The sequence below is a fragment of the Biomphalaria glabrata genome, chromosome 5 (genome assembly GCF_947242115.1).
Source record: "Biomphalaria glabrata chromosome 5, xgBioGlab47.1, whole genome shotgun sequence".
NCBI lineage: Eukaryota > Metazoa > Mollusca > Gastropoda > Planorbidae > Biomphalaria > Biomphalaria glabrata.
The window spans coordinates 32,347,588-33,433,524 of record NC_074715.1 but is presented as its reverse complement, the minus strand read 5'-3'; the positions used below and the strand labels follow the sequence as shown (position 1 = coordinate 33,433,524).

The window sequence follows — 1,085,937 nt, the reverse complement described above, 5'->3', positions numbered from 1 at the left end:
CCCCTTCCCCCACCCTAGCTGTGCCACTGCTCTAATAAAAAATGGAAGAAGGCAATTTTACTGACAATCTTGAAGAGAAAAAAAGTAAACATATAGGTTATGACAGTGTAAGTCGAACTATTCATTTAAGAGCCAAATGCGTAAATAAAATAGAATTGAAGTTTATTGAAAAACCCTTTAGACTATATACATAGTCTTAGTTTTAGTAGAGACAATTTTTAGAAAATTAGGATTAAAGAGACATTTTATGGCAATAATTACTATAAGAGAGACATTTTAAGGAAATAATTAAGATCAAGGAGACATTTTTATGGCAATAATTATGATATTATAGAGACCTTTTTTATGAACATAATTAGGATGGTATTAAAGAGACATTTTTATAGAGATAATTAAGACAGAGGAGATATTTTTATGATAATAATTACGATTAAAGAGACCTTTATGTAGATAATTAAGATTTAAAAGATATTTTATGGGAATAAATACGATTAAAGAAACATTTTTAAAGAAGAGAAAAAACGGGATTAAAGAGAACTTTTTAAGGACATAATTAAGATTAAATAAAAAATATAATCTCGAGTTCTCTCTCTCTGTCTCTGTATATATATATATATATATATATATATATATATATATATATATATATATATATATATATATATATATATATAATATATATATATATATATATATATATATAATATATAATATATATATATATATATATCAGTTTAACGGTAAGCCTACATTACATAAAACATAGCCTGCCATACTTATTTTTTTTTTACTTATATAAGAATCTTTTTTTCAGTGTAACAAATTAAATATTAGGCCATAAGAGGTAACTTTAAAAAAAAGACCACAAATGTGAACAATGGCCATGCATTCCTTGGGAAGTATGTTTGTATGTTGTTGTTTTAATTTAAGGCACGATTCTAAATGACCATGTAGGCCTATAACTTAGGATTAGACGAAAATGACGATTTCTTAACTGACTCTTGATAAAGCTCAAACTAAAAAATAATTATTCGCATAACTATGCAGACGCTAGTTTCTTCAGTTGATCGTTTGAAGCAGGTGTTAAAAAACATTTTCTCTCGATTCAGGTCTTCCAAAGCAAACCACTGTAAAATTAGTTTTCTTTTTTAAATCCAGTAACTGCATTTCTAAGCTGGTTAAATCATTAAAAAAGGAGGGGGGTATTTGTGTGACATTCATATGTTTTTAACAAAAGCTAACGTCGCTTTGCTGTTTCAAAAGCTTCCTTTATATTTACCTGTGTTGTTCTAAACCAGCGAATTTCACTTAGAATTATTTACTTCACAATATTTCAATCAGAATGGAGAGTAAATTCAATTTTCTCTTTCAAAATCTTCGAAAAAAAGCGAAAGCTTTGGTTTCGAATAAAACTAACAAAAAAATAATAATGCGTTTCCTTTTCTTTGTCACTTTATATTAACCTGGTCAGATAAAGAGTATTATTCACTATAAAATAAAAATTTCTGGATCTAAAGATCGTTCGTTTGCTCTACATTTTGAACACGTTTGCACTTTATCATGGACATATTGTGGCAAGACTAAAATGTTATTTAACCTTAGTTTGGCAATAACAGAATATGCATCCTATGTTTAGGACCTCTCAACTCAAGAAAACTTAAAGTAACTAAAACAAATAGGCAACAAAATAGAGCAGTGAGATTCATAACAAATAAATATTCACATTTTATTAACACCTTTAGTAAAATCATTGAATTTAGAGACACTTCAGGACAGAACACGTTAAAAGTAAAGTAGCAATTATACATAAAACACTGAACCAAATTCTTCAAATATACAAAAAACAAAACCTAATAAAATATAGGCCTACCTCAGACATAAAAAGGTAATGGCACATTTCTTGTTCCATATACTATGACAAATTTATACAAATACTCCTTCTTCCCTAGTGATATTAGAGCATGGAATGGGTTGCCTGGGTCAGCCATGAAAATCAATGACTTGGCAGAGTTTAAGTAATTGATTAACATGCATGATTAGATTGACCAAGAGATAAGCGTAGGACGTAATCATCTTTTTGGAAGTAACGTCTGTATTTTATAAGGTAAGACTGTACTACAACAGCGATGTTCTTGTGAATGCTTGTATGGACAGTATATAGGGACTTCATATAGCCCGACAGTAACGCTGGGCAGGGCACATATCCCGTATGGGGGACGAGCGTATGCCAAAGGCAATCTTTTTTTAGTGAGATGAAAGTTGGTCGGCGTAACCGAGCCCACGGAAACGCTTGTTTAGAAGACTAAAGCAATGTTTCTAAATCTCTTAGGGAAAATGCGCCATTTTACTTTGGTACAAAATGCACGTTTTACCCTCTAACCTATAGAGCAGTGTTTCCCAAACTTTTTCCTTTCCTTCTGAGTATTTAGCGGGGCCCTTTGCTATTTTTTTCTTTTTTTTTTTTAGAGAGATTAATTTACGTGGTGGCTTACTAGTTAATTATTCCAGTAGCTTGTGAAACGCCTCTTCAGGCCTCGCGGAACACTAGGGCTCCGAGGAACACAAATAATAGGCGTTTGCATCACTTGGTGTTTTGTACTAAAAGTCATTATGAATATTCTAATTGCAATATTAGGCCTACATTTAACAATGCAAAAGACTGTTCTGTTGTCACAGATTAATAATACATTACTGTAGACGTTACTAATTAATAATGATAATAACGAGACTGTCTTTATCAAGGTAGACATATATAACTAACTTTTTATTTCCGTCCGATTCTTTGCTTTCGCATTAAACATAAACAACAAACAATGACGTAATATCTTCTAATATTAGCACATCCTTCCTTTTGAAGCTATTATCACATCCTTCCTTTTAAAGTTCTTAATACTTATATTTACAAGGAATTTTGACAACTCGACCACTTCTGGTTGTCTTGACCGGCACAGCAAGTTCTCTAGATGTTGGTTTATAATTGTCTGTTTCATTTGTTCAGTTTGCTGTTCATTGTCTTCGTCGGTGTCATAGTACCCAGAGATGTCTTCTTCGTAGCTCTTGTTTAAAAACCGTTGATTTCGTCTGTATGTTTTCCCATCATTTGTCTTTATGATGTACGATCTGGGTGATGGATGTTTCTTAATGACGACTGCTTTCTGCCATGTTTGTCCTAGACGAACTCTCACCTTCTCCCCGACAGAGTAGTCTTTAGGTAACCTTGCTTTTGAATCGTATTTCACTTTGCTTTTCCTCTGTCGTTCGTTGAGTAATGTCTCTGCATTTTCAGCTACCGATGGTTTCAATAGTTTGGGATCAGTTGGAATGATGTCCCTGAGTCTTCTACTCATCAACAGTTGTGATGGCGAATAAAGCAGTCCGCTTATCGGAGTATTTCTATACTCGAGCATAGCGAGATATGGATCTTTCCCACTTTTGTATGCTTTGTTAACTATCTGCTTTACGATACCAACATACACCTCACTTTGTCCATTTGATTGAGGGTACCTGGGGCTTGATGTTGTTATCTTGAAACCCCATTCAGAAGCAAACTCTCTATAGGGCCTATTGATAGCTATAGAATGGCATATTGTCGCTCACTATTTCTTCTGGTATGCCATGTCTAGCAAAAATACCTTTCATTGCCCTGATAACACATTCTGCTGTTTTGTTCTCCAGTCGTTTTATTTCAGGGTATTTAGAGAAATAGTCCACAACAAGCAAATAGTCATTGTTTCGCCATTCAAACAAATCTGTCGCAACCTTTTTCCATGGTCTGTCTGGTACAGCACGAGGTAGCAATTTTTCCTTCACATTATTTCTTTTGAACGTTGCACATGTTGCGCATTTCATTATTGTCGAAAAAATATCTTTGGACAATCCTGGCCAAAACACACTCTGTTTTGCCTTGGATCTGGTTTTCTCAAGACCAAAATGACCTATGTGCAACTTGTCGAGAATTTCATTTCTCATACTTGAAGGAATTATAATTATGTTCTCATAAAACAATATTCCATTCTCTTCATGAATACTGTCTTTAAATGACCAATACACTTTCACTGTTTCATGAACTTGAGTTTTTATCTTTGGCCAACCTTCTCTGACATAATTAATTACAAGTTTTAATTTAGCATCAGATTCAGTTTTCCTTCTAATTTCAATAATCTTCTGATCACTTCCCGGAAACTGTGCTGTTGCGCTATGAATTCTCATAACCATGTCATTTTGATCAAATGTTGGTATAGTGAAATGTTCTCTCATTATATATTTGTTCAGTTCTCGTGGATCTAAACACAACCTCAAAGAATTATCTTTCTTCTTTGCTATAACCAAGTTATGAACCCATTCTGTTGGTTCATCAACTTCTGTGATCACTCCATCTTGTGGCATTTGTGTGAGTTTTCTTTTTAATTCTTCATAGAGTGATGGTGCAACTCTGCGCGCACATTGAATAACTGGTTTTGCATCTGACGTCAGTTTAATGTGATACTTCATTTTGTATGTACCGAGTCCTTCGAATACTTGATTATATTTTTTCATCAACACTCGTGGAACTTCATTTTGTTGCTTGACATCGTGTACTTCGACATTTCTCTTTGCCTAAATTAGTTTTAAAGCAATAGATGTCTTCAGACCTAGTAAAGGATTTATAATTTTCTTGATCACGTACAGATCATCTTTAACTTCTACATCGCCGACTTTAAATGTGACCGATGCAACTCCCTTCAGTTCTAATGCTTCATCCCCCAATGCTCGTAGGGTAGTATTTGAATTCTTTAACTGAGTATCAGTTTCTAAAGTATTCCATGTTGACTCTGATATCACATTGGCTTGTGCTCCTGTGTCAATCTTCATTTTGACTATTTTCCCCATAATATTGACATCAACCATCCAAACTTTGACATTGTTGTCAGTACCAATTGCCTCAAACCACAACTCATTCACTTGGCTTGACTGACTTTCATCTTCCAGTAAATCAACAGCTTTGAAGTGTTTCGAACGACATTTTACAGCGAAATGATTTCTTTTTTTACATTTTCGGCATGTCTGTCCGAATGCTGGGCAATTGTATTTTCCATGAGATCCACCACAAGATCTGCAATCTCTAATGAAACTTGTGACATGATTCTTTGCCATTTTTCCCTGTGAGGTTTTGACTGGCTTTCTATCTTCTGTCTTCTTTAATTTATTAGCAGCATCCACATGTAGTCCTTTCATGTCTATCATTTGGTTCTGGGTATGCTCGTCAGCACGAATTATGCTTGCTGCTTTCTCTTAAGTTAAGTCTACATCTCTCAGAAGTCTCTCTCTCACTCGATCCGACTGTATGCCACATACCAATCGATCTCTGATGAGTTCATCTCGAAGGTTGTCAAACTTGCATTCTTTTGCCAAATTCTTTAACTCAGTATAATAATGTTCAAACGTTTCTCCGTCTTTCTGCTTTCTTGAAAAGAATTTAAATCTGTCATACACAGTGTTGGACTTAGGCAAAAAATGATTCTGAAACCTTTCAATTACTTTGTCTACAGTCTCATCTTCACATACTTGAAAAGTATTGTAGATGTCTCGAGCGGGTTCACCGATCAGGTGTAACAATAAAGCTTTCTTCACTGGCTCGGGCTTCGTATTTTTTTCAGTGGCGACCATAAACAGTTCAAAACTTTGTCTCCATTCTTTCCATCTTTCAGATAGATTACCGTCTAGTGACAACGGTTTAGGAGGATCGAATAATTCCATTATTCGTACAGATTCTAGATTCTATGTTTAGATCTAGATCTAACAACATGAACTAACGACACCACAAATAAAATGTACTAACAATTTAGAAACCACTAGATCTAAATCTACCTGTTACCAGCACTTTAAAGCAATGTAACACTAGATTTGACACCTAATATCTAACACCAGATCTGACACAAGATCTGAAACCAAATCTGACACAATGTTCTATTGTCACAGATTAATAATACATTACTGTAGACGTTACTTATTAATAATGATAATAACGAGACTGTCTTTATCAAGGTAGACATATATAACTAACTTTTTATTTCCGTCCGATTCTTTGCTTTCGCATTAAACATAAACAACAAACAATGACGTAATATCTTCTAATATTAGCATAAAGACTTTCTTCCAAGCCCATAATAGGCCCATAGATTGATGTTGTTTTTTACGCAAAATATGCAATGTAAAACGACACTAAGTAAGCTGTTGTTTTTCTAGACATAAACTGTGTCATTTAGAGCTAAGAACACAAATGCAACTCTTCGGATTATCTTATCTTATATAATACAGACGTTACTTCAAAAAAGAAGATGATTACGTCCTACGCGTCATGCATTTAGTCATGCATATTAACCAATGACTTAAATTCTGTAAGTCATTGGTTTTCCTGGCTAGCTCAGGCAACCCATTCCAAGCTCTAATAGCACTAGGGATTGGTAGTCTTTACTCGATCGCTCATTTTTTCATTACAATAATTTTTTAAAAATCTTTCCTAACAATTATTCAACCGAGCGAGGTTCAGTCACCAGAATCTTACAGAGTCTGTTATCCAACACTATTGTAAACTAGATCTTTAAAAGATAAGAAAATATTTCATTTCAGATTATTATATTATGAATATTTAAGTATTTTACGGACGTTCTTTTTAACAAAATATCGATACCAAAATTTCAAATTCGATATTTGTGTCTGTCTAGCAACCGCATAGATATAGTAAATCTGACAGGATTTAGAGAATCTACTACGGATACTCGCATACAGTACGTACGTTTTTCGAAGCTAAGATTTTTGTGTAAATTTACTCTACAAATCTATCATAATTTTGGGGATTATAAAGTGTGTGCAAGGCTTTTTATGGATTTGTGATATAGATCTAGTGAGATTTAGATGCAGTGGGCATATCATATGTTACTATGTCGGTCTATCATCTATGTAGCCTAGAGTCTATATCTTTAGCAAAAACTTTTTCATCAAGTTTTATTGTACGGAACTATGACCAATGTATTTTCTGCTAACTTAACTAACTACACTCAATAACTTACATTCTAACAATCTAGATCTATCTAGAATTTAAATATTATAGAACTAGATCTAGATTATTTCTAGATCTAACTTGGGGCTAGATAGATTTTCTAATTCTATATTATATAGAATCTATCTAGATCTAATAAAGATCTACTTTCTAGACATATCTACTTATTACTTATTTATGATACTGCCGTGATCGTGATACTCAGATACTCATACTGTAGTAACTGTACTAATCTAGAATACAGATAGAATCTAGATTAGATTTTAGATCATTAGTAATTTAATTATATTTTTAAATTTTATATCTAAATCTAGTCAATCTAGATATATTAATATTTTTATTATAATTTAAATTTATATTATTATTAAATTATTTATTATATAACTTTAAAATTTAAGTTTAAATATAACTATAACCATGGCATATCCTATACTAATTATAGTCTATAATAAACTAGTATAGGGATAGTGATAGTCAATAATTTTAATAATTAATATTTGATTATCATTATATAAATATAATTGAATATAGACTATAGTCTATATTGACTCTATATTATGACTATATATTTTAATTTATATTATAGTGTTAGAGTCTATGCTTATGTCTTATCATGCCTTATGTCTAGATTGACTAGATCTATATTAATCTATAATATTCTATAGTATAGATCTATTATCTAGTAAAAATCTAGTTCTATTGACTATAGCAGTGTTTCTCAAACTGAGTGCCGTGGCACACTAGTGTGCCGCCGAAGATTTGCTGGTGTGCCGCGGGAGTTTTCAGAACGCCACCCGTGCAGCCTTACACAGGTTTACCTAATATCCTCATTTGCAGCGACCAGTAATAGTAGTGGATTGCTCCATTTTGACGGAAAGGGGTGTTAGCTATTCAGGTTATGGAATTGTCCACTATACATAATATATTATTATAATGACTCAAATGTTGGCCGCCTTAGCAGACGCACAGCACTGACAGCAGTTCTTGAATTGGTAACGATAATAATAAGCGATGTGTTTCATGTAAATTGTTTAGTTGTGTGCTAATAATAACAAATTATCAATAAGCATTATTCATTGTTATCCATGGAGAAATACGTTAGCAAGAATGAAACTGAGAAAGTGTTAAATGAAAAGCAAGGAACCAAACGAAGGTACAAAGAAGACTACATCGGATATGGTTTCATATCTTCGGGACCTGAAGATGCTCCATTGCCATTCTGTCTGATCTGCAATGCAACTCTGTCGAATGAGGCGCTTGTTCCAAGCAAATTGAAGAGACACTTGGAAACAAAACATCCAGCTGTAAAAGCGCAACCGAAGAAATACTTTGAAAACAAAATAAACAAGCTAAGAAACTTACGAACTACCTAAAGCTGCCAGAAAAGGAATTGATTGCAAGTTATAAGGTTGCTCAGTTATTAGCAAAACGCAAGAAAGCACACACATAGGCTGAATCAGTCATTGCACCAGCTTTAGCAATAGTTGTTGAAACTATCATTGGACCCGATGCCGCCGAAAAAGTTAAAAAAGTTCCTTTGTCAAATGATACTATCTCGAGCAGAATTGAAGGCTTATCGTCAGATTTACAAGATCAAATACGCGAACACTTAGACGTGACTGATGATGAAGTGTCTCTGCTGTGGACTCTTCAAGTTAGCGGCAAAGCCCAGCTGCTCGCTTTTATTCGGTTCATAAAGGATGAAAAATGTGTCAACGAATTCTTATTTTGCAAAGACTACGACCAAAGGCGAAGATATTTTCAAAGGGGTAAACGAAAACATTTTGCTATTCAATCTACAGTGGAAAAACTGTGTCAGCGTTTGCACAGATAGCTGTCCTTCCATGCAGGGAAATAGAAAGGGATTCGTCACTCTTGTGCGTCAAGAAAATCCAAATGTATTAGTTGTTCATTGCATGATCCACGAAGAAGCTCTTGCCTTCAAATCTTTTGCCGAAAGATTTGATGTTTGTTCTGGATCAAGTGATTGAAGTTGTAAACTTCATCAAATCTCGACCGCTTGCATCCCGACTTTTCTCTCAGCTCTGTGAAGCAATGAATTCAGACTACAAATGTCTCCTGTATCACACCACCGTTCGTTGGCAAAGTAAGACCTTGAAAGGAGTCTTCGCTTCTCCTACTTACAATTAATGTGCTTTAACTAAAGAAATCACCCCAGAAATTCTGTACACTTTGACACACCTGCAGTCAGAATGGCAGCATTACTTTCCAACAGTTTGAAGTAATGAGTATGGATGGGTCAGCTATCCATTTGGAAATAATGAAGCTACAAACCTTACAACTGAAGAAGAAGAGCAGCTCATTGATTTAAAAAAACGATGCAGTTCTTAAGTCAAGTTTTACAGAGAAAAGCCTGGATGTGTTTTGGATTTCAATCAACAAGTTATATCCTGCAATCAGTTTAAAAGCAATCAAAATAATTCTTCCATTTGCATCTTCATGGTTTTGTGAGTTTAGATTTTCAGCACTGACTGAAATGAAGTCTAAGAAAAGAGAGAGACTTCTTGAAATAGATGATGTTTGTCGACTTTGGAGCCTCGATTAGATCGCATTTGCTCTCAAAAACATGCACACCCTTCACATTAAATGTAAAACTTAAAAACAGGTAAAATCTTTTTTTTTCTTTTTATTATAAAACATCTGTTGCTCTTCGTGGTGTGCCGCGAAATTTTTGTAGTTTTTTTAGTGTGCCGGCAGACAAAAAAGTTTGAGAAACACTGGACTATAGACTATACTACTAAAGAGTCTAGACAGTCTAGATCTAATATCTTTATCTAGTATTATAGATCTAAGTATAATATATATTTTATAATATGATCTATTAAATCTATATAAGTATATATATATTATAAGATTTCGTTAATAAAAAGATTTATAATACTAATAATAGTAAATAGATTGAAAATTCTATCAGTTATCACTAGTCACTACTAGTGTAGAGACTAGATTGTTACACTTGACTTAGTGTAGTGTGTAGCAGTGAACTGTGTAGTGACTTGTACTGTAGTTGTAGTTTCTACTATCTAGATAGAAATAGAGCCTAGTATTCTAGTAAGTCTGGACCTAGTACTACTAGATCTAGTAGTGAGTAGTGCAGTGTTACAGTAACAGTGAACCTCTATTCTCCATCATAAATAAGCCTAAGTGCCCTAAGCATAAGGCAGCTAAGGTAAGACATTTTTTTTATTTGAGTAGAGTATATATTATATCATGGGCGTAGCCAGGGGTTGGGGGTTGGGTGTGTCCCCCCCCCCTCCCCCAAAGACGGGGAGATGGACTTTATTGACTGATTTTTTGCTATTATTTTGGTTATTTTAGGTGAGATTTTAATACTAAACCATCACTTGCCCCAGCGCAGCCAAGGGGGTTTTGACTTTAAAACCCCTACCAGGAGGTTTTGCAGTTAAATTCCTCTCTTCTATAAAACAAAACAAACAAAAAATAATGCAAACGACAATCCCCAAATTCCAAGAGCATAGCTAAGGAAGATTTTGATTTTAACCCCCCCCCCCCTTGAAATTTACTATAAAACCCCTTCAATATAAAAAAGCAAATTACACACTCCAAATTCTATGAGTGTAGCCAAAGGGGGTTTTGAATTTATACCCCCCCCCCTTTCAGTGGGGTTTGAAGCTAAAAAAATACCTCTTCAATATAAAAAAAAAGCGAATTACACACTCAAAAATCTATGAGCATAACCAAAGGGGTTTTAAATTTAAACCCCCCTCCAATGGGGTTTGAAGCTAAAAAATACCTCATCAATATAAAAAAAAGCAAATTATACACTAAAAAATCTTTGAGAGTAACCAAAGGGTTTTAAGTTTAAACCCCCCTTCATCGGGGTTTGATGCTAAAAAATACCACTTCAATTTTTTTAATAATGTAAATTACGCATTAAAACTCTTTGAGCTTAGCCAAGCCAAAGGGAGTTTTGAGTTTAAAACCCCTCCTCCATATGGCTTTTCTTTAGTTTTAAACCACTCCAGATGTTTTTGAGTTGGTTCCCCTACAGAGAGTTTTGAGGCTGAAAACCCCCTCTTCAATATAATTCTAAAGCAAACTACACACCAAATTCTATGAGGATAGCTAAATGGGGTTTTGAATTTGTTAAAAAAAACTCCAGAGATTTTTTAGTTTAAAACCCCACAAAAGATGATTTTGACGATAACACTTCCCTTTTTGATATAAAATCTAAAGCAAACTACAGTCACCTAATTCAAAGAGCGTAGCCAAGAAAGGTTACAAAATTTCTACCAGTGGCTGGACTCCATTAATAAAGTGCCTTGGATAGTCATCTACAGAAATTGATAAAGACTAAATGTGGCTCAACAAAGATGGCTAAGACAGATTTTAGGAGTCAGTTATAGAGATCAGGTCTCAGTCAAGGAAATGCTATGCCGAAATGGAGTCGACCCCTTGGTAATGTTGTAACAGAGCGTCACATGAGGTTTGCGGATTATGTATTTCGACAAAATGAATAATGCATAATAAGAGTTGCAATGACATGGAGGCCATTACAAGGAAATCGCAAACAGGAACATCCTAGTAAAACTTAACGCCACACTTTCATAGAGGTCCTCAGAGCAGGTGGGAAGAGGCTTCAGGCATTGCCAGTGACAGATTTTTGTGGAAATAGCTTGCTGCCCAATGAGCCGAACAGCGCAGGAGGATCTAAATCAGTAAGAATAGCACAGGTTTTGAAATAAAACTTTTTAATAGCAGAATAATGCACTGTAGATACCTCAGAATATGCATTTTGAGGCTTTCAATACCAGAAATAGTGTTTGGTGACGGGGCTTTGCTCACAGCACTCCCCCAGACCCCATTTCTGTCAAGGGCAGGGAGTCTACAAATTTTCAAAATTTTCCAGGAAGAACATCTTCTAGGCTATAATAAACGTCTTCCAAAAGAATGAAGAGTCAGAATGTAATAAAGATTAATTACACAGACACACACACACATATATGTACATATATATATACATATACATACAGGCATTATATATATATATATATATATATATATATATATATATATAGCGTGAAAAAAAAATCCTGGCTATGCCCATGTATTATATAGTTTGTCTTAATGATAAAGTTAATGAAGATCAAGATCTAGATTTTAGTCTCATAGATATAGAATCTAGATTTATTTATTTTAAGTCTAATCTAATATTAATGTTAAATATCTATTCAGCCTATTATGTCTTCAATAGATTATTATAGAATACTGATTATTACTGATTATAGATCCAGTAAAGGCTCCTGGTTACCACTATTCTGACAATGTTTGACAATATTGTATAAATAGACTCTAGATCTATAACTTATTAAACTATAGAAGAATATTATATCTAGATCTATAAATAATAACAATGTCTTTGCTTCTGAAGATAAGGATGAGTGCAATGTTTCACATGACTATTCAAACCCAGTTGTGACATGAATATTTTTCCACATCTTGTGCAGATGAAACCGTTGTCTACCAGTGGTCTGTTTAATTTTACTTTCCATCTTTTGCACCTGTCTTCAATAAGGACTTTCCTTTGGGTCTCAAATATGTGTCCCGCAGAGGCCATCTGCTGCCAGCTACTTTCCTCTATGCCTGTGAGACCAAAATGACACCTTAGTTGATCTTTATAACGCTTGGGGTATGTGCGCTGAACTGTTGTGTTGTTTGGTTGTCTTGATGGTCACTGGTTCATACCTTTGCTTCTGCCATCCTGTTGTCCTGCGGGAGGTTTTGGCAAGGATCTAGATAATCTTCAACTCAAGGAACATTTAAAACGTTAAAATTTTACAAACAAATATCAGTTGGTCCTGTGACTGTCATAGCTTTGAAATTTTGTTCTACGATGAAATAATGGGTCATTTGTCAAGCACATGGTAACTGTGAGTCATCATTAACTGGGTCTTTCATTAAGCAAGGAATACTTGTACTGAAAAAGGAAATCTTGATCAATATCTTAGTCTACTCTATAGTGGTGAATGTTTTATCTTGAATCTTGACTTCATTTTGTAATTTAAAAAAAACCCAGTAAAGGCCGATTTGTAATGATGACTTGGGTTTAACTAAATTTATTGAATCTATGATTATGTCGTAATTACAGTAGGCTACTAATCTGGATCAGTAGATTTATGCAGTCCAGAATGCATGATATCAATTGGTGGGCAGTGCTCACAGGAAGGCTCACAGTTTTCCCCCAGACCAGTTAGCTGAAGGGGCAGGATCCTAACTGGAACTTGATTCATAATAAATTATAGGATCAAGTACACAGGCATCAGTTAAAATTGTTCATTTAAAAAAAAAAATAGAAGATGTATTCTACTCTTATTTTTTTTTTTTGGTAAGCAAGAGCTATTGATTTATAAGCAGTTAAAACGATGGATAAAAACAATGATAGCTAATATTGTTTTCAAGTATTTGATTGATAAATTAAAAATTTAACACAAATTCATTTTTAAACATTAAATTAAAAATTAATTTAAATGCTCTTTATTAAAAGTGTTTTCCAACAGATATAGTTTAGAAATTCAACATTTATGAACATGCTTTAGTGTCAGTTTGTTTACCAAGACTTGTCTTCATGCCACAAAATAGTTGTGATTGTATTTAAATTCTTTTGGATACAGAATATGCTGAATTGGCTTAGAAAATCTTAAACTATTTTTTGTGATGATCAAAAATTTGGTAATATTTCAGATAATGAAAAATGTAAAATATTTTTCTAATAGTCTGAATTATTTAACTATTTGTTGACTTTTCCCTAACTTAGACAAAAAATATTTATACACATCGATCTATTTATAAAAATGTTTGTAAACAATATCTAATATAAAATAATTGTCTTAGACTCATTAGTGCACTATCATAAGCATGCTGTATGAACTTGAAATCAAATTCATTTTCATTATGTTGCTTTTAATTTTTCTGGAAGCATGTTGCACTAAATATACTTAGTGCAATTTTATTAATTCAGGTATTAAAAACTTTGTGTTTTTCCTACTTGTTATATTTACTTCTGTTATGTTGACTGAGTAATTTCAGTCTCACAAGTCATTGTAAGCATCCAATTCTAAACATTGCTTTAGCTGTTGTTTCAAACAACTTTGGCATTTTAAGAATGGGGGGGGGGGGGGGGACAAAATTTCAATAGGCTTGTTTGCTCTTTTACATCTGAGATCTAAGCTCTGGGCCTGAGCTGGTAATGAAATGTTTTTTCTTACTGTCTTTTTTCTCACCTTCTGTGCATCTGTTCAGTATCTGTGTGTGTGTGAGCACAGAGCCCTAGCAACATTTTTTTTATTGTTTAAGAGGTAGGGGATAGTGAAGGAAATCTGGGTTCAAATGCTCATTGTTTTCTTTTACTTAAAAAAAGACTTGTTTTTAGAAATAGTAATAATCAATGGGAGGTGCGGTGGCTGAGTCGTAAAGTGCTTGTTTTCCAAACCAAGGGGTCCCAGTTTCGAATCCTGGTAAAGACTAGGATTTTTTATTTTGGGATCTTTAGGGTGTTTTTGAGTCCACCCAGCTCTGACATTAGTTGGGGAAAATTAAATGTTGTTGGTCGTTCGTGCTGGCCACATGACACGCTCATTAACTTTGGGTCAAAGAAATAGATGACCTTTACATCATCTGTGCCACATAGATCGCAGGTCTGATTTTTTTCTTAATAATCAATGGATTATTTCTATATCTTTTGGATAGATAATTTATTTTAAAAAATTAACAATGTTAGCTTCTATATTTAAAAATTAAAGTTTCTTTTTTTCCCACTTAACTATTCCAAACGTTAATTATGCTTTTTAAAAATTGGAGCACCAAACAAGTAAAATCCAGACTAAAGGCTAATAAGATGAGTGTATTAATATGAAGGGGAGGAAGCATTGTCGTAGAATGTTTGTATATTCTATCCTGAGAAAATGTAAAGGTAAACCAGTACAAACTCAACAGACGTCTCTCATACATTTCCACTCGGCTATTATTGGCTCCATCAGACGTCACAAGTCTAAGCGTTCTTTAAATGAACGTGCCATGAAGACCGTCGGTATATATTTACCAGATCACATGGACACACCAAATATAGCTTCATTGCTACCCCGGCCAATCACGCTCTGGGACTCACCCAGCGTTTATGGCTTTGCAGGTAGTGGGGGGAGCGCCATGCATTAATGGAGTAAACAGGTCAGGGTTAATTCTTGTGGCAGAGCGTCTGCATCTATTATAAATAGGAATCAGTTTTTTTTTTCTGTAGACACTGTACAAGCACTTCACATTAAGGCATCTGGCAATAAGCGCTGCAGGTCTTCTTATTGCTTCTGATTCTTGACTGTATCAGTACCAAACACACACATAGAGACATTTTCTTTCCTGAAGACTTGGAAGCTGCATTCAACTTTTTTTGCCTACTAGTTGGATCACGGCACTTCTATTTAATAGGCCCTTCTATACATAGTTGAGATTGACGTTTGTATTAGAGATTCGTCATCGGTTGGTAATGACTCTAAATAGCTACCTTCTTATTGTATCCAGTCTACAGTAGGCCTAAGATCGAAAGTGACATTAAGCTATGTATTTAAAAAAGTATACAATAATCGTTTAGCACTGTAAAATCTAATTGTTTAACTCTTAAAATCAAAATTATTGTTTAGCTCTGTAAAATCTAAATAATTATTTAGCACTGTAAAATCTAATTGTTTAGCTCTATCGCTTTTAGCACAACGTACTTTGTATTGGGCAACAGAATATGTCAATAATAAGTCCTTTGTCTAGCCTTTCCCGTCTTTTGAGTTTCTTGCGTTGTTCTTATTAGTCACCTTACATGGCCTCGAATTTGTCCATATCGTTTTTCTATTACTGTTACTTTTTTTTTTATAGTTATAATGTTTTGTATAGTGTAATGCACAAATAGTAAGACAAAGTTCCTTAAGGACAATAAAGATCATTATTATTATTTCATTGCTTACAGGATATAAACCGTTTCTTAAAGATTAGGGTCTGATTATTGTGTTATTGTTGTTACTTTGTAGTAATCCAAGATGTTTTCAAGCCGTTTCATTTAGCCGTATGCTAGAGTGTTCTAGTTATAATGCAAATAACACTAAACTTAGGAAAATTGAATAATTTCAATTCACAAACTTGAATCGTACAATAAATAATCACACAGGTAACAATAGAAATGAATTAAAATGATTAATCCACAATGAAAGTATTTAAATGAAACACAGTGGACCGAATTTTCTTTTTTTTTTTTTTTGACACTATTTAAACTTATCTAAGTAGAAATTGAGAATTATTCAAATTCTACGTTATGTATAAATTATGCCAAATTTAGCCCCCTTGAACTTTTTATGAGATATTTTTAGCTATTTTGGCTGGTTCTAAAAAAAACAGAAAAAGGTCAACAAAACTGCTTCTGTAGTTCTTAGCGACCATTAACGCGTTTTACGTGACATCGACAAAGAACTGTCTTCCACAAGACAGGTTGATCCTAATGAACTAACGGTGTCCAATTAAGTAGGATTGGATTGGTTTTAAAACTTGGGATCACGCTAACCTCTATATAGAGAGTGAACTAGAACTCATTACGTCTGCTGGCGTGAGGATACACCATTACAGGAGTCAGTCGTTGTTTTGAATTCAACGATCAATTAAATAAGTCTTCGATCATCTACACATACACGAGTTATAACAATATTAAATATTACAATATATTAACAATAACAATGTATTTTTTTTCCAAATATAGGCTTTTAGTACAGCAGGAACATATGTATGTGTAATAGTCTTGCTTACACAGTAGAAATCTACATATTCTAATCACATTCTTATTCTTACCTTCAGGTTTGACATATTTGTGTGTTTTCTATTCTAACTTGTATAACAAAGGCTCAGTAGCGGCTCTACGGGGTGGCAAGTGGGGCAACCACGAACGGAGATTCCCTTGTCACGGTCGGCTTCGAAAACCAGATCAGTTCTCATCAACTAGAACTCTACATCTATATGATACCAAAAACCATATAAGATCTTAACATAGTAAACTTCAGCAGCACGAGGTTTCTGTAAATCACGTTAAGTGTGTGGCAGACTAGTTGGATTTAGCTCTGTGAATGTCCAAGGGTAGCATATCGGATCACGTGATGCGAGAACAAATTATAACTGCATTAGCGCGCCATCTTTATTCAAATTCTAGCGATTGTACAGCAGCAGCTCATTTCGTGGGAGAACAGAGAAAATTTATGCGCCAAACAACGGACAATTTTTAGGTTTGGTTGAAATGCTGAGAAATTTATTGTAACTTGTCAAATATTTTACTGTTATCCTTAACTGCACGCATTATGTTAGCAACAAAAGCAGATGTCCCTTATATTTGGTTTTGTCGACGTATCAGATCCAAAAGTTAAGGTGATGGAATACTTGATCGAATTTCTAGATGTTGACAACTCAACAAGAAAGGGTTTGTCATAGGCTCTTCTCGCCATGTTGGAGAGCCTTGGTCTGGACGTCACTGATTGTCTGTGCCAGGGGAACTGCCATGGTGCAAACATGAAGGGAAAACACCAAGGGGCTCATTATTTGCATGAACAGTCGAGCATTTTACTCTCTATGCGTCTACCCTAATTGTTTGAGGAGACATGTCGCAATTATGAAGCATTGACGTTTGTGGTGTCTTACAGAGAATCTATCAAGGTTTTGCTGCGTCGCCTGAAATGTTGAAAATTTTGAAAGAAGCCGTGCCTTTCATGAATACAAAATCACTGTCAGAAACACGATGAGAGTGCCGCCTCGAAAATTTAAAAGCAATCTATCGATATCAAACACTTAATCTACTATCAATAAGAAATATCCTGTTCTTACCTCCATTTAAGAGTATGCTTCAACTTTGGATTTCTGTACAACAAGAGTTTACGAGCATTAAACTATGCTGATATCATTTGTTAAAGTACTGCATGGGTTTGGACAAAATTTTATTTTACATGCTGAAGATTCACGCGATTTGGGCGGAATGGACTTATGTGCAGACTTGAAAATATCTTGTGAAATGATTCCTGATAGTATTCTTGCAGTTCAAAGGTGTCTTCGGTACATTCGAACCATTCGAGATTCTTTTACCAAAATGTATCTACTATTAATAATGACACAAAACCAAACTGTGCACTTGAACTATTTTGTCAATCGAAAAGCAACTTGCTTCAACATTGAACTACGAGGGTCTTAGTAAGCCACTTAAGTGGAGTTCCGTGACTAAATCCGCCTGTGACCATCGAATCAACTATTAGTTAAGTGTTAGTTTTATTGCATGGGTTACTGTTAAGATTGCAAGGGTTACTGTTAAGATTCTCCTACGTAAGTATTAGTTACTTTCCGACCATCGGGTTTAACAGAAATATTATTATCTAGTTTGTTGGTTTGTAACGTTGATTAACCTTTAAGGCAAAATCTTTCATGCAGAACAATCTACGTAAAGCACTGTGTTTTGTAACTAAGATAAGGCCTTCAGCGTTAGAGACGGGCGAGACATTAGTGTAATATGGTACGGTATAGACCTACATAGTCTACCCTTACGGTCCAGGGCCCCGCACATGACACTCGCCCAGGGTGCTAAGGCCGCCTCTGGCTTACATATTTGTGTGTGTGTGTGTTATATTCTAACGTGTACAGCAAAGGGCTCCCCGGTACATATTTGTATTTAAAAATCTATTCTGTACAACAAAGGTCTACATATTTGTGTGTACTTTTGTACGCCAAGGGCCAACAGATTATATGTCGTACTGTTCTTACGTGTGCATGTTCTTGTAAAATGATGTCCAGTTTTGACGTGTACAGCCCAAGCCTACATACACAACTACTACTTGACTTGGAGGACATCTTCTATTTTAAGTTGACTTTAGTTTTGAGCGGATTCAGACACACTGTGTACTCAATATTTCAAATATTGGGGACATTTTGATTTGGTTATTGTTCTATTGAGCGCGCGCACACACACAAACATGTTTAAGTCTTGTATTAAAAGATCAGTAGTTCTACTACACTGCCTACTATTGAAACAGATAAGCTCTGATTGATTGATAAACAAAGCGTTGAACTAGAACTACGTGTACGTCAAGGGACCCGAGTTGACACAGTGTATGTGTCTATAGTGTCAAGAGTAATGGTGTTTATTTTCTTATTCATTCAAATGGATATTTGATAACTAAATCGAATTTTATTTTGTTTCTAGTTTGTGTATGGTTCGATTGATGTAATATAAATAGATTTAAGGCACTTTCAAGGGAAACCAATTGTATTTTTTTTAATACATTCAAATTGGTATTCAAAAGTATCTATGGTCATTGTTATTCGTCGATTAAAAGTAAAAACAATTGTTTTCCTCCATTATTCTGCTTGCTGATTTATACTATTGATTTGTTTTAGAACTCTTCTAGTGACAGAATGCACAGAAATACTACATAGTTGTGATATGTGAATCGCCCATACACTATCCACCATACATAAACTCTCACATAAATCACGTTCGCACATGACGTCCTATATGTCTATGTGTTTGTGAAGCCCAGTGTTGGCCCACTAGTTGTATTATTTATCTGTGTGCACAACATCGGGTCTTTTAAATGTCTTCTGTTGCTCTAGTCTGCATATCGAGCACTCACTAAGTTGTATAGTGTTGGCTTACAGCAACGTATGTTCAGAACAGCTGTTCTTCAATTTATTGACAGTCTTGCATTTGGATATAATCGTTGCATCAGCAAAGTCTTGTGTTTCCACTATTGATGTTTGGAATTACATCCTTGAAATACATGAACTTGATAACATCTTAGAATATAGATCTACAATTTGCAATATTTCCCATTTGACAATCACATACACACAAGAGAGAGGGGAAGTAGAACAAGTCAGTACAATTATTAAAGGGAGATTACTTACGGATTGGATTAGCCAGGACTGATTGGAGAGAACAAAAGAACCGAGAGGGTGACTTTTAAAAAAAAAAAAAAAGTAATTTCCATTAGTAAAAAAACAACAACTTAATTTGGCGATTGAAAAGAAAGTTAATATATGTTATCATTAATGTTCTTGTTCAATATTTTTCTCTAGTCGCACATGTCCGTCACCTTGCCCTGTTCTGTATTAGTATTAACTTTTTTTTTCATCACGGCGACCTTACAATATTACACATATCAAACATACTCCCTAAATTTGATATGCTCTCCAACACGAAGATGAGAATCCATAGCCATCTGGAATCACCTCTATGCCCATCACTTGTGTAGTTTATGCTACTATGGTGTTTTGCTATTATATAGACCTATTCAATGCACCACGTTTTATTAAATAGACAGTAGACACTAGTCATCTAATTTCAGTATTTACACCTAGCCAAACGTGCTTAGTTTTTATGCATAGTTCACAATGTTCGCTTTTAGAGTATGATGTATCACGTGATGTAGCTTAAGTGATGTTTGTAGTGTCAGTCACGTGGGTACATGGTGGATTTCACCTTTAGATCTTTCCTTATAAATCAATTTAGCTATAAATGTAGGATATGGCGAAACAGAAACATTCTAATGAAACGGTTGAATTCTTACAATTTTTTTAAAAATCAAAATTTTGTGCTCAAAATGTTTCCAGATCCTAGTTTCGAATCACCTGGACATCGGTTTAGCCTTCAGTTAATGAGCTGTTGCGTGACGTTGACATAGGGCCAGTACTTGCTAGTTGTTTTGATACAGGCATGTTCATTTTTTTTAACGGCCATTTTTTTTGTCTCTCCTGGCCCCCCCCCCTTGTCAATAAATAGTTAATTTCATTATCTAGGTTGTAAGTATCAAATCCCTTAACTGAAGACTTGAAATGGAGTGAATAGTTAAATAGGTTTCTTTCAGCGCCGCCTCAATCTCTTTCAAAAATATCTATTGCCTCCCCAGTGAACGTTCTTGTTCCAATTGTTCAGAGCAGGTCTCGAGTGTTTGAAGTCACGATCTAACTTGAAGTGGCATCTGACAGTCAACTAGAGTTTATCGGATCCCATATTTTGTGTAGGTTACATGAAGGAATGATTTCGTTTTCAGCCTGTGTCGGTTCTTTCCGGCCTATGTTGGTTCTGTTTGGCATACGCTGGTTCTTTCCGGCACGTGTTAGCGTGGAGAAGATTGTGCCTGCAGTAGGTATGAAGTTCCCCCCATCCGATTCTCTTCTGAAAACGATAACTAAGCGAAGTTGCTGTGTGTTAATAACGTGTTCATTGCTTCCTAGTTCTTACTGAACAGGTGTTTGACCTCTTTTAACTCTTCGCAAGAGATACTGACAAGCGTAACGTGTTTCTATTGGGGTTTTGTTTTTTTCCCAAGGAATGGTAAGACAAATACACACTTTTTTTGTTGTTGTCGATTTGATTTCATATGAATGTTTTGGTGGTTCAGTTTATCCATCAAGAAATGTTTCTTGGTGTTTCTTGCTCAGTGGCATCACATTTTGCCTGTATTTGAATTGTGTGGTAAAAAGGAAGAGTACATTTTACTTAATGTTGTGCATTAATGATCATAATACCATAGACTAAAGATGAACGATCGGAAGAAATGATTTAAACATCAGTACACTGAGCCGAAGTTTTAAGAATGTATATTTATTGAATGTGTAATAAGTAATCTTTGAAATCAAAAGACTTTTCAATACATTTATTTTTATCTTACAAAAAACAATTCGACGTAAATTCCTTTCCATCCCTTTTTAAAATTGTGTTTTGATGTTCAGTTTCTAGTATCCTTGGTTGGATGTACTAGATGCAGCATTGACGGCCAACGTCTCCAACGAATAAAAATAAATATTTGTGTGTGTGTGCGCGCGTGTGTGTGAGTGTAAAAAGGAGTCCATGGATAGCTCACTGGCATCACTCTGTTCAATGTAACGTGATCGTTGCTCTGGTATCGAGGAGAGAATAAGTTGAGATGTTTAAATCTTTATTCCTTCGTAAACGTCCGTAATGAATACAGCATCAAATGAAACTCGTCTATTTCTGCATCAAACTATTGAGTTGTTGGTTTTAAAGCCAAACTGATACATTGACTAACTTTTGTGTTGTTTAAGTTATTCTCGACTAGCGTCTTGACTTCAGATGGAATTTCATGTCACTTTTTTTACAAAGCTTCTATCAACTCTGTCTGTCTGGTCAAAAGTGTGTACACGTTATTTCTTCCATACCCAATCTTATCTCAGATCAAGTTGAAATTTTGCACAATTATTTCTTGTACCTGACAAAACAAGAATCAGTTTAAAAAACAAACTAACAATTAGTTAATTGACTATTGGTCTTTAATCATTTTGTTTTAATGTGTTCTAACAAGGGAAAGAAATTGTACTTGACAGATGTGGTGGTATAAGTTGAATTCATTTCTTTGAGGAGACTTGAGCTCTCGAGTTCGAATTCGAGTCCTGCAACTTTTTAAAAATGCATTCAAAAAGCGGTTACGGTGACATTTAGACCCCCCCCCCCTTTTTTTTTTTTAATTCATGTTCCAGACAAGTGACAGGATCATAGCACATCGAGAAAGCTAAAAGCATGAAATTGTGCTAAACAAACACAATTGGTAAACTATTTCTAATCGCACAGATTTATTATTGTTAGTCTAGAGCAGGGGTTCACAACCTGTGAGTCGCGACCCCTTTGGGGTCGATTGACGATTTGCCAAGGGTCGCCTAAGACCATCGAAAAAATGGATTGTTTTTGTCCATTCTTCTATTGCTGTGTGTGTGCGGGGGGGGGGGTCGCTGCAGAGTGGGGGATTGCAAAAAGGGGTCGCCGAGACCAAAAGGTTGAGAACCGCTGATCTAGAGTCTAGATCTATTACATGACTGATCCAAACTAATTGATACAATTACATTCCAACTGATATATATCTGTAAAATAAGTTTATACACACATACAGACGTTCATCTGTGACAATAAGCTTTGTTTTTTAGCGGCCCCCGAAAGGGAAAAAGATGCTATTAGTTTTGTGCGAAATGTCTGTCCGTCCGTCCCGTTTAGATCTCGTAAACTAGAAAAGATATTGAAAATCCGACATCACAATATTTTAGACCATTCAAAGTTCTGATGCAACGGCTACTTTTTTTTCTGATAGCGAAAACACTAATTTTTAAAATCAGTTATGCAAGCAGTTTTTTAAAGAGAAAACGCTAATTAGTATGCATTATAAGTTATACCTAGTTTAAAACGAATAGTAATCTTATAAACTTTCATTTTCTTGAACTTTTTTTTTTTATAGCGGAAATTTTTTTTTATTTTTTTTTTGAGGATTCGAATAAGAGATTGAGCCTTTTCAAAACAATTACATTATTTATAAGACTTCAGTTAGACCAGGAGAGGCGCGGTAAAGCGCTTAGCATCCGAACCGAGGGTCCCGGGTTCGAATCCTGGTGAAGACTGGGATTTTCAACTTCGGAATCCTTGGGTGCCTCTGAGTCTACCCAGCTCTAATGGGTACCTGACATTAGTTGGGGAAAAGTAAAGGCGGTTGATCATTGTGCTGGCTACATGACACCCTCGTTAACCGTAGGCCACGAAAACAGTTGAATTTTACATCTTCCCTATTGACCACAAGGTCTGAAAGGGGAACTAGTTAGGCCAGGTTCACATCTAATTTTGCATTCACTTGCACCTATCCTTTGATCTGCTGTACTGTTGGGGCACTACACAAGATCTGTCAACCTTCTTTCTCCATTCTTATCTCTCATTTGTCTTTGATATAATTTCATTTGGATGTTCTTTCTGAAAATATTGAAGCCTGCATGGGTGGACCACTTCGGGGGGCGATTTTAAGTTTGTGTTTCCACACAAACTGTCTTTGTAACCTTGTTTAAATTATTTTTATGTTTCTTGATACTCTAGTGTTGTCTAAGTTATTCTTGACTGGCGTCTTGAGGTCAAATGGAATTTCTTGTCGCTTTTGTTCTCCTTCTAGTTCCAGGTTTCAATGTAAACGAAGTTCAAGCCTGTCTGTTCCATTTCTCAGATTGGCTTGTAATACTAAGAAACGCTGTTCTTAACTCCAGCTTTTATACCAAGCTTTTTTGTTTTGGGACAACTCCATCTAGAACTAGATCGTTATGATGTTATAGAGAGGGAAATCAAAGCTCTCTTTAGAGTGACATTCACTAGAACCTCTATATTGCAGTTGGAAGGAAAAATCAGCTCCATAGCAAGACCTCGTGTTACTAATGCATTATAATGGTAGATTAGCTCCGTTCCAATATCTCGTGCAGTGGCATCGCGTGTCTTAACACTTCAACACCTGGTAAGCAATCAGAGCAAGATGTTTGTTGTTTTTCATCTTGACACTAAGTACCACACTCTACTCTCACAGTCAATAGTCAAAGAATTCACGAAGACACTCGTCATACCGTCATAACTAAGTGTGTAATGTAGATTTTAAACGGATTAACTCTGTAGTATAAATAACCAAATCATTTGAACTGGTTTCATTAAGTCTAGCTGCACTCTAGCCATTCACATTCATCTCTCGTTAGCTGCTGTAAGAAAACACAGTGGGCGATGGTCTCTTTAAATAGTTGTAAATAGGATTACGCTGACTGTGTATATTTCACCAACCCATTCTATGTGTATTGATTTAAATAAAAAGTTCATCTCTATTATATTTATACAATACCACTGACTAATGCCATCATTCAATTTAAGTTTTATTCCTTACAAAACACTTTTAGCACAGACTTCATGGGCTTAAGTTCAAGATAATTATTTGCTTTACTTTTACTGATTCTGACTGAGTCTTCTCATTTACATTGAAAATCTTTCCAATAGTTCTTAGAGAAAGACGCTGAAGAAATCTAGAGGCCATTGTATGGAAGTGGATAGACTGAGACTAGGAATGTATCAGAATGATTGTTTGAGACAGTCAGTGCCTGGGACTGGGATTGTTTAGAACAAAGTGAGCTCAAGACGGTTAAAGCCTAGAAAACGATAGATCACTTAAAAAAAAAAAGAAAACCAAATGACAAGTGCAGCGTCACGTGACGACATTAATTGTACGGTGATGTCAGTGATGTGTTTTTTATTCTCCCTTGGTCCTGATCGTCAGATACGTTCAAATCATGCCCCCCCCCCCCCAAAGGTGGTTGATAAGTTTCATTTAGTCTTACCTGCATATTAAATTTGTATTGCTTTAAATTTTAACTATTTATCATCTTGATTTAATTTAATCTTAATTGCAATTCTTTGTTCTTTCAACCGCCTGACTTCTACCTTATGTTAACTATGGTAATGGTTCTATGTGTACTGTGTGCTACTAAGAATAGTCGCCTTCTATTGTTTAGACGCCCTAAGTCCTCTAGGCTTTGGTTGTAAACATTGTGGAATGACGGCCTTACTTAACATGTCATATGACTTCGTACACTAGGAGTCACTACTTGATAATGCGCAATGCAATGATGATCACCAGTTGGCTGAACTGAAAAGCTGTTTAATGTCGTGTTAACCTGTTTTGATAATTGGCTTCTACCGTGTTAGTCCTGATTTGTGAGGTGGGGGGGGGGAGAGTTAACAACGCTTTGTTCTTAATACATAATTAAAACCAAAACTAATTATTACTATATTGTTATTATATTAAAATGTGTCAATGGATGAAAACAAAGCCTGTGTTGAACTTAGTATTTGGCAACACTTTCCCACTCCTCGATTCGCTTACCATGCTGTGTGTGATTAGGAAGTGTGGATAGGTTAAGCTGTCAGACAGTATTGGCCTCGCTCCACTAGGACAAACACTGTTCAGATAATTCCTCTATTACAACAACAGACTCGATCATGTTGATTCTAAGTACTCCCGGCTCTGCTCTGGTCATCTGATATTTATTCTTGGCCATTGAGTTGTCAAAAACATTGGCGCTCAATCAGAAGTAAAACCTCATGTGAATTAACTCACATAGGGCTCTTTTCTAGTTGAGAATTAATCAAGTAATACTTAAAGATATTGAACATAACTTATTTACTTTGAAGACAGTTAAGAAACTTTACAGATTTTGTTGAAATTCACGAAACACAAGGTACTATAATCTTTTAATTGAATGTTTTTGTTCCTTATTATTTGAACTACAAACGCTACTAATTGGTATTATCAGTTCAGTGATTGTTTGGAAAGTTTTCTGAAAATGAATATGTCGACTAATTCATGTTACAAAATCGTACAAGGAAGTCACATATCCTAGTGTTAACAAGATCTTAACAGTAGCATGACCTCAAGTTGAACAGCGAAGTGTTGCTTCAAGGAATTAAGAAACCTGTTAGATGTAAGTGTGATAGGCATTTTCGTTTCCTTGTATCTTCAGGGGCAGCGTAGATCAAATTTTGTTTTCAACAACTTTACACCTTGTCTCGAATGTCGCTAGTCTTCATAACATTACTGTACATGTATAGAGCAATACAGGGACATTGGGTTTTACTCAAATCTGTTCGTTTGTATTTCTTTTTTTTTTTTTTTTATCATTATTTTTTGTTTTATTTTACCTCTCCTTAGCTTCTAGAGCTTGTATATAGCAATGTCTGCTTTATACTTTGAGATTGTTGTACTGAAACTGAAATGTTGTAGCTTTTTTTTTCATCGAAATGACTTTCTTTTTTGAGGAACACAGTGCAAACTAATTGTCTGTTCAATCTTTTTTACCTGTTGGTTTATAGGCAGGCTCTCTTCATATGGCATGGGCGCCCGCACGAAATAGCGCTTCCACTGAAGTACAGTTGTAAGTATAAGTTATTATTGTACTAAGCTAGCCTAGGCTAATCAGGGGTTGATGGCCGAACTTGTACGCTTTATTATTGGCTTGCAATATGTTTGTATGTCGAGCCTACTCCATGACTAGAATGGATTGAATGTCAACGTTGACGTGTCTCTGCATGCTACTAGATGGATCTATGTATTACCTGATCTATTGTATATCCTGCTAAAAGTAATCAATGTATTAACCACAAGTTTGTGCTCCTGGACCCTAGCAGGTCTTCTAAATGGGATTAATGCTGCTTTTCCATGTGTACCCGTCTCTCTGTATCCACTTGTACTCTCTTTCCCTACTTTGACTTCGTAAAGTTTTATTCCTCGTGAATCTTTCTGTGGAGACTACCGTATGGGCTTAACCTTAAACGGATTTTTTTTTCCATTGTGTACATTACGATTTACCTTATTTTCATCGGTGGCCGAAAAACTATAAATAGCTTTTTTGTTGTTGTATTTGGCGTATAGAACAAAGGGCGTGTTTATAAGCTGCCTTTTTGAAAGATACACACATATATATATATATCACTTTTGAGCCACTATATAGTGTAATGACACAAGACGCGTAGAAGTTGAGTTTAATCGGGTTTTTCCTTAGTGACGTGACGATTAATTAAAAAGTAGGATTAAGAACTAGGAAGAGTAACGGACAAGACGCCTTAGAGGACGACGCTAGGCTAGCGACGACAGAGGACTGTACCCTTTTATTATTTATTAAATTGTTTGAAGTTATCAGCCTGCGTTATCAAGTATATTCTTTATTTATTCTGTTGTTGTGTCTTCAACGAACTCGCATGCAACATCTATAATTATCAACAAAACAGACCATCAACAATAGAATCACATGTTCTAAGCTCTTCCGTTTTGTAGATCTTTTTTTTTTTTTTTTTATAATGGCAACAATCTGGTATTTTATTTTTTTTAATCCTAAAACTAAAACAAAAAATATTTTCTTTTGTGATCTTTAAAAAAAAAAAAAGAACTAATAACTGAATCAAAAGTCAATTCACTTTTGCATGGCTTAATTTACTCCCCCCCCCCCTTTTTTTTTTTTCCCAAATTACGTCCTTTGTGTGGGCTTAGTGGAATGTGCACTTTGTATTCCGTATGTTCAGTTTCTCCTGGAATCTAACGGAAGCTTGTGGCGCACAACTCTCGAATAATCTCGCTATCGGAGAACGAGAAGAGGTAACTCGTTGCTCACTGTTTTGAATAGAAACATTAAGTCTTAAGAAATGTTGGCTAAGAATTTCATTAACCTTTGACCTTCTCTGCCAGAAGTTGAGGAAGCCAAACGTTGTCCCACTGTGTGCTGGGAGTGCCGGTATTGTTGACTAGCAGGATACACATTGTTAGAATGTCGCAGTCACATAGATCACCTCAAGACTGTTGGAAAGAAATCTGAGCAAGGAGTATGTTATACTATGTTATGTGTTCAGGCTGTATTCCTCATACGTCAACTAATCTGAATATCTTCGACCTTTTATGTCAATTACTCGTTGTTACCGTTAGGTTAACCTATTATCAGGGTAGGGATATTACTTTTGACATAAATACAAAACTCCACTAAGACGTCGGTTTGAATATTTTGGCTCTGTTGTATTCAGCCCAAGCAGTTAGACAAATAGATTCGCTCTTCACTCTTTAACGGTTTTGTTGGCAAGCAGCACCCGCACGTGTTTTGGAGTGGATACAGCTACGTTGATAGTCTAGTACCAGGCTACATTGTATAACTACAAGACACTGTAATGCAAAAAAAAAAAAGTACAATACAATACCTCACAATCTATTGCGTACAGTACTTCAATGTAATACAAAAAAATTACAATGTATTACTGCACAGTAGACCTATTACTACAATGTGTTGGTTCTTAAGTTTAGAAAGTCAACATGCAATCTAATATCTTTCAATAGACTTGCCAGTACAAGTCAGGCTGACGTTCAAGTCTTCCTAAACTTATTATTATTTTCGTTTGTTTGTTTTTTTTTACCCATGGGGCATTGATCCTGGGTTAGGCTGACCTCACTAGTTTCTCTAATGTAGCCACCTATAGTGAAGTAAATGGGTACACACAGGTAAAGAGAATATCTTGACTTTTTCCCCTCATCAAATCTGCACAAGTGAATGTTATTGACCTGGTCTTTAACACCTACAGTCAAGAAGAAGTTTGCCATTGACCTCTGACCTCGTTAGCTGACTCGTGCTAACAAAGAAAAGAACATATGTATTGTTGGTTCAACAGTTTGTTCTGTGTGTGTGTGTGTGTATTGGACTGTTATTCATGCCCTTGGAATAGAATAGAAAGGAAACAGTTTGCTATTTGTATTTTACATGATAACATTCCTACCTAGCTATTTGCATTCAAAGGGAATTCTGGTATTAGTAGGAAACCAAAAGAATGTGACTACCGGTACTTGTATCATTGAAATACAGTTTCTTCAATTCAGAGATTTATTCTTTTTAAAGGGATATTCCAGAGACTAAAACCCAAATAGCTTGGTCAAACTAGTAGTGAAACAGCAGCGATACATTTCAAGATTCTTTGATACACGTTGTCTGCTCGAATCACTAAGTAGTTTCTCTCTCCAATAACTGAGAGCACAGTTCAATAGACCTCTTCGACTAAGAAACACATCTTTGTTTATAAAGCACTGGTTTTCACCACGCCTTTGTATGGCTCTGAGACCTGAGTGCTCTATAGAAGGCACCAAAGGCTCCTCGAACACTTCCATCAAAGTTGCCTTTGCTTCATAATGGGCATTCACTGGCAAGACTATCTTACAAATAACCAGGTTTTTATCTGGAGTCCAGTAAATACTGTATAGAAAGAAACACTAAAGGAGGACGGCATAATAGAGGTACCCCCGGAATCGCTATAAATATCAAATCATGTGCAATGTCGCCCTCATTGGCATAGAGGAAAGTAGCTTTCAGCAGATGTCCTTTGAAATAGGCAGCTGGATTGCTCTCACGTGGGTCGCGGGACACACATTTGAGGCCCAAAGAAAAGCCCTTGCCGAAAACAGGCTTAGAAGACGAAAAGAAGACTTAGACCACCGGGGGACAACGGCTTTGTCTGCATCAGTGTGACAAAATATGCAGGTGGTAAGTGGGATTGTTGGGCCATAGTATAGCGGCGCTCATGCTTTATCTTCGGAATCGAAGACATTGCCATTAGAATATGATCGGCCTAATATTATAATCAGGCGAGACCAGTCGTCGTAGCAGGCCTGAACACTGACTTGCAACGTCACAACTTGTGGGCAGTGGAGAAGAGCTGTTGGTGTCTAGTGCTCACAGGTTGCAACGTCGCAACTTGTGAGCAGTGGAGAAGAGCTGTTGGTGTCTAGTGCTAACAGGTTGCGACGTCGCAACTTGTGAGCAGTGGAGAAGAGCTGTTGGTGTCTAGTGCTCACAGGTTGCAACGTCGCAACTTGTGAGCAGTGGAGAAGAGCTGTTGGTGTCTAGTGCTAACAGGTTGCGACGTCGCAACTTGTGAGCAGTGGAGAAGAGCTGTTGGTGTCTAGTGCTAACAGGTTGCAACGTCGCAACTTGTGAGCAGTGGAGAAGAGCTGTTGGTGTCTAGTGCTCACAGGTTGCAACGTCGCAACTTGTGAGCAGTGGAGAAGAGCTGTTGGTGTCTAGTGCTAACAGGTTGCAACGTCGCAACTTGTGAGCAGTGGAGAAGAGCTGTTGGTGTCTAGTGCTAACAGGTTGCAACGTCGCAACTTGTGAGCAGTGGAGAAGAGCTGTTGGTGTCTAGTGCTAACAGGTTGCAACGTCGCAACTTGTGAGCAGTGGAGAAGAGCTGTTGGTGTCTAGTGCTCACAGGTTGCAACGTCGCAACTTGTGAGCAGTGGAGAAGAGCTGTTGGTGTCTAGTGCTAACAGGTTGCAACGTCGCAACTTGTGAGCAGTGGAGAAGAGCTGTTGGTGTCTAGTGCTCACAGGTTGCAACGTCGCAACTTGTGAGCAGTGGAGAAGAGCTGTTGGTGTCTAGTGCTCACAGGTTGCAACGTCGCAACTTGTGAGCAGTGGAGAAGAGCTGTTGGTGTCTAGTGCTCACAGGTTGCAACGTCGCAACTTGTGAGCAGTGGAGAAGAGCTGTTGGTGTCTAGTGCTAACAGGTTGCGACGTCGCAACTTGTGGGCAGTGGAGAAGAGCTGTTGGTGTCTAGTGCTAACAGGTTGCAACGTCGCAACTTGTGAGCAGTGGAGAAGAGCTGTTGATGTCTAGTGCTAACAGGTTGCAACGTCGCAACTTGTGAGCAGTGGAGAAGAGCTGTTGGTGTCTAGTGCTAACAGGTTGCAACGTCGCAACTTGTGAGCAGTGGAGAAGAGCTGTTGGTGTCTAGTGCTAACAGGTTGCAACGTCGCAGGTCGGTGTTCAGGCCTGCTATAATGAATGGTCTTGGTTCGACAAAATATCCTAGAAACATAATAGTGATATGACTTTGTTGGAATACGTTCCCCCATGTGTTGACAAACAAATAGGCCTACAAGACACAGAAGTGATTGTGGACATTTCGACTTGAGTTTAAGTAAGCTCTGAATAATTTCATCCTTGATCTTTCGGCAGTTCTAAGAGTGCAATGTGACCTACATTTACTTGTAGCTACTAGGCGCTTTAGGCTGCTTTAGGTTTCTATTAGAATATACCATCTACACTTAAGTTACAGTTTGCATGCTAAAGGCTTGCTTATTTTGTTTACATAGTCTCATAATGTAATCGATGCATTGTAAGATTGCAGGGATTCTTGGTGGTCATGATGTGGACAAAACAATGCCAGTCCAACAAGTCTTGACTATTTAGACCTCATTCTTCAGCCATAATTAATCACTTTTTTGTCCCTTTAGTTCATTGGTAGAAGTGCGAATGGAAACAATCTCAGTAGCAACGCTATCGGCTCTAGAAATAGTAACTAGCGTTTACATAGAGCTTGGTGACTGTGTACATTGGGACTGCTGGAGTTATTGATCTTGGCTGACTAGCACTGCCTCCATATTTTCGCTTCTATAGCAACACTTTCAACTCAAACCTTAGTGTGATCTATTACCTGTGGACTGCACTCACGTGAATTGGAGTCTCCCTGTGCTTTTAGACTCTACTTGTTTATTGTTGTTGAAACTAAGAAATATACGAGTTGTTTTTTGTTCTCATGTTTCATCACAAACATGTTGGTATTAGTGTGAAACAGCGCCTTTGTTTCCGTGGGCTCATTGAATGAATTTCATTATTTATTCTTGTCTATTTTTGTCTGACTCACTTTTGTTCTCTGTCAGACGTCTTGAACTGCCTTGGTGCTAGCTGTTACATACATACCTGTAGGTTTGTAGTTCTTGGGTTGCCTACAACAATGATCTCCCTTGTTTGGAACATAAAAAGGGAGGAGGCGGTTGCTTATGTGTGTTTGTTGATCATAACAATTGAACCTAGCTGTTCCTATTCTGAAGGATCATAACAATTGAACCTAGCTGTTCCTATTCTGAAGGATCATGCAGGTCCATGGAGACGTGTACAGGCAAGTAGCTTAGATCAAAGTGTGCACACTTGAACCTCTACACTAACGTCTTCGCGCAACCCTTCTTTTGGACTCTGCTTTAGTCACAAGTAAAATAGATTGATTTGAACGAATAACAAAAACAGAATTTTGTCTTAAGTTTTCGTTAGAACTAGCTAGAAGTGGTCAACTAAACATTGACCATGCTATGTCTGGTTAGAACTAGCTAGAAGTGGTCAACTAAACATTGACCATGCTATGTCTGGTTAGAACTAGCTAGAAGTGGTCAACTAAACATTGTCGTCCCGAGACATGACGTTAAACTGCGCTCCTCTTTCCTTAGCACTTTTGTAGCTCAAAAGTGCCCTACTTCTTTTCTATCATTGTGTCTGCCTCCTCTTTTCCTAAGTCTGCCTTCATTGATCATCACACTGTCTCCTTAACTTTAAATTCTCACTACGTCCTAGACCAGTCCGTTTGCCGTGGACTGCGACGGGTAAGGGGGGATAAAGAGATCCTGGTGTTTGAGTGGTGGCTATCTGAGGATAAACCACAACAACACAATACTTTGGCTCCAAGTTCCCCTAGACCTGAGACCCAGATGGCCCGCTCTGGGTCAACCGGCTGGTCATGCCGAGCTACCAGCATAGGTCGTCGACCTATGCTGGAGGGCGGTGGCTGGAGGGTCAATCAGGGAGCTGCTGTATCGGACACATGTCCGATGTAGCAGCTGACTGAGTATAGCACCTGTGTAGCCCCGGCGGACTCATTCTGGACATCCGAATGGCCCGTCCCCTTGTTGGACTCGATGGCGGGTGGGGAACACAGGTGCCGAATTAACCAAAATATATATGGACAAAAAAACACACACAAAACTACTTGCCCCAGACCTATGTCTGGGCAAGAAACGACGAATTGACGATAAAAAAGAGGAGGTCCCAAAAAGCTGTGCCACCTGGCCATCATTTCTGGTGGTTAGATGCACAGAGGAGGGAAAAAGCCTGACCAAGTTGAGCCCTTTTATTATCTATAAGGGACTCAAGTCAGTAGTGGGAGAGCCCAAGAGTGTGTCTAAGCTACACAAAACAATGGAACTCCTTGTAGAAGTAGACAGCAAGACACACTCTGATGGGCTTTTAAGATGCAGAAGACTCTGTGATCTCCAAGTGGAAGTCATGCCACACAAGAGTCTGAACACCAGCAGAGGTGTAATCAGCTCTAGGGACCTACTGGAATGTTCCGAGAAGGAAATAGTGGAGGGCATTGAAGGAGTCACCCATGCCCGGCGCATTACCAGGCGCAGGGAGGGTGAGGAGGTCAAAACCGCCACTATTATCCTCACATTCGGAACTAGGACACCGCCAGAGTATGTGAAGGCAGGATACCTACGAGTTCCAGTGAGGCCCTACATACCTAACCCCATGAGGTGCTTCAAGTGCCAGGGTTATGGACACGGCGCGGCAGTCTGTAAGAGGAACACTGTGTGTGCCAGATGTGCTGGAGAGGGTCATGAGGACAAGGGCTGCACAGCCCAGTTCAAATGCCCAAACTGTCAAGCTGGCCACTCAGCCTACTCCAAGGACTGCCCTGTGTGGAAACAGGAGGTTGCCGTGCAGGAGTACAAGGCAAGAAACGGATGTACCTTTAGCCAGGCGAAATCGGCTGTACTGGCCCTACCCAAGGGCCAATTCGGCTTGACAAAGACCTACGCCCAGGCTGTTGCTAAGAAAGGAAGATCCATAGCCACACAGACGGACACATTGACCCCACCACCCCCTCCTCCTCCCCCAACTCAGAAGAAAACACCGCCAAAGAACACACCTCTGAAGAAACAAGAAAGCCCTGTTGTCATGCTAAAGAACAGGTTCTCTGTGCTCGCTGATGAGAGCATGGAGACTGAGCAGCATGTCAAAACCAATACTCCGGGAGAACCCGGAGACATCATGTCTGACACAGGTTCTCCTCAGAGAACCCAGCCAGACACCCCAACCTCTACTGAGTTAGAGGTTGACCAACTCCCTAAGGGGAGAAATCAAAGCGGAGAGGATGCCCGAGGTGAGAGAGGAGGAAATAACCTCCGCTCTAACCAGAGGGATCTCCACTCTCCAGAGAGAAAGACTTCCCCCAAAAGGGGGTTGTCCTCCTCTCCATCCAAACCCAAGAATAAAAATACCAAGGTCACTGGAATAAAGGGAAACCCCTCCGGGGGCCTCCCAAGGCCAAATAGCTCCAAGTAGGTCATCTAGAATAAGCCATGGATTCCAGAATTGTACAGTGGAATTGTAGAGGCCTCAAGGCCAATTACGAGGAAATGCAGCTACTGATGGACTCTGAGACTCCTGTAGCTGTCTGCTTACAGGAAACATTTCTAAAAGATTGCATCAGCTTCCGAAGCTACCGTGCTTACACCAAGAATGTTGAGGATACAGAGAGAGCATCAGGTGGAGTCTGTATCCTTGTGAAGGATAGCATCCCCCATGAGAGGGTAGAACTACAGACCACACTACAGGCCGTAGCAGCTAGGATAACCCTTCACAAGGTTATCACTTGCTGCAGCCTGTATCTACCACCAGGCGCTCCATTAAACCGAACAGACATGGAGGACCTATTGAAACAACTCCCCCGGCCTTATTTAATCCTTGGGGATTTCAATGCCCATAACACCATGTGGGGATCCAACAATACCGACACAAGAGGTCGTATGCTGGAGGATATCTTCCTCCAACATGATTTATGCATACTTAATGATGCATCACCGACCTACTTGCACCCAGGAACTGGATCATTCACATGCATTGACCTCACCGTATGCGTCCCCGGACTTCTGGACGATTTTAAATGATCAGTTAGCAATGATCTACGGGGAAGTGATCACTTCCCAATCATCATTACTAACAATCTCCCTTCATTGGGACGACCTCAGCGGTGGAAACTGAATAAGGCCGATTGGGAACAATTCCAAAAAAGATGCTCTGAGGATATCACAGAAAATATCCTCCATGAACAAAACCCAGCTGATACCTTTGCTAGCAAGCTACTAAGTATAGCCAGGAAAGTTGTACCCCTAACCTCTGCAAATCCAAAACGGCCTAGCAAACCATGGTTTGATACAGCTTGCAAAAGTGCTATTGGTGATAGGAAAAAACGACTGGCTGCATTTATAAAGAATCCTTCCCAGGAAAACCTAAAGCTATTCAGGATAGCTAGAGCAAAGGCTAGACAAACCATACGGTCAGCCAAAAGGAATTCCTGGAGAAGTTTTGTCGGCAGTCTGGATGCCAAAACTTCTGCTAGAGCGGTTTGGAAGGCAGTAAGGCGAATCAAAGGGAAAGAATCAAATGCAATAGGGCATTTGAAAAACCAAGGACGAACTGTCACGTCCCCCAGAGAAATAGCTGACTGCCTTGCATCCTCAATAGCAGAAAAATCATCCACTGCACACTACACGCCAGAGTTCCAAAAAGTCAAAACCAGGGAGAAAAGACACCCCATTGATTTCAGGTCAGAGAACAATGAAGACTACAACAAACCGTTCTCGCTTGAGGAACTGAGGGAATCGCTGGACAAGTCACATGACACAGCGCCTGGAGAAGACGAAATCCATTACCAGTTCCTCAAGCACCTTCCCGAACCCTCATTGGCAGTCCTACTAGGGGTCTATAACTGTGTGTGGCAAACAGGCGCTTTCCCAAACAGCTGGAGGAAAGCCACAGTTATACCGATACCTAAACCGGGAAGAGACGGCTCTGACCCAGCTAACTATCGACCAATAGCACTAACAAGCTGCATCTGCAAAACCATGGAAAGAATGATTAACAGTAGGCTGGTCTGGTACCTGGAAAGGAATAAAGTGATCTCAAACTACCAGTGCGGATTCCGGCAGGGGCGGACAACAACTGACCACCTGGTAAGGCTGGAAGCTTATATTAGAAATGCATTACTCAGAAGAGAACATCTAGTAGCTGTATTCTTCGATATAGAAAAGGCCTATGACACAACCTGGAAACATGGCATTCTACGTGACCTGGCGCTTATGGGGCTTAAGGGACACCTCCCCCGTTTTGTGGAGGAATTCCTGAAAGATCGAAAATTTCAGGTCCGAGTGGGCAACTCCGCTTCTGACACTCATGACCAGGAAATGGGTGTACCCCAGGGCAGCATTCTGTCAGTCACCCTGTTCAACATTAAAATAAATAGCATCATAAATGCGCTGTCCCCTGGCATAGAGTGCTCTTTGTATGTTGATGACTTTGTCATTCTTACTTATGGGAAAAACATGAACACCTTAGAAAGGAAATTACAGTTATGTTTAAACAAAATTCAGGGTTGGGCAAACTATAATGGTTTCAAATTCTCTGACTCCAAAACAGTTAGTATGCATTTTTGTAATCTAAGGGGGCTCCACCCAGACCCTGAACTATTTATACACAAAAAGAAGATCCCTGTCGTGAAAACTACAAAATTTTTAGGCCTCACCTTAGATTCCAAATTTAATTTTCTCCCCCACATTAAGGAACTTAAGAAGAAATGCCAAAAGTCATTAAACATACTAAGAGTACTCAGCCATACGGACTGGGGAGCTGACAGAGATACCTTGCTGCTGCTCTATCGGAGTCTAATTCGATCCAAGCTAGACTACGGATCCATAATATATGGAGCAGCAAGGAAGTCGTACCTAAAAATACTGGAACCAATACAAAATGCTGCCCTGCGTCTCTGTCTCGGCGCGTTTCGTACATCACCTATCCCAAGTCTCCATGTGGAGGCTGGAGAACTCCCCATGGATATAAGAATGAAAAAGCTTGCAATGCAGTATATAGTCAAGCTAAAATCCAACCCCACGAACCCTGCTTTTGACTCCATATTTAACCCCACAGAGGTAGAATTATACAATCGAAGGCCTAACGTCATACAGCCGTTGGGCCTTCGAATGAGAGAACCCATCCAAAATTTAACCCCACCCATTGACCAAATCTCTAAAATAGAAACCCCTCAGAATCCTCCTTGGCTAATGAATAAACCTAAATTAAATTTATCCCTCCTTAATTTCAAAAAAGAAAATACAGACCCAAGCATACTACAAGTCCACTTTAGGGAACTGCAGGAGAGCTACGGAGATTGTGGCACCATCTACACAGACGGATCCAAAATGGAGGGAAAGGTCGCGTGTGCCTGCTCCTTTCGGAACAAAACAATCTCCCGTAGACTCCCCGATGGCTGCTCCATCTTTACGGCCGAATTGCACGCAATATTGCTTGCACTTATGGCCGTAAAAGCATCAGAAAGGAGTAAATTTATAATCTGCTCCGACTCCAAATCTGCATTGCAAGCTTTGGGGCGGATGAAGACTGACATCCCATTGGTACATAAGAGCCTGAAGCTGTTGGACCTAATAACAGCCGACCGTAGGGATGTCACCTTCATCTGGGTCCCCTCCCATGTTGGCATTGAGGGAAACGAAGCCGCAGACAGAGAAGCAAAGAGAGCCCTAAATCATGCGGTGTCAGGAACCCAAATTCCCTACTCGGACCTGAGACAAAGTATTGCCTCTGCCACCTATCGAGAGTGGCAGAACCGATGGGAGGCTGAGACTCACAGTAAACTCAGGCAGATTGTGGCGGATGTCAGGTGGCGGCCCACATCTAAGGGTCTGACAAGGCGTGGTAGCACAACCATGTCCAGACTTAGGATTGGCCACACCTACATCACGCACTCTTTTGTACTGAAGAGAGAGGAGCCCCCACTTTGCGAGTACTGTGACTCTCGCCTCACCGTGGAACATATCCTCGTTGATTGCCCCAGATACCAGGATGTCAGGGCGAAATATTTTAGAGCCACTAATCTAAAAACACTATTTAATAATGTCGACCCTGGGAAGGTACTGGGCTTTATTCGGGAAGTGGGGCTATCTACGAAGATCTGATTTCTGAATTTGTGAACATGCACTATTTACATTAGATTTTTACCAAATATTTAAATTTTTACTACCTTTACTATTTTAACTGTGAATAGACCTTAATTTTAATTATATTACTGTATAGAATGTGGCCCTTGTTGTTTAGAGAGAGAGTAGTCCTTGAGGGACTGCAGGCACGACATGGCCTAAATTGTGCCGATGTGCCTCAAATCAACAAATCAAATCAACTAAACATGACCATGCTATGTCTGGTTAGAACTAGCTAGAAGTGGTCAACTAAACATTGACCATGCTATGTCTGGTTAGAACTAGCTAGAAGTGGTCAACTAAACATTGACCATGCTATGTCTGGTTAGAACTAGCTAGAAGTGGTCAACTAAACATTGACCATGCTATGTCTGGTTAGAACTAGCTAGAAGTGGTCAACTAAACATTGACCATGCTATGTCTGGTTAGAACTAGCTAGAAGTGGTCAACTAAAAATTGACCATGCTATGTCTGGTTAGAACTAGCTAGAAGTGGTCAACTAAACATTGACCATGCTATGTCTGGTTAGAACTAGCTAGAAGTGGCCAACTAAACATTGACCATGCTATGTCTGGTTAGAACTAGCTAGAAGTGGTCAACTAAACATTGACCATGCTATGTCTGGTTAGAACTAGCTAGAAGTGGCCAACTAAACATTGACCATGCTATGTCTGGTTAGAACTAGCTAGAAGTGGTCAACTAAACATTGACCATGCTATGTCTGGTGTTAGACACCTTATTTATATAGGTTAGTTATTTTAGTTATTTAGCGACGCACCATAGTAGACGCATATTGAACGGGACTAGTGACGTTTGGGATATGTTGGGTTAGAGACCGGAAAATCAGTTAGCGATAGAACATTCCAGGGTAACGACGTGTTTAGTGACAGAGACTTCTACTGTGGCCCTTTTATCATAATAAATACATGTTGAATAGTTCATCAGAGTCGACTACATCTCTTAACTAGTTAAAATCGATGTGCCAGTTCTTGTTTGTATTGTTGTGCAACTACACGTAATACACCCGGACAATTACACCCAAACGATTGCAGAGTAATTGGTTGACTTCAAGACAGCCTGAACTAGCAACATCACAGTGGCGGAATCTGTTAGACACCTTATTTATATAGGTTAGTTATTTTAGTTATTTAGCGACGCACCATAGTAGACGCATATTGAACGGGACTAGTGTCGTTTGGGATATGTTGGGTTAGAGACCGGAAAATCAGTTAGCGATAGAACATTCCAGGGTAACGACGTGTTTAGTGACAGAGACTTCTACTGTGGCCCTTTTATCATAATAAATACATGTTGAATAGTTCATCAGAGTCGACTACATCTCTTAACTAGTTAAAATCGATGTGCCAGTTCTTGTTTGTATTGTTGTGCAACTACACGTAATACACCCGGACAATTACACCCAAACGATTGCAGAGTAATTGGTTGACTTCAAGACAGCCTGAACTAGCAACATCACAGTGGCGACCCCGAACCTCGAAGCCGGACCCTGATGAAGACGAACATCGAACCGGACCTCGAAGCAGAACGTTTACTCAGGTGAGGGTCGTGCACTCGAAGTTATAAGATTTCATCGGAGTACGGCTGAACACAGCAGTATCGCAGAGTGACTTTGTTCTAGATCTACATACAGTCATCGCCTGTTTGATCGCACGTTCAACGAGCCGTTAACTCAGGGTGACCTTCGTCAGGACCGTAATCATCGCAACGCCTGATCTTCATATGCTGAATCGACCTACAGCCAGAGAAACCGTTCATTCATAACGGGTGAGAGATCGTTAGTGAACCTGTTGGACATATTTTTTCTTCGTCATAGGAGCCACATTGAGTATCAAGTTTTACCTCGTCAGTTTCGAGAAGGACAGTTTGCCCGCTGTCAGAAGTATTGTGAGTACTACAAGTTTGGTAGCTAACTAAATCGAAATCGCTCTGTCGTCTTACCCTTGGAGAGATTCTTGTGGAGCAGTTTGCTCATTGAACCGGTTGCTTGCCACGTTTATAACGGTCACTGTGTTTAACCTTTGGAAGGTTAGTGAAGTAATCTTTATCAGTACTGAACATTGATCTATCTAGTATTCGTCGGTCTAGACCATATCTAGACTTGTTAGCAGTGAAGTTGTGGAAACAGCTACATCCACTTAATTTCGTTGAAAACCGTTAATCGTCTAACGGAACGTCGTCGGAGGTGACCTTGGTTTCACCTAGTCTACATTGGACAGTTGGTCTAGTGAAGCAGAGTACAACAGCAAACTTCGTCGTACTACCAGAGTAGCAGCAGAGGCAGTGAACTATTTTAGAGAACCGTTATTCGTCAGCCCAGATCAAGTCATCGTCAAGAAAGTCGTTATTCGTCAGCCCAGATCAAGTCATCGTCAAGAAAGTCGTTATTCGTCAGCCCAGATCAAGTCATCGTCAAGAAATTCGTTATTCGTCAGTCGTCCAGATCAAGTTGCCGTCAAGAGACTGTTATTTGTCAGTAGTCGTCTACACAAGTCAAGTCATCGCCAGAAGAACCGTTAACCTATTCGTCAGTAACTGTGTACACAAGGTCGTCGGAACTACACATACGGTCATCAACAGTCGTCGAAGAAACTGGAACATTTTGCTGTGGCATATCAGGACATCTGTGGCATTACGTGGGATACTGGTAGCACCGGAGAACAGAGTCAGAACTGGAAGAGAGGCAGTGGAATTTGTTGTGATCTAGCATATTCGGGAGTCCGAACAAAGGGATCTTTCTTATCAAAAGCTAAGTGCCATTTTTCTTATTAGTATATGTTTAGATTGCCCTTAGAAATAGATTTTGTCTAAATTTGGTACGTTAGCCTGAGTAAAATCAGGTGGTGCGCCTTAAAACCCGTCGGGGTAGAAGACGTAATTTAGATGAAAAGCTATATTATATATTTAGGATTGTAATTTGTTTTGTTTGTGTAAACGTCATATCCGTTGTTGCCTGGTTACTTCGTGACGTTATCATTGTGTGCCATATTGTCACATCCCAACCCATAGTGATAGTCTCATTTAATTATTTCATTTGTTTATATTATTTTAAATTATTTATTTTTATTAATTTAATTAGATCTGTATTTTTTTTTTTTTCACTTAATGATAGAAAGTGCGGGTAGGATTCTTTTACTGTGAATCAGACTAAAATAATTTTAGTTTGAGCGGTTAAAATCAAATATGATTTTGCCATGAGAATAATGCCGAAACTGGCTATGTAGTCAAACACTATCGTCTGGCTAAATTTAGATCTGCAAATTGTTGTACATCTCTTTGGTACAATTAAATCATCTAGACTCTAATTTGAAATATTATTAATTGAAAAATGAATGAAGGTAGTACATTCTAGATATATATATCTTGTTGAAGATATATTTGACATTTTATGAACGTATCTGTTTTATATGGTTAAATAGAACCATAATCTACTCTAGATCTAGACTCTAGACAGTCTTTGAATTTACTCTAAACACTTCACTGTGACTTCAGTCATACCAGGTTTTAAAATTGATCATAGTTATTCATACTAGATCTAAAAGTCATAGTGCTCTTGATAACTAGATCTAAATGGTAATATTATACATACTATAATATACTGGATTTAAATTTGTGTGATACTAGATCTAATATACAGATTTGAATATAACCATAATAACTCAGACTAGATTTATACATTTACTAAATCTATAGATAGAGACATACCATTTAAAATTTGTATAAAAGTGTGGAAAAACTTAAATATAAAATAAGTTTAAAGTATAGCCATAACCAATATAGGCTAAGTAAAAATATATATAAAATATAAAACACAATGGCTACATCATCATATGTGGACCTTAAGGAGGTTAAGGAAACAGCTATGCAGGATGGAAAGGCCATGGAGTTAAAAGGAAAGGACTTAGCAGCTTATGTACAGCAAGTTGTGAAGGAGGAAACGGAACGTCAAAGACAAGAGATAGAAAGACAAGAAGAACGTCAAAGACAAGAGATAGAGAGACAAGATAGGATCAGAAAGGAAGAATATGAGAAGCAAAAAGAGGACCGAGAACATGAAGCTAAAATGGAGAAGATGAGATTGGATGCAGCACAAGCCAGAGCCCAAACTGAACAAGGAAATAACACAAATAACTCAAATAATTATACCACTCAAAGAGACAACCCTAATTCACAAACATGGCTAAAGAGAAAAATACAAAGTTTTGATGAACAGAAGGATGACATTGGTGATTTCCTGAAAAGATATGAGGCAAAAATGTCTACATTTAATATGCCTGAAGAAGAATGGTCTGAAATACTGATAGACTTTGTTCATGGTCAAGCTCTAACAATATGCCAAAATCATGACCATCATATTGATGATAGCTATCAGGTTTTAAAAAGAGAATTATTAAATGCCTATGGTCATAATGCTACAACTTTTAGAAAGAAATACTTTGACAATATACCATCATTAGGAATAGAACCCCAAACTACCATTAATATGGAAAAGGATTTTTTCAATAAGTGGGTAAAATTAGAAAAAGTAACAAACTCTTATGAAGGATTAAAAAATTTTATTTTAGTGGACAACTTTGTAAATAAATGTGACCCTCAGTTACAATCTTTTATTAAAGAAAGAAACCCAAAAACTATAGATGAAATAACAGAAATAATGAGAGTATACAAAAATGCCTATCCAAATAAACCATTTTCTGATAGGGATAAGAGCAAAGTAGATTTAATAGGATACACCAAAGAAAATGTTGATAGAAGTAGAAATAGAAACAGATCAAATAGTGGAAATAGAAAATATAGTGAAATAACCTGTTTTAAATGTCAAGGAAAAGGTCATATAGCAGCTAACTGTAGAAGAGGGAATAGTAGGTCTGGAAGTAGAAATAGATACAATGAACAAAATAACAATAGATATAGGAGTAGAGATAGGAATGACAGGGGAAATTATAGAAATAGGAGTTACAGTAGGGAATACAAAAATAAAGGTACAGATAGGATATATTTCATGGAAGGAAATAGGAACAATTTTGCAGTGTACCCAGGGTTTGTAGATAGAATTCCGGTGGAATTAATCAGGGATTCAGGTTGTAACACTTTGGCAGTAAAAACTAAATTTGTCAAACCTCATTGGTATAAAGGGTTTACTAAGAAAGTAGAATTAGCAGATGGCACTGTAAGGGAATTTAAAGCTATAAGGGTGTACATTGAAACTCCATTTTTCACTGGTTATTGTGATGGCATTGCAATACCAGAAATGAGATATGATATGTTAGTAGGAAACATAAAAGGAGTTAAAGAATGTTCAAGAAAAGAATTAGAAGACTGGCAAAACAAATACAAAAACATAAGACAAAATCATGGAAACATAGAAACACAAAATATAACAAGTATGGTAATAACAAGATCAATGGATAAACAAGATGAGAAACAGGAAAATACAATAAATGTAATAAGTAAGGATGAAGAAAAAGAAACCAGTAATGTAATACAAATAGAAAATACAGATGTTAAGGAAAGTGAGATAGAAAATGAAACACAAAATAGTCTGGAAACACAAATATCTCAAAGTGAAAAAGAAACAACACCCACATTTGCATTAGAACAAATGAATGACAATATTATTGGGAAAATTTATTCAAGAATATCAGATAAAAACAATAATAATCCAATGGAGAAATTTTGTATAGAGAATAAAATATTGTTTAGACAAACAAGTAATGATAACAAGAAAATAAAACAACTTGTCTTACCACAGAAATATTGGAAAGATGTTTTAATCATGACACATGATAATAATTTAGCAGCACATAGGGGAGTAAAGAAATGTTATAGGAACTTGTCAAAACAAGTATTTTGGCCCAAAATGAAAGCAACAATCAACAAATACATAAACTCATGTGACATATGTCAAAAGAGATCTAACAAAAGCCTAGTGAATAAAGCACCTATTCAAGAAATGGATGAACCTACGGCACCATTTCAGAAAGTATCTATTGATTTAATAGGTCCTTTAATTCAAACTGAAAATAATAACAAATACATTCTAACAGTAATAGACATGTTTAGTAGATACCCAGAGGCAATCCCATTATCAAATACAAGTGCAGAAAATATCATTAATGCCATAACTCAAAAAGTAATTACAAGACATGGTATACCTAAAATTATATTGAGTGATCAGGGATCTCAGTTTAAGTCAGAACAATTTAAGAAATGGACTAAACAATACAATATACAGCACATATACTCTTCGGTTTACCACCCGGAGAGTAACGGTTTATGTGAACGATATGGTGGATCATTAAAAAGATCACTAACAAAGATAATTCAGAATAATCAGAACAAGTGGGATCATTACATTAACTATGTACTATTTGCTCATAGAAACAACATCCATGAAGCAACACAATTTTCACCATATGAAATAATACATGGAAGAAAACCCAGAGATGAATTAGATGTTTTTAAAGAAAATCTAATAGACAATGAGAATAAATTAAATAATGACAGTGAAACAACAATCACAACAGAATTGAAAGAAATATGGACTCAAGCATATAACAACAATAAGAAATATAAACAAAGTGCTCATGAGAATCTAAATAAGAAAAGACAATTGAAAACACTAGAAGTAGGAAACAACGTATTAATATTAATAAATGACCTGAAAAATAAAATTGGTAAACAATGGAAAGGTCCATTTAAGGTGATAAAACAAATTAGTGATGTCAATTATCAAATTGAAATAAATGGGAAAGTTAAAACATATCACATAAATAATTTGAAACTATATCATGATAGAGAAGATGAGTTGATACAAAACATTCAGGAGGAAATAGAAAATAAATTTTCAGAAAGAGAAGAATGCTTGATGATAATAACAAATGAAAATCACAATGAAAATGATATTAAGGAAATACCTGTAATAGAAACAAAAGAGAATCAAACTTGGCAAAAGATTAATCTTAATAATTTAACTAAGGAAAAGTCAAAAGATATAACTAAAATAATACAGGAATACAAAGAAATTTTTTCCAGCATACCAGGAAAAACTAATATTATTAAACATGACATTAAAGTAACAGACTCAAAACCTATCAAGCTTAAGCCATATAGAATACCGCTACATTTACAAGACAAAGTAAAGAAAGAAATAGACAATTTACTAGAATCAGGTATAATTGAACCATCAACATCTCCTTATGCTTCACCAATTGTGATAGCCAAAAAGAAGAATGGAGATATAAGGTTATGTATTGATTATAGGAAACTTAACAACATCACAGAATTTGACCCATATCCAATGCCAAATATAGAGGATATTTTACATAAATTAAATGGAGCAAAATTTTTTACTAAATTAGATTTAACTAAAGGTTATTGGCAAATACCTTTAACAGAAAATGCAAAACCTTACACAGCATTTGTAACACCATATGGTATTTTTCAATGGAATTATATGAGTTTTGGATTAGTAAATGCACCTGCCACATTTAATAGAATGATGAACATGATAATTGGAAACAAAGAAAATGTTATTTGCTATTTAGATGACATATGTATTTTTAATAATAGTTGGGAGGAACATTTGGTAGATGTAAAAGAAGTATTCAAAATAATAAAAGAAAGTGGACTTACAATTCAAGCAGAAAAAGTAGAAATAGGATTGGAGGAAATAATTTTCTTAGGACATAAAATAAATAACAACATGATTAGCCCTATTGAAGATAACATAAAGAAAGTACTTAATATTGAAATACCTACAACAAAAAGACAAATTAAAAGTATATTGGGAATAGTAAATTATTACAGAAAGTTTATAAAAAACTTAGCAGAAATAGTGAATCCACTAAATGACTTACTTAAAAAAGGAAAACCTCAAAAAGTAGTTTGTAATGAGGAATGTGTGAAAGCTATTGACAGAATTAAAGATGTTTTTAGTCATGAACTAATATTAAGACTACCTGATAAAGACAAAATATTTTATGTCACAACTGATGCATCTGGTAATGCTATTGGTGGTTGTTTAATGCAGAACTATGATAACTTACATCCTATATTATATGTAAGTAGAAAATTGTCAGAGGCAGAGAAAAAATATAGTGTCATTGAAAGAGAAGCCTTAGCTGTAATATGGGTAATTACTAAGCTAGAGAGCTATTTAATAGGAAGGAAATTCATATTATTAACTGATCATAAACCTATTCAGTATATACAGCAAAAGAGCATGAAAAACAGTCGTGTTTATAGATGGTTCTTAGCACTACAGGAGTATAAATTTGAAGTGAAAGCTATTAGTGGATCTGTGAATATTGTAGCTGATCTATTGTCTAGAATGACATTGAAGTGAAATAATTTTGTAAATAAACTATGATTATATTGAGTATGTAAAATATATTAATATATTGACACCATTTATATGTTATGGAAAAGGGAGATAAGTAAATTTGATGTTAAGCATTTAAAAGTAAGTATGGATATTTTTTTTGTGTGAATCATTTCATATATCATTGACGAAAGTTAGTTCTATGGAAAAGGGTGAGTATAAAAGAAAAATGGACAAAAGCGTATAAAAGGGTGGTAAGAAAAAAATGTATTGAATGTGTAAATAAAGTTTGTAATTGTTTTTTGAAATATTGTATTTTATCAGATTACTGCCAGTGAAGAACATTTGAGATGTGTAGGACATGCCCATAAGATGCCACATTTTCCTCCATGATGAACGGTGTACCAATGAAGATGATTTTGGAATGTTATGAACTGTTATGAACATTGAATATGAGGAACTGTCAAGATGAAGATGTCAAGATGAAGATGTCAAGATTTTATGTTTGTGGTCTTCCCCTTAAATTGAAAATGCCCTTGTAAGACTTGACAGTAGTGGAAAAATATTGACATATTTTTTTTTCAAGGGGGGGAGGAATCTGTTAGACACCTTATTTATATAGGTTAGTTATTTTAGTTATTTAGCGACGCACCATAGTAGACGCATATTGAACGGGACTAGTGACGTTTGGGATATGTTGGGTTAGAGACCGGAAAATCAGTTAGCGATAGAACATTCCAGGGTAACGACGTGTTTAGTGACAGAGACTTCTACTGTGGCCCTTTTATCATAATAAATACATGTTGAATAGTTCATCAGAGTCGACTACATCTCTTAACTAGTTAAAATCGATGTGCCAGTTCTTGTTTGTATTGTTGTGCAACTACACGTAATACACCCGGACAATTACACCCAAACGATTGCAGAGTAATTGGTTGACTTCAAGACAGCCTGAACTAGCAACATCACACTGGTTAGAACTAGCTAGAAGTGGCCAACTAAACATTGACCATGCTATGTCTGGTTAGAACTAGCTAGAAGTGGTCAACTAAACATTGACCATGCTATGTCTGGTTAGAACTAGCTAGAAGTGGTCAACTAAACATTGACCATGCTATGTCTGGTTAGAACTAGCTAGAAGTGGTCAACTAAACATTGACCATGCTATGTCTGGTTAGAACTAGCTAGAAGTGGTCAACTAAACATTGACCATGCTATGTCTGGTTAGAACTAGCTAGAAGTGGCCAACTAAACATTGACCATGCTATGTCTGGTTAGAACTAGCTAGAAGTGGTCAACTAAACATTGACCATGCTATGTCTGGTTAGAACTAGCTAGAAGTGGTCAACTAAACATTGACCATGCTATGTCTGGTTAGAACTAGCTAGAAGTGGTCAACTAAACATTGACCATGCTATGTCTGGTTAGAACTAGCTAGAAGTGGTCAACTAAAAATTGACCATGCTATGTCTGGTTAGAACTAGCTAGAAGTGGTCAACTAAACATTGACCATGCTATGTCTGGTTAGAACTAGCTAGAAGTGGCCAACTAAACATTGACCATGCTATGTCTGGTTAGAACTAGCTAGAAGTGGTCAACTAAACATTGACCATGCTATGTCTGGTTAGAACTAGCTAGAAGTGGCCAACTAAACATTGACCATGCTATGTCTGGTTAGAACTAGCTAGAAGTGGTCAACTAAACATTGACCATGCTATGTCTGGTTAGAACTAGCTAGAAGTGGCCAACTAAACATTGACCATGCTATGTCTGGTTAGAACTAGCTAGAAGTGGTCAACTAAACATTGACCATGCTATGTCTGGTTAGAACTAGCTAGAAGTGGTCAACTAAACATTGACCATGCTATGTCTGGTTAGAACTAGCTAGAAGTGGTCAACTAAACATTGACCATGCTATGTCTGGTTAGAACTAGCTAGAAGTGGTCAACTAAACATTGACCATGCTATGTCTGGTTAGAACTAGCTAGAAGTGGCCAACTAAACATTGACCATGCTATGTCTGGTTAGAACTAGCTAGAAGTGGTCAACTAAACATTGACCATGCTATGTCTGGTTAGAACTAGCTAGAAGTGGTCAACTAAACATTGACCATGCTATGTCTGGTTAGAACTAGCTAGAAGTGGTCAACTAAACATTGACCATGCTATGTCTGGTTAGAACTAGCTAGAAGTGGTCAACTAAACATTGACCATGCTATGTCTGGTTAGAACTAGCTAGAAGTGGTCAACTAAACATTGACCATGCTATGTCTGGTTAGAACTAGCTAGAAGTGGTCGTGGAGTCACGGCATTTACGCAGGTCGCGTTGACCTTTTTTTTTTTCAATATTTTATGACTGTATATTAACCATGCTATACTTGAGACCAGGGCCAGCTGTACGTTTTGCATAAAAAAAAACTCTATGCATATTGATGTAAGCAAAACACCTGCGGGTGATCGAGGCGGAGTTACTATTGGAAGTTACACCGGTCTGTCTATACTTGGAACACAATTGTCTCCACTTGAGACACCAGTAGTGTCCTTTAGTTCTTATGTCAAGAAACAAAAGCAGAATTGAAAGTCCTAGTCTTGCATTTAGATCTACTTGCTCACCGTATAAAAGATGTCTGTATGTCCAGTATAATCACCGTATAAAAGATGTCTATGTCCAGTATAATCACCGTATAAAATATGTCTGTATGCCCACTATAATCACCGTATAAAATATGTCTGTATGCCCAGTATAATCACCGTATAAAAGATGTCTGTATGCCCACTATAATCACCGTATAAAATGTCTGTATGTCCAGTATAATCACCGTATAAAAGATGTCTGTATGCCCAGTATAATCACCGTATAAAAGATGTCTGTATGCCCACTATAATCACCGTATAAAATATGTCTGTATGCTCAATATAATCACCGTATAAAATATGTCTGTATGCTCAATATAATCACCGTATAAAATGTGTCTGTATGCTCAATATAATCACCGTATAAAATGTGTCTGTATGGTCATATAATCACTATAATTCTCGTTAGACTGTCACGTGGTTACTGAAGTGTAACACACGTCAGAAGTGACACACGCAAAAAGTCTAGTTGTGCCTTACTTACTGCTGCTCGTTTGATCTCTCTTTCAGTATTGTCTTAGACACACACTGTCTTTATGTTGGCAACTCGTTCAACACTTGTCGCCTAGATAGTGCCAGAGACTCACATTCTTGTGTTCTGGAAACAAAGTTACCTAAGCACACCTTTCATTAGAACAAAATCTGCAGTGAATGTTTTTATTGAACAATTGGGTTTATTTCAGTCATGGTGTTATTTTAATGATACAAGTTTGCTGGTATTACAATTACTATGAGTGTGCGCGTGTTTGTGTGTGTGTTCATGTGATAAAGAATGAGGATACATTTAAAGTGAAAAGTTTTTATATAAAACCAGAAAGAAGAAGTTATGAAGAAATATCTGTTTTGAAATGCAGTTGGGTTTGAGAAGAAGGCACGGGCGGACTGGCTATATGGGCATCTAGTGCCTGGTGGGCCAGTACCAAAATGGGCCAGTGGGGTCGCCGAATGGGCCACTTTGAATGACAATAAGTACAGACTTGACTTTGCAATACTAAACAAAACTCTCTTAATGATGAATTCACCTATATCCATATACCATGCTACTGGTGATTTACATTCCACTATATACTCCAAGCGATTTTAACAAACAATAAGGTTTCTATTTTTTATAGTCCTGTAGAAGTTGAATAAGTATAAATACTCGAGTGAATCTATAACAAGACAGTAAGCTTATAAATTAATTAATGAATTTCCTGTTATATTGGGGTATACAGTAATCTATAGATTCCACTGTTACCAAAATTAACTCAAAATAGTGTGTCCGTTATAATTTTTGGTTAGTGCATTGCAAGATCCCAGGATTTCCTCTCCATGAAATCTTTCACAAATCACAATTTTACACAGGGAAAGAGAACAGTTTGGAGAAGAAGAAGAATTAATCCATTAGCTAAACTTTATTTTTTATCAGAGCAGGTAGCAATAGCTTTAAATCTTATGGGAATCAATTTGTGAGCCCTATGGTATGGTAATTCCATTGCCAAATTTGACATCTAGTCTGCCCCTGGGAGAAGGTTTTAGAGCTGTCTTTAGGTGCTCAGCAAACACAACTCAGCTCAAGTAGGGATTCAAACTCGAGCCCCATTGATAGGTAGCCAAGCGTTTTTTCTCTCAGCCATACACACCTAATAGTGAGATGGAACATTAAAGTATAAAAAAACTAAATAAAAGATAGAGGCTTTAAAAGCTCATTCTTTAACTGAAGTAGTCAAAAAAGAATTGATATCACAAAAGTTCAACATTTCTTATCAAACTTGTTTGAATTCCCAATGAACCATATGAGAAACCATGTGGTAATATTCTCTGACATTTATATACTTTCAGTCCTTGTGGAGCAGAGAATGTGAGAAGTCAAGGCTGCAGATGCAGCCTCTTATCTAGTTACACTTGAATACAGCAACCAATGGCTTGGAAACCAGTGGAGGGTATACAGCTGTTGGCACCCTTTGATCATCAGGTGGCTGGACAATCCTCCATGTTAAAATATGATGCTACAACAGTAAGTAGAATACTTTGTCTACTTCTTCTTGTTAAGCTTCTGAGAGGAGCTTTGAGGGGTAACACTATTGTCTGTTACACAATTTCACTGACCTCTGTTTTTCTCCATGAGTCTTGTGAAGGATAGACTCCTACATTTCATTCAAACTTCCTTAAAGGTTATTATGTTATGTCAGACTATTCATTTTGGTGTTTGATTGAACTAGACATCTTCTTGCTTGCTCTAACAAGAAACTATTTTTAAAATTTTTTCAAAATAACATGTATGTAGCGCAACTTTCATGCTTATAGCATGCTCAGAGTGCCAGTTCTAATCATTTTTGGACCAATGGGGGATCTGGGAGAAGGTTTTCTGTTCTGCCTTTAGTTGCTCTAGTCGTATGTTGAATTTAAGCCACTGTTGATATGTTGTCAGCAGTTTAAACTTCTTGGTCACACATCCCACATAATTTCTGGCCATTGGAGAAAAACAATTGAATTATCCACATTTATTGTTTGGCAGTTCAGAGTTTTCAAGTAAACACTTTCAGACATTGTACTTGTTGGCTCTACTACATTAAGTAGTACTACACAACATAAGATTTGTTGTTGAAACTTGTGTTGGGTTACTTTAAAACCCTTAATGACCATGTAACACTATTACTTTGATTATTCTACTTGTAGGTTTGTAAACCTTTGATTGCTAGAGAACATTTTGTATACAAGACTCTACCTGATGAATTGAAAACATTTACTCCAGAGTATAGAGGTTAGTGGCAATACTTTCAACAGTGTCATTTTAGTTCATTAATTCAGAGACCATCTGCTCTAAACAGAAGCTAATGTGCTTGTTCAGCAGGCTTTTCATTTAGCATGCAATTGTATCAACTATAGCAGCAGCTCCATCAACTTTATTGTAGGTAGCCAACTTGGCTGATTTCAAAGTTATTAAATTAGCTGAACTGTTATTATTTAATGCTTATAGCAAAATAATGAAATGTTATAAAACAAAAAAGTTTAAGCTCTTTGTTGATGTAAATGATATATCTTTAATTCTTTGGAAAATGACAATATAAATAAACTTCATTGTACAAATAAATCATTAACTTCATTGTACAAATAAAATCATTAACTTCATTGTACAAATAAAATCATTAACTTCATTGTACAAATAAAATCATTAACTTCATTGTACAAATAAATCATTAACTTCATTGTACAAATAAATCATTTGTTGAGCAATTGTCTTGGCTGTAGGAGAAATAGAAGTCCAGCTATCTGAGAAAGATGGATACATCCAGTTACTTGGCCTACCAGTGCTAGAGGACAGTGGTTCTTGTTCCTGTTCAAGTGACCACACTCATCCAGTTTTAACCAATACAGTTACAAATCATGAAGATAACTCCTCAGCACAAAACAGGTCAGACATTAGACTTTAATCATAGTTACAGCATCACATTTCTTTGTTCTACCAGAAATGATAAAAGGAATTATTAAAATTTGTTTAACCATGTTAGTTTTCAAAAATGCAACTTAAAATAAACCATGACTAGAGTAGTTGGTTAAAAACATTATTAACAAAATGACAGTAGTAAAGATTTTGATATTATAACACAGCAAAAAAATACAAACAAAAGGGATTCCAATCACCCTCAACTTTTATTTCAAAACTTTCTTTAGCACTCTTGTTTGTATGTCATTACTTTAACAGTAGCAATTGGTCTTTTAACCCACAGGATTAAAATGTGATGATTATGTTTAACTTAAATAATTGATTCTATTGTACAATATCCAAAGTTTTGAATAAATGGTAAAAACATGTTAAACAACCTTAAAATTCTTGTTATCTGTCAGGTGCATGATTCGTGTTTTGCGAAGTGGAAGCTATGAGTTTAACTCAACCACCAATGAGGTGTTTCATACTGAAGATGCTACTTCTTCTAAAACACAGAAATTGAACCCATGGAGTTTAAAAAATCATAAGAGGTTGTTGGACAAACTGCGCAAGTCAGAGCACAGCCACAATAAGCTTCATATCCTTTAAAAGTTTTTCTTTGAATTATTAATAAATGAAATGTGAATTTATGCAACAATTTTGATCCTTTCTTTTTTGCCCTTACATTTAGGATATCTCATTTTAATCCAGATAATTGTTTAACCATCATATTCCAAGGCATGCATTCTGAGCACTCTACTGTATGGCAGTGACTACCTATGCAAAGCAAGAAAGAAAACTGAACTCATTCCACTTGCACTGCCTCCGAAGGATCTTGAAAATCACATGGCAAAAGAGAGTGCAATACTGAGATCATGTTCGCCAGATGGAGGACAACCACATCCCAAAAGTCATTCTTTACAGTCAACTCACAACTGGCTCAAGAAAAACTAGTCGAATGCACCTCTGTTAATCAAAGGGGATTTCAAAACAGTGACATTGATACTGACCCTAGCCAAGACATAGCCCTAGACCACACTATGTGAAGAAAGATGGTGACCAAGAAAGCTATGGACAGCAAAAAAACATGGGCCTCAGCTCTGGAAGAAAAGCGTGCCATATGAAAATGGCTGTGTCCTCTACCACCAAAGTGAAAGTCACCTTAATCTGCGATTTATGTGGACGGGAGTGTCTCTCCAAAAAAAGGGCTCCACAGTCAGATGAAAAAGTATTCTACAAGATGAACCATAGTCATTATGACTGAAGGATCCCAACAATATTCCAAATTAACCGTCTTCTCTGAATTTTTTTTATTGTGCTGAATCAAATCAGTTCATTTATCATTTTTCTCATTTTATTATATTTTACTTATTGTTCACAAATTATGGTTATTTTCAGTTCTTATATTTTTGTTTCACTATAACAGTTGCCTCTATGACATCTGTAAGTGAGATACTCAGACTCTTACAAAACGTTTCTCATTTCTCTTTAGAATAATATCAACTAAGGGGAAATTTCTTTTACAATTAAAATAATAAGATTATCTCTGTAAAATAAACATACCTTGTCTTTATAAATAGTATCAAATGCATTTATATGATATGTGATCTCATTATCATGTAAATTATTTCACTGCAACCATCCTCATAATAGTTCCAGATATGGACCTTAACCACAATTTCACGTTTTATGCTGCTAAAAAATGTAGTCGCAGATTTTAAGCATCCCAGCATCCTTGATCTAAAGATTGGATCACGTCTTCATGGTGACGATGCTTCTCAGGTCAAAGTAGCAAGTCAGTTAAAGAAATGCAGAGAGACAACGTCCAGTACTTTAGGTCTCAGACTTTGTGGTATGCAGGTTAGATATTTTACTTGTCTATATTTTAATGGAACAAGAACAATGACCCTAACCCTATTGACCTTGATTATTTTGGCATTATAGTATGCACATTATATGACATCAAAGTTATTTAAAAATTTAAATGTACATATATAAGTAAATATGTTTTTCTTTTAAGATTTTAGCAATGTATTTTTTTTTTGCAGAAGCTTTACCTATCATTTTAAAAATATTAAACACTAGTTACAGATTTTTATTTCTTTTAATTGCAAGAAACTTTTGAAAATATTATATACAAGGGAATAAATAATGTGACGATTTAGCCCTGCACTCTGCCATCATAAGTGCAGCAGGTACACAGCATCCCTCTTAGGACTGGAATATAATGTTTTGGTGTGTTTTAAGTTTTCTCCCGAGTCTGAAAGAAGGAAAAGAATTGAATTGTGTGGTGGAGGTGCACCACTATATCTGTGTTAGTAGATTGTTTTCCTGTCATTCACATTTGTAAATAAACCTCCTCATTCACCTTAAATCCCTCTTGTACGTTGCTTGCCTAGATTCATAACAGTATGAATCAAATAAACAATATTAACTTAAATACTAAAAGTACTTTATTAAGACATTACTTTGTAGGTTGGATAAGTGATAAGAAAAAACAAATGTATACAGTTTTGTACTTCCATTACAAGTCTCTTTATTTCCATGTCAGGTGTATCATATACCATCTGGAGTCTACCACAGTGTGGACAAGTTCCATGGAAGGACTTTAAATGACCAGTCATTCAAACAGATACTTTACAGCTTTCTACACAATAGTCAACAGTTTCGTAAGGAGCTGGTTAAACCTATTGTTGACAGGCTTTCACAATTAGCAGGTTGTCTTAAAGCCTTAGACTCATACCGTTTTTATGCCAGTTCACTGCTCATTATTTATGATGGAGATTTGGGACCTGAGAGCCATGAAGAGTCATCAGATGACACAACTGTCTCAGAAAGTTCATATCGTTCGCATCCCACTCTTCCTACTGCTTCTTCTGAAAGTTTAACACCTGCTTTGCTTGCAGAGAGTGATCTGCAAGGCAAACAGACTTTAACAGACACACCTTCTGATGTGAACCTTCAAGCTGGCAAGATGAGCAATAAATTCAAAGATGACATTTCTAGTCAACACCATTCCCCTCTCAATGTGCCTCAGTCAAAGCTTTCCTTAAATCATCAGGAAGACAAGTCATGTGACCAAACTAGATTACATTTGGACCAAGAAATGACCAGAAATTGTGTCAAATCAGAATCCAGTTCAAAAAATATTCCTCCCAGAGTACTGCTGGATGATCAGAATGGTGTCAGAAAAGATAACAGCTATATTTCAGCTGAGAGTAGGACTAGTCAACATAACTCAGCAGTTATTTTGGAGAACTTACTAGAAACATCAAGATCAGACATAGCAGCACAAAGTGTTGATACTGTTGTCCCTGGGGTTCCCTCTGTCATACAGGACATAGAGTCCTGCAATGAACAGAAGGCACATTCATCACAGTGCAACATAGATAATGAACTGACTCAATACTCATTCACACCTCAGAAAAATAGCCATTCTTTTGATGTCCAAGAAGCTAAAGTAAGTGCAGTCAAGTTTGATGTGAAAATGATTGATTTTGCTCACACTACACACAAAGGTTTTGTTTCTGACAGAATTATTCACTCTGGTCCAGACACTGACTATATAAGGGGCCTGGAAAACCTGATCAAGTTGTTTGTACAGCTAATGGATGAAACTTAGTTTCTGACTCCTCCATTGTGTCATGGGACCAGTAATCACTTCATATCATTTCATATAGGGAACTCAAACTTCTTGACTTTGTTATAATTTATAACCCTTTCTTTGGCAACATATTCCTTACCCTGTCTCCAGCAACTGGCTGCAATACACTTGATACATTTTTATGTGAAGTCAAATCTGCTTATGTTGATCCATGGCAGCTGAATAGATTACACACACTTGTATACAGGGAAAAAACTGTCATTACTATTGAGTGGATTGTAAGTACCCAAAGTCTTATCTATTTGTAAAATGTTTTCTTGTTTGCTGTTTTTTTATTATTTACAACATGACCTGATTTAGCTTTGCATACCTACAAAAACAGAATATGTAATTTAAAAAAAAAGCAACATCTTTAACTCTGGCTAAGTGCCTGCAGTTTGGTGAAATTAAAGTCTTGCTATGAAATTGTAAACCTTTGGTTTCTGCAACTGTAAATAAGTGTAATCATCAGAATATAAAAAAGATGGTGGAGCCTATGAATGCTGGCTACATAATTCTCTTGTTACTGAAATACTTCCAGGCACCTTACAGGGAACTGATTATTACTTTGAGAAACTTTAGAACACCCAACTTTCCAATAACATATTACTGGTACAAATTAGTGCTAGTGTGTTGATGTTGTCAATCACCATGACCTCTCCACCATTTTGGCACATGGTCAGTTCCTCCAAAATTGACTTTTGATGAGAGTTTCAAGAAGCTAGCTAGCCATATCACACTGTATAAGGATTTATGCAGTTGGCCATTTAAAGTGCAGGAGTTTGCCAATAGCAGAATTTACTGTAGATATTCAATGTTTTATCTTCATTCATACTTAAGGAAAGTTTTAAATACTTTTCTCCAGACCATTTTATAATACAACGTAGTCTTTATATCATTTCATTATCTGATTAAAGTTGGTAAAACGTCTTATGTAGATTTTAAAAAAAAGGTTGTATTCAGGTATTTGTTACACTGCTTATTCCATTATGAGATGAAAACATTTTAGAACTATTGACTTACTATATGACAGCAAATAATGCTATCATTCAAAATTGAAAAGCTCCTTCTGTAATATATTTGCTAAGATCAATTTATTTGACTCCAGTGTTACTGTGACAATTGTTGTTATACAAATCTGTTCAACACTTCTGCCTTGTATGATTGCCAAACTAGTATTTGTATGTCCCACATGTATATGATTTCTAAGTTACTTTACCTTTGTATACAGTTGAACCACATTTCAGGAAATAACTTGTTACCACAAGGTTGAAAATACTTTTGTTTTTGTTTCTTTTCAAATTTTTGTTTTTTTGTTCCCTATGAAAAATGATTTGTGCTTAAATTGAAGTTTATATCTTAATAAGAAACATTGAGTTCTTATAATACATTATTGTTATTGCTTTTCTATAGGGCATCTTCCATGCTCAGTGTGGACAGGGGTGGATGGAGTATCCAGGAGAAGAACTCAGATTCAAATAGACTAATTAAAATTCTATATTCTACATGGAGGTTTGAACTTGCCTTGCCTCCAGCCAAAACACTCAACCACACATCCCATTATTATAATTGCCATTATTAATGGAAAGAACTTTTAGTTCAGCCAAAAATATTGTTTATATTTTTCCACCTGTTCTTTAGCTTTGTTTCTGGTGCCAATATCAAGAATGTCTCAATGTACTAGAATAGAAGAGTACATTTGTTTACATTTTTTAAAAATCTAACATTCGTTAGTTATTAAGAGAAAAAAAAATCACTGTATAAGTTGTGTAAAGGAGGTATTTTCTTTTTTAAAAAAAGTATTTTTTTCTTTCTTGTTTAATGTTTTGTAAGTGAATTTTAATATGTATGCAGAAATGTAATTATTGAACTCAAATTTGAAAATTAGGCCTCCATTTTTTATACATTTTGATCTAATGCCAATAAATGAACAAAAATTGTAAAATTTCAAAACAAATTGTCACATGGGTTACAGGGTGATATGAAAAAAATGATTTATAAGGTCACTGGATTTTCCTGTCCTACATTTATAAAGACAGTTGATTCTACTGTTGAAGTGTGTGGGTAATGTCCACATTATATTATTACAATTGCTCCCTTATGAAATGTTACCCTATCATATATTTTCAAAGGGTACATTGCTTCATGAAGTGTTCCTTTGCTATCATGTTCAGAAATACTTCAATTGGCTTTTTAACATGTTTTGTTTCAAATATATATCAACAGAAGATATTATATATATATATTGTGAATGTGGATGAGATTTTCATTCAAATCATTTCATTAGTTGGTTCAAAACCATCATAATCTGCCACCAGCAAAAGTCCCCAATCAGTACATCATGTCAACAAATACTGATAGGGAATAGAAAATCTTTTAGTGCCACTAGGCAAGAACAAAAATTATATATTAGATATTTATTTCCTAATTTTTACAAATATTCTGTGATTGTAGATAGGATGTTCTGATTTGTAGTGCAGTACTTCTTTTTTTGTTACTGTTGGTTTCCACATGAAGTCTACTACAAAGTAAGTAGGTTTTGGTTTGCTCAATGCCATCTGTTGGGGGAGCACACAATTTTTTTTATGCTATTCATTTTTGTGCTTATTTAAATAAAAAAACATGTTTTTTTTTTGTTAAGCCACATACACTTAGAATGTAATTTTAAAATTGCATAGCTTCTCATCAAGTGTCTACTCTATGACACAGTAAAAATAGCTACTTTCCTTTGTTTTACTAAGAAATCCATCCACATAGGCATAGATCTTTTTTTTTTGGTCTGGTGCCTTAATGTGCTCATTCTTTATAGATCTGGGTGCTTTACATGCTTGACTAATCTGCTCTTTAATGGATAGGCATGACTAGAACTTTTTCCTATCACTTTGTATGTTATTTAGACGAGAAGATTGTGTAAAGTCAGCTGGGTACAGATTACCTATGTATGTAAGACCTCATCACAAAACCAGTTCTAAATATATACTGTGTTAAAATGGGGAAAAAAGAAAAAGTTTCTAAAATTCAGGAAATAAGCCTCAATTTTTTTTTTCATTTATTGACCTTCATCTGTGGACTTAGGAGAGAGAAGTAGCTCTGTGAATAGATTTTTATTGTTTTACTATGAACTGATTCAATTGTTAGTTTCAAAGTTGATGTAAATCTTCTTTTTCTGATGTAACCATTTATGTACATCCTCCTAGCCATGTATTTTGACAGAATAAAATGTACAATTTAGTACATGTATCTGAACATTCTTACATTTGTTTATTTACAAAATTACTTTAAGAATACAATGGGCATCCAAATTATTCGAATTCACATGGTAATATTTTATTCTTAAATAGTTATGGGCTTAATTCCGAATAATTGTTGATAAAACATTCACAATTATTCAACTATTTGTATTTTTCATCTTAAAAAGCAAGATTTTTAAGATTTAAAGATGATAGTAACTTACTATTGAGGTGTATTTGTCTTACCATTAATAACTGAATGGTTTTATTCTAAAAACATTATCACTCTATTTTTGTGACATTAATATGTTGTCATCTGTTTCTGTGGCCTATGGTTAGTGATGGTGTCATGTGGCCAGCACAATGACCAACTGCCTTTACTTTTCCCCAACTAATGTCAGGCACCCAAGATACCGAAATTAAAAATCCCCATCCTCACCAGGATTCAAACCTGGGACCCCCGCTTCAGTAGCCAAGCACTTTACTGCTCAGTCACCTCATCTCTCCACACCCAGTATCAGCTACTAGTGTTATGTATTAACACTGAGATATCAACATCTCTCCACACACAATATCAGCTACTAGTGTAATGTATTAACACTGAGATATCAACATCTCTCTACACACAATATCAGCTACTAGTGTAATGTATTAACACTGAGATATCAACATCTCTCCACACACAATATCAGCTACTAGTGTAATGTATTAACACTGAGATATCAACATCTCTCTACACCCAGTATCAGCTACTAGTGTAATGTATTAACACTGAGATATCAACATCTCTCTACACACAATATCAGCTACTAGTGTAATGTATTAACACTGAGATATCAACATCTCTCCACACACAATATCAGCTACTAGTGTAATGTATTAACACTGAGATATCAACATCTCTCCATACCCAGTATCAGCTACTAGTGTTATGTATTAACACTGAGATATCAACATCTCTCCACACACAATATCAGCTACTAGTGTAATGTATTAACACTGAGATATCAACATATCTCTACACCCAGTATCAGCTACTAGTGTAATGTATTAACGCTGAGATATCAACATCTCTCTACACCCAGTATCAGCTACTAGTGTAATGTATTAACACTGAGATATCAACATCTCTCTACACCCAGTATCAGCTACTAGTGTAATGTATTAACACTGAGATATCAACATCTCTCTACACCCAGTATCAGCTACTAGTGTAATGTATTAACACTGAGATATCAACATCTCTCCACACACAATATCAGCTACTAGTGTAATGTATTAACACTGAGATATCAACATCTCTCCACACACAATATCAGCTACTAGTGTAATGTATTAACACTGAGATATCAACATATCTCTACACCCAGTATCAGCTACTAGTGTAATGTATTAACACTGAGATATCAACATCTCTCTACACCCAGTATCAGCTACTAGTGTAATGTATTAACACTGAGATATCAACATCTCTCCACACCCAGTATCAGCTACTAGTGTTATGTATTAACACTGAGATATCAACATCTCTCCACACACAATATCAGCTACTAGTGTAATGTATTAACACTGAGATATCAACATCTCTCTACACCCAGTATCAGCTACTAGTGTAATGTATTAACACTGAGATATCAACATCTCTCTACACCCAGTATCAGCTACTAGTGTTATGTATTAACACTGAGATATCAACATCTCTCTACACCCAGTATCAGCTACTAGTGTAATGTATTAACACTGAGATATCAACATCTCTCCACACCCAATATCAGCTACTAGTGTAATGTATTAACACTGAGATATCAACATCTCTCCACACACAATATCAGCTAAGCACTAGTTCTTTCTATTGCAGGTTATAACTTCAACATTTATGAATGCTGAGCCACCCTTCTTGAGTTTCTAAATTGATATTCTAAATGTATTTTTTGCATTCTATTACCCAGTGATTTGTTTCAGATGCAAGTCTTACGTACATGACCCAGACATCATTTTTGCATCATGGGTTGAGTTGTATATTAGCTTACATAGACAATAAAGCTCTTCTTTATTCTGTCCCAAAAGGGATGGTAGCATTATAAAATAGTTTACTGTTATTTTTGTTAAAGCCTTTTTTCAAATACATCCCACGCTTAGATAATACCTTGAGGATTCAGAAGGGGGAAGGTATTGTTTCAAATCGTTGTCTAAAAAAATATTTTGTATGTTTCTATGTTTCTAGCCCAATTCATTTTATAAAATCTTCAGTGATTAGAGTTCCCTGGCACACTATAGGTGTAAGTGCTTCTTATGACCTTCAACAATTCTTAGTCAGAAAAGCCCTACCCTAGTAACAAAGCTTTCTCATTTTTAAGAATCCCAAGAAGAGTTTCATTAAGACTAAGGCTGCTTTTTTTTTTTTTATCCTTATTGAACATTTGTTGTGATTAGAAAGACATAAAGCACAGAAAAGTTCCTTCTAGAGAAACTGGTCTCACAGGTTCTGACAATAACACTTCATTACCTTGATTTCAACTAGGAAGCTTCCTTCAGAAATATTAGTCTTGTTAAAAAAAAAAGTATTTGAAGCAAATTTGACAAAACTATACAATTCAGTAGGCCCTACTATAATTTTAGTATTAGTTACATTAATTACATCTGGCATCACACAACTATGAGTGACAATGATAAATAAACATTATCCATATATCATAAACATGTTTTAAAGTTGCAGAATGGCATTCAGTTTGATTACATTAGAAAATCTAAACAAACTTGCAAACATCAAGAATGAAAATAATGTTTATTATTATGTTTATCTTTATTATTATTTTTTGCTTTGTAAAAATGTTACAACATTTAAAATGTACTGAAATGACGATTATACATTATGTGAAATCTCTATACATCAAATATAACATTACATAAATTACATAATTTTTTTTCATAACAACTTATAAAGAGTTGAAAATTTAAACAAAAAAATAAAAATGGAAAAATAACAGGTCAGTCTACATTGCTGAGAAATTCCTATTAGCTTTGTCTTCAAAGGAGCTACATTAGAATGGTTCATTAATGCTTAATGATTACTCTTCATTATGAAATTAAGAAGAGTTCAGACTGTCATCACTCAAAATCTCTCCTTGCCAATTAGTAGCTCAATAGTAAATAAAGCATTTATCAGACTAAATAAACAAATAGTATTTTAGTATCAAATACATATTTTCTTTTTCTCATTTCTTGGCTGTGATGATCACTTGGGAATAGTTTTTCAAGATACGAATTTAAAAGCCTACTTATATTACTTTGGTTAAAACATCAGTACAGTCATCATGTGTAGTAAGTAATTAAATCCCCTCTAAAACAGTTTTGTGTCTATTCTTGACTTACAAAATTTTCATAGAAAAAAATATACAATTTGAAAAACTTTCTCTACAAGCATAAAATAAATAATATATAAATAATGTAAAAGGAAGCATCCAGTAGAATCAAAGCATGTTTCTGTCATTGGGGTGAAAAGAAGCAGTCATTTGTTCTTCCAGTGCATCCATGCCAAAAGTTCTAAAACCTTTTGAAGCTTCAATCTCAGGATCAACAGCTCCTTGCATGACCATGTAGCGATGGGTGACTAGCTTCCAGTCCACAACATCTTCCAAATTCTGAGCATGTTGTATTTGGGGCTCTAGATGAAAACAATTTATTTTGTACATTTTCAAAAAATCGTTTAGCATTTTTTTTTACATTCATCTGTTGACTCAAAGAACTTTTCTTCAATTTTGTTTTATTTTGTATATTTCAATGATTATAAAATTTGTAAAAAATTACTGTATAATTTACACACAAAAAAATTGGAGTACAAAAAAGGCAGCCACCAGGTCGTGTGGTATAAACTTTGGACTGTTGTCATGATGGTTTGAACCCTGCCTGCTCTCAATTCCTGCTGATAGAAATTTGGGTCAAGACAAAACAAACTGAAGAAATATTTCAACAAACAAACAACCAAACAGAATACACAAAAAAAAAAGGACTACAATAGAAAGAAAAAAGATTTCTTTTAGATTTGGAGTTTTCACAATGACAGAAAAAAATTCAAGAAATGTGTCCAAGTATTAATCAAAACAAAAGAAACTTCCAGAAGCAAAATAAAAATAAACAATTAAAGTATTTAAGAACTAAAGATTGATAGAAAAATTTACACATCTGTAAAGGAAGACAATTGGCCACATAAGTAACTCACCCAAGGAATTGTGCTTTTATTCATAGTTTTATAGATTCAAATGTCTAGTGTGAAAAAAATTATTTTTTTTCTGGTGCAAATTAAAAAAAAACAACGTGTATATATATATATAAATAAATATATATATATATAAATATATATATATATATATTTATATATATATATATATATATATACATACATATATATATACACATATATAAATATATATATATATATATACATATATAAATATATATATATATATACATATATAAATATATATATATATAAATATATATATATGTTATGGTCGTAGCGCAGCACGGTGTGCATGAATAATGGTGCGAATTCGTGTAATGAATGGAAGGGATGTTTAAAAGGGGAAGCCGGGAGAAATTGACAGGAAGAGAAATGAAATGTTCGTATTTACATAACTTGTTGTAATATTAAAGTATTTATAGAGTAACAACCTGAGAGTGTATTATTATTTTGAAGAGTCTTGTGTCGTAACAATATATATATATATACATTTCTTTTAATGCCTATATATCAACAAAAAAAAGACATTTATGATTTACCCATTGGTTCAACTGTGCTCTTACGTTTCCATAATTTATAACTGGATCCTCCAAGATTATCCATGGAACGTGAATCTGACATGGTGTCATGGTCTTCATCATTAAGGTAAGTTGAAGCTAAGGGACTCCACAGCTTGCCTGTTATTGAAATTTAATACAATTGAGATTTGAAGAAGGATCAATTTGTTCTATAGCTTTTATACTTAAATCTAGACAACAACCAAACATATTTCTATTTTATACAACTCTATAACTAACAAATTAATCCTAAATAAGAACAAGATACATAGGGAGTAAGGTCATTTTGGCCTACTTAGATATTGAATAAAATCTTTTTAAAAAAATACAAACATTTAAGCTTGATAGCAAGTTTCAAATAAAATATCGGCTTTGTGAACAGATTGAGTGGTGCAGGTGTAGCTGAAGTCTTGTTCATATTTCTAATCAGCTTTGCTCGACCAAACTTCCATTCCACATCAGACTGTTGCTGTATACGTTGATAAGTGTCTGACATCATAGCAATCAACAGGTTGATCAGAACAATAAATGTGATCATCATGAATGTACCAAATACAACTTTCAACAGGACTGAAAACAAAACACAAACAGTAACTAAAAGAAAGAAATAAAAATAAATTTCTAAATAATAATCAGGAGCTCATAGAAATTATTTACAATTTTCTCAAGAGCTGTTGACCATTGATATGCTTTAGATTCTACCAGAACTGGTTTCTGCAGCCAAGTTATAAAAACATGCTATTATGTTTTATAAATTATTAAACTGGCAAAGTTTATCAGTATCATAAGGCTTAAATCTATATTTCACTTCCCAATATCAATGAACAGCAAATAGGATGAATTCATGGTATGAATCTACAAAATGTTACAATCACGAATGTACAATAATTAATCACAGAATTTAATTAAAACTATAAATCTTATGAAGACTCATTGCAATATGATTAGACAAGTTTAATATTTAGCATTATAAACAAAACATCACGCTGTGGTAGCTAAAAAAAACAAAATGATGACATACTTGTGGTCCACATTGGACTTCTGTCAAATGGTGGGAAACTGTTTGGATCAGTTAGGCCAAACAAAGCAAAGAATAAAAATTCAAAAGTGTCAAGGGGAGTAAGTGATGGAGGAGAAACAAAGGCAGTTCCAACCTGTTGATAGACATTGCAGTAGTGTAATAATACTAGCTTCATTTTAACCACTCAAAAATGAGTTCTAAAGTAAATAGAAACTTAATAAATAGACTAGCAAGAAATGCAATGTTACCTCTTGACTTTCTGTAGGACTAAACACAGGCTGGTAGATGGCTGTCAGATGAAGTGTGAAGCCAATCATAAATATAAGAAGAATGACTAGGAAACGAACAAGATCCTTTATCAGATCTCTAATGATGATAGCCCAAGGTCCAAACAAATGATGAAAGCTTAGAAATTCTAAAAGCTGGACAAATGTTAACAGTAATGCCCAGGCCATGAATTGGTTCCTAATGTACAACATTTGCATGCGATCTTCATCTTCAAAAGCAGCTCCAAGAAGATGACAAAATATGGCAATCTAAAATATAATTTTAAAAAGAAACATTAGGTAATAATTTTTTAATAGATTATTTGAAATAACTATTTTGATTTGAAAACTATTTAAAGTTTTTAAAATTCTGAAAAATAAAACAAAGTAATCTCTAAAATAGTAGTAATACTATTTCATTAAAGATCAATGCATACAAACACACACAATAGTAACTTACAGCACATATGCCAAGGTTAACTGTTCGTATCCATCCTAAACCCTGCCGATCACCTGGGTTGGTAAGCTCAGAGACTAGTAGCCCTGACAACCATGCCAGTAAAATCCACTCATACCAGTGAGGAATGAGAGATGTGGAAAGATAGATAGGCACTAATGGAGCAACTATAACCAGACTGAACAAGATCATCAAATAGAAATGTGAAACCAAGTAAGTCATGAACTTGATAATAGGCACCTGGAAAATAAGATCAGGATAAAACAACAAAGATCACAAATATATATTTGAATGATAGTATTTTGTAAAGTAGCGAAATTTAAATGTGAACTTAGATTTGTTAGTACCACAGATTTTAGTTTGTCAGTATCATAGCTCATTAAATGACAGCATGACAATTGTTAACAAGACAGATTATTGCCACAAGTAAAAAATTTTCAAAACTGAATGAAGGAAAATAGAAATTATTTCATTCCTAGAAATTAATGCAAGATGAGTAAAGATTATTTCCAGCTTACAAAACAAAGAAAAAAAGTGTACATATAGTCCTAACATACTGACCTTATTAAATCTATGTCTAGAGGGCAGTGAAAACAAAACCCAAACCGGAGGAATGAACAGTAAAGTAAAAAACAACATAACAATTTTCCAGTTAGCCCAACGTAGTTCTCCCATCCAAACATCAGAGAGATACTTTTGAACTGCTGGGTGAGCAACAACCTGTTAGATTCATTGGAAAGTTTATTACCATTGAGGATGTTAAGTTAAAAATCATGTTGTTATTTAAGTAGTCATTGGCTATGTTGATCCCCAGATGGTTGAAACAACAGTTTTTATTTAGAATTTAGCTTTTCTTCTAGTTTTACATGACAGGTTTCAACAAGACAGTTTTATGTTACTATCATATTTATGATAATATAACCAAAAACATCTTTTTAATTTAAATATTTTTTTTTAAATAGTGATTAGTTTTAGAATTTGATATATTTGTACACATACAATGCAGAAAACATTTCAAAGTGCATGTAGAATAGAGAAATTTATGCCAACCTCTTTTTGCTCCATATCAATGAGTACATCTAGAAATGGTGTGCCATGATGATCTAAGGCTTTAAGTAACTTTCTGGCACTGCTGACATTGGAGGCGATTGCTGTCAACTCAACTGCCATTGCCTCACAATATGTGCTGGCTGCTACAAGATCTCTGGATCTTTCTTTTTCTTTGATGGCCTAAACAGGTGGGAAACTAAAAAATGTTAGCTATAGTTGTCCTCCTTAATTTAACTTTTAATCTCACAGTCCACTTTTGTTTTTCATTTGCATATTCAATGTTTTTAAAATAATTTTGATTGTGTTGATACAACAGTGAATTTGAATTATTTCTCATGCTTAAATTGGTTTTAAGATAAAATTATTTTTTTCTAATGTAAAAAAAAAAACTAATTGAAAGAAAAACTAGAGAAGGATTTAAAGTTCTATTATATTATTTCACCTGTAGCTGATAGCTTCTAGCTAGTTTTGCTGCTGTGTCTACAGGAGCAGGAGATAAAAGAATAAATTCTTCTAAACATTTGTTGTTGTTCATTCGTCCACATACCATCAAATCAAATACAAACTGAAATTTATATATAATAAACATGATTTCATAATGCTTTGTGCAGTGTCTTAAAAAAAAACTATAAAAAATGTGTTATACATCAAATTACATTTACATTTATTAAGACATTCTGTAGTATTATTCACCCATTTTATTATTAATAAAGTAAAATTAAAGTAAAATGATTATAAACAAAACGAAATATAAAAATAGTAGAAGTACTAATACTTTCACCTTTTTATCCTCCATAAGCAGTCTTGTATTGTGATCCCGTTTCATCAAGAAGCTTAAAACATCTATATGATTGGCTGATGTGGCAAATGTAATGGGAACTTTACCATCTTTGGTCTCAATGTTGGGAGATGCTCCAGACTCTACTAATAGTTTGACAACATTAAGGTACCCAGCACTACTAGCAAAGTGAAGAGCTGTGAACCCATTCTGTAAAGGAAATAAAAGATCCTCTTTATACTGTAGATATACTACAAGAATATTAAATGTTACCATGACATAATAAATTATATATTTTTAGGGGGGAAGAGAGGAGACTATGACCTTTTGATATGTAGCCCACTAGAACAAAATGAAAACATGCTAAGATGTTCATTTTAACATAGAATTATGTCAATTAGTGATATATTAAATGTATATGAACAAATTAATAAAATTTGTAGCCATTTTTCTCACTAAATCAAATTTATTTTAAGTTAATGTTCCCATTACTTTACAAACTATCTCCTTACTTTATCTGATGTATTGATGTCAGCACCTTGACCTATCAACAGAGCGCACATTTCCAAGTGTCCATTAGCAGCTGCTCTTAACAATGCTGTTCTACCTCTTTTGTCTTTTGTGTGAATTTGATATGTTGACTTGCTCAAAAGTAAACTGACCACAGAGGTGTGACCATTGCCAGCAGCCAAGTGCAGTGGGATAGATCCCTGAATTGAGTAACAGAATATTCATTTATTTAAACAATAATTTTATCAACTAATTTATTATTAGGGTTGCCTGCATATTTTATTTTTAACATTTAACGTTATCAACTTATTAAAGAGGACATTCAGACTAGATTTGTTCCTTTTGTTTTTCTTTTATGCCAAAAAATTTCTTATTCAGTTAAACCTTTTGGAAACATGCTAAATTGATATAAGTAAAAAGAAAAGCAACTAACTGTAACACTTGAAGATGAATCTGTCTGAACTCCTGGACAATTAAGCAAGATTCTGACAAGACCCTCATGACCAGATTGGGCAGCAAAATGAAGAGGAGTCATTCCAGCCTATATTTCAATACAAACAAATAAAATCCAAATATCAATATTCTTACTTATTTACTTTTTTCAAGAGTCCTAGTTAGGTTCACATAAATAAAACATAAAAGTTAAGGATGATTTTTCTGTCATCCATTTACCTCAGATGACCACTGAATTCCAAATGCTAAAGAAACAGGAGCCTCACACTTGACACAGGCTGATACATTGATTAACATTTCTCTCACAAAATCAGCTTTACCAAAATGTGCAGCCACATGAAGAGCTGTAAGTCCAGTCTTTCAGAAAATGAGATATTCATATAATTTAGTTCATTTAATTTATAGTCTTGTAAATCAAATAATAATTAGTAGTAATATTCAATTAATCCATTATTGATAAACATATTTTTCTTTTTTCATTGAACAAGAAAATACTTGTACAACCTTTTCGCTAGCAGTTCTAAGTGGGATGTATTTCTTCAATTCATTCATTGTCTCTATATGTCCATGTTTGGCAGCTAAATGTAAGGCAGTCATTCCATCCTAATCAAACATAACATTCAAAATCAAATACAGAAAAGAATGTATTTTTTACTCTACACGAGAAAGCCAATCTAATTAAAAGAAATCAATACAAATGACAAGTAAAAATATTGCTGTTTGATCATGTGGTATGTGCTCTGAATTTTTATCCCAGTGATCTCAGATTCAAACCATCTCCTGTCTTCCTGGTTTAGGGTTGCAGTTGGGAATCTTCATTTCTGAAGAAACTGAAAAGTGAAATAAGCAATGTCATGGTTAGCTGATAGGACTGAAACATTTAAAAACTTACAGCATTCTCATCCAATGCTGAAGCTCCAGCTTCTAATAAAATTTTCACAACCTGAGCATGGCCACCTTCAGCAGCCAGATGAAGTGCTGTAGAATCATTAGTCTAGAAACATAGGAAATAAATCAATATGTTTAAAAAACACTCAAAAAATATAATTCATCAGTTGATAAAGTCTATTGGTGTACAAGGAATCAGTAGAGGAGGGCAGGGGAGAAGAACAGATAGATACCTTGGCTTATGTTGTGATATTAAAGGAAAATATTAAGGTGTCTATTTAATCTGTTAGGATTTAGGCATAATTGAATGCTGTAATATGACTTTGATGAAGTTACTAAACTTTATAGTGCTTACCTTATTTCTAGCAGTTGTAATAATAGTTTTGTTAAACCTCATGAGTTCCTTTATCACAGCTGCACTGCCTTTAGCTGCAGCAATATGTGCACAAGTCATACCATTCTAAGTTCAACAAAAAAAAAATTTACATTGTTAGATTCAATTTTTGTAAAGATGGCCTTTATGAGTCTACTACTTTTGAGGGTACATCAAGAAAAATGCTTATGATTTAAATATTTCATTATATTCTTTTTAAAACTACACAATTATTTTAGTAAGAATTATTCAATTAGAGAACACAAAAAAATCATTATAGAAAAGTTTTAATAGCAAATCAGGAAACATTTAACTTCCAAAAAAATGAATTAAAATCATCAAAAAAAGTAATTTTTGCTTTTTTTTTATCCTTTTATCTAAACATTGTAAAGAAATCTATCTAAATAACAAATCTTGTAAAAAAATATTCTTCATGTACAAATTTATCTATGATTTTTTGCCTTCTGAAACAAACAAATACATGTAATCTATTAAGACTAGGAATGCAAAGTTGTGGCAATTAAAAAATAACAAAAGATAAGAAAAACATTAAAGGAAAAAAGCTACAATCTGCTGGCTTTTTCAGTGCACGGACCAAAGGTTTGGAACTCACTCCCCATTGATCTCAGACAGACAACATGCTATACCACTTTTAAGAAGAACATTAAGACCTACTTGTTTAAAACTTTTTTAGATTAGTTTATGATTTCTATTGTCGTGTGTGTGTTTGTAATGTTATTACAGCGCCTTGAGCCTACATTTTGTTTGTTAACAGCGCTTTATAATAAAATTATTATTATTATTATTATTATTATTAAATAATTGAACCCAGTTTGCCCCTACAACACCTACGAGTCTATAATCTTATCTTATCTTATCTTATATAATACAGACGTTACTTCAAAAAAGAAGATGATTACGTCCTACGCGTCATGCATTTAGTCATGCATATTAACCAATGACTTAAATTCTGCCAAGTCACTGGTTTTCCTGGCTTGCTCAGGCAACCCATTCCATACTCTAATAGCACTAGGGAAGAAGGAGCACTTGTACAAATTTGTCCTAGCATATGGGACGAGGAATGTGCCTTTATCTTTGTGTCTTTCAGAGTATTTTATTAAATTTTGTTTTTGTATTTGAAGATTATGGTTCAGTGTTTTATGTATTATTGCTACTTTTCTTTTGAGCCTTCTGTCCTGAAGGCTTTCTAAATTTAGTGATTTTACTAAAGGTGTTACTCTAGTCAAATGTGAATATTCGTTTGTTATGAATCGCACTGCTCTATTTTGTGTCTGTTCTAGTTTCTTAATGTTTTCTTGAGTTGAGGGGTCCCAAACAGAGGATGCATATTCTATTATTGGCCTAACCAAGGTTAAATAACATTTTAGTTTTATGTTCTTATTTGATTTATAGAAATTTCTTTTAATAAATCCTAATGCTTTGTTTGATTTTTTTGTAGTTTCATCAATATGTGGATTCCATGACAGTTTTTCATTTATTATAACACCTAGGTATTTTGCGTTTTTAGTCTGTGTTACTGGTTTGCCATGATTAAGATAAGTGGAATTAATTTGTTTTAGTTTTTTTGTTACTCTTAACAACTGACATTTTTCTGGGTGGAAAGACATGCTCCAATTTGATTCCCATTTCTGTAATTCATCTAATTCTCTTTGTAAAATTTCTGTATCTTGTGTTGTTTTTATTGTTCTATATATTATGCAATCGTCTGCAAATAATCTGACTTTTGTTCCTGAAGTAATGCAATTTGGTAAATCATTTATGTAAATTAAAAATAGTAGTGGACCCAAGACTGTTCCTTGAGGTACACCTGAGTTTACTGTTATCGGTGTTGATTTAGAGCCATTTATTATTACAGTTTGTTCTCTCCCTATCAGAAAGTCTTTAATCCACTGATGCAGTGGACCATTAATGCCGAAATATTTTAATTTTTTAAGCAAACTATGGTGGTGAACTTTGTCAAAAGCCTTAGAAAAATCTAGTAAGATAGCATCTATTTGTTCACTATTATCTAAACCTTTTGAAAAATCATCAATTAGTCCTATTAGTTGTGTTTCACATGATCTATATTTCCTAAAGCCATGTTGGTATGGTGTGAGGACATTATGTTTGTCTAAGTGGTTTATGATGTTGCTACATATTATGTGTTCTAGGATTTTACATGTAATGCTGGTAAGTGATACTGGTCTGTAGTTTCCTGGGTCAGATTTTTCTCCTTTTTTAAATAGGGGGGTGACATTAGCTTCTTTCCAGTCCTTTGGTACTCTGCCCTGGTTAAGTGAAGCCTGAAAGAGTATTTTGAACACTGGGGCTAGCTCATTACTTAGTTCTTTGAGTAATCTAGCTGGAATACCATCGGGTCCAGAAGCTTTATTTGGTTTGGTGTTGGCTAATAGTTTTTGAATTCCATTTTCTTGTACTACTATATCTTCTATGTTGTCTACTTGGTTCAAATTCAGTAATATGTCTTTCTCTCCTGGGGCTGAGAATGCTGATGCAAAGTATTTGTTTAGAATGTTTGCTTTAGTTTCATTATCATTATGTATTATGTTATGTTCATCTTTTAATGGCGCTACGCCTGATGTTTCCATTTTCTTAGACTTAATGTATGACCATAGGTTTTTGTTGTTGTCTTTAGATATTACATTGTTTATGTATTCACTCTGCAGCTGTCTGCTTACTTTTTGGGTTAAGTGTTTAATTTTTATATACTTTTTGTAAACTCTTTCTGCATTAGTTTCTTTAAATTTTCTATAGAGGTTTTCCTTCTGTTTACAAAGCTTCTTTAGTCTATTATTAAACCAGCATTTATTTATTTTGTTTGATGTGTATTTAGTTGGTATTTGATTTTCTATAATGCTTTTAAGATGGTTTTTAATGAAATTCCAGAGATCATCGACTGGTTGGTTAATGTCTTTTTCTAATAAGAATGTTTGTTGAAAGTTTAATGCAGCTTGGTGTAGTTGTGTTAGGTTACATTTATTCCAGAGTAAGATTTTTCTTTTGGGTTTTGTATTGGCTATTGCTTTTATCTGACTGTGTATTTTTATGATCTCATGGTCTGATAGACCAGGGATAATATCATAATCAACTACTAATCCAGTTGAAACAAAACTTTTGTCATTATTAAAAACAAACTATTAGAACTCTTCTTTGGAAGCATGGTATAATAAAATGTGGGCCTTATATTTCAATGATTTTCTTTTGTATTGAAACTTCTTTCTTTTAGTTTGTTTACACACAAAAAAAGAAACATTTAGCAATGAAACTATTTGGTGCATCTAACTAGTAGAAATTAATTCTGTAGCCAGCTATGGCGCCTACTAAACTATCTACACAAATGTCTGAAAATTGTTCTATTGCACAAAAACTCACCACATCCTGCAATTAAAATTACAAAGAAATAGCAGATTATTAAAAAGATTTTGTTTATTATATCTAAGAGTAAATGTTTATCTTTTTAAACATGTATCTCAAATCATATCACAAAACAAATAAGAAGTCTGATGTACAAATACTGATTCCAATGAGCCTATAATATTAATTAAATTAATTTTATATAAATTTTCAAAAGAAGTTTTATAGTTAGTCAATAAGGTGAAAGATCAGTAAAAAAAAACTGTCACTATTACAAGTTTTAGATATATTTTTGTTTCTTACAATATTTGCCATTGTAACAAGTTCAGGACGGTGTTTCAAAAACAGTTTCACTACATCAGAATGATTATTCTCAGCTGCTAGGTGTAGTGGGGTTTGCCCTTGCTGGGAAGAATAAATTTAGAAATTTTACAATAGGTTATTAAACAGGTTTAAAATTTTATGAGTAGTTTGTTTCATAAAGACTGATATAAATGTAGCAAAGCTCAAGTACATACACTATCATATTTTACAGCATTGTCACTAATACTTACTACATCAGTGGCATTAGTATCTGCCTTCATTTTAATTAAAGCTGCACAAACTTCTTTCTGACCATTCTGAGCTGCCATATGAAGTGATGTCTTCTTGGCCTATGATAAATAGTTTAAAATTAGTTGTTACTAAAATGTGTTATGGCAGGCCTGATTGCTTTTTAATTTTAAATTACATTTCAAATATTCAAATACTGTTTTTTTTTATTTTTGCCAAATATTATTGTGCAAGTATGATCCTATGCTATGTAGGCTGAATGACACAAACCATACTAAAACCAATGTGGGCTAGAGTTTGAATCTCCATGTACCCCATTCAGAACATGCTATATATGGGGCAGATGATGTAAAATCCTTTTTCTGTGGCCTACAACTAATGAGGATGTTAAATGGCCAACACAACTGCTCTTACTTTTCCCAACTAATGTCAGGTACCCATTAGAGTTAGGGGAACTCAAAATCCAGAAATTTTAAATCAGTAAACAAGGGGATTCAAACCAAATTTTCAATTAATAATCAAGAGAACTCGAACCTAACACCCCTCAGTTTATAAGCCAAGTGCTTTACCACTCAGTCACCACATCCACCCATATATAGAGATGAGTAAAACTTGAGTTGAGCTTAAAGCCTTCTCCCAGATAAACTCCCCTTCAAATGTCCACACAAAAAAATTGGACTATAGTGTAATTAACAAGCTGTATGAACATGGAAGATGTCCTATGCAAAATAGCATTAAAAATAATAATAATAATGTTTTCTAACTATAACAAACTCATAAAGGCTCATGATTTGTTATTTTTCTTCTACTTAGCTTCTTGCAGCTATAAGCTGTAGGCTTTAGTGGAACCTGTATCACAAGAAAAAGCATAATGCCCTTTACATCAGCTTAGCAATATCCTACAGATCCTAGAGTGTATTTCCAATAAAAATACAGTACCATAATGTAGTGAATGGTCAGGCAGTAGGAATATTTTTCTACTGCCAACTTTAGGATCTTCAACTTGAAACCCAAATAATATTTGATTTTGGATTTTAATTTAGATCTAAATGAAAAGGTGTTTCTTGAGTTCAAAGAATGTGATGTGGACAACATTGTACTGAGCAAGCTAAAAAAGTAATTATTTTCTAACTCTTTAAAAGTAAAACATTTTTGGGAAATATTTTTACTTTTTAAAAATCTTTTAATAACAAAAGAGAACTTATTCCTAACCAAAGTCAATGCATCTATAGTAGCTCCATGTTTCTCTATTAAAAGTTTGACTAGAGCTACATTTCCATTAGATGCAGCCAAATGAAGAGGTGTCAGCCCATGTTTAGATTTGGCATTGACAAAAGCTTTTTGGTACAATAACATATCAGCCACTTGCTCATGACCATTTTCAGCTGCTAGATGTAGGGCAGTTTTACCATGCTGTAAGTTAAAGAAAAAGACAACTTTTTTTATTTTCTGCTATAATCCTTTTGATAAAACCTTTTCAACAAATGTATTATTAGGCCTATATATTGATCTGTATGTGTGCTGTATTTTTAGTGTCATTTTTGCCTATTTATTGTCTAATCAGTTTTTTCTAAATTGTTGTAATCATCATATATACAAAATTCCAGATTGTCATCATATATTTTAGTAAAATCATTAAAAGAATAATATGATATTACTATTGACATTAAAAGTATGTATTAAACAAGAGATATTGACTTACCTCATCAAAAATATCTACTCTGGCTTGATTTTTTAATAGTATTTTTACAATATCTAAGTGACCTTGTTCACTTGCAACAAGTAAAGGAGATTGACCATTCTTAAAGAAAATGTCCATTTACAATGTTAAAATATTTAAAGAATCAAAATATAATATTAAATGGTTTGTTAGTGAAAGTTAAACAACAGTAGATAAAGGGACAGACATATTTATTACTCTAAAAATAAAAAAATTGCCTTATCATAATGAACATTTTTCTCTGTAAATTTATATATGAATTTTGTAAAAATGTCAATAACAGTTACCCTTGATTGTTTGTTGACTATACTTTGAATCTGTGGTCCTAAATGTTTCACAATTTCTAGCATGATATCAGCATTGCCTGATCTAGCACAATAATGAAGGCAACTTTCTTGTGTCTAAATAATAAAACATCAAATCTCTTTAGTTTCCATACTTTGGTTCATTTACACCAAGGGTTCTCAACCTGTGGGTCATGACCCCCTTGGGGGTCTATTGAGGATTTGCCATGGGTCGCCTAAGAACATCGAAAATATGGATTGTTATTGTCTATTCTTCTATTGCTGTGTGTGTGAGGGGGGGGGTCGTGGCAGAATGGGGGATTGTAGGGGTCGCCGAGCTTAAAAGGTTGAGAACCGCTGATTTACACATTCAAATATAAACATTTTAATTTTTAAGGTGTTTTCCATCTGTTTGCAATTAAAAGATGATTTTTAAAATAATCAAACTTGAGTCCTAAAATTTACTTCTTGTTACCAATTTAGTTGTGTAGGTGACATTAGCATTGTAGCTAAGTATAAGTCTAACAAGATCTGTGTCTTCAAACTCATTGTGGGCTTGGCTCTTTTTTATTTCTGCAGCACAGTGAATGGGGGCTTCCCCTTCCTGCAATTACATAGTGTACACTTTATAAATGCTGGACGCTGAACCTTACTGTTAAAACATACATTGTAAATATATGAAATGTAAATAGAGCTTTAATTGGATGACTTACAACATTTTGCTGATTGGCTAAAGTGATAGCATCATGGAGGGATCTCTTCTGGCAGACAAACTCTTGTAATTCTTTTACAATATCCAGATGACAATGCCGAGTAGCTATGTGAAGTGCTGTCTCTCCAGCCTAAATTTGAACATGTAGTAATTATCACTATTAGTGATCGAAGAAAAGGGAAAGTGTGCAGAATGACTACTTTCTACTTTTTAAAGGGAAAAAAATAATTGAATTAACTATGAAAATGATTAGCTGTGGTCATAAAAAATACACAAATAATCTTTATAAGTAATTAATATGGCATAAATGATATCAAGTCTCATAAAAGTTGTCATATAATTGTCCCTTGTCATTTACTTTACTTATTATTTGCTTTTATTAGTTTGTTGTTCCCAATTTTTAAAAAAAGCCTTTTGTTCTTATTTGACATAAAAGTATTGAAGGATTACATGATGTGCAATAATAAATAAATAATGGTTTATTTTTCATTACATTACTGTCTATATTATGGTAAATCATAGACACAACTCTTAAATTAAGGAAAAAAAAATTACTTTTGATTGGTGCATGGGATTAGCACCTTCTCGAAGTAATGATCGGAGAACACTCAGGCCACCATATCTAGCTGATACATGAAGAGCTGTTTCTCCATTCTGAAAGTGTATTATTGTTTGAACATTGTTTTGAATACTTTCATTATGAATGATAAAACATTTTTTTGTACAGAATCACTGATTTTTTAATAAACAAGCATGTTATATATTCTAGTGAAATTCATTGCATCTATTGTATTACTTCTCTTGTGGAATTCACATCTGCACCACTTTTAAACAACATTTCAGCACATTTCTCTCCACCTTCAGTTCTTGCAGCAATGTGTAATGGTGTTTCCATATGCTGCAAAAAGTAAATGAATTATTAAATAAAAGAGACTTACACTTGTATTTGGCAATGGGAAAAATAAGATATATTTTGTACAGACTTTCCTGTATTGAATAATAAAAGTATTCATTATGTAATTAATTTGTATCTAAAAATTTGAACCAAAGATATGTACTTCTCCTCCTTTAGTTTCTACTTGAGCACCACTTCCTATAAGGGCCTGAACTACTTGTGGCTTTCTGAATTTGACTGCCAAATGTAGAGCTGTCTGACCATCCTATACTTGGTTAATATTGTGTATTTTGTTAATATTAAAATGTGTAAGTTAAACAATAAATTAAAAAAACATTGAAAATATGTTATTAAATTCCTTCTTAAAGACATTTTATTAAACTTGATTGTTTAATTATCTAAATCTGACCTTAGTTGTGGCATTTACTGCAGCTCCTTTGGCTATGAGTGCTTTGACCACTGCAGTGTGACCCATCATAGCAGCTACATGCAGACAGATGGCTCCATCCTAGTTTGTAATCAGAGATAATGTTAAAGCTGTAACTTATTACAAAGAGACTTGTAGTTTTGATACTTCAATAGTTATAAAACAGTGAAAAATGGATTAGATTAGATATTGTAGAGTATTGTGATGAGTTTAGGGAAAAATAAAAGATAGTTTTGTAAAATGTTAGTTTATATTAGAATTATTATTCTTAATCAATATTCTTACTATTAGACTACATGTTTCCTTTAGCTATAACTACATTATTATTATTATTATTATCTATATAGGCCCTATATATAATTCTCTTCATGGCCCAACCATGCTTTACACCATGATAAAGTCATGGAAAGATAACTCTTTTATTTCTGAAAGTCAGACTAGAGTAACCCCACCTAACTTTCGCCTCGACAAAGCGCACAGATCAGAAAAAAAAAGAGGGGGGAGAATATGTAATCTTTCTCTTTATACATTCTATATTTGACAACATTTTGGGTGTATTTTTGCACACGTCAAATCTGATGTCATTAAAATAGTTGCATGTTTTTTCTTTAGCTTTGTTTTGACTTTGCCCCTTCATATTGCCCATCGTTTCCTAACCATGGCCATGGCTTCACATATATTTTGTGGAGTCAACAGGTCTTTTAATGTAGTCGAAATTCCTGCATCAGGTAACTGTTTATTTCTATCAGTCGCATATTTCTGGAAAAATTGACAAAACTGTTGCTCTCAAACTTCGCAAGATGGCTGTATGATTTGTTTGTGAACATTGAGATAACTATGGCAACACCCTGCCCATTGTTCTTACTCATGCTCGATAATATGCTGCCTACATGAATACTTCTGGCATTTATGGTGGCGAGGCTGAAATTGTGGCGATGTCTCAAATACTTCCCGCTACTATCACTATTCACTTCCAAAAGTGTCTGCATACCTTCCTCATGTTAACAATCTGGGTCAATGTCTCTCCATATCTCTGCTATTTAGCAGTTGCATTCAACAAAACGTACTGGAGTGTAAAACGTTCACAGCTGCTATCTCACAAACTGTCCTTATTCCCCGGATATCCCTGACTCCATCAGATTCAAATTTGCTTTTTACCTTTACGCGCAATTCCCTGTCAGATTAGCCTTTGCCAAGACAATTAATAAAGCACAAGGCCAAACGTTCAAAAAGACATGCCTGTATCTTCCAAAACCTGTTTTCAGTCATGGACAATTGTATGTTGCTCTCTCCAGAGTTCCTTCTTTTCATTCACTCACAGTCATTTGCCCAAATCAACCACATTTAAACAACTTTCAGGAAGTGTTCACCCATCACTAAATAGCAGCATATGCTATACCGTGGGTTGACTAGTTATTATTATTACTGCTTAATATTATAATCATTACTTTGTTTGGCATTAGTAGTGGGACTCCTTTCTTAAGAAAAGCCAAAGCAGTTTCAGGGTGCCCATATTTAGATGCAATGTGTATCAGTGTGCTGCCATCTTGTGTTCTGTCTGTCAGAGTTGCCTTGCAATGAGAGATCAAGAACTCTACTAAATCAGTGTGACCTCGTTCAGCAGCTATATGTAAGGGCATACGTTCCAGCTGTGGCAATAAGTAAAAGAAATATTTAATAATTGCAAATTTCAAACAAACAAAATATAAAAAATCCTTTTTTTTAAAAAAAAAAAAGCTTATCTAAAGGAGAAGAACTCTGTCCTCAAAACTATATCTACCAAAAATGTACAAGTTATTTCCCTTATTTAATATCAAACAAAATAATTAATTACCAATAGTTAATTCAGTAATTGAGCAATTTTGATTCATGTTTTGTTCGGTACAATAAATAATTGTTTACAGTATCAACTTTATCAGAGAATGTGTGAGGGAGAATTAGAGTTAACAATTATTTAACGAGACTAAACCCAACAAATTTAGCAATATCTGTGAATACTGAAGTATAAGTTACCTTTGTTGCTATTTTAAAAATTATGAATTACTAGTAATCAATTTTCTTTCTAATTGGTTACTTTTTTATTGAATCATGTCTTGTCTGTCAATGAATAATTTTGCGAAGTTTCAGCTTGATCCGAGAATGGGTGTGGGAGAAATAACGTGTACACACTTTTTACCAGAGAGAGTGAGCTGATATAAGCTTTGTAACAAAATAACAAAACTAATTGGGTTGGAGACCGCAGAAATATAAAATCATAGATTATAGTCATATTATTTCCCTCCCTCTATAGCTATTATTGAATTCAAATTCTGAAAATAGTATGCATCACCTAAAACGTCAGCCTCATCAATCTAAGCAATGACCTTTTTGTGAGGTACAGTATCAGGAATTGTGAAAAGAGGCAAACAATGTTTGATAGGAAGCAGAGCTGCTGAAAGCTTGATTTTAAAGGCCATAATAACCCTAAGTTGTTTACAATTACTAGAGTTTAAAAACTAATTAAAACTTTAACATTATTGACATAAGAATAAATCTTTTTTAAAAAAAGAATGCACTAAATCAAAATGGATATGACAGCAATATGATACTATGACAATTTATAGCTCCTCATTAAGAAATAGATCTAGATGATTAGGAGGAGTTTTATTTTATCAGTAACTTAAATTTGGGTTCATAATTATACATTCTTCTCCATAACTAAAAAAAAAAATACCTTATCTTGAACATTGAAATTAGCTCCAACAGAATAAAGATATCTAAGAACATTCTCATCCCCTTCCCATGTCGATATATGGACAGCAGTTTGACCATCTTTCTGTAAAAGAATTAAATCAAAGTTTAATACTTATGTTTAAGCCAATTAAAATATGCTAGATTTAGTTGTTGTTTTTTTTTTTTAATGGTTTTCAATATTACAGATGTAGGCCTACAAAGTGTTACTCACATTTTTCAAATCTAAATTTATCCCAGCATCCACTAGCAACTTCACTGTCTCCAAATCTTTTTTCCTACAAGCCAGATGTAAAGCAGTATCTCCAGTATCCTGTAGAAACAGAATACATGTAGGGTTACCTATTTATAATGGTCAATCGTCTTTTCAAATGGTCTTTAGTGTGCTGCTTGAAGTATAAAATGTGTCTCTTATATATGGGAATGTGTTGTGGTTCACTTGTTTGTTTTAATGTGTAGTCTAGTAGGTTTGATATTAGTTATATAGTTGGTTGCCAGAAGCTAGGTTTTAAGTTAGAAAAAAAATTGCTAACCATTACAATGCATGAAAGTGTTTAGGCCTAGGGCGACCAGACCCCCAAATGACAAGACCATTATCATTGGCATGCAGTGTTGATGCTATAAGGGCCCACATTTTTGCCAAGTAGGCCTAAAGTCGGTATTTTACTCGCAATAGGAAGCATTTGACTTACAAGTTAATAAGTAGCCTATAACATAATTATATATTATTTATTTATATATCGATATAATTATATAAACATCAAGTATAAAATAGTAGATACCTCGGACGCATTTATTATTATTATGGGCTGGTAGTGGGTAACTGAATAAAGAAACCCCAAGAGATGGCGTCCCTTTTAGAACTTAAATATGAAAAAAATGTGAAATTGTCACGCTTTCCTCCCTTCCGAGCATTCCCATCTACGCTCCATGACCAGGGCACCTGATCGCTTAAGAATAGCCCCGTACACTGTACGTATATACATCGTAGTATTGCGGGGGTTGAGGAGCTAGCTGATGCGTGAGACATTTCAAACAAAATTTTTCTTAATTATGGTACAAAGTATTGTCTAAGCCCTGACTAAAGCATAAATGTTTGTTATTGAAGCACCAGAACTGTGGTCACTGATTAGGTCATCTAAAACATTCAATATTGTTTGAGTATTGATTTTTCTTACGCAAGGAGAGTTGGGAGGGACATGCTAACACTATAAGAGAAAAAAAGTTTCTTAGTGTATCAGTCGAACGAGACAGAAACAGATTTAAGCATCAACAAAGGAATAAATAGAGTAACGATAGGCAGTAAAGACATGTGTCGTTTAATTGTCGCAGCTATCTCTTTATTATTTTGTTATCCTTTATGTCAAATAAAAACACATAAACAGCTTACAGTTCTACGACATGTGATTTGGGCTTGGCCATTCTGCGTCAATAACTCCTTGATAACTAATACATTTCCTGCTTCTACGGCCATAAGTAATGGAATCATACCATCCTGAAACATTTCCAGCACGTACATTTCAGTTAGTTTGAAGTCAAATAATTAGACTGGAAAGTAGGCTTAGACATTTCAAATTTAAATATAGGAATAGTTCGCTGTCATCAAAAATACAAAACTATTCATAAAATAACTTAGAAGTGCACAAAGTAAAACATACAACGTACATAGATAGCACAAATGAACAAAGTGTTTTGTTAACCTTATCTTTAACTGTCCTGGCATCTTTCCCCATGGCAGTCAGTAATAGCTTGGTTATGGACAATGCACCCGAGCTTCTTGCACATGCCAAATGTAATGGATACGTGTTAAGTGGCTGTGTCAATAGAGGGCATCATTATGAGATGGAAATAGAAAAATGTTGCACATTGATTTATAGGGACTTTTTTTTTTCAATTAAATATTGCCTAACTTTGCATTCGTGTTTAAACTTACACCGCCGGTTACAAGTGGGTTAGCATTTTTAGCCAAGAGTGTTCGGACTGTGTCATCCCTGGAACTCGCTGCAGCAAAATGTAAAGCTGTTCTTCCATCCTGCAAGACAGCATTGCCTTGTGAATATCATTTCATTGTGAAAATCATTGCATTGTGAATATCATTTCATTGTGAATATCATTTCATTGTGAATATCATTTCATTGTGAAAATCATTGCATTGTGAATATCATTTCATTGTGAATATCATTTCATTGTGAATATCATTTCATTGTGAATATCATTTCATTGTGAATATCATTTCATTGTGAATATCATTTCATTGTGAATATCATTTCATTGTGAATATCATTTCATTGTGAATATCATTGCATTGTGAATATCATTGCATTGTAAATATCATTTCATTGTGAAAATCATTGCATTGTGAATATCATTTCATTGTGAATATCATTTCATTGTGAAAATCATTGCATCGTGAATATCATTTCATCGTGAATATCATTGCATCGTGAATATCATTTCATTGTGAAAATCATTGCATTGTGAATATCATTTCATTGCGAATATCATTGCACTGTGAATATCATTGCATTGTGAATATCATTTCATTGTGAATATCATTTCATTGTGAATATCATTTCCTTGTGAATATAATTAAAGTAAATATCATTGCATTGTGAATATCATTTCATTGTGAATATCATTTCATTGTGAATATCATTTCATTGCGAATATCATTGCATTGTGAATATCATTGCATTGTGAATATCATTGCATTGTAAATATCATTTCATTGCAATTATCATTTCATTGTAATTATCATTGCATTGTGAATATCATTTCATTGTGAATATCATTTCATTGTGAATATCATTTCATTGCGAATATCATTTCATTGTAATTATCATTGCATTGTAAATATCATTTCATTGTAATTATTATTGCATTGTGAATATCATTTCATTGTAAATATCATTAAAGTAAATATCATAGCATTGTGAATATCATTTCATTGTAAATATCATTTCATTGTAATTATCATTGCATTGTAATTATCATTGCATTGTAAATATCATTTCATTGTAAATATCATTTCATTGAGAATATCATTGCACTGTGAATATCATTGCATTGTGAATAACATCGCATTGTGAATATCATTGCATTGTAATTATCATTTCATTGTGAATATCATTAAAGTGAATATCATTGCATTGTGAATATCATTGCACTGTGAATATCATTGCATTGGAGCTGGAAAAATACTTTGCAGAGCACCTAATTTACATTGACTCTTAAGGAATAGACATTTAAAACATTTAACCAAAATCAGCTTAAATAACTGTTTCTGAAGTTTTCTCTTTTCATCTGCCGACATTTCTCCTTGTAATTATTTACAGTTCAATTCATACACAATTTTAGAGCAGACAGAAAAAAAACAACATTTTAATTCTTTGAAAATAATGAAATGCTGTTTTTGTAAAAAAAAAATAATAAAAAAAAATTGTTCTTTCAATTTAAACGCTTTCTTTTTGTTTTAGCTGGCTTTATAGGAGCCTGGAGGTGAATTCAACGCCTTGATTTATTACTATTTCTAATCTGTTAGCTTTGGAATCAGAGTCTACAATTAGAAGTTAAAGTACTTATGAAATATAAACGCTCCAGTATTATTTATCTATATCTATTTGTCTGTCACTCAGACCACAAATCTCTCACTCCCTCTTTCTCTCTCTCTGTCACTCTTTTCCTCTCCCCCCCCCCCTTACTCCCTTGATTTTTACATGGATGTCGTTTGTGCGATTTGTTCTATTGCCACCATCTCCGCAGCTTCACGCAGTGCATTGAGAATCAGAACTCACCACTATGGGATCATTTACATCTGCGCCTTCGTCAATAAGAATCAAAACTCACCGCTAGGAGATCATTTACATCTGCGCCTTCGTCAATAAGAATCAAAACTCACCGCTAGGAGATCATTTACATCTGCGCCTTCGTCAATAAGAATCAAAACTCACCGCTAGGAGATCATTTACATCTGCGCCTTCGTCAATAAGAATCAAAACTCACCGCTAGGAGATCATTTACATCTGCGCCTTCGTCAATAAGAATCAAAACTCACCGCTAGGAGATCATTTACATCTGCGCCTTCGTCAATAAGAATCAAAACTCACCGCTAGGAGATCATTTACATCTGCGCCTTCGTCAATAAGAATCAAAACTCACCGCTAGGAGATCATTTACATCTGCGCCTTCGTCAATAAGAATCAAAACTCACCGCTAGGAGATCATTTACATCTGCGCCTTCGTCAATAAGAATCAAAACTCACCGCTAGGAGATCATTTACATCTGCGCCTTCGTCAATAAGAATCAAAACTCACCGCTAGGAGATCATTTACATCTGCGCCTTCGTCAATAAGAATCAAAACTCACCGCTAGGAGATCATTTACATCTGCGCCTTCGTCAATAAGAATCAAAACTCACCACTAGGAGATCATTTACATCTGCGCCTTTGTCAATAAGTCCTTCCACAATGTTTAACCTGTTTTCTTGAACTGCCAAAATAAGGGGAGTTAGACCAGTAATCTGTAAGAGAAACAGGGTGTGTCAAACCAGTGATCTGTAAGAAAATATGGTCTGTCAAACCAGTGATCTGTAAAAACATAATCTATTCATATAGGTAAAAAAAAAAAAAGGGGGGGGGGGTTTAACCTAGTAACGTATTGAAAAAAAGGAGGTTTTATCTTGTGTATACGTGTGGAAAAATGTGGTGGTTTGACCTAGTGATATGTGTGGAAAAGGTAACTTAAAAATTATAAGTTTGAAACATAAGGGGTTTCTAACTCAGTTATATGTGTGAACAATAAGAGGTTTAACTTACTGATTTGAAAGAAACATACGGGAATTCAACTCAGGGCCAGTTATAGGTCCTTATGTGTAAAAAAAAAAAAAGTATGGTGTTAATGCATGAAATAAAAAGACAGTGTAGGAAGCACCCGGCATTCTATTGCTACAAAATCAGATGGCACAGTAAAAACAGTTCAATCTAACAGCATGACTGCACAAGCCTTCGTGAGGAAATTGAATCCTTTCCTGAACACTTTATGAGCACTTTGTTACAATTAGGCTAATGACTGCATGTTTGTCATTAGCAACCCACTTTGAGATTGCGTTTCAAGAAATACAAATCTGATTGATTGATCGTCTCTGTGTAGGCTACAGGTTCGAATGGACGTTTTAGATTGCGCAAACTTGTCCAATTTGTTTTTTTTTTTTAATTTGTTTAATTTTTGTCTGAGTCTGTTGAACTAAACTATGAACAGAGCATAACGATGACATTTTGTATAGATCAGAACTGTCTGTCTGGGAAAACTTTTTACACGTTATTTCTCAAGTTGAAACTTTAAGCAATTATTTTTTGTACCTAACAAAACAGGATTCAATTTAAAAATTAACCAATAAATCAATTAGTTATTGATAAATAATTGATATTGAATAAAGGAAATAGATTATACATTATTGAGAGATGTTGTAAGTGAGGGTTCTTTCCCTTAAATAAGCTTTGTTTTTTTAAAAGGATTATTTTAAAATATTTCTTATCATTTATTTTTCTCTCATTTAATAATAATAATAATCTTTATTGTCCATATGGAAATTTGACTTACAATTTGTGCATTATACCAAACAAAAAAACATTATAACTATAAGAAACCAAAGTGTACATTCACACCAGACGCACTCATAATTTATGTGACAAGGTTTGACAAGGTGACTTTGAAATGTAAGGATCGCATATATTGGAATTGTGTTGTATTGAGATTCTTAAGCCTGAAGATCACATCTTCATACTTAATAAACTTTGTGCTTTTCACTATTTATGTACTGAGCATAATAAAATTAGCCAATGAAAATCGTTTCTTTGATCAGTCTATGTCCATGTCTAAGGTCAAAATTTCTATTACCTCATCTTTTTCTACTATCTGTTTGCTTAGGGATTTTAAAGGCGCTGACTTTAGTTTTTTCTCTACGGAAAGCCAATCTCCTTTCTTACACAAAGTCAATAGACTGAGTTCTACGCCTCCAGCATTCTTGGCTGCCGCTGAACCTTCTGATGATGTGTCTGTTGAAAAAAAAAAGGTGGGAACTTAATCAGTAGATTTAGGTTTGTGCGTTTTTCATATTCAACATTTATCAAACTGTGTTTGCATTGTAATTGTAAATCCATATTTCCTTATTAATCAAGTAAAAAACGACATTTTACCAATGTTTAAAAAAATATTTTATTAAATTAATATCGTTTCATCTTCTTAGCGGGACCTTTCTATGATGTTTTCGCTAGAGACGTCTGTAACAAGACTGGAAAAGCTCTTTTAAGGAATAGCCTACATTTCAATACGCCAACGTGAAAGCTTAAGTACAGAATGCACTGAAAATTCTTGGGGCCGGAGCTCCGCCCCAACTTTTTGAGCCCCCTCAGCTCTAAATGGCTAAGGAGGTTCGATTGTAAATGCTTTGACTTGGGCATTGGGCTCTAGTAAATGTTCTAGAAACTATGTCTTAATTTCATGTTAATTTAATAAGTTTCCACTGACAATATAGGTAAGTGAATATAAATGATTTAGTGACACAAAGACGAAACAACAACATATTAGTTTCCTAGCCAAAAGTAAAGGTACTGATTGGTTTCTTGATTTCTTAATTGGAACAACTTTATTTCTTTTTTAAAAAAATTAGATTAAAAAAGAAAATTGACTGCTAAATTGAAGTATATCTGTTATTTGCATTCACAGATTTCTTATGTATAGGCCTATATTATGATCATATTGTTTTGTTTTTTTTTGGCAAGTGAAGATTGGAAATAGTTTCCAATTCATTGATATGATATTATGTTTTATAAAAATGGTAGAATCGACTATGCATAAACCAGTTAAAACTGAGGATGGCTGTAACCAATCAATTTGAAGGGATTTAGGTGGTCGCCTCACTTCAATTCTATGCACAAGTAAGCTAGAAAATGGTGAAACGTTAAGAGTTAAATTCCCCTTGTGTTTAGATCTAATCATTCAACGAACATTTTCAAAAGTGGAAGAGCTAATAAAACGATAACGTGTAAACAATTACACGCCCAGACCACTGACAAAGTAGCTGGCCCCTTGCTGCCCTTACCCCATCAATCAAGAGAGCTCATGATGAGTGCTCATGCAGTACGCTCACAAAATGGCCCCTTACCCCCATCAACCAAGAGAGCTCATGATGAGTGCTCATGCAGTACGCTCACAAAATGGCCCCTTACCCCCATCAATCAAGAGAGATAATGTTAAGTGCTCATGTTGTACGCTGACAAAATGGTCTATTATAGCTATACTGTGTCTTCATTTTTTTTTTGTTGATCTGAATTTTTTTTTAAATATGCTTTTCTTTTATTACATCATGAGTTGCATCCCTCGTTATGAGAATTAGGTGTTTTATAAATACCATGACGATTATTATCTACCGAACGTCAGGGAATGTTAACGTGTTAATGTAGGCAACTTTGACGTAGAAACATGACGTAGCTTTTGTAACTCTGTAACATTTCAACTTTGCCATCATGGGCATATAACGAGGCATACAAAAACAAAGCGATTTCTAAATCAATTTCAATAGCTTATGCATTTCTGTTATTTCTTACTGAATAATCTCTTCCGAGAGTGTAACAATGTTACTGTCAACGCGAACCTCTAGAGTTACCCCCACCCCCCGGCCTTACCTGACAAATCCGAACTTTTACTGCCTATACCACTTGACGACCCGCTAGTGATCCTGACAGGCTGCTCCTTCTTGGTCACCTCCGAAGGAGTTTTATCTTTAGGCATCTGTCCATCTGGCTGTCCGTCAGAATGATTATCCGACTGACCAGTCTCCTCGATTGTGAAAAGCGGTGTCTTCGATCTGTTTTCTGGTGTTACCTCTTTGAGGTGCTGCTGTTTGATATCCTGAGTTGTATTTGCTCGTGGTAAACTCATTTTGAAAGGATCTTGCATTAGAAAAAAATGACAATTGTAATTAAATTACATTTAATTAGTGGATCACTAGCCAGCTTAGTTGTAGCCTTTTTAAAAATTCACACATTGTATGTTGCTAACTTTTGTTTGGCTTTTAGTAGATATAAGCCTAATTGCTGTTGAAGTTCATTTGGTAAAAGTAAATAAAGTTTGTCTGATATGATGGTCTCCAGTTTATGTTAAGTCAATCCAGAATGAATATTGTATTGCATTATAGTTCAGCAATAGAAAGCAGAAAATCCAGTTGCCGGGATGCATAATAATAACTGAACTTTGCGTTGTAATAATAGAATAGTAGGGCAATAGTTGATGTTCAATACCTATTATTTAGTTACGGACTTGATGTTTCAATGACTGGAGGACGATACTTGTGTTGAGAGTATTTCTTTTGGTATCGATTAGTGTGACTCCTGTTGAGAAAAAAATAATTGAGATGAACATTGAAAAAAAAAAAGCTAAAAATAAATTAAGACAATAATGACACCATCTGTGTGTCTGTATGTCATACTACGGGCCGTTTTGTCGGTCAGTCTTTCTATCTCTATCAAAGTTTTGACGGCCATTACATAATCTAGCCATTTGGTTGCAGTGTATTGTAAAGAAGTCCCAAGACCACTTGCACCCCCCCTTCCCCTGGATTCTGGGCAGCCAAATTCTAGACATTTTTTGTACCATCAGATCAATTAAAATCTAATTTACAACTGAGCAAGTAGTGCTTCCACTGGTGACTGAAGTACAGTTGTAGTAGACTAGCCAAGGCTTATCAGGAATTGATGGCTGACCATGTTCGTGCAACCCTATGTACTCTTAGTAGCCAACTTTAAGCCATCCATCTTTCGATTTGATATATGGGAAAGTTTCTTTGAACAAGATTGAGAAGTGAAGTTATCTTGGTAAATGTATTTACGTCTTGCGGAGTTGCGGTCATAGTTGGAGCTTAATAAAATAGAGGTTAAACGGGTCCACCAGTTTACGATAGAAGAAATATATAAGAAAGTTCTTCCCGTGCCATCTGAGTCAAAACGTTGATTTGTATCGACGGAGCACTAGCAACAGCATGAATTGACTGCGTTTTCTTGGTATTTTGGTAATGAAAATGCAGATATCTCTGGCACTGAATTGATGTGTTTGAGAGTTGGATTTGTTGATGACGATTGTATTCGAAAAGAATTCATTGGTTTTGTCCCTGTTGTTAAGAGAGACGCAGTGACTGTATCTAACGTCATTGTCAGCGAATACATTATGTACAGTCTAGACATGGACAAACTACTCGGCCAAGGCTACGATGGCTGCCCTCGTGATGGGTTGCATTTAGAACTGTGTTCAAGCAAGGATTCGTGAAAATATACAAAAGAAGACCGCGTCCCACAGACTTAAACTTATTATCATTGATCGTAATGACGTTTCAGATATACGTAATGCTGTTGGTGTCATCCAGAAGATTATCTATGTCCTCCGTAACAGTCCAAATCGAGAGCGTTGGTGCTAAACTTACCTCTTTGTGTAAGACACGATGGACAGATAAACACGAATTCATTAGCGCTTTAATGTCACAACTTTCAGAAAATCTTTTGACTGTCTGGCGTATTAAAAAAAAAAGCGGTTGTAAGTGAAACCAGACACTCTGCATATACGTGTAATCAGTGCCTGCTTCTCGTGTGTTTCTGATTTGTCTTTTAATTGTCGTCAAGTCTTCACCCGTTCTAGAACCAGTGTCCGCGATGTTGCAGTCTGTCCATCACAAGCGGCCGCTCAACAGTCACATCAGCAGTCACATTAAGGACATAATCAAAAACTAACTTGACCATGATGAGGAACACTTCAGGGATGGCATCCTGAGTAAGGTGATACTGCTGGCAGACAAACTTGGTAATGAGTTGGTGCTGCCGAGACTTTGCAGTCGACATTTACACCGAGCAAAAACCACACGTTTGCATTTTGGGATTAGCCTATTACAGAACACGACTTTAGATTCCGTATTTTGATTCGTTTCTTCATTAACGTCTCGCTTTTCAAGCAGTAATAATGTCTCAGTTCAAACTTGTTTTGTCTACATCCTAAAACGATTCAAGAATAGCAACGTACAGAACAATATCAGAACTGCCAGATACGCGTTCATTGCCGGCTTGTCCATCGAGACGAGAAGCAATTCAGTAGTAAGTTTATTGACAGTTTTGGAAGCGTTTGAATATTTTGTTTGATCGACCGTTGGGATGCACTAGTCGCACGGATAAACAGTAAATAGTGTTTTCACGTTAGTTTTTTTTTTTTTGTATTTCATGAAACAAGTATTTACAGTGAACTTAATATCACATAGATATTAATGGGGGGGGGGGGGGGGGAGGGCGAGGGTCCACCAATACTTTTCTTTAATATTCTCTTAATAAAAAAATTAGGTGGCAACTTGCACCCCCTTGCAAAAAATCCTGCGGGCGCCCATACTCCAGACTGCCACTGTTTTCATATTAATACTGAACAGCTTCTGTTTCAATTATGCATTGATTAACGGCTATTTTAATAAATCAATCAATAAGTCTCAGCATAGGGTACTGTTGGGCAACTACTGTAGAATGAGATGCTCTAATTAAAAAGCAATAGCGTCGATGCTAAACGGCTTTCTGCTGTAGCAAATAATCAATGCCTACTGTGATTCCTGGCTCACAGCGCGTGCTATTAGCAGGAACATTTGGATGATAGGCGAAATCTGATTTAGCCGCGTAATGAGAGAAAAGAAAGAAATCCTGACAATGGAACAGAAGTACAACGTGTGCTGTTGAAGTAAACAAATAAACTCAGTTGAATCATGAATTATACATTTTGAAAAAGAAACGAGCAAGAAAAAACCTGAAGACAACTTAGGAGATTTGTCTTCATATATTTCCTTTAATATGTTACCGGCAAAGTGCCAAATCAAATAACTATAAAGAATGCCGCGTTTTCAGAAAAGTAGGAAATAACTTCACAATTTTCTACTTTACTTAGCATTCTTATAATGGTAGTCTTCGATTCCGAAGATTAAGGATGAGTGCAGTGATTCACATAATATGCAGACCCAGTTGTGACCTGCATATTTTCCCGCATCTCATGCAGTCAAAGCCGTTGTCCGCTGGCGGTCTATTTAAGCTTTCTTTCCGTCTTTTACGCATGTCTTTAATAGTGGCATTTCTTTGAGTCTCAATTGTTTGTCTCGCAACTCTCCAACGGTCTCTTTCAGAGGCCATCTGCTGCCAGCTACTTTCCTCTATACCAGTGAGGTCGAAATGGCGCCTGAGTTGATCTATATAGCGCTTACGGGGGCAGTGGTGTAGCTGGGGTGGGGTGGGGAGGGGGAGAATTTGAAGATCTCCCGAGCCCCCACTTGAGGGGGCCCCAAATGAGTGTCCAAAATTTGTTTTTTTAATAAATTAAATAATACGTCACTGTCATGTAATCTTGCTTTGCACGTTGTTTTATATAAGTTAGTGACCCTATTGTATGTATTCCACACAGATTATTAACTCTCTCCGTGCGGGGTTGCTCTCACTTTCAAGGAGTAACTTCCATAGCGCTGACTAGTGCCGTGTTACTCTTAAGAAGTAACTTGGTGTATAGTGTAGTTTATTTCAGCATCCTTATCATTTAAAAAGAAACCTGATAAGAGCACTGAAAACAAAGGAGACCATGAACGTATCGAAGAAAAGTATCACTATCAGATGATTCATACAAAGATGCAGCAGTCGAAGAACTGAAAATCAAGGAAGTAGTACTGAAGAGACTCCAGGGGAATACCTTTTACCACAGTCAGAGAAAACATCTGAAGTAAATGATGATGAGTGAAGTGATGGTCTTCCAAAATCACTTTCTACAGTTAATCAAAAACTATCTCAGGAGCACAATGACGTAAAAAAGGCTTAGCATGGCTTTAATGTCAGTGGAATGACAAATACTAGACAGTATCGATGTAGATGATGCTATAGATGTCTTAGCTGCACAGAAAGCACGACGTGAAGCGATATGAATTGAGATTTGTCACTTGTGCATTATTTCGCCAATAAACAACGGTATTATTCATTAAAAGATTCGTAATGATTATTTCTTATTAATTTTACTGATATACTGTACCAATTAGAATGTAGGCTTATATATTTATTTAGTACATTATCTCATGTCATGATGTCGAATGTCAAAATGCAAGTGGCCCCCAAAGAGGTCAATCCCCCCAAATCCCTAGCTACGCCCCGGGGGCAGCTCTGTTACGCCGTGTTTCTTTAAGCTCGCCAAAGAAGATCGCCTTTGCCATGCGGTCGCCTACATGCGAGAAAATTGTCCGACCCAGCGCAGCAATCGAATGCTAATTAGTGCTTCTATACTGTCCATACCGGCCTCAAGCAGAATTAGTTATTTGTAAAGTAGTCTTGCCAGTCTATGCCCATCATGAAGCGAAGGCACCTTTGATGGAAGCTTCGAGGAGCTATCGGTAGAGCACCCAGGTCTCCGGGTCATTCAAAAGTGTGGTGAGAACCACTGCTTTATAAACATTGATTTTTGCTGCTAGGTGAAGAGACCTATTTTGCTATACTCTCAGTCTAAGGCGACCGAAAGCACCGTTGGCCTTTTCTATTGAATGACTAGATCTACGCCAGGCAAAAGACAAAGTAAAAAAAAATCTTATTTAGAAGTATATATATATAGGCTATATGAATGAAATATAGATTAATGACAAGAAATACAAAGGGAACAACGAGAAATCCCCTTTTGGAGATTTTCATACATGCCGGAAAAACTATAACTAGCTAGGTGATAAGCAAGTTTTTGTTTCAATGTATACATTTGGCGTTCACTTTTTAGCCCTGCAGAATCTCATTTAACAAGTTATATAATAATTTCAATAAGAAGGAATCAGTAGTCATAGTAACCTTGATCACATCATTTTTTTTTTATCTTTCCTACAACACGCTGTGAAACATCTTGTTTCCCTAACATAATGAAGTTGTTATGTTGTTATACACTAATTCAAATGTAATGAAAACGAACTCAGCGACAAAATTGTTTGGCAAATAGCAATATCATTCTGAGAAGAGTATATCATTAATAAAATATTTAAAACATTTCTCAACTTTGTCTGAAACAGTTCTGTTCATTCTATAGAATGCTGTTAACAAATAGGCCTATACATCTATAAGGAACAGAAAAAAAACATTTAATTCCAACTTGCATCAACTGACGATCATGTTTGCATGCCGAGCCGTATTTAGACTAAAAAGACCCTTAGCTATTTGAGGTATTGACCCCTTTATAAATCTAGATATTATATGTCATTGCTAAATGAAACTGCATGAAAAATTATAAAAGTGTGATCATCTGGACAATCCATTATTATTAGACAGATGATTGTGGAATGACTAAAGAAAGAAATGATTGCATTTTTCTATAATTGAATGTTTATGTTTTGTTTGGTTTACAAATAAGTAGAAGAAGAAAATGTGTTGGCAATTAATACAATCTTTACTTGTTTATAGTCAGTAGCAAGTGGCCCTTTACATGCTGCATTTAGTGTTATTGACATTGTTTTGAGGCTATAAACTATGAGAGGGGACGTAACTTTGAAAATGATCAGAAATTACTGTTGGTGATGTTCCTTCTTTTCTTAATGTGTAGGATGAAGTCTTGTTTGTTCGAAGCCTTTGTCTTAGTAATGGATTGATAGTTTATTTTTTTTTAAAGTCATGTCTTTAATGTGTTCCTTAAAAGTAAGGCCTATGTCAGTGGTTCTCAAACGTTTTCCTTAACGGAACACTTCGCACATTCTGAGTATTTATCGGAACACTTGCTTATTTTTGAGAGAGATGAATCCACGTGGTGGCCTACTGGTTAACCATTCCAATAGTTCACGTGGTGGCCTACTTGTTAACCATTCCAATAGTTCACGTGGTGGCCTACTTGTTAACCATTCCAGTAGTTCACGTGGTGGCCTACTTGTTAACCATTCCAGTAGTTCACGGAACACCTATTCTTGCCTCGAGGAACACTAGGGTTCCGCGGAGCACAGTTTGGGAAACACTGGCCTATGTTACTGTGTTTCAGAAAAAGATATGAGCAAACTAAAGGTCTCTCTACTCTCTGCTATCCCTTTGTTCCAATCTAGTCAAAATATCTATACTTGGTACCTCTTACAGATAAAGAGCTAATTACACAATTAGCAGCATTGAAATTATAATAATTACAGATTAAAAGGACCATTGGCAGATTCAAGTGATATATTATAATAATTCAAATAATGCTAAAGTAACTAGTTGTGTTGAATTATTACTATGTCACTGAATGATTTAATTAGAGAAAAAGTTCTTAAGACTTACCTAGTATGTTATCTACTTTACTTCCATAGTATCTAAAACTGCTTTAGTCAGCTATCCATTCACCCATCCTCCATTCAGCTTTGGACCTAATTGAAATGTTTGCCGCCATAATCTTTTATTTGCAAAATGTGTATATTGTTTTCAACAGGTAGTAGACTTGTTCATATTTTAAATTATGACTAGTGGAAACACAATATAAGAAAATGCTTAAATCATCCATAAGTAACATATCTATTTGAAATTAGTAGCCAATTAGTTTCACATACTCTGTAACTTCTAAGCCAATTAGTTTCACATACTCTGTAACTTCTAAGCCAATTAAAACATTTGAAACTTCTACAATTAAATCCAACTTAAAGCACACTCTAGAAAATTGATCTACTGAAGCGATTGTATATTTTGAAAGTTGAACGTCACAATTTTATTAAGGCCATAGGTGTTATTCTTATCAAATGTGAATATTCCTTTTCTATAAATCTCATTGATCAGTGTTGCGACTTTTCCAGTTTCTTTATCTTTTATTGACTTGAATGCATATTCCTTTATTGGGCTAACCAAGGTTAAATAACATTTTATTTTTGTTTGATTTGAAATTATTTATATTAATGAACACTATTGCTTTGTTTGATTTGTTAATTATTTCAGTAGTATGAGGATTCCATGATAAGTTTTCATTTCATCTAGATATTTTAAGTTTTTAGTACGTCTAACTGATTTACCATGAATAAGATAAGTAATATTTATTTGTTAAAGTTTTTTTTCTGTTATTCTAAACAATCGACATTTTTCTGGGTGGAAAGACATACTCCAATTTAATTCCTATTTCTGTAATTCATCTAATTCTTTTTGTAAAATTTCAGTATCTTGTGTTGTTTTTATTGTTCTATAAGTTATTCAATCGTCTGCAAATATTCTAATTTTTGTAACTGAACTAATGCAATTTGATAGATCATTTATGTAATTTAGAAATGTATTTGATCTAAGACTGTTCCTTGAGGTACAACTGAGTTTGCTGTTGTTGATGTTGATTTAGAGCCATTTATTATTACAGTTTACACTCTTCCTGTCAGGAAATCCTAAATCCATTGGTTCAATCATGGTTCAATGTATGAAACTTCTAGACTATATAATATTCCAATGAAGATGGTACACAAAATGTTTCTGAACATCTATTCATTTATTTAACTCGTTAATGAATAGGGCCTATACGCGGAAATACCCGAAGACGAAATCTGTTCAAAATAAAGATTTTCTAGTACTCTAGTCAAATTAGAAATCTTTTTTTTTATACTTTGAAAAATTATAACTGTCAAACTAGCGTTTTCCCAGTGTGGCCAACGTGCTAGTAATTCTTTTCCAAACGATATACATCAACTGTCAAATTTCTAGGAAAATCTTTAGAGCCGTTTTCGAGAACCTTGTCCACCCAGGTCTTAGGTTTTGCCCAGGAGGTATTTGCCCACTCCGAATGTGCGATCAGAATAGAGATATTGTAATTAATGTAATTATATTTTTTTAAAATATGTACTTCCACAATGTAATATTTATTTTAAGTTGTTGCATTGTTATGTAAAATTAACAATTGTAAAGGAAAAATCCTTCGGAAAGATCAATTTATTCAAATTATTTGCTAAAATCCGACAACTAGTTTCCTCAGAGAAGTGCTTAACTCCCCTTCAACGAACACACATTACCCAATTGTTTTTGAAAACCCGTAAACTATTCAATTGCGACCATTGGAGGCCATAAGTACAGAACATATTATAATTACCAATGTTACACATAGACATACTTCCATTTTTTGTAAATAAATATCTTTTGATATTTACTAAAAATTCCTATACTTATAGGCCTACATAATAGTATATGAAGAACTTTATAAAATCACGTTTACGAAAATAAACATAAATATCGAAGTCCAAAGGAACTTCCAACTAATGTGAGAAATAAGATTCAAGAATGTATTTGGTTAACAGGGCCGAAGGCATATAAGCAAACACAGTACGTGTACTGGTTGTTATAGCCTATCAAATAAATAGTAAACAAAATAAAAAATTATATTTCAGAACTGCTGAGATAAAGAAACAGACTATGGTTGTCTTTTCTGTGTACGACATGATTAGTTTATACAATTTTATTTATGGTACATTTTTAATGTATTAATGATCACATCAACGTTATAAGAATTTAGAATTGCCCTTTTTACATTTCAATCTAAAATTAATTTAGAATATCAGTGCAAAAGTATGATACAAAATTAGCTAATTAGTCAAATTAATGAGTTGATTCTACGAACAGAAACTTCCATTAAATTTGTGAAAGTCAATACTGTGACTATAGCACCATTGACATCCAATCCAAAACCACGTTGAAATAGAAACACACAAAAGTCATGTATTGCCAACTATGGAAGAAAATGAGAAACATCTCAGAAATCTAATCCGTCATGACAAAAAAAAAAAAGCTTACACTTTTCCACTTTGTTTCCACACAACAATCAATATCTAAATTTCTACTTTTCAATCTATAGGGCCCTAACTTAATTATCACTCAGATACATTTGTATGTAATATTCGAATGGTTAATTGTTTCACTATTTTTGTGTATCCACTTCACATCACCACTTCAGTTCTAGGATATTTAATCCACGGATCACCCCGAAAATTAAAATGTGTACTTTGTGTGCCTCACTAAGGGCGGTATCGACTATTTACTTTGCCAGTTCGCCACTGGAGCTTTCTGCGTTCTAAATGCCAATACCGCCCCCCCCCCCCCCCGTACTCCATCCAGAAAAACGGAAGTCAGTGAAAGAGAAAGCTTTTGGGCTGTTTCCTGTCGTCATAGGGTGCCATGGTGATTTGGTCTCTCTTGATCCCACCCCGCTTCCTTGCATGGAATGTGTTAATGAAACAGTGTCTTTTATGAAATTTTAATTACTTTGCATCAAGTATATGTTTTATCAAGTCGTAATCCAACAAAATTGTATTTATGTAGAAATTAAATTTACCTACGAAATTGTAGCTTTAAACTTAAATTGTTTATGCATATATATGGTTCATCTCAGAGCACACTTCCTCGTGTGGCTGTGGAGCCTTATTTTGGAGAGACACTCCCGTCCACAAATAGCGCGGGTTAATGTGGCTTTTGCGTCAGTGGTAGAGGAGCTGGCCATTTTTCGGATTGTACGTTTTTCTTCCTGAGCTGATGAGCTGAGACCCATGTTCTTTCACTGTCCATAGCTTTCTTGGTCACTGTCTCTCTCCATCTGGTGCGGTCTAGAGCTATGTCTTTCCAGTTGTCAGTATTGATGTTCACTGATTTGAGGTCCCATTTAATTACGTCTATGTAACGGAGGTGGGGGCGACCAGTTTTTCTTGTGCCAGTCGCAAGTTGTCCATAGAGGATAACTTTTGGGATGCGCTTGTCCTCCATCCGGCGAACATGTCCAAGCCAGCGCTAACAGCGTTGTCTGAGGGCTGTAAAGATGCTGGGAATACCTGATCGCGCAAGGATCTCAGTATTGCACATTTTTCCTTTCCATGTATATATATATATATATATATATATATATATATATATATATATATATATATATATATATATATGGTGGGTTTGGCACAGAACAAACTAAATAACATGACGAAGGGAAGGCAACTCGTAGGCCGATTTCAATTTCTTTATTACACACTATAGACCTGCAGCCATACATAAACACATGGTTTAGAACCAGGCACAAACAGGGAGTGGAGACGACCTAGGTCCAGTAACGTACGGACACTACAGCGACAAGAGATGCCGGTCGAATGGACAGTACCCACGTTGTTCTGCCATTTTATGCGCGGACACAAGGTGCCATCTAGGGGGAAGGGTCACGTGGATATCGGGGTGGCCGGTGTTTCCTGAAAAGGTATCCACTCCACTACATATATATATATATATATATATTCTGGGAAAATCGTTAGAGCCGTTTTCGAGAACCGTGCCTATCCAGGTCTTAGGTTTTGCTCAGGAGTTTTTTGCCCACTCCGAATAAATATATACATAAAGTTGTATTAGTGTTTATTCATAAATATAAGCGTTACAGTTGAAAGGTTATTAATAGGAGGAGGGACTCCAAGAAGAAATAATGTTCTCGGACAAGTTTAAAATTTCCAGAACCGTCCTACAAGTTAGTCAAGTAATGTGTAAGGAGTCGAAGGCTTATATTTAGCTTGTACTCTATAGTAATCAGCCATATCGTCTGGCTAGTAGTATTTATGAGTCCATTGCGTGTCGATAAGTGGCGAGCCTTAAGACAAACATTTGATGTTTGACCCGCGCACCAACATCGATGCCAAAATTAATAGCCCGTAAGTGTACAAGAGAGGAAATATTCGATACCTTGACGACCAATCAAGTACTTTATTAGATTCGTGAGTAGTCTCCCATGTTAACCCGCGTTTGTATTGTAGAGCATGTTTGTATGTGTCAGAGTGTACTTGTGGGCGCAGCAGCGATGGACGGTGCTGTTTGAGACATCTTTAGGCCTATTTGTTACTGTTGCCAATAGTTAATGTAATGTCTCATATTTGAGACCCTTGGCTCATATATCAATTTGTGAGGTTCTTAGGCTGCTCAAAAAGACATTAACCCTTTTAATAAAATTGAAGATCTTTCCCAAATGATGGAATGACAATAAATTCTACACAGGACATTGTATGCAAATATTGATGCTTTACATGAAAATTATTTTACTAATAGTCAATAGTACTATGTGTCGGTGCGTAGGTTATATTATTCTAGCACAAATTCTTGTTAGGTGCACATCTTTTTAACACACCTTCTTTGTTGCATTTTTTTTTTAGCTGATGGAGTTTTTTTTTATGCTGATATATCGTTTCTTTGAAGTTTGTCTGTGTACACCTGTTTAGGGTGAGCATCTAAGGCATTACTGCATTTCACAGTTCTTTCACTGCCATAGTGTATTAGATTAGTATTTTCAATTTGTCGTTCTTACTTCTCTACAGTTATTGATGGGCTTGTAGCCTATAGGTTGTGTCAGCAGTGGGCCAGTGTTGTAGGTTTGTTACGTTGAGGCCAAATACTTACTAATGTGTTGTGTTGGTACTATGGGACAGCAGAACGATTATTTGATTAACATAACATCTGTTATATAATATTTGTTAAATTCAATTGATATATTACTTTTTCAGTTTGTTGATTGTAAATTACTTTTATCTCATTAAACATTATATTGTTAACATCTAGCTAATTATTTATTTTATGCACGAAGGTGCATGTGGAATGCAAGGGGCCAGGGAAAACGAGCTAAAGTTTAAAACACAACCCTGACACTATGTATATTACCTAACCGTAGAATCACTTTGACTTGTGGCTGGCTTTATTTTTCACAACATTCAGATACAAAAAACAAGCTCTTACTGTCATAACAATGAAAGCAATAATTAACTAATCCGGCTGTGTGTCTTCTAATCAGCAAGTCGATGACGCGGAGACCAATCACCCTATTTGTTTACATTCAAACAGTTGACTTAAATTGCATAATTATTGACATTAATTGATGACTTAATGAGAGTATAATCCCATTGCTTTTGTATTGTGGGACTTAATTTCACGTCTTGGTCTGGCCATATTGTTAAACTCCTTGAATTAGTTTAAAAGTGGTAATGAACAACTAGCCACTGTTTTCAATCCATTGTTTTCAGTTAAAGTTAATGCTATAGCTGGTATGAGTAGGTTTGTGTTCTGTGTTACAGCTGGTATGAGTAGGTTTGTGTTCTGTGTTACAGCTGGCATGAGTAGGTTTGTGTTCTGTGTTACAGCTGGTATGAGTAGGTTTGTGTTCTGTGTTACAGCTGGTATGAGTAGGTTTGTGTTATGTGTTACAGCTGGCATGAGTAGGTTTGTGTTCTGTGTTACAGCTGGTATGAGTAGGTTTGTGTTCTGTGTTACAGCTGGCATGAGTAGGTTTGTGTTCTGTGTTACAGCTGGTATGAGTAGGTTTGTGTTCTGTGTTACAGCTGGCATGAGTAGGTTTGTGTTCTGTGTTACAGCTGGCATGAGTAGGTTTGTGTTCTGTGTTACAGCTGGTATGAGTAGGTTTGTGTTCTGTGTTACAGCTGGCATGAGTAGGTTTGTGTTCTGTGTTACAGCTGGCATGAGTAGGTTTGTGTTCTGTGTTACAGCTGGCATGAGTAGGTTTGTGTTCTGTGTTACAGCTGGCATGAGTAGGTTTGTGTTCTGTGTTACAGCTGGCATGAGTAGGTTTGTGTTCTGTGTTACAGCTGGCATGAGTAGGTTTGTGTTCTGTGTTACAGCTGGCATGAGTAGGTTTGTGTTCTGTGTTACAGCTGGCATGAGTAGGTTTGTGTTCTGTGTTACAGCTGTATGAGTAGGTTTGTGTTCTGTGTTACAGCTGGCATGAGTAGGTTTGTGTTCTGTGTTACAGCTGTATGAGTAGGTTTGTGTTCTGTGTTACAGCTGGCATGAGTAGGTTTGTGTTCTGTGTTACAGCTGTATGAGTAGGTTTGTGTTCTGTGTTACAGCTGGCATGAGTAGGTTTGTGTTCTGTGTTACAGCTGTATGAGTAGGTTTGTGTTCTGTGTTACAGCTGGCATGAGTAGGTTTGTGTTCTGTGTTACAGCTGGCATGAGTAGGTTTGTGTTCTGTGTTACAGCTGGCATGAGTAGGTTTGTGTTCTGTGTTACAGCTGGCATGAGTAGGTTTGTGTTCTGTGTTACAGCTGGCATGAGTAGGTTTGTGTTCTGTGTTACAGCTGGCATGAGTAGGTTTGTGTTCTGTGTTACAGTTGGCATGAGTAGGTTTGTGTTCTGTGTTATATCTGGTTTGAGTAGGCATGTGTTCTGGCTTCTTTGTGGCTAGGCAGAAAAAATAGGTTTGTGTTTTGTGTTCAAGTTGGTACGAATTGATGCGTGAGTAAGTTGAGGCCTTTCTCTTGGCAGCTAGTGGATCTGGGGGAGCGCTGTAAGTTCCCCCACTGGGGTCCGGTTCCCCGACGCCAAAAGTGTTTTCTTGCATTATTCACTGCCGAAACGCATTCTCGTGACATCTACAGCTCATTATTCATCGTATTAAAAAGGATCTTTTGAATAATCTTTTACTTGAAAAATATTCTAATATGAATTTACAGGCCCTTAAAAGGCCTACAATGCAAATACAACCGATATGTTTTCCTTGAAAAGATAAGATACCCCACATATTTAGATTAAGACTTTGAGGATCGCCGCCGAAAAAAAAATTATTTGAAAAATAATATTTTTTAAAAAAGCTCATTTGTAAGTGATACATTTTGTTCAAAAGGCCTGTTTGTAACTTTGTTTTGTTACAGAACTATAATTCAAAGCTCTAAACAAAATAAATAGGGAAGTGGGAGGAGAAATTAAGTGGACCAATTAGATTCTACTGTAAATTTTTTGCATTTTTAGGATTCAAGTATATATTGTGAGTTATAGTCCCAATTTTTTTTTATAAATATCAGTATTAGAAAAGGTTGGAAAAGGGTGACTTTGAAAATAATATTTGCATTCAGAACTCATCTCAATCGTTACTCTTATAATGAAAAATTTCGTATGAACTCTAAATTTTCCAAAACAAAGTCTTTCTTAAAATAACTAAGATAAATTCGTGTGTGATTACATATTTGACTATTCTGTTTTAAAACGCCATGTTTTCGTCTGTAAAATGTTTTTGTAAAATGTTTTACATGTTTCGGATGTTCCTTCAGAGTTGAAGATAGTTTACTTCCTATTCCACACCTCCCGCTGGACGACGGGGGATGGAGCTGGCAGGGTTTGAACCCTCGACTTTCGATAAATCCGAACGACTAATTAAAAGTAGGACCGCCCCTCCCTCTTAAAGGGTTTAGGTGGGATGGGCAGTAGATGTATTCGCCCCCCCCCCCCAACAGAGAAACGACATAATATAAAGATCAATTAAAATAAAAAATAACAAAGTTTTAATTATATAGATATTTAATTGATACTGTTAACAAGCTGTGATTTTTACAAATAAATTGGACCGCCCCCCCGAAAGTTTATGGTGGGGGGGGGGCGGGATTGATGCCATTGTCACCTCCCCATCCACAAAGTCGGCCAACATACTAGAAATGGGAGGGGGAGCGAAATAATCCAAAAATAGGTTTAAATATAAATAATTAGTAGCCTATATATTATTAACATGACTAATAAATTCGTATAAAAATTGTGTGATTTCTTTACCGAAATTCGTCAGCCTCCAGAGTGGGAAGGAGGGACGATCTCTCTTTTTTAAATGCTTCTTCTAACTTTTCTATATATTATTAATTATTTATTATGGAATGTATTAGCTTGTTTCTTATGTAACCATGCTTAGGCCTAAAGGTGAGCAGATTGTTTGATTCTATAGACTGAAGAGATTCTGACGAAACCACGATATGGTCTATCGTGGCTAAATAAAAAAAAATAGAGATGCGAAAGTTTAGATTTTTTAAATTTTTATTTAGTTTTAGTTTTAATTGTTTAAGATGTTATTTCATTTGTGTTCCGACATACATCTACAGTGAAGTTTAAAAAAAAAACTGTTCACAAATAAAAGTTATATTCATTTTTGTTTTAAAAAGGATTTTTTTTCAACTTTTTTTCAGTCTACATTCACTCTTTAACGTATTTTCGTGCATCTAATCCGCGGGTTATACAAGTTTTCCCGCACGGATGGCAGTGGTGTGGGTATTCAAAGGTACGAGGTTTAGAAAATGTATTTTACTCATAAACATATTATAGCATAAAGGAAACTATGGTCATACCAGTGGGTCATTAGACGTCCTATAGGTAGTTAATGTTAAATAGGCCTATACATTGGAAAGCTATATAGCCTAAACATCTCATTATAAACGTCAAGAAAACATATAGTGGCAGAGAATCTTTGATATACCAGTAATCAACTAGCCAGTTTACACATGCGGAGTATATAAGGTGCGGCTTGTACGATTCTGTTTTTGCTTATTTTGTAATTAGTGCGGGGTATACGCGTGCGCAAAAATACAGTAATACGCATACACCGATTTAGTAATAGCCTACTATTTGTTTGCAATTTCAAACCAACGAGTTAAAATCTTATAGACTTATGCCTTTGTGTGTGTGTGTGAGAGATATGGAAGTCAGAGCTAGTATAAATTAAAATATAGAATATGAAGTTTTTGTTTTTCAATAGAAACACATTGGCCCTACTACTCCAGCGTATTTGGAATCTACTTCTTGTTATAAAACTTGCATTGAACCAAATGTGGCCAGCGTGGCCTACCAATAGTTCAGAGTTGAACAGGCCAACGAACAGGCTTTTCCCACCAACATTACAAAAATGGAATGATATTCTTTTTTATACGAAGACACGGATCGAAGTATTTGCGTCATCATCTCCCCTTTTAATTTCCATCAAGGCTGAGCCCAATCAATGAGTGATTTGTGCCTGAGAGAGGTCACACGGTTAAAGGGAATGGTGGTTACGCTGGCTCTTCGATTAGTTCAATAGTTCACTTATTGCTTTAGTATCGGTCTACCTGAAATATCCGTTCAGTGTGAAGAGCATGCAAGCAAACCATTGTGTTCCCCTTCGGCCGATCATTGCAATCTGTGATTGACAAGCCCTTTTAATTGTGCAGGGAGAAGGGGCATTTTTAATAGTTTTCTAGAAGTTTGATTAAGTCAGTATTGTTTTTACAAAGCTTATATATCAACTCTGTCAGTCTAATAAAAACATTTAACACGTTATTTCTCACACACCCGTTCTCGGATCAAACTTCACACATTTAATTATTATATGCATAATTAACAAACACATGAATTGGTGGTGGGAGGGGAGATGATTTTACTAAACCCTAACCCAGTCACGAACACACACATACATTCTTAAGTTTTTTGTTTTTGTTGTCTGCATTGCACAATTTTAAAATGAATGTCTAGTCTATTTTAAAATGTAACTGTACTTTTACATTTTATCAATAGTTATTCATATTAACACATGTATTGAACATGTTTTCTGCTAGACTTCTTTCCCTTCAGCGTTAGGCCTACCATTGCTGATTTAAACATATCTTATCTGTTCGCTATCGTCTTGGACGTAATGTTGGGTTGAATGAAGCAGCGACTGCACGAAGGCATCTACATCAGGTTTCGCTCAAACGGCAACGTGTTCAATTTTTGACCTCATACGGTCTACTGTACCATACAAAAACAAAGGAAATGGTCGTAACAGAGTTTTCTTCGACTCAACACTATCTTTCGACCCACACATAAGTCAGCTCTGCAAGGGTCTTTATCTACAGCTGCGCAGATTAGGCCAGATCCGACCATATTTAACAACGGAGTCAACAAAAACGCTAGCTGTGGCATTCATACTCTCTCGCCTTGACTACTCCAACGCCGTGCTAGCAGGTATACCCGATGACAAAGTAGCCAAGCTGCAACATATTCAGAACAACGCCGTGCTAGCAGGTATACCCGATGACAAAGTAGCCAAGCTGCAACATATTCAGAACAACGCCGTGCTAGCAGGTATACCCGATGACAAAGTAGCCAAGCTGCAACGTATTCGGAACAATTCTGTATGAACAGTCCTTAGAAAAACAAGACAAGATTCTGCTACTACGCTCTTGCGCACGCTCCATTGGCTTCCCGTGAAAGCGAGAATCGATTACAAGGTCGCCACACATTGTCATCATTGTATATATATATATATATATATATATATATATATATATATATATATATATATATATATATATATATATATATATATATATATATATATATATATATATATATATATATATATATATATATATATATCAATGAGATGCCTTGTACCTTAGCGAACTGATTACTCCATATGTCCCCCAGAGAGCCCTGCGCTCAATGGACTCAACGCTTTTAGTGGTGCCACGTTTCTCCCTCAAAAGCTACGGTCTGCGGGCTTTATCAGTGCACGGACCAAAGGTTTGGAACTCACTCCCCATTGATCTCAAACAGACAACATGCTACACCACTTTTAAGAAAAACATTAAGACCTATCTGTTTAAAACGTTTTTAGATTAATTGTCATTTCAACTGTCGTGTTTGTAATGTTATTACAGCGCCTTGAGCCTACATTTTGTTTGTTAACAGCGCTTTATAAATAAATTATTATTCTCTACGCCTTACTTGCTCACACTGAACATGATCTCCAGCTCGAGATCAACAAATTTGCATACGCTGGCATCTCTTTTGGATACAGTCTTTCTATACAGTCGCTCACCCCTGCAGCAGTAAATATTTGTTTTTTAAGTCTTTGAACCCTATGTGATATTAACTGTAAACTTCGGAAAACCAAATCATGTTCCAGAAGTCACCCAATAAAATCTACTCAGCCCCAAAGATATCCGTAAATGGACACCCCTTTAACGTATTACTACACATATCCAGAAAGCATATCAAATGACGCATAGCTTTCAAGGGAAGTTGATAACCGTCTGGCCACGGGCCATTAGTGCTTTTGGACGCCTCCCAATAATGACGAAATTAATCGCTCCCCCTGCCTACACAAATCAGAGTCTATCAGACAGTTGTTCTATCAACCTTTGTTTATGGATCTGAGACGTGGGTAATATACAGAAAGCAACTAAGACTTCTTGATCGCTTTCCACAAAGATAATTAAGCTCCCATGGGCGCCCGCAGGATTTTTGCAGGGCGGTGCAAGTTGCCACCTATGGCTCAAAGTCGTAGATTCAACTTTTTTTTTTTTATTACAGAGAATATTAAAGAAAAGAATTGGTGGACCCTCACACTACCCCCCCCCCCAATATCTATATTAAGTTCACTGTAAATACTTGTTTCTGTCACCTGATGCACATACCTTGCCGTGGTGTGACAGCTTGAGTGCCTCAATGACCCTCGGAGCTATACCGGCGGGAGCTCATCACTCCTTGCAGGTACTACCAAGCCGGACAGGTCTGTTAGGAAAGAGGCCAGACAATAGGTGCATCCCCCTCCCCGGGACACAGGGGTTGTGTGATAGGCTAACAACCTGTCCATGGAAAAAAAAAAGTGTTATAGAAACCAGAACAAAAGCACAAACACTAAACATTGTCAGAGGCGAAAGTAGAGCTCCACAAAGGAGACTTATGAAGCTATGCAGGGAAAGTCGAACGAATCCTGTGAGGCCGACCACTCTACTTAAACCAATGAAAAAGAAACACTTCCTTATTCAGAAGGCAGCATTTAACTTGGGAACATGGAATGTCCGCACTTTACTAGAACCAGGTAGATGTGCACAAACTGCCAAGGAAATGGCCAACTACAAACTACAGATCCTGGGAATGAGTGAAGTTCGATGGAACACATTCGGTGAAACAAGACTGCAATCAGGAGAAACCCTTCTCTTCTCTGGAAAGGAAAAAGAAGATGACTTACATGAAAATGGTGTAGCACTACTACTAAACAAGGAAGCTTTCAAAAGTCTTTTAGAATGGGAACCAGTTTCAGAACGAATAATTAGAGCCAAATTTTTGTCTAAGTTCAAAAATGTTCACATCATTATGTGCTATGCTCCCACCAACCTTGCAAGTGATACTGACAAAAATACATTCTATGACCAACTGCAAAGTATAGTTGACAAAATACCTACAAGAGATGTTTTGATCGTCATGGGAGACTTGAATGCCAAAGTGGGAAGTGACAACAGAGAGAGAGAGAAAAGTATGGGCACCCATGGACTTGGCACCATAAACGAAAATGGAGAAATGTTTGCAGACTTCTGCACATTTAATGAATTAGTGATAGGAGGCAGCATTTTCCCCCACAAAAAATGCCACAAAGTGACATGGGTTTCACCAGACAATAAAACAGAGAATCAAATCGACCACATTACCATACGGCGGAACTGGAGAAGCACATTACTAGATGTACGAAACAGAAGAGGAGCAGATATTGGCTCAGACCACCACCTAGTTGTTGCCAAACTAAAAATGAAGCTGGCCAGCAATAAAACAGAAAGAAACAAAAGGAAAAGATTTGACCTAGACAAGCTCAACAACACACAGATTAAAAAGTAATTCCAACTATCCCTTCAAAATAGATTTGCTGTGCTACAACTAGATGAGGCCAAACAAAGCGTCGATAAATCTTGGCAAATTTTCAAAGAAATTATTACTGAAACAAGCAATGAAGTACTAAGCCTTAACCCTAAGAAGAAAAAAACAGTGGATTAGTGACGAGACATGGAAATTAATCGAAGAAAGGAAATTCGCTAAACAGGCAGTTAACGTAGCAAAAACAAGAAACCACAAGCAACAATCAAAACAAGACTACCAAGCAGTTTCACAGAAAGTCACCAAAATGCTTAGACAAGACAAACGATCATTTTACAATAATCTGGCAGAACAGGCAGAAGAAGCAGCAGGTAAAGGAGATATAAAACAACTATACAAAATCACCAAACTTCTCAGTACCAAAAAGGCTAATTGCAATGTTCCAGTCCGAAACAAATACGGAAAACTACTTTCTTCAATAAATGAACAACTTGAAAGATGGAAAGAATATTTTCAAGAAGTGCTCAATAGACCTAAACCACGAAATCCACCAGATCTAAATGCAGGACCAACACTAGACATAAACATGGAAGAAATAACAAAAGAAGAAATAAGGAATGCACTCAAACAAATGAAGACAGGTAAAGCAGCTGGAATTGACAACATACCACCCGAAGTCCTAAAAGAAGGAGGAAGTGAAATAGTTGACCAAATGCACAAACTATTCAACAAAATTTGGTTAACAGAAACACCTCCGGGTGAGTGGAAAAAGGGCTTGCTAATTAAAATACCAAAGAGTGGAGATCTATCACAATGTAAGAAATGGCGAGGCATCACTTTGCTGTCAGTACCAAGCAAGATTTTTAGCAGAATCCTACTAAACAGAATAAAGGGAGCATGTGATGAACACCTAAGGGAAGAACAGGCCGGATTCAGAAAAGGGAGATCTTGTGCTGACCAAATAGCTACACTCAGGATAATTGTAGAACAATGTGTCGAATGGCAATCTCCTCTCTATGCAACTTTTGTTGACTTTGAAAAAGCTTTTGATAGTGTCGACAGAGAATCTATCTGGACTGTAATGAGACATTATGGGATCCCCAATAAAATAATAACCATAATCAAGAACCTTTATGATGGTTTCACCTGCCAAGTAACCCACTGTGGCAAGCTGTCAGAGGAATTTCCAGTCACAACAGGAGTCAAACAGGGATGTCTTCTTTCACCACTCCTGTTCCTTCTAGTACTGGATTGGGTCACAAAAGAAGCCTACTCTAACGCAGGGAAAGGAATCCAATGGACTCTCACACAAAAGCTGGAAGATCTGGAATTCGCTGATGACATAGCCCTATTATCACACAGACTACAGGATATGCAAGAAAAGGTCACAGCTTTAAGCGAAGTAGGAAAAAGAGTAGGCCTCAAAATAAACCACCAAAAAACTAAAGTACTTAAAGTAAACAATAAACAAAGTGGAGACATAGTATTGGATTCTCAGACAATAGACCAAGTAGAAAATTTTATATACCTTGGGAGTGTAGTCAGTATATCAGGTGGAACAGATGAAGACATTAAACGCCGTATAAATCTAGCACGTCAGACATTTACACAGCTAAAACCAACCTGGAAATCTCCTTACATCTCAAACAAGACTAAACTAAGAATCTTTAATTCTAATGTCAAGGCTGTCCTACTGTATGGTTCTGAAACATGGAGAACAACTGAAGCCACAACAAAAAAAATACAGACCTTCATCAACAGATGCCTGAGAAATATCCTAAAAATACACTGGTATGACAAAGTAGAAAACACCAAACTGTGGGAGATGAGTGGACAGAAAAATATAGAAGTGCAGATCTTAGAGAGGAAGTGGAGATGGATTGGTCACACCCTTAGAAAAGATACCAGCAACAGAGCTAGGCAGGCCATAGAGTGGAACCCCCAGGGAACAAGACGCAGAGGAAGACCAAAAAGAACATGGCGACGCAGTGTACTTGAAGAAGCAGAGAAGACCGGGAAGAGCTGGGACACCATCAAAAAGCTAGCAAGAGACCGTGGAGAGTGGCGTGTTTATGTCGAGGCCCTATGTTCCATGAGGAACTCAAAGGAATGATGATGATGATGAAATACTTGTTTCATGAAATACAAAAAAAAAAAAAAAACTAACGTGAAAACACTATTTACTGTTTATCCGTGCGACTAGTGCATCCCAACGGTCGATCAAACAAAATATTCAAACGCTGCCAAAACTGTCAATAAGCTTACTACTGAATTGCTTCTCGTCTCGATGGACAAGCCGGCAATGAACGCGTATCTGGCAGTTCTGATATTGTTCTGTACGTTGCTATTCTTGAATCGTTTTAGGATGTAGACAAAACAAGTTTGAACTGAGACATTATTACTGCTTGAAAAGCGAGACGTTAATGAAGAAACGAATCAAGATACGGAATCTAAAGTCGTGTTCTGTAATAGGCTAATCCCAAAATGCAAACGTGTGGTTTTTGCTCGGTGTATCTGTCGACTGCAAAGTCTCGGCAGCACCAACTCATTACCAAGTTTGTCTGCCAGCAGTGTCACAATTTAACTAACTGTAGATTATATAAAACATAGTAGGCTACCGTACTTATATAGTTTGCATCCACAGATCGTTCGTTAATATTGCATAGTTAATATTCTTCTCAAGAAGCAATGCTATTATTTCAGTCAACAGTGACGCGAAATGTTTTCAAAACGTTTCCCCTCGATAACCGACAAACCTTCGAATGCAGCAGACTCACTTTCTACCTCATTTAGAAATTCTTTGAAGCGGCTTTAGCTACAATGGAGATGATCATCTTAACCACCAATTCCTTGACACATTTCTTCACTACACCCGATGAACTATTGGATGGATAGTACCACATTAGCGTTTTCTTTCAAAGTGACCGACATTTCTATTTTGTCCTATCTGTTGAAATCAAGACAACATTTAAGAGGACCCTGAAAGGGGAAAATCTGCTATTAGATTTATGTGGTCTGTCTGTCCAGTTTAGATCTCGAAAACTAGAAAAGATATTGAAAATTCAATATCATAATATTTTAAATCCTTCAAAGTTCTGATATAATGTCTACTCTTTTTTCTTTTCTGAAAGTGAAAAGTACAAACTTAAATTAACTATGCAAGCAGTTTTATAACTATTTGTACAACTATTCACTATTAACAGTAAAATACAGGTGAGAATAAATAAATAATGAAAATTATATTTTTTCATATACTGTTGATTGTTTTAGGGGTAAAGTTGGGGGGGGGGGGGACCCTAGTGATGTCACTGTTCCTGCTTGTCTTTGTTAAGAGTTAAATAAATGGACGCTCAGGAACACTGTGCACCATCTTCTAAGTCAGGATCTTTAGGACCATTATTAGAATTTTATATACTCTGAATAGATGTATACAGTATACATTCTCTTAACCAGGATTTTTTTTCTAGGAGAGGGAGGATTAGGGTGGGGTAAAAAGGTTCCTTTTTTTTTTTTAATCTATCATTCATTAGTCATCTAGAGAAAACAAAAATTGCTCTTTAGAAAAGTGATCAGCTTCATAAAGGAGGAATTGTCTTTTAAAACAAATCTTTTTTTTTATGTTACTTGTTCACATAATGTCTTCTCTAAATACAGTATTATAGCACTTAGTTTTCATAAGAAAATATTGTACTGGTACAAGAAATAAAAAAATTATTCCATTAACTTTTATTCACATTTTCTTTTCATCTATTAATAGTACAATAAAAGGAGGGGAAAAAACAACCCAAGATTTCATGAGTTGAGTGGTGTGTATATATATATATAGTCAATAACACTGGTCTCAACTTGGACTTGGGAATTCTAGCCACCAACTTCAACTTAGCATGAAACACATGCTACCAGATTAATCAAATTAGTCTTCATCATAGATTTATAGAGACCATTAAACAAGTGCTGCTTCTGACTTTCCATAAGTTAAAGATGGACAGAAGGATCATTTAACTTGGTGTTATTATGACAAGTTTAAAAAATCAATTCTTCATAAGTACAAATCCAACATCTCATTTCAGATGGGTCTAATCTATAGCTATGATGGATTTCAACTCAATATAAATAAAAGCAACACTGTTAATGTATAAAACAACCAAATGTCCCTGTGAATGTCATACAATACAAATGTCTACAGCAATTCAAACCATGCTAACATTGTTTACCAAAAGTATAGAGGTATTCAATGGTTTTAGTTTGATATGTACAGGCAAATATGCATGCTAAGTAATAGTTGCATGAAGTACAATTCATCATGAGTATATACTATTAGTATTTATAGATGGAGATTTATAAGTAAAAAGCTTTAATAAAATTAACCAATAGTGAGACCAAAACGATTGAGACTGCTCTCTTAGAGAAAACAACATAACAAGGGAGCTCACCAATAATTTCCTTAATAGTCCCCCTTTTAACAATTATTCGAACTGCTCACAAAATAAAACACATACATTAAAAGGGCAAAATAAATAATAATCCAAATTAAAAACAGTATATGCATTATTTACATTTGTGTGAGTAAGATTAATTATGACAACAAAACCACACCAAAATTCCATACACCATAAGTTTACAATGGCTGTCACACAAACAAAAGAAACATCTAGATTCTTATCCCATCTACTTACAGAATGTTAGAACAATTAAAAAAATGTACAAACATAATACAGTACAAGAAAGTTCATTATTCCAATAGTTATTGGAACACCTATTCAGACCTTGCTGAACCCAAGTGTTCCAAGGAACACAGTTTGGGAAACACTGCTGTAAAGGTATGAACTAAGTCCTCTGATGACCTTGTTAATGGACTATTACAGTGCATCTCAATACCTTACAAGGCATTTGCTAAACATGTATATTGCATTAAGACTGTTACTCATTAAGAATAGCATATATTAATTTTGTAGCACAAATATTTGATACTATGAAAACAAGTGAATCAAATGAACACAGACCCAACAACCTGGAATGATACTGTAATCAAAGCACAACACAGAAAAACTACAGTCTTTACACTACTGGAACTTTAACAAGTAACAAGCTTTGATTTTTTGGTGTATTCGTAACAAATAAATAACTGTATGATACATATATGGGCAAGAGTCAAAATATTAATACATATTGGAAATAACAACAACAATATAAAACAAAATCCAATTATCCAATAGTCACTGATATCTTCCAAAATCACAAGAGCAAAATGTTTTCTAAACATTTAAACCATTGCATCCCCCCATCCATAAAAGAACACAAAAAAAATATTAGTGTTTTACCACAAAAAAGAAAATAATGGATTTGATATATATCCTGTTACCAAAAAGTCAGATATGGACCAAATAAACAAGAAATTAAACATCAAGATGATTAGCTTCATATTGGGGAAGAATTAACTTTCTGTAGTTGCATTCAACAAATAAACAGATCTTGGTGAAGATATTTACTTTAAGGGAGATTACTTTATAGGAGGCTCTGCTCCAACAGCCACACCATGCCCACTCCTGCCACATGTCATATTGGTCACATCATACCATTTATTTCCTTCACTGCAGTAGGCCTCAACAGATGATAAGAAATCATTGCCATCATAGCCACCTGAAATATGTAAAAAACTAAGAATTAAACATAATTTTTTGAATCACTGAACTTATCTATTGAGTTAGTTTCAAACCCTAATAAACATAAACAAAAAATAAAATGGATAAAATTATATTTTTAAATATTTTGTTTTAAATGAATTTCCATAACAAAACAAAACAAGCGGCAATTAAATAAATTACCGGTATGTGAGGAAATATATTTAAAAATTTTTTTTTACAAAATTATTTTTATATTTGCAATAAATAAAAAAAAGATGTCAATAATATCTAAGAATACAATATATAATAATATTTTCCAACTAAGGGCATTTAATGGGAAAAAAATGTTATAATTAAAATAAAATGAGCATATCTTTGTATCTCCACATTTATTCTACTGATAATCTCAACAAAGGGTCTAAAATGAAATTATTATTACTTTGTATAAATATTATTGGCTTTTAAAATCTAAGGGAAAGTTAAAAGAATGAAATCCTAATCTATTTCATCTATTGTCTAGTAATGTAAAATAACACATTGTTAGCAACAATTTTGTTTAAGGTTAGTTAAGAGGTCATAGATTCTGAAGGATTTGCACTGACCAAGAGCAAACAGCTGGTTGTTGATGACAGCTACACTGAGAGCACTCCTAGGGCTGTTCATAGGGGCCACAAAGTCCCACTGCTTCTTGTCTATACTGTATCTTTCCACAGACTTGAGCTGACAGCTACTGTCATAGCCACCAACAGCATAGATGAAGTTGTCCATAGCTATAACACCTGTCAAATAAAACAAAGAAACTTAAATGTTCAAGCTATACTATTAATGCTTTACAGAACTTTTTTCTTTTAGAAAGGAACATCTAAGTATTGTTACATTTCATTAGATGTTATGTGCTAAATACATTTTATATCTCCTTGCTGGAACAGTTTTGTCTTTTTTTTTTTTTTTTGTATTTTTAATATCCAAATACTACAGACATATATTTATTTAATGTGAAAAGAACTACAATTTTTAATTAAAACACTTCTGCATTTATAAAAACTATTGTTTTTTTAAAGGAAAGGAAGAGGAACTGGAGTTGTACCTGCTCCACTTCTCATAGTGTTCATAGACTTGATCTCAGTCCACTGGTCATGCTCTGGGTCATAACACTCCACACTACACAAGCGATTCTCCCCATCAAAACCTCCCACTGCATACAGCAGCCTATTCAACACAGCACATCCAACTCCTATTCGCCTTGTTGACATGCTGGCTATGTTAGTCCAACAATCATGCTCAGCATCATATCTGAGAAAACAAAAAATGTTAAATATTCATCAGTTTCAATTTGTTAGTTGATAATAAATGTATTTCACCACCTTCACAGTCTTTCATCTGTTGGATGTTGGGGCCTGTCTTTTGCCTTGGACAGAATCTCTTTCAATGACAGGCCCATCCATTCTTTTATATTGTCTTTCCCTTTGTCTGCCTCTTCTTCTTTTTCTGGTACTGTACCCTGAAAGTTTTTTTAAGCCCTGATGACCTTAAGATGAGGCCATATATATATATAGTTTTTAGTTTGCATTTTTTGACAGTAGTTAGCAGATCATCGTGGGGTCTAATCACTGTAACAATCCTGTTTATAATTTCTTTGTTTGTGATGTGATCTCTGTATGTGATACCTAGGATCTTTCAGTAGCATCTCAATTCCATTGCTAGGATCCTCCTCTCTAGTTCTGCAGTTAACGTCTCACCAGCTATGAGGGGGGAGCACACCAGTCTGATTTTTTAATTTAATTAATAGTAAATAAAACATTTTTTTTTTGGTAGCTAATTATTTTGCAAAATAACTAATGATTAACTTACTAATTATTTCTTGTACTTTTATCTATATTAATTTATTGTCAAAAACATTTCTAGAGATAAGTGTGAATGCAAACATTTGTACAGATTACATTTTATACCCTTTACAATGAAAAATGAATGTAGCATTGCACCTATAGGAAGTGTCATTTGAGTTAATTAAATATTAAAGCAGGATAGATGCTGATTTCAATGGTTTGATTAATAGTGTCTGTAATCTCTGCATATATTTTACTGTACACTACCTGAAATAGCACTGTAAGCTAATTAAAAAAAAAAAGTGCTGATGAAAAGTTATAATTAAATGGAGATCTTGTTAAAACAAAAGATATACCTTTCTGCAGAGGCATGATGTGTACTTCCGTGAGAACCACCAACAGCGTATATCATACTGTCAATGACACCAACACCTACACGATTCCTTGGAAAGTTCATGGTATGTTTAGGGATCCAAACATTTCTCATAGGGTCATACATATCCAGATTGTTGGAATCCATATTGCCATCAGGAGAATTATTTCTCCCACCCACCACAAATAGAGCCCCACGCACAATGCAAGCACCCAGCCCACTTCGTGGCGTGGGCAGGTCAGGAAGTCTAAGCCATTGTTTGTTCTTGGGGTTGTAACACTCAAAGTTACTCAGAGACTGTCTGAGGTAGCCACCAGCACAGAATATTACTAAGGGAGAACAAGGTCTTCTGGGCAGGTCTGAGCACTTCATATGAAGTTTGAGATTTTTTAACTTTTCTGATATGATCTGTAAACATTGAGGCATTTTCTGTAATATATGACAGCTATTCATTTGCTGCTCTAAAAATGTTGGAGCAAGACAGTTGAGACGAACAGAAGACAGAAGCCCTTCGAGAATTTCTACCCTTTTTTCAGGGTCATGTTCTACCCAGCGAATCACAGCCTTGAAGACTTCAGATTCACACTGGACATTCAGTTCATCTTGTTTCACTAAGCTAATCATCTGGCAAGGGCTAAGCACCAGAAATTCATCGCACTGAATCACATCACAAAAATGTTTCCGGATATACTTCCTAGCTTTATTTTCAAGATCTAAACAGCCATGCTCACTAGCGAAATCTGCAATACCAATACAGTTGCTTGGATCCAATTGGTGTTCCAGAAAAACTGTGCATGCTTCCACTACATGATTCATTTGAAACATGGTAGCTGCTGGAAGGAGGTAACAAACATTTCCTTCATTGATATTGACTTCTGCTGTGTAGGCAAATTCAACTAGTTGAGCCAGTGTGCAAGCAGAGATACCATGCAGTGGGATAGTGGTCATTTCCTCTTCCCTCATGCCACTTGTAAACATAGCTTTGAAGTAAGGACTAGATGCTGCCAGCACTATCTTGTGTGCCAAGATCTTGTCTTCACCAGCAACTAAGGTCACATCACACAGTTTTTTGGACCGCCTGAGAATGCTCATTATCTCCAGAGCCTCCTTAGGATGCTTCATGATAGTAAAGTGCATACTTCCATCTGCAGGCTTCTCTGTGATCTGTGGCCTAGGCCTGTAGCATGACGACTCTTTAGAAGACATTCTCTTTGTTTAGCTAACTGTTTAGACTAGTCAAGAGTAAAAGTCACTGTTTTTGAAGGTATTCATTGCAGCAACCATTTCAGTGCTGTCTGACAGCAACTGGGACATTCTGAAAAAAAAAAAAGGGACAAAATATATTTAACAGCAGATATTGCAATTGACTATTGATAAAATAGTTTTACTTTATCTTCACTCTTTTAATCCTAAAACTGATATTAAGAGTACATTAGTAAAAAAAAAGTTTAAATTTGGTTGAGGCAATTTTTTTTTTTCTCAAAGCAGACTTCTTTTACTGAGGGCTCTGAGCATGTGACAAGTACTAAACACTTAAGTGAAGCCCCCAGATGAGTTGTCACTCGTCTAATCATTTCACCCTGCCCATGTCCATTCTTTCTCTCTTACACTACACCTTTACTACCTTCTAAGCTGATAGTCTTTGTCAATCATGCAGACGGAAAATCTGGCCATCTGTCTATTTACCTCGTTATCTATTTAATAATTTCTCAAGCACGAAACAAGGTTGTCAATTGCAGTCAAACTGAATTTCCATTTGATTGGATCAATAAAATTATCTTATCTTATCATAAGCAGTCATTGGCTATTTTTTGTAACAAACATGTTGCTTGGCTGATTATAGGTGAACTATTTGTAAGGTCACAATCTTCTGTCCTAATTGTCACATTGCGTCCTACATTACCCCCCTCTCCAGATTGTAAGACAACTTCTAGACCCTCCTTTCTCACCCCAACCCCTTGTGTGGTTTATTGCATCTCTAAAAGCAAGACTTTATCATATCTATTGTTCAGGTGCATTGTGCTTTCCAGTTTATATTTCTGCTCTATATTTTTGGATTCTTGTGGTAACAAGGGAGCAAACATTTCTGTTTCAGCAGTTGAGTGGTAATATAAGTTTATACATTACTTTGAGTTTCCACACTATTGTTATCCCTCACCTTTATAACATTTTATTTATTAGATTTCTGTATATATTTAAAACTAAAGTAATTTTACTTTCATCATTGTGTGTCATCCATGTGTGTCCAATGAATGTTGATCCTCCCCCTAGACCCAGCCATCCCTAAATAAAAAAAAACTGGAGCCACTGAGCAAACACCTCTAACTGAGAGCAATGACAATACAACTCTAACTAAGACACTGAACATATGCCTCTAACTAAAGGCACTGAGCAGACACCTGAATGAAGGCAATGAGTAGGCACCTCTTACTGAAGGTACTGAGCATACACTTCTAACTGAAGGCATGGATATAACCAAGTTCACAAAATAGGGGCTTCACATATAAACATGAAAATAAGATGCTTGACATGAACATAAAAGCATAAATAGACATTGTGCTGACTACACTCAAAAGCAGACACCTCTAACTGAAGGCAGTCAGCAGAAACATTAAACTTAATGAGCAGACAATCTAACAAAAAGCACTGATATAACTAAGTTTATTATGGGTGCTTGACATAAACATGGGAATATAATAGCTAGTCATTGTGCTAAACATAAACTACGATCATAAGAAAGGAAGAATCAGCCTAACTCAGCCAGTAAAACCAATGATTTAGTAGAGTTTAAGTCTCTAATTACCATGCAGGACTAGCTTAGAATATGGATACATTTAGCACATGTCTACACCCCAGCTGGTTTTTTCTAAGCCATGTTAGTAATGTCTACATGATAGTAGCATGGGCAATTATTCAATGTATATACATTTTTAAGTTAAGTGCTAAACCCCTTACCAATTTTTTTCCCACCAAAGCAAAAAAAACAAACAAAAAAAACTACTTTTTTTATAATTCAATTTCTCTCTACCTCTTTTATTCAAATAAAACCAAAGGTAATAATGTTGAGCAAGTGCTGTTAAAAATGAAAGCTCAATCCCCTTCTATTTCAAATAAAGATAGTGTCACACACACAACACACCCACATAAACGGTACACTTCACCAGACAGTGACGCAGCAAAAAATACATTTCCTTGTTGGGTCAAAGTAGTAAAAAAAAAAAAAAAGCAAGGGGCGGGCTTATTAATAACTAGGCTACCTGTCTCCTTTCTAGTTCACGTAGTCTACACGGACATAAGACTCATCAAAGAACTAGCACTACCATTAGACATACACTAATACCGATGTACTACACGGACACAAGACTCATCAAAGAACTAGCGCTACCATTAGACATACACTAATACCGATGTACTACACGGACATAAGACTCATCAAAGAACTAGCGCTACCATTAGACATACACTAATACCGATGTACTACACGGACACAAGACTCATCAAAGAACTAGCGCTACCATTAGACATACACTAATACCAATGTACTACACGGACATAAGACTCATCAAAGAACTAGCGCTACCATTAGACATACACTAATACCGATGTACTACACGGACACAAGACTCATCAAAGAACTAGCGCTACCATTAGACATACACTAATACCAATGTACTACACGGACATAAGACTCATCAAAGAACTAGCACTACCATTAGACATACACTAATACCGATGTACTACACGGACACAAGACTCATCAAAGAACTAGCGCTACCATTAGACATACACTAATACCAATGTACTACACGGACACAAGACTCATCAAAGAACTAGCGCTACCATTAGACATACACTAATACCGATGTACTACATGGACATAAGACTCATCAAAGAACTAGCGCTACCATTAGACATACACTAATACCGATGTACTACATGGACATAAGACTCATCAAAGAACTAGCGCTACCATTAGACATACACTAATACCGATGTACTACACGGACATAAGACTCATCAAAGAACTAGCGCTACCATTAGACATACACTAATACCGATGTACTTACACGGACATAAGACTCATCAAAGAACTAGCACTATCATTAGACATACACTAATACCGATGTGCGCAGGATTAATATGAAGTTTTGAAGTGTGATCCTTTTTTTAAAAAAAACCTAAACTGTTAAATAAATGGCTACCGTATCTGTCGCCTAAGAATTAAATGCTTAAAATAGATACAAGCGCTCCAAATAATTTATTAGAAATAAACTAAACCTCAAAGTCAAAACGTCATTACCTGTTCACTTCTCGTGCATGGGCTGTAACAGAGGACGCTTAGTTCAGCAGACATTGGAAGCGGGAAGGGATGAAGGGAGGTTGTGTGTGAGAGAGAGCAATGTAAAGAAGCGAAATGAATTTCCATCTTTAACTCAAGTATGGTTTTTGTTTTAGATCTAGCTTGTGCTTCATCGCCATTACTGGTACAAACACTACTGTAGCCACATGGAGACAAAAGCTTACAAGGATAGATAATTGTACCTGTCAGCGTCTCCAGCTAAAGGTTAGCCACAGAATACAACTCAATGGAAAGCCTCTCTACTGCTTAGCCCGTTCCAGGCCGTACTGTAGAGCTACTTATTACGTCTTGAAGGTCACCAGTTTGTTTGCGGAACAGAACCAGGAAAGAATGACGCTCGGTAACAAACAATTCAGATTGTTTTCCTGTTGCAGAAATATTTCTCAGACGTCAAGTTTCCATGTTAAAGTATGTGACGTGAATAGCAGGCGAGCATCAAGGGAAGCAGTCAATGACGACGAGTTAGTTATCTTTGTTGTTTTTTTTTTTGTGTGTATATTTGTAAATTATGGTTCAGTATTTTATGTATAATAGCGATCTGTACTTTACTTTTTAGTCTTCTGTCCTAAAAAAGACATATGACTCTGTATGCTTCAGTACCGATATCTCACTAGATGGCCTTGTCTAACCTCCCACCAGATATAGAAACCAAACATTTTGTATTCCCCTCCACTTCTACAACCAAAGTGTGTCTATGAATGTTTACAAATGTATATATACGGTAGACTGTGCCTATAGGTGAAGCGGATCATTTGTTCTATTTCTAACGTGCCTAAAGGAGAAAAGCCACTATTCGTTTTGTCTGGTTGGTCTCTAGATTTGTGTGGTCAGTCTGTCTGTTTCGTTTAGATAGCAATATCTAGAAAAGATTGAAAATCACATTTCATGATAATTTGCAGCTTGCAAAATTCTGGTGCGCTACTTTTTATCTTCTAAAAACTGTTTTCTTTTTAAAATTAAATGTTAGGCGTTTTTTTTTCTCATTAAAATACATTTATTTTATATAAATTATGTACTATTTAAAATTGAGTAAAAAAAAAAATCAGGGGAGACTATTTATAAGGGAGTTAATTCTCTGTGCTCAACATATACAATTCCTTTAGACACTTCACTATTGGGAAAGGCTTCTTACATAGGCCTTGGTTGAGATACCGGTATTGGCTCTTCACCCTCTATTAGATCATTATAAAATAACAATTAGGCTCACGCTGAACTATATCTTCATACTACATAACAATCAGTTCATTGAATACAAATGAATATTAAAAATGTAATAATAATAAAAAGTAATACATCTCCGTGCGTATCATGTCAGCCGGCCCAACAATCTATATATATTTATATATTCCTAAGGGACCCGATCGAGTGACATATCACCAATTCTTCCACTTGCTGAAAGCAGAAAACATACTAACATTTAACCAGTTCCTACTTTTATACATGCCTATAACAATTAAACACCTTTCACGATCGAAACCGCAGCGGTTAAATTTACCGAAAATAATTTTGTATTCGTGAGTAGACCCGATATGGTTTTTACAGCCGACACATAAAAAAAGTACAAGATGAAACTTTCTTCCGTTTATTAAATAAATACAAATAAATTATGGCTTATTATATAGCTTATTATGCTCAGAGCGCTGGTCCAATCTTATTTGTGGACCAGTGGGGGGAGGGGGTATCTAGAAGAAGGTGCTGCCTTTAGGCGCTCAGTAAACACAACTCTGCCCGAGTCGGGTGTCGAACCTCGAGCCCCCTTCATAGGTAGCCAAGCCAAGGTCAAGCGCACTTAGACCACGCTTCCCACTGTTTTTATTGGTAACTATTGATAGCGCTCCTTGGTGCCAAACTTGCTTTTGTAGACATTGTAGAAAACAATCCATTTGATGTTTCCTTTTATTTTAAAGGACACAATGCAAACAAAAAAAATGTAGTGAAGGGAATGGGAAATTCAATGTTTCCCTCTAGGCCTGAAACTGATGGTCCAAAGAAATGCTTGCGATCGATATCTAATACCTCAAATTACTGAAAAACTTACCAAAGGACCTTACTGTATTTAAAAAAGGGCCGAAATATATGAATGCAGCTGAGTGTGTGTGATATCAAATAGTTCAATATTGCATTGACAAGTAGTACTAACTTTTTTGTATAGGGGCGGAAGCGGATAAGTAAAAGTAATATTAACATTTACGGGCCATGTGTATGTGTGTCGGGGGGTGGTAGTGTTGTAAAGCTGATGTTGTAAACTACCAGGGTCCACCACTCAGTATCCCCATTACTTTGAAGCCCACTTCTGTTGGGAGAATAGTTGACTTAGTGTTAGTCATACCCGCGAACTTTGATGTAATGGAGATCCAATTACTTGACCTCAGAGTAAGAAAGGTTGACCTGACAAGTAGGCGCAGGTAACCTCACATTACTTTTTGCTAACATCTATTGAGTTGTGGATACATCATTCATTGGAACAATTAAAAGATACCACTCAATACATTTGCTCTCTTTGTAAGTATGAATGGGCTTAGATTGAAACACCATTACGGTTCGCAGGATGACTGCACTGGATGCATTGCATTCAAGGTTATGTAGACATAAGGTAATGGGACCTACGTCATCGTTTGCTGGCATTCATTCAAGGTAGCTAGATGTCTAGTCAAATTCATGTAGCCATAATGAAAGGTGTACTAAACTTAATTAAAAGACCATTTCGATAGCATTCCTCGAATTTGTACGGCAACCACTGACTGTGTGACTGACTTGCATGAAAGTGTGGATGAATGAAATTCTGGAATTTAAAATTGCGTTGAGTTGTTTTGGGGCACACTTTGAACGTATTTGTTGAATTACAAGAAACTTTAAAATTGTTTGTTTATTGTAATGTTGAACTAATCTACATTTTACTCTCGACCTATCAATGTTTTATTCGAAAATTATTTCATGATGCTCAAAATGTTACTCGTGCCCCCTCCCCCATCTGTTTAGTTGAACAATCAGCCGTCTCTTAATTTTATAATAGATCTAGATTGAATTGTTCGGTTCAAATGTGTTAGAAAGGATGCCAACTATTGAGAGTTCATGTTTGCAGAATGAAACAGAATCTACACCCCCCCCCTTTTTTTTTATACAGACAAGGCCAAAAAAACACATAGGTCAGCATCAGCATCTATAAAAGATTGGTCAAATTCTCTAACTCTGTGCCAGTCATTGGTCAGTTAGTCTCTTTGCCACTGTTATTGGTCAGTCAATCTTTCTTACGATGTGCGACTGTCAGATGACACACTACTAGGCGATGGGAGGTCAGTGAAACAATACAGATCAAAAGGGGACTTCTGAGCCATGTGTGGGTTAAGTATAAAATGGTTGAGCTAACTAGGCTGGGTAGATCTACACTCAAGAACCCATCTTTTTGAATAATAATCAACGTTCCAATAAGACAAAAACTATAAATCAACAAAGTTTTTTGTTTTTCTTTTGCAACGTACATCTTGCCTTATAAAAATGGTTGGTGCAGTTAAACTGAATAAAATACTCAGAAAGACATAAATATAAAAGCATATTTTTTAACATTTCATATACCAGGACAAATTTGTACAAATGCTCAGGAGTTCTTCTCTAGACTAGTGCCATTTAACTCTTGCTCTTAGCGCATGGAAAGGGTTGCCTGAATCAGTCAGGAAAACCAAGGAGTGTTAACAGAGATAAGTCACTGATTAACATGTATGACTACAATTATGCCTGAAATAGCTAGATCATTATTATCTTCTCTTTTGTATTAACCTCTGTAATTTATAAGATTGATCTATAACCAAGAAAGAAGATTTTTCATTATAGAAGTAGATTTTAGTAGATCTAGAATACTCTCTAGATGCTAGACACATGTAAGATCTTATTCTACTAGATCTTTATAAAATAAAGAGGATCTGTTAATATAAATCTAGATTTTCTAGATATGGTATTTATAGAATAGATTACAACACTACTCTACTACTAGTCAGAATACTCTAGATCTAGACTGTATACAGTAGTAGACTCTAGCTAGAGTGACTTAAGAGTCTCCTAGAAATCTAGTATTAGATGTAGCTATAAATATTCATATAGCTCCTCCTTCGTGGTCGAAGATGAGCACATTTCTCATTTCCTATGGACTCGAAGAGGGCTGTAATGTCCAATCCTCGCTTTAAAAAGCTGGCTTTCCTGCACACAACTCCCCGTACAGAAGTCGCTTGGGAAGGCGATTGTTTGGCATGCGGACTACCTTTTTACCGTCACATTGATACTGTTCATGTTGGACAGCTTTAAGGTTTCTGTGTCTGGTATGTGGTCGGACCAACGCTCCTTAGACAGCGTAGATGGAAGGAGTTTAGCTTTTTGGTGTGGCGGGAGTATAGGATCTTAAACATTTTATACTAAATCTACTGAGTCTAGACTAAGCCATGATCTAATTCTTTAGCCATCAATAAAATAAATAAACCTATTACAAGAAAACATTAAAAAAAAAAGCTTTTATATTAAGTGTAATTGTATTCAATTAGTTAGGATCAGTCATGAAATTATGTGCATGATTGACCTGACGTAAGGTGTGATTAGAAATATTTTTACTTTTTGCTTTTATTTAGCTATTAGCTTTCTCAATGCGCTCTGTCACTATCACTTGTTTGGCTGCCCAGTTGTGACAGGAGGAGAGAAGAAGGGGTGTATCTTGATGAATGTTTACATGATTGCTTTTTTTTTAGATGCATAAAAAATATGTTCACTCGGGGCAGAAAAGTTTTCAGAGGAACTAATTCAACTTATACCTCCACATCTGTCAAGTGCAATTTCTTTCCCTTGTTCAAGATATATAAGGCAGTTTTTTAGATTCTTAGCAACCATGTATGTAAAGCTATTGATTTAGCCTCCCCTGGCAACTCACACCCATATAAGGGATTAGGGCTACATTACGAGCTTGTTTATACATAGGCTTCTTCTTCTTCGTTCTCATTGTTATGTTGGAGCCTTCAGATGACTAGACCAAAACATGACATGAACTGCTCAGTGGTTTCCAAATCAGGGAGCTCTCCATAATATAGTTTTCTTTCTATTGGGGTGTTTTGGGGCCAGTGTCTTATACGGGCCTCTTGGTAAAGAGAGCAGTTTTGGAGGGCGTGGTCGGCATTCTCTGGTGATACTCTCCACATGGGCAGATTTAACTGGTTCCAATTTTGAGCTTCTGGTACATGTGTTGTCGCATTCTGTTGTGTCCGGTCCTGAGTCGAAAGATTAGACGTTGATCTTGTCTGGATAGCTTATAGTAAGCGTCATCTTTCTTGTGATTTGGATGAGAGCTTGTCCATTTCTCATTTATTTTATTTACAATTAATTTCTTCAATTCTTCTGAATAGGGTGCAGAGTTTATTTGTGAGTTAGTTCTCCCACTCTTGGCGAGTGTGTCATGGGAGTGTGTCAGCCTTCTCATTTCCTTCTAGTTGTATTGGAGCTGGTATCCATTGAAAAACAGTTTTTTTTTGCTATTGTTGTTGAGCTTTGTAAGTGCTGTTCTGAGGTTTTTAATATAAGAGGATTCAGAGTTTTGCAAGCTTTGGAGGGTTGTTTTCACATCGGCTAGAAAAACAATCTGACTGTGCTGGGAACTTGCATGATTTTCTAGCATGGTAGCAGCTAGTGCTAGTGCTTCCCTTTCTGTTCTGTGGCTGTCAGAGATCTCTCCAGTTGCAATGGAATTTTCTAGTTTGAACAAAATTCACATCTAGCTTATATTCTTACTGCTTAAGGGGTGCAGATTTATTTATTATGTAAACATTAAGAAGTGAATCTGATGCTAAAAGCATAGTACACAATTACCCAGTAGTAAAGTTCCCCTTTTAGATCTTGTGGTCTAAATGGCAGATGATGTAAAGGTCATCTGTTTCTGTGGCCTACAGTTTACGAGGGTGTAATGTGGTCAGCACAACAACCAACCGCTTTTCCCCAACTAATGTCAGGTACCCATTAAAGTTGGGTTACTCAGAGGTGCCCAAAGATCCTGAAATAATCAGTTAACGTTACTCTACTTAGAAGAAGAGTCTTATTAAAGACGATATGTTGCACTGATTGCTTTTATGTGATCAATAACGCCAAATGATTTTTACAAATTTTATTGTAAACTTTAAACGATCAAAACAAAACAATGGCTTGAATATTCTTGGTACATTGATTGGGAGGGGGGGGGGGGCGCCTCTGAGTTTGTGTGATAACATAAACTCGCTTTGTAATATTGTTTTGCAAAGCATTCCAGCAATAGTTATTATTACTTATTTTCTGCTCCTTCTTTTTAGATTATTTTGCATTTTGATTCCAATCAACACATTTCAACACTGTTCATGATAATAATTGTGATTTGTGAAGGACTTCGTAGTGGGCCAACTCGATCAAACAAAAAAAGAATTCGTATGTGACTGGGCATGTCTTCTATAGGACTTGGAACATTGTTGCTGATCCCTTTAAAGATTCACACTAAGGTCGATCTCTATAAGAAATAAATGTCTTAATTTTCTTGTTTATCATTTAGAGATGTCTACTAGAAGCGCTATATATACGGATGAAGGATATTTACGACAATCCTTTTAGATTAGTATTAGACTTGAAAAGTGTAAAAAAGTATTTTTATTTAATCATGACGCTCAAAGTGTTGCCATTTTAGAGAATAATATAAATCTTGAAACAATTTACTGGCATTCATGCAGCCCTTTCGGTGGCCCTACCAGCCCACCAGGCATTTGCCCGAGCCGAATGCCCATATTGGCATATAGCCAATCCGCCCCTGTAGACAGTATAGACTAGATAGTGTCTATAGTACTGAGTTATGTGAGTAGTCTCTATAAATAACTAAATATATAAACATAAAGTCTAATATAAGTCTACTTATATTATTTTATTATATTATTATTTATAAATTATAGTTATAGTAGTTATAGAACTAAGAATAGACTAGCAGCAATGCATGCATTGACAATATTCAATATTGTATAGTCAATAGAGACTAGTTAACTAGTTCAAGTAATTGTAGACTCTCGACTAGTCAGACTCTCTCTCACTGACTGCTCGTCTCTGTGACTGAACTGACTGTCCGAAGTCTGAAGACTCAGACTGACTCAACTGAGTGTCAGTCTTGAGTCATTCAGTGAGTGACAGAGTCAGTCAGAGTGATTTCAGCGATACTTAAATCTTAATTTTAAATTTAATTAATTTATTTAGCCTTTGGCTTTACTAGCCTTTAGCATGTAGACGTAGATCTACTTGGTTGACTAGTCTAGCTAGAGTCTAGTAGAGTAAGACTAGGCTAGGAGAGTCTAGATCTAGTATTTGTAAGGAAGAGTAGTCTAGAGTAACTTACATCTATCGAACACCTTCGTTTTAAGGTACTTATCGAACACCCCATTGTATTTTTTAAAATTCTCCTTTATTTCGATGATTATAAAGAAACTAGTCCATTCTTATTGTGCATCGTCCATTTCTTGATAGTTAAGTTATAATTAGTTTCATTTTCACCCGAGGATCATTTTTTTACTTAAATTCAAAGTGCATTGGTAATATTGGTATAAAAATTTCACATTTTTTGAACTCTTGGGAAGAGTGGAGTGAGTCTCGGGTTAAGGGTATTTTTTAATGCTAATGACGCTTCAGCTCAAAAAAACTATATAATACGCTTCTAATTAGGCTGAGAAATATTTACAACTATTTATTTGAAAGTGTCCTTTGTTACCTAAACATGAAAATTGAGGTTTAAAAAGGGGGTGTTCGATAATAGCAGTTTTTATATAAGCAATCTCAGCTTCGTAAGATATCGAACGCCATTTTAATGTTAAAAATAAACATCAAAGGGATATAACCCAAAGAAGACAAAATATTTAAATTATATATTTTTTAATTGTTATTTTTTAAAATAATGTAATGCAAAGTAAAGATATAAATTAATCATATGTTACAATTTGTATCAGCTATTTGTGGTTTACCGTAAATGTGCTATATTTTTTTAAGTAAATAGATTTACATCGATATGCACTAATTGTACCCATTTTAAAAGCTTGATTTTATGACACATATATTATAGTTTGATGCTAATGGCAACTACGACCAACCACAGGGGGAAACAGTGGAATGTATTCAGTTGTTGTTTCTTTTTCAGATGCCCCATTCTATTAACTTCTGAATTTGCCCCATTCTATTAACTTCCGAATTATGTGTTATAAATACCAATACCTAGCGCATGTGCTTGATGTGAAGAGATATTAATAAAACGAAAGGGCAAAGGGGGAGGTATAGAATGCAGATATGGTATTTTGAAATAAAAATGTCTTGGGCAGGTAAAAAAAAAAAAGGTCGGGGGGTGGGGGAGAGAAACAGTCAAGACACTGTATCCAGAGATCATCAATAATTGATCGACCATTAGAATGTGACGTCAGCCTCAAATACATAGAGTCAGTTGTGCTTCTCGATCTAGACGTGTTGCGCCGAGTCTATAAAATATTTGCCATAAAGTATGATAAAGCTCATAATGCACTACAAAGACACTCCTTTGAAACATCACAAATACACAAAATAATAACAATAACGCATTTAACCACTCTCCTATTCTGCCTACACCCCCTTACCCGCGCTTCCACTCTCCAACATTCACACTTTTTCAGTGCAAAGTAACAACGTAAATTTCAAGACTCAATCCAAACGCAGCCACCAGACTAACACACAACAAAAAAAAAATGGTCAGTGATAGCGTAACACACAGGTGTAAACCAGGCCATCAACACAGCCCCAAAACATTGTTCAAGTTGTAGTAAGAACAATGTTGAGGGGAAAGGGGGAGGAGCCATCAGTCGAGTACCTACGGTCAAGCCGCTAATTAGGTCACAAACACTAGGCATGATAGATACGTAGTATATATAGATATGTTGTTTGTGTGTGTGTGTGACAAATACTAAGCGTGCTCTAAAATACGTTGTTTTTTTTTTGGTTAACCAGGTGGTTTAGGGAGGGCGGATTTATCTACATCTATAGGTAACACAGCTTGCAAGCTACCATAGCTTTTCAACACCCCCCCCCTCCCCACCCAGATCGAAAAATATCTAGCACTGACTTTTGAGCTGTTACATACACTGAGCGTGCTAGATCGGCGGCTAGTTAGGGCCGCGTACCGTATGTTTCGTTTTTAGGTCAACCAATTAAACTGTTGTGTCCTGCAATGACTTGGGGAGGTCGGGATTATCTATTGGCTACCAAAGCTTATTAGGCTCTCCCTCAAATAAATAATATCTGGATTTAATTTATTAATGGCCTTATGTCTCAAAATAGCTTAGACCTAAATAAGTACTACGGTAATGCGTTACTGGGCTTAGCACCGTCAGTTTCTAAGCAGAGCTGATCAGTGATAGATTCCTTCGATGTGGACCATTTGAAAATGACTAAAAATCTGTCTTTCTTGACATGGCGTAAAAAGAAAATGATATAAATAAAAAAAAATATAGATTATAACACTTTTGAAACACCATACTTTTCACAAAATTTTAAGATTATAACACTTTTAAAACACCATACTTCTCGTGTGTTCGATAAGTTCTTAATATGTTCGATAAGATAAGATAAAGCTAAAAAAGTGTTCGATAATTTAAGCTTTTGAAATCATCAACCTGACCCATTTTAACATCAAATATAAGTTTAACTATGAGTAGTAATAGAATACAACACGTCTACTTTTTAAGAAAAATGGATGAGGAGTTCACAGATACAATCAGTTTTTTTCTAGGTCTAATTTTTACGGAGATACACAAATTCAAACATAAAAAATGTCGCCGAATGAGCTTAACTTGTTCGATAAACTATCATAAACGTAAGTTACTGTAGTCACAGTCTACTCACTACTGTCTAGTCTAGATCGATCTAATAAGTGACTTAAACTCTGCTAACATGATCTGATAATAAAATAATTATTATAATTTGAGAATCTAAATGAACTAGAGTATTCAATCTACTTAGTACTTACATATGACTGACAATGATTAGTCCGCCAAAGTCCTTTCACTCGTTCAACACAGAGATACCCATGTTTTTGTTTATTTTATATGCGAATGTAACCTTCCTTCCCAGAGAACCTTTTTTTAACAAATGGACAGTTTTAACTTCAGCATACGTAATTTAAATCTAGATCTATAGTATTCATATAATGTTACTTTAAATAAACTGAATGAAATGGTTTAACAATAATAAACTATGGTTATTTTAGAATTTTATGCTTTACGCTGATAATTTAAATACGCAATTTAGAATTAAGGTTTAGATCTAGTAGTCATCCAAACATGGAATCCAAGGCCAAATTGGCATATATCTATGTCTGAGTCTAGATCTATATTGAGTAAAATACTTTCCAGTGATATCATGGATTAATATGACCCGGAAGTAACTATTTAACCCCAAAGGCTCTTTTTTCAAAAATATAACTAATCAATAGTAACTCACACATAGACTAGTACTTGACTAGATTGACATGTCAGAGTGAGAGTCAGGTCACTTATTTTTACTTATAATTAGTATTAACAAGGGACTGGAAATAGCTAATGATAATGGCAATGATTTATCAATGAATCACTAAGACTAGACTACTAAAGAGTAGTAAGAGTCCAGTCAGACACTAACTTAGTCATAGTAACTAAGTGACTAATCGTCTAAGTCTAATGCTAAAAGAGGAAATTACCATAATGATGTTAATGTCGCCCCCATATTTTACTATTACGTGACTATTATTACTATTTAAAAAAGGAGAAAAATCTGACCCAGGAAATTACAGACCAGTATGATGGTATCACTAACTGTGACTAACCAGCATCACAAATTCACATGTAATGTAAAATCCTAGAACACAAAAATATGTAGCAACATCATAAGACATAAGTCAAGTAGGATAAACTATGACTTAGACTTAGTCTTACTATGATAATCATAAACCACTTTCACTTAGAATAGATCTAGAGTTTAGACAAACATAATCACGATAATGTCCTTACTCCATACCAACATGGAACATGCAACAATCAATACATGGCTTTAAGAAACATCTATAGATCATGTGAAACACAACTTGTCTAAGTCTAATAGGACTAATTGGTGATTTTTCAAATGTTTTAGATAATAGACTAGTGAGCAAATAGAGATGCTACATCTTATTAGATTTTTCCAAGGCTTTTGACAAAGTTCACCACTATAGTTTGCTTAAAAAATTAAAATATTTTGGCATTGATGGTCCATTGCATCAATGGATTTAAGGATTTTCTGATAGGGAGAGAACAAACTTTAATAATAAATGGCTCTAAATCAACACCAATAACAGTAAACTCAGGTGTACCTCAAGGAACAGTCTTAGCTCCACTACTATTTATTTACATTTATAAATGATTTACCAAATTGCATTAGTTCAAGAACAAAAGTCAGATTATTTGCAGACGATTGCATAATATATCTAGAACAATAAAAACAACACAAGATACAGAAATTTTACAAAGAAAAATTTATGAATTACAGAGAAATGGGAATCAAATTGGAGCATGTCTTTCCACCCAGAAAAATGTCAGTTATTAAGAGTACCGGGTAACAAAAAACTAAAACAAATTAATTCCACTTACCTTATTCATGGTAAACCAGTAACACAGACTAAAAATGCAAAATACTTAGTTGGGTGTTAACTAAATGAAAAACTGTCATGGAATTCCCATATTGATGAAACTATCAAAAAATCAAAGCATTAGGGTTTATTAAAAGAAATTAAATCAAATAAGAACATAACACTAAAATGTTAATTAACCTTGGTTAGACCAATTATAGAATATATGCATCCTCTGTTTGGGACCCCTCAACTCAAGAAAACATTAAGAAACTAGAACAGACACAAAATAGAGCAGTGAGATTCATAACAAACGAATATTCACATTTGACTAGAGTAACACCTTTATTTAGTAAAATCACTAAATCTAGAAAGCCTTCAGGATAGAAGACTCAAAAGTAAAGTAGCAATTATACATAAAACACTGAACCATAGTTTTCAAATACAAAACAAAATCTAAAAATATACTCAAAAAGACACGAAGATAAAGGCACATTCCTCGTTCCATATTATATGCTAGGACAAATTTTTACAAATTCTCCTTCTTCTCTAGTGCTATTAGAACATGGAATGGGTTGCCTGAGCTAGCCAGGAAACCAGTGGCTTAGCAGAATTTAGGTTGTTGGTTAATATGCATGACTAAATGCATGAAGCATAGGACGTACTCATCTTCTTTTTTGAAGTAACGTCTGTATTATTATAAGAGATATAAATACTAGATTGCTACATGAACCACTGGTAATAAATCTATCTAGATCTATATCAAGCCATGCCAAGACCAAGTGGTACTTTTCCAACTAAGTTTATGATTATCTCTAGAGTAGAGGGTCTAAATATAAAAAGTCTAGAAAAGTAATCATGATATGTGGTGAAGGCAATTACAGCTCCTGCTACCCTTTGACTTTGACTTGATGCATCTTTTGGTAAAGACTTTTTTCTTCCAAGACTAAGAAGCTGTATGGGTGTATCCATCTTTGACATGAACTGGTGGTCTCTGTAAGCACACTTTTCTCCACAAATCCTAGACCTGGTTGCAAAGAAGCACTTTTTTTTTCACATCTTCTTACAGACGCTCATTTGAAAAAGCTAAATACGCCCTACTTTGTGTTAATTTTGTTTGTTTGTTGGAGACTTATAAACCTGGCTAAGTCATTAATTTTCCTGGCTGATTCAGGCAACTCTTTCTTTAATCTGATGAAACTAAAGATTTTAAAGAGCATTGGATAGGCTTATATAGCAAATTATCTTGTAATTGACTTGTAACTATTTTATGTAAATATTCTTTATCTATAAATGTGTACATTTTTACAGGTTCTGTAAAAAGGCCATGAAACTGTTTTAGATATCAGCAAATATGAATTCATTGTTTGGATCAGAGTTTGGTATGTTTGGTGACATATTATAATATACTTTTTAAATAATTTTAATTCAATAAATTTGATGTATATTTGTAATATAAATTATAAAATATAATGTTATAGCTGTGGTGACAGCGGGAATTGGGGTATTTGTGTGTAATCTGCTGACACAGATAACACCTGACAGGTGAGCAGTTAGGTCAAAGGGCGACGCCTTAGGAAAGATATGAGATCTGTGTTGTGAATGCTATTCATGTAGGATATGGTTATATGATCATCATCCAGAATGTACTGGCGATGTTCTATTGGTTTCCAGAAAGCCTTCAGTGACCCTATATAAAGAGTGAAGGTGTTACTTCACGATTCAGGACCCAGTCTGGTACAGTAAGCCCACTGGGAAGTCAGTCCGGAACAGTTGATTCCAGGATGAGGCAGAGAGGCGAATAGAGTTTGGTACAGCAGTAAAGAGTTAATAACAGTATTGTTATATACTGTGAAGTATCTGTACAGACAGTATTTATAATGTTTTGTCAACTGTACAGTATTTGCTGTGATTTATTAATAATATACATTAAAAAGTTAGGTTATTTTGGAGCTCTGAATAGTCAAGTTCTTTGAGTGTGTTGTTGTGCACTGTTTGCAGAGAGCCTGTATAGAGTCGTTACAATTTAGGTTTTACTCTCTAACAATTTATCAAATTTCTTTTAGAAAATATGATTTGTCTGAATTATGTATATTATTTTATACATTTGATTTTTTGTTAATAGAAGAAAAATATAGAGATTGGAAAGCTAAACAAAATGCTTATGGAGCTATTTATTATATTAAGTAAGTATTTCTGTTTGTCATTATTTAAAATACAGATTTTTTATAAAATATATTTATAATATATAAACAGAATGTAGTTTGTGCATTTATTGCCCAATTTTTGACAAGTGATTTCAATAATTATTGGCAATACAACTAACATAGGAATAGTTAATGTTTAGACATTTTAAATATTCTTTTTATTATCAATAAAATGTATCAAGTATTAATATTTTCGCTAGAAAATTTCTCGGTGACCCGACAAAATAGTGCAGACCAAATAGCGCAAGACAAAATAGCGTGGACTTATATATGATATTAAAGTACTGGATTATTAGTAATTTAATTTCATGGGCAGCATTTTTGTTGATGTCTCTATCTTTTTCAATATTAATAGATCTGAAAGTATGCCATATTTACAAAATATTTATCAAAATGACTGAAATATATTTTTTCTGAGCAATTTTGTCGGAGTACCAAACTTATAACAAAACCAAAACATTTTGGTCTTTGGGATTATCACACATTAAAATAATAGAATCTGTTTTTTTGTTTGTTTTTTTTATTTTAAATTCAGCAATGAACTTCAGGTTACTTCTTGGAATCACCCATATGTAGACCAGATCATTGTTAAGCTAGGTAAGGTCATTTGTTAAAATATTAAGATTATTTTGGTAATTTTCTTAAAAATGTTTCACAACTGTATTATTATTTGTTTAATCCTTTCAAAGTAACTTTAAGAAATTGACTTAAAGGGGTTAATGTTATTTAAGTAAAATATTATGGCTTGGCTAATGAAGTTCTCAAATCATTTACCCAACTTTGCTTATTGAAGCATTGTTTTATTTATATATATATTTTTATATTTTTTTTATATATATATTTATATATATTTATATTATTTGCATTTTGAAACTTTGCACAATTATTCATTGGAAAAGATAATACGTGAATCACTAAAAAAAAATTTTTTTTACAAATTAGTCAATTAATTACGTGTAATTAATTTTTTTTATGCTGACAAAGGAAATTAATTATTCAGTATTCATATATATGGCTAAATATTTAGGGTTTCGTCCCTTAGATAATTGTACAAATTACAAATTAGTCTATTTATAACTGGTGATTAATTTTTTTTATACAGAGGAAATTAATTCTTCAGTATTTAGAGATATGGCTAAATATGTAGGGTTTCGTCACCTAAGATTCTTAGACAATTGTATTAGTTATTTCTCCCGCAACCATTTTGGATCAAACTGAAACTTTAAACAATTATTTGTTGTACCTAACAAAACATGAATCAATTTAAAAATTGAACAGTCTATCAATTATTGATATATAATATTTTGTCTGATATCATTATTGAGATATATAGTTGTCATTGCAAAGTTCTTCCCCTTAGATAATTTTTTTTTAAAGTAGTTTTTATATTTTTCTTGTTCTGAAATTTTCCTACTGTGATATGAGTTTCACCCATTATTAAAAAAAATTGTATAAAAAGAAGGCTTTGTCCTAGATGTTTTGTCTCAATTTGTCTGTATACAGTATACCTTACATTGCTAATAGTGTTTTACTAAATATTATTTTTCAGATGAATCCTTTAGCCCTTTCAAGTATGCTGCTTATAGAACATCATTGAAACTGAGAGCACTGCAAGTAAAAACTGGAAGTATGGATTTAGTGTAAACATGTTCATGCATTTGTCTTTTTAAACATTTAATAGGATTTACAAATAGATGCAACTTTTCTGAAAATATGCAGTTCTGTGTTGACGATGACTATGAAGCATTTATAATATAATGCAGTATTTCAGCTTTGAGATGTTTGAAGTATGGTATTATCTTTGTGAGATGTGACAGGTTTTTATTTTATATCCAACAGACTAATTAGACTAATACTTATGTCCAGTACATTTTCAGTGGGGGCCACAATTATTATTTGAAAACCTGTCTGTCACATTTAGATCTCAAAGACTTGAAAGCTTTTTATAATCTAACTTCACCATGTTTTGTAACTTGCAAGTTTATTTGTAACAGACATTTTTTTTGGTCATCCTGAAAATTAATTAAGCTGGTCATTTAAAAAAAAAATACACCACTTTTAAAACAAATAACATAAAGGGGGTTATATTAAGAAACTGAAATTTAAAAGTTAATACATATTAAATTTACATATCTTTACACATAACGCATTGTTGGCATTCTTGTACTAGAATATGCATCCTCTGGTTTTGGATCTCTGAGCTAACTATGACTGATACTGACCCAAAAATACAAAGAGCTGTGGGTGTTACTACAAATGAATGCTCAATAATGTGTCTGTAAAATTACTAAACTTAGAGAATTAAGAACTGAAGGCTAAAAAACAAGTAAAATTGTATTAATTAGTTTGGATAAGTCATGTAATTAAATTTGTAATAGACCCAGACCAACAATGATAAATCTGTTATTAGAAATATTTTGACCATTTTTTTTTGTTGAGCAGCATTTCATGCTTTTAGCTTTCTAATTGTGATATGATCCTATCACTTATCTGGACCAGTTGGGATAATGGGGGGGGGGGGGGATATCTGGGTAAAATTTACTATAATCTTCTGTAAAAGCATTTATAAACAAATAAAGGGGGGGGGGGGGAAACGACCTGAATTCAAACTCATGGCTCAAGTTGACATACTAACCACTCTACTAGTGTGGTGCTTATGAAAGTAGAAGATTGTATAGTTTATTGTTTGGTTTAAACTTACTTTAAAATGGCGTCCTATAAAGGGGACTAATGCAGCTTATACCTCCACTTATTCAAGTACAATTTCTTTGCATTGTTTGAGATACCAAACAAAATAATTAATTATAATAGTTAATTAACTAATTGGTTAATTTTTAAAAATTCATTCTGGTGTTGTCAGGTAAAAGAAATAATTATGCAAAATTTCAGCTTGATCCAAGTTTGGGTGTGGGGGAAATGACATGTACATATGTTTTACCAGGCATACAAAGTGAGTTGATATAAAGTAGCAATATTATATAAATACAGTAAACCATGACTTTCTTATCCAAGAACATATAAAACACAGGGAATAAAACCCAAGGATCTTATACTATAAATAAGACTAATTCAGAACTCACTCTTCCCAAATGTCATTAACAAAGCTAACACATGAATGTAAAATGTAATCATCTTTTTGAAGGAGCACCTGTTATTTATAAGATAAGATGGTTTCTATATATTGTGCCAAGGGCTTTAGGTAAATGGATCACAGTGCCTTTCTTAATCTTGATTCTGTGATCCCAGACTGCTGCCAATTTTTTTCCTCATGTCTGATATATAGCATCCAACAACATAAAGTCTAATTATTATCTCATTCATTAACTTTCATTTCAGTTGTGCTAACAAGATGTATATAAAGCTTGAAAATGTTATTGTCTCTGTTTACAGTGGCATGGATGAATACCAAAGTTGTGTACCATGTTCTGTTGTCAGCTGTTCCAGAGACGCATGAAGGGTGCATCTCTCACTGTCATTCTCTAAGTGTCATTGTGAAAATACTTCACTTGTCTGACACAAGTCACCAGCATGAAGAAGAGATTCCTAAAGCTTCAGAGATCATACTCAATTTGATTATTAATATTTATGACTTGTAAGTCACTTAGTATTTAAAATTTTGTCATATTTAGCAACTGCACCAATCATTTTGTTTTTATGTATGTAAATAATATCCTTTTTATTTTATTATAAACTTAAAAAAATGAATGTGAATTTTCTCTTTCAATCCAGAGATCATAGTGGCAAACTTTCATACAGATCATTGGGAATCGCATTATCTGCATTATCCTCTGGAAAGTTAAAGCAAAAATATAAAAGTAATTTCTATCTTTACACTAGTATTTTATTGCAATACTATATATATATATATGTATATATTTTAAAATAAAATTTTGAATTGGGGTTGTCTGTGATTTCAAGTGTACACTAACCAAATATAAAGTAACAGAAGATCATGAAGAATGTTTCACTAAAGGTTACCTCTCGTTACTGCTTGCATAAAATAAGTGGCATTATGTTTTATTTATTGTTTACTGGTTTTTTTTTGGTTTTGAACTGTAAAATATTTATTTGAAATGTGTAACTGCTAACAATAAGACTAAAATATTTTTTTTTAGATTTCTTTGCATTTATCAAAGATGAAGAAAATCACATTAAAAAAGAAGAACTAAAGAATTGTATTTTGGATCTTATTCAGGTAACCTCAATAGATGTTAAATACCTCTATGTTTGTTTTAAAATTAACAAACAAGGAAATATTATTTAGTTAATTTGTTAGATTTGTTTTATATTTTAATTTTTTTTAGAAATGCTTACTTACAGCCTGTCGCCCTTATTGGAGTATGGGCCACAAACAAAAGATCTCCATAGTTCACTATCCTGGGCCATTCTTTGGCCAGGTGCTTCTGGGATGTCCTCTCTTTCTCTTGCATTGTGAATTATTTATCTTAGCAGCTTCCTTTCGGTTTTCAACAATTTGCTTCATAATTCCTCAGGTACAAGAGCCTTCTGCTCCCCGGGACTAAGTTTTCAGTTATCTTCTGTTGGCTTTCTGTAGCTATTTAATTTCCAGGTTTGGGTTGCCCAACGCCTGGCCCTCCTCCTGAACTGGGGCCAGCAGAGAGGTTATTATGACCTCTCTGGTTGAGTTTTTATTACAAATAACATTTGATTGAACTTTTACTTTTCCACTGACTATTTAGATATTTGTTTTTGCTCATTAGATTACAGATATTATCAAGGAAAGTCATGCTTTTGGTAGCAATGTGAAAGCTGCTGTATCCAGTTGTTTCAGATTTGTTAGTAATATATACTTAGTTTTAAGAACAAAGATAATTTAAATGTATTCAACATTAAAGAATATTTATATGTAGTTGTCATAATTGCAAATAAAATTAAAATATTAGAGGCTTTTCAACACAAAATGCTACAGAAAATATTTATTTCTTTTATCAATATATTGCAATTAATTTCTCTAAAAAAAACTGAAATTTTTTTTAACTCATGGAAGATTAATTATCTTTTTTTCATTGTGTTTTTAACTGTAGATATTAATATTTGCTGTAAAAAAATAAACTTGTCTTCTCCAGGCGGACACTTCAAATAATGACTGTGTTAATGAAGAGATCTTTTACAAATGGCTTTTACAAGAACCTCAGACTTTCATTTGGCTACCAACATTACACAGGATCCAAGCTACAGAAAATAGTATGTTGGTTTGGAAATTTTTTTTATCTCCTACAGATATGGTTGTCTTTCCTAGTCCATGATATATCTGTTTCTCTACTCATTCCTGCATTGATGGGAAATTTACTGAAATTATGTTGGACTTAATTATTTCTGTTAAAAAAAAAGACCTAGACCTAGTGCAACAAGAAACCAAAGTTCTCCCATCTAAATGTACAACAAGAGTGTTGTCCTGTATGTGTGTACATATGCAATAAAACATACAATATTTGACATACTATTCAAAGAACAGGTTTTAGAAAATTTGCAAAGTTTGTTCCATCACTTATTGATGGCAAATATCTTTTTATATTCCTTAGTTGTACATGACATCCGTTGCTGTGTTTGCTTAGCTATGCCTATAAAGGGATTTAGGTAAGTAATAAAACCTTTAATAGACATTTTTTATATAATTTTGGAGAGTATATATATATATATATATATATATACTCTCTAAAACAATGTAGATTCTTGCTACTTTTTTAACTAAGAAAACTGGCTTTTGAAAATATGAACATTGCCTTTATTTCTATTAAAATGATACCTGTCCCAAGATGTAATTGTACTATTTAAAGAATTTTTAATACATCAATTTCAGCCAGTTAAAGAAGGATTAAATATATTTGAGTTTATGTTAATAGAAACTAAGTCTTGTGTGCTTCCAAATATTTTTTTTTTTAATACTGATAAAGATAATATTTTTATCTATCTATAAATATAAACTATGCATGCGACCAAACTAGTTTGTGTAATATTGGTTAGAATGTAACTTTTTTTTAGTATAGCAGCCATTGGATAAATCTTTTCGTAACTAACAGTTTATTTGACCTTTAAAAAATGAAATGAAGAAACTAATAGTGAATAAAATAAATGAAGAAATGGACAAGCTCTCATCCGAATTACAAGATAATGCTTATTATAAGCTATCCCAACTAGATCAATGTCTAATCTAAGAACTGGACACAACAGAATGAGAAAACATTAATTCCAGAAGCTCAAAATTGGAACCAGTTAAATCTGCCCATGTGGAGTACACCAGAGAATGCTGACCATGTCCTTCAAAAGTGCTTTCTTTATCAAAAGGCCTATACGAGACACTGGCCCCAAAACACCTCAATAGAAAGAAAACTATATGGAGAGTTCCCTGATTTGGAAACCGCTGCATAGTTCATTTCATATATTGTTCTAGTCGTCTGAATGCTCCAACATGAAAATGAGAATGAGGAAGAAGATTTGACCTTTAAAAAATATTTATTTCTGTGGTATAAAATGTATTTCTCTGGTAACTAGATCCAGATGTTGAATAGTTTATACTATTAATGTAGTTTTTAAATAAGAAGATCTTAATAATGCATGTGTTTTTCTTTGGTTACAGGTACAGATGTTTATACTGTTTTAAGTATGATCAATGTCAACATTGTTTTCTACAAGGCCTCACCTCTCACAATCACAAACAGAGACATCCCATGACAGAATATTGTTTCCCAGTAAGTCACCATATGTTTAATAGTTTTGTTTGTTTTGTAGTATATATATTTTGAAAAATGTTTACAGCTTTATCTTACTTTTTATATTCTAATTTTAAGACCTCAGCCAAAGACAACACAAAGGCCCTTTTAAACATTTTGAAGAACAAGATTACCGGAAATCAGAATCAATCAAAACCAAACTACTTGCCAGTGGATGATACTGCCAACTCATTTGAAGGCTTCAATAGGTATATCTGTAGATTTGAAAATGAAAATTGAACACCTTTCACTTCATTATTAATCTGATCATTTTTTTTAACTTAAAAGAAATGTAAATATTTTTTTAATCGCTAGCATTTGGTTCATGTTCAAAATAATTTCTTCCTTTGTCCACTAAACTGTAATGAGGCCCAAATTTGTCCTGTGCATTATTTCCCCCTCATTTCTCTTTGTTCTTTGATGTCCTTACATTCTCACTTAGAGCACAAGACCATTACATTCTTCCGTGTAATTTAATACATTAATTAGGGTGAAAAAATTATTCATCTTATTAAAAATAATGTGGCTATGAAACTACTGCCAAGTGAAGAAATATATAGTTAAACAACCACTAAGTTAGTAATTAATAAATAGAAAGGGGTAGGTAGGTGTGTGAGAAGCATTATATATAAATATGTTGATATCATCTGTAGATATATGCATTCTGTTTGATTCGTCTTGTGATTCAACCCTCACTTGATTATTTCTTTAATTTGCAACTTATTTCTATTAATTAAATTCTTTTAAAAAAGGAATATTTGAAAGGATGTTAGGGTGGGATAATTTTTCTTTTAAAGGTTATTAGAAAAATATATTGTTTTTCCCTACATTTTATGGGCCAACAACACTAGTATGATAGTGTAAAACAACTTACTTATAAATTCTTATGTACACAATGGTTTCTGGACTTTTTTTTCGCATTGTAGGTCTGTTGGAGATGTTGAAGACTGTCAGCATTCTTGTAATTCTGAAAGTTCAGATTCAGGATTAGCCAATAGCTCAGATAATTCTCCGTCAGGTGGAGATTGTGGATGCTACAATCAGGGATTTGAAGACATCAAAGTTGAGGATAAAGCAGGGAGTAATAAGTCCTCAAGCAAGATGTTCAAGAATTCTTTCCCAAAAGTGGGTTGTTATTTTATGTTGTATGTAATTTGTGTTTTATGGTGCAGAGTGTAATTCCTACAGACTTTAAGTGGGTTATTATGTTTTGCTATCAACGTTTGTGTTGTATTGTGCACAGTGTAAATCCCACAGATTTTAAGTATGGTATGTTTAATTTTAGGGGTGTGGTGGTTGAGTAGTAAAGCACTTGGCTTCCAGACCTAGGGGTCTCAAGTTTGAATGCTGGTGAAGACTGGGATTTAATTCTATATTTGTAGGACACCACTGAGTTCACCTAACTCCAATTGGCATCCGACTTACATTGGGGAAGTAAAAATGGTTGTTGTCATGACCACATGACCCTTTGTTAACCATTGGCCATAAAAACAGATGAGCTTTGATCTACTCCCATAGATGGCAAGGTCTGAAAGGGATACCTTTACTTGCTTAACCTATGTTGTATAACGTTTGTGTTGCATAGTGCAAGTGTAAATCTCAGATATTTCATTGGAGATCTTCTATGGTGTCTGTGAGTCATCACAGCTCTGTCATTAAATGTGGAAAGTAAAGTTGTTTAGTCATTGTTCTGGCCAGAAATGTTTTTATGTTGAGTTTCACATCACCAAGCTTATGCACTTACAGCTCTCTAAGTGAAACATATATCTATACTATAAAGTATAAAGTAAGGCGTATGTATGTATGTATGTGACGAATAGACATCAAAACCGCTTGACCAATCTTGATAAAACTAGGCAGGAATGTTCCTTGGGTACTAACTTAGACCGTAGCGTATGTATTGTAGTCCTAAAACAAACTTCAGACCCTCAAAAAAAAAAGTTGTCCGACTCTATTAAAGCTATAGTATTTATGGATCTAGGCCATGGTTAACAATGTTGACATGAGAAAAGATCGAAAGGATTTAGACCTAGATCTAATTTTAAGAAATACACTTTGTGCAGATATCTTTTTTACTTTGACACATGAAAATACAAAAGAAGATCCATTGATTTCATTATATAATAAAATTAAACTTCAATTTTGTGTTTCAAAAACATTTTTTACATAAATTAGTTCCTGATATCTGTGACTACAGATTTCCTGGCGAACATTCTTTCATTAGACATTACCAAATGGTTACACATTAACACATCTCTCTACTGAGTCTATTCCTAGGCCTAGGTCTAAAACTCTTATTGAAGAAAAATATGATGGTAAAACTTCTTTTCGCAAAGATAGTTTTATGCTTTAACACATAAACATAATAATTATTGTCCATTCATTTCATATTTTAATCAAATTAACATTCAAATTTGTTTTTCTAAAGCATTTTTAATACATTCGTTTGCTAAAGCTGCGTAGCCGTGTTGAGATAGGCCTATATTCATTCATGAAAAAAGGTCACGCATGCGCAACACAGAATGAACTCTATAAAAGCCAATTTTTAACTCTAGATTAGTGTAGATTTAGATCTATGTCTACCTCAAAATCTACTTTATACCTTAACACATGAACATACAAAATTAAGTCTATTCATCTCAAATTTTAATCAAATATATGTAGGCGTACAAGCAAATGTTTTAATTTGAAAAAATGGATTTAAGCCTATTAGCTATTTTGATTTGATAGCTTCATTCACACTATTTTTACATTGACACATTTGCTTTACTTATTACATTATTATTTCGTTTAATTGTTTACAAAACACTCTCAGTGACTAGAATCTATATTGACAGTAATGCGCAAATACAGACCCGCGGGTTGCGGGTAACATATGTGTAGTATGTATATATACTAATGTACTATTTATGTACTGTTATGCAGTGATTTAAAGATTTAATGAATACCATAACAAAGCATCTTTGACACTTATAATAAAATAATGATTAGAGAGATACTAATGTAATTATGACAATTTAAATACAGGAAGGACCAGAGGCTGAAATGGCTGAAAGAATTCAACTTTTAGAACAAGAAAATAGGTCAGTATAAACTGATAAGAATGTTTTTAAATGTATTTTTAAATTGTAAATCATTATAAGTTTATTTCTTTAGGTAATCTATATGTTTAAAAAGAAAACATAAATTTCAAGATTTCATAAAATAAAAAAATTGTTTCTAAATGATCAACTTGAATTGAGCATGTTAAAATTATTTACATTTTTGAAATACATTATTAGAATGAAGTATTAATAAAATCATTTTACAGACAGCTACAGAGGAAACTGAAATTCTTACAAACAAAGTTTGAGTTAGACTCAGCGTTTTTGGAAGACAATAGTTTTAAACCTGTGAGTTCACAATTGTTTCCAATGAATCTATTGATAGATCTGTATTTTATTCAGTACACTGACAAGTACGAGCACATTTAAGGTGCTTTTAAAATTGATTGAATAAAATAAAAACTATTTATGACTATAATGTGTTTGTAATAATGCATTATTATTTCAGTTTTACTATTTTATTATTAAACATTACAGGAAATATCACAGGAAGATTGCTCAACTACAAAAAGCATGTCATCAAAGTTGGCCAATCTTAGCCTTGTGTCTGCCTTAGAGAATGTGGAAATGATAGACAGTAAAGAAACTTCACTACTGCAGAAAGCAGAAGATCAGGAAGACATTAAAAAAGAGCCTACTGCACAGAAATTCACAGTTGAATCACCACAATCATCTGACATACCCCAACTTATTCAAAGCCAATCAGAGACTGAGTCCTCTAATGGACTTATGTACCAGACTTGTGATATGTCATTGGAAATTGATGGGGCTAAAGACAAAAGCAAAATTTCTGAGGATCACTGTGATTTGGATCAAATCCTTTTCATTAGTGAAAACACTCCAGTTGACTTTGAAAGATCAGCCATTTTAGGTAACAAAAGATCATCCTCTTGTAAACTTCATCTAGTTTCTGAGACAAATCCTCACACCTACTTTTCAAGGTTGGCTAAATCTCACAAAAGAGAAGGTAAAGCAAGAAATGCTATTGATGGGAGATGTAAAGACTATTTAATGGAAAAAACTGTGTCACCAGAAATTACAAGCATTGAACTGAGCAATATTATATCAAGCAGTTTTAGGTCCACACCTTCATTCAGCCACCACCACAACCTCAACTCATTCCAAGCTACACCTGGATTAGAGTTAAGGGCTGGAAATGCTGCAGTAGAACCTGTTTACATGTCCACACCACTTGTCCCTTCTCACCTTATGCATCCTCCTGCAACCAATTCTGAAGACAAAGAAAACCATTCCAAACCTATTCCCAAACATCTATACTCTACTGCCTCACCCTTGTCTGCTATCCCACAGTGGCATAGGAAAAAAATTCTGTTGTCATGCTATTCTATACAAAGTTGCAATGCCTCACCCACATGTGACAGTACAGGTCAATTGACTAAGTTAATGGCAAAAGCTGACAAGATTGGAGATATGATCAACCAAGGGCAGTCCTATCTGACAACTGAAGACCAAGAGTGTTATGAGAAAATGCTGCAGGAATTTGAAAAAGAATGTATGTCAGGTAAGCCAAAGTCTGTTGTCTTGCTCATTCCAGTGTACCTCTATCTAATGTTTTCAACTGTCACACTCACTGTCTGGGCATTTAGTCAAGAAGGCAGGATTTATGAAAGTAGGTAAATGTGCTATAGATGTGCTAAGATAAGAAGATAAGATTTTTTTTAGAGAAATAAGACCAGTTGACATTGTAAAGTTTGACTGGCTGGCCACATCATTTCTAATCTAATTCCTAGCCCCTAAAAAAATGTTTTTAAATTTTTATTCTGCTATTTTAAGTAACTATAGACTAATCATACCCTAACTCCTACATTGTATAGAAAAATTTGGCAAATACAGATGGTCTTTAAGGAAAAAAAAGGCGTGTTTCCAATAACAACATACAGTAAAACTATATTATTTGTTTCCTACTGAACAAATTACATATCTGTAATCTGCATTTATTAATAGAATTCTTTAAATTATAAAGAAACCTGATTCCAGGTATTTAGTCATGTATACTATTATTAAATGTTTGAAGAAAGAGTTAGTGCATCTTTTGGAAAGGTCTTTTTGTATACTATAAAAGAAAGACCAATGCAGATATCAGGGTCTCAAGCCATTTTGTCTTTAATTAAAGTTCCATTATTGTTAGATGGAAATCTTTTCAACTGCTACTAGGAATCTGTGTAGAGAACTGGTTGAACCTTATATTGAGTCCATGATAAGTTTTGAGTAGATGTGGCTTTGTGATTGAGAGTTGCTTTGTTTGTAACATTATTCTAGTCTCCTCATAGAACAGTAACACACATGGGTTCATTAAGTTATGAAGAAATAGAAAAATATATTCATAAGACTTTTAAATAGAAAATTTCAATCAATTTCCAGCATCATCCATCAGTGGCTTTGGATATACTTCTGTAATGTTCTTCTACTTTAGCCATTCTAGTATTTAACCTTCGATTTGCTATTATATTTAAATTAAATTAATTTCCATTTTTAGAACATTCATTTACTTCACTTTTAAAATCTTTCTATCCTGTTCTGTATGGCTCCAGGAACTGGATGCTGTAAATAGTCATCTAAGGCAGTGTTTCTCAAACTTTTTACTTGTGGCATTCCCTAAACCCAAAAAATTATGTTGCACCTCCCCTTAACCAGCTGGTTCAGCGACAATTTGCAATCAGCAAACATAAGTTGGGATTCAAACTCAAGCCCCCTTGTATGTAGCCAAACATTACCACTCAGCCACATCATTACATTCAGTATTGTCTATATTATCTGTCATTGTCCCATTTGTGCAAGTCTGGCACTTATCCACTTTCCTCAGCCATTTTGTTTTTCATCAGATCATGGGTCTGTTTCTATAGCATAAGGTCAGACATTAACAGTAACACTGCAGTTTAAACTCTTTCTTAATTATGGGTCTTTTAAATAATATAAAACAAATTTTATTTCCCTTCATGTTGCACTCACTTATAAGGGGATAGGAAGAAACTGAATTTCCTTCAATTTTGTAAAAATATCAAGTATTATTGTCTTCATAGTTCAAAATTTTTTTTTTTTTTTTGAAAAGGTGAATAGCCAGACTAAATCCAGATCTGTCCTAGGGCCAATGACTTAACAAGTGCTCAAGCTCTTTTTTTTTTCTTACTAGGAGACTACATTTCAGAGTGAACTTGTGTAAAGTAAAATATTTTAAACGTTATACATTCTCAGATTTAACCAGTAACAAATTCCAGATGGATGCTGATGATGCTGAAATGTTACAAGCTGTCTTCACTATAGAGGAAGCCATGAAAGACTTAGTTCAAGCTACTGCTCAGAATCAACATTAACACTATCTTTACCTTATGTCTATTAAAACAAAATTGAACTGTAATGTTAGGAACACATAGCCCTGTTATGATGTGCTAAATGTAATTCAGTGTTTCAATCAAAATTGCAATAAAACTTTAGAAAACTTACTGTAGTTTAAAACTTGAATCTTTTGATATGGACATTATCTATTCAATTGTTATTTCAGACTGAAAGAATTCACAATATGTAAAAATTGGTGACTTTTCTTTTTGATTTTTGTTATAATGTAGTTAGAATTTGGAGAGAAAGTTAACTAAAGAAGGAACTTTTGTAGAAATGTAGGCCTACTTGCACTAATAGACATTGAAACTACTAAGAGGCTAGACCTGTCTTTAATGTTGCTCAAGAATAAATTAAAATAGTAAATGATCATCAATAAAAGAATTTGCATCCCTCTGACCAGTTTTTGTCACGTAAAAATGACACGATTTCACTTTTCCTATTTGCGGCTTCATTAGTCACAATATTTATTGCATATTCTCGGCTTGGTAGTTTCAAAATTGTAAGACCTTCAACAAATTCATTAAATTCATCTGGCCTTTTGTTGTTTCCTTTAAAGATCGCATGCATGCTAATTCATCAAGAAACAGAATCATTTTGAACAATGCATCATAAAATAATACTGCTTGTGCAGTATCATTCACATTGGTACTTTCGACCATAGAAATGGAGCAAGGTTGCTAATCTTTGAGATAAACTGTGTCTTGAAATTTTATCATTTGGTTCTTGGTGTTATCATTTTTCGAGAACTTGAATTCTACAATATTAACAAATTCTCCATCAGAAACTATTTTACTTTGTGTACTATTGTACTCTACAAAATAGTGCCGCACATCTCAGCTATAGGAAACTTTGAAACCAAGATTTGGCTGAAGTAATTCTTATCAGAAATCTTCGGCTTTTGCTTTTCTCATAAGTCATAATGAATATTTGTAGAAGTGAAGATATCACTACGTAAGTCCGCTCATCTTTTAAAAAAGAACAAGACATTCTGAAATAACGTGACCTTTTTTATTCCACATAAGGGATGAGATTTCAAGTAAAAGAAAGAAATAAAAGAGCTCAATGGTCTCTCTTTGGATTATAAATTCAGGTACAATACATCGAGACTTGTGTAATCTAGTTTCTTGTGTTTGTGCACAGTAGTCAATCATGGAAATAAAAAATTTGCAAAGTATTACTCCAATGTATAGAAAACTAGAATTTTCATATTGTGAGTGAAACATTTTAGCCTATTATTGCAAAACATGGTGGGCAGATTAAACCTTTCCGCGGGCTGGTGTGTGCCCATCACTGTTCTAGACAGGCAGGTATATTATTTTTTTCAAAATTAAAAGCAAAAAGTCAAGATTACAATCATAATTTTATTGTATAATTATGACAATGTTAGTTTAATACACAACCAGACACCCACAGACTCAAAACATCTAATGAGAGTTGCCCTGTCAACAAAATTACTTATATAAACCACCTGTTAGTGGTTCTATTAGAACATTTATGTTCACTCCATTCATATATAGCAATGTACAGTGTCTGATACAAGTCATGCAAAAGGGAAGGATCTAACAGACATTTTTACTGTATCTTTCCACTTCAACATATGCCAATGAGTATTACAAAGCATTTCAAAAACAAACAAACATTTATATAATTCTTTAAACAAAGAGTACTCCTAGTATTTCAGGATTAGAAAACAATAAGGTTTTTATTCAGTTCAAACTTGAACAAAATGGACAAAAAAAGTCCCACATACAATTTAAAGACGCAGTTATTTTTTTTTGTAATGATCTCATCCCTTTTATAATTGAGCCTTTTCTTAGTGATTGTATGTGTAAAAAGCAGGACATCCATGTCTACCTTCTAGTTTCCCTTAAATGTTACTATGTCTTTGTAGGCTTATCACTGCTAAACCCATTTAAATTTGTAAAAAAAAATTAAATTAATAAAGAAAAATAGTCAAATTTTTCAATATTAAATCAGATAGTCCTACTTATTCACCAACTATGAGATAAATACATGGAACTTTAACTTTTTTAATTTATATATGTAGTATCATACAATAAAATGTAACACACTAATGGTTGTCTGTCCAAATGAGTGACTAAAAAAAAAATACAAGACACTGGAAACTGAAATATAAATATCAGTACTAAATAAAACCTAAAGAAATTACTGATTAGGTTTGATCAATTAAATGCAAGATACAGGCTTTAAATTATAAACAATCTCCAAACTTTACACTAATTAACATCCAAATAATATAATATCAGCATAATGACTTGCACATTGATTATACATGAGTGTTGTAAATGACATGTAAAATAACATACAGAAATAATACAATATAATAATAATACAGTTAGTGACACAGCCATGAGTTAAAAAAAAAGAAAGTCTTAAAGCGACTAGTGTAGTATTATACATCTTTTTATATGGAATTATACTCCGTTAATGCTTAGCAATATAAGCACTCCTTGAATCAACAACGCAGTGTGTTAAGATGACTAGATTAGTTAGCCCATTGGTCTGAAAGTCAGAAAACATGCACTCATAAGGTACTTTTTTTATTTAGCTATGCCACTATAACAGTAATTGGCTTCCCTGAAGATAATTAATACTGGCCAAAAATGAAGATAGATGATTCCCAGCAATAGTTAAATATCAGCCAAAACATATTTTTTATAGTAAGGAGTGCTTATATTGATATAGTGTGTTTAAAAAAAATATGCAAACTATCAGTTATTTCAAACAAAAAAATATACAAACTATTCATAGGTCTGGATTTGTGAAAAGGTTGTAAAACAAGTCATCAAATCAGCACAAACACACAAAAGAGATATATACACAAAAATTTCTTCAAAGCGGTCAAATAATAATTTACAGTTTAGTGTGATAGCCAATCGGGAAAAAATGAATAATACAAGTCCCAAAAATCCCATGGAGTCTGGGAGCGCATGAGGCGCCCTGACCGCATTTCACAGTGGTGCAGGCTGTCCAGGCCTGAGCAAGCTATTATAGCACAGTGCAGGACAGGCCATTGTCCTGTTGGCTCATATTTCTCGCGGCTATGGCCAAATTTTGATTCACGGTGCCCCCGCTGCGGGGAAGAAGAGGAAACCGTGCCTCATATTCTGTTTGACTGCCCCAGACTTGCTGATCTCCGTCTCGACATTTATGCACTACGCAAGACAGCAGGGTTTCTGTCGAGGGCTTTTGTAAAAGAGAGGATTTGAGCCTCTTAAGCCCTTACTCAAATGGAGTTTGATGATGATGATGACCATAATACATTTTTTACCATAGTATTTAAAAGCATAGCAGCACTGTCCTGTTATCCAAGATGCTAACAAAACTAATGTCTAAGATGTTCCTGTGTAGGCTCCTAATTTAGTCAAGCATTGGTTATAACCTTGGTTATGGAATTAATTACCTTTTTTTTTCAACAAACTTTTAACCTTTAACTTCTACAGCATTAAGTATAATAGCAACTAGATTAGTAATTAGTTGTACTCTAGGGTTTAGGTAAGAATGAGATATGTTTGTTCTACATAAAGCTAGGCTTCGTAAGTTACATATTTAGTATCCAATTCTTTGAAATTGAAATAAAAAAAAAACTATTAAAGTTTACATCATCCTAGCTTACAAATCTATATATAAAATTCTGACTCATGTTTTTGTTTCATATCATTTTAAATAGTATAGAGCAGAGCAAGTTAGAAATGTTCAAAGATTTAAAAATAAAAATGTTTCCATATACTGAGAGCAATCAAAGATCATGTACTATGAAAAAAAGTAAATACCACAGATATGACAACCTTTTGCCAACTCCAAATGTATTCAGAAAATAAAAATGTGGAGATAAATGTATGCATTTGTTGTAAATAAAAATTTATAAAAATTGACAGAAAAATATTTACAAAATGAATTTCTTCAGAATACCACCAGCTGAATTTATTGTTACTATAATAAATACTAAAAGTGTATGTTATGTGCTTAGTGCAAGATATGAGCATGTTGGATTACATTAGTAGGATAAGACTTAACTACTGTCCACTGGCCAGTGAAATAATAAACAAATTAAACATATAAGCAATTATATCATATTGTGGTACTCGAAATCTATCTTTTATAATTGTCTTTATTTGAGATATAAATCTCAATCATACAAATCTAGGGGTTCTGTCTTGGGATAATTTCCCACTAGAAGATGATGATGATGAAGACTGCATGATTGTAGAGGATGACACAGAGGTGCTTGATGATGACATAGTATGTCCAGAAGATGATTGTGATTGGGAAGAATACCTGGCTGTCTTTTGAACTTGTTGCACTCCCATGTGTCCAGAAGTTTGTTTATCTAGCTGAATTTTGTCCTGAAAACCTTGAACACTAGGTGATGATCCAGATGAACTGGGATGCCTTCTTTGTGCTTGTTTGGTATGGTGGTTTGAGTCTCCTGATGGGTGCCTGTGACGAGGAGAGGATGACTGTGATGAAGAAGTAGAAGATCTTTCAAGTCCCCCTTCATTGTCTGTTTTTGTCTTCACAGATTTGATTGAAACTGACAGTTCTCCACCTCTGCCACTACCCTTGCGGGTGACTGATGCTGTTACAGATGACTGTTCTTCTGAAGTTTTGACATTTCCAGGTAATCTTGAACATAGCTGAGGACTTTGGTCAGAAGAAGTCTTGGGAGTGGAAGATGTGCGAGTTGATCCAGACTTTAAAGATGTTGATGTGGCAGTGACAGAAGTACCAGACAAAGATACTTTGGTTGTGGACATATTCAGCAAAGGTTTCTTCACATACAATGTAGATGGCATGTTCAATGCTTTTATTCTACTGCTTGCAGGCTTTGAAAGGAAACTGCTTTCACCTGCACTAGTTGCAGGTCTCTGCCTACTAATCAAAACTGTTTTTGTTGATTCTGTCTTACCAGTCCAAGTACTGGAGCGCAGGGGTTTCGATGATGAGATGGAGGAAGTGCTCTGAGAAGCAAGGTCAGATTGAGACAAAGTATCACTAGCAGGCTTTGTGTCGAATAGTTCTGAAGTTGTTTCCTCACTCTGACTGCTGTGTCTGCTGGACAATGCACAGCCTCCACTTAACGTATTTTCAAACATGTCAGATGACCGACTTATTGTATCTTTTTCAGGACTCTCTTGTGACAACCTGGCCGTGTCAAAACTAGTCAGTCTGTCACTATGAGAACTAACTGCTCCAATCTTTGAATCTGACTTAATTGCTTTTACTAGTTTTCTCTGCTCTTGCTTAAATCTGTCTGCTCTACTGTCAACTTTTTCAAGGTTTCCACGACTATCAAAGCTACGTTGTGTGCCAGGGCTGGTAGGGATTTTACTGGGCATTTCTCTGCGTTTAATAGTGGGACTTGCTGGTATGGTGACAGCATCTGCACCTACATCTACATTACTCACTGGTTTACTGACAGTCGGTATTGGCATCTCTTCCAATATAGATCTTCTAGTGGACTGGGATGCCTTGACACTGATATGAGTAGATTCCGTAACGATGGACTCATTTGTAGCATGACTACTTGCATGCTGTGTAAAATAAGTGGTAGATTTGCTGTCCGACTGGTTTAGCGTAAGGCCAGCATTATGTGCTGAAGATGGAGATACACCCTGTGATGTGACAGACTTGTCAGACAGAGTTAATCCTGGATCTGTGTTAACATCTTGTGATGTGGCAGGCCGAGTCAAATATTTTATATTCTCTAACTGAAGAGAGTGAAGCCTTTTCTTGGAAACCTCTTCTTGTGCTTTCTTACTCTCTATGCTTTCACAATTATCATCTTTTTCTTGGCCAGGCAATTCTTGTGCAGCAACAAGAATTTGTTGAGAGACATCTAAAGTAGCTTTCTTGTCCAGATTGTCCACCAAATGTGTTTCTTTTATAAGTGGTGTATTAGTAACATTTTCTTCAGCAGGGAAGGTCCCAGCAGACATAATTAGCATTGAGGCCATCCCTGCTGCACTTGATGTCAAGGCTACAACCATATCTGAACTAGTCAGTGAACTCTTGTTGGAAATAAGGGGAGTTGATGAAGACTTGGTTACGGAAGGCTTAAAGTATGGCCCAGAAGATGTTTTAATGGAAGGGCTGAGGTGTTGACTTGTCTGGTCAATGCCTGTAAAGAAACAAGAATTAACTCATTATGTTTAGGTATAGAATCAATTGTTACTCTTTTAGGAAAAAGTAACTTGAAGTTCAGAATATGAATGTAGCATATAAATTATTTAGACAAAAGCTTTTAAATTTTGGAATTTAACAAGTTATAAAACTGAAATTATTTCTTAAAAAAAAAAATCCTTTTTTTTTCTTGAAACACAATTTTATATGTGTCTTATCATATCAAAGTCTTAACTGAAGAAAATTTCTATAAAATTCCTAAATGATGATCCTTTGTTTATTTCCTTAAATATAGTGTATTGATGGCATGATTTGTTCATTTGCAATCTTACATAAAGTTTAATTTGCTTTTAATATTCAAAAAAACTTATTAACTTCCAATGTTTATCTCTTTTTCCTTTCTTATCAAGGTAACTGATGAATATTTTTTTGTCTACAGGAGACTAAATTTATAAAGTGGGGTTATGTAGTCTAAAAAAATGTAATTATGAATGTTTTATTAATAAATAGAATTAACAGTCAAACCCTAGTGCAATAACTTTCGCTTGTAATCAATTCAAAGCACTAGAGTACTAAAGCAAATTGTACCTAAAGAAACTATGCCAACTCCTACTACCACCTGTATTTTATCTGAAACCCCAAACTCTAAGATGAAATTGTTATACCGAAAAAAAAGTTGCAGACAGAATAATTTCTCAATTTCATTTCATAGAGAAAAAACAAAGATGCCAACTGGAATGTATGAGACATTCTTGCGAAAGGGACTATTGAGCTAACAGAAGTAAATCCTTTATGGTTCATACCAGAAACTTACAATTTTTGAAACAAATCCACCATTTAAAATTCTGGGACCCTCTAATATTGAAAAATTCAATCTTTCCATTATTACAGACTTACTGTCATAGCTTTTAGACTGTCAGCTCAGTTGTAAATTAAGAATGCAGCCCAATTTCTCGTTAGCAAATTTTACTAAAACATTGCAAATCATGTCCCTCAATTTATTAATTTTGATTGTACTTATTTATCCCCTATTTTAGAATTAATAGCTTAAAAAAAGTAAAGAATTACTAAATAAAAACAGCCCTTTTAACTTACAGTTGTCTCAATACTACATTTATTATATTTACCCTAGAAAAATCTTAATATGTAGTCTACACTGTCAATGCATAAAATGCAAATGTTTAAAAAAATTGAAAGCATGGCAATATAGGGTGCATCTTGCTGACAAAAAAAATATTTGAAATCCACCAAAGCAAATACAAGCGAATTTAATTCTAAGAAATACAAATATACTATTTAACAAAACTACAGCCTGTTTGTGAGTTGGGAAACTTCATATGGTTTCAAAATACTTTTCTAAACACATTTATCAAGAGACTGTTTTTCCTGTTAAATTGAAAATCTTATGAAATCTTTACCAGCAAATAATAATCAATTAATTATATCAAGCAACAAAAATAAATAAAAAAAAAAAAATATATATATATAAACCATTGTAAATGATAAGTTGACAAGTGAAGTAAATCCAGCTTACATCAAACAAAATTGATACTATAAAGTTATGGCAGTAAGTACTAATTAATATCACTGCAATACAATAACTAGAATACACACAAATTAGGTGTTAATATATACTTATATGTAGGCCTTAGTGTTAAATAGTTATAATGACAATAAACATCAAGAGGTGCCATACTGAAGCCTGTATCATGGCGTCAAGACCACCATCATCACTGTAATGTATTAAATCGATGCATTGTAGATATGAATTCCCTGTTCCACCAACACTAGCACTTAGTCACTGTTCAATCATGCATTACTACTATGTTTTCTCCAACACCATCCATGCAAGATAAAGATTCCTCTCCCACAATCAGCATAACATACCATGGAGGTTTGAAAAACTGGTCATGCTTTCAAAATGGTAGTTTGTAATACTTTAATGCTGAAAACAGTAGAATGTTAGTTTATGATTAACAAAAACAATATCACATTCAAGATCAAGTTAGTGTCTAGTACAAACTTGCTATTTACAATGGACAAAATACATACATATAAGATAATTGTCTCAATTATGAAAATTTTGTAAACATTTTTATAAAGCATTATGATAAATACTTAGATTTCCAAAAATGCTGTTAAAAATTCCTCGTGTCGCTAAAATAACATAAAAAAAGACTTTATAAAAAAAAAAACATTAACAGAAAAGTATTAACTTTAATTATAACAATTCAAAAGGCATGGTATTAAAAAAAAAAAGGAAAATGATAAAATATCTCTTTGTTGTCTACCTTGGATACATCTTACACTGAGTGTTACATTGAGGGGGTCAGACAGTTGTTTGGATTGATCAGGTAATATAATGTCTGGCAAGTCATCACAATCCTCTGACCCTAAATCTGATTCATCTAAATCTAGCCCTGCAGAGTAGGGAAGTATTAGTCTTCAATGCTTTCAAATTCAAGAAGCCAAAGTATATTAGGAATAAATAAACACATATTTACTACAGAAGAATTGACATTTAACATTTCCCCAACAAGATGCAAACTTAATTCATTAAACCACTCTTTTGATACAAGCACAATAAAATTTTTTGAAAATATTCATGCCATTTACTAGAGGGGTTAAAGATAAAACAATCTTTTAAAACTGTATGCAGAAAAATATTGGATATGTTTTGTGTAATTAATATTTTTTTTTACATTCAGTCTAAATTAAAATAGAAAACAGACTAGCAAACAAAATTATTTTAGCTATCTACAGAAATGTAATACAGATGTAATTAGATCTTGCAAAACTAGAACTACTAAATATTACTAAGATATTTTAAGCACAGTCCTTTTTAAGTATAATAACAAAACAATGTCCAAAAAAAAAAATGCGTGTTTGATGATTCTTTTGAGTATGGCACTTAAGCAGAGTGGGGAAAAAAAAAAGGAAAAAGTGTTCTCAATACCCAAAAAAAAAATAATCTAAATAAAAACATATTTTGAAAAAGTCCTCTGCAAAAAAAAAATTGGTTAAATCAGGCATGAGTTAAAACATGCTAGTATTATAGGGGGAAACGAGAGAATCAATTACCAGCTACAGTTTGAATAGCACTACTCTCCTGACTGACTGTGCCAGGCAGAACAGACTCACACTGCCAGGGCTGGAAATAGGCCAAAGTCCAATATTGTGAAAATCAGTTCATAAGTGAATATTTACATGCAGATTTTAAATAATTAAAACTATCAAAATTGTAAACAGCTAAACAAAGATTGTCATTAAAGCAGAAAAAAAAACAAAAAAAAACAGGCACTACAGAAAATATCTATACAATGGCTGCAGTGTTATCATCTTGGGTTATCATAATAGCACAGATGGATAGATTACACATTTTTGTTTTCAAACCAGCATTTTCTTGTAGTATGTGTCTATTGGTGTTTGTTTGCATTATATAATAAAAAAAAAAAAGTAAGCGTATCAAGGGTGTAAAACATTAATTTGTAGATTCCTTTAATGATTTCTTGAAACCTTTGTTAACATTATAGAAACAAGTATTTCAAAGTTAGTTTTCAAAAATGCTTCCATATATAAAAAAAAGCAACCTATTTTCATCATAATATGACAACAACAACTCATTTTAGATAACTTCAATTGAAAACAAAAAATAACTGAAAATATGTTTATTAAAGCCAAATATAACTTTCAAAACAAATATGATTGATCCAAATCATTCTACCCTAAAACTCAAAGACAGTTCAGTTCAGTTTATTTAACATAAAAAAAGATGTAACCATTATACAAAATCAATGAAAACATCAAATCACTATAAATGACCTTAGTAAGTAAATTTAATCACAGATGAATGACAAAATAAGTAGACAATAAGCCATTGGGTGATGACACTGACCTGATTTGTTGATCCAGCAACAGGATCAAACACTGGTAGATCTTCTGAGCCAGTACTCTGGATTCTGTAAGAATTGTAAAAATAAAATAAATTATAGCTTTTATATAGCGCTACTTTCATGCTTATAGCATGCTCAGAGCGCCGTGATCCCATCTCATTTGTGGACCAGTGGGGGGTCTCTGGGAGTAGGTTTTCCATGTTGCCTTTAGGCGCTCAGTAAACACAAGTTCTGCTCGGGTCGGGTGTTGAACGTCAAGCCCCCCTTCATAGGTAGCCAAGACAAGCGTACTTAGCCTCTCGACCATGCTTCCCATTGTAAAAATGAATATTTTTTTAGAATGAAAACTGACCATTATACAGCAAAAATTAATTTTTCATCTTATAATTGTGTTTAACAAGGAAAAAAACAAACTTATAGTGATATCTCTTTGTTTTCCTCTGGTTTACTCGTATAGCTTTTTCTATTCTTTACAATGTTAAAAATTGAAGATATTCAGCATGTATACAACAAGAAAAAAACAAATACATTATTTAATTATGAAGAAAAAAATAGACTTACTGAGGTTTTCGACTAGGGCAGGGTGAGTTCTTGGCATGTCCATGGCCTAAATAAAAATAACTTTTAAGTAATTGATCATATAATTTGTAAAACATCAAAACTGATTCATGATAAAGTGTTTCAAATGTTCAAGCTGCTGTTTCAATGCATTTATAAGTTCTAATAGTTTACCAGGTAAAAGGATTCCATCTAAAGCTTGAGTAAGTTGCTCAACAGGAGACTGAGTTGGTGCTAGTTCAAAGTCTTCACTTGGGCCAAATATAAGCTGAAATTTTTTTACCAGGAAAAAGAAATTAACATAATTAATTATCAAAATCATAACCTTCTTATCAGGACAAATCTTCCAAGTTTTGTCATGAGGCAAATGCAATGAAAAGAAATATTTATCTGAAATAGTGCTATTTAAAAATACTTTTTGTATCTAGACAGTTAATTCAACTTACATGAGCATAAGTAATGAGCAGTTCTATTGCACGGGTTTGATGAGGAGTGTCAACCAAAGAAGCCAATGAGGCAGAACCCTCGCTAAGAAAATATACAAAGTATTTAATTTAATAAACAAACTTTATTATAAAATAGGTTATTTAGCTACATATTCTAAAAAATACTAACTTACAGAGGTCTCAGAAGAGTAGGTCCAAAAACTATTCCAAGATTACTGGCACTCATCTGATTAAAGTCAGACTGAGAAGCAACCCTGTGGACATAGTGGTATATTAACCATTATTATTGTTATTAATAACATTTATAACAAGTTAAGTAAATTTCCCCTTTCAGACCTTGCGATCTAAAGTGCAGATAATGTTAAGCTCACCAATAGTTAACTAAAAGGCTGTCATGTAACCAGCAAAACGACCAACTACCTTTACTTTCCCCAACTAAAGTCAGGTACCCATTAGAGTTGGGTGGACTCAGGGTGCGCCCTAAATATCCTTTAATTCAAAATCCCAGTCTTCCCAAGAGATTTGAACCCAGGACCCCAGGTTTGGAAGCCAAGTGCTTAACCACTCAGCCCCACATTTATAACAAGAAAGCAAATTTACATATACATGCATCAAGCCAAGACTTCAAAATAGAAATCACTTCTAGGTCATACCCAAGAATGATGGAAATTCATCAATGCTTTTATTGTCTGTGTTTAGTTTAAATAGATTTCATTTATTAACTCTACATCACAGACATAATTTTAAAAGTTAACTAAGCATCAATAACTAAAGAATCAACAAAAAGACATTCAATCCAAAAGAAATATGTGTAAATATAAAATGATATCAATGTGAAAAACATACCTTTGCAAGTGATGCATGAGAACAGCACACGTACGTAGATTGGACGCTGGCAGCTTACCAACCAGATTTTTTAAATGGTCTATAAGACTGGTGCTAAGTAATTGGCCTGACATGTTTTCCTGTAATATATAATTTCCCATACAGCAAACAAAAATTGAGAATAGAAATGGAATAAAGCATTAATTAATTGTACAATTTATTCTTGTTTAAATTCAAATCTTAATTGTCTCATGGAATAATGCATTAATTATTTGTACAAGTTATTCTTGTTTAAATTCGAATCTTAATTGCCTCACCTTTGCTGTGTGGATGAAATCTGAATAAAGTCTAAATGTTAACAGAGGCTCAGGAAGCTGAAAAAAAATTAAGTTAATGAAAAATTTAAAAGCTATTAAGTGGTTAGTTATCATAACAAAATCTGTGCCAGACTTCCCATGTTCTTATAGTACTAGTGAAAAAAAACAACAACCCCACCAATATAAATATATACCTGTGTTCCCACTTATTTTGATTTAATTTTTTTTATCTCTTCTTTAAATTTTTCCGTATTAAAGTTTGGTCTGACAAACAAATATATAACACAACCACTGTACAAGAAATAGGACTATCACCTGTCTGAGATATAGTTTGAGCACATTAGAGATGACATTAGGATGGATTTCTGACAGATCTACACCTTCTGGATCAAGATCGAATTTCTGACATAGATTTTCTACCTTGCTTTTCACACCAGATACTCTGTATATACCCTAATAAGTAAAAAACAAAGCAGTGTAAGTAGTTTTATAACAAAGAAGTGGACAGTTTTCACTGCAATAAGTGTTATGTGTATCTCAAGTGTCTATACCTTTTTTTCTTGCTGAAAATTTTTTCTTTGGCCTGTTTTGTTACATAGCATCTTGTTAGGTCTTGCATTGTATATGTGCCTTGGTTTTGACACATATGCATTGCAAATACTTATTCTTCACAATTAAATATTTTAGAAATTAAACTCTAATTTATTCAAAGGACATATATTATCAAGTGGATGGGTGAGAGTTAACCTGTTGGAGGCCTTGGAAACCAAACCAACCATTTATACACACATTACACCATAAGCTGCATTGGATTAACTTTTACCTTGATCATGACTCCTCTTTTTTCAATTTCACTCAGACATTTGGATACAATAGGAGGGACTTTGCTCTGAAACGCATCAACTTGCTCTTGAAAATCAACGCCAAATGTTGTGTTTCTTCGTCCACGATGCTATTAATAAATATTATTCTTTACAGACTGACAAGTGTTTTAGTTCATTGAAATGTCTAGTTGCAATAAGCAGCTCAATGAAGTAAAAATTGCAAATAAAATCTAAAACTACTCTCTATATAATATATTTTGTCCAATTCTAATAGGTAAACTAGTACCATTAAAAGAGATGGAATATCTAAACCATCTTCCCCTGCTACTGTTAAATTTCTTTTCATTTGTTGACTTCTTTTGTCTTGAGCTGTACAAGAAAAGATTCACTAATTGAGCTAAACAACTTATGTTAAAGTAGCCAAAGACTAAACAATTAATTGGCTTCAGTGTATGCCTTAATCTAGCTAAAAACTATTCTGAACAAAATCAGATGGATACTTATTTCAATAGGGAAATCTCATATCAAATGGAACATCAAACATTGTTCCCACTGAGTGCTCATTTATTATATGTGGCGCCATAGTTCTTAACATGAAAAAATGGCCATACCCTAGGAAAGTTATCTTTGGCCAAAATCAGGTGAGAGTACACCAGACTACAAAATATCTCTAATGTAAATGAAGTTTCTGTCCACCACAAAACACGTTGTTAGAGGGCAAAATGATCAATTACTAAATATTCCTATTGAATTGTTATAACTCATCTCAGCACTGTGGGAAATGTAGGGAATGGCAGTCATCTACTACTTTAACAAAGCTATAGGAGACCCAAAAGAGTAAGACTGGTGTGCAAATGTATGCTACTTAAAAAAATTTCTTTAACTTTTAAAAAAATGCCGTCAGAAACAAGTAAACTAGTGATTAAAGATTCAGAAAACTTATAAACACAAGCCTAAGCCTGCATGTTTGTGGCCCAGACCAAATGCTTGTTTTCAAAAGCACCAAAACACCCAATTAATTTAAAGAAGTTAAACATATAAAGTTTATCAACCATTGCTAAGTTGTCAAGAAGAAAATGTCTTATCTTACTATGTTGACTAGCTGCGGCTGCAGCAATAAGTTCTTCCTCTGTTAGTTCATCTACAGACTGACTTGAAACAAGTCGCCTTGGGGTCCTATGTGGACTTCCACTTGGCGATGACTCATGAGATTTTGAGCTACAGGAAGCACTGTCAGTGTCAGAAGTTGTCACTACATTTGGGATCTGATGGCCCCATGCTTTAACTGGAAGTCGATATTTGTCTAAACATAACAAATGTTTTTAAAATGTTTATAAAAATAATAGAATAATAGCCACTAAATAGTTTATATAACAACAATACAAGTTACAAATACCTCTTTTTGGTGATGCTACTGGTGAGGCTTCAGGTGAATGATGGTCAGAAACTGATCCATTAGAATGAAAGCTTTCCTTGCGAGATTCATCAGAAGTCCTAAAAACAAGTGCATTTTAAACAAAATGGTAAATTTTTTTTTTTTTTTTCAAAAGAAATAGCACTGAATATACAACCTAATTCATTACTTGCCTTTGACCTTGAACATAAGGTTCAAATGAAAAAACCTCAGGTTCACTAGGCTGAACAGATTTGGGCAATCTTCGCAAGTATTCTGCATACTGGCTTCCTGGCTCGTAAATCTTGCTGCTGTCACAGAGTGTTTGATATTGTAAGGGTATTGGTGACATAATATCATGATAAAGCTGAAAGTAACCAACAGTTGCCTGCAATACATTTTAAAATATTAATGTTAATTAAAGCAGGTTTGTTTCACCTCATATTGGAAAAAAAAAAATAATTCAAAAGTCATTCGCGAATAAAAGTGTCAGAAATAGTACCTATATAGAAAAACATCTTAGTTATTCTCTTCAATAAGTCACTAAGTTATTAAACAGTGTCAGTAGATGCCAGTGTCATTGTAAAATTATCTCAAAAACAAAAATACAAACACCAATCAGGAGAGTGTGTAAAAAGTAAACTATTGACAGAAAAAAATATAAACAAATTAAATTACCCCTTTCAGACCTTGAAATCTATAATGCTTTTTGAAGAGTTAATCCACTATTTTAAAGGCATGATCTTAGAACTGAGTTTCAAACAATAAGCTTTGATCCTAGTCTACAGTGTCAATGTTGACTGAATACTTTGACAATTTTCAACTAATTAATTAATATTTAATAAAAACTGAGTCCCACTACATTTTTTAGAAATACTAAAAAAAAAGTAACTAGAAATTAAACTTTTTTTTTCTCTAAATTGAATCTTGTAGGTAAAAATTACAAAAGCATTCAGGTCAGCCCATGTCTGAACAAGCTGATCAATGAAGAAGCACAGCTCAGTTTGCCAAAGTGTACCACCAGTCAGACAATAGCCTGTGTCTGGGCCACAGGTGAAGAGATTTACTTTTATTACAGCTTTACAAAGTTGAATTTTAGCCAAAACATTTTGAAATGTTAGTTTCATTTTCAAACTTTGTCAAGATTCTATGAGTAAGGAAGGAAGGTGACCTGCATATAAAAAAAACCTACTCATCATACAGACATTGACCTTTTCACTGTGTTATTTAAATGTGCTTAAATAAATTTGTTGATATATTCTTACCTATCAATTATTAATTTCTTCTTAAAATTGAAGTAAAGTGCCCATTTAGTTTTGAAGTTTCTGTTGATTTGAATCTAGAACATTTGCAGATTTCAATTCAACCACTCAAAAAAAAAACTTCAAGATCCCTCCTATTTAATGTTGCAAACTTTTCAAACAGATTTTATTCACACAAAAAAAGTGTAGGAAAACTTGTACATTCACAGAGCAGGAAGAAGAAAATTTTTTTACCTCTTTGATAACTTGATCACACTGTTGTATTTGATCTCTTACTTTAGCTAGTAACTCTCTCTGAGTAAAAGATATTACAAAATATTTATTTTATTACTATATAGCTCTTTATCAAATATTTACAAAGGGAAACTTCTAATTCAAATAATTGAAATGTTACTTTTTTAAGCAACATAACCTCAGTATACAATTCTTTGGGAAAAAAGGGTTAGATTAAAACTATTTAAAATTCAACATAATTACAATGTGTCTAGTCCAGAAATGTGCAAACAATTAAGATTATTTAAAAAAAAAACTTTTACAAAATGGCTCAGAAACTCCAGAAAAAAAAAAAAAAAGTAAAGTAGCAATTGTAATTTAAATATTAATTTATAAATAAATACAAGATATGGCCTGATAGAATAACCCTGAAGGACATACGAAAATATATTTCTTGATCCATTTACTATTAAACAAAGTAATCTCATTTTTCTAAGTAAATTTGAGTAGAGAAGCTATGACTAAGTCAGTACAGCTTTATATCTTGACCTGAACTATATTAACACAAACATATGCTAAGGACTTAATCAACTGATAACTGTAGATTATAACAATTGTCTTCAAAGATCTATTACTGAAATAAAATGTTAGAAAGTTACCTTGACTTTAAACAGTTCCTGCTGTCTCACATTAGCCTCAATAACACAAGCTTTGTAGGTAGTCTCAGCTTCAGCAGCCTAAACATTGACATGGAAAAAGTTAAATGCAAGTTAAATGCAAAACTGGATTACTTTTTAATGAAACTAAATGTAGATATTATTCATTTCAATTACTTTGTGCATGGCCTCTTCTTCAGCTTTCTTTCTTCTCTCGAGCTTCTCACCATCTGCCTTGAGGGAGAGATCATGAGCACGTTCACAGTCCTGTTGTCTTGTGTTGTATAAATTCTGAGCTTTCTTCAAATTGGTAATAGATTCAGTCTAAAGAGAAACAAGTAAAGAATTTACATACTTTTATAAACCCTGTCTTTTACATATAACCATGTAAAATTAAACTATGTTTAAGTACTAAAAATAATGATCTGAAAAAATATCATTTATAAAATTTCGATTGTAATCAGATGTTACAAATAAACAAAAAGAAAATCACCATTTTTCTGTGTTCTCTATGCCATGCTTCTTTGATATACTTGTAAGCTTTATCATGATCCATTTTGCGAGCAGCCAGAGGCTAAAATAAATTATGAATAAGTTAATTTACACCTGGCTCTATGTATCACACTTTATTAAAATCAAAATGTCTGTCTAAACTAACCTCAATAATCTTGTAAGAGTGTACAACTGCCTGAGTAGCCTGTAAGCTAGCAGAAAACTCAACATCCTAAATTAAAAAGATAAATGGAAACAGATTGTTAATAAACAAGAAAATGAAGGAAACTCCCAGGGAACCCCTGTGGGTGTTTTAATCATACATTACATTGCACACAAACATTAAAAGAAGCTCATTAACAAATTTTCCAAATTAAATTTAGTTTTTAAATATATATATATATATATATATATATATATATATATATATATATATATATATATATATATATATATATATATATACTCGCCGGATATTACCCCCAGCCTGAGGGCCTTAGTTTGTGTATTAATAATCTAGTGGATTGGATTTAGATCTATGTCAAACTTAGCTAATGATCCTTTCAAGTTTTTCTCTTTTCGCCACAAAAATAAAAGTAGTTTTGCAAAAATGGGTATACCCGTGAAGCTGATACATCCATATCAAATATAAAATACTAAGAAGCCGATACATCTATATCAAATATAAAATACTATCGCAATGGGTTTACCCGATTTGGTTAAAAGTTTCTTTATTAGACATAAATTTATCTATTAAAATGGGTTTACCGATTTATTAAATGAATGGGATTATAAAATATGTCAGGACATTTAAATTCGCATGTATAAGGAATGAATTTATGTAAAAATGCCTTTGAAACACAAATTTGAAGGTTAATTTTATTAAATAAATAAATGAATGGACTATATTTTTGTATTTTCAAGTGTCAAAGTAAAAACTATCTTTGCAAAGTGTAGTTCTCAAAATTAGATCTAGATCCTTTCGATCTTGTCTCATGTAAACATGGCTATATGACCTAGATCCATGAAATAGTAATACTTTCAAAGAGTTGGGCAACTTTTTTTTGAGGGTCTTAAGCTTGTTTTAGGGCTACTTTACATACGTCACTGTTCCAGTTAGTACCCAAGGAACTTTTATGCCAAGTTTTATCAAGATTGGTCAAACAGTTTTGATTTCTATGAGGGACATACATACAAACGCATTACATATATATATACATATATATATACTAGATATATTTTACCTGCTGCCCGCAGGTCTTAATTTGCATATCGCTGTCGATATAGTCACTGAGAGTGTTTTGTAAACAATTAAACGAAATAATAATGTTATAAGTAAAGCGAATGCAGAATGCGTGAATGTAAAAATAGTATGAATGGAGCTATCAAAAAAGCTAATCGACTTAAATCCATTTTTTCAAATAAAAACATTTGCTTGTAGGCCTACATATATTTGATTAAAATTTGAAATGTTCATGTGTTTAAGTATAAAGTAGATCGTGAGTTAGAGATAGATCTAGAACTAGACTAACCTAGAGTTAAATATTGCCTTAGAGTTCGTTCTGTCCGTGCATGAAGGCTTTTTTATTACATGTACACGATTCATGAATGGAACTATTAAAATATATCTCAACACTGCTTGGCAGCTTTAGCGAACAAATGTATGAAAAATGCTTTAGAAAAACAAATTTAAATGTTAATTTGATTAAAATATGAAATGAATGGACTATAATTAGTATGTTCATGTTTTAAAGTTTAAACTATCTTTGCAAAGAGAAGTTTTATCTTAGAGTTGAATTAGTGTTTTAGACCTAGGAATAGAGAGTTGTGTAACATTTCGGTATTGTCTAATGAAAGAATGTACGTCAGGAATTCTAATACTGCAGATATAAGGAACGAATTTAAGTAAAAATGCTTTTGAAACACAAATTTGAAGGTTAATGTTATTAAAAATTAAATCGAGATCCTTTCGATTTATTTATGGTAAAAATGGCCTAGATAGATGAACTTATAATACTTTCATAGAGTTTGTCAATTTTTTTTTGAGGGTCTTAAGTTTGTTTTAGGGCTACAATACATACACTATGGTCCCAATTAGTACCCAAGGAACATTTATGCCAAGTTTTACCAAGATTGGTCAAACGATTTTGATTTCTATGCGGAACTTACATACATACACCTTACTTTCTACTTTATAGTATATATATATATATATATATATATGTGTGTGTGTATGTAATTCAAAATGCATACTTAGTATTAAAGAAAAAAAGGGAACACTTTTGGAAGACAATGTAAAATTTTAGCACATAGATACATACATTTAAAACGGGGCCCAGTAGTTTTATCAATTCCCACATTATCCCTTTCATCACTATAGAGTACTTCATTTATAAAAAAAAAATGCTGTCTTCCAGAGTACTTAAGGGGGGTAGTCTACCTTCAGAAACTTTTTTTTTATTTATTGTCTTTTTACAATGAAATTATGTTTAAAGTATGACTATAAGTATAGATAGTCATTATTACTAGAAAAAAATAAATTTTATTTGCTAAATTGTCCCCACCGGGCTTTTTGTGGGTTAAAATGGGCAAAATTAAGACCATTTTGTAATAGATTTTTTTCTGAAAGTATCATTGTTAGAGTATTCAAATTTTGCATTTTAATACTTAATTATGTGTTTAACATAGTAACAGAAGCTTTTTTGAAAATACTATCAAGCTTAGGAGTAAAAATTTTTTATTGAAATCCTGTTAATTTTATGCTCTGCGGGTGGTAAATTTGATAAAAAATGCTTCTTTAATTGTTAATATCTCAATTTTTCGGTATTTTTTAAAAAATCGGCTCTGTTACTCTCTGTTACTATGTAGTATATATATATTTTAACACAAATATACAATTACAATACAATAGGACAAGTACATTTTTAAAAAAATAGAAAACAAGAATGTGTATGTCATGAAAAAATTTATTTTGAGAAAAATGGGTTTTAAAGTTTATTCTCAAGAGATATGAGACATTTGACTTTTCACAACAATGAAATGTATTTTTCTAAGCAAATTAACAATAGGACATAGAAATAAAATGTTAAGCAAACAGAAATTATTACATTTTTAAAGTTTAAAATGACCCCCCCCCCATATCATAACCAATCCAAAATTTATTTTTTTAACCAAAAAAAAATGCCCAGTAAATAAACAAAGGCTACAAAATAATTTTAACAATAATAAGGATTGACCATTGTTAATAAAATAAAATAGGAAAATCATTTAAATATATATATTTAAATGTCTGCACCACCAGGGATGTATTGGGGACCACCCTCCTGTTGTTCGATTCTTTGCCTTTCTCGTTCTTCTGCTTGCTTCCTTGTTAACCGTCTTTTTGTTTCATTTTTTTCAATGCATCTCTGGGCTTTTGAGATTCTGCTACAATCTCTCTTGAGCCCCAAAGACTTTGACTGTATGCCAGTCTTAATATTAAGGTGGCTCAAGAAAAGTTGGGATGCCTTGGATCCATATTAAACTCACCAACACCTACCCCTACAGAGACTTCAAGTCTCTTTCTTCCCACAAATAAATGCTTAGGGCACCGACTCCATATCAAAGCATGGATTGACTCATTGACATTTTGAGTCTGCCCTAAGATGCAGCATTGTAACAATTCATCCTGTGTCATTCGTTCAAACACAGGACGAATATGCTCAGCCACTAGGGGGGAAAGAAATGTCATTTCTTTTTCATGTGACCCTGCAGGTTGGTTTCTAGCCAAGGCTCTCTGGTAAAAGCACCAAGAAGATTTGCCAGCAGGACAGTCACTGTGCATAGGATTATCATCTGAAGATGTACAGTGATAAAATGTGGCCCATATTGCCTTTCGCATCTGAGGAATAGTGGTGCTTGAGCGTAATGCTTTTGTAAAATACTTTTGCAATTTATTTATTTTAGGTTGGATAAGTTTACCTTTCCCATTACCACCAAGAGTTATTTTTTGCTTTTTTTTTGTATCTACCACATTCCTCAGAGCTGTTTCCAATCTTTTTGAAACATGATTGAGGCATTCTCTCTTTTCAACAACAAGGTCAGGGTATGGGTTTTGCTCATGGATGGCCTTTATGGTATTTGTGTCTCCATCTGAAATGACACTTTTATACCTGAAGCCATTTTTTTCAACTGACCGTGACCACATAATCACTGCAGCTTGCTGCTCCATGCTTCCACTAGAGCCAAAGTGATTTATATCACAGGACTGTTTGTGTGCATTGTACCACAGTTGGTACTTGACAGGGTCCTCTAGTTTCAAAGAGTTTCCTGTCTTGGCACAAACATGACAGTGCTTAGACGGAACATGGTAGTCTACTACAAGACCTGTTTTATTTTCTATTATGCACCCAACACCATATTTTGAAGAGTGCCCCCGTGTCTGCCAAGTACCATCATAGGATACATCAATGTCAATGACATGTTCATTACTTTGCTCAGGATAGGCAGCTCTTACAGTACTGGCACTTTCTCTTAGCATCTGGTTTACATAGCCAGCAGACTGGCTAAAAACAAATTTAGTGTGTTGCCCAAATGATTTTTTGTGAAGCACAGGCGCATTCATTATTTCAGAAAATTTAGAAAGCCCTGCATGACCCATACCAGTAGCCAAAGATGCTGCAACAACCTGTCTGTTGACAGTATGGATCTTATCTGATTTAGGTGATGTAAAAGTGTCACCTTTTACCTCTTGGCAGGTTGTACAGAAAACCTGCAGATAAATGGCAAGCCCAGAGGTTTTTTTTGGGTCATGGGTTAGATTTAAGTTTTGTGTGCCACAAGATGAACACTGAAGATTTATAAAAAGTGATTTCAGCGATTCTAAGCAAACAAAAGTTGATGGCATAGCCATCCCCATACCTGTAATATTTTCCTCACTAAAAAAAGAAAGCTTACGCTTAGATGCTGAAACAGTGGGTTCAACTATAGATGGGTTGGAAGTGGTTGCAGAAGTTTTTGGAGTGGTGGCTTGTTTGAGATGATTTAGCATTGCTTCTCTGGCAGCCGCAGTCTGATGCTTTCTTGACAGACGAGGTCTGGCTTTAACTTTAGTATTGGCAGTAAATGCTTTGGCTGGCATAGTTCTAAAATAGTGAGAAGGAAAAAAATATTTGAAATTAAAATGTTCATCAAAGAAAGTTAATTCAAATCATAATTCAAGATGTTATTCAAACCCAAGTGACTGTCACTAGATCTATACCACATCTATGCAAGCTAAATCTAGAACTCTCTATTGTAATCTAGTAAATCCAGTAGTGAGTAGTAGGGATGATAAAATCTAGATATATCTAGATTATTTTTGATTTCCTATAGATTTATAAAGTAAAGTAGACCAAGAAAATAACATCTATACTACAGTGACTAGATCTAAAGTCTAGATTAGGCTTACTGATCACAATATATTGAATTAATTACATCAAGTTAAGTTCTAAGTCTAAGGGCTTCAATTAGATCTATATAGATCTACTTATAGTTATAGAATATTAGATCTAAAGATCTAGATCTAGAATAATCTAGATCTAGTCGTACTACTATTACTACTTGTAACTACTGCTACTAACTAGAAGTCTAGCTCTACTACTACTAGATAGATCTAGATAATAGAATCATGAATGTGATTGAATCTAGATCTAGAATCCAATATTATAGATAATTACTATTATCAAGATCTAAACTAGATCTAGAATCCTAGATCTAATTATAGATCTAATCTAGATCTAGATTATTATCTAGAATCACACAAGATACTGGCTACTGTCCCTAATACTAAATAGCAATAGGCATAGGTATATATTTTAGATGTAAATATATAATTAAATCTATCCTGAAATAGTCCTATTATTAAAATTAACTTAGATCTAGCTGTAATTTGTTCTTACCTTGTTTGGTGAAAAAAAGATAATCTAACAAAAATAGATAATGCAATCCAAAATCCAATGAATTGAGAGCACGCTTCAAAGGAATGTTGACACACGCGCTATGCATTGTGGTCTAGAGTCTAGAATCACAATACGAAATCCAAGATGGCCACCTTGAAACCAATCAAAATAAGCTTCTATGTAGCCTACTTGACTACGTTAGAGCCAATCAAATATTTGTAAAAACCTTGATATATACGTCATTGCTTGTGCTCTAGTTACTATAAATAGTTTTAGCTAGGAAAATCATCAGGAAAATGACGTAGTACGCAGTGTGACCTTTAAAACGATATCAAATACGATACCGTTGTAGACAGGACACTTGCATTACAGCATGCTGAAATTTGTTGACTTTTGCAATGTTTTCAACAAATTTAGATACCCATATGCTATTAAAACACGTTTTTAAGTATTAAAATGCAATATTTTCATAATTTGATGTATGACAAGTGATTCCTAATATATTTTTCTATTAAAATATGCAGTTTTTGAAAAATCGATATTTTTGTCTAAAATCGACTTTTTCATGACACGTCGACCCCCTTAATTAATTACTGCATCTAATTTGAGATCTAAACCTAGAGTGGCTATATTCAGGATCCACTAAAAAAAATAGGTAAGATAAGCACACACTGTGACAGACATAAGCCAACTTTTACCTGACTTAATGCTGTACAGAAGACAGACTGGAGTGGTAAGTATGCCTGTCAAAAGAAATGTTTATTACATAAAACAATTTAGCAGCTCACAAGAATAAATTGCAGACATTTCTCTTAGTAGAATATGATTCTAACATTTAGTTAATTAAAGAAATTTTAGCTTTAAATTATAAATTGAGAGAAACAATTTATTTTATTTTAACAATTATAAATTTTTGTATGTGTACAAAATAAATAAATAAAAACTATTCTAATAATAAAATACAACCATTTAAAGATAAATTATGAATATAAAAAACAACAACATTGAAGTAAAATTGTGTAACAGCTTCTTACAAAGCTGTCAACAATAACAATCAAAATAGAAACTGGTCAATAGTATAATTACTTATAAACTTACCTTTACCTTAATCCTTTAAGTTTGTTAGCATCAAATAAATTGACAAGTGGTTAATAACTAATAATGTCGGTTTAATTAAATCTTGTTTGAAATGTTTTTTAACTCATTATTCATGTTTTAAAAGCTGATTTCAATTATAATCAGCACATATATGATATTAAACTTTCATTTAAAAATGTATTTAATACATTTATTTACAGCTATATCAATTACAAAATTATATGTTCTTAAGCTTTATTTCATTTTATATAACTAGTATTTACTTCTTTGTGCTGCAGAGATTCTAGAAATTCAATTGTTATTTTATAAGAGAAATGCTGATGATTTTATTACACATTGCCATTGCAATACAATACTCAGTTACATATTTTGATTGTCTAATTATTCATATAGTATTTCTAAAAACTTACCTCTTTTTTTAAACTATTTTGCACAGTATTTGCCAACCTGGTCAAGTTTTTAGCATAGTCTTGTTCTAAAATAAAATAAAATAAGAAGTAGTCTTTCATTTTTTAGCAGAAGGCTATAACATTTTGTTGTATAAAATGGTAATCTGTTCAAGGTTAGATCAAAGTTTTCTCTGCTTTTCAGACTCAAAATGATTATTTTTTTTTACGAATATCATTCAAGAATGAAGTAATCAGAAATAGAAATAGTAAGCATTTTTACTTCACCTATATTGAAATAATTCTCTTAAATGGTTAAGCAAAAAGAAACAGTTTTTTTTTCTCATTTTTTTAAAAACAAAGTCTTTGCTAATCTAATAGCCCAGTTGATGTAGATCTAGATGAAACTTCCATACAATCCTTCACTTATCCCTAAGTTAACACAAGGTCATAATTATGATGAATGAAAAATAGGATTGGCATACTAGGTCCAGTATCATAATAGTAGTGGAAAAATAGTGACTTATACTAGGTAATGATGATGGTAGAGCAATGCCCAATCATTATATAAATAATTAAAAATAATTATATAAATTACACCAATTGAGGCATCAAACTACCCAGCAACAAGCACATAAGGTAAATAAAGTGCTAGAAATTATGTTCCAACAATGATATATCCTAAAACAAGAGGAATTCACAATCAACTCTTTTAAATATATAGGATTATTAAACAAGTACTAAATAAAAAGTAGCCATTGCATTTTTTTAGCACAATAAAGGTGATAGATAAGATAATTTTACTGGTCCTGACTAATGGAAATTCAGTTTGACTACAATTGTCCCCCTCAGCATAACTACTATAACAATAACAATATAGATACAAATACGAACAACCTTCACATACAAATGACACACACATAACCAGCACTTTATGAATTAAGCTTCTATTTACTTCTCAGTGACAACAGATGACTTTGCAACACTGACTCAAAGTGGGATAAAAAGTTTTCAAAACTTTCTGTTTTAGCTCTGTTATGAACATAAAGATAAGAGAGTCCAAAAACCATGTCTGTATAGTATGGCTTTAATACACTGAATGACTACACAACACACATTTCGTGAACACATTCTTACGGACGAGTTACAAGCACATGTAAACATAAGAACGATAACCGATACAGAATACAATTTTCATAACAAGCTCTAATGAAGAGATGACGACTTCGTCCAGATCTGATGTAACTGTGGTTTAATGGGCGCAAATTATCTTTATGGATTGTGTATTTTGGGGTGACCCGTCAAAATAGCGTGGACAAAATAGCGTGAAATTTCCAGACAAAATAGCGCGGACATATATGATGTGTATAACAGTACCGGATTATTAGTAATTTAATTTCCTGGGCATCATTTTTGTTGACGTCTCTATCTTTTTCAATATTAATAGATCTGAAAGTATGCCATATTTGCAGAGAACGAGAGTACTTAAAATTTTATATCATTCCCCTTTTTCGCCTTTGATTAAAATGCATAACTTGCTGAAAATAGGATTTTGAAATGTGGTGACCCGACAAAATAGGATAGGAAAATGCGAAAGTGTGTTATACTATAATCAGAAATCTGTGGCATCTTTCTTTGATCAAAACAGGGCGTCTTTTGCCGCAACATTGGCAAACTTAGGAGTGTCAGGATTAGTTAAGATGGTGATCACATTTCTTATCTAGCCAAATGTTCGGCCAGATATTGTAGGGAATTCGTATGACTTTTGGGAAAACAACTGTATTGGTCACCAGAGACGAAACCGCAGAGTGACTCCAAGATTTCCGATGGCATTATGGAATGTTAGAGATCATGTCTAATCTACCATGAACAAACAATTCAGTGGAGGGATGGCACAAGGCATTTCAGTTGTCTATTAACGGTCATCACCCTAATGTCTACAAGTTAATCTCTCACTTCCTCAGAGAACAGGAGAACACTGAGTACAAGATTCTGAGGTACAATGCTGGAGAACAAAGTAAAGCTGCAAGCAAGACCAAGTACCTCCAACTTAACAGATGACTTGAAGCTATATTGCCAATGTACGGAAACAAGCCAGTGATGGAATTTCTACGTGACATTTCCTACAATTTAACTTTGTGAAAGTCTGTGTGTGTGTGTAAATTTGACAGGTATCTTTGCATGTTTTCAAAGTACACCTTTATAATGTAAATAAATGCTATATTTTGAAATTATTCATTTTACCTTATTATGATTTTTGCTTTTTTATGTTTTGAGATATCTAAAGTGTTTCCTGCAAAATGACTGAAAAATTATAACATTAAAACACAAAAAAAATATTGGCTCTATTAATATTTTACGATATCTAAAGTATTTCTTTCAAAATGACTAAAATAATTTTTTTTCTGCGCTATTTTGTCGGCGCTATTTTGATGGGGTGCCGTATTTTGGAAAGGCATCTTTCATGAAAAAGTTCTTCAAGAGATGGTAGCTGTGTTTGAGTGATATACAATGCTATTATCATTAGTCTATTTAGCCAATATTTTTTATAGTGAAATATTACCATATCAGCAGGTGATGGCAAAGTTAATTAGACTGAAGATGGTTGCTGTATAGAAAAGTTTAATTATTTTGTTGATTTTAAATGTCTTAGCTTTCTAAGATAGAAGACTCTATGAATTTTGGAATAAAGATTTTGACAGTGTTCACTCCAATTCAGTTTGTTGTTGATGGTTGTACTTAGGTATTCTTAGCTTTCTAAGGTAGAAGAGTCGATGAATTTTGGTGTAAAGATTTTGATAGTGTTCACTCCATTTCAGTTGTTGATGGTTGCACCTTATATTCTTGCACTTGGTCTACTGTTTGGTTGTTGATCTAAATTTCAGCATGATAGCCTTTTTGTTTCCTAAAATCTATAATTTCTTTAGCTTTATGAACATTAAAAATTACAAAGTTGTCTATACACCAATGGTAACACGTGTTAATTGTAGAATGGTAGAGATTTTTGTCTCTTGCAATAAGGCTGATGATGACAGTGTTGTCAATGAATTTTATGATGGGAATATCAAATGATTGGCTCAGAATGAATGGTATTCAGTACTGGTGAAAGAACTGCCTTGCATTACAATAAGCTTGTATCAATGGTGTAGGCAATAAAAGTGGTCACTTTCTTTTCAATATAATAATAAAAAGAGCTATTGATCAATTATGAACAAAGTTAAGGCAGACATGAACAAAGTTAAGGCAGACATGAACAAAGTTAAGGAGGACATAAACTAAGTTTAGGTAGACATGAAGTAAGTTCAAACAATTACAAAAAAACTAACCAAGCTGAGTCTTTTTCTCCAAGTATATAATAATATCAGAAATATATTTTGAGCAGACTTTGGCACGCTGTAAGGCCAAACTAACACCCTTGTCTAATGCAGTTAGAATACGATCTTGCTCTTCACAGGACAATTTGACTATGAAATAAAGTTTTAAAAAAAGCATTTTATATTATCAATAACTACAATTGTATTTTTCTTTTAATCTATCTTTTTTAACATACAGAATTGTAAAATTAAAGCACACACCTGGCACATTATCTTGAATCACATCTTCTGCAGCAATATTGTTCATTGACTGAAAAAAATTGATGATATTGGATATATTCTATTTAGGTCACATTGGTATTGGTATAATTTGAGAATTATTTTGAATGGATTTCACACACCATCCATGCTACAGTTAATTCAAATGCTATGATAGACGGTCATCAATTTTAGTGTATACTCAATAAGAACTAGCAACTGCAGTAACTCACTTGATCATCTGAACTTTTCTAACCCCTTATTTCCGTTAAAGTAGAGTATTTGTTGATATCAATGACCAGTAGTCAAAGGAGAAGCTAACATCAAAATATTTGTTATAAACCAGCAGATCAACAAAGTAAAGTATAAAACAATTATATTAACCAGATGACAGAGGAGCAAATAAATAATCAGAATATTTTCTGATGATATTACAGGGTTTTAACATTCTCAAAGATTAAAAAAAAATCAATGTTACCTACTTAAACAAAAAAATCATTTACCAAATAAACAACTGTTAATATTAATATTATAGCTTAATAACAGCATACTTAAGTTCAAATAAACATCTGTTACTATTATAGTTTGACAACAGCATACTCTAGTTCAAATAAACATCTGTTACTATTATAGTTTGATAACAGCATACTTTAGTTCAAATAAACATCTGTTACTATTATAGTTTGACAACAGCATACTTTAGTTCAAATAAAGTAAAATACTATTACACAGTATTGTTTCATTTCATATACTAGAATAGACTTAAGATCACTCCGCTAAGCCAAGACACAAGACTAGTGAATCTTATTATACCCCTCAAACCGACACTAGTCCAAATCAAGATTTAGATTTCTATAAGGTTAACTCATTTGTATTTAATTTTAACTATAATATGTCAATATTAATTATAATTATCTAACCAGAGTTAGTGCTTATATTATTGTATTTTTCTTTTCAAACAGGAGAATGCTAACAAAAAACATTTTTTCAAGGAAAAAATATACTTTTCAACTGTTTTCAAGGACTTTTTATGATTTTTAAAGGATTCAAAGACCTTTCATAAACCTTTACGGGACAGATTTGAGGCTGATTGGGGAAAAAAAATTTATACTATTTAGCAGTAAAAAGAGGAGCAATAAAATGTCACAGATCAGGAAGCAACAGGGAAAAATATACTATAAATAATACTTTTGTATGACTTTTAAAAAAATAAAGATGAATAATAACAAAAGTTAAATTTACATATTCTGTGGCACAGTGACTAAGCTTTTACTTTCCATTACCAATTGTCATTTGTGGGCTCAGCAGCAACATTATTAAATTCAAGTTAATTAATCTAAACATAATAGAAATAATAATAATATAATATTAATAATAAATAGAAAATAATAATGAAAAAAATAATTTAAAAATTATACTATGAAACATGCATATGAAATTGTCTTACTCTGGTTTTGAGATTCATCACTATCTGTGGACCCATGTCTCCCATTAAGTAGTCAGATACACTGAAACAAAATAAGATTAATACTCAGTAATAAAACTATTAACATCTGACTGACTAGAATTAATTACACTTCATAACGACACCATTGGAGTAAGAACATAAATGTAGTTACCTGCTGCTAAATGCTAGAGCCAATTGATCAATAGCATCACAGAAGTACTGAATGGTAATATGAAGCATTTCCTCTTCATAATTATGATCTAAGAATAAAACTTTGTATTTTTATCAACCACTTTCATTTATGAAAAAAAAAGTCCTATTATGCTAATTATATATTAAAAATATAATGCTATATTTCTATTGCAATGTTTGCCATTGTTTTTCAAAAATGTACAAAACAAACCTACATTCAGTTTAAACTAAAATATTCTCACAAAACCACAAGAAAGAACAGTAAGTCTTAAGTAAGTATATATATTCTTTTCACTAACATCTTTTTCTCTGAAGAATACAACAATTTTGAATGTTGACATTAATTTGCTAAAAACTGTAATTTTCTTTTTTTTTTTAATGCATGATTTAACTCATTGACTCCAGAATTGTTTTCAACATTTGGAAGGAATTAATTTTTTTCCCTTTCAGATTGAAAAAAAAAAAAAAAAAGCTTTGATTGAGCTTTCATAATTTTTAGTTTAATAGAATATGATCTATTTAGTATAGAATTAAAGCAAATGCAAGCTCTATTTATGTAATACAAATGAATTTTTATAAAACAAAATTTATTTTGATATTAAATTAATAAAAATTTTAGATAAAATTTACAGACTTTGAAAAATTCTCCAGAATCTAGATCTAGGTAAAATTTTATGATCCAAATTGAAAAAAATATTTTGTATCATATTTATCCATATTGCCACAAAACTTTGAACATAAAGCACATTGAAAACACAATAAAATGGGAAAATTAGTGTATAATTCATGTCACTACAATTGGAAAAATGAAAACTGACAAAATGTGTACAAGTCAACAGCTATAGCTCAAGACTAGATCTAGGAAATATATTATGATCCAAATTAATAATTAAAAAAATATTTTCTAATGATATTCATTCATATTTGAACAAGACTTTATATAAAACACACTTTAAAACACATAAAATGATTGTCTTGACCTCATTATCCCATATTTATCCATATTGCCACAAAACTTTGAACATAAAGCACATTGAAAACACAATAAAATGGGAAAATTAGTGTATAATTCATGTCACTACAATTGGAAAAATGAAAACTGACAAAATGTGTACAAGTCAACAGCTATAGCTCAAGACTAGATCTAGGAAATATATTATGATCCAAATTAATAATTAAAAAAATATTTTCTAATGATATTCATTCATATTTGAACAAGACTTTATATAAAACACACTTTAAAACACATAAAATGATTGTCTTGACCTCATTATCCCATATTGCTACCATCTGGAACATTGATCAAAAGAAAATAAAGCCTTTTAAGCCCCCACTCTTTAAAAACATCTTTCTATGGAAATTCAGGATAATTAATAAAGGGAAACAAGATAAAGTTTAAAGCAATTAGAAACATATATGGTAAAAAAAAACATAAAAAATTCTTATAAAAAATGTAATTAACTCAATTAGTTTGGAGCTGTCATGTAATTAAATTCGTAATAGATCTAGACCAACAACAATAAATCTGTGCAATTAATAATATTTTTACCAACTGTTTTTGTTTAGCGATTTTTCATGCTTTTACTTTTCTCAATACTGTAATCCTATCACTTATTTGGGTCAGATGGGAAAATATGGGATGGGGAAGAAAGAAAGGGATATCTGGGTAGATTTTACCGTAACTGGTTTTTAAAAGCATTTACAAAAAAAAAAAAAAAAAAAAAGAGAATGACCTGAATTTGAGCACATGGCTAAAGCCTCTTGGGCAGATGTGCTAACCACTCTACTAGTGAGGTACACAAGCTTGTGTAGTTATATATTGTTTATTTCAATTTAGAGCGGCAACCTACAATGGGGACTTATTCAGTTTACACTACCACTTCAGTCAAGTACAATTCTTTCCCTTGTTCGAGATAATAAAATAATTAATTACCAACAGTTAATTAACTAATTGGGTTGTTTTTTTCCATCGATCCTTGTGTTGTCAGGTAAAATAAATAATTGTGCAAAATTTCAGCTTGATCCGAGATTGAGTGTGGGAGAAATAATGTGTACAAACTTTTTACCAGAGTTGATATAAGCATTGTAAAAAATAAGTTTTAAAACAATGATAATGCAAGCCAGGTCAAATCATTATGGGGTCAAACAGTAATGTTTCTGACTTAACTAGGTGTGGTTATAAGGAAAAACTAACAAAATATTTTAAAAAATACTTTTTCAACAAAGCTTGTATTTGTTAGGGAAAATGGATAATTGTGCAAAATTTCAACTTGACCCGAGAAGGGGATGTAGGAGAAATAACATTTACAAAATGTGTACCATACAGATGGAGTGAGTTGATAAAGCTATTTATTAAAAGAGCTTAATGAGAAGTTCTTCAACAGTCCATTATATTATATGATACTTTTTCACTTCTTCAACTGTAAACGCATCAGTTTCAACAAGAATGAATTATGAGCATCTTTTCAATGTCAATAACTAACTTCAAGAAATGGTAATAGTTATAAACAACATGTTGGTGTACAATACAAACCTTTAATCATGTCTATCAAACTTTTAGCAGCTGTAAATATGTCTTGAGATTGAAGGACTGGGTAGTTCTGCATGACTGGATTCAATACAGATAAAACTTCTCCTAATCCTTCATGAATCAGCACACGAGAATCTTCCTCTGGGTCTACATATAAAAACACAATCTCTACATGTTGAACATCTAGCTTTAAATGCTAGGACCCAACTTAAAGAACGATGGACTAAATGATATTTGATTATTTAAAAAAATACTTTTTTATTAATGAACAAGAAAGAAAAGACTAAACTGTAACAGATAATTTATTGATATTTTGTATTTAAACTAAATTTGATAATAAAAGCCTTCTCTCAATGTTATTAAGCTTTAAAAAAATTGAAATACACTTGACTAAGTCCCTCAAAACACAGAGTGAAACTAGGGGATAAAAGTGTGCTTCTCAAAGGAAAAACAATAACACTAGAATGATGCACAATATAGAAATATTCTATAACTAATATATAGCACATCTGTTATCTAACAAAGTTGTCTATTAGAGAATGAGTTTTTATTTAAAATTAGGTATTTAGAGAAAATCAAACCATTAAAAAAAAAACAAAAAAAAAAAAAACAGAAAATTTAATTTTTTAAATATTTAAAAAATTCTATCCATTGTACACCAAATGTACTAACTTATAATGTGACAAAACAAAATAGATTGTAGAACAAGGAGATAACCTTACCTATGCCCAACCTTACCTATGCCCTCAGTAAACATAAGCCTTAATCTGGCTAATGAGTCTGAGAATTTTTTGACTTCTTGAGTCAATGCCAATATTTCATCATGATCAATGATACTTGGACTAGGTGGCTCACTGCTTGTTATTGTTCCCAAGGAACAACTTTTCTTTGGAGGATGCACAGATTGCATTCTCAGAGATAGAAATTTCTCCTTTGGAGATGTAGGACTGCTATCAGAAGATGATTTAGACTGAGTAATTTCATAGGTGAGAAGACTCTAGAGAAAAAAATTTGAAATTTCATATATTTAAAATAGTTATTGCAATTAATTTTCACTTATTAGGTTTAAAAGCCAATAGCAATTGTAATAAAATATCTACAAATGTAATAACTTGAATAAACATTTTATTTTTGTTATTTAAGGCCTTTTTGTATTACGCATGTGCATGATAAATATTTTAGATTATATATTTATATATAAATTGATATTTTAAGAAGAAGTTTGTACAATATTCAAGGATGACTTAAAAACTTTGTATTTGAAACTACTATAGTATCAATTTTAGTAATTAATAATAATGTGGGGAATTCCTTCCTTCTAACAAATTTGGTAGCAGCTATTTTGTAAGTTTTAGTTTAAATAAAATATTTAAGTTATAATTGAAATTTAAATATTTCTTCTAATACAACAGCAGACTTCAAACTTAAAATAATTTTTCAAATTTCTCAAATAATACTTGTTGAAATAAATCAATACATTCAAAGACATGCTAGTACTAAAGAAATGTCACTCAATAGATTCTCAATACAAGTGCAGCAAAGCACAAAAACATCTTTCAGTGTGTCAGGTGAAATCTAGAGTGTAAGAAACTAAGAAGAGAGAGTCTTAAGTTAGAACCAATGTTGCTTCACAATCTCTTCCAAAAACGGCAATAGCAGTGAATGTGACTACTGAAAAAAATCTGGGTATTAATGTATTTTAGAGGTAGTTTTTTTTTAATTTACTGTTGTGAGATACATTTTTTATCAATCCTAGTTTAAGTTACAAGTTTTTTTTTTAAATAGAAGTAAATCAAACTAAAAGACTATGCACACAAAAGCAAACATTTTTAAAGTTGCCAGTATAACCCATACCCACACAGTAAATATTTCAATCATTCTTTTTGACATGAAGTCACAAATTTCAAAATTTGAAGCATGTATTGGTCTCCTATATTTTGTTCTGAGTTATTGAAGACCGTTCTGAAATTTACTAATTTGAGAATATAGTTACTATTATGATGACCTAAAGTAAATATAACTAGAATTACCAGCAAATTTAATGTTTATCCTAAAAGAAGAAGCACAATGGTTACACTTGAATTTGGGTAGATAAACTCTTCACCTCAAACTGCTAAAAAAAAAACATTGCCACAGGATGTTAGAAATATAAACAAATTGCTAAACATACAAAACATGGAAAATGGAAATAATATTTAAAAAATATAAATGTTCCAGTAAAAAACATTGTGATTCTAAGCATGTTTTTTTTTTTTTGAATGTGGGGGTGTTTTTACAATTTACCATCTAAATACCATCCATCCAAAGATTTTTTTTCAAAATTTTAAAATCTTGGAGGCTATCTTTTGGTTAATGCACCTATAAATTGCAGTAGGGACTAATTTGGAACAACTATAATAAAACTGTTACACTTTGTAATAAAATAGATTCAAAGAGGTTAGGTTATACACAATTCTAATTTATTAATTTGGTAACAGGCCTGTGTAGTTTAGTAAAGTAAGCAAACAAAAAACTTAAATGATTTAAATGTTAATAGCTTAAAAAAGATTAAACAAAAAAGAATAAAAAAAGAGTTTAAAATTATTAATTATAGGCCTTATTAAAAAGAAATCACAGACTACAGAATATTAGCCACAAAGCTTTAAAAAGAAATCCCTGTTACAATTACCATGTTATTAATCACAGACTACAGACTATCAGCAATCAGCCACAAAGTCTATCATTTGCTACCCAGGGCATAGGTTAAAGAATACTTATTAGTATTTGACAACTACAGTTAAATTACAAAATGGATCAAAGTAAAGATCAAGGCAGTGTGCAAGCAAAACTCTTTTTTTAAAGCAAACTGGTATAACAAACCAAAAACTAGACTGTGGAAAAAGTTGCCCCTATCTGGCTGTTCTGATGAAGTAAAAAAAAATGTGTAAGAAAGGCAGAACTAAATTGTGGAGAGAAAACCATCTCTTTCAGACAGTCCCATTGGAGAAAGAAAGCAAATGTCATGTGTATTATTCTTTTTAATTGATACTAAAATTCACAGGCAAAAAAAAGTGTCTAGTGAGGGGGCATTACAATGAAAGCATAATACAAGATTAATCATTTGCATTTTGCCTTTAAACTTGGAAGAAAAAAAGTACAACAGTTGACTGTAGTGATTATTAATAGTGTGTTAACTGACTGCTTGATGTTACATGGGTGAAACAATGATGAAAATGGAGAATCATAGAGTGCTTTTTTGTGGCGGTATGCACCGGTACAGCATACCGGCACCTTTTTCAATGTAGGGAAAAAATTAATACTTTTCTTGTATTTTAACGTTTATTATTAATTTATTAGTAGTTAAAAGTCAGGCAATCCATCACTGAGTACCGGCATATATATATATATATCATTGGCATAGAAAAGGTGGGGGGGGGGGGGGGGGGGGTGTTGGGGTTCGCCCATCCACGGGGGGTGGAATTTGTGACTGATTTTTCACTTTAATTTTGTTTATTATAGGTGGGGTTTTAATATTAAACCATCACTTGCCCCAGCGTAGCCAAGGGGGGTTTTGAGTTTAAAATCCTTTTCCAGGAGTTTTAGCGATTAACCCCCCCACCCCCTTTATATAAAACAAAAAAAATTATGCAAACGAAAATCCCCAAATTCCAAGAGCATAGCCAAGGGGGATTTTGATTTTAATACCCCCTCTGAATTTTTTTTTACGATATAACCCCCACTTCCGTATAAGACTAAAGCATACATTAGTCATCAGATTCTATGAGCGTAGCCAAGAGGGGTTTTGTGTTTAAAACCCCCTCCAGAGAGCTTTATGTTATAACCCCATCCAGAGGGTTTTGAGTTTAAAAACCCCCTCCAGCAGGGTTTGAAGCTAAAAACCACCTTTTCAATATAAAAAAAAGCTAATTACTTACTCAAAATTCTATGAGCATAGCCAAGAGGGGGGGGGGGGGGGGGAGAAATTTTACCCCCCCCCCCCTCCTACAGAGGTCTTTAAGTTTAAAACCCCTCCAGGTGGTTTTGAGTTTAAAATCCCCCTACAGGTTGAAAACCCCTTCTTCAAAATTATTCTAAAGCAAACTACAGTCACCTAATTCTATGAGCATAGCTAAGGGGGTTTTGAGTTTGTTTTTAAAAAAAACTCCAGAGATTTTGAAGTTTAACCCCCTCCCCAGCAGATGTTTTAGACAATAAACTTCCCTTTTCGATATAAAATCTAATGCAAACTACAGTCACCAAATTCCAAGAGCATAGCCAAAAGAGGTTACAGATTTCTACCATTTGCTGGGCTCCATTAATAAGGTGCAGTGAATAGCATGGAAGTCATCTGCCGAAATTGGAAAAAGACTAAATATTGCTAAACAAAGATTACTAAGACGGATTTCAGGAGTCAGTTATAGAGATCGGGTCTCAATCAAGGAAATCCTTAGTAAAGCTGAACTGGGAGTGGACCACTTAGTGAGGTTGTGACAGAGCATCGCATGAGGTTTGCAGGACAAGTTCTCTGACAAAATTAATTACACATAACCCGAGTTGTCATGACATGGAGGCCATTACGAGGAAATTGGAAACAGGGAAATCATAGTATAACTTGGCGCCACACTTTCATGAGGACCTCAGAGCAGTGGTCACCAGGTGGGAAGAGGCTTCAGACATTGCCAGTGACATATTATTGTGGATACAGCTTGCTGCCCAATGGCGCAGGAAGATCTAAGTCCTAAGTAGTAAGAATTAGGTATTTTTTAATAGCAAGATAATGCACTGTAGATACCTCAGAATATGCATTTTTCTGCTTTTAATACCGGAAATAGTGCCTAGCGGCAGAGCTGCGCCCCAAACCCCGGTGGGGGAGCTTACAGTGCTCCACCAGTCCCCCTTGCTCGCAAGGAAGGGGTCTTTACAGTTTATTCCAATAGGTTACAATGAACTTCTTCCGAAAGAATGAAGGGTCAGAATGTAATAAAGATTAATTATGCACACACACAAATACATACAGTGCTTTTTTGTGAGGGTACGCACCGGAACAGCGTAATGGCACCTTTTTCAATGTGGGGAAAAAATATTAATTTTCCTGTATTTTAACGTTTATTATTAATTTATTAGTAGTTACAAGTTAGGCAATCCATCACTGAGTACCGGCACCTATTTCTTAAAAAAAAAAAGCACTGCATACATATTATATATATATTATATATATATATTATATATATATATATATATAATTAATATATATATATAATATATATATATTATATTAGTTGAATTTTAGTAAAAGCTTATATATAACAGCATCTAATATATATATATATTATATATATATATATTAATAAATATTGGTCTTCTATAGTTATAATGTTTTGTTTGGTGTAATGCAAAAATTGTTTACGTAAGACAATTATAAATTAATAAGATGTAAGATAGATCTCAACCTGGAGTCAACCTATATCTAGATTTAGATTTGAGACCTAGATTAGAACCATTAATCATTAAGATTATATTAGTACCTTAATTCTTAATGAACTTGGCTGAATGTAGAATAGATTTATGTAGATTCTAGATATACTTGATAAATAGTATTTAATATAAAAAATATATAGCAATAAAAAAATGGCATCTCTATACTAGTAGATTGTAACTAGAATATATAGATAGATCTAGTTCTAGATTCTAGACCTAGAATAGAAGGCACAGAAGGAAAGCTTAGACTTTAGACTTAGAGAGTTAGACTCTAGTAGTAGTTTTCTAGTAGATATAGACCCTTGCCCTTAGGCCCGCCTTAGGGCTTAGCCTTAGTTAATCATAATAATTTAATTTATAATTATAATGATATAATCATAATATATAAATATAATGATATTATTGATAATCTCTATAATTCTAGATCAGATAGACTAGAGTGTCACTAGAGCCCCTGACTAGACTGACTAGTTAAGATATATATAGTCTATAGTAGTCTATAATCCTAGATTCTATATTAAATATTATGCAGTTTTAAAAGCATGCACACAAAATTCTACTCTAACTCTAAGATAAACGGACCTTTTAATCATCAAGCCATGAGATAATAAAAGGAAACTGAAAAATGTCAGTATGAGTAGATTCTAATCTAGATATCAAAATAATCAATTTTTCTTTTAATAGACTTTCCAATATTTTTCGCTAATTGTCGACCTTTAGACATCTTTCGCCGTTGCACGTTTCATTATCATGTAATTATAAATAAAAGACTATTGATGCCAGTAAATCTAGAACACTGTAGTAATAGGATAGCAAAGCATCCAGCAGGGAGTGTATAGCTACTTTTTTTTTTTAGGGTACTATTTTGATAACAAGATTTCATAGAACAGACACTTCCGCCATCTTTGCATATCCATATCCTATTTGAGGCCAGTTAGGAGTGAAGATCTGATCGTCTTTAAATAAGATTCTAGAATACTAAAGTAAACAGAAAAAGTGTCTTAATTATATTGCTGTCTCTAAATCTAGAATTCAGATGGAAAAGAAAGGTCTACACATAATCTAAATCTATGAATTTATTTTAAAAAAACAACAAAATTCAATCATAATTTAACAGTAGGATTCGGCTTGCGTTATAAAATATATTGTTATCATTTGTCTAATTTTTGTGTGATTAGAAGTAAGATCTAAATCTAATTTCAAGAGGTGATAAATCTATAACCAAGTATCGTATACAGATCTAACATTGATCTTTTTCTCTAAATTTTTGGATTGCTTTGAAATCGTTTACAAATATTTACATGTTGTCGTATAGATCTATCTATTTAGCCAACTAGGCACTAGATCTAAATATATCTTGCTTTTCCTCTTTTGCATTCCCTCCCCATTAAAGTCACGTGATGTATGATGTCACTGTTGAAAACTTTAAAAAAAATGAAAAAAAGGGGGGGGGGGAACACCGACCTATGTAGATATGAGGAAAAAGTTTCATTTAGTGGACTATAAACTATAAACCTAAGCTTCATTGATATTAGTCTCACAGACCTATATTATATATATTATATATATATAGGTCTGTGATCTAGATTACTTCAACTAGACTAGAGATAACTCTGATTTTGTTTATAACCTGGTTCCTCGGCAAAGCGATGGATGAAATCGACAACCAAAGTAGATCTAGAACTATCCAAACAGACCAAACTGTCCAAAGTGATAGTCAAAGCAATGAAAAGAAAGGTCATAAAGGTGAGATTTTAAACTTACCATTTTATACAAAGTACCATTAAAAAAGTGTCGAAACTAAAACGACCGTTTCCGTGAAGTAACGTCTGTACAACAGTGTATACTCTGTCTGTATAGTGACTGTATTGTCTGTAAAAATCTGTATTATTTTTCTGTATTAACTGTATAAGATCTAGATATCTATAATATCTATTCTATATAATAATTATAATATATTTAAATAACAAAAAACACAAACATTCAACACACATCTAATCATGCAAACATAAAATAAGCCTAAAAGTTTGTGTAGAAGTCACTACCTCCCAGTGACCTAATTTTGGTAGCATAAGTGACTTAGTGAGTTCATTTTTTTTTCGTATTTATGCATAATTTGAAAACATCTTAATGATTTCATGTGAGGGGCTATGCCTGGGGATTTTAAAATTTAGTTAATGTTGACATAGAATTAAAATATCTGAGTTTGTTGATGCCTAAATATAGAGATTGTCTGAAAAAAAGTTTGGTGTCCGGAATTAAATAATGTGGGTCAAATTTGTCTGAATTAAATGAAAACACATGGTCTCTTTGACCTTAAATATAATAACAAATATAGGTTAGGGGTACAAATATAAGTAGTCATCCTTATTCTCCTTAAACTAAAGAAGATTTTGATACTTCGTTTTCTTTTCTATGTCGAACCATTGTCAAATAATTCGCTGTCAAAGTCAAACTTTGAAATTTTGGCCTATAGGTGTCCGAATAGCATAAACTACTCTAGATCTAAGACTTAGAATCTAAGTCAACTAAGTAGACAGAAGTCAGTACTGAGTATACTGAGTAGAGTATAACTCTACTAAGTAGTTTAAGTCTAAGTAAAAGTTGACTTAACTAAGTACCATAGACATAGAAAGTCTAGACTCTTGATTACTTTACTAGAATTAGTTAGATCTATGAATCATACCCTAGTGTACTAGGTCTAACTCTAGTTACTAGACTAACTAGTAATAAGTAATCTAGTTAAGTTATCTAGTACTAGTCTAGTACTAGATCTAGTACTACTTCTAGATCTAGATTTCTAGAAGATACTAGATCTAGTATTAGTATACTATTACCTAGTATTAAATAGATTAGAGTAGATCTACTTAATGACTACTTATTCAACTATGTTACATTTTCATGATAATACATGTATAACTATCTTAGTTAACTTAGTATCCAAACTCTAACTAAAGTAACACAGAGTAAATACACCTATGACCTATGTATAATTTAGAGTATGTGTTATAATAAATGAAAAACTGACATGGATTCCGCATTTCATATTGATGAAACTATTAAAAAATCAAACAAAGCATTAGGGTATATTAAAAGAAATTTCTACAAATCAAATAAGAACATAAAACTAAAATGTTATTTAACCTTGGTTAGGCCAATAATAGAATGATGCATCCTCTATTTGGGACCCTTCAACTCAAGAAAACATTAAGAAACTGGAACAGACTCAAAATAGAGCAGTGAATGAATAGTCAAATTTGAATGGAGTAATACCTTTAGTAAAATCAAGATAGAAGACTTAAAAGTAAAGTAGTAATCATTTATAAAACACTGAACCACAATCTTCAAATACAAAAACAAAACCTAAGAAAATACTCAGGAAGACACAAAGATAAAGGCACATTCAACACTCCTTATGCAAGGACAAATTTGTACAAATGATCCTTCTTCCTTAGTGCTATTAGAGCATGGAATGGGCTGCTTGAGTCAGCCATTAAAACCAGTGACTTGGCAGAATTTAAGACATTGGTTAACATGCATGACTAGGTTGACCTAGGAACATGCATAGGACATAAACATCTTCTTTTTTGAAGTAACATCTATATTTTATAAGATAACTTCTAAGTGTAGATCTATAGGTCTATCAATATAGTATTATCAAGTCTAGTAGATTTATACATTCTCTTTGGTGAAGAGGGGAATGGGGAGGGTAAAAAATGTTTCATTGTTTAAAAATCTAATCTTAATTATTAAGAGTAAAATAATCATAAATAATGAAATATAATAAATAATACTAATAAGGAGTTGTTGTTTTTTCTTTTCTTGTTTTCATATCTTGTCAAAAAAAAAAATTTTCCTTCTCTCTCAGGTAATGATTATTATTATTACTCAATGTTTTCTTAACTATCTTGATAGACATGTGTATAGTATTATTACTTTCTTTCTTTCTAAATCAATTTCCTTTTTTTTTTTTTTTTTTCGTGGTTACTACCTACAAAATTAGCCAGCATCAATATTTAAAAATCTTAAAAATAAAATTAAAAAAAAGAAGCTTTTTATTTTCATAATAAAGCATTTAAAATGCATTCATAGACTACCAAGTGCTTATTAAGTGTCAAAACATTACTATAAAGTTTCACCAGGCTTTGGTGACTATATTCCAGCCATGAGTCTCAGGGCATTCATTGTAGTGATAGAATATGTTTATTGCAAATGCATCATTTGCTTTCCTTTAAATATTTGTATTATTAAGCTCTACACATTAAACTTGGCAGAAGCTTGGCCAAAGCTTTGCTTTCTTCATTATTACTTAATGCATATCTCATGTACTTTTGCAGAATCCTCTGTGACTTACATGTTTGGTCTTGTTCACCTCCAACAAAGCCATTTATTGCTAGTCGATTAAAGTTCTCTTTTCTTTGTCTTTGGTGAAATCTTTCCTTTTGGTCCTAAATGTGTGTCCTTCCACATTTTTTAAAGTTCTCCAGTGGCAAAACATGTTTTATTTTCATTTGTTAACTCTGAATATGCTCTAGCAAAAAAAAACTGGGTTTAGGGCTATGTAAATTGATAAAAAAAATAGATGAATTCAGTCTTGGTTGAATTTTTCCCTCTACCATTTTTAGTTTGACAGCTACCCTGGTATTTTGTATTGTATTTATTTACAGATGACAAAGATATTAAAAAGGCCAGAAATTTTGATTTTATGGCCATGTTTCATGAAGCAAGACAAACTGCTAAGGAAAGAACTTTAAACAACATTGTTGCAGGTAAGAAAATTTATTTTTTTTTCAAATGGATAAATAATCATTTTAAATAATATTTGAAAAATGTAAAAAAAAAATATAAGAAAATTGATATAATAGAGGTTTAAAAGTTTACTTTTAGCCTTTATTATCATTATGATTAAATACACTTTTTATAGATTATAGTTTTGCAATAATAAAGGTATTAATTGAGGACTTTGTTGCTAAGTTAAGGTCTCTTTTTCAAATCCTTATAAATAAGCTGTAATTTTTTTTACTTTAGACTATTCATAATAAATACCTGGCCTCAAATAGGTAAAGTAAAACAATTGGTAATCCTGCTAATTACATAACAACAATGTAAGCATTGCTAAACTCCCCTGCAGTTGATCTGTAGTCTATAAGTTCTGGAATGAAAACTGTTGATAAGAATGTAAAAAAAAATTACATCAAGCGTAATTATTTTCAGATTCTGACTTAGCTGACATCATTGAACCAGAAATCGAATCTCAGAGCAAAACCTCACCTGTACCTAGCCCAGCTACAAAGATTTCTAGTACAAAAAGTCCTGTCACAAAAGTTATGGATAATGATTCCAACAGTGCTATTGAAGACAGTGAAGATGAAATAGGACCTTCACTTCCCTCAGACTTTACAAATGACTTCAAAACTGAAACAAGAATCACACCAAACCCTCAAGATGATGAAATGAATGATAATAGTGGGGATGATTCTTTTATTGGACCTCCTATCCCAACAGGTATATCTATCTTCTTAACATTGTATTTAATCAAGAATTAAATTTACACTTTTTCAAAGAATAAGAATTCTACAGAAACTTGTAATTCATAATTATATTGAGAATTTATTTTTAATGCATCCACTTATATTACTATGTTTTATTTTTTTTTGCAATTTAAAAGGTTTAGGATTAATATTTTAAAATTTTTAACACCATTGGAAAGTACAACATCTTTAATACATCTCATTCATAATAGTCTCTCAGAAACCTACATAGTTTTTTTAATTTTTATCAAATCTTCCTCAGAATTTCATGTATAAATGATGTCATTGTTGTTAAGGCTCCAAATATATTTCTTGCTGCTATTAAAACCAGAGTAATATGTAATAGGGTAAAAATGAGATTTCAGCTGAGACAAGTTAAAAAAGCAAATGTTAACCATTAGCTGCCATCTAATGTCACCTAGATAAAAACAATGGCACTCTTACCCTATTAAAATTTGCTCCAAAATAATTTGATTCATATAATTTTCAATGTCTTAAAGGGACCTTTTTTTTTTAACATGTCCATTTTACACTTCACATCAACTAACAAAAAACTGCCTGCAATCTTAACAAATATTCAAAAAAATAAAACAACAGCTCTTTATTTTGAACTTACAAAAAGTGATCTAATAGTCCAAAAACTAGATGTTTTGAAATTCTTCTCCCATTTGCATTGTAAAATAAATGATTCAACAAATGTTCATGCTTGTTACTTTAAAAGGATTTAAAGACAAGCATTTGTTATTTCCAATTTTCAGTACTTTCTATGATGTCAGCCGAAACAAGTGAAAATACAGATAGAGATCATGATAGTGATGAAGATGATGAGGCTGAAGATGATGAGGTATCTTTTGTAATGTTGTAAATTGTCAATAAAGTATGGATGACTACCTGGTCATCTGGCATGTGCTCTGGACTGTCATCTTGATGGTGCCGGGTTTAAACCTTGCCTCCTGCCATCCTGCAAGGTGTAATAATCTCCAATATTGAAGGAACATCCGAAACATGTAAAGCAAAAAGCAAATTACTCAGCTGTTTATGCCAGAGTATATATATATATATAATTTTTTAGTTTGGAGAATATACCTTTTTTGTTTTCAAATTGATATATGGTCATCTGCAGTTTATTAAAACATTTAGCCATATTAAGTTAGAGATGCATGCAATTAGGAAAAATTTCATTTCATGTGATTTGTTTAATTTAATATTATTTTTATCATGATAGGTTAAAAGTGAGAGAGGATAAGTTAAAATATTTTTTTTTGTTTCTTTTAAACTAATCTAATAATCAGTCTGATCATCTATAGTGTTGCTTAGAATTATCTCTTTTTTTTTCTCTGATGGGTAGATGTTATCAGTGCCCAACTAGATATCTTATACTATCGCCATAATCTTTTTACAGTTCTTGGTACCGTGGGTGCCATTGAGTGGAAAATTAAAAACTACACATATTATATGACATGCTAAATTTTTTTTTTTAATATTCATATATAACTGATTTAATTAAATAAAAGTAATAATCTTTTTTTTTTTTTTTTTTGTAGAATCCCCTGACTAAAATTCCACAAAGTCATGAAATTATCTTGAATCATGGTGCTAAAACAGTAAGCATTTCAATTTTATGCTGAATATTTTAGAAACTTTAGTGCATGTGCATTTTTTTTATAATGACTTAAAGTATTCATAATTAGTAATTTTTAAAAATATATTTCTGCTAATGTTAAAATTTGATTTTTTTCTTACTTCTTGAAAGATTTAACATGTATATTTAATGCGTCTATTTTCTAGGTTTCAGCGCTTGCGCTAGATCCATCAGGAGCCCGTTTGGTAACAGGTAGTTTTGATTTTGATGTAAAATTATGGGACTTTGCAGGAATGGACACTTCACTTCGATCTTTCAGATCTCTTAGGCCTAGTGAATGGTAAAGAAGTTGTATTTCTTTCTAATAACCTTAATCCATTAGCTTTTAATACATTAGAATGGGGTATTTACATCTAACTCTTAAATCTTAGAATGCAATAGGAAGAAACAACTGTTTTTAAAATTGTTGTTTTTTTTTAAGAAAAAAGAAATCTTCCATTTTTGAAAACATGTTGTATTATAAATTGTAATCAGTATAAGAAAATAGGATGGTATGGGTAGTTTTTTAAAATTTATTTTCACTCTAAATTTTGTTTAAAGTTTAGAGAGAATTTTTATTTATTTTTTGTGTTAGTCATCAGATCAAGGGCTTAGAGTACAGCATTACTGGTGATACTCTGTTAGTTGTGGCAGGCAATGCCCAGGCCAAGATAATTGACAGAGATGGATTTGAGGTTATGGAATGTGTCAAGGGAGATCAGTACTTGGTGGACCAGGCTAGCACAAAGGTAATTAGTATATGCTGCTTGAATCGCAAAGCACATTTCTTAATATTAACTTTCACATAATTTTGTTTCATACATTGGAATCAAAAGATTTAAATTTAATTTTCAATTTAAGTAACAAGTTTTGTAATATTTATACATAGTTAAAAAAAAATTAATTGATATGAATTTATTTAATATAAAATGTTTCTTTGACTTTAGGCAATGTCTCTAGTCTTCCTGGTCCCTTTGGGTTTGTAACTCTATAGGGAGAGTAAAAATGGTTTATGTTTGTGCAAAGCCACATCCTTGGTAAAAAGCTAACTCTAAGCTCTACCCCACATGCAGAGGGAATTTTTTAAATTTTTTTTAAGCATAGCTTGTCTAATATTGTAGTTTATATAAGAAAGAAGAAACCAACACTTAACTCTTTATCCTCTTAACTATTTACACCTCCCTTCCCCTTTTCAAAATGTTAACAGTAATCATTATGTTTACATTTTTTGTTCACAATAAATTTACTTCCTTTTGATCTTTTATTCTCTTACTACATCAGGGTCACACAGCGTCCCTTAACTCTGGATGCTGGAATCCAAAATTAAAAGAAGAGTTTCTCACATGTGCTAATGATTGGTAAGTTAATTGAGGCCGGCAAGCATCCAATTACTTTTAATAGTACAAATAGCTCCATTTACCTAAGATTCAAATGTATTTGGCTTTTTTTTTTTTTGCAGCACGCTTAGATTATGGGATGTAAACAAACCATTAAAGCATAAAAATATCATCAAAACTAAGTCAACTGGAGGGAGAAAGACCATCCCTACTTCATGCACTTACAGTCTTGATGGCCGCTACATAGTGGCAGGTTGTAATGATGGCTCCATTCAGTTATGGGATTATAACAAACATACATACGTGAGCATCTTTTTGCTGATATTCAATAATAATGTTGATGTATTTGCACAAAGCCTATATCAACTCACTCTTTCTGTCTGTCTGTCTGGTAAAAAGTTTGCACACATTATTTCTCCCACACTCATAGATAATAGACATTAAAGACTTTCATTTGATTTTATGTCCACATTAGGTTATGAGTTTGACCAAATTTGGTTTTGAATTAGTTATCATTAAAAAGTTTTGTTGAAAAAAATATTTTATTTTAAAAAAACTGTCAATGTTAATATTAAGCTTTATTGATGTTGAAATTTATCCAGGTTAATGTTGCTATTCAAAATAAAAATGCACACATGAATGGCTCAGACATAACATGTTTGAGGTTTTCTTATGATGGTCGCACTTTAGCTTCTAGAGGAGGTTAGTAAATGTTTACACTTAAGTGACTACTGTATTGTAATACTATAGTTTGTTTTCATTGATTAGAGGAACTTGTTATCAACTATGTAAGTTTATACTTAAACTACTTTTGTCTCGTTTTTGAACCAAAACATACATTGTATCGTTTTATTTATTAAGTGCCACACTATTTATTGTCTAACTATTTCAGGAGATGACACATTAAAATTATGGGACATAAGAAGCTTTCAGAAACCATTGAATATTGCCAGAAATCTGGATAATCGTTTTCCTATGTTAGTTTTGCAGTTTTTTTTTTAAATAATTCTTAAAAATTAATATAATGTAGAGTAATTAATAGTTTTAATAGTTCTAAGCACCAAAGCTTACACAGCTTTATGTTTTGTATTTCAGGACAGACTGTATATTTAGCCCTGATGACAAGCTAGTTGTAACTGGAGTTTCTTTACAGAAAAATCAGACAGAAGGAAAAATTGTGTTTTTAGACAGAGAAAGTCTGGCTGTTGTTAAGGAGATGCATGTTTCTGAATCAGTAAGTTAAAAAGTAAACTTCTAGAATAAAAATACATTTCCTTATACTAGAAGTACCTATTGTTGCAATGAAATAGGTTCCAAATATCACTCATTTTGAAAAAAAAAGTAAATTTTTTTTAGGCTATCAGACCTACAGTAATAGTTTAGTATTTGTTAATTGTTCCTTAACTCTGCACCATATTGAGAACCAGACATTTGTAGCTTAGATTTATATCATATGAATTTTTATTTAGCTAGAGACTGGCAACATAAGGGCAATAAAAGGTTCTGAACATAATTTGTTAAAAGGTTACTCTTGAAGAATCTAGAAATAACACTTCAAACTGAAAAATTAGCTCAGATTGATCCTTTTGACATGGAGTTTCTTGCAATAAAGCTGATGGTGAGACAAAGAAACTATGGATTAGTGTAAATAAACTTAATCAGGTGCATCCAACTCATAATCATAATTAATAGCTTTTCAAGGCAAAGTTCTGATGTCACAGAATTTAAATGTATACAGAAAAAAATTGTGTCCATCTTTGATAAAGATGTTGTTAAAACTTGCTAGTTATTCATTATTTAAATTGATTTAATATTTTTGTATAACTATTTTTTTTTAAACCATAGCATATTACATTAGTATTTCATTACTACAGCTTTAGTTCTTTTAAAGAAACACACCTTGTTGAAAATTTTAAGTCTTTAAGTTACAAGTTTGTTTGTTTTTTATTATATTTACACCATATTCTTTTATGACAGAGTACAATTAGAGTGTTATGGCATCCAAAACTGAATCAAATGGTCGTAGGTTGTGGTGATGGCCTGGTCAAACTTTATTATGACCCGAAAAAGAGTCATAGGTATGTTTCTTTTTTTTTTATTTTTTGCTAACAAATGAATACATTGTCTGCAGAACCATTTCTGTTAATGTTATCATTTAAATATTCTAATCATTACAAAAGTGATTGTATACATTTCAGACAAAACAATACTTAAAGATAGGACAACAATGATTATTTGTCAACAAACTCAGCATATGCTTTTTAAGTTTTAGTCAATTCCTTATAAAGTAGTTAGACATAGTTTTACATGTAATATTGTTTTCTCCCAGAGGTGCTATGCTGTGCATGGTGAAAAGAGAACGTAAAGTGAAACAAGCTGAGATAGTAGCAGCACAAAACATCATTACACGTGAGTATACACTGGACCAAAACTACTTAGAAACAAAGTGTATCACAGTTGATATAGAGAGATTGTTTTTAATAAAAGAAGGCTAATTATCTCATTTTACTCATTTTGTTTAGCTTATGCTCTGCCTATGTTCCGGCAAGGAAGACCAACCAGTACAAGAAAATTTGATGAAAAAGTGCGAAAAGATCCTGTGAAAAGTCATAGACCTGACTTGCCGGTATCAGGTCCAGGTAAGCATTGTCTTATAATGTTAAGTTTAGCAGCTTACTTTGTAGTACAATTTCAACATATTTCAATGCTTTTTTTTTTTCAATTTATTTAGGTACGGGTGGTCGAGTCGGAGCTAAAGGGGCTACTCTTTCTCAGTATGTTGCTCAACAAATTGTTTCCAGAAAACCAGATCCTTTTGAGAAGGATCCAAGAGCTGCAATTCTGAGACATGCCAAAGAAGCGTCAGAAAATCCTTATTGGATTGATCCAGCTTACAAAAAGTTTGTAATGTTTTTTTTAATACTTTTTCTTGAATTTTATTTCAAAATTCTCATTTTAAAAAAATGTTGGTAGTGTGTTTAGTCATCAAATACATGAAAGACTCATTACTCTTAATGGTAGCTGGTAACTTCTACCATTTGGTAGATGTACAATAAAACCAAACCAAAGTACTAATCATACTGGACCCTTAATTACGAGGGTATTTGCAAAAGGTGAAATTGCCAGTATTTATAAGTGTTGACTATTCATTCAAAAAACTATATAGGTAATTTGTAAAAGTGTTTATTTATTCATTTATTACAGGACTCAGCCCAATCCAGTTTTCAGAGAAACAGAAGATGACGAAGATGATAAAAAGGATGAAGATGAACCAGGACCTATTTGGAAGAAAAAAAAATTACAATGAGATCTATGTATATTTTATATTGTAAAACATAACATTAATATTATAAAAATAAACATTTGTATATACCAATCGATTCATTGACTGTGTACAACTTTTTTTTTAAGTATTAGTCTCACCTAACAACTTGTGCAACCTCACAGTTATGGAATACTACTTTTAATAGCTTCATTAAGCATTGTACAATAAAACTAAACCGGAGACTGTTGCTATAGCTAAGGAACCCCTGAATAGAGTAAAAACAAAACAAGAAGTCATCTTTCAAGTAACAATTGAAATCAAAGTATTAAGAGCTTCAAAATAAATGCTTGGATTTGTATTAGCAAGAACTTACCATAAAATTCTTTGTCCCAACTTTGAGTGCTCCCAGAATCTGTATTTGCTAACTTTGATTAATGGATGTTGCCGAAATGCTGATATGATTTCTCTGGCACTTAGAAGTAGAATATTTTTTATTTTCATAAGTATAAAAGGTTTAAATAGTTTTAAAATTATTTAACTACATTATGGCTCTTTATTATTCTTAAGTCTGACAATTTTATGAAATTTACATTGAGCAAGGAATATTACCAATGAAAATTTGTTGCTGCCACAATAGCCTCTCTTGAGTTCATCATCTGAATATCCACTTGACCATACATAGAGAACCAAGCAGCCAACTAGAAAATGGACAAAAATATTTTCACACAGCATAATGGGTATTAGTATTTAATATAATGCTTGATAAATCAATTCTATTTCTACCTGTTGAGATATGAGCCTGGTGCCAGCCTTGGTACTTTGTACAAAGATTAAAGGTGGTCTCAAACTTAATACTTCCTCTCCATCCAGCTTCTGTCAACACAACACAGGGGAATTAATTTTTTTTTATCAAGGTAATACATTTTTATTTCTAATGGAGATTAGAATTATCTTCAGTAAAGAGGTTTGGCTTGTCACATTTCATTAGATTGTTTTTTTCTCTACTTACTTTTACTTTATCTTATCACTTCTGCCAGCAAGGTATTAAAGAGCAATATAAAACAGGATCTTCTTTTCAATATAAGGCATAAAAACCTTTTTCTTAAAGTGTTGCATTTAATTCAACTATTATTCTAAGCCTTCCATTTGCTCCATAATTTAATCCTAGAGGTGATGGTTGATTGGTTGGCATTCTTACAAGTTAATTTATTGGTGGTACAACATGGATATATAGTAAAGTAATATACACCAAGCTGAAAGCTACTTGTTTACATGACTAATGTCTCAAATATTCTAGATAAAACAATCTTTATAAAATATAAAAATCAATTCAGTCTTTAAATAAAATAGTAACTAAAAAAAACCTAGTGAAGACAACAGCTTTTATCTACACATGGAATACACTAAATGAACTTAAATGCCTAGTGGAAATCAATATTCTAAAGTAGAAATATAATGGTACAGAAGAAATTGTAGTTATAATCATAAAATCATGATCAGTGTCTTAAGGTTTGTGAATGGTCAAACCTTTACCAGAAAGAGAACTGCTGATCATTAAGTCTTTTTTTCTTAGAGTAGATTTTAAAATTTGTTGAACGAAGATTACTTAAACTCAAGACTGAATCTGTTTGTGCGATATGGTTCCTAACAGCTTTTAAATAAAATTATTACTATACAATCAGTAACATTTTTATTATAAGAAATTTATTTTTTTTTGCAAAGAAACCATAGATGCTTTATACTTAAATTTAAGCTATGAAATCAATATTTTGATAATGGTGACTTCATAATTTTAGAAGGCGACATACAACTTTCTAATTATTTTCAGTATTGTCATGTCCTTTTTATATGGAAAAAAAATCTGTAAAAATATGTTTTAATGTAAAAAAAACAAGTATATATACTATATATATGCTTGGGGTGTTTAAAACCTCCAAATTCATTCACTTAATTGATTAAATTTCATTATATTGTTTTGCCACCACAGATCCCAATTTATTTAATTTGCAAATTTTGGATCGAATGGCATTCTAGAATGGTTTAGAGACTTTTGTTGCACTATTGTTCTACAGTACTTAACTACAAATGAACTATTTCAGCTCACAAATTGATACAATGAACATAAACATTATTTTCTCATTCATTTCTGTTAAATAGATGCTAAGACAAAACCTCCAAAAATGTTGAGCCCACGATGATTAAAGTACTTACAATATGGCTGACCATAGCTCTGATAAGATTCACAGAATTTTTAAATTTCTTCATTGTAACCAGGTAATCTTTGAAAGAACATGGCTTAAAATGACTAGATCTGAAGAAAGAATGAGCAAAAGTCATAGATTCAGTAGATGCAACAAGTAATTGTTTCAACTTGTATTGTTAGTGAACTATTTCAAAAATCAAGATAAAAATAATACTAACCCACTTTCTTGAAAATGTAGAAAATGACAGAGTCTCAAAAATACTAGCATACATGAAAAGAAATTTGAGAAAGGATGGATGTACAAATCAAGCACAAATAAAATGTTTAGACTAAACTAGTTACATGATGTCAAAATAGTTTGAATAAATACATCAATACATTTTACTTGTGAATTTATAATTTTAGAAATTCATTAAATGAACAGTATTAAGATACATAAAAGAAATAAATGTACTTGATATTTTCCCAACATGCATTCTTTTCTTTAAACCTAAAAACATAACATCTCACATAATTTACAATTAAATTTAAACCTACCTACACCACACATATAAGAATCGTAGCCTGCTTGATGAGGAAAGCTGGCTTCTGACAGAAAAAAAAAAAGATTTTAAAAGCAATTTTTTTTTTTACATCAATAAATAGAATGAACATTTTTTTATTTCTTAACAGATATTATTAGACATTTTTTATGTCATAGTAACACTATTATGTAAATGGAATGCAAAAATCTTTAGTTAGACATTGAAAGAAAAAATAAAGTCGGTGTAAGTAATCTCTGGGCCATCATTTTTCTCTGCCCCTTTCCTAAGCACTCAATCAGCTTGGTGTATTCTTTTTTTTTTTGTTTAAAAGCCTATCTACAGCTCTATGAACTACAGCTTCTTCTCCATACTCTGAAGGTTTAGAAGCAAACATCTTTATTATTTTCTTCTTATCTTATCTTATATAATACAGACGTTACTTCAAAAAAGAAGATGATTACGTCCTACGCGTCATGCATTTAGTCATGCATATTAACCAATGACTTAAATTCTGCCAAGTCACTGGTTTTCCTGGCTAGCTCAGGCAACCCATTCCATGCTCTAATAGCACTAGGGAAGAAGGAGTATTTGTACAAATTTGTCCTAGCATATGGGACGAGGAATGTGCCTTTATCTTTGTGTCTTTCAGAGTATTTTATTAAATTTTGTTTTTGTATTTGAAGATTATGGTTCAGTGTTTTATGTATGATTGCTACTTTACTTTTGAGCCTTCTGTCCTGAAGGCTTTCTAAATTTAGTGATTTTACTAAAGGTGTTACTCTAGTCAAATGTGAATATTCGTTTGTTATGAATCGCACTGCTCTATTTTGTGTCTGTTCTAGTTTCTTAATGTTTTCTTGAGTTGAGGGGTCCCAAACAGAGGATGCATATTCTATTATTGGCCTAACCAAGGTTAAATAACATTTTAGTTTTATGTTCTTATTTGATTTATAGAAATTTCTTTTAATAAATCCTAATGCTTTGTTTGATTTTTTTGTAGTTTCATCAATATGTGGATTCCATGACAGTTTTTCATTTATTATAACACCTAGGTATTTTGCGTTTTTAGTCTGTGTTACTGGTTTGCCATGAATAAGATAAGTGGAATTAATTTGTTTTAGTTTTTTTGTTACTCTTAACAACTGACATTTTTCTGGGTGGAAAGACATGCTCCAATTTGATTCCCATTTCTGTAATTCATCTAATTCTCTTTGTAAAATATCTGTGTCTTGTGTTGTTTTTATTGTTCTATATATTATGCAATCGTCTGCAAATAATCTGACTTTTGTTCCTGAACTAATGCAATTTGGTAAATCATTTATGTAAATTAAAAATAGTAGTGGACCCAAGACTGTTCCTTGAGGTACACCTGAGTTTACTGTTATCTGTGTTGATTTAGAGCCATTTATTATTACAGTTTGTTCTCTCCCTATCAGAAAATCTTTAATCCACTGATGCAGTGGACCATTAATGCCAAAATATTTTAATTTTTTAAGCAAACTATGGTGGAGAACTTTGTCAAAAGCCTTAGAAAAATCTAGTAAGATAGCATCTATTTGTTCACTATTATCTAAACCTTTTGAAAAATCATCAATTAGTCATATTAGTTGTGTTTCACATGATCTATATTTCCTAAAGCCATGTTGGTATGGTGTGAGGACATTATGTTTGTCTAAGTGGTTTATGATGTTGCTACATATTATGTGTTCTAGGATTTTACATGTGATGCTGGTAAGTGATACTGGTCTGTAGTTTCCTGGGTCAGATTTTTCTCCTTTTTTAAATAGGGGGGTGACATTAGCTTCTTTCCAGTCCTTTGGTACTCTGCCCTGGTTAAGTGAAGCCTGAAAGAGTATTTTGAACACTGGGGCTAGCTCATTACTTAGTTCTTTGAGTAATCTAGCTGGAATACCATCAGGTCCAGAAGCTTTATTTGGTTTGGTGTTGGCTAATAGTTTTTGAATTCCATTTTCTTGTACTACTATATCTTCTATGTTGTCTACTTGGTTCAAATTCAGTAATATGTCTTTGTCTCCTGGGGCTGAGAATGCTGATGCAAAGTATTTGTTTAGAATGTTTGCTTTAGTTTCATTATCATTATGTATTATGTTATGTTCATCTTTTAATGGCGCTACGCCTGTTGTTTCCATTTTCTTAGACTTAATGTATGACCATAGGTTTTTGTTGTTATCTTTAGATATTACATTGTTTATGTATTCACTCTGCAGCTGTCTGCTTACTTTTTGGGTTAAGTGTTTAATTTTTATATACTTTTTGTAAACTCTTTCTGCATTAGTTTCTTTAAATTTTCTATAGAGGTTTTCCTTCTGTTTACAAAGCTTCTTTAGTCTATTATTAAACCAGCATTTATTTATTTTGTTTGATGTGTATTTAGTTGGTATATGATTTTCTATAATGCTTTTAAGATGGTTTTTAATGAAATTCCAGAGGTCATCGACTGGTTGGTTAATGTCTTTTTCTAATAAGAATGTTTGTTGAAAGTTTAATGCAGCTTGGTGTAGTTGTGTTAGGTTACATTTATTCCAGAGTAAGATTTTTCTTTTGGGTTTTGTATTGGCTACTGCTTTTATCTGACTGTGTATTTTTATGATCTCATGGTCTGATAGACCAGGGATAATATCATAATCAACTACTAATCCAGGTCTGTTGGTTAAGAAGAGATCTAATGTGTTGTTTAATCTAGTTGGCTTTTTAATGATTTGATCTAAACTTAGGTTGTGTAAGTGTCTATGAAAAGCTCATTTATGTCCTTAAGGTTTTGGTGTTTATCTATGGTTAGTGTTTTCCAATTTATATCAGGTAGGTTGAAATCACCCATAATCCAAAAAACTGCATTTTTATTTGTCTCTTTAAGTGTAGTAATCTGATTACATAGTTCCTGCATGTATTCTAAACTAGAATTTGGTGGTCTGTAAATGCTGCCTATTATTAGGGATGTTGAGGTGGTATTAATTTTACAAAATGTTGATTCTATATTTTTTGAGTTAGGTAAGGTAATTTCTTCTGCTATAAGAGTGTTTTTTATTGCTAAAAGAACTCCTCCATGATTATCAGCCCTATCTTTTCTAAAAATTTCATAATTACTATTGAAAATTTCTGCATTATAAATTTCAGGATGTAGCCAAGTTTCTGTGCCTGCAATTATGTCTGGTTTCTCACATTCTAATAAAATTTCTAAGTCTGCTGTTTTGTTCCTAATGCTTTGAAAATTTATTACTAAGGTTTTAAGGTATTTTGGTGTTACTTCTTTAGTAGGTTTGTTTAGTGTTGTATTAATTTTAGTAGATTTAGGTTTAACAGGAGTGGATCTGGCTAGTGGTTGGTGAGTTTCAAGTAACAAACAGCAAATGAAATTAAAGCTACATATAAAGGAAAATTAATGTATACAAGATACCTGGGAAATCTCCACTTTCAGTGTGTTTTATTTTAGGCTGAAGCATAGCTAAAATTGTTGTATTTCTGGAACATAGAAAGAAACAATTACTTATAAAAGTGGCAAAATTGTTACAATTCAATGTTTCACTTGCTTAGAGGCTAGATTTAAATGCACGAAACAAAGAACTAAGTAATATGTTAGAAATCATACGAACTGATTTATTCCATCATATAGCTCTTTCAAATTCCCAGTTGTAAAAAGCAATGCAGATTCCAGGAACTGAGGAAAAAAGTAAACTTGTAAAATCCAATGATTAAAATACTTAACATAAAAAATATTACAGAAGGTTCATTAGATAAATTATTTTGCATTTTATTTTTATTGTTGATTTTTTAAATTAAAAAAATGTAATTCACTAACCCTTTTTATGCAATAGTGGATATGTTTTGTGTCGAAAATGCTTGGGAACATTTTGTGAATATCTTGTTTGAACTTGGCATAACTGTCTAAAACAAAATATTCATACATTGTAATAATTATAATTCCGCTTCAATAACAATGTCAATTCTAAATAAATATTCTTACAAATTTTTATAATAAATATGAAATTCTTTTACAACACTAGCTAATACTGTGCTTTCCTACAAACTTTTGGCCCCTCTCCCACTAAAAAACATTCACTCTTTGACAATTCTCCAGCTCTTCCTTAAACATTCTGTTTCACACTAAAATAAGCTAGTTTACACAGGCACATTTTTAATAAACTGACTACAATCACAAGCTTATACACTTAAGAGTGCAATAGAGTGCTTAGTAAAAAAAAATTTATTTGTGGTATTTAACATTTGTATTTAGCCCTTATTAAAACTTAATTGGACCAATAAAACAAAACAGACTTGGGAAAACTGATGACAGTTAAATTGTGAAAAGTACTTTATGTTAAACATGGAACGCTACACTTAATAAACAACGCCAACACTATAACGCCAGATTCATGAGTGAATTTATTTACACACTCTGGTAACACACATGACACATAACATTCCAACATTCAGTCCCTTAGTCAAGGGGAATCATTCAAGCTACTCATATAAACAATGTCAACATTCATTACAATTTCTCTTTTCTTTTTCTCGCTCATTCTTACTTTCAACTTTAAAGGCAAAAAATCCAGAATCAGAAAAGAATGGAAAATCAACCGAGAAATAGGATAGTACATATTATTTTAACAAGTATTTTATACATGACAATAGTACAATGTAAAAGAGTTGTGTAAAGCAAAATAACTTGAAAATCAAACAAATTACAAAAATCTGTTTTATTCATGTTTTTTTTTTTTTTTCATTTTTTTTTTTTTTCTTTCATACTTTTTTTTTTTTTTTTTTTTTCAAAAACAACATATGAAGAATAACAAAATGAAATAGTAGACATATTCACATGACTAGGAATAATGATATATTACAACAAAAAATATGGCAGGGCTTTTTATACAAAGGTATATTTACATTACTAGAAATAAAAATATGGTGATTAAGGAAAAAAAAATGAAATAACAGTGCTGCTTACACAAACTCATCCGGGAGTCTTCCTTCTTGCAGTATGGTCAGAAGTAGAAGTCCTGATGCGCCCCGTTTGGTCGTCACATTAGCTGGTTGTGCTCTTCTTGGACACCAGCGAATTTCAATTCTATTAGTCCTGTGGGTCTCATTGATGTAAGCAATGTCAATACGCTGCCTTTTGTCTTCCACTAGCTTGGTGGTCTGCAGCGCTTCAATGAAAAGTGTGATAGGCAACGACTGTTTTCTCAATACCACAGAGTTCTTCTATTACAGTTCTGTAAAAGATGGCAGACTCTAGGCCTTCTTGCAAGCCTAATGCCTCAGCAGCTATGGTAGATCTCACTACCCTTTTGATCTTCAAGGCTAGCCAAAAAATGGGACAATAATGCCCGTCTTTGTCTTTAATCCATACAATATGGGCACTTGTACTTCCTGTACCACCACTAAGATTACCCAAGGCGGCATCGCAGAACAGAAGCAGCTCCCAGTCTTCTTCAGGTTTTCCATTTAGACCTCTATACAATTGTATGGGTCTTAAGTCTTTTAGCTTTCCGATGGCTTTTATTGCTCGAATTAGGTCTGTAACCTCGGCTTTGTTTAACTTTGTGCTGAGTTCAACTAACTTAAGTCATATCAGGTCTGGGGCCTTGAACGACCCAATTTAACTGGCCAATGAGTTTTCGATACAAAGACTGTTCTGTATCATTCAACTGCAACTCCTTTAGCAAACATCTTGCTGGGTCTAACTTTGGGCGATCAAGTTTTTCGATGTACGCTGTGTGGTCCAGCATGATCCCATCTGTGTCGGATGTCGAATCCGATGTAATAAAAAATTCTCTCTTCTGTCTTTCCTGCCACAAATCGGTGACACACATAGTCTTCTCAAAAACGCCATTGCCAGCACGAAAAAAATCGTCGACGTGGCAACAAATTATGTCATATACAACTCCATCAGTCATTAATGTGAACAGTGCTGGATCAAAGCTTGACTGCAACCAAGTTCAATAAGCTCTTCTTTGACACTTAAATAAAACTGTCTTGCACCATCCTTGAGTCCATACTTAAGTTTCCAAATAACATTACTTGGAGTATTACTTTCTTTTTGAAGTATAATATGTATCTCTCTATCCAGGGGCTTTCCATGTAAAAATGCAGATTTGATGTCTTTTGTTTTAATCAGCCACTGTTTACTAGACACAATTGACAAAAAAATTCTCATGGAACCCTTAGCAACAGTTGGACTATCTTTTGGTATTAAGTCTTGCTCTTCAAATCCTCTTACAACTAGACATGCTTTTGGTGAACCATTTTTCTTTGTTATAACCCAACGTGTAGAACTAGCATTTTGTCCACAGTCTTCAACCTCTTCATATGTTTCAAACTGTTTTAATTTCAATAACTCCAATTGTTTGGCTTCATCTATCTCTTTGCTTGATTCAACCATTGATAAACATACATTGTCGCTGTTGCCTCCCCTTGAATATTTCCACTCAATTCGTTCAAGGTCAACACTTTTTCTTTCTTTGTCCACATGATTGTCTATGTTATACCAATACTTATACTTTCCCGTGGCTTTGCCTGCTCTTTCGAGAATGGTCCGTTGTTCTGATTTGGCCATTCTGTATTCTATTTGTTCATTTGGCTTCAAACAAGTTACAGAATGAATGTCTGTCCTTGTGTCACTTTCATCTCTAATAAGTTCACGATCTCCATCAAATATTTCGCTTACACCACTCTTGATGACGTCATGAATCGTTTTTGTGTTCTTCTCATTATCTTCTGTACTCTCTTTCTCCTCCACGCTCGCTTTATAAATTCTGTTTGGTGCCACTCTGACAAACACACCGCCATGTCTCACTAAAACAACTTTTCCATCTTGAAATACCACCTTTCCGGGTCCTAACCATCTCTCTTTGCCTTCACGCTTGTAAAAAACTTTGTCACCATTTTGAAACACCTGCTTTGATGCTCGAAATTTAGAACGCAGGGCTCGTATTCTTTCACTTGACTCTAATTGAATGTAAGCTTTACGTGCCTCGCGGAGAGCAGGCAGTTGCTTATAAAAGGCTTCACTTGTTGTGCTACTCTCTAAAGCTGGTAGTTTTGCGTGAAGAATGCTTGGTAAATTAGGGTTTCTACCAAACACAAGCTGATGGCTACTATAACCATTTCTCATTTGCAAAGAGTTTTTAGCAATATTTGCCCAGAATAGAGTTTCCAGGTCTACGTCTGAAATTTCAGTCTCAAGTTTCATTAGCAAGTGCAGTATCCATTGACCTTTGTATTGTTTGAGATCCATTGCAACTTTTTTATTAAAGTCTCTGGCCATAGGGAAAGCCACTACAGATTGAGATGGTGTCTTAGCAATTACTTTGCATAGTTCACAGCTTCTTTCTATATCTGTTAATTCCTCTTCAAAACCCTCACCCCGAATGTTAGCATTTTGAAGTGAAGTCATAAATCTATCCCTTGTATGGTAAGCTAACTGCCTATGTAGTTTTCTAATAGTTACCTTGCGTTTTTCTGGGGATTCGTCGAATGCTTTTACTGTGTTGACCTTTTCAATATGAATTGTTTCTGTCTTGTCAATGGGAATACAATAATGGCCAGATGATGTTAAGTTTAAGGCAACCTCTCTCCCAAATATAACAGCTGTATCATTTTCTAAATTCATTTTTACTCCTGCTGACTTCATAGCAGATCTGGAGAGTAATAATGGTATGTCTGTTTCTACAGCATCAGTCACAAGCTTAACCTTCTTTCCAGCCACTGTGACAGGTAACTCATATTCACCTTTTGATTTTATTTTTGTCCCACCACCAAACTTAAACATTCTGTGACCTTCTCTTAACTTCACTTTGTTGCGGTCCTCTTCATCTAAAGAGCCCAAAAATGCCTCCAACCATGTCATTCACGTGGGAAGCGTGGTCGAGAGGCCAAGTGCGCTTGAACTTGGCTTGGCTTGACTACCTAGAAGGGGGCTCGAGGTTCGACACCCGACTCGGGCAGAGTTGTGTTTACTGAGCGCCTAAAGGCAGCACGGAAAACCAACTCCTAGATACCCCCTCCCCCCCACCGGTCCACAAATGAGATTGGACCAAAAGCGCTCTGAGCATGCTATAAGCATGAAAGTGGCGCTATATAAAAGCTATAATAATAATTCCACACACTGTACTACTGCATGCGCTGTCCAATACGGCACAGTTAAAAGCTTCGACTCCTAATTGGGAAGTTTCATCTTTGTGATTTCCTGTGAACAAACAGGCTTCTTCTTCCTGGTCAACGATATTGACCCTCTTAGACATGTTTTCCCAACTGTCAGGGCACTTGGACAAAAGATGTCTGTATGATCCACATGATTTACATGTTAAGACATTTCCGTCGGGACCAACTGGGTTTATATTTTTCAAACTTCGTTGAGCTTTTGGGAATCCAAAACCTCGGGTGCCGCCCCTTCCTTGTCCTCCACCTCTCACTTGAGGTCCGACTTTAGGCTTATAGTTACATTTTGTCTGATTTTCTCGTCTTCCAAAGCTACTGAAGTTCTCACGTCTTTGGTATCCCGCTGCCCATAAAGCTTCTTCATTATCAGCCAAAAACTTTGGCTCAAGTTTGATACATGCCTCTTGGTCCTTCAGCTTACTTTCTTCTCCCTTAAACTTTTTCAAAGACGACTTAGCTTCCTCATACAAGGTCTCTCGTTCGGCGAAATTCATTCCAGTCAAAACAAGCATCTTTTCGTTTCGAGTTATTCTTGCATTCCTTAGTAACTTGAAGGCCAGAATCTCAGGTGGCAGTTTCATCTTTTTCTTCTCTATTCTACTATATTTTGTATCAAATTCTGCTATGAAATCCTGTATGGACTGGTTTTCCCCCTGTTTCAAATCTTCGAACTCGTCAAATTTGTGAATGCTATCTGCGAGGTCATCTTTGGCCAAGTTCTTGTCAAGAAACTGCAAAAGTCTCTCAAAGCCTTCCCGACACTTGAGCTCTGATAGGTCTAATTGTTCGAACACCTTGTCTCTTATCCCAGATGCACTGCTTTGTGGTAGTGAAAGGGCTATGGCTATAGCTCTTTTCTCTTCTTTCAGGTCAGTTATTTCATTCCATGCGAGTAACTCTTGTTTATACAATTCGTATGGCTTTTCTTTAATAAATGATGGAATCTCTATCCTAGTAGCCATTATTACTCCAAATTGGATCATAAAGTAAATAATTTTACTTACAGCTCTGCTACCATTTGTTAAACATGGAACGCTACACTTAATAAACAACGCCAACACTATAACGCCAGATTCATGAGTGAATTTATTTACACACTCTGGTAACACACATGACACATAACATTCCAACATTCAGTCCCTTAGTCAAGGGGAATCATTCAAGCTACTCATATAAACAATGTCAACACTTTATTACTTGAAGAACATGCTAAATAATGGTGTTTTTTTTTCTTCTTTTTATCACAAAGAGGGAGAATTAGTGATGAGCAAAATCAGACAGTTAGTGCTTTTGCTTTTAAAGGAATGCCAGTTGCTGGCAAAATGAGGACATGTCCACCTTTTTGGGGGTATGTCCTGCATCTGGAGGGATTTACTAAAAGTGTTAAAATGTCTGCCTTTCACTAAGCTGTTTACTTCATTGATATAATTTCCAGTATTTCTCTTCAAATCATCTGGTTATACACAAATCCAGTCATAAATAGCTGAAAGATGACACAATTTTTTAACAAACTCCAACTGGAACAGGTGCTTGTATATTCAAAGTTGTTAAGCAGAAACCTATTTCTCTGAGTTCCTTGAAATCTGTGATTTGTATTTTCTAACATAATGTTGACATTTAAAGAGAACTTTGGCTTATCAATGATGTCCTCCTTTTAGTCTTGTAAGCCAAGGCATACAAATAGAAAGAAATGTTTTATGAAAATCTTTTAAAAAGAAAGTAACAGACTGTGCAAGTCTTACCTGGCAAAGGATTGTGAAATTTGTCATACATGAAAATAAGATCCATAAGTAAGTTGTGACCAACAACTGGCTGCAAAAAAATGTAATTTATTCAACAGGTTTTTTAAATTACTTTATAACTATTTAATAAGTTAATATATACATACTAAAACAAACAACTCACTTTTTGGGAAATCTGAAGTAATCTAAAGACTCTAGTAAATCCTAGTAATTGTATAATCTGCCTTTAAAAAAATAATGAAAATAGGATGATGTAAACACACACACAAATAGTTTCAATAAAGGAAAACTAAGTTCTCAAAATGTTTATCCCATTTCTTGAAAGATTGTAAGCATTTCAACACTTATAAACTATTAAAACTTTTGTCTGTTGAGTCATTGATTTTGTGCTAATGAACAAAAAAAATAGTAAAAATCTTTTTTTTTCCACATGTAATACTGGAGGCTTGTGGCTGAGTGGTAAAGCACTTGGCATCCAAACCGAGGGGTCTCAGGTTTGGTAATTTCAAGATCTCTAGGGCACTTCTGAGTTCATCCAGCTCTAATGGGTACCTGACATTAGTTAGGGAAAAGTAAAGGTGGTTGGTCGTTGTGCTGGCCACATGACACTTTCGTTAACTGTTAGCCTCAGAAATAGATTAACTCTACATCATTTGCAATATAAATCCTAAGGACTGAAAGGTAATTTTACTACTTTACCTTTATAATCTAATACATAATGTATCTTATTTCCTTTAATAATATGTTAACACATTTTATTATTAGTGGATTAAATTTAGTATGAAAAAAAAAAAAAAAAGCTCCATTACTGTTTCTGGTACTCCTGATGAGAAGAATGATTCTCCCTCTCCAACAACTGCCTTTTGACTTTATCCACATGTTCTACCACTATCTGACATTTTAGATGAACATTAAAATCAGTCCTAAAATTAAAAATAATACTGGTACAAAATATTTTACTATTTGCATGAAACTTCTTCTAAAATAAAACTTTTACCTGGTCAAAGGGGTTGCTAGAAGTCCAAATATGAGCAAACCTCATACGCAAATCTGTATGGTAGACATAGGAACTCTCTGAACCTGTGTGTAGTATATATATATATAATTACAACCATCTAAAATGACTCATATTTTTTATATGCTGTAAAACAAAACTAATGACCATTACAAAAACATCACACCATATCTGAACATCTCAACAACTAACAATACCTTTAGGTAAAGATAATGTAAGTATGTCACCAACTTTACTGTTAGGCAGCCAAGCAGCCACTTTTGAACAAAGACTTTGTAGTTCAGTCTCATCATCACTAAATTTAGAAAACAGCAGTTACTAAATAAAGAATGAGTAATTAAATAGCTACATTTCAAAACAAATTATGGTATTTATTGTAAACAAAAAACACAACTATTTACTTATTTAATCCAGAGAATAAATAGCCAGCAGCCATTTCATTGGTTAAGTTTCGTTCTTGAATATTATTCAGAAAAGGAATTCCTTGTTTAACCCACTAAATAAAAAAAAAAAAAAAAGAGAAATAACTTTTCAAGTACGCAATAAAAGGTATATTGATTCAATACTATCATTTAAATGTGTATATTATGTTGGGTGAGTGGTGGTTCTATGCAGGAGTTATTACTAAAACAAAGCTTACCTTATTAAAATCAAAAGAATTTTTCTTTAAAAATTCTAAGGATGAGGTCTGAAACAAAAGAGAGATTTTGAAATATTCTCTTAAAAAAACATAACCATAAGTGCAACCATGAAAGAACTCTTCCTCATAGCTTATTGTCTTCAAATAATGAAAAATGTGAATTAACATTTTTTTGTACATTTAGGAGATATCCAAGCAAATTTAATGGATTAGGACTGGAAAATTAATTAAATGCAAACAGCCCTAGAATCTGCAGATTCTCATCTTATAAAATACAGATGTTACTTCAAAAAAGAAGATGATTACATCCAATGTGTGTATTAGGTCAATCTATGCATACATATTAAGCAATGATTTAAATTCTGTCAAGTCATTGGTTTACCTGGCTGACTCAGGCAACCCATTCCATACTCTAATAGCACTAGGGATTAAGATATTTGAAATATTAAATCAGAAAAATTTAACTACACACCTAAAATAATTTTGTATGGCGCATATCATTAGGTCATCTATAACATTTTCAATACTTAGTCACTTAGTTGTTGACTATGCCATTGTTTTAATTAAATATGTGTGTTACGTCAACTTTGCAATAAAAAATGCTTTAAAATTGATTACCTGTACAGAGAAGCGTGGATCATAAGAACCAAATGGAAACGGGAAGAGATAAAAGTGATAGGTTTGAGTGGAATAACTGAAAAATATTTGTTTTCAAAATAGAGTTACAACCATTGATATATCATTTTTTACAAGTATTTTCAAAATTCAGTACTATAGTACTTAAGCATTTAATCCTTACCAGTTATCTTTGGCATTTCTCACAAACATTGTCAAACCTGAGATTAAAACATAATTAAACATATGTATTCATTGAAGCTGACCATAATTAGTTCTTATTATTTTTAGTTAACCAAATAAATAAGTTAAAAAAAAAACTGATTTACCTATCTGAGATAAAGTAAATTTCTGCACACTATATCTGAGTTTAGCATACCTCTCAGCACTGTTATCAAAAAGGCTATAAGAAAAAGAATTTTTTTAAATATCATGTTTAGGATTTGATACAAGTTGTATTTTATTGCCACATTGTTGTAGAAGAATCTAGCATTCATTTTCAACATGAACAGTAACAGTTGATTTATGTCCTATACACACAAAAAAAAGTAAATAGAATATAGAATATACAGTCCAACCTTGGCTTGCTATGTTCATCATAATAGAGACCAGTAAATTCTGTGTCAATAGCTGTTGAAATAAAAAAAAAAAAAAAAAAAAGTGCTAAAAAAAAAATAAATGATATGTTAAAATAAGGCTTATCTATTGGCTTTAGAGAAACCCATCAGTCTTCCATCCTGAAGGGTTTCTAAATTTAGGGATTTTACTAAAGGGGTTACTCTAATCAAATGTGAATATTCGTTTGTTATGAATCTCACTGCTCTAATTTGTGTCTGATCCAGTTTCTTAATGTTTTCTTGAGTTGGAGGTCCCAAACAGAGGATACATATATTCTATTATTTGCCTAACCAAGATTAAATAACACTTTAGTTTTATGTTCTTATTTAATTTGTAGAAATTTCTTATTAATAAACCCTAATGCTTTGTTTGATTTCTTTATTAATTAATTAACTCTTTCAGTGCTGCGTTACTCTCAGCAAGTAACTTTCACTAGCACTGGTCAGTGGGCGTTACTTTCAGCGAGTAACTTGATTTACAATATTTGTTTATATATCTTTTTTATGTTAAACTTTTTTATTTCTCTCTTTTTTTTTTCATTTTCCTGATGTGGGACTGATAGTTCTTTGTTGTGGTAAATTTGATGCAGTACCAAAACATTTTCTTTTAAAGAAAACATTATGTTAATGATTCCTCTTTTTTAGTTTATTTCCCGGGTCCCAAAAAATGTAAGTAATACAATTTCTTTGTGCATTTGTTCATCTCTTATGAAATTTGAAGTGATTAAATGTGTTTAGTTTTGTGATTTTTTAATATTTATGAATTAAATGTTTAATCAAAAGGTTGATCTTTCAGTATATCGATTTTAAACTAATTTTTAAAAATATATTTCCTTTTTCCGTGCTCAGTTTAAAATTAATGAAAAAAAGATTTTTCTTGAATAATTAATTTTATTTATTATAAGTTTGTAGCCCATTCATTTTTCTTTAAAATAAAATAAAATTTGTTAGAATTAACTGATTGCATAAATCTTGCATTTATATTATACTCTAAACTAGAATAGTTTTAAATCTATCTTAGTATCTATATAGTATAGATTTAGAAATCTAGAATAAAGCTGATGTCTAGATGTAGAGATTTAGAAAGTACTCCAACTCCAGGTCTAAAAAGAATTTAGAGAAATCTAAAACTATGACATAGATATCTAGATTAGGACTAGATCAGTAGATGAGATCTGAATTACAATTTATTCTAGTTAGACCTAGATGCAGATCTATCAGTGGAGTAGTAGTTAATATCTTACTAATCTTAGATCTACAAATACAATATAATAAGGGGCAAAAGCAAGTAATTGGCACCTAAAACAGTAAGCTTATCTTATCTTATAAATTACATCATTCCAAAAGAGAAGATAATTAAGTCAATCTAGTGATGAATGCTTGTTAATTAGTGACTTAAAGCTTTGGACAGAAGAGGTTTGTTACTTTGTTAGCCTTGGCTGACTGCCCACCTAAGAGAAGGAAACCACTGAATTCAAACCTTTGCTGCCCTGCAGCTATACACAAACTATGCCAAACAATTCAAGCATGGGAAAGGCTTAGTCTTAGTGAGGAAAAATAAGGATCAGTGAACTTAACATAGCTAGCAGCATACCGCTACAGCCTAGTGGAGCCTGTATGCTGCTGATCCTAAACTGTCAGTGTCTGATCCCAGACTGTATTGGCTGTTCCTTTGGGTACATTGATCAGCTAAGGGGGAGTTGGGGGTAATGCTGTGTGGCCAACATCATTTCGACTTTACTGAAGTTACTGTCCTTAGTCACAGTGAACATAGCTAATGCCCAGAATCTAGCAGCTAGCTCTATATAACACTATATTAGTCTATATTGACTACATTGATCATTGACTATATCTATAGTCTAGATCTATATTGACTATATATTATATATATCAAAAATATCTCTAGAATTAGATTAATTAGATCTTACTAATTACTTACTACTTGATCTAGTAACCTTTAACCTAGTAAAAACAAAACTAACTATATCTAGAATTCTATATATATATATATATATATATATATATATATATATATATATATATATATATATATATATATATATATAACAAGAACTTCAATTTGAATAAGTTTATGAAGTCGAAGGAATAACTTACTAATAAGACATAAGACTAATAACTAGACTAAACTAAATAATTCACCACTAAAAAAGACTAAGACGACTAAGTAGTCTTAGTCATAGACTACTTAGTCATAGTCTAACTCTAAGTCTCTGTCTAACTAAGACTAAAGTCAAGAGATTAGGTATGATCATCATGTTTTAGCTAAAAGCAGAAATTACCTAGAGTAGTTAGAGTTAGATCTAGAGACTTGACACTGTCAGACTGACAGTGAAGTTCAAGTTGACTTAACGTCTTAAGTACTTAAGTCAGTTAAGACTTACTTAGTAGTTACTAAGTTAGTTAACTTAAGTCATAACATATCAGAATCAGTGTCTTAAGTCTTAACTTTTTTAAACTTACAAATGAAATCAGCATTTTCAATTGCGTACTCAATTTTTGGAAATAAGCTGTCAAAGTTTTGTCTAGTTACTTCAAACATATTCATAAAATAAGACCAGAAGCAAAGGTATCAGACTCAAGATCTTTTATAAGAATTGTAGAAAATATTTTAAAATGTTTTTCACGCCATGTAACATTGTAAGGCATGTAATGTAAATAAACAAATTAAAAGTGCTTTTTTCGTTATATTTCAAATAAGATTAAACATTTTAATGAAACCGAACACAAACTATATAATATTAACTAGATATTGATAGATCTATTCATTATTTATAAATTTAATAATTATACGTATAGAGATATCTGGATTAGATTATAGAATTATTCTAATATTTTTTAAAAAGTGTATAAATAAAGCTTAGTATTAAAACTTTAAACAACAAATAATGTAGAATTAGATCTAACAATATTGTGGATTTTGTTTTACAATGAAGCAGCCTTAGCCCGGAAGTTATTTCGTTGCTACTTACGCTGAGCGTCTAAACATGTAATGTATTACTAAAAAAGATAAGAAAACAACTCATGACTTTTAGTGTTTAGATTAAAATATTTTTTTATAGCATGCTGGATTAAACCTGATTTATATATTGTAGTCTCTAGTTCTACATTCAATATTTGTTTGGAAAATCATCTTGGGACCTATAACAGTAACACTAACAGTAAGTTAAAAGTTGAGTAAACTTGAGTCTGAGTAAAAGTCAGTCAAGAAATGGAATTATCTTATCTTATATAATACAGACGTTACTTCAAAAAAGATGATTACGTCCCCCGCGTCATGCATTTAGTCATGCATATTAACCAATGACTTAAATTCTGCCAAGTCAATGGTTTTCCTGGCTAGCTCAGGCAACCCATTCCATGCTCTAATAGCACTAGGGAAGAAGGAGTAGTATTTGTACAAATTTGTCCTAGCATATGGGACGAGGAATGTGCCTTTATCTTTGTGTCTTTCAGAGTATTTTATTACATTTTGTTTTTGTATTTGAAGATTATGGTTCAGTGTTTTATGTATGATTGCCACTTTACTTTTGAGCCTTCTGTCCTGAAGGCTTTCTAAATTTAGTGATTTTACTAAAGGTGTTACTCTAGTCAAATGTGAATATTCGTTTGTTATTATACTTACAGTTATAGTCTAGAGTCTAGATTTATTATCTAGAGTCTATTCTAGTAAATATATCTAGACCTAGACTGTATATATAAAAAGGTGAAGTAGATTTTGTAGTAGACTCATAGACACTATTAGTTCTAATTTTATACCTAGTTCTCAATAGAAATCTTAATTTAGATTCTGGATGTCACATCAGCTATGGACAGTAAGATCTAAACAACCTCTGCCACACAGCTTTCCCCTCTCCCTCATCTGATGTGTACAGCTATTGCCAATACAGTTTGAGATCAGATGCTGACAGTTTGGGATCAGCATTGCAGGCTCCACCAGGCTGTAGCTGTATGCTGCAAATTAAGTTAGGTTTACTGGATCCTGATTTTTTAGATGGCTGCCTGGTCAAATTTGTCCTAGCATATGGGATGAGGAATGTGCCTTTATCTTTGTGTCTTTCAGAGTATTTTATTAAATTTTCTTTTTGTATTTGAAGATTATGGTTCAGTGTTTTATGTATGATTGCTACTTTACTTTTGAGCCTTCTGTCCTGAAGGCTTTCTAAATTTAGTGATTTTACTTAAGGTGTTACTCTAGTCAAATGTGAATATTCGTTTGTTATTATACTTATAGTTATAGTCTAGAGTCTAGATTTATTATCTAGAGTCTATTCTAGTAAATATATCTAGACCTAGACTGTATATATAAAAAGGTGAAGTAGATTTTGTAGTAGACTCATAGACACTATTAGTTCTAATTTTATTTTTATTTTATACCTAGTTCTCAATAGAAATCTTAATTTAGATTCTGGATGTCACATCAGCTATGGACAGTAAGATCTAAACAACCTCTGCCACACAGCTTTCCCCTCTCCCTCATCTAATGTGTACAGCTATTGCCAATACAGTTTGGGATCAGATGCTGACAGTTTGGGATCAGCATTGCAGGCTCCACCAGGCTGTAGCTGTATGCTGCAAATTAAGTTAGGTTTACTGGATCCTGATTTTTTAGATGGCTGCCTGGTCATGCAGTATGGGGACTGGACTGTCATTTGGTCATCTCAATGGTCCCTGGTTCATAGCCTGCCAACTTCTATCTCCCATTGTCCTACAGTCCTGTTTGGACTAGGAAGTAAATTATCTTCAACTCTGAATTTCATGAACATCTGAAACATGTCAAACATTTTACAATGAATATATAATGAAAGATAATACAGTATTGATTTAATTTATACATTGCTGATATTGTGTTAACAAACATAAATAATGTAATATATTTCATAGCCTTTTACAGATAGAGTTAGAGTAATATTTTAAAATATTTTTAAAAAGACTAAATAAAGGTATACATGTTTTTTTATGAACCAATAATCAGTCAATTGGTGAAAAATTGCACTATTAGATTTCATTATCCATTTCCAATGCTTCTTAGAGGCTGTTCCAACAATGTCTTGAAATTATGATTGCTTCTAATTGCAGTACCACACTGACCAAAAAAAAAATGACGTTATAAGTTTTAATTCTGTTATACTGTTTTAAGTTAGATTTTTTGTCTGCTCATTTTTGTTTAATGAAACTGAAAGCCTACACTTGATTAAAGGGTTGTTGATATTTTTTGTTTTTAAAATTCAATTTTCAATAATTTCATTTTCAATTATAAGATAATTTTTTCTTTAATTAGAAATACAATTAAATTATTTTTGTTCACACTTCTGCTGCTTTCAAGATCTGCAGTTAGTTACATTAGTATGAAGTTAGTGACTGAATCTACCTAATTAGTATTAATTAGTATAAATATTGAAAGTACATGTTTTTAAAATAATTATAAAATTAAATATAGTTGAGTGGTATGTAAATTGTAAAACAAATATTAAATAATACTGTTGAAAATGCTATTTATTTAATGAAGTATAATGCTCATAGTAATCAAGAATGAATATTATTTTGTTCTTCACAAAACATTTCAAATACAAGCCTAGATATATTATGAATAATATTAAGATTTACATGCATTTTACTGTAATGTTTTAATATTTAATGTCAATATTTTATAGTTTTGATATTTTGTCTAATACCATTTGTTTTCTTGATAAAGCTACAATATGTCTAGGCGTTCAAGCAGACCATCCACTGCTTCTAGTCGCCCACGTACAGCAGGACAGCCCAGCAGAGATATTTATCTAGAATGCCAAGCTGCTTTTCTAGGTCATTATGATGACTTGGGAGATAAAATTGATTCCAAAGAGGATTTAATTCTTCGTATGTCAAAAGAATTTTTATTAGCAACACATATTTTTTTTTATTTCCATGTTTTTATTACAAAATTCATTTTATATGGTCACATCTATGTTAAGTTGTATTTATAGAATAAAAATAGAAAAAGAGAGAGTTATAGAACTTGATAATCTACTAATTGCAAACTAAGTGTTCTTAAAATATGATTCATTCTTATGCCGCATAGTGTCATATAATTTTTATTATTATATTGGCTCTTCTGGTTTGATATTTTTCTGACATTAAAAACACATAAGTGAAGACTTTAAAAAAAAAATTTAAAGAAAACATTTTTTTTAAATTTCATCACAATAGTGATACATGATTCATATCATGCTTTTTGACATTATTCTCATCACCAAACATTCTGATTGATATAAATTCACACCTGCAATCTCCTAATTGATGGAGTAGTAAAATACAAAACCTGAAAATTTTCCTTATCAATGGACATGTATAGATCTACATTCCTTAACAAAATAATTATTAATTTTTAATAGATCTAGACTAAGAATAATAAATTTGTGCAATTGGTAATATTTTTATTAATTGCTTTTGTTTAATGCAACTTTCATGCTTATAGTATATGTGCTAAGGTCCAATCACTTTTATGGACCAGTTGGATGGGGCAAGGGGGTTATCTGGGAGAATGTTTTCATGCTGCCTTTTCAAAACAATTCGTTTTCAAAAAGTTGCTTGGGTCTGAATTCAAACTTTATGTTTTGAGTCTCTTTGATGGAAGGATGACATGCTAACCACTAAGCTATTCAAGTAATTATAAAAATAAAAAGTTTTATAGACAACTGTTAGTTTAACATTTTTAGCAAACAATCAAATTCTCTACACAAGGCTTAACTCTCCTAAGCTTAGTACATTCTCTCTATAAAACAAAATTAATTAATTATGACTAATTGATTAACTAATTGGTTAATTTTCTGATTGATTCATGTGTTTTCATCAACAATGAATAATTGTGTTAAGTTTCAACTTGATCCGAGAATGGGAATTGGGAGCAATAATGTGTTAAAGTTTCCTCCCAGACAGATAAAGTGAGTTAATATAAGCTTTCTAAATAAATACTTTAAATCAGTATTACCTTAAACTGACAGATACCAGCTGATGCATTCCCAAAGATCTTTATTTTATAGACTCAAGCCAGGCTACTCTTGGGAAACAATGTTCTAGCAGGCAAAGCCTTTTTCTTCTTTTTACGTAGTGTGTAAATTTGGTGGCCTACAACCAACAAGTCTGGGGCCACATGTTTTTTGTCACAAGGTGGAACATTTATTAATTGTGTGTCTTTTAAACCTTTTTCAAGACATATGATTGGGATGAAACATTTAGGCCAACATTGTAATTATAAAAAAAACATAATAAGTAAATTCAGTTGTACATATTTATTGGGTTGGCTCTATAGTCTTATTATTGAACTACTATCTATCTTTGTGAAACACATTTTTGTTGAGCTATTTAAATATTTATATGTTGCTGTACTTTTTTGAATTAATTTTTCTAATTTAGTTTTACAACAGACTGGAAGAAATCCCACAAGTAAGTCAGTTGCCAAATACTGGACACCGAGAACAGGTGATTTTCCCATTTTTAAACTCATGATTAATAATTTAGCTTACTTAATAAATCACAAAGGATGCAATACTTAAAAATATAAGAATTTCAAAAATTTATTTTCTTTCTCTTTGCTTGTGCAGAGAGTATGACTTTTGAAGATTTTGTTGACGTCTGCAGTAGAGAACCTGTTACATCAGAAGAAGAACTACTGAAAGCATTCCATAAAATTGATCTAAATGGCGATGGCTATATTTCTCTGGATGAACTTTATAAAATTATGACTACTGTTAGTATTTAGTAATTTGAGTATGCACAATATAAAAAATAGATTACAAATAGATTATAGATTGAAAAGTAAAGGACTTTATATAATGTAAAGTTTGTTCTTCCTTATATTATAATCATTATAATCATTTGATTACAAAATGTATTTATTTTTTATTTTATCAGAAAGGAGAAAAGATGTCTAAAGATGAGGTGAAGGACATAATTGATGAAGTGGATGAAAATAAAGATGGAAAACTTGATTATAAAGAGGTGGTTTATTAGAAACAAAATAATTATTTTTTTTGGCATGAATGAATTGTCTTAACTGCATTTGAAAATCATATGTGCATTTTGTATCACTTATACTAATTTTTTCTTTTGAATCTATTAGTTTTTGAATGATAACAATAAAAGACTTTTACTTTGCTACTGTTTCTTTTTTAAAATATTTTTTGACTATCACATTACTGCTCTTCTTAATTTCCTTGAGTTTTAGTTTCTTAGAGAGAAATGCTTATTTAGCAAGGTCATTATTTGCTGCTTTTGATTCTTTACTCTGGTTCTTAGCACTCTCTGTAATGCTTCCCCAGAATTGCTCTAATATTTGGCTACAGTTAGTTTCAAAATTTCTAAAATGGTTCATCCCCATTATATTCTTTGCTTTTAAACTCTTCTCAAAATATTTTTACTATTCTGTTCAGCCCTTTTCACTCATTTTTGTCCTTTCAACTTTCTGCAATATTTTCTCATGAAACAATTCAGTTTTTTGGTTGCTGTTGTATAATTTCCCATTATTAGTTCTTACATTTGTTACAAATTAGTTAAGTAATGAGCTATTATTTATTCCTGATAGAAAACTATTGAAAACTATATGTTGTTTTCTATTTATTTCATTTTATATTCATTTTTGTGTATGTCACTATGTATTTATTGATTTAATTCAATAACAGTTTGCCATTGCTCTTTTTTAAAATATTTTTTTATCTGCTGCTTATTGAATAATTGTAGAGGAACAAATTTTATTATGGCAAGGTGAATATAATAGAAACATTTTGAACTATTAATAGTTATATATATAATTATAAAGATAAAGAATAACAAATAAGGATTTGAAGACCTATTTTTTTTATTTAGATGTAGTGAGATGTATTCCTATAGTAAGTTTATTCTATTAAAACAGTTTGCCAAGATGGTGCTTTCAACAACAGAAGAATACAAAAAATTAGCGTTAAGAAACTTGGAAAAAAGAGAAAAAAATAGAAAACTCCATGGTGAGATAACTCCAAGAAAAGGTTTGTCAGTATTTCATTTTTTTTTTTCATTATTCTAAATAAATAATTATTTGTTATTGTTTTTGAAATAATTTGTAGTTCATTTTTTAGCTATTACACTGATATTTAGTTAGATCTCTACAAATATGATTCATGATACTCTTTCTCAAAATCCTAGTAGTTTATGCTAGGTTGTTTTTTTTCTTTCATTTTCTTTATTATATATTCATTAATATTTTAGTGTTTTTTTTTTATACAACCTCTGAACTGAGAAGCAGTTAAAGCTTCCTGCTATAATTAAAATGATGTAAATTGCTAATTGATAGCTGTCTATCTCCAATCAGACAAGGATGAACTGTCTCTAGGTTCACAGATGTCAGTTGGTTCATCAGCTTCTGAATGGAGGCGTAAGAAGGAATCTGAAATGCTTTATTAACTGTATCAAAAATATTCTATGATACTCACAAATGCATCCCTAAAGCTTTGTAGCTATTATAATCTGCTTCTTTGTATACTTTGTCAGTTTTTGTTTGTTTGTGTGTATTTGTTGTTATAGTTTGTGTGTTGTTGTTGTTTTTTTTTATGATACACTATATTGATTTTGATTATTACCTTTATTACCAAAAAGATAAGGATTTATTTGTTTTTAAATGATGGTAAATTTTATTTTCAGAAATTTAATTCACATTTTTTGTAATGTGTTTTAGATACTAGTGAATTTTTAAAGCTTTCTATGAGTCATGGTTCAATATGCTTTATAATGCATATCAATTTTGTAATAATTCAATTTGTTTGATTTCATAGCAGTTTACATTATCATATCCCACCACATTATTCTTTCAGTACACTCCATTTTTCCTATCCCTTTACTCTCTCTCCAACTTCTTATCAATTCTGATACATTATCTTTTATGCAGTCTTCTGTCCCCCAACTTCTAACTAGATTACACTATCCACTATACCTCCACTCTTTTTTTAGGTTAATAACCGTTATGGAGTGTAGGACATTAAGTGGAAGTGTTAAAGGAACCTAACTTGCTCCTATAGAGCACCCAGGTCTCAGAGCCTGTCTATGGCTGTACAGAAATCTTTCTGTATGTAGCACAACTAAAAATCTAAAAATTCAAAGCTGTGAATTTGTATCTACTGTGCTACTTGTTTTACTGTGCTACTTGTTTACTTAGTGAACTAACACTAGAGTGACTATAGAGAATAACAAGAAGAACATGTTAATGTTTCAAATTTTGTTTGAAAGTCTAGTGCAGCCCACCATGAAGTTTTTATAAATTTTGTGTCCCACCCAGTCAGAATTTTTGCCAACCCATGCTCTATCACATTAAGAGGATGGCTATTCATAGTGTTCATGTTGTGATTTTCATTGTTCTGAAGTTGATAGTTAAAAAAAAACTAAATGAAGCTGCAGACACAGCAAATTCATTGATAGCAATCTAACTCCTGTTCAGTGACTGCAAAACTAACTCCTGTTCAGTGACTGCAAAACTAACTCCTGTTCAGTGACAGCAAGAAGAACACAATCATCTGCACATCTGTTGTGGCTGGTGCAGAACTTGACATGGATGCCTTCATGCAGACATCACCTTATTTGATTCAGCAAAAAAGTTCACTAAAAGTGTTGGAGTGGTACACTGTCCTGAATTACACCATTCTCTACAGAGAAATGAGCTAACGGGTCACTGTTGTATCTAATTTGATCTTTTGACTCATTTTGTTAATGTTTACTAATTATAAAATACAGAATTCAACAAAATATTTTTTGATATGGGAAAGCATGCCAATTAATGCATATATTACTGCTTGCTTAATATATCTAATCTAGAAATATAATTAATAGAAGAGTGTGGCTTTTAAATGTATGCTTGTGAATTTTAGTTTTCTAGGCTTACTATTTTTAAATGGTAGACTAATTAAATACATCTTTAATGTACTATCCAAATAACATTTATAAATGAAAACAAATAATTAATTAATTAATTAACTTTATAACTTAAAATAACTTAATAGTTAACATATGTATGACTTTATTGAAAATATGTATAGATTTTCACAAAATGTAATGTCAAAAGAAGGCATTAAATGAATACTCACAAAAGAATGAACATTTGATATTTTTACTGTAAAAAAAAATAATTTTATAGAATAAAAGTTTTGATTTTTCAACTAAAGCCTTTTTTAGTCAGCCTTAAAATCACAATTTTCAAATTCCAAAAATGATTGTTTTAACTCATTTTTTAATAAAGTTCTCACGTAAAAAAATTAGTAATCATATTTTTATGTAGTTAGAATGAGTTTCACTGATTACTTTGTTGCTTAAAGTTCACAGCCTGTTCAAAAGAATCTCAATATTTGGAGTTAAATTTAAAAAAAAAAAAAAACTGTAGTGACCTTGATATTTATTTCCAGAATCTAGCCCTGAAGTGAGCCCTGCTCCCAGCCCAGATCGCAGGCTATCCAGGCATTCAGCTAGAAATGGTAGATCATAATATATATATATATATATATATTCTTCCCTTGCAAACAAGAAATTCTCTGTTAATTATACATTCAGTGCATCTTTTTTTTTTGGACATCAATATATTTTGAATTGTTATTGTTAAAACGTAGATCTCTTCATAACTGCTCAACTTTTGAAAAGTGTAGACCTTTTGTATCTTCTATTGCCATTTCATATAGAATTTTTTAAATGTGTATGTAAATATGAATTGCAAAATACATTCTATTTTATATGGATAAATATTGTCTATTTGAATGTTTTAAAATAATATTGAAAAAAACATGCATGATATATTTGTATAGGCCTATTACATAAACAGAATATATGACTCCTCTTTATATGCTGTCAATAGAGTCAATAGCTATTTTTCTTTTCAGCTTCACAAGAACGGAGATTATCAAAGCAGTCAGTTTTAGATGGTATACATTTTTTAATTTAATTTTTTTTAATTTTATTTTTATTTTTTATTTCTGTATAAAGTATGTGTAATAATGTGTAGACTACTGATTTACAAAACAGCAAAAAAACGTGAAAAAAAATGTGTCATATGCATTATTGACAATTTTAAAGTAAATTGATTTCATGGTATATAATAATGTCAATTAATATTTATTCCAGAAACATCTGCTCTTAGTAAAAGAAGATCATCTACATTAAGTCACGTGTCTAATGGTATAAAAACAAAAAAATTTTGTGTGTCCAGTAACTATTTTTTAGTTTTGTTACTTGATAATGCAAATTCATTTTTGTATTTAGCTTTTATCTTTTTATTTATTTTGCTGTTAGTAAGTAGTTTCAAATGTGTATGATTTCTATTGTTTTTTAGTCTTCATAAATTTTTTAAATATTTTTTTCTGACAATTTTTTTTTTTATTATTGTAATTTTTAGTTTTTTTTTTGTTTGTTTTGTTTTTTAATATAAACATGTATCACAGATTACTCTATTTGAATAAAGGTGTAATTTTTTCAAAGTATTGATGTAACATTTGACCATTCATGCTTTGTTTATATATATATATAAACATTTTATACATATACAGATGATTTGTTAGATTTTTTTTTTTTTTTTGCATAGGTTTTTTTGTAATGTCCTCTTGGTTTTCCTTATTTGTAATGATAAGAAGAAAATTTTTAAAAAATCTTAGCAGATTTAAAATACTTTGAAATATATTTTTGTATCTGATCAGATGATTATTCAAAGCCATCACCAAGAGTTTCCACAAATTCAATATCTAAAGGAGGTCGTTCCAAGGAACCAACCAATTTAAAAGTAAGGATGTTACATTTCTTGGATTTGGTTTGTTAGTATTTAAAAAAATTGACTGGTCTATCAATACATTGATACAAGTAGTATAGCATTAAATAGAAGAAATTGAGGCTTTGCTAGAAGTAACTTTTACAATCATTTTTTTGTTCTTAAGTAAAATCTATTTCTTTAAAAATACGATACTATACTATACTTGACTTAACAATTTTCAAAACACTTTTGGCAGAGTAACATCTTAATGTAATAAGATATTAGTTTTTTGTCCCTGTCTGTAAATTCTCGTCTCTTCAATCTATGTAGAACTCAACAGCTTCAACTTTTTTCTATGTCTTTGTTGTAATATGAGCGTCAGTATTTTCTATGTTGAAATTTTTAATACTTCCAAGCCAAACTTGCTCTACTCTAATAATAGCACTTCTTGGAACAATGTTATATTTTGTATCATTTTCTTTAGCAAACAACAACAATTATTTATGCTAATATTTATATATATATTTATATATATTCACAATATAAAAAAAAATATATACTAAATTTGTAACTAGGACTGGCCCATGGTGCAATCCAAAGGTACTTTCTTTCTTGAAGACAGCTCCATTATAAGTCATGTATATACTTTAAACTTAACAGAAGATAGTGATGTCTGGATTTCAATACAACCTTTGAAAATAGGAGAGTCTGGTAAGAAGTGTTCTAGTTTTATTATTCATAGTTCTCCTAGGGAAATAAGAGAAAACTCACTTTGTTTTTTAAATAGTTTGGGCTACATTTTAGCTTGCAAAATTTATACTAATTATTAAAAGGTTTAATTTTAATCAGGAAGTAATAGAAAAAAAAATGAATGAAATAATGTAAAATGATAATGGACCATGTTATGATATTTTCATATTTAAGTTTGTAGAATGTACTATCCAATAGTTTAAATATTTCTTTGATGAGTTTTTTTTTTTTTTTTACAATACAGGTGAAGCTCTAGATGGCACGTTTATTGATACTGCATTATTTGTCATTTATGAAGATGATAACTCATTTGTTGCATTCACAGAAACCAAAGACATTCGAGGAGTAATAAACCTTTAATTTTATAAAATTACTGTTAACCTTATCACTTTACTTTTGTTGATTTCTAAGTACTCTTTTTTTTTTTTTTTATTATTTTACAAGACTTACCAAATCTGAGTAATGATTTCAGTTAGACCAACTAAGTTTTTCTTGAAATTTATGTTTCTGACATAATCATTGCTATATTGCATTTTAGAAATACGGCCTAAGGTGTAACATGACTAAAGGAAAATACCTTCTAATACCATTCACAACGGGTTGTCGACTGAAACCAAAGAAAGAAACAGCCATGAAAGAGGCCAAGCTAATTATGAAAGAAAAGGGAGATAAGATTGTTCTAACTCGGGGCTTTAAGTAAGATATTTAAATTCTGGCTGGACATGTTATGCTTTTTCAAGATTTGGCAATTATACATCTAAAGAAGTGCAAACTTATTTATGACCCATGATAGATTGATCTAATTGTACAATTGTAGGAGTTATTATTTGCATAAATAAAATTTGTTATTGTAGAATTTTTCTTTAAAGAAAAAAAATGATCATAGCTTATGGAATGATACTGCAATTGTTATTTAAAAGAAAAGAATTTAATTATTTAATTTTGTTTTATTAAAAAAAAATCTTAAATTTAATAGTTCTTTTTCAAAGCTTTTGCATTTGCTGTTATAAAAAAAACACTATACAAATTTTTATATCAATCATCACACCTTGTTTATTAAAATACTAAACTGGTGATACACTTTATGTTGATGTTGTTAAGACTATACATTTTTTATATGTCACTTCAATTACTGTTTTCTTTTTCTTTTATTTGTTTCATTTTGCTAGGTCATTGATGGGTAGAGTTTATAACTAAATTGGTCTCAGTGGGTTAATATTTAATTATAGATATATACATTTTCTGCTTGTAAAGTTTCTATTGTGATTTGTCCTTTACTCAGGTGTTTATCTCTATAAAATAGTAAAATGCACTTTCAGTGATGCCATGAACAACATGACAACATATTAAGTTCATTTTTTTAACTCATACAGAAAAGCTTTAGAAGATATATTTGAGATGGCTGATTTAGATGGTAACAGGCTGTTGAGCAGAGAGGAGTTTAATTGGTATAACATGAGAACCAGTGGTGAGGAAGTTGCGGATGATGAGTGGAGTGTGGTGGAAGGTGAGTCAAGGGGAATTAAAAACTGTAGTTTGCTTATTAGCTTACTTATTAGAGTCAGTGTGAACTGTTGTGTTTTTTTCTCCAATCACTAATATTTCATTCCATCATATATTAGCACTGTTCATTTATCTATATTCTTTTTTTTTTTATTTTCCAGCAATAAAATTAGATAATTATTTTTAAAAATATTTTATCATTGCAGCAATGATAGCAGTACTTGAATAAGTTATATAAAGAGAGAAAATGGTGAAAAAAATATGTTGAAATAATGTGAAGATCTGACCCACAGACTTATGTTATATATTAGTTACATTACTTCAAAAAAGAAGATAATTATGTCCTATGCATTTCATATGTCAATCTAGTCATGCATGTTAATCAATGACTTAAACTCTGCTAACTTCCACCTCAAAATACTGCCTAGAAGGAACCACAATAATTTCTTGCAGGACCATCCAAATCTTTCAGAAATAATCTTTTTGATTGATAGTGTTAGTTGGTCCTGCATTTACTTCCCTCCACCTATACCACACTTGATAGAGCTGTCTAATTTGACATATATGTTATTTTTTTAGTTCATGTCTATTGTGTTTTCTAACCTTCACCCCTTTTTTTATGTTTCTAGTTTAATTATTGTTACAACAACCATGATACTCTTATACAATATTTTAATCCATTTATATTATTTGATAATTATACATCTAATCATATTTTCAAAGCTGAGTATACCATCCACCTTTTTTAAAATTAATATTTTCATTAAGATAGGTTCATTTTTTACCAATATATTTTTTATGAATGTTTTTCTTTAGGTTGATATAGGCCTATTACTTTATATATCTACTTTCTTACAGGTCTCAATTCTGCTGGGACAATTACTAGCAATTAATTTATTGCTGTTGGAATAATTACTAGCAATTAATTTATTGCTGTTTATCTTCTTATGTTATTTGTTTTCTGTCTGTAAATTGTTGCAGACTGTTGAAGAACATTGTCTTGCCAGTATTCATTGTGACTCAATATTATTTTAATATAAATGATAAAAAAAATGAAATAAGAAACTCTCACATTTGATCCAATCATATAATGTGCTGAATAATCAAATTGTTTCAATTATTGTCCAGATAACATAGAGCTGGACAAAGGACAAATAACACTGGCTGGTTTTATCAAATTAAATGAGATGGAGGCAGAAGACAATGAGGGGGATACAGAGGATTTATGGATAACTTTATCGGCCATGGGATTCAACAAATCTCTTCTACTAGATGAGGTAAAAATAATTCTTATAAAATCAATCAGATTTTGTTTTCTGCAGTTTTCTTCTCTCTGTTGTGTGTGTAGCTGTTACTGATAAACAATAACAAAGTTTAGAGTTTAATATTAGACTTGTCTGACATTGCATTATTAAGTCCCCCCAAAAAAGGTGTGCTTATGAATGTAGGAATTAAATCCAACAAAATGAAAATCTCTAAGAATATTTCAGGCATGTCCATTCCTTCTTAAAGTCTACACTCAGAAATGTTCAGATCCTGAGCTAGAAGTTTCTGCTTTAAAAAGCAATAAAGACACACTGGATAAAGCTTCTTGTCAGTTAGCATTTACAAAGGTAAATGATACTTTTTTTTGGTTCTTTCCATTTCTCTTTAATTTGAAACTAAATTTTAAATCTTAATGGAAATATTTCTTTTACAAGGGTGAAGCTAAAAAAGTGAAAGCTATAAAGGATGTGATGATCTACCAATACATTAATGACCACCGGGCTTTAATAGTTGTAGAAAACAAGGTGAACAATTTTTATTTAATATTTTTTATTGACAATAAGATTTATTTAGGTTCAGTTACAAAATTGTTTTTGTGTAGACATTTTCTTTCAAATATGATTTACTCAATTACATTGTGTGACTGTTACAGTCCAAGACTAAAATCAAAATGTCACTTGACTGCAGCAAAACTCGAAATGGTGTAAGTCACACCGGATCCATGTTAGGAACAGTTACAGTCCCTGCACAAACATCTGTGGTGAGTTTTTTCTTTGCCCATTCATAATCATGCAAAGTTAATGCTGCATTAAAAAGTATATATATTGTCTATTTATAAAATGTTTACATTTTTATTAAAATTTATTCTAAATGCTAACAAAAAACAACAACCAGACATAAATTATTTGCAAAAAAAACATCCAAATAACTTCTTTACAATTGTTTTACAACCCATCATATTATGTTTTTAATTTTTCAGGTAGGACATCACATTCTCCCTTTGAATGATGGCAGTGATTTGAATGTCATTTGTGAGGAAAGTGTGCTGAAATAGAAATGTTTATTTTCGTTTCCTGTCATGTATAAAATTGCATAGCAGTTTAAAATGAAATCAGTAAATATGTAGCAAACATTATTTATTCTTTGCACCTTGCTCAACATTGCTCTCACATGCCATAGGTAATCCACATCATTTATCTAGAAATCCATTGTGTTTTGATGTATACATGTGAGTGTGCTGGGTAGGTTAGAAAGTTGACAATTATGGAGATTGCAGGACGAGACTTACACCTTGGCTAGTAAGAAAAACACTGAGATGTTACCATTTTAGATTTTCATTTTGATTTATTCTCTAAATTCATGTGTTGTTGTTAATGGACATTATAATTGTGCATGTCATCAATAATTTCGAGTGAGCAAGGGGGTTAAAATTTTCAAGAGGGTAATTTCAATACTACCAGTTTATTAAAAGTTTGTAAGTCTGTATTCTTTTATGCATATTAATTGTTTAATGACTGAAGACATGTATATTTTAATTTCTTTGTCATAATTGTCCTTACATTGGTCTGTGATAGCTTACTTGTATTATGTTCTAAGATTTTCTACAATGTATTTTCTGAAAAGTTTTTCATCTTCTGTGATTTTTTTAATAGTCTTGATTTATAGTTATTAGTTATCAGTCATCTATGTACTTTGTAATAAAATATAGTAACACAAGTATTTATTGAAATTTTTAATTTTAAAATCTTTCGGCAATATAATTTGGTTCTTTTCATTTATTTCATTAAGTTGAATTTTTTGTATTGAACCTACAGGATTATACTTTCTCAGTTCCTGCTATTAGCTCACACTTTCTTCATAATTAAAATATTTTCCAAACTACAATTTTAAAAACATGGAATCATTTATTTTGAGATGAACTTTCACACATTGCTGGTCAGCTAAGATGTTAGAATGTGATGCTAATGATGTGAATGTTGCGGTTTGATCCTATGTCTTTTTTTTTTCAATCATATGAAAAGGAAAATTTTAAATACTTGACGATATTTTATTAAAATTTAAGAAATAACATTTCATTTATTACTGAATTTTAAAAAAATTATTCACCGAAATATACCTTGCGATAAAGAAGCAATTAAAAAAATGAATGGATAATATAGCTACCACCTTCATCTCCATAAAATAGGAAATGATTTTTTTTTTATTATTGTGTTAAGTATTTTTTGCAACAAAATAGCCAACAACAAAATAACGCTGACAGAATAGCGCCCATGACCCAATTGCTCCACTAGCACAGTTTTAAATAAAGCCTACACTTTATGTTACAGCCTCTGTTAATGTCTAAAACTTTTGCAATGTTTATATAGCTAGTTGTTATGGGTTCCCTTTTGAGCAGAATAAAAATTGTAGATGCCTTTCTAAGTTTGATTTTATCAATTTAGATATGTTCTCAAATCCAAAAATACATCAACCTTACAATTTCTTTTTTGTTTGCAATGATTTAGATGCATGACAACTGCAAAACCTTTCTCTTATCATTCCACTATACTATACTATACTTTACAATTTTCAAGATATATATAATAGTGTCATAATTAAATTAAATATCTGAAAACAGAGTAACATGTTAATGTAACAAGATATTAGTCTGTAAATTCTCTTCCCTTCAATCTATTTAAACTCTAATGCGTCACCTTTTTGTATAAGATATGTTTTCTGCTTCCAAACCATATCGCTCTACTCTAATACCTTCTCCATTACTCTCTTCTCTTCGTCACTTTATTGTGTTTTATTGCACAATATGTAGGTCGCAGCTGGGACTGCGTATCTAAGTGAAATACTGCACTACTCATTTATCTTCGGACTCGAAGACAAACCTTATTATTGGAGAAGATGAGGAAGAAGGTGTGGAGGAAGGAGAGGGGTGACCTACACAAACGTATATAGCGAGTATGGATTCTGATGGAAGATAGAGAAAGGGATGTAAGGGAAATGACCCAGAGTAAAATGGGGAGTGACAAAACATCACCATGTTTCTCCTGTATATATACCACTTTTTGACCAAGATTATCTTATTTAAACGATATTCATTCTAATTGCATTTGGTCTATCCGTCATGCATAGAAAACTCAAAAAGGACTTTTAGAGATAAAAAAAAAACAACTAACAATCAATGCTTCAACACCCTATTACTGAAAAGAAAACAAAGTATAAGGCTAGCAACGAAGAGTTTATAGATATTTCATTCCTCTGCTACAAGCAAAAATTGAAGGGAAAAAAACACAAAGAAAAAAATGAGAATTTCTTTGCCAAGAACAACTCAAAACAATGCTGGGAAGGATTAAAGAAAATAACAGGCTGCGCCTCAAAACGAGAACAAATTTCAGTGGATGATGACGAGAAATTCGCCAACGAACTAAATTATTTTTATTCTCGTTTTGACAAAGATTTTGTTGATCTACACAAAGAACTTTTCAACACTCTGTCCAAAGGAAAACAAGAGCCCTACGTCAATTTTGTAACTGAGGATGAAGTGACCTTGTTATTTAAAAGAGTAGACGTAACAAAAGCTTCTGGACAAGACAAAATTAGTGGCAAGCTGATCAAGCTATATGCGGAGCAAATCTCTTCTATCTTCTGTCACATCTTTAACCACTCATTGCAAACGTGCGTAATTCCACACATCTGGAAAACTTCAGAGATCATACCAGTGCCAAAGAAACCAAAAATAGATTGCTTAAATGATTTCCGCCCAGTAGCACTAACACCTATTGTTATGAAATGTTTTGAAAAATATATGCTTAAACAACTTGTAGCAAAAGCCATTAACAGCCTAGACCCTCACTAATTTGCATACAAAGCAGCTAGAGGAACTGAGGATGCCATTCTATTGCTTTTGGACCAGCTTTATAAGCATCTCGATATACCCAAAACATATGCACGAGTCCTCTTCGTAGATTTCTCCTCGGCTTTCAATACCATACAGCCACATCTAATGATAAACAAACTGAGTAACTTAAATGTAAGCCCTTACTTACAACCACGGGTTCTAAACTTTTTAACCCAACGCCCCAGTATGTTAGCTTTCATGGGAAGACCACCTTGGAACTTTGACAAAGAAAACAGCCCAGCGACTCTTTTTTTCTATACAAACTCAATAGCTTTAAACTAAACAAGAAGATCCTTGAGACTTTTTACGGCGCGACTATACAAAATCTGCTAACATACGGAATAACTTGTTGGCAAGGCAACGCCTCATCTAAACTGTTGCGACGTCTAGAAAACATCATTAAAAAAGCATAAAAAATTACACTCACAACATTACCACATTTAAAGGAACTTTTTGAACAAAAGTACCTAAGAAAAATCGAAAAAATCTTGGAAAACAACGGCCACCCGCTCCATCAGAACTACGTCAGGTCGTCGCGAAGTGGGCGACTGCTGTCAATCAAAACAAGAACGGAGCGGTACAAAAACTCGTTCGTACCTCACTCGGTCAGACTCTATCACCGCCACTCATTGATCAGGGACCATGAAATGCACCAAGATACCTGTGTGTAGTCGCTGAATGAACTCTTTATGTTGTCAGTTGTATTTATGTGTATTTTTCTGTTGTGTTGTCTTTATATGAGAAAAGAGTCCTTGTAATCACAACAAACTTCCGTAAGGATCAATAAAGCAGTCTTAGTCTTAGTCTTTAATACTCATGGGCTTATTTGAACTCAAGTTGTTGTTGTTGTTTTTACAATGGCAAATGGGAAAGAATATTGTGTCTCAGTAAAATGAAATTTGAATAACAAAAACTTGGAAATATCATTTTAAGGCACAGACTCATACTGCTTATTAACCAAGTCTGAAAAAAAAACATAGATTTATGCCTTGCTGGTAATTAGTAAGCAAAATATTACCCCGACTGGTGTCATTGTCATTTATTATATTCCTGTATATGTATAGCAAGTCGAATTTAATGAGGTTTTAAAATTAGTTTTGAACAGGTTAAGAAGTGCAGTCCGGCACACAAACATTATGTGTTCCAAATCAAGTAAAAGTTCATGTTCACACACGTATTAGCACATGAAGTCGACATATTACAATGTCATTGTCAAAGTACTCTTGATCCATATATAAACAGATCGATACTTGATCTATAGCGTGCGATCAGTGGTACCGATCAATACTGTGTTTTGGAAGAAATCAATTGATCTTGCTGATCACATACTAACACGCTCAAAGACGGAACCTGAAGTAGGCCCTACATTGGCCTACAATAGAAACAGCACAATAGCAAGAAGGATTCCTAGTTGGATTTAGTAGTATGTCATGTGTGTTATGTCTGGACACCCACCACTAAGGTAAATTAAATACAGTGCTCTATCGGTGGTGTCTCTTTCAATTTAAATACTACATTTTAAAATTGAGTTCCTGATCTCTTCACCGACCAGCAGCGATTGCTTCAATGTTAGTTTAAAATGAAACTGAACTGAGTAAGTTATTGTATTGTGAAAATTACACAATAAACAGTTCTCTTGAAGATCATATAAAATATATCTTTTCATATAAAATACAGAAAATAGGCCTGTTTCAAAAATAAAAAAGAAACTTACTTATCATGGAATCCCAAAATTGATGAAATAATTAAAGCTCCATGGTTTATTAAAAGAATTGTTTACAAATCAAACGAGAACATATATACAACTAAAATATTATTTAAACTTGGTTAGACTAGTACCGGTATTAGAATATATATATGCGTCCTCTGTTCTGGACCTTTCATCTCAACAAAACATAAAGAAACTAAAACAGACGCAAAAAGAGCCTTGGGTTAATGCAAATGAATATTTACATTTGACTAAACTAAACTTACAGAAACTCAAGGACAGGAGCCTAAAAAGTAAAGTAGCTAATGCTATAATGCATAAAACACTGAAAACTAACTTACAAATACAAAAACACAACATTATAAAATAGGCCTACTTAGAAAGACACAAAGATAAATGTACATTTCTTATTCCTTATACTATTATACTAGCACAAGTTCATATAAGTGCTCTTTGTTCCCTAGTATCATTTTATCACCCAAGACTAAATGAACTAAAATAATACATATGACGTAGATTTAATTTATTTTTTCTGAAAGAACGTCTTTATTTTATAAGATAAAAAGTTCAGTTGGAATTTCATATCCAAAGTTGCAGTCATGTGTAGTTTTTCAAAATGACAAGAAAAACATTTAAAAATACATTTTTAAAAAAGAGAATGCCCCCATTATGCAACTTAAAACATAATCAAATATAATATAAAAGTAATTTTAAAAATATTTCGATAGAACCTGATATCAAACCCTTGATTTCGACACAATCTGCTGCTTGAACGAACGTCGATGTTATCAATTTCGGCCTAGGAGCAATGCATACTTTTGTGGTTATTTATGGTATTTTCATTATATGGACATCTAGATCTAACAGTAGACGTAGACTTTTGATTTAGAATCTAGATGCAATATATATTAGATTTAGGTAAAAATATAGGCATATGTAAAGCTTAGATACAACTTAAATTGAAACTATTTTAAATTTACGCAGTTATCGCATAATAGCGATACTAGCGATACACTACGGCTGACTACGCCATTATTTTATATTATTATTGAATAATTTCAATGATTCAAGTCTTTATTTCTAGACTTAAAAGACGATGCGCAAAATTTTCCTGAACATTAATTTATTAAACGCTTGATTCAATATATGCCTTACATTCGGAAATTCCCGTAGAGTCCTTTCCAAACCGATTGTGGAATATTTGTGTTACACAAATAACAAACAAGTGTTGAAGAGGGAAGACCATGGGGAAGACATATTAGGAACTCTATTTATTACCTAAACACAAGCGGTGTTGCACTGACGCGCTAGTGTGCAAATGTACATATAATACTATTATGTTACATCTCTCTTCTTTAATTCCGAAAATCCATTTATCAGAATAACTAACAAACTAGTCAACTAAAAAGTCAATTCACAAATCAAGTCTCTTGGGCTTGTTAACCATTCTGCCTGAGCGTGTTACATAAGGTTCATGTGGTCTAGAGGTGTTAGAAGAAGCAGTGTGTAGTGGCGGCTCAACATTTAGTGTAGTTTCAAATCTTGGACTCTCCAGATATTGTGGTTCTGGTTGTTCTGAGATGTCATCTGGAAAGTCATAATTCGAAACTACTGTTCCTGGTTTCCACTTAGAATTAAGTTGCATTCTGACTGCCGTTCCGTCTTGTAGTGGATTATGACTCTTAACTCCTTTCCTCCTATCATAATAATGTTTCTGAGACTGTTTCTCGGAGTCAAAGTGTCTCTTCGCCACCTTGAGATCTGGTGTCTTGGTAGGTATTAGCGGTTCTGACACATTTTGATTCTGATGTTCACACCTGCTACAATCCCTGACAGTCACTTCATTGTCTGCATTCATGCCAGGCCAAAACATGACTTCTCTGGTTCTCTGCTTACACTTGACTACTCCTAAGTGAGACTTGTGAATCAGATTTAACATGTATTTACGTAAGCTTGGTGCATGACAATTCTCAGACCTTTGTATATAATACCATCCGAAGTTGATAACTGATCTCTTGAATCCCAATAAGGCCTGACTTCAATTGGAGTCTCGCTTCTTGTGTCTGGCCAACCAGTCATAATTACTTCCAGAAGCATTGAAAGTTCCTTGCTTGTACAGTCTTTAATTTCACTGTATTTCGAATCACTTACAGAGATTATATGCACTGAATCATCTGTAAATTCACATGTCTGTTTATCAGTATTTGGTAGATGTGCACGAGAAAGTGTATCGGAGATAAACATTTCCTTGCCTTTTCTGTAACAGACTTTCAGATCATACCACTGTAGTCTTATTAACATCTTCTGTATTCTCATTGGTGCTGACAATAGAGGTTTCTTGAAGATTTGCTCCAGAGGTTTGTGATCATTATAAACTGTTACTTCTTTACCAAATATGTAGCAGTGAAATTTGCTTGTACTATACACAATTGAAAGCATTTCCTTCTCGATTTGAGCATATCTTGTTTCTGCATCCGTGAGAGCTCTTGATGCGTATGCAATTATACGACCTTCCTGGAATAATACTGCTCCCAGTCCATCTTTACTTGCATCACATTCTATCTCTACGTTCTTGTTGACATCATAATGTGCTAAAACTGGAGGGTTTGTACAAAGATGTTTCAATTCTTCAAAACTCTTTGTTTTGTTCATGATTCCATTGAAATTCTACATCATCTTTTAGAAGCTTTCGTATTGGAGCATCTGCTTGACTTAGATTAGGAATAAATTTTGCTAGGTACTGAATTAAACCTAGAAAACTTCTGATTCCATCTTTGTCTTGAGGAGCTGGCATGTCAATAATTGCCTTTATCTTACCCTAAACCTTTCTCTGACAAGATATGGCCCATATAAGGTACTCTGTTTTGTCTTATCTTGCACTTGTCATAGTTCAACTTTAGATTGTACTCCGTTTCTCTTTGCATGACTTGTTTCAAAATGTGATCATGATGCTCAACATCTCTACCTGCTACTAGAATGTCGTCTATGATGAAATATGCTCCTTCAATACCTTGAAGCATTTCATCCATAATTCTTTGGTAAATTTCTGGCTCTGATTTGATTCCAAATGGTAATCGTAACCATCTATATCTTCCTAGAGGTGTGTTGAAATTTGTGAGAAATGAAGATTCTCTTTCAAGCTTTATTTGCATAAACCCTGACTTGGCATCGAGAACTGAGAATATCTTCGAATCTGGAATATTAGTGATCACATCTTCAATAGTTTTCATCGGGTGATGTTCCCGTCTGATTGCTTTATTGAGATCTTTTGGATCAATACATATTCTCACTTTGTCATTCCTGAACGAAACAACCATGGAGCTAACCCATTCAGTAGGTTCATGTACTGGAGTAATAAATCCATCAGCTTGCACTTCTTTAAGTTTTTCTTCAACTTTATTGCGTAGCGATGCTGCTAAGCGACGTGGTGGATGGATAACTCCTTTAGCATTTTCCTGTAACTGAATCTTGTATTCTCCTGGCAGTGTTCCAGTTGTTTTCAGCATTTCAGGAAATTCTCTTTGTAACTCGTCTTCTGCCTTGCATTCTATGCTGTCTATCCGTTGTAGTAGTCCTAAACATTCTGCTGTGTCACCACTCAAAATATTCTCTTGGCTAATGTCTACTACCTCAAACCTTGCTTTCACCTCTTGGATATTATTTTTCAAAGGTAGCACCACTGCTCCTAAAGTCTTAATAACATGATTAGAGTAAGACTTGAGCGACTTTGCTGAATAAGCAAGTTTTACTTTGTCTTTGAGCTTTCCAAACTCTGACTTGACAAGAATGTTAACATCTTGCACCAGTTTCGATTCGAAAAATTAATGTCTTGCCATGTACTACTAGTTTTGCAGTTCACTTGTCTTCAACGACATTGATGTTCTCAATTTTACCCTTTTTATACTGGCTACTTGCAGTACTAACAGGTATAACATTTTCATCACTGTGGCTGTCATCTTCTACCAGATTAACGTTGCGTCTTTTTCTGCACATTTGAAACCAGTGGTTTTTCTTTTTGCAGAAATTGCATGTGGTTCCTATTGCTAGACATTTTCCCTTTTCGTGGTTCTTGCCGCATTTACTACATAATTTATCTGAGTTGTCTTTAGACTTCTGCTTGAGTACATTGTGTGACTGTCTCTTGATTGTTAGAACTTCTTGGCCCCTAAACATTTTCACTTGGCTTTGCGACATCTCATATTGTTGTCCAATTTCAATAGCCTTGCTAAGGGTCAACTTCTGTCCCTGATCAAGTAGTCTTAATTGTACCTTTTCGTGTATGACTCCACTAATGATCAAATCAATAAGTATATCATCTGGATCATCATACTCACAGTCCATAATGAGAAGTTTTGAATCTTTAACAAAGTTATCAAAACTTTCTCCTTCGTCCTGCTTTCTCTGATGTGCTCTAAATCTAGACACTCTTTTATTTTGTCTTGGCCTTATGTAGTCTTCTATTTTCTTTAATAGCAATTGCGGATCTCCCTCTTCACTATCAGTAATATTTAGAGTTTTGTAAACTTCACGGCCTTGTTGACCTATCCACATTCCCAGCCATCCAGCTTTTTGTTTACTATCGGCACCAGCTAACGGTCCTTTGAAACAAAAGCTCACCTGCCGTTGAAACCTTAAAAACTCTTGATACAGATCTTTAGCATTCCAATTCAAGATTGGTTGCTCAAAATAAAAAGAAGCCATTATTAGATTAATAAAAACCTTTGTCTGGACAGCTTTTTAAGTTTTACTCTGACACCATGTAGAATATTTGTGTTACACAAATAACAAACTAGTGTTTAAGAGGGAAGACATGTTAGAAACTCCATTTATTTCGTAAACACAAGCGGTGTTGCACTGACGCGCTAGTGTGCAAATGTACATATAATACTATTATGTTACACCGATGTTGCCTCTAGATCTAAGTCTAGTTCTATAGCCACATTTACATTTATTTATTTTTTACTTTGAAAAATTATAACGGTCAAACTAGAGTTTTCCTCATGTGGCCAACGAGCTAGAAATTTTTTTCTCAGCGATATAGGCCTACATCAACTGTTACATTTCTAGGAAAATCGTTAGAGCCGTTTTTGAGATCCGCGGTACAAGTCCAGGTTCCGACTTGAATAGAGGTATTGTAAAAATAGCAAACGCCGATAGTTATTTTACTTTTTTTTTGCACAATGGCGCAGAACTGAAATGTACAAAACGAATTTATTAATTCTATTTTGTAAATACTAGTTATTGATAAAGATAACGATTATGTATATATACATATACAGTTCGCTGTTATCCACACGGTCTCCTTTCTACTGATTTGCTCATAATGACATCTATGATTGGTTTGGAGATTCACGAAGCTGCATCTCTTGGCGACCACGATGCTCTGGAAGAATACATCAAGTCTGGCCGATTTGATATCAACCAAGGAGACCTGAACTGGGGTGACAAGACTCCACTTCATTGGGCCAGCCAGAAAGGTGAGCTCCATAGTGAGGGTCGTGATATCATGTTTGACATTTTCTATCTTTCCTCTTAGGCTACACTTTTGTACACTTTACATCGTCGTATGATGATTTTATATCAATGATCTTATATATAGATCTTAACAAGTTGTTATATGTCAGGCCCTACAGGTCAATTGTATCCATTAACTAAGTTGCACACATTCTTGTACAGAGTGGACACAAACTGTCTATTAAATATTGATTTAAGACATGCTTCTATGATTATTATGAATTATACGATGAATAACAAAATTAAGGTTGTTTTTTTTCGGAACACTATAAGTAGCTGTTAAACTTTGAATAACTATTAAACGAAAGTCAAGGGACAGTGAAACATTTACAATGATTGTTTTTACATTCATTTAATAATTTGATTTTTTAGGTTTCGCTGAGTGCGTCAGGCTTCTTCTAGACAACGGCGCCTTCGGGTTAGCCCGAACAGAGACAGGTTGGACACCGGCTCATTTCGCTGCGGAATCGGGCAGAATAACAGTTCTCCGAGCTCTCCATGCCTCCAATGTTAGAGTAGACAAGAAAGACAACTACGGATGTACACCACGAAGATTAGCAGAAATATACGACCATCAAGATTGCATCAAGTTTTTGCAACAGTGGGTTATCTCTCTATCTTTATATATATGTATATATACCGCATTTACGCTGTTATAACCGGTCGTAGTTTTATTTTTCATAGCTTTTCCCAAATCGTAGCTAATTCTAAAAATGGTATTCGATTTGTATTCATTTATCAGTGTCTGCGTTGCCACGGGAAATACAGCATTCCTCATTTAATCTTCGGACAAAGCGTTATTATTATTATTATTATTTAGCTTGAATTTCTTTGTCAACACGGAGTATAAATTGTATTATCCATTTATATTTGATTTTTCATATAAATATTGAATGATTCTCCCAGTACTTTGCTTAAGGGTTTTGGCCCAAAGAGTAAAAAGAATTGAAGTTTTGAGAATAGTATTAATGGATGCGAACTTTTAACAAAGACCTTAAAAAAAAAAGGCGTTAATAACTTGTGAAATTGTATATTTTTCAGAACAAAAATGTAAAAAGGTTTGTTCAATGTTATACGGCCAATAAGCAGTGGCTTCACTTTGCTTGTCAATCCCTCCTTCTCCATCACTTCCCCCTAATATTTTCCCAATAAAACTATCGTTTGTTTGTTATTTATCTTAAACCATAATACAAACTCCGCCAAGGGCGGTTCCAAGCAGGGATGAAAAAGGAGGAGGGTTGGGAGTAGGGCTAGAAATCCTACCCTGTCGAAAAACCAGCAGCTACAGAAACATCAAATAGTAACTCAACAGATGTCTCGGACCTGTGAGAAGATGGACCCCCACCTGGAAAGTGTAGGCCCATAACCAATGTCGCTGAAAGCCAGAAAAACCATCGCCGCCTCCAGGACCATTACTACTATCGGTAAGCGTGGGGACTGTTATGCACCGTAAAAGAGAGTCGATTCCATATTAAAATTTCGTTGTTTATGAGATTTATTCCATAGTTATTACAAATCAAAATGTAAGTTTATAAAAATTTAAAGAACAGATTTAACCTAAACTGGAATAGCCAGAACATGTTTTCTTCGTAAAGTTGAAAGTTTTACAACTTGCCAGTGTTTCTTAAATTTGTACTAGTGACGCCCATCAAGACCAAAAAAAAAAGCCTCCTTATTAATTAATCAGTTAGGTGCTCATGGGGGGGGGTCAAGCTTGTTTTTCTTGTATCTACAATCCACTGTTTCTTACAGCAATAAGATTACATACAAATAAAATGACATATTCAAAGGGTTGAGACAGGCCATGAGACTGTAGAATGTAGGGTAGGTAAGTTTGTAATAGGCTTGGGCGTCGTAAGTTCATCATCGTATTTAGCTAGAAGTCTTGCAGCGGGCCTAGTCTGTCAATGTAAACAACGTCAATAAGTACGATGGGACGTTACGGAAGAAATTTGTCGTTCCTGAGATAAGGTTGTAGACTATAGAATTGTATTATTGAGACTCATTGAAACGTCTTATTAAAAAAAAAAAACACTTTTGAATCGATCTTTTTGCAAACGTAGAAATGTTCAAATCAGGCGAGATGACATTGCTTAATTTAATGATGTCATTTCTTCAACTTTAGTAATAATGTCCTTTTTCTTGTTAACCTTAAAAAAAAAAAGACCGCCTTTGCTTTTTCCTGTCAGAGCGTAATTATTTTGTCATTTGTGCCCCCCCCCCCCCAAAAAAAAAGGAATTAATTAGATATATAGACTTATTCTAAATCCATACCCGGTACATTAAACTACAAACATGCCTGGGTTTCTAGCTAGATTCACTTAGTTTAGGCCCTAAATAGTTGGTTTTTTTTTATTTTTCCAAACTGCAATTTTCGTCCACTTGGTTATCACCTTTGGTATGTATATCCGTTGCGCCATTAGCACCAATATTTATCAATCTGACTTATGTATCCTTATTTATTTTGTTTTAAATTACTAAGCTCATAAAAGTATGTTTGTTTTACTTCTTATAAAATAGGCCGAGTGAAAGCTAAATCTTCTCTTAATTTATTTTTGTTTTTGTATGTCTCTATTTTATTTTTAGGGCAGAACAGGAGATAGCAGAAAGGCGACACAATCTAGGGCTCTTGAATTCTTCTGATGAAGAAGATGACTTGGAAACTATGACCTCCATCACATTTGCTACAGAAGAAAAATCAGGTGATGATGTCACCCGATCCAGCAGCCACCAAAGAAGGCGCAAGGACAGGAACTCTTCGCCGTCACCAAGCGAGGGAAGAAAGAGCCGGGCCAGCGACAAGTCCTCGGCCTCGAATGATAAAAGAAAAAAGAAAGATAAGAAAAGTACGTCCCCTAATGTAGGCAAAAAGAATAAAAACAGAGATATGACCGACGCAGACGTGACAAAGAATTTCCAAAGCGAAGGCAAAAAAAATACTAAGTCAAAAGAGACAGCGTCTTCTCCACAGAGCGAAGAGAAACTCAAGAAACAACAAAATACAAAACAACAAAGGGAACAAAAGATCAAGTACAAAGAAAATATAACTTCCGGCTCAAAAAGTGACGACTCGGTCATTGGAAACAAAGAAGCAGACGTGAAAAATGAAGGGAAACTGATCAGCATTGAGGAAATGTTTAACACAGATCAACAATCCAACAAGACTAAACGTAGAAAAGACAAAAAGAATGCGAAAATCTCACTTCGAGTTTCCACATAATATAACAGTTCGTGAAAATGTTATGAAGGTAAAGTTATCTGAAGATTTGACTAATTGGACTAACACATAGACATTATGCAGCCCTAACAAGCCTACATATAGGCCTACCATTATTTTCATGTTCAACATACAAGTGAAGTAAACACAAATGAACATAGTTTTGAGGTATCGAACCTTTCAGTTATGTTATTGTGTACGTCTCCACTACTTCTGCCTTTGTTAGCTACGCTACTTATTAATAGGTATTGTGAATTAGCGACTTAGAGATACAATTGTTGTATGTTTGTAGTTTATGGAATGGTCATTTGTATTCTCACACTGTTGAATTATTTTGCCACTGACTGTTTTCAGATGTTCAATGTAAATGGCTTTGAGAATGTTGACAATCGATTAGATGTTAGAAATCTAAATTCGCTTTAAGATTGTTATTAAGTTATTTTTTATTCTGTAAAAGATTACTTGTGAGACTTTGAACAAAAAAGTGTCTTATTCTGTATTAAAGAATGTTCAATGGTAGTCAATTAATAACAACAAAAAATATATGCAGAGACTTAATTTGATCAATTCTCGAAAACTAGAGGGAAAGGCTAACTGCTACAGACATTGTTTTTCAATAAAAGGGGTACTCTTATGTAATTGTTGGTGATCTATCTGTAAAAATTCTCTAGTTATGTGACGAACTGTAAATGAGTATTTTTAGAAAGCTATGTGGCTAGCACAACTACTTATTTTGTAAACATCCCTACAACATTGCGTTCATAATCTTTGTTCAGAGGCAATGTCACGTGACCAGAGCTATAGTAGCCTGGTAAAATTTGGGCAAGTCCTAGTCTGAAGTAAAACAAATAAAACTCAGAAAAAGAGATACGGACACTTATTCATTTTTTTTAAAGAAAAAAAATATATTAGATAAGTTTACTTTGTTATTTTTTTTCCCTAAATGTATACAGTTATTTTCCTGACTAAAACTAAACTCATTTGTAGAAAAGCTAGAAAAAAACAGATGCTTGCAATGTTTTGAAAGCCTGAGTTGATCATCTGTATCTTGGACTTCTTAGCCTGAAAGCTCACATTCCCAGCGTTGTGATCAAAGTTGAAGCCATCTTTATGCTCGTGGCTTACGCAAGCTGGCATGTCTTTATTGTGAAGGTCAATTATAGGAGCTGACTCAACTTCCGTCCAGAAATGTTGGAAATCTTTGACCAATGTTGCTCTGGAAGACCAAAAGTATTTATAGAGATCTTTGATGTTATTGAAGCAATTTAATTAAAATGTAAACATTTTTAAGTTCTTATATTCTTATTTATTTAAGCATAGCGAGTTTTGTCATCGTATCTGTGTTTATTTGTGCGTGAGCTCATATTTATATGTGTGGGAATGTGTTTATGTGAGCTTGAGATATACCGGTATTTGCCTAAACATGAACATTCACATGTAGTATCTGAAAGAAAAGATGCAAATTATTTTTTTTTTAAAGTTCAAGCAAAATTCTAAACCCAAACATTATGTCCTAGCCTAGATCTAGTTATGTACAGACTAACAAAAAAAATATATGCAAACCTGATGACTACGTGACCCGAAGGTGTTACAGGGGCTGTCCAATAGAAAGAAGCTCGATTCTGTTTGTCTTTACTAGTGTGAGTTACCGTAGACTAGCAATAAAAAAAAAAAAAAAAAAGGAAATATACTGTAGGTATCATAGCATTGAAATATAAGGTGACTGTTTACTGTCACAAAGTATCATAACAAAATTTTTAAGTGGCTGTGGTCTGTCACAGGTTATAATATCATACAAATATAAGGTGACTTTGGACTGTCATAAAATATCATATCATAGAAATATAAGGTGACTTTGGACTGTCATAAAATATCATATCATTGAAATAAATGTATATAGATCCAGTCTTTTAAAATACTACATGATGAGATAAATGTATGGGTCCAAACAAATGGAGTCATTTGTTACAAAAGTAGGAAGTAATGACACATACGTGAACAACACCAAAGCAGTGGCGTGTCTGTAGATCGGGGCTTGATGCAGTGAAGACGCCCACGATGCGAGTTGCGTTTAAGTGACAGCCAACTTGGCGAGGTTGGACGTAGAGTCCAGTGAAACTTTCTTCCAGTCCGACGATCTCAACTAAACACACAAACAGAAACATGTTAAACATGGACTCCAGCCAACCCAACCGTTCACGTTCATGTATTAAGCTGCGGTCCTTCCTTTATTGGAGAAGGGGAGGGCTTTTGTTTTTAGAGGTAGTGAGTTGAAGTTGTTAGTTCTTTTTTTATTCTATTTTTTTAAACGATTTCCTTAAAAGTCATCATTCATGTGGATTTACGACTATATTAGCGGTGTATGCCAGCATAACTATCAGCATCCAGATAATTTTAAGTATACAAAGAATCCATTCAATTACAGCCTACGGCTAGGAATTTTAATCTCCGCATACCAACATGACTATCATCGATAAAAAGCATACAATAACATTAGGCCTACTGATCAGCTCACTAGATCATCGATAAAAAGCATACAATAACATTAGGCCTACTGATCAGCTCACTAGATCATCGATAAAAAGCATACAATAACATTAGGCCTACTGATCAGCTCACTAGATCATCGATAAAAAGCATACAATAACATTAGGCCTACTCGACATTAGGTTCTCTAGGTTCAGATGACATTGAATCAGCAGCAATTTTTAGCCATTGCTCAGCAATATTTAAAGTTTCAGAATTGAGAGAGAGAAGGGGGGGGGGGGGTCATTATTTTATCTACAAACTGTTGGACAAAAAAATGGTTTCTGCGCCATGTCTAAAACTAATGCTGATAATCTCGTTTTGCTAATCAAGAAATATTTCAAAATTATATTACCGATGATAACCTTTTAAAACTAGATTATGTAGACTACAGAGCGTTGAGTAGTATAGTTTCAGTCAAAGTTATCAAATTTCCAAAGCATGTTCTCCCCCACCCCCTTTCCGTTGCTGCGTGCTTAAAGAAACAAACACGGTGCTTACGTCATGGAAATAGTATTTGGAAGTGCTCTTGCTCTAATATCAAGCTGTTTTTTTCTCACCCACAGTGCGAATGAAGCATCGCGGAGATGCATTGAGGATGTCCACTCCTGCCACTCTAAATCCAATTTAACCCCCCCCCCCCCCCCCCAAAAAAAAAAATATCTTGCCCAAATAATTTTATATTGAATCCTCAACCATACACGACACATTAGGTCTATAATACTTTCAAATTGAATCTTATTGTCCAAGTGACGTCTCTAGGGTCAGTGTCATCCGGTGCGTAAGAGGTATCACCTACAAATACCACATCACAAATGAGGAAATTCAAAACAGGTGCATAATAGTTATTGGACGGCTTGGGCCCTATGATGCTCAGCTTGGGCCCTATGATGCTCAGCTTGGGCCATATGATGCTCAGCTTGGGCCCTATGATTCTCTGCAGAAAACTGTAACAAAAAAAGAGAACGCAAACTTAAGCTGTATGGCCATATCACGAGGACGAGGTAGCCATGGCTTGCAAAGACCTTCATGGCCATATCACGAGGACGAGGTAGCCATGGCTTGCAAGACCTTCATGGCCATATCACGAGGACGAGGTAGCCATGGCTTGCAAAGACCTTCATGGCCATATCACGAGGACGAGGTAGCCATGGCTTGCAAAGACCTTCATGGCCATATCACGAGGACGAGGTAGCCATGGCTTGCAAAGACCTTCATGGCCATATCACGAGGACGAGGTAGCCATGGCTTGCAAGACCTTCATGGTCATATCACGAGGACGAGGTAGCCATGGCTTGCAAAGACCTTCATGGCCATATCACGAGGACGAGGTAGCCATGGCTTGCAAGACCTTCATGGCCATATCACGAGGACGAGGTAGCCATGGCTTGCAAGACCTTCATGGCCATATCACGAGGACGAGGTAGCCATGGCTTGCAAGACCTACATGGCCATATCACGAGGACGAGGTAGCCATGGCTTGCAAAGACCTTCATGGCCATATCACGAGGACGAGGTAACCATGGCTTGCAAGACCTTCATGGCCATATCACGAGGACGAGGTAGCCATGGCTTGCAAAGACCTTCATGTAGGGAAGAGTACCGGGATAAATAAAGAGAGGCCGACAGAGAACGCGATCAAAGTAAGGGCAGGCCTGTCGCTGAAGGATAATATAGGCAAAAGACAGTGGAGAAAGACGGTCGACAGATCATGTGTGGTGTCCCAATGTTCTAACAGACTAAGGGATATGTGAAATAAACAAAAGAAAATAATGCATTTGCGCCCCTTGACAGTGCCTAACCTTTTTGGGGATTTTGATGGAATTTCAATCAAAATTACTAGTAGCGGAAAGTAGTATTAATAAATCTGGATCTGTATATTAACCGTGTAAAAGTATATTCCAATATCTAGCTACTATCATTTCTTTTTTTTTAGAAGTGTCTGCTTATGCAAATTTCAATTTCTCTCCTTTTGGGTGTCACCCCCAGTGACACCACTTCATTGCCTTTTGTTTTATATTTAGCATGCTTAAATATATATATATATTTTAATGATATATTTTGTCTTTAGTTTGTGGTGACCTCGCCGATGGTGTAGATTTGGGGGTTGCATGGTAAATTTGTACATATAAAATATAGGCCTTAAGAGGATTTTAATGTGTATATTAACCAGTTAGGAAGTTCATTTAGGTTGGGGAGGGAAAACGCAGTATGGAGATTTCCTTATTTTATAGATTCAGCTACATTACCTTTCTCTTTAAAAAATGTCACATAAAACATTTGCCGTCTGTAGGAGCGTAAGAACAGCATTAGACCTCAAGAAAAACTTCGACTCTATTTTTACAACGCTTATATCAACTCACTCTATCTGTCTGTCTGTCTGTCTGTCCGGTAAAACGTTTTTGTACACGTTATTTCTCCCCACAGCCAATTTCAGATCAAGTTAAAATTGTACACAATTATTTCATTTACATGATAAAAACAAGAATCAATAAAAAACAAGATTACAAAGAGAGTTTGTGTTACACAAACTCAGAGGCGGCCCCCGTCGAAGTCGGATCCCTGTCGGATCTGCATATTCGCAAATAATATTCAAGAGGTGATTTAATTTTGATGTAAAATGTTTTACACGTTTCGGATGTTCCTTCAGAGTTGAAGATAATTACTTCCTAGTCCAAACCTCCCGCAGGACGACGGGGGATGGGAGCGGGCAGGGTTTGAACCCTGGGCCATCCATAAATCTGAACGACAGTCCAGCGCGCAAACCGCACGACCAGGCAGCCATCCGATGGTCAAAAGTAATAATGTTTCAAAGATTCATTTGCCGTAAATTTAAATTTCAATTTAATAAAAAAAATAGTAGATTAGTTTTAGCATATTAAAACATTACAATATTGATCAAAACGTTTGGAAATGAAAATCTACACTTTTTTTTTACACTTTAAGTTTAGAAATTGAAATTCTACATCTTAATCTAGTCTATTTTAGTCTAAACTAGATCTAGACTCTAAAATAATTTTAATTAGAATATAAATCCAGATCTAGATATACTGTAATAAAAATCTAGATCTAGTTTAAAAAATCTAGATTAGATCTAAATCAAGATATTGTTGTAACTCTAGGTTAGGCACTCAACGAATAGGCATGCAACTCAACACAGTGTAACAGGAAATAAATACAGGTGTTTATTCACTAGGACAAACACATAGCATCCTTCAGCTTCCTCAGAGTCTTTCTACTAATTTACCAGTCCTTTAGACAGCAACCCGAATGTGGACCAACGACAGCCTTCCCCGCTTCGCTCCAGGTCCCTTCTACAACCTTCAGGCAGCACCAAAAGCTGGCTTCTTAGTTTCCAAACATTCAGACTCTTCACAATCCCTGATGCAATGTTATTATCTCTCTCCTAGTGTCTTCCTGTTTACGTTCACTAGTGCGCTAGTGCGCACCTCAAGCACTGGTGCAAGGCAGGGTTACAACACTACCCCCACCTTAGTCTTTTCGTCCCGAAAAGAAACATGTTCACGGTTGGCCAGTGCAGGTGGAGGTCGGTCAGTGGGAGTCACAGATTGCATTGATCGTGCTCCCCACAAAGCAATCCACACTGCTCTCTGCAGGTGCCGCTTTCTCCTTCTGCTCCAATTGACCTGCCTTTGGTTAAGGGGGGGAAGTCGTTTCCGTTGTCTGGCCTTTCTCTTAGTTACCACCGACGGCAGACTCATGGCAAGAAGCGATGCAGTGGATGTCATAGCGTAGGTCATCAAGACCATTTGTCTTACACGTTGCTCCAGCAGGCTTTCTCGATGTGTCGTGGGCCCCCAGGAGGCCACGTTGTCAAACACGGTATAATCTTTAAGCTTGTCTGAAAGACATATCTGTGGGGCACGTTTACAACGTCCTATGTGTCCATCTGCTGTACCACCATCAGCGCTTCTTTTGCTGATACTGGTATCAGGACAAATACTTAGTTGGCAGGTCTTCCGGTGCTCGTATTCTCCCTTTGAGGCGGTCCCGTCAGCACAGTTCTTATTGAACGTCTGAGTGCAGGCAGGAATCACGATGACATGATCAGATCTATTCTCAGCGCTTTCACAACAAATGTTAGGATTCTTGTCGTAGGAGCCAAGCTTGCACGGCTCGCTATTACAGTCATAGACAGAGCTTCCATCAACGGTGTCTCCGTTGAGTAACGGATTGTTTATACCTGTCGACATGGTAGCCATCTGATCGTCGGTCTTGCTCATCACGGTATCAAACGTATCATCAGTCTTGTTCAGCGAGGTACTGATACCTATCTGTTTAATCATGGTACAGATCTGCTCGTTGACCTCTTTTAGCTGTACCTGGAACGAGTTCATCTGATCTGTCACGGTATTCATGAGCTCTCTGATATCTGGTTGTACTTCGAACAGGTACGAGTCCGGATCTTCATCTTCGTCCAGCAAGGCTTGTCGAAGGCGTTCTCTCATTTTTTCTTTGGCACAGAAGATCCTCAGCTCCCTGGCTCGGAGCTCCTCTTTTAACTGTTTACAGCTTAGTTCATCTAGCTTCCTCAGCGTTGTCATTGTTTCCTTTCGTTGAGCTGCCTAAATCCCACTTCTGATACCAATTGTTGTAACTCTAGGTTAGGCACTCAACGAATAGGCATGCAACTCAACACAGTGTAACAGGAAATAAATACAGGTGTTTATTCACTAGGACAAACACATAGCATCCTTCAGCTTCCTCAGAGTCTTTCTACTAATTTACCAGTCCTTTAGACAGCAACCCGAATGTGGACCAACGACAGCCTTCCCCGCTTCGCTCCAGGTCCCTTCTACAACCTTCAGGCAGCACCAAAAGCTGGCTTCTTAGTTTCCAAACATTCAGACTCTTCACAATCCCTGATGCAATGTTATTATCTCTCTCCTAGTGTCTTCCTGTTTACGTTCACTAGTGCGCTAGTGCGCACCTCAAGCACTGGTGCAAGGCAGGGTTACAACAATATCATTCCTTTTTTAAACGCGAGTCACATAACGAGGCTTAATAAACATTACTATACCGAGTTCTTTTTTCATTTCATTTGAAGAATTAATTCCATATAACGTCAGAGGAAAAAAAAAACAATACGTCACACGACCTAGCTAGAATAAAAATCGCCTTCATCATTACGAGCCATTTCGAGTGTTCATAGACATTGGTCTGTCCGTCATCTTGATATAAAAAAAAACAACTAAAAGTTATTAAAAATTGATTAACCTTTATTTTACGTTTCAAAACATCGCAATAATTTTTAGGTATGAACACAATTGAAAAGTTTATATAATAGATTGTTCCGGATGTTTGTATAAATAGTAAAAGAAAAAGAGAATTTCAGATAAATGTAATACCGTTAATTAAATTTTTTGGATGGTCTCGTATAAAAATTAGATGTACTACAGCCACCTTACTTTGGTGTTTGGATTCTGTTTTCCTTAAAAATCGGAACATAATATTAACGATAATTAGATTTTTACATGTTTTAGGTAGAAAGTTAAATGTACTGTAAGAGAGTAGTGAGTTAAAATATTTTTCATAAAAATCCGTAAAAACATTATTTCGTAAATGAGAAGATTATTTGTTTATTAATTAGAAGAGGGAGTTCAAACAATTATTTGGCGTTAGTAGATTTTTAAATAAATTCGGAAATTTCTGGCGACGATTTGTAAGAAACAAAATCCGGAACTTTCTTTATCGATTACAAAACTTCTATGTTATGTTTTAGCAAGAAAATTAAATGTCTAAAAAGTAATTTTCAGTAATCAATTCTAGTAAATTACTTTTTTTAAAAGCCTTATGCGATTTCAAACAATCATTAGGCATAATTCATGTTTTATAAAACAATATCCGGAACATTTTTACACTTAATGAAATATAAGTCAGTATAGAGATTATGATTTAGCATTAATATGCTATTTACATAAAAAACGGAACAACATATTATTGATAATGTGTTTTTGCAACGTTTAAGCATGGAAATTGAATGTAATATAAGTTAGAAGAGCAAACAAACATTTGTTGGCGTTGATTAGTTTTGCACAAAAAAATCCGGAACAATCAAATTTAGATACTTAAAACTATTGAGATGTTATGGGAGGAACATTAAAGGGTAAATCAGATTTTCAATAGCTTTTAGAGTTCTAGTTTTTTAAATCTAATCGTGACGGACAGACCGACCAACAGACAAAACGCACAAAAATAAGCTTCTTTTATTCGGATGGGGGCACTAAACAAAAAATAAATAAAATCTGATTTTTAAAAAAAGTTTAAGGAATTGGTTTAGCACCTGATCATGTTGCGACGTTACGCTACTGCACGAAAATCGCTGCATAAAAAGTCCATTTAAAAAAATGTGCGTGATATTTACATACAAAGTGCATTATTAGCCTTTATAAACAAACAGAAATGTTTTCTTTTAATTTTAGCAACTAGTTGACCAGAAAAAACGTCTTTAACTATTATTTGTATTTGTTGTAAACATTTCCTGTACATTTTAAAAATATATTTGACTTAGTGATACTGAAAATACACAAAAATTGTCCATCTTTGTTAGCATATTGTAACATTGCCTCCCTTACATTTACGTAATTGTTTTAGAATTGGTGTATTTTTGAGTGTGACAGACGGACAGACGGACAGACGGACATTTTGCACAAACCTAATAGCGGCTTTTTCCCCTTACGGGAGCCGCTAAAAATAACCAATCAAGTAAGTCACTTATTCTATTTGGTATAGAACAATGGAAATAAATCGTACTTAACAGATGTGTGGTATAAGTTGAATTAGTCCAATTTATACGTCGTCACTTAAAAGTTTGAAACTAACAATAAAAAAGCATAAACCCTTCTATTTTCACTTCACTGTTACAGTGGTTAGTGTATTGGCTTGTACAGTGGCTAGTGTATTGGCTTGTACAGTGGTTAGTGTATTGGCTTGTACAGTGGTTAGTGTATTGGCTTGTACAGTGGTTAGTGTATTGGCTTGTACAGTGGTTAGTGTATTGGCTTGTACAGTGGCTAGTGTATTGGCTTGTACAGTGGCTAGTGTATTGGCTTGTACAGTGGTTAGTGTATTGGCTTGTTCAGTGGTTAGTGTATTGGCTTGTACAGTGGCTAGTGTATTGGCTTGTACAGTGGTTAGTGTATTGGCTTGTACTACTTGTACAGTGGCTAGTGTATTGGCTTGTACAGTGGCTAGTGTATTGGCTTGTACAGTGGTTAGTGTATTGGCTTGTTCAGTGGTTAGTGTATTGGCTTGTACAGTGGCTAGTGTATTGGCTTGTACAGTGGTTAGTGTATTGGCTTGTACAGTGGTTAGTGTATTGGTTTGTACAGTGGTTAGTGTATTGGCTTGTACTACTTGTACAGTGGTTAGTGTATTGGCTTGAGGAAAAGCATGAGAATACGCTTTAAAAAAAAAACATTGGTAAAAATATTTGTAATCCCAGATTTATTATTGTTAGTCTTAGATCTACTAAAAAATTAATTAAATCAACTATATGATAGTATGAGCTTTTTTTTTTTTAGCATCTTTTGCAAGGGCTTTGAAAAGTAAGGCTTGGATTAGTGAGCTTACCTTTGATGGTCTCCCCTGGATTGTATGTCTTCTTACTTACACTAATCCTGTACGGCGGTTCTGAGAGCTGGGCGGTGGTCATGTGCCCCGATGGAAACATGGATACACAGGCCAGGTCGGGCGCCCCTCCTGGGTAAGCCTGGACGACTCTGGAACAAAACAGCCAAATGAAAGCGAGAGTAACCTGTGACGTCATTGTTGTCACTCAAGCGTCACAAATATTGGAAGACATTGTGCTATTATATAGTTTCCATCGCTTGATAAAAAGTAGCCATGAGATGATCCAACTAAATTGTACAACTAAAATGTAAGAATATAGATAACAAAGTCACATTGTAAAATATATCTTTCATAAATCTATTTTTTTTTTTATTTTTTTTTGCCTGCGAAAATCAAATAGCCAACGCTGTGGACGTCAAGGCTGCCATTTTGTTCTGACCTTGGCTAGACACGAGCTGCGATGTTAGGTTGGAAACAAAGACGGTTGTAGCCGCCAATAGTTTGTGCATATTTTCAACTTTGTGACCAGCTCATTGTTTGCAGTTTCCATTTGGCGGAGTTTCTCTCAGTTTTTTTTATTATTTTTACTTGGCAAAACGTTGAAACAAGTGTGATTTGAGTCTTAACACTACAACAACGTTCTTCTTTCTTTTGTCTTTGGACAGGAAATAAGAACATAAAACTCAAATGTCATTTAACCTTGGTTAATAATAACATATGCATCCTCTTGGACCCATCAACTAAAAAAAAATATAAACTGGAACAGGCACAATAGAGCAGTGAGATCCATAACAAACGAATATTCACATTTGAATAGAGTAACACTTTATGTAAAATCACTAAATTAAGAAAGCTTTCAGGATAGAAGACTTAAAAGTAAAGTAGCAATTATAAATAAATAAAACACTGAACCATAATGTTCAAATACAATACCTAATAAAATACTCAGACACAAAGATACATGCACATTCCTTGTTCCATATGCTAGGACAAATATTTACAAATGCTTCTTCTTTCCTGGTGCTATTAGAGCATGGAATGGGTTGCCTGAGCCAGCCAGCATATTCCTTGTTCCATATGCTAGGACAAATTTGTACTAATGCTCCTTCTTTCCTAGTGCTATTAGAGCATGGAATGGGTTGCCTGAGCCAGCCAGGAAAACTAGTGACTTGGCAGAATTTAAGTCATTGGTTAATATGCATGACTAGATGCATGACTAGAAGCATGACGCGTAGGACTTAATCATCTTCTTTTTTGAAATAACGTCTGTATTTTATAAGATAAGATAAGAACGAGATATTTACTAAGTGCATTTGTAGAAAAAAGTGTTTTCTTTTACATCTCACAATTATATTTGATGAAAAGCGTGACGCCTGACTTTTAATCAAATGTTCTAGTGTCAAAATTAGATGTGAAATAGGACGTAGGATCAATAGGACAATATCTATCTTAAAATAGAAATGTGCAGTTCAAAAGCGTAGCATGTATTTATTTTTAAAAGATTACAAAGAGAGTTTGTGTTGACACACAAACTCAGAGGCGGCCCCCGTGGGAGACGGATCCCTGTCGGATCCGCATATTCGCAAGGAATCTCCAAGACGTGATTTTGTTTTGATTGTTAAAAGTAATAATGTTTCAAAAATTCATTTGACGTTTTAAAAAAATTTTTTTAGTCTAAAGCATGGCTGTCGGGTAGTGCGGTTTGCGCGCTGGACTGTCGTTTTGATTCATCGATGGTCCCAGGTTCAAACCCTACCCGCTCCCATCCCCCGTCGTCCTGAGGGAAGTTGGACTACAACTCTGAAGGAACATCCGAAACATGTAAAACAACAAACATTCTAAACTAGACCAAGAAATTCTAGATCTAGATTCTACAATGATTTTAATTAGAACTTAAATCTAAATCTAGTTTTTAAAAAAATGTTTAGAGTAAAAAAAAAATCTAGATCTAGTGTAAAAAATCTAGTTCTAGTGTTTAAAAAAATCAAGATCTAGTATAAAAAATCTAGATTAGATCTAAATCTAGCTATTGTATTTTTAAAATGCGAGTCACTTTACGAAGTTTAATAAACATTACTATACCGAGTTGTTTTAGCATTTCATTTAAAGAATTTATTCCATATGACGTCAGAGGAAAAAAATCCAATACGTCACACGGCCTAGTTAGACTAAAAAATATCATCTATACGAGCAGCTCGTTGAGGGTTCAGAGACATTGGTGCACCGAGTGATATCTTTTAGCGTTTCATTTAAAGAATTAACTCCATATGACGTCAAAGGACAAAAATTCCATTACGTCACACGTCCTAGTTAGACTAAAAAATGTCATCTATACGAGCAGCTTGTCGAGTGTTCATAGACATTGCTGCACCGAGTGATATCTTTTAGCATTTCATTTGATGGTTAGTTAGACTAAATTTGTATATAACATATATATAAAGGGATTAAAGACGCTTTTTTGTTTTGTCTGTCAGTCTCTCTGTCCGTCCTTTTAATAGCAAAAAAAAAAAAAGACTAAAAGTTATTGAAAATCTGATTAAAATTTAATATCGCTTCCGAAATATTGCATTAGTTTTAAGTTTCTATAATAGATTGTTCCAGATGTTTATGTATTTATAGTGAGATACCGTTAGTTAAATTTGTGGGATGGTCTGTTATGAAAATTAGATGTACCATAGCCTTATGGAGAGATTTTCAAACCATACTTTGGTGTTAGGAAGTTGTTTTCCTTAAAAATCGGAACATAATATTAACGATAATAAGATTTTCTAACGTTTTAGCTAGAAAGTTAAATGTAGTGTAAGAGAGAAGTGCGATTTTACATAAATAGAGTTAAAATATTTTTCATTAAAAATCCGGAACAACCAATTTTCGCAAAAAAAAACTTATTTCTTTAATTTTTAGAAGAGGGATTTCAAACATTTCGAAACAAAATCCGGAACATTCTTTACCGATTAAACGACTTTTATTATGTTTCTGCAAGAAAATTAACTGTAAAATAAAATAAAAAGTGATTTTCAATAATCGTTTCGAGTAAATTACTTTCTTATTTTAAAATCCTGAACAACCTATTGTCGATATTTTTGAAAAAAAATAAAATCATTTGACATAAATTTGTTTTAAGTTAAAAATTCGGAACAGTTGATATGGATAGATAAACTACAGTGACATAGTGTCAAAGAATATAAGTGTAAGATTAGTCAATTATGCGATTTCAAACAATCATTTGACATAATTTATTTTTTATAAAACAATATCCGGAACAACTTTATAGTTATTGAAATATAAAGCGGTATAGATTATTTTTGTTAGCATTTATATGCTATTTACATTAAAAAACCGGAACAATGTGTTTCTTGCAACGTTTAAGCATGGAAATAAAATCTAATATAATTTAGAAGAGCTAAAAAATATTCGCTGGCATTGATTTGTTTTTCACAAAACATCCGGAACAATCTATTATAGATACTTAAAACTATTGCAATATTCCTGAATGAAAAATTAATGGTTAAATCAGATTTACAATAGCCTTCATTAGTGTTATTTGTTAATCTTATCGTGACCGACAGACCGACCAACAGACCAAACGCACAAAAATAAGCTTCTTTTATTCGGATGAGGGGCACTAAACAAAAAATAAATAAAAATCTGATTTTAAAAAAAAAGTTTAAAGAATTGGTTTGGCATCATGGCATGTTGTGACGTTACGCTACTGCACGAAATTCGCTGCATAAAAAGTCTATTTTAAAAAATGTGCGTGACATTTACATACAAAAAGCATTATTAGCCTTTATAAACAAACAGAAATGTTTTCTATTAATTTTAGCAGCTAGTTGACCAGAAAAAACATCTTTAACTATTATTTATATTTGTTGTAAACATTTCTTGTACATTTTATAAACATATTTGATTTAGTGATACTGAAAATACACAAAAATTGTCCATCTTTGTTAGCATATTGTAACATTGCCTCCCTTACATTTACGTAATTGTTTTAGAATTGGTGTATTTTTATGAAAAAATCGCTTGCATAATGAATTTTATAAATTAAACGGTTTGCTTTTAGAAAACCAAAAGTAGCCGTTGCACCTAAACTTTTCAAGCCGCATTTAATGATGAAATAATATTTTTCATATCTCTTCTAGTTTTCGAGATCTGAGTGTGACAGACGGACAGACGGACATTTTGCACAAACCTAATAGCGGCTTTTTCCCCTTACGGGAGCCGCTAAAAATTAAAGGCAAAGAATCGTTACGAGGAAACAAAATTATTTTCAAATATTGAGTTTCTAAAATGTTTTCGTTCTTTATATATTTCGCAGCAAATTGAAAACTAATTACACTTTAAAATCTAAAAAAAAATCTCAAAAGTAGTACGTCGTTTGTGGTGTGACCTGTCACGTGAATAAATGTGAGTAAAACCAATGTTAACATCAAGTGGGACGATTTTGACTGGTTAAAACATGTAGGAGTTATAGACGATTATCAAATAGGAAAAATATAGACAAACTTCAACATACACAAAAAACATGAAGGAAACACAGACAATGATTAACATGCAGGAAACACAATCATTAACATGCAGGAAACACAATCTTCAACATGCAGGAAACACAAACAATCATCATCGTGCAGGATACACAATCATTAACATGCAGGAAACACAAACAATCATCATCGTGCAGGATACACAATCATTAACTTGCAGGAAAGACAAACAATCATCATCGTGCAGGATACACAATCATTAACTTGCAGGAAACACAAACAATCATCATCGTGCAGGATACACAATCATTAACATGCAGAAAACACAAACAATCATCATCGTGCAGGATACACAATCATTAACATGCAGGAAACACAAACAATCATCATCGTGCAGGATACACAATCATTAACATGCAGGAAACACAGACAATCATCATCATGCAGGATACACTGACAATCATCAACATGCAGGAAAAACAAACAATCATCATCGTGCAGGATACACAATCATTAACATGCAGGAAACACAAACAATCATCATCGTGCAGGATACACAATCATTAACATGCAGGAAACACAAACAATCATCATCGTGCAGGATACACAATCATTAACATGCAGGAAACACAGACAATCATCATCATGCAGGATATACTGACAATCATCAACATGCAGGAAACACAGACAATCATTAACATGCAGGAAACAATAAGACAATCATTAACATGCAGGAAACAAGACAATCATTAACATGCAGGAAACAAGACAATCCTCAACATGCAGGAAATGTATGCAATATCTTCAAAACATCAAATTACACGAACAAGTCAAGTCAAAGCTCATTGAAGTTGACCTAGTTAGCGCGACTTTATTCTTCAATTGTTTGACTTTCAAACAACAAAACACATCAGAAGCCAAAGATAGTTTTTAAATAAAGGAGGCGGGGTGGGGGGGGGGGAGGCTGTTGGTTGTGTAGCACACACACAATGTCTCTATGACTCTGCATTGTTACCAGTCAGTCTTTTATTTGTCTAAACTTCAAATAATACTTTGTTTGTTTCGCCCTCTCCACCAACGCAAGTCAGATTTTAAGAAAAGATCAGAGGGCCAGTCCTTGGCCTTATACAAATGGAAAATGGGGGATGGTAACTTGGTTTGATTGTTTTTTCTTAATTGAGTTTAGGAACACCCCCCCCCCTTTTTTTTTTATTTTGGGTTGGGACAGGTAATAATCATCCAGTTAGAATATGTAGACAGATTTCATAACTTTGTAGAAGTGTTCTTACTAGCTTTTAAAGTTTTACATGGGCTATAGGCCTAATATATAGGCCTAGGCGTGACCAAATCTGACAATGTTTTAGTGCTTGATAAGGCTTCATCATCCATGACAAATAAATTCTTTTTTAACACAATTGTAGAAATATTGTCTAAATGTTTTCTTTTATATGTTGTAGACACATTTTTCATAGCGATTGCACGAGACATGTGCAATCATTGTTTAACATGTTTCATATCAAGGCTCACTTGCCTAAATATTATGTCTACCATTGATGGCATATTGATGATTGATACATAGGCTATATAAGAGCCCGGACACAAAATGAAGCAAAGGGATTCATAACAAACGACTATTCGCATTTGATTAGAGTAACACCTACAGCAAAATCATTAAATTTAGAAAGTCTTCAGGACAGAAGACTAAACAGTAGGTAAAATAGCAATTATACATAAAACACAAACCATAATCTTCAAATACAATTACAAAACCTAATAAAATACTCAGACTTCACACAAAAATACAAGTATATTCCTTGCTCCATATGCTAGGACAAATGTATACATATACAATAGGCCTACTTCATCTTCCCTAATGCTTTTAGAGCATGGAATGGGTTGCCTGATGCATGACTAGTATGACCTAGGGACGCGTGTAGGAAGTAATAATCTTTTTTAAAGTAACGTCTGTATGTATTAGTAGATTAGATGTACTAATCTTTCTATATTTTATTTGAGACGTCGTCTTGAAAAAATAACATGAATTTTTCTAGTACTCCTGGTCGTTTGTTATGAATCTCACTGCTCTATTTTGCCCCAGCGGTCCAGCAGACCAAAGGATAGGTGAAAGTGAATTTGAAGTTAAATGTGAACCTGGCCTAACTGATGTCTTATAATGAATATCTAGTTGATCTAATTGTTTTGTAAAGGGTCAATCTCTTATTCAAATCCTCAAGAAAAAAACATTTCCGAAAATAATTAAGTGTACTATTTCAATAGTGTAGCACTGTAGTTCACGCGATAATATGAAAAACTACTAATTAATTGTTGTTTTAAATTATGTCCAACTTATATGCATACTAAATAGATTTTTTCTCTTTAAAAAAAAGAAAACTTTTTTGTGTAAATGTAGTAGTTAGTATGACAGATCGTACATAACTTAGCAATACAAATGTAATAAAAAAAAATTTTGACAAAAAAATCTAAAACCGTTTGCATAAATATATTAAAAATATGGAAAATAGTCAATAATGACGAGATCTAAACGGGTCAGACCAGCGGTTCTCAACCTTTTATGCTCGACGACCCCTTTTTACAATCCACCACTCTGCCGCGACCCCCCCCACACACACACACACACATACAGCAATAGATGCATAGACAATAACATTCCAATTTTTCGATGGTCTTTGACGACCCCTGGCAAATCGTCAATCGACCCCCCAGGGGGTCGTGACCCACAGCTTGAGAACCCCTGGGTCAGACGGACAGACATTCCACACAAAACTAATAGCGTCTTTCCCCTTCGGGATCCGCTAAAAATTTCTTTTAGGTAAGTATACTAAAGCTATAGTCCAGCACTGCAGTTCACGCGTTGTTTTAAATTTTGTCCAACTTATATGCATATTAAATAGATTTTTAGCGGCCCCCGTAAGGGGAAAAAGCCGCTATTAGGTTTCTGCTAAATGTCCGTCTGTCCGTCTGTCTATCTGTCCGTCTGTCACACTCAGATCTCGAAAACTAGAAGAGATATGAAAAATATTATGTCATCATTAAATGCGGCTTCAAAAGTTTAGGTGCAACGGCTACTTTTGGTTTTCTAAAAGCAAACCGTTTAATTTATAAAATTAATTATGCAAGCGATTTTTTCATAAAAATATACCAATTCTAAAACAATTACGTAAATGTAAGGGAGGCAATGTTACAATATGCTAACAAAGATGGACAAATTTTGTGTATTTTCAGCATCACTAAGTCAAATATATTTAAAAAATGTACAGGAAATGTTTACAACAAATACAAATAATAGTTAAAGATGTTTTTTCTGGTCAACTAGCTGCTAAAATTAAAAGAAAACATTTCTGTTTGTTTATAAAGGCTAATAATGCATTTTGTATGTAAATATCACACACATTTTTTTTAATGGACTTTCTATGCAGCGATTTTCGTGCAGTAGCGTAACGTCGCTACATGATCAGGCACTAAACCAATTCCTTAAACTTTTTTCAAAAATCAGATTTTTATTTATTTTTTGTTTAGTGCCCCCATCCGAATAAAAGAAGATTATTTTTGTGCGTTTTGTCTGTTGGTCGGTCTGTCCGTCACGATTAGATTAAAAAAACTAGAACTCTAAAAGCTATTGAAAATCTGATTTACACTTTAATGTTCCTCCCGTAACATCTCAATAGTTTTAAGTATCTAAAAATTGATTGTTCCGGATTTTTTTGTGCAAAACTAATCAACCCCAACAAATGTTTGTTTGCTCTTCTAATTTATATTACATTCAATTTCCATGCTTAAACGTTGCAAAAACACATTATCAATAATATGTTGTTCCGTTTTTTATGTAAATAGCATATTAATGCTAAATCATAATCTCTATACTGACTTATATTTCATTAAGTGTAAAAATGTTCCGGATATTGTTTTATAAAACATGAATTATGCCTAATGATTGTTTGAAATCGCATAATTTACTAATATTACACTTATATTATTTGACAATGCGTCACTATAATTTGGTTATCAATATCAAATTGTTCCGTATTTTCATCTTTAAACAAATTTTTAAAATATCGACAATAGGTTTTTCAGGGCTTTAAAAAAAAGTAATTTACTAGAATTGATTACTGAAAATTACTTTTTAGACATTTAATTTTCTTGCTAAAACATAACATAGAAGTTTTGTAATCGATAAAGAAAGTTCCGGATTTTGTTTCTTACAAATCGTCGCCAGAAATTTCCGAATTTATTTAAAAATCTACTAACGCCAAATGATTGTTTGAACTCCCTCTTCTAATTAATAAACAAATAATCTTCTCATTTACGAAATAATGTTTTTACGGATTTTTATGAAAAATATTTTAACTCACTACTCTCTTACAGTACATTTAACTTTCTACCTAAAACATGTAAAAATCTAATTATCGTTAATATTATGTTCCGATTTTTAAGGAAAACAGAATCCAAACACCAAAGTAAGGTATGAAAATCTCTCCACATGGCTGTAGTACATCTAATTTTTATACGAGACCATCCAAAAAATTTAATCAACGGCATTACATTTATCTGAAATTCTCTTTTTCTTTTACTATTTATACAAACATCCGGAACAATCTATTATATAAACTTTTCAATTGTGTTCATACCTAAAAATTATTGCGACGTTTTGATCAATATTGTAATGTTTTAATATACTAAAACTAATCTACTATTTTTTATTTAATTTAAATTTAAATTTACGGCAAATGAATCTTTGAAACATTATTACTTTTGACCATCAAAATTAAATCACCTCTTGAATATTATTTGCGAATATGCAGATCCGACAGGGATCCGACTTCGACGGGGGCCGCCTCTGAGTTTGTGTAACACAAACTCTCTTTGTAATCTTGTTTTCTATTTTAAAAAAGTAAACATTTTTTGTGTAAATGTAGTAGTTAGTATGACAGAACTTACTTAACTTAGCAAATGTAAAAAAACAATAATAATGTTTTGACAAAAAAATCTAAAACCGTTTGCATAAATGTGTTAGAAATATGGTACACTGTTTTCTCCTCCTACTAAAGAGCCTCCCGAGTTATTTACTATTAATAGTGAATAGTTGTAAAAGTGGTGTATTTTTTATGAACAAAACTGCTTGCATAAGTGATTTAAAAAATTAGATTTTTCGCTTTTAGAAAAGAAAAAAGTAGCCGTTGATTCAGAATTTGTCTAAAATATCATGATATCGGATTTTCACTATCTTTTCTAGTTTACGAGATCTAAACGGGACGGACGGACGGACAGACATTCCACCCAAAACTAATAGCTTCTTTTCCCCTTTCGGGGGCATCTAAAAACGCTCGTGTGTGTATGTGATATGGTTTTATATCGATTCAGTGCCTGCATCCTCTGTAACAGTTGTTGGCATAGATTTCGTCACATTGGATGTTAAACTAAATAATGAAGTCGAGAAACGCTGCCCCGCCCAAAATGACGCGCATCCCTACTACCCGTCGTACACCACTGCATCGAGCGCGTGACTGCGTGAGTGTGTGCGTGCGTGTGATTATAACGCGCGTGTAAGCACAGCTACTATCTGGTACGCTAGTCACACACCACAACAGCACACCCAGGTACGCTTTAGACACACACTTCAAAACTCATTATTGATAGCGACCTGTGGGCTGCAACGTTCTGCTAGCTCAGCTGGCTACTGGTCTGAATCTCATTCAGTCCAAACAAAGCATAAAATCCAGTGTGTATTAAGTATGGGCCAAGCAATGACCTCTGAGACTCTATGTCTACATGGAGAGGATGGCTATAAATACTGGGTAAGTCACCACCCTAACATCCATACTCTATTGCAATACTAAAAGTGTTCTTATTTTACAGACTGTAACAGACAGGGGATTATAGACCAGTGTTACCTATCTGCTAACATCTTCATGATCTTGTATTGTATGCGTGCACATTTCTATTTATAAATCATTGTTGCTTAGGTAACATTTGTTCTAACGTTAAAGTCTCAAAGTTGACAGTATTTCAACCCTACTTCTTTTTAAAAACGATTATAGATGTCATCTTCTGTTATAAAATACAGACGTTACTTCAAAAAAGATTATTACGTCCTATTGCGTGTCTGTTGGTTAGTTATGAAGCAAGTTGAGCTTGGATGGCGTGCTTTTCCAGTGAATCAAGCTTGATATTTCTATTCACGACTTCAAAACATATAGACTAGTGAAGTGAAGTTTTGTTTTTGATGTTTTGGTCTTTCCTGAGCTAGAGAAGATTGTTATGTCCTGGCGCCAGGTGGCAGCATTCAAACTTGAGACCCTCGTGACGACAGTTCGAAGAAAACAAGATTTAAAAAAAAAAAAAGAAATAAAGTATATTTAATCCTTCAAATGTCTTCTCCTCGACTGCTTAAAATATAGCCTCCTTGTCGTCTTATATGAATATGTTTTCAAGTTGTTGTTTTCTCAAAGACGAAAAATCATTAGCATTTGCATTGTAATTCAAAAATTATTATTCGAACATTAACCAAGAAACAAGTAACAAAGTGTTTTTTTTTAATCAATCCTCCTTTATAAATATAATTATTATCCATTATTGTTCATTATATTTATTTCTTGTAATGCTTCGTTATTGCACACAGTCTTACCAGTGTGCTGTGCATAATTAAGTTCTCTAAACAGTCCAGTTATGAGTTGACATACAATATTCCTGTATGTCTCTTTATTAATTCAACACTGTAGGCCTACTGAATACAAAGGTTCTATGTCTATGAAGGAAACATTTGTCGAGGGCGTTTAATTTCCCGCTAAGCCGTGTTGATGACGTAAGTGAAATTTAATTTTAAGATGATTCTATTTTGAAATGTCTGGTGGACGAAAAGTCGTGAACGATTTGTCGGTGAACGAAATGTCATTGAACGAATTGTCTTGTCCCCGATGTACCAAACAGAAGGAAAGGCATTTTCGGGAGAGGGGTGACAACTCTTTTCCATTTTGTTTGGACAACTAGTGAGACATTAAAGTTTTTTCCCGCCGCCAAAGTAAAGACATCACATTTGACCGGTTGACCCAATAGACCACGTTAGCCTTCTTTGCTTCTTTAGTTCCATGCTGTTTTTTTTTAATGTTCCTTCCATTGTTCCACGTTATTTTGCTTCTAGTTAATCCTTTATATTTATATATAAACATCTTGCACAAATATTTACACTATTCAGATAGATATATCTCTGGTAACTAACTTGCGTCACATTTAAATCGTTTTGTGATTGTGCTGGTCATACAACACCTTCGTTATCAACTAGATCTAAAAACAGATAACAGGTAAACATTTCCCTGCCACATGAAGCTCAAAGATCTCGCGAGTTGTTTTTTTTTTTTTTTTAAACTCATTTCCTGAACAACTTCATGACAAGTTAGTAAATACATTTGTTTGCCCCTATTTTTGTTGATATCATGAATTTAAAACGTAATTTAAAGTCGTAATTATTATCTGTCAGGTCGGACTCCATGCCAAACCGTTCCACAGAGGGTGCAAGAAAACCACGTACAGAGGTGTTTTGCTTGGCCAAGGTGCTAGGCAGTGGGAGAAGGTGACAGTGAAGGCTTTCACCAACTTGCCAAATACTCGAGAGAATTGGCAACAAGAGACTGACAACGCCAAGAAGACGAGAGAAATGGCTACAAAATTCAAAGAGACATTCCCTTCTGGACCTGAGCTAACTGTGAGTAACTCTGACTCTTTGTGCAGGCATTGCAGACAGGAAAGTGTTTAGACTCGTGTTTTTGTTTTACCCCTTCTTCGCCTTTTTCCTTTTGAGAGATTCATTGAAGATGTTTCAAATATTGATAGTTGCGTTTTACAAAAATGTTCCACGTCAGCTATGCCCCAGGAGGTCACGTGGGAGAGGAATAATACATGTGCGTTTACAAATTCAAACGTATTATTTCTAATTTTTTTTAATGCAATAGCCAATACATATAGAGATCTGGAGGTGTCCTTATTTATGTTGATTGTATTTTTATATATAGTATATAAATTGTTGTTAAAACCCTCAGCGGCAAATCTTTATATATTTATAGCTATACTAGTATTTTTGAGCAATAAAACATAAAATTATTCGGACCTGACAATGACAAATAGATGTAAAATATTTTTGAAATGCTTATTAAACTTCTACAATGCTTTAACCTAATAAATAAAAAAAATCTTATGTCCAAAACACAAAGGGATCAAGCGTGGACAATTACTCCGTAAATCTACGTTCTTATTTTATTTAATTTAACACTAGATACCTGACCTTCAAAAGAAATCTAGAGATATTAGAAGAGAAAAAGACAGGGTAGAGAGAAAAAGAGAAGGAAAGGGGTAGAGAATATATATATATATATATATATATATATATATATATATATATATGTATATGTCGAAATGTGTGTGAGAGAGAAAGAGGGAGACAGTGTATATAGAGAGAGACTTAGAGAGAGAGAGATGTCAAAATGTAAGTTAGAGAGAGAAAGAGGGCTTACAAATACCTATTCTCTTCGATGCCATTATTTTTATTTTAACTCTAGGGACTTTATAAGTCTTCTACACATCTGCTGCTCGCAATAATGACTACTCTCCCCTGGCTGTTTATTTTCTAGGTTATCCCTTCTTGTCTTGTCCAAATGGACAAAGTGTCAAAGGTCAACAAGTGGCTAGAGCGTCGCCATGGTTACACTGTCCTCAACAAAGATGACTGGGTTTCTGTTGAGGAACATGTTCCAGGTAGAATAATAATAGCTATTATTTAAAGAGGTGTACATAATTCCTTCTTTAAAGACAGCATTAAATTTTAAGATATAACCCGTTGAATAAAAAAAAAAAACAACCAACAACATTTATGATAAATGCAGGTTATCTACTTTAGATCACTGAATGGTATCCTTTTGTTTCGAGAGACACTGGATGAGCTTGGTAGTTGTACATATTAATTTCATTTCTTCTAAGAAGCGTATTTTGTTGTGGTTGAACAGTGGCAGACTGCAACAGATCTTTCCAGTATATGTTGATTCAATCTTTTGACTAGATGTCAAGGTAGCTTTCCTCTTCCAATCACGCCCGTCTCGGTCCCTTTTGCTTTCAGCAATGGTTATGTCATCTCTCACAGTCCGTGACTCTACATGTATACATTACCTGGACCACGTCCTCTCATTGATAGCTGTGGTTGTCATTTGCCGCTTGCAAACATCTTGTATCGGTCGTTTAGCAAAGAACGTCTCTTGTCTGGTTTCATCGGCAAGCTCTGCATAGGTATTATCTTCTGGGATGAATCCATCTGCCTTGTGGCTGAACCAGCACAGTCATGGTTGCTTTTAAATGTGTGCACAAACCTAGTATACTGGCATGCTTAAAAACATTTAGTCCTTTCAATGGCATTTAGTACATTTACACTATCCCACTGATACTCAGAGCATCGACACTTAGTACATTTACATTATCCCACTGATACTCAGAGCATCGACACTTAGTACATTTACATTATCCCACTGATACTCAGAGCATCGACACTTTGTACATTTACATTATCTCACTGATACTCAGAACATCGACACTTTGTACATTTACATTATCTCACTGATACTCAGAACATCGACCCTTAGTACATTTACATTATCTCACTGATACTCAGAACTTCGACACTTTGTACATTTACATTATCTCACTGATACTCAGAACATCGACACTTAGTACATTTACATTATCTCACTGATACTCAGAACATCGACACTTAGTACATTTACATTATCTCACTGATACTCAGAACATCGACCCTTAGTACATTTACATTATCTCACTGATACTCAGAACTTCGACACTTTGTACATTTACATTATCTCACTGATACTCAGAACATCGACACTTAGTACATTTACATTATCTCACTGATACTCAGAACATCGACACTTAGTACATTTACATTATCTCACTGATACTCAGAACATCGACACTTAGTACATTTACATTATCTCACTGATACTCAGAACATCGACACTTTGTACATTTACATTATCTCACTGATACTCAGAACATCGACCCTTAGTACATTTACATTATCTCACTGATACTCAGAACTTCGACACTTTGTACATTTACATTATCTCACTGATACTCAGAACATCGACACTTAGTACATTTACATTATCTCACTGATACTCAGAACATCGACACTTAGTACATTTACATTATCTCACTGATACTCAGAACATCGACCCTTAGTACATTTACATTATCTCACTGATACTCAGAACTTCGACCCTTTGTACATTTACATTATCTCACTGATACTCAGAACATCGACACTTAGTACATTTACATTATCTCACTGATACTCAGAACATCGACACTTAGTACATTTACATTATCTCACTGATACTCAGAACATCGACACTTAGTACATTTACATTATCTCACTGATACTCAGAACATCGACACTTTGTACATTTATACTATCCCACTGATACTCAGAGCATCGACACTTTGTACATTTACATTATCTCACTGATACTCAGAACATCGACACTTAGTACATTTACATTATCTCACTGATACTCAGAACATCGACCCTTAGTACATTTACATTATCTCACTGATACTCAGAACTTCGACCCTTTGTACATTTACATTATCTCACTGATACTCAGAACATCGACACTTAGTACATTTACATTATCTCACTGATACTCAGAACATCGACACTTAGTACATTTACATTATCTCACTGATACTCAGAACATCGACACTTTGTACATTTATACTATCCCACTGATACTCAGAGCATCGACACTTTGTACATTTACATTATCTCAGTGATACTCAGAGCATCGACACTTAGTAGGCCTACATTTATACTATCCCACTGAAACTCAGAGCATCGACACTTAGTACATTTACATTATCTCACTGATACTCAGAGCATCGACACTAAAACAGATCTTTAATCTCATCAATATTGCTAGGACGTAAATGGCACTGGGTTTGTGAAATATAGATTTTTGCCTTGTCGGGCATTCGATCAGTTCTATTTTAATGTCTCATTCTTCAACACTATTCTCACGTCAGTTTGGCAAGCTGATGTGACATCCATGCTATTTATTGTCAGTATCTCTTAATTCACGCCTTTGTAAAGTACTGTCAGTATACGATTTATTAAATCTGTTACGTCGATGTCATGCAATGTCAGTACACGATTATTACGATTATTAAATGTGTCTCGCCGGTCTCATGTAATGTCAGGACAGTACATCATTCATTTAATCTTCCACATTCGTCTCGTGTGGCATTATGTCGTAAGTACCATGCTACCGAAATGTCTGTCGTATGAGATTGTCACTCTGATTCCTATGTAGCACTCAGAACAGCTCATTTTCACGCCATTGTGATACTAAGAATAGTTCTGTACCATTGCCGACTTTAATCTTAAGCAAAGATCTATGTACATCGTTATGTCGTATTTAGCTCATCTCAATGTCATCACGACAAGTTAGATTTAGCACAGCTTCGTATCGTTACCTAAATGTACTAATTAGCATAGCTCTTTATCATCACGACAATGTAATGTTGAGTGCAGCTCGAAATGTTTACGCTAATGTCATTGTAACACGAGTGACAACTTTTTTATTCTAAAATAACAGAAGCTCTTCCTTCGATAAGCACAATAATTTCCTACTGTAGTCTACAGCACAAATATATATCAACGTATTTTCATTGTTAAAAAAAAAGGTAGTTTCCAAACAAAACAAGTTGTTTAATGTGTGTATGTATGCTGTGTACCAACAGATGCTCTCTACTTATACTGCCCTTGGTCCGAGTGGCCGCCTTGGAATGATGTGGACGTTTCTGAATCAGAACATCTCAGTACATTTTCCCATTTCACATACTTAGTTACTGATGGTCAACTGTTGATCTGCGACATACTGGCAACATATGACGTCACGACAGGCTACGTCATTACCGATGTCACCGTACATTCCAGGTATCCATTGATTTTTTAAAATTTATATTTCTAGTGGCTCGCAAGTATTACTAGGGGGGGGGGGCTTAAAATATTACTTTTGCAATCATAGAGATTGGAAATAAATGTATTTAATCAAAATAAAGTTTCCCTTTCAGACCTTGTAGTCTATAGGGCAGATGATGTAAAGGTCATGTTTCTGTGGCTACAGGTTAACGAGGGTGTCATGTGGCCAGCACAACGACCAACCGCCTTTACTTATACCGAACTTACGTCAGGTACCCATTAGAGTTGGTGGACTCAGAGACACCCGAAAATCCAGAAAAAAAAAATCCCACTCTTCATCAGGATTCGAACCACGGACCCCAGTTTGGAAGCCAAGCACTTTACTGATCAGCCACCACCTCCACAATAATATATTGTATTAATTTACTTCCGCTTTTTTTCTCCCACTGATATTTTGATTAGTTATCTTCTTTCCTACAGTGAGTCCTACTCCCCCCTCTCCCAAATATTATTCAACATTAATATACCTCTTCCACTTTTTTAAAAATAATGTACCGGTACACTGTATTTAGAAAAAGAAAAAAGATCTTATAATGGTCTAGCTTATATGACAAAAAAAAATGTTGCTTACTAAATAAGATCATAGGCCTAAGTAGATTTATTAGTCAACTATCTGAATATACTTGAATATGTGAAGGGCCTGAGAAATTATTTTTATGCCTCTGTTTTTGACCACACCACTCAGGCTGAGTGTACTTTGCCATCCATTTTAAATGGAAGCGTAGAATCACTTGAAAAGATTGGGATCGGATTTGAGTTTGTTTGTTTTTTAATTATATCGATACTATATTTATATTCTTATTACATTACAGGGATAAGATGTATGGTTCTTTCGACCACGGGGAATCTGGTATGGTAGATTTTTTTCTGTGTCACCGATGCACTGAGATCTGCAAAGACTGGCCCAAACTGAACGGTGATCTCCCACAAGATAGGGAGGACGATTGCATGGATGGGAGAAGGAAAGTTCACTTCAATTTGAGATTAGATCAATGTGTGTTCCCTCGAAGCTCGCTAAAGAACAGGCTCCCCGTGTTACGGCGTCATGCGAGTGACGAAGGGGCAAAACTCCGGAAAAAATGGATGGACAGAGTGAGTCGTGACTCTCAGTTGCATCCCTTGGTTGCTACAGACGGCCCGCCACCCTACGAGGAGAGCGTGTCGAGACACGAAAGCATTGTTGACCAACGGCGTGTTAAAAGCTGGACAATATCCGAACTTTCTTGCCCAGACTTGCCCGATGTGAACAGCAGATCAAGAGACACAACCACGCCCATAAAGTCTTGTTTAAAGAGGACAACAAGTGACCAGTATATGTCCACTACAAGTAGAGACATGTAGTTTTTTGTTGTTGATCATTCGATAAAGACCTAGTGGATTATGAACTTATAACGTGTGTGTGTCACATAACAAGAAGTGTGATTTCAAGTACTGTCAGTTTGGATTGACTAAAACATGACTTTCAAACCAGCCAACTGTAAAGTCAATATGTCCCTGTGAAGTAAACACGTTGACTTATTCAAGATGGACTGACTTCTCATTATCACAAATGCCAGAAGGATATAGATCTATATCTAAATACATTACAATTAAGCAGTGGGAAAAAACAACGACGTGAATATTTTCAATGTAAATTAAGTTAACCTGTCTTATTGACAACACGGGAAAACACTTAAATGCAGTGTTTCTCAAACTTTTACCATTTGTATACATTCTCCACTAAAAATAAATTGTACACTTCCCTTGCCCAGCTAGGGTCTGCGGGAGCGCTGTAAGCTCGGACAGTTGGTTTCGGGATTTTTAAAGAATGTAATGAAAAAGAAAAGAAACCTACAGACAATTATAACATTATTTTTCCTAATCTCTTAGCATATAAGCCTATATTTACAACGTGTTAAAGTTATTCATTTAGTGGGTCAGGGTAGATAATAGGCCTACATTTACAACGTGTTAAAGTTATTCATTTAGTGGGTCAGGGTAGATAATAGGCCTACATTTTACTATCAGGGATTTCTGTGAACCAGTGCAATACATTTGATGGTTTCTTTCCTATAGCTGACGCTCATATCATTACACTTTTTCTTGCTATGATCATTTTGAGATACAACTGATCATTACACTTTTTCTTGCTATTATCATTTTGAGATACAACTGATCATTACACTTTTTCTTGCTATGATCATTTTGAGATACAACTGATCATTACACTTTTTCTTGCTATTATCATTTTGAGATACAACTGATCATTACACTTTTTCTTGCTATGATCATTTTGAGATACAACTGATCATTACACTTTTTCTTGCTATGATCATTTTGAGATACAACTGATCATTACACTTTTTCTTGCTATGATCATTTTGAGATACAACTGATCATTACACTTTTTCTTGCTATTATCATTTTGAGATACAACTGATCATTACACTTTTTCTTGCTATGATCATTTTGAGATACAACTGATCATTACACTTTTTCTTGCTATGATCATTTTGAGATACAACTGATCATTACACTTTTTCTTGCTATGATCATTTTGAGATACAACTGATCATTACACTTTTTCTTGCTATTATCATTTTGAGATACAACTGATCATTACACTTTTTCTTGCTATGATCATTTTGAGATACAACTGATCATTACACTTTTTCTTGCTATGATCATTTTGAGATACAACTGATCATTACACTTTTTCTTGCTATGATCATTTTGAGATACAACTGATCATTACACTTTTTCTTGCTATTATCATTTTGAGATACAACTGATCATTACACTTTTTCTTGCTATGATCATTTTGAGATACAACTGATCATTACACTTTTTCTTGCTATGATCATTTTGAGATACAACTGATCATTACACTTTTTCTTGCTATTATCATTTTGAGATACAACTGATCATTACACTTTTTCTTGCTATGATCATTTTGAGATACAACTGATCATTACACTTTTTCTTGCTATGATCATTTTGAGATACAACTGATCATTACACTTTTTCTTGCTATTATCATTTTGAGATACAACTGATCATTACACTTTTTCTTGCTATGATCATTTTGAGATACAACTGATCATTACACTTTTTCTTGCTATGATCATTTTGAGATACAACTGATCATTACACTTTTTCTTGCTATGATCATTTTGAGATACAACTGATCATTACACTTTTTCTTGCTATGATCATTTTGAGATACAACTGATCATTACACTTTTTCTTGCTATGATCATTTTGAGATACAACTGATCATTACACTTTTTCTTGCTATGATCATTTTGAGATACAACTGATCATTACACTTTTTCTTGCTATTATCATTTTGAGATACAACTGATCATTACACTTTTTCTTGCTATGATCATTTTGAGATACAACTGATCATTACACTTTTTCTTGCTATGATCATTTTGAGATACAACTGATCATTACACTTTTTCTTGCTATGATCATTTTGAGATACAACTGATCATTACACTTTTTCTTGCTATTATCATTTTGAGATACAACTGATCATTACACTTTTTCTTGCTATGATCATTTTGAGATACAACTGATCATTACACTTTTTCTTGCTATGATCATTTTGAGATACAACTGATCATTACACTTTTTCTTGCTATGATCATTTTGAGATACAACTGATCATTACACTTTTTCTTGCTATTATCATTTTGAGATACAACTGATCATTACACTTTTTCTTGCTATGATCATTTTGAGATACAACTGATCATTACACTTTTTCTTGCTATGATCATTTTGAGATACAACTGATCATTACACTTTTTCTTGCTATTATCATTTTGAGATACAACTGATCATTACACTTTTTCTTGCTATTATCATTTTGAGATACAACTGATCATTACACTTTTTCTTGCTATTATCATTTTGAGATACAACTGATCATTACACTTTTTCTTGCTATTATCATTTTGAGATACAACTGATCATTACACTTTTTCTTGCTATTATCATTTTGAGATACAACTGATCATTACACTTTTTCTTGCTATTATCATTTTGAGATACAACTGATCATTACACTTTTTCTTGCTATTATCATTTTGAGATACAACTGATCATTACACTTTTTCTTGCTATTATCATTTTGAGATACAACTGATCATTACACTTTTTCTTGCTATTATCATTTTGAGATACAACTGATCATTACACTTTTTCTTGCTATGATCATTTTGAGATACAACTGATCATTACACTTTTTCTTGCTATGATCATTTTGAGATACAACTGATCATTACACTTTTTCTTGCTATGATCATTTTGAGATACAACTGATCATTACACTTTTTCTTGCTATTATCATTTTGAGATACAACTGATCATTACACTTTTTCTTGCTATGATCATTTTGAGATACAACTGATCATTACACTTTTTCTTGCTATGATCATTTTGAGATACAACTGATCATTACACTTTTTCTTGCTATGATCATTTTGAGATACAACTGATCATTACACTTTTTCTTGCTATGATCATTTTGAGATACAACTGATCATTACACTTTTTCTTGCTATTATCATTTTGAGATACAACTGATCATTACACTTTTTCTTGCTATTATCATTTTGAGATACAACTGATCATTACACTTTTTCTTGCTATTATCATTTTGAGATACAACTGATCATTACACTTTTTCTTGCTATTATCATTTTGAGATACAACTGATCATTACACTTTTTCTTGCTATTATCATTTTGAGATACAACTGATCATTACACTTTTTCTTGCTATTATCATTTTGAGATACAACTGATCATTACACTTTTTCTTGCTATTATCATTTTGAGATACAACTGATCATTACACTTTTTCTTGCTATTATCATTTTGAGATACAACTGATCATTACACTTTTTCTTGCTATTATCATTTTGAGATACAACTGATCATTACACTTTTTCTTGCTATGATCATTTTGAGATACAACTGATCATTACACTTTTTCTTGCTATGATCATTTTGAGATACAACTGATCATTACACTTTTTCTTGCTATGATCATTTTGAGATACAACTGATCATTACACTTTTTCTTGCTATTATCATTTTGAGATACAACTGATCATTACACTTTTTCTTGCTATTATCATTTTGAGATACAACTGATCATTACACTTTTTCTTGCTATGATCATTTTGAGATACAACTGATCATTACACTTTTTCTTGCTATGATCATTTTGAGATACAACTGATCATTACACTTTTTCTTGCTATGATCATTTTGAGATACAACTGATCATTACACTTTTTCTTGCTATTATCATTTTGAGATACAACTGATCATTACACTTTTTCTTGCTATGATCATTTTGAGATACAACTGATCATTACACTTTTTCTTGCTATGATCATTTTGAGATACAACTGATCATTACACTTTTTCTTGCTATGATCATTTTGAGATACAACTGATCATTACACTTTTTCTTGCTATTATCATTTTGAGATACAACTGATCATTACACTTTTTCTTGCTATTATCATTTTGAGATACAACTGATCATTACACTTTTTCTTGCTATTATCATTTTGAGATACAACTGATCATTACACTTTTTCTTGCTATTATCATTTTGAGATACAACTGATCATTACACTTTTTCTTGCTATTATCATTTTGAGATACAACTGATCATTACACTTTTTCTTGCTATTATCATTTTGAGATACAACTGATCATTACACTTTTTCTTGCTATTATCATTTTGAGATACAACTGATCATTACACTTTTTCTTGCTATTATCATTTTGAGATACAACTGATCATTACACTTTTTCTTGCTATTATCATTTTGAGATACAACTGATCATTACACTTTTTCTTGCTATGATCATTTTGAGATACAACTGATCATTACACTTTTTCTTGCTATGATCATTTTGAGATACAACTGATCATTACACTTTTTCTTGCTATGATCATTTTGAGATACAACTGATCATTACACTTTTTCTTGCTATTATCATTTTGAGATACAACTGATCATTACACTTTTTCTTGCTATGATCATTTTGAGATACAACTGATCATTACACTTTTTCTTGCTATGATCATTTTGAGATACAACTGATCATTACACTTTTTCTTGCTATGATCATTTTGAGATACAACTGATCATTACACTTTTTCTTGCTATTATCATTTTGAGATACAACTGATCATTACACTTTTTCTTGCTATGATCATTTTGAGATACAACTGATCATTACACTTTTTCTTGCTATGATCATTTTGAGATACAACTGATCATTACACTTTTTCTTGCTATTATCATTTTGAGATACAACTGATCATTACACTTTTTCTTGCTATGATCATTTTGAGATACAACTGATCATTACACTTTTTCTTGCTATTATCATTTTGAGATACAACTGATCATTACACTTTTTCTTGCTATTATCATTTTGAGATACAACTGATCATTACACTTTTTCTTGCTATTATCATTTTGAGATACAACTGATCATTACACTTTTTCTTGCTATTATCATTTTGAGATACAACTGATCATTACACTTTTTCTTGCTATTATCATTTTGAGATACAACTGATCATTACACTTTTTCTTGCTATTATCATTTTGAGATACAACTGATCATTACACTTTTTCTTGCTATTATCATTTTGAGATACAACTGATCATTACACTTTTTCTTGCTATTATCATTTTGAGATACAACTGATCATTACACTTTTTCTTGCTATTATCATTTTGAGATACAACTGATCATTACACTTTTTCTTGCTATTATCATTTTGAGATACAACTGATCATTACACTTTTTCTTGCTATTATCATTTTGAGATACAACTGATCATTACACTTTTTCTTGCTATTATCATTTTGAGATACAACTGATCATTACACTTTTTCTTGCTATTATCATTTTGAGATACAACTGACCATTACAAACTTACGATTTTACTGCAATGGTTTGAAAGGATGTTCCTGTTAATATTTTTCGGAGCGTAGGCCTAATTGAATTGAAATAGCATGTGGATAAGATACACTATTGCCTTTCTAATCACGTGTAAATGTTGTATTTATTTCCTTATTGTGCAAAGATTCAGTGTTTTAATTAAATATGTATATATTGTCAACTGAAAACATATTTATGATAGCTATTTCTTTAGTCTACTTATAGGCCTAATAAGTTTTATGCACGATGTTTATGTCTTTCATTTAGTAATCAAACATATGAGTCATGATCTTGACTCATGATACAAATATCCAAGATTAGGGTTCTAAGTTTTGAATCAACAAATTGGATTGACAAGTTCATTGTAAGAGGATGTAGCAAGAACAAGATGGCGAGAAGAAGAAAACTAATCATTACGTTAACACTTTAAATGCATTTAAAAAAACGATCACGGTAATACTCACCCACGAATTTAGGAAATTTAGGCACCGGATAATTAGGCACCGCGTATTTACGGATATTTAGGCACCGGATATTTAGGCACCCGGAAATTTAGGCACCCGGATATTTAGGCACCCGAAATTTAGGCACCCGGATAATTAGGCACCCGGAAATTTAGGCACCGGATAATTAGGCACTTTTTGACAAAGCGTCACCGATAGCCCATAGCCTAAGGATAACATATACGTTAACATTTTAAAACTACTTTCAAAATTAAGGTCGCTAATTAAAGAGTGCCTAATTTTCGGGTGCCTAATTTTCCGCCTTGTCAAAAAGTGCCTAATTATCCGGTGCCTAAATATCCGGGTGCCTAAATTTCCGGGTGCCTAAATATCCGGTGCCTAAATTTCCAGATACCACTCACCCAGATACCCCCCAACCCCTTTCTTTCATCCCCCCAAACCCTTTCTTTCATCCCCCCAACCCCTTTCTTTCATCCCCCCAACCCCTTTCTTTCATCCCCCCAAACCCTTTCTTTCATCCCCCCAACCCCTTTCTTTCATCCCCCCAACCCCTTTTTTTCATTCCCCCCCAACCCCTTTCTTTCATCCCCAACCCCTTTCTTTCATCCCCCAACCCCTTTCTTTCATCCCCCCAACCCCTTTCTTTCATCCCCCCAACCCCTTTCTTTCATCCCCCCAAACCCTTTCTTTCATCCCCCCAACCCCTTTCTTTCATCCCCCCAACCCCTTTTTTTCATTCCCCCCCAACCCCTTTCTTTCATCCCCCAACCCCTTTCTTTCATCCCCCCAACCCCTTTCTTTCATCCCCCCAACCCCTTTTTTTCATTCCCCCCCAACCCCTTTCTTTCATCCCCCAACCCCTTTCTTTCATCCCCCAACCCCTTTCTTTCATCCCCCAACCCCTTTCTTTCATCCTCCCCAACCCCTTTCTTTCATCACCCCCCACCCCTTTCTCAACTGATCAAGTGATAGGATCATGGCGTGTTAACAAAGCTAAAAGTATGAAATTGCGCTAAACAAAAGCAATTAATAAAACTATTACTAATCGCACAGATTTATTGTTGTTAGTCTAGATCTATTACATTTATAATTACATGACTGATCCAAACCAATTGATACAACTACGCTTAATAAAAGCTTTGTTTTTTTTTAAAGTATTTCTATATTTTTCTTGTTTTTGTATCAGTTACATTGAGATTTGTAGATTAATGATGTCACTTCAATTGATCTGAAAGACGCAGATCGTGTATAAGAAAAAAAACACACCATTACTACCGAATTCAAACAGATTTTTCCAAGAGAAGATAAGCGAGTAGCGATACTGACCATTAAAGGCATACACTTCGTCATGGGCGTAGCCAGGGGATAGGTCGGGGTTCACCCCTCCCCCCTCCGAAATGAAATGACTGTTAAGGTAAGATTTAATGTTAATCCACCACTTGCCCCAGCGCAGCCAAGGGGGTTTTCGAGTTTAAAATCCCCCTCAGAGGTTTTGAAGATAAGAGCCCCCTCTTCAATAAAACAAAAAAATAAAGCAAACGACAGTCACCAAATTCCATAATATTAGCGTAGCCAAGAGGGGTTTTGAGACTACCCCCCCCCTTTTTCCAACAACAGGAAAACAAAGCTACAATTACTAAATTTCATATTCGTAGCCAAAAGAGATTTTGTAGTTACCCTACCCAATAAAATACTAAAGCGAAACTATAGTTACCATTTTCTATCAGTCGCTAGGCTACATTTCTAATTTGCAGTAAATTATGCTGTTAATAGCAGATTTGTTTTTTGACCCAACAATTTTTTGAAATAGAAGAGTAGCAGGGTAATGCACTGTAGATACCACAGAATAAGGCTTGACGTTTTGTGCTCACTGGGTCCAAAAAAAAAAAAATCTTCCGAAAGAATGAAGGATCAAAATGTAGTGAAGATTAATTACGTATATAAGTATATACACACACACACACATGTATATGTGGAGGGGTAAGAAAAAAAAAGGAAAGATATATAAGTATACACACAAATCACACACACATAATATATATAGATCTATATGAACCCAAGCTTCCCCCCCCCCCCCCGAAAAAAATGGCTACGCCCATGGACTATGTCACAATGACGATCTTGACATCTTACTACCATAGGAAGCTTAACTTGTTCACCTAACTCTAAACCTATGCCCTAGGTCGCCCTAGGATATTAATAGACTGTCTGTAATAGTCGGACTTTCCCAATGGCTTCGTTCGCATTCAAAGTTTCATTGAAGTTTATCTTTAAGGGCAACTTGAACTTGACTTGCATTTAAAACCACGTGATCAAAGATTTAAAAAAAACAACTAAACTTTGATGGTTTAAAAATATAAATTACGTTTTGTTTATTTTTATTGAAGCGTAGTAGACGCCCCACAGCCAGCGTGGACTGTGATTAAGCCAGATCTAAAAATACATTTCTTACCTACTTACTTTTAATAGCTCTACTTCAATCAAACTTCAATGGATCTTACCGGTCATGAAAATGTTAAGAAATGTTGCCACGGACAAGGAATAATATCAGCAAGTATGAACTGATCATTGTAGGCCCACTTATTAAGGTAATGTTTCTTTGAAGACGAGTCTTGGTGAAGTAGAGAAACAATAATAATTAGTGTAGGATGAGGTGGGTAATTAATTAATAACGGATTTCTACAATAGCTATTATAGACATCTTCAGAGGTTTTCCCCATTATTATTGCATCTAAATTTAATGCGGTGAGAGAAAGGGAGGGGGGGTGATTTCACAAAAGTATAAATGTTTAGTGTTTAACGGAATTCCCATTAAAACAAACAATTTTCCCCATTATTATTGCATCTAAATTTAATGCAGTGAGAGAAAAGGGGGGGGGGGGAGTGATTTCACAAAAGTATAAATGTTTAGTGTTTGTTTGTTTGTTTTACATGTTTCGGATGTTCCTTCAGAGTTGAAGATAGTTTACTTCCTAGTCCAAACCTCCCGCAGGACGACGGGGGATGGGAGCGGGCAGGGTTTGAACCCTTGACCGTCGATAAATCCGAACGACAGTCCAGCGCGCAAACCGCACGACCAGGCAGCCATAACGGAATATCCATTAAAACAAACAATTTTCACCATTATTATTGCATCTAAATTTAATGCGGTGAGAGAAAAGGGGGGGGGGAGTGATTTCACAAAAAAGTATAAATGTTTAGTGTTTAACGGAATTCCCATTAAAACAAACAATTTTCTTACACTTGATTCTACTCGCACTTTACATCTTTGTTTTATTCATTTTCTTATGGGTCTAAAAGCACTTTATATATATATATAGTAGGCCTCCTCGTTTGTAATACTTTTCATACAATAGTTTGGCATGAAAGCAATCGTGTATATAAAACTTAGATCAACATCTATACACGAAACTGAAGTTAAGTGCATTATGGAACGTAAACAGTGGATGCAACAGGGGCGCCACTTTTGATGCACTGCGCTAGGTGTGGTCATTGGTTAGCATGTCGGCTGATACCACAAATATTATCAGAGGCGATATAATGACATTTCTTCTAACCAGCTGGATCACTTGATCAACATGAATTCTATTTGTTTAATCTTACGCATATATTTTACTTGTGAAACGAAAATAAAATATTTGATTTCAGACGTTGCAAAGTGACTAGAGGGCCTATTACTATTCACCGCTTAAAGTACCTAACCTTGTGGGAGGCTGAATAGCATTTCTGTCGAGCCTAGGATCTTATAATTTTAGGGACGCTAGCCACATAACACTCCCTTGACAACAGAAAGTAGTCTACGTTTAAGTTTTGTTGGTTTTTAAATAGATCTAGAACAGCGGTTCTCAACCTTTTATGCTCGACGACCCCTTTTTACGACCCCCCACTCTGCATCGACCCCCCCCCCCCAAACATACACACACATGCAGCAATAGAAGAATAGACAAAAACAATCCATATTACAATGGTCTTAGGCGACCCCTGGCAAATCGTCAATCGACCCCCAAAAGGGTCGCGACCCACAGGTTGAGAACCCCTGATCTGGAAGCTATTTGAAAACAAACCATAAAAATTTGTTACAACATAGATCTAGTTGTATCGTCTTGTGGACAGAAAGCTTTTCCTTCTACAGTAATAGGCCTACACACAAAAAAAAAGCACTCTTGAATGCCGCCCTCATTACCCCACTCCCTAAGCCATTATATTTTTATTCACTTTTGCTTGGCCTATCTAGGCCAAAATACAAGGTTTGGAGAGATGTCACGTGGTACGAATCCGGTTAAGAAAAAAAAAAAAAAGAGCATTTATATGTGTACCTCTGCAGTCTACTTTATTCGTTATATAAAAGCACACTGGGTGACCAAAACAAAGTGCGGATGTCACCTCAACTGGAAGTATTATGGCATGGGACTTGACTTCAGTCTACATTACATTGTGATACTAGTGTATCTCAAACACAGGTTGGATAGCTTTTCCTATACAACAAATATATCTGGAATCTAGCACCTGACTAGTGAACAAATTGAACTAAATATAAAGTAAGTAAATGTTTAGTGTTTAACGGAATTCCCATTAAAACAAACAATTTTCCCCATTATTATTGCATCTAAATTTAATGCAGTGAGAGAAAAGGGGGGGGGGAGTGATTTCACAAAAGTATAAATGTTTAGTGTTTGTTTGTTTGTTTTACATGTTTCGGATGTTCCTTCAGAGTTGAAGATAGTTTACTTCCTAGTCCAAACCTCCCGCAGGACGACGGGGGATGGGAGCGGGCAGGGTTTGAACCCTTGACCGTCGATAAATCCGAACGACAGTCCAGCGCGCAAACCGCACGACCAGGCAGCCATAACGGAATATCCATTAAAACAAACAATTTTCACCATTATTATTGCATCTAAATTTAATGCGGTGAGAGAAAAGGGGGGGGGGGGGAGTGATTTCACAAAAAAGTATAAATGTTTAGTGTTTAACGGAATTCCCATTAAAACAAACAATTTTCTTACACTTGATTCTACTCGCACTTTACATCTTTGTTTTATTCATTTTCTTATGGGTCTAAAAGCACTTTATATATATATATAGTAGGCCTCCTCGTTTGTAATACTTTTCATACAATAGTTTGGCATGAAAGCAATCGTGTATATAAAACTTAGATCAACATCTATACACGAAACTGAAGTTAAGTGCATTATGGAACGTAAACAGTGGATGCAACAGGGGCGCCACTTTTGATGCACTGCGCTAGGTGTGGTCATTGGTTAGCATGTCGGCTGATACCACAAATATTATCAGAGGCGATATAATGACATTTCTTCTAACCAGCTGGATCACTTGATCAACATGAATTCTATTTGTTTAATCTTACGCATATATTTTACTTGTGAAACGAAAATAAAATATTTGATTTCAGACGTTGCAAAGTGACTAGAGGGCCTATTACTATTCACCGCTTAAAGTACCTAACCTTGTGGGAGGCTGAATAGCATTTCTGTCGAGCCTAGGATCTTATAATTTTAGGGACGCTAGCCACATAACACTCCCTTGACAACAGAAAGTAGTCTACGTTTAAGTTTTGTTGGTTTTTAAATAGATCTAGAACAGCGGTTCTCAACCTTTTATGCTCGACGACCCCTTTTTACGACCCCCCACTCTGCATCGACCCCCCCCCCCAAACATACACACACATGCAGCAATAGAAGAATAGACAAAAACAATCCATATTACAATGGTCTTAGGCGACCCCTGGCAAATCGTCAATCGACCCCCAAAAGGGTCGCGACCCACAGGTTGAGAACCCCTGATCTGGAAGCTATTTGAAAACAAACCATAAAAATTTGTTACAACATAGATCTAGTTGTATCGTCTTGTGGACAGAAAGCTTTTCCTTCTACAGTAATAGGCCTACACACAAAAAAAAAGCACTCTTGAATGCCGCCCTCATTCCCCCACTCCCTAAGCCATTATATTTTTATTCACTTTTGCTTGGCCTATCTAGGCCAAAATACAAGGTTTGGAGAGATGTCACGTGGTACGAATCCGGTTAAGAAAAAAAAAAAAAAGAGCATTTATATGTGTACCTCTGCAGTCTACTTTATTCGTTATATAAAAGCACACTGGGTGACCAAAACAAAGTGCGGATGTCACCTCAACTGGAAGTATTATGGCATGGGACTTGACTTCAGTCTACATTACATTGTGATACTAGTGTATCTCAAACACAGGTTGGATAGCTTTTCCTATACAACAAATATATCTGGAATCTAGCACCTGACTAGTGAACAAATTGAACTAAATATAAAGTAAGTAAATGTTTAGTGTTTAACGGAATTCCCATTAAAACAAACAATTTTCCCCATTATTATTGCATCTAAATTTAATGCAGTGAGAGAAAAGGGGGGGGGGAGTGATTTCACAAAAGTATAAATGTTTAGTGTTTGTTTGTTTGTTTTACATGTTTCGGATGTTCCTTCAGAGTTGAAGATAGTTTACTTCCTAGTCCAAACCTCCCGCAGGACGACGGGGGATGGGAGCGGGCAGGGTTTGAACCCTTGACCGTCGATAAATCCGAACGACAGTCCAGCGCGCAAACCGCACGACCAGGCAGCCATAACGGAATATCCATTAAAACAAACAATTTTCACCATTATTATTGCATCTAAATTTAATGCGGTGAGAGAAAAGGGGGGGGGGAGTGATTTCACAAAAAAGTATAAATGTTTAGTGTTTAACGGAATTCCCATTAAAACAAACAATTTTCTTACACTTGATTCTACTCGCACTTTACATCTTTGTTTTATTCATTTTCTTATGGGTCTAAAAGCACTTTATATATATATATAGTAGGCCTCCTCGTTTGTAATACTTTTCATACAATAGTTTGGCATGAAAGCAATCGTGTATATAAAACTTAGATCAACATCTATACACGAAACTGAAGTTAAGTGCATTATGGAACGTAAACAGTGGATGCAACAGGGGCGCCACTTTTGATGCACTGCGCTAGGTGTGGTCATTGGTTAGCATGTCGGCTGATACCACAAATATTATCAGAGGCGATATAATGACATTTCTTCTAACCAGCTGGATCACTTGATCAACATGAATTCTATTTGTTTAATCTTACGCATATATTTTACTTGTGAAACGAAAATAAAATATTTGATTTCAGACGTTGCAAAGTGACTAGAGGGCCTATTACTATTCACCGCTTAAAGTACCTAACCTTGTGGGAGGCTGAATAGCATTTCTGTCGAGCCTAGGATCTTATAATTTTAGGGACGCTAGCCACATAACACTCCCTTGACAACAGAAAGTAGTCTACGTTTAAGTTTTGTTGGTTTTTAAATAGATCTAGAACAGCGGTTCTCAACCTTTTATGCTCGACGACCCCTTTTTACGACCCCCCACTCTGCATCGACCCCCCCCCCCAAACACATGCAGCAATAGAAGAATAGACAAAAACAATCCATATTACAATGGTCTTAGGCGACCCCTGGCAAATCGTCAATCGACCCCCAAAAGGGTCGCGACCCACAGGTTGAGAACCCCTGATCTGGAAGCTATTTGAAAACAAACCATAAAAATTTGTTACAACATAGATCTAGTTGTATCGTCTTGTGGACAGAAAGCTTTTCCTTCTACAGTAATAGGCCTACACACAAAAAAAAAGCACTCTTGAATGCCGCCCTCATTCCCCCACTCCCTAAGCCATTATATTTTTATTCACTTTTGCTTGGCCTATCTAGGCCAAAATACAAGGTTTGGAGAGATGTCACGTGGTACGAATCCGGTTAAGAAAAAAAAAAAAAAGAGCATTTATATGTGTACCTCTGCAGTCTACTTTATTCGTTATATAAAAGCACACTGGGTGACCAAAACAAAGTGCGGATGTCACCTCAACTGGAAGTATTATGGCATGGGACTTGACTTCAGTCTACATTACATTGTGATACTAGTGTATCTCAAACACAGGTTGGATAGCTTTTCCTATACAACAAATATATCTGGAATCTAGCACCTGACTAGTGAACAAATTGAACTAAATATAAAGTAAGTAAAACAGATACTGAGCATATTAATGATTGAAAGTCACTTCTCTCTCACTCTCTCTCAGATATATAATCCGCGTGATGCGTTAACATTGCTATTTTACAAATGTTATACATTTTATCGCATCCAAAACTTAGTTTTTAAATAATACTGAATACTGATTTCTTTATTATTCTTGGAGAAATTCGTCTAACATTAATGGTGAATATTGGTGAATCACACATAACCAAACGTTAGAACGATAGCATGTGAACTATACACTCAAAGCACATTTTAACTCAACCATTACATGTGAGATTTACGTTGGATTGTAGCCCTTATTTAATGCTTTCAATCTGTTTGCATGAGATAATGACAAGAGATGATTCCTGTTTGTTTTTTGTAATCGGTATCTTGTAAGACTGTGATGGTAAAATGTTGAAATCGAGACATATTATATAATAACAATAAGTCTACCCGAGAGAAGGGTTTGGTGTATTGGGTGGTATGAAGCGGTCCTATAACAGAAGCCTCTTTTAAAACTTACACGAAAAGAATCAAAGGAGTCTGAGGATAACTTCTACAGGGAGATATCATAGATGCACATGATTTCAATACTCAAATACTTTGGTCATCAAATACGCGTACAAAGATTTGAAAGATTAGATTAGCTCTACTTATTTCATTTGTTTTGTATTAGTCATCGATTACCTTTTGATAGTGTTGACCAACCTTTCTATGTGTCAGACAAGCCCAGAATATCTATGCTTGAATGATATTTGTATGGAAACAGTTCGTGTCGACATTAAATCCCGTAGGTACCCATGTAGGCCTACATTAGCGAGCACTTCAGTGTAATTTTCTATGAAATTCCTCTGCCAATGTTACAACAATCTACTCATACATTTCATTCAAACCCTTTTCTTCTTTATAATAACCTGCGTGAAAGAGTTACTAGGGCACCAATGTTGACACTCTTTAACTTCACGCCCTCTCTACAGTTGTCCTCAATTAGTCTTCGAATGAAAGGTCGGTCCTATGTGCTATCGATTTCCCCTTTGTTCTCTTGATTTCTTCCTGTAAGATGTCTTCCTCTTGGTGCTGTGCCCTGTAAGATTTCTTTCATTTTGGTGCTGTGCCCTGTAAGATTTCTTCCACTTGGTGCTGTGCCCTGTAAGATTTCTTCCACTTGGTGCTGTGCCCTGTAAGATTTCTTTCATTTTGGTGCTGTGCCCTGTAAGATTTCTTCCATTTTGGTGCTGTGCCCTGTAAGATTTCTTCCACTCGGTGCTATGCCCTGTAAGATTTCTTCCACTCGGTACTGTGCCCTCTAAGATTTCTTTCATTTTGGTGCTGTGTCCTGTAAGATTTCTTTCATTTTGGTGCTGTGCCCTGTAAGATTTCTTTCATTTTGGTGCTGTGCCCTGTAAGATTTCTTCCATTTTGGTGCTGTGCCCTATAAGATTTCTTTCATTTTGGTGATGTGCCCTGTAAGATTTCTTCCACTCGGTGCTGTGCCTTGTAAGATTTCTTTCATTTTGGTGCTGTGCCCTGTAAGATTTCTTCCACTTGGTGCTGTGCCCTGTAAGATTTCTTTCATTTTGGTGCTGTGCCCTGTAAGATTTCTTTCACTTTATGCTGGCCCTGTAAGATTTCTTCCACCTGGTACGGTGTCCTGTAGCATTGCAGCGTATCCATATCCAAATAACCTTTGTATGTGTTGTGTGATTGTGCTGACTATTGTGAATATGTCTCGTCAAATTGTCGACCTTGATAAATTGTAAAATAAAATATAAAAAGAGTAATGCAGCAAACGTAATATAAAATATAGATCTAGAGCCCTAGAAGGTGAGATATCTAAATATTAGTGCATACACTATACACAAGTCTACATTATGTATAGTGTGCGCTGAACATGATAAGATATTGATTAGTATCAGGGCCGGCTTTAAGCATAAACAAACTAGGCAGCCGCCTATAGAGCCTCTGATTGGTGGGGGCCTCGCACACTAGGTTTTAAATAAAATGCGAAATTGTATTTTTTTTCGCTGTTTATTTTTCCTATTGGGCTACCAAATTCACTTCGCCTAGGGTCTCCAATTATTTAATAAAATTGAATGAAAATGAATTCTGTTCAATTTTTAGAAAGACATTATTTTAACATTTCTACATTTGACCACTCCCAGGCCTCTCTTTAACAAAAGTGTATACACTGAAACTCATGACTAACTATGTAGACGTCACACCTTACTTGTGGCCATGTGAGTACAATGATCTCCAAACTTGATATGTCCGTTTGTATCACAAATCCTCTCAATGACAAGCTTTAGGCTATAGACTAGTTCGTCCATAGTACAGTGTTACAAGTTTTCCTTTGCGTTCATTAAAATGTATGACGCACGTTCCCTATGTAAACATGCAAAGTTTAATTATGGAGAAGAAAAAAAAAAGACGCAGATGTGGACTATCCAACTAGATAACAAAGGGAAGGATACTAGTGTGTCTATTAATAAAGCTCTTTATGTGTTTGTTCTAAAAAAGATGGATCTATAAAACTAAAACACTTTTTTAAAAATCTCATTTACCGTGTCTATCTAATAAGCATAATAGTGTTAGTGTAGTGTCGTGTTCTGTGTCAGTGTATCTGTAACCATCAAGAGTAATTTAGGTCACAATTTAAGCTCTTCTGTACAAAGTACATTTCCTGAATACGCCTATTCTTCATCATGGTTATTTTGGAGTGTATTTATTGTAGATTTACATTAAAGTTCATCAAAAGTAAAATATTAACCAGTTTTAATTGAATTTGATTTTTAATGTAAATTTTTTTTCAAGGTTAGGCCTACTTGGTCGCAAACAAAACTATTTATCTAAATCTAAATTTAGTCTATATCTAGCAGGTGTATTTTCATTGTCTTTGTAAATTCACAATTTTGTTGCAAGGTTGTGGGTCTCTACGACAGAAACAAATGGGACAGGCAATGACTTCTGAAACCTTGAGCATATCTGGGGGAGATGGCTACAGATACTGGGTAAGTTAAAACTAAAATTCAAGGTTGGTTGGTGTGTTCATAAATTATTTAGTTATTGGGTAGGCAAATTTATGGTCTGATGACTTGGGTAGGGGGAGGGATCGGCACCTGAAGGAGGAGAAGAGATGGGGCAGAGTATTGAGTTTCAGATTATTTTCTGTAAGCTGCATTCTATGCTATCTAAGAGGGCTTATACAATCGTTAGCTAAACATCAGTATTTTTTCTTATACTTATTACAGCCATTATTATAGAGACATTTAAATTTAAATGACTTAAAAGACTACAAAGTAATGAACTATGCTTTGTAGTAGGCCTATGCACTCCCGAATTACATCAAGATGGTCTCGGGTATATCTCAGGTGCTTGCAGACCAGTCTATTCCAACTATTCGTAGACGGGTGTATTTTCCAGTCCACAAAGTTGAACTAAGCCTAATGCCTAATACTATTTTGTGGTGAGGGGCGGGAGGTACGCAGGAAGACAATTTGCTTAGCCTCTTCCAAAGCATGTGCCAGGTAATAATATACGAAAGAATAAAAATGTATATGTATAAAAGCAGATGTTGTTGTTTAGGGCTAAAAAAATTGAACCAGCTTAATTGTCAACTAAAACGTATAGCTACCTTTTTGTTTTGTTTTTTAATTGCATTTCAGGTAGGACTAACAATGAAACCTTTCAAAAGAGGCTGTAAGAAAACAATGTATAAGGGTGTTTTGCTGGGACATGGTCCTCGGCAATGGGAAAAGGTTGTAACCAAGGCATTCACAGATATCCAAGGCACCAAAGAACTTTGGACTTTCGAGGTTCAGAAGTCTTATCTGACCAAAAAGTTAGCTGCAGAGTTTATTTTACAATTTCCTGGAGAATGCAAAATAAGGGTACATAGAGTATATGCCTTTTATTTTCATCAAGTTGTGCCAGATTTTATATCTGAAGTATTTTTTTTATTGTATACATATGAGTCACGTTCGTGATAAATGAATTATTTTTCTCAGGTTGTAGTACCTGGCATTGTACAGATGGACAAAGTTTCCAACTTAAACAAATGGTTAGCTTCACGGAAAGGGAAGAGAAGTCTAGACCAAGATGAATGGATATCTATAGAGGAACTTATTCCTGGTATGCTAAGATATGCTGTATCTACACTTAATTTATTAAAAAAAAAACATTAAATATTTATTTACTGAAACAAAACTGACCTAATTTTATGTCTGTTAACCTTAGAGTTTAGAAAAAAAAAGGAAAGCCTTTGTCTTTCTTAACATAGTAATTTTATTTTAATAATAAAAATGAATCTATTAGAACAAGCTCAAACCTCCCTTAGAACTAATTTCAATTTGCAAGACAAATGTTTGGATTCTTTAAAATGCATTTAGAGCAATAGTAATATTTATTTCCTTGTCATTATCTGTTGTAGGACACATGGTGCGATACTGTCCTTGGACAGCTGAACATCACAAGGAAGAGCATGCAGATTCTAAACACTTACAAACATTTTCTCACTTCACTTATAAATATTCTGATGGACAATTCGTTGCATGTGATTTCCAAGGAGTGTGCCAGAACAGGGACTCATTGCCCTACTATATCTTCACAGACTCCACTATTCACTCACTTAACAAACGTTATGGTCTATTTGACAAAGGTGAATATGGGATGACTGAGTTTTTCAAGCTTCACAAATGCACTAATATCTGTAAGAATTGGCCAAAGCCAACTCCACTGACACCACCACCACCATTTTCTGTAGCTTGTGCACAGCGTTTTGAACAGATGATTCCCCCTTACTTTGAGAATATCATTTTTCAATCAAGCAGTGCTGCCAGCTTAGATACGGATGATCCCTATGCAACAGATGGCTCATCTTGCAGACCAGTAAGTGGCATTAGAAGGAGACATGCTAGTGACCATCAGACCAGACAGCAAAGTAGGCCTACACAAATTGCGGCAGATTTAACCAATGCATCTTCACTACGGCAAAGACGCAGTAGCTATTATGAAAATGTTCAGGGCTTGAACCAGGGTGAACCCTTACCACCTACCTATGAGAGCCTTGGTGACATTTCCACAGAAAATGACTCAATAAAACTGAACAATAACCATGCTGTCCTTACAGCCTCAAACAGCTGTCCTATGCTTGACATAAATCACAGCACAAATGTTAGGCCCCCCATAGACCAGTGGGGGCGTAGCAGAACTTATGATGAACCTGACACATTACAGACATCTACCCCACTTTATGACGAAGAAAGTAGACTTAGAAGTTGGAGTGAAAACACTCTCAATATGAATCTCCTGCAGAGAAGATTAGTTCACAACATGCATGCTAATGGCAGGGAAATGGACTCTGTATTACCTCCTTTAATGTTCTCTTCCAGAAATACTACCGATGCTCAATTCACCAACAGATGAAAACGTTTTTATCCCTGTAGGATCAAGAAACATTCCTCAGTGTTTAAATAAAGAGTCATTAGTTTTGCTTACATTAAAACACATTTGTGTTATAGACCTAATGCTAACATTGGCTATGAACAAGATTTTCTTGAGACTAATTAATGTTTTGAAAATTTTATAAAAATCTGCAAAACAAAGAAACTCTTCTGCTCAAAAGATGCATACTCAGTCTTTTAAAATATTTTGTTTTCGTTTATGAAGACCATCAAAATAATGTTGAATTATTTAAATGCAATGTCCATATTAAATTGAATTATGTAAATGTCCAGTTAAGTTAACTGGGTTGGGAGAAGAGATCAGATGTTGTGACAATGATATGGTCACAAATGCATTACTCTACATTTTCAAGATAAAACCGCTTTTCATTAAATTTGAATATGTTCTCATATTAATTTTGTTAGGTTTGTTTTAAATACTTTAAGAGTTGTTGCATGTTGACATGCAGTATTATTCATCATTTTAATTCAAATATACAATATATTCATTCCCAATTATTATATGGTATGTTTTCAATGACATTTGAAACAAAGATCAGACTTTTGAAATCCTATGTTCACGACAGCAGCTGATGGAAATTAAGAGGATCTTAAAAAGGAAGATGAAAATCTTTCTCTGACTTGAATAAAAAATACACTTCAGCAGATTTTACAACTAGTACCAGAGAGTCTGCTACACCTCAATGTGATAAAAATGCTAAGTGTAACATGTAAAGTGAACTTCAGAAAGATAATTTGTAAACATACCACACTGATGTTTAAATAAAAGCCTTACAATTGTTCTGCCAATGATGCCTGTTAGACCATGTGGTGTGCCATTCATACTTTTGTCATCTATATTAATTAGGCAGGCCCTAAAAAAAACAAGCATATTTAGAGTGGATATCAATTTTAGCAGCAGAGCTATTTTTGTTTTACAACACAACATACACAATTATTGACATGAATGACTTTGTTTTTATAAGAAACAGATCTAAAACAACAAGACTATAAACACAGGACAAAGTTTAACTGGATATCAAACAAGTTTTTATTTACAGTACATTGAAACTGACAACTTTTTGTTGCATGTATACATGACTGTACCACAGAAAGCTAACAGTTGGTCAAATTAATTGAGCAACATTTTTAATAACCAGAAACTATATGACATAGTAAGTTCAATAAAAGCATTTTATATATGCTAAATGTTTAGGTTTTATAAAATTTGTTAGAATTTTTTTGTTTTAGTATATGATTCAAATGTTGTTTTTTTTAATAAATATTGAAACAAATAACTAAAGATTTATAAAATACAAACAAATCTTGCTCCTTTTCAGTATTAGTTATATAGCTATAGTTATAAAGTAAAGAAAATCGAACATTAATAGAATCTAGTTTAAAAAAGACTGAATGATCAAACTGACTAGAAATCAATTTTTAAAAAAACTGAAGAAAACTTTCAAAATGAATAGATCAGAATTAAAATGAATAGATCAGAATACAAGGCACCTAGTAACAATGAGTCACAGAGTTGTTTAAAAAAAAAATCTGCAACTTTAAGAAATATAACAAACAAAAAAAAGTACTTTTACTGTATTAAAAAAAATGATAAAGAACAAAATGAATACAGTATTTACAGTAAACAAATGTGATTGGTCATCTGATGTTTTGTTTATTTCGATTATTTGTTGTTATGACAGGTGGACGGAAATTAGTCAATGACTACAATTATGTGAATTTTTAACAAAATTATTTTTTTTTGGAATGCACGGTCAAAATAAAACTCTGGCTTTAATGTGCATTATACTAATGCATTTCAAATAAGCAACAACTACGAAAAGGTGTTACTAAAATACAGCTTAAGAATTGTAACATTCATAAACAGCTAGCTAATATTTCTAAAAATAATTAAGCTAAGAATACAATTTTGATTTTTATTGACTTATTATTTAAAAAGTTCCCCCTTCAGACCTTGCGGTCTATGGGGCGCATGATATAAAGATCATATGTTTTTGTGGCCCACGGTTAACAAGGGTGAGATATTATTAATGTTTGATCATTTCTTCAGAAATGTCTAAACCATTTATTAAAAGTCAATTCAATTAAAGATGCCCTATATTTTCTGCATAAATAAATTCTTTTTAAAGATTCACCCTTCATCAGTAAATTTGCATTAATGTCTATTTTGAGCTTCAGATGTGTAGGCTTTGTTGGTTACTTCTAATCATATACTTTCTACAGATAGTTTGAGATTTTTTTTTAAAGCAATATTTTTTAAAATCATTTAAAATTTATATTGAGAAAATTTTGTAAACAATGGATTTTCCCTATTCACATTAACAAGACCTAAGGCAATAGTACTATATTGATTTATCTATATCAAAAAGATTTGGATGCCCACTGATGCTGGTTTTTCAGAAAGTTTTATGCCTCAAGTTGCCAGATGAAATTAAGGTAAAACTTCAGAGCTTTAACACTTCTGTTTTTTTTTAAATAAAACTTAAGTATGGTTACATAGCAATCGATCAATGCTATTACATAGTGTTTCTTCTAAGTGGAGGTTATTGGAATGATGGCTTCATGGCTGCACATCGACATCAAATATACAGGAAAAAAAAAATGATACAAGTATTCACCAGATCTGTACAACATAACCATAGGCTAATGACTTTTGGCTAAGAAAAAACACTGGGTAGCCAATGGGAGACCAAGATCAATAACTCTTCAGTCAAAATTATATCTGGCTACTGCATAGACTGTAATCAGTTCCACTAAAATAGTTATACATAGCAAATATACAAAAAGGCTAAAGTATATTAATGTTTACCAAAAAAGTATAAAACAAAACAAATCCATAATTCACATTAAATTAGCTACTTTCTTTCTCATAGTACTTTATTCTAAAAAGAAAAATACATCAGTAACTAGAAATTATATTGTTTCCAACACAAGATTTGTAAAACAAATCACATTACAATAACAAAAAATCCACACGACTCACACAAAAAAATTTATAATAACAACAACAAAAAAAGATTTAATCCTGTTAATCAACAATTTACTAAGAATGATATTCTTTCATATGACAAAAATGAAAATAAAAACTAGAAATTTTCAGCAAAGCCTTGAAATTATTTTTTTTAAATGTCCCTGCCTGAAACAAAATAAAGAATAAACTATAAAAGTATTAATTGTAGAAACTCAAAGACAAAAACATCATTATAACAAAATGCTACATGTTAAAAATTTTCTTTCCATGGCATTGCCATTCAAAATATTTGAGTTGCATATATTCACTATCAGGCTCATCCAATGACATGATTCTTTCTTTCTCACACACAAGTTTTCAACTCATCAGATTCATCTTTCATTCAACTCTGATGCAATTTTTTCTGCTGGTGTCCAATAGTATAAAAAAAATATACATATATATATATACTATATATACACACACACACATAATTATGTAGGTGCAACTTAAGTCAGTTTAATGACTATGTATGTATAGACTTAAAGCACTACTTAACCAAAAGAGCAGTAACCACAATGACTGATGTACGTATCCGTAGCATTATGCCCTAAATCATGTAAAAACAGTTTTGAACAAAGTAATACTAGACTCAATAACACCTAAACAAGCTCTTCTCCCCCTAGTTTGATCCGCTTGCCTTCATTAGCCTCCACATTATCTGAGCATCTCTTTATGGACCCAGTAGCATCTTGTTCTGTTTTATCAGCACTATCACTGCCCTTCAATGGCACATCTCTGTCCTCCTCTACGTTGTGTGGTACATTTTCTGAAGCCTGTGTGGAAACTTGCTCACTGGTTGCAGGTTGGAAGCTATCCAAGACTACAATAATACAGGTCATATTATCACATCCAGTACCATCACCAAATGTATTGGGTGCAAGACAATGATCAAACAGCTGGAGAAAAGAATAAGATTTTTAACTGGTGAACATTATAAACTAAAAAAAAAAGTTGAGTTCAAAATTTAATTAATTATAGTGAAGAAAGAACTTTAAATGTTTAAGCTTTAAGAGTGGAGTAGCCATTATCTGTCACACAAATAATAGGAAAAAACAAATCTGTTAAAAAACAGAAAGTTCAAAACTAAATTGATCATAGTGAAAGAAAAGCTACAGGAATGGACTAGCCATGATCATAACAATAATAAGAAGAAAAAAAAAGATCTGATAAAGAAATCAAATCTTAAATCTAGGGACCAATTTCTTTCAGACTTTATTCTATTTATTTATCTTTTGCTATCAAACAAGCTGTCATGAGTTATGTTAGTTTAAGTTGTAGGTTTGAATGATACTACTTGGTGATTGTAATATTGAACATCAGTGTATGTATGGTATGTTTGTTATATGTAAATTCACTATCAATTTATTGTCAGTATTATTCAACTCAGACTCATAATAAAAACATGTCTTCTTGTTCTACAGCTGTATTTTTATTGTCCTTGTATCACTAGACTATTTATGTCATTAACTCAGGGGCCTTTGTCCTCTGAACAAGCTAACAGGTAAGGACCCTTCTATACACATAAACCTTCTACCAACAATGCTACAAATCTGGTAGAGTCAAAAATAATAAAAATGTGTTGGCAAAATCTTACCTCTTCACAAATTAAAGAAGGTTTCTGACGTTTTTCTGGGTCTTTCAATTTCTCTAAGACATAGTCAACTACTTCTTGGCTTGACATATAATTCCTAAAAGTAAGATGAAGCAAAATTTAAAAAAATAATTTTCAACCTTATTTTATATTCAAATTGTTATTTTTAAATGATGACATAATCATAAAGTAAAGTTCCCCTTTCAGACCTTGTGGTCTATAGGGCAAATGATGTCATCTGTTTCTTGGCTTATGGTTAATAAGGGTGTCATGTGGCCAGCACAACGACCAACTGACTTTACTTTTCCCCAACTAATGCCAGGTACCCATTAGAGCTGGGTAGACTCAGAGGTGCCAGAAGATCCCGTAATTAAAAATCCCAGTCTTCACCAGGATTTGAACCCTGGTTCAGAAGCCAAGCGCTTTACCGCTCAGCCACAGCGCCTTCCCAAATGATAATACTCTGCTGAATTTATGTTCAAAGAAATATCAACAAAAAAAGAACAATACTTAACCAAATGCCATCACAAGCTACAACGAAGAACTGATCTTCTGGACACAGCTCTGCTATTTTAACATCAGGAAGAGATGTGATCATCTGTTCTTTTGCTGGTAAATCTTTGTTGCGTTTGTATACATGGTCTCCTGATAGAGAAAAAAAAAGGAATTATTAGTAAACGTCTGAAAAAAGTGCTAAAACCTATTTTGCTACAGAAATTATTTTAACTATAATTGTCATTAAATTACTTTACAAAAAAAAAAAAAAAAAAAGTAAATAAAAACAAAAAAAAAACAACTAGTCATTTGATTATATAAAAAGCATCTGTAAAGTTTTCATTAAATCTTGCTGAAAACATTTTTTTTTCATTTTAATTTTTATTATAAGTACAAAAATGTTAGCATTTTCAATAAAGAAAAATGATGATTAATAATTACTTCTGATGTCAACAAATCTTCAAAATGTTTGCTTTAACCTTCAAGAAATTTTTGTGTAAATATCTAAGCCTTTACTTACAGCAACAACACCTATAAATAATACTGTTGAGGACAAAATAAGATAGCTCTCACCTATAGCCCGAGAGAGATTCAAACCACCATTTACACGCCCATCACTGGTCACCTTTCCACCAGCCCTTTCTATTCTAGTTTTCTCACATTCATCTTCAGGTTTGTGGTCAAAAGAGAGTTCAATGGCCTTTCCAGCCCTTGACAGCACACATCTAGAGTCTCCAGCATTGGCAACAATGAGCTGCTTTCCCTGGAGCAAACAGACACATGCAGTGCATCCACTATCAGATCCAGGCTGAAACAGAACTCATTTTATTATTTAAAGAATATGACCTAATGTTCTAGAACAGATGAAAAATAATATGTGTGTGTGATATACCCACAAACAAATATGAAATAATAAAAAAAAAAAGATATGGACATTGTCACAATGGACAAGAATTATGACAAAGTAGAGAATAATCTGTTTCTACTGGGAAGTGATGCAGGGTCATAATTACATTCATCACTCGAACTGAAAATGCTACAAGTTGAACTTTATGAAATTCAATATATGTAATAAAGTAATAAGTGTTATGGTTCATTACCCAATGATGCCTACATTTGAGTAGTGTTGTTTCTACAAATAACATAATGCAATATTAGAGAAGTAAATTTATTGAAGTACTAGAAGAAATCATCAGGTTAGAAATAATTTTACCAATGGACTGCCCCACGTGTGTTTTGGTCTCCTCTTAAATTATAGAGCTACTTAAATTTTCTTAATTTTCTTGTCATTCAGCTATTTTTGAAAACATTAGTTATTTTAGTACATACTACATTATCTCTAAAAAAAAATATGTAGAAACCTCTTCGTTAGATACATCCATCATAGGTACATCTTCATCTTGATCCCCATCCTCATCATCATCTTCATCATCATCATCACTAAAGATAATCAAAGTTGAAATATTACTAATTCCTTTTTGGAATGAGTGAGTGGTAGTTACAATGTAATATATATGAAATATATTTGTATGTATTTATAACAAGTACAAATAAAATAACAGGGCATTGTACTTAAATTCAAAATTTTTAAACCATAATTTTTAGTTGTCTTAAGTTTTCAAAAAAAAAAAAAAAAAAAGTTCCAAAATGAGAAAAATCGTACAAGTTTTAGTAAATGTATTACCTCATGTCCTCCCACATATCTTCATCTTCCTCATCATCATCTTCCTCATCACTAGAATTCACATCGCCATCCAGTTTAGCCATTTCTGCAGCTGCTTTCGCCTTGCTTTTCCTGATTCCAGGACTCGACAGTCCAGAGCCAGATGGCTGCTCCTGTTTATACAAAATTCACATCTAACAAAGTGAAACCTTTTTTTTCAATATTTTCTGTTCAAACAATGTAAACAGATCTTGACACAATGATGAGCCAAAGGAATGAGTGAGAAGGGGGCCTAATAGTGCTTAAGACAGCTCCCCAAGGAAAAGACAACATGGCTACAAATGATTGGGCAAGGAAGCAAGTGTTTGAGCATGTACTGAGGTGGGGCTAAATTATGCCAGTTTCATAGGGTGGAGGATGTATTTTATTATAAATTGCTAACAGAATTCACAAACTATTGAAAAGTGTGTGTGTTATTAGGAAGTGGGTTGGAAAAGATCTGGTCACAATATTCAAAATTTAAACATTAAACAATTTTTTTCGTATGAAATGAAAATCATTGTACCAATTTTTTTTTTTACTGGAGCAAAGCATGGAAATCAGATTTTTTTTAAATAAATAAATCAAATAATAATAAAGTACTGAAGCTGAAACTGACAAAGTGCAAACAAGAACCATGAAGACTAGAGCCACTAGGATGTCTAGTAGATTTACCAATGACACAAAGAATCTCATTTGAGAAGCTTGAAAGTGTCAAGGGCTTCAAGTACACAGAAGCTATAGTCTCAGACCACGAATGTGCTAACAGATTATTAAAATAGATATGCTCTTCATGCAAGATTCATGCAACTCCTAGTCCATGAAAGCAAAGTTGGAAAGGAAAATAAGATCCTTAAATAAAATGGTTATTTACATAGCTACTAAAAGTATGTATGCACCAAGGAAAAATGCTAAGTAACTAAAACAATATACCTCATTGGGCAAAGCAGCCTCAGCCGAAGAGCTCCCAGATATGCTTCTTGATCCTGATGTTATGCAGCTAGATCCTCCTGTTGAGGAAGAACTGCAGGTTACTTCTTTGTCTGTTTGGCTGTCTAGGTCCGCTGAAGATTTTTCGTTATTGTTTTCTATCACACTATCTTTCTGTTTGTCACTATTTGTTTCATTATCTAAGATTTCCAAGTCCGCACAGCTGCTAGAGTTGTTTTCATTGTCTACCCCATTTAGTAAGGTGTCTGAATCTTGGTCTTTAGCAGCAGATGATGAAGAAGACACAGAGATTGATGAAGCGTCTCCGTTTTCATCATCTTTTTTTGAACCTTTTAAAGTCTTGCGTTGTGCAATTAAAAATGGACTCTTGAAATCCTTGTTTTCATCTTTGCTTTTGTACTGTGCAAGAAGTTGGTCCAAGGGCATATTAGCTTCTTCTTTAAGCATATCTGTTTCTGTTCTACCAACTGGGTCACCTGAAAATAACAATTCATGGTCAGTTTTGGATAGATGAATGAGCTTCCATTTTTTAAATCTGTGTTGAAGAAAAATTAATTTATTTTTATGGGCTATGAAGTGTTGACGTGTTGGATTGCAAGGTGTTGATTGATAAAATGTAACGAAAATTTCCATAGTAAGTCCAAGTGTTCCTATAATTTTAAGGAGAACATTGACAGACTGTGTGTAGAGCATACAATATAAACTATGGAATGTAACAGTTTTCAAATAGCCAGTTGTTGTTTTTTTGTTTAAGAAGTATTTAATATAAACTTGCAAATCGAATGACAAATTTTAAATCATGTTAATTTTTTTTTCACATAAAAAAATGTAAACACACACCTAAAAGTATGTTTACTTAGCTAAACTCCACCAGCCCTTAGTCCCTAAACCTCACTTTGCCATTATTTTTAATAAAATTATTACAAACTTAGACCTACCATATACCTGTTTGATTCAATTTTATTGTGAATTTTCTAAAAATTTCCACACTTATTTGATGTAAACATATGCAGTGAAGGAGGCAGACATTGTTAATGGTTAATATAAAAGTTTCAACACAATTCATGACCTATTTTTAGATTCTGACGCGATTCAGCGAGGACACATATATAGGTAATTTAAAAATTTCCCAGAAAAGTGGGTTTACCGTCTGTTGGGGTTAAAGACTACAAATGACAATGGTACTTTAATTAATTTTACAATACATAAAAAAGACTTTCATAAGTTTTTCACTTAGGAGGTTTGACAATTTGGCTTTGAAAAAAATAAAATAAAATGGGAGCTAGTTGCCTATTTTTGTTAGTAACCACAAACAACTTATTTCAATGTGAATGAAGGGGACATAAGCCCCTTGGCTACTTAGAAAGGGTGCTCAAGTTTAAATCCTCAACTTGAGATCTGGTGTGTTTGCTGAGCCAAAAGTCAGCACAAAAACCCCTCCCTAAACAAGGTCCACAAAAAAGATCGGACCAGCACACACAGAGCATGAAAGATGCACTATACAAGAATAGTTTTAAAAAAACAATAAACAATTATAAATTAAACAGGATACTTGTAAATGGTTTTTCCAATAATGTTTTTATTAAATATTAAAAATAATTTAGTATTGCAAAATAAAGAACAGTATAAATAAAATACATAAATTCTTTTTACCTTCTTCCTCATCTTCAACATCATCATCTTTACCAGCAAGTTCTTTGAGCTCCTTAATCACATCCTCATCTGTCAAGGTAGCATCAAATGTTAAAAAGGCCAACTGTATAAACTGTTTGATATTATCACTAAATCCATCCTGCTCTGCCATCAAAGTTTTAACAAAGTCTGGGAAGTGTTTTTCACAGTACTTAGCCACTTCGGATCCTGAAAACATATTTCATCATTTGTTGGTATTAACAAAAAGTTTTTTAAAAGTTTAATATTTCTATAATCTAGATCTCAAAAAAAAAAAAAAAAAATAGATAAATAAAACATCATTTAGCTTAATTTTGTCAAAACTTGTAAACTTATCAGCAATTAAGAAGTTAAAAAAAAAAGACAATTCCTCCTTCATGAAGCTGATTATTATTTCTTAAGAGCAAATATTGTACTCTTAATAACTAATGAATGATAAATGTTTTAAAAAATTGAAAATTTTCTATCAACCCCAATAATAAAATCCTGGTTATGTATAAAAAAAAAAGTCAAGAGTACAAAAAATTCTAATGATAAGCCTATTGATACAGGCTTGCTATTAATTTATTTAACTCTTTAATGAATTGGGCCTACATCCAGAAATACCAGAAGGCGTGGTAGTCCTCTAGCCAAATTTAAATTATTTTTTTTTATACTTGGAAAAATTGTAATGGTCAAGCTAGAGTTTTCCCAGTGTGGCCAAATAGCTAGTAATTCTTTTCCCACAAGATATACATCCACTGTCTAATTTGTAGAAAAAACTATTAAGAGTTGTTTTTGAGAACTGCATCCACCAACCTACCTGTCCAACCAGTATTTTGAGCCATGAATTTGTTTATCCTAAACCTTCCCAAACACAAGTATTTTAGCAGTTTAAATTCTACTTTGTGAATTAACAAACTACACATAATGTATAGATGTATGTAAGGCCATTAGAATATCTGTTGACAATAACAGATCAATAATTTGACAACTATAATGACTATAAAAGTCTTTCAACTAGAAATCTAATTAGAGATTTTAAAAATAAAAAAATCACAAATTTAGATTCAACAAAATTAGATGTAAAAAAAAAAAAAAAAAATTGTTTGTACACTGCATTGTTCTTTTTTTTTTTTTAATTCCACATTTGAGATTTTATATTTTAATAGAAAAAAATGTGCTCATTATTTATTGGGCCTATTTAACAGATCTATATTTAATTATCACAGATCTTTAACAAAATGTTTTTAAAGGCTACATTTTGTTTTAATGCTTTTTTTCCCTGCGAATGACTGCATCATATTAGAAAACAAAATGATAGTGCTAGGTGCTAGGCTAAATACTGAACAAGCAAAAAATGTATTAATTCATGTTACCACCCTAGATATAATACTAATCTGGAATTAAGTTTTGAATGATTGTACTTCCTGTGGAAGAGTTGGAGTGAGCTTTTGTATCACAAGAAATGAGGGATGCAAGACTGCTGGAAGAGGGTAGAGAGAAGTGGAGCAAAGGTGAGGCGAAATTTAATAATGAAGAGTGGAGAGGCCAGGTGGGGAATCATAGTGTGGTCAAGAAAAAGTAGTATACCAACTAATACATTAACTGGTGAAGAGGGAAAAGTAAGGAAATCAACTAAATAGCATGGAATGGTGAGACTAAAAAATTTTAAATGCTTAAAAACACACTGACTTATAAAACAAAAAAAATAGAAATATTGTGTTTAAAATGGAAATATTTTCAAGCAATAAGAAACAAAATGATTGTACACTTGTAATAATTTTATCTGAATTACAAAAAGATAACTAAAAATTGTTCATAATTGATTATGATACCTTCCCTTAATGCACTTTGTAATTCATAATAGAACTATCAGTATTTTAAAAATTAAAAATAACATTCAACTATTACAATTACTATACACAGTCTAGAGTCCATTTTGTTTTAGCTAAAAACATTGTTTTAAATTATTTTTTAATAAGGCATTTATTTAAGCAAACAAACTAAACTATAATATTGAAAATATTACCATGCCATAAGATGTACTCTAAATTGATAGGTGTAGTTGACTAAAAGCTGGGACAAGCAGAGGTTTCATTAAGATGTTGTGAGGAAGAGAAAAAAGGGGAGAGTACAAAATTAAATTGAGAATGACAGCAAACAAAAAAAAAATAATGCAGAGAAGGTGTTGATGGAGCAAGGTGTGGGTCAAGCATCACCACCAAAACAAAACGACTACCTGATCAGCTGGTAAGAAAGGGGGAGAAAAGGAAAAAAAGAAACTGCACTGAATGACATCTAACATTAATAACAATAATCCCCCCTTTTCTTAATACTTACCTCCATGGCCATCATACACTGCAAAAAAAGATGTATTTGTTGCCGCATGAAAATTTGGTATACAGTTATGAGCATCCTGAAAGAATTTTTGAAAATGTAACATTGTAGGCATAGATATTTATATATTAGATATGACTATGCAATTCTATAATCAACACTTGTCTAGACAAGAAATCCTATGTCTGCTATGTAAAAAGGAATGATAGTATCACTGACCAGATTTTTCGGGTGTGAAAGCGGGACGGGGAAACTTGCTTTATGAATCAACCATAGATGTGTCTATACATCATTAGAATAAAATGCATTTAAAAAGAAAAAAAAAATTAAATTAAACTGATTACACCTTAACACCTGCTATGCCGATGAAATGTTGAACCTTCATCATTTTATGACGCTGATGCTCTAAAAATTGTACACTTAATGTTCTAGCAATATAATGATCTTCACAGCATGATTAAAAGTCCTTTAGTGCTTTCTTCTTGAACTATGTATTTTCACTGGTTCACATTGCATTAAAGCGTTAATTTCTAGTAGACATAAAAAGAATTGTTACTCAGTAGGGCACAAAATTCTTCTGAAAATGAGAATTTTAAACACTTGTGGGAGTTCCAATCCCAAAATTTGTCAGAACTCTGCAGTTAATCTTGTCAAATAGCCCCTTGTATTGGCGCAAAGCTCAATCACAGGCTCTTAAGTGTTAACCTTGTCAAATTTGCTGCTTCTCTCTCGATGAGATACTTTGCACAATGTTAGTATTTTATATCTTTATGATTGACGCTTTATCGTTTCTTCAAACCACCTCAGCGTCTTTCAAAGTAGAAAGTAGCTGGAGTTCTTCGTTCGGAGGAAACTTCATGCTTCATTCAGAGCATTTCTGAACCAATTTGTCTAGTGCACTTGTGAACCAATTTAACATATGCGTGTCTGAACCAATTTGTTTAATGCATTTCTAAACCAATTTTGTCTAGTCCATTTCTGAACCAATTGGATGAAGATACTTTGAGAGATTCTGACCATCAATAAGCAAAACCGCTGATAGAAAATTGCCATAATTTTATGTACAGATACAGCAGCAACAATATAACCTACACATTTTCAAAGAAGCATTTGATTATAATGGAACACTTTTTTTGAGACAAGAAATATGATTTCAAACCAGGAAATAACTCCACCACTGGCATATCGGCAATATTAACATGCATCTAGTCTTTCCAGAACATTCTGTTTAAAGATTCCCATGAGGACTGTATAGGAGAAGTAATAATGCATTTTCCCACATTTTTTCATTAAATATAAGCAAACAATCCACAACAGTTTTTTTATGTTGTTTTGTAAACATAGGCAGCATAAGGATCGAGAGGAAATGCCGAATGATAAACTATTAATTAAACGATATTCTAAATTGGATTTTTAAATGGAAGCAGAATACTGAATGAATTTTCCCATGAAAGCAAATGGTGCATGTGCAGTAGCAATATTGCCTATAAAGCAGTCCTTTAGTCAACTTTCAAATAAAGAAGTTTTAGTAATAATAAAGTGAGCCAATCGAACCTCTATAAAAATCGTGACTGCTTAAGCTCCAGGCATTTCTCTAGAAATACTAGATCTAAATCTAAACTATAATATAGTTTATAGAATTCTAGATGAGTAGATCTAGACCCAGATTGAAATAGATATATATAGAGTAAAGGTTGCTTGTTTGCCACCCGGGTTTCGTCTTACATATCGGTCACCTCACTGTAATATTATTAAATCTTTTTTATTTGAATGTTTACTACTCAACTTCCTCATAAATATTGCGCATGCACCATTTTGTCACACTTCAGACACATACAACTCCCTTTTTCATTGAGAGAAAGTAATTTTATCCGGGGTCAAAGCAGACTACTGTAAAACTTACCTTTTTTTCCCAAGGGGAAGAACGAGATAGGGTCTGGGGTTAACACGATTTTTAAGCCCCTAGATGCATTAGCCACTTAAAACCCAGCTATAATGCTTCTAAATAGACATAGAAACAAATACATTACACAACCCAGACTCTCCTTTCCCACTTAAGCATGTAAATAGGGGGTGGCCAACAAGTTTTACCTTTTCTGAATAAGAAAACATATCTACATAAGATGCGAGTCATAAAAAAGGAAATAACTTGACACAGTAAAGAAGGGGAAATAATTTTTATTTTTTTTAAAGCATAATTTTGTTGTTTGTCAAAATAATATAGTACAAAATATGTGTTCTTGTGTGGGTTTCTTACATGTTTTACTAAAGAAAATTCATAACATATTTATAAAAAAAAAAAAAAGCTAATATGTTGTAAGCAAAACGTATGACCATTTATTTAAAACAATTTAATAGGCAACAAATATGTACAAATGTTAAAAGGCACTTAGGTGCACACCCCTATACAATAATAGATTGGCATCAATAGGCAGCTGAAAAAAAAAAGTCACAGTAGCAATATCAATGTAGACCTCGATCCTACAATTATTGATCGACCAGGTGCACTAAAGGCCTTGGTGTGAAACATCAACATGCACTGGGCTTGTGATAAGTATATACACACTATGCTATGTGTGGTCTAAGAGATTGTCAAAGTCTGAAGAGAGTATGAAGCCTCCTCCCCTTCCCTTTTTTTCCCTGTCTCCTAAGCATACCATAAGAGTGGAGACACGCTCTAAAACAAAAAACAGGTGAGTGAGCAGGAAACTAGCAATTATCAATCGACCAGTTATTGGTACCATTAAGGCTATGGTGAGACAGGCACGCACTGGAGCTGTGCTGTGTGAAAAAAAAGGCCTCGTAGAGTAGAGAGAAGACTCCTCCTCTTCTCCCCCATAACAGAGGCAATTTTTTCCCCTAGGGCGACCAGCTAGGCTAGGCCCAAAGTAGTGGACATGGTGTGACGTCAGTTACAAGCAGAGAATGAAAGCGTGGAGTGTGGGAAAAGTGATAATATGACTTGTGTCGTTGCGCTAATGTACAAAAAAATAAAATTAAGGATGAAATTCCTTAATAAAAACGTTTTATACATATTTCCTTTGATGTGGCCGATAAATCTTCTAACCGGCCAACAACTTTTACAGGGAAAAAAAAATCATGTAGAAAACTTTTACTCATCAGAAAACTGACCCTACCCCTCTTCACATCAGATTTAATTTTAACTATGCGTAGTGATACATTACAAAATAGCTATTTTTATAGACAAAAGGATGATGAATTCATTGACACTCTCAGTTTTTTTCATAATAGGTCAGACCATTACGCCGATTACGGAGTTATGAATTTTGAAACTTAAAAATGGCCGGAGATTGGCTTAGCGTGGCCGACAAGTATCCTTTACTCTAGTACCAAATACTCTCTGATCGCTCAGTCTCACTACTCACTCTCAGATAATGAATAAATATTAAATAATGAGATACAAGTAGACTAGTCACTAATACTAATATAATATATATAAATCTAGATCTATAAAGTAGGGAGATCAAATTCCGGAACTTCCGGTGTCCAAAAAATGACGTAAAAACTTGAGACAAGAGTTTTCCTTACTGCTACATAGGTCTTTGTTTGAAATCGATTATGCTCACTATATATAAAGATATCATTGCTAAAAAGAGTGAATTCCATTACTTTTGATGATGGAGAACATTTTTGTCTTTAACAATTTTTTGATAAAAAAAAAAATTTATTTAAATATTTTTGCTGATACTCATCACAGAAAAGTCGTACCCTGTTGATTTTTTTCCTGCTAATAGTACATGTGTCTGGCTATATTCCTACCAATTTTCAGATCGATCTATTGTCAACATCGAACACACTTGAAAAAAAAACAAAAAAAAATATTGACCTCAATGGACTTTTCAGGTTTTATTTTTTTTTTATAGAAGATATTGTTTGTCACCAACAAATGAAAATTATAATCTTGTAGCAGATATTATTAGCTACAGATCTAGATACTTTTGAAAGATTTTTTACCTTGCAATTTTTTAAAAAACGCATTTGAAAAAAAATTGTTTCAGGCGATTTTAATCCCAATTTTTAAATATTTTGTTATTTTCTGCCATCACAAAGCCGCCATTTTGTCCCCACCTCTCTGACATTTCTTGTATATCTAGACCCGATAATTTGTTTATTTCATCAATATTTACATTTTAAACAACTGAAGTTCATAAATATAAATTAAATCAGAATTGTGAGCTAGAAATTTACTACGAATAGTAGATCTACTATTAAATTTCTTATTTAATAAGTAGATCTATCGTCTACGAAACACAATTCCAACTTTTTAACTTTTGACCTAGGGGGTGTGTCTCGCCGGCTAAGCCAGCGACAAGCTCTCACTTCACTTTTTCCATGTCAACCAATGTTAGGTCAAAACGGCACAAAAAAGATCATTACTTTCTTAATGTACAACATACAGTCATAATTTATAGAAAGTTCTTTTAAAGTATTTTAATGATGTACTAACGAAAAATAGTTTTTTCAAAGATAAATTTTATTTTCACCTCCCTATAAGTATAATATATAAAGTATAATATATTTTATATTAGAAATCTGGAGTCTAGCTAAATTAATCTATTAAAATCTATACTAGATCTATATTTGATTACTTCTAGATCTAAAATCTAAATAGATTCTAGTCTATAAAAAATATTAGATTATCATTAGATCTATTATTCTATAAATTATATAATATATTCCAATATTTCTAGATCTACCTCTTGTGTTATGCGCCATCCTTGCATAGATGATGCACCATAGATAAAATTATCACATTTCTGGTCAATGGAATCTTTATCAGTAACAGGTGAAGAAAGATAAACTCCCATGATGTTGCTTTTCTTTTAGATCTAGAGTTAATCTACAGATAGACCAAGACCATTCCTAGAGAAAATTTAGGAACTTTTGTAGACAACACACGTGAAACTTTTCTGTAGATTTTTAGAAGACCGGAAGTATTTGTGTACACTCTTCGGTGCGGAAAAAAAAGGATGAGTAAAAGATCTCTATTGTAAAGAGAAGAGAAGGAAGATGATAACAGCTTTTCTAAACTGCTTTGTATGGGTCAGTGGCTGCTGTACCATGCCTGCACAGTAATCGAAAATAAAACAAGGGGGAACACCTTCTCCCTTTTCGAAATGAAATTTCGGTGTGAGGAATTTTGCGACTGTTAGCTTAAATGTTAAACCATCACTTGAGCCAGCGATGCCAAGAAGAAAAAAAGCAAAAGCTTCAGCCTTTTGGAGCCTAGATTCTATCATGTGCGTAGCAAAGATAGATTTGAGGTTAAAGACCAACTGAAGAGGTTTTGGGGTCAGACGCGGAAACCGGTGTTATACTTTTTTTTAGATTCATAATGCTTAAAAAAACATACATACGAAATTTTAGACATATATTCTTTGTAATTATTTAGATATAAGCAATTTAATGTGAGTTTTAGGGACTATTAAATTTCACAATCTCGAAGCCATTCGAGATCAGTATTTCCCAGACAACCAAGGTCGATGACGTAGTTTAAGGGAAATTAGGTCAAATTTTTCAGTTTATGGCTTAGCGTATTTCCCTATTCCTTTTTACAGGAATGCTAGTTTCTAAAAACAAAGGCGACTAAAACACGCCAATTTATAAAAAGTGGATGTTAGAGTTGGGGAAATTAGGTCAAATCACGCAATTTATGGCTTTGCATGTTAGATCTACTGTTTGTCGGCTTATTCTTGATCTAGTCAAGCGAACAGCGTTTCAGCCCACGCAGTACCGCGAGCCTCAGTTCACATGTTTCGTTTTAGTCAAGTTACGCAATTTATGGCTTATGTTACTGCTTCAGGCTTATTCTAGTTCTAGATCTACTGCTTTTGATCAAGAGCAGAGTTCTTTTCTCAGATCATTAATGATGTATGAAGTAGACCTAAATTTAGATCTAAATCCAATTAGATGAAGTCTAGATCTAGTAATAGTAGTATTGGATATTTAGAGATAAGACCTATCTATTTAGACTGATCCGATCGAGGTGCTGGGCCTAGACCTAGAAAAACAAAGTTTAAAATTATATACTCTATCTATACACTTAATAGTGATTATTAACCTATAGTCGTCCCTAAATAGGCCCAATATGGGAAAAAAACAATTATTACAATGTGAATGTTGAGCTCATTCATTGTAGTTATTGTAGTATACGATTATATTTAGTTTGAATCTAGAGTCACAACCCCGTACAACACTAGGCAAATAGCTTTAACTTAAACCATAACTTAGACTTAAAAGTAGTCTGATTTAGATCTACTAGTAAAAAAAAGTACTAGATCTAAATTTCTAAAAACTAATCTATAAGGCAAAAATTAGACCTAGATCTACCAATTCTATAATATTATTAATATACGAAATATGGATTTTATTACACTCCTATTTAAATATATTCGTACCGTATATTCGGGCCTATATACTTACATAGTTCTATAAATAAATATCTAAAAATTAAAGTTTTTATTTATCTCACGCTTGACTCATTTGTTGATTGGAATAGAATCATTAGATTATTAGATAGTTAAGTTAGCAAGTTAATCTGTAACTGTAGGTAACAAAGTTTTAAATTGTGTTTAGACTATAAATGAAAGAGATTATCCTACTGGAGAAGGAGTTGTCCTTTTTTTCTTTTCTCTGGGAAGTCAGGGAAGTGGAAAATAAATTATAGTATCAATATAATTATAATGTTAAGTAATGCATATAGGCTACTGTTGATGTAATTATGCAACTCATTTTATTAAATTTTAGTAACCCAATTATTGTCAGTTAATCACTGAATATATATATTTTTTTATTGTTATTAAAAAATGCAGAGCTATTCATAATTTAAAGTGTTTAATAAATAAGGCTGGCAGTCGAGTCGAAAGATTAATGAGAAATGCAGTATTTTCCATGGCCCCAGCTGCAAACTAGATATTTTGCCGCGTCCAGCGAAGACATAACCATATTCAGCTGGTGGTCAATTTAAATGTTCTTTACGATGTCTACGTCTTCCCTCATCAGTAGATTTTCTTTTGGCCTCTAATATGTATTCCACGTTGCAATTTGTAATAAATAGCATCATTCGAAGAATGAGATCCAACTTATTTTTTAAAAATGTAACCCCTTTACAGATCAAGTCATCATTGCAATGGACATTCAGATCTGCATTAACCTAAAAATGATCAAAATTTGAATAGGTTTCGAAACGCAGAAAGTTGTGTGGTTTGCATTCCGAACTGTCTTCTCTGTGGTCTCAGGTTCAAACATTGACCACTGCCATTAACTAACATTCTGCTGGAGTTTTGGGCTATGACTTAATAATATTAAATCCTGATTCGAAACTTTGTCTAAACCTAGCAAGTGAAAAGGAACATACTAAAATAATGTTGTGTGTATAATGAAGAACTCTATTAAAATGTGATTTTGTATTTACATTTATTGGTATTTATTAGATAAAATAAAATTGTAGAATGTTTCTGTGATTTGTTTCACAGGGAATATTGTATTTCCAAAATGATGAAAGATCCATCTAGTAAACTTGTCTGTATGCCACATGTCATATATGTTTTCTGTAAAATAGATTTTAAAAAATTTATTTATTAACATTTATACTTAATTATGTATACATATATAGAACTAGTGGTTATATATATATATATATATATATATTATATATGTTATACTGATTATCTGATCTAACATCAACATCTAACTCTTATTGTTCTTAATAATAATAAATTACTCTACTCTAGGTCTAGGCAATCTAATATATATATAAGACCAGGGCCGGTCTTAAGCCATATATATAATATGCCATAGGTTGCAAAGTTCGTTAAGTAAAGTTAATTTGATCGTAATCTTGTACTTAGTAAAGATTTAATAAAATTCAAAGTCGAATTTTTTTAAAATACGAAATCTTAATTTTCACTTATTATCCTTATTCCCACCCAGACTAGGCCCCGCGCAATCAGTTTCACATAGGGCCCCGCAATCGTTAGGACTGGCCCTGTTTAAGTTTAAGACTTAAAGAAATGTCACATGTGTTTAGTAAAAATCTGTATTTTATAATACCAATATAAATGATGACTTATTATTTTTTTAGATCTAAAGTTTAGCCTTATTAATAAGTATAGTAAGGGCTAGTAAAGAGTATAAATATATTCTATATAGTCAATATAGATTTAGCTTAGGCTTTAGGTTTAGTCCTTGACTATTATAATATTATATTTATATCTATGAATAATCTTTATGCTATTGCTAGGACACTACTCACTAGGTCTTACTATTACAGAACAGAGATATACAAATTCAAGCATTAAAAAATGTTGGCGACTGGGCTTAGACTTAACATAGAGGCTAGTCTAGATTACTCTAGATCTACTTAAATTAGTTAAATCTACTAGTTTATAAACTATTACTAGTACTACTAGTAGTATTACTACAATTAGTACAATAATACAAGTCAAGTATTTATAAACTAGATCTAGATCTAGTGAGTGACTAGTAAAAGTGTTAGAAGGCCTAGCTAGAATTAGAGATATAGAAAATAATATAGATAGATCTAACCATTTAGTTTTGTTATAATAACAATTATAATAGACTAATAGATAGTGTATACTAGTACTATTAGACTTAGTATAGTCTAAGTATAGTATACCTAGACCTAGTCCTAGATGATCTACTAGTACTTGATGATACTAGAGACTACTACTAGTATACTAGCTAGAGAGTAGAGTAGACTAGATCTAGATGTAGATCTTATAGATCTAGATTTAGATACCAGAAAAAATAGATCTAAACTAGTGACTAGTCCTATTATTATAATCTATCTATAATTATATTAATTCAATAGTCTGCTCTAGAATATATTTTGAAAAAGTAGAAGAGTTCTCTTCAGGGCATTTTGGTGCATCCCATGATAAGTATCATTTAAAATTGTTGGACAGCTAGATTTAGATAAGTTTATCATCTGAATCGCTATCAATAACGTATCCAGCCATGTCTATTTTTATTTACATTCTCTCAGTCCATTACAATACGTCACTTCCGGTTTCGGCCATTGAAGCTGATTTTCAATTCTCGTTATTTTTTACACTTTCAAATTACTTTTTCTAATATAAATACGCTTTTCTAAAATCTCAAATTTTTAGGAACTAACTTTGATGCTATCTACTATCTAAATCAATCGCTATCTCAATTTCGAAAAAAACCTCTTCAGTTGGTCTTTAAAACCCCATCCAAAAAATAAAATAATAATCAACTAAAGGAAAACTATAGTCAACAAATTCCATGAGCGTAGGGGTTGGGCAATTCGGATGTTAAAACCCCCTTCCAATCAGTGGCGTAGCTAGGAATGTGGCATCATTTGGGGGTAACTGTATTTTGCGTAATATTTAATGTAAAAATAAAATTCGAACGCTCAGTTGATTTTCAAATCCACCACCCTAGCTACGCCACTGCTTCCAAAAAAAGCAACAATCACTAAATAAAATAAATTCTATGAGCGTAGCCAAAACCTATCAATGTATAGGCTTACGTGCATTTAGCAAAACAGCTCTAAACATTTTCATAAAATTCGGAAGTAGATCTACAGTATTTGATGGTTAGGTTGATTATATGATCTATAAAAAAAAGATGTTTTCAGTCATTTCAAGTTGCCTAGATCTTGATCTGATCTAGATCTAGCCTAGAATGCCTCAATCAAGATTTATTCTGTTTTAGATAAGATTTCGATAGATATACTGATATAGAATCTAGATCTACTTATTTATCTAAATATTCAATTAGACTAGTAGTCTAATCTAGAACTAGCTGTAAATCTAGATCTAGATCTAGTTCAAGTTGTCAAGATTTGAAGATACGTAACATTTACATAGATCTAGATCTAGTATGATCTACTACTACTAGATCTAATACTAGATCCACATTAACATTAGGCTTTTAGGTCTAAGTAATAGATTTTATAGATCTAGACTAGATTCGAGAGTAAGAGTGAGATCTAGATCTAATAAAAATAATAAAGAATAGTAATAAATTATTAAATATGGCAGATCAAGAAACCGAACAAAAACCCGATAGTGGGGAAGATTCTGATGATGAAGAGGTTTTAGAAGAAAGTCCCTGTGGTAGATGGCAAAAACGCAGAGAAGAGGTAAAATAAAACTAGATTTAGATAGTGTGACTAGTGTAAAAAGATAGTACTCAGTAGTCTAGTACTACTAGTAGTACTGTAGTACTAGTAGGGCATAGATAAGATAGTGCCTGACTGTAGACTGTAGGGGACATTTTAAATTAATGGCTAATTATGACTAATTCATGATTAATGCCATGGTTAAAGATCTATATTCTATATTATTGGGACTTAGACTTAGAGTAATTTTTGTCTATCATGTAAAAATTATTAGCTCCCTAATGGTTAGTCCTAGGAAAAAACTGCAAACATAAACTTGTCACTCATTTGTCAATAAATGTGTTGTTTTGTTTTGCTATGCACTGGTTCAATAAAGTATTGTCAGGGTTCATTTCTTGCTTGGCATGGCTCCTTAGGTAGGCTCGTAGGGGTTTACAAAATTACTCAATTTCAATTAATTAATATTTGCTACAAAAATAAGAACAATTAATACTTAATAAACTTCAACTCTAACTCCAGCTCTCAATGAATAGCAAAAACTCTTTAATATCAAATAAAGCACACAATTATATCACTCTCAAGAAATAATACAAAACACCAGTCCATCAACTCTATGAAACATATATACATTACACCAGTCCAGGAAGCAACATCCAACCTTCCTGGACTGGGAGCAAGACCTCACTAACTAACACATTCTCTCGCACATTCAACGAAAACTTAACCATTTAGTTCATAACACGTGCAAGACTATTCACATGACAAAGGGATATAACTAACATATCAAAATATTAAAAGTAACATTAATTCTCATCAAAATATTAAAAGTAACATTCATTCTCATCAAAATATTAAAAGTAACATTCATTCTTGCCATACCTCCCCCTGACAAATATAACATGTCAAAAAGGGGCAGGTCATTGAGGTCCAGCTCTGACATTAATGAACACCATTCCCCGCTTTGTAACTTAACACTCTCTTTGTGCTAACACTTATTGTATTTAAAAATCTTCAATTTTCCTTTTTTTTTTATATATTTATATGAATTTCTTTTTATAACTCAAGACATACATGTCAATGTTACTTTTCCTACTATCAATTGTTCCCTTATCTGTTTATAACTAATACCACAACCAGGCCATTAGGCACAAGTTTTAAAGATCTATATGTAATACTGTAGCCTAACTAGTTTACCTCAAAAAACAACTGAGGATGACCCCACATGTCTAGCCTGCTCACTCCACTCAGTGACTGTTTCCTAAATTTGGTACCTGATCAATGAATAATTGTCCCTCCCGCTGCATTTTTTTTGGTACAATGTTGATGATAGCATGTTTAGTACCTATCTGTTCGATCAATAATTAGAGCACCAAGGAGAGAGGGAGGGAGAGCAGGGTTGTGCCTATCACTGTTTGGTTGTTAATTGTATTCTAAAACATACTTTTTGTTTTAGTAGCCTATCACTCTTGATTACCTTTGTCTTTTTACAATTTTGTAACGCATTTTGATTTGTGGCAAAACAGTAATAAAATAGTGAATAGTGTGAAAAAATGTAGTGCGGCCTGACAAGTCTAACAACTCAATGTTAATTAAAATAGCGTTCATTAATCTCATTAATATACAAATATTAGTGAACACCATCTATTTACACATAAGCAGTGGCGTCACTAGAGGGGTGTGGGCTTCACCTGGTGACACCCACCAGGGAGTGACACCCAAGTGGGAAAAATGCACTTTTCTAAAATGCAACTTTTAAAAATAAAAATTACTACCTCGAATGTCTCTCACTGTTTAGTATGAACATGCCCCAAACCTTCTTAATTTAATTCTATTGTAATCTTCCAATTTTGAGTAAAATAATTTGTTGTAGATGCCAGGAAAAAGAGTTTCAATAGAAAAACGTTTGGCATTGCCTTAGATAGACAACTCTGAAAAGGGCTTAAGGCGCTCCCCCAAACATCTAATCTGACCAGTTGAGTTGCGAATATATCATTTTTTATTGTAAAATGCTGAGAAACACAAAGACTTAAGCCCCATGCACAACATTTGGCTCATAGCACTGCAAGCTCTCTCTACAGAAATCAGTTTAAGGTGACTTTCACAGACACTTCCCAGCGGGTCCCAACAAAATTCAGGACTTCTAAAAAGGTGTGACTCCATATTAGACGTGGATGGCCATTTTTTGCGTTCCTCTTTTTGGCTTTCATGTTAAGGCTGACTTTGGTAAACATGTTTCGTCTGATAAGTGCAGTTTTACTTTACTTAGGCTTAGGATAGCCTTGTGACTATTTCTGTATTATTCATTATAAAATGACTAATAACAGTCATTAATTTGCTAATCACTAATCTAATGTTACACCAGAAATCATATCATTGGTGCTTGTGGTGACACTCTTCTCTCTTCCCCCCCCCCCCCCACTTCTGCTCCATTTGATGGAACATGCAAGCTCTCATTTTTCACATGCCCCTTTTTGTCACAATTGAAGAAAAAAAAAGATATCTTTTGTTTGTTTTTAAATGTGTTTGTCATTGGAAAACAGAAAAAGAAAAAAATAGATCAATAAATAATCAAGGCTCAGAAACACACATCAAAATAAATTCTATCTTTATTTAACAGGATTTTATATAACACCATCATATTCCAGTACATAGCATTTGCATGTTCTCAATGAAGGTTATTTACTTGGTGTAAATGGTTGACAAATGCATTCTAACTTATATATTTGAAGACATCTGTTAAACCTTGCAACTAAAGTCATATTTTCCATTCCCATTGGACATCATCAAGGGTGTGAGGTTCAGTTTGAGATTGGTCAATAAGCTCTACCTCAAAATATATCAATGTTATATAGTTGAATTCTCTTTTGTGCAGGTAGACCAAAGAGATGTCCCTGGTATAGACAATGCTTTTTTAGCCATGGATACAGAAGAAGGTGTGGAAGTGGTCTGGAATGAAGTTCAGTTTTCAGAGAAAAGAGATTTCCGTGCTCAACAAGTAAGATTGATTGTTAAATATTGACATTTTTTATCAACAAGCTCATGTTAATTTAGTATTTGCATTACTCACAATAGCAGGGTTTCTATCCATGACTTTTGCAAGACAGGATTAAAGCCTTTCAAGCCCTCACTCAAATGATGATGATGATGATTATATAAGTATTTACGAAATGATGGCTGGATACTCTAGCACTGTGCTAAAGATTTTAAAAAAATGTTTTTTATTAATATTTATTATTAAGATTAGAACTTAGTATTTGATTATTAATAATTAATTATTATACATTATACATGCATTTTATTTAGCATTGTCACTAAAATATGAATTAATCAGATATTACAATAGATGTAATAGTATCTAATTGGCCTTTTTTTTTTATTTCAGGATAAAATTAGACAGACCTTTGACAATTTGTGTCAGCTTGATCATCCCAACATAATAAAATTCCACAAGTTTTGGACAGATGTAAAGAATGATAAGCCAAGGGTATATTCTTTGTCATAGTTTTGTTGCATTCAATGTCACACATTTTTTCTAGTCTTTTATTTAATTATTAATTATGATACCAACTCTGTACACTGTTTTACCTGATATCTATAATTTTACTAATGTATATATTTCGTTAAGAAATGCCCTATATCTTAGGGCTTTTAAGATATTCTGTTTTATGATACTATATCAGACAATGCGATTGCATAGATTCTAGTCAAGTTTGAAATGTTTCAATTTTGTAAAGTTCTCTCTTCAAAACAATTTCTGATCACTCAAACATTATCGTGATGCCAGAGATACTACTTTAAAGTATAAACTCAAACAAAAATATTTTTCAAATAAATACAAAACATTCTAGAAATTGGAATCACTATGATGATAAATATGATGATAAATATACAATACAATTGAATTTCAATACATTTACTACAGTCACTGAGGCCCAGAAACAGTTTAATGCATCTCCTTATATAGTCTCTACGATCTACGTTTTGCCCTTACTTCTTGAACTATTTAAGCTATTTTAACAAGGGAAATTTCTTAATTTCACATTAGTTTTAAACTAACTAGTAAACAACTTTCTGCTGCGACCTTGCTACACAATTATTCTGTTCTAAAAATTTAAAAATAAACCAGTGAAAGAATAAACAAGTTTGTTTTTCAAATATGACCATGAACATTTCCTTTCCGTGACATACTAATTAGTTGGCTTTTAAAAAAAAAAATTAATAAATTTTATTCGTAAAATTTGTTAATTTTAAAAACTTGCATGTCTTAAAAAAAAAAATATCTTCTTATAAACTTAAACTATAGTAATTCAAACAGATGTTTTAAAATATCTTTTCTTCTTATAAACTTTCTTGACTATTTTCAGGTTATATTCATATCAGAATATATGTCTTCTGGTAATCTAAAACAGTTTTTAAAGAAAACTAAAAAGAACAACAAAACATTTCAATTAAAGGTATAATAGCTATTACAATATTTTACTTATTCATAAGACATAATACATTTCTAAATTATAAAAGCATTGGTTTACAAATTTTTAGTTTGCTTGGCAATTAATTTTATTTCAATTGTTCTCAAACAGGCTTGGAAGCGGTGGTGTACACAGATATTATCAGCTTTAAGGTAAGGATCTTGCTTGGCTTTAAACAAAAAAATATCTGTTACCTCTTAATTTGTTACAGAATTTTAATCTATAATTTTAACATATTGCAGTTATCTCCATTCTTGTGACCCACCTATCATTCATGGTAACCTTACGTCAGATACAATATATATTCAGCACAATGGTCTGATTAAAATTGGTTCAGGTAGGAAACAACTGTTTGTGTATTTTAATTCGTTCATTGCTACAAATCAGAGAAACTGAATAATTAATACACTTTTTGCATCTTCCATAAATCTTGCTTGAGAATAAATATTTGAGGGGGCAGGGGCTGTTACAATACTATGGCATTTATTGTTATTGTGACTTGTAAAACTATCTTTAAGCTGCAGATGCTTTAATCATTATCATCAAACTCCATTTGAATGAGGGCTTGAGAGGCTCAAATCATCTCTTGCAAAATTCCTGGACAGAAACACTGCTGTTATGTGTAAAGCATGCATGTCACCATACAGGTCAAGTACTTGTGGTTTCCCAGATCTGTCTAGACAGAGATCAGCAAGTCTTTGGCAGTTGAAAAGAATATGAGCCACAGTTTCCTCTTCCTCCCCGCATTGAGATGTGTGAAGTATGAGCCGATAGGACATAGCCTGTCCTACACTGTGCTTCAATAGCTTGCTCTGACCTGGGCCTGCTATATGTACGATGGACTGTCATTGGTTGTCTCGGTGGTCCCAGGTTCATATCCTGCTTGCTGCCATCTCTTTGTCATTCAGTTATGACTAGGAAGTAGATTATCTTCAACTTTGAAGGAACATCTGAAATGTAAAACATTTTTTACAACACTGAATGAATCTTTGAATTTTTATTACTTTGGAAAATCAAAACTAAATCTTTTCTTGAATATTCCTTGCAAATAGGCAGATCTGATGGGGGCTGCCTCTGAGTTTGTGTAATCACACAAACTCTCTTTTGTAATCTTGTTCATTTCTGTTTTTTTTATTTTTGCTAGAGCATGATGGAAACTCACAGCCTGCTGGGTAGGTGTAAGCCCTCCCTGCTGGGCCAAGGAGTCTGCAATGGTGCTGCCAGTCACACCTATGTGACTTGGTACCCACTGGATTATTACCACAGTACCCATAGTGTTTGTATTGTGTGAAGCCATCATGACACTTTCAATAATAGTGGGCAATGGTACTGGGTTTTGCAAAGCCTTTAGTACTAGTTTCAGGTCACTGACAATGAAAATCTGTGTTGCCCTCACATGTCCCTCACGAAGTCAAAAGAGAATGACTTTTAAGGGTTCACAGATCGACATGGCTTCCACATTGAAACTGCAAATACTACCACATGGTCTGAGGTGAGGTGGCTGAGCGGTAAAATGCTTGGATTTTGAACCAGAGGGTCCTAGGTTTGAATTCTGGTGAAGACTAGGATTTTTTTATTTTGGGATCTTTAGGGCGCCTTTTGAGTCTATCCAGCTCTAATGGGTACCTGATATTAGTTAAGGAAAAGTAAAGGGGTTGGTTGTTGTGCTGGCTACATGACACCCATGGGCCACAGAAACAGATAACCTTTATATCATTTGCCCTATAGACCCCATGGGAACTTTACTTTACTTACCTCATGGTCCAAAGATTTTAACTAAGAACCAGGATACTCAATGTAGGCTCCAAAGATTGATCTTTCAGACTCTATTGATGTCGACCCATCAGTATATGTAAAAATGCACTGGGCTAGAAGGCGTTGATGGTCTCCGGTGCTATTATTCGATGATCGATAGATGAATGCCTTAGTGGCCTTAGGGTCCACTAGTTTCAAGTGATTGTCTGGGGCTGTGGGCGATATCAGGGGAAAGAGGGTAACAAATATTGATATCTTCTCATACATTTCTAACGTCATTTACTTGAAACTTACTTTTTCACCTGTTCATTGCTTTATATTTAAATACAACTAGCAGTAAAAGTCAATTATATATTGGTCATGTTGATTCTTAGAGGAAAATAAACTTCCCTTCAAAATCAAAGATATTTGAATTCTACAGAGAAAGTTATAATAGTGAATATATATTCATAATTTTAAAAATGTATTAAAATGGAATTATAAAATTCATAATTTTTTTCTTATTAAAAGAATAGAAAGAAAGAAAATTACTAATGCGTGGAATTTCAAGGTTTTCTTATATTAAATTTAACTTTTTTTCTACTGAACCTACATAAACTATCATCATAATTTTTATTTTAAATTAATTTTTTTAGTGCTTTTTTTTCTTATTCAATTATTATTTTCAGCAATGGATTTCATTAATGTCTCTTGCAATTTTTTTCTGCTATTCTCATTTTGATTAAAATTTATTTAGATTATTGCATCCAGTGATTATTAAAGATAAATTTTAAATTTAGAAAACAAATGTAATTAATTTTCAATTAGATGAAAAAAAGTTTTTTTGAGAATTTAGTAACACTTTCAATCAACTGTTATAGTAATAAAACTACAATAATGTCAATAGGCTTTCACAATAGTAGTGGTAGTAGCCCTAATGACAGATCTAGAATAGAGTTAATAGGAATAGTAATAGCAGGATGTAGATTGGAGACAATAGTCTCTGTATTTTATGTCTGTTATCTTTTGTAGAATGTTGTTGTTTTTAATATAAAAAAAAGAGTTCTTGTTATCATAACAAATTTCCAATAAGGATCAAACTGTGTTAAAATACATTCTTGATGCACACTATTGAATCAGAAAAAATATTATAAACCAAGTTATTATTTTTACATTATGTGTTAAAAATGAATAAAAAGATAGTTGTATCTATGTTTGGCTTGAGAATTCTTCTAGCTTGATTTGATTGTAAGATAAATACCATAGTATTTATTTACTTTTTTTTCATTGCCTTGAGGAACAAATTTTTTTTTATTTCTTACTTTGTGTTGATATTATTGATATTGAATCTAGTATATGCTTGTATATAAGTATCTAACTATTTCTATTTCTTCTTTAATTTTTATGCCATAACTTTCAGATTAAAATTTTAATGTTTATTTAGTTGTGTTTTTTTTTTTTTTTTTTTTTTTTTTTTTTTTTTTTTTAAAGAAAATATGTCAGTGATGTTGAATTACAGAAATTTTTATAAGACCTTTCTTTCAAAGTTGGCCAAAGATACCTGTATAAAATCTGTGTTGTCATGGTAACTGTAAGCAGTTTTAGCTTGGAGAGCTCATTCAGTCACAGATCATTCTATTTTACATTAACTTGAAGTACAGCTTTATCGTGTGCTAAAAGCTTTTTTTATTTGTATCTCACTTCATGTGATCACAGAGACTGCAGTCATATATGCATTGATTGATTTGCCCTCATTCCTTTTGTCCACAGTGTATTTAATCTATAATCAAATAAACATAGATGGATGATGGTATAGGTTTCAAGAATATTAACTATTTGAGGAATATACACTAAACAGTGTCATTTGTTGCAAAGAAAGATTGTTGTCAGTTGATAGATCTTGTAATTTCAGTAGTTGAAAACAAACATTAATAAGCATTACATGGATGCACCTTTGTAAGGCTGAAATGATGAAATTATTCTTAGGCTAGGACTAAACCTGCTTTAATGATAAGTTGTCACGCTTTTAAAAAAATGTATTATCAACATTTGTTCAAAAATAATCCCTTAGCCAAATAATCAGCACACATAATCTACTTAGAATAAACTAATCAATTCAAGTTGGATGTGTGGTTGAGAGGCTTAAACAGCTTGGCTACCTATCAATGGGGCTTGGCTACTATTAAGGGTGCTCAATTTGGACACCTTACTTAAGCAGAGTTGTTTTTACTGAGCGCCTAAATGCAGCATGGAAAACCTTCTCCCTGATTCCACCTTTCCCCACTGGTCCACAAAAGAGATTGGACCTTAGGGCACTGAGAATGCTGTATGCATGAAAGTTGTGCTATATAAAATAATTTTTTTTTTAAAGTTTACTATCTTAAGCATAAAATGACCAGCATACCCCTATAGACCACAAGGTCTGAAAGGGAACTTTACTTATTTTTTTACTATATTCAATACAAGATTCTATTTTTTTTTTTTTTTGGTTTTATTTACAGTTTAAAATTATTAGGGTTTTTTTTTAAATTTTTTCTAATTAAAGATTAGAATTGTAAAATATTAACTAACAAGTACTCACTCAAATATTGCAGAGATTCTTATTTTTTTAAATTAATTATTTACTCTAAGATACATTTTATGATGTAGTGTTTACATACCCTCTCAATGAAAATTTAAAATGTAGACACACACATACATTAAAATGGAACATTGTTTCAAAGAAGCTAAGTAATGGGATGATAAATCAAAAAAAGTTTAATGAGTTTTCTTGGCTCTTTATTCCCATTATTTGTTTTTAGTAGCATTTTTTGTTTTCTCTCTTGAGCATTAATTTTGTTTCTCTTATTTTATTTACTTCCTCATAAACCATTGCCAACTCAAGCCAATGTTAGTGAGTGCAATTTTTTAATTATTATTTTTTTAAATTCTGTGCTGAGGTAGTTTTTTTTTTTATCTCTACTTTAATGTAACTCTTTTAATATCACTAGACATCTCTGCTTCATTGAGCTCTTCTGATATTTGTTTTATTTTGTGACTGCACATTGGTAGTACAAGCAGAGTAGCTGCATCATACATTAGAGGAGAGAGGAAATAACCTTGACACTAGATGAGTTTCTTACAGTCCAGACTCCCTAACTACATTCATAACTACATTCATACAAACAATTGCAGCAGACATTACCATAAACTTCTAATGATTCTCCAGTCTTCAATAAACATTTTTCTAGTTATGTCCTTCAGTTCAGTCAAACATTTTTCTATTAAATTTTAAATGATCATTGTTTATAGGCTGCAATAGATTCCATGAAACAACATATTTTATAATAAGTTGATGATGAAGTTAGATGATGTTGCTATTCTTTTGTCACACTTACTATACATCTATCTCTGATTTGTGTGGTTGACAAGTGAAAAAAAAATGATTGGCTTTAATGCAGTCCTCGAAAGAATTGTTGAAAGTCCTTTATTTATTCATTTTGGTAAAGTGAATCTGGATTGTTTAGGAAATAAATCCAAAGGTTCTTGTTTTTTTCTTTAATAAGGTTCAAATAAATTGTGTTATTTTAGTGTTCAATTCAATGCTCTGTTCAGTTTCTAGTTAAGGCAGTCCTTTGAGTTTAAAACATCACTACCATAACAAATACCTTTAGATTTGTCCAGCTTTCATATCTTTTAATCTTTTTGTATCCTTTTTTAATAGAAATACTTTCAGACCAGTAGTAGGCTTAGAAATACAGGCTATTCTTTACACAAACTATATCCAAGAACAAATGTGATGCAGCTTTTACCTGTCATGCACAAATATGTATTATTATATATACTTTGAATTTAACTGGTGTCTCTAGTGTGTATGTCAAGACCCAATCCCTTACTGTGTTAGCTGTAACATAGGGTGTGTTTATTGTGTATCTATAACAAACCTGTATCGACTTGTTGTGTATTAATCATACTCCCTATTATATAGTTATCTTTTATGTTAATATGAATGGCATAAGGATTCGTAATGAACAGCAAAAAATATTTCTATATTATTTAAAAGCAAGTTCTAAACAATACTTGCCCATGAATCTATAATTTCTAATTACTTTTGATTTCTCTTAAAATGCTACAAAATATATAATAAGAAAAATTTTATTATCTTCTATATAAGTTATTGATAGATTAAGATAAATAGTTACTAAAATGTTTTTATGTTCTATAAGAACTATAGATAGATATGTTAGGTCACAATGTGTACATTTTAAAAAATCTTAACCTGCTTGAATGCAAGAAACTCATTAACTATTGCATACTAAATGATACAAATAATTATTGATTAGGTACATATCTGATTGAAATCTTAACATCAGGACTGAATACTAATGTCTGAGAATATCTCTGGATAATGACAATAACAGTAAGGTTGTGGGTGATAATTATCTCAAATTATTTACCACTAAATATTTCTCTACACTATAAATAGAATGTAATATTATGTTTGCTAGCTTCAAACATTTAGTTTGGCTGAAAATAGGCTATTTTTTTAGACATTTTTAGGGTAGAATGATTAACAATAACATTGAGAAAAAAATTATTAACTCCTAATATGTTAGCAAGCAACATAGTTCAACTTTAAGTAGAATGAAATTGTTATCCTTAAACTTAAGGCAACGATGAGGATAACTTATTACTGGTACCACTCCAGTTTTTCTTAGAATATTTTGGTAAGGTCTAATTTGAAACATCATTAAATAGTTTGAAATACTAGATCAGTGGCAGCTGATACATAATGTGACTGATGCACCCCATAATCACCTGCACAACAATGGCTGAATTCAAAGTTGACATTCTTAAACTTAGTCATAGAAAAATAACAAAAAATATTCAATAGCTTGTCAATGATAAGTTGAAAGTAATGTCGACAGTGTATAATGTTGTAGGTCTTAACAGAAGAATTCTGCATCATTAATATTGGCAAGTCATAGTTTTAAATAAACATTTATTTATATATTATGTTTCTATTTTTTTTTAAACCTTTTGATCTCATTTCGTTTAGCTTTTTGGTATTTTTTCAATGCTTCTAATTCCTGTTTCAAGTGAACCTCCCTCCATTTTCTCAATAGTACAATTATTTTACTCCCGTTGATGATGTGTCATTGTCATTTTTATGGAATAATCATTGTTAAATTGTAATTTACTATTGGCTGCCACTGTTATTGACTTCTGTTGAATAACATAGGTATTGAAACAAAATTTACAATGTCATTTGTCCCTCTTTTAGAGCAGAAACTACCTAACATTTTGTGTTTTTGTTTTTAGACTTCTTCTGACATAGTATCTATGTAGACTATGTAAATCAGTTGTATTGTATCATTGCTAGATAGTTGCAATGTCACTTAGTGATGTGTTATGAAAATAAAGGCAGTTCAGCATGTCTGTATAAAGAAGATAAATGTACAATAGAATGTTATATATATATTTTTTTTACTTTTATTGTATGGTGTATTTTAATTTCTTCAAATATTGTATAACCTTAACTGCAATGAAAAATCAATTCATAATTATAGTTGTAAATTAAAAAATATATATTTTTCTTTTTCATTAAAAAGAGAAGAAATGGGTGGAGGTGGGTGATCAGTAATATATTTGCTGTATCATTATCCTGTATTTGTGTTAACCAGTATTTTGTTAACTGTGCAGTTGCCCCTGATGCCATCCATCACCATGTGAAGACGTACAACGAGGATCTGAAAAATGTTCATTACACAGCACCAGAATGTGAAGGTCTTTACAACTTTTTCTTGAGCTTAGCTTGTTTATTACTAACATTACTCAGCTTGTTCTAGCTGTTAGTCTCTTTACTGTAGTTTGCAGTATTACTATCCATTCAGAGCTTACTTTTTCAATTTGGTTTTGCAGATAGTGAACAAATGACAACAAAAGTGGACATCTATTCATTTGGAATGTGTGCCCTTGAGGTAATTAACACATGTGGCATATTCTGTCAAAGTGAATGTTGTGTTTTTTTTAATTCCTTTTTTTTTTTTTTTTTTTCATTTTATAAATTAACACATTTAAATTCAAAAGAAATGCTTTATATTTTGATGCTTCAATTGGTCTTAAATTATTATAATAATGATAATAATAGTATTTTTTTAGTAAAATATTTTCTTATGAATGAGTTCTGAAAAAAAACACATTTGTTCATTTATATTTGGCACTTAATTCCAAGGATGTAAAAAAAGTAAATTAAATAAGAAACAGAAAATATCATCATATCAAAAAGTCAAAGAAAATATTATGGATTTCCCAATTATTTTTTAACGCTAGTGACCTCTTTGACAAATGGAAATATTTGAACTTACAATAACAATTTCTATTTTATAAAAACGATTTTCAGCTGATTCAGGAAAAATAGGTTATCAGATTTAAGCTAGTAATTAAGTCTCAAAACACAATTTGTTGTACCAAAGAAGAGTGCCTCATCAAAATTTTTAATTGGGTAACAAAAATAAAATATTGAATTTTCCTAAAATTTCCCCCCTCATTTTTTTTTTCTTAAAATCAGAAGCATTTTTATTATCCTTTATTGAGAGAGATGTTGCATGCCATGAAAGCACAATTTTAACATGTCCTGACTGCTTAGACCAGCTACAAAGTTATTGTTTTTCAAATACTTAATGCAACTTTGTTCTGTATTTACATTCAATTTAATATAATCATTTAATATATAGTTTAAAAAATATTCGATGAAATAAATTTTTTTTTAGTAAATTCACACAAATGTACAATGGTTTCACTTATTTTTGCTTTCCCTTTTTATATCCCTTGATCTAAATGTATTGTTTTGAAGTATTGGAAAGAATGACGATCTAAATAAATGTATTAAACTCTATTTTTGCACCCCTGAACTTTTATGAGGAATTTTTAGCTATGTTACATACAATTCATTGTTTTTTTTCAAATAGAAAATAATGGCAATGTCTTCAATTCCAAAGATTAAGGATGAATGCAAACCCAGTTGCGATCTGTATATTTTTCCACACCTCGTGCAAAGACATTGTACACTGGTGGTCTTTTTTATTTCTTTTCGTCTTCTGGGCTTGTCTTCAAAAAGTACTTTTCTTTGGGTATCAAATGTGTGTCCCACTGCCTTTGTGAGAGCTCTCCAACTTCTCTTTCAGAGGCCATCTGCTGTGAGCCACTTTCCTTAGTAAGAGCGAAATGGCACCTGGGTTGATATTTATTGTGCTTAAGGGGACACCTCTTTTATGCCATCCTTCTTTAAGATCACCTTTGGCATGTGGTCGTCTTGCATGGGGGATAAGTGTCTGATCCTCCGCTTCGGTTGAATGGTAATTAGTACCTCTATACTGTCCACACCAGCCTCAAGCAAGACATACCGATACTTTTTTGTAATGAAGTCTTGCCAGCTTATGCCCGTTATGGAGCAAAGACATCTTTGATGGAAGCATTCAAAGAGCCTTAAAGGTTTTTAACTGAGCACTCAGGTCTTAGAGCCATACTAAAATGTGGTGAGAACCACTGCTTTAAAAACAATGATTTTGTTGCTAGGTGAAGAGACCTATTCCACCATACTCGAGGCGGCCAAAAGGGCTGGCCTTTGCGAGACCGTTGTATATTTCTCTGGACAGTGACACATTGTAGGGCACTGTGCTAGTCAACAACATTAAAAAGATAGCCATTCACATTGATTTGTGGAACTGGGATATTTCCGATTGGGGACTTTTGAAGCATGACCTCTGTTTTTTTTAGGTTAGCAGACAGACCAAACGAGGCAGCAGCCTCTGCACATTATGGACGGCTAATTCAAGCTCCTGTTCAGTGTGTTCAAGAAGGGTGCAATTATCCACATTTAGCAGCTCAGTAGCAATCATATCTTTAATTTATGTACAGGAGAGCAAGCACTGTATGGCAAATATGCTGCCATCAGTGTGAAACCTGATGTAGATGCCCTCATGTAGGCGTCACCTCATTTTATTTCAGATTGCTCCACAAAATATTGCCAAGAGTATTGGAGAAAGCACACACCCCTTCTTCACATCAGTCTGTACAGAGAAGTGATCTGCTTTGACATTTTTGACCCTCATACAGTTGCTTCAGAATAGCAATGAATCTTTTAAGGCATCAGTGCCCAGATAAAACCCCAACAAGACATTGTGACTCACTGTGTCAAATGCTTTGATGAGATTGATCAATGCAGTGTAATGTCTAGGTTCTGATCCTGCATTTTTCTTGCTAGACAAAAATCATGTCCGAGGTGCCTCAACCAGCCCAGAAACCACATCGACTTTCAAAAAGCACATTGTCTAAAATCCTGCTACTGACAGTAATGTAATGCCATGGTAATTAGAGCAGTTTGATTTGTGGCCTTTTTTGTACAGGGATATTTTCTGGCAGGATAGTACATTTGTTCGAGCACAAGTTGAAGAGGTCTGTTAACCTTTCTGTGAGAGCAGAACTCATTTTAAAAACTTCTGCTGGAAGACTGTCTAATAATAATGTTATAAAAACAACTTTTGTTGTTATTAGCAAAAGGTGTCCTATCTTATTTAGTAGTATATTTATCAAAATACTTAAACATTTTACCCATGTACTACTGTGATTAACAAAGCAACAAATAAAAAACATTGCTTTTTTTTTTTCAATAAAAAGATGGCCACTTTAGGGTTTGCATCAAGTGGAGATTCCCCTGCTGTATCAGACAGTGACATTATTACAGCATCTTTAGAGCTTGTGGAAAGTCCTCTACAACAGGTTTATTTTACATGTGCATTGGTTATGAATATACTAGAATTCAAGTTCATATATTAATTTTATTTGAAAGAATAAGGTAATATTTCAATAACCTTACAATCTGTGAATATTTTAAAATATTTGTAGGACTTCATCAAAAGCTGTTTACAGCGTGATCCTAACGATCGGCCAACAGCTCGTGAGTTACTCTTTCACAAAGTATTGTTTGAGGTTCCCTCACTGAAACTTGTGGCTGCTCATAAGATTATCAAGTCCAACGGTAGTTAGTTTTACTGTTTTTTGTTTACATGACTATAAAGGCTGTTATATTGTTTATCTAACCATAGTAAATATTAAACAATGTGTATACAAATGGTAAAAATAAATTTTTAAAACTTATAAATAAGAGGTAAATGATTAGAATGAGAATTTTTTAGGAGAAAGTAAAAGATATAGTTTATTGTGCTGACCACACATTAGTATCTAAAATCCTTGTTTACACATCTTTATAAATCTATGGTTGCATATTATCTTTGTAAGACCTTTGTTAATCTCATATCATCTTGACTAACTTATGCCCATGCATTTAGATGATCTTAAATTTACCAGATCTTTGGGTTGATTTTAAATGTCAACTTGCTTTATATTATTTTACATTTTTAGTAGCTTCTGCAGTGAAAAATCGCTATTGTGTTTTTATTGCCTCTATCTGTAATGTTTGTATCTGATACATATTCTTAAACATCCAAAGCATGTCCTTTTAAAAATAGAATCTACTTTTAAACAAAGGGTTTTGTTAAATAACTGATTGGGTTTTAGATCAATGATGATTTATTGCGGTCCTCAGGTCAGATGTATCCCACCAGAATATATGTTACCTGTGATTTCATATCATTGTTAACTTAGTTAGATTAGAATTTTCTCTCTATACCATCCGCTCTTTTCCCCAACTAATGTCAGGTACCCTTTAGAGCTGGGTATACTTAGTTTAGGCTTTGAACCCAGGACCCCTTGGTTTGGAAGCCAAAAGCTTTACCACTCAATGCTATATATATATATACCCTTAAAATAGGGTTACCCTTTCAGACCATGAGATCTATAAGGCAGATGATGCAAAGGTATCTGTTTCTGTGCTATGGCCCACGGTTAACGAGGATGTCATGTGGCCAATGACCAACCACCTTTACTTTTCCCCATTAGAGTGGGGACCCATTAGAGCGGGTGGACTCAAGAGGTGCCCAAAGATCCAGAAATGTTATGTACATATATATATATATATATATATATATATATATATATATATATATATATATATATATATATATATATATATATGGCTCCTTTTGTCTCGAAAGGCAATGGATGCGCCCAAGTGAGTCACTGGTTTTGGCTTAATCTTGAGACGGGGCAGAATATGTACATATATATATATATATATATATATATATATATATAGATAGATAGATAGATAGATAGATAGATAGATAGATAGATAGATAGATAGATAGATAGATAGACAGATAGACAGACAGACAGACATATATAGATATATAGATATATATAGAGATATATAGTTAGATAGATAGATTGATTGATTGATTGATTATTAAGCAATTCATAGTGACTTATGAATGTGATTTAAATGTGAGAGACTTTTGATGTAATGTGTTGAACTGCATGAACAAGCTGTGTGAAAGTCCAAAAACTCAATGTTTTAGTTGACACTTTAAAAAAATCAAATGCTTGGTGCTGTGTTTACTTTTAAGAAATTTCTGCTATTTTTAAATAATATTATCACTTTTCTGAATCTGTATTTCATTGTTTGTTGTAAAAATTCAGCCCTGCTGGCAGAAAATATTACAGAGATCACACATACTGCCAAAACAGAAGACCCTAATCGAGTCATTGCTGAAATACCCAGCATGAATGGGGAATTAACTCAGTGGAAGTAAGCCAATTTACTTTAATTCAGTTTTCAGATTTGAAAGATTATTACATCTTATTACTTCTCTCAGGATGGCTAGTGATTGCAGTGGGCAGGGTTCAAACCTAGAACCATTGAGAAAACAATCCAAAAGCGCATATCACACAGCTAGGCCACTATCTCAAGCAACCCTTGAGTACATTTTTCATTTCTATATATGTCATGCAAAAATGTTTTCTTATTTACAATGACTTATCTAACATGACCTTCTTTTTTTTTAAACTGTTTTTTAATCTTGTAGTTGCTCTATATACATTGAAGAAAATGTATAATAAAGATTCCTATTAATAAAAGTAATAAAAGATGTAAAAATATATACATGTAAGAGATTTTTAAAATTTTGTTGTTTTATTTTATTTTAAGTTTTTAAAATGTGAAAGAAAAAAAAAAGTTGAAATTCAAATTACAACCATGCCGATTTAGCTTTAATGTTGTTTTTTTTTTAGAGTTTCCCAAAGCCCAGTGCTTGAGTTGGATAAACTTTTGGATGATGTCAAGTACGTATTAAGTTGTGAATTTGATATTATTTTTTCTTTTGTTCAGTTCTAAAAACATTATCAGATTCAATAATAATAAATATTTTATTAATATTTATAGTGTATGTATAGATAACAAAATATGCTTCAGTAATTGTTATTTCTATTTCTACATAATGAGAGCTTCTCACCCACCTTTTTATTGTGGGAATGGTTTGTATTTTGTACTATTTTCACTATGTTGAATAAGTTAGTATTAGACTTTGTTTATTGAAAAAAAAAAGAAAATATTCTGATTGCCTAACAAATCTTTTAAAATATCATCATCATCATCTTTCCTTTGCGTTCCTCATGGAACATAGGTTCTTAGTAAAAACATGTCACTCTTAGCGGTTTCTTACTAGTTTTTTAATGGCTTCCCAGCTCTTTCCTGTCCTCTCGGCTTCATCTAGTACACTGCATTGCCACGTTCTTTTTGGTCCTCTTTTGTACCCTGGGGGTTCTACTCTAATTTTTAAAATATAATGAGGTGTAATTGTTGCTAATACCTAATATTTTTTTAGAAATGGCATCTATCCATTGACTGCATTTGGACTGAGCTATCCCCAGGTGACTAGGACCAGAGCTGCCAGCCCAGAACTAGCTGAGTCTGTTAAATCTGAAACACCAGAGCCTTATGACATTGAGACCAGAATGATTGTTTCTATGACATGTCATGTAAGCATATACATTTACACATATATACATATATTTGATAGTGTCCACACACTCATACATGCATATCAAATATTTCCAGATTGAATGACCATTGGGCTCTTTAAAGTTTTCTGTGTCCTTTTGTGGATCAATATGAGTTGAGAGAAGACATTTAGCTTTGGATTTGGGCAGTATAGTCAAATTGAGTAGGCTAGTTTATCTCCAATGAAAATAATGTTTAGTCTTTTGTAACTTTAGATTCATCGAGTGGAGGAGAACCCACACCCTCAATTAACTTTATTGGTGCGATTCGATGATCAGATTAATAGACAGTTGCAGTGTGAGGTGAACAATGATACAGGAGAATCCTTAGCTGATGACCTAGTTTACCATGGCTTTATCAATGAGGTAAATAAGATTAACTTGATGTTTTCTTCCTATCAACAGCATGGTAAACATTGTGGTACCCTGAGTTCATATGGTTACTGAATACAGAAGCAATCATAGCACAAACATTTAAAAATAAGATGACAAAGGTGTTTTTCCTACTAGTTGATGTGTTTATTCTTTTTTTACAACTGCACAAACCTGGATAACATTCTAAAGGAATTTTGATGTCATTTTTACTAGTAATGTAAAACATCCATTCTTTTTTTTAATTGATGGATATATGGTCCCATTACATAGTAATTTAAGATTACTTTTTAAATCAATATGTATGTAACAAGTTCTACTTGATGGCTGCAATGCCCTCCCTGCCAGTCTCGATCCCAGATGACAAAGTTTCTAAAAATGCTATAAAAAAAAGTTCACTTTAAATTATATGGGATCAATACTTTTGTCATTAGTGTTTAAGTCGCACAGGGCGTAACTATCTTTTTTTTAGGGAACATCTTTAACTAATAATATAAGATGAACAACGATGAAATACCCGTATACCTTTGCTAACTGATACCTGCATCCATGGACATCAGTTCTGTACATTGCATTTTCTAAAAATGTACAACTGAGAGCAACATCCTGAAACATAGGATAAGTGGAGATCTAGCGATGTCACTAAACTAAGAAACTTCTTACTTGACATGCGTACCAGAATATCAAACATGATTAAAACATTTATGTACTTAAGTACCCGTTACGTGGAATCAGTGGATACTGTAGCATAGAACCCACAGCCAGACCACTTCTCCACTAGAGAAACTAAGGCATGAGGTCTTACACACACAAGATTTTTGACATCAAACTGGTTAATATTCACACAAAAAAAACAATTATGAAAAAAACATTCATGCGTACACAACAGACTTTGCCAATGGCGTTGTACTACTCTGGTCTACAAGTAAATGCATACAAGAAACACTGAGAGCCTAGATAGAGAAGCACCCAAAATTGGTCCTTGCCTAAACTGGATAAAACTAAAATAATGCAAGTGGGATTTAAGAGAAAGGGTTGTTGCGCTATGTTCCAATCTCTTCTGTGGGAAAGGGGATATCTGGGAGAAGTTTTCCGTGCTGCCCTTAGTGGTTTAGCAAACACAACTCTGCTTGAGAATCTGATAGCTAGCCAAGTGTTTTTTTGCCATTCACTATTTATTTTCAGGCTTTCCTTGCTTATTACAAACTATTAGTAGCATTATTTTAATCACTGTATATTGCTCTGTATGCCAGAGGCCTCAAACTTTTTAATCCAACATATCCAATATTATCACTTTTCTGCTCACCTTACAAGTCCTTCTGAATTTTTTTTTATAGCTTGGTAAACAACTTCCTCAGCTTGATCTGTAAATATTAATAATAATAGTTTCCCCCTAAACATTGTTTTCTTGGTAAAGCCTAATAATCTTACTGTTTTTTAAATTTCCCCTTTGATATTTTAAAATATTGGAAAAATATTTGAAATATTTTCACATTTGTGTTTCTTACAGAAAGACAGAGATAAAGTAGCCTCACTAATTAGTATAACTTTGCCCAACAACAGCCTCAACACTAGCCTGAACCAGCCTATTGATCACATAAATACCTCTCGTGTGCTTGTATCATAGTCCTGGAACTAAGCCAACACATAGTCATCTTATAAACTAGATTGTCCCTTTGGGTTTAACATCTACATAGAGGAGAAATTGAATAATATAGTCCTAGTTTAACATCATAGTTTTTGTAATATTTTTTTTTTATCATTATCTCAGCTTCAGTCATCCTTTTCTCTTTTTTTTTTCAAAAATGTTTTTTTTTTAACTTTGATAAGTACTAGGAATTTTTTTTTTAAGTTTCTTTTTTTTTTTATTGAACTTTTAACTTAACTGTTAGCTTCTTGGAAGTTACTGATTAGACCCATTCTGCATGTTTGCCTCCTGGCTGTATTCTTATATTGCCACATATTGTGGCTGGATGCATTTTAAATGTCTTATGTTGGTTTAAAATAAATATATCCCAATGTAAATTGTATTAAAGATGTTTGTATAGGTCCATGATCTTCAGTTTTAATGTGATGCTTACTAAATATGTTCAAAGTATTTTAAGTATTTTGTTTCATCTGTCATGCTTGTGTTAACAATGTTATGTTATAGTAATGATCAATTTTAAAACTCTTGCGCTTGTTTCTTATTACTTAAGTAATAGACCCTTTTATATTGAAAACTTTGGAAAATATAGTTTTCAAAATTATTCAATTTCACCAATAACATAACATATATATATATATATATTAAAAGATGTATTGAGAACTTTAATTATTATTTAATGCTACAACAGTCTCCTCTACTTGAGACATAATGCATAATTTTTCAAAATATTAAAATGATTATATAGAAACTTTAAAATAAAAATACTGGTAAAACATAAGAAATATTAGTTTTAATAGTCACAAATAGTTTTACAACCATAATTGAACCTAAAACTTCAAAATCAAATATGTTTTTACAAGCTTATTTTATTTTAATCTAAGTGTTGTCTAATTATGAGCAAAAAATACAGAATTATGATAGATGTACAACTTTTAATTGAAATTTTTTGTATTATTATTATTATTTACCCGGTTAGACTCAGAATCATCACTTGATTTTAATGCTTGAAAATAGAGAAGAAATTGGTTGTTGCTGATTTTTTTTTTGGTAAAAATAACAAACTGCCTTTTTAAAAAGAAGGGAAAAAAAAGCTTTACTGTTCTTTCTTCCAAAGGTCATAAACAATGTTCTTTTCATTCCAAATAGGCTAGAGTTTAAATCTTTAGGAAACTATTTCTATTCAATAATTTCATTAGACAATTCCATTTGTAATATTTGTATTACATTTCACATTATTACAAAGTCATTCTTATTAAGATGCTGTATTTTTTTTTACTATTTATAATTATTATTATACAACATATGGGAAAATTATTGAGGATAATTTGGTAAAAAAAATTAATTTGTTTTTCAAAGATTTCAGATACTTAGAATTGAGATTTTTAAAAAATGCATAGTTCTAATAAGTTCTAAAAATAATTTTTGGTGTAAAAATAAGTTAAGAAAACAGTTACACTTCAATATTTTCCTTCATCTTCAGTGAAATAGCTCATCTTTCATTAAATTCATATTATAACCAAATATTCAAATAAAACTGTTATTGAAATTATGCTTTCATGATAAAGTACCTTATGTAATATGAAACTAATATGTATGATGTATAAATTTAACAATTATTTGACAGTGATTCCTTTTTATGGAAAAAAAAAATGTTGTTATACTTTAAAAAAAATTCTAATGTTAATTAATCTCAAAATTTTGAGAAGAAATGTTTCACATTCTCATTTGAAGTCCTAACAAATATTGCTTACATGTTCCATTCCTTTACTTACTTATATATTTATATCAATCATAGCAATTTTATTAGAAGTCTGCACACTTAGAGCTTTCAACCTATGACACTAGAGCATTAGTTGGGCATTTCTGTGTTCAAACTGAGTTTTGAGGAACTTAGCAGCCACGCATTCTTTCTTTGCCATCAGCATTTGTTAGTTTCTATAAATGTGTAGTAGAAATAACTCTGTGAGATGTTTTGTTAACATGTGTGTCTTACTTGTTCATCAGTACTTATCAAAATAAAGCAATAAAACACTTCCTTTCTTGTTTTCTAGGTTTGGTTATTGAAAAAATCAATTCAATAGTGGATCAGTTTTGTTTTATTTTTTATTATCTTTCTTTTTCTTTTTTTTTTCCTGTTACCATTCCCTTATTTTTTTTTATTTAAAGCTTTGACATTTTACTTGTTTTTTCATCTCTATGTTTCAATTGTTTTAGATTGCTTAAGTACAAGAAATATGAGATTTTATTTTAGAAAAAATAAGTATGGTTATTTTGTATTGCTTCATATTGTAGGAAATTTTTTTTTACTCTAGGCTTGTTCGTATTTTGAAATGAACATGTGCCCGAAGGCCTAAAATTATATAATATATATATGTTTATTTATTTTTGCATGTAAGCCAAATTTCACAACATTTGTCTTTTTCTCCCTAGTTACAATTTTCTGCCATGTTTTGTTTTATATTTTATTATTTGGCATCTGTAACCAAAAAAAAGAAAAAAGTACTTTTAGTATCAATTGTTTTTTAATGGAAGTGTACAATAATGTAAATAGAATTTATTGACTGTTGCATTCAAAGAGAAATTAAAGCGGAGAAGTTTACAATTGTACCTGCCAATTATTAGTGTATCAGTATCTTTATTTCAATATGCATTGTAATATATGTTTAAATGATGGTGTGTGGAAGATTGTGACTTTTTTTTTTCCCCTCGCAAATTTGTGTTTGTAATATATTTATTTGTGTGCATCAATTTTGTAGATAATATTTGTACATGTTCTATTTGAGGCATTATTAAATCAGGAAGCCTACTTGGTACTTAAAATGTTTGAATTGATCAAATATTTAAGTTAATAATAACACTTAGGGATGGAGGGTGGTAACAGAAAAACAATAATATATTCACAGGGTATACGTTGGGCATTCCTTGAACAAGTGACATGGCTTTAAAACTAAAATTAGTTCTAACAGATAAAGGCTTTTAAAATACAGGTTTTTTAAGTATTTAATAGTGTGAGGCATTTTAATATCAAGAGTATATCATGACATCATCATTTTTCATATTTTTTATATAAAGATTGTTGATCTGTAATATGGTGTGTTATATGGATGTATCAGCTTTGGGGGATAGGGTGATTAACACACTAAATGAAATGTTGAGCTCCTGGATTTTAAATATTAAAACTGAAGTTGTACAATTAGTTTGTATATTTAAATTAACAAATTCAATTGTGACCTGGTGCAATAATAGGAATACACTTATTAGTGTTCACACAGTTGATAAGAACTAATAAATACAAAGAGCTTTAATATGTTTGTTTGTTTGTTTTAATTTATAGTGATACTGAGTTTTTTTATTTCTTAATTCTGTTTAATGACCATACTGTTACATTCAAGTAATAAATGTATCCTAGTATGAGCTTGTATCTTATTCTTACAAATAAAACTGATTACGTGGTTAATCCAATTATACCTCATTATTTTTTATTTTTATGCAGATTTTATTTTTTTTGTCATTACATACTGCTTAATATTGTTACATTTACAGCTTGAACAGTAATTGTGATTTCACTTGTACAAATATATATATATATACAGTGGCGTCACTAGACGGGGGTACAGACACACGTGCGCTACGTGTAGATCGAATATCCCTTGCATAACAGTATTGAGCAATGTTGACTCTTTCTTTATAAGACTTAGCTTGGCTTACGACTTTTACTTTTTAAAATTTGAATGAATAGTGCCTTCTGATTGCAAGAAAATAATTCAATATCGGAACCTCCTTGCCTGTTATATTTTCATCTTTGTTCCCATGGGCTCTGCATAGTACCAGAAACAAAGCGCTGTGTAGACGCCAGGGAACAAAAATGAATGATGAAGCCCAGAATGCAGGAAGGCGCAAGGCAAAGCTTTCGGCGCTTCCCCTAGATCTTTTCGCTTTAAGGAGGGGGGTGGGGTCGAACTGATAACGAAACTAAAGGCTCAACGAACTAGCTATTAATGAACATTCACTACGTACATTTCGATTCTAAACACAATGTGAATATTTATTTTTTAAAAATTAAACCGGAACATTTTATCATAATTATATGTCTTTAAGTATCTTTTCTTTTTCACTACATTCTTAAAAGCCTTCCGAAACCCATTGTTAGAGCCTTCATCGGTTTCTCATTTTAGGTAGGCCTACCTAGCTGACTAAGGGGGTGCGATAAAACAAAATGTTTAGGAAAAAATCAGAGCAAAAAGTTTGAGAAGCAACTGCACTGTTCATTTGCCTCAAATGTTTCTTACACTTCAAATTCGGGCCGTCCACCTCTTCTTATAAATGAGTTTCTTAAGTTCAGAAACACTGAAAAAAGCTTGATCAATAAATGACTAAGGGGGTGGCGAACATTTTTTGGTCTCGATTCTAAAATATTTTAGATGGTAATTAAAGTTTGAATAAGGTTAGCATAATGTTAAACAGTTCCGTAATCTGTAAAGGACTTCTAAAGTCTAAGAAAGAAAAACATGTTCAGTTAATGTAAAGTCTATTTCTTATTTAATAAACTTACTTACTTAATATATGTAGTAACCATGAATAATATGTCATAATCAATCGCAATGAAAATAGAATAGATACTCATTTTACATTCGTGTAACAATATTGGGAAATGTTTGAAGACTATTGTTGAGGTAGCGGTGACACCCACCCTAGTGACGCCACTGTATATATATATATATATATATATATATGTGTGTGTGTGTGTGTGTATTACAATAAATAATAACTTAAGGGAGACAACTCAACGAGGCAACGATGTTTATTCACAGGACATCACAAGCACATAAAACATCTGTCTTTAGCTAGCACAGTCTTTATACATCGGCTCTAGACTTGGGTGGGACTTGTTCTCTTCTGCCAAATGTCGACATCGTTTTCAGTCTTGTCTATAACAGTGCGCAACTTCTGCACTAGCTTAGATGGCGGTTCGCATGGCAAAGTTATAACTATATATATATATATTGTCTGTGGCATTTTACGTCTCGAGAGACGATCTTTTCCCTTTGCAACTTCTTGTTTGACTAAAGAGGCCAATCCTTGATACACAGCTGGGCTCGTAGGTTGGGCATATGTTATACCAGGCGCCGTTGCATTTTCACCTTTCTTTCTGCTTCTGTTGTGTATGGCATCTGCAATCCGAGACCCTTCCTTTATGCTCTCTCCCATGTGGATCTATCCAGTGCTACTTTTTCCCAATGCTATTGTCTATTTTGAAGAGCTTCATGTCGCGTTTGCATACATCCGTATACCGTAAAAGTGGGCGACCAGCGGCTCTCCTGCCTTCTAGTAGATCGCCATACAGAATGTCTTGTGGAAGTCGACCTACTGGCATTCTACGAACGTGGCCAAGCCAGCCAAGGCGTCTGCTGCTGATAACAAAGCGGGTGTCCTGGCATCCTGCTCTTTGTAGCATTTCTTCATTTGTTATTTTATCTTGCCACCTTTTTTAAAGACCCGCCTTAGACATCGGAGGTGGAAGACATTCAGCTTTTTTTCCTGACCATGTTTCACTTCCGTATAGCAAAGTGCTCAACACACAGGTCCGGTAGACTGAAGCTTTAGTATTGTTAGTCAGCAATATGTTGTCCCACACTCTTTTCTGCAGCACTGGCATGGTGCCCATTGCTTTGGCTATCCTGTTGTTAATGTCTTTATCCAGTAGAGTGTTGTTGGATATGATGGAGCCAAGGTAACAAAAGTGATCAACAATTTCTAGTGGTTGGCCATTAATGCTTACTTGAGGTGCAGTGTTTGTGTTTTGGACAAGTATCTTAGTCTTGCTTTGACTGATGTTTTAGCCGAACTTCTGGCAAGCAGCAGATAGTTTGTCAACCATGAACTGTAGCTGAATATCAGAATCAGCCACAATAGCTGCATCATCAGCATACAGGAGTTCCCTGACGAGTAGCTTCCTAACCTTGGTTTTTGCCCGCAGCCTTGATACATTAAATAGTTTTCCAGAGGATCTTGTATGGAGAAACACACCTTCGTTTATGTCGCTGTACGCATAATGCAGTAGACAGGAGAAGAATATGCCAAACAGAGTAGGTGCGAGCACACATCCCTGCTTGACACCACTGCAAACCTCAAAAGGTGCTGATTGGGCTCCATTGAATTTGACAGTACATTTAGTTTCCTCGTGAAAACACTCAATTAACTTCAGTAGTTTGGGAGGGCAACCTATTTTCCTCAGGAGTTTGAAAAGGCCACTTCTGCTGACCATGTCAAAAGCTTTAGTCAAATCAACAAAAACAATGTAAAGGGGTCTGTCTCTCTCTCTCTCTCTCTGAATTTCTCCTGCAGTAGTCGTAGAGAAGATATCATGTCTATAGTGGATCTACCACCGCTCCTGAATCCACACTGAGACTCTGGGTAGACTCTAGAAGCTATCACTTGCAGCCTGGATAGTGCCACTCTAGCAAAGATTTTGCCCACTATACTGAGGAGAGAGATACCCCTATAGTTGTTGCAGTCACTCCGATCCCCTTTGTTCTTGTATATTGTGACTATAGTTGCGTCACGCATGTCCTGTGGGACATGACCTGTTTCCCAACAGCGGCAGAGGAGAATATAGAGTTCAGGGAGCAGGAGTGATTCGTTGACTTTCACTACTTCCACTGGGATACCATCACTCCCAGGAGATTTTCTATTTTTAACGTCAACCATGTAGGTGACCCAGAGAAGTGTGCACTCTTTGGCGAGCTCCTAAACAGTTCAATCCCCTCGTTAAGTGATGAAGAAGACATCTCTATCAGATGGGAGAAATTAAGAGACGTAATCTACAGTTCGACAATCCCCGCTTTTGGGCCTCAAAAACACAAAAATGTAGACTGGTTTGAGGCGAATCTAGCACATATGGAACCTTGCATCGAGAAAAAAGGATCTGCACACCTCGCTCACAAGACAATGCCTAATCCAAAATCTTAGGAGGCCTTCAAAAGTGCTAATAAAGAGGCGAAACAAATGGCTAGAAAATGTGCTAACAACTTTTGGAGGGATACCTGCAACAGAATCCAAGACAGTCTCCACTCAGGAAATAGCAAAGCTCTATTTGATGTCATTAAAGCGGCCCTGGGTCCAACAGTGTCTAAGCCTGCCCCCCCTTCTATCCAAATCAGGAGAAAAAATTACAGATCAAACCAAGCAGCTAGAACGATGGACAGAACACTACCTCGAAGTCTATGCCACACAGAATACAGTCGACGATGTCGCCCTGGCTTCTCTACCAGATCTTCCAGTACTGGAATGCCTAGATGAGCTTCCGAGCCTTAGTGACCTCAAAAAAGCAATTAACTGCTTAAATATATATATATATATATATATATATATATATATATATATATATATATATATATATATATATATATATATATATATACACATACGTACATACATATACACATATATACATACGTACATACATAAAGACATATAGATATAAATATAATTAGAAAATATTTCAGGATATTTTATTTGAATCACTTGATTTTTTTGTAACAAACTTTAGTCTTGGAAAAATGTGTCAAAAAAACAACAACTAGTGGCCGATAATTCGGTTGCGGCTATCAATGTAACTTTTGATCTGTCTTGGTTATATTTGTTCAGTCATTCCCCCTCCAACAGGCAGTGTCATGGATTCAAAAAGGACACTTTCTGTAAAGTGTTCTATATTTTCTGATAATGTTGTCTACAAACACTTTCGACAATATCATTTACAGACAATAGAGTGAATAACACAATTGTAAGCTATTGGTAGTGATTACATTCAATATTGTTTTCTGTGTGAAGATGTGCTAATATCTAATACGTTTGCCCCTACTAATAATATAAACAAAAATATAATATAGTGTGTGTTTTATTCTTTGGCTAATAAGAGAGAGAGAGAGAGAGACTGATTGATTGATACTCAGACAAGACAAACAGATAGGCATGCCTATAGATTGCTGTGATATTTCTTAAAATAAAACCCCCTCCCTTCTACATTCATAGGCCTATCATTTTAAGACGAAAAATCAAAATGCAAATAAACTTTCTCAACTTTAGGATATTAGCTTCAATGTAATTGTTTTCTCTTGATGTCTTCTATGGATTTCACAAAATGTTCTGTTTTTCTCCCTAAATTCATAAACGGTAGGTCGCCCGTGACACAAAATAAAAGGAAGTGTGAGATTTACCTGGTGATACATTTGAATAATTTCTTTTATCCAGGGAGCACTGGCGGATCCAGGGGGGGGGGGGGGCGGTAGGGGCGATCGCCCCCCCCCCCCCCCCCGCCCCACTCGGTCGACCCCCCCCCCCCCGAAGGGGGAGCGGACGAACTTTAGTATAGGATTCACACAATTTGTATACGAATTTATTACTTATGTTAAAAATATATACTAATTATTTATATTTCAACCTATTTTTAGATTATTCCGCCCCCCCCCCCTCTAGTATGTTGGCCGATTTGATGGGGTCGGGAGGGGGCGATGGTATCAATCCCGCCCCCCCCTACACTTTCGAGTGGGGGGGCGGTCCAACTTATTGGTAGAAATCATAGCCTGCTATCAAAATCAATTAAATATCTATATCCTTGTAACTTGTTATTGATATTTTAACCGATCTTTATATTATGTCGTTCCCTGTTTGCCGATTGGTGGGGGGGGGGGGGGGGGACGACGAATAACTCTTCTGCCTTTCCCACCTAAACCCTTTGAGTGGGGGGGGGGGGCGGTCCGTTTTTATGGAGAAATCATAGTTTGTGAACAAAATTAGTTGAATTAATATATAAATTTTATATTATGTCGCTCCCTTTCTGGTATTTTGGCCGATTCGGTGGGGTGGGGGGGGGGCGATTGCATGTACTGCCCTCCCCACTCTAGCCCTCTGAGTGCTGGGGGGGCGGTCCTATTTTGTGGAGAATCATAGTTTGTGAATAAAATTAGTTGAATATCTATATAATATAAACTACGTATTGATATGTGACCCATTGTAAATAAGTCGTACCACACTCTAATCTCAAATTGTATCATTAGTAAATTTAAATGAAAAAGGGTTTTACCAGGTGGGAGGGGCGATACATGCAATCGCATTTCCCCCATCGGATAAATCAATACTTTTTCTTTTTGTATTATAGTTAAGAAATTACAAAATTAAAAAAATCTGTCACTAATATAATTTTATATATATTATAAATTAAATTCTTATATCGAGTCGCCCCATACCTATTCTTTAATGCCAAATGCAATCTTTAGCAGAAATTAGTAAAGGAGCGAGGATTAATCGTTTTCACTCTACCGCCATTCCCATTTCCAGACAGAGTTTTTGTAATTTCACATGAAGTTATCATAAGTATTTTAAGAAAGACTTTGCATTGGAAAAGTTAGAATTCAAATGAAATTTTTCAGTATAAGAGTCATGATTGAGATGAGTTCTAAACTCAAATAACGTTTTCATAGTCGCTTTCTGATATTTTTCTAGCTAAATAAATTTGGGACTATAACTCACAATTTATACTAGAGTTTTCTTGAATACTATTTATCGAATCACAATCCGCGCTTTGGTAGCTACGTGTCAGCAGTATATTTCCAATGTCCTTTTTTCGTGTCAGTATCATATCCAGCTGGTGCCAGTGCCCAGACCTAGGGTGCCTCCATGAGACACAGTGCTGTGGTTTTGTTCTGAAGTATGTGTTGGTAATGCAGAGCTTATGGTATGTGCAGAATTCAAGCAGTCTTTGTCCGTTCTCATTCATCTTTCCGATTCCAAAAAGCCCAAGACAGTCTGGCCAGGTAGTGTGATCTGATCCTACTCTGGCATTGAAGTCACCTAGAAGGATCATATGTTCTTTTTGAGGAATGTTTGCAATGGCTTCTTTGAGGTCTTCATAGAACTTGTCTTTGTCCTCCTGAGGCGAGCATAGTGTGGGGGCATAGGCACTAATTAGAGTGACTTTTCCAGATGCTGTCATCATACTTATGCTTAGTAGCCGTTCCGAGCCACCAACTGGAGGGACTATCATGGGAAGAAGACTGTTCTTGACAGCAAAGCCCACACCATGTATTCGAGTCTCATCCTGTGCTTTCCCTTTCCAAAAGAAAGTGTAGTCAGTCTCGCGGAGAATGCCGTTTTCGGCCAGTCGGGTTTCTTGCAGGGCTGCAATGTCAATATGTAGCCTTTTTAGCTCGTTGTTTATAACTGCCGTCTTCCTTGCATCGTCGATCTGCCTTAGATCATCAGTGAGACCAGGACACATTGTCCTGACATTCCAAGTGGCCAGTCGCATGACAGGGATTTTCTTTTTCAGTTTAAGTTTTCTTCTTTTGTTGCTTGGTGCAAGTTTCCAGCCTACTTGTCGTTTTAAACTAAGCTCTAAGCACCCATTAGAGCAGGCAGGCTGTGGCGGATCAGCACCTAACTGACTGGGGGCTGCCCAGGTTGAGGCGGGCGGTAGCTGATCAGTGAGGCGCGAAGACCTCTCCCACCGTCAGAGACAACCCGTGGCGTCCATACATTACGCCAATCAAGTTGGACTTATAACCCGTAACTGTTGTCTCCCGTGTTGTTTTAGCCGCTTTGCAGCAGCACCAGAGTTTCCTCTCCGGGGCGCATTCCTGGGCCTTGGATAAAGGGGTCATGGGTGGCCCATGCGTCATGATCCCTCTCTCGACCTTGCTGATGTGATCCAAAGGTCTGTTTGCTGTACTAGAGAGAATCGGCTGTCCAAATAAGTTAAGAAAACTAGTGTCAGCTTTTCACGAAAATATGCAGGGCACCGTTCAGTTTGAAAGTTCTTCCTCCAGGCCATTCTCCATTAAGAGCGGTGTAAAACAATTATGTGTACTGGCCCCTACACTATTTGGCATCTTCTTCTCAGTCGTACTATCCAGTGCTTTTAAATCCCTGGAAGACGGAATATACATCCATAGCAGATCCGATGGAAGGCTCTTTAACCTGGCACGTCTTAAAGCCAAAACGAAAAGGCGTCGTATCTTGATAAGGGAGCTGCTGTTTGCCGATGACGCGGCACTCGTATCTCACTCACAAGGAGGTCTACAGAAGCTAGTGAACGCCTTAGCAGCTGCTTGTCAAGAGTTTAGCCTTACTATAAGTCTCTCCAAGACCAAAATCCTGGCACAAGACGTTGCAGAAATACCTATAATATAAATTGGGAACCACACCCTTTCAGTGGTGCAGGAATTTACCTACTTGGGTTCAACAATTGTCAGTAACCTAGACTTAGACATCGAGCTGACAAAAAGGATAGGAAAAGCTACCACAGCATTGGCAAAACTATCCAAGCGCGTCTGGGAAAATGGTAAATTGACCACAGCGACCAAAATCCTAGTCTACAACGCCTGTGTTGTGAGCACTCTCCTTTATGGCAGTGAAAGCTGGTCAACATACATGTACCAAGAGCACAGATTGAATAGTTTCCACTTGCGCTGCCTGAGACGCATAATGGGCATCTCTTGGAGGGACCATGTCTCCAATCAGGAAGTTTTGAGATTGGCCAATATGAACAGCATGTATGCTCTCCTGACACAAAGGAGATTACGCTGGCTCGGACATGTCACCCGCATGCCAGATGGTAGAATCCCGAAAGATATCTTATATGCTGAGCTTGTGGAAGGAGTCAGACCCAAGGGCCGCCCAAGACTAACATATAGAGATGTCTGCAAGCGAGACATGAGAGCCTCAGGCATCAGTGAAAGTATGTGGAAAAACATAGCCAAAGACCGGAGTGCATGGAGACAGACTGTGCGTGCTGGGACAACCCTTGCTGAGAATAAAAGAATTGAAGCGGCTTTAATCAAGAGGGAAAAAAAGAAAGCTGCCCTGTCTGCTAGCCCTAAATCAGAGGCATACAAATGTACGAATTGTGGCAAAGTCTGCCGTTCTAGAATTGGCTTGATTAGCCACACCAGATTCTGCCCCGTCTCAAGATTAAGCCAAAACCAGTGACTCACTTGGGCGCATCCATTGCCTTTCGAGACAAAAGGAGCCATATATATAATTTATCGAATAAGTTTTTTTTTCGGCGGCGATCCTCAAAGCAAAAATCTAAATACGTGGGGTATCCTTTCTTTTCAAGGAACAAATCGGTTTTATTTGCAATGTATTATGGGCCTATAAATTAAAATTAGAATATTTTTCAAGTACAACATTATTCGAAAGGTCGTTTTTTAATAGTATGAATAATGAGCTTCAGGTCAGGAGAATGCGTTTCTGCAGTGAAGAATGCAAGAAAACGCTTTTGGCGTCGGGGCTTCGCCCCGAACTCCATTTATGAGTAATGAGTTGTAGATGTCAGAAGAATGCGTTTCTGCAGAGAAGAATGCAAGAAAATGCTTTTGGCGTCGGGGCTTCGCCCCCAACTTCATTTATGCGTAATGAGTTGTAGATGTCAGGAGAATGCGTTTCTGCAATGAAGAATGCAAGAAAACGCTTTTGGCGTCGGGGCTTCGCCCCGAACTCCATTGATGAATAATTAGCTGTACTTGTCAGGAGAATGCGTTTCTGCAGTGAAAAAAAAGCAAGAAAACGCTTTTGGCGTCGGGGCTTCGCCCCGAACTACATTGTGAAGAATGAGCTGTAGGCCTACTTGTCAGGAGAATGCGTATCTGCAGTCAAAAAAGCAAGAAAACGCTTAAAATTATGGGGTTGGGGCTTCGCCCCGAACTCCATTGATGAATAATGAGCTGTACTTGTCAGGAGAATGCGTTTCTGCAGTGAAAAAAGCAAGAAAACGCTTATGGCGTCGGGGCTTCGCCCCGAACTTCACAAGAGAACCTTATAGCGCTGCCCCAGTTGTTTTGTTTTTCGCCGAAGGTTGAGAAATGCTGCTTTTTTAATTCTCATATTTATATATATATATATATATATATATATATATATATATATATATATATATATATATATATATATATGTGTGTGTGTGTGTGTGTGTGTGTGTGTGTGTGTGTGTGTGTGCGTGTGTGTGTGTGTGCGCGCGCGCTGTATGCACGTTTAAGCGTAGGGTTAGGGTTTACTGGGCGTTAGGGTTAGGGTTTGGAAAAAAATCGCCCCCCCCCACTCCAAAGTTCTGGATCCGCTAGTGCCAGGGAGAGAATGTTTTGTGTTTACGTTTGCTTGCTATAATACAAGACTTAACAAACAACTCAACACTAAACAAAGTTACAAAGTGAGTTTGTGTGGAAACAAACAATCGCCACCAGAAGTGGTCCAATCTGGCAGGTAAAAAGGCAGCTTTCAGCAGGAATATCAGAAGCTGTGAATTAAAAACCATCAACAACCACAAACCCAATCTCCGCCAATCCACAAAAGACGTGTAGGTATCGGAAGTTTTGCCAATAATATTCTATTGTTAGGCCGACCGACGACGTGATACCGCATAATACGGAGATACGAGCGTACATTAATCTTATTATTACTATTATTACATTGTTAATATTCATATGTATTCAATGAAATGATAATCGGGAAGATATCGTTCAATGTGAACATGGCTTATCCAATGTTAATGATTATCTAATTAATCGTTTTCTAAAGGATCAGTCTCTCACTCAAGGCCTCAAGGAAGAAACTTTTCACTTTAGTTAAATCTCTAAAATGTTTCGAACCACAGCGCAGCGCAAGTGTATAATCATGGTATAATCATGTATATGAAACTCTGCTTATTAAATGATGTTTTACATTATATTCGTCGACATACTAAATATGACTACTTTAAAAAAAAAGTAAAAAAAAAACTTTGCCTAAATATTCAAAAATTTACATGAAAATTACCTCTATTAGCAATATATTCTCCCATGTTTATTTCTTTTTACTATCACTAGAGTGAATAGTTGTAAAAAAAAGTGGGGAAAAAACTGCTTAGCCTACATATTTTTTTTTTAATTTAAATTATTCGCTTTCAGAAAAGAAAAAAAGTAGCCGTTGCATCATAACTTTGAAAGCCAATGAAAGATGTAAAATATCATAATGCCGGATTTTCAATATCTTTTCTAGTTTCTGTGATCTAAATGGGACGGACGGACAGACAACACCGCATGTAAACTGTTTGATGGTTATCACAGAAAGACAAGGAAGAACATATCACCACTTGAAGACCAACTGAAAAGGTTGTTTTTTTTTAAACCTGTATGTGAAAACACGTATGTGCAGCTGAAGCATACATTTTCGGCGCCGCGTGTGTCGGACTTTTATGGGTCAATTGTATATTATAGTTTTCTCTTTGTTTGGAAGTTGCCTGCTGAAAGCAAGCTGGCGCCTGATCTGATTTCCAAAGTATTTTCAGAAGCACTTCCGTTACCCCAACCACTTTTGAGCTCCCCCCCCCCCCAAAAAAAAAAAAAAAAAGAATGCTCATCGTAGTTGCCTAACAAATATGGATCAGTCCCTCTGCACTGTCCATATCGGCATTCGTCAAAACATCTCGCTTCTTGTAGTGCAGTCTTGCCTTTATTCGTATGCTCATGATGGAGTACAGACACTTTTGGTGAGCGACTTCAAGAAGCCTTTAAATTGTTACTTTCTTTTATAGCACACCCATGTCTCAGATCGGCGCCTTCACGGAGGTCACGCTCAGATCCATAATATGGTTGAGAGAAACACTGCTTGATAGTCTGTGATTTTTTGTTGGCAGAGCAATTCATTCTGCCACTCTCTATTGAAGCGTAGTAGACTTAGCCAGAATGCTATATATTATAGGCATTCTAAGTGGGAAAATATCCGGCATTAGGGCCTACTCGCTACCATTTAATTACTACAACTACATATTCATATCTTATCTCATAAATTTCTGACGTTACTTACAAAGAAAAGACAATGTACCTCATTCACCAATCGTAAACAAAAAATATTTAGCCACGTGATTCTCTATCTCTTCTATTCAAATTACGTAATACACACAGGCTATCACGTGACAGTTTTTTTTCGTTGTTTTATCAATATTATCACGTGGCTAAATGTTGTTTGTTTACGATTGGTGAATGAGGTCCATTACGTCCTACGCGTATCTGTGTGTCAATCTATAGTCATACATGTTAATTAGAGGCTTAAACTCTGCTAAAGTCGTTGATTTTCTTGGCTGATTCAGGCAACTCTTCCATAATATTCTTTTGGTAATAGGGAAGCGAGACATGATAACCACGGGCATCGAACAAAGTATGTGGGAGGAGATAGCAAAAGACCGGACAACATGGAGACAGACTGTACATACTGGTACAAACTTCGCCGAGTGCAAAAGAAACGAAGCTGCATCAGTCAAAAGAAAGAACTAGCCCTAAGTCAGATGCATATATACATAGGCCTACACGAACTGCCGCTTGTTTGACACTCAACAGAAACCTATATTATGACTGCTTTTCTTTGTAAATAATAAACGGGTGTTGGAGGTTAAGGCGTAGAAAAATCTCGCCTCTTCTCGTGTGCTTCTTGATGTGTTAATGGTGGGAATTTCACAGATATAGTTTGTCCATCGTGGTTTGATGATGACCACTTTGTCATCCAGGGGGCTGAGGGCTTTGCACTGGGGTTTTATGCCTCCTCATGTGGCTGGTGAGACCTATGTGAGTCCGGAATGTTCGGCTGCACACTGGGCAGGTTATTCCAGCTGGAGCTAGTGTCATTGGCCTTGCTTTTCTTCTCTGGTGTTTTCTTCTGCCAGCGTTGTTCTCTTTTCCTCAGATTCACTTATATAAGATAAGAAGAACCTGTGCGCCAGTTTTCACAGCGCGACATCATGATGCTTTGTCATGTGCCTCTGTCTCCCAGGTGGCTGGGTCTATGCTGAACGCCTTCAGAGAAAGTTTGAGGGTGTCCCTGAAGCGCTTTCTTGGACCATAGAAAAGAAAGACGGGAATGTGGAATGGATAGGTAAGAAAAACTTACGTAGTTAAATTATTGATTCGTATCCTCTTTTTTTAGTCTTGGCCAATAGCAAATTTATAGATCTTGATTAGCAACAACCAGACCTAGATCTACTTCCGGGGAGATCATTTCAATGTTTGTGTGGAAAAAAAACAACATAGGTAAGCTATCTTATCTAGATCTAGATAGAATAGATCAAGATTTAGATCTCTAGAACTACACTCTAGATCTAGTTCCCGAGACATGCAGATCTAGATTAGAATATAAGACGAGATCTAGAGGAGGCTCTTATAGTTTGAACACCCCATCGGATTCTCCTTTCTAAACGGGTCGCTTTTTTTTGTTTGTAATTCATTTGTTTTTATGTTTGGAGCTAAAATCGACGATTCGGGACTGAGCATGTCTAATTTTAGATAAGTTCTGGTAATTTTGTTCCGTTTTTCCAAAGCAGATGGCAGTTATCTAGATTCTCGGTAACCATGTATGTTAAGCTGTTGTTTTAACCTCCCCCGGCAATTCATACCCATATAAGGGATGAAGGCTATATCATGAGCCTGTTTGATCGTAGACTGATGGGCATATCAAAATAAGCTTCCAAACATCTTTAGAAAGACATTCCAATCACATTTATACCGTTAGCTGTTAAATAAAATTAAAAAAGGGGGTGTCCAAACAAATAATAATGAATTCAGCTCATTCTCCTTTTTGAACACAGCAAAATCGTATTAAGAAATATTATTGGGATTAATAAATCTATGATTTTTTCAATGAATTAACATGACCTAGATAGAGATATCTAGAATATATAATTTATGAATGAAAGAAAAAGTGTGGGCTGCTAATTTGAAGCCAGAGACCATGCCCACTGCATGTGATCAAGCAAGATAAGCTGGCGGTAAGGAGAGGTATACACTCAGCGAGTAGTGTCACAAACTATCCAACAGGCAGTGGAAGGAAGGGGGAGAGAGTCATGAAAAGAATTATAAGCATCTATGGGAGGGAGGGGATGTTAAGGTGTCACAAAACGAACATCCAAATTATGAAAACAAGAAGAGGGTCCTTGGATGGGAGTTAAAAGAAAGACAGAGAGAAAATACAAGTAGCCTAGTAGAAAATATCATGTTTATTAAATTAAAATAATTAATTTATAGCTCTATAATCTATATAAATTTATTTCTGTCTGTTTCTACACATAGATTATATAGGTATTTAAATAAATAAACTATACACGATATATATATATATATATATATATATATATATATATATATATATATATATATATATATATATATAAAGAGAGAAATAGAGAGAGTATATGAGGAAATAGACTATAAATACATATTGTAAAATTGAATCTACTTCTTTTACTACAATCTAAATAATTTTTAAGTAACACCGATATAATTTATTAGCAATTACATAGTGGTGTTCAACACCGGTGCTCACTGTTCAACTAAAGGAGAAAGCCCAAAAACTGCGTTCAAAATAGGAGCATGAAGTGACCTAATTTATTTTAAAATAAAATCTTGACTATGGGTGGTAATACAAAGGAACACAGCTATTTTTATAGTCCTTTAGTTGCAGAATAAGAATCTGCTTTCAGTTTTTTTGTAATTTAAACCTTCACCAAATAAAAAAATAAAATAAAAAATTGACCTAGTTCCCGAAAGTCGGTGTTCAGTTATAAGAATCTACCATATATCTTAATTTAAAAAAAAAGGATGAAACATTTGTCTCAAAATAATCATGGTTTATAATAATTATAATCTGACTGCCACTGACTGATGATCTGCTGAGACTGCCTGAGACAGAAGACTGAGTGTCACTGACTCTCACTGAGTCTGAGTCACTGATTCAACTGATTGAATTCAGTATTCAGTTCAATCAAGACCAAGAAGTAAAGAATGATCAATGTCTGTAGCACTCGTGACTTTAGTAGTAGTTTAAGTACCACCAGTGCAGTGTACCATTAAAAAAGGCATTATCGCCTTATTTTTCATTGACATGAAATGTCATTACTCATCATTACTGCTAGTTGTTGATTTAATAATAATAGTAATAATAATAATAATTGATCTAAATTAGACTAAATTACTAAATCTCGACAATTAAGAGTAAAAAATAAAGTAATAAAGTATCTAGAACTAGATCTATTATAATACATAAAACATTGAACCATAATTTACAAATAGAAAAACAAAGCCTAATGAAATATTCAGAATGACACAAGATTCAAGATAGAGGCACATTTCTTATTCCTTATATGTAATGTAGGATTTAGCTAGAACAAATTTGTACAAGTACTCCATCTTCCCTATTGCCATTAGAGAATGAAATAGGTTGCCTGAATCAGCCAGGAAAACCAACGACTTGGCAGAGTTTAAGTCATTAATTAACATGTATGACTAGATTACACATGAAATGCATAGGACGTAATTATCTTCTTTTTTTGAAGTAACATCTGTAATTCATAAGATGTTGGGATCTAGGTACTGTGTTGCTGTTGTCATGCATTCTGTGCTAGTTTGTCACTGACAACAATTTAATCATTTATTAATTATTTATGAATGCACTATGTGTTGGCATAATATTATGCTATGATTAAACTATGTATTATTCACTTCAAATAGGTTCAGCATATAATAATGAGAAAACTGCGATGGAAAGAGGATGAACAAGTGTTATTGTTTTTTTTCAAGAAGGTAAGTGCATTTTTTTTTGTGATACATTTTTCAATTTTGATTTTTACCGTTCTTAACATTTTAAGTATATTTTATAGTAAAAGTTTTTAACTTATTTAAATACCTTTTAATTAGTTCATTTGTCTGGCTATTTGTACTTTTGATTAGTATACTGTATAGCTATTCTAAACTTTTCTTGTATGCTTTATAAATTACACTTTGATAGCCCATAACTTTCTTTTAAGCTTTAAAAATTTCACTTTTCTATTTAGTTAAGTATAACCTAACATTTCAGACAATTTAAAAAAAAAAATAAATTTTGTTACCACTTTAAAAAAACAAAAGCTGAAATTTATACAATTTCGAAGTAGAATAAATTGTCACTATGCAAAAAAATAAATGCTCCCTTTACAAATTATAATAATAAATTCCAGATATGGTTCTCGAATTATGGAGTCTGAAAGATCAATCAATCGACTCATTCTTCTAATTGTGATTTTGGGACTGGTTTATTTTTGTTACTGCTTTTATTGTAAGTATTTGGACAAAGCTAGTTAATTGTGGATTGGATATTTATATGTGCACATGTGTGTGTGCATGCCTGGTGTGTGTGTTTTTTTTTTATGGTATGTTCTATTGCCAACTATTGTTATAGATTTTCTATTCTCGACACAGATGCTACACTACGTTGGCAAGAAGATGACTGGAACTCCAAACCTGCCAAGGTGACTTGTCTTGTTAGAATTTCAGTGAATCTGTTTTTTGTTTCGGAAAGCTAACTGACTGAATGGTTAAGAACTTTGCCTCTGAACCTGGGGTCCTGGGTTCAAATCTCAGTGAAGACTGGGATTTTTAGAGCGCCCCTGAGTCCACCCAATTCTAATGGGTACCTTACTTTAGTTGAGGAAAGGTGGTTGGTTATTGTGCTGACAACTTGACATCCTGCTGGTTAATTGTTGGCCAAAGAAATAGATGACCTTAACATCATCTGCCTTATAGATCACAAGGTCTGAAAGGGGAACTTTACTTATGTTAGATTTGAGTTTGAAACTCTTGAGATTTCAACAAATGTTTTGAAACAAGTTAGTCAAAGTCAGTATTTCCTAAACTTTTTCCTTAATGGAACACTTTGCACATTCTGAGTATTTAGTGGAACACTTTGCTTATTTTTTTAGAGAGATTAATTCATGTTATGGTCTACTAGTTAATTATTCCATTAGTTCATGGAACACCTATTCAAGCCTAGTGGAACACTAGGGTTCTGTGGAACGCAGTTTGCGAAACTCTGGTCTAATTAATCCCTGTTTTAGAATTTCAAATTTTTAAAGCAGTGATGCCCAAAATATGGCCCACAGGCCAGTGTGATCCCTTCTGGCCAGAAGAAACATCTGCACAAAGTGTAGAAAATCTCCTCTCCAATTCCAAAATGATCTTTTCTTAGGTTAGGACCTCTCAATCTTTCTTGAATGGATTGTTACTGATAATAAGTCAAGATATTTGTTTTCAAAAGAAAATGTGTCTCTTTTTAAAGCAAAATATAATTTAGAATATTTTATTAAGCTTAGCAGTGACGAGTATATTACGCTGCTTCATAGTAACAAAGATATGACTAAATGAACTGTAGGCTACTTTGCTGTTGTACTCATTTTTTGTTTTTTCATTATTAAGAAATTATTATTCTTTTATAATATTGAGGCATGATTTAATTGATTAGTAGTCAATATACTCTTTACAAGCAACCACTAGAAACTGTTTTATTTATGAGAATTTTCTGTAATGTGAAAGCCTATTCTGCTTAATCTGCCTTTCCAAGACATTTTTTTTATATTTGAATTTTTTTGAAAACAAGAATGTTGTTAAAAAAAAAAATATTTAATTCCATATGGCAAAGTAAAAAAAAACATGTTTTAAAATTTCTTTCACATTTTTTCAGAAAATTGATCATTTATATTTAACTGATCCTGATGTCAAAGCCATTCATGAAAGAATGGTAGCACAGGACAGCCGGTTATCTTCAGAAATTACCATTGTAACAGCTTACTACAATCTTGGCAACTTAAATAAAGGCAAAAAGCTAGGCCTAGGAGGCTACACTCCAGAGCAGTACAAAAACTGGATGTCTGTATTTGGCAGGATTGACAATCCCCTTATTGTATTTACAGATTCACAAGATGTCATTGACATATTTACTGAAAGCCGTAGGCATTTTGAACCTGAACGGACCAAAATTGTGCCTTTAAACAGGACAAGCCTCTGGGCATTTTCTTTAGCCCCAAGGATAAAGGAAATTTTTTCACTCCCTGGCTATCCATCACATGACCCCAATACAGTGAATGAGAATTATTCTTGTGTGATGCATGCTAAATTTGAGCTGGTCAGCAAGGTCATAAAGGAGAATATGTTCTTTACTAAATATATTAGTTGGCTGGACATTGGCCTTTACCGAGCAATAGTTAGTGAGAAGCATATCTTCCCTATTAGGCTGCCACCAGGTTTTGACCAAGACAAAATTGCCTATAGTGGTCAGCACAAATTTGACAGCACTCTATCCCCGTACCAGATAATTGAAGAAGACAAGACATGGGTAGGAGGGGCCATGTTCTTAGGACGTCCAGAGGTGGTATATGTTTATACACAAGACTATATGAGAAGTGTTGAGAAACTTTTGTCTGAGAAGATGATGAGCACTGACCAGCAGGTCATCTACATCATGTTCCAGCCAAGTTTTCCCATTCAACCACGTGTTGACATTCAGATTTACACCACACACTCCACAGATGATTGGTTTTATCTAGGATACACTATCAAGGAAACTTGGGATTTTCATCTTCGTAAAACAGCCTCTCTATTAAAGTTTCTGCATTCACTATTGTGATTATCTTGTATAGTTAGTTTGCTTTATCTGTAAAGAAAGTCTCTTTGTTAAGTTGGAATTTAAATCTTGTGTGGCATCTATGTGTGAGCTCTTATTTTAATATTTAACACAAAATTCCTTATTTGCATTATTTAGTTTAGTATTTATTTAACAAGTAACATTATAAATTAACTTTTACTTATTAAATTTCATGGCAATGGTTAAACTAGTATATCATTTACAGTCATTTATTATTCTAAGGTTAAGTCACAGTGGCTAACAAGCCAAGCATTGGCAGCTGAACAGAGCTTTTAAGTTTGAATTATCTTGAGAGAGACATGAGCATTTTAAGTTAGGATTTTCAGATTGTCTAGACTTTTATTGTTCTAACCACATTACATTCTTGCTTTCTATTAGCCATATATTCTAAGGAGTTTTCTTACCTTGAGAATGTAACACTGTTTGTTTTTTAACTTGCAAAATGTAATACAGCCGACACAGATCACATCATTTATTTAATTATATACATGAGTTGATCAATCTGATATCATTGATATCAATAAAAGTTTTATGGAAGGTTGTATGTTAGAACATTTTATCCACATCATGTTTTTTTATTCTTAAAAGCATTCAAAAACAAAAAAAAGATCTGAAGTTTTTTTTATTTCTAAGATTGTTTTAATGTTTTAATGTTTTTATTTGATTATTTGTTTGGTTTGTGTAGTACTTTTAAATCCGAGGTTATTTTTTCCCTTATATAGTCTCCTGTAAGGCTAATGCTAAAATATATGTTGTTTTTTTTTTTTGTTTTTTTTTCAATGCCATTTGTTTACTAGTCTATAGATGGTCTTGAGGCTTCAAATTAGACTAAAGTTTTATAACAACATATAGGGTCAGCTTAGTTCTTTCTTTAGTAAAATTAAACAAATAATGGAGGGTGTATCCATCTCTGTAAATGAATAGAGTGAACTTTATCAATGACAAACAGGTCACATACTTTCACAACAAAATACATTAGTTCATTTCTAATTTCATTTTAATTTGATTCTCTGTCAGCTAGTCAATCGAACCACTATTTTGAATGTTCCCAATGTTATAATAGGTGACAGATTATCCTTGTTAAGCTGTTACCAATGAACGAACCAAAAATGTATAACCCAAAGCAAGCATCCCAGCTTGTATTTGTAAAAGCATTTACATATTTTGTTAGAATGTATGGAGATATCATTCTCAAGGGATTTTTTGATGTGAGAGCATAGAGAGATTTAGCTTAATAAGTTTTTTTTTTATTTAACACTTGATAAATGGAAAAAAATGTTGCGCAAATTGTTTGTGATCCTGTTAAAATCATCCGTATTTATAAAATATTCCATGCTTTTGAGATTTGTTTTAGACTCTCAAATGCTAATATTTTTGTTATCTTGACATAATGAATGAAAAGTTTATTACTATTATTTTGTTAAGATGCATTTCAGTGTTATGTTTAAAAAAAAAAGAGAATTAAATGTTTTTTGTATTTTACTTCACTTATTAGTGTCTCTCAAGCAAAGAAACAGTATTAAAGGATTTAACAATTGAGTGTCATTGTATTGCTCCAAAATTTTAAATTAAATGACAAAAGCATTTTTTTACAGTTCCAAGCTCAACAAATAAGTTTTTTCACAGTATTTTCAATGTATGGGTTATGTTAATTGGATGTCTACAAAAAGGATTGAATCACAGTGAAGTATGTTCGTGTAGTATTAATACTAAAAGGAATAAGAAATGGTATTTTAAGACATTTATTGTAAAGAAAATATTTTTGGAAATAATATAAATAAAACACCTCAAGATAACTGATATGAATCTAATAATTCTTGAATAGTTGCATGCTTGGAAGTGGTGGATATGAAGGATTAGGCTCTTATTTAGATATTTTTTCAGAGGCTTAAGATTAAAGGATGTAACTTGAATGTTCTGCTTGAACTGTACCATTTTTTTCTTGATCACCATCTTTTGTTATTCCTTCCCCACTTTTGAAGCATTCTTTTTGCTTCTAGGAATTGTAGGTTGAATCTTAAACATATTCAACATAGATTTCTCCTGTTTATTGTTCCTTCCACTTTGCAAGAGGAATAGGCAATAACTTGTATGTTTATGTTGAACTACACAAAAAGTCATTTCAACTTTAACCTGACCATAAGAGAAGCTATCAAATTGGTCTTAGTGGGATAAAGCTTGTTTTGTATTATTACTGGGTTTTTTTAGTCAGCTTTATTTAATAATCTTTTCAGGCTGGTTTTATAAATTAGACACTTTTTGTGACTATTTTTAGAACATGACAGAATGTTGAAAATAATTGGCCTCTGATGTGTTGGAGATTGAAAACACATTTTCTTTATTGACTATGTCAACTATCACCCCTAACTTCTTTTGTATAATATTGACTGAACATTTTGATTTCCATATTGCTGCTCTCTTTTTTTAAATAGCTTATTTTTAATAGTAAGGAAACATAGAATTACTGTGTCTCAAATCATTTATTAGCTTTAGAAACTACTCTTACTGAGTCAAACTTACTGTATATTAAATTTTACTGGGAAGCCTTCATTTCTTTGAAATAGCAGAAGTTAGATTTTAAAAAAAAGCGTATTCATCATTAAACTATATTACACAGTAACATCCAAATAACATTTATTTAATTCTACATATAACAGATTGTTATAGATGGACTGTATTCAATCTAAGGTTTAACATGATTATAATGTATTGTATTAATTTTTATGCTAATATTAAACTAGATGAGATTAACATTTTTTTCTTTCCATGACACATTGATTTTTTAAAGAATTTTTGGTGCAGCCAGGATGATATATGAACATGTATAAATCAATTCTCTTTTGACTTGAGATACACCAACTCTACTAGTGCATCTTGGATATTTGAATTACCTGCTTTACTTCGTTTTGTCTGATCATAAATTACATTCTATTTTGCTAGTTCTTTTTTATTTCATTACAAGTGAAATTCAGATATTTGGACTTTTGTCAATTTGAACTTGTCCAGTGATATACTGCTTGTAGAAATCCATGTGTAGTACTTATTTATTTGTACAAACTGAGAATTATTCGTCAACAACTGGGTTGTTACATAGGAGAGGGTTCAAAAGTCTATTATGGTGTGCTTCTCTTAGTTTTTTAATGATTTAATTTAGTAATTAGAAGGTTCAGATTATAAAGAACAAATTTATTAATGACTTCTGTTTGTTTTTTTTTTGGTGTTTAATAATGAGACTTTGGGGCAAAACTAACCCTTACTGTTATCATAGATTTCTAAAAAATTGTATAACTTTACAACCTGAAATTCTGATATACATCTTCTTTCAGAAAGAATAAATCAACAACATGATAAAGTGTCATGCAAATATGCATTTCTTGCTTTCTTGCTCCCAAGTCAACCATGTTAGCTTGGCAAAATGAATTTAGCTAAATATGTGATTGTATTTTATCAATTTTTATGGGTATCTTGGTGCAATTATCTATGAATTTAGATTATCATATTTATTATCTTTTGCTTTCTTTACAAATTTTCTGACAGTTTTTTTCTCTCCCTATTTGCCGTTTAGGATTCTGATGTGAAACAAAATATATGTGTATTGGATCAAATGGATAATAATTAAATTTTTACAGAAATGATTTTTAGTCTCAAACAGCACATTGTTCTCATTTGTTTTAATTATGTGTGTATGGCATTTTCTGCAAAGGTACTAAACTGTTTCACTGTATGTTTGTTCTTTATCTGGCACTATGTCAGACTATTAAGTTGATGCCATTGTGTTTCATCTACAACAGTGCACTTTGGATTGTAATATTTATTGTGTACTTCTATCATCTTTAAGCCTAATTATTTGAAAAACATTTTGGATAGTTTTTGTAATTTAAAGAAGATTTAATACCATTGTTTATTTAAATTAGTCACAGTGAAGTTAAATTGATCCAATTTCTAATGATGGTATTTATGAACATAAAAGTGTTGTATATTTTCTTGTTAGAAAAAAAAAGGGGGTGGGGGGTGGGGTAAAAGATTTTAAATAGTATGTTAACAAAATCAAAGATGTATTTAACTAGGATAGTTTTTCTTGATACATTTTGTGTCAGTGGATGACATTTTGTGATGGACATAAGAACTTTGTTCAAAAGATCTTACAGATTTCAATGTATGTGCCAAGTAATTGCTTGCATGAGAAGACTTTAAATAACTGTTTGATTGCAAATAAAAAGTCAAGTGAACTTTGATATTTAAAACTCAGTTCTGTTGAGCAATATTAGTCTTGCTAATAATATAATGAAAAAAAAATCATTTATAACATGATTATTATGCTAAAATAAGGAAAACAATTGGTTTTTACAAACAGTATTAATTATCTGCATTTCTCACATGATTATGAGAAATTGTTTTGTTATTGCTATGGATAAATGCTAAAAGTAGACCAGGACATGCTTGTGATTGTTATGTAGACATAATATCTATAACTTGTCTACTAAAGGGGGACAATTATTTGCATTGTAAATGTTTGTGTGATTTTTTAATTTCAATGAAACGAAATATTTGTATCAAATATTGATGTACATATTTCTTTATTTCAGCATATACACATAAAAGTTTATCCAAATATAAATAAATATTTCATATGTAGATTACAAAATATTCTAATTGAAATATTTAATGTGATAATTGTCTTTTGAATCCGTGTTTTAGCTTGGTACTTGACACTCTCATCCATTACTACTGCAACAAACAGATTGTTGTACTACAGATGAATTTTTGTTTAATAGAAAATAATACAAAAAGTCTACTAAATAGCTTGTGATAATCATTAAGACAACCACAAAATAAACAAATATCGAAAAATTGAGCTACATGCCATATTGCTATATAAAACTGCCTACTGTGGATTTTTGTTTAATTGGTTATAGATCGCATTGTTGATAAATGCTTTAACTGCATTTTCACTATATTGCTAAAAATGAGTCATATCTTTGTTTCTCTGTTCTTATAAAAAAAAGTTTCAGAGGTAATAAGCAAATGTCATTGAATGGTGTTTAAGAGGTCTGGTGATGGACTAATGTCATTTAATGAGTTTCTGTGAATTTTCAAACATTTCTACTGGCTGACATTGTTCATTCATTATGCATAAGTTCTGCATAAATTATGAATTTATTATGCTTAGTCGATACAAATGAATATGAATCCTGAATTGTCTGCTGTTTCTTTACCTGGTGTAATGATTAGACTATATATATATATACAATCACAGTGGTGCCATGAAGTTTGGTTATTGCCAAATGAAAAGTATTCCTTTTCACCAGTAAGCAGTACATATTTAGCTCTTTCCAAATTTAGAATCAAGGTAAAGTACAGGGGTAATAGTTACAACAAAAAAATGTTTATACAAGCAGTCCTGCAGGTCATTAATCTCTGTCAATGATATTTAAATGAGACTTTCATTTGAACACCAACATTATGCAGGTGGTAATCATTGACTGAGCTCTAAGTACAAGTATATCCATAGGGTGTTAGGTAGGAATACAATATGAAGCTTTTGTTTGGCTGCACCAAAGAACTAAGGTAAAAAGTCAAAGTCCTACTTATGGTTATTTCAAACAGATACATTTTGAAATAATAACTTAAGATATCAGGAGCAATGAGAACTAAGGTAAAAAGTCAAAGTCCTACTTATGGTTATTTCAAACAGATACATTTTGAAATAATAACTTAAGATATCAGGAGCAATGATACAGAGACCAGCAACAATTGACTGTAAACCCCAAGACTTGTTTCAGTTATTGACATACATATTAAAATCAGCAATCTAGAGGTCACATGGTAAAAAACAACAACACAATGGTGGTAGTTTACTGGTACATAGATTTAAGCTTGTTAGTTTACCTAACCCAAATACTAATACATGGTATCTAACTGTATGCATTTATATGTTGGGATTTCTGTTGGCAAAGACCTTTCTGAACAGCATGGTGCAACATATTCTCTTGAGATAGGGTGTATTAGAAAAGCAAAAAAAGGTTAAAATAAATATTGAATCATAATCATTATTTCCAGGTCTAACTTTGTAACAAATATTTGAAATAATTGATTTTTGTATTTATAAGACAAATGTTTAATTTGAGTAGATTTTTTTTTTAATACAGAAATTCTTTTTTCCTTATTTCCAATTGTAACTTTGTAACAAAAATTTGACAGAATTGATTTTTGTATTTATAAAACAAATGTTTAATTAATAAAGAATAAAGTTGTTTGTTTTTTAAATTACAGAAATTATTTTTCTTTCTCAAAGCCTATTTGATTGTGATATGACTATACACAGATTTTTTACTTTATTTTCAAATTTTAGATGTCTGTTTGCTTGTAACAATTAATACATACCTGTTTAGGCTCTACATTTTGTTCTTATATTGTTTACTGAAAACTCAGAAAATTGATAAATTTGTAGAAATGTTGTATTATGTTATGGACAAATGAATTTTTTTATTTCAGACCTATTCATGCATTTATGTTTTTGTTAAATGAAAGTTTTTTGAGACTGCTATTATGGATAAGATTTAAGATTTATTAACAGGGAATGCTGGTAGAAATCCCATTAGTTAAATCAGCACGTCTATGAAGAAATGTTACTCCAATCAGTGTAGTACATTGATTGATATTTATATATTATGAGATAATGCAATCCATTTAGTTGTGTTTTGTTCTAACTCAAGCTTTTTCAAACAGACTTATTTTAATATTGGTAATTTCATCAGCATCATTAGTTTATTGCTTTAGTTTGAATAATCAATGCTTTTTAGTAAACTGCATTCCATTTGTATTCAATTCTCATTTTTTAAAATTACATTTTTTAACCATTGCTAGTAACAAAACTTTGTTTTTTGACATACCAGATACGGTTAGCAAAGTAAAATAAATGTTATTATTCCATATTCAATTTTTAATAATTAATACCATACTATGCTGAACTCTGTTTTTTTTTTTCACATATATGTTTTGTTGTATTTATTGTTATGGCTCTGAGGTTTATTTGAATAAACACAATAATTCACAAATACCTTTATCCAAATGTTCTTTTTTTTTTTCAAAGATTTTTAAAATAAATGATGAACTGAATTTGGAAAATGAAAAAGAGACTATCCTTTCAGCAATATAATTTTTTCATCAATGAGACATTTGTCGTCTTCAAGTCAAAACAATTGAGAATGAGTACAACATTTCATGTAACTCCGCAGACCTAATTGTGAGTTTGTGAATACTGAGTTTTTTGAGATTTTGGCACAATTTAGGCCATGTCGTGCCCGCCCACCTGAATACTAAGTTTTTTCTTCAGCTGTCTCTTTCAGAAGCCATTAGCAGCCAGCTGTTTTCCTCAGGCAAACAGACCCTGAGTTGGTCTTAAGTAGGTTAAAGAAGATCACATTTGGCATATGGTCATCTTCATATAGGATGTGTTCTACTTAGTGCAGATGTTGAAAAATAAATAGTACCTTTACTCTGTTCACAAAGCATTTTGTTATTTGAAAGGAGGTCTTCCAAACATTAACCCATTATTGTATGCAGACCCCTTTAACAAAAATGCCTCCTATAATACATCCAGATCTTGAGCCATACAAAAGGGGTGTGAGAACCAATGTTTATTGATAGACAATGGAAATCTATACATTCCAACAGGGATAGGGCATGACAAGGCCTAAATTGTGACGATGTGCCAAAAATCCAACAGGGATATAGTGGATAACATCAAGTAGAATTAAACAACACAATTAATTCAGCATTAAAAACAGGTACTAGACTCATGTACATGAAATCTGTCCACTATCTGATATGTTCCACCTGGAGTGAGACATTATCACCACAGAAGTAAAACAACTCAAAAAGCAGATGGAAAATTAATAAAAGTATTAACAAGAATATTTAATACAGTATTTATTTTTGTATATTAGAGTAGGTGCTCTAAGGTTGTGAAGTGGTAATAATTATGAGCACCACTTCCTATAAAATTGATCCAATAGCTCATGTCTCACTTAGTCTGTGACAACAACTCCTGGGCTTCATGTGTCTCAGAATTTGGGCTAAGATTCTTAACATTGGTAAGAGAATGGACAAAGGCCAGTAGCTAAGCCAAAAACCAGATAGCTTATGGGGTGAGTGGCTTGTTAGCCCTGGATGGCTACCCTACTAGGAAATAAAATTCTCTGAATACAACTTTTGCTGCCTTGTAGGAATCAACCCTGAAGTAAAAGCAGGACCTGGTGACAATGGGTAGTAAGCAAGGCTGCTGATCCTAAATTGCATCAGTTATTTGCTGTTCCTTTTTACACAACAGGTACATGGAGACGTCTGAAATCAGGGCAGCAAGGTTGCAACAATAACTAATGCCCAGGTTTTCATGGCTCTATGAAATGAAATCACAATAAATTATATTTACTGTCTGTTAATATATAAACCATTTACATTTATGATATGCAATATGCTCTTTTAATTCACAACACTCTGTCATTAGGATGCCAGAATATCTGTAAATTCTTTACTAGCCCAATGGCTCTTTGAAATACTTTTATCAGCTACAGCTATGCATATTTTGGAATGAAATGTCTGTTTTTTAAAACAGTGAATGGAATGTTTTAAAACTAAGACTACTATTAAATAATTCATAAGGTAAGCTTATACTGCACAGAAAGTATCATGTATTTTTTTTTTCTTCCAAGAAAGATGTAGAAAAAGTTCCAACTATTGTTTGGGAAAGGGGGGGGGGGGCTGATCATTATTATTTGCTGTTAGTGTAAGTGATTCTGCATACATCTACAATGTCAACAAGGCAGCTTTTTAGATTATGTCCATTTATTTCTGTTATAACTTATTAAATTATTTATGTTGAAAACATGCAGTTTTCATTCAGTCATTGCAACCATCATAAATATCTGATAGAAAATAATAAAGAAAAAAATTTTCACAACATTTTGTTCAATCTATGGGGATATTGTGGAAAGGATTTAGTCTTCAAAAGTCTTAAAATTGCTTTAAACGTAAGCACACACACACACAAAATACATTACAATGGTAATGCACCATATTTAAAAAAAAAACAAATAAGACTTTATATAATGGAATTAGAGGAAGAAATTACAAAAAAAACAACAACATCATAACATTGTAACAATTTATTCAAGATAAGAATATGCATGAAATATTGATCATTACAGTATGAATTAAAGATACGATTAGGCCAAATTCCATTTAATCCTTACACATGTAATCAGAAGGGATATTCAGACCAACCATTGGTCCAACAGTACTAAGCCAACAAGCCAAATAATTTCTGAAATTAAAAACCAAAATTAAACATAAAAAAACATATGGATCCAATGATTTCTTTTTATTAGATACTAAATACATTTAATAAATTAGTACCATTTTTTGTGTATAAAGACAGATTTGTTAATTTTAATATTAATTAAATAAGAAACATATCCTCCAAAAAAAAAATAAACAATTTTTTAAATTTTAATTGATGCACCATTTTTTTTAAATTCTAAGATGGGCACAGAATGTAGCAGTACTTACATTTTCTGACTTGACTTTGATATGACCTGGGCCATGAAATCAGCTGTATGACATGGATGAAGTTGTAAAAATGGCCGCCCAAGTAGAGGATGTTCCTGAAAGTATACATAGTTCTATTATCAGCAATTTTATTATGTTAAGTGACAAGGCACTGTTTATTAAATTTCAAAATCTTTTTTTCCTTGTTTAAAATTTATTTTGTAGACGTGATCTACACAAAGAAAACTAAAATTCTTTCAAGAATTTTAAAACATTTGAGTCAAGCAATAAAATTGGGGAAACTTGAGGTATAATAAAGATTGTTTACAACAATTATTGATTGATAAGAACAAAATTGATTTTTTAAAAGTTTTAAGTCTAATATAACTTTTTTAGTAATCCTATAGAGCATTGTCAATATTGTGATTTGTCTGTCCCTCAATCATGCTTAGATATCATATAATTATTGAAAATCCTATTTCACCCTCATCTTAATCATGCTGGATAGTAAAAAAGCTACTCTCGCTTCTATACAAATAAACCCCTTTGTTTTTAAAAGTAATTATGCAATATTGAAATCAATACTTTTGTTTTATTTTTAAAAAAGGTAATTTAAAGCTTCACATAGTACTTTTCTCAAAAAAAAAAGAAAGACTTTGACAATTCAATTTCATTATCATCTTCATCGTGCTTGACTTTCATAGAATTGCTACTTATGAGCCTCTAAAAGAGTGTTCTTTCTCTTTAAAATTAAATGTGTATACTTTAAGAAAATATATTTATAATGTACCATTTATTTTAAAAACAAGATTACAAATAGCCTACAATTCATCCTATCCTGTATACTTGCTGTAACAAGGTGAATATGATTACACTATTCTCTTTATTGTACTTAAAACTTGTATCTAGATTTAAAAAAAAACAACATGCCATTTTGTTTTAAAATGAAGTATGCATACTGTATGTGTGTCAGTGTAAATCCTTTTAAAAACAAGACTAAAAAGGCAGTTTTTTTTATTCAAGAGTTGTAAGGAATTCTGTAAATGCCATTTAGGTGTGAGTATGTGTAATCTGTGAGTATGACTGACCTGCAGAGGTCACCTACAAGATTGTATAATCTGTGATATGAAGGACTTTCAGTGGTAAAATACAAGATTGAGTATATGTTACTGTGAATGCCATTGTGTTAATGAAGAACAAATGATCTACTGAATATCATTTGCGGAAATATATTAGACTTACACAAGCATGACATAAAGCACATTCATATTGATATTTACAGCATTGATAATTACAACTGGGAGAAAATGGCATAGGACAGGCCAACTAGGAGTGCAAGTGTATAATTTCTGGATCACATATTGAGAATAGACCAAATGTAGTATGGGGCCACAAAAAAAAAGTTGCTTATGGTCTTAATTGTACCATTGTTTTTAGCAACTTGACTCTTCAATTACATTAGGTTCTCCCATGTTGTCTAAAGTGTGAGCTTACCTGCTGTGTCAAAGTGATTCATCTAAATTACCTGCTGTGTCAAAGTGATTTATCTAACTTACTTACTGTGTCAAAGTAATTCATCTAGCTTACCTGCTGTGTCAGAGTGCTCCATTTGTTGTCTTTTAAATGTGTTTGATAGTGTGTAGGACACTGACTCCAAACTTCATCTAAAGGTAACAATCTACCATCTATTGAGAAAAAATAATGAAATCAGAAAGGGGAGAACAAAAGAATTATGATAGCTACCTTATGTTCCCAAATGTAAAGATATTTTGTCAATCAAATAATATTTACCATTTGTAAAGATATTAAAATACAGGACAGGAACAGCATAACTTTCATTGTAAACAACATGATATTCATAGGTCAGTGTTTTACTCTCACTAACATCTGGCATGCAACTGACATCTTCCTGCCATTGAATCAAAACCAAGTAAAAAAAATATATTTATTAACTATAGTATGTTCTTGTATCAAACAAATTTGGGAATGGAAAAAAAAAAGACTTTTATTATGTGAAAAAGGAAAGGAGAAGACAGATGATCACATGTAGTCATTTTATTATTATGTCCCTAAATATCCCATAGCTATCATCTCACCTTGTATTCTTAGTGACAACACTGAACAAATTAAAAAAAAAAGATATAAATCAATGATAACATTTTGTTCATGGCAACATTGCATGGGAAAAAATGCATATAATGTTACTAGCATGTAAAATTTCATTAAGAGGTTGAATGTTTTAGTGAGCAATTGAAGTTGCTTTTTTTTTATACACCATAAAACACAATGTTCATATAAAAACAAAAACACTAGGTATGTTCATGGGAAAAAAAATATTCAAGAAAAAAATCTATGACTGCTTTTTGAAAATATAAAAATAATTTTTTTTTAAATAAAGCTTTTTTAAAGTGCAGTTGTATCAATTAATTTGGATGAGCTATGTAATTACATTTGTAATAGATCTAGACCAGTGGTGCCCAAAGTACATCCCGCAGGCCAGATCCGGCCTGCGACGTGGTTCTATCCGGCCCGCTGAAACGTCAGCACAAATTGCAGACAACCCCCCCCCCCCTTTTCATCAAAAAAAGTTGAAAAATGTATTTTTACAAATGTTAGGGCTCTCACTTTTCTCTGATAGGTTTGTAACATGACCTTTATCATTTTTCGTTTACGAAATGGGACTCTAAATGTAGAATTTACCAGCAAAAGTGAACGGATCTTTGCTATTGAAACATGATAATATGCCAACATATTTGATTTGTAAATAAAATGTGGCTGTTTAAAAAAACAACCACATGTATAACAGTATTATGAACAAATATGACAGCACTCTTGGTATGAGCCGCAAATAAAAGATTGTTTAACTACTTCTAGAGATTGGAGGATTGATGGAGAAAGTTATGAAAAAGAGAAAAGAAAATGAGTTGGTGGTAATACTAGCTACAATGTTGCTCACATTTGAAGTAGAGAAATGAAGCCACTTTCTGACGCGTAAAAAAAGAAAAACTTCCAATGTCTAATCATTAATGTAAGTTTCTAATCAAATAGTTTCAAGTCAATTTCATTTCGTTTTTTGTACCTTATCGGTCATGTGGCCCGCGACACGAGTGTCGGAAATATAAATGGCCCACATGATGAATAAGGTTGGGCATCACTGATCTAGACTAACAATAACAAATTTGTGCAATTACAAATATTTTTACCAATTGTTTTTGTTAAGTACAATTTCATGCTTTTAACTTTCTAAATAATAATAATAAAAATAATAATAATCTTTATTATCCATAAGGAAATTTGTCTTACAATTTGTGCATTACACCAAACAAAACATTATAATTATAGAAAACCAAATTATACATTCACACCAGACTCACTCATAATTTACATGTGAAAAGTTTATATCAGATAGTTTTTATTTAATGATTTGATTGCCAGGGGAACAAAAGAGTTTTTGTGTCTGTTTGTCTTTGCTATCTATGTCTTGTATCTCTTTTGTGATGGTAAAATAACAATATCCTGACCCAAATGCTGATTTTTTATTTCTAGAATCTTTTAAGCTTTTTATGAATACTTGTCTCAAACAGGGCCCAAATGGGGTTTGTTTTTTGCCAATGATTTTACCACCAGTATTTAGGATTCTATGAAGTTTATTTTTATTTTTAATGTTCAGATTGCCATACCAGGCAGTTATATTAAAACTTAAAATATTGCAGATGTGAGTGTGATAAAACATAGCAAAGGCCTTTTCGCTGACATTATACGCTGACATTTTTTTAAAGAGACTGCTGCTCTTTTTTGCTGATATAATCAGTATTTGCAGTAAAATTTAAATTGTTGTCTAAGTACCAAGGTATTTAAAAGTTTGCACTATTTCAATGGTCTCTCCAGTGACAAAAACAATATCATTTTCCTTCTTTTCCCTATGAAAATCAATGATCATTTCTATTTTTTTTTTACATTTAATAATAAAAACTATCTTTACAGTATTTTTCAATGCGTTCTATTTCTCTGAAATACTCATTTACGTATGAGCTCTCTGAGAGCAGGGCAAGAAGAGCCGTATCATCAGTGAATTTTGTGAAAGAGCAAAAAGGACTATTGGATTGAAAATCATTGGTGTACAGAATGAACCACAATGGCGATGTCACAGCCCCCTTGGGTGCCCTTGTGTTAACTAATCGTGCATTTGATATTAAATTGTTTACCCTATCCCTCTGAGGTCTCTGGGTCAAAAATTCATTAGCCCATAGTATTATATATTGACTAAGCTTCAATGCTTTCATTTTTTCAATAAGTAAATGAAGTTGTATGGTATTAAAAACTGATGAGAAATCAATAAAGAACAATCTTACATAAGTGTTAGGTAAGTCAAGATGTTTGTAGACACAATTTAAAATATTTAGGATGGCATCGTCTACACCTTTACCCTTTTGGTAAGGTAGGCAAATTGTAAAGGGTCAAACTTACTACAAAGATCATTTAGAAGAAACGCTATGATTATATCCCTTGTCTGGACCAGTTGGGAAAGGGTGGGTGTAGAAAGAACCGGTTATCTGGGTAATATTACTGTGATCGCCATTTTAATGCATTAAAAAAAAAAAATTGATTGACCTGAATTCGAACTTAATGGCTAAAGTCTCCTCAAGTAAATAAACTAACCAATGTGCCACGGATGGGCTAATGAAAATAGAAGGTTTTATAGTTATCTATTGTTAGTTTCAAACTTTTCTCTATACAAAGTAAAAGGGACTAATTCAACTTATACCACCACACTAGTCAAGTACAATTTATTTCCCTTGTTCAAGATACCAAACAAAATAATTAATTACCAATATTTATTTAACTAATTGTTCAAGATACCAAACAAAATAATTACCAATATTTAATTAACAAATTTTAAAAAAAATTTATTCTTGTTTCATCTGGTAAAAGAAATAATTGTGCACAATTTTAACTTGATCCAAGATTGGGTGTGAGGGAAATAAGGTACAAACTTTTGACCAGACAGACAGACAGATTGAGTTGATATAAACTTTGTAAAAAGAGTGTCTTAACTGTGAATGAACTTTCAAATACTGCCATTAAAATGTACCCCCTCTTTTTACAGTAGTAGCCAGCAACTTAACTAACCTCAATAGTATTTAGATGTCTTTACCCATTAGACCTGGAGATACTCAAGAATAAGTTCAAAAATCTATTAGGAAAATTGATAGAAAATTCCTGAATGAGTTGAAACCTTATTTCTAGCTGATAGCCATTTCATCTTTAAGCAGGGGATGACTATTTATGACTCTACAACTGATACATCTGCCCACACTATCATATAAATATATATAAATATATATAAATATATATAAATATATATAAATATATATATATATATATATATTAAATGACTATACACGGTAATTACAGCTGCCAAATATGTCCAAACTAACTTACATATACTTTTAGGGACTGAAAGATCGTAAGCATTTGTGTAATGCCTTAAGAAAAAAAAAGTGGTGCATGGAAAACAATATTGGCAATCCCTGTCTTGAAACTATCAAATATAAGTAATTTAATTTTAATTGTAGACAAGCTTGTATTACCAAACTCTCAATTTCCATATCTGAAACCATTTGATTGCTTATATTTTCAAGTCTGTTACAGCACACTGTGGTAGCTAACATTTTCTTGAGCATATAAGTGCTGCTCTGTAAAAAATAAAATTAAAAAATTATGAAATCATTTTTTTTAAATATAAATTTGGAAATAGTGTAAGGGCAATAACTGTGTGTATAACTAAGTATATTTTAAAAACTGAGTTATCCCGTTTTCTTTTTTTAATCTGCGTAATTATTTACACATGCATGTTTTCTTTTTCCTTTTGACCTGGTTAAAAATGAGCCCACACAAAACCCTTTAAATATCTCTCTCTATATGCATATATTATCTTCATAGACACTAAATGTTGGGGTATTATATATCTATAATAATCTGACAACTTCGAAATCTGTTAGTCAAATGTAAGGTGGATTAGTATACTGCCAAGCTAATGCGCCAAAAAGAGAGAAAAAAAAAGTACTATATCGTCATTATATCAAATAGAGAAACCTATTTCGATTAATGTGTCAATTAAATAAGGCTGGCTTTATTTCGGTCTAAGACATTCATAACTTCTTGAAAATGTCACTACAATTATATAGGTTAGTGCTGGTCACTTACACTCGCAGTTACCAAATGCCATTTATCATCGATTTTGTTGGATATATCGACAAATTTTTTTACCAGGCTTTGGAATTCATCACGAGAAATCGAACCTGCCGCCATGTGGAAAGTGCAGACTGACTTGTTACTTGATCACATCATCTGGCGGGTCGATGCTAAGTAGAGCAACCGTTAGACATCCCACTATTTGTATGCTTTTGCTTTTGTAATGTAATAATCAGTAGGACTAACAGTATAAGGAAATCACAACTTTTACTTTGCTTCGTTACAAAGTGGATCTTATTTACGATTTAACTGGGTTGATTACTGTGTGAAAAATGAATTTATGTAATTTTTCTCTAAAAAAATCGTTTCTAAAAGTAAAAATAAAAACTTTCTGAAGTAGAGGAAAGGGAAAAGAGGAAGAAGGAGGGGAAAAAGTATTTAAAAAAAAATAATAATAAAACGTAAAGAAGGGGAAAAAATAGACATTCTCCCTGCTTAATGGACTCGTCCATCAACAACCAGTCTCGCAGCACTTCAGAAACTATTGAGCAAAATCTCGAAGAATATAGGTCATAGCTATGTTTAAGTGTATTATTGAAATCTGCACCTCTAGCAAATGTTGTGTTGTAGTGTTGTTTTAAGCGAAGTGTCCCTAAAATACACATTACAAATTAATTGAAAGAAATACTTTTTAAAATGTTCTCCACCTTTGTATTGAATTATATAAGTAATTATGATCATTGCAATAAGAAAAACAAATGTTATTTTTAATATTGAGAAAATTAAAATTTTATTTAAAGTACAGCCTGCTTTTACCAAATTTTCACTCTTAAATGCGACAAAATTTTGGTAAACATATTCTAATATACATCTAGGGCTAGTATAGAAAAAAAAAAGGATTAACAAGTTAGGCATTTTTTTTAGTAAGGCCAAAAAAAAAAGCCAAAAAAGTTTTTTTTTATTTAAATTAGAAAAGCTCCATCTGGTTTGCCAAATTAATTTTTTTTTAAACCTCAATCTATAAAAAGTGTTCATGCAGTTGTCTTATAGTTTATTAATTTATAGATCTAGCAATGATCATAAACAATCAGCGGGAAGCTAAAATTTTACTAGGATCCGATCAAACTAGATAACTGGCAAGTCGCCAACGCGTCTTTGTCGCCGAACTGTGCGAGGATAGTGAAAAATCGGTTTTGCAGCACAGCAATTGTGCTATTTTGGTCGACCAATCAAATAAAGGCAACTGACAGGTCTAGTTGATGTTGGCAAGACAACGGGGTCAGTGTCGTCCTTGATGGCTTGACAGGTGCGTGACAGTTCAGCTCTCAGCATGTACGCCAAAGGGAAAGGTTCTACTGTCCCCTCGGATGCTCAAGCAAGAGAAAAGTAAGTAAAATATGTTTTTATTTACATTTGCTATCGGTGTCTTTAATGTACCTTACGCCATCATCACGTCTCCCCACCAATATTAATCGCCTTTGTTCTCGTACACAAGATTCCACCTGCACACGAGGATGCCCCATTCAAACATAGCGACTATTACTATAATAGCTGTTACAGCTATTAAACACACGACCCGTGAAAGTTTACAACCAGTTATTTCATTAGTAGTCTATTTTTCTCTAACAACTACCAATAATGATGGTTCAAAGATGTTTCCTTTAACAATAATAAGCAACATTTTACATAGATCTGATGTATGTTATGATTACTTCTGTTAGCTTGAGTAGATGTAAACAAATTATAAACACTTTTAAAAGTATGGCTACTCTAGACTAGATCTAAGTCAGTGAACCGGGTCCACTTAAAACATTACGAGTGATGTCCCTTAGTCCCTGTTTCAAGCCTTAAAACAGCTGATTTGATTGATTCCAAAACATAATTTAAACTCTTAGTAAAATATTTTTAAAATGAAAAGGCCTACACATTTATAGATTTAGATCATTATCTTCATTATCAAACATTATTATTTTGTTTTATCTACTTGCAGGCTTGCGCTTTACGTTTATGAATATTTACTTCATGTTGGGGCACAAAAATCAGCACAGACATTTTTATCAGAAGTGAGTTGACTTATTTGTACTTAATGAAAGATAAGACATGGAACTAAATCTATTGTTATAAATAAGAGAAATTTTTAAAAGGGTTGTTCTACTCTGTCGATATGTTTTCTTTCTGTTTATATTGTGTAAAAATATTATAACCTCAATGAACTTGTAGATATTGTATACAAGGCTGATACTTATATATTTTATTTCTAAATATTTTTTTTACAGATCAGATGGGAAAAAAACATAACATTAGGTGAACCACCAGGGTTTCTTCATTCATGGTGGTGGTAAGTCAATTACATTATCATTATGTTCATAATTTTTGTTCATAATAAGTTCCTACTTTTAACTTGATGTGCGATGTGCTTAGACTTTGAAATATCTTAAAACTTTCCTAAACAATTAAAATATTTTGTTAAATTTTGCAATTTTTATTTTAGTCATAAAGGAATCTGTTGAAACAATTGTGAAACGCATTGTTTTTTTCTGTAGTGTATTCTGGGATTTATATTGTGCTGCTCCAGAGAGGAGAGAAACCTGTGATCACAGTAGTGAAGCGAAAGCATTTCACGATTATGTAAGTATTTTGAAATGAGCATCTCTTTTTGTGAAAAGTTGTTGATTTGTGGTCAGTGTTCTGATAACATTTACATCTTTTGGGTCATGTTAGCAATCCTTGTAGTGTATAGTCATATAGCACTAATGTAAATCTACTATCTAAAATTCTTTATCCTGATCACTTATAATCACTCCAACTTGCCATGGACGATAAAATACATAAAAATTTGTTATCTGTTTCTTTGGAAATATGTAAACAGAATTATCTGTTAATGAGCAGGGTGTCATGTGGCCAGCACAACAACCAACCGCCTTTACTTTCCCCAACTAAAGTCAGGTACCCATTAGAGTTGGGTGGACTCAGAGGCGCCCTAAAGATCACAAAATTCAAAATCCCAGGATTTGAACCCAGGACCCCTGGTTCAGAAACCAAGCACTTTACTTTATTCTAAAGCGAAAATTGAAAGTTCTAAAAAATTGTCACATTGAATTTAAGGGTCTATTAAAAGTGTGAGTGTGTACATGTTTTGTGTGTTGGGGGGTTGTGTATAATATGATTTGTAAAGAGGAGTTATTCTAAATAAGGTGCCTATCTAGATCTATGACTGACAAAATAAAAATAAATATGTAAAAAGTGATAGAGATATTTTTGTAATACTGGCTGCTCCACTGAATATACAAGTACATTATAATGCAGGTAGATAAGACCACAACTGTAGGGACTAAGAAGTGTTGGTGCACACTCCATAATATGGGTTTGCAGGTCGTTCCATTGAAGGATGAAAGAGACTTAAAAAAAAGGGGAATTTGACAGCTAGAAAATTGTTAGTGTGGGGTAGCATTGTAATGCAGGCCGTTTTATTTGACAGATTAACACATGTTCAAGGTGATACACAACTGTAGCGTAGCAGGGGTATCTTTTGTTTTATAATGTGCCAGTGGCACAGCTAGGTCGAAGACCGCACTACCTGGCACCATGAGATGAGTAAGAAACGTTACAGGCTAATAGAGTCTTATTTTGTAAATGTTCATGTTTTCAGTATTAAATCTAGTATTGCTTAGTAATATGTATGATGGTCAGAAATGGGGTTAAAAGGTAGGATTGCACTTAAAACATCTATATTTTAATACAGATTAATTAGATCTAGATGGCATTGTGATCATTTGTATGTCACCATGGTTCCAATATATTCTTTACGACTCGCTTCAGATGGTAACTGTTAGGTTCTAGATATCTTGTTGATTCATTTATTTAATAACATTTTTAGACAGTAACAGATAACCTAGGTTATGGATACATTAAGGGTAAAGGCCTCTTATAATCCCTTATTAAACTCTAGGATCACAACAGAAAACTAAAGTAGCAGGCTTATTTTAAATAAAAAGAAAATCATTTGTAAATTCCCTTGACTTTTTTTTTTTCATTAACAATTTTTACCCAAATTGAATTTAACACTTATTGTCAATGTCAGTTTCATTTTGATAGTCTTGCTTTACAAATTGATAGGTTTTTATGTGCCTAATAGTTAACATATATTTTAGTTTCCCATTTACTTGTACGCTAAGACAAGCAATACAAAACAGTTGGCTGAGACTTGTCAATGTCTAGTTTGTAAATTTTATCTCCTAAACTTTGGGCTACTGTTACAGGTGTAAATGGTAGAGATTTTATTGTAACTTGTTGCTTTTTTCTAACATTGCAACTGGTGTCTGTTAATCTTCTAATAAGGAATTTGAAACTAAAGATGAATAAAGAATCTTATACTAGCAGCCAGTAGTTTCTATATTCTGTGCTAAATGCTTGTGATATTTTTTAGTGCTTTAGATTAACATGAACCATCTACAGAGAAACAGTATAGTTAATGATATGTTTAGCACTCAAGTAAAATGGTTTGGATTATCACTCAAGTAAAATGGTTTGGATTAGCACTCAAGTAAAAAATGGTTTGGATTAGCAGAGTTCAAATTACATTTCAACATGGGAAATACTCTGTATTTTATGTTTACATTTGTATTTACTCGTGTTTTGAATGTTCCTTCAGAATTGAAGATTATTACATCCTAGCCCAAACCCTACGTAGGATGGCGGCTGGCATTGTTTGAACTCAGGACCATTGAGACAGTCCAGAGCACTAACCACATGACACGGCAGCTATCTCTTCAAAAGGATTTGTACTTTAAGATCACAAAGAAAGGCCACATGACTTAGACTTAGGTCCTCCAGCGCCTTTCGGCACATTGGGCGTTAAGCTGTCTCCACAAAGATCTGGCAATGTCTGAAGCCTCCTCCCACCTGGTGTCTACTGTTCTGAGGTCCTCCATGAAGGTGTGGCGCCAAGTTATACGAGGATGTCTCTGTTTGCGCTTTCCTCTTATTGGCCTCCATGTCATCGCAACTCTTGGTATGCGTAGTTTATTTTGTTGTAGAACATGTCCCGCAAACCTCATGCAAAGCTCTGTCACAACCTCACTAAGTGTTCGACTCCCAGTTCGGCATAGGATTTCCTTGTTTGAGACCCGATCTGAGTAACTGACTCCCAAAATCTCAGCCATTTTTGTTGAGCCACATTTAGTTTTTTCTCAATTTTGACTGATGACTTCCATGTCTCACGTGCATATGTTGTGGTTGGGATGACGATTGTGTTGAGAAAGTGTATTTTTGTCTCAAGTCCAATGGCTTGGCTTGTCCAAATAGGCTGCAGCCTTTGGAAAATGCTCCCTGCCTTTCCTGTTCAACATGCTGCTTCATGGTAGGCATCACTATCATTTGTTATGATGCTGCCAAGGTACGTGAACTTGTCCAACTCTTCAAGCTTTGACTCGCCAAGTCTGACGGGGGCACTCATGTCCTACTCACTAAATTTTAGTGTTATCCAAGTTTATGCAGAACCAATTTTGGGTGCCCCTCTATCTAGGCTCTCCGTCATTTCTGGTATGCATTTATTTGTAGCCCCGAGTAGTGCCATGTCATCGGCAAAGTCCAAGTCCGTCATTTGGTTTTGTTCAAGGCTACATGATGTAAACTTAATTGTACAAACCCAAACAGCAGAATGTACTGACTGGTGTGTGGCGGACGAAGAGTTGTCGATCTGCCAGTCTTTGTCCCTCACTAGGCACACCCTCAAGTCCATTGAAGCATATACCTGATGTAACATTTCATACTCCAAAATCTGGAAGTCGATTAATAGCATGTTGAAGGATTAGTGAAAACCACTGGCTTATTATTGGTGGGTGAAGAGAAAATAAAATACATTGCATGGAAGTTCTTCAATGTTCCATATATGAAATATCAGTAAATAACCATAACCTACTTTAAATTTTATTTTTAAATTATTAGCATTTTTTTTTTTTTTTTTTTTTTGTTGGCAAATATTTATAATGTTAATAGTGACCTATGGTATTAGTATTATAGTATATAGATGTCTGTATGTATATTTGTTCCCCATAGAAATTGTCATCAGTGGCGCTCTTTGGGGTGTTGAATGGGGCAACCAGTGACTTGTTGTGATTTATATATAATCTACATTTACAAATCCTGTCAGCTCTATATCCTTGTACTGCTAAGACCACCTCTCTCAACACCCAGGATTTAATCTAAAGTTGCCATAGATGTTCCTTAAATCATTGTGAAAGTCATATTTAGTAGCCCACTTGCACATTGGGGGCCTAAAATAAGAAATGATTATAATGCCTCTAATCTATAGAGCCAAAAAGGACTATTGGATTGTTGGATCTGTTTCTTTATAAAAATATGGTTTACTTTAGTTTTATTAGCTGGGAATGTTGAAGAATCTAGGCTAGGTTTAAATAAACCTGTGGTTGAGACACAAAAACACATGCAATGATTAAATTTTATTTTTTTTATCAGTAAACTAATATTCCACAAAACACATAAAACATATAATTATAATGTGAACATTATTTTGACAATTACATGTCTTTTTATTATTATCTTTTTAAAAATTAGTATGAAAAAAATGTTAGTTAATTTAATATAAAAAACAAAAAAGTTCCCTTTCAGAAGATAAAAAGTAGCTGTTGCACCTAAATGTAGAACACTAGAATATGGTACAAGGGTGAAAATGTTATTGAAAAAAAGAAAGTGCTGCTATATGTTACATGTCCTGTTTATTCATCATTTGTTTCAGAACTAAAGTTTCACAAAATATGGTGAAATTAAATATTCCATAGCTCTTGAAGGTTTTGAGCTCCAAGATCCCCAAAACTAATAATGACCTTTCTCCTTTCCCAGGGCTTTAAAAGAATCCAACTTTTTTTTCTTTTAAGAAAAGTTATAACTAGTTGAATAAAGAAAAAGATCCACCCTTTTGTGGTATGGAAGTTAGTCAGAGATTGTGTTCATTTGTGAGATTATCCATGGTATTTTATTCATAATAAGGAACTTCTTCAATCATTTGTATAATGCCAACTCTTCTCCTAAAATCTGTTATGACTTGTCAACTGGTCTCTTATTTTCTGCTGTCTTACTTTTTAAATGTTCTTTGCAATGTCCCTGTGTAAAAGTGATAGTTGTACTTCTTGACAGTATATCAATGTACCTTAAAAAGACATACCCTTTAGAAAAATAGTATTAAACTCTGCACAACACTCTCCCCTTCCCCATTAGTTGTTTCTTTACTGCAGATGTCAACAGTAAAAGCCAATCATACTGCATCTTATTTCTAGAGAACCATACTTCAAAACACAAGTCCACAAGCAAGTTTTGATTTCGTAGTTGAAGGCTTTACACAAAAGCATTACTTCTTATAATGCTTTTGTCTTTTTTTTTTTTCTACTTCAAGAGCTTTTTTTTTTTAATGCAGGCTGTGTATTTTTGTTTGTATCCCTCCATTTGCCATGAAACACTTCTCTTACATGATCTGCTGTTGCTTTTGGGTCTTCTGGCATTTGTACATGTCATGCAGAAATTAATGAATATTGTCTATCTTTATGTTGTCTGGAAATTAGTAACTAAGTCTAGAAATTTTATCTTTGTAGATGGCCAAGGTGAAATGTATATTAGCTATCTGGCATGTGTTCTGTAGACTATGAGTGTTTTTGGTACCTAATTGAACAAAAAGAAATATTGACATCTAATTAAACTTCTTTAAAATTATTACTTTGTGCAATAGTTTTTCAAGATTAAATCATTTGATGGGGACAGACATTTACAGATTAGAATGATACTTGCTTGCAATATAATATTCAAACTTGACTGTTCATCTTATTGTTGTGGAGTTATGCTATGTTAAATTTTATGTTTTCACCTTAGCTTGATGTTTATGTACAGATGGATATCTAATAGTGATTTCTGAAGCCTGAACATGTATTTTTGTAGTATTGAATGTTTTCCTTCTATCTTCTGTTTTGTTACCCTATTGTTCTGGAACCATATGATGAACAACAATTAATCAACTAATTATTTAGCTGGTATTCTTTGTTTGTTTGAAACTCAATAGACACTTGTCCTCTAAACAGGGCTGGTTGACCCATTGCATGATTACATTAGTCTTTTTAACAAATGTATTGGTCTGCTAGTGAGACACATAATGAAATGTTATTTATATCATATATTGCAAATGAAAAGTCTTAAAATGGTGGGGGGAGAAAGAAGTTGAATCATACATTTGAATGAACATGTGTTGGTATGTTTCTAAATTCTAAACAGAATATTTATAAATTTGCTATAAAAAGTAACAGGTGAGGGCAGTGGGTAAAAACTAATATATGCTTTGTTATAGATGGAGAAAATTACTATAGTGGTTGTGGTAAGATCGAAATAAACTGCTTTTTAAAATTTGTTAGGGGTTAGGGTTACCACGCATAACCCAATTAACCTTCTTCCTTTTGGGTAAAACATTCATTCAGTTGTTGGATTCTTTAAAGTAGGACAACACTAGACATGAATACCATTCTTGTGCTCAATACGTTTTCAAAAATTGATGAAATAAATAGTTCATACACCAAATTCTTACAAATAATGACTAACTAAAACAGTGATGCCTAGCCTCCCTTGATGTCTCAAGACAGATCTCTGTTGGCGTAGTAGTCCTTTAATCTGGCATGTGGTGGACTGCTAGTTCAGTTGAAATTTAGCCATTTTGTATTGAACTGCAGCCTAGTGTAGAAAGCTCTATGTTCAACTCTATCGCCCCATTTCTTTCTTTCATGTATAAATATTTTCTCAAGCTCGCTTGGACTGAACCTTTTTTTATTTTTGTTTTTCATTTTTGAAACTGAAGACAACTGGCATTATTTATTCCTTAGTTGCACTATTGTAATACTGTTCAATTTTTGTTGTTGTTTGATTTTACTTACATATGTAGCTCCTACTTCGTCTAATATGAGCACAATCTCATTTCCTATGAACTCGAAGATGGTTATGGAGTCTTATCCTCACTTTGAAAAGCCTGAAGCACACAGGGCAGTGGAAGGTTGGGGCTGTTGCAAAGTTGTCCGCTTTGATGCAGATTTTTTTTTATTTATCTGCGTTCTTTGCTTCCAACGTGGAACGGAGCTCTTGAGAGTGTCTTTATATCATGTGTGTTGACACCTCTTTCCACCACACAGATCCCCATGAAAAGAGTGGTTTGAAGAGACAAGTTTTCATACATACGGACTACATGTCCAGCCCATCGTAGTTGGAACCTTTTGGCTGTGGGATGTTAATCTGTGACAACTGTACAGAAGCTGCCTTAGCAGTGCGTGGGGCCCTGGTCGGGTGTCATATCAGGGCCACGAATATTTGTAAGATGGGCTGACGGGGACAAAAGATTTCGCGGGGCCTGGTGCAGTAGGCCCCACTCGCCGCTTCCTAAGGCCGCTTCTGCAGCTGTACGTTCTATAAATCTGGTATGTGGTTATACCAAATCACCTGGTGAATCTTTGACAGCGGAGGAAATCGGCTTTTTGATGTGGCGAATATACAAGGTCTAGGACTCTAGTGAAGAAAGGAAAGGACGATAGCGCTGTAGACTTGTAGAGATGAGTCCTCTCCCTGACCATACTTGTTCAGCTTGCCACAGGTAGCACTTGCGCGTGCAACATTGAAGTCTACATCACTATCTAGGTTTCCAGTTACTAATATGGTAATCATGGTACTTATACATCTTATCTTATATGATACACATGTTACTTCAAAAAAGAAAATGATTACGTCCTACTCGTCATGCATATTAACCAATGACCTAAATTCTGCCAAGTCACTGGTTTTCCTGGCTAGCTCAGGCAACCCATTCCATGCTCTAATAGCGCTAGGGAAGAAAGAGCATTTGTACAAATTTGTCCTAGCATAGGGAACGAGGAATGTGCCTTTATCTTTGTCTTTCTGAGTATTTTATTAAGTTTTGTATTTGTACTTCCCTAATGGACAAACGTTTTTACATTTGCTGAGGATGTCTGGTTCTGTGATTATATTGTTGAGAGGAGGTTAATGTAGAATTTTTTTTTTTTTTTTTTTTTTACCATTTACCGTGATAGGCTAATTTTTTTGCAAGCCTGGCCCCCGCTTCATCTGATGCATTTAGAGCGCAGTCATATGCGAGTAGATCGCTAATGCAGTTGTATTTCATTTTGATGATTGCCTTAAGTCTCTTAAAAAAGTGTTACCTCGGTGCGACGTTTCTAGCTAGATACAATGTAGATAGTGCTACGCGTATAGTGAAAACCAAGCGGAAATAACTATATGTTGTTTTTTTTTTTTTTGTTCTCTAGAAAATGTTCAACTCCAAAACGTTCAATTATCGCGATGTTTTTTTTATGAATAATTATTCTTACATTATAGTCTTTAAAGTAGAACCCGACCTAATAAAGACGATTATTCGTATGTGCATATTTAGTTGAGTTCAAAATGCATACTTCTGAAACACCAGAACTATATTGTGCACACAAGAAGACATACTTTACTTTGGTCTGTGAGATTGACCTTGCCTTCTATTTCCACCTATCTTGTCTTGTTAGCACTTTTATCTACATGTGCCTGTTACATTGCTTACAGTACAATTATTAATTGATACAATATGCCTCTTGTCTACAAAGTCATCCATTGGTAGCCTACATTGAACTGGAAATCCCATAAATATTACCTCTTTTCGTTTTGCGCACCAAGCAAAGCCATGTAGATTTTATTTAAATATTTGTAGGCACAATATCTGATCGCATCACGTCATGGATTTGTTGTTACCAGTGTCACCCAACGTCTGTATATTTCACTGACCCATTTTGACTGTTTTATTTTTAACATTTGTTTACAACACGTGTAGGTAGAGCAAGTATCCCCCCTCCCTTCTTTTTCTCCGTTTCTCTCCCTTTAACAGATCTAGACTATATATTTTGTGCAATCCCCCCCCCCCCCTTAATTATGATCTCTTAAAACAAAATGTTAATCTTTCCACCCTGCAGACTCTGGTTTACCTAGCGCTTTTCAAGCGATGCATTGCATTCCATATTACTGCGTCTGGTCAGTACTAAATATAAACATATACTTAGAGGTAATTAACGCTTGCGGTAGAGTTGTTTAAACAACTTTTATGGTTTCGTTAAATGGTATCTGTTAAATTATTTTTTTTTAAAGTGTTAGACACGCTACAATTTTTTTTTCTAACCTTAGAACAACCAACCATCGCAAAATGTCTTTGTAAAATTCAATGAATATTGATTGGTCTACGATAGTTGGATTTACAGTAAAACATCTCTTTGTGAATGTACACGTCTGTGAGTCAGGCTTACAAGCCCAGTGTATCGCGTAAAACCATTTTCTGTCCTGGCACAACATTCTTGGCGATCGTATTGTGTCCCATATATTTCAAGTGTTTACGGTAAAGCGGGGGGGGGGGGGGGGGAAGCAAAGGCAAAGAATTGATTTTTATCAACACGCTCCCAAAGGAACCCGGCACCCCTCTCAGAAAACTAACAGTGGACTCGTCGTCACAACTTGTTTTCTCAGTTGCACACATTCTCACCCTCACACCGTATTGAAATAATAAAAATATTTTGAAGTCCAGTTAAAAAACAATAACATTCGTTAAAAAAACAACAACATACAAAGTGAAAGAATTACCACGATGCTACAAAATGCCATAAGACGATATTCTGTATAAATTACTAGCAAATCGACTTGTCAATTTATTCTTGTACGAACAATGTCGCTAAGTTTAGTTTATCTAAGTCATCTATGCTGTCCTACATTTGGTTAACTTGCTCCTTATAATTGCAGATGAGAAGCTTTATTTTGGGTTACAAACGTGATATTTTAAGTAAGAATTTAATTATTGATACATGTAGCCTACATTCATAGGTAGCATCAACACCCACTATCTTATGTGCTATGTGCTATTTATTATTCCAAAGATTTGCACTTTTTCTGATAACCCATTAATACATACAACTTTGAATTCTTCTATAGTTGTTGTTAATCATGCACACACATATCTTTAACTAAAATCATTTGTTATAGTTGTTGTGAGTTTCTCTCTATAGTAAACACAATGTTTGTTGGCATTATTGACAAATGAGATAATGGCTTCATTTCATTATTAATATTATAGAAGACTTTTACATCAATTTTTCTTTACTTTCAGGGTTTTGTAAATTCAGGGTACAGTGTAAATGGCATGGCACCAGTAAGTAACTTAATCTATTCTGTTAGTCTGCAGACACTGTTTTCTCAGTATTTCTGTTCATATAATTTGTAGTGGTCATCATTTTTAATTGTGATGGTCTCTGTATACTAAATCTTAAAGTGACTTTTAAGATCTTGCAGCATGGCTTTAATTTCAGATTAAGTGTTGGGATTTATGTCAACATTTTCTTTGGCTTGGAGAAAAAAAAAGACATTTCTAGTTTACGGTTAGGGATTGGGGGGGGGGGGAGTTGTGACAAAGCACTTGGCTTCCCAACTAAAGGATTTTGTGTTTGAATCACAGTGAATATTGACATTTTGAACTTCATGATTTTTTAGGATGCTCATGAAATGACCAAACTCAATGGGTACCTGACATTAGATGCATTAGTTAAGGAAAGTAAAGTCCGTTAATGGTTGTGCTGGTCACATGACACTCCATAAAACAGATGACCTTTACCGGCATCAGCCCATATATATGACAAGGACTGAAAAGGGTACTTTACTTCAGGAAGTGGAGACAGTATTTTAGTTTTTTTGCATTGGGTGTTAGAACAATACATTAGTGTGTACAAGATAAACATTTTTCAATGGTGTTAGCCATGCAGAAAATATATTTTGGACTAAGTCATTGTAAAGAAAGTCCCTGATAATAGTTAGAGGGGAAAAAAGTATTTCCATCTTCCTTTCTGTAGTGAAACTAGTTATAATTTGTGTTAACTAAAGAATTAAAAGAAGCTTAGATAGACATCTTGTGTAGTGCATTTCTACTTGTGGTCTACTCACTTGTCTACTTGAGCTAGAGTTGGGTTCTCATGGGAACATAACCCATTCTTAAATTATGATTTAATTCAGGATCTTAGCTTGAGTTGGTGTGTCATAGTCACTATGTCAGGCAGTTACAGGTTGTGTCAAGTCATTTGTGGCACTAGACATAAGCATCACATTGTCCTATAATATTGTAAGACATCTCATTTTCTATAGTAGTAGCATAATTTGTGTTAGCATTTTTTTTTCAAATTGATATATAAAAGTTCTAACCTGTTTCAATTGATATCTAAAAGACCTAATCTGTTTCAATTGATATATAAAAGAGCTATCTGTTTCAATTGACATCTAAAAGAACTAATGTTTCAATTGATATTTAAAAGACCTCATCTGTTTCAATTGATATCTTGAAGACCTAAAGTTGGTGCTGACCAGGTATTTGGTTTAATGGTTGACCATATGGACATTTGCTACTATAGTGATTCATGGAAGCTACCTGAAAGTTCGAGGCTTAAAGCCTTTCTGTACTTGGGTCATCCATATGTCGGTCCAGTTTTTTTTAATACTCCCTACTACCCTTGGTCTGAACAGCATTATATAGTTTACTTATCCGTCCTGTCATGCGTCCTTTTCACGACCTTCATGAATGACCTACCGGCTCAGCTAAAATGCTAAAAGCTGCTATATACTGATGATATTGTCCTTTGGAAATCCGGAAAGAGCGCAACCTCTATACAGAAAGTGTTGCAAGAAGATCTCCATACGCTCTTCTCATACACACAAAAATGGAGGCTAGAAATAAACACTTCCAAGACTGTCTATTCACGCTCAGGACTGGCATTCGCGGGCAACCTTTCCAGCTCTCCCTCCACATCCGATCACTCTGATTAGGAGCAGTCGGATCACAGGTAGACTACAGCCTACCTGTGCAAATCTATGGCTCTAGGACAGCTCTTGAACAACTAGATTAAATACAGTCCCAAGCACCAAGATTTGTCTGTAGAACCTTTAGGACAAGCCCACTAAATGCGGCTGAAATAATGGCTAATATAGGTCCACTAAACCTTAGGAGGGAAAGGTCAGTACTGACCTGCTATGAGCGGTATAAAAGGCTGGATGAATACCTCCCAGCCAGAAAACTAGTGGATGGTTGGAGATGCAGAAGAGTATCCAGATGCAGTCTTTTATGCATCATGCCACTAGACTATCTGATAAAGCTGGCCTCTCCACCAACCGACAAAACATTCAACGTTTTCATCCCCTTCCCACTTGGTGTCGCCCACCGATCCCAGACATACGCTTGAACCTAGTAGGCCCTAATGCCTTTAAGCTAAGTCGTTCAAATTCTAGCACTGGAGACCATTAACGCCTTCAAGCCCAGTGCCATTTTTGCATATACTGCTGGGTCGGCATCGATAGATTCTGGAAGAGCAGGCTCTAGAGCCTACATCGACTTTCTTGGCTCTGACTCAGTCAAAATCTTTGGACCATGTGGTAGTGTTTGCAGTTTTGATGCGGAGTCTATGGCAGTCTGTGAAGCCTTAAAAGTCATTGACTCTCAACTCGGCGAGGGACCTTTGAGGGCAACACAGATTGTTATGGTCACTGACTCAAAACCTGTACTACATGCTTTGCAAGGCCCTTAACCATGGCCCCCGCCAATATCGACACTGTCATCATGGCTTCACACAGCATAAAGCAACGCTATGGCACCCCTGTAATACTGCAGTGGGTACCGAGTCACATAGGTGTGACTGGCAACACTAATGCAGACTCCTTAGCCCATCAAGAAGGGCAAATTCCACCCTCCGAAAACGCTGTAAGTTTCCACCATGCTCTGGCTATAATTAAAAAAACAGAAATGGAAAGAGTCTAGGAGTGCATGAGGCGCCCTGACCGCACCTCCCCGTGGTGAGGCCTGAGCAAGCTATTATAGCACAGTGCAGGACAAGCCACTGTCCCGTTGGCTCATTTCTCATGGCTATGGCCAAATTTCGATTCACGGTGCCCCCGCTGCGGGGAAGAAGAGGAAACCGTGCCTCATATTCTGTTTGACTGCCCCAAACTTGCTGATCTCCGTCTCGACAGGTCTGGGAAACCAAAAATTCTCGACCTGTATGGTGACATGCATGCACTACGCAATACAGCAGGGTTTCTGTCCAGGGCTTTAGCAAGAGAGGATTTGAGCCTCTCAAGCCCTCACTCTAATGGAGTTTTATGATGATGATGATGATTTATCCAGTTCATCATTTCCTTGATGAGACTACGTAACAGTTTTTTTTTCTAGCTTCATTGAATGAGTACTTCAACAAATTTTGATTAAATGTGAAGAAAAACATTTTACTGTTTGAATGGGGAAAAAAAGATCATCTTATACGTTTGAGAACCCCTAATGTAAAAGAAATTTCCTGCGCATTATACAAGCATCCTTCCTTCGTTGTACTTTAAAGAAATCGTGTTGAGTAACCCTCCCCACTTCCCGTGTTGTTTTCTCTCGCCACTATTGTGTAATTATTAGGAAGTTGCGCAAAATGTAACTTACACATTAAACTTCTACCATATCCTGGTGTAACAGATTCATAAGGGGGAGGGGTCCTTGAGAAGTGTGTGAGGGGGGGGGGGGAGAAGAGAGTGTCTAGTCGTCCTGCAAAACACAGACACGGCTGATGGCCTGATTGCACTTCGGATCGATTCTCTAGAGCACAACACTGTCTTTATGCACTACACATTAGATCTAGATCTAGTTGTTTTAGCAAATGAATACAAAAGGGGGGGGGGGGTAGTACAGAAACAGAGTCCAGTTGACAAGACATTTTTTTTTTTTGTGGCTGTCTTTGCTTCGCATCCATCAAAGATTTTATTGATTTTTAAAGGGTTTTTCGAAAATGCACATTTGATGTGTGTAAGTAGATGCCTATATAATATGTGTTTATTTTGTAGGTGGGAAAAGTGATGACTTTTTAAAGTAAACTTTTAATGATGAGATCTGGAATTATCTGTACATTTTGACCAACTAAAATATTGCTTCTCAAAATGTGCTTTACACAAGTTGTACAAGAGTAAAGACCTAAATTCGAGTTTCCTTCCATTTTTTTTTTTATTTCTTACCATTTTATGATTTCAAAAATGATTTAATTACTATTTTTCTCCTTTTTCCAACATGACATTGAATCGTAGCTTCCAACAAGAGGTTAAATTGTAGCTTTCAACATGAGGTTAAATTGTAGCTTCCAACATGATGTTAAATTGTAGCTTCCAACATGAGGTTACATTGTAGCTTCCAACATAAAGTTAAATTTTAAGCCAAACAAATCAGCAACCACCGTAATCTATAAGCATTGACCTGTAATCTATAAGCATTGACCGGTCTTGGGTTCTCGTTTTTTTAACTGAGAGGCTGCCTCTGCGTGTATTTTGATCTATGAACTGATTTCCTTGGTGACGTTTTATACATTTATATAGGTCATGATTAGCTTTTTTTTTTACATCTCCCGATGGTGTAGAGAAAGAGACTGTTATACTTTTAGAGTGTGTTTTTTTAATGAGAACATTGCGGCATATTTTAACTTGCTTGCATATATAACAATATTGTGCATTGTTAATTTGGTTTAACCACTTGGGGGGGGGTGTTCACCGATCTGATCCTTAACCACTGGGGGGGGGGGGGGTGTTCACCGATCTGATCCAAGTAAAAAGATCAACATACTTTGCAGAGTAATTACAAAATGTTTGTAATTATTTATCAATATTTTAAAATAAGATAGCTAGCTATTTATATTTTTTACCTTTTTAGCTATTTATATTTTTTACTTTATCTACATTGTGCCGCCCCCCTCCCCCCAAAATATAAAAGAAAAGAAAAAGAAATATAGACATTTTAAAGATATTTTTAATGAATATGGATTAAAGGGTTAAACTTAATTTTATCAAAATATATCTCTTTCAGGTTATGAAATTTTTAGACATCCATTAGTATATTACGCTTGAAAAGGATAAATAATTTTCAATTGAATATTACAAATTAATTCTAAGTTGAACACTAAGCTATTTAGTGTTTTTTTTTTTACAATACCTCTATATAAGTCACGCCTTCATGGAGGAACCTGGGTGGGCGGACACTGATCTAAAAAAAAAAAAACGGCTCTAACGATTTTCCTTGAAATTTAACAGTTGATGTATATTTTAAGTTTTCAAAGTAAAAAATAAAAGTAAATTTGGCTAGAGACTAAATCTAGGTCTATATATTATATTTTTACGTACAAGTAGATCTATATCTAGACTAGATCTTAAAGAGTGCTACGTGTAATAAACGTACTAATAAATAATAGATATTTTATACAATGCTAGCTGGCCTAATTTGTAGAATCGTTCGCCCAAGAAGCTGACGGGCGTCAACATCACTAATTTGATACCCTGGAATTTGAGCTAAATTTAATTAAAAAAAAAAATTAAAAATTAATGGAGGTATTGTCTTTTTAAAGAATGCAATTTTTAAATGTTTTTCTTGTTTTTTTTTTTCCTTTTCGGGACGATTTCATTGTAGGATGAAAAAAAAAATTGCTGCAGTTATTTCAGCATAACTCGTTCCATATACTAGGACAAATTTGTACAAAAGCTCCTTCTTCCCTAGAGAGCATTAGAGCATGGAATGGGTTGCCTGAACTAGCCAGGAAAACCAGTGACTTGGCAGAGTTTAGGTCATTGGTTAATATGCATGACTAAATGCATGACGCGTAGGACGTAATCATCTTCTTTTTTTTTGAAGTAACGTCTGTATCATATAAGATAGGAAGATGTATAACGAAGCATAGCTAGCACTGTATAAACTATATTAAATTGATGAATTTGTAACATATGTCATCAAAACATTAACTCATGATCTACTTTTCTTTTATAAATGACGCTTTACTTAGATGCCAAATTATGACTAGACTATTATATTGATTTTATTTTAAGTAGGCCTAGACAGTTAGCACACTTAGTATTATGTACAATCTAGTTCAGACAACACACATGTACACGCTTCACAATTGAAATCTGTAGCGTACACAGATTACTGTAAAACTCCTGAAAACTTGGTAGAGGTACATGTGGCCAATCTTCACCATTCCCTTTTTTTTTCTTTTTAAAACCTCCCTTTCTCTCCCGTTTTCACGAGAGATCATACACCACCTTCCTCCTCCCCCCCCTCTCCTTTTTATTTAGACATTATATACCTAGGCAGACGGCCGAGGTTGCAACAAGCGCCATTAGCTTACCTGAACCCGCCTTTCGGTGATGCACTACGTGGACCATTGTTTGTTCGTCAGTCTGGTAGCAGGATAGAGGAGGCACGAAAAAAAAAGTTGGCATGAGATTCTACGGTCATTTAATTTTCAGGTCCGGATAGGCGCTTCAATTTTAGGCATGAGAAAAATAAGGGTGTTTCGGAGCAGAGAGAGCTTTTGACCTGCTCCCCCCCCCCCCCCCAAAAAAAAAAAAGGCATGTCATTGTAATAATAGAAAACTATACATTTACATTTAAGTTCAAGAATCTCGGTCAAAAATTTAGTATAAAGATAACGTTTGCTTAAGGGTAAATTGCCCAGTGTATACCCCCCCCCCAGCTAACAATTGCACGGTAATATATATTTCACTTTTTAAAAATTCTTTTACTATAATAAACTTATAAGATGCTTAACACTAGTTTTAATATTATTTCATATAAGAATACATTTCTGTCTTGTTTTTATGTGTGTTCAGTATCAGTTCAGTGTTTCACAAATACTTAGTTTTACGGTAAACTGGTTAGTTGGGGTCTGATGATCAGACGAGCAGCAATCTGTAATCGATCCACAAAACGTACATCCCTTCACCGTTGTGAGCACCGCCACCAGCCTCGGCTTTTGTCTTTAAGCTTGCACCGAATGTGCTTACGTAGTACCCAGGACACTTTGCGGTGACCGCTATCACGTCATCGCCGTGCGCCAGCGTGTTGTTGTGTGAGCGTGGTGTGTATATGTTTATTCCTGCATGCATTTGTGTGTTCGAGACAGAGAGGGCTGAGAGTGGGACGGGCGAATGTGAAAGATCCTCGCCAATGTAACCTAACGTTTCAACTTCGTCAACTTGTCTTGTGGCATCCCCGCCTCTCTTTTTCTCTCCCACCTCCCATTTACTCAGATTCACACTTTTCCATACCCCTTTCCCTCTTAACACACACACTAATACACTTATACACACACTTGCTCATTTATCTACACGTCTGGGATATTTCTTTTTTTTTACTTTTATTTTTCCATCTTTATTTTTTTTTTCTTATCTCTTCTGGATATTTTTTCTTAATCGGAAGTTGACCTCCCCTTCCCTGCCGACTATTTTTTTTTTAAATAGGTTAGTCAAATTGTGTCAAAAGTCATTGTTATAATACTCTCTGTTTAAGTCCACTCTCACTCTATTTTACTTTTGTTTTTCTCTCCCCCGTTAAATGCTCATAAGTTTGTCACTAAGAATACTCTCTCTCTCTCTCTCTCTCTCTCTCTCTATTTATATATATATATATATATATATATATATATATATAACCCTTTTTACTACATATAGAATTAATTTTGAACGTTGCAAATGAAGTTGGTAAGAACTGAGATTAATATTTTCACTCATCGTCCGATCTGCTCGTCAAGCTTAAAAGATAACCGGACTTGGTCGAACTGTTGGCTTTGAATGGCCCGTGTTGAGTCTTTCATCGCTTTTGGTGACCCCCCCCCCCCTTCTTGTTCCACCCTTCCCTTGTCCTTACACACTGCGGGATTTGTGGTGTCACCTCTGCACATCTGTTCAAGCGTGGACGTTAGGATAGCTACGACGGCCTACAAGCTGTTGTCAGATGTGTGTGTGGGCCGTGTTGGGGAAAATGGGGAGGGGACAAATATGTTTTTTTGAGTCCAGGCGAGTGAGAGGAGGACTTTCTTCAAGATCAGACAGAATAAATGGCAGCTGAATGAACATGTAGTTTCTTCTTCACTTCATGTAGTTGTAATACTTTAGTAAGAGTAGATGTAGTGGCGAATGTTCATTGTGGCAGTTGAACTATCTTTTATACCGTACAAGACCTAAAGTACCATGTACTGGCTAGAAAGATTTAAACGAATGTATATGTCATTAGAATGTATGTGCACTGGGATCTAGAATAAACGAATGTATAGGTCATTAGAATGTTTGTGCACTGGGATCTAGAATAAACGAATGTATAGGTCATTAGAATGTATGTGCACTGGGATGTAGAATCAACTAAATCGTTATTGAAATGCAGTATAATGTTGACTACTGCTATAAATTATTGAAGTGTACAAATGCAGGCATTAAAAATAAAGTATACTTTTTTTCATTATAAGTACTGGTCAACTTACGAGTCACTTACTGGCCTTTACAACAGAACAGTATCAATTGAACATACACAACATTAAAGCGAACATAAATGGCAGGTTATAAAAATTGAAGCTTCTTAAATATCTTACTTTAGTTAAAGGTGCAGCGTGTCACACTTCTCACGTACGTTTTTTTTTTCTCTCACACTGAGATGATTTTATATATCGATGTAAAGGATAATAGTATGCCAACCGCGATGATCGTGAACCATGGGTGAATACTGGTAGACGTAGTTGAGCTCTGCGAGCAGGATCAAGTTAGTGAACTAAAGGTGTTGCCCTGTTGGACATGATAGTTCCCCGCCTTTGTTTTCACCTATGGCTTTTACTACCTGCACGTTTCTTTCTGTTCCAAAACTTGTTGATAGTGGGGGGTGGGGGGAGTAGCCGCCCCCCCCCCCCGATAACCACCTTAATGGAGAGGGCAGTGGCGCATGTATAATTGTATACACAATGACAGTCATTAATGCCTTAGAGCGTCGATGTCCTTTTCCCTATCCGATGCCTAGAAAGATTTTCATTGACTGCTTCCCATAGAGTATTGATTTCCCCCAATACCGTAAACCTTTTCATTTTTCAAGCCCACGGTAACATCTAGGCTTTTGTGTGTGTGTGTGTGTGTGTGACATCCCTTCACCCCATTGTAACATCCATGTATCATCTAGACGTTTTTAACCACCTCACCTTTGTTTCTCCCCCCCCCCCCAAAACATTTTCCCCATTTTAACTATCTAACTACAAGCCGCCCACATACAAATGATTGAAAACTAAAAAGTCCTGGTGATGACAAAATTGTTCACTTGCTCACACGGTAAAGCAACTTTATATAGTGAGCTCTCATAGATTTAAGGTGTCATGTTCTTTAATCCCACCCTTGCCTGTCCCGAGAAGTGCCAAGTTATAACGACATTTCTCAATCAACATAGTTTTGCAATTTCATTTTATCCGTGCAGATTTTGTTTTATAATAATAAGATGAAAGTTTTACATATTTATTGTTGATCTACTAAGAAGGGATAAATATTATAATCTAATTAGACTGGTTTAAAATAAGTTTATCTAACAACTGAAACGAAAAAAGCATGCCACTGTCATGTTCCAACAACTCTATTGACAATTGTATCTAGATATGTGAGGGGAGCTTGCAGATACGACTATTTATTCTCGAAACCTTGCGTTGTTTAAAAAAAAAAGTTTCAGATTTGGAAACGTGCATGTCGTTTATTATATACATAAAATTCATATAAAGACTAGACTCTAAGGCTATTAACGTGTTAAGATCATATTTAAGTTTCTCTATGGTTTTTGTGTGGTAGTGTGCATCGCATGGGATTACGCAATATTGTTACAATACTTTTTTTTTTCAAATTGAATTATTGTTTTTTGTTTGTGTGTGTGTGTTTTTTTTGTTGGCCATTGAATAAAATCTTTTAAAATTCTCATCATATTAGTTCTTGAAGTAGATCTATACCAAAATTGTCGCATTTTATTTTGTTTTAACTCGAATGTATATAAATCCTCGCAATGTGAATTAGAAACAGATATAATGCTCTCCTCCTAGACTCCTATTCGACATCAATTTTGTAAATAGAGCTGGTAAAAGTGTCATATTTTAAAAATATTTTTTAAAATCGAATCTACTAAATGCATCTAGATTTATAAATATTTAGATCTAGCCCTTCTAAAACCTAAAGATAATTGTCTTTTTTGTTGATGGGCTTTTTTTTTTTTCTTTTTTGTTCGTCACAGTCACATCTTTGTATGTTTATTATTGCCGCTATTTCCTATGCTGGCGAATTTTGGCCAGTTTGCTAGCATATAAAAAATATCTTCACCCCCCAGATTTAGATGGTTTCGTCTTAGGTCAGCTGGGTCACGGGAGGCCACAAAGTGTGTAGTTGTAATAGGCATACACACAACCGCCTATTGCTTGTGCGGAAGGAGGAATATCCATCCTTGGAACAGCCTGTTGTGGAAGCAATAGTAAAACATGAATTTTTGTGTTGGAAAACGAAAGTAGGAGAAAAATAGGCACGAAGTCCTTGCCAAAAAAATAAAATAATTAAAAATGTAATCACTTTGGTTAAAAATATATCTATTAGATTATTTATTTGTGTTAAAATGTCTTTAGTCTAGTATCGAAGTAAAACATTGATAGTGCATTATTTAATAATGCATATTAGATCTAGTCTATATTGACTCTCGATATTGAATATTAGACTAGTCTCTAGATCTAGATGTGACTGTCTATATTATTAGTATATATATTAATATATAATATATTTCAAATATTTTTATAAACACGGTACTTAGTCTTTAAGTACTTAAACTCTGTCCGCGTTTTGTCTAATTTAATCTTTAATAATCTAGTATAGATATTTTGATGTAACTTGATCTAAACATTACAACAGTGTTGCAGAATTACTCAAGCTTACTTCATTTTTTTTTGTTGAGTAATATTATTCATTATATCCATCGACATTTTTAAAAATTGACTCGCTTTTTTTTTTTTCTTCTCAGAATGCAGCAGCACCAAGCCCAATTGGTCAAATGCCTCCACAAGATGGCATGCCAGGAGGTCCTATGCCCCCAAGTTTTTTCCCTGTAAGTTTTTTTGTGCCAGTTAATATATTGATTGGAGATACCTTTGAATTTTGTTTTCTACATGGAATTTTCAAGTCATATCAGGAAATATAAACTAAAATTCTCTTGAAAACCACTAGCATCTTAAAACAGAAATAATATCAACTTTAAAATATTTATCCTGTCTTTATAAATAGCCATTTGATTTTACACTATTGTTTATTTCATTATGATAGCATACATTAGTTTACAGCTTGGCTTTAGGAGCAAACCCCCATGCATCTAGTGTTTTATAAATATGCATGTAAATAATTTTTTTTGCCTGTTTTTTTTTTCTTTGTCTGAAAAATTCACACTTCATTGTCTCAAAAAGCTAAATTCAAAGTTTGAAAAGCTGACTATGGAAATATATAATTCTTTTCTTTTAGAAAAGTATCCAGTACTTATGTAGCCAGTATTACTTAATCATAAGAAAGTAGCCAGTTCTTGTGTATCCAGTATTACTTAATCTTTCTGGTTAATCATTTTATTTTTGTTTTAATTTGTATTGAAGTTCCAAAAGATAACATAAGACCCAGATTGTTCTTTATTAAATTGTATTATGTGTATCTTTATACATAAAAAAATTAATAATCTGTTACAAATGCTACAAAAATATTACAATTATGTAATTTGTTTTATGGGACATTATTTTGGAAGGGGCAATAATTCAATTTATATTTCTGTTTCTCTTTCAACTTAGAGTAGTCTCCTAGTTTCTTATTAAAATGTGGAAAATTTTAATACTCTCTGCCACTCTGCACTCCCATTAAACAAAACTTTTTTTTTGTAAATTGAGATAGACAATGGGGTGTATTTTATTTAGACATTTGTAAAACATCTGTAATTGCATGATTAGTGATGGTAAACAAATATTCTAGTTATTTATTGATTTTTAAGCAGTTATATTTTTGCTATTTACATTGAAATATAAATGTTCATTTGAATTTCTTTTTACCAAGTCACTTACATTTTTTTTAACCCCTAATATTTCTTTCATTTAATTTGGTTGGTCTAGATTTTTGTTTTGTTTCTTATTTAGTCATTGAAGTATTAGGAGTACCTGAACTGTTTATGTTAATATCAGTAGTTTTGACTTGTCTTTCTGATTAATAAGAAGATTGCATTATTGCAATTTTGGTCTCTTTGGATTTGAGTGCATTGTGCCCTTTACTTTCTTTAAAAATATTTTTTTATTTTGGTCGTTATGTCCCCATAATTACTTGTGGTTGGGGGTTTTAATATGATTTTATTGTTGATTGGCTGGTTTTCTACCCTTGTGTGTGTGTCGTTTGCAGCCTCCCGCCTCCCAGCCATCCCCCCACCCGCCACCTCACAATCCTATGATGGGGCAGAACCAGGTGAGTACAAGCAGGGACAACCAGGACAGGCTCAAGTGTTGTGCCTTGCCATTGCCAAATAAGCCACCCTTGCTACTCCTAAATATGCCTACTGTTTTAATCCTTTTAACATTCTTCTGTTGTGTTTTGGTTTTTCCATATTTAATTTTTATTTTTTTTCTTGCTATACATTTCCAGTGAAATGCTTTGCTTCCTACTTTAATTGTGACTGTTTTTTTGTTGTAATAATTTGTTTAGAGCACCAAGATATGTAGATGTATTTTAAAATTGATGCAAGCTTTTTAGATTGTTCTCACATTATGTGATATTTTATATTGTAACCTATATACTACAAACAAATATATTTCTAATTGGATAATAAAGAAGCTTAACTTGACTGACATTTGTAAAGAAATGAAAATTGATTCTAATTACTAACTGTGAATATATTATCACCTAAGTAAATTAGCTCATTTTTATTTGTTGTTGCTACAATTAATATCCAGTTCTTAACCATTTTATTTTCATTGTAATAAAATAATTCTATTATCATTGTGACTCACACACAGATTTTTGTTCTGTTAATGTGATACATATTTTAAAAAATATATATTTTTTATGTTTTTTTACAATTTTATGTTGTTTTTGCTGTCAAGTCACATCATTGTCTTGTGTAACTATAAGTGTTTCATCAATTTACATTTTAATTTTTAATTAAAATTGAACCTTTTGTTTATTTTATGTTTGTGTATGTCTTTTTTATTATTTTATTAGATAATCAACATATACTTCTACTAGGATGTGTATAGTCTCCAAGTTGTTAAGATTACATCTTTTAATGTTGTCTCTATCTTTAAAATACTATTCTTAGCTTTGACAATTGGAAAAAAACAACTCTCCTATTAACCCTTAAAACGCGTGTGGTAGTTTAGCCTTTAATGTTTGCACTCATTGTAAAACAGTTCAGCACTTTAAGGGTTAAGAAGGATTTTATAAATTCAGTGTTATATGTGTTGTTGAATGCATATTTTATGTTGCAATTTTTTATTTTGTTTGTTTTTTTTCTTCCAGAAAATGTTTGCTTTGTAGTTGCATCATTCTAAACAAAAATTAACATCTTTGAGAAATATAAAAGTTAAAGAAGTTTATTATTTTTTATTGCAGCATTATGCAATTTGTATCAGTCAAAAAAACAAAACTTAAACTTTCTGTGTGTCATTTTTAAACTTAATTTTCTCTCTAAATTGTTTGTTGTTTTTGTTCTGCTAGTTGTGAATTTTTAATGTTCATTTGAAATAGTTTGTTTCACTAGATGAATATTTAGAGTCACTGCAACATGTAATGGTTTAAAATGAATAAAATTGTAAAAAAGTACAACATATTTCAGGGCATAATCCAGATATGTTTTGCAATTGTTATATGTATATACTTTTTCTCTTTCTCAGCCATTTATGTCACCTAGATATCCTGGTGGTCCCAGAGTGCCCGTTCGCATGCCCAATCAGGTGGACTTTAACACAGGGGTAGGTACCTCCAACAAACTATTAAATTCTCCTGATCCAGCTCAATTAATAGTTTATGATTATTTTGTAAACAAATACAAAATAGTTTAAAATAATTAAAAAAAAAAATACAAGTTTGTTTGTTCCTAAATAAAACAGCTTATTGAAACATTATACTAATCATTGAGTATTGTATTGGCCTTTGAGCAAAAACATTTTTTTTTTCTTGTTTCTAAAAAAAAAATTTTAAATATATTTTAACTTAAAAAATTGAACAGAGGTTGAAAGAACTACTTGATCTAACCTTTTTTTTTTAATTCATAAATACAAGTATAATAATAAAGTGTACATCTTTTTCAAACAATAATAGTGGAGATTTTCATATATGGCAGAAAAATTATAAAGAGCTAGAACTTTTGTGTTTCCAGTGTACAAAATAAAGGAAGTGTTATGTTTTTAAAAAGTTTATGAACTTTTGTACACTTTTCAACACTGCAGAATGAAATTTTCTAAGCTCTTCTGTTTGTAGCACAAAATAAATTAAATATGGAGGAAGCATTAGACTTTCACTTAATGACTAAAAAATTATTTAAAACCAAATTGGCAACTTACTAACAGTAATATAGGAGATTTAATACGAAAGTGAACTGCCACACATTGAGATCATATTAAATCTCAGTCAAATGTTAAATTTATATCTTAATTCTTTTTTAATTAGTTGGCAAAAAAGAAGGTGAATTTAGCGTCCTTGACATTGTTTACTTTATCAGTAAAATCTCCAATATAAAGTGCTAAATAATTATAATTGATTTAACAAAATTAATTCAACTAATACAATAAAAAAAGTTAAGAATAGTTGCAAAAAAAAAATGTTGCATTTATTGCACACATTTTTTTCTTCATCTTCTTTGTATTTCTTTTTTTTTTTTTATGTTATCTGTTTGGAAAAAATGTTAAAAATAGAATTTAACTATTAAAATATTGCATTTTTATAAATTATCAATGCTAGTCAGTCTATATTATATTTTTTTTAAATTTTAACATCAAATTACTTGAATATATTTTATGTCATGAGTGGTTCGGAATAGCAAATGCATTATGGCCATTATAGAAAATTTAGTCCTAACAAAGAAATCATGATAAATTAGATTATAAAAATTATGCTCATGATTTATGATCATTTATTAAATGTAATAAGTTAACAACAAATAGCCTCATTAAAAGAAAGAGTAACATGCTAAATTTTTACCAATAAATGTGACATGACAGTTGAAGTTATAGACTACTTTACTAAAATGACATGTAAAATATCAGTACAAATTCTTATAATTGTAGCATTATCAAAGTAAAACACTTGAATCCCTTAACAGCATGACTTTATATGGAAATGTTCATTTTAGACTATGTTATTAGGTAAATAGTTAATCATAATGAGCAAATAAAATAGACCAACCTTCTTTTGAAAGAAAAAGAAACAAAGTTTTTGTTTTTTTATTTGATACATAATTGAGTCCCGGATTTCCTAAAAGTAGATAGACAACAATGATATATAATTAAAATGATAAATACAAACCTATTTAGTTAAATAAATGAAATACTATCACAGAATCCCCATAGTGATGATAGATATAAAAAAAAATCAAACCATTACTAAATTTTTTTGTTTTAGGTCTAGCACTTAAATCTAAAATTTTATTACAAAAATTTTTGTAAAACATTATTAGCCTGTCAATAATAATTTGACCCTATTCATTTAATTATTATGAAGCAAATATTTTTTTAAATCTCACCTAACACTTCTAAATCCTAATTGCAATATTATTTGTCTGGTTTTGTATTTGATCAGTGATGATCTCTGATCAGTTTACATAGCAATGTTTAAATTGCTAAAAAAAAAAATTTTTAAAGAGAAGTAACTAGCAAAATATATCAATAAAAATTGTAGAACTATATCATTCTAAACCATATTGTACTTTGTAAAGTTTAATAATTGTTTTTGTTATTTAAACTTTTGTAGGCAGTAATAGTTTTTATAAATCAAAATTTTAGATAATTTAAAGTTAGACAAAAAAAAGCACTGCAAACTAGCTTAATATCAAAATCTATGATAAAGATAAATTTTCATCTTGAAAGCATATTAGTAATAAATACATTTTTTTTTATTTTGCTATATAGGAAACTTAGTTTAGTATCTGTTACATTGCTAAATGTATTTTTAGAAGTGGGAGATTTGGTGTGTGAAATCAGGAAAAAGTCATTTTAACTTACCTCCTGAATTATGGAGAGTTTATTGGAAGGTGGTCCTTGGACAATAAACATGGAGGAAGTGTTTTTCAGTTGTTTTTCACTTTGACATTTTTTATATTTTTTTTGTAGCCTCCAGGACCAGGGGGTGGACAAATGCCTATGCCTAACAGCATGGATCCTCGGCCAGGTAGGTTTTCTCTTATATGTCAACCTTTTCTTTTGTTCCTTTTTTTTTTTAAGTTTGTGGCAAGTTATTGTCTAGCTTTGTTGTGAAGTTATGAAGGATCCAGGGTGGATACTATTACAGCATGTTTTCAATCCCACACATTTTTATTTCTTTATATTACCTGAAGCTAATAGACTTTTTGATTGTTGTATGTGTTGTTGTTTTCTTGCCTTTTATTGCTTACATAATTAAACTCTTAAGAAACATGAAGAGCAAGAACTTACAGCACAAAAATACAATAATATTGCTTATTTATATGAAATGATGTGATAAGTACAAATGTTAAAAGCAAAAGTTAAAGCAAGAAATACCAAAGAATTTTTTTTTTTTTTAATTGGCATCAGTCATTTGAGCGTAAAAAAAATAATTTTGAATTTTCATGATCTTATTAAAAAAAGATAATATAATAAATAAGTACTTGAGTATTGCAAGTATTTTTCAAGATAAAGTTTATGCATGAAGGCAAATCTAAGTCTTAAGAAAACATTTTTTGTCAAATGAAAGTCCCATTTGTCATTTCTTTCAAACACATTGTAAGTTGTTGTCTTGCTGGCTATTGTTGCCATCATAAGGAATAAGTGAAGGTAAAGGCTCTAACAATAATGTTCATAGTTACCTTCTAATGGTTGAACTTGTATCAAATATTTTCTCTAAAATAAACATATTGCAAGGGCAGTGGAATTTATATAGAACAGCAACTTGCATTTTGGATTTCTTATAGAAAAAAAATCCCCACTTTACTCTTCTTTTTCTTATACCTACCTGCTTGTACATGTTATTCTTCTTTTTTTTTTATTTATCAAAAGTAATAAACATGAAATACAAGAAGTGTGACTTTACTTTTGTGTTTAAATTTTATAATTTAAAAAAAAAAAATTAATCCATTCCTTATCAACTTTGTTTTGGGAGAAGGCTACTCTTGTGATCGTTTGGTAGTGTTGGTTTTTCCCCTTTTATCTCCCTTTTCAATGTCATTTTTTTTATTGGTGTATCTATATCCCATACCTTGCCTCTTAACTATTTATTTTATTTAAAAGCTTGAAGTATGTTTTTGGCTAAACTGTGGTATAGAGTGAATGATGGTTTGAAGACAGGATGTGATAATTTCAATGGATAAACATGTCTCTTCAGAAAAAAACAATTATTAAAAAATATTTAATTCATTTAGTAAGAATCAAATAACAGCAGGTAGTGAAAGTTGTCTTAGGTTGTTATTAAATAAATAAATATCTTTATTCAAAAAAAAGTTGTGTGATGTTTAGTGTCACCTGTTTAATTTTAGTGTCGGTTTAAAATGAATATCAGTAGCTAAGACTAAATTTTTATTCTACAAAGAATTAGTGGATTAAATTAAAGATACAAGTAAATACATATAATAAAACTTCTTACATGTCAAGGTTCAGATTGAAATTGGAGGAGTTGACCGTTGAACCGTTGAATAACCTGAAATAGAATAATTACTTATTGATTTTAGTATTTTAGAAATTCAAAGTTGTTTTTTTGTTACTGTCATTTAAATAATATTTTATGTAAATGCAGAAATTTGATAAAGTTGTTTTTTTCTGTAGTTCATTTGTAAAAATAATGGGATACAGTTCAATTGTCCTTATTTACTATACTAAACTATAATGTGCACTAAATAATTCATCCATTTCTCACAGAAAACTTAAAATTTAATAATAAACACAGTTCAATATCATCTCATAAAGTGAAATCGGCAACTCTACCAAATTTGAGTCTTAACCTACACAACACCACTATCAACTAAGTTTAAACATTTTTTTATTTAATTTAGCTACAGAATGTGCAATAAGTATTTATTAATGATATTGGTGGTTTAAATATTTTTTTTGGCCAAATAATATACATTTGTACCTACACAATATGAGTAAAATCCTATCCCATTTTTGATCACAGATGAACTTCATCATGGATTTCTAGGTAAAATATCATGTCACCACCATCATCTATCATCATTGTCTTGTGAGATCACTTTTTTTTCATCAGTGTACTCTCATTCTTCACTCAGTGTTACACATCTTGTATGACATTGTTGTGTCTTACTACTGAAGCAGATGTAGTGTGCCAGGAAAAGACTAGATTTTGAGCAATTTTATTTACAGTTTTTTAAATAGGATTGAGATATGCAATGGCCTAAAAGTGTGTGTATGTGTTTCATACAAATTACTGGTTTTGTTTCTTATGTATTAAGTCTTGACACTAAAATAAGTTTAAGGAAAAAAAAGAATGACAAATGCATGTGACACTCAATTAACTGATCACTATGTTCCTACTCAAGTTAGCTGATCACTCAAAAATATAAGCTTCTGAACACTCTAAAATAAAATATAAGCTTTGTTCCTACTTGAGTTAGCTGATCACTCTGAAACTTAATATTGCATGTTTAAGTCAGTATAAACTTGTCAAACAATAATTTTATTATTAAATATATAATGTGGATTGAGCAACTGAACTCATCAACTTGTTAAAATAGTGATGGTTTTGTCTAAAATAGCTCAAATGTGAGTGTACTCATCATCATCATACAATTTAGCTTGAACTGGGTGCAGACTTGTTAGCACTAATTGTCCCCCAAAATGCAATAAATTACTACTTTCTACATTGGTTTGCACCTATTTAAAGTTTGTAGAACTATGTTCTGAAATATTTTGAAATTAGAAATCAAAATATCATTGTATTTACAATACAATTTCTTAGCAATGTTTTAATTTTAGATAAATAAATTCAAAGGTTAGATAAACTTAACACAAAAACAAAATAAATTGACTGGAATGTGTGCATCTAAAATGTCTATTGAGTTACTGAAATCAAACCTGAAGACACAAGTACAGTGCAGGAGCCACTATTCATCAGTCATTGCATGCAAGTAAAAAAAAAAAATGATGAATTTCAGATTGCTAAACTAATCACCTAAACTAACCATTACCATTGCCAAAGGCTTAATTTATTCTTTATTATTGTAATAGTTATCCAGAAACAGATCCGTATTTAAAAAATATCTTGTTTACTACCTCTCCAGCATCTTATTTGCTAATTGTTGATGTTGGGAAATGTAAGTTGTTGGGGTTTTTTTTGGCACCGCTGGATAAAACTAGTTTTTAAAAACAACAGATATGACTATACTAGTTAATTATTTTGATTGAGAAATGTTTTATTATGAACATTGTTTTCAATAATCAAAGGTTGGAAAACCTTTTTTTTTTTAATTGTCTTCTTGGAGCTTCTCAACTCTGCACCTGTTGTATGCTTATTTTTTGCCATTGTGCTTTAGGTATTTCTTCTAAACATCTCAAAGAAAACATGCTAACTACATAAATTATAATTGCATTTTTCTTAAATGTAACCATTTATGTTATGACCTGAAATTAGCAGCCTCTCTGTATATTTGGATAGTAGTTTGTCAAAAGCTTTTATATCTTATAGATAGAATGTTGGCATATGTGTTCAACTGCATAATGGAATATGACTTTGGTTGATTAAATATGATTTGGTTAAAAAATACTAAATCTATGTAGATTTACTGAAGTTAAAAAAAAAAAAAGTAATGCCTCTTAGTTAAAAAAGGGCTATATAAATATGTTCTTTGTTGATGTTCTTTAGTAAAGAATTACATATTTATAGCCACCCCCATCAATTGTCCTAACTTGAACTCCACCTTGAATCATTGACCCTAAGTATAGCTCCTAGATAAGGTTCTTGTCACTTCTTACAACTATAGTCCCTCCATTTTTTTTTCCTTGTCATCTGCAACAATTTAGGAGTGCATAGGTTTATTTATTTAAATTAGCAGAATTTTTTTTTTTATCATTTTTACCTGATTTTATCAGTTATGCAGTAAAAAGATGTTTCTATGGAAACTCAATCGTATATTCTATTAACTTTTTTTTGTTGAAGTTGCTCTAAAAAATGTGAGCTGATCATTTCTGTGTTTAAGAAAAATTTGTTATCAGTGACTGCAATCTGAAATTGAGAAAATTATTTGTAGTACAAATATATATATAAGAAACTAGAAGAAATCTTTCTTTAAAGGTAAATCTAATAATCTATTGGCTTATTGATAAAGATAGTTTAATCTCCAAAGATTGAAAATGAGTGAGTATTGGAGATTACTTTTTCAATATTCTGACAACATATAATGTGTAAATATTTTTATTTCATTGAACTGAAAAATATTCAGCTAAAATAGCATCATTGTTTTCATTCTCTTACAAAGGTTAACTTTGAGTAAACATGTGTGGTTTTGTTTTTTGTCTTTTTTATCTAGTGCATCTTTCATGCTTAGAGCGTGCTCAGTACACTATGGTCCAATCTCTTTTTTGAATCAATGAGGGGCGAGGCTTTCGGGAAGTTTTCCCTTCTGCCTTAAGTGCTCAGCAAACACAACTCTGCTTGAGTCAGGACTCAAACCCATCCCCTTGTTGGTTGGCCAAACCGTAGCCAAGTGGTTTTGGCCTCACATCTCACAGCAATAGTCTTATAGTCTTTTTGGTGTGTATTGTTTCAATTCATTTAATCATTACATTTATCATTAGAAATCGCTTTTAGTTAAGTATCTTTTTTTTTTTTTAAAGAAAATCCCGTTTTCATTTCACTTTTTGTTCTATTTCTGGGTACTATCTTTTTTTGGATGACATAAACTGTCATGCCATTTAACTTGGTCAATGTGTTATGGTGCAAATTACTGTTGACACTTTTAGTCTAGTCTTGGTTATTTCCGTATATCTCTATTATTAAAACATCAGTGTGACTATACTATTAGACATCTGGAACTAGAATACTAACGTTGGCTTATTGGTTTGTTACGCAGTGAATACAGTAGTGCTACAACATAGCTGGTATGGTTTCTACAGTGAATGTGTAATGCCCCAGGATAAATATATTCAATACTAATACATTTGCAAAGTCCTTGCACACATTCTATTTATGTAAATTTTAAAAAAATCAATATTCATAGTATGCTTTGTTTAAACGAACCATTGTGTAAAAGTAAACTACCCCTTTCAGACATTATGGGCAGATGATGTAAAGGGCATCTGTTTATGTGGCCAGCACAACGACCAACCGCCTCTACTTTTCCCCAATTAACGTCAGGTACCCATTAGAGCTGGGTGGATTCAGAGGCGACATAAAGATCCAGAAATTCAAAATCCCAGGATTCAGAAGCCAAGTACTTTACCACTTAGCCACAGCACCTCTAACCATTGTGTAATATGTATATTTAGATGATATACATGGACTAAGTTTGTTGTAAGATCTTAGTATACAATTTGTTAAGACCAGGTTCGGTTCACTGTATTCTTGTTATATTTGTAAACTAGGTCAAGCTGCCACTTGTGTATCTTTATTCTAACAGTTGCACTATCCATCAGGTGTGTCCGTTATTTTCTACAAGATGTCAAAACATTGCTTTCTTTTCTCACTAACTCAACTGTTTTACATGTTTCGGATGTTCCTTCAGACTTGAAGATAGTTTACTTCCTAGTCCAAACCTCCCGCAGGACGACGGGGGATGGGAGCGGGTAGGGTTTGAACCCGGGACCATCGATAAATCCAAACGACAGTCCAGCGGTCAAACCGCACGACCAGGCAGCCATCCATGGTTAGTACAAGTTCACAATGGGAATGAGTTCCATGCAATTATTTCTTGAGCACTAGTTACTCTATTGAGTTGTAACTCGAATCTCCCGGGGGACATTCCATTTTATGCGTATTAAGTTTCAGAGCATCTATATATATCATTGGCAGAGATCTTCAGCAGAAAAGTTTGTTGTTGTTTTAAAGAGTGAGGAGTGCAAGATTTAAAAACCATAGACTTATGCTTTACTTCGTTTAGTTAATTGTTTCAACTTTAATAGATTGGTTAATTTACTGTTGTTTAGTGTATTCTATCAATACTCGCGAACACGGTGTTGTAGTGTATTTCAGTTCAGACTATTCAATATTCCTTTTTTTTTTGTGGTAGTTTCTTGTCCAACTGACCGGAAGACTTGGGCGATGTGAAAATGGAAACATGTCAGCAAGTTATTACTTTGGGGGGGGGGGGGGTATCTCATGAAAAGTTCATGTCAAAGTATCCCAATCTCTTGTCGATAGAATAAAATAATCAACTTTGTCAACTTTGTCTTTTCTGTGAAAAGATGACAGATATGTTTTTAGATTTTCTATGAAAGTTGACACAAGATATATGTTTGATAGTGTTAGAAGTGCGGAGAAGGAATTGTTGATCATATTCTCATTAATGTTACAACTCGGCGGCCCCCCCCCCCCCCCGGTAGGTTGATTTGGCGGAAAATAATTTCAATAAAATAAAATAGTTAAAATGTTGAAAAAATGTTTTTGGTTGGTTAATGTAAATAATTGAATTAAAAAAAAAGCTGAGATTTATGTCGGCTTTATATATTAATAATTTCAAGGAGAAATATTTTTATGATACAAGAAAATGTGAGCATTTGGGTTCGATTGGCACAAAGTACAAGACATCAGGTGGAAATACTAACACTGTTGTCCAAGATAAACAATTTTAAAGTAAAACCATAGATGTTCAATTCTCAACAAAGTACAAGGCATCAGGTGGAAATACTAACATTGTTGTCCAAGATAAACAATTTTAAAGTAAAACCATAGATGTTCAATTCTCAACAAAGTACAAGGCATCAGGTGGAAATACTAACACTGTTGTCCAAGATAAACAATTTTAAAGTAAAACCATAGATGTTCAATTCTCAACAAAGTACAAGGCATCAGGTGGAAATACTAACATTGTTGTCCAAGATAAACAATTTTAAAGTAAAACCATAGATGTTCAATTCTCAACAAAGTACAAGGCATCAGGTGGAAATACTAACACTGTTGTCCAAGATAAACAATTTTAAAGTAAAACCATAGATGTTCAATTCTCAACAAAGTATAAGGCATCAGGTGGAAATACTAACACTGTTGTCCAAGATAAAACAATTTTAAAGTAAAACCATAGATGTTCAATTCTCAACAAAGTATAAGGCATCAGGTGGAAATACTAACACTGTTGTCCAAGATAAAACAATTTTAAAGTAAAACCATAGATGTTCAATTCTCAATACTAAGAGTTGCTCTCTCTCCTAAACGTTTCAGAGTATGTACAGTGCTTCAACCTCCATTACATAACGTACATTTGAGTCTTTCTACAGTTAGATTTTGTTTGTAGAAACCTGAGCTATCCCTAGAGACTGCTGTGATCACATATATTGTGCGGTCAAAATGAATCTAGTTTCTAATTAATGTTTACATTGATTTTTTGTTGGGGGGGGGGGGGGAGTGTGCGGTGGGGAATATTTATTGTATGCCTATAACCTGGTCGACACACGATAAGGATGTTGACATTTCGATATCGTTGGCGCCATTAGACTACTTAAACTAGCTCATTTATATCGCGTTTCCTAGTGCTTAGAATCAAAGAATATACACGTAGCAAGTTATCCCCTAAAAACTCAAACAATTTCCTGAAAAATACGACACAATTGTCATTCAATATGGAAAACGCCAATCCCACAGGCGATTTTATAAAAGAAAGCCTGTTATATCATTACAATGTGGCATACGTTTTTCTTGTTACATTCTTTTGACTCCCTAATTTGTTTAAGCTACACATACTGTTAGTTCAATGCATCAGATCGGTACCTTGAAATTTGCCTTGCATAAAAAAAAAAGATACCCGAGAAGATATAGATCTTGAAAGGAAGATGTGAAGGGCTTCTAACTTCAGGATACAAAAAATCTTGGTGGACTTTCAACGATACTTGTATCTGACATATAAATGTATTTATTGTCTAGAAATTAAATTCATGTATTGTCTAGTAGGAAGGTATCTCTGATAAATTCATGTATTGTCTAGTAGGATATATTAGCATTTGTTGAAATACATGTCTGAAATATTAGAGGTCAGCTAGTACAATGTTTCTCAGACCCGTGCAGAAATGTTAGGTCCATGATTAAGATAAAAGCATGCTTAGAGTATAGAAAGTTACTGGCACTCACCTTTTTTTTTAATTGAATGTCTTTTGATCGGATTCTCATGATGTTTGTTATGTCTGTCCGGCGTCAGACTGACTGAAGAACTATTTTACGAATTGTTTTTTTTTTATTAAATCTCCAACATGTTGCTCTTCCATCTTCACTGCATTGTATGTATCTCGTTCCACATCCCTAGATAAATATAGAATGTTGGATGTATCATGTTAACATTTCAGTCACTTAAACCTTACTCCAATCTCTCATTTTCTTCAAAACTAAGTTTTTAGAATTTCAAAGGGCGGGGTGGAATGCGCATCCTCCCTACCGTGAAATTAAATACCCCCGATCCACATCCCGCTTAGCAAATGTAATCAACAGATTAACTTCAATCTACGTTAATACATCCCAGCCTCTCTTCCCTTTCCTCATTCAGCTGGCGAGTCAGTGACAGAAGCCAGACTCAGGATCTAACATTAGTCCTTGTGGTGTAATTTTCAAGTGCGAGAGTCGATGAGTTTTAAATATATATATATATATGTATATACACACACTTCTAACATTTTGTTCCTAAGTACCTTTGACTTATTCTGTCCTATGGGTTGGTTCACGTGTCTCTATTTGTCCACATTATTGACTAGCTATGAAAGGTTTGACATTAGATCACTTTTACATACGAGTAGCAGCCCTACGTCAAATCAAGTTCTAGTACAAATCGTGTGCCTCTCTCTCAAATGTTCTCCTTGCAATACACAAACTTATAAGACATGAAACACATTATCTACACCAATCTGACGACTTTTTATTCTGGTTGAATCTCTTTATTTTGTCAGACTTGAGAAACTATGAATGGCAAACCATTCATCTAGTGGTCATTAATAACAATTATTTGATAAATATTCCTATCACTTAGACTAGAGCACTAGAAAGGCGTAGAGACCCGGCTTGCGTTTATTTACACATTGGTAAATCTGAAGAAAAAAAAAGACAGTGAAAACGAACATTCATTTGCATATCGCAAATACTGCACCTGCCTTAGAGTTCAGTTTTCATGGCACGTACTACTTTTGATTCTCTCTACCAGATGATCTTATGTTTGATCTTAGAGCCATTCCTTTCAGATACCATCAGAGCTTTCAGAGACCTCTTTTCATCAACTTAAATCGTTCTTTTTTTTTTTCGGTTGCAAATCTTTCATCCTCCCCCCCCCCCCTCAACAAAACTCCTTCACTTGTAAGTTACTCTTTTTCTCACTCCTACAATGTGTGCAGAGAAAACGATTTGTATGTTGAAGAACGTGTCCAAGAATTATACATACTAGATGACATGTCAGCTCGTATTTAAATGGGCTTTCAATGAAGATTGCATATATATAATGTAGAGTTCGCTCGTAGTGTTTGGTGTGTGTGTGTGTGTTTGTATTTCTCTAACGCTTTCAATCTCTTATTACTCTCTATTGTTGACTGCATCAAAGTGTTCCCCTTATTAGCTACATTTTCAATCACCTGCCACTGTTTCAAGTTGTCTAATGACTTTATCTCGCTCGTGTTTGCCCGTGGTGCATGTTGCACTATTGTCCTCTAGCTGGTTAGTTTACTCCTCCAACATGTGCACATGCAAAAGTAATCAGACTACAGCTGACATCCCTCAAGTCAGACTACAGCTGACATCCTCTATCATGACGAATGGCATTTGCACGTTCATACCATACATCTACATGCTTAGTGTTCAATGGTAGATTTGGCAGGATTTCTTTTTAGCGCAATATCTAGCGATCGTATTTTTTTTAACACATAGTCTGGATTTTTTTTCTTCTGTGCTCTTTTGAAAATGACTTGAAGGGGACATCACCTGTTGCAAATGTCAACATTTCATTTTGGTGATAGTTATCCTATCTTGGCTTTAACCCTCCCTAGCTCCAAGCATTCCTCACTGGCACGGTATCCTTGTCTTGAAACAGATACTAATGAGCCTTGGCTAGAACTTGGAAGTTGGTTTCAAAGTGTTCTACAGGGAAATGGTGTTAAATCTTTGTCTTGGTTTCTGAGTTTGGTACACCTCATTAGATGTCAGTGCAAAGTACTCGATACCACATGGCTCGTGTGACTTTGTCAGCAAGTTGTAGTGGGAAGTGCTATTCCTGCCCAAAGCCGAGGGACATTGTTTCTCAAAGTGGAATCAGAAGACTTTTGATTGAAGACGTTTTGCTGTCTCCTGTTTGTAGTCACAGCCAGCCAATGGCAATAAGTGTAGCATGTGTTAACTATATTTGTATAATCGAATATCAAATACACATAAATGTTAAAAAGTAATAGGATAGCTCAAACCCCCCCCCCCAATTGTTTTCAGGGTGTATGTTCATTTATGAACAGGGTTAGTTTGGGTTTCTGTTTATTAACAGTTTTAGTTTGGGTTTCTGTTTATCAACAGTTTTAGTTTGAGTTTCTGTTTATCAACAGGTTTAGTTTGGGTTTCTGTTTAACAACGGGTTTAGTTTGGGTTTCTTTTTATCGACAGGTTTAGTTTGAGTTTCTGATTATCAACAGTTTAGGCTTGGTTAAAAATAAGTAATGTTAAAGCATCATACCGTGATCAAGTTATAGAAGCAACCCACACGCTACTCTGTCTTGCCCATTTAAATAGTTGTTAAAGGACTTGTGTGTATTGGCTCATTCAAGTTCACTTCTGGTCGCTAAGAATGTATGTGCACTGTTTGGAAAGCTAGAATTATGTGAATACATCACATCTCATATCAAATACATAAAGCAGGACTGGAGATTACCATCAGCTGAGACGTTCCAGGTGTGTTTCTAGTTGACAGCTGAACGCTGGAGTCATTTTACAATTTACTACACCCCTCAATATAATACTGGCAGCGAAGAGACATTTATATTGAAGTAGTTGTGGCTTTGAGCTGGGCTTTAGAATTGTAAAAATTATGAATGGCAATGTGTGTGTGTAATGTTTTAGAGAGCCTACATTATATAAACGTATTTTCAACACAAATGATCTAGCCTACAAGGGAAGAGAAAGGTGAATCACAACAACAAACTGACATGGGATTATATTGCTGGAAGCAGAAACCTCGAGATTTCAATGAATAATTGAAGACAACTTTTATAGAAAAGATAAATGGTTCTTGGGTGTGGGTTTATGTTTCCTGGCGTTGTTCTAGTCACGTGGGATTGTTTCCGCACGATGAATCTCATTTTAGTTTTTTTTAACCATTAAAAAAAAGGGATTAGGTTACAATTATTATTTGGTTGTGGCGTCAAGTCATTCTGTTACCAAACATTCGCTGTACCATTAAGTTTAATGACATCCTATCTCTAGACAGTAGCAACAGTGTAGGCTACATTAAGTGGTGTTTGTTTTTTTTTGTTTTGTTTTTTTACCATTGAAAGATTGTTGTTGCAAATAGTCTAGCAATTGAACAATTTTTAGAGGAAACGTTTCTTTGGGGGAGGGGGAACAAGCATATTTGTAGTTTTTATCATTACATAAAGCTTGATGGGATGAAATAGTAGAAGACATTTAGACTCCCACATTAAGACAGTACGTTTGTACTGTTGGCTGACCTTGTAGTTGAGTCTAATTAAGAACATTAGAATTCTCTTTTCTCAAAGTAGCACAGTGCAAGATGAGCTAGTGTCCCGTTGGTTCGTACGGTTCAGGCCGAACTCACGATGCCCCCGCTGCAGGGAATTAAACATGTCTCATTCTTTTAGTCTGTCCCAGACCTGCTGAATTCCATCTGGACAAGTCATTGCACAACAGCAGGCTTTCTGTCCAGGACTTTTGCAAAAGAGGATTTGAGCCTCTCAAGCCCTCACTCAAATGGTGTGCTGTTTATGATGATGAAAAACAATGTTTAAGAAACTTTTTGCCAGTCCCCTTCCCCCCCCCCCCCCACTCAAAAACCCAAACGCGACGAAAACAAAATACGTTCGTTCGTGACACTCCCAGCCAGCTAGGATTTCTATTCGTCATTTCGGGTGGCGTGGAAACCTTTTCAGCCTCATGTTATGTTATTGTTGTTTTTTTTTAAGCGCACGCACATTAACTCACAGAAGGCGGCACTGGTCTATAATATGCTATCTACTATACGATCGAAATTCGATGTACATACACAACACAAATGTTTGTAATAGTCGAAATGATCTTCGTGTTAAGAAAGGACTCATTTTTTGTCCCCTAAAAGTTAGTCATCAGAACGATGTACGACCAACTCGACCGTTGGAGAGAATCGACAAACACAAACATATTAAAATTGAGTGGATCTTGTTACATAGCCTCTCGCCCAAACGGTATATAGTATAAAAGGTCATGATTCAAATACGACTTGGACGTCTTTATTAAAATGTTTTCAAGATCGACAATAATGTCATTATACTGGATTCATATTAGATTAGGGGTATAACATTTCTTTTGTACTTGCAAAAACAAAATTGAACGCCACCCCTTTGTTGTCATCATGTCCTGCTCCCATAGCCGCGGGAACCGCTCATATTTAGATCGAGCTACCATTAATATGATTATTATTTTAGATCTATGTTTCATTATGATCTAGATCTCGCTGCGTCTGTGTCTAGATTCTAGATCTATATCTTTGTGGGTGAAAAGGGGGTATTGGTTAAAAAATGTCACGAACTATTTTTTAAATCTTACCTTATTGATCTAGACATCCATTCAAAATGCTTTCAACGCTGTGGAAAAAAATGATATTGTTGATCCAGACAAATCTGCAAGATTAGGTGCACGTATAAAAGGTAACAACTCCAAGAAGAACTCCCTAGTGCTGTTTGAGAACACGAAGTAGCATTCTACCTGATGATTCTAAATAGATCTAGATTGTTGATCTATTATAATTATTACCGTATTTAAAATAAAATTTACACTGATTCGGTTGTAGATTTAGGATCAAGAACTTAGTTGACTATAGATCTAGGCTAGCTTCTACAAGCAAGTAATTTTAGTCGAGATCTATTCTAACTTAGCTAAAACTTGAAAGACAGATTTTCTCAACGGTATTAATACCAGGGAAACCACTTGGCTAGCCCACGGCAATGACAATGCTAGACTAGGTCTAACTTTACCACCACGTCGTCTTCCAGTTGGCCTACTGTCAGCGTGTTGTCTGCTACAGCCCTCTTCGGTCAGGGTTCATCTAGAACAAGATTTTAGATTTAGCCCATGACTCTATTCCCCCCCCCCCCTGTTATTATATTTTTTAAAAACTCTTTTTAAAGTCTATAGATCCAGATCTAATGCACTGTGACAAAAATTTATCTTCTTATCTAGACGTTCAAAAAATATAATTACGTCCTATGCATTTCATGTGTAATCTAGTCATGCATGTTAATCAATGACTGAAACTCTGCTAAGTCGTTGGTTTTCCTGGCTGATTCAGGCAACTCATTCCATTCTCTAATGGCACTAGAGAAGAAGGAGCAGTTGTACGAATTTGTTCTAGCTTATGGAATAAGAAATGTGTCTTTATCTTTGTGTATAGAGTCTCAAGCTAAACTCACTAAAGGAAAAATTAAAAGGAGATTTTAGAAGTAGAGATGTACCGGTATTATAAATGTGGATGAGCACTAGATCTAATGGATACTAGATACATATAGTCAAGATATAAAGAAAAGACATTGTTAGGTTAGGTCTAGGTATATTATAAATCTAGATTGTATGAACTGTTATTTAAAATATTTTTTTAAAAAGTTAATATTTTTTTTAAGTTGACTAAATAACAGATAGATATAGATCTAAATCCATAGCTAGTACCTTGTTTGAAAGCTGTATTGTATATTTATCAAGATTAAATGAATATAACTTAACACATAGTAATAATGAAACTAAAACAAACATTGTAAACAAATACTTTTAGCATTTTCTTCTCCCGGAGACATACTGGTTAATTTTAATCCAACTTGTAAGCATAATAGTTTTAGATATACAAGAAAAGGACAATCGATTAACTTTTAGCGTATAACCAAATTAAGCATTTAGACCTAAGGCATCCCGACTCAAAAACTTAGCAAGGAACGAGACCTCACAGTAGCTTATTCAAAAACTTTTTTAAGCTTTACTTAACAGTAGAGTATTGAGGATCAGAAAAGTAGATATTGTCACTTCTCTATTTAAAAAGATTTAATGATAGAAATAGACCAGAATCACATATGTAGCAACATCATAGACCACTTAAATAGACATAATATTCTTACTGTATACCAACATGGCTTTAGGAATTTTGGGTAGGTCATGTGAAACTCAACTAATAGGTCTGATTGATGGCTGTAATTCATCTAATTCTCTTTGTAAAATATATGTGTCTTATGTTGTTTTTATTGTTCTATATATTATGCAATCGTCTACAAATAATCTGACTGTTGTTCCTGAAGTAATGCATCAGCATTCTCAGCCCCAGGAGACAAAGACATATTACTGAATTTGAACCAAGTAGACAACATAGAAGATATAGTAGTACAAGAAAATGGAATTCAAAAACTATTAGCCAACAGAAATGGGAATCAAATTGGAGCATGTCTTTCCACCCAGAAAAATGTCAGTTGTTAAAACAAAAAAACTAAAACAAATTAATTCCACTTATCTTATTCATGGCAAACCAGTAACACAGACTAAAAACGCAAAATACCTAGGTGTTATAATAAATGAAAAACTGTCATGGAATCGATATATTAATGAAACTATGACACAAAGATAAAGGCACATTCCTCGTCCCATATGCTAGGACAAATTTGTACAAATACTCCTTCTTCCCTAGTGCTATTAGAGCATGGAATGGGTTGCCTGAGCTAGCCAGGAAAACCAGTGACTTGGCAGAATTTAAGTCATTGGTGCATGACGCGTAGGACGTAATCATCTTTTTTTTTTTTTTTTTTAAGTAATGTCTGTATTATATAAGAAAGATAAGTCTAAAGTGAAAGCTAATTTACAATGACAATCAAATAGTTTATTCAAAATATAGACCTAAACTAGATCCAGATCTAATTCTAGATCAATATATTTACGTGTATAACTAACTATATAGAATATTACTATTAGTTATTACTAGTAGTATTAGTAGATGATTAGTAGATCTAAAGCCTTAATTAAAGTCTAAGACTGATTAGATCTAAAATCTAAGGATATAATAATAAATATAGACTAAATAGATCTAATATTAAATATAATTATAAGGATTAGTGAGACAAAATAGTCCTAAACCTAAGAATTGTCCACTCTCCTAAAATTTTTAACTAATATTTATTTTTAATATAATTTTGCTTATTTGTTGCTAAAAATGGGGGGGGGGGGGGCAGCGTAACGGGCGGGATGTTTTAATGACTAGTCTACACCGCCTTTCACCCACTTGTGAAGCGCGACCTGGTGATTGAAGATGGCTTTGGTTCAAGCAAGCATTTCACCTGGCATTAATTTTTCTGAAGGCAGCGTAGAAATGGTTGTTTCCTTTCATTGTTACGACTGAAGACGTAGATCTAGTCTGTAATTAGAGCTATTACCAGCCTAATGTGTAGGCTACACCCTTCCGGGCTCTCTTCTTGTAACAGTAAAGTGACTTCGCAAGGAAAGTCCGTATATAATCTAGCTAGAAATAGTATATAGATTTAGATCTAAGTTGTATCTAGTGAAGATAATTCGCACCTAACCCGAAAACTCTGAAATTTAGTCATTTAAATGATCTCGATACATCTAATATCTAGATTACTCTAGAAATACCGGTATTCTAGATTTACGCTAAATCACTAGAATCTAGTGAGGATAGTACGCACAAAGCCGTGAAAAGCCCGCAAATTTTAGTGACCTAGAGTCTAGATTTACGGTAGATTCAGTGAAGATAATTCGCACACAGCCGTGAAAACTCCGCTAATTTTAGTGACTTCGGGTTGAATTTATTGTCAATATCTACGATAGATTGAATGATATAATTTTCACACAGCCGTGGAAAGTCGCGAATTTAGTGACTTTGATCTAGACTCTAGGTTTACGCTAAATCACTAGACTCTAGTGAAGGTAATTCTCACACAGCCGTGAAATGTCCGCGAATTTGAGTGACTTAGCGTCTAGATCTACGGTAAATTCAGTGAAGATAATTCTTCGTCAGCCCTGAAAAGTTCTCGAATTTTAGTGACTTAGATCTAGACTCTAGATCTACTGTAGATTTAACGAAAACATTTCACACACAGCTGTGAAAAGTCCATAAAAGTTATTTCTGTCATAAAAGCCTGGAAAACTACATAGTTGAAAAATAAATATTGTGCTTGAAAAAAACAAACGCTAATTAGCCCCCCCCCCCTTCCCAATTAAAAGGCCATATAATTTAGTAAGCAAATTGTCAATTAAACATACAAATAGGCATGTATATTACAGGATTTAAGCACAGTTACTAAAAGAATAAAACATTACCTCAAATGCACACCTTGAGTCTAGTATCTATAAGATACACATAGGAACTAAAAATGTACATTTCCACCACAAAGAATGCACATTATAAAGGCATCTCTAAGAATGTTTCTTATTTTTTAAAAAAATGAAATAGCAACCATTTCTAATGTTCTTTAATAAATCTTTGAAGAAAAAAAAAGGTTGTTTGATTTTTGGGGATGACAGTCAAGTTGTTTCCGTACTTAACTTTTATTACATTTTCTGTGGACATACCACAGCTGATGACATTGTTTCTGTTCTGGGTGGGATGTTGGCAAGATATTTATTACTTCCAAAATGGAATAACAATAATTGATTTGATAAATGTATAGTTTTGTGTATGTTTTACAATGTATCACACAAACGGTTGGGACACACACACATATATATATACATACATACATCATACATTTCATCCTTAAAAAATCTCCTAAACTTTTGTCATGAAAAAGTGCTTCCAACCCTGTGTGTTTAATGTGCCTATCATTTTTGTTTTTAAACGTCATGCAGTCATTGATTTAAAAAAGCAAAGTTTAATATTGATGAAAGTAGTGATGGGAACTAAACTAACTTTTAAAAGTTAAACTAAAACTAGTTTTCAACAAAAATAAAGTAGTTAAACTATTAGTTTATCATTAATTTCAAAAGATAGTTAAACTAAACTAAAGAAAGTTAATTAAACTATAACAAACTTTTTTTTGGGAGGGGGAGGGGCGGGGTTGAACTAGACCTATATAGATATAATCATCCGACTGTATGCCTACGGTTCGATCTTATTCTTTTAACCATGATGTAGCGTGCCGAATAGGAAAGGCAGGGAGCATTTTCCAAAGGCTGCAGCCTATTTGGACTAGCCAAGCCATTGGACTCGGGACAAAAATACACCTTCTCAACACAATCGTCATTCCAACTGCTACATATGCATGTGAGACATGGAAGTCATGGAACCCAAAACTGGCCTCCGCATAAACTTGGATAACATTAAAATTTTGCGAGTGGGATACAAGGCAAAGGGTGCCCCATCAGACTTGGCGAGTCAAAGCTTGAAGAGTTGGACAAGTTCATGTACCATAGCAAATGATGGGGATGCCTATCACAATGTAGCGTGCCGAATAGGAAAGGCAGGGAGCATTTTCCAAAGGCTGCAGCCTTTTTGGACAAGCCAAGCCATTGAGACAAAAAAATACACCTTCTCAATACAAATGTCATTCCAACTGCAACTTAAGCATGTGAGACATGGAAGTCATCTGTCAAAAATTGAGAAAAGACTAAATGTGGCTCAACAAAAATGGCTGAGGTGGATTTTGGAAGTCAGTTACACAGACAATGAAATCCTATGCCGAACTGGGAGTCGAACACTTAGTGAGGTTGTGATTGAGCGGCGCATGAGGTTTGCGGGACATGTTCTACGTCAAAATGAATTACGCACACCGAGAATTGCGATAACATGGAAGCGAAAACGAGGAAAGCGCAAACAGGGATGTCCTCATATTACTTGGCTACACACCTTCATGGAGGACCTCAGAACAGTGGACACCAGGTGGGAGGAGGCTTCAGACATTGCCAGTGACAGATCTTTATGGAGACAGCTTGCCGCCCAAGGCGCCGAACGGCGCGGGAGGACCTAAGTCTAAGTCTTTTAACATTCTAGTAATACTTATCGATAATAAAATCAGTATTAAGGAATATGTTTCTTACATAAACGTTAATGCACAATAAAATAAAATGTCTAAATAAATATGTGTGCTTGTATTTTTGCCTTGAATTAAAACCTTTAGAAAATAATGGTATTCTTTTTTTTTTTAAATTTATATTAACTTATTATATAACGGAAAATCTTACTTATACCGGTAAAGGTTAAAATCTCATTAAATAACATATATTTAGAATTTCAAATTTAGATCTAGTATCCAAAGAAATAGAAACGAAATCGTTGGAGTTTTTAAAACATTTGACCTGTATAACTATTTTATAGTGTAAAATACATGACATGCTTGACTAACCATGCCGATGTGCTATTTTCTTGTCTGACCACTAAAAATACAACTAACACTATTGCATAACCATTAAACGCACAAGGGAAAAAAGCGGTGATCTTGTCATTATGGACTGTACACTCAGTACACTATATAGGCCTACACATGTACCTCTATCTGGTCAGGTTGTTAAAATCAGTCGGACACACTGTCTATTTACTTTCCGGGCAGGGAGGGTGTATAACTATTTTAGTGTAAAGATATATCTACGAACATGCTTGGCAGAACATGCTTGACTAGCCACGCCAGTGTGTTTTTTTCTTGTCTGACCTCTCCCCATAAGCAAACACTATTGCATAACGCTTAATGCAGGGTAGTCTTACAGTATTATCGACTACATACGTACAGTACACTAGGCCTACATGTGGTCATGTGTATGTCTAGCTGACCAGGTTTTTAAAATCAGTTGGACACAGTCTATTTACTTTATGGTCAGAGAGGGTGTGGATTAAGATTTTTTTTCTAGAGTTGGTTACCCTAATTCTTTTAGATCTATATAGGCCTAGCTGTTGATTTAGACTTAATAGATCTCAATAATAAGTCTTAAGACTATAAAAGGGTGTACTTGATGTTCCTGCAGTTAAAAAAATATTGTTTGCCGCAAATGAATTGATTAAAACCACTAAATATTGACCTAACTCACTAATCAGATTCCCACTAGAAACAAAAATTAAACACCTCCACGTGGCTCACAAAAAAATTTGGAACAACCTCATTCATAATACTGCATAGAAGCTTTTGGCAAAAAATGTTTAACATTTTATAATACTGCTACTTTTAAGTGCAAATATTTACTCCCATAACTTCTACCAGGATCTTACTTTACCCTCTTCAAATGCAGACTGTCTAAATAGTTGTTAACTGCATCATTTTTTTTTTGATAATCCAAGTTATTGATATCACATGACCAGAAAACAGAGAGTACGTTTCAACCCTGTTGAAAAGTTTTTTACAAATTTTAATTAAACTTTTTAGTTAGTAACTAAAAAAAATTAATTATAACTACGATTTTAACTAAACTTTTTTTTTCTAGTTAAACAATGGCCTTAACTAATTTTTTTTAGTTAAACTAAAAGTTTCTAACTTTTTAGTTAACTTTTGCCCATCACTAGATGAAAGTGAAGAAAGGAAACATTTATGGTTTGGTTATGTTATATATTTTCCAGTAGGATGATCTACATGAAACTTAATAAATCAGCTGGTTTTATTTTTTTATGTCACTTTCATTAGAACTTTCTTGAAATAGACTCACAAATATGATCTATATATTTTGTCTGTTTTATTGAGACTCTCTCTATATATATATCTATATATTCTTCTACTGTGATGCTATAACTTCAAAATCCAGAATTTTTAGCTTGAAAATCAATATTGAAATTGGCTATGAACCCTGTTAGGTAATAATCAGCCTTTTTATAAGACTTTTTTATGAGTGTTTGACAAAAGTTCACTTCCATAGCCTGTTAAAAAAATATTAAAATATCCTGGCATTACTGTTCCATAAAACCAATGGTTTTGGGATTTCTTGATAGTTTGTAATAACAAATGTCTACAAATCAACAATTACAAGTAAACTTTGAAAACAGTTTTAAGCCCACTGCTGATTCTAATTTAAATACAATGACATACATTGCTGCATAAGCTAGACTATTTGCAATACAATAATCTTATATTAAAAATTTTCAGGATGGACAACTAAACAGTAAAGTAGCAAAATACAAAAGATCTTATGCTAAATCCAGAACATGATGATGTCTAATAAAATCTACACTAAATCTGTCTATAAAGATAATATGAATTGTTATAAGTATTGAAATCAATAAATCACACATCTAGAACTGAGTTTTCAATTATTTCACTCAAGATTTATCCGACATCCTTTTCTATCTACATTAATACAATTTCCTTCACAGTTATTACACCCTGTACCTAATTCTTCTCCATTTTTTGATAATCTAAGTTTCATTTTTATCTGCAATAGATACAGATCTAGATTATCCTCTCCTCGAATTATTCATACTGCTTTATATATATATATCATTGGCCTTGGCCTTTTCATTGCTTTTATTAAAGATGTCTTTGTGAACAGAGTTTGTTGTTTCAACTTTAAATTTCTATGAAAAAATCATTTTATATCTTCATGTGTGTATGCTTTATGCAGTATGTGTATCTGTGTACTTAGTTTATAGAGTCTAGTAAAAGACTTCTCTTCAAAAAAATTTGTGTCATGTTTAGTTTTATCATATCCACCCTGGTTTGAGAGAAATGTTTGTTTTTCGTTAGTTTTGTTTTTCATCATATTTGTCTTTACATTAAAATCTTCCCTTTTAATCTATTGATCATTTTAATTAATTGATTTATACAAATTGGTCAGTAAAAAAATATTTGCATAGAGTTTATTGCTTTTACTTTTTTAAATTCAATTTTATTTTAAAATGTAAAAAAAACCCACTTGATTTTAGAGTGAAAATATTTGTCACAAAGGCTTATCAAAGTGTCTTGTCTTATTGCATTACAAAATTATTTATTTTTTCCTTATTAGGTCATCCAGGAATGGGTCCTATGCAGAGAATGAATCACCCTGGTGGAAGGATGCCAGGACCAATGAATCCTGTGAGTGGATAAACATTTATTGATAATTAAAATACAAATGCTTTTTGGCTCTTCTTAATCCTAATATAATCTCTTTGCAAAATTGCTTTAGGCATTGCCTTTATAATTATCCCTAAAATTCCTTCTCACAGTAAAACCTCGACAACTGTCTTGAGAACCTGTACATTTCATTATTCAGTTAAAAATGTGAAAATTTGGCTTTTAAATAATAATATTAATTTAAACTGAAGACAATACAAATAAAAGATTCAGTTGAAAAGTACTTGCTATTCATTTTTCTATGTAAATAAAGAATTTGCTTTTTCAATTGGAAACATTTCCATTATGAAATATAAAGTAGATAAAAATCACACTTTCAATATTTTTTGGTTATCTTGTTTCAGATGTATGATTCCTTACAGAATTATGGTGTCAGGGGACCACCACCACCAAACTCTAGTATGGGTCCTGGACCAGGACCAGGTGGAATGCCTCCCTTATCAATGTAGGTTGTCTTGTTTTTTTTGCTCATTGTTTTCTTTACTGCACTCAAGTATTTCAAATAATTTAATATTGTAAGGTTTCAAAACAAATCTTGTATTTGTCATTAATAATTTTCGGAATAATTGAAATTCTAAATATATGCTGAACTTTTTCAGGCCAGGTGGACCAGGACCACAAAATAGATGGCCTCCAAATACATCTTCTGTGAGTATTGCATTTTGAACATTTATATCTTTAGAAAATAATTATTCATGGTAAAAACCTTGGGAAAAATTATATCTTCTCAGTAAATTTTTCAAAATGTGTATTTTATGTTATATCTTTTGTTTTGACAGATGAATTGTGCTTCTCCAGCTAGCTATAATGTGAGTAAAACACTTTACTTTTTTTTGGCTAGTAGATATCTATTGATTAAAGAAAATAGTTGTTTTTTTTTTTTATTATACTTTGAAGTAATTTTTTACTTAACTCTTTATCTCCATGATTATTTTCCACATTGCGATGCAATTATCCATTTTGCTCCTTTGTATTTCACTACCCTGTTATGATTAAACTTCAATAACTTTTTTGTTTGTTATCAGAAAATGTGATATTTTGTATAGAATTAAAGAGAAATGCACATTCTTTTTAGATAAAAACAAAGTGATGTTTATAAAACCAACCTGAAATTTTATTTAGAATAATGGAATTTAAATAAAAAACTTGCAGTGTACAAGAGACCCACTCTTTAAAAAAAAAAAGTGTTTCTGGTTAAAATACATGAAAAATGAAAAATAATCTGTTTTCCGAAGGGAAACTATTCAAGCTTAAATTATAAGCAGCTAAAAACATTTTGGGAGGAAAGAAAACAAAACAACTGACTTTTTAAGCATTAACGATAATGTTATCGATTCGGCTGAAATAATGGGGTCAAATCAACGATGGTATCATCGATTAGGAGAGAAAGTGTTAATATCTTTATATAGGCATCGTTGTGAGATAAAACTTGAGATTTAATTTTATATTGATTTTTTTTTGCAATTTGATCTGCAGATGAATTGTGCATCTCCAGCTAATTATAATGTAAGTAATTAACTTTACATAAATTTTATAATGTAGATGTTTTTTTTTTAACCCTGGTATCTTATTAAAAAATCCTTTTTGCATCATTTTATTTTGCAATTTTCATTCTTTTATTATCTCAGGATTATGTGCCACAGGGTCCCCCACCTTCAGGAGGACCCCCAGGCACTCCAATTATGGCTAGTCCTCAAGGTGAGATGCGACGAACTCCAACTTCATACAGTCCTGTTATTCATGGTAGCTATATACATTTATAATCAGTAGTTTGCTTTTTATATTATTTATATTATTATTGTATTATTTGTAAAATGTTCTTTTGAGTAACATTCAATGCCGAGCTTTCCACAAATTTTCTGTTATTTTTAATCTCACTTCAGTAATAACATTTTTGCTATGGACCTGGGAAAAAAGTTTTATATTCAGATTTTGAATGGTAGACACTAATCTAAGGCAAAGCTTGCATTGATCTAAACAAAACAGCTGGCTTAATAGGCTGATACAATAAAAAAGCTTCTTGTTCTACATTTGTTACTATAAACTACAGAGTTGCATACAAGTATACATCTTGCATATTTTGTACGCAAATGGACATGAAAATACGCGAGTACAGTAGTCTATAAATAGGCATTTCGCCTACAAAGTATTTGCTAATCACCTATGTAGATCTGTGCGTCAATGCCTGGAAATAGACCTTTCTTTTTAGATCTATCACGAGATCAGTTTTGCTTTTAACGAAGCTTGTATGAACTCACTTTGTCTGTCTGGTAAAAGTTTGTAAACATTATTTCTCCGACACCCAATCTCTTATCAAGTTGAACATTTGCACAATAGTTTCTTTTACCTGACAACACAAGAATCTTTTTTTTTTTTAATTTACCAATTATACCCTAACCCTAATCTATTGGTTATTAACTCATTAGCTACTAAGCCCATACCTAAACAGCATCTCTCTAAATACTAAGCAAAGGGAGGTAACTCCAAAACATCAATAGGCTGACTTTACAAAATATATTTTAAAAAACATAAAACAACATCTATCAATAACAAAAAATACTTGTAAAAAAGAGAAATGGATGACTTTTAAAATGATTTATAATTTGATTAGGTTTTACAAGATTAAAACAATAAAAACAACAGGTAAAGACGAAAATGTGTTTGAGTGCCTGATTTTTTGAAGACTGGTGGACCCCCCACCCCCATCAGATCTGTAATTTTTGGTAATATTTAACATTTACCCAAAGACCAGTAATGTTTATAAGTAGGAATTTAGTAGGCCTATACAATAAACATTATGCTTATTTATAAAATCTGTATATGTCTTGAGTATTTACTGACTTTCACTGGGTGCGCGTGAGGCCCTTAGTTTCCTGAACATGGCATCATGCTGATGCGGTTCAGCATGTGTATCAGATTTCATTACTTCTAGCATAACAAAGTAAAAGTAATCAAACCATTGTCCAAACCAACGTTGTGAACAACCCCAACTAGATCTATTTCATCAAAAGTTTTCATGTGGTAAATAAAAACTGTTCAAAATATCAGTCAAGAATTCATTGACGCTAGATCCAGAATAGTCTAGATCTAGGCTAGATTATAGATCTAAATTTCTAATGTTTACTTCACTCTCTCTCTGAATCGGACTAGATCTAAGTCTAAATGTAGCGCTAAATTCTAATGATCAATGTCTTGATCAATATCAAGTTCATTATTAGCTGTATTTAGTGTATTATTTGCGATAATGGGTCTAAAAATTGAAAGGTCATTGAGAAAATGGCCTGCGCAGCTAAGGAAAATCGAAAAAAAATCACTGAACTTTGAAGGCCCATAGAAACTGAAGCGAAAGACGTAAAAACATCCGTTTTTTTTAACGAAACGATGTATACTTCTACTTTTTAAAAAACCCAGCCAGCTCAAAATAACACCACGTGTCGCGCAGGAAAACGAGAGCTATGCAAGTCGTGCTGTGGCGGGCGCATTTGGGCGCATTAGTACTGAGGGGGGAAGGGCGCATTTGGTCGCATAAGTAGCTAATGAGTTAATTATTTTGTTTGGTATCTTGAACAAAAGAAATAAATCATGCTTGACATGTGGTGGTATAAGTTGAATTTTTATGCATTTAAAAAAATGATCTTGTAAACATTCACCCAGATATTCCCTCTCCCTTTCACAACTGATCTAGACAAGTGATAGGATCATAGCGCATTGAGAAAGCTAAACAAAAAATAAACGGTAAAATTATTTCGATCACACAGATTTATATATAGGTCAATCATACATAATTTAATTGTGGAACATGACAGATCCACAATAAAAATTAGCTTTGTTCTTTAAAATTGAGAAAGCTAAACAAAAAAAATCGGTAAAGTTATTTCTATCATGCAGATTTATATATAGGTCAATCATACATATAATTACATGACAGATCCACAATAAAAATTAGCTTTGTCTTTTTAAAAAAAGAAGATATGAAATATTTATTAGTTCTTGCTGTTCCTTCCAATGTGTCAGAGAGAATGAAGGCTTTCTAAATTTAGTGATTTTACTAAAGGTGTTACTCTAATCGCACTGCTCTATTTTGTGTCTGTTCTAGTTTCTTAATGTTTTCTTGAGTTGAGGGGTCCCAAACAGAGGATGCATATTCTATTATTGGCCTAACCAAGGTTAAATAACATTTTAGTTTTATGTTCTTATTTGATTTATAGAAATTTCTTTTAATAAATCCTAATGCTTTGTTTGATTTTTTGTAGTTTCATCAATATGTGGATTCCATGACAGTTTTTCATTTATTATAACACCTAGGTATTTTGCGTTTTTAGTCTGTGTTACTGGTTTGCCATGAATAAGATAAGTGGAATTAATTTGTTTTAGTTTTTTTGTTACTCTTAACAACTGACATTTTTCTGGGTGGAAAGACATGCTCCAATTTGATTCCCATTTCTGTAATTCATCTAATTCTCTTTGTAAAATATCTGTGTCTTGTGTTGTTTTTATTGTTCTATATATTATGCAATCGTCTGCAAATAATCTGACTTTTGTTCCTGAATTAATGCAATTTGGTAAATCGTTTATGTAAATTAAAAATAGTAGTGGACCCAAGACTGTTCCTTGAGGTACACCTGAGTTTACTGTTATCGGTGTTGATTTAGAGCCATTTATTATTACAGTTTGTTCTCTCCCTATCAGAAAATCTTTAATCCACTGATGCAGTGGACCATTAATGCCGAAATATTTTAATTTTTTAAGCAAACTATGGTGGTGAACTTTGTCAAAAGCCTTAGAAAAATCTAGTAAGATAGCATCTATTTGTTCACTATTATCTAAACCTTTTGAAAAATCATCAATTAGTCCTATTAGTTGTGTTTCACATGATCTATATTTCCTAAAGCCATGTTGGTATGGTGTGAGGATATTATGTTTGTCTAAGTGGTTTATGATGTTGCTACATATTATGTGTTCTAGGATTTTACATGTGATGCTGGTAAGTGATACTGGTCTGTAGTTTCCTGGGTCAGATTTTTCTCCTTTTTTAAATAGGGGGGTGACATTAGCTTCTTTCCAGTCCTTTGGTACTCTGCCCTGGTTAAGTGAAGCCTGAAAGAGTATTTTGAACACTGGGGCTAGCTCATTACTTAGTTCTTTGAGTAATCTAGCTGGAATACCATCAGGTCCAGAAGCTTTATTTGGTTTGGTGTTGGCTAATAGTTTTTGAATTCCATTTTCTTGTACTACTATATCTTCTATGTTGTCTACTTGGTTCAAATTCAGTAATATGTCTTTGTCTCCTGGGGCTGAGAATGCTGATGCAAAGTATTTGTTTAGGATGTTTGCTTTAGTTTCATTATCATTATGTATTATGTTATGTTCATCTTTTAATGGCGCTATGCCTGTTGTTTCCATTTTCTTAGACTTAATGTATGACCATAGGTTTTTGTTGTTATCTTTAGATATTACATTGTTTATGTATTCACTCTGCAGCTGTCTGCTTACTTTTTGGGTTAAGTGTTTAATTTTTATATACTTTTTGTAAACTCTTTCTGCATTAGTTTCTTTAAATTTTCTATATAGGTTTTCCTTCTGTTTACAAAGCTTCTTCAGTCTATTATTAAACCAGCATTTATTTATTTTGTTTGATGCATATTTAGTTGGTATATGATTTTCTATAATGCTTTTAAGATGGTTTTTAATGAAATTCCAGAGGTCATCGACTGGTTGGTTAATGTCTTTTTCTATTAAGAATGTTTGTTGAAAGTTTAATGCAGCTTGGTGTAGTTGTGTTAGGTTACATTTATTCCAGAGTAAGATTTTTCTTTTGGGTTTTGTATTGGCTACAGCTTTTATCTGACTGTGTATTTGTATGATCTCATGGTCTGATAGACCAGGGATAATATCATAATCAACTTCTAATCCAGGTCTGTGTGTTAAGCTGAGATCTAATGTGTTGTTTAATCTAGTTGGCTTTTTAATGATTTGATCTAAACTTAGGTTGTGTAAAGTTTCTATGAAAAGCTCATTTAAGGTTTTGGTGTTTATCTATGGTTAGTGTTTTCCAATTTATATCAGGTAGGTTGAAATCACCCATAATCCAAAAAACTGCATTTTTATTTGTCTCTTTAAGTGTAGTAATCTGATTACATAGTTCCTGCATGTATTCTAAACTAGAATTTGGTGGTCTGTAAATTCTGCCTATTATTAGGGATGTTGAGGTGGTATTAATTTTACAAAATGTTGATTCTAGCCTTTATGGAATCCAAAATAAAAAAATAGAGCAGTATAGGATGCTCTAATTTTATATATACCTAGATCACATTTAGAACAAAACTATTCCGTGGTATTGTTAAAATACCTTTTGGTGGCCTAATAATAATTACTTACAGCAAGTCCAAAGAATAAGGAGGAGTGTAGTATTTCATGTAAAACATCTATTCACATTAAAAACCAATCAGCTGTTTGTGAAGCGCCTCTAGATCTACATTAGTTTTTTGTTTTTTAAACCACCAAATTCAGAAGAGAGTTCTCTAGAAATGAAAGTGAGAAGAGTGGAGGTTTTATTTGTAGAAATGGTGGTTGAGCTTAATCTGATAAAAGGATTAAAATGATGTGCCTGTCGGGTTCCTTTATTACTTGGCTCGTTAGGGGGTTACTTAAATAACAATAAAGTAATACTAGATTAAATTCAACTTGAACTACAGATATTCATGGAAATACAAATAATACTTTAATATCCGATAAAGCACAAAAATGACAGCCACTCTCAAGAAAAATAAGTACATAAACACCAGTCCAGGAAAAACAACTGACTACCAGTTTCTCTCTATCATACAAGAAAAACTCACATTCAAAACCATCACTAGTATACTGTTCACATTCATGCCTGTGGAAATAAACAAAGGGATATAACTCTTTCATACTAAAATAAAGTAACAAAGAAATAACACATTCACTCTCACCATACCTGCCCCTGACAGTGTCCTGACTCAAAATTGCCGAAAGTATCTTCTGTGGCAGATTTAAATCTACGTTATGGTCACTAGTGACTTAACTAGGTTTCATTACTTATGACGAAGAATGAAATCCTGACTCTAAAAAATTGCATTAAGTATCTTCTGTGGTGGATCTAAAGCTACTATTATAGATCTAATTCTATTACTTTTGAAAACATAAATTAAAGAATAAAGTTAGGAACATTCAAGGTTGAGTGTATTTGCAATAAAAAAGCTTTTTCTTATGTATTAAAAAAAGCGTTTTTTTATTATTTGCACCCTTCTTGAAAACATCTGTCTGTTTTCTAAAACAACTTCAAACATTAGAACCCAGAATAAATAGTTTTATCTTACACATACAGGAAGTTTATCTATATTCAGCAGACTCAATAGCCCAGCTTCTATATTAGAAACAAAATTCAATGACTAGTTAGGATTATCTGTCTCAGTAAAAAAATCTTTTGTGAATAGTGATTATAGTGGATGCCAAAGCTTTCATTGCTGACTCTGCAAAGAATAGCTTGAAATAAAGAAATTTGAATTCTTTCAAAATATGATAACATATTTCCAGTGTCTTTATACCTAGTAAAGAAATAGCCTTTAAACAAAACTACTTTTATTAAATTAGATGTCACTGATCCAGCCAAGCAAATCTTTACTTCTGGCTTAAAGTCTAAATTCACTTCTTTTAAAAATTCCCATTGCTTTGAATGAATTTTCAAATGGTGCTATTATGGAATCAGGAATAAAACACTAGAGGCATCATGATTATAAGATTACTGACAAGAATGGCAACATTCTAACATTTTCTAGAAAAGTCTCAGTCTAAGACCAAATGCATAAATATTTTGAAAAATCTACAGAATGTCTTATAAATTTTGGTGTGTTAATTTTAAGTATTCAGGCATTTCGTGTATGTTATGTGCTTGAATGATTTTAGTCTTTCGTGAGTATATTTCTTTACATTTAGGAAAATACACATTTGCCCCTCAAAATACAAATTTCCAGGTCTGGGAATGCACATTTCCATTTATTCACGTAGGCATCTCTGAAACTATTATAATACCGTAATTGTTTAGATTCTAAAGTTACAGATTTAACTGCTTTAAATACTACTTAAAAACAAGTGGGCTTCGTACATGACTTCACATTGCTATTTAAAGATTTCTTAATCTATTGGTCTTTTAATCAAACTATATTGAATGGATTATGCATAATTATGTAATATCTGCTTTATAGACTTAAGATTAAGCAAAAAATTAATTTAAAAAAAAAATCAAAGTTACATTTTGTTTTATTATTGTGACCAATATAAAACAAAGATATTGGAGATTTTCATACATGGCAGAAAAACTAAATAGCTAGCATTTTGGTGTATCTGGTATAGGATAAAAAGGTTGTGTTGATTAGATATGTTATTTAAAACATGTTCATTTTTTACTTTTTAGCACTAGAATCCACATTTTTCTAAGCTCTTTCATTTATTGTACAAACTAATTTCAATATGGAGGAAACATTAGACTTTTACTCTATGACATTTAAAACATTGCTCAATTAAGTAGGAGGTGCTGTGGCTGAGCTGTAAAGCACTTGGCTTCGGAACCGGGATTCAAAACCTGGTGATTACTGGGATTTTTAATTTCGGGATCTTTGTTGGGCGCCGTCCAACCAGTTCTAACATTAGTTGGGGAAAAGTAAAGGCGGTTGATTGTTGTGCTGGCCACATGACACCCTCGTTAACCATGGGCCACAGAAACAGATGACCTTTCATCATCTGCCCTATAGACCACAAGGTCTGAAAGGGGAACTTTACTTTTATTTTTTTTTATATTTTTTTTTACAATTAAGTAGCTGTGATAATGGAGAGTTGATATGAATATCAACTGCCAGGCTTTGCAATATTGCTAAAAAAAATTTAGCTCAGTTCTTTTTTATTTACTTGGCAATAGTGAAGTTCAATTTGAATTTGGCATCCTTGACATTGTTTTTAGTTTAACATGAAAATCTCCAATAACTAGTAAAAGTAATTTATCTGTGAGTGTTCAGCTTTTCTAGTGTTTAAAAAATGTATTAAAAGATAATGTACCTAACACGTTTTAGATTTTCAGAATGTAATTCTTATTTTTGTATTGATAGATTCAGGTGGAGGTGGTGATCCAATGTACATGATGAAACAAGGCCCACCAGGAATGGGAGGAATGCCAGGAGTAAGTATTGTAGAGACGCACTTTAGGTGACTGATAATGAACACAATTATGACGACTTATAATCCAAAGCGAGACTGTAGCTTATCTAGATTAAACAGACAGTTTAGGCTAGGCGTTCATAGAGGTAACATCGTACGTGATAGCGACTGAGACTAGACTGCTCCTGTTGTGCATTAAACGGTTATACTTCATACGCCTGTTGGTTGTCTACTCTTTTTATGGAGTTGTATTATTCGTCTACATGTCTGTAATTAAGAACTCGCTAGTAATTTGATGCATACAGAAACATGCAACCTATTTGCTGAACAGTACAAGTTATACAGACTCAGTTTAGACATTTACATCTCTACAGTATACATTAAATCTACTTTTTGAAAGGATTAAATAGTGTACGTTGCATTTACACAAAAGAACTTTTATTTTAGAAAGCTATAGAGTTTCCCATTTTTATAATCACATTTGTTTTTATTTGTGCTTTTGTTTTCAGTTTCCGATGGGTGGTCCTGATGGACCTATGGGTCCGATGGGGCCTGGTGACATGCCCTCTGTTATGAATGGTAACTTAATGAGTAAGTAAATGCTGTTCAATCTTGTTATTTATTTATTTTCTATTCTTGTATCTGCTTTATAGTTATTTTGAACTATGTGAAAATGATTTTCTTTTCAGGTGATATGGATGGTATGAAAAATTCACCTGCCAATGGCCGTGGAACACCGCGAGATGATATGCCACCTGTAAGCAGTGTTGGAGGAGACATGGGACCTTATGGACTAGGGGGATATCAGGACAGTGTGAGTCAGGGTCTTCTTATGTGAAATGTTTATCTTTTATTTCCCACCTCCTACTGCCCAACCCTTCCTAACACACAAGGCTTACATTGTTCACATCGCCATTCTACTTGACATTTTTTCAAAAACATAAAAGTTCAGAGTATTTGTTAAAGTCATTTCAGCTATCAACATAGACTCGTTTTGAACAAAGATTTTGGGGAAAAGTTTTTAAATTGTTTCCTACCCTCTAGTGTTAGAATTGCAGATTTAAAAAAAAAAAAAGAAAAGTTAATTGCTTTTTCAAAGGCATTTAAGGAAAACAAAGTTTCATTCTACTTCTTTGTAGGTGGGCAGTTGCAGAAACATTTTCTAGAAATCCTTTCCCTCACTACTGAACCAGTTAATTTGTCAAGCTTAGTGCACTCAAGTGATGACAGATTTCAGCAGTGATTGTGCCATTGACAAGAGTCTATAGATCTAAAATGGAGACAATTGTTATTTTAAATTTGGACCAATTTTGGAATATGGTCTTTTTTTTTCCTCTATTGAAATTCCAATTTTTTTTTCTGTCTTTGTAGATGTACTTTAAACTGACAAAAAAAGCTCTTTGATTTTTAGGTGATTTTTTTTTCCTTCAAATTACATGGCCTAACATATGTGTATAGTTTGATAACTCCAATTACTTGTTTTTAACTATTTCATTTAATTGTCGGCTCCACATTTTAATAATCCACAATCATTGAATTTTCCCTATTTTTAAAAAACAAGTTTCTATGTTAAAGACAACTACATAATATGTTCAACTTTTGTCAGTCTATTTTAGAGCTTTCTCAGATTAGTACATAAGGTTTTAATGCGTTGAGACATTTTAAGAAACATTTTTTTTAAATGCTTTTAATAAGTTTTTGTTTCCCAAATCATATTTAACTGCCTTAGTAATAATTTATGATGTGCTAATAACAATTTATGTTGTATAACAAAAGACAATGAACTTAACTCTGCTAGAGTTATTTCATTCAAGTGTAAGTCCATGCTTTCTTAAATTAATTTGATTTTGAATGTTATAAGTATCTTCATGTCTGTTTTAATGACATGAATACCCATGATTCAGAACTAATTGAAAGGATAGTAGCATTAATTAAGTTTATTGTTTCCTCTAAAACCCCCCCCCCCCCCCCCCCACCCAAAGAAAAAAAATGCAACTTAAAAGCAACTTTAAAAATAGAACAAACTTTTGTTAGGGTTTTGTTGTTGTTGATCAACACAATTGTTTTTGACATCTAAATATATTCTCCTATATAATGTGTAAACAACAGCAAATTGTAAATATAAATTATTCTTGTCAAATAGGCTTGGTCAGTTGATGAGCAATTTGTTAATGTCACTTTTCCAAGATGTTCTCAGTTCCCTAAACATGATTAGTAATATTTAGGGTATGTCCATTCTGCGATCAAATTAACCACATTGTTCAAAACATATATGTTATTGCTTAGTGGACATTACAAAATAATTTAGCAAATGATAATGTAATAAGTTATCAATTGTATCATAACCAAACTTAAAATACCAACAGATCAAAGTAGATGTGTCTTAATAGACACAATTCTAGTTCTTTACAAAATTATAATTGCACTCTCAAAGGAATGATGTCCAGTACTTGGGTGGGCATTAACTCCCTCTCCCTATGCTTTTGACCACTTCACATGCACTATATACAGTCTCTGTTATAGAAAAGTATCTTACATTGTTTCTTAACATTTCTTCTGTAATATGTGCCTCCTAATTTTTTTTCTCACACAATTATTTATAAATTTCCATTTAGAGAAATTATTTGAAAACGAAATAAATACATCATATCCTTCCCATATATTTCACCTGTTTGTTCATTTTGTTTTATACAAAGCAGTTTTCTGTTTATTATTTTGTTACCTAGCGGTGGGGCTTAATTTTGCTTGTTCACTGCTTGCATATATGTTGTCTGCATGAGTTGTATCACATTCATTTAACATACACACACACACACCTTTCTATTATTGGTCATGTTATTTCCTTTTTTTTCCCCTCCCATTTTATTCTTTCATAGATACCTAGCATCTACTTGTGTTTTTTTTTAAAGGCATGTTTATTTATTTTTTTTTTTAATTTTTTTTTTAAATTTAAAAAAGTCATTTTCACTTTTATTATTTCAATCATATTATAGCATGTTTTTAGATAAGTTATTATAAGAAGTGTAACATACGTTATTCTATACTGATTTTTGCTTGTAACAAAATTTAAGAAAGTTTAGAATTTCTTTAAAAAAAAAAAGCAGGAAAAACTCTGGACATTTATAAATAACATATATATAAATTCATTTATACACAAAAATTGCCTGTATCTACTTGACTCTTCCCAGCTCTTGCCACAATAACTAAAATAATCTAACCTATTAGACTGTTTGTATGGCTAACAACTTCCGCTAATCAGGTGTTGATTTTTTGTTTTAAATTCTTTACATAGCTATTGTTCTACATTATAACATCCTGATGTTGTTGGCCGAACAGATGAACCAATCATTTGTTTATTTATTTGGTATTCAATTATAGGCATTCTTTTTTTGACTTTTTTGGTAAACTTGGGCATTTCTTGGATATTAAGCTCCCCAATGCTCATTAATTTAATGGTCAATGTCAAACAATCTTGATGTATAAAGAATAGTTTATACAATCATAAAATAGAAACAGAAAATTCTCAGAATTTTTGAAAAGTAAAAGCAATAGTTTGGAAATACTTTCTTAGGAGTTTCACTCTGCATGTTTGAGATTCATTCAGCTTCTCAGTATCTCCCAATGCTATCTATTTATGTTTTACTTTATCAAGCACAGAAAGAGATGGAATAGATTGTTGTCTCCCTTACATTATATCTAAATTGTAAACTACTTCCTCTTAATTGACTACAAAGAGCTTGCATATGCAGCATGTAAATAACCATGTACTGGTTTGTTTTACATAGCAAGCAACTTATATCTCTACCCATTTTTTTCTTCTAATTTTTTGTTACTTAACATAGGCCTAAAAATATTTTCAGTCCAACATACTATCTAACATAAAACACTGCAAGAAAATTTCCCCTTTTTTTATATTCTTTGTTTAACCCCCTTTTTTTTTAACTTAAATTATTTTTTTTATTTGACTTAGCTTTTTTTTTAGCTTAAGTATGGTTGACGCCCTGTTTAAAATTTTCAGGAGCATAACGAGTCCGCGGCAATCCTAAAGATTAAGGAGTCGATGCAGGAGGAAGCAAAACAGTTTGAAAAAGAGGAGCCCAATGAATTCTTCATGCAATCCTAGCAACTTTGTTATTTATTGACATTTTAAGTAGTTAAATTAATTTAAATTGACAACTTCAGATTCTATTTCAAGTTTTTGGACAGGATATGTATTTTTTTTTTTAAAGACAAACACTTTAATGATTTAAAACATAGACAACTAAATGATCAAATTGCTTAGTATTGTTGCAAGAAAACAAATTTGGTGCCATCTTAGTTAAACCTTCTTTTAAATAATAAATACTGGCCAAAATTGGACCATCCACAGATAGCATTTTGACAAGGTTTCTTTTATTATGTTGCTATGTCAGTAGTCTTTGCTTCACATGCCTCAGTTTTTTTTTTTTCCCTAAGTTTTTCTTTTTTGCCTCGTAGTGTAAGCATGTACTTTTTTAATAGAAGTGAAGGACCAAATGTTACAATATATAATTTTTTTTATTTGCTAGATCCCCTTTAACAGTTAATAATATTGTCTAACAGCTTACTCTCACCACTAAGAACTGAAAGTTTTGACCTAATAATGAAACAGAAAGTTAGACTGGCTTGAAGTAGATGCCTTCCCTGGTATTGGACATTTTCTCTTACAGATTAGTTATTTTGAATATATTTGGTAATCGTAATATTTTGAAAAGATAAATCCTGTGAGCTTTGGAGCAAAGATGCTGCTTATCAGTCAACAATTACAAGGTGCACTTCCATTGTATATAATGTAACCTATTTGCTAATAAGAAGGTTTCACTAGGCCATGTACCATCAGGATTGTTTGAATGGAAAACAAAAATCAAAATTTTTCTTTTATTACATTGTTTTTAGTCTCTCAGAATGCAAGAGATTCCTATCTGTAAATGAAGGTACTGAGTCTTGCTGGAACATATATAGCCATTTGCTCATGCTTTGTCCATATTTATTTCTTCTCAAGATTTCAAGACATTTATTGAAATTATTGTGTTAACTTAATTTTGTTTTAAAGTTTTCCAGTTACAAAAATTTCTCTCCCCACCCCTCACATTATTTTTCAAGCATCATTTTAAATTTGCTTTCATCTTTCTAGTCTTATAATTGTAGGCTTTATTTATTTCATATTGTCTATGTAACTTTTTAAAACCTGAACTTGAAAGTACATCATCCAACATCCAATATATAAAACCTAAAGGACTATCTGTACATCTTTATCAATGTAGTGAAATAATCATTTATGCTTCATTAACAGTAACATTAACCTATTTCATTCACTTGTCAAATCTCATTTTTGGTTCTCATTTTACCTGTCTACTGGTATCATCTCAAGTCTGCATGAAATTTTTTTTTTTAATTATTTTACTCACATTTTGAGTTTTGTTTTTCTTGTATACAATCCATAACTAAATACAATTGTTTTCATCATACTATCATTAAATCAGCACTATATTTTTAACTGTATAAAAACTTAAACCAAACCTAGTCCAATTTGTTATATACACATATTTATATATATATATTTGACACAAGTTTACCCAAAGTTCATAGTGGTATCCAGTTATCAAGAAATATCTTCATTAACATTATTAATTCAATTTGCTTAAGTAAAACATGGAAAAGGTTTCCTCATAAGATAGCTTTGCTGCATTTGGCATCTATATTCCTGACTTTTCCCAACTAAAAAAACATTAAACTATTATCTAGAAATATATATATATATATTTTAGCAAATATTAAATTGTTTTTAAATTCCTGTATGGTAAAACATTTTTAACTTTTATGTCTGGTTTCACTGCTTAACACACCTGTGCTGAAAGGGTTTTAACTTAGCTCATTTCAAATTAAAATGTCAATGCACAACATTTGCACTGATGTCTATTTTTTCTTCTTTTTTTTTTTTTTTTTTTTTTTTATTGTGCTCAGTGGTGTAGAGCTACTCAACTAGTTACCTGGGATTGGGATAGCAATTTTTGTTTGTCTTCAGTTTGTGGGTGCTGACCACTTTTTTCCTTGGTTGTTTAGCTTCTTATGTGCGCTTGACTCCTCCACTCTTTCATTGTTTCACCATTTTCTCAATAGCAAAGCAACGTTTTAGTATTTATTAATTCTAAGCTTAATATGGAATTGTGTATAAATACATTAATCTACATGTTTTTATACATGATAGTTTTTAGAGAAAAACAAGTATTAAAAATAATGTTTGCAATTGTGGCAATATTTATTTCCAATATTAAAATGGTGATAATAGAGAGTGATTGAGCCTACTGGTGTTGTTGATGTTAGTGACTACATTTGATCTGCTAGTCATCTTCATTGTTGTCAGTGACTTTCTTTTGGTCTGCTAGTCTTTTTCTTTATTGTTGTCATAATGTTGGTAGAAGTACCCACACCGCCAGGTTCAAGTTTTAACATGTGTATTTAAATTCTCATTAGCTGATCAATGTTTTTGCTCTTTACTGCATTGTTAAAATTCAATCTTGAGAAAATGTAGACCTTTAAAGTAAAAAAAAAAAAAGAAATTAATAAATCTTAATGTAGTGTATTGTCCAATATTTCAGAAGTGCAACGTGGATTGGCTATCTTAGTCAAGTGATGATCAGCCATCTTTCTTGCTGTCACCATTGTACTATTATTTGAAGATGGTTTGTTGATTGGCCAAGGTTGGCTAGTCAGGTCTACTTTACTTTTGTAAACTCCACGGTTAGCTGACTTCAGCAACTATTGTCATTGTTGATGACTTTGTTTTCATGACTTATTTAAGATGTTTTGCTTTGTGCTCACTTAAGAGTTGGCCTACCAAGGATAAAAATGTCTATCCCAGTTCTATATAAAAAAAATATAAAAAAAAAAAAATAAGCAGTGTACCCAGATATAAATTTATTTTTTTTTAATTATACAATGTAAATTTTTTTTTTTGTGGCAGTTATTTCTGTTAGGTTGAGCCCCATTATATTAGAATGATAGTCTAAATGGATGATGATGTGTGTATGTATTGTGGTGTATAAAAGCTAGTATCAGATGTATATTTGTTTGTTTGTATGTACATGTTTGTGTTATATATATATATATATATATATATATATATATATATATATATATATATATATATATATATATATATATATATATAGTATATGAAAATTTGTCAAATGTTAATTACACAAAAATAATTATTAGTTCTATTAGTTTTGTTCAACAAACTCTTTGTATCATGTACTAAATGTAATTGTTTGTAATTTTCATCAAACTATTGTTAGTGTGTTGGGAGTGTGTGAACTCAAAAGGTTGCGAGTCTTTCATTAAAACAATCTTTAAGTTTTGGTCTTATTTACAATGACAATACTTATTGTTAGAGCTTGGCAGTTAATGTAGTAAGATGACATTGTTGTTTTCTTTCATCAGTATGGTTAGACAGCTAGAGTCAAGAAGTCAAACTGTAAAGAAATCTCACAAAATATTATTCTAGAATTTTTTATTATTTATTTCAAAATATATAAAATAGTTGTACCATTATAAATAGTTTCAATGTTGTTTCTACAATGACTTGGTATTTGCATTTGTACATAAATGAATCACTTTGTTCTGTTTTCTTTGGAAGGGAAACTACAGCACTCTTTTGAATACAGTAACATAAGGATTACCAAATGAGACTTAAGGTATCAGTTTAAATGCTGCATTGCTTTTACAGACTAAACATTCTAAAATAATAGATAAAACATTTTTTACTATTTCTAATATATTTTCCCCTGGATAATAGATAAAACATTTTATACCATTTCTAGAATTTCTTTTCACTGTGTCTTGTATTCTGATTAAAAAATCTGCAGCTTGTTTTTTTTTTTTTATGGCTGTGATTTGGACACATTTTAGTACCACAACCCATCATGGTTCTTTTATTTCTGTATTCAGCTTCCATTATCACATATGTGATGACATCTAGACAAAATATAGTCTACTTCTAAAAATTTTTCCTTTTCATTTTTCTTTTCTCAACAGTGTATTGATAATTTTGTGTACTATCAATTCTCCAAAGCAGTGATGCCCAAAATACGGCCCGCGGGCCGGGGGGACAAGCTTTTACCCGGCCCGCCTCACTTTTTCTCTGATGGATTGGTACCACGACCTTTAACATTCTTTGCTTTTATGAAAAGGGAATTAAGAATCTACCAGAACCATTGAACGGATTTTTACTTTTTATTTGTGAAACATTATAATAAGTCACAATATTTTTTTTTTGAAGAGATCTGGCTGTTTCAAAAATACAACATATAGATCTAGAAACAACATTATAAAAATAAATATGGGGGCATTTTTGGTTTGAGCCTCGAACAAAAGATATTTAAACTACGCCTAGAGATTGGAGGATCCATGGGAATATTTACCAAAAAGAGACGAGAAAATGGATTAGAGGTAAACCTAGCTACACTGTTGCTCACAATTTAAACAAAAACGAAGCCATTTTCCGAATAAAAACTAGATTAAAGATAAACCTCAAATATCAATGTTATCAATCTAAGTACTAGATCCACGGGTTTCAATTAAAACAGTTTCAGGTCGATTTCTTTTTTTTTTTTTTTTTTTTTTACCTTTTTTTGATCATGTGGCCCGCGACACGAGTGTCGGAAGTTAAAATGGCCCGCAGGTCGAATTAGGATGGGCATCACTGCTCCAAAGTATCTGTGCCTTGTGTTTTCATTAGGAATTTAAGATTACTTCTTTCTTTTTAGCTGGATTTCATAAAACATTTGAGATTTAAAGTTGCTGGGGGGGGGGGGGGGGGTATTTTCGAAAATAGTATCCTTAGTCTGATGATCTGGTAGTCCTGCAAATCATTTTGTTTTGCCTGTAAGCTGAGAAAAAAACTTCTTATTTGTGGTAGGTTACTTATTTATGGTAACTTATAGTAAAATGCTTTGTTTTAAGAATGCATGTGCTTGTCACCTTGTCTTTAAGGTGTGAATTAGTCTCAATGAAAAAAGTTTTTTTTTTGTTTCCTACTACTGTACAAAAACAGATCACATGCTTTTGAGGCCATAACCTGGTTTTATCAAGTATATTGGGTGCCCTTGTCAGTCTTTATTTAGTATCACTTGCCACATTGAACTTAGGCTTGTTTGCTCATACTTTTTTTTTTTTTTGCCTAACTTGCCGATAAAATGAATGTTGTTATCCCCCTTCCTGTCTCAGTGGGTTCTTGCTGCGATCCAACACGCTTGTTAGACTGTTCAGTTTTTTTTTTGTTTGTTTTGTTCTTGTAAAGCAGATGGTAGGTAGTTATGAAAAAAAAACAAACGTGAATAAAAACATTTATTTTTTTTCTGTTTTTCCTCAATGCTACCCTCAATCCAGTACAATACTTTCAATAAAAGTACACACACACACACACGGCTGCTTCTCTTCAATTGTCATTATGAATATTACATTGGTCATGTACAGAGAGATATGCTTGAAATGATCCCTTGTTTGTCAAATGTTGGACATGTCAGCTGGCTCTTTTGACATGTTGTATTGTTGGTCATATTTTGTTTTCTCTTTGCCAAGGAACATGGCGGTTTATTTTTGTACATGTTGCCATGGTTCTATGTTGTTGTATTTTTGGTCTTGAATGCGATATGGCATCACTGTTTTTATTCATTGTGAATTGCCAAGTCATAATGTATGTTTGTCAACTGCTATGTACACTGACATGTCATACTTATTTGGCATATTAGTGATGTATCACAATATCATTCAGTTGATTTCCTGGACATTCTCCTGATATAACCACATTGATCATCAGAAAACAACATGAAGACATTATATTATACAATACATATATATAAAATATATATATTCATTTCATTAAAAACAACAAAAAATCATCCAATATCATTTTTTTTTATTTATTGTTATAATTCCCATCGTGTTTTCATAAGATTTTTTTAATATGCTCTTGGGATTCGGTAAATTTAAATGACTTGTTAATATAATTTATTTTTTTTTCATATCTGTATATCACCTCATTGATTATTAATGTACATTACATATTTTTAATGGTTTTGTCTTGCTATTTTCATCATTAATATTTTTGTGAAATAACTTTTGTTTCTGTACATACATGTTTTGTCATTGTTAGTTGTTTTGTGTTTTGTTTGTTCCTGTTTATGTAAATATGTGTATGTTGGTTCCTTGTGATGTAACTGGGAGTGTCGGAGCCCTCTTTGACTTGTTTATATTGTCAAATAGATCATAAAAAGAATAGTCTTGTACAAGAAATTCTTTTTTTTTTGTTGTTTAAGTTATTATTTAGTTTTTATCTACAAATAGAAAGTTTTTTTTTCCCCAAATAAAAGAATCAAAATGTTCGTTGCAGTGTGTGAATGTTAGCATGTGTATATAGTATTAAGATGTGAATGGGGAGTCGTGTATGTGTGTGGTTCTAAAGTGAGTATCATGTGAGTAAAAAAACGTATGGAATGAATGAATGGAGAAAATACAAGAGCTCTCTCTCGTAGATAAATACTATTATGAAGACAAACACCAGAGCCAAGCGGTTGCTGCTGCTGTATTGAAACTTTGAAATGTTCTGCATGTGCTATGAATGTACTGGCAAATGTCTTAATGTGTTGTATGAAACTATTGTAGCCTACTTTTATTGTTTAATTTTATGTAGTTTCAGAGGGCTCAAATAAAATATTGTCTAATGTTGACTTTGACTTGACTTTTTTTTTTTTTCCCGTACCAAGAGAGTCCTTTATTCTTGTCTTTATTACAATTGGCTTTACACCTTAGCACCAGAATGAAGAAAAATCACTTAGAAATGTTTTTGTCCTGTTCATTCATAACGTCTTGTCAAGATCACTCATTTATGTGGTAAACATGGAATTGATCCAACACATTGGTTTTCATTTTCACTTTGCTACCAACGCAAGTCTCGTTACTTGCTAAAACTATGAGCAAGTCTAAACCTAACAAGTAGCACATAGACAAGTAGGCCTATGCTGTAATCTTGTCAAGATAAAGTCTAGGGCATGCGTGTCGTCTAGCTTATGACATACAAAGTAAAAGGTTTATCTAAAAAAAAAAAAAGCCACTAGTTTGACCTAGACACGGACACGCACCCATACTACACAGACATGACTTTGTCAAGAGTTCAACGTCATAGGGGTTAAAACATTGGCACTTGTACAAAAATGTAATCCACACTACCAGATGATAGAAACGCCTCGTTCACATACAGTTACACTTATGGAACCTAGACCAGTTCAATGGAGATACGCTCTACTCATGGTTTCTCGAGTAGCTGTACATGTACACAACTCGTTTAGTCACGGAGAAGATTAGACCTACCCGCAACAGAGTTTTATAATTTAATTCGCATAATAGGCCATACAGAATTATAAATAAACCTTTTTTGTTACCCCAAATGACTGGGGGAGGGGGGGGGTTGTTGCCTTTTTACATACCGTACGTCCCGGGTCTTACTATTTTACATGCGTGCCGTATTCTGCACATAAAACAAGATGACATGCAATGATAGCATTTAAAACAGATCTATAGCCTACAAATAATTAATATTCACACAATGAAACTTGAAAACAAATTGTAGAATAGTATGTCTTTTATCAACCCATTTTTTTCTTTATCTAAAACTTAGGTCTGCCTATATGTCGCGTCGCTAGTGTCACCCGGTGCTCACGGTGTTACCCCACCCTTTCCAAAATCTAATTTAGGTCTTTTTTTTTTTGTTGAAAGAGTTGTTGTATTGATAAAGAAAACAAAAGCAGTAGAATTATTCGAACTAGAAACAAGAGTTGATGTTCAAATGTGTGTTTTCAGTCAAACTGCTTACTGAAAGTAACGAAGAACGACAACTGCCAACAATACTTTTGCCGTGTCGCTGGTTCTTCTACATTTTTTATAAGAATTGCAAAAGTTTCAATAACTGTCTACAAATCGTTCTTTCATGGAACCACTTGCAGAATGATGAGCTATCCAGCGAATTATTGATCTCCATATTAGAACTCTACCGGTACTAGTACCTACTATGTGTTCAATTTAAATATCCTATCGATGGGCAGAAAGATAAAAAATAAAAAGTCTAGGGTACCAAAAAGTTTCGCAGTAAGCATTTTCTGAAGTATAATTTCTCTCCCTTGTTCGATATCAAACAAAATTACGAATGTTAATTAACTAATTCAAATTGATTCTAGTTTTGTCAGGTATAGGCCTAAGAAATAATTGTGCGAAATTTCAAATTAATCCGAGATTGGGTGTGGGAGAAATAATATAAACTTTTTACCAGAAAGAGTGAGTTGATATAAACATTGTAAAAAGAAAATTATCTGACAGTTTTGGGTATGTTGGCAATGATTCCTATAATAATGAGCTCAAATATTATGTAAGCCTGCATGCTACTGACACACTCAGCGTGAAAGTCCTAATTAATCGCATACCGTAACCAGTGATATCTGCCCATGTGGAGTATCACCAGAGAATGCCGACCACGTCCTCCAAAACTGCTCTCTTTACCAAGAGGCCCGTATAAGACACTGGCCCCAAAACATCCCAATAGAAAGAAAACTATATGGAGAGCTCCCTGATTTGGAAACCACTGCGCAGTTCATCTCATGTATTGGTCTAGTCATATGAACACTCCAACATAACAATGAGAACGAAGAAGAAGAAGAAATCGCATACCCTGAAACGGGGTGACTTTGCCCACTTTTCAACTTCGAACTTAATTTCCCCATATTTAAACTACACTTAACTATAATCTTGCTTTTCTACAGAGTGGATGCCTGTACTTTAATGAAAACATTAAATAAAGTCAGTACATTATAGGGAAAATACTTTTTTTTTTTTTTTTTTTTGGGGGGGGGGGGCTTAAATGCCTTTTTTTTTTTCAAAAATGGAAAAATGGGGTGACTTCGAACTTTATTTTCTTAATAAATGTATTTTTAGAAGTAAATAGAACAGAAAACCTTTCTTCTAAGATTAAGATAACATTTTTGAATATAGAGGCAATAAAAGGCATCACTCAATTTTAGATGTTTAATGCATAGCTTCCTCCTAAAGTAAACAGTGAAAATCAAAGACATTTATCGACAAATTCTTTGTTCGTGGTTGAGGTTTCCACTCATCTGACCCAGAATTTATTTCCCCACTGCTGGACTATAAGTGCATCAATGGTAGTAGCATTAGTTTTATTCCCTTGGAACCTAGCTGATGTTGAATATGTTGGCTGTGAAGGAGTTGCCTTCTTGCGCCAATCTCACCGAATAGCCCAAACAGAAATATTTTTTCTTTTCAATCTTCTCTCATTGCCAGGTGAATGTCTGCTCATCCCTGTTTGTGTTTTCACTCTTCCATAGCTTTAATAAAGTTTCTACATCATCATCTTTATGTTTATGTCAGCTCCGCTTCTTTTTGGACACTGATGGCATGACTATCTGAAAGAAAAAATGCAACACATATATGGGGGTGACTTTACCTCTACCTTAGGTACAATAATTTATTCGCAATAAACCTCCCCAGCGTATGGCTAACACCTTGATGTAGCCTACACCAACCTTCTCCTATAACTTGAATGGATTGTTCTCTCCAGGCCCGGATGCTAGCAGGCGGGGGCCCAAAGTGCTACAGGGGCCTCCACAAAACAAACAAAAAAAAACATTTTTACGATTTTTTTAAAAACTGTAGGCCTATGTCTGCATTTTTACCAACATTAGATTACTTCTTACATGTGACAACACTGTCATGGTTAGAAAGTGCCCGCTTCTAGTGTGCTCGTATTCTTATCATATCTTATATATTACAGACGTTACTGAAAAAAAAAGGAGATAATTACCGCCATTTACGGTACATCCTATGAGATAATTACATCCTACAGTACCTATAATTACGACCTACGAGATAATTAAGTCCTACGTACGTAATTCTCGTATTATACTTCGGATAAACCAAACCCTGAAAATGTAAAAAAAAAAATTTTTGCTAAAATATGATTTTTTTTTATTAAAGAAGGAAAATTAAATTTAATGTACACGTACTTTTCTTTTGAATAATATGACATGCTTTTAGATATTAGTATTTTTTAGTGGATCAGCTTACGAAAAAGTGTAGGAGCCTGTTAAAAAATTCTGCCCCGGGGCTTCCGTGCTTTCAAATCCGGCTTTGGTTCTCTCATAACTTGAATGAATCAAATCTTTTATAACCTAAAACAGATGTTAGTTAGTATGCCTACATTTCGTAGTAAATACAAAGAGCTTTATGTATTATTTAAATTATTGGCCTAATTTACATGAATCGTTTCATGGATTTCCACGATCAACAGTAGGGTAACTACAAACTAACACTCTTATAAGGGAATGTAAAATAAAAGTGATACTAACACCAAATCCACACAATACCTTCTTAACCAAAGTCTTGATTTGACACTGAATAACTACCCCTAGACACCCGTGCAAGGTCATGTGTCATAGACAAATACAAACCTGTTCACGACAGCGGATCGCATAATATGCTCCGATAGACCACAACACATGCAGTCTTCTGTTCGTTGTTTGCCTACCCTAGGATGAGCATTTTTAACGGCGTTTCTAATACTGTGGAGCACGACATCATTAAGTAGGGGAGGTGAAGGTGGTACATTTATTTTTTCAAGGAACACAAAAAAAATGTTAAATTGTGTGAGCAGGCCAGGAGGCGCGAGAGAGGACCTTTTCTCTGCTCAACATTAAATTCTATACAGTAGGCAGATGTTAACGCTACTGGGTGGTTTTCATCTGTGACACCTCAGTCTACGACCAAGGGGCTAGAGTCACTTAAGTAACCAGACATACTAACCTAAACTAAATGAAAGCACCAACAAAACTTTACTTGAAATTAAATAAGACAAAATGAAACTTCATTTACATATAAATAAATCAATAATAAAATATAATATATATACACACTAACCACTACAATTAAACCCAGCAACTAACTAAAACCCTCTAAATCTATGCCACTACCAAACACCAACAAACTAACCAAACCAACTATCTAACACAAACTGATCAAACCAACTATCTAACTAAATCACAACTACTACACTAGACCTAGATCTACACTAACACTAAAACAAGAACACCTTAGTTCCTTAGTACCTTACTATTAGTATTCACTAAGAACAGACTATAATTACAGTATAAGCCACTAAGCCGACTAAGGCAACACTACAGAAACAAAATAACACCAGATTCCCTAGAATTAGTAATATAGATCTACAGAAACAATAACAATAGCAGTAATAAATGCAGCAGAGGTTTAATCAGGTTACAGCAGTTATAGTAGCAGAGTAATAGCAGCATGTATTTCAGAAGTAATAATAGCAGGTCTTCCCAGGTACAGAATAAAATAATTACACGACAGCAGACCACAAAGATCTTCAGCTGTCACACAGACATAGGGCCTACTGTACTGACCACTGGTCAACTGTACACTCAACTGTTTTAAGACAGCATGTACAAGCTCACAATTGTAATTATTTTTATCATTCCATGTTTGAATATTAATTAAGTAAAAAAACCTGTTTCACAAATTAAAATAGTTTAAGCAAGAGACGTCTTTTTATCCTCCAACTAGAACTGCTCAAATTATATCCCGTGTTCGTGAAAGGTGTCTGCAGCAATATTGACTCAAAACTTTTTTTAAGAAGTCATTTTAAAACCTCGCAGTCAACGTAATTCTTCTTGACTTTCTTATGCAAGAGTTTCTCCCAAATGTCATACTCGTAAGTTGACGAAAAACAAGAAACACACACACAAATGTTTAAACATCAATGCTTCCTTTATGGAGCCAATGGTAGTCTAAATTTCTCATTCTATTTTTCTTCAGTGAGCTTGTGCATTCGACTTCTTATATTACAGTCCTGCTAATTTCTACATACGACGGTGTGCGTTAGTATCATTTTCGAAATTCGTGTTCACCCACCCTTAACCCACAAAGAGTTTGCAAACTAATTATATATATATATATATATATATATATATATATATATATATATATATATATATATATATATATATATATATATATATATAATATATATATATATATATATTTAAGCTCAGCGACAAGACGTCTTAGGTCCCCTATTCAACATGAAAATGATTACCCCCATTATACATAAACCCATACTTCCGCTATCCCTATATGTACCTCAAATGACACTCGCACAAAAGGCCAGTTCTGCATTATTAGACTTTATTTGACCCACTAATTTATTTTTTACTCAGGTGGCTAGTGAACTTTAGACGTCAGTCGAATGCATTTCTCAGCTATGATTGAAAAAAAAAAACAACAACACGCACATAAATATCGGCCACCCCTTTTTACTTTACCCCTCCCCTTTTTCATGCGCTCTTCATACTATGAGATACTTGTAGATACAAGGAGAATGAATTTCTGAACCTCAGAACGCAGGAAAGCAATTTGCTAGCTCCTCTGAAAAAGATATCAGCACTTCCCTACGCCCTTGCTGGAAGGAGGGTGAATCTGCGGCGTCTCAATAACTATCTCCAGATATATTCTTTTTTAGAATGTGAAACTCAGGGCCGGTCTTAGGCCACTGCAACCTATGCGGTCGCAGAGGGCCCCGCGCTTTCCTAGGCCCCGCGCTGATTCTGTGTAAGTATTAATTAATTGATAGAAATTTGTTCCTTCGGGGGTCGCCCCTGGTAAAAGTTTGAGACACTCGCTGATTTACAAGAATATAGTATAGACTAATTTATGTGTGATTTTACAACATTGTTTGAAATTTTTTTTTTTATATTTTAAAAATAAAAACTTTGTGGCACATAACAATATTTAGCAAAATGTTATATGAATGCAACCATTTCTGAGAGAAAAATAAAAATAATCGTAAATAAGCTACTTTATTTGAATTTGTAAAAAGCTAAAGAAGAAAAACATTTTAAAAATACTTTTTAAAAAAAAGATATCCTCCTTTATACATCTTATAGAGGGATTATTTTTCTCTCTCCCCCCCCCCCCCCCGGGACAAAAATCCTGGTTAGGCGAATGTATGAATCTACTCGAGTTTATAAAATTCTAATGATAGGCCTATAGATATAGATTTGAAGACGGTGCGCAAAATGTTTCAGAAGGTCTATTAATTTATTAAGATTAAACTCTTAAATAATAGGGCATACATGCGTATATACCCGAAGACGTAGTCTGTTCAGTATAAGGATTGTCTCTAGCCAAATTTAAATTAATTTGTTATACTTCGAAAACTTATAACGGTCAAATTAGAGTTTTCCCAGTGTGGCCAAATAGTAATTCTTTTCCCAAAGAACTGTCACATTTCTAGGTAAATCGCTTGCGCCGTTTTCGAGAACCGCGTCCACCCACCCTCTCTGTGCCGAAGAATTAGCAAGCTGAATAGAAGAATTGTAAAAAGTATTCTGGAGTAACTAAACTTTGAAAGCATTGGCATTCGCTGTTGTGTTAAAAAGAAAGTTAGGCCTATAACTTCAATATTCATTTTTCTGAATGCTTTGCATTCTACAATTCTACAAACAGAAAGGGGGAGAGCCCGGAAAGGAATCAAAATTTAGTAAAGGGGGGGGGGGGAATGACGTTATAAATGGATGCATCATAATATTTAGTGTCACGTTGAGTGGGCGTGGCAAGAAAAGGGGCATTATTTGCTTGAGCTGTTTGTACTATTTTTAGCATTGCCTTGATTTTTTATGTGTCCCAATAAATATTATTTCATTAACACTCCCTTACCCCAAAAAAATATTTTAGAAATCAAACACATAAGTCTAATTGTATTGTTTATTAAATGGCATTTAATTAAATTAGATTCAGATTCCTAATTGAAATAGTTCTCCGAACGAGAATGGTTCCGCGTGACCACATAAATAGTTTTGACCTAATTGTGACCTTCATCGCAAGCCAATCAAATTATTCACTCAGAGCATGTGACCTTGTTTTACCAATCTCGTTCAGTAGGTTGGAAACCTCGTTTTCGTTCTTTCATTCTCTGCCACCATTACAACGTGGTTACGGCTGAAAATCAAAGCTCCAGAGCCGGCCTTATAAATTAGTTTCTAAATTTTCACAAACTCAAAGGTAATATTGCAATAATAGATCTATATCTAGTTCCAGATCTTACCTATAATATCATAGTATCACGGTAGAAATATCAATTATTTTTTTTTTAAGGCTTGTTCGTTCACTTTCTGGTATCTTTAACTTTTGTAAGGACGGAAGTGTTCAAGATCATATCGGTCAAATAGCTTGTAATATGACTTGTCTAAGTCAGTGAAAACTTTTCGTTTCAATTATAAAGAGAATATAAATCTAGGTCTAGACCCTACAATGTGCACAATTATTCTTCATAGCTTAGAGACATAAATATTAGAAATATCCATGAAAACAATATTAATGATCTAATCATTAATTCCGCTCTAGGCAGTCTAGCCTAAGCTATTGAGTTTGGCTTAGCCTGGTGACTAGTCTGTAGTCAAGACTAGTCACGAGCTTTTTTTTCTTTAATAAACCTGTTTTTAACGTTTTATCTCCCTGGCACCTTTTTTTGCTAGACTTTTAGAAGACTAGATTTAGTACTAGATCTAATTGTACTATTCAATATTCTTAAGAAAATTGTTAGATCTAACCTAGATCTACATGGTAGTTTTTTTGTGTGTGCTCTATCAGCTGATTTTACTTTTTAGATTACAAGTTTCATGGAGTAAAGGTTGTTGTATATCTAGTGATTTTATTTGGCACTATGCCAAGGACATGTCCCCTTCCTTTAGTTACACTAAACTTGTTTGTTAATGACCTCTAAATGTTACCTCTGGATAGAGACCATTTATTTGTACATTCTCAATTCATTGAAATATTTGTCCATACATAAATGTTTAAATGTTTCTTGAACTAGAGCTAGATGAAAAGATTGTCTTGTGAGCATTATGATAAGCCTTTTTTATATTGTTAATCTTTGTTCATGGGCCTGAGCAGGTGATCCTTTTTACTTTTTTTGTTTTTAAGTACTAAGAAAAATATTAGCATTTATTAATTATGCATCCCTGAATTCAATGGTAACCCAAATTATTTTATTTTATATAGATCCTCTATACATGTATTTTTTTCTTTACTATTACAGATGGCAGCCCAGAAAAAAAAGCTAGGATTCGCAGAAAATTTTGGCCTCTCTGGTGCAGCTGCAGTCATTTCAAAAACAGCTGCAGCTCCAATTGAAAGAATTAAACTTCTTGTGCAAAACCAAGATGAAATGATCAAACAAGGCCGGCTTTCTGAGCCGTACAAGGGTGTGATAGACTGCACAGTACGTACCTTTAGAACTGAAGGTATCCTTCCTTTCTGGAGAGGTAATTTGGCAAATTGCTTGAGATATTTCCCTACCCAAGCCCTAAATTTTGCATTCAAGGACACCATTAAAGCTCTTTTCAAGTCTGCACCAAATGAATCATATGCTACAAAATTCACCAAGAACATCTTCTCCGGAGGTGCTGCTGGCGCTCTATCATTGTGCTTTGTATACTCTCTCGACTACGCCAGAACACGTTTGGCTAATGATGCCAAAGCTGCAGGCAAGGGTGGAGGAGACCGACAATTTAACGGCCTCATAGATGTATATGCCAAAACAATCAAGTCTGATGGCATTGTTGGCTTGTACAGAGGTTTTGTTATATCCTGTGTTGGTATTGTTGTTTACCGTGGCTTCTACTTTGGTCTATATGACAGCTTGAAGCCTATTTTGATGACAGAGGATGCCAGTGTCTTCCTATCCTTTGCTCTAGGCTACGCAGTTACAGTGTCCTCTGGTCTACTCTCCTATCCTATTGATACCATCAGAAGACGTATGATGATGACATCTGGACAGGCTGTCAAATACAAGGGATCCATTGATTGTGCAGTTAAAATTATCAAGAATGAAGGCTTCATGTCCATGATGAAAGGAGCTGGTGCCAACATACTCAGAGGTGTAGCTGGTGCTGGTGTTTTGGCTGGATTTGACAAGTTCAAAGATCTTTACATTGCATGGCGTGTAGGAAATTAATAAAATTTAAGAATAGTTCCTCTGACTAGACATTATAACTATGTTGGGGTAGAGTAAAGCTAATAGCTGTTGCTTTTACTGAGCAGCTGTGATTTGTAGATTCTATCAATACAATAGTAATATTAGGTTTGTTATTTGTCTATTTGGATGTAATATTTCATGAAATTGGGAGTGTTGAAAGATATTTATTCATTTAAACATTTGTTGTCTAAAAAATAAGCTGTCAGTTTTGGCATTTAAGCTTTTTAATTGTAAGACTTGACCAACAAGCTTAAAATCACAAAACTTCACTTGACACCAAATGTCCATTTATTTAAAAAAATAAATTTCAAAATGATGAAAATGTATGGAGTGACTTGTTTAAGATTGCATTTGTGTGGGGTATGAATGCACTCTCAGAAAGAGCTTGATCAATAAATTCAACCATATCTTGATAATACTTAGTTAAATTGTTGCTTTTTTTACATTTAGTTTTATGTAAGTAGCGGTACATTGTATTTTTTTAAAATTTAACCTTTGCTGAAATTGAAATATGGTACCGGTATATCAATAAAAAAAAATATATGAACTGATGCAGAATTAAAAAAAAAAAATCAACTTTTTACTATCTTGTATATTGGTACTGGTAATGTAAATATGGCAATGTAGCAGTACTAGTTTGGTTGTTCCTAATTATCAAGTAAAGTAGTTTTAATTTTTTTTTTTTTTCAGTGCTATAGAAATTAAAGTACAAGAATAAACAAAATTTCTATGGGGTTTTAAGAAATATTGGATTTAAAACAAAAGCGAGCACACTTGTGTGACTGCAAGTTAAAAATGCAAAACGTATTTTTTTTTTATATAAAACCAGTACTGAAAATGAAATGTAGCCTATCTTGTTCAAAATTCATAGTAAACATTCACAGGAAGACTTTTTAAACAAAAATCCTTTACTGGAGCAGGCACGCAGTTAATTACTTGTACACTTGAACGAGAAATTCTTATCTGATACCGGTATGCCTTACGTCATATCCACTGCCTTAAAATTGTAGACTAAACCTAACCCAGATAGCATTAATAAGAACAGTCATTTCGAGAGGGAGAAAGAGCAAGGTACATGTTACTCTGTAACACTTTAAAAAAAAAAGTAATAGCTTAAAGATAAAGCTATATGATTTTGCTCAATTATTTATTTACTTAATACAAGAATCAATTTTAAAAAAAATGTTAACTATTGGTACCGAAATTAATTTTGTTTGGTTTCTCGAACAAGGGAAAAAATTTGATTGAAGGTCGCCGCTCTAAATTAAAACAGTTATATAACAATACAATACATCGTTAGCAGAATGGTTAGCACGTCGGACTGTTTTGTAAGAGCTTGTAAAAAAAAACAACTACGGTAAAATCCACCCAGATATCCCTTATTCTTCCCCCCCCCCCCCCCCCCCCCCCCCCATTTTCCTAACTGGCCCAGATAATTGATAGGATCATAGCGTATTGAAAAAGCTAGCTGCTAAAAAAAAAATTTATTGGTAAAAAAAATTAATCACACAGATTTATTGTTGTTGGCCTAAATCTATTACAAATTTAATTACATAATCAATCCAAATTAAATAATACTGCTTATAAATCCTTTTGTTTTAAAGTACCGTTATTTTTTTATTATCTTTTTTAGATGCTATCTCACTATCACTTAGTAATACAAGAAGAACAAAGTGTTTTAGGAGAAATTAGAATAAGAAAAAAACAATAAGGTCAGTAGGATGAGCTCAGTGCAGCTATAGTCTAGTGTTTGGAATCCATGGGGAGTCTGTCTTAGGTCCTTCCGCGCCATTCGGCGGCAGGCTGTCTCCATAAAGATCTGTCATTGGCAATGTCTGAAGCCTCCTCCCACCTGGTGTCCACTGTTCTGAGGTCCTCCATGAAAGTGTGGCGCCAAGTTATACCAGGACGTCCCTGTTTGCGCTTTCCTCGTATTGGCCTCCATGTCAACGCAACTCTTGGTATGCGTAGTTCATTTTGTCGGAGAACATGTCCCGCAAACCTCATGCGACGCTGTTACAACCTCACTATGTGTTCGACTCCCAGTTCGGAACAGGATTTCCTTGTTTGAGACCCGATCTGTGTAACTGACTCCCAAAATCCACCTCGGCCATTTTTGTTGAGCCACATTTAGTCTTTTCTCAATTTTGACAGATGACTTCCATGTCTCACATGCTTAAGTTGCAGTTGGAATGACGTTTGTGTTGAAGGTGTATTTTTTTTGTCTCAATGGCTTGGCTTGTCCAAATAGGCTGCAGCCTTTGGAAAATGCTCCCTGCCTTTCCTATTCGGCACGCTACATTATGATAGGCATCCCCATCATTTGCTATGATGCTGCCAAGGTACGTGAACTTGTCCAACTTTTTTCTCCACCCCCCCCCCTCCCGGCGAAAAAAAAAATTATATGTATTTATGTGTGTGTGTGTACATAATCTTTATTACATTCTGACCCTTCATTCTTTCGGAAGACGTTTATTGTGCCCTAGAATAGGTTCTTCCATGAGTTAGTGGAAAAATTGTAGATTCCCCGACATTACTAGCAAAGGGGTCTGGGGGAGCGTAAGGAGCTCCCCCAGCGCGGGGCGAAGCCCGGCCGCCAAGCACTATTTCTGATATTGAAAACCAACAAAATGCATATTCTGAGGTATCTACACTGCATTTTCCTGCTATTAAAAAGTTTTATTTCAAAAACCTAATGTGCTATTCTTACTGACTTAGACCCTCCCACGCCGTTCGGAGCATTTGACGTCAAGCTGTTTCCATAAAAATCTGTCACTGGTAATGTCTGAAGCCTCTTCCCACCTACCATGAGGACCTCCATGAATGAGTGGCGTCAAGTTGTACTAGGATATCATTGCAACTCTTCTTATGCATAATTCATTTTGTCGGAGAACATGTCCCGCAAACCCCATGCGTCGTTCTCTCACAATCTTACTAAGGGGTCGACTCCCAGTTCGGCATAGGATTTCCTTGATTTAGACCCAATCTCTATAACTGACTCCTAAAATCTGTCTTAGCCATCTTTGTTGAGCTACATTTAGTGTTTTTCTATTTCGGCAGATGACTATTCACTGCAGTTTATTAATGGAGCCCTGCCACTGGTAAAAATGTGTAACCTCTCTTGAATACGCTCTTGGAATTAAGTGACTGTAGTTTGCTTTAGATTTTATATCGAAAAGAGAAGTTTTATCGTCAAAATCTTCTGTTGGGGGTTTTCCACCTCAAAATGCTCTGTAGGGGGATCTTAGACTCAAAACCATCTGGAGGGGTTTTAAAGTTTTTAAAAAAGCCATCTGTAGTAGAAGGGTTTAAACTCAAAACCCCCGAATGGCTTGGCTACGCTCAAATAATTTTAGTGTGTAATTTGCTTTTTTTTTTATATTGAAGATGTATTTTTAGCACCAAACTCCTCTGAATGGGGGTTTAAACTCAAAACCCCTTTCGGCAACGCTCATAGCATTTTGAGTGCGTAATTTGCTTTTTTCTTACACTGAAGATGTATTTTTTATCCTCAAACCCCCCTGGCGGGGGGTTTAAACTCAAAACCCCTTTGACTACACTCATAGATTTTAGAGTGAGTAATTTTCTTTTATTTATATTGAAGAGGTACTTTTTAGCTTCAAACTCCACTGGAGGGGAGTTTAAACTCAAAACCCCTTAGACTACACTCATAACATTTTTAATGTATAATTTGCTTTGTTTTTTATTTTAAAGTGGTATTTTTTACCTTCAAACCCCGCTGAAGTGGGGTTTAAACTCAAAACTGAGTCAAAACCCATTTAGCTACGCTCATAACATTTTGAGTGCGTAATTAGCTTTTTTTTATATTAAAGAGGGGGTTTATCGTAAATTTTAGACGGGGTTTTAAAATCAAAATCTTCCTTAACTGTGCTCTTGGAATTAGGGGATTTTCGTTTGCATTTTTTTTTTGTTTTGTTTTATAGAAGAGGGGGAGTTAACTGCAAAAACCCCAGGTAGGGGGTTTAAAACTCAAAACCGCTGGTAGGGGGTTTTAAACTCAAAACCCCTAGTAGGGGTTTTTAAACTCGAACCCCTCTGGTAGGGGTTTTTAAACTCGAACTCCCCTGGTAGGGGGTTTTAAACTCGAACCCCCCTGGTAGGGGGTTTTAAACTCAAAACCCCTTTGGTTGTGCTGGGGCAAGTGATGTTTTAGTATTAAAATCTCACCTAAAATAAACAAAATCAAAGCAAAAAATCAGTCACTAAATTCCGACTAATGGTGTAACTATAGTCGGGGTTAATAGTGGAATTATAGTTCGTATATTGTGGATTAATCTAAAGTGTAGGTGAGAGCAGTAACTTCCAAGCTTCCAATTAACCTTTCAAATCATATGAAGAAATACAAACTCTGAGCGGCCTGATCCCTTATTTAATCAATGGCACATAGAGTTCAAATGTTGTTGATTAATGGCGATGTCTTCGATTTCGAAGACTCAAGATGAGTCACTTGGAATTTGTTAGTAATGTCTGTTATTACAGCTTCCGCTTTTCAAAAGTAAAATAATAAAATAAATATTTAAAAAAATAAACATAGGCTACAATGGAGAGTTGTGCAACTCACCTGCTTGCCTAATAGGGCATACGATGATACGAATATGTTCATACAAGATTTGGTTTAATGAACTAGTAGAAGACTATGCCTATATAATTTAATACATAATCATTGTGCATCTATATATGTATTAGGCCTACTACTTCTTATCAAGATACAAGATCTATATAGTAGCCTATTATATATAACTAGCATATGTATTGTGAACAATTTTAAGTAGGCTAGGCTATAGGCCTATCCACAGGACATTGAATCGTTTTGAGAATTAAATACTGATCACTGCGCCGATATATTGTCCACTTCTACATACATACGGTAGCTATTATTTGAACATTCGGTGGAACGACGTGCCGGCTAAATGAAAGTACTCTCGATCCTGCTCAGGTGAGAGGGTGGACACAAGAAGAGGACGTTATGTTATTCTTCGCGATTCTTCTTCTTCGTTCTCATTTTATTAAGCTAAAGGGTTCTGATGACTAGACCAATATCTGAGATGAACTGCACATGCCGTGGCTTCCAGGCAGGGCCGGATCTAAGTAGGGGAAAAGGCGATTGAGCTACATGGGCCTCCACAAAAAAGCGCCCCCCCCCACAATAGAGATAACACTACATATTTTTACCAAACTAAACAATACTTTAAATATTACTGTTGGCAACACTGTCGCAGTTAAAAAGAGTCCGCTTATATTGTGCTCGTATTCTCGTAATATACTTCGGATTTACGACATTGCGTAAACCCTAAAAATGTAGGCCTACATTTTATTTTTACTAAAATATAGCCTGCATATTAAAATTAATTTAAAAGCACTCTCTTTTATAATATGGCATGCTTTAAACATTATTTTTGGCGGCTGCCTGACTGGTCGTATGGTATTCGCTTTAGTGTGTCGTCTAGGACTCGAAGGTCCCGGGTTCAAACCCTGTACTGCGAGAGGTTTGAGCTAGAATGTAAAATCTTCAAAGGAACATCCGAAGTTTTCTCAGGCTGTTTTCTTATCTTACGAAATACAGACGTAGATTCATTTTATTAATGGAGCTCAGCGGCTGGTAGGTTTTTGGTATGATTTAAGGTGTACCCGCCCTAAAAAAAGCGAGATCCAACACAATTTATTTATATAGGTCTGTGTATATTTATATTAAGTCCATTGAAGTGACTTCCCCTTAATACTCGTTATTGTTATTGTCAATATTGTAGAGAGATCTGGATCTATGAAAAATAATGAATGTTAAAGACCGATCATATAGAATGTAGATTTTGGATAAATCAACCTATTATAAATAGATTATATGATTATACTGAGTGATCTAGAATAATCATAACTAGTCTAGATATCTAGTGTAGATGAGTAGATCTAGATCATCTAGAATAATAAAATAATAATATAAAAAATAAATATAATTAAAAATTAAATAATTATTATAATAAATAAATAATATTATAATTTTTTATAGTTATAAAGTTATAGATCTACTACTACTATCTAGTCTATTATTATACTGGTATACTCTATATACTATCAACTATGGTCTTCCCTCTTCCGAACAAGTTAAGCGCTGACACCGCAATTTTTACGTTTGAATGATAATAGCTCCATAATGGTTAGTCCTGGGAAAAAACTGCAAACATCTATAAACTTGTCATCCATTTGTCAATAAAAATAGCTATTTCGTTTTGTTTCACTACGCATACTTACAATAAAATATGATATCTTGAAGAGGGTCAGGTCCATGAGGCCCAGCGATAACATTAACGAACACCATTCTCCACTCTGTACACTAACGAACACTATCTGTACACTAACGAACACTTCATGTTATTGTATTTAAAAATAATATTATCTTCAATTTTTTTTTTATTTTAATATCAATTTCTTTTTAAACCAACTCAAGACCTACAGATTAGTGTTACTTTTCCCTATTTTAATTGCTCCCTTCTCTGCTAAACCCTCAACTTTACAAAGGGCCATATACTGTGACCTACGTAGATCTAGTTGACCCAAAAAGAAAAAAAAACAATTGTGTGACCCCTCGCTTCAAGCCCGCTCACTCCACTCAGTGAATATCACCTAATTTGGTACCTGATTGATCAATAATTGTCCCTCCCGCTACGTTTTTTTTTCTGGTACTGTGTTGATGATACCATGCTAGGTACCTACCTAGGCTGATCCATCAGAGCACCAAGGAGTGGAAAAAAAAAAAGAGAGAGAGCAGGATTGTGCCACTCATAAAAATATTATTTTTTTCATTCCCATTATATTCAACTCTGCCCCTTATTAGCACTATGTTTAGCGATATTCCCTTTCCTTTTACTAATTCACATCACATTTGGTTTAACATCTAAAACAAAAGCAAAATTAAGTAAGAAAATATTAGACCTATATACAAAATAAATCAATTCAAACAAATGTCAATTTCCCAGCCTTGAGTTACATCCCTTTGATATGCATTTTCAACATTAGAATATCGTTCGTAAGTGTCATTGATAATGCTAAAGACTGTTCATTAGTACCATTGATTGTGACAAACGAATATTATGGAAAACCCCATATTTACACATAGACTATGACTTGTGTGTGTTTTTAGGCCTATTTAGAAGCAATTTAGATCTATAGTTCATGTTTAGCTGATACTTAAATTTTCTAAAAAAAATCTCCTTAACCCCGGACCTACCCTCCTTCTGTCCTAGAATCTAGAAGAAAAAAATGACATGGTCCTACCAGTGCTCTTTGAACCCGTATAAAACCCTTGTTTTTCAGAGTAAACGAATAAACTAAATTTAAATGTCATTTATATGTGTCTGAACTATAAAGAAATGAAGTATAAAAATAAAAACAATAGACTAGTTTTGTCATAGCTATCAAAATAGAAGATCATTTTAAAAAAGACTGTGGGGTGTTTGTTAATGTCAGAAAATAGGGGGTGTTCAGAAGAGGGAAATTACTATATACTAATAGTGACTAATACTCTAATTCTAATACTCTATACACTCTATAGTTACTAGACTTACTAAGTTACTAGAATGTCTAGAATCTAGATCTAGTTAGTAGTATTTAGTAGTATAGACAGTATAAATTTAAAACTAAAATCTAGTCAAAGTCAAATCCAGTGACTAGGCGACTAGGTCACTAGTCTAGAATCTATCTAGCTGCTAGATCAAGATTTTCTCACTCTTTGTCTTAGTCTTAAGTCTTAAGAAATTATAAGAGCTATAATAGGTCCACTAGACTGTGGCTTAATTACCAGCTTTTACTAGATCTAGATTTAGAGTATTCTAGAGATAGTAGAGACTAGAGTCTAGAGTACTAGACTTAGACTATTACTATCAATAAAAATTATTATGATTATCTAGATTATTCTAGATTTACATTTTCCATTTTATGTCTAGAATTCTAGATCTAGATTAGATCCAAAGTATAAAATGATCAAACATACGTAACATACTTAACATAGATCTATATGTTAATATTCAATAAATTGTTATGATATTCATGGTATACACATCTACATGAAATGTCATAAGAATAATTTATTTTTAAATTATTAAATCATTCTTATAAGTTACTACATCTAAAAAAAGTATAAAGTAGCATTCAACACTATCTAAGGTGTCTATGCCCCTTGATTTGTTCCCAGGGTATATAATAATCTGACTATATACTGTTAACTTTTTGTTTTGATCAGTTGACCCATCTCTCTTTTTTTTTATCCACGATCACAAAACCTTTGGAACCCTAACCCCCCCTTTTTTTTTAAATTGCATCCTTCACATCTTAGCCCTCTCCCACATTAGTTTTCTGGCAGGAACTCAGCCTCCTTTTCGATCATTTCCAATGGACCTCATTCACCAAACGTAAACAAACAACATTTAGTCACCTGATCTTATTGATAAAACAATGAAAAAAACTGTCACGTGACAACCATCATGAATTAAACATGAGATCATAAATTATATAGAAGAGATAGAGCACCACATGGCTAAATGTTGTTTGTTTACGATTGGTGAATGAGGTCCATTAAACGGCCTGGATTTAGTCTCTTCCCTAATTCTAGCATGTTTATGCTCAGTTGGAACAAACCACTTTATATCCCCCTTCCCACATGGATATATTTATTTGGCACATCATTTGGTATGTGCTCTAAACTGTCATCTTGATGGTCTCAGGCCTACCTTCATCCCCCCACCCCGGCTTCTTGCCAAAGGTTTGAGCTAGGCTGTATTAATCTTTAATTGTAAAAGAGCATCCAAAGCATGTAAAACAGTTTTAGTCCATGTTGTGCCCATTAATCCTTCAAGGACTATCTATTCCTCTACCCAGTCATCCCTAAATGGCATGCTTGATAATAAGGTAATAATAAGAACCCACCCACCCAAAAAAAGTACTAAATAAAATCTCTGATATTCACCATTTTCTCAAGTAAATATCTAAGTAGGCTATTTGTTGCTTTTTTAAAAAAGGATTAGTTATTCCTGGTTTAGACATATTTGAAATAACCGAGTGAAATTTGAAATAAAAAAAAATTGTAACCCCCCACCTTTACAGAAAAGCATTATAAAAAAAGGTTATATATCTAGTTTATTAGGCCCTCATATTTACAGTGAGAATTAGTTGGATTTTTAGTTTTTGATCTATAATATGTCCATCTAAATCTAATCTTCTCTACTATCTATATTATAAAGTAGAATGTGAGTTGTATGTATGTTATGAATAGAAATCAAAACCGCATGGCCAATCTTGATAAAACTTGGCAGAAATGTTCCTTGGGTACTAACTTAGACTGTATTGTATGTATTGTAGCCCTAAAACAAACTTAAGACCCTCAAAAAAAAAAAAGTTGACCAACTCTATTGCAGCTAGTATTTTATGGATCTAGGCTTTGTTTACAATGTTGACATGAGAAAAGATCGAAAGGATTCAGATCTAGATATCTAATTTTAAGAACTACACTATGCATTTATTGGTTTTTACTTTGACACATGAAAATAAAAAATATAGTCTATTGATTTCATTATTTAATAAAAATAACCTTCCAATTTGTGTTTCAAAAGCATTTTTACATAAATTCATTCTCTATATCTGCCAATTTTGATTTCCTGATGTACATTCTTTCATAAGACATTACCGAAAGGTTACACATCTCTCTATTCCTAGGTCTAAAGCTCTACTTCAACTCTAAGATGATAGAAGTTCTCTTCGCAAAGATAGTTTTATGCTTTAACACATGAACATACTAATTATAGTCCATTCATTTCATATTTTACTCAAATTAACATTCAAATTTGTTTTTCTAAAGCATTTGTTATACATTCGTTCGCTAAAGCTGCGAAGCCGTGTTGAGATATACTCTTAATAGTTTCATTCATTCGCGTACATCTAATTAAAAAGGTCATGCATGCCTAGATTAACAAAGCCATTTTCATAATAGATACCACACATATACCAATTATTCCTACAATAGCATAGGGTATCAGGTATTGTTATGTGCTTTTGGCATTTATGGACAGCCATTCCATTGGAAGAAACAGGGGCCAAAAAGTGTGTTGTTGGAGGAGAGGCATTTTGTTTAAAAATATTATGTGTGTGTGTGAGGACATCATAGTGCAGGGAGATAAGAAGGCCACAACTGATGGGCTTAAGTAGCAATAGTGCTTACTAAAAAAAAGAGGTTTGAGGCTGTTCACTTGAAGGATAAGAGACAAAAAAAGGGGACTTACAGAATTTGAGGGCTAGAAAATTGTGTTGGGAATGTTGTAATGCGGGCTGTTGCATTGATGGGCTTAAAAATGTTCCAGGCAAATTAAACTTATATTTATATACCAACCATAACGTAGCATTGGTATCAGCTAGTATATTATAAATTACAGACTTTTTTCATGACAAAAGATAAGTCCTAATAAAAGAGTAGTTCAGATGCTAAAGACTTCATATAGGTATTCAGTGATCTAAAAAAAAATAAATCTTAATTTGCTTTTATTAATTGCTTTTGTTTATTTCAACTGTTTCTAGATCTACATGGTAAAAAAAAAGAGGAAATGTGTAGAATGAAAAATTAGGCCCATAAGTAGGAGCAAACAGGAAGTAGATTTTTTTTGCTATGTAGGCTTTAAAAAAAAACATATTGAGTTGAAATTGGAAATAAAAAAATTGTTTTTGTTAATTTTAACCGCTATGGTTTCAACAGGGCCGCCACTACCTATTGTGCAATGTGTGCATTGCATGCAGGCAGCCGAATGTATGGGGTGGCCAAATTATTATTCCAAGGTTACCTTTATTATATACATTTTTAGTTTTAAAAAAATACTCAAATATTTTAATATTTTATATAACTTCTAATTATTCCATTATCCTTTCAAAATTATTTAAAAAAAAAAACGCTATTCGTACATAAGAAGCTTTTTCGGAAACTTTTAATAATAAAAAATCGAGCGTCGCATGAGGGATTCCCAATGGTTTTTCGATAGGCGTCTACATATTTTTGACCTTGAATTTTTGCGGATATTTGTTTCAAATGGATAGTATCAACTAATATAGGCAATTTAAAAATTTGAGTGAATTAGAAAATAAAATTCTTGAAATTGTATATAAGCACATAAATACTTTCACAAACAATTAGATTCTACGCCAGATACGTCTTATACCGAACAAAACACTATACTATACTTTTATACTTTTAGTTGATTGAATGATTATATTGCAAACAAGCATTTCATTTATTTATTTTAGTATTTAGATCTTTACTCTAGATTTAGATCTCTACTACTCTAGACTACAATAATATCAATCTAGTCTTTAGATTCTTATTAAATTATTTCTCATAGAAAAAGTAAAACTAAAGTTGACTAAAGTGAGGTGAATTCGTCTTCAAACATTTTAACATGGTATGGTATTAGAAAATAATATTTATTAATAGAATTAGTCTAGATGTTAATGTGAATGTTAAATAATTTAAAGTATTGTATTGTATTATCATCACCATCACCTTAAAGTCTCTTAGACCATATCGGCACCATACATAGTCTGTTGAACATCTTTCGCCATTCCTCTCTGTCTTTTGCCAAGATTAGAGTACATATCTTTTATTGATAGGCCTGTCCATTCCTTGATCTCTTCCCATCTCTTCTTTCAGGATAATATAGAAGACTTATTGCCTTGTGGCTTTCATGCAACAGGGTGTGCCACCCAGCAAAGTTTATTTAGATAAAGTATATCAAGCCATTCCATTTTCCATTGTTTCACAGTTTTAGGTCCAGGAGCTTTTTCCAACAATGGTCTATATCGTTTATCCCCAAAAGCTTCATTTCCTCAAATCATTTGTATCTCTTTTAATATTTTCTTCCATCTTTTGTCATGTTCAACTCTAAAAATTAGATTAGGTGTTTTAAGTAAAGTTTCATAGATTGTTTGAGGTCAAATTTATACAGCATCTTATGTTCTCTGGGTTGATTTCCATGCTAACAACTAGCTTTTGCAGCATCTTATGTAATATAGATGTTACTTCAAAAAAGAAGATGATTACGTCCTAGGCGCCATGCATTCAGTCATGCATATTAACCAATGACTTAAATTCTGCCAAGTCACTGGTTTTCCTGGCTAGCTCAGGCAACCCATTCCATGCTCTAATAGCACTAGGGAAGAAGAAGTATTTGTACAAATTTGTCCTAGCATATGGGATGAGGAATGTGCTTTTATCTTTGTGTCTTTCTGAGTATTTTATTAAATTTTGTTTTTGTATTTGAAGATTATGGTTCAGTGTTTTATGTATAATTGCTACTTTACTTTTGAGTCTTCTGTCCTGAAGGCTTTCTAAATTTAGTGATTTTACTAAAGGTGTTACTCTAGTCAAATGTGAATATTCATTTGTTATGAGTCCATCCATTAATGCTTTTATTTGAGTATTGCCAGTCATTTATCAATAAGAAAAATGAATTTTTAAAAATTACAATGAATATGAATGATTGGAAACAAAACTGGTTTCAAACATCTTGAGACTTTTTTTTTTATTAAAAATTATCAACAGCTTTTTTTTCATTCATTCTAATTTTTAAAAAAAAAATATTCATCATAAAATCAGATGAACTAGATTATATAATGATACTTTGATTTATGAAAGTTTTATTTTGCATTATATATAAGTTTGATTATAAACCATTTAGATCGATGACAATATCCTGAAGGGCAATTTTTTATCTGTTTGAATAATAATGAAAAAATAAATATTAAAATAATATGATCAATTTTTCTAAAAATGTAGGCAGAGAGAAAAGCTGTCAACAAATATTATCCACCAGACTGGGATCCAAGGAAAGGATCAGCAAATAAAAGAGTTGGACAACATCCTCTGAGAGACAGAGCCAAAAAACTAAGCCAGGGTATTTTAGTCATAAGGTAAATTGTTATTTTTAGTTGTCTTAATGTCAAATATCACTTTACAGATCTGGGTAGAAAAGTATTTTAAAAAATCACATTTACAAAGAACAAAGCAAAAAAATCTGTTAATAGTTACCACACTTTTTCTATTCTTTGACCTTGGAGACGATGGTAGGTAATGTAAGTTTTATTATACAATTATGATCTTGAGGTCCACTTTTGTAGCGCACATTTACAATCACAAGTCATACAGAAATGAAAATTCATACAGACCATTTCATTTTCAAAGAATCAAATAGATGTTTCTTAGAAAAAGGTTTCTGAAAATGATAGAGTGAATTCAAATTTAGTTAGATCTTGATATTATAAATTAGGAATTAAAATAAGGTACATGCACTCTTTGTTTCATGACATGCTTGAAAAGGAAATGAAAGAAAAAGAAAGTTCTGTTGATTCTGTGGTCAGTACTAACAGTTGATGACTCAAGCATTTATTAGAGAGTTTGTCTAGGTCCTTGTCTGAGTAACCCCAACAAGTCACAATGAAGTCTAAATAATTATTGCAACTTGAAATTCGTAGTAGCTAAAATATGTTCCTTATCACACTAATCACAACTTCCATTTGTTTTCTTGGTTTCATTAGTATTACTTTGTCTCATTTAAAATTATTTTTTTTTTGTTAATCAAGATTTTTTTTAACCTTTTGCTTTTCTCATTCTCAACTCTAAAGTTGTTGTTTTTTGTATCACCTGTGACCATTTCAGATTTTTTTCATTTCATAATTGGGTACATGATAGCATAGCCTTTATGAATAATTCCAAAATTATTTCAGGTTTGAATTACCTTACAACATCTGGTGTGGTGGCTGTGGTAGTCACGTTGGAATGGGGGTTCGTTATAATGCAGAGAAGACAAAAGTTGGTAACTACTACAGCACTCCAATATACAAATTTCGAATGAAGTGTCACTTGTGTGACAATTATTTTGAGATTCAGACAGATCCCAAGGTATAATTGTATTTTTTGTGATCATTAAAAATTTTATATCAAACTAAAGCGAACTATTTTGTTATTTTAAAACATTGGTTGTACTTTTTAAAACCAAATCCAACAATTTTGTAGTTACATTCAAATCACAAGGACCTTGGGTATTTCTTAAGCAATTTCCTTTTTAAAAAAAAGCAAAAAACAATAGAGTAGTCCTTCTTCTTTGATTTGCCATTTCTTTTTAAAAATATAACAATAACAATAAATTAAACATGATTAATTTATCTTATTTGAAAATGTCATATTTTTGACAAAATAGTGCTTTAATTTTCTCTCTGTCTTTTCAACTGTTGGAGAACACATTCTGTAATCCTTTCATGCATATTTATAATTTAACATATTATATTTGCTTAATCTAGGAATTTCCTTGTGAAAATCTATATGAATGTTGTGGCAGGACATATTAATCAAGCTGACATGCTTGCTACTTTGTTTTAAATGAAAGAAAAACAGAATAAAACTAAACATTCCTATATTGTTTTTATTGCGTGGTGATGTAATAGAAGGCAGGAGAGCTGCCAGTCATCCCAGGTATACCAGAAGGGATGTTCCTTGCATGATATGAAGTTCTTCAGAATTGTCACCAACTTTTGGGAGAAAGAAGCACTGGATAGATCCATCTGAAGAGCAAGCATAAAGAAAGGAACCTGGAATACAGTTGATGTACACTCCAGAAAAAGGAAGAAGGTTGAAAAAGCTGCAGCATCTGATGATATCAATGTGACCTGTGACTGCAGATGTATATTTAGAATTGACCTCTTTTGTCACATGAGTTGTTGCAAAGGGACAAAATCATCTCTTGAGACATAAAATACCACTAAGATTTCTATAAAATCATTGAAGTTTTTCAGATTTTTTTTCTACCTGTTAAGCATTAAGATAACAGGCCTGGCCTATACATTATCTTGTGTAGTCATAGTTATATTTACACTTCTTTCAGAATCATGACTATGTTATTCTGTGTGGAGCAAGGCGAAAGGAACAAAGGTGGGATCCTGTAGCCAATGAACAGGTGGTTCCTGAAGGTCAGTCATCTGAGGTTTTCAGAATGTTCAAAACAATTTAAGTGCTGAGATGGTTGATGGTGCCAAGCAAATGTCAGTGTGAAAAAAAGCAGTAAATAAATTAAAAAAAACTGGTAATAAGTCATTGGCAATGTTTAACTTACTCTGCAGGTTAAATAGACATTTGCGAGACCAAGATGGAGAAAATAGAGGCTATACTAATTATTTTTAGTGGTATAAGAGTTTTAATTCTAGAAAACAGCTGCAAACACTATATTATGAAAGTTTAGTTTTTTTTTTTTTTGAAATTTTATAATGAAAATGATTTTCTTTAGAACATAATATTTTCAATTTAAAATTAATGTTATTGTCTCATGTCTTAAATTTTTAAAAAAGCTAGATCATGTAAACTCCACATTTATTGTAGTGATAATTTTTTTTTTAATATTTTTTTTTTTTATTTAGATAAAAACACTCAGAAAAAACTGGCTACTGATGCTATGTTTAAACTGGAGCATGGCTCAAATGACCAACAGAAAGGAGCAGAAAAAACACAAAGTTTAGCTGTGCTGGAGGAAAGTAAGATCTCTATGCAGGATGATTACATACTCAACAGAATGGCAAGAGATCAGTTTAGAGTAAGTTTTGCTTTGACTTGTTTGTTTCTACATTTTCTTGTCTCCAAGTAGTACTAGTTCTGATTTTCCCTTGGCTCTAACTCTATCAACCATTTCTGCTGCTTGGATAACAGCTGATTTCAAAACCCTAACCTACAGCAGCATATACCACAACCATACAGATCACTTTGCATATCCAACCAAAGTTTTTTAAGATGACCATATTTGTGTTACATCTTGTAGCAGCTAAACATTGTATGTCCTCAGTCACAGTACCACTTACGATTACAAAAGAATTTTTTTTTTTCTAATAAAGCAAATAAAGTCTGTAAAATGTTTTTCCTTATTTTATCTAAAGACTTTTTTTTTGACCACCTACTATATTCTATATATAGACCTTTTTGAAAAAAAATATTACTTTTCTTGTATTTTAACGTATTTTATTGATTTTTAGTAGTTAAAAGTTAGGCAATCAACTACTGAGTACCGCCACCTATTTTTTTTTTTTTTTACAAAAAAAAAGCACTGTATATATATATATATATATATATATATATAATCATGATGATTTGAGGGTATGGAAGAAAACATAAAAGCCAAATGAAAGGGAAAGTACTAATGATAAAAAAAACTGCTATAAAAATTGTTGCAGCACTCATTTCTCTCCCTTTGACTCCTTCCTTCTCTTATTGTTGAAGACACAGTTAAATATGCAATATATTTGTATCCATATAGTGTAATAAAATATTAGAATAGCCTAAATTACAATTCAAAATTTCTGAACTTTTATTGCATCATTTCCTTAAGTTCACTAAAAGATTCTACATTAGAAATAATCTTTCAATTTATATGGCTTTAATAAAACTGAATGCCTAAGTTTATATATATAGTCACATCTAATGTCAAGACACTACCTCAATAAGCTCATAGTTCCTTTGTTCTTCATTCACATATGAAAAATTGAAGGGTTTACTTATCACTGTGCTTAACTAAACAGTGGTTTCCTGATCAGGTTGTAGAATTCATTTTTCTTAGAGACTTTAGTGATTCTACCCAATATGTTGATATAATATGCATAATAAAAATTCTCTGGTGCTGATTTCTTGTGACCTATGATTTAAATCTCATGACACCTGTATTGCTTTAATAATCTGTCATTTTCATTGTGGAAGCAGAACATTCAGACAATCATCACCACTTCTTTATGGATTAGTATTCCAACGATTCCTTTCCCTGATTTAGTGCAGTTTCATTTTCCTGTATGTGTGTGTGTGCCATTGACCATTGAAGTCTAGGATCTTTGGCAGGTAGATTTTTTTTCTGACTGGTACCAAAGCAATCATGAACAATCATCAACTCACTTAACATGGCTTCTTGCATCTGTAGCAAGATCCAACAGGAGGAATTCCATATTATTTAAATTATTGTTCAAATCTAAAATGAATAAAGATGCCAGCCAATTTAGTATGCTCTAATTGATCTGTTGGCCTCAGTTTCATCTTACTTTTCTTTTAATATTGTAATAGTGAATATCTCACAATTTTCTCCATTGCTAAAACCAGTTAACCTACAGCTGTTTATTTAGTATTTTATTAGCTTGATCTTAGTCTGCCTGCCATTTGGATGAACGTGGTAAAAGATGGTAGGTCTCCTAAGTTGAAATATCTAATGTTTGATAGAGTCTTACAAAATGTACAAACTATGTAGGAATTTCATAAAACTTCAAAATATTACTAAGTTTGATATAAAACTAACTGTTTCAGTTAATTAATTGTGACTATTTTTGTGTGTGCTAAAAATATACATTGAAAAAAAAATATTGAGGATGTGAATAGTTTATAAAAAAATATTTTTCTGGTAATAAATTACATTAATTGTTTATAATTCAAATTTTTAGGCAGAGAAAAAGCAACTAAAAGATGCAATGGATGCAGATAATGCCATATTGAAGAAGAATGCCCTTGACATCTCACTAGTAGAAGAAACTGAAGAGGATATAAAGTTGGCAACATTAATGAAATATTCAGTAACAACATGTAAGCTTTCAATAGAAGTTTTCAATAATACATATTAGTATGTGATTCATAATTATTTTTCTGTAAAGGAAAGTAAAAAAAAAAGGTAAATAGATTGCAATGGGACATTTTTGTATTTTTAAGAACACTATTCTTTGGTTGTTTTTTTTTATCAACTTTATTTCAAGTATGGGTATATGAAACAACACTGATAGTTTTGTCTACACTTCCCTTATCCCTTTCATCAAGTCATTCATCTAAAGAAGAGGAGAATGTGGCTTGTGTGATTGTTTAAAGTAAGGAACATGGGGGAAGACAATACAGCAATGGGTCCAACCTACTTGAGTGTATTTGGTTTTTCAAGTTAAGATTGGATTCTCACAGTCATCTTATTCTTCTTCTTCTTCTAGCCAGCTTTATAGCTGCTGAGCTCTTTTGCAGACTGTGCCAAGGAAAAAAAGTGTGCTGTTTTCTTCATTTGTTCAGCACTGCCGTACAGGGTGTTGGTTATGTTGGGCCACAGTCATCTTAAAGTTCATATGAAATGAGCTGGTGCTCATCTTTGATCATAAAGAAGGAGCTTATATGTATAATAAAAGAAAGTGTTGTCTGAAAACATTAAAAAAATTTCTTTCACTATTCTCTCTACCATTAGTCAGCTAGTCAAATACAATTATCTCTACACCCTATACCATCAGTTTGCCACATCACTGCATTGTGATGACTTCTATGCTTTCATGTCTTTTTTAACTCTTTTATTTTTCCATTGCATCTTTCTCTACCACTCATTCATGCCGTCACTCTTGTCACATCGCTTTCTAAGGTTTAAGTTTAATTTTTACAATATTAAGAGGCAGGATGAGACTCTTCTGCAGTATTTCACATAATGAAAGACAATCCCTTTTCAGTTTCTCATGTGACTAAAGAAGGCATTTGTAATTACTACACGCTGCAGCATTTTCAGCTTTCCCCTAATTCTGGCATGTTCTTCATATGCCATTCAACCTGCGGTTGTCCTGCCCTCAATTAGTTCACCATACAGTACATCGTTTTAAGTTCCTTGTGAAGTTCCTATGGCTTTTCCATATTCAGAATTGTTTAATTAACCTGGCAGTAAGTCTACATTTGTTAACATAATAACTCAATTTGTTTACTATTATTATTATAAAACAGTACATCTTTTAAAAAAATATATTTTGGACAGTATTATCATAAGAATAGTAGAGTTTTTGTAAATATATAGGGAAGTTATTATTAGCATAGTATTCTCATTTTAACAAGCTAACATTTTTTTTGTTACATTGTTCTCTCTGCATTGTTATAATGATATCAGTCAGTCAGCTTAATTTTTTTTCAACAGTTATTTAGCGTACACAATAAATGTTTATTCATTTATTTATTTAAATTTCTTTTGTTGAATACACATGGATTTTTTTTTATTCCACAGCATTTGAGGAAAAACAGAAAGAGAAAAGAAAAAGCATCGAGCTACGTCCACTGTTTGAGGGTCCATCTTCAGTTTCCTCTAAGGGGAAAGAACTCAAATATAAATTGGGAAAGGTACTTGAGGCTTCTTACAAAGATCCCTTTCACATTAGCCTAAAGAAGAAAATTCCTGGGTTCAAAGCAACAAATCCATCTCTAGTTCTGGTTAAAAAAAATAAAATTGTGGCACTTAAAAAAGAAACACCTAAAGGAAATTCAAAAGTAAAGGTACCAGGCTTGTCAGGCAGGTCTATACATGATGTGTCTGGCACTGAAGCTATACTCAATGCAGTGTCTGACATAGCAAAGATACACAATACTGGCAGTGAGGCTACATATAATGCTACATCTGGCAGTGAGGCTACACTAAATGTACCACAGACAAGCAAGTTAAATGAAACTGACAGTGTCATTGTTTCTGATTTAAAAGATCAATTGAGTGGCATGTCAAGCTGCCAGGATCATTTAACAGTTGAACAGAGTAGAGTAATCTTTTCAGATGAATCTCCTCTCACATTGCATGAGATTTGTAATGTGCATGAAGCTACTGACTCAACTTTGAAGACGTTGAACCATGGACCAAACCAGTCTTTAGAAAAAAGTGGATTATTTTCATTAATGACGAGTTATGCAGATTCAGACAGTGATTCAACATTAAGTGTTACCTGATATCATGGAGTTCTTTAAGTTAATGTTCTTATTTCATGTTCTTCATTAATGAAAAATTAAAACTAAATTCTTTTTTCTTGTTTGTAAATTATTTTAGTTTGTTTTCTTTGGTCTGGTCTGTCAATGTTAGACCAGATAGGTCCTCCCGCGCCGTTCGGCGCATTGGGCGGCAAGCTGTCTCCATAATGATCTGTCACTGGCAATGTCTGAAGCCTCCTCCCAATGTCAATGTTAGCCAAAACAATAAAAAAAATTTTTTTTAAACAAAAGCAAAACAACTGAGTAAAAGACTAAAGAATGAATTTAATTTTTTTTGTTATACGAAGCATTACAGACAATAATGAAAATAAAGAGATAAAATAAAAATGTAAAAACAATATTTTAAAAAGGTCTTTAAAAAGATATCCTTTTTTGGGAGAGCTGAAATTTTCTTTGTAAAATATTCCTTATGTATCCTTATCTGTGTCATTAACTTTCCTCATGTCAAAATAGGATGATAAAAAAGACAAAAATGATGGCCATAATTTTAATAAATCTGATAATATAGTGGAATGGAAAACAGTGATATAAAAACATAATTTGCCGTAAATAAATTATACCATTCATATCATTTTTAAAGGTTGTAGGAATTCATAGCTTACTATGTACATAAGTGTTTTTTTCAAATTTTTCACAGCTTTGCTTTTGATTTGAACAATCTTTTGAAGCAATAAAAAAAATGTAAGAATATGGATAAATTTGGTGGTGTTATACTGGAACTGAGACGAGGAATTCTGTGTGAGATTTTGAAATAACAGACAAACGATGTCAAGGACGCTATGGTATATTGAAAGTTGGCATTGTTGTAAAAAAAACAACAACTTTTTGCTACAAAGCTAGTTTAAGTAATCTACTCTTTGCTTACTTTTTTTTTTTATTTTTAAGATCATGTTATGTTATGTTCTTTTAGAAATTAAATACATGAAAAGAAAAAAAAAACAAGAAAAAGGCATATATATAAATGGAGAAATTTATTTGATATAAAAGAACCTGAATAAATGTAAAAAATTGAAATAGAAAAGGAAAAAAAAGAAAAAGACAAAATAAAGAATGTGAAAGGCGCCATATTGAAAGATCAATGTTGTCAACTAAATAAAATGACAGAACTGAGAAATTTAAATCTGAAGTGCTATAGAGTGCACTTACATTATTAGATACCTTATTGACCAATACACCAAACTGCCTCCCTTATTAGCATCTCTTATAGCTAAAGAAACGTGTACAAAAGGAAATAATAATAAAGCAAGAGCTGAATCAAAGTAATGGATTTGGAGCTCTATCAATAAGTATATCACAAAGTAAATACTAAATATGAAAGCAGATAAACATGTAACAAAAAAAGTTTTTTTTTTAAAGAAAATTCCTCCTTTAATAATCTAATGACTTTTTGCTCTTTATAACTAATGAATGAATGATTTAAACAAACAATAGAAAAACCAAAGCTTATCTAAGGTGAAATAATTGCTAATTACTGACATTTATCGGAAAATCACAGGGTTTATCTCTCATTTAGTTATATAGAACAAAATTAATTAATTAGTACTACATTTTTTGATTGATTTGTGTAAGCTTTTCGACCATGAATAATTATGCTAAATTTCAACTTAATCAGAGAATGGGAAGTGGTAGGAAAAAAACGTATCATGTAATAAGAGGACTAAATATATATACATATATATATATATATACATATCTCTCATTAAGTAACATTTATTCCCCTTATTTTGAAATCAAACAAAATAATCACCAACAATTAATTAGCTAATTGTTTAATTATTCTTAATTGATTCATGTCTTGTCAGGTTCAATGAATAATTGTGCAAAGTTTGAACTTATCAGAGAATAGGAAATGGGAGAAAAAAACATGTTCAAACTTTTTACCATACAGACAGACTGGATATAAGCTTCGTTAAAAAAAAAGGATAATTTTTTCATTTTTTTCTACGCCTTATACTTCCCTCCACACAATAAAAATTTACTCAAGAGTAATTCTAATGATAGACCTATAGATCCATACTTAGAAGGCAGTGTTCCTGAAGTCTATTTATAAACCCTCTGACTTCTGTCTGTTCAAGATAAAGATTGTCTAGAATAAAGGAATAGTAAAAATGTAATATAAATAGATGTAAACAAATGTTTTAAATGAAAAAAAAAATTAATTTAAATAAAAAAAAACTAAAACATAAATTTAATTGAAGTTTAAGGATATTTATTTCAATGCATCTTGATGCTAACATTAATAGGATTAGCCCAGACCGATAGGGGATTTCCCTGCTTAAGTAAGTCACTGCAAACTGCTCTTTGTTTACATTTTGATTTCTAAGATTGGGTTAATGTTCTTGGATAAAAAAAAACAAAAGAACTATGGAGAAATGTGTAAGTTAAATGTAAAAAAAAAATGGAAAGATTTTGAAATATACAAAATAAACAATGTTAAGCACGTTAATTGAAAGATCACAGTGGAAAGGCTTTTTATACTTTTTAAAATACATAGCCTATCAATATCTTGATATTCTGTATGCAGAAGACTCCAATTATGAAAATCCTGTATGTTATTTTAACTACATTTGAACCTGAGAAAAGCTGAGAGAGCTCAATGTGGGTTTTATGAAAGCAATGTTCATATTTCTTTTGTATGGATCATAATGTTAGAAAATAATCAACACAATAGAAATAAGACTTTTAAAAGCTTTAGAAAGCGAAAGTAAATACTGAACAAATTGTCATTACAAAGTCACAAGCAAGATCAGTGTTGTTCTAAAACAGATGATAAACAAATTAGTTAAAAAGCTAACAAGGTGAAGACCAGATGAAAAAAAAAAAGACCCAAAATTAGAGGCCTTCCTATCCAGCTAATAAAAACAAACTGGAGAAAAAAAAAAGTAGTGTCAATGGGCATTGAGAGTGTCATAAGATAAATGTAGTTATGAATATTGATTTATAGCTAAATACAAGTAAATATAAAAAAACAGCACTTAATATCTTATAAAACAATCACAAGACAAAACATTTTGCTTTATTACATTGTGGACAGAATGGATATATATTTTAAAAGTAATACACAACTTAAAAACAACATGATGAGCCCATGAAATTATGTCTGTAATGACAAATAAATAGATGCAGCATATTATCAATCATATATTGGAAAGATCACAGGATCAAATGTGGGTGAAATATTAAATACAATGTCTTAGTTTTTTTTTCTTCTTTGTAATTTTTTTTGTTCTGTTAACATTAAATGATATGATATTTGCCCTGTTAATAGAAAAGATAGTGTATATACATACACTTTAAAAGTCATTTCCTCTATCCAGGTGAAAAGTCAGCTCTCTTGTACTGTCATGTGTCCAACCTTAATCAAGCCAATCAATGGCAGTATTTCAAAAATGTATTTGTTAAAGACACTTTCTTTTTTTTTTTTCTTGTCAAAATAAGTTGATAATTATATCAGTATTATTGTGGAATATAACAAGTCCATTAAGCTTCTATATAAAAGTTTTTTTTTTTTTCAGAAGTCATTATGAAGCAGCTAAATTCACAGAATTCAGTCAAATATTCACCGCAATAATGTCATGAATAATAAGTTCCCCAATGTTATACCACAGCACCACAGAGTATTGAAATAATTAATCCACCACATTGTTTTTGAAAAAAAACAATAGCATATAGTTTATGGCAAGCAGAGTTTTCCAAATAATGCACAAATTTAGGGTTTAGAACACACCAATCCAGGGTTTAGAATACACCAATCCAGGGTTTAGAACACATAGAAATCCAGAGTTGAGAACACATCATGTTTGATGTTTATTTGTTAGTAACAAAAAGTCAAGAAAACACCATATATAAATATAGTTTTTTATATATATATATATATATATATATGTTTGGTTAAGTCACTATGTAGGAGGTGGGTAAGTTGTTTAAGCCACTTGAGTCAATATTTATTGTAGAAGTTTTTTTTTTCTGAGACAGAGTTGTCAATATAAATAACTGGCCATAAAGCTCAACAAATTGAATCAGCCTCCAAAGTTGAGAATAAATTCACGTTTGTTATCTATTGAATGGTCAAAGTTTCCATAGAACTCTATCTTACTGTCATAGCATGTTGTTTTAGTTCTTTTCATTCAAAACTTTTCTTGTAACCTTTCATTTGAATTAATTGTTGGACATATTGCCTTCTTCATAAAGCTTGTAAACCAGCTGTAACAAATATTCAAAGCTAATTTAAAATGTTTTTACTGAAATTTAAGTTATATTAAAAGAATTTGCTTTGTACTGACTAGATCTAAATGTACAAATGAACATTTTATAAGCCCCAGAGCTTGGGCCATATAATTAAAACTGACTATTGCAAAATGTGGTGGATAGTCATCCAATCCCCAGAACTGATGCCAGATATGTATTTATATATATTTTAGACAATCCTTTATATATATTTTTTTCTGTTTTGTCTATTTTCTAAGATAGAAAGAAAATTCATCCTTGACCTGAAATAGCTTATTATAACCTACCATCCTATATTTCTAAGGATTACATGTTAATGTACTGGATAGACATACAAGACATTTAAAAAGTATCTGCTGCATAAAAGACTTGGGAAGTGTCTATGCATTAAATGTCTTGAGGATTAAAAGACAGGAGATAAGACCGTAGAAAAGTGTCTATGATTAAGTGACTGGTAACTGAACAACATACAGTATTGTCATACATCAATATGCCTGACTACAGTCTACTGGATGACAAAAGGGAGTCCTAATTATAATGATGAATAAACTATTATCATGTGATAGTTATGTAGACCCCCTCCATTCTTGTACCCAATCAGTTAAAAGCAGTGAGGTCAGCTATTTGTGAGCTATGTCTTCATGTAAAGGTTCACATTAATACATATGTGGTCAAGAGGCTAAGTATGCTTAAACTTGGTTTGGCTACCTATAAAAAGGGCTCAAGTTTCGACACCCAACTCAAGAGAGTTGTGTTTACTGAGCACCTGTAGGCAGTATGGACAACCTTCTCAGAGAATATCCCCTCCCCCACCCCCCACAAACGAGATTGGACAATAGCGCTCTGAGCATGCATTAAGCATGAAAGTAGATAGAAAATACTCTGAAAGACACAAAGATAAAGGCACATTCCTCGTCCCATATGCTAGGACAAATTTGTACAAATACTCCTTCTTCCCTAGTGCTATTAGAGCATGGAATGGGTTGCCTGAGCTAGCCAGGAAAACCAGTGACTTGGCAGAATTTAAGTCATTGGTTAATATGCATGACTAAATGCATGACGCGTAGGACGTAATCATCATCTTTTTTGAAGTAACGTCTGTATTATATAAGATAAGAAGATAAGTAGAGCTATATAAAAGCCATAATTATTACTATTATAATAAAATGTACAGACCACTGGTTTATGACTGCAGTATAAGACATACAGTTCAAAGAATATTACATTCTGGGACAAAGTGGGAACAGTTTAGTGCAGTTATTTTAAATTTCAATTGGGGGTTCCAATTTAATTTTGAATAAATAAGGATTAAAAAACAACTAACACTCTTAAATTTGACTTTGAGTCCTTCCATGAACTGTTCTGATGACTTGCCAGGAGGAATTAATGACTCTAAAGGTCTGCCTGGTCTCTCTCTTGAGTAAATCTCTGCAAGGTTTCTGGGAATGTAGTCAACATTCACATGGACCTGGACATAAAGAGTGATATGAAAGTTATAAAAAGGTCAGAATATATAGAAACAAAATATTATAGTATCTCAGAAATACACTATGATACTGCTTTTTTTTTTCATTCCATTTAATTTAAAGGACTCTTAAGAAATAAACATATGACTATTAGGTAATAACTGAAATAACTTTGGAAATCAAGATTTTTATTATACATTTTAGTTATTTAAAACTTAGCAACTAAATATTTTTATATTACAATACATTAAATTTATCATTATTAAAAAAGTTAGCAATAATGAACATTCAACAAACCAAAAATTTAAGTGTAACTAATAAAAGATAATATGGAAGAACTTTCTACACACTCTTCTTAGACCAGGATGGCTGCCTGGTCTTGTGGTATGTGTTGTTGTTGGCATCCTGCGCGAGGTTTGGGCTAGGATGTGAATTATCCGAAACATGTAAAACAAACACTCACAAGTTTAGACGCTGGTACATCATAAAGCAGTTCATCATCTCTGCGAGCATCACACAATCTTATGAATACAGAAGCGCCATCCAATAGCTTCAGCTAAATGAGTAAATCATATATTATTAAATTTTGAAATTGTTTTATGATGCAGCAATACAAAAAATATGTACACCTTAAGATATGATATCAAGGAAAGGAAAATAACTTTTGAAAAACATCATAGAAAATGGATAAATTCTCTTCCTTACATTACTGGACAATTATATTTTGATAAAGACATTAAGATGTAGCTCTAAAAATTGTAAGCAACTGAAGGTTTTCTTACAGTTCTATTTCGAATATTTCTTTCCATCCACTCTTTACAAGGTTCCCTTGCCAGCTGTTTCAACATCTGCTGGTTGGGAGCTCCTTGGAACAATGGCAGCTGGAATGTTTCTGTATAGCAGTACTTGTCTTTAAATATCTGCACAGCTGTCCAAGCCTAAACATACAAACAAATTTTATTCTAAACAAACTACTATACAAATCATTTTTGATGTTAGAAACATAGTACTTAGATTACAAGAAAATACATAGTATTTTTCTTGCCTCAAATATTTACATTTTAAACTATAAAAAACAAAACATGCCTGTTCTAGAAGTCCATATTTGTAATTATCTCTGGAAACATTAACAAACACTTCTTGAAGATGAATGATAGCCACCAGAAATCGATGATAGGATCTTCTTGGGAAATGCTTTTCCATTAAAAAAAATGAATATATATCAATTAAAATAACAATAACAAGAGCTATTCATATTTTAAAATCTTTATGAAGTGACATACAAATAGGTCCTAGCAATATATGGTATGAATTAAAAAACCTAGTATTTGAGAGAAATACATTATGGACTATTTAAACTTAAATAGTTAATGTTTCAATATTATACACTTCACAACATTGAAACCTATTTTTTTTAAACCCAAATAATCATATATCTTGATGACATTTATAAAAATTTTTTTTTAACAATACTATCTATCAATCCTTTAAATCATGCCCTGATGATATTTATCAAACTTTATCTCAAAGTGATACTATCAAGACATCTATCAATCCTTATAACATACCTTAAAGCCATCTTTCCATGCTGGTGATGTGTGAGTGCTGCGAGGGTCAAGATATTCAATAAAGGTCAGTTTGTCATATGTAGCGTGAGGTGCACCCTTATGAGCAACATACAGTGAAGACACATTGAGAAGTAAAAAAACAACAAATAGAATAAAATTTTATGATTAAACCAAGCTAGAGCATCAACAATTACCATGTAAAAAGCTCCAGGAGGATTAAGACAAACATGAGCCAATGTAAAATTGGCCCATGGTAAATTTACTGCACTGTCTAATGCTAACTGTGAATGAAGACAAAAGAAAATAAAAAAAATTATTAACACATTTCAAAGATTATTTTGATAACAATATATTTAGCAACAAAAAATATAACTATAATTATTAGCCTTTAAAAGGGTAATATATTATGTTACAAGTTGATATCAGGCTTGCTTTAGTAAATATATTGATAAAGTGGTGAAATTTTATTTTACATATGAAGAACAGAATTCTGTGCTAAATATCTTTAAAACTAAAAACCAATATTGCACAGCAATGAGGTTGTCTTCATAAATGACAATAAAGAAAAAGTCGGTTTGATCTATTAATACATAATTTCAAGCTGGACTGGCAATAATAAAAAAAATAGCACCAGGAAAAATTTAAAAACAATTAAATTAAAATCTTCAGCAAAAAAAAAAAAAAAAATTATTTTACACTAAGCTACTTAAAAAATAAAACTGTTCTCTAATTTTATGACTAATGTTTATAAAAAAATTAGTACAAGTTTCCATAGCATATTTTATACATAGCTAATTTTATTTTATAAATAAATATGTAGCATTGTTAAAAAGTTTACCTTGGTTCCATGAAGAGGACTGTATTGAGATATGAAGTTCAAATCTTGATCTAAAGGTTTGGTGTCCATAGACTTGGTCAGTTGGTTCTGTGTTTCAAACAAATTATGTAGGATACTGTATTAAAAACATTAATAATGTTTTCCCTAATAAACATTTAAAAAAATTAATTTAAAATTTGTTGTTCCCTAGTGTAGATTTATGTTATTGAATTACCTGTTATACTTGTCCAGTAATAACAGAAGTAACTTTGTATAACTATTTACTAACCCTGATGTACTGTTCCATGTTCTTGTCTGAACTTAGAAAACTTTCTTTTGCCTTGGTTGTAGCAGCGACAGCATCACGGATAGTGATAGGAACTCTTTTCATCATAGCATGGAAGAGCTTGCTTTCACCTCTGGAGGGCACACACTGGGATGAAAAATACACTCTGTCTGAATACTTTGGCCGAGGATACCACAATCCAAGCCTGGCCCAATCTGCTTGTGGAACTTTAGTCGCCTGATTAAAAAAAAAGGCAAAAAAGAAATATATTGAACATCATAGTTACCTGATAACACAAGAAATAAAAAAAACAAAAAAAACAAAAACCCAACATTTATTAATTAACTATTGCTAATTAATTATGTTGTTTGGTATCTTGAACAAAGAAAGAAACTGTACTTGACTGAAGTGGTGGTATAAGCTGACTTAGTCCCTTTTACTGGTCACCACATTAAAGTAAGTTCGAAACAAACAATACATAATTATACAACTTCCTATAGTAATAAGCACGTCACTAACAGAGTGGTTAGATTGTCAGCTTGAGGAGGCATGAGCCATGAGCCATGAGTTTGAATTCAGATTGTTTCATTTTTTTTTGTAAATGCTTTTAAAAAGCAATTACAGTAAAATTCACCCATATATCCCTTTCTTTCTCCCCCCCCCCCCCCCCAATTTTTCAACTGATCCAGATAAGTGATAGGATAGGAAAAGTGATAGTGTATTGAGAACACTAATAGCATGAAATAGTGCTATACAAAAACAATTGGTCAAAATATTTCTAATTGCGCAGAGTTATTGTTGTTGGTCTAGATCTATTACAAAACATGACTAATCCAAACTAATTGATACAATTACACTTCGTAAAAGCCTAAGTTTTTCAGCTTTTTAAAAAGTTTTTAAAAATCTTTTTCTTGTTAGTTTTACAAATAAAAAAATGTTAATACTTCATATTATTTATTAAACAATATAAGCACATGTGCCAATTATTTAATTAACATTGTTATTGGCATCAAATGTGTGGCTGAGATTTAAATATTTCTTCTAACCAATAAAGTTTATTACATAGGTTATAATTAATAGCTAAATCTCACGCAACACATCTGATGTCTATAACAATATGATGAACAAGCAGACACTATATTTCTGTTGAGGCTGGCTAGCTTATTATCATACAGCAAAATCAAATTTTTTCTATTTTTCTTGCCACAAGCAAAATCATGTGTCATTCTGGTTCAATCTGTATGGCACTGATCCAATCATTACCTTATCTACATATGGCAGATGTATTTATCTAGCTTTTAAAAAGCCCCTTTACAGCTCTTCAAAACAAATTTATATTATATAAAAAGGATTGTACAAATTTGATAATGTTTGAAAAAAATGTTATCAAGATGTATTTTTCATACATTTATTAGTCTTTTTTTCTTTGCAAATAAATTTTGACTTAATTTACTGAATGGTAATAATATAATTTGTTAGTCTAAACAAACCCATAACAAAAAGAAAATTACCACTAGAGGTTTTCCTTTAGGACCTTTTGGAACTTTAGCTATTCTAACAAGAAGACTAGCACAGGGAACTGGACGAACATTAGCATCAGCCATACATTTCTCAGTGAATGGATCAACTCCATTAGGTCCTTGACTGTATAAACGAAGTTGATGAGGACCTTCATTTAAGGATATCTGAAAAAAAATAATTTTGCTTTGAAAACTAAATATCATATTAATAAGATTAATTTTATTAAAAAAAATTTTTTTTTCATGATGGCATTAATAGCTTTACTGGCTAATCATTGATAGTAAACTGTAAACAAAGCTGTAGATTATGCACTGACATATTATTATACTTATGATACTTTTGCAAAATAAACTAGATATCTTATAGATCTAGTCAAGTATCTAAATACTTAAGAAATCTTGAAAATGAATTGTTTGAATAAGAAAGTTAGCTGAATAAAATCATGTTTCATTAAACTGATTACCTGTACACCTGCCCTGTCTATGCCTGGCTGTCTCTCTGTACCAGATTCTACAAAAATTTTCAAAGCTGCATAGCCTACAACTGTCAACTGTCTGTAAAAATTATCTATTGTGTAAACCTGAACAAAAAAAAAATATCAATACTTTTTTTTTTGTTAAATAACAACAGTACTAACAAATATTTCCAGCTTACTTTTTATATTCATATAATACATATACACATATAGGGAAATTGCAAAGAATACTTATGATTAAAGGTCATTATATACCTTGAAAAGTAAAGTAGCAGATGGAGGTATTTGAGGTTCTCTAAACTCTGCTCTGTGTTCATAAACTGGGTTGAAAATGTCACTGTCAATCTTAACACTGGTGGAAATATCTTTGCCATGAACTTCATATTTACGATCCAAGATGCGAGCAGCAACCTATGAAGACAATAGAGAAAACACTTTGCTTTGTAGAAAAACAAACAAAAACTGACAAACTGCTAGCAGAAGTCTACTATTTTGAAAATTGTAAAGCTATTTAACTCATATCTAAAAATATTTTATCAAATTTATGCATAATAGAATACCCTTGAATAAGTGACTGAATCAGGGAGAAATCGACAACCATCAATGTAAATGTCAAATCCATCTCCAACATGAAATGGTTCACTGGGTGGAGTTCTTCTGTCGCATGGAAGCCATGCAAACTGAAATGCATATTAAGCTTATAAACTTGTTACTACAAAGTATGTTTTTGAATTTGTTGCTCTACCCAATTTAATAAACGTCTAAATATTTAATAAATGCTTAATCTTTTACCTCAGGTAAAACATCATCTCCTTCATCAGAGAGTTCACTTGGTGTCAATGATCCTGGCCGTGGTTGACCTTGGAAGATGTGAATCCTGACTGTTGCTTTACCATACCTACGAGCATCTTTGTAGTACTGTAGTGTATCATAGGGCATATTTGTTGGCTCTGGGACTGGGGGCTCATACAGTTTGAGTATATGTGTACCAGCATTGATTCTCATAGTACTTGGATTAAATTCCCTTCTTTCTCGAGAAGTTAATTCTAGTTAGGATATAATAATGTAGTAAATTTAAATAAGTGACTGAATGTTATTTTTTTATTATAAAAAGAGGAACTATTTTTTATGAAAAGAATGTAACAATTTATAATTATACTATTACTAAACAAATGAAAAAAATGTTTATCTTAAAATTGCTTTTTGAAGCATACAAGTTTGGTAAATAGCTTGTTAGAATTATTTAGCAATCTCATTATTTAACTTTATTTATTAGTAGAAACTTTAAAAGAAATATTTATTTGTATACAAATAGTGTAAAAGAGAATTGTAATAAACTATATCCCTCAATAAAAAAAAATTAGAGTCAATAATCAAAAGAGTTAAAAGAAGCATATAACAATTTACTCACCTCCTTGCATGGACAGCACGAGAGGAATTGCTGACCAGGCAACAAGAGCTTCTTCTCCATATTGTGGTCCTGTTGTATTAGCTGCTTCTGTTTCATCAATCTGATTTTTTATTTGTTTCTTCAGATAAAATCTGGCCACTAGAATCATGTCTCCAGTCATTTTTACATCCTGGAAGGAGGCTTCTTGTTGACCAAAGACATGATAAAAATATTTGAAGTTGGAACGAACAGCAGTTGTAGTGCACATGACAGGACTGGTTGCTGATTGAACGATCTGCACAATAATACAGAAATAGATTTTTTTGAAATGTGACTAGTTATAAAAAAACATTAAAATTAAAATTTTAAATTAGTCATTTCTATCCTTTTAAAATAATTAAAAATGATCAACATGAACTCTTTAATGTCATCTTTCAACATGAGCAGCCCACTACTTACCTTTCCATTTGATTGATAATATGCTGTCAGTCGAACTTTGCCCTCACCAAGCTCTGCGTGTTTCACCCGGTCGACTTGGAAGCCTATATTCGGGTCCAAAGTCGTATTCAAGTTCTGGATCAGGGGTCGATTCGAATTCCTGCATACAAAATGTTTTGTTCCCATTTAGAAAAAAATAAACAAAATGAAAAATAATTATCTATGTTTTGATTATTTTTTTTAACTGATAAATAATGAGCTGCTAGCCAATATAAAAAAACACAAATTTAAACTCTATGGTTACATCACAAGGCTCTCACAAGGTCCTCAGGACTAGCAAAGAGCTTTCTTTAGGGAACAGTTTAAAAAAAAAAAAAATAAGAGGCAGATAGAGAAAGCAATGGGAAGACAACTTTAAAGAATGGACAAGCCTGTCATTGAATGAAACTCTATACAAGGCAAAAGATAAGGAATGGAGAAAGATGGTTGACAGATCTTAAATGGTACTCCAATGATTCAACAGACTAAGGAATAGGTGAAGGTGCAATACTTCTAAAAAAAAATTCATAATATATATATATATATCTATATATATAATTCTCTTCATGGCTCAAGAGTTTGGACACCACATAAAGGAAAGATCACTCTTTTATTTCTGTAAGTCGGATGGACTAGAGTTACCCTACAAAAAAAAGGGGGGGGGAGAACGAGTAGTATTCACCCGTCACTAAATAGCAGGGCCGGACTTAACCATTGTCGGGCCTTATGTGAAACGGATTTCACGGGACCAAGTTTGTGTAGGGATATGGATAATAAGTGAAAATTAAGAGTTTGTATTAGAAAAAAAAAAAATTGTCATTGCATATTATTCATTCTTTACTTCGTACAGAACTACTTTAGGAGCCTTGCGTGTAGCGAAGTCATACAGTATATCGTAAAAATTCTATTTCCTACATAGATCACGCTCAATAGCAAGAATTACCAAACGTTTCAATCTATCTACGAGAATTGTTGAGTTCAAGTAATTCTTCATTTGTTTGAAGCGCAAGAAGCTTCTTACACTAAATTCCACAATTACGGGTATTGCATAATGCCGTTATTTTTTTTATCGCGCGTAGGATTGGCGTTTTCCATATTGAATGACACCCCAAAATGACAATTTTGTCCATATTTCAGGAAATTTGTATGAGTTTTCAAAAGATTTTTAAAATTTCCAGATATTTCCAGGACTTTTTCGTATATTTTGCAATTTTAAGAGATTTCCAAGAGCTCCTGGTAAATCGACAGGAGGCCGCAGGAAATCTGATATAAGTTATAAAATGTTTAAGTTAATAATTCATACACCTAGAATTAGCCCGTGTGTCCTATGAAAGTGCGTGTCCTATAAAAGTGCAGGTCCCACTGCGGTTGCATAGGTTGCAGTGGCCTAAGGCTGGCCCTGTAAAATAGCGGTGTATGCTACGTCATGGGTTGACTGGTATATATATATATAAAGTGTGAAAGCTACATTTTTTTAAGTATAATATACAATGCATATAAAGTGTGAAATCTACATTTTTTTAAGTATAATATACAATGCTATTGTATAAACAGTTTTGCTAATAGGCAGGTTAAGAAAAAGTAAACAGAACAGAATTTTGATTTTGTACAAAATTCTCTAAGGATTTCATATTTTTTAAAATAAACTTTCTATAACACCATTAATTTAAAAAATAAAAGCATAGGACATTTATTAGATTTAATAAAAACTTTATAGAAGTTTTATCAGTGCTTAGCAAAGAACTAATAAACTGGCAATAAAATGATGTCAATTTCATATCATGTTACACAAGCAAGAATAATTGGAAAACATCTCTTGAATAAAAACATTCAATGAAAATTAAAAAAAAAAAATTACAATAAAGTAAACTTTTATCACTACAAGTTGTAATTACTAATATTTTTCCCTCTACCAGATTGTTGACATACTTTAACAAACCTTGTATACTGTGCAGTTTAGTTATTATTTTCAAATCAAATAAAATTTCTAAAATGTAATGTTGTATTGTGTTGGTATTTTATTCTTAATTTTATTTTGTTTGCAAAAAAAAAAAAAAGAAATTGATCAAGTATAAAACTAATTTATAACTTGTAACATTGATTAAAAATACTTTCTGAATTAAAATAAAAAATGATTTCATTTACATAAAGATCAATGTTCACTGCTTGTGATCTTTTCAATGATAAATTGAAACAGCTTATTTCATCTCACATTGAGTAAAATTTTAGTGAGTTATTGTGTTCATTTTCACTTGTTAAGTCACTGATCACTAAGGAAATTTTATTTCAGTTGTTCAACAGTTAATACATTTGTTTTGTAAGTGTAAGAAGTTTTACTTCAATTATTTAACAATTAATAAAGTAGTTGTTTTTTTCAGCATAAGTTACTTATTAAATATTTCTGTATCCATTTAGCAAAGTTTTGTATAAAGAGTTATCTCAGACTGCATTATTATGTCATACCTTAGCCTAGGAGAGAAACGATCCATTGGAGAACCGGGAGGGGATACAGAGGGAGGGGGAGGAACAGGCGACACAGCCACCTGAGTTAGCACTACTCCACCCTGTAAAGAAATGAGCAAGCAAAAATATTATTGCTTGTTGTTTTTTTTTTAATTAAGAGATGAGGGTTATATTTTTTAACATGAATTTTATTAACTTTTCAAAACAAATGTTAAGTTTATTTTATCATTTCAATTTTTTTAAAATCTGTACAATACAATGAACTTTTGAGACATTTGGATAGCTATGTTTTATCAATCAATAAAATATTAAAGGAAATTGTCAGATGTATTAAAAAGATCTGTTAACTGTTCAGATTATTAGCTCCCTTAGTAATACAGCCTAAAGTTATTGTTGAACTAGAACTATTGAAGCAATGAGAATGAAAAACAAATAAATAAAAGGATGAAATATGATTTAAAAAAAAAGATAATAATAAATAATTCAAATAATCAAAGACTAAAGGATTAGTTGGAAAAAAAGGCAAAGAGAAGCTCCTATGATGTGATGCTATATGAGTTTTTTTTTTGTCTGTAGGCCTAATATTAGTTCCATTTAAGAAAAAAAAATATTCTGCTTACCACAGGAGCCACTTGGTACATATCTTGGTTAGTTGCAGCTATTGTAGCCATTGATTGACTCTGTGCATCTCTCATGTTTACAATACGATAGTATAGCTCTGCCTCTCCATACTGTGAGAATAAAACAAGATCATTACAGCACAAACAAAAGCACACAAATATACTCACACTCTTACAAATCTATTGTAAACTTCACACTACTCAGTACTCCCAAATCTTTCACGGTTAACTGCTTTATGACATAAAAGATATTTAGACCTTTTTTAAATAGTATTGCTTAAAATATGACTACCTACTTATTTAATTAGTGAAAAGAATTACATAATTATAGTGCTATAAAGGAGAGTAGAAGAGGAGGCAATATTCCCTTTTAAAAACCTACTTATTTAATTAGTGAAAAGAATTACATAATTATAGTGCTATAAAGGAGAGTAGAAGAGGAGGCAATATTCCCTTTTAAAAATTATAATTACCCAGAGACTTTAAATTAAAAACAGCAGATGAAAAATGTATTTCTTCACAAAGATTTAACCCAAATATACTCAGACAACCAAGCCTTCTGTCCACTCAATCGATTTGTTCTTTTCTTATGCATTCAAATTTCTATTATTTTCTAATGAATTTTCCCTTTCTCAATTCTTTAGAGAAAATAAAGATATATTCTTATAATTGTGGCGGCACCATAAGCAATCATGAGTGTAATCAGCTAACACATGCCAGCACTATGTGAGCAGTCAACCATGACAAGTGACAATGGGCTATGCTTCAGGAAACTACTGTGATCTGAACAATACTCATCCAATTCATGTGTAATATGTTCTTCATCTAGAAGAAACTGGCAATGTTCTATCACTTTCAAAAAGGCCTTTGGAGACCCTATTTAAAAGTGTCAGAGTCAAGAGGATTCACAATTCAGATTCAGTCCAGCACAATGAGTCCAGTGTGAAGTCAGTTCAGTGCAGTAGAATCCAGTATGAGCCCAAGACAAGATGGAGAGGCCAGTAGAGTTTAGTACACCAGTACAGAGTTTATAGAGCAGTATGGATATCCCCTGTGAAGCATTTGTACAGTTTTATGTGTTGCCAATTGTACAGTATTAGCAGTGAATTTACTAGACATTAATGAGTTAGGGTAATCGGAGCCCAAGTTGTCAAGTTCTTTGAGTTGGCTGTGTCGCATTGTTCAGTGTTTACAGAGAGCAGATATATATATATGTATATATGTAGATAGATAGATATAGATGTACAGTTTTCAATGTCTACCTGTGGTATAGTGTTGAGTTCATGCATGGGTATGTAAGGTTTTAAAGGCACAGCTCTCAGTGGTAACCTGTGACGTCCTGTCATCAAGCGGTCCTGAGAGTCAAACAGAGGAATCTTGGTCCATGCCCTAGTGATTAGCCTGGTCTGGTCATGCTCTGAACCAGGTGCTGATCCAGCTGCTTGCAGTTCAACAACAATACCAAGGTCAGACTCCGGAGGACATCTGCAAAAATAAAAAAAATTAACATTAATTCATTTTTACAAAGCTTATATCAACTCACTCTGTCAGTCTGGTAAAAAGTCTATACTTAATATTTCTCCCACACCTATTCTCGGATCAAGTTGAAACTTGCCACAATGATTCATTGACATAGACAAGGCATGAATCAATAAAAAAAAGTAACCAATTAGACAATTAATAAGTGGTAATTAATTATTTTGTTTAATGGCAACAAGAGAAACTAATGCTTCAGTATTCACAGATTTGGCTAAATTTGTTCTCCCTCATACATTCTCCGATCAGGTCGATACTAACAAAACATGAATCAATAAGCAAAAATACTCAATTAGTCAATTAGTTATTGGTAATTAATTATTTAATTTGATCTCAAATAAGGGAAATAACTTGTACATTATTAGGATAGTTCTTCCCCTTTAAATAAGCTTTTTTTTAAAAATATTTTGCTTTTTATAAAATTATAAAGGTTGAAGTTGCACTAAAAGAAAAGAGAAAAAAAAATTAAAGGTGCTGATAAGGCTACAGTCATGTAAGTCAGATCAATATAGTCTACATTAGCTACAAATGCATCACATTTCTGCAATGAAAACTTAAAAGTTAATAAAACCAAAGAAAATCTGAATCATATTTGGATACAAACCTACACAATTAAGCAATATTACAATCTCATTGTAAATGTCCATTAAATTTAATAAATTATGGTAAACTTAGGACAACAATATTTTAGTAATATTATTAGTATTTACAGTCCAAAATGTAGTCTAACCTTGGAACTGGTTGCCTGGCTCCAATAACAGCATTAACAAGACTATAGGCTACTTGTCTAGTAGATGGTTCCGTGTACACCAAGGGTAAAATGGATGGTTCACCTAACTTTGCTTGTAGATTGTGGAGGCCAACTATTAACCTCACTGCTGTTATTCGAGGATCCAAATTCAGGACAAAGTCATAAAATATGCAGAAACCAGCACTGAAATAAAATAATTTTTCATTTGTTTCTGGATCTGTATTCAAAACAAAAGGTGAGACTGTGACATTTTCATTGCTGATGTTTTCATATGCACAAACTCACTTGGTGCTCATCCCTTTTTCTTTACAAACTTACAGCATAAAGGATTTTATTTTCTATTATGGCCTGATGATAAAGAACTTGTTCCCCATTAAACTTAGACTAACCACATTGGTCCCCTTTTTCAAGAAGAACATTTAGATTCACTTACTCAAACCTTAATTAGATTGAATGTGTATTGTATGTGTATATAAAAAGATTAACAATTTTCTAAGTTTGTGATGTTTTTTAAAATGTCAGTTTTTTAAAAGAATCTTTAGCTTGCAGTCTTTTTATTAACGGGGGGGGCACAGTGGCTGAGTGGTTAAGTGCTTGGCTTCCAAACCTGGGGGTCCTAGGTTTGAATCTCAATGAAGACAGCGATTTTGAATTTCTGGATTTTTAAGGGTGCTCAAGACCACCCAATTCTAATGGGTACTTGACTTTAGTTGGGAAAAGTAAAAGCAGCTGGTCACTGTACTGGCCACATGACACCCTGCTCATTAATGGTTGGCCAAAGAAACAGATGACCTATAGATCACAGGGTCTGAAAGGGGAACTGTACTTTTTATTAACAGGGCAATAGAAATAAGGTATAGTTATTTCTCTCTAGGAAATACTGTTTCTTTTAGAACATAGATTATTTATTCAATAAAATACTTTAAGCAATTGCCTTTCTGTTTCATGACATCATTTCTCTTAACCTGCTAGATAAATAAGTCCCTGTCCTTTAAGTCTGCTCAAGTTTGATTCCTTTGCATCTCTTTTTTTTGTGGCATCCACCTCAGAGAATTCATGGCTTTTGTTTGCATTCTGTTTACATCACCAAGCCATAGCTTTCTTCAGCCCTGTTCACTATTTTCCATCGAGTAAACATCTCTTATTTTACAATATGCTTAATAACTCCATCAAAATAAACACTGTTTATTTTATACCATGTTGAATAGATTAAGAGAAATAATATTATTTTAGTAATGCATTGCACCAAAAGAATACTGCTAAATGTTTACCACAAACATTAAGCATTCAGACTGATGCTAAATAATTAGAATCTCATCCGGATTGGAGATTTTGATAGGAAAATTCTATCCACTCAATATATCTATTTTAAATTAAGTGTAATTTTTAAAAAAAAATGTCCTTTTTAGCAATACAATTTTCCAAGTTTTTGGTATGTTTATACATAACTATATTTTGAGTGGATGGGATACAGAAATGTAAAAGATAGAAAAGGGGATAACATTATAATTGCCATATGTGCATGGCTTGATTTAAAGTTTTGGTAATTATATTTGTACTATTTCAATCTTTAGTAATTAAAGATTATTTGTCGATTAGACACCAAATATGTTTTAACCTAGCATAATTACATATATATTACATCATGCTAGTTTTTACCCCACCTCCCCCATAAAGGAAGAAAATAAATACATTAAGTACAAGAACATCATCATTTCCTAAAAATCATTTTATTAATCAGTTATATTGAACTAACGATTACAATTACTACAATGTTTTTAATAATAAAAAAAGGATTGCTGGTACATATCAATATTCATGAATGATAGCAACAATATGAAGCTTAAAACAAAAGTCATCTTTAAACAGGAAAGTAGCATTTTGAAATAGGAAAATAGAAAGTGTTTTTAGCTTTGACTATAAGCAATTTGTTGGCCAAATTTCTGGGCCAGATTTTCACAATTATGCAAGTCTGGATAGTTGATGGTCTTAATAATGTCTTACGACAATATCTTATAATTTCAATAAAATAAAAGCCCTATCTAAATTCACATACTGCTGGTTAAGGGGATGTTTTATGGTGGGCACCCACACAGCTGAAGAAAAATGAAATGATCTTCTTAGAGTGCTCAACCTTTGGCTTCACCTCTAGCCCAAACATCTTAAAATATGAGCCACCAAAAAATAAAATTAACAAGCATTTGCTTTAAACCCATTTAGGCAGAATGGGGGAGTTCTAAGAGATTTAAGAGGCCTAGTCTCAATTCTGATGACACAAATTTTGGTATAAACTGCTAATCGAAAACAAAAAATTAGAAAATGATACTTTTTGTATAACAATGTATTTTCTTTTAATTCTTTAGTAAAAAATGTTAAAATACAGATTTTCTCCATTTTTTAAAATTAATACAAACTCATGATGGAAAACATATTTGCCTGATGATCACATGGATAACAACCATGCCCTAAATTTATTTATTAATATTGATTTGGATGATTGGATTGAGTAAGAGACAGTTTGGAATATTTCTGATATCTAGCTCAAATTTGACAAACAGAATGTTTACTATATATATATTTTTGAGATTAAGTCATAAAGATATGATTAATTTCAATGAGACTGACAAAATAATATGAAGTATAACATCTTCACAAGCAATTTTTTCTTTAAAAAAATCCCAAATTGCTTTTGTAAATTGTGCTTTCATTTTATTAACACATATTGGTAGTAAGTTTTTTCTTTTTACTAGATCTAGGATTCCAAGAATTGGTTAGATCTTGATAAGCAGCATTTCTCAGCTGTTTACTTGTAACAGCCTCCCAGAAGAAAATAAAAAGATACTTCAGCATCCCCCAATCCAATGAAGTGTAGGAGATCCCCACCTAACTACTGTTCTGACATGAGAAAGACAAGAAGAACTGCCATGGCTGAGACATACCAACTATGGCCAGTAAATGTTTTAGGTCAATCTTGATGCAGCTGCCTCTCACAAAAATCTAATATGTCAAACTTATACAAACTTATTTATTTATTAAATTTTTTAAACATTGTGAATATTGTTAATAATGTTTTAATTAATAATCAAATATGTAACTATAATAACAGTGCAAATACAACAGATATTTGTCCCTTGTATCCCTTATCAGTCTAAGAAAGGGAGGGGGGGGGTTGCCTACCACAAGCTGATAAATGCTGATGTAAAGTACCTTGCCATACATGTACAAATATCACAGATAATTTTCTTAGTTTATAAAAAACAAAATGTGAGTGCATTCAGAGTAAAAAGTAGTAGATTTACTATTGACTGTAATTCAAATAAAATTGTATAGGATTTAGATCTATTTGCACATATATTTTAATATTTGTAAAACAATATTTTTCAATAAATGAAATGAAATTTTCTGAAACTGTTTTGTTACAAAGTTTTGGGCTCTGGTGTTAATACAATCAACAATTATTTGTATAAATATATATAATTAGGTATATACATCTTTAATGATAAGCAGTTATGAAGAAATATAATTTGCAACACTGTAACAATAAGTACAAGATAAGAATGTGTCTTTTATTTATAATGTTTAACAAAAGGCTAACATGCATACATTCACAATGTGCATATTTAATTTTCAAAATATGGAGCATGCTTTTAATAAAACTATAAATAGCTTTTGTGATTATTTTTTTTCTTTCTTTGGAGCATGTTTTGACAATAACATTAAATTACTTTAAGGGGAAGCAGTTCAGGAGAAGCCTTAGTGTTTTATCTTGCTTTAAAAATGTTAATGTGTATGTGAATACAATATGTAAAAACAAAAACACAAAAATGGTTTGCTTTAAGAAGACTGAAAATAGTCCTGATGAAGCTGAAGGTGAGACCAGACAATGAACAGCACTTTTATTTCTTGAGATAGACAGCACAACAACAATATTGGGTTTTCTTAACAAGCAAAATTTGTATTGTGTGATTAAAAATAGTGTTTAGACTAGGCAAAATTCCTTCTTTTACTTATTATCCAATAAATGAAGCTTGTACATTAAATGTACATGTCAATAAGCTAGGATTCCCTGACATAAAAAAATTACACATGATAAAAAAATGTTTTTACTGGAATTTAATTTACGTTAAAAATATTTTCAAAATAACCATCAAAATATTACAATTATTAATGTTAAAAATGATCAATACAATAATTATGATTTTATGATAATTGATAATTTAAGAGATTATATAAACTATTTGCCTATATAATTAATATTACTTAAATAAAATTGAACTACATCTAATTATGTGTTTGTCTTTATGTAATAAAGAGGTCATGAAGATGACTGATGATCAATAGTAATGGCACATTCCATTAACTGAACCAAACAAGCAACAACTATGTAATTCCAAGACAGACTAGTTATGTCCATAGAGATCATTACATGTACTATATAGAAAATGCCATCTTCATATGTTGAATATGCTTTTTGATTTCCTCTCTGAACATGAATCTGTAACAAAGCATCAAAGTCAACAAAAAAACAAAAAGAATTTATAACAATTTGTTTCTTGTGGTTAAATAACTAATGAACTAATAATACTTTTTTTGTTACTTGCATTAAATATCTTTTGTAAATGATTTAATATATTTAATATATGATGTAATTCATGTTATAAACTAACCTGGAAATCACTTTATTTTCTATTGACTTTCTTTTAGAGATGAAGTTCATAGTAAGGATCTGTATTGACATCTTGACGGTAATGTGTTTTGGCCCATGTGTGTGCATAGGGTTGTCGAGGGCTGAAACGGCAACACGCGGAACTTGCAGAATTCGCATTAGTCGAGACAAAAACTAATACTTTCCCCCATTTTTTTAACTGCACTATAATTTATGATAAAAGATATTGCCCCTTCTCTATAAAACATTTTAAAATGATAAATAAAATAGTCAATATTATTTTTAATACCAATAAATAAATTCTGTAATAGCTCTTACCTGTAATCGTAGGGTGCCAATCTATCTACTTCAATGATTTGCTAAAACAAAAAAAAAAACAACTCATAAGAATAATGTTACAATCGGGATGAGTAAATAACAAGCATGGTTGTAATTATTTAAACACTAACCTGCTAGCAACAATGCTATAGTTTAGTAAAAAAAAAAAACAATTAGGGCTTGAGGATTTCATCTGTACGAATTGTAACATTATTTTATAAATGAACTACAGGATGGCGCCTTGTCTTGTGGTATGCATTCTGGACTCTTGTTTGGTGGTCTCAACGATCTGGATTCTAACACTGCTTGCTGCCACCCCCCCCCCCCCATTGTCCTGCAAAAGGTTTGAGCTAAGATGTAATTAGCTTCAAATCTGAAGTTTACAGATGATAGTCACAATAAGGAGTTAGTTCTCAGGTGCCACTTAATTACTTGCTAGACTCAGATTTTGCCTCTGTACACATTAATATGAAGTGCTGCTTCTGCTATGTAGTATATGTATTGGTATCATCTTTGCCACACAGTTCTTAGGAACTTTTAATGCCACAAAAGTCTTAGGTCCACCACTGCAGGAATGACTTTCACTCTTTAGGAATGAATTCCAATACTCAACATTTCTTGATTCCTTGACTTCACTACTGACTGACTTCTAAACTCTCATATTTTGACTACAAGGCCTTTTCAACTCTTGTGTACTGTCCCCTACACCTTTTCCTCAGGCATTGTAGCTGCCCTCTACAATTATTCAATGGCTGTATCACCCTATACTCATCTTCACTAATTCCTTTTTCCTCTCTTCTTAATTGATAATCTGTCTGGTAGTTTCAGTGTTTTTAAAGCACTTGTGATGTCATGTTTATAAATTATATCATTGTTTATTGTCATTTTGTGAAAACTACTGGTCAGGGTATGTAGTTGTATTTATTCAGTATAGTGTTTTTTAATCTACATTATTGTATTTCTCTGTAAAACAGAAGAGCACTGTTCATAGACACTATATAGTTTACTTTTTACTAAGGACCTCACACCAGTAACTAAATTCTTTACGAAGGAAGGGAGAGAACATCGAAAACATATGAATGACATATTGAACCAATATATATATCTTCTTTTTGGTGGTCTTCAGAGTTAACATACCTACAGGAAAAGCAAACATTGTATATAAAACTTACCGGCTGGACTATTGGTGCTGGTGGAGCAGGTGCAGAAACTTGAATTGGTGGAGGTTGATGTAGTATTATCTTTGGTGGCTTTTCATTGACTTTTAAATATATAGTCTCTTGTCTTAATCTTTCAATTTCTCGCTGAAGTTCATACATCTTACGTAAATGATCTTGTTGTAAACGTCTAATGTCTCGCTCAAGCTCATCTGAAATTGTGATCAGTCAATTAATTCTAACCACACAGTGATTCAAACAGCATGATGATTACTTATTTTTACAGAATTTACTGAGGTGGTGTCATGAGTGAGTATAGTGACTTTAGAGATGAATGTTTGATAGCATAACTGTTAATTGAATTCATAAAATTGTTATTTAAAATAATTTTTTAAAGTTTTTTACAAGTATATTGTTTGCTTTTCATTTGAATAAACTTAAATTTTCAGATCGACTTCAGGAAATGTCATGTATAGCTATATATACCAATATATATGGTTCTACAATGTTGTCACTGCCAGAAACGGTAATGGGTATAAGCACTCCACTACTAATAAAATGCTTCCAATAGTCTCTGACAATCAGTTCAACTCATGACCTTAACATGTGGCTCAGATATTAAGTCTAGCGGAACTGTTGTGACAAACAAGAGAAGGGGAAAAGATATGTAACAAGTGCCTAAGCCAGTAAGCTTCTGGCAGGAGGGTCTCGTTAGCCTTGGCACACAATGCTACACTCTGGCAGAGCCTGTGACCTGGCTGACCCCAAACTGTATTGGTACTTTCCATTCCTTAGGATACATCAGCTGCGTAGAGAGGGGGGAACTGCTGTGTGGGTGACATTGTTCTGACCATAGCTAATGCCCAGGCATTGTGACTGAAGGGGCCCATACTTATACATATGTAATTTTTTCAAATCTGAAAATGTAGACATCTTTGAAATGAGTGCTCACAATAATATTTATGTTGTTTTTTTTAATAAGTAGCTCTCTTCAAAAGAGAGTCTATAATAGTGTCATCACTATTAAATTGTAAACCTGCTTAAGATAATTAAATTAATTAACAGCAATTCATTTTTACATTAGAGAGAAAGAAAGATGATGGAGTTTAACACAAACAAGGAAGACTAAAAGTAAAGTATGCCTTTCAGACATTGCAATCTATAGAGGATGTATATGACATTTGTTTCTATGGCAGACAATTAATGAGGGTTTATTGCGAACACCACAACCATCAACCTCCTTTACATCCACCACTAATATCAGAAACCCATTAGAGTTGGATAAACTTGGGAGACACCCAAAAAATCCAGAATTTCAAAATCCCAATCTTCACTAAGATTTGAACCCAAGACCTCTCGGTCCAGAAGCCAAGCACTTAACCAATCAGCCACTATGGCCTCATAAAAATATAAATCAACTCTTAATATAACTGTTGTATTGTAACAACAAAGCATGATCAATTACATTAGGGATTGAAGGGGTTGGGGGTTTGCATTAATAAGTTTGAATGTAATATTTATTTAATTTGTATTTGTTTCAACAAACTGAATAAATGCTGAGCCAACAAAAAAAAAATTACTTTACGCATTTTGTCAATATTTTAAATAGGAAAAAGTTCTTGCATAAATTTTTTTTTTTTTTTAAAATAAAGTTAAAAAAGTATTTCTTTAATTATAAAATGAATGTGATGATTTGTAGATTTTCAAATTCAACTTTGTTAAAAGCAAAAACAAACAACATAAAATACACAAGACAACTAACTCTGGTTCAGCTACTTTGAGCAAAGTGATATTTACAAAAGATAAAGAACTGAACAACACAAATAGAGCTTTGTCAAAATGTACATTTTATTTACAACTATATACAATCTAGGGCAGTCATTTTTTTAAAGTAAAAAATATAAATTTATTTTAACAAAACAAATAAAGTGCCCATTTTATAGAAACAATTTTTTTTCAAATGTGATAGTGTTTCCTTTTTGTGTATTTTGAATCATAAATAAATAAAAAAATCACTTTGCTCAAATAAAAATTACAGAATATTGTCATTGTGTATTTAAAAAAACCAATTGAACTAAGAAAACTACTATCTCAAATAGACACTATAAAATATGACTTACAATAAGTATCGATCTAAATAAAAAAAAAAAAAACTGGGCTAAGATTGAATCTTTGCAAAAATCTAAAGAGTTAAAAATGATTTAATACCACCAACTCCTTCTCACAACACAGAAAAAAAAAAAGAAAACATTTGAGGATTCTGATCCTACAGCAAAGCTACAATTTTAAAATCTTCAGAAAATGATGCAGCTATGCTCTAAAGTTTTTTTTGAATATCAAAAATAATTATTTAGTTGTTGGTAACTTACAACTAACGTCAGTTAAATGCCGTGTTCATAAAACTGTACTAAATAATTTTTTATAAGTATAAAAACCACACTTTACATTCTATAAATGTTTAAAACATTAATTTGATTGAAGATAAGTGTAAGGAAAATTTATGTACACTTTGATTATTAAAAAGCGACTTTCATACTATCACTGTAAATTGTGAACTCGATTGTTCATATTTTTACCTAGACTAAACTAACAGTCCTAGGCTAGCTATAATCTGTTTATCTAGGAATTGATTATTATTAAAAGTATATCCTAATAATACTTTTTAAAAAATAAACATTTGATCATAACATAACAACAGACAACATCATGTTATATAAGGCAGGTGATTAAAAAAATCTTTGCAAATTGGGCACCAGCCACAGCTAATATTGCGATGTTTACCTGCAAAAGGCAGAAAATGGGGGCTCTCAGAGTAATAAGTATTTATATAAAGCTAGCTAAAAATGTACAGTAGAATTTAAAATCCCAGCTATGGCAGAAAATGGGGGCTCTCAGAGTAATAAGTATTTATATAAAGTTAGCTAAAAATGTACAGTAGAAGTAAAAAAAAAACAGCTATGGCAGAAAATGGGGGCTCTCAGAGTAATAAGTATTTATATAAAGTTAGCTAAAAATGTACAGTAGAAGTAAAAAAAACCCAGCTATGGCGATGTCAAAATAAAATGAGAAAAGATTTGATGAATTATAGATTTTAATCCTTTTTAGAGAGACCATCACTGACTAAGAGCTGAGGCCGTGGCTGGGGTGGTGGTCTGGCTCGCTTAGAATAAGAAGGCTCATCTATTTCTGATCTAAAACTTTTATCAAAATTATTATCCAGAGCTTGTGATGGATTGTTTATAGAAGGGTTTGGATTTCTGGGTGAAGTAAGGGAATTAAGATTTAATTTTAGATCCTGCCTGTCTATTTGTTCTCCCTTAACGTTAGGTAAAGAGTTTCTACTATAGCTATCTCTTAATTCTTTCTCTACTTCATTTAACTTCCTAGAGGTTAAGTGGTTTTTGAAGTATGGAGTTTCACTTATTTCTTCATTAACTTCAGGAATAGGTTGTGGATACTGAGGAGCTCTGGGATGAATTACATCATTGGTGCCTTCTGGCACCATTGTTGCAATGCTAACATCTGCCCTATTTGTCTGGTTCTGAGGCTTTTCTTCAGGCTCTGCATACCTTTCTACAACATATCTACTGGTACCAAGATCATAACCAAACTTATTTTGCACATCACTGTCTATTCTTTCTTTCAAGGAATGTACAAGAGTGACAGGTTTCTCTCTAAGAACAACAAGTCTGCTGATTGTAGGTTTTGACTTTGTCCGACTCAGTAACCTTGTGTCTAATGGTTGAATGTCTCTAATAGTAGTTGCAGCTCTTCGTCTCTGTATTACCACCCTACCTTCTCTATCATCCTTGCGTCTGTTTCGTGCTTGAAGATTCTGTTCTTGCAGAAGAAGTAGTTGCCTTTGCAGACGTTCATTCTCAAGTTCTAGAGTTAGAAGTGAGTGATCTGGAGGATGCTTGTCTGAAAATATAAATTAAATTGAATTATACTACAAGCATACAACAAGAATCACATGACTATAATGTATGAAATTTTAAAAGAAAATATTAAAATTACTATACCTTTTTGTTTAGGAGGGGGGCGATTTCTTAAAGAGTCATCTATTGCTTGAGCTTCTGCTTGCATTTGTGCCAACTGTTGTAGAATGCTGGGATCATTGCCACCATTTTGAAGATATGTCTGACGTACAGCTATAATTTCTGCCACCAGAGAGTTGCCATAGTAAATAGGGTACATGTATTGTTGCTGTTTCTTGGTTTCTACTGGCATGGGACTGAGGATAAAAATAGAAATCTTTAGATATAAATGTAAATATCTGAGTTTAAATGTAACTGTTTAAATAAATTTTAAAAAAAACATAGATTCTGTACATGTATCAATTTTTTTTTTTTTTAAGAAAACAAAAATTAAATAAAGTAATAATAATTCAAATGTTAACATTAGCTTTTAAAAATCAGATGATAAAAAAACTAAATTTTACTAATTGTACTGTGTAGCCATCAGTCTTCTTAATTCTTCCAGCATTTTTTGGTTTCTAGCTTCCTGATCTTTCAACTCTTGCAGTAAAGCATTCATTGTATCATCATCTTTAATTGGCCGCCGACCTAGCTCTTCAAGTCTTCGCCTGATTTCTATTAAAAAAATATATTATTGTCATTCACTAATTATTCAAAGTCGAAAACAGGTAAGATATTGCTATTAGTAGGCCTACATATTTACCTTCTCTTTGCCTTTCCAAATCTCTGTTTCTATTCTGTAATTGTTCCATGTTTCTGCCATGACTTTCAGCCAGCTGCTGAGCTTTTGGGTCTGTTGAATGGTTATATCTGGGAATGTCAGGCTGTTATGAAAAAAAAAAAGATCAATCAATAAGACGAATACTTAATACCTATGAGTGACAGCACTAGTGAAGAACAACAAAACAAAATTACAAGTTTTGTATTTAGCCCTTTGTATGGTACAAAATAAATAAGTGTAACAAAACTTTACATAAAAATAATTAAGATGTACATTTTTTAACAAAGTAACAATGAATCTAAACAAATATGCAAAAATACAGCAAATCAATATAATTAAATGTTAACCATATTAACACTGATACAAAAATATATGGTCACAAAAAAATAAAAATAAAAATCAAACACTATTTTGGATAAAATTGAGACTTTTGAGACATTATTTGTAATGGTAAAATTTCAAATTCAACAACTTCTTATTAAATATTAGCTCCATTTGCTAGTAATATAAAGTATCAAAGTTAATCCTTATTTTTTGTCCTGAGTTAGTTACACTTCAGTACATCTTGTAAACCATTACATTTTTAAGCTGTGCACTGACTGTCGTACAAACCTGTCTTGTGTAATCTCGCTTACGTTCACCAAAGAGATTTCTTTCTCTTTCTCTTTCATACTGAAATAGTTATAACGTACAATGTTTCATAGGTAATATACATAAATTATGAGGAAAACTATATATGCATTATTTTATTAAATAAAACTTCTGAACCTTGATCAGTCGAAAGATATGACTTTAATGTGCTTTAAATTATAAAACAAATATGATTATAAACAAGTTATAAAACAAATATGATTATTAAGACTAAGACTGCTTCATTGATCCTTATGGAAATTTGTTGTGATTACAAGGACTCTTTTCTCATATAAAGACAACACACTAAGTTAATAAGTTATGTAACAAATATAATTAACATACCTGAATTTGAAGATCTCTTATTGCCTTATCTTTGGACAACTGAAGTTTCTTTCTTTGCTTTAAAGAACGGGGTGATCCTTTTAGCTTGCGGTCAGTTTCTTGGAGGTCATCTAGTAACATCCGCTCCTCAAAATCTCTCAACTCTCTTTGCCTACTTCGCTGGGCTTTTAGCCTTCTCAGCTGTTGTACTGTGTCATCAAGAGGCATATCTGCAGGTGAAGTGAATGGTGCTGGTATCTTGATGGTGCTACGGGAGCTGGGGATGCTTTTTAGCTATTCCAGTAAACAATCAATCTGGATAATGCTCAGCATGCAACATGTATACAGGAATGCCTTGAGACTGGAGTAGGCTACTGCTGAGGCACTGCAGTGCATGATGAAGGTATTATCATTATAGTTATAACGTTCATCAAGTTCCTACATGCTTATAATATGTCATTTCAATATTAAGCCATGAAGTTAGACAAAGCATCTTGTTTATAGATTTCTCTGACTCACCACAATTAACTTAATGATCTCAGATAATTGTGATTGAATAATTGTCTGAATCTCAAACTCAAACTAAAGGCTATACCTAGATCTTGATAGATAGTATAGAGCCTAGAGTGGCTAGAGTTAGATCTATCGTTGGTTGAAACAGATAAAAATAAATGTCCTGGATGGTCAAAATACTAAATAACAAATGTAAATAAAAATATTATATAGAGAGAATATAGACATATATTTTTAATATATACTATACTATAGATCTAGTCTATAAGATAAGTATATATTATTATGTATTAGAATTAGATCTAGATTTATTTATATAAATTATAATTGATTATACTTTTTATTATAGTTATAGATCTAGACTAGACTATAATCACTATAATATTCTAGACTCTAGAATCTAGATCTGAACATGTCTGCACTGCAATTAAGTGCAAATGCAATATTGAATCATATTCACGTGTGATGTAACATGTACTTGTAGATACTATAGATAGATCTAGTAATCTAGTCAATCTAGATGACTAGATCTAGACTTAACTTAGACTAGATTGTCACTTAACACTTAAGTCACTAGATTACTAGATTGTCTAGATTAGATCTGATCATTCTGATGATTCATCATTCACATTGATTCTGATCACTACAAGCCCACACACATGAATACAAGCAAACGATCCACAGAAAAAAAAAACACGATTGTGAAGAGTTCTAGATCTACTCTAGAAAGCCAAAAATGAGTTCAAACTTCAGTACGAGCATTCACGAAATGATTTTTTTTTTTATTGCAGAGTGTTGCGATGAAAGTGTTATGTCTAAATTCAGGCAGCACATGCGTTACCATTGACAACTTTAAAAACACGGATCAAAATAAACGTAGAGCGAACCAAAGGTCGTTTATTAGGGGAAACATAAATAGACATAGATCTACACATTCATTGATTTTTTTTTAAAGCGATTTCTACTGATTTAGATAAAGTAAACTACTGGAGCTGGTTGCAGTTAAAAGATTAAATAAATCAAATGGGGTGGGTAGTGGTGGTGGAAGAAAAAAATTATAATCTATTAATAGATTATTATAAACATTACATTGGTAGTCAATAGGGCATGAACAGATATTATTTGGAGATCTAGATCTAGACTCTATAGACCTTTACAATCAGTTACTTGAGTGGTATGAAGAGTCAAAACTTCATAGATCAGATTGCTTGGATCGATTTCATTTATTGTTATAAGCTAGTTCAACTTTCACATAAAAGCGTTTTACAATTAGTCACTTTCAAAGCGTTGAAATAAGTTCTAACATGTAGGCCTAGCTAGCACAAAGAACAATTTAAGTGGCGGGCTTTATCGACCAACTTTGAGTAGCGATGTTAGTAGATTTGTGAAAGTAGAACTTATAAAAGAAATAAGATCTGTAATTTGACTTTTCAACTCATCTGACCCTTGACTTTCGTCGTAGGGCTGCTTTTACAGTTCGCGTAACCAAATCCCTGCAATTTTACAGTCAAGCACGCCAAACAGCCAGATTGTTCCTCCGACTGAAGCCAGTGGCAGTGCAGTTCTGCAAAACTTTTTCATATATAAAATAACTCAGGACAGCGCTTGTAAACCTCAACAACAACAGCAGGTTAAAAAACCATCCAATGGATCCCATGCCACATTTAAATAGAAATAAATAATTTAAAAAAAAAAGCAGACATAGGTCCTATAGGCCAAAGATGGGAGAATGACTAAAAAGTCACTAAACAATCCAAAATCCCTCTCTACCTGGAAGAAATATATATTTAAAAAAATAGAGAGTAGAATAAGCGAGAAATGGACCAGCTCTCACCCAAAGTTCAAGGGAAAAAAAAACAACTATTATGCTAATCTATTACAAGCTGTCCCGACATGACCAACTTATATTTCATGTCAGAACCGGACACAACAGAATGAGACAGCACATAGGCTATTCCGGAAATAGGGACTATGGAGATTTGCCCTTGTGTATTGAGCATCACCAGAGAATGCTCGACCATGTCCTTCAAAGCTGCACACTCTTTCAAAAGGCCCCTATAGAACAAAAACTATATGGAGAGCTGCCAGATCAGGTTCTTTCCTATCATTAGATGTAGTATATATAAGCTAGTATACAAATGTAGTCACTGCATTTTCCTTGTGTACTTGTGTGTGTGTGTCATACTAAGCTAACGTTTTCAATTTTGTGTCATGCATAAATTTATAGATCTACCTAACATAATTTTTATTTTAAAATGTTTCATTATTACTATTATTATTTAAATGTTTCATTATTACTATTATTATTCAGACAAGACAATTTATAATTCTACTATTATTTATGTCATTTTTATAGCTAAATTCCAAGTTTGAGTAACTTCTGATGATTTCTGTTACACTTCTGGCTACTTATCGTCTACAACAAAACGTAAAGTGACATATTGTGTCTGAGACGGATTTGATCTACTAGTGTGGCTTGTTCTTTTGGTAAAAAGATTTATTTCTAGGTCTGAGGAAGGCTCTCGGCCTCTCACAATGCGATGGGAGAGAGGGGGAGACCACGTGGCCACTAATGATTACTATAGACAATAGACAACAGCTTGCTAATCCAATACATAGACCTAATGTAGTTAGCTAATAATGTAGGTCTGTCTAACCGTACTGAAATCAAAACGGTCAAAGTAGCACATACACAATACTACTAATCTCTCTGTCAGAGTAAACATTATAACAAAACTCAAACAGCTTGATCAGTCTTTATAGAGTAGGCTTCAATATAGGCTACTATATAGATAAATAAACAATGGTCAAGGGGTAGCGGTGTCTTCGAGGCATATTTTGAAGATTGCTGAATGTTGACACATCACTGTGGCGTTCTTTTGGTGACGTCTTGCTTGGGCCGGATCAACGTATTGCTGTCATCATTAAGCTTTTAGTTAGTCGGCCTACAATACCAACATTGATCGGGGAATGGAGAAACGTTTCCTCAAAATAGATCTTTCCCTGTCTAAACAGTAAAGAATGACAGGCTAAAATTAAAATACGGGAGTGTCTGATACAGAGTTGAGTCTAACACCTAGAACTATACATTCATTCAAGAGCCCGAATTTATGTCAACGGTACACGTCTTATGGTAGCGGAGGTATTTTATTCTAATGTCAAAATTTGTTGACAGTTATCTCCCCGGGAAAGGTAGGCATAGACCTACGGTTTAAAATTAGATGAATGTTAATGATAAACACCTAAAACTGGACATGTTAAATATAATAGAATTTAATGTAGATCTACATAAAAAAAAAAAGAAAAACCATTAGCATTAATGAGTTATCAATATCTAAATCCCTATTATAAATGAATTATTAAGATTTAACTCGTGAATGAAGTAACACGATTTAAATCATTAGCCTACAATATTTACGAGTAGACTAATCAAGATTAGAGTCGTAAGATATTTTCCTTGAAGTTATAAGACAGGTGTGAAGACCTTTGGGGAGATGTGTGACTTATATTTCTTTTAAAGATATAGAGTTCACCATATGCCTGCGTAGGCTACAATTAACCATACATTATCAAACCTAACATAATGACTTTGAGGACAGGTGTGACTGGATGTCATTTTAAGATATGCAATTAGTGGGCTGCATGGTATAGAAATTTAGAAAAACTGTCTCACGTTTACCCCTCTAGTTGGAACGAATGTACCACAAAAGCTGGTATACTTTAAAAAAAAAAAAGCGGTTCATAGCATTGCACTGAGCATATTAAGACAACTGAAACATATTCAATGAATCAAATATGTACAAACATTCAACAAAATATAGAGAGAACGCAAGCTGTCGAAAGAACGAACACAAATGAAGCAACAAGAAAGAATTTTAAACTACAATAAGCAACAAGACATACGACTAGTAAGAGTCTGATTGCCAATGAAGAGTATAATAGGCCTAATGTCTAATGAGTGTCTAAGTGCCAATGATGAGTAGGTCAAGTATCTAATGAGTGTCTAAGTGCCAATAAAGAGTAGGCCTAGTGTCTAATGAGTGTCTAAGTGCCAATAAAGAGTAGGCCTAGTATCTAATGAGTGTCTAAGTGCCAATAAAGAGTAGGCCTAGTGTCTAATGAGTGTCTAAGTGCCAATAAAGAGTAGGCCTAGTGTCTAATGAGTGTCTAAGTGCCAATGATGAGTAGGTCAAGTATCTAATGAGTGTCTAAGTGCCAATGAAGAGTAGGCCTAGTGTCTAATGAGTGTCTAAGTGCCAATGAAGAGTAGGCCTAGTGTCTAATGAGTGTCTAAGTGCCAATAAAGAGTAGGCCTAGTGTCTAATGAGTCTCTAAGTGCCAATAAAGAGTAGGCCTAGTGTCTAAGTGCCAATGATGAGTAGGTCAAGTATCTAATGAGTGTCTAATTGCCAATGAAGAGTAGGCCTAGTGTCTAATGAGTGTCTAATTGCCAATGAAGAGTAGGCCTAGTGTCTAATGAGTGTCTAATTGCCAATGAAGAGTAGGCCTAGTGTCTAATGAGTGTCTAATTGTCAATGAAGAGTAGGCCTAGTGTCTAATGAGTGTCTAATTGCCAATGAAGAGTAGGCCTAGTGTCTAATGAGTGTCTAATTGCCAATGAAGAGTAGGCCTAGTGTCTAATGAGTGTCTAAGTGCCAATAAAGAGTAGACCAAGTGTCTATGAGTGTCTAAGTGCCAATATTGAATCACTGGCGGATCTAGGGGGGGGGGGCGGTAGGGGCGATCGCCCCCCCCACTCGGCCTTCGGGGGGGGGGGCGGACGAATTTTAGTATAGAATTCACACAATTTGTATACAAATTTATTACTTATGTTAATAATATATACTAATTATTTATATTTCAACCTATTTTTTATTATTTCGCCCCCTCCTCTAGTATGTTGACCCATTTGGTGGGGTCGGGAGGGGGCAATGGTATCAATCCTGCCCCCCCCCCATACACTTTCGAGTGGGGGGGCGGTCCAATTTATTTGTAGAAATCACAGCTTGCTAACAGAATCAATTAAATATCTATATGATTAAAACTTGTTATTGATATTTTAACCGATCTTTATATTATGTCGTTCCCTGTTTACCGTTTGGGGGGGGGGGGCGAATACCTCTACTGCCCTTCCCACCTAAACCATTTGAGTGGGGGGGGGGCGGTCCTACTTTTATGGAGAAATCATAGTTTGTGAACAAAATTAGTTGAATTAATCTATAAATTTTATATTATGTCGCTCCCTTTCTGGTATCTTGGTCGATTCGGTGGGGTTGGGGGGAGGGCGATTGCAAGTACTGCCCTTCCCACTCTAGCCCTCTGAGTTGGGGGGGGGGGCGGTCCTAATTTTATGGAGAATCATAGTTTGTGAACAAAATTAGTTGAATATCTATATAATATAAACTACGTATTGATATGTGAACCCATTGTATATTTTGTCGTACCTACTCTAATCTCAAATTTTATCATTAGTAAATTTAAATGAAAAAAGGTTGCACCAGGTGGGAAGGGCGATATATGCAATTGCATTTCCCCCATCGGACAAACCAATACTTTTTCTTTTAGCATTATAGTTTGGAAATTACAAAATGTAAAAAAATCTGCCACTAATATAATTTATATATACTATAAATTAAATTCTTATATCGAGTCGCCGTACTTTTTCTTTTTTTTATTCTTTAATGCCAAATGCAATCTTTAGCAGAAATTATTAAAGGAGCGAGGATTAATCGTTTTCATTCTACCGCCCCTCCCATTTCCACATGAATTTATCATAATTATTTTAAGAAAGACTTTGCATTGGAAAAGTTAGAATTCAAACGAAATTTATTTTTCAGTATAAGAATCATGATTGAGATGAGTTCTAAACCGAAAAAAATACATTTATAGTCGCCTTTTCCCAACCTTTACTCAATCGGATATTTTTCTAGTTAAATAAATTTGGGACTATAACTCACAACTTATACTACAATTTTATTGAATATTATTTATCGAATAATTTTTTTTTCGGCGGCGATCCTCAAAGACAAAATCTAAATATGTGGGGTATCTTATCTTTTCAAGGAACAAATCGATTTTATTTGCAATGTTTTAAGGGCCTATAAATTCATATTAGAATATCTTTCAAGTACAATATTATTCAAAAGGTCCTTTTTTTTAAATATGAATAATGAGCTTTAGGTCAGGAGAATGCGTTTCTGCAGTGAAGAATGCAAGAAAACGCTTTTGTCGTCGGGGCTTCGCCCCGAACTCCATTGATGAATAATAAGCGTAGATGTCAGGAGAATGCGTTTCTGCAGTAAAGAATACAAGAAAATGCTTTTAGCGTCGAGGCTTCGCCCCGAACTTCATTGATGAATAATAAGCTGTAGATGTCAGGAGAATGCGTTTCTACAGTGTAGAATACAAGAATATGCTTTTGTCGTCGGGGCTTTGCCCCAAACCCCACTAGGGAACCTAATAGCGTTGCCCCACTTTTTCGCCGAAGGTTGAGAAATGCTGCTTATATATATATATATATATATATATATATATATATATATATATATATATATATATATATATATATATATATATATATGTATGTATGTATGTATGTATGTATGTATGTATGTATGTATGTGTGTATGTGTGTATGTGTATGTGTGTGTATGTGTGTGTATGTGTGTGTATGTGTGTGTGTGTGTGTGTGTGTGTGTATATGTGTGTGTGTGTATGTGTGTGTGTGTGTTTATGTGTGTATGTGTGTGTGTGTGTTCTGTACACACGTTTATGCATAGGGTTAGGGTTTACTGGGCGTTAGGGTTAGGGTTTGGAAAAAAATCGCCCCCCCCCCACTCCAAAGTTCTGGATCCGCTAGTGTATTGAATAAAGATAATGGTGGGTTGAATGAGACTTTAGCAATGCTCTATTTACCACATAGCCTACTAAAAAGAAATAAATTCTTAACTCTTCTCCACACTCCTCTTTATTATTATTTTTATTTATTTATTTTTGTGTAGAAAACAAATTCTTGCAAGAGCGAAAGTTAAATTAATTTCTCTTGCGCTGCATTAGGAGGATCCTGAAAATTACACGGCAAGAAAGAGTGTGTAACATTGACATATAGCCTACTTGCTCGCACGGGTCTTCCTTCCTAGTAACTTTACAATCCTCGGACAACACCGCGAGCGCTGGCTAGGTCATATTCGCCGGATAGAGGATGATCGTATGATAATCGTATCCTGAAAGTCATTATTTATTGAAAACTCGCCAAAGGCTAAAAAAAAAAAAAAACAACAACTGGCCGTTCCCAACTCCTAATCAAACGGAACCTCAAAGACATAGCCCTAGACCGCACTATGTGGAGAGAGATGTGTACCAAGAAAACTATGGACAGCGAAAAAGCATTGGCTTAAGCTCGTAAGAAAAGCGTGCCAAACGAAAAATGACTGGCTCCTCTACCGCCAAAGCGAATGCCACCTTAACCTAGAGCTGCTATATGTGGACGGGAATGTTTATCGAGTATAAGACTCTACTGTCACATGAAAAAAGTGTTGTACGAAATGAACCATAGTCATTCTACGACTGAAGAAGGCAAACAAATACAACACACCTACATCTTCATAGACACTTTTTTTTATTCTCCAACATGAAAGTGAAGAAAATTTTATTTTTGTACACCTGACATCTCAGAATTAGCCAGTAACAAATTAGTACATAAACTCTGAATTATGCTAGTTTGGAACAACTGACTGACACGACTGTGCAAGATGCAACTAAAACTATGGCATCTATAATCTCAACCCTTCTCCACATGACCATTGGTAATTTTTAAAATTGATTATTGTGATGTAAAAGAAATAATTGTGCAAAATTTCAGCTTGATCCGAGCTTGGGTGTTGGAGAAATAATGTTTATAAACTTTTTACCAGACAAACAGAGTGAGTTAATAATAATTTTAATAATAATTTTATTTATAAAGCGCTGTTAACAAACAAAATGTAGGCTCAAGGCGCTGTAACAACATTACAAACATAAACACAACTGCTAGAATAACAGTTAATCTAAAAAAGTTTTAAACAAGTAGGTCTTAATGTTCTTCTTAAAAGTGGTATAGCATGTTGTCTGTCTGAGATCAATGGGGAGTGAGTTCCAAACCTTTGGTCCGTGAACTGAAAAAGCACGCAGACCGTAGCTTTTGAGGGAGAAACGTGGCACTACCAAAAGCGTTGAGTCCATTGAGCGCAGGGTTCTCTGGGGGACATATGGAGTAATCAGTTCGCTAAGGTACAAGGGCATCTCATTGTTATATATACACTGATGACAAAGTGTGGCGACCTTGTAATCGATTCTCGCTTTCACGGGAAGCCAATGGAGCGTGCGCAAGAGCGTAGTAGCAGAATCTTGTCTAGTTTTTTTAAGGACTATTCGAGCGGCGTTGTTCTGTATACGTTGCAGCTTGGCTATTTTGTCATCAGGTATACCTGCTAGCACGGCGTTGCAGTAGTCAAGGCGGGAGAGTATGAATGCCACAGCTAGCGTTTTTGTTGACTCCGTTGTTAAATATGGTCGGATCTGGCCTAATCTGCGCAGCTGCAGATAAAGACCTTTGCAGAGCTGATTTATGTGTGGGTCGAAAGATAGTGTTGAGTCGAAGAAAACTCCAAGATTCCGCACTACATGGACAAAAGGAACATGGCAGTTCGTGATAAAGAGAGAATCTGTGCTTTCAACTTTTGAGACATTGTTCTTAGTGCCAATCTTAATTATTTCTGTCTTGTCTTCGTTCATCTTGAGTTTATTTTCAACCATCCAATCGCTCACCCTTGCAACGGTACTACTGATTTTCTCTGCCAGATGCGACACCTCTGAGGGTACTGATGAATCGTATAACTGTGAGTCATCGGCAAAGAAATGGTATAAGATGCCGGTTGGCCGTATGACACCGCTGAGTGGATATGTGTACATAGTGAACAATACTGGGCCTAGAACTGATCCTTGGGGTACTCCGTACTTCAAAAGTAAGCTTGTTGATTCCGTCCCGCTAACAACGACACTTTGGGTGCGTTCCGTCAGGTAGGATCCAAGCCACTTTAGGACGACTCCTGCTAAACCAAAAGTTGCAGAGAATCTGGCCATCATAATTTCATGGTCTAGCGTATCAAAGGCTGCGGACAAGTCCAGCATAGAAAGAATTGATATGTGGCCTTTGTCGGAATTGTGAAGTAAGTCGTTTAGTACCCTGACCACTGCTGTCTCTGTGCTACGGCACTTCCTATATGCAGATTGAAATTCTTCCAAGAGACAGTACTGTTCAAGATGAGAAAGAATTTGCACTAACACGATGCGCTCCAGAAGCTTTGACAGGAAGGGAAGATTTGAAACCGGGCGATAGTTTTTTAGACATTCCGGGTCAAGACTGGATTTCTTTAATAAGGGCCTGACAAGTGCATGCTTAAATTGCTGTGGTACAATGCCTGAAGTCAGTGAAGAGTTCACAATGTTGGTAATTGTAGGTACAAGCTCATCTAAACATTCAAGGAGCAAGGAGGTTGGAATGGGATCAAGGTCACATGACTTATTTGGCATCTTCAAAATAGTACTTTTGACATAATCTTCAGATACACGCTGAAACTCGCAAAAAGGAGTATTTTGAAAAATTGGAGAGTGGTCAAGCTGTGATGAGAGGGATGGCATGTCATTTCTAATCTGCTCAATCTTCCCAATGAAGAATCTATTGAAGGAATCAGGAAGTTCAGATAATGGGATAGATGACGGCAAACGTTCGTTATTTGCTCCCCCTAACATTTCAGCGGTGATCCTGAATAGCTCCTTTGAAGAATCAGAATTTTCGATTTTTTGTCGAATATGACTAGCTTTTGCGTCTCTAATCATACGGTTAACCTTGTTTTTTTCTCGTATGTATATTTGTCGATGTATCGTCAGACCTGTCTTTTGAAATGTACGTTCGGCACGTCGGCGAATAAGTTTGGCAGTCTTTATGTCTTCCGTCAACCAGGGTGCAGATGGCCTAACTGAGACTGTACGAGTGACAAGAGGTGCATGGCTGTCCAGCAACTTTTTCAAGCAAGAATTGTAATTGCTGAGAACGTCTGTGTTGCTCTGCTGCAACAGCAAAGAGGTCACGTCCATTTTGAAGGAGGCAATATCTATGGCTTTAAGTTTACGGGAAGTCACGTTTTTCTTTGGCCTTTTTGCTTTTGATAGGCGCATTTCAAAGTTTACGAGAAAATGATCTGACAAGCCGCGGTCTGAGACATTAAGTTTGGCTACAAGCTCACTTGCATTTGTAACAATCCAGTCAAGAGTATGGCCTTTGACGTGTGTCGGAACATTTATCAGTTGGTCTAAGTTGCGATCCTTTAGCGCATTTTTCAGCGACATCGCGTATGTCTCATTTTCACTGTCAAAATGCAAGTTCACATCGCCTATGACAAATAGATCTTTTGTTGATATGTGACTGTCAAGGAGGTCTTGAAATTCTTCGATGAAAACTTTTGTTGTCAATTTATTTCTCTTGCTTGGTGGTGGGCGGTACAGGAAAATAAAAGTCAGTGTTCTACTGTGGTGGGAAAGGCGAAACTCGCACATCTCAAAGGTGGTGTACGTTGAGCTTTCAGGTCTTATTGTTACATACTTGGCTAGACTATCTCTGTACAGTATTGCTAAACCCCCTCCGCTGCCTGTTTTTCGAGGTAGACTCTTTAAAAGAAAGCCTGGGGGCGTTAGCTCAATGGTTCTTGGCTCATCACCAACTTCTTTAAACCATGTCTCACTAAGGAAAACAATGTCGTAGCTATCATCAGTGATGGTGTCTGCAAGCTCAAGAGCTTTGTTACTGCATGACTGGGCGTTGAGGTGCATTATTTTAAGCAGACTGGAGGATATAGTCACCAGAGGCGTAGCACATTTTGAAGACACCGGAGGAGTAATATCCCGAATTATAGTTTTTTGATGGGGACATCTGACCTCTGTTGTGTGAGGAGCAATAGGGGTGGGGTGGTTAATAAAACAGTTTAGTAGGGAACTGCTGAACTCTGTCGTAGAAGAAATGACAGGGGTAGGGGTGGGGTTAACAACACAGTTAAGAGTCCTGGAAACTGTGTGACATGTATCTGTTGAGTTGAATTGCGGTAGGTTATACCATAGGCGAATAAGACGCCCAGCCCTAGACCCACGAACTGTCGGCAGTTTACGCCCGATGCCAAGTCGACGAATATTTCGGAAAACCTCGCTGTCTAGTCGTGATTTGAGTAACACACATGTGCGTCCTATGCGACGTAATAGATTAGCGTCCATGACTCCAGTACGGTGATTTGACACACTAGGACTGATGACACACAGGTTTGCGCTCCGACTGCTATGTAGTGGCCACGGTACACGGTTTTACCAAGCACATCAATCCCTCGGGCTATGAGTATCACTCTGTTACTGTTTATATAGATGCTTGTTAAACTAAAGGATAGTAAATGAATACAAAAACTAATTAAATTTAATTAACGTGACTTAAATCTATCGAACTAAATACACCAATCTATAGACGAAATCAACACAAATCTAATGGTATAAGAAAGATCACTTAGCTCTAGAAAATAGCAACACAAAGATCCTCCAAAACTAGATACGAAAAAACACGACTGCTGCCTGCTGGCGCAACAATTGTTGATATAAGCTTTGTAAAAAAAAATGTTAAATAGAATAAAGTGATTTGTTTGTCATGACTTTAGTTGAGTTTGAGTTTAAGCACATCGGCACAATTTAGGCAATGTTGTGCCCGTAATCCTTTAAAGATCACTCTCCCTTTATATAACAAGGGCTAAATTCTAGACAGTTAAATCATTAAAAACAAGGTCTAATTGTCAACTTTTTAATTTTCCAATGCTTTTAGAAATAAAATTTAACATCACACCACTTTAATGATTCTAATACTTTTTAAAAATACCTTCTTTAAAGAAAAGTTTATAGAACATTCCAGTACATTGCTGGGAAAATGAAAATCAAATTCAGTTGTCGGTTTGGGCTTTAAATAAAATTAGTCACAACAAATAGTTAATGAAAGTAAATATCAATATTTATTTTTGACATCAAAAATATTAGGACAAATATTAATTTTGTAGGTAATCAAAATAAAATTTTAATTGTTTTTATTTATAGTTATATAAAAATAATCTTATACTGCAAGAACAAACAGTTTAAACTGTTACCAATCTTGACACTGGCACAATTAAACAATACTAAAAACAAAAAGTGTAAAAAAAAAAAACTTTCTAAAATAAATAATAAAACTTACATTATTTATTTAATTCAAGAGTTGAAAATATTGATATTAATAAAAATAAAAATAATAATAGAAAAAATCCAATAAACCTATAATTTCAATAATTTATATTAATAAAAAAATATGTTACTTTTATATATTTAATTTTAAACTTCACAAATGTAAGCTCACAATGTATAATGTTGAAGCTTACAAATGTAAAAAAAACAACAACAGTTTAACAACAAAGAAAAACAAAACAGTAGCTACCCATGATAACCACAGAAGAGTTTCTAAGGTTTGTATCACATAAGTTTATTATGTCAGCACCACCCCTTTAACCACAAAACAAACCTTTCCAATCAAACAGTTGTTGGTTTATTCTTTTTGTTGAAAAAAAAACAACTCTAAAATGTCTGCTGATTTATTAATTTTTATGTTTTGTTTTTGATATTGTATCACTTAAGTTTCATCTGTGATGGGTGCCACCCTGTGTGGCTCACCTCGTACCCTCCAAACAAGGCCACCACTGATGGCAACTTAATGACTGATATCTATAATATTTGCATATTGAAAATGTTTGCCTGGGTATTAACAAGGAGCCCATTTAATAGGAGTAATATTTATTTTAAGATAAGATTTTGCAGTCATTGGACAAATAGATTCATTGCTTTCACTTCAACACTACAACTTTCCTAGGTTTATCATTTGAATGTGCAAATATAGTCACGTTCCAATGCCTTTTGAGCAGTATAAATAAACACTCAGATTTTCACAAAAGAAGTACATGTACATATCACAAAAACTAAAAGCAAGAAAAGCATTGTCAGTTTTGTAGTGATTTATAACAGATTTTAGGTCAATGATTTGTTTGTTAAGAAGTTCCAGTGAAGAAAAAATGCTAATATATTTATTAAAATATTTTGTTTAACTGTTGGCATAAATAAAAGAGAATTATACACAGTAGAGGCTACCAGCTCAAAAAGTTAAACAAAAAAGTTAAAGGTTATCAAATCTTGCAAGAGTAAAGGAAGTCTAAAGTACATCTTATCTTAGAAATTAAGTTCTTTGTAAAAAACAAAAACCCACATTATTTTATTCTTTACAGATTCAACTTTAATTTATCAAGCATTTGCTTTTTCTCTAAGAGAAGACAACTCATTTCATACACAAGAGTTGCGTATAAAGGAGCAGTAGTTGAAAGAATTAATTTTTGCAGTGCATAAAGTATAATAAATTAATTGCACTGTGCATGTTGAAATAAATATAAAATATGGAAGACTTAAAAGATACAAGAAGGTTGTGCAGGTGTATAGAGATGTGCAAATTTTGTTGCACCTCTTGTGCTAAATCAGTTCTGAGATGTAGACTTGAAATGACAAGACACAGGTCATTTCATTGACTTAATTGCCGAATTTCTTCAATTGAATAGTTAATAAAAAAATGAGCCATTGAAAATTACACAAAGCTTACTTGTAAGTAAAATAACTTACACAGTATTCTCTAACACACATCTATTTAATTTTTCATAATCCATTTCTAAAACTTCATGATTCTTCTTACACTGTCTCTTTCTTTTGCCACCCAACTAAAATGCTTGTACCATAACCTCTTAATTTATGTAATATCTCTTCTCCAATTAGAATTGATTCACCTGAATACATATTTTTGGTTAATTAGCTTATGTAAAGATTTTAATGGATCTAAACTCTGTGTATCACTAAAATTCTCTATAAAGTACTAGCTAACTGCCTCTGATAAATTGATTTAACTTTATAAAAAGCTACTCACATCATCTTGTAGATCTCGTCCCTCTGGAGGATATTCTGATCTAAAACCTCTTCGTAACATTAATTGATCAGGATCTCCTAAGCCTCCACCAACACAGAATCTTGCTCTATGTTTATGAAGAAGGCTTGGATTGGAGAAAGTCATATTACAATCATAGCATCTCCAGTGCATTGCAAGTATTTCATCCATTGTGATGGATTGCAAAATGTTTTCCCACTGTTACGCTAAGCAGATATCAGTCTGGGTGATTTATTTTGTTTCTTTATCTTTCTGTCAATTTTCTACAAAAAGAATGATACATTGGTTAGTAAATAAAGATAAGATAATTTTTATTTTTCCAAACAAATGGAAATTCAGTATAACTACAATTGACCACATCAGCGTAACTACTGTAACAATAACAATATAGATGCTATAATACAAACAACATTCACACAAGAAACACATACACACTCAAACCAGCTCTTTATGAATCGGACTTCTATGTACTTCTTGGTGACAACAGATGACCTTATAACACTCTGACCAAAAGTGGGATAAATGAGTTTTAAAATCTTTCTGTTTTAGTCCTAATGGAAAGGAGATGACCACTTTGTTCAGATCTGATGAAACAGTGGTTTAATGGGTGCAGGTTGTCTTTAAGGATCATATGTGTTTTGGAAAGGTATTTTTCATGAAAAAGCTCTTCAAGAGATGGTAGCTGAGTTTGAGTGATATATGACACTTTTTTAATTAGTCAATGTCTTTGTGTTACTGAGGTATTATCATACCAGCAGGTGATGATGGCAAAGTTAATTAGACAGCTGATGGTTGCTGTATAGGAAGGTTTAATTATTTTTCTCTCAATTAAAAATTTTCTTGGCTCTCTAAGATAGAAGAGTCATTGATGAATTTCGGTGAGAAGGTTTTGACAGTGTTCACTCTATTTCAGTTTGTTGTTGGTGGTAGTACCTAGGTATTTTAAATTCTTGCACATGGTCTATGGTTTAGTTGTTTATCTGAATTTCTGCAAGATGGCCTTTATGTTTCCTAAAATCTATTATCATAGCACAATTTTAATTACAATTTAGCACAGCACCATATAAAATATGTTTTAAATAGAAAAGAACTTTATTACTACACTTTAATTACTCTAATTTCATATTTAAATACAGGACATTAAGATATTACAAAATAAGTATTAAAAAAACATAATAAAATATTCTTCTTTCCTTTCAACCTTATTAGCACGCTGGGAACAGCAAGTGTGGCGATTGGTTTATCTAATATAAATTACTTCATTCATACATGCACAATAAATAATGTGCAGCACACACAATAATTATATATTTATATAAATATATATTATTAATTATTACTTACTTGACATACAATGATAGCTTAGATTTCATTGAAAATCCTTTTTTAAATTTTATTTTAATATGTAGATTTGATTATCTTATCTTATAATTTACAATAATGCCTTCAAAAGATAATTATATGATAATTATGTCTTATGCATATATTTGTGTTAATCTAGATTTAAAGCTTTGCTAAGTCATTAGCTTTCCTGGCTGATTCAGGCCACCTGTTCAATGCTCTAATGGGACTAGGGAAGAAGGAATGCTTGTACGAATTTGTTCTAGCATACATAAATAATTTATATGAAATAAGAAACATGCATTATCTTTATGTCTTTTGGAAAATTACATTACGTTGTGTTTATGTATTTGCAAGTTATGGTTAAGTATGACATACTGTATGTGTTTTATGTATTATTGGGTTTTTTTTGGTCTTCTGTCTTAAAGTGTCTCATTTTTTTATTTACTAAAGGTGTTACTCTAGTCATATATGAATATTCATTTGTTATAAATCTCACAGCTCTATTTCGCTATGTCCCAAACAGAGGATGCATATTCTAATATTAGTCTATCCAAGATCATCTTCTTATCTTGAACTTTAAATTGCTCAGTAATATAGAATACCAGATTTAATCTATATTTTAGATAGATAAAGACTCTATAGTTTCTATATCTAGACTCTAGTACTAGACTAATAGATTCCACTTAGCCTTAGATAAAGAATTATTTAACACAAATGACTAGACACAGACTTTGGTAATCATTCGACGGTTGGGACACTGACCATTGAGGTCAATAAGTTGGCAGTACGCTGATGAACTGGTGTGACCAAAAGCGCATGCCTCTCTCTTTCTCCTCTTGTTTAGCCAAAACAAAAGTATGGTTTTCTGCACTGATAATTTATGTTAAAACTAATTTTATCTATATAGGCCTATATATATCGAAAGAAATAAAGATATTTTAAAGTGTTTTGTGTTGTTTTTATTCTTTCCTTTTTTGGTGTTGTTTTTATTCCTTTTTTGTTCATTGTTTACTTTATAGTGAAAATGTCCAATATACATATAAATAAATAAAAAAAATATTTTAAAAATTTTCAATGAAAACAATAAAAAAAATAACTTTCACCAATGTTTGGCAAATGCGTAGATGAATGTAAAAAGCAATGACTTGTCAATGAGTCATTTCTCCTTTTCTATTGTTTTATTACTTCTTTAGTTCTATAGCCACCAATCTGTCTAGCACTCAACTAGGTGTTAAAGTATCCAGCTGAATGGGTAGATAAAAAAAAAAAAAAAAAGGGGGAGGGTATAGGTAGAGAAAGGCCCTAAATATATATATATCTTTGACTTAGTATCTTCTAGAAACTAGACTAAGACTCTACTACAGTGTGTCTGGAGTAGAGTCATAGTTAGATATCTAGATCTAGTAGATCATCTATCAGACTCTACTGGACTAGTCATAGAGTTGATAGATAGAGACTAGGGTGTCTAAACTAAGAGATATACAGATAGATATAATAATTAAATAATATGATCTATCAGATTACAGATCTAATAATAAAAGACTAGATTAATTCTAAGTCAATCTACTCTAACTCATCTAACAGCGTTAACTCTAAGTATCTACTCTTATTACTCTTAACTCTAAGTACCGTAGTCTAAAACAAGACTTTTTTTGTACTTGTTTAAAGTTGTTTTTATTTTTAGTTGGACTGCGTGGCACGTCGCAGTGTCACTAAAATCTAGATCTGTCTTGAAAGAATTTCATATTTAAGCTAGGCTTACTCACTTTGTAGACATTTAAATTTTTTTTTTGGTGGTTTTAAGTTAAGTCGATTTAAACCATAATAATAAATATTATATATATGAAAGCCTTTTACAAGTCCATTCTAATTGAAACGTAGAATACTGCACGGCGCCATTTTGAGTTGTTTACATTTAAAACTTTTTGATTGGTCGTTAACATGGCAACAAACACAATGTGGCCTAGATACTACTGACATAAAGTAGCCACCTAAAATATTTTTCCAACGATGTAGGCCTACAATAAATTTAATTACTAATCTTGTAAAAAAAATATGAATTAGCTTTGTATATTTTAATAATAAATATGAAGTAGTTAAAGACTCTAGATAAGTATTAAATTAGCGTTAAAAGGTGCCCATATATTGATGCACATACATAGATCTAGAATCTAGATCTATTTATCTTATGATAATCTTATCTTATATTATAAGTTATATACATCTAGAATCGAGCTATTAATTTTTTTCTTCTTATTTATGGTTTAATATCTAGGTCTAGAGGCTAAATATGGTATAGACCTAGATTCTATCTGAAATCTTGATCTACTGTCTAGATTCTAGAATTTCTAGATCTCTAGATAGATCTAGATCTATACTCTATATTAGATATATAGTAGCGTCTTATATTTTGGACACCCCATCGAATTCTCCTTCAATGAACGGGTCGCTTTTTTTGTTTGTAATTCATTTGTTTTTATGTTTGGAGCAAAAATCAATGTTTCGGGACTGCGCATGTCCAATTTTAGATAAATTCCGGTAATTTTGTTCCGTTTTTCCAAAGCAGATGGCAGTTTTTTAGATTCTCGGTAACCATGTATGTAAAGCTGTTGTTTTAACCTCCCCCGGCAATTCATACCCATATAAGGGATGAAGGTTATATTATGAGCCTGTTTGATCGTAGGCTGATGGGCATATCAAAATAAGCTTTCAAACATCTTTAGAAAGACATTCCAATCACATTTATACCATTAGCTGTTAAATAAAATTTAATAAGGGGGTGTACAACGAATAATAATGAATTCAGCTCATTCTCCTTCATTGGACACAGCAAAATCGTAATAAGAAATATTATTGGGATGAATAAATCTATGATTTTTTCAATGAATAAGCATGACCTGGATCGAGATATCTACAATATATAATTTATGAATGAAAGAAAAAGTGCGGGCTGCTAATTTGAAGCCATAGACCATGCCCACTGCATGTGATCACTCCAGATGAGCTGGCAGTGAGGAGAGGTATACACTTAAGCGTTTAGTGTCACAAACTATCAAACAGGCAGTGGAGGGAAGTGGGATAGAGTCATGAAAAGAATTATAAACATCTATGGGAGGGAGGGGGTGTTAATGTGTCACAAAACTAATATCCAAATTATGAAAACAAGAAGAGGGTCCTTGGATGGGAATTAAAAGAAAGACAAGAGGAAATACATGTAGCCAATGTAGCCTAGTCGCCCTAGTTGAAAATATCATGTTTATTAAATTATAATAATTAATTTATAGATATATAATTTATATAGATTTATTTCTGTCTGTTTCTACACATAGATTACATAGGTATATAAATAATAAACAATATATATATATATATATATTAATATATTCTATATATAGAGTTAGAGAGAGAGTATATGAGGAAATAGACTATAAATACATATTGCAAAAGTGAATCTACTTCTTTTAATACAATCTAAAAAAAATTAAGTAACACAGATATAATTTATTAGCAATTACATAGTGGTGTACAATGACGGTGCTCACTGTCCAAGTGAGGAGAAAGCCCAAAAACTGCATTCAATATAGGAGCATGAAGTGACCCACTTTATTTTAAAATAAAATCTTGACTATGAGTGGCAATTCAAAGGAATACAGCTATTTTTATAGTCCTTTAGTTGCAGAATAAGAATCTGCTATCAGTTTTTTTGTAAGTTAAACCTTCACCAAATAAAAAAAAAAATAAAAATTTGACCTAGTTCCCGTAAGTCGGTGTTCAGGTATAAGAATCTCTACTATAGATCTAGATCTAAAGTAATATAAATAAAGGCGAAACATGAAATATAGACCTAATTATACTTTTTAGAATACATAGAGTCTATAGATATAGAAGCAGTAATCGATTATCAATTAACGAGAAATAGCTCTAACAGATTATCGGTCTAAATCTATCAGATTTATTATAGATCTTTGTTTTAATGTATAAATATATTAATAATATATATATATATATACTTTAAAGTAGTTAGAGCTACATCTAATTTATTTGTAGGATAAAGTTCTATTTCAATTTAAAATCATAAATCTAGATCTAATTTCTTTTACGAGAATTTGTTAAAATCGATTCCGGAAAAAAAAACAACTCTTCCATAGCTATCATCATCATGGAGGTATGCTCATGCTAACCGTCTCAGGTTGCTTACCGATCTAACATATTGACGTCTAGTCTAGATTTGTAATCTCTAGATATGGTGATCTAGAGTTGTAGACTATTCTAGTTTCACTCTTTATCAATCTTTTTTTTTTCAGGTCAATATCTGTCATGCAACTTCAGGAAAGGCATTGGCAACAATTGGTGGGGTATGTTACTATCATTGACATAACTATGTAAACTTAGGACTTAGTGACTTCACTTAGTCTTATTCAAGATCATATTGAGTCTTAATAAAACTAGACTTTACTAGACCTATAAGTAGTATAACTTAGTATAAGTATAAACTTAGAACTATCAGTATCATAATCATAGTTAGATCTAGATCTAGGTACTTTGACAAAAAATTCAAAGTAAGCATATAACAACAGAAAATATCTAGTTATGTAGAGCTTGCTGGGAGGTTTACAATGATACCAAATTTATCTTTCTGTGTTATATCTATTTTCTATGAGTATGAGCAAAGTTATGCCGTTTTATATGCAGAGAAATGGACTAAGTCACTATAAAAGTTTTTAAAAGTATAGAAAATGTAAAAAAAACTGTGATCGAAAAAATGAATTTTCATCTTTATCTCATCATAACTTTATAACCATAATACTAATAGATAGAAGCTTGAAATTCAGAACACAGCTACCCCATTATATGATTTTTAATTTGATTGTTTCATCTCACATACAGCTAACATTCATTCACAGCTAATCTGTTTGTAAATTGACTTCGATCCTTTTTCTAGAATGCTGTTTGGTAGAAACTTCCTCAGCTTTATAATATTTATAAATATAATTTAAAATAACAACTTGATAGCATTCTCTCCACTAGGTTGATCAATGATAAGCCATTAAACAATGCATTTAAATCATTTGTACTTCATATTATCAACGAGAATTGCCACACGTAGCTACATCATGGAGTGACTTCATTTAACATCAGGATGAGCCTAAACTTGCCAATAAGCTGATGTCCTTTTATATTTTGTGTACCTAAGTATAGAAAAAAAAAGATTTCTAATACTACTCTATAATAGAAATATTGATTTTAATACTATAGTCATAGATTGTTATGGTAGTTAAAATTTTTCCGCTTACCATTTCGAAAAATTGTCTAATTTGGCATCATTTATAACTGATAACAGCATGTTAGGGTAAGTTTTTTTAATTTTGGAGGACAAAATTTCATTAAAAAATAATGAAATAACAAACTTTAAGCATAAATCTAGGTCTAGTGTCTAAATACAGTAAAAAAAATACCAAGCTTGCTTAAAAATGATAGTAATGCAAAATCATTCTTACCTATGACTTTACTGTAAATTTTCAAAATAAACACGACTTTCGTTTTCTGACAATGTGGTATCATTCAAAAGCTTAGGAATCCTCCTTTAAGATTATCACAAGGGTTTTTTTTAAAATGAAGCAAATGTAAAAATAACATTCAATCAACTAAAACCATGGGTTTGGAAGTCTAGCTATGCTGTTTCAAAACTATATAGCAGCTAGTCTAGCAGTTTATAGGTCAGTAAAGTAAGGATGTCAAAGTCCCTATCAATATTATATCAATTTTGAATTTAGTTTACTTAGTTTGTTCAATGTCATTTTCAATTCACCATTGATTCAATCATATTCAATGATTAATATTTCATTTTCATATCATATACACATTGTAGTTGATCGATAGAAGCATAGATGCGAGGTAGAGAGGCTAAGTATTCTTGAACTTTGCTTGGCCTGTCGTGGCTACCTATGCATATATGTCATTACACTTCTGTCAGTAGCAGGAAAGATCTTTGCATGAGTCTTACTTGACCAACCAACCCACTCATTTTAGTGGAGGAGGTGCTATCTGAGAGTCAATGTGAATGTGTCTTTAGAGCTGGAAGAGGTACATCTGGCACATGATATTTGTTTTGCGACAATTAAAAGAAAAATGCAGAATGCAGAACTTTAACCTATACGCTGCCTTTGTGAACCTCACTTTCGACACATTCAGTCATGATGGCTTCTAGTGGTGAATTTCCACCAGGCCTGGATGCCCAACTATGATCCTGTCCATTCTCAAGGAGCTTCATGTGGGACAAAAAGGTCAGATTAGATCACTTCCCAATAGAAAATAGTGTGAAGCAGGGATGTGTATTTGCTCCTACTCTATTCGCTATCTTCTTTGGCATAATGCTGGGTCAAATGAGGCAGTGACTGCATGAAGGCATCTACGCCAGGTTTCGCTAAGACAGCAATGTGTTCAATCTTATGTCTACTGTCCCATACAAGAATAAAAAAGAATGTTCATAACAGAGGTTCTCTGTGCCAATGATTGTGCCCTACTAGCTCACAATAAGTATGATCTCCAGATTGCAGTCAACAAATTTGCATATGCAGCCGCCTCTTTTGGTTTATCTATATACCTCGGGAAAACAGAAGTCACCCAATAAAAGCTACTTGGTCCCAAAGATCACAGTAAATGGACAGTCCCATAATGTGGTAGACCACTTCACATATCTAGGAAGCATAGTATCAAATGACGTATCGCTTTCAATTGAAGTTGATAACTATCTGGCCAGGACACCTCCAGGCGAGGGTTTGGCGGAATAAATTGCTCCGCCTGCCTGCTATCGATGACATTGAATGGCATTATCATAAGTAGATCCTAGATCTATTTTTTTCAGATCTAATCTATTATCTGATTAAAGTTTATTAATAGATCTTGTTATTCTAGTATCTATACTTCTACTGTTCAACGTAAAGACCTAATCTATCTAATAATCTAATCTATTCTAGATCTAGATTCTATTTCTATTATTTCTAGTAGTATAGATCTAGTTACTAGGTCTATTAAACTTATTAAGTACTTCATTCGACTTGAATATATGATTGTAAATTCTAGATCTATGACTATTATTATCATGCCCATGGCATGTGTGAAATCAATTTGTCAAATCAACTACAATTATTGGACTTTCTACTACAACTTTTGAGTTCTTTCATACTTTAAATTTAAAGACACTTCAGGATACAAGATAGTATTAATTATACAGAAAAACACTGAACCATTATCTTCAAATGTAAACAAGACCTAATAAATACTCAGAAAGACACAAAGATAAAGGCACATTCCTTTTTCCATTTGCTAGAACAAATTTTGTACAAATACTCCTTCCTAATGCCATTAGAGCATGGAATGGGCAACCTGAAACAGCCAAGGAAACCAATGCCTTGGTAGGGTTTAAGCCATTGATTAACAATCATGACTAGATTGACCTATGGATATGTGTAGGACTTAATCATCTTCTTTTTTAAAGTAATGTCTGTATTTGATAAGATAACATGAGGAAGGAAATTGGGGGAAAGAAGAAATGCCAGTTAGAAAGATCTCGCTGGTAGCATCATAATGGATACCATGATAATGACTACTTTTTGTTTAGGTCTTTAGTTATATAGTTTAATTTTACGAGTGATCTAGTTAATAAAATTTATAAAAATCTCTACAATTTTCATTTTTACAATTATTTTTGTGTGTGAAATTGTGTATCGGAAAATGCAGGATTCTTGAGATAAGCTAGTCCTAAAAAATACACAGATCTTGGGTAAAAGACTGATCAAAGAAAGTACTGTAAATGTTTAAGGTATTTTCTTTTTATAGTCTGTATCTGGTGTGATTCCAACTCCCTGTATTTGTGTGCAGAATTGTTTCTCTATCAGATACACTTAAATTCAAAGCCTAATATTGTAAGTTTAATTTTAAAAGAACTGAAAAATGCAAAAAATATATAAGGAAATAGGTACTTCCAGCACTTTTTAGTTTTGATCAAAGAAACAAAACGTGTCTAGCAATATCGACCTTTGAGAGTGTGTGGGAATAGGTTTCTTCACAGTACTTCACCTAAGAACAAAAAAAAGAATTTTTGAAAGCAACAACTCCCACCACACTTTTGTATGACTCTGAGACCTGGATGCTCTACTACAGAAGACATCTAAGTCTCATCGAATGTTTCCGTCAAAGGTGCCTTTGCTCCATAATGGGCATATGCTGAAAGAACTACATTACAAATAACCTTGTTCTGTTGGAGGCCAAAGTACTTACCATTCAACAGCTGCACTGGGTCTGACACTCCGTATGGGGAATGACCACAGGGCCGAGTACCAAGTAACAAGGTGCCCCTTTTTACCTGTATGAAGATCAACTCAGGTGCCATTTGGCCCTTTCGGGCAAAGAGACAGAGAGCGCTCACAAAGACCTCAGAATAGACCCAATGAAAACCACTTGTAGAAGACAAGACAGGCTCAGCAGATGTAAAGAGAACTTTAAATAGACAATGTTTTTTTCTACATGAGATATGGAAACCCCTTGTAGAAGACAAGACAGGCTCAGCAGATGTAAAGAGAACTTTAAATAGACAATGTTTTTTTCTACATGAGATATGGAAAAAAATGCAGATTGTAAATGAGGTTGTGTAGTCTTGCGAAACACTGCACTCGTCTTTAATATTTGAAATCTCCTACATTACCATTCATTCATATAATTTCATAGAACAGTTCAGATAAACTCCTGAGAATGTTTAATTATCTTTTTGGTCTTAATTTTTATCTAGCTACTTTTATTTTTCTTAGTTTTATGTGATGTAAAAATGTTGTCTATGTCTTTGTTATTTAGTCAATTTTAAGTTTTGTTAAAAAGATTTTTATGCTAAAAAAAAATCAATAAAAAAAATGTTTAAGTTATGTTTAATCTTTGAAAAAAAATCATTTCTTATAATTAAACTCTTTATTTGTTTCAAAGCTTTCACCAAAGTCAACAGTATTAGACATAAAGAATGAATTCTCTAAAATTGGTAAGAACTTTTAAATTTTGAGATGCTTATTTGTGTGTATTTAAAAAAAAAAAATATGATCGTGATCTTTATGGTACCTATAAGCTCACCCAGCTCTAATGGGTACCTGACATTAGTTTTAGGCTTGGTCATTGTGCTAGCCACATAACAACCTCATTAACCGTGGGTCACAGAAACAGATGACCTTTATATCATCTGATAGATTTTAAGGACGGAATTGAATGTTATCCCCCTTTCCGAGTGCGAAAAATGCTTCGATTCAACTTATATAATTTTTTTTTGTTCTTTTGTTATTACAAAATGATATATTTGGTATAGAATTAAAGGAGAATGCATGTCCTTTTTATATTGCCAAAAGAAAATTTTTAAAAAATTTTAATATTTGAAAATTAAAAATGAAAAATTACTGTTTTCAAAAAATGTTTCCATATTGGAAATAAATATTTTTTATTATATTTATCCATATTGTCACAAAACTTTATAGAGAAAACACATCTAAAACGCATAAAATGGAAATTTTGAGTTAATTATTCATATCACAACTATTGTAAAAAGGAAAATTCATCACTGTAGACAATTTAACACCCCTAGATCTAGTTTACATCTAGATAACTATATTATGATTCTAAGAAAAAAATATTTACAATATTTATTATATTTCAACAAAACTTTATATGTAAACCATTCAAAAACACATAAATAGATTGTCTGGAGCTTATCATCCAGAACATAAGTCTAAAGAAAATAGAGCCTTTTTAAAACCCCACTCTTTAAAAAAAATATCTTCCTCTGTAAAAAAAAACATTGAAAGAAGGGAATTCCAGATGTTACATGTTTTAAGCAATCAAAAAGATATATGACAGAAAAGAAGAAACAAATTTTAAAGCACTAATGTTGTCATCTTTGATCCAAGCATTATAGCTGGGTAAAATAAAAAATCCAGGCCTAGTTACAGAGTCAAAGTGTTTTAAGCTTTAAGGCTATTGCAACATACATTATCTATTGTGATAGACCTTGCCTTTGTAGATCACTCTGGGTTTCTTGTACAGTTGTATTAGATGCACTTAAAAAACAACAGAACAGAGCCTACCCGTATAACAAGTAGAAAGACTAAGTCCAAACCATTATACAGGCTTAACTGAAGTTTTATTCTGAAAAGGCCACAGTCAGTCTCTGTCCGTAATACAAAATTATCCCTTTGAAGTCCTAACACCAACTAACAAATAATAACATAAATAGACTATATCCCATTATGCTTTGACGTCACTAAAAGTCCGTCAACTATGGTGCGTCTCTATACTAACTAAATGTCTAACAATACTAAGTGTCTTAACACTAAAGAAAGTTAACGCATTGTCATATTCACTAAATATGTCTCTTATACAAAATAATAAAACAGGCACTCTGCACCTTGTGGTTACAAGATACCTCATCCTGCTGGTCTTGCCTATTAAGAGATTACAGATTCAGCACTGAGTGTCCCACACTTGTCACCTGTATAGCTCTAAAGCCTAACATAATTTTGCTCTCTAAAAGTAAAAACAAATGATACATTGGCATTGTATTTACCGTTCTATGAATCGATCTTGGTGAAGCAAGAACAAATTATAGACAACTTCCTGAAGTAAAATGAAAGCACCTTAAATAAGGTATAGAGCCTCATAGCACTCAATGCTTTAAACAGAGCAGGTTGACCTATCAGCTAATAAGATTTGGAAATGTGGTGTACACCGTGGTGTATGACTTGTTTTTTTTTTTTAGTTCCTGCATGTATTTTCTTTCAAAAGGATGTATTAACAATTACTGTTTTCAAGTAAAAATGTATACTTATTGTCTTGACTTTTGTTAGTATCCAAACTTAATTAATAATTATTAATTCTGAAATTTATTTTTTAAACATTGACATGAAAAAAAAAACTAATTGTGTATGTGATGCTTAATCTCCAGATTTCCTTGTTGATCAAATTCATTGTATTTATGTTTTATATACTATGTAACTAGCTTGCATGTAAAGTATAATATTGGCAAAACAACATCCATCTCTAATTGATTGTTAATCATGCTGTTTGTATTTATACTTATCATTGCTTTCATTTGTAAACAATACCTTTTAATAATTTTTTTTTTCTTTCACATTTAGTACAAATATTAATTACACAGATTCACTTATTATTAATTTTTGTTGTTCTCTTTTTGCAGAACCCAAGTACTATCCAGACAGACAGGCTTTTAGACTTGAGCCACGTAAGATCATTTGTCAATTTTAGGTTGATTAGTCTATAAATAGTTATATGACAAAACTGTTGTGTAAAATAAATGCAGAATTTTCTGGTAGTTAACAGCCATTCTTGCTGGTTTCATTTATTGTAAATGTTTGTTTTTTTTGTAATAGAGTTCACCAGTTTTAAGAGCAAAAGCATAGCAATCACCAAACTTTTACTTTTTTCAGAAATAATCCGAACATCAGTTTATAGACCCGGGTAGAAACTGGAAAGCCGCTCCAGTTAATTTCTATTAAGACAAAAATTCATTTAAATTATTTTTTGCCCATTTTATTTTTTAAAATAAATTATTCATATAATTTTGTTTATGTTCACCAAGGTGGAAAAATTCTCAAAGAAGTAGAAACACTGGAGGCTTTGAATATTAAACACCATGGCAAATTGTTTTTCAAAGATTTGGGACCACAAGTGGGTTGGACCACGGTAAGAGGCACACATTTGTAGGATACTTTATTCCTATAGAATAAAAATTAATACCATTTAACAAGAAAAAAAGTAAAAAAAAAATATTTGCTTACATTACTTAAAAAGTAAAAAATGGAGTTCATATCTCAGATACCGTACAACAACATATCAGATTGTGTAGCACTGAAACAGATGCATGAACAAAAAAATTTCCTTGCTATTTCTATCTTTGCCTTTAGGTTTTCCTGACAGAGTATGCAGGTCCTCTTGTTATCTACCTCATATTTTACACCAGACCTAGTTTTATCTATGGAGATGGTGCTTCCAGCCAGCCTTATGCTGATGTTGTCAAGTAATACTTTATAGATTGTAACACTTTTCAGAATTTAGCATTTTTTAAAAAGTTGTTTTCAAATCTGTTAATTATTAAATATTTTGATTTGCTTTATAGTTATATATGTATTTTTAATCAAAATTATTTAAACAGTTTTACATTTTCAGCATAGCTGCTGGTTGTTGGACATTCCATTATGCCAAGAGATTGTTGGAAACTTTGTTTGTTCATAGGTTTTCTCATGCCACCATGCCCATTTTAAATATTTTCAAGGTGAGTAACATGATTAGCCTTGTAAACTTCCATTATTATGAATTTATCCTACCTCACTGAAATCTATTATTGAATAGTAATAATATAATGAAATTATGAGATGTGACAAGAAGTAGTCTAGAGACTAAAACTTAAACACCCTCACTCATAATGTAATACCTGTACAGTGCAGCAGAAAGAACAAAAAATCACAGTTGTACTTCTCAATACTAAATAGTACTTTATGAACGCTATTTAGGCCTGCTCTGCAGATTAGCTTGCATTCATCATTTGTATTTCAGACTTTCTTGTTATTAGTGTTTGTTGTTTGATTTCCCTTAACAAACCAATATTTGTTTCTATCATCAGAACTCTACCTATTACTGGGGTTTTACAGCACTAGTTGCCTACTTTGTGAATCATCCATTGTACACACCGCCAAGTAAGTGTGTCATTTCTAAGTGTGGTTTTTATATTGTCTTTTTATTTAAAAAAACATAATTTGAAATTGCTTTGTCTGATTAAGTAGTTATATACACACAACATACAGATCTCTTGTCTTTGTCATGCTTAAAGAATGAAGTAATAGAACAGTTTACAAATATTTTAATTAAAAAAAAAAAAAGGATTTTAGAAAGAGAGTATTGAAAAAAAAAAAACAAAGTTCTAAATGCAAAAAAAAAATCTTTTTTTTTTTAGTAATGCTGGCATGTTAAATCAGAAAATTAACAATATAATCTTTGTATTTCAATAATTGTTTAAAATGGTGTACAGTTAATACAGTACTATTTTATTAAGTCACATAATATTTACAGTTTGTTAGTGCTTTAAATCTATAAAAAAAAAGTTGATTTGTAGTAAAGGCCTACATAAAGTAAAGTAAAATTATAGTTCCCCTTTCAGACCTTGTGATCTTTAAGGTAGTTGATTTAAAGGTCATCTGTTTCTGTGGCCAACGGTAAATGAGGGTGTCATATGGCCAGCACAACGACCAACCGCCTTTACTTTTCTCTAACTAATGTCAGCTACCCATTAGAGCTGGGTGGACTCAGAGGCGCCCTAAAGATCCCAAAATTTAAAAATTCAGAATTCGAACTTGGGATCTCTAAGTTTGGAAGCCAAGTGCTTTACCACTCAGTCACCATGCCTCCCTACATAATGTAGAAAATTGTTGATTAAAAAGTTTCATTACATCTTCAATATTTCTTTTAAATCTATAGTTATATTGTTACAGCTTGCTTAGTTTTGATATGTTAACCTCATTTGTCTTTGTTTCAGCTAATGGCAATGCTCAGATTTGGGCAGGACTTGGCACTTTTATTGTACGTTGTTTTTACCAAACTTTTGATATATTGTTTTATTGTCTCCCTTACTCCATTTTTTAAAATAAATATTATTTATTTTATAATTTAAAAGAATTGTAATAGATTAGTTATAATGGTCTATTTACCTTCAACAGTTTGCTGAGTTGGGCAATTTTTCAGTTCATGTTGCACTAAGGAATCTTCGACCCCCTGGTGAGTTTCTTTATTATGACATTTTAGTCAGCGTAGTCTCTATATGAGTTGCATAAGATCATCCATCTCATATGCTTGACACTCACATTAACTGTTGACCACAGAAACTTTGAACTATAATTGATATTGCAGCTTTAAAAATATTTTTTAAATGTATAATTGCAGGAACCAAAGAACGCCGTATTCCAAAAGCTGATTCTAATCCATTCAGTTGGCTGTTCAATTTAGTCTCGTGTCCAAATTACTTTTATGAAGTTTTGGCATGGGTAGGCTTTACTGTCATGACACAGTGCCTGCCAGGTAAGAAGTTTATGATTGCCAATACATTTTTGTATGCAGCATAATTAAATTCTTAACTTGCACTGAGAGAACACTTTAAAAGACAAATCTTTTTTTTTCCCCTTGAATGTTATTTTTTATATTATAAATATTGTTTTTTATGAAAGTAGTATTTCTTAAAATAAAATATTTTTTTTAATCAAATTTTTTGCTTAAAGTATGTTCCCAAAGTGGTCAGATCTCATATGAATTTTTCAAAACCAAATTGTATCCTAACACTTTTTTTTAAAGTAAGATGTTTTTAATCCTGGTCAGTAATTTCATACTTTTGATTAAAGCTATTTAACTTTGTGTCTCATACACTGCAGGGTTGTCAACATTATTTTAAACCTTATATGTGGTATTTGATGTATTAGTCTGCCACCATGATGGTCCTCTGTTAAGAAGGGAAGGAGGAAATCATATCATACAAATGTACTCTGTTGATTAATGGTATCTTTCAATGGATGAGTGCATGCTAATAAAAAAAAACAAACTCATTGAACACATTAAGTGTTTTTTGGAAGGGTTTGGTTATCTAAAATTTAAAGCATTCAATGCATTCATAGTTTGTATCAAAATAAACGAAATTGAAGAGAATCTGAAAGGAGAAGTGACTTTGTATTTTTTTATGAACTTTAAAATCTACATAACATTATTATCCTAATGTTTTTACATGTTAGTATGTTATCAGTCTTTACAAAATAAAAATTGTTATTGAAAGAAAAAATTATTTTTTTTGCAAAATGTTAATGTTCAGCGCTGCTCACCTCCCATGTCTGTTCTCAGTGGTAATCTAAACATTTTAAAAACCTTTGTCCTTCTCTGGTGGAAGAGGCAAAGTTTGACTCTTTGTCCCTGCTGCTTGAAGGAAAAGGAATCTATATACCATGTTATCTCTCCCTGTTCAAAACTTTTCAGATTTCATTACATATGCACTGCTAACATGCAACCACAGGGTTTCTGTCCAGGACGTTTAAAAAAGGGATGTGAGCAACTAAGTCTTCACTTGAATAAAGTTTGATGATGATTTTTTTTTTCAGCTGGTCTGTTTTGTCTGGCTGGCTTTTATCAAATGGCTGTATGGGCCAAAGCCAAACACAGAAATTACCTGAAAGAATTCAAAGATTATCCACGAAGTCGGACAGCAATAGTTCCTTTCTTATTGTAAATGCTGTAATAATTCTACCTCCAAACAGATCAAAGTTAATAGGAGTTTGATATTTAATAAGGGTGTATGTCTACAATTATTATATTAAGTATTGCCATAATTAACAATAAGACTTGGTAAAAAAATATTTTTATTCAACCTTTTCTTTCTTTGTTTACTTTATTTCTTTCTTTACCTTTCTATGATGTTCAGATTTTTATATTTTTTTTTACAAAATATCTTCTAAAAGGACAGTTTTTTTTTCCCCTACCAAGCCTAGGAGCAAAAAAATTAAAAGTGCCACAAGAGCCAGCCATTTCCCAATTTTTTATAGGGCAATATGCAATAGGGGATTGAGGTGGTAGAGTCAAATCAAGCAAGTCATTTCAACATGATGCACAAAACCCTGAACCAGCAAGCTATCCCTAATTTTCATTTATTGGATTTTTTTTCATACATTCAGAGTTTTATATTTGTTACATTTGTTATTCTATAATTAGACAATAAATTTTTTTTTTAATTAATTTCTTTGTTGGTTTTATGATTATATATTTTCATATTAGGATTCAAAAAAGGTTTCCTTTTAATTTTTATATCTATAATATATATAGTTCGTCCAGACCATAATGGTTCGGTGATGACCACTTCTGTCATTCAGGGGGGCTGTGAGGCGTTGCACTGAGGTTCTGCACCTCCTCATGTGGCTGATGAGATCTATGAGGGACTACACATTGGGCAGGTTATTGGAGCTGGTGTGATTAGCCTTGTTTTTTTTTCTCTGATGCTTTTCTTCTGCCGGCTTTGTTCTCTTGTCCTCTGCAACTTGTGCGCCAGTTTTCACAGAGCGATGCCATGATTATGTGCTTCCAGGTGGCAGGGTCAATGCTAAAGGTTTTCAGAGAAGCTTTGAGGGTGTCCCTGAAGCAATTTCTTTGTCCATCTTGTGAGTTCTTCCCTTAAATAAAGAGGGGTTAAGGGATGTGGGAGTTTTAAATTCTGCAGATGTGGCCTGTGAATCGCAGCTGCTACATCAGGATTTTGTGGATGCTTTGCAGGCTCACTCTTGGAAGGAATATCAGGTTGTTGTTTTTGCCATTTAACATTCAGTATTTTTTTTATACGGGATGTGAGAATGACAGCTCAATAGACCCCTAGATTTGTGCTTAAGTTATCTGAAATTGAACCACACTAAAACTGGTACCACATTGTGTAGTGAAATGTTTTGAAATTGCAGAAGCTTAGTATTGTTTCAAAATTCAACAGGCTTGACAATATGAAATTTGTTGTGATTATTGCTATTTCGAGAGATCTAAAGATCACATTAGTAAGTCCTCTAAAGATCTATTACAAATTAGCTTACTTTAAATGTGATAACATCTGAAGTAATTTTCCTCTGAAAATGTGTAAAACTTACATAGAACAAAAAACATTCACTGAAATATTTTCTATCATTTCATTTGTTGAAAAAATGTAATACATTTTTGAGACACTTTACCCAACAAGTGGCTTAAAGTACAATATCAAATATTGAAGCATCAATTTATACCTGCTCTAATAAAATTCTTGTAAGGAGAAAAAAAAAAGTTACTGATTTTCTAAGACCTTAAACAATTGAGTTCATTTAATATAAATTTACAATTTGTTCTTAAAAATTTAGAAAAGAGAACTGCTTTTTGAGATGTATTTATTAACATAGTAAACATGATCTAAGTAATGTAGAATGACTTAAATCTGAATCTTAATGACAATTTTAAATACACACATTGTTATGCTTTTAAAAATATTTTTTGAAACTAGCCATTTTCAGATGCATAGAAGAAATAAAAAGTAAATAATACACACATAACAAAATAAAAAATCTTGTATGGAAGAAGATGGTCTTGAAATGTTGGCATGTACAATGAACAACTTAAAAAAGATTTGGAGAAATCATTTGTAGATTTCTAAAATACATTTGTTAACAAGTATTAAGTTTAGACTTATATATGCTACATATAACATCAGTTCATAAACAAAGATGATAAATACTAAATCTGAAGTAAATTTGCATCGGCCTTTCAGATGTTTGCAGAACACACAGGTACTATTTTTTAATTAATATTAGAAATAGTACTAAGCTTTAGGTTATTAATATTTTAATACATATCATCAATAACTATTTCTAGGATGCATAATTATGCAACAGGATTTACAGGTGGAAGTATTGTGCGAGCATTCTGTCCCCTTGAGCCCATCGCCATTTCCATATCATAGATTTCATCTCGCAATCTTTTCAGTTCCAACTAAAAGAGAAAAATATAATAAAGTAAGCTTAGTTAATGTGGATGCTATTGAAAGTTAAGTTCATTAGTCTCAATTAATTTTTTGGTTATCATACACAGACAAATAAATGCTTAAGCTCACCTGTTGCATTTCAATAATCTTCTTATGTTCCTCCAATTCCTTTTCAACTAATGGTCCAACTGGTTTAGGTGGTAATGGAATTGTTATGCCTGTCTTTTTCTGGCCCCGTACATCAAGACCCATTGCTGCTTCCATGTCATGAATGAGGACACGACAGATTCTTAACTCTTTACGCAAATCATTGATTTCTTTGATTAGAGTTACATTTTCCTGTCAGGTAAATACATTCCTCAGAGATTGTTTTAAAGGCAAAACAAAATAGTCAAACAATAAATGCTAATAGTATTTTTTATTAATAATAATATTGAAGATTGCTTCTGCAATACAGTCAAAACATAATATGTAAAATAAGTAAAGTAAAAGACCTAGAGATCTCTAGGACATGATATAAACGTTTTATGGCCGACCGTTTCCGGGGGGTATAATGGGGTTTAGTACAATGACCAACTGCCTTTACTTTCCCTAACTAAAGTCAGGTACCCATTAGAGTTCAGTGGATTCAGGGATGTCCTAAAAGTCCAGAAAATGAATATCCCAGTCTTCACTATGATTTGAACCAAAGACCTTTTGGTTCGAAAGCCAAGTGCTTTACCACTCAGCCACCAAAACCCCCCAAAATAATAAAAGGACTCTTTTTTCATATTCACCATTCATTATGTGAGTACTTACTAATATACTATACAAAATAACATTATAATATAATGTAGTTGATAGGATTAATTATAATAAATAATGCCACAGTGTAAATAAACTAGGAAATTTTAAAAATGATCTGTAAGCAGTTAGGCTTAAGAAAACATTTTCACATTTCTTCAGCTTTATGTTTATATGGTATAGGGTGACCTAACCTATAGTTAAGTGCAAGATTGCCAATCTAAAGTCTGAGGTTTTAGTCCTGTTGGAGACACTGAGACTTTCACTCAGCATTATAGGCATGGACTGAAGTTCCTAAGTGGATTTATTCAAGGTAGTTGGTCATAGTGATGGCTCCAGAAAGTCATGAACTTCAACCGCCCATCAGTTCATTAAGCAAGTTTTACTGTTACTTTATTTAAAATGTATAACTTGTTGCAGGTTAGATTTACACATAATAATTAACAGACCTGCATTATTCTGACATTATCAGCTTTGTGAATTTCTGAATCTTTTTCCAGCTTTTTACGTAAGCTTGCCACTGATCTCTCAAGGTGCTCTTTTTGTCTGCTGAATTCTTTTTGTATATCAGCATCCACACTGGCTGATTCAGTCTAAAGAGTAAATAAATAAAACGCTGATTCAGTCTAAAGAGTAAATAAATAAAACGCTGATTCAGTCTAAAGAGTAAATAAATAAAACGCTGATTCAATCTAAAGAGTACATAAATAAAACAGCTTTATTATTTAGCTTTACTAACTTGTAATAAGTAGTGTCTGTCCCATAGGGAAAATCAGATTTTTAAATATATCAATTGTTAATTTACTACTAATATAAAAATACTTTGATAAATATAAATCTGATTTCAATTGAAGGGAGTATTTAAAAAAAAGTCTTTTCAAAATCTACAATTATTTACATAAAGTAGAGAAAACAACATAATAGTAATATTAAAAATAAAAATTAACAATTGAAAGTCAAACCCTTTAAGAAAATGAAATTTAATAAAACAAGAAATAATACATAGCAAATGTAGTGAATGAACTTAAAAAGGAAAATTATTTTAAGCCTCATTTGAATAGGACATTTAATAACAGCCTCTCACTTTCTGAAATGGAAATATACAGCAGAAAATTTAAATTAATTAAAAAAATCTATACAAATTATTTTTTTCTACAATAACCCTTACATTAATCATTAGACAATGCTAACAAAAATGTTTAGCTTTTAAGATAAATTAAAAAAAAGAATATTAAAGTTTATGCACAGACCTATGTTCTAGAAACTTATGAATGGCATATTTAAATTATCTGTGATTGATACTAAATACTTTCATTTCTGAAAGTAAAGTTTCCATTTCAGATGTTATGATCTATTGAGCAGATGATGTAAAGGTCTTCTGTTTCTGTAGCCCATGGTCAACAAGGTTGTCATGTGGTCAGCACAATGACCAATCACCTTTACTATTCCCCAACTAATGTCAGGTACCAATTAGAGCTTGGTAGACTTAGAGGGACCCTAAAGATCCAGAAATAAAAAAAAATCACCAGGTTTTGAACCCAGGTCCCCTTAGTTTGAAAGCCCAGTGCTTTACCACTCAGCCACTGCCTCCTTTTGGGATAAAGAAAATATTTCATATTATAAAAAAATGTTTGCAATGTACAATCTTTTGATTCCTTTGACTGGTTACTATATAAAGAAATGTGTTTTCTTTAAAGTAATACTCATCAATCATCCTACTCACAATGTCTTCCTGCACATGTTTCTGATAAAGAGCTTTGATACTCTCCTTTAACATTTTAGGATCCTGAATGTAACCAACACAGTTGTGTAAGTCAGTCTTAAACCTGCGAACAATGGCTTCCACATCTCGAACCTAAACACAAATTATAATCTTGTTCATAAAAAGTTTATAAATGCTTCCCCCCCCCCTTAAATAAATATTTGTATTGTAGTAATTCATTTTCACACAAAATAAAATTAAGTGTATCCTAATGAATTAGTTATAGCCATGAAATGTACCTATCAACATAACTTTTAGTGTAACAAACATTTTTAATGCATTTACTATCCCTACTGGGCTAAAAAAAAATCCTTAATACAAGTAAAAACTTCTTTAACACAAAGCCTACATCCCTAAATAAATATAAGCCATAATGTTAATAAACTTTCTCCTTAACCTAACCCTCATATGGGTCTATGCCAATAAGACAGACGGGTATGATGGTTATTGCCTATTACCAATTTGATGAAACCAAGTGAGCCCAACATATATAACATTTGTAAACATCCAGTTAAACCTAACATTATATGCATCATTGTATTGACAACAATGATGCTGGCGAAAAAGAGATATCTCTCATTATAAACATTGGCCAAAGTTTAGATATAGCTATGTTAGACAAGAAGTTGTTAGCATACATATATATTTTTTTTCCAGATCTAAACCTAAGCTTTGAATCATAAATTTCTAATGTATAAAAAGTCTATTTGATTTGAAATTCATACATAAAATGTAGTGAAGACCAAAACTGTAATAACAAAAATAAATTACAATCATACCTTCAAAAAAATATTTCTATTAGCTAATATCGCCCTAAATATCTACTATTTATTTTCTTTTTTTTATAGCTCAGTGATATACATTTACTTCAAGTAAATGAGAATTGATGATTTTGTCCATTGCTTTTGAATCATTCTCTAACAATATCACAAAGTTAGATCATACAAAATTTTCACCTTTTGTCTTTCTTGATGCATCTCCTTGTCAGTAGCTTTTAATTTCTGACGCAGCTCAGTAATATTGAGTTCGAGTTGAGTGTTCTGCTTGTGAAACCGCTCTAACTCGCTCTCCATCTGTAAAAAATGATTTCTATTAATTGTTATACCAAGATGCTGTACTAAAAAAAATAAAAGTTAATCTTTTTTTTTAAGAGATTATGACATAAAATTACATCCATTAATTTTTATTGTTATGACCACTCACCTCCTGAATCTGCTCTTTCATATTTTTAATGTCCATCTCTCTGGGCTCTATTTGCTTTTTAAGTTCTTTTATTTTGTAATCCAATACAAATTTAAACTTTTCTAATTCTTGATTTTTCTTTTTCAGATCATAAATTCTTTTTTCCTGGGTACAAAGAATTTATAATTAATAATTGCTAAGCCAATTTTTAATACATAAAATAGACCCAAAATATATCATATATGTACACAGTATATAAATAAAAAAGAAAAGACTGTTGTACTTTATCTTGTATTGTATCATCTCTTTCTTGTATCTCTTTCTTGAGACCCTGGATGTCCTTTTCCAGACTTCGAATAACATTGTTGAGTTTTAATGCCTCAGCTTGAAGTTTCTTAATTTCATCTTTGTGGTCATCAATTTCTTTTTGAAGACTTGTAAACTGAAGAAAATGATGAGAACACATAAAATTTGTAATATAAAAAAAAACAACTCACACTTTGTTAGTGACTAAAACAAAAAATTCATCTGACCTTCTTTTTCATAATACCAGTTTCTCCTTTAAGTCTCATGTTAGCTTCTTTCTCATCTCTCAATCTCCTTTCATACTGATGTTTTATATCCAGAATCTCTCGGTCTCCATCTTCTTCTATTTGTTTCTTGGTCTCTTCATATTCTCTGTTTTGTTGGCGAGTCTCATCATTGCACTAAAATGTGTTTATAATACAGTGTTGAAATTCAAAATTTGTTTCATATTTAAATAAAACATTTGGTGATTGAGATGAATAGAGATAAAAAAAAAACACTGATTAATTAGAAATAAGAAAAAATGTAAATATAGACCTAGCTATTTAAATTAAGAAAATTAGAAATTACTGCTATTGCAATTTTTTAAGGTTATCTCCCTTAAAAATCCTCAGGCACTCCTAGAGTTAAATGTTAATTCTACAAGTTCAACTTAAGTGGATTTAAATCAAAGTAAAAAAAAAAAAATGTGTATAAATATGCTAACCTGCTCTAATTTGGCTGTCATCTCTTGTAGTTTAGTTTCATAATATTCTGTGAGTTCCTCTAGAGCTTTTTCCTTGCTGTCTTCCATTTCCTGCAGTTGTTTATCATAATCTTCCTGCATTTTCATCATTTTGGCTTGTTGCTCTTGAAATTTCTCATATTCCAACATTAATTTCTGATTATTTGCTGACTCTGAAAATGTTTTTTTGTTTAAGTGAAATATTTTATTGTTTTTTTTTTATAAAGTATAAGAAAATTATGGCATTGAAGGACTAAATTATTAATTTTAAAACAATGTAAAAAAAAAATTCTATTTAGCTAATTAATAACTTTGTCACACATATAAAGTCTGACCTAAATCTTGTATTTCTTTAGCATGATTGTCCATTATCTCAGATAACTCTTCTTCATGTTTAGCCTCCTCCTTGTCTTTATCAGTTTTAAGGACCTATGTTTAGAAAAAAGAACATCTTGGTATTTAAAAAGGAAGTGATGGTTCAAAATAAAATAAAAATCAAAAAATTGAAAACCAAAAAAAATGACTTTTTATATTTATTAAGGAAAAATTTGTAGTAAGAGGTCTCCATTCAAAAAAATTGTTGTTGATTCAAGAAGCAGCCTATGTTATAATCAATAAATGTATTTATTTTAATACCTGATTCTTTGTTTTCAAGGATTCCATTTCCTGTATAAATTTTTCTGTCAGTTCTTTCATTTTTTCATTGTAGGTCATATCTTTCAGGCGGAGCTGATATTCATTTTCCATTTTCAGCTCTTCAACTCGTGAATTTAAATCAGCCACAGTTGAATTCTAAATTATTGTACAGTGAGAAAACATTTGTTAAAAGTAAAGAATACAAAAATATCATTTAGAAATAAAGTCACTGAAACTTTTTTCAAACATTACTTAAGAAACCCATGTGTTAATAATTATTTACCTTTTCTTCTAAATCACTTTTAGTAATCAGAATTTCTTCAGCCCAGCCAACTTCTTTATCTCTTTTAAGCCCTCTGCCTTCTTTGTCCTGTATCTTCCAGAGTATGATTGTAGCATCCTCTGCCACACTTATCAAGTATTGGTCATCAAAGGTGATCTTCATCTAAATCAAAAGCTCAAGTAAGTAAAGAAAACTGTATACATACACACAAACAAAGTAAACTCAATTTCAATAATACTATATAAATATTTTTTTAGTAAAACATTTAACAACCTTTACAATGGCTGCTCCATGACCTGGATACTCTGTCCAATCACCTGGCACAGCCAATGGAAATTTCATTGACCATAAAGCACCTTTCACGGTACCCGCGAACAGCATGCGGCCAGAGTGTGACATGGCTACTGTGCTTAGTGTCATATCACCGGCCATCACCTCTCGCAGAATCTGAAAGATGAACAAATCATTTAAATTTTGTCATAGCAATCAGATTTTCTATATAGAATATTTTTTCACTGTTATTGACGTAGATATGTTACACCAGACTGTAAATGAATCAGTTGTTAGCTAAGTAGTAACATAAAATCTGCTTTCTATTTCTCTAACAAACATAAAAAGAAGAAATAATATTCATTACAAAAATTAATATTAATCTACATTTAGTCTTTTTGCCATTTCATAATATATTATACAAACAGAATACATACAGAACTAAACTACACCTTCCAACATTCTGATCTTTGGCCTAAAATCTGACAAAGGTCTTCCTGCAAATCGTCATCCATGCTGGCCTTTCTCCTTACACTCTTTAACATAAACTTTAATGTTTGTTAATTAAATTTCAAAACCTACGTGTGAATCAGCTATCTCCTTCAAGGCTTTGTCAGTACCAACAGCAAATGTAGTTTTGCCATCAGGTGTAACAGTGACACTTGTATAGTTGCATGACTTCATGACACTCTCACTAATTCTCTTGCCACTAAAGGTGTCCCATTCATAGACTGCTCCATCCATGCCACAAGAAATCAATTTGCTATCATCAGCACTCCAGACTACAGCCTTTACTTTTCTGTTAAATATTTAACATTGAAGCATAGAAATATATTTCTTAACAGATAAGTTCTTCAAGAAAATAGAATGGAGACACTCATGTTGTTTGCTATAATTGACTTTTGATTTTTTAAAACATAATTATAGTTTAAATTAGTATATATACTATAATAAACAACCTGATATTTACCCATTATGACCTTTCAGATTATTAATGTTTTCAAAAGTTGTTGTAGAATAAAGCTGAATGACATTGCCCATGACAGAAGCAAATAGATGTCCTCCATTACTGAATGCACACTAATAAAAAACAGTTATAAAATATAATCAAAGCAAAATATAATATGCATTAGTTAAATTTTGAAGAGTAATTAAAATTGAAAAATGAAAATATTGTTATAAACCTGGTGGTGGCACAGATGGGGGTAGTGGTGTGAGTGTAGTCAGCCGACGCAAATCGCCCCAGGCCAGCGCTAGACGAGCGGTCAACCGTGACGAGTTACGGCGATCGGCCGAGACGAGTTAACAACATGAAGGTTCGAGTAGGATCGGCGTCGTGAACAGAGCTCAGGAGCGTCCCAGAATGGTCGAGCGACGTTCTGTCCGGTTCGAGAAGGCCAGTAGGGACCCTATATAAAGAGCGGAGGTGTCGCAGTCAAGACAGTTCAGAAAGCGGGTTCACGACAGGAGTTCAGAACACGGTCGACTACAGCACAGTTCAACGGTGTGGTTCTGTACGGAGCATTACGACGGTTCAGTGCGGAGTACTTTCAAGTACAGTTGAGACGAACGGCGTCCTGATTTTGGTCTGTGATCGAGTCCGACACAACGAGCCCAAGTGTGTGAAGTCAGTCCCGAACTGTTGAACCCAGTGCAAGCCCGGAACAAGACGGAGAGGCCAGTGCAAGACTTGATTAGGAAGAACGGTGTTATCGGAGAGATATTTGTTATCGCAGAGCTATTTGTACTGTTCTACGTGTTGCCAATTGTACAGTATTGACTGTTATTTATGGACATTAAACCTTTACGTTATTTTGGAGCCCTGACTTGTCAAGTTCTTTAAGTTAGTGGTGTATGGTGCAGTTTGCAGAGAGCCTGGATAGTGAGATTCGTAACAATATTAAGGTTTTGACTTATTTTTGGTAACAATATGAAAATGAAAATCTTTTGGTGGGGACAACCCCAACCTGGAAATTTACTTGTCTATGAACAACTTTTTTTTGGCATTCCTTTTTCTGTTCATAAATTCTTTGAAAGGAAGTTGCAGTTGAACTTATTTGTACAGATAAATCATTGCCTAAAGAAATCATAAGCTTTCAAACATTCGTTTATATTTCAACCATGTGATTAATTTTTACTCACTCAAGATTTATTAAACAAAGAAAAGTGTTAATTGCTATGATAATTTTTTTGCTACTGTGGTTAGGGGAAATTTTATATTCTGTAGCTTTACCCAAAAACATTTAAGGTAAAACTTAACCAAATTTATAAAAATATTAGTCTTTTTTTAAATGATATAGACTTACTTCCCTACAGCCCCGAACAGTAAATTCTTTAAATGTCCTAATATCATCAATCAATAGATTCATCAGACGCAATTTGTCACTGAAGCCAACAAGAATGTATAAGCCAGATGGGTGTAGAGCAACACTATAAGCTTCTTCTGCAAATACTTTGTACAGCTCAAGATTGCTAAATGGAAAAAATAAGTCATTAATATTTTTTTATTAAATAGAGGTCTTTGTTACTCCATCATTTGGATCCTATTAGCACTATATTATCATTACTATGGGAGAATTAAGAAAGAATTGTTTTAAATGAATTTGACAAGCTCAATGTTTATACATAACCCATCTCTATTTCCAATACATTTAAATCTAAAATTAAATATTCTAAATCAAACAATTTATTAGAAAACTTATAAAATAAATACAAAGGATAAATGACAAATAGAAAAAGTCAAAAAATGAACAACAGATTAGACTTACCATGTTTCATAATTCCAGATTTTGACAGACCTATCCATTGAACAGGTGGCAATTAAAGGTTTTCTGATACAAACATCCAGACCTAAAATTGGTGCATTGTGAAATACTTGGGATAATATTTCAAAAGAAGCTTGATCTCCCTTAAACAAAATGTAAAAAATTAAATTAATTACCACTTTTAATTAGCTCCATTAAAAACTCCAGTTCATTAAGACAGTTATGTTTTTAGTCATTTAGTATCATAACCATTAACTTAAAAAATGTGCAATCTCTAAATAAAATTAAATTTGTTAGTTTCTCTCTCTCACTTTCTTCCTCCCCTTTCACAATCATACTATCATTTCCCATCATTAAAGCACACCGAATCTCTGTGTCATCATGTCAAACATATTTCTAATTCTAATGCTCAAGTTTTTTTTTGTTTTTTTTTAAAAGACCTACTTTGTCTTCTGTTTTTTCATATCAATAACCCTAACCTTTTTTAATATTCAGATTACTTTGCCTCTGCTTTAAGATATTAAGGTTTTTTTTTCTTCTACAGAATGCATAAGCTGTAAAATGCAATTAGCATAATCCAGACCATGTGAAACAAACCCATGAAATTAGTTTAAAGTTTTTATTATGTTGTGCTTATATTCTAGACTCTAGGCATAAATTCCAAAACTTGTTATTTAAATTAAACTATGAATGTGTCAAGGAAAAAACTTACTTTGCTGAGGTCAGCACTTGAAAGTGTCAAGTAATAGAGTTGGGACTGGTCTGTGCTGCCAATCAAAGTCTCTTCTGATGGACTCACTGTTAAATGCCTGAACAATTGCTGCTGATTAAGTGCAGGATCCTGGCTATTGTAGGGATCAGGAGGAATCTAGAACCATTTTTAAAAAAAATGTTTAGAAATAATCTAACAAATTCCTGACCATTCTAATATTGACTAAATATTTTATAAAATTCAGGCAAAGTAATGAAATAATGAGGACAGCAAATTAAAATGTAATTGAAATATAACATAAAATAATCCATTTATTTTTTCTAGTTGCTCATGTTAAACTATATTAAGTTAGATATATTTGAAAGTTTTTAAAAAGTAGTCTAGTATCATGACCATATTTACTTAAAAAATGTAAAATCTTCAAATAAAATAACATTTCTTAGTTTTTCTTTCACTTTCTCATTTCACAATCATTCTTTCATTTCCCATCATTACATGTCCCATTAGAACATTGCATCATTATGTCAAACAAAGTTCTAATTTTTTGTAAAGGTTTTTTTTTAAAAGGAATATCTTACTGTAATTTCTCTAACTTTTTTGAAAAATTCCTTGTCTTCTGTTTTTTCATATAGATAAACAGTTCCATAGCCAAAAGAACAGGCAAATCCTTTAGAATATGATACCAGTGATGTAACATGTGTCTGATAACTGCTTTCATCAGTAGATCTAAAATAATAACAGATACATACAAGAAATAAGAAAATATTAAATACTTGAGACCCTCAAAACTAGATGTAAATATCCTAAGGTAATTCATTAAAATATGTAGCCATTTTAATGACCTACGTGTCATTGTTTGCTAATATAAACTCCCTCTTGAGTTCTCCAGCTTCAAATAATAATAGTTTTCCTGAGTCTGTCCCAACAATGATTCTATCTTCTGACACCCAAGCATGACACAGATAATTCTGTGGGTCTGACTTTTGAAAATTGAAAGGTTTCAAGTTTCCTTCACTGTAACGGAAATATCTGAAAACAGTGTTGCCAACCACACAAAGCTGAGTGTTGTCTTGGGGATTAAAGCTCACCTTTAAAAAAAAAATTATTGTATACAGTGGGCTTCAGTAATCATAATAATCTTGCAAGGCAAATTACTACTTTAAGAAACCTCAAACATTTTTAAACTTGAGGCCACTTTAAGAATAAAAACAAGAAAAATTAATGACCAACACTTAAATTAATTATTTTACTTATTTAATAATATCAAGTAAAATGATGTATTTATTTAACACTAATTATTAATTACCTGATAAACCTCTGAATTAGGATTTTGTGGATTTGATGTCTTGATAGAAGCCATCACTTTGGATTTTTCCCATGTCCAATATAGGAGTGTCCAGTCTGGTTTTCCTCCTTGAGCAACAAGATACTTAGAGTCTGGAGAAAAAGCTAAGCTTACATATTCATTAGACTGAACTTCACTAGAGCTAAGCACTTTCTTTTTACGCAAGGAATGAAGATCATAAATAGTGATGATAGCTTTTTCTCCTTTCTCTGCCAAAGCCACATATCTCCTATTTGGACTTACTGCTAGTGCTGTTGTTTCTTCACTTCTGTCAGTTCCTGAAATAAGTTTGTATGTATAATTTGTAAACTTTGTAATTTAGAAAATTAAATTACATTAAACTGAATGCATTATAATCTCTTTGTTAAAAAATCTTTAAATACCTTGAATAAATTTTTGTGTTTTTTGATCAATATTATAAAGGATGCAGTTTGAGCCTGCTGGGTAGACAATTGTTTGTTCATCATGGTAAGAAACATTTCCAGTTACTCCAGACTTTAGACCAAATATATATCTTGCTTGAGCAATAGCTATGGACATTTTCGTACAAAACTGGTTTTAACTCACTTATTTTTCTGTGGTAAATCCTACCTAAAGATGAAGTAAATTTTTATTGCTTATTACCTTTGTAAAAAAAAAAAATGATGCATACATAAGTCAAACAATGTAAATTAAGTTTGGAACATTGTATTTGTAAATGAAAATATCAATGTTGCAAATCTATTTGGAAGGTCAGTAACCAATATTAACAAAGTGACAAAGATAGAATTTATATTTACATTAACTTACATTTTATCACATGTATTTTTTTAAAATTTGTTTTATAAATAAGCTATTTTTATGTTTTAAATGGTACTATGAGATAAAGGATATCTTTAAAATGTTATTTATAGTTCAAGCACCTTGAGTTAACAGAATTTCATCATGAGGAAATTGAAATATATCACATTTTTCTTATTGTAGCAGTAAAATTAATGCTATACTAATAATATTTCTACTAAATTGCTGGCATCAAGTCAGTGGTGTTTCAGCTCTATATAAGAGTCAGGTGCTTGCATTCTGTAGCTTGAGACCACTTATAAATTCACCACTTAGATCTAAATGTATATAAGGATCAAGGGCAAAAGGGACAATTTTAAGGTTGGAAATTTAATTCTGCAGACATTTTCTAGTATATATTTTTTGTGTGTTTGGCAATAAAATTTAAGTGTTTCTTTGTTTTGTATAATAATTGTGTTCAATCAAATATGAAATTTTGTCTTTAGGTGGTGTGTCTTGATTATTACGATAATGGCTTACTTTTATGGAATTAAAATTTAAAGACCTATATGTATATTTTTTAAAAACTAAATGTTTAAATTAACTTGCTTAATTAGTAATTAGTGCTTCTATACTCTCCACACTGGCCTCCAGCAGAACATAGTTATGTGTAATGTAGTCTTGCCAGAGTATGCCCATTATGCAGCAAAGGCATTTGACAAGCTTTGAATGCCTTGGATAGAGCACCCAGGTCTCAGAGCCATACAAAAGTGTGGTGAGAACCACTGCTTTATAAACATTGATTTTTGTTGCTAGGTGAAAAGACCTATTCTGCCATAAGTGTGAGGCAGCCAATAGGGCTTTGGCCATTGTGAGAGGTTGTCTATTTTTCTGTACCATGATGCATTGTTGGACACTGTGCTGCCCAGGTAGGTAAAATGGTTAACAATAAGAAGGTGGCCATTCACATTGATTTGGGGAGCTGAGTTAGTTTTTATTGGGGACCTATGAAGCATGACCTCCTTTTTTTAGGTTAATGGACAGACCAAATGAGGCAGCAGCCTCAACAAATTCATGGACAGCAAGTTGAAGCTCCTGTTCAGTTGTGTGCAAGAAGGGCACAATCGTCTGCATAGAGCAGCTCAGTAGCAATCATCTCTTTAATTTTTTACAGGACAGCAAGTACTGCACATGTATGTTAGATATTCTGCCATCGGTGCAGATCTTGATGTAGATGCCCTCATGCAGGTGTAACCTCATTTTATTTAGCATTGCTCCAAAGAATATTGAAAAGAGTGTTGGAGAAAGCACACAATGCTGCTTCACAACATTCTCTAAAGAGAAGTGAACTGATAGGTCACCATTGTATCTAATTTGAACTTTTTGACCCTCATGCAGTTGAATAGCAATGAATCTTGGAGGGCATCCAAGCCAAGATAGAATTATCCACCAACCATTGCAACTCGCTGTGTCAAATGCTTTGGTGATATCAATGAATGCAGTGTACAAGCCCAGTTTCTGCTGTCTGCATTTTCCCTGTATTTAACGCAAGACAAAAATTATGTCCAATATTCCTCTACCAGCCCAGAAACCATACTGACTTTATGAAAGCACAGTGAAAATGGAACTCAACAAATATCCTAGTCTTGTTGAGGTTGAAATGGCCATCAGATCGGGAAGCTCAAAAGACACAAACAGATGATCTTCAAGTAGAAGTTTTTAAAATGGGTGGTGCTGCTCTCATAGAGAGCTTTACAGACCTTTTCCCCTTGTGATACCATCATATCCCTGTACAAAAAAGGCAACATTAAATGAGACTGCTCCAATTACTATGGCATTACTTTACTGTCAGTAGCAGGAAAAATCCTTGCCAGAATACTATTTGACGAATTGACCAGCTCAATGCACAAAAAGTATTGGTCAGAAAGAATTGTCACAATGTTTTTGCTAATTTTTCCAATAGTACTTTTTTACTTTAAAAATTTATATCTTCCCTTTTTTTTTGTCATTCAAGGAAAAATTTTATAAGGTAAGAAACTTTTTTAATAATATAAGTTTTACTAGCTGGATATGACCCGAGGACTTAGTTTGGGTATTACTTATCTAGTGGATTGGATTTAGATCTATGTTAATTATAGCGAGTGTTCCCTTAACATTTAAAAAAATATTTTCCCACAAAAATGAAAGTATAGTATGAAAATGGGTTTACCAGTTTAGCCAACATATTGATATCTAAGATAATATACTGTGAAATTGGGTTTACCCAATTTGTTAAAAAGTTTCATTCTTTAATATAAATAAACTTAGTTGTTTTCTTATTTTTAGGGCCTTTCCGTTGTGGGAACAACATTAAACATACACTACGGTCTCTGCCATGATCAAAGGAACATTTATGCCAACTTTTATCAAGATTGTCAAGCGGTTTTAATTTCTAAGCTGGACATACATACATACAATTCATACATATATACACACACACATACATATTCAAATGCATACTCCTTACATACTACTTTATATATATATTTATATTTATAGACTAATCATTATAGATCAAATCTCAGAATTGACAGAATCTAGATCTAAATCTAGTACTTACTACAACTACTAGAATCTTCAATCTAGATTCTATTTCATATTATTATATAATTATTTTGTTTATAACTACTAGTACTACTTAGGCGACTTAGTCGTCTTAGTCTAGCCAGTCTAGGTAGACTACTACAACTAAAAACTATGTAACTGTTTATTACTACTACTACTTAGTCGTCTTAGTAGACTACTTACTACAACTAAAAACTACTAGAGTCTACTACTTAAGTCTTAACTTATTTAAGTTTTAACTTATTATAAATTATAAGTCATATAATTATAACTTATTATAAGTTATTATTTATTATTTAATTATTATTATTACTACTATAATATTATTAATATAGATCTACCTAAGTCTACAGCTGTACAAAATGTCGAAAATTAAATCATGTGTTTCAATTCAATTTTATATAGATCTACAAACTTTATACAAATCTTTTAAATGAAACACATCCGATAAAAAGCATTGTTTTGAGATCGTTTATTTTGCATTAAACCAAGTACTGTGAAGTAGCCATTGTAGAAAAGTTGCTTTAACGTTGCTATGGACAACTAATTACCTCCCTTTGGATACGAAACTATAGCAATAGCAGTAAAAATAGAAAATCTAAATCTAGATTCTAGACTAGATCTATTCTAGATCTAAATCTAGTCTGTGATCTTAGAAAAACAATTATCACAGATTTATGCTAGATTCGTTTAGATCTAAGTCTTCAAAGATTGTTATACACATAGACGTTATACATTTGCGAAAATAAATATAGATCTACAATGAGTCCAGATTTTTTTAATTTTTATTATAAAGTCTAGTTAAAATACTTACTAATCAAATCAATACAGAAACGAAAGTAGATATAGAAACACGTTATGTTTTATTTTTAGTCTGACTAGACTAGATCTAGATTAGATCTAGATCTAGAAATAATACTCTAGAGGGACTAGGTTCTGGGATAGATTATGATTATATTAATCATTATTATTATATTAATAAAAAATTAATTAGATCTAGATGTAGAACTAGATTAGATCTATCTCTAGTAACTCTAGTAGATCTATGATCAGTCTGATCTATGATCTAGCCATTCTAAATGATTCTTTCTAGGCTCTAGCCTCTACTGCCTCTACCTCTAGGCTAGGTCTCTTTATTATACTTTAAGTAACTTTATAAAAATTATTTATATTTATATTTTTTTAAAATTTTCGTAGATCTAATTACTACACATTAACATTAGTAATTTGAATCAAATAGACTACTGAGTGAAATAGCAAATAATGCCAAATAGCAACAAGATAAAATAATTTAATAATAAAAAATATCTTTACTTTTAATACTTTTATAATAATAATTTATAATAGATCTAGATTCTATCTCAAGTATCTGTATCACTATAGTCACTATAGTGTATAGTAGTATAGTCTAGTATGAGTCACTATCATTAAATTTAAATTATAAATTATCATGATCTAGATTTTCTATATAAAAATAAGAAGTCTATATAAACTATATAATTATAATATTCTAGATACTAGATCGGTTAATTTCTAGACAAGTAAATTAAAATTCTCTTACTTTTGAGCTTCTTTAGACTTTGACCTTTAATATGATTAATATGAAGTTAAGATCTATCTTATTTCACCACGAAGAACCTAAGCCAACACCACGACATAATTAGTTATGAAATGATGAAAATTCTTTGACCTTGAATATGAAGTTAAGATCTAGATCTATCTTAGTTTCACCACGAAAAACCTTTAAGCCAACACCACGACATAATAATAAAATGATTTACTTGAAGGAAGCTACAAGGCAGGTGATAACCGATGTAACCTATACTTGAAAGTCCATAATCTCAGAGTTTCCTGTTTGAATTAAATTAAGAAGTGCTAGCAAAGTTACTTGCTGAGAGTAACGCCACACTGAATGAGTTAAAGAGCTTTCCAGAGGATCTTGTATGGAGAAATACACCTTCATTTTTGTTGCTGTAGGCATAATGCAGTTGGCAGGAGAAGACTATGCCAAATAGAGTATGTGCGAGCGCACATCCCTGCATCAGTGGATTAAAGATATTCTGATAGGGAGAGAACAAACTGTAATAATAAATGGCTCTAAATCAACATCAATACAGTAAATTCAGGTATACCTCAAGAAACAGTCTTAGGGCCACTACTATTTTTAATTTATATAAATTATTTACCAAATTGCATTAGTTCAGGAACAAAAGTCAGATTATTTGCAGACGATTGCATAATATACAGAACAATAAAAACAACACAAGATACAGACATTTTACAAAGAGAATTAGATGAATTACAGAAATGGGAATCAAATTGGAGCATGTCTTTCCACCCAGAAAAATGTCAGTTATTAATAATAACAAAAAAACTAAAACAAATTAATTGCACTTATCTTATCCATGGTAAAACCAGTAACACAGACTAAAAACGCAAAATACCTAGGTGTAAATGAAAAACTGTCATGGAATCCCCATATTGATGAAACTATCAAAAAATCGAACAAAGTATTAGGGTTTATTAAAAGAAATTTCTATAAATCAAATAAGAACATAAAATTAAAATGTTATTTAACCTTGGTTAGGCCAAGAATAGAATATGCATTCTCTGTTTGTGACCCCTCAACTCAAGAAAACATTAAGAAACTGGAACAGACACAAAATAGAGCAGTGAGATTCATAACAAACGAATATTCACATTTGACTAGAGTATAAAATCGCTAAATTTAGAAAGCTTTCAGAACAGAAGACGCAAAAGTAAAGTAGCAATTATACATAAAACACTGAACCATAATCTTCAAATACAAAAACAAAATTTAATAAAATACTCAGAAAGAGACAAAGATAAAGGCACATTCCTCATTCTTTATGCTAGAACAAATTCGTACAAATGCTCCTTCTTCCCTAGCGCTATTAGAGCATGGAATGGGTTGCCTGAGGTAGTCAGGAATTGGCAGAATTTAGGTCATTGGTTAATATGCATGACTAAATGCATGATGCGTAGGACGTAATCATCTTCTTTTTTGAAGTAACGTCTGTATTATATAAGAAGATATTACAATGCACATGAATTTCTCTCTCCACTTTTTAAAGAATTCAATTTTCATTTCGATTTATTTTCCATATCAACCTCTACAGAATAATAGTAAAAAATTTCTGGTAAAAAGTAAAAACTTTTTTTTTTCAGCTGAGCAGCATGCTTAAACTATTTTTGCCCAAAGAAACCACTGTATCAAGAAGAGAACTCTACTGAAATGGCATTGAGATTTCTTTCTTTCAGAATGTATCAAATTTGCAATGCAAGGATTGTTTCTCCTATTTGTCTTCTTCAATCACATCATTCATTTACTACACAGGTTGAAACATTGACTAAAAAAGAAAACATTGATGCAAAAGACAATGGCTTATATAAAATATTAGCTAATGACATGAGTGTATACAATGATTTTTTAACAGAAGAAGAAGAAAACTCTTTACTTCAAGAAGCTGAGCTTGCATTGAAAAGATTAAGATATGAGACAAGTCATTGGGACAATGTAATAATTCAATTAATTCTAAAATTTGTTCATGTTTATAAAATTTTATAGTGTGTAACCTAAATTTAGCATCTAAAGATCATTTTTAGTATCTCACTTAATAAAAGTCTTAAGTTGAGTGTTTTTGTATGTGTGTCTTTTATCTATTAAAAGATCTTTAGGGGTTTAAAACAATTTTTAGCAAATTTTTTTTGTCAGCATGTACCAGATATATATTTGAAATTAAAAACAATAATGCCATTTTACTTAAAATTCCCATCAATTGTTTTTTATTAACAGGCTATACATGGATATCGAGAAACTGAAAAGATGTCTTGGAATGAACAAAACTCCAAAATAATTCAGAGAGTGCGGCATCTAGCATTTTCTAAAAGATCTTCACCTCTTACTTTTGTTCATATTTTGGACCTTGCTAAAGATGGTTTCATTAAACCTCATGTAGATGCTGTCCGGGTGAGTTATGCAAAATATTTTTTTAAAGTTGTTAAATAGTAATAATTAAAATAAAAATAATGCTAATTAATTTTTATTGTGGAAAACTTTTTTTTGTCTAATTTTTTGTTTAGTTCTGTGGAGATACTATTGCTGGAATGTGTCTCTTATCATCATGTGTAATGAGATTGGCTTTGGAGAAGGATTCCACAAAATATGGAGATATTTATCTTCCAAGGCGGTGTCTTTACATAATGAAGTAAGTAGTACAGGTGTTAGCCAACATTTATTTTATGTCCTGTTTATTTACATTTTGCAAATCATATGTCATGCTGAGAGAAAAGGTGTTAGTGCAATTATTTTGTAAATCTCTACCCATTGGATAGCATTTAATAAAATGTATTCAAAGTTGTCACCATAAGTAAATCATACACCATCATAAACTTTATTTTCTATATTATTTTGTGAAGACACAGAACATACCCACTAGCATTTTTATTTTCTTTATTTTTAAAATTTGAATGAAATAGGTAAAAATAATCTCATAATTTTTATTTTAGGGGTAGAGCCAGATATGAATTTACCCATGAAGTATTAAAGTCGGAAGAGTCCAAATTTAAGCAGCAAATAGTACCAAGAGACAGAAGAATTTCTGTTATCTGCAGGAATGAGCCAGATCCAGAGAAGATAGAATGAATTATCTGTATTACATTAATATAGTCTCTCATAGCATTATATTAGAATATGTTTTTGTATTTGTAAATTATGGTTTAGTATTATATGTAAAAGAGTTACATTTTAAATTTAGTGTTCCAGAGTGTCTATAAATTTAATGATTTTCACTTATAGTGTAATTTTAAATTGGCAATATTCTTTTGTGATGAAGCTTACTTTTTGTATATACTGTAATAATAACAATTTCTTTATTATCCTGAAGGAAATTTACTTTTCAGTAGTGCATTATATATAATATAATTTAATATAATATAATAATGCAAACATAATGTACATTCATACAACAGTCTTAAGCAAACATTACATCAGAAAGTTCACTAATTTAATTGCCTAGAGAACAAATTACTTTTTGTGCCTGTGTACCGGTACCGGTACTAATATTTTTGAGGTACAAATTTCTTTATTAATTTTGAATTATTTCGTCATTTTAGTGATTCCTTAATAGTATTATAATAACTTTAGCACATAACTTTAAAAGCTAAATTTAAATTTATTAAGTTGATAACAATGAATATTTTAATGGAAGAGAAGGTAGCTTTAAAGGGATATTTTAATATTTTAAAAAAGTGTAAATATTGATCCAAATTGACAGTTATAAATTTGGGCAAATTTTCTTAGTTCTGTAAAATGTTCACATGGTAATAATAATCAAAAATTAAGCATTTCAATTGCATTTCGGAGTGAAAGCAGTTCATAAAATTACAATTTCATTACTGAATTTGTTTCAGATCAATAAGTTCAATTTGTACATTACTAGGCATCTATAGAATAGTTCATTTTTTAAATTAAAATGAATTTGTGAATGCAAGCTTGCAGTCTACTTCTTCAGCAAAACAACTATCAAAGGTATCCCTCTTGTAAAAATTCAATTTTCCAATGTTTTTCTTATAATTTGCTTGATCTTCAACACATTCACTTTATTCTTTTTTTTTATGTGGAAATAGACTCAAATCCTTGTTTTTTGAGAGATAAACTGTTAAACTTCATTTTGAATCCAGTGATATCATGTAATTACTTATGAAAAAATTTGTCCTTGCCTTGCAGTTAGGCCATTGCAATGACTAGTAACATGAACTAAAATGCTAAATCAAGCATCCATTTTCATCACATAAAAGTGCTCTTTCCTGCTATGAAGGATGAGATCACTATATTCCATTTCTAACAGTTCACAATATTCTCTGCATTGTCTTTCATTTAATCCTGTTGCTCTAATTTTATTCACACATCTTACAATTATGAACTTGTGGCATTATATGTAGCAAATTAATGTTTTTTTCCACACAGATCCTCTTAGTGTTTAATGCAATGATATTTCAGTAGAGGATAACGTAAAAATGTTGCTTGCAAGGCTACGGTTCCGTAGATAGTGTGGTACCCCATCAGTGCTAGAGTTCACTAAAATCTCTTCCAGTCATAGATAGTGGTACCCCATCTGTACAGACAGCTAGAGTTCACTAAAAATCTCTTCCAGTCATAGATAGTGGTACCCCATCAGTACAGACAGCTAGAGTTCACTAAAATCTCTTCCAGTCATAGATAGTGGTACCCCATCAGTACAGACAGCTAGAGTTCACTAAAATCTCTTCCAGGCATAGATAAAGTGGTACCCCATCAGTACAGACAGCTAGAGCTCACTAAAATCTCTTCCAGTCATAGATAGTGTGGTACCCCATCAGTACAGACAGCTAGAGTTCACTAAAATCTCTTCCAGGCATAGATAAAGTGGTACCCCATCAGTACAGACAGCTAGAGTTCACTAAAATCTCTTCCAGTCATAGATAGTGTGGTACCCCATCAGTACAGACAGCTAGAGTTCACTAAAATTTAATGGCTGATTTTCTAGACATGACTTTATTTTCTCAAATATGCCTGACCCTCTGTTTTTTGGTTTGACTCAATAAGTTCTTCAATTGATGTTTTAAAAAATCATAAATATCTGCAGTTTTCATTAAGACTAATGAAAAGAAAGCTTGCATGGACACGGTTCTTCAGTTGCATTGATACATCATGAGAAAGTTCCTCGATGTGCCTAGTAATGGTCTGCATTGTGAGGATTTTATTTGTCTTTCTTTCAATACTTTTATCACCAACACATTTTGCAAATATTTGAAATAGCTTAGGGCCTAACAATTTCTTTCATTGGATGTTTCAAGCAGGGTCAAATTTTCATAGCTTCTGAATAAAAGAGATTTTGCCTCTTTTTTTTATACCGGTATCCATTTTTTCTTAACACAGAACTATCTTATCTTATAAATTACAGACGTTTAAACTCATTGCCTTATTTCCTGATTCAGTAACCTGTTCCATGCTTTAATGGCACTATAGAAGAAGGGGCACTTGTGCGAATTAATCCAGCATATGAAATAAGAAAGTGCCTTCACCTTTGTGTCTTTCTGTGTATTTTTTTTTATTAGGTTGTGTTTTAGTATTTTAAAGTTATGGTTCAGTGTTTTATGTATTATTAATGCTTTACTTTTAAGTCTTGTGTGCTATTTAAACTTCATATAGTGTCTGCTAATATCTTCTGTTATCGTGTGCTCGCATTGCACGCTCTCTCTTTTTTTTTTTTGTTATTATTTACTGTTAAGAGTAGGCTTATTCTTTTTTCTTTGATTATCTCTTGGGTTTTGTGCGCCATTTGTGCAATGTGCCTTTTGCGCATGCATCATAGGCTTGGGTAGAGTGAAGTGACTAAATGATTCATTGGACTTTTAAAACACAAGGAGGGGCGCGTGCTTCTCACAGCAATACAATAATGCATTTAAAAATGGTATTTAAATTTGCCAGACTTTTATTTCTCTCTCATTTTGCGCTGCTGTTGCTCTGAAACCGTATTTAAAAGACGCTTAAATCTTGTACAATTTCAGTTCTTTCAAGATAGTGCCATATTTTTGTTTTCACAAGGAATTCCAGAAGTTTCGCTATCTAAGTTGCACTTCACGATTAATATTTCTTTTAACGTTTCCACTTTTAACTTTTTTTTTACCTCCGGTTCACATGGCGTTCACTGCAGAAAATATCCTTTTAGTGTTAGTTCCACGTAGACACCAAACGAACTGAGATGAACCGCGCAGATCAGACAGCTCTCCATACCGTTTTTCTTCTCTATGGGTGTTTTTGGTGTCCAGTATCTTGTTCTTCCCTCTTATTACAGAATTGACTCCCAATAATTGCAGGCTAGTCGAAACGTTTTCTCAGGATCAAACAGTGCGATCCAACTGGAAACATTCACGTTTTCAAATAGGTCGCTTCTTTCTCTCAGATACTCGCACAATTTTCTTCGCTTGCGTACTTCAAGAAAGAAGCCTTTTCGTGATTCTTTCAGTTTAGTTCTGATCTGCATAGGAGAAAGTTTTGAACCAAAATAAATGTAGACTTTTCTCGGGATCTTTCACTGTGATCAAACCAAAGACTATTGATCCATACGAAAGCGCTAACATCATCAAATTGGCCTTTTCTATATCTTTCATACTCAAAGCTATTTTTTAAAAGTTAGCAATACACGGGTTTTCAAAGAAGTTGGGTTGGGGACTTCTTTTGAGACAACAAAATATTATTTCAAACCAGAAAATGATTTTAGTAGTCTTTCTATAGTAGACGTCATGGGGAGATAACCACCTGGTCTCTCCGTAGTTCCAAATTTCTGCTATATTCTATATCGTCAATTTTTGTTTTTAAACATTAAACGTGAGCAATGTAGATCTAGGAGCGGAATTAATTTTTTTTTTCAATAATGTCTCCACGTTTATTTTCAGCGTGTATAATCAACAATTTATTAATCATTTATTTAGAATCTAGGTCCTTCATGTATTTAGGACCGGTCGAAACAAGGGAATTAATATGATGAGACTATAAACATTTACAGAGTGACGTCTCTTTACTTAGGTCACACAAATGACAAAATGGCGAATGCGAATGTTACCAAAATAGACCCTGTCATGGAAAAGCCATGGCAAAGGGCTCGTCGAATGGAGAGATATGATTTCTGGAGAAAGTCATCATATCCTCCTATGAATATCGAGCCAGTGCCTTTTGAAAGAAATCGCCTTGCTGGTGAAGGCATGTCTCCTGAAGTCAGAGCTCTACGTAAACAGTGGGTATCAGATCAGATACTGCATCACGAGCCAAGATCTGTTCCACAAATTCAACCTTACAATATTTTTCGTAGGTTCTACAGATTTCTGCCCGATCTGATTTTCTTTGGACCTGTAAAGGCAATAGTCGTAAGTCTTTTCCTCTTAGAACAATCTCTTATTAAGTCGTCTAGACCTACAGGCAGAAATTTTCATTGCTCCCTAAAAATGTAACTTTATGTAATATAAATCAAATATATAGATCTATCTATATAAGATGAATAATGAAATAGAGGAAAGGATACTTGTCAGTCAGCTAAGTCAATCTCTGGCCATTTTTAAGTTTCAAAATTCGTAACTTCGTAATAGTCTAAGAGTCTAGAACCTATTAAAAAACTGAGGGTGTCAATGAATTCTTCATCCTTTTTTCTATAGATAAAAATAGCTCTATTTTGTAATGTATCACTATGCATAGTTAAAATTAGATCTGATATGAAGAGGGAAGGGTCGGTTTTCTGATGCTTAAAAGTTTTCAATACGATTTTTGTCTTTGTAAAAGTTGTGGGCCAGTTTGGAGATTTATTGGCCACATCAAAGGAAATATATATATAAAACATGTATGTTATTATTAAGAAATTTCATCCTTAATTTTAATATTTTGTACATTAGCGCAACGACAGAAGCCATATTGTCACTTTTCCCATGCTCCACGCTTTCATTATTGGCTTGTAACTGACTTCACATCAAGGTCACTTAGGTTTTAACCTGTAGCTGGTAGACCAATCCTCTTTTTTCCCTTCTGACCCACCTAGAAACTGACAGTGGCTGGCTGACTAATTGCTGTTTTTATATCTCTCACCCTCCACATTCTCGCAACGAGAGCACTTTTTTTTTCTTTTTGTAGTGCGGCTTCACATGTTACTCAGTGTTTGTTACCGATGTCACAACTACGATCGTTGTTACCTGGTTAATTAATAATTGTTGGTTTCATCCACCACGCCCCTTACTTCTCGTGGCTTTTTTTTCAGACATGACTGAGGATGTTTGCCCCTCCCTTAATTACTTTTGAAACGTTATGTAGTGACAAAGTAATAACCGTTTAAAGCAATATTTTTTCAATAACAAAACAAATAATAATTCAAAGAAAGAAAAAAAACAACAACCAACAAGCTTTTTATAAAGATGCATATACATATTTATATATATTACATATTTGCAATTATACAAATATATATAAATGAAAAAAAGAGATTTTAATCAAAGATAATTAACACAAAAGATGTTTTGATAATGAATATTTTCAAAAGATGCAAGATGTTAAAATTTATACAAAGATTATAACAAAAAAAAAAAAAAGAGAATGCACACGTAAAAATGTTATATATATACAACAGATCTATATAGATCTACATGTAAGAGTCATATCAGTGTGTAGGGGATTTTTAAATTCTATGTTAATATTCTGGACCTGAGCTACACGCACTGCACACAAACCTGAATGTTTTTAGTTGTTGCTTTGTTAAAAATGTCTGGCTGTTTGTGTACAGTAGGTGTGCCACCAAGAGTCACAAACATCCCATAGAATCTATAGGTCCCCTGTGTCCCCTAGGTCTCTAGTCCCACAACCCAGACAATTATCATTGCTAAACATCTCGCATTGCAGGGGTTCTTCTGCCTTGTTGAACTTCTTTTTCACCACAGGGTCCTCATCTGAGTCAGTTTCGCCTTGTTTAATTTATCAAGTTCTTTTTTCTTTGCTTCATCTTTTTTCTTTGCTTCCTCTTCTTTTTTCTTTGCTTCCTCTTCTTTTTTTTTTGCTTCCTCATCTTTTTTCTTTGCTTCCACTTCTTTTTTTTTTTGCTTCCTCATCTTTTTTCTTTGCTTTCTCGTCTTTTTTTTTTTTGCTTTTCAATATTTTACGCTCTTTCTTCATCTTCTTCTAATCATCTCTAATTTATATTTTCTCTCTTGTGTTTATTTTCCAATCGCTTCTTTTCCTCTTTGTCCTTCACATCTAATTCTTTTCAGAGCCTCTCTGAACTCGTGCCCACTTAGGATGTTTGGTAAAGTCGGTGTTGTTCTAGAATTTCTTATGTTGCCTCGCCCTCTCCCTCTTCCCCTAAAACTTGGCATTTTGAAAATGTCTTCGTGGGTCAAAATTTGTTTACGTGGTGGGGCTTATGGCACCTTGAATGCCTGATCAATGTCAATAACCAAAGCTTCAAATTGTTTGAATTTATTTTCATAGATGGAGTCAAGGGTTATCTGGTTTTGCGGGTTCGATAGTCTTGTAAAAAACATTTTAAATTCTGTTTTTGTTGTTTCATCAAATATAAAATGGGTATATTTCTCCAGTACAGAGATTTTTTCATAACTGAATGTCACAGGGTTGAATATTGGACTTTTTGGTAAAGCTGCAGATGTAATGTAGAAGCATAGCATGTGCCTGGTGTGTGGGATTCTGGTAAAGGTGCTTCCTGGGGTGCTCGAGATGGAGAGGCTTGGAATGGATCAGAGGTTATCAATGTAGATCTTTCAGGGATTGTAACTTGTGGTTGGATTACATAAGACTATTGATCCAATAATGCTTCTGAGGCATGACAAGATTCCATTTGTGGCGATGGCAATATTGAGGGTTGGTGTTCAAAGTCGGGTTCAAGTTGAGGTGATTGAGAGGCATGGGGTTCAAATTCGGATTCCAGCTGATCCAATGATGTGCACTGCGAATCTGGTACCATTATTACTTGTACCTGTTGTGTATTAGAGACATGGGTTCAAATTCGGATTCCAGCTGATCCAATGATGTGCACTGCGAATCTGGCATCATTATTACTTGAAACTGTTGTGTTTCCGAGGTTTGGAGTTCAAAATTGGATTCATTGTGAACTATTGGTGATTCTTGTTGCTGATGTGTTTGATTGGCATTCCCATTGGAATATGCTTTACTGGGCAATAATTTTATAGAGCTTTATACCTTGTCTGGATTCAAAGGGAATTTTCCGGTAGCCCTGAAGCTGCTTGCGGCTATCTCTGGTGTAGCACATCTATCCCAGACAGGCTTTAACAGTCCAGCAAAGGATTCAAGATTGACACCTTCACCAGACTCTGTAGTATACTTTCTTAGGACATCTGACCATGCAGATTTTATTGATCCAAAAAATACCAGGTCAAAGGGCTGTATTATATGGCTCACAGGAGGCAGTACAGGATAATGTTGTTTTCAGAACAAATAAGGGAGGTTTCAATCAAGGAAGTGTGACTAGTATGGCCATCAACAAGGAGCAAAATTTGTTTTGGAAGGTGGTTTGTGGACAGGATAAACGTGTCTCTTAACCAAGTGTAAAATATTGCAGAATTTATCCAACCATTGTCGGAAATTTGTAACAAGACTTCTGGGTACATTTCCAACAGGTTTTTCTGAGGGATTCTCTTGTAAGGGAATATTAAAAGAGGGGGGATGTACTGCACTGCAACATGCGATCACGGTAATCTTTGTTTTGGTACTAGAAGACACATTATAAACATGCTTGATCCCCTTGAATGTGACAACTTTTCGACTCTTTGCGTTAAATGCAAAACCAGACTCATCAGCATTGAAAATTCTGTCTGGGCAGGTGAAGATGGTAGCATTAATCGACTCTACTGCCTCTATAAAATTGGCAAACCAATACCTCACTGCTTCAGGCGTCACAAGTGCTCTTTCTTTCCCAAGAGCCAAGGGGGACCTTGATGAGAGCTCAGGATTCCTGCTAAAAAATCTGTGCAACCATTGTCTAGTTGGTAGCTTAACCTGGTCTTGTGGGCATTTTTTTCTTGTTGCTATAAGAGCCTGTGCAGTCTCCCTAACCTCTACACTAGTCTTGCCAATGCCACATCTGGCGAGCTCTATAAGCCACTTGCTCAGTTTTTGCTCCTCGTCTTTTTTTAAAAGAGACTTATTAGGGACAAGTGGTTGTTTTCCATGTAACTTATCAGCAAGCATGCTCCTTGGTATATTGTGTACCTTAGCTGCTTTCCTTATCGACATTCCATTCACTTTTATATCGTTAATCGCGGCTTTCAAAAGCTCTGCATCATGCAGGTAGCTTTAATTTTCTTTGCAGACATTTCAAACCTATTATCTGGTCCTTATCTAAATCTTAAAAAAAAGGAAAAGGAAATATGCAATGTAGACAGATCTTCAATAATATTTTAGAATCTATTTTTTAATTGAAAATATCCAATACGACGATAATCTTTCTGCGTTGAAATAGGTAAAAGATATTGGCCACCCCCAAATTAAACTTGTTAGGCTAAAAGAACAAACAAACTCAATAAACACAGGTATTTTCCCATCTATTTTTAAGCCATCTATACGAAACATCTTCAGCTGCTATGTCAACAAAGTTTAAAATAGCTCTAAGCCATGACCTACTCTCGCTATTCCCTGGGAAAGGAAAAAAACAAAATACCTGCTGACTTTGTCCTTATCTTGAACTCTGCTGACAGAAATAAACCCAAGCAATACGTGTGGGAAGTGTGACAAAATGGTGCATGCTCATTGCCGCAATATTTAAGAGGAAGTTGGGTAGTAAACATTCCAATAAAGAAGAAAAAAACAATACAGTGAGGTGACCGTAGGGTCAGTGTATGGGCACGTGTAAAAGGTGTAAAAGTTTGTGGTAGGATTTTTCTTTTTGTAAAAGTGGATGGCTGATTAGAAAATTTAATGGCCACACCAAAGGAAATATATCAAACATGTTTTTATTTTCAAATTTCTACCTTAAAATAATTTTCTTTTTACACCAGCAGAAGGACACTACAAGCCATTTTCACTTTTCCCATTCTTGACATTTTTGTTTTCGGCTTGCTGACATCACACCTGTATTCCTAGCATAGCTAGTAACACTAAAGAAAAAATTGTTTCTATTGCGGGGGAGAATAGGATGTGTCATTGCAGGTTAGTCTCCTCTCCACCGTACCTATGGATCTCTTTTTTTCTCCCGTAACACTACTCTACTTTCACAGTGTGTGCATATGTCACACCTTAGCCTTTTTGGTACCAGTACCTGGATAATTAATAATTGCTAGTCTGACTATATATATACACATTAATATATCAGTATTTGCATTTATACAAAGAGAGATACCAGTAATAGAAAAGAGACTATTTACAAAAGATAATGTACACATTTATATACTTTAAAACACTGAACCATAATCTTCAAATACAAAAACAAAATGTAATAAAATACTCAGAATAATGTACATATTTATATACTTTACAACACTGAACCATAATCTTCAAATACAAAAACAAAATGTAATAAAATACTCAGAATAATGTACATATTTATATATATCTTACAACACTGAACCATAATCTTCAAATACAAAAACAAAATGTAATAAAATACTCAGAAAGACACAAAGATAGCTGTGTGTATGGAGACCTCTAAATTTAGTGATAATACACAGGACCGGGGCTACATGAACCTGAATGTTTTTAGTTGTTTTGTCAGATGTCTGACTGTTTGTGTGAAGTTTGTGTGCCACCAAGAGTCACAAGGATCACATTGAATCTAGAGGTCTCCTGTGTCACCTTTGTCTCTGGTTCCACAACCCAGACAGTTGTCATTGCCGCATGTACATTCTTCAGGATCCTTGTCTTGAGCCAACTCTATCTTCATCTCCTTTCTTTCTACAAGGTCCTCATCTGAGTCGCGTTGCTGTGCTGTCTTTTATGTTTAGCCTTTCTCTTCTTTGCTTCTTCTTTTTTCTTAGAATCCTTCTTTTTTCTTTGCATTCTCTTTTTTTTTTTCTCCTTTTCAATATTTTGAAGTTTTCTTTGTTCATCTTGTCATTTTTTTATCTTTGTAACTTCTCTCTTCTGTTTATTTTCCATTCTCTTCTTTTCCAGTTTATTCTTTGCTTCCAATTTTCTTTTCAAAGCCTGAATTCATGTCCACTGATGATATTTGGTCATGTCAGAGTAGTATGAGGATTTCTTGTTTAGCCTCTCCACCTTTCCCCTGTAACTTGGTTTTTTAAAAATGTTTTCATGAGTCGAAATTTCTCTACGTGATGGGATTTCTGGTACTATGAATGCTTGATTGATAGAGATACATAATTGTTTATATTTTTTTCATAGATCCAGAATCTGGTTTTGCATGTTTGACAGTTTAGAAAAAAAAAAGACTAATTCTGTTTTTATTTTTATGTCAAATATAAAGTGGTTATATTGTTCCAGTGCAGATATTTTTTCAGCATTGAAAGTCACAGGACTTGAGAGGAATTTCTGCTGCATCTGTGAATGTACAAGCATACCATGCGACTGCATATATGCCTGGCAAGTGGTATACTGACTGTAAAGCTGTTTCATTAGACGTTGGAGAGGCTTGGAATGGAACTGTGTTATGATTGAAAATCTTTCAGGAAATGTAAATTCAAAATCAGATTCAAGTTGAACTAATGATGTGCATGGCGACAAAGCTGGTACCATTGTTACTTGAAATTGGGACAATTTATAGGCTTGTAGTTCAAAGGCAGATTTAAGTTGAACTGATGATGTGCATGGCGAATCTCATACTCACGATTCTTGAAGCTTTGGCGTTTTATAGGCTTGTAGCTCAAAGGCAGATTCAAGTTGAACTGATGGTGTGCAGGCGAATCTTGTACTCTTGATTCTTGAAGTTCTAATGATGATTCAAGCTTGTCTCCTTATTCTTGTAGCTGAGCTTTTGTTTGACTAGAATCCCCTGAGGAATATGCTTTACTGGGCATTAACTTTGTTGAGCATACCTTCTCTGGGTTAAACGGAAATATTCCTGCAGCCTTAAAGCTGCTTGCGGCTATCGCTGGTGTAGCACTACTTTCCCATGAAGTTCAGCAAATGACTCAAGATCAACACCTACATTAAAATTGAAGTATGGTTTCTTATGACATCTGACCATACAGACTTGATACATCCAAAAAGAAGCCTGATCCCAGCCTTGTATTAAGTGGCTTGCAGGAGGTAGTATTATAGGATGACGTTGTTTTGAGAGCAAATAAGGGAGGTTTCAACTAGGGAAGTGTGGCTAGTATGGCTGTCCACAAGGAGTAAAATTAGTTTAGGGAGGTTAAAAGTGTTCCTTAACCATGTGTAGAAAACTGCAGAATTGATCCAACCACTGTCTGATATTTGGAGCAAGGTTTCTGGGTACTATTCTAGTAGGTTCTTTTGTGGGATCCTCTTGTAGGGGTATACTGTCTGCTGCACTGCAACATGCAAGCATTGTGACATGTTTTTGTATTCGCAGTAACATTGTACGTTTTCTTCGGAAGTTACAAGTGCCCTTTCTTTCCTAGGAACCATTGGGGTTCTTGAGGACAACCCATTCAACCATTTTCGAGATGGTAGTTCTCTTATTGTTTTGTTTTTTTTCTTTTCGGGTAGCTATAAGAACTTGTTCAGTTTCCCAAACTTCTTTATTGCTCTTACCAAAGCTATGCTTGGCAAGTTCTACAAGCCATGTAGATAGCTTTTGTTCCTTGTCTTTGGTTAGGAGGGATTTGTTCTGTACAAGTGGCTGAATTCCATTCATCTTGTCATAAAGGGTGGCTCTTGGTATCTTTTTAAAAGATGGATACCTTCCTTTTGACATGCCTTTCTCCTTTGTATCATTGATAGCTGCTTGATGTTTTATTATTCCGATTCATTACCCAGTATGCTGGTAACTTTTCCAAAATGGAATATTTATAAATTGACAGCTATCCCCAAGTTAAAAAAATGATAACCAAATTAACAAGCATCATCTATTTTAAGAATCAAATATATGAAACTACTTTAACTACTTTAACTACTATGCCGTCCAAGTTAAAAATAGCACTAAGCATGACCTACTCTTGTTATTCCCAGGAAATAAAAAAAAAAAAACTTACCTGCTGAGTTTGTCCTTATCTTGAAATCTTTTTGACAAAAGAAAATGGAAGCAACACGTTGGATGTGTAGAAAAATGGTGCATATGCAGTATCCATACAGAAGTTGGGTAGTAAACATTCAAATAAAGAGGATATAATAATAAAAATATGATGAGGAGGCTGATATGCTTGACAAAGGGTGGGGTGCTGGTAATTGTGATTTACTCTAGATCTAGACTTTTTTTAACTAGAGTTTAGTAAAAAAAAAAAAAATGATTACCGGCAGCACTATGCAAATCCCCTCCATTTTTTACATTTCAATTTTTTCATAGCTTGTTTAAATCATAACAGAGTATCAATGAATATGAACTTATCATCCTTTTGTCTATTAAAATAGCTATGTTGTAATGTATTACAATACACAGTTAAAATTATATTTGAGGTGAAGAATGGTATGGTCATGCGCAAAAGTTTGTGCATTATTTTTCTTTTTGTAAAAGTGGCTGACCAGTTAGAAAATTTAAGTCACATCGAAGAAAATGTATCTAAAACATTTTTTAATTTTCAAATTGTGTCCTTAAAATAATTTTGACATCAGCACAAGGTCACAAGACATTTTCACTTTTCTCATATGGAAGCAACATGTGTCGGAAGTGTTAAAAAAAATTTTGCATGTGCAGTATCCATAAGGAAGTTGGGTAGTAAACATTCAGATAAAGAGGATATAATATGGTGAGGAGGCCGGTATATATTTACAAAGGGAGGGGTGCTGGTAATCGTACTTTACTCCAGATCTAGAATCTAGGTTTATTCAAGATCTACACAACTATTATTTTTAGTACTGTAGTATATAGAGTATAGAATAATAGACAATAGTAATATTAAATAAACTATACTTGGTATACTATATAATTTAATAGATCTATTCTATAATACACTGATTATATACTATAGTGTCTATAGAGTATGTTTCCGATTGCAAACATTTTGGCGTTAGTGAATTTTTTGCTTTTTTCCCCCTATCTTTATAATGGTTAGACTTAGAAAATTTTGAATCGATGAATCTATTTTTGAATTGCTTCAATTGAAGGCACACCTGTTTTACCTGACAACCTGTACCTATTAAATCCTCCTCCCTTCCAATGCCACACCTCACTTTCAATGTATAATTTTCATCGACTACTGTCAGTGCTTAGTCCAACCAATCTCATTTCTGTTGACTAGATCTAATGGGCATGTCATTTATATCCTCAGATACAAGTATTAATTCATTAAAAATCATAAAAATTAATACTGTAAAGATCACAACAAGAAGAAATAATCAAAAGGATTTATAACATTCTGACAACCATATTTAATTAATTCTACTTCCTTTTCATTGTCACTGTCTTGTGATTTCTTAGACTAATTTTGTCATTTCTTGAGAGCTTAGAGCTACCTCATTGGTTTTTTTTTTTTCTTTCTACTTGTTGCTGCTCCTTTAGTAATCTTTTCTGTTCTTTGACTTCTTCTGTCTTCTTTTTCTCTTTCCATTTCTTTAATTGTTAATTCTTTCCTTCCTGCTCCTTTTCCTCAATTTTTTAAATAGTATTCTCTTAAACTCCTCTCCACTTAGCATGCTTGGTACTGTTGGGGTAGTCATTTTTAATATGTCCTCTTGGTGAGAAACACTTTAGATTACTGACATCAAGGGGAGGGTCAGATCCTGGAAAGTTTTGGAAGTTAATGTCATCATGCTAATTTCATAGCCCTAAAAAGAGCCTGGTCCAATGGTTGGGTTAAGTGACTTGTGTTAGGCAGGAGCAGTACAGTATTATTTTTTTTGGAACACAAAGTGGATATCTCCATTCAGGATGTATAGCTGGTGCCACCATTTTCTAACAAGGGGATGGGTTTGGTAAATGGTTGGTCAATGGAATAAAAGTATTTTTAAGCAAGGTGAAAAATATGGCAGCTGTTATCCAGCCATTACTAGATACTTGCAAAATAGCATCAGTGAAGTCCATTTGTGGAGATAGGTAAATAAGGTGGGAGGAGTGTACTGCTGCACTAGCACATGCTAGCATTGTGACTTGAGTTTTGTTGTTGGCAGAAATATTATATATGTGTTTTTATTAGCTAACCCTAACCCTATCTTTCTGCCTTTGCATGAAAAGCAAGCCAGACTTATCTGCATAGTGTTATGTGTGTGATTTATAATATGTAGAAATGTAGATTACTTGATTCTTGAATGATGTAGACTCTAGTAGATTTAGAACTAGTCTAAATAATTATTATTAACTCACATTCTGGATTGCGGTCCGAACACACATATATATTAATGAAATAACTTGATAAGACTTCTAGAACTTGAAAATATAATTTAATCCATAAAATGAAGGGGCACAGTCCATATGTCAACAGTCCTAATAAGTTCACGTCTTGCTACGCCATAAGAGTGAGTTCGTTAACTAACCGTCGTGATATCCCATCATTCTACTTCCGTCCAAATAAAGTTCTATTTAAAGTCGCGTCGCTCAAAAGGAAATCCCAGATAAACTAAACCTATGACAATAGTAAATTTTTGCGGGTCTGTAAAAATGCTGAGATCTATTTTTAGCGGCCCCTGAAAGGGGAAAAGACACAGTTAGTTTTGTCTGGCCTGTCCCATTTAGATCTCAGAAACTAGAAGAGAAAATGAAAATCGAACATTATGATATTTTAGATCATTCAAAGTTCTGATGCAACAGCTACTTTTTTTTCTTTTCTGAAAGTGAAAAATCTAATTTTTTAAATCAATTATGCAAACAGTTTTTTCATAAAAAAATAAACCATTTTTACAACTATTCACTGTTAATAGTAAAACACTGGAGGCTTTTTCAGTAAGGGAGATACCTATATAACTATTTACCTTTTTTTTTTTTATACACATTTATGCAAATGGTTTTAGATTTTTGGTCAAAAAATGTTATTTTTGTAAAATTGTATTGCTAAGTTATGTAAGTTCTGTCATACAAAATACTACATTTACAAAAAAAAATGTTAACTTTTTTTTTTTTTAAAGAGAAAAAATCTAATTATTATGCAAAAAGTTGGACATAATTTAAAACAAGTAATAAGTAGTTTTTTATCAACCCTTTACAAAACATTTACACGAATTAGATTTATTATAAGACATCAGTTAGGCCAGGTTCACATCTAACTTCACAGTTACTTTCACCTATCCCTTGGTCTGCTGGACCTCTGGGGCACCACACAGGATCTGTCAACCTTCTTTCTTCATTCTTCTCTGTCATTTGCCTTTGATAGAGTTTCTTTATGATATTCTTTCTGAAAATATTGAAACCTGCCTGGGTAGACCACTTCTGATATAATTTAATACAGATATTCTTCTGAAAATATTGAAACCTGCCTTTTTTCCTGCCTTGGTTAACCACTTCAGGGGCCAATTTTGAGTTTGTATTTCCACACAAACTGTCTTTGTAACCTTGTTTCATAGTAGTTCTTGAAATTTTGAAGCCTGATTTGTACATCTTTTGAGGACTTAAGGGCCTGTTCCATTCCAAGTGACCTGGGGGATCTTGTGGTCATTTCCAGGTGTCTTTTAAAAAATGAGTACAGCCACTGCCTTGTTGGTTGCTAGACATCATCAGATGAAAAGGATTTCATTGCTCTAGCAGTTCCACACACCTCATTAGTTTTTCTAATTCATTTTGAGCCAGAATTATTAGCCATTGTGCTAGGTTTTCTTCCTCAACTGTGTCAAATCCAAACCCAGTATTACTTCAGTGTTAAAAATTCTGGTCAATATGGTCAAGTCAGTAGACATCTTAAAATTTTATAAACAATGATTTCAGTGCTTCAGGTGTTGCAAGTGCTTTTTCCTTCTCTTAGGTCACACATTGCCTTGAAGAGTGTTTAGGCTATGATGGCCTGTGCAGTCTCCCTAACCTCTACTTTACTCTTTCAAAAACCACATCTAGCTAACTCTAAATGACCTGGATTAGGTGTTGGCATTACATTATAAACATGTTTGGTCCCTTTATAAGCAATAATCTTGCAGCTCTTTGTGTTAAATCCAAATCATGACTCATCAGCAATACAAATTCTGTCATGATTGGGTCAATATGGTTGTATCAATAGGCTCTATGGCTTCTTTGAATTTTATGAACTATGATTTCACTGCATCAGGTGTAGCAAGGCTCTTTCTTTCCCTAAGAACATGAATGACCTTGAAGAAGCTATGTTAGCCTGTGCAGTCTGCCAAACCTCTGCATCTCTATCACAGACCACATCTACCTAATTTTATAAGCCATTCAGTTAGCTTGTTTTCTTCATTGTTAAGAAGAACTTATCTTAAGGGACTTTTATCCATGCAACTTATGCAGGTGGTCACAGGTATGTTGTAGCCTTTAGAAGCCTTTCTTAATTACATTCCATTCATTTTAATATCATCAATTCTAAGTCATGCTCAGTCTTGGTGCCTTTCCAATCAGAAAAATGCCCATTAATTAAAATAAAAAAACTAAACTAAGACAAATAAGAACTACTTGTCTTATTCATGGTAAACCAGTTACACAGACTAAAAAACTCAAGATATCTAGATGTTTTAATAAATGAAAATTTATCATGAAATCCCATATCGATGAAATTATTTTAAAAATTCAACACATTAGGTTTTTAAAAAAAATAATGTTTGCAAATCAAACAAAAAAAACATAAAATAAAAAGGCTATTTACTTTGGTTAGACCAATATAAGAAATATAGATTGTGTGAGATTTATAACAAACAAATAACATTTGACTTGAGTAAAACCATTAGTTATATATAGAGTAAAATTACTAAATTTTTAGACACTCTAGACACTATTCGACAATGTCGACCCAGCGAAGATATTGGGCTTTGACCGGGAGGTGGGGTTTACACACGAAGATCTGATTTGTGAAATTGTGACCCTAAAATATTTACATAAGATTTTTACTAATTATTAAATTTTTACTACGGTACCTTTTACTATTTTAACTGTGAATAGACCTTGTTTTTAATGATTTAACTGTATGGAATTTAGCTCTTGTAAAGGAGAGTAATCCTTGAAGGATTGCGGGCACGACATGGCCTAAATTGTGCCAATGTAACAAAAACTCACTTTAGACACTCTGGACACTTTTTTTTACAAAATGCTTTAAGTTTATATCTGTAAATATAAATGTTAATAAAAATATCTTTAAAACAAGGCATTTTGTTTGTATGTTATTATAGAAATTTTCCATTCTAATATAAAATAATTAAGCTTAAATAAACCTAGTGTTTATAAATACAAAATTTTATTCACCACTCAATGCCATTGCCACAGCAAGTACAACAGATTTTCTATCTTGAAGACAAAAATTACCTTTAACACCCCCCCCCCCTTTTCCCGGCCTTGTCAATATGTATGCCAATATATGGGGGTAGTTCTAAAAGGTTGTTATTGCCTGAAAAGGTAATGGATATAAGGCACTACTCTACCTATAAAATGCTTCTAATGGTATGCATCTTAAATTGTCTCTGACCATTCCAACTCCTGACATTGACATGTGGTTCAGAATTGGGTCCAGCGGAACTGTTTTCTTTAACATGATCGAAGGCCTAACGTCATACGGACGTTAAGCCTTTAAATGAGAGTATCCATCCAAAATTTAACCCCACCCATTGGAAGTCTCTAAAATAGAAATCCCACAGAACCCTAGTTGGTTGATGAATAAACCTAAATTAAATTTATCCCTTCTTAATTTAAAAAGAAAATATAGACTCAATTACACTACAAGTCCACTTTAGGGAACTGCAGGAGAGCTACGGAGATTGTGGCACCAATTACACTGAGGGATACAAGCTTGATGTAAAGGTCGCATGTGCCTGCTCTTTTCAGAACAAAACAATCTCCGGTAGACTCCCTGATGGATGCTCCATCTTTACGGCTGAGTTACATGTAATCTCACTTGCATTTATGGCTGTAAAAGCATCAGAGAGGTGAAAATTCCTTATATGCACTGATTCGAAATCTGCATTGCAAGCTTTGTGGTGGATGAAGACCCATTGGATGCTCCATCTTTACGGCTGAGTTACATGTAATCTCACTTGCACTTATGGCTGTAAAAGCATCAGAGAGGTAAAAATTCCTAATATGCTCTGATTCAAAATCTGCATTGCAAGCTTTGTGGCGGATGAAGACCCAATGCTACATAAAAGCTTTTAGACCAAATAAAATCTGACCATAGGGATGTCACCTTCATCTAGATCCCCTCCCATGTGGGCATAAATAGAAAACAAACAGAAGACAGAGAAGCAAAGATAGCATTAAATCAAGTGGTGTCAGGATCCCTAAGTCTCTGCTCAGACCTGAGACAGTATAGCCTTTGCCACCTTCCGAGAGTGGCAGGATCGGTGGGAGGCTGGGACCCACAACAAGCTTAGACAGGTTGTGGCAGATGTCAGGTGGCGGTCCACATCTACAAGGTCTGACAAGGCTTGGAAGCACAACCATGTCTAGACTTGGGATTGGCCACACCTACATGACACACTCATTTGTGCTAAAGAGAGAAGAGCCCCCTCTGTGTGAGAGAGGGAAATATTTTGGAGCAGACAACTTAAAAACACTGATTGGTTACATCGACCTTGGGAAAATACTTGGCTTTATCTGGTAGGTGGTGTTGGCTACAAAAAATTGATTTGAGATTGGGCAAAGTAATTGTAAATATATACATATTTACAACAGATTTTTATTAAATTATATACATTTCTACTATTTGAGCTATGAATGGACCTTATTTTTAATAACTTACCCGTATAACATTTAGCTCTTGAGCCATAAAGGGGAAGTAACCCTTAAGGGATTATGGGCCCGATATGGCATAAATTATGTTGATGTGCCAAAACCCCAAAATATCAAATATATTTCACTAACAGGAGAAGGGGCAAAAGCAAGTAATTGTGCATGAGGGGCTTGTTAGCCTTGGCTGGCTACACATAGAGGGAAAAACCTGAATTTGAATTCAATTGTTAGAACAAAATATAATCCAATTATGAACACAGTTTCATCTTTAATCACAAAACTGCACTAAGTTACCAATTCAATAATGTAGAATACACACGTTCAGTCTCTAACCTGCTTAATAAACGACTTTATATTAACTTCCTCTCTCTAAAGCTTAGAAGTTTTGCATGCGAATCACAGATATCATCGAGTGATCCAATATCAATGTCATAATAAGGCTGTGACAAGGGCTAATACCTACCTATGAAACAGGCTGTTTGTTTCCATCATGCTTTGGCAACAATCTGAAAAATAGCAATTGAAAAAATGGTTTGAGTGTAGATTCTTGGAGCACATGAGACCTCCACATGGTGGATGACGCCTAGGGCTGAGCAAGCTATTATAGCACAGCACAGGAATTGCTACCATTCATTTGGCTCATATTTCGCATATCTCAGGACAAACTTTGACTAGCTGTGTCCTCACTGCTGGGAGGAAGAGGAAACCTTGTCTTGTATTCTTTTTGACTTTCCCAGGCTTGTTTATCTCTGTCTTGACAGGTCTGAGTTCTAGACTTGTATGGTGACATTTATGCACTATGCATAACAGCAGGGTTTCTGTCCAGATCTTATGCAAGAGAAAATTAGAACCTCTCAATCCCTCATTGAAATGGAGGTTTCTGTGCTGCCTTTTCAAAAGCAATTTAAAAAAAAAAGAAAGTTCCTTGAGTCTCAATTCGAACTCAAGCCTCCATGATGGAAGGTCGACATGTTTGCCCCTGAGCTATTCAAGTACTTGTAAAAATAGGTTTTACAGTCTAATGTTAGTTTAAAATTTGTAGTGAACCACTCAATTCAATACACAAGACTTTTATTCCCTTAGCATAGTACATTTTCTATATAAAACAAAATTAATTAATTATGACATTGTGCAATGTTTCAACTTAATCCAAAAATGGGAAGGAAGTTGGAAAAATAACGTGTACAAGAGTACAGACAAAATTAATAGAAGCTTTTAAAAAATAAAAATAATGCCTTGTCTCTCATCCTTCTCCCCCCCCCCCTCTTAAATTAAAAAAAATGCACATTTCCAGGTCTGAGAATAGACATTTCCATTTTGCCAAGCTAATTGTTGAATTATTCTTTTTTTTTGTATTCTCTAAATAAATTTAAAACATTTTGATTAAAATAATAAATAAAATGAAAACAATTTTGAAATAAAATGAAAACAATTTCTTGAACTATTTTTCTATTTCTTTCAGGGCTATAACACAGCATTGTTACTGAGATTAACACTACCAAAAATTGGATTAGTCTTTGGTGCTTCCTATTTAGTTTGGTATCATCTCAAATACAATCAGAGAGTAAGTTTTTTAAAATGTTTTTATAGCTTAAAGGTTTAATTTTTTTTTTAATTTACCCTTCTGATATGACAAAATTGATGTACCAGGCTTTCTATGGTTAATTGTTTTGTATTTTCAGGACTGGACTCGAGAGGCAGGCGTGATTATTTATGGAGCTAAGCCAACACTCTTAGGCTTTGTACGTTGAAGAAAACTTTTTGGTTCTATCAGTAATATGTTAAGAAATTGAGATCTTAAACAGCAAAGTATTCAATATGTGCTCAAAGCTTTACTTTTCTAATTAACAATATTTAATTTTTGCTTCAATGTAAACTTTGAGCTGAAGTGGAAAAAAAAGACCTACTCCTTATTTGTAGGTTTACAGCTATTAGTCAAGTATATATTTTTTTTTCAATATTTATAAAATCAAATTTAGGAAGTTTTAATTCTGGTTAAAAATGTCAGGCCCTAAAAAATATTATTTATATGGATTAATTTTCTGACATATTTCATCTCCTTCCTACTCTAGGATGCATTGAATTTTCCAAGCAAAGAAAAAACAGATTATTGTGAAAGAGGTTTCAAAGAAAGAAAAGCTCTGCTTTACAAGCCAACTTCCAAGTCAGACACCATTGGTCCATGTCATTAGTTTTGTAAAATAAATACCTACTTAAAAATGATAGGTTTGTAAGTATAGTAATTTAATGCTACCATGGTTTGTTAACATGGTAGTTAACTCTTTTGTCATGTAACAATGTTTCATTAAAAAAATCTGAAGAATTAAGAAATACATTGTTTTGGTTGGTTTTAAACTCTTTTTTTTTTTTCCTCTTTTTTTCTCTTGATTTTTTTTTTTTGGGAGATGATTGTCAGTAACAAGGAATTAAGACCATAGTCATTGTGATAAGATTAACAGTTTCCTTGTACAGCCAAAGGTTTAAATGGCAAAAATATGAATGATTGTATTATTTCAAGCTTATTTGTAAAGTATTCTTTAGAATTAACAAATAGCTGCAATGTTGAACAATAAAAAATTATATCACGTTTTGTTCATTTTTGTTGCTTATCTTATCTTATTTAATACAGACGTTACTTCAAAAAAGAAGATGATTACGTCCTACGCATGTTGATTTAGAGCCATTTATTATTACAGTTTGTTCTCTCCCTATCAGAAAATCTTTAATCCACTGATGCAGTGGACCATTAATGCTGAAATATTTTAATTTTTTAAGCAAACTATGGTGGTGAACTTTGTCAAAAGCCTTAGAAAAATCTAGTAAGATAGCATCTATTTGTTCACTATTATCTAAACCTTTTGAAAAATCATCAATTAGTCCTATTAGTTGTGTTTCACATGATCTATATTTCCTAAAGCTATGTTGGTATGGTGTGAGGACATTATGTTTGTCTAAGTGGTTTATGATGTTACTACATTATGTGTTCTAGGATTTTACATGTGATACTATTAAGTAATACTGGTCTGTAGTTTCCTGGGTCAGATTTTTCTCCTTTTTTAAATAGGGGGGGTGACATTAGCTTCTTTCCAGTCCTTTGGTACTCTGCCCTGGTTAAGTGAAGCCTGAAAGAGTATTTTGAACACTGGGGCTAGCTCATTGCTTAGTTCTTTGAGTAATCTAGCTGGAATACCATCAGGTCCAGGTACTTTATTTGGTTTGGTGTTGGCTAATAGTTTTTGAATTTTATTTTCTTGTACTACTATATCTTCTATGTTGTCTACTTGGTTCAAATACAGTAATATGTCTTTGTCTCCTGGGGCTGAGAATGCTGATGCAAAGTATTTGTTTAGGATGTTTGCTTTAGTTTCATTATCATTATGTTATGTTCATCTTTAAATGGTGCTATGCCTGTTGTTTCCATTTTCTTAGACTTAATGTATGACCATAGGTTTTTGTTGTTATCTTTAGATATTACATTGTTAATGTATTCACTCTGCAGCTGTCTGCTTACTTTTTGGGTTAAGTTGTAAACTCTTTCTGCATTAGTTTCTTTAGATTTTCTATATAGGTTTTCCTTCTGTTTACAAAGCTTCTTTAGTCTATTATTAAACCAGCATTTATTTATTTTGTTTGATGTGTATTTAGTTGGTATATGATTTTCTATAATGCTTTTAAGATGGTTTTTAATGAAATTCTAGAGGTCATCGACTGGTTGGTTAATGTCTTTTTCTAATAAGAATGTTTGTTGAAAGTTTAATGCAGCCTGGTGTAGTTGTGTTAGGTTACATTTATTCTAGAGTAAGATTTTTCTTTTGGGTTTTGTATTAGCTACTGCTTTTATCTGACTGTGTATTTTTATGATCTCATGGTCTGATAGACCAGGGATAATATCATAATCAACTACTAATCCAGGTCTGTTGGTTAAGAAGAGATCTAATGTGTTGTTTAATCTAGTTGGCTTTTTAATGATTTGATCTAAACTTAGGTTGTGTAAAGTTTCTATGAAAAGCTCATTTATGTCCTTAAGGTTTTGGTGTTTATCTATGGTTAGTGTTTTCCAATTTATATCAGGTAGGTTGAAATCACCCATAATCCAAAAAACTGCATTTTTATTTGTCTCTTTAAGTGTAGTAATCTGATTACATAGTTCCTGCATGTATTCTAAACTAGAATTTGGTGGTCTGTAAATGCTGCCTATTATTAGGGATGTTGAGGTGGTATTAATTTTACAAAATGTTGATTCTATATTTTTTGAGTTAGGTAAGGTAATTTCTTCTGCTATAAGAGTGTTTTTTATTGCTAAGAGAACTCCTCCATGATTATCAGCCCTATCTTTTCTAAAAATTTCATAATTACTATTGAAAATTTCTGCATTATAAATTTCAGGATGTAGCCAAGTTTCTGTTCCTGCAATTATGTCTGGTTTCTCACATTCTAACAAAATTTCTAAGTCTGCTGTTTTGTTCCTAATGCTTTGAAAATTGATTACTAAGGTTTTAAGGTATTTTGGTATTACTTCTTTAGTAGGTTTGTTTAGTGACGCTGTTGTATTAATTTTAGTAGATTTAGGTTTAACAGGAGTGGATCTGGCTAGTGGTTGGTGGGTTTGGTTTGGGATGGTGTTTAGGATGTTGTATGGGTTAGAAGTGTCTGCATCAAAGGAATCAAACAGTCCTGATGTAAACTGAGGTAACCCACACGGTACACAGTGCCATGATGCGTCTTTGTTGCCTAAGGCATAATACACAGGTGTATTCATATGGAGACATAATGCATGGTACCATTCATCGCAGGTGTCACATTGAATGGCTTTCTGTTTCATGGTGCTTACTTTTTTGCAGATGTTGCATCTATCTTTAGATCTAGGCCCTGGATTTGACTCTACATCTCCTGCTATTAATATTAACAGTGATAGGTATTTATTTCTGCTGTGTCTGATTGAGAACTTCCATTTGTGATGGGTAATCTTCTTTAATGTTATGATGTGTATGTTAGGTTATTTTTGAAGTTGCATTGATCTAAAGTGTGATGATTGATTATGACTGTTGTTTCCCTTTTAAGTTTAGTGTTGACTAAGGTAGATCTAGTTCTGTGTTCAGCTAGTGTGTATTTAGTAATTATTAGGATAAATAGCCAGAGCAATTTCATGATGACTGTTGTTGATTTTAGTTTTTAAAGGGGTCTAGTCTAAATCTAGTTTAAGGTTTACAATGCTTAAGTTAAGTCTAAATCTAAAGTGAAAGCTAATTTACAATGACAATTAAATCAAATCAAATGGTTTATTAAATTCAAAATATGGACCTAGACTAGATCTATATCTAATTCTAGATCAATATATTTACGTGTATAACTAACTATATAGAATATTACTATATTACTGCTTGTTCGATCATCCATTGCTGTATTAAAACCATTTTGTGTGTGTGTGTGTGTGTGAGCAGCCTCTGACTTGTTTCAGCCATTAAAAATGAATTTTCTCCTGTCCTGGCACCATACAGTTAGATGTAGGATTTGAACTTATTTTAAGCCATCTTTTTGTGCAAGTGCAAAAGCAAAGGTTGCATGCACCAAATGAACATTGATCATTCTTTAGCAATGTTAGGAAGAATGAGTAATAATGAAAAATAGTTACAATATTTTACTACATGATATTTAAAAACAAGGTTACGAAGACAGTTTGTGTGGGAACACAAAACTCAAAATCAGCCCCCGGAGTGGTCCAACCAGGCAGGTTTAAAGGTAGGTTTCAATATTTTCAGAAAGAATATCAGAATGAAATTCTTCAAAGGCAAATGACAGAGAAGAACGGAGAAAGAAGGTTGACAGATCTTGTGTGGTGCCCCAACGGTCCAGCAGACCTAGGAATAAGTGAAGGAGAAGTGCCATGTGAACCTTGCCTCACTGATGTCATAAAATTATCTAATTGTTCTGTAAGGGTCAATCACTTATTCAAAGACAAAAAAACATTTCCTTAAAAAAGAAACTATCTTCCTTTAGTTCAGTATTCCATATCTTATGTGCACTTATTAATTGTTGTTTTAAATTATGTTCCACTTATATGCATACGAAATCAATTTTTTCTCTTCAAAACAAAAGTAAACATTTTTTTTTGTTAATGTAATAGTTAGTAGGACAGAACGTATATAACTTGTACATCAGCTGCGTGGAGAGGGGGGAACTGATGTGTTGACGACATTATTTCGTCCACAGCTAATGCCCAGGCATTCATCTCATTTCCATGAGATGATCCATAGTCGGTTCACGACTGAAGGAGGCCATAGTAGTAGTAGTATCATATAACTTAGAAATACAATTGTAAAAAAAAATAAATTATTTGACAAAAAATCTAAAACCATTTGCATAAATGTGTTAAAAATATGGTAAATTAGTATCTCCCTTACTAAATATCTTCTAGTGTTTGTTATTATTAACTAGACATATGTTACCCGCGACCCGCGGTTCTTTATTTGCGCATTACTTTCGATATAGTCACTGATAGTGTTTTGTAAATAATTAAACGAAATAATAATGTAATAAGTAAAGCGAATGTGTCAATGTAAAAATAGTGTGAATGAAGCTATCAAATCAAAATAGCTAATAGGCTTAAATCCATTTTTTTTTTAAATTAAAACATTTGCTTGTAGACCTACATATATTTGATTAAAATTTGAGATGAATAGACTTAATTTTGTATGTTCATGTGTTCAAGTATAAAGTAGATATTGAGGTAGACATAGATCTAAATCTACACTAATCTAGAATTAAAAATTGGCTTTTATATAGTTCATTCTGTGCTGCGCATGCGTGACCTTTTTTCATGAATGAATATAGGCCTATCTCAACACGGCTACGCAGCTTTAGCGAACAGCGAACGAATGTATTAAAAATGCTTTAGAAAAACAAATTTGAATGTTAATTTGATTAAAATATGAAATGAATGGACAATAATTAGTATGTTTATGTGTTAAAGCATAAAACTATCTTTGCGAAAAGAAGTTTTATCATCTTAGAGTTCAATAAGAGTTTTATTAGACCTAGGCCTAGGAATAGACTCAGTAGAGAGATGTGTTAATGTGTAACCATTTGGTAATGTCTAAATAGTCTAATGAAAGAATGTTCGCCAGGAAATCTGTAGTCACAGATATTCGGAACTAATTTATGTAAAAAATGCTTTTAAATAATCTAGTGGATTGGATTTAGATGTATGTTAAACGTAGCTAATGATCCTTTCACGTTATTTCTCTTTCGCTACGAAAAAAAAATTAATTTTGCGAAAATGGGTTTACCCGAAGTTGATACATTCTTATCTATTAAAAACGAAAAGAGCGATAGCTTTGTTAAATGAATGGGATTATAAAGTGAACAATTAAACGAAATAATTTTTAGTACGCGATTCATGAATGAATGTAGATCTAGGCCTATCTCAACTCGGCTTCGCAGCTTTCGTAAACGAATGTAGCTTTAGAAAACCAAATTTGAATGTTTATTTGATCAAAATATGAAATGAATGGACTTTAATTAATATGTTAAGTGTTAAAGTATAAAACTATCTGTGCGAAGAGAAGTTTTATCATCTTAGAGTTTTAGATCTAGGGATGGGATTATAAAGTAAACAATTAAACGAATTAATATTTAGTACGCGATTCATTACGGTATTGTCTAATGAATTAATGTTCGTCAGGAAATCTGTAGTCACATATATAAGGAACTAATTTATGTAAAAAATGCTTTTGAAACACAACATTGAAGGTTAATTTTATTATATAATGAAATTAATGGATCTTCTTTTGTATTTTCATGTGTCAAAGTAAAAAACTATCTGCGCAAAGTGTATTTCTTAAAATTAGATCTAGGTCTAAATCCTTTCTATCTTTTCTCTTGTCAACATTGTAGACATGGCCTAGATCCATAAAATACTATAGCTTTAATAGAGTCGGACAACTTTATTTTTTTTTTTTGAGGGTCTTAAGTTTGTTTTAGGGCTACAATACATACACTACGGTCTAAGTTAGTACCCAAGGAACATTCCTGCCTAGTTTTATCAAGATTGGTCAAGCGGTTTTGATGTCTATAAGTAACATACATACATACATACATACACCTCACATTCTACTTTATAATATAGATAGAGAATAGTTGTAAAAATGGTGTAATTTTATGGAAAAAACTGCTTGCATAGTTGATTTTTTTAAATTAAAATCTTCACATTGCATTAGTACTTTGAATGGTCAAAAAATATCATGCTGTTGGATTTTCAATATCTTTTCTAGTTTACGAGATCTAAATGGGACTGGTGGACAGACAATCCACACAAAACTAATAGCGGGGGCCGCTAAAAAAAAATAATTTCTTTTTGTGAAGCACTGCATTTGATTTGATATGTTTTGAGACCTTAGGAAATTTGTAATAAAGACAAATTAATTGAGTGGTCTCAGCTGGCAATGCTGATCGATGGTCATTAAACAGAACTTATTTGATGATCTAATGAAGGAGACAAAACCTTGATGCGCATAACCAAATTAAACTATGTCTTCAGCTACGATACCTTATGTTTTTTTACAAGAAATTATGGGAGAATTGTTACAGAGCTTCTCTCTGCATATGGTTGTGTTCGGCTGCTTATACTAAATATTAAAGAAGTTCTCCCAACTTTTTTTTTTTAACAAGTCAATGTGATTAGTTTATCTTTCTGGGCAATCCAGTTGCGGTGTTGCAGCCCCTATGATACCCTCAGAAAAAAAACTAACAAAAAATGATAACACTTATTTGTTTGTTGTAATGTGTAATTCCTTGTTAAAGTAAAGAAACTGCAAGACAAAGTTTGTTTCTATGCTCCAGATGAAATTCGTTTTTGTCAATGTAACCATCACTTGCTACGAGTGAAACTATACTATAGCTTCGAGATATTTAAAACTTTTGACAATTTTCATTTATGTTAAAGCTCTTGGTCATAATATTTTTTTTTCTGGCATTGATTTTTCTAGATCTAGTTTTTTTTTTTTCTTGCCAATGCTTACGGTACATTCATAACTTTCAAATGCATGCTGAAGATTCTCCATTAATCTTTCAAAGCCTATTTTGACCAACACTTTTAAACATAAACACGGACATATATAAATACACGTGCATGTCTAAATTCACGAACGTAATATAAATATAGGTCTGTGTTCATGATTTACTCTTCGTCATGAAAAGTTACTTTTTAGTTTGGTAAACACACACGATACTTATCTTTTTGCTATTGACTCGAAATTAATAGAAATAAGCCAGGGGTAATTTCATCGTTTACACTCTTAAAAGACTCTTAGCCCATAGATTCTTCATTAAATAAAAGTAGGATACTTTCAGTTTTTATCTAAATCTAGGTCTAGAAGACTAAAAGTTGTAAAAGTAGTAAAAGTTATCATAAAGATCATGAACACACATGACATGTGTTCATGTGTGTGACATTCATTTCATGATCATGATGATTCACTTGACTCGTCTTGACTTTCACTTTGACAAAAGACAAGTCTGAAGTGGTGACAACAGACACTGAGATAAGTGAGTGACAAGACACATTAATTTAATTCACAATATGAATAATAATAATCACAATTCAATTGATTCAATACAAAAAGTGAACCATTACATAGACATACTATGATACTCATAGGGCAGGGCATAGGCAAACTGTGAGTGTGACATAGTCATAGATTATGATAGATAAAAGTCTTAAAAAGTCATAGAGTGATACTATATTATACTTTCTAGTATCTAGAATCTAGATCTATTACTTAAAAGAGGATGCATCTGGACCCTAGAAGTAGAACAGAATCACATGAATCGACTACTTGCCCTTTTATTCAAAATAATTGATTACAAATGTCAACAAAAGTTACAGTGATTTGTTGGGTTAAAGAGGCTAAATTTAGTACATCTAGCCAGCCTGGTACCAATCTTAGTTCAAAGCACAACATGTTCTCTCACAGATGGATTGTACTTGGATATTAATTTCACCAACTTGAAGAAATTGCCTTGATTTCACCATTCAAATTCTTTTTACCTTCTATGTACTAATAGTGTCAGATTTTTTAAATTACAGATAAATGATGATGGGGCATGATCTTATATTACTTATTTATAATTTATATTATTTAAATCAGTATGTTGAGTTCTAAAGGTTAATACATACTGAAAGAAAATTTGATGCACCATGAAGCCCTCACCATCCGCACATTGCTAGTTAGGCCTCAGTATAGGACTTAGACTAAAGGACTAATTAGACACCTGAAGTATATTCAAAATATTAGATGTAGAATGGTCAGTCTAGAAGTCTAGTAAATAGTACTCTATAAATATGTGTATTTGATATTAGCCAGTGGGATAGGTGCATGGATGCAAGATCGCCGGCTATAGCCGGCAAAATCGAAGTTAAAAATAAAGCTTGCCGGCAAACGCCAGTCCGACTGATTGCCGGCTCAGTATCGGACTTTTTTTTTTTTTTTTTCCACATTCACGTTTTGTACTATCAAACTAAAACTTAATAAGTCGAATTCAAAGAAAGACAGGAAGTTACAATTCTTAAGTTACAACGCATGCGTTAATTTCCGAACTTTCGCTTTGTATCAAAAACGTAAACAAAAGTTAGAAACAAATCCGTATGGGCCCAGCCTGAGACGCCTAAGTTAGATCTAGCAAGTAGATCTAACTCTAATAAGTTTGATCTGCCAGCATAAAAATTGAAACCAGACCTAGAGGCTAGATCTAGTCTAGAGATCTAGATTCTAGATCTATTTCTACATTTTAAAATGATTTTAGAAGTTGAACGTATTTACCCGAAAATGCGAAATTACCGTACCGTATCATCGCCGTATGAATAATGATAGTATAAATATTAGATTTAGATCTATTAGATTAGTAACGATAGTTATAAAACTTATATTTATATAATAATCTAGATCTAGTCAATTCTAGTCTTGCCTTTTTTAAAATAAGTTTTTTATTATTAGATCTAGAATCTAGATTTAATTATATCAATTCAATGAGTATTAACTATTAGATCTTGATAATTGGAATAATTAGATCTAGATCTAGTTAGAATCTTACAGTTACAATTTACCACTATCCTGACTAGGTCTAGTCCCTGAGCAGAAGCAGCATAGGCATAGATCTAGATCAAAAGTAGATCGTATCTATTAGTATTATAATCTATTATCAGATTTAATATTCTACTAGTAAAGTCTAGATCTAATTAAATCTAGATTCTAGATCTAATAATAAAAAAACTTATTTTAAAAAAGACAAGACTCTAGATCTAGTAGATGATTCTAGCTAGGGGCAGGGCTAACTTCATGATCTAGCATTACTAGATTAGTGTATATAGATCTAACTTCAAGATCTGGAACTAAATCTACATAATTTGGATTTAGGTCTAGTCTAGATCTCTAATACTTAATTAACTTAATACTTACTAGTTTCTTTATTATACCTAGATATAGATAGGTGTCAATTGATGGATCTACTCTGTTACTATTATCATAGAATTAAAATGACATCTTGACTAGATCTAGATATCTAGTATAAAAATCAGTCTAAGTACTCTAAGCTACTATTAGTTAGAAGATCCAGTTAACTAGTTCTATATTTGGTAAGATCTACTGACTACTCTGTCAGCCAATAAATATTTAGATCTTTTATATCTTTTATTTGAAATAGAGTTAACTTTTAACATAGGTGATACAAAGTTTGATTTATACTAATATAGTAGTAGTAGGTAGGCCTATCTATGTGCATATTATATATAAAAAAAAATGAAATGTTTAAACATACATGTAGATTATAGTAATTTAAGTAAAAGCTTAAAAGCCTAGAATTTATAGTTTGTATTTAAAGACATCTATATATATATAGTGGTAAATGTCTTATTTATGTCGAGAAGAGGCATCATGCTTGCAGGTTTTTTGGGATTGCCAACCCCCCCTTGCAGGCAAAACGGGGCTCTGTTGCTTGCATCCATGGATAGGTGGAAAAGTCATCATATTCTCTCATTGACAATCTGTTATATACTTACGTATTAGTTCAAAAGCATATCAGTCATAATTGAAGACACCTGCAATCAGTGATAAATAAAGAAACTATCCATAAATTGGTTTATAAATATGCTTGAAATCCTTTTATTAATCCACAGTATTAAAGAATAAAATCATTAAAAATGTAAAATGTATGAACGAGTGAATAAAATGAGGCACACAAGTATAAAGATAGTGAATAACTTGGCTGGACATCGGCTGACTTTTAGCTCTAACTGAACTCAGCTCTTAAACAAGATTTCCTTCTATTAATACTCTAACTCTGATTCTTTCCACAATCATCACATTTACAAGATTCTTATAAAACTTCTAAATGGATTGAAAATAATTTCCATTTAATTCTTTTAGATTCTTTGACCTTGGAATTTCTGGAACCTTATATCATAAGACACTATTTCTTTGTTTGACCTTTATATTTATCTCTAATAGCCTATATATATTAATAATCATGAGATGAATGCATTACTTAACTAACTTGGTTCTTTACCATTCTTTGAAATGACCCAAAATGTTTAAAAATAGGGTCACACTATGATATTGAATTAACACGGATTAATATATGACATATATTACTCAAACATATATTACTAAAATGTGTTACAGCAGTTACATCTTTTTATTTTTAAGATGGGATCTTACTGTCATAGACGATATGTATCAAGGCTTTTTCAAAATTTTGTCAAGATTCAGCCTAAAGCTAAATCAGATAATGACCTAGGCCTGTCCTGTAATAGTCACAAGGTAACAAAATCTAATTCTCTTTAGATGTAAATATTTCATTTACTGAATACCATTAAAAATTTAATAAAGGTAAAACATGTTTGTCTTTTAAATAGTTTAAAGACAACCTTGGATTTTATTTATACAAAGGTTATAGATCTATATGCAACTACCACCTTTTCTTTTTCATTTTAGTACCATAACAGTAACAGTAGACTCCAAAAACTATATTGTTTAGTTGAAAAAATATTGCATTTCTTTTTAATATTACCATAGAAGGGAATTAAATTACTAGAAGGTAAATGTAAACTTTTTCACAATGTTAATGCACAGAATATAGTTATTGTCTTGAAAAAAATTGTTATGAGTTTTTAAAAACATTCATATTTCTATGAAATGTAACAGTTTGTATTATTCTCATTCAGTTGATGCTGTACAATGATATTGTAGCACAAAGCCATGCTGGAGGCTTTCATTTGTTACCTTTAGGCGTACGGGCTTTTGAAAAGTTGGTAAAACTTGTAGATGAGGAAATGCAGGCCATTGGTGGACAAAAAATTTCAATGACAACTCTGTGTCCTGAGTCATTATGGAGACAATCTGGTAATATTCATGGTAGATTTGAACAAACTTTGTTTTACTAAATCTTAAAACTTTATTATAATAATAAATGTATTTAAAATTTGTTTTCAAATGGGCATTTCATTATTTGTTGAATTTTCATTTCAGGTAGATTAGCTGCTGCTGGAGCAGAGCTGTTCACAATACAAGATCGACATAAAAATAATTATTGTCTTAGTCCTGTAAGTTGTTGGATTCACTTTTTATGTAGTTTAAAATTCTTTAACAGTTTCTTTGTTCTAGAAGCTATACAATAAAATAGTTTTCAAAAATGCATGTAAAACGCTACGATTGTTTTTTTGTCTACAAAGTAATGTCATTTTGATTGACATTGGCTAATTATTTCTCTTTTGTTGCTGCTAGACTCATGAAGAACTAGTTACTAAACTAGTAGCATCCATGCCACAAATATCTTATAAATACTTGCCAATCAGGCTCTATCAGGTAATTTATATTTAATTACTTGCATAATTGATTTAATATACATTTTTTTTTTTAATAATGAAAGTTTAGTGAAGGGTTGTTTAAGTTTTACATCATAGGTCACTGTATTGATTAATTCGAGTTCATTCTTCTGTTAAACAGACTTCTGTAAACATTAATTGGCCTTTGCTGGTATTGGTTAGCATTGCTTCATTATATTGTAAGGTCTTTTACTGGCAAGCTTTGAGGTAATAAGTGTTTCTCATGTAAAAATAACTGTTGGGAGACTGTAATCATCTACAAATTATTTCATTTAGATACATACCAACTCTTATTAAAAATATTATATAAAGCATAAAGCCCATTTATTTAACAAGCTTTTGGTAAATATTCTTTACGTAGCATTTTGTTCAACTCACTGGTTAAAACGTTCTTTTGAGTTTAAAGTAAAAAAAAAAAAATCTATAAAACGCTGGTAATATTTCTAGCAAATGTCTTTACATCTGACATTCATGAATTTTAAATTAAATATAGATCTTATTTCATTGTAATAAGGCTAATTAAATGAATTCATATTTTTTGTAGTCAATGTTATTTTTTTCACATCAAAGAAAAGAAAAGCACAATTGTATTTAAATTAATCCAGTACATTTTCAACACTGTTTTGTGATTTAAAAAAAAAAACACTAATATTTTGAAACACCATACAGTAGAAAGTTGATTATCCAGATTAAGTGGGAACGGGGTCTTCTCGTCACTTAGGATTTATTTTTATGAAAACCTTGTTGTCTCCTATGAGTTAACTCTGTTATAAATTGTGGGTGTGAAAGTTAAAAAGAGGTCTATTAGCTGATCATGTGACCTCTGACTAGTAAATACTAAGCTACTTAATACTACTTATTGGAAATATTCTTTAATGGAAATCGGGATAATCATAGGACAAGTTCATCTGGTGCCCCTTGGCAGTGTTGACAAATCAAAGGTGTGTTGATATTTTGCCCTGGCCAGACCTTGTCTTTATTTTGTCATATTTTCTGCACCATTTCTTTCTATAACTAACTCTTCTATCATTAAGCTGTTACTTCATTATTTATTATTCCACTTGTGAGGAATGCTTTAAGTTGTGTACACTATATTGTTATAGATAACCAGGAAGTTTAGAGATGAAATGGCTCCAAGATATGGTCTGTTACGAGGAAGAGAATTTGAAATGAAAGGTACACTTATTATTGGAATAGATCTTGAAGGCAGTAAATTCTAAAAAAGATCAAATTTACAACAACAAAATTTCACTATGTTAATAACTTATTTTTAAATAGTTTAAATACATTCTTAAATGTTTTTCTTATTCAACCAGACATGTATACATTTGATGCCAGTGAAGAAAAAGCTCTTGAAACATACAACTTAGTTTGTCAGGCTTATAATAACATTTTTGACATGATTGGAGTTAGATATGTCAAAGGTATGAATTAAGAAAGTCTAGATATTTTTCAACTAGCTTCTTAAGTCACTTTAGATTTTTGTCCCTTTTTTTTTCTACAGCTTTTTTTCTTTTTTTTTAACAGTGTCTGGTGCTACTGGTATTATAGGTGGGAATTTATCTCATGAATATCACTATTTGTCAGATGTAGGTCAGGATTCTATTTTATTGTGTGATAGGTAAGTTATTTTCTTTACTTCATTCATAGTGTTTACTGGACCAGAACAAAAACTGAAGTAAATTATTAGATTTGAAAAGCCATTTTGTCAATTATTTGGTACATGTTATGTGATTCTTAAATATTGTATATATTGTTGTAAAATATATCACTTTATGTTGTCTGCAAATTCTTAAATTTTTACTTACTTGATATTGTTGTGACAACTTTCAGATGTAATGTACATATGAATAAAGAACTAGCAGCAGGTAACAAGCACAATTTTTCATTAGTCAACAAATTCATATTCATTAAACAGATATTGTGCTTGATTAAAAAGTTCAATTATTTTGATATTATATTTATATTATCTCCTGTAGATTTTTAAGGTTCCCGGTCATTTCATCCCCCTGTCATTTCATCCCCTATTATTTTCATCATCTGATCAATTTATCTAACAAATAGTAATTGTAAAAATCATGAAATGAGCTATATTTAATCTATTCATTTTTTATTTAAATGACAAAAAGTGTAACACATTAGAAATGAATAAAATTAAAATTAAATGCCATTAAAAACTATAAAATTTTAACATGTATAAAGATAGAGGCTTATTACACACCCAGATTTACAATATATTATAAGATTTCTCATCAACTATGCGAAGTGGAAGAGGATACACTATAAACGTATTAGTAACATGTAAAAAAATATCAAAAAGCATTCTACATAATCATATTTATATATTAGATGAAATGAGGGCTTAAAGTCAAAGCCTTAACAGCACAATTAAACAATGAAAAAAGAAAAAAATTTAATTGGGGATGAAATGACCGGTCACCGATTTTTAAATATCTATTATGGAAGCTTAATTCTTCAACAGCTTGGAAATGTGAGGAGACCACATGATTTTGAAAAAGAAAAAAAGGCTATGCAATTTTTTAAGTAGGGGTAGTTTTAGGAATGTAATAAATAATTTATAAAAAATAAAAGAATTTTTGTGTACACAATTTTTTTATGTAACAGTAAATCTACTCAAATGTATTAATGATATTGATAAAATAATAAAACTATTAGTGTGTATAGAATAAGCTTCAACAGTTATGTCATAATCAGAGATTGTTACCTAATGGATGTTTTCTTTGTACCTACAGAAAATGGAAACTTACCTTCTAAATGTCAGTTACCAGCTACTCAATGTGAACTATTAGAGAGAAATGGTATTGAGGTGTGTAATTCTTCACATAAATTGTAGCCCTAAGTTGATTGAGGATTATATAATATTGTTCCTTTATTTTCATGGCCTGAAATGTATTTTGCTTGACCTACCAGTACTACTTTGTTTGTAATGAGGATTTCTTTATGATTAGAAATTGTTGAAAAACTATGTTGCTCAAAATTGAGCCCCATTCATTATAAAAAATCTTTTTTTAAGTAAAGTACATTTTTAATAAAGTATGAATATTTTAAATTTCATTATCAGATAGCAAGCTCTGTTTACTCCAATTTTGTTAGGGGATAGAAAAAAAAAGTGAAGAAACACAATGAAAATGAAGTTAATATAATGTATAATATAAAGTGATGGGAATGTTTTGAAAATTTTTGAAATTTCTGAAAATTTCTTCTGATCCATTTATTTTCCTAACAAAAAAATCTGAAATTTTCCCCAACATTTAAAAAAAAAAATCAGAATTTTTTTTTTCACATTTTTTTTTAATGAAAAAAAAATCTGAATTTTTTTCACATTTTTTTTTTAAATGAAAAAAAAAAATCTGATTTTGTTATTTTCCCATTTTTGAAAGAATGCAAAATAAGACTTGATTTTTTTTTAACATGCACACAGATATATAGACCCTAGTCCTAAAAGTCTAGAACTAGAGTGATTTGAATCAGTCTAGATAGATCTATTCTAGATAAGATATCTAGATTCTTAAATCTGAATACTTTAGATCTAAATCTAGATTCTAGATCTATCTATATAGACTTCAATGGCCGCTTGCCAGCTTTTGGACAGATTCGAGAGTATCATAATCATTATGCCCAGCCGCTATGGTGCTTTTTGCTCTGTTGTTATAATGGGGTCTAGATTTTTCTAATTTGAACCCTGCCTGCTGACTTCATGAGTTTTCTGATGGAAATGAGATTAGATTTAGACATCTATATCTATTATAAGGTCTAGATCTATCGGTTTTCTAGAATCTAGGCCTACTTTACATGACTATAGACTCTAGTGAGTATAGTCTGATAGAATAGATTGGATCTAGAATCCAAATGAGTAAATTTAAGTCTTTAAGAATTTAAGTAGATCAATATTAAAGATAGATCTTGTTCTAATAATAGTCAGTCTGCAAGTCTGTCTAGAGATTCTTGATCAAGCTCATCATCTACTGAGAGATTTTAAGAAAATCTAGATAGAGATTGATAGAGACAATGGAGTTTTGAAAATCTAGATCTAGATTTTATTGACAATGAATGATACCATTTAATGGTCACATCTTTCAGAAGCAAAACAAAATTTACGGATTATCACCAAGAGCTAGAATTTAGATCTAGATTACTATTTTTTTTAGTAATAGAATTTAACTTAACTTAAAAATGTAGATCTAAATCTAGATCTAAAAGTTAGTAAAATATATTAAAGTTTTTGTATATCTAACTAATAAATAAAAATTAATAATGCTTTAAAAGCAGAGTGAGGTATGGCCATAGTCCTAGAGATCCACATCTTGTAAACAATTTGTTTCTGCATCAAAAAGAGTCACATAAGGAAGCCTCAATATGCAGTTTTTTTGCTGAACATTATCTCTAAGTATTTCTCCTTATCTGATTGTTCTTGCTTGTCTTGCTTAAGAACTCAGCTGAGATCTGAGATTCAACAGCTTTCTCTCAGTTGCTTTTCAAGCATTTTTTGGTGGACTTCATGTATAAAGCTTAATAACCAGTGAAACTAACAGAATTGTAGCTCATATTTTTTAAGTATTTCCAAAACTCAAGCATTCTTTGATTTTAAAACACATTAATTCTTTATAGCTGTTTGAGAGAGAAGTTGTTACAATACCAGTAAAGCAATTACCTATCTGACTGCCTGGACCCAGAGATATAAAGCATCTGCAAAAAGCCTTCTCCTCTCATCTTTATGTACAAACAATAGTGCCTTGCATGCATTATGTGTGCAGTAAAGCTTATGCAGTTTAATTATTATGTAATAAAACATTTTATAATATTAAAATATTCAATAATTGTACATAATTTTTAAAAAAATTCAGCAATTTCTTTTTTAAGTCACAGCGACAGGCGACTGCAGATGTTAGCACGCTAAAACAATTTCTGGTACATATATTGCTGGATTAATAGATTTAGTAGATATAAAAATGATCTTTTATATTACCCAAGATTTAAAAAAACACTGGTGTACAAAATTTCCTAAAATTTCTTCAAAGTCTGTCCCATCACTGAATATAGGATAAGTTACTTAGAATGTATCTAGTCCCCTGCATGTTCTCTCTTTTCATATATTTCTCTTTATCCTTAGGTTGGGCATACTTTCTATTTAGGCACAAAATACTCATCTGTCTTTAAAGCCACATATCAAAATCAAGAAAAAATTATGAAGTAAGTGAATGCATTGTTGTAGTTTCAAGTTACTGCATACAAAGTTTGAGAAAGTTCCCAAATTAGAAAATAACGTTTTCAGTTTAGTCTTTACAAAATTGAAAAATCACTTTTTTTTGGAGTATAATATATTTGTACGTAAACTTTTATATACTATAATTGATCAGTAATAAAGTGTCGACAAGAAATATTGAGAATGTAGATCATGTAGTTCATATCTACATCTGCTTATTAAAAGTCATACAATGCTACTTGCATCAAAGTAGATGATTTGTTTGTTTGCTTTTTATCCTATTGAACCTTAGCACATCTTTATAAGGTATGTGTCTTGATATATTTTATAACTTTGGCTGTTTAAAAAGCTCATTTAGAGTATACAACTTTAATAAGATCTTACTATGGCAGTCAGTTAGGTTTCATCAGAATAAAACTTATGTAACAGCATGTCACAGACCAACGTCTTTGACATTTTTTCTAATGTATGCTTAAAATTAGAATTTAAAGTTAGAATTGCTGGCTGACTTTGTATTTAATTTGGGCTTAGCTCTAAATAATCTTTTTTAAAGTTGAACTCTGTCACGTACACAGTATCTATATTTAGCCAAGGTCTGACGGCAAGGTCAACTACCTCGGGTAAAACCAGCCTTGTATTAGTTTCATTTTCGAAATGAACTTCATTGGTTTCAAAATATTAATTATTATGTAGTTGCTGCATTTATTGGTCAGATCTCAACCAAGCGGCAATGAGATATGAGTCACGTGGCAATTCGCCCAAAGCTTTGTATTTTCTTTATATTTTCTAGTCAGTCTTGTACGGAATGTGTTAGTGTAAACATGTACTAAAGTCTTGTCTCGGAAGTTGTAGTATTAACATCTAACTTGTATGTAATGTGAATTTGAGAATATATATTTTATTTGTATCAAGACTCAGATATACTATTGTGTAGATTCAATTCAAGTACATTTTAACCATTGTAACTATTTGTGAATAGTGTTTTCAAGTTATTAATTAAAGTAATTGTTTTTGGACGAAGAGAAGTTTCTTCATTGAATTTAGAACATACTTAGATCATATCTGTCAAGTAGTAACTCCTAGACCTAGATGATCCTCTTATCAATTGGCAACATTCTGTATGATCGTATTATCAACATAGATCTGTCTACTTCTATACGATCATCTTATCGAAAGATCATTTCAAGATCCTCGGCAATCACGATCATTGATAGTGCAATATAGTTCAAGTCTGATTGTGACAGTGGCACAATCAAGATTGAGCGTGACATCTGGCACCATCTTAGATTGTGACATCAACACCGTTGATGATCGTGACAAACTCAATCCCATTAAATAGTTTTTTTTTCATTTGTTAGATATTAAACTAAACTTTGTTCTTTTTTCCAGAGAATACAGTATGGGATGTTTTGGATTAGGTATGACACGTATCCTCCAAGCCTCGGTGGAGATATTATCAACAGAAACAAGCATTCGATGGCCACACCTTATTGCTCCACATCAGTTGTACATTATTCCTAAAAAGGTCACTGAATATTTGTATTAGTATATTGTAAAGAACTTGAGAGTACCTTATAAAATAAGTTGAAAATTGTAGTGATTCAAAATACTTCTCTACTTTCTAAAAGCTATAGGAATAACAAAAGAATGATTATTTATTTTAGAAATTATTAGATAACTAACAACATAAATAAATACAAAACATTGACAAATTTACATGAATTTCTCAACCAGACATTTCTACTCATCAAATAAAAACAAGACATAAATGTTAAAGAATGCTAAAATATGCCTTGTCTGTTCAAGAAAAAAAAAAAAAACTACATTAAAAGTAAGAAAAAGCAAAAAAAAAAAAAAAAGTTTATTAAGAGTAAATCCATTTGAAAAATCAATAATTTTATAGACACTAATTTCTATTTCATAATTATGCTCGAAATATATCAAGAACTCTTTTCTATGTATTTTCCAAGCATGAATGAATTGCCTGTATTATAGGTTTATTCAGGTGTACCAGTTAAACCAACTAAAAACAATAAATAAAAAATTCTCATGGAACACTCATATTGGTGAAATAATTAAGAAATATTATGGCACCCTCATATAGATGAAATAATTAGGAAATCAAACAAAGCTTTAGGTTTTATTATTAGAAATGTTAGCAAATTAAACAAGAACATAAAACAGAAATGTGTTTAACCTTGGTTTGACCAATTATAGAATCTACACTTCTATTTAGGACCCCTTGTCAAGAAAACATAAAGGAACTAGAACAGACAGAAAATAGCGCCTTGAGATTTAAAACAAAAATATTCACTTAATAACACCATTAGTAAAATCACTACACTTAGAGACATGTCAGGACAGAAGATTAAAAAGTAAAGTATCAATAATACATAAAACACTGAACCATAGTTTACAAATCTACTAGGATAATGAAATAGAATTTTGGGCTAAGAATATTTACTTTGGAGTTTATTTACTTTAAGAGGATTAGAGAAAAAAACTTAATCTTTCATGACTGAAAATTGTCAGGATGAAAAGCACAGAAGCTGAGAACAGATTAGGAAGTTAGTAGCTGAATCACCCCTTGGCACAGCCACACATCACTGGTTTAGAAATCTATACTACTTAACTTTAAAATCTATACTTCACTTTCACCTGTCACTTAGTCTGTTGAAACATTAGGTCACAACACAAGATCTGTCGACTGTCTTTTTCTATTCCTCTCTGTCTTTTGCTTTGGATAGAATTTCATTCAATGACAGGCCTGTCTGTTCTTTTCTGTTGTCTTTCCATCGCTGCCTCTTCTTCTTTTTCCTGGTTCTGTTCCCTGAAGGAAGGTATTCGCGAGCCCTGAGGGCCTTGTGATTAGGCCATCAGGTCAAAGTGAGGTTCAACAGTTGTATTAATCCTGTTTCTGATCTCTTCATCTGTGATATGTCTTTATGATACCTAGAATCTTTCTGTAGCATCTTAGGTCCATTGCTAGGATTCTCTTCTCAAAATCTATACTATTTAGCTTCAAAATCTATACTAAACTTTAAAACCTATATTATTTGGCTTGACTACCTAGATCTTAGGAAACTTCCTTTTCAAAATATTGTTCCTATTGCAGGATGGTACAAGGGCAGATGAATACCTTGCCAGAGCTGAAGAAATTAGTGATGCTTTCACACAACAGTCTCATCTGCAAGGTGAAGTAATTATTGATGATCGAATGTCTATGACCATTGGCCGTCGTCAAGTTGATGCTGATAGATTGGGATACCCATATATAGTTGTTGTGGGGGTTAAGGTAAATCTCAATGATGTATACAAATATTAGAAACATGTTTTAATGATTGGTTAAAGTTAATATTAATATAATTTTTTTTTTTTCACTAATTTAAAAAAAAAATTGTTTAATACTCATTTTCAGGCTCTTGAAAATCCAGCTCTCTATGAAGTAATTGATACAAACAAAGGGGAGACAAGTTTTATGAGTTATGAACAGTTGATGTCCTTGGCAGATAAAATAAAAACCATATGATATATTTATTCTACACACACACCGTGACATTTCTAATCATTATCATAAATACATTATTGTAAATATAAACCTATGTACAAAACAATTTGGTTTGTAATGTTTTTATATTCAAATAAAAAGTCCTAGTTATATTTTGTTTTGTTATTGGACACTTCTCCAAGCCAATCACAAATTTTGATTGCCATTCTGAAGTATTGGCTCTATATATTGCACAATTTTATACCAACACTTATCCTAAAATAAACCTTTACAGTACTTATCATAAATGAAATTCAAATACCAAGCATCCTGTACAGTTTGGATCATTGAGCCTGCTCTGGCCAAATGTTTTTTTTACATTTGAATGAACTCCCTTCTGCTTGATTTTGGCTCCAGAAATCTTGAGGAATTTTTCTTTCAATTTTGGCATCATGTAAATAATTGCACTTAAGGACTGAAAATGATTTTCCTTTGTTGATCACTGAGCTGAATATGCTCTTTGAAGTGATCAAGGTCACTTTATTCTTTGCCATCCTCTTGTATGTATGCATGGAATAGAAATTTTCTTTAACAGTGGCAAATAATGACAATATCTTTGTACAAGAGAAGCATTAAATAATTGTAGGGACTTTTGTAGTAATACACTAACTTTGAAAGACAAGGGAGAAAAAAAAAGAGCTTTTAGATTTGTCATCTTTTTTTAAAAAATAGAACCTTTACAGTTTAGATAATTAAATTTCAATACTATCATATAGAAAAAAATCTATTAAAATTCAATTTGCAATATGACAAGATTGATCTAACCTAGTCCTAGATTTACAGCAGCACATAATGATACTGTGTTGTTTCAAGAACCATTGTAGGTCTAATATACGAAGTCAACACACAGACATTAAAGCAAACATAAATCAAATTATTCACAAGAAATTAAATCTATATGCATAGCCATTTTCTAGTTAAAGCACATAATAAATTATCTTTTTCGCAGATCGACATTAAAAAGATAGATTGTCATAATTATTGGTGTACTGTCAATCAAATGATGGATTGACAAAAACCTAGTGAAAAACCAAATGACAGTATAAATTTACGATAATCTGAAACTGATTTATTGCAAGGGAAACATCTCTGTTAGCTTAAGGACTGAAAATGATTGAAAAACGCTGTTCTTGACAGCACAATTTTGATCTTGCAACAGCTTGGGTTGCCAAGCATTGGCGCAATAGAAACAGACACCTCATTGTTTGTCGCGTTGTTTGAAATTATTCGGATTAATGAAGATTACAATAGCCACAAAGAAAAAAAAAATTTTTTTAATTACTTTAGGGTTGTGTTAACAACCTAACAAATATGCTCCAGCATGGCTTCTTATTTCAAATTACGTTTTTCGAAGCTATATAAAAGGTCTTTTATGATAGAACGTTTTACAGTCAAAGGTTTAAAGTTAAATTCAAAGAAGCATGTTGTAAAGGCAGAGGTTCTCAAACCTTTTCAGTTCAGGGACCCCTTTAGAATACGAATTAGGCGAACCCACCGACACATCCTGATTGAAATTGTCTCCCCAAATCACAATTTCTAAAGCCGCTGTCATAATCAAACTATCTGCAACCGTGTGTGCTTTTTGCATTTGTCTGTACTTCTTTTAGTTGTTGATATCTGAACTTGACACAAAAACAATAGAAGCTTTACGAGACGTTTAAGAGACCTTACTAAAACCACATTATTCACTACTTTACTAGATCTGTAGATATTATTGTTTTGTATCGTAGTTCATGAGTTCTACAGGGCAAGTAGTCTTTATTTACAGCTCACTAAACGAACAAGGAATGAATACTTAAGCACTTTATAATGTTGTCCTCGTGCTGATACCCGAATTCTTAAAAAAAAATATATAGTACAGATTCTATAATAGGTGGCAATAGGACTTATATAGTTTTATAGAAAAAGGAAATAATTGTTTTACATATATATATATATATATATATATATATATATATATATATATATATATATATATATATATATATATATATAGATATATAGATATATAGATATATAGCTACACCAGATTCTGCCCCGTCTCAAGATTAAGCCAAAACCAGTGACTCATTTGGGCGCATCCATTGCGTTTCGAGACAAAAGGAGCCATATATATATATATATATATATATATATATATATATATATATATATATGGCTGTAAATGTGCAGTTCCTTGATTGTAAGACAACATAAAGGATTGGACGGGTCTGCTATTGAGGAAGATTCTGTCCAAAGCAAAAGATAAGAGAGGAATGGAGAAGGACGATCAACAGTCCGACAGATTAAGATAAAGGTGAAGATCATTAGCAATTTTTTTTTCTCAGGTCTAATTTGCTGTTGTCAAAATGGCGAATTAAAATTAACAAAAAAACATCACAGGAAAATATTTGTGTATTTCAATGTGTGTGTGTGTGTGGGTGAGATGTGTATACACTTTAATGTTAAGACCCAACAGTCTTCTTTTCAGACAAGAAAATGTTAATGTTTTTGTTTACATTTTGTCCTGCCATTCACTACATTGGCCTATTATTAACTATTCAATGTCTGCCACCATAGATTATTATCTATTCATTGCCTGCTACCATAAGTTATTATTTTTGCTCTGCCTGATCAGTAAGCCTACCAAATGTTTTTAAACTAATATATTTAAGGACCTAACGCCACATTCAAAAGTTTGTTAAGGACGTAGATCAGATTGCTTGACAAACCTGTCCACTGGGAACACTACAATAGTTTACAGACAATTCATTCACCGACAAATCATTCACGACAATTCGTTCTTCCGACACATCGTTCACCGACAACTTGTTCATCGACAGCTGGTTCAACGACAGTGGTCACACGACAAATGGTTCACTGACTACTGGTTCACGGACAAATGGTTCACTAGTTGGTAACATATTGTTAATATTTGTTTACATTAAATTATATACAGGAGATGAATAGGCCTACATTATAACTTTTATGGTATTATTTCCAAAACATTTTTATTGTTAGATCGACATAATTGTAGGCACAGAAACTTGGCTACATCCTGAAATTTATAATGCAGAAATTTTTAATAGTAATTATGAAATTTTTAGAAAAGATAGGGCTGATAATCATGGAGGAGTTCTTTTAGCAATAAAAAACACTCTTATAGCAGAAGAAATTACCTTACCTAACTCAAAAAATATAGAATCAACATTTTGTAAAATTAATACCACCTCAACATCCCTAATAATAGGCAGCATTTACAGACCACCAAATTCTAGTTTAGAATACATGCAGGAACTATGTAATCAGATTACGACACTTAAAGAGACAAATAAAAATGCAGTTTTTTGGATTATGGGTGATTTCAACCTACCTGATATAAATTGGAAAACACTAACCATAGATAAACACCAAAACCTTAAGGACATAAATGAGCTTTTCATAGAAACTTTACACAACCTAAGTTTAGATCAAATCATTAAAAAGCCAACTAGATTAAACAACACATTAGATCTCTTCTTAACCAACAGACCTGGATTAGTAGTTGATTATGATATTATCCCTGGTCTATCAGACCATGAGATCATAAAAATACACAGTCAGATAAAAGCAGTAGCCAATACAAAACCCAAAAGAAAAATCTTACTCTGGAATAAATGTAACCTAACACAACTACACCAAGCTGCATTAAACTTTCAACAAACATTCTTATTAGAAAAAGACATTAACCAACCAGTCGATGACCTCTGGAATTTCATTAAAAACCATCTTAAAAGCATTATAGAAAATCAAATACCAACTAAATACACATCAAACAAAATAAATAAATGCTGGTTTAATAATAGACTAAAGAAGCTTTGTAAACAGAAGGAAAACCTATATAGAAAATTTAAAGAAACTAATGCAGAAAGAGTTTACAAAAAGTATATAAAAATTAAACACTTAACCCAAAAAGTAAGCAGACAGCTGCAGAGTGAATACATAAACAATGTAATATCTAAAGACAACAACAAAAACCTATGGTCATACATTAAGTCTAAGAAAATGGAAACAACAGGCGTAGCGCCATTAAAAGATGAACATAACATAATACATAATGATAATGAAACTAAAGCAAACATTCTAAACAAATACTTTGCATCAGCATTCTCAGCCCCAGGAGACAAAGACATATTACTGAATTTGAACCAAGTAGACAACATAGAAGATATAGTAGTACAAGAAAATGGAATTCAAAAACTATTAGCCAACACCAAACCAAATAAAGCTTCTGGACCTGATGGTATTCCAGCTAGATTACTCAAAGAACTAAGTAATGAGCTAGCCCCAGTGTTCAAAATACTCTTTCAGGCTTCACTTAACCAGGGCAGAGTACCAAAGGACTGGAAAGAAGCTAATGTCACCCCCCTATTTAAAAAAGGAGAAAAATCTGACCCAGGAAACTACAGACCAGTATCACTTACCAGCATCACATGTAAAATCCTAGAACACATAATATGTAGCAACATCATAAACCACTTAGACAAACATAATGTTCTCACACCATACCAACATGGCTTTAGGAAATATAGATCATGTGAAACACAACTAATAGGACTAATTGATGATTTTTCAAAAGGTTTAGATAATAGTGAACAAATAGATGTAAAAAAAAATGTTTTACATGTTTCGGATGTTCCTTCAGAGTTGAAGATAATTACTTCCTAGTCCAAACCTCCCGCAGGACGACGGGGGATGGGAGCGGGCAGGGTTTGAACCCGGGACCATCGATAAATCTGAACGACAGTCCAGCGTGCAAACCGCACGACCAGGCAGCCATGCTATCTTACTAGATTTTTCTAAGGCTTTTGACAAAGTTCACCACCATAGTTTGCTTAAAAAATTAAAATATTTCGGCATTAATGGTCCACTGCATCAGTGGATTAAAGACTTTCTGATAGGGAGAGAACAAACTGTAATAATAAATGGCTCTAAATCAACACAGATAACAGTAAACTCAGGTGTACCTCAAGGAACAGTCTTGGGTCCACTACTATTTTTAATTTACATAAATGATTTACCAAATTGCATTACTTCAGGAACAAAAGTCAGATTATTTGCAGACGATTGTATAATATATAGAACAATAAAAACAACACAAGACACAGATATTTTACAAAGAGAATTAGATGAATTACAGAAATGGGAATCAAATTGGAGCATGTCTTTCCACCCAGAAAAATGTCAGTTGTTAAGAGTAACAAAAAAACTAAAACAAATTAATTCCACTTATCTTATTCATGGCAAACTAGTAACACAGACTAAAAACGCAAAATACCTAGGTGTTATAATAAATGAAAAACTGTCATGGAATCCACATATTGATGAAACTACAAAAAAATCAAACAAAGCATTAGGATTTATTAAAAGAAATTTCTATAAATCAAATAAGAACATAAAACTAAAATGTTATTTAACCTTGGTTAGGCCAATAATAGAATATGCATCCTCTGTTTGGGACCCCTCAACTCAAGAAAACATTAAGAAACTAGAACAGACACAAAATAGAGCAGTGCGATTCATAACAAACGAATATTCACATTTGACTAGAGTAACACCTTTAGTAAAATCACTAAATTTAGAAAGCCTTCAGGACAGAAGGCTCAAAAGTAAAGTAGCAATAATACATAAAACACTGAACCATAATCTTCAAATACAAAAACAAAATTTAATAAAATACTCTGAAAGACACAAAGATAAAGGCACATTCCTCGTCCCATATGCTAGGACAAATTTGTACAAATACTCCTTCTTCCCTAGTGCTATTAGAGCATGGAATGGATTGCCTGAGCTAGCCAGGAAAACCAGTGACTTGGCAGAATTTAAGTCATTGGTTAATATGCATGACTAAATGCATGACGCGTAGGACGTAATCATCTTCTTTTTTGAAGTAACGTCTGTATTATATAAGATAAGATAAGATAAGATTGGGTCTAATCTGAGTTTCTTTGCTAATTTTTCTAAAGCATGAAGACAGTAGGCCCTATGTAATAAAAATTAGACTTTTAAAAAGCCTAAACAATAAAATAATACTAATACATGTCTACATAATGAACACAACGATGCTGAAAAGAACATCCACAAGGCACGTTGGAGCGAACAGTAGTAGTAGAGTCTAGTCTCTATAGAGTAACAGGGCTGACATGTTTGGAGTCTTTATAAAGCAACAGGAAATATTAATAACAAGATTCATAGCCCCTAATAGTTGTATTTATGAACTCTGGTATATCCCTTGATATATACGTAAACATAAAAACGTAGACTCTATTTGAGTAGCTCTGGGACAATGGTTTTTTGTTTAAGTGTTTTGGCCTAACATCCTGAGGATCAGTGCAACTTGGATATTCTGCTCTCCGAACCTTTTGAGACATCTGTTCATTGTTGCATCTTTCTCTCACACGCGCCATTGACAAAGTCACGGTTTAATATTACATTAGAATTCGTTGAGGTCAAATGTTGGCTGACTAGACTGCGGTATGTAAAGGCCCAGTGTGAAGAGAAGGTAAACAAGGATGCGTGTTTGAATATCATTATCTAGAAGAAAATAGCGTAGTCACTAAGACTCAATGTGTATTTGTGTGTATATTTTCTTTGAATTTGGACATACGCTTGTTGTATGACCTACCATTATTGATGAGTGTAATCTAGTTGTCAGCACCACAAAACATAGGGATAGTAATGAGCAGGGCATGTCATTGTTCCCAAGCTCAAGACTTTCAAAAAAAAGGTTAGTCATCGCCTCGTTACAACTGTATTTTCGTGGAGTGAAAAAAATAACTTAAAAATATTTGTTCTACGTTTTTCTTGACGCTGTCAGAACCTGTAGTTTCTGCTACATTCGCCACCACGTCTCTCCTTAGACCAATAGGCAAGACGCTAACAGGGCTTTACTTGTAGGATTCTCAAACCTTTCTTTTTTTTTTGTATACCTCCAAAATAAATAAATACAATTCGAGTCGTAAATTGACTTTTAATATTCGCATTTTTTCACTGAGGTTGTTTCCTGAGTCTTGTTGTAGGATGGACAAGAACTCATTAGGTGCGTATGACTGATAACAGATTAAGCCAGGACCTAGATACAAAGCGATAGGCAGTTTTCGTCACAATTTAATTCACAGCTTTATCTAGAGATACAATCAACATTCGATGGATATCTACAGTTTACATTCTATGGATAATTTGGTTTTGTTGACACTCTCATGTAAGTTACAATACTAATCCATATATAGTAGGGCTAGTGTTTGTTCATTGGTATAGACATGAAGATAATTACGTCCTAGTCCTGCACGGGATTCGAACTTGCTACCATCCTAACGACAGTTTGAACTTCAAAGCGCATGCACACGACTAGGTAGCCCGTTTTTAAGTAGCACTTAAATTCGGCCTAGTTATGATCCAGCAAATTTAGGTCCAGCATTTTATTTAGTTGTTTGATTTTCTACGAGATTCTTTATATAAACACTTTTTTTTTTTTTGGTCTTGTTCAGGCTAAAGTAGATATAGGCCTACATCTATACAAGCTAGCGCTACACGTAGGTTACCTACCATCCAGACAAAACTGACTTATACAGAAACCATATTTCTTGAATCAAATATAAGCTCTACGGTTAATAGATTATCCTAATACAGCAACAGTGTGGACTTATTTTTGAGGTTTTACAAAACAACAACATAACTAAAAGATTGCAACCGGAATAAAATAAAACTTAACGAGACTGTCGTCCGACCAAAAAAAATCAATTATTGTAATTAGTTTAGTATGAGAAAATGTAGACCTATTTATTCATTCGTATTTATTGGAGATAGGATAAGGAAGCCATAGGTGTCTTTGTAGACTCATAAGTAGACCAACACAACATAGTTAATAGAAGATGAGCTTTACGAAATGTCACTTTAAAATATTTCTTATTGTTTGTGGAAACCAAATGTCAGAATGTGACTCTTAAAAATATGAATATTGTATATTTTATATTGTGTTTGTTTCTCTTCGGTTTACTTATAATTCTCTGCAGAATCAGAATCTCACTACACCATATAACCTTCCATCTGTCTATTGTACAATGATCTGACAAAGCTAAAACGAAATAGTTATTTTTCAACCCGCCATTTTCTTCAAGTCAACTTTGATTCACTAATCTTTGCTACACCTCATTTCCATCCTCGCATTTTTAAAAATTTAATTTATTTACACTTGCACTAACGCAATGGACTCGATAGGCCCTACCAGGACCTAAGTTCTAGACAGGCGTGGCCCATGATTTATAGAGTGCAATAATCTCTTATAAGTAGTTCTAACGTAAATAAACATGATTGCTCTCTTAAACCTAGAGTAAGAGTAAATAGTTAGAACCAAGTTTTGTGTGTGTGTGTAGAATAAAAGCAAACAAAACACACAGACGTATAGGCCTATATATATATTGACACCTATACACATATTGACCTACTTTAACAAAAGTTGTTTTGCTTTTTGTTTTGTTGTTCGCGACTAGTAAAGAAATGTTACAAAGTGTCTGTCAACACCCAGGAAATAGTGTAGGAAAATACTCAGCATTTCCATGCGATAAGTATAAACTGATAGCCTACATTTTAAACAAATCAATTTGTTGTTATAAATTAATAATGGTTTTATATTGTTTATCCTAATGTCTTCATTAGACGTTTGTCTGTGTTTTTTATTCGTGGCTATTAGAACATATAGGCTAAGAGTATTGAATCTTTTTTTTTTTTTTATTTATAAGTTAATGTTACTCTCGAAACTGCTGACATAGTAAAGAACATCATGACATTCATTAGTTAAATTTGTTTCATAAAAAAATTATTACAAATCTACAATGATTATTTATAGGATAGGTAGCACTGGACACGCAGCCCCCCGCGTCTCCCGTGTACTGGCTAACTTCTAAGCGACATGTCTACGCTGTCTTAATAAACGTGCTGGGGCAGCAAAGTAGGCCTACTAACGCCAGTAATATGTCTGTCTATGGCGGGCTTGAGCTATAATAATTAGAGTGACAGGAATATGAAATGATGAATTAGTTCCCCTATAACGGAACATCATAAGGTCCAATTATCTAGTTTAGTAGGCCTTCTAACAAAGTTATTACAGTCATGGCTGTTTCTATAAAAGTAAGCTTTTTAATTCACGATCATGGGCGCCCGCAGGGTGGTGCAAGGTGGTGCACAAGCACTTCCATGGATTCCGAGCAGCCAAATTCTAGCTATTTTTTTCCACTATCAGATCAATTAAAATCTAAGTAGCAACTGAACAAGTAGTGCTTTTACTGAGGACTGAAGTACAATTGTAGTAGACTATCCTTAGGAATTAATGGCTGATCATGTACCTGCACCCCTCTGAATTTTGAATAGCCAAATTTTAGCCAGTTTTTTACACCTTCAAATCAATTAACTTCTGCTAGGAAGCAATTAAACTTGCAGTGCTTCCACTGAAATAAAGCTAATAAGGATATACTCATCTAAGCTATTATTCTAATAAATTTAAATTGGCTAAATATAGTTCATGTCAGACCATGTGCGCTTTATTATAGGCTGGCTGCCTGGTCGTTCGGATTTATCGATGGTCCCAGGCATGGGCGTAGCCAGGGGGGGGGGGGGTTCTTGGGGTTCAAACCCCCCCCGAAATGAAATCCCCCCCCCCGACGGAATAAAGTGACTGATATTTGCTTTCATTTTGTTTATTTTAGGTGAGATTTTAATACTAAATCATCACTTACCACAGCACAGCCGAGGCAGTTTTGAGTTAAAAACCCTCTACCAAGGGGTTTTGAGTTTAAATCCCCCTACCAGGGGGTTTTGAGATTTAAAAAACCCCTATCAGGGAGTTTTGAGATACAAATCTCTCTACCAGGGGGGCTTTGAGTTTAAAACCCCCTACAGGGGGTTTTGAATTTTAAACCCCTACCAGAGGTTTTTGCAGTTAAATCCCCCTCTTCTATAAAACAAAACAAAAAAAAATGCAAACAACAATCCCCAAATTCCAACAGCACAGTTCAGGAAGATTTTGATTTTAAAACCCCATCCAAAATTTACGATAACCCCATCTTCAATATAAAAAAAGCAAATTACACACTCAAAATTCTATGAGCGTAGCCAAAGGGGTTTTGAGTTTAACCCCCCTCCCTCTTCCAGTTGGGGTTTGAAGCTAAAAAGTACCTCTTCAATATAAAAAAAAAGCAAATTACACACTATAAAATCTATGGGCGTAGCCAAGGGGGTTTTGAGTTTAAATCCCCCTCCTCCAGATGGCTTTTTCTTTAAAGTTTAAAACCCCTCCAGATGGTTTTGAGTTTAAAATTCCCCTACAGAGCGTTTAGAATTGAAAACCTCTCTCTTCAATATTATTTTAAAGCAAACTACAGTCACCAAATTCTATGATCGTAGCTAAATGGGGTTTTGAATTAAAAACAAAACAAAAAAAAAACCCAGAGATTTTTTAGTTTAAAACCCCTCAACAGATGATTTGACGAAAAAACTTTCCTTTTCAATATAAAATCTAAAGCAAAATACAGGCATGTAATTCCAAGAGCGTAGTCAAGAAAGGTTACAAATTTCTACCAGTGGCTTGGGCTCCATTAATTAAGTATGAATAGTCTTCTGCCGAAATTGAAAATCATTAAATGTGTCGCAACAAAGATGGCTAAGACAGATTTTAGGAGTCAGTCATAGAGATCGGGTCTAAATCAAAGAAATCATATGCCGAACTGGGAGTCGAATCCTTAGTAAGGTTGTGACAGAGCGTCGCATGAGGTTTTGCGGGACATGTTTTCCGACAAAATGAATTACGCAAAATAAGAGTTGCGGAAACAGCTTGCCGGAAAATGCGCCGAACGGCGCGAGAGGGTCAAAGTCAGTAAGAATAGCACATTAGGTTTTTGAAATAAAACTTTTTAATAGCAAGATAATGCACTGTAGATACCTCAGAATATGCATTTTGTTGGCTTTCAATACCAGAAATAGTGCTCGGCGGCGGGGCTTCGCCCCGCGCTGGGGGAGCGCTGCGAGCTCCCCCAGACCCCCTTGCTAGCAAGGGTGGGGAGTCTACAATAAACAATAAACGTCTGCCGAAAGGGTCAGAATGTAATAAAGATTAATTATGTACACACACACACACACACACATATATATTTTTTTTTTCGCGGGGGGGGGGAGGTCGGGGGGATCCCCCCCCCCAAAACCCTCCCCGAAAAAAAATTCTGGCTACGCCCATGGTCCCAGGTTTAAACCCTGCCGGCTCCCATCCCCCGTCGTCCTGCGGGAGGTTTGCACTAGGAAGTAAATTATCTTCAACTCTGAAAGAACATCCGAAACATTTTACAATATTCTATAGCAGTTTGACTTGACGATTTGTTTTCATTTGCACATAATTATAGTTATCATTATATTTAGTAAAGGCTTGAGGAAAACTCCTTGCCATCTGTCTTTCGATTTGATATATGTGAAAGTTTCTTTGAACAAGAGTGAAGTCATCTTGGTAGATGTATTTAAGTCTTGCGGAGTTTCGGTCAGTGTTAGCGCTCGATAAAATAGCATGTTAAACACGTCAATCAGTTTACATTAGAATTCAACTTTGATTAAAGGAAAATGACAAAACCTGTTTTCACTTGCTTGCCTGGAGAAATGGGAAAGCTTTATTTGAAACGATTTAACATGCACATACATTTCATGTACAAGCAACCCATTGCAATAGTTCCGATGAAAAAATATTCTTCTCAATACTTGCTCTAGCCAGCGGATACAAATGTGGTACCGTACCAAACATAGTTTTTTTTTCCAAATTTTCAAGTATTTGTCGGATCTGCCTGTGATAAGGGTCCTTAGTAAACTTTATCACTGAAATAATTGTCTTAATAATATGTCTGATATTCAATGAAGCTTTGGGGAAACTTTCCTGTTTAGAATTTATGGTTGGGATATTGTTCTTTAATTTATTAAAAGACAGTTTTTCTCAGTCAAAGCATGGGCTTAATCAGTTGTTACACTTGCCATCTTGTTCCAGGCCAACCCAACGCTTTCAACACAGTTCTTCATAGCTTTGAATAAATACTGGCCTGAGTTTGTGTCTTTGACTGAATGTTTCGAAATATTGAGCATAAGGAAAATCTTCGATTACTTTAAACGTTTTAGAAGAGACAATGTTTCTGTAGCCTCTTCATGATAAGTAAAATTAATCAGAAGTTTCAATAATTTATATAGATTTTTAAAATTATTTATTTTTAATATATTTGCATTTTTATATGTATAATTTGTGGATTCATCTGATTTCTGTAGCTGTGCGCGGACCGCATAAAACACCTCGGCGGGCCGCATGTGGCCGGCGGATCGTAATTTGCCAATTCCTAGACTAAAGCATTTGTTTTACTTCTAATAGATGCTGGACTGCTTTTCTCATTTGACATTTGGATTTGGTTTACTCGGAATATTTTATGACAGGTTTTAAAAATTCAAAAAGAAAATGAGTAAACATGTAGTCTAGTTATAGATCTCTTGACTAATTCAGAAATTGTGATGCTGGTATTGAGTCTGTATTTTCAAACGTTAAATTTGATAAAACAACACGGAACGTAGCCGGAGATTTTGGAATTGTGGAAGAAATTGTAATAATTTAAACTGAAATTATAAAATGAATCAATACAATAGCAATTAAGTGCACTTTAAATTACTTTCACTAAGTAACAAAGCCACGATCAGAGATTGAACACCGAGCTCAAAAGAGTCTAAAACAAACTTTTCTCATTTAGTAGATTTTGACTTTTAATTACTTCACCTGAATTATTTAGCATTCTCAGTAAAAGCACGAAGCATCTAGATATAGAATCAAATTACAGGGAAATTTTTTTTTTATTTACGCTTTGCACATTTGGCAATTTTTGTTGTTTTTTTCCGTTCCAAGGAGTACTACACCATAGACTATGTACTACACCATAGGCTACGTACTACACCATAGACTATGTACTACACCATAGACTATGTACTACACCATAGACTACGTACTACACTTAACTACACCATAGACTATGTACTACATTATAGATTATGTACTACACCATAGACTACGTACTACACTTAACTACACCATAGACTATGTACTACATTATAGACTATGTACTACATTATAGACTATGCACTACATTATAGACTATGCACTACACCATAGACTATGTACTACACTATAGACTATGTACTACACCATAGACTATGTACTACACCATAGACTACGTACTACACTTAACTACACCATAGACTATGTACTACACCATAGACTACGTACTACACTTAACTACACCATAGACTATGTACTACACCATAGACTACGTACTACACCATAGACTATGTATTACACCATAGACTACGTACTACATCATAGACTATGTACTACACCATAGACTACATAGGCCTACTACACTTAACTACACCATATACTATGCACTACATTATATACTATGCACTACATTATAGACTACGCACTACATTATAGACTATGCACTACACCAGTGATGCTCAACCTAATTCGACCTGCGGGCCATTTTAACTTTCGACACGCGTGTCGCGGGCCACATCAACAAAAGGTAAAAAAAAAAATGAAATAAAAATTCACCTGAAACGATTTAAAACTATTGGATCTACTTACATTAATTTAATGGGATATTTAAAGTATATCATTACTAAAGTATATCATTTTTTACGCATCTAAAAATGGCTTCATTTCTCTACTTAAAATGTGAGCAACATTTTAGTTAACTTTATCACCAACTTATTTTCTTGTCTCTTTTTGGTAAATATTCCCATCGACCCTCCAATCTCTAGGCGTAGTTTAATCAATCTTTTATACGCGGCTCAAACCAAGAAGGTCTTTATATTTGTTTTATAATGCCGCTCTATATGTTGTTGTTTCTGAAACAATCAGAGTTTCTTTATAAAACAATTATATTGACTTGTGTTCCTCAAAAAGATCCATTCACTTTTTCTGGTAGACTCTACATTCAGAGTTCCATTACATAAACTCATAAACGCACACTCGTTAAACGTCATGATACTAATCCATCAGAGAAAAAGCGAGAGCCCTAACGAAGATAAAGATACATTTTCAACTTTTTTTGAAGGGGGGAGGATTTTCTACTTTTTGTGACGACGTTTCGGCGGGCCGGATGGAACCACGTCGCGGGCCGGTTCTGGCCCGCGGGCCGTACTTTGGGCATCACTGCACTACACCATAGACTATGTACTACATTATAGACTATGTACTACACTATAGACTATGTAAACTGTTAAGGCTTCAGCGCGGTGTTGATTCTTTGAAATATAACTAGTGTAGATCTACGTCTGACTGGAAGTGATACTGAACTCAAACTACTTCAATAACACCGGCGAAAGACCGAAACAATCAAAATATGTAGTCGACGCTGATGTTGTTCTACAAATATATTTAATAATCAAAAAGGGAATCGTCCGATGTCAGCTATGTCCGTAAATCCGTATATCTATTCTACTGCTCTACACGAAGCGTCTTCTTTGTAGCGTCACTTAGAGCGTTCTTGTTTTTTAACCAACTTAACGTCATCGTCGCTAAGTAAAACTTTTCCCTATTCCCGAAACAAATAACTAATTCCTAATCATGTCATAACATACTACACCATAGACTATGTACTACATTATAGACTATGTACTACATTATAGACTATGTACTGCACCATATAATATGTAGGCCTACTACACCATAGACTACCTATGTACTACACCATAGACTTTGTACTACAGTGTACTACATTAACACTATTGGACATTTTCACGATCAACTCAATAATGTCAAGGACGCTAAATTGAACTTCAAAAAATTGAAAACTAAATAAAAGTAACAAATAGAAATTTGATTCTGCAGTGCTTACACGTGCACGGAAAGTTTATTGAACTTTTTGTACACCGGATGCACCAAAAAGCTTTCGAATTTGAGGTTTTCCGCCATGTATGCAAGCGATCTATGGGGCAGATGATGTTAAGGTTATCTGTTTGTTTTTTTTTGGCCAACGGTAAACGAGCAGGGTGTCATGTGGCAAGCACAACGACCAACCACTTTTACTTTCCCAGACTAAGGTTAGGTACCCGTTGAGTTGAGTGAACTCAGAGGCGCCCTAAAAATCCCGAAATTCGAAATCCCAGTCTTCACCGAGATTCGAACCCAGGTCTCCAGTATGAGAATCTCTAAATATGTGAGGACACTTGCTTAATTACTTTTGTCACATTCCCAAACACCCTCCTTTAAAAAAAAATCTATTAAATCTTGAGGAGCCATCAATCTTTGCTGAAAAAAACAAAATGTTTTTTTTTTCAAAACAAATCTGAATTGAATAGTTCAGTTGTTGGAACAGTTGTTTTAGAAACTAAAGCTTTAGTGACCCAACACTTGTTTGTTTACTTCCCCATAGGTTTGTTATTCTTTATGCAGCGCTACTAGGACAGTCAAGTAAAAAGAAAGTAAAACTCGGACAAAGGACAACATAAAAAACAAAACAAAAAGAAAACCCAAGTAGCATAAAAAAAAGTTTAAAAAAATAAAACTAAAATTTACAACAAAAAAAAATCATTGTTATGAATCTTAAGACTTAATGTAAGAGTGATTACTTCTGTTTAAGAACTAATAAATGGTAGATAAAAAAAGGATTTTTTTTACCCCGCCTAAATTCCCAGTTCCCAGTCCCACCCCCTCCTCCCTTTCCGAAAAAAAAAATGTATCAATCTATTCAGAGTATATACAATTCTAGTTTCATGCTATAGATCCAGATATGGTAACATTACAAGACTTTATAGGCTACTAGTTACTGGATCGAGTTGGAGATCTGGTATCAAAGATTCTAGTTTGGTGACCTAGTCGTAAAAACATAACAAGACAGTAATCCAGACTAGAATGCTCGAGTTAAAGACATGGTATATAAGATTCTGGTCTAGTGATACTGATCCAGGCTTAGAACTTAGAAACATAACAAGACAGTAGTCTGCACTATAGAAAAATTTCCACATAATACGGTTTGCAAAATGTTCCACTGATACGTGTTCAAGAAAGATCGTCTAGATCTCCAGACCAAAGTAAATTTTAAGATGATAATATTTTGAAAACATTATAATGAGTTTTCCCATTGTGGCCAATTAGCTAGTATTTCCCCCAAAGATATGCAAAAACTGTCACATTTCTAAGAAATCGTTAATAGAGCCGTTTTCGAGATCCATGACCAGGTTCCAGGTTTTGGCCATGAATAATTTGCAAGCTAATAATAAGAATTGTAAAAAAAGGGGTAATAGTAAAAATCATTCCCAAACTAGACCTAATAGACTGAGGGGGCAAGTTAGGATTTGGATTGTATACTTATATATTGTTTCTTTCAATTTAGAGTGGTGACCACAACTTCATTCAAGTACATTTCTTTCGCTGGTTCGAGATACCAAACAAGATAAAAAAATAATTATCAATAGTTAATTAACTAATCAGTTATTTTTTTAAATTGATTCTTGTGTTGTCAGGTAAAAGAAAGAATGGTGCAAAATATCAGCTTGATCCGGAGATTGAGTGTCGGAGAAATAACGTGTACAAACTTTTTACCAGATAGACAGAGTGAGTTAATATAAGCTTTGTAAAAATAATGTGTACAAACTTTTTTCCAGACAGACAAAGTTGATATAAGCTTTGTAAAAAAGAGGTCTGTTAATATGGTGTTTATACTATAACAGCTTTGTCTTTCCAGGGGCAATAACTCACAATGGGCATAAAAGTAATGTAGGAAACGAAATTAAAAAAAAAATATATAAATTAGTGTTTGCCAACCGACTATTCTTGTACTTTGATTCTGATATATCTATAAGTAACCAAATAATATATCTACAATATTGATAATAATAATATGAGTGAGTTGTAAGAATGATTAATTTATTATCGACATTCTTATTTTTGTCTCAGCTTTATTCCGTGGAGCTAGTTTTTGCTGAGAGTATGCTCATTAATTCTACATTCCAGACAAGCGTTGCAAACATTGTTCCACTTTTTGTAAGAAATGTAATCATAAACCAGAGTCCTATAAATTTAATAGACCTATATCTAGGGAAATGCTTCGGGAGAAATCAGGAGCTGGCGACCCTAATGCCGTTTGCAGCACCCAGTGCTACACCCTGGCAGAACCTGTGACGCCGCTGACCCCAAAGTGTATCGGCACTTCCGTTCCTTTGTATACATCAGCTGTGTGGAGAGGGGGGGGGGGAACTCCTGTGTGGGCGACATCGTTCCGACCACAGCAAATGCCTAGGCATTCATCCCATTTCCATGAGATGATCCATAGATAGATATCTAGGTCTGTGTTAGTAATCTATTTAAAATTATTTCACCTTCTTAATTTAATAAGACTTTTCCGAAGATTAATAAAGAGTGCAGTTTTTGACGTTGATACGTAGTCCCAACTGCGACAAACATATTTTGCCACATTCAGCGCAGACATAAGAGTTGACTGTTGGTGGTCAATCTAGGTTCTTCTCTCGAAGTCTATGTTCTTTGGTCATGAATGAGTATCCCGCGGCCGCTCCATCAGAGTTGAAGATAATCTACTTCCTTGTCCAAACCTCCTACAGGACGACGGGAGTTGGAAGAGTGGGTATGAACCAGGGAACATCGAAACAACCGAGCGACAGTCCAGCGGGCATACCGCACGACCAGGAAGCGAGGGTTGAGAAAAGAGTCTAATATGGTGTCGCCTGTTACCGATCTTTGGGAGAGAGCTGGTCGTCCTATGCTTCAAACGGCGTGGGAGGAGATCTAAGTCAAAGTCTGTTAGTGAGTAGAATGAGGAGAATAGTTTTTATTTTTCAATAAAGATTTTCCACCGAGCTATCTTAAGCTTTAAGTGATCAGTGATGTATATATAGGTCTACATCTTTGTAATCTGGAGCCAATATTAATGTAAAAACTGAAAGTGGTTTGCCACTGCCAGTTGAGTTGAGTTGAGTTGAGTTGAGGAGTAAACTAAGCCATAAAAATATGTAGACCTACACATCAACTGGCTATATTTTGGCAATACTGAAACCAGAAATCGCTTTCATTAAAAAAAAAAGAAATATAGCGCCAGGTTACGTGATAAACATGATAAAAACATTTGAAGCAAAAGTATGGACCAAAAAAATACTTGAATGTTCTTTGTATCATAAATATGTCAAGAGTGCTCTTTGTTATTGAGGCTTATTTAATTTTATTACATTTTAATTTTATTAGTAGACTTTGAACATGCATGCAGACACTAATTGCTCGTTTTTACCTTGCTGTTTTTTTTTTAATAGATCTTTTTGCTCATAAGAAGACAACAGTTTATTTGACCATAAATCTTCTGATGGAGACGTAATTTCAGTTGGCTAGAAGACTAACTTCTTAAGTCTGCCCAAGGGAAAAAAAACTTGCTGATTCAATGAGAAAATTTCATCTGGCAGAGGGGAGCTAACCATGTTCTATCTTGACTAGGAAAAAATAGTTTACAAACAATGGAAAAAATAAACAGCAACCACACGACTGATTACGGCACGCTGGATGACAACAATATGGAATTGGGGACCGCCAAAGGAAGTCCACCATCTGAAGAAGACCACTGTTCCGACAAAAGTAAGACTACCCTGAAAGAAAAATGTCTTCGACTGGTCAGGGCCAACTTATTGGTCCTGCTTCTCATTTTGGCTTTGACTGTCGGAGTGGCCCTTGGCGCTGGGCTTCGTAGTCTCGACCCAACCATGAACAAGCGTCAGCAGATGTATCTTAAGTTCCCCGGGGAAATATTGATGAACATGCTGCAGCTTCTGATTCTTCCTCTCATAGTCTCGTCCTTGATCACAGGACTAACATCTTTGGATGCGGGTTCATCAGGTAAGCCAGACAGATACACACACACACACACACACAATATACGTGAGATCATGCGTGTGCCAGGAGGGTTTAGGGTTGGTAACCCAACAATACACTGTAAAATATAGCAACAACATTGCAGTGCAGTATAAGCTAATATCGTGTAAAAAAAATAGTACCAAACAGGCAGATTGAGTTGATATAAGCTTTGTAAGAAGTACTAAGAACTAGCAGAGTTGTAAATGTAGACCACTAGCGGAGGTTCTTGCGAAGTGACTCGTGCACGATTTATTGGTAACTGTAAACTAAGTTTGTACGCCGTTATGTAAACTAGTATTGTTAATTGATCACAACTTGCGCTACTTATTTGTAAACTAGTTCACATGTAATCTACCTAGATATTACCCAAACTGCTTTAGTAAGATGATCACTATTAAGATATTGAAAAAGTTCTTAGACATGAAGCAAGCTTATAAAATTCCTTCCTTCATCATTGTTTCTACATTATCTTTTTCAAATGTTATCTAACGATAAATGTTTAGCATTGACGTAAATGTACTTCTGTAGCCAGCATAAATATTGACAATTTCAAGTGTTTGGTGTTTTCATAGAGTTTATAAATATATAGCCGGATCTCTTCAGCTCGATGTGTTTTTAAGATCTTTTAAAGAGTCTACTAAACTAGAGAAAATCGTGTCATCCTGCCCTTTTACATAATAGCTTTGATCCGGTTTTATATCGGATGACAGTTCTTATAGATAGATAGATAGATAGATAGATAGATAGATAGATAGATAGATAGATAGATAGATTAGATAGATAGATAGATAGATAGATAGATAGATAGATAGATAGATAAATAGATTTAGATATATTAGATAGATAGATAGATAGATAGATAGATAGATAGATAGATAGATAGATAGATAGATAATAGTTAAAATCTCATAAAATAGATAGATAGATAGATAGATAGATAGATAGATAGATAGATAGATAGATAGATTTAGATATATTAGATAGATAGATAGATAGATAGATAGAGATAGATAGATAGATAGATAGATAGATAGATAGATAGATAGATAGATAGATAGATAGATAGATAATAGTTAAAATCTCATTTTTAGCCAACAATAAACATCATATATTTATTTTACTTTTTCTTTTACTTATGGATCTTTTGCACTTCAGTGCCTGTCTATTACCACACTTATAATCTTCCATTGTTACACTAAATGAGAAATGTCATAGTATAGCGACTGTTCCAGTTTTGGGTCATCTCATTTCTCCATTCCTTCACTCAACAACACAAATGTGCAGACACGTTTCTCCATTTCAGAAATCAACAAGACCATAATTAGGTCGTACTGTACACGGATAAACGTGCACCTCGAAGTTGTGCATCTTCATTGTATTTTCTCTTCTTTCTACAGGTAAGCTTGGAGCTCGAGCTATCCTTTACTACATCACCACGACTCTCTTGGCAGTCATACTGGGCATCGTGTTGGTACTGTCCATCAAACCTGGGGAGCGAGGGGACAAGCCAGTTAAGGGGAGCAGCAGCGTCGATAAAGTGGAGCCAGCTGACACCTTCCTTGATCTTATTAGGTAATCAAGTGGAAGACTCTGTGATCTCAATAAAAATAACACATTCCATATTTAATTAGATTACAAAGTACGTGAGCTGAGTAAAAATGAAATATCTTCTTTGATTTCTTTCAAAAACAACTCTATCATTTTAAGTACTTTATGAAAAACAGCATTTTGATACATTTTGCAATTTTTCACCAAGGTCTGACGGTTCTTTCCAACCCTTCCGCTTTCCCAAACTGTTTGTCTTTGCGTTGTTTGCGTACATATTTGGTGCTGTTTTTTTTTCTCTACTTGCATTATTACCCATTTCTATGTTACAAATTACTAGACATATTTTTACGATCAAACTCAAAAGCCAGCACACGCATACTGACTATCCCATTTGTTAAACGTACAGATTGTTTAACATTCTTCATTCTTATATATATATATATATATATATATATATATATATATATATATATTTAATTAAAATAGGTAATACGTATGTATGTATGTATGTATGTATGTATGTATGTATGTATGTATGTATGTATGTATGTATGTATGTATGTATGTATGTATGTATGTATGTATTGTTGTAACCCTGCCTTGCACCAGTGCTTGAGGTGCGCACTAGCGCACTAGTGAACGTAAACAGGAAGAGACTAGAACGGAGATAATAACATTGCATCAGGGATTGTGAAGAGTCTGAATGTTTGGAAACTAAGAAGCCAGCTTTTGGTGCTGCCTGAAGGTTGTAGAAGGGACCTGGAGCGAAGCGGGGAAGGCTGTCGTTGGTCCACATTCGGGTTGCTGTCTAAAGGACTGGTAAATTAGTAGAAAGACTCTGAGGAAGCTGAAGGATGCTATGTGTTTGTCCTAGTGAATAAACACCTGTATTTATTTCCTGTTACACTGTGTTGAGTTGCATGCCTATTCGTTGAGTGCCTAACCTAGAGAGTTACAACAATTGGTGTCAGAAGTGGGATTTGGGCAGCTCAACGAAAGGAAAGAATGACAACGCTGAAGAAGTTAGACGAACTAAGCTGTAAACAGTTAAAAGAGGAGCTCCGAGCCAGAGAGCTGAGGATCTTCTGTGCCAAAGAAAAAATGAGAGAACGCCTTCGACAAGCCTTGCTGGACGAAGATGAAGATCCGGACTCGTATCTGTTCGAAGTACAACCAGATATCAGAGAGCTCATGAATACCGTGACAGATCAGATGAACTCGTTCCAGGTACAGCTAAAAGAGGTCAACGAGCAGATCTGTACCATGATTAAACAGATAGGTATCAGTACCACGCTGAACAAGACTGATGAAACGTTTGATACCGTGATGAGCAAGACCGACGATCAGATGGCTACCATGTCGACAGGTATAAACAATCCGTTACTCAACGGAGACGCCGTTGATGGTGGCGCTGTCTATGACTGTAATAGCGAGCCGTGCAAGCTTGGCTCCTACGACAAGAACCCTAACATTTCTTGTGAAAGCACTGAGCACAGATCTGATCATGCTATCGTGATTCCTGCCTACACTCAGACGTTGAACAATAACTGTGATGACGGGACCTCCTCAAAGGGAGAATTCGAGCACCGGAAGACCTGCCAACTAAGTATTTGTCCTGATACCAGTATCAGCAAGAGAAGCGCTGATGGTGGTACAGCAGATGGACACATACGACGTTGTAAACGTGCCCCACAGATATGTCTTTCAGACACGCTTGAATATTATTCCGTGTTTGACAACCTGGCCTCCTGGGGGCCCACGGCATATCGAGAAAGCCTGCTGGAGCAACGTGTAAGACAAATGGTCTTGATGACCTACGCTATGACATCCACTGCATCGCTTCTTGCCATGAGTCTGCCGTCGGTTGTAACTAAGAGAAAGGCCAGACAACGAAAACGACTTCCCCTTAACCAAAGGCGGATCAATTGGAGCAAAAGGAGAAAGCGGCACCTGCAGAGAGCAGTGTGGATGGCTTTGTGGGAAGCACGCTCCATTCAATCTGTGACTCCCACTGACCGACCTCCACCTGCACTGACCAACCGTGAACATGTTTCTTTTCGGGACGAAAAGACTAAGGTGGGGGCAGTGTTGTAACCCTGCCTTGCACCAGTGCTTGAGGTGCGCACTAGCGCACTAGTGAACGTAAACAGGAAGAGACTAGAACGGAGATAATAACATTGCATCAGGGATTGTGAAGAGTCTGAATGTTTGGAAACTAAGAAGCCAGCTTTTGGTGCTGCCTGAAGGTTGTAGAAGGGACCTGGAGCGAAGCGGGGAAGGCTGTCGTTGGTCCACATTCGGGTTGCTGTCTAAAGGACTGGTAAATTAGTAGAAAGACTCTGAGGAAGCTGAAGGATGCTATGTGTTTGTCCTAGTGAATAAACACCTGTATTTATTTCCTGTTACACTGTGTTGAGTTGCATGCCTATTCGTTGAGTGCCTAACCTAGAGAGTTACAACAGTATGTATGTATGTATGTATGTGTATGTATGTATGTATGTATGTATGTATGTATTTATGTATGTATGTATGTATTTATGTATGTATGTATGTATGTATGTATGTATGTATGTATGTATGTATGTATGTATATGTATGTATGCATGTATGTATGTATGTATGTATGTATGTATGTATGTATGTATGTATGTATGTATGTATGTATGTATGTATGCATGTATCTGTGTGTATGTATATATATGTGTGTGTGTGCAATCAAGAGTGGATAATCATTGGATTTGGTCATTTTAATGTTCGAGCGTCAACGTTGTTATAAGACCGGGCCCAGCCATATGCTCAAAATTAAGTTTCAAACAACATAATGACGTCAGTTTCAAATCAACAACAATGGCTACAATACTTTTATATATTTATATGTTTTTCTCTATGCGCTTACTTTCATTTATCCCTTTAGTTGTTAGTAGAGTAACGTTTATTTCCCTTTTTTTTAAATAAAAAAAAAATTCTATGATACCCCCTTTCTTCCCTCCCCCTTTCACAACTGGTCCAGACAAGTGAAAGGATCATAGCGCATTGAGAAAGTTAAAAGCCAAATAAAAACAAAGATTTCTAATCGCACAGATTTATTATGTCTAGGTCTATTGCACATATAACAGATCCAAACTAATTGATACAATTACACTTAATACAAGATTTGTTTATTAGCGGCCCCCGAAAGGGGAAAAGACGCTATTAGTTTTGTGCGAAATGTCTGTCCGTCTGTCCGTCCGTCCCGTTTAGATCTCGTAAACTAGAAGAGATATTGAAAATCCGACTTCACAATATTTTAGACCATTCAAAGTTCTAATGCAATGGCTACTTTTTTTTTCCTGAAAGCGAAAATTCTAATTTTTAAAATCAATTATGCAAGCAGTTTTTTTTATAAAAAAAGCTAATTAGTATGCATTATATGTTAGACCTAATTTAAGACGAATAGTAATCTTATAGACATCATTTTTGTGAACATTTTTTCAATATAGCGGAATTTTTTTTTTTTTTTTTTTTTGAGTATTCGAATATGAGATAGAGCCTTTTCAAAACAAATAACCTATTTAGTTCGAACCGAGGTTCCCGGGTTCGAATCCTGGTGAAGACTGGGATTTTCAACTTCTGAGTCTACCCAGCTTTAATGGGTACCTGACATTAGTTGGGAAAAGCAAAGGCGGTTGGTCGTTGTGCTGGCAACATGACACCTTCGTTAACCGTAGGCCACAAAAACAGATGAACTTTACATCATCTGCCCTATAGACCACAAACTAGTTAGGCCAGGTTCACATCTAACTTTACATTCACTTTCACGTATCCTTTGATCTGCGGGACGGTTGGGGCACTACACAAGATCTGTTAACCTTCTTTCTTCATTCTTATCTCTCATTTGTCTTTGATATAATTTCATTCGGATGTTCTTTCTGAAAATATTGAAGCCTACCTGGGTGGACCACTGGTCGTGCGGTTTGCGCGCTGGAATGTCGTTTGGATTTATCGACGATCGAAGGTTCAAACCCTGCCTGCTCCCATCCCCCGTCGTCCTGCGGGAGGTTTGGACTAGGAAGTAAACTATCTTCAACTCTGAAGGATTATCCGAATTATGTAAAACATTTTACTTCGGGGGCCGATTTTGAGTTTGTGTTTCCACACAAACTGTCTTTTGTAACCTTCTTAAAAAGTATTTTTATGCTTTTCTTGTTGTGTATGATATTTCTAAATACAGTTTCTTTTTTTCTAGGCAGATGTTTCCAGACAATATAATTGAAGCAACATTCAGTAAAGTAAGAGATATAACAAAAATCTACATTAATGGATTTGTATGTCATAATACGGTTCTGTTATTGTTGTCTGTTATAGTTTTCTGTTATAGTTTTCTGTTGTGTGAATATTACAAGCAAGTTGACAATGACAAATACCTATAGACTACACATAAAATCTTTACCAAAAAAAAAGTTGTTCAAATGTGCCACATCAGGAAAAAGTAATAGAGTACGTTTTCTTTTTCATTACCAAAAAGTGAACCAGATTTTTTCCCTCCATTTACTTTTTCTAAGCCTGGCGGAATATAGAAGACGATGTCACCTTGACCTCTCTGTCAGATCTTCAAGTGTTGGAATGCCTGGATGATTACCGAGCCCTGATGACCTTAAAAAAAAACACAATTACTAGAATAAAAAAATAGGTCCCAGAGACGATGGCACTTCATCGGAAGTACTGAAGGCCAACCAAACACTCCTGCTCTCTCTATTACCTCATCTGCCGCTGCTGGACATGCGTGACCTGTTTGATGTATTCTTTTCCTGCCTACTTCATTATTCCTACAACATCAAAAATGGTGTGTTCTTCCTACAACATCAAAAAAGGTGTGTTTCTTCCTACAACATCAAAAAAGGTGTGTTTCTTCCTAAAACATCAAAAAAGGTGTGTTTCTTCCTACAACATCAAAAAAGGTGTGTTTCTTCCTACAACATCAAAAAAGGTGTGTTTCTTCCTACAACATCAAAAAAGGTGTGTTTCTTCCTACAACATCAAAAAAGGTGTGTTTCTTCCTACAACATCAAAAAAGGTGTGTTTCTTCCTACATCAAAAAAGGTGTGTTTCTTCCAACAACATCAAAAAAGGTGTGTTTCTTCCTACAACATCAAAAAAGGTGTGTTTCTTCCTACAACATCAAAAAAGGTGTATTTCTTCCTACAACATCAAAAAAGGTGTGTTTCTTCCTACAACATCAAAAAAGGTGTGTTTCTTCCTACAACATCAAAAAAGGTGTGTTTCTTCCTACAACATCAAAAAAAGGTGTGTTTCTTCCTACAACATCAAAAAAGGTGTGTTTCTTCCTACAACATCAAAAAAGGTGTGTTTCTTCCTACAACATCAAAAAAGGTGTTTCTTCCTACAACATCAAAAAAGGTGTGTTTCTTCCTACAACATCAAAAAAGGTGTGTTTCTTCCTACAACATCAAAAAAGGTGTGTTTCTTCCTACAACATCAAAAAAAGGTGTGTTTCTTCATACAACATCCTCTGGAAAACTCTGCAATGTATCAAGATTGAGGAAAATAGCAGAAGCTAGAAAGGTATTAATCAGGGAACTCCTCTACGCTGATGATGCATCTATTGTTGCTGAATCTGCTGCTCAGCTTCAAATCCAGTTTGGCTTAAATATTAGTCAAAGCAAGACCAAAATACTGGTTCAAAACAAAAGCACTGCACCTCATGTGACAATTAATGACCAACCACTAGAAATAGTTGATTCGCTACTAGATAAAGACATCGATTACATGATAGTCAAGGCAATGGGCACCATGTCAACGACTGCAAAGTGTGGGACTACCAATACTAGAGCTCTAGTCTACCGGACCTGTATAACGAACACTCTGCTATTCGGTATGAAACATCCACCTACTCGTGGTAGGAAAAAATGAATATCTTGCACCCCTGATGCTTAAGGCGGATTCTTAAAATTAGGTGACAAAATAAAATAACCAATGATTAAGTGTTGCGAAGAGCAGGTGTTAGGACTTTTTGCACGAGGGACGATTGCAACCCATTCCATGCTCTAATAGCACTAGGGAAGAAGGAGCATTTGTAAAAATTTGTCCTAACATATGGAACCAGGAATGTGCCTTTATTTAGAACCCAATTAGTCATAGGAGTTCATTGTTAACAACTCAGTGAGTCGTATTGTATTCCCAAAAGCATTAAATATTTGCTTTCTTTTCTCTGTGACAGAAATTAACGAGGCTTCAAATGGTAGTTACAAACATTTCGGCAGCTAAACTAAATTATTCTTTGACCAACAATAAAACTATTGGTAAGTGAAACGATATTTTCTTGTTGTTTTAAAAATAGTTATAGGCTGCCATATTTTATACATTTAAAACAAAACTCCATATTTATATTATGAAAGCTTTATTTGTTTGATTTTTCAAATGTTGATGTAGGCTTACACTTGATAATTGAAATGTAAAAATCAGATCCTTCACCGGGATTCGAATTCAATTCGAGGAGTCAAGCTTACAAAATGTGTTCACCGAATCATTTTGATTTAGAACATATGCTGAATAAAAATGTGGTCTTGTATTAGAAGACTACTTACTTCTAACCCAGCCATTTCTTTTCTCGACAGAACCCGAATATAGGCCAGTGCTTGTTCAACAAAACGGCATAAACATGTTAGGTCTTGTTGTCTTCTCCGTTGCCATGGGGATCGCTATTAACAGAATAGGACCAAAAGGAAAGCCTTTGAAAGAAGTGATTGAGGCCATATGTGAAGCTACCTTACAACTGGTGACTGCTGTCATCTGGTGATTTATCAAATATGTTTTAAGCCTGCAGTTTATATTTTCTTGATATAAGATAAATCTTTTTCTTATCTTATAAATTACAGAGGTTGCTTCAAAAAAAAAAAAAAAAAAAGCCTTTCGCGTATTCCTGTATCAGTCTAGTCATACATGTTAATCATTGACTTAAAATCTCCCAAGTCTTTGTTTTTTTCTGGCTGATTCAGGCAGCCTATCCCACGCTCTATTAGCACTAAGGAGCATTTGGGCAACTTTGTCCTACAACATGGAATAAGCAACGTGCCTTTATCTTTGTGTCTTTCGGAGTATTTCATACTCTTTGGCCTAATAGGGTAATATCTATGCAGCATTGTAAAATGTAAATCGATAGTAGCCTAGTAGATCTGAATCTGGACAGGTCTATAATATTACCATAAATCAAACTGCCGACAACATAAAAAAGAGACATTGTTCTTTTTCCTGTCTTTTAGTCCAACTCAAAGACTATGTTTAATCAAACGAAACGAAATTCCGAAAAAAATAATTAATTTCAATAAAAACAACAATACATTTTTTTTTAACTTTGAGTTAGGCCTACACTTAAAAGGCTACAAATATATATTTTAATGCACAAACTTAAAAAAAAAAAAAAAGTAAAGTACCCCTTTCAGACCTTGCGATCTATGGGGCAGATGATGTAAAGGTCATCTGTTTCTGTGGCCAACGGTTAACTAGGGTGTCATGTTGCTAGTACAACGACCTTTACTTTTACCCAATTAATGTCAGGTACCCATTAGAGTTGGGTGGAATCAGAGGTGCCCTCAAGATCCCGAAATTAAAAATCCTTACTCTTTATCAGGATTCGAACCAATGACATCTCAGTTCACAAGCCAAGCGCTTTTCAACTCAGCCACCGCCCCTCTATGTAGAAACGTAGTTTGTGATAACTGGCTTTTATTTTTAAAATGTGACGTCTATCATTTCCATAAATCATTCCTGGAATTGGATTTATTTTTGGCACATCGGCATTCATGAAATATAAGGGAACGGGGTGGGGCGCGGACAACTTAAAAGGTCAAATACATTAAGTCACCAAAACGAAAACAAAGCACATAGGGGCAAGACCAATTGTTATAGAAGGCCTGAACACTGACCTGCAACGTCACAGCCTGTGGGCAGTTTAGGCCTATAGCTCGTTGCCACGTCACATCTTAACGAATGGTCTCGGCCCTACTGAATTCACATTTACAGCATACTGTACAGTACACTTTTATGTAAGGGTCATCAATGCATTACAGAAGTGTCGGACATTGGGAGCGTAGAGGTTTGATGAAAACAATACAACAAAGAACCGAACTCGATAGAAATGACACGAGAGATGAACTTGAAAAATACTTGGCACTGCTCATGTCTTGCAACTTTTGTTGGCAATTCCTGCCACAAGTGCTGCCAGTGAAAGAGTATTTTCAGTGTGTGGAGTGAGAACAAGTGTGTCGCAGGGCTAGGCTAGACCCAGAAACATTTGACATTTCTCAAATACAACATGCACTCTTGATAATTCAACTGACAGTGAGCAGCAACCATTAGCTGTGTTCAACTTCAGATCAGTAGTCATCACTTTTACTGCTTCGGTGTTTTATGTACTTGGACAGCAGCAATTTGTAATTTTAATGTTTGAACTTGAGATTGCTAGTACGTTGCACATGTAAAGTTTGTGTTTTGTCTTTATTTATGTCAAGTTTTACGTTCAAGTGTTTTAACTAAGTCAATTGAATAGAACCTTATTGCGTGTACTTTTGCTATTACCTAATATCATAACATTGAACCGAACCCGCACCATACTCGTTATCGAACCGAACCTGATAGGATGTGCTCGATTCCTATTTTTCATTATGATACACATAAAAAACTATTTTAACGTGATATTATTTGTATTAATAAGAATTTCAATCTTTCTATTCACATTTACTTGTAGGTATTCTCCTGTTGGGGTTGTGTTTCTGGTGGCCAGTCAGATTGTCTCAATGGACGATCCAATGCAATCCTTTGAACAACTTGGTTTCTACTTCCTCACAGTGATGTCTGGCTTGGCGATACACGGCTGCATTGTATTACCATTCATTTACTTTATATTTGTGAGGAAGAACCCCTACAAGTTAGTTCTACACTCGGATCCTATAACTCTTAGTTAGAAAAAACAACTCGTAGATCATATAGTTGTTAGAACATAAACATTTTAGAGCATAACACTTTCAACTCTCCCTAAATCTGGTGGATCTCTGGGGCAAAACACATGATCTGTCGACCGTCTTTCTTAAGTCATTTGCCTTGACTAGAATCTCTTTCTATGACAAACCCAAACCAGACTATTCTTTGATGTTGTCTTTCCATAGATTTCTATGTCTGATTCTTGTGCTTTCCCTGGCACTGTTTTTTCTTTTTTGATATCAAACAAAATGAATTAATTACCACTTATTGTTATTTTTATTTGATTTTTTAAAGTGATTCGTTTTTTGTTGTAAGGAACAATGACTGTGCAAAGTTTCAACTTGATTTGAGAATGGGAATGGGAGAAAAAAATGTGTTCCAAATATTTGTACCAGAGAGAGTGAGTTGATAGAAGCAGTGTAGCAATACGGTAAATAAATGTGCGAGTTCGAATCCTCATTAAAAGAAAAGCAAGAAACACCAGAGATGAATCCATGAAGTGCTTGAATCTTTGCAGAACATTTCGTGTGATCACTTAGCTACTCTTTTATACTGCCATTTTAAGTACAGATGATAAACCCTGCCACCTTTTACGCACTAAACCTACATTCAGAAGCAGCAAGCGAAGTTTATGCAGGAGTGCTTTCTCAAAAAAAACAAAAACACCAAAAAAAAAAAAACAACACCCTTTTACATTCGGGGGACAAGCCACTATATTCGCGAATAAATATGCGTTCACGTTAACTTAGACTGATTATACGATGATAATTGCTCTTCGGTCTAAGACCTAAAACATAATGTCTTTTCTTAGGTTTATGTTAGGTGTACTCCAAGCTATGCTGACAGCTCTGGGAACATCCTCAAGGTAATTATTTTTGTTTCCTATCATGTGACTTAATCTATTTATATACTGTTTGGTTTCACTCATGTTACAAGGTTCTGCAGATGTTTTTGGTCTGCAAAATTTGTTACAAAAATGGCACACCCACTACTCAAAATGCCTGCACTTTGTTTCATAAATTCCGCAAATAATAGCCCTACAGGTTTGGTGTTCCATGTCTTAATAACTCAATTAGAATTACTTCCTTATGAATGTTATGTCGTACTAACTATACACACATTTGTTAAATTTGACTTGAATCCCTCTTTCAACGTTAAAAGATCTACGCGTGCATCATGACCTAACATTGCAACACACGAACTGTTACCTCAAGAAACAAATGTGTCGAATAAGTATTTTGTAACAACCGCTTAAAACTAAACAAAAAATGTAAAACAAAACCTAAATGTTAATCTAATCTGTCTATTAGATCTACTACATTCATTCTCTTCAGCTCAGCAACTTTGCCTGTGACTATGAGAAACTTGGAAGAAAATAATGGCATCGACCCTAGAGTAATCGCCTTTGTTGCGCCTGTCGGGGCCACCATCAATATGGACGGGACAGCATTGTATGAAGCTGTGGCTGTCATCTTCATCGGTCAGGTCAGAGGCATTACTTTAGGCATCGGCGAAGTCGTCGTTGTTTGGTGAGGACAATATCAACTGATAGACATTCTTAAAAAGTGTGGTATTTTCACCAATATTAGTGCTATTAGTAGGAGTAAATAGGCCCAATCTAAATAGCTAACTTGAAACATTATGATGTAGGTCCAAATAATGTTCTAATAAGGTAATAAATTAAGACTTTCTCTCACTCGAATGAAAATGATGTAGGCCTACCCCGAGACAAGATGAAATAAAGGGAGATGATGAAGCTTAATAAAGATAATATATTTTTCTAAATCTTAGCTAGCAAAGTAGCACATACTTGATGTACACTATTTTTAATGTATTGTGTGTTCCTACAGAATTGAAGAATATCAAATCCTAACTGAAACCTCCCACATGGCGATGGCGGCGGGCTTGGCGCGAACCCTGGACCATGGAGACGACAGTTCAGAGCGCATACCACACGACCTGGCAGCGGTTAAGCGGGGTTACTCGATATTTTAGTTCTACGGTAATTTTACATGTGATAAAGAATGGGTAACGCCAATATGATTGAAACAATGACACTGTAATATTATATTAGGCTTACTATCCATTCATCAGGTTTTAAGTTGGAAATTATTTATGATTGTAAAAACTGAAATTTTCTTACAATTTTATGTGTTTATGTATTAGCTTAACGGCAACAGCCGCAGCCATCGGAGCAGCTGGTGTTCCTCAAGCTGGACTGGTTACCATGGTGATTGTCCTTACAGCTGTGGGCTTCCCTACTGATGATGTCGGCATGATTATTGCAATCGATTGGCTGCTGTAGGTTTTTTTATTTTATGAATGACAATGAATAAATACTGATCTGTGGCATTTTTACGTCTCGAGAGATGATCTTTTCCCTTTGCAACTTCTTGTGTGGCTATAAAGGCCAATTCTTGATACACAGCTGCGGTCACAGGTTGGGCATATGTAATCACCAGGCGCCGTTGCATTTTCACCCTTCTCTCTACTACTGTTGTGTATAGTATCTGCAATCCGGGACCCTTCCTTTATGCTCGCTCTCCATGTGGATCTATCCAGTGCCATTTTTTCGTCGTTGCTAGTGTCAGGTTTGAAGAGCATGTCGCGTTTGCATACATCCGTATACTGTAAAAATGGACGACCAGTGGCTCTCTTGCCTTCTGTTAGATCACCATACAGAATGTCTTGTGGAAAATACTGATAATTAACATTTACACATCTCACACACAATTGTAATGTGAGCAATTCTAGTTTATTCCGCATCAAGTTTTAAGGTAATCTCGGATAATTAACTAGACATGATGCAATTAGGAACCTTTCAATGAAATGACGTTTATAGCTGTTTTGGAGCAACTTTAGTTGATGTATACAGGGATGATTTAGAAACTTCTTATCTACCATGGGAGGCATAGATGTGTTAAGCCGTCATGTCGTAATTGCTTTCACTTTTTCAAGGTCTCAGTGTAATGTCTCTGAAGAGCCAAATAGCATAAAGAAGATTTACCCGTTGAAATTCATTGTAGAATTTAGAATAAAAAAAAAAGTTCACCAACTTTTATGTTGATAATCCTGCTGAAGTCAATTTCTATTCTTATTAGCATTTATCATTAAAATTCATTCCGATGCTGTACGCCTACTCTATTTCATTTTTGGTCCAACAGACTCAGAATGCGAGTTTTCTCACAATGCGTGTTAGCACGCAGGTATTTAAGGTATTTGGGTAGACTGTATCTAATTTAAAATGAAACACACGTGTCTTATTAGTTCATTCAACAAAAGTATTTTTATCTCCTTCTTTAGAGATCGATTTCGTACCATGATTAATGTACTTGGCGATACCTTCGGAGCCGGAATCGTGGATTGCTACTCTAAGGCTGATCTCAGGCGAATGGATGAGGAGAAACAAAAACTGGCCATGGTCAGTGAAGGAGAAGACAAGATTGAACAACGATTACTCCCCAAGAAGCACTCTGACACTAATGGAGAGAGCACAAGGCAAAGTGGTCTTGATAATCCTGCTTATGAAACAGCCAAATTGTGATAGCTATCATTTATTTGGGTTAGGGATGTAAAATAGAATTTCCACTTTTCATTTGGACATCGAAAATTTATTAATTATTTATTTCCTTACTCTTTTACTGATGTATTTTATTGTAGGTCTGCAATAAATTAATGAGACAGAAATCTTCTAAACTATGGTTAAAACAGAGGTTGTCATTCACTATGAAATGAAATAGTAAAATACACTTTTCATTGTTGAAGAAAAGGGTTTAGCCAGTGTGACTAAAATGTCTCAAGCCACTGTTGAGTAATACATTTAGCAGTGCACAGTAATCAGCTATTCAAATTATTTAATTTATTCCACTATTCCTTATATACTGTGGATCTGCATGTATTTTCCAACTTTAACTTCATTAAATATTGTGTTTTCTGCTTGGCATATGAAACAGGAATGTATTTAAAAACTTCCCATTACAACTATCAACTTAATTATATTAAAAAAAAAAACACCAACTTTTAGATGAATTCTCTAAGACAATGTGATCTTTGAAGAGAATACTAAACAGTCAGCCCTCTAGCCTGTATCAATCTGATGTCACATCCCAACATACAGTTCTTAGTAGTAGCAATTACTTAGGGGTGAAGTGGAAAGTAGATTATGTTTTGAAGAGAGGGTCAATGATGCAATCAATTTGAACACTCTGATGGACACACTTTATTGTGGTGACCAGTCACTTCATCCCCAATTAAATATTTTTTACTTAGTTATTGTGTAATTGCCTTTATTTCATCTTATATATAAATATGTTTTTTAGAATACTTTTTGATAATTTAGACATATTGTTTATAGTGTTGTATTTAGTTCTATTGTTTCTGTTTGTTGTAGGGATGTCACTATTATCCTGCACATATTGCGTGATTAAAGGCCAAGAAATGGTGGAAGTAGGGAAAATCTTTTGAGAGAGATTAAGTACAATTTGAATAATTATGATCATGCTGATCTGCAGTGTGGTGGAAGTAGTGGAAATCTCTTAAAAGATGAAAACAATTAGAATACTTATGATCTTGCCGCTGATAACTTATCTCCTGAAGGTCATCTTTCATTTTATTTGTCAATCGTTCTTTCTTAAAAATGAGCATGTCATTTCAAACCCCGATTTAACATTTTATTTATTCTAATAAACGCAGACTTCAAGAAATATGCAACACTGGCCAAGAAATTACAAACGATGTACAGCAATACGAATCAATGAATTGTCTTCTGTACCTACTAGCAAAAGCATATCTTGTTGATTGCAATTAACACTCAAAAACATAAATGTTAATTTTTTTTATTTTCAATGAAATTATATTCTATTCTTACTTAATAATGTTACTTCTTTTTGTCATGTAAATAAAATTAAATATATATGAAATATTGTTAATTTCATACTTTTTCCAATTATTATTTTGATGTATTAGAGGATGAAATGACCAGGGGATGAAGTGACTGTGTATAAAATGACCAGGGGTGAAATGACCTGGGATGAAGTTCATTTTCCTCTCATGTGAATCTAAGTTTTTCACACATTTTGTAAATAACTACAATGTCTTCTAAAAAGTTAATGTAATCAAAGTTGTTTAATACACACAGGTTTGAAAAATACACATTTATACATCTTTTGTTTTCTTAGTAACAAGAAATGTAAATTTTAGGATCTGTTAGAATAAATACACATTTGCTAGCAAAAAAGAATGTTTGTTAAGTAAAAGAATATTACATTACAACAGATGCACTAAACCAAAGCCTCATTGACAATTTAATATAAATCCATTAGTTTAATACAGCTAACTATCTGTGCTTTATTCAAATAAGTCAATGTAGGAATTAAAACAATCTAAAACACAATGTGCCTTAAGTATAGCAAGATCTGCCAGTCAAAAAAATATCAATGCTTCAAAGATTACATTTTCTCAGACTGAGTCACTTTCCTAATAGTGAGATATGAAGAGAAATGTTATTTCTAATCAAGTCACAAAGTCTTTTGTTAACCATTTATCAACAAACAAAAAAAACTTTTCTAAAACTTAATCTGAAACACTAGTAAATCAATCAAGGTTTGTAGTATTTATATACATCATCTTTGTCTGCATCCTGAATGCCTTCTTGGTCAGGACGCTCTGTCAACCATCCCATTTTGTACATGTTAAGAACCCTTGGACGCCTGGGATATGCAAGAGCCAAATAATTACCATCCACAGCTGCTTTGTACACACCACCCAAAGTAGCTAACACTATGCTTACAGTGACACCAACAGCTGGGGACTTATCTGAAAAAAAATTGACAATAGAAGTAAAGATTATAAGTGAGTGCCAGAAATAATATTTTTAATGAAAGGTAACAATGCTTTTGAAAGTTACTAGACTTGGATACTAAACCAAAACTCTTTTTTTTAACTCTTGTTAGCTACTTCACTTAAATAGCAGCATGGTAGGTGCAGTCAGCACCAAAGTACAATACCAAAAATAATGCTGGTTTTACTTAGCCTACAATGAAAAAAATATTGGCTAAAATGTGATCAATATAAAGTGATATACTCAATATTACTCAAATAGGAAATTTTGAGAGTTTAATATGGGGGGACTAACATCTACAGTGGGTAGAGTTTAATATTTTTAAAACCTAACTATAATACTGTTTAATCAAATGTTCAATCTATTAAACTAATAATAAATGACTAGTTTTTTGTTGTTTTTTTAATTTCACAAAAATAAAAAAAAGTTAAAACATGACAACATACACCAAGATCCAAACATTGTACCACTTGCAATGCCACCAATTATGTGATTCAATGGGCCATCTTTGTTTCGAATCTTCGCCGACATCCCAACAGCAAGACCATATGTCAAGCCTGAGATAACTGAAAGGAAAACAAATACAAATGAATATCAATATAAAACACAATGTTACATGTAGTTCTTGCTTAACAAGACTCAAAATTATGACAGGGTTAATAACTCAATATTTTTTTTGTTATACAACAAAATTTTGAAGTTACAATGGTCTTAAGGCAGAACCAGATGCATGCAGAGTGCATTAGCAGACAGTCAAAATATTGTCTACAATAAATTAGACTAATGCAATCAGTAGCACAACTTCCACTAGATCACTTTTTAGCCTCATGCAGTTTTTAGTGTTCATCTCTTAGTCACAATAGTTCCATAATGCAATATAAATTCTAATTTTAAATGTAAACAGCTACTATAAAAAATACAGTACAATAAATGGTAAAACAAGAATTTTAAAATCTATGGAATGCAGTTAAACATTTTGATTATGTCATAAACAAAGGAAATAACTGTATAACTAGCTTCTCCTAAATTTTAAATTTGATATTTGTTACTTAGTCAACTTGAAAATTATAAGCAAAACTGATTGTCCCAACCTCTGATAAGGGGATGTAATCAAACGGGACCACAAAGCAGTGGACACTGATGTTGACTACTGGGAAGACAAAGCCCTGGATCACACTGTGGAAAGAGATGGTGACCAAGAAAGCTCTGGAGGAAAAGCATGCCAAATGAAAATGGATAGCTTCTCTTCCACCAAAGTGAATGCCATCTTAACCTATGTTATATGTGCATGGGAATGCCTCTTGACAATAGGCTTCACATGAAAAAGTGTTCTACGAGATCAACCATAGTCATTCCAAGACTGATAAAGGCAAATAAAAAAAAAGATATAAGACAATTCATATATCAGCAATATTGAGAGTATAGAAAACTTACAGAATGGTGGACTGTGTTTAACAATTCTTTCTATACCTCTGGAGACTGTAAGTGTTTGTCCTTTAGGTTCCAAGGTATACACCATTGCAGCAGATGCAGCAGCTGAAAACAAAAATCACAATAATAAAAAAAAAATCCTGATACGATTGGATCAGATAATAAAAAAAGTATTGAGCAAATTTGCATCAACAATTAAGCAAATATATAAAACTAACATACTAAAAATTTAGACAAAAAGAAAAAAAAAAGTTCCCCTTTCAGACCTTGTGATTTATGGGACAGATGATGTAAAGGTCATCTGCTTCTATGTCCCACAGTTAACGAGGGTGTCAGGTGGCCAACACAACAACCAACTGCCATTACTTTTCCCTAACTAATGTCAGGTACCCATTAAAGTTGGGTGGATTCAGAGGCGTCCTAAAGATCCCGAAAGTAAAAATTCCTATTCGGAAGTCAAACGCTTTCCCACTCAGCCACCCAATTAAAGTTGAACGCAAAATACCCTCACGTTTGAGGACTTGTTACAATTTTGTAGGCTCCGTATTGTTCAGTCATTTCCTTTGATGAAGTGTAGATCAAACTATTTAAATATGAAGTCACTAACAGTTCAACTTGATTAAGTGGATTATACTGTACTGAGTTCTAGAACTAGAGTGTTTGGCCAACACATTGCAAGGTTAGGGATAGCTCTAAGGCCTAAGTCTTCTGAGAAATCTAGAAAATGCTGGGCGTACGAAAACAGCAATCCCATTATTTTCACCCAGTGGGGTAACCATTTCATCAAAGAAGAAATTTGCCACCTTGTTGAGCTTAATGGCGAGCTTAATGCTGCCATAAGGAAATGCCAGCTCAAAAAGACTACCGGGCCGGATGGTATCACCCCCGAAAAGCTCAAGCATGTAAGGGGGAAAGGAAGGGCCGTGTTCTTGGCATTTGTAAATAGAACCTGGACAGATGGCCTGAAAACGTGCCACCAAAAAGGGAAAAGATGCTTCCACTGTTGAGGGCTAAAGCCCCATCTCACTCACATCTTGCGCGGGAAAGATGGCTGAAAAAAATGGTAAATGAGCATCTGGTTTGGTACCTTGAGAGTGCCCGTCTTATAGCTCCAGAACAGGCTGGTTTCAGGGCTGGAATGTCCGCTATAGTCCAAGTTAACATCTTTGTGCAGAGCGTAGCAGATCGATTCCAAAGGACCAAAAGCACATATGCATGTCCTAAAAGTTCCACAGACAAATCTTAGTGCTTGGGACTGTATTTTATCAAGTTGTTCAAGAGCTGTCCTAGAGCCAGCTTCCGCACAATGCGAAGTTTCCCTGAGGCCTTTCTTGCAACTTCTTGGATGTGCTCACACATTTTTAGTTTGTGATCTAAAGTTACATCAAGGTACACCAAGGTACTTGGGTAGCTTTTCCATGCTGAGAGCCACTCCGTTAAGGAAGAGCCGGAAAGGTTGCCAGAGAATGCCAGCCCCGATCGTGAACAGAGAATAGACCGTCTTGGAGGTGTTTATTTCTAGCCTCCATTTTTGTGTGTATAAGCAGAGCGTATTGAGATCTTGCAACACTTTTTGTATAGAGGTTGCGCTCCTTCCGGATTTCCAAAGGACAATATCATCAGCATATGGCATTTTAGCTGAGCCGGTAGGTCATTTATGAAGGTCGTGAAAAGGGCGCATGACAGAACGGAGCCCTGGGGGAGGCCATGCTCGAGGGTCATTTTCCCTGAGACTTCTCCGTACATCCTTGTTCTTATTGTACGCTCTTGTAGGAAGTCTCTAATCCAGTAATATATCCGTCCCCGCACCCCCACAGCTCTTATCTTATGAAGCAAACCAGGCCGCCATACTTTATCATATGCCTGTTTTAAGTCAATGAAGACTGCGTATGTACTTTCGGTCCTTTGGAATGCATCTGCTACGCTCTGCACAAAGATGTTGACTTGGTCTATAGCGGACATTCCAGCCCTGAAACCAGCCTGTTCTGGAGCTATAAGACGGGCACTCTCAAGGTACCAAACCAGACGCTCATTTACCATTTTTTCAGCCATCTTTCCCACACAAGATGTGAGTGAGATGGGCCTGTAGCCCTCAGCAGTGGAAGCATCTTTTCCCTTTTTTGGTAAAGGAATAATGGTGGCATGTTTCCAGGCCCTGGGCAGATGACCTCTGCCCAGGTTCTATTTACGAATGCTAAGAGCACGGCCCTTCCTTTCCCCCCTACATGCTTAAGCATTCCGGGGATGATACCGTCCGGCCCCGGAGCCTTTTTAAGCTGGCATTTCCTTATGGCAGCATTAAGCTCGCCTATCGAGAAGGGGGAGTTCATCGTTCCCTCAGCACTTTCGGTCTGTGGTTCCTTTCTGTCTTTTTTTTCATCAGCTTTGCGAGCTTTATCAATGGGTTTGGACATTGGGGACTTCTTGGCAGCCTTGTTGATCTTAGCAAAATATTTGTTCAACAAGGTGGCAATTTTCGTCTTTGATGAAATGGTTACCCCACTGGGTGAAGATAATTGGGTTGCTGTTTTCGTATGCCCAGCAAGTTTTGAGATTTCTCAGAAGACTCCAAGCCTTAGAGCTATCCCTTAGGTTTAACCTTACACAGGTGTTGGTCCAACGTTCTCGTTTTTCCCTGTTATCAGACATTTTGACTAGTAGGCTGAGTCTGTTGTATTTCTGCCTGAGTGTTGGATTGTTTGGGTTCGTTTGGACCTTTTTGTATGCCCTTCTCCGAGCCATAACAAGTTTGTTGATTTCAGCCGTCCAAAAGTTTTTGAATTTTTTACAAGGGTAAGTTTGAGGAATAAACTTTTTAGCCATGCCCAGGATAGCTGTTGTTATTTGACGGTACACAAGGTCGACAGAGCTAGACTCTACATGGATTTTTTCAAGGGCATTGTCGACAGCTGTCTCGTATCCTTTCCAATTAGCTTTACTATAGCACCACTTTCGTGGTTCTTTAGTGGTCTTGGTGTTCATTTTAGAAAGAGTGGCAGTCAGTAATATTGGAAGGTGGTCACTACTAATATCGCTTAGTACTTGATAAGTTATGACAGATCCCAAGTTAGCAGAGACTAAAGAAAGATCTGGTCGTGATAGTGAACCATTGCTAGCATGCAGAAGAGAAGGAGGAGAGTGTTTATTTTGCAAAAGAAAAAGGTTAGTAGAATTGGACAGGTCATGAACTTTTTTACCAGACTGATCAGTGTCATCATAGCCCCAGGAAGGTGAATGGGCATTTAGATCTCCGACTATAGTGTCTACAGTTATTGTCTCTCTGACATCTAAAGCCAGTTCTTGTTTTGGTGGATTATAAACATTGATGCACTTGAAGCGTCTATTATTTTTCCAAATTTCTAATACCAAAGTGTCTGTCCTCCCCTGACTCAAGTCTGTGGACACTTTCTTTATAGACATATTTAAATTCTGCTTGAAAAGTTGTAATAGAAACATTTTACCATATTTAAATGCTTAGAAACATTTATATTTAATAAATTAGTCAGTAAATTCTTGACATCTAAAAAAAAAAACAGGATTCTTTGAGATTTTGTTTTAAAAGCTATTTCAAACGTCACTTCCCTCAACAATACTGAAAGAGAAACTACATTTAACCAATCATATCGCTTCATTCTTACAGTAGCTGTTGGGCTTAGTGATGGCCTAGTCCAGATCTATGATACAGTTATATTTATATATATATATATATACTTGTATAAACAGATCTAAAAGCATTGGATAACCAACTTGAGAAAAAAAGTTTAGTAACATTTTCATCAAAGCCTTTCCCTGTCCCAAGAAGTAAATAGATCATGTGTCTGACTGATTTGAACAAACTTGTCAGTGTAAGGCTAGTCTAGACTACTTGTAGTCAGTCATGACAAGACAACCAAGCAATAGTGTTTGATGTGTGTTGAGTGGTCTGGTGAGAAAATACACACTTTGGTTAGTCAAGCATGTAAATCTACTTTTAATGTAATATGCATTTTTTTCTTTGCACACTAGAACCTAGATCTAACTGCATAGACGAAGATATATTTCTTTTACGAGAATGTAAACTTTGCTATATGATCTCCCGTTATATAGAAGTCAATAGATTTAATTCAAAGTATTTGTGACGCCACATGCCATAGAAACCCGGTGAAAGTCTGACTGTTTTGGATGCGCAGGAAAATTACGTTGGAAAAACATCAATTACTAAGTTATTATTGCAAATAAAAAAAAAAGAATAATATATTCATTATCTGTAAATTAAAAATATATATTATATCAAAAATTGTCAAAACCATCGGAGTTTCCCTTTAAGTCTAAGTCAAGTTAAGTGAGACCTTTTAGAATGCAGGCCAGAGGCCTAGCTCATCATTACTACTAGACCTTACTAGTAGTAGTAGATCTCTAGCTAGCAGCTAGATGTATCGTTTTCGCGAAAGGGAATGTGCAACATGTCCATGATTAATTAATATGCAATAAGAGGGAACAAAAGGTCTCTTTTTATCTCCCTTCCCTTCACTATGTTAATGTACACTCCCCACTATAATCTATTGTTAATTTATTTATTAGACGACTTTTTTTTTACCAAAGAATGCTCCAGCTTTGCTGCCATCGACAACTCTCTGAATAACATCACGGTCACTCCCGATGACTAATTTTGAAAGTAAACGTGGCCTTGGCTTTTCTCTGTATTTGAAGAAATGTTCAGTAGAAATATCAGTATTGTATCTAGGTTCACTTTGCATTTTATTTTGTTTTTTTAATGTTTTACGAAAAGAGTCTAGAAACGAAAGAAAGTGACATTGGATACCGGAAAAAGTATTTTCAAAACATTGATTCCGGGGTAAAACACTGAGCTATGTAGATTCTAGATTCATATCCTAGACCTAGTCCGTAGCCTTGTCTTATTAGTCTTATATAAATGTTCCTTGTAATTTTTGTATAGTTTAAAAAAATAATTTAGATATTGATCTCTAATATAAATGTTAAATAATGATCACCTAAAAAAATATTTTTTTCAACAATATAGATCTAATAATGAGCCAGAGAGGGGAAAAAAAAGGGGGGGGGGGGGATTTGATATATTTCTCTAATCTCTTATTTGCGGACGTCATTATTCGTTAGGCATGATGGTTTTCCAGTTTTCTATTATTTTGTTTTAAATACGGTTTAAGTTAAAATTATATTTATATATCTAAATCTACCCTTTTTTCAATGGGCATCTGAAACTTGTGATAGATCTAGAATCTAGATTATAATCTAATCATTAATCTAAATCTAGATTCTGCAAGACAAAAGCTAGATCTAGATCTATATAGACATAGAGGTCGAGGCCTAATGCTGCGATTATTTGTCGAAATCTGATTGGTTGTGGGAACGCTGAGTACAATTTCCTGTTGTGACAATAAAAATAGTCATTTTCTTACATCACTTCTACAAACTTCTATTACCTTGTCGTAGAGTCTAATGTCGACGCAAACTTCATCATACCTGCAGTTTAGATCTCAAAATTTTATTTAGAGTCTATCATCTATGTGAATTCAATTTTACAAGAATCGTCTAGATCTTACATTATAATTTGATTTGTTACTTGACTTGTATGTATTATTTTAACAGTGACTAGATCTAATTCATAATGAGATAATGTTAAATGTAATAAATAAATGTATCTAGAATCTAGATTTAGATCTATCAATCTATCACTATCACTATCAATCAAATCAACAATGACAATTGAGTTTGAGTCAATTGTATCAATCAAATTAAATGATAAATCATTAAATGTATCAATAATATTGTCATTGTACAAGTATCATACTTTTTTTTTATCTTCTTCTTATTATTATTAATAATAATAATATTGATATTATACTAAATTATAGATTTATTAATTTATACTACACTAAGACTAAGATCTAGATCTATTTATAGTTTATTACTGTTTATAGATCTAGAGTTCTAGACTCTATAATCTAGTATTAAAGGGAAACTCTGATGGTTTTGGTAATTTTTTATATAATAGTTAATAATAATATGATGTGTTTTGATTTACAGATAATGAATATATTTTATTCTTTTTTTTTAAATTTGCAATAATAACTTTGTAATTAATGTTTTTCTGATATATTTATTCTGCGCATCCAAAACAGGGTTTCTATGAGACGTCACACTAACCTATATTAATTTTATCAATTTAATCTATTGACTTATTGTATAATGGTAGACCATGCAGTAAAGTTTACATTCTCTTAAAAAAAAATATATCTTCGTCTATGCAGTTAGATCTAGATCTTATAAGCAAAGAAAAAAATGTGTGTTGAAAGTAGATTTACATGCATGACTAACCACGGCAGTGTGTATTTTCTCGCCTGACCACTTAACACACACAAACACTATCGCTTGGTTGTCTTGTCTTGACCAACTACCCGTAGTCTAGACTACCCTTACACTGACCACTTTGTTAGAATCAGTCACACACACAATTTTATTTACTTTTTAGGACAGGGGGGGGGGGGGGGGGCTTAGATGAAAATGTTACTTTTTTTTATCGAGTTGGTTATCCTAATGCTTTTAGATCTCTCTCTATTTATATAACTGTAGCATAGCTCTGGACTAGGCCGTCACTAAGCCTAACAGCTACTGTAAGAATGAAGCAATACGATTAGTTAAATGTAGTTTATCTTTCAGTATTGTTGAGGGTAGTGACTTATGTCTAACCTAATAACAAAATCTCAAAGAACCGCGTTTTTTGGAGATGTCAAGAATTTACTGTCTGATTTATTAAATATAAATGTTTCTTAGCATTTAAATACAAAATGGTAAAAAAATGTTTACTAATACAACTTTTTATGCAGAATTTAAATATTATATGTCAATAATTCAAATTTGAAAAACCTTCGGAGTTTCCCTTTAATCTACTAATACACTATATATATATATATATATATATATATATATATATATATATATATATATATATATATATATATATATATATATATATATGAGTACTAGATCTATGAATTATATTATATAGATCTACATAGTAATTAAGTATTATGAAATACAACCTAAAATACAACTTATTTCAATTTATAATTATCTATAACTATAAATCTAATCTAAATCTAGAATTCTAGATCTCTAATTACTCTAGTATGATACTAATGATCATATCAAAATAATTAGGCTAGGACTAAGTATTCTTAAGCGTTCATTGGCCATGACCATAGCCATAGGTTTAGTATAATAATAATAATATTTACTATACTACTATAGCAAAGTATAGACTACAGTACAGCCTATAGTTATAGTCCTGTAGCTTAAGTACAACCATATTACAATTATTATTATTACTTATTAAATAATATAAGCTTAGGGACATGGTGTAGAATACTCAGAATAGATTTTAAAATGATTTTATGTTAAACTTAAATATCTATCAATATATATATGATATATATTGTAATTGTAGATGTTGATCGACTACATTGTGGAATAGCGACCATTTGTAATATTCTTTAATAAATATTTGAATAAAAATATATGTTTGAGGTTGTTTTATTATTTTATTACATCTGCAGCTTACTTAAAAACCTATAAAATGATGGATGCAGATTTGAACCACGTCAAAGCAACAGCAATTTCTCTAGTTTTTACATTGGTCATTACTTTAACAGCTGGTAAATAAATCTAAGTCTAATTTTATTTTTTATTTGCCATGTACATTTGATAATTATTACTGAACACTAAGATAAGGAATAAAAATTGCAATATTATTAGACATTTTCTTTGTATATTAACAATAGCATTTTTTGTTCAATTAACATATATACATTCATACATATGAAGTAGAATAGATTATATACTTGCTGTTTTTATGGTTTAAAAAACAACAACATTACATTACACATTTATATTACTGTTGTTACAAAAGCAGGTTAGACACATTTCTTATTTCAAATGTTAGGACAAATTGTAAAAAGAGATTTTTCTAGCCATTAGAGCACTGTATGGGTTGTTTGAAAAACCAACAAAAACCGATGACTTAGTAGAGTGTTTAAGTCTGTAATTAATTTGCACTAGATAAAAAGCTGAATATGCATAGGAAAACATCTGTAAATTATAAGTTAAGTATGTTCTTTGCTTGAACTCAAACGTCAGGGCACATTCAAAGAGTATAAAAACACAATAGCTTTTACATAATATTGATTTAATGGTAATACATTCAAAGTGCATTTATTGAAAAACTCATTTTTTTAATCAAAATCAAATCAACCTCCTATTTCCAGACGCCACTTGAAAGTAATTTGCAATTTCAAGATTGCTATTATAATTAATTTTGGTAATTCCTATTTTGCACTGATATCATTTAATTCTTCCTCTCTTAGCCACATTTGGAGATTATCATAGCTCAGATAAAATATTGCTATCAGATGTTAAAGCTCTGACACTTCACCAAGGGAGAATGACAAACTCGAGGAGATCTTCTCCTGTTCCACAGGTAAACAGCTCAGTTCCTGAATGATCATTCTAACATTTAGTTATCTTTGTGTATTTGGAAAATAAATGTTTTTTATCAATACAGCTGTTTTACATTGTTTACACCAGCGTTGCTATGAAATTTTTTTTTGTTTTGTTTTATCTTATTTTCCTTTGGAATATTCCAAATTATTGTATCAAATTTAGCTGACATATTAAATTTAATCCTTACATTTTATTAAAAAATATTAATTCCTACCTAATAAAAAAAAAATATTTCACTGACAGGTTGTCTTTTTCATCTAAATTTAAAATATTTATTATAATATCTCTTTTTAAAAAAAAATAAATTTTCTTTAAATTTAAAAATAAATAGTTTGGAATATGTCTGATGGAACTCTTAAGAATAAACAAGGGATATGCTTGATGTTTCTAATTTTCTGAAAATATTATTGGTTGAGAAATAATGTTACACTTTTAATTATTTATTTTTTTATAGTATTAATGATGGTGCTTGTTTTAAAAATATCTGTATTTCTTAGTTTTAATAGATAAAATCTTTTTTTTTTAATGTTGCACAATGGCATTAAGAACTAAAATTGCTCCAAATGCTTGTAGCTTCAATACCCTGGTGAATTGTGAATATTTGAATTTCTCTTTAGCTGAAATGTGTTGGAGGTTCAGCTCAGTACAAGTTCACCCCTAAAACAGTTCAATGTATTAACAGAGGCTCTGATGGCTATGATATTCAGGTAAATCATTGTCTTGTGTCACTTGCACATTTACTTATGAAACATTGCCTTTTTACTTTTTTAGATAGAAAGTCTTTAGATTAATATAAAGCTAAATAAAAAAAAATATGCAAGTTATATAGTTACTTAATAGCATCTGATTCTGTTACAGTGGGAATGTAAAACTGACATGGACAATGCATACCGGTTTGGTCATGTGGAAGTGACCTGTGAAGGCTATGACTATCCCAATGACCCTTATATTCTCAAAGGTTCATGTGGGGTAAGTACTTCAGTTTGACTTATTTCTAGTTTGATCTTTTTGTTTCAAGTGTTTACTTTTTTAACAACTTTTTTTTGAGCTAGTTCTTGCTCATAAAGATTGTTTCAGGGATTTGAATGGACAATATTGTTTTTCAGCTGGAATACACAGTGGAACTTACAGAAGAAGGTCGCCAAAAAGAAAGTTATAGAGGAGGCTCCCCATACAGGTAACATTCAGACCATAAAAACACATCTCAATCTTTGAAGGCATAACTATTTTATATTATGTTTTTTGGTGCTATAAAAATGTTATTTAAATATTACAGCTTTGTTAAAAATGCTTCATTTGTAACAAAATGATACTCTTAATAAAGAAACCAATTTGTCCATTTTTATTGACATTCCAATCCATCTTTCTTTTTTTTTAGAGCCCATTTTTAAAAAATATTTTTTATGTTTTAGCTACACTTACAAATCTGAAGGTGGAATTAGTGGATTGTTTGTATTTATTGGAATACTGCTGGTTATGTATATCATCTACAAATTATGTCTGGCTCCCAACGTAGTAACCCATGGTGAACAGCCTCCACCATATGGATTCAGACAAGAGTACATGCCTAGTCAAGGTATCTTAATGTTCTTAATGAAACACACTCAGACTAATCTTTTAGTTTTGTTTTAATTAAGGAATTAATTGAGGAATCAGGATGTAGATCAGGAGCTTATCGCCAAAGTCATGCCTGAAGGTTCCACAATGACAGGGACTATTACTATGACTGATCACCAGGCCTATAATAAGTGGCCAATGGCCCCACAACTACAGGGAGTTTTATCATTCTCCTCTTCTATAGCTGGAGGAGCAGCCAGTCTATTGCCGTCCTTAAGGCGGCTCTTGTGGAACAACATGGCAGACTTTTTGGACTGGATCATCAGGTTTTCTTCCCCACCTCAGAGATCCATCTAGCAAAAAAAAAATATAGTTTTTCCTCTAGGCCTAATTCTGGTTAGAAAAAGTGTCTAATTTTACTGACAGTTATTGAATTATTTGTTTAATAATGCGAAATGGAAATAGTACATTCAAAATTGTTTCATTTTCCATTACGCTTAGCTCTTTGTTGATCTGTTTATTAATTGAACTTCCATTCATAATTATATCAAAATAATCTGCTCCCGCCAGTGCTTTTTGCTTTTCTGTTACTAAGAAAAAGACAAATTTGAATTAATTAAATGTTTTGATTTTCTGGGAACTAGAACAAGATACACTAGATTTATATCTACACTATGCAATATGAGTTGTGAGTATGTTATTCCCAATAGTCTGTACAATGGGACATCACTTGCCACATTGATAATGAAAAGATAAGCCCTGGGCATTGCTTTTTACAATTCTTGGATGATTGATGCTAAAACTACAGATCTGTCAAATTTTATATATATATTGTTTATGCCAGTGTTTCTCAAATTGTGGTCAAAGGTTAGACCTGTTGCTATTTATGTGTGGTTTTCTTTTCATATTTGAATTGGAAAGTGTGGCTACAGAAGAAATAAGCTAAATGATTTCAGCTTTAACACTGCATAACATCTGTAATAGTTTGGGGTGCAGTGAATGTTTATGTCTGTAAAATACAGTGTAATGATTTGTTTCTATTTTACATAAAATTTACAGGTCCACCTCCACCCTATGATGGCTACTCTAGTGCCAGCTTTGGTTTTGGAAACACCTATCCTAAGCCTGGTTACCCTCATGCCAGTGCTACCAATGGTGGTGGCTTCTGGACAGGAGCTGCAACGGGAGGTCTCCTTGGTTACCTGTTTGGCAGAGGCAACAACTACAATACCGGATGGGGAACTGGCACTTGGGGAGGCAGTGGATTTAACCATCCTACATCCAGTGGTGGCGCCTTTTTTTCATCTTCGTCTGGCGGTCCCTCCAGCTCAGGAAGTAGGATGACCTCAGGTTTTGGTGGAACTACACGACGTTAAGTAGTTTAAAAATATACAGGGTGGTTATATATAGTTTATTTTTCATTTGCAGTATTTTTAATCAGCTGTTTTATCTATAGCATATCTCACAACTATATATACTAAATGATTACTGGTATCTAATTCCTTAGCCCAATATTTTACTACTTCTTTAGTGGGTTTGGTTTTAAAACTTGATCATTCACAGACCATTAAATACTAGCAGCCAACTGGGTCTTCATCGCAGTTTACATTTCTTTGGTTACAATTTTTATTTCCAATCCAGTTCTTTATTTATATAAATATATATGTAAATAGAAACTATTTAAATACTTTAAATACTTAAATAAGGTGCCTGTTTATGTTGATGAATGAGAATGAGCAGTGATTGTACAAATGATGTCATCTGTTATTACAATAATTTATTTTTTAAAATATATGTGAAGTGCTAGTCTGTGTGTGCAACTTCGATTAGCAATAGATACTTTATGCTATATGGTTTATTATGACATTTGATATGATTTGTTTTTGTGTATATCTCTATGAAGAAACAAAACTTCAGGGTTTTGTTTTTTTCACTTGAATCTGTAATTACAATTTGTATAAAAGAAAGTAATTTTTTTATATTGAACATTGCAATTAGATAATTTTGTGTTTCTCATCATATAATAAAATTAAAAGTATGCTTCTCAGTTGAAATATACAGTGCAGGAATATATAACATTTGTGTATAATTTCTAAATTAACCCAACAGTATGGGTTGGGTAATAAGGTGTACAGTGGCAAATTGTTTTCTTTTTCCCTGTCACACACTAAGACATTAAGGGTTTCCAAACCAATCTAAAATGGGAGTATCAATAGACTACTTTGCACTTATTATGCATACAAGTTTTATTTTTATTGATTTTTCAGAATTTCAATTTTTTTTTTACTATATTACAATAAAGTAGCTTTAAGTTTGCAATTTATGATTTTCAGGTTAATATTTTTTAAATATGTGATAACATTGAATTTTATTTTTCCTTCTGTATAAACAACTTAAACCTTTTTTAAAAAAAAGTATTTCATAGAACATTTACTTAGAAAATGAGATTTATACAGCATATTTTCAAACCTGTTTGGTCATTAAAGAGTTTTATAGCAACTCATAAATTGTTGTATTAGTTTTTTAAGAAAGATTTGTTACATGACTTTCTTGTTTATTTATTGTATAAACATCTTTTTCCTAATTTTACTTGGAGATAAATTTTTGCTTGATACATACATGACAGACTGACAGAGTTGATAGAAAACTATAAGCTTTTTCAAAAGCTTTATACCTTAAATCAGTGGCATCTTGGGCACTCTAGTGTATGGGGCTCTGTAGAAGGAGTACCACCTCTAACTGGGCAGTCAGGCTCCTTGAGCAGCTCATTGACCTTGGTCTCCACTCAGAGCTCAGCTCTCACCTGTGGCAAAAGGTCACACCCAGGCAAACCGTCTAGAATGATGGGCTAAACAAGGTGAGGGTTAGCCAGAACTAATATCTGGTGAAACTATGGGCTCTAGTTGTGGCGTCCAAGTCGCCGAATAGGACTACCATTGCCTTGGATCGATGGGGGCACTGTGTGACATGTAGAGCACACTGGTCATCCACTGCACCAAAGAATTCCAGTGGGAAATCTGCGCCATTATCCCGATGGTAGCTCCAAAAATATTCATGCTTTCTCTAAGTGTGCATAACCTTAGGGAACAGGTGGTGTAACATCGCACTGTATCTTATGCCAGTTACTTCACTTGTTGCTCATTCGTTGGTTAGTAGCTTCAAATAGCTAGTGCAACTAGACCGATGTATGCGTTTAAATTTTTAATATAGAATTTTTATCTTATTATCTTATATAATACAGACGTTACTTCAAAAAACAAACTTCTTAATGTAACTTTTATTAACAATACACTGGTAACAAATTCAGCTTGAAAATAAATTTAGTAGTAACACAACTAAAATGATAGTTTAATACAATTAAACTCACTCCAAACACATGTCTTTACTGTCTCACGTCTGTTTCATCCACTTTTTTTTTTTTTTTACCAGACCATTTTTATTCCATTTGAATTACGCCAGACCACCTCGTAGTTTCATCAGAAACTCTTCAGCCTATGCAATCAAAAACATTCGCTCTACTTTCCTCAAGGTTACCCTAGCGACGAGCACATAACACTCATATATCACCGGGACTATAATAATTATTAATGTTCAGACCAAACTAGAAAAAATTATAAAAAAAAGACGCATATAAATAGCTTAATTTACTGTAGTTGAAATCTATAAGCTTTGAAAAAAAAACAAAAACTACTCATACATTCTTAAAAGTATTAACAAACGAAACCTAAGATTTTGATTTCTATAAAATCACACACAATAGAAAACAGATGGCTACATTCAGATAACTCAGATATATTTCACAATGAATTTGACATTTTCATAAATGATGCATAGATTTTAGTCAGATATAATTTGATTGAAGCAGGCTCTTAATAGACAGTTTTACGCCCTTAACTTTTTTTTTTCTTATTTAAATTGATCAAAAGTTTGAAAATAATGATAATATTGTTGTAACCCTTTTGGCGACGCAATAGGGTTAACTGTGTGATCAGCTGACTTATGTGACACAGGCCAGAAAGACAGTTTAGTGTGCTATGTCGAAGGGCAAGGGACAGTACTGGTATGAACGTTGCACGTGAATGCGACCCGTGTTATGATCATCTGATGATAAGCCTGCGTGGAGCAGAGACACAGAGTGTGCAAGGCAGTGCAGTTCAACACAGGATAGCGAGGAGAGTCGGCCATGAATTCGGTCTTGGCGGAGTCCTCAAGTGTTATGTACGAGTCCAGGAAGAGATAGTGACAGTAGAGTTTAGTACGGTGATGTAAATGTATAGTTATAGTGTAGCATTTTTAGTTGTTGATGTGTTCCAATTGTCTAGCATTGGCTGTTATCTATTTGACCATTATTAAAGTACCAGATTATTTGGAGCTCTTGTTGTCAAGTTCTTGGTGTGTTGTGTGTTTAGCAGTGTTTACAGAAGGCCTGATTAGGAGAGATCGTAACAATATATATATATATATATATATATATATATATATATAGAGAGAGAGAGAGAGAAGAAAATAATACACAACTTGACAGTTAAAGGCTTAAATTAAAACAATTCGTTACAAAAATGGGAATCTAGTCTAACTGGAATTTGTCTATAACAAGCATCATCTAAGATCCCTCAATAGAAATCAAGAAAGCGTTAAAAATTATTTTAAAAAAATGAATATTAAAAAGAATTCATAACATCGCCTATTAGGAGACATTTTCAGAGGAGTGGACTGAATACTAGAGCAGAAATTAAACACAATAGCATTTGTGATGATCTGAGGTTTTCATGGATTTGAAAAGTTACAAATATATATCATTACAAGAAGTTTGGATTTTTTTTATAAGCCGTATGTAACTTCACATAAATAATATGGACTTTGGAATGTTGGGGCCTTGTACAAATTGGTGATAGCGGGGCCTGGCGCATAAGGATTTTTGCATTTTGAGCTGCATTACTAAAGCAGACAGCGTTAAGCACAGATACTTTGTTTTAATAAGTGCAATTGCCGTTTTTTTTTTAACTTAGCGGATTGTGGTTTGCGTTTGGACCCTAGCACATCAAATAAAGGATACCTCCCCTTCCACTTCGTCAAACAAATGAATATAGAACTTAAAAAAGAGCTACGCAATCTTGGTTTCTCAATTTTTACTCATGCAACGCTGTAGATCTATTTTTGCAAGGCCCTTTATTCAATATCGATGTTTCATATTCGATCGTGCACTTTTCACACCCCTAAATCCGGGCCTGTTATAACAATCCTTCACAAAAAATTATATTGTAGACAATGAATGATGAGTGAAATATAAGAACACAAGGATTGCTAGAAAAAGTTACTTCTCACTCAAGTGAAGTTTGATCTTAGTGGACACTTCTAAAACAATTAAGCCGACTAGAGATTGTTGGTATGACCATGTAAGCCTTACACCGTTGTACAGGATAGACATGATAAAATATAGACCTACGTGAATTTTCTAGGTAGGAAGGTTGTGTGTGCTCCATAAGCATAGACTCCAAAAGCAATCAGTTGACTTAGCAACCTAATAAGTAGACTCCACAAGCAATCAGTTGACTGAACATAACAATCAGTTGACTCGATAAGCTAATGAGTTGACACGGCAAGCAATTAGTTGATTCCACAAGCTAATCAATAACTCCACAAGCAATCAGTTTACTCGACAAGCTAATCAGTAGAGTCGACAAGATAATTATTGATGTTGAGCTTGTTTCTCTTTGCGATGTATTCTATCGGCTCGTAGTCTGTCTCGTAACGGTCTAACTCCTCAATTGGTGGAAGTCGAATTGGTGGCTTGACATTGGCTTGTGTATGACCAATAGTAGATGGTTTCAGACTTAAGATTTCAGATTTAAGAGGTCTAGTTTTGACTGAGTCATCCTCCGATGAACTGTCGCTGGTATGTCTTGTGTGTCGAGGATGTAGAATGCACACCCTGTGAGGGGAAGTGTTATAATTTACAGGCTTCAGGTTTTGTGGTGGCCTCCAGTAATAGCCTTTATTGATGCGCCGCGTTTCACATGGGCTGATGTCTGTTTTGGGGCTTGCAGATTTGCTCCAGAATGAGTCCCATGTATTCTTACTTTCATATAAATAATGCCATTGTTGACGACACGCTGATTCGTATTGAAGCAACAGTTCGGCACTCCTGAAATGTATGTACATGTTAGAGATGTAAATTCATGTGATTATTTGGTACATGTTAGGGTATATATAAATATACATATATTAATTAATTTGTTTATGTTACCGTCAAAGTGCGAAATTCGGCATTCTATAGTATGCCTAAAAACGTCATGCAAAGAACGAAATGAATTCTTGATCTCCTACTTCGCATAAGCATTGAATGACTAGAACTGCTTTAGGCAATGTGTGAAAAGTTGATTTAAATTAGTTTTTAATAATATGCATTTCTTGGAATAATATTTCTATTCGCTATTAATTTAATAATTAAATAATTCAGTCCTGTTCAATGTGTGGAATTTGTTTAATTGTCACTGTCTTAATGTAGGCCTACATGCTTTGGTAAGAAGTTGTTTCATATTGTGTTCTGTGAATTTAAAGAAAATATATCTAACATTCGGTGGCATTTTACGTGTCGTCAGGACATTCGTGTCACCAAATCTTGCTGTGGTGCAGAATGTGGAACAGACCACCCCCTCATCATCACAAAACTAAACATCCGTATTCAACCAAAGAGACGTCCGCAAAAAATCTAAACCCCTAAAAAGGCTAAACACGGCCAGCTTAGCAGATGACAAAACTGAAAAGTCGCTTGCAGATGCGATAGAGAACTGCCTCAAGTCCACCCTTCCAACTGAATCAAATGTAGATAAAAGCTGGGAATGCTTCAAAGAAGCTATCTATAGCACAGCATTAAACATACTCGGTCCTATGGAGAGAAAGCATCAGGACTGGTTTGATGAAAACAATACTGAGATCAGAAAACTATTAGACGAAAAGCACAAGCTCCACAAATTGTATCTGAACAACCCAAACTCCCAGTCCACTAAAGATGCATTTACTAACATCCGCAAAAATGTGCAAAAACAGTTACGCCAAATGCAAGATACCTGGCTTAGCAAGAAAGTGGAAACAATACAGGAATTTGCTGACAAGCACGATATGAAGAACTTCTACCATGCCATAAACGATATCTATGGACCCACAAAGTCAGGCTCATCACCTCTATTAAATGCTGATGGGACAATCCTATTGACAGATAAGGAAGAAATCCTAAAACGTTGGGCAGAGCACTTCAAAAAGGTTCTCAATACACCTTCCATCATAAATGAAGCGGCCATAGACAGGCTACAGTAAGTACCAATAAATGAAAAATGGATGACCCCCCTACGCTAAAGGAAACCGATCTTGCCATTCAACAGCTCGCAAGCGAAAAAGCCCCAGGAGCTGACTCCATTCCCGCAGAGGTCTACAAAAAAGGTGGATTAGCCCTGATTGAAAGACTTCATAAGCTCTTCTTAATTATGTGGGAAAAAGAGTCAATACCACAAGACTTTAAAGATGCCACAATTGTTCATTTATACAAGCGAAAAGGAAACCGCCAGATCTGCGACAACCACAGAGGAAAATCTCTTCTCTCTATTGCTGGGAAAATCCTTGCACGCATCCTACTAAATCGTCTCATGCAACACATAGAATATGGTCTACTACCAGAAAGCCAGTGCGGCTTCAGAAAAGAGCGTGGAACCATTGACATGATCTTTGCAGCAAGGCAGCTCCAGGAAAAATGCCAAGAACAAAATGCTGACCTGTTCTCAATATATGTCGACTTAACAAAGGCATTCGACACTGTTAGCAGAGAAGGACTCTGGAAGATCATGTCAAAGTATGGCTGTCCACAAAAATTCATAACCATGGTGAGACTATTTCATGATGGCATGAAGGCTCGTGTCCAAGAAAGTGGAGAACCATTAGAGCCCTTCGAAGTATCAAACGGGGTAAAACAAGGCTGTTTCCTAGCACCTACACTGTTCAGTATCATGTTCTCCGTTATGCTGACAGATGCATTCACAAATAGAGAAAACAACGGGATAAATATATCATACAGATTTGATGGTGGCCTATTCAATCCGAGGCGGCTTAAAGCAAAATCAAAAACAAATGCAGCAGTAATCAGAGACTTGCTATTTGCTGACGACTGTGCTCTAAATGCCTGCTCTGAAAACGATCTGCAGAGCATCGTCAGTGACTTCTCAAGAGCATGCTCAGACTTTGGCCTTACCATCAATACGAACAAGACTGAAGTCTTATATTTACCTGCTCCTGGGAAAGCCTACTCGGATCCAAGCATCACTATAAATGGTCAGGATATAAACGCAGTGGACAAATTCACATATCTTGGCAGCACACTCTCCAGAAATGGAAAAATAGTGAAATCGACCTGCGTATCGCCAAGGCCAGTGCATCCTATTGCAGACTGTCTAAAACTCTCTGGAACAGACGTGGTATCACCACAAACACAGAGCTAGGGGTCTATAGAGCCGTCATCCTCCCTACATCGCTCTATGCCTCAGAAACATGGACAGTGTACAGTAAGCATGCAAAGAAACTGAACCACTTCCACATGACAGGTCTGAGAAAAATACTAAATGTCAAATGGCAAGACAAAATACCAGATACAGAAGTTCTTCGAAGAGCGTGTCTGCAAAGCATCCACACAATCCTGATGCAGTCCCAGCTGCGATGGGCAGATCACGTCTACAGAATGGAAGACCACCGCATCCCTAAACGACTCTTGTATGGCCAACTAAGCGAAGGAAAGCGCTCGCAAGGTTGTCAAAGAAAGCGCTTCAGGGACACCCTCAAAGCTTCTCTGAAGGCGTTCAGCATAGACCCAGGCACCTGGGAGAGAGAGGCACATGACAGAGCATCATGGCGTCACGCTGTGAAAACTGGCGTATAGGTTAAAGAGGAAAAAAGAACAACGCTGGCAGAAGAAAAACGCCAGAAAAGAAAAGCAAGGCAAACGACACTAGCTCCAGCTGGAATAACCTGCCCAGTGTGCGGCGGAACATTCCGGGCTCACATAGGTCTCACTAGCCACATGAGGAGGCATAAAACCCCAGTGCAAAGCCCTCAGCCCCCTGGATGACAAAGTGGTCATCATCGAACCATGATGGACGAACTATATACGTGTCGAGAGAGAGAGAGTTATTTCCATCTGCAACTTCTTGTGTGACTAAAGAAGCCAATCCTTGATACGCAGCTGCGGTCACAGGTTGGGCATCTGTAATCACCAGGCGCTATTGCACTTTCACCCCTCTTTCTACTACTGATGTGTATGGCATCTGCAATACGGGACCTTTCCTTTATGCTCGCTCTCCATCTTGACCTATCCAGTGCTTATTTTTTTAAAGAATAACAAAAAAAAAATTCTTGTTATAGGCTTAAATGACATCAGAACTGCCCATCTATGTATAGAGGAAGAAATTTCTTTAACAATTTTAAAATAGGTCTACAATACTGCATCTAGACAGTCAACTGCTGCTCTACCAACAAGATTCAAAGAACGAATGAATATATTAAGCATAAGCATACTTGTCAATCTTCAATATTATTTCTTGGGCACCCTTGTATTAGATAAGCCAGACATACAGGCCTATTATGGCAGCATTAACTCATGATTGGCCTCAATATTTACTCATTTCTATTTTGCACTTATTTGTAAGGTAGTTGTGCAGCATCTTAGCCATACTTTCCATTGTGTGGCCTCCCCTACCCATCTCTAAGAACGTTATCAATAGGGAGCCCATCATCTGTGACTGTGTAAACCTACTTTAGAATGACTGTAATCTGATCATTATGGGACCTGTCTGGAGTAGAAATTAGAGATAAAGCACCCTGCAGTTTTTTAAAATCATCCAAGATTGAGTCATCTACTTTATGTGTCATCATTTATATGAATTGTTTTAGAAAGATATCTGACATCTGATCCGTTATTTTACTGTTTTATATGGCTTACTAAAAAGGGTTCACATTTTGATATGAGTTTGAAAAATCAAAAGAAACATTTGTGTGTATGTGTGTTTTACATGTTTTGGATATTCCTTCAGAATTTAAGATAATTACATCTTAGCACAAACCTTCCGCAGGATGGCGCGGGTGGGGGGTGGAGGTGGGCAGTGTTCTAATCCGGAATCATCAAGACGACCAAGGCCCATCAAACACACTGTAATCTAAATAAAAGGTCTGAAATTTTGTCTCGTCTGCAGGATCACTCGAACTACATAGGTTCATGCTCGAGTGTAGCAGAAAAACATAGGGGAATTTTTTGGGGGGAATTCTCGTGTAAAACAAATGAGATATTTAACATGTTCTTTTTGTATCTTAAAAAATAATGAAATAATATTTAAATGATCGAAATTGATTTGAACAAATTATCAGTTATATTTACACTAAATGTGACGATCAATCGGGGGCTCCCAATCTCTCTAAGTTATAGGTAATTCCAGCACTGTTTACATGTCTTTTAGTTGTGCTGTTTCTCTCTTTATCTCACTGAGTGATTCAGATGAATACCTTGATATTTGCCTAGTATATCTTCAGACACACACACACAAGGGCAGACAATTTGCTATTCCTCCAACAGCTGCTAGATCAACCGCTTGTAAAGATATTCATCTATATAACTCGATAGTCTAACAGAGTCTACCTAAACCAATTTCCAAATATATATTTCTATGTGCGCATTTTTTTTTTGTTATGAAATTATCAACTTAATTATATTGACTACACCACCACGAAATCAAAGAAAAATAAAGTAAGGCTATTACATAAAAAACAAGGGTTGCTCACTGCGATAACCATAGCATTTGTTTTAGGAATTAACAGAAATTGACCTCCAGATTAGCATATGGATCATTAGATCTTAAAAAATTGGTTCTACAGGCAAAAAATATTTGATCGTAATAAAAAATCTCTTGATCGGCACTCTTTTAGCTTGTCATTGAGGGAGGAGGATTTTTATAGAGCGAATACACAATGTTTTATAGAGCGAATACACAATGTTTTATAGAGCGAATACACAATGTTTTATAGAGTGAATACACAATGGCAAAGAAAAAGAAAAGATAGTATAAATATCTAGATTTTATTTTCCCAAAGCTCCAGAAAGATTCATTTGCTACACCACTTAAATAAAAAACATTGAAAAAAAAAAAAACTCGTTTTAAATAAATAAAATATTTGAAAAATCCTGGCACACAATGAACAATGGTCGACACGACCGTGACCTCCGTGACACTGTTATGTCGAAGGCGCCGACACGACACACTTTTTGGGGTAGCCGACATCGAAGAGTTCTAATGTTCTAGAGTGTTAAGAATGACCGATAGATAAAATGAGTGCATTTTTATTGATTAATTCTATTGTAAAAAAAAAAAAAAAAAAAGTTATTCACATTCTCGACGCCATTTATTCTAACATCTCCCTGAACCTATTTAATATTTTTTACAAAGCTTATATCAATTAACCACAAATGCCAGTCTTGATGGAATATTGTAGGTTATTTCTCTTAGATGAAAAAAACATGAATCTATTTTAAAAAATTAGAAAATGAGTAAATCAATAATTCGTATTTAAATTAATTTTGCTAAATGAAGAAACGGTAGGGCACACCTAAGCGTTATCTAAAACCTCTAAACTAACAGTTCACTATAAAACCTACTTTTATAAGCACTAATAAGATAGCTCAGTAGCTAGCAAGTCGGCCTTCCATCAAGGAGGCTAGAGTTTGATTGGAGCAAATAAAAAAAAATGTTTTTGAAAAGGCAGCAAGATACCGCCTCCCCCCCCCCCGCCCCCCCCCCCCAAAAAAAAAAAAGTGATTGGACCATACCTCACTGAGTATGCTATAAGCATGCAATTTGCTTTAAGGAAAAACAGTTAATACAACTATTTTCAGTCGCACAAATTTATTTATTGTTAGTCTACATCTAAAAAAAGATCAAAAAGGTTATACTTTCATGGCACATGAGATACAATGATCTCTTTAAGGCAAAACCAAAAGCCAATCAAATAGTTTTGCCGTCTTTACCCCCAAAGGTTTTTTTTGTTAAAAGGCATAGGCATAAGTATGAAAAAAAAAAGTAAACAATGCAATTGAAATGCACTTAAAACTAGAATTTTTAAATTTTGCACAATTATACATAGTCGATGATAATGATGAATCCAAAAACAAAATTGGCTCATGTAAAAAAAGGAGTAGGGAGTTAAACCTTGCAGTAGACATATACCTATATGTCAGTGGTTATTTGGTTCTTTCCCATGTTATGCTTTATTTAAAAAAAAAAAAGGAATTTTTAAAAATTTTGCTTGTTTAAATTTTAATTCTTAGGTCTACTATTGTTTAAGAAAGAGAGACAACTCACCCATGAACTCTAGGACTGTGCAGAACTAAAAAATTCTGAACATCAAATGGATGAGCTGGTTTTAGTGACGCTGCCTGCAGACCACGGCTCATTTCTTCTTCCACCGACTTGATAACACCAAAGTTCCCTTGGATTTCCAAATCACTTTTTATGGCATTGCCTAACATTTTTAGTTTTAATTTGGTGTCAGCACAAGTTTTTAAAAAATAAACTACCTAAACCTACTATTTGTTTGAATCAAAATGAGTTTCAAAGCACATTCATTTATACTACTAGCGCTCAATGACGAAAACAAACTTGAAGAGAATGTTTCTAACTAGAAACCAGCAGATGAACAACTCAGTCTACCTCCCCTACTAACGTTTAAAGAAAAAAAAAACAGGAAAGGACGACTTCCCATAATTCCATCAGGCGACTCAAAGAATGTCAATCCTATTAACTGTCACACAGACGAAAGAAGAAAAGGAAAACACAATCGAACTTATGGCGGAACATTTAATCAGCATCAGATTACGAGAAACACGAGATGAAAGGAATGTTGAAATGAAATTATCTAGAGATAAAATTCCAAACGGCAGAATACTATTTTAGCCTGCTGTCGTTTACATTCATAAAAGTCGCAGCTTACAGTGCAAATAGTATACACATTGCTGGCTTTTCCCACCTTTTGTTGATTGGTTTGTAAAGGAACTAGCCCCAGTATTGATATAATGGTGAAAGCTACACTGTGTCAATATTTAAATAAAAAAAAAACCATGTTATGCCATTCATTGATTTTAAATTGGCATATTAGCCTATAACTTCTTGCTTAAATAAAAAGGTGTGAAATTAGTATAAAAGATCTTTTGATAACGAGTGCCACTTGACTATGAGGAAATGCCATACTTTTATGAACCAGATCGATTTTTTTCTGTACAGATAAGTGTACATAGTGAATGGAAGGGAGATAAAAAGAGACGTTTTCTAGCGAAAGAAGCTACAAAGTTAACTACGAATCCATCGGCGTAGACCATGTTCGTAGCCAGGAATGTTTTTCGGGGAGGGTTTTGGATATATTAGTGTGTGTGTGTGTGTGTACATAATTAATCGAGTGCGTAATTTGCTTTTTTTCATATTGAAGAGGTGGTTTTTAGCTTCAAACCCCGCTGGAGGGGGGTTTTAAACTCAAAACACTATGTATGGGGTTTTAACTTAGAGCCCTTTGGATTGGGGGGGGGGGGTTCAAACACAAAACCCCTCTTGGTTACACTCATAGAATCTGGTGACTGATGTATGCTCTAGTCTAATATTGAAGAGGGAGTTTTATTATTTAAAAAACATTTCGGAGGGGGTTTTAAAATCAAAATCCCCCTTGGCTATGCTCTTGGAATTTGGGTTTTTCGTTTGCATTATTTTTTTTGTTTTATATAAAAGGGGGTTTAATCGCAAAACCCCCTAAAAGGGGATTTAAACTCAAATCCCCCCTTGGCTGCTTTGGGGCAAGTGATGGTTTAATATTAAAATCTAACCTTAAAATAAACAAAATGAAAGCAAAATATCAGTCGCAAAATAAATTCCACCTCCCCCTTTCCTGCCGGGGGTGGGAGTTTCATTTCGGGGTGGGGGTGGAGGGGGTCAACCCCAAGACCCTCCGCCCATGGGGTACACCATGCCAAGATCGAAAGATCGACATAGATCTAGTGACAGTGACATATTCGAATTATCTAAAGACCAATAATTTGAGTTCAAATTTCAGAAAGCTAGTTTTCTATCTAATTATTGATTGTATAATCTTAATATCAGCAAGTTCATTTAACGTGCTTTCAAACAGAGATAAAAAAAACAAGGTTACAAAAGACAGTTTGTGTGGAAACACAAACTCAAAATCGGCCCCCGAAGTAAAATGTTTTACATAATTCGGATAATCCTTCAGAGTTGAAGATAGTTTACTTCCTAGTCCAAACCTTCCGCAGGACGACGGGGGATGGGAGCAGGCAGGGTTTGAACCTTCGACCGTCGATAAATCCGAACGACAGTCCAGCACGCAAACCGCACGACCAGTGGTCCACCCAGGTAGGCTTCAATATTTTCAGAAAGAACATCCGAATGAAGTTATATCAAAGACAAATGAGAGGTAAGAATGGAGAAAGAAGGTTAACAGATCTTGTGTAGTGCCCCAACCGTCCAGCAGATCAAAGGATAGGTGAAAGTGAATGTAAAGTTAGATGTGAACCTGGCCTAACTAGTTTGTGGTCTATAGGGCAGATGATGTAAAGTTCATCTGTTTTTTGTGGCCTACGGTTAACTAGGGTGTCATGTAGCCAGCACAACGACCAACCGCCTTTACTTTTCCCCAACTAATGCCAGGTACCCATTAGAGCTGGGTAGACTCAGAAGTTGAAAATCCCAGTCTTCACCAGGATTCGAACCCGGGACCTCGGTTCGGAATAAATAATGTAATTGTTTTGAAAAGGCTCAATCTCATATTCGAATCCTCAAAAAAAAAAAAAAAAAAAAAAAATCCGCTATATAAAAAAAAATGTTCACAAAAATGAAGTTTACAAGATTACTATTCGTTTTAAATTAGGTTTAACATATAATGCATACTAATTAGCTTTTTCTCTTTAAAAAACTGCTTGCATAATTGATTTTAAAAATTAGAATTTTCGCTTTCAGGAAAAAAAAAAGTAGCCGTTGCATCAGAACTTTGAATGGTCTAAAATATTGTGAAGTCGGATTTTCAATATCTCTTCTAGTTTACGAGATCTAAACGGGACAGACGGACAGACGGACAGACACTTCGCACAAAACTAATAGCGTCTTTTCCCTTTTCGGGGGCCGCTAAAAAGGAAACAAAAGTTTAGTAATGGGGTCAATCAATGAGAGAATGCTAAAAAGGGGCTGTCATTGTAATATAAAACAAGGTTACAAAGACAGTTTGTGTGGAAACACAAACTCAAAATCGTCCCCCGAAGTGGTCCACCCAGGCAGGAAAAAAGGCAGGTTTCAATATTTTCAGAAGAATATCGGTATTAAATTATATCAGAAGTGCTCCACCCAGGGCAGGCAAAAAGGCAGGTTTCAATATTTTCAGAGAGAATATCGTAATGAAATTCTATCAAAGGCAAATGACAGAGAAGAATGGAGAAAGAAGGTTGACAGATCCTGTGTGGTGCCCCAAAGGTCCAGCAGACCAAGGAATAGGTGAAAGTGTATGTGGAGTTAGATGTGAACCTGGCCTAACTGATGTCTTATAATGAGTATCTTATTGATCTAATTGTTTTGTAAAGAGTCAATCATTTATTCAAAGTCTCAAGAAAAAAACATTTCCGTAAAAAAAAAATTCCTTTAGTTTTTGAGTTCCATGGTATCATTGTATGTTTGCAGTTCACGCGATAATATGAAAAACTACTTACTAATTGTTTTTCTAAATTATGTCCAACTTATTTGTATAGTAAATAGATTTTTTCTCTTTAGAAAAAATTAATTAATTTTTTTTTGAAAATATAGTATTTAGTATTACAGAACTTACATAACTATAATAAGCAATATAATATATTATAATTGTAAAAAATGATATTTTTTTGGTAAAATATCTAAAACCATTTGCATAAATGTGTTTAAAAAATGCCATCAAATGGCTATAATAGCTCCTCCCTTACTAAAAAGCATTCTGCGTTTGTTACTGTTAATAGTGAATAGTTGTAAAAATGGTGTATTTTTATGAAAAAAAACACCTGCTTGCATAATTAGATTTTTCGCTTTCAGAAAAGAAAAAAGTAGCCGTTGCATCATAACTTTGATTGATCTAAAATATCGAATCATGATGTCCGATTTTCATTTTCTCTTCTAGTTTCTGAGATCTAAGTGGGACGGACGGACAGATGGACAGACAGGCCACACAAAACTAATAGCGTCTTTTCCCCTTTCTGGGGCAGCTAAAAAAAGGGCCGAAAAGTGTGAAAGCGTGTGTATGCGTGTGTGTTGTACATTGCATTGAGAAGCCAAATAAAAGTCAAAGATTGTAACTAGGCCTAATAAGGTATGTAGGGTTAACTTTTTTGTTGTGTGCGTGAGGGCGGGTGTGTGGAGAGGGGAGGCGTATAAGTACTATTAGAATCCGCGGGCCAAAAGCATAGGCCTATGCGTATGTGTGTGTGTGTGGGGGGGGGTATAAAGCGGGTCGTTGCAAATCAAATCAAAGTATGTCAGAGAAATTACAAAAATAACAAATAGGGGTTCCAGGGTTAGGGTTAGGGTTACAAACTTGTAGGCCCTACTTCAGTACTTGTAGGCTATCATTCCTTTTACAGCTTAGTATTTCTTTTTATTTCTCTTTGTGATTAGGAGATCACACAAGGCATCAGTATTATCAGTTAGATTATGTTAGATCTAAATCTATGTGGCATTAAACGAAAAGTAATTATTTTATTTTTGGTGATTTACGGTCGACCAGAAAAGGGCTCTAAGTGAGTCTTCGTTTCATTTTCCAATTCCTATGCATTTCTCGTTTCGTTAAAAATATATTGCAAGGCCTATGCATCTAACAAGAATCCCACTTTTTAGATAAGTATAAATTTCATCAATATTTGTAATCTTCCATCATCTGTTTTGTCGAAAAATCGATTCCAAGTAGAAATCTAGGTGTTATTCAACAGATAATTCAGTGCCATGGGTTTGATACAAGGTAATGACAGTGATCCATCTGCCCCATTTAACCCGTATATTGAAAACTACAATGATAGGTAAGCAAATTTGTTAGGAAAAAAAAATGTAAAATTAATTATATCATATGTCATGTGTATCATTGTATGTTGTATTAGATCTATATATAGAATATAGTCTATAGTTAAGTATATAGGCTATAGGAGGTCTAGTTAATAGAAAAGAAAATAGATCTTCTTATCTTATATAATACAGACGTTACTTCAAAAAAGAAGATGATTATGTCCTACGCGTCATGTATTTAGTCATGCATATTAACCAATGACTTAAATTCTGCCAAGTCACTCAGTCACTGGTTTTCCTGGCTAGCTCTTAAGTCTTAACCTAACCATTATGATTATATCAGGTACTTGACTTTCTTACAACTGTGTGTTGTTTAGTTAAAGAAAAGAACTAACTCCTGTTTTAGATCTGTTTTTAAATACACACTATTATAGTAACAGTTTAATATAATGTAGACTATTGTAGACTAAATACATAAATATAATTGGATTTGTAATTAATAATGCAGACATGTTGAGAACAACTTACTGTCTTCTACTGATGAAGAAGAATCAGATTCCCAATCGGTTCAGAGCCAGCGAGCAGTGAGGCCGCACCGCAGACCCCAAATACATATCTCTGTCTCTCAAGAAAATTTAGCCAAGTATGGAAGTCGACGTGGCATACGACATGCACGTCGCTTGGATAACTGTGAGTGCAAGAAAGATTTGAAATAATTAGAACTAGATATTATTTATTATAATAATTACATTTACATCATAGATTCTATATCTACATATATTTTTCATTTTCGTTATAGATCTATATTCTAAAAATCTGCATGTTTAAGCATTTAATTTTATTCTGAACATTCTTTTATATTATTAAACAATTATACTATATTATATATTATATTATACTATTATCCTAGATTATTTCAATCTTTGTTGCTTTGGCCATTTTATATATATGAGGTTATGTTATGTACTTGACACCTGTAGGCATGGGGATCCTTCAGTTTTTTTGTCTGCTCAATGACATGATGGCAATGAAGAATGTTTCTCACCTCCCCTAGTCCTCCTTTAGACCTACAGCCTTAACTTAGTATTGTCAGGGATATGTATACAGCAGATTATTTTCAGTAATGATTAATTAAATATACTAATAAGGTCAAATTTTTTCATTTTTGTGATGTCTTCAAGGACACACATAGATAAAAAAAAAAAATGAATATTAAAAACGTTTGATAGAAGTGGATTTGACCTCAAACTGCAAACCAATGAAGAAGAAGTAAGTTAAAAGGTTTCCAAATAAAAAAAGGTGTTAATTGTGTTTGCAAGAAGACAAGAAAAAGCATAAAAACAAACTTTTGTTCTCGTTTGGTTTACTTGTTAGCTGAAAATAATTTTTTTTTATCACCAGTTGCTTTATTGCTGATGACAAAGTTTTGTTAAATATTTTTCAAAAGCCAATTACACCCTGTATACTATTATTATATTGTTAAAAGACATTATACAATGAGTCCTTAGTTTTCTTTTTGTTTAGAAGGCTTTATATTACTTAAATGTTTGTTATTAATTGTTTGGTTCTTGAATTCAAACAAAGCAATGATTAATGTATTTTCAATTTCCTGTCTAGTCTATGTTTATGTCATACAATTTTGATTATGAAACAGCAAAATAAATGATTGATTCTTTTGTGTTTTTGCTGTTCTAGTGAGATACTTAATAAATCTAGAAGAAAAAGATGAAGATATTGTCTCCAATGATCCATCATCAACTTTTGAACCTAGCGCAAGCTTGTTTGAGGAACTGTTTGATGATCCAGAGAAGATGGAAGTTAGTTATAGTATTTAAATATTTGCCACTTTATTTCAGCCTTCTTTTTTTTTTTTCAAATCACAGTACTGGCACTAAGATATGTAAAGCATATAATATTTGAAAATATTGTATTAAATAGATGTAGTTTTATTCCTTTGAATTTATTTGTATTTAAATATCTAAGGAATAAAGATGTTGGAGTTAGGTGTCTTTTTTTTTTTTTCAATGGAAATATCGATTTGGGGGGGGGGGGGGGGCTGGCTGCTTTACATTTAGTCCTAGATCTATATTTGTGAGGTACTGTGCAGTTTTGAAGAGGTCAAGAAAGTTGTTGGGGTCAGTGTGTTGACTATGTGTTAGAGGTTTAAAATATTTGAACCTTTTCTTGAGCTATTTTCCAAATGTGTTGTTTCAAAGACATCTGAATCATTTTAGCTTACAATCTACATTATGCTTCTATTTAATCAGAATGCTTTACTTAAGGGAATACTAGCTTGAATCAAGTTTGCATCATTACTGTACTTTTGAATGGTGATCAGACACTATTGGTCTCCTATCAAAGACTTTCTTCACCCTTTGTTCCAGTCTTTGCTAGTTTGTCAACCATCTTATTGTTGTAGTTTTTAGACTCATTGTTGAGCTTAGATTCATTGAAACACATTGTACCTTTTCTAGTGTGATTATTTATTGCTGTCTTTAGTAATTTCATAGTGTTATTACTTTGTCATTTTGACTTACTTAAAACACATTTTTATCATATAAAATCATAAAGTTTTAAAATTCTTTCAATATATTAAAATTTTCTTTGCTTTATTAACAGTTTAAAAGATCCCAAGGAATAAGCTGGAATGTTTACTTACATTTTTCAGATGTGGAATAGTTTTGTGGAAAGTTCAGAAGAGGAGCAGAGAAAAATTTTAAACTACAGAGGTTTGCATATCATTAAGGAAGAAGATGAAGGAAGTGATACTAAGACTGCTGAAGATAACTGGGTGATGATCCTTGATGAAAGAAGTGGTAATACTTTTGTGGGGACTAGATTTGTTTTTGTATGAGTCAGACATATTTGGAATTATCTGTACAGAGTATTCCAATTTTATTCTATTTTTTTTTTTTTTTGGTAATCCTAATTATCATAAACGGATTTTAAAAAAAAAACTCTCTTTTAACAATTGGCAAACAAGTCCCAACATAATATATTAATAAATGGGGAGGCGATTCTCAGCATAATAAATAAACTAATGCCAAGTAACTTCAAGCATAATATATTAACTTAAATGAACTCGCATCTCATAATGTATTATTAACTAATGTGCATTTCCCCTTGCAATGATCATGATGGTGTAAATTGTAATAATTTGTGTGCCAATTGTAATACGATCATTATTGACCATTTTGTTTTTTGAAATATTTATTAGAAGTGTGAGAAAGAACTCTCATGTATCAGTAGTTTAACTTTTCTGAGATATAGACTAGAATACATTACAACAAATCTTTGTATTATTTAAAATTATATTTGTAGGTATATTTTACTAAAGCACTAAACTTCTTTAAAATAACTTTTACGTATGCTTATGTACCAATTCTCTTGTTCTTATGGTCTTTTTTGTTATTGTTAATATTAGGTGTTAATCACTGGGATGAAAGTTAAATATGGCTAGGTTGTACCTGAAGTATTAACTGATTTCTTTGGGCTTGCCAAACTTGAGTAGTGAAGTTTTCTCCATAAAGTTTCATCCTTTGCTAGATGTTGCCAAATTAGCTAACTTAAGTCATATATGTATTATAAATGGCAATGTGTGAAATTGAGTTTTAGTTTACTTAATTAAATGGCCAGTCTGCCACCATCTGGACCTAAGAGACAGAACAAGTAGTACGACTGGCAAGGCATGTTCACTTATCTTTCAGGTTACTGAGTTGTAGTGTCCACAATTTTGATAGTGTATTTATAATTTGTTTGATTGAACATTTTCAAAATGCCCAAAATGTTTTACAATCTCTGTGAGCTCTTCTTGGACATCATAACATTCATCTAACTGTGTGTCTATTCAAATGTAGCTTTGGAACTTCTATATTTTTTAAAAGAAACAGCATGGATTTAACTATGGGCATTGTGGACATTGTTGTTTCCTTTAAATCGTTTTCTAAACTCATGATTATGGCAAATCATATATTTTTTATGTCTTTAGTTTTAGTAAATGTAAATAGAATAATGGCAGTCAAAACATCTTCTATCACTGATATTTTACTTTCAGTATTTTTTGACATCACATTGTTACTGTAAATCTATTTATATCCTTCTTATGAAGATCACCCAGCCTATTCACCTGTACAGTGTTATAACCGGGTGGACAGGAACTTGAGGACATTACTGAAACGTAGACACTTACCTCTGGTTAGTCTTGGTGTTTGTTGTTGTCATCAGGATATAATACAAATCTAAATTATTTAATCTAATAGTATATAATGATTCTTTATATTATTATCATTAATCCTACCGATATAAGATCACTATTAACTATGGTAAGACAAATATTTCTTTGCAAAAAAATTGACAAATAGAAGTTTTAATTTAAGTTAGAGTCAATAAAACTAGAGTGCAATATTGTAGAAGTGCCAAAAACTCTTTTTTGTGATTGCAGGGTATTCTAGCTAGCCTAGAGAGGGAGATAGTGACTTTCTTCCATGACTGTCCCACCTCAGTCTTCATATCTGACATCTCCAGCAGCTTTGAGAGGATGTTATTGCATGCATTGTGTCAGTACCTCAATCTCCACTCACAAAGTAAGTTTTGTGCTCATTGCTTGCTGTCAAGTAATGACCATATGATATATTTTAGCAATTTCTTGAAAATACAACATTTAGTATGTAGTTACTCCTGTTGATTGTTGTAATTAGTAAATCTTATTCTATTTAACAATTTGGAGTGTCAGATAATTTATCATTAAGTCATTTAAGAATCAGAAGAGGTCCATGGCATATAAAAATATAAGCTTGATGACCAGTTGAAGGCTTAAAATACCATAACCACATTTGCATTTTACAATAGCATACTTTACATGGGAGGAGGGGAGGGATAAGATTTGATATATTGTTGTTTTGTTATGAGTTTATAGCACTTAAAAGAGCCAACATGTAAGTAAACATTCATAACCATGGTGAGACTATTTCATGATGGCATGAAGGCTCGTGTCCAAGAAAGTGGAGAACCATCAGAGCCCTTCAAAGTATCAAACAGGGTAAAACAAGGCTGTGTCCTAGCACCTACACTGTTCAGTATCATGTTCTCTGCTATGCTGACAGAGGCATTCACAGATAGAGAAAACATCAGGATAAATACAACATACAGATTTGATGGTGGCCTACTCAACCTGAGGCAGCTCCAAGCAAAATCAAAAACAAATTCAGCAGTAATCAGGGACTTTTTGCTGATGACTGTGCCCTAAATGCCTGCTCTGAAAATGATCTGCAGAGCATCGTCAGTGACTTCTCAATAGCATGCTCAGTCTTTGGCCTTACCATTAACACAAATAAGACTGAAGTCTTATATTTACCTGCTCCTGGGAAAGCCTACTCGGATCCATGCATCAAGATAAATGGACTTGATATAATAAACGCAGTGGACAGATTCACGTATCTTGGCAGCACACTCTCCAGAAACGGAAAGATTGATAACGAAATTGACCTGCGTATCGATACAAAGCTAGGGGTCTATCGAGCCGTCATCCTCCCCACATTGCTCTATGCCTCAGAAACATGGACAGTGTACAGAAAACATGCAAAGAAACTGAATCACTTCTACATGACATGTCTAAGAAAAATACTGAATGTCAAATGGCAAGACAAAATACCAGATACTGAAGTCCTTCGAAGAGCGGGTCTGCAAAGCATCCATACAACCCTGATGCAGTCTCAGCTGCAATGGGCAGGACATGTCTGCAGAATGGAAGACCACCGCATCCTAAACAACTCTTGTATGGCCAACTAAGCGAAGGAAAGCGCTCGCAAGGTGGGCAAAGAAAGCGCTTCAGGGACACCCTCAAAGCTTCTCTGAAGGCGTTCAGCATAGACACAGCCACCTGGGAGAGAGGCACATGACAGAGCATCATGGCGTCGCGCTATGAAAACTGGTGCACAGGTTGCTGAGGAAAAGAGAACCACGCTGGCAGAAGAAAAACACCAGAGAAGAAAAGCAAGGCCCACGACACTAGCTCCAGCTGGAATAACCTGCCCAGTGTGCAGCCGAACATTCCGGGCTCACATAGGTCTCACCAGCCACATGAGGAGGCATAAACCCCATTGCAAAGCCCTCAGCCCCCTGGATAACAAAGTGGTCATCATCAAACCACGATGGACGAACTATATATAAATAAAGGTTCACTGGACAAGCACATATTACCTCCCCTGAACACCTGTAGTTAAGGATGTTCTTTTTTGGATTTTTTTTTGTCACATATTTATAAAACTTTAAGGTAAAATAATTTTATTATTGAATCAATTATAACAGTTTTTTTTTTTCAGGTTATGATGATCATGGAAGCCGACGGACTCAAGTGGAAAATAAATTCCAACAATTTCGTCCACCTTCTCTTCTCCTGACCGAGTATCTTCAGCAGAACCAGCATTCCTTGTAATATCACAGTTCACTCTGACACATACGTTTGTATGTGATAATTGAAAACTTTGATCCAACATAAACTATACACTAAACTCTCCTTATTGTAAGTCCTGCCTGTGATGCATTGCTTTACTTTGCAGCCCACTCTCATGAACATAGACATTAACCCCCCCCCCCCCCCCCCCCCCCCCCCCCATCTGTATGTGACACACACTTTACTGATCTTACACTACCCTTCTACCATCATTGTGATTGCAAGTCTAGCCAGCTTCTTGTTAAAGTCATTTGCTGTCATCATTGATAATTTAATTTGTCATGAACTAATGAATTTTCTTTGCCTTAGTGTTTTGATATTCTATAGTTTGTATCATCTTATGGCTCCACCATAAACAACCCATTCCCTTACACACAAAGAAAACAATACATTTTTCTCTTAGCCAGAGTCTTGTATCTTTATGTATTATTTACACATTTTCTTCACATTCAACATTTTAAAATTGTGGAAAATGTCATCACCACTTTTTAAGCTGTGGTACCCATAGCTTGTGTTCCGTATGACTGTACTCTTTATACATTCAGAGTGGTGCCTTGATTAATATTTAGGTCTCTGGAAATAAAATCAAAACATTTCAACTGACTTGATAATTTCTAAATCTGGGATTGTACAGATACTTGTTTTTTGTTCATTTTGAAATGAATGCAAGGAAAATTGAATGTCATATCTTGCATTCTAGAGTGAAGGATGATAATTCAGTGTACTTTTCTTTGTCTGATGTTAGAATTCACTTTGGTGTTGTCTCTTTCTTTATATCATTGGAATGTATTCTGATATTTTGTAGTGCATTATCCAATACAACAAAATTTCACTGTCGTCTTAATGGCATTAAATGTTCCTTAAAATAGAAATGTATTTGCCTGATAAGTCTAAATTGTGCTTAGTTAAATAGTCAAGTGTTGTTCCAGGTTACTTAGTTCTTTTCTACTGACATTTTGCTTCCTCAACTCACAAGCATTTTTTTTTCTGTTAGTTTTCCTTTAAACGTCAATGAAAAATGCTTTTTTATGATATCCCATTGATTGAGAATCCCAGATTGAGGTATTTGGTGTAATGCTTACTGTTGATAGTTTGTGATCTCTCGTTTTACCACCATTACTACTATTGCATCTTATTGCCTTTATTGTATTTTTTTTTTTTGCTTGGTGGCTTCCTTTCTTATTAACTGTCAGAGCTGAAAACTGTAAACACTGGAAGTTGTTTGCTCTTGTTTGTTGACTTGTTCTAGTTTCAGGAAAAAGAGTGATGATCTATGATCTACTTAGAAACAAAAGTTTATTGAAATACCAGTCTTGATATTTCTGGGTTTTATAATTGTAACATTACTGGATTAGTCCAGTGGTTTACTGAAATAAACATATAAAATATTTTCAAAAGTTGTTAATGTTCTATGTGCTTTTGTAAATGTCAGTATAAAACTAGGATTTGAATTGAAAGCATTAATACAACAAAATGGCAATTTATATTTAGTAAAAGTAAAGTTCCCCTTTCAGACCATGTGGTCTATAGGGTAGATGATGTAAAGATCATCTGTTTCTGTGGCTTTGGCTCACAGTAAACTAGGGTGTCATGTGGCCAGTATGAAGACCAGCCTCTACTTTTCCACAACTATTTTTATCCATCAGAGGTGCCTTAAAGATCCTGAATTTTGAAATCCAGGACCCTCTGGTTTGGAAGCCAAGCACTTTACCACTCAGTGACCTAACCTTCCTATTTATAGTTAACTCGTTGAAATGAAAATTCAAAGATCAAATATTTACTCCTGATTTGATCCACAGGCTGCTCTACATTATCACCCTATGTTTTACCAACACCCATTGACTTATAAAACATCAAGTGATTGTTCTGTCCTGTTGTTTCCAGCTACTAAGACTATTTGTTCAATGTTGACTGTCTTCATGGTTCTGTCACTTTGATCTCTTGTTCTCTTTCCATGTGGTGTCAACATAAAGCTTAGAGCTTGATCAGATGAGCACAACCTAATAGCTTGAGTTTAGGAACCTGCTGTCCCAATCTTCTGTCAAAATGTTCATATAAAGTAAAATAGATTCAACATGAAAACAAAATGTTCAAAATCTTTTGTGGAATGAAAATTTTGTAAAATGCTACATATTTAGTTGCCCAATTTGAAAGAAAAAAAAAAAGGCATATTATAAACTTCAACTCGGAATGTTTTTGTTTCATTGTTGAGCTTCCAACAATCATTCACCAGCTCTCAAGTGAAAAGAAATACTCATGAACAGAATTACAGTAATTTCTATGCTGTCACATAAAACTACAGGTTGTTCTAAGCCAGTGTTTCTCAAAGTGTTTTCCGTGGAACTGTTGTGTTCTCAGTGCCAGACTAAACTTTCCATGAACTACTGGAATAATCAACTAATAGGCCTACATGTGGGTTTCACTAAGTAAATGCAGAAAAATAAAATTCTATAACATTACTATGATCTAGATCCTGACTTTAAACTAAGATACCAAAAAATCAACCATTAAATGATTTCTGGTCAAGTTTTTTGAAGAGTACCACAATAGTTCCAAACAAGCTGCTCGTTATCTTAGTTTCCTGTAAGCTAGTGGTTAGAAGCAGGATTTTCTATGTTGCAACAAAGTCCAATTCTAGAAATTGGATTGACGCCACGATAGATAGTAGAATTCAGCTTACCAATAACGTGCCTGACAAGGACACAGTACCATCAAAGTCATTGAAACCTTATAATAAAGTGTTCCGTTGAATTCTCCGAAGAATGTGCGAAAGGTTCCGTTAAGGAAAAAGTTTGGGAAATACTGTTGTAGGAGGCAAATATCGGCTCATTACATTCTACAAAGACTATGAAGTGTACATAACTTCACAACAAGCACCAAAATAACAAGGGGAAGCGATTGCTAAGGAAAGATCTTACGCTCTAGAATTGCCTCCCTTTTCACATCATTATTAGAATAACGTTTTGTTTGTGCTTAAGCTGGGGACTGGCTATATGAAGTCACGACTGTATTTTGTAAGATAAGGTCCGTATGAATGCCATTATGGAATGTATTAAATTGTCAAAGGCTTTTTAGTATTCTTACAAAAGGGCCTTCTGAGCGACGTATTTAAAAAAAATATTTTCCAGACTCTGTAATGGCCCACTAAGCTACTGTAGCACATTTTCCGAAATAATGTAGTAACCTACATCCGTAGACAGTGCTACTAGTATGCTTCATCCTTTTAGGACCTACACAAAATAATAAGGCCTATATACTCGTAATAGGGATATGGTTTTTCACTGTATACATGTTTACAGCTATCTTGTTATGTCAGCTACTACAAACAATTGTGCTAAATTTCCACTTGATATCAGATTGAGTGTGGGGGGAAATAACGTGTACAAACATTTGACCAGACATAAAGTGAGTTGATAGAAGCATTGTACAAAAGTTATTTTTCCTTCAATTGTTTATAAGTTCCAGTAATGGTAAAATGGTCCCATATAATTCACCTCTATACCACATTCCCTTAGGTACGGCCTATTGTATGCATGACAATACGTTGTTTGTGCGTTTAAACATAGAAGTTTCGAATTGCATTAATGACTAATATATACCATGACACATTTAATAGTAGGCTAAACAACAAAGGAAATTCCGGACATGTTTACACTTACCTTTAATTACAGCTGATGATAATAATAGTCTATGTTGCGTTATACAAATCGCCCTTGCAGTGTCAACATATGTAACAATATTCTTTATATTTTAAACGAACACTTTTTAGAAGTAGTCTACTTGAAGCGCTTTATTTCCACTCAAACTCGAGTACCTGACATACATTGAGGAAGTGAAGGCGGTTGGTCGTTGTGCAGGCCACATGACACACAAGTTAACCGTCGTCAAAGAAACAGATGCCCCTATAGATAGCAAGATCTGAAAGTGGGGGGGGTACCTTTAGTTTATATATTTATTTACATTTGAGTGACTTTTTTTTACAAAAGCACACAACTTCAAATTAAAGAAATGATTTCAATTTTTCGTTTGTTGTTATTGTTTTTTTTTAAAGAAGTTATTACACTATTTCTTCTGACTTGGACATAGGCGTTTTAAACTTGAAGAGTTCTACACAAGTCTAATATATAGATCTCTAATGTAGAGTTTTAAAAGCAATTCAATGGATATAGAAAAACGTAGAAATTGGTGCTAATCGTTGAGGCAGAAGGTGCCACCAAGCACTTAGTGTCACAGACGGCCTTGAGTGAGCAGTAAGTGGTACCACATTATCACTTGAATGAGTTTGTTAGTTCAGATAGAGACGATATCTGGGCAGCTATCTGCTGATTTTTTTTTAATGTATACGTTTGATGAATAAAATCTGTCATATCACTTTCATGTCACATATTTTGTTACAACACAGCACTTTTATCATCACATATTTTGTAACAACACAGCACTTTTATCAACATTTTTAGAAACAGAGTGCTTCCATCAACATGTTTAGAAACAACAGAGTACTTCCATCAACATGTTTAAAAAAACAACACAGTACTTTAATCAAAATATTAGTAGTTACTTGGAAATAAAAAAAGAAACAGTTGTATAAATATAACACTCTTTATTACGTTTAAAGAAAATAATTAGCTTATACTAAACTTAAATATTATAATGAAATAAGGTGTCTATTTGTTTAGTTTCTAAAGGCGGACAAAGGGCAAAAATATGTTCTTTGATCTCAAACATTTGCAGGGACAAACGCATCTATCTATATATAGGTAATCAAATTTGGTATCGTTTTCTGTGTACACGCGAGGTTGGTGACTAGTACATGGCGTGACCAATGAAAGTCAATGTTAAAGTGTGATCATTGAAAGTCTAAGTTAAAGCCTGATCTATGAAAGTCAATGCTAAAGTGTGATCATTGAAAGTCTAAGTTAAAGCCTGATCTATGAAAGTCAAAGTTAAGGTGTGATAAATGAAAGTCTAAGTTAAAGCCTGATCTATGAAATTCAAAGTTAAATCCAGATCAATAAAAGGGTAAGCTAAAGTCTGCTTGAAATCCGACATAGATTTGCTTGAGCTGGTATATTAAAAATTGCCTTGCTTTTGGCTGTTCTCTCTGTTTTATAACTGTGTGTAAATCTGATTTGAAGGATTCCTATCTTAAACGAACGCCTGCATTTTCTATTTACTGATTGATATCTTGAATGCCAGCCAATTCAAGGGAGAGAATGTAGGGTCCTCTTTGCTTGCCTTCAACAGTTCATGTTATGAAAGAAAAGCGCATGTTGCATCTACAATTTGGACACACAAACTTGACATCAACTTTATTGATCATCATTCACTAAGAAACTAGAACAGAAATCAGAATCCATTTTTTTGTCTACGACCATCATCGATTTTGTTTCTAATCATTAGACTTTAAAAAAAAATAAAGTATGCTGCTTAATTAGACTTTATATAATGGATTTTATTATTCCATTACTTAAATGGGGACTTTATCTATTCTGATTTTTAAATAATTATATTTAATTTAAATGTCAACTAAAAATTTTTTTTAACAAAAACAAAATTGCGAGTGGGAATTTAAATGTTTTATGTCTAAGCATTCTAACGGTGGGCGGGAAAAAAACTTGAGTTTGCGATGGCGCTGTACAAAAATAATCGCGTTCCTCCCCCATCCTACGTTCTGGCGAGCTTATCAATAGAGGTTACTTATACTGCCGTACAAGTAGTATTTGTTGTCTGGCCTCAGCACGGAAACGTGAACAAAATATATATTACAAAAAAATCTGATGTCTTTTTTAACTTGTTGAGTGAGCAGTTATTTCCCTTCCTTACGAGATCACTTGGTTCTTTGAAACAGGTTTGTTCAAAACTAATAACATTGTTTCATCTCTAAACTTCTAGAAGAGGTCTTTTAGTATATGACTTTAATGACACTTTACATGATGTGATGTATGTTTTTAAGAAACAAATGATTGATTTTGAACTGAAATCATTTAGTCCGTAACAGTGACGCTACAGCCGTTAATTTGTATGCGGTAAATGCATTGATTTTAGTTTATATATTAGTCTATAGTGTATTCTGCTTTCTTTTTAATTTATTCTTTAAAATATCTAGTCCACATGTATTAAACTGTTTAGCAATTTTGAAACATTTAGAAAAGCGGTAAATATAGATATTATTATTTCCTCCCCACATACATCACACGGAGGTGATATCGTTTTACTGGTCATATGAATCTCTACGTACAAATTGGACGGTTCCCTGGTCGTGTGGTATGCAATTAGGACTGTTGTTCGTGCCACACACATTGGGAGCTGGACATCGATGTGCTTATTAATTTGGGGATCAGAATCCTTACAAAATGGTTCAGTGATCGCTGGTTTGAAGCTTTAAACTGAAATATAAATACTGTTCTTCTACTTGGCTGAAATGATTAAAATGTTCAATCTTAATTGTGAAACTTATGGTACAATTCATGTGGATATTTTCCATTGAGAAATGATCCTAACATGTTTTGTAACGCGTCAAATATTTTTCTGTTTTTAGTTGGGTTTTTTTAAATGCCTGTTTCTCGGTTGTTACCTATTGCCTGAGGAGCAGGACTCTACAAACACTGTGAGGTATTTCAAAGATTGATCCAAACATTTTTTGCTTCATTATTTGTTAGGAGTAAATGAACGCGGTTGAGTGGGGCAAACATGTGTAAGGGGAAGCCACTCACTACAGAGCTGTATTAAGCTTAAACAAAATAAAACACAAATGTACGGCATATAGAGGAACTCAAAGGGGAGAGAAACACTCGAATTATCTAACCGATCTGAAATGTCAAACGAATTTTGTTATGATTTTTTTTCCATTTTTTCAAAAGTGTTTATATTGCAGGCTAACTTGGTACAGCCTGGCCCAGATGGAAGGGAACGAAAATATTTGTTTCCTTGAAACATTGACATTTCTTTGTTCAACATTGACTTCTATTATTTTATTTTAACCAGCGGCTGCAATCGATCTCATTCGTTCCACAATGTAATGTTAGTGAAAGAGTAAAACTGTAGATCTGTATCAATTTGGTTATGAAAAGTATTAAGGAATTTAAAAAAAATCACATAATTTATGAAAGTTGTCTTTTGTTTTAATTGTGAAACATTTCGCCAGGCGCGATAAAGAGCAAAGAGTGACGAAGATTTATTCCATCACTACAACCAAGACAACTTTGGGGACTGTGACAAGGAACTAAACAAATAATAGTTTTAGACTCTCAAAACCCGGAATGTATCTTTCTAAACAAACAAAGTCAGAATGTGAGGGGGGCTTGAATGTTGGTTTATTTGATTGATTCATAGTTATTTTCTCGTTACATTCCCGCCCAAAGAATTTTAAAAAAAATTTAAACAATTAATAAGAATCTATAAATTTAAGAATAGATTAATAGGCATATTTATTTATAAAGCTATAAATAAACTCATTATCATTTATTGGCTTACATCTATAAAGTGAATTCTATTTTGTTTAGAGTTTCAAAGATTTTAAAAGATATCGATTCTTTAACAGAATTTTACCAATGGATTATTCGAATTTCTCATTCATAACATTGAATGATTAGATTTTAAACGCTTTCTTTCTAAGCCCTATCTTATCTGTTGTCAACTTAACATGACTAGATCTTGTCATTGCAATCCGGTGTGCACTGTAAAACTGAGAATGGGGTATAATTACTTAAGTATGAGTGCATAGCTTGTAGCATGTAGATGTAAGCCCGGCTCTAAGACTTATTTTTTTTTAAAATTGTTTATATTATATTATTTATTATATTATTTAAACTATGTCAGACTAAGGAGTAGATCTACCATCAGCTTATTAAAATGTTTCAAGAAAGTAAAATGTAGTTGATCTATAATGGGAGGATACTTGGTCAAATCAGCTACATTGGTTGGAATGTTTTATCCTTTAAATTAAATGCCATAATTTTACATTTTTACTTTATTAATATTATCATTGAATGTTTATTGTTGATTCTCAAATTTGCTAATAACTTGACCATGGAAATAGCTTTTGAGAGTTTCCCAGAAATTAGTGAAATCTTAGAAATAAATAAAGAAAGAAAACTATTTTAAAAAATTGAATATTAGACTTAAGGGCGTGATATTTACAGTGATGACAACAGCGGCACATCCCATAAACAGCAATACCTTTGTGTTTATGTAACAAACTATTTGCTTGCTTTATGTCATAGTCATTGAAGAGCTCATATAGGGTCGATAGGGTCAGGAAATATTTTTATACCAACATCAAATGCAAGACAAAGTTCGACCCCCTATCATATAACAGAAAATGAAACACGGTGAGCGTTCTAAGTAGGCTAATTCGAACTAGGGCACCTCAGATCAGCACGGACCAAAGCACCCAGGCCAACTTGTAACAAGGCACCCAGGCCAACTTGTAACAAGGCACTAAGGCCAACTTGTAACAAGGCACCCAGGCCAACTTGTAACAAGGCACCCAGGCCAACTTGTAACAAGGCACCCAGGCCAACTTGTAACAAGGCACCCAGGCCAACTTGTAACAAGGCACCCAGGCCAACTTGTAACAAGGCACCAAGGCTAACTCGTAAAAAGGCGACCACACACCTCCGTTTTATTTTGCTATCAGTAGTCTATTTACCAGTACAAATCTGTACCTAAACTAGACGCACCTGTTGGAAACATCCGCTGGCCTCTGAGTTTCAACGTGTTAGGAGATTCCAGGTGTAATTTATAGGCGTGAAAGCGAGTTGTAACAAGGTACACTGGAACCTCAGCAACCGAAGATAAAAGAATTATTGCGCTCTGTGACCAAATATGTCATGTGATGGACTGATTTTCTTTTCTGATAGTTTCTGTTTGTTCAACTGATCATGCAGGAATCATAGGCTATATTGTTTGTTCAAATGATTATGCAGAAATCATAGACTATATTAAATGATCATACAGAAATTGTCCAGGCTACATTGTTCGTTCAAACGATCATATAGAAATCTTAGTCCAGGCTATATTGTTTGTTCAATGATCATGTAGGAATCATAGGCCAAGGTACATTTTTCGAATGATCATGCAGGAATCATAGGCCAGGGTACATTGTTCGAATGATCATGCAGGAATCATACATTGTTTGTTTAAATGATCATGCAGGAATCATACATTGTTTGTTTAAATGATCATGCAGGAGTCATACATTGTTTGTTTAAATGATCATGCAGGAGTCATACATTGTTTGTTTAAATGATCATGCACGTGCCATACTATAGGCCTACATCTTATTATTCTTCAGACTAAAAAAAAACCCCACTCTGTGGTCGGATAATATTTTCGTTAAAGCCTCGAGGCTACATAAATAAGTTTATTCGCTTATTCTTTGTACTGCAATGGCGTTGAAAGTTTTTCATGACGTATAAATAGAAGTGTACTTGTCCAATGTTCTCTAAATCCACATAGCGGCCGTGCTCTGATATCTTCATCGAGAAGTTTTGTTGTTTCAACTATTAACTTTATCTAAATTTCATTTACTCCTAAAAGAAAAATGCGAAAAAAAACCCCTTTCTTTCCATTGATGGTGTCGTTTTATTTGCTCGCACTGAAGTCAAAAACTTTCGCGTGAGAGATAAACTGTAATTTAATTTGGCTCTAAGTGTTTATTTTGCGGGGGAGTTGTATGTTTACACATGAAGGTTTTGTTACTGATAATCTTTGGGTTTAATCGACGCAATTACGTTCATTCAGAAATGTTTTCTCATGCTGTGCGCATGCTGTAAAGTTGCACGCGCGTTAAAATTTCTGTTCCATAAATACGTGGATTGAGTCGGCATCGTAGAGTCTGACAGAGAACTATAGAGACAGGCCGACGTGGCAATTTGTAGTCACTCATTTTGTGTACTGATAGTAAAAAGAAAATGTTCGCTAAGCATTTTGAGAATTCTCAAAACCACACACTTGCTATATTGCCCAGAGGAATCTCTGTGTGTGAACAAGGAACAAAAAAAAAGTTTAAAGACCATTCCTCCTTGATACAACTGACTAACGTTTGTAAGAGTGATTATGTTGCTGTTAATAGCTAATGAATGATACATTGTTTACAATTTGGAAACAGCTTTTAAATCTTCCAATACATGAATCAATAAAAAAAAACAAAAAACAAATAAGTCAATTAATTACTGGTAATTTATCATTTTGTTTGATGCCAACAAGGAAAATTAATCCTTCAGTATTCACACACACACACACACATATATAGATATAGATATATTGCTAAATATGTAGGGTTTCGTCCTTTTATATAATTTTACACATTATTTCACCCACACTTATTCTCGAATCAAGTTGAAACTTTAAAAAATTATTTGTTGTACCTAGAAAACGTGAATTAATTTTAAAAATCAACCAATTAGTAAATTAATTATTGGTAATTAATTATTTTGTTTGATCTCAAATAAGTTGACTTAGGGGGAAAAAAAAGAAAATATTATTTAAAAATACAGGAAGTCTTTTTTTTTTTTGGTGCTATTTCTATTTATGCTTTATATGTAGAAAGCGGCCTTTTGTGGAAATACCGAAAGTAAAATATAAAAGGTTTAATAGAGAATTTGCATTTTTTCGGAGTTCTTGTGAATCTGTCAAAACCGTGTCTTACTGAGCACCTAAGAAGGAAAAGGAACGTGTGCACGAATTTTCATGGGAATCCGTTCATTATATGTATAAAGAGAGAGAGAAAAATGTAAGATATAGATATTGCGAAATATATATATATATAGCTTACATACTTCATAATAATGAAGAAAACTGTCACTAGACTCAACAGGTCACTTAGTATGTTGGATTGGTTCTAGAGATGAGCATTTCACACATCATGCCTTCCAAATATCTCTCGAGTTACTTACCTTATTTCATACTCTCTGATAGCAGAGCCCCAAATGTTGGCAAGGAGATAATTTCATAGACGTCTCATTATCACAGCAGCCAAGACATACTCTCAAATCTTGACATTTAAGGAGAATTTTTTTTAATGGAAGAACAGCTCATAAGGTTGGCTTACGTTTTATATGTCATGAAATTGAGGTCAGATTCTTTTCGAATGACATTGACATCATTTTATGAACCATAAACCAAAACATTGCCATTATTTCAAGGACTGGTCTTTTTTTTTTTCTTCAAAATTTATCGCTGCTTTTTTCCAGTTAAATTCAACAAAGAAACCGTTATCAGTTTAGAGGCTATTATTTTGATGACGTAATTTCTCAGTAATGCGTAATACTAACTGAATGTTATCTTTATATTTACTAAAGGTGCAGAACCAAGTTGTAAGAGGTTTGAGGATTCCAAGTGTTAACACAGAAACTAAATGAACCATTGTGTTCTTTATTAATGACGAATCTGTGCTAATTAATACATACTCACTAATTAGTACAGCTTGCTTGACCGCCAAAAGGGGAACCATCTAGTGGTCAAGTGGTTGAGGTGAAGGGAGGGACGACTGACCAACGTCCTCAGAGTTCTGCCTGACGTACAGTGTGTAAGCACACCATTGTCTTTTTTGGTTCGAACTCATCGCTTTATTTGAATGGACATCAAGATTTTGTGTTAACAACCAAGTGACACTCAATGGTTTGTTTTGGATTCAGTAAGATGATCAGTCCAGCATTGTATGGAATGACCATTATGTTTCTGGCTATCTTCTTGTTTTCCTGTTTGTTGCAGTCATCTCCCCTGGCCACACCAGGTAAGTGTACAATTTAAGAATTTCATAAACGCAAGTGAGATCAATCTCCGCAATGGCGGACTCTGTAAAGAAGACAATTAGATATTTGTAATTATGTTGCTGAAATAATAATAGTGGGGATACTTTGGATGTTATGTCTAGTGCTGTATGTAGACTCAAAAACCCTAAGCCATTTAATATTTGAGGCCCGTTATAAGCCCAGATATATGTCAGTGGTAAATATTTCTTTGGGGCCCTAAGTTATGGCTAGTGTTGCCTATAGACAGATCCTGCCCTGGAAATGTCTAATAAATATTATTTGTATGGAGATAAAAACAAAGAAATTTTTGTCTATTGATTTGAGATTTTCTTTTAGATTTCTTAATTTAAAAATCCAATTCCACTGACCAGAATCTCATCTCGGTTCTTTCCCTTAGTTACATTCCTTTATCCTACAGCTGAGTTTCATTCTTTATCATCTATCTAACTATCTGCTACTGGGCTGTAATCTATTTTCTGGGTTTCAAAATGACCAGAGTTCTGCTGAACAAAACAAACAGCTTAGATTTCTCAAGTCTGCTAAGTAGTCCTAAACATCGAATCTTATATCAGTAAATTGTGAAATTAACAAACCCCAAAAGTGGGATTTTGGCCAAAATTTAAAAATATATTTTGGGTGTGACACAATCTTTCCTTTTTCGCGAGAATCTGGCACTGGAATAGAAATGAGTGAGATTGTAGCAGCTTCTATTTCACAATCCAATCAGGCAACAAAACAAACGGCTAACAATCTTTAAAGCGCCAAGGAAAAACAAATTGGCAATAAAGTGTATCACGTGGACATTTGGCTGTGTGTGTGAGAATGAGCTACGCAATAAGTTTCTTGTACACACATTTAATTGACACCTTCTTCTGCACTCCTTTTTTATAGACACACAGACTGACTCCCGCAGTTCAGAAATGACTTGGATAAGTTGTTGATATAAAAAGATGACAATATTATTTTCAATTCAAAGTTTTACAAAATCATTGTCTGGTTCGAACAAATCACTCAGACTTGAATGATACTAGCACTTTGCGCTTATGACAATTTAAACAAAATGACTTATTGCATTTCAATTTACCAGCATTTGAACATTATATCATTACAAAGAAGATGTAAGACACCGATCACAAAAAGTAAATAGATACAAGAGCCCTTTGTATTCCTGTGGCAATGAAATCGTTGAACAAAATGTAACTTACTGTTGTAAATATTACATGTAGTGTCAAAGAGAAACTGGGGTATATTAACTCACTCTGTTTGTCTGTCTCTCTGATCAAAAGTTTGTACACGTTATTTCTCCGACAGCCAATCTCGAATCAAGCTGAAATTTTGCACAATTATTTCTTTTAACCGACAACACAAAAATCAATTTAAAAAATAACCAATTAGTTAATTAACTATTGGTAATAATTTTTTTTTGTTTGGTATCTCGATCAAGGGAAAGAAATTTTACTTGACTGAAGCTGAATTAGTCCCCTTATAAATTGTCGTTTGAGGCTTAGTAAACATAATCATGAAATACAAACAATAATCTAGTCTAGATCTATTACACATTTAATTACATGACTGATCCAAACTAATTGATACACTAATGTAAGCTTTGTTTTTTAGCGTCTCCCCGAAATAGTTGTGTGTGGCCTGTCTGTCCGTCTGTCCCGTTTAGATCTCGTAAACTAGAAAAGATAGTGAGAATCCGACATCACACTATTTTAGACCATTTTAAGTTCTGATGCAACGGCTACTTTTTTCTTTTCTTGAATTATAAAAATATTACGCAAAATGCATGGGCCCCCACAGAGGTCAAGCCCCCCGGGCCCCCAAATGATGGCAAATTCCTAGCTACGCCCCTACATGTACTTGTCAACAATTAAATAATGTATACATTAGATTGATTACCATGTAATTATTAAGTATTATCATGATAAATATCTGCATTCTTTCCCCACTGCAATATACCTCCATTGTCCTATCGAGTTGAGACCAAGAAAACCAGACCTATATAAATAAGATATAAATACAACTTACTAGTTAGATTCAATCTGACAAACTTTTTTGATGCAATTAATAATAATGGTGGTGATAATAATAATAATAGTAAAAACAATAATAATACTTATAATGTTTTGCTTTTATTCACAAGTTTCAGTTATTGAAAGCTACCGAAAGCTTGTTCTACATAGGCTAACACGTTGTTTCCTAGTTACTTCTGTTCCGTTTTTTTTTCTTTGTTGATGACTTACGACCTAGTTACTTGACAGTTATCTCGTGACCTAATTCACGGAACTGCCGCCAGATGCCTAATACTTCAGCTTTAATGAGTTCTTACAAATTTAACTTATGTTGGAAACGCCCCCTAGCGTAGCTGGCGACTCTCTTCATTAGAGTGAGCGAAGTATTTTAGATGCCATCGTATTTCTGAAGGCCTATTAGTAACAACATATTGCTGACTAACAGTACTAAAGCCCTAGTCTACCGGACCTGTGTGCTGAGCACCTTGCTATACTGAAGTGAAACATGGCAGGAAAAAAAGCTGAATGTCTTCCACCTCCGATGCCTAAGGCAAATCTTTAAAATAAGGTGGCGAGATAAGATAACCATTGAGGAAGTGCTCCGAAGAGCTGGGTGCCAGGACATCCACTCTGTTATCAGCAGCAGACGCATTGGCTTGCTTGGCCACGTTCGTAGAATGCCAGTAGGTCGACTTCCACAGGACATTCTGTATGGCGATCTAATAGAAGGCAGGAGAGCCGCTGGTCGCCCACTTTTACGTTATACGGTTGTATGTAAACGCGACATGAAGCTCTTCAAAATCGACACTAGCAGCTGGGAAGAGGTGGCACTGGATAGATCCACATGGAGAGAGAGCATAAAGGAAGGGTCAAGGATTGCAGATGTCATGCACAACAGAAGCAGAAAGAAGGGTGAAAATGCAACGGCTCCTGGTGATTACATATGCCCAACCTGCGATCGCAGCTGTGTATCAAGGACTGGCCTCTTTAGTCACACAAGAAATTGCAAAGGGAAAAGATCGTCTCTCGAGACGTAAAATGACACAGAGATTAGTAACCACAGCATGTGGTAAGCAAATCAATGCCGAAAAAAACGCACCAATACCGAACAAGGATTGAACTGGACATCATTGTGGAGACGAAAAAGTGTCCAAAGTTTTAAATACCTCGGAACTCTCGTTTAAGACGAAGGAACCAAACCGGAACTACTTGCTAAATTCGCAGTCCACAGCAACACTCGCGAAGTTCAAAACAATAGTAAATAAAGGCATAGCCCTCGGCATTAAACTCAGACTCGTGTACTCCTTGGTCATGGCGACATTCTTATATGTTTGCGAAATCTTTGCGAATAATTGCACAGCTAGAGATCCAAGTCATGCAATAGAAAAGCTATTGAAGAATTCCAGGTATCATCTACAAATCCGCACCACTATTGAGGAAATTAGAAACAGAATCACAATGATAATTGAGCCCCTCACGAACTGTATGGCCAGGTCCTCAGAGCTCGCAAAGACCTCCTGCAGGGAACAGTATCAGGGAAAAAAATGAAGAAGTAGACAGAGAAAGCGCTGAAAAGAAAATATCAAAGAACGGACGGCCATTGTTTACCAGGGTGATTGACGTGTGCCTTGTGGTCTTCTAGGTTCTATGGTTAACCATGGTGATAGACTTGTGTCTTGTGGTCTTCTAGGTTCTATGGTTAACCATGGTGATAGACTTGTGTCTTGTGGTCTTCTAGGTTCTATGGTTTACCAGGGTGATAGACTTGTGCCTTGTGGTCCCATGGAGAACGGTTACAAAAGTCGATGCACTGTTTAGGCCTACTCCGCGGTTCGTTTAGCAATTTATGCGTGTCTGTTGTAAATGCGATTTTAGAACCGCATAGTTTGTCATTCTCTGAGATAAATTATAAATACATTTGAGAGAATTCAAAGATTTATAAAGTGTTAGACAAATCAATACCCGTAGTTGGTATGCTATGTACCTGTTTTGAAATCATTGGATTATATCTTTCTATGATGGCATTGTACGAGCTATTGTCTTTCATAAGAAGGAATTTTTCTAATGTCTTTCTTGTTTTCATTGATTTATTTCTTGATCGCTTCTTTAGTTATCAAACGTGTATAGACAGTACTATAGCAAAGGCGAAAAAGAAATATTTCTCAAAGAAGGCACTTGATACAGATACATGCAAAGGTTTTTTTTTCTAATTTAAACTATTGAATATTTATTAAGATTATGATGTCAGGCCATAGATTTAGCCTATACATTTATGCCAAAGATGCATGGATTTTTTCTTCTTTAGTGCAATACAAGGATGCATTCTTTGATTTCTTCATGAGTGCACTAAAAGTGTCTTTGTAGATAATGGGTGTGAGTAAATACGGAAAACACTTTTGTGGGCGGAGCTGCAGATCAAACCTCAGAACTGTATTGTGTCACTTTTCATCGAGAGCAGGCTGCACTGTGTGTGTGTTGAGTGTGTATGAGAGAGAGAGAGTGGATGTGTAACAACATCAGCTACTTAGGCCTACTGCCCGCCCCAACTCTAGCACTGGAACGGAAACGGCCATCTCCAGTTAATTATTGTGTTTGGTCAAGTTCGGGGTCATGCTGTGACTTCAACTACGTCTGTACATCAATGTAATAGTGCTACTGACTCTTAAGTCTTCTTATTAAGAAGCAGCACCTGGCCTAACTGCTCATTAGATAGTCTGTAAGTAGGTCGCACAAGACTCCAACAGCAGGACACACAATTTGAAACAAAAACGTGGAGTGTTAGTAGATTGATTGACTATACATCATTGTACGATATAGACAACACAAAAATGTGGAGATGTTAGTAGATTGATTGACTATACATCATTGTACGATATAGACAACACAAAAATGTGGAGATGTTAGTAGATTGATTGACTACACATCATTGTACGATATAGACAACACAAAAACGTGGAGATGTTAGTAGATTGATTGACTATACATCATTGTACGATATAGACAACACAAAAATGTGGAGATGTTAGTAGATTGATTGACTACACATCATTGTACGATATAGACAACACAAAAATGTGGAGATGTTAGTAGATTGATCGACTACACATCATTGTACGATATAGACAACACAAAAATGTGGAGATGTTAGTAGATTGATTGACTACACATCATTGTACGATATAGACAACACAAAAATGTGGAGATGTTAGTAGATTGATCGACTACACATCATTGTACGATATAGACAACACAAAAATGTGGAGATGTTAGTAGATTGATTGACTACACATCATTGTACGATATAGACAACACAAAAATGTGGAGATGTTAGTAGATTGATTGACTACACATCATTGTACGATATAGACAACACAAAAATGTGGAGATGTTAGTAGATTGATTGACTACACATCATTGTACGATATAGACAACACAAAAATGTGGAGATGTTAGTAGATTGATTGACTACACATCATTGTACGATATAGATAACACAAAAATGTGGAGATGTTAGTAGATTGATTGACTACACATCATTGTACGATAAAGACAACACAAAAATGTTTAATCATTACAGATAAAATGGAGGGGGGGGGGGATTGTCAAGGGTAATTAAATTTAATTTAGAATTCAACATTTGTTTAAAAGTTTTCCTTTAATTTCCTTTATCTGAATATTATCATTTATATATATTGGGAAGCATTAGTTCCACAAGGTATTTCAATCTTAGAGGTCTTTCACTTTTAGAGGTCTTTCAACTTTAGAGGTCTTTCACTTTTATAGGTCTTTCAATTTTAGAGGTCTTTCACTTTTAGAGGTCTTTCATCCGATTCATAAAAAAAATAACTCAATTGTCAAAATTGTCTCTATTTTCTAAATTTTACGAACTAAAAACTTGTTTTCATATGCTTAGAAATTTCCTTTAAGTTAATCGGTGTTTAAAATAGATCTATACTGTCCACTAGACTAGACAAAATACGACCACCAGACTGCGCTACAAATAGCCATAAAAATGACAAAATACGACCACCAGACTGCGCTACAAATAGCCATAAAAATGACAAAATACGACCACCAGACTGCGCTACAAATAGCCATAAAAATGACAAAATACGACCACCAGACTGCGCTACAAATAGCCATAAAAATGACAAAATACGACCTCCAGACTGCGCTACAAATAGCCATAAAAATGACAAAATACGACCACCAGACTGCGCTACAAATAGCCATAAAAATGACAAAATACGACCACCAGACTGCGCTACAAATAGCCATAAAAATGACAAAATACGACCTCCAGACTGCGCTACAAATAGCCATAAAAATGACAAAATACGACCACCAGACTGCGCTACAAATAACCATAAAAATGACAAAATACGACCTCCAGGCTGCGCTACAAATAGCCATAAAAATGACAAAATACGACCACCAGACTGCGCTACAAATAGCCATAAAAATGACAAAATACGACCACCAGACTGCGTTACAAATAGCCATAAAAATGACAAAATACGACCACCAGACTGCGCTACAAATAGCCATAAAAATGACAAAATACGACCACCAGACTGCGCTACAAATAGCCATAAAACTGACAAAATAGGACCACCAGACTGCACTACAAATAACCATAAATATGACAAAATACGACCACCAGACTGCGTTACAAATAGCCATAAAAATGACAAAATACGACCACCAGACTGCGCTACAAATAGCCATAAAAATGACAAAATAGGACCACCAGACTGCACTACAAATAGCCATAAAAATGACAAAATAGGACCACCAGACTGCGCTACAAATAGCCATAAAAATGACAAAATACGACCACCAGACTGCGCTACAAATAGCCATAAAAATGACAAAATACGACCTCCAGACTGCGCTACAAATAGCCATAAAAATGACAAAATACGACCACCAGACTGCGCTACAAATAACCATAAAAATGACAAAATACGACCTCCAGGCTGCGCTACAAATAGCCATAAAAATGACAAAATACGACCACCAGACTGCGCTACAAATAGCCATAAAAATGACAAAATACGACCACCAGACTGCGTTACAAATAGCCATAAAAATGACAAAATACGACCACCAGACTGCGCTACAAATAGCCATAAAAATGACAAAATACGACCACCAGACTGCGCTACAAATAGCCATAAAACTGACAAAATAGGACCACCAGACTGCGCTACAAATAACCATAAAAATGACAAAATACGACCTCCAGGCTGCGCTACAAATAGCCATAAAAATGACAAAATACGACCTCCAGACTGCGCTACAAATAGCCATAAAAATGACAAAATACGACCACCAGACTGCGCTACAAATAGCCATAAAAATGACAAAATACGACCACCAGACTGCGCTACAAATAGCCATAAAAATGACAAAATACGACCACCAGACTGCGCTACAAATAGCCATAAAAATGACAAAATACGACCACCAGACTGCGCTACAAATAGCCATAAAAATGACAAAATACGACCTCCAGACTGCACTACAAATAGCCATAAAAATGACAAAATAGGACCACCAGACTGCGCTACAAATAGCCATAAAAAGGACAAAATACGACCTCCAGACTGCACTACAAATAGCCAAACAGCTGACACAATACGTCCGCCAGACAGCATGTACTTATCCACTATCCAGTACATCAGGGCTGTGAGTTTAATTGTGCACGTATCACAATTTGATAACTGCCACCACTGTCATAGATTATATTTTCACCACTGACGTAAACAGGAAATTTAAAACATAACACTAACGATTCCTTTTACACATGGGAACTAGACAAAAGAAACGTATAAATAACGGGTCTGGCCTAGTCATGTAGTCTAGACTCATTACTTTAGAAATCAACCTTTATTTTCGCACATTAAAACATGAGATACTACGGAAAGATGAAATTCAAATAACAATAACTAAAATCATAACAATAATAATCATGACCTACACTAAAATATTGTAATTGTTTTTGACAGATTAACAGTTGAAATGATTTCTAGATGGAAATTTAGAGACTCTAAATTCAAAGCTAATTAAAAACTAAGTTTGGTGTGCTTAAGAATTTTACCGTTTGAGAACCTGTCGACACGTTAAAAATGCATAAAGATAATTTTAAAAAAAATTGAAATAAAATCTTTTTTTTTTTTATTGTGGCAACACATTCCTGGGTTTTAACTGACAAAACCACAAGATTTTTTTACTCACCTTTTACTCGCAGACGTATGTAAAACTAAACTTAATAGTTTCTGAGTGAGCGATTTAGTTTTACGATGCCTTATACACAAAACTTTGGAAATGTATCGATTTGATGTCTTAGGTTTATCACCTATCCCATAGAAGAGTCAGAAGAAGAGTAAAATAAAATAGACAAATGTACAGGAGCTGTCTGGAACTATGTTTTAACATGAAGTAACCTATTATATAATTAGTCACACAATATCTATCTATCTATCTATCTATCTATCTATCTATCTATCTATCTATCTAATCTCATCTCTCTCTCTCTCTCTCTCTCTCTCTATATATATATATATATATATATATATATACGCATGTATTTATCAGAAATATGACTTGAGTGCTTTTTTACAAGTCAACTCACTAAAAAAGTCAAATGTGAAACTTTCTTGATTTATGACTATCAAAGGCGTGGGTGTGAGAGGGGAGCCAAGTACTCAAAACGAAACCTGTCTCCCTAGGAACTGATAAAGGCTAAGAGAGGAGATCACTCTACAAGTTGTGGACTAATGAGGGGAGCTCACTGCGTATGATGATGCCATAAAAAATAATATAGGAAATGTCGTCCAAATGTGAAGGCAGATAAAGGAAGAAGATAATCTTGGCCACCAGATAGCATTAGAACACACATTCTGACCGATTCTCACGTGGTCTAATAAACTCGCTGGACTACTTTGTGTTTGAAAGACTCATTTAGGCTGACTTGCCTGTATGAAATACTTACGTGTCAGATTTGAAATCCCAGCGACCTTTTGTTGACGCTTTTGAAAGGGTCAAGGTTTTCCCTATGAAAAACTAAACTATTTGCAGCAGGAATAAAATACGTATGTTTTATTTTTGAACTACATTAACTATAAGTTGAATGGGATATTCTAGTCATTTGGGCAATAGGCTCGATCTGTCAGTTTTATACTTAACTACTACATTAAGAAGTTCGCGAAAACGTGTTTTGTTTAAACGTAAGATCTGTTGAATTGTCTTTAAAAATCGTAGAATAAATATTTACATATGTGAGTGTCAAGGTCGTCAAGAATAATTTTTAAATCATTGGTCTAATGATCTAATCCAGTGATGCCCAAAGTACGGCCCGCGGGCCAGAACCGGCCCGCGACGTGGTTCTATCCGGCCCGCCGAAAAGTCGGCACAAAAAATAGAAAATCCTCCTTCCTTCAAAAAAGTTGAAAATGTATCTTTATCTTCGTTAGGGCCCTCACTTTACTCTGATGGATTGGTACCATGACGTTTAACGAGTGTGCGTTTATGAGTTTATGGAATGGAACTCTGAATGTAGAGTCTACCAGAAAAAGTGAATGGATCTTTTTGAGGAACATAAGTCAACATAATTGTTTTGTATAGAAAGTCTGACTGTTTCAGAAACAACAACATATACAGCGGCAATATAAAACAAATATGAAGGCCCTCTTGGTTTGAGGGTCGATGGGAATATTTACCAAAAAGAGACAAGAAAATAAGTTGGTGATAAAGTTAACTAAAATGTTGCTCACATTTTAAGTAGAGAAATGAAGGTATTTTTAGATGCGTAAAAAATGCCCCAATAAATATCCCAATAAATTAATGTAAGTACTAGATCCAATAGTTTTAAATCGTTTCAGGTGAATTTTGGTTTCATTTTTGTTTTTTTTTACCTTTTTGTTGATGTGGCCCGCGAAACGCGTGTCGAAAGTTAAAATGGCCCGCAGGTCGAAATAGGATGAGCATCACTGATCTAATCCTAATGGGTATGTTTTTGACTTGGAGCAAAGTATTGAAAAAAGTTGTTCTTCAGATAGTGGGTTAGAGTTGATTCCCCTGTCCCACACAGCCACCCTTGTTCAACAAAGGTTTTCCCCTATATCTTGAACGTGATCGTAGCATCCGACAAGTTCCCCTAGAGAGGATGTGATCGTAGCATCCGACAAGTTCCCCTAGAGAGGATGTGATCGTAGCATCCGACAAGTTCCCCTAGAGAGGATGTGATCGTAGCATCCGACAAGTTCCCCTAGAGAGGATGTGATCGTAGCATCCGACAAGTCCCCCTAGAGAGGAGGATGTGATCGTAGCATCCGACAAGTTCCCCTAGAGAGGATGTGATCGTAGCATCCGACAAGTTCCCCTAGAGAAGATGTGATCGTAGCATCCGACAAGTTCCCCTAGAGAGGAGGATGTGATCGTAGCATCCGACAAGTTCCCCTAGAGAGGATGTGATCGTAGCATCCGACAAGTCCCCCTAGAGAGGATGTGATCGTAGCATCCGACAAGTTCCCCTAGAGAGGATGTGATCGTAGCATCCGACAAGTTCCCCTAGAGAGGATGTGATCGTAGCATCCGACAAGTTCCCCTAGAGAGGATGTGATCGTAGCATCCGACAAGTTCCCCTAGAGAGGATGTGATCGTAGCATCCGACAAGTTCCCCTAGAGAGGATGTGATCGTAGCATCCGACAAGTTCCCCTAGAGAGGATGTGATCGTAGCATCCGACAAGTTCCCCTAGAGAGGATGTGATCGTAGCATCCGACAAGTTCCCCAAGAGAGGATGTGATCGTAGCATCCTATAAGTTCCCCCTAGAGAGGATGTGATCGTAGCATCCGACAAGTTCCCCTAGAGAATATGTGATCGTAGCATCCGACAAGTTCCCCTAGAGAGGATGTGATCGTAGCATCCGACAAGTTCCCCTAGAGAGGATGTGATCGTAGCATCCGACAAGTCCCCCTAGAGAGGATGTGATCGTAGCATCCGACAAGTTCCCCTAGAGAGGATGTGATCGTAGCATCCGACAAGTTCCCCTAGAGAGGATGTGATCGAGAGGAAAACCCAAGTTAAATTTTTTATAATCCAAGGAAATCATTTTGTTTTGAATGTTGGCGGGAAATTGTAGGTTATTCATGCACAAGATTCAGTCCTTTTTCAAACATATAGGAGAACGTATGTCTATAAACATCATTAAAAAACACATTATCCTTGAGGTAAACGTGACTTTACATCCTACAGTAATGTCTTTTGTTACTCTAAAGATGCCAGCTTACTTTCTGCAAAATAAACATAAAATTTAGGGACTCCCCCCCCCTTTTTTTTTTCTTTGTTGTTCCAGTATTTTATTTAAATTTTGTTTTTCTTTTTGTGTATACAAGAAATATCTTATATAATACAGACGTTACTTCAAAAAAGAAGATGAGTATATCCTACGCGTTATGCATTTAGTCTTGCATATTAACCAATGACATAAATTCTGCCAAGTCACTGGCTTTCCTGGCTAGCTCAGGCAACCCATTCCATGCTCTAATAGCACTAGGGAAGAAGGAACATTTGTACAAATTTGTCCTAGCATATGGAACAAGGAATGTGCCTTTATCTTTGTGTCTTTCTGAGTAGGCCTACACATTTTTTCTTAAGCTTGTTTCAATGTGTGTGTTATTACATAATTATCTTGGTCTTGATGGTCCACTACTTAATGCTGATTCTCTTAGAGACACAGAAGTTAGCTGCTGAAAGAGAGATGTCTTGTTTGATGTTAAAATTAGCTGTTGAAAGAGAGATGTCTTGTTTGATGTTAAAGTTAGCTGTTGAAAGAGAGATGTCTTGTTTGATGTTAAAGTTAGCTGTTGAAAGAGAGATGTCTTGTTTGATGTTAAAGTTAGCTGTTGAAAGAAAGATGTCTTGTTTGATGTTAAAGTTAGCTGTTGAAAGAGAGATGTCTTGTTTAATGTTACTTTCTACTCCATTAGTAATACAATTTTAAAAAAGCTTATCTTCTGATGTCACTCATGTCTAGAGCTTCCTCTTGTAACTCAATACATACATGTCCGTAGTAGAAATCTAGTCTTTGATTCCAATAAATAAAAAAAAACACTTCAAGTTTTAAAAGTATATGTATTTTTACAAAAGCTTATATCAACTCTGACTGTCTGGTAAAAAGTTTGTACACATTATTTCTCCCACACCCAATCTCGGATAAAGCTCTATTTTGCACAATTATTTCTTTTACCTGACAACACAAGAATCAATTTTAAAAAATTAAATAATTAGTTAATTAACTATTGAGAATTAATTATTTTGTTTGGTTTCACCAACAAGGGAAAGAAACTGTACTTGACTGAAGTGGTGGTAAAATCTGAATTAGTCCCCTTTAGAGGTCACCCAGATACCCCGCTCTACCTCTTTCCAACTGGTCCAGACAAGTGATAGGATCATAGCGTATTAAGAAAACTAAAAGAATGAAATTGCCCTAAACAAAAACAATTGGTAAAAATATTTCTAATCGTTCAGAATATTGTTGTTATTTTTTTTGTGAGGTGGCGGAGGCTTAATAATTATAAAAGTATAAAACAAATCTACTTGAAGTGTTTGAAGTATTAAGGGATATGAATGATATTAAATAATAAATATATACATAAAATCTTTTTATACAGTGCTCGCGAGTGATACTATGTAAAATGTGCTGGACACACAAACACTTGGACTTCCCATCATAGTCAACTCGTGCTTAACAATCATCTCACTGGTCGTCTCTAAATCCATTGACGAGAGCTTCTGAACTTGTTTGGTAGCTAGAAGTGTCTGGTAAGGGAGACAACGTGTTTGGTAGCAAGAAGTATCTGGTAAGGGAGACAACGTGTTTGGTAGCAAGAAGTATCTGGTAAGGGAGACAACGTGTTTGGTAGCTAGAAGTATCTGGTAAGGGAGACAACGTGTTTGGTAGCTAGAAGTATCTGGCTAGAAGTATCTGGTAAGGGAGACAACGTGTTTGGTAGCTAGAAGTATTTGGTAAGGGAGACAACGTGTTTGGTAGCTAGAAGTATCTGGTAAGGAAGACAACGTGTTTGGTAGCTAGAAGTATCTGGTAAGGATGACAACGTGTTTGGTAGCTAGAAGTATCTGGTAAGGGAGACAACGTGTTTGGTAGCTAGAAGTATCTGGTAAGGGAGACAACGTGTTTGGTAGCTAGAAGTATCTGGTAAGGGAGACAACGTGTTTGGTAGCTAGAAGTATCTGGTAAGGGAGACAACGTGTTTGGTAGCTAGAAGTATCTGGTAAGGGAGACAACGTGTTTGGTAGCTACAAGTATTTGGTAAGGGAGACAATGTGTTTGGTAGCTAGAAGTGTCTGGTAAGGGAGACAATGTGTTTGGTAGCTAGAAGTATCTGGTAAGGGAGACAACGTGTTTGGTAGCTAGAAGTATCTGGTAAGGGAGACAACGTGTTTGGTAGCTAGAAGTATCTGGTAATGGAGACAACGTGTTTGGTAGCTAGAAGTGTCTGGTAAGGGAGACAATGTGTTTGGTAGCTAGAAGTGTCTAGTAAGGGAGACAACGTTTGTGTGTCCTGGAGAGAAGGATTGGTTGGATTGGACGGAAACGGAAGTAGATCAACATCTAAATGGTGGCCACATTGTTTGTTTGTTTGTTTCTGGTAAATCTTTTTTTTTTGAAAAATCACAAAACAAGGAGTAATTAGACAAGGGAGATAATTTTGACAGCTAACGTGTGAGTGTTTTAGAACGAACTAAGAGATATGTGCAGTTGAGAGAGAGAGAGGACAGAGACAGGGTAGGGTGGAATGAAGGAAGAGCTTTAAATTAAATGTGTGTGAAAGATGAAAAGATGGCCGCCACACGTAGGCCTACCCACCCACTCACACACACATTTTGAGTCATTAAACTGTATCCCGGCGTAACATAGATCTAGATCAGGACAGCCATGGAACAAGAGAGGGGCTACGTGCAACAAAGAGACATTTGATTTCATTTTATACAAGCATTCCCATCAACGCATTCATGCCCCTGGCCAACATGTACGCACACACCAAGAGACATACTTGTACACAATATGATCTGATATTTCTGAATACAATAGGATTGATGATACATTGTCATTGGTTTTGTTGCTTTATAATTTTATATTAACAACTAGCCGGATATTACCCGCACATCACTGATCTAGCACCATGTTCCCTTACATAGCTCATATAAAATACTGTGAAAATGGGCTAACCCGATTTGTTAAACAGTTTCGTTTCTAGGTGACAATTTACTTTTTTTTTTATTTTTAGGGCCTTCTTTTCTTGTCAGTGACAGATATTTATGGAGACAGCTTGCCGCCCAATGCGCCGAACGGCGCGGGAGGACCTTAGTAAGTCTAAGTCTTTTTGTGGGAGAGACATTTAACATACACTACGGTTTCCGCCGTGATCAAAGGAACATTCATCCCAAATATTATCAATGATATCTAGTGATTTTAGCTTCAACGTAGTGTGTAAAACACAAGTGAAATTAGACCATGGACAAGTTGAACAAATTACAACTCATTCTAAAAAATTATCTTTCTGTCACTGGTATCTCTGTCACTCGCCTCTCGCTTGTCTTGCTTGTTGACCTCAACTTGGACAGACTTCCAGATCCTTCATGTAAATATTGTTCGCTTTTTTTTTTTAAAGGGAGGTAATAAAATACTCAACGTTTGAAGAGATTGGCAAGAGGAAGCACTCACGTGATGCGATCTGGAGGGAAGCAAAACTCACAAAGGTTAACCGGGTCAGATTGCCGATATGAAGAGACTTAATGACATAGTGTTCGTTCAGTATCTGTGACATAGTGTTCGTTCAGTATCTGTGACAGCAGAACGAAAGATGAAAACAAAAGTGCGCGTGTACTGAAATAAAGGGGCAGCTCGAAATGACTGGAATGGGAATGCATTTGTTGTGACGATTGTCTATATTATATTAATAACTGCATTTGATGTACAATGTTTGTGTCCAAGAATTGTTTACACTAAAATAGTTTCTCTAGTCGTGAATATAGTCCAGGACTAGTATCGGCATTGAGCAGGAACTATTTTCATTCACGTTTTCAACTCCAAAAGATTTAGTAAATCCGACGTTTCACAGACTCATAATTGATTCAAATCAACGGATAGACTCAGTACAATAAAGAGAAATCCAATTTTCATACAAAAAAAAACTTTATTTTGTGTGAGTCCTATTTCTCAGAAGTAATATAAGAACTCATTTCAAGCATTTCTAATACCAGACTTGAATTCTATCACTACTATTCACACGATCACTGTTCACAAAACCATCCCTTCATTACCTCTTTGGTGCTTTAGTTCTAAATGTAATTGGTTTATAAATAATAATTTTATATAGTAACTTTTGGGAAGGAAGGATGTATTTGTCTCAACGGCAGCATCTCATCTATATCTCAATGACAGCATCTCATTTCTGTCTATCTCAACGGCAGCATCTCATCTCTATCTCAATGACAGCATCTCATGTCTGTCTATCTCAATGGCAGCATCTCATTTCTGTCTATCTCAATGGCAGCATCTCATTTCTGTCTATCTCAATGGCAGCATCTCATTTCTGTCTATCTCAATGGCAGCATCACATTTCTGATAATATAATTGAAATAATTTTCATTAAACTATATCACCCATTCTGATCATGTTTTCAGACTCTTGTCAATCTAATCTAATTGTCTTGCCTGGTCTTCCTCTAAATACAGTAACTTCTAACAGCAATTCAGGTCACTTTTTAGAGATAACATAGTCAAATGACTATATGAAACCTTTATTTTCAACTGAGTGAGTAATGAAACTAAAATATACTGACTTCTTGATACATAGACCACGTGACAAGAGACTGTGAGAACATTTTGTCTGTTCTAGGCACATTCAGGATTGGACATTTGTTGTTGGTCCCGTTATTTGTAGAACGACCAAGTCTCATACTCTTGGACATAAAAAGTAGGACATTGTTTGAATCAAAGCAGACCTGAGAGCAGACCTACAGTTGTGCTCATGATGTATACATTTCTTGCCAGTGTCTTGCGCTCATGGAGAAAAAACAACAACATGTCCATGCACCTATAGAGAGTCTTGTCTGTAATATCATTACAAACACTTAGAGTGAGACCGAGGAATGCTATCTTAAGCTTATCACACAATTATCATAAAAAGCGACCTCTGGGGTAAGCTTGCGGTCCATGTAAATGTGTGTGTCTGGGTGGGTGTAGTGCAGGAAATCACAACTCATAAAAATACTTTCACAGCATGGGTTTAAAAGGTCAAGCATTTTACTATTTGACACTTGCATCAACTATATTTTTTCCTACCCTTTTCCGCATTTTTTCCCTTTTCAAATCACCACATCTCTACCACATCTCTAGGACACCTCTATCACTCCAGACGAAAAATAAGTTGTTGTCCTCGTTAATTCTGGATGGTGGATGTGTCTGCCATCACGTAGACCATCCTCGACAGTCTCTTCTATCACCGCTGCCATCTTTCTACTCAATTATTCCTTTTACCACAGTGAAATCAAGGTCACGTGATTGCCCTCCATCTTGTTTTTTTTTACTATTGTTTACCATAGCAACAGGAAACAACAATTTTACTCGCTAGATGTCGGAGTATCAGCTTATAATATAATGTGTTTATTCATGACTTTTCCCCCCTAAAAAAATGATGCTGGTAGATAAAGATCGTAAAAAAAAAGCATCTGAGACATTGTGACCTAGTTAAAACACAGGCCTAGAGTTCAACAAAGAAAGATTGTGAAGAAATTTTATGAATGAAAACTCCAGAGAACAGTTTGACATTATTCCTTTTTGATATAAAATACAGCATGACTCACGACTACAAGCATTTGAAAAAAAAAACCATCATATAAATACTTTAGAAAAAAAATCTTATGCTAAAAGTAATTGTATCAATTAGTATGGATCAGTCATGTAATTAAATTTGTAATAGATATAGACTAATAACAACAAACCTGTGCAATTAAAATTATTTTACCAATTCTTTTTGTTTAGTGCTATATCATGCTTTTAGATTTCTCAACACGCTAAGATCCGATCACTTAACTGGACAAGTTGGGAAAATGGGAAAGGAGGGGGGGGGAGAAAGAAAGGGATATATAGGTGATTTTTACCGGAATCACTTATTAAAATCAGTTATAAAAAAGGGAACGACCTGAATTCGAACTCTTGGCTTACGCCTCCTTAAGCCGACATGCTAACCCCTCTACTATAGAGGTGATTGTGAAAGTAGAAGATTGTATAGTTATCTATTGTTTGTTTCAAACTTACTTTAAAGCGGCGATCTATAAAAGGGACTAATTCAGTTTATACCACCACTTCAATCAAGTACAATGTCTTTCCCTTTTCGAGATACCAAACGAAATTTGTCAGGTAAAAGAAATAATTGTGCAAAATTTCAAATCGATCCGAGATTGGGTGTCGGAGAAATAACGTGTACAAACTTTTGACCAGACAAACAGACAGACAGAGTGAGTTGATCTAAAATAACGTGTACAAACTTTTGACCAGACAGACAGACAGACAGAGTGAGTTGATCTAAAATAATGTGTACAAACTTTTGACCAGACAGACAGACAGACAGACAGAGTGAGTTGATCTAAAATATAAGCTTTGTTATCTATAATATCAGGTGACCGAGCCTCGCTCGGATGAATAATTTGTCAAGAAAGGATATATACCCGAAGTCATTTTGAGAATATTTTTGTACCAGGTGGCCGAACCTCGCTCTGTTAAATAATTTCGGAAGGTTATATACCCGAAGTCATTTTGGGAATATTCTTGTAATTACGAAAATGAGCGATCGGATAAAGACTACTAATCTGAAGAGTTGTTTTAGTGTTCTGTTAGTTCTAATTGTAGGCCTAATTGTACATGTCGATTAAATTTAAAGTCTTTTAAGTCCTCCTACAGTCTAGACAAACTACAGCTCACGTCCGTCTTATAGTTTTACAATCCATCTTTTGGGTAAAACTATTGTAGGCTTACTATTATTGGCTTGGAAGAAAGTCTTTGCAGTGTAACTTCTCTACGTTATAGGGTAAAACATGCACTTAGTGACAAAGTAAAATGGCGCATTTTTTCTTATTAGACTTAAATCATGGCATTAGTTTTCTAAAGAAACGTTTCCGTGGGGCACCTCTGTTACGCCAAACAATATGCTCGTTACCCATACGGGATACGTGCCCTGCCCAGCCTGACTGTCGGACTATAGGAAGTTCATACCGGCTTTTGCCATCCATCCATCCTAGTGGTGCTATGGCCTGCTTTTACACATCCATCCATTCAGATCTCTCCTGGCCCTAACTCCAAGCTTTTTACCGAGGTTTATAGTTAAATCAAAAGAGGCTGCAGTGTACGCAAACTGGTTGACCGCTAGATGGATATCATGTTTAGTGTGAGCAAGTAAGGCGTAGAGAAGCTGTGTTATGACCATTTCCTTTGTTTTGGTACAGGAGAGGTAGACACTGAAGCATGAACACATGGTAATAATTCACCAGCAAAATAATAATAATAATAAGGCTTGTCTTAGAGTCCGAAAATTAATGAGGATTGCAGCTGTGACCTGCATATCTTGCCACATCCAGGGCAAGCATAACCATTGTCCGCGGTGCTCGATTAAGATTTTCTTTTAGCGTCTGCGTCTGTCCTCGGCAGCAAATTTTCTTTTGGTCTCAAATGTGTATCCGCGGCCTTTGTATAGAGGGAATTCTTTAAGTCCGACAGTTACGCTGTATGGGAGACGAATCTCAGACGAACGCATGCCAAAGGCAGTCTTTTTTGGTGAGCTAAAAAGTGGTCGACGTAACACCGAAACCCTTAAAAGACTAGCTTATGGCGCAAACTTTACTTAGCTGACATAGAAGAGAGCACATGGTTGCATGCGGCCTCAGAACGAGACAGATGGAGGTCACCAGCAAAATAAACAACAATGTAAAATGTATCTACACCGCTCTACACAATTAAAGTGTAAACAACTTATTAAGCACTTAAAACACAATAACTAATCATACATCGGCACATTTAATTTCATTACTTTTCTTTCATAGTTCTATAATAAATCAATCTACAGTAAGATGGTGCGCAAATGTTTAATTAGGTCTATTGATCCTTTAAAACTCGTTCTTGTTTGCAAAGAAATATTTTAGTGTACTACGGTAAGCCTAGTGACGTAAGCAGCATTTTTCCCGTTTACGTCATGGAAAATTTTCATTCATAAAACATTGCGGCCAAAATTAATTTTTCGATAATGAGGCATTTTCAAACCGATATAACGGTCGACCTCGAGTTTTCCCGATGTGGCCAATGAGTTGAGAATTTTTTTCTCACTATTATGCACATACCTTGAAATTTTAAAGAAAATCGTTAGAGCCGTTTTCGAAATAAAATTTATATATATATATATATATATATACATATAAATATATATACATACATACATACAAGAATTGCTCGCTTAAGAGTATCTATATTATAAAGTAGAATGTGAGGGGTATGTATGTATGTATGTATGTTACTTATAGACATCAAAACCGCTTGACCAATCTTGATAAAACTAGGCAGGAATGTTCCTTGGGTACCAACTTAGACCGTAGTGTATGTATTGTAGCCCTAAAACAAACTTAAGACCCTAAAAAAAAAATAAAGTTGTCCGACTCTATTGCATCTATAGTATTTTATGGATCTAGGCCATGTCTACAATGTTGACATGAGAAAAGATAGAAAGGATTTAGACCTAGATCTAATTTTAAGAAATACACTTTGCGCAGATAGTTTTTTACTTTGACACATGAAAAGACAAAAGAAGATCCATTGATTTCATTATATAATAAAATTAACCTTCAATTTTGTGTTTCAAAAGCATTTTTTACATTAATTAGTTCCTTATATCTGTGATTACAGATTTCCTGACGAACATTCTTTCATTAGACAATTCAGTAATGAATCGCGTACTAAATATTAATTCGTTTAATTGTTTACTTTATAATCCCATCCCTAGATCTAAAACTCTAATTCAACTCTAAGATGATAAAACTTCTCTTCGCACAGATAGTTTTATACTTTAACACATAAACATATTAATTAAAGTCCATTCATTTCATATTTTGATCAAATAAACATTCAAATTTGGTTTTCTAAAGCTACATTGATCTACGAAAGCTGCGAAGCCGAGTTAAAGGCCTAGATCTATATTCATTCATGAATCGCGTACTAAAAATTATTTCGTTTTATTGTTACTTTATAATCCCATCCCTAGATCTAAAACTCTAATTCAACACTAAGATGATAAAACTTCTCTTCGCACAGATAGTCTTATACTTTAACACATAAACATATTAATTAAAGTCCATTCATTTCATATTTTGATCATGTAAACATTCAAATTTGGTTTTCTAAAGCTACATACATGTATGAAAGCCACGAAGCCGAGTTGAGATTGGCCTAGATCTATATTCATTCATGAATCGCGTACTAAAAATTATTTCGTTTAATTGTTCACTTTATAATCCCATTTATTTAACAAAGCTATCGCTCTTTTCGTTTTTAATAGATAAGAATGTATCGACCTCGGGTAAACCCATTTTCGCAAAACTAATTTTATTTTCGTAACGAAAGAGAGATTACGTGAAAGGATTATTAGACAAGTTTAACATACATCTAAATCCAATCCACTAGATTATTCAAAAGCATTTTTTACATAAATTAGTTCCTGATATCTGTGAATACAGATTTCCTGGCAAGCATTTCATTAGACATTACCAATGGTTACACATTAACACATCTCTCTACTGAGTCTATTCCTAGGCCTAGGTCTAAAACTCTTATTGAACTCTAAGATGATAAAACTTCTTTTCGTAAAGATAGTTTTGTGCTTTAACACATAAATATACTAATTATTGTCCATTCATTTCATATTTTAATCAAATTAACATTCAAATTTGTTTTTCTAAAGCATTTTAATACATTCGTTCGCTGTTCGCTAAAGCTGCGTAGCCGTGTTGAGATAGGCCATATATTCATTCATGAAAAAAGGTCACGCATGCACAGCACAGAATGAACTCTATAAAAGCCAATGTTTAACTCTAGATTAGTGTAGATTTAGATCTATGTCTACCTCAATATATACTTTATACACATGAACATACAAAATTTAGTCTATTCATCTCAAATTTTAATCAAATATATGTAGGCCTACAAGCAAATGTTTTAATTTGAAAAAAAAAAAAAAAAAAAGATTTAAGCCTATTAGCTATTTTGATTTGATAGCTTCATTCACACTATTTTTATATTGACACATTTGCTTTACTTATTACATTATTATTTCGTTTAATTGTTTACAAAACACTCTCAGTGACTATATCAACAGTAATGCGCAAATAAAGACCCGCGGGTCGCGGGTAACATATGTCTAGTAGGATTATAAAGTAGAATGTGAGGGGTATGTATGTATGTATGTATGTATGGATGTATGTTACTTATAGACATCAAAACCGCTTGACCAATCTTGATAAAACTTGGCAGGAATGTTTCTTGGGTACCAACTTAGACCTTAGTGTATGTATTGTAGCCCTAAAACAAACGTAAGACCCTAAAAAAAAATAATGTTGTCCGACTCTATTACAGCTATAGTATTTTATGGATCTAGGCCATGTCTACAATGTTGACATTAAAAAAGATAGAAAGGATTTAGACCTAGATCTAATTTTAAGAAATACACTTTGCGCAGATAGTTTTTTTACTTTGACACATGAAAATACAAAAGAAGATCCATTGATTTCATTATATAATAAAATTAACCTTCAATTTTGTGTTTCAAAAGCATTTTTTACATAAATTAGTTCCTTATATCTCTGACTACAGATTTCCTGACGAACATTGTTTCATTAGACAATACCGTAATGAATCGCGTACTAAATATTAATTCGTTTAATTGTTTACTTTATAATTACATCCCTAGATCTAAAACTCTAATTCAACTCTAAGATGATAAAAATTCTCTTCGCACAGATAGTTTTATACTTTAACACATAAACATATTAATTAAAGTCCATTCATTTCATATTTTGATCAAATAAACATTCAAATTTGGTTTTCTAAAGCTACATTCACTTACGAAAGCTGCGAAGCCGAGTTGAGATAGGCCTAGATCTATATTCATTCATGAATCGCGTACAAAATATAATTTCGTTTAATTGTTCACTTTATAATCCCATTCATTTAACAAAGCTATCGCTCTTTTCGTTTTTAATAGATAAGAATGTATCGACTTCGGGTAAACCCATTTTCGCAAACCTAATTTTATTTTCGTAGCGAAAGAGAAATAACGTGAAAGGATCATTAGCTAAGTTTAACATACATATAAATCCAATCCACTAGATTATTCAAAAGCATTTTTTACATAAATTAGTTCCTGATATCTACAGATTTCCTGGCGAACATTCTTTCATTAGACATTACCAAATGGTTACACATTAACACATCTCTCTTCTGAGGTCTGAGTCTATTCCTAGGCCTAGGTCTAAAACTCTTACTGAACTCTAAGATGATAAAACTTCTTTTCGCAAAGATAGTTTTATGCTTTAACACATAAACATACTAATTATTGTCCATTCATTTGATATTTTAATCAAATTAACATTCAAATTTGTTTTTCTAAAGCATTTTTAATACATTCGTTCGCTGTTCGCTAAAGCTGCGTAGCCGTGTTGAGATAGGCCTATATTCATTCATGAAAAAAGGTTCACGCATGCGCAGCACAGAACTCTAGATTAGTGTAGATTTAGATCTACGTCTACCTCAAGATCTACTTTATACTTTATACACATGAACATACAAAATTTAGTCTATTCATCTCAAATTTTAATCAAATATATGTAGGCCTACAAGCAAATGTTTTAATTTGAAAAAAAAATGGATTTAATTAAGCCTATTAGCTATTTTGATTTAATAGCTTCATTCACACTATTTTTACATTGACACATTCGCTTTACTTATTACATTATTATTTCGTTTAATTGTTTACAAAACACTCTCAGTGACTATATCGACAGTAATGCGCAAATAAAGACCCGCGGGTCGCGAGTAAACATATGTCTAGTAAAGACATATAAGCAAGTAAAAGTAAGTTCAAACAACATTTAGATCTAGAGACACACTTGAGCGTTACTTTAGTTGTAACCATAACAATAGGTGATAAGCAGATCTAAATCTCAAATTGATCTATTTTTAATATCTGTAAGGTTTAATAAAATATTGAATGATACTAATATTACTTTTGCAACATGAGAGGTCTAAGGTTTACAGACTTCAAATCCTTTTAAGTGTTTTGCATTGCCATGGGATAATATTGAGATGATTAGTTAAAATAAAATAATGTAATAGAAATAAATACTTGGATAGTATTTGAAGATCATTTATTCTAACTTTACCAATTTTGTGAAATTTTCAAGAAAGTCCAGAAAACAAGATAAGCCTATTTCCAGACGAATGAAAAGTTGTTTTGGGGATTTTCACTACAAACTAAACAACATCTAAGACGCTAGATGGAACTTAATTATTGCCAACTAAAGCAACAACAAAAAAAAAAAGCTACAAAGGGAAGAACTTACAAAATCTGATTCTGCAGTGCTAAAAAGTGCACAATAAATGATTATATACCGTTAAAAAAATCAGCTTATCAACTCATTATTTATTCTTTATACCGGATACACTATATCTATCAAGTTATAGTTTTTCCGCTACATATGAAAATGTCTATAGAGTAAACTTTCCAATTTGTTAAGCATTGTAACAAAAGGTTTAAAGGAATTAAAAAAAAATTGTAGGTATGTACAACGGTCAGGTATGTACAACGGTCATGTATGTACAAAGGTCAAGTGTGTACAATGGTATGTACAATGCATTGACCACAAAAAGTTCCCACTAAAATATCTCGTGACTTCTTGTTCCGTTTCTTTGTTTCTCGGTTACTTTTCTCTAAACATTTCCTCCAATCAAGTCCATCAGTGAGACGAGCTTTCAACAGCTGGATATCTTATTCAGGAGAATTACTTCTATTGTATTTCATAGGAATTATTAATGCACAAAAACAAGTACAGCCTCTGCCCCCCCCCCCCCAATAGACTCTAGCAGACAAAGGTAACTAACTCTCCGACCCCAATCTCACCCTAGTACTCAACACCTCCTGTATTGCTACCCACCACCAGGAGTTATATAAGCCAGGTGGTTGCCAGGCATGCTGGGAGAACTGCACTCACGACCTGACGCTTTTGGGTTCGTACCTCGAGGCGTCAAGTCACTTTATCGTAATGGGGTGCACTAGATTTTGACAGTCTGTAGTATATTTCAACGTCTTGAATGTATGTGCGCATCTATTTCTAGGAGGATGGGAAATGATTTATTTGGTGTTAGAGTAAGGAAAACACCTGCTCTGATAGGACACAGTGACTTGATTGGACGGAAATATAGGAAGGACACAGTGACTTGATTGGACGGACATATAGGAAGGACACAGTGACTTGATTGGACGGACATATAGGAAGGACACAGTGACTTGATTGGACGGACATATAGGAAGGACACAGTGACTTGATTGGACGGACATATAGGAAGGACACAGTGACTTGATTGGACGGACATATAGGAAGGACACAGTGACTTGATTGGACGGACATATAGGAAGGACACAGTGACTTGATTGGACGGACATATAGGAAGGACACAGTGACTTGATTGGACGGACATATAGGAAGGACACAGTGACTTGATTGGACGGACATATAGGAAGGACACAGTGACTTGATTGGACGGACATATAGGAAGGACACAGTGACTTGATTGGACGGAAATATAGGAAGGACACAGTGACTTGATTGGACGGACATATAGGAAGGACACAGTGACTTGATTGGACGGACATATAGGAAGGACACAGTGACTTGATTGGACGGACATATAGGAAGGACACAGTGACTTGATTGGACGGACATATAGGAAGGACACAGTGACTTGATTGGACGGACATATAGGAAGGACACAGTGACTTGATTGGACGGACATATAGGAAGGACACAGTGACTTGATTGGACGGACATATAGGAAGGACACAGTGACTTGATTGGACGGACATATAGGAAGGACACAGTGACTTGATTGGACGGACATATAGGAAGATTGTGTTAAAAACAGTAATTGTTTTAGATTGTTATTATTGGCCGTCTTCACTCGCACTATTCAAACATTTTTTCATGTGAATTTTGAGCCCAATTCTGGAGAGACATTCCCGTACATTCATGCGTAAAAGTGGCGCCTGCTTGGGGGTCATTTTCTGTTGGGCTTTTTTTTTCAGGGTTGTGGTCATCGCTTCTTTGCATAGCTACCCTTGTCACCACCTCTCCAGATAGACAGATCTAGGGCTATTTCTACCCAGTAATCAACATTTATGTAGAAGTTATCTTCCTTTTTCGATATTAAACAAAGTAATTAATTACCAATAATTAATTGACTTATTGGTTAATTTTTCAATTGATTCATGTTTTGTTAGGTAGAACAAATAATTATTTAAAGTTTCAACTTGATCCGAGAATGGTTGTGGGAGAACTAGCCTGTAAAAACTTTTTACCAAACAGACAGACAGACTGAGTTAATATAAGCTTTGTAAAAAAACAAACAGCTCTAAAAGACCGCCTACAGTTTAAAACAAGAACTTTGCTATTAGATCTTCACGTACAGCATTTGTGAGAAACAGTGTTGAGAACTATTTCGTTGTTCTTGCTATCATGAAGTCTCTAGACACAATCCTTCACATTTCAAATACTTATCATTTCGAAAGAAAATTGTCTTCTGTAACCTCCACTACATTCTGTGTATACGGAGACATTATTGTCTTTGGTGAGAACATTTCAATTGTCTTGTTATATATACATTTTGGTTGGTCCATGGTAACATTTATATCTGGCTACACATCTCGTCTCCGTGCTGTCCATGATTCACAATTGTATGAACATATCAGGCATCTTCTAACATTTTGTTTCTTAAGTGAACCAAAAAAGCAGCTTTGTTCATTTCCTGTCTTGAGAGTCGCCTCGTTCCATTGACCAAGTGAGATTTCGTCTTCAGATTGCTCTCCCGTGTCGAAAACGAATAAATATATAGGCCCGGTCCTTGACATTGAATATTGTTCTCATGCAGACTTATCAAAAGTAGATTTATTTACGTACTCTTTCGTGGGCCTCCACACTACGGTGATATTAAATGTGTGGTAAATATAGATGACGTAAATATGTAGAAAATACAGGTGAAGTAAATACGCATAAATCGAATGAGAAGTCTGATTTTTTTAAAAAGATGGTTGAAATAGTTTTGACAAATAATAATATTGATAACACCAATACATTTTAAAGAAGAGGACAAAATCTTGAGAATGTGTGTTGAACGGCTAATTCTGAAAATATGGACTAACTGGTATTACATTAGATATAAGTAGATGTAGATGTAGACATCAAAACACAAAAAGCATGACAAGCATTTTTCCTTCAGTAGGAAATGCTTTAAATTAGCTAACACTTAAATCATTTGTATTGTTTCTTTTTTAATTTTACATATTTCGGTATTTCTTCTGAATCCAAGATTATTCCAACCAGCAGGTCGGTTGGGGGGGGGGGGGGTAGCAGCGGGCAGGGTTAGAACCTGTGACCATCTAGACGACAGCCCAGATCGCATGCCACACATATTTGGGCTCATGCTGTTGGTGTGTCATTGGGGTGTACACTTTTATCTATTTGATTACAAGCCTCAAACAATCGCAATCATATTGTCCTGATCTATGCAAGATTGAAAATTATAATACTAAGTTAGACATGTGTGGGTTAAGATTTCCCAATGAAATATTGAAATGCAATGCGACTTGAGTAGGAGATAGTGGGGACTAAACTGGCACCGTCCAGGGTGTGGAAGTTTGTACAGACACGTGTTACACAAAACATTGCCTATCCTTTGTTTTCCTTGATTCGTACATAGCACTGTCAATAGACGTAGGTGTGTGTATGGGTGGTATACACACACACTGCGATCAAACTCGCGTTCAGCCGCACGCGCTTCTTGTCAGTGTTTGTAAGCTTCCATCATATTCAACAATAAACACTCCCTGCTCCCTGACAGCAGCTAAGGGATCGCTCACTGACAAGCTGACATTTGCAGCCTACTTTTGAAATGGCTGTTGGCTGAGGTGACATGAACCTTTGGGATATGTGTCACAATCAAATCTCTTCAGGTACTGCATGATCTGCATTTCTCTTTCAGGGGTTCTGCTCTAGTTTTTGGTAAGAGGCGTCTCAAGGCAATAAGTAGTATTGTGAAAGGTATTCGATATTTTTAAGTACATCAACAATCAACTGCACAACAAACTATTTTATAAGCACCTTGTTCAAATTGTCTTCATTACGTGCATTGCAAGAGGTAATTATACTGACCTTAATAACACACTCGGTTGAGTTGGTGTAAATAGCGCTTGGATTATTGAAATGCAAAATGTCAATAACATTCTCCAAGCAAGGGAGAGAAACCACAAATAAAACAATAAATAAATTGAACAACTCACCAAGTTTTCTATTTTTTAAATCTTTCACACTCACAGTTAAAATTTTGAATGATATAATGTATTGTCACTTTTAACCCATTCACAGAACTTTGGAGGACTTATTAAAAATTGTATTCTGTTCTTCTTAAACAATTGATACAAAGAAATGCAAGAAGTTTGTTAATGTTAAATGTCCAATCATATTTCGGTAGCCCGCCCTTGTTTGGGCAATATCAGCAATTACAAACATATCATATTGTGATGTGAGATTCCCTGGACACTACATTACATTGGATTGTTTTCTCCGTTTATTTATTCTTTGCCACTTTTTTGATAAGTGGACACATTGTTACAGTCGTCCAAAGAGAGGTTTCGTTTGATACCGGATACGTCATGATAGTCTGCTACATCAGACGTGATCGAAAGAGAAAGAAATACAACACTAGTGTCCTTGTCTTGTGACGTCAGAGGCGGCCAGATGCTGGCCATGTGATGATCAGAGGCGGGGCAGTGAGTGATTGCAAGACAGACGGAGGCGGAGCGTGAGTGAAAGGTTAAAAGGGAAGGGGCGACCAGAAGAATGGGGGGGGGGGCATGTTAGACTGTTTAGGTGTCCCCCTATTACCCTCGGGAGGTCCCTGTAACCACAATCTCATTCAAGTTAGACTACTTGTATATGAGAGGTCCTCCGATAGTTTCCGCCTGTTTATTTGGCATTTTGATGTTGTGGAAATTCCCCAAGCCAGGTCGACGTGGTACAATTCTATGAATCTGTATATTTGTCGACAGCGTAGGATATGTTTGTCTATTGTTGTATGTGTAGCCAGCAAGTCAGTTTATGCTTAAGAAGTTATGTTTTTTTTTTTCAATGGCGAATCAGAGAAGCTCCTCTTCCGTTGCTCCAATCTGAGGGAAAGGGGGACGAGAATTAGACTTTGACGAAGAAATCCATTTTTTGCTTAGTTAAAGTTTGAAAAACGGCTAATTTATTAATGCAATTCCCTTCAAATGTGTGTTTCAACAGCACAAGCCAGTACAATGATATCTCAACTGTTCTACCTCTAACACAATCCAATACAATGATAGCTCAACTGTTTTACCTCTAACACAATCCAATACAATGATAGCTCAACTGTTTTACCTCTAACACAATGCAATACAATGATATCTCAACTGTTTTACCTCTAACACAATCCAATACAATGATATCTCAACTGTTCTACCTCTAACACAATGCAATACAATGATATCTCAACTGTTTTACCTCTAACACAATCCAATACAATGATATCTCAACTGTTCTACCTCTAACACAATCCAATACAATGATATCTCAACTGCTCTACCTCTAACACAATCCAATACAATGATATCTCAACTGTTCTACCTCTAACACGATCCAATGCAATGATATCTCAACTGTTTTACCTCTAACACAATGCAATACAATGATATCTCAACTGTTCTACCTCTAACACAATCCAATACAATGATATCTCAACTGCTCTACCTCTAACACAATCCAATACAATGATATCTCAACTGCTCTACCTCTAACACAATCCAATACAATGATATCTCAACTGTTCTACCTCTAACACAATCCAATACAATGATATCTCAACTGCTCTACCTCTAACACAATGCAATACAATGATATCTCAACTGCTCTACCTCTAACACAATCCAATACAATGATATCTCAACTGTTCTACCTCTAACACAATCCAATACAATGATATCTCAACTGCTCTACCTCTAACACAATGCAATACAATGATATCTCAACTGTTCTACCTCTAACACAATCCAATACAATGATATCTCAACTGCTCTACCTCTAACACAATCCAATACAATGATATCTCAACTGCTCTACCTCTAACACAATGCAATACAATGATATCTCAACTGTTCTACCTCTAACACAATCCAATACAATGATATCTCAACTGCTCTACCTCTAACACAATGCAATACAATGATATCTCAACTGCTCTACCTCTAACACAATGCAATACAATGATATCTCAACTGCTCTACCTCTAACACAATGCAATACAATGATATCTCAACTGCTCTACCTCTAACACAATCCAGTACAATGATATCTCAACTGTTCTACCTCTAACACAATCCAATACAATGATATCTCAACTGCTCTACCTCTAACACAATCCAATACAATGATATCTCAACTGCTCTACCTCTAACACAATGCAATACAATGATATCTCAACTGTTCTACCTCTAACACAATCCAATACAATGATATCTCAACTGCTCTACCTCTAACACAATGCAATACAATGATATCTCAACTGCTCTACCTCTAACACAATGCAATACAATGATATCTCAACTGCTCTACCTCTAACACAATGCAATACAATGATATCTCAACTGCTCTACCTCTAACACAATCCAGTACAATGATATCTCAACTGTTCTACCTCTAACACAATCCAATACAATGATATCTCAACTGTTTTACCTCTAACACAATCCAATACAATGATATCTCAACTGCTCTACCTCTAACACAATGCAATACAATGATATCTCAACTGCTCTACCTCTAACACAATCCAATACAATGATATCTCAACTGTTTTACCTCTAACACAATCCAATACAATGATATCTCAACTGCTTTACCTCTAACACAATCCAATACAATATCTCAACTGTTTTACCTCTAACACAATCCAATACAATGATATCTCAACTGCTCTACCTCTAACACAATGCAATACAATGATATCTCAACTGCTCTACCTCTAACACAATCCAATACAATGATATCTCAACTGCTCTACCTCTAACACAATCCAATACAATGATATCTCAACTGCTCTACCTCTAACACAATGCAATACAATGATATCTCAACTGCTCTACCTCTAACACAATCCAATACAATGATATCTCAACTGCTCTACCTCTAACACAATGCAATACAATGATATCTCAACTGTTCTACCTCTAACACAATCCAATGCAATGATATCTCAACTGTTTTACCTCTAACACAATCCAATACAATGATATCTCAACTGTTTTACCTCTAACACAATCCAATACAATATCTCAACTGTTTTACCTCTAACACAATCCAATACAATGATATCTCAACTGCTCTACCTCTAACACAATGCAATACAATGATATCTCAACTGCTCTACCTCTAACACAATCCAATACAATGATATCTCAACTGTTTTACCTCTAACACAATCCAATACAATGATATCTCAACTGCTTTACCTCTAACACAATCCAATACAATATCTCAACTGTTTTACCTCTAACACAATCCAATACAATGATATCTCAACTGCTCTACCTCTAACACAATGCAATACAATGATATCTCAACTGCTCTACCTCTAACACAATCCAATACAATGATAGCTCAACTACTCTACCTCTAACACAATCCAATACAATGATATCTCAACTGTTTTACCTCTAACACAATCCAATACAATGATATCTCAACTGCTCTACCTCTAACACAATCCAATACAATGATATCTCAACTGCTCTACCTCTAACACAATCCAATACAATGATATCTCAACTGCTCTACCTCTAACACAATCCAATACAATGATATCTCAACTGCGCTACCTCTAACACAATCCAATACAATGATATCTCAATTGCTCTACCTCTAACACAATGCAATACAATGATATCTTAACTGCTCTACCTCTAACACAATCCAATACAATGATATCTCAACTGCTCTACCTCTAACACAATGCAATACAATGATATCTCAACTGCTCTACCTCTAACACAATCCAATGCAATGATATCTAAACTGTTTTACCTCTAACACAATCCAATACAATGATATCTCAACTGTTTTACCTCTAACACAATGTAATACAATGATATCTCAACTGCTCTACCTCTAACACAATGCAATACAATGATATCTCAACTGTTTTACCTCTAACACAATCCAATACAATGATATCTCAACTGTTTTACCTCTAACACAATGCAATACAATGATATCTCAACTGTTTTACCTCTAACACAATCCAGTACAATGATAGCTCAACTGTTTTACCTCTAACACAATCCAATACAATGATATCTCAACTGTTTTACCTCTAACACAATGCAATACAATGATATCTCAACTGCTCTACCTCTAACACAATGCAATACAATGATATCTCAACTGTTTTACCTCTAACACAATCCAATACAATGATATCTCAACTGTTTTACCTCTAACACAATGCAATACAATGATATCTCATCTGTTTTACCTCTAACACAATCCAATACAATGATATCTCAACTGCTCTACCTCTAACACAATCCAATACAATGATATCTCAACTGCTCTACCTCTAACACAATGCAATACAATGATATCTCAACTGTTTTACCTCTAACACAATCCAATACAATGATATCTCAACTGCTCTACCTCTAACACAATCCAATACAATGATATCTCAACTGTTTTACCTCTAACACAATCCAATACAATGATATCTCAACTGCTCTACCTCTAACACAATGCAATACAATGATATCTCAACTGTTTTACTGCTCTACCTCTAACACAATGCAATCCAACTCTTATCCACGTGACTTCTTAACATAAGTTATGACAGACCAGCTCATGGTTTCATCATTTTACACTACCAAAAAAACTAATGCTCCATTTCATCATTATCACCTTCGAAACCAACACTCAAGTTCATAACAACATAGTATCTGCACAGGACACATACAAGCAAACACTTAGAGACAACAAAGGAAGTGGGGACTGAATTCTTATTGTACACTTAGTTCAGCCTCAATGTGACTTCAAAAACTAAGATTATCCTATGAAATTCTAGCATAACCTCGCAAGTATCTGTAAAGTTGTGCCGTGAATATCCGCCCACTCATTTCAGCGTTCACTGGCGTATTGTGGCCACACGTAAACTTATTGGCGAACTGTGGCTACACAAAAACTTACTGGCGTACCATGGCCACACGTAAACTCACGGGCAACAGCAGGGTAGAAATCTTTCCCCCTCAATGGCAGACCCCCCGCCGCCCAAGTCCATTCCCTTCTACTAAATCCGAGCCTGACCACGTTTGTGCAAGCTTACATTAAGTTTGATAACATTATCTCCTGGGAGTGAGTTACGGGAAATTCCGAAAGCTTTGCTCCGGTCAACTTGGCCCAGGCGATTATAATTAGTTTTGGTTGAAATCTAGTCTTGAACCAAAAGTACTAACTACACTCATTAGTGAATTAATATTTTAAAACGGGAAAACGCCGAAGTAACTGTGATTCTGCCTACATTATAATGATGATAACTATTTTTTACGTTCAGTTAATTTCGGACAAATATTTAGATCTAGCGTTGAAACCATGGCACCCTTTGACCTTATGGACCTATTTTTTTTTTCGGAAGTTTCTCCATCGATTGTTTACATTTGTAGAATTACAAATACATTTATGCAACATTCTAGCACTGCTTAATATATACTCCCAACTGATTCTCCTGTTTGGGCTTGGGCAAAAAATATGCAAATTGTATGTTTTATTACTTCTCTTATGCCTAGAATTTTATTATGACTAGATTTGGATTGAAATGTCTTTTAGATATTAAACTAAAAACCCAACAACTTTTCACAGTGAATATGAAGGCCTAATAATCTAGATGCATATTATTTTTTTAAAAGTCTTTTTATAATGCTGTTTTTTGGAGGTAAGGGGGTGATTTTTTTTCCAACTTTTGACATTTCTAAGTTATTCTTTAACCTAGGCGTACACAAGAAATATATAAGCCCTTTTCCCAATCAGTTACGGCCAAAAAGCAATGTAGAGTCTCTCAAATAGGCCTATTTTTAAATTGAATTAAGGATCCGAAGTATAGTCAGAGATTGGGAGGGGGCCGGCGTATTTTTAATATCTAGAATCCCTTTTGGGTTCCGATTGGTAAAGAAGTAGATCTTGGAACGATTAATCGGAACGACATGGCCTAAAATTGTTTTACATATTTCGGGTGTTCCTTCGGAATTGCAAATTATAATATGGCGGTAGGGAAGGTTCGAACCTGGGACTATCTAGACGACTGATCGCATATCACAAGACCATGTGCCAAGTAACCCTATCCGGGGGAGGGGGAGAGAAAATTCATTGGCAAAAAGTAGGTGTTTGTGTGTGTGTGTATGAGTGTAGTCGCTGAATGAACTCTTGATGTTGTGTCTGTCCTATTTATGTGTGTGTGTGTGAGTGTAGTCGCTGAATGAACTCTTGATGTTGTGTCTGTCCTATTTATGTGTGTGTGTGTGAGTGTAGTCGCTGAATGAACTCTTGATGTTGTGTCTGTCCTATTTATGTGTGTGTGTGTGAGTGTAGTCGCTGAATGAACTCTTGATGTTGTGTCTGTCCTATTTATGTGTGTGTGTGTGAGTGTAGTCGCTGAATGAACTCTTGATGTTGTGTCTGTCCTATTTAGGTGTATGTTTCTGTTGTGTTGTCTTTATAGGAAAAAAAAGAGTCCTCGTAATCACAACAAATTTCAATGATCAATAAAGCAGTCTTAGTCTTAGTGTGTGTGTGTGTGTGGCGTTATAAAGTGGGCCTTTCCAATTTAACCGTAACGTTAGGTAAGCGTCAAAATACGGATCGCTTCCTTAGAAGTAAAAAAAAGGTTATGGGGGGGGTGGGGAGCAGTACGATGCACTGAATGTATTTGTAAAAAGTATGTTCCAGAGTTCCAGATGTTTCATTCTAAAAAGGAAAAGAAAAGAGGCACGGGCTGGGGGTGGGGTTCACTTCAGTCTGGTCGAAACATATAACAGGAGAAGAAATCAGTCGGTGTTTAACGCTCTGTGTGTCACATCTATATTTCTGAAGTCAACAAAAGACACACTGTCATACCCACTGTCATAGATGTCACATTCATTCACATCCACTAGTTTAGGATATTCGGCCCATCTACACACACACACACACACACATATACACACATCAATGAATTTACTTTTTTTGCCTAAACCAATAAAACACTGAAACATGAATCACATTCGAGTGTCCCCACTCACTTTGAAAGTCTCGTCAAATCAGCCACTGGTGTTTCTGCATCTGTCAGAGGGCTGATGTGTGGTCGAGCATAAACTACTAACTACTTGGTTATCGTCTTGTCATTCTTGCTAATCAGGGCTTCCAGGGCGACTATGGTGTCTGCACACGAAGATGAGTGTTCTATCTCGCCCACGGACCTCTCCATTATTCTCCGCGTTTACCTAGGCGAAAAAATAAAAAGATAAACACACTCCAAAAAGGAACGATCCTCTCGCGACATGTCTATAAATAGCATCTAAATCACTTCCGCGCACTTTTGCAACTAAAGAAAAGGCCCGTCGGTATTTTCTTTTTTAATTACATTTTCTTATATAAATAGATTTGATTCCTTTTTTTTTAAAGCAGAACACTGGGTGAAAAATTTAAAAAAAAACTGTTACATCCCTTGGTGTTTGTAGTTCATAGTCATCTCCCCTGGAGCCACATATCTCTATGTTGTAAGTCCGCCATACACAGAGAAAAAAATTCTCTATCAATTCTCCTATTTTGATGGGGGTGGGGGTGATGGTGCTGGAAAAGAGGGGGGGGGAATGTTGATGAAACGAGGATGGCGGGGCGGCAGGTCGTTTCGTGCGAGCAGGGTGACGTGGTGTCTTCATTAAAATACTCGTAAATATTGATAATATGAAGTCTAAAATTAGTGTTGCGATTAGATTCTACTCTATATGTAGCGGCTTGTGTCTACATGAAATGTGCACGTAATAAAAGTTAAAATATCTTCTGATGAGCAAAACTTACAAGAGAAACAAGTTCTACAAGAAAGACGGTAGTTATTTCAAGTAACAGTTGTAGCCTGTGATTGCATTGTCATAGCCGTAGGGTGTGAGCTATTAGTTGTTTTGACGAGTCCGATTTGTGTGCCCAATGTTTGATTTGAATATAGTACATAATTGAATGTTTATTTTGTGACGTTAGACATTATAAAATATTTTACTGGCTACTCTTTAATGTGAACTTAATCTAATACTCTAACTGACGGAGCAAACTGCGATACAGAAAGTATGAAATTGTGGGTATGCAAATACAGGTTTGTTTTTGTATTTGCTTAACACTTTGAGTAGCTCTGCTTTTTCTCAATATAGTATGAGCATAGACTTAAATATATACTATATCTAGACTGGACATGGAGATTTTTGAACCAAGGTTTTGTTATGTAAAGTAGCCATAAGAAGTAAAGCTTTAACTAGAACTCTGTGTGTTTGCTAAGCGCCTAAAGGCAGCATGGAAACCTCTTCCTAAAAGACCCCCCCCTTTCTCAATAGAAATAAAGACTTCATCGCATTGAGCATGTGTCAGTTGAATGGAGAATACAAAATGTGACGTGTAGATTTGTTATACAAATTAATCAGGAAAATTGTACATTGTATGTGGCTATTTGTATGGTTTTAAAGTGTATGGTTTATTTAAGTCCAACGTATTTAGATCACTCTTTCACTCTAAAGTCTTCACCTAATAGATAACGCTTAATGGAATCGTAACCCTAACTACCATGTCTGTGAACTTTGTCTAGATGAGTGAATTCAACTCTCTATAGCCTACTGCGTTTCACACATTTATAAAGTAAAAAAAAAAAGGGGGGGGGAAATCACATAATTAACTTTTTTTTTTAGATGCAGACAAAATGTCATCGGCTTAGCAAGAAGCCAAACAGAGCAGCTCTGGTGAACTTTGCTGTTATCGGAAAGGTGCTAGATTGGCAACAATGGGTGGGGCCAAGCTTGAAGTTTAGAACGATGAGAGATAACACAAACTAATAGGATGCGCGATGAAAAAAAAAACAACAAAGCTTCAAATGGAATCCATTTGTCGCAATGTGCGCATGTCAAATGCAAACAGTTAAAAGTCATAGAAATAATTGAGAGGTCTAGAGAGCAAAAAATACAAAGGTACTTCTAGCGACGCCACTCAAGGGGAGGTAAATAAAGAATTGTTTTGATGTGGGAGACATTTGCGATTGAGTTTTCAGGGCAAGTTCTGAAACATGTAGAGAGAAATCTATAGAGTTGATGGTGTGTCTTGTTAGAGAGTTGATGGTGTGTCTTGTTAGAGAGTTGATGGTGTGTCTTGTTAGAGAGTTGATGGTGTGTCTTGTTAGAGAGTTGATGGTGTGTCTTGTTAGAGAGTTGATGGTGTGTCTTGTTAGAGAGTTGATGGTGTGTCTTGTTAGAGAGTTGATGGTGTGTCTTGTTAGAGAGTTGATGGTGTGTCTTGTTATGATTCTTATTTTTATATTCTTTTCCCCGTCACAATACCCTATAGAGAATTCCCTATTGCCGAAGGTATTTACTCGCAAGATGGCGCCTCTCTCTCGTCTGCAGGAGCAGACATGTATGCATGACCGCGGAATAAAATGTCATACTAGTCCCTTGAACGTTATGAAATGTTGTAAGAAACCATAACACTTGACATATTTTTGTTGTTGATGAACTGCGCTAAAGGTTAAAGTCCTAAAGGTCGACACTGACATCCGTCTACGTAATCAGTACCTAATCAAAGACTGTTGTCCATGTGATTAATGTCTATTGGAATTATTTGCTTAATGAAATACTCACTTGTACGAGAACAAAGGTGTATCAGTTCAATGTAGTTCCCTCCCCACCCCCAATGCTCATGTCTGCCGTCTGTTCACTGTGTGCAGCTCACATCTCTGTTTGTCTCCAATGTAGTTTGTTGGTGAGTTCAATAAAGTACGTCCTTGATAGACGAGCCAAATGTCCGGCCGGAATTAAGAATTAGTCAAAGGAAAGAAGAAAAGAGTGGGGGGGGGGGTGTTTTGGAAATAAAGAGAAGAGAAATGGAAGTTTAGATTTAAACTTATATGTAACAAGTATATTTAAGTAAGAGGGGAGAGAAATATAGGAGGGTAACGGAGAGAGAAAGAGAGAGAGAGAGAAAAATTGGTAAGAGACAAAGACACAGAGGGAGGTATATATGTACTAAATATACTTTTAAAAAAAAGCTTATATTAAGCGTAGTTGTATCAATTATTTTGAATTAGTCATGTAATTAAATTTGTAATAGATCAAGACTAGCAATAATGACAATAATAAATAAAAAGATTATTTCCTTATTTTGTTCATGAAGAGGCGCCTATATATTTTTCTTTATTCTCATTCTTACACTTGCCCAGAGCGTTAATGTACCCGGCCCATAATACAAACTCTACACTCTGCAAGTTACCCGTAAATAAACCCTACGGGAATGTCTGTTGAAAAAAAAAAGAAGTTTGAGGTGTTCTATAGTGTTCCACGATGGTTCGACATAAAGGAGCCATAACTCTTTGATGAGGGCGAGTTTTGAACTTTCCATTTCTCTCCCTGTCTGTATCTCTCTCTACTGTTGGCCTTTAACATTTTTTTCCTCTTCTCCAATTTGACTTAATCTATTATTGCTTCCTTCTTTTAACTTTAGAATTACAAGGCTTACTGAAACTTAAAACCGTCTAGACATCTTTGAAGCAAGTGGTTTATAAATACACTAGTTATGTTTAACCCGGCTTTGTTCGGGGTTTTTTTTCGTTCTGTTTCTTGTTTTGTTAAATTAAAAATGACATCTATGCAGTTTTAATACTTAAAATCTATGTCAAGATGCCACATTGAACTTTGTCTAGTAAACTGTCTTGTTGTATGGCAACTTTACATTTTCTAAGATCACCGCCATTATCTAAGAAACGTTAATGTCAAGTTTCATTAAGATTGATCAAACCGCTTTGATGTCTATGAAAGACATACATACACCTTACATACTACTTTATATAGTGGATGATATATTGCTAAATAGGTGAGAGACATGGCTATTAATACTGAGTTTTAACTATAAAAAATAATGTAATGATTCAATGTTTTAGCCATATATATCATGGCCTGATAGAGTGCGTGTGCAAATAATCTGGGATCCCCTTCGTTCTTCTCTTGTAGTGGTTTCTGGTGTAGCACTTTATGGGTGGGTAGAGACATTGCAACGCCTCTCATCGGAGGAAGAATAAACAGCAATATTGTATGAGTTATTTGTGTGGTTTCATTTTGGACTGAATCACTCACATGTGATTCACGTATTTAAAGATAGTGTTTTGGTAAATTGTTGGTTTAAAAAAATGCGTAGGTTACATCCCTTGAATAAAAAAAACAACAACTAAACATTTGAGATACAGAAGTTGCTTCCCCTGGATCATCTGTCAACGGGACGTAAATCATGTGCAATGTCATGCCGCCATATTCCCACAGTATCACTAGAGACCGTGCAATCTCGAAGGTTTGAAAGACTATTTGAAGATGTTTCCAGAAAAAAAAAGTTTTTAAAAAGTGTGCTGGATTGATTAAAAACTATGTCTGGATGTGGAACAAAATTTACATAAATATTTATAATAAACAGATACTTTCATGCAAAAACAGCAATAATACTAGATATGTCACCTCTACGTTTATTTACTCATGTATACATCCGAAGTGGTTCTGACGTCTGCCTACTACCCTCTCTTCAAGGGTAGACTTGTATTAACAGACAAGATAGTAGATTTGTAACTTCTAGATTTACTGTCAATAAATAAAAAGACGGATTAATTTTAGTGATATTGTTGTACCACTACATCTATCACAATACAAATAAAAATAATTAAAATATCAAAATCTACACTTGGAAAGTATCCTACCGTGATTTTGATGGAAAAGGTTTCATTAATGGTTTATATCTCGCGGACAGTTCCGGGACCCAGATATAACTTACAGAATTATTGTTGCCAGTCAGAGGGCAGTACTGTTGTAGACCTGCTCACTCACAAGAACTGTTAGTATAGTGCAGGGCCCGCTGTGGTCGCTTAGGTTGTAGTGGCCTTACAGTGAGACTATTTCTCCGACATGGTGTCTATTTCATCCCATCTGATTCAGACAAAGTCGTTCTCCGACATGGTGTCTATTTCATCCCATCTGATTCAGACAAAGTCGTTCTCCGACATGGTGTCTATTTCATCCCATCTGATTCAGACAAAGTCGTTCTCTGACATGGTGTCTATTTCATCCCATCTGATTCAGACAAAGTCGTTCTCCGACATGGTGTCTATTTCATCCCATCTGATTCAGACAAAGTCGTACTCCGACATGGTGTCTATTTCATCCCATCTGATTCAGACAAAGTCGTTCTCTGACATGGTGTCTATTTCATCCCATCTGATTCAGACAAAGTCGTTCTCCGACATGGTGTCTATTTCATCCCATCTGATTCAGACAAAGTCGTTCTCCGACATGGTGTCTATTTCATCCCATCTGATTCAGACAAAGTCGTACTCCGACATGGTGTCTATTTCATCCCATCTGATTCAGACAAAGTCGTTCTCTGACATGGTGTCTATTTCATCCCATCTGATTCAGACAAAGTCGTTCTCCGACATGGTGTCTATTTCATCCCATCTGATTCAGACAAAGTCGTTCTCCGACATGGTGTCTATTTCATCCCATCTGATTCAGACAAAGTCGTTCTCCGACATGGTGTCTATTTCATCCCATCTGATTCAGACAAAGTCGTTCTCCGACATGGTGTCTATTTTATTTTTTTTTTCGTTTTCTGTGCCTGACAAGGGAGATCAGTCGAATACAGCACATAATCTATTTAATATTTTTCATAGTTTACTAGGGTTTTTTTTTCCTTTCTATTCCGAATGTCTGTATGTCATGGGACCACCCAGTTTTATATGATATATTTTTTACGTGACCTTCATTTCATTTGAATGTCAAATAATTTGCCTTTTTTTGTTGACTACCTTCTTTCTGAGTATTTTATTTTTGCCCAATTTCACCTGTCCACACCCAAAGTAAAGTTGACATCATCAACTCTAAACACATTCAATATTTGACACTGTTTTGCCCAGCTATACTGAGACTACAATGACGTGACCTTATCTTCTCATAAACAAAGTGACGTCTCGTATCTTTCAATAACCTATTACAAATGGAGACGTCATAACACGCACAATAAATTCATCCGCCGTATCTTCGCATCACACAAGACAACAAAGATCACTCCGCTCCTCCCATTCTAAAACCGAGCACCGAGTGACGGGGATGAAAAAGATAGCCCCACGTCGGGAAGAGCCGAGCCATTATCTTGAAGGTGAAATGCCAGTGTTTTTCCGGGATCAGTTCTTTGTGGGATGCTGCTGTCGCCACCAGGTGGGGCATATTTAGTGGGGATAAAGATTGTAGATTTTGCTAATTATTCTGAACAATAATAAGTGACTTAATTATTCTGAACAATAATAAGTGACTTATTAACATGATGTTTGCCTACGCAGGCCCTACTTAGCCTTTATGCTGAAGCTACTGTTTTTCAGTTAATAATAAAAGAAGGCAAAGAAATAATCTCATAACGTTAGAAGCAGAAGAAAAAATCATATGTTAACAAAAATCTGAGAAAATGTGACAATGTTTGCCGTGAGCAACACAGCCATCAACACGCAAGAAACCTGGTCAGGTTGGACAGACCGAGACCAAGCGTTTCAGAAGGCCTCAACACTGACATGCGACGTCGCAACCTGTGGGCAGTTAATACCAATAGTTCGTTGCCAAGTCACAGCTCTGACGTCACTACCTGAGACAGGGGCGGAGCTAGGAATTTTCCATCGCTTGGGGGCTCGGGGGCTTGATCTCTTTTAATGTAAAAAAAACACTCATTTGGGGGCCCCCCTCAAGTGGGGGCCCGGGGGGATTTTCAAATTCTCCCCCCTCCTCCCCCACCCTAGCTACACCACTGACCTGAGATGCAAAATAAGCCTGCTTACGCTGAGTATAATTAAGATATTGAGATCTTTAATTCATTCACATCATTATCATAATCCTGACTGTTTATTTACTTTATTATAAGATCGTAATATTAGGGAAAAGAATTGATCCTGTTGACTTATACAGAAAATATTTTGTAAAATCTATACAAGTTATGAAAAATGTATTGTTTATTTCAATTCTATTTCTTTTGAAATAGAGAACCAAAAATGATCAGTTTATGTATGCATGCACTATAACACTCCGAACATCTGTGACATTAGTGCTACACCACACGCACACACCATAGGATACACATTTGATGAATGACTTTAACAAAAAAATTCTTCCATTTGGTCTTGATGAGGAATTTATAGTTGGAAATCTAGCCCAAGCCTTCCGCTGGACAACGGAAGATGGCAGAACGCACGGTTCGAACCTGGGCCCATCGAGACGACATTCCAGAGCGCATACCCCACGACCAGGCAAAAATCCAGCCTTCCTAGGGCTTAACATCTTTCATTTCTGAAGGGACATATGAAACAAATAATTCTACATAAGCTTCAATAATGCAGATAGGCATTTTAAAAGCCAATAGAAAAAATATAATAGTTGTGGGTTTTGATTAGAGAAAGTTTTTGGAAAAACAAAATCTGCTCCAAGAGAATGTTAGGGGGGAGGGTTAGGGAAACAACTCGTGTCAGTCACTAGTTAAGGATAACTCGTGTCAGTCACTAGAAAAGGATAACTCTTGCCATTCCCTTCTCTTGAACAAAGTGTTCTCTATATTTTGACTTTATCTGGAAATGTGATCAGTTGATTTCTCCACCCCCCCCCCTCCCCCCACTTTGTGTGAAGAAAAAATAAGCCTTCACTGAACGGTATTGGCCAGCAAGTGTCTGATTAGTAGGTAAAAGATCTAAATATAACATGGAGCTCCCAAGTGAGACACTATATCCACTTTGAGCCGTAACACTGTAGGCTAAATATTTACTAGGGCAGTTTCAAGTTTTATCAGTGAACATCTCTTATGGTTTATTGTTTCTAGAGCTTGGATGTTTGGAGAGGCAAGATAGAGTCGTTGAGATCTCTTTATCTCTCTTTCTCTCTCTAGCACACTCCTTTTTTTCTCTCTCTCTCTGTCACTCTTTTTCACACTCTTTCACTCTTTATCTCTTTCTAACTCACACAAACATCTGATTTTCCTTTTTGTTTTCTCTCTTACACATTTCTCTCTCTCTCTCTCTCTCTCTCTCTCTCTCTCTCTCTCTCTCTCTCTCTCTCTCTCATCTTGTCCAAACGTTTTATAGCGACTAAGTTTAGACAGTTCCAAAGCCGCTTGGGGTCTGCACTATTTCAAACACGACTTTTCACAAGTCACGAGAAGAGCTACTTTTCTGACTTACTGCACTTACTATGAAGAGTTACAAGTACTATTTCTAATGTACTTTTCAACTGGTCCCTATCACGCGCCATAGTTTCTATTAGACCTAAGTTTTTTTCTTCGTTAAGTTAAAGTGTCAAGTAAAAACACAGTTTTGTTCTGATTTTATTTAATTCAGGACGTGATTGAAAAGGCTTTGTCCGGCACAACATCCTAACAGTTCATTCTTAAGGTGGCACGTTGTTACTGAAACCATTTACGCTTCGTTTGGTTGGCATTTCCTTGTTATGCCGGAAACAGCCTCTTAGAGTACAGTAATCTAATTATAGAAACTGATAACTACTTCCGTCTCAAGAGTGTGACAAGACGGATTAAGATATTGGCCGTTTTGGGTGTCTAGGGGATTTTATAGTTTGAGAATCCTTACTTGCACATATAAACTACAAGCACAGCGTTATAATGCAGGCAACAAATGCTATATTTAGATGTAAAATTATGTACAGTTTATTATACAAAGGATAATTAAAAGGTAAAATGCTGTACAGATGCTAGAATGGGATCTAGCGTATTTACATTAGGAGACTATCATCATCAGATATTAGAACCAAGTGGTCTAAGTGTCATTAGGCTGGTTGCTTAGCTTTTGGTCCTGTGCTGCACTGGTGAGACTGGTGTGGCTGGTACTGATGCTGTCTGCTGGTGGGCTGGCGTAGTGGATCCAGGCTCCGTGTGCAGTCCAACTTGTATGGTTGCAGAGCTAAGCTGCGTCTACCAATCAGTTAAGCCAGTGACGGGTCTGTGGCTAGCGTTGTTACTTGGACTCTTGAAGGATGAGTAGGTCTGATGTCTACAGATCTGGTGCCAGCAAATCTGCTATCAGCTTTAGGTTGCTAAGATTTCAGGCGGATGTAGCCTATAGATAAAAGCACCAATCCAAAGTGAAATAAGGGAATGAAAATAGTCTAGAGCTCAAGCAAGAGTTAGATGTGCTCCCTGTGGGCTCTCCAGCGTGAATGAGATCGGACGATGAAGTTTGTCCATATACACGTGGATAGAAAAGGGGGGGGGGTGAGTGGCGGGAGATAAGTGCAAAGGTGGTCTAGACTATCTGACGTCTTTGACAATGGGGGTCCACGCTTGACCGTGACGAGAGTTTCCGGGAGATAGACATTGCGCGAAGGCGCGAGTTGAAAGTCCAGGAAATCAGCCCAGGTGGCCAGGTGGATTATGAAGGGGAGATTATCGGAGCTCGGCCAAAATCAAGGGAGATTATACCTTGATAATGGCTAGTGCTAGACGAACAGCGTTGCCCGAGGCGTTAAGTTGAATGGGTACTTTGAAGTGACCAGCCGCTCCCGGAAGGGGGGGGGGGTCAACGGATGTTTGCCACGATAGATGGAGGGAGTGTACTCTTGTCAAGAGTCTAGTGTGACACGTGTCAAAGTGGGGATAGTAAAATGTGACATCGCTGTCAAAGGGGGTGGGGTTGGATTGGAGGGGTGGTGGCTGTGTTTTTAGCGCTTGATTGGCTAAATTAATAAAATTGATGATTAATAGCGAGTAAATAAATTAATTAAATGCTTAGACCTGAGTGATATCTTGAGTGAGCTAAAACGGTTCGTCACAACCCTCCCTGCGTAAGATAGGTCTTTGTTAAAAGATCTATAAAGTGCTAACGTTGATATCACTCAAGTTTCGTCTACTGTCGGTCGTAGCATTTAAGAAAATTTTCCCAGTAGTTAAGAGGTTGCCAAGGTCCAGGGGGGTGTCCGTCCTAAGGGTCCGCTGTCGCCTATGTTCTGTCCGCAGGCGGATTGCCACGTGGAAGGGGCAATTCTGGAAACCTGGGGTAATAGGCCGGGTTGATAGGATTGGGTACATCTCCTTCTTGGGGCAGACCAGTAAGTGGGATAAGTGTTATGGCGGAGTGCCCAATGCGCGTACGTTGGACGGGGCTTATCTCTAAAGCCATAGTGAGGCGTTTCTTCGTGAGTGCGATTGATCGGCTTACCCCTAATTTTCCAGACACGGTCAATGTCAGGGAAGAGTGGCCTTATAGTGTGGGTGGAGCCGTGATGAGGCCCACTTTCACGAGAGTGAAAGTTCACTTTCCTCTGTGACTTCCTGGCAGGATCAGTGCCAGGGATGAGTGGTTTGATAGCTGAAGAGCGGGAGTTACAAGAACTCTCACGAGTGTAGGTATTTCGCTTACCTCGTGACTTCCTAGCAGTGCCAGTGCCAGGGATGAGCGGTTTGATTGCTGAGGAGCAGGAGTTAAACGGACCTTCACGAGTGTAGTTATTACGCTTACCTCGTGATTTCCCGGCAGTGTCAGTGCCAGGGTGGCGCGGCTTGAGCTTGGCTGAGGAGCCAGTAAAGGATTTGTTAGAGTGGCGACCAGGGCTTCCAACCGGCTGGTTGCTGCCACCTTTCTGCTTTGTCGTTCTACCAACGGGCAGAGAGAAGTATGGTTTATTGACGACTCCTAGAGGTATGTACCTGGAGCCTAGAATGAAGTCGTACACTGGCGATTCCATGACAACTGCCTCAATGGTACCATGCACGTACTTGCACTCTACGTGGACCCTAGCAATAGGAAGAACCTTTGGAGGGATCTCACGGTCTAGAGATTGAACCGTCACTGATCCACCAGTGAGATCCGATGGGTCGACCAGTGCTTTGCTGATGACAGAGCTCACCTCACATCCGGAATCGAATAGTGCCTGGACAGGAGATCCGTTAATCAGAATAATCTCTACCCCAGGGGGTGATACGATGGGGTGAGGCGGTATCGGTTGGGTAAGGCCACAAGCAGTGGGTTCAGGGGCCACGGTCAGCGCTGATATGACGTAATAGTCCTCCTCTTCCTCATCAAGAGGCGATGGCTGATTATGCAAAGAGGGTCCAGGGAGCTCAGTCATGGCTGACACAGTACGTGGGGCCTGATGCTGTCGATTGGGCCTGTGATCACTCGTGCTGTTCCGGTCACGGTGATGGTTATTGGTCTGGCCATGTCGAGGTGGGTGGCTTCGTCTGTCGTAGCTAGTAGGCGTGGCTGGTCGTTGGATTGGTGCTTTTTGGTGATGAGGTTTAGTAAAAGGAGAGGGTTGGCTAGAAGGAGCGTGTTTGTTGGAAGAAGTGGGCTGGTCCTCTGGTTTGTCCGAGGCTGAGGTCTTGCTTTTGATGTCCTTAACGTCTTTGCGGGCAGTCGCGTACCGGTCTGCAGCTGAAGCTATGTCGGCTGGTGTAGCGGCTTGCTGCTCCCTTACAAAGATTTTGACATCGTTAGGCATGCACTCCAGCAACTGCTCTGCGAGTATGAGGCTCACTAGGCCGTCCAAAGTCTCTGGCAGTTCGCTAAGAGTGTGCCACCTCTTCAGGTATTTGTCCAACCTGTCGCAGAGATTACCGTAGGTCTCTCGGCGCTCTAGGCGGGATGTCCTGAATTTCTTTTGGCAAGCCTCGGCAGTCAGCTCGAATTGGACGAGTAGCGCCTGTTTGAGGGCTGCGTAGTCTTCTCGCTGGCCGGAGGGAAGTTTAGAGTAAACTTCGTAGGCTTTGCCTCGGAGGCATTGGGATAGCCGGAAGCACCATTTCTCCTCTGGCAGACCGTAGTAGCTCGCAACTTCTTCGAAACGGACAAGATAAACTTCGATGTTCTCTGTCTTGTCGTCGAAGTGCTCCATTGGCATGTGGGGTAGGCCGTTTGAGGAACTTTGCTGGGAGGCAGGGCTAGCCGGGCGAGATCCGGAAGAAGCTTGACTGGCGGTTCCGTTCTCTTTCTCCGCGGTTATCCTTTCTCTCTCAGTTATTTGTTTTTCTTTTTCCCTTTCTCGCTCCGTGATTTCCTTTTCTTTAGCTATAGCTATTTCAGCTTCCTTTTTTTCCTTCTCTTTGGCTATGGCTATAGCTATTTCAGCTTCCTTTTTTTCCTTCTCTTTGGCTATGGCTACTTCAGCTTCCCTTTTCTCTCTCTCCATAGCTATTTCATGTTCCCTTTCCTTCTCCTTTCTACTTTCTTCCCTCTCCTTCTCAATTTCTGCCCTCACAAATTCTTTCTGCTTTGCCTCATCGTCATACATGACGGCCGCGAGTTCTCTGAGTTCAGCTATTATTTGTTTCATGTCAGAGTCCGCTTTGGAGCGTGTGCCACTGGCCATGGTGGTGAGGGGTGCTAGGATGGTGAGGGGTGGGTAGTGAGGGGGAAAGGCAGAGGGTAGAGTAAGAGGTGGAGACGATGATGGAGCTGCTGAAAGCAATTACTTAAGAGTTACAGGGAAGGTGGTATTAACCTTTGTTTGGTGCTTAAGAACCTGTAAAAGAAGTACAATTACAGCAATACAAAATTAGAAAATTAAAATAGCTCTGAATGACACTCTTTAGTCTTGTGCTCTAACAATGATGATAGTTAAAATACTGGGGAGTTGCCTGCTGTGCTTGCAGTATTAGTTGGGTAAATCCCGGACGAGGCTCGCCATTGTGACAAGACGGATTAAGATATTGGCCGTTTTGGGTGTCTAGGGGATTTTATAGTTTGAGAATCCTTACTTGCACATATAAACTACAAGCACAGCGTTATAATGCAGGCAACAAATGCTATATTTAGATGTAAAATTATGTACAGTTTATTATACAAAGGATAATTAAAAGGTAAAATGCTGTACAGATGCTAGAATGGGATCTAGCGTATTTACATTAGGAGACTATCATCATCAGATATTAGAACCAAGTGGTCTAAGTGTCATTAGGCTGGTTGCTTAGCTTTTGGTCCTGTGCTGCACTGGTGAGACTGGTGTGGCTGGTACTGATGCTGTCTGCTGGTGGGCTGGCGTAGTGGATCCAGGCTCCGTGTGCAGTCCAACTTGTATGGTTGCAGAGCTAAGCTGCGTCTACCAATCAGTTAAGCCAGTGACGGGTCTGTGGCTAGCGTTGTTACTTGGACTCTTGAAGGATGAGTAGGTCTGATGTCTACAGATCTGGTGCCAGCAAATCTGCTATCAGCTTTAGGTTGCTAAGATTTCAGGCGGATGTAGCCTATAGATAAAAGCACCAATCCAAAGTGAAATAAGGGAATGAAAATAGTCTAGAGCTCAAGCAAGAGTTAGATGTGCTCCCTGTGGGCTCTCCAGCGTGAATGAGATCGGACGATGAAGTTTGTCCATATACACGTGGATAGAAAAGGGGGGGGGGGGTGAGTGGCGGGAGATAAGTGCAAAGGTGGTCTAGACTATCTGACGTCTTTGACAATGGGGGTCCACGCTTGACCGTGACGAGAGTTTCCGGGAGATAGACATTGCGCGAAGGCGCGAGTTGAAAGTCCAGGAAATCAGCCCAGGTGGCCAGGTGGATTATGAAGGGGAGATTATCGGAGCTCGGCCAAAATCAAGGGAGATTATACCTTGATAATGGCTAGTGCTAGACGAACAGCGTTGCCCGAGGCGTTAAGTTGAATGGGTACTTTGAAGTGACCAGCCGCTCCCGGAAGGGGGGGGGGTCAACGGATGTTTGCCACGATAGATGGAGGGAGTGTACTCTTGTCAAGAGTCTAGTGTGACACGTGTCAAAGTGGGGATAGTAAAATGTGACATCGCTGTCAAAGGGGGTGGGGTTGGATTGGAGGGGTGGTGGCTGTGTTTTTAGCGCTTGATTGGCTAAATTAATAAAATTGATGATTAATAGCGAGTAAATAAATTAATTAAATGCTTAGACCTGAGTGATATCTTGAGTGAGCTAAAACGGTTCGTCACAGAGGAAGACGTTGATATTTTCTTGTCCACTTTTGAGCACCTATTGATGACGTCATTAGCATGGTGTGAATTGCTATTCTTATCGTCCATGGGCACACTTTGTCGCAAGAGTAGCTGCCCCCGTTCTTTTTTTATTTCCTTTTTTTCTCCACGTCTCAAGGTAAAACCACAAATATTAGAATAATTAGGATGATAATAGTAACAAGAGATTATACTAAGAGAAGAGGGCAAAAATAAGAAAACCCAGACTTGAAGATTGACTATAGCAATAACATGGTAGAACTATCTACCTCATTGTGACTATTCGACAAGTCTGTGGCATTTTACGTCTCGAGAGACGATCTTTTCCCCTTGCAACTTCTTGTGTGACTAAAGAGGCCAATCCTTGATACACAGCTGCGATCGCAGGTTGGGCATATGTAATCACCAGGCGCCGTTCCATTATCACCCTTCTTTCTGCTTCTGTTGTGTATGGCATCTGCAACCAGAGACCCTTCATTTATGCTCGCTCTCCATGTGGATGTATCCAGAGCTACTTTTTTTCCATCTGCTAGTGTCGATTTTGAAGAGCTTCATGTCGCGTTTGCATACATCCGTATAACGTAAAAGTGGGCGACCAGCGGCTCTCCTGCCTTCTATTAGATCGCCATACAGGATGTCTTGTGGAAGTCTACTGGCATTTTACGAACGTGGCCAAGCCAGCCAAGGCGTCTGCTGCTGATAACAGAGCGGATGTCCTGGCACCTTGCTCTTCGTAGCACTTCTTCATTGGTTATTTTATCTTGCCACCTTATTTTAAAGAATTGCCTTAGGCCTTTGGCCATTGCTTTGGCTATCCTTTTGTTAATGTCTTTATCCAGTAGAGCATTGTTGGATATGATGGAGCCAAGATAGCAAAGGTGAACAACAATGTCTAGTGGTTGGCCATTAATGTTTACTTCAGGTGCAGTGTTTGTGTTCTGGACTAGTATGTTAGTCTTGCTTGGACTCATATTTTAAGCCAAACTTCTGACAAGCAACAGATAGTTTATCAACCAGGGACTAAAGCTGAATATCAGAATCAGCCACTATAGCTGCATCATCAGCATACAGGGGTTCCCTGATAAGTATCTTCCTAACCTTGGTTTTACCCGCAGCCTTGATACATTAAATATTTTTCCAGAGGATCTTGAATGGAGAAACACATGATGTCGTTGTACGCATAATGCAGTAAACAGGAGAAGAATATGCCAAACAGAGTAGGTGCGAGCACACATCCCTGCTTGACACCACTGCTAACCTCAAAAGGTGCTGATTGGGCTCCATTGAATTTGACAGTACATTTCGTTTCCTCATGAAAGCACTCACTCAATGAACAGTAGTATGGGAGGGCAACCTATTTTCTTTAAGAGTTAGAAAAGGCCACTTCTGCTGACCATGTCAAAGGCTTTAGTCAGATCAACAAAAATGATATAAATAGACAGTCTTGATGATAAATTTCCCACAAAGTAATATAGTAAGTAGTTGCCTTTGTGTTTATTTGTATCACATTGTAGTATTATGCCTTTTTTTTCAGTTTCAGGGTGTCCTGAAGGTCTATGGGGTAACAATTGTCAATATCGTTGTGATGCTGGTTGTAAGCTGGGGTGCAAACAGAATGATGGAAAGTGTCTTGGAGGGTGCAAGCCAGGATGGACTGGGAAAAACTGTGATAAACGTAAGTACTATCTTTTTAGAAAGACTATCTATGTAAGTTAGTCTACACTCTAAGTCTAGAACTACATTCTATATATGTGTAAGTTAGTCTACACTCTAACTCTTGCTCTCCTAATTGACGATGCCAACGTTTATTTCACCCCCAATAAACTAAATTGATTTTTGTATTTATAAAATTTAATTTGTGTTGTGCAAAAAGAACATGCATTCTCCTATAATTCAATACCAAATATAACATTTTCTAGTAACAAACAAAAAAGTTATTGAAGTTTAATCATAACAGGATAGTGTAATACAATGAGTAAAACGAATAATACTATCGAAACGAGAAAAATAATTACGGAGAGAAAGAGTTTTAAGTCTAGAACTACATTCTATTTCTATGTGAGTTAGTCTACACTCTATGTCTTGAACTACATTCTATTTCTATGTAAGTTAGTCTACACTTTAAGTCTAGAACTACATATTTCTTTGTCTTTATGTCTAGTGTGTACAGACTATTTCTACGGGTTTAACTGTAAGAGCAGCTGTGGTCACTGCTACGAAGAAAAGCCATGTAACGTAGTGACAGGGAAATGTACAGACGGATGTTTACCTGGCTGGCAAGGGGACAAGTGTTTGGAAGGTAAGAACTCCACACAAACCTTTTTTTTTAAATCTGACAAAATAGTTTTACAAAAAATAACAAAACCAGGCTATAAAACCTCAAATCTGAATCAATTATTATACATTTAAAAATTAATCAAATTAAAGAAATCTTATAATTAAAAATGTATTATTTACTAAGAATTATAGGAAAGATAGAGGCTAATGGTGTGGTCAGACGAATGTTTTTCTTGTCACGTGACTAGGTGCACTGATGTTTGATGACATATCCGTTTTTTTATTTATTTCTAGTGGATGATAGAATTAAAAAAAAATGTGGAAAACATTGGTCAACATTAAAAATTTCGAAAAGAAAAAAATGAAGTTTATTTATAATAAGCTTAAACTTTTTGACAGATGGCAGATGAGGTCATGTATATTATTTAAAAGTTCATCCTTTAAATGAAGAAATAAAACCCAGTTCTATCAAAAAAAAAACCCCTTCATGTAACACTTTCCTACACACTTCTCCCTCCCCTAAAAGTAAGAGTGGATGTGTGGTAGTTAATCTTAGTGACTTGCGTAGTGACTTGGTCAAGATAGACTTGCGTAGTGACTTAGTCAAGATTTCATTCCAAATACCGAATAATTAGTGCTGCAGTGGTCATTGAAATAAACAGCGAGCTAGACATTCTTATTGTTACATGTACATGTTACGTGACGTAGTCATAAGAAGATCAAGCATATCTAACAACCCATGTAGTTAACTAAACGGAGGAATAGTGTCTAAATGTAAACTTCTCTCCTTAAAGATACGAGAACTGGTCCTACATGTAAGTAAAATTTGACAAATGGCCTCGTTATAAATATATGTCTTTTTTTGTGAGATAGACGGTTATTTTGTGATGCTTTAATTTGCTCAGGGTGCAAACCTTACACGTACGGAGCCAACTGTAACAACACCTGCGGCCACTGCAGACTGAACCAGGCATGTAACGCTGTGACTGGACGTTGCTCTGCAGGCTGTGACAGGGGATGGCTGGGTACAACTTGTGAGCAAGGTAAATACATTGCATGTGTCATTACCGCCCTTTTCTCGCTGCCGGTGCTATTTTTATCCAGCCCTAACTATAGATCTTAGAAGTTTGTCTGCTAACATGCATTCCCTGTTCAATTGTCTTGAATTCATATTTTCTCAGACAAGATTTGTTTTTCAACTGTCGGTATTATAGGTATTATTGTTAACGTAACTTAACCATAATTACTAAAGACACCCGGCATCAACCAATGTTATCTTTCTGTCTTGAACATAAATGACGCTGACACCATCTTTCAAAAGACAAACAGGAAAATGCAATAAAAATGTTCTGTCCCCCCAAAAAATGTTCTGTCCCCCAATTCGTACATTTCATTGGAACAACAAAAGTAGTAGGTACAGTGCTTGATTTGGGGCAGGACAGGCGGGGCTACTACCCCAGGGCATCCACGTACTTAAATCCGGCCCTGAGTAGATATTAGATCTACATTCTTGGTAGAGATTGACTTTTGAAATGATTCCTTGTTTGATTTTTTTACGACATTCAAAACTAAGAAGGTCAGGGTCAAAGTGAGATAGCTAGTTGACATGTCATTTACACAAATATGTACACAATTTAATCATTTTGCTTTTTTTTTTCTTTGTTTTTACTTTATTTTATTATTTTTTTTTACATAATTCTTCTTTCTACCTCTCTACCCCCCCCCAATCAACCCATAAAAGGAAGAACAAATCTCCCTTATTCCAAGGAGACGTTATTGTTTCTATCGTCTCTTGAAATGTTCTTAGAAATCAGAGAAAAATTTACGATTTCGAATTTTGACGGAAATGACGTCATTCTCACGTGATCACCACCTTCCTTAAACATGTGCACGTGCAGGTTTCAGACTAACAAAAATAGCCTGATTCATCCACGTGACCTACCTGCGTCTAGTGTTGCCCAACAAAAGGGCAGGTTGGAACTAGCAACGTTTACATGATACTGTCTGGCTAGAAATGATCTTATGATGGGAGGACGTCAGGAAGAATGGATCTGCTCACTTTCAGTCCCAATGGGTTGATGGTCAAGGCAAGTTCATGGAAAACGAAACTTCGGTTAACAAGGTGTGGTCAAATAGGACAATGAAAGGAATGGGGGCAAAACTATAATAGGGCATGACCTAACATGGGAAATGAATACGTCCATGCTGGGAATCAAATTGGAAACTATTATTCAAACAATGGACAATTTAGTTTGTGTCTAGTTATTTAAAAGCAACATATAAAAAGACCAAATTCACCTTTCATTCTAAGTAATATTTTTAAAAAATCAAACCCAACTTTACTTTATGTACAAATACTATGGTAATTTAAAAATTCATATTTATTAATAAAAGAACTATTGTACCTTACATGGGGCCAGCCATAGAAACGATACTAGGAATACTGAATAATAAGAAAAAATACCAAAAAATCCTCCTCACAGTCCCATAGATAGGACTTGAAATGGGCTTGGAAAATAATATATTTTTGTACAATTTATTTCATAAATACTAAAGTAATCCTTCGGAAGTTGTTATCCAACATGTTGTCACGTAGCACGAGCAGCTTGATAGGAGAAAAAAAAAGTTGTCAAAATAAATTATCTAAATATTTGACTATGGCGAAATTGTGAGTTCATAGTAGGACTTGAAGTATTACAGTTTTATTGGTGACCAATTGAGAGATTTACATTGAAACTTCGCTATTCACTGATATATAGAAAGTAACGGACAAGTGCCAATGATCAAACTCTTAACTGTTTGTTGTTCTTTAAATGCTCAGAAGTTTCCATTACAAAAATATGTTGCTTTTGTCTAAAGCTGTCATGTTGTTGTTTCAATGATGCTATGAAATATATGAAATTGAAAGAAAAAGATTTGCTGCGAATCCAAATTTGTAGGCCTACACCTTTCAATTTGCATGAGTAAAACAATTAATTAATTAAGACTCTAGCAAGACTCGTCGACTATAACATTCTTTTCCTCGAAAAAATATGAATATTATGAATATTATTTTATACTTACTGATACTTGTGATATGTTGTAATGTAATGTAATATGTAGAAGGGAGATAATGTTCATTCGAGAGTGATAGAAATATAGACGAAGAGAAAAAAAGAGAAGAGGGTTAGCGAAAAAAGAGGGTCAAGAAAAAAAAAGCGGAGAAGGAGAAATCAAGGTGAACCTTGTTCGTCAAAATGAGGCTATCTGCTCCCTCAGATTGGCCGCCTATCCCACAAACCGTTACCCGTATCTAGCAGCCCAGCGGCTCATCCTGAACTACAATGGATTTCCTTGTGGACGTCTGCTTCCGATTATCTTCTCTTGCCGAACACCCAGACGTGAAGCTGTTACATTTATCAGGCCAGCCCCCAAAACATGGCGCCCCTTCGCGTCGGTCTGTTTGCGCAATGGCTGATAGCTATTTGGTTTCTTACGTCTCTCCCGTCCCCCAGTTGTTACTGAGTGAAAGTCTACAATGTTTCCCTGTGTCCACACCAAAGGAAATATTTAGAGACTCAAAGATAAAATTGTGTAGAGCAGTTGAAATATGATTTCAAAATTATGAAAATGTTAACATGCAGGGAGAGCTAATTAAATTGCACCACCCACCCCACTTGTTCTCAGAAGCGCCACAAAGGTTTTGCAATTCTGTTGATTTTTTCTTTTCTTGACTTATTTTCTTTTTTTTTTTTTTCTTAAAAAAAAAAAAAGAAGGGCCGGGGAGTCTTAAAAAGTATTTATGTAATATTCTTTTCTTAAAAAAAATTACATTTTTTCTGAAAACGAACAACCCTGAAAACAGGATTTAGCTACTTTAAAGTAATATAACAATCTAATGGAAAATCATCTCAATTAGTACACTGCCTTTGAATATCTCAATGTTGTCACGATACTCAGCATCTTTTTCGTAAGCTCCCATATCGTTTTAATAAGTATTGATTACAATTAGTAATCAGGTGGTCAAATATTTTTTTGTACAAGAGATGATTATCGAACTAAACAAAAATAACTCAGACATTATATAACTTATCTAGAGAATTTAATCTATGTTGTTTTATGCGAGCAGAAACATATTTTTAAGCGTGTCAATACACCAGTGACAAGATTGATACTATAAAAAACTTTTTTTGTTTTGTTATTTGTGTCTGCATTGTCGCTGAACGGTATCTAGAATCTAGTCTTATATTTATTTGGCTTTATTGTAAAAGTAGCTTTGATTATTTAGTGTAAACATATTTAATTAAAAAGCTATGATCATAGCATCTTATCATAGTTATATTCAACAAACTTTGTAATCAGTTCTGCAACTCAAACTTGACTAAACTAGTTTGAGACTTTGTTGTATTTATGTGTATATTTCTGTTGTGTTGTCTTTATATGAGAAAAGAGTCCTTGTAATCACAACAAATTTCCATAAGGATCAATAAAGCAGTCTTAGTCTTAGTCATGTACCTGAACAGCCAAGTCAAGGCCCATAATTTCGTTCTGGCAAGTGTTTTTTAAAGACATGATTTGTTCAATGCATTGTTAGTAATTCTGTTATAATTGTCTTTTGGTCAGCGTGTGAGAAAGGTTTCCACGGTGTGGACTGTGTGGATAGATGTGGTCACTGCAAGGCTAACACAACGTGCGATCACGTCACTGGAAAGTGTGATAGCGGCTGCGCCCCAGGCTGGACAGGTTTAATGTGTACCGAATGTAAGTCCTAGACAAATTGGACAGGTTTAATGTGTACCGAATGTAAGTCCTAGACAAATTGGACAGGTTTAATGTGTACCGAATGTAAGTCCTAGACAAACTGGACAGGTTTAATGTGTACCGAATGTAAGTCCTAGACAAATTGGACAGGTTTAATGTGTACCGAATGTAAGTCCTAGACAAACTGGACAGGTTTAATGTGTACCGAATGTAAGTCCTAGACAAACTGGACAGGTTTAATGTGTACCGAATGTAAGTCCTAGACAAATTGGACAGGTTTAATGTGTACCGAATGTAAGTCCTAGACAAATAGCTCTGTCGTAGAGCATTCTTTGTAATAATTGAAGTGAATCCTTTGAACGTAATCCCCTATGTAGTAAGTCACCAAAACATCAACATGTAAGAAAATATCACGAAATTATCAAATCTCATTAATGATTGAGCAGAACTCTGGGGAAAGATGAAAAAGAACTTAGAGTGTCTAAACTTTATGTCCTATTTAATCTTTGTGCCTGGATGCTGAACTATAATTAGGAAGAATCGATAATGTTTTATATTTGTTAGTCAAAAATCGCGGGGTTGAAGTTATAGGCTAATGAGAAGTAACAAAAATGTTTCCTTTAGGAAGTTTGTTCTGTTTACCACGTTAGAGACCATCACATTTAACAACCACGTGATCGGTCATCGTTATAAACATTTGCATGATTCTAGGTTTGTTTTGGTTAACATTGTGTTCACTTTGTAATGACTAACTGCCCGCTGATAAAGATTATATCTTTTTTTTTGTGTGTACCATTCAGTATGTCGGCCTGGTCTCTTCGGACCCAACTGTCAGGCAACGTGTGGTTCTTGCTTGATTGGCTCGTGTGATCACATGACAGGGGAATGTAACGGAGGCTGCGCCCGAGGCTTCCACGGTCCTCAGTGCAAAGAAGGTAAATGCGTCCCTCTTTTCAACATCTATTTATACATATGCAAGTCCATGAGGAAAGTGCATTTTAAGTATTGTCGCACTAAATTTGTCATCAATATAATGGTTTTTAAGATATAGATAGATACAGATCAGATAATTATTATATCTGTTTATATTGAAGAAGAGTGCTAGATAAGTTAGTTTCATATCTCCAATTAGCACAGATGACAGCGGATTTCTGAACAAATATATAAAACTATATAAAGATTTATATATAAAAAAAAACAAAAATAAAAAAACACAAACTTAAAAAAAAAATGATATTCTTATTATAGAAAAGATTGAACAAAAAAATAAATGGTGAGTTTTACAGAGGCGCCCCGTTAGCATCAAGTTAGACAAACTCCACATAAGACCAAAAAAACAAAAGAGAATTTTAAACAGATAGGCCTATGATACATCTGTCATTTAAAAAAAAATTCTTATAGTTTCCTTTCTTGTCTCAGCCCTCCCCCCCCCCCTTCAAAGCTACGCGACGCGACGCCTTTGTTAAACTCTTAGTTAGTGTACCAGTGGTCACGTGGTGTATTTAAGTCCGGAACGACACATTGTGTGTGTGTGTTTTCTTTTTCTTTCTTTGCAGCAGAACTGTTAGACATGGTTCCGTTACCAACCAGCAGGTTTAGAATAAACGAAATCTCGGGTAATTTCTTGTTGTAGTCGTAGACCTGTAGACAGCCTGACCAATGAGACTTTGTGGAGAGTATATTGGCTTTGTTATAGTCATTAGACCAATGAGACTTTGTGGAGAGTATATTGGCTTTGTTATAGTCATTAGACACGTTATTTTTTAACCCGCGAATAACAATCCTAATATCAGCCGAAGGCTCTATCATAGACATACAGAGACAAAGTACACACATAAACATTTCGCGAGATGAAAGTTTTGAAACACCCAATTCTAAATATGGCCCTAAGTAACTATTTGTCTGACTAAATGTTTCACATTGGGACCTAAAGAAAGATTTGAATAAATAAATTGACAAGGGGAGCTGCAAATCTTTTATTTAGGTCACGGACTGCAAGAATATAAATTATTATCTGTCTAGTTGAACTTTCAACTTGTCTCAAATGTAAAGTAAAACATTCAGTTAGTTCAATAGCCCTAAAAGTTGTTTGAATAGGTCATGTTATCGTTAGTTTGGTGGCTAGTTGTAAGTCGGGCCGTGGACTAGGTGCTTAGGTCTAGTATAAGTATCTCTTGGTCAGTCTCTCTAAGTCTACTAGTGTGTCGTCTCTATACTAATACACCACTGCCATTTATACAACTAATGTCATTGTAATTCTTTGGACTTTTGAAATGTTTGTTTTAACTCTTTAGCGATGTCACTGTTTGAAGGAAATGTCTACATTTAGACAACTTCAAGCGGTTTCGAGTAGATAAAGAGTTAAAGTAGATAACTAAACTAAGTATAAACATGTATTACTTTTGTAAACAAATCTTTATTATATAATCATCAATCATTAGAGCCGCTCACAATGCAGGGAAACCTTTTTTTTTTTTTTTTGTTTCTTTCAGGGTGTCCATCGGGATTTTATGGCGAAAACTGTAGCCTGGCTTGTGGACGTTGTCAAAAGCAGACAAGCTGCGACCCTGTGAATGGAATCTGTAAGGACGGGTGCGCCTCTGGCTACTACGGAGTCCACTGTTTTCAGAGTAAGTACTTTTGATGTACACATACAGACCTAAATGTTGTATTTTTATGAGCTATGGGCTCTAAGTGATACGACATAATTTTTGTGAAACAGTTGAATGAGAAAGATTGTATCCACAAAGCTGATCACAACTACACAAACAACCAGACATGTACGTCTTTAACCGCTCTTGTTTTAAAGATGCATTGATCGAAAATGGCAAAAAATTCAGAACACTTTATTTTATAAAGGGTAACATTTTTTTTAGTATAAATTTTTATTTTTAAAAATTTTGATAAAAGTAAAAAAAAAAATACTTAAAAAAAAAAGCAAGACTATATAAAGTGTAATTGTATCAATTTGTTTGTATCAATCATATAATAAAATTTGTAATAGATCTAGACTAACAATATAAATAATAAATATGTGCGATTAGAAATATGTTTACCAAATATTTTTATTAAACGCAATTTCATCCTGTAAGCCTTCTCAATGCGCTATGATCCTATCACTTTCTCAATGCGCTATGATCCTATCACTTTCTCAATGCGCTATGATCCTATCACTTGTCTCAATGCGCTATGATCCTATCACTTGTCTCAATGCGCTATGATCCTATCACTTTCTCAATGCGCTATGATCCTATCACTTGTCTCAATGCGCTATGATCCTATCACTTGTCTCAATGCGCTATGATCCTATCACTTTCTCAATGCGCTATGATCCTATCACTTGTCTCAATGCGCTATGATCCTATCACTTGTCTCAATGCGCTATGATCCTATCACTTGTCTCAATGCGCTATGATCCTATCACTTTCTCAATGCGCTATGATCCTATCACTTGTCTCAATGCGCTATGATCCTATCACTTTCTCAATGCGCTATGATCCTATCACTTGTCTCAATGCGCTATGATCCTATCACTTGTCTCAATGCGCTATGATCCTATCACTTTCTCAATGCGCTATGATCCTATCACTTGTCTCAATGCGCTATGATCCTAGCACTTTCTCAATACACTATGATCCTAGCACTTTCTCAATACGCTATGATCCTATCACTTTCTCAATGCGCTATGATCCTATCACTTGTCTCAATGCGCTATGATCCTATCACTTGTCTCAATGCGCTATGATCCTATCACTTTCTCAATGCGCTATGATCCTATCACTTGTCTCAATGCGCTATGATCCTAGCACTTTCTCAATACACTATGATCCTAGCACTTTCTCAATACGCTATGATCCTATCACTTTCTCAATGCGCTATGATCCTATCACTTTCTCAATGCGCTATGATCCTATCACTTTCTCAATGCGCTATGATCCTAGCACTTTCTCAATACACTATGATCCTAGCACTTTCTCAATGCGCTATGATGCTAGCACTTTCTCAATGCGCTATGATATGATCCTATCACTTGTCTGGACCAGTAGGGGAAAAGGGGGGGGGGGTGAGAAAGAAGGAGGTATCTGGCTTACTGTGAAGGTTACCATGACAGCTTTTAGAATGCATTTTATATTTTTTAAAAAAGTTGTACCACTTGAATTCGACCACGAGGGTTCAAGCGTTCTCAAGCCAATACACAAACCAACACGGTAACCACTCTGCTAGCGAAGAGCGTATGAACAAGGAAGATTGTATAGTTATCTATTGATTCTGTTTCATGTTTGGGTTCATTAAGCCTCAGACGACGTCCCACAAAGGTGATTAATTCATCTTATACCACCACTTCAGTCAAGTGCAATATCTTTCCCTTGTTCGAGATATTAAACAAAATCATTAATTACCAATAGTTAATTAGCTAATTGGTGATTTTTTTGTATTGATTCTTGTCTTGTCAGGTAAAAGAAATACTTGTACAAAATGTCAGCTTGACCCGAGATTAGGTGTGGGAGAAATAACGTATACAAACTTTTTACTAGACAGGCAGACAAACAGACAGACTGACTGAATTGATATAAGCTCTGTAACATGTCACTATTCACAAACCATTTCTCAAGTGGGCGTTTTATGGCAGACATCCGCACGACTGATGTGGTGCAAAGTGCAAAGAAGGATTGTGTAAATTCTGTGAAGAAACCTAATAACAAATGTGTAATTTGAAGTAATGTTTGAAGACCTACAATGTTTAAACTTCCAAGTGAGTCAATCCAAACTTATTTCTTTGTTTCAACCTTTATTTCAAAGATTGCACGGCGGGCACTTACGGAGAAAGCTGTAAATTTCTCTGCGGACGATGTCTCAGTGGTACCACCTGCGATGTTCAAACTGGTATCTGTCTCTCCAGATGTGAGGATGGCTGGGAAGGAGAACGCTGTGACACAGGTAAATGTGTCTTTTGCTTCATTAATAACTCAATGAGATGTTTCTCTTTCTCATGACCAACAAAACACAAATATTGCTAGTTCAGATGAACAAAAAAGGTTTCCACTCTCTGGTGAGCAAAGTGCTTTGTTCTCAACACCTTCATTCGGGTCAATAGTTCATCTTGTGATGTGGCTATGAGAAATTCTCGCTATCCTCAATGTCTTGAGAAGTAAATGTCAATGAGGACACAAGTCTTAGACAAGTGTTGGTCACGTTTGATCGACTGTTACGTCATGTGTGTATTTCCAAGGTAACGATGTGGCAAGGGAGCGTTAGTTTTTGGTGGTGTAAAATGGTGAAACCATGAGCTGGCCTGTCAATTTATGTTAAGAAGTCACGTGGGTGATAGTTGATTGAGAGGCTAATCAGAGACGTAAAGAGAGTATAGACGTGTTTTTGTAGTGAAATGTTGTTTAAGTATCATTTCATTTTGTTACTATTATATATATATATCTCAAGTTACATCTCTATATATTAATAAATAAAGGTTTCATTACGTTTTGTTTAAAAAAGAAGTTTTTTCAAGAGTGTATTTAAGGTTCTATACTAAGAATTGAATAGCCTACGCCAACTTCTTCTCAGAAGTGCAGGTGGTGGCGGTGGGTATGGATGACGGGCATTATGGTTTTCTTTCCTAAAACAGGAAATGATCAAACTCTGTTTTGGTGTCCGAGTTAACAGACATGCTTGTTTTCCTGTTAGTCCTAGACAGCTCTGGTGAATGTGTATGTAAATTGTGTCTAAATATTTGTACACAGGAGTGCAGAGGACGTCCAACACATTCCACACCTCACCCACCTTCCCTGTACTCATCATTTGTTTGGTAGCAGCGGTCATCTTGATCTCAGTCTTCTTTACCTACTTTGTGGTGGTCCGACCCAGAAAAACAGCGCTCCGACGTCTGTACAACACTTCCGTGAGTAGTTTTTTTTTTTTTTTTTTTTTGAGAATGTCTTTCATGTTTATCGGCCTTGGTTTTTTAGGGGAAATTTCCGTTTGCGTCTTCCTGGACGGAGATGTTCTACTGACTAGAACAAGAGCAAGAAAAACAAAACGCCTTTTGGAATGGTATTGCTGTTCACTAACAAGCTGTGCATAGAAAAGTGATAAGTGCACGATAAAAGCCTTTCTAAAATACAAAGCATTCAGGACAGATAATCAATTGGACAGGTTTTTCATACCTCATTTCAAAGATGTACCCAGGACGATTCGGGGAAACCTTAGGATTGAAATGGAATCGAAATGAGTAACTATTGGCGGTGACACCCCTCCCCACCCCCATTTTGTTTACGTATGTCAGTGTGATATTTGAAGCTGTGCAGTTGTTGTGGTCTGGTGCTCGGGAGACAGACGTTGTGAGCTTTCACCAAAATTTACTTCTCAGGCGGCCATGCTAGTGTACACATTGTCACGGTCATGCCGACCCACTTATCGTCTGCTAATCATACTTTTAACGTCAGAATTTGTAATTGTAATTGTAATTCAATAACTTGTGTATCTGGTGTGGTTGGACATTTATGGCATTGCGCTATTTTCGTGTTTTTTTTTCGTGTAACTTGTATGTGCTTTGGAGTTTTGTCTCGATGTCTCGTGTTCGAACCCTGCTCCTTTCCATCCCCATACGTCATGTAAGAGGTTTGTGCACTAACTTGCTAATCGTTATGTCTGAAAGAAAGTTTCAAACCTTATTAAACAAACTTTTTTTTTTGCTTTGCATTTTAAATGTTGCTGAAAGAGATTTAAAAAAAACTGTAGGATTATGTATTGTGTACTGCAAAGAACTTAAATAAATAGCATGGTTATACTCATGTAACGATGCCTGCTGACAAGCGTGAGTACTGTCCACAGAGTAATGAACACCTGAGTAACACATATGAGCAGATTGTGGGCAGTCCCTGGGAACTTCAGCGAGGTCAACTGTCTCTGAGTAACGAGCTACTGGGCAATGGTCAGTTTGGCCAGGTTAAGCGAGGTCACGTGAAAATTAATGGCGTCAAGGTGCCGGTGGCCATCAAGTCACTGAAAGGTCAGTACTATTTTAGTTGCTATTTACCTTATACTGTAGATGAGTACTGAGTGTACATTAGCCGATGTTTAAAAAAAACAAGGTAATTACTAATAAACATATACCTACTAAGCCACGTTATTAATGCATTAATATAGTACAACTTTAAAATGGTGCAGTGACTGAGTGGTAAAGCGCTTGGCTTTCAAACCGGAGGGTCCCGGGTTCAAATAATGGTGAAAACTGGTATTTTTAATTTCGGGATCTTTAGGGCGCCACTATGTCCACCCAGCCTTAATGGATACCTGACATTTGTTGGGGGAAAGTAATAGCTGCTGGCTGTTGTGCTGGCCACATGACACTCTCGTTAACAGTGGGGGGCGCAGAAAAAGATGACCTTTACATCATCTGCCCTAATAGACCGCATAATCTGAAAGGGAACTGTACTCTTTTACTCTACCGTGACTGTTGTAATTATGTGACTGTTGTTATTATGTGACTGTTATTATCGATAATTTTGTCTTTATTGTTATTGAATATATTTATGAAAAAGCCTACTCTTGTTAAATCTGACCTGTTTTTCCCCCTCTAGATAACGCCTCTGCCAAAGACAAGCGAGACTTCTTGAACGAGCTGTCTATATTAAAGCGTGTTGGGAAACATGAGAATGTTGTCTGTCTTGTTGGAGCATGCCACATCAAAGGTTGGCCAGATTTTCCACGTAGCCTAGAAATATGTCATGTCTTAATGACTTTCTTTCAAACTGAAGATTATAAGGTCGTATAATACCAAACAACATTTCAAGTCGTTTATATTATGACAGGGGATTTAAATTGTTTTAATTTATTAGTTATCCTGGCAAGATAGTTTTGTTAATATTCACACAGATGAAATTTAATTTAAATTTCTATTTAAAAAAACAGATCTTAAAAGTAAAACAGATTCTTACAAAAAAGAAAACCACTTGACATCCACTACTTCCTATGTATGTCTTGGAATCGCAGTATTGCTGGAATTTTTTTTTTAATTCCTCCAATTAGAAATGTATTGAATATATCTATTCTCATAGGATGGCTAAACATTAGTTAACCTCATTTATATTCATTGGATGTTTTCTTATGCATTAAAACACCAAGAGACAAAAAGAAAAGTTTAATTTTTCTTTCTGATTCAAACAACTCAATTTAAATTTCCTTCAATTGTTGAAGCAGAATCCTAGATCTAATAGCTGCATAAAGGAAGCTGAAGGATATGAAAGTTTTAACACTTGTTAATGTTAATGCTGTCTTTAGTGACGCTCTTCTAACCATTTACCTAGGTATGATGTTAATACTGTCTTGAATGACGCTCTTCAAACCATTTACCTAGGTGTGATGTTAATGCTGTCTTTAGTGACGCTCTTCTAACCATTTACCTAGGTATGATGTTAATACTGTCTTGAATGACGCTCTTCAAACCATTTACCTAGGTGTGATGTTAATGCTGTCTTTAGTGACGCTCTTCTAACCATTTACCTAGGTGTGATGTTAATGCTGTCTTTAGTGACGCTCTTCTAACCATTTACCTAGGTATGATGTTAATACTGTCTTGAATGACGCTCTTCAAACCATTTACCTAGGTATAATGTTAATACTGTCTTTAGTGACGCTCTTCTAACCATTTACCTAGGTGTGATGTTAATGCTGTCTTTAGTGACGCTCTTCTAACCATTTACCTAGGTATGATGTTAATACTGTCTTTAGTGACGCTCTTCTAACCATTTACCTAGGTATAATGTTAATACTGTCTTGAATGACGCTCTTCAAACCATTTACCTAGGTGTGATGTTAATGCTGTCTTTAGTGACGCTCTTCTAACCATTTACCTAGGTGTGATGTTAATGCTGTCTTTAGTGACGCTCTTCTAACCATTTACCTAGGTATAATGTTAATACTGTCTTGAATGACGCTCTTCAAACCATTTACCTAGGTGTGATGTTAATGCTGTCTTTAGTGACGCTCTTCTAACCATTTACCCAGGTGTGATGTTAATGCTGTCTTTAGTGACGCTCTTCTAACCATTTACCTAGGTATGATGTTAATACTGTCTTGAATGACGCTCTTCAAACCATTTACCTAGGTATAATGTTAATACTGTCTTTAGTGACGCTCTTCTAACCATTTACCTTGGTTTGATGTTAATGCTGTCTTTAGTGACGCTCTTCTAACCATTTACCTAGGTGTGATGTTAATGCTGTCTTTAGTGACGCTCTTCTAACTATTTACCTAGGTGTGATGTTAATACTGTCTTGAATGACGCTCTTCTAACCATTTACCTAGGTGTGATGTTAATACTGTCTTGAATGACGCTCTTCTAACTATTTACCTAGGTGTGATGTTAATACTGTCTTGAATGACGCTCTTCTAACCATTTACCTAGGTGTGATGTACGTGGCTATGGAGTACGCCAAACATGGTGACCTAAGGACATTCCTGAGACACAGTCGCCGCCTTACGTCTGTCCACGAGTACGACAACACAACGTCGCCCTCTTTGCACACGGCCCTCCGGCCTCAGTCTCTCATCAAGCTGTCTCTAGACACTGCCAAAGGGCTCAAGCATCTGGCAGACAAACAGGTCAGCAGAGGGTTGCTTTCTTCTTTTTGGTACTTAGAACAATCGTCTTCTGAATATTGATTTTGGAAGACTTTCTCAAAAGGTGTGTGAACTTAAGTCCGAAAGAGAGTAGAAATACAGACTTGGTGAAGGCAAGAACAGTTGTTTTACTTTTAATTTGTCGTCTGACTGATACAAAACTACTTGGATAATACAAAAAAAACTATGGGTGGGGTGGAGGCGATTTTAATTAATAAAACTCTAGTCCAGTGATTCCCAAAGTGGTCTATATAGACCCCTAGGGGTCTACGAAGACTTCCAAGGGGTCTACGAAAGTGAAAAAATAAATTGGGGGTCTATGAGATGTCCACGGGGGTCTACGATAATAGATATCATTTAGGCAGGTCGTGACTTTAATTTGTATATCCCATTACTGTAATTTTTTCATACACTAATAAATGATTTGTACTTTGGGTAATCCTTTAAATTGTTGTATCAATACATATTTTAATAGATTAATTTTGTCTACGTGTAACTAGTGTTACTTGCTAGGTGGGTAGCAAGCCAAGGCAAATGAGCCCTTTCTGCTCGAAGCTTACTGGTTAAGGAGACAGTTACTCGCCTTCTGCTGTCAGTGAAAACAGTTCTGAAGACCCATTCTTTGAGCCACACATGAAAGATCAAGAAAAGCACGATAAACTGCTCTTTGCGAAATTTCTTACGATAATATTTAATGCAAATTAATTAATTAATTAAAATTTAAGGTTTGAACGACTATTTCATAGAAAAACAAATTCCTATATGAAACATACTATCCGTAGCAACAGAAGATAAACCTGAAAAAAAAAATTCCAGTAAGTTTGGTTCCAGTAATACATATTGTCATTTTAATTGGGTTAAATTTGAATTATATCAATAAAAAAGATAGATCTCTATAGCTTAAATTAAATTACTTTTTCACTCTTCAACTCTCTATAGTTAGAAACCAGTTTTTAAAAAAAGTTTATGAATTTGCAAAAATACAATATAAGTTAAGCAGGGGGTCTACCGAAAAACAGACAACATGGCAAGGGGTCTACAAGACAAAAAAGTTTGGGAACCACTGCTCTAGTCCATGTGCCCATTTATAATTAAGACTGTCCTCTGCCATTTCACTTAGGATGTCAGTTATATTGTTGTAATTTAGCATTAAAAACAAGCATAATCCTTTTTAAAAAATAAGGGAAAGAACTCCACTATATAAAAGTTATTTACCTTATTCAATATCAATATTCGAAATAATTAATTACCAATAATTAATTGACTAATTTTATAATAGATTCATTATTGTTAGGTACAATAAATAATTGTTTAAAGTTTCAGCTTGATCCTAGAATGGTGTTGGAGAAATAATGCATACAATTATGTAAGGGGACAAAACACTCAATATTTAATCATATCTGTGAATAATGAAAGATTAATTTACCAGTAATTATATGAACCACACATTGTATAAGTAGTAGATTGGAGTATTGTCAACGCCAATACATTATTGTGCAAACTTTCAGCTTAATAATATATTCATTTTGTTATCAGGCCAAAATGTATTCTTTCAAATTAATATTTCCATGCCGCGCTGATTTTTTGTATCCAGCCTTTACATTTAATACTGTAAAACAAAAGATTTATTAATACAAAAAATGCCCTAGCTTAGGAATAGTTACAACGTGAAAGAGAGCAGGTTTTGGTGGGGTGTCGTTAGACCAGAAATACCTCATACGCGATACGCCGTGTTGAGTTACAACGAGCAGTGATTGTGCACAAAGCATAACAGTATGTGTGATCTATAAAAGGTGTGCACTACTTTGATTAAGTAAAACTCAGACTATACTTCCCATTTGTGAATGGCTGAATATGTCTTCACTTTCTTCACTGGTCGCTTTAGGATTCGTGCCCCTGAGAAAACAACTGCAGGCTTATTCTTTTGTTTTTATCTTGCAGTAAACAGTTGATGGAAAAGGAAAACACAATGTAACTCATTTATTCAGAAGTGTAAAAAAAAAGAGGGGGGGGGAGTAGAAGTGTTTATCTTATGATAGGGCAACGTCTGTATTGGCCAACATTTTTTACTCGTGTAATATGTGTGTCTGTATAAGTTTTTGTGGCATGTAAGTGTGTCTGTATGAATACTGTAGCCTATATTTCGGTGTGTACAAATGTGTCATGTGTGCGTTTGTGTGTGTGTGTGTGTATCTGTCGTAACCTAAACAGCTTTGTTCAAGAACGAATGATATTATCTCTGCCTAGCTATTTGATGTCACGATAGGAAAAGATTGCCTGCCGGTACCGGAAGAGCGAAGCTTTTTGATGGAGGCCTAGACGTGCGTGATCCGCCCATGACGTCACAGAAGTATGACATTCTGACTGCAATAGCTGCCATCATTAAATAAAGGAAACAATTACTGCAGTCTTTTCTTTTATCTTCGGTGTTTTCCCCCTTCTAACCCAATCCTGAATTCTGTTTTGAATACATAGAGATCTCAGTCATGCTCTCGACAATGTAAATATACTTTAACAAAAGCCAAGGAAAAGATGAACATTGCAATATGACAGAAATGCACTTTAGTATGTCAAAACATTTACTTTGTGCATAAATCCCATTGGATGTGAGTCATTAACTTGCTCCATAGCAGTCCAATAGAAGAGATCGTTTGCTGACAACTCACAACGTTACATGGGGACCACTTTAACCCCCATTAGCTGTTTAGTACATTTACATTAAAAAATGTATGTCAGTTCAAGATGTCCAAGAAAAGGAATCTGAACAATTTACTTAACACATATAATAAAACATAACATTCATACACGATTACAGTATATTGATTATGAACACCAAAAGTCCATTATCTAGGGCTATTTTTTTCTGATGAACACGTGACAACTTAATGGCATACAAAGAGATCGATATGCTACTGAATAAAAAGTCAAGAATTTGGTTATTCGTTATTTGTGTTTCTAAAAAAAAAACATAAAGAAATTTCGTCAATTTTAATTTTATCACCAACAATTATTATTTTTTTTGTACTTTTGTTTTTGTTTAGATCATTCACAGAGATGTGGCAGCCAGGAATGTTTTACTTGGAGAAAAACTTGTTGCCAAAATTGCAGATTTCGGACTGTCCAAAAATGATCAGACTTACGTTAAAACGTCCAGTGTAAGTAGCCTGCTCATTAATAGCAGTAAGGAAAATTCTTACATGAATCGTAACTGCAAGAAAACCAATCTTAAATCAAACCTAATAGTCACGGTTTACGTCTGCTGATAAATTTATGGCGCCAATGTTTCGTGTTTTTTTTTCTACTTTTGTTCTACATGCGGTCCTGTGTCAAAATCTTTAAATTTTTGAAAACACGAACTCCCTAGTTATTAGCACGTATTGAGGGAGTTAGATTTCTTATCAAGGCCGTAGACCTAATGTGTATGCAAAACCGGTGTCCAGAAAAAAAAATGCAAAAGATAGTAAACACGTGTATACAAGCCCGAGTGTGGCAAGGAGAACATTCGCATCATTGACATATAAACAACATTAGCTGGCACATTCAGCTGTTAAGCAAGACTTTCTTTCTTGGCTATTGACGTCTTATGCTATTAGTACAAGTTGTACAAGGTAAAGACTTGAAAACCCCCGATCACACATGCTCATAGTTGGTAGGTGGTCGCATATTTTAAACGATGTCGAATGATTTTTTTGTTTAGAGATTGTGATCAATGAAGTTTAAAAACAAAAGATTGCCACCTATTTGAAATACAGTTCTACCAGTCAGATCTAAACAACATTGTACCATTGTGATTACAATAACAGGACATATTGTGCACTTACATTTATACTTTCAAAACTATTGATACCTTTAATTTTTTAAACGTCTTTCTTCTGATAGCAAAAGGAAGAAGCTCATGTGTATTGTCGTCTGGTTAACAATTCACTTAAGGGGCCTCGATTTGGGATCGTTTTGGGAAAATTATTTACATGTGCAATTATCAGCCCGATTCTTCCTCAAAGTAAGAGGCAAGAGGCCTAGGCCGCATGTTTCTTCTAAGTCGTTCATTTGTTGTCTTCTTTAGCTGAAATCGTAAGAAACTTTAATGCATCACTTTGAGAATGTTGCCAGTATAACCCTTGGTAGTGATCAGAACAAACTTAATAGCTTCTACAAGCTAGTTAACGGTACCCCGTCAAAATAGCGCGGACAAAATAGCGCCGACAAAATAGCACGAACAAAATAGCGCGGACAAAATAGCGCGGACAAAATAGCGCGAACAAAATAGCACGAACAAAATAGCGCGGACAAAATAGCGCGAACAAAATAGCGCGGACAAAATAGTGCGGACAAAATAGCACGAACAAAATAGCGCGAACAAAATGGCACGAACAAAATAGCGCGGACAAAATAGCACGAACAAAATAGCGCGGACAAAATAGCACGAACAAAATGGCACGAACAAAATAGCGCGGACAAAATAGTGCGGACAAAATAGCTCGAACAAAATAGCGCCGACAAAATAGCGCAGAAAAAAATCTATTTTAGTCATTTTGAAAGAAATAGTTTAGATATCGTAAAATATTAAGAGAGCCAATATTTTTTTTTTCTTTTAATGTTATCATTATTTTTACAGTCATTTTGCAGGAAACACTTTAGATATCTTAAAACATAAATAAGCAAAAATCATAATAAGGTAAAATGAATAATTTCAAAATAAAGCAGTTATTTACATTATAAAAGTGTACTTCGAAAACACGCAAAGATACTTGTCAAATTTACACACACAAACACACACACACAAACTTCGACAAAGTTAAATTTTAGGAAATGTTATGTAGAAATTCCATCAAATTTGACATCTATTTGATGGTGCTAGACAATGACGGACAGGACATAGCAAAATCATAGTTTGAATTGGTCAGTCACTGCCTGAGATGAAACAAACGATAAGAAATGTGATCGCCATCTTAACTAATCGTGGCACACCTAAGTTTGCCAATGTTGCGGCAAAAGACGCCCTGTTTTGATCAAAGAAAGATGCCGCAGATTTCTGATTATAGTAGAACACACTTTCGTATTTTCCTATCCTATTTTGCCGGGTCACCACATTTCAGAATCCTATTTTTTAGCAAGTTATGCATTTTAATCAAAGGTGAAAAAGGGGAATGATATAAAAATGTAAGGACTCTCGTTCTCTGCAAATATGGCATACTTTCAGATCTATTAGTATTGAAAAAGACAGAGACATCAACAAAAATGATGCCCAGGACATAAATTACTAATAATCCGGTACTTTTATACACATCATATATACGTCGGTGCTATTTTGTCCGCGCTATTTTGACGGGTCACCCTAGTTAACATATCTTAGCACAATATTCAACAATCAAGACGCTCGCACGTTCAAACTAGACAAATCAAAAGTGTTTTGTGGGTACTCTTTGTTCACATTTCTTTAGCATTTAAAAAAAGAATCATTGAATATTCGTCAAAGAAAGTAGCATAAAAAAGTATGACTTTAAGGTCAAAACATTTCATAAATGAAAGATGCGTGTAACTTAAGTGAATAAAAAGTTCTGTATGTAATTTCAAATTATCTTCCAATGTATCTGGGCAGTTAGTAGGCCTTTCTAGTATTTATATACTAATGTAATGTGTTCACAGACTAGAGTACCTATCAGATGGATGGCAGTAGAATCATTGTTCAATAACACATACACACTTCAGAGCGATGTGTAAGTGCTTATGAAATCTAATGGAGTGTAGAAAACATTTTCATTTTAGGTTTAATTTCTTTAAGTATCTAAGCCTTCAGACAGTAAACATGATCAATAATACGATGAGTGTCACTACAGATGGTCATTTGGTGTCTTGCTGTGGGAAATCTTCACCCTTGGTGGGACTCCGTATTCCTCTATAGACAGTCAGCAGTTGTTCTCATATCTGAAAGATGGACACAGATTGAGAAAACCAAGGCTGTGTGACCAGGACATGTGAGTACACATTGGTTTGGCTTTTAGAGATCTAGATTTCATGTATTGAGAACAAGTTCAAGTGTGCCATTAAAAGACTTCTTAGCTCTGTGCTGTAAACAAATGCTGTATAGGCACAATACTACATTTGCATAATATAATGATTCAACTGTTTGGTTGTAAAATGTATGCCTTAGACTTACACTTAGGTCCTTCCGCGCCATTCCACGCATAGGGCGGCAAGTTCTCTTCCAGAGATTGGTCATAGGCGACTTCCACGGCCTATTCCAAGTCTTCTAAGAAGGTGTGACGCCATGTTACGCGTAGCTGTCCTATTTTTCTCTTTCCTCTTTTCGGCTTCCATGTTATGGCTGACTTTCGTCTAGCCTAAGGCTATGTCCCGCGAATGTCATGGTCACCATGGCAATCATGAATGTGACATGACTCCACTATTCTATTTTTAGACTACTTCTCAACCATCGCTGTTGTCTGGTCATTTTCTACCTTCAGTTCCACATCTCGCAATCGTAGGTGGCCGCTGGGATAATGATTGTATTGAGTATGGTCTCCAGGAGGATTGATTTGTATAACTAGAGCTTGAACAGATAGGACAGTTCATCTATTTAGGCAATGTTATTACAAGCGATGGAGATGCAAATCACGATTTTGCATGTTGGATAAGGAAAGCAGGAGCCGTCTTCCAAAAGATATGGCTAAAAATGTATATCCTAACATCACTATTTAATTAAAGTTCAATACAACATAATGATTCGGATTTCGGAAATTATTTTAAAAAACATATGAAGCCTAATATTGTTACAAAAATAATATTCTTCTTAGCAGACTTCAAAGTTCAGGTCTATGTTTTAAAAGTAAGCACTTCTTGTAGACTTTTAGGAAAGCACACTTATTGCAATCTGTCCCTTGTCCTTACATAGGTATGGAATGATGCTACAATGCTGGAACGATGTACCGGAAAGGCGACCAACAATCGACGAACTGACCGCAAGACTACAAAGAATGTTAGAAAATAGCCAGGTAGTTAATTTTTTGTTTCTACTTACACGATTAAGAAGAACATTAAGCTTACCTAGTTTAACTATTTATTTCTGTTGTATGTGTTCTGTCGTCATAGCGCCTTAAAAATTTGCCCTTTGGTTTTAAATGGCATTGCAAACTGAAACTGTTAATGAAACAATAAACTTAATATTCAGCATGTCACGTACAGCACGTTGAAGGAAAAAGAACAAGAATATTGTTTCAATGTTTTCTCTTTTCAAAACACAACTCGTAGAAAGTTATTTTGAAGAAAGTATAAACCATGCTAATTTCATGTTCATTATTCTAATATGATATTGACCGCACAATGTGTGAAATGGCCAGCCAGGTCACAAAATGACCAGGAATGCTTGGATGCTCGGCCAAAGTCGGCAGGAAATGGTTATGTACAGATTTGTTAAAATACCTTACGTTTGATCCGTCAAATTACTTTATTATAGAAAATGATTAATTGCTATCTTTACTTGTTACAACAAGATGAACTTCTTGGACATTTCGAATCACACAGCAGATTGTGATTTTTAAATTTGTTGAGAACTTAGTAGTGTAATTGTATCGGGTGTAGCCATGGTCTTCGGTTAGTCATTGTGGAGACGCGACGGTACGGAGTATGTATTATTGGCATTGGTTAATATAATTCTGTCTGTGGCATTCTCCGTCTGAAGAAACTATCTTTTCCCTTTGCAATTCTCATGTGAGTAAAGAGACCAATCCTTGATACACTGTTACAGGTTGGGCTTCTAGAATCACTAGGCGCCGTTGCACTTTCGCCAATCTTTCTACTTTTTGTATGCAATCCAGGACTCTTCATTTACGCTTGCTCTCCATGTGAATCTTTTTCCCTACCTTCTAACAAAAAAGAATGCTATAGAAAATTCTACTTACACAAGCGACGGTACGCGGGCCGTTCTAGCGCTAGAAGAAAGACAAAACATTTGTTTTACTATACTATCCTAATTCCTATGGTAGTTTTCCTCCAAAAAAATGTAATGAATAAACGTTTTGACTATGTGACACATTGAGAAGCTAAATGTTAGATTCATACCTGAGACCAAGATGTTGACATTCTTTCTCATTTCCTTCATTCTTTTAGACGAGGTGTGCCAAATTATTGTTTTTCACACAAAAAAAAGTATTAACTTTTAATACTAACACACATACAAAACATATGTGTCGTTTTTTAAAGACAAAAAAAAAATGATTATACATAATGTGTCTAAAACATTTACCGCAAAAATATTTGATGCCAAAACTTTTTGCTTTGCACGAGCCGAGAAGTAGTACTCACAATGAATTCGGTGTCAAATTAAAAAATAAAAATTTGTCAAAAGCAAGACATTCTTTAAAAAAAAAATCAGCAGACCAACTGAAAATTATTGTCAAGACAAAGCCACCCGATATTACAAAGGAATCAACTGGTGCACCACTTATCAGTCTTTAATCGGCACATCAATATTATATATGTCAGGGATTTCCCTACCTTTCGTGGAGTGATTGAGGAAAGTAGAATAAGTGTTATTGTCCACTCGCCTTGACTAGTTCGCAAACTAGCCACACTTTGGGTTTTGGTCGTAACACAAAGAAAATTGTTAAAACTACTCTAGAAGACTGGTGTGACTTCAAAGTACAAATTTGACAATTGTTCATTAAGTTCAAGGTGAGTGTGGCTGGGAGGTATTATGCTGTTGTTGCTTTGAATAACTTGTTCAAACATTAAAAATGTTTTGTCTTTGTCCTATTGTAGGTCTATATGAACATTACAGTTCAAGAGGAATCTTTCTACTCAGAGATTGACCATGACAGGGAGAATTCCAACTCCAACTCCAATTCTTCTTAGAACAAAGAAAGAAAGAAATAAAACAAGAATAAATCTAAAACAAGCCAAGAGCAAGTCTATAATTTGACTTAAAAAGGCTGTTGGTTTAAAAAAAAGGTATCAATAACTGAATAGCATCACCACAAGAGTTTGGACATATTTTACAGGGCTTTTGGTATATCAATAGTATAGTAGAAATTGTTACACATTCTTTTTACATTGAATTTAGGCAGTTGCCAAAGTACAATACAACATGAATGAAAATGTTTTCTCTGTATGTGAGAGAAACCAGCCTGGAGTTTTTGTGCTAAGAAAAGCTTTAGAATGTATATTCTCACTATATGTCATTAGTTTGGCTGATTGCTGCCACAAGCATTGGAACATGAATGTGATGAACTGATTGGATTTTTTCCTTATGCCTAAAAGTGATTTTGTTTCAGTTACCTGCTGCTTGAAAGCTGTGCTTTGATTTGATTTGGCTCTGAATTTTAAACAAATTCACATAGTCAATGAAAATATTGTTTTTGAAATGTATGCAAATAATGTAGTCAATAAATTCATTTAATTATCATAATAAATATAACTATATGCTAAGTCTTAGATTTTGAAGTAACGTCTGTATTTTATAAGAAGATATGATAAGATAAAGACAGTATCTTCAATAAGGGTTATATTTAGATTCTTTATGTATGTCTGTATCTATGTAACTCTATATCACAACTAGTTGAATCATTTCTGAAACAATATTTAGGCTAATGATGTGTAGAAAAGGAAAAACAAAAGTTTCCTTTATATGTTTGAAACGCTTAAAATTGTCCAGATAATAATAATAATAATAATAATAATCTTTATTATCCGTCAGGAAATTTGTCTTACAATTTGTGCATTACACCAAACAAAAAACATTATAACTATAAGAAACCAAAGTGTACATTCACACCAGACTCACTCATAATTTACATGTGACAAAGTTTATACCAGATTGTTCTTATTTAATGATTTGATTGCCAGGGGAACAAAAGAGTATTTGTGTCTGTTTGTCTTTGCTATCGGTGTCTTGTATCTCTTTTGTGATGGTAAAATCACGAAATCCTGACACAAAGGGTGATTCTTTATTTCGAGGATCTTGTTAGCTTTTTTATAGATGTTTGTCTCAAACAACTGCCCAAATGGGGTTTGTTTTTTGCCAATGATTTTGCCAGCAGCATTGAGGATTCTATTAAGTTTATTCCTATTTTTAATGCTCAGATTGCCATACCAGGCAGTGATATTGAAACTGAAAATATTGCAGATGTGAGCGTGATAAAACATAGCCAAGGCCTTTTCGCTAACATTAAACGAGGACAGTTTTCTTAGTAGTCGTAATCTTTGCTGCCCTTTTTTGCTGATATAATCAGTATTTGCAGTAAAATTTAGTTTATTGTCTAGGATAGTACCAAGGTATTTAAAGGTTTGCACAATTTCAATAGTCTCTCCAGCTACAGAAACAATATCATTTTCCCTCTTGTCCCTGCGAAAATCGATTATCATTTCTTTGGTTTTTTTTACATTTAATAATAAAAAATTATCTTTACAGTATTCTTCAATGTGTTCTAATTCTTTAAAATACTCATTTACATCTGAGCTCTCTGAGAGCAGGGCAAGACTGCCTCTTTGACATCATGTCAGATAAGTATGGAGTTGAACAAATATCCAATCATTTGGATCCTTTTCTTGACCACATTATCTCACTGTAGACTTAAAGTTACTGTTATGATAAATAGAAATAAAAATCAAACATCCTAAACTGTGTGCTATGACTTGCTAAATGACATATTGTTTTTTCTTGTACTTTTAAAGTAGTTTTTATTTAGATCAAATAGGCTGTCATGGATAAAGTATTTTTTTTTATATTTTTTAACATTTGAAGGTGTAATTTAGTTTTGACATCATGTGTATTTGTTTTGTTTTTTTTAAACACTTTTTTTTTATTATTTTACAGTGGTACTAGAAGTATATATAACATGAACATGATCTGATGCATTGTAACAGTATTTAGAATGTGCAAAATAATATTTTGCTGAATTGAATTTACACAAGGGTCAAGGGGGTGAAATATAAACAATGATCTAGCAAAAAATGTAATTATGTATCTGTCTTCCCTTCAAAAAAATATTCTTATTTGCTCAAACTAACAATAACTCAAATTGTATTTGAAGATGGTGTGTTGATTTAATTATAATGTGTATATTTAATTCAGAGTACATTTGTATATATATTTATATAGTTATTTATTGTGTTACCTTCATTGGCTTTTAAATATCTAAATGTATGACAAAGCCAAACTCTACCAACCAACATGTTTTTCAAGACAATGTCTGAGTAGCGAAATGGCTGTAAACCACTAAACAAATGTGTAAATGTCCAATGAGCACAACAAGAATTTGAGTTTTTAATTCACTATGAACTCACAAATTGAATTTTTGACAAATATAGAAATATAGGGCCTATCATAAATTTTTTTAATGTGACATAATTTTAATAAATACAGCATTGTTTAAAGATAAAACTTCCCCGTAATATTTAAAACTGTCCACTTACTTGTAGCCTATTTAAAATTGTCCATTACTTATAGACATATCAAGCTTTAACTAGAATCTAAGTTTGTCCAATTTAATGAATCCGTCTTTGTTTGAGAAATGTATCAGCAGATAATTTCAATTCTATCCATTGTTGCATTAGTGTGAATCTAACAAAGATTAGTTTTTTTTTCTGTTTCAAAATAGAGGGAATACTTGGCAGAAAACGCAGTGGTATTAATAAATGTTAGGACAAATTTGTACAAATGCTCCTTCTTCCCTAGTGCTATTAGAGCATGAAATGGATTGCCTGAGCTAGCCAGGAAAACCAGTGACTTGGAAGAATTTAAGTCATTGGTTGATATGCATGACTGAATGCATGACGCGTAGAACATAATCATCTTCTTTTTTGAAGTAACGTCTATATTATATAAGATTATAAGATAAGATAAATTAATTGCTCTAAAGGCAGTAATGATGGAGTTTATTATTACCTTTGACAGAGAGTTTGTCTATGCTATTTATACCACAATTTCTAATGTTAAACATTCAATAAACAATTATCTAAAGTCTCTTTTTATTAGCACAATGATGGTAATGTTTTAAAACACATAGTAATAAAAGTGAATGGAGTTGTGGGTTTTTATTGTATTGACGTAAATGTATGTAACTGCAGTCAAAAAGTTATGAAAATATTTTTCATATATAAAGCAAATAATCAATATTTTTGTAATACTTTGATACATTTTTGTTTCAGTTCTTTTGTTGAAATTATGTTAAGTCTCACTTAGACTTTGTTTTATAAGCTGCACTTTTTCATGCTTAGTTGTTCATAAAGTCAAATAACATAGATCTAAATTTATTTACTGTATATTTTGTTGACATCAAACATGTAGCCTCAGCATGAAGGGAAACAGGCCACTTTGTTTTTGTAAATAATATTAAGAATATAAAAAAAATACATTTTCCTTTTCAAATTTAAATTATTTGTTTGATTATTGAAACTTTTGTGTGGGTCTAATTGAGTTGGACACTGGTTAGATTTTGGAATAAATCAGGGGCAGATTTAAGTTTTAGTAAACTGACATCAGGGATGAGCCTTGGTAAACTGACATCAGGGATGAGCCCTGGTAAACTGACATCAGGGATGAGCCCTGGTAAACTAACATCAGGGATGAGCCTTGGTATACTGACATCAGGGATGAGCCTTGGTAAACTGACATCAGGGATGAGCCCTGGTAAACTAACATCAGGGATGAGCCTTGGTAAACTGACATCAGGGATGAGCCTTGGCAAACTGACATCAGGGATGAGCCTTGGTAAACTGACATGCTTTTTCCAAACTGGACAGTTGGACATAAGCCTAGACAATTAAGCTGTAGCCTACAAAAACTGCATAGCACATGGAGTGAACTAGTTAGTAAACTATCTTCATTTTCTCAAAATAGTCTGTCTGCTCTATTCTCTTTTTTTTTATATCGCTATGAGTCTACTCCATTAAAGGTATGTAGATAATTATATTATTGTCTTGCTACTCGAGTCAATACAATAATACAAAAGAAGCCCACAAAGAAAATCAGTTACTATGTATGCAGCTTCTCTACTCAAGAACACTTTTTTTTTTTAAATGAACAAACTATAGGAGAAAAATAAGTTCAGTAATTAAAAGATTGAAGAACAGATTTACACTCACAACTGGTGTCAGCAATTGTGTTGGCCTAATTTAATTCTTAGTTTTGAAATTCCAATTACATAATAAATAATTTAAAAATAACTTACCATGGGATTACAGATTTTGAGCAAATTATGAATTCTTTAAGATCATGTTTATTATTACACCTATATTATTTTTGTTTGAATCATTTTAGTGTGTTAAATTTGTTTCTAAATGTTATAATTTACTGTCTAACCAACAGTTGTTTCTTTTAATTGGATAACATTTGTTTTTCAACATTAGTCAAAGCTGATGGAAAATGGATTGTGATTAGGTTTAGTTCTAAAAAAAAATCACCACAAATTCTAAAATGAATTTATTTATAACATTTTATTACAACAAGAAAGTATATCATCAGTTAATTTGTCGAAATCTTCCATTGTATGATCAATTCCTTTTAACAAAATGGAAAAATATCTCAATGCTGCATCTTGACAAAAAGCTTCAGATATAGATTTAGACTTCTTGGATAACCTGAAAAAAAAAAGAAAATATATGTATCTGAATGGAGAAGATAGGGATAATAAAATCCCAACAAATGCAATAATGAAGTATTTGTCAACATCGCTTTCTTTCTGATAGATACAGATAAATTTTCATGGTATTATATACACCTTGCAGAAAAGATAGATCCTATTTCACATGGCACATACAAAACTCTTGAAAGCCTTTCTTCCCACAGAAAAAACAGCTTTCTGTTCTTTCAATACTACCAGCTCTACAACAGATCTTTTGACTTACAAAATTGTAGAGATCATAGAACTATTGATTCAAAGACTAACCACATCTAAATACCCAGTATCAATAAATGTATAGTCAAGAGTAAAAATTGATCTGTTAGAATTTTTAACAAAATTAGTTGGCCTCTGTCCATTTGAAAAAGAAAAAAAAATAGTTCAGTAAGTACTGCTTGCAGTACCCTTGTTATGTAGTGTGGAACAACAAGTCAATCAGAAAATATTAACATCATACTGGAAGCATACGTATGTATATACAAGTAAAACATTTTCTCAACAATAATTTTACCTTATATTAAACTAGTACAATACATGAGTTGTTCTGTTGTCACAGATAAATAAATAAAATACTGTAGACATTAATTAATAACAACAATAATAATAATAGAGACTTTGTGTTTATACAAATAGACATAGAAGACTATCATTTTATTTCGTCACACCCTTTCAAGTACTCTCTCAAAAACATTCATAACAAACAATGATGCAATATAAACATATTAGCACATGAGTATAATACAAGTAAATGCGCAGCCTTTTAAATGTTTATTTTTAGCCAATTTTAAAATAGTAGTTATTACGTTTGAAACATTACAAATAATAATAGTTCATCTGTATCACATAATTGCAGGAAACAGCCTAAATGATAATAGTTATCTGTATCACATAATTGCAGGAAACAGCCTAAATGATAATAGTTCATCTGTATCACATAATTGCAGGAAACAGCCTAAATGATAATAGTTCATCTGTATCACATAATCTCAGGAAACAGCCTAAAGAAATAATAGTTCATTTGCAATAATCAGGCATAACTAAAACTTACATCTTTAAGATTAAAATAGCAATGAGTGTCCATTCAGATGGTTTAAAAACTATTGTGTCCTTCTGCAATCTACAAACAAACAAAAAAAATCATTTTATTAGTAAGACCTTTATTAAGTACATTTGTTTTTCAAAATGTTCTCATTAAACAACCTAAATAATAAATCAGAATATTTTCCAATTGAACTACTGGTTCATCATTTGAAATCATAAAATTAAAAACATATATTTCATTATGAATCTATCTGTTAATGACATTGATAAGATACTACACTAAACGTTACATGGCTCCCTCTGTCTTGAAAGACAAGGGGTGAGCCCAGATGAATCACTGGTTTGACTTGTGTAGCCGCTTTGAAGCAGCACCAGGGCACATTGGAAGACTATCTTTGCATCACAAAAGACACGGCACAAGTAGACCTTTTTGTCAGGTATATGTCTTCCCAGGGTCCAAAAGAACAAACTAGAGGAGAAGATGCAGCTAATGTCATGCAAAAATACCTTGAAGACAATATAATCGATAGAAATAAAATCGTTTCAATAACAACTGATGGAGCCAGAAGTATGACAGGAAAAAATAAAGTGACAACTACGATTCTTTGGCGCAAAATGAACCACTAAACGTTTCACTGCATAATATACCAAGAAGTGCTTCATGTCCAAACATTTCTGGCCGATTTGGTTATCAAGATTGTCAAAAGCACTCTACCGTCGTCAGTTTAAAGAATTCTTAAGGAAATGGAGACTCAGTATTCCGACCTCCTTCTTTACAATAAAGTGCGAAGGCTCTCCAAAGATATGGTGCTGAAACGTTTTGCTTTGTGCTTGAATGAATTAAATACATCCCTAAATGAAAAAGCCATTAATCACCCTGAATTAGAGAACGACAAATGGTTGCAAGCATTTTACTTTATGGTGGCTATAACAGTGGAATTAATTGAGCTGAATCTAAAACTGCAAGAAAAGGGAAACCCAGCCGATGTTTTGGTAGAAGATTTGGTTTGTTTTGAAGAAAAATGTATTCTTTTTGCAGAAGATATTCAGAGCGTCAGTTACTTCATTTTCAATTTATAAAGTAATGTTGCAATAAAACCAGTGCAACTGTTGACATGAATTACTTCAGCACAGTTATTTAAAAAATGAAAGATGAATTTGCTGACAGATTTGAGCAGTTCAAAACAAACAAAACAATAGTAGCATTTATAAAAAATCCTCTCAACACAAATTGTAATGAAATCCACATTGAGACATTTGGAATTGATACTGGATCTCTAGACATGCAATTGATCAATTTAAATGTAAAGCTTGGCGGAGTTGAGAATGTACAGAGTTGAAAATCAGGTTGGAAGAGTTTTAGGTTCAGAAATGTATGAAACGCAACAAACGTGGACAGCTTTAAAAGAAATGTCGCAAGTTGAGGCACTTACATTCGACGCATGGAATAGTCTTGCAGATTGCTTCAGTCAGGAGAAAAAGTTGGCATTTGGAAGACTGACTATCTTTGGATCGGTGTATTCGTGCGAGCAAGCGTTCTCTTGCATGAATATACTTAAAAGTAAAATAAGAAGCCAACTAACAATAGAAAATTAACAGTTGTGTTTGAAACTAAAAATAAATTATGAGCAAAATGTATCCAAATTTTCTAAAACCAAATCAATAACTCCCATTGAATTTGTTTGCTCAAATGTTTATTGAAGTACAAGTTGGTGTTGTATGTAAATGTTTTATTGTTTAAATTTTATACTTAAATAATAATTTTGTTGTTGTTTTTTTTAATCAAAAAACTTTTTTTATGCAAGTACTATTTATTGTTTGGAAGAAAAAAATTGTGGCTCTTTAAAAACATTGAAATTTTGTAAAGAGTAATTTTTGGCTCTTCCTACCCAAAAGGTTGCCGCCCCCTGTCTTAGATGAACTGCCGTACTAGGCTGACTTGCTCCATCTGCCCATAGCTCCCGGTTTGTGGCACCAGGTATCAGCTTTCACCATTAAACAGTGCATTATAAAGTAAAGTGTGGATGTCTGACATAAAATTTTATTTTAAAGAATTTGTTACTCTTTGTTTTGAATGTAGAATACTTACTTGAATGTGGAGACTAGCTCCCTAATTAACGATGAAATAAGCTGAAGAGGCAGAGATAAAGGTGCTAAAAGATCTGGCATTCTGTTTAGAATTAGCAAAATTAAAAAAACAGCATAAACAAGAAAGAAACACATTGCATTTATTTAATGATAGCAAAATATTGAACAAAGTGAACTATTATTTTACAGTGATGAAAATAATGAAATTATTTTTAAAATTTATCTGACATTTGATGAAAATAAAAAGTTGTTTACTAACACTTTATCCAGTTGGTATAAGACTATTCTCATTCTGATCTGTTGTTGGTCATAAGAATCTATAGTTGGCAAGTAGACAGAATTTGTATTATCATCCTGCGTCTGAGAAGAAATTGAGAAGAAATGAACAAACGCTTATCAATTTCAAGTCTACTTAAGAGATTGGCAAAGTATGGGCCCACAGAGCATATAATGTAATTGAAAGTTTTGTAAATGTTGCAATCTTAACAAAATTTTAGGAGTTATTCCACAAGATCATAAAATAGAACAAGATTCTATTAGATGGCAAGTTCATCAAGAAATGCTTGTCAGATGCTGCTAACATGCCCAGGGGAAATAATTCAATTAGACAACTCACCAGACAGTTTGCCATTTCCCTATGCTGAATCTGAAAATTTTAGATCAAAAGTACAAGACTCAAATTGGATCTTTCAATTAATGAATTTGATAGAAAGTAAACTTTAAAGATTAGTGTCAGAAAGAGACATTGAAACTTTAAAGATTAGTGTCAGAAAGAGACACTGAAGCCAGTTTTCTGCTGGATTTGTATGTCAATATGCCTGAAGAGTGTTTCCATTTATGAAAAACAATCATCAGAAATGTTGGGTCAACTTAATCTCTAAATCATTTTTTATGGTGACTGACTGCATGCATAACCAATAAACTGTATAATATAACATTAAAAATGTTATCACTAAACTAGAAATTGTTTTTTATCCCATCGTTAAATCTCTGACAGAAAGTGTTTTTTTTTTAAAAGTCTCTTTTCCCTGGTCTATATTAAATCTCTCTTGAATAGTTCTTAAAAATGCATTTATAAGAATTTCAATATTATTTAGACTTACTTCATCTGAATCTTTTTGAGGTTCAGGTTTTTTTCCAGTTATAAACTCCAGCACTTGAAGTTGAAACGATTCAGTTTCTTGCTTTAGCTTTTGGTAATCTGGGACTGATTTGAGTTGAACTTTTGCCTTTACCTCACTTTCCACATCTCCTTGTAATAAATTATCAAAATCCTTTTCTTGATCATTTAGTCGTTTGCAAAGCTGAGCATACTCTTGTTGTAATTTGGGGTCAGAGAAACTTAACTTGTCATTGTTATCACCACTTGAAGATGAAAACAGATAGGAACTTGTTTCATTTGTAACCCATGTCTTAAGACTATTTGTTATTTGTTGCAAAGGTAATTGAAAAATGTTTTTAAGTTGACCAGTCACTTTTTTTTCCTTCTTATGGACTTTTTCTTTGCCATCTTCTTGAAGCTGCTTATGATTTAAATCTGCAGTTGCTGAGTCCTGATAATGGACTACTCTTTTATTTGTGTCAATGGCAGGTAAAGACAGAAATGTTGAAGGCTGCATGTCAACAATCATCTCAGACAAAATGCCTTTCTTTCTAGACAAAATTTTTTGTAACTGTTCGAGTTTAGCTCCTGGATTTTGATGGTCAGTGACTGAAGAAGAAGCTGAAATTTTTTCTGTAATTGCTTTGTTTGACTTTTGCTGTTCAAATGTTGGTATTATATATTTTGATGTAGAATGAGCAGTTGTGTTAGGGTTTAAGCACAGATCAGTAGAGACTTCAGGAACTGATGAATCAATATTGGTTTCTTTAGAGATCAATTGCTGGACTTTCTTGCGATCAGAAACTGACTTATGAATGTCCCCACTAGTTTCATCATGTGTAACATTTAACACGGCAGAATTCTCCATTAAAGACAATGCATCTTTTATTTTGTCTGAAACTGCAGAAGAATCAGGAAGTGAACATTCTTTTTTAAAATGTTTCTTTTCTTGCTTGATTTGTTCTTCTGACGATAAACTGAGGGTTGACATTTTAGCATCTAATTCATCCAGTTTTGATAGTTCTTCTTTAAGAAGCTTTATAGGAGATGCTCCAACTACTTCTTCACCAATAATACCTCTGTGACCAGTTTGAAAAACAAATTAAAATATGTTATTAATAACTTAAAACAAAAAAAAAATAATATAAAAATATTTAATAAAATTATTTTCTAGCATTAATTATAATTGATTTAATCTAATATTAGTAAAACAGAAAATTCTGAGGAAAACATTTTGTTAAATGTTAGAAGTAATAACAAGCTAGCAGTTAATATTACTTGTCCAGTTCCAAAGGAATTAGTTTCATTGCAGGCAATATCTCCTTTTCTCTAGACCATAATGGTGATTCAGGAATTTGATTGCAGAAATATTTGGAGGCTTTTAGACACTGGTTGCTGCAAAAATTCTGAAACATAATCATCAAAAATAACATGAGCATCTAAAATATAAGACTATAGCCAGACCATAACATCTATTCTTCATTTCAAACTTTTATCTAAATGTGTAGTAAATGAAATCTGTTTAAAACATTACCTTTCTTTCAGAAATGTCATAGACTTTGTTAGAAATAGTTGAGATGTGATACTTCTTTTTTGGAATCTAGTAAAAAAAAAATATTTATATTATTAATTATTTTTACAAAGCTTATATCAACTCACATTGTCTATATGGTACAATTTTTGAAATTTTACACAATTATTTATTGTACTTAACAAATTATAAATCAATAAAAAGGTTAATTAATTAATTAATTAGTAGTAATTAATTATTTTGTTTTGTATCAAATAAGGGAACTGCAGGACTAACTTGGGTGTAAAAGAAGGCCTACATGATGAAAGTAATGAAAGTGAAGGCCCATTAAAATTTTTCAGCTATCTTTTTGTAAGATCGCATTTTTTAAAGTAGCATTATTATCACATACTGTCTTCATTAACAAAGAATTAACCAAAAATAAAAATTAACAAAGAAACTCGAATTAGGCCCGATCTCTAGCAATCAAATTTTATTATTTTTTTTTTGAAATAATAGCTACAAAAGTTTTAATTTAAACAAATTAAACGTGCAACAAGAATATATAATATTAACACATGTGAACGAATTGTCAGTGAATGATTTGTAAAATGTAAAATGTTTAAGATGTTTCGGATGTTCCTTCAGAGTTGAAGATAATTACTTCCTAGTCCAAACCTCCCGCAGGACGACGGGGGATGGGAGCGGGCAGGGTTTGAACCCGGGACCATCAATAAATCTGAACGACAGTCCAGCGCGCAAACCGCACGACCAGGCAGTGAACAAGTTGTCTGTGAGCGATATGTCAGGTGAACGAATTGTGAACGAAATGTCGCGTGAATGAAAAGTTGTGAACGATTTGTCGGTAAACAAAATGTCAATGAACGAATTGTGGTGGAACCAAAAATAAGGGAGCTTATTCCTGCACTATTGATAGGGCAGGAACATAGAGTATGGAATGTTTTGCTTGAATCAACCAGGAAAACCAACAACAGAATTTAGGTAACTAATTAAATTCTATGACTAGATTGACACATGAAACAAGAAGGATGTAATCATCTTCTCTTTTAAAGTAACCTCTGTAGTTTGTAGTATGCAGGATTGGAAGAAAAATGATGGAGAAAAAAAACTTTTTTTAGAATTCTTAAGAAAAATTTCATGTTAAATGGTGTGATATTTGTAAAACAACAAAAAAATAATAATAAGTATTAACTAATGCTATTATTTTAAAAATTTAAGAGATAAATTTGAAAAAAAAAAAGACTTACATTTTCTAATGTTTTACCACAAACAGGATAACCACAAAGCATGGTGATAGCTCTCTCCTCTACAATGTCATTGTAATGTTCTCTGGTAATCAAATGACCCTGTAAGCCATACAAATAAAGATCTCTGATTTTTTAAAAATATATTTTTTAACCCTAAAAATAACTTACTTTGTCATGAAAAGCTTTAAGATTTATTATAAAAAAAAAGATTGTATTCGATTTCATACAAAATTTTTTTTTTTAATTCAGTTATTTAATATTTTTATTTGGTAGCTTATAATGTTTGTAATACTAAGTCCTGTAATAGTAAGTTCTACAATTATGAATGGAATTTTTCCTGTTCTAAAGTACTGTATTTTAAGAGAAAAAAGAAATATCAGATTGTTTTTATAAAGTGTTAACAATGGAGAGTCAGCACAAAAAGAGTTATTAAGTGCATAAAAAAAGGAAGATTAGATAGCATATTTTGTTTTATAAAATGTTTGAATTATTAAAGTCTATTGTCAATAATTTGTCACTATTTCAGGTCTGTTGTTCTTTTGGAATAAATCTATTTTAATAATGATACTCACACATCGAATAAGATAGTCTCCATCAACTGTTTCATCAATTAATTTATTGACAATATCAAATGCCTTTTTTTCACATTCAACTCGTTTTAATATGGTAGTTTGATAGGCTTTAAGCTTCTCACCCATTCCTGAAACAGAAATTAATAAATAAAATGTAGGCCAAGTTTAAAGATACACTAATTACGAATCACTAAATACAAACAAGAAAAACAAAATCTAATTATTTTAACATATGCTCCTACATAATCAAATGAAAATAGTGGCTGGATTATTCCTGGAAATAATCTATTGGTTAATATTTTAACAATTAAAATTCTTTGGGCCTTTGTTGTTTTGTTGTGTATTTCTAGCCAAAAATGTATAAAAATTTAACAGATTATATATTCCAAGTGAAGGTTTTTGAACTGCATTCTAAATCTGTTGTAAGGAAAAAGCAGTGGTAGATCTGTATCATTGTATTTATTATAAATAGACATGCCATTAAAACTTTTGTCTATTTTTGTGCATCAAATAATTAAGGCATTCTGACAAGAAGAAATGCATAGTTGAAATATTAATATGTTTGCATGTCAAATTATCCTGTTGATTGCAAATATGCTGCATTCTTTTCTTCAATTTTCCACAACATAAATAAGAGACAGCTTACATATTGACAGCAATTTACCCATAATAAATTTTAAAAAATTGCAGGACAGCAAACAAATGTACACACAGGGATTAAATACAAAAAAACTGCAGTTGTACAGAAAACTTTCAAATTAACAAATAAAAAGATTATTCAGAGAAACTTTAAGTTCATTAAAAAATATTAATTTATTTCCAGTTTTTTCCAATATACAATATTGTTAATATTATGGAATGCAAGACAAAGTAAGGACTAACATTCACATCTATAGATCTAGTAATTTCATATGGTATTTTTTTACATGACTAGATACCTGGAATCAGGTTTCTATATATTTTTAAGAATTCATATTTAAAATGCAGATTACAAACATGTAATTTGTTCTGCCTAGAGACTAATAGATTTTGAAATATATTTTTTAAATTTAATATTGTTTTTTTCTTAAGGACTAGATAATCTCCCTTGTTTGACCACTTCAGTATTTGCCAACTTCTTCTATACACTGTAAGAGTTAGGGATAGATTACGTTTGTCTACAGTCTTTACTTGAAATAGTAGAATAAAAATTAAAACAAACATTTTTTTTTTATTATGTTACGGTTTAGGGGCTAGGTTTAAGTTATGACAGTCAACAGTCTTTATGAGTTTTTATGTGAAAATGTTTTACATGTTTCGGACGTTCCTTTAGAGTTTAAAATAATTTACTTCCTGAACAACAGCCCAGCATGGATACTGCACGACATGGCAGCCAAGCCACATAAAAACACATAATTATAAGCTGACACAACTAACAGTATTATTATTATAGACAAGGGAGATCATTCTGCTTTACTATTAGTTGTAACTTTGTGAACAACATGTAATTTGTTCATTGTTCAGGTATCTTGTTAGTGATTGTCACGTATAGAGTATAGGGTATAGAGCAGGCATGTCAATGTGGCCCGTGACCACCTTGAGTGCTGCCCGCTTAGCCACCTAAAAATTATCAAAATAATGTTAAACTGTTACGCTGGAAAATAAGAGATGACAATCTACTTCAATTGAAAAAATAGTATTTGTTAAAATGAACAACGAGAGTGAGTCTGCAGTGAAAGCAAGCTTCATTTTGTCAAACTTAATTGCAAGCCATAGCAAATCATTAAGTGAATGTGATTTTATGAAGGAGTGTGTCGTTCAAGCCGAAGTAATTTGTCCAGAAAAGGTGAAAGCATTCACAGAAATAGCGTTAACTAGCAACACTGTGGCAGATAGAATAAATGACATGTCAGTCAGATTGCGTGAACAATTAAAGATTTTGAATTATTTTCCTTAGCTCTCCATGAGTCAACTGATGTAACAGGTGTAACACAGTTGGTTATATTCATAAGGGCCTGTGACATGAATTTTGAGTTACATGAGGAAGTACTTGAGCTCTGTTCTATGCATAACACCACAACAAGCGAGGATGGTTTTGAGAAATTAGAGGAGGAGATATTGCAGTACAATTTATCTTTGGTAAAACTAGCTAGTCTAACAACGGAGGGCACACCAACCATAAAATGAAATGGTTTTGATGCAAAGCTACTTGCAAAAATTAGACAGACTGATGCTAAGTTTAAATTTGCTCATTTTCAGTGCATCCTTCACCAAGAAACATTCTGCGCACAGCAATTACAGCTCCAACATGTCATAAGACCGGTTTCAGTCACTCTCAGTTTTATTCGTGCCCGTAGTTTAAATCATTGCTAATTTTCAATGTTTCTGAATGACATTGGACACCAATTTGATTGTGTTCCCTACTACACAGAAGTCCGTTGGCTCTACTGTCATAAAGCATTGAAGAGATTTTTTTGCACTGCGTGAGGAAATTGTATTGTTTCTGAACATGAAAGGTGAACCTGTTGAAGATTTTCAAACTGACTAATGCATTTGGGATCTGCCATTGGCAGTTGATCTCAATGCTCACCTGCAAGACTTGAATTTGAAACTTCAAAGTAAAGACAAAATTGTCACAACTGTGTGTAATCATGTGAAGTGCTTACAAGCAAAATTACGACTAGATAAACCAAATATGAAGAGGAAATCTTGTTCACTTCTCAACGTGTCAGGAACTAAAAAGATTAAATACGGATGGGACATTTCATAAATATGTCTTACACCTGGAATCGTAAGTAGATGCTTTCAATGACCGTTTCCATGACTTCGTTTCGTACGAGCAAGAATTTTCATTGTTTGTATCTCCATTCTCATTTGATTCTGAAATTGCTGCTGGTAATGTGCAACTGGAGCTGATAGAATTGCAGTCAGATTCTTTGTTGAAATCGAAGTATATAGAATTGGCTGTGCCAAAATTTTACAGTTATTTACCCTGAACGGTACGTTGAATTGCGGAAGTTTGCAGCCAGAATACTTGCTGTTTGCAAGCACTTATCTCTGTTAGCAGTTCTTTTCCATAATGAAAGCTACAAAAGCACCTCACTGTTCGAGATTATGTCATCAAAATTTGTCATCAGTGATGAAAGTGTCAGTGGAAAACAAACTTCAACACGACATTAATAAAGTTATATCCCATAAAAGATGTCAAGCATCAGAACAAAGAAAATAATGCGTAATCATATTAACTTTTAATTACCAAATGGTACTACAAATTTAGCTAACTAAGGGGCAGGTATGACATTAATTATAGTATTCTTTTGTATTGTTTCTATTTACATAAAACTAGTAGGCTGTTTAGCAACTGATCAGGTCATAGTAAGTTTTTATGCGGCCCATACACCTTAATGAGTTGGACATGCCTGGTATAGAGTATAGATTATAGATCTTTAAATACTATTACCTTTCCTACTTTACCTGAAAATGTCTTAGAGTCTTACTCAAGTAAAAATCAATAATTATAACTGAAAAAGCTGGGAGGGTGAAGCAATCTAAGTTATACTCAACACTATAGATAGTTAAGATAGTGATACTAGTGAGTAACTAGTGATAGAGTATAGATATAGAATCTAGATCTAGATAAAAAAAAAGATATGAACTAGAATTGATTATAATTCAGAGTTTAAGTCTATGAATCTATACTAATCTATAGTGACTTATATAATAGCCTATAGCACAGTCAGTGTCACACTCACTGAATCAGTTAGATTAAGTTAGTGTAGACTGTTGATTGTAGAATTGCAATTGTAGAATTGTAGGTCTATTTTTATTTATTCTAGGACTAGATCTATAATACTATCTCAACTATCTGTATTGACTGTTTAAATTAGTGATCTAGTCACAGTGACAGTGAGTGTAGATTACTGTAGATCTATATTAATATATAGATCTATATATAAAATGAATCTATATAAATATAATTAAATAATAATTATTAATTAAATTATTAAATAATTACAATAATGATAAGCTGATCGCTAATATTTAATATTATAAATTATAGATCTAAATATAAATAATGTCAATAATATTATCAATATTGACAATATCATATATCTAAATGATTTATAATAATTATAATATTTTAATATATATTATAATAATAATAATGATAATTAATGATAATGATTTATAATGACAATTTCAATTATTGATTGAATTAATCTTAATGAATTATTATGATTATCACAATATGAATATAGATCTATGAATAATTAATTATACTTTAAAATAGACCTAGAATTAGAATATAGATCTCTAGATCTATGATAATCTATCTAATAATTCTAATAAAATAAATCTATCTTTCGATGTTGAATGATATCGTGAATTTTCTTTTCGATCAACATAAACAAACACAATGATTTTGGGTTTTTAAGTTACTCGTAGATTGATAAAAAGTAGGCTACTTGATCATAAAAAAAAAAAATAGAAAGAAACAGAACAAAAGCTTTTTCTAAATTAGAATCTAGACCTCTTACTCTTACGACTCAAGATATCTAGACCTATATCTAGAGCCTAGAAGCACTAAGAATCTATAATAATGATCTAGTGACCTATTCTAGTATTTTATTTCTACTAGTAAACTAAAACTCTAGATAGATATCTAGTAATAATAATATTTTAATGTAGACTACATCTACTAGACTTAACTAGACCTCTAGATTCTAGTAATTTACTTGATAAACTTTATTTAGTCTACTAAACTCTACTACTCTGAGTAACTCGCTCTAGACACTCTAGTCTCTAGTGACACTCTAGTCTCAGTCTAGAGCAGTGATTCCCAAAGACGCCAAAGTGGTCTACATAGACCCCCAGGGGTCTATGAAGACTTCCAAGGGGTCTACGAAAGGGAAAACATAATTTGGGGGTCTATGAGATGTCCACGGGGTCTACGTCGGTCTACGATAATAAATTTCATTTAAAAAGGTCGTGACTTTAACGTAACCTCATGTTAATGTAATTCTTTTATACACTAATATATGATTTGTACCAGAGTTAATCCTTTAAATAGTTATCCTGCTATTCAAACGAAAAATAATAATAGAATAACAATAATAGAATATGCATCCTCTGTTTGGGACCCCTCAACTCAAGAAAACATTAAGAAACTAGAACAGACACAAAATAGAGCAGTGCGATTCATAACAAACGAATATTCACATTTGACTAGAGTAACACCTTTAGTAAAATCACTAAATTTAGAAAGCCTTCAGAACAGAAGGCTCAAAAGTAAAGTAGCAATCATACATAAAACACTGAACCATAATCTTCAAATACAAAATTTAATAAAATACTCTGAAAGACACAAAGATAAAGGCACATTCCTCGTCCCATATGCTAGGACAAATTTGTACAAATACTCCTTCTTCCCTGGTGCTATTAGAGCATGGAATGGGTTGCCTGAGCTAGCCAGGAAAACCAGTGACTTGGCAGAATTTAAGTCATTGGTTAATATGCATGACTAAATGCATGACGCGTAGGACGTAATCATCTTCTTTTTTGAAGTAACGTCTGTATTATATAACATAAAAAGATAAAATTATTGTATCTAATTTAAATTCTTAAATAGCTTCATTTTGTCTACTCTACATGTAACCAATGTTTATCAAAAAGAATGTAGACTGTACAGCGTTGATTATTTAAAATTGGAATTTATTCTTTCCTTGTCAAACAAGCGGTTGCCTAAGCGCCTTTTTTAAGATGATATGAAACCAATTACACTGGAGCATCATTTGAGACAAGGTCACCCTGACATATAAGAAAGAGATTTTAAAAACTTTCGAACACTCAAAGATAAAGTTCAGAATAGACCCACAAAATCTCTCGTCGACATCATATAGAGAAGATGATGGTTTGCGAGAGTCTTACATTATCTCTTTACTTATCGCAAAATACTGAAAACACTAAAGGTAAAACATTGATTTTACCCGCCGTTGTAGTTTTAAAAGCTGTTTTACACAAACCTACATATGATATTATTAAAAGAATTTCTTTAAGCAACAATACAGTTCAATGTCACATCGGTGGCATAAGTTATAAAGTTAAAAGTTTCTTATGTAATTTTTTGCAAACGACATATATACAGTTTGGGGTCAGCGTCATCGCAGGCTCTGACAGGGTGTAGCGCTGTGTGCTGCAAACTGCCTAAGGGTCGTATGCTCCTTATTTTTAACAGGGTTGACCCACGAAACCTTTCCCATGTTCGGGTTTATCTGCAAGACAGCACAGTTTGAATTCAGTTTTCCTTCTGCTAGGTGGGCTGCAAGTCAAGTCTAATGAGCCCTTCCTGCCGAAAGCTTACTGGTTTAGGTACTCACCTTCAACCCTTCTCCTGTTAGTGAAAACAGTTCTCCACACCCAATATTTGAGTCACGCGTGAAAGATCAAGACATAAACTGCTATTTGCGAAAACTTTTATAATCATACAGAAGGCTAATTAATTAATTGATTGATTAATATTTAATGTTTGAAGACTACTTCATTAAACAATCAATTCCTATATGAAACATTTATCCTTAGCAACGGATAATAGATAAGAAAACAAAACATTTCCAGTGTGTTAGGTGATTCCAGTAATAAATAAATTGCTATTTTAATTAGTTTAAATTTGAATTTTATTGATAAAAAAATAGATCTTAATGTCTAGCTTTGTATTACTTTTTCACTCTTTAAACTCACTTCAGTTAGAAATTTGTTTTTAAAAAAATTTTTGATGAATTTGCAAAAATTCAATACGAGTTTATTAGGGGGTCTACCGAAAACCAGAAAACATGACAAGGGGTCTACGAGACAAAAAAGTTTGGGAACCACTGGTCTAGAGTCTAGACTCTCACTCTAACTCTAGCTAGACTAGACTCTTTTCTCTTACTCTAGACACTCTAGTAAACTTAGAATCTATATAAACTAAAACTTAAAACTCTAAAAGTCTAGATAGAACTGTAGACTGTAGTTAATTTTAGTTCTAGATCTATCTAGATTATTCTACACCTAGATTGCTAGACCTGATCCTGATCTGATTTAATTTAATTTAAGTTGATCCTGTGAATCTAGTATTATCTAGATAAGTTAGATCTATTCTAGATCTAGAATATAAATTTAGTCTAGAGTCTAGATAGTATTAGTATAGTCTAGTAGTTTTTTTTTGTTTGTTTTTTTTCTGTCATTTCTCAGACACCCTATCTCCCAAACTCGAATCAAGCTGAAATTTTGCACAATTATTTCTTTTACCTGACAACATGTTAAACAAGAATCAATGTAAAAAATTAACTTGGTATCTCAAACAAGGGAAAGAAATAGTACTTGACCGAAGTGGTGGTATAAGCGGAATTTGTCCCTTTTATATTTAGGCTGCCATCTTAGGCTTAGTAAACACAAACATGAAATAGAAACAATAGATAACTATACAATATTCCATGTTCATAGAATCTTTGCTAGCAGAGTGGTTACAGTGTTGGCTTGAGAAGCCTGAGAAGGCTTTATCCCACAAGTTCAAATTCAGGTAGTTCCCTTTTATTTTATTTTTTTAAAATATATACCGGTACACATTTTACACCCCTTTCCAACTGGACCAGACAAGTGATAGGATCATAGCGTAAAGGCGTGAATTTGAGCTAAACAAAAACAATCAGTAAAAAAAATATTTCTAATCACACAGATTTATTATTGTTAGTCTAGATCTATTACAAATTTAATTACATGACTGATCCAAACTAATTGATACACATTAATATATAAGCTTTGTTTTTTTTTTAAATTATTGTTTTGTATTTTGCATGTTAATTCTTGGGATTTCTAAAAAATGTAAGTATAAACAATAATGTCCCTTCCAGATTGAGTTCTAGATTATTTTTTACTACCACACTTGCCAGCACTATCGAAATTACTTGCTTAGTGTAACACCACACTGAAAGAGTTTTTATTGCAATAACAAGGAGGTCTGAAAAGTGTGAAAAATTGGTTGGGTGGGTGGTCACAGTAAAAAAAATTTATATACCTGGATATATATGATTTTTTTTTCACTCATTGGATATTTTGTTCATTTTTTTGAAGTAACTGATAAAATTTATTACACTAGTGATATAAATTATGGGCATTACAAACCAGTTTTATTGGTATTTTATTTTTATATAGTTAGACAAAACAATTGAAAAGATTTTCATTATATACCCTTCTTTCTCCAGGCTACTTGAACACTACACTTATAACTTAATCAATGATGCATATTAAGTTATTGACAGTCATTGAGAAAGTTTGAGAACAAGATAAAATGAAGAGATTTGTATGGAAACGCAAGGTGGGAGAGAGTGTCAATAAAGCAAAAGTATCTGATTTCAGTGCAGAGTCCAAAGAAGATTTAGAAGGTAATGAGGATGATGACATTGATTGGCTGACAGGTACCATAGCAAATAAAAAGCAGTGTATATCCTTGGAAGATACCAAAACAAAAAGTGAAAGATTAAGGCAAGAAGGTGCAATGCTAGCTGAGGCAGAAAGGTTTGTCAATGGTACTGACATTTATGATAAACTTGCAGCATTAACACAAGTGAAAAAAAGTTACTGATCTTTAAGGCTAAATTTTATCTATAGATTTGATTCTAGATGTTATAGTTTGTCTAGATAAACTTACAGTTTTAATATCCTATTTCTTATTTAATTAAACATAACATTTTACAAATTTGAATCATACAAATTTTCCTTGCCGAAAGTGATTTATTACTTTTAACAATATTTTACATTACAATGTTCTGAGAACCATTTAAAAATTTGTTGACTTAGAAATTCATTACAAAGATCTTAAACTTTTTGTCTTCTTTCATCATAGTTCTTGGATGCATAGAGAGTGTTATTATGCTTAGCAGTAATGTGACAGGATATATTTTTATTACATTATTATTGAAAAAAAAATAAAAAATTTGTCTTTCAAATTTATTGCAGATTTTCACATCACATATTCGCTCATCTTTAAAATACAACATTCTGAATCAATGTTATATTTTTAAGAGAAATAAAGAAACAATAAACACAAACTCAACAGTCATTCATTTAAACAAATTTAATGTACCTTGATATAGGTAAATTGTGATTACTATGCTTGCGTACATTTTAAATCGGCTTGCATAACAAGTAGAGTAAATTGAAATATTACCACAATTTTTCAACACAGATTTTTAAAAAATATTTTTTACATAGTGTATGAATCTGTAATATGACAGATTGGATTGAACTATTCACTTAACTGTAGTTGGCTTACTGTCCTTTATTTGTCCATTACTGGCTTACATTGTAATTTTTTATTAGACAATAATTTAATTATTATTATTGTTATCTTAAATGTGCATTTGTTAATTCTACATTCTAGATATTGGGAAGCATTGAAAAAGTGGGATGAAGCCCTACAGTTGATACAAAACAATGAACAGATATTAGAGATGAAAACGCAGGTTTGTTACACTACTGAAATAGTAGAACAAATACCATGTTGTTGTTGTTTTGTTTTTTCATTACATCTATCATAAGCTAATGTTATGTTTATGTTTTTATTGTAGGCCCTAATGGCTTTAGGAGAAGTTTTCCCAGCAGTTCAAGTGGCAGAAAAAACAGTTAATATTGCACCTACTTGGTGGGTTGCACATCAGACTCTTGGCAGGGCATTAGTCAACGTGGGGGAAGTAGGAATGGTAAGTTATGCTACCAATTATTCAGAATTACTTTCTTGTTATTTAATATCTAATTTAGTCTAAATCTTGGTTATAATTGGTTCTAAATCTTATAGATGTTTTTTTTTCTTAATCAGCAAAAGATTATCCAGTTTTAATTAACTTAGGTGGTAACAGCTTATACAGTTGATCATTAATGTGATAACTTTAAGTATTAGAAGAAAACTTTTGTTAAGTGTTGGTAACAGACATATAGTTTTCTGGGTGGAAAAACTGTTCAGCTATTATAAAATCATGCATTAAAAAATGTTTCTGTCAAACAAATCTCTTTTGTCTTCAGGCATTAAAGAGTTTCTCACGAGCTGTTCATCTAAATCCATCAGAGATAGAACTTTGGATTGAAGACCTATATTGGGCCAAATCTCTTTTAGACAAGAAAAAATCACTGGTGGATGTGGACATGGTTAAGAGTACACTAACTGTAACAGAAATAACTGAGGAGAGTGAACAATATCAAGGGCAGCAATCATTGTTGCCTTATAATCTAAATAATGTCGAAGCCACTCATGAAAGTACAAAACATATTAGGAAATTGCCTACAAACTATGTACAGATGAGGGATGTGCTATGAACTTAAGCTCTAAATAAATGTTTTATTCGGTAGATTATGCTCTGGGTGAAGTAAAACATATTTACAAAGATTAAGTTTTTAGATTATTAACATAAAAAGTGGTGAAGTGATTTACCATTGTACAAATCTTCAAACTGTTTTGTTTCCCAGCTTTTGATTTTGAATGTGTTTGTTTTTAATTGAAACTATGTTATATAAATTACATTTTTTTGTGATGTTGATTTTCCTTATGTATTAAAATGTATATATAAATATTGACCGATGTAATATTAATAACACAGTCATTAAATAAAATAGTGAAACATACAGAAGAGTTAAATGTTTCATGTACAGAAAAGTCTTCTGTTTTTGTTGGGCAATGTTTTTATATCAAGTTTTCTGGGTTTCATTGTTTTTCTATGAATCCAATCATAATATCTTAATAACAAAGTGTTAAAATTATATAAATCTTATTGAAGAATTGCTTTAATGTTTTACACCAATTACACAGTCTTTAAATCCAAAGACATAACATAGTTTTGATCAATAATAAAGTTATATGCATTTCTATGCAAGTGATTATCAATGATTTTTTAATTTATACAAATTGTACAACTGTATACATTTTATATCAGAACACAAAAGTACAAAAGCATCATTTTGAGACATAAATGTTAGCAAATATCCTTGATGTCAATATATTTATGTTTGAATCAGACAGAACTGTACATTTACTACCCATTCATAGCATTTGTTATTTGTATTTTATGATGTTGATAAGAAAGGGTAGAAATTTAATGGGAATGCCTTAGATCAGTTAGGACTCTCACTTTTTCTTGGACGTATTTCATATTAATCTGATGTCTTGTTAGTTATTCATGGTATTTTTTTTTCTATAAGAATACAAGGTTGTTGTTTTTTCGGCGACAAGAATTGACAATTATTTTAGAGTCTTAGATGATTCCGCGGCTGTCTTGAGCTAGCTGTGTCCTTGACATCTCATGTGTGTAACACAGCGCATCTTTTCTGCATCATTTTTGTTCGGGTAGTTCTGACATCAACACGATAGGTGCTGTTCCATGTCACATTTGTACGTTAATGAAATGGGAGTGACGAAGAAACGATAATTTGATGTTGAAACTTCCAGGACAAGTGGACAGTTCTTTATTAAATCTAAATTACCAAGCCAACATGTTTGAGTTGTACAGAAAGTGTGGCTGTTTTAAAGAACATAACATAAAAAGGCATTCTAAAACAAACCATTACAAAAATATGGTGGCATTGTCGGCTTGAGCCGCTAGGAAAAGATCGCTAAGTTACGTCTAGAGTTGAGCGAGTGATGAAAATATTTACCAAGAAGTCAAGAAAATGAGTCGGCTGTAATGGAGGCTACAGAGTTGCTCACATTTTAAGAAGAGAATTGAAGCATAAAAAAAGTGCTTGCTAGCAGTGATGGAATAAAATCGTCCTGAAACAAAAATGCATTTGAAACTGCCTTTCTGGTATGACAATTACAAACGAGTGGACAATGTTGGTGAAAATCTCCATTCAAAACTAAATGACAGAGCATCAGATTTCGAAATCGTTACTGCCGCTTAGGAGTGACACCAACTGGAACTGATTGACTAACAAAGCCAGACTTCCCTGCTTGAGAAATTTCGAGCAATGCACACAATAGATTTCTAGCCACAATGTTTACAAGCACTTAATTTAATAGAAAAAACTTGTTCAGTTATAAGATACCTGAAACCCTTGTTAGGTAATTGACTTATGGCTGTAAGTAGGCCTACTGGAGCTACGGGATTGTTATAAAATTATTTAAAATTGTTTAGTCTCTATTTCATTTTTCTGTATCTTTATATGTGGTCCGCGACACGAGTGTCGGAAATTAAAATGGCCGCAGGCTGTATAAGGTTGGGCATTACTGCCTTAGATAGTTAAAAGATTATTTATTATACATAGGCCTACTTTTAAGTATATTTCTATTTTCCCCTAGATTATAATTTCAAAAAAATAAATATAGGACACCTTTCTAAAATAAGTTAATGTCAAACATTTTCTCTGGAGTGATGCTGTGATTGTCTTACTGTTAATGAGAGTTTTAGGAATTCATTCCTTCATTGGCAGTTGTCTTAACAAGTAAAATTTCCTACACTGCAATGATAATATATTCTCTTATATTTCATGTTTTAATTGTAATTACAAGATCAGCTGTCGTCATCGAGAAGTACATTGAAGTCAAATTCATAAGGCGCTGGTTGTGAACTTGTGAATGTGTATGTGTTTCGTGTGTGAATGTTGTTCGAATTTTTCATCTATACTGTTATTGTACAGTAGTTACGTTGATGTTTTAAATTGTAGTCAAACTGAATTTCCATTTGATTGGATCAATAAAATTATCTTATCTTATCTAATTCTTCATGCTTATTAAACATGGTTGAGATTATTATATTTTGTAAATTTCCTAAACTATGCTATTGAAATAAATACAAAAGAAAGTCCTAATTTATAGAATGATACAAGAGTCTGCAGCTCATTTCCTGCTATAATCAAACTAATGTTTAAAAAATGTTTTGTATATTTTGATAGAATTTTACATCTTTAAAGCTTTTAAATTCTCGATATTGTAATTTTTTGGCCAATAAAGTACAGGGTATGTGAACTACCCCTTTCAGGCCTTGCAGTCTATAGAGCAGATGATTTAAAGGTCCTGTTTCTATGGCCGACACTTATCGATGGTGTAGTGTGGCCAGCACAACGACCAAAAGCCATTAATTAACAAGACTGACTAAATTAACATGAACATTCCTGATTTAGAATGAGTTCTTCTCTCTCCATTTGTCAAGGAAGTAGACCAGCTTTATGAATCTCCAGCAGCAATCAGTTCTTGACCTAGCTAGCTGGTGTAGATATATCTAACACTTGCGTCTACTATCGTTGTGCTTGGTCTACAATTCATCTATTTAAAAATGGAATAATAGCTCCTGCAGACGTTTAAACTTAGCCAAGAAGGGCCTACTTTAACATGACCAAAGAAGATGTGGAACCAATAAGCTTGGTCAGATTAGAACAAGGCCTACACACATCGTTGTATATAATCTTTACGTATTGACATCACGTTTTCGTTCTAGTAGTTTACAAAAATAAGTAGTCTTGTTGTCCTACTAATTAGCCGTAACATATACTCATGAGAAAACATAGACTGATAATGTATTCTGGTCATCGCCTGTGGGGAGCCAATTTGACTAAGCCTTACAATGTGTGCAGACTTTTTGTTGTTGTTTTTTAAGGAAAGATTGTAATAGGCTATGTTAACTCACTCTGCCTTGTTGTTGTTTCTTAAGGGACAGATGTTAATAGAGGCTATGTTAGCTCACTCTGCCTTGTTGTTGTTTCTTAAGGAAAGATTCGAATAGGCTATGTTAACTCACTCTGCCTGTTTTTTTTTTGGTGGTCAAAATCTTTCACACGATATTACTCCCACTTTCCATTCTCTGATCAAGTGGAAATTTAAATTAGCGCACTTAACTATATGTTCATTGTCCATGACAACACATGAATTCATTTTTAAAATGTTAATTAATCAGTTTGACGTAATTAATTAATTTTTTTAATTTTCTTTAATGGGATCAAAGACTATCATTAGATATAGGCCTTAAGCCACCATCCGGTATGTCTACAATCAAAGACTATCGTTATATAGATAATCATTAGAATTAGATATAGGACCTACCGTCCGGACTCCAATATGTCTTAAGATTGGGATGGGGAAGGTCAAGAGATAAAGGGCCTAACACAACAAAATATTCCTTGAGTGATAGGCTACAATGTTCGTGTGAAAAATTTAGATCTAAAATGTGTAGGTGTAGCCTCTATATTGTAGATCTAGAGTAAATTAACTTTTTGAGATAATCTTTAGGAACTTAAGTACGCCAATAGCTGCCCATATAATCAGTGGCGTAGCAAGGCAGTCTACTTGAGGGCCTGGGTTCCAGAATAGGATAGTGGACTCCTACCCTTTGATCAATGTATGATAAAAACAACAAATGTAGGCGTCGGTACTTTGTTAAAGTCTTTCCTTAGATGTTAGTGTTTATTAGACTTAATAGTTTCGGTTACAACTTCTTACAAGTAGACTCTAATTGTGTCTTATTTTATAAAACACCGACGTTACTTAAAAAAAAAAAAAAAGATTTTTACGTCATACGCATTATGCATTTAGTCCTGCATGTTAACCAATGACTTAAATTCAGCCAAGTCATTGGTTTTTCTTGCCAGCTCAGGCAACCCACTCCATGCTTTAATAGCACTAGGGAACGACTTTTTCAAAGCAATGATTAACAAACAAACAATTATTGTAGTTAAGAGATTCGAAGCGTGCAAAGTGTTCCTTCGATCTCCATTGTACACTGGGTATTGCGAAGGAGTAGCCATGCCGAGGTTATCTGGAGATGTTTTACTTGGAAATGTAGCAGGTGTCAGAGCCGCTTCTGACAAACAGGTTAGAAGTTGGAAAAGCAGGTATGGCAACAAAAAGCGAAACAAACCTAGAAAGGACATAATTTGTTTTAACTGCCATAAACATGGGCACATCGCTAAAGACTGTTGGAGTAGGGCAGAACAGTCTAAACAGAAGATTGCGAGTTCGGATAGGAGGCACAGGTCTGTATCCGACAGTGATGGTAGAAGAGATGACTATGGTAGCGGTAATCGCAAGTCATACAGAGGTAGAAGGCCACAAGCGGGCTATAGTGGTGTAAGAAGAGATGTAAACTCCAGTTGGAGATAACAAATGTATGAGTCGTGTAGATAGCCTGTGAAACATAGCACTATGAGACCGTAGTGTGTAAATAAGTTGGATTTTATTTAAATTGTTAATTCTTAATTAATTGACCTAACTAGTAGTCATAACTAGACGGGTATTAGGTTGTGTTAAGGTATCTTTGAATAGGATATATATGTTATAATGTATATGCGATTGCGTTATTATTAGATTAGCTCATGTTGGTTATTGATTTCGGGTATTATGTATGAATTGTATGTATGTTTGTATGAATAAAAAGGGCATTTATAAGGCGATCATGTAGTTACATCACGAAAAAGTAAGTTTTATAATTTATTCTTTGTATTTGATCATGATCATACATCAGTAAAGAGTTAGGTCGTGTGGGGGCAAGTAAGTGGAGAGAGAAAATAAAATACACTTGTAAATGCCCGAAAGAACGTTAGGTGTATAGTGGGAGAACGAGTATTGATAAATGTCGATTTGTCATATTAGGTAAATTGTCTGTCCTGACGTGTGAGGGAAAGCGGTGTAACCTCTGGAACGTGATGTGATGAAGTATAGATAGACACACCTATAGTGTCAGCGCAAACGAACTATGTCTGCGGTCACCTATGGCACATCACATTGGACAGTATCAGTTAGTGACACTTGAGGGAAATATGGGTTCAGAGGAACTTGATTGTGGACACAGAAAGAGAAGTTGAAATCGCAATCAAGACTCAAATTATGTTGTCTTTTATGTTTCCCTACATTTTGGCCCTTGCACATTGTAAGACTAAGACAGTAGATTAAAAAATTGACAGGCAATTTTTTTTAGCGGGAGGGGGAGGAGTTGTTATGACATGATTAGGAATTAGTTATTTGTTTCGGGAATAAGGGGAAAGTTTTAATTAGCGACAAGTGACGTGACAGATCTTTAAAAAATAAGAACGCTCTAAGTGACGCTAAAAGGAAGACGCTTCTTGTAGAGTAGTAGACTTGAGTACGACATTATTGACATCGGACGATTCCCTTCTTGAGTATTAAACATATTTGTAGAACAACATATCAGCGTCGACTACATATTTGATTGTTTCGGCCTTTCGCCGGTGTTACTGAAGTGTTGAGTTCAGCGTTACTTCCAGTCAGATCTACACTAGACAGATTGTCAAGAATCAACACCGCGCGGAGGCCTTAACATAACAAAGCGGGTGTCCTCAGTCCTGGCATCCTGCTCTTTGTAGCATTTCTTCATTTGTTATTTTATCTTGCCACCTTTTTTAAAGACCCGCCTTAGACATCGGAGGTGGAAGACATTCAGCTTTTTTTCCTGACCATGTTTCACTTCCGTATAGCAAAGTGCTCAACACACAGGTCCGGTAGACTGAAGCTTTAGTATTGTTAGTCAGCAATATGTTGTCCCACACTCTTTTCTGTAGCACTGACATGGTGCCCATTGCTTTGGCTATCCTGTTGTTAATGTCTTTATCCTGTATAGTATTGTTGGATATGATGGAGCCGAGATAGCAAACGTGATCAATAATTTCTACCGTCAAGAGTGGTCCCTGGCGTTCCCGATTACGCCAATCAGCTAGGAACTTATCACCGGTAACTACCACTCTCCGTGTTTTTTTTTCAAAGACATTACTGTCAGAGATGGATGTCCTGGGCGGTAAATTTGCGAGTGCTGGGCTTGACCACACGTCAGTACACGCCTCTCTTCCATACTGACCGGGTCCAAAGGTATGGCAAGCCATCACAATTGGGGGTCAGGTGGCTGGAGGAGTTTGCCAGAGAGCAGTAGTCTTACTACTGTTCTCCCGCCTACGGGGCACCAGGACCGGATTTTCTGTTAGGATTTACTCCCTTAGCCTTAGACCTTGCAGGGACACACACAAGGCAGTGCGGCTATTAACCTATAACAAGTGGTTTGGTTTGTGGGCAGCATGGCGTGTCCGCACGCCGACGGGCCATGCCTGTCTCACATCTTGGGGCCAAACCTCCTCCGAGACCCTTGCAGTTTAGCCTGACGCTTCACAGCCTCAGTTTCCATCTGTCACCACGAGGAGGTACTGCATAGGACTTGCTGTGGAGAGGCTATGTACAGACAAGAGAGACAAAATTGCTCCCCTTTCATTTAAGCCTGCGGTGGCAACAAGTTAAGCTACCACACTATTATAGACGCTTCACACAGCCTTTGGACAGACAAGTTACTTATATATATATATATATATATATATATATATATATATATATATATATATATATATATATATATATATATATATATATATATACCTAATTCACTAGAGATATTCTCCAGTTTGTCGCTGTGTTTTCCAACATTTCTGACCAACTTTCGATTGCGCTAACACTTTGGGACAATAAGCAGAATGACGTTTATAATTTTTCTTTTTTTTTTTCCTGATTGATCAATGCTTATATAATGCTTATATAAATATTAAAATTGGCGTTCTTTTCCGTTTAAAGAACACAAAAGTGTTAATTCCTTAATCGCATAAAGTAGGCCTATGTTAATCACATTGCTCTCAGACTATCATTTAAGCCTAAGCGTATACTGACTATCACCTTGTATGACGTAATGTAGAATGTCCCATAAATTAAACGTATACCTTATTGAATTAAAGAAAAACCCGTCTTGATAAGCTGTGAGCAAAATAAATAAATACACTCTTGCATCAAGATATAGTAATTTGAAAGTTGTCAATCACTGCTGACGGCATTTTCAAATTGCGTTTTGCACAGTAAACATAGTGTAGGCTACTCGATCATGGGCTACTATTATCTGCTTTGGTTCAAATATTACCCAAAAGGCTATTCTTTTATTTTCGCCGCAACTTTATACATTTCCATAGATTTACATCCTTATTAATTGTGCGATTTAAGTGGTTTGTAGGCCTACTTTTTTTGCTATTTTATAAAAAGTTTTTCAAGCATTAGATTATATAAATATAAATATTATATAAATATATATTTTTATAGACACTTTTTTTCTATTTATTAAAATTAACTGTGTGGACCCCTATTGGTCATGGGGCCGGGTTCATTGAACCTCTTCGCACCATGGCTGCTACGCCACTGCACTGTCTAAAATTATTTGACGAAGCCAGCCATGACAATGGTTAGGCCTACTTCTACTCTTCTGTAGGTCAAAGTTCAAATTGGATCTGGTCTATACTTCTATACTGTAACTATAAAACTGTCTATACTTATAGTAAACCTACTAGTATAGATAGAGTTTTTAAATAAAAGATTCTCAAAATATCGTTTATGAAATTTGCCATCAGGATTGAGATACAATATAGATCTAGTAAAATCTAGAAAGTTCTATATTGAATATCCTAGAACGGAATCTAGATTTAGATCTAGAATCTAGATTCTATCTACAGTTCTACTGCAAGATGAAGATCTAAAGACTAAAGTCTAAAGATTTACTTGATTTAGAATTCTAGATCTATATATAGAAGTCTATATACTATATAATTATCTAGATAAAATCTGTGTATAAAATAATATTATAATTTATACTAAATTTATAGTTTTAGATCATCTAATGCTGTTACTAGGAAAAGGACGCTGCTCGTCTATGCTTGAGAAAATCACAATCGATTGAGCATCATTGACATTCTCAGCCAAGCATGAACTAGCTTATAAGTATAGGCTACGGCGCTACGCACATTGACAGCCATTATATATGAATATGTGAATGCGAAGAGCGAATGGTTGTTTCTAGATCTACTTTAATCTTATATTGTTGGCCTAACTTTAGAGTCTATATATATTTACTTATTAGTAGCATATATTAAAGCGCAGTAACCAGTGTAGTGTTATTCATTTGCGTAGATTATAGATTTAAAAATCTAGCAGATTCAGAATTTGATATCTGGACTGAGAAAAAAATCAGTGGTAGGCCTGTACTGTTATTGTGCTTGTGTAAATTACTGTATAGCCTACATTAGGGGAGATAAAGTTAGAACTGTTAGATTATATATATATATATATATATATATATATATATATATATATATATATATATATATATATATATATACCATCTACTACATTTCTCCAGTCATAACAAAAGGTCTGAATGAAGAATGATATAGAGTGGTACAGCTAAATAATAAACAGTATTTTTAAATTTCAGAATCAATGACTGCAGAAACAGTACCCAGCAGCAGAATGGAATACTGGGGTGAAAGATGGAATGAATTAGATATTGGCTTTCATGAATCTGCTGTTCATAGGTATTGAATTTTAATATTTTTTTTATAAATGTATCATTAATGTAATATGTTACATATTTTGTAACCAAGGGTTGTAAACAATGATGTCATAAACATAACTACATTTAATGTCTGTCTATATATAGTAAGTCTAAATTTCCACCATCTGTCTATCCATATTTATTTTGTCTAGGATTTTTTTCCATTTCTTATTATTGTTATTTATGGTGCAGTTGTAAAGGTTAAACTGATCACAATATCAGTTATCAGTTGCTTTGAGTTTTGATGTTGGTAACACATTGTACACTAAATGTACTAATAAATGTTGAATAGAATCTATTTTATAAGAGACCTCATTGACTGGCTTTCAGCATTCACTGGCTTTCAGCATTCACTTTTCTGCTTTAGTGAAGTACCTTTTACTTCATCAATTGCAGGTTGATGAACAATTCAGTCTAATGAATCTTGGTTATAATCTATTCAATCTTTCTCTGCTGTTCTAAATTGTCTTATATGGTATAAGTAGGAGTCATTTAGAAATGATTAAATATGAATCCATGAAAAGAATGATTAAGATTAGTTTTTTGTTGATGTTTTATAATTGATAAAGAAATTATTTATTTTTGCTAAATCAGGTTTTCAAAAATACATTTTCATCTTTGTAATCTTTGGAGGAAGAGCTTGTCACATTTTTCTTTTCTGTTTCCACTTTAAATATATTTTTATGTAATCATCATAGGTATGGCTTTAATTTTTAAAAAAGTACCCTTGAATTAAAATAAATTAATAAAAAATGTATTAAATCTTTCAGCTCATGTTCATATTTATCTATGTAATATATTTATAATTTTTTTTTTCTTAATTAATTCTTTCAGAATGTTAGTGAAACATATTGACAAACTTATTCCACAAGGAAAAGCAAACAAGGTCTTTTTTCCACTTTGTGGTAAAACGCTTGATATGAAATGGTAGGCTTTATATGTTCATTTTCTGACACATTCAATTTGTGTTCTAGTAATTATTTATTTTTCCTTTTGTATATTACATGCTACCTAGACTAGATTTGTTGCTCATCTTTATGTGTATATATATAGAGCTAGAATAACCTGCCCAGTGTGCAGCCAAACATTCCAGGGTCACATAGGTCTCACCAACCACATGAGGAGGCATAAAACCCCAGTACAAAGCTCTCAGCTCCTTGGTCATCATTGAACCATGATGGACTAACTATATATATATATATTATACTATTTCCATTTCTATATTATTAGGTTATATGACCAAGGATTCACAGTTGTTGGTGTAGAAGGTGTGAAAAGTGCTATCACTCAGTTTTTTTCAGAGCAAAATATTGATTATACTGAAGAAGATATGAAACAAAATGGAGAGGATTTTAAACTTTTTAAGGTTCAAAACATTTTTTTCTAAAATATGACTACTAAAAGGATAAATTAAATGTGTATTGCATAGAATTTAATATTTATTAACATTTATTAATTTGCCTTGTTTACTGATTATGCTATATACTAAAACAAAAAAAATGTGCTATATACTAAAACAAAATGTCCAAATCTACATACACACTAAATGGCTTTCAGTCACCCCCCATAAGGAGCTCAGCTGCCAAATGAAAAGTGCTTCTAGACTCAATATTTTATCTTTTAAAATCCCATTTTAAAAAAATGTTTGATAAATTAAGTAGTAGTTTGGGTTTTTTTTTTTTATGTTTTTTCACATATTTTAGTCTAAATTCTTTTTCTTCCTTTTTTTTATAATTACTTTTAGAGTAAAGATGGCAGAGTTAAAATCTATTGGATAGATATGCTAAAATTCAATGTGTAAGTATAGCCTAAACTTGTTGGGATTTTTTTTTTATTCAAGGATTTGTTTAATTAAATATTATCTATATGCATTTAACCGAAACTTGAATATAGAAACGTTTAAAAAAAAATATATCAATAAATATTGCATTACATGTACACATAAGTGTGTCATTGTTAATTGCAAAGCAGACAACTTGCTAAAAAGACAAGTCTTATTTTGTACAGTTAGTTGTCTTTGTGAAAATCAAAATTTAAAAAAAGTAAGAAATTACTTGTTCAAATGTTGAGTAAGAATATGCTGATTGTGCAGGTTCTGAGGAATGGAAATCAACGAAACTGCCTGGTCTTTTGGGGAAAATAGCCATCAAATCTACCTGTGAAGTATCTTCACCAGATAAATCCTTATTTTTTACTCTGGCTAATAAAAATTGATAAATCACAAACTGTCATGTGTTTTTCATACATGGCAACAAAAGAAAAATATTAATTGCATCACTTAAGCTTCTTAAAAATAATTGCTGATGTATTGAGATAATTGAGACAAGTTGAAAAAATTGTGCAGCTTATTTTTATTACGATTCCTATGAGGAAAAACCTTTCAAGATCACATTATAACCGCAACTTTGACAATGTTCTCAAGCAATAGAAAATAGTTCAATGACTTAATTGTCATTGGCCTGATAAGGGCAATGATATCTTGAAAACTCTTACACGAGTGGCTTATAACTTTTAAAAAAATGAACATAGGTACAAAAGAATGATTTCTATGTCCATATTTTGAGTTTATTCTGCTACTTTTAAAATCAATAGAATTATTTGAAAGTTGTAAACCTTTCTATTTAACTTTAAGTTATTTTTTAAAGGATAATAATTATATAATTATTATTACTATTTTTTCACACAGAGACTTAGAAGGCAAATTTGATGCAATTTGGGATAGAGGAAGTCTAGTAGCACTTAATAGACAGGATGTACCTGCGTAAGTGTAAAAGAACATTTGTGCATGTTATTCTAATGAAGTATGTATATTGAAAGATAACTTGATGCCCTTTAAGATTTATTCAAGCATAAACTTGTTTGCTTTTGTTATAACTTACAGATACATTCAAATTATTAAAAGTGTATTGAATTCAAAAGGACGTATTTTGTTAGAAGTAATGGAATATGATGTTTCAATAATGAGTGGTAAGCTAATTTTATAATATAGTTTCTTTTTTTTTTTAGCTGAATAGGCAAGTCTTGTGCTCATTATAACTTTTTATTTTCTTATGCGGTAGATGTCTGTAAAAAAAAAACTTCTCTAAACATATTGAATTGAAGTTTTTGTTGAAGTTTATTAACATGTGAGAAAAATAATTCTGTTAAATATTCATTTTTCTGAAAAGATTTAGAATCTCTAAGGATTAATGTACTTAATTCTTAGATTAAAACTTATATACTTTACATCATTAAAACTTATTTGTAATGTTATGAACACCACTACCTACTGTGCAATACCTCAATACTGCTATGGGTGTTTGTAGTCATCATTGTACCATCAGCATCTTATTAACAAACATTCTCATCACTTGAATCAATCCCTATCATTGAGACAGTTAATCCAAGTGAACAATAATAATCTTAAGCACTGACATCTCACAGATGGTGCATTTTAAATGAGGAAATATGTGGTAAGATGGATATGCTAATTGGACATTACGGTGTCCCCATGGCCTTTGTTAAACATGAAAATGCAGGTGGCATAGTCACATACAAAGGCTTTTAGGACTAGCAATAATGCTCCTGGAGGTGCGGTGGCTGAGGGGTAAAGCGGTTGGCTTCCGAACCGGGGACTTGGGTTTGAATCCTGGTGAAGACTGTGATTTTTAATTTCCGGATCTTTGGGCGCCCAGCTCTAATGGGTACCTGACGTTATTTGTGGAAAAGTAAAGGTGGTTGATCGTTGTGCTGGTCACATGACACCCTCGTTGATTTAGGCCACAAAAACCAGATGACCTTTACATCATCTGCCCTATAGACCACAAGGTCTGAAAGGGGAACTTTACTTTTTTATTAATGATGCTCCTGCAATGTAAACTACTATAAAGAAGGAAGAGATGCAGGCTTCAGAAAGGAAGAAAACAAAGTAGAACACTGATTAACTTGTGGTGTTTCAACAGAGAAAGAACAAGTGACCCACTTATTCTTGCTGATAGCAAAAGAAACATAAAATGTCAAGATGAAACCATATCATTATTTACAATCATATTCTTTTGTTGCACTGTTATTTTAAACATTTGCAAATAAAGCAATAGTAATGATTCAAGTTCCAACCACAGGACGCTGGGAAGTTGTCTTTAACCCTTTCCTTTAATTGTATATTCTAGAACTATAGTTCCCCTTAAATTTCAAATTACAGAATGTGGAAATAAAAATAAGCTCTAGTGGCAAGACAGGGTGCAAAAATTAAAATTCATGACATTTGTTACTCTTGGTTTATTGAAGCAAGATTTGAAACCACAGCTATGTGTAAATATTTGTCAGTAATATTATTGAATTTTAAAATTAATTTAACTCTAAAAGTCAAGTTTGTGCAATTAAATTATTCAGTTTTCTAAATTGGAACTGTTTTTATAAAGCTGTAAAAAGAGACACTAGTTGGTCTCAGAATATTACAGGTCAGGTTTTAGAATGCTTCAGTGTTATTAAACACCTAAATGAAGAGAGCATGCAAAGAAAAATTATTTTTGGACTGGTGACTTAAAATGACTATTTTATTACCCTAAAAAAAAAGCAATAGAAAACTATGTAAATAACTCACATTGACTTTATACTACTAAATAGAAAGGATAAATCTTGATTTTATGCCTCACTGAATGTGATGCAAATTCACTTAAATTTGTTTTCTATTGTTAGATGTTAACAGTCCATCTCGGCCACCACCACCTCACCCTATGTATGAAGGAGAGTTGAAAAATCTTTTTGGTAAATCATCTTAAACCTTTGCTTTACATAGAATTTTTTTTTTATTATGTTGTTTTACTTTAATTTTTCTTTTAACAGTAAAACTAAATGCAAATGATTTGTTTTAAAATATCTTTGTTCTTTGTAATGAAATTTATTTAAAATTTATTACTTTTTTATTTTAATTTCTAGAACCAGACTTCTCTCTTGAGTTTTTGGAACGAGCTGGGAGAAAAGTAGCTGGCAAAGATATTCATGTTGCTTATTATAGCATCATTCATTTGCACTAGAAAAAAATGATATTTCATTATGTTTTGTGTGCTAATTAGAAGTTAATCTTTTACTTCAAATGGTATTGTATTCTTATGTCTTTCTTACAAATTAGTCTTTTTATTGTTGTCATATATCTGTCCCCATTGTATACTAAAATGTTTAACTTATTGATGAAAGAATTAACGTTTATTATGATCTTTTGAATGGAGTCAATGGAATAAAACTTTTTGATGTGTTCTTTTCCCAACTCACTTGTTCAATAAAGGAGAATGAACTTAATCCTAGTCTCATATCTTACTGAAGATAAACAAATTATCAAGACTTAATCTGACTCTACCTTGTCCATTCAAGACTTAGTGTAATAGACAAAATATAAAAGAAAAATATCTTTCAGTGACATTAAAAGCTGAATCTAATTTTCATGCATTATAGAATATTAAAAAAAAGGCTAAAGTAAGATGGGTTTTTTTCTTCTTCATTTTTATTATTTTGGAAGGTTCAGGTGGCTAGACCAAAATCTGAGATAAAACTTGCTGTGGTTTCCAAATCAGGCAGCTCTCCATATAGTTTTTCTTCTATAGAGGGGTTATGGGGCCAGTATTTTGTTCGGTCCTCTCGATAAAGAACACAGTTTTGTAGGATGTGGTCAGCATTATCTGATGACATTCCCCAAAGGCAAATTTGTATAGTCCAAATTTTCAGCTTCTGGAACATATATTGTCTCATTCTGTCCAGTTCCGAGACAAAAAAATAGATGTTGGTTGTTACGTGATAGCTTCACCAAAACGAAATTAATTACTAGCATTCCCTCTATACTAAATACATGTCCTTAAAGATGCTTGTTTGGTTTGTTTTTTTTTGTTTTTTTTTACACCAATGATTTTTTTTTTTAATTGTCATTAACATATTAGTTTTATATGTAGTGCTAGCTTGCACATTCCATGTTTAAAATCACATTAATAAACACTAAATATAAAAGATTTTTTTACAATTGCTTATGAATTTTTATGTTACAATTGCTTATGAATTTTTTTTTTTAAAGACACTTGCAGAATATTACATGTTAATGGTCCTTAGAAATTTTTTATTTTTGTTTTGCTTTGTAGCCTATGTTAGATTTCTTAGAATCTTTGTATTTAGACAAACTGTGGCAAGTCCATCCAAAATGTAAATGAAGGGCAGATCGTGATATTTTGAGCACAACACACTCATGGTAATGGGGAAATGAGATGCAACAAGCAAAATATTAAAATACTTTTTTTTTTTTTTTAAACAAAGCTTAGGACTATATTAAGTGAAGGGAGAGTTTTTTTCCCTTTTTTCAATATACAACAAATTTAGTTAAGTGATTAGTTACTTTTTCTTTTTTACTAATTCATGTGTTGTCATCGACAATGAATAATTGTGCAAAATTTGAGCCTAATCCGAGAAAGGGAGTGGCAGAAAAAAATTGTTAAAGAATCCTCACAGACAGACAAAGTGAGTTCATATAAACTTTGTAAAAAGCATTTTGTTTTTTTGAGACATGATTATATTGTCACTATTGATTCTACAGTCAGTGTCAGATTTAAGTAAGTGGACTGTAGAGCCCCACCCTCTTACAAAATGAATAGATCTAAACGCTTGTCATGTTTGTGCGGAAACAGACTAGGACAACTATTTATTTTGCACACTTTGTTCTATGTTGAGATGTGGATGAGACCCTGGGCGGCAGCACACTCTTGCACTGTCATAAATCCAGCCCCATCTGAAGTGATGAAAAGTTAAAAAAAAAAAAATAAGCCTATATGTGGTTTTTAAAATACTTTATTTATGAACAGGCATAGTTTGTATCATGTATGTAGCATGTATGTAGCATGTATGTAGCATGTATGTAGCATGTATGTAGCCTACACCGGATACACACACACAAAAAGACATGTAGGAAATGTCAAATATAATCAATGTTTAGACTTGTTCTGTTATTGGTGTATTCGTATCATCATACGAAAAAAAAAAAAAAAGGATCCAATTAGGCCAGGCTACAAGCGATGGTGAAATCGATTTTTCAGTAGCGTTTTTAGTTTATTATTTTAAAGAAAGCCTTAAGATAATTGTATGAAATTAGGTCTCTTCTGCTTAGAAGATAGCTAAAGGAATAGACCTGCCGCCTACGTCCACACCATCAAGGCTTAATTTTAAATAGAAAAACATTTTTTTAAAATACTTACAGAGCGATTATTTTGCTCTTAATAACTAATGAATGTTAGATTTTAAAAAAATAATTATTTAAACTCTTGAATGAATGCGGAAATAACCGAAAACATATATTCCGTTATAGATAAATATTTTCTAGTTCTCTAGCCAAATTTAAATTCAAAGTAGTTTTCCTAAGTGTGGCCAACGAGCTAGTCATTCTTTTCCCAACTTTATATATATATATATATATATTGGCCCCCTTCAGTCGTAATTATGACTATGGTTCATCTCGCACACTTCCTCTTGTGGCTGTGGAGCCCTATTTTGGAGAGACACTCCCGTCCCTAACCCTTTCGTTAAGCGGGAACTTATGGACATCATCTGTCAAATTTCTAAGAAAATCACTAGAACCGTTTTCGAGATTCATGTCCAGGTTTTTGAGCCCACCCACCCAGAAGTTTCCACGAAGGCACGTCGAGTTAAACAGAGCCAACAGAGTCAGAGGTATGGTAAAATAATACATTGCTATGTTGTTTTGGACGCAAATAAAAGCTTGTCTTCCAGCCCGAAGATGAAGTTAAAGCGCAGTATTTCACTTCGCAATCCTAGCAGTGTTTTTCATATTTTACCACATCCAACGCAGACAGTACCGTTGTCTGCTGGTGGTCATTCATCACTTAAGAGATCTTCGGCTTTCTCTTTCAGAGGCAGTTATATAGCTGCCAGATGTTCTATACCAGTTAAAGGTAAGCTGTGGCCTTAGCTGGTCTTTAAAGCATTTCTGCGAGGCACCTCTGCGTAATGTCTTCCTCTTTTAAGCTCACCAACATAAGTGTCAAATACGTTCTATGCAGTGTGTAAAACGTCATGTGTATATGTGTGTTTACATACAATGTCACATTTTCGTTCATTTTTTTTTTGTAATTAACCAGTTTGAATAAAACTTTGCTGATTGTGTGTGGAAATCAAATATTTAAAACAAGTAATCTAAATCTAGAGTTTAAACCTATATCTAGAATTTAAATGATTGGCTTTCCAACTATTGGCCTATAAGAAAATATATCTAGACCTGATTTTTATTTCAGTAGTCAATGTCATTAGGCATACTATATCATTACTTATCATTATGCAGATTTGTAGGTAGGCGTAGACTTAGACTTGATATCTTATCTTCTAAAATACTTAGGTTTATACAGACGTTACTTCAAAAGACAATAGGCTAAGCCATACTCGTTTCCATGTATTAATTTTTTTTACGAATTTGTTCTATCATATGAAATAAGAAATGGGCCTTTATCTCTGTGTTTCTGAGTATTTTATTGGGGTTTGTATTTGTAAATTATGGTATTACGGCATTAAGCTTACTAGTAGTATTGCTAATCAATTAGTAAAATCACTAAATTTAGAAAGACTTCAGGATAGAAGACTTAAAAGTAAAGTAGCAATTATACATAAAACACTGAACCATGATCTTCAAATACAAAAACAGAATTTAATAAAATACTCAGAAAGACACTAAGATAACCCGCGGCACATTCCTCGTTCCATATGCTAGGACAAGTTTGTACAAATGCTCCTTCTTCCTAGCGCTATTAAAGCATGGAATGGGTTGCCTGAGCTAGCAAGGAAAATCAGTGACTTGGCAAAATTTAGGTCATTGGTTAATATGCATGACTAAATGCATGACGCATAGGACGTAATCATCTTCTTTTTTGAAGTAACGTCTGTAGGCCCTATAATATAAGATAAGATAAAATAAGATAAGATACGATAAGGTCTAATAAAACACTTTAAAGTATTTTCAATAATTTGGATTCTAATGTTGAAAATTCTCCCTTTAGTTTTGTATCTGTAGGCTCACAGCACCCGTTTATGGGAGATGGCACTACGTAGAGGCAAAGAGACACACAAACCGTGTATAGCGGCAATAAATGCATTGAAAAAGGAAGCCCAGTCCATGCATACAGCAGCTAGCAATGACACCGAAGCAGGCAAAGCCGTATCCTCTAATCATGCTCAGGGTAACAAAGACATCAATTTTGGCTGGTTCACTTTGCCAGGCGCTGTACCAGACTCAGAATTAGGTAATAAAAGATTTGTTATAGTGGTAGAGCATCTAAATCAGTGGTTCTCAAACTGTGGCACGCAGCCCTGATCGTAGGGGGGATCCACAGAAAGTTGAAAACCGTATACAATTTATAATAACTTCTTCGCTAAAAGCCATTTCAATGAACTGGCCCATCACTACTGCTTAATATGTCTGTAACTAACTATTCTATGACTTGGCAAAAAACAACAATGATTAATAACAGTCCTGTAACAGAATTGTATTTTGTGCATAAATATCAAATGTATTTATTTTACAAAATAATCAGCGTCGTTCTTTCAATTTCTCTACAGTATCAGATATTATTAAGTCATTGTAAGATGCTAAGACATTTTAAATGGTTTATCTGAATCTATTTGTTTTAAAATTCCGCACGCTCTACTTTAAACGGATAGTAAAGCTCGAAGTAGTTATACTACTAATCTACTCTAGATTCTAGATCAATCTATCTTTCAGAGTCTAGAGCAGACCAGGGAGATCATGGTTTACAACAAGCACCTGCCTCACGAGCTAGCGGTTATCCACAAGATATACGGCCCAATCTGCAGTCCCGAAGCGCAAGTAGGCCACCAAGCCACACAGGAGCTCCACCAGGTCAGACTAATGGTGGGCTCTCATGTGGACCAAACTACCCTTGCCCACCCCCAAAGACTAGCTTAAGACCAAGCACCCAGCAGGGGCAACAGCTACACTTTGGTGCTGCTTATCAGGGAGATGGTTCAGACAGACTCGTTGTGGATCATTCCATCTGTGACATCGGCCAAGGTGAAGGCATGTGTCCAGCTGTAGACGCCATGCAAAGCTGTGATGATGACCACCACATAATAGATTGGCCAATATCCAGCATAGCTCAGGAATACATGAAGACCCAGCGACAGGCAGTTGCTCAAAATAAAGCAAGGTATGTAAATTACATTATAATACATAATCCTTCAACTACTTTTATAGCTAATAATTACTTATCCTGATAATTGTTGTTACCGGTCGTTAACTTGTAACACCAAACTGCTGGTAGACAACTAAACCTTTATAAGAGTAATATGTAATAAGTAAGTAATAAAACATCAAATAACTTAAAAACTTCTTTGTGAACAAGCTACATATAACTATTTTTATACTATAGACCAAATCAGGTTGATAAATGTAATAGGTCTAGACTTTAGTAATAATATCTCTTAACAAAATCTAACTCACTACGTTAACAGAACCTTCCAGTCTCACATTCTGGCGTCGCCTCTCTTAACTATGACCTTTCAATGAATGGGGGACACCTGGAAAGAAAGATCTTTTATATGTCTTTATCCTAGTATGCAAGCAAGAACAATGTCTTCTTGTATCACTATCAGTATCACTCCACCTTCACCCCTATCCCAAAATTCAACAGCCCAATTATCTAACCAAAAAAGAAAAAAAATGAAAGAAATGGCATACGGATGCTTTCTTTCATAAATGTATATTCGAAAATAAGCAATTAAATGTATTAGTCACTGTACATTGGTGAAACAAATGTAAGTTAACAACAGCCGTAGTATCACAGCAGCAAAACTAGGAAACGATAAGACTAAGACTAAGACTAAGACTGCTTTATTGATCCTTACGGAAATTTGTTGTGATTACAAGGACTCGTTTCTCATATAAAGACAACACAACAGAAAAATACACATAAATACAACAGACAACATAAAGAGTTCATTCAGCGACTACACACAGGTATCTTGGTGCATTTCATGTTCCCTGATCAATGAGTGGCGGTGATAGAGTCTGACCGAGTGAGGTACGAACGAGTTTTTGTACCGCTCCGTTCTTGTTTTGATTGACAGCAGTCGCCCACTTCGCGACGACCTGGCGTAGTTCTGATGGAGCGGGTGGCCGTTGTCTTCCAAGATTTTTTCGATTTTTCTTAGGCACGTTTGTTCAAAAAGTTCCTTTAAATGTGGTAATGTTGTGAGTGTAATTTTTGATGCTTTTTTAATGATGTTTTCTAGACGTTGCAACAGTTTAGATGAGGCGTTGCCTTGCCAACAACTTATTCCGTATGTTAGCAGATTTTGTACAGTCGCGCCGTAAAATGTCTCAAGGATCTTCTTATTTAATTTAAAACTGTTGAGTTTGTATAGAAAAAAGAGTCGCTGGGCTGTTTTCTTTGTTAGAGTTCCAAGGTGGTCTTCCCATGAAAGCTTGTTGATATGAGTATCACATAGCTGTTGAACCAGGCCAGCAAAACTGTACAATGAGAAAGTAACACATAGATGTTGAACCACGCCAGCAAAACTTTACAATGAGCAAGTAACACATAGCTGTTGAACCAGCCAGCAAAACTTTACAATGAGGAAGTAACACATAGCTGTTGAACCAGCCAGCAAAACTTTACAATGAGGAAGTAACACATAGCTGTTGAACCACGCCAGCAAAACTTTACAATGAGCAAGTAACACATAGCTGTTGAACTACGCCAGCAAAACTTTACAATGAGAAAGTAACACATAACTGTTAAACCTCGGCAGAAAATCTTTTCAATGAGAAAGTAACACATATGTACTGAAGGGTGGCAGCAAAACTGAACTGTGAGTAAGTAACACAGAGGTACTGAAGGGTGGCAGCAGCAAAACAGCAGCGTGCTGGGTTCAAACTCGGAACCATTGTCCCAGCAGTTTGTAGCGCATACCTTACGACCAGGCAATCGTCTTAACACTGCAGGCCTAAATAACCATAAATGAGGATATCAAGCTTTAAATCATGATGCAGTTGTCACCTTCTTAAAGCATTGCCACATAGCACCCTCTTTAACTCTCGACACATGGATTGGTCAAAGAAATGTTCAGCTTTAACCTCGCATACCTCATTGTTAAGTTTAGTTCCAGCGAGAAGGCCTTTGGCTAAGCGTGAAAGAAAATCATGCCTTTTAATCATGTCTTGGACCGCTAGAGAGAAAGAGACAATGTCTAGTTAGAAATAGATGCCCCGGCATTTTCAAAGAAATATATTTATACATGTAAGCTTTTTATCCATGAATATACACTGTTTATCCATGAATATACACTGTTTATCCATGAATATACACTGTTTCTCTAATAGACCTGGAACACAAGGATGCAAGGTACCGGTACCACCGACTCCACTACCTCCACTTACTTTCGGTGGGTACAGCAAGTCAGCAAGACCTACTTATGAGACCTGGCGTGACCAATGGCACAAGACGAATAACTGCCGCCAGCACAAGCCCCCTTACTATGTCAGTGACAACATTAATTTCAACAACTGCAACAGTGTCACTGACCGTGATGAAGCTATAGTGTCAATGGATTAAAATATACACAAAAGGTAGACATATTTATAACTCTATATACATGTAGGTCTTCACCTACTTTGAATTATACAATCTCATTATTACGATTTTGTAATATCCATAGCCAGGTGTGATTATTTGTAATCATAAAAAGTGAAGAATACAATTCAAACGATGGTCTTGAATTAAAAAAAAAACACTTCCCCTATTGTAAAATGGATTACACAAGACGTATAGATCATTTCTGGAAAAAACAACAACAGCCTAGTAAAACGTGATCTTCCGCAATCCACAGTCTGCATCTCTTGGAGTTACAAATCATTCATGTCACATCACAGTGCTGCACCTTTTGATTAGATAGACTACTTTATAGTAAAGCAAGTTTAGGGTGAAACTTACCACTTAACTACAAATAACTTTATAGACCAAAATTGCAACCCAGTGGTCACTTGTAGGCTAGATGAAGACTCTTTATCCAGTGTTTGTGTTGTCAGCTGGAAGAGTAACGATACTTTCAAAACAACGTCATAAATTGTGAGCATGTGACTACCTGATTGGTCATTCATACAAATTAATGTTCGCAAGTTAGAAAAATATTTAAAATGATGTTTACTTTGCTTCCAGTTTCAAACGAGAGAGTCCCTATACAGACATTCTCAACAGAAGGACGGGAACACGTCTAGTTGCCAGTTAGAAATGTCGCTCTAACTTGAATGTTCTCTACAGTGATCACAGAGTGTCAAGCTTTCTTAGGAAACATTTTTATTATTATACTCTATAGTACCTGTTAATTCTATAAATGACTGTATATAAATACACATATATGGTGTAAATTGAAGTTTGAGATGGCTTGATACATTTCAATAAAATATTCATTTGACCACACTGATGTCTACAATATCAACATTCGTCACCAACTTGTATATTTATCAATAGTAGAATCTGTCCGTTTGAAAATAAAATGTTTTTAAGTGTGTCTGGCTCAATCATTTTGTGATTTAAAAAAAAAAAATGAAATATGAAAAATTATATGAAATCTTAAAAATTGTTGAAGCATCAGCACAATTTTTTTATTAGATACCGGTACCCACTTTTTGAAATATCACAATCAATGTTTAGGCCTATTTATTTCAGAATGAATATAGGTGTTAATTTACTTCAAACTGTCATTGTAGACGAAAATGGATGAGTTTGTCATAAACTTGTTTCATTGTATTAAATGATAGATTTTCTAGATGTTCAAGTTCTTTTGAATCTATTAGTTATCATGCTATAGCTATTTCTTTACCCACCTAATTGTTTTTTTTTTCTCTCAAGTTCTTTCATTTTGAGTGGCTTTGAAGATTTAAACTTTCTTTTCCTCTATTGATAACCTTTTAAAAAAAAAAGTTATTTTCAGACAGATCTTGCCTGAGCTGCCTCAACTGTTTTTTTTCTCCCTGTTGTACGTTGGAATCTTTCACCTTCAGAAGGCTAATATTTATGTTACATGGTGCAGCTTTGAGTTTTTACAATCTAAAATATTCGTCACTAATGATGATAGATGTTGAGTCCTATGTAAAGAATTAAATGAAAGCCTCTAATTAACAAATAAATTATTCTTTTAATATTAAAATTGTATTCATGGCATAATACATGTACAGAATAATTTCGACTATGATTCGCTAATACCCCCAAAATTATCCCCCTGTCAGTTTAGGAAGTCAATTTTTTTTTAAAAATTTATTTATGAAATTATTACCAATAATTTTGTGATTAGAAAACAAGTTTTTCTAAGTTCATGTATCTAATGAGTAAAGATTCTGCCCTGATCATGAGAAATGCCTTTTCCTTTTGGGATAACATAGAAAGTTGAATTTTTATTTTAAACCAGGAGATAAATAAATATCAGCTTTAAAAATGAACAATAAAACATAAAAGGAAGTTGAAATAAATTTAATGCAATCAATATATTCCAACATATTTCTATGAATCATGTGAAGTGGATAAAAAGATCCACCAATTTATAAAACCATTAATATGGAGTGACATTCATTTTCTCCTTAATTACATTGTAAGAAGTCAATGTAATTTATACTTAATTTTTTATGAAAAAATGAACAAAGGTTTTATATGATACACATTAAGAGTGATGGACAACAGGGTCTACTTATCTGACTACAAATTATCAACAAACATTTTTTGTTTCACTCAGCATAGCAAATCAAGAGGCATAACAAAAAATCAATATAAAGTGGTTCACAGATACCAATTTTTTACATGAAAATTTTTCACACATCTGTGAAAGAAAAAACAACAAAATAAATGTATATGAAAAGTAACCATTAGTTTTTTAGCCAACTAATACTACTAAAATATGAAGTAAAAGAATAGATGCTTTTTAAGATCAACAGGGGCATGATTTGTTGCACTAGTTTGTTATCAACCACTTATCATTAAAAAATGTATTGGGAAATTACATCTAGTTCTTATCACCACCAGAGGTTTCAAACTAAAAAACAATGAGTTAGTAGTATGGATTTATGCAAAGTCATCAGATCACAACTTTCCACTATATATAGCTGAAAAACTTTGTCAATTTCAGTATAATTAAACAAAATAAATTCTTTTGGTAATTTTACAACCAATATCCACATATAGGAAATTAATTTTATAAATGACATTCAACTTTGAAATGAAACATGTTTCTTTTCAGCATTAACATAAATTTCTTGATTGTTATGGAAATTATACAAGAGTAAGAGCTAAGAAAAAAAATTGACTCAATAGTCACAAAATCATAATTACTGTTATTCTGTGACAAAGACTCCCTACCATCTCCCTTAAATTCCCAACTGTGAAAGCCTTTCCAAAAGCAAGTTTCCATAATCTATGTAGTTAACTGGATTTGCTGCCATACAAACAGTTTTTAGGCGGCTTTCATCATTGTAGGTTTCAACCTTGGCTCGCAGCTTAAATAAGTAATTCTTAAACAAAGCTTCATTTATGACTCTGTCAAACTGACTCTCATCCTTTTCTCGCATTTCACCCAGCTCATCTGCAGGGATCCCAAGCAGAGCTTCTGCAGACTCTTGAAAACAAGTAATCCACTGATTGTCTGTATGGTCTGCAACATTTGCATTGAGAATCATTCTCCATTTGTAATTGGGAAATTCTCTATTGCATTTCTCACACCTGTAATGTCCATTGCCTTGGTCAACCAGTTTTTTATTGCAGTCAGCAGTTGGACATGCTTGGTACATGCAGTTATCTTTCTTGATAAACATGACAGTTCCTTTGGCTGTATAGTAGTCAGCCTTTTCTCCTTGGCCAAGATTTTCATTCTTAACCTACAAATGAAAAAAACATTTTTTTTTAAAAATCAACATTAAGTGAAAATACATGTATTTATACATTTAACTAGACTGATTATTGAAGAGAAAAAAAAAAGGGAAATTAGACACACTCAGAGCAAACCATTGACAGATTCCCCCTCTCAATAAGAGACATGAGAGAGCATTTGTCTTCTCTTTTGCACACATTCAAAGTATTTAGATTATACTTGACTTTAAAAACACAAGGTTTCTCAAAGAAATTAATGAGTGTAGGTCCAAATGAGTAAATTTTTTGTTTCAAATAATGATTTGTTATCTATTGGAAACTTTTTACTAATAAATTCATGTAAAATAAAAAAAGATCTCTGGCTGTCAATATCTGATCCTAACCAATATAAAGAAAACAGGACGCAAATCTAGCATACCAATACTATTTCTCTTAATGATTAAATTGCCTGTACTAAAAAAAAAAAAAAAAGTTTATTATCTAAAAATATTCATGTACTGGTACACTTTGTTATACCGGTACTGACTATTTTAATGCTAGAATTGTTCTGTGAAATGGTTTTGATTATTAAGTTTACACATTTCTTTACCTGAATAAATGTTTTATAGTTGGGAGAATGTCCAGCACCTGAACCACCATCTCCCTGGAAAGTGCTGAAGTGATGATCTCGCCCTTCATTTTCAAACCATCCACGAAGAGTAAAAGCTTCAGGAATGCCCGGATTGACAATAAGCTGACTACTTCCAGATACTGACAAGGAGCGTCCATTGAAGTCAGAAACTCTGGCTCCTTTGACAGCAATAACAGGGAAGCCCTGGCCATCAAACTTGGTGGCATCATCTCCCCACAATGTTAGATTCACAGCAACTCCAGACTGGTCTACCAGCTGAAGGTCACGTTTGACAATTTCTTTCTGAGTCTGTTTGCTGACCACAGATGAGACATCATTGCATACTTTCACAATGCCAACAATATCAACATTGGAATTAGGCTTAAACTTATCCAGTTCTGAGATTTTAACAAACTCAAAAGTCAATGATGGTAAATCTGCCCCATCGTTGCAAGGTTCAATGATAGTTTCTGCATTCATAGTCATTTCATAGTCACATTTCAAGTTGGAATACTGCTTATTGGCTGTTTTCAAAGAGCATTTAGAGAAATAGTAGACTTTATTGACTTCCAGCATGTCATAAAACTTATCCAGCTGTTCATTGAAACCTGTGCACCTAATTTCACCTGATTCATCTATCAGGTTGACATTAAAAAGCTTCCCTTCACCTTTTGAATTGCTCCATGTGCGAATATTAGACTTGAATGTAACCCTAGCTCTAATGCGCCAACGATTTTGATAAGGTGTTAAACTTGTAATTGAATGAACACGCGAAGATGGCGTTGATGGTGTTGAGGGCTTACTCAGCTTCTGATTGTTATTTTCTGGATTCTGTGGAGGGAAAAAAAGAATATTTTATTGTAAAAAATACCAATAATCCTAAATATACATACATATACATAAATGAAAATACAAAGAAAAAAATAGCTCAAATCATTTATTATAATAATAACTCATGAAAATATCAAGCTAAAAAGTATTTAAAAAAAGAAAAATATAGCAAGACCACCATCACCGAATTCAATCTGGATGTTGGGAGTTATTTCACAATTAATAAAACAAATAATTTTTTTTATAAGGTGGCCAAAGAATAGTGTTTGATTATTAGACAATAGGCAAAATATTGAAGATTCAAGATTGTTTTGTTTTTAACCCAAATGCTCCTAACGCAGAATAATGGAATAATTGGGACACTAACAAGTTTTATTTTAAAGCCTTCCTATAAAAGAGTTCACCAAGTATCATTTAGAAAGAGAGCATGGTGAAAATGATTATTTCCGAGGCTTCTTTAATATTCTAAAGATATTAGAAGTAAATATTTTTTAAACCATACTTATTGTTCTACTTTTTAAAGTTGTATTTTAATATTAGTATTAGATCTTAAATTTTTTTATTTGTTCATTTTTTTTTTAAATTCAGTTAAAATTGTTTTAAGGAGGGGAAAAGGAGAGTAAATTGATAGCTGTTCCAAACTAAAATATTCCTTATAAGATTCTATAGTATACATGTTTTTAATGAGATATAAAACAGAAAAATTAAGATTATTATTTATTATCTACCTATATGAAAGTTTAAAAAAAAAAATGACTTGTTTAAAAAGACCTACTGATCCTCCAAACTTTCCAAAATGGTTATTTGTGGCCAAAGGTTTTGATGTTGGTAGAGAAACTTTCTGCTCTGGTACATCTTCTTTAAGAGAGCTCAGTGGAGGTATTTCACTTGGGTTAATGACAGTAGGATTGCCTATCTTTTCTCCAACGTCTGCTCCTATAAGAAGATGTATAAAAAAAATGTCAACTTTGTATCAAAATTACGAATCAAACAAATATATTTGAAATCTTAGTAATACAAATATTAAAATGCATAAAAAGGACCAAGATGCCTGTGTGTAGTCGATGAATGAACTTTTTATGTTGTGTCTGTTCTATTTATGTGTATGTTTCTGTCGTGTTGTCTGTATATGAGAAAAGAGTCTTAGTCTGGTTTTGTGGTGGTATGCCCTCTGGACTGTCTTAACAATGGTGCTGAGTCAGAGTGTATAGATTGATATATATATATATATAATATATCTGTATAATGATTTGAAACACAAATTGCCTCTGACAACCAGTCCAACGGAACTGTTCTCCCTAACAGGAGAAGGGGCAAAGGCAAGTAACTGGCACCTTAACCAGTAAGCTTCGGGCAGGAGGGGATCATTAGCCATAGCCGGCTACCCACCTTGGAGAAGGAAAACTCTGAATTCAAACTTTTGTTGCCTTGCAGCTATACCCAATCATGGGAAAGGCTTTGTGAGTCAACCCTGAGAAAAAAAGCTGGCAACCCTAAGGCAGTTTGCAGCACCCAGTGCTACACCCTGGCAGAACCTAAGCTGCTGATCCCAAACTTTTGGATACATCAGCTGCGTGGAGAGGGGGAACTGATGTGTGTGCGACATCGGTTCCAATGCACAGGCATTCATCTCATTTCCATGAGATGATCGATAGTCACTTTGCGACTAAAGGAGGCCATAGAATAGAATGATTATTTATTTGGAGTGTGATTGTGGAGATGAACTTCAAATATCCCCTTGGCGGCCTTGGCCGTGCTCATAGAAATAGAAAGTAAATCTAGATACTGTTTTTATTTTTTGCTGGAGCCCAGCAACCATAAGAAAACAGATCAAACACAGTCACAGTGTGCATAACAAGGGGAAGGTGGATGTTACGTGCTCATATTAGTGTAAATGTGGAACGGTGCGAATGCGTGTTGAAAGGAGGAGGAACCAAAATGGAGAAATAAAAACGAAATAGTGTTTTGAGTATTCATGGAAATTAAATGAGTTATAAACGATGACGTTGTGGTTTTAGTGTTAATGTACTGTTCAAAGAGTCTCATCTTAGAAAGGAACGCAACAAGTGGCCCCACGAACAGGGGGGGGGGGGGGGTTAACGTGCGCATGTTAGTATAAATGTGGAACAGTGCGAATACGTGTTGAAAGGAGGAGGAACCAAAACGGAGAAATAGAAACGAAATAGTGTTTTGAGTGTTCATGGAAATTAAATGAGTTATAAACGATGACGTTGTGGTTTTAGTGTTAATGTACTGTTATTAACTGTTAAAAAAGTCTCATCTTAGAAAGGAACGTAACAGTGGACTAGGGGTGACTAGACTCTAGATATCTACATTCTAGTAAATTCTAGAATAGATCTAGATAATTATCATAATAAAACTTAAAGTAGAAGATATAGATTTAGATTGACTAGATCTAGTTATTATTCTAGTCCAATACTGTGTAAAATACTGTAAAAGACAGTCAGAGTAGTCACTTAGACAGTGACAGTAGATCTAGTGAAACTTAGTGTATTAGTGTATGTGTACAAGAATGTAGCCAGAGGAGGTTTGGGTTCAATACCCTTTACTCTAGTATAGAACTTACAACTAATATCTACTAGCTATTAGAAAATAGATTATAGATCTATTTAAAATTTAATTTATAGATAGACATAGGCAACATAGCATAGTCATAGAGTTATGATTGAGTTCTTAGACATGAGAGTTAAGAGAGTAATAATAATATAGATCTCTAGATCTATAATGTCTATATCTAGAACCTAGATCTACTAATCTACATCAGTACATGTACTTAGACATCTTAGATCTTAAGTTATTCTTGATCTAGAATCTAGAGTTCTAGACTGTCTATATTCTATAATATAATGTCTATTCTATAATTAATATAATATTACATAGACCCTCTACTGGCTCAACTAGACTAGATTAAATTCTAGATCTAGATCTATAGTAAAGTGCGAAGTTCGAGCGCATTAAGCCCGCTGGCAGCAATTTTCAAGTTTGGATTTTTATAGCACCGTAACGGTCTAACCTATGAAAAAACTGATGGTATCTCTTAATTCCTCGTCCTTTTTTCTATAAAAATAGATTGGATTTAATGTATCACTAGGCTTAGTTAAAATTAAATACGAAGTCAAAGAGGTGTAGGGTAAGTATCGCCAAGCGTACTTTTCCTCTAGCAGATTTTTCCCCAGTTAGTAAGCTCGATCGGGTTGGTGGAAGGTTTGAGCAGATCAAAGAAAATATATCTAAAAACATGTTTTAATATTTAATTTTTACTATAAAGTCATTTTCTTTTTACTCCAGCGCAAGAACACTATCCCTTGCACCATTTCCGACCCTCCACAACTTCAAATAGTCTCTTTGAGCTGATGAACCATCAGACTTAAAAATAGCCTTAATCCCATTACCCATTTCCTTCACTACCGGGTAGTAAAAAAGAATAATTCCACACCTCCTGAGTTTGACCTCACCATGAACTTAGCCTTTACAAGGAAAAGGAAATAGTATGTGTCGGAAGTAAAGAAAAAAGGTGCATGCGCAGTAGCAATATAGTAGTAATTTGGGAAACATTCAAATAAAAAAGTTATAGCAATAAAAAGTGAACTGTTCGAACCTCTTGTCAAATCGGGACTGCTCGAACTTCGCACTTTACTCTAGATCGAGCGCATTAAGCCCGCTGGCAGCAATTTTCAAGTTTGGATTTTTATAGCACCGTAACGGTCTGACCTATGAAAAAACTGATGGTATCTCTGAATTCCTCGTCCTTTTTTCTATAAAAATAGATTAGATTTAATGTATCACTAGGCTTAGTTAAAATTAAATACGAAGTCAAAGAGGTGTAGGGTAAGTATCGCCAAGCGTACTTTTCCTCGAGCGGATTTTTCCCCAGTTAGTAAGCTCGATCAGGTTGATGGAAGGTTCGAGCAGATCAAAGAAAATATATCTAAAAACATGTTTTAATATTTAATTTTTACTATAAAGTCATTTTCTTTTTACTCCAGCGCAAGAACACCATCCATTGCACCATTTCCCACCCTCCACAACTTCAAATAGTCTCTTTAAGTTTAAGCTTATGAGCCATCAGACTTAAAAATAGCCTTAGACTTAATCCCATTACCCATTTCCTTCACTACCGGGTAGTAAAAAAGAATGATTCCACACCTCCTGAGTTTGACCTCACCATTAACTTAGTCTTTACAAGGAAAAGGAAATAGTATGTGTCGGAAGTAAAGAAAAAAGGTGCATGCGCAGTAGCAATATAGTAGTAATTTGGTAAACATTCAAATAAAAAAGTTATAGCAATAAAAAGTGAACTGTTCGAACCTCTTGTCAAATCGGGACTGCTCGAACTTTACTCTATATTGACTATATTATGTCTAGAATTAGTCTAGATTCTAGATCTAGCTAGATTGAAGAACTAAGAACTATTTCTAGATCTATATAAACTATATTTCTTTATATAATATATAGCAGACTAGACACGACCTGTCGACACTAACTGACATAAGTGACTAAAGTAAGAGAGTAAGTGTGACTAAGACAGTCATTGTCAGACTAGAGTCACTAGACTGACTTAGACGTTGAAGAGATCTACCTGAAGCAAGAACTTTAAGATCCAAAATTATAATAACACGTTTGTCCCCAGCCAATTTATTACACATATATTTTGTCACTTCAATAACTGCATAATTAGTAATTTCATTGCTTTCCATAAATCTGTTAAGTTGGGCTGCTAACATGACATGAGAATACAAGTAATCTCCATCCGATAGCAGAAGCCTATAACGATCCACTGAGTTGGCTGCTGACTCTATTTTCTTTGCATTTATAACCTGAAATTTGGGATTTTCAGGTGTCAATTCATGAAGAATCTGGAGAATCGCATTATTAGAGAGCTTCATTTTTTTTTCTCTTATAATTAAAAATCCAGTAATCAGAATTCAATTAGATCTAGAGCTCTACAGTAGTTTTATTCACACTAAGAAAATCTTAACTTCATTATTTGTTATCAAGTGGCGCGCTTATTTTGGTGCGAAATAACCTAACAGGAAGTCACTGACAGGATAACGTTGCATTCAAAATAATGTCGGATTGGCTGACTATGTTTGGTTCTCATTATTTCCGGGTTGTATATCCAATGAAAAAATCGTTCTTTGCTCAGTTAATTAGCCTCGGACGGCTAACGCCTTATGGTGAAAGGATGTGCAAAATAATCCCTAACAAGTTTAATAATACATTAAAAAAAAATATAATATAATTAAAAAGCTATGAACATTTCATTAATCAATAATATTTAGCCTTATTTTTTGTGTAAATAATACTAAAAAGTTACCTACCATTGCGTAATATTTTATTGACTTTGTTGAGTGAATTCTGAGATCATCAAAATGGTTTCTCTATAACTAGATTCTAGAATCTATAACAACACTCTTTATACTGGCATGTCTAATAATCATATTTCGCTACTATTGTCATAATTGTGTTAACCCTAACCCTAGGACGAAGTGCATAACAATCCCGACAGTGCAAATTTAATTATGGGGTTTCACATATTATTGTAGTGATTAATTAGATAAAGTCTATTTTAGATAACTAGTCCAGTCTAGCTAGATCATAATAATCATATGATAGTGATAGACATAGTAAAGTATTCATACTGTTACATACTACTACTAGATAGTAGATGATTATTATTATGACTTAAAGACTTAGACTGACAGTCTAATTACTGAAAATTGTATTTTACCATTGAGTCCATTGTCACAGTGTAGACTGTAGTGTGTTGTTCATCATGGGAAACTGTTTTGCTGGACCTCATTCAGATCCAGCTACGAATCCTGTGGAAATTTCACCAACTCATAGAATAGATTCGAATGGTATAGTAACAAAAACTACAAGTGCAGCAGCTTCTAACACAAATAACTCTCAGGGTAGCCCATCACCATCAAATCAATCGCCACAGCATAAAGTTGAAACCAATGTGGATGTTATACACACTGGACCTCTAAAGGTTTTTGTGGCTTTGTATGATTATGATGCTCGAACAGACGAAGACTTGTCTTTCAGAAAAGGAGAACATTTAGAAATAATAAATGATACACAAGGAGACTGGTGGTTTGCAAGATCAAAGACTACCAAAAAAGAAGGTTATATACCCTCTAATTATGTGGCGAAACTAAAAAGTCTTGAGTCTGAAGCGTAAGTCAGAACATTGTTACATAGATCTAGATCTAGAATCTATCTAATAGTATATTTTATTAGATCTAGATCTACAATCTAGACCTAGTCCTATTTTTATTTTTTTCAGACAATCATTCAACCATATAAGCCATAAGCCTACATAACTATATAAAGTACAGTATTAAAGTTAGAAAGCTATAAATATACTTTAGTTTTAGGCATAAATAATAAATTTGATCATGTATTGTTAAGTGTAGTACCATATATATTGTAATTGTAATATTATTATTTTAAATACATATTAATTTAATTAATATACTACTAATATATGATCATTTTTTTGGTCAAAAATGGAAGGAAAACAAAGTGACATAATAACTTGAATAAGTGACAAAAGTGCTGAATTCAAATGAGTAGATATTGTTACAAATGATTGAAAGTATCCAAACCTTTATCATTAAATTTTACAAACATTTTTTAGTTTTATAAGTTGAACATGTAATAGTCAAAAAGATCAGGTGAAATGTAAATATCTTTTTTTGAGACCCAAGTTAAAATAAAAAGCTTTTTCTCCTGGTTGAGGCTCACATTTTATTATTTTAAAGTAAATTTCCCTTTTCAGACCTTATGATAAATAAAGATCATCTGTTTCTGTGGCCCACAGTTAACAAAGGTGTCATGCTGCCAGCATAAGGACCAACCGCCTTTGCTTTTCCTCTACTAATGTCCTGTTCTCCTTACGCCTTACTCTTTAGAGCTGTGTGGACATGGAGATGTCCTGAAATTAAAAATCCAAGGATTTGAACCCAAGACCCTTCAGTTTGTCAAGCATTATTGTTTGCTTTGGAAATCTTAACCTTAAAATTTATAGATATTTAATATATCAAAACATTGATTGTAACATGTCAGTTTCGTTTGTTTTGCCACATGTATAACATTCAGACATGGTCTAGATCCATTGAGAAATAGAAAAAAATGCATTAAAATTAAAAAAGGTCTTTAGGTCAGCTTTTAAAATATGACTATTGTAGTCAAAACTTAAACATCACTACTGAATCTTTAAATTTTACTAAAAAAATGGCAGAAACCTTTCTGATTTTTCTAACTATTTAAGAAGTGTGACTGGGTAAATTTTAAGTGATGATTTATTTTTTTTGTTATTGTTTTTCTTTTCAGCTTTAATATTGAATGAACCAATTTTTTACAATGTAGAGTTGCTAAAATCACTAAATTTATGACACTAGAGAAGTATAGTTGTAAAAGATTGAAAAAAAAAAAAGGTTTATGTTGCATTGACTTTATCATAAAAATTCAATTTGAAATAGTAAAAGTATGATATTTTCCCATTTTATTATAAGGTTAGAAATATCAAAGATAAATCTTTTTTTTTTAAAGTACAATAAACACATTATTTTTTTCAGCTGGTATTTTGGTAAAATCAAAAGAGTTGAAGCAGAGAAAAAACTGCTTTCACCAGAAAATGAACATGGTGCATTTTTGATTCGTGACAGTGAAAGTCGTAGAAATGATTATTCATTATCAGGTGAGCCTTGTAATAATAATACTAATAAAAAAAATAAACAGTCACTGTTTAAAAAGACAAAGGTAAAAGAAAATATGTAAATAGCTGAGATCTATTATATCTTCTAGAAGTCTGATTATAACTCAAAAAGTGAAGAAACTTGTACATTAAAATAAATAAAATGTAAATGTAAATATAAAATTGTTAGTCTTGAGTCATTCAAAACAAAAATCCGAATATTATATTGAAAGTGTAATAAGCAGCAACTTAAATTGAATTTTATTCTAGTGCGGGATGGTGACACAGTGAAGCATTATAGAATTCGTCAGCTAGATGAAGGAGGCTTTTTTATTGCAAGGCGGATAACATTCCGTGCTCTGTCAGATTTGGTGGATCACTACAGTGCTGATTCTGATGGCTTATGTGTCAATCTTAGAAAACCATGTTCTCAGGTAGGTGTTGTCTATATGTCTTTTAAAATTTTTTTTCTTGATCAGAAATTACTCAGTAGAAATGCCATAAAAAAACTTATCCACATACTTTTGGTTTAATTGCAACACAGTCTAAGCTTATTAAACCAGCCAAAAGAAACTCTTGCTATATTTTTATGATAACTTCAGGGGTTAAATTGGAGTCATTGCAATAAGATAAAAGTCTTATGTCAGAGAATTTAAGGAAAAAAAAAAGCAAACAAAAAGTTTCCAGAGAGAGAAAGAGTAAGAAGGAAAGAGAAAAATAGCTGGTCGCTCCAATTAAGTTTAACAGATAAAATAAATATAATTCATGGCTAAAAATTAGGTTGGGGTGATCATTAAAATGGGACCTGTTTATTGAAAGTTTAAAAAAAGGGGGGCGGTGCTCCGGCCAAAATTAACAATATTTAGCCTTGGAACAAATCAACAGGTGTAGCCTAGTAAATAAGACTACGATTATGATTACACATAATAAAAATATATATTAATGAAGAAAGGAATTTTAACTTCAGAAAATTTACCATATTTCAACTGTCTCATAAAAACAAATGTTTTTTATGTAGATTGAAAAACCACAAACAGTTGGCCTATCATACAACACAAAAGATCAATGGGAAATTCCTAAGAGCTCACTTAAACTGATCAGAAAAATTGGACATGGTCAGTTTGGTGAGGTCTGGGAAGGTTTATGGAACAATACAACACCAGTTGCAATCAAGACTTTAAAACCAGGTATCATAAACATTCTCCGTAGATAAGTAAATATTGAACAACCTAACATTTTTGAACTCGTATGTAATAAAAAAAAAAAATGGAATAAAAAAATATTCTTTTAACATTTTCCTTCTAGGCACCATGGATCCTAAAGATTTCTTGGCTGAAGCTCAAATAATGAAAAAGTTGCGCCATGCAAAACTGATACAGTTGTATGCAGTCTGTACACAAGATGAACCTATCTATATTATTACAGAATTAATGAAAAATGGCAGCTTGTTAGAATATTTACAAGGTAATCTATCTGTTGAAACAATGTTTTGTTTTCCTTTTCTTCTCTTTTTACACAATAGAATTTAAAGTAGCTTGGAATGCTGTTGGGGTTTGAGTGTGTTAGATTTTGTAGATATAAAATAAATTAGTTATGGAAAAGTCTATATATTCTATATGTAAAATTCATGTTATCTTTTAAACTTTATAAATACAACAAAGCTACTGGTAAGTAATAGTATTTATCTGTAATGAAAATATAATCTTATTTTTGTATCCAGACTTCTAGAAATAAGATCTTTGTAGTATTTTATTGCATATCCTCAAAATAATTTGTATGGGCTTTAGAATATTATTATTTTAATCTATTGAAATTTAATATTGCTTTAAAAGTAATTCATTTCTCTTTTTTTTTTCAAAGTATTTTTTTGTTATTTTTAGATGTTTAATGTTTTTTAAAATATATTTTGTAATATCACCCTTTTGTCACTTGGAGTTACACACCCTCTCCCCCAGCTTAGTATTTTGAGTAATACTGCAGGGCAAGAGCCTAGGAGCCATTGGTTTAACTAAAAACAGCTAAAATAGTAATATATGTACCAAGAAATAATGAAATTCTGGCTCAATATATCAAATAACTCAATGAAGGAGCATTGAGTTTATCAGCATTGATTCACAATTTATTGTGTTTTTCATTTGTTTGCTCAAAAGATTCTTGTGCCTAACAGTAGTGCTAAACTTGTTTGAATATATAGGCTTGTTCTGTTCTGTGGATGTGTAAATACAAAGCATTTTGTTTGACCAGCTTAATTACTTGCTTTTAGAGTAAACCATGAAATATATATATATATATGTGAATATACATTTGTTGCTATGCCTGCTTTTAGTTTTGTGATAATAACTGATATTATTTGTTTTAAGGTAAAGGACGCTTACTGAAGCTACCCAACTTGATTGATGTTGGAGCACAGATTGCTTGTGGCATGGCATACCTTGAATCACAAAATTACATCCATAGAGATTTGGCAGCTAGAAATATACTTGTGGGTGATAGCAACAATGTCAAAATAGCAGATTTTGGCTTGGCTAGAGTGATTAAGGTAATATGGAATATTAAATTCAATCATTACATACAATCATAGTGCTACATGTATTCATTGAAATGACTGAATGAACTAAGCCCTATTAAAGAGTCCTGTCATTGTTCAAAAACTATAACTTAACTTTAATTTCCCTCTTACCATATCACATCTTCCTTTTACATAGAGTAAAATGTTCAAAATGTTTGTCTAGATTTTCAGTAACAACACCAGCAAAAACAGTAGAACACCGGTATTTTTAATGTAAACAAAATAAAATTTTATTTAATAACATTCGTAACCTGTCATTAAAATAAAATGATTTTAAATGAGCAGGGAAAACAAAAGATGAAAAAGGCTAATTTGTTATTACATAACAAGCTTCTATTAAGATTAAAAAAACAACACATTTGAAGCAATCAAAAACTTGTTGAAGCTATAGTGGCTAATTATTGTGAAATAAATTATGTAATAATAAAAAATAAGTTGGGATTAGAAGACTTTTTGTTGTATTTGATAAGGCTGTTATCAGTAAGAGAAGTAATGTCATTCAACATTCTTTCTTTTACATTCAAAGTAAACATTTCAACCTTTCAACACTTGTGGATCACTAACTAGACAGTATTTAACTCACTGTGTTGCTGAGTGTCATAAACTGCTTGGCAACTTATCAAGGGAGGGCTTGAATTTGAATTTGAATTGTGCTGGAGGAATATCTATAAGGCAGCACAGAAATTTTCTCCCATCTGCTTCTCCTCCTCTCTCCCCACCTTCTCTCCCAGGTCCACAAAAGAGATTGGACCAGAGTGGACTGAACATACTTTAGCATAAAAGATGCACCATACAAAAGTAATTTAAACAAGGTTACAAAGACAGTTTGTGTGGAAACACAAACTAAATATCGGCCCCTGAAGTGGTCCACCCAGGCAGGTAAAAAGGCAGGTTTCATTATTATCAGAATGAAATTCTATCAAAGACAAATGACAGAGAAGTATGGAGAAAAAAGGTTAACCGATCTTGTGTGGTGCCCCAGTGATCCAGCAGACCAAAGGATAGGTGAAAGTGAATGTGAAGTTGGATGTGAACCTGGCCTAACCGATGACTTATATTGAATATCTAATTTATTTAATTGTTTTGTAAAGGGTCAATCTCTTATTCCTCAAGAAAAAAACATTTCCATAAAAAAAAATGAATTAAAAAATATTTTTTTTTCCCTTGGTTAAGTGTTCTATTGTATTCAAGAGGCACTACAGTTCACGCGATAATATGAAAAACTACTTATTAATTGTTGTTTTAAATTATGCATACTAAATAGATTTTTTCTGTTTAAAAAAAAAGTAAACATTTTTTGAGTGTAAATATAGTTCTTAGTATAACAGAACTTAACAATACAAATGTATAAAAAAAATCTACAACCGTTTGCATTATTGTGTTAAAAATATGGTAAATAGTCATCTCCCCTAATTAAGAGCCTCCTGTGTTTGTTACTACTAATAGTGAATAGTTGTAAAAGTATATTTTTATGAAAAACTGCTTGCACAAGTGATTTAAAAAATTAGAATTTTCGCTTTCAGAAAAGAAAAAAGTAGCCGTTGCGTCGGATTTTCACTATCTTTTGTAGTTTATGAGATCTAAAAGGGACAGACGGACGGACAGACAATCCACACAAAACTAATAGCGTGTTTTCCCCTTTCGGGGGCCGCTAAAAAGCAATATTATTGCACCACCACATACTTTACATTTTACTAATTAACCTTTTTAATTTGCATTAGGGTGTGATATGGTTTCTAGGATACTTTAGTAACAAAATGACAAGGTATTCACTCTCTGTGGCATTTTACGTCTTGAGAGACGATCTTTTCCCTTTGCAACTTCTTGTGTGACTAAAAAGTCCAATCCTTGATACACAGCTGCGGTCACAGGATGGGCATATGTAATCACCAGGTGCTGTTGCATTTTTACCCTTCTTTCTGCTTCTGTTGTGTATGGCATCTGCAATCCGAGACCCTTCCTTTATGCTCTCTCTCCATCTTCCCAGCTGCTAGTGTCAATTTTGAAGAGCTTCATGTCGTGTTTGCATACATTCATATACTGTAAAAGTGGGTGACCAGCAGCTCTCCTGCCTTCTATTAGATCACCATACAGAATGTCTTGTGGAAGTCGACCTACTGACATTCTACGAACGTAACCAAGCCAGTGAAGGCGTCTGCTGCTGATAACAGAGTGGATGTCCTGGCACCCTGCTCTTCGTAGCACTCTCTCAATGGTTATTTTATCTTGCCACCTTATTTTAAAGATCTGCCTTAGGCATCGGAGGTGGAAGACTTTCAGCTTTTTTTCCTGCCATGAGTAGGTTGACCATGTTTCACTTCCGCATAGCAAAGTGCTCATCACACAGGTCCGGTAGACTAAGGCTTTAGTATTGTTAGTCAGCAATATGTTGTCCCACACTCTTTTCTGTAACCGTGACATGGTGCCCATTGCTTTGGCTATCCTGTTGTTCATGTCTTTATCCAGTAGAGCATTGTTGGATATGATGGAGCCAAGATAGCAAAAGTGATCAACAATTTCTAGTGGTTGGCCATTAATGTTTACTTGAGGTGCAGTATTTGTGTTCTGAACTAGTATCTTAGCCTTGCCTTGAATATTCACTAATGGTTGGGAATAATAGGAATTACTTTAGTATGACAATTAATATATTTGTTATTTCACTGAATAGTTTGATTTTAAGTTTCATATAAACATTCTCTTTGTTTATGTTTGTTGCTAGGGTAATTATTTAACTTACTTTTGTTTTTAAGGAGGATGAGTATGAAGCCAGAGTAGGTGCAAGATTTCCTATCAAGTGGACAGCCCCTGAAGCTGCCAACTTCAACAGGTTCACCATTAAATCTGACGTTTGGTCTTTTGGTATTTTGCTGACTGAAATCGTTACATATGGACGTGTACCTTATCCAGGTAAATTATTGTTTGATTTTTTATTCTTATAGCAGATTCTTAACCTTCTTGCTATGCAATAATGTGTTCTCGAGATGAATCTATATTTTACCTGTTTACATGCACATAATATTTAAAGGAGTGCAAGCTGTCGATTAGAGTTTATTTGTTCGCAGATTTTATTTGTTCACAGATTTTAGTTGATTTGTTTATTTTGTGTTACTTGTTTAGCTTAAATATTATTCTTGTTGCATTTATTAATGCATGTGTTCAGAGTTTCTATTCTTTAATTTAAATCTGTGATTGATTTATTTCTGATTTTTGTTTTTGTGAGAACAAATGATTCATAAAATTCTATCCTAACTATTAAAGATACACTCAAACAAGCAGGGTATAATTTTTCACTTGCATATTTTTCAATAGTTCACAATTGATAAACCACTGGATTCAGCTACAGATATTCTAAAGATTAAAATAGCAGCTTATGTCCTTGTAATTGGGCTACTAAAAATGTTTTCATAATCCATAAACTTGTCTGTTTTACCATCAACCTTGACCACAGGGCTGTTTATCACTCTTGTAAGACTACTCATAATTTTGAGACAAGCTTTCAACCCCATTAGTAAATGTGTTTGTTTAGTTCACTGTAATGACATTTATTCTTTTGAGTCTCTATCTTAATCTTCATTCTGGAAGCGACTATGGATTATCTCATAGATATGAGATGAAGGCCTGGCTAATAGCTATGGTTGGAATGGTGTCGCCCACAAAGCTGTTCCCTCCCTGATGTTTCCAAAAGAATGGCAGGTGCCAATACAGTTTTGGATCAGCTGCATTGCAGGGGTGTAGCACTGTGCTGCAAGGTGCCTAGGAGTCACATGCTCCTAATTTTACTAGATGCTTGACTCCCAAAGCCTTGCCACAAGGCTGCTGAGGTTTGAATTCAGTTTTCCTTCTCCTATGTGGAGCCATGGTTGACTAGCTGCTCCTGCCTGAAGCTTACTGGTTGTTTGCTTTTGCCCCATTTCCTGTCATTGATAACAGTTCTGCCAAAATCAATATGATTCACTTGAAGGTCAGGTGTTGGACTGGTTGTCAGAGTCTATGTGAGATGCCATTGTAAGCATTTTGTACGTAGCGCAGTGCTTATATCTATTACCATTTCTGGTAATAACAATCTTATGGAACCATTGTTTGAGTAAATAGAGACAGTTAAACAATTAGTTTTGGTTACAAGTATCCTCATGAAAGATTTTATTAGATGAATTTGTATAATAGTAAATAGATTTAATGAGAGTTTTGTATAACTGCACTACGACAAAGTCCCTTACTTTTTTCAAGAGATGACAAATAATCATTAGAAAAGTATTTATAAACATTTTAACCTGAAACCTTCTCATCATAACCTCAAGCTTGTCCTATTGTTTAAGTTATGGATAATTATTAATACTATCTCAGCAAATCTCTTTTTCATCTCCATTTTGTAATCTCAGAAAAAATGAGAATAATATTTGAAAAATTTGATAAAATGATACTTTTTTTTTTTGTGTGCCAGGTATGACTAATGCTGAAGTGCTGCACCAGGTGGAACATGGCTACCGCATGCCCTGCCCACAAGGTTGTCCCAAAGCACTTTATGAGATAATGCTTGATTGTTGGCGTAAAGAAGAAATTGAAAGACCAACATTTGAAACTCTTCAGTGGAAATTGGAAGAGTTTTTCTCAATGGATCCTAAAGAGTACAGAGAAGCTTCATTTGTGAGATAAACTCATATTAGCAGTCTAGTCATTTTACTTCAAACTTGAGACATTGAGCCATGACTGTCTGTGAATGCTGAGATACAGAATGCTCATTTTTATATTGAGACATAGCTATTTATATAATTCAAGTCAATTATTTTTGCTGGGGTAAACAGCTGTTGACTTAAAAAATGTATTGGAGATATGTATGCAAATATAAAAATCATTTTTTGTTTGCTGCATAGAGATTGGCTCAGCTTGTGTGATAGCTACATGTAGCTTTACTTAGTAGTATGGTAGTATTTTGTGTGTGTGTACATTTTTGCTTCATTCTGTATGTTTATTAATCAAATTTCAAAAAAGAAAAAATGTGGACCTCTTAAAGGATTTCTGATAAGAAGGGGAGGGGAACATGTTTTGTTGATAGACATTCTCATTATACATTAAAAAAAATAAACATAATCTTGACAAAGAGAAAGGTGAGATAGAACATACTTTGTAAAATATTTGTGCCACAAAGTTAATGGTATGTCAGTTTCCAGTGGGGAAGAAGATTTAGTAACTATTCAGTCAATAAGAGAATTTGATTTCTGTTATCAATCACATTGAATAGTGGAGTTAATCTTATCCATTTTTTAAATTTATTTTAATATAAAATTTTTTAAGATAAAAAAACAAAACAAATTCAAATGCTAGTTTTTATTAGAATTGAATATTTTGTAGAACTGCACTTGAAAATGTGTTATGAAATTTGCAGTACACTAAAAGCAGCTAGTTTTATTCACAAACTGTACTTTAATCTGTTCATATGTACAGTTATATTGTTTGCTTGTTATGAATAGTACAAATATGATCATTCTAAATGAATGGGTAAATTTTGTATGAAACTTTTTTTTTTTTTTTTTTTTTTTTTTTTTTTTTTTTTTAGTCCTTTTTGTTAATGGTACATAATATATTTATGTAACTAACTGTTTTAAACTATGGAAGTGAATGCAGCCATTATTGCAAAATATTGTAAACAGTGTTTTAGTGAGAGGTATTCATCACATATGCTTATTGTAAACTTGATCCTTGGTTTTGTTTTGTCAGGGTTGTTGTCTAGAAATATTCAATGCTGTTCAGCTATTTTAGATTTGTGTACAGATGTGCTCACATTTAATGTGCTTTTGTTTTGCGGTTTTACTTTTAAGAATAACTATAGAGATATTTTTTTTTGTTTTTGTTTTTTGCTTTTTGATAATTATATATGGTTTCAATATTACACTATACTTTTTATACATATATAAATAATCTTTACAATTTGTACATATGTTTATAATTTTGATAAACTGAAATAAGTTTATAGTTGTGACCATTGATTGATTCATGTACCCAAGATTTTAACTTGTCAGTTTAAGGATATGAGGTAGCTGTGAGTTAAAGTAAACTAGGTAGCAATGTTTGGCTGTTTAGCTTACATTAACTTAGGCTGATGTCATTTACCACTTCAAACTAACACTTTCACATTTTATCAACTTGGTGCTTTATTGTAGTTTTGTTAGAAGAAGGACTTGTGCATGATCTTAGTTCTAAGATCTATTCACTCATAGCCAACACATTCCTACTAAGTAAATCAAACTCATAGCATTGACAGATTTAAATGTGTGTGTGGCAACATAACTTCTGTGACAGAAACATTACTCATCTGTACATGTCTGCTTTGAAGTGTTCCAATGTTTTCTGAATGACTGTGTTGCTGATTTCCCCCTTCTCCCTTTTTTCCATTGTATGTTCTCTTGTTGTTTCAAAAGTATTGGTGTGGCTTTGTTCAGTGTTATGTGTTTTATCTATACAGTTTTTTTTTTCTAACAACATAAATGTCAATTGGAGACTTGACTTACTATCTGCAGTCTTTACATCTTACTTACAACTTCAATTCAATGCTGTTCAGCTTACACTTAAAGCATACATAAGACAGTAGCAAAGCCAAGTGGATGGCCGCCTTGTTGTGATGTGTGTGCTTTCTATTGACATCTTGATGGTCCTGGGCTTAAACCCTGCCCACTGCCATCCCCCACCATCCTTTGAGAGGTTTGGGCTAGGATGAAATATTTAATTCTAAAGGGACATGTAAAACAAACAATGAAAGCCCAAAAAAATGTTTTTTTTTTATTTTTAATATGTAAAATGCAAAATGTAGTGCTAGACCTATATAAAAATAAAATGAAATTGTGTGGTTTGTCAGAATTTTATTGATACAAGTCTCTAAAATCTTGTTTTCATTCAGAATTGATATTTGTTCTGTTCAAGATAAAAACTCCAACATTAGTTTTGACCTAATTAATCCATTTCTAAATGTTTTCAACACCACCATGCTAACTATAATTGATGTAAGTTTATGTCATCAATTTACAAGATTGTACTGTGAGCTTCTAGATCATTCCTATGAGTATATTCACATATTTCTAAGGGATTATGTTTCACTATGAATGTATGCATGTGTTACTATTTCATGTCAAATTTGTATTTGTTCATTGGTTAGGCTGAAAAGGCTCCCCCTTTCCCTTCTTGCCAAGGGAGTTAGCTTTATCCAAGTATGTGTAGGTATTTCCTTGAAGAGGACATATGTGGCTCTGTGCAAATAGAACTGTCCTGACAAAAAGAAATACTTGTTGACTAATCAGAATGTCAGAGCAAAGTTGTCAAAGACATACTTTTAACATTTAATAATCTTGTCTTACAAACAAACAATGTTTCTATGAAATGTATGTGAAATGTCTCTTCTATGTACATTTGTACTTATTTATTTCCTACAGTACAGGCGTTGTAAATAATTTAAGAGAAAATCATTTTTGTAATAACTAGCAGTCTCGAAAGAGACCTGTGTCTGTACTGATAGAGAAACTAGACTTGTATTTTCCTTTGCTAGCTATCTTTTAGCATTTTATGTTGATTTGTATGCTAACAAATATACATTTCAATCGTTGATAAGATCCTGCTCTCATTTCTGGTCATTGATTTTAGTTAGGAGTTGATTGATCTGCCTTTAGCTAAAAAGTCAGGCTAAGATGGCCTAGTCTTGACAAAAAGTGGGTTGGATATGTTCATACAACTGGTTAACTAGCTCCACCATTCTGTTTCAAAGAAGTTATTCTTTTTAAAATGGAATTTTGTGACTGGTGTTACTTACAATGAAGTCTGACTTGACATTTAACTTCTCTCCAGAGATGTTCTTCAATTTTGGTGTCGACTATTGAAACAAAATCTTTCATCTGTTAAGGTCTAAATTCTATTTTAATGTTATGTAGCATACCATGTAATGTGTTGGCAATTCTAGCACTGCAAGTAAACAGTGACATAGATTCTCTTTTAACATTGATAATGTACACTGAACTATTAGCTAACTGAGAATTATTTGCTCTCCTTTTCAGTACAAAATACATCTCACCAGCTCCCTTTGAACTAAAAATATTTAACAGTTGTTCCCCTTCAAACCTTTGGGACCTTAGGGCACTTGATGTAAAAACTCAGCTGATTCTATGAACTAAAATTAACAAGTGTGTCATGTGGCCAGGACAACCACCATTGTTGCCTTCTCAAACTAATGTCATGTACCCATTAGAGTTGGGTTGGTTTAGGGACCAATAAGTGTTTGAAACTGTCCTCTGCAGTTAACCATACATGTCAGGGTATCTGGTTTAAAATTTGTTTGGCTAATGTAATAGAGTAACAGGATTTATGACATAATTAAAGTTATAGTTAACCTGAAGCTGTTCAGTCCACATAGATTTTCCTTACATCTCTCTGCATCATAGATTTTTCTGGTCTCTCTGCATCAGCAGTCTCTTAGAGCACCATTGAATGCTACCATCTTATCAATGATGTCCTGCCAAAGTGTGCAATATTTCCAATGGTGATTGAGTTCATGATTGGTGTGTGTGTGTTTAATTCCCTTCAGCTGTTGGCTTGGACTTTATCTCCCCTGACCTGCTCTAGTGTGTGCCATAGGTAGCATGTTGGTTCAAAGTTTTCTCTCTTTTTTTTTATATATATATTAAATGTCATCTACTGCAAAAAATATTTTGTAGTTTTTGTTATTTTTTTAGTATGAAATATTCTGTGTTCTATTGAGCATAACATTTTTTTTTAAATTTTAAAATAAACATCTCCTCAGTTCATATGAATGAACTAACATTTTAATAACTTGAACAAAGCTCTTTCTTAAAACAAAACTTACTGTAACTTTTATTAATATTGTATAAAGATTCAACTTGAGATCTAGATCTAGTAGTAACAAAATGAAATTATAAGAAAACAAAATCTCACTGTAAATAAACGTCTTTACTGTCTTACATCTCTGATTGGTCTCTCCCAGACTATGACAGACCAGCTCCTGGTTTCACCATTCTACACTACCAAAAAACAAACTATGACAGACCAGCTCCTGGTTTCACCATTCTACACTACCAAACTATGACAGACCAGCTCCTGGTTTCACCATTCTACACTACCAAACTATGACAGACCAGCTCCTGGTTTCACCATTCTACACTACCAAAAAACAAACTATGACAGACCAGCTCCTGGTTTCACCATTCTACACTACCAAACTATGACAGACCAGCTCCTGGTTTCACCATTCTACACTACCAAACTATGACAGACCAGCTCCTGGTTTCACCATTCTACACTACCAAAAAACAAACTATGACAGACCAGCTCCTGGTTTCACCATTCTACACTACCAAACTATGACAGACCAGCTCCTGGTTTCACCATTCTACACTACCAAAAAACAAACTATGACAGACCAGCTCCTGGTTTCACCATTCTACACTACCAAACTATGACAGACCAGCTCCTGGTTTCACCATTCTACACTACCAAACTATGACAGACCAGCTCCTGGTTTCACCATTCTACACTACCAAAAAACAAACTATGACAGACCAGCTCCTGGTTTCACCATTCTACACTACCAAACTATGACAGACCAGCTCCTGGTTTCACCATTCTACACTACCAAAAAACAAACTATGACATACCAGCTCCTGGTTTCACCATTCTACACTACCAAACAACTAATGCTCAATTTTCTCAACTAAATAACTCTTATTCAATCTTGAAAATGATTATGCGCATAAATATGAAGTCCCTAATAAGGAAAGAACAGCAAACGCTGGTTTCTTCAGTTGATCACGTGTTACATATCAACATATCTTCTCTCTCTAGATCATTCCAAGCAGAACAAATGCTGTGACAGGAGCAATGAGACAAAAAGAAAATGATGCTTATGTTTTGAACAATTCAGAAGAAATACGAGATTGTTGTACAAGTTGTTTGGTACATGTGAGGATTTCTTGAAAGAACAAGTTAGTGATCCTACTTTACAAGAATTATGGAATCATCAGAAAGAAAAGATTGTAGATAAGAAAAATGGAAGTGTTCAATTCAAGTTATTTGACAGATTGTTATATCGTGTGTTCAAAGGTCAATTTGGTCAAGAAGAAAAACAACTTGTAATGCCATTGTCGAAAAGGAAGATAATTTTAAAAACAGCTCATGAAAATATGTTTGCAGGTCATTTATCAGTGAGAAAAACTAAAGCAAGAATATATCAGTATTTATTTTGGCAAGGTTTGGCTAATAAAGGAGTTTATTAAGACTTGTGATATTTGTCAACGTTGTCGAACTCCAAGAACATGTGACAGAGTAGAACTTGGCAGTATGAATATTGTTACAACACCGTTTTACAAAGTGGCAATTGATATTGTTGGTCCGTTGGAGGTTACTGAAAACAAAAACAGATTTATTTTAACACTTGTTGACATTGCAACGAGATGGGCAGAGGCAATACTGTTACGAAACATTACAACTGTGATTGAGGCGTTGAATTCAGTTGAATTGGTATACCGCAGGAGGTATTAAGTGACAATGGAAGTCAATTTACTGCTGATCTGTACAAGTAAGTTTGTAAGTTTTACAATATTAAGATAGTACATTCAGCTCTTTTTCACCCCAGCTCGAATGGAATGGATGAACGCTTCAATTCTTCCTAAGGATTGGGATAGAAAAGTCAGCGCTGCACGTTTTGCCTACAGAGAAGTTCCCAATGAAACTACAGGCATATCGCCATTTCAAATGGTCTATGGAATATGAGAGGACCCTTGGCTATTTTGAAACAAGTATTTGTAAACAAAGATGAAGATGTATACAGGAATGTTTACTCATACTTAATGGATTTGAAGGAGAGATTATTTCAATTTACGTCAATTGCTAACAGAAATAGTGATGTTAAGAAGCATAAGTACAAGATACAATATGATAGATACTCTACGATGCGCAAGATTGATGGAAAAATACAAGTTATCTGTATATTGTCAAGGTCCATTTAAAATCGCGAAGAAAGTATCGAGGTTCAATTTTCTAGTAAAGAAGGGAGATAAGCTGAAACATTATCACATCAATCGGTTGATGAAGTATTATAGCAGAAATAAAAATGACAGAAGTGAAAATGTTGCAAATATTGAAAAATGTGAACAATATATTGTCTGCTAATATGGTGTCGGTTGTAGATGATGAAAATGAATTTGAAGCAGACATGAGAAATGAAGATATCTTACCCAGCATTACGACATTAGAAATCAATCATAAGAAACAAATGATTGAAAACATTTTATCGCAGGTGAATATGAATCCAGATTTAAACAGTGATCAGAGAAGGGAAATTATGAAGGTGTTAGAGGATTTTAAAGAAATAATTAGATGATTGTAAAGATATTAGTTCTGACATACCAGGAAAAGCAAACGTGGACGAATTGAAGATACAACTCTTAGACACTAAGCCTATAGCAAGCCATGTACAGTACCAATGAACAGGAAGGATACATTACAAGAGGACATTGACAGTATGTTGGGTATCCTAGGACCCACAGATTCACCGTATGCCGCTCCTGTTGTGGTTATTAAGAAACGTGATGGTACACTACGTCCATGCATTGATGACCGCAAGTTGAACAATATTACACAAATACCACCAGACTTGATTCCAGATCAAGAAGAGTTATTTAATAAACTCTACAAGGCAAAGTATTGTACTCTAGTTGATTTAACTAAAGGATACTGGCAAATACCTATAAGTGAAGAATGTAAGGAGTATACAGCCTTTAGAGTCTTGGGGGAACATTACATGCTTCATTACCTCCCATTTGGCTTCAGTGGTGCTCCTAACCATCTCAATAGGGTTTTGAAAAGAATTCTAAGGGATGTTAAAAATGTGTTGTTCTACTTTGACGACATTTGTATATTTAGTGAAAGTTGGGATACTCATGTTAGTGATGTACAAATTGTTGTCATTGTATTGAAAAGTCATGGATTTACTTTGAACCCATCTAACCATCTAGAGATTGGCTTTACAAATATTCAATGTCTGGGACATAACGAAGGTCAGGGAGAAGTGAAAACCAGATAGTACGAAAGTGCAGCAGATCTAAGAGCTGAAACCAGACAGTACAAAGAAGGAAGTGAGGTCCTTAATCGGGTTGGTCAACTACTACCCAACTGAATAATTGGTTCCGGTACTAAATGATTTGTGTCTAGTCATACGTTTCTTTCTAAATTGGATTTCTTACGTTTTGGACCAATACAAAAAGTTTTCTGTTCATTTCACTTTGAATTCACATCTAATTTAAATGCACTTCGGCGCGCAACAATTCGACGGAGATAATGTTGCTTTCTAAAAATGTGCTTCTGATCTGTAGATGTTTCTAAAATGTCTCTTAAAAGGCAAGTTCCGTGCGCGCACTAAACATTTCGTGGAAATAAAACTGCCAAGGAGTCAGAGCTGCAGTTTGCGACAATTGGTTTACAGGAAAGCAAAAATAGTCTAGTACTAGGTGAAATTATTTTATCCTCTGTAACTGTAACATAGATCTACCTTTTCCTGTGAAGAAACCAGTTAACGGGGTTCCCAGGTGGGTGAAGAAACCAATTAACTGGGTGCCCAGGTCAGAATCAAACTCTCATTCTTGGTCACTGAAAGAGTATAGAGGCCACTGATGATTTTAAAAAATGTATTAATAACTTTGGTTATTTCCCCTTACTCAGATAACAAAAGCGAACGCACCAAAGACCTTCCGCTTAGTGCGTTTCTTTAAAAAAATATTTTTTTCTTATAAGTAGAGGAGGGGGAAAAACTCTTGAAGTTGATTTGAACTGCTGCACGAGTCCTGCGAAAGGCGGGAATGCCACGTAAAAAATTACACCTTAAAATCTCATATACACTGTTTGAAAAAAGAAAAAAAAAACTAGGCCAAAAGAAATGTTCATGTTAGTTGTAGAGCTTTATGTTTCTCCTCTACAGGAGTTTATTTGAACTGACTGCCTAAAAAAAAGTTACATTCGTGTTAACGTTATTACGTTGGATGTAATTATTGTAAACTACAGTCATTAATTAGAAGTGTGAAACTTACATTCTTTCACAGGTAAGTAGCTTTCAAACAATATTGACTGAAAGACTTTCATCATAATACCTTAACGCACATTCACACACACTGATATATTCACACCCAGGCATTCAGACATACACAATATTATACTCACTGACACATTTTTTAAATTGGTGAATCTCATAACAAGTAGGACACAACTGTTTAGACTTAGATGTCTGTGTATTGATAAGTGGCTACGTCTTGTTAGGCTTATCTGCCTACTTCACCTGATAAGTTGAGATAATCTCTGATTATACGGATTATAAAATTAGGACGAGATCACGTGACCAGGAGACAGTCTGTAGATGAGGATAAGTATATAACAATTAAAACAAGAACATGTACCTTAAGATGAGTTTCCAAACCAAAGAGCAGCAGTTCAGTAAAGGCACGTGTTTACAATAGACATTTTTTGTTCGTCTCTAATTCAATCCCAGATCTGTTGAGTACCTTCCATTACTTAAGTGACCTAGTACTATTGTTTACCTTTAATTAGATTAGAAAAATGGTTGCCTTGTCATTGTGCTGGCCACACGACAGCCTAGAAAACAAAGAGCAGACTACCTTGTTTCAAATGTGTTGTACAAATCCTCTTTATTTGAGAGCAGTTATGCAGATTCTACATGTCTGTTAGTTATGCAGACTCTACAGGTCTGTTAGTTGTGCAGACTCTACAGGTCTGTTAGTTATGCAGACTCTACAGGTCTGTTGTGCAGACTCTACAGGTCTGTTAGTTGTGCAGACTCTACAGGTCTGATAGTTGTGCAGACTCTACAGGTCTGTTGTGCAGACTCTACAGGTCTGTTAGTTATGCAGACTCTACATGTCTGTTATGCAGACTCTACAGGTCTGTTAGCTGTGCAGACTCTACAGGTCTGTTAGTTGTGCAGACTCTACAGGTCTGATAGTTGCGCAAACTCCACAGGTCTGATAGTTGTGCAGACTCTACGGGTCTGTTAGTTGGGCAGACTCTACAGGTCTGTTAGTTGGGCAGACTTTGCAGGTCTGTTAGTTGGGCAGACTCTACAGGAATGTTAGTTGGGCAGACTCTACAGGTCTGATAGTTGTGCAGACTCTACAGGTCTGTTACTTATGCAGACTGTACATGTCTGTTAGTTGTGCAGACTCTACAGGTCTGTTAGTTGTGCAGACTCTACAGGTCTGTTAGTTATGCAGACTCTACAGGTCTGTTAGTTATGCAGACTCTACAGGTCTGTTATTTGGGCAGACTCTACAGGTCTGTTAGTTGGGCAGACTTTACAGGTCTGTTAGTTGGGCAGACTCTACAGGTCTGTCAGTTACGCAGACTCTACAGGTCTGTTAGTTGTGCAGACTCTACAGGTCTGTTAGTTATACAGACTCTACAGGTCTGTTAGTTGGGCAGACTCTACAGGTCTGTTAGTTATGCAGACTCTACAGGTCTGTTAGTTATGCAGACTCTACAGGTCTGTTAGTTGCGCAAACTCCACAGGTCTGATAGTTGTGCAGACTCCACAGGTCTGTTAGTTGGGCAGACTCTACAGGAATGTTAGTTGTGCAGACTCTACAGGTCTGTTAGTTGGGCAGACTCTACAGGTCTGTTAGTTGTGCAGACTCTACAGGTCTGTTAGTTGGGCAGACTCTACAGGTCTGATAGTTGTGCAGACTCCACAGGTCTGATAGTTGTGCCGGTTTTCCCCCTGAAAAGTAATGGAATTCGGGCTTTTTCAGTGCATGGACCAAAGACAAACCACTTGATTCACTAAATTCAAGAAGAACATTAAGACCTGCGTGTTGACAAAATTGTTTAGTTTGCTTCCTTTATTCTCGCTTTTATGTCTGTAATTTTCTCCCGGCACCTTGAGACGACATTATGATTATCAACAACGCAATATAAATCATAATATTATTATTATTAGCATATAGACTCCAGATCTTTCAGCTTCATCAATTCGTCAAGACGTCTACTTCCATCAAGTCCTCGCAGTTTATTATTATTTTTTTTTTATAAATCTTGGATACCCAGACCAACGTGTTTTGGCAAAGATTTTCAGCCTCAAGTTTGTGTTTTCTCTAATAGGTTTTCAAGTGTTTTTTTTTGTAGTGTTATTGTAGTCAATGGCAGAATTTAGGAATTTATAATGTTTACTTTTAGTTCTGTTCGGTTCTGGAGCTCTTCTATCAAGATCTGTTCAGATGAACTTAGTTCTGTTCATGTTTGAGCCTCTGTTCAATTAGTTCAGTGAGCTCTTCATGTACACTCTACAGATCTGGATGAGCGACTATAGTGCAATCTAAACTTACCATAAATAGTTATAATATAATCGTCTGCCAACTACAGTTTGATCACATATTGATTTAAACAAACAAACAAACTTATAAACTTGTTAAGTGCGAGTGAGTTGATCTACGTTTTATAACGATCAATGAAATACTTTCCGCCGACTTGTGCACTATTTTCTGTTCAATTAGCCAAACATAATTCGTCACACTGACTCTCAGTTTCTTTCTAACAGCACTCTCCTGATATGTTTAACGTTCTTAACCTTCAGAAAATCTGTATTTTAAAATTCCCAATCAATTATGTGTCGTCTGCTTTCAAGCGAAAACAATGTCGTTTACGTATACCATGGCGTCGCACCTTCTTAGAAGACCAGCTGGGAAGAGCCTGTAGAAGTGACATTGATCGATCTCTGTGGAGAGAGCTTAACGGACACTGGAGGACCTACCTCTAAGTCCACTTTTCATTAATCCATTTGTGCACTTCTTACAATTGTCATGGTCATTTGATGAAAAAAAGACGATAGCGGCCCAGTTTGAGGCTTCTTGTTGTTACTTTGATGAGCCCGATGGATATGGTCTAGGAAAGCTATCTAGCAGTTGTGGGCATGATTCGATGTGTATAGAAGCAACAAGAAGGCGTTAAGCAGCAGAAAACAAAACAAAAATGAAGGGTTACAATAACAGAATCCCCCTCTCTCTCTTTCTCTAATATCATAAAGGGATAAGAGTTAAAACATAGACCTAACATCCATTCCAACACTCTTGAGATACCAGACTTGAGATACCAGACTTGAGATACCAGACTTGAGATACCAGACTTGAGATATCAGAGACTTTATCTTCACAGCTACAATCTTCCAGGCATGCTTCATATGGTAAACAACTCAGGAGACTCTCCAGGAACAGCTGATAAATGCATCTGACTCTTACTTTCACCTAATCCAAATCTAAACAGACACGGTGCTCTCAAAGATTTCATTCGAACTGATTCTGTTCAGGGTCGCTTAAAAGTAGAAATAATAGGAAATGAGAGGGGAGGATGTGTTCACAAGTTCGTTTGTACCATATTTCTTATCTTATAAATTACAGACTCTCCTTCAAAATAAAGATAATGGGGGAACTAGAGTTTTAAAACGTTTATCTCTAAATCGTGTACTTGTAAACATTAACAATTTTCTTGTTAGTGTTATGTAGAATTTTAATTTTTTAAGTTGATTTATGTTGTTTTTTTCTGACTAGTCAAAGAAATAGATTAGACATAAATGGTTCACGTAAATAAAAGGCTGAACTTTTAGGTATTTATCCCAGCACTAAGACAAAAATCACACTTTAATGTAATCTTTTTTTTTTTTTTTTTTTTTGCTTTCCGTGAAACATACAAAATAAGGTTTGATGACATTTGTGTAGTATTGACCTGTAAATCTGTTTCCCATGAAACCTGTAGGGCCTACTTTCCTTCACAAGGTCCACTTGTTACATTGAGGGCATAAACCCAGTTAATTTAGTTTAAAACAATCTGTTAACGTAGGGAAATATCATTACCGTAGCCATTGAACATGATTTCGACCAAGTCTTGTTAATACGCGAGACAAGAAAACAAATTCAAACGCACGTGCATTATTTGAAACAAATTCACAAAGCAAGACTTTATTTTAAAAACACAAGATTGTAGAAATTTTCCAAAGCCCTAACTAAACAGTAATAAAAGCTACACACAAAAACTGCCCAAAGCTTATGTACAGAGAAGAACTCCTCATTTACAACTATATCTCTCAATAACGTAGAGGTTATTTCCCTTTTTCGATGTCAAACCTATTAATTAATTACCAAGATGAATAGACTAATTTATTAATTTTAATTGATTCCTGCTCTATTCCTCACTTTAAAGTTTCAACTTGATCAGCTAGTTCAGACTGGACAGACACTAGACAGAGTTGATATAAGCTTGTATAACTAGTTCAGACTGGACAGACAATAGACAGAGCTGATATAAGCTTGTGTAACTAGCTCAGACTGGACAGACACTAGACAGAGTTGATATAAGCTTGTGTAACTAGTTCAGACTGGACAGACACTAGACAGAGTTGATATAAGTTTGTGTAACTAGTTCAGACTGGACAGACACTAGACAGAGTTGATATAAGCTTGTGTAACTAGTTCAGACTGGACAGACAATAGACAGAGCTGATATAAGCTTGTGTAACTAGTTCAGACTGGACAGACACTAGACAGAGCTGATATAAGCTTGTGTAACTAGTTCAGACTGGACAGACAATAGACAGAGCTGATATAAGCTTGTGTAACTAGTTCAGACTGGACAGACAATAGACAGAGCTGATATAAGCTTGTGTAACTAGTTCCGACTGGACAGACAATAGACAGAGCTGATATAAGCTTGTGTAACTAGTTCAGACTGGACAGACACTAGACAGAGCTGATATAAGCTTGTGTAACTAGTTCAGACTGGACAGACACTAGACAGAGCTGATATAAGCTTGTGTAACTAGTTCAGACTGGACAGACAATAGACAGAGCTGATATAAGCTTGTGTAACTAGTTCAGACTGGACAGACACTAGACAGAGCTGATATAAGCTTGTGTAACTAGTTCAGACTGGACAGACACTAGACAGAGCTGATATAAGCTTGTGTAACTAGTTCAGACTGGACAGACACTAGACAGAGCTGATATAAGCTTGTGTAACTAGTTCAGACTGGACAGACAATAGACAGAGTTGATATAAGCTTGTGTAACTAGTTCAGACTGGACAGACAATAGACAGAGCTGATATAAGCTTGTGTAACTAGTTCAGACTGGACAGACACTAGACAGAGTTGATATAAGCTTGTGTAAGTAGTTCAGACTGGACAGACAATAGACAGAGTTGATATAAGCTTGTGTAACTAGTTCAGACTGGACAGACAATAGACAGAGTTGATATAAGCTTGTGTAAGTAGTTCAGACTGGACAGACACTAGACAGAGCTGATATAAGCTTGTGTAACTAGTTCAGACTGGACAGACAATAGACAGAGCTGATATAAGCTTGTGTAACTAGTTCAGACTGGACAGACAATAGACAGAGCTGATATAAGCTTGTGTAACTAGTTCCGACTGGACAGACAATAGACAGAGCTGATATAAGCTTGTGTAACTAGTTCAGACTGGACAGACACTAGACAGAGCTGATATAAGCTTGTGTAACTAGTTCAGACTGGACAGACAATAGATAGAGCTGATATAAGCTTGTGTAACTAGTTCAGACTGGACAGACAATAGACAGAGCTGATATAAGCTTGTGTAACTAGTTCAGACTGGACAGACACTAGACAGAGTTGATATAAGTTTGTGTAACTAGTTCAGACTGGACAGACACTAGACAGAGCTGATATAAGCTTGTGTAACTAGTTCAGACTGGACAGACAATAGACAGAGCTGATATAAGCTTGTGTAACTAGTTCAGACTGGACAGACAATAGACAGAGCTGATATAAGCTTGTGTAACTAGCTCAGACTGGACAGACACTAGACAGAGTTGATATAAGCTTGTGTAACTAGTTCAGACTGGACAGACAATAGACAGAGCTGATATAAGCTTGTGTAACTAGTTCAGACTGGACAGACACTAGACAGAGTTGATATAAGCTTGTGTAACTAGTTCAGACTGGACAGACACTAGACAGAGTTAATATAAGCTTTGTAACTAGTTCCGACTGGACGCAACTGCTCGTGCAAGGTGACTTAGGAACAATGAGTCCACATGTAAGCATTGTCCAAAATGATGAGAACGATTTTTGGGCTATTTGTAAATGAAGCTCACAACTCTTTCCTTTCAGAACAGAGAATGAAACATTTTTGTATGTTCTAGATCTACAGTGTCTTTGTTTTTCTGAAACAAATTGTTATCTGAACTGTTGACTATTGATCACATCTCAGAAGCGTGGTATTCACATACTCTGTACTATAGTCTATACTGTGGTCTAGGCTTACATTGTGAGACTAGAAATAAAGAAGTTTCTTGACATCAATAACAAAAAATTCATAAGAACGTGGATAAAATAAGACTTTTGAATCTATGACCTTGACATTGTAATAAGGAATTTCCTTTGACATTCCCTACATTTTATAAGTCCAAATTGTTTGATTACAAAAACTGGGTTACAGAAAGATAACAAAATTAAAAAAAAAAAAAACTAAAATAAAAGAGCTGCTCAAAAAAAAAATAAAATAAAAAGATAGATCTAAACACGGTGTTAAAAGGTGCAAGACGAAAGGTAAAAGAATGAGAGGAGGAGAGAGAGAGACGGAGTGAAAGAAAAAGAAAGGAGAAAGATAAAACATATTTAACAGTCCAAACATAGCTTTCTGTGCCAGTCCAGAGATAATGGACCTCATTCACCAATCGCAAACAAACAACATTTAGCACGTGGTGCTCTATCTCTTCTATATAATTTACGATCTCATGTTTAATTCATGATGGTTGTCACGTGACAGTTTTTTCTCGTTGTTTTATCAATAAGATCACGTGACTAAATGTAGTTTGTTTACGATTGGTGAATGAGGTCCATTTAATATTTATACAAATGTAGCTTGTATTTATTTTTCACGACATAATTCTCTTGCCCAACGCTCCACTCTGCTGCATGCTCAACTCTCTTAAACTAAACACGGGTGATCTAATCTCCGACACAATAACTGTACACTTAAAGTGGGTGTGCTCTGCTGACACCTCTTAAGCTCATAACCTCTGACCTCCCTTTTCCAACACCCTCAAGTGTTCCAAGAAATCTATTTCCTGTAAATTATATCTAGGATGTAGATGTAGTAAGAACGTTTTTTTTAAGTCAAGTATTAAAGTAAGCGTAAATACTGCATTCCTCACTAATCTTCGGACTCGAAGACAAGCCTTATTATTAGAAGTAAGCGTAAATACTGCATTCCTCACTAATCTTCGGACTCGAAGACAAGCCTTATTATTAGAAGTAAGCGGAAATACTGCATTCCTCACTAATCTTCGGACTCGAAGACAAGCCTTATTATTAGAAGTAAGCGGAAATACTGCATTCCTCACTAATCTTCGGACTCGAAGACAAGCCTTATTATTAAAAGTAAGCGGAAATACTGCATTCCTCACTAATCTTCGGACTCGAAGACAAGCCTTATTATTAGAAGTAAGCGGAAATACTGCATTCCTCACTAATCTTCGGACTCGAAGACAAGCCTTATTATTAGAAGTAAGCGGAAATACTGCATTCCTCACTAATCTTCGGACTCGAAGACAAGCCTTATTATTAGAAGTAAGCGGAAATACTGCATTCCTCACTAATCTTCGGACTCGAAGACAAGCCTTATTATTAAAAGTAAGCGGAAATACTGCATTCCTCACTAATCTTCGGACTCGAAGACAAGCCTTATTATTAGAAGTAAGCGGAAATACTGCATTCCTCACAAATCTTCGGACTCGAAGACAAGCCTTATTATTAGAAGTAAGCGGAAATACTGCATTCCTCACTAATCTTCGGACTCGAAGACAAGCCTTATTATTAGAAGTAAGCGGAAATACTGCATTCCTCACTAATCTTCGGACTCGAAGATAAGCCTTATTATTATAAGTAAGCGGAGATGGTATGTCAAATCCAATCTTTTATTATTTTGCACAATTTCCTTCAAAAAAGTTGCTATGGAATCACGAAGTTTCAAAGGCACATATTTACAAATTGCGCAAAAAGAGCAAACATTTAAACTTTAATCTATAAATAATTTTATGAAGAAATGGTGAATTCTGTCCTAACCTATATAAGGTACGCGAATCCTTGGCAAGTGAATATTTCAAAGCATTGTGGATCTTGGAGAAACATTATCTACAAGCTAATGGTAGACTTGACTTTTTTCTTCTGCATTTCGCTAGGACTCTTCTGGGCTATTCCTTTAGTTGTGTCGAGACCAATCGTAATAGAATTGGTCTTGATTGGGTTCATGTCCATTCTGCCATCTTTGATTCTTGGTCAACTTATCTCCTCGATGTTTGCTTTGGTCTCCCAGCCTTTCCCTTCTCCTGTGTGTTCCAGTACAGAGCCTATTTGGCAATGTTTTCTGCTGTCCATAGCATTACAGGCAGTAGAGATTTTGTTCGACCTTTTGACACCAATTATATGTCGCATGCATTTATTGGTGACTGTCTTGAGCTCGTCTGTAATATTAGACCTACTCTCAAAGTCTATGGGTCATATAAAAGGACTGCTTTCACATTTGCGTTGAAGATGCGGATTTAACTATACTAGTCGACCCACAGCGTAGCATACGCCGTTATTTTGCAGGGCCGGCCTTAGGCCACTGCAACCTATGCTACCGCAGTGGGCCCCGCACTTTCAAAGGACCCGAGCTAATTCTAGGTGTAAATTATTAAATTAAACTATTTTATAACTTATAACAGAATTCCAGCAGCCTCCTGATTTACCAGGAGCTCCTTGAAATGTCCTGAAATTGCAAAATATACGAAAAAGTCATGGAAATCTCCGGAAATTATTAAAATCTTTTGAAAACTAAAAAAAAATCAAAAAAAAAAATCCGGAAATATATAGACAAAAACTTGTCATTTTGAGGTGTCATTCAAAATGGAAAACGCCAATCCTACGCGCGATGAAAAAAAAACGGCATTATGCAATACCTGTTAATGTGGAACGGTTAAGTCTGCCCTGCCATTTTCTGACGGGTGAATACTACTTGTTCTCCTCCCCTTTTTTGCGTAGGGTAACTCTAGTCCGACTTGCAGAAATAAAAGAGTGAGTGATCTTTCCTTTACTTCTTGTCCAAACTCTTGGGCTATGATGAGAATTATATATGTAGATAGTGACAGTGCATTTGGCAGTCAGATCGGCAGTAGAGTAGTAAGGGCGATAATACTAAAGCATGAATTAAACTAAAGGAGAGAGGTTATGTTGTGTGTGTGTGCGTGTGTGTTGACTGATATAATACATGTATTATGACTCAATTATGACTAAGATAGATGATGCCGAGAGGACAGGAAAGAACTGGGAAGCCATTAAAAAATTAGCAAGAGACCGTGGAGAGTGGCGTGTTTTTAATGTTTCATGGGGAAAGCAAAGGAAATATGATGATGATGACTAAGAGGATATTTGTGGAAACATGGTTAGCACGTACGCCTGTAGGATTTATAAAAAGGGAGGACAGATGATGAAAGGGGAGACTAGAGTGAAACTGAATGGTGATAACGAGTACCGTAGATTTGGATGAGTTGAGGGCTAATTAGAAATCTTTAACACCTTGAGTTATATTTGTCTATTGTACATTTTAAGTGCTGGATTTACCTATAAGCAACAGAAACTAGAGCTTAGAGTCCCTATTTGCTTAAAAGTCTTCGAAAAATCATTTTCAGGAAAAAGCAAAGATGAAATTGTCGCTTACAAGGGGCCGATGTCTTTAACAGTCTTATCAAATCTTAATCCGGTCCTGTATATTGTATTGATATTGTAACTTAATAAACGTCGACGTCCAAGGATTTCCAATATAAGAATGTTGTGTGGTCATTTGTTGTCCTTCATTTCCCAACCTTCGAAAACGTTTCAAGGAATCGGAGCGGCTAGGTGCGTGTTTATCTCATAACATAGCCTTGCCTGTTTATCTCATAAAATAGCCTTGTGTGTTTATCTCATAACATAGCCTTGCGTGTTTATCTCATAACATAGCCTTGTGTGTTTATCTCATAACATAGCCTTGTGTGTTTATCTCATAACATAGCCTTGTGTGTTTATCTCATAACATAGCCTTGTGTGTTTATCTCATAACATAGCCTTGTGTGTTTATCTCATAACATAGCCTTGTGTGTTTATCTCATAACATAGCCTTGTGTGTTTATCTCATAACATAGCCTTGTGTGTTTATCTCATAACATAGCCTTGTGTGTTTATCTCATAACATAGCCTTGTGTGTTTATCTCATAACATAGCCTTGTGTGTTTATCTCATAACATAGCCTTGTGTGTTTATCTCATAATATAGCCTTGTGTGTTTATCTCATAATATAGCTTACAATGTGTTGTTGAATGATCTATCTGGAGCTACATCTCAACACAGACCTACCCAACCGGTTAAAGATACAAAGCCACATTTTATGCTGAGTTGTGTCAAAAAAGAAAATTAGTTATACTTCATGTGTACCAAACATTTTTATTTAAATACCATTTGATATAGAGTTCTATAAAGTGTATCTCACAACTTCCGACTGCAATCTTAAATGGCGTCTGTATACCTTCCTTATGGCTCTTCAATTCATTACGTCAAATTGGTTCAAGGGTTCTCTTAGTTCATTCTTTGAACTTGACTCCATTCCTCTCTGATGTATCACAAGAAGTCACTGCATCAACAATTTGAGATGCTTTCTAATTGTGTTGCCGTTTTTGTAAGCTGGTATTAGGTGCAGTATATCTGAAGACATCTATAACATCATTACTTATGGAGACATCTATAACATCATTACTTATGGAGACATCTATAACATCATTACTTATGGAGACATCTATAACATCATTACTTATGGAGACATCTATAACATCATTACTTATGGAGACATCTATAACATCATTACTTATGGAGACATCTATAACATCATTACTTATTGAGACATCTATAACATCATTACTTATGGAGGGAGACATCTATAACATCATTACTTATGGCGACATCTATAACATCATTACTTATGGAGGGAGACATCTATAACATCATTACTTATGGAGCAGCTGTTAGACAAACTATTGCAGGCAGAATATTCTCAGCCTTACCCTACTCTCCACGGTATCAAGTAGATCATGCTATCTTTTGATTAGTAGAGTGCACATCGCTTATCTTTAAAGTTACACCATGGAGGTTGGAGCAAGCTTAGGAAGGTAATGCCTTCGCTTTTTTTCCCTCTCTGTGCTTTAGATGAATTTTTAAAGTTATTTCCATACAACTAAATAGAGTAGTTTATGCTATTCGGACACCTATAGGCCCAAATTTGAAAGTTTGACTTTGACAGCGCATTATTTGACAATGGTTTGACATAGAAAAGAAAATGACGTATCAAAATCTTCTTTAGTTAAAGGAGAATAAGGATGACTACTTATATTTGTTCCCCAAACCTATATTTGTTATTATATTTAAGGTCAAAGAGGATGTGTGTTTTCATTTAAATCGGACACATTTGACCCACATTATTTGATTCCGGACACCATAATTTATTTCGGACAGTCTCTATATTTAGGCATCAATAAACTCAGATTTTAATTCTATATTAACATTAACTAAATTTTAAGATCCCCAGGCATAGCCCCTCACATGAAATCATTACGATGTCTTCAAACTATGCATAAATACGAACACAAAAAATTAAAATATGAACACACTTATTCTACCAAAATTAGGTCACTGGAATAGTGATTTCTGCACCGACTTTTAGACTTATTTTATGTGTGTTGAATGTTTGGGGTTTGCATGATTAGATGTGTGTTGAATGTTTTTTTTTTTGTGTATTAATTTAATAAATTTCTAATACAGATGATCTTTTGTAGTATAGTAGGCCCCTATAGGTTACGATAGTCATTCTTGCCTAACTGAATCCTCTATATTCTCTCTATATAAATCTAGATCTATCTAGTAGGTCTAGATCTAAGCATTTAACTTCATTCAATGTACCAAGCTCACTCCAAACATTTGCCCATTTATTCTCTATTGAAAAAAACAACAACAAACGAACAAATATAATATAAGATCATTTTTATTGATGTCCAAAACTGGCTGTCCGAAATAAATTTTGGTAAGAAAATCGTAATTTAATTCGGACACCGTATTAATTTGTTTTTGGTATGGAATTAGAAAACTTGGCTTATAAATCAAATAAATAAGCTCCAAAAACAGAATAAATATTGCCAGGCTCATTAGTATAGACTTAGCCAATCAAAAAATATAGTCTTAACTCTAGGAAGAGGTAAAGTCATCCGGGTAACATAGGGAAAAACAACAACCTGACTAACAAATTTGAAATTCGTTTTTCTTACATAAAAAGACAGCTAAATGGAAGGAAATTGGGTCAGAATCATTGGAAAATGGACAAGCACATTATACAGCGCGCTAGTTTTATAATACATATTAAAATAATTATTTAATGACCACAAAAAACAGCGAATGTCCGAATTCATGTAATGTCCGAAATAAATAAACTACTATATAGATTCTATCTAGACTGGACATGGAGATCTTTTAACACTACACAAACATGTCGAGAAATTTGTTCTTTCAAGTTGAAACAAGGCGTTGTTTTGTAAAGTAGATATAAGAAGTAAAGTTGTTTTGTAAAGTAGATATAAGAAGTAAAGTTGTTTTGTAAAGTAGATATAAGAAGTCAAGTTGTTTTGTAAAGTAGATATAAGAAGTCAAGTTGTTTTGTAAAGTAGATATAAGAAGTAAAGTTGTTTTGTAAAGTAGATATAAGAAGTCAAGTTGTTTTGTAAAGTAGATATAAGAAGTAAAGTTGTTTTGTAAAGTAGATATAAGAAGTCAAGTTGTTTTGTAAAGTAGATATAAGAAGTCAAGTTGTTTTGTAAAGTAGATATAAGAAGTAAAGTTGAAACAAGGCGTTGTTTTGTAAAGTAGATATAAGAAGTCAAGTTGTTTTGTCAAGTAGATATAAGAAGTAAAGTTGAAACAAGGCGTTGTTTTGTAAAGTAGATATAAGAAGTCAAGTTGTTTTGTAAAGTAGATATAAAAAGTAAAGTTGAAACAAGGCGTTGTTTTGTAAAGTAGATATAAGAAGTAAAGTTGTTTTGTAAAGTAGATATAAGAAGTCAAGTTGTTTTGTAAAGTAGATATAAGAAGTCAAGTTGTTTTGTAAAGTAGATATAAGAAGTAAAGTTGTTTTGTAAAGTAGATATAAGAAGTCAAGTTGTTTTGTAAAGTAGATATAAGAAGTAAAGTTGTTTTGTAAAGTAGATATAAAAAGTAAAGTTGAAACAAGGCGTTGTTTTGTAAAGTAGATATAAAAAGTAAAGTTGAACCAAGGCGTTGTTTTGTAAAGTAGATATAAGAAGTAAAGTTGAAACAAGGCGTTGTTTTGTAAAGTAGATATAAGAAGTAAAGTTGTTTTTTTTCAACCCTAACCTATGTTACATATATAGTAGAGTCACTATTGCGGAGCAGGCATGTTTGCGGAACAGCTCGTCGAAATTAGTTAAAATTAACTTTATTTTGAAATGTTCTGCTAAACTACTGTAACGGTACTGCGCATGGTCCATTTCTCTACATTTCCAATATAAGGGATTTCCTTTCACAGCAGAAAATTAATTTTGACTCCAGGTTAAAGTTGACATGTGTGGAATCGTCCATTATTTTTAACGTACCAGGAGAACCGCATAGGCCATGGCTTAAGGCTTTTTAAAAATGATAATGACACATCACCTGCATGATACACATATTTTTCGGTTTATAAATGGATGAGAAAAAACTTCATTTCATAGCTATCTACCAGGAATTCAATTTTTAAAAAATTAGGAGGTGTTAATCCTGTTTTTACCTTTTTAAAGATAATCACAATTGTGGAACACTATAGATGTCATTTATTTGACCTGCGCATTTACTGTCATTTAGCTTAATATTTATATAGTGATTTAGATATCGGAATTTAAATATGAGTTTGTATTAGTATACATAAATTTAAAAACATTTAGAGAATAATATTACATATAATATATAATGTATGATAACCGGACGTCCAGCAAAAAGAAAAAAATCATAATACCATATATAGGCCTATATATAATATTAACATAACAAAAAAGAATTAAAGAATAGTGGGAAAAAAACTTGTAAGGAAAATCAGAGTAGTATGACGTCAATTACAATTAAATTAAAGAGGTAAAGAACCAAAAAGTGACAATGTGTTGTCTTTAGCTTTAATAAAAATAAAATTAATGTAAAGGATAAGGAGTTCAAGTATTAGAGTAATAAAATATATGCTTTATATAGGCTTTGTTCCGACATTTTTACCCTGTTCCGCAATTGTGACTTCTTAAAAAATCCTGTTCTGTAATTGTGACTACCCATATCTCAGTCGAATTGAATGTACAATTTAAATATCTGTTGAAAAACGAAACAAAGCGTCTATTTTTATCGGGAAATGGATGGGCAATGCCTAGATGCTTTTAGTTTTTCCATAGGTCTAACCATTACGGAGCAAACAATTGAAAACTAAAAGTAGCTGCAAACTGTTCCGCAATAGTGGCTTTACTCTAATTTAATGTTTAGATCTAGATCTAGTAATTGAACATCAAAAATAAGAGTACTCTCGTCTCAGAATTATTATTTTGCAATTTTTAGATACATAATCTAAAAAGATCTAGGTAATCAATCTATTTAAATGTACATAAGATTATTAAAATCAATAGACATGAATTATTTCGATCTAGTATTTTGAAAAATATTCTTATCTTCTTATCTTATCTCAATGGAAATGGCTTTGTTTCATATATTTGCTTGAATATATAGTTTTGTGATTAATAGCCCATTCTAAAAAAAAATCCGAGAAATGATTTTGCATTATTTCTAAACTTTGAAAACTAAAGATTATTACTTTTCTAAGACAGAAACATAGACATATAAGAAAAGATTGATTGGCGCGACTTCCCTTCCAGCTTGAAAAAGAATTACGTACATAAAAATCTATATATATAGGTCTGTGAATCGATCAATCGCGGATAAGAATTAGTTTCCGATTTCCAGTCTAGATATAATATATATAATTTCGTCCATAGTCTAAGGACTTTAATGCATGGAGTTCCTAGTGACAAAATTGATTAGAAAAAAGTGGTGACGTATACTTTATCGTGAACGATTTATAGACAGAAATTTGTCGGAAATACCTTTTTTTTTGTTACTTGTAGAATTTATGATGTTCATATATAGCGGACACATTCTTAATAGCTAGCTTGTTGGTGTACACGGTGTACAAATTAAGCTGATAAGCTGGGTTTTTTTTTTAAATGATATGATACTTTTGGCACTGTTAAAAAGGTTTTAGCATGGCAGAATCAAATTTTGTAGGCTTTTTCGTTTATAGCGACCATACTCACATTCAGTGTGGAGGAAGCCTTAGTTAGACTTTAACTCTATGATTTAAAATTTATTTGAAAACAAATGGGCAAATAACTCGTGGTAATAAATGAGATCAATTGCCTAGCGTTGAGATGTTAAAATGACTTTAGCTCAATTCTTAGTTCTTTAGTTGGCAACAGGGAAGTTCAATTTGGCATCCTTGACATTGTTTGATTGACCAGCTCATTCTTTTGCGTGATCTTTCCCACAACTTTGTCTCTTACCTTTGTTTCTTATCTGTCTGGTCGTGTGGTATGTTCGCTGGACTGTCGTTCTGTCTTCTCGATGGTCTATAAAAAGAGAAAGCCATAACCTTAAACTTTAGATAATATTTGCATAGCACTGACCTACACTTTTTGTTTACATTAAGATAAACGAATGGCTGAAATCTTCATATAAACTGTACAGATAAAAAATCGCGTTTCTTTTTTTCAAGTAAAGTAAAGTAAGTAGTAAGGTTCCCTTTCAGACCTTGTGGTCTATAGGGCAGATGATGTAAAGGTCATCTGATTCTGTGGCCTACGGTTAACGGGGGTGTCATGTGGCCAGCACAACGACCAACCGCCTTTACTTTTCCCCAACTGATGTCAGGTACCCATTAGAGCTGGGTAGACCCAGATGCGCCCAAGGATCCCGAAAATAAAAATCCAAATCTTCATCAGGATTCGAACCCGGGACCCTCGGTTCAGAAGCCAAGCGCTTTACCGCTCAGCCCCCGCGCCTCCTTCTTTTTTTCAAGGATGTCCTCAATTGTTGACGGCACCTTTACATTCTAGACTCCGAATGATAGGGAACGTTTTATTTCGCTTTCGTGGTTTGTAAAAACCTCTTTGTAAAATGTGAGGAGTTCAACTCGTCTACTTCTAAATAGCGTTGTAAACTACACTCATGTGCCCATCAGTTGTCTAACCACTCTAGCTGTGGTTAATAGTGAGATCATGAGATGCTCATAAAAACACTGGAAGCTTCTATTTTTGTGTTCTGCCTTGTAGACACAGTAGTAGGCTGATTTTTTTTTTATACATTTACATCCAATGGATTTTTTTTGTTTACAAAGCTTATATTCTGTCTGGTAAAAAGTTTGAACAAGTTAATTCTCCCACATCCATTTCGAATCAAGTTGAAAATTAGCACGATTATTCATTGGCGTAGACCACACATGAATTAATAAAAAAAATGAACAAATTATTTAATTAATTACTAGTAATTATTTTTTTATTTGATACCAACAAGGGAAATGAATACTTCGGTATTCACAGATACTGTTAAACTGTCGGGTTTTGTCTCCTTAAATAATTGTTCACGTTATTTCTCCCACAGCCATTCTAGAGTCAAGTTGAAACTTGAAACTTATTTATTGTACCTAACAAAACAAACAACAAAAAAAAAAAAAAAAAAAAGATAACCGATTAGTTTTTTGGTTTGATTTCGAAAACGGGAAATAGCTTCAAAATTCTTGATACTATAGTTGTAAGTGCTGAGTTTTCCCCTTTAGATAGGCTTTTATATATTTTATAATTTTTTTGTTATATTTTGCTTGTTGAATAACTCAAAACACACATTGAAAGTTTACGTCAGAAAGTTCATGGTTCAAGTGTAGAGTAGCGCACCTGCAAAGTCTGTTTCCCAACTTGACTTTTGAAATTGTCTTTTAAGTTTAAACACTATTAGCTATTTTTTTCCTATTAAAAATTCTATTTTTATAAACATAATGGAACAAAGACCTGCCCAATAGAACAAAGACCTGCCAAATGAGACATAAACCTGCCTAATGGAACAAAGACCTGCCAAATGAGACATAAACCTGCCTAATGGAACAAAGACCTGCCAAATGAGACATAAACCTGCCTAACGCAAGACATAAGAAATAAATAATCATTTTGTGATAGACCAACCACAAAGTATCCCACTGCGACTATTGAAGAAGGCACGACATGGCATGTACCAAAAATTCAAAACCAAACCAAAAACAAACCACGACTATTGAAGGCGTGGCTACTAAAATACACAGCGAACGAACCCTCGCCTTTCTTCTTTCCCCATCGCTGCCGACTTTGATAACAATAATTAGCTGTCAAGCTGAACCTGTAACACGTCTGGGTGCAGTTTGAGTAAAAACTTCACAAGTGAAACGCGTTTGAACTCTTAAAACAAAAGTGTCACCCCTCCCCCACACCCCACTATGCTACCGTTTTAGTCTGTAACAACTTGACATTGAATCAGCGCAGTAAATAATACTTCATTATTTTACAATGTGCAGTAAGAATTCTTTTCTTTGTGACGGCTTCAGGTGTAGCGGAAGTGACGTCGAAACTTTGGAGTGATAACGTGACAAGCTATTTCATTTCATGCACATTTGTCATTGCCCCGCAAGGGAGGATAACACCAGTACCACCAGGATTCGAACCCAAAAAAACCCTTTTAGAACATCCACCCCTGGACATGTCCTACTGAAAACAATTAGATTTGTTCACCAAATAGCTAGATCTACCACCAAATAGAAGGAGTGATCTTAGATTAAAGGGAAGCCAAGTATAACAATTAGATCTACCACCAAATAGAAGGAGTGATCTTAGATTAAAGGGAAGCCAAGTATAACAATTAGATCTACCACCAAATAGCTAGAGTGATCTTAGATTAAAGGGAAGCCAAGTATAACAATTAGATCTACCACCAAATAGCTAGATCTACCACCAAATAGAAGGAGTTATCTTAGATTAAAGGGAAGCCAAGTATAACAATTAGATCTACCACCAAATAGCTGGAGTGATCTTAGATTAAAGGGAAGCCAAGTATAACAATTAGATCTACCACCAAATAGCTGGAGTGATCTTAGATTAAAGGGAAGCCAAGTATAACAATTAGATCTAGATCTACCACCAAATAGCTGGAGTAATCTTAGATTAAAGGGAAGCCAAGTATAACAATTAGATCTACCACCAAATAGCTGGAGTGATCTTAGATTAAAGGGAAGCCAAGTATAACAATTAGATCTACCACCAAATAGCTAGATCTACCACCAAATAGAAGGAGTGATCTTAGATTAAAGGGAAGCCAAGTATAACAATTAGATCTACCACCAAATAGCTGGAGTGATCTTAGATTAAAGGGAAGCCAAGTATAACAATTAGATCTACCACCAAATAGCTAGATCTACCACCAAATAGAAGGAGTGATCTTAGTTTAAAGGGAAGCCAAGTATAACAATTAGATCTACCACCAAATAGCTGGAGTGATCTTAGATTAAAGGGAAGCCAAGTATAACAATTAGATCTACCACCAAATAGCTAGATCTACCACCAAATAGAAGGAGTGATCTTAGATTAAAGGGAAGCCAAGTATAACAATTAGATCTACCACCAAATAGCTGGAGTGATCTTAGATTAAAGGGAAGCCAAGTATAACAATTAGATCTACCACCAAATAGCTGGAGTGATCTTAGATTAAAGGGAAGCCAAGTATAACAATTAGATCTAGATCTACCACCAAATAGCTGGAGTAATCTTAGATTAAAGGGAAGCCAAGTATAACAATTAGATCTACCACCAAATAGCTGGAGTGATCTTAGATTAAAGGGAAGCCAAGTATAACAATTAGATCTAGATCTACCACCAAATAGCTGGAGTAATCTTAGATTAAAGGGAAGCCAAGTATAACAATTAGATCTACCACCAAATAGCTGGAGTGATCTTAGATTAAAGGGAAGCCAAGTATAACAATTAGATCTACCACCAAATAGCTGGAGTGATCTTAGATTAAAGGGAAGCCAAGTATAACAATTAGATCTAGATCTACCACCAAATAGCTGGAGTAATCTTAGATTAAAGGGAAGCCAAGTATAACAATTAGATGTACCACCAAATAGACTTGAGTGATCTTAGATTAAAGGGAAGCCAAGTATAACAATTAGATCTAGATCTACCACCAAAATAGCTGGAGTGATCTTAGATTAAAGGGAAGCCAAGTATAACAATCAGATGTACCACCAAATAGACTTGAGTGATCTTAGATTAAAGGGAAGCCAAGTATAACAATTAGATCTACCACCAAATAGCTGGAGTGATCTTAGATTAAAGGGAAGCCAAGTATAACAATTAGATCTAGATCTACCACCAAATAGCTGGAGTAATCTTAGATTAAAGGGAAGCCAAGTATAACAATTAGATCTACCACCAAATAGCTGGAGTGATCTTAGATTAAAGGGAAGCCAAGTATAACAATTAGATCTACCACCAAATAGCTGGAGTGATCTTAGATTAAAGGGAAGCCAAGTATAACAATTAGATCTAGATCTACCACCAAATAGCTGGAGTAATCTTAGATTAAAGGGAAGCCAAGTATAACAATTAGATGTACCACCAAATAGACTTGAGTGATCTTAGATTAAAGGGAAGCCAAGTATAACAATTAGATCTAGATCTACCACCAAATAGCTGGAGTAATCTTAGATTAAAGGGAAGCCAAGTATAACAATTAGATGTACCACCAAATAGACTTGAGTGATCTTAGATTAAAGGGAAGCCAAGTATAACAATTAGATCTAGATCTACCACCAAAATAGCTGGAGTGATCTTAGATTAAAGGGAAGCCAAGTATAACAATCAGATGTACCACCAAATAGACTTGAGTGATCTTAGATTAAAGGGAAGCCAAGTATAACAATTAGATCTACCACCAAATAGCTGGAGTGATCTTAGATTAAAGGGAAGCCAAGTATAACAATTAGATCTACCACCAAATAGCTGGAGTGATCTTAGATTAAAGGGAAGCCAAGTATAACAATTAGATGTACCACCAAATAGACTTGAGTGATCTTAGATTAAAGGGAAGCCAAGTATAACAATTAGATCTAGATCTACCACCAAATAGCTGGAGTGATCTTAGATTAAAGGGAAGCCAAGTATAACAATTAGATCTACCACCAAATAGCTGGAGTGATCTTAGATTAAAGGGAAGCCAAGTATAACAATTAGATGTACCACCAAATAGCTGGAGTGCTCTTAGATTAAAGGGAAGCCAAGTATAACAATTAGATCTAGATCTACCACCAAATAGCTGGAGTAATCTTAGATTAAAGGGAAGCCAAGTATAACAATTAGATGTACCACCAAATAGCTGGAGTGATCTTAGATTAAAGGGAAGCCAAGTATAACAATTAGATGTACCAACAAATAGACTTGAGTGACCTTAGATTAAAGGGAAGCCAGGTATAACAATTAGATGTACCATCAAATAGAGTTGAGTGACCTTAGATTAAAGGGAAGCTAAGTATAATAATTAGATATACCACTATATAGACTCTTATAGAGGCTGTAGGCTGGAGTGACATTATTTCTAAAGTTGACAGTAGTTATTAATACAATATGTCACCTAAATATCAATAGCGGCTAGATGAAATCGAGGCATACTTATATTCCATATTGACACAATACGTAGTTTGGCTTTCAGATTGGTGAGTATGTTTACTGGTTGCTAACATAACAAGCCCACTCTTTTATGGACTGTGGAACTTAGAACAAGGCTACATGCCTACTGAATTCAGTGGTTAGACAAGGTCTATTGATAAATTAAATATAAATGCCAGACAAGGTCTATTGATAAATTAAATATAAATGTCAGGCAAGGTCTATTGATAAATTAAATATAAATGTCAGACAAGGTCTATTGATAAATTAAATATAAATGTCAGACAAGGTCTATTGATAAATTAAATATAAATGTCAGACAAGGTCTATTGATAAATTAAATAGGAATTTCCGACTAAGGTCTATTGATATATATTAAGTATAAATGTCAGAATATTTCTTTCAAGTTTTACGTTTTGGCTAAATCTGATATCGAAATAATTTTTGTAGTACCAGATGGTGTGCGACTTTTGTTGTCTGTAAATCTTTGTGTCTATCTATGTATGTATGTATCTGCAAGTTATATATTTCTTTAAATGTTCATCAATATCAGATTTAATTACACAGCTAGATTTAGGTACACAGCTAGATTTAAGTACACAGTTTATTTCATTAAATCGCGAGGATAAGTCAACATGTTTACACAAGTACACACTCCTGCCGACATCCTGCCGACATCCTGCCTCTTTCCCTCCAGCTATATCAAATCAGTTCATTCTTCAAACATACTCTGAAAGTCAACATTGACTCTAGTTCTAAACTTTCTATTAAACAAACAATCTCAGTGTTACATTAAGTGGAGGTCCTGATGTTGCCAGCCGGAACTTTCTCTTTTGCTCAGTCTAAGCCTAAGCAAGTTAGAGTAAAGAATCCTTCATTGGAAAGTTAAAGATAAACTCAAATGTTAATAGTCCATGTTTGATAATTTGATAGTAGGCTATACGTTCTAGTGCTAGATTAGTAGAGTGAAAAAATAGCAGAATTTGAAACTTTTCCAACGTTATTTATATATATAATTATATATATGTTTATATATTTATAGGCTACATATATATATATATAATATTTAAACAGTGCTTTTTTGTAAAAAAAAAAAATAGGTGCCGAACTTTTAAGTACTAATAAATTAATAATAAATGTTAAAATACAAGAAAAGTAATAATTGTTCCCCACAATGAGAATGGTGCCGGTATGCCGTACCGGTGCGTACCGTAACAAAAAAGAACTGTTTATTTATTTATTTATGCATTTATTCTATAAGCAAACTAATGTCGCATAATTATATCCTTTCAATTAAAGCATTAATTATGCTTAATTGAGCAAGTATATACATTTAATCATTTCTTTTTATTCTTTCATTATAATAAATGCATTAAATATATATATATATATATATATATATATATATATATATATATATATATATATATATGTTTTCTCCTTTTGTATCAATGTATATACTCTGGCATATGTAGCAATTTCCATTTTCTATGTCACTGTTGATAGGAATGGGTTTTTCTTGACACAGAGCTCAGGTGAAGAAAACATAATAGTTACCTGGGAATCATTCATTGATTCCGTCTTACACTACAAAGCTCCACATGGCCAATTTAGTGCTTTGAATTCAAACAGGAAGCGGTGCCAGTCTTGAAGTCATGATACAAGAGGAAAGAGAAGACGCAGGGGAACTGTACTCTGTATAGCTCTGATCTTTTCTGAACACACCTTGCTTCTTTGCTTCTTTACTTTGTTGGTTCTTCTCTCCCTTTGTTAGTTGAACGCTAAATTTAATTCCAAGGATAGCCTTCATTTAAAAGAAATATTGATTTTGAATATCTGACTATAAAGTCAAATTAGGACACTATACCGAATCTGCAAGCTATATATATATATAGTTTAACGAGTATCGTTAAAATATATCGTAATATTTTCTCGTCTTGGAGATCTGTATTAAATGGAGGAGACTCCACACACACAGAGAGAAGTAATAACAAGCGATTTATATATATATTAAAGTCGATTGCGTCATATTGATGTACATGCGAACTGTAAAAAGAGTAATATGTTAGACATCCTCTGGAATAACTTTGTGAAGAATATTTTGTTTTGTGTATGTGCCTGGTAGATAATTGAATATTTGGTGGATAATATGCTGATGAATTGTTAGAGCTTATGTTTATGTACTTTTCATTAGAGGTAGAGAGAGAAAGAGAGAGAACTATGTAGTAAATATTTAAAATGTACTAATTGAAATCCTTCGCTGCTATCTAGAACTAATTGAAATCTTTTGCTGATATCTAGAACTAACTGAAATCTTTTGCTGCTATCTAGAACTAATTGAAATCTTTTGCTGATATCTAGAACTAACTGAAATCTTTTGCTGCTATCTAGAACTAATTGAAATCCTTTGCTGCTATCTAGAACTAATTGAAATCCTTTGCTGCTATCTAGAACTAATTGAAATCTTTTGCTGCTATCTAGAACTAATTGAAATCCTTTGCTGCTATCTAGAACTAATTGAAATCCTTTGCTGCTATCTAGAACTAATTGAAATCCTTCGCTGCTATCTAGAGCTAATTGAAATCCTTTGCTGCTATCTAGAACTAATTGAAATCCTTTGCTGATATCTATAACTAATTGAAATCTTTTGCTGCTATCTAGAACTAATTGAAATCCTTTGCTGCTATCTAGAACTAATTGAAATCTTTTGCTGCTATCTAGAACTAATTGAAATCTTTTGCTGATATCTAGAACTAACTGAAATCTTTTGCTGCTATCTAGAACTAATTGAAATCCTTTGCTGCTATCTAGAACTAATTGAAATCCTTTGCTGCTATCTAGAACTAATTGAAATCTTTTGCTGCTATCTAGAACTAATTGAAATCTTTTGCTGATATCTAGAACTAACTGAAATCTTTTGCTGCTATCTAGAACTAATTGAAATCCTTTGCTGCTATCTAGAACTAATTGAAATCCTTTGCTGATATCTAGAACTAATTGAAATCTTTTGCTGCTATCTAGAACTAATTGAAATCCTTTGCTGCTATCTAGAACTAATTGAAATCCTTTGCTGCTATCTAGAACTAATTGAAATCCTTCGCTGCTATCTAGAGCTAATTGAAATCCTTTGCTGCTATCTAGAACTAATTGAAATCCTTTGCTGATATCTAGAACTAATTGAAATCTTTTGCTGCTATCTAGAACTAATTGAAATCCTTTGCTGCTATCTAGAACTAATTGAAATCCTTTGCTGCTATCTAGAGCTAATTAAAATCTTTTGCTGCTATCTAGAACTAATTGAATTCCTTAGCTGATATCCAGAACTAATTGAAATACTTTGCTGCTATCTAGAACTAATTGAAATCCTTCGCTGCTATCTAGAACTAAATGAAATTCTTTGCTGCTATCGTTTGTGGTAACTTTTTTGTTTCTCAAACTGAACTTCCATTTTTCCAACGTCCCCCCTCCCCACGCTCTACAGTGTGCTGTTCTGGTTTTTGTTCTCTCGGTCTCGGTTATTGGACCTGTATGATGACCCTAATACTGGACAGATGTCGCAATCATCTTGTCAGTTGTTAATACACGTGAGCAAACTGTTGGCTCTGTGCATCCATTGATCCAGCGCGAGTCTGGCTGTGATTTCATACATGCAGCCCTCGGGGCGCCTGTGAGTGATAAGGGCGGGCGTGAAACTATTGACTCCAAACAAAACCCAAACGGAATTGGAGACGTGCTTAGCAATTTTGCACAGGCCCTCTCGAGTTTATAGAAACAATAGTGAGAGGGGGACAGTGCGATGGGGGAAGAGGCTTTTGTTTTATGGATGTGATGAGACTCAAGAATAAACAAGAAAATAAAGGGCCGCTGGGGGGTGGATCTTATCGACATGCAACATTTACGATTATGTTTATTTTCCGCTTTGTTTCCTTCACTACGCTTTCAAGATTACAGTGGTATTGTCTGGAGTGTATGATATCGATTACTCCAGTGTATCAAGAGATCTATAATCTGAGAATCGACTACAAAAATGCTATTTTTGGAATGGAAACTATTAGGTCTGAAATCTCATTCATCTTGATCTCATTACCATATACTTTGTTGCCATGATGTGTAGCAAATATATGTTTCTGCTTAGAAGAAAACGTGCAATCAACAAGTGTATCCAGGACATAGTCGTGTTTCTCCTAAGCTCACCCATTCATTGATCCTTAGACTCTTTGAGTTAACCCTGACTCCCAGCCTCTGCCAAGCCACGTTCTTCCGTGCTGTGAGGTTAGTGTTCGTGTCTCGTATCCCATTTAGTTCTCCCCCCTTTTATATAATTATATCACTTCAATGCATGAGGTCTATTGCCCACAAGGCTATCATTAACGAATTTTTTTTTCTACAGTAGCGTCACAATGCTGTGTGTGTGTGTGTGTAGGTGTATGTTGTGTTTTGGCTAGACAATATTGAAGTGATATAATGCGTTTGATATAAAGTTGCTATTTCCTTGAGTTCCATGCTCCAGTTATTCTATTTCTGTCATCAAAGGAAGTATACAAAATTGAATGTAGGTTAATAGATTAGATCCCCCCCCCCCCCATTTGGAGATGGAAGCAGAGAACAACATTCACCTTTGACATTGCTGTATTGTTGTATGTGCTCTTATAGCTTAGAGACGTTTTAACAAAAAATATGATTACGTCCGATGTTTATCTCGTGCATGTTAATTACAGACTCTGCTAAGTCGTTGGTTTTCCTGACCGATGCAGGCGACCCGTTCCTTGCTCTAATGGCACTAGGGAAGAAGTGTACTTATAAGAAATCGTCCTAGCATATGGAATTAGAAATGTGTCTCTATTTTGGTGTACTATTATTTATTAGGTAGGGTTTTGTACTCATATTTTATGGTTCAATGTTTTATGTACTATAGCTACTTTACATTGTACTCTTCAGTACTGGGGTGTTTCTAAATGTACTGAGTTGACTAATGGTGTTACTCTAGTCAAATGTGTATGTTCATTTGCAATAAACCTCATGGCTTTATTTTGCGTCTTATCTAGTTTCTTTGTTTTCTTGAAGGCTCCAAACATTAGTCAAACCAAGATAAATACCATTTTAGTATTTTGTGTTATTGTTAAAATTTTTTTTTTATTAAACTCTTATTATTTCATCACTATGGGGATTCTGTACTTACTTTTCACTCATTATAACACCTAGGTATTTGAGTTATAGCCAGTGTAACCATGTTAATTATGAACAGAATAAGTAGATTTTTTTTTGTTACTCTTAATAATTGGCATATATAGCTCCTCCTTCGTGGTCGAAGATGAGCACGTTTCTCATTTCCTATGGACTCGAAGATGGCTGTAAAGTCCAATCCTCGCTTTAAAAAGCCGGCCGCTTACGTGGCATGGGTAGGTTAGGCAGTTGCAGATAGGCCTGCTTCTTCTCTCTACTTTTGTTGGTTCGGCGCCCTGGCTACTCTTCTTGCTTCAAATCTTGAGACTCCGAGACTCACAGCTTCACGCCATGAGGAGCGATCGAGAGCTAGTGCTTCCCAGCTCTTGAGAGTGTCTTTGTAGCGCTTGTATTGGCCTCCCTAGGAGCGCTTTCCTGCACACAACTCCCAGTTCAGAAGTCGCTTGGGAAGGCGATTGTCTGGCATGCGGACTACATATCCCGCACATCGAAGTTGGGTCCTTTTTACTGTGGCATTGATACTGTGCATGTTGGAAAGCTTTAAGATTTCTGTCTCTGTTATTTGGTCGGACCAACGTCCCTTATGGATACTCCTTAGACAGCGTAGGTGGAGTTTAGCTTTTTGGTGTGGCGGTAATATAGGGTCCACGACTCTGATGCATAATATGAGTGACTGGATAACTACAGCACTGTAGACTTTCAGTTTTGTGGATATGCTGAGTCCTCTCCATGGCCACATTTGTTCTTGAAATATCTGGTGAAACTATGGTCACTGTCCACCACCAGCATTTGAAGTCTTGTTGCGGCTGCATGGCGTTCAAGTCGAATTGGACTACAGGGCCATCAGGCGTCACCTAACAAACGCCGTGGAAGGTTTTGGAATAATTAGCATATTTCTAGATGGAAAAATATGTGATAGCCATTTCTGTTATTCATCTAATTCTTTTAGTAAAATTTCAATATCTTTTGTTTGTTCTATATATTATGCAATCCTTTTGCAAATAGTCTCACTTTTGTTCCGAATTTATAAAATTAAGAAGGTCATTCATATAAATTAGAAATAGTTGGCATAACACTTTCTTGAGGATATCGCATTTGATTGGTGTTTAGTGTTTATTTGTAGCCTTACTGGGTTTTTTTCCTCTACCATTAGGGAATCTTGAATCCATGGGTTTAATGGACTATTGGCTCATTATTATCTTAGACCTTTGAAAAGTCATCAATTTGACCTATTCAGTTTCACTTGACCTAAATTTCCTTAAGATACGTTGGTGTGGAGTAATGGCATTATGTTTATCTTTGTGGTTGATACATGTTATGTGTTCTAGCATTTCACACGGTATGCTGGTGTCTGATACTGGTCTGTAGTTTACTGAATCAGATTTATCTCCTTTTTTAAATAGGGGAGTGGCATAAACTTCTACCCAGTTCCTTGGTGCTCTAACTTGATAGAGTGAAAGCTGAAAATGTATTTTGAAAACTGGTGCTAAGTTGTTGCTTAAATCTTGGAGTAACGTAGCTGAAAGGCCACCAGCTCAAGATGCTTCATTTTGGTTTTTATGTTAGCTTATAATTTGTGGATTCTTTTTTCTTGTATATCACTGGTTAAGTAGTTGTACATAGTGTCAAAATTGGTCATAGTTTACCATTTAATTCTGTCCAAAAATTGGGTGGACATCAATGCTTACCTACTGATAATAAATAAAGTTTGATAACGCTTGAAAAACTAAGCACAGGTGTGTTTGAGGTCACTTGTATTTCTACGTGCTTTAGGTACGTTCTTGTATGGATGGCCCAGGTTAACACATAGTAGCCTATCATGGTCACTGGCTTCAATGCGATAGAATTGTGTGTTTTTGTAGAAAATCTGGAGGAGTCGCCTACGAGTTTGTGTAGAACAAATCCACCTTGTCATTTTTTGCTGGGTTTCTTCTAAAAGACATTGTCTTTCATATTGTCCACATTTGTCTAAGGTCTTTACAATAACTGACGGAAACACACGAAGCGAATCCTTTGTCACAGAGTAGAGTACTGTAATAAATTGGCTCTTTAGTCAATTCTATGGAGATTTATTCCTTTTTTGGAAGCAAGGATTATGATGCCAGACTTTCCTAGTCCCGGCCACAATTTGGGATTTGTCGTTATATGTTTATGTGGACGTGCGTTAGAGCGTGTGCATGTGTGTGTGTGAGTGTGTGTGTGTGTGCATGTGTTAGTGTGTATGTGTTAGTGAGCATGTGTTAGTGTGTTTGTGTCAGTGTGCGTGTGCCAGTGTGCGTGTCCCTAAAAAGGATGAATTCAGAAAGGAACAAATACAATATTTGGACCTACCAGAAACATTCCATCCCTATACACTGTTATCATTGGCACTGAATGGATTTTGCTGATCCACGTATTGCATCTATGGAAATACTTGGACACAGCCAGACGTGGAAATGATGATACAGCGGTGTTGATGTTATGTATGCAGCTTCAGAATTCAACCAAATAACAAACATACATATTTGATCAAGTCTGAGAGTGTTGCTAAGGGAATGGGAGAGGGCACTAGATGTATGGCATTGCCTAGGCTATTGTTTTCTTTATCATCCATTATTACTGCAATGATATTATTATAAAGCTATGGTAGGCCTACATATACTTACAAACCGAAATGATAGATGTATCCCGGAGCAGGGCTTGAGAAGTTCTGAGTCATAAAAGGGCAAGGAAAAAAATAGATTTTAGAAAATATGAAAAACAACCAAAAAAATGTAAAACTTAAAAAAAAACACATTTTGCATAAGAAATTTCGATAAATATTTTTAGCGGCCCCCGAAAGGGGAAGACGCTATTAGTTTTGTGTGGTCTGTCCGTCCGTCCTGTTTACATCTCGTAAACTAGAAAAGATATTGAAATCCGACATCATGATATTTTAGATCTTTCAAAGTTCTGATGCAACGGCTACTTTTTCTTTTTGTGAAAGCGAAAAATGTAATTTTTGAAATCAACTATGCAAGCAATTTTTTTTATTATAAAAAAAAACACATTTTTACAACTATTCACTATAAAAAGTAACAAACACGGGAGGCTATTAAGTAAGGGAGATGACTATTTACCATATTTAGAACACATTTATGAAAATGTTTTTAGATTTTTAGTCAAAATTTGTTTTTCAATTATTTTGCAAGTTCATACTAACTATTACATTAAAAAAATGTTTACTTTAATTTTAAAAGAGAAAACATCTATTTAGTATGCATATAAGTGGAAAATACAAAAAAAATGAATTAGTAGTTTTTTTTATATTATCGCGTGAACTGCAATACAACAATATATAACGGCACAGTTAACTACAGGATTTTGCGTAAATGTTTTTTTTTCCTTGAAGCTTTGAATTGACTCTATACAAAATAATTAGATCAATTTGATAATCATTATATGACATCAGTTAGGCCAGGTTCACATCTAACTCCACATTCACTTTTACCTTTTCCTTGGTCTTCTGAACCTTTGAGGCACCACATAAGATCTGTCAACCTTCTTTCTCCATTATTCTCTGTCATTTGTCTTTGATAGAATTTCATTCTGATGTTCTTTCTTAAAATATTGAAACTTGCCTTTTAACTGCCTGGGTGGACCACTTCGGGGGCCGATTTTGAGTTTGTGTTTCCAGACAAACTGTCTTTGTAACCTTGTTTTTCTTAAATAAATGTAAACATTTCTTTTGCAAACGACGGAACGTACTTAACTTAGCAACACAACTGTAAAAAAAAAAGTTGTAAAAATGGTGTATTTTTAGGAAAAAAAACTGCTTGCATAATTGATTTTAAAAAATTAGATTTTTCGATTTCAGAAAAGAAAAAAGTAGCCGTTACTTCAGAGCTTTGAATGGTCTAAAATACTATGATGTCGGATTTTCACTATCTTTTCTAGTTTACGAGATGTAAACATGACGGACGGACGGACGGGCAGACCACACAAAACTAATAGCGTCTTGAATAATTGGTCCTTGTGCTGGCCAGATACACACTGCTCTTTAACCATTGGCCAAAGAAACATGATCTTAGCATGATCTGACCTATAGACCGCTGGTCTGAAAGGGGAACTTTATTATTATTATTATATACCCCACTTTTATCTCACTCCCTCTCTCTCTCTGCCTGTCCCCCACATTCACAGCTTACACTGTATATTGAGCAACACATTTATAAATAAACCAGATTCTGAAACTCTTTAGCTAATATAAAAAAAAGAGAGTAGAGAGACTGCCATGAACATGCTCACGGTGCTCCACATGACAGACAAATCGTTTTTTTTTTCGTCTAACACCAACCCTCCCAAAACTCCTACCCGCCCCCAAGTACAAACACTATCAACACCATTTTCCTTTATTTATCAGCAATTTCAAAACTTTTATTTGGAGAGTACACCTGGAAGCCCTGTGTCATTGAAGCGATAACATTAAATGAAAAAATAAAAAAACAGTGGCGGTAAATAATCTAGATCTAAGCGTTGAAGGAATGAAGTTGTACAAGACATTGGTCTACTGGGTTCTTGCCATACACAGTTGGTGATAAGTTGACAGATATACGGAGAATAATTAATGTAGAAAGGGAAGGGCAGATAACCAATGAGAAAAGATAATAAATAGACTAGAATGAGTTTTATCATTGACAACTAAGTTCTAATGTCAAGAGTTCTTAGGCTAACTGACAGTTATTTTCTTACACTCTTAGTCGTATTAGCTGTTGGCTATTGTAGTCAATTTTCATATGATCTATGTTTTTGTAAGATTCAATCTATGTCGTCTGCTTTTGTGTGCGGTGATAAAGAAATAATTTCATACTAAAATTAGAACAAAAATGAAAGCGTTATTAAAGGAACATTAGAAAAAGATAAAGAACTATACGCAATAAGCATGAAAGAAGGTTGCACCTACTCTAACCGAGGTGTAACAATAGTAATGCATTGGGTCGGTAACAATACAAAGTTTCCAGAACATAAATCTGATGAGCCAATGTCCAAAGATTGGATGAAGATATTTGTTTAGGTAAAGAAATAACAGAATTCCCTTTTGTGAAATAAAACAGTTTAGTTCCTCAAGTAGAAATCCTAAAGAGTTTGAACACTATAAATGCACAATACAACATATTAATTTCAAAAAGTATTTAACATGAAGGACCCAACTTATTGTCTTCCCTTGTATTTATACCCTTCTCAGAATTAGCCTTCTTCAGAAAGGAATGAGAACGTTCTATTGGAAGGATCCTTGCATATTTTTTGGGAAACTGACTGTTGTTTCTCCAAATGTAAACGTTCTGTTTATATAAATAAAACAACCTTAAAGAGAAACTTGCAAAACCTTATATTTATGATGTACTTTTGTTAAAAAGCAAACAAATATAGGCCTACATTAAAAGTTCCCCTTCCAGACCTTGTGGTCTAAAGGCCTACTGTTAACGTCGGTGTCATATAGCCAGCACAACGACCAACCTTCTTTACTTTTCCCCGCTCTATTGTCAGGTACCCATTAGACCTGGGAAAAGTAAAGATGGTTGGTCGAAGATCCCGAAATTAAAAATCCCACGATTCGAGCCCCAGACCCCGGTTCGGAAGCCAAGCGCTTTACCACTCAGCCACCGCGCCCCCATAGACCTACATTGGTTGTAGAATAAAATTTAGCGTAGCTGCCGAACCATGAGTACTTAAACATTAGTAGTAATTAACTTTTGTTGAAGTAACGTTGTGCTGGATGATACACGCCGGATGACTCAGGGCATACTCCTGTGTGTGGTACAGTTGAACTTAACAACTTCCAAACAGACTTAGACTTAGACTTAGGTCCTCCCGCGCCGTTCGGCGCATTGGGCGGCAAGCTGTCTCCATAATGATCTGTCACTGGCAATGTCTGAAGCCTCTTCCCATCTGGTGTCCACTGTTCTGAGGTCCTCCATGAAGGTGTGTCGCCAGGTAATACGAGGACGTCCCTGTTTGCGCTTTCCTCGTTTTGGCTTCCATGTTATCGCAACTCTTGGTGTGCGTAATTCATTTTGACGTAGAACATGTCCCGCAAACCTCATGCGACGCTCAGTCACAACCTCACTAAGTGTTCGACTCCCAGTTCGGCAAAGGATTTCCTTGTTTGAGATCCGGTCTGTGTAACTGACTCCCAAAATCCGTCTCAGCCATCTCTGTTGAGCCACATTTAGTCTTTTCTCAATTTTGACAGATGACTTCCATGTCTCACATGCATATTGTGATGTTGCTAGTTCAGGCTGTCTTGAAGTCAACCAATTACTCTGCAATCGTTTGGGTGTAATTGTCCGGGTGTATTACGTGTAGTTGCACAACAATACAAACAAGAACTGGCACATCGATTTTAACTAGTGAAGAGATGTAGTCGACTCTGATGAACTATTCAACATGTATTTATTATGATAAAAGGGCCACAGTAGAAGTCTCTGTCACTAAACACGTCGTTACCCTGGAATGTTCTATCGCTAACTGATTTTCCGGTCTCTAACCCAACATATCCCAAACGTCACTAGTCCCGTTCAATATGCGTCTACTATGGTGCGTCGCTAAATAACTAAAATAACTAACCTATATAAATAAGGTGTCTAACAGATTCCTCCCCCCCTTGAAAAAAAAATATGTCAATATTTTTCCACTACTGTCAAGTCTTACAAGGGCATTTTCAATTTAAGGGGAAGACCACAAACATAAAATCTTGATCTCTTCATCTTGACATCTTCATCTTGACAGTTCCTCATATTCATGTCAATGTTCATAACAGTTCATAACATTCCAGAATCATCTTCATTGGTATACAGTTCATCATAGAGGAAAATGTGGCATCCTATGGGCATGTCCTACACATCTCAAATGTTCTTCACTGGCAGTAATCTGATAAAATACAATATTTCAAAAAACAATTACAGACTTTATTTACACATTCAATACATTTTTTCTTACCACCCTTTTATACGCTTTTGTCCATTTTTCTTTTATACTCACCCTTTTCCATAGAACTAACTTTCGTCAATGATATATGAAATGATTCACACAAAAAAAATATCCATACTTACTTTTAAATGCTTAACATCAACTTTACTTATCTCCCTTTTCATAACATATAAATGGTGTCAATATATTAATATATATTACATAATCAATATAATCATAGTTTATTTACAAAACTGTTTCACTTCAATGTCATTCTAGACAATAAATCAGCTACAATATTCACAGCTCCACTAATAGCTTTCACTTCAAATTTATACTCCTGTAGTGCTAAGAACCATCTATAAACACGACTGTTTTTCATGCTCTTTTGCTGTATATACTGAATAGGTTTATGATCAGTTAATAATATGAATTTCCTTCCTATTAAATAGCTCTCTAGCTTAGTAATTACCCATATTACAGCTAAGGCTTCTCTTTCAATGACACTATATTTTTTCTCTGCCTCTGACAATTTTCTACTTACATATAATATAGGATGTAAGTTATCATAGTTCTGCATTAAACAACCACCAATAGCATTACCAGATGCATCAGTTGTGACATAAAATATTTTGTCTTTATCAGGTAGTCTTAATATTAGTTCATGACTAAAAACATCTTTAATTCTGTCAATAGCTTTCACACATTCCTCATTACAAACTACTTTTTGAGGTTTTCCTTTTTTAAGTAAGTCATTTAGTGGATTCACTATTTCTGCTAAGTTTTTTATAAACTTTCTGTAATAATTTACTATTCCCAATATACTTTTAATTTGTCTTTTTGTTGTAGGTATTTCAATATTAAGTACTTTCTTTATGTTATCTTCAATAGGGCTAATCATGTTGTTATTTATTTTATGTCCTAAGAAAATTATTTCCTCCAATCCTATTTCTACTTTTTCTGCTTGAATTGTAAGTCCACTTTCTTTTATTATTTTGAATACTTCTTTTACATCTACCAAATGTTCCTCCCAACTATTATTAAAAATACATATGTCATCTAAATAGCAAATAACATTTTCTTTGTTTCCAATTATCATGTTCATCATTCTATTAAATGTGGCAGGTGCATTTACTAATCCAAAACTCATATAATTCCATTGAAAAATACCATATGGTGTTACAAATGCTGTGTAAGGTTTTGCATTTTCTGTTAAAGGTATTTGCCAATAACCTTTAGTTAAATCTAATTTAGTAAAAAATTTTGCTCCATTTAATTTATGTAAAATATCCTCTATATTTGGCATTGGATATGGGTCAAATTCTGTGATGTTGTTAAGTTTCCTATAATCAATACATAACCTTATATCTCCATTCTTCTTTTTGGCTATCACAATTGGTGAAGCATAAGGAGATGTTGATGGTTCAATTATACCTGATTCTAGTAAATTGTCTATTTCTTTCTTTACTTTGTCTTGTAAATGTAGCGGTATTCTATATGGCTTAAGCTTGATAGGTTTTGTGTCTGTTACTTTAATGTCATGTTTAATAATATTAGTTTTTCCTGGTATGCTGGAAAAAATTTCTTTGTATTCCTGTATTATTTTAGTTATATCTTTTGACTTTTCCTTAGTTAAATTATTAAGATTAATCTTTTGCCAAGTTTGATTCTCTTTTGTTTCTATTACAGGTATTTCCTTAATATCATTTTCATTATGATTTTCATTTGTTATTATCATCAAGCATTCTTCTCTTTCTGAAAATTTATTTTCTATTTCCTCCTGAATGTTTTGTATCAACTCATCTTCTCTATCATGATATAGTTTCAAATTATTTATGTGATATGTTTTAACTTTCCCATTTATTTCAATTTGATAATTGACATCACTAATTTGTTTTATCACCTTAAATGGACCTTTCCATTGTTTACCAATTTTATTTTTCAGGTCATTTATTAATATTAATACGTTGTTTCCTACTTCTAGTGTTTTCAATTGTCTTTTCTTATTTAGATTCTCATGAGCACTTTGTTTATATTTCTTATTGTTGTTATATGCTTGAGTCCATATTTCTTTCAATTCTGTTGTGATTGTTGTTTCACTGTCATTATTTAATTTATTCTCATTGTCTATTAGATTTTCTTTAAAAACATCTAATTCATCTCTGGGTTTTCTTCCATGTATTATTTCATATGGTGAAAATTGTGTTGCTTCATGGATGTTGTTTCTATGAGCAAATAGTACATAGTTAATGTAATGATCCCACTTGTTCTGATTATTCTGAATTATCTTTGTTAGTGATCTTTTTAATGATCCACCATATCGTTCACATAAACCGTTACTCTCCGGGTGGTAAACCGAAGAGTATATGTGCTGTATATTGTATTGTTTAGTCCATTTCTTAAATTGTTCTGACTTAAACTGAGATCCCTGATCACTCAATATAATTTTAGGTATACCATGTCTTGTAATTACTTTTTGAGTTATGGCATTAATGATATTTTCTGCACTTGTATTTGATAATGGGATTGCCTCTGGGTATCTACTAAACATGTCTATTACTGTTAGAATGTATTTGTTATTATTTTCAGTTTGAATTAAAGGACCTATTAAATCAATAGATACTTTCTGAAATGGTGCCGTAGGTTCATCCATTTCTTGAATAGGTGCTTTATTCACTAGGCTTTTGTTAGATCTCTTTTGACATATGTCACATGAGTTTATGTATTTGTTGATTGTTGCTTTCATTTTGGGCCAAAATACTTGTTTTGACAAGTTCCTATAACATTTCTTTACTCCCCTATGTGCTGCTAAATTATTATCATGTGTCATGATTAAAACATCTTTCCAATATTTCTGTGGTAAGACAAGTTGTTTTATTTTCTTGTTATCATTACTTGTTTGTCTAAACAATATTTTATTCTCTATACAAAATTTCTCCATTGGATTATTATTGTTTTTATCTGATATTCTTGAATAAATTTTCCCAATAATATTGTCATTCATTTGTTCTAATGCAAATGTGGGTGTTGTTTCTTTTTCACTTTGAGATATTTGTGTTTCCAGACTATTTTGTGTTTCATTTTCTATCTCACTTTCCTTAACATCTGTATTTTCTATTTGTATTACATTACTGGTTTCTTTTTCTTCATCCTTACTTATTACATTTATTGTATTTTCCTGTTTCTCATCTTGTTTATCCATTGATCTTGTTATTACCATACTTGTTATATTTTGTGTTTCTATGTTTCCATGATTTTGTCTTATGTTTTTGTATTTGTTTTGCCAGTCTTCTAATTCTTTTCTTGAACATTCTTTAACTCCTTTTATGTTTCCTACTAACATATCATATCTCATTTCTGGTATTGCAATGCCATCACAATAACCAGTGAAAAATGGAGTTTCAATGTACACCCTTATAGCTTTAAATTCCCTTACAGTGCCATCTGCTAATTCTACTTTCTTAGTAAACCCTTTATACCAATGAGGTTTGACAAATTTAGTTTTTACTGCCAAAGTGTTACAACCTGAATCCCTGATTAATTCCACCGGAATTCTATCTACAAACCCTGGGTACACTGCAAAATTGTTCCTATTTCCTTCCATGAAATATATCCTATCTGTACCTTTATTTTTGTATTCCCTACTGTAACTCCTATTTCTATAATTTCCCCTGTCATTCCTATCTCTACTCCTATATCTACTGTTATTTTGTTCATTGTATCTATTTCTACTTCCAGATCTACTATTCCCTCTTCTACAGTTAGCTGCTATATGACCTTTTCCTTGACATTTAAAACAGGTTATTTCACTATATTTTCTATTTCCACTATTTGATCTGTTTCTATTTCTACTTCTATCAACATTTTCTTTGGTGTATCCTATTAAATCTACTTTGCTCTTATCTCTATCAGAAAATGGTTTATTTGGATATGCATTTTTGTATACTCTCATTATCTCTGTTATTTCATCTATAGTTTTTGGGTTTCTTTCTCTAATAAAAGATTGTAATTGAGGATCACATTTATTTACAAAGTTGTCCACTAGAATAAAATTTTTTAATCCTTCATAAGAGTTTGTTACTTTTTCTAATTTTACCCACTTATTGAAAAAATCCTTTTCCATATTAATGGTAGTTTGGGGTTCTATTCCTAATGATGGTATATTGTCAAAGTATTTCTTTCTAAAAGTTGTAGCATTATGACCATAGGCATTTAATAATTCTCTTTTTAAAACCTGATAGCTATCATCAATATGATGGTCATGATTTTGGCATATTGTTAGAGCTTGACCATGAACAAAGTCTATCAGTATTTCAGACCACTCTTCTTCAGGCATATTAAATGTAGACATTTTTGCCTCATATCTTTTCAGAAAATCACCAATGTCATCCTTCTGTTCATCAAAACTTTGTATCTTTCTCTTTAGCCATGTCTGCGAATTAGGGTTGTCTCTTTGAGTGGTATAATTATTTGAGTTATTTGTGTTATTTCCTTGTTCAGTTTGGGCTCTGGCTTGTGCTGCATCCAATCTCATCTTCTCCATTTTAGCTTCATGTTCTCGGTCCTCTTTTTGCTTCTCATATTCTTCCTTTCTGATCCTATCTTGTCTCTCTATCTCTTGTCTTTGACGTTCTTCTTGTCTTTCTATCTCTTGTCTTTGACGTTCCGTTTCTTCCTTCACCACTTGCTGTACATAAGCTGCTAAGTCCTTTCCTTTTAACTCCATGGCCTTTCCATCCTGCATAGCTGTTTCCTTAACCTCCTTAAGGTCCACATATGATGATGTAGCCATTGTGTTTTATATTTTATATATATTTTTACTTGGCCTATATTAGTTATGGCTATACTTTAAACTTATTTTATATTTAAGTTTTTCCACACTTTTATACAAATTTTAAATGGTATGTCTCTATCTATAGATTTAGTAAATGTATAAATCTAGTCTGAGTTATTATGGTTATATTCAAATCTGTATATTAGATCTAGTATTACACACAAATTTAAATCTAGTATATTATAGTATGTATAATAATACTATTTAGATCTATAGTTATCAAGAGCACTATGACTTTTAGATCTAGTATGAATAACTATGATCAATTTTAAAATCTGGTATGACTGAAGTCACAGTGAAGTGTTTAGAGTAAATTCAAAGACTGTCTAGAGTCTAGATCTAGAGTAGATTATGGTTCTATTTAACCATATAAAACAGATACGTTCATAAAATGTCAAATATATCTTCAACAAGATATATATATTTAGAATGTACTACCTTCATTCATCTTCAACTTAATAATATTTCAAAGTAGAGTCTAGATAATTAAATTGTACCAAAGAGATGTACAAAATTTGCAGATCTATATTTAGCCAGACGACAGTGTTTGACTACATAGCCAGTTTCGGCATTATTCTCATGGCAAAATCATAATTGATTTTAACCGCTCAAACTAAAATTATTTTAGTCTGATTCACAGTAAAAGAATCCTACCCGCACTTTCTATCATTAAGTGAAAAAAAAAAAATACAGATCTAATTAAATTAATAAAAATAAATAATTTAAAATAATATAAACAAATGAAATAATTAAATGAGACTATCACTATGGGTTGGGATGTGACAATATGGCACACAATGATAACGTCACGAAGTAACCAGGCAACAACGGATATGACGTTTACACAAACAAAACAAATTACAATCCTAAATATATAATATAGCTTTTCATCTAAATTACGTCTTCTACCCCGACGGGTTTTAAGGCGCACCACCTGATTTTACTCAGGCTAACGTACCAAATTTAGACAAAATCTATTTCTAAGGGCAATCTAAACATATACTAATAAGAAAAATGGCACTTAGCTTTTGATAAGAAAGATCCCTTTGTTCGGACTCCCGAATATGCTAGATCACAACAAATTCCACTGCCTCTCTTCCAGTTCTGACTCTGTTCTCCGGTGCTACCAGTATCCCACGTAATGCCACAGATGTCCTGATATGCCACAGCAAAATGTTCCAGTTTCTTCGACGACTGTTGATGAGCGTATGTGTAGTTCCGACGACCTTGTGTACACAGTTACTGACGAATAGGTTAACGGTTCTTCTGGCGATGACTTGACTTGTGTAGACGACTACTGACAAATAACAGTCTCTTGACGGCAACTTGATCTGGACGACTGACGAATAACGAATTTCTTGACGATGACTTGATCTGGGCTGACGAATAACGACTTTCTTGACGATGACTTGATCTGGGCTGACGAATAACGACTTTCTTGACGATGACTTGATCTGGGCTGACGAATAACGGTTCTCTAAAATAGTTCACTGCCTCTGCTGCTACTCTGGTAGTACGACGAAGTTTGCTGTTGTACTCTGCTTCACTAGACCAACTGTCCAATGTAGACTAGGTGAAACCAAGGTCACCTCCGACGACGTTCCGTTAGACGATTAACGGTTTTCAACGAAATTAAGTGGATGTAGCTGTTTCCACAACTTCACTGCTAACAAGTCTAGATATGGTCTAGACCGACGAATACTAGATATATCAATGTTCAGTACTGATAAAGATTACTTCACTAACCTTCCAAAGGTTAAACACAGTGACCGTTATAAACGTGGCAAGCAACCGGTTCAATGAGCAAACTGCTCCACAAGAATCTCTCCAAGGGTAAGACGACAGAGCGATTTCGATTTAGTTAGCTACCAAACTTGTAGTACTCACAATACTTCTGACAGCGGGCAAACTGTCCTTCTCGAAACTGACGAGGTAAAACTTGATACTCAATGTGGCTCCTATGACGAAGAAAAAATATGTCCAACAGGTTCACTAACGATCTCTCACCCGTTATGAACGAACGGTTTCTCTGGTTGTAGGTCGATTCAGCATATGAAGATCAGGCTTTGATAATATACTGGTTAAGCAGACCAGACGTTGCGATGATTACTGTCCTGACGAAGGTCACCCTGAGTTAACGGCTCGTCGAACGTGCGATCAAACAGGCGATGACTGTATGTAGATCTAGAACAAAGTCACTCTGTGATGCTGCTGTGTTCAGCCGTACTCCGATGAAATCTTATAACTTCGAGTGCACGACCCTCACCTGAGTAAACGTTCTGCTTCGAGGTCCGGTTCGATGTTCGTCTTCATCAGGGTCCGGCTTCGAGGTTCGGGGTCGCCACTGTGATGTTGCTAGTTCAGGCTGTCTTGAAGTCAACCAATTACTCTGCAATCGTTTGGGTGTAATTGTCCGGGTGTATTACGTGTAGTTGCACAACAATACAAACAAGAACTGGCACATCGATTTTAACTAGTGAAGAGATGTAGTCGACTCTGATGAACTATTCAACATGTATTTATTATGATAAAAGGGCCACAGTAGAAGTCTCTGTCACTAAACACGTCGTTACCCTGGAATGTTCTATCGCTAACTGATTTTCCGGTCTCTAACCCAACATATCCCAAACGTCACTAGTCCCGTTCAATATGCGTCTACTATGGTGCATCGCTAAATAACTAAAATAACTAACCTATATAAATAAGGTGTCTAACAATATGTAGCAGTTGGAATGACGATTGTGTTGAGAAGGTGTATTTTTGTCTCGAGTCCAATGGCTTGGCTAGTCCAAATAGGCTGCAGCCTTTGGAAAATGCTCCCTGCCTTTCCTATTCGGCACGCTACATCATGGTAAGCATCTCCATCATTTGTTATGATGCTGCCAAGGTACGTGAACTTGTCCAGCTCTTCAAGCTTTGACTCGCCAAGTCTGACGGGGACACCCTTTGCCTTATATCCCACTCGCATAATTTTAGTCTTATCCAAGTTTATGCGGAGGCCAATTTTGGGTGCCTCTCTGTCTAGGCTCTCCGTCATTTCTTGAATGCATTTATTTGTAGCCCCGAGTAGTGCAACATCATCAGCAAAGTCCAAGTCCGTCAATTGGAGTTGTTCATGCCATGGAATACCAAAGGCAGTCTGGTTCATTGCTCTCCTCATTATGTAGTCGATGGCTAGGAGGAAAAGGAAGGGAGATAAGATGCACCCCTGTCTCACACCTGTCTCGATTGTAAAAAACTCTGTTGTTCCCTCTTCTGTTTTAATGCAGCAACTAGACTGACTGTAAAGGTGTCGTAGGATCTGGACGAATTTTTCTGGTATACCGTATTCTCTAACTATTTTCCATAGTGATTCTCGGTGGACACTATCAAACGCTTTTTTGAAGTCCACGAAATTGATCGTTAGCCGTTGTTGGTACTCAAGACTTTGTTCTATGATATTTCGTAAAACGAAAATCTGCTCTGTACATGATCTGCCTCTTCGGAAACCTGCTTGTTCTTCTCTGAGCCTTTCATCTACAGACTGTTGAAGCCGTCTCAACAAAACAGTGCTGAAAACTTTGCCTGGGACAGAGAGGAGAGTAATGCCCCTCCAGTTGTTACAGTCTGCCAAGTTGCCCTTTTTTGGAAGCTTTACAATCACTCCCTTTTGCCAGTCCTCTGGGACTTTTGAAGTTCGCCAACAGAGATTTAAGAGATCAGTCATTCTGTTAACAATGCACTGTCCCCCATATTTTAGCATTTCTGCTGATATCATGTCTAGTCCTGGTGCTTTGTTATTCTTTAGCACTGCAATGGCCATGGTAACCTCCTCAGCAGTTATTGGGTCTGTCTTGACCTTGAGATCATTGTCTGGAGAGGGGTCCTTGAATATGTAAGTTAGGTCTGGCGACAGTTGGTTAAGGGTCTCTTTAAAGTGCTCTACCCATCTTGCATCCTGTTCTCCGCCATATGCCGGTCCCAAGCCCGGGTGAGAAAGGATCCCTAGATATAAAAAAGAAACTTTACTGTGGTAGACTTATTTCTAAACGTAATATTTCAAAAGTTAATATTTCATACAGATATAAAATAAACCGAATCTATTCGATTATCTCCAGTGAAGACATATACCGTCAATAGACATTTTCTGTATCATTCCTACTGTTATACTGTAAGTGCCTTCGCTTGACGATCGCAGCAAGCTAACAACATAACATGGGACTCTGAGTATGTAATCTGTATTATAAGTTTGTTACGAATTAACTTGCAACCAATAGTGTGAACTGAAATTTTTATCGAGGAATGAATTTTTTTTTAACAAAGCTTTCTATCAAATCACTCTGTCCTCTGTCTGTCGGGTACAATTTTTGTTCATGTTAAATCTCTCTCACTTCCCATTCTCGGATCAAATTGAAACTTAACAGAATTATTTTACCTAACAAAGCATGAATCAATAAAAGAAAATAAACCAATTAATTAATTAGTTAGTGGTAATTAATTATTAAGGTAATCGAAAAGGGAAATATTTCCTAAAGTATTGAGATATATGGCTGTAAATATGTAATTTTCCCCATTAGATAAGCTTTGTTGTTTTTAAAGTATTTTTTTTAAATTTATTTAGTTTGTTTGTGAATAGATTTGATCAAAATAATAATAATAATAAAAAACTAAATTGATAAAATAATATTTATAAATAAAATAAGAGTGTAATAAGTAATCACTTAAAGCCTATACGTCCTAGAGCAGTGTTATCTGATGATCGTCATTGCCAGTGTCCAAATTGTACTTACGTTCAAACAAGATCCAGTCCCAGTCAGTACATCCAAACTTTGTGCAGCTCTGATCACAGTACACAACAAACAAGATCCAGTCCCAGTCAGTACATCCAAACTTTGTGCAGCTCTGATCACAGTACACAACAACAAACAAGATCCAGTCCCAGTCAGTACATCCAAACTTTGTGCAGCTCTGATCACAGTACACAACAACAAACAAGATCTAGTCCCTATCAGTACATCCAAACTTTGGACAGCTCTGATCACAGTACACAACAACAAACAAGATCCAGTCCCAGTCAGTACATCCAAACTGTGTGCAGCTCTGATCACAGTGCACAACAACAAACAAGATCCAGTCCCAGTCAGTACATCCAAACTTTGTGCAGCTCTGATCACAGTGCACAACAAACAAGATCCAGTCCCAGTCAGTACATCCAAACTTTGTGCAGCTCTGATCACAGTGCACATCAAACAAACAAGATCTAGTCCCTATCAGTACATCCAAACTTTGGACAGCTCTGATCACAGTACACAACAACAAACAAGATCCAGTCCCAGTCAGTACATCCAAACTTTGTGCAGCTCTGATCACAGTACACAACAACAAACAAGATCTAGTCCCTATCAGTACATCCAAACTGTGTGCAGCTCTGATCACAGTGCACAACAAACAAACAAGATCCAGTCCCAGTCAGTACATCCAAACTTTGTGCAGCTCTGATCACAGTGCACAACAAACAAACAAGATCCAGTCCCAGTCAGTACATCCAAACTGTGTGCAGCTCTGATCACAGTGCACAACAAACAAACAAGATCCAGTCCCAGTCAGTACATCCAAACTTTGTGCAGCTCTGATCACAGTGCACAACAAACAAACAAGATCCAGTCCCAGTCAGTACATCCAAACTTTGTGCAGCTCTGATCACAGTGCACAACAAACAAGATCCAGTCCCAGTCAGTACATCCAAACTTTGTGCAGCTCTGATCACAGTGCACATCAAACAAACAAGATCTAGTCCCTATCAGTACATCCAAACTTTGGACAGCTCTGATCACAGTACACAACAACAAACAAGATCCAGTCCCAGTCAGTACATCCAAACTTTGTGCAGCTCTGATCACAGTACACAACAACAAACAAGATCTAGTCCCTATCAGTACATCCAAACTTTGGACAGCTCTGATCACAGTGCACAACAAACAAACAAGATCCAGTCCCAGTCAGTACATCCAAACTTTGTGCAGCTCTGATCACAGTGCACAACAAACAAACAAGATCCAGTCCCAGTCAGTACATCCAAACTGTGTGCAGCTCTGATCACAGTGCACAACAAACAAACAAGATCCAGTCCCAGTCAGTACATCCAAACTTTGTGCAGCTCTGATCACAGTGCACAACAAACAAACAAGATCCAGTCCCAGTCAGTACATCCAAACTTTGTGCAGCTCTGATCACAGTGCACAACAACAAACAAGATCCAGTCCCAGTCAGTACATCCAAACTTTGTGCAAAACAACACTCTGTTCTCTTGCTACCAACTCTCTAGCTAAGCTGTAAGCAGCTCGGGTGTAAGTATTTGTTGAGTTCTCCACTCCTTCTTCTCCCTTCACCTCCTTCCGACTCTCACCCCTTTTATTAACACTCTCTCACACAAACAAACACACATACACACACCATCTTTCCCATAAAGCTAGTTGCTGCTGCTGCTATAAAGTTTTCATTTATATTGTAAATACTTTTGTGAGTAACTCTGTCAAAAAAGGTTTACACCATTGTACTATAGACATCCATTGGAGATATTTTCTTGTGCATTTTTACTGCATGAATTTCAACTAGTCTTCCACCTTATCAGAGAATCTTAGTCAACTTCTTTACCACTGAGTCTCAATTGGCATCAATGTACATAGTGTCTGGTGCTAATCAACTTTTGTATATTACACATAACAGGATGCGATGCTCCGGAGTTTCGAGTCACTAAATGTACTTATAATAATCAGTACACTGTTTACATGTATGCGCTTTACATTGGAACATTAGAGAATCAAATTGTAAAAAAATAAACAATTATCCTTTTTTTAAAAGTCTTTTAATATTGTGTCCTGTCTTTGTCATCTTATTTTTATCCTTATTGACCCTACTGCATTGAAGAGAGAGAGAAAGAGAGAGAAAGAGAGAGAGAGAGGGGTAGGCTTGTAAAGTGGTAAAGCGCTTGGCTTATTAACAGAGGGGTCCAGGATGTGAAGACTGGTTGTTTTTTTCGATAGCTTTAGTGTGTCTCTGAGTCCAGCCAGCTCTACTTCAGCTCTAAACCAGCCAGCTCTACTTCAGCTCTAAACCAGCCAGCTCTAATTCAGCTCTAAACCAGCCAGCTCTACTTCAGCTCTAAACCAGCCAGCTCTACTTCAGCTCTAAACCAGCCAGCTCTAATTCAGCTCTAAACCAGCCAGCTCTACTTCAGCTCTAAACCAGCCAGCTCTAATTCAGCTCTAAACCAGCCAGCTCTAATTCAGCTCTAAACCAGCCAGCTCTACTTCAGCTCTAAACCAGCCAGCTCTAATTCAGCTCTAAACCAGCCAGCTCTAATTCAGCTCTAAACCAGCCAGCTCTAATTCAGCTCTAAACCAGCCAGTTAGTTGGGAAAAGTATGACGCTCTCCTTAACCGTGGACCACAGAAACTGATAACCTTAATACTATCTGCCCTATAGATCTGAAAAGGGAACTTTTTATAAAAATATTTATGATATATTTATAAACAATAGTACCAAACGATTAAGGTGACAATCTACGACGCTAAATACAACCCATGCTGTGATCCGGCCTAGAAATGAGAGTTATTGTATTCCCGGTATGAAACGACCAAAGGACTACGATCTAGATCTAGGTCGCATTCCTAATATTCCTATTCAAAGCAAATGAAGTGGAGAGTTCGTCGACTCTCGGATCGTGCACTGACCGGGTGAACAAAGGGGAGTAAGCAGGCATGTAAAAACTTGTAGAAGTAAGCCGTCATTCATTCATCATCCATGTCAGCGTAGTTGTCTCCCTTCCTCTTAGCTATACTGTTGTATTTGTCACATGTTAAACAGTGTTTCAAATGTAAATAGTACCGTTGAGTTAAATAAAGCGGAACAATATCTCTCTTCCTGTTGAAGGAACACAATAGTTCGGCGCTTGATAACATTTCCTAGTTGTAAGTGAGAGTTGGTGGCGGGAAACAGCTCGTGTTGTTTTCTACTCGCGGACTGTGCTGATGTTTACATTTGATAGATCTACTTGGCTATGGAAGAGTGAACAAAATAGTTCAGATTTGTACACATATATGACTATTGGATTACAGCCCCTGTATCTAGTGACTCCTCTAGTGAGCCTTGGTATGCAACTATTAACTTGAAGTAAGTAGATCTAGTGACTCCTCTAGTGAGCCTTGGTATGCAACTATTAACAAGAAGTAAGTAGATCTAGTGACTCCTCTAGTGAGCCTTGGTATGCAACTATTAACTTGAAGTAGATCTAGTGACTCCTCTAGTGAGCCTTGGTATGCAACTATTAACTTGAAGTAGATCTAGTGACTCCTCTAGTGAGCCTTGGTATGCAACTATTAACTTGACGTAAGTAGATCTAGATGTTAGTTTTACGTTTCAGATAGTCCTTCTGAATTGAAGATTATTATTTCCTAGTCCGAACCTTCCGCAAGACGGCGGGAAGAGTTTGAACCCGGGACCATCGAGACCAGTGGCGTCACTAGGAGGTGTGGGGGTGCGGTCCACATCAGGTGACACACATTTGGGGGTGAACATTTGTGAACAATCAATGAAAAGTTTTCAGCTCTCTGTATTGGCGCTACAAAAAAAAGTTGTTTAGTTGGGGGTTAGCACAATTACAATTAGCTATCTAATCGCACCGGTTGACACCGTCCCAAGTGACGCCACTGATTGAGACGACAGTCCATAGCACATACCTAACTACTTGGTAGACATCCCTATAGGACATAGGACATTAGTTTTTATTTTTATGTGTGTGTGACTGTGTGTGCATTTACTTGATCATCACTTCTTAATGCTGCATATCTTTTAGTGATTTCAATCTGTTGATCAGTACGACATACAATGTGCTCAGTCCTTGTCTACTTTCTTTCTGGGACTTTGATGCTAGAATTCAAACCAAATGTTACATCAAGATCTTTGATATATGTAGTGAAGGTTATATTGCGAATATTTTCAGTGAATGGATAATTTGTTTTGGTTTTATATTTTGATATTACCAGTGAATGGTAGATTGTGATATTTAAACAAATTCGTGTGTGATTTTAAATATGTATATGTTCATGTTTCATTCTCATCTGACTTGAATGATGTGTACTTATAGCTAAGTGCACAGAATACAGTTACTAGAGAAGGAACAAAACAAATAGTTAAAAAATCCTGCCAAGGCATCATCAATAAAAGTAGAGAATTTTTAAAAATAGCGGAAAAACTATAAATACCTTATAAATATCTGTTTGGTGTCTCCGGTGTAGAGAATAAAGAAGGTATTAATAAATCCTTGTTTGTAAAGTTTTATTCTAATTTGTATGCTCTTTTGAGATGTGCTGAATCCAATGTTCGAACCTCTTCCGTTTAGAGCTCAATTAGTTTTAGTTGACAACGTTGTAGTTCAATTTAACGACCTTGACATTATTTAGTTTAGCTTAAAAATCCGCAGTACAAAAAATAACCCAAAATTGCTCATTTACTAACCACTTCATTAAGCACTTTATTAAGCACTTAGCCTAATAATAAACACTGCGATATGTATGTCATTATAACCGTAACCCACTCAATTCTTTACTCACAACTATTACCAGTTTGACATTATTGTATCAGAGTTTCATCTGATGTCAAGTGTTTGAACCGTTGGAGCATAGAAAATAAGGGAAAGGTAGCAACATATGGCCAGTAAGTCTTGGGTAAAGTGTCCCCCCCCCCTTTTCCATAGTGTTCACCTCGTGATTCAGCCACACGTGAAATGAACCGTTCTTCACGCTGTCTCTACTGTAGTGTGAGGGATTCAGTACAGAGAACGTAAGGCTAAATATTGTATCGCGACGCCTGAGGAACTCTCCAGTTCCCGAAATGTTTTGAAGGTCTGTGACAATAGGGCCTACATAATAAAAATGTACTCTAACAATAACACTTATAGCATTCAGTTTTTAAACCTTAATGTGTGTGTGTGTGTGTGTGTTGTTTTTCGACGCTGATCTAGACACTGAGAACAGCAATCAACTATTTCTCTCAATCACTAGATGGACTAGAGCAGTGGTTCCCAAACTTTTTTGTCTCGTAGACCCCTTGCCATGGTTTCTGATTTTCGGTAGACCCCCTGTTTAACATATTGCATTTTTGCAAATTCATCAACATTTTTAAAACTAATTTCTAAATGTAGTGAGTCTCAGATTGAAAAAGTAATTTAAAGCTGCATTTGAAGTTATACAGATGTCATTTTTATTGATAAAATTTAAATTTAAACCAAATAAAATAACAAAATATATATTTCTGGAACCATCAAACACACTGGAAGTGTTGTTGTTGTTGTTTTTTGTAGGCTCATCATCCGTTGCTACGGATATTATGTTTCATATAGAAATTTGTTGTTATATAAAGTAGTCTTTGAAACATTAAATATTAATTAATTAATTTGCTTTAGGGGTTATTGTAAACGTTTTCACAAAGAGCAGTTTCTCTTGTATTTCTTGATCTTTCATGTGTGGCTCAAATATTGAGTCAGCAGAACTGTTTTCACCAACAGGTGAGTAACTGGCACCTAAACCAGTAAGCCTTGGACAGGCGGGACTCATTAGCCTTGGCTTTCTACCCACCTAGCAGAAGGATATCTGAATTCAAACCTCTGCTGTCTTGCAACTATAAACATGGGTTTTGTGAGTCAACCCTGAGGGAAAATAAGGAGCCGGCAACCCTTAGGTAGTTTGCAGCAAACAGCGCTACATCCTGTCAGGGCCTGCTAGACCGCTGATCCCAAACTGTTTATGTCGTTTGAAAAGAATTACATAAGAAGCTTTTAATACTAAGACTAAGACTGCTTTATTGATCCTTACGGAAATTTGTTGTGATTACAAGGACTCTTTTCTCATATAAAGACAACACCGATGTTCCCTTGAACTGTATTGTTGCACGAAATTCGTTTAATAATATCAGAAGTAGGTTTGTGTAAAACAGTTTGTACAACTATTTCAACGGCAGGTAAAATCAATGTTTTACCCAAAGTGTTTTGCCGTAATTGGATATTGTAAGTCGTTCACAAACCATCATCTTCTATTTATGATGTCGAAGAGAGATTTTGTGGGTCTATTCTGAACTTATCTTTTTCAAACTTTCATCTTTTTATCAGGGTGGCATCGTCTCAAATTATCCTCCAGCGTAATTAGTTTCAGATCGCCATAAAAAGGCACTTAGGCAACCGCTTGTTTGACAACGGTGTATAATCTACATTTCTTTTTGTTAAACATAACTTACATGTAGACAAAATTAAGATATTTAAGATATTTAAATAAGTATTAAAATTAAATACAAACATTTTTCGTTTGAATAGCAGGATAAATATTTAAAGGATTAACTAAGGTACAGATCATATATTAGTGTAGGAAATAATTACATTAATGGGAGTGAAAATTTAAGTCACAAATGAAATGAAATGAAATCCATTATTGTAGACCCCCATGGACAACTCATAGACCCCCAATTTATTTTTTCACTTTCGTAGACCCCTTGGAGGTCTTCGTGGACCCCTGGGGGTCTATATAGACCACTTTGGGAATCACTGGACTAGAGTCTAGTGTTTTATTGACCTAGAGCAGGAAATCGCCACTTGAGTTTCAACATACGATTAACATTGGGGTCTATCCCCCCCCCCCCCTTCCCTTTAGTTAGCCTGAAACTGATTGAACCAATTAGTGCTCCTTACTATCCGAAGTGAATTCATTACACGGCGCTGTATAAACGTTTTGGGTGGTCGCTATATGGGAGGAGCGTACACGAAACAGTCCTGCTCTATTTTAGAGCCTACACATAAAGACAAATACTATTGTGATCCAGATTTGTGAAGTAATAACTCAACAAAGAGGAAATGTTGGTGTACAGTTAAAGCAATGACGCGATAAAAGAAAGTTTTGATATGATAATGTTTCATATCATGAATGTGGAAGGATGACTACACAAATACACATATATCATGTAGGCTATAAAAAAGGATGACTACAAAAAACACACATATATTATGTATATCAAATGATGACTACACAAACACATATATATCATGAATGTGGAAAGATGACTACACAAACACACATATATCGTAAATGTGAAAAGATGACTACACAAACACATATATATCATGAATGTGGAAAGATGACTACACAAACACACATATATAATGAATGTGGAAAAATGACTACACAAACACACATATATCATGAATGTGGAAAGATGACTACACAAACACACATATATCATGAATGTGAAAAGATGACTACACAAACACACATATATCCTAAATGTGAAAAGATGACTACACAAACACACATATATCATGAATGTGGAAAGATGACTACACAAACACACATATATCATGAATGTGAAAAGATGACTACACAAACACACATATATCCTAAATGTGAAAAGATGACTACACAAACACACATATATCATGAATGTGGAAAGATGACTACACAAACACACATATATCATGAATGTGGAAAGATGACTACACAAACACACATATATCATAAATGTGAAAAGATGACTACACAAACACACAAAGCTCTTCCTTTAATAAACATCTCTATGACTTGTCCGTCTCCATACCTGGTCTGAAACTTGGTTCAGTTTCTTCGTTCACTAGGGCGAATGCTGATATAACCAAAACATTATGGATGGCGTGTGCAGAAGAGATTTTTAGCAATATGATCACGATTATGCGGATAATAAAATGTATTGCCAGCTAAATCTAATTCATTGGTGCCAAACATACAGCCCGCGCTCCATATCCGGCCCGTGCAATTGGTCCCCGGCCCGTGCTATTGGGCCCCTCGAAACTTTTGCCCACAGTGCGTAACGAAGCCGGAGAGGTTCTTTTGGACTCAACGATTTATTGTTATTATTATTATGAATTAATTTTCATTCGCTGGCACTGCCAGAGTCTAGTTTCGTTAAAGAGAAAAAAGTTCCCTTAATGTCCACTGAGACATTTTCTGATGATGTGGCAGGTCTGCAGTAGTACTGCCCTCTGACAAGTAAATGACGATCTCATAGTAATGCTTAGGGCTTCGAATGTATCAGCAAGGTCAGTTGTCATTGTCCCTCTCCGTCGATATAACAACAGGGTGTATTGTTGTTTCAGATAGCTCAGGTGTTCATGTTTTCTTCGTTCATTATTATTTTATATTGTGATGCGGCCCGTGTTACGAGTGTCAGAAATAAAAGTTTGATCTGCTAAAATAATCCTTTATTTTCTAGACACTTTGGTTTAGAATAGACGTCTATAGTGCCTATAGTGTACATTAGTGTAACTTGTATACACACTTATCTTATCTTATATTATATTATATAATACAGACGTTACTTCAAAAAAGAAGCTGATTACGTCTTACGCGTCATACATCTAGTCATGCATGTTAGCCAATGACTAAATTCTGCCAAGTCAATGATTTTCCTCACACATACCACATAAACACACATCAGATGAAAGTACTTGCACAGTAATAGGTACGAAAAAAAAGTGATAATTATGACCAACTAGAGAATATAGTTCAGTGCTATATTCATAAGGACAAACTAGAGAATATAGATCAGTGCGTATAAACGTTGACCGGCCAGCCTTACAAAATGAGCCTGACGTGTAAAGGTTAGCTGTAATATCGTAAATGAGAGGTCAACAGCTGTGGCAAGTTATTGACCCCTATGTACAAATCTCTAGACATGTAAACAACTTTGGGGATATCAACATTCAGTAACAAAGGTTTCTAAGCCACGTCAAAGGAGCATTCATTTTAGAATGACTTTCTTTGTGAAGAACACAAAACTAATGTGGCATATTTATGCAAGTCTAAATATATAGGTTAGACGTACATTTTTGTCTATAATTTCTAAAATGGAAGTTACGAAAGTCGTCGAAAGTAAATTAAAAGGAAACACGTTGGTATGTGCTGCTCACAGACCTATAAAGATTGAGGCTTCTGTGCTGCTCTTTTACCGGAAGCCTTTGTTTTCATAGATCACAGACCTATAAAAATATGTAAATGCTGTATGAAACTTGATCTATGTTAACTTATCTTATCTTATCTTATAAATAAAAAATGTTAATTCAAAAAAGAAGATAATTACGTCCTACACATTTGATTTGTCAATTTAATCATATATGTTAATCAGTGACGTAAACTCTGCTCATACAAGCTAATCAGCGACGTAAACTCTGCTAAGTCGTTGGTTTTTCTGACTGATTCAGGCAACCCATTTAATTTTGTAATGGCACTAGGAAAGAAGGAGAACTAGCATATGAAATAAGAAATGCGCGTCTATCTTTGTATTATCCTGAGTATTTAATTAGGTTTTGTTTTTCTACTTGTAAATTATGGTTCAATGTTTTATGCATTATCGCTATTTACTTTTTCAAGTCTTGAAAAAATATTTTCTCATTGTTCTCCATTGAATACAAACACAAATAATGAAATAGGGAGCCGAAAACAACAGAATAAGACAACATTTGTTCCGGAAACTAAAAATTGGAACTAGCGAAATCTGCCATTGTAGAATGTCACCAGAGAATGCTGACCATGTCCTTCAGTTAAACTTCTGGCCTTCATGTGTGGCTCTGACTTTGAGTCGGCGGAACTGCTTTCCAAAAAACAGTAGAGAGGCAAATTCGAGTAACTGGCTCTTAAACCATTAAGCTTCGGGCAGGAGAGCTCGTTAGCCTTGGCTGGCTAGCCAGCTAGGAGAAGGAAAACTCTGAATTGAAACCTCTGCTGTCTTGCAGCTGTACCCAATTATGGGAAAGGCTTTGGGATTCAACTCTGAATAGAAATAAGGTGCTGAAGATTGTTAAGCAGTTTGTAGCACCCTGGCAGAGCCTGCGACGGCGCTGATCCCAAACAGTACGTGTTTTGCATAATTCGTTTTGCCTATGTCCATTACAAAACAAATTGACGAGACTTGCGGTTGTGTTACCGTAAGGTCAATCAGAAATGTTATTAAATACACCCGCCCGAGTCTCGAAACAGCTACAGAACTCTAGATAATGATACACCCACCCGAGTCTCGAAACAGCTACAGAACTCTAGATAATGATTTACATAGAAGAACAAAATTATGGCGATTGACGATCAACAATTTCAATAATTTTTTCCACCTCACAAAACTAAACTTAATGGTTTCATTGAATTGGATCACGTGAGACGGTTTTAAGCTAACTACTATGATAAATCTACTTGGAAAACAAAATTTCATAGAAAGCTGTCATGCAGACGTCTTCTTGCTAACAGGTTTTAAAAAATGGAAAAAAACAAACAAAAACGAATTCACATTTAATAAAGATTTTTTTAATTGTAAGGTCTAGCGTAAAATAAGAATACAGGCGTCAAAAAGTATTGACCTTTTAGTTGTCAACTAAGAGTTGTAAAATTGACTACCTGGTCGTGTGGTATGCTTTTTGAAATGTCATTTCTAGGGTTTGAACCCAGTCATCAGCTGCCGTCCTGCATGGTCTGGGCTGGGACATAATTCATCTTTATTTCTGATGGAACGTCCGAAACATAGAAATCAAATCGCGGACTTTTGAAACCGAATGGGGCATATTTGGCTTCTGTTTGTGCCATATCGTTCAGGCCAGGGTTGATGCCCAGGCATTCATCTCATTTGATTTCTACGAGATGATCTCCCTTAGTCGCTGCCAGGCTGAAGGAGGCCATACACACACTGGTAAAACTAAATAACATCCGGGTCAATTGCAAGATAGAAATATATATTAGGTATTAGAATGATTCTGTTTTAACTTACAATTAAATTAATACCATATAACGAACTGTAAGTTTCACATTAAAAGTCATGTTATTTTTTTTTTAAATTATAAAATTGTAGAACTAAGATACCAACGAATACTCTCTCAATACAAGTGTACAGCAAGTCAAATGGCTAAACGATCACTGATGCTCGAAGTAGAGCACACAACACACACACACACAACACACACACACACACACCCACGTATGAAGGCAATGAATACAAATTACTGTCAGATCCTTTGACGGTCTCAATAAACTGGGAACGTATGGCGTAGCATGTTGTATTTGATCCTTGCTATTAGTCGCACTACTGCTCAATGGTGAACTAGATCACATGAATCCTCTATCTGCTAGATCACATGACTCCTCTATCTGGCGTCCCTATTGAAAAGTTTATTCCAAAAGTTGAAATTCTGCTAGCCTTCGTCACTTGTCTTCGTCACTTGCCTTCGTCACTTGTTTTCGTCACTTGCCTTCGTCACTTGTCTTCGTCACTTGTCTTCCTGATGGCTTTTTGTTCTTTAAAATATCGTCTCAAGATTTATAAACTCCAAACAGAAGCTAACAGAAAACCTAGTAAATCTTCAATATGTAAAAAACAATCTCTCCCAATAAGCTATGCGGTTTTTAATGACTCACAGAAGTCATTAAATGTGCTTCCATGTTCACAAAGTGACCCTAGCCTTGAGGATACTGACATCACTAAAAATATTTTTGTGTTAATAGTATCAGTCACTTTTCATCATCAATAAATAAATGGTTAATTTCATATTGCGGACACATGAATTGATCACCTAGAACTTCTGGACTTGGGTTGTCAATGTAGAGGTTACTTCTGGACTTGGGTTGTCAATGTAGAGGTTACTTCTGGACTTGGGTTGTCAATGTAGAGGTTACTTCTGGACTCGGGTTGTCAATGTAGAGGTTACTTCTGCCACGCTTTAACGTCTTTCAATGTATCAAGTTGCTTAAGAAGAATAAGTAGAAATGTTATACTGAGATCTATCTATCTATCTATCTATCTATCTATCTATCTATCTATCTATCTATCTATCTATCTATCTATCTATCTCTATCTATCTATCTATCTATCTATCTATCTATCTATCTATCTATCTATATCTATCTATATCTATCTATCTATCTATCTATCTATCTATCTATCTATCTATCTATCTATCTATCTATCTATCTATCTATCTATCTTCTATCTCTCTGTCACTCTGTCTGTCTCTCTCTCTGTCTGTTTCTGTCTCTTTCTGTCTCTATCTGTCTCTCTCTATAAATATAGATAAATAAATATACGCATACATAATGAGACAGATTTTGTTCCCTAAAAACCTTGTTATAAAACATATTTTATAGGCACAATTATTTAACAAGAGGGAGAACTAATAATAATGCAAATATTAACTATTGATTGTATCTGTCTATACTCTATAAGTTATTTGAAGTTAATAAGTATTTTTTAAAAAACAGAGAGCAATTTAAAAAGAAACGTAAACTCTAGATGGTGAACATTTTGGATACTGAAGTGCGCTTCGGTTTTAACAATAAACTTTTGTATGTTTAGTCAATTTATATTTGACATAATAAAAGCTGGATGATCATTTAAATAATAATGATAATAATTAAATCATTCTGCGTATTCGGATCAATAAATAATACCGCCCCGAGTCGCCTTCATAAGTCTCGTGTATCTAACCAAGATATATATCCGTTAATATTTCCACCGCTATCTGTTTACTTCTATTGTTTGCTTATCCCAGCGATTATTGTCACCTGCCAGAAGGGTGGCCCAGGTCTTTTGACATAATGCCTGTCACTACACATGATCGCACAATTAGACAGTGCTTCATTGGACACCTGATGAATTATTTATCTGTGGACCGTGACTTGGTGATCAATACAAAACTATATGTTGGTGAAATAGAATATCCATTGGAGGCAGTCTCAAGAACTTTGTTTAGATTTTGTGTTCTTGGTTGTTTTGTATACTACCCTCTTATTGTTTTCTATCCGTTCTTTTTATGTTCAATTCATTCACGATCTTATCCTAGGCCTTGCTATTGCGTATGTATTGACAAACCCATTTACTCCTAACCGGATTATGTTAGTTTGAATGGTCTTTGATAAGTTTATTTCTAAAGTGGTTTCAGGACATTAGAGAAAAGAAATAAAAGGAGCTGGAAAGTAATTATCATTCTTTTTGTAGCACACAACCTGTTTGACATTAGGACGTTTCCTCTTTCTCTCTTGTTCTCTTTCTCTCTCTTTCTCTCTCTTTCTCTCTCTTTCTCTCTCTCTCTCTCTCTCCTCCTTGTTGATACTCACTGTAGTCCCAAATAGTCATTATAAAAAAAATGTGATATACAGTGTAGAACTAAATTGTTACTCAGTGTACGGCCAAATTGTTTTATTTTATTTAGTTTTTCAACAGCTAACTAACATCGATTGCTAGCCAAATAATAGGAAATGTGATTTTAAATGTGCCTCAACATGCTTCGGCGGGGACAAAAATGCCATTGTACAGTGTGTAAACATCTTTCCGGAGTAGATTAGATATAATCTTGGTGCATATCGCTAGACACTCCAACCTTGGTGCATATCGCTAGACACTCCAACACATTTAGCTTCTTTCCCGTCGTACATCAAGCAACCTGCAACCTTCTGGTTTATAAACTATGATTTACTATAGATGACTGCTGCTGTGACGTTGTAGACATTTTATATTGATCTAATTCCTTATAGTAGTTTATACTGCAATGCCATCTGTTACTTCTTTAAAACCCGAATTTTTAGAAACTCCATTCCTGATTGAACTGAAACACAGGAGATTGGATCGAAGTTAAGTTCCCCTTTCAGATCTTGCAATCTATGCGCCAGATGATGTATAGCTCATCGGTGGTTGTAGCCGACTAGGGTGTCAGGGTGTCATGTGACTAGCACAACGAACAACCGCCCTTACTTCCTCAACATATATCAGAGCTGGGTGCACTCAGCCTTTACAGGGGTTCGAACTCTAGACCTCTCGGTTCAGAAGCTTGACGCTTTATCCCTTGGCCACCACACCCCTATATAATTTTAATGCTTATTAATATTTGCAAACCATTGAGAGAGAGAGACAGAGAGAGAGAGAGAGAGAGAGAGAATTTGTGTGTGTGTTTGTCATAGTTATTAAGTCTCTTTATATTAATAACTTAGATAAAAAAAGTTCGATTCCTAAGATTATGTCAGAATGAGTGCAGTGTTTCACGTGACTATACACACCCAGTTTCGACCTGGATATTGTGTCACATCTAATGAAGACAATAACATTGGCCGCCGAGGGTCTATTTCAGTCTTCAGCTAGAGCTTTCCTTTTAGATACTAACTCTGGATCTTTAACTTGCTCAACACACACACACACACAAACATAATATAACTGTATAGGTTCCATTACAACTAAGGCAAAAGACAGAAAGTAATAGAGAAAGACGGTCAACAAATCTTGCATGGTGCCTCAATGGTTCAAGAGACTAAGGGATAAGTAAAGGTTCCATTAATTCAGTTGTAGACCTGTTCATATGTTATAATGCGATACTAACAATGTTGTTGGTGCCGCCTCTGGTGTTTTCCAGCCACTTCTTAGTTCACCAAGCAAATATCTTGATTCTGATCTACCGTTCAGCAGATGGAATGTAACAATTGTCTGTTTGGACAGTCCGCTTTATTCTCCCACTTGATATAGCGCCATTCTTTCAATTATCACACATGCTTCTAAATTAGTCTGGGTCACGCTGGCTATGGCGTGTTAGAGATGTTCATGTGTGGAGGACAAACTCAAACTAGCTAGCTATTTGGTGTAACCGGTGTACAAAACAAAGTCGATCAGCTATTTTTTGAAAGTTATGTACATTGTACGATATTTTTTTGTTGCACTTTTTAGCCCAGCAGAATCCAATGTTTCCATAGATTCTAATAGATTTAGTTGGCAATATTGAAGTTCAGTGAAACGTCCTTGACATTGTTGAGCTTGTCATTCCTCTATATGGCGTTAGTCTCTGTCTCAGTCAAAGCAATGTCAGATGCCATGACGTCATATCCCATGAGCCCAAACATTGCAGTGTTTCAATTATCTACATCTGTCTAATGGGCTAAAACCATGTCGACTTTCCGCGGATCATTTGTAGTCTCCGATAGTTGTCATAGTAACAACAGTGAGCCAAAAACTCAACCCGTACCACGCCCCTACCCCCAATTTGCCACTTCATTTTTTTGTTCATTTCTTCTAAAGTACAAGTCAATGTCTATAAACTGTACACGTTTTAAACTTAATAGTCATTTTGTGCTCCATCAATGTTTACAAGTGTATATTTGTATTTATATGAGTTATCTCCCTTTGGAACTATGCAGACTATTATGACTGGGCCTGCTTCCTAATTGACGTTTAAAGTTATTGTCCAGAACAACCACCGGCGTTTTACTTTCGTAATAATTTTATGGTACCCAATAGAAGGAATGGTCTTAGACGCCTTGATATACTTTAATTCACAAATTAAGGGACCGCTCCTTTTCGTGCGTACATCTGTGGTCCTCCCATAGTTTGTGAACTGTAGTACCAAGAAAAGAAAGGTGGTTTTAGTTCAGCTGTAGCTGTCTGTGTATAAACTACTAGGAAACAAATGTCTTACAATAATGCACTTTTCTTTTCGGTAGTCATAAAACATGTTCTCGGCATAATGTAAGAATCCAAAAATACATTTCTTACAAGGAAATACACCTGGTGCATTAGGCAATGTAAATTAATAAATGAATGTTTTATTGAAGGCCAGAGACGTAAGGTGGAGTAAGGTCCCCTGATCAAGTTGAGAACATCACGAAGTTACTGCACCAGGCGGATGAATACAAGGCTATGTAGGAGAGTCCACGGATGTCCAACCTTCTTTAGTCTGGAGTCAGATGAATACAAGGCTACGTAGGAGAGTCCACGGATGTCCAACCTTCTTTAGTCTGGAGTCAGATGAATACTAGGCTACGTAGGAGAGTCCACGGATGTCCAACCTTCTTTAGTCTGGAGTCAGATGAATACAAGGCTACGTAGGAGAGTCCACGGATGTCCAACCTTCTTTAGTCTGGAGTCAGTCAGATGAATACAAGGCTACGTAGGAGAGTCCACGGATGTCCAACCTTCTTTAGTCTGGAGTCAGATGAATACAAGGCTACGTAGGAGAGTCCACGGATGTCCAACCTTCTTTAGTCTGGAGTCAGATGAATACAAGGCTACGTAGGAGAGTCCACGGATGTCCAACCTTCTTTAGTCTGGAGTCAGTCAGATGAATACAAGGCTACGTAGGAGAGTCCACGGATGTCCAACCTTCTTTAGTCTGGAGTCAGTCAGATGAATACAAGGCTATGTAGGAGAGTCCACGGATGTCCAACCTTCTTTAGTCTGGAGTCAGTCAGATGAATACAAGGCTATGTAGGAGAGTCCACGGATGTCCAACCTTCTTTAGTCTGGAGTCAGTCAGATGAATACAAGGCTACGTAGGAGAGTCCACGGATGTCCAACCTTCTTTAGTCTGGAGTCAGATGAATACAAGGCTACGTAGGAGAGTCCACGGATGTCCAACCTTCTTTAGTCTGGAGTCAGTCAGATGAATACAAGGCTACGTAGGAGAGTCCACGGATGTCCAACCTTCTTTAGTCTGGAGTCAGATGAATACAAGGCTACGTAGGAGAGTCCACGGATGTCCAACCTTCTTTAGTCTGTAGTCAGTCAGATGAATACAAGGCTACGTAGGAGAGTCCACGGATGTCCAACCTTCTTTAGTCTGGAGTCAGATGAATACAAGGCTACGTAGGAGAGTCCACGGATGTCCAACCTTCTTTAGTCTGGAGTCAGATGAATACAAGGCTACGTAGGAGAGTCCACGGATGTCCAACCTTCTTTAGTCTGGAGTCAGTCAGATGAATACAAGGCTACGTAGGAGAGTCCACGGATGTCCAACCTTCTTTAGTCTGGAGTCAGATGAATACAAGGCTACGTAGGAGAGTCCACGGATGTCCAACCTTCTTTAGTCTGGAGTCAGTCAGATGAATACAAGGCTACGTAGGAGAGTCCACGGATGTCCAACCTTCTTTAGTCTGGAGTCAGTCAGATGAATACAAGGCTATGTAAACGAGTCCAAAGGTGTTAACCTTCTTTGGGCTGTGGTCAGATGGCAAGTCTATGAAGAAGAGTCCAAGGATGTACAACCTTCTTTGGGATGTGTTTAGATGAATACAAGGCTATGTAAAAGAGTCCGATGATGTTAACCTTCTATGGGCTGTGGTCAGATGAAAACAAGGCTACGTGGGGGATTCCAAGGATGTCCAACCTTCTTCGTGTATGTATTCTTGATCCTGCTTAAGTATTCATAAGAATACCGAGAGTGGAAACAAATTATCATAAGAATACCGAGAGTACAAACAGATTGTCATAAGAATACCGAGAGTGGAAACAAATTGTCATCAGAATACCGAGAGTACAAACAAATTGTCATAAGAATACCGAGAGTACAAACAAATTGTCATCAGAATACCGAGAGTACAAACAAATTGTCATAAGAATACCGAGAGTACAAACAAATTGTCTTAAGAATGAGGAAAATAAAAACAATGACGTCAAATCTAAAAAAAAAAAAAAAAAGGTAAACACCTTGACCTCTTCTGCGGACAGGTGTATGACGTCATGACGTACTAACCCCTCTCACAGTATGTATAGACACTTGATAAACACAGAACACTGAGACACAAGGTACCGGATCTTCTTGAAGTGGGGCAATGGCATAAAATAATTCTTCATCACCCTAACCCCACACCAACCCCTCAGGTAAGTCTCTAGACGAGGGGGTTGAACCATTGATCACCTGCTTATTGAACTGTGTGTTCATTAACTTGTGGATAGACACTGCGACGAGAAGGCGTTTAGGTGAAGTACAACTTTTTAACTTTACAAATACTAAGAAAACACATTTCACGTATTCTAAGTACACTTTAAGATTTCAACAGATCGTGAGTTACTTTGTCTGCAAGACTTTTCAGTTATCGTCCTTTAATAAAATGAAGCATGTTTAATATGGTGGACGAACGATTTGTCTTGAGTTATAAGTGTTTAAACACAATTTATCATGATTTAACGTTTTTTTTAAATATATAAATTGTCTTAATTTACATTACAGTTTGTCATGATTTTACATTGTTTAAGTAAATTGTATAATATGTGAGCATTAAGTATCATTTATCTTGATTTAACATAAAGAAAAATTTATCACAGCTTAATACTGCGGAAGTACAATTTATCATGATTTAAAATTGTGAATGTCCAATTTATCTCGATTTAACATTGTGAAAAAACAAGTTATTATGATTTAATATTGCGTAAGTACACTTTATCATGATTTAACTTAATTAAGTATAATTTAGCTTGATTTAAAGCTGTGAAAGTACAATATATATACTTAACATTAGTTAAATACAATTTATTATGATTTATTAATGTGGAAGTACAATTTATCATAATTTAACTATGTTGAAGAATAATGTATAACTATTTCACTTTAAGTACAATTGCTCATGTCTAAACGTTGTTCGATTGAAGTTTCCAGATGTGGGTTCACTTTAATGTTTGCCTTCCTCGATACTAATCATTCAAAAATTGATTTTCTGATATTGTTTCTTGATTGATAACTTTGTTTTGTCTTTTTTATCTGACCAACTTTTATAAGAACCTGCGCATTTATATTTACACGTTTATGTGTGTGTGTGTTGTGTGTGTGTGTCCAAGTCTAGTCCAAGGTGATGACTCTATATAATTAACCACAAATTGTGAGAGACAATAGAGTAATATTTTTCTGACATTAATATTGATGAAAACAAAAAGTTTCTAAATTAAAGGTTAAGAGGTCACAATTTTGAGGCTGACCCCCTTATTTTTTTTTTCTTCTTGAATTTAGCTAGTGTGAAAATATTGACTGAACAAAGAATGGTCTAACTCCCGTCAATAGTTGAGCTTAAGTTACCTAGTAGACCTAGTTACAGAGCTGGTGACAAGAATCAAGAATCACATAGAGTTGGCTAGAAGCTTTGTTTGAATAAGGTGTTTGAATAAGGTGTTTGAATAAGGTGTTTGAATAAGGTGTTTGAATAAGGTGTTTGAATAAGGTGTTTGAATAAGGTGTTTGAATAAGGTGTTTGAATAAGGTGTTTGAATAAGGTGTTTGAATAAGGTGTTTGAATAAGGTGAGGAATTCTTGCTTCTTCCAACCAGCTCTGTAGGACTTAAATCGATGATTTAAAACTTTGAAAAAAGGGCAACGAAGATCAACTGCTAGGCAGTAAGATAGTGTTAAAATTATAACTTTTATTATTATTTTTTTAACAAAGCTTATATCAACTCACTCTGTCTGGCAAGTAAAAAGCTTTTGCACGTTATTTCTCCCACACCCAATCTCGGATAAAGTTTTCAAATTTCTCACAATTATTTCTTCTACCTGACAAGAATCAATCAAAAACCAAGGTTACAAAGACAGTTTGTGTGGAAACAAAAATGACAGAGAAGAATGAAGAAAGCAGGTTGACAGATCTTGTGTGGTGTCCCACCTCTGTCAACTTGAATTCTATTCTTGGTTGAAGCTCATACAATGTTTCATCTAATGTAATATGGACCACCCATGGGAATTCGGATCGGACAAATATTGTAACAGAATTAACTTTGACTTCTATTAGGTGACCAATGGAATACGATCCAACCATAGTCATTCAATTGTGATCGTTTGGAGAGCGAATCATCAAGCGAAGACAACCTTATGAATATACATTTTTACATTCTGTTTTTTCTGGGTACATCTGATAGAGTCTAATGCAAAGCTATTTTCAATATTTGATGTGACATAGTCAGTTCGAGACACCCAGTGCGTCCAGCCTCATTCCCAAATGTAAGGTTGATCTCCTGACTAAAGGCAGCATCAATCTGTGTGCATTTCTGGCATATAAAATAATTGCTCTAGCTTCTAATTAAATCTACTTATCAACTATAATACTGACATACGTCCCATTTGATCCCAGACAGGTTAGACTTATTGATTACAAGCATTGGAGAGATTAGAGAGGAAATGGAAAATCAACACAAACACACACAGACACACAAAGACTTTATGTCGAATGAGCGCATCAGGTCTGCCCAAATACCCCCCTCTCCCAAATCACTCATCTGCTTTTAATGCTAGTTGTATTTGATTTAATCATCCTATCTCTGTCAGTGAGGAAATGGAAGGATAACTCTGTCACCACAGTCTGTCAGACACATGACCCTATTGTGTTGACTTCCACATGACATCTCTCCTAACCCAGACATAAACTGGAGGTTGTTAAACGCAGACACGCTCCCCTTATGACAGCAGCGCTATCCGTTCAATAGATCGTGTTACTTCAAGCAGTTTGGTTTTCCTCATCCTTGCAAACATACAAACACAGTTTTAAAAAGTTCAATTCCAAAATCATTCTAAGCGCGTTTGATTTTCCCCAGAACGTAATTGATTGATTGCGACATCAGACATGTCCTTTCTATCAGATATTCCACCAGTGTTAGATAAATAGTTTGTCCTTAGCAACAGAAATCTTCATTTATCGCTATCCTGATTACAAGTCTGAGCGGTGGATATAAATTTATTTGATGCATTTTTCCCCAACACTATTTATGCTGTATTGAAATTCACTAACTCTATAGTCTGATAAAATAAGAAAAAAATATTTTAAACTTTTTTTTTAAACTTCTTTTTTTATAGGCAGGACATTACTGGATAACAACATTGTACACGCTGCAATGTTTTCAACCCTGCGTCTTTATCCTGCGTAAAAACGAATGTGTTGAAAATGTCGTCGTTGCTTAGTAACCATTTAAACAACTCGACAGCGACTTACCATATTACCACCAGCAGTAATCTGTCATGGAATTCTAGTCAAGATGGATTCCTACCCCCTCAGGCCCACTATGGCAAGACAGTGGCGGTACCTGCCATTATGTTTTGTGTGGGTGTAGTCGGCAATCTGGCCGCTCTACTTATCCTGACCTTCAAACCAAGCAAAGACAGTAGGTAAGTAGACTTTTTGGTCAAAATCATTTGTTTTTTATTGTTTAATAGAGAGACTCAGGGTTTCTAGTTTTGTGTTGAGCTTGAAGTGCATGGAACAAATCACGTTATGTAACTGGGCATTTGTTTAGAATCTTTAGATGAATTTTTTTTGGGCCTGTTTCACTTTAATTGCATGTTTCAACACCTATATTTAATTTTAAAATTAGCTAACTGGTTATTTCGATAGCTCACCATACTCTTAGTTCGATTTTAAATGATACAAATCACATAGATAGATTTGAACAGTAGGTAGGGGGGACACATGGATACTTACTTTTCTTTAGCGTATTGTCTTCAAAAGTAGAACTAGATTGTGCTCTGGATAAAATTACAAACTTACTATTAACGAAAAAAAACAACAACAAAAAAGCAAACTATAAAACAAATCCTTTAAAAAAACAAACAAGGTTATCTAAGGAAAAGAACTCCGCACTTTCAACTATATCTGTCAATATTGTAGAAGTTATTTCCTTTATTTGATATAAAACAAAATATTTTACTTTTCATTAATTAATTGACTAATTGGTTAATTTTTTTTTATTGATTCATGTTTTGTTAGATAAAATAAAAAAAAATTTATGAAGTTTCAATTTGATTCGATAATGGATGTAGAAGAAATAAAACGTGCAAAAAAATTTTACCAGACAGACAGACAGACAGACATAGTGAGTTGATATAAGATTTGGAAGACACAATAACGCTGAAAAAAAAAACGCGCCTGATCCACAGCACTTCATTTCCGACATTAAACGAGAAGCTAATAATTGTCATTAGCCTAATTGTATTGGAGAAATCATCACAGAAGAAGAATCCAGACCTGAACTGCTGACTGGAATAGTCACAGCAGTACTCTCAACTCAAAGCTCAAGTACATTTAGAATAACTAAGTATAGACGACCTTAACATGAAGATTAGGTTTCCTGGTTTTAACATAGGATCGAAAAGTTCAATAATATTCAAAAACATAACTTGATCATTGTCGAAAAATCGCAAACTAAGGTTTGACTTTAGTTTGACCAAACATGAACACTGAAATCAGTGTCATAGCTAGGTTGGGGGGGGGGGAGGTATCTAAATTTGAAAATCCCCCCGGGCCCCCAATTGAGGGTCCTCCAAATGAGATTCCAACATTTTTTTAAACATTAAATATTTATCAAATGCCATGTTATCTTGGTATTCATGTTGTTATGTAAATTAGTGACCATTTTGCATGTATTCAACACATTAGACATATATTTCTTAAGTACATTATCTCTTGTCATGATGTCAAAAGACCCTAAAGAGGAAAAGCCCCCAAATCCCTAGCTACGCCCCTGACATGCACGGTTCTTATATTTGGAACAAATTCGTTCAGTCAAAGTCCAGAAAGTTCATCTAGCGAAACTAGACCCGAGTACAAGTTATTCATTTAAGAGTTAATTGTAGAAATGAATGTTTGATCAAGAAACCTCAGACTTATGAGTATTTTTGTTGTTACCTGCCCCTCTTTTTGTTCCAAACCCGTTTTCAATAAGTAAAGAGTTTCTTACCAGTGTACATCCTTAAAGGTAAAACTTTCTGACCGTAGAGTAACTGTACTTACACTTTCTTTTCTATTTCTAGACCGTTACAGATGAGGTAAGTGTTTTGGTCAGGCTAAGAACTATGGGATAGTGTTGCTGCATTGGTTCTCAAATTGTAACCTTGCATGAACTGTATAACAATATAACAAATATAACAGTGGTGATGGAGTTTCAAAAGCATTGCAAGCTTTATTCACCCACCTTCTAAATGTCACCTTGTCCATGCCACCTCATTCATGCCATCTCTTCTATGCCACCTCTTCTATGCCATCTCTTCTATGCCACCTCTTCCATGCCATCTCTTCTATGCCACCTCTTCCATGCCACCTCTTCCATGTCACCTCTTCCATGCCATCTCTTCTATGCCATCTCTTCTATGCCATCTCTTCTATGCCACCTCTTCTATGCCATCTCTTCTATGCCACCTCTTCCATGTCACCTCTTCCATGCCATCTCTTCTATGCCATCTCTTCTATGCCATCTCTTCTATGCCATCTCTTCTATGCCACCTCTTCTATGCCATCTCTTCTATGCCACCTCTTCTATGCCATCTCTTCTATGCCACCTCTTCTATGCCATCTCTTCTATGCCACCTCTTCTATGCCATCTCTTCCATGCCATCTCTTCCATGCCATCTCTTCCATGTTTTAGATGAAAGAACTAAAGCTAATCCACAGTTGTTTTTTTATAATAAAAAATATGAAAAATAAATTTAAAACGTTATATTAAAAGCACTTAAAAGTAGAAAATAAGTTTTGGCTAGATCTCACAAAACATTTAGCCAAAAAATGTTGGCAGTGAAAAATCAAAGAGTTGGTGTATTTAGTAAGAGTTACTTTACAACTGATGTATTTAAATCTCCGGTGGCTCTCCTGTCTCCTAATGTTTATCTTTCCTTATCTTAGATCATTCTCTATATAAACACAACATTAATTAAGACTTATTGATCAATTAATTGGTTGATTGTTTCGATTGATTCATTGCGCATGAGCTGGTATGTAAACTTGGATGATTATTGGATGGCGAGGAATCGACAAAAAAAAAATCGATTTCAAAAATCCAAAATCCATACAAGCAAAACAATAGAAGCGTTGTAAGAAAGCTCATTATCAGCAAATACAAAGTAACGTCCCTTTACCTAGACGAGAGAAAATTGTAGAATGTTGCGCGCTCTGTAGGACAGTAATAATATACAAGTATCTGTGTCTATACGAATGTAACTTCTCTGTAGAACAGTAACAATACACAATGTGCCTAGTTGAAAGTAAGTTCTGTATAGAAAATTTAAAATGCTGCTTTCACTTGTAGGTTTACCTACCTAACAACCCCCCCCCTTCTTTACTCACACACCTTTTGTGTTTATTTGTTCAAGACAAAGACTCTAAAGACCAAAGAAATTCTTATAGTTGAAATTCTATAACAAAGCTTAAAGTCATGTGACATTAACCCACCAATCAGCGAAGAAACAATCCATTCTATAAAAAAAAAAAGAAAAAAAGAATTGAAGTCTTAAGTATGATTAACTTTTCTTTGATCTTGCAATGTCACTAAAGTATTCGCTTGCGTTGTAAAATGCTAAGGTAGAAAAAAAAAGAATCAGTACAAGAAGAATATACTAAGGATTAGTGAGAGATCAAACCAATAGGACTGGAGTGAATCAATACAACGACTTTTACATTGATTGCTTACAAAGTTGACTGAACAGATAAACACATTGCAACTAAACATTTTTGTTCAAGCGACACTCCTGGAAGTCTGGAGTTCCAAAGAATGGACAACAATGGGTGGGGGCGGGGAGTGTTACTTACAACGTAAGAATTCCACGTTCTTCAGACCAGATGTAAACAAAGACTTACCCACTCGACTGCTGTCCTTCTGTCCAGAGATCATTACAGGTCAAACCAGTGCGCGTTTTCTTCAGACAAGACAGCCGAGTAAACTTGATTGTCACTTAGAGTACAGACTTAACACTGGTTGCTTTATAGTTCAGCATTTATTATCCCTACGTGTACTCGTGTCAACTCTTGTAACAGAGAGAGATATATTCTGTTCAGATGGTCAGCTGAGCTCCAATGTAGTCAATAACTCTTGTAACAGAGAGAGATATATTCTGTTCAGATGGTCAGCTGAGCTCCAATGTAGTCAATAACTCTTGTAACAGAGAGAGATATATTCTGTTCAGATGGTCAGCTGAGCTCCAATGTAGTCAATAACTCTTGTAACAGAGAGAGATATATTCTGTTCAGATGGTCAGCTGAGCTCCAATGTAGTCAATAACTCTTGTAACAGAGAGAGATATATTCTGTTCAGATGGTCAGCTGAGCTCCAATGTAGTCAATAACTCTTGTAACAGAGAGAGATATATTCTGTTCAGATGGTCAGCTGAGCTCCAATGTAGTCAATAACTCTTGTAACAGAGAGAGATATATTCTGTTCAGATGGTCAGCTGAGCTCCAATGTAGTCAATAACTCTTGTAACAGAGAGAGATATATTCTGTTCAGATGGTCAGCTGAGCTCCAATGTAGTCAATAACTCTTGTAACAGAGAGAGATATATTCTGTTCAGATGGTCAGCTGAGCTCCAATGTAGTCAATAACTCTTGTAACAGAGAGAGATATATTCTGTTCAGATGGTCAGCTGAGCTCCAATGTAGTCAATAACTCTTGTAACAGAGAGAGATATATTCTGTTCAGATGGTCAGCTGAGCTCCAATGTAGTCAATAACTCTTGTAACAGAGAGAGATATATTCTGTTCAGATGGTCAGCTGAGCTCCAATGTAGTCAATAACTCTTGTAACAGAGAGAGATATATTCTGTTCAGATGGTCAGCTGAGCTCCAATGTAGTCAATAACTATATGTTACATATAGACAGATTTTATTTATCATTTTCTGTAATAGATAGACATAGTTTTCTACATTGTTTTTTTTTCACCATATAATTACCTTACAATCTTATATACTTGTGAAAACCTTTTTTTTTTGAGTGATACCTTTGTATGTTTACTATGCCTGCTCCTTGATAGTGTGTACGAACTCACTGCTACTCTATGCCTCAATACTAGATTTCTTAACCTGAGTGAACATAAAATCTTTTATTACCTGAGAGACACACGATATCATTTACTATTATACAATTCTAATAGATCTAGAAAGAAGGTTAAAGAATGAAACTTGTTTCCACGGATACGATGTCAAGGATGCTACTATAAAACGAAATCTTTCATAAATATGTCTACCTACACTGACCTACACACCAAACTTCTCACCTTTCTTTGCTTCTTTTTTATGTCTTCCTTTTTTTTTATTTAAAATATTTGCTCTGTACGTTTTCTTGTATTTCCGTACGAAGAGATGTAAGCTGCATCATATTTGTGTATTCTCACATGAAATGTAAGCTGTATCTTAATAGTTCCATATGAAACAAGGTTACAAAGACAGTTTGTGTGGAAGCACAAACTAAAAATCGGCACCCGAAGTGGTCCATCCAGGCAGGAAAAAGGAAGGTTTCAATATTTTTTTAGAAGAATATCGGTATTAAATTCTATCAGATGTGGTCCAACAAGGCAGATAAAAAGGCAGGTTTCAATATTTTCTGAAAGAATATCATAATGAAATTCTATCAAAGGCAAATGACAGAGAAGAATGGAGAAAGAAGGTTGACAGATCTTGTTTGGTGCCCCAAAGGTCCAGCAGACCAAGGGATAGGTGAAAGTGAATGTGAAGTTAGATGTGAATCTGGCCTAAGTGATGTCTTATAATGAATATCTAATTAATCTAATTGTTTTGTAAAGGGTCAATCTCTTATTCAAAGTCTCAAGGAAAAAAAACATTTCCGTAAAACAAAAAAATTCTTTTAGTTTTGTGTTCCATGGACATTCCTCATGGTACTGAAATTGTCAAGAAGTTAACGTCTACAGCAACACACACACGCACAACAAAATAATCCGTTTATCTAACCCAACCTATCAGATTCAAATATTCAACTTCTAAGAAGATACAACACCTACCTTAACATGATCAAGCGTTCTTTCCAATTGATTTGCAACTTTGAAGTCGAAATGAAGAGACTAGGCGAAGCACATATCAAGTTCTGGAGAAATATTTGTCTTTAAAAACTGTCAAGTGTTTGTTGATTTTAGCAAAATACGTTTGCATTACACTGTTGACAAATAACTATAAGACTAAGCATCAATGTGCTTGAACTACTCACACAAACTGAAATGTTTTATGCCACCTCCTAATCTGTTTGTAGTTGGTGGGTTAATGTTCTTGAACCCCTCTGCACTCACACAAACTGAAATGTTTGATGCCACCTCCTAATCTGTTTGTAGTTGGTGGGTTAATGTTCTTGAACCCCTCTCCACTCACACAAACTGAAATGTTTGATGCCACCTCCTAATCTGTTTGTAGTTGGTGGTTAATGTTCTTGCGGCTACATTCATAGAAACGAATTTCATTTTCATACATTTTAAATCTAAATCCACACATACACTTCCTCTTTCACACATTTTAAATCTAAATCCACACATACACTTCCTCTTTCACACATTTTAAATCTAAATCCACACATACACTTCCTCTTTCATACATTTTAAATTTAAATCCACACATACACTTCCTCTTTCACACATTTTAAATCTAAATCCACACATACACTTCCTCTTTCATACATTTTAAATCTAAATCCACAGATACACTTCCTCTTTCACACATTTTAAATCTAAATCCACAGATACACTTCCTCTTTCACACATTTTAAATCTAAATCCACACATACACTTCCTCTTTCACACATTTTAAATCTAAATCCACACATACACTTCCTCTTTCACACATTTTAAATCTAAATCCACAGATACACTTCCTCTTTCTATCTAAAAAAACATACACCCATATATATGTGTATAGACCTATGTACAAGCTCGTTCATCTAGTGCCTCTCATTCTTAAAGAACAATTTGAGTCTGTCCTTCTAAATGTTGCCATTGTTTTGATGTCAGTTTTGGCATACATTTCTTTTTTTAAAAGATCTTCTGTAAAACTTTTTTTTTTACGAAAATGATTGAGGAGGTGGGGGTAGGAGGGTATAACAGCGGGAAGGGGAAAACAAAAGTCAAGAGTGTACATCTAGATTCCTCTCCATTAGTCTCGCCTCCCTGGAGTTGATGTAAGGTAATGAGTGTTATTTCTGCGTCAAGTGATTCAAGTCAATGCACACTTTTAGAACAAAAAATTTCTATTGATTAAAAAAACCGGAGATCACATATTTCAGCGTTTGAAGATTTGCATACACTCTGTCTATCTATACCAGTATTGATGTATGGAAATATAACTGATCAACCCATGTATTTAAAAAAAATTCTATGCGTTATCTAGATCTTTATATTTATATGTGATTGTTTAAAACATACTATTTAAAAAAAATATATTATACAAATATCTTTAAAAAACGGCCTACTCTTAGATACTTGCAAATGCTATTAGCTAGTAAAATTTAAATGATTTAGAGACTTAATAACACTGACAGTCTCTGCATCTCAGTGTCTGGACTATTTGTCTATTATGGAGCAATATGTAGCAAGTATTTGAGAACTGAATTAAATCCGTTTAGATATTTGTTGTAAATTGTAGAGACTAAAATAATAAAAAAAATCCCAGAGCTTCTAGACAGAGGCGAGAAGTGCATAAAATATTTAAAAACATTTAAGACTGAAGCTCAAATCTATTATGATGGCATACAAGGGCCAGTGATTAATGACATACTCTTAGATTTATATGTTAAAAATATTTACCTACTAGTAAAACATAAAAAGTCTTTTTTTGTTTTTCAAATGGTTGCAACATTTATCCCTAGGTCCACAGCGTTTTATCACCTTGTGAAAGCCTTGGCTATAATGGATCTCTTTGGAATTGTGGCCTCGTCCCCTGTTACAATGGTGGTGTATGCCCAAGGAGGTGTTCTCAAGACAGGTGAGCTGAACAAGAATTTCATCATAAAAAACAACAACCAATGATTCCTTTTAATTTCTTTGCGGGACATACATACATACACACATTCAATTATATAAATTACTAAGATGTTAGAGACAATGTTTAACTTACATAACAAAGGCATAATGTTTAACTCACAAGAAACACAATAGTTAACTTACATATAGAGTCACAATGTTTAGTTCATATTACAAGAACACAATGTTTAACTTACATAACAAAACAAACAATACCTGCTTAACTCACATTACAACAGACACAATGGTTAACTGAAATTACAAGAGACAATGGCTATTTCAAAGTACGAAACAGTCATACACATTTTCTTTTGTTTAAAAATTATTTTTTTTTCAGCCTTATTTTGCTGTTTCAAAAGATTTGTAGAGTCCTATCATTTTATTTTTGATTGGATCAAGAATCAATAAACGTATCAGGAACAAATAAGCTGAGGTGCCTGTTACTTCAAGGTCAACATTATCCCCCCAGTATGTCTGCCAGGTCACAAAGGATGAGTTGGCCAGGAGTATACATTCCAGATGACGATAACAAGGCAAGGTGTGGGGAAATTATGACATGAGTACTGGTTAGCCCCAAGTATCCACAAACTTCTATATGCCACTGGTGTCTACGTGTACGATGATATTATCTCCCTTCTACCCAGCCAACCTAAACCAAATGAGACAAAGATATCCACTCCTTTCAAGACCCCCATCTCTCTTAACCTCCACCTGCTGGTTATCAACACATTCGTGACTTGGCCATATGACTGTACGAAGACATCCACTCAATAGCGTGACTTGGCCATATGACTGTACGAAGACATCCACTCAATAGCGTGACTTGGCCATATGACTGTACGAAGACATCCACTCAATAGCGTGACTTGGCCATATGACTGTACGAAGACATCCACTCAATAGCGTGACTTGGCCATATGACTGTACCAAGACATCCACTCAATAGCGTGACTTTCGGGGATTCTAGCTGCGTCAGTATATGGTGTCCACTCATGATCGGACACTACACCAACGCACTGAAGAGTTACCTTACCAAGCTATTTCTTGATTGGTGGAAAATAAATGACTTCTTCTTCTTCTTCTTATAAGTTAATGACGTTACTTCAAAAAAAAGAAGGAGTATTTGTATAAGTTTGTCCTAGCATGTGGAATAAGAAATGTCCTTTATATTTGTTGCCTTTCTGAGTATTTTATTAGGTTTTGTTTTTGTAGATTATGGTTCAGTGTTATGTTTTATTGCTACTTTACTTTTAAGTCTTCTTTCCTGAAAGGTCTCTAAAATAAGTGATTTTACTAAAGGTGTTACTGTAATCAAAATTCATTTGTTATAAATCTGACTACTCCAATTTGCGTTTGTTCTAGTTTATGTTTTGTTTGGTTTAGGGGTACCAAACAGAGGATCCATATTCCAATGTGGACGTAGGCGATTTTAAATAACATTTTAGTTTAATATTCTTGTTAGATTTGTATAAAAAAAGCTTTTGATTTTTTAAATAATCAAAGTAATGTATGCTGTACTTCATTGTATTATAACACCTAGATAGTATGAGTTTTTAGTCTATGTAATTGAATACGATAAGTATTATTTATTTGTTTAATTATTTTTTACTCTTAACAACAGACATTTAGCTGGATAAAAAGGCATGCTTGAATTTGATTGCCATTTCTCAATTGATTTCTAATTTTCTTTGAAAAATTTCAGTATGTAGCGTTGTTTTTATTGTTCTATATATTATGCAATCGTCTGCAAATAATCTGACTATTATTTCCTGAACTAACGCAAATTGGTAGATCATTTATGTAAATTAGAAATATCAGTCGGCCTAGGGCTGTTTCTTGAGATACACCCGAGTTTTCTGTTATTAGTGTTGTTGTAGAGCCATTTATTATTACAGTTTGTTCTCTCCCTATGAGGAAATCCATTGTTACAATGAACCAGCAATCACGAAATTTTATATTTTTTAATCAATCTATGGTGGTGCACTCTGTCAAACGCCTTAGAAAAATATAATAAAATGTCATTTATTTGCTCATTATTATCTGAACCTTTTGAAACAAACATGAATTAGTCCTATAAAATAAGTACATGAGCTATATTTTCTAAAGCAATATTGGTATGGAGTAAGGACATTATGTTTGTCTAAGTGCTTTATGATGCTCCTTATTTGGGTTAATGTTTGCTAATAGTTTTAGGATCCTTTTTTATATACATCTATATCTCCTATATTTCAACTTGGTTTAAATTGAGCAATAAGTCTTAGGGAGATAATCCATATTTACTCGCCTTTCATAAAACTCAACAATGTTATGTACCTTTATAGATGTACCATAGGAACTACGCATAGTAAGATACGAATTAATTGTGAAAAAGTGATGTTTCTTTTAAATGTGGTTAAAAATTAGCGTTCAGAATTACAGTTAATGTGAACACCAAAGTGTGTTTAATCTATTCAGACGTACAAATGAAAAGGTCGGATTTAAGTTTACTTTATGTACTAAATCTGTCATTGACCTATGTGTGTGTGTATTTCTTTGACCAGGCGGGATGCCTCTGTGTGACTATTTCTCCTTTATTCTTGTGATGGCTGGCAATGCGACTGTCTTTATAGTTCTTGTCATGGGGATAGAGAGATTTCTGGTCACGGAATTTCCTTTCCAGGTAAGCAGGCTTTCAGTATTCTGTTTGATTACATACAGGATGGTCCTTAATTTATCCTTGAGTTTGTTGAACCGTTACACACCACACATAATCTGTCGACACATGATCTAACCCGGGTATTCTATATAATTGTAAAGAGATGGCCCAAGTATTCTGTTTGATTACCAAGAGATGACCCAAGATTGTAAATGATTATATGGAACTGAAACAAGAATTGCCCTTTAAAATATTATTATAATGACGAGTCTGCTATATCTTTTATAAAGAGATGAGCCACTAAATGAATTGAAAGACATGGCCCAAGTAGTCTTTATGATTACAGAGATGGCCCAAGTAGTCTTTAGGATTACAGACATGGCCCAAGTAGTCTTTATGATTACAGACATGGCCCAAGTAGTCTTTATGATTACAGAGATGGCCCAAGTAGTCTTTATGATTACAGAGATGGCCCAAGTAGTCTTTATGATTACAGACATGGCCCAAGTAGTCTTTATGATTACAGACATGGCCCAAGTAGTCTTTATGATTACAGACATGGCCCAAGTAGTCTTTATGATTACAGAGATGGCCCAAGTAGTCTTTATGATTACAGAGATGGCCCAAGTAGTCTTTATGATTACAGACATGGCCCAAGTAGTCTTTAGGATTACAGACATGGCCCAAGTAGTCTTTATGATTACAGACATGGCCCAAGTAGTCTTTATGATTACAGACATGGCCCAAGTAGTCTTTATGATTACAGAGATGGCCCAAGTAGTCTTTATGATTACAGACATGGCCCAAGTAGTCTTTATGATTACAGACATGGCCCAAGTAGTCTTTATGATTACAGAGATGGCCCAAGTAGTCTTTATGATTACAGAGATGGCCCAAGTAGTCTTTATGATTACAGACATGGCCCAAGTAGTCTTTATGATTACAGACATGGCCCAAGTAGTCTTTAGGATTACACAGATGGCCCAAGTAGTCTTTAGGATTACAGAGATGGCCCAAGTAGTCTTTAGGATTACACAGATGGCCCAAGTAGTCTTTAGGATTACAGACATGGCCCAAGTAGTCTTTATGATTACAGACATGGCCCAAGTAGTCTTTATGATTACAGAGATGGCCCAAGTAGTCTTTATGATTACAGACATGGCCCAAGTAGTCTTTATGATTACAGACATGGCCCAAGTAGTCTTTAGGATTACACAGATGGCCCAAGTAGTCTTTAGGATTACAGAGATGGCCCAAGTAGTCTTTAGGATTACACAGATGGCCCAAGTAGTCTTTATGATTACAGACATGGTCCAAGTAGTCTTTATGATTACAGAGATGGCCCAAGTAGTCTTTATGATTACAGAGATGGCCCAAGTAGTCTTTATGATTACAGAGATGGCCCAAGTAGTCTTTATGATTACACAGATGGCCCAAGTAGTCTTTATGATTACAGACATGGCCCAAGTAGTCTTTAGGATTACAGAGATGGCCCAAGTAGTCTTTATGATTACAGAGATAGCCCAAGTAGTCTTTATGATTACAGAGATGGCCCAAGTAGTCTTTATGATTACAAAGAGATGGCTCGATAATTCTAAATGATATCAAGAAATGACCCACATATTCTACATCATTTTAAAGAGATAGCTTGATGGTTTTTAAGCTTACAATGAGATAGCCTATGAATTCCATGTTTATCAAGAGATGGATCCTTATAATGGGATGAGTCCCGTACTCCCAAACTAAGGTATACAAATAAAATCCAATACAAACAAGTCCACTAAATTGTATCATTAACTGACGTTGTTGTATTTGTTTTGACAGTACAGTAAACTGGTCACCCCATTCACTGTCAACATGAGTATAGCTGTGGTCTGGCTCAGCTCAGTTCTTATCGCCATACTGCCCATCGTTGGCATGGGCCGCAATGTTGAACGCTATCCTAATACCTGGTGCTTCTTTGACGACCGTGGTACTGATGTTGGTGAGTTATGTTTTGTAGGAGTGTACAAAAATCGACTTGTAATTTAAAAAAAAAACATTTTATCACAAAGACAAGGTAAAGGAACTATTAACCTGGATACAGGCCGGCCTTAGATAATTAGAGGCCCTCAGCGAAGTTGGTGGCGACAAATGAAATCGAAAAATAACAAAATAAGCAGCGCTAAAATACAATGACGTCATTTATTTCAAACCTAGTGACTCCCAAGAGTAACATTCGGCACAAGTCTCACTATTTCTTCGCTAAAACAAAAACTGCGAGGCCCCAACCAATTGGAGGCCCTAGGCGACTGCCTAGTTTGCATTTGCCTAAGGCCGGCTCTGATGGATACGACATTATTAATTTGTATTGTTAGGGAACATGTGCAATTGTATAAATGATAGTGCAATAAATCTAAGGGAGGGAACTCAACGAGGGATGAAGATGAATGTTGTTTATTACAGGTGATAAAAGATGTGAGACGATCACATTGAACATAAATGTCAGACTTGACTATGAGGTCTTTCAGCCCTTGTGTCCAGGGTTCACCGTCGCTGCTCCTGTCTTCACTTTTGTTCTCTAACCTTCAGATTGTCTTAAGACCCGTGACCCACAGGAATGTCTTCCAGTGGAATGATACTTCCACAGACTTCTTGAGCTGACAACCCACACATAGAACCCAAACATAGAACCTACAGTAGAACCTACAATGCTTCTCACCTTTCTGAACCGTTACTCTGGCGACGCTTCTTTCGACCCAAATTCTATCCTGACGTTATATTCTTTTCACTTAGGCGGACATTCAATCTCTCCTTTCCATGTCCATAGTCCGTCCATATACAGTGATGAAGAGTGCGTTATTACGCACTATAAGCACTTGTGAAAGGCAGGTTTACAACAGTATGATGTGATCTCTAAGACACATTTTATGAATGAAAAAAAAAGACCAAAATTTTATCTAGTTTGGCCTTCAATCAACTCATAGAAAAAATTAAATGTGATGAATGCCTGGGCATAAGCTATGGCCGGAACAGTGTCGCCCACACAGCAGTTCCCCCCGCTCCACACATCTGATGTATCCAAGGGGAACGCCAAGTGCCGATTACAGTTTGGCACCAGCGGCGTCGCAGTGTAATACTATGGCAGAGTCTGCGAATAAATTTTAACACTCTACATCAGGGTGGGCAAATTACGGTACGCGGGCCACACGCGGCCCGCCAGAGTATTTTATGCGGCCCGTATTTGTATTTGTTTAATGCTTTGAAGAACTGTATTGAAAGTGTTGGCTTGGAAAAAGATGGCGAGTGTAACAACCAATGGAGCACGAGCTTTGACTAAGAGTTTTTGTAATAAATAAGAGAGAACTTTTCAAACAATAATCTCGAAACGGAGTAAACGGGAAAGTCTGCGCCAAGCTGCATTGAAAATCAAACATATTGTTGACCCAAGTATCTCAGTGAACAAACTTATCAGAGCTAGGGGTCTTAAGCACAGGCAGTTCCGAGAAGTACTTGAAGATTTGGAACCAAAATATTCCGATGTTCGTTACTACAGTAGTGTCGGCTGGCTTAGCATGGTCAAGGTATTGAGAAGAATATGGAATCTCAAGGAAGAAATTATGTTCCTTGGGGACTAACTGTGTTTGGGTCCACATGCAACTGTGAAAAGGTTTTTTTTTTTATTGCAAGAACATGCTGACTGAGTGTAATCAGTCACAAGGATAACAACTAGTAAGCCAGTTCCAAAGTTCCGGAACATTATACGCGATTGTAATCAGTTAACTTCTTCACATTAAGTACAACTATATAACTGAAATTTTGTGATGTGAAATTCAAACAAATATTCGTAAAATTAGTTTCAGAAACTGCTAACTCTTATAATACCTCAAACGAGAGTGTAAAAAAAATGAAATGTAAATGTGTAATACAGTATACATGTCAATTAAACACAGTTAACTACCGTATTTTTCTAAGTTGTAAGTATATATATATATATATATATTTCCGGCCCCCCATTCCTAAATTTTGGTTAATGCGGCCCTCGATAGAAAAAGATTGCCCACCCCTGCTCTACATGCTGCTTGTTATTTGATCACATCCAGGTGATAACATAAAGTAATAATTGTGGTACTTATAATCATGCCGTTCTAGTAGGGAATGGGTCTGAGGTCCAATGTCCTTTCTGTCGTCAGATAGTGTACGCCAAGTAATATTTATTTTCTTATGGCATTTTGCGGCCGCCCAAACGGGAGACCTACCTGGTTAATTTTGGCTAATTAGATTTTTTACGTCTATCTCACTTATTATTATTTTTTTAACACTTATGTTGGTTACATATATTATGAAGAACAATCTTTTCTTTAAATATGAATATAAACTTCTAATTGAAGTGACACATGGTAAGGCTAATTTGTCCATAAGTCAGTACAATTTAACTAAAAATATGAAGTTGTTTTGGTGAAAGCTTGAATGCATTTTATTTCACCAGGAGGGCAGTTACTTAGTTACTTCTACGCCATAATTGGATTGCTGTCTATCGCCATAACCATTGTTCTCAACCTGATAGTAATACAACATCTCTGGCGAATGCGAAGAAGCAGATTATCAACTTCCATAAAGTTAAAGGATTCGTCTCCCGAAGCGACCAGGAAACGTTTTCATTACAGATTAGACAGCGAAACTAGGATGGTCATTTTCCTTATGGCCATTATCGTTGTCTTCACTGTTTGTTACGCCCCCTGGATGGTGAGTTCAAACTAACACTTTATGACATCGTTTCACATCATCACTCAAATCAACACATACATCAACACTGACATCCATTCTCAAATCAACACTCACATCAACACTATTCATCGCTTTCATCAACAATCATATACCAACAAAGGGCTAACCAGTACATTATGCCTAAATTTCCCCACATCAACATTCTAAGCAATCAATCAACACACATGTCAAAAGCACACAATTTAATACTCACTTCAACTCTTTTATCAACACTCACCTTAACACTAAAATCAACAGTTACATCAACACTTAATCATCCTTGACCTCGGTAACTCATAAATATTAGCCCCCCCCCCACACACACACACACATCAACATTTATATCAGACCCCACTCTGTCACTCTAAGTTGACATTAGCTCCCACATCAACATTTATATCAGACCCCACTCTGTCACTCTAAGTTGACATTAGCTCCCACATCAACATTTATATCAGACCCCACACAGTCACTCTAAGTTGACATTAGCTCCCACATCAACATTTATATCAGACCCCACTCTGTCACTCTAAGTTGACATTAGCTCCCACATTAACATTTATATCAGACCCCACACAGTCACTCTAAGTTGACATTAGCTCCCACATCAACATTTATATCAGACCCCACACAGTCACTCTAAGTTGACATTAGCTCCCACATCAACATTTATATCAGACCCCACACAGTCACTCTAAGTTGACATTAGCTCCCACATCAACATTTATATCAGACCCCACACAGTCACTCTAAGTTGACATTAGCTCCCACATCAACATTTATATCAGACCCCACACAGTCACTCTAAGTTGACATTAGCTCCCACATCAACATTTATATCAGACCCCACACAGTCACTCTAAGTTGACATTAGCTCCCACATCAACATTTATATCAGACCCCACTCTGTCACTCTAAGTTGACATTAGCTCCCACATTAACATTTATATCAGACCCCACACAGTCACTCTAAGTTGACATTAGCTCCCACATCAACATTTATATCAGACCCCACACAGTCACTCTAAGTTGACATTAGCTCCCACATCAACATTTATATCAGACCCCACACAGTCACTCTAAGTTGACATTAGCTCCCACATTAACACTCAACGTTGACACCTATATTAACACAGTAACACTCCAAGTTGACATCAACATCCAAATCAACCCTTAAATCAACACTTATAAAAAAAACTTTTTCTTGATCAAAATTCAAATATGAATGTATAAGCCCTAACTACATTGCAAATACAACCCCGATTCTTTTTTGTTCCTAGAAAAAAAGATATCTCCCATCCTGCCCCTCCCCCATTCTGTCAGTAGCGCCCCCACAGGTTGAAAAAACATGATTTAGATAACGAGTTTTGAGAGTCACCATCGAAAAACAAAGTCTTTAATAAATAGTAAAAAAACATTCATATTAAAGTAGATTTATTAATTTTGTTCAATAAGTCTGCATGAAAGTCCGTTTTGTTACAGAACTATAATATCTCCATTAGTTCTTACAAAATAGTTGGGCTTAGAACCTAAATAGTCTGGCTTATTTCTCTTAAATTTTGTGTTTTTTAAATGTTAAGGCAAACATTGTAAGTGATTTGTTGGCTTAAAGTGAATAAAACACCGAATGAAATCTGTAATATCTCAACAAAATATGGATAGTTTAAAATGCAGTTTGAGTTTTAGCATTGGCTTTAAATGTTGATTAGTTTCTCTTATGCAAGCAGTTTAAATTTTAAAAAATGGACATAAGCGCTACTTAAAAGTAATTCTACTATCTTCCTTGAGGTGTTCGTACATGTGCATCGATTACTTTTGAAATTAAACTCGATTGTTGCAATACCTCTATTCAACTCATAACGTCTGTAGTACATCTAAGCAAGGACTCAACGTTAGGAAAGAGTTAGTAATAGACGATGTATTTATTTACAGCTATAAACAAATAGACATGAGCTTCAGCTATCAAGTCCCAGGGAGTAATGTCTTAAGCTCTACAAGTCCTACTTAACTCTAGAACAGACCACCAACACAGTTCCCAGTGTCGCTCCAAGACGGCACTTAGCCCCAGACAGCTCAGACTTCCATAACCTACAGATCCCTTCAGCCAGATCTACAATAGTCCCTCCTGTAGAATCAACATGACTTCTCCTACTCATGATGCTATGATGCGCACCACCAGTGTCGGCGCGGGAGCGGAGTTACAACACTTCATTGAGCCATGAGCCTGGCTGGACTCAGAACTCAAAAACCTGGACACAGATCTCGAAAACGGCTGTAACGATTTTCCAATACAATTGACATGTGTTGTATATCGTTTGGAAAAGTATTGCTAGCTCGTTAGACACACTGGGAAAACTGTATTTTGACCGTTATAATTATTCAAAGTAAAAAAGAAATACATTTAAATTTAGAGAACAAGAAACTATTTATCTTGAACCGACTGTCTTAGGGTAGTTCCGCATGTATGCAGTATTCATTCAAGAGTTTAGTAAATTAATGTTCAGTAAAATTTTGCGCACCGTCTAGATCTAAATGCATATAATTATCAATGGAATTTGTATCAAACTCAAGTAGGTCTATATGGTCTATACATTTTTCACCGGGGAGTATGGGGAAGGGATGAATGTTTTATTTTTTCATTAGTTTATAAGAAAAACTAATCGCTCAATCAGTTTTATATAGGAGCCATTAGGAGGTATTATCTTTTTTTTTAAAAAAGTGTTCTCTAACGTTTTTCCTATTTTTAAATTGAGAATACAAACTTTAAAAATAACCCATTATTGCTGCTGATGATACACATCTTATACTGGCTTGATTACGCATCCTTTGATTTCCAAAATGAATAAATAAAAATAATTAGAATTTTTTTAAGCTACTGATCTTTGGAAACTACTTGGACAATTAACTAGTACTACTTGGACAATTAATTAGTTCAATGCAAACTTTATTAGAATTGGAATCAAATGGTGGCCCTAAAAAGGGCCTTGGAGAAAAAATGGTTTGAAGTGCACTGTTTGGTAAAGTGCTTCAAGTTTGTTCAGCCTACTTCCGGCACACGCTGGATAACGTCCTTTGTCCATTAGCTGGTCTTTGGAGTGTTTAGCATTTTGGTTTCTTCTTTTTGGCAGAATCCTTGCATTTACACTTGCCTCCGCCTTTGTCTTTCTTGCCTCCGCCTTTGTCTCTCTTGCTTCCACATTTGTCTTTCTTGCCTCCGCCTTTGTCTTTTTTGCATCCGCACTTGTCTTTTCTGCCTCCGCCTTTGTCTTTCTTGCTTCCACATTTGTCTTTCTTGCTTTTTTCTTTGCATTTGCATTTGTCTTTCTTGCTTCCACATGTGTCTTTCTTGCTTTTCTTTTTGCTGCCACATTTGTCTTTCTTTTTCTTCGCCTTGCACGAGCACTTGCCTTTCCCTTGTTTCTTGCCACGTTTTCCTTTCTTCCCGTCCCTATCTTTGGACTTGGTGTCGTGCTTTAGGCTGCCGGCTAGACGGAAGAGCCAGTTATTGATGTCTGTCGCTGCTCCTACTGTAACGATTCCCTTTTTGACAGCGTTCGACAATTCTCGCAGAACTTTGAAGCCAACAGTTTCCTGAGAGATGTTTTCGTTGTCCACAAGGTATTTGCCAATTTTTTCCAATGGGGCTCCGTATTCGTCCCCCACAATCCGTATAGCGTTGAGTAATTTCGTAGAAAATCTAGGAGCCCTCTTTGTTTTTCTATCAGTTTTGGCACCGGAACTGTGACGTGTAGGTGAAGAGCTGGGACCAGCTTTGTGTTTGCTATCTTTCTCTTTATCAGCCATGCTGGTTTCTTTCGGAGACTTGATGCCTGCCTTGTATTGACATCTGATGGCACCGTTTGACTGTGACGTGGTGGTGAGAGTCAAACGCGAGACATCGCTGCAAGATGTTTTAGGAATACAAACATTGCGCGAACGTCCGCGAGCAAATCGGAAGTTTCCTTTTTTTTTTTACAAAAAATTTATCCATGGTTAAAAATTATGGTTTATTTTGTATATTTTTAACAAAAATTAAAGTATTAGAGAATGGATTGATTAGATCTTTCCTTTTAGTAATTGTTTAAAACTGTTTTTTTTTTCTTCTGTAATGTTTTATTTCTCTATGTCAACCTTTGCTTATACAGTTTTTTAGATTTTTTAAATTCAGTAATATTGGAGTTACATCTTATACACAACACCAAAGACAAAAAAAAATGTGGCGAAGACTTGTGAGATGCGCAGTCGTCATAATTGAATGTTCCACAATATCTGCTTCACAAAATTCATTTGATTTATAGTGTAGGGCGAATAATGTGAAGCCCAACTGCTTTCCCCCTCCCCATTAACATTGTTATAAACAACACAGAGGACAACAAACAGGCGATAAAAACTTCCGAGGGCGCATTCGTTCTGATTGCACATCTACCTTGAGGACTAAAATGGTACTGAAGGTGTTTAACCCTTTATAAAGGCAGTGATCACGTTCAAGTCTCGCTAAGTCTCATGTCAAATGATGACACTCAGGAAAAAATGTGGATTTTCCCAAAATGTCTATTTTTAAAGCTATCCACTACAGCTTGATTTTTACTCACATTTTGTAGTGTTACTGTAATTATTTCTGCATTTAAAACATGTAATAGAAAATATTCATGTCGCAACTAGGTCTACACAATCATGTGAAATTATGCCTTTTTTTTTGCCACCAAGATTCGTTTGCGGCTATATTCTCAGTTTACCTTTGCACCGTTATGAACTAGAAAAATATTGCTAACAAACATTGACAAGTCTTTTTAAATAGATCCAGACATTTAGAATCTCAGGCATATTTTACAAACTTTGCTGCTGTTTATGTATAAACCCATAAGCCAAATAGCGAAAGATATGGACTAACTATAAGTACACACACAGTGCTGGAGAACAGAATATGTGTACAGCAAAGAGGTTTAGATCTAGGTCTAGATTATATGTAGATCTGTGTTGTATATATATCTAGATCAAAGTCAATAGCAATGGAAAAAATAAGAAAGGATTGTATTACTATTAGATCATCTAAACTATCTTAATTTTGCCGAGATCTTAATTTGTGTCTTTATTTTCATGTTCATTTCTTATTCAATCTTATACATTACAGCCTTTGCTTCAAAAGAGATGATAATTACGCCCTACGCGTATTCACTTGTAAAACCAGCCTTTGTGGACGCGGTTTTCATATTAGATGTATTGTTATTATTATTATTTAATTTAGACTTATTCTTAAATGTGTGGCAGCAGTAGATCAGGTATAAACATGTATTAAGTATTGTGCTAATGAGATAACCAAAGGCAAAGTAAACAACATCTCACGACGACCATTTGCATGCTAAATACAACAACCGAATTAGAAGCTTTCATTACAAGTTGTACTTTCTCGTATCTATAATAACCATTCTAGAAAAAGTAAAATTTTGGTAAAATTATTAACCAAATTTCGATGTTTACACCCCAAGTCCTCCACCATAAGGCTATACCTGCTCCGGAAGGATGGAGGCCGTGGATTGCAGAACATCTTCAAATTGTGTAAGACGCAAGTTTCAAAAATACGATCAAAACTGCACGCCTCTAGCAATGAACTAGTTTCCTTCCTAGGCAAATACGACTATGATGCAACACCTCTGAACCTAAACAATGCTGATGTTAATGTCGGTTTGGACGACGGCCGGCATGAGATTCGCCAATGGGAAGAAAAAACACTACACGGAAAATTCCCGGCTTTATTACATGGGGACAACATTGACAAGGCTGCTTCCTTAGTATGGCTAAAAGCAGGTCATCTCTACCCTGAAACAGAAGGCTTTGTTACAGCAATACAGGACAGAGTAATTAGGACAAATAATTACGAGAAACATATCCTAAAACTCAATGTTGTTGACTAATGCCGAAAATGAGGAAATGTGGGTGAGTCAATTGAACACATAATGGCAGGATGCTAAGCCCTATCGGAATCTGCCTACCTAGGTCGCCATAACCAAGTTGCAAAGTTAATACACCAGCACTTGGCTTTGACACATACTTTGATCGGTAAGGATACTCCTCCTTATTACAAATACTCACCACAAGAGGGTCTCGTCTACGGAGCATCTACTGTCCTGGGATAGGCCTTTTTTGACGGACAAAACGGTAGATTTTAATCGCCCTGATTTGCTGCTTCCATTATTGACATCGCCGTACCACTATCTCATAATTTTGAAAAAAAGGAGCTGAAAAAACGACGAAAATATGTGAACCTTGAGGCTTGGAGATGAAGCGTTTATGGAAATGATCTAAAACAACAATATGTCATGTCAACCAAGGTGATAATAACAACTGACCTCACAGATACCTTCAAGGCCCTTGGCATTCCTAGGAACATTCTCGTTGCCTGTCACAGGGCGGTACTTCTGCAGACTTGCCACATCACCAGAAAATTCCTAGGTGGAAACTGATAAAGGGACTACGATGAATTTTGTTTCCCTTTAACGAAACTCGAGCCTGGCTTCGCCAGAGAATGAAAACTCGTTCTTTTATAATAATAATAATCTTTATTGTCCATATGGAAATTTGTCTTACAATTTGTGCATTATACCAGACAAAATGTTGTAACTAGAAAAAAAAAATGTACATTCACACCAGATTCACTCATAATTTACATGTGAAAAGTTTATATCAAATTGTTTCTATTTAATGATTTGATTGCCAGGGGAACAAAAGAGTGTTTGTGTCTGTTTGTCTTTGCTATCGGTGTCTTGTGTCTCTTTTGTGATGGTAAAATCACAAAATCCTGACCCAAAGGGTGATTTTTTATTTCTTGAATCTATATAGCTTTTTTATGGATGCCCAAATGGGATTTTTTTGCCAATGTCTTTACCAGCAGCATTTAGGATTCTATGGAGCTTATTTTTATTTTTAATGCTCAGATTGCCATACCAGGCAGTCATATTAAAACTTAAAATATTGCAGATGTGAGCGTGATAAAACATAGCCAAGGCCTTTTCACTAACATTAAACGAGGAATTGTAATAACTGAAGGGAGACAACTTAACGAGACATAGGTGTTTATTTACACGAAGAAATGACAAACACATAGGACATCTGCCTTGAACACAGCATCTTCATATCGGTTCTAGGGCGGAAACCTTTTCTCTCTCTAATGTCAACATCCTTCCTAGTAAAGTCAATACAAATAATATTCTAAGAATATTGAAAGATTTCTATAAAGTCTTTATTTGGGGAAAAAGTGTACAACCAGAAATACTTATTGTCTACATTTTATTCTTTCCAATATGAAGGAGCTCAATAAGACTTAGTAAAACTGTTCTTATTACATTATTATAATGTTGTTTGTACTTCAGTTTCGAATTTTGGTAAATCAGAAGTACAACACTGGCCCTTCCAAAGTGCCAGAAACGGAAGACTACATTGACATGTGGGCACTTCGACTGGCAAGTCTGAATCAAATCCTTGACCCCTGGGTCTACATCATTAGTAGGGTGACCTGCTGTAGCAGTCGCAAATTAAGGTAACTGTTGACAATTTTTCTTAATGATTTTTTACAGACAAATCTTCGCAACGTGTAGTAGGAGCGGACTGGGTCAAACATTGTTGGTCGATCTTTGATGAATCTTGGTGTACATAATTATAAGGGTAGTTAGGTCGTGTAAGCTTATTAATGATTTATTTGGTCAAAAAATAATTAATTGTCATTAATTCTCCTCATTCCGACATTAATCGTATACAAATGGTAAGACAATACAGATAGTCTGTTATCTAAAAGTGGTGTGAATTCAAGAGAGACAAAACAATGAAGAAAGGTTTACCAGTACTTGTTACTCAGTTGTTAAGAGTGCAATCTTCAGGTTTATCAGTACTTGTTCTTGTTACTTCGACTCATCTACCTCTAGCGTTACCGTACTAACCTCAACTTCCTAGTGTTGTCTCTGGTCAATGGCAACAATCTAGGAACAGAATAGCGTAACAGATAGCGCTATAAAAATCCAATCAGCCGCCAATGTGCTCCAACTGGCATAAAGAAAGGCAGCGGATAGCGTTTGAAAGAAACAGCTTGAGAGTTCTCACTTCAGTCGCGGGGCACACAATTGAGACTCATAACAAACAAAACAAAACGCCCATGTATGCTCCTTTGCCAATGTAAGTAATCCTGATCATTACAAAACATGTGTAGCCTATTAGTGGATAATTTTATTCCCTGGCAAGATTCTATTTGACGACTGTGGTTGAGTAGTTCTAAGGGAGAGAGTGTCATTGTATGAGTCAGCTTATAAATCCAAGCACTAGGTACATTAACAAAATTAAATCAATAAATCTTCACCAATAGTACATCTTTTTCTTTTCGACATTCCTTCCCCTCCCTGTAAGATTGTTACACTTTCAAACTTAGTAATTTAATATAATGTAGTCTAGCATATTGATTAGCCACCCTTTCTGTAAATATCCCTAAAAGTAGAATTACCTCCCCCGAATTGTTTGTAGTCCTGTGACCACTAGGTTAGCAAGTGTTTGACTGACGAAGAAATGTCTGTATATAACTGTTTGGTTGCCTGGAAACAAAAACATTTTTCACAAATTAATGCTGCTGAAAAGCTACTTGAAGGATTATCAGTGCCACGAATTCATTAATCAAAGCCATGCCTCAGATTCGACTTCCTAGTGGAGTAGCAGATGTGTGCTACACTTCTCTGTCAGTCTGTTGATTTTGTGATTTATTAACAAAAAATAATATTGAAATGTATTACATATTAAATGACCATGTTTTTTTTAAAATAAGACTGGGAGCTCTAATAGGAAAACAAAACAGAAACAAAAAAGGACTGGGGAAGGACTCTCTATCTCTCAGTTCCATCACCACCTTGTATAACCCTGGAAATAGCAGTTAAACGACTTCAACGCATATCAGACACCACTGATATAATGTTTGTTAAGCATCAAACATAATTAATGTAATTTCATCAAATACCACTGATGTACTGTCACATACTCATCAAATACCACTGATGTACTGTCAAGTACTCATCAAATACCACCGATGTACTGTCAGGTACTCATCAAACACCTCTGATGTACTGATAGGTACATAAATACAAACTATTTGTAAGAACAGAGGGAGGTCTAGAAGTGTTTCTATGAACTTAGCACAAAGCCAAATATTTGACTGTGAATGTTTTTAAAGGATTGTGAACGAAGTAAATAAAAAAAACAACATTTGCCAATGACGTATTTTCAATCTAAGTGCTGTACATTGGGTCGACAAAGTTTACTATCATGGTGAACTTGCAATTCGGTAGGGCTGGGTACTAGTAAACAAATAAAAAGCAATGGCAGGCAAGAGAAATACAACCCGCTTTGCCCTTGTAGCCATGTCAATTAATACTTAGGGAATGAAAGATGTAGTCAAATAATTTAATCGTGTGTGAAAGTCGCCCTGCTGAAAGTAAATGTAATAGACAAGGGTAATATTTTAGAACTTGGTTATCCAAATTAGAATGACATTAATTTGTTTTTCTATGTGCACGAAAAAAAAACTTTTGTTTTACAAACTCACACCGTCTATTTGGTATCAACTTTGTACACTTTATTTTTTCTCACGTCCCATTCACAGATCAAGTTGAAACTTTGTACAATTATTCATTACCCCAAACATAACATGAATCAATAAAAAAAATAATTAATTGATTAGTGGTAATTAATTAATTTTGTTTAATATAGAAAATGAAAATAATCTTATAGCAGTGGCGTAGCTATGGTGGGGGAGGAGGGGGGAGAATTTGAAAACTCCCCAGGCCCCCCCCCCCCTTTGAGTGGGGCCCCCAGAGGAGTATTTGTTACATTAAATATTAAATATTACGCAAAATGCAAGGGGTCCCCAAAGAGGTCAAGCCCCCGTCCCCAAATGATGGAAAATTCCTAGCTACGCCCATGCCTTACAGTATTGAGATATATCGCTGTAAATGTGCAGCTATTTTCCTTATATAAGCTTTTTTTTTTTTTGTTCTCTTCAGTGACAGAAGCTATACCAGTGAGATCAAGAAAAAAACAAACGCCAGCCCAGTGCAGCAACTTTTGATCAGAAATGAACACGTGGACAATGACACGTTGTCCTTGACCCAGCAACCTCCTGACCAACCTAAAGCTACTAACTTAGACAGGCTGGTTTGACCACTTCTACACCAGCCACGCTTTACAAAACTATGAAATTGAATTTGAACTGGCTATAAGCCTTTAACGGATCTCTCGAGAGCGACCAGTTTTACAAAGTCTGGGTAGCCACTAATCACTTATACTGTTTGATGAAGAGTATCTGGTACATTCATACGACAACATGAGTGCAGTACCAGTTATGAAACTCTAAATAGCTAATTATATTTCATACAAAGATCATGGTTCATTTCAAAATAGTACACATTCTATTTGATCGTACATTAATATCAAATAAACTCCAATCTGGAACAAAGGCAATTTGAAATTATTTCACCGCCAAACAGACAGTAAATGCCTCTGCAATGTAATGACAAAGAGCTAATTGTAGATCCATCTTCTTGCTTAAACTAAGGCATTTAATCATCATTTGCAACGCATGCGCGCACAAATATAGCTTTAAAATGACTCATTCAACAGTCTGTTAATGAACATAAAATATAACAGAGGCTTGATATGCTTTGTTTATACATCACCAACATATTCCTGAAGACGAGACCAACTGAAAGCTTACTAAAGCTTAGTTCGGCTACTCCTCATATCTGGATATATTAGTATTACACTGACAAACAGGCTATAGCTTTAGCATTGTTTTTATTGGATTGTTTTATGATGATAAATGTTTCACTTTTTGATGCTCCTTTAGTTGATATGTCTTGGAATATGAACATTGACATGTTGTCACGTCCATTGTCTTCAAACAGTTCAGCCAAGTCTTACACATGCTGTTTTATTCTCCATCTAAGTTCTTTGAGTCTCTCTTCACTTTTTCTGTATTATGATATTGTTACATTTGCCAAAAATGAATACATCTGTATTGATCTAATTTATTGTTATGTTTACACTGTCAATTGCAACCTTTGAGTATAACATGAATGAAGGCTTGATGAGTCTTGGAGGAGCCGCTGCAATGGGGAAACAAAGTTGTATAAACTTCTAGCCAAATCTTTGGATATATTGAGACACGTTCTAAAAGAATGGCTTGACATATATCCAGGTGCTGTGGACAGCTGTACAATGAGAGATAGGGGAGATTTCAAAATGTCAACAAAACAAAATTCTTTTTGATTCTTTTTAACTTTGTCTTCTTCAGCGGACACGCAACTGATTTGTTTTTTAAGTTGATGTCGTTTATTATGTTGGGAGAGGGCCGTGGTGGCTGAGGGGTCAAAGGCTTTTCTTCCTAACCAGAGACTGACGGGTTCGAATTCCGTCGAATACTTGACATTAGTTGGGTAAATTAAAGGTTGTTGGTCGTTGTGCTGGCTACATAACACCCTCGTTAACCGTCGGCCATAGAAACATATGATCTTTACATCATCTGCAAGTTCTGAAAAGGATAGCCTACTTAACTTACTTTTTTAAATTGTATCTTACTATGTTGAGGTGATTTAAAGTTAGTGATGGCTGTATGCTTTTGTTTACGTACACAGCGTACAGGAGCAAAGTTCTTTGTCTGATCTTGGTCTCATTGACATACAAACTGTGTTTTATTCTCCGCCAAATGCTGTATATTTTATTGTATTTTTTTACTAATGTTTTCAATAAAGCAATACTCGATTTCATAGGAAACTGATTCATCGATTCAATTTGTCACCTGTATATGTTTTTTTTGTTCAAATATTTCCCAATGCATTACTTACATCGTAATAATACTGGATGGTTGTGAACAGTGCATCAGTAAATGTCTAGACTTTTCAACTAAGTATTAATATGATGTCTTTCATAACACTGTGAATATGAAGTCTTTCATCACGCTATCTTTGTTATTTTGTCTCTTCAGAGATGAAATGTATATGTCCTAACCAAAACATCCTGCCGGACCTCTGAGGTTGGTAGCGGGCTGGGTCCTACTCGGGACCATTGTGACGACCAAGTAGCCATTCCAATTTTATCCATATATATTTGAAAATTTTGATTTGATTTGTGCATTGCAAAAAAAAAAAAAAAAAATGATAAAATAAAATAAAATAAAATGCAATAATTCGAGCAAACAATGTGTACGATTTGCCAGAGTTCTCTCTCCTTGATTTGGTCGTCTAGTGGATGAGAACCAAACGACAATAGGAACTCGACAAGATCAGTGTGTGGATGTTCACATGTAAAGTTCACCACAGCAAGCTGATAATTTATGACACTTCTTTGCTTATCAATACTTTCGTTTAGCGGACACACCAAAACGCTTGACATTCATGCCTTCGTGTAAGAAAAATCTGACAATAACTGCTAACTACTATACTAGGACATCATTAGTACATTTAATATTTAATATTAATTTAATTGATATTATTGTAATAAACTTAACAGTACCTGGTGACCGAGCCTTGCTCGGATGAATAATTTGTTAAGGAAGGATATATGCCCGATGTTATATTGGGAATATTTTTGTAATTACGAAAAGTCCTCCTACCGTCTAGACAAACCATAACTCACGTCGTGTCGTTTTACATTGCATCTTTTGCGTCAAACTATTGGGTTATTATTGGCTTGGAAGAAAGTCTTTGCAGTGTAACTTCTAAAATGGTTACGTTCTAACATTTGATATTGCAATTAGTACATTCATTATGGCTTTAGTTAGAAACATCAAGTGATGCAGAATCTCTACGTTATAGGGTAAAACGTGCACCTTGTAACAAAGTAAAATAGCGCATTTTTTCCTTAGAGACTTAAAAACATCGCGTTAGTATTCCAACGCTGACCACCTTTCAGCTCATTAAAAAAAGTGCCCTGCCCAGCGTGACTGACGGACTGTAAGAAGTTCATACCATTTCGCAAGAATATCGCTGTTTTTTTTAGTGCGGCCTTGCCACAGTATGTCTATGATGGTGTGCAAATATCTTTGGTGAAGGTGTTCAAGAAGTCTTAGTTGCTTTCTATAAAGTACTCATGTCTCAGATCCACAAAGTAGGGTTGAGATAGCCACTATTTGGTAGACACTGATTTTTGTAGACAGGCGGAGCGATTTATTTCACGACATTCTCGCTTGGAGGCTTGATCACATATCAACCTCCCTTTAAAGCAAAGCGTCATTTGATACTATGCTTCCGAGATATGTGAAGTTAACTATCACGTTAAGGTATGTCTATGCGCGGTGATCTTTGGCTGAGCAGGTTTTATAGGGTGACCTCTGTAACATAACATCTGGAACATGATTTCCCCGAGCTTTCATAAGCCCAGCGCTAATTCTAGGTGTAAATCATTAAATTAAACCATTATAACTTATAATAGGGTTCAAGTGGTCTCCTTGTTTTCAAGGAGCTCCTGGAAATCTCCTGAAACTCATAAAAATGTCCTTAAAATAGACAAAATTGTCATTTTGGGGTGTCAATCAATATGGTAAACGCCAGTCCTACGCGTGATATAAACAAAACGGCATCGTCAGTTTTCATTTAATAAAAATGTAATGCAAATGTAATGCAAATACGGATTTATTTTCTAATCAAAATCTTTATTTTCACTTATTATCCTTATCCCTACCCTTACTGGTCCGCTCGTAATCCATTTGACATAGGGCCCCGCAAATGTTAGGGCCGGCCCTGGTTGTGCAAGTAAGGCATAGATAAGCTGTTTTATGACCATTTCCTATGTTTTGGTATGGGACAGTAGACTTCGAAGCTTAAACACATTGCAATAATTCACCAGCAAAATAATAACAAAGTAAAAGCTACCTACGGGTGTACGCAATTAAAGTGTAAACAATTTATAAAGCCTTTAAAACACAATAACTAATCATACATAAAGATATTTAATTTCATTATTCTTTTTCCATAGTTTCATAATGGATCAATGTACAATAAGATGGTGCGCAAATGTTTAATTACGCCAATTGAATCATTAAAACTTTTTCTTGTTTGCGAAGAAATGTCTTAGTGTACCGCCGTGAGCCTAGTGACGTAAGCGGTGTCAAGTTTTTTTCCCATTGACGTCATATAGAAAATTTCATTCATAAAACATTCTAGCCAAAATTAATTTTTCGATAATGAGCCATTTTCAAACCGATATAACGGTCGACCTCGAGTTTTCCCGATGTGGCCAATGAGTTGAGAATTTTTTTCTCACTATTATGCACATACCGTGAAATTTTAAAGAAAATCGTTAGAGCCGTTTTCGAAATAAAAGATATATATATATATATATATATATATATATATACATATATATATATATATATATATATAAATATATATACAAGAATTGCTCGCTTAAGAGTATAGGATTTTCAATTGATCTTGTTTAAATCCTTTGATTCAATTGACCTTTAAAGCAACTTAAATGTAAAGAGAAGGGAGAAATAGATAGCTCAGATAATAAAAGAGGATCACATCGAGGACAGACAGTAAAAAAGCAGAGAAACTATATGAATAGTTTAAAGTTCTAAAAGAGTCATTCGTGGTGCCCAAACACCCCCTATTCATTTTTAAAGGATACGAGAATATGTCGCTGTTTTCCGGACTCAATTAAAAAACAATTTCAAACTCCAAATCTAACAAGGTTACTAAGACAGTTTGTGTGGAAACACAAACTCAGAAGTGGTCCACCCAGGCAGGCTTACATATTTTCAGAAAGAACATCCGAAAGAAATTATATCAAAGATAAATGACAGATAAGAATGAAAAAAGAAGGTTGACAGATCTTGTGTAGTGCCCCAATGGTCCAGCGGATCAAAGGATAGGTGCAAGTGAATGCAAAGTTAGATGTGAACCTGGCCTAACTAGTTCCCCTTTCAGACCTTGTGGTCTATAGGGCAGATGATGTAAAGTCCATCTGTTTTTGTGGCCTACGATTAACGAGGGTGTCATGTAGCCAGCACAACGACCAACCGCCTTTACTTTTCCCCAACTAATGTCAGGTACCCATTAGAGCTGGGTGGACTCAGAGGCGCCCAAAAATTCTGAAGTTGAAAATCCTAGTCTTCACCAGGATTCGAACCCGGGACCCCCGGTTCGGAAGCCAAGCGCCTCCCCTGGCCTAACTGAAGTCTTATACTTAATGTAATGGTTTTGAAAAGGCTCATCTCTTATTCGAATCATCAAAATCAATATCCGCGTGATTGCAAGATAAACATATTTAAGAAAATGCAGTTTACAAGATTACTATTCGTTTTAAATTATGTTTAACTTATAATGCATACTAAATAAATTTTTTCTCTTTAAAAAATAGTAAACATTTGTTTGTTATGTTAATATAGTACTTAGTATAACAGAACTTACATAACTTAACAATACAAATATAAAAAAAAAATTTTGACAAAAAATCTACAACCGTTTGCATAAATGTGTTAAAAATATGGAATATCGTCGTCTCCCCTAATAAAGAGCTTCAAGTGTTTGAGTGTTTAATAGTTTATAGCTGTGAGAGTGGTGTATTTTTATGAAAAAAATGCTTGCATAAGTGATTTTAAGAATAAGATTTTTCGCTTTCAGAACTTTGAATGGTCTAAAATATTGTGATGTCAGATAAAAGATACCTAGGTGTTATAATAAATGAAAAACTGTCATGGAATCCACATATTGATGAAACTATAAAAAAAATCTAACAAAGCATTAGGGTTTATTAAAAGAAATTTCTATAAATCAAATAAGAACATAAAACTAGAATGTTATTTAACCTTGGTTAGGCCAATAATAGAATTTGCATCCTCCATTTGGGACCCCTCAACCCAAGAAAACATTAAGAAACTGGAACAGACACAAAATAGAGCAGTGAGATTCATAACAAACAAATATTCACATTTGACTAGAGTAATAGCAATTATACATAAAACACTGAACCATAATCTTCAAATACAAAAACAAAATTTAATAAAATACTCTGTAAGACACAAAGATAAAGGCTCATTCCACGTCCCATATGCTAGGACAAATGTGTACAAATATTCCTTCTTCCCTAGTGCTACTAAAGCATGGAATGGGTTGCCTGAGCTAGCCAGGAAAACCAGTGACTTGGCAGAATTTAAGTCATTGGTTAATATGCATGACTAAATGCATGACGCGTAGGACGTAATCATCTTCTTTTTTGAAGTAACGTCTGTATTATATAAGATAAGAAGATAACAGACGGACAGACATTTCACATAAAACTAATAGCATCTTTTCCCCTTTCGGGAGCCGCTAAAAAGTGGAGATTACATTTCGTTGACCTTGTCCTTCTACGTGGGGAGTACGTATTAAAGATTTCAATGTTTTTATTCCATAAACTATCCGATTTTATTCTATAACAAATGAACCATGGGGGTAATCAATGTGCCTATACTGAAACAATAATTCTTCTGTAACAGTTTATTGAAGGCGTATGTGTGTTTTTCTCTCCAAATCCAGGAGTTTTTATTCTCACAGTTAATGTAGCGTGTTTGAATCTTGATAAATACAGATGTCTTTGTTACATTCTACACAATGTATGCTTTAGTGTTTGTGTGTGCTTGCGTGGGAGTGATCGTGTGTGTGTGTTAGACTAATTAACAAATATTTGATGACACCGTCAACCTAGCGTGACCAGGCTTACCTCAAGTCTGATATTGAGGTTAATGAACCGGAAACTGATTCCATTCAACTGACACAAAGGTGTCAAGGAAACAATGACTGACCCCTACTCTTCCCCTACATAGACACTCACGCGCAAATTGTTTTAATATTAATGTTCTTAATTAGCACCTACATGCTTTTGTTCTTAGGTTTCCCATGGAGACATAGACACGAATTGATTACAGTTGTTAGAGCAACGTCTTGACTAACTCTCAGACTGTTGATTTAGCTTAAAAACCTTTTTTTTTATGATTCATTATTTGCCTTTTCTCACTGTCGATAACCAATATTTTAATTTTCAAATACCCAACAAGGGATTTGTTGACTCGGATGTTCCTTCAGCGCGCATACCGCACAACCAGGCAGCCTGTATAGAAGTAGCCTCGTTGGTGACATGCCGGTGGGCTGTATACTTTTATTGACATTGTTGCTATTTGTTTACAGACAAGCATTGACATTAAAGTTATGTGAATTAATGAAAGGAAATGCTAAAAACATATTGAACACAAGAGCTGCTCTCCAATGAAAGGTTACACATTCTATTTAAGAAACTCTGTTTTATTATTAATGAAATAATGTCGAGATACAGCTAATGTTTATGTGGCTAGAAGGACCCAGCTGTCACATGGGATTGGCGGAAATTCGACATATGTGTCATTCTTGGACTTTAGTTTTTTTGGGGTCTCAAAAATCTCAATGTTCCAAGGTGTAAAAGTCTCATTGAGTCTAATTAGAAGCTAGTTGATTTTAGAGTTCTTCTTTAAGTCAATATATTTCATATCAAAGCAAGGCGTGTTTTGTTTTTATTCTTTAGTAGGCCTAGTGCATAAATCCCGTCACATCAATATCAAATAATAGTAAAACATTTTAAATTGGTTTTTCTAGATGAAATATTTAATTAGTAGATATAAACACAATCACAGACATATAAACACAATCACTGACATATAAACACAATCAGTGACAAAATCCACGGAAAAACATGTCCACTCTTTATCCTATTGAATCCGTTCCTTGTAATTACAAAGTCTGTGAGTGTTTGTAAAGTAAGCAGACATTTTTCAAACTTTTCTTTCACTTGTAGTTTTAATGATTCGTTACTCTGTATAGATGCAATAGATGACTGCAGTAGCAAACAGACCGTCCTTTTCATAAGAATTCTCAGCGAACGTGTCCACGTTGGGGTCCCAGACACAGCGACTGGCCATGGAGAGGGTGGAGCTTCTGGTTGGACCAAGAGCCACAGTACACACGTACTTGTACCTTGGAACTCCGAGCTCCTTGGCCTTTTGTTTTAACTGTAAATAAATGAGAGTGGAATTGACTGACAAGAGCTAGTTTAACCGAGACCAATTGTCTGTAGCAGGCCTCAACACTGACCTGTGACGTGGCAACGAGCTATTGGTCGTAAATGCCCACAGTTTGCGACGTCCCAGGTCAGTGTTGAGACCTGCTATAACGATTGATTTTGGTTAAAAATGTATGCTCTTATAAAATTTCATTAATCAAAGAGCTCTTACAAGACCCATGCTTCATTATAGTAAGTCTTTTAATGGTTCCAAAAATTTAATTAGTAATGATCAGTAGAATGAACGTTTTATGTAGTTTTAATACAACTTATTTATATGAGTTTAAATAGAACACATTCTTAAGAACCTCAGCAAAGAGTCAATGAACAGGCGACTTGGACGATATCGCAGTATTGAGGTCGTAGACTAAGCCAACAAGTTCTCAGATTTGAACTTAGGTAGTTAGTTACCAGACTCTGTAAATAAACATGTTGTCGCAAGCTCTGGATTTTTCTACCAAGATCAGGGCTATAGACTTTTGTTGAACAACAGAAATGTCATCGACTCATTTACTATTTCAAAGCTCGATGTGAATTCATTTCTACACATTTAGTTGATGTACACTATTGTACACATAATGAGAATAATGCACAATTTGTCTTAGAAAAAATAAACCGAGCCAATGTAACGCGCCATGCATTGTTATTCTGCTGTTGGATGTCATGAAACAGAGCGCTAAATTTGCGTTCTCCCATTAAATGTTCATAAAATGTCGAGATTAATTAGCAAACTTAAAATGAAATAGTTCAAACTATCAAATGACGGTTGTGCTGAAATCTCTCTCTCTCTCTCTCTCTGTCTGTCTGTCTGTCATTCTCTCTCTCTCCCTGTGTCTCTCCATTTCCTGTGAAACCATACACTATTTAGTAGATGTATTAAACAAATGCCTTGCGTGCCTTCCTACATGTTTATGTTCTACTACCGTTACACACCGGCTACCCCCGTCGATTTGTTCCCACACTATAAATTGAATCTTTTGGATGAGAAATTTTCTTTTTCTTATTTCTAATAAATGAGACGCTTGCGTTTTTTTCGCGAATTGCGGCCTTTAGGCTGCGAATCTGTCAAAACCGTTTCTTACCAAGCTCCAAAGATGTAAATAAAACCTGTGCACGAAATTTCCTGCATATATGTTTCACAGTTGCTGAGATGTCTAGATACCTAAATCAACCAATCAATCAGTCAGTGGTATTTTACTAATATATATGAGAGTTTCAGATGTGGACTATTTCATCGAGCTACTTCTAAAACACACACACGCACACACACACACTAAGTAAACATGTACACTAAACATGTACACAGTCAAAAGAAAGTTTTTCTGTGCATTGATATAAGATATACAGATAGGGTTTAAACTTAGAACCTTTACCTGATCAGCTATAAGCTTTACATATCTACTACTGTCATTGGTATAAGTCCGACCTGTCAGATGTTCTTTTAATGTTTCGTCGATAATCTGAAATGATTTGTTTAAACATTACATGTAGTAAAAACTTTATAGACGTATTCCTGTTGATGAGGGGATGTGTAGCAAGAGGGCTCGAGTTCGAACTCCTACATAAGATGAATTGTTATTGCTGAGCGCCTAAAGGCAGCACGGAAATCTTCTTCCAGATATCCCCTCCCCCACAGGTCCACAAAAGAGATTGGACCATAGCGCATTGAGCATGCTTGAAAGATGTGCATTACAAAAGTAAATAAAACACAGAGGAGTTATAAACATATAAGAGAGAAAATAAGTTCATGAAGTAGTTGTCCTAGAACTTTTTGGTGCAACAAATTACACTAAGTTTATGCGTTGGGCCTCTGTTGTTTTTTTTTTGTTTTTTTATAAAATAAGTAAGTAAGTAATAAGTATTATTTAGATTCTATATGCTGGTTAAAAACTTCAACAAGAATGAATGACTGGAAATCAAGATCTCATCTTAACATTACTTTGAATGAATGACTTGAAAGCAAGATCTTAACATTACTCTGAATGAATGACTTGAAAGCAAGATATGTCATTTGTTAATCTAAATAATTGATGTTTTTTCCTAACTATAAATGTACCAACCTTTTCAAGTTTTGAACTGGACGTGACTTTTGTCGGTCCTAATTGGTAAGTATTTTCATATTGCTTGAACTGTGAAGGGGCCGGGGTCTCCCGCACAGTCTGGGCTGAGGTGATGATCATTGCTGAGCGATTGGTAGTACTGGATCCACCGTCTAAGACGGTCATCTTGTTCGATGTGACCACAGAATTTTTTCTGTTGTTCATAGTATGCAGTGTAAAGATACCCCGCGGTCTGGTCAGTTCTCAAAGGACATCCTCACCTACTCATCTAATGAAACTGTAAAATAGAATTTAAAAAATAAATGAGATAAAGGACAGAATATGTGAAATATTCGATGCTACAATTAGTATTTGGACCTTTAAAAACGTTAGCATTGAGATTGACTAGTTTTTGAAAACCTCAAAAGTCAAACCAGTTATAAGTTCACATTGAAGAAATTACAACGTAATTACTGAGCAATAAAAATGTCTCAATCTATATATATTATGAAACATAAAACATTTCCAAGAGTACGGTGTGGGTGGATTGTAATTGGGTTGATTGTAAGTTAATTGAGATTGTGATGACTGAAATACATTCGTCCCCTATACTTTCTATTACACGTGCATGAAATAGTCTAACTGGACTTGTTCCATCAGAATTATCCAATAATGTGTTGTTGTTGTTTTCTATTTATATTCAATCTCATTTTTTTTTTTAAATCTGAATATAAATGAATTATTTGTATGAAGGTTTCATAAGATTATTAAATTGTAGTTGACACTTCATCCAAAATATCCGACTCTTATAATGTATAATTATAAAATAATATTTAAAAAATGCCAACTTTACCAATTACTGAGAACTCCAAGACACAGGTACACGGAATGTCAACACGCCCATAAACGTTACCTTATAGTGGGCAAACGAAATACATAGAGCGTGATCAAAGATCAAGTGCCAGCCGAGTTAACAATTAGTCGTCTGCTAGAAAGATCCACGAATTATGTGATTCAGTTCAATGCATGCTGTTTAATTACTTTTGCAAGAAAAAACATCACGTCAATATCATTGTATGTAAGAACACATTTCGTGAAGAGGTGATAACTTCAATGTGATCACATTAGTTTTTAGGTTGGATTTGTTTCATTCTTAAAGACTCCCGATGAACAGAATATTGATTAGCTATTTGATTTGTTTTCATTGTTCACCCTAACAGCAGACGTTGTCAGTACACAAGTCTCGACACCTGTTAACACCCTGCAACCCCCACCTCGATGGTCATGCCTTTTGTTTGGCTTTATTCAGTGGCGTTGATAGGGGCAGTAATTGGAAAGGGAGACAAGTGGGAAGGTATGGGGTTGTCATCACATAGAATCTGTGAGTCAGAAATTCAAATGAATGTTGGGCTACCTGGTACCATTTCTGAGTAGAGCCGCCCCTGTTTCAAGAGTTCCCTTCACCCCCCCCCCCTTTTTTTTTAAAATTTTCTCTGACAATAGTGTCAACATGACTAGTCGCGAACTAGTATTAGTGGTAATGAACAAGGTTGTGACGTCACATAGCAAACAAGGACTGCTTCTCGTGCGATCAGTGGAGCGTGACTTATCGATCAGGTCGACGCGATCTTTAAAGTATGTACGCCTAACTACGATTGTCACTTTTTTTTTCTTCTCATTCTGTTACTTGTAAATCTTTTTTCTTTCTTTACAGTGTCGACATACATTTAAAATAAAGTAGATTTAATATACAAGACAGTGAAAGGGAACATTGGGTTAAATTCAAGTTAGAGTAAGGCAAGTGGAAACCGTTCAATTCAAAACAAGGAGAAATGGGTCAACGGAGTCATTAAGTTTCGCCTTTTAACTTTGTTCTTTTATCTGAGCATTCTAGACGTACTTTTACCAAGACCAGGAAGCGAATGAAGTCGTCAAGTTAACTATGAGCAGTGTAGTTGAAAATCAATCAAAACTACCCGGGAGACTTTGAGTTGTCAATCCAAAGAAACCTTGAGTACGATATCTGAACTGGGTCAAAGTTTGTATTACTTACCTTCGTTTACGTCAACATACAATGCTACGCATAAAAACCACATCAAACAGTTCCCAGGTGTGCTACGACTGGCTAGAACCAAACAGTTCCCAGGTGTGCTACGACTGGCTAGAATCAAACAGTTCCCAGGTGTGCTACGACTGGCTAGAACCAAACAGTTTCCCATGTGTGCTACGACTGGCTAGAACCAAACAGTTCCCAGGTGTGCTAGGACTGGCTAGAATCAAACAGTTCCCAGGTGTGCTACGACTGGCTAGAACCAAACAGTTCCCAGGTGTGCTACGACTGGCTAGAACCAAACAGTTTCCCATGTGTGCTAGGACTGGCTAGAACCAAACAGTTTCCAGGTGTGCTACGACTGGCTAGAACCAAACAGTTTCCCATGTGTGCTACGACTGGCTAGAACCAAACAGTTTCCCATGTGTGCTAGGACTGGCTAGAACCAAACAGTTTCCAGGTGTGCTACGACTGGCTAGAACCAAACAGTTCCTAGGTGTGCTAGGACTGGCTAGAATCAAACAGTTCCCAGGTGTGCTACGACTGGCTAGAACCAAACAGTTTCCAGGTGTGCTACGACTGGCTAGAATCAAACAGTTCCCAGGTGTGCTACGACTGGCTAGAACCAAACAGTTTCCCATGTGTGCTACGACTGGCTAGAACCAAACAGTTTCCCATGTGTGCTAGGACTGGCTAGAATCAAACAGTTCCCAGGTGTGCTACGACTGGCTAGAATCAAACAGTTCCCAGGTGTGCTACGACTGGCTAGAACCAAACAGTTCCCAGGTGTGCTAGGACTGGCTAGAACCAAACAGTTCCCAGGTGTGCTACGACTGGCTAGAACCAAACAGTTCCCAGGTGTGCTACGACTGGCTAGAACCAAACAGTTTCCCATGTGTGCTAGGACTGGCTAGAACCAAACAGTTTCCCATGTGTGCTAGGACTGGCTAGAACCAAACAGTTTCCCATGTGTGCTACGACTGGCTAGAACCAAACAGTTCCCAGGTGTGCTACGACTGGCTAGAACCAAACAGTTCCCAGGTGTGCTAGGACTGGCTAGAACCAAACAGTTTCCCATGTGTGCTAGGACTGGCTAGAACCAAACAGTTTCCAGGTGTGCTAGGACTGGCTAGAACCAAACAGTTCCCAGGTGTGCTACGACTGGCTAGAACCAAACAGTTTCCAGGTGTGCTACGACTGGCTAGAACCAAACAGTTCCCAGGTGTGCTACGACTGGCTAGAACCAAACAGTTCCCAGGTGTGCTACGACTGGCTAGAACCAAACAGTTCCCAGGTGTGCTACGACTGGCTAGAACCAAACAGTTCCCAGGTGTGCTACGACTGGCTAGAACCAAACAGTTTCCCATGTGTGCTACGACTGGCTAGAACCAAACAGTTCCCAGGTGTGCTAGGACTGGCTAGAATCAAACAGTTCCCAGGTGTGCTACGACTGGCTAGAACCAAACAGTTCCCAGGTGTGCTACGACTGGCTAGAACCAAACAGTTTCCCATGTGTGCTAGGACTGGCTAGAACCAAACAGTTTCCAGGTGTGCTACGACTGGCTAGAACCAAACAGTTTCCCATGTGTGCTACGACTGGCTAGAACCAAACAGTTTCCCATGTGTGCTAGGACTGGCTAGAACCAAACAGTTTCCAGGTGTGCTACGACTGGCTAGAACCAAACAGTTCCTAGGTGTGCTAGGACTGGCTAGAATCAAACAGTTCCCAGGTGTGCTACGACTGGCTAGAACCAAACAGTTTCCAGGTGTGCTACGACTGGCTAGAATCAAACAGTTCCCAGGTGTGCTACGACTGGCTAGAACCAAACAGTTTCCTGGTGTGCTACGACTGGCTAGAACCAAACAGTTCCTAGGTGTGCTACGACTGGCTAGAACCAAACAGTTCCCAGGTGTGCTACGACTGGCTAGAACCAAACAGTTCCCAGGTGTGCTAGGACTGGCTAGAACCAAACAGTTTCCCATGTGTGCTAGGACTGGCTAGAACAAAACAGTTTCCCATGTGTGCTAGGACTGGCTAGAACCAAACAGTTTCCCATGTGTGCTAGGATTGGCTAGAACCAAACAGTTTCCCATGTGTGCTAGGACTGGCTAGAACCAAACAGTTCCCAGGTGTGCTGGGACTGGCTAGAACCAAACAGTTTCCCATGTGTGCTAGGACTGGCTAGAACCAAACAGTTTCCAGGTGTGCTAGGACTGGCTAGAACCAAACAGTTCCCAGGTGTGCTGGGACTGGCTAGAACCAAACAGTTTCCCATGTGTGCTAGGACTGGCTAGAACCAAACAGTTTCCAGGTGTGCTAGGACTGGCTAGAACCAAACAGTTCCCAGGTGTGCTACGACTGGCTAGAACCAAACAGTTCCCAGGTGTGCTACGACTGGCTAGAACCAAACAGTTTCCCATGTGTGCTACGACTGGCTAGAACCAAACAGTTTCCCAGGTGTGCTAGGACTGGCTAGAACCAAACAGTTTCCCATGTGTGCTACGACTGGCTAGAACCAAACAGTTTCCAGGTGTGCTACGACTGGCTAGAACCAAACAGTTCCCAGGTGTGCTACGACTGGCTAGAACCAAACAGTTTCCCATGTGTGCTACGACTGGCTAGAACCAAAGTTTCCCATGTGTGCTACGACTGGCTAAAACCAAACAGTTTCCCATGTGTGCTACGACCGGCTAGAACCAAACAGTTTCCCATGTGTGCTACGACTGGCTAGAACCAAACAGTTTCCCATGTGTGCTACGACTGGCTAGAACCAAACAGTTCCCAGGTGTGCTACGACTGGCTAGAACCAAACAGTTTCCCATGTGTGCTACGACTGGCTAGAACCAAACAGTTTCCCATGTGTGCTACGACTGGCTAGAACCAAACAGTTCCTAGGTGTGCTACGACTGGCTAGAACCAAACAGTTCCTAGGTGTGCTACGACTGGCTAGAACCAAACAGTTTCCCATGTGTGCTAGGACTGGCTAGAACCAAACAGTTTCCAGGTGTGCTAGGACTGGCTAGAATCAAACAGTTTCCAGGTGTGCTACGACTGGCTAGAACCAAACAGTTCCTAGGTGTGCTACGACTGGCTAGAACCAAACAGTTTCCCATGTGTGCTACGACTGGCTAGAACCAAACAGTTTCCCATGTGTGCTACTACTGGCTAGAACCAAACAGTTCCTAGGTGTGCTACGACTGGCTAGAACCAAACAGTTCCCATGTGTGCTACGACTGGCTAGAACCAAACAGTTTCCAGGTGTGCTACGACTGGCTAGAACCAAACAGTTTCCAGGTGTGCTACGACTGGCTAGAACCAAACAGTTTCCCAGGTGTGCTACGACTGGCTAGAACCAAACAGTTTCCAGGTGTGCTACGACTGGCTAGAACCAAACAGTTTCCCAGGTGTGCTACGACTGGCTAGAATCAAACAGTTTCCAGGTGTGCTACGACTGGCTAGAATCAAACAGTTTCCAGGTGTGCTACGACTGGCTAGAACCAAACAGTTCCTAGGTGTGCTACGACTGGCTAGAACCAAACAGTTTCCCATGTGTGCTACGACTGGCTAGAACCAAACAGTTTCCCATGTGTGCTACGACTGGCTAGAACCAAACAGTTCCTATGTGTGCTACGACTGGCTAGAACCAAACAGTTCCCATGTGTGCTACGACTGGCTAGAACCAAACAGTTTCCAGGTGTGCTACGACTGGCTAGAACCAAACAGTTTCCAGGTGTGCTAGGACTGGCTAGAACCAAACAGTTTCCCATGTGTGCTAGGACTGGCTAGAACCAAACAGTTTCCCAGGTGTGCTAGGACTGGCTAGAACCAAACAGTTTCCCATGTGTGCTAGGACTGGCTAGAACCAAACAGTTTCCCAGGTGTGCTAAGACTGGCTAGAACCAAACAGTTTCCCATGTGTGCTACGACTGGCTAGAACCAAACAGTTCCCAGGTGTGCTACGACTGGCTAGAACCAAACAGTTTCCCAGGTGTGCTAGGACTGGCTAGAACCAAACAGTTTCCAGGTGTGCTACGACTGGCTAGAACCAAACAGTTTCCCATGTGTGCTAGGACTGGCTAGAACCAAACAGTTTCCCAGGTGTGCTAGGACTGGCTAGAACCAAACAGTTCCCAGGTGTGCTACGACTGGCTAGAACCAAACAGTTCCCAGGTGTGCTACGACTGGCTAGAACCAAACAGTTTCCCATGTGTGCTAGGACTGGCTAGAACCAAACAGTTTCCCAGGTGTGCTAGGACTGGCTAGAACCAAACAGTTCCCAGGTGTGCTACGACTGGCTAGAACCAGGATGGCTGCCTGGTCGTGCGGTTTGCGCGCTGGACCGTCGTTCGGATTTATCGACGGTCGAGGGTTCAAACCCTGCCCGCTCCCATCCCCCGTCGTCCTGCGGGAGGTTTGGACTAGGAAGTAAACTATCTTCAACTCTGAAGGAACATCCGAAACATGTAAAACAAACATTTTACCAAACAGTTCCCAGGTGTGCTACGACTGGCTAGAACCAAACAGTTCCCAGGTGTGCTAGGACTGGCTAGAACCAAACAGTTCCCAGGTGTTCTGGGACTGGCTAGAATCAAATAGTTCCCAGGTGTGCTGGGACTGGCTAGAACCAAACAGTTCCTAGGTGTGCTACGACTGGCTAGAACCAAACAGTTCCCAGGTGGGCTACAACTGGCTAGAACCAAACAGTTCCCAGGTGTGCTACGACTGGCTAGAATCAAATAGTTCCCAGGTGTGCTGGGACTGGCTAGAACAAATGAAGCAAAGTGACTTTCATTTGGTGACCATAAAGAATGAGAAAATGATTTCAACAAATTTTGCTCTCAATTCTCTAATAATCATCTTTAACAAAAAATCCTAACATTTTCGGATCTCTTTCAGAAGAGAATTTAGTGCAAATTTTGTCTGTCTGGTACCATTTTTGTACACGTTATTTTTTGTAAATGTAGTCCCGGATCAAGTTGAAACTTTGCACTATTATTTGTTAATAAGTTAACTAGTTAATGGTAGTTAGTTATTTTTATTTGGTAAAACAGATGCAACTTATTGATAGATGTGGCTGTGTATGTGGAGTTCTTCCCATTATTACGTTTTGCACATGTTTTATTCTTCCACCTCCCGTTCTCGGATAAAGTTGAAATTTTGCATAATTATTTATAGTCGATGACTACTTATAACAGTAAACAATTAAAGAATTAGTTAATGGCTCCTTTTGTCTCGAAAGGCAATGGATGCGCCCAAATGAGTCACTGGTTTTGGCTTAATCTTGAGACGGGGCAGAATCTGGTGTGGCTAATCAAGCCAATTCTAGAACGGCAGACTTTGCCACAATTCGTACATGTGTATGCCTCTGATTTAGGGCTAGCAGACAGGGCAGCTTTCTTTTTATCCCTCTTGATTAAAGCCGCTTCAATTCTTTTGTTCTCAGCAAGGGTTGTCCCAGCACGCACAGTCTGTCTCCATGCACTCCGGTCTTTGGCTATGTTTTCCCACATACTTTCGCTGATGCCTGAGGCTCTCATGTCTCGCTTGCAGACATCTCTATATGTTAGTCTTGGGCGGCCCTTGGGTCTGACTCCTTCCACAAGCTCAGCATATAAGATATCTTTCGGGATTCTGCCATCTGGCATGCGGGTGACATGTCCGAGCCAGCGTAATCTTCTTTGTGTCAGGAGAGCATACATGCTGTTCATATTGGCCAATCTTAAAACTTCCTGATTGGAGACATGGTCCCTCCAAGAGATGCCCATTATGCGTCTCAGGCAGCGCAAGTGGAAACTATTCAATCTGTGCTCTTGGTACATGTATGTTGACCAGCTCTCACTGCCATAAAGGAGAGTGCTCACAACACAGGCGTTGTAGACTAGGATTTTGGTCGCTGTGGTCAATTTACCATTTTCCCAGACGCGCTTGGAGAGTTTTGCCAATGCTGTGGTAGCTTTTCCTATCCTTTTTGTCAGCTCGATGTCTAAGTCTAGGTTACTGACAATAGTTGAACCCAAGTAGGTAAATTCCTGCACCACTGAAAGGGTGTGGTTCCCAATTTGTATTATAGGTATTTCTGCGACGTCTTGTGCCAGGATTTCGGTCTTGGAGAGACTTATAGTAAGGCTAAACTCTTGACAAGCAGCTGCTAAGGCGTTCACTAGCTTCTGTAGACCTCCTTGTGAGTGAGATACGAGTGCCGCGTCATCGGCAAACAGCAGCTCCCTTATCAAGATACGACGCCTTTTCGTTTTGGCTTTAAGACGTGCCAGGTTAAAGAGCCTTCCATCGGATCTGCTATGGATGTATATTCCCTCTTCCAGGGATTTAAAAGCACTGGATAGTACGACTGAGAAGAAGATGCCAAATAGTGTAGGGGCCAGTACACATCCTTGTTTGACACCGCTCTTAATGGAGAATGGCCTGGAGGAAGAACTTTCAAACTGAACGGTGCCCTGCATATTTTCGTGAAAAGCTGACACTAGTTTTCTTAACTTATTTGGGCAGCCGATTCTCTCTAGTACAGCAAACAGACCGCTTCTGCTAACAAGGTCAAAGGCCTTGGTCAAATCAATAAATGCTATGAAGAGGGGCTGCTTTTGTTCTCTGCTCTTCTCCTGTAGCTGCCGAAGAGAGAAAATCATATCTGTTGTAGATCTACCTGCCCTAAAGCCACACTGCGACTCTGGATAAACACGATCTGCCAGGATCTGTAATCGCTTTAGTAATACTCTAGCAAAAGCCTTTCCGACTATGCTAAGCAGTGAGATGCCTCTGTAATTGTTACAATCAGAGCGGTCGCCTTTATTTTTATAAATTGTAACAATGTTGGAGTCTTTCAATTCCTGGGGGACCATTCCTTGTTCCCAGCACAAGCTTAGCAGTTCATGGAGTGGTTTGATTAGGGCATGTTTTCCAGCCTGAATTACTTCAGCAGGAATGCCATCTCCTCCGGGTGTTTTCCCATGTGCAAGCATGTCAATGGCAATGCTCAGCTCCTTTACTGAGGGCGTTTCGTCTAATTCCGTCAAAACTGGAAGTGATGGGAAGTTGGAAACAGCATTTGGTGAGATGGCGTTTTCAATCTGGTAGAGTTCTGCATAGTGTTCAACCCATCGTTCCATTTGCAGCGCACGATCGCTGATGATTGAGCCATCTTTTGACTTGAGCGGAGCACACTTGCTGGTGTGAGGTCCAAAGGCTTTTCTCATGCCCTCATATAGTCCTCTTATGTTACCACAGTCGGCACAAGATTGAATATCTTCGCATAGCTCCTGCCAGTATTTGTTAGCACATTGTCTCGCTACTCTTTGGGCATTGTTACGTGCAGCTCTGAGCCTTTTTAAGTTGCTTGGGGTGGGATCCTTCTTGTAGATTAGCATGGCTGCTCTCTTGTTCGTAGTGGCAGTTTCCATTTCTGGTAGACTAGCTTCAAACCAGTCTTCGCTTTTCTTGGTTTTGTTTCCAAAGACCAGTGATGATGTTTGGTAGATTGTATCACGCATAAACGTCCAGCTTTTTTCTACCTCAGTCACAGAGAAGTTTTTAAAAGCTTCCTCTAATTTGTTCTCAAATTCGGTGCAAAGATCAGGATTTTTTGTGCTAGTAGTATTCAGGCGTGATTTTCTTTTTCCCTGTGATGTGTGGATCTTAGTTGGCAGCAGTCTTGTCTGGCAGGACCTTAAAGTATGATCAGTATCACAATCCGCGCTTTGGTAGCTACGTGTCAGCAGTATATTTCCAATGTCCTTTTTTCGTGTCAGTATCATATCCAGCTGGTGCCAGTGCCCAGACCTAGGGTGCCTCCATGAGACACAGTGCTGTGGTTTTGTTCTGAAGTATGTGTTGGTAATGCAGAGCTTATGGTATGTGCAGAATTCAAGCAGTCTTTGTCCGTTCTCATTCATCTTTCCGATTCCAAAAAGCCCAAGACAGTCTGACCAGGTAGTGTGATCTGATCCTACTCTGGCATTGAAGTCACCTAGAAGGATCATATGTTCTTTTTGAGGAATGTTTGCAATGGCTTCTTTGAGGTCTTCATAGAACTTGTCTTTGTCCTCCTGAAGCGAGCTTAGTGTGGGGGCATAGGCACTAATTAGAGTGACTTTTCCAGATGCTGTCATCATACTTATGCTTAGTAGCCGTTCCGAGCCACCAACTGGAGGGACTATCATGGGAAGAAGACTGTTCTTGACAGCAAAGCCCACACCATGTATTCGAGTCTCATACTGTGCTTTCCCTTTCCAAAAGAAAGTGTAGTCAGTCTCGCGGAGCATGCCGTTTTCGGCCAGTCGGGTTTCTTGCAGGGCTGCAATGTCGATATGTAGCCTTTTTAGCTCATTGTTTATAACTGCCGTCTTCCTTGCATCGTCGATCTGCCTTAGATCATCAGTGAGACCAGGACACATTGTCCTGACATTCCAAGTGGCCAGTCGCATGACAGGGATTTTCTTTTTCAGTTTAATTTTTCTTCTTTTGTTGCTTGGTGCAAGTTTCCAGCCTACTTGTCGTTTTAAACTAAGCTCTAAGCACCCATTAGAGCAGGCAGGCTGTGGCGGATCAGCACCTAACTGACTGGGGGCTGCCCAGGTTGAGGCGGGCGGTAGCTGATCAGTGAGGCGAGAAGACCTCTCCCACCGTCAGAGACAACCCGTGGCGTCCATACATTACGCCAATCAAGTTGGACTTATAACCCGTAACTGTTGTCTCCCGTGTTGTTTTAGCCGCTTTGCAGCAGCACCAGAGTTTCCTCTCCGGGGCGCATTCCTGGGCCTTGGATAAAGGGGTCATGGGTGGCCCATGCGTCATGATCCCTCTCTCGACCTTGCTGATGTGATCCAAAGGAACGCATCGCATTACATTTGGCACCAACTCAGTTGCAGAAGCTGCCGGAGGGAATTTCGCAGCTGATACTCCCAACGCCTAAGGGGCTTCACTCCTGATTTCTCCTCGAGGTTGTCTCCTGAAGCCTTAGTACCGCAAGGCAGCGGGGGTTTGAAGTCAGAGTACCCCTCTCCTAGATGAACTGCCTTACTAGGCTGACGAGCTCCATCTGCCCGAAGCTCCCGGTTTTGTGGCGCCAGGTATCCGCCTTCACCCCTTCACCTGTTAGTAAGAGCAGTTTCGCCGGGCTTAATATCTAAGCCACACGAGCAGGCCAGGTGCTGGACTTAGTTGTCAGAGGCTATTTGAGACGCATGCCATTAGGAGTATTTTATAGACAATGGGAGCTTAACCCCATTGACACCCCTGGCCATGACAACCCTTGAAGTTAATCCATTAAGTATAATTAAATAATGTTTGCTTTTAGAAAAGGTAGCTTATTCCTGCTGTATTGAGATATATGGCAGTGATTTTGATAAGCTTTGTTGGGCTTTTAAAAGTATTTTGTATATTTTGCTTGTCTCATCAGATGCTTTTGCCCGTTTGTTAAAACATACATAAAGTATACAATACTATGTAGAAAGTTGTTCAGGCAGGATGAATTCATTACTGGCTTAACAAAATCAAGCTTTTAAAAGGAGATCTATGATGTTCAAATGGGCACAGAAAGACAAAAATCATACTTACTTGTATAGCAACAATGCAATAAACATTTTAATCATATTCGTGAAATAAAGGGTCTAGTACTCTAGTGAAAATGAAGATACTATGGCTGAGCGGTAAAGCATTTGGCTTCTGAACCGGGGATCCCGGGTTCGAATCCTGGTAAATCCCGGGATTTTTAAATTTAGGACCTTTGGGCGCTTCTGAATCCACCCAGGGTACCTGACATTAGTCTGGGAAAAGTGAAGGTAGTTGTTCGTTGTGCTGGCCACATTAGACCCGCGTTACCATGGGGCACCGAAACATGACCTTTACCTCATCTGCCTTATAGTTCACAAGGTCTGAAAGGGGAATTTTTTTTTTACTATAGTGAATGGCGTTTCGAGGCCCTAAAAGTCTATTTGCCTGGCCATTGTAGTTAAAGGAATTCATGAAATTGCAGAACTGATCAGTGTAGTTTTATTACAGATTTTGAACGTCTGGAGCTGCTCAGTCACTCACAATTAGTAACTTAGTTTTTTTTTATTGCCACTTATTCGCCAGGGGCACAACAGTTGAATTTAAATAATTTCCTACTCAGTACTGTGTGTCATCTTTTTATAAAGGTCTCTTTGTACGTTGATATTAATAAAGCAAGCAGGATTGTTATGTCGGTTGTTTTTCTTTTCAAGATGATAAAGTAAGAGTATTTACATACAAAATAAAATCTTATAAATGCTTTGAAAAATTTAATATTGCAGACATTAGAATTCAAATACATGTGAAGATGTTTACATACAAATACAGATACAAAAGTATTCTACATGGTATACAATCAGTTTATGTACAAAACATTCAAATAATATCAGCTGAATTCTGAATACGTTTTGTTCGGGTAAACAGGGTTAGAATTTACAAGAAATCTCGGACATTTACACCCACAGCTTCGAATGCTGCTATGATGATTCCAGTATCTAATCCGAGATCTCCAGCAGCGTTCACCACCCCAACGGCTGCATCAGCTAGGAAGGAGTCCTGGAAACGGAAAAGACACGATGTGTAACGTCAAAAAAAAAACTTATCTAAGGGGAAGAACCGCAAAAAGCCGTTGTTACATTTCTCAATAGTGCAAGGCTAAGCTCCATTTTTAAATATAAAACAAAATATAATTACCCCTAATTTATTAACTAATCTATTGTGTTGTGTTTATTTTTTGCTTCATCTATTATCATGGACTAAGATTAAGTGTCCAAAATGCAACTGATCCAAGAATGGGAAGAGGGAGAAAAAAATGTGTACAAAATGTGAATCAGACAGACGGAACGAGGTAATATACGCTTTGTTAAAAAATGTTTAAAATATCATTTGTAACAGTGATGCCCAAACTAAGGCCCGCGGCTCATATTCGGCTCTTGACGTAATGCTGTTGGGCCCTCCTACTGATAGATAAAGATATTCAATTCCATTGACACCACTTGGAACTCTATGATATTATATGGAGATGAGGCACGTGACGGACATTGATCTGGTCTCCAGGCCATAAAAGATTAGGCACTAATGATGAGGTGGCTGATTGATACTTCAGTAAAGAAAAAAAACAACAAGTTTATGTTTTCAATTTGACTTTAAATCTTAATAGACTGCAACCACCTGGCAATCAGATGAGACGAAAACTAGTTACCTCGTTCCATTCAATGATGTTGGCTTGTAGGAAACTCTCGTAAAGATCTCTGTAAGCAATTTTTTTAGTTTGTCCAGCGCTGACCACTGGCTGAAGAGCATTGTAGAAAGCTTTGCTAATTATGCCTGACGCTTGGCCACTGAAGAAAATAACAGAAGTTAATGAAACAAATAATTGAAATAATAAAGTTTGAGCTGGAGGGATTTGGTAAAAAAATAATTGTTGAAAATAACTCAGCACTGTTTCTTTATTTAGAATATTGTAAGTCCAGTAGCCATTAAAGAGTTATTAGATCTAACTAGAGACCAGTACAATCACTTAAAGAGGTTTTATTCTTAGTATACTTTTAACATAATTTTGGTCTTTTTGACTTCATCTAGTCACTGGGGGCCTAGACGGTCACCCCTACTTGCCCCCTCCACCAACTTACGGTGCTGTGATGGCTCCTAAATATTTGGTGTTGTCGATGTAGAAGTCATCATTTGAAGGATTTTGCAAGTCTCTTAAACTTTCTCCTGCTTGTTTTGTAATCGTTGCTCCAATCAACCAATCATTCTCGGATGCTGAAGGTAGAAAACAATCACATTAGAAGTTATAACTAGACAAATGCTAGTACATTGAATTGTATTATGTTTTCCAGTCTGATGATTATGGAAGAGTGCAGTATGTCATGAGCTCCAAATTTTTTTATATGCAGAATTAATGTTTGTATCTATTAAATCTTGGGGCATTTATATACGTATAAAACGGATCTAAGCTACCCGCATCAGAGCCAAGTATTTAGCAATCATTAGCATTGATGGACCAGATGATACAGTCATATCTTGCAAAGACCATCATACTAGGTGCAGTAACAGGTAGAAGGAAAAATGTTGTTAAATTAAAGCAACTAGCGAGGCATTTCAATAGTCAGTACAACTTACCAAGCCCAATAGATCTCATCAATACCAATGCAGTGATATCTGCAAATGCTTCATCCACTGTGTGTGACTCAGGGCCCAGCTGTAGTTTACCATATGCAGCAGAAACGGCATGTCCGATCTTGAAAAAAAAGTAATGTTTATTTTTAAATATGGTCATCCTATGATTAAGATAAACATTTTACCTTTGCACATGTCTTAAAGGTGTATATTCAAATATCATTTATTGTGATAGATTTAAAACACAATGAATCATAGATTCTAGCCCGATTATTCCTTGTCAATTTTATACTCACAACCTTCTCTTTACAACAAACTTGACTGCAAGGACATAGCAAAAGCTGAGGTAATAACTCCTTTATTTTTATGGTGTCTACATGTTTTCTTGATTGCTGAAACTAGTACTGCTTATTTTAATCTACGATGACTTAGTTCTGTGACTAGGATTACCAAGCAGTCATGCTTACCTCATGAGCAACCACATCTGGCCCTGAAGGAGCTGGGAAAAGAAGCTCAGAGCCGTCTCCCAAGAAAACATCTTTGCCGTTACTGAAAGAGTTGTCAAAGTTTTCACCGTAATGGACGTAGATAGACAAAGGTTCTCTATTGACCAGAGGGTTGGCTTTGTAGCTCTGTAAGGCAATATATAGAGATCATCCAACATTAAGTACAAACTAAAATAAAACATTAGAACATTTGATATACTTTTTCATCGGTTAGGTCTTGAACTATTGTACAAAAAATAAAATTCAGCAAAGTCAGTTTGACTTTATTTGTCATAATGTGTTATTATTTATTTTCATTTGACTTGAGCTTTGAGCTGGAGTTCAAGTCATTGTAGTCTGAGAACATAAAGAAAAACGAATAATTTATTTTTGAATGATTCTATTTGCCTACTTTGGACATTGGGAATCCTACTTACATTGAGCAGACGGAACACTGACTGGGCAGCGTAGAAAGCATCCACAGAAGGTGATTTGGCTCCATTGATGCTGTCGTTGGGTCCTTTGTTACATTTGAAACTCACAGTCTGTGGTTAAATTAATGGACATTAATGAGAATTTCAAATACGAAGTATTTATGTGGGTCAAGGTGAAGACATGAACTATGAAGAACTGTTTCTTGTCAGACGTAGAGCTAACATTATTTTAGCAATGATGAAAGGAAACTAAACGCTTTCATTGATGTGAACTTTTATTACTCCAATAGGTAAGGGTGTGTAGCCAGTGTAGCTGTAGCATAAACCTCATAGTTGACAGCGGGAGGCCTCAAGTTCAATTAGAAAGTTCTAATTCGAGATATTAGTCCAACGGAATTGTGTTTCTAAGCGGCTTAAGGCAGCGCGAAAATCTTACAAATGAGAATTAATAAAAGCGCCTTCAATATGTTAACGTCCTAAATAAAAGCGACTCTAGTGAGAAATGAAATAATTTAGTAACTCTGTGCTTCAACTAGATGTTTACTTTCATTTTAAAAAAATCGGTAAAGTTGACTATGATTATCACAGGACAAAGATCACTCACAACCCATTGTTTCATGTCTTAAGACATTGTGACCGTTTACAACATTTTTGTTTAAACTTACATTGATTTACCTTATAGATAGAAGAGTTACCTAATTGATACAAGAGTTAACATACACAGATTCCAAAGCAAATAATTATTATATATAAATAAATATAATTAAAATTGAACTAGTTTCGTAAAAAAAAAAATCGTTCTTTTTACAATTCAAAGTCCAATGAAAGAAACAAGGACCGTTTTGTGTGTGTGTGAGTATGTGCGTGCGTGCATGCGCTTGTGTGTGTGTGTATGATTCTCCATTTATCAATATAATTAGTTATTCTGTTTTCCTTTACAGTATTATCATGTCTCCATATCAGGGGCGGCCTTAGAAGTGCGCGGGGCCCTGGGTTAATGTCATATGCGGGGCCCTGAGCCGTAAGGGTAGACTATATATATCGTACCATGTCACGCTAACAGGATCGTCCGCCTCTAACGCTATAAGCCTTATTTTGTTACAATACATTCTACCGTACGTAAGTACTGGCCTTTTAACTACATAAACTCAAAGTGCTCTCCACATTAACTTCTGGATTTGATACGTCCCCAAAACGCTATGTAGCCTAAAAGTCATCTGCTCTTTGTGGCAAACATCAAGTGTGCAGTCAAGGCTAACGAGAAAAAAGGCCATCAGGTACATGACCTCATTTAGTTAAATTCTATATCTGAGGTTCTGGGCGTGAGCCTCGGCGTTCTGAATTAGTCGAAAACGTTCTTGCATGGCTCGGTCGAATTTGTCCAGCATCTCGACTATTCTCAACCAAGTATAAAAACTGAGCAATGAATGCGCGCGAATACATTTTTTCTTTTATAATTTATTCTAGCATTTAGTTATCCATAGCGCTACCATTGGGTGGTTAAGCGCTTGCCTTTCGAACCTGGAGTCCTGTGTTCGAATCTAGATGAAGACTGGTCTGAAAGGGGAACTTCTCAGAGTTTAATCCAATCACGCTGACACATAAGTATGGATGGCTGCCTGGTCGTGCGGTATGTGCGCCGGACTGTTGTTCGGTCGTCTCAAAGGTCCCGGGTTTATATCCTCCCCGCTCCCATCCCCCGTCGTCCTGCGGGAGATTTGGACTAGGATGTAGATTATCTTCAACTCCGAAGGAACATCCGAAACATTTTACGAAATGTTACATTTTAATGCACAAAAACCTCGAGCTGCTGAACTTTATTGCCAAGATGTCTCCAGTCGCAGCAGCTTTCGTTTGATCATTGGCCTTCGGTAGCTCTCGTGCTAAACAACGTACTAGAATAAGAAAATACTGTCTTTAGTCTTTGGTATAAGAACAAAGTGTACAGTGGTCAATTGACTTTCGCAGATACAACTTTTTAATGAAAAAAATACATCCTCTTACACTGAAACACGGGTTTTTACACGGCCACCCAATGTATATTCACAGTAGTCTATTGGAAAAGGGGGGTGGGAGAAATGAATACGTCATCGTTAAATTTTCTAGATGATGATTGGCTGAAATAACTGTATAGCACATTAGCAGGTAAAATACGAGCTAGGTCACAGTACCGAACAAGGAATCCTTCTCACACACCCTCGTCCATTTGTCTCTATGTCAGACTAAAGTAACAGTTTACTGTATACGTAGGCCTACCAATTCTTTTTATACTGTAATGCGACATAACAATACTATATGACATTTTATCTACGAAATAAACGATTTTGATTGCTTGCTTCCGGTTACGTGTTGTTGTTTTTATGCCAAGTAAAATGTTTAACATTGATAGCCACCTTAGAATCAACAGGTCATAAGTGGTACTTAGAAACCAAAAATGTCATGCTAAGATCTCACATTATGGTAATTGGTATCATAGAAATGAATGGAAAGACTTTCAAAATATGGAGCAACAAGTCCTAGTTGATGAGAACTGGTCTGGTTGCCACCCCCTAAGGCCGCTACGGCTCCATATATCTATTTATTGCCATGGTTCGAGGAAAGAGTAACACACTTACCTTGGCTTTCTTTTTATCATAGCTGTTATCCAGAGACAGGACGACAAAGTTATCTCCCGCTAATGTACACTTATCTCCATCTCTTTGTACGTCCAGACATATCTGGTCACAGAGCGAGAGTTAGAGATGGGCATGTATTAGTATGAGTACAGGGTTGGGAGGGTTGTTACAGTTTGATAGACTGGACTAGTCAAGACTGGACTGGACTAGACAAGACTGGACCAGAGTAGAATAGAGTCACTAGACTAGTTAGACAAAGACAAAGCACAAAGATCTAATCCTAAAATTTAATTAGGACAAGTAGGCTATTATTGATTTACGTTTTCTAAGTAATGTTATTAAAAACAAAGTTTACGTATAAACAGATTGTATGACTGTAGTATGGAGACAGAACGAGATGTAATAGGAGCATGGTCAAGATATCCCATCATGCTACATAGTTTAAAAACAACACTTTGTCATTGGCTTACCTCGTTGCTTCCACTGCCATAATTAAAGACTCCCAGTTTCTCATTACCTCCTTGTACATTGGGACACGAGTTTCGTTTATTCACTTCACCACTCTCATCGCTCTCAGAACTCTGGAGAGAGTAAGACAAACATTAGTTTAAATGAATTTATATGGATGTCGAACAACTTTATTCACAGACACTAAAAACCAAAATAAGACTTAATAGGAATAAAGTATAGAACTTACATAGAAAATCTTTATTGAGTGGCTCTTACGCACAAAATGTTACTAAAAATGTTATATTGTCCTTAACCCCCCCCCCTCCAACTGGTCCACAAATGAGATTGTCCATAGCGCTCAGGGCATGTTATAAGCATGAAAGTAACGCAATATAAAAACTATAATTTATTACATTTTATCATGTGAACTTCGAAGATATCGATGATTTAAAAGAATCTATTACATCACAGATAAAATAAAATAACTTTAGACAATAGACTACAACATAGTGTCTTACTTACTGCGAATCTAACCAAGATACTTCCTGAGATAATTTGTCCAGAAGCGATATCATACAAGACTTTGGGATTACGGAAGAAAGTAGCTGTACAATACAAAGGGAACTCAAAGTAAAAATACATTAAGATACTGCTCTAATTCTTAAGCAGATAATAGATAATAAATAAGCTCGTGCGTTATACGAGTTACATTGCACACATGCACACATAAAGAGCTTCTCTGTGTGAGATTTAAAGGATTTGTATTTAATGAAACTAAATATTAATTGTATCAGACTGTGTCAATATTCCCACTAACAATGTGTGCAAGAAATGACGTTGAAAAGAATGAGATCTGTAATCTGTGGGTGTAATAAATGTGAATTATTGTCAGTCTGTTTGAGTGTGTCTCTGTGTGTGTTTCTGTGTCTCTGTGTGTGTGTATTGTGGTACTGAAACGGTCTAAAGTATGCAGTTACTATTTTTTAGTATGAGACCTTACATTGAGAGAAATGAATAGCGTAGGCTACTTACGTATAGTGATAAAGCCTTTACAGAAGTAAACTACAGAGGCGGCGCCTGTGGATGGGTTGATGTAAATCTGTTTTTGGGTTGTGAAATCGTCAATGTCATTGGCCTTGATCTCGCCGACGTCCTGTCTTATGGTTCTGTCTTTGACATACTGGGCGGTGGCTTTCTTCAGTTGCTGATCATTCACCTGACATATAGAGGGAAGAACAAACGAGTGACATCTATAGTGCACAACATAAGAGTGGAATCTATAATACTGTTATAACTCTGCCATGCGCACCGCCATCTAAGCTAGAAGGTGCGCACTGTGATAAACTAGACTGAGAAGGATGTCAACATTAGAAAGAGAGGAGAACGATTTCCGCCCAAGTTGAGAGCCGAAGTGAAAAGACTGTGCCTAAGAAAGATGATGTTTTATGAACTTGTGATGTCGTGTAAATAAAGATATATGTGCCTCGTTGAGTTGCCTCACTTAAGTAATTACAATACACAACAAAAGAGAGTTATACAGAGCGAAAAACAAAAGAATGACATCTATAGTGCACAGCAAAAGCGGGTTATATATAGTACATAGCAAAAGAGTGACATCTATAGTGCCAAAAAAAGAGAGTTATATATAATACACAACAAAAGAGTGTCTATATTTAATGTTCATGTCTTTACTATGTTATTATAGTGTCTGTGGGGTATGTGTGCCATGACTGGGCTCTTACAGACGCTTGATCAACAGGGTGCTCCAACTTTAAACCAAATGCCACCCAAGAAACAATATAAGTCTGTATTTTATAACGTGGGACTCGACGTTCTTAATGCACAAAGAAAAAGTCCAATGTCACGACTGCATTATACAGATATAGACGTATAGAAGGATAAATAAAAGTTTGTATTTTTGAAGTAAGCCAACAAATAAAATCAACCTTTTTTATATTAACATAGACAAGCGTGAATTCACATTATAATGATTGTTCAAAACTATTGGACATTTGAAGGCACGGTGGATGCCAATTTCTGATAGTGTTCAGACAGGACTAGGGATGAAGAGCTCACGGTCTACGCATGTCTTCTGAGAGAAATCCTTGTTAGTGGTAATGAGGACACACTACGCTCCGATTCTCTATTGATCTTTTCAGATAAGCTATGTATTGTCACAAATATTATTATACTTTTTTAGCACATTTTAGCTCTGTAATATTCCATTTCTAAGCGTAATTTTTATTTTTTTTTAGTCGGCACCAGTAATCTTTCAATATAATGTCTTTGACATTGTTTGGCTTAAGAATTAATTTAAAAATCTCTCCCAAATCTCCTTATATCATGTTTGTACGTTGTTTTTTTTTCTTAGGTTAACTTATGCGCCCCCCCCCCATTTCTCTATATCGTTTCGTTTCTTTTTCTATGTCTTTGTATTTTGTTGTTTCAAGAATGGAAAACGAAACTTAAAACAAGAATTTAAAAAACTAAACAAAGAGGATATTACAGTGTTTAAAGTTATTAGGAAAATCCCTAATAGAACAAATGTTCGTAGTTTATTTCCATAAACCATGAAAATGCTCAGTCAAAAGAATTAGTTGAAGACAAAAAATAATATTGAATGATTTCAAACTACTTTCTATGAATCTATTCTTTTGTTTGTCTACCAGCCCTCATACGCTATGTCAGTAAACTCCTTTGCAGAACTGAAACTACTATCCACCCGATCCTTTCCTCCAAACTTTCCCCCCGCGCAATGTTTTCACTGATGCCCCTGCAATGACATTCGTGTATCATGTGGAGTTATCGAACTACTTACGGAAGCGGAAGTGTCAAGAGCTGGACTGATGTTTGGGTAGTAGCCTCTGACTTCACCAACAAAGTTTCCATTTGAGTTTCTGGTTGCTCGAAGTGCGTAATTACGCACAGGGAGGCCGTTATAGGTCAACTGGAGTCGAGTTTTTACATTGCCATCTCGCATTTCACGTTCATGAGTTACCTTCAAAGAATCAAACAAGCGTGTCAAGAATTTGGTTGATTCATTTAGCTTTATACAAATTACCATTCGAACTATCAGCATAATCTTGTTAATTTAGGAAATTTGTAATTTGTATCCTAGATGATTGGTCTGATTTAAGAGTAGGCCCGATATTTCATGTAAAAACAAGGAAAATATATCGGATGTCTACTAACATGTAAGCCAAGATCATCAATAGTAGTTGTGAACAAAAATAAATGATAAAGATAATTATCACCTGCAGAGAGAAATAAGAAGGAAGTCCAACAGCCTGGGCTAGAGACTGTAAGTTGCTTATGCTGCCTGAAATGGAATATCTCAAACTTTTGGTCCTCGGAGTGTCTTTGATTGATTGAAGGGATAGGACCCCTCCTAGAAGACCTGCAAAGTGAAAAAAAAATACCATCAACGTAACAGGACTGATTGTTTTAGTTTTCCAATAAAAAACGTGTGTCAATAATGTCTGAAAAACAGTTGATGTGAATAAAGAGCTACGTTTTTAATGAAATCTGTTTCTACTGGGATGTCTATGGACTTTTCACGAGATAAACGTGGACTTATGAACTTTCTACAAAAACGTGACTAGAACATTTTGATTGGTGGAATTCAATTCGTGAAGAAATCAAGTAGCAATCAAACTGTATTCCTTGTAATATTTGTATAGGGTGAGGTAAGCTATTATGCAGTGCAGAGAGAAAATCAACTTGATTTATATTTATTGTTTTATCTACAAATTCACTTCGAGATAATCACTGCACAACAAAATGAAGCAAATGTCATTTAAAAAAAAAGGAATCATACAACAAGGATATTATATTTATGTGGATCTAGAGAGAGAAGATTATAAAGACTATGTTAAGAACTCATTCAGATAATATTGTTACAAAACAGTCACTTCATGTAACACTGTTACAATACAGTCATTTCATGTAACACTGTTACAATACAGTCACTTCATGTAACACTGTTACAATACAGTCACTTCATGTAACACTGTTACAATACAGTCACTTCATGTAACACTGTTACAATACAGTCACTTCATGTAACACTGTTACAATACAGTCACTTCATGTAACACTGTTACAATACAGTCACTTCATGTAACACTGTTACAATACAGTCACTTCATGTAACACTGTTACAATATAATCAGTGAAATGTTTTTTTGTATCTCCTCCATTAAAACATAATTTCAAATTGGCGAGTGACTTGTGACTGTGTATCTCTGTGATGTGTGTGTGTGTTTATAAACTTATGTCAATGGATTAAAAAAAAAAGGAACGTACCTAAGACTAGAAATAGTTTCAACGTCATTTTTGTGGGAACTCTGGAAGAACAAAATAGATATCTAGAGATTAAACGAATTAACAACAGTACAATGGATTTTTAAAAAAAGCACTGAAAGAGATAGAGAGGGAGAGTTGAAAGTAGAGGGAGAGAGAGAGAGAGAGAGAGAGAGAGAGAGAGAGAGAAAGAAGAAGAATGAAAATAAAGAAAAGATACATTCTAGTTTTATTAGAGAACAGAAAATTTTAATTTAGAAAAAAACTAAAAGATGACCAAAAAAAAAAAATAAATAAAAACGTACAAAAAAAAAAAAAGAACAACAAAATACATTTTTTTTAACATTCTAGAATACTAACGAAGTGAAACTTACATTATTCCAAGAGGATGAAACTATCACATGGGTCAGCATGAAGTCGTGGGACTATTTATAGTCTAAACGTTCAGACCATATGCTACCAAAGTTTCTACTTTTGTGTATAAGACGAGGCGAAGACCTTGTCAATCATTTTATTGTCTTAAGATCTAAGCAGAAGACATTACTATGACGCCCAGGAGAAAAGGAGGTCTGACTAAATCTGAACAAACAAAGCAATAAATACAGATCTCACTCATTATGTAATACTGTTTATGCATTTAGAATTAGCGAAATCTATCGAGAAGGTTTTGATCCTCTTTGGGCAGGTTAGTATTTATGAAGCCATACGTTATGGTCTGTGTGATCAAACAATTCGACAAACTTTCATTGAGTCAGTAACCCAATACTGGCCATCAAACAACTTAAGGCATACACGTCATACACGTCAATACTTTTGTCCAGAAGATTTCATGTGTAACACAGTAACCTAATACTGGCCATCAAACAACTTCAGGCATACACGCCAATACTTTTGTCCAGAAGATTTCATGTGTAACACAGTAACTCAATACTGGCCATCAAACAACTTAAGGCATACACGCATGGGCGTAGCCAGGATTTTTTTTCGGGGAGGGTTTGGGGGGGGGGGGAATCCCCCCCGACCCCCCCCCCCCCGCGAAACAAAATATTTATATATATATGTGTGTGTGTGTGTGTACATAATTAATCTTTATTACATTCTGACCCTTTCGGAAGACGTTTATTGTTTATTGTAGACTCCCCGCCCTTGCTAGCAAGGGGGTCTGGGGGAGTTCGCAGCGCTCCCCAATCGCGGGGCGAAGCCCCGCCTCCGAGCACTATTTCTGGTATTGAAAGCCAACAAAATGCATATTCTGAGGTATCTACAGTACATTATATTGCTATTAAAAAGTTTTATTTCAAAAACTTATGTGCTATTCTTACTGACTTAGACCCTCGCGCACCGTTTGGCGCATTTTCCGGCAAGCTGTTTCCGCAACTCTTATTTTGCGTAATTCATTGTTTGTGAGAACATGTCCCGCAAAACCTCATGCACAACCTTACTAAGGATTCGACTCCCAGTTCGGCTTATGATTTCTTTGATTTAGACCCGATCTCTATGACTGACTCCTAAAATCTGTCTTAGCCATCTTTGTTGAGATACATTTAATGATTTTCAATTTCGGCAGAAGACTATTCACACTTTATTAATGGAGCCCAAGCCACTGGTAGAAATTTTTAACCTTTCTTGACTACGCTCTTGAAATTACATGCCTGTATTTCACTTTAGATTTTATATCGAAAAGGAAAGTTTTTTCGTCAAATCATCTGTTGAGGGGTTTTAAACTAAGAAATCTCTGGAGTTTTTTTTTTTGTTTCGTTTTTAATTCAAAACCCCATTTAGCTACGATCATAGAATTTGGTGACTGTAGTTTGCTTTAAAATAATATTGAAGAGAGAGGTTTTCAACTCTAAACGCTCTGTAGGGGAATTTTAAACTCAAAACCATCTGGAGGGGTTTTAAACTTTAAAGAAAAAGCCATCTGGAGGAGGGAGATTTAAACTCAAAACCCCTTTGGCTACGCTCATAAATTTTATAGTGTGTAATTTGCTTTTTTTTTTATATTGAAGAGGTACTTTTTAGCTTCAAACCCCAACTGGAGGAGGGGGGGTTTAAACTCAAAACCCCTTTGGCTACGCTCACAGAATTTTGAGTGTAATTTGCTTTTTTTATATTGAAGATGGGGTTTATCGTAAATTTTGGAGGGGGTTTTAAAATCAAAATCTTCCTCAACTGTGCTTTTGTAATTTGGGGATTGTTGTTTGCATTTTTTTTTTGTTTTGTTTTATATATATTTAACTGCAAAAACCTCTGGTAGGGGGTTTAAAATTCAAAACCCCCTGTAGGGGGTTTTAAACTCAAAGCCCCCTGGTAGAGGGATTTGTATCTCAAAACCCCCTGATAGGGTTTTTTTTTAATCTCAAAACCCCCTAGTAGGGGGATTTAAACTCAAAACCCCTTTTAGAGGGTTTTTAACTCAAAACTGCCTCGGCTGTGCTGTGGTAAGTGATGATTTAATATTAAAATCTCACCTAAAATAAACAAAATGAAAGCAAAAATCAGTCACTTAATTCCGTCCCCCCCCCCCCGCAGGGGGGATTTCTTTTCGGGGGGGGGGGTTGAACCCCAAGAACCCCCCCCTAGCTACGCCCATGCATACACGTCAATACTTTTGTCCAGAAGTTTTCATGTGTAACACAGTAACCAGACGATGGCGATGATGACAGGGGATGTCCTGGAACAAAAATCATTTCAGAAAATTCAATGGAGAGAAAATGACCGGCCAAAGGACAAAGTCTAGAACAAAGAGTTGACTTCATTTTAATTGTTCAAACATACCTTTGCAGCATCAAATGTAGGTCTATAACAAAGAAAAGTTCCATAGTTATTTTTTAACGTAGAGTGTCCAGTTAATTAATTTTCCCTAAAAATTCTATTTGAGTGATGGGTCTGAGTAGTTTCCGTGTCTTTAAAAATCCCTGGATAGAATTCCCTGCTGTTTCGCATGGAAAGAGACTCTTATGTGGATTAAACGCTGCCCAATAAAAAAGACAAAGATTTTTGTTCTATCTCCCCTTAATGACCATTCCTATGTGGAGCATCAGTAAAATTTACTTGTCTCAAAAATCAATATTCGATTTAAAAAACAAAACACTGTTTTAACCATTGATTCAAAAAACTTTTATTAGACACGCCCATCCATACCAAAATGGTACGTTCGCTCACCTGTTTGCGGCCTGTTCATTGTTACCTAAAAGACATCAATAGAGCGAGGATACTTCACTCGCTTTAATGAAGACGCATGAATTGTGTAATTGAAAAGAATCATTTGATTCGATTTTAGTACGAAGGTCTTTCGCGAAAAAAAAGGGGGTTCAGAAGATGAAACTTCACTTCATTTAAAAATGTTATTTCTTGAACATTGATAATAAATCCGTTTTGTCGTATTTACTTCATTTTTTTGGGGCTTCTCAAAATATGGAATAATATGGTGAATATAATTTCTAAGTGGTTATCGCTTATAAATGAAATGAAAGCCTGGGAATGAGCTCTGGTCGAAATGATGTCGCCCAGACAGAAGTTCCCCTCTCCACACAACTAGTGTCTCCAAAGAAAAGCCAGGTGCCTTTACTGTTAGGGATCAGCGGCGTCGCATGTTCTACGAGGGTGTTGCCCTGTGCTGCAAGCTGCCTAAGGATAACGGGCTCCTATTTTTGTCCACAGGATACACTCCTGAAGTCATTTCGTTGTTTGCGTATAGCCGCATAATATGGCAGCAGATGTTTGGATTTAGAGTTTTCTTTCTCCTAGAGTGGGTAGCCAGCCAGGGTTAATATACTATTATTATACTATAGGTTATATTAAGTCCCTCCTATCTGAAGATTACTGGTTTAGACTCAGTTGCACGCCTTTACGCATTCTTCTCTCAGTGATAATAGTTTCGTCGGACCCAATATCTGTATTCTGTAGGGGGAAGGGAGAAACCTGAACACTGATCTTGAAAACGGCTCTAACGAAAAATTTTCAATAATATAAAATGTCTACTCGAGGATGAATATCCATTGGCTATATTTCTGCACGAATTCCCTATGAATATATTTTATTTTTAACATTTTTTTGAGTAGACTCCCTTTTACATAACAACACAATCTTTGATTACTATCTGAGTAGATCTATCTAATCAATTCTAGTCAATTCTAGTCAGTCTAGAATCTACCAATCTAATGACTTAGACTATCTATAGTAGATCTAGACTAGATCCAAATATATATAAAATGATATAGATCTAGACTAAATCTAAAAGTAAAGAGAAACAAAATAGATCTAGTCTAGATTCTCAAGATTGAAGATCCATTTCAGTAACTATAGTAGTTTATGCTATTCGGACACCTATAGGCCCAAATTTGAAAGTTTGACTTTGACAGCGCATTATTTTACAATGGTTTGACATAGAAAAGAAAATGACGTATCAAAATCTTCTTTAGTTAAAGGAGAATAAGGATGACTACTTATATTTGTTCCCCAAACCTATATTTGTTATTATATTTAAGGTCAAAGAGGCTGTGTGTTTTCATTTAAATCGGACACATTTGACCCACATTATTTGATTCCGGACACCATAATTTATTTCGGACAGTCTCTATATTTAGGCATCAATAAACTCAGATTTTAATTCTATATTAACATTAACTAAATTTTAAGATTCCCAGGCATAGCCCCTCACATGAAATCATTACGATGTTTTCAAACTATGCATAAATACGAACACAAAAAATTAAAATATGAACACACTTATTCTACCAAAATTAGGTCACTGGAATAGTGATTTCTGCACCGACTTTTAGACTTATTTTATGTTTGTTTATTTTATGTGTGTTGAATGTTTGGGGTTTGCATGATTAGATGTGTGTTGAATGTTTGTGTTTTTTTTTTTGTTTATTAATTTAATAAATTTCTAATACAGATGATCTTTTGTAGTATAGTAGGCCCCTATAGGTTACGATAGCCATTCTTGCCTAACTGAATCCTCTATATTCTCTCTATATAAATCTAGATCTATCTAGTAGGTCTAGATCTAAGCATTTAACTTCATTCAATGTACCAAGCTCACTCCAAACATTTGCCCATTTATTCTCTATTGAAAAAAACAACAACAAACGAACAAATATAATATAAGATCATTTTTATTGATGTCCAAAACTGGCTGTCCGAAATAAATTTTGGTAAGAAAATCGTAATTTAATTCGGACACCGTATTCATTTTTTTTTGGTATGGAATTAGAAAACTTGGCTTATGAATCAAATAAATTAGCTCCAAAAACAGAATAAATATTGCCAGGCTCATTAGTATAGACTTAGCCAATCAAAAAATATAGTCTTAACTCTAGGAAGAGGTAAAGTCATCCGGGTAACATAGGAAAAAACAACAACCTGACTAACAAATTTGAAATTCGTTTTTCTTACATAAAAAGACAGCTGAATGGAAGGAAATTGGGTCAGAATCATTGGAAAATGGACACGCTTATTATACAGCGCGCTAGTTTTATAATAAATATTAAAATAATTATTTAATGACCACAAAAAACAGCGAATGTCCGAATTCATGTAATGTCCGAAATAAATAAACTACTATAGATCTAGATCTAAAATCTAAATAAGTAAAATTGTCGACTAAATATAATAAATATTAAATAGATCTAGATCTATTACTAGTATTACTACTATTACTATTAGTTATATTAGTATTACTATCTGATGATCTTCTTGACTTAACTTTAACTTACTTCTAGTTTACTGTCTAGGCTTCAAGATTATTTACAGATCATTAGAAAAAGAATCTAGAATTTCTAGATCTAGCCTAGTAATTAATACAGTAACTGTATTACAGTTACAGACTACATAATCAACTACATAATATTAACATGATATCTCATACTTTGATATGATCTAGAATCTAGAGCCTAGGCCTAGTCTTGACTTAAAACTTAAAAATAAGGATGGCTGCCTGGTTGTGCGGTTGGTGCGCTGGACTGTCGTTTGGATATATCGATGGTCCCGGGTTCAAACCCTGCCCGCTCCCATCCCCGTCGTCCTGTGGGAGGTTTGGACTAGGAAGTAAAATATCTTCAACTCTGAAGGAACATCCGAAACATGTAAAACAAACAAAACATTTACAAACATAAGGACTTAGGTTTACTAAACTCTAATAATATCAAGATCTATGAGTATCTACAATCTAAATCTAGTAGATCTAATACACTATCATCTAGAATAGTGATCTAGACCAGTGTTTCCCAAACTCAAACTTTTTCTATAACGCCAATCACTGAACACTTCCCACATTCTGAGAATTTAGCGACAACTCTTTTTTTAAGTAAGATTAATTCCTATTTTTTTAAACAAAAAAACTATTATAGATCTAAATTTAGCATTACTTTTTTCATTTTCAAACTATTATATTAAACTCTAATAAAAGACAATAAAATAAGAAATAAATTTGATGTCTTTGAAGAGAATAACTTCTTAATATCAGGCATGATATTGGTACAAGCTGAATTTTAATAGTTAGTGTGGTATATATCTAGCCTGTTGCTATACCTTTGTCTTTTTTCTTTTTCAATTTATTAAGAGAATCATGTTTTGTGAAAATAGATTAAATAGGAAACGAAAAAAAAAATTATAGATTGTTTTAAAAGATTTTCAGTACTCTTCAGACAAACCAAAAATTATTTAATGTTGGATCTTTGTATACACGTTAAGTTTCAAATTAGTGTCAAATCTAAAGCAGTTCTCCAATAGCGTGTGTAACAACTAGACAGGCCTCAGCCATTTGGGAAGCACTGATCTAGATATTTCTAGTAATAAATTAAGTTAAAAAATAAGTTATTAAGTATAATAATAGAATCTAACAGTAACCCAGCAGGGTCTTTTACTGAACTTACTGAATTCTTAGTCTTATTATAAGAATTATTTAGTTATTTTATTCTTAAAATTTAAATTAGAAATGCTTAAAAATAGTCTTGATTCTCCTTAATAATTAGATCTATTATTATATAGAGATATAATTATTAAATAATATCATAATATATATAATAAATTATACAATGAAAATGATTTTTTAGATTAAATAGATAGTCTATCTACTGCTTCCTGATCATTTTTTAATGATTTACCTACCATCTCAATAATGAATAGATTATAGACTCTACATCTAGATCTAGAGCTATAGACTCTAAATGATATGGTTACTGTATATATATATTCTAGATCCTAATCTATATTAGAGTTAGACAGTATGCCAAAATTTCCAAATGACTAGATTCTTGATCTATACAAACAAATACATCTAATAACATTACAAAACATAGTTTACATTGTTTAAAGATAGTTAATGACACCAAATTTATTGTTGCACTGTTGATAGGCTTGTAGCCTTATATAAATATGGCAATGTGGCAATGTCTTGTATTTCGAGGATTAAGGATGAGTGCAGTGTTTCACATAACTATGCAAACACAGTTGCAACCTGCATATTTTTCCATTTTGCACATCATACAGATGAAGCTGTCTGCTGGCAGTATTTGAAGTTTTCTTTTTGCCTTCTGCATCTGTCTTTCTATCTCAAATGTGTGTCCTGCTGCCTTTATGATAGCTCTCCAACTATTTCAGAAGCCATTGATCTGCTGCCTTTATGATAGCTCTCCAACTATTTCAGAAGCCATTGATCTGCTGCCTTTATGATAGCTCTCCAACTATTTCAGAAGCCATTGATCTGCTGCCATCTCCTTTCCTCTATGCCAGTGAGGTCAAAATGGCACCTGAGTTGATATTTATAGCGCTTACTGGTCGTCTCCCATGCAGGATAAGTGTCCAGCAGAACATAATTATTTGTAATTTCTTGCTAGCATATGCCCATTATGCCCAAAAGCACCTTTGATGGAAGCATTTGAGGAGCCTTGCATACCCTCATCCACTGGAATGGATATTTTACTATTTACAAGTCTATCTCTTTCTTAACTTTTTTTTGGAAAGAAAACAAAATGTTTCTGCATGTTTGACTTGAGATTCAATTCTAATGATTACTTTATAAATATATTATTCATTTAAAAATCTTTTTCAGATTGTTCCAGTAAGATACAAATTGATAGCTTTGTCAAAAATAACAACAAATCAAATGATGAATAGATGGAATTAAATCTTTTAGATTTAACTGCTAGACTTGTTGTGTTAAAACAGAAATCTGTCTCCATGTAAATAGTTCATAATATGTATGATAATATGTGAATCAACATGGACACCATTACAAATTTTATTCACTATGTGGATAGTTTTGATATTGACTATATTTCATGGGTGCTTTGGGTCTTTTATCCAATATTATTAACATTCTTATTGCCAGCCTTTATTGGGCTATTCTTATATCTTTCTGCTCTCATGCTTTTTATTTATAAACAACGCATGAAACTGAAAGCTGCTTATGACCATGACTTTTGGGATGGTGCAAGGAAAACACTAAGTGTGTTCTGGACAGCTCAGGCAAAAATATGGCATGGTAATCATTTAATATATATATATATATATATATATATATATATATATATATATATATATATATATATATGTATGTTTAGGCTTTAAAATAATCATTACAGGGTATCTAACATATTTAATGTTAAATGTTTTTATTAGATAATAGTATCTATGATACATTCTTTGGAAAACTTTTAATAGTCAGTGTATGGTTGTTTTTACAAAGCTTACATAAATTCTGTCTGTCTGTCTGGTAAAAAGTTTATACACATTATATCTTTGACACCCTATCTTTGATCATATTGTCACGTCCGGGGATCTCTAACTAGAATGCTATAGTTAGACAGGCACAGGCATACAGCAGTAGAACTTTCCTAAATCTAATATTGTTTACATTATTATTGAAAAGTAACGGATTGCAAACTGAGTGAGGAGTGTTGCTAGAGTCTTTATTTTACGTTTATTTTAGATTTTATCAAACATTAAGTTATTTCAATAGTACTATTTTGTGGTTATTTTATTTTAAGTTACATCACTGTGCTTAGCATCATAGTATTATTAAGGGCAATGTTGTTGTTTAATACGGGCATCATATAATGCTCTTGCTCAATACTATCCATCCTTTTAGTCTTATTAGTTTCCCCTTTAAACTCTCTCTTATATATATACATGATGCCCCTTTCTTTCTCGCTCTCACCCCCCCCCCAACCAGTCCAGATTAGTGATAGTGATTATAGCGTATTTGGAAAGCTAAAAGCATGAAATAGAGCTAAACATAAACAATTGATAAAAATATTTCTTATTGCACAGATTTATTGTTGTTACAAATTTAATTACATGACTGATCCAAACTAATTGATATAACTACACTTCGTTAAAGCTTTTGTTTTTTTAAAAAGTATTTTTTTCGTTTTTCTTGTTCATTTACATGTTTTAAAACATCCAATTAAAAAAATCAGCAAAGTCTTAATAAAACAAATGTATTCTATGACATTGAGTGGTGGTGAGATCAATGATATTATGACAAAGAAAAATACATGTTCCATTATTGGTCTTTTAATGTTACTTTTCAAAGGAGTTTTATACTATAATCACATAGTTTCCATACAAGTTTGAAGAGCATGTACATTTTTGAGCTCTCTTGTTAACTGTTATCCAGGTTAGATTATTTTGAAAAACTAATATTTTCAATCCAATTTGTTTTCTCAATTGTATTATTGTTTAATATCTGATTAAGGGTATGAGGTGGAAGGCCTACAGCATATACCAGATCAAGGTCCAGCTCTGATAATTTACTACCATGGTGTCTTACCTGTTGATTTATATTATGTAACAACTTCAATTATTCTGGAAAAGAACAGATTGATTCACCTTGTTGGAGATAAGTTTCTGTTTCACATTCCAGGTAGATATTGAGGCCAAATGCATTCACATATAGTTGAAAGTAAGATCTAATCATCTCCCATTTATTTTTTTTAATTTGCTTTGAGATATATTTTATAAATGTACAGGTTTGGTTGTTTCTTTAGAATGATTTATGTATTTCCTAGAGGCATTTTGCAATGTTCATGACTTTGTAGCTGTTATTATACAGTTCATTGTGTTTACATTCTGCAGGTTGGCAAACTATGATGGAAGTCTTCAATGTTACACCAGGCACTGTTTCAAGTTGCATAGATGTTCTGAAAAATGGACATTTGCTGTCTATTTCACCAGGTATATAAATAATTTATTTTAAAATTTTCTTGATTTTCATCTTAATATTATTGTTATATGATCTTGTCATTTGCTATTTCATCTTCCAGATTAACAATCTCTTTAATATGTTTGATATTTATATCTTCAATAGTTTTAGTTTTTTTTACTCAGTTACATGCATATAATAAAGTTAATGTACTCTTGAGACCTTAATATCATTAGTAGGGCAAGGAAATGAGTGAATTGGTTTTTTAAAGAAATTTATGCCTGGATAATTATCAACTTTCTTTACTTTTTAAGACTAAGTACCCATTTATAACTCTTTGAAGTTGAGGGAACAGTTGAAGCCCAATGTTTGCAATAAACTGTAATACAAATTGATAATATTATTCGTTTTGCTAAAATTCATTCCCTAATTAGTTGCTAGTTAGAACAATAATAAAGTAATTGAAAAAAAAGTATTTTCTTAAATCATTTTTTCAACACATCAATATCTGCAAATTTTTGTAGTGTCATTAAAATTTGTTTCTATTTTTTGTTTTGCTTTTTTTTTGAGGTGGTGTAAGAGAAGGTCTTTTTGGAGATGAAAATTATTCTATAATTTGGAATAAAAGATGTGGTTTCGCTAAAGTTGCTATTCAAGCTAATGTTGTAAGTATTTTTTTTTTTTTTCATAAAACGGAAGGAGAAGTAGGCAGTGCTAATCCAAAATATAAACAGCTTTTTATTGAAGAGTGTAGGAAATGAATGGCTGCTAGAGCTAAGTTATTTACTCTGTTAACAAAAAACAGCAGAAGGAAATTTTGTCCATTATATTGGAAATTAGATTAAGAAATGCAAATTAAAGTCAAAAACATTCTTGTATAATAAAAAAAAAACATCAAGTGCATTGACAGGACTATTTTTCTAAAAGTTTTACATTTATTTGGTTATTTGATGATATTTTGTATTCGATTACAGTGCTAATGAATGTAACCAAAACTTTCTTTTACACTTGTTACGCTCTTACAGAAAATGAGTCACTTAGTGAGAGGATTTTCTTAGTAACATTTTTAAAATGCAAAAAGTATTTGTTAAAATCCTAAAGGTTGAATTTCTTCAATATATAGATTACATCAAAGTTTATTTATTTTAATAATAAAATGAAATAGCTTATAGAAAAGATTTTAATGATTTAGATGGTTTCTGGTGTTAAAATATAGTTGAAATATACACAATATATTTTTGTCTAGGTGATCATATACTCTATAGTGACAATGGTAGTCTTAAATTTGACAACTATAAATGTAATAATATTTTGTCTATATTTTCAGCCCATTATTCCAATGTTTACTGTAAATATACGTGAAGCTTTCAGGACTCCTGGTTGGGCTAGAGGTATTAGTTTTTTTACTATCTGTCATTTTTTAGCATGAAAAGATGCACACAATACTAGAAATTTTCTCTACAATTATACTGCATTGACTTCCCAACGTGACAGGTTTTTAGCACTACAAAAGAAAAATGTAACAATGCTATTAGAAATGTATCATAATGTTAATAGGGTAACTTTAAACATAAAATGATATAAAAGAGAAGCTTCTATAAGAAGACATTGTCATAAGATATTCTGATTCCCAAATTTTGCAATAATTTTTTACTGTCAGTAAAACATGAAGATGTGGTTTTGCATATTTTAAGAAGACTCACTGTCAAAAGTCATCCTTCAAGGTACAGTGGAGCATGAAAAAAGGGTTGTCAAAAGAAAATATTAGAATATGTGTCCTCTGTTTGGGAAAACAGAAAAGAAAACTTAAAGAACTAGAGCAGGGGCAATATAGAGCAGTGAGATTTATAGCAGATGAATATTCACATTTGACTAGAGTAACACCATTAATAAAAATCAATACACTTAGAGACATTTCAAGAAAGAAGAATAAAAAGTAAAGCATAGTGACTTGTATGATGTCATCAGAGCTTTGAAAGTGAGGCTATGTTTGTCGTTTGCTAATGAAAGATAGAAGAAAGGCCATGTTTTTTTTCATATCTAGTTGATGAATGTATAAATATAATATATTGATAGTGATATTGTTTTCTAGTGTGAGAATGGAATGGATTAAGAATACATATATATATCCATATTTCAGGATTGTTATTTATGTGGAATGACTGAGTTGTTAGTTGTAGGACCTTAAGAATAGATCGACTATTTAAATTCTTATATACTGTGACAACAAATAAAAGTCTCTAATTAACATGCACAACTAGATTAACACAAAGAACACTAATCTTCATTTTTAAAGGAACATCTGTGATTTAAAATGATAAGATTATATATCTAAATTTAGGTAGGTTTAGTTTCAAAAGGATTTTGCCCAGACAAGTGTGAAATATGTTAACTTGCTTGAAGCGTGAAGAAAATTTCATGGCTTTTTTGTTTTTAGCTGCATTGCAATCATAAATTGTTATTTACAAATGTTCTTAAAAAATAATAGCATCTTCAGCATATCCATGTTTTTTTTTAAAATTGTGTTGACATTTTATTTTGTTTGCTAATAAAACAACAACAAGATTATATATTGTTACCAATCATACATTTTTCAGCTTGGCTGAGAGGAATATATGAAAGAACAAGATTACCGATAGTTCCAATTTATGGATTTTTCCCAGTAAAATTGAAGTAATTGTTTCAAATTTATAATCTATTGTTTATTAGAATTTGTTTCAGAGTTAGTAAGTGTTGTTTTTTTCTGAAGTGACATTTTAAATAGAAAATAGTTTTATAAAACCTGTATTTTTTTCACTAAACAGATTTTCTTTTTCTTAGTCATATTTAAGATTTTATTATCATTTGACTAAAAATTTGACTTTTTTTGTTTGTCATTGTTTCACCAGAACTATATTTGGAGAACCAATTTTACCAGTTCCAAACACAAGTCCAGAAGAATTAGCAGAAAAGGTAAACTTTTTTTGTAAAGAAATCTTTTTTGTGAATGCTATATTTAAAGGACCAAATACTTTTATGTTCGATATTAAAATAGATATAAATATTTTGAAGACTGATTTAGTATTTTTTATACAAAGCTGACACTGATTTAGCATTTGTTATACAAAGCTGACACTGATTTAGCAAATTGTTATGCAAAACTTAGACGTTTTATTAATGTTATGGTTAAAATAAAATTTAAATGGCTCATAAATTAATTACTTACAGTAGTATTGTAATTCTTCCAACAACTTCAATTATAACTGAAGAACCTTTTTTTTTTCAAAAGAAAAAAAAAAAAGTTTTATTAAATGTATTAGACTTATCACAGTTGAAGTAAATATTTAAGATCTAATGCTCTGAAAGTTCATTTTCATCATTTGGTGACTGTGTTCACATTTTTATTTTTTTGTAGGTGAAAGCAGCCATTGAATCTTTGATAAGAAAACATCAAAAATGTCCTGGTAGTATACTGCGAGCTTTGTTAGAAAGGCTTCCATTTTTTCGATGAAGATGTTTTTTTATTTCATAAGTAAACCCGATTTGAAAATGCCTATGGTCTATTTATTAATTAAAACTATAATATCCTATAGAGATGTTGAAAAATGAACTATATAAGCCATAATATTGTTTGTCTTAAGATTACTTTTGTCAGAAGAAATATGAAGATAATCATACATATTTTTCTTTAACCTGATATATTTAAGCAGTTTGAAGAAAAAAAAAGATTTGAAAAAATATATTTAGCTATCTCTTAATTACTACAAAGAATTAGTTCATATAAATTAAGCTTGGCAAAAATACACAACACTGTTTTACCACCAACCACAGTTTGGTCCACAAGTTTTCAATATTCTTGAAAATAAAAGTTCACCTTGTCAGCATTCTTATCTTGCATATCTATTAAGATTTTTGTTTGTTTACAATTCAGTCAAATAGGTCAAGTTCATATAAATATGTTTGTATATATCTTTATGAGAGTTTTTAGAAAACATCTAGTAAGACGTATAGAACCACATATTAGTCTATCAGCTTGAAAATGTGTCCACCAAGAGTTATCTGGACTTTTCTCATTCTTAATGTTTTGTAAAATGTTGAATTAAGGCATACTGAAGCTTCAACATTGAAGAAAGAGAAAGAAATGTCATAACACTTGATGAAGTAGACCAATTTCTTACACTAGAAACTTAATTTAGACAAATTCAATATCTAAGTTTAAAGACATTAAATAATTGAAACAGTTATGAAATAGTGACAATTTAAAGCAAAACAACCCAAGTCTTGAATTCTATAGGATGTACATAAGGTAAAGAAACAAAAGTATAACAAGTGATTTTGATAAAAATGCAATTCCAGTAATTCTATACTTGAGGCATATATCTTTGGGTTTGTTGTTGTTAATATTTGTTTTATCAATAAATTCCCAATAGTCATTCAAATGTAATTTTTTTTTTTTTACTTTTTATATTGTCTACATTGACATATTATGGACATTTTATGAATTATTTTTTTATAATATTTGAGATCAAAAGTTTTGAATTATGGCCCATAGAATTATGTGCACATAATATTGATTTAACAAGGATATATTTTAGGCTATTTGTTTTGAATATCGAACTTCACAACTGTTTTAATAGGTTAGCTCAAAAGTCAAGAGAATATAACTCTAACTGATCTTAGAATATATAGATAAATTATGAATATTGTTTTATAGATAAATACATGCTAGTTTTTGTCAGTTATCTTTTTTGTACAATGAGCATTTCATTTCTGAAATATAGGAAACTTATTTTTCAAGATTTTAAAACAGAATTAGTTTTAATACCTTTCTGTGTTGTAAAATGTGTTTCAATAAAAAGATGCATCATTTTTGTGCATATTTAGTCTGACTCTGATACCAAAGTCTTTGATAATCACATAACATAAAATGTCTATTGATTAGTTATATTTAAAATAAAAGTACTGGCTGTATGTACAATAATGAATATTTTTATAACTTGTCCTCAAAATTTTTGAAAACAATTTGCATCATAACATAAGATCTCATTTGTATTGTTTGTACTTATAGTGAATCATTATTTATAGACAATAACTTCATGAGCTCTAACTTGTCCTTGTAAACCAAGATTTTTTTAAAAGGAACATTGCGAGAGTAAAAATATAAAATGTTGCATTTTTAGTTCAGGATACAATAAAAACTGATGTGAGATTTATACTGAAATGGTATGTTTTGTGCAGATTGTTCTATTTGTGTAGATGTTATGTGACTTGTGTAGACAAGTGTAACAGAAACTCATTGTGATACTCATTCCTTAAATAGAAAATGAAATAAACTGATTAATTTAACTCATTCATTTTGGAACAATTTCAATCATTTATTTCAAAGAAATGTAACACAGATCGACAATTGGTTAAAAAAATAAAGAGGACCCTTTAAGAATTCTAAACATGCTTGTGATTTTCTTTCTCAAATGAAAATTTTAAAATTCACTTAGACATTGTTATTCTAAACATGTCTTGAGTTGACTTTTTCTTAATCTGTCACAACATGTCTTGAGTTGACCTTATAGAATTTTTTTTTGTTTCTTTTGCTCTAACTTATTGCTAGATGGCAGGTAAGCTTCCAACTTAAATAATAGAATAGCACAATGTCTTTACGCTAACACTCATTACTAATTTACATTTAAATACACAATTGTAATTTATGTTTCAAATGATAATTTACAACACTTGATCTGAATACAATGTACATTTCTTCAGCTAAATCATGTTTGCAACTTCTTGCCTCTGTAAGATCATTTCTATGCAAGATCATGTCTCTGCAAAATCATGTCTCTGCCCATGGGAAAAGGTTTGTCCCTTGTTTCTTTATTAGTGCTACTAATCACCCTGGCACTTTTAGTTGTTCTATGATTTACATCTCTTGAATTTTCATTGACAAACTTCTCGCTAAATGCCTTTCTCATCTTGCTATTTGATGAGTTGATCTTGTGCTCTGCTTCTCTATTATGAGAACTGAAAAATGTTTGTAAAAGTCTTTGAGGAGGAATACGACATTGTTTTGAAGTTAGAGCTAATTGATATATTAACATGTTGATATGTTCATTACTTGTCAGTTGAAGTCTTACATTATTCTTTGGCCTATTTAATATCTGGATGCTGGTTTTTTTCTGAGAAGGAGGTTTAAGGTTACCTGTTATACTAGGGGAAATGTTATCAGTGGATGCAGATTCTGAGGGAGATTCTAATCGAGGACTTACTTCTTCACAAGATTTCATTGTTTCAACTCCACTGCTTTTTCTTTCTCTATGTAAAAGTTCTTTTGTACTAATTTGTTCTTCACACTGTATTTGGTCAAATGTTTGTCCTAAAATGTCTCTCAGTAAGTCCAGCTCCAGACCTTTACTTTTCATGTTCAGTGACTCTTTTTGTTGTGAGTTAATGTTGGCTTCTTTAGTATGGACTTTTTTGTTTCTGGGACCATGTACGACAACTCCAGTTTTCTTGTGGTTTAAACTACCCTCTGACTGAACCACACAGCCACCAGAATCACCACCTTTTGCTTGAATGAGACTTTCATATTTGGGAACAGCATCACAATTTGTGAGTTGTTTGTGTTCAATTTTGTCACTGTTTAATTGTGCTAACCTTTTGTTGGAATACGAATGACAGTTTGTTCCCATTTTGTATTGAGCTGAAGTTCTTTGACTTTCAGTCAGTTCATTCCAATGCATCGTCCTGTTGTCACTTGTGTGTATTTTGTAGCTATCTATACTATTTATGTTTTGTGTTTTAGATGTATCAGTGTGAATCATTCTGCTCTGAAGCTCTTTACTTTGGATTATAGTTGTATCAGTGTGGCCTGTTATGGTTTGCAGTCTATCTGTTTCTATATTGTTGGTGTCTTCTTTTAAAACGTCTGCTTTGGTCCACATCATTCTTCTCCTGCACCTCGGATGAACTTTCGTTTTCTTTAGTTTATCCTTCTCGTCAGGGTTATTATATTTATCATCGTCATCTTTGTCACCGCCTTCGGTGGAGCTAGTATTGTCACTATGCAATACAGAAAGACGCTGTCCCTGGTCGCCTTCCAGTGTTGAACTGCTGTTGTTACTGTGCAATGAGCTAACAGCAGACACCAGCCTCTGAACACTGTGGTCAGTGGCGGGAGTACGAGAGCGACGATATGCCCTTTGGTTGTAGAGTCTTTCACTTATTTCGCCAGCTCTCTTGGCTGACACGACTCTAAAGGCTGGAGCCCGAGGTAGACATATGTTATACTCTGGTATGTACTCTTGAAACTTTCTTTCAAATCTTTCTCGTGGTCTTTTCTGAAAAATACGTGTACCAAAATCTTTGAGACATTTTTGTATCTAAGACTACACATTAAAAAGTTTATTTCAACCTATATTTTGATAAACACTATTTTTATTGCATTTAAATTGATTTTTTGCCACAATTTAAAAAAAAAAGGCTAACGCAGGAGACGTATCGCAAATAAGATATAATATATTTTGTTTCTTGCATTCTTCAGCCTGCTATTTTTAGTAAAATTATTTGCCCATTGCAAAGTGTAAACTTTCTTATAGTGTCTCGGTTATAAACCACGAAACTCTCACTCATAAATTCCATCGCCTACTGCAACTGTTTAGTTGAGTGGTCAAAATCTGGTTTCAAGCCTCCTTTTGAAACTAATGCTCCACACTACAACACTGCACCAATTCTAAAGGTAAACAATTAGAAAATTAATGCAGCTCTATGGGAAGCAATTGGTGGAGATGACAAAGTCTAAAGTTTGTTTGTTGTTTTTTTTTTTGCTCCCGTGGGTAAGGGAGAGAAGAGGAAAACACCATCTTGTCTTAATGTAGGCCAAGTCTCTACATACTTTGTCCGCTGTGCTGAGTAGCTAAGACTCAATAATCTCTAGCTGGCTGTTGAATACCAGGGAAGTCTGTCTACAGATGATTCCCAAATGTAAGACACATATCAGGTGCTCAATCAAATATACTCACATAGCTTTCTACTATACGGTCCTGGATGTCAATGACGCCATCTTGATTCCAGGTCCAGCTCTTGACGACCTCATTTGTCTTTTTGTTACTAGAACACCTTTCTGTCTGTTGACCGTCTTTTGCTTCGTCCATGCTTGCTAACGTCACAATGTAGTCTAGGGAAGAACAAAAAAGTGTAATGGCAAAATGAAATAAATAAATGAAATGGGTCGAGGTTAAAGCTGTTCATTTCGAACTGGACTTGTGACATTAACCAAACGTGCTGCTACCAGAGCAGATTGACGAATCTAGTCCAGTGCTGTGCCTTAGTGCTCCACAAATCTTCTTATTTTAGACATGTTTTTTTAGGCTAAACCATTGACCAAATGTTTGCATGAGTTTTGTTTTAGAGAGAAATAATTTGTCTTATTAAAAGTAGGCCTATATGCTTTGCAACACTTGTAAAAAAAATCTCTAGTCTTTTCTATCACAAGTCCTAGGTGTGGAGGGTTGACAAAATGTTTTAGCCGAAGTTTCTATTCAGTTCTCATTGTCTTGACAAGAAAAAAAAAAGATAGTTCCTCCTTTTTACAACTTAGGGAAGGATTATTAAACTTTTTTACCTCCGCTCCTCCCAAAGCCAGATTACAAAATCCAGGTTAAGCGAATGTTTAAGACAATTAAGTCATGTCCGATGATGGGCCTTTAGATCTAGACTTTGAAAATGATATGCAAACTGTTCCTGAACATGAATTGACTAAACTCTCAATGAATAGTTAGTAGGCCTATATTTGACTTTTCCGGATTAGCGTCATGGATATGGTTTGAAGACCCATGCTTTAGACATAGGGCATACATCGAGTAGAGGACTAGGTTATTAAGTGCGTTATGGTGAAATAGGGCATACATCGAGTAGAGGACTAGGTTATTAAGTGCGTTATGGTGAAATAGGGCATACATCGAGTAGAGGACTAGGTTATTAAGTGCGTTAGGGTGAAATAGGGCATACATCGAGTAGAGGACTAGGTTATTAAGTGCGTTATGGTGAAATAGGGCATACATCGAGTAGAGGACTAGGTTATTAAGTGCGTTAGGGTGAAATAGGGCATACATCGAGTAGAGGACTAGGTTATTAAGTGCGTTAGGGTGAAATAGGGCATACATCGAGTAGAGGACTAGGTTATTAAGTGCGTTATGGTGAAATAGGGCATACATCGAGTAGAGGACTAGGTTATTAAGTGCGTTATGGTGAAATCTTGTTTGTTCTCAGCTGAATGTTGCAAGTTATTGATTCGTGTCTCACTTTCTTACATTGGTGACCAGTGAACCAGAACTGAAGAAGACGTATCGTAGTCGCATTGGCAGACTTTGTCATTAAGTGTCACATTACAAATGCAGAAGCAACCTAAGCACACAACTATCTTAACTGGAGTATTAGAGAAGCTACTTAAATAAGGGAGACTACAATTTTTTTTGTATAGTTCGTTGTGAAATAAATTAAACTATTTAAGTTAGTTTTCACTATTATTTAGATATTTCTTTGTTTTAATATAAAAGCAAGAATCATAGCCAGATATTTACAGTGTGCGAAAAAAGAGTTTAACATGCATAGACAATTTTATCTTTGTTGTGGCATTACATAGTAACTCAGGTGTTCTCAACCTGTGGTTCCCGACCCCCTTGGGGGTCGATTGACGATTAGCCAGGGGTCGCCTAAGACCATCGAAAATATGGATTGTTATTGTCTACTCTTCTATTTCTGTATGTGTGTGTGGGGAGGGGGGGGTCGCAGCAGAGTGGTGGATTGTAAAAAGGGGTCGCCGAGCTTAAAAGGTTGAGAACCGCTGATAGTTGAACCTGTACATATGTTACAAATAAACATTGCAACTGTTAACACAGCCAGGAGCTAAAACTATAACTCTCTTTGAAAAAAAAATACAAAAGTTATCACTATACAACTTTCAAATGTTATAAATTTAAGGACGCGAGTCAAAAATGTGCCACTGGATCAAACTAAAAAAAACATATGCTCACAATGAGAACAAATCTTTCAACCAATGACGTCATTGTTATCCCCGCTTATTTAGTTTTTGAATCTCGAGGTTTACTACAATTATTCAATAAACCTTTGTGATCCAAATACTGGATGTTGACTATGAACAAAAACTTATCTCATAATTTTATAGTAAATAACATATTTTTTAGCTGGTGAATTTGTATCTGTTACAATGAAGTGAAACGGCCCACTTTCATTCTTTTCCTTCTCTCTCTTTCTCTCTCTCTCTCTCTCTCTCTCTCCTCTCTCATTCTCTCTCTTTCTCTCTCTCTCATTCTCTCTCTGGCACACCCATTTAGTTTTTTTCTCCTCAATCTCAATTTCTCTACCATAAACTTTTAATTTGAATTGAAACGGCTGGGTTTATAACGTCCCTCCCCACATGCTTGTGTCCCGAGAAGTCTTGTAGCACTTATACGCACACACACACACAAATTAGCCCTGCGTACCACTCTTTGACTTTTCTTCGGTTTCTCAATTCAATATTTAATCTACTCTATGTTTGGCTTTTCGACCGCCCCCTCACCCCCCCCCACACACACACACAAATGCTTTCGGCTCTTTTGTATGACAAATAACAAACCCTAACTCTTTGTTTAGCATCCTCCGACTGATCGACCCCTCACCACCCACTTTTCAGATTTTAAATTCTAGATCTATATAAAGCACTTTTTGTTAGTTTGACCTTTTTTTTTTCGTTTCACATTCTTGAATCATTAGTCAAGCAATTTATAGACACCGCAAACCTTTCATTTTGCATGTTAAAGAGATCTTTTGATACATAAATCAGTCAATCAGTCAGTGGTATTTGACAAATATATTATAAATACAACCAATGCAATGAGCATAACTACTAAAAAGAAAATATTGGCTAACAAACAGACAGAAAAACAGACAAACTAAAGGACTGACATACAGAAAAAGAAACAAAAAAAGACACATATAACGAAACATATTTATTTAGAGACGGCTTTATATACAACTTTTACTTATATAGTGACATTAAATGAATATAAACCACAAAACCGAGTCTATATGTTTGTAGGCTATGTATAAAAACCCTACCTCATATCTCTCTAGAAATGGAATAGAATTGAGAAGTGTCCAGAGCCCAGTGTCACAAGCACACTGATATATTGAGATCTGGGACAACCTTTTCTTTTTATCTCTGTCACTATGGATCGATAGGATTAATAGGACTACCAGTCGGCATACGTCAGGAGATCATTTTTCATATATAATACAAGAACTGTTTTATATCAGTCTGATAGATTATAAACCTTTAATGCCCTGAGGATTCGACAAAATATATTGACTTTGAGTTTATTTGCTACATATATTATGTGAAATAATAATACCATTTCCTCACCTTTGAAAAAAAAGCATTATAACATCTAGTTAGATTGAAGTAAATATCTTATTGAGACATTTTCGTTTATAATAATAAGTCTTTTTTTTAATGGCATTTTTGTTTTAGTAGATCCCATTAGAGACTCCAAAGACCTATGCTTATAACTTTTATTGTTCTTGCCCTTTATTAGTCTAGTAACTAGTAATTAACAAATGCATAGCTACATAAACCTTTTATAAAGGTACAATCTACAAAGAACTGTCATTTATTGACTGATTTTACATCTTTAAAAACTATACATTGTCTTCAATGCAGCTTAACTCTCCTTTACTCTTTTTTTTTTTCACTTACATAAACACATCTTAACACACACACACACACACACTCCTGTTTAAGACAATGATACAAAGATTACAATGATGCAAACATGATTGCACAGCACTGGTCAGCGGTGTGACCATTCTAAACCTCGATGTGAAAATATTAAGACATACACAAGTTCAAAGACCTTGAACACTAACCAAAGTGCCATGTTTGTCCACTCGAACCTTTTTGTATCAGTAAAAGGAAAAGGATCAAGTCTACTGAATCAATGAATAGATAAGAAAAGGATCAAGTCTACTGAATCAACGAATAGATAAAACCAAAAAATTAAAAAAAGGTTAAGATTTAAAATAGGTCTGAGCTTTCCTCTAGACCTGTTTAGATAAAGTGGATTTACCAACAGTTGAAAGTTCAACACAGTGCAAGGCACTGGCGGATCCAGGGGGGGGGGCCCACTCGGCCGTCCCCCCCCCCCCAAGGGGGGGGGCGGACGAATTATAGTATAGAATTCACACAATTTGTATGCGAATTTATTACTTATGTTAATAATATATACTAATTATTTATATTTCAACCTATTTTTAGATTATTTCGCCCCCCCCCCTTCTAGTATTTTGGCCGATTTGGTGGGGTCGGGAGGGGGCGATGGCATCAATCCGCCCCCCCCTCCACCATAAACTTTCGAGTGTGGGGGGGCGGTCTTATTTATTTGTAGAAATCACAGCTTGCTAACAGAATCAATTAAATATCTATATGATTAAAACTTGTTATTTGTATTTTAACCGGTCTTTATATTATGTCGTTCACCTGTTGGCCGATTGGAAGGGGAGGAGAGAATACCTCCACTGCCCTTCCCATCTAAACCTTTTGAGTGGGGGGGGGGTCCTACTTTTATGGAGAAATCATAGTATGTGAACAAAATTAGTCGAATATCTATATAATATAAACAGGTGGAAGTGCGATACATGCAATCCCCTTCCCCCCCATCGGACAAATCAATACTTTTTCTTTTTGTATTATAGTAAGAAATTACAAAATTTAAAAAATCTGTCACTAATAATTTATATATGCTATAAAGTAAATTCTTATATCGAGTCGCCCAACCCCTATTCTTTAATGCAAAATGCAATCATTAGCAGAAATTATAAAAAGGAGCGAGGACTAATCGTTTTCATTTTACCGCCCTTCCCCTTTCCAGACAGAGTTTGTGTAATTTGACATGAATTTATCATAACTATTTTAAGAAAGACTTTGCTTTGGAAAAGTTATAACTCAAACGAAATTTTTCAATATAACAGTCACGGTTGAGATGAGTTCAAAAGCCAGATAAGGGACTATAAATTCATATTAGAATATTTTTCTCATTATTCAAAAGGTACTTTATAATAGAATGAATAATGAGCTGTAGGTCAGGAGAATGCGTTACTGCAGTGAAGAATGCCAGAAAACGCTTTTAGCGTCGTGGCTTCGCCCCGAACCTCACTGATGAATAATAAGCTGTAGATGTCAGGAGAAAGCGTTTCTGCATTGAAGAATGCAAAAAAAACGCTTTTGGAGTCGGGCGAACCGAACCTCACTAATACATAATGAGCTGTAGATGTCAGAAGAATGCGTTTCAGCCGTGAAAAATGCAAGAAAACGCTTTTGGCGTCGGGGCTTCGCCCCGAATCCCACAGATAAATAATGAGCTGTAGATGTCAGGAGAATGCGTTTCTGCAGTGAAGAATGCAAGAAAACGCTTTTGGAGTCGGGCCTTCGCCCCGAACCCCACTAATAAATAATGAGCTGTACATGTCAGGAGAATGCGTTTCAGCCGTGAATAATGCAAGAAAACGCTTTTGGAGTTCGCCCCGAACCCCACTGAAGAAGCTTAGGCCTAAAGCGCTCTCCCAGACCCCTAAGCTTGCAAGAGAAAGACTGTTTTTTTTTCTGTTTTTTTCGCCGAAGATTGAGAAACAGTCTTATTTTATTCTCATATATCGAATATATATATATATGCTGTACGCACGTTTATGCATAGGGTTAGGGTTTACTGGGCATTAGAGTTAGGGTTTGGACAAAAAACGCCCCCCCCCCCTCCAAAGTTCTGGATCCGCCAGTGGTGCAAGGAAAATCTATCAGAGCTGTTGATTACATCCCACTATTTACATTGGATATTGTTAAGAGATAAGCCTATTGTATGGGATACATTGTGTTCTGTTGTTACAGAGAAATAAATGAAATACTGTAGACATAAATAATAACAATTAATAAAAAGAGACTTTGTATTGATATAAGTAGACATTGAATGCTATCATTTTATTACGTCACATCCTTTTAAGTTCTTTCTCACAAATACATTCACAACAAACAATGACGTAATATAAACATATTAGCACACATTGTTCAAGTTATGTGAGAGTTCATTTAAGTCATGTACAAATTCTATTTAAATAGACTTATTTGCAAATATTATATAAAAAAGCACATTAATTACTAATTGAGAGCTATTGTACATACCTAAGAATAACAGAAGATAAAAAAAATGGCCTGGATATGTGAAAGAACCAGTAGTGTTGTGTCAGTGATGTGTAAGTGCGTTGTCTTTCTCGAGCGCGTAAAGACTTCATGGACATCACGTACCTTTCCGTACTTTTATAGCATGGGGGTGAGCTTTACTTTACAAAAACTCAACAATAATCAATACAGTTAGTTAGTAGACTTCAACCGAACAAAACAACTATGTGACAAGAAATACTAATTCTTATACTAATTCTTCAGTGGACCTTGTTAAAAAAAAAGACTACAAATCTAGAATGATTTATCTCGATGCTGGCATTGCAAGAGAGAAACTATTAGCTAAAAATAAGATCGGATGATCTAAAATTGGCTGAAAGTGCCTGAAAGTAGTTCATACTAATGAAACGTTTACCGTATTGATGAATTGAACTCTATTTTGTAATTAATCAGATTGCCGTGGAAAAAAAAAGATGAATTTCTATTTAAGTAGGACCTAGAAAGAACGTACTATCGATATTGCATGAACTGTTTGGTTGGGACATCTTCATCCAGGGCAATGCTTCTCAGCATTAACGTTTTGCCCGGTTGGAAACTACGGTCGTTAGGGGATAAGACTGGCCCAATAGGGAAGCAAAACAGAACTCCCGTACTGGTGTTTTTACATTGTTGGGATAGAAAAGAGCCACAATAAACATCACATAATCCACACACCGTTCCTCGAGGAGTCGTTTTAGGTTGGACACACGCACTGCTGATGTGGTACAGAGAAGAAATATGGGGGAGTTTCCCTAGTGTGCTGCCTGTAACCCGAGTTGCCTGGATACGAGACATATAGTGTACCATTACTTGCTCTCTCTCTCTCTCTCTCTCTCTCTCTCTCTCTCTCTCTCATCTCATCTCAGAAAAAGAAGAAGAAAAGAAAAAACTAAATCTCATTAATCCCATTAGGATTTTTTTTTTATTTAGACCGTTTTAAAAAAAAAAGTGTTAATGACGTAGACTTTGGGTAAAAAAAAAATATTGCTTACAAAATCGGAAATTGTGATATTTATAAAAAATGCTTTATATTAGAAGTAGACTGTGACCTTTTGGGCAAAGAACGACAATGAAATACAAAGGCTTGATAGAAAGCTTGCGGTTTTTCGCGAAATTGTGGACCTCAGGTTGTGAGTCTGTCCAAAAACCGTTCTTAGTGAGCGTCTAGAAGGTAAAAGAAATCTGTGTACGAAATTTCTTGCAGATCTGTACAACGGTTTAAGAGATCTTGTGATCAATTATTAGTGTGTCAGTGGTATTTTGTACAGGGCCGGCCTTAGGTCCTATTGCTCAAATTGAGCTTCGCGCCAGTCAGGGGCCCCACAATTTACATTTAGCATATCACTGTCAGTCATGGATCTTGTCACAGGCTTTTAAAGATGTAGGACTTAATTAAAGGATACACGTTAAACTATTTTGTGTATCGAACGATTGACTTAACTTTAAGCCATTGGCGCCTATTGCGTTTAAGGAGCTTTCTATGCATTTTGTCTAATACATGTTGATATAATGATCAAATAAGTGTTGTTATTGTAAAAAAAAATTAAAGAGGGGTCCCGCGATTTGTAAGGCCGGACCTGATTTTACAATTAGGCCCTATATGATAGATACCGCAGCGTCGTGTATTTCTGCTAGAAAAGCAAAATGCATTCCATTATTACAGAGTGTTTTTCTTTCAGTATTCTTATAAATGGCTATTTTATATGAAACAATTATTTGATTTGTTTTGGAATACTTCCCTCAACCATGCCTCAGCTTTGTAATATTTCTTTACAGAAGTGACATAAGAAATTATTTCTGAAGAAAAATGCAGTTACCGTTCTTTAATTTTACGGTGCATAGGAAAGTGTGAAATATTTTTTTTTTAAGTATTAAAATTACTTTTCTGAATATTAAAAGAGTAAATAACAAAGTTTCTTGACGTAAACGACAAAATAAAAATTAATTTTAATATAATTGTTTTTAAAATCAGCTTTATTGTTTGAAACTGCATTTTCTAATGAATCGTCAAGGGGTTTTTCATCACAGGAAACAAAAATATACTGGTTCCGTTGTGATAAACAATATGGTGGATGGCTAGTCATGAGATTATACTAATTTATATAAAAAATGCAAAAAATACCATGTTCTTTTAAGTAAAAATCTGAGCTATTTTACTCGTTCTTAAATCAACGTATGCTTAAACTATTAGCCAAATTATTATTCTATTAGTACTACTAAAATAGTTTTATAGAACGTCAACTTCAAGACATAATAAGACTTAATAACATTAAAATTTAAATTTATAATTTATCATATCATATGACAATTAATTATTATGATTTACATTTTGCTTTATTAGAGTCTTTAAGACTCTATTCTCTAGGTCTATTATTCAAATTTATCCTAATCCTATAGAATAAAGAAATAGATCTAGTAAATGTAGTTTACATTTTAATCTCATTTATATACTTCATTTGGGTTAAAAATTTATATATATATTAAATGTATATATATATATATATATATATATATATATATATATATATATATATATATATATATATATATATATATATATATATATACTAGAGACTTAAATTATTATTATAGTTATATAAAATGACAGTGTTTTAACCTATACTTTTAATTAATACTTGTAGATCTACTTGTTGGTCAAGAAGACTATAGACTTGAAGATCTACTTGTTGGTCAAGAAGACTATATAGATCTTGAATAGAATTGTATCTAAGATTTATTACACTAGTTTAAAGTACACTTAACACAAGTGTAATGTATTATTGCTGTAGATTCTATATCTTGTTTAAAAATCTAATTTTAATTTAATAAACTTTTTTTTTATCAAGATTTAGATTCTGGTCTTAGAAAACAACTACAGTAATAACTTGTCTAAATTTAAGTATAAAAATAAGTACAAAAATACAATTGCCTAAATTTAAGCTTGTCTAAGTTTAAAATTATAAAAGTAAATACAATAATATTTTATATAAATCTTATATAGGCTATGTCTCGATTATTTAAGAATTTAAATTAAAAGACTTCATTAAAGTTAAAAGTATGCTTTAAATATTTTACAATTTCATTTGTTTATTCATTTTGGTATCAATAGTATTATACTAATAAAAATATTAGATCTTGAATATGAAGCAATATTTCTTATAACTATCCAATATCCAATTACATAGTATGTATGTATGTCAAGCTAAAACTAATCTTATCTAATCTGGTAAACTCAATATTAAATTATTTATATTTCGAAACTGAACTTCCAGATATAAAAGTTGAATAAAGCAATAATGGAAGCATATGTGAAGCCTCCATCACTTTGGCACCTTGTTGAAGAAATAGTTCAACCAAATGAACATGCTGAGATCAGAGAAATGTTAGGTGTATCACTTGTGGAGCAAAGCCTGGAGTTACATCAGGAAGTAAATCTCATATTTTAAATGCTTTTTAATTAAGTATCTATTAACCACAACACTTAAATTCCTTTAGAAATGAAATTGTTACAAAATATGATACTTCAATTAATACAATACTCTGGTCCTTTAAATATACAGAAATAATAAATTTCTTACACCTTTAAATTGTTTTTTTCAAGTAAAGAAGTATCTATTATTATTCTTTTTGGTCATGCATTTTATCTATAGATATCAACACTTATTGAAATCTGGAGACAAATAAGAGATGAGAGGACAGAGATCTTAACTTCTCCCAGATTTTTACCAGAGCCTCCCAACCAGAGGGATCACCTGGTGAAAGAAATTTGTTTTTTTGTTGAAAGTGTAAAAGAAAAGGCCACACAGAAGGGAGTGTAAGTAGACTGGTTATATAAAGTTAAAAAGTAAATTACTCCATCCATGGAGCAGATGATGTGAATTTCATCTGTTTCTAATTGTAAAATTGCTGACCATAATTGGTAACTGACTGATGTTTACAAAGTTTAAAACATTAAAATTCATCTTTCTTTCCAGAAATCCTGAATTGATTCTGAGAAAACACAACAATGATGTATTAAATTATGCAGTTGAAACAGCAAGTATGCATATTTTGCTTATTTGAGAAATAGAGATTTAAGTTCTTTTGCTGCCAATATCTTCTACAAACAAAAATTGACTGTGATTTATCTCTTTAGGGCCTGAATCCGCAATGAGCCATGTGTCACAGACATCAGATGGAAGAGAGACACCTATGATGCCTCTTGCCAAAGACAGGTCAGTGAGGTTATATTGTTTTTCCAATTCTTTATCCAATCTAGTTGGTTGAATCCAATTCTTTATTCAATCTAGTTGGTTGAATCCAATACTTTATCCAATCAAGTTGGTTGAATTTTGTAGCTTGTAAACTCAATTTTAATTGTGTATTAAATATTTGAAATATTATACCTTTAAAAAATATGCTATTAAACAAAATTAATTTCATTTTTTACACAAACTTGAAGATTTATAGTCCTTTTATTATTTTTATTTTATTAAATTTTAAATAGAAATATGTATTTATTGAAAAAAATAGTTATATAGTGTAAAATTATCATCATCATCATTCCTTTGAGTTCCTCATGGAACATAGGGCCTCAGCAAAAACACGCCACTCTCCAAGGTCTCTTGCTAGTTTTTTTGGGCTTCCCAGCTTTTTCCGGTCCTCTCGACTTCCTCTAGTATACTGCGTCGCCATGTTCTTTTTGGTCTTCCTCTACATCTTGTTCCCTGGGGGTTCCACTCTAAGGCCTGCCTAGCTCTGTTGTTGGTATCTTTTCTCAGGGTGTGACCAATCCATCTCCACTTTCTCTCTAAGATCTGCACCTCTATATGTGATTATAAATTTTCTAAATCAAGAAATGATTACACAGCTTTTAAAACTAGATTTATTTTAAGTTTTTTAGCCTATATCAATACAATTGAATTAAAAAAACATCAATTTATTTTTCTTTAAAGGTACCAGGCTTCAGATATGAAAGATGAACTAAAAGTTGTGAACAAACAATTGAACTATCTAGATTTTGATCAAGTTTGTGAAAGTTTAAGGTACCCAGGACTTACACTGACACACATGTACATCAAAGAGTTGGTTAAAAAAACACCCTTTTTTTACTTAATGTATTATTTTCCTTTTCCAACTAATATGTCATACAACTAATATGTCATTCTCAGATCAACATTAATTAAGGAAATCAACCAGCTCATTGAAGATGCCCAGTTTCTTCAAAACTGTATAGATAATGAAGTGGAGTTGAGAGATTGTACAACACCTGGACTAAGATCTAGAGAGCCAACACTTACAGGTATACACCAGTTACACACAGTTTATATTTACTCATAGTTTTTTTTTATTTCCACACTTACAAATGCTTGGTCACTTTGTTGTTAATCAGTAATATGCAGTGATTTTTTTTGTAAAAAAAAAAAGGTGCTGGTACTTAGTGATTAGGTGCCGGTACTCAGTGATGAATTGTCTAACTTTTAACTACTAATATATTAATAATAAACGTTAAAATACAAGAAAAGTAATATTTTTTCCCCACATTGTACCGTACACAAAAAAAGCCCTGGTAATATGTAAAAATTAATTTCAATAGCTAATTTTATCATCTAGAACTGGAGAGCATAAGATATGTAATTGTCTGGGATCTTATTTGAGAAAGGACATTTCTTCCTGAACTGCTTCTGAAGGAGACAGTTTAGATATTTCAGTGTGTGTGTTGGGTGGATGCTTTGTTGGAAGGATGTTTCTTTTCAAACTGTTTCATTTGATAAATAAAAGCAAAAATATTTCATTATTTATTGCTAACATAATTCAAGGGGCAAAAGTGTGTCTTGGGGGGGTGGAGCATTTTAATGTGATCTGTTCCATTGTAAGGTTAAAATACAAAACAAAACAAAAAAACAAAAAAAAATCTGACCAAACTAAAGAGCATGTAAACTTTAAAGCTGTAACAATTTTTACTATGCAACTATTGCGCAATATTGAATCATGGGTATCAGCTGGTTATTTATTATAATAAAGTTTTGTTTTTTTTTAGTTTCAAGGAAAAGTTCAGAAAAGTTAATAGATGTAATTAAATATTATAAAGACCTTCATATATTAATGTGATTTTGTTCTACCACTTTTCTATAGAGCTTCGTGAGGAGAGATCATTGTTAGAAAAAGAGTTGCTTGCTGTTGGATCATTAACTGCTACCCCAGTTGTTACTAAACCAAACTTTATTATTGACAAGTAAGATTCTAATAACCAATAAGACAATATGACATTGATCAATCTTAAACTTAAAAAACAACAACTTTTGATTACAATAAAATATTTTTAACAAAGTAGTCACAATACAAAATAATATTGTGAAGTAATTTATTAATACAGGTATAAAAATGAAAATTCATTATTTTGAAAAGAGTTTCTTTGTATTCAAGTCTCAGGACACAATATTTTTTTGTTGATGGACCTTTACACATCGAGAATGGCAATTTTAATAGAATTAGTTTAAGTGAAAAAGAGTACTGATGAAGCTTTAAGTTTTCTGAATAGTTTATCTGTGTTTCTAGAACTTTTGAATCATGTCTTCATCTGTGTGTGTACATGGGGAAAAAATTTTGAAAAATTAGCATAAAAATTTGAATATATATAAAAATCAGTTTCTATGTTTGTACCAATGCACTTTTAGAAACAATAAAGATTACATAAACATAGTGCCAGTATTTTTAGCCATTTTTCTTCTTTGTTGCAGTTTTTCTCATTTTTATTTCAGAAAGTTGCCTTACACACCTCCAAGTTCTAGTGACTCCTCACCACCTTTGCTAACAAACTACTATGACACTCACATCCCAGGACTGGATGGGTTTAGTGATGATTCTCCATCCTTTTCTTCTCGACCTGGCCCAGTAAAAGCATCTCATAAAATTGTCCTATCTGCCACATCACCCAGTAAGCCTACATCATTTAAATTAAAGGCCACAGAGGACAGAGTTGTTTCGCCAAAGACAAATCTGCTCATCAACCGGCTGGCTGACATCCCCAACAAACCATTAATTATGAGATCCAACAAGCTGACCCAGGCTAAGTCATCACAGAGTGACAGCAACCTGAAGCCAAATGATCTCAAGTTGTCACCCAATGATCAGAGTCTTACACAAGCGTCAGTGAAACAAGAGGGGTCAAAGGGGGATGGCAGACCAAAGAGGAGATCTGTCAGCACTGGCAGACTGAGGGTGGTAGATGTGTCGAACATTGTAGAAGTACACAGTGGCAAGGGAGACTCAGCAGCTGAATGTTTCACATTTTCTTCTGGAACTTCTTCAATATCCTCTTCCCCATTCAGCCCCACCCCACCACCTTATACATTAAACACAGACTCTATGCCAAGACCAAGCAGTGCACATGCTAACAGATTCCGGAAGATGGTTATGGGATGTAGAGATGGAGAATAATGTTCCAAATATTTATCAAAGCAGAAAATTAAGTAAATTTTTAGCAGTATTAATACAGACTTTGATTGAGCCTCATGACTGGAGAAATCAAATGATTAAAGATGCTTGTTCATAATAACTGTTACCAATTGGATTAAAATTTATTTGTGTGAATAAAAGCTGCTTTGAACATATGTATATTCACTTTGCATTGATTATATAAACAAAGTAGCAGAAATTTACTCCATGTTAAGCAGTTGGCCAGATATGTTCTGATGAGTTGTTTCCTTCTGAGTTTTAGCTATGAGATTATTTGTAAATGTCAAAAGCTTAAATATTTAATAATTGTAGTTATTCGTTTGGCATTTTTTTTTATGTTTCTTTTAAAGATTTCAAATCATCATCTTTTTTTTTGTTTTTATAAAGTATGGAAGTTTATTTACCACTGAAAATCACACAAAATAGGAGTCTCATGTGACCAGTAAATTGATCACACATCTTCAATTTTTTCTATGAATGATATTAAAGCAGATTAGTGAATATTCTAAAAATTCAAAATTTAAAAAATCACAGCCTTCATTGAGATGTGAACTTAATTCTTTTGGTAGGGAAAGAAAGTTTTGTTTTACTTCACAAAAAATATTTGAAAAGAAAAATGGCCCCATGCCACATCTGTGATGAAACTTCTATACACTATTTATTTGTTATACCTGAAAATGTTTTTATAACACTGTCCTTGCTCTAATGTTTCTCATTCCTAAAACTATGCATAATGTCATACGATATAATGTTCAAATGTAGCTGTATAATTTATTTATTGTTCCGTTATTCAACTGAGTGATTTTTTGGACACTGTAAACTATTATAAGACTGAGAAATATATACAAAAGTTTGACTAAGCTCCAATGATGTTCAATTAAACATACATATCATTCGTTTGTTGTTGGCATTGTTTTGAGTATCTACAGTCTGCTTGGCTGATAACATTGATTGGGCATGGCATGAGGTTTTCATTTTATTTTTACTACTCATGATTTAACATTTTATCTTACAGTAAATAGACATTCCTCCTTGGTATAGTGATTTCCCTAGACACAGTCCAACACTAAATATTTAATTATCTTAGAGTGAGCTTCTTTGACCTACTTCACTGCATGCTATGGTTACAACTTACTACGGTGAGCTCCCTTGATCCATCTAACTTATATTTCCAGACGCTTTTTTTTTCTTATAAAGTCTTTACTCCCCCCCATCCTTTTCTTTTCCCCCAAAACCTACACTTCTGGCTCTGCATAGTACTATATATATAGTATAGTACTATGTAGTCCAGAATTATTTTATTTCCTTATTTGGGAAAAATACTTTGCATAATTTTTAAATTGTTGAATTATTTTGAAGGATCATAGAGAGCTATATATATAATAAGCAATGTTTACTATAAGATCATAGAGAGCTATATAATAATAAGCAATGTTTACTATAAGATCATAGAGAGCTATATATATAATAAGCAATGTTTACTATAAGATCATAGAGAGCTATATATATAATAAGCAATGTTTACTATAAGATCATAGAGAGCTATATATATAATAAGCAATGTTTACTATAAGATCATAGAGAGCTATATATATAATAAGCAATGTTTACTATAAGATCATAGAGAGCTATATATATAATAAGCAATGTTTACTATAAGATCATAGCGAGCTATATATATAATAAGCAATGTTTACTAAAAGATCATAGCGAGCTATATATATAATAAGCAATGTTTACTATAAGATCATAGAGAGCTATATATATATAATAAGCAATGTTTACTATAAGATCATAGAGAGCTAAGCAATGTTTACTATAAGATCATAGAGAGCTAAGCAATGTTTACTATAAGATTATAGAGAGCTAAGCAATGTTTACTATAAGATCATAGAGAGCTAAGCAATGTTTACTATAAGATCATAGAGAGCTATATATATAATAAGCAATGTTTACTATAAGATCATAGAGAGCTAAGCAATGTTTACTATAAGATCATAGAGAGCTAAGCAATGTTTACTATAAGATCATAGAGAGCTAAGCAATGTTTACTATTAGATCTAAGCCAGCACATTTAGATTTTTAGAAACTAATTGCTAGTCTATTAGCCTGTAATTACATTAAATACAAACGAAACTGTTTGAGTAAAAAATGGTTTGACTAAACACTAAGCACAAAGTATCACAAACTTATGGTGGAGGAAAAAACAAAGGAGCTCGTTTTAAGTAGTAAAAAAAATAGAACTCTTTGATGATAGATGGGAGGTTCATTTCCTTTGTACATATAAGCAGTTGACAAATAGACTACTAGACTTCATTTTTATTTTTTTTTTACATTTAAGAAGTTTATTTATTTTATTTTAATCACTGAATATTGATTATCCATATTTTTTTTTCTTTCTCATTAATCGAGGATTTGTTTTTTTTTCAAATTCACATCATTAAATTATTTTCGTCCAAGTTGCCATAATTTAAAGATCTAGTCTATACAATGGGAGGTCATTGTTCTAAATATTTGCCTTCGAAATGACGTCATTCATTTCATGTTCCTGTATTACGACCTTGACAAGTGCATTTCGCAATAGAGCAATACACACCACCAGTCCAAGTTGATCTTGTTTGGAATGCGAGACCTACTAACGCTGATGAAACTGGCTTACTCAAGTTGTCGTAATGTTTTATTACGACATAACAGATCTTTTCAATCGACTTGGCTGCAAAACCTTCCAGTGACATTTTGCGCTTTAAGTTCAATTTCATGACACGAGTAGAGATAGCACTTGAAAACAGACGCATCTGGAGCAACAGGTCAAATCTCTTGTCCCCAGTGCTATGAGTAAATCCCCAATGCCAAGGACACAGCAGAGAATCATTAGCCTAACGATGTAAGACAAATTAAAGATGGTGAAAGGAAATGGGGTGAGAGAAGAGGAAACAAGAAAAAAAAATCATTAGTTTCACTTCAGTGCGACAGAAAAGTCGATTACCTCATTACGTGCACACTATGTATCGATTCGGCGCTGGACACACATTTCATAAGTCTACGTAATGGATACGATATTTATTGCTAACGTGAATAGTTCATCCTGCCGCATAACTTTCTGCACAGATTTGTAGTGGGTGGAGCCGTAGAGGAGAATACAGTGCTGGAGGACAGACAGTGGAGTTGTCCTCAACCCAAAGAGGTGCCTCCGCTGTCATTGAACACAAATCTAGACTAGAAATTCGGTTAATTCTTATTTAATGTCTCAGAAATAATGACAATATCTAAGCTTTACAAAAAACAACAACAACTTCTTGCAGTACTAATTCCATAGTCTGGGCATTCTCAGAACAACAACAAGTTTATTTTATTTCCTCCTGGCATCGGTACACATTTCTTTAGCCTTGTCCATATAAAATTCTAAGACAACCATTAGAAACCTTGCAATCTGATCACTTTTAAGAGACCAAGCAAATTAACCATAAGACGAATGTCCCGAAGACATTCCCTGCAATAACGCAAAAGGTCCATCAAGTTTTGATCAGTTTAAAAAGTGTTTATACGATGTCTCTTATCAGATTGAAAACTTTTTAGTTGGAGGACGTTTATCTCGACAACGTCTCAAACGATTTTATTAGAAATTTGACAATTAATGTATATCTTTGAAAAAAAAAATTAGCTAATTGGTCACACAGGGAAAACTCTGGTTTGACTGTTATAATTGTTCAAAATAGAATCATGTTACAATTGAATTTGGTCAGGAGATTTATATCCTGAACACACGTCAGTGGAAATTCCTGCATATATTCAGTAAATCATGCTAAAGGATGAGTAACTTCAAAGTGGGTCTTTGCGCATCCTGTCTGCGCACCCTGCACTGTATACAAAATATTGAAATAAAGAAAGATTAAACGTATCAACCGCGCGCGAGTTACTACCCGTGTTAGTTAGAAACAAAAAATTGTTGGTTCTATTCAAACAGATTTCTTTAAACTTCATCTATTTTCAGACAAGCTGTTATGTTAGAATACTGTCTTGACTAGAATGTCTTTTAACGTTTGTATATCACCAAACAATAATTCTCTATGTTCTGAGTAGATCTGTAGATGGGCGTAAACAGGATTTTTGTCATTACTTATTAAGAACAAAGTCATCAGCTTCATAAAACGAGGAATCATCTTTTTTAAAATACTTTTTTACTTGTTTTATATTTATAATTATAATTTATTATATATATATTATATATGTATATATATATATATATATATATATATATATATATATATATATATACTAATATATTATAATTTTATAATTTATAAAAAGTTTGACTTCATTAAACAACGAAACATGCACATCAGTTCAAAGAAATTATTCAGATATAGAAATAATAGATGTCTTAAAACAGTTTTGAATTCAGAGTAATCTTACTGTTGATGTATTTTCTGGTTACCCACACTGGTTGGAATAGTAGACACCTGATGACATTGAAACTATAAAGACACGAATGATGCAACCAAACATTATTTCAGGGCATAGTTAAATTTCAGAGGATTCAAATGATACAAGAAATTGTTGCTATTTAGAAAGAATCCTGATTCATAAGATGTAAAGAGAAACTCTTTAAAGAAAATATGATATGCACTATTGAAAAGAACAGAAAGAACTGTTAGAAAACAATTCCTTAAGAACTCAAAGTGTGTAAATGTAGATTCGAGTGTCGTGATGAGCTCAACCTTCTCCAATATTGAAGTGACATTTTAAAATCCTTCTGTTAAACCTTAAGACAATTGTTTATACATCAATAGTTCTCCTCATTTTAAACTCATTCAAATTTGTATAAATAGCTTCCACATTTGTGGCAATTAAATGGCGAGATATAACACAACTGAACTTATAAATGGCATTCAAATTACACGAAATTGTCTTTATCGTTGAACTTTGCTAGCATCATCCCTGAAATTTGTGCTTGGAGTATTATACTATGACAGTAGTCACATTAAAATGTACATATAATGTGTATATATATATCTATATAAATCTAAATTTGACAGACCGACAGTAAGACGACACGAAAACGTGCGTCTCCCTCTGGTTGGGACAAGTAGTGCAAGAATTGTTCAGATGTACATTACATTTACTGTAATAGGTTAGGTGCACTAAGATGGGAATAATGACGAAATCCATGTGGATATTTATATTCTCCATGAGGTCGTTACAGAAGGATGTGAGTTAGATCAAAAAGTATAATGTATGCAACTGTACTACCACTAAACGACCACTTAATACCCCAATTATATTTGAAACATCGTCATATCGAACTTCAGGTCACGTGACAAAGTTCGATGCCACATCAAGAGATCAATATTACAGTAGAGTATCTATCAAACTTTTTCTCAGGAGAGTGTCATCCGTCTTCCCCTTTCCTTCTGAGACTTGGAAGCCATGTTTTAAATTGATTTGAATCATTATGGGATTTAGGAGAAGATAACAGAGGAAGAAAATCCAAGTGATAGTCTTGACTTGCTTTTTCTTCTTGTGTTTAGATTCCCTCACACGCATACACAAAGTCACTGACGCCACTGCTCAAGTGTTCATGTGGCTTGATAGATTTTCCACTCAACTAAAAGTGTTGTTTTTAACTGTGCCTCAAATGTATGAGTGTGTCCGTGTCAAGTGTAAAACTGTAAATGATTGAATCTGTGTGTGTGTATGTGTATGTACGAGCGCAGCAGACGATAAAAAGTGAGAGTTGTTTATATAGATCTTTCCTTCATTAGCTGTGTCTTGATATAATCTCTTTGTCCTGAGAAAATAATGAAGCTAATAAATTTGTTCCTTGGCTGTTATATGTCTCACTTCTAGTTTCTCTCTCTTTCTTTTTCTATCCCCCTCGCTTTCTCTTATCTTGTTTTATTTTCATTTTTCTCTTTTTTTCTCTTTCATCTCTTGTCACCTTCCCAATCGAGTTCTACTATTCGTCATCTCTTTTTAAATGATATTTTGCTGTTTGCTAGAACAGATGTAAGTCTTTTTCTCTCTATTTTTGTTGCAACGTTTTCTTCTGTCTTTCTGTCTGTCTGTCTCTCTCTGACTCTCCAATTTACGTGCTGAATAAAAACTTTTGAGCCCAGTAACTGCGAAGTCACTCAACCTTAACGTAAATCTTTTCAAGGTCTAATTACCATAAAGTTGGCTGAATTTGTGACTATGGCAGACATGGAGATAGTTTAATCTTTTCAGAAACTAGGGTTGATCTAGAAACCAGTACCGACTTTAGACATTCATAAAAAACGATCAAAATATTAACAAAAATAATAAGTAAAAAACAAGCTTATCTAAAGTTAAGAACCATGATAAATCACAGCCATATATCTCAATAATGCAGGAATAAACTCATTTTTCTATGTAAAACAACATTAATTACCACTTATAATTAATGCTTTGAATAATTCATGTACTGTCATCGACAATGAATAATCATGCAAACTTTTTACTTGATCCAAGAATGGGAAGTGGGGAAACAAAGTATAGGAAACGCAATACTAGGTAAATTGTTTGATCAATTCATGCTTTGTTAGGTACAACAAGTTTCAACTTGATCCGAGGTTGGGTGTTGGAGACAGACAAACAAACAGAGTTACTTGATATTATGCTTTGTAAAAGTAAGAAAATCGTTAGAGCCGTTTTTGAATTCCTTGTCCACTAGTTTCCTTAAATTTGCAATCTGAACTTCGGAATGCTAAAAATCGTGTCTTCATTTCTTCGTCTTTTGACGTGAATTTGACGGAATATTTTCATCGAGCACTTATCTTTGTTACAACAGACCAACAAGGCGAGCATGATGTCACATCCAGAGCCGTCTTAGGCCGATTTGAACGAAAGCTCCAAATTAGGCCCCGCGCTTGGCTGGGACTCTCTCAATATACATTTAGCATATCACTATCAGTCTTGTCAAAGGCTTTTAAAGATGTAGGACAGAGGGTCAACATATTTAGTGTCTCTTACAATTGGAGTAACTTGAATGAACCCGCTGGGACTTATTGCGTTTGAGTTCCTTCCTATGGATGTTGCATAATACATGTTGATATAAGGATTTCATAGTAATAGTTGTTATTGTAAAAAGAAAAATAGAAGAGGGGCCTCGTAAGCATCCATTTCATTGGGCCCCGCAATTTGTAAGGCCGGCCCTGCACACTGATTACAGGTCTTGAATCTTTCATAAATGTATTTGTTGAAATGGGAAACTAAAATAAATATCTCACGGGCTCTTTGTTGCTGCTTAGCTTATATTCAGCACAAGGGATCCAATTCATACTACGTTTATTAGAAGCGGTTACTTTTGTACTACAAAGTAATATATTTTGTCCCAACGTGACCAGCCTAGACACTTATATATGCCAATGCTTTTAGTATACAAGAAATTTAGCTAAACTTTTGAAACATTTCTTTTACTTCATAGCCTTAGATTGGAAAGAGGGGAAAGAATTCAATTGTAAATCAGGACCTACTATATCTCCAAACAAGCTATTTAAATGCATTCATTCTTTCTTTTTCAGTAGGTATACACATACTTCCAGTCTGCCCTTTCTCATATCCAACACCCCCAATTGAGGATATGGAAAAGACGAACCAAAGGACATTTCTACATAGTGAACTTCAAAAATGACTTCGGTGGAAATGAGAATATAATAGATCCGTCTCTGAGATATGTTGAAATATGTATGAATGCTTGCAATGCCAAATATGTTGAAACTAGACAATAATAAAAAAAAAAAATACACGTCTTTTGTTTATAATTACAGAGATTCACAGCGGGATAACTCTTTTTTTATTCTTGGCATTGTCTCACGATATGTGATTATCTACTCTTTTTGTAAAAAAAAAAAGAATATTGTTTGTCTCTATAATTAGAATTCATCCCAATCTCTTACCCCATTCCTTTGTCTCATTTGGATTCCTTTATTTTGCTCTTCTTTCCAGTAGAAAACTATAAAACACACAAACAGATACGCTCATACACATACAAATAGATCAAAATTTTGTTACATTTCTAAACAGTAACAGTAAAACGCGGGTCAATTTGTAAAATATAATGTACAATGTATGTGTGTGTGTGTTTGTTTGGAAAACTTGGGCTTGTACTTTCTAGAAATGCTAAAGTTCTGGTCCTACAGTGAAGTTGTCATGACCACAGACCTATATAAAGATGTAGGACTTAGAGAGAGATTATCACAGTTTAACTCGTACCACCGACCTATATATGTGTGTCTGTGGTAAAGACAGTAATTACGAAGGCTCCACGTAGAGTAAGAGAAATGCCACTTAACTTAAAAATAGATAATAATTAGGTCTGTAAATGCTAGAATCTTTCCCCTTATAAAATATGCGTATATCCCTAAAGATTAAATAAATCTACCCAGAGTATATTAACTTCTACAAAAATGCCTATAGATCCAGACGGTGCGCAAATGTTCCTGAACATCTAGTTATTTATTAAACCCATGGCCAAATTTAAATTATTTGCAAATTAGTTCTGTCCACTAAATATGTCTCAGATTTATCAGACAGTGGTAATCATTGACAGTAGGCACCTTTTTTTAAGTAAGATTTCTTTTCTAAAGTGATCGTCAGAATGATGGTCCAGAATTCTTCAATGATAACACAAAATATCTAGTCAGTTGCCGTCAGAATGATGGTCCAGAATTCTTCAATGATAACACAAAATATCTATCCAGTTGCCGTCAGAATGATGGTCCAGAATTCTTCAATGATAACACAAAATATCTAGTCAGTTGCCGTCAGAATGATGGTCCAGAATTCTTCAATGATAACACAAAATATCTAGTCAGTTGACGTCAGAATGATGGTCCAGAATTCTCCAATGATAACACAAAATATCTATCCAGTTGCCGTCAGAATGATGGTCCAGAATTCTTCAATGATACCACAAAATATCTATCCAGTTGCCGTCAGAATGATGGTCCAGAATTCTTCAATGATACCACAAAATATCTAGCCAGTTGCCGTCAGAATGATGGTCCAGAATTCTTCAATGATACCACAAAATATCTAGCCAGTTGCCGTCAGAATGATGGTCCAGAATTCTTCAATGATACCACAAAATATCTAGTCAGTTGCCGTCTTTCAATAATAGACTAGGCAATCTGAAGTGGACTTTTGTGCTATTATCATCATCGTTAACCGTGGGCATCATCTGCCCTATAGGTTTGAAAAAATAAGGGGGGTGTTCTTTACTTTAATCATCCATTTCCATCTCCTTTAAGTTTTATTTCTAAAAAATATCTGATAGTTAACTTTCAAATGCTGAGAGATTTGAATTTGGCGCCAAAAGAATTCTTTTCTTTTAGCACATTATTCTGTCTCTGGAATATTCTGTATTACTTTTGTGACATCTATATTTACATTAAAACGCGCTAATTAAACAAGGCTAATCATTACGAGTCTGAAGAGCAAGGACTAGTGTGTACGTTGAGACTACTGAGGACAACCTGTACCCATTATTTAAATCAAATCTGATGATAATGAGGTCGTTGTCAGTTGGGGGGGGGGGGCTCAATTATGTTTTCTTTTCACGACATAACAAAAAAAAATACGATTTACTCGACTAGCGATTAAACAATACGTTTGGCAGTCAAATATCAAACACAATAGCTCCATGCTTATAGACTTTATTATGCATGTGTTTGTTAGAGGGTATATCAAACATGGCTCCATTTTTGTAAAGTAAATTATAAGCCTCGTTTTCATATCCATAGGCGTGTGCGTAATTTCAACAGTTTAGCGAATCCTCAACTTCTAAAGCTTTGAATATATTTGGGACTAAGAGTACGTTTAGTCTCCGGTGTCCACTAGATAAAAGTGGAAGGCAGCAGGAAGATAAAGAAACTTTTCGTTTGAAAGAAAAGGTGAAGACGAAGGAAATTGCAACATATTTTTTATTCCAATCAATCTATCGGATGCGCCTGTCATTGTGCCGCGTCAGGCAAGGCGCGACGTCTGCTTATGACAACTTGTCGTCTGCTGACACGGGCGCGAGGAACTGAATGCAAACACCATTTCATAGATTCAACAATACTTGTCATTGTTCTATTGTCGTCTGATGCAGACTCAAAGACTTAAAACCGTTTGCAGCTAAAGGAAACCATTTATTTGTGTTTGTGTGTGTGTATGCAGGTATCTTTCTTGTAACCTGCATCCAGTCAAACTCCTGTAGTGAAACGATTTGTCAATGACTTTTTTTCTCATGCTGGATACATTTCTTAATCAAGGTAAAATAAGTTTTGCTTACCATTTTACCAATCCTGAGATTTTTTTCCTCTCAATATTACTAGGTCTATGTATATACTCGCTAGCATCACTAGATCTGAGAGACTTATTGTCGCAAATAAAACACACACGCATACACACACATACACACATTTCTTATTTCATATACTTGGACAAAGTCGTACATTGTTTTCTTCCTTAGTACCGAAAGAGAAGGAATGAACCATGTAAAACAAGGACTTAATAATAATAATAATTTTAGTTATAAAGCGCTGTTAACAAACAAATGTAGGCTCAAGGCGCTGTGATAACAATACAAACATAAACACCAGAGCTAAAAAGACAACTAATCTTAAAAAGTTTTAAACAGATAGGTCTTAATGTTCTTCTTGAATGTAGAGTAGCATGTTGTCTGTCTGAGATCAATGGGGAATGAGTTGGTCCGTTCACTGAAAAAGCCCGCAGACCGTAGCTTTTGAGGGAGAAACGTGGCACCACTAGAAGCGTTGAGGGACATATGAAGTGATCAGTTCGCCGAGGTACAAGGGCATTTCTTTATTGTAGATACACTGATGACAAAGTGTGACCACCTTGTCCATTCTCGCTTTCATAGGGAGCCAATGTCTATTAATAAACATGCACAACTAGATGAACACATTATTTGTTGTTGTTTTTTTGGTCATGTTTCGGAGGTTCCTTTACAGTTGAAGAGTATCACACCCTAGTCTAAGCCTTCAGCAGGACTAGACGGATGGCGACAGCGCATACCACACGAGGTAGACATCCATAAGTACGAGTAGGACGTAATTTTGTTTTGAATCAACGTCTTCAATATATATAAGACCAAATTAGCCAAGCATTGTTAACCCAGAAACATGACAATCTCTCAACCTAATCGAGGAGGCAGCAGAGAAATAGAAATTTTGTGTTAGTGAAACTTTAATTCAGCAGGAAAAAAAAGAAATGTTTAGCTAGTGAGGCTTGAAGGCAGCAGAGGAAAGAAATGTTTAGCTAGTGAGGCTTGAAGGCAGCAGAGGAAAGAAATGTTTAGCTAGTGAGGCTTGAAGTTAGCAGAGGAAAGAAATGTATATTTTGTTATGAAAACATCGTTGGATCTAACTTTAGTTGTCAGATAAACAGATAGAATAGAACTATTCAAACAATGCTCTGCTAAATATTTGTGTAACAGATCTTCTTATAAAATGAATACAATCTCTACAACGTAGACAAATGGTGTCATCAATTATTAAAACATTAGACAGTGCTGACATAGGATCCACATGTGTTAGATCAGGTCATATAACATTTGCCAGCAGGCTATAGATAGATCCAACCGAGTGACATTTACTTCTTTAATTCACGAACATGACATTTATTTATAAGCTTTTGTTCAGGAACAATTATAGATCTATCACCAGTTCATCAAGAGATCTAGCCTCATCCTTCTAATGAAATGATACAGGCTAGGTCTGAGTATCCAAATGGATATTCGTTTTATAATTCAGCGTTTTTGAGTAAAGAGATGTACAGTTACTAGGCGTGTCTACCAGTGAACTTCCATGGTGATGTTTAAATATGATCCTACTTGTCCCCTTCCTGTTCAAGGTTTGTGAGAGGAACCTAGGACCGACATGTCTACCTACATTCAATAAGGTTTGCAGGTTAGATCATATTTACTTGTGTATAGTATGACTTTTAAAATGTACAGTAATTATATCTTTATACATTTTATATATATATATATATATATATATATACAGTGCTTTTTTTCGTAAAAAAAAAATAGGTGCGGTACTCAGTGATGAATGGCCTAACTTTTAACTACTAATAAATTAATAATTAACGTTAAAATACAAGAAAAGTAAACATTTTTTCCCCACATTGAAACATTTTATATAAATATAAATATAAATGTTTATAGCATCGTCCATCGTGGTTCGATGATGACCACTTTGTCATCCAGGGGGCTGAGGACTCTGCACTGGGGTTCTATGCCTCCTCATGTGGCTGGTGAGCGGAATGTTCGGCTGCACACTGGGCAGGTTATTCCAGCAGGAGCTATTGTCGTGGGCCTTGCTTTTCTTCTCTGGCGTTTTTCTTCTGCCAGAGTTGTTCTTTTCCTCAGCAAGCTGTGCGCCAGTTTTCACAGCGCGACGCCATGATGCTCTGTCATGTGCCTCTGTCTCCCATGTGGCTGGGTCTATGCTGAACGCCTTCAGAGAAGCTTTGAGGGTGTCCCTGAAGCGTTTTCTTTGACCACCGTGCGAGCACTTTCCTTCCCTTAATTGGTCATACAAGAGTCGTTTAGGGATGCGGCGGTCTTCCATTCTGCAGACGTGTCCTGCCCATCGTCTGCTTTGCAGACCCGCTCTTCGAAGGACTTCAGTATCTGTTATTTTTTCTTGCCATTTGACATTCAGTATTTTTTTTAGACATGTCATGTGGAAGTGGATCAGTTTCTTTGCATGTTTTCTGTACATATATATACATTTTTGTATCATATCGGGATAGTGACACTTATTTTGTCCTGACTCATGTGACATTAAGAAATTTGAAAGTTGTTATGCGATCTAAAGCTTTGTATTTTAAATTGTCCACAAGCTCTTGTTGTTTTTTTTATCATGTATCTAAAAACCAATGTAAAATGCAAGGTTAACTAAATTCATTATGATTTGTATCAAAACTATTGCCACAGATCTCGGCCAAGCTAAGGCTAGGCCTGCTGTTAACAACTTTGAAAGCACAATGATAAGACGAGTTCTATCGTGAGTTAACAACAAGTTAATTGGATTGATCGACCCTGACGTAATTACTGCACTATCTTATGTAATAATTGTTTGTTTATCCACCATACCAACGTTCGTTAGATTTTTTAAATGCCTAGCTCTCATCAACAGCTGTGCCCAGGGCCGGCCTTACAAATTGCAGGGCACAATTTATTGGATGCTTGCGAGGCCCCCTTCTACATTTTTTTTTTACATTAACAACTATTACTATTAATGAGATTATCATATCAACAAGTATTTGACAACATGCACCTCAAACGCAATAGGCGCCAGTGGGTTCATTAAAGTGACGTCAATCGTAAGCTACATTAAATATGTTAACCCTTTGAGTCCTACATCTTTAAAAGACTGTGTCAAGAGCCAAGTTTGATAGTGATATGCTAAATGTATATTGGCGGGCCCCTTCCAGGCACGGGGCCCTCATTTGGAGCAATCAGTCAAATTGATTAGTATTAGACATTGTTCTTCTTGCTTTTAATCTTAATTTTCTCCACTGATATATTTTTATTTTAAAATTATATCTCGAAGAGAAATATTCTGTGTCAGTTTGCCACACCTAATAAAAGCATTATACCAATTACTTCAATCCTCTAACCCAGTGTTTCCCAAACTGTGTGAATAGGTGTTGTACGAACTACTGGGATAATGAACTAGTAGGGTAGCACGTGAATTAATCTCTCTAAAAAATAAGCAAAGTGTTCCGCTAAATACTAAACAAATGTGAAGTGTTCCGTCAAGGGAAAGGTTTAGGAAACACTGCTCTTCCCCATCACTATTATCACTATAAACTTAGACTAGATAATGCCAGTTATCTGTTTTTGGTAACTATAAACTTAGACTATACAATGGCCAGTTATCTGTTTTTGGTCACTATAAACTTAGACTATATAATGACAGTTATCTGTTTTTGGTCATTGCGACATTCTTGTAGGATTGCGAACCTTTGACGCTGACCACAGAATTAGGCTGGAAGACCCTATTCATGGCTTCGAGCCATAAGGACCTTGTGATATGGCCATACAGTTTTTGTTATCTGATAGAGGTCAGCAGGTCATCGTGAAGCCCGATTGCCATTGTGATGCTGTTTTGAAATTTCTCTCATTTCTTGTGTGGTCTTTGTAAGTGATACCTAAGATCCTTCTATAACATTTCAATTCCACTAATAGTGCACTAAAAGTAGCCTAACTTTGTTATATATATATTATAATGTATTTGGATGACATTTTAAACTGAGTCTAATGCGACCTCTTTTTTTTTTTTGGAACTGAAAATGAAACGTTCAAAATCCGAACATCTTAGTTCGACGAAGCCAAACATCTCAATTCAAAGCCAAACATCTCAGTTCAAAGCCAAACATCTCAGTTCAAAGCCAAACATCTCAGTTCAAAGCCAAACATCTCAGTTCAAAGCCAAACATCTTAGTTCAAAGCCAAACATCTTAGTTCAAAGCCAAACATCTCAGTTCAAAGCCAAACATCTCAGTTCAAAGCCAAACATCTCAGTTCAAAGCCAAAATCTTAGTTCAAAGCCAAACATCTCAGTTCAAAGCCAAACATCTCAGTTCAAAGCCAAACATCTCAGTTCAAAGCCAAACATCTCAGTTCAAAGCCAAACATCTCAGTTCAAAGCCAAACATCTTAGTTCAAAGCCAACATCTTAGTTCAAAGCAAAACATCTTAGTTCAAAGCAAAACATCTTAGTTCAAAGCCAAACATCTTAGTTCAAAGCAAAACATCTTAGTTCAAAGCCAAACATCTTAGTTCAAAGCCAAACATCTTAGCACAAACAAAGCCAAATTGAAAAAGAAAAAGAAAAGATAATTACAAGCTAGGGCGTCCAGATCTCTGATTCTAATCTTTCTGGTAGACAAGCTCAACTTTTTTTAAACATGTGTATATTTAGCTTTCAGATCAGCCAATCAATTCATGTTCCTTTATAGTCTATATTTAATTTCTTTGATATATTCTATTGATCCTGATTGACTAAGAAATGTTATTTCGCTCACGTTTTTCTTCAAAGTATTTGTGACTCTTTCAGCATCTTAATAACAAAAGGCTTTCATGTACTCAACCCTATCTAGCTTAATTATAATGGCACGACCATCGATTTACAGAATGCTCGTATTGGCTTTGTCTAGCGTTATCTATGTGTAATAATCGATATGATTACGAGTGTAGAAAATATATTATTAGATAACTAATAGTAAAATTGGAATGAATAGTACGTCATTCGTTTAAAAGCTCGCTATATTCATCAAAGTCTTCACTAAATTTGGTTTGTATATTTGGTAAAGACATTATCTTATAATGAAACAAACACTGAGAGAACAGGTCTTCCTTATGATATATATGTAATGGTTCTCTGTCACAAGCAACATGATCTACATAATTACGTTCCATTGTATATAGGTGGACAACTTTTTAGTGGCCTCTGAAATAGAGGAAAAACAGCTATTAGTTTTGTGTGGTCTGTCTGTCTTTCTGTCCGTCCTGATTGTAAAAACTAGAAATCATATGAAACATCCGACATCATATTTTAGATATTTCAAGGTCTTGTAGCAACGATACTTTTTTATTTTCTGAAACGAAACCGATTAATTGTTTACAATTAACTATGCAAATAGTTTTTTCTTATAGGTACACTTTTTTTTATAATCATTTATTATAAATAGTAAAAAAGGGGAGGCTATATTTATGAAGGATGAGATTTTTTTATATGCATTTATGAAACCGGCTTCGTTTATTTCAAAATTAATGTTATAAAAATATTTGTATTAATAAATTAAATATCTTGTCATACAAACTACTTAAGTTTTTAATAAACTATATACTTTTGTTGAAGAATATATTTAGTTTGTATATAAGTCGGATATAATTAAAAGCAATAAGCAGTGTTTCATATTATGCAAGTGTCATCCACTGTACCAGAGAAATGTAACAGTCAACTAAACGAAACTTTTAGTTTAACTTAGAAATACAAAATGGAATAATGATGGCCAAAGTTTAAATAGGGGAAAAATAGTTACAATCGTATTTTAACTAATGTTTTCTATTTACAAACTAAAAAGTTCAATTCAAATGAGTAAAACTTTTCAACTTGTAATAGCGGTTGAAATGCACATAGCTGTTTCCTGCACAAGGATATCAACAGCGTTGATTATTTTAAAGAAAAGGATGGAATTAACAACTATTTAGTCACAGTCTGCATTTGAAGAGGGATTGGTCAAGTAAAATGGTGGTAGAAGTTTTGGAGCCAATATCTGCACTTGAACGTAGCAACATTATCTTATCTTATCTTATATAATACAGACGTTACTTCAAAAAAGAGGATGATTACGTCATACGCGTCATGCATTTAGTCATGCATGTTAACCAATGACTTAAATTCTGCTAAGTCACTGGTTTTCCTGGCTAGCTCAGGCAACCCATTCCATGCTCTAATAGCACTAGGGAAGAAGGAGTATTTGTACAAATTTGTCCTAGCATACGGGACGAGGAATGTGCCTTTATCTTTGTGTCTTTCAGAGTATTTTATTAAATTTTGTTTTTGTATTTGAAGATTATGGTTCAGTGTTTTATGTGTAATTGCTACTTTAATTTTGAGTCTTCTGTCCTGAAGGCTTTCTAAATTTAGTGATTTTACTAAAGGTGTTACTCTAGTCAAATGTGAATATTCGTTTGTTATGAATCGCACTGCTCTATTATAAATGTTAAACATTGTTTACCAAAAGCTTCTATGCAATATTATGAATGGGGGGGGGGGTTGTTGTTTTTATAAATCGCGTGGTGGCGTTTTAATTCTGTTTGTTTTTAGTGGGGATCTGATAGGCATGTTAGGTTAGTGATTGTAGTGATTGTAGTGATTTTAAACAATTCATTTGCGGTAAACGATAAGTAATTTACTACAGGAACATCATGTACATCCTTCTTATAGCTTAAACCTTAGATGAAGCCGAAGCGTATAATAAATAATAGTCTTTATTAGACCTATTTGAGATCTAGTTCTAAATCTAAAGTTAGGCCTATGTAGATAAGAGGATTAGGATATCAGACTCTAAAAAAAAATCTACACCCTCCTTGGCCAAAAAATTAATGAACTGTGAGTCCGACTGATTTCAACAGCTTGGCCAGACGTACACATGTAGGCCTATGGTACTGTAGTGTGTAGTCAATGATGACAAAAATTGCGTGTTTTTCATTTTTTTCATTGCAATAGTGCTTGTTGTAAGCATGGGCATAGCCGGATGGGGGGGGGGGGGGGAGGAGGTAAAATTTCGGGGTAATGTTCCTATACTAAAATTGAAAAAAGAAATTAAAGTTCATACAAAATGTCTCTTTAATTCGATTATATTCCAATAACAGTCCTGCAATAATCTAATTATCTAACACGTTTCAATTGCAGACAAGACTGACTACCCTCACCCGTCTTTCAAGCTATCCATAATGTATTCACAGACTGAATTACCAAGTCTGTAGCAATACCCTAGAGCTTCAGTTGCAAATGGGGTCTTGAAAAGTAAAACACTAGGACTAAATAACGTTGAAACAATGCTCTATAAATAAATCAATTTAATACAAAACTTCAAATGTCAATGTTATTAAAGTAGCATAAATCAATGCCTATAGTTACAGTCAAATGTTACAATTTTTCATTTCGCGAAGCTTTTATTTATTATTTACTTATTTGTCAGTGACAATGTCTACAGTAGTACTAGTTGACTCAATGCTTGGACATTTAGAAGTTATTTTTGCAATGATAATTCTCATTTGTTGTCTTTCCAGACACGTGCTTCTAAACCAATGTGTAACATAAATAGATTTAATTCTAATTTTTTAATTTTTATTCCAAATATCTTTTGTAGTTATTAGCTGCCCCCGAAAGGGGAATAGACGCAAAACATTTATGCAAACGGTTTTACTTTTTTTTTTCTAAAAAATATTTTTTTTATAAATGTATTGCTATGTTAAGTAAGTTCTGTGATACTAACAACTAAAATTACAAAAAAAACAACAACTTTTTTTAAGAGAAAAAATCTATTTGATATGCATATAAGTGGAACATAATTTAAAACAACAATTAATAAGTAGTTATTCATATTATCGCGTGAACTGCAGTACATCTGCTATAGAATAGAACATTTAACTAAAGGATTATTTTCCCTTTACAAAACAATTAAATCAATTAGATAATCATTATATGACATCAGTTAGGTCAGGTTCACATTGTACTTAACCTTCACTTTCACCTATCCCTTGGTCTGCTGCACCGTTGGGGCACCACAGAAGATCTGTCAACCTTCTTTCTCCATTGTTCTCTGTCATTTGCCTTTGATAGAATTTTCATTCTGATATTCTTTCTGAAAATATTGAAACCTGCCTTTTTACCTACCTGGGTGGACCACTTCGGGGGCCGATTATGAGTTTGTGTTTCCACAAAAAATGTCTTTGTGACCTTGTTTTATATATTATATCTATGTTGTAGTAAATAGTCTGTTGGGGGGATGAAATTGCAATGATATGTTCTTGAAGATTAACAAATAATTCTAAGCCCCTTTTTAAGCGAGTTTAACAATATGTAGGCCAGGGCGTCGAGATTACACAAGATCGCAGAACATTCGTGATCGCTACGTTTAAAGCAATATATCTCAATACTGTAAGATTTATTTATCTTTTGAGATATCTAACTAATTAATTAATTACTAATAATTCATGGGGTAGCTGTTTTTTTAATGTCTCAAGTTATGTTAGGCTTCAATTTGATCCGAGAAGGGTTGGTGTTAGAGACATAAAGTGTACAGTTATCTAAGGTGACAAAACCCTAAATATTTATCCACATCTCTGAATACTGAAGAATCAATATCCCTTGTCGGTATAAAAATAATTAATTAATAGTAATTAATTGACTAATTGGTTATTATTAAAAATTGATTCATGTATTGTCTTTAACAATGAATAATTATGCAAAGTTTCAACTTGATCCGAGAATGGGTGTTGTAGAAATAACGTGTTGAAACTTTTTACCAGACAGACAGATTGAGTAAGTTAATATAACCTTAATAATCAAAAGTACCAAATTATATTATCTCTTTTAAGCTAGCGAGGTAGAGGAGACTCGTTTTCATTGTTCGGGCTTAATACTATTCGGAAATGATCCTGTGCGATTGCAAAGTGCATGAGAATTTTATTATACTTAAAGACATTCGGATGATTAAGAATGGTTTTTATTTTGTGATATAGAATTCGGTGACCTTGATGGCAGAGTTTCTCAAACTGTGGTCCGCAGAAAGAAGAAATTAAAATAAATTCTTCACTATAAGCCAGCTTATCCTATCGGATAATTTGAATAATAATCCATTTGCCCCTAACAACTGTTTAATATGTCTATTACGTACTTTTCTATGACGGCCTTAACAAAAGATTTTAAAACATTTTTCACTTGGATATTTCTGACTGGGTCTTGAACCCTTTTCAAAGTGGACAAATTCAGATCCGAATCACAGATAACTCTATTCTAATGCAGGAGCAGCTTACTGAAATAGACACTAACGAGGAGCAGCTTACTGAAATAGACACTAACGAGGAGCAGCTTACTGAAATAGACACTAACCAGGAGCAGCTTACTGAAATAGACACTAACCAGGAGCAGCTTACTGAAATAGACACTAACGAGGAGCAGCTTACTGAAATAGACACTAACGAGGAGCAGCTTACTGAAATAGACACTAACCAGGAGCAGCTTACTGAAATAGACACTAACCAGGAGCAGCTTACTGAAATAGACACTAACGAGGAGCAGCTTACTGAAATAGACACTAACGAGGAGCAGCTTACTGAAATAGACACTAACCAGGAGCAGCTTACTGAAATAGACACTAACCAGGAGCAGCTTACTGAAATAGACACTAACCAGGAGCAGCTTACTGAAATAGACACTAACCAGGAGCAGCTTACTGAAATAGACACTAACCAGGAGCAGCTTACTGAAATAGACACTAACCAGGAGCAGCTTACTGAAATAGACACTAACCAGGAGCAGCTTACTGAAATAGACACTAACCAGGAAGTGAAACGAAGATTTAAACAAGAATATCATCAACTCTGGTTACAAAAACATATTCCAAATTTAAATCTTACATTATGGGTCATAATGAAGAAGTTGTTGAATGCTTTAATGTCTTCTTATTCGGTACAACGTGAAATCGTTGCCTTAATGAACTTCATCATAAACAAAAGAAACCGACTTGAAATGTGTCTTCGTTGAGCCGGGCATAAATACACTCATAAAATCTAATCAGGCTCATTTTTTAAAATTTTATTTCAAACAAAAGTTATAATTTCAGTAAACACTCCTTCTACATAGTGATTTTTTTGTTCTACATTTGTTACTTATATAATATGCAGTTGTGCATCAAGGATTGGCCTCTTTAGACACACAAGAACTTGCAAAGGGAAAAGATCCTCTGTAGAGACGTAAAATGCCACAGGAATATGCATTTATGTAGCTTTTTCACTTAGGGGTCCATGGGCAAGTTTTGACAATATAAAGGGATCCCTGGGTCAAAAAAAGTTTGAGAACCTCTGCTTTATGGTATCACTGGAAATACAGGGTCTCAAATGTTATCGATCAAAAATCAAGATTGATATTGTTTCATATCCTACTAGGAATAAAAAAAATGGAAGAGACAGACGAAAAATATGTGCATGAGTTTTCATTGTTAAAGTATATCGGGCCTAGGTCCAATGTTCTAGAGCAGTGATGCTCAACCTAATTTGACCTGCGGGCCTTTTTAACTTTCGACACGCGAGTTGCGGGCCATATCAACAAAATGGTAAAATATAAAATCAAAATTAACCTGAAACCATTTGAAACTATTGGATCTAGTTCTTACATTAATTAATGGGATAGTTAAAGTCTATCATTTTTTAAGGCGTCTGAAAATTTTGCCTCATTTCTACTTAAAATGAGAGCAGCATTATAGCTACTTTTATCACCAACAATTTTTTTGTCTCTTTTTGGTCAAATCTCTAGGCGTAGTTGGCGTTGTTTGACTCAGTTGATTTGTAAGTGTTGGCGTTGTTTGACTCAGTTGATTTGTAAGTGTTGGCGTTGTTTGACTCAGTTGATTTGTAAGTGTTGGCGTTGTTTGACTCAGTTGATTTGTAAGTGTTGGCGTTGTTTGACTCAGTTGATTTGTAAGTGTTGGCGTTGTTTGACTCAGTTGATTTGTAAGTGTTGGCGTTGTTTGACTCAGCTGATTTGTAAGTGTTGGCGTTGTTTGACTCAGTTGATTTGTAAGTGTTGGCGTTGTTTGACTCAGTTGATTTGTAAGTGTTGGCGTTGTTTGACTCAGTTGATTTGTAAGTGTTGGCGTTGTTTGACTCAGTTGATTTGTAAGTGTTGGCGTTGTTTGACTCAGTTGATTTGTAAGTGTTGGCGTTGTTTGACTCAGTTGATTTGTAAGTGTTGGCGTTGTTTGACTCAGCTGATTTGTAAGTGTTGGCGTTGTTTGACTCAGTTGATTTGTAAGTGTTGGCGTTGTTTGACTCAGTTGATTTGTAAGTGTTGGCGTTGTTTGACTCAGTTGATTTGTAAGTGTTGGCGTTGTTTGACTCAGTTGATTTGTAAGTGTTGGCGTTGTTTGACTCAGTTGATTTGTAAGTGTTGGCGTTGTTTGACTCAGTTGATTTGTAAGTGTTGGCGTTGTTTGACTCAGTTGATTTGTAAGTGTTGGCGTTGTTTGACTCAGTTGATTTGTAAGTGTTGGCGTTGTTTGACTCAGCTGATTTGTAAGTGTTGGCGTTGTTTGACTCAGTTGATTTGTAAGTGTTGGCGTTGTTTGACTCAGTTGATTTGTAAGTGTTGGCGTTGTTTGACTCAGTTGATTTGTAAGTGTTGGCGTTGTTTGACTCAGTTGATTTGTAAGTGTTGGCGTTGTTTGACTCAGTTGATTTGTAAGTGTTGGCGTTGTTTGACTCAGTTGATTTGTAAGTGTTGGCGTTGTTTGACTCAGTTGATTTGTAAGTGTTGGCGTTGTTTGACTCAGTTGATTTGTAAGTGTTGGCGTTGTTTGACTCAGTTGATTTGTAAATGTTGGCGTTGTTTGACTCAGTTGATTTGTAATTACAAGGTTGTTTTTCGTTTTGTTTTCATATTGATATTGTTTAAAATTCTAAGTTTAGAAAAATATTTCCCAGACATCATTCAATGTTCTTCCTCCACTCTCCACTGGCTGTGTTCTAAGTCTACATATAAATATGTTTGTCCTAGTGTCTTGAAGTCAGTTCCAAACACTGTACAGCCATCCATAGCGCACGAAGAAAAGTCGCATAGCTCCAAGCTAAACTCTATAATTTAGATGTCAATGTGTTCCAAAGTTAACTTCATCATTCACTCATAACTCAGGCTTTCAGTCTGCGAGACAGATTGATAGGGCAGACCGTCTTCAAGTCAGTGTCACGGTATCATCAATGACGTCAGAACGTCTTCCAGACAAGAGAAAAAAAATGACTAACGACAGCTAAAGAAAAAAAAAACGATTTTTTTCAAAGCAAGAATGGAGGAGGAGTGAAGTAGACTTTTCACTTTGAGAAACTTTCAGAGCAGCAACATTTTGAATGGAATTGGAAAGAACCATAGCCCCCCCCCCCCCCAACACACACACACAATCACAGGGCAATTTATTGCGAGTATGAAATCACCTTGATTTATACTATTTCCTTTATAACATCAATGAATAGATCCACATCGTGATTCATATATGTTGTTCTTTCTCTCTTATTCTCTCTTAATGAATTAGATCTTGGAAACTGTGTCAGAATATGTTCATCATTACTCTAAGTAAAAATGAGAATTAAAACTCATATCAGCTTGAACAATGTGTACAGAGTATATGGTGTACCTATTAGCTTGAACAATGTGTACAGAGTATATGGTGTACCTATTAAAGTACATGATGGACCAGTTGGGAATGTTTGGAGAACTTGCTGGGAGTACATAGAGGACTTGCTGTGAGTACATAGAGGACTTGCTGTGAGTACATAATGGACTTGCTTTGAGTACATAATGGACTTGCTGTGAGTACATAATGGACTTGCTGGGAGAACATAATGGACTTGCTGGGAGTACATAGAGGACTTGCTTTGAGTACACAATGGACTTGATGGGAGTACATAGAAGACTTGCTTTGAGTACATAGAGGACTTGCTGTGAGTACATAATGGACTTGCTGTGAGTACATAATGGACTTGCTGTGAGTACACAATGGACTTGCTGTGAGTACATAATGGACTTGCTTTGAGTACATAGAGGACTTGCTGTGAGTACATAATGGACTTGCTGTGAGTACATAGAGGACTTGCTGTGAGTACATAATGGACTTGCTGTGAGTACATAGAGGACTTGCTGTGAGTACATAATGGACTTGCTGTGAGTACATAATGGACTTGCTGTGAGTACACAATGGACTTGCTGTGAGTACATAATGGACTTGCTTTGAGTACATAGAGGACTTGCTGTGAGTACATAATGGACTTGCTGTGAGTACATAATGGAGTTGCTGTGAGTACATAATGGACTTGCTGTGAGTACATAGAGGACTTGCTGTGAGTACATAGAGGACTTGCTGTGAGTACATAATGGACTTGCTGTGAGTACATAATGGACTTGCTGTGAGTACATAATGGACTTGCTGTGAGTACATAATGGACTTGCTGGGAGTACATAGAGGACTTGCTGTGAGTACATAATGGACTTGCTGTGAGTACATAGAGGACTTGCTGTGAATATATAGAGGACTTGCTGTGAGTACATAGAGGACTTGCTGTGAGTACATAATGGACTTGCTGTGAGTACATAATGGACTTGCTGTGAGTACGTAGAGGACTTGCTGTGAGTACATAGAGGACTTGCTGTGAGTACATAATGGACTTGCTGGGAGTACATAATGGACTTGCTGTGAGTACATAATGGACTTGCTGTGAGTACATAATGGACTTGCTGTGAGTACATAATGGACTTGCTGTGAGTACATAATGGACTTGCTTTGAGTACATAGAGGACTTGCTGTGAGTACATAGAGGACTTGCTGTGAGTACATAATGGACTTGCTGTGAGTACATAATGGACTTGCTGTGAGTACATAATGGACTTGCTGTGAGTACATAGAGGACTTGCTGTGAGTACATAATGGACTTGCTGGGAGTACATAATGGACTTGCTGTGAGTACATAGAGGACTTGCTGTGAGTACATAATGGACTTGCTGGAAATACATAGTGGTCTGTAATCCTGGCCTTCACGCGTAGCTCAGATATTGGGTTTGGCGAACTGTTTTAATTTACTTATCGAGAATTCATGATAGTCCTATCTGGAAAATATAGTTGAACTTTTGTAAATAAGACTACATGTTGGACATGTTTGAAATATATTGTGGAGCTATTTGGAATAACTGCAGGACATATTTGGGTATATAATAGTTCATGAAAAAATTTGGAGAAAAAAAAGCTGTCCAAGGTGAGGGAGATTGTGGTATCTTTGTGGTAGTTCCGTACACAAAAAGTTTTATTATAGAATAGTTAAGCTTATAGTTCTTCATTTGTATATCTTGTTATTACTAGTCCTATTAAAGTTCAATATCACTTGTCCTTAAGATGGTGAAATTAAAATTAAAGTCTTAAAAAAAACACCTTCTTTTTGTAAACTCTTGACGTTTTTTTTTTTTTTTAAGTTTCTTGAAAGCAGGAAAAAAAACATTTCTACTTCTATTTCTTTTTAATTCAAAACATCATTTGCTGATTTTTATGTACTTTACTAGAATGAGAAGAAAATCGATAAAAGAGGTTTTTTTTCCTGATAATAATTTGATATGTTTCTTTATCTAGGCTAGTGAAAACAATTCTTCCCGCTTCATGCATCACCTAGTAACGTTTTTTTTAAAGTTAATACACGAAGAATAATTTGAGTTTGTTATCAGATGACTATATCCAGTCCTTCCATCACTCTGTCTATATTATCCAATGTTATAAGTAGGTGTAGATATGGTTCCATAAAGTTGTTATTTACGAAAATGACCATGAGTGCTACATTACCTATAAATAATTCCAATGGCATATGCCTCTCAATTAGAATCTGACAACCAGTCCAACCCCTGGCCTTCACATGTGGCTCAGATATTGGGTCCGCCAAACTGTTTTCATATAGTAGTGGGCATTGCGAGTAATTGACGCTTAAACCAGTAAGTATCGGGCAGGATGGTCTCGTTAACCTAGGCTGGCTACCAGCCTTAGAGAAGGAAAACTCTGAATTCAAACATCTACTACCTTTCAGCTATACCCAAACATGGGAAAGGATTAGGGAGTCAATTGTTAGGATAACTCAGAAGCCGGCAACCCTTCGGCAATTCGCAGAACACAACGTCAACGCTGTTAGGGCACTGGTCATTTTGTTTCAATCAGCGAGTGGAGCGGGGGGAAACTGCTATGTGGACAACATCTGACCATAGCTAATGCTCAGCTATTCATTGATTCGCGACTGAAGGAGGCCATAACAAAAATAATTTATTTTGATGTGGGATATTTGTAACAAGAAGATCTTAAACGTCAAATGATTCTTTAAAGTGTTAGTTTAAAAGCTGTGCTATCTAGAGCTCGGTCTCGCATATATTTATCCCTAAAATAAATATGTGTACTCACTAGATAGACAATTAACAACGAAAATTATTCTGTCTGATAAAATATTATAATGTAACTATCAACTGAGTCTAGATTGGGGCATTTGCAGTCATTCTTATATTCTGTTGTATGATCTTTTAGTGTAGATATAAACAACTAATTCTTGGATCCATTAATTGCCGAAGAGGTTCATTTGTACACATTTCATATTGCAGTGACATAGTTGTCTTTAAAATGTAGCATGCTTTGTTTCACGTTGTGTAATGGTTTAACTTTTATCACCATATAGGCTATACATTTGTACCTGTAAACATATTTTTCATTTCTTTTAGTTATTAAACAACTAGATCTAGGTTTAAAATACATTTTCATTAGCAAATTATTTTATTGAACTTTAAAAAAATCCCCTGGATGAGATTAAATTCAATGACATCTGACTTGAACACTCTCAGTATCAATAGATCGTGGCTGTTTATGTTAGAGATTTGTCATTTAAGAAGTATTCTCCTGTGTTGAAGTTCGGCATTAGGAGACATCTCTTAACAATGTTTATAAAGGTCAATTAATTATCATGTACTTTAAGAACAAGAAAAAAAAAACTCCACTGTTATGGATGGAGTATGTGTGTGTGTTCTATGGTGACGGTGGGAAAAGGTTAGTGATTGGGTGTGAATGATGCAACATAGGTGGCATTGTCGTCATTTGGTCTTAATTAAGAGAGACGACTCCAGAACGTGAGACTGAAAGATTGTGTTTTTGTAGTGAGTTTGATTTTGTTAAAAAATATTATTACTTAAGTCTGCTACATTTATCTGATCTCATATCAACTTCATTGTGTCTCTATTCTACTAAAAGTTCTATTTACTATTGTTCACAAAGACGTTACTCGAGTCCAGTCTATTCGTTCAGATAGACAGCCCCTACACTGGTTACTCGAGTCCAGTCTATTCGTTCAGATAGACAGCCCCTACAGTGGTTACTCGAGTCCAGTCTATTCGTTCAGATAGACAGCCCCTACAGTGGTTACTCGAGTCCAGTCTATTCATTCAGATAGACAGCCCCTACAGTGGTTACTCGAGTCCAGTCTATTCGTTCAGATAGACAGCCCCTACAGTGGTTACTCGAGTCCAGTCTATTCATTCAGATAGACAGCCCCTACAGTGGTTACTGGAGTCCAGTCTATTCGTTCAGATAGACAGCCCCTACAGTGGTTACTCGAGTCCAGTCTATTCGTTCAGATAGACAGCCCCTACAGTGGTTACTCGAGTCCAGTCTATTCGTTCAGATAGACAGCCCCTACAGTGGTTACTGGAGTCCAGTCTATTCGTTCAGATAGACAGCCCCTACAGTGGTTACTCGAGTCCAGTCTATTCGTTCAGATAGACAGCCCCTACAGTGGTTACTCGAGTCCAGTCTATTCGTTCAGATAGACAGCCCCTACAGTGGTTACTCGAGTCCAGTCTATTCGTTCAGATAGACAGCCCCTACAGTGGTTACTCGAGTCCAGTCTATTCGTTCAGATAGACAGCCCCTACAGTGGTTACTCGAGTCCAGTCTATTCGTTCAGATAGACAGCCCCTACAGTGGTTACTGGAGTCCAGTCTATTCGTTCAGATAGACAGCCCCTACAGTGGTTGATTTGTCTACCAGCAATGTGGTGCTACATGTCAACGACCGTCAAAAGCAAGCGCCCTTCTATGTAAGCACACAATCCTTGACAACACAATAAGATTTAAAAAGAAAATTATCATGACTGTAAGTAGTGACTTAAAAACTCACTGACTGATCATTATACGCAATCTTCTTACTTGAATGACTCACCTCCCCAACCACATTCTCTCTCTCTCTCTCTCTCTCTCTCTCTCTCTCTCTCTGTATAATATGGGTAACATTTTAACATCACTTGTAATTGATAGATCTCGATTTTTAGTGGAAATCTTATAGGGAACTCAGCAGAGTGTGATCTCATAGCCGTGAGGCGCATATCAAACGCCACACAGATCAAGGGATAAGGTTTTTTTTAAGGTGAATTATTTTTACACTAGTGTAGAATCTATATTTACAACGAGACATTTGGATTTTTTTTCTTTTGTATATTATCTTACATCTTTTTTGTTCAGAATTAAAGATAATTTGCCATTTATTTTTACAGATGAGACTCTCCATTAATCAATCTATCTATCTTTTAATCTTTCTTTGTTTCTCTTTCTTTCTCTCTCTTTCTCTTTCTTTCTCTTTCTCTCTTTGCCTCTCTCTCTTTGCCCCTATCTCTCTTTGTCTTTCTCTCTCTCTTTCTCTCTCACTCTATTTGTCTCTCTTTCTTTCATTCTCTTTGTCTCTCTTATTTTGTTTGGTATCAAGGGAAAGAAATTGTACTTGAATGAAGTGGTGGTATAAGCTGAATTAGTCCCCTTTATTGGTGCCTCTCTAAATTGAAACAAACAAAATACTATAAAATCTTCTCTTGTCATATCTACCTCACTAGCAGCAGAGTGGTTAGCACCTCGGCCCGAGGAAGCGTGAGCTGCGAGCTTTCAAAAACCAATTACGATAAAATCAATCATGATCTCCATGTCTTTCTTTCCCACCCCACCCATTTTCCAAACTGATCCAGATAAGTGATAGGGTCAGAGAGTATTGAGACAAGTGATAGGGTCAGAGAGTATTGAGATAAGTGATAGGATCAGAGAGTATTGAGACTTGATAGGGTCAGAGAGTATTGGGATAAGTGATAGGGTCAGAGAGTATTGAGAAATCTAAAAGCATGAAATAGCGCTAAATAAAAACAAAATAAAAAATATTATTAATCGCACAGATTGCTGTTGGTCTACATCTCTTAAAAATGTAATTACATGACTGATAGAATGACACTTCTTATAAGCTTTTTTAATGTTTTTCTTGTTTCTTCATAAAACTTTAATCTGGAAGTAAATAATTCTGAAAAAAAATACAGTTAACAATATCCATATACTGGCCAATACACAACACAACGCAACGCTTATAATTAAGCAGCCAAAACTGAAAACCAGCGTGCAGGTGTAACTGTTGTATTTGATACACACGCCATGACACGAAATTATTGCAACAACCTTAGGCCAATGCAACCTACTTATTATTATCCGTATCCCACCCAAACTTGGCCCCACGAAATCCGTTTCGCATATGGCCCCACAACGGTTGAGTCTGGTCCTGCTATTTAGTGACGGGTGAATACAAAGTAGATTACTTGTTCTCCCCCCCCCCTCTATTTTTCATTGGGTAGAAATAAAAAAGAGTGATCTTTCCATGACTTCTTGGTCACAACGGTTAAGTCCGGCCCTGCTATTTTGTGACGGGTTACGTAGGGTTACTCTAGTCCGACTTGCAGAAATAAAAGAGTGATCTTTTCTTTACTTCTTGTCTAAACTCTTGAGACACGAAGAGAATTATATATATAGATAGCCTAAACATAAACGCTAAGTTTGAAATGAAAGTTTAGGTTTGCTGAGACAAGGGATGGACGAAACAAAACATGTAATACAAAACAACATTACTATTAATACAATTATTATTGAAAGAAAATGTGGAATAAAATATGGCGCCGAAAATCAAACTCCAAGTTGGCAACACCGAGGAACCTAGCTAAAAACTGAATTGATAAATTGACTATCGTCAATATTCTTATTTTATAGTGGTCTGGAAAATGGCTGACTGTGCTGACGTAGAATGTATGCCTAGTGCTCTGAGATCTTAACCAAGACATAGAGAGGATAAAAAAAAAGGTTGGGGTGGGGTCAGGATAACTGTGTGATGACGTGATATGGGCAAATACCTCTGTCGTGTCATGACTGGAATCTCATCTGACAACTGACGCTTTACTATGAAATAAAGTGTTGGCGAGCAACGGCTTAGTGTCACCTAGAATCAGGTCTGTATACGTTGAGTATAAATAGGAATAGAGTTGCCAGGTATCCAATGAAATCTATTGCTGTAATCTATTCATGGCTTAAGCTTTCCAAAATGACAGATGGTCTTTGGTGAGTTTGACCAAGTAAAGTAAAGTTCTCCGCCCTTTCAGACCTTGCGATCTATGGGGCAGATGATTCTGTGGCCCACGGTTAACGAGGGTGTCATGTGGCCAGCACAACGAACAACCGCCTTTATTTTTGCCCAACTAATGTCAGGTACCCATTAGGCATTAAAGCTGGGGGAGGGGACTATGAGGCGCCTTAAAGATCCCGAAATGAAACAATTAATTCTTCACTCAACCATCTCACCTCCTTAGTTTGGCTACATGACAGATTTTAAAAAATAATTTCTACTATAATTGGTCAAAAGTTGGAATTCGGTCAAAACGTAATAAAATGGAATCATTTATTTAAAGCTAAATTTTTGCATATAGTAAAATGGCTGAAAAGCTCAGTTGATATAGTGTCGCGCTAATGAAGTGAATGTCGTGAGTTCCATCCCTATCCATGTCATTGCCATTTTTTTTTATTATAGTTTAATTTTTTTAGTATAAAGTAGACATTTATTTTTAAACATTTTTGTATTACTTTTAAACGTACGATATAAATCCTTTATTTCGAATCCGGAGATTGCTGGAATACATGGAAATGTTAAACTCTTCTTTAATTACAAATGTGAATCTATGAGTTAAACAATGAATGATGCATGCATATCACATATATAAAGACAGCTCTATAATAAAAAGGCGATTAAAAATATAGTGAAATAATGGAAGTCTCGACCGTGACGTGAATAAAGGACCTTCCGAATGGACATCTCCGCCTAGCAGCAGCACAGGACCACTGGACCACAGGACCACTGGACCAGGTAAATTGACCACAAGACCATCGAGATTCCCAGCAAAGAATCTTTGTGTTTGGTAGTCTTTGCTATCAAGAGGAAAACTGTCACCCGATCCACACCACCACACACTGTCTAGTTAGAGTCTATAGTTCTCTATTAAAATAAATAATTACCTTCATATTTGCTATTACTAAAAGAAATGTCACTAGTTTAAGGAAGCTCTCGAGATTTAAGTCGCTTGCCGTAGTAAGGGTTAGTACTTAGGCTACCCGAAGTAACAAAAAATAATGTGTCGTTGTAGTTTCCCAATTGGCCGAGATTTTAACCGTACTGTATCTAGCTATTCTAGTTCACTTCATATTAATGCTTTGAGATTGGTTCATCTCTTGTGACAAAAAAAAGCTCGTCTAGTGGATGGCTGCATGCTCGTGTGGTATGCGCTTCGGAGTGTCGTCGTGATAGTCCCGGGTTCGAACCTTGCCTGCCATCATCCCTCGCCATCCTGCGGGAGGTTTGGGCTGGGATGTAGAAGTAGAGAGTCTCCCTTTCAGACCTTGCACTCTATAGAGCAGACGATGTTTAGGCCATCTGTTTCTTTGGTCAACGGCTAACGAGCATGGTGTCATGTGGCCAGCACAATGACCAACAACCTTTACTTTCCCCAAAAGATTTGGGTGGAGTTAGGGGCGCCCTAAAAATCACGAAGTTAAAAATCCCAGTCCTCACTGAGTTTGGAACCCAGGACCCCAGGTTAGGTAGCCAAGAGCCTAACCACTCAGGGGCTAGGATGGAATAATATTCTATTCGGAAGGATTATCTAAACATGAATAAGAAAAACAAATATTTTGAAAACATGCTTTTAGTCACGTACGCCACAAAGTCCAAGGCGCAGTATGGCGACCGCGGAGTTCAACGACAAGACATGGCGGTTTCAAAGTGCCATACGGCCATTTCACTGCACTGGAGTATCGTGTCACTTCCCATGTTTACTTGACACCCAATAAATACGTCTATAAATAGACTTGTCTCTATCCTCTAGTGATTAAATTATGTTTTGTTTCAATAACTTTTACTAAAATATTTCAAAAGGATAATTCTTCATTTTTTTTGTATTCAATTCTATTTTTTTCCCCATCAAATCACCACACCATATTTCCACTTTTTTTTTTCACCTGGTAATGAAGTCACAAGCCTATTAGATCTAGGACTAGTGCTTGGGCTTTTTTTTTTACTTTTGATAGGCTATTGTTCAGAGGCGTAGGTAGTGTGGGAGAGGGAGGAGAGAATTGGAAAATCCCCCGGGTCCCAACTTGATAGGGCCCACACATGAGTGTTTTTTACATTAAATATTATTATTACGCAAAATGCAGGGGCCCCAAAGAGGTCAAGGCCCCTATTGATGGCTAATTTCTAGCTACGCCACTGCGAATGTTTCTGTTTAACTATCAAAACTGTCACCTTGCTGATGACTTTTCAAAAGCATGTCTACAACGACAACTGACAGAGTGTGTTAGTTTTATAGTTTTGTCTTGTTGGTAATCATGTTTTCAATAAATAAAAAAAAGAGTTTTGATAAGCTGTACATTTTTCATTTCATGCAGACGCGAAGTCATGATTCTTCTCTTTTTCTTTTCCATTTCTGTTGTCTCTTAGCCATTGTTATTGCTCAATGTCTGCAATCACGTCGACACGATCATTGCAGACGTCAAATGCGGCCATGTTGTAATTTCAGTAACTTAGCCTTAACCCCCATGATCACGCTGACCAGGAAAGCGATTGGAGATGGAGGTAACAAAGCGAGTGAGTGTAGATAACACTAGCAGACGACTTCCAGAAGAAACATTGAAATCTCATCGTACTAGTATTAATAATTCACTGGAATATGGCACGGATTCGCCCACTTCATCAAGAATTAATAAACACCTGAAATAAAAACTCTGTGATATATCAAAGATCGGATCCAATATTAAACCATCATAGCACATACATGTTGTAGTTCTGGTTGTTTTTTTACAGTACATCTACTCAAGTCATAACTTCATGGAGGAACCTGGACACGGATCTCAAGAACGGCTCTAACGATTTTCCTAGAAATTTATTAGTTGATGTATATCGATGGGAAAAACACTGGGAAAACTCTAGTTTGATCTTTAGAATTGTAAATTGTATAAAAGTAAAAGAGGGAATATATTTAAATTTGGCTAGAGAACCAGGTATAGATCTAGATCCAACATTTATTTTTGAAAGGACTATCGCGTTCTTGTTGATGTCCAAAGGCTGAACCGAAGGCTCATCGAGCCCTAAGTTTGAAAAAAAACCTGTTTGGACGCCAAACAGTAAAAAAAAAAAAAACCTGTGAGAACACAGTTCTGTTTGAGAGAGAGCCGAGTCAATGCCTATGTAAAACATTGCTGTTTCCAATGCCTTTGGCTCCCGACGCATGCTTGGCTGCACATGGCCGAAGGCCGAGGGCACCGGGAGCCTCCGCCATTTTCCTTCGTTGTACCAAGCTAGCTGTGCGGGACCCGCCATTTATGTAACGGTCCCTTTGAGGAATAGCGCATGGATGTGGGACGTGTTCGTGGGGACTTTTTTACAACCCCGCCCGTGCAATGGGTGGACTCTCGTCTACCCGTGGGCATACCCACGGGAGTCTTGTGTTGCTACCCATTTAGCCTAGCTACTTCCTCTAATGCGAGCGCCACGATGAGGCAGGGCAACGTGCTCGCGCTATCACGTTCTTGAAAGGACTCGTTCGGGAATTTCCGAATGTAAGGCTTTATTGATTGAAGAGTTGAATAGTTCAGGACAATTTGGCGCATCGTCTTGTAACTCTAGATTTAAAGGCCTAGCATTGGAATAGTATTAAGTGTCGTAGATCTATACATTCGCTTAACCAGGAGTCTTTCTCGGGGAGAAGGGAAGGGGAAATGAGGTGGGTTACTAATGTTTTTTTTTAATCTAAAATTCATTAGTTATTAAGAGAAAAACAATCGCTCTATAAGCTGTATAAAGGAGGTATTGTCTTTTTAAACAAGATTTGTATTGTTTTTCTTGTTTCAAAATATTAAACCTGCCATAATATTTGTATAGGGTTGTCAGCTATGACGTTGGCTCCTGTCTACAGATCTCTCGCTTTGTTTTTCCAGAGCCACATGATTTGCTTTGAAGATTGCCACAAAAGACCAGGATGCGTTTGTAAAGTATGCCACAGCGCATGGCTTCAGGCCTCCGAGATTTTCTTTTTTATTTATGTGGCCACGAAATGGACAACAGCTTTGCACCAATAACACACACACACAAAAGAGTTCTTAGGGCTATACTTTTGGTTTGCTATGTTTCCTGGGCAGTGCCCTCCCACAACTAGGCGCTACTGTGCCGTAGCATTGCCGGTAGTAGACATGCTTACCGAACCGAATTGATTGGTCACGTTCATATAAGTTTATCATGGCATTTGCAAGCGAGGTGTAGCTGCGCTAAACACAGTTATGTGATGATCTGTGGAAACTGTAGGTTCAATAATATGAACGAGATCTAGTTGACAGAGTTGAAAGAGATGACAAGTAGTGGAACCGGAGGATTTGCTTCCACGACAAACCTGAGTCACTGAGGCCTCGCTACAGAAGCCTAACTGTAATCAATGATCAGCTTGTATGGGGAGGGATGAAACGTTTCCCCACGCGTCCTTTAGTTTTAGAATGACATGTGACTACCAAAATGTAGCTTTTAAAGTTTCAAACCCACCAATGCATGTTTAATGATGTCATGGACACCTACGCTCAGCGCTTCTGCTTGAGTAATGTCTTTCAGCCGCTCAGAACGCATAAAATCGTTGGGTTCAAAGCGGTCCCCCAAAAGCGGAGTCCTGATGGGGCCCTTTCAGTAATAAAGTTTCTTTCCCCAGCATCCCAATATCAGGGATTGTCAAGTGTGCGTACATTAACTTTACTCTAAGGGAAAGGGACAGAGATATGAAAAAGTACAAAACATGAAGATACATATTGACTTCATCAGGAAATGGAGCTGACACTCGGGAAGAAATGAACAACATGAAGATACATATTGACTTCATCAGGAAATGGAGCTGACACTCGGGAAGAAATGAACAACATGAAGATACATATTGACTTTATAAGGAAATGGAGCTGACACTCGGGAAGAAATGAACAACATGAAGATACATATTGACTTTATAAGGAAATGGAGCTGACACTCGGGAAGAAATGAACAACATGAAGATACATATTGACTTTATAAGGAAATGGAGCTGACACTCGGGAAGAAATGAACAACTTGAAGATACATATTGACTTTATAAGGAAATGGAGCTGACACTCGGGAAGAAATGAACAACATGAAGATACATATTGACTTTATAAGGAAATGGAGCTGACACTCGGGAAGAAATGAACAACATGAAGATACATATTGACTTTATAAGGAAATGGAGCTGACACTCGGGAAGAAATGAACAACATGAAGATATATCGGCTAGATTTACAGACAAAATAGATAACAACCATAATGGAACTCTTATAAGTAAAAGTCGGATTAGCAAAAATAAGAAAAAGTGCAGAAAATAGTCACACAAAAATAGAAATAATTTGCAGGGGGAGAAAAAAAAAAAAGTCGGAAGAGAGTGATGGTCGAGCGGTCAAGTGTTGGTCCACCTAACTCTGATACCTGACATTAGTTGGGTAAAGAGTTGATTGTTATGTTGTTCACGTAATGCCATCGTTAATATTCGGACTTGAAACAGTTTTAAATCAACTAGCCAATGAATTGTAGGATTTAAAAGGTGAACTAGACGGTGCACACCAACATATCTTTAATAGATCTGCTGAGACAAAAAAAAAAGTCTTAAACCAGTCAATAATAAATTATAAACAACAAAAAAATGTAGTAAAGAAAGGCAACTCCTCCACTTTCTACTCTGCCGGAAAAACGAACTTCGACTTCACGAGCGTGCGCACTGACGTGATTGAGCTACAGACTAGCAACAAATTATTCCAATTATCTGAAGTATTCAACTTAAACTCTCGGAATGTATGATGTAACAACTCTTGACTGTACACAATGCTTGTCGTCTTCAACGTAAACATTACGTCAGAATAGATACTAGATACTAGAGGCTCAAAACTAACGCCAAATCCGAAATACTCTACATCAAAGAGTGTGTGACTCCATATCAATGATTTACCTTACCTGACGTACTTCCTGTGAATGATTGACCAAGTCTACCAGTTAGTACCTTCCACCATGCACGTCTGTCATGTGTGACGTCAATAATTACACGTATCAATAACTAGGACAGAAGTAATGTGCTTCCCCTGGAGAGAGGGGGCGGCTAGTTCCTGTCATGTTTTGATAAGAGAGGGAGGATGTGGGAGAGCAAAAACAAAAAGGTGGGGGAGGGGGGATCAGAAGATCTTGTTATCTGGTTGAGTTGTGTGGCATGCAACAGGCGAGTGTATGCATTCTGTTGGCGAATTATCTTGCTTGAGGCAATCTGCGTATATTGACAAAGCAGGTTTCTATAAAGTTAATTATATAATTTTAACTTTCAGCTTGTAGGCATCCTTACAAGTACGGAGTTTTACAGAACAGATACACGATAATCATTCGACAAATTTTGGGGTTTTGTTTAATTTTCAAATGCTTTGTGAGAACAATAGTTTTAAACAATTTTAGTTTGATTTCATCAATGTGATTGGAATGAAAGAGCCTATGACAAATGTGTACTAATGTGTATTAACAGGACTAATCTGTACTGACAGAGCTAATGTGCACTGACAGGGCTAATGTGTAGTGACAGAGCTATTGTGTACTGACAGAGCTAATGTTTTACATGTTTCCGATGTTCCTTTAGAGTTGAAGATTATTTACTTCCTAGTCCAAACCTCCCTCAGGACGACGGGGGATTGGGAGTTGGCAGGGTTTGAACCCGGGATCATCGGTAAATCCAAACGACTGTCCAGCGCGCAAACCGCACGACCAGGCAGCCATCCAATGTGTAGTGACAGAGCTAAATGTGTCGTGACAGAGCTAATCTGTAGAGTTTATTTGTAGTGGCATTGCTTATCTGTAGTGACATACATTGTGTAATGGCAGAGCCAATGTGTCATGATAGAGCACAATGTGTCGTGACTGAGTGAATTTTCGTAACAGAGTTAATTTGTAGCGACTTTGCTAATTCGAATTGCTCTGTGGACTCCCTGGTATTTACTTCAGAAAGTCACTTAGGCTTGCATTTGTGCTGGCCACACAACCATTGTGTAGTTGGTAGAATCACCACAAAGAAAAATCATTGGACTACAGGCTCATGTGACACAATAAACGTAAAGCGTGACAGTATTTCCATTCCAAATTAATTCTCTATTTAAAAAAAAAACAAAACAGAATAAAATGAAAGTTTGCCATTAGACGTTCTGCTCCAATGTCTGCTCAATTCAATGGAATTACGTCCCCTGTAGATATTTGTCATTGACCTTAAATAATTATACCTTTTAGTTTTAAGCCCATACATTTGACATGACATGCCAATGAGTACTAATGTACTTTTAATTATGAGATCTAAACTAGAATAGAATGACTTTTAAAAAAAGATGATTAAAACGAGAACTCTGAAATCGATTTTTCTACTTTATTTTGTGGGGTCAGCTTTTTATAGAATTATATGATGGGCCTGGAGTATTGATGACCTGTCGGTAGCTAATCAAGTATTCTGTATATTAAAAAAACAACATCATTACAGATTGAGTAAAATTTTTAAGGTCAGCTAGTGTTAGAGTTGAAGGTGGGGTTGAAAAATGTAAGGTCAGCTGGTGTTAGAGTTGAAGGTAGGGTTGAAAAATGTAAGGTCAGCTGGTGTTAGCGTTGAAATATGTGCATTATATAGGTTGGGCTACTCAGCATCTAGGAGTAACGTCCCTTGTTATCCAGTTGTTACCCAGAATGGCGTCCAAATAAACAATTGATTTTGTCAGTTAGAAACTAGCATAAGAGTTAAGTGCTTAATATTTTAATATAATTAACTTGGTGGCAGCGGTAACAAAAGATTTGGTTAGATCCAATGTAAGGTCAGCTAGTGTAAGAGCTGAAGGTAGGGTTGAACAAAATGTAAGATCTAGTTTATTCCGATGATGTATCGTCTTAGTACTGTGTGTGTGGACGTCTTTTGCAAAAAGAAAACAGAGTCCCTACAAGTAATCTACCTGAACACGATGAAGATCTTGAACAAGGTCATATTAAACGTACATGTGCTACTCCCTGAAGGTCTCTCACACTGGCATCGACCTACCCTTACTCTTCATATTTAAACTTAATTGACATGCGCTCTGTTTATTGGCATTAATAGTGTATTGTTATTGTACAGGCCAGGAGACCATCATCAAAGCTGAGAAATTCAAAGAGTGTGGACGAGTGTGTCTCATTGCTGGATTGGGAGGGGAAAAAAGGGGAATGCATGTAGGGACTTTGTGCTCTGGAGGGAGTCACTAGTGACAGCTTGAGAAACACTCATCCAACTCATGGGCAAGTGTTCTGTTAAATATAATAGTCCAACTCATGGGCAAGTGTTCTGTTAAATATAATAGTCTAGCTCATGGGCAAGTGTTCTGTTAAATATAATAGTCTAGCTCATGGGCAAGTGTTCTGTTAAATATAATAGTCTAGCTTATGGGCAAGTGTTCTGTTAAATATAATAGTCTAGCTCATGGGCAAGTGTTCTGTTAAATATAATAGTCCAACTCATGGGCAAGTGTTCTGTTAAATATAATAGTCCAACTCATGGGCAAGTGTTCTGTTAAATATAATAGTCTAACTCATGGGCAAGTATTCTGTTAAATATAATAGTCTAACTCATGGGCAAGTGTTCTGTTAAATATAATAGTCTAGCTCATGGGCAAGTGTTCTGTTAAATATAATAGTCTAACTCATGGGCAAGTGTTCTGTTAAATATAATAGTCTAGCTCATGGGCAAGTGTTCTGTTAAATATAATAGTCCAACTCATGGGCAAGTGTTCTGTTAAATATAATAGTCCAACTCATGGGCAAGTGTTCTGTTAAATATAATAGTCTAACTCATGGGCAAGTGTTCTGTTAAATATAATAGTCTAGCTTATGGGCAAGTGTTCTGTTAAATATAATAGTCTAGCTCATGGGCAAGTGTTCTGTTAAATATAATAGTCTAGCTTATGGGCAAGTGTTCTGTTAAATATAATAGTCTAGCTCATGGGCAAGTGTTCTGTTAAATATAATAGTCTAACTCATGGGCAAGTGTTCTGTTAAATATAATAGTCTAGCTTATGGGCAAGTGTTCTGTTAAATATAATAGTCTAGCTCATGGGCAAGTGTTCTGTTAAATATAATAGTCTAGCTTATGGGCAAGTGTTCTGTTAAATATAATAGTCCAACTCATGGGCAAGTGTTCTGTTAAATATAATAGTCTAGCTTATGGGCAAGTGTTCTGTTAAATATAATAGTCTAGCTCATGGGCAAGTGTTCTGTTAAATATAATAGTCTAGCTCATGGGCAAGTGTTCTGTTAAATATAATAGTCTAGCTCATGGGCAAGTATTACGAAAATGTGATTGTTGTTTTTTCAAGTATAATATAAGCATAGAATGGGAAATGTCACAATTTTATTTTTTAAATCCAATTAAATGAATCGCTACGTCTGGTCTTTGTTGTTTTGTTCCCTTTTCCCTTGTATCCGCTCTATTAACCAAGTTGTCTACCTTTCATTTTTTGAGCTGTGGGCGAGTGGAAGAGATGCCAGTTAGACGAGGCAAAGAAACATCCACAGTATTAATACACATATATCTAGAATACATATACATAAATAAACTCCAGATTTTCTTTACTTCCTAAAGAAAGCCCATAGTGTGTATTTGTGCACACATGTGTGATGGAGAAAAAAATAAGAGAGAGAGAGAGATTTTCCTTTAGGCTTAATAGACTAGTTATCATGATCAAGCCAGAGAGTTGCCTACAGATTTAATAAGCCCTTGTAGAAAACTGGAGCCCTGCCCAAGGCAACCATTACGTAGTAGTAAGTAGACGTTCTCTCTTTGTCTCTATGTGAGTCTCTCCTTATTTCCCTAGTTGTTTTTAGCTTCTTGACAATTCTTTATATCAATCCATACTTAATGCTCCCTCCATTCCTTGTGTACTATAAAGCTAAAAGCCTTTCCCTTTTTAACACTATGTCTATTCCTTCTGTTCCTAATTAGTGTCCCAACCTTAGTTGGTCTCTTTTTAGTTCCTTTCGTCTCTGTTCTTTATGCCATTTTTTTAAATATTTTGTTTCATTGCATAAAAAAATATTTTTAGAACAAGTAACATATATATACAAAGCTTATAGCAACTCACTCTGCCTGTCTGTCTGTCTGTCTGGTAAAAAGTGTGTACACGTTATTTCTCCAACACACATTCTCGGATAAAGTTGAAACTTCGCACATTTATTCATAGTCGTAGACAAAGCATGAATCAATAAAAAAAAAACAAGGTTACAAAGATAGTTTGTGTGGAAACACAAACTCAAAATCGGCCCCCGAAGTGGTCCGCCCAGGCAGATAAAAAGGCAGCTTTTAATATTATCAGAAAGATTATCAGAATAAAATTCAATCAAAGGCAAACAACAGAGACGAATGGAGAAAGAAGGTTGACAGATCTTGTGTGATGCCCCAACGGTTCAGCAGACCAAGTGATAGTTGAAAGTGAATGTGAAGTTACATGTAAACCTGGCCTAACTGATGTCTTATAATGAGTATCTAATTTATATAATTGTTTTGTAAAGGGTCAATCTCTTATTCAAAGCCTCAAGAAAAAAATTAAAAATTTTCTTTAGTTACGTGTTTCATTGTGTTTCATTGTGGTGGCGTGGTGCTGCCGTTCACGCGATAATATGAAAAACTACTTATTAATTGTTGTTTTAAATTGTGTTCTACTTATATGCATAGTAATTAGATTTTTTTCTCTTTAAAAAAAATAAATTTTTTTTTTTTTGCAAATGTAATAATTAGTATGGTAGAACTTACTAAATAGCCTCCAGTGTTTGTTACTATTAATAGTTAATAGTTGTAAATATGGTGTATTTTTATGAAAAAACTGCTTACATAATTGATTTAAAAAACTAGATTTTTCGCTCTCAGAAAAGAAAAAAAGTAGCCGTTGCATCAGAACTTTGAATGTTCTAAAATACTATGATGTCGGATTTTCAACATCTTTCTAGTTTACGAGATCTACGGACGGACAGACGGACAGACAGACCACACAAATCTAATAGCGTCTTTTCCCTTTCGGGGGCCGCTAAAAGTTTGTAAAATAGCAACAAGATAAATTAATTCTTCAGTATTCACATATATGGCTAAATTTGTTCGGTTTAGTCCCCTTAAAAAATTGTTAACGCTATGTCTCCTTCACGCATTCTCCTATCAAGTGAATACTTCAAACAATTATTTATTGTACATAAAAAACATGAATCAATGAACAAATACTCCTGATTGGTCAAACATTTTTTTGTTTAATATCGAATACGAAAATTAACTTGTACTTTATTATTAGATATAGTTTTAAGCGTAGAGTTCTTTCCCCTTTAGATAAGCTTTTTTTTTTTTAAAAAAAAGGATTTATTTATTATAGTTTGCTTGATTATGTCTATGCATGTAAGCTTATTTCTTGTATAATTGTATTTCTTAAACTTATAGATAGTGTTTTATAAAAGATGCAGTTTAGAACTGAAAAGAAAAAGACTATATCGATTGAACGGTTTTATTTCTCAATTCAATTGCCTATTTTGCAATCAAATATCCGACTTCATTTCTAAACTTGACACATTTAGTGTCAACTTAAGTTCTGCACCTCCAAATATTTCTACCCTGTGCCAGTTTGGCCTCTGGGCAAACACTTAGTGATTGCTTTGACATTATCCGCTTTGCGGAAAGATTTCAAAATTTTACCATTGATTTCTTGACATCTGTATTTGTCATGCTACGCCTCCATCTTGAATTGATTGAATCCACCAGTGTCTTTGTTTAGTTATGGCGCTTCTTAAAACCAAGAATCAATTTGATCGTCGAGGTAATTTGACTCGGTGTAAACTGCGAGGGATCTAAATGAAAATCTCTAAATGAGTTGTTTACCTAGCCCCGGGTCTAATACACCTTTACCAGTAAGTTTGTATCTGTTTATAGTTTTATCTGAAATGTCACGCATTCAGAAGAGCTACCGAGACTTAGATTAGTAAAGAAAGGTTGTTGTATAGGTCATTCAGAAGAGCTACTGAGACTTAGATTAGTAAAAAAAAGGTTGTTGTATAGGTCATTCAGAAGAGCTACTGAGACTTAGATTAGTAAAAAAAAGGTTGTTGTATAGGTCATTCAGAAGAGCTACTGAGACTTAGATTAGTAAAAAAAAGGTTGTTGTATAGGTCATTCAGAAGAGCTACCGAGACTTAGATTAGTAAAAAAAAGGTTGTTGTATAGGTCATTCAGAAGAGCTACTGAGACTTAGATTAGTAAAAAAAAGGTTGTTGTATAGGTCATTCAGAAGAGCTACCGAGACTTAGATTAGTAAAGAAAGGTTGTTGTATAGGTCATTCAGAAGTGCTACCGAGACTTAGATTAGTAAAAAAAAGGTTGTTGTATAGGTCATTCAGAAGAGCTACCGAGACTTAGATTAGTAAAAAAAAAGGTTGTTGTAAAGGTCATTCAGAAGAGCTACTGAGACTTAGATTAGTAAAAAAAAGGTTGTTGTATAGGTCATTCAGAAGAGCTACTGAGACTTAGATTAGTAAAAAAAAAGGTTGTTGTATAGTTCATTCAGAAGAGCTACTGAGACTTAGATTAGTAAAAAAAAGGTTGTTGTATAGGTCATTCAGAAGAGCTACTGAGACTTAGATTAGTAAAAAAAAGGTTGTTGTATAGGTCATTCAGAAGAGCTACCGAGACTTAGATTAGTAAAAAAAAGGTTGTTGTATAGGTCATTCAGAAGAGCTACTGAGACTTAGATTAGTAAAAAAAAGGTTGTTGTATAGGTCATTCAGAAGAGCTACCGAGACTTAGATTAGTAAAGAAAGGTTGTTGTATAGGTCATTCAGAAGTGCTACCGAGACTTAGATTAGTAAAAAAAAGGTTGTTGTATAGGTCATTCAGAAGAGCTACCGAGACTTAGATTAGTAAAAAAAAGGTTGTTGTAAAGGTCATTCAGAAGAGCTACCGAGACTTAGATTAGTAAAAGAAAGGTTGTTGTATAGGTCATTCAGAAGAGCTACCGAGACTTAGATTAGTAAAGAAAGGTTGTTGTATAGGTCATTCAGAAGAGCTACTGAGACTTAGATTAGTAAAAAAAGGTTGTTGTATAGGTCATTCAGAAGAGCTACCGAGACTTAGATTAGTAAAAAAAAGGTTGTTGTATAGGTCATTCAGAAGAGCTACCAAGACTTAGATTAGTAAAAAAAAGGTTGTTGTATAGGTCATTCAGAAGAGCTACCGAGACTTAGATTAGTAAAAAAAAGGTTGTTGTATAGGTCATTCAGAAGAGCTACCGAGACTTAGATTAGTAAAAAAAAGGTTGTTGTATAGGTCATTCAGAAGAGCTACTGAGACTTAGATTAGTAAAAAAAAGGTTGTTGTATAGGTCATTCAGAAGAGCTACCGAGACTTAGATTAGTAAAAAAAAGGTTGTTGTATAGGTCATTCAGAAGAGCTACCGAGACTTAGATTAGTAAAAAAAAAGGTTGTTGTATAGGTCATTCAGAAGAGCTACTGAGACTTAGATTAGTAAAAAAAAGGTTGTTGTATAGGTCATTCAGAAGAGCTACCGAGACTTAGATTAGTAAAAAAAAGGTTGTTGTATAGGTCATTCAGAAGAGCTACCAAGACTTAGATTAGTAAAAAAAAGGTTGTTGTATAGGTCATTCAGAAGAGCTACCGAGACTTAGATTAGTAAAAAAAAGGTTGTTGTATAGGTCATTCAGAAGAGCTACCGAGACTTAGATTAGTAAAAAAAAGGTTGTTGTATAGGTCATTCAGAAGAGCTACTGAGACTTAGATTAGTAAAAAAAAGGTTGTTGTATAGGTCATTCAGAAGAGCTACCGAGACTTAGATTAGTAAAAAAAAGGTTGTTGTATAGGTCATTCAGAAGAGCTACCGAGACTTAGATTAGTAAAAAAAAAGGTTGTTGTATAGGTCATTCAGAAGAGCTACTGAGACTTAGATTAGTAAAAAAAAGGTTGTTGTATAGGTCATTCAGAAGAGCTACTGAGACTTAGATTAGTAAAGAAAAGGTTGTTGTATAGGTCATTCAGAAGAGCTACTGAGACTTAGATTAGTAAAAAAAGGTTGTTGTATAGGTCATTCAGAAGAGCTACTGAGACTTAGATTAGTAAAAAAAAAGGTTGTTGTATAGGTCATTCAGAAGAGCTACTGAGACTTAGATTAGTAAAAAAAGGTTGTTGTATAGGTCATTCAGAAGAGCTACTGAGACTTAGATTAGTAAAAAAAGGTTGTTGTATAGGTCATTCAGAAGAGCTACCGAGACTTAGATTAGTAAAAAAAAAGGTTGTTGTATAGGTCATTCTTAAATGTAGATCAAATTTTCTTGTTCTCATTTTATTTTTTTTTTAAACTTTCAACAAAAGTACGAGTAAAGTTTCCCTTTCAGACCTTGTGATCTATAGGGCAGATGAAAAAGCCATCGTAAATTAAAATTTTAAAAGATTCATAAAAGAATTCTAAACTTTAAGAAAAAGAACTTTTGTTCAAATCTCTAATGTTCCTTCACGAGACTCTAACATTAACTTTTCTGTCAAACTTTGTTTTTTTATAAATTCTAGTATCTGTTACAGTGAATTGGTTCGGCACGAGCTTTTCTCTTTTTCTCTTTTCTCTCTCCTTTTCGCTCTCTAGCTCTGGAACCACATTTTTATTGTCACCCTGCACATCGTAATGTTCTCTGGCATAGACTTTTGTCTTCAATTGGAACGACCCGCTTATGCGAGAAACATTCTGTGATCATAGTAAGATCATCATTGTATTAAGTAAGACATAGAGCACTGAACATTATAATTTTTGGTCACCTAAATGTCGTCACTTTAACACATTTCGTCAAGGTCATTCTGTTTATATACACGAGTCATGAAAGTTTCGACCATTCTGACACTAGAAAGTCGAGAAGAATTGCGTTAGCGGAGACGTTTTGAAACGTCTTCTTCAAAACTTTTCAAGTCGATATTGTCGCTGACGCCGCTCGTGAAATCCTTAGAGATTTGAAAACCTCCTTATTTCTAAACCATTAGTAATATTATACTGTTTAATATTCCAACATGGATTGATAACTTCAATGAAAATATAACTTATTATTTTGCCCATGATAAATAAATGTTCTCGTTTCCCCCTCCCCCCCCCCCCCTGCTCAATTTTGTTAGGACCTCGCGCCTCAGTACGTTTGAAAAACACTGACCTATATACCCTTATGTCATTAATCACACATATTCCCTCAAATGATCCCTCCCTCAGAGAACCCTTCGCTCAATGGACTCTAGTGGTGATACGTTTCTCCCTCAAAGCTTCGGTCTGCGAGCTTTTTCAGTGCACTGACCAAAGGTTTTAACTAATTCCGCATTGTTCTCTGACAGACAACATGCTACACTATGTTCAAGAAGAAATTATTATTATTATTATTATTATTATTATTACTATCATTATTATTATTATTATTAATCCGCAGCAATGAACTAGTATTGTGGATACCATAATAAAGTGATAGAACAAAGAAAAAAAAAACTGTCTCGTAGGCCAGCCTTTATATTAGTATATATATAGATATATAATTCAATGGTAGTTAACAATGTCTGTTTAAAATAACATTTGAAGATAAAGCCTTTAAAAATATTTGTGGTAATATTATCACAGAACAATTCTACAAGCCATTTAAAATCACAATTTGTCTGCACAATGTCCACCATAAATTGTCAGATAACAAGTGGGACTTTTTTTTTTTCTGATAACCGGACTAACCAAATACTATCTGGACTGTTCTAATTGCTATTATTTTCGAGGAACAGATTTAGAGATCATTTAAAGGATTTTCTCCCTTATTTGTATATATAAGGTAATCTCTTCCATATATATCTATTGTTTTAAGATACATTTAATACAATACAATAGACATGTAAATAAAAAAGTAAAAAAAATATTTTTTTAACAAATCGTATATCGACTCACTTTGTCTATTTGGTACAATGTTTTACATAATTTATTTCTCCAATAGCCATTCTCGGATCAAGTTGAATCTAAACACAATTATTTTTTTTACCTAAAAATATAAACGAGAACGGCACTAGGAATTAATAGTTAGTTATAATTTTTGGCTTTTAATTATTTTGTTTTGTATCGAAAAAGGGAAATAAATGCAGTTTATTGAGAGACGTGGCTGTATAAGTGGAGTTTTTCCCTTGTTACGATTTGTAGTTTTTTCCCAACTTCCCATTCTCGGATGAAGTTCAAATTCTGCGTAATTATTCAGTCAATGACAATACATGAAACGATGAAGCAATGAACTAATCAGTGGTAATTAATGAATGTTGTTTAAAATGTAAATTTGCGCTTATTCCTGCACCATTGAGATATATGGCAATGATTTTGATAGGCTTTTTTTTTTTTTTTTAAAGATTTTCAAACTCTATTGTACAGATTGTAGTACTAACCAAATATTGCCGTGAAGTAATGACAGTCAAAGAGAACACAAAGTGAACAGGTGGTGACGTCAGCTTCAATACCGTCCAATAGAATCATTTCTTGACTTGTGTGTGTGTCTGAAATAACAACTCGTCCTCATTGACTGACTTCCTTAGAAACAACAGCAAAACACACACACACACAATCTCAGCTTACGAACTATTAGCATCTTGTTTGCTGTTGTTACGACCAATGTTTTTCCTAAAAGAATTCGACTCAGTTGTATGCGTACTGCTACACATAAAGGAAGGGATAGCCGTTGACAACGTGTGGAATCATTTTGGTTTGTCAATAAACACACGCAATTATTGAGAGATTATTGAAAGATTTATAAAAACCTTATTTCTGAAATGTCGATTAGAAACACTAGTTATAGATCTATACTATTATGCAATGTTACTTTCTAAGTTCATAGACCATCAGCACATTCTTTACATTTCAAAAACGTTATTTTGATATTAGCAAATGGTATTAGATGAGGACATTTGGAGTTGTGGGGAAAGTATTTCAAAAGAGACAAGCAGAGACCTGTGCAACAAGGGAAAGCACATAATGTGCACAAACACTTCCCTACACACACTATTCAATGAAACGCCCTCCCCCCCTCCCGCTAACAGCACACTGTGGAGAATAAGATCTAGATCTCTGTAGAGATTAACATAAATAAAAAATAAATGGAATGAAAGTCTCGCACCCAAATACTTCTAATGAGTGCTTCAAGAGTAAGGAGATATCATTGTCTGGTTTGGATATTTCAATGTCTGCTTTTAAAAACATATCAATTTAAAATTGCGATAAAAAATTGGTTTTCAGTAAATTCAACCGCTGGGATTTCGATATTGAAATTGTCTTTGTTGTCAAGGCTTTACTTATGTAATGTAATAATAATATTATTATTATTTATTATTCATAAGGAAATTCGTCTTCCAATTTGTGCATTTAACCAAACAAAACATAAAGAAAGAAAACCAAAATTACATTTCATAGGTTAGATGTTCATTTTGTATCGGACAATTAGTGATGATCAGTCGACCTTCAGAGCCAAGGGTTTAATATCGTTGATTACAGTGTGTTACATGAACACATTTTTTAGCCCATTTAAATTTAAGTTATACTTTAACAGTATATGTATGTATATCTAAAATAGATTTTCGCATGAGATCCTCGCCTTGTAAGACCGGCTCTAATGGGAACAGATTCAAGGATGACTAGGACTAGATACAGCTAATGTAATTAATCTCAGAATGTAACAGCACAACAGTATCAATACTGGTGAAGCCTTGTCAAAGATTGGCTTTGAGTTTGACAGTAAGCTGATATGACCAGGGCATCGATCACTGGATTTGACCTAGATTCACAAAGAGAGATGCAAGAACTCCCGCAAGCGAACTTTGTCGCAAGATATCACCTTCCTAGTCCTAGCCTGGGGTGAATTATTGTTTGGTTTGAAATGGAAATATCTTTGGTCATTTGGAAGACAGCGTCTAACTGTGGTATCCCACAGCGCATTAGCGGTTCTAAATCCGTGGTCTGTGGACCACACGAGTGTTGCATGTACAAGTAGTTATAAGCTTAAGTCAATTTAGTTTGCTTCTTGTATCCACCCCTTCACATACAAACTAGAAATTCGTCGGAGTTTTTCCTTCAAATTTTTAAACCTTGAAGAAATAACTTGGAAAAAAGAATTTTGATTTAGAAAAGCAAACTTTCGCTTAAGTTTTAACTCTTTTAGTTTTTGCGATACATTATTATTATTATTTATTTATTTATGTATGCTTTTCTCTAGTCCATGTTTTGTACTATCCGTGGTGAATATCTCTTCTGAGCTTGTAAGTAGAGCAATACTTTCAACAGAAATAGATTGTGTTTAAGCACACTTACTCTTTTTGTTTGTTTGCTATAGCGAAAATTCATTAATGAAATGATTCAGTCCTTTGAGAACTTTCAATTGCGTTCTCCACTCTTCCATGTTTTTACTGTCACTAAGCCGCCACGACACAAATAAAACGAAGTTTGTGGATTTGCCGGTTTTCAAATGGGCTTTTAAGAAACTTAAATATTTACAGACCTTTATTTAACATGTGTATGTAATTAAATTCTACACTTGATCTTTTGTATCAACAATTTTTTTTTAAAATTGTAAAAGTTACAATCACTAAAAAAAACCCAGGTCATTTTGTTTTCGAATCCTTATCTTTATATGTTGGTGCTTTCCTTCCACAGATCGATTTTATGACAGTCCAGTCGGCATACCAAGCCATTTGGTCAAGGATCAAATCAATACCTTACCTTTAGGTTTCAAAAGCAAATCTGGCAGGTGCTAAGGGCCGTTCGCAGTGTTGATAGTATGGCCAGATATAGTCATGTGCTACGCAACGACTGCTCGAGGAAAATGACAGCCGACACAGACGTTGATGGGTTTCCTACTTTACGACACAGTTCTGCTAAGGCCAGCAATGATTGCGCGAGTTATTATGTGGCCAAAACATGAAAAGTTGTATACATGACAATGCTAGCTTGATACTACTCAAAAGTACGTCCAAGCGTTCAGCTCGATAGGCCCCATACGAAGTGCTCTAGATCGCGGGCTGGACGCAGCCTATGCTGGTGAACTTTATGGAAGAACGTGCATCAAGCAATAACACTGAAACTTTGATGAGCCAAGATGCGAGAAAAGTTCACTCCTCGCCGTTCCCAGCATGGGCTCCTGCAGTTACTGTCGCAGCGGCCATGATGATTTTTTTGGCGGCTTCTTTTTACATTCGTCATCGCAAGGTTGTTAAGAAGAGAGAGCTCTTAATGGACTATTTCTATATTATTTTTCAGTACGGGGGCCTCAGGAGAAAAAGAATGGTCGCAGCACTGTGCAACACCAATGCCATCACGTTGAGAGAACTAGGTCGCTCTTTTATGATCAGCTTTGACTCCATCGCAAACTCCGACAACAGCTGTCCCTTTTATCTTGAAGATGCCAGCTATCCACCCGGGTCCAACTACATACCTGGCGCAAACAAGAAAACGTTTTTCCGCAGCAGGGGCATGATCAGCGGGAAGAAAGCTCGTGGTCCTTTCCGCCGATACAACACGCAGTCAGACGAGAGCCCTAGTCTCAACCCGGTGTCCCTTCAAGACATCCTCATGCGGTTCAAGACGAAGCGTTCAACTGTTACAAGTCCAACACCTGGTCGCAACTTCAAAAATCGCTATGGAAAGCTTGAAGGTAGCTCTATGTGTGCCATACATGGAGATGAGCTTGACTACAACTCATACATTGAAGAAAACGAAGAGCCTCAGTACAGAAGACAGAGGAGAAATGCCTATGTGGCACAAACCGATTCTCCTGGCTCTCGGTTCGCAGATATTGTCACCGAGGTTGGCAGACGTTCTTTGGGCAGTGTTGTGACCCACACTTCGACTTCTCCCTATCCGGGAAAACGCAATTCAGAGCCGTGGCAGACTCTTGAGGGTGGGTGTCACTGTTTAGAGCATCAGCACGAGGTTAGCCAACATCCAAGAGTCTTTCAGCTTAACAGTGAACGTCTTTCTCCGTCCAACGTTGTTTGTGGTAGCCATGGCTACATCCCAAAACTTGCCGCAGCCGGCTCTTTAGGCGGGTCATGTTGCTCATACAGAAATAGTGAGCCAACTATTGTCATTCATCCAGCAAGCATAGACGTTGATCCCACCCAAGGATGGACAGATATTCGTAACAAACACACAAATGGTATTGTCTTTCTGAAAAAAGTACCTAAAGGCGATGGTACAACAGGAGAGTTTTATTATGAAGAACAGAGAGAACCCTCAGTTGACCTTGCTAGGCGTGCAAGTCTCAGCAAGGTGAGTTATGTGCCTTCAGGGAATATGAACGAATATTACAACTGTTTAGCTAGCCCAAAGAAAACTAACGCTGAACCGCCTATAGGCACCAATCCAGTCACCAAGAGTCCTTTAAAAGGTGCCAACTTGCAACCAACTAAAAATAAAAGAAGTAGGCTAAGTTTGGGGGAGATAGCCGTCAGCAATTTCAACAGGAGAATAGAGATTGTCAGCGAAAGCCTTCACGAATCTTCTGCCCATGAGTCTTCATTGGAGAGTAAGGGTTCACAAGAAGCTTCAGCCAATCCTCATCATTCTAAATATAAATCCACGTGGCTGAAGTTTAAAAACGTGTTCAGCGGAAGTAGGTCTTCCAACAGTGGCAAATCTTCTAAGTCGATCTCGCTCATTGAGGATCGTCAAAGACGGCGCAACAGAAGGCAGGACTCGCGTTGGAAGAGATTTTTCAGCGTTTTTACCGGCTTCACGTCTTTGCCGGAAACCAAGGTCACTAGCCATTCGTTGGATTGTCCGAAATGCAGTGCCAGCGCTCCTAGTGGATTGGACTGTCGTACAAAGTTTCACAGTATGGATATAGAGTCGGGTCTTGGTTTGTTGGATACGGCGATGTCGAGGTCTTCAACTCATGACGAGAAGACTCAACAATGTTCTGCAAATAGAACTCCTATTTGTCCACAATCTTCTCGGTTGCCTGCCCATACTCAGTCGGTACCAGAAGAACTGAGCAAACTTCGTTATCAATACCAACCTAAAAGACCCCAGGATGTAAGCTTTCTTCCTAGACGATATAGGAAGAGATTCGATCCCACCGAAGCTTCATCATTGTCACTTCCATTGTCAAGAAAAGATTTCGGATCATTTGCTGCTAAATCTGGATTGAACTTTTCTCTGGACTCCCCCACGAAACCAGAAACTAAACAAGATTTCGCTGAGACATTTCCTTTATTATCAGCAAACAGATTACAGCAATCAGGATCAACTGGAAAAGGAAGTTTAGATAAGGTGTTCTTCAATCGTAGAGTTAGAAATTTAAGCCCCCTTCCTGAAACATGTTGTGGCGGTCCTAAAACCGGGCTGTCAAGCCTCAATACTGAGGGGGATAACATTTCAGAGGGAAGCATTTACTTGACCCCCTCGAACTTTATCAGAGAACACAACCTGAGCAAAGAAAATGACTTTACTTTGAACTTTGTAGAAAACATGGCCTTGCATAACAAACAACGCTATAGATCAAGCGATTGTCTTATAAAGGTTGAAGATCCTGTCACTGATATTGTCCACGTTCGTAAAGTCTTCTCAGAAACGTCTTTGGCTCAAGCGTCAAAAAAACAAATCCGTACGAGAAACTTTGTGACTCCTGATATTAAGCTAAATGAAAATACTACGAACTCTGTTAGTCATGATTACAGTAATTGCAACTTTTATAGTTCAATAAACATCGCTTCTGAAGAAAGTAATTCACCATCTGATGAGATAAATTATCCACAACATTTATTCTCTAGTATTTTTCATTTGGAACAAAAACCATTCGGCCAAAGCAGTGAAACGGTTTACTTTGACTCCGTCAGCGCTGTTGGAACTCCGAGTGCTACTTCACCTCTAGACTCAGGGAAGACTTTCAGTGATGCTCTTATGTTATCTAATTGTAAACCTTGTTTGTCTCATGACTTGGACAACAAAGCTAGTTCACTAGAAAACATCAGCATGGGGTCTGAATATAACTCCCCTTCGCTCAATCCAAGTCAAATATCGTCTCCATATCTATCAAGAAGTCCTTCGCCTTGTCAGTTCTGGCAGAATTCACCAAAGAACTTCAGCCAATTAGCAATACCAACACCTACAAGAAGTGCTTTTGTGAGCTCTGTCACCGCAGCACAATCTCTGACACTCTCGAATGGTTTCAATTTAGCACTTAAAACACAATTACATGGTTCAAAAATACTGTTGCCTTTAAAGTCCACGACTGAAAAGCAATTTGACAGCTGCACTACCAAACAAGCAGGAGACGGAACAAACTGTCACACTAATGTTTCTGAAACGTCGCCTGAGATTTACGTTCTTCAAAGATGTGCCGAAGATGGAGATGGTATCATCCTGCTCAGCAAAGAAACACACATGCCAAAACACAAAGACTTAGATAATGTGATTTCAAATAATCTTTACGAAGACGTCTTTGACACTGACCTACATAGTGAGCACGATCATACACATACGATCAGCCAAGTCACACCAGAAGGAACCAGGCACCCGACTCCTACTCGGTCCTTCAGTACGCCTTCCCCTACCTTTGAAAAACCTTACACTAACCCTAGTGCCTCCCCTGATGAGCTCTACAGAGCTAATGTGTCTAGACTGCCAAGGTTTGCCAGACGTGCCAGTCAAGGCGCACCAGTGCCATACGTTCAGAACCAAGATTTTATTACTGCCCGATTAGGTAAGTGATCTAGGGCCTGTGTGTCTTATGTTTACTGCCCGATTAGGTAAGTGATCTAGGGCCTGTGTGTCTTATGTTTACTGCCCGATTAGGTAAGTGATCTAGGGCCTGTGTGTCTTATGTTTACTGCCCGATTAGGTAAGTGATCTAGGGCCTGTGTGTCTTATGTTTACTGCCCGATTAGGTAAGTGATCTAGGGCCTGTGTGTCTTATGTTTACTGCCCGATTAGGTAAGTGATCTAGGGCCTGTGTTGATAGCATTACTCATTACAGACAACATACTTCAATTCATACATACTAAACTTTCTGTGCCTATGTGTATAAAGTATTTAACAAATTAACCTAGAGTTCGTTATCTGCTGTTGTCAGCTGAACATCTTTAAAAAATTACGTTTCGTATTTCCTTAAGAGAATTCAGGTATGAAAGTAGCTACAAGTTTGGAATAGATAGATATTATAGTCTGACATGGAAACGTATGTCAAATGGATGTGATAGATACGTGTAGAGTGGGGCCTAGACAATTTTTCCAATGAAAAAAAAACGAAAATTGAACTAAATATCCCAATTAGTATTTGTCATTGTGAAACAATTTCTATTTCACGCGATTGAAAGACAATATCTAAGACACATGCAGACGCAATTTTATAGAAAAAAACACAACAAATTCTAGTCAAGAAAACGATTTCAATCATCAATTGGCTTTCTATTTTTTTTTAAAGTTATCAAAGCATTTTTTTAATGGAATGTCTTCGTTCCGTGTGTTTGAATTCAACAAATATAAAATCTTTAGAAGTTCAAAGAACTTAATAATATTCAATTTCTTCTTTCATTTTTCCAATTATAAGATTTGTATAAAGTATATGTAAATACAGCGCGTGAAACGTTTTGTTTGCATGTTTCTATTTGGAAGATTCATTGAAATGAAAAACATCGTTATGTTTTTATTTGTATTTGAATGATTGCATCTAGCCTGATTGTCAAAGTGAAAAGAAGAAAGTTTTTTAGACTGTTACATTATTAAGTCGTCATCGTGTGTCTTGTGTAGACTTGAACGGCTCCTCATTGAAATCTCACTACAATACGACTTTGCTTCAATCTAACTAGATCTAGCTGCAAACAAACAAAGTCATCTCGCTCCTTGCCTCTGGTTCTTTTGTTCTTTTATTTCTTTTATCAAATATACTTTGTACGATTCCTCCTGTTGGCTTGCATACTCTTCATGGATTAAAAGTATTACACTGGGTACAAACTCTATTGAATTTTCGAAAACGGGTCTAACGAATTTCTTTTAAATTTGACAGTTTATGTAACTATATCTTTGGGTGAAAAATACTTAAGTGGCCACACAATGAAAGGTCTGGGTTGACCTTTATACTGTTTCAAAATATCGTCATCTTAAAAGTTAAATGGACCTCCAAGTCTTTTTGTTATTTCTTCACACTTTTATCGCCGTTTGAGCGGGAATTCCCGCACTCGTATCAAATGTTTGTAGTCAGTAATGAGTTGATAGAATAGATGAACGTATTAGAACATTGTGAGCACTGTCTTAAGTTGTAATTATTATGGTATTCTTTAATAGATGAACTTAATTACGCAGAGCTTAAAAAGATTTTTTTTGTAACTTTTGATGAGTTCGTTTTGCTATGTCAAGAATTGCGATTGATTACAAGTTAAGTGGTATTAAAATACTAGACGTTACTTGCGGAGACAAAAGAAAATTTCAACAAATATTAAAGCAAATGACTATCATTTGATAGAACCTTTAAAACATGTGTTTGTAAATAAATATAGCCTGTAAACTTGAACCTTGGCTATTGCATAGTTCAATATAATATTGACATAAAATACAACTCACACAGGCTTGGGCACAGTTTCCCCGCGTTCATGTTTAATTAGCATTGCCAGTCTGGGTTTTAAAGTTTGACACAAATCAATTCAACTAAGAATGTCAACAACCAGAACATTTCGAAATGTACTTGAAGAGAAGAGGGGGGGGGGGAAGAGGAATCGTCGCTCATGTTTCTTTTTTAATAGTTGACCTTTAAACGGTAATAAAAATTGACTTGTCAACTCGTAAAGGACAAGTGGTAAAAGCCAGTCTTGCTGCTGTAACCTAATAGTTACTCGAATCTAGATCAAAAATGGTTCAAACTAATACTTTTTTTTGTAAATGTAACCAATAATTTATATTTTATAACTGACTTTGGAAGCCGCTTTGGAAGCCGCTTTATCATAGTTCATGCAATCAACCGGAGGCGTAGTTTATTGTATGAGCTCCGTTATTTTATTGTTCAACAGTTTGTTCCTACTCAACCTTTAAACACTGAGGTACTTCCTCCATGTGTATTTGGTACTGAACAGAGGGAGGGTAAGGCAATACAGTCCATTAAACATATTCCTTTTATTTAATCATCTACACCAGTGTTAGAAGTTATTGAATATTCCTGTTAATATAGCGTCTTTGTCTTGTTTCGCTATAGCAACAACCGCTGCGTAGTTTCATATAGAAAGCAAGAACTGCTGCTGACTACAGTGTAAGCCTATGTTGTAGTTCAACTCAACTAGAGCTCTAGAATCTAGATTGTGTTGTACATCTAAAAGAATCTAAGTAGGGTAAGGATGTTTATCTACTGTGAAATTTTCACAACAAAAGTTAATCGCAGTAATCTGCTCTATTTTTACACTTATAAATTATAGACGTTACTATAAAAAAAATTAGTCCTGCATGTTAATCAGTCACTTAAACTCTGTAAAGTCAATGCTTTTCCTGGCTGCAAGCAAAATAATTCTGTAGGAAAGAAACATTTAAAAAACGATATTAATAAATGCGGTGGCGATATAATGGAAGCTAAAAAAGAAGGAAGATTATGAAAATAAAAATCATTTTTGAGAAAACATTAAATAAATGGACAAATGAACAATGTCAAGTTCAAGGACGTCCTAGTAAAAGATCACTGCTGCCAACTAAAGAACAAGCGAAAGAAGTTGCAAATTAGATTCTACAGATATTTCTTGGCTTATCAATATCTTATCTTCTTATCTTATATGATACAGACGTTACTTCAAAAAAGGAAGATGATTACGTCCTACGCGTCATGCATTTAGTTATGCATATTAACCAATGACCTAAACTGGTCTCTGGTTTCCCTGGCTATCAAGTTATGCACCGGTACACTAAAAAGCTTGCTGTTTATGAATTAGCCTCAATGAAATGTACGACAGAGATTAACAAGATGACAGCAAAACACGCACACACACACACACACACGCTGTAATCAGCAGGTCTTGGTGTCTCGTCTGCCTCACAACTTTCAGGTGCCGTCTCTCTCAGTTCCGTCGCTACACTACAACTGAAGGAACGTCTTCTACCACTATTCTCAGTAACGACCGACACAGTGCCCAACGACCGACACAGTGCCCAACGACCGACACAGTGCCCAACGACCGACACAGTGCCCATCGCTTTCCTGACTCTATTATCAAACAAGAAAAACCTAAAATAAATACTTAAAAAAAACAACAAAGCTTATATTCAGTATAATTTTATCAATTATTTTGAATCAGCCCTGTAATTAAATTTGTATTATATCTAGACTAACAACAATAAACCTGTGCGATTAGAAATATTTTTACCAATCGTTTTTGTTTAGCTCTATCTCCTGCTCTTAGTTTTCTCACTCACTTGTCTGGACCTGTTGGAAAGGGGGGAGGGAAGAAAGAAGGGGATATCTGGGATCGCTTTTTAAAGGCATACAAAACTTTATCACATTCAGGGGACTCATTTTACTTATACCAACACAACTGTCAAGTACGATTTCTTTACCTTGTTCAATACCAAACATAATAATATATTCTTTTTATTGATTCTTGCTTTGTGAGGTAAAAGAAACAATTGTGCCAAATTGATCCGAGATTGGATGTGGGAGAAATAATGTGCACACACTTTTTACTTTACAGACTGACAGAGTGAATTGATAGAAGTTTTGTAATAGAACTTTTACAAATCTTTAACAGTCTATCATCTCTCTACTGCCCAGTCCACGTGTGAGTCTCTTGCCAACTGCTGGAGAGAGAAAAGAAACAACAACAACACGTCTTTCTGGTATTCAACAACACGTCTTTCTGGTATTCAACAACACGTCTTTCTGGTATTCAACAACACGTCTTTCTAGTATTCAACAACACGTCTTTCTGGTATTCAACAACACGTCTTTCTGGTATTCAACAACACGTCTTTCTGGTATTCAACAACACGTCTTTCTAGTATTCAACAACACGTCTTTCTGGTATTCAACAACACGTCTTTCTGGTATTCAACAACACGTCTTTCTGGTATTCAACAACACGTCTTTCTGGTATTCAACAACACGTCTTTCTGGTATTCAACAACACGTCTTTCTAGTATTCAACAACACGTCTTTCTGGTATTCAACAACACGTCTTTCTGGTATTCAACAACACGTCTTTCTGGTATTCAACAACACGTCTTTCTGGTATTCAACAACACGTCTTTCTGGTATTCAACAACACGTCTTTCTAGTATTCAACAACACGTCTTTCTGGTATTCAACAACACGTCTTTCTGGTATTCAACAACACGTCTTTCTGGTATTCAACAACACGTCTTTCTGGTATTCAACAACACGTCTTTCTGGTATTCAACAACACGTCTTTCTGGTATTCAACAACACGTCTTTCTGGTATTCAACAACACGTCTTTCTGGTATTCAACAACACGTCTTTCTGGTATTCAACAACACGTCTTTCTGGTATTCAACAACACGTCTTTCTGGTATTCAACAACACGTCTTTCTGGTATATTCTCATTCGTCCCCTCATGTTGGAAGTCGTTTTGTTCCTTAGCATTATGTCGTCTTTACTCTGACTGTTGTACTGGTGATTGGTGAATACTGGTGATTGGTGAATACTGGTGATTGGTGAATACTGGTGATTGGTGAATACTGGTGATTGGTGACTACTGGTGATTGGTGAATACTGGTGATTGGTCAATACTGGTGATTGGTGAATACTGGTGATTGGTGAATACTGGTGATTGGTGACTACTGGTGATTGGTGAATACTGGTGATTGGTGAATACTGGTGATTGGTGAATACTGGTGATTGGTGAATACTGGTGATTGGTGAATACTGGTGCAGCAATGTTATAGAATCTACATAGATACTTATATAGTTAATTATTTAATGGTGTAAAATTTAGAACACAACATAGACAACAAAATCACAAGCCGAGTTTGCTATTGTTAAACAAATACAAATATTAAACTTTTGCAAACGCCAATGATGCGAGGAGTGGGTGAAAGTTAAGTAGTCAGGTAAACAGACGTTGAATCTATTCGGATTTTCCAATAGCAAATACATTTATAATAATGATTTTGTGAAGGTTAGCTTGTTGACACGATTGTAAAGAGAGTGGAAATGGAGAGAGAGAGAGAGAGAGAGAGAGTACTTTCCATATAAACATACTTTTAGTACTTCGCAATTATCAGTAAACAGAAATGTTAATCTCTTTTGTTTTCCATTTTCCCCAGCAGGTGAAAAGAATGGACCTCTGAGAGAAAGTAGTACAGAAGGGAAAGAAGCACCAGTCGGACACGTGACCAGCAATATTCTCTAACACAGGATGACTTTGTCAATAGTGAATTTTTCTTTTCTAAATCTGGCATCGCTGTTAATGGAGCGCAACGCATTGATTGATTCCTGGTCAAATATGTTCCAACAATCGCTGTCAATGCAGATAATTAATGAAGGATCAAATCATGTCAAAGAACAACTGCTTAAAGTTTGTTTTAATTTGGATGGAACAATAAATAAAACAAAAAAGATAAATGCCATATACGTGTGTCATTAAATAGTAATGTGAATTAAATGTTTTATGACATTCGTCACGTAACGTCATAGATCACTGACCAACAGTCTTTGAGAGATCATCTTTCAATGTAATGTCAGCATACATTCAAGTTGATCTGGGTATTATGACTTTATGGCTAGATATGAGTCTCATTTCAGCATAAAGATGAAAATGTAATTCAATACCATTCTAAGTTAAATGTCCAGCCATCACTACCGGTTGTAGGCTTCCCTCAGTCGTATAACTGATAGGGTTCATCTCGTAGAACACTTTTACATGTGACTGTGGAGCTCTTTTATCAAGAGACCATTTTGTCCATACATATAGCAGGTTAAGGTGACATTCCCTTTGGTGGTAGAGGAGCCAGCCATATTGGTTTGGTACGCTTCCAGAACTCAGGCCCATGTTGTTGTTTTTTCACCGTCTATAGCTTCCTTGGTCACTACTTAGTGTGGTCAAGGGCTATGTCTTCCCAGTGGTCAACATCAATGTCCACTGGTCTGATGTCCCATTTGATCACATTCACACGTTGGAGGTTGGAATGACCAGTTTTTCTTGAACCTGTCGCGAGTTGTCAATAAAGGATGACTTTCAGGGTACGATTGGTCTCCATCCGGCGGACATGGCCAAGCCAAGGCAAGTGATATACATCCGTGTTTGGTCATGTGATTTTCAGGATCCTTCGGAAGCAGCGCAAGTGAAAAGATCCTTTGGAGGTGGCGCAATATCACATACTGATAGCGTTGATAAATAAACATTTAGACAATAATATTTTGGGTAGTGGAAAAGGCAGAGATCAACAAATACGTTCAACAAATTCTCAATATTTTATAGCAGGCTGTTTATTGTGGCTAGATAAACTAGAACTAACTAGAATGAAATAAATTTAACCTTTGTATAAATAAGTTTAGCCGCTCTATAAATAAGTTTCACCGTTGTATGAAGCTGTGATGTCACAGATCCCTATGACCTTCTTTCAAGCAAGACAAAAAAAAGGCTTCAATTCTCTAATCCTACTGGTGATATGCCTGACAAGGTCTTACAGAACACGAGAAAAGAATCAAGTAACAAGGAACATAATTTGACATTCAAATTCACTCAAAGTTGTCTGCTGTTTCAACAATATTTTTTAACCCCCCTCTTTTTTTCTCTACTAGCTCTACTAATGTGATGTTTGCCCAGATTGAGATTTCTGTTTTGATATGTGAAAAAGAAATTTGTGCATTTATTAGTCACATTTGTTTTTGTTTTTTATTAAATTGCCTGCTTTACAAATGTACTGACTTCAAGCTATACAACATAAGCTTAAATTGTTTCACTCGCGATACACAAAATTGAAAATTAACAATTTTAGTTTACAGAATAAAAAAATGACATAAAGCTATATAGCAGAATAGATGATAAACTAAGAAAGAATGAAGGTCGTTTCCTAAGGTTTTCATTCATTCTATATTTTGTAAAGAGCAAGTCGTCGAGTCTGTGTCTACATTCAACTTGGCCGAATAGTAAAGGCTCTTAGAGGCAACGCCATTATGGCGGGTTTGTAATGTGTAGGCCAGCAGAACTTAACACTGACAAAAGCAGGGCTTTAGCAGCAGACCTCAGGAGGCTATTAGCCAATGTATTCCCGCTTCCTTGGTCCCATTATTTCTTCTCCAGATACCTAATTGCCTAATGCTTCCTCCAATGAGGCGAGAGGTACAAGAAGAAATGGGCCTTCTAGTACCGTAGAGTGATTCACATTTTAAGCTTGGCGTTTACTTTGTTTAAAAAATGGAAAGACGCGACTCAATCTTACATTAGATGAGAAAAGCGTGTAGGGCTACTTTGAAAGAGTAAATGAAATCCTTTGTTGTGTGTTTGTCAGGCTCTGTGTGCTATGATGTGTGGTACGCTATGAGGGAATGATGTGTGATCTGTGGGGTATGCTGTGTTTTCTGTGTGCTATGCTATGTGGGAATGATGTATGATCTGTGGGGTATGCTGTGTTGTCTGTGTGCTATGATGTGTGGTACGCTATGAGGGAATGATGTGTGATATGTGGGGTATGCTGTGTTGTCTGTGTGCTATGCTATGAGGGAATGATGTATGATATGTGGGGTATGCTGTGTTGTCTGTGTGCTATACTATGAGGGAATGATGTATGATATGTGGGGTATGCTGTGTTGTCTGTGTGCTATACTATGTGGGAATGATGTATGATCTGTGGGGTATGCTGTGTTGTCTGTGTGCTATGCTATGAGGGAATGATGTATGATATGTGGGGTATGCTGTGTTGTCTGTGTGCTATACTATGTGGGAATGATGTATGATCTGTGGGGTATGCTGTGTTGTCTGTGTGCTATACTATGTGGGAATGATGTGTGATCTGTGGGGTATGCTGTGTTGTCTGTGTGCTATGCTATGAGGGAATGATGTATGATATGTGGGGTATGCTGTGTTGTCTGTGTGCTATACTATGTGGGAATGATGTATGATCTGTGGGGTATGCTGTGTTGTCTGTGTGCTATACTATGTGGGAATGATGTGTGATCTGTGGGGTATGCTGTGTTGTCTGTGTGCTATGCTATGTGGGAATGATGTATGATCTGTGGGGTATGCTGTGTAGTCTGTGTGCTATGCTATGAGGGAATGATGTATGATCTGTGGGGTATGCTGTGTTGTCTGTGTGCTATGCTATGTGGGAATGATGTGTGATCTGTGGGGTATGCTGTGTTGTCTGTGTGCTATGCTATGTGGGAATGATGTATGATCTGTGGGGTATGCTGTGTTGTCTGTGTGCTATGCTATGTGGGAATGATGTGTGATCTGTGGGGTATGCTGTGTTGTCTGTGTGCTATGCTATGTGGAAATGATGTGTGATATGTGGGGTATGCTGTGTTGTCTGTGTGCTATGCTATGTGGGAATGATGTGTGATCTGTGGGGTATGCTGTGTTGTCTGTGTGCTATGCTATGTGGGAATGATGTGTGATCTGTGGGGTATGCTGTGTTGTCTGTGTGCTATGCTAAATGATATGTAAACTAGTCTCCTTATTTTAACATGTCGTAGTGGTGAATAAACTGCATTAGAAAAGATACATTAATTGTATTTTTTGTTGACAAATTCATCATCTGTGGGCTGTTGCTGTCCAGGCGAAACAACCAATCAACTTATCTCCCTTTTCATATTATTTGTTATATAGTCAAAAGGACAATTACATTTCAACTTGTCTACCATTCTATTTGTAATTTTCATGTTAATGTTAATGATCTAAGTAAAACTCTGTGTTTGTTAATATAATACATGGCAATAAGATTGTGAGTTTTTACACGCTGGCATTGGAAAAAAGTATTTCTTGTAACTTAATTCCATATTGAATCTTGCATGTGTATGATTTCACTTTGAATGTATAACAATGTATACGTTTTATTATGTTTGTTTTTTTCTGTTTAGTTTGTCTTTAAAACAAATCAATAGACTTGACTGATATACAATATGTACTGTGTTAGAATACTTTAGTGACCTGCTATGCACTGGTCTCTTGATGTTTGTTACTGATTCACTAAACACAATATGTAGAGTAGCTCTTCACTTGTTGAGTTTGCCTATGGGGCTAACACGTTATTGATATAAATTATTGATTAATATTTTCTTACGCTTTGTAATTATTTGTACACAATGTGCGAGATATAAAGCCCTACTCCTCAATGTTCTAATTTTTGTTTACCTTAATATCATCTGACTACCTCTTTGATCACATTCATCCTTTTCTTGGTCGTCCTCTTAGCATTGAACGCTCAGAGCGACGTTCGAATTGTTGTTTGTTTGGGCTCTATTTGAAGACAGAGTTGTGATTCGTGTCAACTCCTTGCCCTAACTTCAATATCAACAGATCTAAATGTTATAATGTGAACACTTGCCAGGAACGTTTCTTTTGTATTTATTTTGCCATGTTGACTTTCAGCTTATAACAGATGATAAATACTTCTAACGTTTGTGATATTTATGTTTGATTCTTATTTGTATATCTCGAATCAGAGGTTCTTAAATTTGATTATGGAGTTCAATGGATCGAGTCTAGAAAGAGACAAAACATAAAACTTACTGGGACTAAGACTAGACCGCTGATCGCAGTTTGAGCAGCCCTGTACAAAACAAAACACCAACAGACATAACTTATTGGCTGAGAAGGAATACAATTCTGTGTTGTCCTTACCACCCTATTGTTTAATGTGAAAGGATCTGTTGTGCCTTGCTCAATGTTATCATGACAAACAAGAAAATGATCCAATATTTCAACAAATCTTTCTGTTACTTGTGTTTGGAATAAAGCTGTTTGCAAATGATGCCTCACTGTTTTCAACTTTTTTAAAAATTTCGTTAAATGTCAATGTGAGCAAGTGGAAAGTGTTCTAGACCATTCATCAAAAATAGAAATGCAATGCAATCTAAGACACACGGTCATTACCGATGCTAGTGATATGAAGTACTGGATGGACTACTAGAAGTGTAGCAAACGTATAACTCGATAATGTACGTATGAAACACGCAACGCATGGAGCCAGTGAGCTTCTTACACGACCAAAGGATCGGACAGGACTCGTGTCCCAGCATCAGGGGTCATATGACCCACCCAGAGTCTGCCCATTTATCGCGACTGTTTCCTTCACATGTGCCAATGAAACCGTCTGGTTTTCTTATCACATGTTAGTTGTTGTTATAAAGTGTCGCTTTGAACCCTTCATGACCACTGATAAGATTCATACAAATCATACAAATAATTGGCTACAGGATCTCTGATATCAACTCATTGGCTACAGGATCTCTGATATCAACTAATTGGCTACAGGATCTCTGATATCAACTAATTGGCTACAGGATCTCTGATATCAACTAATTGGCTACAGGATCTCTGATATCAACTAATTGGCTACAGGATCTCTGATATCAACTAATTAGCTACAGGATCTCTGATATCAACTAATTGGCTACAGGATCTCTGATATCAACTAATTGGCTACAGTATCTCTGATATCAACTAATTGGCTACAGGATCTCTGATATCAACTAATTGGCTACAGGATCTCTGATATCAACTAATTGGCTACAGGATCTCTGATATCAACTAATTGGCTACAGGATCTCTGATATCAACTAATTGGCTACAGGATCTCTGATATCAACTAATTGGCTACAGGATCTCTGATATCAACTAATTGGCTACAGTATCTCTGATATCAACTAATTGGCTACAGGATCTCTGATATCAACTAATTGGCTACAGGATCTCTGATATCAACTAATTGGCTACAGGATCTCTGATATCAACTAATTGGCTACAGGATCTCTGATATCAACTAATTGGCTACAGGATCTCTGATATCAACTTAACTTTTGAAATAATTGACATAATGTCTTACTTTGCTCATTTTAGTCAACTTAAAAAGAAAAAAAAACAATTTTTAACACTAAACAAATAAGCTCATTACTATATTGAACTAGGACTTACTCTACTGATAGAACATAAACAAATAACGACTCAAGTTGTTGCCTGATGTATGGTCATGTTCTAGTCATTAAGAAATAAACGAGCTTGTACTTTTATTCCCTGGTCTTAACGGAACAATAACCTAATCAGCAGAACTCCATTTTGAACTGTCATTTCGATTTAGTGTCAATAATTCAATGTCAACAGGTCCAATAATCAAGCAACTAAACTAATAAAAAAAAAAAACAATTAGTCTTGTTACACAGTCTTCTTTATTGACATTGGTCGTTAGGTATGACCGCTATATTGATCCAGACATAGTCATATTTTGTTTTAAACATGGGATAAGTTACTTTCATCTTTTTTGACAAAAGTTTGACAGAAGTGATAGCCACACTCATACTATCGGAAAGAGGTCGGAGTGGCCTCATGGAATTATTTTTTTTTTTTGTAAAGTTAAATTCTAATTATGGAATCCTAATTAGATTTGTTGTCGTTAATTATCTTGTATTATACAGTCATGAATGATTTTAGTAAAAAAACAGAAAGAATAAGGTCAATGTCCTGTTACAACATCTATATTAATTCGAATGAGTCTTAAAATCTTCATGATTTCAAATGTGCATTATTTTTTTTTATTTTTAGAGCGATTTGAAATTCCCAAGAAGACAATCTTCTAGGTTTAATTCTTTGCTTTTTTTTGTTTCTGCATTGACCTTTATGTAAGATCTTGTCTTTAGTAATCAATCCGTCCTTAAACCACCCAGCGATAGATTTCGTAACAACTGTTTGCGTTGCGCGAGCACGCGATATTCGATGAAGTATTTTGGTAGCTAGTTGAAAACTGAGTTACGTACTACTCAGGAAGCCACCTAGTAATTACACTTCTCCACAGGTGATCTGTGGTGTGAATGAATGTGACACCTTTCTTTCAACATTGCCAGGCCTTACTTTTAAGTATTTATCACCAAGGGATTAAATTAGTCCCTTCCTGGAGTTGTCAAGCTTCGGGTTCCTTTGGACAGGGGAGATAATGCGATCCATTAGATCAGATTAAACAGGTTTTTTAATTAGCTGTAATTATTTCCCATCATCGCCTGACAGACTACTTAAGAAACTTTCTTTCAAATCATTGATCTAGGAAAATAAACCCCAATGCTACTGGACATTGTATTTTTTTAAAATCTGTATAAAAATTGAAAAGACTTGTACGTTTATTTTAAAGTTAAAACTTACAAGCGCTGTATTTCTGAAGTTCCGTATAGTCTACTGATACTACTCCTGATCCAGCATAGCATATCGACGAATAGGATTTCAAATTTACTTGATGATTTCTGGTCTACGTTTATTTGAAGAAGGTTGCTTGGACAAGTTGGGGAACTGGGGGGGGGGGGGTATCTTGTGAATGTTCCCTTGATTGCATTTTAAATACATACAAATTATTCACTCAGGACTACTCAAGGGGACAAATTCAACTTATACCACCACATATGTCAAGTACGATTTGTTTCCCTTGTCCGATGTCAAATAAAATAATTAACTACCAATTATTAAGTAATTAATTGATTTTAATTATTAATTCTTGTTTTGTCAGGTACAAGAAATAATTCTGCAAATTTCAACTTTATCCGAGATTGGGTGTGGGAGAAATAACGTGTACAAACGTTTGACCAGACAGACAGAGTGAGTTGATATAATCTTTGTAAAAAAAAACATCGACATCATTTTGAACTAATAATACCAATAATGATACTTAAAAACACTCGGTGATGTTTTAATATTCAACTAAAATATGGAGCAATGGCTATGCTAATTCAGACAGCTGGAAATAAAAAAAAATCTGGGCTAATTGGAGCTTCTTTTTTTTAACACTCAGCCTAATTATGATTATTTTTTAAAAAAAGCAGAACCCCAGACTGACGTTGATAATAAAAGGTTTTTGTTATTTTTTATGAGGGAATGTTTATGTAACGATGTGTCTGATATTTAATGTGTTTGTTGAAATAATGTTGAAAGTAACTTGGAAGATGGTTGAAAAATAAAATTGTCTGCGTTTCTCTAGTAATAATTGTTCTGATGTCATTGATTCCGAAGATACAGGATGAGTTCAATGTTTCTCTAAAGATAGTCTAAGACAGGTGAAGAACATTATGAATTATATAACTAAGAAAATATAATTGAATACAATAAGAAAGAGACCATGTATGGTGAAACGTAAATACTGGAAACTGATTAATACATCATTTTATACCCATTAGTTTACGACATTAGTCAAAGAAATATTAAAATGTAACATTGTATACCCATTAGTTTACGACATTAGTCAAAGAAATATTAAAATGTAACATTGTATACCCATTAGTTTACGACATTAGTCAAAGAAATATTAAAATATAACATTGTATACCCATTAGTTTACGACATTAGTCAAAGAAATATTAAAATGTAACATTGTATACCCATTAGTTTACGACATTAGTCAAAGAAATATTAAAATGTAACATTGTATATCATTGTAGTAAAAACTGTTCAATTTATGTTTAGAGAAGGAAGATTAGAAGATGTCAATTCTCCTCCCAACATGATCACTTTTCCAACAGGACGTTTAGTTGCACAAAGTCGTGACATTTGTCAGACGTAAGCCACAATAAATGAATCAGCTATGTTCAAATGCAGTATTTTTTATAAAAAGTTTTGGGGGAAAATCTCATTACCATAAACTTTCGCGATTAAAGGGGAATAAATGTGACCTATATTATTTCTTCAAATACAAGATTGAGCAAGTCATTGAACACAACCCAACGAGACAATCAAGAATCATTCTCTTTATAGGACACGCTGACCGCAGACAATCATTTTTATTGTAACAGTTAATTCCCAGAATGATATTTATTGAAAAACGTTAGTCTAATAGATGAATTACATTGTCAATAACTATATGTGCATGCTCTAGAATTAATGCTATATACATGAAACAATGGAATGTTTTCACTAGAGAATTACACCATTCACAGAGCTTGTCACCATTAAATCACGAGCAAATCTTACACAAGAATAGAAGTATTGAACAGTTATATTCGGATGGATATTACCAACACAAAAAGGAAATTAGAAAACTTTAATTACATCATTCATTCTGAGAAGTTTCCTATTAAATCCATATTGATACGCTTCATCTAATAGCACAATACATAACTCAAAACGAATGGAATATAGAGAAAAGAACTTCGTTGTCTGCAGAACAAGGGCAACTAATCAAGATGATGAAATGTAAAAAGACCAACTAACTTTGAATGCATAATTGTTGCTTTTTTATGTGTGTCACCCATTAAGATGGGGCAACCCTGTGGGGTAATCTCCTCCACATCCACACATGGTGACTTCGTTGTGAGGTAATCTCCTCCACATCCACACATGGTGATTGCGTTGTGAGGCAATCTCCTCCACATCCACACATGGTGACTTCGTTGTGAGACAACCTCCTCCACATCCACACTTGGTGACTTCGTTGTGAGACAACCTCCTCCACATCCACACATGGTGACTGCGTTGTGAGACAACCTCCTCCACATCCACACATGGTGACTTCGTTGTGAGACAACCTCCTCCACATCCACACTTGGTGACTTCGTTGTGAGACAACCTCCTCCACATCCACACATGGTGACTGCGTTGTGAGACAACCTCCTCCACATCCACACATGGTGACTTCGTTGTGAGACAACCTCCTCCACATCCACACATGGTGACTGCGTTGTGAGACAACCTCCTCCACATCCACACTTGGTGACTTCGTTGTGAGACAACCTCCTCCACATCCACACATGGTGACTTCGTTGTGAGACAACCTCCTCCACATCCACACATGGTGACTTCGTTGTGAGACAACCTCCTCCACATCCACACATGGTGACTTCGTTGTGAGACAACCTCCTCCACATCCACACATGGTGACTTCGTTGTGATACAACCTCCTCCACATCCACACATGGTGATTGCGTTGTGATACAACCTCCTCCACATCCACACATGGTGACTGCGTTGTGAGACAACCTCCTCCACATCCACACATGGTGACTGCGTTGTGAGACAACCTCCTCCACATCCACACATGGTGACTTCGTTGTGAGACAACCTCCTCCACATCCACACTTGGTGACTTCGTTGTGAGACAACCTCCTCCACATCCACACATAGTGACTTCGTTGTGAGACAACTTCCTCCACATCCACACATGGTGACTGCGTTGTGAGACAACCTCCTCCACATCCACACATGGTGACTGCGTTGTGAGACAACCTCCTCCACATCCACACATGGTGACTGCGTTGTGAGACAACCTCCTCCACATCCACACATAGTGACTTCGTTGTGATACAACCTCCTCCACATCCACACATGGTGACTGCGTTGTGAGACAACCTCCTCCACATCCACACATAGTGACTTCGTTGTGATACAACCTCCTCCACATCCACACATGGTGACTTCGTTGTGAGACAACTTCCTCCACATCCACACATGGTGACTTCGTTGTGAGACAACCTCCTCCACATCCACACATGGTGACTTCGTTGTGAGACAACTTCCTCCACATCCACACATGGTGACTTCGTTGTGAGACAATCTCCTCCACATCCACACATGGTGACTTCGTTGTGAGACAACTTCCTCCACATCCACACATGGTGACTGCGTTGTGAGACAATCTCCTCCACATCCACACATGGTGACTGCGTTGTGAGACAATCTCCTCCACATCCACACATGGTGACTTCGTTGTGAGACAATCTCCTCCACATCCACACATGGTGACTTCGTTGTGAGACAATCTCCTCCACATCCACACATGGTGACTTCGTTGTGAGACAATCTCCTCCACATCCACACATGGTGACTTCGTTGTGAGACAATCTCCTCCACATCCACACATGGTGATTGCGTTGTGAGACAACCTCCTCCACATCCACACATGGTGACTTCGTTGTGAGACAACCTCCTCCACATCCACACATGGTGACTTCGTTGTGATACAACCTCCTCCACATCCACACATGGTGACTTCGTTGTGAGACAATCTCCTCCACATCCACACATGGTGATTGCGTTGTGAGACAACCTCCTCCACATCCACACATGGTGACTTCGTTGTGAGACAATCTCCTCCACATCCACACATGGTGATTGCGTTGTGAGACAACCTCCTCCACATCCACACATGGTGATTGCGTTGTGAGACAATCTCCTCCACATCCACACATGGTGACTTCGTTGTGAGACAATCTCCTCCACATCCACACATGGTGACTGCGTTGTGAGACAACCTCCTCCACATCCACACATGGTGACTTCGTTGTGAGACAATCTCCTCCACATCCACACATGGTGACTTCGTTGTGAGACAACTTCCTCCACATCCACACATGGTGACTGCGTTGTGAGACAACCTCCTCCACATCCACACATGGTGACTGCGTTGTGAGACAACCTCCTCCACATCCACACATGGTGACTGCGTTGTGAGACAACCTCCTCCACATCCACACATAGTGACTTCGTTGTGAGACAACCTCCTCCACATCCACACATGGTGACTTCGTTGTGAGACAATCTCCTCCACATCCACACATGGTGACTTCGTTGTGAGACAACCTCCTCCACATCCACACATGGTGACTTCGTTGTGAGACAATCTCCTCCACATCCACACATGGTGACTTCGTTGTGAGACAACCTCCTCCACATCCACACATGGTGATTGCGTTGTGATACAATCTCCTCCACATCCACACATGGTGACTGCGTTGTGAGACAACCTCCTCCACATCCACACATGGTGACTTCGTTGTGAGACAACCTCCTCCACATCCACACATGGTGACTTCGTTGTGAGACAATCTCCTCCACATCCACACATGGTGATTGCGTTGTGATACAATCTCCTCCACATCCACACATGGTGACTGCGTTGTGAGACAACCTCCTCCACATCCACACATGGTGACTTCGTTGTGAGACAACCTCCTCCACATCCACACATGGTGACTGCGTTGTGAGACAACCTCCTCCACATCCACACATGGTGACTGCGTTGTGAGACAACCTCCTCCACATCCACACATGGTGACTTCGTTGTGAGACAACCTCCTCCACATCCACACATGGTGACTTCGTTGTGAGACAACCTCCTCCACATCCACACATAGTGACTTCGTTGTGAGACAACCTCCTCCACATCCACACATGGTGACTTCGTTGTGAGACAACCTCCTCCACATCCACACATGGTGACTGCGTTGTGAGACAACCTCCTCCACATCCACACATGGTGACTTCGTTGTGATACAACCTCCTCCACATCCACACATGGTGATTGCGTTGTGATACAACCTCCTCCACATCCACACATGGTGACTGCGTTGTGAGACAACCTCCTCCACATCCACACATGGTGACTGCGTTGTGAGACAACCTCCTCCACATCCACACATGGTGACTTCGTTGTGAGACAACCTCCTCCACATCCACACATGGTGACTTCGTTGCTCAGATGACTGAAGCGTGGGCACCTATTAGTGACCACCATTCTGGTACTAACAAAGGGGGGGAGGCCAACTATTTGATTTACGATCACGAGAGATGTAACTTTAATGTTTCCATTTTGTTTTTCTCTTTGACCTTTGACCTTTCCTGTTTCCGATACAACGAGAACAAGGAGCAAGTCCAACCAAAAAGTAAGCTCCACCCCCTTGAAGTATTGAGTCAAAGCTACTTTGATGTCATTGTGAAGATCTGAAGATACTTGAGAAAAGTTCAAGTCGACAGTGTCAAAGTGTTATTAGAGACTCGCTATGGATTGCTGAAATCACTAGAACATACAGATACACTGGCATTTGAAAACACCATTGTCTGAAAAGGTTATATTCTAAGACAAGACACAACTCATCGATTCAAGACAAAGAAATCTAAACAAAAAAAAAAAACAGAGAGCCAGTCAGTCATCTGTAAGAGAGAAAAATCAATACGACAAGATAATAGTGTAATACTGTGTGATAGTTTGGCTTAAAAGATACAAGTGCAATGATAAGCTGTGTGACAGGGTGTGGTTTATAAGATACTCCTGCGATATGTGTCATAGTGTAGTTTATAAGATACCAGTGCAATGATAAGCTTAGTGACAGAGTGTGGTTTCTAAGATACCAGAACAATAATGTATGTGTCTGTGTTGTAGAAGATTTTAAAACCTACCAGTGCAATGATAGGCATTAGTAAGAAACCACGAAGATGCCAATGCCTTGTTGAACTGTTTTATTTTTTACAGTTTAGCAACCAAAGACAAACAACATTAAAAGTAAACAAAAGTCAACAATAGGCATCCGTGGAATACATACTAATACATAAAACCTAAGCAAAATATAAAAAAAATACTTTAAAAAAACAAAGCTAATAGGCCTATAAGAAAAATAACACAATTACTGCAATATCTGCAATACACGATTTTTTCCCTTTTCTATATATTTAAAAAAACTGATGGGTCGATTTTTTAAAAATTGATTCATGTACCGTCTTTGACAATGAAGAATTTGTGCAAAGTTTCAACTTGATCCGAGACTGGAAAGTGGGAGAGATAACGTGTACAAGATTTATACCAGACAGACAGACAGAATAGGTTGATCTAAAAGTTGTCAAACAGGGGAAAATTTAAATCAAAGTAAATAAAATCCAAATAGAAATTTAACTCTGATAGCAAAAGATATCTTTTAAAAGGGGGTTTTATAAATAAGAAACAACTAAACTTATATCTGCAAAAGTTAGCAAAAGAAGCAAATTTCATTCGATAAATTTTACTATAAAATATATGCTAACGCGTACACTAACTGCAGATCGTGTCAACTGTCTTAATCAAATTTAATAGTTGACCACATTATCTTCAAGGAACGCAGTTTACCCAGCCGCAGTGTTAAAAAAATCAAAAACTGATGATCAAGATTGAAGAGTTTTCAAGATGATCCTAAGCGACCAGGGTCTGCGACAATCGAGTCATTGCATTGATTTAAACTGTATGTCTTAGACCTCACTGTCGATGGTTATTGTCAAGTGCCTGCTTCTGCTGCTGAAAATGTCAGAGCTCTGCGTCAAACCGGTGTGGCTGAAATAGATGATTGATGGAACTAAAGCACGCCACGCTACAATCTTAGCACAGATCTTTTGTTAGCGTCGTTGTTTTATTTAGCGCAAAGCTGCTGTCCCCGTTGTTGGAGGTCACGGAAGCAGACGACAGAAAAGACGTCTGTACACAAAGAAACAAACCGTTGATTAAAAAGCTCTTTAGGTTACTTCTCCCCCTCCCCATTTTCATATTTTGTTGACTAGTTTAAATGGACTAACCAGGCACTTGAAACAAACATTTCGCAAAGTGATACTATCATATAGACTTCCATTGATGAATAGGCGAACACTATTTTGTTTATATATCGTCGAGCTATTAAATAATACAAAACTATAGAAGGGAAGCTTTTTGAAAAATGTGTAAATATTCAAACAATAATGAATTTGTTTTCGTTATAAGATAATGCTAAAGATTAAACGAAAGCTTAATATTGTAATGATGCAACGAACATACTATAGATCTCAAATCTATTTCATGGAAGTCTGCCTAGGCTGCTTAGACTGAAGTCCTCCAGAGCCTTTGATGCATAGGGCGGCAAGTTCTCTCCACAGGCATCAGTCATGGGCGACTTCCAAATTCTTCAGTTGGTGATCATGGAATTTAGACGTTTGGAACAAACAAATAATAAATATCAAAAATTGTCCGAATCTAGAAGAGGGATACTTCAATTGGAAAACTCCGCTGTCTTGCGGTGCTAAGGCTGAAGGTTTCAGGAGTCAACATCGGAAAAAATCGAGCGATGAGTCCCTTAGTCGTTGGAACTGTCATCTGTGGTATTCCCTCCATGAGCTCCTGCACCTGAGTAGCTATTAAATGTATCACAGAGCACTTAAGATCAAATCAACATGGCATTTTATCTGAACATACCCATCGAGACAGAAAAAAGCCATTTAAAAGTAAAGCTTTGGGCATACTTACAATAAAGCCCTAACAAATTATAACATTAACTATGTTGCCAAAGTAATCATTCTTGTTTAATATAAGTCTAACAAAAAATGAATGTGATTTAGTAATGATGCTACCTTCAAACAATAAGTGTCATAGTTCTGTTGTCAGGCTCTAGAGGCCTTCGATCGATGCATGCGTCTATTGAACGGGCTAGGGTACATCTCACAAAAATATGAAGCTAAAATATACTCTCTCCTGGAACAATACATATTAGATCTATGTAGCTAATAGCTATGATACACACCGCCTTCGAACAATAAATATTGATTGTTTTTTTTAAGATCAGATTTAATTGTAGACATCAGTTGCGCTATTGTTTTGCTGCAGGCCAACATGATATATAGACAGCACGAGGCGTGTTTGGTTTCAGCAGTCTACACTTCTCAATGGCTGCTTGCAAGGGAAACAAACATCTCAAGTAAGACAAGAGATTCAAACAGGAAATGCCCAAGGCACTGCTTGATCTTTAAGTATAGGAATCAGATCAATGACCTTGACTTTCATTGATCACGTGTTAGCGTATAAATACAAGGTTACAAAACAGAACGTCCAAACTTATTTTGTTTACCGCTATTTCGTTTCCTAACCTCAGGATTTCACAATTTTCTTTGATAGATTGAGTTTCGATAAACTGATGAAAACACTCATTGCCTTCGATCTACATACACACTGATAAATGTGGGAGACAACTTTGTCTAGCCTACTTAGTATTTGGTCTGCCAAATGTTTTGTTTTTACTGTAATCATTTTAGTTTCAAACCTTCACTAGAACTCTTTCAATGACAGGAGCTTCCATTATATGATTTTATCTTCCCATCGCTTTCTCTGTCAGCCTCTCATTCTATTTCCTGATAATATTCCCTGTAGAAAGGTCTTTGCGAGCCCTAGGGACAATGTGGCCATAAAGTTTGCGTTTTGTTTTTTTACAGTCTTCATCAGGTCATGAGACTCAACAGCTATTGTTATCCCGTTTTAATACTAATTTGTGATGCTCAGATTCTCCTATCTAGTTCTGCAGTTAGCGGTCGACTAATAGTGTGTGGTGCTCCACCAGACTAAGGGATAGGTGATGGTGAATTTTAATTTCTTTTGTTATGTAGGTATTGTGAAGGTTAAAAAAAAAATTGACTTCTGGAGACATTCCGATGACTAAACAAAGACGAGAATACCGAATAAAAGTGAGTCCTTTAATAACTCGCAAAATGTTTATATAGGTCACGACAAACGTAACAGTGTCAAGGACGCTAAATTGAGCTTCACTTCTGCCAAGTAAATAAAACAAAAAAAAAAAAAAAAAGCTCTCCACTTTTACTACTCAATGTTTGGCAGTTGATCTTGGTATTAAACTGCTAGTTCACCATTTGTGTTTTAGAATAAGTCATGGAGCTATTTTTACAAAGCTTTTATTAAGTCCCTCTGTCTGTCTGGGTAATCAATTAGTGGTAATTAATTAATTTAGTTATATTGAAAGAGTGGAGTTGAATCTTGCAGTATTGTGAGATATGGTTGTAATTGTGCAGTTCTTTTCCTTATATAAGCTTATTTATATATACATAAATATTACCTAGTCTCACATTTCTTATTACTCCCTGGTCAATGATTTTATAGCAAAGTTTCTTTATTTTATAAGGTGATGTTTCATATAGATAGAGGGCCTACATATGAAGATTGCATATGAAATACATAGTTTATTTTTTTGTATAATTTCTCTACAATGCAATCTATAAATATAGAGATAGATCCTATGTTCCTATATAAGTTTGGACAATCAAGTAAATCATTGTAGAAAACATTTGTTTAAAGTCTGAAGTTGATCTCTTTTTATTTCTTGTTTGTTTGTTTTTTCTTAGAACAGATTACATTCAACAAGGGAGAGCACAACACTAAATAAATTTAAAAAATCAAAGATATTTGTTTTAAATGCTTAAAACTAGTAGACCACAATATACAAATGTATAAAATCAGCTGAAATATATATCTTCAATGGCATCACAGACATATTGAAATATGATCCCCTGACAAAATGGCTGACTAATTTATAACATAAAATTCCATGATAATCAACATCCCCAATGGCCAGGCACATCATTTAGATACTGCTTAACAATTCAAGATTCTCACTACTCAAATTTGTCATCTGTCAAAAAATATATATAAAGAAAAAAAAACCCACAAAGCCTATATATAGTTACATCACTTGGTTTGAATCAGTCATGTCATTAAATTTGTAATAGATCTAGACCAACAACAACAAATCTGCAATTAGAAATACTTTTACCAATTGTTTTTGTTTGGTGCTATTTCATGCTTTTAGCTTTTTCAATACGCTATGATCCTATCATTTTTTCAATACACTATGATCCTATCACTTTCTCAATACACTATGATCCTATCACTTTCTCAATACACTATGATCCTATCACTTGTTTGGACCAGTTGGGACTTAGGGGGGAAAGGGGAAAATAGAGAGATCTGGGTGAATTTTACCGTAATCCCTTTTTAAAAGCATTTATTAAAAATAAAAAAAAAGAGGAATAACCTGAATTCAAACTCATGGGTCACCCCTCCACAAGCTGACATACTAGCCACTCTGCTAGTAAAATGATTAAGTAAATAGAAGAACTTACTTTAAAGCAGCAACCTATAAAGAAAAAGTAAAGTTCTCCTTTCAAACCTTGCATTCTATAGGGAAGATGATTTTAAGGTCATCTGTTTCATTGGCCTACTTTTAACGAGCAGGGCATCATGTGACCAGCACAACAATCTACTGCCTTTATTTTCCCCAACTAAAGTCACGTACCCATTTGAGATGGGTGGACTCTGAGGCACCTTAAAAATCCTGAAATTCAAAATCCCAGTCTTCACCAAGATTCGAACCTAGGACCCAGGTTTGGACCTATAAAGGGGACTTATTCTAATTCAGCTTATATCATCACTTGAGTCAAGTACAATTCTTACCCTTGTTCAAGATACCAAATAAAATAATTAATTACCAATAGTTAGTTAACTAACTGATTAATTTTTTATATTGATTCTAGTGTTGTCAGGTAAAAGAAAAAATGTTGCAAAATTTCAACCTAATCCGAGATAGGTTGATAGGGTTAGAGAACTAACATGTACAAACTTTTTACCAGACAGACAGACAGTCTGAGCTGATATAAGCTTTGAAAAATATGAAAACATTCTATATTTAGATAGATCATGTAATTAAAACAATAAGAATAAGGCTCATTCTAAAGATCTCTACTATAAAACTCAATGATAATGACTGAGTAAAAAAGGCTATTGTTACAAGCTTATTCTAAAGTACTGGCACTTTCAAAAACATAAGACATACAAGAACATTGTGAACATTTATAGAACAAAATGTTCCATTTAGACTAAAGTCAAAAGACACAATTAACATCAAGAAATACTTTGAGCTTTCTCTTCATGAAGGTACGATATAAACAAGAATGTCAATATTATTCTAAACTTATGTGAATGAGGAATGAATTCCTTATCAAGTTATCTTTAGGAATAGGAATAGGAATAGACATACAGAGAAGTTTTTAAGAGATAAATAGACAAGCAAGAAGAAAGTGAGTCTATGAAATGAAGAAAATCAGTTTCTAATCAATTCACTAGGTATTGGGGAAAGGGAACCAGTGGAATGTATGTGATCACTTGTGCAAGGCTATTAAGAAAGGGACATAACAAAGATGATGATGATGTCAGAAACAAATAGTTCACAGATTAAAGTAAGGTAGAAGAGTAAAAAAAGTAACACTAAAAAAGGCCAGAGGCAGTGCCACTACAAGGAACTTCATCACAGTCCTACACTGTGACGCCTTAAACAATGGAAAGATCGACACTTCAGCTGACAGGACACTGATGGCGACTACCTTGCAGAATGGTGTATAACCTTGTTTGGGCTGGACTACCAGGTCTATCTTGCATTCCAACCCCAGGACTTAGTTACCATTGCATTAAATGCCCTGGTAACAATATGGAGATAAGTTTTCCTATCTGTTGTTCACCTATCTGGATGCCTAACAGGCTACCTTAAGGCAAAAGAAGCTGGAATCCCGTAGGACCAGCTCTACCAAGACTTTGTTTGACTTTATTTACAAATGAGATCTAATTTTAGATTATCTTTGTAATATTCTAACTAGTACTCTGTATTATTTAATGTTAGACAAGGCTTTGCTATCAAGACACAAGAAAATGGACTTCATTCTCAGGTCAAGATGTGTTTGTCTACAGTTTCCTAACAGACCTGTATTTTATTACATCTGACATACACAAAAGCAACACTTCTTTCAAAAAAACAAATGAAGCAGGTGCAACAATTCCTTGCACACATAAAACATGTCTGAATGATGGAAAAATGTAATGAGTTCCACTCTTTACATACAAAGTTTAGTTAACATAAACAAGAGCATAAACCAGATAGACAAGAGCATCATCTAAAACAAACTGACACAAACTAATGTAATAAATTCATAACAATTATTGAAAGAATAAATGGCACAAACAATGGAAAGAACTCTATTCTAACTGAACAACTGAACCCAAGTCTTGATAGTTTGAAGAAACCAAGCACAGTTTTCATTTCTTCTAAATTAAAATAAAAAGTTCATTCAAATATCAGACAACAATCCATAAACCACAAAATACAGTACTTAGGTTGTTTTAGTCATTAAAGAACAGTGTACACATGATTTTCTATAAATACCAGTTGATAGCAAACTTGAATCAAATCTTTTATGCTGCATTAGTTATACATTCAAATTACAATTAAATTGATATGGCATCAGTTGTATCTTCTTGTTGCAAGGACGTAGATAACATTAACATTGAAACAAAGTGATTCACAATACTGATTGGTTTTTATGTCCCCTAAATAAGAACAATTTTATCATAACAATTATACAGAACATGTGTATCCTGTTGCAGCCATACAGTAAGTAGTGCCCTTGACAAGTTATGTTTTGGCACTCTATTAAATATTATGACAAGAAATTACTAGCCTCCAGACAGCACTGCCAAGTTACTGCCCTTGTACTTGAGTTAATTTAGTTAGCACACAATTATAAATATATATCATTTCGAAATTGCATTAAAAGAAATACAAGCTTTAAACTAAGAAAAACTCATTATTTCCAATTAATAGTACAAATGACTGATTTATCAGGCCATGCAATGCGTGTATTCAGAGGTCAAATAGTAAACATTATTAACTCTCCAAGAAAATTAACTCTTGTTAGAAGGAAAATTTCATATCTTTCCTTTCCTTAAATGCAATAGGGGTACTATAGTGTTTTAAAAAAAAAAGTTTTACATTGCAGTGATGCCCAAACTACGGCCCACAGGACACAACCAGCCAGTGATGCATTGCTATCTATCTTCTTGAAATCCAGTTGCAGAAAATGTTTCAAATATTTAAAAAAATCTTTCTTTAAATTGGGGCATCTCTCAATCTTTCTTGAATGGATTTTATTTGTCATTTCTTAATATTCAAGATTGTTAGCATTGTTAGGGAACTCAACCTTTAGAACAATAAGTTGAGTAGACAGCTATTTCTAAGTTGAGTAGACAGCTATTTCTAAGTTGAGGAAACTGAAGGACAAAAGAAAAAATTAAGTTTTAAAACTTCTAAGGCAAGGGAATAGATCATTACTTTTTTGTGCAACATGACTGTGTTTAATTTAGAAAGAAAAAGGAATTTAACATAAAATTGTTTTATGAAACAAAGCACAGTACCAAGAAAGGCAACATTCTTGGTTCAGCTGGCAATGCACAAAATAGCCAAGTTGCTACCAAGTTGCTCACAATTAAAGAAGAGAAGGGAAGCAACATTTCAAATCAAATGTGTACAAAAGTGCTTGTTGGTCATGGTGAAGGAAATGGGTACTGAAATAAAAGAATCCATTTGAAGTCGTCAGCCTTTGTCACATGACAATTAGAAGACCAATGGAAGATGAGGGAAATGTCCTTTCAAAACTGAGGAACACAGCTTTCTTTCAAAGTATTTTCTATTACAACTGATGAGTACAGAGCATTTTGACAGTAGTCAACTATTGGTATTTATTAACAGTACAAAAAGCAATTTTAAAATTACAGAAGAGTTAGCAGCTTTGAGAGGCATGCATGGAACACTACTGGTACAGACATGTTCAAAGAAATTTCAGCCATCATACTCATACTGATGGTGCCAGAAATTGCTTTTCTTCTTTTGTATTGAATCGGTGATGTGGTCGATGACAAGTGTCTGAAATTTACAGGGCCATATACGTTTGGGCACCACAGGCATATTGTATGTACATTTATGTAGAAACAGTTATTAAAACAAGTTTGTACTTTTCAAGCTTTTACAAACAGCTTCTTATAGAAAGTCTATCTATCCTAATGTTTTTAAAATTAAATATGAACATAGGCATCAACAATCAGCATTAAAAGATGAAATAACCAGTTGTAATAATGCACAGTCTTATCTCAAAACTAAAATGTGCTCTTGAAAGTTCAATTCATCAACAATAAGACTGGCAGCAAACAAAGTAAGGGCTATACAAAATTATCACATTGAACTTTATACAGGTTGAAATTAAAAGCAATTATTATCAACAAAGGAACAATTTTAGACAGCCACTTCCATTGGACATTCTGAACTGAACTATTGAAGCCAATCAGTTTATAATTTAATACCAATACAACCATTTTTGTTTCCAAATGTTTTTACCAGAAACTGGTCAGTACATCAAACACCAATAGAGTACACAAAGAGGAACAAACAGAAGTGGGTCAACAATTTTCTAGATTGTGTTGTGCCATAAATTTTTAGGTCTATTAATATGTACAGAGGCACTAGGCTGGTAGTGCAATCCCTGTAGATCACACACCATCCATCAAAATCCTATTTCCCTTAACTTAAACAAGCCCAAACAGCACTCAGAGGCACTCAATGTCTGAGAATGTTTGTATCCAGCTGCTATACCGTGACACAGAGGCACTAATGGACTGCTGTGGATTTCATCTTTTTTTTATATACACAATCATAACAGGCACTAGAAAGCTGCTGTAGTTACCACTGCTGACACTACTAAATAGTATGTATATATTTATATATTGACATCAATATAATGGACCTATAAATCATTGTACATCATATTGTGGTCACAAAATCTAATGCAGACACCAAAGATCTGCTGCAATTCCAATTCAGGCAGTAATAATTACAAAACAATACAAACTGCACATTTTTTTACATTTGCTTGAGTCACTGGAGGATAGCTGTGGTCAAAGCCCCTACCATATTGAGTTGGCTGGTTCATGCTAATGTTTGTTTGGTTTCTGTCAACATGAGATGTTGTCACTAAAGGCTCACTGAAACGTGATACTGTCACTTCTAGTGATGGCTCATAATGGCTAGTTTGTCTATGGTGAAAGTCGAGCTCACTCAGGGAACTCATGCTGGTTCTGTATCCTGATATTCTCTCAGATGTCAAATCTGACACTGGCTTCTGCTGAGGTGGCCAGAAAGTGCTGTCCACACATGGAGTGAGGTCTGGCTTGGCATACAGAGATATTCTCTGTCTCAATTCACTATACTTGTCCATTAGGTCAGCATGGATACCAGTACCTCCATGACCTCCAACTCCTTAAAGACAAAAAATCAACATTTTTTTTTATAATTTGCTTATTTCTCAATGTAACAATGAACATTATTATTTAATTATTCAGAACAATTAAGAATCTATGAAATCTAAAAAAAAAAACAAAAACAGAATTTTGACAAATTAAAGCTTAAGTCAGCTGCTAATAAGGTATTTAAGGTTTCAATACCAGCAGCAGGTCTACCAGTTTATTCTATTTCTAAAAGTGTGTGAACACTTCAGACCATCATCTCACTCCTTTACAACATTTAAAAACCAAAATTGAACCACACTGAACAAACTGATGAGCTTTTTTTGGATGGAAATTTTATAATATTTTAAATGTCTTAGTACAAGAATACTATTTTATAATATTTTAAATGTCTTAGTACAAGAATACTATTTTATAAGTATTTTAAATGTCTTAGTACAAGAATACTATTTTATAAGTATTTTAAATGTCTTAGTACAAGAATACTATTTTATAAGTATTTTAAATTCATTATTGTGTTAACAAACCACTAAAAGGTATTTTCAATGTCTAATATTAAAATAGGTCAATGTTCTCAACCAGTTGGCAAAAATAATATTTAAATAGAAGTGCGTTCGAATGTGTGTCATTATAAAACATGTTAATTAAAGTGCAGAAAAAAACAAACTAGAAGTAACTTTACAAAGGGAATGCACAAGATTTACATTCAACATTTTGAACATATTGAAATATTGAAGAATATAGAGTTTTACTGACCCTTCATGTTTATATAGACCAGCTGAGAGAGAATGACTGCCATTGCACCAGGTGGTGGCCAGCTGACCATCTCCAAGACAACAGGAATGATGGGTTTATGTAACATGTCAGCTAGCCAGAGTTCTCTGTTGCATAGGTGTGATGCTATGTACTTGGGTGTTATACATGCTATAACAACCTGAAAGAAACACCCACACACGCAGGCTTCAAAATAATATCCAAATATATAAATAAAATATAAATCATTAGTAAGTTGTGACGTGCTAACATTATATGCTTGCTTGCTATACAAGCTTTAACAACAAGGAGTCAATACATATACACTATTTATACATGATCACAACAAATTGAGAAGTGGAGAGTTGTCACCACAATTCCTTCTTAGTACTTCTATTCTTCCTTTGCATTCACATTCACAAATTTAAAGATTTTTCTCTTATTATCTAATTAATACTCAGGCCAAGTGATGGTAGTACCAGCTTGGAAGATGGATTTGGTAGCAGAGCAGTACTTATAGCCAATGTTCAAATCCTACAGACATTTTGGCAAGCACATCTTGACATTGCCAGTGTTAGCTAACAAAAGAGTATGTAAGATCCTTAGCACCAACTGTGTATCACGAACATCATGTTAACAAATGTAAGGCACTCACTAGACTCTAGATCTAATCTAAATCTTGATGGGATAAAGAATGCATCAATTCTTGAGAAAGAAAAAATCAAGTGTAAAGGTGATTTAAACCCAGAACTCTCAGTTCACTGACCAATGAACTCTAAATGTTCCTGGTTACAAGTATGCAATATCTGAATATTGCAAGGGAAGTAAATAGAGAAAGATTTTATGAAGAAGTGTGTACAAAGTAGTCCATGTGTTTTGGTTTTTTGTTCTCTTTATAGTTCACAAAGGTAGACATGCTTGTTTTAAAATCTTTTTTTGTGGATATAATATATAATATAATTAGTCTACTAAAATAGATATTTGAATCTACAGTTAAAACTCTAAATGTGTTGATATTTCATTCAGCAACAGCTACACAAATTGGATTCAATGAGAAATGGTTGCAATCCTTATAATGTAAAATGTTCCTAACAGTTAAGGTGAAGTTCCATCTCTTTGCTGAAGTCACAAAGGAATTTTTGAAAATTATGTGACTTGATTGTAACCAAGGGATGGTTGGTTCCTCCAAATTAAGATGATCCATATTCATTCAATGCCTGACAGCCAACAACCATGTAATATATGTTAGATTGTCAGCACAATAATTTAAGGTTTGAACATTAAAAGGTGTTTAAAAGTATTATGTCAAAATCACAACAGATTTTTTTTTTTAAATCACCTATCCAGTTTAAACAAGAAATACTCTATTCAAATTTCAAATCTTAAGTCGAGACTACTTTCACTTCTTTGATCAATTTATCTTTTTTTTTTTTTTACTTGGTCAGTAAAATTCTGCAATTTAAAGACATTTTTGAAATAGACAAAAAAATCATTTCTCATTTGACTCAAACATTGCCAATGGAAATTACTTTGCATCCTCGAAGACCTTGATCAATTTTGTTGGATAACTGATCGCCAGCCCCCATTTGACCAATGTCCATCCAACAAGAGTAGCCACATCTCTCAAGGTAGTCCCTCAGTAAAGACACCTCATCCTGCATGTCCCATTGATAGCTAAGAAACACTTGAGGTCTGTCAAACTCAAATTCTGAAAAAAAAATTTCATGTTCTTATTTCAGTAGTATATAAAAATATTGTTCATGTTAGACTTAGCCTTTGACAAATGAAATTAATATTAAGCCCAACTATCTTAACAGACATATGAAGCAATTGTATGATTCCTGAATTGTTCTCAATTGTTATAATTAAATTGTAAAATGGTTGCTTGATTCCTGATTTGTTATAAACTGACCATATTTTAATAAAAAAAAGTGTGAATTAGTTGCTTGATTCCTGACATCCTTTTAAAATACAAATTAAAAGACATATTATTTAAAAACAAACTATACTAAAACAATGACACTGTAAATAATTGTATTATAGTTTAGATTTAAAGCATGAAAATAATTAAATGAGTGAATAGATTGGCGGTCATATTACCCAAGATTGTGAATCTAGAAGTCACTTGTTTGAAGTAGTCTCATTTAAGTTGAATGTAGCATTAAATTGTATTTGAAGGTGATAAAGAAATGAATATGAAGTTGCATTTGTTGTCCTGGTTAATAGGATGGGATGTTACTATGTTATTAATAATAAACTAAAATTGTATAAAAGTCCAAAGTGAAATGTTATAATTTATACTCTATTTCATTGCTGATAAACATTTTATTATTTTATTTTGCAATAAAGTATTTGTGACCATGAAAAGCCTTTGTTATTATATCTATTGAAAAGAAACTGAAAGAACTACAGAAAGTAGTTATTGTGCTATACTGACTCTTGTCTATTAAACAATATTTACTGTATAATATAGATCTTGATGTCAATAAGTATACTGAGCGTAGGTCCAAACAAACTAATGTTTGTGTTAAATCCAAGCCAGTACCTTGAGCTCTCAGTTACCCTATCAATGAGCACCTACCTTTGGCTCTACTTATCACATCCAGAACTTCAACACACCCAAGCTGCTGTAAATAATGTAGTAAAACATCCACAGACATCGTTGTGTTGCCAGAAGTCACAATCCAATCAGTTAGCAGTGCAAGGGATGGGTTCAAATCTTCATTGAAGAGATCTATTCGGTTCTGTTTATAACCTTTTAAAACAATTCATTTAAAAAAAAGGGAAAAGCTACAAAATGTTGTCTATGTTACAAATATAAAAGAATGATTTCTTTTTAAAAATGAATTCATCAAATTTTTCATTAGTATGTCAGGTCTATTATTTTTAAATTAAAAAAAAAATGTAGCCTACTTAATGTATTTCTAGAACACAAATTACATTAACCAGTAAAATAAGACCTACCCATGAGTCGAGCTAAAGCAAACCATCCCTGGTTGTCTGCTGCACCATTCAGCAGTTTAGCAGCTCCCTTCAGCCAACTTGGCAGACTGGGAAAATTGTGTTCTACATTCCCAAGACCTTTGTCAATTGACAAGGGAGCTAATATTGGTTCTCTAAATTCTACAATAGATTTATACATATATAGAGAGAGATATGTAGAAATATAAAATGAAAACTAAGACCGTTCATCTTATCAATTTTTTACATGTTCATAACACAAAAAGCCAAATAAACAATATTGTGACTATAAAGAGAAAAATAAAATTTCATCATTCATTATAAAGACTTGAGTTGTTTCTTGAAAAATAAAAGGCAAGATTGTTTTATAAACTGACAGTAGTTTCATTTGTATGAATGTTTAACCATAACCCTCACATTTATTCATGATATACAAATATCTCTTAGAGACACATTGAACTTTGTGTTGTTCAAATAGAACTGAACTCTAAATTACATTGCAAACTAAGACTTTCATTCTGCAATTGTGTCAAAAAACTAACAAGACTAGCAAAAGAATAAGGCTTCAGAGCATTTATATTTACAATATTTACAAAAAAGAAACAAATGTTTTTTTTTCTTACAGTTTTTCTTTATCACTTTTATTTGTCAAAAATTCTTGTACACTATATTGTAGAATTATTTGAAATAAAACCATTATTTAAAGTTTTTCAAATGTTTTCTCTTAGACATATAATAAAGTGCATCTTGTTCCAGTGCGCTGTGGTCCAATGCGGACAAGAGTGGGAAGAAAGGTTATCTGGGAGAAGATTTTAAAGCTGCACTAATACAGGCAAGCAGCAAACAATGTTCAGCTCAAATTACTTCTCGACTTTAAAATTCCTAGTTTACATCAGGATTCAAATATGAGGCATTAGGTAGCAATTGTTTATACCAGTCAGCAACATCTGCTACTCAGTCTAGTAAATAAAAAAAAATGTATATCCTGTAAAGGACTATTTAAGGTACAGATTTATTTTAGGTTTACCAGAAGAATTTAAGGCAGGAAACCATCTTTTGAAAGACTCAGTTTTAATACGCCTGTGTTCACAGCAAACAATCTAGAAAAAAAAAATAAAAAAAAATTAATAAATGTCAACATAACTGATTTTTATACTGAGAGTTGATCCATGGATAGATAGAGACAGAGACAATTAATTACAGATATCTATATCTATATCTAAATAAATATATATATTTAACTGTAAAAAGAAATCATTGAGAAGATTTGTAAAATGTTATTTTAAAAATTGATTCAGCAACAGTAGTTGAAGTCTCATTACTGAGACTATACTATAGTAGCTATAAATATTTTTCCTATGAATTACCCCTATAAAGTCTTTGAAACTGGGGGACAGTGCCAACCAATCTCTACAATTTCCCCTGGTAACCCCAGCAATTCTACCCATTTTTTTGGCTATTTTGAAAAGGGTTAGCCTATATGGAAGTTTCATGTAGCATGCTCCTCCACTCTTCTTTGTGAGGAGGTTTGCTAGTTGGTGTGTAGAGAAAGCATTGGACTCTGATATGAACTTTCTAGAACTATTGCTGAAATTAGTCAACCAATATTATGGAAAGATCAAGCCATTTCAATCTGGCAATAGCAATTTTAAGGGTATCAAAACGTTAAAATTATTTTACTTTTCATCACTTTGAGTGTATCAATTATTTTTTTTTGACATAAATGTGTTTCCCTCAAGCCTTTTTCTTTGAGATAAATGGGGATAAGTTCCTCTGATTGCAACTCCTACTTGCCAAGACATTTTTGTAATACAATAAGTGCAAGCAGTCCTACCTGATTAGCAAGGCATTCATTCAAATCTAGGAAGTGAAAGCAGTCCTCTGAACTACAAGACTCCTGGTTGTGTACAATGCATACTTTATCACATGGACAAACAAAGAACATTTTATAAGCAAGACGTTTCATCCACATGACTCGCAGATCTTCAAGGCAGCTCTCAAGAAAATGACGAATCTAAAGTTTAAGAAACATAAATGTTAGACTTACATAAAACAATTTTATCAAACAATGCATAATTTATAGACTTGCTACAAGTAGTCTCAAAAGTTTACCTTTGCTACTACCTCTGGGAGAGGACTAGTTTTACGATTGGAGGATGTGGCTTCTTTATGTCTTACATGCATGACTAAAACCTGAAGAAAACAAAGTCAGTATTCTGTGGATTCTGTGTATTTGTATTTCAAGATAGACTAAAAGGTATGAGAAATAAAGTTACTTGAATTTCTAATGTAAAAAAGTCTAAGTGGTAACTACATAAAAGGGAGATCCATACATTTAAATACATAGAAACCAAGAGTTTAAAAAAAACAAAAAAACCTTACTTTAATTCTATGTAAATGTGATGGGCACATCTCAATTAATAAATCATGGTCAGAATCAACAAACAAACGAGCAATCCCCTGAGCTAGATATAGATCTCGCCCACCTTGTTCCTGTGACCATTGAATAACTTTAACTTGCATACGATGAAACAAGCCCTCTGAAATCACAGAATTATTCATGTTAAATGAAAAGGTCTACTAGTTAAAATAAGCTGATAGACCAAGCTCTCCCTTTTATCTGTACATTTTCTTCAATATTTTCTTTACTTTTGCTTCACAAGAAAATGTTTATAACTAGATCTAAATGCATTAAGACTTACTGGGAAGAAATCCACTGAAATCAATATAAAACAGAGCGTCGTGGACAGTCTGTACATACACATTGTGTTTATCTTGACACTGACCAAATCTCATTGGGACATACCAACTTTTGTTTCCATAGCGATACATCTACACACAAAAATAACATTAGAATTAATGTGTCTGCTTAGAACATTGAAACTAATGAGTAAAAGGCATAAATAGTATTTCCCTTTCGTTCAGTCATACTGCTATTAATGTTAAAGAATTATTTTTTTATTTTAAAGTTTTGTTTTAGACTACTGAAGTTTAAGTTAGCAAGTCAAGTTGAAATTTGAAGTATCTTCTTCTATAAAGGAGCATCTGTAATTTATAAGATAATAGATTTTTTTTTTTATTTCATTGATTTATTTTTAAAAATAAAGAGTAGCAACTTTAATTCTAAAAGTTTAGAAATAAGGTCTGGGCTTTATGAGATCTCTCAAGCAAAACAATAAAAAGATGAATAATTTCTGCTGTTTAAAAATCAATGAGGGACTAAGGCTGGGCTAAAGAGAGACACACAAGCTAGTAGGCAGATTGGAACATTGAAACAACTGTAAGTATGATGATCTAAGCAATGTATAGAATAGTGTTATGTTTTGTTTTATGAGGGGGTTTTTTTTTGGTCTAATTTGTTTTGGTTATATATGTCATTTGTGATTTCTATTTGAACATGATAAATATAAATGGAACATCTTTCAGAATACTATAATCACATCTTTGTCCAACTTGTAAAATCATATGATTTGATGTCTTTAAAAGTTTTTTTTTATTTTATTTCAAAATAGTTTAAAGGAATGTACATACTTATGCTAACTCTATAAATACAATTATAGGCATGCTTTCAGAAGATGAAGCTTTAGAACCAAATTCAATCACAATGAAGATGACAGTGAAATCAAATTTTTCAAATAGTACAGAAACAAATACCAGCTAAAAATAGCATCCAATATCTCTTACCTGACCAGTAGGTGGTAGTTTAGAACAAATGAGGTCAAACTTGGACATCAGGCCCAGAAGAAAGGTGTGGTGGTCTGTGGCATCAGGCCAAATGAAAGGCAGGAGACTCTCTTCAAGAACACCATTTTCCACCAGCTGTCTCCAGTAATCAGACATCAGATTCCACTGTTTGATCAAAATAAGTTGGTAAACCATCTTTTATTATCATTTCCAAAAATGGGTACAGTTAAAGAGATTTATTCCTTAAAAACTGTACAATATTAACTATACAGTTGAAGAATTAACCCAATACCTAATAATTCTGGTTTGAAAAGCTATTATGTATATATATCACTAATAGTAACTAATGGGTTAATGTAATGTAGTTCCAGTGTGATATTTAAGAATCAACAAATAAGCTCTAATAGAAACAAAAATTAACTTCGTAATCTTCAAACATAAAATACTGTTCATTTTGTTGCTTGTCTTCTTTATTTTTTTAAATGTTGGCCAGATTGCAAAGTTTTAACATTAGCTTTCAAAGTAGGTTCATTTTCTTCTATTGTTTTTATTGTTGTTTTTTTACTATGACTTTACCTTATCTTCAGGTGGATTGATCGTAGTGATTTTCTGAAACATTCTAACTAGCCACTGTGGGTTCAGCACCACTGTGTTATTGAGGATGTAATCATTGGTAATATTAGATCCAAAGTAAATCAATGTCCCCAGGTCATGGTAGAATGTTAGTAAGGCCTGAACTTCAGATCTGCTAGTTATGTTGTGGTTTACAGCTAGTTCATACACCTGAAATATTCAACATCATAGAAAAGGTTAACTTCAAAAAGCAATTTTATGAATGATTCAAAAATAAAAAGGGAAGTGTATTTATAGTCAATGTTTTTAATTATACAAATAGACCCTTTTGATTAAATAAGGAATCAGACTTTTTATGTGGTCATCTATGGTTATTATTATTATAGCTTTTATAAAGCGCTACTTTCATGCTTATAGCATGCTCAGAGCGCTTTTAGTCCAATCTCATTTGTGGACCAGTGGGGGGGAGGGGGTATCTAGGAGTTGGTTTTCTGTGCTGCCTTTAGGCGCTCAGTAAACACAACTCTGCCAGAGTCGGGTGTCGAACCTCGAGTCCCCTTCTAGGTAGCCAAGCCAAGCCAAGTTCAATCACACTTGGCCTCTCGACCACGCTTCCCACCAATGTATGGTTAGAGTAAAAGTTAGAGAGCAATCTACAGTGCTGTTGTTTTGGATTAAAAAACAACATTAATCAATTAGTCCAGTGTTCTGACTGAAAGCCTGGCAAAACTACAGTGAAGGAATAAAAATCAATTAATCAAATTCTTTTCATTGGTATCTTTGTTTTTATTAACAATAATACAACAAGTATATTTTGACAATGCTGGGAGAGATATATGAGTTTGAGTTTTGAGATTTTGGCACATCGGCTATTCTTCCTTTCATGTGTAAAATAAGCAAAGTGATTCTCAAAACTAACCTGGTTAAATGTAGCAAACTGAATGCCAACATCAGCTTGTTGTGTAATATCGTGTTCAAATCTCAGCCACTTGATGGGTAACTGCTCCCCAATGTAACTTTGTTTACTGGCTATAAACTCTATGTGGGCTCTTAGTTTCTCCAGCTGAAGTATATAATGAACATATGCAATTGACAAAAGGCTACTACAATTACAATTAAATGTGAATACAAACATTTTAAAATGCACAAACTCTCCTAGACTTAATTTATTAGTAAAATATTTAGTTTGGACATAGGATGGCTGCATGGTCATGTGGTATGTACTCTAGAGTGTCATCTCAATGGTTCAAGGTTCCAATCCTTATTTGCGCCATCTCCTGATGTGAAAGGTTAGGCCTAGGTTGTAATCTTCAATTCTGAAGGAATATCTAAAAGTGTAAAACAAACAGGTCATGTGTTATGACCTGAGGATAAGGCTGAGATATATATTTTTTTTAAAGATATTAAAGGAAATTATTCAGTGCTCATGATTCATCAAATATTTCATAAACTGTTAGAGAAATAGTTGGTTAGCCATTGAAATCACAACCAAAAGTTATAGAAGGCCTCAACACCAACCTTGAGACCTGTGACATGTCTATGTCTAAAGTGCTTACACTAATTTAATGATAGGTCTCGCTGAAATGGCCACAAGATGTCCTCATTAAAGATTGAACAAAAAGTAATGAATTTTATTCCACTACTTATAAGCAGGGCAGAATGTAAACAATTGTAATATTAACTAAATATCAAAAAGCCTTTTTTTCTTCAATTGGCTAGCTCTATGTGACTTGTCGACAGTAGGGGAGGTATCATTTTTTACATTTTCATAATCCAAAATCAAAATATTTTTATCCTTTATAATTTATTGGTATTATATAAAATAGATATGCCTTTCCCTTTAATTCTATGCCAAATAAAACATTTTCTGGTAACAAACAAAAAAGTAATTTTGTATAAGTTTTATCATTACATGGTAGTGCATAACCAACAAGAGACTGAGTCTGTCATAATGTGGAAAATAATTCCAAAAAGAAAAAGTTAAAAAACTAAGTTATTTTGAAACTATTGAAACTGAGTGCATAGCTGAAAGTAGTTACAACTCTTGTCTTTACTTTTATCTTGAATCACACACTACAAGGTTATGTCTGAAACACTTCAATACAAGTCAATGCCATCTGGTGACATTACTCTATAGACCTGCAGGATTTAATGGGACCTTTAACTTGTAATGATTGTCTTAAACTAAATTGAAGCCATTTATAATACCAATTAATCCAAAGGAATACAAACATAATTACTTGTATATCTTCTCCAGGCTCTGCAGAATTTTCAATAGCAAAAAAAGGGAAAACAACATGCTGGGTGTAGGGTTTACCAACTAGAAAATCACGAATCTTGGCAAAGTTACTATCAACCTGATTAGAGACAAACCATACTTTATTCAAAGAACAATTAATAAAAAATAATCAAACAATTTGTCATTTCTAATGTACCAAACAAAATGGAATACTTGAGGCAAGTAATGCTATACAAATTTAGAAATGTTTCAGGACAAAAAGAAAAAAAAAGGTATTTAATAATTCAGATAGCATTCAAGTATAATTTATTTTTAATGAAAAATTATGTAATAAAACACAAAAAAATCAAAAGATTTAAATTTCTTAACAAGCATAGTTAAGAATTCTTTCTTTCTAAGGGATATCTGAGCAATGAATGAGTTTAATGCTAATTAAACAATTTGAATTTCTCTAATCATATGAATCAATTTATTTATATGCATTTATAAGTTTTCATGTTATGATTAAAGAATGATTAGAATAAAAAATAATAGAAGACATACATGTTACAGGATTTACTTTAAAATTTATTGTTGTGATAGCGCTAAATTTCATGTCGAGTCATTACATTATAAAATAAAGACAGAATACAAATATGCTCACCATATTAGCTCTAACAATTGGATCAATGTTGAGGCTGTCCCTGTGTGTCCCCACAATAAAGATGGGAGGGGCTAGGGTGGTGTTGTCTACATTGTTCCTGGTGTTTTCAGCAGCATGGGCATGTATGGACCTCATCCAAAAATCCATATACTCCAACGTGCTCATACTTGATTCCTTGTTTACATTCAGTAGGATTCATTAGATCGCATTTTAATATTCGGAATTACTTGAACACAAAACATATTATACAACATAATTTTGTAAAGATATTGTAGTAAAACTATTTTGAATTGAAACTATCCATTCCAAACTGGATAAAAAATTCTTCCTATAAGAATGGGTAGTAATGAGTCAAGATAATACAATTAGGTACAACTTTGGGTTCAGTGCCCATATAATGTGTGAAGAGGACAGGACCTAACCTGTTGTACAATGGATTTTGTTGTCAGTTCATCACATAAGTTGAAAACAAAACAATACACAGCTCTACTTGTCAGGAATACCTTCAATGAAAAAACATGAAACATTTGTAAACATATATTCTGAGCAAATGGTATATCTGTTTCTAAAGAATTTCTACCTAAATTAATAAATAATAGAGGATTAGAATATGAATAGTTCAACAGTTCTAGCGGTAAGATTAATGTGAACCAATGAAAGTCTTTTGTAGAAAAACTAATGATTACACTTTTATAAGGTATTCCTAAATAAATTAGAACTTATAAAACTCATCTTTGTAAAACTAATGATTACACTTTTAAGGCTTCTATCTATATGTAAGTTAAGTAATGTAGAATACTTTCATGTTGTCTCATTTATAACAAAAAACATCAGATATTAATTTAAAGATGTTAAGTTGTAATGTACAATGACATAAGAATACATTTTTTTACTTGTTCAATTGTAAATATTATTCTTGTTTTTATGTTTGTTTTTTAATAGAGAACAAGAAAAATAGATGAAAAAAACATTAAACATTTCAACAAAAAGGGGCATTCATATTTTCAATGTCTTCATCATAATCACTGCAACATTATATTGTAGAAATATTTTGTTTGCATTTTAAATATTTCAACCAGCTACTATTTGTCTAAAAACTTTTTAAAAAATGAATTGTCCAAACTGACCTGATGTGTTGTGTAATAAACAGCTTGCCCTGCAAAGTCCCAAATGTTAAGAACAATTTTCTGATCCCTGTCTGTGCTGAAGACAGCAGCAGGCTCTACACGGGTGCCTTCTATCTCATCTAGTATCTCTTGCACTAGGCTGGCTATTTTATCAGGGACTCCCTCATGGAGAACAGATTGCTGACTAGACTTGGAGACTAGAACAATGTCTTTATCAATGATTGAATCAAGGGCAGCAAAGGAAGAGTTCACAGTACTACCCTGAGACAATAAAGAAATATTTTATTAACTCATTACAACCATATTTAGTATATCAATAAGAGAATAAAAGTCTTGGAATGTAAAATAAACAAAAACAATTTGGATGCATCAATGGTCTTTCAACAATATGTATGTTATGAAAGTGGACAAAGTGGGTATGGCCGGCCTAATTGGAAATCAGACATTATTGTTTCACATTGTGTATTTGTCTGCTTTAATAATAATCCAGACATTATTGTTTCACATTGTGTATTTGTCTGCTTTAATAATAATCCCAATATGTGTCAACTTATAGTCCAGTAAGCTAATATACTTTTATAATTGAGCCTAGATTGTCTAACTCTGTGATCTTAGTATGTGATGGTTTGGGGCTGGATTTTTTTTTTATGCTCGATGTTCTAACAATAATTAAAAAAACACAAAACTTTTTATAACTTTGTTTTTTTTACTATACTATAGTACAGTGTTTCTCAAACTTTTTCCTCAATGAAACACTAGGGACATTCCAAGAATTTGATGGAACACTTTGCTTATTTTTTAGGTTTGAATATGTCCTGTTAGCTGACATAGTGGTGGCTGAGTGGTAATGCACATAAACTGTTGGCCATAGACCTTTACATCATTGTCCATTAGATTGCAAGGTTTGAAATGGTTACTTTACTTTTTTACTTTTTCCTATTGGTTGAAATAAATAAAACAAAATAATATATAAACTATTTTAGCATTATTATATATATATTTTCCTTTTTGGAATCAGAATAAAATACACACATATGAATATATAAATTGCAATGACTTTGATGGTGCTGTGTCTTTGAAGAGCATAACTTCTTGATATCAGACATGATATTGGTAAGTAGAATTGTAATAACTGTGTCACATCAAGTTTATTTGTATACTTTCATTTTGTTGCAACATATAAGAAAATTCTGCATTCACAGAAATAGGCTGTATGAAACTAGAATAAAATAACAAGAGCTTGTTTTGTAATATTGTGGTATTCTTCTAACAACTCAACCAGGAAATCCTTTAATGGCTGATTTTTGTTTTTCAAAATAGATTCAGAACATATACATCAGTTCAAAGATCATTGTGAAGTTTTTGAGATTTTCCAGAGAAGAGCCAAAAAATATATATTCTTTTTGCCTTTACCAAAGAATTAAGGCCTTGTAGTTAATTATTGCAATAGTTCGTGAAACACCCATTAAGGCTTCTATTGTTCGATGGAACAAATATTATATATTTTCAACCAACCAATAAAAAAATTTTAAACAAAGGTTTTGGCTATTTTATAAAACATTATTGTGAATTTTGATACTTTCGATTCTTACTAGAGACAAGATATTGACATGCTTTTCCACCTTAAATTATAGGCAAGTTTTTGTTTCTTTTAAAAATGAATGAATGTGAACTAGCTACACCTACAAGCTAAGTAATGTTTAATTTAAAAAAATGCAATACAAGTTTGTTGTTAGCTGACCAAATTTGGTGACACCAACCCTGTGACATGCTCCCAAAACCTTCTACTATGGAGAAAGATATATTATTGTGAGCATAGTCTATGATGAATAATGAGTATTTACTTGTCTCATTTTAAACAATCATCTTGAAGAATATTTTTTGAGTACTTTATAGAACTTAGAACATTACATTATCATTAACAAATGGTCATAAGCACTTATATAAATAAACCAATTTTAATATTTTTGTGTGAACTTTCATGGACTGTTTAAAGCTTTAGATTTATGGTTCTTGGAAAAAAGTAGTATCTTTATCAGTAACTTTCTTTTGTTTTAAGATGTGGGAACTCAAAAGACCTAAAGCTCCTGTGAAGTTCATAAGACTTCAATTAACTAAGGTAAAGCAATACTGTTCATTGACATAACTATTAGTTTAACTGTCTTCTTTTACCCTGGCTTTAAGCATTAAGCAATGACTAAGTTATTTTGTCTCTTGTTATAATTTTGATCCCAACAAACATTAAGCTACAAACTATTCTCAAAAGCCTTTATTAAATTTAAAAAAAAACAACTATTTAACTAACAACACATATATTAATAATACAGGGCTGTACCACTCAAACACAAAATTAAATAGAAAAAAAAAACAACTAACTTTGTTATTTTCCATGTTTCTGATGACTGTCTGCATATCAGCATCTTTCTTTTTGATGGCCATAAGCTCTAGAGCAATATTGTTTGCTATAGCTCTATTGTATTCCTCTTCTAGATCACTGCTAGCATCTGGACCAATGGAACAGTCAAATATAGAAACAAACATATATCAATGTATCAAATTTTTACACTATATTGATGAACCAACTAGATTCAAGGAGATGGAACCTGTTAGTTAGTACAATAACATAAATGGACATAGTGACATCATGACAAATACTGACTACTTGTATTGATTAGATTAAATTTGAATGATGAACACAAGTACGTATCTGTAGATATTGTATGTTAGATACCAATGGCCATGTATTTAATGTACAGATATCATAATTACCAATATCAACAGAGTTTTCAAACTTTTCCTTCCTGGCGGTATCGTCCCCTTTGATGGCCAGTTTCCATGATGTGCGGTTGCTGAGATTAAAGGAACATGATGCTGAAAGGTTGATGCCATTTGTACTTTCTTCATCTTTGTTATGACTGAAGATTTTAGAACAACTAATTAGGTTTTGTTGAGCTTTTGTTAAGATGGCTAATTTATATTTCAATAAAGATATATAATTATCTTATCTATATATTATATAAAGTCATGTTAAATATAACAGTAATATTTCTGTTAGTGTGATGTAAGTCTTTTCCTTAACAGACATTTGTTATATAAAGAAATTTTTCATTTTCTTCTAATATGCCTACTGTGAAATGACTTGAAGTGACATCTGTTGGATACAAACCAGGAAAAATCATATCAATGAAACAAAGCACCTTTACTGTAAGATAAGTTTAACTTTGAATATTTTGAAGGTTGTAGGGGCTTTTTTTTTTCTAATTATATTTTTGTATACTTTGTTTAAATAAATGTCTTAAAGCCTAAATGCACAAAGATAATTAATTACAAAAAAAAAAGATCTCACCTTTCCCCAGTTAAAGACCTCATTAGACTTGTTTTCCCAACTCTTTCCTGGCCTACCAGCATAAGTCTTGTTCGAAACACAGGTTGTGTACCAGTTATACAAGCCTGCTCAAAAGCTTCCACTGCTTGGGGTCCCCTTGCAAAAATCTCCTGTGGAATCTCATCTACAAAAAGAAAAAGCAATTAAATGTCAGCCCTAAATCAAAAAGGCAATATGGAAGTCATAAAGTATTTCTGTAACCAATAGTTTATGAAGATATTGTGGGGCCATAACAAAGATCAACTGCCTTTCCCCTAGTAGAGCTGGATAAACTTTTGGACTTGTGCTTCCAGTTCTGTGTTCAAATGTCTAACCAGGATTTAGTTTGGAGAAGCAGTCAACTAATACACTTGTACCCACATGCCCACAGGACTACATAACACTGAGAGACAAGTACATAAGGAATTGTAATAATAATAATGTTGTTCAAAACTAAGGAAACTAAACAATGCAAGTTGTAGGTAGATATCCAGTGGCGTCATTGTTGGTTGGAAAATGTTTTACATAATTCGGATGTTCCTTCAGAGTTGAAGATAGTTTACTTCCTAGTCCAAACCTCCCGCAGGACGACGGGAGATGGGAGCGGGCAGGGTTTGAACCCTCGACCGTCGATAAATCCGAACGACAGTCCAGCGCGCAAACCGCACGACCAGGCAGCCATCATTAGGGGTGCAGGCCGCACAAGGTGACACCCATCAGGGGATAACACCCAAGTGGAAAAAAAACTGTTTGCAAAATGCACTTTTGCAAACAACTTTTAAATTTCAAGTTAGTTAATATAGCTAGATATCCATACATATTCAGCTCGTTTAGTATCTATATAATATAGTATTCTTTTTGGCACAAATGTCTAAAACGTTAGGTGCTTACAAAAAGGGGAGGGCATTTGAAGCACGAAAATCGTTTGTGTTTTCAGTGTAGTTAGATAATAATAATAATTTTATTTATAAAGCGCTGTTAACAAACAAAATGTAGGCTCAAGGCGCTGTAATAACATTACAAACACAAACACGACAGTTAGAATGACAGTTAATCCGTAGATTAGTAGATTTGAGTAGCCTGTTAGTCACATAAAAACGACATTATTACCAATATTTACGAAATTCAATAAAGTCTCGTCGTTCCATCTTTGAAAGTGCGTTTTGCCTAACGTAATTCTAGAGGACCCTGCTTAGGTCAAGTACAGTGATTCTACTAACAGGCCCGCTACTTGCTGAATAGTACGATCAAACTCCTGACATGCCTCTTACTGCCTTGAATGTCGCACAGTTCAGTTTCAAGCCGTCCCACCTTTCTTAATTGAAGTCTATTTGACCTGTCAATAGTGATCTTCCAAGCAAAGTAATGTTTTTTAGACGCCAGGAAAAACAGTTTCTTAAGATCAGTAATGCCGAAAAACGTCTGGCACCTGGGTCTTCCACGGACCTATTTTATCTGACCAACTGGGCGGCTAACGTAACATTTTTGGTTGTAAGAATTTGAGAAAACTTAAATTTAGGCCCTCGCGCGCCATTTGGTGCATAGGACGAAAGCTCTCTTTACAGAGATCGGTCTAAAACGACCTCCATAGCCTTTTCTCAGCTGGTGCCCACGGATTTTAGGTCTTCTAAAAAGGTGCGACTTGTTAGACGTGAAAGTGAAATCGTTAGGCTATTCTTAGGATCCCTTCTATGCCATAACTGCTGAGCCTCGTTTAGCCTCTTTTCAATCTTCCACCCATATTAAAGCGTAGGTACAATCATTGTATTGAGGAAGTGGATCTTGATCTCCAAGCTAATGGATTGGTTTGTACTTTTGGAAAGACAGCTCCTGTTTTCCCTATCCGACATGCAACATCGTAATATGCACCTCCAGAGCTTGTGATAACGCTGCCTAAATAGACTAATATTTCTATTTATTCCAGATCTGTAGGACCAATGTTGACAGAGGTACTGAGTGACCTGTAGGACCAATGTTGACAGAGGAACTGAGTGACCTGTAGGACCAATGTTGACAGAGGTACTGAGTGACCTGTAGGACCAATGTTGACAGAGGTACTGAGTGACCTGTAGGACCAATGTTGACAGAGGTACTGAGTGACCTGTAGGACCAATGTTGACAGAGGTACTGAGTGACCTGTAGGACCAATGTTGACAGAGGTACTGAGTGACCTGTAGGACCAATGTTGACAGAGGTACTGAGTGACCTGTAGGACCAATGTTGACAGAGGTACTGAGTGACCTGTAGGACCAATGTTGACAGAGGTACTGAGTGACCTGTAGGACCAATGTAGACAGGTACTGAGTGACCTGTAGGACCAATGTAGACAGAGGTACTGAGTGACCTGTAGGACCAATGTAGACAGAGGTACTGAGTGACCTGTAGGACCAATGTAGACAGAGGTACTGAGTGACCTGTAGGACCAATGTAGACAGAGGTACTGAGTGACCTGTAGGACCAATGTAGACAGAGGTACTGAGTGACCTGTAGTCAATAATGCCCCTAACTGAGTCTCTCCGTCATCTCTTGTATATATATTTAAGTGTATTCGCGAATAATATCGTCCGCAAAGTCTAGGTCCCGCAGTCACTTTGGTTCATGTCATGGGATGCTGAATTCATCTCTATTCCTCTTTGATGGCCAGCAGAAAAAGAAATGGAAATAAGATACACACTTTTCTCAGACCCAACTCGATGGTGAACCCCGTTATTTCATCGCCTGTTCTGATCCAACAGCTAGATTTGCTGTAGAGATGTCACAGGGGCTGCATAAATTGTTGCGGGATGCCATATTCTCTTTTTAAAAGTGACGACACTCTGATCAGTGCATGATCTGCCTCTTCGAAAGAAGTTGAGAAACATTGGTATAATGTAAAGTCGATTCTTTAAGAAGCTCTTTAATAACCGCTAATAAAGAAACAAGCACAATTCAACGTTTCTAATTTCAATAATTTTACTTAGTATTGATAAAATTTCATAAGCAAAAATTAAAGATGGCGCTGCACTGTGGCGACATCCAATTTGTGCTTTCAAATGCATAAGCTGTAAGACAAATTTCCTTATGGATAATAAGATTATTATTATTAAAAAAAAAAAGAAAAGAAAATCCTTTTCTATGTATAATTCATTAATTAGTTCACAGCATTATGGTTCAACAACAACAAAAAAAAAACTTTTGGGGGGGGGGGGGGGGGGAGCGGGGTCGTAGGAGGATTTTTTTTTGGGTGGGGGTGATACCTTCAGCTTTCCGCGAGGGTGACACCGCCTCTAGAGACTCCACTGAGTAGATCAGTTGTATAGGTTAGTTAACTGTAGCCATAATACTGAAAGAGTGTGTGTGTTTGATTCCATCGGAATGTGAATGTTAGGAAGAATTTTTGTTTGTTGACGTGTTAAATAGATCTAGATTCTAGAATCATGTTCAGTTTCTCCTAAACAGTTTATATATTTAGTGTGTCAATACAAGAAATGTTTGAAAGGTGCTCTCCAATAGGCCAATTGATTTGGTTGTCAGAGAAAGTCTATTTCTATAATCTATAAGATGTGCGTAAAACAATGTAGCAACCAGTTTGGTTTTATTGCAATAAAATACTCTTAATTGGAACATAAATAAAGTATTTTTCAATTAGAAATGGATATTGACACCTCTGAGAGACTAGCCTAACAATCATTGTAGCTGTGTAGTGTCCCCGTGCTGATGAGCTACACCATCCAAAGAACTACTGTAGACCTAGGTTTAGTTTTGTATCAATGCCAGTCGTGGTGGCGTCAATAACACTTTTTACTATGTAGATCTATAATCAATTTTGGCACACGATCGTGAGACTACTCAGTAGTAAAACGTTTTATTGATAAGCACAATATTTCAGCTAAGAGAAATAACTCTACTTTTTTACTTATTTAGATTTTGTTTTGCTTGTATTTTTGTTTTGATTGAATAATGCATTTTGCTACACTACGTAGACCTATCTATAGTAGCTCCGGTACAGAACCTAATGTACGGAGTTTGAGCTTAATTGCAACAATGTTACGAGTGAAACTCACTATAAGTTTGTCAACGTTTTCTTCAACAATTTGTAACACTACTGAATCAGCGTTGGTTAAGCGTTAAAGCGCTTGGCTTCAGAACTGAGGGTCAAGGGGTTCAAATCATGGTGAGGATTAGGATTTTTAATTTCGGTATCTTTAGGCGCCTCTGGGTACCTGATATTAGTTGGGGAAAAGTAAAGATGGTTGGTCTTTGTGTAGACCACATGACACCCTCGTTAACCTGGGGCCAGGGAAAAATGATCTTGACATCATCTGCCCTACAGATCGCAAGGTCTGAAAGGGGTGAAAGGAAACTTTCTTTTCAATGAAAGGTCAATGCTGCTTTAAGACATCACATAGACTAAAAACCATTCAAGCGATGAAATATAAAACTAACACACAAGAAAACGCGACAAAGGCACTTGAAATACATCCTTAGACATGATCTAAATACTAAATAAACCAGACATGGCTACTTCCAGATCCTTTTCAGACATGATCTAAATACTAAATAAACCAGACATGGGTACCTCCAGATCCTTTTCAGACATGATCTAAATACTAAATAAACCAGACATGGGTACCTCCAGATCCTTTTCAGACATGATCTAAATACTAAATAAACCAGACATGGGTACCTCCAGATCCTTTTCAGCCATGATCTAAATACTAAATAAACCAGACATGGCTACTTCCAGATCCTTTTCAGACATGATCTAAATACTAAATAAACCAGACATGGGTACTTCCAGATCCTTTTCAGACATGATCTAAATACTAAATAAACCAGACATGGGTACCTCCAGATCCTTTTCAGACATGATCTAAATACTAAATAAACCAGACATGGCTACTTCCAGATCCTTTTCAGACATGATCTAAATACTAAATAAACCAGACATGGGTACTTCCAGATCCTTTTTCAGACATGATCTAAATACTAAATAAACCAGACATGGGTACTTCCAGATCCTTTTTCAGACATGATCTAAATACTAAATAAACCAGACATGGGTACTTCCAGATCCTTTTTCAGACATGATCTAAATACTAAATAAACCAGATATGGGTACTTCCAGATCCTTTTTCAGACATGATCTAAATACTAAATAAACCAGACATGGCTACTTCCAGATCCTTTTCAGACATGATCTAAATACTAAATAAACCAGACATGGCTACTTCCAGATCCTTTTCAGACATGATCTAAATACTAAATAAACCAGACATGGCTACTTCCAGATCCTTTTCAGACATGATCTAAATACTAAATAAACCAGACATGGCTACTTCCAGATCCTTTTCAGACATGATCTAAATACTAAATAAACCAGACATGGCTACTTCCAGATCCTTTTCAGACATGATCTAAATACTAAATAAACCAGACATGAAAACCTTTTCAGTGGTGATCCTTATACTAGAAACATCGGACCTCATACACACATAAACTCTCCATAGACAGCTAACGTTTCTTAATGAACATGTCTTCAAGTTTAGCAGGCCTATTGATCGAAATGTCGTTAGAAATTGATCAGGAAAAGATCGATACCAAAACATTGATTTCCAATGAAAACTTCTTCACCTGTAGTTACAGATTTGTGGACCAGGAAACAGGAAGATAACTAGTTTTATAGTTAGAGATCACCCACCAAAAAGTAAACTAACTAGTTATATAAAGATAGCCCAAAACATAATGAGGTAACAATGTACATAGAAAATCAACCACCATGCACGCACACCTAATCACACAGCTGATTGCTGAGATGCTAGATTGAGCTTCATGTGGTCTTTGCAATAGGTCGTGTTGCCCTGTTCAAAACGAATCAGTCAGACAATCGTGTTGGATCGAATCCTGTTTACTGTTGTAGTCTTAGTGGGCAACAATACAAGGACTAAGGTTTACTGTTGTAGTCTTAATGGGCAACAATACAAGGACTAAGGTTTACTGTTGTAGTCTTAGTGGGCAACAATACAAGGACTAAGGTTTACTGTTGTAGTCTTAGTGGGCAACAATACAAGGACTAAGGTTTACTGTTGTAGTCTTAGTGGGCAACAATACAAGGACTAAGGTTTACTGTTGTAGTCTTAGTGGGCAACAAAACAAGGACTAAGGTTTACTGTTGTAGTCTTAGTGGGCAACAATACAAGGACTAAGGTTTACTGTTGTAGTCTTAGTGGGCAACAATACAAGGACTAAGGTTTACTGTTGTAGTCTTAATGGGCAACAATACAAGGACTAAGGTTTACTGTTGTAGTCTTAGTGGGCAACAATACAAGGACTAAGGTTTACTTTTATTTTTTTTATACTTCTTGTATATATCCACAGTCTTGAACAAAAAAAAAATATTTCAAACATAACTCAGATACAACAGAGGCGTTTCCAGCTGTATCAAATCTTATGAGGCACTTTCTTGACAAACCATATTCAGTCTACAAGACTCACAGCTTTCCAAGGGTATACAAATCATCCACAGGCTGTGTTTCCAATGTAACAACGAAGAAAAGGAGCATTAGTTTCTGCTCTTGTGAATCATGAATCTAAGACAACGTCTGACATAATTTATGTTAAATAGTCACGTGGGTGTTAGTGGGATGACAGACGACCCACAGACTAGAAAGAGTAAACACGTTTTTGATTTGATATAGTGTTTAGTTATCCGTTTATTTCATTATTATTAGATCTATATCTCAAGTTAACAGGGGAAGTTTGTATAATTTATTTATTAATAATATAATACGCCTATATCGGTTTAGTTGTACTAGTTGTTTAAAACTAGAAGACAACGACCAACCAACAACACATGATCTTTAAATTTAAATCAGCCTATGACATCTTAGGACATCACATAGACGTAAAACCATTCAAGCGATGAAATATAAAACTAACACACAAGAAAACGCGACAAAGGCACTTGAAATACATCCTTAGACCTCAATTTTTTTTTATAAAGTAACATATACGACATCCCAGTGACTTCAATAAGCATCAAGTAGTAAACCAATTTATAGGCCTACATTAACTACTGGACTATGAGAGCAAAGTGTCTCAACCAGTGCAGGTTATAACAATGTCGGCAACTACTGGACTATGAGTGTCTATGAGAGCAAAGTGTCTCAACCAGTGCAGGTTACAACAATGTCGGCAACTACTGGACTATGAGTGTCTATGAGAGCACAGTGTCTCAACCAGTGCAGGTTACAACAATGTCGGCAACTACTGGACTATGAGTGTCTATGAGAGCAAAGTGTCTCAACCAGTGCAGGTTACAACAATGTCGGCAACTACTGGACTATGAGTGTCTATGAGAGCAAAGTGTCTCAACCAGTGCAGGTTACAACAATGTCGGCAACTACTGGACTATGAGTGTCTATGAGAGCAAAGTGTCTCAACCAGTGCAGGTTACAACAATGTCGGCAACTACTAGACTATGAGTGTCTATGAGAGCAAAGTGTCTCAACCAGTGCAGGTTACAACAATGTCAGCAACTACTGGACTATGAGTGTCTATGAGAGCAAAGTGTCTCAACCAGTGCAGGTTACAACAATGTCGGCAACTACTGGACTATGAGTGTCTATGAGAGAAAAGTGTCTCAACCAGTGCAGGTTACAACAATGTCGGCAACAATTGGACTATGAGTGTCTATGAGAGCACAGTGTCTCAACCAGTGCAGGTTACAACGATGTCGGCAACTACTGGACTATGAGAGCAAAGTGTCTCAACCAGTGCAGGTTATAACAATGTCGGCAACTACTAGACTATGAGTGTCTATGAGAGCAAAGTGTCTCAACCAGTGCAGGTTATAAAAATGTCGGCAACTACTGGACTATGAGAGCAAAGTGTCTCAACCAGTGCAGGTTATAACAATGTCGGCAACTACTGGACTATGAGTGTCTATGAGAGCAAAGTGTCTCAACCAGTGCAGGTTATAACAATGTCGGCAACTACTGGACTATTAGTGTCTATGAGAGCAAAGTGTCTCAACCAGTGCAGGTTATAATCAAGTCGGCAACTACTAGACTATTAGTGTCTATGAGAGCAAAGTGTCTCAACCAGTGCAGGTTATAATCAAGTCGGCAACTACTGGACTATGAGAGCAAAGTGTCTCAACCAGTGCAGGTTACAACAATGTCAGCAACTACTGGACTATGAGTGTCTATGAGAGCAAAGTGTCTCAACCAGTGCAGGTTACAACAATGTCAGCAACTACTGGACTATGAGTGTCTATGAGAGCAAAGTGTCTCAACCAGTGCAGGTTACAACAATGTCGGCAACTACTGGACTATTAGTGTCTATGAGAGCACAGTGTCTCAACCAGTGCAGGTTATAACAATGTCGGCAACTACTGGACTATTAGTGTCTATGAGAGCACAGTGTCTCAACCAGTGCAGGTTACAACAATGTCGGCAACTACTGGACTATTAGTGTCTATGAGAGCACAGTGTCTCAACCAGTGCAGGTTACAACAATGTCGGCAACTACTAGACTATGAGTGTCTATGAGAGTACAGTGTCTCAACCAGTGCAGGTTACAACAATGTCGGCAACTACTAGACTATGAGTGTCTATGAGAGTACAGTGTCTCAACCAGTGCAGGTTATAATCAAGTCGGCAACTACTGGACTATGAGAGCAAAGTGTCTCAACCAGTGCAGGTTACAACAATGTCGGCAACTACTAGACTATGAGTGTCTATGAGAGCACAGTGTCTCAACCAGTGCAGGTTATAATCAAGTCAGCAACTACTGGACTATGAGTGTCTATGAGAGCACAGTGTCTCAACCAGTGCAGGTTATAATCAAGTCGGCAACTACTGGACTATGAGAGAAAAGTGTCTCAACCAGTGCAGGTTATAATCAAGTCGGCAACTACTGGACTATGAGAGAAAAGTGTCTCAACCAGTGCAGGTTACAACAATGTCGGCAGCTACTGGACTATGAGTGTCTATGAGAGCAAAGTGTCTCAACCAGTGCAGGTTACAACAATGTCGGCAACTACTAGACTATGAGTGTCTATGAGAGCACAGTGTCTCAACCAGTGCAGGTTACAACAATGTCGGCAACTACTAGACTATGAGTGTCTATGAGAGCACAGTGTCTCAACCAGTGCAGGTTATAACAATGTCGGCAACTACTGGACTATGAGAGCAAAGTGTCTCAACCAGTGCAGGTTACAACAATGTCGGCAACAATTGGACTATGAGTGTCTAAGAGAGCAAAGTGTCTCAACCAGTGCAGGTTACAACAATGTCGGCAACTACTAGACTATGAGTGTCTATGAGAGCACAGTGTCTCAACTAGTGCAGGTTACAACAATGTCGGCAACTACTGGACTATGAGAGCAAAGTGTCTCAACCAGTGCAGGTTACAACAATGTCGGCAACTACTGGACTATGAGAGCAAAGTGTCTCAACCAGTGCAGGTTACAACAATGTCGGCAACTACTAGACTATGAGTGTCTATGAGAGCACAGTGTCTCAACTAGTGCAGGTTACAACAATGTCGGCAACTACTGGACTATGAGAGCACAGTGTCTCAACCAGTGCAGGTTATAATCAAGTCGGCAACTACTGGTCCGGGGCTTGGAAAGATTCCATCGAAGGTTTGCACGATAACAGCGACGGAACTTACAGACATGCCTGCACAACCACAATAGAACAGACATATATAAACGACTGTTTGTGACAATGGTTATGTAGCCTAGGTGGTGGATACACAGATAAACAATTAAAGTCACAGATTTGGACAAGTGGATATGGAAATTATAACGTTTAACGTGGTGTGACAAACTACATAGTTGAAATCAGGAAGAATGGACATAAAACAAAATAAAAAATCAATGAACACGATGTTGTATTCATAGTTTCTATTAGCCCCCCCCCCCCTCCTCCAGGCTCAGTTAAAACATATGTCAAGCAAGAGTCCACACTGGAACTAAAGCTTTGTTTTATGGTGATTGATCCGTTGAGTGGAGGTTGGAGGTTAATTTCATTTACTGCCTCCCTACCACACAAGCTAGGGCCAACATTTGTTTGCTTTAGCATCATAAGCTAGCCTTAGGCGCTATGTCCAATAATTGAGTTGAACCACAGCTGTTGCACAGCACACAGTTTGAATCATTTTACATCAATGCTTAAGTCAACAATTAATATCATTCTTTGAACCATCAATGTAATATCTGGTTCTGTCTGTTAATTAGAATTCACAATAAATGTTAATTTAGCGTTGAAGTAAGAAAAAGACTTCCGTCCCAAAAGTTCTGACAAAGAACCTGACAGATACTAGTCAGATCTCTCCAGAGATTTTACTATTTAATTTAAACAAAGTTGAAAACATACAAGTTATAAATATACAAAAAAAAAAAGGGAATACACAAATTAAATAAAGCAACAGGTGCTGAAGGTATTCCAAGCTAGTTTACTGAAAGAAATAAGCAACAACTGCTGATAAAATACCTTTTCAAGCTACACTAGAAGACTTGTCTATGGAAACCTAAACCAAACCCTTGTTCGACAGCCTAATAGTAAATTATGCTATTAGCAACAATAGAAGAAGTGATTATTATTTTAGATTTACTTACCAGGAATAAGAATTTTGGCAGAGAGTGTATTGCCATAGATGTCTAGAAGAAGCCACAATCTCTGCTGAATAGGTAAACCATAAAGAAGGCTTCCTTTGTGATTGCCATTGACAAATAGCAGTAACTCTCCATTAGAGTTGATATAGACCATCAGCCGACAGCCTTGGCTTGTCAAGGACTCATTAATCACCCTAATCCAAAACTCTTCTTTATGAATCCAGTCTGGATATGCAAATTTTGGAAGCTGGTCAGCATGAAGCCTGGCTGGGTCAATGGTGGTGACCCCAATTCGGACAGAGCCACTCCATGAAGTAGTACAACCCAGTTCTACGCAAACCTTTTGGTTAACTTGTATTGGCTGACTAAAAAATACAATGCCATCGCAGAATGTGTCATTTCTTCTGGTAGCTAGTGTCTGCCCTTCAGTCAGCTGTATGGCTGTCCCATGAGTGAGGTGAAACTGCATTGAATGGTTGGGGGGTAATGAAATATCATTTCTCATATTTTGCTAATCAAATCATAGAATTACTTGCATTATGAGGATATGTAAAGTTAATTCTTGTTTGTGAAGCTTCAGGCAAAATTTTGCAAATAACACTTTGGAGATTCATGATTGACGCAAACATTTAAAAAGAATGTTGAATCACATAGGCTTAGCTCAGTATGTAGTGGCAGCTTCTTTGAAATAGGATTTCTGTAATATGAGCAAAGCATACACATTAATACAAATCACATAAAAAGCCTTAATCTGTTATTAAAATAATTGAGTTGTTAGGATGTCTAATAAAAGTGATGAGTTTTAGGAAAGACAAGAGTTGCTTAAAGTATAGTGCAATGGTTGAAGTTGTGATAAAGATATTTGGGTCATTTTACATTTTTTCTTCTTATGGACCACTATGTGTCCAGCATATACAATCATGCTCTGTGTTTTTGAAAGTCTTATGGTCCTAACTTTAAATGTGTAAGTTCAGGCCTTGCATAGCCTGATATGAACATGAAACTCCTATATAACCCCAGGGGAAAATACTATACAATTACCACTAGCCCCATGTGCTGTAAGATTTAGAAAATATATTCCCTCTTAAAAGGAGAAGTAATTAGCCTCCTTATAGGAGGATTTTAAGGAAATAAACAGGTGAAGCTCAAAAATAAATGGTCATATAAGCAGATTTTATTAAATATTTAAATTGATATAAATATATATAAAGATATATTTCAAATCTAAATGTAACCAAACATTAAAAGTACTATCAGATCGAATGTGTGTGTGTGTTTAAAATATGAACTATCACAAAAAGTTTTTAAGAATCTTTTTTATGACAATGAGATGTGACTGTCATAGATGGTTAACTTAAATAAAGACTATTAGCAGTGCAGCACTTAATCAGATCAGGGTACCAAGGGACTTGAAAGAAGCTTATCATGGCATTATGTCACTCCCATATTTAAAAAAAGGAGAAAAAATTGATATAGATCTATAGATCAAGAAATATAGATCCATCCATCCTATCTAGTCTGTAGATCTACTTAGTAAAAGATCACTTATAGTTAAACTCATACTTTTTTAACTCTGTCTTCTTGGCCAGTTACTTGACTTAAACTTTGGACCATCTGTCAGGCTTTTCCTAAAATGTCCAAGCGAGACGGCTTATGTCCTCCTTTTTTTTTTTTTTTTAAAGTCGATCAATGTCATGCTTACTTTTTTTTTATTTTTCTTAATGTAGTAAGCCTCCATAAAGTTACTTCTCCAACATTTAAGTACTTAATACATAGATCAATTCGCAACTGGTAAACAAACTTTTGTGTATCTTAGACCTAAAATTTTCCATAACAACAGTTTTCCATATATACAGTTTTCACTCAAATGTGAAGCAATTGTTATTAAAGGTTTGACCCCTACATAAGGAACAAAGTAAAGAAGCAGGTTAGTCAGGCCCAGTTTTTGGCAGAGCTCACAGATGCTCGAGTCCACAAAACAAATTGAAACTGTTTCCTCTGATGATACAATTTTTTGTGCCACCCTTTGCTGAAAATATTTTAAAGGAAAAAAAAAATCAAATTCGTCGAATTAAAATAGAGCGGAATTCTGGCTATGGAAAGTGGTTAGTTCTGAAGCTTTCAATGGAAAAACTTATTAAAAATATATCCTGCTTTAAAATCATTTTTCTTTTCTCAAAAGCTTCTTTGAAACCTTGTCGCGTAGTATAGACAAGTGTCTTTTTCTTTCCCCTAACTCTGTTTTTTATTTCCTCTACATACTCGTAGTACTTGTACGGGGCAAGAGTGTCTTGTATTTTTTTGTTATGAATTGTTTTTGCTATGTCACAAAGTCCGGTGACATTTATTGGTCATTCTTTGTCATGAGGCAGTTCACCCTCTGAATTTGGTTGAAACGGACGGTGTGTTGGCCCGTAAAACGTTATTTGTCTGTACCAGTTTCTCTGACTTATTATTCAGTAGGATTTTTGGGACCCCTGTTTAAGGTGAGTTATTCGTTTGTGATATCTATTATTGTATGTTGTATGAGGTTGTCACTATTTCTATTTTTAGTGTAGAAGTTGAGAGTATTGTGTTTATTTCGTTTATAGAGTGCCAGAGTTGGAGTTGTATATATACTGAGCTTGAGTCTATGCTAGTGTGGGCGTCGCTTGCCGTCTCAGAAATATATATTACAGTTTTCAGTGTCATTGTCAAATTAGCAATCATCTGAGGTCTAACTTTACTATTACCGATGTTGGCTATTTTGTGACGCCAGTCGGTCAGAGTCTGGTGGACTATGAAACCAGGGTGACAAGTTGATAGCAGTAGCAAAGGTGCTTTAATTAATTATTGAATAATATCTTTATATATACATATTATATATATATATCTAATATATATATTGTCTATGTATCGTCCTCATTGTACATACACATATATCAGTTTCATACAATTAAATTCATTTATTTTTGTTGTTATTTAAACTATTCACATAGTTGGTTACTCTATGTACGACTGTGTGTGAGTGATGTTCTTGTCAGGTTGAACCCCGGGACCTTAATGGTGTACAGCTAGTTAACAACACAAATAAATCCTAAACCTGACAAACCTGTGTGCTGAATTGTGGCTGCATTTTGTACTAAACACTGCGACAATACCTCAAGCAAAGTACCTAGGTGTTATAATAAATGAAAAACTGTCATGGAATCCACATATTGATGAAACTATCAAAAAATCAAACAAAGCATTAGGGTTTATTAAAAGAAATTTCTATAAATCAAATAAGAACATAAAACTAAAATGTTATTTAACCTTGGTTAGGCCAATAATAGAATATGCATCCTCCGTTTGGGACCCCTCAACTCAAGAAAATATTAAGAAACTGGAACAGACACAAAATAGAGCAGTGAGATTCATAACAAATGAATATTCACATTTAACTAGAGTAACACCTTTAGTAAAATCACTAAATTTAGAAAGCCTTCAGGACAGAAGACTCAAAAGTAAAGTAGCAATCATACATAAAACACTGAACCATAATCTTCAAATACAAAAACAAAATTTAATAAAATACTCTGAAAGACACAAAGATAAAGGCACATTTCTCATCCCATATGCTAGGACAAATTTGTACAAATACTCCTTCTTCCCTAGTACTATTAGAGCAAGGAATGGGTTGCCTGAGCTAGCCAGGAAAACCAGTGACTTGGCAGAATTTAAGTCATTGGTTAATATGCATAACTAAATGCATGACGCGTAGGACGTAATCATCTTCTTTTCTGAAGTAACGTCTGTATTATATAAGATAAGATCATTGAAGTAGTAGTTTGTGTATTGTGATGTATTGTAATAATGTCTACAAATATTTTAGCCTTTTCTTTTTATGCCCCATGATCGACATGTGTCCCGCTTTCTCTCCCTAAATATCTGGTCACCTTATACTATGAGATATATTATTAGTCTAGATCTATATAGTAATGTTATATAGATCTATTCTTAGCTCTAGATTACTATTTATTACAGATCTTATCTTATATAATACAGACATTACTAGATCTATATAGCCTACATAGATCTAGATCAATATTTAAAAATATTGATACTCACAGTATCTCATACTATTACTCTTACTGACTGATAGAAATAGAAAAGATTAATCTAGAATCTAGTAAATTTCAGTAATTAGATCTAGATTAGAGTACTTGAGTCTAGTAATAATATTATAATTATTAATTAATACTACTACTAGAGATTAATTATAATTTTTTATCTCTAGAGTCAAGAATCTAGTCACTCTAGAATCTAGAATGATAGAATCTATATAGATCTAGATCTAGTTTATCTAGTTACAATCTAGTAATCTAGTACAAAAAAAGTAGTATTATTTATTATATTATTACTTTTAATCAAGATCTAGAAGAATCTAGTAAGTTAATAATATTAATATAGACTCTATAAATAATAATAATATTATAATAAATATTAAATAATAAAATAGAGCATTTTAGAGTCTAATAAATTAAATGTCACTCACTCAGACTCAGTCTGAGTCTCACTCACTCACTCCAGACCCAGTCCAGTCCACTGACCACTCACGACTCAGTCTGAGACTCGTCTAGACCTAGAATATTGAATATATATATATTTAGATCTAGACTTCTATTTTAACTGCAAAAAAATCTAAATTAGACCATTTAAGAAGAGTAGATTGATATCTAAACTAGATTAAATGTAATCCGAAAGTAGTAGATCTATCTTCTTGTCTCGATATCGTATTCATTGCCATTCAAGCAAGCAGAGCAGACATGACAACTCCTAGGAAACGAGAACTTTCAGCTTACCACCTCGCAAGCATTCGCATTATTGATTATTTCATCATAATCTTTTTTTTTTTTTAATGTAGAAATTATTTTTTTGTAGATCTATAAAGATCTAGAGGCCTTTTCAGTTTTCTGTATTATTTCTTTTTATTCATGTTTGTTTATGGTGAGGCTACATTATATTATTATAAATTTAGATCTACAAGACTATGTAGCAGATCTAGTAAGACAGATTTACTAAACTATACATGCCACCTACTACTAGAACAAAAGCAGAAATGACTGCAATAATTACGGGGATCTTTCAATATCGAAGGCAAAGTTCCAACTCGCGTGGTGCTACCATAGCAGCAGAAATTCGCAGATCACATGTACCCAGAATTCTATAGATTTAATAATATGTCAATTGCCTAACTTTGCTCCATCGTTTTCAGCCTCTTGGTCTACTTTTCGATGCTTGTCCAGCATGCATTTGCCAAGTCATCTGAAGGTATTAAATTTACCTTTATTCTATATTCGATGGTCAGCTATTTAACATCGCTATGTTAAGGACCAAAACAAAATTTAAAGCTACCCTTTTAAGAGACATGCTCTTCGTTAGTCACAAAGAAGGAGCTCCAGCCACTATTGTCCCGTTTTTCAAAGGCCTGCAAGGAATATGTCAGAGTCTATTTCAAACGCATGCCATTAGGAAGCATTTTATAGGTAGTGCTTACATCCATTACCACCTCCGGTAATGACAACCTTGCGGAATCCAACTCCTGGCCTTTACGTGTGGCTCAGATATTGAGTCCGGTGGAACTGTTCTCACTAACAGGAGAAGGAGCAAAGGCGAGTAACTGGCGCCTTAACCAGTAAGCTTCGGGCAGGAGGGGCTCGTTAGCCATGGCTGGCTACCCACCTAGGAGAAGGAAATTCAAGGAATTTAAACATCTGTTGCCTTGCAGCTATACCCAATCATGGGAAAGGCTTCGGGAGTCAATCCTGATGAAAAATCAGGAGCTGGCGACCCTAAGGCAGTTTGCAGCACCCGTTGCTACACCCTGGCAGAACCTGCGACACCGCTGATCCCAAACTGTATCGCACTGCCGTTCCTTTGGATACATCAGCTGCGTTGAGAAGGGGGAAGGAACTGATGTGTGGGCGACATTGTTCCGACCACAGCTAATGCCCACGCATTCATTTTATTTCCATGAGATGATCCATAGTCGCTTCGCGACTGAAGGAGGGCATAGGCAAGGAATATGGATTGACACCAACTATATTTATCGATGAATCCTTGCTGGATGTTGTTCATGACTTCTGCTATTAGGATCC

General features: G+C 34.4%; 48 protein-coding genes and 3 long non-coding RNA genes across 175 annotated transcripts; 30 read left to right on the top strand and 21 right to left on the bottom strand.

The window, feature by feature from the left end:
- The first annotated feature begins 6,652 nt into the window (after positions 1-6,652).
- On the top strand, positions 6,653-59,551 carry LOC106059675 (inositol hexakisphosphate kinase 1-like). Of its 10 annotated transcripts, none has more exons than XM_056028646.1 (8): positions 6,653-6,767; positions 10,088-10,229; positions 51,075-51,249; positions 51,912-51,996; positions 52,485-52,647; positions 53,082-53,260; positions 54,347-54,522; positions 55,214-59,551. In XM_056028646.1, the coding sequence occupies exons 3-8, from the start codon at positions 51,154-51,156 to the stop codon at positions 56,282-56,284; spliced, it is 1,770 nt and encodes a 589-aa protein (XP_055884621.1). In that variant the 5' UTR covers positions 6,653-6,767; positions 10,088-10,229; positions 51,075-51,153; the 3' UTR covers positions 56,285-59,551. The 10 variants fall into 10 exon arrangements, with proteins under 10 accessions (XP_055884621.1, XP_013072808.2, XP_055884620.1 ...); XM_056028645.1 differs by lacking the exon at positions 6,653-6,767 and adding an exon at positions 6,888-7,313; XM_013217349.2 differs by lacking the exon at positions 6,653-6,767 and adding an exon at positions 26,745-26,806 and having other exon boundaries at positions 7,525-10,229.
- Positions 59,552-62,336: 2,785 nt separating this feature from the next.
- Positions 62,337-95,308, bottom strand: LOC106059674 (serine/threonine-protein phosphatase 6 regulatory ankyrin repeat subunit A-like). Its single transcript, XM_056028644.1, has 37 exons — positions 95,137-95,308; positions 88,507-89,211; positions 86,720-86,877; positions 85,242-85,343; positions 82,757-82,855; positions 82,524-82,637; positions 82,214-82,318; positions 81,038-81,136; positions 80,807-80,908; positions 79,542-79,742; positions 78,076-78,174; positions 77,830-77,931; positions 77,568-77,669; positions 77,327-77,425; positions 76,773-76,901; positions 76,535-76,663; positions 76,063-76,176; positions 75,758-75,856; positions 75,268-75,468; positions 74,058-74,156; positions 73,807-73,908; positions 70,111-70,215; positions 69,760-69,861; positions 69,372-69,470; positions 69,087-69,224; positions 68,848-68,955; positions 68,417-68,614; positions 67,908-68,114; positions 67,569-67,691; positions 67,127-67,306; positions 66,638-66,796; positions 66,080-66,316; positions 65,602-65,889; positions 65,354-65,486; positions 64,666-64,902; positions 64,315-64,452; positions 62,337-63,199 (listed from the first exon to the last, which is right to left on the bottom strand). Exons 2-37 carry the CDS (start codon positions 88,778-88,780, stop codon positions 63,006-63,008), a joined length of 5,175 nt encoding a protein of 1,724 aa, XP_055884619.1. The 5' UTR covers positions 88,781-89,211; positions 95,137-95,308; the 3' UTR covers positions 62,337-63,005.
- Positions 95,309-111,901: 16,593 nt separating this feature from the next.
- LOC106060440 (kelch-like ECH-associated protein 1) lies at positions 111,902-130,630 on the bottom strand. 2 transcript variants are annotated; one of them, XM_013218319.2, is made up of 5 exons: positions 130,390-130,630; positions 116,001-117,332; positions 114,906-115,111; positions 114,421-114,597; positions 111,902-113,834 (listed from the first exon to the last, which is right to left on the bottom strand). In XM_013218319.2, the coding sequence occupies exons 2-5, from the start codon at positions 117,221-117,223 to the stop codon at positions 113,695-113,697; spliced, it is 1,746 nt and encodes a 581-aa protein (XP_013073773.1). In that variant the 5' UTR covers positions 117,224-117,332; positions 130,390-130,630; the 3' UTR covers positions 111,902-113,694. The 2 variants fall into 2 exon arrangements, with proteins under 2 accessions (XP_013073773.1, XP_055886264.1); XM_056030289.1 differs by lacking the exon at positions 130,390-130,630 and adding an exon at positions 119,046-119,192.
- Positions 130,631-130,772: 142 nt separating this feature from the next.
- LOC106060451 (dystrophin-like) lies at positions 130,773-147,503 on the top strand. 3 transcript variants are annotated; one of them, XM_056030283.1, is made up of 18 exons: positions 130,773-130,909; positions 133,312-133,382; positions 134,126-134,186; positions 134,743-134,804; positions 135,757-135,834; positions 137,598-137,799; positions 137,937-138,022; positions 138,323-138,402; positions 138,929-139,003; positions 139,295-139,412; positions 139,751-139,805; positions 140,806-140,917; positions 141,017-141,147; positions 141,865-142,063; positions 143,966-144,021; positions 144,249-144,330; positions 144,520-145,564; positions 147,256-147,503. In XM_056030283.1, the coding sequence occupies exons 2-18, from the start codon at positions 133,355-133,357 to the stop codon at positions 147,372-147,374; spliced, it is 2,589 nt and encodes an 862-aa protein (XP_055886258.1). In that variant the 5' UTR covers positions 130,773-130,909; positions 133,312-133,354; the 3' UTR covers positions 147,375-147,503. The 3 variants fall into 3 exon arrangements, with proteins under 3 accessions (XP_055886258.1, XP_055886257.1, XP_055886259.1); XM_056030282.1 differs by having other exon boundaries at positions 134,704-134,804; XM_056030284.1 differs by lacking the exon at positions 138,929-139,003 and having other exon boundaries at positions 134,704-134,804.
- A 1,243-nt stretch (positions 147,504-148,746) lies between these two features.
- LOC106060462 (rho GTPase-activating protein 45-like) lies at positions 148,747-186,383 on the bottom strand. 8 transcript variants are annotated; one of them, XM_013218369.2, is made up of 31 exons: positions 186,324-186,383; positions 181,596-181,678; positions 180,304-180,562; positions 179,569-179,712; positions 177,016-177,103; positions 176,844-176,904; positions 175,400-175,448; positions 175,151-175,288; positions 171,849-171,913; positions 171,039-171,083; positions 164,589-164,654; positions 164,424-164,504; positions 164,108-164,254; positions 163,934-164,011; positions 163,296-163,355; positions 161,994-162,187; positions 161,803-161,900; positions 161,497-161,709; positions 160,693-160,775; positions 160,406-160,534; positions 159,898-160,035; positions 159,583-159,639; positions 159,287-159,405; positions 158,614-158,694; positions 158,441-158,522; positions 158,169-158,262; positions 157,998-158,043; positions 157,439-157,502; positions 156,625-156,694; positions 155,835-155,963; positions 148,747-153,541 (listed from the first exon to the last, which is right to left on the bottom strand). In XM_013218369.2, exons 3-31 carry the CDS (start codon positions 180,473-180,475, stop codon positions 151,554-151,556), a joined length of 4,779 nt encoding a protein of 1,592 aa, XP_013073823.2. In that variant the 5' UTR covers positions 180,476-180,562; positions 181,596-181,678; positions 186,324-186,383; the 3' UTR covers positions 148,747-151,553. The 8 variants fall into 8 exon arrangements, with proteins under 8 accessions (XP_013073823.2, XP_013073831.2, XP_013073808.2 ...); XM_013218377.2 differs by lacking the exon at positions 186,324-186,383 and adding an exon at positions 185,605-185,929 and having other exon boundaries at positions 161,497-161,691; XM_013218354.2 differs by lacking the exon at positions 186,324-186,383 and adding an exon at positions 185,605-185,928.
- On the top strand, positions 185,937-197,042 carry LOC106060488 (WD repeat-containing protein 70-like). 4 transcript variants are annotated; one of them, XM_056030285.1, is made up of 18 exons: positions 185,937-186,071; positions 186,670-186,768; positions 189,690-189,791; positions 190,237-190,527; positions 191,312-191,397; positions 192,098-192,157; positions 192,342-192,475; positions 192,770-192,923; positions 193,456-193,532; positions 193,634-193,814; positions 194,114-194,213; positions 194,404-194,488; positions 194,607-194,745; positions 195,489-195,589; positions 195,841-195,920; positions 196,034-196,150; positions 196,243-196,411; positions 196,716-197,042. In XM_056030285.1, exons 1-18 carry the CDS (start codon positions 186,059-186,061, stop codon positions 196,816-196,818), a joined length of 2,091 nt encoding a protein of 696 aa, XP_055886260.1. In that variant the 5' UTR covers positions 185,937-186,058; the 3' UTR covers positions 196,819-197,042. The 4 variants fall into 4 exon arrangements, with proteins under 4 accessions (XP_055886260.1, XP_055886262.1, XP_055886261.1 ...); XM_056030287.1 differs by having other exon boundaries at positions 185,943-186,071; positions 186,596-186,768; XM_056030286.1 differs by lacking the exon at positions 185,937-186,071 and adding an exon at positions 186,206-186,228 and having other exon boundaries at positions 186,596-186,768.
- Positions 196,679-214,991, bottom strand: LOC106060503 (poly(A)-specific ribonuclease PNLDC1-like). 2 transcript variants are annotated; one of them, XM_056030290.1, is made up of 23 exons: positions 214,792-214,991; positions 212,272-212,323; positions 212,023-212,096; positions 211,878-211,914; positions 211,697-211,772; positions 211,079-211,126; positions 210,840-210,934; positions 210,636-210,733; positions 210,421-210,503; positions 210,233-210,315; positions 209,587-209,647; positions 209,424-209,493; positions 203,321-203,406; positions 203,115-203,179; positions 202,919-202,983; positions 199,517-199,567; positions 199,198-199,240; positions 198,988-199,087; positions 197,560-197,649; positions 197,386-197,474; positions 197,150-197,248; positions 196,935-197,041; positions 196,679-196,789 (listed from the first exon to the last, which is right to left on the bottom strand). In XM_056030290.1, exons 1-22 carry the CDS (start codon positions 214,874-214,876, stop codon positions 196,987-196,989), a joined length of 1,605 nt encoding a protein of 534 aa, XP_055886265.1. In that variant the 5' UTR covers positions 214,877-214,991; the 3' UTR covers positions 196,679-196,789; positions 196,935-196,986. The 2 variants fall into 2 exon arrangements, with proteins under 2 accessions (XP_055886265.1, XP_055886266.1); XM_056030291.1 differs by having other exon boundaries at positions 199,517-199,564.
- A 240-nt stretch (positions 214,992-215,231) lies between these two features.
- LOC106060514 (EF-hand calcium-binding domain-containing protein 7-like) lies at positions 215,232-230,645 on the top strand. 11 transcript variants are annotated; one of them, XM_056029212.1, is made up of 21 exons: positions 215,232-215,489; positions 218,024-218,187; positions 219,724-219,789; positions 219,912-220,057; positions 220,222-220,308; positions 221,047-221,070; positions 221,219-221,330; positions 221,654-221,716; positions 223,731-223,799; positions 224,199-224,240; positions 224,440-224,493; positions 225,009-225,091; positions 225,634-225,769; positions 226,053-226,153; positions 226,347-226,504; positions 227,182-227,315; positions 228,440-228,588; positions 228,802-228,924; positions 229,012-229,101; positions 229,230-229,337; positions 229,557-230,645. In XM_056029212.1, the coding sequence occupies exons 2-21, from the start codon at positions 218,031-218,033 to the stop codon at positions 229,629-229,631; spliced, it is 1,977 nt and encodes a 658-aa protein (XP_055885187.1). In that variant the 5' UTR covers positions 215,232-215,489; positions 218,024-218,030; the 3' UTR covers positions 229,632-230,645. The 11 variants fall into 11 exon arrangements, with proteins under 11 accessions (XP_055885187.1, XP_055885189.1, XP_055885190.1 ...); XM_056029213.1 differs by lacking the exon at positions 215,232-215,489 and adding an exon at positions 217,127-217,144; XM_056029214.1 differs by lacking the exon at positions 221,654-221,716.
- A 3,126-nt stretch (positions 230,646-233,771) lies between these two features.
- LOC106060550 (ankyrin repeat domain-containing protein 66-like) lies at positions 233,772-244,591 on the top strand. 2 transcript variants are annotated; one of them, XM_013218487.2, is made up of 4 exons: positions 233,772-233,928; positions 239,454-239,651; positions 240,061-240,289; positions 242,275-244,591. In XM_013218487.2, the coding sequence occupies exons 2-4, from the start codon at positions 239,498-239,500 to the stop codon at positions 242,906-242,908; spliced, it is 1,017 nt and encodes a 338-aa protein (XP_013073941.2). In that variant the 5' UTR covers positions 233,772-233,928; positions 239,454-239,497; the 3' UTR covers positions 242,909-244,591. The 2 variants fall into 2 exon arrangements, with proteins under 2 accessions (XP_013073941.2, XP_013073944.2); XM_013218490.2 differs by having other exon boundaries at positions 233,919-234,060.
- On the bottom strand, positions 243,804-253,235 carry LOC106060568 (putative defense protein 3). Of its 4 annotated transcripts, none has more exons than XR_008777912.1 (4): positions 248,679-250,411; positions 244,900-245,048; positions 244,469-244,560; positions 243,804-244,349 (listed from the first exon to the last, which is right to left on the bottom strand). XR_008777912.1 is itself a non-coding variant. In XM_056029220.1 (4 exons), the coding sequence occupies exons 1-4, from the start codon at positions 253,218-253,220 to the stop codon at positions 243,845-243,847; spliced, it is 714 nt and encodes a 237-aa protein (XP_055885195.1). In that variant the 5' UTR covers positions 253,221-253,235; the 3' UTR covers positions 243,804-243,844. The 4 variants fall into 4 exon arrangements, 1 of the variants encoding a protein (XP_055885195.1); XR_008777911.1 differs by having other exon boundaries at positions 243,804-244,121; XR_008777913.1 differs by lacking the exon at positions 248,679-250,411 and adding an exon at positions 245,787-246,055 and having other exon boundaries at positions 243,804-244,121.
- A 9,839-nt stretch (positions 253,236-263,074) lies between these two features.
- On the top strand, positions 263,075-278,155 carry LOC106059637 (uncharacterized). Its single transcript, XM_013217309.2, has 5 exons — positions 263,075-263,324; positions 265,004-265,228; positions 266,151-266,274; positions 269,326-269,521; positions 270,379-278,155. The coding sequence occupies exons 1-5, from the start codon at positions 263,262-263,264 to the stop codon at positions 270,905-270,907; spliced, it is 1,137 nt and encodes a 378-aa protein (XP_013072763.2). The 5' UTR covers positions 263,075-263,261; the 3' UTR covers positions 270,908-278,155.
- Positions 278,156-279,410: 1,255 nt separating this feature from the next.
- Positions 279,411-290,901, top strand: LOC106059634 (uncharacterized). Of its 9 annotated transcripts, XM_013217303.2 has the most exons (6): positions 284,792-285,047; positions 287,213-287,287; positions 287,970-288,058; positions 288,713-288,937; positions 289,055-289,178; positions 289,477-290,901. In XM_013217303.2, exons 2-6 carry the CDS (start codon positions 287,248-287,250, stop codon positions 290,469-290,471), a joined length of 1,473 nt encoding a protein of 490 aa, XP_013072757.1. In that variant the 5' UTR covers positions 284,792-285,047; positions 287,213-287,247; the 3' UTR covers positions 290,472-290,901. The 9 variants fall into 9 exon arrangements, with proteins under 9 accessions (XP_055885014.1, XP_055885011.1, XP_055885010.1 ...); XM_056029036.1 differs by lacking the exons at positions 284,792-285,047; positions 287,213-287,287 and adding an exon at positions 279,419-279,586; XM_056029035.1 differs by lacking the exons at positions 284,792-285,047; positions 287,213-287,287 and adding an exon at positions 279,420-279,586 and having other exon boundaries at positions 287,950-288,058.
- A 2,283-nt stretch (positions 290,902-293,184) lies between these two features.
- LOC106059633 (protein phosphatase 1G-like) lies at positions 293,185-307,261 on the bottom strand. 2 transcript variants are annotated; one of them, XM_056029034.1, is made up of 11 exons: positions 306,970-307,261; positions 302,255-302,330; positions 299,915-300,121; positions 298,244-298,737; positions 297,293-297,444; positions 296,970-297,048; positions 296,182-296,416; positions 295,629-295,758; positions 295,117-295,210; positions 294,160-294,418; positions 293,185-293,645 (listed from the first exon to the last, which is right to left on the bottom strand). In XM_056029034.1, the coding sequence occupies exons 1-11, from the start codon at positions 307,078-307,080 to the stop codon at positions 293,632-293,634; spliced, it is 1,851 nt and encodes a 616-aa protein (XP_055885009.1). In that variant the 5' UTR covers positions 307,081-307,261; the 3' UTR covers positions 293,185-293,631. The 2 variants fall into 2 exon arrangements, with proteins under 2 accessions (XP_055885009.1, XP_013072755.2); XM_013217301.2 differs by lacking the exon at positions 293,185-293,645 and having other exon boundaries at positions 293,769-294,418; positions 306,970-307,258.
- A 4,598-nt stretch (positions 307,262-311,859) lies between these two features.
- On the top strand, positions 311,860-336,010 carry LOC106059632 (nuclear receptor-binding protein-like). The gene is made up of 15 exons (XM_013217300.2): positions 311,860-312,404; positions 315,256-315,378; positions 315,766-315,867; positions 316,748-316,837; positions 316,964-317,004; positions 317,095-317,189; positions 324,269-324,352; positions 324,488-324,546; positions 327,245-327,346; positions 327,473-327,605; positions 329,165-329,273; positions 329,756-329,806; positions 330,349-330,502; positions 330,740-330,889; positions 332,406-336,010. Exons 1-15 carry the CDS (start codon positions 312,297-312,299, stop codon positions 332,520-332,522), a joined length of 1,518 nt encoding a protein of 505 aa, XP_013072754.2. The 5' UTR covers positions 311,860-312,296; the 3' UTR covers positions 332,523-336,010.
- On the bottom strand, positions 318,619-321,426 carry LOC129926390 (uncharacterized). The gene is made up of 3 exons (XR_008778031.1): positions 321,247-321,426; positions 320,148-320,366; positions 318,619-318,819 (listed from the first exon to the last, which is right to left on the bottom strand). It is a non-coding gene; the product is annotated as an uncharacterized LOC129926390 (long non-coding RNA).
- A 12,519-nt stretch (positions 336,011-348,529) lies between the features above and the next one.
- On the top strand, positions 348,530-361,080 carry LOC106066168 (uncharacterized). Of its 3 annotated transcripts, XR_008778074.1 has the most exons (6): positions 350,263-350,337; positions 351,071-351,142; positions 351,556-351,653; positions 351,797-351,846; positions 353,055-359,582; positions 359,671-361,080. XR_008778074.1 is itself a non-coding variant. In XM_013225143.2 (5 exons), the coding sequence occupies exons 2-5, from the start codon at positions 351,111-351,113 to the stop codon at positions 353,994-353,996; spliced, it is 1,122 nt and encodes a 373-aa protein (XP_013080597.1). In that variant the 5' UTR covers positions 348,530-348,598; positions 351,071-351,110; the 3' UTR covers positions 353,997-361,080. The 3 variants fall into 3 exon arrangements, 2 of the variants coding, with proteins under 2 accessions (XP_013080597.1, XP_013080604.1); XM_013225143.2 differs by lacking the exon at positions 350,263-350,337 and adding an exon at positions 348,530-348,598 and having other exon boundaries at positions 353,055-361,080; XM_013225150.2 differs by having other exon boundaries at positions 353,055-361,080.
- Positions 361,081-363,166: 2,086 nt separating this feature from the next.
- Positions 363,167-371,454, bottom strand: LOC106066221 (ubiquitin-like-conjugating enzyme ATG10). Of its 3 annotated transcripts, none has more exons than XM_056030873.1 (6): positions 371,392-371,454; positions 369,155-369,259; positions 365,355-365,472; positions 365,151-365,248; positions 363,585-363,679; positions 363,167-363,339 (listed from the first exon to the last, which is right to left on the bottom strand). In XM_056030873.1, exons 1-6 carry the CDS (start codon positions 371,437-371,439, stop codon positions 363,258-363,260), a joined length of 546 nt encoding a protein of 181 aa, XP_055886848.1. In that variant the 5' UTR covers positions 371,440-371,454; the 3' UTR covers positions 363,167-363,257. The 3 variants fall into 3 exon arrangements, with proteins under 3 accessions (XP_055886848.1, XP_013080660.1, XP_013080653.1); XM_013225206.2 differs by lacking the exon at positions 371,392-371,454 and adding an exon at positions 369,834-370,179; XM_013225199.2 differs by lacking the exon at positions 371,392-371,454 and adding an exon at positions 369,771-370,177.
- On the top strand, positions 370,836-439,155 carry LOC106066186 (single-stranded DNA-binding protein 3-like). Of its 5 annotated transcripts, none has more exons than XM_013225188.2 (20): positions 370,836-371,144; positions 371,749-371,821; positions 372,035-372,096; positions 372,302-372,386; positions 381,946-381,987; positions 392,680-392,763; positions 394,080-394,142; positions 395,567-395,644; positions 398,000-398,057; positions 400,014-400,037; positions 419,127-419,197; positions 419,581-419,681; positions 419,836-419,884; positions 420,016-420,045; positions 420,713-420,742; positions 420,865-420,979; positions 428,359-428,429; positions 428,917-428,998; positions 429,097-429,221; positions 435,025-439,155. In XM_013225188.2, the coding sequence occupies exons 1-20, from the start codon at positions 371,089-371,091 to the stop codon at positions 435,049-435,051; spliced, it is 1,326 nt and encodes a 441-aa protein (XP_013080642.1). In that variant the 5' UTR covers positions 370,836-371,088; the 3' UTR covers positions 435,052-439,155. The 5 variants fall into 5 exon arrangements, with proteins under 5 accessions (XP_013080642.1, XP_013080632.1, XP_013080618.1 ...); XM_013225178.2 differs by lacking the exon at positions 435,025-439,155 and adding an exon at positions 429,547-431,067; XM_013225159.2 differs by having other exon boundaries at positions 370,843-371,144; positions 432,426-439,155.
- Positions 391,556-411,174, bottom strand: LOC106066237 (uncharacterized). Of its 7 annotated transcripts, none has more exons than XR_008778183.1 (7): positions 410,772-411,174; positions 406,131-406,298; positions 401,932-402,077; positions 399,976-400,162; positions 399,486-399,539; positions 397,077-397,145; positions 391,556-392,125 (listed from the first exon to the last, which is right to left on the bottom strand). It is a non-coding gene; the product is annotated as an uncharacterized LOC106066237 (long non-coding RNA). The 7 variants fall into 7 exon arrangements; XR_008778182.1 differs by lacking the exon at positions 391,556-392,125 and adding an exon at positions 395,251-396,560; XR_008778180.1 differs by lacking the exon at positions 391,556-392,125 and having other exon boundaries at positions 396,569-397,145; positions 398,713-399,539.
- Positions 400,025-529,485, top strand: LOC106077618 (very-long-chain enoyl-CoA reductase-like). 2 transcript variants are annotated; one of them, XM_056030871.1, is made up of 12 exons: positions 400,025-400,030; positions 517,979-518,030; positions 522,652-522,703; positions 524,903-524,947; positions 525,305-525,408; positions 525,630-525,742; positions 525,892-525,997; positions 526,346-526,418; positions 527,255-527,298; positions 527,436-527,493; positions 527,659-527,793; positions 528,855-529,485. In XM_056030871.1, the coding sequence occupies exons 1-12, from the start codon at positions 400,026-400,028 to the stop codon at positions 528,980-528,982; spliced, it is 915 nt and encodes a 304-aa protein (XP_055886846.1). In that variant the 5' UTR covers position 400,025; the 3' UTR covers positions 528,983-529,485. The 2 variants fall into 2 exon arrangements, with proteins under 2 accessions (XP_055886846.1, XP_013093798.2); XM_013238344.2 differs by lacking the exon at positions 400,025-400,030 and adding an exon at positions 517,743-517,840 and having other exon boundaries at positions 517,980-518,030.
- Positions 441,486-443,379, bottom strand: LOC129926493 (uncharacterized). The gene is made up of 2 exons (XR_008778184.1): positions 442,840-443,379; positions 441,486-441,897 (listed from the first exon to the last, which is right to left on the bottom strand). It is a non-coding gene; the product is annotated as an uncharacterized LOC129926493 (long non-coding RNA).
- Positions 446,407-448,963, top strand: LOC106066252 (uncharacterized). Its single transcript, XM_013225235.2, has 2 exons — positions 446,407-446,569; positions 447,609-448,963. The coding sequence occupies exon 2, from the start codon at positions 447,609-447,611 to the stop codon at positions 448,524-448,526; it is 918 nt and encodes a 305-aa protein (XP_013080689.1). The 5' UTR covers positions 446,407-446,569; the 3' UTR covers positions 448,527-448,963.
- On the top strand, positions 454,261-469,396 carry LOC106066260 (coiled-coil domain-containing protein 130 homolog). Of its 5 annotated transcripts, none has more exons than XM_056030867.1 (9): positions 454,269-454,368; positions 459,126-459,197; positions 459,938-459,997; positions 461,371-461,504; positions 462,318-462,492; positions 463,472-463,556; positions 464,001-464,173; positions 466,050-466,188; positions 467,615-468,409. In XM_056030867.1, the coding sequence occupies exons 3-9, from the start codon at positions 459,995-459,997 to the stop codon at positions 468,319-468,321; spliced, it is 1,416 nt and encodes a 471-aa protein (XP_055886842.1). In that variant the 5' UTR covers positions 454,269-454,368; positions 459,126-459,197; positions 459,938-459,994; the 3' UTR covers positions 468,322-468,409. The 5 variants fall into 5 exon arrangements, with proteins under 5 accessions (XP_055886841.1, XP_055886842.1, XP_055886845.1 ...); XM_056030870.1 differs by lacking the exon at positions 459,126-459,197 and adding an exon at positions 468,998-469,396 and having other exon boundaries at positions 454,276-454,368; positions 467,615-467,727; XM_056030866.1 differs by lacking the exon at positions 459,126-459,197 and having other exon boundaries at positions 454,261-454,368.
- Positions 468,605-515,615, bottom strand: LOC106067643 (uncharacterized). 10 transcript variants are annotated; one of them, XM_056030858.1, is made up of 29 exons: positions 499,012-499,103; positions 497,772-498,442; positions 497,409-497,468; positions 496,779-496,899; positions 496,540-496,690; positions 496,121-496,332; positions 495,894-496,019; positions 492,114-492,310; positions 490,942-490,982; positions 485,937-486,140; positions 484,933-485,155; positions 483,671-483,781; positions 483,051-483,151; positions 480,570-480,708; positions 480,132-480,405; positions 479,513-479,766; positions 479,281-479,400; positions 478,976-479,131; positions 478,709-478,825; positions 478,236-478,409; positions 476,728-476,961; positions 476,460-476,546; positions 475,816-475,902; positions 475,622-475,717; positions 475,140-475,247; positions 474,836-474,991; positions 474,517-474,609; positions 473,912-474,055; positions 468,605-472,563 (listed from the first exon to the last, which is right to left on the bottom strand). In XM_056030858.1, the coding sequence occupies exons 2-29, from the start codon at positions 497,976-497,978 to the stop codon at positions 472,519-472,521; spliced, it is 4,038 nt and encodes a 1,345-aa protein (XP_055886833.1). In that variant the 5' UTR covers positions 497,979-498,442; positions 499,012-499,103; the 3' UTR covers positions 468,605-472,518. The 10 variants fall into 10 exon arrangements, with proteins under 10 accessions (XP_055886833.1, XP_013082308.1, XP_013082309.1 ...); XM_013226854.2 differs by having other exon boundaries at positions 498,827-499,101; XM_013226855.2 differs by having other exon boundaries at positions 498,846-499,101.
- A 1,143-nt stretch (positions 529,486-530,628) lies between the features above and the next one.
- On the bottom strand, positions 530,629-545,901 carry LOC106077617 (cilia- and flagella-associated protein 57-like). Its single transcript, XM_056030865.1, has 23 exons — positions 545,708-545,901; positions 542,387-542,594; positions 541,965-542,281; positions 541,505-541,746; positions 541,237-541,384; positions 540,659-540,814; positions 539,950-540,089; positions 539,488-539,653; positions 538,152-538,261; positions 537,764-537,980; positions 537,185-537,358; positions 536,912-537,073; positions 536,629-536,784; positions 536,328-536,421; positions 535,975-536,165; positions 535,496-535,669; positions 535,246-535,404; positions 534,984-535,127; positions 534,737-534,853; positions 533,742-533,873; positions 532,468-532,611; positions 531,365-531,574; positions 530,629-531,243 (listed from the first exon to the last, which is right to left on the bottom strand). The coding sequence occupies exons 2-23, from the start codon at positions 542,541-542,543 to the stop codon at positions 531,136-531,138; spliced, it is 3,618 nt and encodes a 1,205-aa protein (XP_055886840.1). The 5' UTR covers positions 542,544-542,594; positions 545,708-545,901; the 3' UTR covers positions 530,629-531,135.
- A 102-nt stretch (positions 545,902-546,003) lies between these two features.
- LOC106077615 (alpha-ketoglutarate-dependent dioxygenase alkB homolog 7, mitochondrial-like) lies at positions 546,004-552,520 on the top strand. 5 transcript variants are annotated; one of them, XR_008778179.1, is made up of 6 exons: positions 546,213-546,299; positions 548,556-548,904; positions 549,184-549,357; positions 549,471-549,595; positions 549,897-551,494; positions 551,553-552,520. XR_008778179.1 is itself a non-coding variant. In XM_013238339.2 (5 exons), the coding sequence occupies exons 2-5, from the start codon at positions 548,623-548,625 to the stop codon at positions 550,030-550,032; spliced, it is 717 nt and encodes a 238-aa protein (XP_013093793.2). In that variant the 5' UTR covers positions 546,004-546,205; positions 548,556-548,622; the 3' UTR covers positions 550,033-552,520. The 5 variants fall into 5 exon arrangements, 4 of the variants coding, with proteins under 4 accessions (XP_013093793.2, XP_055886847.1, XP_013093794.2 ...); XM_013238339.2 differs by lacking the exon at positions 546,213-546,299 and adding an exon at positions 546,004-546,205 and having other exon boundaries at positions 549,897-552,520; XM_056030872.1 differs by having other exon boundaries at positions 549,897-552,520.
- Positions 552,521-553,943: 1,423 nt separating this feature from the next.
- Positions 553,944-571,406, top strand: LOC106077616 (uncharacterized). The gene is made up of 4 exons (XM_013238342.2): positions 553,944-554,294; positions 570,279-570,380; positions 570,499-570,558; positions 570,889-571,406. Exons 1-4 carry the CDS (start codon positions 553,974-553,976, stop codon positions 571,006-571,008), a joined length of 603 nt encoding a protein of 200 aa, XP_013093796.1. The 5' UTR covers positions 553,944-553,973; the 3' UTR covers positions 571,009-571,406.
- A 6,616-nt stretch (positions 571,407-578,022) lies between these two features.
- On the top strand, positions 578,023-591,587 carry LOC106077624 (probable proline--tRNA ligase, mitochondrial). Of its 3 annotated transcripts, none has more exons than XM_013238360.2 (14): positions 578,023-578,149; positions 581,515-581,628; positions 582,033-582,210; positions 582,337-582,410; positions 582,592-582,672; positions 583,796-583,868; positions 584,009-584,116; positions 584,220-584,313; positions 584,526-584,560; positions 585,446-585,519; positions 587,824-587,903; positions 589,306-589,441; positions 591,032-591,211; positions 591,335-591,587. In XM_013238360.2, exons 2-14 carry the CDS (start codon positions 581,515-581,517, stop codon positions 591,443-591,445), a joined length of 1,338 nt encoding a protein of 445 aa, XP_013093814.2. In that variant the 5' UTR covers positions 578,023-578,149; the 3' UTR covers positions 591,446-591,587. The 3 variants fall into 3 exon arrangements, with proteins under 3 accessions (XP_013093814.2, XP_013093812.2, XP_013093813.2); XM_013238358.2 differs by having other exon boundaries at positions 578,024-578,087; XM_013238359.2 differs by lacking the exon at positions 578,023-578,149 and adding an exon at positions 578,181-578,359.
- A 6,255-nt stretch (positions 591,588-597,842) lies between these two features.
- LOC106062914 (excitatory amino acid transporter 3-like) lies at positions 597,843-626,078 on the top strand. Of its 6 annotated transcripts, none has more exons than XM_056031141.1 (11): positions 597,843-597,983; positions 609,806-610,379; positions 611,795-611,969; positions 616,171-616,213; positions 618,163-618,244; positions 618,560-618,737; positions 620,689-620,868; positions 621,733-621,786; positions 622,256-622,450; positions 623,088-623,222; positions 624,225-626,078. In XM_056031141.1, exons 2-11 carry the CDS (start codon positions 610,004-610,006, stop codon positions 624,463-624,465), a joined length of 1,659 nt encoding a protein of 552 aa, XP_055887116.1. In that variant the 5' UTR covers positions 597,843-597,983; positions 609,806-610,003; the 3' UTR covers positions 624,466-626,078. The 6 variants fall into 6 exon arrangements, with proteins under 6 accessions (XP_055887116.1, XP_055887112.1, XP_055887111.1 ...); XM_056031137.1 differs by lacking the exon at positions 597,843-597,983 and adding an exon at positions 597,996-598,208; XM_056031136.1 differs by lacking the exon at positions 597,843-597,983 and adding an exon at positions 598,215-598,682.
- Positions 616,229-618,155, top strand: LOC129926520 (uncharacterized). Its single transcript, XM_056031143.1, has 2 exons — positions 616,229-617,400; positions 617,431-618,155. The coding sequence occupies exons 1-2, from the start codon at positions 616,704-616,706 to the stop codon at positions 617,853-617,855; spliced, it is 1,122 nt and encodes a 373-aa protein (XP_055887118.1). The 5' UTR covers positions 616,229-616,703; the 3' UTR covers positions 617,856-618,155.
- On the bottom strand, positions 626,027-633,020 carry LOC106062925 (uncharacterized). Its single transcript, XM_013221240.2, has 4 exons — positions 632,768-633,020; positions 628,195-628,296; positions 627,207-627,326; positions 626,027-626,735 (listed from the first exon to the last, which is right to left on the bottom strand). The coding sequence occupies exons 1-4, from the start codon at positions 632,925-632,927 to the stop codon at positions 626,518-626,520; spliced, it is 600 nt and encodes a 199-aa protein (XP_013076694.1). The 5' UTR covers positions 632,928-633,020; the 3' UTR covers positions 626,027-626,517.
- Positions 633,021-633,284: 264 nt separating this feature from the next.
- Positions 633,285-640,772, top strand: LOC106062936 (store-operated calcium entry-associated regulatory factor-like). 3 transcript variants are annotated; one of them, XM_056031148.1, is made up of 8 exons: positions 633,285-633,314; positions 635,766-635,864; positions 636,573-636,685; positions 637,326-637,415; positions 637,567-637,677; positions 637,815-637,885; positions 638,121-638,284; positions 639,325-640,772. In XM_056031148.1, exons 2-8 carry the CDS (start codon positions 635,786-635,788, stop codon positions 639,639-639,641), a joined length of 945 nt encoding a protein of 314 aa, XP_055887123.1. In that variant the 5' UTR covers positions 633,285-633,314; positions 635,766-635,785; the 3' UTR covers positions 639,642-640,772. The 3 variants fall into 3 exon arrangements, with proteins under 3 accessions (XP_055887123.1, XP_055887122.1, XP_055887119.1); XM_056031147.1 differs by having other exon boundaries at positions 633,288-633,306; XM_056031144.1 differs by lacking the exon at positions 633,285-633,314 and adding an exon at positions 633,410-633,779.
- An 883-nt stretch (positions 640,773-641,655) lies between these two features.
- Positions 641,656-651,362, bottom strand: LOC106062954 (uncharacterized). Its single transcript, XM_013221267.2, has 2 exons — positions 650,655-651,362; positions 641,656-644,410 (listed from the first exon to the last, which is right to left on the bottom strand). Exons 1-2 carry the CDS (start codon positions 650,819-650,821, stop codon positions 643,930-643,932), a joined length of 648 nt encoding a protein of 215 aa, XP_013076721.2. The 5' UTR covers positions 650,822-651,362; the 3' UTR covers positions 641,656-643,929.
- A 3,849-nt stretch (positions 651,363-655,211) lies between these two features.
- On the top strand, positions 655,212-663,202 carry LOC106062963 (R3H domain-containing protein 4-like). The gene is made up of 7 exons (XM_013221278.2): positions 655,212-655,378; positions 655,870-656,051; positions 657,057-657,178; positions 658,030-658,177; positions 659,470-659,555; positions 659,803-659,944; positions 661,682-663,202. The coding sequence occupies exons 1-7, from the start codon at positions 655,305-655,307 to the stop codon at positions 661,792-661,794; spliced, it is 867 nt and encodes a 288-aa protein (XP_013076732.2). The 5' UTR covers positions 655,212-655,304; the 3' UTR covers positions 661,795-663,202.
- Positions 663,203-667,514: 4,312 nt separating this feature from the next.
- Positions 667,515-751,263, top strand: LOC106077614 (angiopoietin-1 receptor-like). 4 transcript variants are annotated; one of them, XM_056029773.1, is made up of 19 exons: positions 667,515-667,660; positions 673,116-673,549; positions 723,793-723,933; positions 724,420-724,557; positions 725,441-725,578; positions 729,138-729,275; positions 730,076-730,210; positions 730,835-730,891; positions 731,768-731,905; positions 734,076-734,213; positions 735,014-735,171; positions 736,104-736,281; positions 736,853-736,963; positions 738,679-738,875; positions 741,935-742,048; positions 744,540-744,610; positions 744,731-744,868; positions 745,786-745,885; positions 747,651-751,263. In XM_056029773.1, exons 2-19 carry the CDS (start codon positions 673,432-673,434, stop codon positions 747,741-747,743), a joined length of 2,301 nt encoding a protein of 766 aa, XP_055885748.1. In that variant the 5' UTR covers positions 667,515-667,660; positions 673,116-673,431; the 3' UTR covers positions 747,744-751,263. The 4 variants fall into 4 exon arrangements, with proteins under 4 accessions (XP_055885748.1, XP_055885746.1, XP_055885749.1 ...); XM_056029771.1 differs by having other exon boundaries at positions 730,832-730,891; XM_056029772.1 differs by lacking the exon at positions 667,515-667,660 and adding an exon at positions 667,763-667,838 and having other exon boundaries at positions 730,832-730,891.
- A 1,042-nt stretch (positions 751,264-752,305) lies between these two features.
- On the bottom strand, positions 752,306-1,025,485 carry LOC106077623 (putative RNA polymerase II subunit B1 CTD phosphatase RPAP2). Of its 6 annotated transcripts, XR_008778195.1 has the most exons (12): positions 764,363-764,495; positions 760,091-760,218; positions 759,519-759,617; positions 758,275-758,340; positions 758,019-758,146; positions 756,742-757,819; positions 756,255-756,284; positions 755,898-755,998; positions 755,640-755,720; positions 754,984-755,104; positions 753,558-753,626; positions 752,435-752,468 (listed from the first exon to the last, which is right to left on the bottom strand). XR_008778195.1 is itself a non-coding variant. In XM_056030947.1 (11 exons), the coding sequence occupies exons 2-11, from the start codon at positions 760,214-760,216 to the stop codon at positions 752,315-752,317; spliced, it is 1,932 nt and encodes a 643-aa protein (XP_055886922.1). In that variant the 5' UTR covers positions 760,217-760,218; positions 1,025,476-1,025,485; the 3' UTR covers positions 752,306-752,314. The 6 variants fall into 6 exon arrangements, 5 of the variants coding, with proteins under 5 accessions (XP_055886922.1, XP_055886919.1, XP_055886920.1 ...); XM_056030947.1 differs by lacking the exons at positions 754,984-755,104; positions 764,363-764,495 and adding an exon at positions 1,025,476-1,025,485 and having other exon boundaries at positions 752,306-752,468; XM_056030944.1 differs by lacking the exon at positions 754,984-755,104 and having other exon boundaries at positions 752,306-752,468.
- LOC106077625 (tetratricopeptide repeat protein 33-like) lies at positions 764,551-772,804 on the top strand. 5 transcript variants are annotated; one of them, XM_056030973.1, is made up of 6 exons: positions 764,551-764,690; positions 767,552-767,627; positions 768,310-768,622; positions 769,488-769,569; positions 769,675-769,806; positions 770,126-772,804. In XM_056030973.1, exons 3-6 carry the CDS (start codon positions 768,396-768,398, stop codon positions 770,414-770,416), a joined length of 732 nt encoding a protein of 243 aa, XP_055886948.1. In that variant the 5' UTR covers positions 764,551-764,690; positions 767,552-767,627; positions 768,310-768,395; the 3' UTR covers positions 770,417-772,804. The 5 variants fall into 5 exon arrangements, with proteins under 5 accessions (XP_055886948.1, XP_055886949.1, XP_055886952.1 ...); XM_056030974.1 differs by having other exon boundaries at positions 764,552-764,707; XM_056030977.1 differs by having other exon boundaries at positions 764,562-764,677.
- LOC106077621 (probable thiopurine S-methyltransferase) lies at positions 774,928-785,426 on the top strand. Of its 9 annotated transcripts, XM_056030967.1 has the most exons (10): positions 778,483-778,602; positions 778,721-779,087; positions 779,329-779,428; positions 780,283-780,375; positions 780,679-780,814; positions 781,193-781,245; positions 782,135-782,209; positions 782,330-782,415; positions 784,126-784,194; positions 784,366-785,426. In XM_056030967.1, exons 3-10 carry the CDS (start codon positions 779,334-779,336, stop codon positions 784,461-784,463), a joined length of 705 nt encoding a protein of 234 aa, XP_055886942.1. In that variant the 5' UTR covers positions 778,483-778,602; positions 778,721-779,087; positions 779,329-779,333; the 3' UTR covers positions 784,464-785,426. The 9 variants fall into 9 exon arrangements, with proteins under 9 accessions (XP_055886941.1, XP_055886944.1, XP_013093806.1 ...); XM_056030966.1 differs by lacking the exons at positions 778,483-778,602; positions 778,721-779,087 and adding an exon at positions 774,928-775,057; XM_056030969.1 differs by lacking the exons at positions 778,483-778,602; positions 778,721-779,087 and adding an exon at positions 778,300-778,368.
- LOC106077620 (uncharacterized) lies at positions 785,572-793,255 on the top strand. Of its 5 annotated transcripts, XM_056030964.1 has the most exons (6): positions 785,572-786,282; positions 787,330-787,370; positions 788,466-788,708; positions 789,188-789,632; positions 791,807-792,052; positions 792,642-793,255. In XM_056030964.1, the coding sequence occupies exons 3-5, from the start codon at positions 788,504-788,506 to the stop codon at positions 792,036-792,038; spliced, it is 882 nt and encodes a 293-aa protein (XP_055886939.1). In that variant the 5' UTR covers positions 785,572-786,282; positions 787,330-787,370; positions 788,466-788,503; the 3' UTR covers positions 792,039-792,052; positions 792,642-793,255. The 5 variants fall into 5 exon arrangements, with proteins under 5 accessions (XP_055886939.1, XP_055886940.1, XP_013093802.2 ...); XM_056030965.1 differs by lacking the exon at positions 787,330-787,370; XM_013238348.2 differs by lacking the exon at positions 785,572-786,282 and having other exon boundaries at positions 787,250-787,370.
- Positions 793,937-801,842, bottom strand: LOC106077619 (replication protein A 70 kDa DNA-binding subunit-like). Its single transcript, XM_013238346.2, has 4 exons — positions 801,380-801,842; positions 797,555-797,715; positions 795,928-796,779; positions 793,937-795,346 (listed from the first exon to the last, which is right to left on the bottom strand). The coding sequence occupies exons 1-4, from the start codon at positions 801,684-801,686 to the stop codon at positions 794,840-794,842; spliced, it is 1,827 nt and encodes a 608-aa protein (XP_013093800.2). The 5' UTR covers positions 801,687-801,842; the 3' UTR covers positions 793,937-794,839.
- On the top strand, positions 801,955-816,428 carry LOC106077622 (tyrosine-protein kinase Src42A-like). Its single transcript, XM_013238353.2, has 8 exons — positions 801,955-802,983; positions 804,387-804,508; positions 804,776-804,939; positions 805,524-805,692; positions 805,811-805,969; positions 806,866-807,044; positions 809,825-809,981; positions 811,516-816,428. Exons 1-8 carry the CDS (start codon positions 802,577-802,579, stop codon positions 811,725-811,727), a joined length of 1,569 nt encoding a protein of 522 aa, XP_013093807.1. The 5' UTR covers positions 801,955-802,576; the 3' UTR covers positions 811,728-816,428.
- Positions 819,893-910,640, top strand: LOC106076573 (prostaglandin E2 receptor EP4 subtype-like). 8 transcript variants are annotated; one of them, XM_056030953.1, is made up of 9 exons: positions 819,893-820,162; positions 883,537-883,845; positions 885,487-885,501; positions 891,303-891,418; positions 893,997-894,115; positions 895,916-896,075; positions 898,560-898,816; positions 906,205-906,371; positions 908,869-910,640. In XM_056030953.1, the coding sequence occupies exons 2-9, from the start codon at positions 883,625-883,627 to the stop codon at positions 909,023-909,025; spliced, it is 1,212 nt and encodes a 403-aa protein (XP_055886928.1). In that variant the 5' UTR covers positions 819,893-820,162; positions 883,537-883,624; the 3' UTR covers positions 909,026-910,640. The 8 variants fall into 8 exon arrangements, with proteins under 8 accessions (XP_055886928.1, XP_055886932.1, XP_055886926.1 ...); XM_056030957.1 differs by lacking the exon at positions 819,893-820,162 and adding an exon at positions 831,187-831,334; XM_056030951.1 differs by lacking the exon at positions 819,893-820,162 and adding an exon at positions 865,702-866,072.
- Positions 916,458-920,171, bottom strand: LOC106052570 (dynein light chain Tctex-type 5-B-like). 2 transcript variants are annotated; one of them, XM_056030979.1, is made up of 4 exons: positions 919,886-920,171; positions 918,994-919,270; positions 918,307-918,393; positions 916,458-916,883 (listed from the first exon to the last, which is right to left on the bottom strand). In XM_056030979.1, the coding sequence occupies exons 2-4, from the start codon at positions 919,195-919,197 to the stop codon at positions 916,683-916,685; spliced, it is 492 nt and encodes a 163-aa protein (XP_055886954.1). In that variant the 5' UTR covers positions 919,198-919,270; positions 919,886-920,171; the 3' UTR covers positions 916,458-916,682. The 2 variants fall into 2 exon arrangements, with proteins under 2 accessions (XP_055886954.1, XP_013063444.1); XM_013207990.2 differs by having other exon boundaries at positions 919,826-920,168.
- LOC106076578 (hemagglutinin/proteinase-like) lies at positions 931,278-941,919 on the bottom strand. The gene is made up of 14 exons (XM_013237404.2): positions 941,810-941,919; positions 941,439-941,479; positions 940,388-940,530; positions 939,952-940,131; positions 938,166-938,349; positions 937,656-937,738; positions 937,154-937,264; positions 936,684-936,785; positions 934,072-934,179; positions 933,617-933,781; positions 933,153-933,270; positions 932,660-932,792; positions 932,230-932,368; positions 931,278-931,583 (listed from the first exon to the last, which is right to left on the bottom strand). Exons 2-14 carry the CDS (start codon positions 941,464-941,466, stop codon positions 931,461-931,463), a joined length of 1,617 nt encoding a protein of 538 aa, XP_013092858.2. The 5' UTR covers positions 941,467-941,479; positions 941,810-941,919; the 3' UTR covers positions 931,278-931,460.
- LOC106076576 (transmembrane protein 68-like) lies at positions 945,491-956,788 on the top strand. Of its 3 annotated transcripts, none has more exons than XM_056030960.1 (9): positions 945,491-945,574; positions 949,495-949,926; positions 951,142-951,309; positions 951,522-951,620; positions 952,159-952,253; positions 952,916-952,979; positions 954,186-954,261; positions 954,477-954,540; positions 954,983-956,788. In XM_056030960.1, exons 2-9 carry the CDS (start codon positions 949,665-949,667, stop codon positions 955,076-955,078), a joined length of 924 nt encoding a protein of 307 aa, XP_055886935.1. In that variant the 5' UTR covers positions 945,491-945,574; positions 949,495-949,664; the 3' UTR covers positions 955,079-956,788. The 3 variants fall into 3 exon arrangements, with proteins under 3 accessions (XP_055886935.1, XP_055886936.1, XP_013092855.1); XM_056030961.1 differs by having other exon boundaries at positions 945,561-945,677; XM_013237401.2 differs by lacking the exon at positions 945,491-945,574 and adding an exon at positions 945,582-945,733.
- On the bottom strand, positions 956,922-963,556 carry LOC106076575 (uncharacterized). Of its 2 annotated transcripts, none has more exons than XM_056030950.1 (3): positions 963,474-963,556; positions 959,580-959,734; positions 956,922-958,898 (listed from the first exon to the last, which is right to left on the bottom strand). In XM_056030950.1, exons 2-3 carry the CDS (start codon positions 959,709-959,711, stop codon positions 957,369-957,371), a joined length of 1,662 nt encoding a protein of 553 aa, XP_055886925.1. In that variant the 5' UTR covers positions 959,712-959,734; positions 963,474-963,556; the 3' UTR covers positions 956,922-957,368. The 2 variants fall into 2 exon arrangements, with proteins under 2 accessions (XP_055886925.1, XP_013092854.2); XM_013237400.2 differs by lacking the exon at positions 963,474-963,556 and adding an exon at positions 962,680-962,984.
- LOC106076580 (uncharacterized) lies at positions 967,865-974,156 on the top strand. 2 transcript variants are annotated; one of them, XM_013237406.2, is made up of 9 exons: positions 967,865-967,959; positions 969,097-969,252; positions 969,475-969,638; positions 969,799-969,863; positions 969,960-970,038; positions 970,759-970,848; positions 970,975-971,105; positions 971,939-972,038; positions 972,565-974,156. In XM_013237406.2, exons 2-9 carry the CDS (start codon positions 969,121-969,123, stop codon positions 973,241-973,243), a joined length of 1,440 nt encoding a protein of 479 aa, XP_013092860.2. In that variant the 5' UTR covers positions 967,865-967,959; positions 969,097-969,120; the 3' UTR covers positions 973,244-974,156. The 2 variants fall into 2 exon arrangements, with proteins under 2 accessions (XP_013092860.2, XP_013092859.2); XM_013237405.2 differs by having other exon boundaries at positions 967,875-967,997.
- LOC106076574 (uncharacterized) lies at positions 983,315-1,036,578 on the top strand. Its single transcript, XM_013237399.2, has 3 exons — positions 983,315-983,535; positions 1,021,741-1,025,788; positions 1,031,339-1,036,578. The coding sequence occupies exons 2-3, from the start codon at positions 1,022,119-1,022,121 to the stop codon at positions 1,031,422-1,031,424; spliced, it is 3,756 nt and encodes a 1,251-aa protein (XP_013092853.2). The 5' UTR covers positions 983,315-983,535; positions 1,021,741-1,022,118; the 3' UTR covers positions 1,031,425-1,036,578.
- LOC129926324 (proline-rich P65 protein homolog) lies at positions 992,833-993,579 on the top strand. Its single transcript, XM_056029641.1, has one exon. The coding sequence runs from the start codon at positions 992,833-992,835 to the stop codon at positions 993,577-993,579; it is 747 nt and encodes a 248-aa protein (XP_055885616.1).
- Positions 1,036,579-1,040,455: 3,877 nt separating the features above from the next.
- On the bottom strand, positions 1,040,456-1,043,713 carry LOC129926323 (uncharacterized). Its single transcript, XM_056029640.1, has one exon. The coding sequence runs from the start codon at positions 1,043,711-1,043,713 to the stop codon at positions 1,040,456-1,040,458; it is 3,258 nt and encodes a 1,085-aa protein (XP_055885615.1).
- A 4,335-nt stretch (positions 1,043,714-1,048,048) lies between these two features.
- LOC106076577 (uncharacterized) lies at positions 1,048,049-1,084,611 on the bottom strand. Of its 2 annotated transcripts, XM_056029811.1 has the most exons (24): positions 1,084,522-1,084,611; positions 1,084,335-1,084,421; positions 1,082,910-1,082,972; positions 1,079,822-1,080,515; positions 1,069,198-1,069,360; positions 1,068,621-1,068,766; positions 1,068,228-1,068,355; positions 1,065,852-1,066,112; positions 1,065,147-1,065,227; positions 1,064,725-1,064,898; positions 1,064,083-1,064,199; positions 1,062,762-1,062,905; positions 1,061,846-1,062,052; positions 1,061,270-1,061,434; positions 1,060,288-1,060,417; positions 1,059,968-1,060,125; positions 1,059,698-1,059,778; positions 1,059,420-1,059,599; positions 1,058,613-1,058,685; positions 1,057,589-1,057,747; positions 1,057,206-1,057,379; positions 1,056,154-1,056,332; positions 1,054,628-1,054,805; positions 1,048,049-1,053,884 (listed from the first exon to the last, which is right to left on the bottom strand). In XM_056029811.1, the coding sequence occupies exons 4-24, from the start codon at positions 1,080,321-1,080,323 to the stop codon at positions 1,053,460-1,053,462; spliced, it is 3,825 nt and encodes a 1,274-aa protein (XP_055885786.1). In that variant the 5' UTR covers positions 1,080,324-1,080,515; positions 1,082,910-1,082,972; positions 1,084,335-1,084,421; positions 1,084,522-1,084,611; the 3' UTR covers positions 1,048,049-1,053,459. The 2 variants fall into 2 exon arrangements, with proteins under 2 accessions (XP_055885786.1, XP_055885787.1); XM_056029812.1 differs by lacking the exon at positions 1,082,910-1,082,972.
- Positions 1,084,612-1,085,937: the final 1,326 nt, after the last annotated feature.

Excerpts from the sequence above, each read along its gene's own strand:
- LOC106059675 (XM_056028646.1), top strand. The coding sequence starts at position 51,154 with ATGGCTTGGAAACCAGTGGAGGGTATACAGCTGTTGGCACCCTTTGAT. Across the intron at positions 51,997-52,484 it reads ATTTACTCCAGAGTATAGAG|GAGAAATAGAAGTCCAGCTA; the intron begins GTTAGTGGCAAT and ends TCTTGGCTGTAG. Across the intron at positions 52,648-53,081 it reads AACTCCTCAGCACAAAACAG|GTGCATGATTCGTGTTTTGC; the intron begins GTCAGACATTAG and ends GTTATCTGTCAG.
- LOC106059674 (XM_056028644.1), bottom strand. The coding sequence starts at position 88,780 with ATGCAAGATCCTTTCAAAATGAGTTTACCACGAGCAAATACAACTCAG. Across the intron at positions 76,177-76,534 it reads TCACCTACACAACTAAATTG|ACACAAGAAAGTTGCCTTCA; the intron begins GTAACAAGAAGT and ends TTTATTATTTAG. Across the intron at positions 63,200-64,314 it reads GAGCACAGTTGAACCAATGG|AGCCCCAAATACAACATGCT; the intron begins GTAAATCATAAA and ends GTTTTCATCTAG.
- LOC106060440 (XM_013218319.2), bottom strand. The coding sequence starts at position 117,223 with ATGTCTTCTAAAGAGTCGTCATGCTACAGGCCTAGGCCACAGATCACA. Across the intron at positions 115,112-116,000 it reads CATCATGCCTCTGCAGAAAG|ATATGATGCTGAGCATGATT; the intron begins GTATATCTTTTG and ends TTGTTTTCTCAG. Across the intron at positions 114,598-114,905 it reads CACTATGAGAAGTGGAGCAG|GTGTTATAGCTATGGACAAC; the intron begins GTACAACTCCAG and ends TTTATTTGACAG.
- LOC106060451 (XM_056030282.1), top strand. The coding sequence starts at position 133,355 with ATGAATTCATTGTTTGGATCAGAGTTTG. Across the intron at positions 138,023-138,322 it reads GTTAAAGCAAAAATATAAAA|ATTTCTTTGCATTTATCAAA; the intron begins GTAATTTCTATC and ends ATTTTTTTTTAG. Across the intron at positions 142,064-143,965 it reads TCAAGAATTCTTTCCCAAAA|GAAGGACCAGAGGCTGAAAT; the intron begins GTGGGTTGTTAT and ends ATTTAAATACAG.
- LOC106060462 (XM_013218369.2), bottom strand. The coding sequence starts at position 180,475 with ATGCAATCTGTGCATCCTCCAAAGAAAAGTTGTTCCTTGGGAACAATA. Across the intron at positions 161,710-161,802 it reads AGTAGCATCACCAAAAAGAG|ACAAATATCGACTTCCAGTT; the intron begins GTATTTGTAACT and ends TGTTATGTTTAG. Across the intron at positions 155,964-156,624 it reads TGCTATTCAAACTGTAGCTG|GGCTAGATTTAGATGAATCA; the intron begins GTAATTGATTCT and ends CCTACTCTGCAG.
- LOC106060488 (XM_056030285.1), top strand. Across the intron at positions 195,590-195,840 it reads GACCCGAAAAAGAGTCATAG|AGGTGCTATGCTGTGCATGG; the intron begins GTATGTTTCTTT and ends GTTTTCTCCCAG. Across the intron at positions 196,151-196,242 it reads CTTGCCGGTATCAGGTCCAG|GTACGGGTGGTCGAGTCGGA; the intron begins GTAAGCATTGTC and ends CAATTTATTTAG.
- LOC106060503 (XM_056030290.1), bottom strand. The coding sequence starts at position 214,876 with ATGAATATGTTTGAAGTAACTAGACAAAACTTTGACAGCTTATTTCCA. Across the intron at positions 210,316-210,420 it reads CTAGCAACCCCTTTGACCAG|ATAGTGGTAGAACATGTGGA; the intron begins GTAAAAGTTTTA and ends CTAAAATGTCAG. Across the intron at positions 203,407-209,423 it reads ATTTCACAATCCTTTGCCAG|ACAGTTATGCCAAGTTCAAA; the intron begins GTAAGACTTGCA and ends ATTTTGTTTTAG.
- LOC106060514 (XM_056029212.1), top strand. The coding sequence starts at position 218,031 with ATGTCTAGGCGTTCAAGCAGACCATCCACTGCTTCTAGTCGCCCACGT. Across the intron at positions 218,188-219,723 it reads CAAAGAGGATTTAATTCTTC|TTTTACAACAGACTGGAAGA; the intron begins GTATGTCAAAAG and ends TTTCTAATTTAG. Across the intron at positions 225,092-225,633 it reads AGGAACCAACCAATTTAAAA|GACTGGCCCATGGTGCAATC; the intron begins GTAAGGATGTTA and ends ATTTGTAACTAG.
- LOC106060550 (XM_013218487.2), top strand. The coding sequence starts at position 239,498 with ATGACATCTATGATTGGTTTGGAGATTCACGAAGCTGCATCTCTTGGC. Across the intron at positions 239,652-240,060 it reads TCATTGGGCCAGCCAGAAAG|GTTTCGCTGAGTGCGTCAGG; the intron begins GTGAGCTCCATA and ends TTGATTTTTTAG. Across the intron at positions 240,290-242,274 it reads TGCATCAAGTTTTTGCAACA|GGCAGAACAGGAGATAGCAG; the intron begins GTGGGTTATCTC and ends TTTTATTTTTAG.
- LOC106060568 (XM_056029220.1), bottom strand. The coding sequence starts at position 253,220 with ATGACGTCACAGGTTACTCTCGCTTTCATTTGGCTGTTTTGTTCCAGA. Across the intron at positions 244,561-244,899 it reads ACTGCTTTGGTGTTGTTCAC|TCTACGGTAACTCACACTAG; the intron begins GTATGTGTCATT and ends TTTTATTGCTAG. Across the intron at positions 244,122-244,468 it reads TCGGGTCACGTAGTCATCAG|AGCAACATTGGTCAAAGATT; the intron begins GTTTGCATATAT and ends TTGGTCTTCCAG.
- LOC106059637 (XM_013217309.2), top strand. The coding sequence starts at position 263,262 with ATGGGCCAAGCAATGACCTCTGAGACTCTATGTCTACATGGAGAGGAT. Across the intron at positions 265,229-266,150 it reads CTTCTGGACCTGAGCTAACT|GTTATCCCTTCTTGTCTTGT; the intron begins GTGAGTAACTCT and ends TTTATTTTCTAG. Across the intron at positions 269,522-270,378 it reads GATGTCACCGTACATTCCAG|GGATAAGATGTATGGTTCTT; the intron begins GTATCCATTGAT and ends ATTACATTACAG.
- LOC106059634 (XM_013217302.2), top strand. The coding sequence starts at position 287,753 with ATGGTTATTTTGGAGTGTATTTATTGTAGATTTACATTAAAGTTCATC. Across the intron at positions 288,938-289,054 it reads CTGGAGAATGCAAAATAAGG|GTTGTAGTACCTGGCATTGT; the intron begins GTACATAGAGTA and ends TATTTTTCTCAG. Across the intron at positions 289,179-289,476 it reads TATAGAGGAACTTATTCCTG|GACACATGGTGCGATACTGT; the intron begins GTATGCTAAGAT and ends TATCTGTTGTAG.
- LOC106059633 (XM_013217301.2), bottom strand. The coding sequence starts at position 307,080 with ATGGGAGTTTATCTTTCTTCACCTGTTACTGATAAAGATTCCATTGAC. Across the intron at positions 302,331-306,969 it reads GATGGCGCATAACACAAGAG|GATGCTCATAACTGTATACC; the intron begins GTAGATCTAGAA and ends AAATTCTTTCAG. Across the intron at positions 300,122-302,254 it reads AGTGTATGATGGCCATGGAG|GATCCGAAGTGGCTAAGTAC; the intron begins GTAAGTATTAAG and ends ATATGTTTTCAG.
- LOC106059632 (XM_013217300.2), top strand. The coding sequence starts at position 312,297 with ATGGCAGATCAAGAAACCGAACAAAAACCCGATAGTGGGGAAGATTCT. Across the intron at positions 312,405-315,255 it reads GGCAAAAACGCAGAGAAGAG|GTAGACCAAAGAGATGTCCC; the intron begins GTAAAATAAAAC and ends TCTTTTGTGCAG. Across the intron at positions 327,606-329,164 it reads TAAGATTATCAAGTCCAACG|CCCTGCTGGCAGAAAATATT; the intron begins GTAGTTAGTTTT and ends GTAAAAATTCAG.
- LOC106066168 (XM_013225143.2), top strand. The coding sequence starts at position 351,111 with ATGAACAAGTGTTATTGTTTTTTTTCAAGAAG. Across the intron at positions 351,654-351,796 it reads TTTTTGTTACTGCTTTTATT|ATGCTACACTACGTTGGCAA; the intron begins GTAAGTATTTGG and ends TTCTCGACACAG. Across the intron at positions 351,847-353,054 it reads GGAACTCCAAACCTGCCAAG|AAAATTGATCATTTATATTT; the intron begins GTGACTTGTCTT and ends ACATTTTTTCAG.
- LOC106066221 (XM_013225199.2), bottom strand. The coding sequence starts at position 369,875 with ATGGCGGCAGGTTCGATTTCTCGTGATGAATTCCAAAGCCTGGTAAAA. Across the intron at positions 365,249-365,354 it reads TTTTAATATCTTTACAAATG|ATGGTAGATTGTTACCTTTA; the intron begins GTAAATATTATT and ends TTTTCTCAATAG. Across the intron at positions 363,340-363,584 it reads TCAAAGTCAAGTCAGAAAAT|AAATTATTTGGCTTGTTGGC; the intron begins GTAAGTACTGCT and ends TTTTAATTTCAG.
- LOC106066186 (XM_013225159.2), top strand. The coding sequence starts at position 371,089 with ATGTACGCCAAAGGGAAAGGTTCTACTGTCCCCTCGGATGCTCAAGCA. Across the intron at positions 372,097-372,301 it reads TTTCTTCATTCATGGTGGTG|TGTATTCTGGGATTTATATT; the intron begins GTAAGTCAATTA and ends TTTTTTCTGTAG. Across the intron at positions 381,988-392,679 it reads GTGTAAATGGCATGGCACCA|AATGCAGCAGCACCAAGCCC; the intron begins GTAAGTAACTTA and ends TTTTCTTCTCAG.
- LOC106077618 (XM_056030871.1), top strand. Across the intron at positions 518,031-522,651 it reads CATTGGCAACAATTGGTGGG|CTTTCACCAAAGTCAACAGT; the intron begins GTATGTTACTAT and ends TTTGTTTCAAAG. Across the intron at positions 527,494-527,658 it reads AAGGAATCTTCGACCCCCTG|GAACCAAAGAACGCCGTATT; the intron begins GTGAGTTTCTTT and ends GTATAATTGCAG.
- LOC106066252 (XM_013225235.2), top strand. The coding sequence starts at position 447,609 with ATGGCAGCCCAGAAAAAAAAGCTAGGATTCGCAGAAAATTTTGGCCTC.
- LOC106066260 (XM_056030866.1), top strand. Across the intron at positions 461,505-462,317 it reads CAGGGTATTTTAGTCATAAG|GTTTGAATTACCTTACAACA; the intron begins GTAAATTGTTAT and ends AAATTATTTCAG. Across the intron at positions 463,557-464,000 it reads TGAACAGGTGGTTCCTGAAG|ATAAAAACACTCAGAAAAAA; the intron begins GTCAGTCATCTG and ends TTTTTTATTTAG.
- LOC106067643 (XM_056030858.1), bottom strand. The coding sequence starts at position 497,978 with ATGCCTCTTGATGACACAGTACAACAGCTGAGAAGGCTAAAAGCCCAG. Across the intron at positions 480,406-480,569 it reads ATTATCAATCAAATGGAAAG|ATCGTTCAATCAGCAACCAG; the intron begins GTAAGTAGTGGG and ends ATTATTGTGCAG. Across the intron at positions 475,903-476,459 it reads GTCCTCTTCATGGAACCAAG|TTAGCATTAGACAGTGCAGT; the intron begins GTAAACTTTTTA and ends CTTCATTCACAG.
- LOC106077617 (XM_056030865.1), bottom strand. The coding sequence starts at position 542,543 with ATGTCCATAGCTATTGCTCAAGCAAGATATATATTTGGTCTAAAGTCT. Across the intron at positions 540,815-541,236 it reads AAAAAGTTAGAGAAATTACA|ATTCCTCCTGATCCCTACAA; the intron begins GTAAGATATTCC and ends AAATGGTTCTAG. Across the intron at positions 536,422-536,628 it reads CCTTGAAAACAAAGAATCAG|GTCCTTAAAACTGATAAAGA; the intron begins GTATTAAAATAA and ends TTCTAAACATAG.
- LOC106077615 (XM_013238339.2), top strand. The coding sequence starts at position 548,623 with ATGGCATTGAGATTTCTTTCTTTCAGAATGTATCAAATTTGCAATGCA. Across the intron at positions 549,358-549,470 it reads CTCATGTAGATGCTGTCCGG|TTCTGTGGAGATACTATTGC; the intron begins GTGAGTTATGCA and ends TTTTTTGTTTAG. Across the intron at positions 549,596-549,896 it reads CGGTGTCTTTACATAATGAA|GGGTAGAGCCAGATATGAAT; the intron begins GTAAGTAGTACA and ends TTTTTATTTTAG.
- LOC106077616 (XM_013238342.2), top strand. The coding sequence starts at position 553,974 with ATGGCGAATGCGAATGTTACCAAAATAGACCCTGTCATGGAAAAGCCA. Across the intron at positions 570,381-570,498 it reads ATCTCAAATACAATCAGAGA|GACTGGACTCGAGAGGCAGG; the intron begins GTAAGTTTTTTA and ends TTGTATTTTCAG. Across the intron at positions 570,559-570,888 it reads AGCCAACACTCTTAGGCTTT|GATGCATTGAATTTTCCAAG; the intron begins GTACGTTGAAGA and ends TTCCTACTCTAG.
- LOC106077624 (XM_013238360.2), top strand. The coding sequence starts at position 581,515 with ATGGGATCTTACTGTCATAGACGATATGTATCAAGGCTTTTTCAAAAT. Across the intron at positions 582,411-582,591 it reads ATAATTATTGTCTTAGTCCT|ACTCATGAAGAACTAGTTAC; the intron begins GTAAGTTGTTGG and ends TGTTGCTGCTAG. Across the intron at positions 583,869-584,008 it reads AAGAGAATTTGAAATGAAAG|ACATGTATACATTTGATGCC; the intron begins GTACACTTATTA and ends TTATTCAACCAG.
- LOC106062914 (XM_056031141.1), top strand. The coding sequence starts at position 610,004 with ATGGAAAAAATAAACAGCAACCACACGACTGATTACGGCACGCTGGAT. Across the intron at positions 618,245-618,559 it reads GACCAACAATAAAACTATTG|AACCCGAATATAGGCCAGTG; the intron begins GTAAGTGAAACG and ends TTTTCTCGACAG. Across the intron at positions 622,451-623,087 it reads GGCGAAGTCGTCGTTGTTTG|CTTAACGGCAACAGCCGCAG; the intron begins GTGAGGACAATA and ends TTTATGTATTAG.
- LOC129926520 (XM_056031143.1), top strand. The coding sequence starts at position 616,704 with ATGCGTGACCTGTTTGATGTATTCTTTTCCTGCCTACTTCATTATTCC. Across the intron at positions 617,401-617,430 it reads TTCCTACAACATCAAAAAAG|GTGTGTTTCTTCATACAACA; the intron begins GTGTGTTTCTTC and ends CATCAAAAAAAG.
- LOC106062925 (XM_013221240.2), bottom strand. The coding sequence starts at position 632,927 with ATGCAAAGTGAACCTAGATACAATACTGATATTTCTACTGAACATTTC. Across the intron at positions 628,297-632,767 it reads CAAAGCTGGAGCATTCTTTG|CTGCTGCATCTGCTGCAATG; the intron begins GTAAAAAAAAAG and ends TTTTGTTTTCAG. Across the intron at positions 627,327-628,194 it reads TAAACACAGTCCACCATTCT|TTATCTCAGGCTTGACATAT; the intron begins GTAAGTTTTCTA and ends TTTTCCTTTCAG.
- LOC106062936 (XM_056031148.1), top strand. The coding sequence starts at position 635,786 with ATGATGGATGCAGATTTGAACCACGTCAAAGCAACAGCAATTTCTCTA. Across the intron at positions 637,416-637,566 it reads CTGATGGCTATGATATTCAG|TGGGAATGTAAAACTGACAT; the intron begins GTAAATCATTGT and ends ATTCTGTTACAG. Across the intron at positions 637,678-637,814 it reads TTCTCAAAGGTTCATGTGGG|CTGGAATACACAGTGGAACT; the intron begins GTAAGTACTTCA and ends ATTGTTTTTCAG.
- LOC106062954 (XM_013221267.2), bottom strand. The coding sequence starts at position 650,821 with ATGTTAGGCAATGCCATAAAAAGTGATTTGGAAATCCAAGGGAACTTT. Across the intron at positions 644,411-650,654 it reads CACAGTCCTAGAGTTCATGG|GAGTGCCGAACTGTTGCTTC; the intron begins GTGAGTTGTCTC and ends CATACATTTCAG.
- LOC106062963 (XM_013221278.2), top strand. The coding sequence starts at position 655,305 with ATGGGTTTGATACAAGGTAATGACAGTGATCCATCTGCCCCATTTAAC. Across the intron at positions 656,052-657,056 it reads TGCACGTCGCTTGGATAACT|TGAGATACTTAATAAATCTA; the intron begins GTGAGTGCAAGA and ends TTGCTGTTCTAG. Across the intron at positions 659,556-659,802 it reads AACGTAGACACTTACCTCTG|GGTATTCTAGCTAGCCTAGA; the intron begins GTTAGTCTTGGT and ends TTGTGATTGCAG.
- LOC106077614 (XM_056029771.1), top strand. The coding sequence starts at position 673,432 with ATGGTTTGTTTTGGATTCAGTAAGATGATCAGTCCAGCATTGTATGGA. Across the intron at positions 742,049-744,539 it reads CTTACGTTAAAACGTCCAGT|ACTAGAGTACCTATCAGATG; the intron begins GTAAGTAGCCTG and ends ATGTGTTCACAG. Across the intron at positions 745,886-747,650 it reads GAATGTTAGAAAATAGCCAG|GTCTATATGAACATTACAGT; the intron begins GTAGTTAATTTT and ends GTCCTATTGTAG.
- LOC106077623 (XM_056030947.1), bottom strand. The coding sequence starts at position 760,216 with ATGGGTGAGAAGCTTAAAGCCTATCAAACTACCATATTAAAACGAGTT. Across the intron at positions 759,618-760,090 it reads GAGACTATCTTATTCGATGT|GGTCATTTGATTACCAGAGA; the intron begins GTGAGTATCATT and ends TATGGCTTACAG. Across the intron at positions 757,820-758,018 it reads ATTCCTTTGGAACTGGACAA|AGGTATTATTGGTGAAGAAG; the intron begins GTAATATTAACT and ends AACTGGTCACAG.
- LOC106077625 (XM_056030973.1), top strand. The coding sequence starts at position 768,396 with ATGAAGAGATTTGTATGGAAACGCAAGGTGGGAGAGAGTGTCAATAAA. Across the intron at positions 769,570-769,674 it reads TATTAGAGATGAAAACGCAG|GCCCTAATGGCTTTAGGAGA; the intron begins GTTTGTTACACT and ends TTTTTATTGTAG. Across the intron at positions 769,807-770,125 it reads ACGTGGGGGAAGTAGGAATG|GCATTAAAGAGTTTCTCACG; the intron begins GTAAGTTATGCT and ends TTTTGTCTTCAG.
- LOC106077621 (XM_056030966.1), top strand. The coding sequence starts at position 774,979 with ATGGGCACATCGCTAAAGACTGTTGGAGTAGGGCAGAACAGTCTAAAC. Across the intron at positions 775,058-779,328 it reads AGTTCGGATAGGAGGCACAG|AATCAATGACTGCAGAAACA; the intron begins GTCTGTATCCGA and ends TTTAAATTTCAG. Across the intron at positions 780,815-781,192 it reads AGGATTTTAAACTTTTTAAG|AGTAAAGATGGCAGAGTTAA; the intron begins GTTCAAAACATT and ends AATTACTTTTAG.
- LOC106077620 (XM_056030965.1), top strand. The coding sequence starts at position 788,504 with ATGGCACTACGTAGAGGCAAAGAGACACACAAACCGTGTATAGCGGCA. Across the intron at positions 788,709-789,187 it reads TGTACCAGACTCAGAATTAG|AGTCTAGAGCAGACCAGGGA; the intron begins GTAATAAAAGAT and ends TCTATCTTTCAG. Across the intron at positions 789,633-791,806 it reads GTTGCTCAAAATAAAGCAAG|ACCTGGAACACAAGGATGCA; the intron begins GTATGTAAATTA and ends TTTCTCTAATAG.
- LOC106077619 (XM_013238346.2), bottom strand. The coding sequence starts at position 801,686 with ATGAAGCTCTCTAATAATGCGATTCTCCAGATTCTTCATGAATTGACA. Across the intron at positions 796,780-797,554 it reads TTGGAAAGTTTGGAGGATCA|AATCCAGAAAATAACAATCA; the intron begins GTAGGTCTTTTT and ends TTCCCTCCACAG. Across the intron at positions 795,347-795,927 it reads ACTATAAAACATTTATTCAG|GTTAAGAATGAAAATCTTGG; the intron begins GTAAAGAAATGT and ends TTTCATTTGTAG.
- LOC106077622 (XM_013238353.2), top strand. The coding sequence starts at position 802,577 with ATGGGAAACTGTTTTGCTGGACCTCATTCAGATCCAGCTACGAATCCT. Across the intron at positions 805,693-805,810 it reads AATCAAGACTTTAAAACCAG|GCACCATGGATCCTAAAGAT; the intron begins GTATCATAAACA and ends TTTTCCTTCTAG. Across the intron at positions 807,045-809,824 it reads GCTTGGCTAGAGTGATTAAG|GAGGATGAGTATGAAGCCAG; the intron begins GTAATATGGAAT and ends TTTGTTTTTAAG.
- LOC106076573 (XM_056030953.1), top strand. The coding sequence starts at position 883,625 with ATGTCGTCGTTGCTTAGTAACCATTTAAACAACTCGACAGCGACTTAC. Across the intron at positions 891,419-893,996 it reads AGGAGGTGTTCTCAAGACAG|GCGGGATGCCTCTGTGTGAC; the intron begins GTGAGCTGAACA and ends TTCTTTGACCAG. Across the intron at positions 906,372-908,868 it reads TGTAGCAGTCGCAAATTAAG|TGACAGAAGCTATACCAGTG; the intron begins GTAACTGTTGAC and ends TGTTCTCTTCAG.
- LOC106052570 (XM_056030979.1), bottom strand. The coding sequence starts at position 919,197 with ATGAACAACAGAAAAAATTCTGTGGTCACATCGAACAAGATGACCGTC. Across the intron at positions 918,394-918,993 it reads CCAGTTCAAAACTTGAAAAG|ATTATCGACGAAACATTAAA; the intron begins GTTGGTACATTT and ends AAATCATTTCAG. Across the intron at positions 916,884-918,306 it reads TAAAGCTTATAGCTGATCAG|TTAAAACAAAAGGCCAAGGA; the intron begins GTAAAGGTTCTA and ends ATTTATTTACAG.
- LOC106076578 (XM_013237404.2), bottom strand. The coding sequence starts at position 941,466 with ATGACGTTGAAACTATTTCTAGTCTTAG. Across the intron at positions 937,265-937,655 it reads GTATCTTGGTTAGATTCGCA|AGTTCTGAGAGCGATGAGAG; the intron begins GTAAGTAAGACA and ends TACTCTCTCCAG. Across the intron at positions 933,271-933,616 it reads CAGATGTGGTTGCTCATGAG|ATCGGACATGCCGTTTCTGC; the intron begins GTAAGCATGACT and ends TTTTTTTTCAAG.
- LOC106076576 (XM_056030960.1), top strand. The coding sequence starts at position 949,665 with ATGGACACCATTACAAATTTTATTCACTATGTGGATAGTTTTGATATT. Across the intron at positions 952,254-952,915 it reads TTGCTATTCAAGCTAATGTT|CCCATTATTCCAATGTTTAC; the intron begins GTAAGTATTTTT and ends CTATATTTTCAG. Across the intron at positions 954,262-954,476 it reads TTTTTCCCAGTAAAATTGAA|AACTATATTTGGAGAACCAA; the intron begins GTAATTGTTTCA and ends TTGTTTCACCAG.
- LOC106076575 (XM_056030950.1), bottom strand. The coding sequence starts at position 959,711 with ATGGACGAAGCAAAAGACGGTCAACAGACAGAAAGGTGTTCTAGTAAC. Across the intron at positions 958,899-959,579 it reads ACCGTATAGTAGAAAGCTAT|AAAAGACCACGAGAAAGATT; the intron begins GTGAGTATATTT and ends CGTATTTTTCAG.
- LOC106076580 (XM_013237406.2), top strand. The coding sequence starts at position 969,121 with ATGGAAGCATATGTGAAGCCTCCATCACTTTGGCACCTTGTTGAAGAA. Across the intron at positions 969,253-969,474 it reads GCCTGGAGTTACATCAGGAA|ATATCAACACTTATTGAAAT; the intron begins GTAAATCTCATA and ends TTTTATCTATAG. Across the intron at positions 969,864-969,959 it reads TTATGCAGTTGAAACAGCAA|GGCCTGAATCCGCAATGAGC; the intron begins GTATGCATATTT and ends TTATCTCTTTAG.
- LOC129926324 (XM_056029641.1), top strand. The coding sequence starts at position 992,833 with ATGCAGGAGCAGCTTACTGAAATAGACACTAACGAGGAGCAGCTTACT.
- LOC106076574 (XM_013237399.2), top strand. The coding sequence starts at position 1,022,119 with ATGCTGGTGAACTTTATGGAAGAACGTGCATCAAGCAATAACACTGAA. Across the intron at positions 1,025,789-1,031,338 it reads TTTTATTACTGCCCGATTAG|CAGGTGAAAAGAATGGACCT; the intron begins GTAAGTGATCTA and ends CATTTTCCCCAG.
- LOC129926323 (XM_056029640.1), bottom strand. The coding sequence starts at position 1,043,713 with ATGGTGGTCACTAATAGGTGCCCACGCTTCAGTCATCTGAGCAACGAA.
- LOC106076577 (XM_056029811.1), bottom strand. The coding sequence starts at position 1,080,323 with ATGAGAAATGATATTTCATTACCCCCCAACCATTCAATGCAGTTTCAC. Across the intron at positions 1,057,748-1,058,612 it reads TCCTGCCTTAAATTCTTCTG|AATTTAGAGAACCAATATTA; the intron begins GTAAACCTAAAA and ends AATCTATTGTAG. Across the intron at positions 1,053,885-1,054,627 it reads GGTCTATATAAACATGAAGG|GAGTTGGAGGTCATGGAGGT; the intron begins GTCAGTAAAACT and ends TTTGTCTTTAAG.